General features: G+C 44.7%; 1 protein-coding gene and 2 pseudogenes across 1 annotated transcript; 1 reads left to right on the top strand and 2 right to left on the bottom strand.

Annotated features, from left to right (window-relative positions):
- Positions 1-308028: 308028 nt before the first annotated feature.
- On the bottom strand, positions 308029-308147 carry LOC134913720 (5S ribosomal RNA; annotated as a pseudogene).
- A 2017-nt stretch (positions 308148-310164) lies between these two features.
- LOC134912170 (5S ribosomal RNA) lies at positions 310165-310283 on the top strand (annotated as a pseudogene).
- Positions 310284-333927: 23644 nt separating this feature from the next.
- On the bottom strand, positions 333928-911818 carry MEI4 (meiotic double-stranded break formation protein 4). The gene is made up of 5 exons (XM_063916852.1): positions 911356-911818; positions 780063-780306; positions 714710-715266; positions 489164-489292; positions 333928-334389 (listed from the first exon to the last, which is right to left on the bottom strand). The coding sequence occupies exons 2-5, from the start codon at positions 780295-780297 to the stop codon at positions 334138-334140; spliced, it is 1173 nt and encodes a 390-aa protein (XP_063772922.1). The 5' UTR covers positions 780298-780306; positions 911356-911818; the 3' UTR covers positions 333928-334137.
- Positions 911819-1153433: the final 241615 nt, after the last annotated feature.

The raw sequence follows: 1153433 nt of genomic DNA, 5'->3' as shown, positions 1-1153433 counted from the left end.
TGCCGTAAGAGGTTTTCAGCTGTGTGCATATTCTGGAAACCGGTGATACAAAGCGTAGCCTGCCTAGGAAAGAGTTGGCGTTTGCGAGATGCTGCTACTGGTGCCGCCGCTGCTGTTCTTGCGGCGGGAGTCCATACATCTACCCAGTGGGCTGTCACAGTCATATAGTCCTGACCCTGCCCTGCTCCACTTGTCCACATGTCCGTGGTTAAGTGGACATTGGGTACAACTGCATTTTTTAGGACACTGGTGAGTCTTTTTCTGAGGTCCGTGTACATTCTCGGTATCGCCTGCCTAGAGAAGTGGAACCTAGATGGTATTTGGTAACGGGGGCACACTGCCTCAATAAATTGTCTAGTTCCCTGTGAACTAACGGCGGATACCGGACGCACGTCTAACACCAACATAGTTGTCAAGGCCTCAGTTATCCGCTTTGCAGCAGGATGACTGCTGTGATATTTCATCTTCCTCGCAAAGGACTGTTGGACAGTCAATTGTTTACTGGAAGTAGTACAAGTGGGCTTACGACTTCCCCTCTGGGATGACCATCGACTCCCAGCAGCAACAACAGCAGCGCCAGCAGCAGTAGGCGTTACACGCAAGGATGCATCGGAGGAATCCCAGGCAGGAGAGGAATCTTCAGAATTGCCAGTGACATGGCCTGCAGGACTATTGGCATTCCTGGGGAAGGAGGAAATTGACACTGAGGGAGTTGGTGGGGTGGTTTGCGGGAGCTTGGTTACAAGAGGAAGGGATTTACTGGTCAGTGGACTGCTTCCGCTGTCACCCAAAGTTTTTGAACTTGTCACTGACTTATTATGAATGCGCTGCAGGTGACGTATAAGGGAGGATGTTCCGAGGTGGTTAACGTCCTTACCCCTACTTATTACAGCTTGACAAAGGCAACACACGGCTTGACACCTGTTGTCCGCATTTCTGTTGAAATACCTCCACACCGAAGAGCTGATTTTTTTGGTATTTTCACCAGGCATGTCAACGGCCATATTCCTCCCACGGACAACAGGTGTCTCCCCGGGTGCCTGACTTAAACAAACCACCTCACCATCAGAATCCTCCTGGTCAATTTCCTCCCCAGCGCCAGCAACACCCATATCCTCCTCATCCTGGTGTACTTCAACACTGACATCTTCAATCTGACTATCAGGAACTGGACTGCGGGTGCTCCTTCCAGCACTTGCAGGGGGCGTGCAAATGGTGGAAGGCGCATGCTCTTCACGTCCAGTGTTGGGAAGGTCAGGCATCGCAACCGACACAATTTGACTCTCCTTGTGGATTTGGGATTTCGAAGAACGCACAGTTCTTTGCGGTGCTACTGCTTTTGCCAGCTTGAGTCTTTTCATTTTTCTAGCGGGAGGCTGAGTGCTTCCATCCTCATGTGAAGCTGAACCACTAGCCATGAACATAGGCCAGGGCCTCAGCCGTTCCTTGCCACTCCGTGTGGTAAATGGCATATTGGCAAGTTTACGCTTCTCCTCCGACAATTTTATTTTAGGTTTTGGAGTCCTTTTTTTACTGATATTTGGTGTTTTGGATTTGACATGCTCTGTACTATGCCATTGGGCATCGGCCTTGGCAGACGACGTTGCTGGCATTTCATCGTCTCGGCCATGACTAGTGGCAGCAGCTTCAGCACGAGGTGGAAGTGGATCTTGATCTTTCCCTAATTTTGGAACCTCAACATTTTTGTTCTCCATATTTTAATAGGCACAACTAAAAGGCACCTCAGGTAAACAATGGAGATGGATGGATACTAGTACTAGCTAATAATACTAGTACTAATACTAGCTAATAATAATAGTACTAGCTAATAATACTAGCTAGATACTAGCTGCTAATATAGACTGGTTGATAATGAGATGTAGTATGTATAAAGAAGAAAGAAAAAAAAAAACACGGGTAGGTGGTATACAATTATGGATGGACTGCCGAGTGCCGACACAGAGGTAGCTACAGCCGTGAACTACCGTACTGTGTCTGCTGCTAGTATAGACTGGATGATAAATAATGATATAAAAAATATATCACTACTGCAGCCGGACAGGTATATAATATTATATAATGACGGACCTGCTGGACACTGTCTGTCAGCAGAATGAGTTTTTTATAGAAGAAAAAAACACCACACAAGTCACACGAGTCCACGACGAGTGTACTTTTTCAGGCAGACAATCAATAAATATAGTACTATAGTACTGGTGGTCAGTGTGGTCAGGTCACTGGTCACAGTGGTCAGTCACACTGGCAGTGGCACTAGTCTCTCTCTGGCAGCAAAAGTGTGCACTGTTTAATATGTACTCCTGGCTCCTGCTATAACCTATAACTGCTCCCCAGTCTCCCTCACAATTAAGCTGTGTGAGCACAGTCAGATATTAATGACGGACCTGCTGGACACTGTCTGTCAGCAGAATGAGTTTTTTAAAGAAGAAAAAAACACCACACAAGTCACACGAGTCCACGACGAGTGTACTTTTTCAGGCAGACAATCAATAAATATAGTACTATAGTACTGGTGGTCAGTGTGGTCAGGTCACTGGTCACAGTGGTCAGTCACACTGGCAGTGGCACTAGTCTCTCTCTGGCAGCAAAAGTGTGCACTGTTTAATATGTACTCCTGGCTCCTGCTATAACCTATAACTGCTCCCCAGTCTCCCCCACAATTAAGCTGTGTATCGTTTTTTTCAGGCAGAGAACAAGAACAGAACGGATTATTATTTAAATATTAATAAATTATAAAACTGCACTGGTGGTCAGGTCACTGGTCATCAGTCACTAGTAGTATAATATAATAACTCCTCCTAAGCTCCAGTAAGTATAGTAATGAACGTGTCTCACTCTCACTCTCCTATTTTAATTTCTAAACGGAGAGGACGCCAGCCACGTCCTCTCCCTATCAATCTCAATGCACGTGTGAAAATGGCGGCGACGCGCGGCTCCTTATATAGAATCCGAGTCTCGCGATAGAATCCGAGCCTCGCGAGAATCCGACAGTGTGATGATGACGTTCGTGCGCGCTCGGGTTAACCGAGCAAGGCGGGAAGATCCGAGTCGCTCGGCCCCGTGTAAAAAAAACTGAAGTTCGGGCGGGTTCGGATTCAGAGGAACCGAACCCGCTCATCTCTAATATATATATAGTACATCTACTAATACATGTTCTATAATGCTGTTGCTTTTATCACTTTTCTAGTCATATTGACATATTTGAGTATTTATAACCCCCCGTACCAGCTAATATTTCCACTTTACAGCCTCATTATTACCAGGGATCTTGTTTATGCCTCATGCAGTAATTTCTGTACTATTTCATGTAACTCAGTTTTGTATATTTGGGACAATATGGTCAAACACTCAATAGATTGATTTGTGAAATCAGCAAGAATGGCTATATTTATCATCTTCAAACAACCATGCAATGCCGGATCCAGGCACTTTTGATTTGAGCGGTTGCGCTGGGCGCCAGAATAGCAAGGGTACACAGCTATTTCAAATGTGGTGCCAACCATCAGACAATTAGAGCTCACAAACAAGCAGTGGCAACTCTTGATTGGCTGCTGGATCACAAGCTTTGTTTGGCTTATGAGCCTGTGCCATATTTCAAATGGCTCCCAGAGACAGTCATTGGAGTGAGTGAGTGAGTGTAAAGGAGATGCACTCTGCACTGTGCTGCACTCCCCTCAGACATGAGCAGTAGAAGCCCAGCAGCAGTGAGCACTACTGGGGGCATTATGTGTATCTGGCACTACTGGTGGTATTATGTGTATCTGGCATTGCTGTGAGCATAATGTGTTTCTGGCACTGCTGGGGGAATTACATGTATCTGGCCCCACTGAGAGTATTATGTGTATCTGGCAATAATGGGGGTATTATGTGTATCTTGCACTACTGGGGCATTACATGTATCTGGCACTGCTTGGGGTATTATGTGTATCTGACACTTTTATGGGTATTACATATATCTGGCACTAACGGGGGTATTATGTGTATCTGGCACTAATGGGGCATTACATGTATCTGCCACTGCTGGGGGTATTATGTGTATCTGACACTACTAGGGGTAATACATGTATCTGCCACTGCTGGGTGTATTATGTGTATCTGGCACTACAGGAGGTATTAATTGTATCTGGCACTGCTGGGGGTATAATGTGTATCTGGCACTGCTAGGGGTATTGTGTGTATTAAGCACTACTTGGGGTATTATGTGTATCTGGCACTACTGGTATATTATGTGTATCTGGTACTGCTGGGAGTATTATGTGTATCTGCCACTGCTGGGCGTATGATGTGTATCTGGCACTGCTGGGGATATTATGTGTATCTGATACTACTAGGTGAATTACATGTATCTGCCACTGCTGGGTGTATTATGTGTATCTGGCACTGCAGGGGGTATTATGTGTATCTGACACTGTGTATCTGGCACTACTAGGGGTATTATGTGTATCTGGAACTATGGGGGCATTATGTGTATCTGACAATGCTGGGGTATTAGGCATATCTGACCCTACTAGAGGAATTGCATGTATCTGCCACTGCTGGGTGTATTATGTGTATCTGGCACTGCAGGTGGTATTATGTGTATCTGGCACTGCTGGAGGTATTATGTGTATCTAGCACTATGTGGGAATTATGTGTATCTGGCACTGCTGGGTGTATTATGTGTATCTGGCACTACTGTAGGTATTACGTGTATATGGCACTGCTGGGAGTATTATGTGTATCTGGCACTGCTGGGAGCATTATACGTATCTGGCACTGCTGGTGGTATTACATGTATCTGGAACTACTGGGGGTATTATGTGCATCTGGCACCACTGGGCGGTAATGTGTATATGACATTACTAGGGGCATTATGTTTATATGTCACTACAGAGGGCATTATATGTATCTGGCACTACTGGGGGCACAATGTGTAGCTGGTACTACTGGGGGCATTATGTGTAACTGGTACTACTGGGGGCATTACACATAAGGAGCATTATGGGGGATTTGTTAAAAATCATAATGGTCCAGACCCAGAAAGCTGGACTGGATCGGATCCCTGCAGCTATCTCAGTCTTTGTGGTGCTAGGACTGCATGTCCCCATCCATATTGATCTGGAGGGTGTCACATGCAGGGGGAAGTATGTGTCAGCAGTCACTGGGGAGACAGAGATTACTCCCTCATTGTCTCTCCAGTGACTTCTGTCACATACATTCTATGGGACAAGACACCTCTGGACAAGGACACGTACTACTCTTTCCGAAGTAGCTGAGATTGCTGCAGGGATCTGGTCCAGTCCGACATTGCGGGGTCCGGACAATTCAAGTTCTTACCCAATCCTTATTACTGGGGGCAGCATGTGTAAGCATCTACTGTATTACTGTTCCCATTATGTGTAAGGAGCAATACTGTGGGCATTATGTATAAGGCTGCCAATTGTGTGTGTAGAGGGGTGTGTGATAATATATATATTTATAGTTTGATAACATAATATATAGTTTATTTATTTATTTATTAACAGTTTCTTATATAGCGCAGCATATTCCGTTGCGCTTTACAATTGGAACAACAGTAATAGAACAAAACTGGGTAAAAACAGACAGAGAGGTAGGAAGGCCCTGCTCGCAAGCTTACAATCTATAGGGAAATAGGCATAGATACACAAGGATTGATGCTACCTATTGCATAATGGTCCACCAGATTGCTAGGTTCTTAATGGGTTGTATGATGATACCCCACAAAGTTATCCAAGTGTCAGGAGGGTGTGAGACTAAAGAAAGACATGATAAGTGATGTTATGAATACTCTACAGAGGATGTAATTAGATAGGGAAGCACTGAAGGTTATGTGGGTGGGTCTGGAATTTGATAGGCTTGTCTGAAGAGGTGAGTTTTCAGGGAACATTTAAAGGTTTGGAGACTAGAGGCGAGTCTTACTGTGCGTGGGAGGGTATTCCACAGAGTGGGTGAAGCCCGGACAAAGTCCTGTAATTTTGAGTGTGAACAAGTAATGCGTGTGGATGAGAGGCGTATGTCTTGTGCAGAGCGGAGAGGTCGGGTAGGGAGATATTTTGAGATGAGTGAAGAGATGTATGTTGGTGCAGTTTGGTTAATAGCCTTGTATGTGAGTAAAAGTATTTTATATTTAATACAGTAGAATACCGGTAACCAATGGAGGGACTGACAGAGCAGATCTGCAGACGATGAACGCCTGGCAAGGAAGATTAGCCTCGCAGCTGCATTCAAAATGGATTGTAGTGGTGAGAGCTTATGTTTGGGAAGACCAGTCAGGAGACTATTACAATAATCAATGCGGGAGATAATGAGTGCATGGATTAGAGTTTTTGCTGTGTCTTGTGTAAGATAAGGGCGTATTTTGGATATGTTTCTTAGATGTATGTAACATGATCTTGAGACAGATTGAATGTGGGTAACAAAGGACAGTTCAGAGTCAAGAATGACACCTAGGCAGCGAGCTTGTGGGGTAGGGGTGATTGCAGAGTTCTCAACAGTGATAGATATATCAGGTTGGAAACTACTATTGGCAGGTGGAAATATAATTGATTCTGTTTTGGAAATATTAAGTTTGAGGTGGCGAGATGTCATCCAAGATGAAATGGCAGAAAGGCATTCAGTGACACGGCCCAATACAGATGGTGACAAATCAGGGGAGGATAGGTAGATTTGAGTATCATCTGCATACAGATGGTACTGAAATCCGAAAGAGTTGATTAGTTTGCCAAGAGATGTGGTATAGATAGAGAAAAGCAGAGGACCTAGGACTGAGCCTTGCGGTACTCCAACTGAGAGAGGTAGCGAAGGAGAGGTGGAATCAGAGAAACGAACACTGAAGGAGCGATTAGATAGGTAGGATGAGAACCAAGAAAGGGCTGTGTCCTGAATACCTAGGGATTGTAGTGTTTGTATGAGAAGAGAGTGGTCAACAGTGTCAAAAGCAGCAGAGAGATCAAGGATAATAAGTAGAGAGAAATGTCCTTTAGATTTAGCAGTGACCAAATCATTCACTACCTTAGTCAGTGCTGTCTCTGTGGAGTGTTGGGCACGAAATCCTGACTGAAGTGGGTCCAGTAGGCTGTGTGAGTTAAGAAAGTGTGTGAGGCGAGTGTAGGCAAGTCTCTCCAGTAGCTTGGAGGGGCATGGGAGCTGAGAGATGGGACGGTAGTTAGAGAGAGTGTTCGGGTCAGAGTTTTTTTTTTTTCAGAATGGGAGTAATCACTGCATGCTTGTATAGAGAAGGAAAGATACCAGTAGACAGGGAGAGATTACAGATTTTTGTTAAGGTTGGGATGAGCACAGTAGACAGAGCTTTACTAATTTGTGAGGGTATAGAGTCAAGGGGAGAGGTATTAGAGTAGGCAGATGAAAAGAGTGCAGATACTTCATCTTCATTTGTAGGATCAAAGGAAGAGAAGGTGTTAGAGGGTTCAGGCAGGGAATAGTTGCGAGGCCACACCCACTTTCCCAGGAGCACACACACTTTGGAGGGGGGGCTTCAAAAATACAGATGATGCCACGCTCATCTATAGTGGCTCCATTGCAAACGTGCACTTCCGGTGTGACTAGGCGATCCGGCGCCTAGCCGCGCTACAGGCGTGCACTGAGACACTCCCATTACAGTGAATTGGTGCGTGCTCATCACGGATGCACACGTGGTCCAGATGCTGAGATTGGCGTGCCTAGGTGGGCGTGCCCCAGCACAGATGGAGCCACGATTAGCATGGCTCCATCTGTACTCGCTCAGGGGGCTAGTAGGGCTGGAGACGGTGCTGCAAACTTGTGATTAGTACCAGGCAAGCTTTACTTGCATTTCCTGATACTGTAGATGGGCACGAGCTACACACAGACCTGGTAGACTACGTTTTGAACTTTCCAGTCCAGATCTGCAGATGAAACAACTTGCCAGCAACCATGTAATTTACAATCTATAAAATATAATCGGGGCAAGACCGTAACTAGTAAACTGTTTGGTACACATATCATACTGTACCAGCACTTCTGTTGATCAATTACAGTAATGCAGCACAGAAACAAGTAGGCCTGAGTCAAATATCCTGCTGATGTACTGCTTTTTCTCTGTGCATGCTATGTCACACTGCACATGCATCCATATATCATGAATACAGAAACGGAGTTGTGATTGAGGTGTACAAGAGACCTACAGTCTCCATTAAAATATTTTAAAAATGCATTAGGCATTCCTGGCCGATGGCAGGGATGTGGCTTAGCTGACACCTGAAGACACCCAATGGGTGTGTTTGGCAGTGTCGTGTCACTGAAATCGGTTGCATACAGAGAAGCTCAACTCTTCACAAGGTAGGACATACTCGGACAGGGAAACTGCACCTACTATAGGGCTTTTGCACAACTGATGGTGTGTCTAATGATGCACCAGATGGTATTTCTGCATCTGTGTATGCTGACAGTGGGCATCTCAGTCCTGGCACATCTAAAACACCAATGGGTCAGTGCAGCCACAGAGAGTGGGATTGCCTGGGGGCAGGACCCATTATGCTCACCGTATCAGCTGCAATCCCTATTGCTGGGCGCCTGCTGCAATGCATGTTATGCTAGCTGAATGCCCAGCTCAATTTTGGTGTAGGAAGAGAGAGACGAGAAGCAGACGGGGGCAGGAGGAGGTGCATCCTGCTCTATATCTACACGCCGGTTGCTGGCTGCCATAGACTCCTCCAACCATAGTCACACTGATTCCAGCATTGAGAGCTCTCTGCTGCACCGTCCATCTCTGGATCCATTAGTTACACACCGGGTTCCTGAGAGAATATTGCACTGCAGTGCAGTTGCCGGTGTACTCCTTCCCTCATGGTGTTGTCTGCAAATGATGGTAGCCCAGACCACAGCTGTGATGGTGGAGAGTGACAGTGCATGCACCAGCTGGCTGCTGGTGCATCTGGATAGATGGATGGAAGGAAGGGGGAGGTGACAGATTTAGAGTGTTATATGTATCGGGGGTGGGGGCAGCTGCATAGTGTTATATGTTTATGGGAGCAGCTATATAGATGTATACATATAGGGGTAGTACTGTATAGGCATTATGTGTAAGGGGTGCTACTAATATGTGGCATAATGTGTAAGGAGCACTACTAAAGTGTGGCATAATGTAAAAGATACATTACTATAGTTAGGGCATAATGTGTAAGAGCCACTACTGTGTGGCATAATGTATACGGGGCATTACTACTGTGTGGGAATAATGTGTAAGGGGCACCACTACTGTGGGCAAAATGTGTTTAAGGGGAATGTAGTGTAATGTGAATAAGGGGCTCTAGTGTATGATGTAAAGTGTATAGGGGGTATTACTGTGGAGAATAATGTGTAAGGGTCACTACTACTTTATTGCATATTGTGGAAGGAGCAATATTGTGCAATATAATGTATATAAGGGACACTACTGTGCAGTCTAATATGAATAAGAGGCACTATTGTGTAGTGTAACATGTATAAGGGGTATTACTCTGGTGCATAATGTGTAAGGGGCACTACTACTGTGTGGCATAATGTGTTTAAGGGGTACTACTGCATAATGTAATGTGAATAAGGGTCTCTAGTGTGTGCTGTAATGTGTATAAGGGGTACTGCTTTGGGGCAAAATGCTTAAGGGACACAACTACTGTGTGACGTAATGTGAATAAGGGATACTATTGTGTAGCACAACGTAAATAAGAGCCACTATTTTGTAGTTTAAAGTGTATAAGGGTTATTACTTTGGGGCATAATGTGTAAAGGGTGCTGCTACCCTGTGGCATAGTGTGTTTAAGGGATTCTACTGTGTAGCGTATTGTGAATAAGGGACTCTAGTGTATGGTGTGATTTGAAATTTCAGTATTATTGTGTGGCCACACCCTTTCCCCACAAAACTACACCCTTTTTTGGTGTGCTTGTCCCTATTTATAATATTGGGGGGCACCAATGCAATCAACCCATGATTAGTATTCATTAGCACTGCAGGAAAAATTCACAGGTACCACCCCTTCAGTATAATATACTATTTGTTTTTTTTCTTCGATAGCAAACTGTATTTTGGGTTCCCATTATCTAATATCAGGCTAACATGCTTGCTTTTAGACTTGTCCCTGCTGAAAGCAGTCATGTAAAATGTAACATTTTAAGAAATATAATATATTCCCCATCATGGAAAAATATCCATGTTTATTAGATGGATCATTCACAAAATGTTTCACATCTTGTTATTGTCTTTTCTATTTACACACAATTTAAAGACTGTAATAATTTCTTTCAGTGCTTTCTTATTGCTTTTTTTCCAGGTGATACACTAATGCCCTTTTAATTTCCCGTTTACACTCATTTTATCTGGAATCAAATTTCCCGTGGGCTCTCCACTACTCCAGCATGAATGGGCAGTAACTATGTAGTGATGAGACAGTCACTTGTGTTTCATTTACAGACTGCTCAAACCGTATGCAACACAGATTTTATGTTTAGAGCATTTGTTTAAACCAGTTGTTGGAAATATCACAAATGTGAATTAGGAAAAAGACTTACTGTAATATAGATACATTAGTAATTACATTAACATTACTTTACCCATCTCCCCTCAGAAAGAGCCACTGACACAATCTCTTATAAGAAACTGGAGAGCAGTCTTTGGGACAAGATAAGCGTCAAAAGAGCATTAAGGGCCTGCCTCAGAGGTGGAGGCAGTGTGGATGCTCTGCATAGTTGGTGGATGTTGTAAGTATGTGTTTGAGTTGCACAGCGCATGCATCCTGATTGTTAGAGATGCAGGGGAGGCACTTGATATCCCGGCTGTCGGGATCCCAGCGCTCTGCATACCGGCGCCGAAATCCCGACAACTATTCTCCCTCTTGGGGTGTCCACGTCGGGATCCCGATGCCGGTATTCTGGGTGCCAGTAAGCTGAACACGGGTATATCGTAGTACACCCGAGATGCAGCACAGAAATGGACACAGAGTCAATGAGTTTTACAGGGCATTCCTGGGAGGTAACAGGTTGTGGCTAAGTCGAGGTGGGTGTGGTGCTGAGAGTGGCTGTGTCCAAAGATGCACACAGGATGCTACACTCAGACACAGATACTGCCATAGGTGTGTCTAAAGAAGCTGCTCCAAGACAGATATGCACCATCAGGAGACACTATAATTGGGCGTCTCGGTTTAGCTGAAATCTGCAGTGCCTACATCTAACTCAGAATCAGGACCTAAGGGTGATGTTCTGTTTCTCATCACGTAATATCCCTTTTGCATGAAAGTCTCAGGTCACAGCCAGGATTTTAAACATGGTTCCAAACTGGGTCAGAACCAGGAAGACCCCTTTCACAATGCAGCGCCAACCCAAGTTATTTCCAGGTTTGCGCTGTTCACACTGAACCCGGGTGCATTGGAACTCTTCTGCCTGTACTTGGAGATGACATCATCTCCAAGTGCCTGGAAATCTGCATCGCCCCATGCTGTAAATGGGACCCGGGTCGGACGTCCCAGGTTACCCATTTACACGGCCCCTTAACTCTGGTCCTTTCCGGGATTAACACTGCAAGCTAGCTGGGTCGAATTCCAAGTCATTGGATTTAGGGCTTTTTATGGACCCTTTTACACTGAGCTGTGACCAAGGTTAACCTGAAATATCCCGGGTTTAAAGCTTAGTGTACAAAAGATATTACTCGGGCCTGTCAGAGCCGTCCATAACAATTTTAATGCCCTAGGCAAGATTTTTGTTGATGCCCCTTAGCTAATAATCCCACCACCTTCATTGTGGCGGGCCCCCAGTACAATGCACCAGCTGCACCACCCCTAGTTCTACCTCTGACCCAGTACCCTATCCCATAACCCCATACAACCGCATTACACCCCTTATCCCATACATACACACCCTATTCCACATTAACTCCCACAGTCCACATATACCCCAATCTCCCCATACCCAACCAATTTCTTCATAGTCCTATAGCCCTCACACATCCTGCTCCTCCTGTCCCCCCACATACACCCCATATCCCTTTACCTCCACACAACCTTCTCCCCAAGTCTTTCCACACACACCACATACCCCCAACACACCCTGCATTCCTTGTCCACCCACGTACACATCATATCCCTCTACCCCTCACACACGCTACTCCCCTTGTCTCCTTATATATACCCCATAATTCTCTAGTCCCATCTCACACACCCTAGTCCTCCTACATATATAATGCTCTACCCCACACACACACACCCTAGTCCCCCTGTTCCCCCACATGCACACCACATAGCCCCCCCTTCACTGCGCAGCCCGCACCTGGGTGGTGCCCTCTAGACCGCATGTCCCCTTCAGCTTAGTGTCATCTCCAGTGTAGCAACTCTCCAGCTCAGTGTCAGCTCCACATGGTACACCTCCGAAGGTACTGCTGCTGGCGGCATCCATCCATCTTCGTTTGGATGTGAGGGTGCCAGAGGGGTTGTGAGTTGCCCCTTAGCCACACTTCACCAGATAGAGCCCCTTAGACAAACTACGCCAGATAGAGCCCTTTAGACATACTGCGGCAGGTAGAGCCCCTTAGACAGACTGCACCAGGTAGAGCCCTTAGACATACTGCACCAGGTAGAGCGTGAGTGAGAGAGTGTGCGTGTGTTTGTGTTTACCTTGCAGGGAGAGCCCAGACCATGGGTCAGTCGCAGCTTGCTGGGGGAGCCACCACACTTCACCATCCTGTAGCCCGCCACCTCAGCAAGAGAACACGCCACAGTGGGAAAGACCAGCATGCAGTCAACAAGCTGGAGAGCCCAGCAACCAATCTATGTGACACGATGACAAGGTTGCTGGGTGCTGCAATTCTTGTGCAGTACAGCCCTATGTCATATGTGTGTGCCAGAGGATACGCCCACAGCGCAGATGCGCTGTGTGCAAAGCACCCTTTGCACACACGTAGGATTGGCTGGTGAGGATCACACTGTGTCTACCCCCAACAGCAATGTATAAAACTGAACTCATATGCTGTCATATGCTCTCTTGTAAACTCATCCTAGAGCACCTCCTGGGTTCCCAGTCATGTTCATGTAGCTCATCCATTCTCCTCTCTCTCTCTCTCTCTCTCTCTCTCTCTCTCTCTCTCTCTCTCTCTCTCGCTCTATCTCTCTTGGAGATCTACGGTATCAAAACTCAGTTCTGCAGGACATATTTTAGTTTGTGAGACTTGTTTGATTGTAGATTAATTTTGTATTGTAATTAGTTTGGGGAGTTTAATTATTTTATGTACATTTTAGTTACATATTCAATGATAATGAATTAAACTGAAAAAAATTCTAAAATTAGTTTTATAATTAGTATATAGTACATTTGTAATCTTTTATCATCATTTTTATGAATTAGACACATTGGGCCGGATGTAATGCCAGACGACTGTACATCCTGCCCATTATCTTTTCTAGTAAACTAAAAGCTAGAAAAAAAAACTACTGACTTTTTGATAAATAGCACCTGACCATTATTACTCTTTTAGCATAAAAAATGAAGTTCTACACCCTACTGTGTGTAATATATTGATCTCTGTAGCTTTTCCATATACTCTATTGTTCTAGAGGATAAGGATATTAAACAAAGAAATAACATTTGCAAGTGTCTTCAAAAATATTAAATAGAGCAAAAGGTATTCTCCAAAATGTATAGGACAATGAGTAATCTTGACAAAAATCAAGTCATTTTGAGGCTCTAAGAACGTGTAATTATGTATGTGGTTACAGTATGAGGATCTGGCCTGCATATAAAGTAGCCTTCAGTGTTCAGTTCTTCCATCAGAAAGAGCCATCTTGACACACTAAGTCATGCACAAAACCATGTAAATTTATGAGACAAAAAAAGAGCTTAGCATTGTGAAACGCCATCTGTGTTGCCAAGTAGCATCTTTTGCACTTTTGAACTTATTTAAATGTCCCTTAAGGAGCATTCATGTTTCTAATCTGTACATTGACATTTTACTCATAGGTGTTTCTATAATGGGTGCAGGGTGTGCGGTGCACGTGAGCCTAGGTCCGAGGGGGGGGGGGGGGGCGGGTGTCCACACTGCACACACTGCACCCATATAGTATGCTTACCCCTCTGGAGTCCCGCGCAGCCCAGTGCAGGCACATATCATTTGGAAAATGGCCATTTCCGAGTGATTTGCGCATGCGCACTGGAAATGTCCCCGGGAACATGGTGCCTGCACATGTGCAGTACACTCTGGCATCATGCCAGAATCTATAGTACTAGCTGCCTGAAAGAAGGGGGCCCGCAACGCAGGCTCCACACGGATCCCCTCCTCTCTTAAAATGCACCTGGATTTAATGGTACATAAAAAATATTACCCTTCTGTCATTACACTTTTGGATCATTTTCCTCAAAAAAACAAATGAGCACGTTCAAATTTTTTGTCTCATTTGTTTGATTTGGTTCTCTTTATCTACTTTTAGGAGTTATGTGAAAATCTGGGGTACAGTAGTTTAAGACCAAATTTTAGCAGAAATATAGAAAATTCTGAAAGGTTCACAAATTTTCAAGCACAACTATACACATTGCCTTGGAGAAAGAGAACTCCCCACAATTGCAACCAAAAGCACAGTTCTGAAAGATGAACTCAAGTTATGGTGCATTAAATGACTTCCAAGTATCTGGTGATCAGGGGCCTGATGCAGAGTTTTGTATGTCCGTTTGCAGAGCATATCTTTAGTTAATTTGTACTGGGCATAATCAGAAATGGGCGCAAGCCAAGTGTGGGCAATACAGACTCATTTATGACTAAAGAAGCGTAACTGTGTGGTGATGGGATGTTATTGTGCAGGCAAAGTTGTATGAGGGCGTGTTCATACAAATGGCAGCTAAGCAGAGCTAGATGTAAGTGAAAGTACGCTTATTTGGATGCTTACGTTATGCACCTAGTATAGGGCAGGTGCAATTACAAGCTGATGATGTCTAGCAGTAAATCAGGTGCATGTGCCATACACATATGTGCAGTAAATCTTCAGATATGTACAACTCTGCATACTGGTGACTATGCACTTTTTCCCCATGTACAGTACACTTCTTTTGATAAATATAGGCCCAATTTAATTAAAATTCCGGATTAAGGGCCTTATTCAGAGATGGCCGCGTCCGCTGCGTTCACATGCAGCTGCGACATCCATAGGGTTTGCACACGCACACCTGTGATAGTGCGCATGCTCAACCCTTCACCATGTGAACGCATCCCAGAAGATTGTGATCGCATGACGATTGACAGGCGACAGGCATCTGGGGGCAGAGAGGCGGCATTGGGTGTGAGGAATGGAGAACAGAAAATGCATGCGTGTCATGAATTAGTTGGGCTGGCAGATGACGTTGCCTGCATTTCCTGTGATAGAAATATGGCGTCGGGACCTCTGCCTAGGCAGGGGTCAACCTCTATTAGATGCAATCACAATTGATTTGCAATCGCATTGCTGGACAGCGGCAGACATGCTGGACAGCGGCAGACATGCTGGGCGGCCTTACCCTTTGTTGGGCGGTCCCAGAATGTGAGTATATGGTTGCAGATGTTGCTGCTAGAGCAAAATCTGTGACCAAATCTGAATAGCCCGCTAACCCTTGATTTTCTGATTTTGTGTTGTATTTTGGCGACCTTACAATAATAAATGATGTTATGTTATAGAACAAACTTGATGTATAAATATTTATAATATAAAATACTGTATCAGTAGAAAACATAATTTGCTTTTTACAAACATATGCACATTCGCACAACTCATTGTAATTCAGAACAGTTTTTGCTGTATTCTAAAAACCCATTTCTTGTAAATCATATCAAGTTTGTCAATATTTCATTTATGTTCAAATCATTCAATTTCCCAAATTGATATACTCATTTTATGCCAACCAGATTTATATCAGAATTGGTTTTATAAATCACAAATTGGATTATGTTCTTGCCACATAAACCCTTTCTACGTTTTACTGCTCATACCGCTGCATTCATTCCCTTTAGTCAACATCCACAGATGTTTAGAAAGCAATGTAATTTTAGTGTTACGGGCTTAGGAAAACAAACACAGCTGTTATTTTTCTCAACTTAACTTCCTTGTACTCATGAGTTGTTAATGGTACATCAATGCAATTAGTGTGTATCGTTAATGAGTTATAGATATTAAATTTGTGTTATTTTTATGCAGTCATTGTGTATTATTGGGTAAATTTAAGAACAGTCTATATGGGGAGGAAGCGGTATCAGTGCTCGTTATGTGCGCTATACTGCTTCCCCCATGTACGAAAGCCGCGGTTTGTGTCTATGTCATTATCGGCGCTACTTTCCTAAAGGTAGCACGCTGATATGTGAGGGAAATGTATGAAGGGTCAGCAGCACTGACAGTTCCAACCCCTGCAGCTATCAATTTTGACAGCTGCGGTGTTAATGCATGCAGACCACAGCTGGGACAGAGCTGTCCCTGGCTGTGGCGGAGTGCCGGCTCTGGTCTGCACAGGGGATCTTGTGAATGAGATCCCCCGCATGTGCAGAGGAGCCGGCAGGGACAAGGAGACACAGAGCGTCAGCACTGAGCTGAAGCGCGGTGAGTTCCGGGGGGCTTCGCCGGAAGAGGGAGTTTTCACTCCCCTGCTTCAGCAGACAAGAAGTTTATACATCTTGACGATGTCCCTTCCTGCTTCGCCTTGGTAGTGAGGCGAAGCAGGAAGTGCTATAGCGGCACGATAACAAGTTGGGAGATGTACTAAGCCTTGAAAAGTGATACATTTCATGGTGATAAAGTACCAGCCAATCAGCTCCTAACTGCCATGTCACAGGCTGGGTTTGAAAAATGACAGTTAGGAGCTGGTTGGTTGGTACTTTATCAACGTGAATTTTATAATTTTTCAAGGCTTAGTACATCTGGCCAATAGTACCTCTGGAAAATATCATGAAATACATGCAGGAATGAGGGCTCCGATAAGAGACACTTTATTTTAATTTGCAGGGTCTGTCCATGCAACTGCTCATGTGCATTCTGCTGATCGCACATCCGTGAGTGGTGAGTGCTGGGGAGGGATCATCCCCTGGTAATTAGGACCTTATTCAGGTTTGTTAGCAAAGCAAAAAAGCAATACCTTGTTGCACTGCAGGTGGGACAGATGTAACATGTGCAGAAAGAGTTAGATTTGGGTGGGGTGTGTTTAAACTGAAATCTAGCTTGCAGTGTAATAAAAATGCAGCGAGTATTTATTTACCATGCACAGAAACAATATAACCCACCCAAATGTAAATCTCTCTGCACATGTTACATCTGCCCCACCTGCAATGCACATGGTTTTGCCCATTAGTGTGCTTTTTTGCTTTGCTAAGAAACCTGAATAAACCCCATATTGCAAAGTGCATATTGCAAAGTGCAGCCTACAGGCTACAATAGTGTTAGTTACAGGGACCTAACTTGGTTAATTCCACAACAAGCAGCTTCCACAGAAACCCATGGGGGCTGCTTTTGTGATTGACAATGGGAGACTGAAGAAGATATCTCCAATATCTACCTCAGTTCCCTGTATATACATTTTGTGGATACTCAATATTTGAAGGTGTTTTCAGAGGCTATACCACAAATATTATTTGATGAATGCCCCCCATTATTCACAAACTACAGATAGATATATTTTAGATACTATATTGCAATATCGGTTAATGAGTTCTGGTTAATCCTTATAAGACAGAGGGGATCCGGTCTGAAGATCGACAGTGTCTAGGTCGACAATGTTTAGGTCGACCACTATAGGTCGACAGTCACTAGGTCGACATGGATGGAAGGTCGACAGGATTTCTAGGTCGACGTGTGCTAGGTCGACAGGTCTAAAGGTCGACATGAGTTTTTCACATTTTTTTTCTTTTTTTTCTTTTTTCATACTTAACGATCCACGTGGACTACGATTGGAACGGTAAAGTGTGCCGAGCGAAGCGGTAGCGGAGCGAAGGCACCATGCCCGAAGCATGGCGAGCGAAGCGAGCCATGCGAGGGGACGCGGTGCACTAATTTGGGATCTCGGTCACTCTACGAAGAAAACAACACACAAAAAAAAATCCTCATGTCGACCTTTAGACCTGTTGACCTAGCACATGTCGACCTAGAAAACCTGTCGACCTTCCATCCATGTCGACCTAGTGACTGTCGACCTATAGTGGTCGACCTAAACATTGTCGACCTAGACACTGTCGATTTGATGAACCACACCCAAGACAGAGGTCCCTATGAAATGAGCTCACCATCAAAGAAAAAGACGAGTTTTACCAACCAAGTGGACTTGCACTCAGAGCATACTTGCCTACTTTTGAAAAAGCATTTCAGGGAGATGTGAAAGTAACACCGATCAGTGCGGACGTATACTGCTACATATGAGCGGCGTGTCATAAAAATGACTTACATCCAAATGTAAATGAGCCCCAAAGTTAGTAAGATCTACTTGTTGAAGAAAAGACTCATATTTTGCAGAATTTGTTTGTGTATTGTACTTTACAAGAGGTTCCACATACTGTAAGTGGCCACGAGAAACTTTATTTAAATGCATGTAGCCATAGGGTTCATTGTGTCTTGTAACCAATGCAGGGAAATGGCACTTATGATCCCATTTCAATGTATGTATCTGTGATTTATTTTTTTACCCCAAGAATGTAACAGCTGCACAATGGGGGTAAGGTGCAATCAGGGAGATTGCTGGACTATTCAGGGAGTCAGGGAGATTGCTTCTATTTCAGGGAGTCTCCTGCAGAATGAGGGAGCGTAGGCAACTATGACTCAGAGTTGCAAAGTCCTGAACATGTGCAGAATCTTGTTGTTTTCCTGGATTGACACTTAAACATTAAGTATCTGCTATAATAAAATCATCATTCTGTCATGTGAGGGACATAGCCAGAATCAAGCACATAACTCTCCCAGAAGATCTGCCGACAGTCATACATACATTTTTATCATCACTTTCAGACTTCTGCTTTGCCCTCTACCTGGCTCTCCCAGCAAATTAATTGCACCAGTGCAGCTGGCACAAAATACAAAATGCATTTTGCACGCTGAAGCAGGTGCAAGCCTAAAGCTGATGAGAGACAACCTGACATTGTACGTCCCAGCAGCCCACCACACTGAGTTTACACTGTGGGCGCTCCGCTGGAAAACACCCTAGAAATCAGTTTCCAATGAGAGAGTATTGACCCTGGCATCAGAAAGGATGAAATGTTTTATCACCATAATAGATAATGAGGCAAATGCCATAAATATAAAAATTATTACTGGTGCCAAGCGCAGTGTCAAGCTCACTCCCCCAGCGCACATACCCCAAAACACCTATTGACTGCTCTCACAACATGAATGTGTCAGATTGTGTTCGGTCTGTGTCCCCGGAGGGGGCGCTAGTGGGTCAGTGGAGGTGGAAGGAAGGAAACGAGGAGGTTGAATAACGTTCCTGCGCATGAGCGCAAAGGTATTTTTATTAGGCAGATGTATAACAGTTATTGCAGCAGAAATAATAATAACAGGTGAAAAAAGTCAATCACTCAGTAATGAATCTGAAAGTCTATGGCAAATGAATGATAAATGAATTTGAGAAATAATATCCAGAATATAAATCAGAAGAGCAGAATGTCTTATGGAATGGTTCTGGCTTAGAAACCAGTGCAGGGTTAAAACGGGAAACTAGGCAGTAGATGATATGGCAAACCTGAGCATAAGCAGGAGACCGACTCACAGTGCAGGTGATGGGCACTGGCAGCAGCAAGCTGTGTCACAGGTGGAGGAAATGAACGCACCTGGAGTTTGTCTTCAACTGCAGGCTGAAGCACACAAGGTGGTGATGAGTGTGAAGCCTTATGCAGGTTGCAGGTATTGCTGAGCCTTGAAGTTCCACGGGAGAATGCAGAGTAACCAGGAGTATAATGTTCTTAGCAGAGAACCAGGAACTCAGGAGAGACAGGAACCGATCCTTTCATGTAGGTCGCAGATAGACACAAAGTCCAGGATGCCTGTGAGCTGTACCTGTAGCCTCCTATATACCCCATGGTACGCAGGGATTGGATGAGTGCAGGAAAGGTGGGTGCGGCCACGCACCGGATTGGCCGCAGCATACTGGCTATTGCAGACTGTCATGGCGGCGCCCACGCCGCGGCCCAGCGGGGACGCGGCGCGCTACACGCCTGCTGTCTCAGCAGTGCCCCCAGGATCCAGATGATGACCCATGGCAGGGGCATAGGCGACCGGTGACCGCAGGGAGCCGGGACGGAGTCCGCAGCGGCGGACGGATGTCAGCCTGGTAAGTCGATTCCTGACAGTACCCCCTCCTTTAGGGGTGGACACCGAACACCCACGTGGTTTGGAGGGATGAGCGCTGTGGAAAACACGGACCAACCTAGGAGCATGGACATCAGATGAATTCACCCAGCTTCTCTCCTCTGGGCCATAACCGCACCAATCGACCAGGTACTGGAGACGTCCATACCGGCAACGGGAGTCCAGAATCTTGTTGATCTCAAATTCCACGCCCCGCTGAGTTCGGATCTTGGGACCTGCTGGAAGAGTATTCTGAAAGCGGTTTAGAACTAAAGGTCTGAGGAGAGAAATGTGAAAGGCATTAGGTATACGAAGTGAAGATGGTAATTTCAACTTGTAAGCCACTGGGTTGATGACACTCTCAATAGGGTAAGGACCAATGAAGCGTGGTGCAAACTTCATGGAAGGAACCCTGAGACGAAGGTTGCGGGTTGATAACCAAACTCGATCCCCAGGTTTCAAATAGGGAACCGCACGTCTCTTGCGGTCGGCAAAGATCTTATATCGACTGGAGGCTTTTTTGAGGGAAACGTGAATCTTTTTCCAAATGGTTGAAAACTGAGTTAGTGCAGAAGTGGCAGCTGGAACATCCATATGAGGAAGCTCTTGGAATTCAGGTACACGGGGATGTTGCCCATAAACTGCAAAGAATGGTGTCGTATCAGTGGCAGTATGATATCGAAAGTTATGGGCAAACTCGGCCCACGGGAGCAGATTGAACCAATCATCCTGGGAAGATGACACATATAACCTTAAAAAAGTCTCAAGTTCTTGATTGACTCTCTCTGTCTGCCCATTCGTCTGAGGATGGTATGATGACGAGAATTTCAATTTTACCTGCATGGCAGAACAGAGGGCCCTCCAAAACCTCGCTACAAACTGTACCCCCCGATCAGATATTATTTCAGAGGGTAAACCATGTAAGCGAAAAATCTCCTGTATGAAGATTTGGGCAAGTTTCGGGGCAGAAGGGAGACCCTGGAGGGGAACGAAATGAGCCATCTTGGTGAATCTGTCCACTACAACCCAAATGGTATTATGTCCCTGAGAAGATGGAAGGTCAGTGATAAAATCCATGGACAGATGAGACCAAGGACGACTAGGGACAGACAAGGGTTGTAACTGACCTGCTGGTGACTGACGAGGAGTCTTGTGCTGCACACATTTAGGACAGGATGCCACGAAATCCTGGATGTCCATTTTCATCTTTGGCCACCAATATGATGCGGAAAGGAACTTGAATGTCTTCAGGACACCAGGATGACCAGTGAACTTGGACTGATGGGCCCAAGATAGCAACTTGGGACGGAGCTCTGAGGAAACAAAAGTCTTACCAGGAGGAGGAGCTGGGGAGACTTGAGAGGCAGCGAAAACCACGGGACTCAGGATGGAATGTGGCACAGAGTCAGATGTTCCTTCTTCAGATTCCATGGATCGGGATAATGCATCGGCTTTCACATTCTGTGAACCTGGGCGGAAATGAAGCTTAAAATTAAAACGTGAGAAAAACATAGCCCACCTGGACTGGCGAGGGTTAAGGCACTGGGCTGCTTTTAAATAAAGCAAGTTCTTATGATCCGTGAAGATGTTAAACGGATGTTTGGCCCCTTCTAGGAGATATCTCCATTCCTCGAGAGCCAGCTTGATTGCCAGTAACTCTTGATCTCCCACGGAGTAGTTAGCTTCTGCAGGAAGAAACTTGCGAGAATAGAATCCACACGGGTGGACTTTCCCATCAGATCCCTTCTGGGAGAGAACAGCACCTACCCCAACTGTAGAGGCGTCTACCTCCAACTCGAATGGTCTGTCGACATCTGGCTGTGACAGCACTGGAGCAGACATAAAGGCTAGCTTGATTTTCCGGAAGGCTGCCAAGGCTTCTTCTGACCAGTTGGAATGATCTGCCCCTTTCCGAGTCAGGTTGGTAATAGGAGCGATGAGAGTGGAGAATCCTCGAATAAATTTTCTATAGTAGTTGGCGAAACCCAGGAACCGCTGGATAGCTTTGAGGGAAGTTGGAATGGACCAGTTGGCAATGGCTTCCAATTTCGTCGGGTCCATCTGAAGATCCGATCCGGAGATTATATAACCCAGAAAGGGTATAGAGGGAACTTCAAAGGTGCATTTAGATAGTTTCCCGTAGAGACGATTCTCACGAAGACGTCGGAGAACTTCACAGACTTGTAGGCGATGAGATGGAAGGTCTTGAGAAAAGATAAGAATATCATCTAGGTAGACAACGAGGTATTTATACAGCACATCTCGAAAAATTTCATTCACAAAGTGTTGGAATACCGCTGGAGCATTACTCAACCCAAATGGCATTACCAGGTATTCATAATGGCCATCTCGAGTGTTGAAAGCTGTTTTCCACTCGTCACCACTCCGGATTCTGATGAGATTATAGGCACCGCGGAGATCTAACTTGGTGAAAATGCGGGCCCCCTTAACTCTATCAAAAAGTTCGGTAATGAGTGGTAAAGGATAACTATTCTTGATGGTAATGTCATTGAGACCCCGATAGTCAATGCATGGACGCAGTCCTCCATCCTTCTTTTTGACAAAGAAGAAACCTGCACCAGCGGGTGATGATGACGGACGGATGAATCCTTTCTGGAGATTCTCTCTGATGTAATTACTCATCGCCTCTGTTTCAGGAACAGATAAAGGGTAGGTGCGCCCCCTAGGTGGCTTCTTGCCAGGAAGGAGATCGATGGGACAATCCCATTCCCTATGGGGCGGTAGAATATCAGCAGCCTTTTCACAGAAGACGTCTGCGAAGTCTTGATAAACTGCTGGAAGACTTAGCTGTGACTTTACTTCGGTTGATTTAATGGGACACACTTGGGCTAAGCAGGATTGGTGACAATGTGAACCCCATGAGGTAAGCTGCAACGTTGTCCAGTTGAACTGTGGGTTATGTAGCTGGAGCCAAGGCATGCCCAAGACAATCTCCTGGGTGGCCTGAGGGATGACCAGGAACTTGATCAGTTCTGAATGAAGAAATCCAACTCCCAGAACCACTGGGGTAGTTTGATGTGAAATGTTCCCCTTAGAGATTCTACTACCATCCACAGCAGTAATGTATACAGGACAAGAAAGTTCACAGGTAGACAGACGAAATTTATTTACGGCAGCTTGGGTGATAAAATTTCCTGCAGCACCGCAGTCCACTAATGCTGACGCAGACTGGAGCCCAACGGAGGTTTCTAGCGTCACTGGAAGAATGAGGTCTTGTTGGGAAGGAGCTTGACTGAGAGATCCTAACTTGACTCCTCCCTTACAAGTCAGGATCTGGCGTTTCCCGAACGCATCGTGCAGGAGTTAATTTGATGACCCGCAGCAGCACAGTACAGGCAGAGCCTCTCCCGTATTCTTCTTGCCCGCTCTTCAGGAGATAGGCGGGACCTATTAATCTGCATAGGCTCGTCAGAAGAGGGAGACTGGAACTGTACAGGAGGTATGTACCTTGGTCTGCGAGACTCACTCTGAGCGCGTTCATTATTGCGTTCGCGGATGCGAGAGTCCAGCTTAATACATAGGGAGATCAAATCAGGCAGTTGAACAGGAATGTCACGGGTTGTCAATTCGTCCTTGATCCGATCCGAAAGTCCGTGCCAGAAGGCTGCTACCAGAGCTTGGTTGTTCCACTGGATCTCTGCAGCCAACGTCTGGAACTGGATGACATATTGTCCCATGCTTCGGTTACCTTGACGAAGTTGGATCAGGTCTGCCGAAGCTGATGTTGCTCGACCAGGTTCGTCAAAGATCCGTCTAAAGGTTGACACGAAGTCTGAGTAGTTGTTGATCAGAGGGTCAGCACGTTCCCACAGAGGAGACACCCAACTCAGAGCAGAACCAGAGAGTAAGGAAATGATGTAGGCAACCTTGGACCTTGGTGTGGGAAAGTTATGTGGCAATAACTCAAACTGTATTTCACACTGATTGAGAAAGCCGCGACATAATTTAGGACTGCCATCATATTTGCTCGGCACGGGCAGGTGCAGGCGTGATACTGGAACTGATGCAGCCGACGTAGAAGAATTTACAGCACTGGCAGGTGCTGGAGTAACTGGAACAGTAGGTGAAAGTACACTGGGCAGGGATTGCTGCAGTGTATCCAATCGGGAGGACATCCCTTGTAGAAAGTGAAGCATCTGCTGCTGCGCAACCTCTTGACCATCCAGACGGGAGACCAGATCTTGCAAGGCCTCTGACCCCACACTCCGTCCACCATCCGAGTCCATCGATCCTGGACTTACTGTCAGATTGTGTTCGGTCTGTGTCCCCGGAGGGGGCGCTAGTGGGTCAGTGGAGGTGGAAGGAAGGAAACGAGGAGGTTGAATAACGTTCCTGCGCATGAGCGCAAAGGTATTTTTATTAGGCAGATGTATAACAGTTATTGCAGCAGAAATAATAATAACAGGTGAAAAAAGTCAATCACTCAGTAATGAATCTGAAAGTCTATGGCAAATGAATGATAAATGAATTTGAGAAATAATATCCAGAATATAAATCAGAAGAGCAGAATGTCTTATGGAATGGTTCTGGCTTAGAAACCAGTGCAGGGTTAAAACGGGAAACTAGGCAGTAGATGATATGGCAAACCTGAGCATAAGCAGGAGACCGACTCACAGTGCAGGTGATGGGCACTGGCAGCAGCAAGCTGTGTCACAGGTGGAGGAAATGAACGCACCTGGAGTTTGTCTTCAACTGCAGGCTGAAGCACACAAGGTGGTGATGAGTGTGAAGCCTTATGCAGGTTGCAGGTATTGCTGAGCCTTGAAGTTCCACGGGAGAATGCAGAGTAACCAGGAGTATAATGTTCTTAGCAGAGAACCAGGAACTCAGGAGAGACAGGAACCGATCCTTTCATGTAGGTCGCAGATAGACACAAAGTCCAGGATGCCTGTGAGCTGTACCTGTAGCCTCCTATATACCCCATGGTACGCAGGGATTGGATGAGTGCAGGAAAGGTGGGTGCGGCCACGCACCGGATTGGCCGCAGCATACTGGCTATTGCAGACTGTCATGGCGGCGCCCACGCCGCGGCCCAGCGGGGACGCGGCGCGCTACACGCCTGCTGTCTCAGCAGTGCCCCCAGGATCCAGATGATGACCCATGGCAGGGGCATAGGCGACCGGTGACCGCAGGGAGCCGGGACGGAGTCCGCAGCGGCGGACGGATGTCAGCCTGGTAAGTCGATTCCTGACAGAATGTAATTGCTTATGGTGGCCAGGTAATCAAGACCATAGGCATCAACATGCTGCAATCCACAAATTTCCATCAGCATGTTGTGGACAATAATGTCAGATAGCAAATAAAACTGGGGTAAATAATTTTAAGGGCTGTTTGCACATGTCATTCAATTGGATGTTCAACATTTAAAAGACTTTGATGATCTGTTTAAATGTAATACAATTGGGAAGCTCCCAGGCACCTATCACATGCATTTAGATGAGTCACAGTATGTGGTCATCACCCCCTCAGAACTGTGCAGCAAGCAATAGTTGATATGCCAAATGCAAAAATATTTATCACTCTGGATGCCAAATGTATATTCTGGCAGATCACATTGGACAAGGTATCACCCACGCTCTTCACACTCAGGTATGCCATAATCAACTTCTAGCAGTAGTCCTGAGTGGTCTGTTCACAGAAACGCAAAGTATGCTACTGTAGGTTTGATAGTCATGGGGTTGGTTGTGGTACTGTGGTAGCCATTCTAGGTTTATACCATTGGCAGTCCTGAGATCGGTGAAGTACATTGTAAGAACACTGTGGTGCTACATGGATTGCACCCAGGGTAGTTAAGAGGATCACATGTGGCAAGAATGTTGATGTATTTGCCCTTATAAGCAAAGCAAAAATATGTATCACTCTGCCAAATGTATATTGTGGCAGATCACATTGGACAAGGTATCATCTATGATCTTCACATTCAGGTACGCCATCCTCCAAATGCCCTATGGCATATGCATTCATAATGAAGTATTGTAATGTTGTATGGAGCATCTCTTCAAATAATACGCTTGTGATGTCATTGTGGATGACATATTTGTTATGTTGTTATAGAGTCACTGAGGTCCATACAGCACTGTAACTAAGGCTCTGAATGCTCTGTGCTGGCCCTGGCCCCTTTGTGCATGACGTAATGATGTCACACATAGGAGCGGGCCTCTGCCACCTGTAACTATAGCAGTGACCAGAGAGTTTTGAAATCGCTCTGGGCAGCTATAAAACTTGCAGAAGTTCATGTCTGTAGCATCCTTTGGATGTAATAGACGGCACTGCTGCTGTGATACTGGCTGCAGGGTACTGTTCCACAGAGCCGGCCCTAACCAATATGATGCCCTAGGCAAGATTTTGGCTGGTGCCCCCTAGCACCATCGCTGGTTCCGCCTCTGACCTTGCACCTTTTTCCCAGCACCATCACCCCTCACCCATAGCAGTCCCTATTTTGGTGATTGTACCCCCTTTATTTTAAATAGGAACAGTTCGCACATTTGGCGCACAGCCCAAAAAGGGGTGTGTTTTTGCTGGCAAGGGGCATGGCCACACAATAGTAACCCCAGTTCCAATTACGCCACACAGTACTGCAACTTTATTCACATTTTATCATGCGATAGTGTCCATAATTCATATTACATCCCACAGTAGTATCACTTTTCCTTATAAACGTTACTCCTCACAGTAGAGCCCCTTATTCACATTACATCACACTGAATTGCTCCTTATTCACATTACACCACACCCTATTGCTCTTTATTCACATTAGATGACACAGTAGTGCTCTTTCTATACGCAACGCCACATAGTAGAGTACCTTATACACATAATGCCACACATTAGTAATGCATTTATACACAATTCCACACAGTAATGCCCCTTACACATATGAGACACATTAATGTCCTTATAAACATAATGTGCCTTACACATTATGACAACCTTTAATAATGCCCATTTACACATAATGTCCCTTGCACATATTCCGCACATTATTAATGCCCTTATACACATAATGACACACAGTGCCCCTTTACACATATGTTGCACATTATTAATGCATTTTTACATGACACACATAATGCTCCTTACACATATTCCGAACACTACTGCACAACCAACCCACTCACATGCACACAGCACTCACACTGCCACTAACACTGTGACCTCTGCCTCTGCTTGGATACAGATGTGTCCTCATAAATCTTGCCTCAATGCTAACGTCGGGCACCTTTTTTTTATGAAAATGCATCTTATTTGCATTGCTATGTGGATAGGATGCACAAGCTGCTTCTGCTGATTAAACGGATATGCAGCATGCCTATATACTGTGTGAGACTGTGGCTGTATCTGCATACACAAAATATAGGCATGCCGCATATCATTTTAATCAGCAGAAGCTGCTGATGCCCCTAGGCATATCAAATGCCCTAAGCAATTGCCTAGTTTGCCTATGCCTATGGCCGGCTCTGCTGTTCCAGGTCATGGGGTGGTGATGGTACAGAGCGCTGTGCTCTGTGGGGCTGCACCTTTTGCACACCCCTAGTTACGTCCCTGATCCCATATGTTGGCCATCTCCTAACTACAGAATGTGTTTAGCCAGATCCTGCCAAGACACAGGTTTTCCAATACATGCCAGTCTCTGCCACACTACAGTAAGGTCACAGCCCCACTCCGCCACAATGACATTGAATGGTATTGGTTGGATTGCCATGTTGATGCTATTTCTCGCCTCAAGGCTATGCTCACTTCTCGCCCAGTGTTTATATATTTTGATCTCTGCTGATGCTTCCCAGCATGGTCTTTGTACTGACTGCTGCAGCATAATAAACCCATTGGTTTTGCTTCCAGGGCCCTTACTGAGACTTATGCTCATATTGAAAAGGAACTGTTGGCTCTAGTCTTTGCTTTTCATAATTTTCTTAACTTCATCTATAGGCATCCAGTGCTGGTTGAGGAAGACCACCAACCATTTTCTACAAATCTCTGCATACTCTGCATACTGATTCAGCACAAATTCTAGCTCCAAAGATACCATTTGGATGTGGTGTACAAACATGGCAAGTACCTTCATGTTGCTGATTCCTTTACACTTGCTCACTTTATGGACTCAGGTGTCCCTGATGCTGCCGATGACCTGGGTGTCATGGAGTTTTATGTCCTCTCTTCAAGATGCTTGGAGGAGCATCATAATAAAACACTTGGAGATTGACCTCTGTCAACGTTTGTCCCATATTGTCCTGCATGGCTGGTCTTCTTCCTCCATGGCACTGTGTCACTAACTCAAGTCTTTCTTTGCCTTTCACAGTGAATTAACAACCTTAGATGGCATCCCCTGTGTGGATTGCATTTTGTGTTACTACGGGGGAATTCAGATGTTAGCGCCCCCGATCTACCCCGGCGGATACGAGCTGAAATGTAGATGCCGGCAGCCAATCGTGCCCTAAATGAGCTACATTAGAATAGCTCCATTTGACGTCATCTAGTGGCTGCTAGCAGTAAAAACATCTTAATCTTGCCCCTTATGTTCTCCAAGGGTTTAATGCTCAGCAGGCCCACCAGGTGCACCCATGACATATGGCGTGCTAAGATACCCTGTTTTAGCACTCTATGTCTGATCACTTTGACCAGGTTTTCTCTGTGTTTCCTACACTGCTTTACTGGCCTATCATGCCAAAGAACTGTTCACTCTCCATGAATTTCCTGACCTCCCTTGGTACATAATTGCTATAGATCTCTTTGAATGGAGGGAGAAAGAGCCCATTGTGTTAGTAAATTCATATTTCGGTTGGTTTGAGATACAGATTATCTTCTCAAACTGACAAGTGCCCTAGTTATCAACAAAATGAGAAGACACTTTCTGCACATGACACACCATAAAGCTACAGATGTAGCCATGCTCATCTAGCCTGCAGAGTGGTGTATTCACAGCAATGTAGGCATGGCAAGTGTGCCCGTAACTAGGATGCATGCATGCCTCACCTAGGCACTTGCACGTGTGCCCATGCGGCAGAGTCACAACTACTTCTGTACCTACTGACAATGCCATACAATTCAAGAGTGAGTTCCTGACTTTCACTAATAAATAGGATATTTCACATCTCACCAGCAGTCAGCACTATCCACAGTTCAATGGACTAGCAAAAAGGGCAGTACATTCTCCGGAGCCCCTGCTGTATGTTAAATGTTATATAAATGGTTCTTGCATGTTTATTGCGCTACTCAATTTGAGAAATATTCCAAGAGATGGACTACAGATGTAGCTATAGTCATTGTCACTGTGCCTAGTCGCGGTTGCGACAATTTGCTGCGATGTACGTGCATGCCGGCGTGTGTGTGCGTATATTCGCACCCGCAATGCATATGCATTGCATCGCCTAGTTGTGGATGCCTTATGTGCAGATGCGCAGAAAGAAAAGGTTGCACAAGTCACTTGGTATTAGTAGAGAGGCCCCCTTGGGTTCCAACTGTTATCTTAATATGAATATTCTATGGTGGGGGTGCTACCTAAGACAAAATAGAGTTATATATATGAAAAAAGAGAACAGAGTTGCCTTACAGTGGTGCACATTATTACGTGTAAAACATAACTTTTAATTCATATGTTATTTAAAAAAAACTTGCGAAATATAAAAGAACACATACAAGTAAAGAATTTAGAAAGATAATTTGAAATATGACTCCCTGCACACAGGGTGTCCGCCGGACAATAAGTTTGTAGTTAGATAGATAAGTTTGTTGATAGATAGCCATACAAACTTATTGTCCGGGGGGAAACCCTGTGTCCACTTTAAAGCAACTCTGGTCTCTTTTTTTGTGCAGATGCACCAGCACAATCATTCCCTCCACCAAGTTCAAACTTAGGGCCTGATATATGCTCAAAGCACAGCGACTGTATCCAAAGATGCAGCTGATAAGTGAAAATACAGTATGCTAATGTGCAGGAGGCATCTAAAGGCAAAATATGTCTACTGCCAGTTATTCAAAATGGCCACCTCATCATACTGCCAGGGGCAGTAAATCTGCATCGGAATACTCAGACACTGGCCCCAGCACTCCCACTAAATGGAGATAACACATTACCACCATCTCTATCACCCCACACCTCCCCACTCCCAAATGGCTGCAGCATGTCAATCATTCTGTAATTTAGGAGGCACTGCAAGCAATTTTGCAGAATGAGAACTGCATTACACAGTGTGGCATCTGCGCATGCGCAGATATCAAACATTCAGAGGTATATGCAAACTACCAGGTTTGCATACATCTCTGAAGTAGGCCCTTAGATCACAAGTTGAGAACATGCAAGACATTCTGCGCAACTCCAGCTGGGCAGACTGTCTGTATCCAGACCCTGCTGGCTTTTGACAGAGTCAGGCTAGTGCAGGGATCTTCCAACAGGCCCAAAAGCTATATGTAGCAATCTGGCAGTGTTTGTATGAGTGCAATAGAACCACCTCCTTGGGGTGTGTAAGATAACACCTCCACCTCACTTGACACTGTCTGAGGGTGCCAGAAAGATGGAGAAAGAGTACCCTGAAGAAGCACCTATTGGGGTACAGGACAGGTTCATACCCTTGCACAATAGTGAGCCTATTCAAACATCAGACACACCACTAGACCCTTTTACCAGGTCACCAGGTCTGGAAGGATTTCCAGAATTAATAAAGAATTACAGAACTGTGTTATTTAATCTACAATTTTATCCAGTTTATGTTTGTTCTCTGTTGCTTCCTGTTCTCGGCCTCTCCTTGTTATAGAGGAAGTCATGTTACACAGAAAGTGCCACTGCAGCCATTTTTCAACATAACTGCAGTTAGTAAAGTCATACTTCTGCAACTATCTAGAGTTTTGTGATGATTTGCACTCCGACCACTTTGTAGTTACTAAAGGCAATATGAGCAATTAGTTATACTGAAAGTCTAATATGCAAAGTAATCTTATAAATGGACAATATTTCTGATGCATTTTATGTGTTTTACAACAAATTCCATGTAAAGAATAGAGGAACTTAAATGCAGTGCAATTTACAACAATATTTATTAAACCGGCACTGTAAACATGATATCATGGTTGAGTCTAGATCCCCTTTGCCATCAGGACCTGGATGTGATGTGTAGTGAGGTCTAAAATGCTTTGCTGCCCTTAAAGCACTTTTATTTTTTCTGAAATCTAGGTGTTTTCTTGTTATTTACCTGCCATTAACCCCTAGTGGGCTTGCTTCACTCACCACGCTTCGGGCATGGTGGCTCACTCTGCTCCATTTACCACAGGTAGATGATGATATTGCCCCAGTGTCTGATGGGAAAGGTCCTTTCAGTGAAGGGGATATAGGCGCTACTATGATATCATAACCAGCTTTATACATGTTGTACATTTTCAAGGTTGATTGGCTCTATAACACTCCACAGTTACTTGTAGGGAACAAACGGAAAAAAAAATATTCACACAAAAAGACTGAAACAAGTTAATTTAGATTATTTATTTAGTCAACACATCAGTAACAAATATTTATCAAAGTCTTCAAATCCAATAATTTCAAGATATAATCAAACTTGCAAGGTTGCCTTTCTAATAATCTCGGATTTTAATTAAAGCACATACTTTTTATAAGCCACCACTGAAATGACTGCACATGACCTACATTTTGTGAATTAGCCTGCTTTCAAAATATCAAATCAAATAATGTTCCTCTCATCACACTGGAGGATTATGTAGTGAAACCTGATTTATTAAAACATCGTTGTAAGGTTAGGAAAAAATATGAGCACTTAAAGCAAGTCATGCTTTTCATATTACATGAAAAATAATAAATTGGCAAGAAGGTATTATAGATTTTTTAAATATCTATGGTATGTGATGGCCCATAAAGTTCAAGACTAGAGATTGTGAGATTTATGGCATCATAATAGTTATAGGTCACCAGAAAAAGAACAAACCAATATCCTTTTTGTGCTGGTATAATGCTGTGATGTAAATCTTGACAACTGGAATGAAAAATAAAAATATATAATAAAAAATGAGAAAAACAAACACTGCAGTTTACTTTTTTAAGGGATTTTATGTACAGTATAGTATTTATTTTTGCAAGAGAATTGGTAGGGTTCACTATAACAAGTTTGCTCATATCTGAGTGCTGCAATGTTGTGTTACAGTACATAAATGGTACACTACAACACACAACACAACATTGTCGCTAAAGAAATATGCCCACTAATGCCCAACTATTTCTCCTCCTCTTGAGCGTGGCACAGCATGAGGTACTGTAGACAGTGCAAACTCACTCTCCGTCTAAAGAGTATTGTTCCACCTGTGTTTCAGTCTGTTATATTATTACTGGGTGGGGAAATTATTACTATTTACTTCATAAATAATGTACACAATAAATAAATAAACAACAAAAAAGCTGGATACAGCGACCAGTAAAATGCTGTTTGTGCTTTTGCAATGCTATGTGGAAATACAGGCATTGGCTGGCAATGAAATAGTGGTGGATACATTTAAATATGAAATGGAAGAGTCAATTACACTTATAAAGCTGAGCGTGAACACATGTATATGGGTGTTGGAACGTGTACTCATGTGCATTTATGGACATTTGAGCACAACATCATCCATTTACTGTAATGTACAAGTAGTTAAGTACATTTTTAATTGCAATCATTGATCTGTACAGTGACATTCATTTCTGTTCAGAGTAGTTATCAGGGGAGCAGAGTAGTTAGCAGGGGTGAGCCATAGGTATTTTTATAATGGAAGCACCCTGCACCCAGAGCATACCTAATTGGTGGCAGAAGTTGGTCCCTCCTCCTAAGCATCACCACCTTCCCAATGCCCTCTTCAGAAACTTGGCATGGTGCAGTGAAAGCAAAGCCTCTGGCTCTGTGCCGGAGTCTGCAATATTGTGCCCATGTGACATGTTCCTGAAAATCACTGAGAAGTGCCACGTAGGAGGGGAGTGTCCAATTGCCAGAGACGTTACGGTTGGAAGGCTGGGGGCCCTGCTGCATAGAGGAGTGGGCCCAGATACACGTAGACCCCCTTGGGAATTAATACGTCACTTAGGCAAGCACTAAAATCTGTATGCAGGAGCTCTAACACCCTAACACTTGAATAACAATGACAGTCACTTTGTTAAGCATTAGGTTTAATGTGAGAGTAGGTTGCCTGTAAGAACATTGAAACTATTAACTATTTATACTGGAGGTATTTCTTTGTAGTAGTAATAATAATAATAATAACAATACTGATAATTTATATAGCACTTTTCTTCAGCAGGACACAAATGGTGCACCAATGTCACGATCATAGGCAAATCATGTAGCCCTCACCTGGAGATGCTGAGTATCAACTGCAACCCCTTCTATTCCCCCCGGGAATTTGCCGCAATTGTCCTTGTGGGAGTGTACATCCCCCCCTTGGCCTGCGCGAACGAAGCCCTGCACCACCTCACCGTATGCATATCCGACATAGAACAAAAACACCCAGACTCTCTGCTTATAGTACTGGGCGACTTCAACAGAACTAACCTGAGCAAGGAGCTACCTAAGTACAAACAACAAGTCACGTGTCCCACTAGAGAAGGGCGCACCCTTGATCACTGCTACACTACCCTCAAGTCTGCCTTCCGGTCTATCCCGCGTGCTGCACTTGGCCTATCTGACCACTGCCTCATCCACCTACTCCCTACCTATACACAGAAGCTGAGAGCGGTTAAGCCTGTCATCAAGACTGTTAAAAAATGGACCAATGAGGCCAAGATGAAGCTCCAGGCCTGCTTTGACTGCACAGAATGGGGGGTCTTCGAAGCCTCGGCAACCGACCTGAATGACCTGACAGACACTGTCACATCCTACATCAGCTACTGTGAGGACATGTGTGTACCTACCAAGACTTACCGCATTTACAAGAACAACAAGCCCTGGTTCAACGCCCAGCTCAGGCAACTTCGTCGAGCCAAAGAGGAGGCCTATAGCAGCGGTGACAGAGCACTATACAGCCGTACTAGGAACTCTCTGACTAAAGGAATCAGGCTAGCAAGAAAGCGCTTCTCGGACAAAGTGACAAACGATCTCTCCACCAATGACCCCGTATCTGTATGGAAAGGAATGCAATCCATAACCAACTATAGGAAAACATCGAAGTCCACCACCATGCACCTAGCAGACGAACTGAACCACTTTTATTGCAGGTTCGCAAAAGAAGTCCCCTGCAACCCAAACAATCACCTCTACGATGCCCTGAACACTGACGGCCAACCCCAGGCACTGCAAGTCCACCAAGAAGAGGTGGAGGCATTGTTCAAAAGGGCCAAACCCAGGAAAGCTCCGGGTCCTGACGGAATGTCACCATCTGCCCTAAGAGCATGTGCGGGTCAGCTCGCCCCCATATTCACCAAGATCTTCAACAAATCGCTGGAGCTACAGAAAGTCCCTTCCTGCCTCAAAAGGTCTACTATCGTTCCGGTCCCCAAGAAACCCTCTATCACGAACCTGAACGACTACAGGCCGATAGCACTGATGTCTGTGGTCATGAAAACGTTCGAGCGTCTGGTTTTGAATCACCTGAAAACTGTGACTGGCCCCCAACTGGACCCCCTGCAGTTTGCCTATCGATCGAATCGGTGTGTCGAGGATGCAGTCAACCTGAGCCTGCACTACATTCTACAGCACCTAGACATTCCCGGTACCTACGTGAGGATCCTGTTTGTCGATTTCAGCTCGGCCTTCAATACAATCATCCCCAGCATCCTCCACCCCAAATTACTTCGCCTAGGGGTCCCAGAAGCTACCTGTTCCTGGATAGTAGACTTCCTGACAGATAGGACACAGGTGGTGAAAGCGGGGGAATTCACCTCTCAAGCGCGGTCCATTAGTACAGGGCTCCCTCAAGACTGTGTTCTCCCACCCCTGCTCTTCTCCCTGTACACAAATGACTGTACCTCAGAGGCACAATCAGTAAAGATCTTCAAATTCGCTGATGACACCACCGTCATCGGCCTCATCAAGGACGGGGATGAATTGGCCTATAGACGGGAAGTAGACCGGTTGGCCCAGTGGTGCATCCACAACAACCTTGAGCTCAACCCCCTCAAAACTGACGAGATGATAGTGGACTTCAGGAAGAAGTCATCTAGTGCACCTCTGCTAACGATTGCTGACAGTGTGGTATCGCTAGTGGATTCCTTCAAGTTTCTAGGTACCACAATCTCCCGGGACCTTAAATGGGGGTCCAACGCTGACGCCATTGTTGGGAAAGCACAGCAGAGGTTGTTCTTCCTTAGGCAACTAAGGAAGTTCAACATCCCACAGAAGCTTCTGCTCCTCTTCTACTCTGCGATTGTGGAGTCGATACTGTGCTCCTCGATACTCGTATGGTACAGCTCCGCCAGCGCGAGGGACAGATGCAGGCTCCAAAAGGTGGTCAGAACCGCAGAGAAGATCATTGGGGCCGACCTTCCCTCAGTCCAGGACCTGTACCTGTCCAGAGCTAAAAAGCGGGCAATGAAGATAGTAAAAGACCATCTACACCCCAGCAACAGCATGTTTAAACTTGCTTCCTTCAGGCAGGCGTTACAGGGCCGTCCCCGCCAGGTCCACCAGAAGCCTCAAAAGTTTCTTTCCCCAAGCGGTCCGTCTGCTGAACTCCTGAACATTGACTGACTAGACGTACATGTAACTAACTTGTGTCCCTACGGTATACCTATCTGTGTGACTTTACTTGCCCCCCCCCCCACACCTGCTTATCTGTTACCTACTTGGCTGTTGTATAGCAAACCAAAGACAAATTCCTAGTGTACGCAAGTATACCTGGCTAATAAAGCTGATTCTGATTCTGAAAAAAATCGCTTTACAATCATACATCAAAAACATAGCACTTAGGGGGTTATTCTAGTTGATCGCAGCAGGATCTTTGTTAGCAGTTGGGCAAAACCATGTGCACTGCAGGGGGGGGGGCAGATATAACATTTGCAGAGAGAGTTAGATTTGGGTGGGTTATTTTGTTTCTGTGCAGGGTAAATACTGGCTGCTTTATTTTTACACTGCAATTAGATTTCAGTTTGAACACCCCCTACCCAAATCTAACTCTCTCTGCACATGTTATATCTGCCTCCCCTGCAGTGCACGTGGGGGGTAATTCCAAGTTGATCGCAGCAGGATTTTTGATAGCAACTGGGCAAAACCATGTGCACTGCAGGGGAGGCAGATATAACATGTGCAGAAAGAGTTAGATTTGGGTGGGTTATATTGTTTCTGTGCAGGGTAAATACTGGCTGCTTTATTTTTACACTGCAAATTAGATTGCAGATTGAACACACCACACCCAAATCTAACTCTCTCTGCACATGTTATATCTGCCTCCCCTGCAGTGCACGTGGGGGGTAATTCCAAGTTGATCGCAGCAGGATTTTTGATAGCAACTGGGCAAAACCATGTGCACTGCAGGGGAGGCAGATATAACATGTGCAGAAAGAGTTAGATTTGGGTGGGTTATATTGTTTCTGTGCAGGGTAAATACTGGCTGCTTTATTTTTACACTGCAAATTAGATTGCAGAGTGAACACACCACACCCAAATCTAACTCTTTCTGCACATGTTATATCTGCCTCCCCTGCAGTGCACATGGTTTTGCCCAGTTGCTATCAAAAATCCTGCTGCAATCAACTTGGAATTACCCCCATGGTTTTGCCCAACTGCTAACAAAAATCCTGCTGCGATCACCTCAGAATTAGGCCCTTAGTACAAAGGATTTAATATTACAGCAAGTAAGAAAATCATACAGAAATAATTAAAACCTAGAAATCACAATAAGTGTAATGCAGGGTTGGTGCAGACATTTTGGGTACGACTTCCATGGTTTATGTATTCCACCCACGTATGGTATGGGAGCACTAAGTAGGATTACCTTTGATGGAATAGGTCATGCCTAGAAAAGATGACACAAAATGGGTGGTTGCAGTGACCTCACAATAGGAGTAGGGTCCCAACATAACCGTTGGGTCCAAGTAATTTTCATCTCATCCACGAACGTACCAGGAGAGACAGCCATGTTGGACACAGTATGAAGGTTACACTGTAGTAGATAAGCCATACAAAGAAGACCTACAGATGGAGCCACGCTAATCGTGGCTCCGTCTGCAACTAGGTGTGCCCCACCAGGAACGAATGGGACGCACGTGCTTCGTAGACACGCACATGCCCCATTCACTTTGAATGGGAGCGTCTCTGTATGCTCGGTGGCAGGCCGAGGCACAGGTGCATCTAGGCACGCCGCATGCCCCTCTCCGGCGTTACAGCCATGCTCAATGAGCGTGGCTCCATCTTAAGGCATATACTGTATAGGAAAACTGACATGTCTAGTAGTATCATATACCATGTATATAGGGGGTTACAGGGAGAGAAAAAAATAGGAACTGTATCACACAGATAGAGGTTACAGTTTACATCAGGTGAAAGTGCAAGGTAAAAAAAAACACAGTAGATACAGAGGTGACGTAATTAAAAATAAATTAGAGGGGACAGGCTAAAACCAACAATATTATGAGATAAATGTATGTAAAGGTTGAGACCAAGCTTCTTGTGGACAATGGAGTTGTGCTGTAAATGCAGCAGCAAGGGATGTTGTGGACCACAGAGTCAGTGGAGGCATCCTGTGCCCACGAAGGCAGACATGAAGCAGGTTGAGTTGCTCATTTAACATCAGGCAGAGGGATCCGTGGTGCAGGCAAAGTCAAGCAGCATAGCACACAGGTGGTAAGATGGTGGTTGTAGCAAGATGGCAGGAAGGCACCCACCGTCACCTTCAGAAACAATTTTTCCTATTGCATTGGTAGTGTCTGGGGTTCTCTGTAGGCAGGCACTCACATCAGGGCTGTCCTGGGCACACACCATACCAAGTCAGTTGGTATTGCAAACACTGCAGAAATGTTTTATCTTTCAGATGTTGATTTTTCCCTGATATGGGGCTATTTATCAAGCTCTAAAAAGCTTAGTTTTTCTGAGCTTGTCTCAGTTAGCTAAAAGCAAAATACTGCAGAACAAAGCAGCATAGAGATAATGGAAGCCACGACTATGCCTTCACCTGGAGAGCAAATTTTCAGATGCAGTGTTCTAGGCATGATGGTGGAAGAGACACTGCTAGTCCAGGGGATGACGAGAAGGCATACTACTCTGGTCATAGGTATTGGGTAAGCCCCTTTGATGTCAATGTGCAGAACGTAGTTGTTTCCACTGACATAACATATATACTAACTCAGTCCCAACTACCAACACTCTCTACAGCAGGGGTGGCCAACCAGTCAGAGACAAAGAGCCAAGAAATCTTGTTAGGTACATCAAAGAGCCGACTTCGAGCCGAAGGCGCACTTGCAAAAATGGGGTGTGACCTTGTGCCTGCTAGGCCATGCCCTGGTATACAATACATTGAAAAAGACAGATCCAACAAAAAATACAATGAAAAAGCCACTTCTACATCAAATAATTTAAAAAGCCAGATCCGCAGAAAATATATTGAAAAGCCAGATTCACATAATACACTTCCGTTCCCCCATGTGTCACTCTAGCCAGCACCCGCCTATATCACTCCAGCCAGCTCCCCCATGTGTATTTGGCTCCCTCAGTTCTCAGTCTACGTAGTGCTGCTGCCTGTCTGGCTGGAGTGCAGTGGTTTACAGATCTCTTGTGGTCACGTGACTTTGAGTGTTGGGAGCCACATTTGAATAAAGAAATAGCCGCATGTGGCTCAAGAGCCACGCATTGGCCACCACTGCTCTACAGTGATGGCCATGGGCAGAAAATAAAGTAGTGGTCGCACATAGTACCAATCGACAGTTTTAGGAATCTGGTGCAACATATGGTGGATTAGAAAATGAGGTGATTAACTGATACCTCCTTTAATGGTTATCAGATTAGTTGATCAGTGTACATTATAAGGGGTCTTGTTTTGTATAATCAGGATCTTCATATAGTGTGTGAAGTGTGTTGAACTACTTGTACTGTATGCCAGTCAAGAATTGGTCCATTGCTAATCTGTAAAAAAGAAACATGGATGCTCCCTGGATCAAAGCAATGGTGTTACAATCCACATGGTAGATGAAGGAAACTCACAGTTAATATCCAGCTACGTGTTGTGCTCTAGTGCCTTTTTCATTGTTTTTTGCCTTATATGATTGATTGTTCTTGTTTAATGACATCATTTGTCATAATTAGTTTTTCTGCTCCTCTTTTGTCCTTTGTATATTTTTTGTTATATTATTTATTTTCATAGGAGAGACTATAGTCTTAATATTGTTAATAATAAAGTCAGGTGCTATTACAATTCCCTAACTTAGTGCGTGACTCCAAAAAACTAGTTAGTGTACTCTTGTCCTTCTTTTCTTTATGTATATATTGCACACAATTGAGTATACAGTATATGGCACCAACCCCTGACCAATGAGCTAATTAAGATCAAAAGAACAGCAAGAGATCATGACACTTCCCTCCTTCATGTTTGACAGTTGATGTCACACACTGAGGAACCATCCATTGATAACATTAAGGTAGAAAATACATTGTGTGCCTGTTTCCAATATACAGTAAAGCATATTTTTGAGGTACTACTTATTGGTTTATAGGCAGTCCATAACCATTTTTTCACTGTTTGAATATTTGATCCTTCATAGATATCCTGTAAGGCATAAACTACTGCAGTCAAAACATTCTTGAATTAATAGAAAGATATACAGTAGTATAGCAAACCGCCATCTTGGGTTCACTAGTAAAGTTGCTGTTCTGACACTAGTTTTGTATGTAGAGGGAAAGGGTTGGCTACTACAACTGCTGAGGGTATAGCTATGTATAAAGAGACTCCATAGCAACATTTGGAAGTGGCACCATCATTTCTTCGCTTCTAATACAACACCACTCTGTGAGGTGAGGTGAGGTGCGGTGAGGTGAGCTGTGTGCAGCTGTCTTTATTAGCACAGGCAACTCTATGTATATGTTGTATTTCTGCACATAGCAGGCAGAGTACATAGACAAATGCAGATGGGAGGGGTTTCCAGTTGCCCGGAAACCCCCTTCCCCTGGGCAAGTGGCACAAATTATGACAATAGCAATAGTATATAATATAATTACTAGAGCTGCCTCCACATCATGCAGTTGAAGGAACAGAGCAGAGCTGCCACACATGCCCAATGGTAGCAGCTTTTTTTGCTATGTGTGGTTCTGAGGCTTCAATCAGTGCACTGGACCACAGAGTAGCTACCAGGAACAAGAGAACGGAGTCTTACCATGAGGTGGGAGAATGTGTGCTTAGAAAGCGCAGTACTGGTTCTAATATGTTTGTGCATTTATTTAGTATAGCATGTTTAACCTTTTCTTGATCACTTATTAATATTATTTAACTATGTTTGATACAGTCTATTCTATAGACCATCTATAGTGTTACATATTAATACAGTATTCCATGTTCTGCAGAGTGGGAGATTGTGTATTACAGGCCTAATTCAGTAAGTACTGCACCTTTGGATCTCATGCTGGGGGCCGACCATCGCTGGGCAAGGCTGCCCAGCATGCTGACCAGCGCCTCCCCCAGTTGAACAAGCAAAAATTGCAAACGCGCAGAAACTAAGGATGGCTCTTGCCGGCGCAGCTTAGCTGCGCCTGCAGGAGTCCCGCTGCCATGTTCTTGTTTGCAGCGGCTGCGTGTGACATCAAGCAGCCGCCGTGATCACGCCCCCGACATGGCCCTGACATGGCCCCGTTTGGCCACCTCTGCCCCCTGTTTGCACCGCAACACCCCTGCAACACCCCTGCAACGATTTGTCTCCTCGCTGGAAACGGAGCGTTGACCGCCCCGCAACTATCTCTGCCTGATTGACAGACAGAAGCGATTGCATTTTCTGCGGCCACCCGGCAGAAAATGTGGGTGCATGGGCAGGACGGGTGCTGCGCATGCGCCCACATCTTTTTCTCAAAATTTGCGATCCAACCTGAATTAGGCCCTACATTTGGAAACCCCCATCTAGAAATCCTGCGTTTGTCACTGGAGTAAGCGCTACAATAAGGTCATGAAACATGAATACTTTCTGAGATTGCAGTCAGTAATATTTACAAGGCAATGCATGGGTGTCAGAAATTGAATACTTATTTTGCCAGTGTAAGAGCAGCATTTTCTAAACTAACATAGATGGTCACACAAAGCATCCATATTACATTAGCAGGTGCATTGGATTCTCATTGGTCCCCTTGTTGCTCTGCGCAGGCAGCTATGGCTATTAATATGCCCCTGTAATAGGACCCTAAAACTATACTGGCAAAAACATAAATTTGTACTCTCCATGAGGTACTATGAAAGTAAATCCACATGCCCTGAATATGGGTGGGTTATATTGATATTAACTACTATTTATTTTCAGCATGAATTTTTCAGTCCACCTTCTATTACGTTTTCCCCAGAGAGTAATCGAAAGAGTATTAGTTGTGCATTAACATACCTGATCTTTCAAATATTCTAATTCAAATTATACCTTCATTTTGAATAATCTAGTCAATTCTACACAAAGATTTAGACATTCCAGTTCTATTAAAGTCAAGTGTGAATATAAATGAAAGAGAACCTTAAAAGTGACAAGCAAAGTTCAATTATTTCAAGCGTATAACCATGCTCGCTCATATAACATTCTTTAACCTTAGAGGGAGAAGGTCATCCTGACCTTCTACTATACAGATGTACTGTACAGTAAGAATGACATGAAAGAAGCTGTCAACCATATCTTTACAATGTTATCATTGTGTTTGATAATCTAAAACAACATTTATATTATACAGTATGTATAACCTAACTTATTAAAAATATTAGTCGCAAATACTGTATGTAGTATTTATTTTATGACAGCAATATGTAACATTAATTACTACAGTACATTACTTGACTTATTTTAAATACTAGAATATTGCATATGAAACTATGGGCCTTAATTCAGATCTGATCGCAGCAGCAAATTTGTTAGCTAATGGGCAAAACCTTGGGGGTCATTCTGAGTTGTTCGTAGCTGTGCAAAATTTTGCACAGCTACGATCATCTTTCCTGACATGCGGGGGGATGCCCAGCACGGGGCTAGTCCGCCCTGCATGTCAGTCCGGCCCCCCTCGCAAAAGTGCAAAGGATGCCTTTGCACTTCAGGAGTAACTCCCGGCCATTGCAGCTTTAGCGTGCTGGCCAGGAGCTACTCCTCATTCCCTGGCCTGCATCAACTGCGTATGATGTCATGCAGCCACTGCGGCCCGCCCCCTGTTCGGTCCAGCCACGCCTGCGTTGGTCGGGCCGCGCCTACGAAACAGCAGCTAAACACCGCCATTTCGCACCCTCCCGCCCATCGATCGCCTCTGCCTGTCAATCAGGCAGAGGCGATCGCTATCCTGCTACGGCCTTCGGCCGTCCGCATGCGCCGGCGCATGCGCAGCAGGGACCCGTTCGCTCTGCTGCGTTAAAACGCAGCGAGCGAACGGGTCGGAATGACTCCCCATGACACTGCATGTGGGGCAGATATAACATGTACAGAGAGAGTTAGATTTGGGTGGGGTGTGTTCAAACAGAAATCTAAATTGCAGTGTAAAAATAAAGTAGCCAGTATTTACCCTGCACAGAAATACAATAACCCACCCAAATCTAACTCTCTCTGCACATGTTATATCTGCCCCCTTGCAGTGCACATGGTTTTTTTCCATTAGTTAACAAATTTGCTGCTGCGATCAGATCTGCATTATTCCCTATATCAGACATAAGCATAGCTTTACAGAGTTTTGTACAACTATGGCCCTCATTCCGAGTTGTTCGCTCGTTGCTGAGTTTCGCTATATTGCGATTAGTCGCTTACTGCGCATGCGCAAGGTTCGCAAAGCACTTAGTTATTTTACACAAAAGTTAGGTATTTTACTCACGGCATAACGAGGATTTTTCATCGTTCTGGTGATCGGAGTGTGATTGACAGGAAGTGGGTGTTTCTGGGCGGAAACTGGCCGTTTTATGGGTGTGTGCGGAAAAACGCTGCCGTTTCTGGGAAAAACGCAGGAGTGGCTGGAGAAACGGGGGAGTGTCTGGGCGAACGCTGGGTGTGTTTGTGACGTCAAACCAGGAACAAAACTGACTGAACTGATCGCAGTAGCAGAGTAAGTCTCGAGCTACTCAGAAACTGCAAAGAAATTTCTATTCGCAATTATGCGAATCTTTCGTTCGCAATTCTGCAAAGCTAAGATTCACTCCCAGTAGGCGGCGGCTTAGCGTGTGCAATGCTGCTAAAAGCAGCTAGCGAGCGAACAACTCGGAATGAGGGTCATTGTGTTCATGTTTTAAAAAAAAATACATAAATATAGATTAATTTCATCCCTTAAATTTGTTTTTTGGTCCCTTACATATCAATTGCAAGATTATTTTTTAATTAACAAATTTTATTGCTTTTTTTTATATAGTCTGTTTTTATTGAAAACAATGAAAAAAAATATACACACCATTTCATCATTGGAAAAACACATAATGGACCAACAGATAGAGAAAAGAATAAACAGTGCATACATATTCCTTGCAAGCATACTGTATACAGTAAATCTGGTAGGTCACTGCGAATCATGGAAACAGAAGTCCACCATGTAAAGAAAACTAAACTCGGTATCAAGTCCGGCTGAGACGGCATATATTCCAATATGAAGCACAACTTAATTAAGAAATAAAGAAGGGGGAATAGATGATATGGGGAGGGAAAAAGGCGTTAAAAAGATTGAAGAGAGGGAGAGGAAAGAGCAGGGTAGAGAAGTTGAGTATGTACTAAGGTAACCCATTCAGAACATATCAAATTATTCATTGTGAAAAAGAAGTGAGAGACGGGGTTCCCAGCTTCTTCTACTGCGTTGAAAATATATAATCTTTGTATAAGGCAGAGGTTTTATAGGTCAACCAGGGAAGCCATATGGAGTTAAAGTCAATCATTTTGTCTCTAGAAGCTAAAAGTGTTTCTTCCATAGCCATATAATAATCTATCCTAGAGAACCACATTTTACGTGTAGGGGGATTGGTAGATCTCCACATAGCAGGTATCGTCGCTCTAGCTGCATTACACAGATGCCACTGCAATGAAGATTTATAATCTGATAGAGCCATAGAGGAGTGATTCAACAACCAGAAGGCCGGGGTGGTGGGGACAGTGATATGAAGAATATCCTGGGAAATTGCTATGACGTCGTCCCAGTAAGAAGTTAACAGGGGACAGCTCCACCAGATGTGCAATAATGTACCCAAAGCTTTACAGCACCTCCAACAGTTGGCAGAAACTGAAAGAGAGATGGCATGTAAAAGGGTGGGGTGTCTGTACCACCGCATTAGAATTTTGTATTGCGTTTCTCTGATTTGAATACAGACAGAGCGACTCTGTGTTTTGAGAAAAATAGCCTCCCATTCCTTGTCGGAAAGCTTCAGATTCAGATCTCTCTCCCACCTAGAGGCGAAAGATGGAAGGGTAAGGGTATCGGGCATACGTAATAGTTTGTATAGGGTGGAAATCGTGTGAGGGGGTTTAATTGGTGCGATGCATAGTCTCTAAAATTGTGTTAACTCTCTGGTGGCCCGTGGAAGTCTATTATTTGAATTTAAATAGTGTCTAACCTGAAGATACTTCCAAAAATCAGTTTGTGGGATGTTCCATTTAGTTAGAATATCCGCAAACTGTATAACCCCAGATTTTTGTACCATTTGTACAACTCTAAAAAGTCCCTCCAGTGCCCATGTACGAAAGTGAGAGAGAGAGATACCTGATATAGGCCCTCATTCCGAGTTGATTGCTCGCTTACTGCTTTTAGCAGCATTGCAAACGCTAGGCCGCCGCCCTCTGGGAGTGTATCTTAGCTTAGCAGAATTGCGAATGAAAGGATAGAAGTTCTGCTATTAAATATTTCCCTGCAGTTTCTGAGTAGCTCCAGACCTACTCCTAGATTGCGATCACTGCAGACTGTTTGGTTCCTGGTTTGACATCACAAACACGCCCTGCATTCGGCCAGCCACTCCCCCGTTTCCCCAGCCACTCCTGCATTTTCATCTGGCACGCTTGCGTTTTTTTTGCACACTCCCGGAAAACGCTCAGTTACCTCCCAGATACACCCACTTCCTGTCAATCACTCACCGATCAGCAGAGCGACAGAAAAGCGTCGCTCGGCCCTGTGTAAAATTGCATAGTTTTGTGTGAAAGTACTTAGTGCGTGCGCCCTGCGGCCCATACGCATGCGCAGAACTGCCGGATTTTAGACTGATCGCAATTCTGCTAAAAACGGCAGCGAGCAAACAACTCAGAATGACCACCTAAGAAAGAGGTTAAGGGACTAAAGTCCGAGGAAATATACGGACAGCGACGTATATTTTTCCAGAAAGATAGTGTGGGGGAGATAGTGGGATAAGATGTAGATAGTTTGGGTAAGGCAGGAAGCCATGGAAAAATTTCAGGGTATTGCTGTGTATAGAGGCCCTCCAGACCCACCCACTGTTTGTTATCCCGACTCCTGGTCCAGTCCAGAATTCTGTTGAGTAGTATTGCATGGTGGTAACTCTTAATATCGGGAAGTTGAAATCCACCCCGCGTAGCTGACCTTATCATAATGGATTTAGTTATTCTCGGTCTCTTAGGGGACCATACGAATTGTTGTATAAGGAGCTGTATGGATCTGAACCATGAGTCTGGAATCTGTATCGGCAGCGTCTGAAGAGTGTAAAGTAGTTTAGGCAAAGTGTTCATTTTAACTACGCCCACCCTGACTAGCCAGGATAGATGTCGTAGATGCCATCTACGGTAATCATTCCTTACGACTCAGAGGAGCGGGAGGAAATTCAAAGATAGTAAACGTGATAGGTCCTGTGGCAATTGAACCCCCAAGTATGTAATATGTGAAGATTTCCCAAAAAAATGGAAATGAGCGTTTCAATATAGTTACTGTAGTGGGCGTTGCAGAGATGTTCAGGGCGTTGGACTTGGATGTGTTCACTTTAAAGTTGGAGAGGGCACTAAATGTGTCTAGCTCCCTCATAAGGTGGGTAAAAGAATGTGTGGGGCGTGTAATTAATGCCAAAATATCATCAGCAAATAGCGCTAGTTTGTATTCCTCATCTACCAATTGTAAGCCTGATATAAATATGTTGGATCTGATAGCTCTGGCTAACACTTCTATGCAAAGGACAAAAATTATAGATGATAGAGGGCATCCCTGTCTCGTCCCATTACTGATTGAGAAAGATTCAGAAAGCGATCCATTAATACGAACTTGTGCCGGCGGTGATGTGTAGAGAGCCATAATCCTGTCCAATGCCCACGGACCCAGTCCGATATGCTCCAGAACCGACCTCATAAAACTCCAACTGACCCTGTCAAAAGCCTTCTCGGCATCCATTGACAGAAGAACGGCAGGGATCCGTCCGTGCAAAGCAAAATGTATAAGATTTAGAATCTTAGTCGTGTTGTCTTTAGCTTCGCGACCCGGGACGAATCCCACCTGATCGCTTTGAATGAGGTAAGGGAGAAACTCATTGAGTCTAGTCGCCACCAGTTTTGCAAATAATTTGACATCAACATTTAGCAGAGATATGGGTTGGTAACTGGAGCACACCGAAGGATCTTTCCCTAGCTTGGGGATGACTGTTATTTGAGCCTCAAGGGACTGTTTGGAAAAATGGGTGTCTGCCGAAATGGAATTAAAAGCTTGAAGAAGGTGGGGTGCTAGCTTATCTTTAAATATCTTGTAGTAGGCGGATGGGAAGCCGTCAGGGCCGGGGCTTTTGCCCTGGGGCATGGACGATATGGCAAGGTCTATTTCTTGCAGGGTAAAGGGCCGTTCCAACAGAAGTATCTCAGATGACGTCAGCGTGGGGTAGGCAACTTTCTCCAGATAACTTTTGGAACGGAGAATATCCAAGAAAGGGTCTGCATCTGGGGTAAGGTCTGTCAAATTATATAGCTGTGAGTAATAGTTTTTAAAACAATCTGCTATTTCGGAGGTCTTGAAGCATTGGACACCTCTATCATTTTTCATAGCATTGATAAACAGGGATGATCGTTGAGCTCTAAGGGCTCCGCGCTTCCATTAGCTCTATAAATTCCTCCTGTGATAAGGACGATTTATGTAACGTCTCCAACAAATTAATTTGTTGTAGTAGTTTATTTGGGCAGATTTTTGCTTTTTCCTAAGGGAACCTTACTGAATAAGTTTACCTCTCAGAGTACATTTATCTGCTTCCCAAACAATTACTCAACAGTAACATTATTTTCAAAGTATTCAGTAAGTGCTGTGTCAATCTTGTCTTTGAAATATGTGTCGTGTAAAAGAGTTTCGTTAAGACGCCATGTCTACTGGCCTATGGAGTGTGAGGGCACTAACAATACCATAGAAACTGGGGCGTGAGCTGACCAGGTTATCGAACCAATAGATGTATCGACTAATAGAGGAAGATGTCTATGACTTACAAATAGGTAGTCCATGCGAGAGTAAGCTCGATGTGGGTTAGAGTAAAACGAGTAGTACTGCCCAGTCGGGTTCATAACTCTCCATGAATCTACAACCTGCAAGTCATGAAAAATCTTTTTAACCTTGCGGTGTTTGTGTTTAGAGAAATTAGGGGTACCTGAGGAGGTGTCAAGGGACGGGTCCATGGACCAATTCAGATCTCCCCCCAGAACAACCAATCCTGTGATAAAAGAGTCCAGATGCAGAAGATTTGATTGAAAAAAGGACAGCTGACCTTGGTTGGTCGCATAATGTACTATAAACGTATAAACCTGAGTGAAGATCTTACAATTTACAACTAGTAGTCTCCCCGGTACCGGTCTACAGACTGAAATATCAGAAATTTGTAAATATTTAGAAATAAGTATTGCTACACCCTTTGACTTGCTATCTGGATTATATGCAGTAGTAGGCCAAAGGGAACCTAGAATTAACCAATGAGGGGTTACGTGCAGAAATCCTAAAGTGTGTCTCTTGAATTAGTGCAACAACCACCCTATCTGACCACAAAGACCGAAGGAGGTTGGATCTTTTTTCTGGGAGATTCAGGCCCTTTGCATTGATTGATAAAACTTTTAGTTTACCTGGTACTGTCATTCACTATAAAAAAAAAACAATAGGACATGCAATAGTTTCTAGTCTACCCAAGAGAACAAAGAAAAAGAAGAAGTCAGATATGAAAGGAGAAGAGCGGGGAAACCAAACTGGGGAAACATGAACAATAACAATATTTGAACACCCGCTATGGGAAACCTGGTACATATATACCAGGGATCCAAAAGGCACCTTGGCTGTACGTGGGTAAGGGGCAAGGGAGTCACCATTAGAGACTTAAAATTAAGTTTTTAGGGTAGCAGAAGCAAAAATTGCATATATTATCTATATACTGTAGACATATCATAAAAATAGAAAAAGAACTAACTATTGTACATTAATTGAATCGTCAAATATAACAAGTATAATTTCAACCTATAACATAGGGAAAAGAGAAACTTCAGCTATACTACCAGTCAGTACAGGAATAACGTACAACTCCAAAGGATATAGCGGACATATGAATAACACCCGTAGTATTAAGCAGAGTTCAATCAGGTGGTAGATACGTCCTGACGGGATGCTTTTGCAAGAGGGCTCTTCTATCAGGAGTGTAGAAACTCCTTCCAAGAGGTATTATTCCCGAGTGGCTGCGGTGGTTGAAGATCAGGCACTGTAAGTTCCCAGGTGGGAATAACGAGATTCGGAAGACCAAGTCCAGCACAAAATGATGAGAGATCGGAATGGGTGGTCAGGGTATGTAGTCTCCCAGCTGAAGAGACTTGGAGGCTAAAGGGAAAGCCCCACCGGTACTTCAATTGGCGTTTTTGGAGTTCGTCTGTGAGAGGTTTCAGGTATCTTCTTTGCTGGAGGGCATGCCATGACAGATCTTGAAAAATGTGTATCGTCGTGCCATTGAAATCAACACCGTCCAATTGTCGCACTTTGTGCATGATATCATCTTTTTGGGAATAATAGTGTAGACGGCATATAACATCTCGTGGGCGATCAGCAGATAAGCTCTTCAGTTTAAGAGCGCGGTGGGCCCTGTCAAATGTTATGGTATTGGTGGGAGCAGCTCCCAGTATTTCGTTAAAGATTTTTGTAAGGGCATCAATCAGACTAGATTGAGGGACATCCTCTGGCAGACGTCTAAACCGGATATTGTTTCTTCTCCCTCTGTTGTTCAAATCCAACATCTGTGATTTTAGTGAACGAATCTCGGTGGATTGGGCAATAATGGTGTCAGTAAGGGATTTCAGGAAACTCTCTGAGGTATCTTGATGATTTTCCATGGAAGACACACGGTCAGAAAGCTGTGAGATATCTTGTAGGACAGTTGCTAATTCCTCTCATGAAAGTAAGAATATCATGGAGGTCCGTATCACCTCCATGTTGTGGATGAGGGGATTCTGCCGTGGGAGATAACTTCGGAGAAACCGAGAGGGTAGAGGAGGGGCTGGAAGCAGAGAGTTCATCAGTGAGTTTGGATGGAGTGGGTCTTAAGAACGGTCTCATATCCGCCTGTGACATGCTCTCGGCAAGAGGGTGTGCGATTCCTTTTTGAGCAGATTTTTTGCGCCTGACCATAATTCAGTTAAAGAAGAGCTGAAGATATCATATCACTGAAAATTATTGAATGTCTACATAACGCTTAGAGAGGTGCCCCTAGCTGGGTTAATCTTGGAGCAATAGAGCAGGACAGAAAGCTCCCCAGAATATTTCAATGCAGACAGAGGGCAGCAGGAGCTCAGGGTGTATGTAACACCACCTCATTCAATGATGCAGGGCACAGTGTGGGGAAGGAGGGGGGAGGAAAGCCTCCAAGTATGGCCCACTGCACCTTCCCAGACCTCCCACCTCAGCTCTCAATGCGGATTACCTGGGGCCCAGACTGTGCGAGTGGGGGCCAGAGAGTCACCTCCTGAAGCCGCCCAGTCACTCCCAGTGTGGCGTCTCCAACTGAGGGAGAAAAAATGGCTGCTGTCTCCTGCAGCTGCAGCTGGACGGCTGTCTCGGGAGAGCTGAGCCCTTCTCACCGGCGCGTCGAGCCGCTTCACAGGCAGGGTCCCACACATCAGCGGCGCCGCGGTCAGGGAGGAGAGGGTCCCGTCGCCGAAACAACACTTCCGGTGCCGCGGGACAGGTCCGGCAATCGAGGTCCCGGCTTCAGGTGGCGAGGAGGCCACAACCCGCGGGGACTGAGTAAACAGCCCCCCGGCTCCATGACCCGCCTTGCCGTGGGGTAAGTGGTTGGCACAGCTGGGGAGGGCAGAATAGGGCTATCGAGCACCACAGAAGAGGGTTTTAATGTGGCGGTATTTACCGGAGCTCTGGCGCCACACTTCTACCCAGTTTGCCCGCTAAGCCACGCCCCCAAATTTTATTGCTTTATTTTCCTTCAGTGACTTTATAGATAGATCAGTTTAAAGCCATCAACTTACATTACATACTACATTACTTTGAAATTGTACCTTTAACATGGGATGTAGGTATTTAACTGGCGGCCAGGAGACCACCGGTCACAATACCTCCCCCTACATCCTGCCCCCTCACAATCCCGAAGGCTGTCATGCCGACCAAAGGGGACTATATCCATTGTCCATGCAGGTCGCCACCGAGCCCGCAGAGTGGCAAGCGCAGCAAGCCCGCAAGGGGCTTGTTGCGCTCGCAACCCCCCACTGGCATTCTGCTGCCGGGATACTATCAACATGCACCTCAGTATGCAGAGAGGGGTAAACATAATTTTTGCATCCAAGATCCCATGTCTGTATACAGTACATACAGTATTGTTGTGGCTCAAAGCATATTGCAAACCTTCAATTAAGTACATGTTTTAATAAGCCTGTAAAAGTCATCCGGGTCATAAAAAAAGAGTTATATTTCAGTGTAATTACTTTTTGACAGTAACTTTATAGGAAAACATTTAGGGACCATTTTTCAAGTGATTTCAAATCTCCTACACATCACTGCAAATCTGTAATAATCCTTCACAATCTTCTAGATTAGTTATCCAGCAGTTTGGAGTCTTAAAATGCAAATTTACAGTAATGCTGAAATTACAAAACCAGTAGAAATTTTGTCTCAATGTACACTACAAAACAAAATAGCTTTGGTGAAACTACATGTCAGAACAAACAGTAATAAGGATAATGAGTGAGTGAATGAGAGAATGAATGAATTAATTAATGACAGAGGCACCAATTATAAAGCATACTTGCGTTACCATAAGTGCCAGCACACTTATACCTACTTCATTAATTAGTATGACTGGAATAACCATACAAATATTATTGACCCATACAAATATTATTAACCATACAAATTTTATTGTTTTTCAGTGAAAAACCCCCCACAAATTTACAAGGAATCATGGTAAATTTGCGAAAGCGCCTATTAATTTGTCAGCAAAAATGTTTTTGCTGTAATTTTACAGCGAATATCAATTTACCTACTCTGAGCAGGTGATAAACTTGGGAAAAAATAAGATTTTATTTACCGGTATATCTATTTCTCGTAGTCCGTAGTGGATGCTGGGGACTCCGTAAGGACCATGGGGGATAGACGGGCTCCGCAGGAGACAGGGCACTTTAAGAAAGAATTTGGATACTGGTGTGCTCTGGCTCCTCCCTCTATGTCCCTCCTCCAGACCTCAGTTAGAGAAACTGTGCCCGGAAGAGCTGACAGTACAAGGAAAGGATTTTGGAATCCAGGGTAAGACTCATACCAGTCACACCAATCACACCGTATAACTTGTGATAAACTTACCCAGTTAACAGTATGAACAACAACGGAGCATCAGATCAACCCTGATGCAACCACAACATAACCCTTATTTAAGCAATAACTATATACAAGTATTGCAGAAGAAGTCCGCACTTGGGACGGGCACCCAGCATCCACTACGGACTACGAGAAATAGATTTACCAGTAAGTAAAATCTTATTTTCTCTAACATCCTAGTGGATGCTGGGGACTCCGTAAGGACCATGGGGATTATACCAAAGCTCCCAAACGGGCGGGAGAGTGCGGATGACTCTGCAGCACCGAATGAGCAAATACAAGGTCCTCCTCAGCCAGGGTATCAAACTTATAAAACTTTGCAAAAGTGTTTGAACCTGACCAAGTAGCTGCTCGGCAAAGCTGTAATGCCGAGACCCCTCGGGCAGCCGCCCAAGAAGAGCCCACTTTCCTTGTGGAGTGGGCTTTTACTGATTTTGGAAGCGGCAATCCAGCCGCAGAATGAGCCTGCTGAATTGTGTTACAGATCCAGTGAGCAATAGTTTGCTTTGAAGCAGGAGCACCCAGCTTGTTGGATGCATACAGGATAAACAGCGACTCAGTTTTCCTGACTCTAGCCGTTCTGGCTACATAAATTCTGCCCTGTCCATATGGAAAACCAGATAGGGGCTTTTATGTGACAAAGCCGCTAATTCTGACACACGCCTAGCTGAAGCCAAGGCTAATAGCATGACCACCTTCCACGTGAGAAATTTTAACTCCACGGTTTTGAGTGGCTCAAACCAGTGTGACTTCAGGAAACTCAAATATGCAGCACTCCCTTTACAACGTCTGAACTTCAGGAAGAGAAGCCAGTTCTTTTTGAAAGAAAATGGATAGGACCGAAATCTGGACCTTAATGGAACCCACTTTCAGCCCCAAAGTCACTCCCGACTGTAGGAAGTGAAGGAAACGGCCGAGCTGGAATTCCTCCGTAGGGGCATTCCTGGCCTCACACCAAGCAACATATTTTCGCCATATACGGTGATAATGTTGAGCCGTCACATCCTTCCTAGCCTCTATCAGCGTAGGAATGACCTCATCTGGAATGCCTTTTTCTGCTAGGACCCGGCGTTCAACCGCCATGCCGTCAAACGCAGCCGCAGTAAGTCTTGGAACAGACAGGGCCCCTGTTGCACAAGTCCTGTCTTAGAGGCAGAGGCCACGGGTCCTCTGTGAGCATTTCTTGCAGATCTGGATACCAAGTCCTTCTTGGCCAATCCGGAACAAAGAGTATTGTTCTCACTCCTCTTTTCCTTATGATTCCCAGCACCTTGGGTATGAGAGGAAGAGGAGGAAATACATAGACCGACGGGAACACCCACGGTGTCACCAGTGCGTCCACAGCTATCGCCTGAGGGTCTCTTGACCTGGCGCAATATCTCTGCAGCTTTTTGTTGAGGTGGGATGCCATCATGTCCACCTGTGGCAGTTCCCACCGACTTGCAATCTGCATGAAGACTTCTTGATGAAGTCCCCACTCTCCCGGGTGGAGGTCGTGCCTGCTGAGGAAGTCTGCTTCTCAGTTGTCCACTCCCGGAATGAACACTGCTGACAGTGCGCTTACGTGATTCTCTGCCCAGCGAAGAATTCTGGTGGCTTCTACCAGCGCCACCCTGCTCCTTGTGCCGCCTTGGTGGTTTACATGAGCCACTGCGGTGATATTGTCTGACTGAATCAGAACCGGTTGGTCGCGAAGCAGGGTCTCCGCTTGACTTAGGGCGTTGTATATGGCCCTTAGTTCCAGGATATTGATGTGAAGGCAAGTCTCCTGCCTTGACCACAGCCCTTGGAAATTTCTTCCCTGTGTGACTGCCCCCCACCCTCGGAGGCTTGCATCTGTGGTCACCAGGACCCAGTCCTGAATGCCGAATCTGCGACCTTCGAGAAGGTGAGCACTCTGCAGCCACCACAGGAGAGACACCCTGGCCCTGGGGAATAGGGTGATTAACCGATGCATCTGAAGATGTGATCCGGACCACTTGTCCAGTAAGTCCCATTGGAAGATCCTCGCATGGAACATGTCGAAGGGAATGGCTTCGTATGATGCCACCCTCCTTCCCAGGACTCGAATGCAGTGATGCACTGACACCTGTTTTGGTTTTAATAGATTCCTGACCAGTGTCACGAGCTCCTGAGCTCTCTCTATCGGGAGATAAACCCTTTTCTGGTCTGTGCCTAGGATCATGCCTAGGAGAGGCAGATGAGCTGTGGGAACCAACTGCGACTTTGGAATATATAGAATCCAGCCGTGTTGCCGTTACACTTTCAGAGAAAGTGATACGCTGTTCAGCAACTGCTCTCTTGATCTCGCTTTTATGAGGAGATCGTCCAAGTACGTGATAATAGTGACACCTTGCTTCCGCAGGAGCACCATCATTTCCGCCATTACCTTGGTGAATATTCTCAAGGCCCTGGAGAGACCAAACGGCAACGTCTGAAATTGGTAATGACAATCCCGTACCGCAATTCTGAGGTACGCCTGATGAGGTGGATAAATGGGGACATGAAGGTATGCATCCTTTATGTCCCGAGTCACCATAAAATCTCCCCCTTTCAGGCTTGCAATGACCGCTCTTAGCGATTCCATCTTGAACTTGAACCTTTTCAGGTATATGTTCAGGGATTTTAAATTCAATATGGGTCTGACCGAACCATCTTGTTTCGGGACTACAACATGGTCGAATAATAACCCCCTCCTTGTTGAAGGAGGGAAACCTTGACCACCACCTGTTGAAGATACAATTTGTGAATTGCAGTTAACACTGTTTCCCTCTCGTGGGGGGAAGCCGGCAGGGCCGTCGGTGAGGGGGCATCTTCTCAAAGTCCAGCTTGTATCCATGAGACACAATATCTATTGCCCAGGGATCTAACAGGGAGTGAACCCACTTGTGGCTGAACTTACGAAGGCGTGCCCCCACCGGGCCTAGCTCCGCCTGTGGAGCCCCAGCGACATGCGGTGGATTTTTGTAGAGGCCGGGGAGGACTTCTGTTCCTGGGAACTAGCTGTGTTGTGCAGCTTCTTTCCTCGGCCCCCGCCCCTGGCAAGAAAGGACGCACCTCGGACTTTCTTGTTTCTTTATTCGAAAAGCTGCATTTGATAATGTCGTGCTTTCCTAGGCTGTGCAGGAATATAAGGCAAAATATCAGAATTACCAGCTATAGCTGTGGAGACCAGGTCCGAGAACCCTTCTCCACACAATCCTCAGCCTTCCATATGCCTCTTAAGTCGGCATCATCTGTCCATTGCATATTCTACAGGACACGTCAAGCAGAAATCGACATAGCTTTGACTCTAGGACCCAGTATACTCACGTCTCTTTGGGCAGTATTACCCAGACAACCAAAAGTGATATACAGGAAGGCACCAGACATAAAATCCAGGGTGACCCATAGTCATCTAGAAAGAAAAGGTACAATATAAACCACCTTAACAGGGAACAAACTGAACAAAGGCTTTTTCCACTGCAACTGCTGTCAATACTGCAAGTCCACACATACCACGACAAAAGGCACATACAAATTTCAGTAAAATAACACACAGGAATCATTTACCATTCAGGATCACATTACATGCCATACCAAGGGGGTAATCTACCTAATAGAATGCCCCTGTCATTTACAATATATAGGAAGAACAGTGAGACCCCTCAAGACTAGAATATCGGAACACATAAGGAATATAAAAAAGGGTTTAGAAACACACAGTCTCTCGGACCACTTCCGGGAGAGACACAAACAAGACCCTACAGGGATGAGAATACTAGGAATAAAAGCGGTAACACAAAATTGGCGGGGAGGAGACTTTATTAAGAAAATAAACAAAGAAGAACTCAAATGGATATTCACACTCAAAACCCTGAAACCATATGGGCTTAACATAGACAACGAAGTAAGGTCTGTGATTATGGGAGTTTGACCGTGACACAGCAACCAAAAATCATTGGGAATATTCTTCATTTTTCACCTCAAGCGTACTACCAACAGGAAGCACCTGAAATGTGTTAAGATATAACCCCTCACCATAACAGTAAGGGCAGACTAGAAAACAGGAGTACATGCAGCCAATAGAATGAACGTACATATGTGTATTAGAGAAAGACACAACAAGCTCCACCCATTTCAATGTCAAAGACATTAACCCCCATTTATCTATCTATCTATTGAGATATTAACCCTTGTTCATTCATTTATTTATTAACACCAACTTATTTATTGATTTATTCATTTACTGCCTCTACCAGATGCCAAAATAAAAATGAACAATCATACACTATCGAGAGAGCATGTTAGGACTTTATCCTTCATAAACTGCAGGATAACGAATATCATACATTTAGATTTTGTTTCATCAACAATTAACATTATTATTAATATATAATATATATTATGTATTTTATTATTTTGTCTTTCATTCCCTATTTTTAGTATTATCATTACCTTTATTTACTTTAAATTTTAACCAGTTTTATTTAATCACTTTTCCTATATTTCTCACACCTGTGTCCCTTCCAAATTCCCATGTACATCATTATTCCCAATCTCTATTCCCCTGCACATTATTATTCCCAACCTCTATGTATTTCATTAATGTAACCTGCCCCCTACACCGCCCCCAAATAGGACCAATGAGAAAGAGAGACCGTTTCTGAAGATGGGCTAAATAGCCCACAACAAACATGGCTGAACAAGATTCCCTGACGAAGGCCACAACGGGCCGATACGCGTTGGAAACACACAAACAGATTTCTACCGACCACCACATTTATTGACCTTAACTTTAACAGAGCCATAAGAAACATAGAAACGAAGACGGACGAGGGGGAGCCGCCGCTTCACTGAACGAGAACGTCGTGACCCCGCAACCAAATCACGTGATCAGGACAACCCGGAAGCAAGAGGAGGACAACGCCGCCGAAGGAGAACGGAGCAGGCCGCCGGCAAGAGGATACGAGACGGAGCTACGAGGATAAGGTAAGGGACTCTATAGGAGAGGAAAAGACACGCCAGACAGCCCAGCAGGGCTAGAAGCATTTGTCTTTTCCCCTCTCCAAGGCGGTGACCGCTTCCCCATCCTGCACAGACAGCCACGGTGCGCTCAGAAGAATGACACCGTGTACTGTCAGAGCATAGGGGCGGACGGTATGTCCGGAGCCCTCACTACCTGACTGATAGCCACCATTAGGATCCCTTGTCGCACCGACCCTCTGGGGGGACCCCCACCATTTTTTGTTTCGAACCACTTCCAATCTGACAAAATACAAGCACTATATATAGGCTCTGTACATTGCAACTAGACTTTAGGCACTACAGAGGTGGGACGCCACCGACCTGAGTGTCTCCATTACGTTAGAGCAACACATTTTTAATATATCCGAAACCTACGGACATTTCCTATATATATATTTTTTTTTTCTTCATTTTTCCCCCATTTCACCACCCCCCCCCCTCCAAACATCCAGTCCCTTTACCCCTTTTTAGTTTAAATAAATAAATAAATAAAAACATTTTGGATAGCTAAAACAATCAGTCTGAGTGTCATTATAACTACACCATCCCCTTTACACAAAAATAAATTGTCCACTTGGCGCACCTAACCCTGTATTGTATTATGTTTTATATATATACATATCTCTTAAGACAGCATCTTTAATATATATACCGTATTTGCCGGCGTATAAGACGACTTTTTTCCCCTGAAAAACATGCCTCCAAGCGTGGGGTCGTCTTATACGCCGGGGGTCGTCTTATACGCCTGGCATACATATAGCCAGGGGCGTCACTGCCCCTGATGACACCCGGTGCGGGAAGTCGCGAAACAAGGGCGTGGCCTAACATAAGGGGCGTGGCCTCGTGGGCGGACCCCCGTTTTCAGCAATCCAGGGGGTTAAGAAGATGTTGGCTGCCCCCCCACTCCCCCCCCCCCCGTGAAGTGCCTCTATCTCACCTGTGTCCGGTGAGTGTACGGTGAGTGTACGGCGCTGCCGGCAGGTGAAGCTGTGCTGTGGCAAGTCTCTCTCAAATGCAGTGCCGGCTCCTACACATGGACAGGAGCCAGGTGCTGCATGTATTGTTACAGTGCAGCACCCGGCTCATGTCACTGAGCAGGAGCCGACATTTTGGTGTCACCCCTCGGCGGGTGACACCTGCCCCCACGTTGTGACGCCACTGCATATAGCTGCCCCAAGGGTTACACTTTTATACATTTCATACACTCTCCTCGCCCCCCCCCCTTCTTATGCATACCTTGATACTCCAAATCTCTTATAAGAGACATGTCAGTGCTGCCGCTGTCCTCCCTGCCTAACCGCCTGTCACATTCAGCAGTCACATTCAGTGTGCGGAAGAGGGGGTAGTCTTATACGGCGAGTACATAACAAACTCTATATTTTGAGTGGAAATGTTGGGGGGTCGTCTTATACGCCCAGTCGTCTTATACGCCGGCAAATACGGTATATATATCTCTATATATACATATATATATATCTATATGCATACTAGGGTCTCAATCTCTGCTGATAAGGTACCTGTCCACGCTGCCACAGCGCTATAAACCCATGCCGACACAATCGCCGGTCTGAGTAGTGTACCAGAATGTGCACGCTATCTGCAGGATCCCTGAGAATAGCTGTTACATCAGGGCTACCTTTTGGGCAAACGTGACACCCTAGGGGAAGATTCCCATCATATCCTGGCCCTAGTGGGGAAAGGATACTGCCTGAGAATTCTTTGTGGGAAACTGCAGTCTCTTGTCTGGAGATTCCTGCTCTCTTTCATCATGAGAGGAGGGAAATTTACCTCAGCTTTCTTCCCCTTAAACATGTGTACCCTTGTGTCAGGGACAGATGAGTCATCAGTGATATGCAAATCATCTTTTATTACAATAATCATATATTGAATACTTTTCTGCCATTTTGGCTGTAACTTTGCATTATCGTAGTCGACACTGGAGTCAAACTCTGTGTCGATATCAGTGTCTATTATTCTGGATAGTGAGCATTGAAAGACTCTATAGGTCTCTGCGACATAGGGACAGACATGGGTAGATTTCCTGTCTGTTCTCTAATCTTTTGTGCAATAACCTTAGCACTTAATTACACATATCCAAACAGGTGTCGGCGTTGTCGACGGAGACACCCTCTTACACACATATTTGCTCCATCTCCTCCTTAGGGGAGCCTTTTACCTCAGACATGTCGACACACACGCACCGACACACCACACATCAGGGAATGCTCATCTGAAGACAATTCCCCCATAAGGCCCTTTGGAGAGACAGAGAGAGAGTATGCCAACACACACCCCAGCGCTATTAACCCAGGAATAACACAGTAACTTAATGTTAACCCAGTAGCTGCTGTTTATATTGATTTTTGCGCCTAATTATGTGCCCCCCCCTCTCTTTTTACCCTCTTCTACCGTGTAACTGCAGGGGAGAGACTGGGGAGCTTCCTCTCAGCGGTGCTGTGGAGAAAAAACATGGCGCTGGTGAGTGCTGAGGAAGAAGCCCCGCCCCCTCGATGGCGGGCTTCTGTCCCACTTTCATGTACAATTTTGGCAGGGGCTCATACATATATACAGTGCCCAACTGTATATTATGTAAACTTTTGCCAAAGAGGTCTCTAATTGCTGCCCAGGGCGCCCCCTGCGCCCTTCACCCTTACAGTGACCGGAGTATGTGGGTGTAGTGTGGGAGCAATGGCGCACAGCTGCAGTGCTGTGCGCTACCTCATATGAAGACTGGAGTCTTCTGCCGCCGATTTCTAAGTCTTCTTGCTTCTGTCACCGGCTTCTGTCTTCCGGCTCTGCGAGGGGGATGGCGGCGCGGCTCTGGGATTGGACGACCAAGGGTGCGATCCTGTGTACGATCCCTCTGGAGCTAATGGTGTCCAGTAGCCTAAGAAGCAGGACCTATCTTCAGTGAGTAGGGCTGCTTCTCTCCCCTCAGTCCCACGTAGCAGAGAGTCTGTTGCCAGCAGATCTCTCTGAAAATAAAAAAAACCTAACAAAATACTTTCTTTTTAGCAAGTTCAAGAGAGCTCACTAAGTAGCACCCAGCTCGTCCGGGCACAGATTCAAACTGAGGTCTGGAGGAGGGACATAGAGGGAGGAGCCAGAGCACACCAGTATCCAAATTCTTTCTTAAAGTGCCCTGTCTCCTGCGGAGACCGTCTATCCCCCATGGTCCTTACGGAGTCCCCAGCATCCACTAGGACATTAGAGAAATCTTTATTTTAAGTTAAAAATGTCCTGATTTTGTTCTGAACCCCTGGAATAACACCCTGAATGACTAATTAACAGTGTCAATAATGACATGTCATTTTTGGGGTAAAAAAGTGCAAAACTATGGAAATTGGGGTAAAAGGTATTGTGGTGCTTTATGAGTGGGACAAGTGTTTCTAGACTTGCAGGTGGGAGTAATCAGTCTGTTTTCACTTTTTTTAAAAAGTCCCCTAAAATGACCAAAATATATACTTATACCTATTTTTATGTACCCCACGCTTAATTTTAGCACTTATTTTTCTGAAAAAAATTGCTATCCATTATTTTTTTACTTGTTTTAAAAAAAAGGCATACAACAGCCATTTGACCCAATTTAAGTACTAGAAATATATTTATTATAACCAATAATAAACTTATATACAGTTATCCGATGTTAGTTTAGCTTTTTTGGTAGGTATAGACAGATTTACCCATTTTGAATTTTTCAATTTCGGCACCACTTTTCCTGGTAATCCCGTTATTGCTCATTTGCATTTGAATAGAGATAATCGTGGGAAGTTTCACAGCAAAAAAGATGCAAAAATGGCAATCACTGTAAATTGTAGCGATGTCGCCGCTAATTGAATTCCCCCCTTAGTAGACTAACTTTATAATTTCTACACATAACAAATTCATTAAATAGATGTTCCATAATAAAGATAATTATTTATTGCTTTAATCCTTTGATTAGGAAATGCTCATTGCCATTGCTAGAATCCAACGATTTTAGTGAAATCACTAAATAATTGAAATGTCGGTGAGTCTCGTTGGCAATTTTGATGTTGATAAATTTGTCTGTCTGTAATTGAACCACAAAATTGGATTTTTTTTCCAATTGATAATTGGAGCAAATTGCTGGCTGTTAAAACTCACCCTAAAAATGTTTCATGTATCTTATATTTCGCCAATCCCAAAAACAAACCTAGGAAATTTACAATATTAAATTAGATATTCTCAGTTTAACCCACAGCAGCATGAAAACTGATGGGGCCGTCTGAAGAGCAGTTTAGAAACTTGACAGCAAACAGTTAAATGAAATGTAAGCAAGGAACACCAGTTATTTAATTACAGAATGAAAGAGAGTTTATAGAGAATAGAAATCACTGGTGAGTTATATCTACTGGTGCTGCTCTTTAGGAATTTACTGAAGCTCCTCCTAATCTCCATTAAACAACCTTGAGCTTGTAATGTATCATGCTTCAGTCACAAAGGATTCTAACAGCAAAGCAGAGTGAGGGTAGCAAGCCCAATAAGTAGTAAAGATTCTGAATCATATAGGTTCAAATAGTCAGGCATTGAAAAAACCATTAAGAACCACAAAATAATAAACTGATACTTATCCTCAATAGTGCATGTGCTCGTAGAAACATGAAGGAAACATGAGGGGATCGCTGTGTGAAACATATAATAGATACTGTCATTTGTTGTTTATGCTACTTTATAGTCACTTACAAATAGTCATAAATGTGAATAAAATAAAAATGAAGACAAGGAGTCTAAGGTCCAGTTGCAGTGGCACAAAGTACTCAATGTACCAATGTTCAGTACATTCCCTGGCGTTAATAACGGAGGTTTACTCAGTCGGCCAAAGGTGTTGCAGAGTCTTCCAATGCTGTGTCACAGCCAGGGCCGGTGCTAGGGTGTTCGGCGCCCCCCTGCAAACTATAAATTTGCGCCCTCCAATATTCCTTTAGCGCGCGCCGGGAAAAGGGTTGTGGTCTCACAAGTAAGGGGCATGGCCACACAGTAGTACCCCCATTTAAAATTACGCCACAATGTAGTACAGTCTTATTAATCTTATACGTAATGCCCCACCCGTAGTAGTAGCGTCCTTATATGTAATGCACCCCAGTAATAGTAGCATCCTTATACAAAATGCCACCCAGTAGTAGTAGCGTCCTTATACGTAGTGCACCCCCAGTAGTAGTAGCGTTCTTATACGTAATGCCCCCAGTAGTAGTAGCGTCCTTATACGTAATGCCCCCCACAGTAGTAGTAGCGTCCTTATACGTAGTGCACCCCCAGTAGTAGTAGCGTCCTTATACGTAATGCCCCCCACAGTAGTAGCGTCCTTATACGTAATGCCCCCCAGTAGTAGTAGCGTTCTTATACGTAATGCCCCCCACAGTAGTAGTAGCGTCCTTATACGTAATGCCCCCCAATAGTAGTAGCGTTCTTATACGTAATGCCCCCCACAGTAGTAGTAGCGTCCTAATACGTAATGCCCCGCCAGTAGTAGTAGCGTCCTTATACGTAGTGCACCCCTGTAGTAATAGCGTCCTTATATGTAATGCCCCTCCCAGTAGTAGTAGCGTTCTTATACGTAATGCCCCCCACAGTAGTAGTAGCGTCCTTATACGTAATGCCCCGCCAGTAGTAGTAGCGTCCTTATACGTAATGCCCCCCACAGTAGTAGTAGCGTCCTTATACGTAATGCCCCGCCAGTAGTAGTAGCGTCCTTATACGTAGTGCACCCCTGTAGTAATAGCGTCCTTATATGTAATGCCCCTCCCAGTAGTAGTAGCGTTCTTATACGTAATGCCCCCCACAGTAGTAGTAGCGTCCTTATACGTAGTGCACCCCCAGTAGTAGTAGCGTCCTTATACGTAGTGCACCCCTGTAGTAATAGCGTCCTTATATGTAATGCCCCTCCCAGTAGTAGTAGCGTTCTTATACGTAATGCCCCCCACAGTAGTAGTAGCGTCCTTATACGTAATGCCCCCCAATAGTAGTAGCGTTCTTATACGTAATGCCCCCCACAGTAGTAGTAGCATCCTTATACGTAATGCCCCGCCAGTAGTAGTAGCGTCCTTATACGTAGTGCACCCCTGTAGTAATAGCGTCCTTATATGTAATGCCCCTCCCAGTAGTAGTAGCGTTCTTATACGTAATGCCCCCCACAGTAGTAGTAGCGTCCTTATACGTAATGCCCCGCCAGTAGTAGTAGCGTCCTTATACGTAGTGCACCCCTGTAGTAATAGCGTCCTTATACTTAATGCCCCCCACAGTAGTAGTAGCGTCCTTATACGTAATGCCCCGCCAGTAGTAGTAGCGTCCTTATACGTAGTGCACCCCTGTAGTAATAGCGTCCTTATATGTAATGCCCCTCCCAGTAGTAGTAGCGTTCTTATACGTAATGCCCCCCACAGTAGTAGTAGCGTCCTTATACGTAATGCCCCGCCAGTAGTAGTAGCGTCCTTATACGTAATGCCCCCCACAGTAGTAGTAGCGTCCTTATACGTAATGCCCCTCCCAGTAGTAGTAGCGTTCTTACATGTAATGCCCCCCCAGTAGTAGCGTCCATAAAGCGCGCGCACAGACATACCTCTCACACACACACACACACACACACAATTCACACATATATACACCCACCATATACACACACGTCACATACACACTTCAAGTTCTCTCTCACCCTCCACTTACCTAAGCCAGTCTCCCTCTGTACAGCAGCCTGGTCCGTGTAGCTCCGCCCACTTCTGGCCCGTGTAGCTCTGCCCCCTTGTGTCCCGTACTCGGCGCTGTCACAGGGGAGGGGAGGGGAAGGGAGGGAGGAAGCTTTTCATGCTGCAGGTGCCCGCTGCCAGTGCCTGTCATACAGTGACAGACACAGCACTGGCAGCAGCAGCAGCAGCAGTGGGGACAGGACGGCGCAGCAGGGAAGGAATGCAGAGCAGGGGGAGCGCCTCTCCGTCCCAGCGCCTCCCTGCACTGCATCCCTTCGCTGAGCGGGTAGCGCCGGGCCTGGTCACAGCACTGGATCACACATACATGTAGGAAGGGTTGGGTTCGATTTGCCGGCAGTCAGGGTGCCGGTGGTCAGTATACCGACCGCGGAATCCTGAAGTTTGGAATCCTGACAGGGGGAAGGGGTCACCCGCCACCTGCGCCAATAGAATGCAGCTCAGTCATTACCCAGAAGCACCATTCCTTTACACAACATCAAAAAATGAGTGGTTACAAAAGCTCTGTCTTTTTGTGGAAAACATGACTCAATCTTCAGATTTTGATGCTTTTTTCTTTTAGGTATCCCAGATTTCTCAAGGAGTAAAAAGTAAACAAGGAGAGCTGTTAATTCAGTTTATGTTCTTAATTTTATAATATTCTGATCTCCAGCAACTCACCTAGCACCAAAACAATGTGTTCACTTAAAAGTATCTTTAGGTGGTGGGCTATTCTGTCTCTGCCTGGTTGAGTGGCAGACAGGGCCAGCTCTACCATTAGGCAGCTTTAGATGGCTGCCTAGGGGCGTTGGCCACTGGAGGGCGCCACTAAATTCAGGAGGAGGGGGGTCAGTAATGAACTTACAAATGGAGGGATGGAACACATTAAGGAGCTCTGTGTGTAAATATGTATGTGTACACATACAATTAAAGGAATGTTGTTGTCATCCCGACAGACAGGATACTGGTGTTTAGAATACCAGCGCCGGTATCCCGACATCTGTCAGAATGCTGACGCCGGAATCCCAACAGCCAGCATCCTGATTGTTAGTGTGCCGGGTATGGTTAGGGTTAGGCATCGGGGAGGGAGGTTTAGGGGAAGGGGTAAGGTTAATTAATTTCATTCAATTATTGTGGTTGAGATGCCTCTGTCAGTATTCTGACTGATAGCGTCCCGTACCCAACCCCAGTAAATTATCCCCACCACAGACCCCATATACAGTGTATAGATAAATATATAGAGTATATAATCCAGGTACTCAGCAAAAAGTGAAAAATTGCCCTCAGTGTCCTATACGATTCCTAACTTACCCGCTAGCGTGTATACATAAAGAATAGACATTGCTCAAGGACTTTTAAAGTGAAAGTATATTGTGAATAAAAGTCACAAAATGTTGTGACTTTGTTTACAATATACTTTATTACTTTAAAAGTCTTTGAGTGTTGTCCCTTTTCTCTGTATATGTATAATGAGGCAATTCACCCCAGCCCACCTAGTGGCTAACTGCATCTCCCCTCTGGGAGGTGGTGGTGGTGGCGGGGTTTGCAGGTTAGGGGGTGCGAGGCTGAAGCTTTGCCTAGGGTGCAGAGAGACCTTGCACTGGCCCTGGTGGCAGACCTCTAAATGCTGCCCTGCTATTAACCCCTGTATCCCCTGCAAGTTTACATATTATTCAGTGAGTATATTTCTCACTTCCAGCCACAGTGTCCTGCAGTGGGGGGGAGGGGGGGTGGCAGTGGTAGGCCTCCCTACCACTCACTGCTCTGTGGTGAATAGATGCTGTGTGCATGCACACAGCATCTATTTACAGTAGACAGAGGGACTGGGGGCATGCCAGTATCTCATACAGCGATGGGCATGCCTCCACACTGATGGAAAATGGGAGCGTGGCTCGCAATTGATGAATTCCCACAAAGCAATACACCCTTTTTCTTAGATCATGCCCCTTTTTTCAAGAATGCGAGAAGTGCTGAAACTCTACTGTATTTCAAGATGTTGGGAGGTACACAGCAGCACAGTCTCTATTCACCAGTTTCCAGTGACAGTTTGTTCCTGTTCAAGGACAGTTGTATCCAGTCAGCACAGTGTTTGCTCCTTGTCCTGATTTAGTCCTGATTCCTGAGCTCCTGTAAACTGAACACTGTGTTGTTAAACTAAAGGTACCAGTGTGGTTGTCATCTGCTGCACTGCCAGTTCCAGTCCAAGCTGGTGCCAGTCCAGTCCAATATCCAGTTGGAAGCAACCCAGTGTCTAGTCAATTCCAAATGACTATGGCAACTGCCCAGGGCTGCCTGATTCTGTGTCTGCTAACTACCCTGACGGTTCCGGACAGGGTAGATCCTGACACCAGTATATTAATAAACTTGAAAATATGCTCAGAAATATATCTCAAGCAGCTTCAGGTGTGAATTTGCAATCATCTTGTGAGCAGCTAGTGCAGGCTATTGTAATCATTATCATCAGAGCTCATTTGCACCAGCTCTCCCCAACCCACAATTGCTTGGATTTTGATAGACTTACATGTATCTATGTGCTGGTTTGCATCTACCTACAATTACACAATTAGCCTCCCCGAGTTAATCCACACTTTCTCACTCCAATCCTATTAAAAGCAGGTGCAAATCTCAAATTTGAATCTCAGGCATATGTGCAGACTGCATATGTGTGGCCTGGTTTCTGGGACTGCACAGAACCAATGTGTACATTTTACACTACACAATCTGGCATATCTATGCAACTCAGGATTAGCCTCTTGTATATTTCATTTTACTAAAAAGTTCCTTTTGTTTTGGTCATAAGTATATGCATTTCATTAATTTACTTGATTTGTATTTAACTTTATGTTGTAAACAACAATGTAACTTAATTTGTGTCAAGTCTTTAAACTATTATTCCAAATCAGCAGCATTTTATAAAATAAATCTCTGAGAAGATCCCTGTGAAATTAACCGGAGAAGATCATTATTGAATTATTTAAGAAATGCTTCTTTAATTGCAGCTCTTTGCACATTTGCAAGTTACAGGCAAATGTTTTATTTTGCCACACTTCATATGCAGCATGAAGCACAAAACCAACAAACTTAAATTAATTTCAAGCAAATGAGAATAAGCAAATAGTACAAACACAAATGATCAAATAAAAGATACTCAAATTCATTGCCTATATTGATTGCTCCAATAATTATTGTGTGTACAGTACTGTAATCTTATCTCAGCGTCGCTTTACAATAAACAGTCCACCCACTAGGGTATACAGTAAATGATGAGGTTAAAACCAATACAGACATGGGCCCTCATTCCGAGTTGTTCGCTCGCAAGCTGCTTTTAGCAGCATTGCACACGCTAAGCCGCCGCCTACTGGGAGTGAATCTTAGCTTAGCAAAATTGCGAACGAAAGATTCTCAAAATTGCGAATAGAAATTTCTTTGCAGTTTCTGAGTAGCTCGGGACTTACTCTGCCACTGCGATCAGTTCAGTTAGTTTCATTCCTGGTTTGACGTCACAAACACACCCAGCGTTCGCCCAGGCACTCCCCCGTTTCTCCAGCCACTCCCGCATTTTGCCCAGAAACGGCAGCGTTTTTTCACACACTCCCATAAAACGGCCAGTTTCCGCCCAGAAACACCCACTTCCTGTCAATCACATTACGATCACCAGAACGAAGAAAAAACCTTGTAATGCCGTGAGTAAAATACCAAACTTCTTAGCAAATTTACTTGGTGCAGTCGCAGTGCGAACATTGCGCATGCGCAATCAGCGGAAAATCGCTGCGATGCGAAGAAAATTACCGAGCGAACAACTCGGAATGACCACCCTGGTTTTATTTACAAATATATGAATGTGCTAATTTGTAATGCTTAATCAACATATAAACTTGCTACTCACATTAGTGTTCATAAGTGAAATGCTCTTCAATCAAAGACCACAAATAAAGTTTGCATGTTATCAGTTACTCTCTTGTATGTCCATATTGCATATGTTTGCATGTGCCCAGCCATGGAAGAAGACATCACTGGAGTGCTCCCAGAATGAAAACTCCTGACAGCAGGAGAAGCTTCTCTAGGAAGCAGAACTTTGCATCCCAAAGTAGTCAGGTCCCGTTGCAAAAAAGCTTCTTACATAGGAGCCATGGAAAGATGGGTTTTCATTCAATTTCACTGTTGGTCGACTAAATTCTGTGAAGCAGAGTCAACTGGAGCTCGGATACGGTCTTTTGAGTTTTGACGCTAGGAAGAGTCAATCAGTGCTTGCCCACACCATGACCTCTTACAACGGCTTATTTTAGCTGTCACAAGTGGAGTCAAGTCTGTCAATCAGCAGAGTAAAAGGAAGGAGGAACTCTGAAAGAAAGAAGCCTGTATATCAAAGAGGAAAAGCGTCACCACTGGAAGAAGAGATGAAGAAAGTGCAAGCATATACTGTAAACATAAAAACATACACTTGAAGGAAGGAAAGGACAACAGGATCAAGACAGAAGAGATGCTGCACTTAAGAAAAGAAGAGACAGCAAGCTGAAAAAGAGAAGAAAATCTATAATGAGAATTTGTTGCCACTGGTCAAAATAGACCAGGAGAAGGTCAACCATGATCAGCAAGGGAAGTTGCTAGGTTAAATAACTAACACATTCCACCACTGTCTCCTATCCTACATGGAGCAGGTCAATTTTATTTTTTTCCTATCACATTAGGATGTGTAAGCATGCTCTAACCTTGTGCATCATACACACCATTTATTTGGACTTAGCATTAGTGCCCTCTATCATTAGACATTAAAGAGGCATGGAAAACAATCTAGTAGGCCCAGATATATTTATTTATTAATAGTAGAAGAGCATTAACCATTCTTAGGCCTATTGTAATTTGTCACCAGTAACCTCACTGATCATCTGCCATTAGTCAAGCCCCCATAAAGGTAGACTTTTGTGAGTATTGGTTGTTTTTTTCACTGCTGTCACTCTGTCTACTGTTTTTTATCCTGAATTATGATTGTTCTGTGTTGTTTTAAATTGTTTGATAGTGTATTGCATTACAACTAGTAGATCTAGCAGTAGATTGCTGACTAGCTTGAATGACAAGTTAATTGCTGTTGTTGAGTCATAGGGATACATTTATTTAAAAGCTTTTAAAACAGACAATTGGTGATATTGCCCATAGCAACCAATCAGATGCTTTGTCTAATTTCTCTATTGCCTCTTAGAAAATCATAGACAGCATCTGATTGGTTGCTATGGGCAACATCACCAATTTACTGTTTTAGAAGCTTTAGTAAATTTACCCCATTGCATTTGATTATTTTCCAGATAGCTTCGACTTATTGTGTGTGTGGGGATGGGGGGAGCCACATTTCTGTATACTGTATCTGTATCCTGCAAGAGACATGCAGCAGAGCTGTGCAGTGAGCAACACTTAAGAGGATGTATTGAGTTTTGATGTGAGTCACTAGTCAGTTTAAACATTCATTACATGCAAGTGAGTTGTCTGTGGGGGAACATGTTATGGATGCTTGTTGTTCCCCACTATTGGACAGAAAAACTGAGAAAAGAGCACAAAGGTGAGGCTGCACTTCATCTCTTATTAAGTATGCCAAATCTATATACTCCTGCTTTTAGTTATGCAGCACTAAATTATTATTTTTTTTAAATAAACAGTATCATGTAAAGTCTTTCCTAATTCCATACAATCTTGAAATGTAAATTAATAAATAAAATAAGTGCATTTTTTTGGGTAGTTGGACATCACACAATGGCTCAGGCATTGGTTAATCCAGTTCCTGTAAAGGGACTTATATACAGCATCAGGCTATTAGGCAACTTGATGCTGATACCATCACAGTGATGTGATGACTCCAACCAATGATTTGTGGGGTATTGCAAATATGCAGTAAGACTTTTATTAGGGGGGAGGCAGATTTGGGTTATGATTTATAATGAGAGGGGATGAGATCTGGGCTATGACTTTTTGTTAAAAAAAAGGGAATCAGGCTTGAGGTTTAATTTTTAATGAGTTGGCAGAGCTAAGATCTGGTGTATGTTTTTAGTGAGGGAGGGGATTCAGCGGTGGGTAACATTTTTACTAAGGATAGAGGGAGGTGACATCTTGGGTATAATTTTTATTAGGAGCAGTGGAGAATGGTCATGTCTAGGGTCTGATTTTAAACAAGGTGTGTGGGGGACGGGTTGTCAGATTTTAATAAGGGGGGTCAGATCTGCAGTCTGATTTTAAACAATGGGCCAAATCTGGTGTTTGATTTTATTACATGTGTAATAAAACAATTGCTTATTCTAATTTGTTATTTTTTTTAACAATAAAGATCTTTAACAATACATGATGATGACTATTTTGCTATGAAATTGTTACATGTTCTAAGTCAACTCAGTAATATTACATATAGTGTCAGACTTACCTAACTTCATTTTTTTTTTTTTTTTTTTAGTGCACACACAGAAAACCACATACGTTGTTTTTTGAGGACCCATACTCATGTTGTCCAACCAATGCATCTTCATGCATAAAATTACAACAAAATTATTATAATATTAAGGAGTAAATGAAATTAAATATAACGTTCCACTGGAACCTTGCAATAAGTGCGTCTACGCACTTTGTCGGTAATTATGGCAGAAATACATTGTTCATTTATAGGGTACGAGCAATAACAAGTGAGATTTTTCCACCTGGATAATACATGATGTATTTCCAATGGAATCTGGAAGCTAATTGAATCTACCCCTAAAAGTTTGCTCAAAGTATTTAAAAATGTAGACATTGTTTAATATCATTTACTAGAAAAATTGACAAAAACGAACATTAGAAAAAAATGCATTTACATTAATAATAAAATATATTTTACTTACTGTATTTCATTTCCCACCTGTAAAATTTGAGGATTAACAGTAAACAGTTAATTATAACAATCCTTTACATTTACTGTTCTGGAAGTATAATGTTATGGTACAGTAGACAGTATAACGAAAATACGGTTCTTAAAATAGAGAGATGCCATTATTTAGTACTTTGAAGCATGAATGTCTGCTTTCAACCACAGTCTGCTTTGTCAGCTAATTCATTGTATTGGAGAAAATTGACTTGTGTGATATCTCAAATTTTATTGAAAGCCAGTAAATTGGACAGCTCAGTATGTCAGTACACTTTGATAAAGCAAGCTTTCTAAATGTAACTTAATGGACGTGACCCAATGGACATTTTGTAGATTTTAACCATGTTATTTTCTGTAAATTTTTCCAAAATATTCTACAGAATATTGTAGAATCTTAGTTGATTGTGTTATAGTGTATTACATTAGAATACAAATCATACAGGTGAAACTCAGAAAATTAGAATATCGTGTAAAAGTTCATTTATTTCAGTAATTCAACTTAAAAGGTGAAACTAATATATTATATAGACTCATTACATGCAAAGTAAGATATTTCAAGCCTTTATTTGTTATAATTTTGATGATTGTGGCTCACAGTTTAAGACAACCCCAAATGAAAAATCTCAGAAAATTAGAATATTACATAAAATCAATAAAAAAAGGATTTTAAATACAGAAATGTCAGCCCTCTGAAAAGTATAATCATGCATATATATTCAGTACAAACAGAAAAGAGGTTTGTAGGCGCTGAGCAGGGTCGTGCAAATATAACACTGATAATGGCAGCCACCTGGTAAGGAGGTAGCCGGCCTCCTTAAAATAAAACAACTAAAACAAACCACCAGGTCGGCGCAGAGTACCAATGATGTTGATAAAAAAACAATTTATTAACATAAAAACGATAACAGACTAATTAAAAGACCACAACAATACACAGAGCATATAACTGAGGTATTACAAGCCTCTAATACAAACATATGGTGTATTTATATGTAAAAGGGACGCTGAAATAAGGGAGAGCCCGTCTCTGTGGGATAGGATTAATCTCTCACATTAGTTCCATATCTAACAGTTCAAGTGGAAATGAAATAGTGCAAGATGGTGTAATTAGCGTCTATGACCATATGGAAGTGTCCAGATTTAATTAGCTGTTTCCTTGGAGCAAATATGAATAATAAACCAACCGGTTGCTGTTACTCACTGAGACGTTGTAATCTCTTACTGCACGGGATAGGTAGTTGAAAGCCGCTTGTTATCACCCTGTGCATGGGTGAGACATCCGTCAGCGGTATGTTCAGGTGAGATCCGTTCCCTTCAGTGCAGCACAGAGTGAGTGCGCCGGACCGCCGTGCAGATCCCCCAGCTTAACTGAGCAGCGCCCAGCCGGGCAAAGTGTAGCAATGTTCCAAATGCAGGGGAAGTTTAAGTGAGATGATTAGATCGCAGGCTGAATCCTTCACCGACAGCTTGTAACAAACGGCTGATAACAATAAGTATTGCGCTCCTTGGGACACTTGATGGTCAAAAGCGGCCCTTTCTTCTGTACCCTCAACGCGTTTCTCCGCACCTCAGGCGGCTTCTTCAAGAGGCAGAGTGTCCCCTGCATTTGGAACATAATAATTTTTATAATATTTATGTAGAAAAGGTGATTTCAAAACAGAAACAGAAGGAAGAAGTCAGAATATTATATAGATGTAATAAAAATATCAAATGCGTAATTATTTTGGCAGGCCTGGCTAACCTGTGGCTTTCCAGCTGTTCTGAAACTATACTACTTATCTCGGGACTGACATGAGATCCTGGCAGACGGTATGCGGATGTGACTTTCCCGACACCAGAATCACGATGGTTATGATACTGACAGGGGTGAGGTAAGTATTCTACCTCACCCCTACCCCTAACTCTCCCTTACCGCAGTCTAACCCTAACCTCCCCCTAAGTGCCTAAACCTAACTCCCCCTTTCCACAGCCTAACCCTAACTCTCCCCCCTTAGTGCCTAACCCCCCCAGCCTAACCCTGACACTCCCCCTCCCCCAACAACCTAACCCTAACCCCCCATCCAGGTGGTGCCTAAAGCTAACCCCAAACAGCCATACCCTAACCCTCCTAGCTATACTTACCTTCGAGATCCCAGCTGACAGTATTCCGGCGTCAGGATGCTGACCTGGCGGGGATTCCAGCATCAATGTTCTGACAGTTGTCGGGATTCTAGCGTCGGTATTTCAACTGGTGGGATCCCGATAGTTGGGATCTTGAATGTATACCCATGTCTCAGCATACCCTCCCACTGATCAACTGGTACTGTAAAGTATGCTGGGACTTGTAGTTTTACAACAATTAGGGAGCCACAGGTCGGTAAGACCTGATTTGGGGGAAAAGGGTACTTCCCTTGAAAGTACTTTTAACAACTGAAAAAATAGCGAATGAATAGGACACAGCTTAAACCCTTGATATAGATATACTGTAGTAAGACTTTCTTCTCACATTTTCTAGTACACTAGTCCTGTGTATTGTATAATGCAGTACATTAAAGATTTTCAAGTCTTAACACTTTTCTCATATACATAATATGAATACAGACAATGCAGGAGTTTACATTTTGTCAACAAACATTCAATTTTAATGTATTCCATTGTGAACAGAAAACAAAAAATGGGATTGATTTCTGAGCTTGACAAATACATGATATGTCAGAGTTTAGTGAAAGTATGATATAAATAAATACATATATTATACAATATGACCTGATTAAGTTGTTTGAGGAAAAAATAAGAATTTACTTACCGATAATTCTATTTCTCGGAGTCCGTAGTGGATGCTGGGGTTCCTGAAAGGACCATGGGGAATAGCGGCTCCGCAGGAGACAGGGCACAAAAGTAAAGCTTTCCGATCAGGTGGTGTGCACTGGCTCCTCCCCCTATGACCCTCCTCCAAGCCAGTTAGGTACTGTGCCCGGACGAGCGTACACAATAAGGGAGGAATTTTGAATCCCGGGTAAGACTCATACCAGCCACACCAATCACACCGTACAACCCGTGATCTAAACCCAGTTAACAGTATGATAACAGCGGAGCCTCTGAAAAGATGGCTCACAACAATAATAACCCGATTTTTGTAACTATGTACAAGTATTGCAGATAATCCGCACTTGGGATGGGCGCCCAGCATCCACTACGGACTATGAGAAATAGAATTATCGGTAAGTAAATTCTTATTTTCTCTATCGTCCTAGTGGATGCTGGGGTTCCTGAAAGGACCATGGGGATTATACCAAAGCTCCCAAATGGGCGGGAGAGTGCGGATGACTCTGCAGCACCGAATGAGAGAACTCCAGGTCCTCCTTAGCCAGGGTATCAAATTTGTAGAATTTAGCAAACGTGTTTGCCCCTGACCAAGTAGCTGCTCGGCAAAGTTGTAAAGCCGAGACCCCTCGGGCAGCCGCCCAAGATGAGCCCACCTTCCTTGTGGAATGGGCATTTACATATTTTGGCTGTGGCAGGCCTGCCACAGAATGTGCAAGCTGAATTGTATTACACATCCAACTAGCAATAGTCTGCTTAGAAGCAAGAGCACCCAGTTTGTTGGGTGCATACAGGAGAACAGCAAGTCAGTTTTCCTGACTCCAGCCGTCCTGGAACATATTTTCAGGGCCCTGACAACATCTAGCAACTTGGAGTCCTCCAAGTCCCTAGTTGGTGCAAGGCACCATAATAAGCTGGTTCAGGTGAAACACTGACACCACCTTAGGGAGAGAACTGGGGACGAGTCCGCAGCTCTGCCCTGTCCGAATGGACAAACAGATATGGGCTTTTTTGAGAAAAAACCACCAATTTGACACTCGCCTGGTCCAGGCCAGGGCCAAGAGCATGGTCACTTTTCATGTGAGATGCTTCAAATCCACAGATTTGACTGGTTTTAAACCAATGTGATTTGAGGAATCCCAGAACTACGTTGAGATCCCACAGTGCCACTGGAGGCACAAAAGGGGGTTGTATATGCAATACTCCCTTGACAAACTTCTGGACTTCAGGAACTGAAGCCAATTCTTTCTGGAAGAAAATCGACAGGGCCGAAATTTGAACCTTAATGGACCCCAATTTGAGGCCCATAGACACTCCTGTTTGCAGGAAATGCAGGAAACGACCGAGTTGAAATTTCTTTGTGGGGCCTTCCTGGCCTCACACCACGCAACATATTTTCGCCACATGTGGTGATAATGTTGTGCGGTCACCTCCTTTCTGGCTTTGACCAGGGTAGGAATGACCTCTTCCGGAATGCCTTTTTCCCTTAGGATCCGGCTTTCCACCGCCATGCCGACAAAATGCAGCTGCGGTAAGTCTTGGAACAGACATGGTACTTGCTGAAGCAAGTCCCTTCTTAGCGGCAGAGGCCATAAGACCTCTGTAAGCATCTCTTGAAGTTCCGGGTACCAAGTCCTTCTTGGCCAATCCGGAGCCATGAGTATAGTTCTTACTCCTCTACGTCTTATAATTCTCAGCACCTTAGGTATGAGAAGCAGAGGAGGGAACACATACACCGACTGGTACACCCACGGTGTTACCAGAACGTCCACAGCTATTGCCTGAGGGTCTCTTGACCTGGCGCAATACCTGTCCCGTTTTTTGTTCAGACGGGACGCCATCATGTCCACCTTTGGTATTTCCCAACGGTTTACAATCATGTGGAAAAAACTTCCCGATGAAGTTTCCACTCTCCCGGGTGGAGGTCGTGCCTGCTGAGGAAGTCTGCTTCCCAGTTTCCATTCCCGGGATGAAACACTGCTGACAGTGCTATCACATGATTTTCCGCCCAGCGAAAAGTCCTTGCAGTTTTTGCCATTGCCCTCCTGCTTCTTGTGTCGCCCTGTCTGTTTACGTGGGCGACTGCCGTGATGTTTTTCCCACTGGATCAATACCGGCTGACCTTGAAGCAGAGGTCTTGCTAAGCTTAGAGCATTATAAATTTACCCTTAGCTCCAGTATATTTATGTGGAGAAAAGTCTCCAAACTTGATCACACTCCCTGGAAATTTTTTTTTTCTTGTGTGACTGCTCCCCAGCCTCTCGGGCTGGGCTCCGTGGTCACCAGCATCCAATCCTGAATGCCGAATCTGCGGCCCTCTAGAAGATGAGCACTCTATAACCACCACAGGAGAGACACCCTTGTCCTTGGATATAGGGTTATCCGCTGATGCATCTGAAGATGCGATCCGGACCATTTGTCCAGCAGATCCCACTGAAAAGTTCTTGCGTGAAATCTGCCGAATGGAATTGCTTCGTAGGAAGCCACCATTTTTACCAGGACCCTTGTGCAATGATGCACTGTTTTTAGGAGGTTCCTGACTAGCTCGGATAACTCCCTGGCTTTCTCTTCCGGGAGAAACACCTTTTTCTGGACTGTGTCCAGAATCATCCCTAGGCACAGCAGACGTGTCGTCGGGATCAGCTGCGATTTTGGAATATTTAGAATCCACCCGTGCTGTTGTAGCAGTATCCTAGATAGTGCTACTCCGACCTCCAACTGTTCCCTGGACTATGCCCTTATCAGGAGATCGTCCAAGTAAGGGATAATTAAGACGCCTTTTCTTCGAAGAAGAATCATCATTTCGGCCATTACCTTGGTAAAGACCCGGGGTGCCGTGGACAATCCAAACGGCAGCGTCTGAAACTGATAGTGACAGTTCTGCACCACGAACCTGAGGTACCCTTAGTGAGAAGGGCAAATTTGGGACATAGAGGTAAGCATCCCTGATGTCCCGGGACACTATATAGTCCCCTTCTTCCTGGTTCGTTATCACTGCTCTGAGTGACTCCATCTTGATTTGAACCTTTGTAAGTGTTCAAAAAAATTTTTTAGAATAAGTCTCACCTAGCCTTCTGGCTTCAGTACCACAATATAGTGTGGAATAATACCCCTTTTCTTGTAGTAGGAGGGGTAATTTAATTATCACCTGCTGGGAATACAGCTTGTGAATTTTTTCCCATACTGCCTCCTTGTCGGAGGGAGACCTTGGTAAAGCAGACTTCAGGAGCCTGCGAAGGGGAAACGTCTCGACATTCCAATCTGTACCCCTGGGATACTACTTGTAGGATCCAGGGGTCCTGTACGGTCTCAGCGCCATGCTGAGAACTTGTCAGAAGCGGTGGAACGCTTCTGTTCCTGGGAATGGGCTGCCTGCTGCAGTCTTCTTCCCTTTCCTCTATCCCTGGGCAGATATGATCTTATAGGGACGAAAGGACTGAGGCTGAAAAGACGGTGTCTTTTTCTGCAGAGATGTGACTTAGGGTAAAAACTGTGGATTTTCCAGCAGTTGCCGTGGCCACCAGATCCGATGGACCGACCCCAAATAACTCCTCTTCCTTTATACGGCAATACACCTTTGTGCCGTTTGGAATCTGCATCACCTGACCACTGTCGTGTCCATAACATCTTCTGGCAGTTATGGACATCGCATTTACTCTTGATGCCAGAGTGCAAATATCTCTCTGTGCATCTCGCATATATAGAAATGCATCCTTTAAATGCTCTATAGTCAATAAAATACTGTCCCTGTCAAGGGTATCAATATTTTTAGTCAGGGAATCCGACCAAGCCACCCCAGCTCTGCACATCCAGGCTGAGGCGATCGCTGGTCGCAGTATAACACCAGTATGTGTGTATATACTTTTTATGATATTTTCCAGCCTCCTGTCAGCTGGTCCTTGAGGACGGCCCTATCTATAGACGGTACCGCCACTTGTTTTGATAAGCGTGTGAGCGCCTTATCCACCCTAAGAGGTGTTTCCCAACGCGCCCTAACTTCTGGCGGGAAAGGGTATACCGCCCATAATTTTCTATCGGGGGGAACCCACGCATCATCACACACTTTATTTAATTTATCTGATTCCGGAAAAACTATGGTAGTTTTTTCACATCCCACATAATACCCTCTTTTGTGGTACTTGTAGTATCAGAAATATGTAACACCTCCTTCATTGCCTTTAACGTGTGGCCCTAATAAGGAATACGTTTGTTTATTCACCGTCGACACTGGATTCAGTGTCCCTGTCTGTGTCTGTGTCGACCGACTAAATTAAACGGGCGTTTTAAAAACCCCTGACGGTGTTTTTGAGACGTCTGGACCGGTACTAATTGTTTGTCGGCCGTCTCATGTCGTCAACCAACCTTGCAGCGTGTTGACATTATCACGTAATTTCCTAAATAAGCCATCCATTCCGGTGTCGACTCCCTAGAGAGTGACATCACCATTACAGGCAATTGCTCCGCCTCCTCACCAACATCGTCCTCCTACATGTCGACACACACGTACCGACACACAGCACACACACAGGGAATGCTCTGATAGAGGACAGGACCCACTTGCCCTTTGGAGAGACAGAGGGAGAGTTTGCCAGCACACACCAAAAACGCTATAATTATATAGGGACAACCTTATATAAGTGTTTTCCCTTATAGCATTTTTTATATATTTCTAACGCCAAATTAGTGCCCCCCCTCTCTGTTTTAACCCTGTTTCTGTAGTGCAGTGCAGGGGAGAGCCTGGGAGCCTTCCCTCCAGCCTTTCTGTGAGGGAAAATGGCGCTGTGTGCTGAGGAGATAGGCCCCGCCCCTTTTTCGGCGGCCTTGTCTCCCGCTCTTAACGGATTCTGGCAGGGGTTAAATATCTCCATATAGCCTCCGGAGGTTATATGTGAGGTATTTTTAGCCAAAATAGGTATTCATTTGCCTCCCAGGGCGCCCCCCTCCCAGCGCCCTGCACCCTCAGTGACTGCCGTGTGAAGTGTGCTGAGAGGAAAATGGCGCACAGCTGCAGTGCTGTGCGCTACCTTTAGAAGACTGAGGAGTCTTCTGCCGCCGATTCTGGACCTCTTCTTACTTCAGCATCTGCAAGGGGGCCGGCGGCAAGGCTCCGGTGACCATCCAGGCTGTACCTGTGATCGTCCCTCTGGAGCTGATGTCCAGTAGCCAAGAAGCCAATCCATCCTGCACGCAGGTGAGTTTACTTCTTCTCCCCTAAGTCCCTCGTTGCAGTGATCCTGTTGCTAGCAGGACTCACTGTAAAGTAAAAAACCTAAGCTAAACTTTTCTAAGCAGCTCTTTAGGAGAGCCACCTAGATTGCACCCTTCTCGGCCGGGCACAAAAATCTAACTGGCTTGGAGGAGGGTCATAGGGGGAGGAGCCAGTGCACACCACCTGATCGGAAAGCTTTACTTTTGTGCCCTGTCTCCTGCGGAGCCGCTATTCCCCATGGTCCTTTCAGGAACCCCAGCATCCACTAGGACGATAGAGAAATGGTTTTATACTGCTACATGATAAATCTATTGTGAACACCAGCATCTGTTTCCCATATCCATTTCCTATCTGATTAAAAATCTAAAAATGTTTCAATACAATTCCCATAATTCAAAGTTACATTGTCATTAACACTGAGAATAGTCTGACAAAGTTTAAGTTATTGAATTGACTATATTTTATTGGTATTTGATTTTATGTTAACTTATTTTAATTGTAGCTTTCATTTAATAGGAGAGCAGAATTAAAATACTTGGGATGGAGAGAGTTAAACCTCCTGGGCTGGGAGTGGATCACTATGGTATGACAGGTTACAACCTATTAGAAAAAGTTAGGGGTGGTGTCAGTGGATGAATTGAGCTGGATCTGGTGTGTATTTGTCTCTTTCATTTTGCCTTCCCACCCTCCCGCCCCTTTTTAGTTTTATTATTGTCATGGTGTTTTGGTGTAAGGTTGTTAGAGGTGGTTGTTCTTGTTAGCTATTTGTTGGCGGAAAAGAGCGGCAGGTTCTCGTGTTTGAGTTGTTAGTCACAGTTTTTAGTCAGTTTGGTGCTGTTTAGGTGCACTCACCTTTGTTGACTGTTATATCTGCTGGACCACCATTCAGGGGGCAGCGTCATCACCCTTCAGGGGGGGTAGTCAAGGTAGAAGGTCTGAGTGGATACCTATGTTTGGTGATTATGATTGGTTTAGATTTAATTAGCTTGGGGTTTTTGTCATTGGATTTCAGCCATTCTTTTTTCTGGCCATCATACTCTTTATATTAAATATACAAACTAATATAATTTTATTACAGGTTTTTCTAGTTAATTAGATTAATAGTAAATAGCTAACAACTTTCTGCCAAAATACATGTCTCAGTGTCGTTATTTTATAGTATAAGTTGTTTTGAATTGTTCATTGTCATGAGGGAGGTACGCCCCTCAGCCATTAGGAGGTTTTTGTAAAATCTATACAGTATATGGTTAACCATAAACAGTCAAATCTAGATCTGTAATAAAAAAAAAAGGCTACAAATACCAGAAGCGTGACTTGGGGGTGCAGGGGTGAGGACTTCACCCGGGTGTCACCTTCTGATGGGTGACATCAAACTGCCGGCTCCCCCAAAATGATAGGGAACCGGGTGCTAAACTACCATATTATCATGCGGCACCCAGCTCCTGTCACAGAGTAGGAGTCGGCAGTGTAGGCGGAGGAGTCACTGGGGTAGCCCAGCTGAAGACCAAGACTGGTCTTATCTGGGAGCAATGTTTTTATTTTTCTATCTCCTCCAGCTCCAGTCTTACAGTATTTTTTTTTTGCCAATGCCTTTCTCTCTTATTTATTCTTTTTCTCTCTAGTTTTTCATCCAATCACATTGTTTTTTGTTTGCTGCAAACAACTCTTTGTCAATTATGTTCACAAATATAATTTCTTTATTTATATTTTTAGCATCTTCTAAAGTAAATGGGGAAGTGATTGAAGGAGATTCATCCTAGGGAAATAAACCATCTGCAGCAGCAGTGTAGAAGATCACCCACCATTGTCAGCCAGCAAGGTCTGCAGTGCATAATGCAAGAGTGGATCAGCAGGACTAGGCAGAATGGACATGGATGCCTCCTTCATTTTGAGTTGAAATGCTGTTGCTGCTCCATTGATTATTAGACAGGAGAGTGAGTATAGATGGTAAGGTCCATGCCATCCATAGAATCTGAAGCTACAGTCCACAGTCACCAATGGTACCACAGAGGAAATGTGACAGTGCATGTGTGCTGGCTCTCCACTGAGCTCTTGAAGACAACAGACTTGAAAGAATATCCAGGTAAATATGGTGGCAGATAGTTTTGCATTAAATGACCACTTAGGTCAGTCGGATTCAGTTTGTAGTGAGGCCTAAACACTGACCATCTCCAGACACCACAAAACAGCAAATGAAAGGTTAGGCTGGAAGAGGGAAATTAGTGATTTAGAAGATGCCAGACACAAATCTAGTTAAGAAGCTGCCATCTCGGATGCCCTGCATATAGAAGTTCTACCTATCTTTTTATAGAATGTACTTGATAAACGTTAGCTTGAAGCTTATTGGTTGGTATGGACAACTTCTCCACTTGTTCACGTCTTCACTCTTTACATTTCCCCTTAGTATAATCTATTGCATATCTTCTACTAATTGTTGACCTACAGTAAACATAATCTGGTCCAAGGTTAGTGTGCTGACCAAAACACAAGAGTGGATTAGCTCAATTTAGCAATTTACTAAATGTGGCAAATGATAGCATCACAGAGTCAAAAAATTGGAACCAAAAAGTTGAAACCAGTGTTATTTTTAACTAGACATAATCATCATCATATATTTGTAGCATGCCATCATATTCTGAAGCTCTGGACAGTCAGAATGACTAATTATAAAAAAAAAGACATGTGTGCAGTTCCTTGTGTTTTGGTTTTGGGTTTGCCACATCCATCCTCAGTGTTTTGTATTTGTTTCTGGTTTTGGAAAAACCTCGCTAACGTGTTTAAGTTTTGTATCTGGATTTTTTATTTTGTCCCTACAGCATTACTACCCTCAATAACATTATCTTCCAGTCATTTCCACTCAATTCTGACCACCTCATAGCTTACAATATTGTTCAGCAATACTGGCCAAAGGCTAGTTGGATAAACTTAGCAACAGAGCAGCGGTACACGCACACCAAAGTTATTTCTGTTTAAAAAAAATGTGTTGAAAATTAGTAATATATTAGAGCAATACCCAATAAAATTTGTGCCTATGCAAAAAAGACCATTACCAGTGCCCCCCAAAAATTCAGCCCATAATAAAAAGAAAAGTGTGCAAGATGAAACTATCCTTGGAAACACTGGCACCGAATGAACAAATTATTTTATAACTCAGAGCCTGAACCTGAACAACACACACACAAGTTTTTATTTTTTATTTTTTTTACACACTCCTGCAACTCAGAGCACTTCTATTAATGGTGGCACACTGGCAAATAATGAACGTTATTATTTTTTTACAACACAGATTTTATTTTTTTACACACTGCTGTGACTCACAGCACTTATATACATGGGGGCACACTGGCACATACTGAATGTTATTTTTTTTTTACAATGCTTTTTAATTTACATTTTTTTTATGCATTGCTGCAACTCAGCACTTCTAATGATGGTGGCACACTGGCAACTAATGAACACTATTTTTGACAGTTTTATAAAAATAAAAAAATGAACACATTGCATGCTCTTTACAACACAGTGCTGCTCCCCACTGCCCTTCACAGTCTGACACAGTCACAGCACAGTAAAGTAGTGTCACAGTATTGCTGCACCCCACAGCCCTTCATTGTGACACAGCCACAGCAGTAGTGCCAAGTAGTTCTTGCACCCCACAGCCCTTCACATACACAGTCTTACTGCTGCAGCCCATAGCCCTTCACAAGTCTGACCAGGGGTGTATCTAGGGGTCCGAGCGCCCCTGGCAAAGTAAAGGGCTGGTGCCCCCCCTGCACCCTACACACATTTGAAATAAGGAGTGAGTATTGGAAATGGGGCATGGTCTTGTGGGGTAAGGATGTGTACACAAATTATGCCACACAGTAGTGTCCCTTATTTGCATTACACCGCACAGTAGTGTCTCGTATTCACGTTACACCATCCCTCCTCCCTAGCCCTAACCCACCTTTCCCACAGCCTGACCTTAACCTGCCCCCCCAAACGCCTCTTCAGTGGTGCCTAACCCTAACCCACCCTTCCTAATCTCCCTCCCTGCAGCCTTTCTCTAACCCTCCCACCCTCGCTGTCTATCCCTTACCCTCCCACGTGGCTTTCCAGTGGATACTTTGGCACCAACTCGATCCTGATTTTGGCATTCTGCATCGCTATCTATGTTGGGATGTCAGCATCAGCATTCCGAGCAGTTTCGAGATGCTGGTGTCAGCTTTCCAACCACCGGGATGCCAAATGCTGGCATCTTGACTGCATGAAGGTAACGGTGAGCCATTTGTGCTAGATGAGTTGTCTGTTAGGAAATGTTTTGCTGCTACTAATCCTAGTAAAGCCTCAGGCCCTGATGGAATTCCAGGGAGTGTTATCAAGAATTGTTCAGAACAATTAGCAGGTATTTTTACCATAATTTTTAATCTCTCCCTAGCACAGTGTATTGTTCCTAAAACTTTTAAATCAACAGTAATCACTCCCATCCCGAAAAATGGTAAAAATTAATGCTAATGAGCCAAACGACTTCAGGCCTATTGCCCTTACGTCATTAATAATGAAGTCATTCGAAAAACTGGTTATTAGACATCTAAAGGGTTTTATACCAGTTACCCTTGATCAGTTTCAATTTGCATATAGGGCAAATAGATCTACTGATGACGCAGCCCTTACCCTATTTCACCATGTGCTTACTCATCTAGAAAATAGGGATTCTTCTGTAAGAATTTTATTTGTAGATTATAGCTCGGCTTTTAATACCGTTATTCCTGCGTCTTTAATTACTAAATTGACTCATCTAGGTGTGGACAGTTTTGTCTGTAGATGGATCATTGACTTTTTAACTAATAGGCCTCAGGCAGTCAGGGTCAATAACAAAATCACAAATGAGGTAATGATTAGCACAGGTGTGCCACAGGGATGTGTGCTGAGTCCATTTCTTTATTCCCTGTTTACCCACGACTGTGTCTCTATTTCTGACACGGTGCACATACTTAAATTTGCAGATGATATTGCTATAGTAGGTCTCATTAGTGGAAACAACGACTATGAATTCATATCTGAAGTACGTAGGCTGGAGAAATGGAGTCAGGCTAATCATCTGATTCTTAATGTTACAAAAACAAAAGAGATGATTTTAGATTTAGGACAACAAATCAGTATACTTACAGTCCTTTGGTTTTGGACAACCAAGAGGTGGAGATAGTTACATCTTTTAAATTCTTGGGTATGATTATATCCAATGACTTGTCATGGTATTATCATATTGACAATGTCATAAAGAAAGCCCAACAACGGTTATATTTTCTTAGGAAAATGCGTCTAGCAGGAATATCTGAGCCAATTTTAGTTAATTTTTATTCTTGTACTATTGAAAGTGTGCTTACATATGGTATTTCCGTTTGGTATGGAAATTGTAAGGTAGCAGAGCGTGAATCGCTTGACAGAATTGTTAAAACTGCTGGAAGAATAGTTGGTTCAGTATTGCCAAACATTCAATCTATTTATGAAAAGAGGCTCCTTAAGAAGGCCAGGAGTATATTGAATGATGTAACTCACCCCAATTATGGGGTATTTACCCTGCTTCTTTCTAACTTACGTTATAGATCTTTATTGTGTAAGACTAGTCGGTTGAGGCATAGTTTTTTCCCTAGGGCAGTTAACATGCTTAATGGTTTAGGGGGAAGATAGGAGTGTAGTACCTGCTTATGTGTCTATTGTGTTCCTTCGGCTTTTATAAATATTTTAAAAATATTTTATGGTGTTTTATCGGTGTTGTACTTATGATATCTGTTTCACTCACATGGAAATTTCATTGTCTGTTCATACGTGAATATTTAATGATAACAATAAATTCAAATTCAATCCTGAATGAAATACTAATGAGATTCTGTGAGATGAGCCTCAAATGGACTCAGCCATTAACCAGACACCATTAGTTGGATGGTAGAAGTGCTTCCTGTTAGAAAAACATCAGGGTGCCATCACTTCCAAGATAAAATGATCAATTATACAATTAACTGATATACATTTCCTTGAACCTGGCCTTTAAATAGGTAAGATTTGTATTTTCTTTATTACACTCAACAAGTTAAAGTTTTTGCTTACTTACTACTTACTTACATCTAACATGCATGAAAATCGTTTAGGTTTTCAGGTACTACATTCCCTTCTCCCAAACACTGACACTTTTTTATTATCTTCAACAACAAATAGATCTATAGCACCTTGCTATATAACAATTGCTGTGTACCTGATGAGAGTCGGTTACTGCCGGCGCGGCGCCGGTGTCCGTCAGCACTGCATTGCACTAGTGATCAGACTAGTGTCCGGCAGCACCGCACTTGTAATCAGACTCACAATAAACTACAGTTCCCAGCAGCCCTTGCTGCCGGGAGCTCCCAGCAACAAGGGCTGCTGGGAGCTGTAGTTTATTTTGAGTCTGATTACAAGTGCGGTGCTGTTGGACACCGGCGCCGCTCCAGCAGTAACAGACTCTCACCAGGTACAGTCTGACAGTACAGCTTATCTACCCTTTGGCCGCGGTGGCACAGCCAGGTGGCGCCCCCTCCTTGTTTGGCACCCCTGGCGAGTGCCATCCTGGCCATTGTGTAGATACACTCCTGAGTCTGACACAGCCACAGCAGTAGTGCCACAGTAGTGCTTGCACCCCACAGTCCTTCACTGACACTATCTTAGTGCTGCAGCCCACATCCACACACCCTTACATTCCAGTGTCCTGTGTGAAATCGTGGCAGAATAACTGCAGAAGGGACTTTTATAGAATCCAAAACATGTGAGATCTAACACCAGGAAGACAATGTTTTGCCTTGTTTTGAAAAAAGAACATGGGGGAAACCCGAACCTGTGCTTGTAAATACTCAAAAATGGAAAATTCAGGTGGGTTCTATACATCTCCTATAAATATATATATATATAAATATATATATATCTTGCATAAACACAGAACAATTACATATGAAGATGATGTAGGAGATGCTAGGGTGAGGCAAAGGGCAGAGAGGGTCCATCTGGTGAAAGCTTACACAGAACAGTATACAGGGAGATAGCAATACTGGGACAAAAGGTGAGAGTGACCCTTAAATTGAAAGTAGGACAAGCAGGGCAGTAAAGAGCCTGGCTGGGCCCGAAATACAGAAAAAAAGTGCCTCCTGGTCATACTGCAGCCCAGCACACAGCAGCATGTGCTGGGCTGAGGAAAATAGCTGAAACTGCTGCCACCAGGTAAAGAGGGAGGACCTGGGCCCCGGTAATCAGTATCCCCCCCCCCCCACCACCACCACCACCACCACCTTCGGAGGCACTGGGTACAAGTCATTGAAAGTAGTTTCAGATGTGGTTATAATTAGAGATGAGCGGGTTCGGTTTCTTTGAATCCGAACCCGCACGAACTTCACTTTTTTTTTCACGGGTCCGAGCGACTCGGATCTTCCCGCCTTGCTCGGTTAACCCGAGCGCGCCCGAACGTCATCTTGACGCTGTCGGATTCTCGCGAGGCTCGGATTCTATCGCGAGACTCGGATTCTATATAAGGAGCCGCGCGTCGCCGCCATTTTCACACGTGCATTGAGATTGATAGGGAGAGGACGTGGCTGGCGTCCTCTCCATTTAGATTAGATTTAGAAGAGAGAGAGAGAGAGAGATTGCTGTGATACTGTAGATTAGAAGAGAGTGCAGAGTGCAGACAGAGTTTAGTGACTGACGACCACAGTGACCAGTGACCACCAGAGACAGTGCAGTTGTTTGTTTTATTTAATATATCCGTTCTCTGCCTGAAAAAAACGATACACAGTCACACAGTGACTCAGTCTGTGTGCACTGCTCAGCCCAGTGTGCTGCACATCAATGTATTGTATATAAAGCTTATAATTGTGGGGGAGACTGGGGAGCACTGCAGGTTGTTATAGCAGGAGCCAGGAGTACATGATAAATAATATTATATTAAAATTAAACAGTGCACACTTTTGCTGCAGGAGTGCCACTGCCAGTGTGACTAGTGGTGACCAGTGCCTGACCACCAGTATATTAGTAGTATTGTATACTATCTCTTTATCAACCAGTCTATATTAGCAGCAGACACAGTACAGTGCGGTAGTTCACGGCTGTGGCTACCTCTGTGTCGGCACTCGGCAGGCAGTCCGTCCATCCATAATTGTATTATATACCACCTAACCGTGGTTTTTTTTTTCTTTCTTTATACCGTCGTCATAGTCATACTAGTTGTTACGAGTATACTACTATCTCTTTATCAACCAGTGTACAGTGCGGTAGTTCACGGCTGTGGCTACCTCTGTGTCGGAACTCGGCAGGCAGTCCGTCCATCCATAATTGTATTATAATATATACCACCTAACCGTGGTTTTTTTTTCGTTCTTTATACCGTCGTCATACTAGTTGTTACGAGTATACTACTATCTCTTTATCAACCAGTGTACAGTGCGGTAGTTCACGGCTGTGGCTACCTCTGTGTCGGAACTCGGCAGGCAGTCCGTCCATCCATAATTGTATTATAATATATACCACCTAACCGTGGTTTTTTTTTCGTTCTTTATACCGTCGTCATACTAGTTGTTACGAGTATACTACTATCTCTTTATCAACCAGTGTACAGTGCGGTAGTTCACGGCTGTGGCTACCTCTGTGTCGGCACTCGGCAGGCAGTCCGTCCAACCATAATTGTATTATATACCACCTAACCGTGGTTTTTTTTTCATTCTTTATACCGTCGTCATACTAGTTGTTACGAGTATACTACTATCTCTTTATCAACCAGTGTACAGTGCGGTAGTTCACGGCTGTGGCTACCTCTGTGTCGGCACTCGGCAGGCAGTCCGTCCAACCATAATTGTATTATATACCACCTAACCGTGGGTTTTTTTTCATTCTTTATACCGTCGTCATACTAGTTGTTACGAGTATACTACTATCTCTTTATCAACCAGTGTACAGTGCGGTAGTTCACGGCTGTGGCTACCTCTGTGTCGGCACTCGGCAGCCCGTCCATAATTGTATATACCAGTGACCTAACCGTGGTTTTTTTTTCTTTCTTTATACATACATACTAGTTACGAGTATACTATCTCTTTATCAACCAGTCTATATATTAGCAGCAGACACAGTACAGTGCGGTAGTTCACGGCTGTGGCTACCTCTGTGTCGGCACTCGGCAGCCCGTCCATAATTGTATATACCACCTAACCGTGGTTTTTTTTTCTTTCTTTATACATACATACTAGTTACGAGTATACTATCTCTTTATCAACCAGTCTATATATTAGCAGCAGACACAGTACAGTGCGGTAGTTCACGGCTGTGGCTACCTCTGTGTCGGCACTCCGCAGCCCGTCCATAATTGTATATACCAGTGACCTAACCGTGGTTTTTTTTTCTTTCTTTATACATACATACTAGTTACGAGTATACTATCTCTTTATCAACCAGTCTATATATTAGCAGCAGACACAGTACAGTGCGGTAGTTCACGGCTGTGGCTACCTCTGTGTCGGCACTCGGCAGCCCGTCCATAATTGTATATACCAGTGACCTAACCGTGGTTTTTTTTTCTTTCTTTATACATACATACTAGTTACGAGTATACTATCTCTTTATCAACCAGTCTATATATTAGCAGCAGACACAGTACAGTGCGGTAGTTCACGGCTGTGGCTACCTCTGTGTCGGCACTCGGCAGCCCGTCCATAATTGTATATACCAGTGACCTAACCGTGGTTTTTTTTTCTTTCTTTATACATACATACTAGTTACGAGTATACTATCTCTTTATCAACCAGTCTATATATTAGCAGCAGACACAGTACAGTGCGGTAGTTCACGGCTGTGGCTACCTCTGTGTCGGCACTCGGCAGCCCGTCCATAATTGTATACTAGTATCCAATCCATCCATCTGCATTGTTTACCTGAGGTGCCTTTTAGTTGTGCCTATTAAAATATGGAGAACAAAAATGTTGAGGTTCCAAAATTAGGGAAAGATCAAGATCCACTTCCACCTCGTGCTGAAGCTGCTGCCACTAGTCATGGCCGAGACGATGAAATGCCAGCAACGTCGTCTGCCAAGGCCAATGCCCAATGGCATAGTACAGAGCATGTCAAAACCAAAACACCAAATATCAGTAAAAAAAGGACTCCAAAACCTAAAATAAAATTGTCTTAATCTTACTCACACAGTCAGCTACCTCATTGCGCCTCTTTTTTTCTTTGCGTCATGTGCTGTTTGGGAAGGGTTTTTTGGAAGGGACATCCTGCGTGACACTGCAGTGCCACTCCTAGATGGGCCCGGTGTTTGTGTCGGCCACTAGGGTCGCTAATCTTACTCACACAGCTACCTCATTGCGCCTCTTTTTTTCTTTGCGTCATGTGCTGTTTGGGGAGGGTTTTTTGGAAGGGACATCCTGCGTGACACTGCAGTGCCACTCCTAGATGGGCCCGGTGTTTGTGTCGGCCACTAGGGTCGCTAATCTTACTCACACAGTCAGCTACCTCATTGCGCCTCTTTTTTTCTTTGCGTCATGTGCTGTTTGGGGAGGGTTTTTTGGAAGGGCCATCCTGCGTGACACTGCAGTGCCACTCCTAGATGGGCCCGGTGTTTGTGTCGGCCACTAGGGTCGCTAATCTTACTCACACAGTCAGCTACCTCATTGCGCCTCTTTTTTTCTTTGCGTCATGTGCTGTTTGGGGAGGGTTTTTTGGAAGGGCCATCCTGCGTGACACTGCAGTGCCACTCCTAGATGGGCCCGGTGTTTGTGTCGGCCACTAGGGTCGCTAATCTTACTCACACAGCTACCTCATTGCGCCTCTTTTTTTCTTTGCGTCATGTGCTGTTTGGGGAGGGTTTTTTGGAAGGGACATCCTGCGTGACACTGCAGTGCCACTCCTAGATGGGCCCGGTGTTTGTGTCGGCCACTAGGGTCGCTTATCTTACTCACACAGCGACCTCGGTGCAAATTTTAGGACTAAAAATAATATTGTGAGGTGTGAGGTATTCAGAATAGACTGAAAATGAGTGTAAATTATGGTTTTTGAGGTTAATAATACTTTGGGATCAAAATGACCCCCAAATTCTATGATTTAAGCTGTTTTTTAGTGTTTTTGGAAAAAAACACCCGAATCCAAAACACACCCGAATCCGACAAAAATAATTCGGTGAGGTTTTGCCAAAACGCGTTCGAACCCAAAACACGGCCGCGGAACCGAACCCAAAACCAAAACACAAAACCCGAAAAATTTCAGGCGCTCATCTCTAGTTATAATACACTATAGTGATGAGATGGATTCTGAGAGAGCTATTGGGTAAAGAGAAAAATGATAAATTTACCGTTAAAGTATGCAATGTACGTATGAATTAATAGACCATTTCACTAAGCACATATAACTAGCAGACAAGGAGTTTAATACCTATTACTTTTAAAACTAGCAGTCTTAATAGTAACTCCAGGTCATATGCAGGTCATATGTTAACCGTCAGGGTTCCAACACAGCAAAAGAATCAAGGCAGATTGCTGTAACCAAACACTGAATTTTATTCTTTTTAAAGACGTTGTAATGCAAGTGCCAAATTGTAAATGTCGCCTTAAAAATCAATCAGTTACGGCCGATGGGAGTTAAGGAAATGTAAAACAAATATGATTTTTTCTAGATTCTTTTATAGCTCCTGGCTTTAATTATTCTCAATGTACATATGTACAATGTAGACAATATGGGTTTAATTAAAATTGGATTTACTACACTACATATGTACATAAAAATGTGATTGTATTTTGAATTTAAAATAGCACCCCCTTTCATGTAGAGGGGCAGATCGCACTAGATTCCTGACGGTAGATACGTGGTCTTGTCAGACTTTGGAAACAGATGCAATGTAATCTTATTATATAGGCTGAATTTTCCTAATCAGTAATCAGTGTCGGGATGTAATGCAGTCCGAGATCCCCGGAGGTGAGGGATTTAAAGGGACAATCACTTACAAGGCATAAGTATTCCAAAATCCCAAAATTTTTGAGTGTGACTGAGATAGTGACACCTTTGCGTTCTGATGGCTCAATGTACACACACTTTGTAAAATGACATTCTGGCTAGGTATATAAGGTATATATGAAATATAAATGTATTCATATTTAGACTTGGGTCCCATTCCCAAGATATCGCATTATGTTACGCATATATTCCAAAATATGGAAAACTCTGAAATCCCAAAGCATTATGGATATGGGATACTCAACCTGTAGCTTTAAAGGCTGGGGATAATACCACATATCTTTACAGCACTATTTTAATCATCCAGCACTAGGATTGGGTCAGGGGTGGTTTAAAAGAGGAGTGTACCTGTCTGCAGTATCCCTGCTGGACCCCTCTTCTTTTACCAGTGCATGTCCCCAGTAGGTTCTGGCACTGTGCCTGCATTGTTCTCTGGGAAAACTATGCTGGCCCCATTTTCCCAGTGCATTCCTGAATGACTGAACTGATTTTTTATGTTGATTTTTAAGCATTACACAGGTCTGCGAAATTTAAGGTATTGAAAGCTTTTTTAATAATACTTTTTTATTCTTAATTATACTCCTGTGTACATCAAGAAATAAATATATATATATATATATATATATATATATATATATATATGACTACATCACATTTACATATAAGGTGGTTACATAGATTTTTAAGAATAAACAAGTTTAATTGTTCTTGACATATTTATTGTGAAATATGAAGAAGTGTAGATGATATCACTGTGTTTTTGCCTTAATTACATAATAAAAATACAATAAAATCAAACAATAATAAAAACAAAACCATCATTATTGAAAAAAACGTTAATATCTTGTTTTTTTTGTCTTCAAACTTCATTTTGTCGCTTTTCACTTATAAGTTTTTTCTGTGTCATCTCTGTGTATCATCCAGCAATAGTCAGCCATCATGCAAATGTCCCAACGACCCTGGTATCTTCTTTCTACATCTTTAATGTCTTGGTCGAACCGTTCACCCTGTTCTTCACTTTAGTCTCCGAGATTATTCAGGAAATGCTCAATATGAGAATTAAAAAATGTACCTTTAAACTCATATTGCAGCCAAGGTTTCTGTAACTATTAAGTATTTTCCTGACAATTTCTTTGTAGTTTGGAACCTTGACATTGGCTAAAAATGTTGAAATCACTTGTTTGAACAAAGTCCACGCCGAAAGTTCTATGATGGCTACTCGATGAGTAGCATCAATTAGTGTGTATACTGTATGCCGGGGCGTAGGGAGGGTGGCTCCGGTGGAGCTCAAGCTCCGGGCGCCTAAAATATTGGATGGCACGCTGCAGCCTGACTCCGCCGGCGCCTACTTCCCATCCACCCGCAGTTCACAGCTCACAGCTGTTTAACAACAGCGTGAGCTGCTTCCTCCCTCCGCGCTCCCGAGTCCCGAATAGTGCATGTGACGTCATGACGTCACAGCGCACGTGCAATGGGAGGAGACGCTGGAGAGGAGACTGTCACTGTGAGAGAGGAGCTGCATTTCTGACTGAACACACAGCAGCACCGTGACCGAGAATTAAAAGAAAAAAAATATTGAAAAAAGGTGCATACTGGCAGCACAGCTATGCCTGTCTGCCTGCTATTATTTGCTATACTGTATTATAAGTTTTATAAAATATATGTTATGTATATACAGTATATATATATATATATATGTGTGTGTGTGTATATTTATATATGTATATATGTGTGTGTGTATATATATATATATATATACACACACACACACACACACACACACACACACACACACACACAGTATATATATATATATATATATATATATATAGGTCTTGGAAGAGCTGGCACTCACCCCAACTGTACGGCTCCATTAATCCATGAAAAGCAGGAACAACACAAAGTAGGGTGACCAACGTTTCGGGGCCCCCTTCGCCCCTTTGTCAAGGTGATACAAGTGTACATAACAACAACATACCTTTAAATATGCAAGGAAGACCCGCGAACGGGACACACGCCAACGGAAGGAGGGTGAGAACGGAGACCGTTCTGTACAGCTCCCGGATAGGAGGGTCAGCATGTGGAAGCCCTGGATGCCGGATCACCATCACAGGTGAATACCACAAACAAACACACACACACTCTCTCACTATGCCTGCCTAATGCACACACACATACATACACACACTCTCACTATGCCTGCCTAATGTGCACACACTCTGTCTCTCTCTCTCTCTCTCTCTCTCTCATTATGCCTGCCTAATGCGCACACACACACATACACACACTGTCACTATGCCTGCCTAATGCACACACACACTCTGACTATACCTGCCTAATGTGTAAAGAAATGGGGCTCTGTTCCTGTAATATGTAAAAAATGGGGACTGCTGCCTAATGTGTAAAGAAGGGGCACTCTGCCTGCCATGCTGTGTAAAAGGGGGACTCTACCTGCAGTGCTGTGTAAAAGGGGGACTCTACCTACCGTGTTATGTAAAAGGGGGACTCTACCTGCAGTGTTATGTAAAAGATGGACTCTACCTGCCGTGCTGTGTAAAAGCGAGCTCTGCCTGCTATGCTGTGTAAAAGGGAGCTCTGCCTGCGGTGCTGTGTAAAAGGGAGCTCTGCCTGCCATGCTGTGTAAAAGTGAGCTCTGCCTGCCGTGCTGTGTAAAAGGAAGCTCTGCCTACCTATATTTTGCCGCGCGCCTGCGGCGTGCATTGGCCCTCTTTTGTATATGGTGTGTGGGTGGGCGCTGATGCTGCTTCTTGCACACAGCGCTAAAATGTCTAGTTACGGCACTGATAATATCTATCTATCTCTATCTATCTATCTATCTATCTATCTATATATATATATATACACTGCTCAAAAAAATAAAGGGAACACTAAAATAACACATCCTAGATCTGAATGAATGAAATATTCTTATTAAATACTTTGTTCTTTACATAGTTGAATGTACTGACAACAAAATCACACAAAAATTATCAATGGAAATCAAATGTATTAACCCATGGAGGTCTGGATTTGGAGTCACACTCTAAATGAAAATGGAAAAACACACTACAGGCTGATCCAACTTTGATGTAATGTTCTTAAAACAAGTCAAAATGAGGCTCAGTAGTGTGTGTAACCTCCACGTGCCTGTATGACCTCCCTACAATGCCTGGGCATGCTCCTGATGAGGTGGCGGATGGTCTCCTGAGGGGTCTCTTCCCAGACCTGGACTAAAGCATCTGCCAACTCCTGGACAGTCTGTTGGTGGATGGAGGGAGACATGATGTCCCAGATGTGCTCAATTGGATTCAGGTCTGGGGAACGGGCGGGCCAGTCCATAGCATCAATGCCTTCATCTTGCTGGAACTGCTGACACACTCCAGCCACATGAGGTGTAGCATTGTCTTGCATTAGAAGGAACCCAGGGCCAACCGCACCAGCATATGGTCTCACAAGGGGTCTGAGGACCTCATCTCGGTACCTAATGGCAGAAAGGCTACCTCTGGTGAGCACATGGAGGGCTGTGCGGCCCCCCAAAGAAATGCCACCCCACACCATTACTAATCCACTGCCAAACCGGTCATGCTGGAGGATGTTGCAGGCAGCAGAACGTTCTCCTTGGCGTCTCCAGACTCTGTCACGTCTGTCACATGTGCTCAGTGAGAATCTGCTTTCATCTGTGAAGAGCACAGGGCGCCAGTGGCGAATTTGCCAATCTTGGTGTTCTCTGGCAAATGCCAAACGTCCTGCACGGTGTTGGGCTGTAAGCACAACCCCCACCTGTGTACGTCGGGCCCTCATACCACCCTCATGGAGTCTGTTTCTGATCGTTTGAGTAGACACATGCACATTTGTGGCTTGCTGGAGGTCATTTTGCAGGGCTCTGGCAGTGCTCCTCCTGTTCCTCCTTGTACAAAGGCAAAGGTAGTGGCCCTGCTGCTGGGTTGTTGCCCTCCTACGGCATCCTCCACGTCTCCTGATGTACTGGCCTGTCTCCTGGTAGCGCCTCCATGCTCTGGACACTACGCTGACAGACACAGCAAACCTTCTTGCCACAGCTCACATTGATGTGCCATCCTGGATGAGCTGCACTACCTGAGCCACTTGTGTGGGTTGTAGATTCCATCTCATGCTACCACTAGAGTGAAAGTACCGCCAGCTTTCAAAAGTGACCAAAACATCAGCCAGAAAGCATAGGAGCTGAGAAGTGGTCTGCGGTCACCACCTGCAGAACAACTCCTTTATTGGGGGTGTCTTGCTAATTGCCTATAATTTCCACCTGTTGTCTATTCCATTTGCACAACAGCATGTGAAATTGATTGTCAATCAGTGTTGCTTCCTAAGTGGACAGTTTGATTTCACAGAAGTGTGATTGACTTGGAGTTACATTGTGTTGTTTAAATGTTCCCCTTATTTTTTTGAGCAGTGTACATACACACACACATATATATATATATATATATATAGCAAGAAAATGACCTGGCACTCGCAGAGACTTAATTAAACCAGCAAACCACACAGTTTGATGCCAACGTTTCAGGGTATGACCCCTTTTATCAAGACAACCATATAGTTACAACATAAAAACATTTATACCTTACCAAACACCACGTGTGCTGTCCGTCCACAGCGCCCGCAGAGACCCGATGACGTCATTGGCGCTGGCCAGCGCCGGCGACCCGGCGTCAGAGGGGGGCGTGGCAGAATAGTAAACAGTGACCCATCACCATGGAGACCAGAATCGGCTATAGGAGAAAGCAATGAATGTCTGATTAAATAACATACAATTTTGCTGTGCAATCATTTACCAGAATATGGGAGGGACAGATACCACTGCATAACAGGAACTCAATGCTAAGTACACATAAACATTACCGTCCCTACTAACCTGCATGCTTAATGCTCAGCAATGCCAAAATAAGGGACCCTAAGTCCGTGATTCACATATATGAAGTGTTAAACAGGGGTATATTCTACATCAATGACCTGACAACCCTATATCAAGTATAATCAATGAGTGCTGAACTATATTGGCACTGAGCCATAAACATCAGACCCAATTATCTCCTCAAAGCGTACTAAATATAATTATCTCTTCAAATCATAAAAAACAGGTGTAAGATAGTAAATCATTAAGTCCCAGGGGTTTCACAGTCTGCAGAATATGGATCCAACGAGCCTCTTTTTGTAATAAAATGCGGCCTCGGTTGCCCCCTCTTAAGGATTCTGGCACCCCATCTATAATTTTGTATCGAATGGAAGAGATGCTGTGGTTAAATTCCTTAAAATGTCGAGCCACCGGTTGATCCCCCCCTCGACCTTCTAAGGCTGCTCTTATACTGGATCGGTGTAGGGCAATTCTTTCTTTGAATTGTCGGATGGTCTTTCCGATGTATAACAGGCCACAAGGGCACTTAATATAGTAAATCACGAACCGACTAGAGCATGTGTATGAGTTCTTGATCTTGAATTCCTTGCCCGACCTTGGATGGTAAAAGGTAGCACCTATTTCCAGGCTGCTACATGTTGTACAGCCAAGGCATTTATAGTTGCCCGGTTTCCGTGTAAGAAAGTGTGTAACCGGCGGAGGTCTAAAATTAGTGATATCGTTGTGTACCACTGCATCTTTAATGTTACGTCCCCGACGATAGGAAGGTAGAATAGAGGTGTCCTTGAGGGCCCTTAATTGTTTGTCATGGGTGACAATCGGCCAAATTTGTCTTGCCTTACGCATGGCCTCTGTGTTTGATGTAGAATAATCCTGTGGCTATACTATACAATTCTTCTTCTGGGTGAAATGAGATTTTAATAATAGGCTTGAGCGATCCTGCATCAGTGCCCTTTCTTTAGCTTTCTTTAAATATTTAAGTTTATAACCCCTGAGGATAAATTTGCGGGTCATGATGTCTATTTGTTTGATTGCTTCCAATGAATCACTGCAGATGCGCCTGATCCTAATGAATTGCGAATAGGGTAATCCCCATTTAAGAGCCGGAGGATGATAGCTATTCGCATGTAGTGTTGTATTCCTGTCAGTGTCCTTTACGTAAAGGGAAGTGTGTAGTTGATGAGAATTGTCCTGTCTGACAGACACGTCCAAAAAATGAATTTCTTCAAAACTGCAAGAAAAAGTAAATTTAATGGAAGTATCCAGAGTGTTGATATCCTGCATGGCTTGTTGGAAGCTTTCTTCCGTGCCTGACCACAACAAAAAAATGTCATCTATGTATCTGTAATATGCCTGGATGTTATCAGATACCTTGGGATTAGACAAAAAGAGATCATTTTCGACTTCACGCATAAAGATGTTGGCAAAGCTCGGAGCTACGCAAGACCCCATCGCGCAGCCCGAGCTCTGCCTATACATCTTCCCGTCGAACAAAAAATAATTGTGTGTCAGGGTCAGCTCTAAAAGCTGAATAAAGAAATCTGCATCCGGACCAGAGTATTTCTGTGTACTTGTAATGCAACGCCTGATAGCCTCAATACCTCTACGATGGGGAATGTTGGTATAAAGTAGAGATGAGCGGGTTCGGTTTCTTTGAATCCGAACCCGCACGAACTTCACTTTTTTTTTCACGGGTCCGAGCGACTCGGATCTTCCCGCCTTGCTCGGTTAACCCGAGCGCGCCCGAACGTCATCATGACGCTGTCGGATTCTCGCGAGACTCGGATTCTATATAAGGAGCCGCGCGTCGCCGCCATTTTCACACGTGCATTGAGATTGATAGGGAGAGGACGTGGCTGGCGTCCTCTCCATTTAGATTAGATTTAGAAGAGAGAGAGAGAGAGAGATTGCTGTGATACTGTAGATTAGAAGAGAGTGCAGAGTGCAGACAGAGTTTAGTGACTGACGACCACAGTGACCAGTGACCACCAGAGACAGTGCAGTTGTTTGTTTTATTTAATATATCCGTTCTCTGCCTGAAAAAAACGATACACAGTCACACAGTGACTCAGTCTGTGTGCACTGCTCAGCCCAGTGTGCTGCACATCAATGTATTGTATATAAAGCTTATAATTGTGGGGGAGACTGGGGAGCACTGCAGGTTGTTATAGCAGGAGCCAGGAGTACATGATAAATAATATTATATTAAAATTAAACAGTGCACACTTTTGCTGCAGGAGTGCCACTGCCAGTGTGACTAGTGGTGACCAGTGCCTGACCACCAGTATATTAGTAGTATTGTATACTATCTCTTTATCAACCAGTCTATATTAGCAGCAGACACAGTACAGTGCGGTAGTTCACGGCTGTGGCTACCTCTGTGTCGGCACTCGGCAGGCAGTCCGTCCATCCATAATTGTATTATATACCACCTAACCGTGGTTTTTTTTTTCTTTCTTTATACCGTCGTCATAGTCATACTAGTTGTTACGAGTATACTACTATCTCTTTATCAACCAGTGTACAGTGCGGTAGTTCACGGCTGTGGCTACCTCTGTGTCGGAACTCGGCAGGCAGTCCGTCCATCCATAATTGTATTATAATATATACCACCTAACCGTGGTTTTTTTTTCGTTCTTTATACCGTCGTCATACTAGTTGTTACGAGTATACTACTATCTCTTTATCAACCAGTGTACAGTGCGGTAGTTCACGGCTGTGGCTACCTCTGTGTCGGAACTCGGCAGGCAGTCCGTCCATCCATAATTGTATTATAATATATACCACCTAACCGTGGTTTTTTTTTCGTTCTTTATACCGTCGTCATACTAGTTGTTACGAGTATACTACTATCTCTTTATCAACCAGTGTACAGTGCGGTAGTTCACGGCTGTGGCTACCTCTGTGTCGGCACTCGGCAGGCAGTCCGTCCAACCATAATTGTATTATATACCACCTAACCGTGGTTTTTTTTTCATTCTTTATACCGTCGTCATACTAGTTGTTACGAGTATACTACTATCTCTTTATCAACCAGTGTACAGTGCGGTAGTTCACGGCTGTGGCTACCTCTGTGTCGGCACTCGGCAGGCAGTCCGTCCAACCATAATTGTATTATATACCACCTAACCGTGGTTTTTTTTTCATTCTTTATACCGTCGTCATACTAGTTGTTACGAGTATACTACTATCTCTTTATCAACCAGTGTACAGTGCGGTAGTTCACGGCTGTGGCTACCTCTGTGTCGGCACTCGGCAGCCCGTCCATAATTGTATATACCAGTGACCTAACCGTGGTTTTTTTTTCTTTCTTTATACATACATACTAGTTACGAGTATACTATCTCTTTATCAACCAGTCTATATATTAGCAGCAGACACAGTACAGTGCGGTAGTTCACGGCTGTGGCTACCTCTGTGTCGGCACTCGGCAGCCCGTCCATAATTGTATATACCAGTGACCTAACCGTGGTTTTTTTTTCTTTCTTTATACATACATACTAGTTACGAGTATACTATCTCTTTATCAACCAGTCTATATATTAGCAGCAGACACAGTACAGTGCGGTAGTTCACGGCTGTGGCTACCTCTGTGTCGGCACTCGGCAGCCCGTCCATAATTGTATATACCACCTAACCGTGGTTTTTTTTTCTTTCTTTATACATACATACTAGTTACGAGTATACTATCTCTTTATCAACCAGTCTATATATTAGCAGCAGACACAGTACAGTGCGGTAGTTCACGGCTGTGGCTACCTCTGTGTCGGCACTCGGCAGCCCGTCCATAATTGTATATACCAGTGACCTAACCGTGGTTTTTTTTTCTTTCTTTATACATACATACTAGTTACGAGTATACTATCTCTTTATCAACCAGTCTATATATTAGCAGCAGACACAGTACAGTGCGGTAGTTCACGGCTGTGGCTACCTCTGTGTCGGCACTCGGCAGCCCGTCCATAATTGTATACTAGTATCCAATCCATCCATCTGCATTGTTTACCTGAGGTGCCTTTTAGTTGTGCCTATTAAAATATGGAGAACAAAAATGTTGAGGTTCCAAAATTAGGGAAAGATCAAGATCCACTTCCACCTCGTGCTGAAGCTGCTGCCACTAGTCATGGCCGAGACGATGAAATGCCAGCAACGTCGTCTGCCAAGGCCGATGCCCAATGGCATAGTACAGAGCATGTCAAAACCAAAACACCAAATATCAGTAAAAAAAGGACTCCAAAACCTAAAATAAAATTGTCTTAATCTTACTCACACAGTCAGCTACCTCATTGCGCCTCTTTTTTTCTTTGCGTCATGTGCTGTTTGGGGAGGGTTTTTTGGAAGGGACATCCTGCGTGACACTGCAGTGCCACTCCTAGATGGGCCCGGTGTTTGTGTCGGCCACTAGGGTCGCTAATCTTACTCACACAGCTACCTCATTGCGCCTCTTTTTTTCTTTGCGTCATGTGCTGTTTGGGGAGGGTTTTTTGGAAGGGACATCCTGCGTGACACTGCAGTGCCACTCCTAGATGGGCCCGGTGTTTGTGTCGGCCACTAGGGTCGCTAATCTTACTCACACAGTCAGCTACCTCATTGCGCCTCTTTTTTTCTTTGCGTCATGTGCTGTTTGGGGAGGGTTTTTTGGAAGGGCCATCCTGCGTGACACTGCAGTGCCACTCCTAGATGGGCCCGGTGTTTGTGTCGGCCACTAGGGTCGCTAATCTTACTCACACAGTCAGCTACCTCATTGCGCCTCTTTTTTTCTTTGCGTCATGTGCTGTTTGGGGAGGGTTTTTTGGAAGGGCCATCCTGCGTGACACTGCAGTGCCACTCCTAGATGGGCCCGGTGTTTGTGTCGGCCACTAGGGTCGCTAATCTTACTCACACAGCTACCTCATTGCGCCTCTTTTTTTCTTTGCGTCATGTGCTGTTTGGGGAGGGTTTTTTGGAAGGGACATCCTGCGTGACACTGCAGTGCCACTCCTAGATGGGCCCGGTGTTTGTGTCGGCCACTAGGGTCGCTTATCTTACTCACACAGCGACCTCGGTGCAAATTTTAGGACTAAAAATAATATTGTGAGGTGTGAGGTATTCAGAATAGACTGAAAATGAGTGTAAATTATGGTTTTTGAGGTTAATAATACTTTGGGATCAAAATGACCCCCAAATTCTATGATTTAAGCTGTTTTTTAGTGTTTTTGGAAAAAAACACCCGAATCCAAAACACACCCGAATCCGACAAAAATAATTCGGTGAGGTTTTGCCAAAACGCGTTCGAACCCAAAACACGGCCGCGGAACCGAACCCAAAACCAAAACACAAAACCCGAAAAATTTCAGGCGCTCATCTCTAGTATAAAGGCTTATCACATCTATCGTACACATCAGAAATTTATCCGGTAAAGGAGATAATCTTTCTATCTCTACCAAGAATGCAGTCGTGTCTTTTAAACATACCGACTGATCTTGTACAATGGGTTGTAGATAAAAATCTAAGAATTTGGATATGTTGTAGAAAAGGGAATCCCGGGCAGCTATGATTGGCCGTCCGGGGGGGCATGTTGGATTCTTATGAAGTTTGGGGATAGAATATAAAACAGGTATTACCGGCCATTCCTCCGTAAGTAATTCCTTGGTCTTGGAATCGATGATATTCTCCTTGACTGCCTCCTCTAGGATCTCATCAATTTCTGTTTTATACACTGCCGTAGGATCTGTAGGCAAAAGTTGGTAAGTGGCTGCGTCCGCTAATTGGCTATAGATTTCTGTTTTGTACGCCAGTAGATCTTGAACCACTATGCCTCCGCCCTTATCCGCCGGACGGATGACGATGTCCTTATACTTAGCGAGGTTGTTCAATGCTGTGTACTCCAAAGACATAAATTACTATCTTTGGATTTACTCTGTGGCTGGAAGTCATCATAGACACTGTTCATATGGTTAATGAAACATTTAATATTCAAATTAGTGGAAACCGGATCAAAGGTCGAAGATTTGTGTAGAGGAATGTCCCGAATCAGATTGGATGTATCATCTCCAAAGTGTTCCTTCAGCCGCACCCTCCGGCCGAATTTATATAAATCCACTTTGTTGGTGAATGCATCTGAATTCTTGGTTGGAACATATGACAAGCCTTTGTTAAGTACTGACAGCTCGTCTGGTGTTAACACACGGGTTGACAAATTGAAAACTAAGTTTTCTTGCTTTTGGCTTTTTTTAATTTGCCTTGCCCATTGTCCGCCTCGGCGGGTATAGGGCTTTTTTTGGGTTGACGAGCTGCCCGAGTGGTAACCCCCGCTGGGTTTTTTTTCAAGTTTTTTGACGTTGTAGCCTCTACACATTCTGCTTCACTAGATGAAAGCGCACTGGAATTGTCTGTTTCCAAGTTGAATTTCTTATAGCGTCTGTATTTAGGTTTTCTATTAGTGTCTGGGTGCCGACTGTATGCCCAAGCGTACACCTTCTGCTCCAGATAGTCTCTGTCCACAGTGTTGCGTTTAGTTCTTTTGAACTGAATAAGGTCCTGGCGGTACTTCTCTATATCAGCTGTAAGTTTATTTAATAGATCTTGAGATGTCTCTGCTTGAATAATATCAGAGTGACTCTCTTCAAAGGCCGTGGTTTTTTCTTTAGATAACAAGAGCTCCCTGCGTGATTCCTCTACAACTAGGAGGATCAAATCATACGAGCATTTGTTCAGAACTGCAGCCCAGCGTCGGCAGAATTCTGGGTTATGTCGACCAATGGTGGGAATGTTGCGGATCCGAAATCCGCGAGGGATTTTCTTATCCCGGTAATAGTCCTACAAAGTTACCCCATGAAAATAGAAATCTATTTCCCTTTTCTTAAGTCTGTTTAAAGATGTGAAAATTTGTTCTACTGTTTCTGCTCCACATGCATCCTCCAACTTGTCTGTAAATAAAATTGCATCTGCTTCAGAGTCTGTCAGACATAGTCCCTCCCCAACTGGAAGTGTTACACTGCAAAATCCAGGTACTGCATCTGCAGTGGTCATGCTTCTCCAGCCAGTCAACAGTTAAAAACAAGCAACAGTCCTAAACTTATACTGTAGCCAGGGCCGGCTCTAGGCATGTTCGAACAGAGCGGCCGCGCAGGGCGCCACCCTTAATGGGCGCCGCGCTGGCGCCGCCATATTCGATGCTGGAGCCGGCCCTGTGTGTGCAGCATAGCATTGGCCCGTCCCGCCGTGTCTGCGCTATGCGCGCTGCACGGCGCCGGTGTCTAACGTCAGACGCCGGCGCCGCGCAACGTGCATAGCGCACGCAAGTGGCCGCCCGCCCGCACGCACGCCCGCCCGGACCCAGACCCAGGCTCACTCGCCCGGCCGCCCGCCAGCACTCCCGCACTCGGACAGGCGGACACCAGTACTCCTCCCCATCGCCGCAGGTATTTTGGGGGGGGGGATCCGCACTGTGGGGGCATTTCTGGCACACAGAGGGCATTTTTGGCTCTGTGGGGGGCATTTCTGGCACTGTGGGGGCATTTCTGGCACTGTGGGGGCATTTATCTGGCACTGTGGGGGCATTTCTGGCACTGTGGGGGCATTTATCTGGCACTGTGGGGGCATTTCTGGCACTGTGGGGGCATTTATCTGGCACTGTGGGGGCATTTCTGGCTCTGTGGGGGGCATATCTGGCACTGTGGGGGCATTTATCTGGCTCTGTGGGGGCATTTATCTGGCTCTGTGGGGGCATTTATCTGGCACTGTGGGGGCATATCTGGCACTGTGGGGGCATTTATCTTGTACTGTGGGGGCATTTATCTGGCACTGTGGGGGGCATTTATCTGGCACTGTGGGGGCATTTATCTTGCACTGTGGGGGCATTTATCTGGCACTGTGGGGGCATATCTGGCTCTGTGGGGGCATTTATCTGGCTCTGTGGGGGCATTTATCTGGCTCTGTGGGGGCATTTATCTGGCTCTGTGGGGGCATTTATCTGGCTCTGTGGGGGCATTTATCTGGCTCTGTGGGGGCATTTATCTGGCACTGTGGGGGCATTTATCTTGCACTGTGGGGGCATTTATCTGGCACTGTGGGGGCATTTATCTGGCTCTGTGGGGGCATATCTGGCACTGTGGGGGCATTTATGTATCAGGCACCGTGGGGGCATTTATGTATCAGGCACCGTGTGGGCATTTATGTATCAGGCACCGTGGGGGCATTTATGTATCAGGCACCGTGGGGGCATTTATGTATCAGGCACCGTGGGGGCATTTATGTATCAGGCACCGTGGGGGCATTTATGTATCTGGCACCGTGGGGGCATTTATGTATCTGGCACCGTGGGGGCCTTTATGTATCTGGCACCGTGGGGGCATTTATGTATCTGGCACTGTGGGGGCATTTCTTGCACTGTGGGGGCATATCTTGCACTGTGAGGGCATTAATGTATCTGGCACTGTGGGGGCATATCTGCGCTGTGGGGGCATTTATCCATCTGGAACTGTGTGGCCATTTATGTAGCTGGCACTGCTGGGGGGCATGTCACCTGTAGCTGGCACTGCTGGGGGGCATGTCATGTGTAGCTGGCACTGCTAGGGGGCATATCATGTAGTGTTCCCGCTAGGCGTCTGTGGCTGGGCAGTGTGTCTCAGTGCTCTACCTGGCGCAATGTGTCTAACGTGCTCTTATAGGAGGTTCTACCTGGTGCAATGTGTATTAGCTGCACTACTGTGTGGTGTAATGTGAATTGCCACTATAATGTGGCTACGCACCTTCCCCACGAAGTAACTCCCCTAAATTTTTGCTGTGCGCCTTCGGCGCGCACTGTCCATGCTTTAGCATGTGGAAATGGGAACAACAAGCATTACAATATGTACATCATTTTGCCCACCTAATTAAAAATGTGCCCTCCCTGTGATCAGCACCTGCCCTAAAAAGTGAACACTATCATGTGTAGCTGGCACTGCTGGGAGTCATGTCACGTGTAGCTGGCACTGCTGGAGGGCATGTCATGTGTAGCTGGCACTGCTGGAGGGCATGTCATGTGTAGCTGGCACTGCTGGGGGGCGAGACCACGCCCACTTTTTCAGGAGGCCACGCCCACTTTTCCAGGAGCGCAGCGCATGGGTGGGGGGGGGGGCACTTTTAAATTTTCTCGCTCAGGGTGCTAGTAGGCCTGGAGCCGGCCCTGACTGTAGCACATCCGGTGCCCGAACAATCCTTATTGGAAATTAATCCAAACGAGATACAAATATAGTGGAGAGAAGTCCGGCACTCGAATTCAGGGATAAACGTCAATATGCTCCGGTGCCCTGCCCTCTGGGATCAGTGTATAGCAAGAAAATGAGCTGGCACTCGCAGAGACTTAATTAAATCAGCAAACCACACAGTTTGATGCCAACGTTTCAGGGTATGACCCCTTTTATCAAGACAACCATATAGTTACAACATAAAAACATTTATACCTTACCAAACACCGCGTGTGCTGTCCGTCCACGGCACCCGCAGAGACCCGATGACGTCATTGGCGCTGGCCAGCGCCGGTGACCCGGCGTCAGAGGGGGGCGTGGCACTTATAATAGTATAAGGACATCGTCATCCGTCCGGCGGATAAGGGCGGAGGCATAGTGGTTCAAGATCTACTGGCGTACAAAACAGAAATCTATAGCCTATTAGCGGACGCAGCCACTTACCAACTTTTGCCTACAGATCCTACGGCAGTGTATAAAACAGAAATTGATGAGATCCTAGAGGAGGCAGTCAAGGAGAATATCATCGATTCCAAGACCAAGGAATTACTTACGGAGGAATGGCCGGTAATACCTGTTTTATATTCTATCCCCAAACTTCATAAGAATCCAACATGCCCCCCCGGACAGCCAATCATAGCTGCCCGGGATTCCCTTTTCTACAACATATCCAAATTCTTAGATTTTTATCTACAACCCATTGTACAAGATCAGTCGGTATGTTTAAAAGACACGACTGCATTCTTGGTAGAGATAGAAAGATTATCTCCTTTACCGGATAAATTTCTGATGTGTACGATAGATGTGATAAGCCTTTATACCAACATTCCCCATCGTAGAGGTATTGAGGCTATCAGGCGTTGCATTACAAGTACACAGAAATACTCTGGTCCGAATGCAGATTTTTTTATTCAGCTTTTAGAGCTGACCCTGACACAATTATTTTTTGTTCGACGGGAAGATGTATAGGCAGAGCTCGGGCTGCGCGATGGGGTCTTGCGTAGCTCCGAGCTTTGCCAACATCTTTATGCGTGAAGTCGAAAATGATCTCTTTTTGTCTAATCCCAAGGTATCTGATAACATCCAGGCATATTACAGATACATAGATGACATTTTTTTGTTGTGGTCAGGCACGGAAGAAAGCTTCCAACAAGCCATGCAGGATATCAACACTCTGGATACTTCCATTAAATTTACTTTTTCTTGCAGTTTTGAAGAAATTCATTTTTTGGACGTGTCTGTCAGACAGGACAATTCTCATCAACTACACACTTCCCTTTACGTAAAGGACACTGACAGGAATACAACACTACATGCGAATAGCTATCATCCTCCGGCTCTTAAATGGGGATTACCCTATTCGCAATTCATTAGGATCAGGCGCATCTGCAGTGATCCATTGGAAGCAATCAAACAAATAGACATCATGACCCGCAAATTTATCCTCAGGGGTTATAAACTTAAATATTTAAAGAAAGCTAAAGAAAGGGCACTGATGCAGGATCGCTCAAGCCTATTATTAAAATCTCATTTCACCCAGAAGAAGAATTGTATAGTATGGCCACAGGATTATTCTACATCAAACACAGAGGCCATGCGTAAGGCAAGACAAATTTGGCCGATTGTCACCCATGACAAACAATTAAGGGCCCTCAAGGACACCTCTATTCTACCTTCCTATCGTCGGGGACGTAACATTAAAGATGCAGTGGTACACAACGATATCACTAATTTTAGACCTCCGCCGGTTACACACTTTCTTACACGGAAACCGGGCAACTATAAATGCCTTGGCTGTACAACATGTAGCAGCCTGGAAACAGGTGCTACCTTTTACCATCCAAGGTCGGGCAAGGAATTCAAGATCAAGAACTCATACACATGCTCTAGTCGGTTCGTGATTTACTATATTAAGTGCCCTTGTGGCCTGTTATACATCGGAAAGACCATCCGACAATTCAAAGAAAGAATTGCCCTACACCGATCCAGTATAAGAGCAGCCTTAGAAGGTCGAGGGGGGGATCAACCGGTGGCTCGACATTTTAAGGAATTTAACCACAGCATCTCTTCCATTCGATACAAAATTATAGATGGGGTGCCAGAATCCTTAAGAGGGGGCAACCGAGGCCGCATTTTATTACAAAAAGAGGCTCGTTGGATCCATATTCTGCAGACTGTGAAACCCCTGGGACTTAATGATTTACTATCTTACACCTGTTTTTTATGATTTGAAGAGATAATTATATTTAGTACGCTTTGAGGAGATAATTGGGTCTGATGTTTATGGCTCAGTGCCAATATAGTTCAGCAGTCATTGATTATACTTGATATAGGGTTGTCAGGTCATTGATGTAGAATATACCCCTGTTTAACACTTCATATATGTGAATCACGGACTTAGGGTCCCTTATTTTGGCATTGCTGAGCATTAAGCATGCAGGTTAGTAGGGACGGTAATGTTTATGTGTACTTAGCATTGAGTTCCTGTTATGCAGTGGTATCTGTCCCTCCCATATACTGGTAAATGATTGCACAGCAAAATTGTATGTTATTTAATCAGACATTCATTGCTTTCACCTATAGCCGATTCTGGTCTCCATGGTGATGGGTCACTGTTTACTATTCTGCCACGCCCCCCTCTGACGCCGGGTCGCCGGCGCTGGCCAGCGCCAATGACGTCATCGGGTCTCTGCGGGCGCCGTGGACGGACAGCACACGCGGTGTTTGGTAAGGTATAAATGTTTTTATGTTGTAACTATATGGTTGTCTTGATAAAAGGGGTCATACCCTGAAACGTTGGCATCAAACTGTGTGGTTTGCTGATTTAATTAAGTCTCTGCGAGTGCCAGCTCATTTTCTTGCTATACACTGATCCCAGAGGGCAGGGCACCGGAGCATATTGACGTCTATCCCTGAATTCGAGTGCCGGACTTCTCTCCACTATATATATATATATATATATATATATAGAAATATACAGTAGATATAGAAGACAAGGCATCCGGCTCACTCTTCAATATCGTGTGCTGTGCCATGTGCCCGCATACAAATTTCACAGCATGTCCAAATAAGCAGCACTCCTGGGCCAATATTTACTAATATTCGTGTTTGAGTCGGTTTGTGTAGTGTTTAAACTCGTTTTGTATCTGGTGCATTTTCATGCAACTTTTTGAATCCATATACGCAAAGTTACGAAGCAGTCGACTTTATGGTTTTCATGTTTTCCGATGTCGATGCCAGTCGGGTTTTTTTGGCACATTTACGGCCGTCATTGTCGTTTGCGTACGTGTTTTTGTTGTATTTGCTGGTTTTTTTCCTAAGTTAAACACGGCAGAGTTTTTTTTTTCCCGCGGCCGCATTTTCACTTTCAGTTTCGATTTTCATCCCCGTTCGTGATTGGTTGTGTTTCAGATGGTAGGAGTGTCTGTGCGCAACCATATAAATACGCCCCAAACCGTCCGCACCTCGTGGGTTTAGTTAGTGGTGAGGAGGAGGGAGGTTGTGCTGTGGAGGTAGGTGAATTTGTGGTTTGAAGAGGAGTGGTGGTAGCGATTTCTGAGTGTGGTATTGTGTTTGAAAGTCGTCTTGTCATTCTTTTTGTCTTGTATTTTGTGGTTTTGTCTCATTTTTAGTCCAAGTTATTTTTCTTTATAGTCCCTTGTCAGTGTTTGTGTGTGTGTGGGTGTGTGAGTTGTGTTGTGGTAGTGGAGGAGTGTGTTGTTTGTCTTTTTTTTTTCCCTGTGTTAACTGTTTAGACACACAATTATGTGTGACTCAGAGGTGGAGGGTGTGAGTGAGGGGGAGGAGGTTGGTCAGGTGGAGGAGGTGAGTGTTAGTGAGGTTAGTGAGGTGGAGGTGGGTGAGGTTGCTGCAGCAGCCTTAAGTGATAGTGACAGTCAGAGTTCTCCGCAGCCACGCACCACTACTAAGACTGGGCGGAATGTTAAGTTTAGTTTTGCTGAAAATGTGGCATTGGTGCGTGAGCTGATGAAGTATCAGAGGCAGCTATTTGGCCCTGAGTCCGCCAAGGTGCCAACACGGAGGAAGACGGTGTTGTGGGCGAAAGTAGTTGCAGCTGTCAATAGTGAGGGGGTGGTCAAGCGGACGGAGGACACGTGCCGCAAACGGTACTATGACATAAAGCGACGTGTCAAGTCCAAAATGGCCAAGGAGGCCAAGTCGGCTCGGAAAACCGGTGGTGGGCAGCCCTATATTGCAAGTTATCTGGAGTATGAGGAGCCCATGCGGAGTTTAATACCTCCAGAAGTTGTCCCTGCAACCCATGTCCGGGATTCAGATAGGCCCAGGAAGAATGGTGAGCATGTGTATTTGCATTTACTTTTTTTTATTTATTTGTAATGTGTGTCATGTGACATTGCATATTACTCCCATCTTCAAGTGTGTGTCAGCAAATACATTGTTTTGGTTAATGTTTTATATAAAAGCGAATGTAACATCTAACTTTATTGTATGTCATGTGTTTTTCAGACAGATATTTTGCATGTGTAATTTGGACTTGGTGTGTCTCTGAATTGTCCTGCAATAATGTTTTCCTTTTGGGCGTTTTTTTTTTTTAAATTGTGACTATGTTTTATATTTAAGTGATCCATGTTGAATTTTTAAAAAAAAGTTGTTGTCATGTTAGAGGCTGGAGTACTGGAAAGTGGTTTGTAAACCATTTACATGTGTAATGTCATCTTTAGATAATGTTAATTATTTAATTTAAAAAACAATTTATTTTTTTATTTTTTTTTGCTTGTATTTGTACCGTGACACCACACTGCAGTGTAATTTTTTTATAAATTGCTGCATTTTGTTTTTGCTCATATAGTGGTAATGTGTCTTTGGAGTGCCACATCACAGAGCAAATTAGATATTGCATCTGTAATATTTTTCCTTCCAATACAAAATGAAGTTGTGTGTTTTTTTTTTTTTAAACCTTTCCTTGAACTTGTGGCCTATGTCAGTGTCCTGTACATGTTTTCCTGTGTTGATGTTGCCATAGTGCATATGTGTTTTGGTCATTGTTTTTTATTTTTTTATTTCTGGTCCTTATGTTTGTTTTAAATAAAAACCAAGCATTTCTAAAAGAATAAATGTTTATAAGCATAATGGGTGGATGTATACACAATAGCATGATTTTTTAATATAATTCATTTTATACAGTGTCTGAAAAAAGCAGTACTACTCGTCGGCCAGTAACTCCTATCACATCTGATGATGATGACGCTGCGGAAGCAGGTAAACTGTCCATTGTAGTATAGGGTATGCTTGTAAAGGAATGGGCATAACAAAATTGCACTTTCATTAAAAGGTCCATCAAAAGAAGTATGGAGCAGCAGAAGTGGCACTTCTGTAAGACATCACCACAAAAAACCTGTGGCCAAAAAGAAAGCAAGGTCGTATGTCCCGGCACAAACACAGCAGGCTACCCCGCCACGAAGATTATCGTCCGTATGTTCTGTACCCTCACTCCAAATTTTGGACACACCTCCAAGACGTCATCCACACTCCCCTCATATTGATTGTGAGCATCAAACTGAAAAAATGTGTAAAATGTCAGAACATAATCGCATTAAGTCAAAACACATCCAAAACTAAAATACTTACCTCAGTAAGTAAAAGCTGAAATGGAATCCAAGCTAAATGGCCTTGTCCAAATCCAGTAAAGATATGTATGTCCACTTGAGCCATACAGTATGACATTGGGTATAAGATGCTGCAACAAATAAGCATGTTGGTTTGTTTGCAAAAAGTAAGTTTGTTTTTCCAAAAATCTCATGTGTGCTTGAGGTAACATTGCAAAATACATATAAAAACATTACTATGTTTGTTTGAACAAAGCTATAAGGTAATACATTATGTATTCTAATGTGTTTTTATGGTGGAGTATGTGTGAGCAACAATAAAACTAAAGTGTTTGCAAACACAATTAAGTAACCAGACACATTTGCCTCAAACAGGCATATGTATGTATTTAAGCTATGAGTGATGATGTTGCTAGCCAGAATAGTTGAAAGCAACAGTGAATGACATGTGTTCCATGTGTAGTGATTTTTTAACATTTCACAAACATATGGATAGCTAACGGAGATTTGTTTAACATTTCAGCTCTGAGTCCTGGGAAGAGCATCCCTCCGCAACAACACCAACACAGTGACATGGAGGAGACAAACCTCTTAGAAATGCAGCCATTAATGCAAGGAATGAGCCCCCCAGCACCTGTGAGTACACCACCACAGCAAAGCACACCACCACCACAACACAGCTTAACAACACCAGGAACACAAGGCCCTGATCAGGTGTTTTGGACTATTTGGGCTAGACAGCAGGCCACTAATGAAGATTGCCTGCGTAAGCAGACTCAAATGTTTGCAAGCCTACCATCTCACCTCAGAAGAATATCAAGAAATCTGAGTAGACAAAATGAGCAAACAACCAGAATAGGCAATACCATGGAACTCATGCGTACAGACATTACACAGGTCATGGGCAACTTACAGCGCATAATGGAAGAACAGCACAGACAACAGCAAAGTTATATGAGCATTTTTCAAAACAATCAAAAGATTAATGAAAGTTTATTCCGAATAGTAGACAATCAAAATGCTGCTACACGTGAACTCAATGCCACCCTCACTAACCTGAATGAAACACTCAGATGCATGCACCAACAGCAAACAAGCAGCAGTTCTGGTACGACTACTCCAAATATCACGCCAGTCTCATCACCACCAAGACGGTCCACCAGAGCACGCCAACATGACAGTGCTAAAGGCAAAGGGCAGGACAATCAGCCACCCAAAAAAAGTGAAAAAAAACAAGTTAGACATTTGTGATAAGTAACTCACAATAGTTAGTAAGTGTTTTTGTTGCTTTAAAAAATATAACACTTAGCACCTTGACCCTTTTATCAACATCGTTAATTATTAGTGGGCCAAAAAAAAAAATTAGTACGCACATTTTTTTATTAACTTTTTTTTGGGTATTGGAGGAGGGAAATGTTGATGGAGCCACACATACATGTTAGCAGGAAGTAAACTGACCACTTGATTTTTTTCTAATCATTACTCTTTCTAGATTCCAATCATTCTCTTTGCCTGCAGATACAATAATTGCCAGCCAGGCAGAATGTCTTTAGCAGGAAGTAAACTGACAACTTGATTTTTTTCTAATCATTACTCTTTCTAGATTCCAATCATTCTCTTTGCCTGTAGATACAATAATTGCCAGCCAGGCAGAATATCTTTAGCAGGAAGTAAACTGACCACTCGATTTTTTTTCTAATCATTACTCTTTCTAGATTCCAATCATTCTCTTTGCCTGCAGATACAATAATTGCCAGCCAGGCAGAATGTCTTTAGCAGGAAGTAAACTGACCACTTGATTTTTTTCTAATCATTACTCTTTCTAGATTCCAATCATTCTCTTTGCCTGCAGACAATCCAAATTACAATGTTAGTGATACATATCTTAGGTTTCTTATCTATACAACATTACAAGAAGAACACAATTGAGTTGCGTAAAAAGCTCGTAATATGTTGGCTTTGTTATGTTTGAAAAACAAGAAAAACAAGTTAGACATTTGTGATAAGTAACTCACAATAGTTAGCAAGTGTTTTTGTTGCTTTAAAAAATATAACACTTAGCACCTTGACCCTTTTATCAACATCGTTAATTATAAGTGGGCCAAAAAAAAAATTAGTACGCACAATTTTTTATTAACTTTATTTTGGGTATTGGAGGAGGGAAATGTTGATGGAGCCACACATACATGTTAGCAGGAAGTAAACTGACCACTTGATTTTTTTCTAATCATTACTCTTTCTAGATTCCAATCATTCTCTTTGCCTGCAGATACAATAATTGCCAGCCAGGCAGAATGTCTTTAGCAGGAAGTAAACTGACCACTTGATTTTTTTCTAATCATTACTCTTTCTAGATTCCAATCATTCTCTTTGCCTGCAGATACAATAATTGCCAGCCAGGCAGAATGTCTTTAGCAGGAAGTAAACTGACCACTTGATTTTTTTCTAATCATTACTCTTTCTAGATTCCATTCATTCTCTTTGCCTGCAGATACAATAATTGCCAGCCAGGCAGAATGTCTTTAGCAGGAAGTAAACTGACCACTTGATTTTTTTCTAATCATTACTCTTTCTAGATTCCAATCATTCTCTTTGCCTGCAGACAATCCAAATTACAATGTTAGTGATACATATCTTAGGTTTCTTATCTATACAACATTACAAGAAGAACACAATTGAGTTGCGTAAAAAGCTCGTAATATGTTGGCTTTGTTATGTTTGAAAAACAAGAAAAAGAAGTTAGACATTTGTGATAAGTAACTCACAATAGTTAGCAAGTGTTTTTGTTGCTTTAAAAAATATAACACTTAGCACCTTGACCCTTTTATCAACATCGTTAATTATAAGTGGGCCAAAAAAAAAAATTAGTACGCACATTTTTTTATTAACTTTTTTTTGGGTATTGGAGGAGGGAAATGTTGATGGAGCCACACATACATGTTAGCAGGAAGTAAACTGACCACTTGATTTTTTTCTAATCATTACTCTTTCTAGATTCCAATCATTCTCTATGCCTGCAGATACAATAATTGCCAGCCAGGCAGAATGTCTTTAGCAGGAAGTAAACTGACCACTTGATTTTTTTCTAATCATTACTCTTTCTAGATTCCAATCATTCTCTTTGCCTGCAGACAATCCAAATTACAATGTTAGTGATACATATCGTAGGTTTCTTATCTATACAACATTACAAGAAGAACACAATTGAGTTGCGTAAAAAGCTCGTAATATGTTGGCTTTGTTATGTTTGAAAAACAAGAAAAAGAAGTTAGACATTTGTGATAAGTAACTCACAATAGTTAGCAAGTGTTTTTGTTGCTTTAAAAAATATAACACTTAGCACCTTGACCCTTTTATCAACATCGTTAATTATAAGTGGGCCAAAAAAAAAAATTAGTACGCACATTTTTTTATTAACTTTTTTTTGGGTATTGGAGGAGGGAAATGTTGATGGAGCCACACATACATGTTAGCAGGAAGTAAACTGACCACTTGATTTTTTTCTAATCATTACTCTTTCTAGATTCCAATCATTCTCTATGCCTGCAGATACAATAATTGCCAGCCAGGCAGAATGTCTTTAGCAGGAAGTAAACTGACCACTTGATTTTTTTCTAATCATTTCTCTTTCTAGATCCCAATCATTCTCTTTGTCTGCAGATACAATAATTGCCAGCCAGGCAGAATGTCTTTAGCAGGAAGTAAACTGACCACTTGATTTTTTTCTAATCATTACTCTTTCTAGATTCCATTCATTCTCTTTGCCTGCAGATACAATAATTGCCAGCCAGGCAGAATGTCTTTAGCAGGAAGTAAACTGACCACTTGATTTTTTTCTAATCATTACTCTTTCTAGATTCCAATCATTATCTTTGCCTGCAGACAATCCAAATTACAATGTTAGTGATATATATCTTAGGTTTCTTATCTATACAACATTACAAGAAGAACACAATTGAGTTGCGTAAAAAGCTCGTAATATGTTGGCTTTGTTATGTTTGAAAAACAAGAAAAACAAGTTAGACATTTGTGATAAGTAACTCACAATAGTTAGCAAGTGTTTTTGTTGCTTTAAAAAATATAACACTTAGCACCTTGACCCTTTTATCAACATCGTTAATTATAAGTGGGCCAAAAAAAATATTAGTACGCACATTTTTTTATTAACTTTTTTTTGGGTATTGGAGGAGGGAAATGTTGATGGAGCCACACATACATGTTAGCAGGAAGTAAATGTAATATGTTGGCTTTGTTATGTTTGAAAAACATTGTCCAAATGAATGTTAGTATTGTTGGGACATGTTTGTGTGTGTTAAAAACTAGTAAGAATGTTTTTACACATGATGCTGAAACAAACAAATATGTACTTTTACAACAAAAAACAAAAAATGTGTATAATAATGTATATGTGTGGCAAACTGTGTATTTACTTACACATCATCAAGTTTACAGCATCAAACATTAGGAAATAAATTATTCCTGATTACAGTAACTTTGTGAGTCTTAAATATGATGGTGCATCACACATAGGGACACATGTATTCCTCAAGGCTAACATATTATATGTTGAGGAGTGATTTTTGGGAACACAGGTTCTCAAACTCGGCCCTCAGGAACCCACACAGTGCATGTTTTGCAGGTCTACTCACAGAATCACAAGTGACATAATTAGCTCCACCTGTGAACCTTTTAACATATGTCTGTGAGAAATTCATACACCTGTGCTTCTACTGGGTTACGAGAAAAACATGCACTGTGTGTGGTCCTGAGGGCCGAGTTTGTGAACCTGTGCATTAGGACGTTACACACAATGATAAAGTGAAATACTAAATGGATGATGTGGGCTTGTAAGAAATTAGCACTGCAAGTTTTCGATCACTTATCCAGACTTAATGCATGCCACTCATAATCTGTTGTTTTGAGATTAAAAATACACACAATACACATGCAACATTTGTTTTTCATATAGCGAGGGTATGTTTGTATGTGTCAAGGAGACAGACACATTCTGAGTAATGGTTTTTGGAAAAAAAGGCAAAACATCTATTTATGAATACACAACAAATGAAATAAGCAAACCAAGCTTACCTTAGAAATAGCGATTGATGATCTGTTGCCTAACCTGCCTCCCTACATCAGTACTCCAAGTATCACCAGATGTCTCTAATTCCTCTGCTTGCTGGCTGCTTTCTTCCTCCTCCTCCTCCTCCTCCTCCTCAACATGTGGCAGATGTTTTTGCAAACACATGTTATGAAGAAAGCAGCAGCAGAACACAATTTGAGTCACCTTGGAGGGACTATACAACAAAAGGCCACCAGACTTATCCAGACACCGAAACCTAGATTTCAGCACACCAAAACATCTTTCTATCACATTCCGTGTGGACTTATGTGCATTATTGTAATTGTGTTCAGTAGGGGTATCAGGTCGGGACAATGGAGTTAGAAGCCAAGAGAAACAGCCATATCCTCCATCACCTAAAAGACAGATATAGTAACGTGATTCATGTTAAGATACAGCAACACATAAGTAACACACTGTGGGGCAGATGTATTAACCTGTAGAAGGCATAAGGAAGTGAAAAACCAGTGATATGTGCAAGGTAATAAAGGCAGCAGACAATCTGTTCCTAAATGTTAATTTACATATTGGAGCAGATTGGCTGGTGCCTTTATCACCTTGCACAGATCACTGGTTTTTCACTTCCTTATGCCTTCTACAGGTTAATACATCTGCACCTGTATTTGGACAAAGTATACGCAGGCCTACACATATCAAATTACATACCCAGCAGCCATCCATCTGGCATTTGTCCGTCCTCAAACTTATCAAAGAGGGATGACTGACTGAGGATGAAGGAGTCATGGCAGCTCCCAGGGTAACCAGCAACAACACTCATCATTTTGAGATTTGCATCACAAACCACCTGCACATTTGTGGAGTGTTCGAAATGGCGGTTTGTATATATGTGCTACCTGCCACTAGGTGGTCTCAGCTGAATGTGTGTGCAATCTATGGCTCCAAGCACATTGGACATGCCAGCCAGCTCATAGAAATCTACCCTGACGGCATGCCACTGAGACTCCTGGGTAGGGAAGCAGATTGAGGCCTCGATGTGGGGCTGCAAAACAGCCAACACCTGTGTGACCATTTTAAAGAACAATAAACATGAGATTTTAGGACAGAACTGGCCACCGACAAATTAAAACAAACACAAAGCAGAAGAGGTCGTTAGGTATACATCACCTGTGTTAAGATTCTGGAAAATGAGGGCTGTGAGATTCCTATGACATCCCCAGACACAGCCTGAAAGCTGCCAGTAGCCAGAAAGTGCAACACAGCCAGGAGTTTGTGCAGGCCTGAGACAGGGCGAGAGCGTGCTGTCTCAGGGTCTAGGCCCAGTTTGACAAGGTCATACAGACGGAAAATGTTGTTACGATTTAGACGGAACATCTGTATGACCTTATCATCGGACAATGCGTTCAAGTTTAAACGCCCCCTAAAAAAACGAGGCCTGCGCAGCCTCCGCGGAACCTGTACAACCTGCTGACCATGTTCAGTTTCTTGGCCCTGGGTACTTACAGGCTGATGTCTGAGTCTGAGGAATCCCACAGCACACAAAAGATCACTGGCCCACAGTCCTGCTGCCATTTCTGAGTGTAGGTGTATTGAAATGGGCCTAACATCCTTTTATAGGCATCCTAATTCAGGTGTGAGTGATTTTTTATTTGCAACACATGTAAACACGACTGCAAAAAGCAGGTCTATTTTTTGCCGCTTTTTTTAACGAATCGCAAAAAAATACAACCGTATTTGAGCACTCAGAGACTAACACCCAAATACGAATGAATAGTGAATTCCCGTATTCTATGAAATAACAGCCGCGTTTGACCGATGGTCTATTCATTCGTATTTCGGAACGTTGTCATTCAAACCATTACGAATAGACCAGACACTGCCAGGGTTGGACTGGCCCACAGGGGTACAGGGGAAACCACCGCTGGGCCCTACTGCCTGGGGGCCCTCCTCCTCCTCTAGGGATCAGGTTCCAGACTGTACTGTTACTAATCTAGTACATTATCTTGCGTGCACTACAGTATTTACTGTATATATTTATCTAGGGGACCAACACTTGCAAAATGGTTAGGCAAACCAATGTGGCAGCTGGGCACACCCCCTCTAGAGACTGGCCACTCCCCTAAACTTTGGCCCCTACCACTGCATTCCCCCGGTGGGCCCAACATGCCCCAGTCCGACACTGGACACTGCCGAGATTGGTGCTTAGTGAATTCCCGGTTTGGGACTTAGAAAAAAAAACACAAATCGGTCAAACTCGGATTTTTAGTAAATACTGGCCCTGGTGTCTTGAATAAAATACACTTATGTTACCTGACGTAAGTGCCATGCTATTAAAGGGCACTGGAACGTTGCCAGTTCGACTTGTGCCTATAAGTGTATTTTATTCAAGACACCAGGAGTGCTGCTTAGAATAATACAACAGAATGGACTCCAATTTAGGATTATTTTATATTTTTTTCTTTTCAACTGTAACATAAGAGGGGGGTGCCAAAACATACCCATGCTCCGGGCACCATGGCACCCAGCTACACCTCTGACTGTATGAGTGGTGTGTACTGTATATGTACTGTGTGTGTGTAGTGTGTACTGTGTGTGTATAGCTGGTAATGTGTGTGTAGTGAGTACTGTATATGTGGTGGTGGGTGCGTGTACTGTAAGTGTGTGTGTATATGTGATGTGTGTGTGTACTGTCTATGGTGGTCATTCCAAGTTGATCGCTAGCTGCATTTGTTCACAGCGCAGCGATCAGGCTAAAAAACTGCAGTTTTGCGCATGCATATGCAACGCAATGCGCAGACGCGACGTACGGGCACAACAAACAATGCAGTTTTGCACAGGGTCTAGCGATGCATTTCAGTTGCACTGGTTGCCACAGAGTGATCGACATGAAGTGGGCGTTTCTGGGTGGCAACTGACCGCTTTCCGGGAGTATTCAGAAAAATGCAGGCGTGCCAGGGAAAACGCAGGCGTGGGTGGGCGAACGCTGGGCGGGTGTGTGATGTCTCATCCGGAACTGATTAGTCTGAAGTGATCGCAAACGCTGAGTAGGTTTTCAGCTACTCTGAAACTATACAAAATTTTTTTGCAGGTGCTCTGCGATAAAAACGTTTGCACTTCTGCTAAGCAAAAATACACTCCCAGTGGGCAGCGGCATAGCGTTTGCACAGCTGCTAAAAACTGCAAGCGAGCGATCAACTCGGAATGACCCCCTATGTTTGTAGTATGTACTGTGTGTGTATATGTGGTGGTAGGCAGGGGTTAAAATTAGCCGGCCAGGGCAAAACTGTTGTATCTGTTGTATCTGATTCCACCTTCGCCAGTTCACCTTGTAGTTGTAGTTGTTGTGTGTGTGCAATGTTCCTTTAGACCACAGGTTCTCAAACTCGGTCCTCAAGACCCCACACAGTGCATTTTTTGCAGGTCTCCTCACAGATTCGCAAGTGAAATAATTAGCTCCACCTGTGGACCTTTTAAAATGTGTCAGTGAGTTATTAATGCACCTGTGCAGCTGATGGGTGACCTGCAAAACATGCACTGTGTGGGGTTCTGAGGACCGAGTTTGAGAACCCCTGCTTTAGACCATAGGTCTGCAAACTCGGTCTTCATTACCCCACACAGTGCATGTTTTGCAGGTCTGCTCACAGAATCACAAGTGAAATTATTAACTCCACCTGCGGACCTTTTAAAATGTGTCTGTGAGTAATTAATGCACCTGAGTACCTGCTAGGTGTTACCTGAAAAAACATGCACTGTGTGGGGTAATGAGGACCGAGTTTGCAGACCTATGCTTTAGACCAGGCATTCCCAACCACGGTCCTCAAGGCACACCAACAGTGCAGGTTTTAGTGATATCCAGGCTTCAGCACAGATGGTTAAATCAAAATAACTGAGGTGCTAATTAAGTCACCTGTGTCCAAGCCTGGATATCACTAAAACCAGGACTGTTAGTGTGCCTTGAGGACCGCGGTTGGGAAACACTGCTTTAGACAGTAGATCCTTTGTAAATTTCAGCTCCAGGACAATGTGGACCTTAATCTGGCACTGGGCGGGGGGAGAACGGAATTGCAACGTTCTATACTACCGACTGAATTCATTTAGGACAATGTTTTAAAATAAATGTAGGCAGAATACATTTATTGCTTTAATGAATATGAAAAAAATGACATTCATAAATACATGTTTTGCAAAAAAACATGATGTGTTATGCCAAATTGGGAGTCCTTTTCGTGTTCAGAAGCCAAAATTCTATAAGTATCACATAAATTCGTTAAAAAAGCTTTTTCATTGCAGACCTGTGTTATTATTTGTCTATTATTGCATATTTGTGTTTTTAACATTGGCACAAACGTATAAAGCCTTAAAAAGTGATGATGTGGAGACAAAGAGTGATAAATGACCAGCCAATCAGCTTCCTAACTGCCATGTCACAGGCTGTGTTTGCAAAATGACAGGAGCTGGTTGGCTGGTCATTTATCACTCTTTAACCATCTGCACTTTATCACTGTTTAAGGCTTAATACTGTACATTTTGGCCAATGTGTCTTACAGTAAGTGGCAGAGGCCTGCAAGCACGATGTGAAAAAGCAACAATTGCTCTGCATAATGATACAAAAAGTTAATAGCTTTTTAAAGCTCTACAGTCACAAAGTTCTGTACAAATGTAAAAACTGTATAACGACACTACAAATTCCAAGAGCTATTTGGCAGGTTTGCAAAGTGATGCTACTTAGCCAGCATGAAAATGTGCTACTATAGCTAGGAAATAAATTCGCAAAATACTGCAGTCTGCCCAAATGATCATGTTTAAACTAATTGGGTATAATAAATGATAAATAAACTGAAAATGGGGGAAAAGAAACATGCAATATAATTCATCTAGTTCAACATCATGATCATTTATCATGAAATTTTTTTTTCACATGTCAGTCTGTATGTATGCTCATTTTCATTTTGGCAGATTGCTGAGATTAATTAAATTTTACTGGAGTAGCAATAATGGATTTTTATAATGGTAAACCAGACTGTGTTTTAGTGAATCCAACAAAGCAGAGTAGAATGGATTATTTATAAATGTTCACATTTTAATAGAGTGAAGAGGCACCGGTATTTGTGTTGAGGGGGTTGGGAATGTGTTACCGGTGGATGGGATCCCGACAGCAGAATGCTAGGCTCGCCACAGGGTCTATTCGTGAGTGCGAATAGTTCCTTTTAGTCGGCATGCCAACTGTCATGTTTGTGAGGCTTCCGGATGTAGGGGGAGGTATTGTGACAGGTGCTCTCCTGACAGCCGGTTACATAACTACATACCGTGTTGCGGTTGTTCAATCTTTTTATACAGTATGTAACTACTTTGGTAAAATTATATACATACACCATTAACAAGTTGGGACACAGATTTGGGAGGAAAAGGTGACTCAATTAAAAGGTCAATAAATGAATTTGTGAGATAAAGACTGTAGCTGATTGCCCAGCCATCTTCTTCATAGACAAACACCCGACAAATCATATGTTTTGAATGTTGTTTTTTTTTATTTTATTCCGAGTAGATTATGTTGGATAAAGGTGCATACTGTATGTATTAAAACTTGGATAGAGATAAAGTACTAACATAATTTAGATAAGTAAGAGGGATACTACTACACTCGAAAAAAAACTATTGGGAAGTCAAACCTTCGACTAACATTGCAAATATTATGTTGGATATTAAAAATCTTTACTATCGAAGGGGGACCAAACATACTGGGTGGATGTAGTCAGCATCTCGACAGTTAGGATGCCAGTGGTCATAGTACCAAAAGCGGCATACTGAATGTCAATCCCGACATATTCTGTCTGTAAGCATTAGGGATAGGTTGTGGAGGAGGGGGAGGTTAGGGTTAGGCTACAGGAGGAGAAGTTAAGGTTAGGCCATGGGAGAGGAGGGTTAGGGTTAGGTTACAGGAGGGGTGGGTTAGTGTTAAAGTAAGGGTCACAGTACTTACCAAATGTGTCAGTATTTTGACCATCGGCATCCTTACTGTCAGGATCATGTACTCAACCCTGCTTGACATGTGAGATAGAATGTCTGTTCAACATGCAGTAGTAATGAGAAAGTACAAAGACAAACTGGATGACAACCAGTCAGCCTATGAAAAATCAGTAGTGAAGCAGGATATAACCAACAATGTAGATGAGAAAAAGAACAATAAAAATATCAAACTGTGATATGCGATGCAAGGAAGACATGCAGTAATATGTGTGTAGTAATGCTATATATCACTGCCTAGGAGTATGCAGAATGGCTAGAAGAGAACCAACGGCAGCTGCAACCAGTAAACCCCAGCAGCCTCTCCTGTTAAGGAAAAGGGAAAGTGTTGGGCTGCCAGATGCAAGATGCCCGCCAATAATTGGATCTTTCAGACATGCTGGACAATTTCAGTATCCGACAGACAGATAATTACTGCTCAGCAATACACTATTTAACTACTGGCCCCATCTGCTAATTGGGCCGATAATTGGATTGTGTATGCCCAAAATGCGTTCCATAAAACATAGGAGGTCACTGTTCCTAATATTGATCACAATACCTAATATTAGGAGAGTACAAAATGTATTTAACTTAATATTAGTATTAATATTATGCACATAGGTGCCGAAACATGGGAGGCAAGGAGGTGGCTTCTCCCCAAAAAATATTTGACAGACGCCAGTCAATGTAATGGGTCGTGGGGCGCAGTATGACACCATCTTTTAGGGTTACCATGGACAGTGTCAGGATGGAGATAATCCCTTTTACAGCTACTCCACTTCCTTCCTCCCCAAATCCCTTCTCCAGCCACTTCCCAGGCCCTCCTCTCTCCTGTACCCAGCTCCAGCACTTACAATGTGTGGCTAGTTTTTGTGGGTATGCCCCTTCTCTGGGACCAGCCCTACATTCTTCTCACCTTCGACTTGCATATGTTACTCCTTTCTGTCCCCTCAGATCCCACTTTGTCCACCTTCCCCCTTCACAATACTTTCTTCATCATTTCTTACTGGTTTCAAATGAAAATGTAACTTATAAAGTCTTATTAACGTCAATGCATAGCCTCCGCCAGGTTGGGAGCTATGAGTGCATCCTGTCTCTTCATCTTTTACATGAAAGTAAGTCAAATGTTGCAGTTATGTTTTAGGGGCATACAGTATTTTTTATACACATTTTGTTGGAAATCCCCTGAAAACTGGCATTTTCATGAGGATACCCTTGAAATGTAAGTATGCCCTGAAAGTATTACAGGGGTTCTGCTGCTGCACTTTCCTTGTTGCCAATAGCGATAGTCATTGTAGTCTATGGGCTACATATCGCATAATTTACCAGGAGAGAGATTGGTAACAGTCACTGGTGCATGCTCTGTCTAATGACTGCACACACTAAGTAGGCCTGCTACATCAAGTAAAGTGATCCCTGATGCAATAACTTTACTGTTCACAACATGGGGATGGGCTCCTATCAGAGCACCTGTCCCAGTATGAGAATTTTAATACAACAGGGTGAAAATGTATTTCTTATTGCCCGAAAATAAATACATGGGCTCCTTATCGTGTATTTTTATTCTAATATACTATTATTTGTATTCCCCATTGTGTCCCCTATGCTGCTTTAAATGTGTACATATGTGTGTGTACTTTGATAGATCTATCTCTGTCATTAGGTAAGTGGTGTGGAAGGTAAGTGAAGCTGCTCCTGAGGGGGTGACATTCAGCGATTTAGGGGCACCAAAATGAAATTATATCTTGCCTATTGTATATTGTATATTGTCTATGTGTGGAAATTCTATATAAAATGTGGAATTTCTTCGCATATAAATAATGTACATACAAACTCTACACCCTCTGAATTCCCCTATGGATTCTAATGCATCGAAAGTCCCCAAAAAACTGCTCAGTACTTTTGATTTAATATGTCAGAAATAAGAAATCAGTCAACTGATGTGGTTTTGGTGAAATTAGAGGTAGCAACAAATTTCAGCTGAAATTTCATATGACCACAAGCTTATTGGAGTTTGATGAAATGCTTCAAATTATTTTATTATATTATATATATATTTATATTTTTCTCTTTTTTGAAAAAACGTTTTCTGTTTGGAAACTACCTCTTCCTATGGGGAGTCTGTTACTGTGATAAAATTACTGAAGAATTAATTTATGTCCTCTGTAACATATAATTTTCTACTCAGGGAATTTCCAGAGCAAGATATGACTGTACACAAACCGTTTGTACTCAGTTTATTATGTTTGGAGCAACAATACCGGTAACATAAAAGTTATATAAAGGGAATGTTTCTAACAACTACTTGAATTTAGCAGAATATTAAATGGTGCCTGGTAATTTAACTCCCACATATGTGTAAGCATATGACACAGAATGGGGGTATAAAATTTGTCCAAACAATCCTTGCTTTGGAAAGGGTAATCAGTGTTTGGAATATCCACAGGAGCTGACGATTAGGTCATGATTGAGTGAACACTGAAAGTTTAACATACATCCTGTTTTATTGGTTGGTACTGATGTCAATCACTCACACTAATCAATGATAGGATGAATAAGCCAATATAATGACTGCTAGTGAGAGTCTCTCTTTTGATGCCAGATAGTGCAGTGAAGTGAGCAAGCCTACGGGTGAAAATGCGTTTTGGCACGGCTGGAATCAGCATGGCAATGTCGCCTTGTGAAAGTTAGAATCACTGGTCCTACAACCAACATACGCTGCTCCGTCCAGAAGTCCTGCTGCCTTTAGAACGGTAATCTTCCTATTTTCAGCTAGCTCTCATCCACGGATTGTGGTGCAGCGTCCTTGCTCTGTCCTATGATATCAAGGCGCTGCAACCGCTCTAACGTGGAAAGCAGCACAGCTACTAATCTTTTTTCCGGCCAGTAATACCCGAAGCGCTGCTGTTTTCATATTTGCCGTCCGCTGCACCGGTCCTAGTGACCAGAGTACATGACGAAAAGAGATCTCAGCGGCTGGACTGGGTTTGCGGTCATAAAAACTTTTCATTCTAGCTGGGTTTGCTGCTACTTTTTAGCCCAACACATATTGTTCAGTGATCTATGGTCAAATGTTAGAGAAAATAATGAATTATGTTAAGAGAGCCTAACAATATTAGTATACCGATAAAGTATACCTGAAAATAAATTTGGGAAAGTACTTTGCTAATAGCCTGTGTGGAGAACGGCTTTTTTGATAAATGCATTTCTATGTGAGAATGTGCACGGCACTGGTTTAACATTGAACCACTCCCTATCATCTCCCTGCAATTACCTGAAAATTAAACAGGCAGGAATTGTACTCAATTTCGGTTAACACTCATCCCTGGATTGCGGTGCAGTGTCCTGCAATGTCCAAGGATATCGAGACATTCCATCCGCTCTAACAGGGAAAGCAGTATGGCCACTTATCCTCTTTCTGGTCAGAAATTTCAAGGTCGCTGCCCTCTCATCCACCAGCCGCTGAGCTAACAAAAACCTTGAGCTCATGACGGTGAGACAGTAGAAGCAATGTACCATGGCATACTGATCATCTTTTTTACTCTTTCCTTTTTTCTCTCTATACCAACTATTTATGTCGGGCTACTAATGAGCGCAAAAGATACCATATAAATATGATGGGCATTCTGCATCTCTCAACACTGTGTATATACCATTTGGGCAAATTTTGAATTTTTATAATTATACATGTGTTTGAGAATATAGGAGCTGACGTTCGGTAAATCAATACCTATTCATGATATGGTTGTTTAAACAGTGAGAGATCATAATTGGTTATAAAAAAATCTGAATAAAAATAATTAAAACAAGCTCCTCGGTGAGCAATCAGTGTTCTCTGAACCAATAAGCTCCATAGTGAGCAATCAGTGTTCTTTGAACTCCTTGTGATAGACAAGTGATCCCAAGGTGTATATGAATAAACCTGTGTGTGTGTTTATATATTTTTCCTTTTCAAATTCCTATTAATTTTAAAGATACAATTAAAGGTTATATTTTAATGATACCTAAGGGTATATCTGGCCCTATTTATATTTCAAAGAGTGCCCCCAAGATAGAGTCTTCTTTTCTCTTTCTAGAATATCTTGCCTATACCCCAACCTAAAAACATTGTATAGTATATACAACGGGGCACAGTAATATTCCATTTATTAGTATATACTGGCTATTATTACATTTATCAAATACTGTATGCTACATTTTATTCGGGTGTGGATTATTAGATCTACACTAAAAAGGTCTGCAATCAATAGGTCTACCACTAATGGTAGACATGCATTAGGTCGACAGGGTCAGAAGGTCAACATAGAATAGGTAGACAGTAGGAAAGATTGACAGGGTCAAAAGGTCCACAGGGTGAAAAGATCAAAACGGAAATGGTCGACACAAAAAAGGTAGACAAAATCTGTTATTGTTTTTTGGGTGTTTCGTCACTTTTCTGCCACAAACAAGCCCCATTTGTGTACTGCGGCCCCATGCTTTGGGCAACGTGCCTCGCTCTGCTACCACTGTGCTCGGCACAGTTTACTATTCCCAGTTGTAGTCCACGTGGATGGTAAAGTATGAAAATTTTTAAAAATTAAAATAAAAAATACAAACTTGTGTCTACCATGTCATGTCGACATGTTAACCCTGTCGACATTTTGACCCTGTCGACCTGTTGAACTGTCTACCTTTTATGTGTTGACCTTTTGACCCTGTCGACCTAATGCATGTCTACCATTAGTGGTAGACCTTTTTGACCGTAGACCTTTTTAGTTTAGAGCTATAGTCCGGATACCGTTTTATTCATACAGTTTGAGGTTGGGCAAAGGAGGGTTTCTCTTTTAACAGGACAAGATACTGTAGCTCAAAGACAAGAAAGCTCAAAGTGCCAGCAGTTTTAACCAGAGGTTAAAGTGAGCCGGAACGGGGCGGAACTGCGTTCCATCAGTTCCAATTGGAGATGGAATGCAGTTCTGCCTCCTCCGGCTCACCTAACCCAGAATGTAAGCCGCATGGGGATGCCGGAAGCCCACTGAGGTTGTTACCAGCGGGCGCTGGTTTGCGCTGTGCGGCTGGGCGGCCAGGCAGAGATCAGCGGTCCGGAAGCAGGAGCGGGGCTGGTGAGTATTGTGTGTGGGTTTTTTTTTTCGTGTGTGAACTGGCACTACTTGGGGACAGATTCTACTGGTGGAAGCTGTACTGAGGGCATAACTACAGGGGGCATCTGTACTGGGGGCATAACTACAGGGGGCATCTGTACTGGGGGCAGCTTCTACTGGGGGTATCTGTACTGGGGCAGCTTCTACTGGGGCATAACTACAGGGGGCATAACTACAGGAGGCAGCTTTTACTGGGGCATAACTACAGGGGGCATCTGTACTGGGGGCATAACTACAGGGAGCAGCTTCTACTGGGGGCATCTGTACTGGGGTCATAACTACAGGGGGCAGCTTCTACTGGGTGCATAAATACAGGGGGCATCTTCTACTGGTGGCAGCTGTACTGAGGGAGTAACTACAGGGGGCATCTGTACTGAGGGCAGCTTATGCTGGGGGCATAACTGCAGGGGGCATATGTACTGGGGGCAGCTTCTACTGGCTGCATAACTACAGGGGCAGGTTCAACTGGGTGCATAACTACAGGAGGCAGCATCTACTGGGGGCATAACTAAAGGGGTCATCTGTACTGGGGGCATAACTACAGGATACAGCTTCTACTGGGGGCATAACTACAGGGGGCAGCTTCTGCTGGGGGAAGCTTCTACTGGGGGCATAACTACAGGGGGCATCTCTACTGGGGGCATCTCTACAGGGGGCATAACTACAAGGGGCAGCTTATACTGAGGGGCATAACTACAGGGGGCATCTTTATTGGGGCAGCTTCTACTGGGGGCATCTGTTCTGGGTGTAGCTTCTACTGGGGGCATCTGTACTGGAGGCATAAATACAGGGGCAGCTTCTAATAGGTGCATAACTAAAGGGGGCAGCTTCTACTCAGGGCAGCTTCTATTGGTGGCAGCTGTACTGAGGGCATAACTACAGGGGGCATCTGTACTGAGGGCAGCTTCTGCTGGGGGCAGAACTACAGGGGGAATCTGTACTGGGACAGCTTCTACTGGGTGCATAACTACAGGAGGCAGCATCTACTGGGGGGCATCTCTACTGGGGGGCATCTCTACTGGGGGGCATCTCTACTGGGGGCATCTCTACTGGGGGCATCTCTACTGGGGGCAGCTTCTACTGGGGGCATAACTACAGGGGGCATAACTACAGGAGGCAGCTTTCACTGGGGGGCATAAGTAATTGGGGCATCTGTATTGGGGCAGCTTCTACTGGGTGCATCTGTACTGGGTGCAGCTTCTACTGGGAGCATCTGTACTGGGGGCATAACTGCAGGGGGCAGCTTCTAATAGGTGCATAACTAAAGGGGGCAGCTTCTACTGGGGGCATAACTACAGGTAAGGGGCATCTGTACTGTGTGCATAACTACAGGGGGCACTGGGTGTATAACTATAGGGGGCAGCTTCTACTGGGGGCATAACTACATTGGGCAGCTTCTACTGGGGTCATAACTACATTGGGCATCTGTACTGGGGGCAGCCTCTGCTGGGGGCATAAATACAGGGGCAGCTTCTACTGTGGGAAGCTTCTACTGGGGCATAACTACAGGGGGCATCTGTACTGGGGACATAACTACAGGGGGCAGCTTCTACTGGGGACTGCTTCTACTGGGGGCATAACTACAGGGGGCAGCTTCTACTGGGGGCAGGTTCTACTGGGGGCATAAGTACAGGGGGCATCTGTACTGGAGGCATAACTACAGGGGGCAGCTTCTACTGGGGGCATCTGTACTGGGGGCATAACTACAGGGGGCAGCTTCTACTGGGTTCATAACTACAAGGGGCAGCTTCTACTAGGGGCAGCTTTTATTGGGGGCATAACTACATTGGGCAGCTTCTAATGGGGTCATAACTACATTGGGCATTTGTACTGGGGGCAGCTGCTGCTGGGGGCATAAATACAGGGGCAGCTTCTACTGGAGGAAGCTTCTACTGGGGTCATAACTACAGGTGGCATCTGTACTGGGGGCATAACTACAGGGGGCAGCTTCTACTGGGGACTGCTTCTATTGGGCACATAACTACAGGGGGCAGCTTCTACTGGGGGCATCTGTACTGGGGGCATAAATACAGGTGGCAGCTTTTACTGGGGGAAGCTTCTACTGGGGACAGCTTCTACTGGTGGCAGCTGTACTGGGGCATAACTACAGGGGGCAACTGTACTGAGGGCAGCTTCTGCTGGGGGCATCTGTACACGGGGCTACTTCTATTGGGGGCATAACTACAGGGGGCAGCTCCTACTGGTGGCATCTGTACGGGGGGCATAACTACAGGAGGCAGCTTCTACTGGGTGCATAACTACAGGGGGCAGCTTCTATTGGGTCAGCTTTTACTGGGGTCATAACTACAGGGGGCAGCTTCTACTGGGTTCATAACTACAAGGGGCAGCTTCTACTAGGGGCAGCTTTTACTGGGGGCATAACTACATTGGGCAGCTTCTAATGGGGTCATAACTACATTGGGCATCTGTACTGGGGGCAGCTGCTGCTGGGGGCATAAATACAGGGGCAGCTTCTACTGGGGGAAGCTTCTACTGGGGTCATAACTACAGGTGGCATCTGTACTGGGGGCATAACTACAGGGGGCAGCTTCTACTGGGGACTGTTTCTATTGGGCACATAACTACAGGGGGCAGCTTCTACTGGGGGCATCTGTACTGGGGGCATAACTACAGGTGGCAGCTTCTACTGGGGGAAGCTTCTACTGGGGACAGCTTCTACTGGTGGCAGCTGTACTGGGGCATAACTACAGGGGGCATCTGTACTGAGGGCAGCTTCTGCTGGGGGCATCTGTACACGGGGCTACTTCTATTGGGGGCATAACTACAGGGGGCAGCTCCTACTGGTGGCATCTGTACGGGGGGCATAACTACAGGAGGCAGCTTCTACTGGGTGCATAACTACAGGGGGCAGCTTCTATTGGGGGCAGCTTTTACTGGGGTCATAACTACAGGGGGCAGCTTCTACTGGGTGCATAACTACAGAGGGCATCATCTACTGGGGGCATAACTACAGGGGGCAGCTTCTACTGGGGGCATCTGTACTGGGGGCATAACTACAGGGGGCAGCTTCTACTGGGTGCATAACTACAGGGGGCAGCTTCTACTGGGGGTAGCTTCTACGGGGGGCAAAACTAAAGGGGGCAGCTTCTACTGGGTTCATAACTACAGGGGGCATCTGTACTGGGGGCAGCTTCTACTGGGTGTGGCTTCTACTGGGGGTATCTGTACTGGGGGCATTACTACAGGGGGCAGCTTCTACCTTGTGCATAACTACAGGGGGAAGCTTCTACTGGGGGTAGCTTCTACTGGGGGCAAAACTACAGGGGGAAGCTTCTACTGGGGGTAGCTTCTACTGGGGGCAAAACTACAGGGGGCAGCTTCTACTGGGGTCATAACTACAGGGGGTATCTGTTCTGGGGCAGCTTCTACTGGGGACATAACTACAGGGGGCAGCTTCTCAGGGGGGGCATCTGTACGGGGGCATCTATGCTGGGGGCAGCTCTACAGGGTGCTACATCATTTAAATTAGGGATACTATTGGGTGACCGCGCCCATTTCTTTTTTGAGACCATGCCCTTTTTTTATGCGCACAATCCCTTTAGAGCTGGGGGGGGGGGGTGAGTTCCACCACTCCTTCAGGACCACTTTAAGCACTGGTTTAAACCATCTCACATGTCACAAACACCACTTTTTTCTGTGTTTCTTTTTTTCAAAACGCAGATTGATAAATTTAGCGGTTTGTCATTTTAGTAAATAAAAAATCAGGGCACCAATTTTAAAAAGTGACACTTTGTAAATCACCAATTTATCACTGCTTTTAAACTATTTTTGCTTTTAGAAATTCTAATTGTTTTAATAATGGTGCAAAAAGAAACAACTGTTGCTTTTGTAAAACCACCCTTTAGTAGATTTTTCTCTTGAACTGACCATGCCTCTAAAGCAAAACTAAAATGTAACTTTTACAAAATTACTCAAAAAAATAATAAATGGTATAGACATGAAAAATGGTCATGTTGACAGTCACAACAAGACAGTTCTAAAGCTACTTAAAGTGACTAGTAGTGCACTTAGGGTGTGCACTTGCAGTTTTGTTTTCTAGCATATCACAAGTCTCAGCATCGTAGCACCTCTTCCTACAGTAGGTTTAAATTTAGGGTCTGCAGTCCAAGCCCCCCCCCCCTCCCCATTCCACTGTATTTGTGTATCTAAAGTACACATGAAGGATGAGACTATTTGCTTGGTACTAGCATCCCTCCAATCAGCCACTGGGTGATTTTATTCCACACACGTCATTGCTGTCTATATATATGTGTATATACACATATATATATATATATATATATATATATATATATTAGATGGCACTACTATGGCAAGTACTGTACTTCATAAATTGATACTGTAATGGGTTAGTATTAGCTCAGTTATGGACCATTTTGATGGGATTTACCTTGATGTGGTGAATGGGCTCACGTTTGTCAAAATTTGCACAAAGAATCAAATGTCTACTTCATGTTAATTGCTAAGTTTATCTTAACTGTTCTAAGTGATTAAAGTGTGTAACTGTATATTTTTTTCCTGTATGGCACTGCAAGTCTCAGCATGGTAGCACATCTTACTACTGTATTTATTAAAATGTTGGTGCAGGCCACGATCCCCCTTCAACTGTAATAAGGGTCAGCTTTGGTTCCTTACATGGAGAAATCTGCAGTAATATTGCTCGGGATGCAGTCAATTTTCCTACAATTAAAAACCCGACGGCAAAAATACCGACAACCATTGACTGACGGTCAACATACTAACAAGGTCAAAGTACTGACATGGTCAAAATACCAACATTAAAAATACTGACACGGTCAAAATCCTGACATTTAAAATGTTGACGGGTCAAAAAGTCGACATGAGTTTTTCATGATTTTTTCATTGAAGCTGACTTGTTCATACTTTACTATCCCAGTAATAGGCCCCGAAGCATGGTGAGCGCAGCGAGCCATGCGAGGGGGCACGGTACACTTATACGGTATCCATGTCAAGCTATGTCGACATACACACAAAAAATGAAAACCGTGTGTTGACTTTTTGACCTGTCGACATTTTAAATACATTTCTAAGAGGAGGGAAGCTGAGCATATTTCCATTTCTGTGTCTTGCATCCCAACAAGGCTTATGCATGACCTGTACATATACTATATGTGCCTTAGTGGCTGCTGATGACATGGTCATCTCTGCTCCTGAAGATACATAGCAATAACATCTTTTCAAATAAGCCAAATAAGCTCTCCCCCACCTAAGTTTATCATTTTCATTGACTGGTTACAAGCCCTCATTTGATAATAGGGAATTTAAGAGAATAATAAAAAAAGACACTATGACATTTTTGTATTTTTAATTATGTATACATATTTACTAAGTAGGACAGCTTGCGGGGGCAGAATGTGCATGTCCAATACATTAACACTCCTATCAAGATGGCATATGGTACAGTACAGTGGAAATATTTTGCAGTTACTGGCACATTTCAGGCTGACAGTACCAACTCAAGCATCCAAGTGCTGCCCCCTAACTAGTGCCTAATATGAAATTAACCAACCATGGCAACCTTAACAGTAGGATATAATTTCTTTCCCCATAGATTAGAAAGGAACTTTTCCAGAGACCACCCACCTGCTGGTATATAACCTCGCTCTGCCTCTTCCTCTTTCTTTCGAGTGTCTACATGAAATCAGTACTTTGAAAACACTACACAAAGGGATTGGGGGGTATTCTATAGGTTGCCATGGGGCCATTATGAAGAAAAGGAATTATTGTTGTGTATAATTCACTGATTTCTTCTACATTCCCCCATGGCAGCTTTAACAGTGGGACATACCAAAGCAGAAAATACAGTAGCAAGGGCAATAAATATATATGAAGGAATACCTCCATTACTCTGCAGATGATCCCTGCAGAACATGCCCCCTAAAGTGGGCATCCTTAATATTTAAGGCATAATGATTCATGATTGTATGCAATGAAAACCAAGTAGCTGCTGCACAGATATCTTTAACTGATGCTTGAGCCTTCTTGGCCCACGAAGTTGCCATTGCCCTAGTAGAGTATGCCGTGATTATTTCTGGAGCTTTCTTATCTCTACTCTTGTATGAGTGGGTGATCAGATCTCTAATCCATCTTGCTATGGTTTGTTTCATGGGTGCATAGCCTTTCTGTATTCCTTCTGGTAGGACAGATGCTTAGAGCTCCTGAAACTTTTCACTTTTTCTAGATAAATAGAACTTGCCCTGACAAGATCCAGCATATGCTATTCTTCTTCCTTCCTATCTCTAGGTGAAAGATAGTATAATCTTCTGTTTCAAATGAAAAGAAGATACTACTTTAGGGAGGAAGGACGGGTTGGTCCTCCGCACCACTCTATCTGGAAAAATATTCAAATAAGGCTCTTCTGCCCATAGGGCTTGAAACAAATTCACTCTTTTTGCTGAAGTGGAAAACCAACTTTCTATGTTAGGAATCTTAGATGGACATCCTGCAAAGGTTCAAATGGATGAATCATTAAGGTGTTTAAAACTAGATTTAAGTCCCAGGGAGTGACAAATGATTTGATTGGAGGTCTCATCTTCTTAATGACTTCCCAATATCTTTTAATCAACTTGTCTTCTGTCAATCTTTTATTTAGCAAAATGGGCAAGGCCGATATTTGCTCTTTAACAGTTGATACTGACAATACTATATAAAAGTATCAAGTATTTAATTATTCTTGGGTCCCATCCATTTAATAAACTTTCTCCAAATGTTATAATAAGCTTGTGAAGAAACTTTCTTCCTTGTATGGGGATTATCGCTACTTGATCAGATAGGCCTCTGTTTCTTAACATTTTCCACTCAATTTCCATGCTGTTAAATGGATTTTCAAGTACAAACTTCTTCCATGTTAAAAAATCTGCTATTATATTCTCTTTGCCTGGAACATGCACTGCTGACAAGGATTCTAAATGTCTCTCTGCCCATGTCATAATTCTCTATGTTTTTGCATTAGAATCTGATTCTTGGTTTCTCCTTGATGATTTAGATGTGCTACTACAGTAATTTTGAGAACTCTGAGATGTGTGCTCTGTAGTTGATCCTGAAAAGGGCACATTGCTTTCCAGACTGCTCTAATTTCTCTTAGATTGGATTAAATCTGGCTTTCCTTTGTGCTCCAACTGCCTTCTTTCACTTGTTTTGCCAGGTGAGCTCCCCATCCTGATGTGCTCTCATCCATTGATATTACTAGAAACTTTGGTCCAGAGAGTGATATTGCTCTGTTCCTTAAAACCTTGTCTGCCCACCTTCCTGAGGAGACAATGGTCTAGTTTTAGGGAAACTTTGTCCTCTTTTATGAGACATGTAGCTAAATCTTGAATCTTCATACATTTCTCCATTAAGAGAGTGACCTTGTATGAGACCATGTCTATTTGTACACCCAGAAACTGGATTCTTTAAACTGGCACCAAGTGAATTTTTTTCCCCAATATATAATCCAGGCGTGAAATCTTGGAAAGAGTATTGCTTGATGCTATGATATTTCTAACAATATAAAGCTACTTGTACTTTAAAAAGCATTGAAATTGAGCAATATATGTAGTGTGCAGTCACAGATCTAATTCCTTGCAGCCACACACACTACATAGATCTGCTCAGCTGCAATTCTGATCATTTTTTCACAAAGTACAAGGTGAGCTTCAATAGATAGAATTCTCTAGTTTTCTAGCCTAGTTTTAGAGTCAGATAGCTCATGAATAGAGTGTCTGACTGCAATTCCACAGGCAATGGGTTTGAAGCCCGGGTATGTCATCATCTTGAAATGTAATAAAGGACAGCGTGACTGAATAACAAAGAGCTCTCAAGTTGAGAATAAATGTTGTTTAGGTATTAGCAACAGAAGGGGGGGGGGGGAGCAGACAGGGGCAGTCAGGAGTTGGCAGGCTTCAAAGAGAAGGGAAGCTACAAGTGAAAGTAATTAAAACAGATATTTTACAAGTGCTGCCAAAGCAACTCTGTCTGCGGTGGCACACTACGAACAACCGCCCCTGCTTGATTTACTGGATTCTTGAAGTATGCAGATAACAGTCACTGGTAATTAACAGTAATGAATAATGCAGATAAAGAGTCGCTGGTACTGAATGTGGACAAGCTCAGGCAGTTCTTTAACACAGGTGGGAGTTATTCAAGTTGGACCAGATGTGGACCCATACCAAGGGATTGTCAGAGACCCTGAACAGAGGTGCAGAGTCTAACACATCTGTGGTATTCATCTGGGATCCTTGCAAGGAGGTTTGCACCCACGCTGAACTCAATGCACAGGCCGCGGCCCTCTGCCTAGGTTCCCAGGTACAGAGGAAGGTATGCAATGGAGCAAGTACTGGAATACAGTGGATGTCATACTGGTATTAAAACTGCAGGAAGCCAGGCGTCAGTAACATGGATACTCACAGCAAAGGTTGAATGCAGACAGAAATTGTGCAGGCCGGACTGGATGGAACCGGAATGGAATTCACAACAAAGGTTGAATGCAGACAGAAGTTGTACAGGCCGGACCCGATGTAACCAGAATGGATAAACACAACAGAGGTTGAATACAAAAGCCCAAGGTAGAAATGCACAACAATAAACAGGCACTGAATTTGGCAGACTGATGATGCAAGAAAGCTGTAGCAAATGCAGATGAATAATAAAGTCCCAAATGCAGTAACTAAACAAGTCCTGGAAAGCTGGTGACTGAAAACAACACAGAAGATGTATTACTAATCTCCCAGATAGCTCGTAACCTGGAGCACAGTCATGGTGGTTGATTTGATGATCTGACACATTAAGACTTGTGAAGCAGGATTAAAATTTGGAGTACAGGTGCTGCCCACTGCTGCTGCATCAACTGATGACCACAGACTGCAGGGACAAAGACCACAGTGTGCTAAAGCACCGTAGCAGATGGTGACACCTAGAGGAAGGGAGGAAGAACTGTATGGATTGTGACACACAATATTTTTCACAGACACTGCTACTTGAACTCCTTGCTAAAATGTGAGATCTTCTTTGGTTAGCAGCCACCTCATTTGTAATTCCACATACAAGCCTGTCCCGCATCATTCAGTCATGTGCTGAGTTGACAATGCTCTGATAATTTTTTAAGTTCTGCCAGATATGCTGGAATGGATTCTTCTTTGTTTTGATGTTGCTTATGGAAATGGAGTGCTCTGCTATCGGTAATGGCTTCAGAGACGGTTGTTTCTGCAGGACCTTTACAATGTCATTAAATGACTTTGTTTCCCAGCTTCTCAGGGGTAACAGAGTGCGGAGAAGGCCATAATCTTTTCCATGCATTGTGCTGAACAAGACTGTAGATCTTTTCCCATCACCGAAATCATTTGCCACAAAGTACTGTTTTAGCCATCAATGTACAGCATTCAGTTTTCCAAGGTACAAGATCGAACACCTCCAGTTTCACAACATGTGCTGCTATGATAATGGAAACTCATGGTTGAATGCAGGTAAATGGTAATGCCTCGTGTGCTGCCTTGGTTACCTGGGTTCAGTAGAATTCTTGTTGCCAAGTATATTGTATTTGCACATACTGATGTAGACATGCTCATCTTACCTGCAGTATGTCCACATAGGCACATGTGCTGCACCGAGCCGTGGATACGCGGAGCTGAAACTAAGTACGCCGCCCATCCATTCCTATGGCCGTGCATATACATAACACACAATCGTTATAGTCTCGGGCACACTAGCCATGCCAGCTTTGCCGCAGATAAGACGTTTGGCAGCAAAGCTGTGGCTACATCCGTACACACATTCATTCAGTACTGACTCGAAGACCAGGGAATGTGTGATGCACATGGCAGAGACTTTACTCAAAACTGAAAGTAAATTATGAACACAAGTATACATAAATAGTGCATAAGAGCGGCCAGTATTGGGCAAAACAAAAACTGCAATTGAAATATAAACCTGGCATTGCCAATATTTTTTATGCTCAAAATTAAAAGGCAATGCTTTTACTAGCATCAATACATCCCCTTGCCTCAATACTAAACAATAACCCCTTATGTTTTCATTGCATGTACAATTAATAATATGCTTAGTTCTGTTCCGATAATATACCAGGTAAAGAATGGTACAGTACAAAACACTAGGAAAGTTGGACAGAAGGTGAATTATATAGCTGTGTCATAATCACGTGATGGTGAAGTGTGTTTACAGTGTTGAAAAGTGCAGCAATTGTAGTTCCCAGTGCATAAACAACCTTATTACTATAAACGCAAACATTATAAATAAAGTGTACAGTAGTATAGCATGTTTTTAATAGGGGTGTGCGGATTGGTTTTGGATCTGGATTTTTTTTTTTAAATCATCAAAAGAGCTCAAATAACAGAATTTGAGGGTGTTTTTGTTCCAACAGTATTATGAACCTCAATAACGTTCATTTCCACTCATTTCCAGAGTATTCTGAACACCTCACAGCTCACAATATTGTTTTTATCTAGTTTAGACCAAAAGGTTGTACCGAGGTAGCTGGACGGTGCAGCTGTAGCCCTTGGATATATATACTGGGAGGACAAAATGTAAAAAAAACAAAGAATTTATTTAAAAAAAGATGCATTAGGCAAGGCTCAAGATTTTAGTTCACAAAAAGATTATTAAGGAAAAGAAGAATTAAAAAAGCCAAATTTTAGATTTAATTTATTTAATTTATTTTAATTTCAATTATTTTAATTTCATTTATTTTATTTTATTTATTTAGATTCAAATTCTTAATTTTCTCAAAGATATCTTTGATATGCAGAAAGTTCACTATATGAGTGTGGAAAGTTTATTGATATTCATTTAATTTAAATGTATCTAATTTATAATAATAATAATAATAATAATAATAATAATTATTATTATTATTATTAATAATTATAACAATAATAATAATAATAATAATTTGAATTAATTACAATGTGGTGATAAGAAGAGTTATGAAAATAGGACAATAAGTTATAATAAGAATATGAGCTACAGACACCACACCCTGAAATGGATGGAGCATGCCTGGATATATTCTGGGAGGATACAGCACAAGGTATTAAAAAAAGATTTCCTTTATTTTGGGTGCACTGACAGATCACCCCATGTTGGACAGAGCAGCTGCAATCCCTGGATGTATACTGGGATGACACAGCACAAAATATTAATTTCAATCAAAATATATGCATTAATTTTTATATAACAAACTGCGGTTACAGTGTCGCACAAATGAGTCAAAAATATGTAGACGTATTTTTTATATCACACACCGGCAGTTACAATGTCGCACAAAAGAATCAGAAATATATATAATAATTACATACTGCAGTTGACTACACCGACAGCATCGCACAATGCATTTCTGAGTAGGAAATAGTATACTGCGGTCTGACTGGCAGTGTCACAATATTTATGAAAATAAAATAAAAATTGTATAGTACACTGGGGTACAGCACAAACAGAAAAAAATAGATTGATTTTATAATTATAATTTTAGGCTTTTTATTTTAAGCTTTTATTATTTTAATTTTACACTGGGGTGGAGCCCCTGGATGGATGGAGAAAGCACCCCTTTCAGACACAGCAGACAGAGCGCCCCTTTCCAATACATAATAAAAATATATTTTTGGCTTTGGATCACAAACAGATATATAGCAGTAGTGTATGGCAGCCTCAGTACTAGTCGTCACTGAGAGACGCACCAATAAAAATATATTTTTGCTCTGGATCACACACAAATATACAGCAGAAGTGTAAGGCAGTACTGGTAGTTGTCACTGAGTGATGCACCAATAGGAATATATTTTTTGCTCTGGATCACACACAGAGGATATATAGCAATAGTGTACGGCAGCCGTGGTTCTAGTAGTTAGAGTGATGCACCAGTAGAAATATAATTTTTTGCTCTGGATCACACAGATATACAGCAGTAGTGTACGGCAGTACAGGTAGTCGTCCCTGAGTGACACATCAATAGAAATTAATTTTTTGCTCTGGATCACACAGAGGATATATAGCAGTAGTGTACGGCAGTCGCAGTACTAGTAGTCAGAATAACGCACCAATAGATATATATTTTTTGCTTTGGATCACATACAGAGGATATATAGCAGTAGTGTATGGAAGTACACATCCCCATATAGACAGAAAACAACACCTGATCCTAAACACAGCCACAGTATGCTATATGCAGTGAACTGTCTACTATGCAGAGCCCTAACACAGTGCCACGTACACAAGCAGCACCCCAGGTTAACTTAACTCTCCTGCTGCAACCCCTCTGCTCTCTCCTGCCCCCTTCCATAACCTGCCTATCCAATTACAGCACAAAATACAGCACAGAAGGAACACGTCCTTACTGTGCACTCTCCAAGTCTGGAGTGAAGATGGCGCCGATCACCGGGACTAAATATAGAATCCAAAACCCATGAGATCTGAAAGGGGGATGATGATGTTTTGCCTAGTTTTCAGATCTGAGTTAGGTGCAAAAACTGAGCCTAACTCGGATCCGGGCTCGGATCTCAAAGTTCGGTTCTCAGAGAACCTAACTCGCTCATCCCTAGTTTTTTTTCTGGTAAATGCAGCAAATGCAGTTAGCATAGAATTTGTAATTAATAACCAATATCTCCATACCTGTCACTTAACGCTTTGCATGTCCAATCGGAATCTTTTTGTGCATTAGTTTGAGAAATTAGAAGTAAGAAAAGCATAAACACATATAAAGCTGCAATGCTAGAATAAAATATTATTGCTGTAGTTGGAATAGCCACAATGCAAATATCCAATCATGAGTTCATAGCTAATGCGGCTTATAGCCAATATCATCATTACATATTGTTGTACCAGCCACCAGATCACCCTGGGAATGAATACTTAATTTTATAAAATATAACATTAATTATTAAAGATAATTCATGTGATAGCCATTACTGTATACAATTTTTCTCCATTAAGAATAATATAAATATGCCCAATGCTATAGGTACAGCTGTACAATGTAAATTAAGAATAACAAATAGAGGGTCCGGTGATCATACCAATGACATTTACCTCACTGACTGCATAATCTGCCTGAGTCCTCAGGGTGTTTGATGGCGAGGCACATTAATGCATGAACTGCCTTGACTGCAACACAGCGTAATAGTTGAGTAAATATGCAAACTATCCTGTGAAATCTTGCATGATTATGAGCTTATCAAACTAGCTCCCATATTCAGTCCTGAATTAACTTGTGGTAGAAAGCAACTTGCCTGAAAAACACATCCAGCAGCTGTGCAAATTGCAATTGAAAGCAATAACTTAATGCCAGATTTAGATTAAACCCACTTAAATCAGTAAAGCAATGTATCTGCTGGTAAATACCATGAAAGTAGGAAAAAGTGATTCATTATGGTAATAGCATTGTTTTTCACAAATGTGTCCAAGTGGCTCGCATTTGGCGTGCAGTCATACTGGATGGCAGTGACTATAGTGTACAATATTATAGGAGGGGACGAGATGGCTGCACAGGCTCAAAGCTACAGCCCCAAGTGTCCATGAAAATCAGATGAAACACCATAGCCACCATTCCCCCTATTGTGTGTCAGTCACTTTCCACAGCATGCTTTCTGGCTGGTTCATTTTCTTCACTGAGAAGTACAGGTTAAATAGCCCATATCCAAAATGCTTGGGACCAGAGGTATTTTGGACATCGGATTTTTCCGTATTTTGGAATAATTGCATACCATAATGAGATATCATAGCGATGGGACCCAAGTCTAAGCACAGAATACATTTATGTTTCATATACACCTTATACACACAGCCTGAAGGTCATTTTTGCCAATATTTTAATAACTTTGTGCATTGAACAAAGTTTGTGTACATACACACAATTCATTTATGTTTTATATACACCTTATACACACAGCCTGAAGGTCATTTAATAAAATATTTTTAATACTTTGTGTGTTAAACAAAGTTTGTGTACACTGAGCCATCAGAAAACAAAGATTTCACTATCTCAGTCTCATTAAGAAAATTCCGTATTTCGGAGTATTCTGTATTTCGGAATATTTGGATATGAGATACTCAACCTGTGTAAGAACAGTAACGTTTCTTTTTTTTTTAATGCCATGTCATAGAAACAGGTTTGGGAGCCCATTTTGCTGTAGAATATTATGTATTTCTAGATTTCTTATTTACCTCTGCATACCAAGGCTACAAGGTACCATGTAATGTCTCAAGCATGCTATGCAACATCATAAGATTTACAAATTAATTTCTAAAATGAAGAAATAGGAGTTGATCTTGTCTAGACCACAAAAATCTGTTGAAAACTGATATTATACTGGATACCAAAAAGTGCAATCTGTGAGGTAGCAAGACCTCTCACGTGTGTAATGTTCTCTGTTTCATTCTAATTTACCATTGTGCCATGAAAACAGATTTGGGTTTGGTGCACTGCCTTTGAAGACGGCAGGACAAACATTCGAGTTGAGCTGGACAAGCACGTCCACCCCAGACAGTGCACCAAACCAAAACCTGCTTCCATGATATGATGTTAGCACCGTACTCCTCAACAAGTTGTCGATTAATTTTAGCTTCTCATGTGCCTTTTAGATGCACAAATCTGATCACAATGCTCGACCATGTTTTCACCTACCCCACCATCTTACAACTGATGGCTGACTGATATGATGCTCAGTCTAATGGCTATGAGGGGAAGCAGTAGGCTATCTTCTCTGTCATGCTACTGTACTATATATATATATATATATATATATATTTCTCCACAGGTGGTCCGGCTCTCCATGTGCAAATAATACCGGCCCGGGTGCCCCCACACCTCTTGCAATAGAAATGGTCTCCACGTGCGGCACTCCTGGGTACAAAGTATACAACTCTTATATCGGCATATAGGGTAACGTTTCAGTGCCCCCTTCTTTTAATATATCGGCACTTTCATCAGACAAACACATACATAATAAAAAATCTTACCTAAATAAGTGCTCCCATCATCAGTGATGGGAGCACTTATTTAGGTAAGATTTTTTATTATGTATGTGTTTGTCTGATGAAAGTGCCGATATAATAAAAGAAGGGGGCACTGAAACTTTACCCTATATGCCGATATAAGAGTTGTATACTTTGTACCCAGGAGTGCCGCACGTGGAGACCATTTCTATATATATATATATATATATATATATATATAGCTGTCTACAGTATATACAGATATAGCCATGTTCAGCTTTGCCGTGATGCAGCAAATGCAGCACAGTAATCGCAAACAGTGTGCCTGTGATTGGGCCCTTAGAAAATTAATGGTGCAATTGCACTCACAGCTATGCACACGATGCCAATATTCGCCTCAAGTCGCGATGTATGTACACGTGTGTACGCATCATGGCAAAAATGAACATGGATACATCTATATACTGTATATGCAACCCCCTCTTAACACCTAGGGGCATTTAATACAGTGCCTCCACCCAAACTGTGATTAGTCTAAGGGGCGTGCTTGGGAAAGGCCGATTATGTAGGCAATTTTATAGTGCCCTACATGTTGGTGCATGAAATTGCCATTATACATGTCCTCTCTATCTTACCAAATTCTTCAAGAAGAGCAAACCGTAAGATTACTTGACTAGAAAAAAAAGTACAAGTAAGGACATGTTCCTTCTGTGCTGTGTGCTGTTAGGGAAGGAGCAAGCAGGGAGAGCACAAAGCTGGGCAGGAGAGAGCAAAGGGGGACAAGAGAGAGTGAAGTGGGACAGGAGAGAGCAGAGGAGACGGGAGAGAAAAGAGGGGGCAGGAGAGAGCAGAGGAGTTGTTTTGCAGGAGAGTTGAGTTGGATGTGCTGTCACTGTGTTAGGGCTCTGCATAGTAGCATACTGTGGCTGTGTATATATAGGACCAGACGTTCTCTGTCTATAAAGGGCTGTGTACTGCCGTACAGCACTGCTATATATCTTCTGTGTGTGATCTAAAGCAAAAAATATATTTCTATTGGTGTGTCACTTCTGACTACTAGTATTGTGCCTGCTGTACACTAATGCTATATGGTATCCAGGCTCTGGGTCAACACCACTTAGGTCGACACCCATTAGGTTGACACCCATTGGTCAACAGTGGCTAGGTCAACACTAGAAATAGGTCAACATGGCCATTAGGCCGACATGAACAAGGTCGACATACAAAAAGGTTGACATGAGTTTTTCACTTTTGTAATTTTTTTAAAACTTTTTCATACTTTACGATCCACGCGGAGTACGATTGGGAATGGTAACCTGTGCCGAGCAAAGCGAGGCACTGCACCCGAAGCATGGTGAGCGAAGCGAGCCATACGAAGGGACACCATGCACTAATTGGGGTTCCCGGTCACTTTATGAAGAAAACGACACAAAAAAATGGAAAAACTCATGTTGACCTTTTTTTCACGTTGTCCTTGTTCATGTCGACCTAATGCCTGTGTTGACCTATTTCTAGTGTCGACGAATAGGTGTTGTCCTAATGGGTGTCGACCTAGACAATGTTGACCCTCAGTCCCATACCCCTGCTATATATCTTTGTGTGATCCAAAGCAAAAAATATATTTCTATTAGTGGATCACTCAGTAACAACTACCAGTACCGCCATACACTACTGTTATATATCCTTTGTGTGTGATCCAGAGCAAAAAATATATTTCTATTGGTGCGTCATTCAGTGATGACTACCAGTACTGCTGTACACTACTGCTATATATCTGTGTGTGATCCAAAGCAAAAAAAATATTTATATTGGTGCGTCACTCTGACTACTAGTACAGTGGCTGCCGTACACTACTGCTATATATCCTCTGTGTGTGATCCAGAGCAAAAAATATATTTTTATAGGTGTCTTAGGTCGACACCCATTAGGTTGACACCCATTGGTTGACAGTGGCTAGGTCAACACTAGAAATAGGTTGACATGGCCATTAGGCCGACATGAACAAGGTCGACATACATAAAGGTTGACATGAGTTTTTCACTTTTTTTGAACTTTTTCATACTATACGATCCACATGGAATATGATTGGGAATGGTAACCTGTGCTGATCGCAGCGAGGCACCTTACCCAAAGCATGGCGAGCGAAGCGAGCCACCGTGCACTAATCGGTGTTCCTGGTCACTTTATGAAGAAAATGACACAAAATAAGGACAAACTCATGTCGACCTTATTCATGTCAACCTAATGGCCATGTTGACCACATTCTAGTGTCGACCTAGTCACTGATGACCAATAGGTGTTGACCTATTGGGTGTCAACCTAGACACTGTCAACCCTCAGTCCCATACCCCTGCTATATATCTTTGTGTGAAACACTACTGCTATATATCCTCTGTGTGTGATCCAGAGCAAAAAATATATTTCTATTGATGCGTCACTCAGTGACGACTATCAGTACTGCCATACACTACTGCTATATATCTGTGTGTGATCCAAAGCAAAACATATATTTCTATTGGTGCGTTACTCAGTGACGACTACCAGTACTGCTGTACACTACTGCCACATATCTGTTTGTGATTCAAAGCAAATATATATATATATATTGGTTCGTCACTCTGACTACTAGTACAGCGGCTGCCGTACACTACTGCTATTTATCCTCTGTTTGTGATCCAGAGCAAAAAATATATTTCCATTGGTGTGTCACTCAGTGATGACTACCAGTACTGCCATACACTACTGCTATATATCTGTGTGTGGTTCAAAGCAAAAAATGTATTTCTATTGGGGCGTCTCTCAGTGACAAGTTCTGCAGCTGCCGTACACTACTGCTATATAGCTGTGTGTGATCCAAAGCCAAAAATATATTTCTATTATGTATTAGAAAGGGGTGCTCTGTCTGCTGTATCTGCAAGAGGTGATCTGTCCATGCATCCAGGAGCTCCTCCCCAGTGTAAAATGAAAATGATAAAAGCTAAAAACAAAAAGCCTAAAATTATAATTATAAAAAATATGTTTTTTGTTTGTGTTGTACCCCAATGTACTATACAATTTTTATTTTATTTGCATATGAACTGTGACACTGCCAGTCAGACAGTATATTATTTCCTACTCATAAACGCATTGTGTGATGCTGTCGGTGTAGTCAACCTCAGTGTGCAATTATTATATATATTTATAATTCATTTGTGCGACATTGTAGCCACCGGTGTGTGATATAAAAAATACTTCTACATATTTTTGACTAATTTGTGCAACATTGTAACCACAGTGTGTGATATAAAAAATAATACACATCTTTTGATTAAAATTAATATTTTGTGCTGTGTCATCTTAGTATACATCCAGGGGATTGCAGCTACTCCATCCATCTAGGGGTGTTCTGTCAGTGCACCCAAAATGGACTGACATTTTGTGCTGTATCCTCCCAGAGTACATCCAGGTGTGCTCCATCCATTTCAGGGTGTGGTATCTGTAGCCCATATTCTTATTATAACTTATTGTCCTATTTTCATAACTCTTCTTATCACCACATTGCAATTAATTTAAAGTAATATTATTACTAATAATAATAATAATAATAATAATAATTACAAATTAGATAAATTTAAATTAAATGAATATAAATAAACTCCCTACACTCATATAGTGAACTTTCTGCATTTAGAAGATATCTTTGAGGAAATTAAGAATTTGATTCTAAATAAATTAAATTAAATTAGAATAAATTGAAAGTAAAATAAATTAAATTAAATCTAAAATATTGTCTTTTTATATTCTTCTTTGCCTTAATCATCTTTTTGTGAACTGAAATCTTGAGCCTTGCCTAATGCATCTTTTTTTAAATACATGCTTTTTTAATATTGTGTCCTCACAGTATATACATCCAAGAGCTGCTGCTGCTCCATCCAGCTACCTCGGTGCAACCTTTTGGTCTAAACTGCATAAAAACAATATTGTGAGCTGTGTTCAGAACAGTCCGGAAATTAATGTTATTGAAGTTAATAATACTGTAGAAACAAAAACATCCCCAAATTCTGTTATTTTAGATGTTTTGATGATTTTTTCGAAAAAAATAGAGATCCAAAATGTGCAAGTGTGATTTTGGCAAAACCAATCCAGATACAAAACACGAAGGAGATCCAGATCCAAAACCAAAGCACAAAAACCGAAAAATGGCCCGGTGCATACCTCTAATATTTAGTAGTTTGAAAGATTAACTGTATCTGCTGAATGAAATATTTCCTTCTTTATTTGCTTGGCTCCATAAGCATACAATACTTATATGCCGCTACTCGGGAGTTTCCTGGTAAAGAAAGATGCTGTAGAAAGTTTGGTGTAAATGGAATCCCTGTAGTTCTCATTACAGACTGCTATAACATTTCATAGCAACAAATGTTTTGAGTTCTCCATAACTTTATATGGCACCATGAACTGGCTGGTTATGCAAATGATACATTACATTTATAACTATAGTCTTAAGTCTGTTACATAAGGTTTCTGTGTAATGGCAAGTAACTAAAAGCTGATGCTCCAGTTTGCTACTCTATTAAGAGATAGTTTTAACTTCTCACTCCTTCAGGCACCTAATAGCTAGTTGACATGTTGTAATTAATATAACCAACTGCTTAAGAAATACAATACTAATGCACAAATCATCTACTACAGTCTGTGATAATTAGAAGCTAGCAGTGACGTGCGGTGAGGTCATTGGCTGGGGAGGCACTGAGATATATATATATATATATATATATATATATATATATAGTGGTCGAACTGGAAATTTTGAAGTGGCGGTATGCAAAAGTCAAGGATCCAATTATTTCGACGCGCACGCTCCAGAAAAGGGGGCGTGGTCACCCAATAGGGGGCGTGTCCAGTGTAGTAGAACCCCTTATACTATATAGTACTGGTGCCCCTTTCACCTTATAGCACACGGAACGAGCTGAAATTCACATTATAGCACACGGTACGAGCCGAAATTCACATTGTAGCACACTGAATGAGCCGAAATTCACATTGTAGCACACTGAATGAGCCGAAATTCACATTGTAGCACAATGAATGAGCCAAAATTCACAATGTAGCACACTGAATGAGCCGAAATTCACATTGTATCACACTGAATGAGCCAAAATTCACATTGTAGCACACTGAATGAGCCGACATTAACATTGTAGCACACTAAATGAGCCGACATTAACATTGTAGCACACTGAATGAGCCGAAATTCACATTGTAGCATACTGAATGAGCCGACATTAACATTGTAGCACAGTCAATGAGCCGACATTAACATTGTAGCACACTGAATGAGCCGAAATTAACATTGTAGCACACTGAATGAGCCGAAATTCACTTTGTAGCATACTGAATGAGCCGAAATTCACATTGTAGCACACTGAATGAGCCGAAATTCACATTGTAGCACACTGAATGAGCCAACATTAACATTGTAGCACACTGAATGAGCTGAAATTCACATTGTAGCACACTGAATGAGCCGAAATTCACATTGTAGCACACTGAATGAGCCGAAATTCACATTATAGCACACTGAATGAGCCGACATTCACATTGTAGCACACTGAATGAGCCGACAGTCACATTGTAGCACACTGAATGAGCCGACAGTCACATTGTAGCACACTGAATGAGCCGAAATTGTGACAGCAGGGACAGCCAGAGTGACAATAGAGACAGGGAGAGAGAGAGTGACAGCAGGGAGAGAGAGAGTGACGGCTGGGAGAGAGAGAGAGAGAGAGTGTGACGACAGTGACAGCAGGGGGAGAGAGAGTGACAGTAGAGACATGGACAGTAACGACAGGGAGAGAGGGTGACAGCAGGGGAACATTACTTGAATGTGGTCGGCGGAGGCACCCATGGGCAGCGGCGGTGATAAGGAGTCCTTTGGTGCGATGAGGTCCTTCTGACCGCCATTTGTTGCGGGTGAGCGGCTGGCGGCTGGCGGCAGTGAGCGGCTGGCCAGGGGCGTAAGTTAATACCAGACGCCCGGAGGCGAAAAAGATCATATTGCCCCCCCCCCCCCAACTCAGCCCAGTTCAGGTATACACACAAAGCCACATATACACGCATACACACACTTACATATATAAAAATACACACCCAGGCACATTTACAAACAGACACACACACACACACACACACACACACACACACACACATTATACCACTTATACACAAATAGCCACACATATATAGCCACATATCTACATACTCAGTCACACACACGCAGCCACATTTACACACACACACACATCCACACACTGACACTCTCCTCCATTAGTTCCAGACTGAGCTGTCAGTGGGGCAGGAGCCGGGCTGCTGGCAGCGGCGGGCGGCTGGGCAGCTGTGAGCCGCGGCTTTTCATGCGGGAGCCGGGCGGATGTGAGCTTTCAGTGGGGCGGGGGGCTGGAGCCGGGCTGGCGGCGGTGGGCGGCTGTGAGCTGCGGCTTTTCATGCGGGAGCCGGGCGGTTGTGAGCTGTGGGAGCCAGGGGCAGGTGAGGAGTGGAGCGGGGATGGGACATGGGAGAAGTGATGGGCGTGCTTTCAGATACGCTGAAAGCACGCCCCTGCTGTTCAGCGGCACTTGGACAGGTGCCGCTTCCATTCGTTTTTTCAATGGGCTTTTACAGCCCTCTGCTTGTCCCCGCCCCCTGCCCGCCCCCTGCTTCCGACCGATCACAATGGAGAGCAGGAGGCACCATTCTCGGTGCCGCACAAATACATTTCAACAGCCATTTAAACTGAAAAATTATTAACATAATATAAATAAAATACTTATGACACAGAATATGTGTCATAACTATCTTCTTTGTATTATTTTAATAATTAATCACAGGGGAGGCACTGCCTCCCCTGCCTCCCCTGACTGCACGTCCCTGGAAGCTAGCTGCAATTATATCAATATCTATAGTTCTAGTGTTATGCACTAATGCAGTTGCTCAAATCTTCCTACAATGTGTGAAATGCTGCACATGCAGAGTTACGTGCTGTCAATGTTACTGCACTGTGGAGGTTAATGGCTATTAGCCTAGTCTCTGTGTCATCGTTGAGCCTTGTAGTTTAGATAGACAACCACTTTCGAGCAATGCTGCCTGTGGCTAATAAATGGGGCTGGTTATTTAAGAGTTAAGTCTGTCGTCAGCAGCTATAGAATTCATTTCTTCCACTCATGGAGGTTTGTGTTAAGCCTCTGTATGTGTATGCAGAATGGCTGACCTTGCTTGAAATGTTACGCACTGCCAGCCTTATTCCTAGACTTTGACTACAAGTGAGGGGTGCAGTGTGCTTGCTTAGATCTCACCCTCCAGCTGTTCAGTTCCTTGTTTCCTTGTTGCACATTCTGCTAGGTTCTGCTGCCTGTAGCTACTCCCCTGACTCCGCCCTAAGCTCTCCTATTGGTGTCCAGTGGATGCGCTCTCTCTCTCTCTCCTGTCACTAAAGCCGGCTTTTTTTCATCAACATTTCCTGCTCCCTGATTTCACTGCAGCCGTTGGCTGTCAGCAATGGCACAATTTGTGCAGCAGCTGCCCAGTTGTCACCTCCACTCAGGCAGCCAGTACCAGCACCCATCCTGGCACTACTCTCTCACTGCTCACTGCCGGTGCCTGTTTACAGCTCTACTGCAGCAGCACAATGAACGGGGAGGTAAGCACAGGTAGGACTGCACACTGGCAGCTGTGGCTCCGGCCACACTTCACTGTTCCTTTTCTGGCTTTACCCCCTTGTGCCTGGCTCAGATGTTTCCAGCTATGGCAAAAAAGTCACAGGTGAGGTGAGCACTAGAGTGAGGGATTACCAGACTGGCTGAGGGGACATGTGTATCTGGCATTGGAGGCATATCTGGCACTGGGGGGACATGTATATCTGGAATTGGGGGGCATATCTGGCACTATGGGGACATGTGTATCTGGCATTGGGGGCATATCTGGCACTTGGTGGGACATGTTTATCTGGCACTATGGGGACATGTGTATCTTGCATTGGGGACATATCTGGCAGTGGGGGGACATGTGTATCTGGCACTGTAGGCATAACGGGCACTATGGGGACATGTGTATCTGGCACTGGGGGCATATCTGGCACTGTGTGGGGCATATATGTATCTGGCACTGTGTGGGGCATATATGTATCTGGCACTGTGTGGGGCATATATGTATCTGGCACTGTGGGGCATATATGTATCTGGCACTGTGGGGACATGTGTATCTGGGGGGCATATCATGTGTATCTGGCACTACTGGGTGGAATATCATGTGTATCTGGCACTGCTGGGGCATATCATGTGTATCTGGCACTGCTGGGGGACATATCATGTGTATCTGGCACTGCTGGGGGGGCTTATCGTGTGTATCTGGCACTGCTGCAGGGCATATTGTGTCTATCTGGCACTTCTGGGTGGCATATCGTGTCTATCTGGCACTTTTGGGCAGCATGTCGTGTCTATCTGGCACTTTTGGGCAGCATGTCAATGAAAACATGAAATAACTCAGCTGGAGGTGAAAGCATAAAACCTGCTGAGGGACTTTGATAAGAACAGATTAGCCGAATTAATGATTAGAATTCAGTCCGTCAAGTCAGGCAAAAATCGCAAAATAACTCCAGACCCCCACTGCCGGCTCACGCCCGCAGCGGCAAGTGGCTAATCCCTGAGTAGGATAACACACGGGTAAACGAACCAACACACAATGAACATAACATATGAATAAAATACCAAGCAAACATTATCTTAATCTAACTTTTTGATGCAAACTACGCTTAAGCAAAGTATCTCAGGCGACGGGGCGAATGTACCGCTTATAACAGGACGACTTCCATCGTCCCACCGCCTGGATCTGGGCTCCCGAAAAACCCGCGGCTGCTGCCGCCGTAGCAGCCCCAATGCGGAATGAGTGTGTACCGAAGTGGGAGGGGGAAAGGCCCAAGCTCGTCAGACAGCGACCCATCATCCACCGAAATTGGAACTTAGTTACTGGCCGCCCGTCGTAGTGCAACAACCACGACCCCCGACAGTCGGGCCTAACTGCCTCGTATTGTACTGCCAACCGTACTGGGCATATGCTCTCCTCAAGTGCCGGAACCAGGGTGACCCATCGGCCCTTCCCCACCTGGTCCGTCTTAGAGCGTCGCAATCTGCACAGCAAGGACCTCCCACTCACCACTACGTCCTCTACCAGCATGCGCGAATCAGTTTGTTTAGAAGGCGCTACCAACTCCGATATCCTAAAGGCGCCGTGGTAAGCCATAGAGAAAGCCAATCTAAAAAGCAGCGATTCGTACATAGATGATGCGATGGCTCCAACCGACCCAATGATGCCTGGCAGCAACGCCGCATCGATGGGCCGCCTTCTGTCAGGCGGCGTAGGTGCTACGCGCGCCCATCCTTTCATAGCCTTAAGCAGAATACCACTTTTCGTCAAGTCGGGAACCCCTTTTATTCTGCAGAAGAACGCAATGCCAGCCAAGTACCGGGACACCACCGCTCTAGACCTACCTGAAACATAAAGCTGCCAAATAAAAGAAAGCATCATCCGATGCCCGCTCTTACCTCGTTGCTTCCGTCCTCTAGCAAATTCCTCCCATTCGCTCCAGGCCTGCTTGTAAGCCTTAAGCGTGGATGGCGCGACCGAACGCAGTGCTAGACCTTCCAGTCCGGCTTGATGACCTGCCAGACATAACCGGGACAATGAAAACCTTGTTCCTCGGCCTCGGGAGCCAACCAGTAAAACCTCTCCCATTGCCCTCGCGATAGCGCGTCAGCGACCCCATTTTCTAGACCCGGTACGTGTTGTGCCCGAAACCACACATTCCTGCGCAGGCAAGTAAGCAGCAACTGCCCTAGCACCCGAAGCACTACTAGCGATTTTGCCCTCTGGTTGTTAATCGCGTGCACCACGCCCAGATTGTCGCATCTGAACAGGATGCTGCGATGCGCTAACCGCTCGCCCCAGATTTCCAGCGCAACCATGATGGGAAAGAGTTCCAGGAGCAGAAGGTCCTTAGTGAAACCCGCCTGGTGCCAGTCTGCTGGCCACGATGCCGCGCACCAAGATCCCTCAAGAAAGCACCCAAAACCGGAGGCTCCTGCCGCGTCGGTGAAAAGCTGCAATCTGGCGCTGTCGACCGTTGGTGCCTGCCATATTCGCACGCCGTTGAAATCCTCCAGGAACGATGCCCAAACTGCCAGATCTCTTTTTATCTCAGCGGGCAAGCGTACGAAGTGGTGCGGCCTGGCACACCCCGCGGTCGCTCTTTCCAGCTTCCGGCAGAAAACCCTGCCCATTGGGATGACCCGACAAGCAAAGTTAAACATGCCCAGCAAGGATTGTGCCTGCCGCAGCTTAACCTTACGCGAACCCATGAATTGGCCAATGGCTTCGCGAAGCTTAGCCACTTTGTCCACAGGAAGGCGACATTCGCCTGACACCGTGTCGATCTCGATTCCTAGAAATGACAGGCAAGAGATCGGTCCCTCCGTTTTGTCCTCAGCCACTGGCACTCCGAAATGACAAAACAATGCTCGTATACTGAAAAGCAGGTTGCCGCACCGCGGCGAACCCGCCGGACCCGTACAAAGGAAATCATCGAGGTAATGGGCAACCCCGTGCCCACCCGACGAAGACTCCACGCACCAATGCAGGAAGGTGCTAAAACGTTCAAAATACGAGCATGAAACGGAACACCCCATCGGCAAACATTTGTCAATGAAATATTCCGACCCAATCCGGAAACCCATAAAACGGAATGAGTCCGGATGGAGGGGTAGCAACCTAAAAGCGGATTCGACGTCAATCTTTGCCATGAGGGCCCCAGCGCCGTAGCTGCGGACCAAATTAAGCGCCTCGTCAAACGACTGATACACTACCGAGCAATGACCCGGAGGTATAGCGTCGTTGACCGAGGACCCCGCTGGGTAGGAAAGGTGTTGGATCAGTCTGAAGGACCCGGGTGTTTTCTTGGGTACCACCCCCACCGGGGAGATGACTAGATCCGCCACTGGGGGTGTTGCAAACGGCCCCTCCATCCTGCCCAGCCTGACCTCCTTATCGACTTTCTCCCGCAACACTAAAGGCAAGGCCCGAGCAGACTGGAGGTTCCTCTGCGCCCGAACTGTAACATCGCTCGCAACAGGCAAGCGGAAACCAAAACTAAAACCTTCGTATAAAAACCTGGCATCCTCCCTATTCGGATACCAATCTAACCATATACGCATAGCCTGTAACCTAATTGGCATTGGTGCCCTGTGGAGCGCCCCCGCTGGGTGCCCCTCTCGAGTAGGATTGCTTAGAACGGGGACCCTGCCGAGTATTCTTGAAACAGGAGGAGGCAGGGTGGGAACCCCCGCAATGGAGGCAAGCGTGACGGAACCGACACTGCTTGCCGTAGGAACATGCAGCGTTGTTAAACGCGAAACATACTCCTTTCGTTGCGGGCTGTTTCCCAGCCCGGACGGCCGACCTACCTGGCTTGGCCGACCCGCCGTCCGCGCCGGGCGCATGGGCGGACGGCCCAGCACGGCGTCCGTCTGCCCCTGCGCTCCGGGGCTCCTTGTCCTGCTGCGAGGCCCTGGTGACCTTAAGCCATACCTCCACGTCCTTGAACCCGAAGTCCATAACGTACAACCCATCCTGCTTTTCTCTGAATTCCTCATCATACCTACGCCATTCGTTACCCGCCGACGTGCGTTGCATATCGTGCACGAGATGCAGGTAGCGAATTACATTCATATGTTCGTCTGGCCTGTCTTCAAGGTAACAAGCCGCGAAAACCAAAAACCCCGCCAGCCAGTTATCAAACGTGCGGAAAGCCTCGGCCCCTATGCCCTTCTTAGCGGTTGCTGCCTTGAACTCTTTTTTAGAGTCTTTAGTCAAGATGAAGACATCTACGTAGTCCCCCCTGCGAATCCTTTTGCTGCAGCTATCCCTAAGCCCCCGCATGACAGCAGTATATTCGCAGCGGACCACGCCTGGCAAGTCGCGTCGCTTCCTGGCCTTGCGAGATTCTTTGCTAAGCCGCCTTCGCCTCTTGCGCCTCTCCTGCTGCCCAGCCGCCTTCTTGGCGTATTTAGTCGCCCTTTTCTTCGCCTTCGTCGTGCTACTAACGTCGGACGCTGCCGACGAAATGGAGGAGGAGGAAGAAGAGGAAGAAGAGGATGAAGGGGACGAGCTGCGCGAACTCGAGGGAGTACTTGAAACCGACGCCGACTGCTCCGCCTCACCTGAAGCCGTAGATTGGTCGGATCCAGATTCATCAGGCGCGACGTACGTAACGTCCTCAGCTTCCGATTCCGGTTCCTCCGTATCCGCTTGAACAACTGCGGGCAGAAAAGGGGGAGAGGACCCAGACACAAACAAAGGCATGCGCTCAGCCCGTCTAGGCGTGGGCGTGCCAGGTGAATGCACATTCCCGTCTCGCCGCGGCTGTTGCTGCAGCTGAGCCGCGGCCGCACCAAGCTCGCGGCACGCACGTGCTACCCTCTGAGCGGCTGAAACTGCACCGGCGCCCGATCCACTAGGTATCCCCCCGGGACCACCCTCGAGCTCCGGGGCCACTGCGAGCGGACCCAATGCCGCCACCACCGTGGCGAGGGCCGACGCGAACGCGCCTTGCGTTTCATTGTGACCCCGTGACGTTGTAACGTCGTCTGCTCGCTGTCGTGAGGGAGGAACGCGCCGAGTGGACCCGCCGCTGGGCATAGGAAGCCATGACCCATCTGCACCTCGGCCCGGTCGGCCCTGTGGGGAAAGGTCCGCAATGCCAGAGCGCCTAACCCCGGAAGTCCACCCCTCCATAAAACCTGTGCCTACCCGCCCAGGTCCCCTTGGGGTGCTGCCCGTCTCTTGCACTGTTCTTAGACTGGTGCTAGCCTGCCGCCTGACTGAGCCAGCTCGCTCAGCCCGGTAGCCCCCGCTCGGCGTGACTGTTAATGCCCGCGGTGCTGTGCCTTCAGCATCGCTGGGCGGATTCCCCCAAGTACCTGGTTGATCTCCACCAGGCCTCCTCCCCCCCCTCGCCCCACCGGAAACTATCCGCAGCGAGGAGGGCTGAGGGGACACGGAGCGCTGCGGCGTCGCTGCGCGCACCCGTGCGCGCGAGACGCCGCCGGAGCCGCGCGTGGGCGCGCGCGCACGCCCCACCGCTTCCTGTCCGGGCGCCCCCCGCTGATGAAACCGCCTGTGATGCAAATTCCTCCCCACGCCCGCTCGACGATCCCGCGCTGGGCCCAGCGACGGGCCCGGGCCGGATCGCCTCTGACACCTGCCCAGCTCTCCCCCCCCGCGTGTGGCCTCTAAGCGGCCCCGGCAAGCGGGAGTGAGCGGGTGTCATTGCGGCGGGTGCCGAGCGGCGCCCGGCGAGGCGCGCCAGCGTGCGCCCGCGAGCTCCTGCCGTCCCGTCACCCCTGACCGGCCCCGGAGGCGAGGACTGTTGGTTGCCTCTCTCCGGGAGGTCAGTCCTCCGCACCGCCGCATGCCGCCGACCGCGCTCGCCAGCCGATGCACCCGCGACCGCAGGGTCGCCGGAGGAGCGCGTCCTGCGCCCCGGAACCCCCGCTTGAGAAGCCCCAGGGGCAGTAACGGCCTCCTCAGCGCCGGACCTCCCTGCCCCGGGACCGGCCTCGCCGGACTGGTACCGGGCTGGTGCACCCGCGGATCGGCGTGGGCGGCTGGAGGCCATATTATCAATTGGTTAACTTTCAACAAGTGAATAAACTATATAAGGTGAAAAATCTGCCAGGCAGAACTCACCAAGAAAATTCAGCAAACAAAGAGACCTAAAATGGCCACTCCAGCCTATATATACCTTAACCCTCCCCCTTTCCTAAGGCTGTACTACCTCACAGCTAGGTCCACCCCTCACAGGATGTTTAACCCATTCCTCTCCTATGTTAGTCAATTCTCTCTCCATCTGGCACTGCTGGGGGGCTTATCGTGTGTATCTGGCACTGCTGCAGGGCATATTGTGTCTATCTGGCACTTCTGGGTGGCATATCGTGTCTATCTGGCACTTTTGGGCAGCATGTCGTGTCTATCTGGCACTTTTGGGCAGCATGTCATGTCTATCTGGCAGTGCTGGGGGGTATGCCGTGTCCATCTGTCACTGCACTACTGGGGTCATTATGTGTATCTGGCACTATACTGGAGACATTATGTGTAAGGAACACTACTGTGGCTGTTATGTGTAAGGCTGCTAATTGTGTGTGTGTAGACTGTGTGAAAAGATATTTATTTATAGTTTGATAATATGAAGTTTTGAGGCCACACCCACTTTTCCAGGAATGCGCCGAAGGGGAGGGGGGGGGGGCGCGCGCTTCAAAATATTATTGCTCGGGATACTAGTAGGCCTGGAGCTGGCCCTGTATATACACACAATATACAATATGGCTTAAACATAAATATATGCCAGGAAAATGCCACAATAAAGGCATTGAAACGTTGCCTATAAACCTGCCACCACATGCCTCACTGTGTTAGTCACCAGGAGTGCCGTACCGTCCACCAGTCTGCTTCTTACTATGCACGGGCACCTGGTGCTTAGTCTTGTCTAGTATTGGAGAGTTGGACCTGCTGAGCTGTATATATATATATATATATACTGTATATATTATTTTTTTTGCACACATGCACACCTTTATTTATGAATGGAATGAACCAATGTTGAAGGTGAGATATCACAATTTACAGAAGGATAAAATTTACAAAAATGTATTCAATTATCTATGAAGATTAATTGTGTAACCCATTTGGAATCATTTATCAGTAAGAAGATTTGTATGTGAAAGTATTAATGAGATCTGGGGACTATAACTTAAATAAACAAGTGGTTTGAGGGGGAGTTAAATGAGCTCTGCAGGATTAATAAACCTTGTCAGTCATATTTATATCAGTGATAACTGCTTCTGACATTTATGTTCAGTCACTTCACAGTTTCCAATAAAGCAATAAAGGTTATGATAAATTAATATGAAACTAATAAAGTACTGTGTTAATGAACCTATTAATTTTAAATAAATGAAGAAATTAAATCAAACCTCAAGTTACTGTACATAGTTGTCTCATTTTTAAATAACATATAATAAATATGTAGAATGCATCCAATTTCCTATTCATAATTTCATTTTTTTCCCTTATGATAACCAGAGAATTTTAAGAATTATGCAACGTGGAGCACATGCTGGGTGAGATGGAGTATGTGTCCTAAACGCAAGCGCAAAAGGCATCCCAGAAAAGGTGCACTTTGCTTTTCTTGCAGTGCTGGATATATACGCAAGATACGCAGAGGCGGATTTAGCGCTAGGCAACCTAGGCATCCACCTAGGGCCAGTGGGTTCAAGGGGGCCTGTGGTCGGGCCCCCCGAAATCTTGCTCCAGTGAGCAGCTGCATCAACCAGGTTCGGAAGTAGAGGAAGGAAGACACCGTTGACGTTTTTTTCTCTACTGTACTTCACACAGGGAAGCGTTTGCCCCCTGGCGCCTGCAGGGGGAGCCAAAAGGATTACAAGCTTCTTTAGTAGTGTTAGCCTGACTCCTGGAGTACTGGGCAGCTCTCTAATGCTATAAACAGTGTGAGTGGACTTTTAAATACTGTGTGAGTGTGTTTATCCCTGCCCTGAACTGTGACAGTGTTAGTGATGCAGTGTGTGATGATCGTGTAACGTCAGTGTTAGTGATGCAGTGTGTGATGATCGTGTAACGTCAGTGTTAGTGATGCAGTGTGTGATGATCATGTAACATCAGTGTTAGTCATGCAGTGTGTGATGATCGTGTAACGTCAGTGTTAGTGATGCAGTGTGTGATGATCGTGTAACGTCAGTGTTAGTCATGCAGTGTGTGATGATCGTGTAACGTCAGTGTTAGTGATGCAGTGTGTGATGATCGTGTAATGTCAGTGTTAGTGATGCAGTGTGTGATGATCGCGTAATGTGAGTGATGGTGATGAAGTGTGTGATGATCGTGTAATGTGAGTGATAGTGATGCAGTGTGTGATGATCGTGTAACGTCAGTGTTAGTGATGCAGTGTGTGATGATCGTGTAACGTCAGTGTTAGTGATGCAGTGTGTGATGATCATGTAACATCAGTGTTAGTCATGCAGTGTGTGATGATCGTGTAACGTCAGTGTTAGTGATGCAGTGTGTGATGATCGTGTAACGTCAGTGTTAGTCATGCAGTGTGGATGATCGTGTAACGTCAGTGTTAGTGATGCAGTGTGTGATGATCGTGTAATGTGAGTGATAGTGATGCAGTGTGTGATGATCGTGTAATGTCAGTATTAGTGATGCAGTGTGTGATGATCGTGTAATGTGAGTGATAGTGATGCAGTGTGTGATGATCGTGTAATGTCAGTATTAGTGATGCAGTGTGTGATGATCGTGTAATGTGAGTGATAGTGATGCAGTGTGTGATGATCGTGTAATGTGAGGGATAGTGATTCATTTTGTGATGATCGTGTAATGTTAGTGATAGTGATGCAGTGTGTGATGATCATGTAATGTTAGTGATAGTGATGCAGTATGTGATGATTGTGTAATGTGAGTTTTAGTGATGATCGTGTAATGTCAGTGCTAGTGATGCAGTGTGTGCTGATAATGTAATGTTAGTGATAGTGATGCAGTGTGTGATGATCGTGTAATGTTAGTGATAGTGATGCAGTATGTGATGATTGTGTAATGTGAGTTTTAGTGATGATCGTGTAATGTCAGTGCTAGTGATGCAGTGTGTGCTGATAATGTAATGTTAGTGATGGCAGTGTGTGCTGGTAATGTTTGAAGTGTGCTTGTGCTAGAATATTGGCGATCCTTGTACTTGGGAACAGCTGGGGTCGGCGGTAACCAATCTCCTATAAAGGTACAATTATATTATTTTCAAATATGCTGCATGATCAACCTCACAATTGTGTTTTATGTACAGACCATGGGGCTAATTCAGGTTGGATTGCAATTCGCGATCCAACTGAAAAAAATTTTGTTCGCCCCACAGGAACATGCACAGGTCCCATCATGCGCCTGCATTTACTGCGGATGACTCGCAGTAATTACGAAAGCCTTTGCGTTATGGACAGGCAGAGGTGTTCGGGGGCGGCAATGCTCCGTTTCCAAGGTGGAGATGGAAATGGAGGTGTGGCAGCATGAACGGGGGGGGGGGGGGGGGGGGGCGTGGGTGTTATCGTGGTAGCTGTGTGACATCACACGCAGCCGCTCTGATCAAAAAGATGACGACTGGCCTCCTGCCATCGCAGCCAGGCTGCGCCGGCTTGAGGCTTCCATAATCCCTGCGGCTGCGCACTAATTACGGCATGATCGCAAATAGTGTGTGGCCGCAGATAAGGGGCGGCATGTAGCATGCTGGGCGGCCTTACCCTGCTATGAGCGGCCCCCAGCATGCGGCTCAAAGGATTGCAATATGCTAAAAAAGTTGAATTTGCAATCCATTAATATGCACCCATTCTATGTGCCTAATATATGTGCACTTCTTCCAGTAATGTTCAAATGATGATACAAACTAACATCCATTGAACACAAATTGTGGAGCACTATGACTCATTTTTTTTTAAAATTATATTCTCATATTTTTACCATTCCTTATTAATAAAACAAAACAAGCACAGAGCGCATCCCCCCTTCCTCCCCCTTCTTATGTAGTGTACTTTAGTATGGCATTGGGTTTCCATACAAGGTCTAGCTGTTCAATCCCGACATCCACAGTAGAGAAGCGCTTAGTCCCCCATCCTTGAAAACCAAATATAACAGGCATGAATCAGGAACAAGAATATAGTGCTAAGGATTGTTTCAGCGAGGGGGGCCCCCAAACTTATCTTGCCTAGGGCCCTATGAGTCCTAAATCCGGCTCTGAAGTTACGTCCAGCTCAGCAAGAAAAGCATATGCTCCTGTCCCCTGGAGCAGTGGTAGTATTGTGTATGTGCTGGTTTTTAACAGGAGATGTGTCTTCACAGTTTTACAGTATAGGTTTACCACCTGTATGGTCAGTCCCATAACCAAGTCCTCTGCCCGGAGGGTTGGTAATCATAACCAGGGGCAGTATCTGGTAAAAAGAAATTTAAAATAATGTAAAAAAAAAGTCAAATCTGCGCCCAGGCTCACTTACTGTACGCTCCAGGTGCCGCCTGGATGGCAAAGCCAGAGTCTGACCCTCCATACAGTATATCAGGGTGTTTCCTGACCAAATAAATTTGAAGTGAATGGGGGCTCAGTTCCAGTGTTCCTCAGTACAGGGCACTGTGGAAGACCCTGAAGTAGCTGTGTCCTGCTGCTGACTTGCATTCGACAGTAGGTGCAGAGTTCTTAAAGCCCCATGGTCAGAAGAGAAGAGGACCTCTTGGAGAGGAGAAGAGGACAAAAGTGCAATGGGGGATGTAGGTAAGTATGTATGAGTGTGAGTATGTATTTGAGTGTGCATGTATACTTTATTATAGTTGTACTTACTACGTGTGTGTGTGTGTGTGTGTGTGTGTGTGTGTGTGTGTGTGTGTGTGTGTACTGTGTTCATTGTAATATTTCATTTACAGGTGGGACTACAGGACTACCAGCAGGCTCTTTAATGCCCCACATGCTGGTACTTGTGGTTCTCCAAGTATCAACATTTGGGGGAGGTTTTCTGAGACCTGTAGTTCAACCTGTATAAAACAATATTAAACCTTATTTTTACATGACACCCACCACCCAGGGGTGCATAGTCCTGTGCTTCAGCCTTGACTTGGGTGCCCTGGAGAAGGTGTCCCGCCTCCTCTAGGAAGCCCCGGCCAATACTGGCTAGTTGGGGGGAGTAATGCTTCGGCCACTGGGATCAATATAAATGTGTCCCCCATCTGTGGCATTACCTCCCTGGCTAGTGGAGCCTGGTGCTGGTTTAAAAAAATATTGGGGACCCCTACATCTCCTCCCCCAATATTTTTTGAACAAGGACCGGTCTAAGTCCTGGTGCTAGTTGTTAAAATACAAGGGGGCCTCAGTAATTTTTTTTCCCCTGTATTTTTTCAATCAGAACCGGCTGAAACTTGCTCCGGCTGGTTATGCTTTAGGGGGGGCCTCCACTTAATAATTTTTTTTTACTTTTTAACTCTTTCTTAATTTTCACAGACAGAAGCATGCACGGATATGACTGATTTGTTAAACTCTCCGCCCAGAAGCTGGTCTATATTTTTGACATATTTTTGGTAATGGGAAACTCATGTTTCTGGCAAGAAACACTCCTTTGATGATGCTTCCCTTCCTACACGAACAAACATTCAAATGCAACCGAACATTCAACAGTTTTCCATGAGTCTGGACAACAATAAATTCAAGAAAAGAGGTACCAAGAATCAACAAAACTGATGAACGATAAGAAAGAATTTCCATTAGTAAAGTGTACCCATTGGGAACAATGGGAAAAAATTAGTTAAACCTGGCACAGATGCCTGTGTCTTGAAACCAGCATAAGACACAGTTTGAGTGAACATGCCTAAACCGTTCTTCAGCCACGAATAAATGCTCTGTTTAACCCTTATCGCACTAACTTTAGTCAAAAGGGTTGTAACCACAAAATGTGTCTTATAGGGCCTAATTCATTAAGGATCACTAATGCATTACTTATTGCAGAAAATTGCGTATGTTCACAAAATTGCCATTGGGAAAAATACATGCCCTATAAAAGCAAAAGCTACTCCTAATGGAACAGCAAAAAATAGGAGGGTAGTACGGCTGAGTAATGTGTTGTTACTCAATGGCTATGTTGCAATCGCGTACAGTATGTGAATGCAACTGCAAACGCAACCCACTAAACATTGTTACCATTTATATGTGTATTTCCCTCTATTTTCAAACTGACTAATTAACCCACTCTAACTACTGTACTTAATTATGTGTAACCAAACAATTAAGCCATCAAACACAAATAAATTGGTTTGTTAGATGGCTTAATTGTTCACTGCACAATGTTGTACTACATATAATAAGATAGATAGATAGATAGATAGATAGATAGATAGATAGATAGATAGATAGATAGATAGATAGATAGACCAACACATATTTTGCTCTACAATTTACTTATATAGAACATTTAATTTTTTAACATTAAAATTTTTTTTAAAACAATTAAATTAATTTCTTAAAACATTCAGACAGTCAGCCTAGGCACCCAGGTGTTGCTGCATCAGCTGCTGTCTGATCGCTGCATTCCTGTCTTCATCTGCATCATCTACATGGGGAAAAACACAAAATACAAATTAGCAAAAGTATGTTAGTCATTTATCAAATAATATTTGTGGCTTTGTCCCCCCAAAACACTCTATTTGGGGCAAGACACAAACATTTATTACTACTGCCATTATGGTAGGAAATGTAGGAGGTATCTCCAAGGAACACATACTATTTACCAGCGGCCGGGATCCCGGCTGTCTTGATCCCGACAGCAGGATCCCGGACACAAATATGCCAGCAGCGGGGTGAATGCAAGAAAGCCCCTTGCAGGCCCGGTTATATTCTCCCGCTATGGCTGTTGTGGACACCCACAGAGGAAGAAAAGCCTATGGCACTGGTATTCCGGCAGCAGCATTTCACCACCTGTTGGGATTCCAGGGTCAGCATTGTGACCGCCGGGATCCCGACAGGCGGATTCATGATTGCCTCCCATCTCCAATACCTGCTGCAATTTCTCTAATGTCGTCTGCAGCTGCATTCCTCCTAGGTTTATATAGGAGTAGCAATGCAGGCAGATGTATAAAAAATTGAGAATGGTTGGGCAGGGGTTTAAGGAGATGAGGAATTGGAGAGGGTGAGGGGTTGACGGGGGATGAGGAATTGGCTTGGGGTGGGTCGGTTGAAGGGGATGAGGGATTGGGGAGGAGGAGTTGAGGGGCATAAGGGATTGGAGCAGGTGGGGAGTGATTAAGGGGATGGGGGGATGGAGGAGGACGGTGGTGGCTGCTTTCTCCATTGTCTTCTAGTGTTACCTTAAAAAAAATATTAAAACCAAATTTTAATTTACATAGTAAAATTAACATTTACATGTTTTTAACAAACATCTTTTAATTTATAAGTAAAACTGTAAGCAGACTACAGGACAGTACTTCACTTCATTTTAGTTACTGAATATGGTTACATATCCCACACAAAATAGCACACAAAAAACAGATAACAACCACAAACATAGCAGCTCCAAACAAACTGTCTGAAAGTATGTAGAAAGGTACTTATGGATGGATGCCCACAAATGCGCCAACAGGTCCGGCTGCCTCCTCCGCAGGTCCGACCAGTGGTGCGCAAGTTGGACAATGCTGTGGTTGATGTTTAGCCACATGCAGACTTCTGCATATGTGGTCACCTTTGCCGCATTAGGCACGTAGGGCATGGGATGCCCCAGGCGCGACCCATTACTGCAGTGAGTATAAGCAACTTATGGGTTGTGAACACTGCGGCTTTCATGATGGCAATGGCTTCTTTTCATTTTTCAGTCTACTTTATAGAATTTGTTTGGTTGTGATTGGCTGCCTACAGTACATTAAAATGGCAGACATTATAACTGTCCATCAATCATTATTAATGAAACTACAGTACTTTCTTCATAGACTTGGCTAAAATAGCTTTATACAACACAACAATGGCAAGAATGGCAAAGGGTTGGAAATACATGTGACTTATGGTGCCCACACATGGTAGGATTCTCGCATGCTATTTGATCTTTTTAGTTCCAATAGCAGTGCGTCTAGTTCAAAACACACCATGTGTATTGTCCCTTGCGATGTGATGCGTGCTCCCATGTAGTCAATATCGCAAAGCAAAATAGTATGTGCAGGCAGGCATTTCTGAACTACATCGCATACATTACATATTGTAGTGTAGTCAAATTCGGGTGTAGTTCAAATCGCATTGTAGTTCAAATAACATACCACTAAAGTACAAATCGCACCTAGCACAGATATCACCGTGTGTGGGCACCAAAACCTTTATACGGCCACAGCAGAGCTATGTGCGTGCATATGAACGCACACGGTGAAAGGACACATGCACAACATGCGTATAAAGGCCCTCTGGTGCATCATATACACAGTCAAAATAGAGGGCACTCACTTTAACTTTCTGGATGATCAGCGGACTGACCTTGCAACTCTAGAGGAAATGGAGGATGTGGTTGCAGCTGCGTTCACAACCGCTGTTGGAGAGTCTCCCCAATCTCCTCTTGAGGATTTTGGGAAGCCAAGTGGCCTCCAACAGCCTGCTGCAGATAAAGCTTCTCAAGCAGACACTCCCAGCAACAGTCAGAAGACACTTCAGATTCAATAGAAGATTGACCCTCCTGTTAGACTACCGCTACACATCACAAGAGAGGAAAATGCCATCCTGACATGAGATGTAATAGCATGATTTCACGCAGGGGAGGAGGCCCGTGTGCAGCTCCGTTTGGGCCCCCTCCTCTCTAGCCGGCGGCAGCGCTGTGACTCTGGACACTAGCGCTGTCCCAGAGCCTAGAGCACATGCACAAATCCCCAGCAAAATGGCGTGGTGGCCATTTTCCCAGTGATTTCTGCAGCACTGCTGCTGCACTGCGGGATGCCGGAGGGTAAGTATTTAAATTAATGGGTGCAGACTGTGCTGTGTGGGCCCTCGGAGGCCCGTGTGCAATGCACACACTGCACCCATTATAAATATAAATATGCCAGTGATTTCATGGGAGTTCAGAGGTCAGGGGTAGAAAGAATAAGGCAAAGATCTGGCAAAAGATTACCAAACAAGGTGAACAAAGGTGCCCAAGACCACCCTATGTCTCCAGAAAAGGTAATTGTAAAACAAACAAATGTACATTATTAAAAAATTGTAAAAAAATACAAAAAGTAGAAAAAAACTAATAATGTATAGCATTTTTAGATGGAGTGACCTGCGCTGCAGGATGAGGGTAAAATGAATGAGCCGGGCATAGCTTGCAGGGGCCAATGGTGGTGGAGGGTTTGACACTGACCCCACAAGACAAAGGGGGTAATTCAGACCTGATCGTAGCAGCAAATTTGTTAGCAGTTGGGCAATACCATGTGCACTGCAGGTGTGGCAGATGTAACATGTGCAGAGAGAGTTAGATTTGGGTGGGTTATATTGTTTCTGTGCAGGGTAAATACTGGCTGCTTTATTTTTACACAGCAATTTAGATTTGAGTTTGAACACACCACACCCAAATCTAACTCTCTCTGCACATGTTACACCTGCCCCCCCCCCCTGCAGTGCACATGGTTTTGCCCAACTGCTAACAAATTTGCTACTGTGATCAACTCTGAATTACCCCCAAAATTATAATGGAGTCAGTAGGAGAGAGGATATTGGTGGGTGTTGGGCAAATGGAAGTGGGGGAACAAGTGGGAGTGGTTATCCCCCACTGGAATTGGCGGCACTTACCATGGAAGCCCCACATCTTTAATCAGGTAACGAGAACATTAAGACAATATAAGTATTAGTATTAGGAATAAATACACAATACATAAAATTTTGTTGCCAAATAATACATTTATTGCCTCTTTCACTACTAAATGGTTTGTTTATTTTTCAGTTATGTATTTTTTCGTCAATGTTTCTACATCTAAATCAGATCCTAATTTGAAAAAAAAATTATATGTCAATGTGGTGATATGTGTATTCTCATTTGTTGTCTAAAAATACATCTAGGGAGATAGACAGTTTATTTTGATAAGTAATATTAATTTATATTCTTTTTCTCCATTTAGAGAACCAGCTGACCTCTCCAGGAACTCAACAGGAGGGCCTGAGGGATGAATGCCAACAAGCCCTCTGTCCCCCTCCACTACCACCCTGGAAGAAAACATCTCAGCCATCAGGGTGGCAGTGGAGGGAACCAACAGAAGATTAGATCATTCAATGGAGTTGCTGGAGAGGGATTCTGAAGCCAGGATGCAGGAGACCTCTCTCCTAAACCAAAGACTGGGGGTGCTTATTGACCTTCTAGCAAATGGACCCTCCACCACTGACCAACCATCCCACCGCCCCGGCCAACCTGATACCCCCCAAAAAATACAAAAAAAACCCAAAGCCCTGTCACACTAAAATAATTAGATTATCAAACATTTTGAAAAAGTGGATACTATTGGACAATATTCCCCCATGTGCCTCAAATACCCTATGCGTCACATGCACCTCCAGCAGCATGTTCAAATACATGGTCCTCTGTGTGTCCCCATACATTGCACTATATCACTGCACTATATCATAACAGTTCATCACTGCACTACATTCCCCTATCCACTGTATTACTATACTACATCCCCTACACGCTGAACTACATCACTACAATACATACCCCTATACACTACACTACATACCCTATATGCTACACTACATCACTACAGTACATTGCCTTATATGCTACACCACTACATGCCCCTATATACTACAATACATTACTACACTACATATATCACAACACTACATCCCCCTATAAGCTACACCAAATCCCCCCCATCTGGGAGGCAAAGCGGAGGTTGATACTCCTAACTGGGAGCACAGTGCCGATAATAAAGTATGTCTTTAAACTCACCACAAAGCTGCTGTAGTGATACTAGGTGAGATTTGGAGAGAATCCAGGCTCTAAGTTTCCACTGTCAAGTGGATAGCTAGCAAAGTGAACCTTTGATTTCTGTAACATCGGTGACTACGCCCGTTAACAAGCATAATCCTGGGGCAGTGTGTCCTCTCAATGTGGTGTATCCAGCAGCTTGTTATCGGTTGGTGCTGGGCAGGCAGCCGGGATCATAGCCTGCTGAAAAACACAGCACCAACAGCTCGCTTCTATAGCTTGTACGGTGCACTGCACGCTAGTCGCAGCACTGCATAGCAAAAAAGAGAGTTTAAAACTGTAGCTGGCATAATAAAAGAGATCCCAGGTATTGGAGCTCACCCGCACAGCGTCGGAGCCAGCTGGGGGCAGACAGATGGGTCAGAGACACTGCCCCGGGAGCAGTCTGCTGTCTCACTGGAGCAGCACAGCACTGCTGGTAAAAAAACAAAAAAACAAACCCTGCTCCTCTGTAACTCAGCAACCCTTCAAATCCTGCATCCGGGGTGCATGCCCCCTTAGTGCCCCCCGCCCTCCCAGGTACAGTCCTGTATTCAGGATGGCATTTTCTCTCCTTATGATGTGTGGCACTTGTCAATCAGCAGAGGTCATGTTCTGTTGAATAATGACAGGTGTTTTCTGACTGTTGTCCCATTGGAGTGTGGACTTGAGATTGTTTTATCGTCAGCAGAGGCAGCTGCAACTGCTGACTTCATTTTCGCTAGATTTGTAAGCCACACCCTCTGATTTCCCAACATCTCATCCAGAAAGTCCTGTGCAAATAAAAAAAAAAATAAAGCCATTAAAACCATGTAATGTGCACATTATAAACAGTATATAGGGGGTAATTCTGAGTTGATCGCAGCAAGAATTTTGTTAGCAATTGGGCAAAACCATGTGCACTGCAGGGGAGGCAGATATAACATGTGCAGAGAGAGTTAGATTTGGGTGGGGTGTGTTCAATCTGCAATCTAAATTGTATCGTAAAAATAAAACAGCCAGTGTTTACCCTGCATAGAAACAAAATAACCCACCCAAATCTAACTCTCTCTGCACATGTTATATCTGCCTCCCCTGCAGTGCACATGGTTTTGCCCAATTGCTAACAAAATTCCTGCTGCGATCAACTCAGAATTACCCCCCTAGTATTGTTCTCCATGAGCTACATTTGCAAGGACAAAGTTATTTACAATGTACAACAAAAATGAATCACACATGGTATGCTTTCCTAGATAAAAACTAGGTAATGTACATACACAAGGTGATTGTGGGTTCAATGGCAGAGTGCCCAGTCAGTCTTCTCTCCAACTCCTCCTCTGCCTAGTACACTATAGTGGCATTTGCAGTTTCTCAGCTCAGTTTACGGTAAGTACCACTGTAATTAAAGTTGTAAAGTGTGTAGCCTATGTGGGTGGGCAGTAAGTGTGTTTCTGTGTGTGGGGAGGCATGTGCAGTCTGAGTGTGGAAGGGGGATGTGAGGGGTGAGTCTGCTGCATCCTGAGAGTGTTTGTATGGGGTGAGTGGGCAGTCTGCAGTCCGAGAGTCTGTGTGGGGAAGGGGCAGTCCACAGTCCAAGTGGAGGGGGAGGGGGTGCAGTCTTCAGTCCAAGACTCTGTGTGAGGGAGGGGCAGACAATCTACAGTCCAAGTTGGGGGGGGTGATGGTGCAGTCTGCAGTCCAGGTTGGGGATACAACACTACAATACAAAATACATACATGCAGTCGGACTTAATCCCCTGCTGTATTTTTCTCCCTGTATTGTATTGCAGCTGAGAACAATAGATGAAGGGTTTATGCTAATAAACCATGGTGTGCCTAGGCGCAGCAGAGAAGCCAAGATGAGTGAGGCTCCATCTGTATATATATATATATATATGTACTGTATATCCTTAAAATATATGTGTGCGCTTGTGGAGGGGTGCTGTGAGGGAATCATTGTTGCACTGTGAGGGGATCAGTCCGTGTTGGGCTGTGAGAGGATCAGTCCGTGTTGTGCTGTGAGAGGAAGGTGAGCTGTGAGGGGGTCGATCTGAGCTTAGGGATAGCAAGTTGTGATTGGGGCATGAGTTTGTGCTGGTTGTCATTTAAGGAGATCACAGATTTCATTTGTGTTGCATTTATTACAATGTGGAGGGAATGTATTATAGCAATACGGAACATGCTGCTATAACATTTCCTGCTTCACCTTATTACCAAGGTGAAGCAGGAAGCCACTCCAACAAGATATACGATCATCTTGTCTGCTGGAGTGGGGGAGTGTAAACTGTGGTCTCAGGCAATCCCCACCTGAAACAACAGCGCATCAGCGTAGTGATGATGCGCTGGGTCTCCCTGCCCAGCTGTCAGCTCTGTCCCTGCTGTGGTGATAGGACATAGACACCTGCAGCTGTTGAAATAGTGCAGCTGACTGTTCTTACATTGGCTCCGCATATCTGAGTGCTATATTAAGATATCAGTGCTGATAATGACAGGGGCGCCCCTGTCTTTCAGCACACACTGCTGCATTCATACAAGGAGGGAAGCGGTATAACGCATATAACATGCGCTGATACCGCTTCCCCCCACATAACGACCTTTCAGACACTTACCCCTATATTGTTATTATTATTCTTTATTTATATGGCACCATAAAGGTATCAGCAGCGCCCATTACACAGTACATAATCAAATGAGCAAACAAGAAAACAGCACTTACAGTACAAGACAATATAAGACAGGTATAGAAAACCAGGGGTTAGGTGCCATCAAAGGGAGTATGTAATATAAGATAGTGTAAGAAAAGGAAAGTCACATGGGGAAAGAAGTCCCTACTCTTGCGAGCTTACATTCTAAAAGGTGGAGGGCTAACAGACCGGGGTGACACAGATGGAGTAGACAGTGAGCGTAGACAAGTGGGTTAGGAGGAAAGTTGGCTGGGTTTGGTGAAGAAGTGGGTGTTGAGAGCCCGTTTGAAGTTTTCTAGAGAGGAGGAAAGTCCAGAGATAGGGAGCAGCATGTGCAAAATCTTGTAGGTAGTAGTGGGAGGAGGTAATCAGTTGGCAGGAGAAGATGGCATGCATTAGCAGAGCAAAGAGGATGGGTGGGAATGTAAAGAGAAATAAGGTCAGAGATGTAAGAGGGAGAAGAGTGGGTGATGGATTTGTAGGTGAGTGTGAGAAGCTCAAATTGGATTCTGAATGGGAAGGGTAGCCAGTGAAGGTCCTGCAAGAGAGGGGATGTGGATGTAGTATGTTTGGTGAGAAATATGAGATGGGCAGCAGCATTGAGGATAGATTGGAGTAGAGAGAGTCATTTTTGAGGGAGGCCAGATAGGAGGAAATTGCAGTAGTCCAATCTGGAGATGACCAGTGAGTGGATGAGGGTCTTAGTAGCATCCTGGGTGAGAAAGGGTCTGATTCTGGAGATGTTTTTGGGATGGAAACGGCAGGATTGTGAGAGGTACTGAATGTGTGGTTTGAAGGAGAGGGAGGAGTCAAGGATTACTCCAAGACATCGCACTTGGGGGCTAGAGGAGATAGTTGTGCCATAAATGGATAATACGATTGTGGGAGGTGAGGTTATGCGGGAGGGAGGGAAGGTGATCAGCTCAGTCTTAGACATGTTAAGTTTAAGAAAGCGCTGGGACATCCAGGAGGAGATAGCAGAGAGACAGTTGGAGATACGAGTGAGGAGAGCAGGGGAGAGGTCAGGGGAAGAAAGGTAGATTTGAGTATCGTCAGCATAGAGATGATATTGTAAATCAAAAGAGCTAATGAGCTCACTGAATGAGGATGTGTAGAGAGAGAAAAGAAGAGTCCCAAGAACAGAACCTTGGGGGGCACCTACTGGTAGACGAAGTGGGGGGACATGGAGTCATGAGAGGAGACAGAGAAGGAACACTCAGAAAGGTAGGAGATCAGCCAGGAGAGAGCAGTATCATGCAAACCAAGGGAGTACAGGATTTGCAGGAGGAAAGGGTGATCTACAGGATCAAAAGCAGCAGAAAGGTCAAGGAGAATAAGCAGAGAATAGTGGCCCTTGGATTAAGCAGCAAGGATGTCATTGCAGACTTTCGTGAGGGCAGTTTCAGTGAAGTGTAGAGGATGTAAACCAGACTGGAAAGGGTCAAGCAGTGAGTGGAAAGAAAGAAAGACAGTGAGGCGGTAGTAGACAATACACTCAAGGAGTTTGAAGGCAAAAGAGAGGAGAGAGATGGGTTGATAGTTGGAGAGATCAGTTGGATCAAGGGTAGGTTTTTTAAGTATAGCGGAGACAAGTGCATGCTTGAAGGCAGAAGGGACAGTGAGGAACAAGCAGAAGAAAAGAGGAAGTGGAGAAGGCGAGAGGGAATAGTGTCAAGTGGGGAGGTGGAGGGGGATGAGGAGGGGAGTTGAGGCGGGGGTGGGTAGAGAAGTGAGTTGACAGTTGCAAAGAGGTGCCAGGGGTTTGAGGATTGGGAGAAGATGAGGTTTTTGAAGTAAGATTGTTTAGAGAGGGTAAGGGCAGCAAAGTAGGATGAGAGCATAAATTTGTAGTGGAGGAAGTCGGCCTTAGAGCGTGATTTCCTCCACTGTCGCTCAGCGGTACATGAGCATTTTTGAAGATTTCTGGTGCATTTGGTGTGTCAGGGTTGAGGTGTCAATCTGCGAGGGTGAATAGTGGTTGGTGGGGCAACAGAGTGAAGAGCAGAGGTAAGGTATGCATTGTATAGGGAAGTAGTTTGTTCTGGGCATGCAGGAAATAGAGAGAATAGGAGAGAGGAGTGAGTCAAACAAGGGGGATAGGGAAGTGGTGTCAATAGCCTCAATGTTATGTTTTGTGATGGTAGTTTTGGGTGGTAGAATGGAGAAGCATATAGAGATTAAAAGTTAAAAGTGAGCAGGTGATGGTCAGAGAGGGGGAACAGGGAGTTGGAGAAATCAGAAAAATCACTGCGATGTGTGAAGACCAGATTACATAGAAACATAGAAACATAGAATTTGACGGCAGATAAGAACCACTTGGCCCATCTAGTCTGCCCCTTTTTTTTATCATTTAGGTAATCTCAACCCTTTTTGAACCTTAATTCTTTGTAAGGATATTCATATGCCTATCCCAAGCATGTTTAAATTGCTCTACAGTCTTAGCCTCTACCACCTCTGATGGGAGACTATTCCACTTATCCACTACCCTTTCTGTGAAGTAATTTTTCCTTAAATTTCCCCTGAACCTACCCCCTCCAGTCTCAGTGTATGTCCTCGAGTTCTAATACTTCTCTTCCTTTGAAGAATGTTTCCCTCCTGAACTTTGTTAAGACCCTTGATATATTTGAAAGTTTCTATCATGTCTCCCCTTTCCCTTCTCTCCTCCAAACTATACATGTTAAGATCTTTTAGCCTTTCCGGGTACGTTTTGTGATGTAGGCCATGCACCATTTTAGTTGCCCTTCTTTGTACACTCTCTAATGTATTTATATCCTTCTGGAGATATGGTCTCCAGAACTGGACACAGTATTCCAGATGGGGCCGCACCAATGACCTATACAGTGGCATTATCACTTCTTTTTTCCTGCTACTGATTCCTCTCCCTATGCAACCAAGCGTCTGACTTGCCTTTCTCATTGCTTTGTTGAATTGCTTTCCTGCCTTCAAGTCACTTGAAATAGTGACTCCTAAATCCCTTTCCTCCTCAGTAGTTTCCATTATAGTACCCTTGATACTATATTTAGCCTTTGGGTTTTTGAGACCCAAGTGCATGATTTTGCATTTTTTAGCATTAAACTGTAGTTGCCACGTTCTTGACCATTTCTCAAGCCTAGCTAGGTCATCAATCATTTGTTTTACCCCTCCCGGTGTGTCTACCCTGTTGCATATCTTTGTATCATCTGCAAAAAGGCATACCTTCCCTTCAATACCATCTGCAATGTCACCAACAAAGATATTAAAGAGAACTGGACCAAGTACAGATCCCTGGGGTACTCCACTGGTAACATTTCCCTCCATAGATTGCACTCCATTAACTATAACTGTCTGATTCCTATCCTGCAACCAGGTTCTTATCCATTTAACTGTTTTATAATCCATTTAACTGATTCAGTGAGCTCCCACTCACACAGGATGGTCCATTGTGAGAGAACAAGAGAAGAGGTGAGGTTAAGGAGTTTAGAGGCAGGTGATTTTGTGGGGTTATCAATAGGGTTGTTGAAATCAGCTAAGATAATGAAGGGAATATCAGAAGAGAGGAAGCCAGGAAGCAACGTTGTTAAGGAATTTGGAGGGCTTGCCAGGGAGGCGGTAAATGACAGCTACTCAAAGATGAACAGGTTGGAAGAAGTGTATATCATGGACCTCAAATGTAGAGAATGTAAGGGCTGGTTCTGGTGGTATGAGTTGGTATGAGTAGCTAGAGGGTAGTAGGAGCCCAACACCGCCACCGTGATGACCCCCATATTGGGGGTGGTGGTGTGAGATCATGAGACCCCCAGCAGAGAGAGCAGCGGGAGAAACTGTCAGAGGGGGTTATCCAAGTTTCAGTGATGGCTAGGAGATGCAAGGAATTTGAGATGAAAAGGTCATGGGTGGGGACCAGTTTACTAAAGACAGATCTGGCATTCCAGAGGGCACAGGAGAGAGGGAGAGAGACTGAGGGAGTAATGTGAATGAGATTATCAGGGTTGCTGTAGCAATGAGGTGAGACAGATTTAGAAGGCAAGGATATAGAGGGTGTAGTGAAGAGGAGGAGACTAGGGGAGAAGAATAGTGGTGGGAGCAGGGGACAGAGAAAAGGATAGGGCAGACAAGAAGTGTTGGGGGGTTGATAGTGACAGGCTAGACATGTTGTAATGTGGATGAGGTAAATAGTAATTTGGAAATAGGAGTGGTGGTTGTAAGACGAACAGAGCAGTAGGATTGCAGAAATGCAGGTGAAAGGATAGTGATGGAAGTGTTCAGTGGTATTTAAATTTGTTGCAGAAATTGAAGTTGAAGGAGGTGTTAGAAATGAGAGGGTAAGCAAAAAGCAAAGGTAATTCAGACTGGATTTGCAAGTGTGTAAAGACAAAATAATATAGGTCCAGCATGTGCATGAAGATGTTTGTGAATACTGCAAATAAACATAACTGAAGGAGAAATAAAAATTGTAAATGCGTCAAAAACATGGAAAGACAGTGCTTATTGTCCTGGTTACACAGACAGGAGTTGTTAGGTGTGATAAGAAGCTGAACTAACAATTGTGTCTATGAAGATCTTTGTGATCCTGATTATGGACGGAAACTTGATCTTTCATATGTTCCTTTCTGCAGATGGGTTGCGTAGTGTTCACAGAGTGAAAGTTGGAGGGTAATAAATTTGCACTTACAATTGATATTGATAAGTAGTTCATATGTTGTTACTTGTGTTGTTAGATGTTTTCTTTCAGTTTTTCGTCCAGTTTCAGTCCAGGCTTTTATATTAAAATTATATATCTTCTCCATTTGAGCCTACTCCCTTAGAGTCCTACACCCTGGATCAATCAACAAGGCTTAATCAGACTGCTATAATCTAATATGAATTAATCCAAACATGTGTAAGATATATGTTTACTGATTAAAACCCCACCTATTACCCTACACCCACTGGTGGGTAATAAAAGCTAAAACAAACAAATAATGATAGGGGAGGAGGCCATCACAAATTCCCCAAATATCTAACAATTAAACAGGCTAAAGACTGCTTATAACAATAACTCAAGTTTGATTATCTATGCAATACAGACAGTGATAAGCAATAGTATCCTAGTCCACGGTGCAGCTGGTGAGAGTTGTAGTAATTGTTCTGATTACCTATGCAATACAGACAGTGATAAGCAATAGTACCCTAGTTCACTGTGCTACATATAGTGTAATAAATGCAAGACAAAATAAATTTGTAATCTCCAGCCTCGATGGGTTGTTTTTATTTGCATAGTGATAGTGGAGGGCCCAAAGAATATTTTTGCACCTGGACCCACCACTCACTAGTTCCGCCTCTGGTTCTCACACAATGTCCCATGGGAACTTCTTAAGAGGGGCTGTGGGTGCAGCCAACCTATCAGTGTTTGGATAAAACAGAGCAGCTCCCGCATAACTGACACAGCTGCCTGCGCTCCGCTCTGTCCCGTCCCCACTAGAAAAGTTAAAATAACAATGAGCTGTGCAATAGATCGGCTGGCAGGGGGGGGGGGGGGGGGTATGGTATTACTCTAGTTACATTGTGGCCAAGCAGGCAGTCACATTTGTTTAACTGGCAACAAGCAACAAAACCACTAGTTAAGTAAAACAACTCAATACCACAATGATGTAAAGCTGACATTGGGCCTGACTCAGCGATGTACACTAATGCCACCACAGTGACTGTGCAAAAATATACAAATGCTGCAGCCACCTGGATTTATACTGAGATGCCCACCAGTGGCTGGTCACAGGTCAGTCAATTACTGAACTTCTCAGTATCCCTATGGTTGTGCAGCCTATCTGCAGGAAGTGAGATTCTGGAGCAACTGTTACTGTGCACGCAATAACAGATGCATGCAGAGACATGCAGTGCATGAGCAGTGTGACTCAGATGCAGTGTCGGATTGGTGCATGAAGGGAATGTAGTGGTAAGAGCCAATGTTTAGGGGTGTGGTCAGTCTCCAGAGGGGTTGTGACCAGTTGTCACAGGTGCTTGACTAACCATTAGAGAGTGCATGGTCTTGTCCCCTTGATAAATATCTATAGTAAACACTGCTAGTGCATATGATAATGTACCACATTAATAATAGCAATGCACTGTAGACAATGCACTGTAGAGAATACACCATAGTACTGTGCAATATAAGGTAACACATGTATAATGTATAATTCAAATCACAATCTGGAACCTGATCCCAAGAGGAGGAGGGGGATCCTCAGGCAGTGGGAACCACTGGGGGTTTCCCATGTGCCCCTGTGGACCAGTCCAACCCAGCTCAGACAGCCCATAATTGCCCAACTGCATAAAAATCAGCTTTGCGTACAACTCTTGAGTTTGATTATGAAACCTTTAATGATTTCTTAACATCACACTGTAGAAATTAGTTAATCAATAATAAATTGTTTAAGGATTATAATTTAGATAATTAGATTTGAAAGGAAGTTAACATTTGCAAAGCCATAAAAAATTAATATGTTTAGGCTATGCTGACATGGTATTTATTATTCATAGTTAATGTTGAATTACTTGAACTGATAATATCACCAAAGTTTCTTTTGGTATGATAGTTTTTATGTAAAGATTATAATAAGACTGATATCCAATTACCTTTGATTAAATGTAACCCGGCGCTACCCTAAAATATTCACAAAGGGAGCAACTACCAAGGAGCACCCAATCAATGTACCACACTTACAATAGTTTCCTTAAAGATTATGTTACAGCTAACATACAGTAGCACCACCTTTACCTATAATAATAAAATAAGTTGTCAAACAGCTATTGTTGCCTAGCAATGTTCAATAAGGCACTGGCAACACAAAATTAAAAAGATTATTTATAAAATTCTAAAGATTAAATTATAAATTGTGTTCCTATGGAACACAATTTAATACAATTTCACAATTCTAATTTAATATTGTGAAGCAACATTTTCTTCATTAAGCACCAGAAAAATCAATATGTATAATATACAGCTACAAAATGAATATTTTAGAGCACAATAAGTGAATTCTCTAAAATACATTTGTAAAGCAATTGCGAAAAGCATTAAGGACATATATTTTTATAGCAACTGAATTTTTGAATATATTTGTGATGGTAATACCGGTTCTATTAATGATGTGGCAATACTGTAAAATCAATAAAACTTAAAGAAAAGAACTACAGTACTTAATAAATGCATATCCATGTCAATTTTTAAACATATGAAATGTATATACAAAACAAATGAATATGAATACACAAAATACACAACATTTGGTACTCTTATATTGGCCCTCATTCCGAGTTGTTCGCTCGTTCTTTTTCATCGCATCGCAGTGAAAATCCGCTTAGTACGCATGCGCAAAGTTCGCACTGCGACTGCGCCAAGTAACTTTACTATGAAGAAAGTATTTTTACTCACGGCTTTTTCTTCGCTCCGGCGAACGTAATGTGATTGACAGGAAATGGGTGTTACTGGGCGGAAACACGGCGTTTTAGGGGCGTGAGGCTGAAAACGCTACCGTTTCCGTAAAAAACGCAGGAGTGGCTGGAGAAACGGTGGGAGTGCCTGGGCGAACGCTGGGTGTGTTTGTGACGTAAACCAGGAACGACAAGCACTGAACTGATCGCACAGGCAGAGTAAGTCTGGAGCTACTCTGAAACTGCGAAGTAGTTTGTAATAGCAATATTGCGAATACATCGGTCGCAATTTTAAGAAGCTAAGATTCACTCCCAGTAGGCGGCGGCTTAGCGTGAGCAACTCTGCTAAATTCACCTTGCGACCGACCAACTCGGAATGAGGGCCATTGTGTTTCTGTATAATGACACTTTTATGACACTAAATACTTTAAGTAAATAAAGGCTACTCAGAACATCTTTGGAGGTGCCAAATAAAGACCTGCTCTTATGACAACTTGTCTCAACAAAACGTTGCAACTGTTTTCAGCTTTAGGAGGCAATGAAATATATGACTCACAGTGACTGGCACTGTACATTTAAGCCACTATTTAATTTTCTTCCGACGTTTTATATGTTTTTGTGTTTTTCGTTTAAATTGTGGTTCAGTCATCCCTTATGATCCCTTTTTTAAAGATATAAGTATGATCAAGCAGCTTGGTCTGATTTATGCTATTGGGTATCATTCCGACTATACATTGAGGGAGACCTAATCTAAAATTCTAGTAGCTACAAGAAGCCACTTTTGTGCAAATGTATTACTAACAATATAATATGTTTTTCTCAATGTATCTTATGGTCTTGCTGATTTTGACGATGAACCAAGAATGGATATGGTTCATCATCTTGAACATTGCTTCACTACATAAGAATACTGACATTTTCCTGTGCTAAAGAGGAACACTGATAATTATTTGGTTTAAAAGTATTGTGAACTTTTAAAAAAAACTCACTTACAATAACCACCAAAATAGGTGTGAGTATGGTGGCCAATCCCGGGATCAGGATCAGCGGGATCCCAGGATTTTGGCATAAAATTGGCTGACATTAAATCCCGGGATTGAAGCTTCAAAACCCGGGATTCGGGCCAATGCTTTTTTTAATGCCGGGCAGCGTCTGAGCCAGTTTAGCATACGGCTCAGATGTTACCCGGCTGCCCCTGCCTCCGTCAGTGCGGCTGTGTGCACTGCGCAGAGTGACATGGTGTTAGAGATCACACTGCCAGGACAGCACAAGCCTCACCACCATCTTGGAATGCCTGCACCCGCCTCCTGGCGCCAATGCTCACCACCTGCCAGACCTGCTGCCCAGACCTGCTGACAGCACAGCCGACATCCGGACGTAAGGAGGGTGAGTATTTTTATTTTTTTTTAACCCTAGCCAATCCCGGATATCTGTGGGAATCCCGGGATTGACCGCTTTTTAATCCCGAGTCCAGGATTGAAAAAACAGCACGGGATTGGCTTCCCTAGGTGTGAGGGTCTAGTTTAGACTCCTCCTTAAGGGAAACTAGGAGCCAGATTATTATTCCAAAGACCCCCCCCCCTCCTCCAAAACACAGGGTGATCTGACAATCACTTGCTACCATAGGCGTGCGCAGCTAATTTTATTAGTGGGTGCACGGCCGGAGAGGTGTGTCTAGCACCGCATTTTTGGTGTGTCCAGCACCGGCCAGGGACATGTCTAGCACTATTTTACATTCTCTCAGTAAAATCACATGGCTTAATCTAATTTCTCTCTAGTAATAAAGTAGATTAAAATGAAACATAATGGTGCGACCACTGGCCGGTACTGCTATGGCAAAACCCCGAGTCCTAGCTACCGCTGTATCCTATCCACTGGCGTTTCTATAATCGGTGCAGTGTGTGCGGTGCACACGGGCCCCTGAGTCCAGAGGGGGCCCCCACCACACACTCTGCACCGATTTTTAAAATACTCACCCCTCCGAAGTCCAGCACCGTCACCCACAGCGCTGTTAGAACACCGTGAAAATGGCTCAGCAGCCATTTTCATGGAGTTCTGCGCATGCACAGTAGAGAAATCTCAGGGAAAATGGCCACTGCACCATTTTCCCGGAGATCTGCGCATGCGCAGTAGAGTCTGAGCCCTCTAGTGCTCAGACTGTACAGTGCTCTGGGCAAAGAGGAGGGCGCCCGAACGGAGGAGGCTGAACATGGGCTCCTCCTCTCTTAAAAAGCCCTTGACCCTATCGCTGCTCACACTTCCCGAGCCTATCCCTGACCCAGTGGCGGAACTATATAGTAGGGGCTTACTGCATATACATTCACCTCCCCCCCTCACACACCCCACCACTTGCAGCCCCCAGCACCTACACTCTGATTTTGAGTGGGCCACTCTGAAAAGTATAGGAGATTTAGGGGGCCCAACATTTAAGTTTTAATATAACACAAGTAAAGTTTAAAATTTACACGTATGCCATCAGAGCCACATTTGCCTCTATCTATGCCATCAGACCTCAACGCTGCAGGACACCAACATTTGTCACACATGTCCCCATGCTCACCAGCTACTGTCAGCAGTGCCCCTTATTAATATTACGCCACACAGTATGAGCCGAAATTCACATTAAGCCACGCAGTATAAGCCGAAATTCACATTATGCCACACAGTATGAGCCAAATTCACATTACGCCACACAGTATGACCCGAATTTACATTATGCCACACAGTATGAGCCAAATTCACATTACGCCACACAGTATAAGCCAAAATTCACATTACGCCACACAGTATGAGCCGGATTCACATTACCCCACACAGTATGAGCTGAATTCACATTACGCCACACAGTATAAGCCGAAATTCACATTACGCCATACAGTATGAGCCAAATTCACATTACATCACACAGTATGTGACAAAATTCACATTACGCCACACAGTATGAGCCAAATTCACATTATACCACACAGTATAAGCCAAAATTCACATTATACCACACAGTATGAGCCAAAATTCACACTAAGCCACACAGTATGAGCCAAAATTCCCATTACGCCACACAGTATGAGCCAAATTCCCATTACACCACACAGTATGAGCCGAAATTCACATTACGCCACACAGTATGAGCTGAATTCACATTACGCCACACAGTATGAGGCTGTTATTCCCCCTGGCTGGCCTGGCCAAATACAGTAAGTTACAAAAAAGGAAAGAATGAGATCTATAGGTGCACTCAGGAAACTACTGAGTGTTTTGCTCTCTGGCTAATATATTTATGTAACCTTTTTTCTTTTAATTTTTTTTTCCCTGAGTGCACACACAAATCCCTTTTTTAAATTGTAACTTCACTTCATTTATACATGTTATTTTATTCCCCCTGGCTGGGCTGGCCTGGCCCCTCTATTTTCCCTGCAGGAGCAGGTTGCAGCACTGAGAGTTTCACACACAGACTTCCTGCCTCAGTGACACATACTCCGAGTCCTCAGTGAACTTTCTCTCCCTCTCCCTCTGTTTTCTTCTGCTGAATGTGTGTCCCCCGATTCTGATTCCTCATTAGAGGCATGCTGCCCATGATGCTGGTGTGGTGGCCGCGGCACATGAGGATTTGAGAGCCGGTGAGAGGAGAGAGACTAAGCGTGGGCAGGGAGTGAAGGAGCACGGTGTGACAATTTAACGTCACATCGAGAGGCAGAGCCAGGAGGATGCATCCATGTACTCAGTGTAGCCGGCAGCCAATAGTACAGACAGATCGCTGTGTCTGGCTGCGGCGGAGGTGGGCGGTAGGTGGGCGGGAGGTGGGCAGAAGGCGGCAAGAGGGTCAGGGCACAGAATGGCCATCGATCGCTGTGCTGCAACAGGCGTGGGGGGTGCTGGACATTAGGGTGTGCCTGTGCACACCGGGCACCTCCCGCGCGCACGCCTATGCTTGCTACAGATGTGTCCATATACACCTTTGCTCATAGAGCAGTTTCACGACACCAAGTGTCCCCACCACAGACTTTTCCCCCAAAATATCCATCTTATTGTTATTGCTAACGTGACAAAAGTACAATGCAAGGTTACACTGACTACTGGTGCTAGCATTTTAAGTACTTCTGTGTGACTAAGCCACTAAGTGATAAAGTGGAGTCGGATAAAGAGTGATAAAGTAGCAGCCAATATGCTTCCTAAATGCCATGTCACAGGATGTTTTAAAAATGACAGGAAGCTGGTTGGCTGGTCATTTATCTTTCTTTATCCATCTCCATTTTATCACTTTTTAAGGCCTAATACATTTGGGCCATATTTCTATATTGCATATGTGCACAAAGAATTTGCATACTTGTATTTGCATATTTGCACATACCATACATTTGTGACAGAAACAGTAATAGATGGGCAATCAATGGCTGAATACATTAAAGGCATGTTGACATAATGGCAACATCAGAAGATGTTAGGACATTTTTCTATTGCTGGTTCTCAACTGCAGGTATAACAAGCCATTTTGGGCAAAAGGTTACCCAACATGCTATAAGTCTGGATGCATCCCAAGCTGTTTAAACCCCCTAATAGCCTAAACCTTTAATACGCCACTAATAAATCATAAACACATAACTCTAAAATAAAAACCAAGTAAAAAAACCCTGATCTCCCCTCCAGTATTTGTCAACCACCAAAAATCCTCCTTTATTACCAACATCAAATTGATAAACTTGTGGGAACCAAGGTCATTAGCCCCCAAGTGTATAATTAGTATACGGGGATGGCCCAGGTGAACTACAGAGCTGATTAGCAAATCACAGAGCCCTGTCCAGACAAGCCCTTTCACCATTATCTAATCAGCCTGATTAGAAGCAAATGAAAAACCCCCAACCAACCTGAGAAAAAGCCACAAAACCCAAGAATCATCCACACACACAAATCAAAAATGCCAGGAAAAGGGTAAAGGCAATCCTACCAAAGGTGAAAGAAATCCCTAGCCTATATGGTTAATCAGGTCTGATTGATTAAAAAACAGGCTAAAGTCATTTGAGACCCCCACAGAGTTGTGGTTTGTGACAGGCAGGTATCCCAGGTCAGTACTTGCAGGAAGCTCCAGCCATGAATCTATCTGTGCAAATGTACCATGTAATCCATCTTCCACTGGCCTAAGGCCTTAGATGGAGCCACCAGCAAGCCAGCCATATCAGCAGATGTTGCAGCACTGATGCGGAAACAGAAATAGTGTGTACCAAAGTCATGCAGATTCAGACCATCCCCTTCAATGCATGCTTTAACACCTTCCCCAAATTGGAACCTTGTCAAAGGGGCAGAGTCCCTGTGCACCAACCACACAGCTCCTGCAACAGGGCAGAACTGCACGTATCGGGATGCTCAAAGCATAGAACAATAATCCCTGCGATCACAATGGATGGGCAGAGAATAAACCGTCCCCAGCCAATGGGAGTGCTTGAGCTTGCAACACTGTCAGACAGGCCACAATATTCTACATTAGCAAACAAGCCTCTACCACAAACCTGAAAGGCATGAACCAGCTTGCAAACACAGCCATCCCAAAAACCAGGTTAAAAAGAGTGGATTCTAACTGAGTGTGTGGCATTAGTGGCGGCAGATAGTTTTAAGCCAATCGGACAGGAACATCAATGGGTTGCTACCTATCTGGCAATGGAGGGGGAAATCTTAGCTCAGCCCTTGAGGGCTCACCAAAAGAGGAAAGATCTGATATTGAACCTCATTCAGTAAGGATTGCAAAATTAGTGATTCACAATCTGGCGATTATCGAACAACTGCGCATGTGCAGCATTCACATTGCGCAAGTATTAGTAAAAATAGTGACAGAAAATGCGTACACATTGTGATTGCAATTCAGCCGCTGTTTGACTGACAGGATGCCGACGTTTCTGGGTGAAAACCTGCCATTTTCTGGGTGAGTATGAAAAAACGCAGGCATGCACAGGCATTTTTAAGGAGGGTCTCTGATGTCAGCAATGACCACTTCCAGCCTCTTGTGTCACAAGAATTGTGAACAACCATGCCTGATGCAGATAGGAAAAATCTTCAATGTTCCGGTAATTGCGTATAGTTTTAGCGAACAGCCTGCATATTGCGATGCATTTCCAATTTCTGCAATGGGTGTTTTTTCTCTATTTCTGGGCAGCGACAATTTGAACGCAGAAACTGCTACTTAGCAGAAATTCCAATCCTTACTGAATGAGGTCCATAGTTACAGTAGGTTCCCATAAAGCTGTGCAAAAAACATAATGCCATCCAACACCTTAACTGCTTCCGCACATTACCTGACACACTCATACAGCCACAAAAAAAGAAAGCATTGTCCAACACCTGCTCTTACCTCAGTGATGACTGGAACTCCTAAATGACACCCAGTTCCGGCAAACAGATCTTAAGATCGTAAAATGGCTGGGGCAAATGACTCCTCCATGAGATTGTCTAACCTAGCTCAAGAGACAAAAATCTCAAAAGAGGACAGCATAAAGGGCAAGTGCATAATAACCATGGCCAATGAAAGTGAGACAGAATGTCAGCAAAGCACTTATCAACACCAGGGATGTGTCTATATGTGAAGGTTTTGTTAGGGGTCAAGCAGCACAATACAAGATGTGCAAGTAGCTAGGCAGTGGCCTTCTACCGGTTGATTGCTTGAACCACTCCTGACTGTAACACCATAAAATAATCACCTTAACCCTGAATACTTTTCCCCACAATTCAAATGCCCACAATTCAAGTGCTATAACAATTGACAAAAGGTCAATCAACAATAAGTTATTTGTAAAGCCACACACCACCCAGAGGGGGAAGGGGCAGTAGACCACCTACCCTCCTGAAAAGTGCCAAAACCCTTACAACCAACCATGCCTGTAAACAGCTGCTGCTGATCACTGGACAGCTGTAGGAATAGCCAGTTGAAGCCACCAGGAAACCCATGCAAGAAGAAATCCCAAAGTCCAAGTAGTTCAGAAGAAATACAAATACTGTGTGAGATGCTTCCCATGGCCCACTCCAGCTTCCTTCAAAGTTTAGCTCATGATTCATGTTTTTCCTTTGCCTGGATCTATCCTATTCCTGGTTTCCAAATTCAGCTCCCAGGTTGCCCAGAGTCTGCACTACTACTCCACTTCCTGTCTGCAGTCCATTCCAACGTCACAATGCCTCACAGGCCAGTCTGCAACCTCTTTATTTATGTTTCTGCAGTAATTATCTGCGGCTGTTTTCATTAGCACCTCAAGTGCCTCTTGTTATGGGACTTTGCCTTATTGCCACTGTTTTTACTGCTCTGTAAGCCAAGTCAGCTATCCTGTTTTACTGCACTGCAAGCTAAGCCTGCTATATTGTTATACTGCATTGTAAGCCAAGCCTGCTATCTTGTTATACTGCACTGCAAGCCAAACCTGCTATCATGTTATACTGCATTGTAAGCCAAGTCTGCTATCTTGTTATACTGCATTGTAAGCCAAGCCTGCTATCTTGTTATACTGCACTGTGAGCCAAGCCTGCTATCTTGTTATCCTGCACTGCAAGCCAAGTCTGCTATTCTGTTATATTGTGTGATCATTATTCTGATTCTGTTTTAGAACCTTTCATTCAAAGTAAACCTTGGCCTTTTTCTCACACACAAGTGAAAATTGTTTGCTTTTCACTAACGATAATGATCGGATGTGCGGTTCCGCACGTAGTTTAATGTATCTTTAGATCTTTCCTGCTGCAGGGAAGATCTTAAGCTATCGTTAACAATAGCACGCTTCTGGATGTGGCCACTCAGATCTTTTGCAAGATCTTTCAGATATATCTTATGTGTATTGCACTATATTGAGAGTCCGGGACGGCCGGGAAGCTGCCCAGAAGTTCAAGGGAAATCATTAAGGACTTGCATCTTTTGCAAGTCGTCCTACTGTGTGGACAACTTAACAGTTATAAAGAGGTCCTGCTTTGGAGGTTTAATTTCCCTGCTGCCTTTCCAGCCCTTGCTTCTCAATTTTTATCACCCTGGATTATTTGGATAAAGTGTTCATCTTTGAGAAGTTCTCAAATAAAGCGTGTCCATTATTCTAGTCTCACTATGGGGGAGTTTCAGAGGTGGAGCAGTTAAAGCAACTGGTGCTAATGCGCAATGTTTTACCTCAGCGCATGTGTCAGAGACATACTGCACATGCATCCCAAAGTTAACCGCTGGGGAAGCAGATCAAAATTGCCTGGAGATCCATGCAATTTCTATATGAGTTTCTGGGTAGTAACTGGTGGGGGAGCTCACAGTCAGAAGCATGTCATGAGTGTGTTGGTGCCAGTGACTGTTGCACAGGCACTGGCCACCTTGGTCACTCAGATATTATGTGCAATAGAATAAATTGCAGCTGCTACTACACCTGCATCCACCTCTGAGTCTGATTTGAGATAGTTGAAAACTTGATTCCACAACTTTCACAAAATAGTCCTATTTAAATGTGCTGCAGCGGTAACGTAATCTTGCTCCACTCCACAACGGGACTGTGATAGATATTTTTATCCCTTTGATCTAGTGATTGCCTTGAAGGCCAGACTTTTCTTTTGTAATAAGACCAAAGCTAAGCAAAAGATGCTGTGAGTGATATGTACTGTATCATGAAAATAAGTGCTAAAAGTACTAGTTTTCATTAAAACAGGTCAAAATTGATTTATTTCATTGCGGAAACATTTTTGGCTATTGCTCAGTGTTATCTGAAATGTATGGGACTTGGGTTATATACATAATTTTGAGTGTAATGCCTAAAGATAAACTAATTTACATTTACAAAAAATACCAAATTTATTACTACACACAGTCCCAGGTAGCTACATCCATTACTGGTTTAGCAGGTCTCCTCATAATGAATATAAGAAGGCTATTTCTATATGTGTCCCATCTATCAAGCTTTAGAATTTTTCTTGATAAGCGATGCAATACCTAAGCTTTGCTGTGGCATACAGTACTGACTAGCAATAACTCTAGATAGTGTAAGGTGTAATTAATAAAAATTTTAAAAAAGTAATTAATAAATAAATATAATCAGCTATCCTCAAATGTCCTGTTTCTCACTCAAATGGCAACCTCTTCTAACGTCACCTGGAAAACTCAAGTCTTTTCAAAGACCTGAAGACCCTAGTGTAGGACACTATTGTGTTCACGCTGTGCTTTCTAGCTGTGCCCAAATGGTGATGCATATTGTCCACACCACAACCACTCTGAGGCTTGCACTTCCCTTTGCCTTCCCAATGACTGCAACGCTGGGTGGGGATAACTTAAGCCCCAGTAAGAGGCTGATTCTAAGAGAAAGCAAAAAAAGCAAGTTAATTTACACCTGGAACAAACCATGCTGCAATTCAGTGGGTGCAAATACGTTTTTGTTTTGTTTTTAAATGGAGGGTAAATACTTGCTACTTTTGCATGTAGCTCACAAATGCTGACCAACTTTATGGTTACATTGCTATTTAGATTTGAGTTTGGACACACCTCTCTCAAACGTTTTACTTCTGCCTCACCTGCTAAGTTGTCCATGTACAAAGTTTTATGCATATATGTGTGATTGCAGCACCACTAACTATTTGCTTATTTGGGTGTGGATTATTAGATCGACAGTGTCTAGGTCGACAATGTTTAGGTCGACCACTATAGGTCGACAGTCACTAGGTCAACAGGGTTTGAAGGTTGACAGGGTTTCTAGGTCGACATGTTCTAGGTCGACAGGTCAATAGGTCGACATGAGTTTTTCATGGTTTTTTGGTGTCATTTTCTCTGTACAGTGACCGGGAAGCCCAATTAGTGCACCATGTCCCCTCGCATGGCTCGCTTCGCTCGCCATGCTTCGGGCAAGGTGCTTTGCTCCGCTACCGCTGCGCTCGGCATAGGTTACTATTCCCAATCATAATCCGCGTGGAACGTTAAGTATGAAAAAGTTCAAAAAAAGTGGAAAACTCATGTCCACCTTTTGACCTGTCGACCTAGAACATGTCGACCTAGAAACCCTGTCGACCTTGAAAACATGTCGACCTAGTGACTGTCGACCTATAGTGGTTGACCTATACATTGTCGACCTAGACTATGTCGATCTTCAGATCGGATCCCGCTTATTTACATAGCCAACATCATTATCATCGTATACTTGTACCAGCCCTATAGCTGATTTCTGGGAATGGATTTCTGAGTACACAAAACTCAGCATTGCCACAATTCTGACTGCACAGTGAACCTTATTCAGTTTAGACTGTTATTGAGACAGAAAGTCCAATTTTCTCAAACCTGCTATTGCTATAAAACGCATGTGAAGAGCTGCCCAGATAGGAAAAAGACACCCACTGGTGCAATCACAAATTTGCATATGCAGTCGAATAAATGCGATGCATATGTAGAAATCGAGCACCATCAACAGTTGCAGATGACCCAGGGCTACTCAGAATAATGAGAATGCAATGGCGACATGTTTTTAGTCACAATCTATTTCAACTGACATCATATACACGGCCCGAAAACGGCCATGACACTCCTGTGTTTTCGCAACGACTCCTCACAAATGCCATGTAGCCTTAAACAGACACTTTCTGGCAATCGCTATGCAACCGCACTTTGTTGGGCCTGCGATCACATTGCAGCTCTGATGCATGCGATATGTGTGGGCAGCGCATGAGCAGTCGTCCGATTTGCAATTTTGCAATTGAACCTGTAAAAGGCCAAAATCACTAAACTTAGCCATTGTGCAATGTCCCATTGCCACCCAGTTATGCCATACAAAAGCAAGTATAGATTAGAAATTCCATCCGCAAAACAGAGTTGAGCGAAACTCGTAATTGACATCAGTATGTATAGTGCTAGTTCCCTTTATAAAAAGTCAATTCAGTGGTTTGAGGAAACGGTCCAACCTCTCATGTTATGGACCAGGCCTGGCCAACATGTGGTTCTCCAGCTGTTGTGAAACTACAAGTCCCAACAAGCTCTGGCACAGTTTTGCTATTAGGGATGCTAAAACTATAGCACAGCATGCTGGGATGTGTAGTTTCACAACAGCTGGAGAGCCACAGAATAGCCAGGCCTGTTGTGCACAGACATTCCAGGAAAATGCTCTGTGGTAACAACACCTGACACTACACATGATCATGTATTCAGAATAATTCTATCAGTCACCACAAATCATCTTTTCTATGCCCTATTCCACAGTGAAATAGTTTCTACTGGGTGATGAAAACTATAAATATGTAAATAAGTGAACAATAATTCATCATCTTTTCCAAAGGCATAAGAATGATTCATCTGTACAATAGAGTCTGGCAGTGAAGAGCTTAAACAAAATGTTTTGTGTTTAATAGTGCAGTTAAACACACTGGCAAGTATTTTATTAAAAAAGTAACACAAATACCAATAGTATGATTAAATAATGATATAATTATATCACACACATCTCATGGCTTATTTTTATTTTAAATATGATTATATAGAGAACAAACATATCACCCAAAACACCTTCAGAAAACAACTAAAATGAATGCATTATAAAATGTATATTTCCAACTCAATGCATCAAAAAACAATTTTGCATGTAGAAAAAATGTAAACTGTGCAATTGCTTAAAGCTTTTGAAATTATAAGGAAGACGCTGTTCTCTGTTCTATTAAATATAACAATTTAACACAGTACAAAGTTGCTTGTCATTTTTCCTTCCAAATTTGTTTTAAGTTTCTAATTAAATTTAGTGTTTTATTATAAATTGCTATAAGTGCAAAGTGTTCATTAAAAAGTGAAATATGTTAATCTGATATTTAACAGCAAAACAGGTTTTGGGCAAAGTACATATAACTGAGTGATTAGGAACAGTGGGACTTGTTTAGACTATTTGTGCAATGTGAAAATGCTTTTATTTTATTTTTATTGGGTGGTCGCAGATGCTGTTTCCTCTACAAAAGAACTTTTTATTTGGGTAATCAGGGTTCCATCCTACACTTGCAGCTGGATGCTTTTTGCATCATTTACAGTAGGAACATTTGTGCAAGTGATGCTGGAAAATCACATTTATATACTCCTAAATATCCGTGTCAGAAACCAGCTAAAAGATAACGGTTTACATTTTTAGCACGTAATCTGTTTTGTATATTTTTTGATCCTACTGCTCACCACCATACAAAGTTATACATAAAGCTCCACTCTCTCCTCTCCCATTTACATCTCTGATCTTATCTCCCCTTACACTCCCACCTGTCCTTGCTTCGCTAATGCACACTGCCTCTCCTGCCTACTGATTACCTCCTCCCACTCCTACCTCCAAGATTTTGCACGTGCTGCTCCCTTACTCTGGATTTCTCTACCTCTCCACCTCTCTACAAAACTTCAAACGGGCTCTCAAGACCCACTTCTTCACCAAACCCAGCTGTATCTCATCCTAAGCCCTCTGTCCCAGGCTCACTTTTGCGCCCATCTGTGTCATCCATGTCTGTGTGCCCCTCCCCTTTGGTATGTAAGCTTTCACGAGCAGGGCCCTTTCCTCTCATGTGCTTTTCCATCTCTGACTTAACCTATCTTCTTTTCAATACTTCCTTCGACAGCACCAAATCCCCCAGTTTTCTGCTGCCCTGGTATTTATTTCAGTGTCATCTGCTGATACAGCTATGATCATATACCCTGTACTTGTCCTATTTTGTCTTGAATTGTTTTCTTGTTGTACTTATTTGTTTATGTACTTCGTAACTGGGCGCTGTAGATCCTATGTGGTGCCATATAAAGGATAATAATAATAATAATAATAATAATAATCTCCCAACAGGCATTCTAACTATCCCTCTTAAAGGTTTTGGGGAACCCTTGATGACCTAAGCTAGATTTAATAGTGACTTTTTTACGTTTTCCATCATTTGCATTTTCACAAGAATCTGTAATCTAGGAAAATGCATCCATCAAATGGTATGTGGTGGATTCCAAACTGGATTGTGGCCCTTATTCAGCTTGGATCGCAGATTACTGAAAATTGCAAACAAGCAATTTTCATCAATCTGCACATGTGCAGCGGCCGCAAACCATGTGCGCGTACCCTCACAATGCGATCACACTATGATTGACAGTGGCAGCCGTCAGGAGGTGGCGACGCTTTAACCTGGTATTGCGGGGTCATGGACTGTGTTAGGGACAGCAACGTGATGTCACATGCGCCCACTGCAATGAAGAAAATGCCAGCGCTGCGTCTGCATACGCAACCTGGCTGCATATGCAGGGGCTCATCTTCAATTTCCTGTTCTGTGATGCGATAGCAGTTTAATTACGATTGTATCGCTGGCCGTGATTAGCACGCTGGGCGGCCTGCCCTGTGATGGACGGCCCCCAGCATATGATTGTCAGCAGTAGCAGATTCTGTTATTTAACAGAATCTGCTGCTAAATCTGAATAGGTGTATGTTCTGAATCCTGTGTGTGTATGTATGTTCAAAGTGAACACAAAAGTGCACCTGCACATACTGTAAAAAGAACATGCTTTGTGTCCACATAATTGTAGCCAGTAAATTACCTCTACTGGTACATATATTAAATTGCACTGATTCTCATTTTATATCAGAACATTGTTTCTGTAAGTTTGTTTGGAAAATGAAGCAAGAAATAATTTCCACTGAGACCCAGACTGGAAATTTTTATTGCAATTTGTAAAATATATTACATTTACAGTTACCATATTCAATGACATATTTACTGTACAATAAAAAGACAGAAAGAAGTATTAAGGACAGACTGCTGTTTGTAGATTCTTCTTGAAAAAAGTTGCATATGTAAATAAATAAAATCTAGAACACATATTGTATGAAGAGTATAGTTTGATGGTTTGCAGAGCTTTACTTATTTAGAAATTGCATGAAAGACCAACCAACAATAAGGGAATTACACGTACAGTATGACATTAGTTTTCCGATAAGCATCTATGTATTATATTTAGAAAGCTAAGTAAATACCCAGAATTATGGGCAATTTAGAGAATCACTGCCTTTCCCTGGGTGACAAAAATCCTAGTTTCGGCCCTGCCTTAAGGATGGTCAGAATCATGTCCAAACTTTGAAAGTCTATATGGAAGGGTCAAAGGTGAATTGGAAAAGTTGCCATCATCATTTTTTTTAGGTAATTTTACCATGTATAACAGGAGTAGCAGGGAAAGTTATGGCTCCCCATTGCTTAGATTTGTAGACAGTCTGGACGTAGTTTTAATGCTACAGGCTCAATATATGAAGCAGGTCCCTCTTCACAAGGATCGACCTCCCATTTAAGAAATATATGTACGCCACTCCTTTCAGCATCTCAGTCATGTTGGGCATCTTGCACCAAATGGTATATAGATACATGAGGACGCATCCGTAGTTCTGCTTTGAGAGAATTTAAAGATAAATAAGGAATATAAAAGTATTTTTACAGTGTACTAGCTGATCACATGAATATTTCTTGGCAATGTTTGAAAACCAATTATTAGACATGATATGGCTAAATGTCACCATGAAACTGTCAAACTGCACAATATTCCATTCCTGCAGATGTTCAGACTACAGTGGCGTAGGCATGAGATTTAGTCATCAGGTCAAAAATAGCAATTTCAACATCCATAATGTCAACACCACGATGTCGAGTGTAAGATATCGCCATTGTTAAAATGTTGACAGGCAAGTCTAGAGATGTGCGGCTGGCATTTTTTGTGTTTTGTGTTTTGGTTTTGGTTCTAATTCCACTTTCGTGATTTGGTTTTGGCTTGGTTTTACCAAAACCACCCTTTCGTGTTTTGGTTTTGGATCTGGATGATTTTTGAAAAAAACATAAAAACAGCTAAAATCACAGAATTTGGGAGTAATTTTGCTCCTACGGTATTATTAACCTCAATAACATTCATTTCCACTCATTTCTAGTGTATTCTGAACACCTCACAATATTGTTTTTAGGCCTAAAAATTGCACCGAGGTGGCTGTATGACCAAGCTAAGCGACACAAGTGTGCGGCACAAACACCTGGCCCATCTAGGAGTGGCACTACAATGTCAGACAGGATGGCACTTTTCAAAAACTAGGCCCCAAACAGCACCTCATGCACCTCATGCAAAGATGTAGAAGAGGTGCAATGAGGTAGCTGTATGACTAAGCCAATGACACAAACAATTGGCCCATCTAGGAGTGGCACTGCAGTGGCAGACAGGAGGGCCGATATAAAAAAAGGCTCCAAACAGCACATGATGCAAAGAAAAAAAAAGGTGCACCGAGGTTGTTGTATGACTAAGCTAAGCGATACAACCACCTGGCCCATCTAGTAGTGTCACGCAGTGGCTGAATGTCGAGAGTGGATCGCAAATGTTCGGTCCACTGACAGCATCTCCAGCACGCCCCTGTAATTTTTACAAAATTCTGCAATTGGTGGACTTATATTGCAGTACCCCAGGACTAATACAGCAGTACCCCTGGACTCACACGGCAGTGTCAGACAGGATGGCACTTTTCAAAAACTAGGCCCCAAACAGCACCTCATGCAAAGATGTCGAAGAGGTGCAATGAGGTAGCTGTATGACTAAGCCAAGCAAAACAAAGAATTCCAACTGGAATTATACGTCCAAATCACTGGAATTATACATCCAAATCACTGTAATTAATTGGCAAAATCACTGTAATTAATAATTATACGTCCAAATCACTGGAATTATACTGCAAAATAACTGGAATTATACGTCCAAATCACTGGAATTAATTGGCAAAATCACTGTAATTAATAATTATACGTTCAAATCACTGGAATTAAATGGCAAAATCTCAGTATCGCCTGCCTAGTGAAGTGGAATCTAGATGGGATTTGGTACCGGGGACACAATATCTCCATCAATTGTCTAAATCCCACAGCACTAATGGCGGATACCGGACACACGTCTAACACCTACATAAGTGTCAAGGCCTCAGTTATGAGGGCTTCCATCGTCATGTGAAGCAGAACCACTAGTCATGAACATAGGCCAGGGCCTCAGCCGTTCCTTGCCACTCCGTGTCGTAAATGGCATATTGGCAAGTTTACGTTTCTCCTCAGACCATTTTAATTTACTGACCTTTGGCTTTTTGGCTTTTACATGCCCTCTACTATCACAATGAGCATTGGCCTTGGCAGACGACGTTGATGGCATTTCATCATCTACAGTATGTCATGGTTAGTGGCAGCAGCTTCAGCACTAGGAGGAAGTGGTTCTTGATCTTTCCCTATTTTATCCTCCAAATGTTTGTTCTCCATTATTTTTCTGGAGTTATATAACACAATATGCGGCAAAAGAGAGCTGTCCCTACACCTCACAGGGCAAACCCTGTAAAAATTATTTGGATTAAATATTAATAACCCTTTTATTTGGAGTAAATAATATACAGCAAAGGACAGCACCACTGAATTTATATTGCAGCACCACTGGACTGGATTTATACGGAATTATATGGATTTATATGGAATTATACGGCAGGATAACTGGAATTATAAGGCAGTATCACGGGAATTATATGGCAATATCACAGGAATTATACGCCAGTATCACGGGAATTGTACGCCAGTATTCCAAGAATTATATGGCAATATCACAGGAATTATACGGCAATATCTGAGGAATTATACGTCAGTATCACAGAAATTATACGCCAGTATTCCGAGAATTATATGGCAATGTCACAAGAATTATACGCCAGTATCACGGGAATTAAACGGCAATGTCACGGGAATTATACGCCAGTATCACGGGAATTATACGCCAGTAACACTGGATATAAGGCAGCAGAGGACCCCACTGTGACTGGTCGCTGGACTGATGCAACACAATACACTGACTACACTGGACTGGACAGCACAACACAGCACCACTTTATACAGCTACACTGGATATATGGCAGCAGAGGACACCAACACTGTACTGGCTGGACTGATGCAGCACAATACACTGACTACACTGGACAGCACAACACAGCACAAGACTCGCCACCCCACTTTCCCGCCCCCACATAGACACTGAACACTGAGGACATGTCCTCTCAACTCAGAAGGCAAAGTCCGGTAGGGTTCGGTTCTCTAAGAAACCCTACAGGCAACATATCACTTTTGTAAAAATGTTGACATATGAAATGCATTAGTGTTAGGATCTCCTGCTCTGTGCTGCCACGTCGCCATGGCAACCGGGAGGCAAGTGTTAGCGAAGTAATCTGAGCGCAGCTGATACTCCGGTCCGGGTTTTTACTGTGTAGTGGTTACAGGCTCTGTGCACGGCAGAGAATCCGGCGCTGGTTTTGTGCTCACAGTCTGTGAGGTCTGAGTGGGGCATGGACAGCACCGGCTATATAAACCATCCTCTCAGGCTAGGCAAATGCTACTGAATCTTTGTTTGTTAGTCAGTTCCAGAGAGTTAGCTAGTACTGTGTGACTTTGTATTTACTTGTTGCTTACTGCGAATAGGCCTTGGGATTCGGTACTTCATTCTGCCAATCCGGACCTAGCAGTAAGACTGGAGTCAGTTGTTTGACCTGCTGGGGTTCTTTTGCTATTCTGTGAACCCAGCAGGTTTGCGGCTGTACTCTCAGACCTGCTTGCTTAATCCTCCCTCACTGTGCAGGGCGTCCAGGTGTCAGTTTAGTGGCAGTAGGCTGAACCTGTGCCCTGCAAGTGGGGGTTAGGATTGTAGATACTCTCCTTGTGTCTATATTTCTATCTCTGACCAAGGAGTTTATTCCCACACCCGTTGGTAACCCTTTGGGGTTTTTTCTGTTGCTCTTAGCAACATCATTTCAGGTGCTCCACATGTTAAATCACTACACATCGCTTCATTGTCCGCTCTATTCCATCTGAGCATTCCTGACACTAGGGAGACACCCAATTCCTGAGCCTTTGGGCTTCTCCGTTCACTTTGTGTTTATTAGTTATTCCATCACCTCCTGTGTATGTTATGTTATACTGTCTGTGAGTTCGTTTGCTTCGCTTCCCTCTCTGTTCATACACCGGTATACTCCTGTTAGCACTGGTGTGCGTAACATATTCAGCAGCCTTACTCCTGTTGAAATTTTGTGGGAATATGGAGCATACCCCTCAAAATACTTTGCAACAGGTGGTCGATCAGGTGCAGGTCCTGACTCGACAATTTAATGAGATGTCCATTAAAATGAACACCCCGCAGGCCGCTAGCGGAGCTCCCGCAGCAGCAGCGGCAAGTTCAGGGGTTAAGGAGCCGAAAGTAAATCTCCCGGATCATTTTTCTGGAGATCGCTCGCAGTTCTTTTGTTTCAAGGAGAGCTGTAAGCTATATTTCAGGCTTAGGCCCCAGTCTTCTGGGTCAGAGATTCAGCGGGTGGGCATGGTGATTTCCTTGCTACAAAGAGACCCACAGGTCTGGGCATATGGGTTACAGCCTGACTGTCCGTCGCTTAAAAGTGTTGATGCTTTTTTTACGGCACTGGGCATTTTGTATGATGACCATGACAAGATGGCTTCAGCCGAGGCTCAGATTATGGTTCTTAAGCAAGGGCGACGGCCAGCTGAGGTTTATAGTATGGAGTTTCGGAGGTTGGCTCATGATACCCAGTGGAATGACCCAGCCCTGAGAAACAGGTACCGAAGGGGCCTTCCTGACCAGATAAAGGACCAACTGGTACAATATCCCTCGCCTGATAGCTTAGATCAGCTCATGCAGTTATCCATCCGGGTGGATAGACGGCTGAGAGAGCGTAGGCTTGAAAGGGAGACCGCAGTTTCCTTTTTTCCCAAGGGAACCTCAGACTCTGAGGAATATTCCGAGGAGCCTATGCAGATTGGGGCTACCCGCCTCTTCTCGCGTGAGAAGACGCGGAGGAGACAGCAGGGTTTGTGTTTGTACTGTGGGAATAAAGGTCATGTTGTAGTATCATGCCCAGAAAAACCGGAAAACTTCAGGGCCTGAGGGTGATGGGAAATATCCTGTCAGGCCAGAAGTCAGAATTTCCCAAAAAGACTTTTCACATTCCGGTGACTTTGGAGATCCTCGGTCAAACTGTCAAGACTGAGGCCTTTGTTGACAGTGGGGCCGATGGGGTTTTCATGGACCGTCAATTCACCCTGGAACACTCTGTTCCCTCAGTACCTTTGGCATCAGAGATTGAGATCTGTGGGTTAAACGGGGAACCATTGTCACAGGGTAAAATTACCTCCTGCACCAGCCAAATTCCTTTGTTTATTGGAGCCACACACTCTGAAAAATTGTCTTTTTATGTGACTGTCTGTTCTTTTGCCCCATTGGTTTTGGGGTTACCCTGGTTAAGGGCCCATAACCCTCAATTTGACTGAGTCTCTGGGGAGATTCTTAGTTGGGGTAGTGATTGTTTCAGGAGTTGCTTGAGCCTTCCAGTCAGGCTCTCGCAGCTAAGTTTGCCAGGATTGCCAGGATGTTATGCAGATTTTGCGGATGTGTTCTCCAAAAAAGTTGCGGAGGTACTACCTCCCCATCACCCCTATGACTGTGCCATTGATTTATTGCCGGATGCTAAGCTTCCAAAGAGCAGGTTGTACTCCCTGTCACGTCCTGAGACTCAGGCTATGGCAGAGTACATTCAGGAGAACTTGGCTAAGCGATTTATCAGACCCTCACAGTCCCCAGTTGGGTCGGGGTTCTTTTTCGTGGGTAAAAAGGACGGTTCGTTGCCACCCTGCATCGACTTCAGGGAATTGAACCGTATCACGATAAAAAACTCGTACCCACTGCCTCTCATTTCGGTTTTGTTTGACCAGCTTCGTACTGCCACCATTTTTTCTAAGATTGACCTACGCGGTGCTTACAATCTAATCCGAATAAGAGAGGGGGATGAATGGAAGACTGCCTTTAATACCCACTCAGGGCATTATGAATATTTGGTGATGCCTTTTGGGCTCTCTAATGCCCCGGCAGTCTTCCAGGAATTCATGAACGATGTGCTCAGGGAATATTTGGATAGATTCTTAGTTGTTTATCTAGATGACATCCTAATCTTCTCTCATTCCCTGGAGGAACATGGGAAGCATGTACGCTTAGTCCTCCAGAAACTCAGAGACCACCAGCATGGGGCGAAGCTGGAGAAGTGCGAGTTTGAAGTCCAGCAAATCGCATTTCTAGGGTATATTATCTCCTCAGAAGGTTTCCAAATGGAGGGTTCTAAGGTACAGGCAGTCCTGGATTGGGTGCAGCCCACTAGTTTGAAGGCGCTTCAGCGTTTTCTGGGCTTTGCGAATTTTTATAGACGGTTTATCGCTGGATTTTCGTCTATAGTGGCCCCCTTGGTGGCACTCACTAAGAAAGGGGCGGATGTTGCTCACTGGTCTTGTGAGGCCAAAGCGGCCTTTGCCCATCTCAAAGGGGCATTTGTCTCGGCCAAGGTGCTGTGACACCCAGATCCAGAGCGTCCTTTTGTGGTAGAAGTGGATGCCTCTGAGATAGGTATTGGGGCAGTGCTCTCTCAGATGGGGGTGTCTGATAATCGCCTTCATCCCTGTGCTTACTTTTCCCGTAAATTTTCGTCTGCCGAGATGAATTATGATGTGGGTAACCGGGAATTGTTGGCTATAAAGGATGCACTCGGGGAGTGGAGACACTGGCTTGAGGGGGCTAAGTTTGTGGTCTCAATTCTCACCGACCATAAGAATCTGGCATATTTAGAGTCAGCAAAGCGGCTCAATGCCAGGCAGGCACGATGGGCTTTGTTTTTTGCTCGCTTTAATTTTTTGATAACGTATCGCCCTGGGTCAAAAAACATCAAGGCTGATGCGCTCTCGCAGAGTTTTGCTCCAGTTCAAGAGACCACAGAGGAGCCATTGCCCATTGTGTCCCCATCATGTATTAAAGTGGGCATTACCCAGGACCTCTTGTCATTAGTCCTTAGAGCACAGGAGCAGGCTCCTCCAGACCTTCCGGTAGGTCTCTTGTTTGTGCCTCCTAGGTTAAGACAGCGAGTGTTCCTGGAATTCCATGCCAAGAGGTCAGCAGGGCATCCGGGTATTGCCAGAACTCGGGAGTTGCTGTCTAGGGCGGTGTGGTGGCCCTCGGTGGCTAGGGATGTGGATCAGTGGGTTCGGGCATGGGACGTTTGTGCCCGAAATAAAACTCCTAGAGGGGTTCCTGTCGGCCCATTACATCCACTCTCTATTCCGTCTAAGCCATGGACCCACATTTCCATGGATTTTGTGGTGGACTTGCCCAAATCCTCGGGGATGACAGCCATTTAGGTTGTCGTTGACAGGTTTTCGAAGATGGCGCATTTCGTTCCACTGGTTGGGTTTGCCATCGGCCAGACGCCTGTCTGAGTTATTTATGCAGCATGTTGTGCGCCTCCACGGGTTGCCACTTGATGTGGTCTCTGACCGTGGATCCCAGTTTGTGGCCAAATTCTGGAGGGCATTTTGTTCCGATCTCCAGATTTCTGTGAGCTTGTCGTCAGGCTACCATCCACAGTCTAATGGGCAGACTGAGAGGGTGAACCAGTCCTTGGAGCAGTTCCTCAGGTGTTAAGTCTCCAAGTGTCATACTGACTGGGTTGCTCATCTGTCCATGGCGGAGTTTGCCTATAACAACGCGGCTCACTCTGCTACAGGGATCTCTCCCTTCCTTTGTGTGTATGGGCATCATCCTAAGGCCAATTCTTTTGACCCCCTGGATTCCACGTCTGGTGGTTCCTCTGTTGTTTCGGTCCTTAGGGGTATTTTGAGGAAAGTAAAGAGAGCCCTTGTGTCTGTGTCATTAGTGACCAAAAGGGTTTTTGATAAGCGGAGAAGACCCTGCAGCTTCAAATTAGGAGACTTCGTCTGGTTGTCCACCAAGAATTTGAAGTTGAAACAGCCATCTCATAAGTTAGGCCCCCGGTTCATCGGCCCTTATAAGATCACCAGGGTTATCTAGCCGGTGGCATTTCAGTTAGATCTGCCCCGTTCATTGGGTATCAATAAAACATTTCATTGTTCCCTTTTAAAACTGGCGGTCAGTAATCCTTCTTCCAGTGGAAGACCTTCTCCTCTTCTGATACGGGGTCAGAGGGAGTTTGTGGTTGAAAGGGTTCTTGACTCCAAGATGGTTCGGGGTCGGCTGTCATTTTTGGTGCACTGGAAGGGGTATGGCCCGGAGGAGCGGTCGTGGGTGCGCAGTTGTGATCTTCATGCCCCCAGACTGATACGCTCTTTCTTCTCGCAGTTCCCCGATAAACCCGGTGGTAGGGGTTCTTTGACCCCTCGTCAGAGGGGGGATACTGTTAGGATCTCCTGCTCTGTGCTGCCACGTCGCCATGGCAACCGGGAGGCAAGTGTTAGCGAAGTAACCTGAGCGCAGCTGATACTCCGGTCCGGGTTTTTACTGTGTAGTGGTTACAGGCTCTGTGCACGGCAGGAAATCCGGCGCTGGTTTTGTGCTCACAGTCTGTGAGGTCTGAGTGGGGCGTAGACAGTACCTGCTATATAAACCATCCTCTCAGGCTAGGCAAATGCTGCTGAATCTTTGTTTGTTAGTCAGTTCCAGAGAGTTAGCTAGTACTGTGTGACTTTGTATTTACTTGTTGCTTACTGCGAATAGGCCTTGGGATTCGGTACTTCATTCTGCCAATCCAGACCTAGCAGTAAGACTGGAGTCAGTTGTTTGACCTGCTGGGGTTCTTTTGCTATACTGTGAACCCAGCAGGTTTGCGGCTGTACTCTCAGACCTGCTTGCTTAATCCTCCCTCACTGTGCAGGGCGTCCAGGTGTCAGTTTAGTGGCAGTAGGCTGAACCTGTGCCCTGCAAGTGGGGGTTAGGATTGTGGATACTCTCCTTGTGTCTATATTTCTATCTCTGACCAAGGAGTTTATTCCCACACCCGTTGGTAACCCTTTGGGGTTTTTTCTGTTGCTCTTAGCAACATCATTTCAGGTGCTCCACATGTTAAATCACTACACATCGCTTCATTGTCCGCTCTATTCCATCTGAGCATTCCTGACACTAGGGAGACACCCAATTCCTGAGCCTTTGGGCTTCTCCGTTCACTTTGTGTTTATTAGTTATTCCATCACCTCCTGTGTATGTTATGTTATACTGTCTGTGAGTTCGTTTGCTTCGCTTCCCTCTCTGTTCATACACCGGTATACTCCTGTTAGCACTGGTGTGCGTAACAATTAGGGGTCGGCAGCAGGATGGGAGGGCTAGGTTTAGGCACATGTGGAGGTTAGGGTTAGACTATGAGGTGAAGGTTAGGGTTATGCACTAGAGCACAGGTTCTCAAACTCTGTCCTCAGGACCCCACACAGTGCATATTTTTCAGGTCTCCTCACAGAATCACAAGTGAAATAATTAGCTCCACCTGTGGACCTTTTAAAATGTGTCAGTGAGTAATTAATACACCTGTGCACTTGCTGGGTTACCTGCAAAACATGCACTGTGTGGGGTCCTGAGGACAGAGTTTGAGAACCCCTGCACTAGAGAGAGGGTTAAGGATTAGACATAGGGGGACTGTACTTGCCAAAATGCTGGCACATCAGATGACTCTGCCAGAAGTTACCTGGGACAATATGTCCGCATTCTATTATGTCAACATTTAAGTAATTTCCACGTGATATATGCCGATATGGTCATTGTCGAATTTATGAATGTTGGCATATACTTAACCCAATGATGTCATAATCAATAAGAAGAACAACTTAAAGGCTTTATTCAAAAGCTTAATAGATACATGTGATTTATTTTGTATTGTGCTCAGAACTAAAACTAGCCAGTGTAATGAAGGGTCTCGTCACTGTATATAGGTCCTTATTCTGAGTTGTACGCAATGCAGATATTAACACAGCTGAATGATTATCGGAAGACTGCACATGCGCCATGGTCACACTACACATGCACCAGGGTACCTTTGTGGTGCCGCTATCACTGAGGATTTGTTGTCAGAGTGATTGACAATCAGAGACCACTTGAGGTTGTATTGTAACAGGGAGTAGTGGCAAAAAGGCAGACATGTCATTACCGTTTTCTGGAAGTGTCTCTGTTTACATCTGCGATTGCACACACAGAAAACATGGCACCATCATCACAGCTTTTGCAGCCATTCTGTAAGACCAGCACTCAATCAGGGGGTTGATGTTAATTGAATATGCGTCATTGCTGCAAATATGTACACAGTTGCTGATATTTTGGACAACAATGTCACCATTGGGAGTGTCGGTGACACTCTTCACCAATTGAATCACTGCTGTTTATTGTGCGCAGTGGTTGGGCCCATATTTTCTTTTTGTAGCTGATATTTTGTGATTGCTCCTGTTGGCCTGCTCTATTCACTTTTGGATGGCTGCTTCACTTGCATTGTCTAGTCCTTAGGCTGAAAATCACAGCTGCATAGATATTAGCATACAGTATAAATCGGAATCAGGCCCATTGTTTCAAAATAAAGCCTTTTCCTATAATTAAGAATTTGATCTACTGGGACAAATTTATTTAGATTAACAATTACATTATCAGGAGTCACGTGCCTTCATATTTACAATGATGTGTCAAATTTGGAGCACTCACTGATTTCAACTTTATTGGTGATCCATATAAAATAATTATATATATATATATATGTATATATATATATATATATATATATTCTGCTGTTATAATCTCACTAGAGACACACACTATTTATCAATTTATAAATCTACACAATGGGGGTCATTCCGAGTTGTTCGCTCGGTAAAAATCTTCGCATCGCAGCGATTTTCCGCTTAATGCGCATGCGCAATGTCCGCACTGCGACTGCGCCAAGTAAATTTGCTATGCAATTAGGATTTTTACTCACGGCTTTTTCATCGTTCTGGCGATCGTAATGTGATTGACAGGAAATGGGTGTTACTGGGCGGAAACAGGCCGTTTTATGGGCGTGTGGGAAAAAACACTACCGTTTCCGGAAAAAACGCAGGAGTGGCCGGAGAAACGGGGGAGTGTCTGGGCGAACGCTGGGTGTGTTTGTGACGTCAAACCAGGAACGACAAGCAGTGAAATGATCGCAGATGCCGAGTAAGTCTGAAGCTACTCAGAAACTGCTACGAGGTGTGTAATCGCAATATTGCGAATACATCGTTCGCAATTTTAAGATGCTAAGATTCACTCCCAGTAGGCGGCGGCTTAGCATGAGCAAATCTGCTAAAATCCGCTTGCGAGCGAACAACTCGGAATGACCCCCAATATCACAACAGTTAGCTCATCTGGGTCACCAATTACTTATACCACCATAATTTTTCCAATGACTACAGTGCACCACGGAGAGCGCTCTGACGTTAATACTATATGTATAATGCATGGACAAATCATGTTTGCTAGAATTTCTTGCTTTGGAGATGAAGAAGTTACTGTAAAAGGGAATACTGTACATACGATATCTCGGCGGTCAGGATGCTGATGGTCAAATGACTGACTGTGGCATCCCAACACTGAATATGCTGACATCGGTGGAGTAAGTATTTTCACCCCTACTCTAACCCCTCAGGGGTGACAGTTAGGGCTAATCCTCCGGGGGTGGAGGCATTGGCTAAACCACAGGGGGTGGTGGCTAGGGCTAACCTCCCACCAATGCCTCATCCCGCCTGGTGCCTAACCCTAACCCTCCTCCTCTGGGCATTAACCCTAATGCTGAAGCCCGATACTCACCTACATCATCTTGTCTGTCGGTGATCCAGCGCCGGTCTCATGAGTGGTGTCGGGATTCCGGCATCGTTCACATGACAGCTGGCATCCTGACAGTTAGGATGCTGAACACATCCCGTTATTAGTAGCATATAGAAAAAATAGGCACTACAACATTTTATCATCTTCTGTTCCATTTTTTTAAAGGGGGGGGGGGGATTTTTTGTATTTTTGCAAAGTGTATTTACCATATTAGGACTGAATCTTTTACTACTTTTATGACCTCCTGCTGTGGACAAAGGAGTAATGGCTATTGCGTGCTGTCACTTTGCTGGAATTAGATAAAAAGTTATTTAAAGTTTGAGAAATCCTGATTCAAAAAATATTGGAAGATGGACATCTGATTACTGATGTAATTTTGGACTGTTTTGGCAACTTTCACTTGCACGTTGCAAAACTGTAACCATGGAAACAGTATTGTCTGCTTCAGTAGCCTCTATTGCATCCATAATTTGTCCCTTCCCAAGTTGTAAACTGTGCAAGCAATGGTAGATAAATATAGCAAGCAGTACATCACAGAAAATATACAATATTTAATAGAATGCAATTTATTGGTGAACTTAACTATAACTAGCTATAAGTATATTTACTGTCTTTTCTTTAGAATCCCGTTTCTACCTCTGTCTAAGAAATATATTAAGTCACTGGCGTATGCATAATGCACCCGTTATTTATAATACTTACCCTCCGAGTCCTGTGGCAAAGCAGAAGCGCTGCAGAAATCACTGGGAAAATGGCGCAGTACCATTTTCCCGGTGTTTCGTGCATGAGCAGTAGGAAAATCATCGGGAAAATGTCCGCCACGCCATTTTCCCAGAGATATGCGCATGCGCCAACACTCTGGAACAGCCCTCCTCTATAGATATGCCCCTGATTACAGTGACCATACAGGATATATATATAGGTTACTACAGTATTTGTTAATGCTATATGTTTTGTACTTATTAGGGTCATTACTCACCTACATCATCTTGTCTGTCGGTGATCCAGCGCCCAGGATTATTAGGCTCTAAAAAACTAAAAATTTGTTTTTATCAATTCATGTATTAGGATTTTATAGGTTTTAAAAATTTCAGTTAGAAATGTATATGTTGGATGAAAATAAAACAAAGCCATGCAATGTATCATTATTAGAGATGTGCAGCGGGCATTTTTCGTGTTTTGTGTTTTGGTTTTGGATTCGGGTCCACGGTCGTGTTTTGGATTCGGACGCGTTTTGGCAAAACCACTCTTTCAGATTTTTGTCGGATTCGGATGCGTTTTGGATTCGGGTGGTTGTTTTTTTTTTTTTTAGGGGGGGGGGTAATTTTGATCCTATGGTATTATTAACCTCAATAACTATAATTTCCACTCATTTCCAGTCTATTCTGAACACCTCACACTTCACAATATTATTTTTAGTCCTAAAAATTGCACCAAGGTCGCTGGATGACTAAGCTAAGCGACCCAAGTGGGCGGCACAAACACCTGGCCCATCTAGGAGTGGCACTGCAGTGTCAGCCAGGATGGCACTTAAAAAAATAGTCCCCAAGCAGCACATGATACAAAGATAAATAAAAAAGAGGTGGAAGATGGAATTGTCCTTGGGCCCTCCCACCTACCCTTATGTTATATAAACAGGACATGCACACTTTAACAAACCCATCATTTCAGCGACAGGGTCTGCCACATGACTGTGGCTGAAATGACTGGTTGGTTTGGGCCCCCACCAAAAAGAAGCAATCAATTTCTCCTTGCACAAACTGGCTCTACAGAGGCAAGATGTCCACCTCATCCTCATCCTCCGATTCCTCACCCCTTTTACTGTGTACATCCACCTCCTCACAGAGTATTAATTCATCCCCACTGGAATCACAGGTCCCTGTGTACTTTCTGGAGGCAATTGCTGGTAAATGTCTCCACGGAGGAATTTATAATTCATTTTGATGAACATCATCTTCTTCACATTTTCTGGAAGTAACCTCCTACGCTGATTGCTGACAAGGTGACCGGCTGAACTAAACACTCTTTTGGAGTACACACTGGAGGGGGGCAACTTAGGTAAAATAAAGCCAGTTTGTGCAAGGGCCTCCAAATTGCCTTTTTTTCCTGCCAGTATACGTACGGACTGTCTGACATGCCTACTTGGATGCTGTCACTCATATAATCCTACACCATTCTTTCAATGGTGACAGAATCATATGCAGTGACAGTAGACATGTCAGTAATTGTTGGCAGGTCCTTCAGTCCGGACAAGATGTCAGCACTTACTGAGCACCACAAGACAATGAGCACTGATGATACTGAGCTCTGATGATACTACGGAGAACTGACACTGAGCAGCACGATTAGCACAAGACACTGTACTAGTATTAGTAATGTAGTATTACTGAGCACCACAAGACATTGAGCAGTGATACTGAGCACTGACGATACTGAGCACTGATGATACTACGGAGAACTGACACTGAGCAGCACGATTAGAACAAGACACTGTACTAGTATTAGTAATGTAGTATTACTGAGCACCACAAGACAATGAGCAATGATACTGAGCACTGATGATACTGAGCACTGATGATACTACGGAGAACTGACACTGAGCAGCACGATTAGCACAAGACACTGTACTAGTATTAGTAATGTAGTATTACTGAGCACCACAAGACAATGAGCAGTGTTACTGAGCACTGATGATACTGAGAACTGATGATACTGAGCACTGATGATACTACAGAGAGCTGACACTGAGCAGCACGATTAGCACAATACACTGTACTAGTATTAGTAATGTAGTATTACTGAGCACCACAAGACAATGAGAAGTGATACTGAGCACTGACGATACTGAGCACTGATGATAATACGGAGAACTGATACTGAGCAGCACGATTAGCACAAGACACTGTACTAGTATTAGTAATGTAGTATTACTGAGCACCACAAGACAATGAGCAGTGATACGGAGCACTGATGATACTGAGCACTGATGATACTACGGAGAACTGACACTGAGCAGCACGATTAGCACAAGACACTGTACTAGTATTAGTAATGTAGTATTACTGAGCACCACAAGACATTGAGCAGTGATACTGAGCACTGACGATACTGAGCACTGATGATACTACGGAGAACTGACACTGAGCAGCACGATTAGAACAAGACACTGTACTAGTATTAGTAATGTAGTATTACTGAGCACCACAAGACAATGAGCAATGATACTGAGCACTGATGATACTGAGCACTGATGATACTACGGAGAACTGACACTGAGCAGCACGATTAGCACAAGACACTGTACTAGTATTAGTAATGTAGTATTACTGAGCACCACAAGACAATGAGCAGTGTTACTGAGCACTGATGATACTGAGCACTGATGATACTACGGAGAACTGACACTGAGCAGCACGATTAGCACAAGACACTGTACTAGTATTAGTAATGTAGTATTACTGAGCACCACAAGACAATGAGCAGTGATACTGAGCACTGATGATACTGAGAACTGATGATACTGAGCACTGATGATACTACGGAGAACTGACACTGAGCAGCACGATTAGCACAAGACACTGTACTAGTATTAGTAATGTAGTATTACTGAGCACCACAAGACAATGAGCAGTGATACTGAGCACTGATGATACTGAGCACTGATGATACTACGGAGAACTGACACTGAGAAGCACGATGCAGCACAATACACTGTACTAGTATTAGTGAGCAGCACAAAAGCACTTGGAATTGTCACCCCACAGATACCACTGTGACTGGAATGATGATGACTGATACACAGTCACAGGACACTACTACCACAGCACCCTACAGCAGCAAGATGCAGCACAAGACACTGTACTAGTATTACTGAGCCGCACAAAAGCACTCTGGAATTGTCACCCCCCAGATACCACTGTGACTGGAATGATGATGAACGATACACAGTCACAGGACACTACTACCACAGCACCCTACAGCAGCAAGATGCAGCACAAGACACTGTACTAGTATTACTGAGCAGCACAAAAGCACTCTGGAATTGTCACCCCCCAGATACCACTGTGACTGGAATGATGATGACCGATACACAGTCACAGGACACTACTACCAGAGCACCCTACAGCAGCAAGATGCAGCACAAGAGAGACACTGTACTAGTATTACTGAGCAGCAATAAGCACTGATACTGAGCACTGATACTGAGATTTGCCACTGAGAGAATGTAGCCACGTCCTCTCTGTACCCTCTACAATGCACGAGTGAAAATGGCGGTGACGCGCGGCTCTTTATATGGAATCCGAATCTCGCAAGAAACTGAAAGCGGGATGATGACGTTTTGCCTCGTTCGGGTTTTCCGAGTCAAGCGGGAACAACCGAGCCTGGCTCGGACCCATGTTTGACATGTGAAGTTCGGTAGGGTTCGGTTCTCAGAGAACCGAACCCGCTCATCTCTACTCATTATGTGTGAAAATCTGTGACTTTATTTCAGATGTGTCCTGCTACTGCCCTGCAGCCTTTACTCTCACAATGGTGGTCTTTCCGAGTTGTTCGCTCGCTAGCAGATTTTAGCAGCATTGCACACGCAAGTCGCCGCACTCTGGGAGTGTATCTTAGCTTAGCAGAATAGCGAACGAAAGATTAGCAGAATTGCGAATAGAAAATTCTTAGCAGTTTCTGTGTAGCTCCAGACCTACTCACAGATTGCGATCAGCTCAGGCCGTTTCGTTCCTGGTTTGATGTCACAAACACGCCCTGCATTCGGCCAGCCACTCCCCCGTTTCTCCAGACACTCCCGCGTTTTTTCCTGGCACGCCTGCGTTTTTCCGCACACTCCCAGAAAATGGCCAGTTTCCGCCCAGAAACACCCACTTCTTGTCAATCACACTCCGATCACTTCAACGATGAAAATTCTTCATTCGGACGTGAGTAAATCTACTAAGTTTTGTGCTAAAATACTTTCCGCATGCGCACTGCGTACCATGCGCATGCGCATTTTTGCCTTAATCGCTCTGTTGCGAAAATCGGTAACGAGCGAACAACTCAGAATGACCCCCAATGTGATATGCCACGGGAGGCTGCAATCCATTCGCAGCCGTGGATTACCCATAGAAGGGAATGGATTGCAGGGTGTGCTCGCACGCTCCTACCCACAAATCTCGGGAGCTGGCAGTTGCTGGATACACAGCAAGGCTGTAACAGGACACATCTCCCTATGCGAATTACATATAAAAGCTATTCATTCCACACATTTCCACAGTAAATGTATACAGTTTTAACTTAAATAACATAATTAGGTCTTTTTAGGTTCAAACAGTCAAAATAGGTAATTTTAGGTACTAACACCCAGATTAGGTCATTTTAGGTCCTGTAGAAATTAAGTATGCTAATCCCTGGTGCATAAAACATAAACGGAAACTGAAATTTGTGTAATGAGAAAGGATTACAATAGGTTAGAATCTAAGAATCCTGGGCTTAGTCATTATAATATTTTATTCCTACTAATTAAACATGCCCTAAATACATTTGAGAATAACGGTATTTGTTTTGTACATTTTTCAAATATGTTTATTTTTAATATATATTTTATTTTGTATACACAATCATAAATGATAGGCTTATACAAAAAAAGCAACATTTATACCTAACTCTAGTTTGTGGAACAGAAGACATAACGGGCCTAATTCAGACCTGATCGCAAAAGCATAATCTTTCTCTAATGGGCAAAACCATGTGCACTGCAGGTGGGCCAGATATAACATGTGCAGAGAGAGTTAGATTTGGGTGGGTTATTTTGTTTCTATGCACGGTAAACACTGGCTGCTTTATTTTTACACTGCAATTTAGATTTCAGTTTGAACATACCCCATCAAATCTAACTCTCTCTGTACATGTTATATCTGCCCCACCTGCAGTGCACATGGTTTTGCCCATTAGAGAAAAAGTTTACTGTTGCGATCAGTACTGAATCAGGCCCAAAGTATGTTCCCATGCCCAAAAATAAATCTTATTGAGTGTTAGATGTAAATAAAATTTGCACTATCCCCCCCATCCCCCCCCCCCCCCCCCCGCAACTTCTCTTAATTATGCCTTTTCCACTGGTGACTTGACTGTGCCTCAAGATGGCCACTTCACAGGCACAGATGCGCTTGTAAGGAGGAGGATGACTTGCAGGCACTTGATCTACCAAGTAATTTGCTAGCTGATGATAATGACAGCCAATGGCCATTTCAGTTTCACCAGATACATCCAGAGCACAGGCATTATGTCATTGTATTCTGCTAAATATATATATATATATATATATATATATATATATATATATAGTAGTAGGTTTACAGCGTACTTAACAATGAGTTAAAAAAAAATAAAGCATACAGTATTCCGACTCTATTTGAGAAGGGCTTGGTTGCTGAGATGTGTTTTTTTTTTAAGTTTTAATTTTATATTTGCGTTTGATTTGTATAACAGGCTCCAAGCAGTGTGGCTGTTCTCAACCTAGTGGTTCAAAAGGGTTTGAATGGACTAGATGGGCCGAGTGATTCTTATCTGCCGTCAAATTCTATGTTTCAATGTTTAGTACATCTGCAAGGAGGCACATTTACTACTTATGCAGAATTGGTTGCATCTCATATTTGCAGCCAATTCTGCAAAGTGGCAAAATGCTAATTTTTTCCCGCGTGCAGATTACATTTGTGTTTAGCAGCATATTGCATCCAATTCTGAACCTCTCTGAATGACAGTACTTGGGCACATTTGTTATATATGTCACATATGGAATGCTATAAAACTGTAGTACAATATACAATAATTTATATTTGTCTCAGGCTTGGTTCTGTAAGCATGCATACGGTAGATTGGTTTCATTTTTGGGCAAAGGGTAAAACATATGATATACTAATATAGTTCAGTTAATACAAAAACATACACACTTTCTTAACTGACACCTTAACAATAATTTGGATGGGATCAGTATGATTTACCGGCGGCCGTGATGCCGTCGTCAGTATACCGACAACAGCAACCCGGGCACCAGTATGCCGACAGTGGGGCGAGCGCAAAGAGTCCCCTTGCTGGCTTGCTGCACTCACCACAGGTTCTATTCCCACTCTATGGGTGTCGTGGACATCCACGAGTGGGAATAGCCCCTGTTCGCTGGGATTCCAGCTGTCGGCATTGACAGCTGTCAGGATTCCGGCGTCGGTTTACTGACCACCGGGATCCCGACAGCTGGCAAATTAACTGCATCCCATTTGGATCATTTACTGTACATAAACATGTTTTTAAAATAGGAAAAGATGCAAAAATGTTTGACTTCAAGTTCATCCGCCTCAATGAACCAGCCACCTTCAAGGCAGTTGCCTCTCTGTCAGATACCTCTTCCTCTTCTATTTCCACCACCACCTCCTCCTGGTGGTCTTACTCTTCAGTATCTCTGTCACTGTTGACAACACCATTAACTTCCCTGTTCCCCAACTCTGCTGCTTGGGTGTCACTCTTTACTCCTCCCTCTCCTTCACCGCTCACGTTCAGTCTCTGGCTTAATCCTGATGGTTCCAGCTATGCAACATTGCTCAGATCAGGCCATTCCTTTTTGAGTATGTCATCTCACGGCTCGACTATTGCAACATTCTCCTCACTGGCCTCCAATGCTCCCATCTCGCTCCACTCCTATCTGTTTTCAACTCCGCAGCTTGACTTATCGTCCTCTCCCACTGCTCCACATCCGCCACTCCCCTTCGACAAAACCTGCACCCGCTCCCATTCCACTACAAAATGCTCTTCAAATTCCTCAACCTCACGTACAAGCAGAGCCAGATTAAGGTCCACATGGGCCTGGAGCTGAAATTTATGAAGGGCCTATTGTGTGCCTCGGAAGGAGGTGTGACAATCGCTGTGGTGGTGGTGTGACTAGTGATGTGACCAGTTTGGTGTGAGTGTGATATAAATAGGGTGTGTGGCCTGTGCCATGAGTGTGGCTATCGCCGTGGAGGTCATTCAGTAGCTAGTGCTTACCTTCAACCACATAATAGTTAACTATAACAAGAAAAAGTTTGTGACCACCATATAATACATTGCATCAGTGACCACCATATCATACAGGGAGCATCGCAGTGACCGCCAAATAATACAGAGAGAATCGTGCAAAGTAGGTGGAAAGGGGAGCAAAGATGGGGAAATACAGAGCATATGTGGAAAGATTAGAAAAGATAGGGGCAATACAGATTAGACCAGCAACTGAGGGCTCCTGGAACACACTTATCGACACAGACACCACTTTCTGACAGACACACTGATACAGACAGACACACATACACCACTTATTGACACACACACCACTTTCACAGACTTACTGACACATACACACTGACACATATTACTGACAAACACTTACTGATACACACATTATTAGACATAGACACCACTTACTGACAGATACCCCTTATGGACACACACATCACTTACTGGCACATACATACTTAATCACAGACACCCATTACTGGTTAAGATACAATTTACTGACACAAACATACAGGCACAAACACCCCTTACTGTCAGATACCACCTACTGATACAGATTCCCCTTACTAACACATATTCCACTTACTGACACAAATGCACTGACACAGGCACACTTACTGACACAGGCAAGCTAACTGATACAAACACACTGACACAAACAGCCCTTACAGACACAGACACCCTTACTGACACAAACACCCTTACTGACACAGACACCCCTTACTGACACAAACACACTTACATAAACAGACACCCATTATTGACACAGACATCCATTACAGACAGCACTTACTAACACAGACACCCCTTCCTGATACAGATTCCACTTGCTGACAAGCATACTGCCAGTCACACTTACTGACACACTTACCCCATACTGACAGACACCACTTTCTGACACACACACACACACACACACACACACACACACACACACACACACACACACAACACATAAACTTACTGACACAGACACCACTTAAATATGGGAGAGGAGACCCCAGGGCCTGGTGTATGCTGCAACTCGCCGGGTTTTGCACACCTGCTTTGCTCTGACATTCATGGAGGCAGGGGCAGATTGGGATGGAAAACCAGCCAGGGACATTTCTGAAGTAGCCCTAAAAAGGGGGTAGAGTCTGTGAGGGGATGAGGTCTGATGGCATGGGGTTGGGTTAATGGTATATACAGTAAGGGGCACATGGAAGTGTGTGATGACATATATGGGCATATGAATGCATCTGAAGGCGTGTAAGGGGCATTTGGATGGTCTGATGGCATATAAAAATGTGCTAAAGCTGAGACTTTGCCTCATGAGCCGCATACCCTGCCTCTCCTCCATCACTCTGCTCCATCCCTCACACTCCGGCACCTCCTCTCCTCCCTTACTCTGAGCTATCCCTCACCCTCCGGCTCCATCCTCTCCTCCATCCCTCAGGGTGGTCTTCAGTATGCCGACTGACGGGATCCCGGCGCACAGTATACCGGCGCTGGGATCCCGACACCCGGCATACCGACACTTATTCTCCCTCGTGGGGGTCCACGACCCCCCTGGAGGGAGAATAAAATAGCGTGGCGCACTTAGCGCGCCACCGTGCCCGTAGCGTGGCGAGTGCAGCGAGCCTGCAAGGGGCTCATTTGCGCTCGCCACACTGTCGATAAGCCGGCGGTCGGGCTCCCAGCGCCGGTATGCTGGTCGCCGGGAGCCCGACTGCCGGCATACCGTAGTGAACCCATCCCTCATACTCCGGCCGCTCTTCTCCTCCATCACCTGCTCTTTCCTCACCCTCCAGCCCTCCATCTCCTCAATCACCCTGCTCCATCCCTCATACTCCGGCACCTTCTCTCCTCCATAACCTGCTCCTTCCCTCACACTCCAGCCCCATCCTCTCCTCCATCACCTGCTCCATCCCTCATACTCCGGCCCCATCCTCTCCTCCATCACCCTGCTCCTTCCCTGACACTCCGGCCCCATCCTCTCCTCCGTCAGCCTGCTCCTTCCCTCACACTCCAGCCCCATCCTCTCCTCCATCACCCTGCTCCATCCCTCGCACTCTGGCCACATCCTCTCCTCCATCACTCTGCTCCTTCCCTCACACTGTAACCCCATCCTCTCCTCCATCAGCCTGCTCCTTCCCTCACACTCCAGCCCCATCCTCTCCTCCATCACTCTGCTCCTTCCCTCACACTCTGGCCCCATCCTTTCCTCCATCACCCTGCTCCTTCCATCACACTCTGGCCCCATCCTCTCCTCCATCACTCTGCTCCTTCCATCACACTCTGGTCTCTGGCCGTCCATCTCCTCCATCCCTCATACTCCGGCACCTCCTCTACTCCATCACCTGCTCCTTCCCTCACATTCTGGCTCCCCCTCTCCTCCATCACTCTGCTCCATCCCTCACACTTCGGTACCTCCTCTCCTCCATTACTCTGAGCTATCCCTTACATTCTGGCCCGTCCTCTCCTCCTTTACCCACCTTACTTTACAGCAGCAGCGTTCAGTAAATGCCAGGCAGAGCAGGTCTACAGTATTGCAGCTGCTCCTCTTCACATGTTTCCATGCCTGCCCCCTCTACCCCTGCAGGCTGCACAGCCACTGTGAAAAATAAGGGAAATAAGAAAATGGTGCTCCTTGAAAACTATTCTTTCAAGGTCTGCAGGAATGCTAATACTGGTTATTAAATAAGCCCACTAATTAGGTAAATGCATTACCATTGGTATTTCTCCGGTTAATTCACTCTTTCTATGCCCAGACACCGTACAGGTGAGCAGTTTATGACTATTTGAACTACAAGTGTTGGGGTGGGGGGTAGCTAGCAATCCATAGCCTGTGCTCCCCGCCATCATACACAGCACACACTCCTCACACTGTGGTGTGTTTTCCTGCTCAATGCAAAAAATGAGGAGACGGGAGAGTGGGAGGAGGGTCTGAGGGAATCCCAGGCTGCCTCTGAGCTAGAAGATAAGTCCAGCGCAGGCTGGAACAGATATTCTGCCGATAGCTAAGGGCACAGGGCTGTGCCCTCCATACTATAGTGCTCTAGGCTTGGGAGGGTGCAGGCCAATACCATAGGGTGAGACGAAAATGTGACAAGCAACAGTGTAGATTAAAGTGGGCTATTGCTACCTATCACCACACTTCAACAATAACTATGGCTCTACATTGTATTATTAATATATGTCACATTCACCTTACTGCTATTACTTAGATTACAGAATACAATTATTTTAGTGTCGCACTGTATAAAAGTTAAAACCACCACTGAACTGCATTTGCTGGCAAATAAAAATTATTATTATCATTATTATCAGTTATTTATATAGCGCACACATATTCCGCAGCACTTTACAGAGACTATCGGTCCATTCATATCAGTCCTGGCCCCAGTGGAGCTTACGCTCTATATTCCCTACCTCATGTACTGTACACGCACACACTTACACACGAAGGTTAATTTATGTCAGGAAACAACCTGTGGGAGGAAATTGAAGTACACGGAGGAAACCCACACAAGGGAATAATATACAAACTCCACACAGACACATGGTGGGAATGAAACCCACAACCTCAGTGCTGTGAATAAGTGGAGTAATTTATAATTTTATGACACATAAATGACCTTTAATATAGGAGAGCGCTCCTCCCCTCTATAATACACTTTCAGATTATCAATCCATTTATGACATTAGCAATACCAAGCTCACTCTACATCACAGGTTCTCAAACCCGGTCCTCAGGACCCCACACGGTGCATGTTTTGCAGGTCTCCTCACAGAATCACAAGTAACATAATTAGCTCAACCTGTGGACCTTTTAAAATGTGTCAGTGAGTAATTAATACACCTGTGCACTTACTGGGTAACCTGCAAAACATGCACTGTGTGGGGTCCTGAGGACCGAGTTTGAGAACCACTGCTCTACATTAATCAACAGCAACAGCAGCCTGGTTTAAAGAAAATCACTATAAAACTTGTGGAAGAAACACAATCTATGGGGGAGATTCAAATGTTTGAAAAGTCGGTTGGGAGTCTGTTTTTTCCTGTCTATTAGATAGGAAAAAACAGACTCCCAACTGACTTTTCAAACATTTGAATCTCCCCCTATGAGTCTTAAGGTGCATACACACGGAGAGATTTTGGCTATGAGAGATTTTGACTAACTTTTCCCTTGAACTGGCAGTAGGAGATTTTGACTAACTTTACCAGAGATTTTGTCTAACTATGCAAGAGATTTTGGCTATGGGAGATTTTGACTATCTCATTTAAATAAGGGGATGAGTGTCATATATAGGACGATTTTACAGGGTGGCTGGTATTTAAATAGCTGAAAGTTAAAAAAAAAATTTGCGTGGGGTCCCCCCTCCTATGTAAAACCAGCCTCGGGCTCTTTGAGCCAGTCCTGGTTGTTAAAATACAGAGGAAAAAATGAGTAGGGTTCCCCCATATTTAGACAACCAGCACCGGGCTCTGCGTCCGGTCCTGGTTTAAAAAATACGGGGGACAAAAGACATAGGGGTCCCCCGTATTTTCCAAACCAGCACCGGGCTCCACTAGCCAGGGAGATAATGCCACAGCCGGGGGACACTTTTATATTGGTCCCTGCGGCCGTGCCATTACCCCCCCAACTAGTCACCCCTGGCCGGGGTACACTGGAGGAGTGAGGACCCCTTAAATCAAGGAGTCCCCCCCCTCCAGCCACCCAAGGGCCAGGGGTGAAGCCCGAGGCTGTCCCCCCCATCCGTGGCCCGGTGGATGGGAGGCTGATAGCCTTTCAATAGTAATATTGTTCTTTACAGGAGGCCTACAGGTCCCAGCAAGCCTGCCCCAGCATGTTGGCACTTGGAGAACCACAAGTGCCAGCATGCCCGGACATAAAGGGCCCGCTGGCACCTGTAGTCCACCTGTAAAGAAAATATTTAAAAAAAAACACAACACATTCTTTTAAAAATCCTTTATTAAACTGGGTCTTCACCTGGGGGCGGCGGCCTTTAAGCTCTTTTGCATGGCCGCCGCCTTCCCAGGACTTCCAGCATCTTCACCTGGTGGGCGGCGGCTGCTAAACTCTTTTGCATAGCCGCCGCCCATCCAGGACTTCCACGGCGTCTTCAGGAGCTCTTCTCCGCTCCTCCTCCGCCGTCGGACTGACAGCCGCTGCCTCGCGCTGACTTATATAAGTCAGCGGGAGGGGGCGGGGCGATGACGCGGCGAGCCGTGATTGGCTCGCGGCGGCCATCTTGAATTTAAAAAATGACGCTGAGGCGCCATTTTTGAAACTGGTACCGCTCCGCTGCCAAACTCTGCAATAGAAAGGTAAATTTCCCCCGCCCGCACCCTGCCGCAACCCGCCGCCGCCCGCACCGCCGCCGCCCACACCGCCACCGCAACCCACCGCCGCCCACACCGCCGCCGCAACCCGCCGTCGCCCACACCGCCGCCGCCCGCACCGCCGCCACAACCCGCCGCCACAACCCGCCGCCGCCCGCACCACCGCCGCCTGCACATCGCTATCGCTGGGAAAAATCGCTGGCCTCTTAAAGTGTTAGCGATTTTGACTAACTTTTGCAGCGACATAGCCAAAATTGACTTGCCTGCACTGACTATTTTTCCCAGCGATAGCGACCTAGCGGGGACGCGCATCGCTATCGCTGGCTGTGTACACACGGAGCGATCTGCACTAACTTTCTGAGCGATTTTGACTATATAGTCAAAATCGCTCAGTTATATCGCTCCGTGTGTATGCACCTTTACACATGCAGCAAGCCCCCATAGACTGCCCCTGCGCCCCCCCCAATAATATTGTTCTGCTACCTGCACCCCCATTTATATTTATTTGAATTGTGCCTCCAGTCCCCCTTTATAAACTTGTACCACCCCCCCTATATATTAATTTAACTTGTACCTCCCCCCTATATATTTATTTACCTTGTGACCGCCCCCCTAGCATATTTACTTATGCTACTCTCATTTTAAATAATGTATTAAGATGTGCTTTTATTAATTTATGCCACATGAGCCCTTACATATTTATGTTGTCCTCTGCCCCAGTTATATATATTTATTTACACTATAACCACATCACCCCTTTTATATTTTAATGGCACCTCCTGACCCCCTTTATATTGAACTTGTGGGCCTGTTCCCCCTTATATGTTTATTTAACCTATGCAAACTATCCCCCCTTTATATATTTATATAACTTGAGCTTCCTGCCTCCTGCTCTATAATATAATTATTTAACCTATTCTCCCTGTCCTGTTACTGTACATTATATATGTACTGAAGTTCTGACAGCACCCCACCAGCTACCTTGCTCTTCTGACAGGGTACATGGTGAAGAGGCAGCCAGTTCTACTGTACATCAGGGGTGGGAGCGGAGCCTCGGACGGGTCAGGGGGCGGAGCCTCAGAAGATTCAGGGGCAGGTGCAGCCAGCCAGTTTCGTGGTCGGAACTCGGAGCTTTGCTGAGCTGGTTTGTGATGGAGGTTACTGAGCAGCCGGGAGGTGAGGGAGCTGTGCTGCTGGTGATGACAGGAATATTTCTTCCTGTCATCACTGGCTGCATTACATTGGAGCCTGTGGGCCTATTTTCAATGGGGGGCCTGGAGCTGCAGCTCCATCCGCCCCATTGTTAATCCGGCCCTGCGTACAAGGCCCTCTCTAACTCCACTGCTCCCTATATATCCAACCTTTCCTCCCTACACACACCCTCCCACCCACTCTGGTTGGCCAATGACTGTCACCTCTCTTCTACCCTGGTCACTGCATCCCAAGTGTGAATCCAAGATTCTACGTGCGCTGATCCCCTTTACTGGAACGAGTTTGCTTGCTCTATGTGTTTACTTCCTAACATAAGGCCGCCTTTCACTTGCTCACACCTCATGTCACCTGTCTGTCTCCCCTCACTCTTTAGATTGTGAGCTCCCTGAGCAGGGCCCCCTTCCCACCTGTTCTTACAACTCTCTTCTCTCACACTTCAATTACAGCTCTCTCCTACATAGCAAATGTCTATACGGGACGCAGTTAAGTTCCCGACAGTCTGAATCCTGGTGGTCAATATACTGACGCCGGAATCCAGACAGCAGTCAAAATGCCAGCGGTCGAAATCCTGACCGCTGCCCGGTATTCCCACTAGAGTGGTGGCCCACGCCACCACCTGAGGGGGAATATAACAGTGTGGTGAGCTAACCCCGCCACCGAGCCCAAAGCATGGTGAGTGCAATCAGCCTGCGAGGGGACACGCTCGATGTTGGGATTTTGACTGTCGGGAATCCGGTGTCTGTAATATTTTGACCGCCAAGTCCCAACTGTCGGGAAATCATACTGAATCCGTCTATACCTGCATCTTCTCTGGCTCATTACTATTTATCTCTTCCAGTGGCTGCCTGCCCCTAATAGTATGATCACTACTCCTTTGCTTCCTTTCATCTCGGCTGTAGTGTGTGCTGAGAATTGTGTTGCTAATTCTTACCTGTGCTCAGTTTTAGTTTTTTTGTTACTGTAATGTTACGTTCTGTGTACCCTGTATTCAGGGCTTAAAGTGGTCCTGGAGAGGTGGGGGAACTCACCTCACCCGCAACGCCGCAGAAAGGGGTGTGGCCTCACAAGGAAGGGGCGTGGCCACACAAAAGTACCACTAATTCAAAATAATGCTTCACAGTAGCACAATCTTATTCACATTTCCCGCCCCACATACTAGTGCCCTTTACACACACAATGCCCACAATAGCAGAGTCTCCCTTTTACACAGTACGGCAGACAGAGCCCCCTTTTACACAGTACGGCAGACAGAGCCCCCTTTTACACAGTACGGCAGACAGAGCCCCCCTTTACACAGTACGGCAGACAGAGCCCCCTTTTACACAGTACGGCAGACAGAGCCCCCTTTTACACAGTACAGCAGACAGAGCCCCCTTTTACACAGTACGGCAGACAGAGCCCCCTTTTACACAGTATGGCAGAAAGAGCCCCATTTTACACAGTACGGCAGGTAGAGCCCCCTCCAAGGGCAAACGCAGGATTTTATGAGATGGTTTTCCAGATAGATATACGTATATATATAGGCACTCAGAGTTTTGAAGAAGTGCAAAAACAGACAAAAAGAGTGAGAGTGAAAGAGAGAGAGAATTAAAATATCACCACCAGCAGCAGCAGAAATACTGGGCACCCAGAGCTGTGATATGTAGCAGCAGTTACCTGGAGGTCTTCATGTGGAGGGCGAGTTGTCTCTCCTGACAGACGCCATGGGGTGTGCCACGGTTAGGGCCTCAGACTGTAATGCACAATCACTTGCAGACAGGGCTCCGGTGGAGGTGGGGAGAGCATTACAGGCCGCGGGTCACTAAGCCTAGGGGTGGGGTGGACTTTAAGCTGCTGCGCTGGCAGGGAGATGTGGAGTGGGCACGGACATTACTGCCCGCCGCGCAGCCTCACAGTAAACTCCGGCTGTGGGGGGGATCGGGCATTACAGGCCGCGGCTCACACTCCGGAGGCTGCTGCAGCGGCGGAGGGGGGGGGGGGAGAGGGCACTTTGAATCTGGCGCCGATTGTGCGCCATTCACGGCTCCTGGACCGCCAGCTAATGAGAAGCTGCCACTTGGCAGCTTCTCTTTGGCTGTCGGTCTGCGAGCCGTGATTGGCTCACGGCAGATTTTAAAAAAGCCTTCCCTTCTTCTGATTGGTGCTGCAGCCGGTCCGCGAGCCGTGACTGGCTGGCGGCCGCTGCCACCTTTACAATGGAACAGGGACATGATGCTGTGGCCGGGCGGAGGCGGAACTGGTTCCGCCTGCAATTAGAGGTGACAGAGCGCAGTTCCGCCCCGTTTTGGCCCACTTTAACCACTGCCTGTATTATTATAATGTCTGCCGTATGTACGGTGCTGCGAAACACTTGTGGCGCCCTATACATAAAATGTAGTAATAATAATAGTAAAAAAAAATCAAGATAGTTTCTTTAATTTTTTCTTTCAAATGCTAAACAACTATAGTATACACTTGTGTACAAGCTAATACAGGGTTTTTAAGAAAATAATTGAACGTTTTACAAATTTTTTCACATCATGCATATATTTTAGCAGTTACTGTACATCAGATATTCCCCAACTCTGTCCTCAAGGCACAGTAACTGTGCAGGTTTCAGTGATATCCAGCCTTTAGCACAGATGGTTAACTCAAAATAATTGAGGTACTGTGCTAATGAAGTTACCTGTGTGCAAGCAATGATATCACTAAAACCTGGACTGTTAGTGTGCTTTGAGAACCGAGGTTGGAATACCTGAGTCACATACTATACATAAAACCATAAACAAAAAGGGAAAGACCATAATAAATTTACATTTAAATAATCCTAATATTTTAATATTATATCTATATTTTGGTAGCTTACATTGACCAATAACAATTACATAGCATTTCTTGTCTTATTTACACTTTATTTTAAACATAACTTTCTAATAACGTCAGTTAGGATTTTAGCCTACAGTATTTGTCATACAATTGTTAAAAGATAATTACAATTCCCATCAACATTAACTGGTAACTTACACATTCTAATATTTCTCCATAGGCTAACAGGGACCAACAACCAACACTGCAGTTGGTCGATGGAGCATATTGTGGCAATATGATGGCATACTGTATATGCCCTTTAGTGGTTTTATAGCTATTGGCTAAGCTATTTGTCCATAATTTCAGCTAGATGTAGCAGCTCTTGCCTAATGAACTTTGCTGCTTGCATGTTTGCAACTGAACAAGGTTTTTCAATAATGGATGAAGATATATACAGACGGAGCCCTGCTCATCTATCCCTTTAATAGGATTAACTGAGCCAGTCTGTTGGATTAAGGGGGTCATTCCGAGTTGATCGGTCACTAGCTACTTTTTGCAGCGCAGCGATCAGATAGTCGCCGCCTATAGGGGAGTGTATTTTTGCTTTGCAAGTGTGCGAACGCCTGTGCAGCCGAGCTCTGCAAAAACTTTTTGTGCAGTTTCTGAGTAGGTCTAAACTTACTCAGCCCTTGCGATCACTTCAGCCTGTCTGATCCCAGAATTGACGTCAGACACCCGCCCTGCAAATGCTTGGACATGCCTGCGTTTTCACAAACGCTCCCAGAAAACGGTCAGTTGACACCCATAAACGCCTTCTTCCTGGCAATCACCTTGCGAGCAGCTGTGCAAATGGATTCTTCATTAAATCCATCGCTCAGCAACGATCCGCTTTGTAACCGTACGATGCGCCTGCACATTGCAGTGTATAGGCATGCGCAGTAGTGACCTGATCGCTGCAAAAAACAGCAGCGTGCGAACAGGTTGGAATGACCCACCTGAATCCCCTTCTGTAATGACATAATTCCCTGCTGTATTGTTCTCTCTGCATTGTATTGCATCTGAGAACAATAGATGAAAGGCTTATGCTAATGAACAATAAAAATGAGTGAAGCTCCATCTGTAGATTCATATAGGGACATAGCTTGCTTATAATGGCTTTCTATCACCAAGCAGATGATCAATTGAGACAGGGTATATGACTCTCAGGGTCAGCTACTAAAGTTAAACTGTTAGCTTGTATTCTTAAAACATATAGTATGTTGCTGTGCAAAAGCAAAACTATTATAATTATATTTATTTTTTACCTCATGTACAATAAAGTTTAACCCTGTAATCACTTATATCAGATAATCATGTTGCAAAACTATATAAACATGTTCATGAGATGCTGCAGCATTAGGACTAACATGCAAATAAGAATCAGACCCAGAGAGTATTGGACGCTACTGAAAAAACACTATGATCTATGTTTTGATTCCAAAACATCCTACATTCCTTTATAGAAAGGCCCTAAATTTACGAGATAAGTTAGTCAAAAGGACAATACTATACCTAATAAAGACAAAGGGCAAATGCAATCAGTAATCAGAGATACGCAGCATGTAGCATGGGCAAGAGATATACTGTAAGTGTGGAACTAGTAGGCTCAAAGAATTTAAATCAACAATGAATGGGAAAGTTTTCCCTATAACATGTACAGTAATATAAACAATGGGGGTCATTCCGAGTTGTTCGCTCGTTGACGATTTTCGCTATACTGCGATTAGTCACTTACTACGCATGCGCAAGGTTCGCAGAGCGCATGCGCTTAGTTATTATACACAAAAGTTAGGTATTTTACTCACGGCTTAACGAGGATTTTTCATCGTTCTGGTGATCGTAGTGTGATTGACAGGAAGTGGGTGTTTCTGGGCGGAAACTGGCCGTTTTCTGGGAGTGTGCGAAAAAACGCTGGCATTTCTGGGAAAAACGCGGGAGTGTCTGAAGAAACGGGGGAGTGTCTGGGCGAACGCTGGGTGTGTTTGTGACGTCAAACCAGGAACAAAACTGACTGAACTGATCGCAATGTAGGAGTAAGTCTCGAGCTACTCAGAAACTGCTAAGAAATTTCTATTTGCAATTCTGCTAATCTTTCGTTCGCAATTCTGCTAAGCTAAGATACACTCCCAGAGGGCGGCGGCTTAGCGTGTGCAATGCTGCTAAAAGCAGCTAGCGAGCGAACAACTCGGAATGAGGGCCAATGTGTTTTATTTTCTTGAGTGCACATGTGATAGGCACTGTATTAGGAGAATGTCCCATCCTTTAATAAAAAAAAATTAGGGAACATTATAACAATGTTAAGAAAAGTGATGACTGGACATCCTAGATTTTAAAGAGACCCACAATTGTTCAGTGAACTTCTTGAAATTTGTATGTAGTGTTTATTTAATTAATAAACACAGGAGGACTGACAATGTAGGTGCTACACTGGTCTAAGTAAAAATTTAACAGTTCCTCTTAGCAAAAAACCCTAAGCTCCATAAGACATAATATTGACTTTGAGCCAAAGTGGTTTTTAGAGTAGTTTAAAGTAAGATATTTAAAATGGGTCTACTACGATACCCCGGCTGTCGGGATCCCGAATGCTTCCCATTTAAAATGCACTGCACATTTTTTTTTTATAAGTGTATAGAAGAATCTGATGGATGGGAATTTGTATGTTAAGAATCTACCAGGATTTATAGTTAATGTCACTTTCTGGTACCACATGCAGGACTTCTGGTCGCCAGCATACCTCCCGACATGCCTTCACTTGTGTTGAAAGTAGGGATGTGCACTTGAAATTTTTCGGGTTTTGTGTTTTGGTTTTGGGTTCGGTTCCGTGGCCGTGTTTTGGGTTCGAACGCGTTTTGGCAAAACCTCACCGATTTTTTTTTGTCGGATTCGGGTGTGTTTTGGATTCGGGTGTTTTTTTCAAAAAACCCTAAAAAACAGCTTAAATCATAAAATTTGGGGGTCATTTTGATCCCACAGTATTATTAACCTCAATAACCATAATTTCCACTCATTTTCAGTCTATTCTGAACAGCTCACAATATTATTTTTAGTCCTAAAATTTGCACCGAGGTCGCTGTATGGCTAAGCTAAGCGACCCAAGTGGCCGACACAAACACCTGGCCCATCTAGGAGTTGCACTGCAGTGTCAGGCAGGATGGCCCTTCCAAAAAATACTCCCCAAACAGCACATGACGTAAAGAAAAAAATAGGCGCAATGAGTTAGCTGTGTGAGTAAGCTAAGCGACCCTAGTGGCCGACACAAACACCTGGCCCATCTAGGAGTGGCACTGCAGTGTCAGGCAGGATGTCCCTTCCAAAAAATACTCCCCAAACAGCACATGACGCAAAGAAAAAAAGAGGCGCAATGAGGTAGCTGTGTGAGTAAGCTAAGCGACCCTAGTGGCCGACACAAACACCTGGCCCATCTAGGAGTGGCACTGCAGTGTCAGGCAGGATGGCACTTCCAAAAAATACTCCCCAAACAGCACATGACGCAAAGAAAAAAAGAGGCGCAATGAGGTAGCTGTGTGAGTAAGCTAAGCGACCCTAGTGGCCGACACAAACACCTGGCCCATCTAGGAGTGGCACTGCAGTGTCAGGCAGGATGGCCCTTCCAAAAAATACTCCCCAAACAGCACATGACGCAAAGAAGAAAAAAAGAAAAAAGAGGTGCAAGATGGAATTGTCCTTGGGCCCTCCCACCCACCCTTATGTTGTATAAACAGGACATGCACACTTTAACCAACCCATCATTTCAGCGACAGGGTCTGCCACACGACTGTGACTGAAATGACTGGTTGGTTTGGGCCCCCACCAAAAAAGAAGCAATCTCTCCTTGCACAAACTGGCTCTACAGAGGCAAGATGTCCACCTCATCATCATCGTCCGATTCATCACCCCTTTCACTGTGTACATCCCCCTCCTCACAGATTATTAATTTGTCCCCACTGGAATCCACCATCTCAGATCCCCGTGTACTTTCTGGAGGCAATTGCTGCTGGTGAATGTCTCCATGGAGTAATTGATTATAATTCATTTTAATGAACATCATCTTCTCCACATTTTCTGGAAGTAACCTCGTACGCCGATTGCTGACAAGGTGAGCGGCGGCACTAAACACTCTTCGGAGTACACACTGGAGGGAGGGCAACTTAGGTAGAATAAAGCCAGTTTGTGCAAGGGCCTCCAAATTGCCTCTTTTCCCTGCCAGTATACGTACGGACTGTCTGACGTGCCTACTTGGATGCGGTCACTCATATAATCCTCCACCATTCTTTCAATGGTGAGAGAATCATATGCAGTGATAGTAGACGACATGTCAGTAATCGTTGGCAGGTCCTTCAGTCCGGACCAGATGTCAGCATCAGCAGTCGCTTCAGACTGCCCTGCATCACCGCCAGCGGGTGGGCTCAGAATTCGTAGCCTTTTCCTCGCACCCCCAGTTGCGGGAGAATGTGGAGGAGATGTTGACAGGTCGCGTTCCGCTTGACTTGACAATTTTCTCACCAGCAGTTCTTTGAACCCCTGCAGACTTGTGTCTGCCGGAAAGAGAGATCCAACGTAGGTTTTAAATCTAGGATCGAGCACGGTGGCCAAAATGTAGTGCTCTGATTTCAACAGATTGACCACACGTGAATCCTGGTTAAGCAAATGAAGGGCTCCATCCACAAGTCCCACATGCCTAGCGGAATCGCTCTGTTTTAGCTCCTCCTTCAATGCCTCCAGCTTCTTCTGCAAAAGCCTGATGAGGGGAATGACCTGACTCAGGCTGGCAGTGTCTGAACTGACTTCACGTGTGGCAAGTTCAAAGGGCAGCAGAACCTTGCACAACGTTGAATTCATTCTCCACTGCGCTTGAGTCAGGTGCATTCCCCCTCCTTTGCCTATATCGTGGGCAGATGTATAGGCTTGAATGGCCTTTTGCTGCTCCTCCATCCTCTGAAGCATATAGAGGGTTGAATTCCACCTCGTTACCACCTCTTGCTTCAGATGATGGCAGGGCAGGTTCAGGTTTTTTTGGTGGTACTCCAGTCTTCTGTATGCGGTGCCTGCACGCCGAAAGTGGCCCGCAATTCTTCTGGCCACCGATAGCATCTCTTGCACACCCCTTTCGTTTTTTAAATAATTCTGCACCACCAAATTCAAGGTATGTGCAAAACATGGGACGTGCTGGAATTTGCCCAGATTTAATGCACGCACAATATTGCTGGCGTTGTCCGATGCCACAAATCCCCAGGAGAGTCCAATTGGGGTAAGCCATTCTGCGATGATCTTCCTCAGTTGCCGTAAGAGGTTTTCAGCTGTGTGCGTATTCTGGAAAGCGGTGATACAAAGCGTAGCCTGCCTAGGAACGAGTTGGCATTTGCGAGATCCTGCTACTGGTGCCGCCGCTGCTGTTCTTGCAGCGGGAGGCAATACATCTACCCAGTGGGCTGTCACAGTCATGTAGTCCTGAGTCTGCCCTGCTCCACTTGTCCACATGTCCGTGGTTAAGTGGACATTGGGTACAACTGCATTTTTTAGGATACTGGTGAGTCTTTTTCTGACGTCCGTGTACATTCTCGGTATCGCCTGCCTAGAGAAGTGGAACCTAGATGGTATTTGGTAACGGGGGCACACTGCCTCAATAAATTGTCTAGTTCCCTGTGAACTAACGGCGGATACCGGACGCACGTCTAACACCAACATAGTTGTCAAGGCCTCAGTTATCCGCTTTGCAGCAGGATGACTGCTGTGATATTTCATCTTCCTCGCAAAGGACTGTTGCACAGTCAATTGCTTACTGGAAGTAGTACAAGTGGTCTTCCGACTTCCCCTCTGGGATGACGATCGACTCCCAGCAGCAACAACAGCAGCGCCAGCAGCAGTAGGCGTTACACTCAAGGATGCATCGGAGGAATCCCAGGCAGGAGAGGACTCGTCAGACTTGCCAGTGACATGGCCTGCAGGACTATTGGCTTTCCTGGGTAAGGAGGAAATTGACACTGAGGGAGTTGGTGGTGTGGTTTGCGCGAGCTTGCTAACAAGAGGAAGGGATTTACTGGTCAGTGGACTGCTTCCGCTGTCGCCCAAAGTTTTTGAACTTGTCACTGACTTATTATGAATGCGCTGCAGGTGACGTATAAGGGAGGATGTTCCGAGGTGGTTAACGTCCTTACCCCTACTTATTACAGCTTGACAAAGGCAACACACGGCTTGACACCTGTTGTCCGCATTTCTGTTAAAATACTTCCACACTGAAGAGCTGATTTTTTTGGTATTTTCACCAGGCATGTCAATGGCCATATTCCTCCCACGGACAACAGGTGTCTCCCCGGGTGCCTGACTTAAACAAACCACCTCACCATCAGAATCCTCCTTGTCAATTTCCTCCCCATCGCCAGCAACACCCATATCCTCATCCTGGTGTACTTCAACACTGACATCTTCAATTTCACTATCAGGAACTGGACTGCGGGTGCTCCTTTCAACACTTGCAGGGGGCGTGCAAATGGTGGAAGGCGCAAGCTCTTCCCGACCAATGTTGGGAAGGTCAGGCATCGCAACCGACACAATTGGACTCTCCTTTGGGATTTGTGATTTCAGTTCTTTGCTGTGCTTTTGCCGCAAATCTTTTCTTTTTTCTAGCGAGAGGATGAGTGCTTCCATCCTCATGTGAAGCTGAACCACTAGCCATGAACATAGGCCAGGGCCTCAGCCGTTCCTTGCCACTCCGTGTCGTAAATGGCATATTGGCAAGTTTACGCTTCTCCTCAGACGCTTTTAATTTTGATTTTTGGGTCATTTTTTTACTGATCTTTTGTGTTTTGGATTTTACATGCTCTGTACTATGACATTGGGCATCGGCCTTGGCAGACGACGTTGATGGCATTTCATCATCTCGGCCATGACTAGTGGCAGCAGCTTCAGCACGAGGTGGAAGTGGATCTTGATCTTTCCCTATTTTTTTAACCTCCACATTTTTGTTCTCCATATTTTGCGCTCAACTAAAAGCCACCACAGGTATACAATGTAGATGGATGGATAATATAGTATTACTTATACTTATGGACGACGAGTGACGATACAGAGGTAGGTACAGCCGTGGCCTACCGTACTACTGCTTAGTGCTTATATATAAATATAATATACTGTATAACGGACCTGGTGGACAGTGTCAGCAGCAGACTGCTAAACTAGTATGAAGAAATAAAAAAAAAAACACCACAGGTATACAATGTAGATGGATGGATAGTATTACTTATACTTATGGACGACGAGTGACGAGTCGACACAGAGGTAGGTACAGCCGTGGCCTACTGTACTGCTGCTTAAGTGCTTATATATAAATATAATATACTGTATAACGGACCTGGTGGACAGTGTCAGCAGCAGACTGCTAAACTAGTATGAAGAAAGAAAAAAAAAACACCACAGGTATACAATGTAGATGGATGGATAGTATTACTTATACTTATGGACGACGAGTGACGAGTCGACACAGAGGTAGGTACAGACGTGGCCTACCGTACTGCTGCTTAGTGCTTATATATAAATATAATATACTGTATAACGGACCTGGTGGACAGTGTCAGCAGCAGACTGCTAAACTAGTATGAAGAAAGAAAAAAAAAACACCACAGGTATACAATGTAGATGGATGGATAGTATTACTTATACTTATGGACGACGAGTGACGAGTCGACACAGAAGTAGATACAGCCGTGGCCTACCGTACTGCTGCTTAGTGCTTATATATAAATATAATATACTGTATAACGGACCTGGTGGACAGTGTCAGCAGCAGACTGGTAAACTAGTATGAAGATAGAAAAAAAAACCACCACAGGTATGCAATGTAGATGGATGGATAGTATTACTTATACTTATGGACGACGAGTGACGAGTCGACACAGAGGTAGGTACAGCCGTGGCCTACCGTACTGCTGCTTAGTGCTTATATATAAATATAATATACTGTATAATGGACCTGGTGGACAGTGTCAGCAGCAGACTGCTAAACTAGTATGAAGAAAGAAAAGAAAAACACCACAGGTATACAATGTAGATGGATGGATGGTATTACTTATACTTATGGACGACGAGTGACGAGTCGACACAGAGGTAGGTACAGCCGTGGCCTACCGTACTGCTGCTTAGTGCTTATATATAAATATAATATACTGTATAATGGACCTGGTGGACAGTGTCAGCAGCAGACTGCTAAACTAGTATGAAGAAATAAAAAAAAACACCACAGGTATACAATGTAGATGGATGGATAGTATTACTTATACTTATGGACGACGAGTGACGAGTCGACACAGAGGTAGGTACAGCCGTGGCCTACTGTACTGCTGCTTAAGTGCTTATATATAAATATAATATACTGTATAATGGACCTGGTGGACAGTGTCAGCAGCAGACTGCTAAACTAGTATGAAGAAAAAAAACAAAAAACACCACAGGTATACAATGTAGATGGATGGATAGTATTACTTATACTTATGGACGACGAGTGACGAGTCGACACAGAGGTAGGTACAGCCGTGGCCTACCGTACTGCTGCTTAGTGCTTATATATAAATATAATATACTGTATAACGGACCTGGTGGACAGTGTCAGCAGCAGACTGCTAAACTAGTATGAAGAAAGAAAAAAAAAACACCATAGGTATACAATGTAGATGGATGGATAGTATTACTTATACTTATGGACGACGAGTGACGAGTCGACACAGAGGTAGGTACAGCCGCGGCCTACCGTACTGCTGCTTAGTGCTTATATATAAATATAATATACTGTATAACGGACCCGGTGGACAGTGTCAGCAGCAGACTGCTAAACTAGTATGAAGAAAGAAAAAAAAAACACCACAGGTATACAATGTAGATGGATGGATAGTATTACTTATACTTATGGACGACGAGTGACGAGTCGACACAGAGGTAGGTACAGCCGTGGCCTACCGTACTGCTGCTTAGTGCTTATATATAAATATAATATACTGTATAACGGACCTGGTGGACAGTGTCAGCAGCAGACTGCTAAACTAGTATGAAGAAAGAAAAAAAAAACACCACAGGTATACAATGTAGATGGATGGATAGTATTACTTATACTTATGGACGACGAGTGACGAGTCGACACAGAGGTAGGTACAGCCGTGGCCTACCGTACTGATGCTTAAGTGCTTATATATAAATATAATATACTGTATAACGGACCTGGTGGACAGTGTCAGCAGCAGACTGCTAAACTAGTATGAAGAAAGAAAAAAAAAACACCACAGGTATACAATGTAGATGGATGGATAGTATTACTTATACTTATGGACGATGAGTGACGAGTCGACACAGAGGTAGGTACAGCCGTGGCCTACCGTACTGCTGCTTACTGCTTATATATAAATATAATATACTGTATAACGGACCTGGTGGACAGTGTCAGCAGCAGACTGGTAAACTAGTATGAAGAAAGAAAAAAAAAACACCACAGGTATGCAATGTAGATGGATGGATAGTATTACTTATACTTATGGACGACGAGTGACGAGTCGACACAGAGGTAGGTACAGCCGTGGCCTACCGTACTGCTGCTTAGTGCTTATATATAAATATAATATACTGTATAATGGACCTGGTGGACAGTGTCAGCAGCAGACTGCTAAACTAGTACAGGTTGAGTATCCCTTATCCAAAATGCTTGGGACCAGAGGAATTTTGGATATCGGATTTTTCTGTATTTTGGAATAATTGCATACCATAACGAAATATTATGGTGATGGGACCTAAATCTAAGCACAGAATGCATTTATGTTTCATATATACCATATACACACAGCCTGAAGGTAATTTTAGCCAATATTTTTTATAACTTTGTGCATTAAACAAAGTGTGTGTACATTCACAGAATTCATTTATGTGTCATATACACCTTATACACACAGTCTGAAGTTCATTTAATACAATATTTTTAATAACTTTGAGTATTAAACAAAGTTTGTGTACACTGAGCCATCAAAAAACAAAGGTTTCACTATCTCAGTCTCACTCAAAAAAGTCCGTATTTCGGAATATTCCATATTTCGGAATATTTGGATATGGGATACTCAACCTGTATGAAGAAAGAAAAAGAAAAACACCACAGGTATACAATGTAGATGGATGGATAGTATTACTTATACTTATGGACGACGAGTGACGAGTCGACACAGAGGTAGGTACAGCCGTGGCCTACCGTACTGCTGCTTAGTGCTTATATATAAATATAATATACTGTATAACGGACCTGGTGGACAGTGTCAGCAGCAGACTGCTAAACTAGTATGAAGAAATAAAAAAAAACACCACAGGTATACAATGTAGATGGATGGATAGTATTACTTATACTTATGGACGACGAGTGACGAGTCGACACAGAGGTAGGTACAGCCGTGGCCTACTGTACTGCTGCTTAAGTGCTTATATATAAATATAATATACTGTATAATGGACCTGGTGGACAGTGTCAGCAGCAGACTGCTAAACTAGTATGAAGAAAGAAAAAAAACACACCACAGGTATACAATGTAGATGGATGGATAGTATTACTTATACTTATGGACGACGAGTGACGAGTCGACACAGAGGTAGGTACAGCCGTGGCCTACTGTACTGCTGCTTAAGTGCTTATATATAAATATAATATACTGTATATTATAATGGACCTGGTGGACAGTGTCAGCAGCAGACTGCTAAACTAGTAAGAAGAAAGAAAAAAAAACACCACAGGTAAACAATGTAGATGGATGGATAGTATTACTTATACTTATGGACGACGAGTGACGAGTCGACACAGAGGTAGGTACAGCCGTGTCCTACTGTACTGCTGCTTAAGTGCTTATATATAAATATAATATACTGTATAATGGACCTGGTGGACAGTGTCAGCAGCAGACTGCTAAACTAGTATGAAGAAAGGAAAAAAAAACACCACAGGTATACAATGTAGATGGATGGATAGTATTACTTATACTTATGGACGACGAGTGACGAGTCGACACAGAGGTAGGTACAGCCGTGGCCTACCGTACTGCTTCTTAGTGCTTATATATAAATATAATATACTGTATAACGGACCTGGTGGACAGTGTCAGCAGCAGACTGCTAAACTAGTATGAAGAAAGAAAAAAAAAAACACCATAGGTATACAATGTAGATGGATGGATAGTATTACTTATACTTATGGACGACGAGTGACGAGTCGACACAGAGATAGGTACAGCCGTGGCCTACCGTACTGCTGCTTAGTGCTTATATATAAATATAATATACTGTATAACGGACCTGGTGGACAGTGTCAGCAGCAGACTGCTAAACTAGTATGAAGAAAGAAAAAAAAAACACCACAGGTATACAATGTAGATGGATGGATAGTATTACTTATACTTATGGACGACGAGTGACGAGTCGACACAGAGGTAGGTACAGCCGTGGCCTACCGTACTGCTGCTTAGTGCTTATATATAAATATAATATACTGTATAACGGACCTGGTGGACAGTGTCAGCAGCAGACTGCTAAACTAGTATGAAGAAAGAAAAAAAAAACACCACAGGTATACAATGTAGATGGATGGATAGTATTACTTATACTTATGGACGACGAGTGACGAGTCGACACAGAGGTAGGTACAGCCGTGGCCTACCGTACTGCTGCTTAAGTGCTTATATATAAATATAATATACTGTATAACGGACCTGGTGGACAGTATCAGCAGACTGGTAAACTAGTATGAAGAAAGAAAACAAAAAACACCACAGTGTTTTTCAGGCAGACAAACGTATACTGGACTGGTGGTCACTGTCAGCAAAACTGTGCAGTGTGCACTGACTGTACTCCTGCTATAACTGCTCCCCAGTCCCCACAATTAGGCAGTGTGAGCAGTGCACTCAGCACAGATATATCATGCAGCAGTGCAGCACACTGAGTGAGCACAGATATGGATTGGTGGAGCGTTTTTTTTCAGGCAGAGAAACAACGGATTAAACTCAAAACCCTGCACTGTACTCCCTAACAGCTGCTCCCCGTCCCCAATCCTCCCCACAATTTATAACTAACTAAGTTCTACTATAACGGAGAGGACGCCAGCCACGTCCTCTCCCTATCAATCTCAATGCAAGTGTGAAAATGGCGGCGACGCGCGGCTCCTTATATAGAATCCGAGTCTCGCGAGAATCCGACAGCTGGATGATGACGTTCGGGCGCGCTCGGGTTAACCGAGCAAGGCGGGAGGATCCGAGTCTGCTCGGACCCGTGCAAAAAAGGGTGAAGTTCGGGCGGGTTCGGATTCCGAGGAACCGAACCCGCTCATCACTAGTTGAAAGACATTTTCTTATCAATGAATTAGTTCAACACAGGTGAAGGCAATCATAAATTAAGAGGGAAGTACAGGAACAGTGCATTTTGTTCCTCCTGGAATGGGTCATGTTAGAAGGTATGTACCAGGGTTGCTGCTTTACCTGGATTTTAGCCTGTAATGTAGTTCCAAACTTCATCAGGGTGGCTGCTCTTCCATCTATTACAAAAGCCTTAGGGCCTAATTCATGTATGTAAGGAATTATACAGTTGCATGGAATGCATTTGTGAGATCCAAGTGCTGCGTTTAAGGATGTAACCTCAGATCACCTTTACGACTATTGACCGCCATTTGCAAAGTTTTCAGGCCTGCGTAAGCTAAAGCTTACTCAGACTGGCCACTGGATCCAGACCCCCGGGTCTTCAACAACACAGACTTTGCACCTGACATGCCCTCATTTTGTAGAACAGTGCCAGGTGCCCCTCAAACACCGCAGTATATTAATCAAGTTGCGGCTGACAGGGGCCTGCAAGCAATATCGCAAGACCCATTCTGCGCATGCACAGAATGGATCTTGCACTGGCGCAAACCCACAAACATCAGATTTGTACGTAAACCATTGGGCCTACAAACATATATGAATTAAGCACTTTGGGGGTAATTCAGAATTGATCGTACATGTGCTAAATTTAGCACATCTACAATCACTTTTGCAGATATGCGAGGGGACACCCAGCACAGGACTAGTCCACCCCGCATGTCTGGCTCTGCCCTCCCCACACAGGTACAAAAGCATTGCACGATGGCGATGCTTTTGTACCTGAAGAGTAGCTCCCTACTAGCGCAGCTCCTGCGTGCTGGCAGGGAGCTACCTGTCGCTATCCGCGTCGCAGCGGCTGCATTGCCCGAACCGTGTCCCCAGAACGGCAGCACAACGCTGCCAGCCCACCCCCTCCAGCCCAGCAAACGCCTCTGCCTGTTAATCAAGCAGAGGCGATCACTGGGCTGAGATGCCGATTGCATCTGTGGCAAGCCATGGCACCGACGTATGTGCAGTTCATACCTGATCACCCGCTGTGCGAAAGCGCATAGCAGCGTTCAGGTCTGAATTAGCCCCTTAGTTCAGTAGCTAATGAGTGCACATGAGATACCCTGATGAACTGCACCTGCCTTGCCTGTTAAACACCTGTGCACCCCAGTGATCCCTTGCCCAGTCCTTTTTGTAACACTCTGTTTTCCAGTACACCTCACTTTTAACTACTGTTTTACCTGGCCTGTTTGACTATTCTACAGGGTTTCCTCTGTACTCCAACTGTGTACCAGTTCCCAGCCTGTTTTACCAATCTTATTGATTTCCTGTGGACTTGTCACATTTATATATTCAGATCTGTGTATTAGCCCTAAGCCTATTGAGCAACCCATCTGTTGATTACTGGATTTTATCCTGATCTCTTGAAATTACCCATCGCCTGTTCTGCAAAACAGTGCCTCAGTGCTTCATTTCAAAATTGCCATTATCTATATGTAATACTTCAGTTATGTGCAGTACATCTGTTTAAGACTTTTCCCTTTTTTAATATCTGTTATCTACCATCTCTGTCAATATTTGTATTCCTGGATTTGTATTATTATTTTTATTATTCATTTTATTATTGTATGTACCTACTGTAGATCGTATTATAGCCTGTGCATTGCCTATTTGAATTGTTTCTGCAATTGTGATTATCCTGCAAAATCTGGATTTTTTTTATACCCGTTTCCGGCTTCAATTTAACAAGTTATTAGCTTTATTGAATCTGCATCTCTAATAAATCACGTCTGCCTCCACTAGGGAACTACACTATACTGTGAATCATCTTAAGTTACCTAGCTTTCACCTACTGCAATTGGTAAACATCATCATTTAACAAGCACACACAGTATATCTCTTGGGTACCATGACAGTTAAAGATTAATTTTATCAGTGGGAAGAAGAAAACAATTGGATGTTTAGTTGATTACAATTTAGTTGCTATGAAAAACAAAGCTCCTGAAGCGTCCATCCAATTAAATATGTACACGGACAAAAGTACTGTATACAGTATGCTGGTCGGGCCATGAAGGGTTTTTAGCATCATGATACATAGCAACATCAATCTGATGTTGCTTGGAGATATAAAAATGTCTTTATGTAATTTTTCAAGATTATATATGAAGAAATTAACTGCAGCATACCATTATCAGGTTTCATTGTCTTAAGTGTCGCTAATCATTTATTTTTGTCTTGAAGCCCGAGGTGCATGCTCCAATCACCCAGTAAAAAACTGTGCTGAGGGCTTTAGTCTTTGGAACTTATCCAAAAGGAAAAGGGCCCTGTTGCTCCCAATTCCCCCCTTACCCAAAAGGCACCATTGAGGGGGAAAAGGAATTTTTGGATCCCCCTTGGATGAAGTTTAGGAGTCTCCATGACATCTATAGCCCCCGGAGCCAAAAAGGCCCCGCCACAAGGCTTGGGATTGCCCCTTCCTCTCCAGGGTTGACTGAGCTTCCCTCTGTGGAACAGATTATCCCCAGAAGGAGAGAGCATCAGATGATTTGGGGAGAGGGTGACTTACAAGGATTATACCAGGGCCGCAACTGCGGTGTTGATGGTGGGGCACGTTTTCCAGATGTCAGATTTAGGGGGTGCAGAGACCAGGGTGGCTTAACCCACCTTGACTACCAGCCCAGGCTGATTTGTGACCAGCCAGTAACCGCACATCTGGGATTTGCATTCCACAGTGTGGAACGCAAACTGGATGTTGTCATCAGCTCTGGCTAATGGGCACTTCTGCGTGCTGTTAGCCAGAAGCAGTGTGCGGGCAAAGTACCTGCTGCTATGTGGATGTGGTTCCTTCAACGGCCCCCACTGGCTGTTTTTCCTGCCCAGCCCCCCTCCTGTTTGCTCCATTTGTTGGCACTGTGTAGAGCTTGGAGGCTGACTCCTTCCTTGGCTGGTTCACCATATTGGAAGCCTCTGAGGTGGTGCCTGACCGTTATGCCCTGCTGTTGCATAGGTCTTGTGTTATATGCTAAACACCCTATACACAGACCCAATCCATAAATGGGAAAACGGACACGTGTTTAATAGTATGAGATACTGAGTATGAATAGCTCTATATGTAGTACATCCTGCCCACGGTGGAATCATCCGAAGAAAAAAACATCTGGGGTGCACTGCGTAGGTTGCCCCTGTCAGGGTGTACAACCAGTGGAGGTACAGCATACTGGCATAGCATACAGTGGGGACGGAAGTACAAGGTAAAGGCATGAAGAAAACAATGAACAGGAAAGCAGACCGGCGGTGTACGACTCAGCGACTATCCTACCGGTGCTGGTCTTGGCATCACAAACACATTTTCTGACAAGAAATACATTTGCACATAACAGATTACAGGAGGTGAACCGGGATAATACACACTGTTCATAAACTGGTAAATAAACGTCCTGATTTCAGGAGGATGTGAGAATGTGAGGAGCCCACTGCTGTCCAGTAGAAAGGTCCCTGGTGGGGCTGTTGCTGGTGTACTCCTCCTTCGCTCAGAGAGCAATCCTGGTGTGCTCTCACCTCAACTCCCTGCTCACCTTGAGATGTCCTGATGTTTTCAGCAGGTAGGCCTGGCCTTTGTGTTTTCCGGGAGGGGTAAAGCCACAGGGTTGCATTGAGGTGGTCCAGCGGCTCGAACAGGGGACCTCAGATGAAAGAGGATGTGCAGGTACTGTCCAGAGGCATCAGGAGCATGCCGCAGGTGCCAGATAGCAAGCAGAGTTGGGATTTTCAAAATTGAACCAGCAGTGTGTACAGGACAAATTAATGGGCCCAGTGGCTACAGTTGTATCCTCTATAGTTGCTTCTGCAGAAGACAGCATATCTCTGTTCTTCCATGTCTACCTCCTGCAGCCGTCTTACCCCCTTGTTCTCTATGGAAAGCGGACAGCAGTGAATCCTATGGACAGTGGGAGCATAGCTTACTGCTGCCCATGCTGACTACCTCTACTGGCTACCTCTGTGTAAGTACAGGTAGCGGGAGCATCACGATGGGCAAAGTGTCACAGCTCCTCTACAGCCCAGGCCCCCGGAGATGAGTAGAACTGGAGGTCAGTGTGGTTCAGGAGGGTAGACAGAGGGACCGGAGCAATGCCGGAATAAACAGTGATCACTGCAGCTGTAGGACAAGTAGGGCAGCAGCACCAAGAGAGATGAGCATGGCATCGGCACTGAGATTGACAAGCAGTGGAGTCCAGGGCAGGAATCAGAGCAGTGGCAGCAGATGTAAATGCAGCAATAGGTGAGCGGTGGGCCGGTGCAGGGGGATCCCTGGAGAAACACTACAGGGTCCAGAGGATGGAAGGCTTGACCCCAGGGAGAGCCCCACAGACATGTCTGCACAACTGAAACCAATCAATGTGTGTCACCTCATATGGGCTCTTGAACTCCCATAATATTATCTCATATCAGTACAGAAAAGACTACAAAGGTTTTTTTTTATCTAAAGGCTTTTAAAAAAAACTTTAAAGTCCTTCCTGCATTGATTTAAGATACTGAGTATTATGGGAGTTCAAGAGCCTCAGTGAGTTGGCACGTTTTTTTCGTAAGTGGAAAAAATATTTTAAAAGTTTGATTTTATGGTTTGTGAAAAAGGTAATCCGAGGGTAGTTTAATACCCCTGTCTGTCTGCACTTCCACTTTAGAATGTAAACTCTCATGAGCAGGGCCCTCTTCCTTCATGTGCTTATCCTTTTCTTACTTTAATAATCTTCGAACGCACCAAATCCTGCAGTTTTCTGCCAGCCTGATATTAATTTCAGTGTTGTTTGCTGATGCAGCTATCTTTATTTACCATGTACTTGTCCTATATTGTCTTCAACTGTAAATCACTGTTTTCCTGTTTTGATTATTTGTTTATGTACTCTGTAATTGGGTGCTGCGGAACCCTTGTGGTGTCATATAAATAAAGGATAATAATAACTCATGCATATATGAATAATATATGCACTTGGTGCAGATTATTTTACCTATTTAAGCACTTGTTCCAAGGGTACACCAAACTATCTATCCTGACAGAAGAAATCAGTGCCAAGTGCCTGAAGCAATGATATGATGGCTTGCTGAACGTCGGTTGTTTATCGCCTTCCACCCAGGTGCTTATCACTAGCTCGAATATGTCTGACCTCCTGAATCAGACCTTAGACAAAGCATTGTCATCTGTGGATGATGTGTTTAGACATCCGGATCACTGGTCATCTTGAATATCTGTAATGCCATTTACGAAAGGCAGTGTACCAAACTAACATGTTTCCGTGACATGACGTTATCACTGTACACCTCAACAAGTTGGCTATGAATTTCAGCTGTTGATGTGCCCTTTAGACACAGAAATCTGCTCTCACTAAAAACATAGCATTTGATGGCAGATAAGTACCACCTGGCCCATCTTAGTCTGCCCCTGTTTTATCCTTTAGGTAATCTCAATCATTTTTGATCTTTAGTTCTTTTGTAAGGATATTCATATGCCTGTCAAAGCACATTTAAATTGCTCTACTGTCTTAGCCTCTACCACCTCTGACGGTAGGCTATTCCACTTATCCACTACTATTTCTGTGAAGTAATTTTTCATTACATTTCCCCTGAACCTACCTTCATCCAATTTCAGTGCATGTCCTCATGTCCTTGTGTTCTAATACTTCTCTTCTTTTGAAGAATGTCTCCCTCCTGGACTTTGTTAAAACCCTTGGCATATTTGAAAGTTTCTATTATGTCCCACCTTTCCCTTCTATGCTCTAAACTACAGTTTATATGTTAATATCTTTTAGCCTTTCCGGGTAAGTTTTGTGATGTAGGCCATGCACCATTTTAGTTGCCCTTCTTTGTATGCTCTATTGTATTTATATCGTTCTGGAGATATGATTTCCAGAACTGGACACGGTATTCAACATGAAGCTGTGCCAATGACCTACTGTATACAGTGGCATTATTACTACTTTTTTTCTTGCCATTGATTCCTCTACCTATGCAACCAAACATCTAACTTGCCTTTCTCATTGCTTTGTTGCATTGCTTTTTGCCCTTAAGTCACTTGTAATAGTGACTCTTAAATCCCTTTCCTCCTCAGTAGTTTCCATTATAGTACTTTTAATACTATATTTAGCCTTTGGGTTTGTGAGACCAAAGGGCATGATTTTGCTTTTTTAGCATTACAATATAGGTGCAAGTCATTGTCCATTACTCATCTACCTCTACCCTCAATTATTATAATTATTATCCTTTAAAATTAACTATTTAGATGATCTGCTATTTCCTTGTCTATCTCCACCAAATTCTCACTCTCCATCTTAAATCTTATTATTCCTCCATTTGATTTTCTCCTTTCACTTATATAATTAAAAAAGTTTTGCACCTTTATCTTCTCAGCTTCTGCCTTTGCATGCCTGATCACCTTCTTAGCCTCCTTCCATCTGGCAAGATTCACCTCTTAGTCATTATTATTTTGAGTCTGTTTATATTTCCTATAGGCCATCATTTTTGCTTTCACGCTAGTTGATACCTCTTTTGTAAATCACGCCGGCTTCCTTTTCCTGGTACTTTCCTAACCCTTTTGATACAAAGGTCTGTTGCTTTTAGTGTGCAATTGCTAGTTTTTGTCACATCTCCTGCACTCCAATCCGCAAATCACATAAACAGCACCCCATTTTTGCTAAATCAGGCTGACTAAAATACAACAATTTTTTGTTTGTGTTATCAGCAGCAGCGCGGCTCGTGGAGGAGGCAGGTCCCACCCGTTGCCAAGCAACTGGACGCTGCACTTCCTCCGTCAGCCGGCGCTTCTGGGTCACGCCCTGTGCTTAGCAATACTATCGCAGGGGGGACTGGGAGCCGTCGAGCACCTAGCAATCAGGAAGCTAGATGCAGGCAGCATTCCCGGTTGCTGGGCAACTAGTCTGGCAGCGACATGTGGATGTGCAGCAGCACAGCTGCATGTCCTTTCATTTATTTTCTCATCTTTGGGGCATATGGGAGCAGCTGCATAGAGTTTATTTGTTTAGATCACTGGGTTCTTATTGGTGCAGCACCATTTATATTCCCTTTCTGGCCTCTCCCAAATCGCTGGTGATAGTTCATGCTCTTGTGAGAATCTGTTATCTCCTGTGAGAACCTGTCTAGCCTGAGATTCTGAGACCCTGCCTGACTGACTTCCTGATCTTATCCAGTGAGCCTTGTATTCAGGTTTTGGTGTGGAGTTTCCACACAGGCCCTGACTTACCTGCATTTCTTTATTGTATCCACCTTGTGCATTATTGCATTTTAAAATCATTTGTACTTACAATCCTGTTACTCATAACATCCTGTGCATTGTTGCATGTCTATAGTTTATATTTCGTTTATATTCTAACCAATGCATTGTTGCACGTATGTGCATTTCTCATATATCCCTTAATCTGTGTCTTAGCACAGTAGTAAGGTTGTGTCAGGTGACGTCTCACCGTACTGCATTTACCCCTGCCCAGCCTCCGATAGTCACCTTGTATATACATAAAACTGGGTAGCATCTGAGTACGAGGGGGATCTATTTCACCCTGAAAAGCCAGCTGCCATAGGTGAAATCTTTGGCTGCAGGAGACTAAAAGACTGCTGGACAGTAGGTAACTGCGTGAGCGTCATAAGGCACCACCTGTAAACCTATGGAGCTAAGTGTCAACATAACAGTATCACCAGCCCTGAACCGTAGCTGCGTGGGTCAGTTGTTTCCGGATGGATCCAGCACAAAATATGACCCAGATTCTGGCGGGCCAGATCCAGGGTTTGACTCAGCAGCTTTGGGACCTTACTCTTCGTGTGGACACTAAGGAGGAAAATTAAAGGACTCAGACCGTCTCGTCATCTGCTCCGAGGGAACCTAAACTAAACCTCCCAGATAGGTTCTCTGGGGACCATAAACAGTTTGTGAACTTCCAGGAGCTGTATTTCAAGCTTACTCTTCAGGTTCTGAGACCCTGCAAGTGGGATTCGTAATTTCCTTGTTGCAAGGTGACCCACAATATTGGGCCTTTGACCTTTCACCAGATCACACCAGTCTGCATTCCATGGATTCCTTCTTTAAAGCCTTGGGAGTCCTCTATGATGACCCAGATTGAGCAGCATCCCTGAAGGCCCATCTTCATTTCCTTAAGCAAGTGAGAAATTCTGCCAAGGTATATTGTACTGAATTTTGCCGATGGAAGTCAGTTCTGGTTGGGCATAACAGAGCAAATTAAAGATTTTCTCATCCAATATCCTTCCCCGGCCACTCTGGATGTACTTATGGAGTTAGCCATCAAAGTGGATAGGTGAAACCGGGAACGGAGAATGGAGAAAAAGGTTCCCATAACTACATCTCGTTGGACAGTGTCAGAGGTTGCAGGGAGTACTGAGGAACCAATGCAAATTGGGGCTTTTCACTTGACCCCTTCCGGTCTAAATGAAGTAACTGCTTTTGTTTACTCTGGGGCTGCTGGAAATTTTATGGATTTGGAATTTGCTCATGCCCAAGGAATTCCTATGGAGACTATTTGCCCACGAATTTCTGTCCTCTTCAAAACAGTCGGGTGACCACCCGGACACCAGCCCTCCAGTTTTGTGTCGGAATATTCCATCGTGAAGAGTTGTCTTTTTTTCTTTGTACATTGTCCCCTAACTCCAGTAGGTCTGGGCCTGCCCTGGCTAAAAAGCTCATAACCCAGTATTTAACTGGAGTACAGGAGATCTGGTTTCCTGGGGCACGGAATGTGCAGCCAGATGCCTGACCATGCCAGTCCGCTCAGCACTTCCAGTCCCTGAAGGGTTGCCAACCCAGTACATGTCTTTCATGGATGTTTTTTCAAAGCAACAAGCTGAATCTTTGCCTCCTCACTGTCCTTATGATTGTGCAATACATTTTATACCTATAGCTAGACTCCTAAAGGCCGCCTCTACGCTGTCTTTGCCCGAGATGAAAGCTATGGAGAAATACATCCAGGAGAGTTTCGAAAAAGGCTTTATCAGGCCTTCTAATTCACTGGTGGGAGCCATGTTTTTCTTTGTTAGGAAAAAGGACGGCTCATTACGGCTATGCATCGATAGAAGGGGACTGAATAAAATTATGATCAAAAATTCATATCCATTACAATTCATATCAATTCAAAAATTCATATTCAATTAATATCCATGATCTCTGTCTTATTTGATCAGCTTAGAAATGCTACAGTTTTTTCTAAGATTGATTTGCGAGGAGCATACAATCTCATTCGGATCCGGAAGGGGGACGAGTGGAAAACCGCATTCAATACCCAATCATGTCACTATGAGTATTTGGTAATGTCTTTTGGACTCTCCAATGCCCCTGCCATCTTCCAGGATCTTTTAAAAGACGTTCTTCGAGATTTCCCTGAAAGATTTGTGGTCGTCTATCTTAAAGATATTTTGATCTACTCCACCTCACTCAAAGAACACTGGGCTCATGTAAAAGCGGTCCTCACCAAGCTCCGGGAGAATCATCTTTATGCAAAATTGGAAAAGTGTGAATTTGAGGTTGAGAAGGTGGTCTTCCTAGGATACAGCATCACCTCCAAGGGGTTCTCCATGGACCCGAAGAAACTTCAGGCAATTGTGGAATGGGTTTGTCCCTCTAATCTAAAAGCAAGACAACGTTTCCTTGGTTTTGCAAACTACTACAGAAGATTTATCGATTCATTTTCTTTAATTGTAGCTCAAATTGTGAGTCTAACCAAGAAAGGTGCGGATCCTGCTTATTGACCACCACAGGTGGTAAAGGCCTTTGAGGACCTTAATATAGCATTTATCTTTGCTTCTGTTCTCTGGCATCCTGATTCAGATCTGCCTTTCATTGTAGAAGTGGATGCCTTAGTCATAAGCTCCATCCCTTCGCCTTTTTCTCTCGGAAACTTTCCCCTGCTGAAGTCAATGATGACATAGGAAATCAAGAGCTCCTAGCAGTCAAATGCACTTTAGAGGAATGCAAGCATTGGCTGGAGGGAGCAATGCATACAGTAACCGTATTCACAGACCACAAAAACTTAGTCTATCTTGAATCTGCTAAAAGATTGAACTCTTGACAAGCCAGATGGGTGTTGTTCTTTGCTAGGTTCAATTTCGTAATTACCTATAGGCACGGCTAAAAGGCAAAAATCTCAACGCTGATGCTTTATCCCGGAGTTTTCTGTCTAACCATGAAGTCCCTAAGCTTCCGGAGACGATTCTTACCCCAGGATGCATTCTTGCAGGTTTAACCATGAATCTTGCATCTCAAGTCCAGTCAGCACAGATGTAGGCCCCATCGGAGACTCCTTCAGGACTCTTATTCATTCCAGAGAAATTCAGATTAGCCATGTTATCTGAGTTCCATTCCAATAAGACCTCAGGACATCCAGGAGTACATAAGACTTTACACCTTCTCTCTCACTCAGTATGGTGGCCAACCATCAAGATAGATGTTCAGGAGTTTGTTAGGGTCTGTCATGTTTGTGTCAAAAGCAAGTAACCTTGTGTTCTTCCTTCTGGACAATTGCTTCCTCTGTCTATACCCTCCAAGGCATGGACCAATTTGTCAATGGATTTTATTGTAGACCTGCCAAGACCTTCCAAATGCTTGGTCATCTGGGTAGTAGTTGATCATTTCAGTGAAATGGCTCATTTCGTTCCCCTGTCTAAACTGCCTAATGCTAAGAATTTTGCCTCATTACTCATTCAGCACATATTCCGTATTCATGGCCTACCACAAGACATTGTCTCGGATAGAGGCTCTCAATTTGTAGCCCGTTTCTGGAGGTCCTTTTGTGCAGAACTGAAGATCAGTATCAGTCTCTCATCAGGGTATCATCCACAGTCCAATGGCCAGAGAGAACGAGTTAATCAATCGTTGGAGCAGTATCTACGATGTTATATCTCTAAATACCAGGATGATTGGGTTGACCACCTACCCTTTGCAGAATTTGTATATAATAATTCTGAACATTCTTCTACTTACATTTCTCCTTTCTTTTTTGTTTCCAGTATTCATCCTAAATTTAATACTTTCACTCCTTCACAACAGTCTACTTCTTCTTTTTCTCCCATGTCTCGCCTCAGGAGGATTTGGAGGGAACTACATCAAGCCTTGGAGGATGATGCAGCCCGGTCTAAGAGATTTTCTAACAGATTTCGGAAACCTTGTTCTTTCAAAGTAGGAGACATGGGGGTCATTCCGAGTTGATTGCTAGCTGCCATTGTTTGCAGCGATCAGACTAAAAATCGGCATTTCTGCGCATGCATATGCGCACGCGTGGCGTACGGGTACAAAGCCCGTTGTGGTTGTGCACAGGTTCTAGCGAAGTTTTCAGTTGCACTGATGGCCGCAAGAATATTGACAGGAAGGGGGCGTTTCTGGGTGTCAACTGGCCATTTTCAGGGAGGGTTTGCAAAAACGCAGGCGTGTCTGAAAATACGCAGGCGTGGCTGGGCGTTCACTGGGCGGGTGTATGACATCAAATCCGGACACGAATAGGCTAAAGTGATTGCAAGTGCTGAGTTGGTTCAGAGCTAATCATAAATTGCACAAACTGTTTTTGCATAGCTCGGCTGCACAAGCGTTCGCACTCCTGCAAAATTAAAATACACTGCCCAGTGGGCGACGGCATAGCATTTGCATGGCTGCTAAAACTAGTCAGCGAGCGATCAACTCGGAATGACCCCCATGGTGTGGTTATCTTCCTGAAACATCAAGCTCCACCAGACATCTCAGAAATTGGGTCCCCGTTACATTGGACCATTTAAAATCATCCAGAAAATCTATCCTGTTGCTTTCTGTCTGCAATTACCCAGATCTTTGAGAATCAATAATAATAATTGTTCTTTATTTAAACCGGCATTTGTTCCTAAGAAATTTAAAGTAAGAGGTTTCAGGAGACCTTCTTCAGTCATGATTCGGGGACATCAAGAGTTTGCTGTTGAAAGAATCCTGGACTCCAAGTTTGTGCGGGGTCAAGTACACTATTTAGTACGTTGGAAAGGTTACAGTCCTCAGGAGAGAGCTTGGGTGCCTGGGAAGTTCCTCCATGCTTCTGAACTAAAAAAAGGATTCTTTAAGAAATATCCCCAGAAACTAGGTTCTAGGGGTTTGTTAATCCTCTTCAAGGGAGGGGGGTACTGTTATCAGCCGCAGCGCGGTTCGTGGAGAAGGCAGGTCCCGGCCGTTGCCAAGTGACTGAGACGCTGCACTTCCTCCATCAGCCGCGCCTCCGGGTACCTCCCTGTGCTTAGCAATGCTATTGCAGGGGGGACTGGCAGCTACCGAGCGCCTAGCAACCTGATGCTAGACGCAGGCAGTGTTCCTAGTTGCTAGGTAACTAGTCTGGCAGTGACCGGTGGACGTGCAGCAGCGCAGCTGCACATCCTTTCATTTATTATCTCATCTTTGGGGCATATGGGATCAGCTGCATAGAGTTTATTTTTTTAGATCACTGGGTTCTTATTGGTGCGGCACCATTTATATTCCCTTCCTGGCCTCTCCCAAATCGCTGGTGATAGTTCCTTCTCTTGTCTTGTTGAATCTGTCAGCTCCTGTGAGAACCTGTCTAGCCTGTGATTCTGAGACCCTGCCTGACTTCCTGATCTTATCCAGCGAGCCTTGTATTCAGGTTTTGGTGTGGAGTTTTCACACAGGCCCAGACTTTCCTGCATTTCTTTATTGTATTCACCTTGTGCATTATTGCATTTTAAAATTATTTGTACTTACAATCCTGTTACCAATAACATCCTGTGCATTGTTGCATGTGTATAGTGATTTATTTTGTTTATATTCCAATCTGTGCATTGTTGCACCTACGTGCATTTCTCATATATCCCTCAGTCTGTGTCTTGGCACCGTAGTAAGGTTGAGTCAGGTGACGTCTCACCGTACTGCATTAACCCCTACCCAGCCTGTGATAGTCACCTTGTATACACATAAAACCTGAGGGCATCTGAGTACGGGGAGGACCTAATTCATCCTGGAAAGGCGGCGGCTATAGATGAAGTCTTTAGCTGCAGGAGACTAAAAGACTGCTGGGCAGTAGGTAATTGCATGAGTGTCATAAGGCACCATCTGTAAACCTATGGAACTGAGTGTCAACATAATAGTTTGACAGGCATTGTTATGATCTATGCCCATTAATTTTTGACCATGTTTCCGCCAGCCCTGCCATCTTGCAACTGATGTTGGGACAGTATGTCTGATATGAGGCACAGTCTAATTATTGTGAGGTAAAGCAATGGTCTATACCTTCTCTGGCCTGGCAGGAAATTAGAAAGAAATAGGGACCATTACACAGGTCTTGTTGCCTTACTTACTGAACTACCCTTGTATTATTAATAGATGCTTCTTCCTGTGACCTCTTCTTCTCAGTCAGTGCTCTCTTCTCTGTACCTCAGTTCCTGCCCCTGCTTTCCTGTCTTCGTACTAGTAGAGAGGAGCACACTGTAGAAGACTGGACATTTCCCTACAGCATTAAGTTGATTGGTCAGCACCATTTTTCTGAGTCTACTATGTTTTTATATTATAAAAATAAATCTGAGTTCTGTTAGTGGTGTACAAAGAAGACACGGGTATATTTACTAAAGGTCAATTCTGTCTTTTCCACAGACTTTTGGCTGACTTCATATATTCGAGATTCAATAAAGGCAAAATTGTCCAAACACGATAAAAAATCGACAAGAATAGATTGCTGGGAAAACAACACTGTTTTCTGGTGTGGCCCATGCAAACTGGAGATTTACTAACTGTTGATTTGTAAAATCGATTTTAATAAAATTGCCCGAACTATAAACTAATAAATGGTAGGCTTTTTTGCAGTTCTAAAATGCATTCTATTGCCTAAACCTTCATTATAATGATTAATCATAATGCCAGTGAAAGGGATGATGGACACTATGCTGTTTTTGCAAGTGAGGGATTATCGGTAAATTGTTCCTGCATATGCTTCGCACTGCAGATGCGCCAATGTCTAATAGTGATACGCTTACCTTTAAACAGATTGACTGATGGCCAGGTTCCATTTGTGGGAATTGAATGCAGGCCTGTAGGGCTTGTGTTTGTGCTTCTCTGTTCAGGCTGTATTGCTGCTTGGTCGCTGATTTACTCAAGCTGGTGATTATCACAGGTTCAGCATTTGTGCCTGGAATGTGTACACAGTTGCTGCGTGGGCTCTGGTGGGCGTCTCTGTACTTTTCAGGACTGTTGTGTTTTTATAATATTTCACACATCCTCAGCTTTCCCAATCACAGCTGCGATCACCATAGCGTCCATCAACAAATCAAATGGCCCAGGGGGCACTGCACAGATACCCCACCATCAAAATATATGCAGCCCATTGCAGGCACCCCACCATTGAAGATGTACGTAAAGCATTGCAGGCACCCCACCATCGGATATGTATGGAAATCATTGCAGATACCACACCAACGGAGATGTATGCAATCATCACAGGCCCCCCACCATTGGAGATGTACCCCACCATCGGAGATGTATGCAAACAAGAATTACAGTAACATCAGCAGCTTCTTGTGTGTGGTATGTCTTGTCCAATAGAAAATCAGCAGGAAATGCTAGTCGATTTTTATGTCTATTTGCTATATGGATTTTGAATGGAACTGACTGACTGACTGACTGACTGACTGACTGTAGGCCTAAAAAAAATTGACCATCATCGACATTGTGGGGGAAAAATTAACAAAAAGACTGACCAAAAATTGATGTTTTAGTAAATATGGATATTTGTTCCTTGAACACCCTGTCGATGTTGGCCAATTTTAGATCGATTTTTGGTTAAGTTTTAGTAAATATACCCAACAGTCAGGGCCAGCAGAACCTGCTCAGCAAAGGGATACAAAGCAGGGAAGCATCATGCTGGACTCTCCAGGCTCTGCATCCCTGCTGCTGTGCGCTGTTGCTGCCGGCTACCGCTGCGCCTGTAACACTGTACAGGCAGCAGCTCTGGCAGCATGTATCGTGGCTCTACTAGTCCACTAATGCAGCCGATGTGAACTCCCATGTGTGTGTGTGTGTGGGGGGGGGGCGACTGATGAGCAAAGGATGGCTACAGGAGCAGAGAGCTGTTACTTCTGACTGCAGTACTGCCAGGAGTCAGTCACTAGATGCCCCATCTCCGTTGAGCTTTCTCACCTGTCAGGAGGATCAACATAGAGACAGCCCGGGACCCTACAGAGAAACTAAATGAGTTTTGTTTTTGTGTGTCATTATCTCTATCTATCTATTTACATCATTTTATCTCTACATATATAAGTGGGGGTGGATTTCCATTATATGTGTATATTATCAGTGCGCTGGGCAGGCGGGGCATCCATGGTAACCTAGCAACCATTTGACCATTAAGCTATGCTGCTGTTGAAAGCTGGGGTTCCAGAAGTCCCACCTCCTGTTTACCGGGTGGGGGCTGCGATAGTTTGGACACGGGCATACACATCTTATAAATGAAAGACACCATCACTTGGATTGTTTAGAATGTTTGTTGAATTATTTTAATAAGTCCTGATGAAAAGGTCTACGGACCTTGAAATGTTGACTTTCATTATGAAATTATAGTAATACAGCCACAGTATGTGCTGTGTACTCATCCTCAAAGCTGATAGTCCCTGTGGAGAGGTGTACTATAGTTTCCTAAATACTGTGTGCTGTTAAGGAGATCGGTCTGTGCTGTCTTCTTGCCTTTACCACATACTCCATAAGATTAGGACATGTCCCTGAGTATCTCCACAAAGACTGCGTGACACGCAGTGGTACATCATACACTCCACTGCCACCACTGTATGTAGAGTATGTGCATGTGTGTCCTCTAGATACCGCACACCACCTGCATTAACCTGCTCCTGGCTGGATCTGTCATACTGTATGTTTTTGCATTGTATTCCTGCTGCATTAACCCTGTGTTGACTAGCATCTGCATTCTACTTAGTTAATAAAACAGTCCCTAAGCTATTCATAGTGCGGCCATACCTCCATCACACACTGCTGACAGCTAATAACACATTAGGTTCTACCAATAGTCACTACACATCCGCATGCATATTTCAGTGTTGGTGTGCTGTACCATAGCACTCATTTGCACCACGGTCATACTTTCACTTTAAGCCTCTCACTTCACTTAACTCCTTACTATGGGGGTAATTCCAAGTTGATCGCAGCAGGAACTTTTTTTAGCAGTTGGGAAAAACCATGTGCACTGCAGGGGAGGCAGATATAACATGTGCAGAGAGAGATAGATTTGGGTGTGGTGAGTTCAATCTGCAATCTAATTTGCAGTGTAAAAATAAAGCAGCCAGTATTTACCCTGCACAGAAACAAAATAACCCACCCAAATCTATCTCTCTCTGCAAATGTTATATCTGACCCCCTGCAGTGCACATGGTTTTGCCCAACTGCTAAAATTTTTCCTGCTGCGATCACCTTGGAATTACCCCCAATGACTGATGCAAATATCTACTAAGCAAAGCCATCCATATTAGTCTGCAAACACGTGCTTATATAGACATCAGAGAAAACTACGGTACAACATTACACCAAAGAAAATCTTGCAATTTTAAGAAAAAAAGATGCTAGCCATAATTCATTATTTTAGATATGCTACTATTCAGAGAATACAGTAGCAGATTGATTCTGCCTTTCTTTATACTGACATACTGTGTAAGCCAATACTAAAGTAACAAAGAGTTACTTGTGCTGTCATGAGATCATGAGCTACAAATCAGATAAGATAAGGATTGCGTTTATAGTAGGCTGTAAACAAGATATTGATATATCATGCATAGAATTATGGTCTGTAAATACTTTTTTGGACTTTCTTTCAAACAATTCACTTACAGCAGCCATTGGTTGCAACAGCATTACAGCAATACAGCATTAGCAGCCATTGGTTGCAACTCTTCTCAGCTATTCAGTGCTGATACCAAAAACGTTCAACTCCCATTTCTCACAAGCTCTTCACGACATATCCCACAGAAGACATTTGCTGAGTAAACTACTATTATAAGTGTTGAAGTGGTATGAATGACAAGATACTGCACATTTTCTTAATAGGACAGTTACATTATATGAAGGAAATGTGTAGCTACTGATCCTCTTGCAGTGCTGAAAATCAGACATACCTCTGCAGGAATGCCAGACTATTTAAGAAATATATATATATATATATATAATATATATATATATATATATATATATATATATATATATACATACATACATACATACACAATTAAAACCCTTTACGTATCCAATGTATTGTATGTCACCTAGTCCATTACCATTAATACACATGCTGTGATATCTACTATTGAAAAACAGTTGGTTTAATAGCAGTTAAATACATGTATAAGTATAACCATTGTTTTCATTAAAATTACCATTTATTAATGAGCCACAAAGTTTTAAATTCCAATCATTTCCTCAAAGAGTATACATTTTAATTGAGTCATTGACTTTTCCACACTTTAAATTCAATACACACTTAAATTTATTGGTGATCACTGAATTGTCTCTTCAGGCAATCTCACTGACTTATGCATTCATTCCAGTCTTTAAGCACTGTATTCCCAGACGGTCTGTCTGAAAGTGTTTCTCTAAAGAGATAAACGCTTACAATGCTAGTAATCCACATCTAGATATAATTGTTGGGGAAAAAATACTGTTTTGTAACCTGTAGTTTACATAGTAGGCCTCCTATATATATATATATATATATATATATATATATATATATATATATATATTAGTCTAATAAATTACTCTTCTCTTTACCACACTGTAAATACAACCCCCTCACTCAGTATAGACAAAACCTTATACAATGTCTTTTTTGTTAGAAAAACATTTGTTAAGGCACCTCAAAGCTTCCCTCCTACATAGTGGACTATGACCCTCATTCCAAGATGATTGTAGCTGTGCACAGCTACGATCATTCACACTGACATACGGGGGGACGCCCAACACAGGGCTATCGCATGTCAGTGCCCCCCCCCCCCCCGCAGAAGTGCCAAGGCATCGCACAGTGGTGATGTCTTTGCATTCCAAGAGTAGCTCCCGACCAGCGCAGCTTTAGCGTGCTGGCCGGGAACTACTCGTCGCTCCCCGGCCCGCAGTGGCTGCGTATGACATCACACAGCCACTGCAGGCCGCTCCCCGCACGGTCCGCACCCTCCCACCCAGCAAACGCCTCTGCCTGTCAATCAGGCAGAGGCGATCGCATCCCAGCTACGGCCGTCTGGCATGCGCCAGCGCTCTACAGCGCCGGCGCATGCGCAGTGGGTACCTGTTCGCTCGGCTGCGATAAAAAGCAGCGAGCGAATGGGTCAGAATGACCCCCTATGGTGGAAGATGTATTAAACCCTCCAAATAGTGGAGTGAACAAGTGGATATGTTGCCCAAACCAACCAATCAGTTTCTACCTATCATTTTATAGAATGTACTTGCTAATTACAAGCAACTTCTCCTTTTACAATTCTCCCCTATGTCATTATGTCATTAACAAGATATAATCACCAATCACTGTTCTAGGTGTCTCTATTGTAAAAACATGGGTGAGCTATATACCGGTAATTGACTGATAATTATATGTACAGGGTGATTCAAAAGTCGCAGTACACAATTTTGTTTCAAAAATTGTGCAGGAAATGGGAAAACTGAATACTCAGTAAGGTATGGGTGAGATGGTCTATCTTTTAGGGTACGGTCCGAACATGGGCACTATCTTGAAATCGGCCATCTTAAATCTAAGTCAGTTTTTTTCCAAAAGGAAAAGGGGTTGTGTAACATGTCAAACAGCATCAGAATTTGCTGAAAAGTTTATTGCTGCAAACAGAATTGAAACAGCATTTATGGTTCAAAAGTTAACACACTTTTTTGTTGCAGGTAACTGAAGATGGCTTTGACAAAAGAGGAGATAATTGAGGTCATTCTGTGTCATAGCTGCAGATTTTAACAACAGGTCCATGTGCAAAACTGCATACGTCTGTCTGGGTCATCCTCTGCTAGGTACTGGAGTAGCTGGATCTTGAATGGATGCCATCGATGGGCATGAAGGACTCGTACAATCGATGACTGGCTGATTCCACATTCTGCTGACAAACGTCGTGTGCTGCGTTGCCGGCTCTTCACGAAGAATGCCAAAACCATTGTTAAGGTTGTCTTGTCAGTAGCACCTTTTGGGCGACCATTCCGTGACTTGTCAGCCACAGTCCCATTTTCTAGGAAATTTGGAAATTAGGCTCCTGACAGTGTTCTGTGAAATTGGAGGTCCTTCTGGGTGCCGGTTGTTAAAATCTGTGGCAGTGACATGGAAACTTCGTTCTCCAGACACCACAATGACCTCAATTCTCTACTCTTTTGTCAAAGCCATTTTCAGTTACCTGCAACAAAAAAAGTGTTATAGCTTTTGAACCGTAACTGCTATTTCAAATCTGTTTGAGTAATAAACTTTTCAGCAAATTCTGATGTTGTTTGACATGTTACACGACCCTCTTTCCATTTGAAAAAACTGACTTAGATTACAGATAGCCAATTTCAAGATGGCACCCATGTTCGGTACATACCCAAAAAGATAGCCCACCTCATCCATACCTTACTGGAGTATTCAGTTTTCCCATTTCCTGACTTTTGTATATATATATATATATATATATATATATACATACACACACACGTCTATGAACTTGCCTATTAATTACACACGAAGCTTGTTTAATAATGAAATATTTATATTTACTGAAAATATTATAAAACACAGGTATTTCACATAAGATTATTACAACTATTTAAAAATCAATTCAGTTCTTAGGCAAACACTTCTCTTGATGTGTCTCAAATTTACTCCAGACTCCTGTATGGTAATTGAACTAAAAAGAGAAACAATAGTATCCATTCACTGTCAATTTGAAATGCATGTAGCAAACTATATTGCTATTCCTTAACCTCAGACATTAGCAATTAGCATGCAAAATATTAGTAGCAGTCAATTTTTAAGAAGCCATGCATTTACAGATTAGTAAAAGAAGTAATTAGATCTCTGCATGTACTGTATATCTTATTTATTGGGCCATTATAGTGTGCTGAGGGATTTCTGTGTTTTTTTCTTGTTCAGATTAGCGGGTTCCAATGTATAGATAGACAATGTTTAGATAGACAGTCAATAGGTCGACACCATATGGTCGACTGTCAAAAGTTCGACAGAGTCAAAAGGTTGACAGTTAAAAGTTCAACAGGGTCAAAAGATTGAGAGTCAAAAGTTAGACAGTGTCAAAACATGTTTTTTAGGGTTTGACACTTTTTAAAATGTTTTTATAACTTTTACTGCATTTACTATCCATGTCAGAAATTATCTTTAGTAACCTTGTGGCGAGCAAAGTGGAGTGAGCCACCAAGCCCAAAGTGTGGCAAGCAAAGTGCACTCTGGAAGGGATGCATTTCAACAAATTTGGCTAAAAAAATTGTTAAAAACACAAAATAATACCAAAATACAAAAAAAAAAATTGTGTTGATCTTTTGACCCTGTCAACTTTTGACTGTCTAACTTTTGACCCTGGCAAACTATGACCTTGTCTAACTTTAGACCCGGTCAAACGTTTGACCCTTTTGACCTGGTCAAACTTCAGCCTGTTCATCCTATGGTGTAGACCTAATGACTGTCTATTGATTTTCATGTCTATCATATGTCTATCATCTGTACCGCATCCAAGATTAGCCCCTCCCCTGCAAGCAGATATAATGGACTAATAAACTGATTTGAGCAGCTAGCCATTTTTATCACTGTTCTGAGAGGCATGTACGGTATGTGATCATCAGTTGAAGGGTATACTAGTTCTTGTAGTGCCATTTTTATGATCCTGGGGAGCCTCCAAGTGTGTGTTGACACAGGGGACAGCAGAAGTCACTTCCCTTTTCATTTTTCACATATAGCTACAGTATACCACTAATTTTGTCTCTTACTATTTGGTTTCATTGCAATAGGCTCAGTTTTCCATGTTCTAAACAATCTGATTATTCATACTGCATACTTGGACTTACGTTATTATATTTGGAATGATATAACCAATTGCCCTACATATGAGAGTGTGGTGTGATTATTATATTAAGTGCATTGTTCCACTGTAACACACATATAACTAATTTGTTATATTTCACCAATTTTTACACTTAACACTGTATATGTTTTCGCATACATGCATATATTCAACAGATGTGAGGGATAGACCTCTTATTAAATTTACATTTATTTAAAGTTATATCTTAACTATTTAACAATTCATTTATAAGTGTGCCTGAAAAAAGTGAGTTCTTCCTGATACAAGTTAATGCACATTTTTTTTTACTCACGACGAAGACCAACAGACAATTACTGTAATTCGATAGCATTTGCTATTTACACTTTGTAAACCTGGTTTCCTTCTTTCTGGCCATACCATAGACACTTTGACAGAATCCAGGGTATCCTGCAAACTATTCCTAACATGAAGCAGGAGCCTACAGAACCATTGCAGTGTTATTCTGACACTCTAAGAAGAACCAACCTAGTACAACACAATACTGGTAAGTCACCAAATATTCTATATAAGAGAAAGGGGTAGTAGTCAGTAAAAAAGTTGAGGATAATTCCATGATTATGTCAACAAGAACATCTTTTCCTGAAAGTGGCCACAATTAATTGTTATGCACACAGGTGCCAGCAGGAATGTACTGGTGTCTGAACGGTGAGGGATGCAAAACAAATTAACTCACAGACAGACTGGGGAATATGACATTACATACACAGCAGGTGATAGGGTAACAAAATAAACACAAAGTGAACAGAGAAGCCCAAAGGCTAAGAAACTGGGTGTCTCCCTAGTATTAGGAATGCTCAGATGGAAAGAAGCGAGATGTAATGATTTAATACGTAGAGAACCCGAAATGCTGTTGCTAAGGACAACAGCAAAACCCTAAAGGGTTACCAACGGGTGTGGCAGTAAACTCCTTGGTCAGAGATGGAATAATAGACACAAGGAGAGTCTCCACAATCCTAGTCCTCACTTGCAGTGCACTGGTTCAGCTTACTGCCACTAAACTGACACCTGAACACCTTGCACAGTGAGAAAGGATTTTGGCAGGCAAGTCTGAGAATACAGCCGCAAATTTGCTAGGTTCACAGAGTAGCAAAAGAACCCCAGCAGGTTAAACGACTGACTCCAGTCTTACTGCTAGGTCTGGATTGGCAGAGTGTAATACCAAATCCCAAGGCCTATTTGCAGTAAGCAACAAACAAATACAAAGTTTACACAGTACTAGCTAGCTTTCAGGAACTGACTAACCAACAAAGATTCAGCAGCATCTGCCTAACCTGAGAAGAGGGTTTATATAGCAGGTGCTGTCCACGCCCCACTCAGACCTCACAGACTGTGAGCACAAAAACCAGCACCGGATCCCCTGCCGTGCACAGAGCCTGTAACCACTGCACAGCAAAAGACCCGAACCGTAGTATCAGCTACGCTCAGGTTACTCCGCTAGCACTTGTCTCCCGGTTGCCATGACGACGTGGCAGCACAGAGCAGGAGACCCTAATAGTACCCCCCCTCTGACGAGGGGTCAAAGAACCCCTACCACCGGGTTTATCATGGAACTGCGAGAAGAAAGAGCGTAACAGTCTGGGGGCATGAAGATCACAACTGCGCACCCACGACCGCTCCTCCGGGCCATACCCCTTCCAGTGCACAAAAAATGACAGCCGGCCCCGAACCATCTTGGAGTCAAGAATCCTTTCAACAACAAACTCCCTCTGGCCACGTATCAGAAGAGGGGAAGGTCTTCCACTGGAAGAAGGATTACTAATCGCCCGTTTTAAAAGGGAACAATGAAATGTTTTATTGATACCCAATGAACGGGGTAGATCTAACTGAAATGCCACCGGATTGATAACCCTAGTGATCTTATAAGGACCGATGAACCGGGGGCCTAACTTATGAGATGGCTGTCTCAACTTCAAATTCTTGGTAGACAACCAGACGAAGTCTCCTAATTTGAAGCTGCAGGGTCTTTTCCGCTTATCAAAAACCCTTTTGGTCACTAATGACACAGACACAAGGGCTTTCTTCACTTTCCTCCAAATACCTCTAAGGACCGAAACCACAGAGGAACCACCAGGCGTGGAATCCAGGGGGTTAAAAGAATTGGCCTTAGGATGATGCCCATACACACAAAGGAAGGGAGAGATCCCTGTAGCAGAGTGAGCCGCGTTGTTATAGGCAAACTCCGCCATGGACAGATGAGCCACCCAGTCAGTCTGACACTTGGAGATATAACACCTGAGGAACTGCTCCAAGGACTGGTTCACCCTTTCAGTCTGCCCATTAGACTGCGGATGGTAGCCTGACGACAAGCTGACAGAAATCTGGAGATCGGAACAAAATGCCCTCCAGAATTTGGCCACAAACTGGGATCCGCGGTCAGTGTCAAAGTCAGAAAAATATCTCTATGCACACTACCATATTTGCACCGCACACAGGTCCGTGCTGCACATGCGTACGCTCTCCCGTACGTGCGCATACTCACAGTCGCGGGCACCCGCAGGCGCATGGTATGCGTATTTACGGTAGAGTTTATGCGATCGTAGCGTGCGACTCAATCATTACATATTTTCACTATATAATGTATTTTGTAGATCATGGTCCCTTTGATAGATTCTGCAAGTTTGGTTAATATAGAATGTTCATGAACAGAGAAATCCCTCTTTGTTTGATACGAAGGGTCAGACAGGAGTAATACAGTGGTGTTTAGTATCCATCGGAAGAATATTTAATTAGAAATTTTCCGGTGTTGGTTTGAAGCAGATCAATCGCTCGTGCGAATAGTTATGGACATAAGAAGTTTATGAACATTTACTTTATTTGCACTTTATTACCCATGCGGCGGGAAACCCAGTTTCCCTCCCACCTGAGCTGTTGGAAATAGTCACAGCCCACCTGTATGAATCAACCTATGACCTTTTGTTATAATGCGAAGCCGAATTCCTGTGTCCAATGAACAATAAGATTGTAGGGACCATTAAATTGCATTGTGTGTGGGGCATAAATAGGCAGGCCGACCATATCCAGTTCACTCTCTTCAACGGTTCTCATTGCTGATAATCGGGAGCTGGATATCGAGGCGCATGCGATCGTTTCCCCTTGTGCGTAAGTGTTTCTCCGCAACTATATTGATCTTCTTGTTATTGTGGGCCAATCTCTCTCAATTTCTCTCTCTCTCTCTCCTTCTCTTTCTCACTCATTTTCCCTTAAATTGTATTGTATTGTATTTCCTGTGTAGTTATCTGGTTAGGTAGTCTATGTTATATTGTAGTGTATGACTTGTATTGTGTTTAACTCTTTTGCAAGTATAGTATTCATAATATATATTTTAGGCGTTGGACCCTGAGTACGGTATCTGTGTGTTTCTTATAGTATTAAGTATTCTCAGAGCGTCGGTGACGCTCAAACAGCTTTTAAGGTAATAAGGTTATACTGTGTTGCATTTACTCTCTAACATTACACTAAGGTTTTACTGCACATTACACTGTTTATGGTTTAGATACAAAGGTTTAATATAGTGAGCGTCAGCTCCGCTGGTGATCTCCTCGTGGTCCCGAGCGTTCGCTATGCTATAGCGAATCATTACTTTAGTTAACAGCCAATAACGTGCCTGCCTGTGATCTCTTGGCCGTGAGTGAACGTGACGCTTGAGCGTCTCGATCACGGCAAAGCGATTGTTACGCAACTAGCGTACCCTTATGGTACTTCATACATAAATAGCGTACAGTGTTCTTAGACCTCATAAAGGGTATTATATACGATAAATATTTAGCTTTATCAATTGGCGGCTCGCCCTGTCCTTCACATATCTGCACTAGGTAATTTCAGCAGACATTATCCAGCAGCAAAGGGCGGGAGATCATATTCCTCGTAGTGCTGTTTGGATAAGCGTCTGCTTCTCTTAGTAAAGGGTGCTGAAGGAATCCGGGAACCGGAGGTAAGAACAAAACAATAGTGTCCTTTTAAAACTGTTTATTTTTCTGTCTTGCGTACACACGCACGCACACATATATATCTGCATTTCCTTTTCATTGGTGTATTTTCGTATGTCACTCTCCTGTTTGCCAGTTCTATAGTTGATAAACGTATAAATTGTGTTACGGTGGATCTTTGCTTTGCGTACACGTGTCTCTAACAAAAGACTGAGACTTGCGTACGCAATCCAAGGGCCGACGCACGCAGCGTATATTACGCAACGGAGCGTACGGGTACGCCCACGTAACTCAAATCACAAGTTTTTTTTTTCTCTCCTCTCAACGCGATAAGTAGCGCCACGCGGTAAATAACGCCAGGCGATAAATCGCGCAAAAAATTTTTTTTTTTAAATTCCAAATTTAAATTAATAGATCCTTCTCCTAATTTGTAACACATCTGGTCTAAAGAGAAATTTCTGCGCAGAAATAGAAATAGAAACAAAAGTGTATATGCGGTGAGTGAGTGTTTGTTTTTACAATTTTTAAGGTTGAACCACAAGAAAAGTCGAGTACTCGTGAGGTACATGCGTGTAAGTGACGTACATGGTGGCTAGGGAGGCATCCCTGGTTAAAACATACAATTTGAGCATTAGAGTGTAGCAGACCAGGAGGTCATACTGTAACAGACCAGGAGGTCATAACAGACCAGCAGGTTCAGGTACAGCAGACAAGGAAGTCCGCTATACAGTCCACAGGCACAACACCAAGAAAGGGTTGGTGCAACACCCATATAGGCCATATAAGCTCTGGCTGAAGGAATTCGCAGCCGAAATTTTCGATTCCACTGGTCGCTCAGTACATAAGATTAGTTGCTTGTGTACTAAACGATTGTACCGCACGTAATTGTGTGCATTAGTAAACCTGACCGGTACTATTTGTGTACGAAGGTCATAAACGCTATTTGTACATTCTAACGTGATTTGTGTAATTTTTTTTTATTTTAAGGGAAGTTCGCTGCTCACTCAGGAACTATCCAGCAACCAATAGTTACTGGAAAGAGTAAGTGTTCTTCGGAGCACCCTCACAGGTTCCAGTAAATAGAGGTTCAGGTTGCAGGGGCCCTAGGTCGAGTACGCCAGCACCATATCGGTGTGATCAGGTCGTATTGGTCGGCTTGGGCGAGTGAGTGGGGTACTCGGTAAACCGCCACCGTCAGCCTATTTTGGACATTTGGTTTGCGTAAGGGTTGGTTAAATAAAGCAACACCTTCGAACTATGGGGGCCACTTGTTCAGGTAGGGGGCGATCAACCTCGGTTCGGGTTGATTCAGTGAACCGACCAATTGGGTCGGCAAGGTATGTAATGTGTGAGAAATACGGAAGTCACACAGAAGCTTTATGTGATGAATGGGAGAGAATGACAGTACATGACGGGGAGAAATTCCCAAGAGTAGGTAGCTTCAGCACAGAAGTGTTAACGAATTTAAGGAGAAGGATATGTCTCATTAAATCAACAAAGAGACGAATCAAACATTACGATTATTTGCAGTTGTGGCAGCAGGAAGGTGACATACAGAGAGGATTGGCTCAGGCGGCGGGATCTGGCTCAATCAGAAAACTGATAGCCACGGCCCCACCGCCACCATACATATCAGGAGAGAAATTGGTTGCGGAGAATGACGCACTAAGGTGTAACACACAAACACTTAGCAACTGTATAAATGTTAAAGATAATGTTAACCAATTAACCAACGCAAGTATTAACCCGTGCAAGTTGTACCCTGTTTTGAACTTTCCTCAGGAGTGTGATCAAGAAGACGAATCGGCAACAATTTCAGCGCTCTCTCTAGCAGCCACCATAGCAGAAACCACAGTAGGCACAGCTCCACCCACGAGATTAGTAACAAAGGCCCCTAGCGGAGGGATAGGTGAGGTCGTGTCTACAGGTAAGTACGGCACCATACACTATGCTGAAGCCATTTCACCACAGGCTGTAGAACCCACACAGAGTGATGTTGTTAGAGTTACTCCTGTTAGGGTAATAGCTGTTCCAAATGGCAAAACTGACACATCAGGGGTCACCCCTGTGAGGAACATTGCCATGTATAGCCCATTTTCCAGAATGGAATTAAGGACCATAGTGTCTGAATTCCCTGACCCTAGAAAAGATTTAGTTGCCAGTCAAAAATACATCAGAGACTTAGGTAACACTGTAGAGCCCAACAATAAAGACTGGCAGATATTGCTGAGAGCATGTTTAACCTCCAATGTTGACGCAACTCAATTTTTAGCTGATTGCGGATTAGATCAGGATGTACCTCTTACAGATGTGTACAACAAAGACAATGTAAAAAGAATAAACTTACAGTTAAAAGAATATTTCCCAGCGGTAGTCAGATGGAACAAGATATTCTCCATTAAACAGAAGGAGTCAGAGACAGCTGCAGAGTATTTTCACAGAGCATTATCAGAAATGGCAAAATACACAGGCATAGAGGACATTAAAACAAACATAAACCATCGAGAAGTAGCAGTATCGGTACTGATGGATGGTTTAAAAGAATCATTAAAGACTAGGGTACAGACCACACAGCCATGTTGGCGAGGTCTGTCTGTGGCTACTTTGAGAGAGGCTGCTATTGATCACGATAGGAACATCACCAGACACAGGGAACAACAAAGTGATAAGTTAATGGCCGTAAGTATACAGGCCCTGACCACAAGGCAGCCTTTGTTTGTATCACCAAACCCTGTGGGTAAGTCAAGTGTGGTTACTTGTTATTCTTGTCATAAACAGGGACACATGGCACGAGATTGTAGAGTAAAGAATGTACGAAACTCATACCAACCCCCTAGACAACGACACGACACACGACATTGGGAGCAAGGTCCGCAGAAACGGAGTTATGAGCCACATGCAGGGGAAACAAAAAGATACCCCCCAAACAGAGATTGGCAAACCTCTGGTAGTTCCCAGCTAACTCCCTCACAAGTAGTTGCTGCCAGCGGGATTCAGGGAGGTCACCATACCCAATAGGGGTGTGGCCATACCTGTAATCTGCAGCCAGTAAAATTGATTGCAAGTCTTGGAAGTGAACCAGAAATTGCAATCAATGTAGCTGGTAAATCATTAAACTTTCTTGTAGACACAGGGGCGGCCAAATCAGTGATAAATTCGACAGTGGGCATGAGGACCACAGGTAGGACAATTCCAGCCGTGGGAGTAACAGGAGTAGTCCAGCATTACCCTGTTAGCAAACCAGCAGAGATTACAATAGGGCCTTTACATACCAAGCATTCCTTTTTGCTGGCTGCATCGGCACCGACCAATCTCCTGGGAAGAGACTTACTGTGTAAAATGGGGTGCGTCATTTATTGTACTCCTGAAGGTGTATTCTTGGACATACCTGAGAATCACGCTCAGGAAGTACGAGACATGTTAGACTCCCCGTCAAAATTAATGTCACATACCACTATGACAAATAGGACTCCCTCCCAAGTAGAAGAAATTACATCTCAGATACCAGAGTCACTTTGGACTAAAGATGGACAGGACACTGGATTAATGGCAAACGTAGCTCCGGTAGTTGTACAAGTAAAAGATGGTAGGATAGCTCCAAAAATCCCACAGTACCCTCTGAAGCCAGAGGTGGAGTTAGGAGTTTACCCAGTAATAGAGCGCTTGCTACAACAGGGCATTCTGGTAAGAACGTCCAGCACTGCTAATAGTCCCATCTTCCCTGTGAAAAAGAGTGGGGGGAGGGGTTACCGGCTAGTGCAGGATCTAAGGGGGATTAACAAAATAGTTGAGAGTCAGTTCCCCGTAGTGCCAAATCCAGCTGTCATCCTAATGCAAATCCCTCCCACTGCGAAATTTTTCACTGTTATTGACCTCTGCTCCACTTTCTTTTCGGTACCTCTGCACCCTGACAGTCAATATTTGTTCGCATTTACATACAGAGGAGTCCAATACACATGGACTCGATTACCACAAGGATTCATAGATAGCCCAAGTATATTTTCTCAGGCTTTGCATGATTGTTTACAGTCTTTCCAACCAGTGAGTGGATCAGTATTAATACAGTACGTGGATGATCTACTACTGTGTTCTGATTCATTGGAAGCATCCCTGAAGGATACGAAACAGCTCCTGTTTCATCTTTCAGACACAGGACACAAGGTTTCCAAAGACAAGTTGCAATTATGCCAAACTAAGGTAAAATATTTGGGACACTGTTTAACACAAGGACTGAGACACCTGACCGCTGATAGAATTCAAGCAATTAGAGACATGACTCTGCCACAAACCCAGCAACAAATCAGAACATTTTTAGGAATGTGTGGGTATTGCCGTAATTGGATCCCAGGGTTTTCCATTTTAGCGTTACCTTTGCAGGAAATGGTCTCCTCAAACAAACCTGATCGGATTTCGCATACAGACGAGTCTGAGGCAGCATTTGAGAGACTTAAACAGTGCCTAACGCAGGCACCAGCATTAGGTATGCCGGACTATGGGAAACCCTTTGAACTATACGGAACAGAAAGTGCTGGTTGCGCAGCAGGCGTACTAACCCAAAAGCACGGTGATGCCAGCAGGCCAGTAGCATATTACAGCGCTCAGCTAGACACGGTAGCGCGATCCCTCCCCACATGCTTGCGAAGCGTTGCTGCGATAGCATTGCTAGTAACGAAAAGCGAAGACATCGTGCTAGGTCACAACCTCACAATTCATACACCGCATGCAGTGTCAGCCTTGTTAAATTCTGCCCAAACCAGGCACGTCTCATCAGCGCGGTTTACAAGATGGGAATTGGCACTAATGGCCCCCGTAAACATCACCATAAGGAGATGCAGTGCATTAAATCCTGCAACATATCGCCCAAGTGTGTCTGGACAGACCCAAAGGGTGGAGGATGAGAGTACTGGGGAAGGAGGATTTAATACAAAGGAAGATACTCATGATTGTATAGAATATTTGACCCAAAATTTTACCGCAAGGCCTGACATCAGTGACAACCCACTGGAAGATGCAGAACTTACGTTCTACACGGACGGTAGTTGTCATAGACAGTCAGACTCGGGAGACTTGTGTACTGGATACGCAGTCGTAGATGACCAAGGCACCATAGAAGCGGAACCGCTAGGCCCACCTCACTCAGCCCAGGTTGCTGAACTGGTCGCCCTAACCAGAGCATGTGAATTGGCTAAGGGCAAATCAGCCAATATCTACACCAATTCTAGATACGCATTCGGGGTAGTCCATGATTTCGGAGCCCTATGGCGCCTCAGAAATTTCATGACGGCAGCTGGTACACCGGTAGCGCATGCAGCTCACATAAAAAGGCTTCTAACAGCGATACAGGAACCCGACAGAGTGGCTGTTATCAAATGTAAAGCACATACATATAGCCAAGACCCAGTATCGCTTGGTAACAGCCGAGCAGACGAAGCAGCTAAGTTAGCAGCTGCTACCCCCAGACAGACAGACACCACACAACTGATGGTATTTAATACCATCAACACACAGAAGTTGTGTGAGATGCAAAATTTGTGTTCCACACAGGAAAAGGCAGTCTGGAAGGCAAAGGGATATGGCCAGGAGTCCTCAGGACTCTGGACGGATGGACATGGTAAACCAGTGGCCCCCAGAGCATATCTTCCATGTTTGGCTGAAGCAGCTCACGGGCTGACTCATCTAGGCAAGGAAGGGATGTGCAAGTTGGTAAGAGCATATTGGTGCGCCCCAGGATTCTCCTCTCATGCGAGTAAAAGAGCCATGTCGTGCCTTACCTGTTTGAGAAAGAATATTGGAAAGGCAATACCTACAGAACCATCCCATATCCCACCTGCCGGCGGCCCTTTCCAGGTAATACAGATTGACTTCATTCAATTACCCCCTTGTCGAAATTTGAAATATGTACTTGTTTGTATAGATGTTTTCTCAAATTGGGTCGAAGCATTTCCGGCGGCCACAAATACCGCTATGTTTACTGCTAAGAAAATTGTGCAGGAATTTGTATGTAGATATGGTATCCCTAGAATTATCGAAAGTGATAGGGGTACCCATTTTACAGGTGATGTCTTTCAAGGAATGTGTAAATTGATGGGAATTGATAGCAAGCTGCATACTCCATACCGTCCACAGGCGAGTGCGAAAGTGGAAAGAGTGAACAGCACTATTAAAAATAAACTGAGTAAAGTGATGGCAGAGACAGGATTGACATGGCCAGAAGCTTTACCCATTGTACTGTACAGCATCAGAACCACTCCCAGGTCCCCTCTTAATCTGTCTCCCTTTGAAATCTTGTTTGGTCGACAACCGCATGTTATGATTAACCCTCAGGATGATTTGAAGTGTAACAATGAAGTAACTGTAAAATACTTGATTAACATGAGTAAACAGTTGAGGAATCAAAATGATAATCTGAAGTTAGTGATTCCTGATTTACCAGATAGTAATTGTCATGACATTGAACCTGGGGATTATGTAATGATACAGAATTTTCTACGCTCAGGTTGCCTTATTGACAGATGGGAAGGACCATACCAGGTCTTATTGACTAGCACTACAGCATTGAAGGTTGCTGAGAGAGAGACTTGGGTTCATTCGTCCCACTGTAAAAAGGTCATTGATCCAGAGAAGTCCTGTGATAAGGAACAGATGGTAGAGGTTGTATCACTAGAGTGTCTGTTCCAGGAGGACTGAGGCGGCACCTGAGCATTGAAAATCACAAGACCAAAAGCAGTTGTCGATCCCCTGTTCCCTTTTATTGTTTTTCTCCAATTTCCCATCCCATCTCCCTCAATTATTTTTTTCCCCCTCTCATTTTTCTTCGTCTCCTCCTATAAGATGGACTTGCCCCAAGAGACTGTGATCCGGATTTTCCTGTTGACCATGATGTTGACCAGAGCAGTCTGTTCCGGCGAGAGTACCATGGAGGTCGAGAGAGGTTCTGGAATGGGTTCTGATGATAAAGATGGAGGCGTAGTTTTCCGAGAACAACATAATCAACAAGCAAAGGCGAGTATCAGAAAACGATCCGATAGCATTGACCATAGAAGGAATTGTGAAGGATTGTTAGCTGAAGAAAACTGTATCTGTAGGCTCTGTAACAATGTCATTGAGGATGGGTGCATTAAGAAATGCCAATCCAGTTTTAATATCCATATGGACCGGCATCCATTGAGTGACTATCACTCCTTAGTGGGTAATGTGTTAAACAAAACGGATTGTTGGGTATGCTCTCAAGTACCTCAGGGTCATAGCAAATCAGGGCTAGTACCATTTCCTTTAACGATAGAGGAGGTACTTGAGTTAAATGGTGGGAGACCGGTGGACCGGAGGTTTAATATCTCCAGCCCTCCTAGTTTGAAGCTCCACCAATACCATGTGGATAGGTCCCTATTATGTTTCAACATCTCCAATCCCCGAAAACCGGGAAATTGGGAAGTGTCATGGAGTAACCACACCATGACCTTTTCGCATAGAGCAGATAGAATGCCTACAGATACAGAGCTTGTACGCCACATAGCCAGTAGAGGAAAATCTTTCCGGTATAGGTATACCTTAGGAAATAGGATTACTAAAGTTGGAGAGGTATCACCAGGATACTGTGCACATATCGTACAACCTGATACGTGTACTAAGCAGATGGAAAAATTAGGGTTAGGAGAGTTCACATGGAAGGTGTGTAATATGGTTATGTCCTACTCCGTCCCATACGTTCTCCCCGATGATGCATATTTCATATGCGGGAGAAAGGCGTACAAGTGGCTTGCCCCAAACTCTGAAGGATTGTGTTATATTGGAAAAGTACTGCCTGAAGTAATGACTGTATCACATGACAAAATGAAAGACATACACCGTGGTGCCCAAGCTCCTTATACTCACACCCATTACGAGCACGTTGTTAAAAGGCACCTGATAGAGAAGACAGAGCATCCGGCCTCTGATCTGATAAGTGAATCCACCGGGATTCAATTCTTAATCGCGTTAGATTTCACCCGCACCGCTAGAGGAGTGCTGAATTATAAATACATATCGGCGCTCGCAAATTTGTTAGATAATATCACTGAAATGTATGATGACACGTTTAGGTATACTGGAAGAGAACTTCAGGCTTACAAAACAGAACTGGTACAGCATAGAATGGTTCTCAATTACCTCACAGCAGTGACAGGCGGATATTGTGTCACACTGGCAACACAATACGGCGTGAAATGTTGCACATATATTACGAATAGCACCGAGGATCCGGTCGAGGTCATAGACCAAAAGATGGACGATATTCTCCAATTGAAGTGGGAATTTCGCAGGAGACACAATCTCACTCTTGCTGCTGTAGGTAATGAGCTGACTGGTTGGGTGTCATGGTTGAACCCGCGAAATTGGTTTTCTGGTTTAGGAGACTGGGCTCAAGGAGTCATAATGGATGTTGGGAAGTTTCTCCTATGTATCTTAGGTGTTGTCATATCGATTGGATTGATATTTAGATGCGGTCAGGCTTTAATGAAGTGCAATCATCGTACTAGGGTAATGAGTTTAAGGAGTGAGGAAACTGTAATTAACCTGGACTTGATTTATGACCCAAATGTAGAAACAATGATGTGATGAAAATGCGATTTCTACGGTCCGTTTCTTTCACCTGTTTTTCCGTTTTCTCCAAGGTAACAAGACCCACTTGGACGAGGAATTTGATGAGCCGATATACAGACAACAGAGGGATTAAAGAAGAAGTTTGACAACCTGATACACAGATTTTTGATGAACTATGCCATGGATCCCCAGTTTCCCTAGAAATTTTAAAATTACGCTAGCCCAACACTTTTGTAAATCTATGGACATTGACAGCTTTTGCTCGCACCTTATGGGCAAAAGCACAAAGAAGAAAAGAAAGAGATCACAAAACGGAGACCGTTTGTGATAACCCGGCGCTGTAATAGTGTAAATAGTTATATATTTGAGATGTTTCAGCAGCTAAGCATAAACAACTTGCCAGGTTGCAACGTTAAAATCTAGAGAGAAAAAAAGGAGGGGAGTATGCTTTGCGCTTGAAACAATATATCAAAAATTAGATGTGCAGTCGGACAAAGAAGATAGACTCAGTACAACTTCAAAATGATAATAAAAAAACACTTTTATGGTATCAATTAAAGCAGAGTATGCCACATATAGAATGAATTAAAATAATGACAGTTTTACAATTTGTTAGATAAACTAAACTGAAAATAAAAATAAACATAAGAATAAAAATAAAACAGTTAAATGATTATATTCAAATGGTGATAATAAAAAAATCACAACACTGGCGTCCCAGTGTATTATTTTGGGTTTGTAATTCCCGCAGGGATAATTGACAGTCTCACAGTCTCAGATATTAATATAGTTCTTTAAAGGAAAGGTGCAATCTGTAATTAATGCTCCCGTGCTGGTTCCTGCGTTAGTGTAGAAACAGGGTCCTCATTAAATGAAATACACGAGGAGTAATAATGTGTGCTTTATTTCCTGTTATAATTACAGCTGGTAGTTGCCGTCTTTCCCGGTAAGGTTTTGTTAATTATAAATATAGCAGCAATGTTCAATTTAGATGGATTTAGCCGCCGTGAACAAACTACTGGGAACGGTTGTTAGGCCCCACAGCGGGGGTCACACAGAACTCACCCGACCAGTGTTTGTACAGCCGTGCGGCAATGATGAATCCAGCGTGCGGCAAAAAGCTGTGACCGAAGCTGTCACGGTTATGCTGAGCTGCGGACTGGATCCTTTCGGCGGGTATCACCAAGTGAGAAGTGTATCGAGAGTGGGCGTCAACGCGTTTCGTCTCCTAGCAACGGAGACTTCCTCAAGACGGATACTTCCCCTCTCCATGATCACAAATATATACCTGTCTGATTGCTTTCATGGCAATCAGTTGTGGTTAATTGATACTTAAAGTTATTATAAACGATTAAACACAAAATAAGAAACATACTGGAGGTATAAATGTAATAAAATTCATATACAAGTAATATTCTAAGATACTAACCATATGTACTGAGTCAATCTTGTATAGTTTACTAAAATGTAGACTTAATGATTTAATTAGGATCAATTTGGACTTCAATTGTCAAAGTCCATCTGGGTTTTTGTATCACTTAGTATCTGCATGCTTTGTAGCTTCTGATAGTAAACCCACGGATCATGTGTAGATGTTTGTTTTATATTGATATAGTACTTAATGAATAAATTGTGAATAGAGCTACAATAGCCAGTATTTTATTTTAAAAGACCAGACAAAAAAGATGAAAGAATAATGAAAAACTAATAAATAAAAAATAAACAATATATAAATGTATAGTTTACTAAAATGTAGACTTAATGATTTAATTAGGATCAATTTGGACTTCAATTGTCAAAGTCCATCTGGGTTTTTGTATCACATAGTATCTGCATGCTTTGTAGCTTCTAATAGTAAACCTACGGATCATGTGTAGATGTTTGTTTTATATTGATATAGTATTTAATGAATAAATTGTGAATAGAGCTACAATAGCCAGTATTTTATTTTAAAAGACCAGACAAAAAAGATGAAAGAATAATGAAAAACTAATAGATAAAAAATAAATAATAAAGAGATGATAAAAACCAATGAGGATTTTTTATGCAAAAAAAACATTTATGCTTGGATAATTTGTTGTCTTTGAGGGATCTTTTAAATTGTTCACAGAAAACACATATAAAAAAAAAATTTACAGCCAATAATAGTAATGAAATATGATAATAAAGTAAAATAAAAAATAAAAAATGAAAAAATGAGATGATGAAGGATGAAAAAATACTTTTTAAGCTTTGAAATCAAAAGTGAAAAGTATTCTTTGTTGCTCAGGAAAATATCTATGCTAAAAAAATATATATATTAAACGGGACAGACTAATCTAATAAATTCCGCATATAGCTATAGAAAGTCTGACCTATTTTTATATATATGAGCAAAGATAAGAATTTTTGGACTGTTCAAGCCCTATAATAGAGAGGGATGATGGATCACCATTGTGTTCTCTTGAGAAGTGGCGGGACACGCTGTGAGTTTGAAGTTTTTTAATAATGTTAAGCCTATGTTCTCTAAATCTTGATTTAATTGATCTGGTAGTTCTTCCCACATACTGAAGAGAACATGCGCATTGTAATAAATATACGCAATATTCTGAGTCTAGATTTAGAGAACATAGGCTTAACATTATTAAAAAACTTCAAACTCACAGCGTGTCCCGCCACTTCTCAAGAGAACACAATGGTGATCCATCATCCCTCTCTATTATAGGGCTTGAACAGTTTACAAGCACAAAAAGAGGAGGTGATAGGTTCCGAAAACTCTGTTTGGGGGAAACATCATGGATTTTTAAATTGGATTCCCTTTATCCAAATGGTCTTAATGAAGCTTTAGATTATTCATGTCTAGATTAAATTTATAGGTAACCCTTCATCTGTAATAGTCCAAAAATTCTTATCTTTGCTCATATATATAAAAATAGGTCAGACTTTCTATAGCTATATGCGGAATTTATTAGATTAGTCTGTCCCGTTTAATATATATATTTTTTTAGCATAGATATTTTCCTGAGCAACAAAGAATACTTTTCACTTTTGATTTCAAAGCTTAAAAAGTATTTTTTCATCCTTCATCATCTCATTTTTTCATTTTTCATTTTTTATTTTACTTTATTATCATATTTCATTACTATTATTGGCTGTAAATTTTTTTTTATATGTGTTTTCTGTGAACAATTTAAAAGATCCCTCAAAGACAACAAATTATCCAAGCATAAATGTTTTTTTTGCATAAAAAATCCTCATTGGTTTTTATCATCTCTTTATTATTTATTTTTTATCTATTAGTTTTTCATTATTCTTTCATCTTTTTTGTCTGGTCTTTTAAAATAAAATACTGGCTATTGTAGCTCTATTCACAATTTATTCATTAAGTACTATATCAATATAAAACAAACATCTACACATGATCCGTGGGTTTACTATCAGAAGCTACAAAGCATGCAGATACTAAGTGATACAAAAACCCAGATGGACTTTGACAATTGAAGTCCAAATTGATCCTAATTAAATCATTAAGTCTACATTTTAGTAAACTATACAAGATTGACTCAGTACATATGGTTAGTATCTTAGAATATTACTTGTATATGAATTTTATTACATTTATACCTCCAGTATGTTTCTTATTTTGTGTTTAATCGTTTATAATAACTTTAAGTATCAATTAACCACAACTGATTGCCATGAAAGCAATCAGACAGGTATATATTTGTGATCATGGAGAGGGGAAGTATCCGTCTTGAGGAAGTCTCCGTTGCTAGGAGACGAAACGCGTTGACGCCCACTCTCGATACACTTCTCACTTGGTGATACCCGCCGAAAGGATCCAGTCCGCAGCTCAGCATAACCGTGACAGCTTCGGTCACAGCTTTTTGCCGCACGCTGGATTCATCATTGCCGCACGGCTGTACAAACACTGGTCGGGTGAGTTCTGTGTGACCCCCGCTGTGGGGCCTAACAACCGTTCCCAGTAGTTTGTTCACGGCGGCTAAATCCATCTAAATTGAACATTGCTGCTATATTTATAATTAACAAAACCTTACCGGGAAAGACGGCAACTACCAGCTGTAATTATAACAGGAAATAAAGCACACATTATTACTCCTCGTGTATTTCATTTAATGAGGACCCTGTTTCTACACTAACGCAGGAACCAGCACGGGAGCATTAATTACAGATTGCACCTTTCCTTTAAAGAACTATATTAATATCTGAGACTGTGAGACTGTCAATTATCCCTGCGGGAATTACAAACCCAAAATAATACACTGGGACGCCAGTGTTGTGATTTTTTTATTATCACCATTTGAATATAATCATTTAACTGTTTTATTTTTATTCTTATGTTTATTTTTATTTTCAGTTTAGTTTATCTAACAAATTGTAAAACTGTCATTATTTTAATTCATTCTATATGTGGCATACTCTGCTTTAATTGATACCATAAAAGTGTTTTTTTATTATCATTTTGAAGTTGTACTGAGTCTATCTTCTTTGTCCGACTGCACATCTAATTTTTGATATATTGTTTCAAGCGCAAAGCATACTCCCCTCCTTTTTTTCTCTCTAAAAGCACAAAGAAGACTGCATTCAACAAACACCAAACAAGACCTCAATCGACGACTGTATATTTACCTGACATAGAATACCACCGCATTTACCGTAATTATGTCTTTTCTTCATTTCTACAACCCTCAGGTAATGACACACATAGTCGATAGGGAATACAGGCACAGATATCAGCAATCACATATCTCCCCCATTCATGTATCATCAACTAAAATGTGCTCCCCCATTTTGTTACAACCAAAGCCGAAAAGAGCTCGGTAAAGTTTGACAGCCCATCCACAGACCCGTACCACGGGATAAGAAGGAATTCACATGTATACTTCGCAATACCTCGAAGCTTGATTTAAAACACGTACGGCACGATGATACATGACCCCCAAGCACGGATTCATACACACATGCTTCTGCTATCTCACTAGGTCATACCCTTTTCCTACCATCTCCTCTCCTCCCTTACCCAACCATGTAAATGTATTAACCCCTAACATATATTTTTCTCCTTTTGAAATGTTTTCAGGAAGTGGCAGTTATTGTTGACTGCCAAAGGGTGGACTGTCAAAGTCAGAAAAATATCTCTATGCACACTACCATATTTGCACCTCACACAGGTCCGTGCTGCACATGCGTACGCTCTCCCGTACGTGCGCATACTCACAGTCGCGGGCACCCGCAGGCGCATGGTATGCGTATTTACGGTAGAGTTTATGCGATTGTAGCGCGCGACTCAATCATTACATATTTTCACTATATAATGTATTTTGTAGATCATGGTCCCTTTGATAGATTCTGCAAGTTTGGTTAATATAGAATGTTCATGAACAGAGAAATCCCTCTTTGTTTGATACGAAGGGTCAGACAGGAGTAATACAGTGGTGTTTAGTATCCATCGGAAGAATATTTAATTAGAAATATTCCGGTGTTGGTTTGAAGCAGATCAATCGCTCGTGCGAATAGTTATGGACATAAGAAGTTTATGAACATTTACTTTATTTGCACTTTATTACCCATGCGGCGGGAAACCCAGTTTCCCTCCCACCTGAGCTGTTGGAAATAGTCACAGCCCACCTGTATGAATCAACCTATGACCTTTTGTTATAATGCGAAGCCGAATTCCTGTGTCCAATGAACAATAAGATTGTAGGGACCATTGAATTGCATTGTGTGTGGGGCATAAATAGGCAGGCCGACCATATCCAGTTCACTCTCTTCAACGGTTCTCATTGCTGATAATCGGGAGCTGGATATCGAGGCGCATGCGATCGTTTCCCCTTGTGCGTAAGTGTTTCTCCGCAACTATATTGATCTTCTTGTTATTGTGGGCCAATCTCTCTCAATTTCTCTCTCTCTCTCTCCTTCTCTTTCTCACTCATTTTCCCTTAAATTGTATTGTATTGTATTTCCTGTGTAGTTATCTGGTTAGGTAGTCTATGTTATATTGTAGTGTATGACTTGTATTGTGTTTAACTCTTTTGCAAGTATAGTATTCATAATATATATTTTAGGCGTTGGACCCTGAGTACGGTATCTGTGTGTTTCTTATAGTATTAAGTATTCTCAGAGCGTCGGTGACGCTCAAACAGCTTTTAAGGTAATAAGGTTATACTGTGTTGCATTTACTCTCTAACATTACACTAAGGTTTTACTGCACATTACACTGTTTATGGTTTAGATACAAAGGTTTAATATAGTGAGCGTCAGCTCCGCTGGTGATCTCCTCGTGGTCCCGAGCGTTCGCTACGCTATAGCGAATCATTACTTTAGTTAACAGCCAATAACGTGCCTGCCTGTGATCTCTTGGCCGTGAGTGAACGTGACGCTTGAGCGTCTCGATCACGGCAAAGCGATTGTTACGCAACTAGCGTACCCTTACGGTACTTCATACATAAATAGCGTACAGTGTTCTTAGACCTCATAAAGGGTATTATATACGATAAATATTTAGCTTTATCATCAGAGACCACATCAAGTGGCAACCCGTGGAGGCGCACAACATGCAGCATAAATAATTCAGGCAGGCGTCTGGCCGATGGCAGCCCAACCAATGGAACGAAGTGCGCCATCTTCGAAAACCTGTCAACGACAACGCAGATGGCTGTCATCCCCGAGGATTTGGGCAAGTCCACCACAAAATCCATTGAAATGTGGGTCCATGGCTTAGATGGAATAGAGAGTGGATGTAATGGGCCAACAGGAACCCCTCTAGGAGTCTTATTTCGGGCACAGATGTCACATGCCCGAACCCACTGATCCACATCCCTAGCCACCGTGGGCCACCACACCGCCCTAGACAGCAACTCCCGAGTTCTGGCAATACCCGGGTGACCTGCCGACTTCTTGGCATGGAATTCCAGAATCACTCGCTGTCTTAACCTAGGAGGCACAAACAAAAGACCTACCGGAAGGTCTGGAGGAGCCTGCTCCTGTGCTCTAAGGACTAATGACAAGAGGTCCTGGGTAATGCCCACTTTAATACATGATGGGGACACAATGGGCAATGGCTCCTCGGTGGTCTCCTGGACTGGAGCAAAACTCAGCGAGAGCGCATCAGCCTTGATGTTTTTTGACCCAGGGCGATATGTTATCAAAAAATTAAAGCGAGCGAAAAACAAAGCCTGCCTGGCATTGAGGCGCTTCGCTGTCTCTAAATATGCCAAATTCTTATGGTCGGTGAGAATTGAGACCACAAACTTAGCCCCCTCAAGCCAGTGTCTCCACTCCTCGAGTGCATCCTTAATAGCCAACAATTCCCGGTTACCCACGTCATAATTCATCTCGGCAGGCGAAAATTTACGGGAAAAGTAAGCACAGGGATGAAGGCGATTATCAGACACCCCCATCTGAGAGAGCACTGCCCGAATACCCATCTCAGAGGCATCCACTTCTACCACAAAAGGACGCTCTGGATCTGGGTGTCGCAGCACCTTGGCCGAGACAAATGCCCTTTTGAGACGGGCAAAAGCCGCTTTGGCCTCACAAGACCAGTGAGCAACATCCGCCCCTTTCTTACTGAGTGCCACCAAGGGCGCCACTATAGACGAAAATCCAGCGATAAATCGTCAATAAAAATTTGCAAAGCCCAGAAAACGCTGAAGCGCCTTCAAACTAGTGGGCTGCACCCAATCCAGGACTGCCTGTACCTTGGAACCCTCCATTTGGAAACCTTCTGGGGAGATAATATATCCTAGAAATGCGATTTGCTGAACTTCAAATTCGCACTTCTCCAGCTTCGCCCCAAGTCGGTGGTCTCTGAGTTTCTGGAGGACTAAGCGTACATGCTTCCTATGTTCCTCCAGGGAATGGGAGAAGATTAGGATGTCATCTAAGTATACAACTAAGAATCTATCCAAATATTCCCTGAGCACATCGTTCATGAAGTCCTGGAAAACTGCCGGGGCATTACAGAGCCCAAAAGGCATCACCAAATATTCATAATGCCCTGAGTGGGTATTAAAGGCAGTCTTCCATTCATCCCCCTCTCTTATTCGGATTAGATTGTACGCACCGCATAGGTCAATCTTAGAAAAAATGGTGGCAGTACGAAGCTGGTCAAACAAGACCGAAATGAGAGGCAGTGGGTATGAGTTTTTAATCGTGATGCGGTTCAATTCCCTGAAGTCGATGCAGGGTCGCAACGAACCGTCCTTTTTACCCACAAAGAAGAACCCCGACCCAACTGGAGACTGTGAAGGTCTGATAAATCCCTTAGCCAAGTTCTCCTGAATGTACTCTGCCATAGCCTGAGTCTCAGGACATGACAGAGAGTACAACCTGCTCTTGGGAAGCTTAGTGTTTGGCAACAAATCAATGGCACAGTCATAGGGGCGATGGGGAGGTAGTACCTCTGCAACTCTTTTGGAGAACACGTCCGCAAAATCTGCATAACATCCTGGCAATCCTGGCAAACTTAGCTGCGAAAGCCTGACTGGAAGGCTCAAGCAACTCCTAAAACAATCAGTACCCCAACTAAGAATCTCCCCAGAGACCCAGTCAAATTGAGGATTGTGGGCCCTTAACCAGGGTAACCCCAACACCAATGGGGCAAAAGTACAGACAGTCACATAAAAGGACAATTTTTCAGAGTGTGTGGCTCCAATAAACAAAGAAATCTGGCTAGTGCAAGAGGTAATTTTACCCTGGGATAATGGTTCCCCGTTTAACCCACAAATCTCAATTTCCGATGCCAAGGGTACTAAGGGAACAGAGTGTTTCAGGGCGAATTGGCGGTCCATAAAAACCCCGTCGGCCCCACTGTCCACAAAGGCCTCAGTCTTGACAGTTTGACCGAGGATCTTCAAGGTCACCGGAATGATAAAAGTCTTCTTGGGAAATTCCGACTTCTTCTGACCTGACAGGATATTTCCCATCACCCTCAGGCCCTGAAGTTTTACGGCTTTTCTGGGCATGATACTACCACATGACCTTTATTCCCACAGTACAAACATAACCCCTGCTGTCTCCTCCGCGTCTTCTCATGCGAGGAGAGGCGGGTAGCCCCAATCTGCATAGGCTCCTCGGAAAATTCCTCAGAGTCTGAGGTTCCCTTGGGAAAGAAGGAAACCTCAGTCTCCCTTTCAAGCCTGCACTCTCTCAGCCGTCTATCCACCCGAATGGATAACTGCATGAGCTGATCCAAGCTATCAGGCTAGGGATATTGTACCAGTTGGTCTTTTAACTGGTTAGAAAGACCTCTTCGGTACTGGTGTCTCAGGGCTGGGTCATTCCACTGGGTATCATGGGCCAACTTCCGAAACTCCGTACAATAAACCTCAACTGGCCTTCGCCCCTTGCTTAAGGATCGAAATCTGAGCCTCGGCTGAGGCCGTCTTGTCAGGGTCATCATACAACATGCCCAGTGCCGTAAAAAAAGCATCAACACTTTTAAGCGACGGACAGTCAGGCTGCAACCCATATGTCCAGACCTGTGGGTCTCCTTGTAGCAAGGAAATCACTATGCCCACCCGCTGAATCTCCGACCCAGAAGACTGAGGCCAAAGCTGGAAATATAGCTTGCAGCTCTCCTTGAAACAAAAGAACTGCGAGCGATCTCCAGAAAAACGATCCGGGAGATTTACTTTCGGATCCTTAACCTCTGAAGGTACTGCTGCTGCGGGAGCTCCGCCAGCGGCCTGCGAGGTGTGCATTTTAATGGACAAATCATTAAATTGTCGAGTTAGGTCCTGCACCTGATTGACCACCTGTTGCAAAGTATTTTGAGGGGTATGCTCCATATTCCCACAAAATTTCAACAGGAGTATTAGGCTGCTGAATATGTTATGCACACCAGTGCCAGCAGGAATGTACTGGTGTCTGAATGGTGAGGGATGCAAAACAAATGAACTCACAGACAGACTGGGGAATATGACATTACATACACAGAAGGTGATAGGGTAACAAAATAAACACAAAGTGAACAGAGAAGCCCAAAGGCTAAGAAACTGGGTGTCTCCCTAGTATTAGGAATGCTCAGATGGAAAGAATCGAGATGTAGTGATTTAATACATAGAGAACCCGAAATGCTGTTGCTAAGGGCAACAGCAAAACCCTAAAGGGTTACCAACGGGTGTGGCAGTAAACTCCTTGGTCAGAGATGGAATAATAGACACAAGGAGAGTCTCCACAATCCTAGTCCTCACTTGCAGTGCACTGGTTCAGCTTACTGCCACTAAACTGACACCTGAACACCTTGCACAGTGAGAAAGGATTTTGGCAGGCAAGTCTGAGAATACAGCCGCAAACTTGCTAGGTTCACAGAGTAGCAAAAGAACCCCAGCAGGTTAAACGACTGACTCCAGTCTTACTGCTAGGTCTGGATTGGCAGAGTGTAATACCAAATCCCAAGGCCTATTTGCAGTAAGCAACAAACAAATACAAAGTTTACACAGTACTAGCTAGCTTTCAGGAACTGACTAACCAACAAAGATTCAGCAGCATCTGCCTAACCTGAGAAGAGGGTTTATATAGCAGGTGCTGTCCACGCCCCACTCAGACCTCACAGACTGTGAGCAGAAAAACCAGCACCGGATCCCCTGCCGTGCACAGAGCCTGTAACCACTGCACAGCAAAAGACCCGAACCGGAGTATCAGCTACGCTCAGGTTACTCCGCTAGCACTTGTCTCCCGGTTGCCATGACGACGTGGCAGCACAGAGCAGGAGACCCTAACATTAATCTTGTAGTGAAAATTTTTTATTCTCTGAAGTTAATATTTTGTAAAACCAAAGATGATAAACACCTGTTTTTCATAAATCATAAGTTGGCAGCATTGTTTATTCAAGATGTCAGTCTGTGGAAAGCTGTGGTGATTTTGTGCCTTATTTGACAACTGTTTATATTGATACACACAAATATTGATACACACCAGATTATAAGAATCTTACCAGAGCCACAATTTGATAATAGGCTTAAACTGTATTTTCAAGATGTTAGCTTTGATAATGATGTAGTTTCATAACTTTCATTGGCAGATTTAAATGGTTTTTGCAAGCATTTTGGAACATGTCGTGTCTGTCACAATTCCTATGTCGTGTCTGTCACAGGAATAATGTTTAATAAAATATTTACTAATACTTGAAATTTCTTATCTTCTTTACCCAACCAAGCCAACAACTCTATCATTCTCAGTGTTAAGTCATGGAACTGTAGGTTTCATATTTTGGGAGATTTGGGAGGAAGTTATACTCAACCTGAATTTGTGTTCCCGTTCAGTGTCATGTCTGTCACATAATATTTGTCACATAATATTTGTACATGTATAATTCTGATAATTACAGAATTAAACTTCCCTGTTACTTTAACAGCTAACTGAATGATTATAGTTTATAACTAGCATAGTTTGCAGACTTCTGATATTTTATTAATGAAAAAAATAATCATCATTATTCTTGCAGTGAATCATTTGTCGTGTCTGTCACAAATGGAATTGCCCTTTAATAAATGTTAAGGCTGGAGGTCATTGAAGAATCCAAGTGTACCAAAGCTGGACAGAGGAAGCCACTTTTACATGAACTTTCAGAAAGTACAAAAGTAGCACATGGACACTTTGTGACTGTCTCGAATCTACCTGATATATTTCCATCCTGTACCTCTAAATAGCTGTAGATGCAAAGAAATTCTCTTTGCCAGCCCTAATTCAAAACAATCCCCATTTGGCTACATGATGCCCTGTTTCTTTTTATGCAATGTAATATTCTTACTTACACTTGTCTAGCTGTACTAGCTGTTACTATATTAAAATGTACCTTGTATCAAGTCTGTAATTGTAATATGATGTGCTGTATCTCTGTCAGTGTTTGAAATCCCCGCAAAAAGCACCCCCCACTTCCCTACAGAAACTCAGTTATTTGGCATTTATTTAAAACACTGATTTAGAGTGGAACACCACCAAAACAGTTGAGCATCTTTATGAATTAATTTCTGATTTGCTATAAGGTTGGTCTTGTCATTATTTATAAATGATTAAGTATCTAGTGTGGATCACACTCCCTTTGTGGCAGACTGTTTTCAAGTTAGCACAGTGTAGTACTGTAGTTGGTCACTCTGTCCTTAAGGCTATAATCAGTTTTATGAGCAGTAAGGCATCTACAGAGGCAAATCTATATAATGAAAATACAAATGGATACCACGTCTTAACCAGCACTCACAAGCCACAGATGTAACTCGGATGGTTAGTATAAAGGGTTATAGATCCTTCTTGGTGTGTTGTTCTGTATTCCTTATCCCCTTCCAATGACACTATACATGAATTAGAAGGAAAAAAGAGCAATAGTATAATAAGTCTTAGAAAAGGGGGTTATATCCCTTAAATAGTGAACAGTTCTATGTGACGAATAATCAGCCTTCCTGACTCTTCGCTATGGCAGAAATAGAATGGCGTACCACACTCACACAGTGGGGGGGATAATATCCGCCTACAAAGGTTTCTTTTCCTGTGGAATGCACTCCCTCTTCCCCTTCTCCGTGTTTTCTCCGGTCACCACAGACACAGGGGTATATTTACTAAGGTCCCGATTTTGACCGAGATGGTGTTTTTTCTTCAAAGTGTCATCTCGGGAATTTACTAATCTCAAATCACGGCAGTGATGAGGGCATTCGTATTTTTTTGGAAGTCCAAGAATAAAAATCCGAATGAATACACCATCGGTCAAATACGCCTGTAATTTGGTAGAACTCGGTCATTTACTAAAAAGTGTAATTCACAAACACTGCCGGCAATAGCCAAACACTGCCGTGAAAAAATACAAATAGTAAAAAAGTGCTAAAATAAAACAGACCTGCTTTTTTTTTACCGTGTTCTGATAGGCATGCACGGATCCATGAGATCCGTGCATGTTTATCAGTGGGAAGGGGTGGGAAAGTGTTAAATTTATTTAAAAAAAATGCGTAGGGTCCCCCCTCCTAAGCAAAACCAGCCTCGGGCTCATTGAGCAGTTCCTGGTTGAAAAAATATGGGAAAAAAAGTGACAGGGGTTCCCCCATACTTAATAAACCAGCACCGGGCTCTGCGCCTGGTCCTGGTTCCAAAAATACGGGGGACAAAAAGCGTAGGGGTCCCCCGTATTTCTGAAACCAGCACCGGGCTCCACTAGCCAGATACATAATGCCACAGCCGCGGGACACTTTTATATTGGTCCCTGCGGCGCTGGCATTACATACCCAACTAGTCACCCCTGGCCGGGGTACCCTGGAGGAGTGGGGACCCCTTCAATCAAGGGGTCCCCCCCCTCCAGCCACCCAAGGGCCAGGGGTAAAGCCCGAGGCTGTCCTCCTCATCCAAGGGCGGCGGATGGGGGGCTGATAGCTTTTTTGACAAAATGTGAATATTGTTTTTAGTAGCAGTACTACAAGTCCCAGCAAGCCTCCCCCGCAAGCTGGTACTTGGAGAACCACAAGTACCAGCATTCGGAGGAAAAGCGGGCCCGCTGGTACCTGTAGTACTACTACTAAAAAAATACCCCAATAAAAACAGGACACACACCTTGAAAGTAAAAGTTTATTACATACATCCACACCTCCAAACATACATACTTACCTATGTTCACATGAGGGTCGGTCTTCTTCTACATGTAGAATCCATGGTGTACCTGTTGGAAAAATTATACTCACATAATCCAGTGTAAATCGGTCCTCTTCTGTTCTATTTGTTGACCGAAAGTAACCTCACCGCTGACCACAAAGTTCCCACCATTGGTTACAATGGAGCGCATAGGTGCTACATTGTATCACTGCCGTGTGCTGCCTGACAGACACTATAGGAGCACACAGCCAATCAGGAGGGTGCCACGACGTGGCGCTCCCTGATTGGCTGAAGGAACCCTCTTAGACAGAAGTCAGGGGGGGTTCCTGGCAGTCGGGGAAAGGGGTCCCATGTGAAAACATGGGGCCCCTTTCAGTGCGTGGTCGGGTGTCCGTTTTTTTATTTTGCAAAGTACGTGGATTACAAATAGAACAGGAGAGGACCGATCTACACTGGATTATGTGAGTATAATTTTTCCAACAGGTACCCCATGGATTCTACATGGAGAAGAGGACCGACCCTCGTGTGAACATAGGTAAGTATGTATGTTTGGAGGTGTGGATGTATGTAATAAACTTTTACTTTCAAGGTGTGTGTGTCCTGTTTTTATTGGGGTATTTTTTTAGTAGTAGTACTACAGGTACCAGCGGGCCCGGTTTTCCTCCGCATGCTGGTACTTGTGGTTCTCCAAGTACCAGCTTGCGGGGGAGGCTTGCTGGGACTTGTAGTACTGCCACTAAAAACAATATTCACATTTTGTCAAAAAGGCTATCAGCCCCCCATCCACCGCCCTTGGATGGGGGGACAGCCTCGGGCTTCACCCCTGGCCCTTGGGTGGCTGGAGGGGGGACCCCTTGATTTAAGGGGTCCACACTCCTCCAGGGTACCCCGGCCAGGGGTGACTAGTTGGGTATGTAATGCCAGGGCCGCAGGGACCAATATAAAAGTGTCCCCCGGCTGTGGCATTATGTATCTGGCTAGTGGAGCCCGGTGCTGGTTTCAGAAATACGGGGGACCCCTACGCTTTTTGTCCCCCGTATTTTTGGAACCAGGACCAGGCGCAGAGCCCGGTGCTGGTTGATAAAATATGGGGGAACCCCTGTCACTTTTTTCCCCATATTTTTTCAACCAGGACCGGTTCAAAGAGCCCGAGGCTGGTTTTGCTTAGGAGGGGGGACCCCACGCATATTTATTTTTAAATTTTAACAATGTTTGATTTTTTACGAAAGGTGCACAATGAAGCCCAGCACGGATCACACAGATCCGGCTGAGATTCATTGTGTTAAAGTCGGCAGTGTTTTACAATTCACTCCCGTAAAACATTGGCAAAAAATACGAATGACATCGACATCGGTAAATACGAAAATGCAGAATACGACAGCTTAGTAAATTAGTAGTAATAAATTCAAAAAGTTGCAAATTTACACTTTCGATGTCATTCGTGTTTGAACTTTAACCTCATTCGGAAAAATACGAATTTTAGTAAATATACCCCACAGTGTGATAAAAAGTGGGATGGGGACGTACCCAAACTTACAGGTTCAGATGGTTCAGTGATCACATAAAAGCTTTCTTTTGTAGGTAGCCACCTTGGTCATATCCCAGTTAGCTTCTTCTCGTATATCTCCAAAGCATGTGATATGCAGGCAGAAGAATGCTAAGTGATAACATTGTATTCCTTTATAACTTTTTATCAATTAAAAGATTGTTGTAGGCAGATAATAAAAATTGTTAATACAATTCTGGATGAACAGCGTTACAGATGGTTACAGATGGTAAAAGAAAATGAATTGCATGACCTTAAAGAGGGAGTTGATCCGTAGCTGTATCCCTCTCAAGGTCAAGAATGCTCTAGTTCAAACATAGTAGGATTGGTAGGTCTACAGCCACACCACCGACGCATTTTGACCTGAGGGTCTTTGTCAAGGTGTGTGGCTGTGGAAAGTGGACCTGAAATATATACCCATAGGGGACATCCTCTCTTAATTGGGGGCGGTGACTTCCCAGAACCGGGGAGAAAATATTACATTATTGGACTTTTCATGAAGTGGCCCCTCCTTGGTAATAAAATTTATTGCAGGGTTAGTGCTGAAACTTTGTTTTTAAGCATAAAACACTATGCTTTCCACTGCTGTTGGAAAACATAGCATCAGGCAGAAGTGACATCATCTCGGGCCTGTAAGGCTTTAATGTTTACCCGGAAATCGCAAGATGGAACGCAAGACTGGAAAGACGTCAGTGGAACGCACCTTCACCGGTCTGACCTTATCCTGTGTCCAATGTCTTGGTAATGCTTGCCCGGACCGTTAATCCCACTTGGTGGTTAAATGTTATATTTCATGCATAACATATAAACACAAATGAGGTACCATAAACAAAAACACATAAGGAAATGAGTTATGTGTTTTGATATCTATAACACCTTTGTATAGGAAATTCCTCTATTCTTATATATAGACCAATTACTTGGGTCCGTATGTGTACTAATTAAAATACATACATAACGCATAGTAAAAATATACATATAAAATACATAATAAAAAGTCCATGATAAAATACACTTAAAAATGGGGGTGTGGCCTAGTTTTCACAAAGCCACACCCCATTTTCGTGCGCACACATTTCGGCATGACGTTGGTAGGAGTATGACCTTGTGTCATAACTCCGTTTTTAGTCATGTTGTACAGTGCCACATACATATAATGCCCCAGTACAGTACCACATACATATAAAAATGCCAATAAATGGGTGCCTCCACACTGCCAGAAAAATATGTTGCCACAGTGCCAGATACATCTATGCCCCCCGTGCCAGATACACATGTCCCCACAGTGTCAGATACATATATGCCCCACAGTACAAGATACACATATGCCCCACAGTGCCAAGTACACAGATGCCCCACAGTGCCAGATACACACATGCCTGACAGTTCCAAATACATATATGCCTCACAGTGCCAGATACATATATGCTCACAGTGCCAGATACACATGTCTCCCCAGTGCCAGATATGCCCCCAGTGCCAGATACACATGCCCCCATATTTATGTTCCCCACAGTGCCAGATATATATGTCCCAACAGTGCCAGCTATGCCCCTGGTGCCAGCTATGACCCCAGTGCCAGGTATACATGTCCCCACAGTGCCAGAAATGCCACCAGTGCCAGATATACATGCCCCCCTTCCCCCGTGCTGCTCACCGCGCTGCTGCTGTTTGTGAGGGGAGGAGAGCGCAGCGTACGCCTCTCCTGCCTCTCACTCTCCAGTGGCGGTGTCTCTCTTCAATTAGGCACCGGTCCGTGAGCCAATCAAAGCTGGCCCAACAGTGCCAAATACATATATGCCTTACATATATGCTCACAGTGCCGGATACACAGGACCCCCCAGTGCCAGATATGCCCCCAGTGCCAGGTATGCCCCCAGTGTCAGATACACATGCCCCCACAGTGCCAGCTATGCCCCCAGTGCCAGATATACATGTCCCCACAGTGCCAGCTATGACCCCAGTGCCAGAAATACATGTCCGCACAGTGCCAGCTATGTCCCCAGTACCTGATATACATGTCACCCCAGTGCCAGCTATGCCCCCAGTGCCAGATATACATGTTCCCACAGTGCCAGCTATGCCCCCAGTGCCAGCTATGCCGCCAGTGCCAGATATGCATGCCCCCACAGTGCCAGATATACATGTCCCCACAGTGCCAGCTATGCCCCTAGTGCCAGATAAATATGCCCCCACAGTGCCAGCTATGCCCCCGGTGCCAGCTATGTCCCCGGTGTCAGCAATGCCCCCAGTGCCAGATATACATGCCCCGCCATCCCCCGTGCTGCTCACCGCACTGCTGCTGTCTGTGAGGGGAGGAGAGCGCAGCGTACGCCTCTCCTGCCCCTCACTCTCTGGTGGCGGTGTCTCTCTTCAAGTAGGCGCCGGTCCGTGAGCCAATCAAAGCTTGCGGTCTGGCAGCCTTAGCTGCCGGTCTGCGAGCTCTGATTAGCTCACGGACCGGTGCTGAATTGAAGAGTGACACCACCACTGGAGAAAAGTGTATGTGCCGGGCAGCGGTGGCCAGGAGCCGGCTGAGCCGCATTCAGCGGATGAAAGAGCCGCGGGTTGGCCACCGTTGCCATAAAGGAACCATTTGGTTTCAAATTCAAGATTGAGATCCCTTGGATGCAGTATACCGAGATGAAAAATGGACGTCATTTCAGTTTGGGCTAATACTTCTATATTATTTTTTCTCCAACTTTTGTTGATTTTCTGAATACCACAGAAAGAGTGAAGGTGATGGGAATCTCAATTATGCGCTACTTTGAAATGAGCTGAAACACTATGCATAATAAGTCCTTACATGATGTTTCTTAAGTGCTCCGACATCCGCTCCTTCAATTTCCGTCCTGTTCTTCTGACATATTGCATTTGACATAAGCATTCAAGTAGGTACACTGCATGGGTGCTGTGGCATATAATAAATGTTTTGATGTCGAATTCCTTATTTTTTTTGTACCGATCTGTACTTAGTAATGTGACTCTTCTTGCTTTTACAGCTTTTGCAGATAGCACGTGTGCCACATCTAAAGAAACCTTTAGACTTTATGGCTCCTGGTAGAGTTTGATTGTGTACATAACTCCTGACTACATGATTTTTAATATTAGCCGATCTATATATAAATCGGGGTTTTTCTGCTATATGATCTTTAATTGTTGTATCCTTCAAGATTAATCCCCAATGTTTTGATATGATCTTTTCTAAATCTCTCTATTGGCAGCTATACTTTGAGATAAAGGGTATCCCTAGATCTTTTTTGTTTTATTATTTCTTCCTTGATAATTTAACATTGCCGTTCTGTCGCTTCTTGCATATTTAATGAATTTTTATTGTACAGAGGCTGGATTGTATCCTTTATTTATAAATCACTTCTGTAAATTCCCTCCTTGCTCGTAATAATCTTCTAAACGGGAGCAATTCCTTCTCATCCTATGGAATTGACTATTTGGTACGTATTTAAGCCAGTTTTGGTGGTGATAACTATTGGCCTGTATGTATCCATTACAATCCGTAGGTTTGGTATAGGTTTTTGTATATACCTATCCATTCTATATGAAAATTAGCAAGTCTAGAAAATGCAATGATTGGATGCTTTTCTCAAAGGTTAACTGTATGTTTCTATCTTTGGTGTTTAGATAGGCACAAAATTGGTCCAAAAAAGTTTGATCACCCTTCCAGATAAATTAACCTCCAGTTGAATTTCTTCCTGGAACTTACACTAAATTTTAAGTTTTTCAAGTATGGTGAGCATTACTTCCTCCAGACTGCAGGCACTGCAATGGTAGTAATTGCGCCCTCGTATGCTAATCTATATATGGATGCATACGAGAGGACCCACATTATCCTGCGGTTTGGAGAGGAGGTTGCCCTATACTATTATATTACATCGACGACATCTTCATAATTTGGCAAGGCTCCAACGATACTCTGAATGCCATGCTGACGGAGCTTAAGTCAATGGACTCACCCATCAGATTCACCATTAATATGAATAGAGTGACAATTGACTTTTACACGTAACCATTTACACCACCGACATGGGCTATGGGCATAGACTATTCAGAAAGTCTACAGACCGCATTATCCTATTATTTTTTTAGCGCTTTCACCCTGAAGGCTTAAAGCACAATTTACCAACGTCACAATTTTTTAGAGTGCTTCAGAATAATTTGGATCCTTAAACTGACAAAAAACAACTAACAGACATAGTGAATCACTTTAACCAAAGAGGGTATGACAACAAAGGTGTTAAACAGTGTCTTGACAGAGCTAGGAAGATTTTTGCTGCTAAACTACTGTAGCACGCAAGAAAACTATAAAATATAATTTTGTTCTAACCACCACCTATGACACTGCAGGCCCCGTGATTCGCAGAAGCATCATACAACAATAGCCCTTACTGATTACAGATCCAGTGTTCCAAGGAAGCCAACCAGTCACACCACTTAGAAATTATAGAAGAGATCATAATCTTAAGGATATATTAATGCAGCCAGAACTATATCCTAAGCAAATTACTACGACATGGCTTAAGACACAAAAAATAAGATTTTAAACCTACCGGTAAATCTTTTTCTCGTAGTCCATAGAGGATGCTGGGCACTCCGTAAGGACCATGGGGATAGACGGGCTCCGCAGGAGACATGGGCACTTTAAGAAAGACTTTAGGTATGGGTGTGCACTGGCTCCTCCCTCTATGCCCCTCCTCCAGACCTCAGTTAGAGAAACTGTGCCCAGAGGAGATGGACAGTACGAGGAAAGGATTTTTGTTAAACCAAGGGCAAGATTCATACCAGCCCACACCATTCACACCATATAACTTGTGATAAACTAACCAGTTAACAGTATGAAAAAACAACATAGCATCAGTCGGAGACCGATGAAAACTATAACATAACCCTTATGTAAGCAAAACTATATACAAGTCTTGCAGAAGTAGTCCGCACTTGGGACGGGCGCCCACCATCCTATACGGACTACGAGAAAAAGATTTACCAGTAGGTTTAAAATCTTATTTTCTCTTACGTCCTAGAGGATGCTGGGGACTCCATGGGGATTATACCAAAGCTCCCAAACGGGCGGGAGAGTGCGGATGACTCTGCAGCACCGATTGAGCAAACAGGAGGTCCTCCTCAGCCAGGGTATCAAACTTATAGAACTTTGCAAAGGTGTTTGAACCCAACCAAGTAGCAGCTCGGCACAGCTGTAGTGCCGAGACCCCTCGGGCAGCCGCCCAAGACGAGCCCACCTTCCTAGTGGAATGGGCCTTGACCGATTTTGGTAACGGCAATCCAGCCGTCGCATGTGCCTGCTGAATTGTGTTACAGATCCAGCGAGCAATAGTCTGCTTTGAAGCAGAAGCGCCAACCTTGTTGGCTGCATACAGGACAAACAGTGCTTCTGTTTTTCTGACTCTAGCCGTTCTGGCCACGTAAATTTTCAAAGCCCTGACCACATCAAGGGACTCGGAATCCTCCAAGTCTCGTGTAGCCACAGGCACCACAATAGGTTGGTTCATATGAAAAGATGACACCACCTTAGGCAAAAATTGAGGACGGGTCCGCAATTCCGCTGTATCCATATGGAAAATTAGATAGGGGCTTTTATGAGACAAAGCCGCCAATTCCGACACTCGCCTAGCCGAAGCCATGGCTAACAACATGACCACTTTCCAAGTGAGATATTTTAACTCCACCGTTTTAAGTGGTTCAAACCAGTGCGACATAAGGAAACTCAACACCACGTTAGGGTCCCAAGGCGCCACCGGAGGTACAAAAGGAGGCTGAATATGCAGCACTCCCTTCACAAAAGTCTGTACTTCTGGGAGAGAAGCCAATTATTTTTGAAAGATAATGGATAGGGCCGAAATCTTAACCTTAATGGAGCCTAATTTTAGGCCCAAATTCACTCCAGTCTGTAGGAAGTGAAGGAAACGGCCCAGATGGAATTCTTCCGTAGGAGCATTCCTGGCCTCACACCAAGAAACATATTTTCACCATATACGGTGATAATGTTTAGCTGTCACGTCCTTCCTAGCCTTTATCAGAGTAGGAAAAAGAAAAATGCAAGAATTTTGTCGTGCGCCAGAAGCAGCCCGTCACTGGTTAACTTCTAGAGGTGTCCTTAACCCCTCACCAATAGTGCAAACATAAACAAAAATTTAAGAAAACCACTTAACCAGCGCTTCTATTTGTTCAAAGGTTCACTTATTCTTCTCAGACCATCTCCACCATTTGGTATATGAAACAAAGAGGTAGGGAGGAGGATATAGTGTAATTCAATTTTTTAATAGCAAACAACAACATAAAAACAATAAAATCCAGCGGTCTGTGCAAAAGGCATAATAGACAGGTAAGCTTCTCAGTCAAAGTAGATACAATGGAGGTTTACCAGATTTGATGGAACTGTGGTTTAGACAGTTCAAAATCAGCAAATAGGTATGATAGAAATCCCCAATGGGTCACTCATATTTATCCCAGGTGCTGTTTCTATGCAGGTTCTCCTTCAGTGTATTAGAGCTGAGACGTCTCCTTTCACCAACGCGTTTCCTCCCCTACTGGGGTCTTTATCAAGGTGTCAGTATGCCTTACTCTTATTCCTGGTGTTATTTAAACTACCCATATCCATTGAATTAACTCTGTGCGCAGCTGGTCCGTATCTAGACATGATTTTACTAGAAGTCCCAGCATCCTCCAGCCGCGCACGGTGTTCCCGCTACGTCATTTTCGGTGACGCAATACACACTAAAACAGCAGTTTCCTACAAGTCCCAGCATCCTTCAGCCGCGTGCAGTACTCCAGCTACATCACTTCCGGTGGGGCGGCTTGCTATGGTGATATCGAGTCCCCTCACATACTCGCGGGTCCGTGTGTCAGTGTATTATTTTCATAAGTTCTTACACTCTTTCAGTCTCAAATAGCTTTGTCCCGGTTGTGATAGTGTTTCTAATAGAATAAAACAACATAAAAATCTCGAAGCGCCACGTCACTTCCGGGGACATTCCGGGGCAGGTTGACTTGTTGTTATGGAAACATACAAAAACAAAAAAAGGTTTTAAGATCATTTATAATATACACAAGTCTTTTTTTTAAAGACAAAACATTCTGAATCCACAATTAGCAGCAAGAAGACTTCAGTTTAAAAACCATTTAACAGCAAGAAGACTTCAGTTTATTTTAAAACCAATTAACTATTAGCAGCAAGAAAATCTTAATTTAAAAACCATTTCATTTCAAAGTCGGCGTTTAAGCCGCCTGGCTTTAAAGTGCCTAGTTCGTAAATAGCTCGCATTTCTGCTCTGGCTAACTGACTTGCCAAATCTTTTTTTCTCCAGTGGTTTTTTACATGTTTGATTCCACAAAATTGCTTAATTCCCATTATACTACATTTATGATGAACCCTGAAGTGTTCAGACAACGCATGGGTCGTCAGAGCTTTCTTAATGTTTCTAAGGTGCTCACTGATCCTGATTTTAAGAGGTCTTGAAGTTCGACCTATATACCATAAATTGCATGTGCATTCAATTGCATAAATAACGTTGGCGGTATTGCAAGTTATAAAATCTGTTATTTTGCAGTTTGTGTTGTTAATTACTACCTCCGTTATTTTCCCACTACTGCTTGATATGTTCTTGCAACCGATGCATAATCCACATCGGAAGAAACCTTTTGATTTTACAGTACTCATAGGTTTCTTAGCGGGTAATGCACTCTTTACGAGATTTGTTTTCAGGTTAGGGGCCCTCCTGAAAATACACTTGGGTTTTTCCGGTAATAATGAACCAATAACAGGATCTTTCCTTAGGATCCCCCAATGTTTGTTCAGGGATTTTTCTAGGGTTCTATGCTGGCTATTAAATGAAGTGATAAAAGCCCAGTCGTATTGTGGCCCTTTTTCCTTTTCCTCTTTCTTCTTTGGTTGTAACAGGTCTTTGCGGTGAAACTTCGCCACTTTCATTCGAGCACTCTCTATCTTTTCAGTTGAGTACCCCGAAACTTCAAATTTCGTCTTCATCTCTTCCGCTTGAGTTTCATATAATGCTGAATTAGTACAGTTGCGCCTCAAACGTGTAAACTGGCTATCTGGGATAGAATTTAGCCAATTGGAGTGGTGGCAACTGTTGGCATTGATGTAAGCCCCTGAGTCAGTCGGCTTAGCAAAGGTTTTAGTTTCAATTTTATTATTTTCAATAAAAATGGTTATATCTAAAAAATTTATAGTTTCTTTGCTACTTTCAAATGTTAAAAAGATGTTGTTTCTATTACAATTAAGATAGTTAAAAAATTGTTCCAAAGAATCCTCACTTCCCTTCCAGATAAAAAAGATGTCATCTATGTATCTCTTCCATGACACCAGGTTCGCTCCATAGGGACAATGGTTCCAGATGGTTACATCCTCCCATTGCCCCATGAAAATATTAGCATAACTCGGAGCGAACCTGGTGCCCATGGCAGTACCGACATCTTGAAGGTAAAAAGTGCTGTCAAATGAAAAGTAGTTATTTTCTAAAATAAAAGACACACCTTTCTTAATAAACTCCTGTAGATTTCCATTCAATCCACTATCCTGTAGGGCTTTAGTCACTGCTTCTAGTCCCTTTTGATGCTCAATGATAGTATACAGAGCACGTACATCTGCCCCTACCATGATGTAATCTTCTTCCCATTGGATGTCCTCTAATATATTCAGGAGATCTCGGGTATCCTTGAGATGTGAAGGGTATTTGCTTACTAGGGGTTGCAGATAATAATCCAGGAATTCCGATAGATTCGAAGTAACCGATCCGATACCCGAAACTATCGGTCTTCCTGGAGGATTTTTGGGATCCTTGTGGATTTTAGGCAAGACATATAGAACAGGGATTACTGGTTCTTCAGTTAGCAAGAACTTTTGTTCTTTTTCCGTCAGGGTTCAGATTGAAGAATATTCTCTCACCATATTTTCAAGCTTATTCAAAATGTTCTCTGTAGGATCTGATTTCAACTTATGATAGGTACACCCATCATTCAATTGTCGGAGGACCTCCTTGTTGTAATTGTCCCTCGTCATAAGGACAATTCCTCCCCCTTTATCTGATGGTTTTATAATGAGATCTTCACATTCCTGTAATCTTTTCAAGGCTTGACGCTCTTTATACGTTAGGTTGTACTTCGGTAATTTCTTCTCCATTTCCTTGATATCGTCTGCAACCAACCTTGAAAATGTCTCTAGGAAATTCCCCCTCAAAAAGGTGGGGTTAAAAGTGGACTTGGGTTTAAACGGAGTTTCCTCCACTTTTTCCAAACTGGCTGTTTCCTTATTCAAGAAGAATTTTCTTAAGGTGAGCTTCCTTATAAACTTTTGCAAGTCTATAAAAGTGCTAAACTTATTCAGGGGTATAGATGGGGCGAATTTCAGTCCCTTTTCCAGAAGTGATATCTCTTCCCTAGCCAATAGATGATCTGTCAAATTGAAAATTTTAATTTTCCCTTTGTTGTCATCCTTCATCTGAGTTGTTATTGCATCTATCTTTCCCTTTCTTTTGGACTGTTTTCTAATTCCTTTCTTTTTTAATTTCTTTTTTGCCAGTCTATTTTTCTTTCCCCCTCTACATCCTCTACTTCTTATCTTCTGGGGTATTGTTTTCTCCTCCTGGATAAAAAAGAAGGGGAGGGGGGATTGTTTTCATTCTCCAGATCTTTATATCTATTTTGTAACCTCATTTCTGAGGTTACAAAATAGATATAAAGATCTGGAGAATGAAAACAATCCCCCCTCCCCTTCTTTTTTATCCAGGAGGAGAAAACAATACCCCAGAAGATAAGAAGTAGAGGATGTAGAGGGGGAAAGAAAAATAGACTGGCAAAAAAGAAATTAAAAAAGAAAGGAATTAGAAAACAGTCCAAAAGAAAGGGAAAGATAGATGCAACAACAACTCAGATGAAGGATGACAACAAAGGGAAAATTAAAATTTTCAATTTGACAGATCATCTATTGGCTAGGGAAGAGATATCACTTCTGGAAAAGGGACTGAAATTCGCCCCATCTATACCCCTGAATAAGTTTAGCACTTTTATAGACTTGCAAAAGTTTATAAGGAAGCTCACCTTAAGAAAATTCTTCTTGAATAAGGAAACAGCCAGTTTGGAAAAAGTGGAGGAAACTCCGTTTAAACCCAAGTCCACTTTTAACCCCACCTTTTTGAGGGGGAATTTCCTAGAGACATTTTCAAGGTTGGTTGCAGACGATATCAAGGAAATGGAGAAGAAATTACCGAAGTACAACCTAACGTATAAAGAGCGTCAAGCCTTGAAAAGATTACAGGAATGTGAAGATCTCATTATAAAAGCGTCAGATAAAGGGGGAGGAATTGTCCTTATGACGAGGGACAATTACAACAAGGAGGTCCTCCGACAATTGAATGATGGGTGTACCTATCATAAGTTGAAATCAGATCCTACAGAGAACATTTCGAATAAGCTTGAAAATATGGTGAGAGAATATTCTTCAATCGGAACCCTGACGGAAAAAGAACAAAAGTTCTTGCTAACTGAAGAACCAGTAATCCCTGTTCTATATGTCTTGCCTAAAATCCACAAGGATCCCAAAAATCCTCCAGGAAGACCGATAGTTTCGGGTATCGGATCGGTTACTTCAAATCTATCGGAATTCCTGGATTATTATCTGCAACCCCTAGTAAGCAAATACCCTTCACATCTCAAGGATACCCGAGATCTCCTGAATATATTAGAGGACATCCAATGGGAAGAAGATTACATCATGGTAGGGGCAGATGTACGTGCTCTGTATACTATCATTGAGCATCAAAAGGGACTAGAAGCAGTGACTAAAGCCCTACAGGATAGTGGATTGAATGGAAATCTACAGGAGTTTATTAAGAAAGGTGTGTCTTTTATTTTAGAAAATAACTACTTTTCATTTGACGGCACTTTTTACCTTCAAGATGTCGGTACCGCCATGGGCACCAGGTTCGCTCCGAGTTATGCTAATATTTTCATGGGGCAATGGGAGGATGTAACCATCTGGAACCATTGTCCCTATGGAGCGAACCTGGTGTCATGGAAGAGATACATAGATGACATCTTTTTTATCTGGAAGGGAAGTGAGTATTCTTTGGAACAATTTTTTAACTATCTTAATTGTAATAGAAACAACATCTTTTTAACATTTGAAAGTAGCAAAGAAACTATAAATTTTTTAGATATAACCATTTTTATTGAAAATAATAAAATTGAAACTAAAACCTTTGCTAAGCCGACTGACTCAGGGGCTTACATCAATGCCAACAGTTGCCACCACTCCAATTGGCTAAATTCTATCCCAGATAGCCAGTTTACACGTTTGAGGCGCAACTGTACTAATTCAGCATTATATGAAACTCAAGCGGAAGAGATGAAGACGAAATTTGAAGTTTCGGGGTACTCATCTGAAAAGATAGAGAGTGCTCGAATGAAAGTGGCGAAGTTTGACCGCAAAGACCTGTTACAACCAAAGAAGAAAGAGGAAAAGGAAAAAGGGCCACAATACGACTGGGCTTTTATCACTTCATTTAATAGCCAGCATAGAACCCTAGAAAAATCCCTGAACAAACATTGGGGGATCCTAAGGAAAGATCCTGTTATTGGTTCATTATTACCGGAAAAACCCAAGTGTATTTTCAGGAGGGCCCCTAACCTGAAAACAAATCTCGTAAAGAGTGCATTACCCGCTAAGAAACCTATGAGTACTGTAAAATCAAAAGGTTTCTTCCATGTGGATTATGCATCGGTTGCAAGAACATATCAAGCAGTAGTGGGAAAATAACGGAGGTAGTAATTAACAACACAAACTGCAAAATAACAGATTTTATAACTTGCAATACCGCCAACGTTATTTATGCAATTGAATGCACATGCAATTTATGGTATATAGGTCGAACTTCAAGACCTCTTAAAATCAGGATCAGTGAGCACCTTAGAAACATTAAGAAAGCTCTGACGACCCATGCGTTGTCTGAACACTTCAGGGTTCATCATAAATGTAGTATAATGGGAATTAAGCAATTTTGTGGAATCAAACATGTAAAAAACCACTGGAGAAAAAAAGATTTGGCAAGTCAGTTAGCCAGAGCAGAAATGCGAGCTATTTACGAACTAGGCACTTTAAAGCCAGGCGGCTTAAACGCCGACTTTGAAATGAAATGGTTTTTAAATTAAGATTTTCTTGCTGCTAATAGTTAATTGGTTTTAAAATAAACTGAAGTCTTCTTGCTGTTAAATGGTTTTTAAACTGAAGTCTTCTTGCTGCTAATTGTGGATTCAGAATGTTTTGTCTTTAAATAAAAGACTTGTGTATATTATAAATGATCTTAAAACCTTTTTTTGTTTTTGTATGTTTCCATAACAACAAGTCAACCTGCCCCGGAATGTCCCCGGAAGTGACGTGGCTCTTCGAGATTTTTATGTTGTTTTATTCTATTAGAAACACTATCACAACCGGGACAAAGCTATTTGAGACTGAAAGAGTGTAAGAACTTATGAAAATAATACACTGACACACGGACCCGCGAGTATGTGAGGGGACTCGATATCACCATAGCAAGCCGCCCCACCGGAAGTGATGTAGCGGGAGTACTGCACGCGGCTGAAGGATGCTGGGACTTGTAGGAAACTGCTGTTTAAGTGTGTATTGCATCACCGGAAATGACGTAGCGGGAACACCGTGCGCGGCTGGAGGATGCTGGGACTTGTAGTAAAATCATGTCTAGATACGGACCAGCTGCGCACAGAGTTAATTCAATGGATATGGGTAGTTTAAATAACACCAGGAATAAGAGTAAGGCATACTGACACCTTGATAAAGACCCCAGTAGGGGAGGAAACGCGTTGGTGAAAGGAGACGTCTCAGCTCTAATACAGTGAAGGAGAACCTGCATAGAAACAGCACCTGGGATAAATATGAGTGACCCATTGGGGATTTCTATCATACATATTTGCTGATTTTGAACTGTCTAAACCACAGTTCCATCAAATCTGGTAAACCTCCATTGTATCTACTTTGACTGAGATGCTTACCTGTCTATTATGCCTTTTGCACAGACCGCTGGATTTTATTGTTTTTATGTTGTTGTTTGCTATTAAAAAATTGAATTACACTATATCCTCCTCCCTACCTCTTTGTTTCATATACCAAATGGTGGAGATGGTCTGAGAAGAATAAGTGAACCTTTGAACAAATAGAAGCGCTGGTTAAGTGGTTTTCTTAAATTTTTGTTTATGTTTATCAGAGTAGGAATGACCTCATCCGGAATGCCCTTTTCCGCTAGGATCCGGCGTTCGACCGCCATGCCGTCAAACGCAGCAGCGGTAAGTCTTGGAACAGACAGGGCCCCTGTTGCAACAGGTCCTGTCTTAGAGGAAGAGGCCACGGATCTTCGGTGAGCATCTCCTGCAGATCCGGATACCAGGCCCTTCGTGGCCAATCTGGAACAATGAGAATTGTCTGTCCTCCTCTTTTTCTTATTATTCTCAACACCTTTGGGATGATAGGAAGAGGAGGAAACACATAGACCGACTGGAACACCCACGGTGTCACTAGGGCGTCCACAGCTACCGCCTGAGGGTCTCTTGACCTGGCGCAATACCTCTGCAGCTTTTTGTTGAGGCGGGACAACTCTCCTGGATGCAGGTCGTGTCTGCTGAGGAAGTCTGCTTCCCAGTTGTCCACTCCCGGAATGAACACTGCTGACAGTGCGTTTACATGATTTTCCGCCCAGTGAAGAATCCTGGTGGCTTCCGCCATTGCCACTCTGCTCCTTGTGCCGCCCTGGTGGTTTACATGAGCCACTGCGGTGATGTTGTCTGACTGGATCAGAACTGGTAAGTCGCGAAGCAAGGTCTTCGTTTGACGAAGGGCGTTGTATATGGCCCTCAGCTCCAGGACGTTGATGTGAAGACAAGTTTCTTGACTTGACCAAAGACCCTGGAAGTTTCTTCCTTGTGTGACTGCTCCCCAACCTCGGAGGCTCGCGTCCGTGGTCACCAGAACCTAGTCCTGAATGCCGAACCTGCGGCCCTCTAGAAGGTGAGCACTCTGCAGCCACCACAGGAGAGATACCCTGGCCGTGGGGGACAGTGTGATCAACCAATGAATCTGTAGATGTGACCCGGACCACTTGTCCAGTAGGTCCCATTGGAAGGTCCTCACATGGAACCTGCCGAATGGAATGGCCTCGTAAGATGCCACCATCTTTCCCAGGACTCAAGTGCAGTGATGCACTGACACCTGTTTTGGTTTCAATAGGTTCCTGACCAGAGTCATGAGTTCTTGAGCCTTTTCCGTTGGAAGATAAACCCTTTTCTGGTCCGTATCCAGAATCATGCCCAAGAAGGTCAGACGAGTCGTAGGAACCAGCTGCGACTTCGGGATATTGAGAATCCAGCCGTGTTGCTGTAACACTCTCAGTGAAAGTGACACGCTGCTCAGCAACTGCTCTCTTGATCTCGCTTTTATGAGGAGATCGTCCAAGTATGGGATAATTGTGACCCCCTGCTTGCGCAGGAGCACCATCATTTCCGCCATTACCTTGGTGAAAATCCTCGGGGCCGTGGAAAGCCCAAACGGCAACGTCTGAAATTGGTAATGACAATCCTGTACCGCAAATCTCAGGTACGCCTGATGAGGTGGATATATTGGAACATGAAGGTATGCATCCTTTATGTCTAGGGATACCATAAAATCCCCACCTTCCAGGCTGGCGATGACCGCTCTGAGTGATTCCATCTTGAACTTGAACCTTTTCAAGTATAGGTTCAGGGATTTTAAATTTAAAATGGGTCTGACCGAACCGTCCGGTTTCGGGACTACAAACAGGGTTGAGTAATATCCCCTCCCTTGTTGCAGTAGGTTAACCTTGACCACCACCTGTTGAAGATACAATTTGTGAATTGCATTTAACACAAACTCCCTTTCTGAGGGAGAAGCTGGCAGGGCCGATTTGAAAAACCGGCGAGGAGGCACCTCTTCGAATACCAGCTTGTAACCCTGAGAAACAATTTCTACTGCCCAGGGATCCACCTGTGAGTGAACCCAGATGTGGCTGAAAAGTCAAAGACGTGCCCCCACTGGGGCGAACTCCCGTAGCGGAGCCCCAGCATCATGCGATGGATTTTGTAGAGGCCGGGAAGGACTTCTGTTCCAGGGAACTAGCTGTGTTGTGCAGCTTCTTTCTTCTGCCCTTACCTCTGGCAAGAAAGGACGCACCTCGTACTTTCATGTTTCTCTGTGACCGAAAGGACTGCATCTGATAATGTGTCACTTTCTTAGGCTGTGAGGGAATATAAGGCAAAAAATTGGATTTACCAGCTGTAGCTGTGGAGACCAGGTCCGAGAGACCTTCTACAAACAATTCCTCACCCTTGTAAGGTAAAACCTCCATATGCCTTTTTGAGTCGGCATCACCTGTCCATTGCCGGGTCCATAGGACTCGTCTAGCAGAAATCGACATAGCATTGATTCTAGAACCCAATAGACCAATGTCTCTTTGAGCATCTCTCATATACAGATGTAGCCACCTTTATTTTGACTGGCTGAGGCGTTTGTCCCGATCGAGCATATGCAGCATACCAGGGCGTAGGGAGGCGCGCCTAGTCACAGAGAGACGTACCTAATCACACGGAGGCAGACAGAGCATTTGGCGTTACCTTTACATGTAATACCTGCGATCATCCACCAGATGTCGCCTTTTACAATCACCAGAGCGCATGCGTGTGGTCTCCCGTAAAATACAATACTGAAATATATCATAAGAACTACTTTACTAAGCGTCTCATTACGCTGTATACAGTAAATACTCATTACGCTGCATTATTTAATACAGTAAATACTCATTATTCTACATTATTTAAAACAGTATATACGGTACAGACGCAAATAGTACAGCATACAGTATATGATCCATCTACAGTACTTTATGAATATGTGAGCGTCCAAGTCCCGCAGACAAAACAACATAAAACCAGTAGTGTACACTGTCGCAAATGGACGTGTTAGAAGTTCACTATTGCCTCTTGAGATTAGGAATTTTGTACAGTATGTTAGCGTCCTAATCCCATAGCCATTACAGCATAATCAAAACCAATGGATTTATTCATCTGTCTGCGGCGAAGTGTTCCGCTACCTATACTCAGAGTCCCGAGTTCGATTTCTAAAGTACGAATGCATGTTAGTTTTTTCCAGACACTTTATTATTTTTTTATTCACATAAACCAGGGCAAAGCTGCAGGAGCGGTTCTACTGTTAAGGTTCTATGCACCGTACAGTACACATACAATTCTGTAGCAGGGCAGACTCAATAGAAATGGCTACCACCTATGACTCCTTGCCCCACGGAGGCCCTAGGCTACGGAGCAAGTAACAGTCCAGATTTTGCAGGCTATGGGGCAATGCTGAAGGAGCATCACAATCCCCTAGCTAAAATACACAGGGGCGATAGGAAAAAGCGAGGTCTATGCACATTACGGTACACCGGACTCAATCGCACAGCACACTGGCAAAATGGCCGCTGCCCCTGAACCCCCACCACGTGGCAGGCAGTGCTCGGATATGGAGTGAGAGATCGCAAAAGTTTTGCAGGCTAAGGGGCAATGGTGAAGGAGTGTCACAATCCCCTAGCCAAAATACACAGGGGTGAAAGAGATAAGCGAGGTCTATACACATTACGTTACACCGGGCTCGATCGCATAGCAAACTGACAAAACACAAGTTTTACATAAAGCAGGGCAAAGCTGCAGGAGAGTTTCTACTGTCAAGGTTCTATGCACCGTACGGTACACATACAATTCTATAGCAGGGCAGACTCAATTGAAAAGGCTACCGCCTGTGACTCCTAGCTCCATGGAGGCACTTGGCTATGGAGCAAGTAACAGCACAGATTTTGCAGGCTACGGGGCAATGTTGAAGAAGCGTTAGAATCCCCTAGCTAAAATACACAGGGGCAATAGGGATACGCGAGGTCTATGCACATAACGATACACCGGACCCCATCGTATCGCAAAGTGACAAAATGTTCGAGGCACGTGAACCACTGCCTTGTGGCAGCACTCAGCTATGGAGCGAGCAACGGCATAGGTTTTGCAGGCTATGGGGTAATGCTGAAGGAGCGTCAGAATCCCCTAGCTAAAATACACAGGGGTGATAGGGATAAGCGAGGTCTATGCACATAACGATACACCGTAAAGTTCCCCATGGTTTTGATTATGACTTTTCTTTGAACACGGTATTTTCCACTGCCTCGCCCTAAACCCATCCCACTTTCCACTTCCCCCCTGGGAGCCTGCAAAGTACATGCAGTAGACAGGGAGGGAGTTCCGATCAGGTTACAAGACATGTACAACAGTATACTACTGTATGTAGGAAAATCCCCCACCCACTCTGATTTATGTGAAACCTGTGTGCACCCTTCCATTGAATGTATAACAAAGAAAAAAATTATAATAAAGTGAATGTCACGGGAACATATATATTTTTTTTAAAAAAGGTTGGCACTTTGGGACTCAAACCTGGGACCAGAGGCGTATCTAGGGTAGGGCGAGTGGGGCACGTGCCCTAGGCGCCTTGGCAGGCCCAGGAGAGGGGGGCGCCACCGGTGTCCAGGGCATCATGCCCCACTCGCCCCCGTCAACCCTAAATGTGAGGGGAGGAGAGCGCAGCGTCTCTCCCTCCCCTCACCGCCGCTGCCAGCAGCGCTGCTGTGTACGGTCTCCGGCGTTAGCCAATCAGAGCTTGCGGACCGGCTCCTGATTGGCTGCCGGTCCGCGAGCTCTGATTGGCTAGCGAACCGGCGCCAGACAGCCGCCGGAGACCTGGAGCGGTGAGGGGAAGGAGAGGCGCTGCGCTGCGCTCTCCTCCCCTCACATAGCAACAAGCGGCCGGTAAGTGACGGGGGGGGGGGGGGTCCGGCGGAACGGGGGGGGGGTCCGGCGGCACAGTGGGGCATGTATCTGGCACCAAGTGGGGCCTGGCACTGTGGGGCATGTATCTGGCACTGTGGGGCATGTAACTGGCACTGTGGGGCAATGTATCTGGCACTGTGGGGCAATGTAACTGGCACTGTGGGGCAATGTATCTGGCACTGTGGAGCAATGCAACTGGCACTGTGGGGCATGTAACTGGCACCAAATGGGGCATGTAACTGGCACTGAGTGGGGCCTGGCACTGTCTGGCATGTATCTGGCACTGTGGGGCAATGTTTCTGGCACTGTGGGGCAATGTAACTGGCACTGTGGGGCAATGTATCTGGCACTGTGGGGCAATGTAACTGGCACTGTGGGGCAATGTATCTGGCACTGTGGGGCATGTAACTGGCACCAAATGGGGCATGTAACTGGCACTGAGTGGGGCCTGGCACTGTGGGGCATGTATCTGGCACTGTGGGGCATGTAACTGGCACTGTGCGGCAATGTATCTGGCACGGTGGGGCACTGTGGGGCAATGTATCTGGCACTGTGGGGCAATGTAACTGGCACTGTGGGGCAATGTATCTGGCACTGTGGGGAATGTAACTGGCACTGTGGGGCATGTAGTTGGCACTGTGGGGCAATGTAACTAGCACTGTGGGGCAATGTATCTGGCACTGTGGGGCATGTAACTGGCACCAAATGGGGCATGTAACTGGCACTTAGTGGGGCCTTGCACCGTGGGGCATGTATCTGGCACTGTGGGGCATGTAACTGGCACTGTGGGGCAATGTATCTGGCACTGTGGGGCAATGTAACTGGCACTGTGGGGCAATGTATCTGGCACTGTGGGGCAATGTAACTGGCACTGTGGTGCAATGTATCTGGCACTGTGGGGCATGTAACTGGCACCAAATGGGGCATGTAACTGGCACTTAGTGGGGCCTGGCACTGTGGGGCATGTATCTGGCACTGTGGGGCATGTAACTGGCACTGTGGGGCAATGTATCTGGCACTGTGGTGCAATGTAACTGGCACTGTGGGGCAATGTATCTGGCACTGTGGGGCAATGTAACTGGCACTGTGGTGCAATGTATCTGGCACTGTGGGGCATGTAACTGGCACTGTGGGGCATGTATCTGGCACTGTGGGGCATGTAACTGGCACTGTGGGGCAATGTATATGGCACTGTGGGGCATGTAACTGGCACTGTGGGGCAATGTATCTGGCACTGTGGGGCAATGTAACTGGCACTGTGGTGCAATGTATCTGGCACTGTGGGGCATGTAACTGGCACCAAATGGGGCATGTAACTGGCACTTAGTGGGGCGTGGCACTGTGGGGCATGTATCTGGCACTGTGGGGCATGTAACTGGCACTGTGGGGCAATGTATCTGGCACTGTGGGGCAATGTATCTGGCACTGTGGGGCAATGTAACTGGCACTGTGGTGCAATGTATCTGGCACTGTGGGGCATGTATCCGGCACTGTGGGGCAATGTAACTGGCACTGTGGGGCAATGTAACTGGCACTGAGTGGGGCATGTATCTGGCACTGTGGGGCAATGTATCTGGCACTGTGGGGCATGTATCTGGCACTGTGGGCCATTTTCAGTGGCCACACCCCTTCTGGAGTGTGGCCACACCCCTTCTGGAGCGTGGCCACACCCCTTCTGGAGCGTGGCCACGCCCATTGGCGTGCGCACAAGCTTCTTTTTGTGTGTTTTTTTTTGGGGGGGGCGCCATTTTCCATCTTGCCCTTGGCTCCGAAAACCCTAGTTACGCCTCTGCCTGGGACTCTCAGCGTGGGAGGTGGGAGCCTTCATCGCTAGGTTGGTATGGAAGGGGAGACAATTAGCTGCCGGAGGGTACCAACCCCAAGTTTCTGTGACCCCCACAAGGCTCATGGCAAGCGTCGGAACCCATGGTGGGTCTGAATTAACGGGCCCATTATAGTCTATGGGGAAATGGGTCAACTTTGTGTACTGATATCTCCGGTTCTGGGTGCCCCAGAGACTCGGGACTGGTACCATACAAAAGAGGAGACTCTTGGCTTTCGGGCAGACCAACCACTAGTTTATGTGACATTGGAAAGGGAAACAGGAAGCAACCGTGTATCGGGTCCCCCTCCAGTTGTCCGCCTAGCTTGCACAGGACGCAGGGTTTCTGGCTAGATAGGAAATACTGTACAGAAATGCTAAGCATGGTAATTTGACATCCGGGAACATAGGGAGGAGTTTTTATCTCTCTCCATTATACTTAGAAAAATTACACTTGCCACTGTACGTTACAAGCTCTTCGTGCTAATTAGTACACTAGTAGAACATACTGTACAGAGATACTGAGTACAGTGATTTGGAATCCACGAACTAAGGGAGGAGCTTTAATCTCTCTCCATTGTAATCTTTCTAAGTATAATGGAGAGAGATAAAAGCTCCTCCCTAAATTCCTGGGTGCCAAATTACCGTCCTTAGTATCGCTGTACTCTATGTTCTACTAGTGTACTAATTAGCACGAACAGCTTGTAACATAAAGTGGCAAGTTTAATCTTTCTATGTATAATAGAGAGATAAAAGCTCCTCCCTAAGTTCCTAGATGCCAAATCACCATCCTTAGTATCTCTGTACAGTATGTTCTACTAGTGTACTAACTAGCACAAACAGCTTTTAACTGGATGCCAAATCACCGTACTTAGTATCTCTGTACAGTATGTTCTACTAGTGTACTAATTAGCACAAACAGCTTGTAACGTACAGTGGCAAGTTTAATCTTTCTATGTATAATGGAGAGAGATACAAGCTCCTCAGTAAGTTCCCGGATGCCAAATCACTGTACTTAGTATCTCTGTACAGTATTTTCTATTAGGGTACTAATTAGCTGTTCGTGTAATGGTGTCCAGTAGCCTAAGAAGCAGAGCCTTGAAACTCACAGAAGTAGGTCTGCTTCTCTCTCCTCAGTCCCACGATGCAGGGAGTCTGTTGCTAGCAGGCTCCCTGAAAATAAAAAACCAAACAACTCAGGAGAGCTCCCTGTAATGCACCCAGTCTCCTCTCGGCACAGTAGTAAACTTAGGTCTGGAGGAGGGGCATAGAGGGAGGAGCCAGTGCACACCCATGCCTAAAGTCTTTCTTAAAGTGCCCATGTCTCCTGCGGAGCCCGTCTATCCCCATGGTCCTTACGGAGTGCCCAGCATCCTCTAAGACGTAAGAGAAACCAGGGTGCTACAAATGAACTGCGTGCACCACCTGTCGGAGTATGCTTACAGGTGACATGTTCCACCATACATATACAGGGCATAAACTGAAGCTCAAATACCGAGTGATTTGCACTACAGATTATGTTATATACATCCTGTGTTGACCCTGCTTGCTGTTTTATGTTGGCAAGACCATCCGCACGTTTCAGGACCGCATGGCGAACCAGATCATCGATACAACAGGCCATTGAGAATGGCATATCAGATAAGCCAGTAGCTAAACACTTCTGCAAGGCACGACACTCATTGGTATCACTCAGGTGTATGGTCATTGACCACATCCCAACCCCATCTCAGGGAGGCAAACGTGCCAGGATGCTTCTGTGGAGGGAGGCTATATGAATAAACACACTGGATACCATATGGCCTGGAGGCCTAAATAATTCCATACAGTATGGTATCTTCCTGGATACATAAAGAATCTACAAATAGATCTCAGTGATTGAGCAGATATTATATAAGTGGAGACAATTTGGAAGTTTATCAGCATCATTCTGTACAATACTTAATTTCTGCTCCATCTGACTTTACTATATATTGACTTCCATTTTTCACTTTCTATTTTTATTTTTTATAATTTCCTTTAAGGTTTGCGGTCTGTCTTTTGGATTCTGGGTAGTCTAAGCTTATATTCTCTTAACAAGTATCTATTATGTTAAGGAGAGTTATGGTAGACTTACCATTGTTAACGCTCTTTCTGCGAGGTACACTGGGTTCCACAGGGAAACATTGGGGTGTAGAGTGGCTCTTGATCCAGAGGCACCAACAGGTTAAAGCTTTAGGCTGTACCAGGATGCATTGGGGCGTTCTCTATAACCCCGCCTCCAGGCACTGTGAGCTCAGTTTCGTTAACCAGTCCAATGCAGGAACAGGTAAGAGAGAAGGTAGATGTTAGTCACATAGAACCACATTCTCATGACAGGAGAAGGGACCAGCAGCTAATGCTATACAAACCCATAGAAGCTAGGTGTGTCAGGGTGGGCACCCTGTGGAACCCAATGTACCTCGCAAAAAGAGAGTTAACAATGGTAAGTCTACCATAACTCTCCTTTTTTAGCAGCTGGTTACATTGGTTTCCATAGGGATACATCAGGGATGTCCTAAATCAGTTCCTCAAGGAAGGGGGGATGCGCCTTAGCGGGTATGAGAACCCAACGTCCAAAGGTAGCATACTGGGAGGCGGAAGTATCAAAGGCATAGAACCACAACGGCGGGCCACCCAAGAAGGTCCAACAGACCGAGTAGAATGGGCATTAATAGCAGCAGGAGCTGGGAGACCAGCCTGCGCATAGCTTGTGCAATCACCATTCTAATCCATCTGGCCAAGGTTTGCTTATTCGCAGGCCACGTTTGTGAAAACCAAAGAAAAATAAGGGAATCTGACCTCCTGGTAGACGCAGACCTCTCCACCTATATACGGAGACCGCTCCTTGGAGGACAAATCAGAAAGAGATAAAGGCCGGAACCACAATCTCTTGGTTAGGGTGAAAAGATGACACCACCTTACAACCTGGGTGAGTTCTAAGACCTGCCCGGTCACGATGAAATATTAGAAAGGGTGGATGGCAGGACAGTGCGCCTAGGTCCGACACCCTAGCCAGTAAAAACAAGACATTGGCTGTGAGACATTTAAGGTCCACCATCTCAAGAGGTTCCAATGGAGACTCTTGCAGTGCATTCAGGACAACATACAGATCCCAATGAACCACAGGAGGGACATACGGAGGCTGAATCCGTAAGACACCCTGAGTGAAAGTATGAACGTCAGGTATAGATTACATTTTTCTCTGAAACCATACCGACAAGGCAGATATGTGAACCTAGAGGATGGCTAGACGAAGGACTAAGTGCAGGCCTCTTTGCAGAAAAGCAAGAATTCTGGAAGTTCTGAATCTGTATGCATCATAATTCTTATCAGCACACAAGGTGAAGTAAGAATTCCAGACCCTGTAATAAATCCAAGCAGATGCCGGTTTGTCGGCTTTTAACATAGGCCCTCATTCCGAGTTGTTCGCTCGCAAGCTGCTTTTAGCAGCATTGCACACGCTAAGCCGCCACCTACTGGGAGTGAATCTTAGCTTAGCAGAATTGCGAACGAAAGATTCTCAAAATTGCGAATAGAAATTTCTTAGCAGTTTCTGAGTAGCTCGACACTTACTCTGCCACTGCGATCAGTTCAGTCAGTTTCGTTCCTGGTTTGACGTCACAAACACACCAAGCGTTCGCCCAGACACTCCCCCATTTCTCCAGTCACTCCCACGTTTTTCCCAGAAACGGCAGCGTTTTTTCACACACACCCATAAAACGGTCAGTTTCCGCCCAGAAACACCCACTTCCTGTCAATCACACTCCGATCACCAGAACAAAGAAAAAACCTTGTAATGCCGTGAGTAAAATACCAAACTTCTTAGCAAATTTACTTGACGCAGCCGCAGTGCGAACATTGCGCATGCGCAGTTAGCGGAAAATCGCACCGATGCTAAGGAAAATAACGAGCGAACAACTCGGAATGAGGGCCATAGTTTGGATGATCGCCTCAGATAATCCTTTGACTCTCAGGAGTAATGCCTCAAGAGCCACGCCATCAAAGCCAGCCTGGCCAGGTGCGGAAAAGACAAGGGCCCTGTACGAGGACGTCTGTGCGCTGAGGAAGTAGAAGAGGATGCTCTGTCGATAGACCCTGCAGGTCTGAGAACCAATGCCATCTGAGCCAAGTTGGAGTGGCTAGAAGTAATAATCCTCCTTCTTGTTTGAACTTCCAGGTGACCCTGGGCAGGAGTGACACTGGAGGGAATACGTAGGGCAGCCAAAAGTTCCATGGAATTGCCAGTGCATCCACAAACGCTGCTTGAGGATCCCTGGTCCTTGATCTGAAGACCGGAACCAGGTCTACATCTGGTAGGCCCCACTTGTCCACTAGGAGTTGAAAGACTTCTGGATGAAGACTCCACACCCCAGCGTGCATGTCTTGGCAACTGAGGAAGTTTGAACACTGTCGATATTGCTGACAGATGGCGTTCCGTCCAACAAAGATTTTTGACACCTCAATTATAGCCATGCGGCTTCGAGTGCCACCTTGATGGTTTATGTATGTCACCGTAGTGGCATTGTCTGACCGTACTTGAACCGGCCTGTATTGTACCAGAGGCAGGGCGAGAGTTAATGCATTGAACACCGCAACTCCATAATGTTTGTTGGGAGGAGTGATTCCTCCTTGGTTTATCGACCCTGATTAGAGTGGTGATCCAACAATGCACCCCATCCCCTCAGACTGGCGTCTTTTGTCAGCAGGACTCAGTCGGGGATCCAGAAGGGATGGCACCTGCTCAATCGCTGGTCCTGTAGCCACCAGGTCAGCGACAGACGAACCTCTGGAGTCAAAGTGATCATGTAAGATCTGATCTGATGGGGTAGACTGTCCCACTTGGAAAGGATTAACCTCTGTAGAGGGCAAGAATTAAATTGAGCGTACTCTACCATCACGAATGCCAACACCATCAGGCCAAGTACTTGCATAGCCGAGTGTATCAACACTCTGGGGCGACAAAGGAAGCATCTTATCCTGTCTTAAAGTCTCATGACTTTTTCTGGAGACAGAAACAGTCGTTGACTGTGTGTGTCCAGGAGTGCCCCCAGGCGCACCATGCTCTGAGCTGGGACCAGCGAGGATTTCTTCCAACTGATGACCCACCCGTGGGCTTGTAGGAAGCTTACCGTCAGTTGTAGATAACTGAGGAGGACATCATGGGAGTTTGCCAAAATCAGCAAGTTGTCCAGATATGGCAGGATTCTGACTCACTGGCGACGGAGATGGGCCGTCATTGCAGCCATGACCTTGGTGAAGATCCGAGGAGCTGTAGCCAGTCCAAATGGCAGAGCCTGGAACTGATAGTGGAGGTTGCCAATAGCAAACCGCAGATACTGCTGATGCGACATGGCAATAGGTATATGCAGGTATGCATCCAGTATATCCAGGGATACCATATAGTCTCCGGGTTCCACAGCCAGTATAATTGAGCACAGTGTTTCCATACGGAACTTGAACACTCTCACAAACTTGTTCAGTGATTTGAGGTTGAGTAAAGGCTGGAAAGACCCATTGGGTTTCGGAAATAGAAACAGGGTTGAGTAGTAATCTCTGCCTCTCTGGGCCAGTGGAACTGGCAATACCACTCCTGTATTCAGGAGAGAACTCACAAACTTTTGTAAAGCTTGCACCTTTAACAGATCCAAAGGGATAACTGTGGTGCAAAACTGGAGGGGACGCAGTGGCGTCACAAGGCGGGTGCGGGGGGGTGCGGCCCACACCCGGGTGTGACGCCTGGAGGAGGGTGACACCAAATGTCAGCTCCTCCGCACTGACAGGAACCAGGTGCTGCAGTGAGAAAGTCTCCTACAGCACCCGGCTCCTGTCACAGAAGAGGAGCCGACAGCGGACGGAGACTGGCTCTGGGCGAAGCCCAGCATCTCCGGAGATGCTGGGCACGCCCCCAGAGTGATGATTCCGGGATCCCCGCAAAGCCATGCCCCCTAAGTACAAGGCCACGCCCCCTTTTTGCCGCGATCGCGGCAGGAGATCAGGGGAGCGCACCGGGTGTCACCACACCCGGTGACGCCTCTGAGGGGACGTCTCTTGAAGGAAACTGTATACCTGTTAGAGACAACTTCTCGCACCCATGCATTTGAACCACACCTTGGTGAACTGCAGAAGTCGGCCTCCCACCCTGGGGTTCCCCAGGGGAAGGCCCGCCCTGTCATGCAGCAGGCTTGTCTTGTTTAGAAGCAGGACTGCTTTGCCTTGGGCTTAGTGGTTTTGGGAGCACGAGATTGTCTTGGGTATGCCTGAACTTTTGGTTTCTCTTGATGCCGAAAGGAACGCAAAGCCATGCCTTTAGCCTTCTGTGCAGAAGGATTAGTATTTGGGAGAAAGGCAGTCTTAGCAGCCGCCAGTTCAGACACAATTTTGTTCAGGTATTTCCCAAACAAAATGTCCCCCTTAAAAAGGAGTACCTCCAAGGTCTTTGGAGTCTAGGTCCACATTCCATGACCTCAACCACAGAATACGGTGAGCCAGGACAGACATAGTCGACGCCTTGGCTACCAACACACCCGCCTCAAAGGACGCCTCCTGAATGTAATAGGTGGTGGTGGTAATGTGAGACAGGTATTGTCTGGCATTGTCAGATATATCCTCAGGCAGCTCTTTCTCTAATGCCTGAACTCATGCTTCAATTCCTTTTGCAGCCCAAGAGGCCGCAATAGTGGGTCTATGTACAGCACCTGTAAGGGAGTAAATAGATTTCAGGCATCCCTCCACATTCTTATCTATCGGTTCCTTCAGTAAAGTGACAGTGGTAACAGGCAGAGTGGACAACACCACTATGCGGGTGACATGAGAATCCACCAGCAGTAAATTTTCCCACTTGTTACATAACTCTTTAGGGATAGGATAGCGAGCCAAGGCCCGTTTAGACAGAGGGAATTTCTTTCCTGGATTAGACCAGGGCTCCTGCCTGATGTCCACCAAATGGTCAGAATGGGGTAATAGATTTTTAACCACCTTCTGCCATTTAAACATATCAGTTTTCTAAGCCACAGTAGTGGCATCTTCATCATCAGTGATTTGTAGGATTTGCTTAATAGCAACCACAAGGGCAGGGACATCAATTTGCATTGGAGAATCCTTGAAAAAGGATTGGTTTGGTGCCGCACAGGACTACAATTAATCTTTTTGTAAAGGGCTCTTTATCAAATTTGTCCCTTGTAACCAACAGTGCATTTGCATGAGAGATGCCTGTAAACGGTATTCAAGGAGTTATTGTTGTTGGTGGTGCACCCAGAGTCAAAAGTACATGGTAATGTTTGGAGAGGGAAAGAGAGACTCTGTGTTGGGGCACGCTTAAATAAAACTTAACTTTTAATTAGAATAAGATAAGAATGTAGTACATTGACAGACACACACATACAAACATGTATAAGGTTCTAAAAGAGGAGGAAAAGAGGGAATCTAGACCTCTCTCTACTATTATCATAGGAATCTAAAGGTAGACTCTGAAGAAATATGAAAATTAAAGATTACAAATAAGAATAAATATTCTCAAGTGATATAAATGAGGTGACAGTGACACCTAAGATGAAAATATCAAAGATTAGTTTCCACATAAAGAAGAAAAAAGATTTCAAATATAAATCACAATGGTATTTATTATAACAACAATTTCTTTATAGACTAAAAATATAGGTCCGTTGACCAATGCCAATTGTGATGAATATATCCTGGTATCCTAGTAAGAGGTAATTTGCTGATTCTAGATTACTGATCAATGTAAGGAGAAAATTGCAAAATGTGTGCAAGTCTGAGGTCAAATGTGCAATAGAGTCAATAATTGCTCCAACACTTAGGTTTTGCATACATAGATAAGAATATAACAATATTAACAGGTGATTGATACGATTAACAAGTCTGAGATCAGACAATTAGAAAAGGAAAAAAGGTATGAAATCAGTAGGGTCAAAGGTTGCTCCAACACTTCTGCTTTTCACATAGGGATAAAGATATCTATTACTGCACCTAAGATTCCCTAGTAGTCTCCCATCTAGGTACTAATCAGGCTCCTCGCTGCTTAGCTTCCAAGATCAGGCGAGATTGGGTGTAGCCAGAGAGATATGGCAGTAATATCACATAAATTGTGAATGAGAGAGTGTGTGGTTATTGGCACATACCAAAGGAGTACTTCTGCTGTCCATTGAAATGCACAGTCTGTTGTTATTATTATTGTATTACCGGGAATTTAAATGACTGGCATTTTGGATGAGTGAGTACTGAATAAGTGAGATATAGGAAACAATTAAGTACAGGGCCCACCCCCTCCTTTCACCATACAACAGATAGTGGACGAGAGAGGTGGGTTACCTGGACTAGTAGAAAATAGGTGTGGAATTACACAGGTATCTTAAAGTTCCTTTTTAAGAAAGTACCAAGATAAAGATCCTATAATCATATGTGATCTTAGGACAAGGTTGAAGCAACTAGGTGTGGTTCAGAAATTCAATTGCCCATCTATCGATATTGAAGATGTGAAAAGGAGGACTGAATACTATTAATAAAGTCCGTTAATAATTTATGACGATGGTCAATACGAAATAGAACAAACTGACAAGAAAAAAGAATTTAGCAGATTACCTGATGGTAGATCAAATTAGTATCAAAATTAACATGGATAATACGATACCATGACTACCAAACAGGAAGTGAGGTAGTTCTGCTGGTCCACACTTCCGTTAACCATCCCTCAATTATCCCCCGAGCGGAAATGATGCGCCCTGACGCCACTTCCGGTCACGGAGTTAGTACTCCGAGTACAACAGATTCACTCCGTTCATATAAGGTGTTCCCCATTATGTATTCTATTCCTGCAAAATAACCAAACCCAATATGGAACCTATTCAGTCGCGCACACAATTAAAACTTCACGGTCAAGCACCACCTCCGGGTTCCGTTACCGGAAGTGACGCGTCATCACAGTGGGACACAATTTCCGGTCACGGAGTTAGTACTCCGAGTACAACAGATCCACTCTGGTCATATAAGGTGTTCCCCATTATCTATTCTACTTTTGCAGAATAATCTAACCCATTATGTAACCTATTCAGTCGCGCACACAATTATAACTTCATGGACACACGCCACCTCCGGGTTCCGTAACCGGAAGTGACGCGTCATCACAGTGTGATGCAATTTCTCGATAATAGACCTCAGGTTTTGTGGTCTCATTTTTCACAGCCATCACAATTGGGTAGCAATATCTATTTGTCTCAACTTTGTTTATTTTAGCTCTAATTTCAAATCATTATAGATATGTAAATCTCTATCATATGACATAATTTACATCACTTCCGCCCTTTTGAAACAGGAAGTGAGGTGTATAGAATGGCATGCATATCACATGCATATCACATGATGCATCCACACTTCTTTCTCTTGCTATGATTGGTCCCCAAATGAGACCACTCCCCTTTTTTGGCCTAAAATAGATAGCTCTCCACTATCATGTCACACAGTGAACAAGCCACCTCAGGTGAAACGGCCGTCTGTGTTAAGTGGTGCTGAACAGTGCACGGTTCAGCCCACCGACTATCCTGGTATCGTATTATCCATGTTAATTTTGATACTAATTTGATCTACCATCAGGTAATCTGCTAAATTATTTTTTCTTGTCAGTTTGTTCTATTTCGTATTGACCATCGTCATAAATTATTAACGGACTTTATTAATAGTATTCAGTCCTCCTTTTCACATCTTCAATATCGATAGATGGGCAATTGAATTTCTGAACCACACCTAGTTGCTTCAACCTTGTCATAAGATCACATATGATTATAGGATCTTTATCTTGGTACTTTCTTAAAAAGGAAACTTTAAGATACCTGTGTAATTCCACACCTATTTTCTACTAGTCCAGGTAACCCACCTCTCTCGTCCACTATCTGTTGTATGGTGAAAGGAGGGGGTGGGCCCTGTACTTAATTGTTTCCTATATCTCACTTATTCAGTACTCACTCATCCAAAATGCCAGTCATTTAAATTCCCGGTAATACAATAATAACTGACAGACTGTGCATTTCAATGGACAGCAGAAGTACTCCTTTGGTATGTGCCAATAACCACACACTCTCTCATTCACAATTTATGTGATATTACTGCCATATCTCTCTGGCTACGCCCAATCTCGCCTGATCTTGGGAGCTAAGCAGCGAGGAGCCTGATTAGTACCTAGATGGGAGACTACTAGGGAATCTTAGGTGCAGTAATAGATATCTTTATCCCTATGTGAAAAGCAGAAGTGTTGGAGCAACCTTCGACCCTACTGATTTCATACCTTTTTTCCTTTTCTAATTGTCTGATCTCAGACTTGTTAATCGTATCAATCACCTGTTAATATTGTTATATTCTTATCTATGTATGCAAAACCTAAGTGTTGGAGCAATTATTGACTCTATTGCACATTTGACCTCAGACTTGCACACATTTTGCAATTTTCTCCTTACATTGATCAGTAATCTAGAATCAGCAAATTACCTCTTACTAGGATACCAGGATATATTCATCACAATTGGCATTGGTCAACGGACCTATATTTTTAGTCTATAAAGAAATTGTTGTTATAATAAATACCATTGTGATTTATATTTGAAATCTTTTTTCTTATTTATGTGGAAACTAATCTTTGATATTTTCATCTTAGGTGTCACTGTCACCTCATTTATATCACTTGAGAATATTTATTCTTATTTGTAATCTTTAATTTTCATATTTCTTCAGAGTCTACCTTTAGATTCCTATGATAATAGTAGAGAGAGGTCTAGATTCCCTCTTTTCCTCCTCTTTTAGAACATTATACATGTTTGTATGTGTGTGTCTGTCAATGTACTACATTCTTATCTTATTCTAATTAAAAGTTAAGTTTTATTTAAGCGTGCCCCAACACAGAGTCTCTCTTTCCCTCTCCAAACATTACAATGGAGAATCCTTGTCAGAAACAGCGGATTCAGTGTCTGACAGGACAGTATGCTCCCCCAGGGCCGTCTTTTCATATGGGCTCAATGGGCTCTTGCCCAAGGGCCCCAGGAGTATAAGGGCCCTAGGCTGATAGCTGAGGGTCCCCTCTTTCCAGGGGTACCAGATTTTTGAAAATTGGCCTTGGGGAACCGGAGATATCCAACGTGAAAGCAGTGGTCCCCATCCGAGCCTGTTATTTGCTCTTCCCAGCCAGATATCTCAGGTTCTGTCTTACATAGAGTTTTTCTGAGGATATAATCCAAAAGCTGAGACTCTCCCCTTTTGCTGGACACTGTCAGCTTGTCTCTACTGTGCCCAGAACCAGAGATATCAGCCTTCCAGCAGCTGGTCCCTGCTCCAGCTCCACACGCCTGGTATACAGTTTTATATATTCATTGGAGGATTGCTCTGGCTCCTGACCTCTGATCCCCAAGTCCCCAGAACCTTCTGAAAGGTGGGACTCTCTAGTTTTTTATCCCATTCAAAGCTAAGAAATATATTTTCAGGAACTTGGGATATCTGCAGTCAATCAAGCTGCCCTCCCACCAAAAAAATGATGAATATTAAGCCCACTCCATTAGCCACCCCTCCCCAGCGTATTAAACACCCCCTACCACCCCGGAAGTCATGTTCCAGAGCGCCGTCATTCAGCCCAATGCCCCCTTCTACAGTTTAGTGTTCTCCCTCCCACCCCATCTGTGCAGTAAAGGAGCAATTAGCAGAAATTACTGCTCCAGGTCCTTCATGCTGAGAGGAAGATAGAACACTCCCTACCGCCCGCGGGACATCAAAGCTGCCGCTGATAGCACACCCCACCCCTACCGCTGGAGGATGGGTAGGGGGCCCAATGCATTGCTGTGCCCAGGGGCCTACACTGCCGTTAAGACGGCCCTGTGCTCCCCCTCTTCTTCAGATGAAACATCTCAGAGATTCGTGGGATGTGAGGAGAAAGCAGCCCGCTTAGATGACCCAGAGACTCTAGAGTGACCTGGAGTAGATTTTTGTCTGACCAAGGAATTATTTAATTGCTGCAACTGGTTAGACAAATTATTAACCATAGGGACAATTTATGGCTGTAATGGCACAGGTGGTCCATAGAGGACATAAGGCTTTGCACCAGAGTACCCCGTAGGTTTGTAAATGCAGCCCAAGGTGGCTCCTGATTGGTTACAGGAGCTGCGGACTGACTGGGAGATGTATGTAACATAGTACACTGACCATCATACACAGCTTGCACCTCTGGTAAATCTTTGGCACATGCTATGCATGATGCAGGATCATCTACAGACTTACTGCCCTGCCCTTCTTGTTAGACATTGTATACAAATGCAACAACAGAGCGAATTAGTACGATAAAGCCAGACAGAGTACAATACCTGCAAATAAATCTGTTAGTATGTGACTGTAGACACAGTACACAACACCAGCGAATAAATCCAGTATTACAGTACGTGACTGAGTACACAGCAGAATACACGTAATAGGTAAATACTGTGACACACTATATATATGACCCTGACGCACCTAGTCCCTTAGGGTACAGAATATAGGGATATATATATCTGGGAAATACTGAAAGTGAAACCACACAGCAGATACAGGCCTACACAGTCACGGACAATGCAGATAATTATTATGACAATAAAACTGCACTATATCTGTATATGTACAGATATAGATATATATATACATACACACACATATATATATATATATATATATATATATATATATATAGGAAAGAGATGTCTGGCAATCTCCTGAAGGTAATTGATGAAATTTACCCCGGTGCCATGCCACAATGAATCAGTCCATAGGTGTGAAGAGAACGGCAGGCACTCCGGGATTTGATAAAAAAAAGGCTGACAAGCCTTTGTCAGCCTATTTTATCAAATCCCGGGAGAGCCTGCCGTTCTCTTCACACATATCTATATATATATATATATATATATATATATATCTATATATATATATATCTACATATATATATATATATATAAAATATATATATATCCGTATGGTCCGGCTCTCCTTCTAATTACGATCCTCGTCCGGGTGCCCTCACGTATATGCACACACACCAATTTTCCAAGTGCGGCACTCCTGGACTTATCAAAATAAATCACGGCTCAGACAGGCAGGTACAGTAACGTTTCAGTGCCACTTTATTCAGGCACTTTCATCAGACAATATAAGATACAAAGTGACTCACCTAAATAAGTGTACCCTCCACATGGACGCCAATCGCCGGAAGCCGACATCCAGGACCTCCCACCTGGCTGGCCTCACGTCATCAATGACGTAATCCCCGCACACACCTCACCTGGGTGGGCTGAGATCTCGCTACCAAAACCCCACGTTTATTTCTTAAAGTGCTAGTGCATAATAAAACATTAAAATGTTCAGAATAGCTGAATCCTAATGCGTGCAGGAATGCTGTTTGGATCTTAGCATATGTCGCAATAGTTTTTAACATATGTCGCTATAGTTGATAATTTATGAGCATGTCAAGAATACCATTATTTGTTAATTTTAGCTCATTAACCTCACGAACCTAAATAGATAACTAATACTGTATCATGACTTTTATATTGGCCAAAGTATCCTCACTGCTACTCATAGGTGTTACAGGAACCAATTGAGACCTAAGTATTCGTTGAGCCCCTTAGGGCTAAGTGTGTCTAGTCTAAATATCCATTCAGACTCACACTGCATAAGTTTCAATGATCTATTGCCACCTCTAATTAGGGGTGGTATATGATCAATCATTCTATATCTCAACGTACTCAGTGGATGTTTTGCACGACTAAAATGTCGAGCTACTGGCTGTTCGCTGTCTCCTTTTAGGATCGCTGCTTTTATGGAGCTCCGATGTGCTGCCATCCTTTCTTTAAAGGCTCGTTCTGTCTTACCGACATATGATTTACCACAAGGGCAAATAATTTGGTATACTGTGTATTTTGTGTTGCACGTCAATGTGTGTCTAATTTTGTATTTATGTCCTGTTGTGGGGTGATAAAAGGTATCACCCGCAATAAGGTATTGGCATGTTGTACATGCACATCTTATGCATCACATGGTCCTACTCCTACTCCTAGTGGCATAATTAGATCTAATGTCAGTTTTTACCAATATATCACGGAAATTACGGCTCCTAGTATAGCAGCTCATGAGTTTAGTATTGTTCAATTTTAACTCATCGTCCGTCTGGATCATAGGGCACCATTTTTTGGAGATCTTACTGATATCATTGCTATATTGATTGTACTCCTGCACCCAAGGGATCATGGTAGTAGTTTTTTTTATTTGATTTTGTTTCAATAATTCATCTCTATCTAATTGGAGTACTTTCTCTTTAGCCTGTATTAGTTCTTCCAAACTATACCCTCTTTCATAGAATTTATTGATCATGGTATTCATCTGCTCCTCTGCCAACTGCGGGTCAGATGTGATTCTTTTTACCCTAAGTAATTGGGAGAAAGGGAGGCCTCGTTTAAGAGGTCTAGGATGGAAACTCTTGCAATGAAGCAGGTTATTACGATCTGTTGTTTTTGTGTATAGGGAAGTAGTAATTTTACCATCATGCTTTTGTATTAAGACATCCAAAAAATGGACTTCCTTCTTGCTAATGGTATATGTAAATTTGATTGGACAATCTTGACTATTGTGTCCTTCCATCAGAGATACAAATGACTCTTGGCTACCTCTCCAAAATATCAACAGGTCATCTATAAATCTAGTATAGAAGACCACATTACTAGCAATCTCGAGATTAGAAAAAAAGACGTCAGTCTCCACCTGGAACATATAGATATTGGCGTACGACGGGGCCACACTGGACCCCATCGCACACCCTATACGCTGCAGGTAGTACTTCCCATCAAACATAAAATAATTTTTAGTCAATACCAGATACAATAATTCAAGCAAAAAATCAAGGTCTGGGCCAGTATACAGTGGATTGTTGTTAAGAAAGCGCCTAACTGACGCTAGTCCTTCTTCATGCGGGATAACTGTATAAAGGCTTGATACATCAACACTACAAAGCCATATGTCATCATCCACATCTGTCAACACACTTAATTTTCTCAACAGTGCAGAAGTATCCATAAGATAGTTTGGGTGCGCTTGGATACTAGGCTGTAATACAGTATCAATATATATAGAGATGGGTTGGAATAAAGATTCCACTGCCGCAATTATGGGGCGTCCAGGGGGATTTACCATAGATTTGTGGATCTTTGGGGTAGTGTACATAATTGGTACTTTAGGGTGTTCAGGTATCAAAGCACCACTGAGCTTAGATGCAATAATTTTATTATCAACTGCTCTCGCTAGTAAATTTTTTAATTCACTCTTAAATATACTAGTCGGATCTCTGTCCAATAATCTGTAGGTGTCCTTATCCATAAATTGCCTATTAATCTCCAGGATATATTTGCCAGTGTCCTGTATGACAAGTGCACCGCCCTTGTCTGCTGGCCTGAAGGTCAAATTCTCGTTTTTCGATAATCCCATGAGCGCCTGATATTCATCCCTTTGTAGGTTATGTCGTATGGGAGTGGGATTCGTGATATGGTTATTCACCTCATTTCCCATCATTCTCATAAATGTCTTAATTGTAGAATTGGACGACTGGGGATCAAATGTCGCTTTAGGTAGTACTTTGCGTAATGCCGCTGGTATTTCTTCTGTAATCGTCGACTCGGGATTGGACTTAGAGAAGAATTCTTTTAATTTAAGTTGTCTGCACAGTCGGTGTTGCTCCACCTGCCATTGGAATGGTTTAAAGGTATTAGTTGGCACAAATGATAATCCATATGATAGTACTTTATTTTCCAATGGTGAGAGATCATAAGATGAGAGATTTACCACTAGGCTTTCTGCTGGCGTGGTGGTTTTGTGCCGACTTGTCTGTCTGCACCATTGTCCTCCGCGCCTGTTGTATTTTCGGGCCCTTGGCCCCCTTCTCCCATATATCTCGCTCTCGTTGTTACACCTAAAGGGCCAAAGTTACGTTTTGATCTTTGCCGCGGTTGTTTTCTCTCAGTGTCCGTACTTGATGAATTAAACTCTGACGATGAATCTCCTGTATGGTCCCTCCCTCTGCCTCTACGAAAGAAGGGTTTTCTGTTATATGTGTTCCTTGGAGCACAGGTCCATTGGTATACCGTGTTCTGATCATAGTCGGCATCAACCTTCATCCTTTTTTCCTTTTTAAATTTGATCAGGTCTCGTTTGAATATCTGCATTTGAGTTGTTAGTTTCTCATACCAGTTGACTGTAGTGTCATTGGTTAACGCTGCCTTATGGATGGTTTCATGAGCCGTGATTTTATCCTTCACCAGGTTCATTTCCTTAGTACACTGTTCTATTATAAGTAATATCAAGTCCATAGAGCATTTATTCGCTATGGCGACCCAGCGTTTACAGAACATCGGGTCATGCTTGCCAATCGTGGGTCCATTTTTGACTCTCAGTCCCTGCGGAATTTTTTTGGCTCTATGGTAGTCACTAAGCGAGATACAATGATAATAAAATTCCATTTCTTTCTTCCGTAATTTTAATAAGTCCCTATAGACATCTTCCAAGGGAGTAATGTCCAATTCTTTTGTCAACTCCTCATTGTACAATATAGTATCAGCTTCTGGTTCTGAGTAACTAAATAAATCACCGATGGTATAGGTAGTATGCACATACCCTGCAGCTCCCACCGGGTTCTCATTAGCAGTAGTCATACTGGAAACAGCCTGGATATGTGCACTGCGGCACTCACAGGGTGTCCCTTTCAATTTAAACACTTTAGGTAATAGACTACTCACTATATGCAACGTTAAGGATAACCAGCTATATTGTGAACAATACGTGCAAATGTTTAAAAGATATTACTCGCCTCATCGGTAATATCAACTACCACCAAGTAACACACAGTGAAGAAATGTCCATATGATGAAAAAGTAACAACTTATCTGAATAGCGAGGGAGCCTTGACAGGTATCGCTGTGTTAGCCAAACACAGTGGTACTACACATATATCCGTATGGTCCGGCTCTCCTTCTAATTACGATCCTCGTCCGGGTGCCCTCACGTATATGCACACACACCAATTTTCCAAGTGCGGCACTCCTGGACTTATCAAAATAAATCACGGCTCAGACAGGCAGGTACAGTAACGTTTCAGTGCCACTTTATTCAGGCACTTTCATCAGACAATATAAGATACAAAGTGACTCACCTAAATAAGTGTACCCTCCACATGGACGCCAATCGCCGGAAGCCGACATCCAGGACCTCCCACCTGGCTGGCCTCACGTCATCAATGACGTAATCCCCGCACACACCTCACCTGGGTGGGCTGAGATCTCGCTACCAAAACCCCACGTTTATTTCTTAAAGTGCTAGTGCATAATAAAACATTAAAATGTTCAGAATAGCTGAATCCTAATGCGTGCAGGAATGCTGTTTGGATCTTAGCATATGTCGCAATAGTTTTTAACATATGTCGCTATAGTTGATAATTTATGAGCATGTCAAGAATACCATTATTTGTTAATTTTAGCTCATTAACCTCACGAACCTAAATAGATAACTAATACTGTATCATGACTTTTATATTGTGGATATATTTTATACAACATGCCAATACCTTATTGCGGGTGATACCTTGTCTGTGTGAAGCTATCTCCGAACCAACTATAAGGAGAAGGAGGAGATTGTTGTGATCCTTCAACATTTGTATTCAGCGCTAAGAGTCATACATCTTAAAGTGTGGAATAATATATCTCCTCTGTATTAATTTGAATATGTTTTTAATAAATGTTTTATGATGGAACATGTTATTATTTAAAAAAAAAAGTATTAACCAATTAGGGGTTGGAATACTGGGAGTTGATGCGACCCCCTGGCGCCAATTCTTCTATTGTTGTACATTCCTTATTTCCAGTCCCTTCTAACAGGGGACTTAGTTGAATCAGGCTGCCTATACCAAATAGTTAACGTACGTATTTATTCAGGGTGACATGTTTTACAAATTAGCGCAAAGGGAGAGTATTTGTTTATATATATATATATATATATATATATATATATATAAAACACAGCATGATCTTAAACCAGAGGTATATATCAGAAAACTCGTACAATAAATCCTGTAATAGGTACACTGTTTCTTAACTAACGCTGTCTGTATAAAGACATGTAGAATACTCAAGTGTTTGTAAAGTCACAGCGCTGTATACAGGCGGCTTTATAAGGGAGACTTTGCCCTGCAGTCCCAGAGACTAGCCGCAACTATGCTTATAAGATGGTGCCCAGCATCTCAGTCAGGGAGTGAGGGAGAGTGTGAGGCAGCTCCAGGGTGGAAAAATCTGCAGTAGATGTTGCCCTGGACCGGGGAGAGGCTACAGGTCAAGCGCCAGCTCCCCTATGCTGGACTTCCACCCCAGGTACTGGCGAACCTTATTAAATGGGGCGTTAGTACACGTGACCTGTGCTATATTGCTCTGGTGGTCTAGTGGGATCCCTGCTCGGTGACAGTGTCCACGCCAGCGCTGCAACCCGTCTATATAGGTTGCGGACGGAACGCAAATTAATGGCGGGTCCCACCTGTTAAGAGACCTGCTGCTCCAGACACCAACTGAAGCTGAGCTCACAGTGCCTGGAGGCGGGGTTATAGAGGAGGTCCCAATGCATCCTGGGACAGACTAAAGCTTTAGCCTGTTGGTGCCTCTGGATTAAGATCCACTCCCCGATGTTTCCCTGTGGTAACCCATGTAACCTGCTGCAGAAATATACAATGCTGCTAATGTGTGATGTACAGTATTGTTGTAAACTTATACAATATGTACTCCCACCCCTTGTAACCTTGTATATATCCAGGTGGCCAATGGCATACTACAGTATATTGCACATACTAAATTCACAACATACAAAATATGATTAATATAGCAAAGAGGTACAGTACACTGATGCTTTGTAGCCATGTACTGCTTGCCTTTAACACACTAACTTAAAGTGAAATATGAATTTGATGTGTTAATATTAGTAGGTTGCTAGGCAATGATGGATTAGGAGTGTGCTCCGGACCTCTGCTTGAGCAGGGATGATGCACGCTCCGGATCCCCAATGCCAGCTCCTCCCACCTACTTTCTCCCGGCTGTGCTGCTGCAAGTGAGTGCGCCCCGTGCCCCTCTCTGAAGGCAGGATAACATGCATCTGGCTCCCACACACCGAGATTTGAATGACTTTATACAAGAATCTGATATCATCTAAATGGTGCAGGTACGATTGACATATTACATATTTTGTTATGCACTTTATTGCTGTGTGTGACAGCAACCTGACTTGGTAGCCCTGTCTTTTAGATACTATGCATTCACTTGCACCATATTGATACAAATGGCACAGGTGCTGTGGATGGTGCTTCTAATCATTAATTCTGTTATGCCATTGGTTTACAGTGTATATAAAATAGGGATCTGGGACACCTATTAGATATCTTGACAAAGATCTGTGTGGGGACCGAAACATCGATATTCGGTGAACATGCCTATGTTTGAATAAATCTTTCAGCCTTTCTACAAGTCTGGTGAGTGCACATCCTGATTTTTTGTTTATATATATATATATATAGTCCATCCAGCAGTCCGGCACTCTGACTCCCCCTTGGGGTATCCGCTCTGGTGCCCCCCTAGGGGTGTGAGCCCCAAATATAAATAGAGGATGCAGGTGGCACTCAGGGACATTAAACTCACCTAGTTGGTTTTTCAACATAGTCTCTGAGTGCCACCTGCATCCTCTCTCTCTTATATATATATAGTAATGAGGGGCACTACAAGACTTTTTCAAGGAGAAAGTTTTTAGTGCAAAACAGTCATATCAAAGTTTCGGAGACTTAATCCCCAAAACGTTGATATGACTGTTTTGCACTAAAAACTTTTTTCCATGAAGAAGTCTTGGCGTGCCACCTCATTACTATTAATATGTAAGTGGAATTTTGCACCACAAGAGGGCACACGAGCATTATTTACGGAGTGGGGCATACACTACCCTGTTGGAGTGCCGGGCTTTTGGACTTATATATATATACACTGCTCAAAAAAATAAAGGAAAGGCGCTACACGGTGCTGAAACATTGCCCACCGTCTACTGTCATCTGTTTAGAGCTAGTCCTGAGTGCCGCCATTGAAGGTATATATATATATATATATATATATATATACACTGCTCAAAAAAATAAAGGGAACACTAAAATAATGTTAGGTTCCTGGTGCTCAGAACAAGGGAGATGTTGCGTAGTGAGTCCTGAGCACCAGAACGTGACGCTGAAACAAGGTGTGGTGTGGAAATAGCCCCTAGCACCCTACCTCCGTTGTCTTACCCGTGTTATCAATTCACGCCTGAACGACTATGGTTTCTTGGGCCCATGGCAGCCGCGTTTGAAGGGCGGATTAGGTCTGCCCAACTCCGATGCCCCCTCAGGTCTTAAAGAGAGACAAGGCGTGAACTGAGACAGGGTAATAACAAGGGGACCTCTAGCTAAAACAAACAGAAGGCTAGGGGCTACTAACAACCCTAAACCTAAATATATGTGCGGCACGCCGCCAAAGGAAAAGAACAACAAAGGAAATGCTGTCCACTCGCCGACACAATACTGTTGTGTACCGGCGGTGACAGCATAAGCAGAACCCTCTGCAAAACACCAGTAACAAAATATAACAAAAGAACACTGCGGCCTAGGCCGACGGTCGCGGCAAAGCCGCTACTCACGGAACCGGTACAAGTACTGGCAAACGGACAGGAACCCTCAATGTAGCCGACACAGACTCTCAGAACTGGAGGACAGGCAGAATCCCAAATGACAGACCGGTGGACACCAAGAAGCCAGATATTCGACCAGGCACAGACAAAGCCACAGGACTTCTGGACAGGATTGCTTCACGGCAGGACACGGGATCAGACACTGGAATCGACACAGGAACCGACACTCGAAGCAGCTAGACAGACACTGCTAGACAGGAGCTCAGGAACTGGCAGAGACTAGCTCAGAACTCAAGAAGTCTGGAACTCAGGAAATATCACCAGCGTCTGTGAATTGCACTGAGCCAGAATATAACAGAGTCTTAATTAATTATGTCGTGCAGCTGCCCTGCTGCACAACTGAGAGGTGCAATCAACAGACAGGTGAGGCTGAACACATGGGAACAAGCTGCAATTACACAGACTCACCACCGGCAGCAAACAAGAGTATTCTTAAACCAAAGTAACGGGAAATCCTGGCCTGCAATACAACTATAAACATAAAATAGGAATGAACCACTACCTGTGGTTCATAACAGTACCCTCTCTTTAAGGGTGAGCTCCGAACACCCCATGACACCCACGGGGAACATAAACAGAAGTATAACATATGTGAGAAGAGTTTTTTTAGGTCGGTGCGCTTAATCACACGTTCAAATGTTTACTGTGGAGTAATTGGTCGTCAGAAAGTTCTGCTATTTCTTAGGTTAAGTCAGTCGTAGACACTCCGTTAAAGGACACCTCCCAAGCTTCTTTGGAGGCTGCACCGTTCTTCAAAAATGACTTGGGTATGTTCAGTCATGCAATTCTGTAAGGCAGGGGAAAAGAACAGGTGCCATATGGTGTAGTATTTAGGAATAAATGGAGTGATATGTATGTGAATAAAATATAAGTACCGGATAGATTCTTGAGATTAAGCCTGTATATCTCAGACAATTCTTTGTGGCTGTTTCCCCACCAGATAAATTCTTGAGATTAAGCCTGTATATCTCAGACAATTCTTTGTGGCTGTTTCCCACCTCGGAAATAAAGATCATCGCCATATGGTGTAGTAACCTCAGGTATATATTGGGGTGCCCCCCCTTTCTATTTTAAGCGTACCAAATGGAAAATTCAATAAAGCATATAGGATATATATATATCCATGTAGAACAAGTCGGTCCAGTGATGTGTGATAGCTTGAATCAATCGTCTGCTACTGCCTTTGTATATTATCAATAAAGTATTTAATCATCAACAATAGTAATATATAAATTCAAAAAATAAAACAAATCATAAATCTTAGCTGATTGATATAGGCAGTAGGCAGGTCAGTCTCAACGCGTTTCGCCTCCAGGGCTTCCTCAGGAGAATACATCATGTCAGAAAGTGCACATATTTATACTACTTTCAGTTTCATTTTCGACTGCACTTCCGGTTCGCGTCATTTCCGGAACCGGAAGTGATTGGTCCGACTTATAAAAGTATGCAAAGCATCATGTATGTCATTTATCTAATATCCATATGTTACATTGGTGGTACAGTGGAATAATAAAGGGTAATCAACTGGCTGCAGAGCGTCACGGACACACAATACATGTGCTCCGTGAGCTCCGTGAAACCGGAAGTGACGCGGCCGCGTCACTTCCGGTTTTAGGCTGGAGAGCCACATGCGTTCCAGCAGTAACATCCTGTTGGTGGTTGGCACAGTGGATGGCGGAAGTAACGCCAATGTAATAAAACTGGTTTGGAAGCAGAGTAGTAAATGTCATTTATCTAATATCCATATGTTATATTGGTGGTACAGTGGAATAATAAAGGGTAATCAACTGGCTGCAGAGCGCCACGGACACACAATACATGTGCTCCGTGAGCTCCGTGAAACCGGAAGTGACGCGGCCGCGTCACTTCCGGTTTTAGACTGGAGAGCCACATGCGTTCCAGCAGTAACATCCTGTTGGTGGTTGGCACAGTGGATGGCGGAAGTAACGCCAATGTAGTAAAACTGGTTTGGAAGCAGAGTAGTAAAGTCCATTACCGTTAATATTGCTCCGCAGCATACTTATGCATAATAAATTACATAAAATACATCAATAGATAAATAAGAGATACAGAGGTGCTACATTAATATATATATAAGAAATATGCCAATTGTAAAAAATATTTAAAAATAAAAATAAAAATATAGATAAAAATCCATATACATATATAAACAGTTAAAACATATAGATATGCCATGATCCCAAGTATATTTCTTATGGGATGTGGAATAAAAACCGTGATCTGTCATAATAAAAATAGATAAATAAATGATTGATTAAATAAGTAAATAATTACAGGGACGATCAAGCACACTAATTTTGGGAAATATAAAGGAAGCTGTTTCTCGGCGAGCTCATGGTTCAGATATGAGGCTTCAGTGTGTCTCATAGGAAGGGGGCAATCTCGTAGCCTTCATTATGGCCGCGAGGTTGGAGGGTATTTAGAGTAAAAATCCAATACATTTCCCTCTGGGATAGCTTTTTTAGGAGATCCCCTCCTCTAGGTCCTAATGTAACATGTTCGATGGCTCTGAAAGTAAATGTATCCAGGCAGGAGTTGTGGGTTTCGGTAAAATGTCTGGAGAGTGGATGACTTTCAATTTTGTTTTTGATATTACGTACATGTTCTTGGATTCGAAGTTTCAGAAGTATTTTAGTCTTTCCCACATACTTACGATGGCATCCACACTCTATCACGTATATAACTGAAGACGTGTTGCAATTAACAAAGTCCTTCATATTAAATTCTTTGGTTTGGTCAGAATTAAAAAAGGATCGCCTATTCGGGTGGACGAATTTACACATAATGCAGTGTCCGCATTTGTACATGCCCTTACATCTGGGAAGACTCGTAGTAGTGGTCCCCTTGCTTCTAATCATGCTTGGAGCCAGGATTTCCTTGATATTCCGGGATTTTCTGAATAGGACTTGTGGGCGTTCTGGTAGGATTTCTCTCAGCACAGGATCCAATTTTAGAACATGCCAGTGTTTTGAAAAAGACTTTCTAATTCGATTCTCTTCACAACTGTATTGTGTGATGAATGGTACTGCGTGGTTCCTGGTTATTTCCTTCTTCTTTGGATGAATGAGGGTTTTTCTGTCCAGTGCTTCGCCTCGATCTATTGCCTCTTTAATGATCTTTTCCGGATAACCCCTTTCTCTGAATCTATCTGCATAGATTAGGGATTGTTCTGTGAATGTTTCGTTTGTCGTGCAGTTTCTTCGTAACCTATACATAGTTGAGAATGGAATGTTGTTTTTCCATTTAATAGCATGACTACTATTATAATGTAAATAGCTGTTAGTGTCGACAGTTTTTATAAAGTTCTTTGTGACTACTTGCTCTCCGTCGTGGCTTAGGATCAGGTCCAAAAACTCAATGTGGCTTTTGTTAGTTGTACTCGTAAATTTCAGGTTAAAATCATTAATACCGATATATTCCATAAAATCTTTAAAACTCTCTAGATCGCCATCCCAGACCATGATAATGTCGTCTATGTACCTTTTATAAAAACGTATATTCTCTTTGAATGTAGCATTGTTGTAAATGAACCTTTGTTCCCACATACCCATTAAAATATTGGCATAACTAGGGGCGAATACTGTCCCCATCGCGGTGCCACAGACTTGTAAAAAGAATGTATCTTGAAATTTAAAATAATTGTGGGTTAAAATGAATTGGATAAGGGAACATATAAATTCACAGTGATCCTGAGTGATCTTTGGATCGGTCTTCAATTTGTCTCGGCATGCTTCTATTCCCTTGTCATGGGTAATACTGGTATATAGAGCTTGTACGTCGATAGTGGTCCATAGGTACGTATCTTTCCACTGGAAAGCTTCAAAGTGGTTTAGGACACTGGTGGTGTCCTTCAAGTACGAGGGCAAACCCTGAACAAGCGGTTTCAAAAAAATATCCACGTACTCTGAGAGATGTGACGTTAATGAGTCAATGCCGGCAATGATCGGTCTCCCTGGTGGACAGTCCAGTTGTTTATGTATTTTCGGCAGGTGATAAAAAATTGGAATAATGGGGTTGTGGTTCATGAGGTACTGGAATTCATCTTTGGTAATTAGATGTTTGCGTAATCCCTCGACGAGGATTAATCTCAGTTCCTCTGTGAATCCCTCTGTAGGGTCTTTAGGTTGTTTCTTATATGATGCAGTATCATTGAGAAGTCTCTGCGCTTCCTTTAGGTAATCATCTTTGTCTTGTATGACCAGGCCTCCTCCTTTATCCGCCGGTCTGAGGATGATATTGTCTAGATCTTGTAGTTCTTTCATGGCATGTTTCTCTGAATTGCTGAGATTGGATTTCTTCACATGAGGAGTATCTCCTTCAATTAGATCCCTTTTGACCAGGTCATAAAAAGTATTAATGTAGGATCCTTTGGATTCCAACGGATAAAACTTTGATGTAGGTTTCAATCCAGATTTTGATGTATTATAATTCGTCTGGATAGCTGTGTCTTGTCTGGCAAAATGTCGCTTAAGAGTGAGGTTGCGGACATATTTGTTTAGATCAATGAAAGTCTGAAATTTGTCTGGCTTTTTTGATGGTGCAAATGTTATACCCTTGCCGAGTAATGCAATCTGTGGCTGCGTTAAAACATGGGAGGATAGATTGAATATGCCTTTTTCTTTTGGGTTCGTTATTTGTTGTATTTTTTTCTTGGATTTCCGTTTTCTTCCTCCTCGTTTTCCTCGTCTTGTAATCTTCGTTTTAAGGGTGAGGCTGTATGAATACTTTCCCTTATTCTTCCCTGTTGATCCTTGTCCCTGTACGGTCTCTGTTGTCTTCTTTCTAAAAAATGGTGGTTGTCCTCATTATTCATGTTGCTGGTAGTAGGCACTTCTAAGGGCAGGTAACGATTCTCTGTTCGCACGATTTCTTGCTTGGATCTAAATCCGGGTTTATGATAGGAACCTGATCTGTTCCTGGGATTATTATCCCTAGACCAATCCCTGGAACGACACTAACAGCTATTTACATTATAATAGTAGTCATGCTATTAATGGAAAAACAACATTCCATTCTCAACTATGTATAGGTTACGAAGAAACTGCACGACAAACGAAACATTCACAGAACAATCCCTAATCTATGCAGATAGATTCAGAGAAAGGGGTTATCCGGAAAAGATCATTAAAGAGGCAATAGATCGAGGCGAAGCACTGGACAGAAAAACCCTCATTCATCCAAAGAAGAAGGAAATAACCAGGAACCACGCAGTACCATTCATCACACAATACAGTTGTGAAGAGAATCGAATTAGAAAGTCTTTTTCAAAACACTGGCATGTTCTAAAATTGGATCCTGTGCTGAGAGAAATCCTACCAGAACGCCCACAAGTCCTATTCAGAAAATCCCGGAATATCAAGGAAATCCTGGCTCCAAGCATGATTAGAAGCAAGGGGACCACTACTACGAGTCTTCCCAGATGTAAGGGCATGTACAAATGCGGACACTGCATTATGTGTAAATTCGTCCACCCGAATAGGCGATCCTTTTTTAATTCTGACCAAACCAAAGAATTTAATATGAAGGACTTTGTTAATTGCAACACGTCTTCAGTTATATACGTGATAGAGTGTGGATGCCATCGTAAGTATGTGGGAAAGACTAAAAGACTTCTGAAACTTCGAATCCAAGAACATGTACGTAATATCAAAAACAAAATTGAAAGTCATCCACTCTCCAGACATTTTACCGAAACCCACAACTCCTGCCTGGATACATTTACTTTCAGAGCCATCGAACATGTTACATTAGGACCTAGAGGAGGGGATCTCCTAAAAAAGCTATCCCAGAGGGAAATGTATTGGATTTTTACTCTAAATACCCTCCAACCTCGCGGCCATAATGAAGGCTACGAGATTGCCCCCTTCCTATGAGACACACTGAAGCCTCATATCTGAACCATGAGCTCGCCGAGAAACAGCTTCCTTTATATTTCCCAAAATTAGTGTGCTTGATCGTCCCTGTAATTATTTACTTATTTAATCAATCATTTATTTATCTATTTTTATTATGACAGATCACGGTTTTTATTCCACATCCCATAAGAAATATACTTGGGATCATGGCATATCTATATGTTTTAACTGTTTATATATGTATATGGATTTTTATCTATATTTTTATTTTTATTTTTAAATATTTTTTACAATTGGCATATTTCTTATATATATATTAATGTAGCACCTCTGTATCTCTTATTTATCTATTGATGTATTTTATGTAATTTATTATGCATAAGTATGCTGCGGAGCAATATTAACGGTAATGGACTTTACTACTCTGCTTCCAAACCAGTTTTACTACATTGGCGTTACTTCCGCCATCCACTGTGCCAACCACCAACAGGATGTTACTGCTGGAACGCATGTGGCTCTCCAGTCTAAAACCGGAAGTGACGCGGCCGCGTCACTTCCGGTTTCACGGAGCTCACGGAGCACATGTATTGTGTGTCCGTGGCGCTCTGCAGCCAGTTGATTACCCTTTATTATTCCACTGTACCACCAATATAACATATGGATATTAGATAAATGACATTTACTACTCTGCTTCCAAACCAGTTTTATTACATTGGCGTTACTTCCGCCATCCACTGTGCCAACCACCAACAGGATGTTACTGCTGGAACGCATGTGGCTCTCCAGCCTAAAACCGGAAGTGACGCGGCCGCGTCACTTCCGGTTTCACGGAGCTCACGGAGCACATGTATTGTGTGTCCGTGACGCTCTGCAGCCAGTTGATTACCCTTTATTATTCCACTGTACCACCAATGTAACATATGGATATTAGATAAATGACATACATGATGCTTTGCATACTTTTATAAGTCGGACCAATCACTTCCGGTTCCGGAAATGACGCGAACCGGAAGTGCAGTCGAAAATGAAACTGAAAGTAGTATAAATATGTGCACTTTCTGACATGATGTATTCTCCTGAGGAAGCCCTGGAGGCGAAACGCGTTGAGACTGACCTGCCTACTGCCTATATCAATCAGCTAAGATTTATGATTTGTTTTATTTTTTGAATTTATATATTACTATTGTTGATGATTAAATACTTTATTGATAATATACAAAGGCAGTAGCAGACGATTGATTCAAGCTATCACACATCACTGGACCGACTTGTTCTACATGGATATATATATATCCTATATGCTTTATTGAATTTTCCATTTGGTACGCTTAAAATAGAAAGGGGGGGGCACCCCAATATATACCTGAGGTTACTACACCATATGGCGATGATCTTTATTTCCTAGGTGGGAAACAGCCACAAAGAATTGTCTGAGATATACAGGCTTAATCTCAAGAATTTATCTGGTGGGGAAACAGCCACAAAGAATTGTCTGAGATATACAGGCTTAATCTCAAGAATCTATCCGGTACTTATATTTTATTCACATACATATCACTCCATTTATTCCTAAATACTACACCATATGGCGCCTGTTCTTTTCCCCTGCCTTACAGAAGTATAACATAATATACATAACCAAAATGCAAAACAGGAATGAGCCACAGCCGTGGCTCATAACATTACCCCACCCCCCTTGAGGAGGGGTCAAAGGACCCCAAAATTCAGACTTTCCAAAACAAGGGATACACAAAAAAAAAACCCTGACACACTGGTCTAACAGAAACAAGCTGTGACAACAGCTTGTAACGGTGCCCCCCACTTGACGGTGGCCACTGAACACAAGACAAGGGAAAAAAAAAAATATATTTTTTTTTTAACAAGGCAAGAGTCAATAATCATTTCTTTTTCTTCTTCTTCTTATTTTTACAAAGTTCTTGAGGTCTGACTAAGGTAATTCCCCAAACATTGTCTGAACTGATGGTACCACCCAGCAAGGCTGCGTTCAAATCAGAGATAGGTTTCTTAACCTTGGGAGCTGAACTTTCAGGCAAAGTACTACTATAAGAAGAAGACAGAAAAGCACATCCTGCAGTCAAAACAACGGGCTGAGACTCTTGTGCCGAGTTTACAGTATACGGTGAACTCTCAGCAGATAAGACGGGTGACCTAGAGGAACCTGAACTAATTTCTTTGGAACCATATCTTTTAATAACTGCATCACTGAATGCTGGGGGATCCTGAAGAATGGGATCTTCAGCTTTCATTAGGCTGGTCGCCCACTCAAAAGGCTCTCCTCTAAAGGAATATATCAGATAGAGCACAAGGTTCTCTGAAGTGATGCCCAGAAATGGTCTAGACAACAAAATGGTGTAATAGTGTTTGTAAAGCGCCAGAAATTGGACTAAGTCCCCATCAAAGATTATAGATGTTGAGATATCAACAGAGTCAGGATCTGCTTCCTTCCCATCTGACTGACTAGAGTGCTTAGCTAGGACCTGGTCACTATTGACCTTACTCGAGGCTGAGACTTTCTGAACCCCACCTGGGGCAGTGACTTTCTGAACCCCACCCGGGGCAGTGACTTTCTGAACCCCCCCCGGGGCAGTGACTTTCTGAACCCCACCCGGGGCAGTGACTTTCTGAACCCCACCCGGGGCAGTGACTTTCTGAACCCCACCCGGGGCAGTGGCCCTCGGGAACCCCGCTGGGGCAGTGGCCTTCGGGAACCCCGCTGGGGTCAGCACCTCGGATTCTTTTACTGGGACCGGGCCGTTGGCCTCCCTCACTGGGACCGAACCGTCGGCCTCCCTCACTGGGACCGAGCCGTCGGCATCCCTCACTGGGACCGAGCCGTCGGCCTCCCTCTCTGAGTCGATAATTATCGAAACTTCTCCCGGGACTAAGACTTCCGGGACTTTTGCTGAAGCTATAACCTTCAGAACCTCCACTAACGCTATGCCTCTTGAGTCCTTTCCTGGGGAGCGACTTCTAGACCCTTCTTTGGGGCTTTGTCTCTCGAGACCCCACTTGGGGATATTACTTCAAAGATCCCTTCTGGGGTTTTGCTTCTCGAGTTCCCTTCTAGAACTATGGTTTTAGACACCTTCTCTGGAGTTGCGCTTTTCAAGTCTCTACCTGGGGTAACAGCTTCTGAGACCCCTTCTGGTATTGACACCTGAGCTATAATATTCGATGTCCCTCTATAACCTAGAGCATCGGGTACCGCTCCAGCACTCTGGGCATCGGGTACCGCTCCAGGACTCTGGGCATCGGGTACCGCTCCAGGACTCTGGGCATCGGGCACCACTCCAGGAACCTGGGCATCGGGCACCACTCCAGGAACCTGGGCATCGGGCACCACTCCAGGAACCTGGGCATCGTGCACCACTCCAGGAACCTGGACATCGGGCACCACTCCAGGAACCTGGGCATTGGGCACCACTCCAGGACCCTGGGCATCGGGCACCACTCCAGGAACCTGGGCATCGGGCACCACTCCAGGACCCCGGGCATCGGGCACCGCTCCAGGGGCTTGCAACTCTGCTTCAACAGGAACCTCAAGAGAGGAGAGAAACATTCTCCTTTGGTTCCTGAATTTATAATGGGGCTCCCTAGCCCAAGGACCCCAATTATAGGACAGAGTGCTTTTAAGTGTGGGTTGTGTGACAAGTACCTCTGCCACAGAAGAGACAGGAGTAGGTCTTGTGTCCTGACTAAACTTGGCCAGAGGGCAGGACTTGTCGCCACACTTTGGCTTGCGCAACTCACAGGTCTGCAAATAGTGGCCTAAACCCCCACAATATAGGCATAAATCTAAGTTTCTGCGACGCAGACGCTCCTCTTCTGAGAGCCTGGGCTGCAGAAAACTTTCAAACTTTTTCTCTCTAATTAAACCTGAGGATTCTCTTGTCACCATATTGTGAGCAAAAGTCTCTTTAGAGGTAGATGAACTCTCAATAACTTCTGGCAAGATAAGCAAAATTTTAGTCAGAAGGTTTTGCAGTTGCTTTAAGGATTGCTGCAAAACTTCTAGTCGCTCAGGTTTCAAAGGACTGAAAGCAGAGTTCAGGGCTGAGAGAGATGCTTGCAGGGCTTGCATAGTAGGCATAGGAGGATTTCAAACTAGACAAGACAAGACTAGACACGATTTTTAAACTAGACAAGACAAGACTGGGCTGGATTTTTAAACACCGGACTGGATTCTGCACACTGAATTCTAGACAGGACTGGATTTTTAAACACCGGACTGGATTCCGCACACTGAATTCTAGACAGGACTGGATTCTAAACACCGGACTGGATTCTGCACACTGAATTCTAGACAGGACTGGATTCTAGACAAGACACTGGACTGGGCCAAAAAAGAAAAAGCTTTATTTCTTTTTTGTTGTATGGCTGGTGATAATGTTAGGTTCCTGGTGCTCAGAACAAGGGAGATGTTGCGTAGTGAGTCCTGAGCACCAGAACGTGACGCTGAAACAAGGTGTGGTGTGGAAATAGCCCCTAGCACCCTACCTCCGTTGTCTTACCCGTGTTATCAATTCACGCCTGAACGACTATGGTTTCTTGGGCCCATGGCAGCCGCGTTTGAAGGGCGGATTAGGTCTGCCCAACTCCGATGCCCCCTCAGGTCTTAAAGAGAGACAAGGCGTGAACTGAGACAGGGTAATAACAAGGGGACCTCTAGCTAAAACAAACAGAAGGCTAGGGGCTACTAACAACCCTAAACCTAAATATATGTGCGGCACGCCGCCAAAGGAAAAGAACAACAAAGGAAATGCTGTCCACTCGCCGACACAATACTGTTGTGTACCGGCGGTGACAGCATAAGCAGAACCCTCTGCAAAACACCGGTAACAAAATATAACAAAAGAACACTGCGGCCTAGGCCGATGGACGCGGCAAAGCCGCTACTCACGGAACCGGTACAAGTACTGGCAAACGGACAGGAACCCCCAATGTAGCCGACACAGACTCTCAGAACTGGAGGACAAGCAGAATCCCAAACGACAGACCGGTGGACACCAAGAAGCCAGATATTCGACCAGGCACAGACAAAGCCACAGGACTTCTGGACAGGAATGCTTCACGGCAGGACACGGGATCAGACACTGGAATCGACACAGGAACCGACACTCGAAGCAGCTAGACAGACACTGCTAGACAGGAGCTCAGGAACTGGCAGAGACTAGCTCAGAACTCAAGAAGTCTGAAACTCAGGAAATATCACCAGCGTCTGTGAATTGCACTGAGCCAGAATATAACAGAGTCTTAAGAGATTAATTATGTCGTGCAGCTGCCCTGCTGCACAACTGAGAGGTGCAATCAACAGACAGGTGAGGCTGAACACATGGGAACAAGCTGCAATTACACAGACTCACCACCGGCAGCAAACAAGAGTATTCTTAAACCAGAGCAACGGGAAATCCTGGCCTGCAAGACAACTATAAACATAAAATAGGAATGAACCACTACCTGTGGTTCATAACAAATAACACATCCTAGATCTGAATAAATGAAATATTCTTATTAAATACTTTGTTCTTTACATAGTTGAATGTGCTGACAACAAAATCACACAAAAATTATCAAAGGAAATCAAATTTATTAACCCATGGAGGTCTGGATTTGGAGTCACACTCAAAATTAAAGTGGAAAAACACACTACAGGCTGATCCAACTTTGATGTAATGTCCTTTAAACAAGTCAAAATGAGTCTCAGTAGTGTGTGTGGCCTCCACGTGCCTGTATGACCTCCCTACAACACCTGGGCATGCTCCTGATGAGGTGGTGGATGGTCTCCTGAGGGATCTTCTCCCAGACCTGGACTAAAGCATCCGCCAACTCCTGGACAGTCTGGTGGATGGAGCGAGACATGATGTCACAGATGTGCTCAATTGGATTCAGGTCTGGGGAACGGGCGGGCCAGTCCATAGCATCAATGCCTTCGTCTTGCAGGAACTGCTGACACACTCCAGCCATATGAGGTTTAGCATTGTCTTGCATTAGGAGGAACCCAGGGCCAACCGCACCAGCATATGGTCTCACAAGGGGTCTGAGGATCTCATCTCGGTACCTAATGGCAGTCAGGCTACCTCTGGCGAGCACATGGAGGGCTGTGCGGCCCCCCAAAGAAATGTCACCCCACACCATTACTGACCCACTGCCAAACCGGTCATGCTGGAGGATGTTGCAGGCAGCAGAACGTTCTCCTTGGCGTCTCCAGACTCTGTCACGTCTGTCACATGTGCTCAGTGAGAACCTGCTTTTATCTGTGAAGAGCACAGGGCGCCAGCGGCGAATTTGACAATCTTGGTGTTCTCTGGCAAATGCCAAATGTCCTGCACGGTGTTGGGCTGTAAGCACAAACCCCACCTGTGGAGGTCATTTTACAGGGCTCTGGCAGTGCTCCTCCTGTTCCTCCTTGCATAAAGGCAGAGGTAGCGGCCCTGCTGCTGGGTTGTTGCCCTCCTACGGTCTCCTCCCCATCTCCTGATGTACTGGCCTGTCTCCTGGTAGCGCCTCCATGCTCTGGACACTACGCTGACAGACACAGCAAACCTTCTTGCCACAGCTCGCATTGGTGTGCCATCCTGGATGAGCTGCACTACCTGAGCCACTTGTGTGGGTTGTAGACTCCGTCTCATGCTACCACTAGAGTGAAAGCACCGCCAGCTTTCAAAAGTGACCAAAACATCAGTCAGAAGCATAGGAGCTGAGAAGTGGTCTGTGGTCACCACCTGCAGAACAACTCCTTTATTGGGGGTGTCTTGCTAATTGCCTATAATTTCCACCTGTTGTCTATTCCATTTGCACAACAGCATGTGAAATTGATTGTCAATCAGTGTTGCTTCCTAAGTGGACAGTTTGATTTCACAGAAGTGTGATTGACTTGGAGTTACATTGTGTTGTTTAAGTGTTCCCTTTATTTTTTTGAGCAGTGTATATATAATGTAGACAAAAAAGTATGACTGAACACAAGAGCCATTATTCTTTGTTAAATAATATGTGGTAGCAAAGTAGCCAAGAGCTGTAATTTACACCTAATTAAATAAATATTTATCAGTGTTGAAAACCTTTCAAGTTTTTACAACTACAAATTAAAAAAAAGTTGAGTCAACAAATATTAAGTTACAATTAAGAATATATTATATAACAATATAAATGTAAAGTAACAAAATATTTATATACAGTACAGATACACAAAACAATCATGGATGGGATGTGTGCGATATAATCTGGGAATAATATGATAGAGTTTAAAAAGTTTCAGTTTTATAATTTTATGCATTGTGTAAAGGCTGACAGTAATCAAAAGGAAAGATGCAAGTTACAGTGGAAACTGCATGTGTTACTCATTTGTATGAATGTGCTATTCCAGAAACTTTATTATAATTTATATACAAAACTCTCAATTTTCTTCTGTTCCTCTGCAAGAAAATAATGTTCTTAGCCTCCACAGGATTAGACTAAACAATGGAAATCCATCAGAAATCAGGAGTATTGTATGGTCAAGGTTCTGCATGAACATTTTTGTTTCATCATCAAATATTTCAAAATGCCATATGTCTTGCTCATCTTTTCTGCGCTGGATAATAGTTTCCAACAATGAACACAACATAGAGATGTTCTCATATTTGGATATATCATATATTGTCTGGTTCTGTAATAAATAAATCAATAAATAAATTATAATAACAACAACAAATATGCAAATATAATAGTGCAAACAGGACTAAAGACAAAAAAAGATGGATACATTTTTATCATATATGGTGTATAAGATATGTTCATATATTCAGTCACGGAGACAATTATTAAACTGTTCAGTAAACTGTACAACAGTAATAGTGGAGGTGCCCGTGAAGTGAGTTATGTAAAAAAAAACAAAAGCCAAAGGCTTATGTGCTGTTTAATATAATAAAGGGGGTGACCAACTACAAAGTTGTACATGCTAAATGCTCTTTAGCAAACATAAAGGGCCTGATTCTGAGTCAGACAAATCCCTGGGAACCAACACAATGGGGTCAATTTACTAAAACTTCTAAAATAGATAATTGGTGATGTTGCCCATAGCATCCATTCAGATTCTGCCTATCTATTGGTTGCTATGGGCAACATCACCAATTCTCTATTTTAGAAGTTTTAGTAAATTTTCTCCAAATGGTGAGTTTTTCAATATAGTGCATGCGTAAATGTGGATTTCTACATTTGTTCAACCTACTCTGTATCATGGGGAACTCAGACAGATCTTTCTATGAAAGTGGCCATTTTGGAGTGGCATGGGTGTGTATCAAAAGCTCTGTGTGATTTTGAGTCTTGTGTATGGGGAAGGGAAGCCTTTTTATGGAAGCTAATTGGAAACTCGACACCCAGAATACTAAAAGTGGGTTCCTGACATTCAGAATCCCACGAGATCCCACCGGTAAGTACAGGGGGTTAGGTACCAAGGGGAGGGTTAGGATTATGCTGTGAGAGAAGGGGGGTTCTTGGTTTAGGCTATGGGGTAATGGTAATGCTGGGTACATACTGGCGTGTCAGCGGGAATGTACCCCCTATACAGTACTGTGCAAAAGTTTTACATAGGTTTGGAAAAAATTATGCACAATAAGAATACTTTAGAAAATTAAAATGTTAATAGTTTATTTTTAGCAATGAACAAAATGCAAAGTAAATGAACAGAAGAGAACCCTAAATCAAATCAATATTTGGTGTGATCACCTTTGCTTCAAAACAGCATCATGTATACTGTGAAGATGGTTCAACCTTTGCTATGTATTAAACTAATTTTTAGTGTTAAAATTTAAAAATGTAATTTTAAGTAGAACTGAAGGAATTCAAATACAAATTAAAAGTGTACTAGGATTATACAATAGGTATCATTCATTGCGTACAGAAGTGTCCACTTACATCTAGCCTCCATGTGCTTTAAACAGCACTTCTAAACACGTCATGACGTAACTTGGTAGCGCCAAGCGTCTTTTCGTACAATTTTTTCCATTAAAGTGCATTTGACTCACAAAATTATGCAAATAAGATGCACACGCAGCTTTTGCTGATTTAAATGATATGCAGCATGCTAATATTCAGTATATGAACAGGGCAGTATCTGCATATGAACTGCTATGCTGCAGTATTTTCTTAGAAATCACTGTAACATATCATTTTGCATGCAGATACAGCAGCGGTTGCACACAGAATATAGGCATGACACATATTTTCATCAGCAGAGTCTGTTTGTGCATCTTATTTGCATAGATATATGAATAAGACACATTTTCAGCAAACAAAAGACGCTATCGAAGTTGCACGGGACCTGTCAGCTCACTCATGCCAGGCATCTCCTGCTGTGTGACACATTGAGGCAAGATGTATGAGGACACATCTGTATGGTCATGTTTCTCCTGTATGGCAAACCCTCTCTCTGACACCAGACAAGAATACAGAGGAGTTAGTTGTTAGATCCAGCGGATCTTCAATATAAATATGCTTTTTTTCTTTATTCTCACACTTTCATCTCAGCATATGAAGGATTAGTTGATAAGAGTTAATATTTAATTTCAAGTTATGATATTTATAATGGAAATTTAAGATTATTTTTTAGTTTTACCATTAGTAGTACTAAAGCACAGTCTTACAGGATACACAATTATAAGCATCATTGTAAAGATAAATTCTGCTCTAACACCAATGTTCCTCAGGCCCAAAATGTAGGTATCATATACAGAAGGTCGGGCACTTTGTAAATGATTACACAGACTGAACAGAAATATTGCTTAATATCATATTGGATCTTGAGGAGACATTGATCTTCAAATGTACAGAAATACTATTTGTGAAAGACTGATAAAGGAGGATATTAGAAAGTCAACATGGCAGTTTTCAAAGAGAATGTTCAAGAGCAAAATATGTTTCAATATTATCAGAGAATCAGATCAGCAAAGAAGGAAATTAGAACATTATAAAGTAAAAATAACGCTAGGAAGGCGTCAGACCGATGCTGAATTATTAAATTAGAATTTTATGAATACTGTGTTCTATGAGACATTCTATCTTCAAGCATGCTTTTATAGTAGCTTACATTAAAAATTAAGACTAGCAAAGCAACAAAAAGAGGATAACATTTCCTTTATAACAAATAGAGCATAACAAGTATTTAGACCAGGACTTTGGTGTACAGTAAACAAACTAGTCTTGCTAAGGGCCAACTTAATGTATAGGAACAGTGGGCTGTCCAAGGCCCAACAAATCTAGGGACCTTGAGCAGGTGCAGGTGGTAATTACACAATCACAGCAGTGAGGCAGCATTCTCTACCTGCCTCCCAGCCTGCAGCCATACAAGGAATGGCTATCAGCATGCTGACTGGTGGATGGCTGGAGCTCCCCATTGTTCAGAGTGCTGATAGCCATTCACTTTATATAAGCATGTGGAGACATGGTGCAGGACCGCATGAGGGGCATGTCATCAGATTTTTTCATTGATTCCTGTGAATGGGTGTGTAGTGCATTGCTTTGCCCATGGCTTATAATGCTTTGCTCTTGTTTTGCCCAGCTATAGTTCTGCTAACCACCACTTTAGCTTAATATTCATATCACAGAAAATTATACCTCAGATGAACCACCCCAACAGTCCCTACTTAGGGAGACAGTTCCAATTTGTGGACACAAAAAGAATATAGATTACAGGTATAGGATTGGGGTTCTGACAGAAAGTAGGCCTGGTTCGGTGGTTTAAGATGTGTCTTGTATGAACATGGGGGGCATAGGATTGACCTTGTTTTGTTGCACTTCTTTGTGAGTAAATGTTGAGAGATATGCAAAATGCAGGTGCCGCATTATGGGGGTATTCAGCTTCAGACGGATTTGTGTGGGCAGGAGATGCAATAGCATCTCACTTATGCAAATGCCTCTGCCTGATTGACAGGCCAAGGTGTTCGCAGGGCGGAATGGGATGTTGCAGCAGCATTGTGGGGGCGTCGACTTGGTGTTGGGTGGGTGTGGTGATGAAAATGGGGCTGGTTCGGGGTGGCTGCATGTTGTGACGTTGCATTATGCATTCGCAGCCTGGCTGCGGAAGCAGGGGGGCTTCCACAAATCAGCAATATGATCGCAATTGCATTGCGAACGCATCGCTGTCGGGCATTTGCATGCTGAGTGGCCGAAAGTAACCTCACCGCTGACCGCAAAGTTCCCACCATTGGATACAATGGAGCGCATAGGCGCTACATTGTATCTCTGCCGTGTGCTGCCTCACAGACACTACAGGAGCACACAGCCAATCAGGAGAGTGCCACGACGTGGCGCTCCCTGATTGGCTGAAGGGACCCTCTTTGACAGGAGTCAGGGGGGGTCCTGGCAGTCGGGGAAAGGGGTCCCATGTGTAAACATGGGACCCCTTTCAGTGCGTGGTCGGGTTTCCGTTTTTTTGTTTTGCCAAGTACGTGGATTATACAAAGGACAGAATCTACACCGGATTATGTGAGTATACGTTTTTTAACAGGTCCCCCAAGGATTCTACATGGAGAAGAGGACCGAGCCTCGTGGGAACATAGGTAAGTATGTATGTATGTATGGAGGTGTGCATGTATGTAATAAACTTATACTTTCACGGTGTGTGTGTCCTGTTTTTTTTGGGGTATTTTTTTAGTAGTAGTACTACAGGTACCAGCGGCCCAGGTTTTCCACCGCATGCTGGTACTTGTGGTTCTCCAAGTACCAGCTTTCGGGGAGGCTTGCTGGGACTTGTAGTACTGCTACTAAAAACAATAGTCACATTTTTTACACTTGGCTATCAGCCCCCCATCCGCCGCCCTTGGATGGGGGGGACAGCCTCGGGCTTCACCCCTGGCCCTTGGGTGGCTGGAGGGGGGGACCCCTTGATTTAAGGGGTTCCCACTCCTCCAGGGTACCCCGGCCAGGGGTGACTAGTTGGGTATGTAATGCCAGGGCTGCAGGGACCACTATAAAAGTGTCCCCCGGCTGTGGCATTATGTACCTGCTAGTGGAGCCTGGTGCTGGTTGAAAAAATACGGGGGACCCCTACACTTTTTGTCCCCCGTATTTTTGGAACCAGGACCAGGCGCAGAGCCCGGTGCTGGTTGATGAAATATGGGGGAACCCCTGTCATTTTTTCCCCATATTTTGTCAACCAGGACCGGCTCAAAGAGCCCGAGGCTGGTTGTGCTTAGGAGGGGGGACCCCACGCAATTTTTTTCAGAATTTTAAAGACTTTAAACACCTTTTTAAGGTACACAATGAAGCCCTGCATGGATCTCCTTGTGTTTTGTCAGGCAGTGTTTTACTCATCACTCCCGTAAAACACTGCCTGACAGTACGAATCACATCGACATCGGAAAATACGAATTGGGAAAAGTCGGCAGCTTAGTGAATGACCGTATCAGGATTAAAAAAGTTGCAGTAAAATGCACCCGATACCATTCGAGATCAAACACCCTTCAAAATGGCCAAAACACGAATCTTTGTAAATATACCCCCTGGTATCAATAATTTAATATGATGCGGTAGGTTGCTTGCTTTTCAAAAATGCTACTATATTATTCATACACATATTATATACATCTGAATCACTCAGTAGTGCTTGGTGGTTTTGGGGTAAATAATACGCTATGCATCATTATGCTTAATCTATGACTTTATACCAATCTCTTTGCTACAAAAATATTTATCCTTAGTACCTTGTACAATATATGCAAAGTAAGATCCAAAATGTAAGAAAAAGTAGCTAATTGAGATTGTTGTTTGACTTGTTTACATTAAGTAAGATCATACTTTGTGCCATGGTGTGTGAGGTTTGGCGTGACTGTGGGTGCCACGAGGTGTAAGATCAATTAAATTTCTCCCATTTTGTACTGGCTGGTTGTGGCATGGAGGATGATCTAATTCCATAATTCTCATCTGTAGCAGTTAGCTGGTGTGAACTGTAAACCTGTCAGATAAAAGTTTATCTGTATGACACCAGCTGGTGTCAGGTGACAAGTATGCCTTTAAAAGCTATAAGATTTGTGGCAGGCATACATTAAACCTAGTGGGCATATTTGCAGTTATATTATGTGTGATACAGTTGCCAGGTTTTAATTTTTAAGACTTTATAAGACTTTGTGATAGTGTAGGACCTGCAAGTAGGTGGGGTACCGTGGAGAGCGGTTTGCAGGCTTCCGTGCATTGGCCAATTCACTAACTAAACCCCCATCATTTATTTATTGATGTTGTGAGGACAAGTGAGCTTGCTATGGTGAGAGATTAAGAATAGAAATTGTCATCGGAATAGTCTCATTTTTGTGTGTTCCCTTATTCCAAAGCGTGATATACAAGTGACACAGTGCTGCATGCATAGCAATTTTATTAATGTGGTACCCATTATATTTATATAAAAGGATCCATATTAAGTGAAACGTAGTAAAATGTATTAATAAGAGCAATAAAATTAGTAATTACCACTACATTTTGTAAAATATAGTGCAAAGGTGCAGAAGTATAATTAAAAAGGCGAAAGTGCAAAGATCTTTAAAAGAATGGCGTGATTTCAAACGTCTTATGAAATCCAAGGGGCGACATTGTTTGGTGCTCGAAGATCCAGAACATCTCTCTTTTAGATAGTTTATTCAATATGTCACCCACTCTTTCTCCTGGTTTTACTAGTCTTCGGGGTTAGAATTGTGTTTTTTTCGAGACTGCATGATTTTCGACCTTGTTCTTTGTGTTACGAACGTGCTCCCATATTCGAATTTTAAGGACTCGTTTCGTTTTGCCCACATATTTTAGGCCGCAGGTACACTCCAAAAGATAGATCACCATAGATGAATTACAATTCATAAAGTCTTTAATTGAATATTCCTTTGAGTCATTAAAGTTAGAAAAAGATCTTCTGATGGGATGTACATACCTGCACATGTTGCAGTTTCCGCAATTATAGTTGCTTTTGCACTTCGGCATGCCTGTTTTAGTTTCTGGTTTTTCTTTTTTAAGGAGACTAGGTGCTAAAATGTCTTTACAGCTTTAAGTCTTTCTGAAGACAATTTTTGGTTGTTGTGGAATGATTTCTTTCTGGGAGGAGGATCATATCTAATTCAACAATCCGTACATAAAACAGCTGATATTGTACAAACATTATATCGACGATATCCTTACAATTTGGGAAGGTAAAGAGGAGGATTTCATGATGTTCTTCAATCAGATATCCAACAATGACTACAATCTGAAATTTACCCATCATATAGAGAAATAAAAAATTGATTTCCTGGATTTAACTCTTTCAACCATTGATCAACAAATCAGCACCTGCAATTTCATAGACTGTAGATACTAACAGTTATTTACACTGCAATAGTTGCCATGCAAAAAACTGGAAACAAAATATTCCATACTCACAATTTCATCGTATTAAACGTAAGTGCAGTAACCAGGAAGAATGTGACAGACAACTTGAACTATGGTGGTCATTCCGAGTTGTTCGCTCACTAGCAGTTTTTAGCAGCCGTGCAAACGCTATGCCGCCTCCCACTGGGAGTGTATTTTAGCTTAGCAGAAGTGCGAACGAAAGGATCGCAGAGCGGCTGCAAAATAATTTTGTGCAGTTTCAGAGTAGCTTCAGAGCTACTCAGCGCTTGCGATCACTTAAGACTGTTCAGTTCCCGTTTTGACATCACAAACATGCCCTGCGTTCACCCAGCCACGCCTGCGTTTTTTCCAGCCACGCCTGCGTTTTTCCTGGCACGCCTGCGTTTTTCCGAACACTCCCTGAAAACGGTCAGTTGACACCCAGAAGCGCACTCTTCCTGTCAATCACTCTGCGGCCAGCAGTGCGACTGAAAAGTTTCGCTAGACCTTGTGTGAAACTACAACGTTCGTTGTAATAGTACGATGCGCGTGCACATTGCGCCGCATACGTATGCGCAGAAGTGCCTTTTTTGCCTGATCGCTGCACAGCAAATGAAAGCAGCTAGCGATCACCTCGGAATGACCCCCTATAAGCGGGAAGATTTAAGGACAGACAGTATCCAGAAAATACCATAAAAAAGGCACTGGACAAAACATGGGTTACAATCATACCGAACCTTCCTAACAAAAAGAACTCTGATGAGTTCAAAAACTCTGTCCCTTTCATTACCACTTACAACTACCAGGAACAAATCATTAGGAAATCTTTTAACAAACATTGGAACCTCCTACTTGATCCCATTCTCAAAGAAATCATTCCACCACAACCAAAAATTGTCTTCAGAAAGACTGCTTTCTATGATGGTACATTCCAGTGTGCATTCCACCATGCGTGTCACAGTGGCCTTTTAGTCAGTAACCCTCTCCTTGTTGCTAAAACAATTTGCACTTGTTTATAAAGTCTTACTAGCGGTACATTATTATTCATATATGAGTTTGTAAAGTTTATTCTATTGGGTGTTCTGATTACACCAATTATTCTTAACAGGAAGTTATGTCACCAGTAGCCCAGCCATGTGCTGGAATCCAATTATATTTGCAGGTATAAATATAGCTCTTCTGTTTCACTGACCCTATCCCCATGATGAAGGCTAATTGCTGACGAAACGCGCTGGGACTGCTGTACCTGAACCTCTTTATGGACAGATGAAATTTTTTTTTAAATTTATATATTGTACGTTTGCATTTTTACCATTCCTTGAAAATCTATTGGAGACAGGATGTACCCATGTTTTTATATGGACAGATAAGCTTGAATTTTCTTTTATCTTGTACACTTGCATTTTTACCATTTGTATTTATCTGTAGTATTAAAATTGTGTGAAAACCCTTTAATATCCCTGGCTGTGGATTATAAATTGTAGGACATGCTTGTTCTTAGGTTTTTTATATACAACTAATCTTATGATGAACAATGGTATGAAAACTGTACGCGCTATGTTATATTTGACTTATCTTTTTTATATCATACTCACATTGGTCATATGACCGAAGAAAGACTGTATCAGATAAGTAGTGTCCTTTTACCAACACTCAGTTCACACTATATATTTTAGACACTAGAAGGCACCCTTTTCTCCACTTTTTTATATATATATATATATATATATATATATATATATTTATTTATTTTGCCTATTATTATGTTTCTTATCATCAATACTAACTAGCCAATTCTAACTGGATGATTGTATAATGACCCCTCCAGCTGCTGTCACATACAAACATTAGCTTTATTATTGTTATTATATTAAGACGTGAACATCTGTCTAAATTACTTACTTGACATTTACAGTATATTTGGACTACAGCAGGAGAGAAGTGATTTTGTAAAGGGGGAAAAAATATTTAATTTGTATCTGTTTGAAATTTATTAAATTTTATATTGTAAATGTGATTCTTCTATTTCTGGCACATATTCCTTATTATATGGTTAACAAATGGTGTAATGCAATTTTAGCATTTACAACTTATGAGTTTACTGTACACACAGATATCTGATAAAAAAAGTGAAACAAATGTTACTATTTTTCAGCTGCACACTGTTGGAGTTTTCAAGCAACAGGCTTAAAATTATTTGAGAAGCAAAGCAGTAAAGCTTATCCCACAATCTTTTCCTGTGTGTTTGATGATTGAGCAAAGAGTGTCCTGGAGCACTGTAAAATATGTGACAAGGAACTTGGATGTGCAGGTGATCATTAAGTTTGGGTAAACAAGACAAGAAAGTTTAATTTTGCCATTTGCCATGGGTGTGTGCAAGTGTGCACCCCATTTATATATATATATATATATATATATATATATATATGTATATATATATATATATATATATATATATTACTTGGCACATGTTGCTGTAATAATCACCTTGGCGTTTTGATCATGACCCATTTTTCAATACTTGCGCTGCATCTACTTTATCCTGGCACCCTTAATAAAGTATTGGATACTGGAGTACCAATTTCATTAATACTGTATATACTGTATTTACAGTACACAAATGGATTCCACTGAGTGGAGGTGCACTCTCGCAATGATGAAGTCAATCAATATAGGAAAATCAGTCTTCACCAGGACTTTTTAATGTCAACGTTTTGGTCTGTAAACAGACCTTTCTCAAGACAGGTGATGCATCAGTTCAGTCGAGTCGGCAATGAACACATACATCTGTGACGTTCAATATGCCGTCAACAGATACCATGCCAGTTTCACTATGGTCAGCTGGCGTTGGGGACTCACAGTCCATCAGGCTGTACAGAAGACATCATCAGGTACCGATGCAGCCACTGGTGTTACACACACACAATATATCAGAGTGGAGGGCGTTGTGCATGTAGCTGCATGTATACTGTATATACAGTATACTGTATATAAAATGCCTTTTCAAAGAAAATGCAAGGTTATTTCACCTTTCCAGGTAATGACTTCTCCTGAATTACTTCTTTGTACAGAACATATTACTAGAATGTGCTAGGAAAGTAGCCTGTTGTCCCTACTTGACTAAAGATGCCTGCTTAGATGTTGAGTTGCTTTGATTTCGGCCAGTAGTGAATATTGGTTGTGGTGTAATAGGTCAACACCACCAAATGGTCAACATTCATAAGGTCAACATAGGTAAAAGGTTGACATGGAATTGGTCGACACATGAAAACGTCGACACAAGTTTTTTTAATGTTTTTGGGATGTCAATTTGTAGTCCAGACAAAACTATCCAGGCTCTTTTAGACAAAACCGATGACCTTGAAACCCATCACCTATGTAATAACTTTGCTTTCCTAGGACTGTCCAGGGTTTTACCCTAATTGATTATTTGCAAAACAATTTAGTTCTGGCTCTTGGGCTCTCTATTGAACCTGGCATATCAATGATTATTGAAGGGGCACATAGGATATGTCCTGGAGCAAAGTGCGCCTGGAGCAAACGTAAACCCGTCAATGACACATACTTAAATTTTTGTGATAAAGATGCATTCTAGCCCCATATAGAAAGAAGGGTGTACTGCATATTCTTACTCATAGAATACTGATTTGTCGAGAATTTTCTGCCATAGTTGTACAAACACCGCGTGGATTTTTTCCTCTTTATCAAACCCTATTCGAAAGCCATATTAAGTTCACCCTCCTTTATCTTTATAAATTGACTATTAATGACAATGTCAGAACTCTGTTGTTCTTAGTTCAAGCTGTAACTCTGGATTATGGGTCTAATTCAGGTTGGATCGAAAATTGTGATCCAACTGGAATTTTTGCGTTCGCCCAGCAGGCGCATGCTCAGAGCCCATCCTGTGCATGCGCACAGCATTTACTGTGGTGACCCGCAGTTAATGCGTATGCCTTTGCCTGATTGACAGGCAGAGGTGTTCGCGGAATGTTCGGGGGCGGCAACACTCTGTTTCAAAAGTTGAGCGTTGCTGGGGCGGTGACAGGGAAATGGGGATGCCGGCTTCTGAACAGGGGTCGTGACGTGGGCGTGATCAGGCCGGCTGCGTGACATCACAGGCAGGAGGCTCTCTGCTTTCTGCACCCTCCGTTCGCCTGGACACACCTGCGTTTTTCTTACCACTCCCCGAAAATGGTCTCCACTGGTCACTTGACGCCCCGGAACGCCTTACGGCAGTCAATCTTCTTGCGATCGCTGCTGCGACCGCTTTTTCTGCTGTCAGCATCATTGCCCAGCGATGCAACGACGCACATGTGCATTACGGCCCCCACGTGTGTACACGCAGTAGTGACCCGGTCGCAGCTGTGCGAACGAAAGCACGCTGCGATCGGGTCGGAATGACCCCCATGGTCCTATGTTTGAAACAAGCAGTTTCCTGATGTGTTCTCCCATGGATTTCCCCATATATGATTTCATGATGCCTGTGCCTCTGGGGCAAGCACCCTATGTTCTTTTTATTTTTTAAAGATTTACATTTCCGTCTGTTCAATATCCAGATTACATGTGCAGATTTTAATGCAAAGTTACTTGATTTCATGTGTGCTTTGTTTTACAGTTTGAGTCTCAAATATCCAACATATGAAATATTCCGAAATACAGAATATTTATAGTGCAACTGAGATAGTGACCTTTGCTTTCTGATGGTTCAGTGTACACAAACTTTGTTTTCTGTACAAAATTATTACAAATATTGTATAAATTTGCTTTCTGGCTATGTATATAAGGTGTTTCTGAATTATAAATGCAGTCTGTGTTTAGACTAGGGCCCCATTCCCAAGCATTTTGGATATGGGAGACTCAATGTGTACTTTTTTTTGTGTGTGTGTCACACGACTTCTGGACAAACTTTTTGCTATCCAGATGGAAAAATAGGATTTTAATGCCTACCGGTAAATCCTTTTCTCTTAGTCCGTAGAGGATGCTGGGGACACTTCAAGAACCATGGGGTATAGACGGGATCCACAGGAGACATGGGCACTTTAAGACTTTGAAGGGGTGTGAACTGGCTCCTCCCTCTATGCCCCTCCTCCAGACTCCAGTTATAGGAACTCTGCCCAGGGAGACGGACATTTAGAGGAAAGGATTTATAGGTAACTAAGGTGGGACACATACAAGCTCACACCTCAAACACGCCATACAACATGGCAGTAAACAAACTCCAGTCAACAGCATGAACAACGACAGCAACAGGCTGACTATAACATAACACAACCCGTGTGTAAACATAACCAAAAACTGCAGATAGAGTCCGCACTGGGACGGGCGCCCAGCATCCTCTACGTACTAAGAGAAAAGGATTTACCGGTAGGTATTAAAATCCTATTTTCTCATACGTTCTAGAGGATGCTGGGGACGCTCCAAGAACTATGGGGTTTATACCAAAGCTCTAGAACGGGCGGGAGAGTGCGGATGACTCTGCAGCACCGATTGACCAAACATGAGGTCTTCATCAGCCAGGGTATCAAACTTGTAAAATTTTGCAAAAGTGTTTGAATCCGACCAAGTAGCTGCTCGGCAGAGTTGTAATGCCAAGACCCCACGGGCAGCCGCCCACGAGGAGCCCACTTTCCTGGTAGAGTGGGCCTTCACTGATTTCGGTAACGGCAATCCAGCCATAGAATGAGCCTGTTGAATCGTATTGCAGATCCAGCACGCAATATTCTGCTTGGAAGCAGGCGTTCCAATCTTGTTGGCAGCATACAGGATAAACAGAGCCTCTGTTTTTCTAAGTTGAGCCGTTCTGGCGACATAAATCTTCAAGGCCCTGACAACATTGAGGGATTTTGACTCCTCAAAGGCGTCAGTAGGTACTGGTACTTCAATAGGCTGGTTCATGTGGAACATTGAAACCACCTTTGGCAGAAATTGTTGACGAGTCCTCAACTCTGCTCTATCTTCATGGAAGATCAAATAAGGACTCTTGTGAGACAAAGCCGCTAACTCAGACACCCGCCTTGCGGATGCCAAGGCCAATAGCATGACCACTTTCCACGTGATAAATTTCAACTCAACCTTCTGTAAAGGCTCAAACAAATGTGATTGAAGAAAATGCAACACCACGTTAAGATCCCATGGCGCCACTGGCGGCACAAAGGGAGGTTGGATGTGCAAAACTCCTTTCACGAAGGTCTGAACTTCCGGAAAGGAGTCCAACTGCTTTCGAAAGAAAACCGATAAGGCCGAAATCTGTACTTTAATTAAGTCTAACTTTAGGCCCGCATCCACACCTGCTTGAAGGAAATGGAGAAAATGCCCAAGCTGAAATTCCTCCATAGGAGCCTTCTTGGATTCACACCACAACACATATTTTCTCCAAATATGGTGATAATGTTTAGACGTCACTCCTTTTCTAGCCTGAAGAAGTGTGGGAATAACTTCATTGGGAATACCCTTTCGGGCTAGGATCCGGTGCTCAACCGCCAAGCCGTCAAACGTAGCCATGGTAAGTCATGGTACACGCACGGCCCCTGCTGTAACAGATCCTCTCGAAGAGGAAGAGGCCAGGGATCTCTTTTGAGTAATTCCTGAAGATCTGGATACCAAGACCTCCTTGGCCAGTCTGGAGCAATGAGGATCACTTGAACCTCCGTTCTTCTTATGATCTTTAGCACCTTCGGAATAAGTGGAAGCGGAGGAAACACGTACACCGACTGAAAAACCCATGGTGTTACCAGCGCGTCCACCGCTATTGCTTGAGGGTCCCTCGACCTGGAACAATACTGTATCTCTGAAGTTTCTTGTTGATGCGAGATGCCATCATGTCTATTTGAGAAATTCCCCAAAGACTTGTCACTTCTGCGAAGACCTCTTGATGAAGACTCCACTCTCCTGGATGGAGATCGTGTCTGCTGAGGAAGTCTGCTTCCCAGTTGTCCACTCCTGGAATGAAGACCGCTGACAGAGCGCTTGTATGTCTTTCCGCCCAGCGGAGAACTTTTGTGGCCTCTGCCATTGCCGCCCTGCTCTTTGTTCCGCCCTGGCGGTTTATGTGCGCCACTGCTGTTATATTGTCCGACTGTATCAGGATGGGCAGATTGCGAAGTTGTTCCGCTTGACAAAGGCCGTTGTAAATGGCTCTTAACTCCAGAACGTTTATGTGTAGACAAACTTCCTGGCCTGACCATTTTCCCTGGAAGGTTTCCCCCTGTGTGACTGCTCCCCAGCCTCGGAGACTCGCATCCGTGGTTACTAGGATCCAGTCCTGGATCCCGAACCTGCGTCCCTCTAGGAGGTGAGAGCTGTGCAGCCACCACAGGAGTGAAATTCTGGTCTTGGAGGATAGGACTATTTTCCGGTGCATGTGCAGATGGGAACCAGACCACTTGTCCAAGAGATCCCACTGAAACACTCTGGCATAGAACCTGCCAAACTGAATGGCCTCGTAGGCCGCCACCATCTTCCCCAGCAACCGAGTGCATTGATGAATTGACTCTCTCGCTGGTTTCAGAATTTGCTTTACCAAACTCTGCATTTCCAGAGCCTTCTCTTCTGGCAGAAAAACTCTCTGTAATTCTGTGTCCAGAACCATTCCCAAAAATAACAGCCGCGTGATATCGGCAGGTTTAGGAGCCAACCATGTTGTTGCAACACTGTCAGGGAGAGCGCAATGTCCTGCTCCAGCTTGTCTTTGGATCTCACCTTTATCAGGAGATCGTCCAGGTATGGGATAATCGCGACTCCTTGCTTGCAAAGGAGGACCATCATTTCCGCCATTACCTTGGTGAAAATCCTCGGAGCCATGGACAGACCAAACGGCAACGTCTGAAATTGGTAATGACAATCCTGAGTAGCAAACCTCAGGTAAGCCTGAGGCGGAGGATATATGGGGATGTGTAAGTAGGCATCCTTTATGTCGACCGACACCATGAAATCCCCTTCCTCGAGACTGGAGATCACTGCTCGGAGAGATTCCATCTTGAATTTGAATTTCTTTAGGTAAAGATTTAGGGATTTTAGGTTCAGAATTGGTCTGACCGAGCTGTCCGGCTTCGGGACCAAAAACAGGCTTGAATAAAAGCCGTCTCCCCGTTGTGCCGGGGGAACCCTGACAATAACTTGATTTAGACACAACTTTTGTATTACATCGCATACTACCTCCCTGTTCGGAAGAGAAGCTGGTAAGGCTGATTTGAAAAAACGTTGAGGGGGAACGTCTTGAAGCTCCAGTTTGTACCCCATGGACACTATTTCTACAATCCACGGGTCTAGGGCGGAATGAGCCCAGAATTGACTGAAGAGCTTGAGACGTGCCCCCACCAGTGCGGACTCCCGCAGAGGAGCCCCAGCGTCATGCGGTGGATTTGGCAGAATCCGGGGAGGACTTCTGCTCCTGGGAACCGGCCACGGCCAGAGATCTTTTACCTTTTCCTCTTCCTCTATTAGCAAGGAAGGAATAACCACAGCCTTTTTTGTATTTATTCGGCCGAAAGGACTGCATCTGCAAGTGGTGCGCTTTCTTTTCTTGTGGAGGAACATAAGGCAAAAATGATGACTTACCGCGGTAGCCGTAGATACCAGTTCAGCGAGACCCTCACCAAACAATACACCACCCTTATACGGTAGAGACTCTATAGCTTTCTTAGAGTCAGCATCAGCATTCAATTGATGAATCCACAATGCCCTCCTAGCTGAGACTGCCATGGCATTGGCCCTTGATCCCAAGAGGCCAATATCTCTCGCCGCTTCCTTTAGGTAGTCTGCAGCATCCTTGATATAACCCAGCGTTAAAAGGATGGTATCCCTGTCCAGGGAATCTATATCAGATGACAAGTTATCTGCCCATTTTTCGATAGCACTACTCACCCACGCAGATGCAATAGCTGGTCTGAACAGTGTACCTGTGGTGACATAAATGGATTTCAGCGTATTTTCCTGCCTACGATCTGCAGGATCCATAAGGGCTGCCGTGTCAAGAGACGGCAATGCCACCTTTTTAGACAAACGTGACAGTGCCTTGTCTCCAACGGGAGGTGACTCCCACTTTTCTCTATCCCCCGAGGGGAAAGGATATGCCATTTGAATCCTTTTGGGAATCAGAAATTTTCTGTCAGGATTTTCCCACATTTTTTCAAAAAGGGAATTCAGTTCGTGAGAGGGAGTAAACGTTACCTCAGGTTTCTTTCCCTTAAACATACAGACCCTAGTATCAGGAACAGCAGGGTCCTCAGTGATGTGTAAGACGTCTTTTATTGCCACAATCATGTACTGAATGCTCTTCGCCAATTTTGGGTCTAATCTGGTATTACTATAGTCGACACTGGAGTCAGAGTCCGTGTCGGTATCCGTGTCTGCTAACTGCGCAAACAAACATTTATGTGACCCCGAAGGGGTCTGTACCTATGATAACACATCTGTCACGGATTTTTTCATAGCTGGTTCTGAGACTCAGATTTATCTAATCTCTTATTAATAAGAGCCACATTAGCATTCAAAGCATTCAACACATTTACCCAGTCAGCGGTGCCGACGGTCACTCCCACAACCGTTTCGGCCCCCAACACAGTCTCCTCTTGGTAAGAGCACTCTGCCTCAGACATGCCAACACACCTGTACCGACAACCACAGACACACTGGGCCAAAAGGGTGACAGACCCACAGTAAAGCCTGTCAGAGAAACACAGAGGGAGTTTGCCAGCTCACAACCCAGCGCCTGTCCTGGTTCTGAACACTATAAATATAATGCCTCAGACCCTGCAGCGCTTTATATTACTTAATATTGCACCAAATTTGCTGTGCCCCCCCTGTTACTTGTTATCAGCAGTGGTGAGGAAGGACCAGTGTCTCCGCATGCACTGGAGAGAAAATAGCGCTGATGTGAGCTGTGAGGGCTAAGCCCCGCCCCCTACATGGCGCGCTTCAGCCCGCTCTTTTTTAAATAAATAAATGCAGGCGGTGGTCCGAATTTAGTGCCCAGGCACCTCAATTACCTTCTGCCAGCATAACAAGAGGTTTATAATGCTGCCCAGGGCGACCACACCCCCCCCCCCTCCGCACCCTGCAGTGCCGCTGTGTGTGGGAGCATGGCGCGCAGCGCGATCGCTGTGCGGTACCTCATAAAGCCGTCACTGAAGTCTTCTTTTTCTTCTTCTACTCACCTGTCTTCTGACTCTGCAAGGGAGGTGACGACGGGCTCTGGGAGTGAACCCCTAGGCGTACCTAGTGTTCCAAACCCTCAGGAGCTAATGGTGTCCTGTAGCCAAGAAATAGAGCCTTTAAACTCCCTAGAAGTAGGTTTGACTTTTCTCCCCTAAGTCCCACGATGCAGGGAGACTTTTGCCAGCAGCCTCCCTGAAAATAAAAAACCTAACATAAAGTCTTTTCCGAGAAACTCAGTAGAGCTCCTCAGTTGTGCATCCAGTCTGCCTGGGCACAGATTCTAAACTGGAGTCTGGAGGAGTGGCATACAGGGAGAAGCCAGTTCAACCCCTTCAAAGTCTAAAAAGCGCCCATGTCTCCTGCGGATCCCGTCTATACCCCATGGTTCTTGAAGCATCCCCAGCATCCTCTAGGATGTATGAGAAACTTAGAAAATTGTCATTTGGAGTGACATACTTTACACTGGTTGGTTAACTCTTAGACAATGGTTTTATTTGAATATTTACATTTTTGTTTTATTTGAATATTTACATTTTTACCAGGTGTGGTGGATCTCATTGTGTGCAATGCAACTATGGGCAGCATGCTCGCTGGGATGGGATGTCCTACATGTTCAGTATGTTTTCTACTCTGCCTCATTTCAGAATAGGTATTGGTAAATGTCTGTCCTCAAATGTTTCAGAAACAACTGCTATGGTCTCTCAAAAAGCTGCGTGGTGTCATGGAATGGGTGGCGTGAACTTTTCCGTGAAGAGAAAGAGAAATCCTTAACCCCTGATACTGTCCTTTTATAAGAGACCCATTGGGATATGGCTCAGGATATGACTTTACAGGACTCTTGGATTCAGGAGTGCATAAAAAACATGGATTGTCTGTCCTCTTTCATTGATGCCTTCAACATTCTATTACTGACTCTCTGATCAATCCAGAAGGCAGGTTTTTCCTTTTACATGTAGTCATATGGGGAAAAAATGTTACGCTTCTGAATATTTATGCTCTCAACTCACCCAATTTTTAGCAAACTCTTCTGTTTACTTTCATAATAACCTACTCCTAATCTCATGGTGGGCAGAGACCTTAATTTAGTTGCAGACCGTAGATTGGATAAGTTTCCATTCTTCCACCATGGAAGGCATACACCTCCACAAAACTCTTTGTGACCCCTGGAGACTTCTGAACCCTAATGACCGTACACTGTACATTTTCTAGGACTGATAACGTTTTAGTCTCTGAACAAATTTTCTCCTGGGTCTCGTCTTCTGATATCTCTAGCATTGTAGGTTCTGATCACACCACTATTTCTGTTACACTATAAGCTCTCTACTTTTCCATGCAGCTAAAGCTTCCCCTCCTCAATTGGTCACACTAAAAATGTCAACAGTATCTTAATCTAAAATGGAACGATTTTGTGGAATATAATCTAGAGCACTGTGATGACTAAATTCTCTTTTGGGAGACTTCCAGGGCCATGTTTGTTAGTCATATTATAGCTTTTCTGGACAAGAGACGATGGGAATACCCAGTAGTTAGATATCTGGCATGATAGATACCCTGCTAGATTATACAATACTCTTTACTCTGTACAAGGGGTATGCAATACCTTTCCAGATGTGCAGTGCATAGGTAGACACAATCTGACTGTCTAGTGTGAACTGTAATCTCTGACTAAAGTCCTTGTGAAATTTTAAGGCACAAAACCATATATAAGCAGCACTGCACACCGAAAAAGTCAGCATATTCACTTCGTTCACAAACTCATTATGCAGCTAAACATAGGCCACTGGAGAGCCACGATCTTCTATGACTACAAGAGTGGGCCACGACAGCAGGAAAGTTTTGACCGACTGTGAGCTGCTTTTGGAGAGGAAGCACCACCTCGAACCACTGTGTGTGAGTGGTTTGCAAAATTTCAGCATGGAAGACAAGGAGCAATGTGGCTGACCTGTGTATGCAATCATCAATGACGGAATTGTTGCCATGCACGTCATAGTCAAGGTGGATGCCAGTGTGACCTTGGCCCTGTTAGAGATGGAGATAAGAATCTCATTGGGATTCACCCGCTCGATATTCAACGAAAAGCTTGGCCTGAACAAGGTTTCTGCATGCTGGGTGCCCCATCAGCTGACTCAAGAGCAGAAGAAGGCTTGGGTAACATGGTGTCACAACATGCTGGCGAGGTTTGAATGGATTTTGCTCATACAGTCTAGGATATCATCAGTGATGATGAATCCTGGATGTACAGTTTTGACCCCGTGACCAAATACCAGTCGGTTCGAGTCCGAGATCCCTGTTGGAGGTGCGTTGGAGGTGCATCACCACAGAAGTACCAACATGAGCACATGGCCAAGTAGATGGTGGCTGTTTTTGTGGGCAAGACTGGTCATGTAGCTACCATACCAATTATGCAGTAGCACACTGCCACTGCAGACTGGTATGTCAACCACTGCCGGCCACAAGTGCTAGAAGCCATTTCTAGGTGCTGTTTAAGAACTCGCAATCATGGTGTGCTTCTCCATCGTGACAATGCACCTGCCCACAAGTCCAGAAAAATGGTGGATTTTCTGGCCCACGAACAAATCTAGGAGCTTGGTCAACCGTGGTACAGTCCAGACCTGGCCCCACTTCTTCGTGTTCCCACAAATCAAGCGCAAGATGCATGGAATTAATTTTGAGTCACCAGAAACTGTAGTGAAGATCTTCATCTAGCATGTAGAAGACATACCTGCTTTGGACTGGTCCAGCTACTTCACCAAATGGTTTGAGAGCATGCAACTTTACATAGACTCCTGTGTCGAATACTTTGATAAAATGTACTATTCACTGTCTTTGTAAAGATAATACTTTTTGTGAATCTGGAAACTTATTGCACACCCCTCGTACAGTAGTTACGGTCGACCACATCTGGGACTTTTAGTCTGTTAAGTTACCTGTTTTTGTGTCATTGTTTATTTTAAGCCACTGTACTCTTCAGTTTATTGTCACTGTATTTTTATAATTGTATCTGTGGTGCACTGCTATTTTTACATCTTACAGCATTTGGTGTAACTGCGCTGCACCAATAAAATATACATTTCAAAATAAATAAAGATGACCAATTTGTGTGTTTTACATGCAAAAGCAGGCATCATAATAATAATAATAATAATAACCCCTCCTCTAAGCAATGTTGCAACTTTTATATGTGCAGCAGCAGCAGTAGCAGCAAAAAAACCCATTGTGTGTGAAAGAGGCCATTGACACATGGACTCCACTGCCTTCAGGGATAGCATGCCCATGGCCCAGCAGCCATCCTATTCAGTGGATAGATCCGGCTGCAACACGGCGACCGGGCTGTGTCCGGGACATGTGAGAGGACCCATTGGGGTTGAATATACATTACTATTCCGGCACTGCAAAAAGCTGTCCAGGATTTTGCCAGCCAGTGGAAAGCGGCTAGTGTGAAAGGGGCCTAATGCTGCTTGTCCAAACCAAGGAGGCCTGATGTGGTATACTAGTCTTCTGGTGATCACTCACTGTCAGAAAAGCTAAAGTGGAGGGGATGCCTGGGTGTGAGGAGGGAATCCTTCCTGATCAAAATGATAAAGCACTTTGTGCTGCCAGCTTGACGTTAGGACGCAGCACAGGTAATAAGAGCATAAACAAATGCCCTTGAGCAGTTTGCACACTCCTACTCTCAGCTCTCCTTCTCTCGTCGGGTCTTCAGTCTAACGTATTTCCTTTTCTCTACTGCATTCCTTAAACTGTCCATCCTTGCGGCTCAGGTTTATTTATTCTGCACTCATTAGATGTAGCAAAAAACAAGAAACAACAACTATTTTCCTCCAGTGCCCATTACTGCTCAAAAATCAAAAAGCACTAAATCCACTATCAGGATAATATGAGCGAAACCACTATAAAGTAACATCTTACAACATAATATACTTATAACATTTCCTTTGTAGTTTAGTATGCTATTCCTTTCCATTATTATAAAATAACTAATTTATATTTGCTGATATAATGCATATAACTCGGTTTTGTTTGTTTAGAGGAAAGCTTGATACAGTATTCCTCATTCAGTTCTGCTCACATGAGGTTACCACAGTATTCATTGGCTTAAACTTGTTCTGTCCGCTATGTAAGATCCACAAAGCTCCCACTGCGGCATTGTACATACTGTAGTCCTCCTCCCTTCTGCTGCAGTCTAAAGATGTGTACACATGGTGTGATATCGGCTAGAAACCGCCCAGAGGCATGAGCCAATATCTAGCCAATATCGACCCTGCCTGCACAGTCTATTTTTTCCTACGATCCCGATCCCACAGGAGCGTACATCGTTATCGCAAGGTGCAATTTGCACTATTCTTATGATTTTTACTATAAAGTGAAAATTGTAAGGAAAATCTGCACCGTGTGTATGCAGAATAACTGCTCACAACTAATTAAGTCCTAGGACAGAGCTGCAAGTAGCAGCTGTTTCCTTTGGGCTGTCTTTAGATATTCATACAGTATGTCCATGTAGGTTTCTGCTGAGAGGTTTTAATCCTGTTATATAATAGGTACAAGTTGCCACAAACAGACCATTCTTCTCCAGGGGACATTTTATTCAATAAATATCAAATCTATGCATTGCTTTATGGTCACTATTTCTACCTAAATTTAGTTTTACCTGTAAGACAATAGTGACATACTGTAAGAAAACAGAAATATCATGATTGCTAGGCAGGTAGCCTACAGATCTGATCTTAGTAAGTCAAAATCAGACTAATAAATATGAATGTATGTTTAGTAAAGTGGCTATAGGAATTTGCTTAGTCTAGTCACATATTTTAAGAGAATGTTAATGCTATCAAAATCAATGTCCACAACTACAAGCTTGACTGTTCTTGTATATGTATAAGGGTATGTATATGTATATGTTATGTACATGTTATGTATATGCTCTGTATAGTTGGTTATATAGCTAGTTAGTTATTTATATGCTAAGCAGCTTCCTGTGTATAGTTAATTAAGTATATGCTATGTACATTCTATGTATGGGATCAGTATGAAATACCAATACTGGGATCCCGCTGATTAAAAATCTGACAGGGGTAAGGGGTGTTCTCCCCTCTCCCCACCCGCTTAACCCTAACCCTCCCTACCTGCAGCCTTACCCTACCCCCCGGAACACAGTCTAAACCTACCCCCACCCCGGCTTACCTCTCCAGAGTCGCGTTGTCTCTTCGACATCCTGGCTGTCAGAATTCTGATGCCAGGATGGTGCACTCATTCTGGATGCTGGTGTCGGCATTCAGAATAGTGCTGGGATTCCGGTATCAGTATTCTGGCTGCCGCGATCCCGACAGCCAGGATCCTGACTGCTTCCACTATGTGTACAAGCTCCCTTGCTCTATTAGACTCTCCCCCGACCTTGCAAAGCTTCAAACGGCACTGAAAACTCACCTGTTCATCCAAGCCTACCCATCTGCATAACCCAGTCTTGAGGTGGCTCTTCCATCCTCATGTCTTGGCCATCTCTGCCTCACTTACTTCCTGACACAAGGCCACCTTCTGCTTGCTTGCACCTCATGTCACTTGTCTACTTCTTCCTCTAGATTGTAAGCTCCTTGGAGCAGGGCCCTCTTCCCTCCTGTTCTCACAGCCCACTTCTCTTGCACTTCAGTTACAGCTCTCTCCTACTCAGTGACTGTCTATACCTGCATTTCCTCCTGCTCAGGACTGTTCATCTCTTCCAATGGCTGCCCACCCCCAGCAGTACGCCGATTACTTCTTTGCTTCCTCACATCTCAGCTGTTTTGTGTACTGAGAACTGTGCTGCTAATTGCTTCCTGTGCTCGGTTTTTAGTTTTCTGTGATGTTAAGTTCTGTATACCCTGTATTGTTCTAATGTGTGTTGTATGTACGGCGCTGCAAAACACTTGTGGCACCTTATAAATTAATTGTACTAATAATAACAATTATAATATACATGGTTATTTATATGCTATGTGCATTCTGTGTAAAGTTATGTATATAGCATGTGTCTGTTATGCTTAGTTGTTAATGTGTTTGATATGGACATGCTGTTGGCGGGGTTTTTACCACATTTTCATATATATTTTCATTTACCTCTATCCGCCGGGATTCCGCCACACAGGATGATGCCAGCTTTTGCTGGCGTTACCCTGTAAAAGCCTATGTGGCTTCTTCTGTAATGTGATGTGGGAGAGTTTTGTCATGGAACCCTCCCAGCTTCCCCTGTGGCCGCCCCTGGCCAATACATAGCATATACATGGCATATCCCTAACTAACCTCAAACAGGACGGGATGTACCAAAGGATGACAGAAAAAAAAATTGTGGATTTCATTTTTTATAATATCGAACATTTTCAAATGTAATCTTATCTTGTGTGAATTCAGCCCTAAGCATATATTTCTTTCTTGGTCTACTGAGAATTTGTTGCTAAATATGTGTTTTGGGTATATTAGATATTGTTTCATTGTGAACACTGGACAGTTTGCAACTTGTATGCCCTATCTATATTTATTGGCTGTGCTGTTTTCCATACCTTTATAGTATCCTCCAAATCATTACAGACACCAGATACTCTAATTAAACACAATTGACTCCAATCTAAGGAATTTATGTTTATCACATGAGCTACAGTACTTTGAGGAATTGTGTTTGGGATTTGGATAGTTGATATGTAAACAGGCTGCTTATAGTCCACCACAAAGAGCTTTATCAACCAGCTACAAAAAAATACCTTTAGATGACACTTATCAAGGTAGCTATTATTTTGAAGTTAATATTATTATTAGTTATGACCCCAAAATCATTCAAGGTTTGATGTTTTATTTCAATTCAATTTCAGCACATTCTGAAAATCTTCACCCCAACTTTCCAGGAACCAGGGAAACTGTATAAAAACTCAAGAACAGGTAGGAGGAAAACAGTGTAATATGTAATATGTCAACATTGTTGCAGTTAATTAATGCAATATTTAAATTAAATTTGTTGGACATCTAATGTAAATTAATTGAATGCATTGTATATATGTACAGTATGTGGATGCATGTGTGTGATGTTGTGTGTAGGTGTGTGTACATATATAAAAGCTACTCGTTTTATTATTCCAACAATAAAAATATTCTGGTCTGCTCCAACGTATTTGCTCCGACACGGAGTGAAAATACTTTAGATCAGGTTTATTGCAATGTTAAGGAGGCTTATAAAGTTATTGTGTGTCCTCAGGTTGGTCAGTCAGATCATTTTTCACTGTTTCTTGCCCGAAAATATATGCCCCTGGTTAAATGTTCAAAAGCAGAGAGTAGAACCGTTTGTGTATTGCCTAGGGAAGCACTGACTAAACTACAAGATAGCTTCGATTCTACTGATTGGGAAATATTTGTGGCTCTGTCCATGTAGGATTCTGTTGCTAATGTGGATTTATTGGCATCTTCTGTTATGTCTTATATCAGTTGGTGTATCAGCAATGTCATTGTAACAAAGGTTGTTAAGCAGTTTCCAAATGTGAAGCCGTGGATGAATGGAGAGGTGCGTTCTCTGCTCCGTGTCAGGAATCATGCCTTTAGGGCAGGTGATTCTCTTGTGTATAAAGAGGCAAGATTAAATTTGAAAAAAGGAATTATTAAAGCTAAAAGATAATTTACAGCTAAGATTGAATAACCGTTTAACAACGAGCATGATTCTAGAAGTATATGGAGGGGAATTCACAGCTTAACTGATTACAAAAGTAAAGCCCCCGCTCTAGGTTTTCTTGACAGCTCCTTGTTGGAAGAGTTGAGCAATTTTTATGCTAGATTTGAAAAGAGTAATACCTCTATTGTAAGTAAAGTACCTCATTTGTGTGAGGATCCATTGTTAGTTCTCTCCAAGACTGTGTTTAGAAATAGTTTATTAGGATCCTGTACTAAGAAATCGCCTGGTCCTGATGGGATTCCAGGGAAAATGCTGAAGAGTTGTACCAGTGAGTTGGCCCATATTTTTACTTGTATTTTTAACTGGTCCTTGGCAGCTTGTGTTGTTCCAGAATGTTTTAAGTTTACTACTGTCATTCTGGTCCCAAAAAGTTTGAAAGTTGTTAACTTGAATGACTTTCGTGCAATTCCTCTGACCCCCCCCCCCCCCCTCTCCCCCACCCTTATAAAAAAGTGCTTTTGAGAGGATTGTTTTGGCCCACATAAAAAGTAATTTGCCTGTTGGGTATGACAACTATCAATTTGCCTACAAGCATAACAGGTCGACGGAGGATGCTCTGTTATTTGTGGTTCACTCTTCCCTTAGTCATTTAGAAGGGCCAAATACCTATGTTAGAGTGCTCTCTGTTGATTTTAGCTCAGCTTTTAATACCATCCTGCCAGTAACTTTGATATCCAAACTGAATGTTTGTGATTGTCTGTGATGTTATGTAACTGGATTTTAGACTTTTTAATTAATAGGCCCCAACAAGTAAAAATGGGTAATTTAATGTCCTCTGTAATCAAAATCAGTATGGGTACCCCTCAGGAGTGTGTTTTAAGTCCACTTTTATTTTCTTTACTTACCCATGATTGCATTCCCCAGGGTAATACAAATTCTATCATCAAGTTTGCTGATGACACCACTGTTGTGGGGCTCATCTCAGATGGTGACAAGAAGGCATACCGTTACGAGGTTGAGGGCTTGGTCAAGTGGAGCAACAGCAATAGCCTGGTTTTGAATTTGAAAAAAAAACAAAGAGATAATTATAGATTTCAGACGTCAGGGGAGATCTGAGCTGATTCCTTTAACTATCGAGAACTTAACGGTTGAGCGAGTTAGAGATTTTAAACTCTTGAGAACTGTTATCTCAGATGATTTGTCGTGGGCTACTAATATTGCATGTATTGCAAAGAAAGCCCAGCAGCACCTATTCTGCCTTAGGAAATTGCGTGCTGCAAACCTATCCAGGGCAAATTTAGATAGGTTTTATAGCTGTGTAATTGAAAGCGTGTTGACGTACTATATTATAGTGTTGTATGGTAACAGCACCAAGGGTGAGCAGAAGATACTGGAGCGTGTTGTACATACAGCTATGAGTATCGTTGGCTGTGAGCTTCCGTCAATTGGTGATAATTATGTTGACAACTGCCTCCGCAAAGGAAAAAGCATTGTACAAGATTGTTGTCATCCTGACCATTGCATCTTCTCCCTTCTTCCTTCCGGTAGATGCTTCAGGTGTATAAGAACGAGAACATCTCGTTTTAAGCACAGTTTTTTTCCATCTGTTATTGTTCGACTTAATTTGACCGGTGATATGTAATGATTTGTAATGGTTTATGTGAATGTCCCAGATCTTAATTTCGTATCTATCTATCTATCTATCTATCTATCTATCTATCTATCTATCTATCTATCTATCTACATATACACAAGTGTGTGTACATATAATAGCTACTTGTAGGACTTCTTCAATACCAACAATAAAAATATTCTGGTCTGCTCCAATATTATTACATATACACAAGTGTTGAGTGTGTGTGTGTGTGTGTGTGTGTGTGTGTGTGTGTGTGTGTGTGTGTGTGTGTGTACATATAATAGCTACTCGTAGGACAATACCAAAAATAAAAATATTCTGGTCTGCTCCAATGTTATTACATATACACAAGTGTGTGAGTGAGTGTGTGTGTGTACATATAATAGCTACTTGTAGGACAATACCAACAATAAAAATATTCTGGTCTGCTCCAATGTTATTACATATACACAAGTGTGTGAGTGTGTACATATAATAGCTACTTGTAGGACTTCTTCAATAACGGCAACAAAAATATTCGGGTCTGCTCCAATGTTATTACATATACAAAAGTGTGTGTGTGTACATATAATAGCTACTCATTTGACTTCTTCAATACCAACAATAAAAATATTCTGGTTTGCTCCAATGTTATTACATATACACAAGTGTGTGTGTGTACATATAATAGCTACTTGTAGGACTTCTTCAATACCAACAATAAAAATATTCTGGTCTGATCCAATGTTATTAATTATACGTGTGTGTGTGTGTGTGTGTGTGTGTGTGTGTGTGTGTGTGTGCATGCTTTAAAGGGTCAATGTCACCTAGAGAGGTTATAGCCCTTGTCAGGGTTTGCAAGTGACTGCACACTAGAGTGAAGGTGAAGCACAGTTGTTTTATGATGAGCCAAAAGAGTATACCAAGCATTAACACACAGAAGCTGGAACCTAACTATAAAAATGTTCCAATGCCAGACACTGAAAGTATATAAATTGATCACATAACTGACTTTGATAAGATAGATACAGTGCATTACTGAAATGAGTCAGTGGGTGTGAGTATGTACATACCAATGGAGTCATGACCAAGCTTTTATACCATCTGGAGGAGGATATCACAGAAAACATGGATTGCCACTTTCTTCTACCTGATACAGTAGGTCTCCTTACATTTACCTGGTACAGGATCAAGACTGGATGGATTTATGTATGCTGTCATATTCAGGTTTGCTACATGCTTTTCTTGTTCTTAGTGTCTGTAAGTGGATGTATCAAATATCATTTTAATGTACTTGGTGGTGTTTCACTATATGTTATTATTATTTTAATGTTTCTGTGGCACTAAACACATTGCAAACTTTATGGAAGGAGGACAAGAGTTATTTGGAGAGTTTTTGAAGTAACCAAGAAGACTGGGACAGACACAAAAAAATGAAAGTACATTTGATCTTCATTAAAAGACATGGAAAGTGACTCAACTAAGAGTGGCCATGCTGGCAAGAAGCTCCAGACACTACTACTGCCTGGACTGGACTGACTGGGGTGATTTATTGTTGTGCAACCACTACTGTTGACAATCTGTTCAAGATGAGAAAGCCTCCCCCAGCTAACAAAGGAACATCTGTATCAAACTTTACAGATGGAGAGAAAAAATGAAAGGTGGTACTCAGAAACTATGTGAGAAGAAAAAGCAGCTGCTGGCCTCAGAAGTAGAATGTACTAAGTTGACTGACCTTTATTTTTATTTTTTTTTCAAATATCTTTATTGGATTTTTTTTTAAATGAGTACAAAAGTTGAATTACATCTAGAAATAGTGATAAATATACAGTAAGTAGTATAAAATGAGCATGCATTGAGATATGGGTAGAAAACAGTATAAGACCATAATCAGAAGGAGGTTGCAGGATGAGTAATCACTCTAAGTTAGAGAATGCTAGAAATAAATTAATATTCTATAACGTTCTCGATTCTCACCTCAATCTCTCACAGCAAGGAATCGAAAAAGAAATCTGTGCAGTGGAAATTATATTATGTCGTGAAATTTTGCCAAACAGTAGGTTTCCACTGAAATGCCAAGTAATCTCATGCAAACATGCTATTGTAGATGTAATAAAAAAGAGAGAAAAGGCTATTTGTACAAAATAAAAACAACTAGAAGAGCGTAGAAGTATAGAGAAGTAGAGGGAGAGATAAGAAAAGAGAGGGAGGAAAAACTAGAGAGGGGTTGGGGGGGGGAAGAGGGGAAGGGCCACCCAATTATCATTCATCTATGCATATTAAATACGTTGCTAAATAAAGCCAGTAATGATAGGGAGACACTGGACTTCAGCCATACATCAACAAAGATCATCATTATTAATATACGGTTTATAGAGAAACCTCACATTACTCACTTCAAACAGTGGTTTCAAAAATTACACAGATGTGTGTTTGCTGTTCCATATGTTTAGTCTGTATATACTTACTCCATTTTTGATCAAAATTACTTGTTTTATGTTGGATCTCTGGAATATTATCGTATCTATCAAAGAACATCTACATATACAGTATCTGTCCATAAGAGATACTACCTCTGATATAGGGGGTCATTCCGAGATGATCGTAGCTGTGCTAAATTTAGCACAGCTACGATCATTCACACTGACATGCGGGGGGATGCCCAGCACAGGGCTATCCCGCCCTGCATGTCAGTGCCGCCCCCCCTCCGCAGAAGTGTAAAGGCATCGCACAGCGACTATGCCTTTGCACTTCAAGAGTAGCTCCCAACCAGTGCAGCTTTAGCGTGCTGGCCGGGAGCTACTCATCGCTCCCCGGCCCGAAGCGGCAGCGTGTGATGTCATGCAGCCGCTGCGGCACATCCTCCGTTCGGTCCGGCCACGCCTGCTTTGACCAGACCACGCCCACAAAACGGCGGTCAAACACCGCTGTTCCGTCCCCCCCGCCCAGCGACCGCCTCTGCCTGTCAATCAGGCAGAGGCGATCGTAGAGGCCCAACGGCCTTCGGCCGGCGCATGCGCAGTTCTGACCCGATCGCACCACTGTGATAAACTGCAGCGTGCGATCATGTCAGAATGACCCCCATAGTTGGGGAGTGTTTTTAATCCATGAATTAAGTATTGCTTTCTTTGCTGTGGTAACCAGAATAGTTAAAATGGGAGCCAAACATTTTTGAGTTAATGAAAGATTCCATTCCTCAAAATTGGCAAACAATAGAGCTGCAGGACTCAGTAATACCTGTAGTGATAAAGAGTTATTGATATAGTTTATGATTTTAAACCAAAACTTTTTGATATGTCTGCAGGTCCAAAGGTTATACAGAAGAGTTACGGGAGAGTATCTACCTGATTTGTCTGTTACAAAGTGACTCCTCTGGCTCTGAGAGACATAAGCCCTATATAATGTTTTAATAGGAATGTCTTGCAATATTGAGGATCTCAGAATATGGAGGGTTGTGCCATAATATTTGAATAATGTGTCCTCTTGTACCAAGGATGGGAAATCTTTGCACCAATTTTCTGTGGAGGACTTCCACAGATCTTTTGTCCATGATTTTAAAATTTCTGCATAGACAAGTTTGGGTTTGTATTGTGTTGTTTAAATGTAATAAAAATCTTGTGAACTGGGTCGAAAGGGGGGTACACACGGAGAGATCCGTGTTTAAAATCTAAGCAATCTGACTAAATTGCTTAGATTGTAAGCACGGATCTGTCGTGTGTATGCTCCCCAGCGATAGTGATGCACGGCCACGTGCATCGCTATCGCTGGCGCTAGATTGAGCCTGCATGCAGGCTCAATCTAGCGGGTCACTCACTTCACCGCTGTCCATCCGTCCCTTTGCTCAGCACATCACGCTGTGCTGAGCGGGGGGATGGGGGGGGGGGAGATGTGTGCTGAGCAGTCTGTTAAGATCGCTCAGCACACATCTCCCCCGTCAGTACCCCCCTTAAGAGTTTATCATGGAGTGTCTATCTGGATAAGGATACTGCATAGTGTGTTAACTGAAGATAGGGAAAGTAGCTGCTCATAGGTAGATTATATGTATCCTGTAAGGATTTTAAAAAAAGGAGATCAAACACCTGATATATGAGTTTTAAACATAATTTTGATGCATTTGAAGAAAAGCGGAGCTATCCATGCCTCGGGTAAACATAGGATTTCCTCATATTGGCATCCACTTTGATTGAAGAGGATTCCGCTCTAATCTAAGGTTAACCCATCTCCATGCCTCATATATGTCCCTAAAAAATATATTATCAAGTATATTTCTAGGTATCATACGTTTGGGAGTGTGCAGCACCTCATAATTAGAATAAGAATTATGCTCCATCAGCCAGTCCAAGGCATACCTAAACAGTATAGCACGAGAGTAGTGTGCCAGGTCTGGTAAGCCAAGTCCACCCTCCTGCTTAGATCATTTCAGTTTTTGATGGGATATATGGCTTTTTTTTATTTCCATATAAATTTTGTATATAACTTGGTGATTAAGTTAATATCTGCATTATGTATGTTAACTTTGGTATTAGAACTGTTTTCACTACCTCTACCCAGCAGAGACAGAGGTAAATCATGCCATACTTCTAGAGATTTAGTGAAATGGGAAATAGCGGGGCAAAGTTACACTTGTATATATTCTCCATCATATTTGGAATTTGAATTCCAAGAAATTTTATCTGAGACTTCCCCATTTTAATAGATTTTTAATTATTGACCGATGGTAAAGCGGGGGAGGGTCCTTTTAACACCAAGAATTCTGATTTACAAACATTTATTTTTTAACCGGAGAAAGAGCTAAATTGCGCTATGATGTTAAAGGCTATTGGAATTGAGTGAGACGAGTGAGAAAGCAGTAAGAGCATATCGTCCGTGAAGAGAGATCTGCGCAGATCTTGACTTCCTACCATTATACCTTGGTAATGAGGGGATTGTCGTCAAGCTACGGCTAAGGGTTCAAGTGCCAGGGCAAATAGGAGTGAAGAGAGTGGGCACCCCTGTCTTGTCCCTTGGTGGATATTACCTTTTTAAGGTTATTGCCACTAGTGAGCCTTCAGAGGCACAGCTAATGGCAGCAACAGATTAAAAGAGAAAAGGATTACAGCTGCAGTTCAGCTTCACCTTCAGTGGCACAGAAAATGGCACCAACAGATAAAAGAAAAGAGGATTACAGCTGCAGTTCAGCTTCACCTCCAGCGGCACAGCAAACGGCACCAACAGATAAAAGAGAAGAGGATTGCATCTGCAGTTCAGCCTCATCTTCAGCAGAACAGCAAACGGCATCAACAGATGAAAAAGAAGAGGATTACAGCTGCAGTTCAGCTGGGCCTCCAGAAATAACACTGGCATCAAAAGAAGGAAGACAAGAAAAAGTGCAACCTGTACATTAGTAGAAGGAAGAACAGTAGAATCTAAGAGCTCCTCAGATGTAGAACTCACAGCTCAGAGGACAGAAACAGATTTATCCAGGGAAACATTGGATAACCAGCATGCAGAAGAAGTTGCAAATATTTTTGCTAGGCCAAAGGAAAACGAGAGAGCTTTCTTTTTCCGGTCACATCCAATATAACCAATCGAGGATGACTGTCTCCCTTTTGCAGCCAAAAAGGTATTTTTAAGAAAAAATGGTTCTAAATGTTCTTGGATATCCTACAGCAAGTCACCAAATGCACTCTACTGCATAGTATGATTTGCTTATAGCAAATCTAATGAAAATAGTGTGTTTATAGATGGAAAGACTGGATGCATACTTACTACTTGTGCAGAAGCGCATATGCAAACTTTAAAGCACAAAGACATTGGATAATTACTTTTTTCAGAGCAACATCAGAAAAGAAATTAAAAATAACATACAGGTAATGGAGAGGGATGTTGAAGTTATTCATCTAATTGGTAAACGAGGATAGAGCTACAGAGGAAGCAAGTCTGAAGCTGCATATGCATTGGATAATTCACTATTAGACCATGGGAATTTTCTAGAATTGCTTATTCTCCTCAGCAAATATGATCCAGTGTTAAAGAGACATTTAGACAAAGTACAGTAGTCAAGAAAAGTCAACAGGCACACAGATTAGGAAGTAAAGGGCGTGGAAGTTTGTTTATCTCAAAAACAATGGCAAACAATGTCATCCAGGTGATTGCATGCTTAATAAAGAAGACTGATGCAGATGAAGTAAGGGAAGCTGGTATGTATTCAGTACACCTGGACACAACGCAAGATATTTCAGCAAGGGACCAATGTTCCATTATAATCCGGTATGTTGGCAAACTGAAAGGCATCCAGGAAAGACTGCTGGCTGTTGTCATTTGTACAGATTCCACAGGAAGAGGGTTCCTGGAATTCTGAAGGGAGTACTGGAAGCAAATTGTTTGGATATAGGTCACTGCACTGGTAATGCAACAGATGAAGCTGCAAATATGCAATGGATATACAGACCAATGGCTTTTCTACATGGCTTACCAATGAATCACCAGGACAAGTGCATGTGTGGTGTTATAGCCATATATTAAATCTTGTCATTAGTGATGCAACTCGATCACCAAATGCTGCAACATCACTACTTTCTCTTTAAAATGAGATTGCTGTTTTTTTTTAAGGAATCTTATAAAATAATGGATATATGGGATCAGACAAGTAGACAGAGTGACGCTGGACATCGCAGGCTGCAAACTATTGCAGAAACATGTTGGTGGTCAAAGGATGCTGCAGTGAGCAAAATATTTGGTTCATTTGAAAACCCAAGAAATTCCATGTATGTCGATGTCATTCTAGCACACATTGCAATTGAAGAATCTGAAAACAACAAAGCAGGTTTAAGAGCAAAAGCTAGAAGTTACAAAGAAGCACTTCTTCAGTATGAAACCATAATCACAAGATTTGTTTATCTACGCATCTTTAAATTGACAACCCCATTATCTAAATATTTGCAGACTGTTGGAATTGATCTGCTAAAAGCACATCAGATGGTGATGGACACTATGGACCAGCTAGAAAAAATACAACGTGAAATCAAAGAGATAAAATTTAGAGTCTCTGATTTTATCGACTGGGCAACAGGGGAACTTGAACAACGCAGACCAACACAAAACATTTTAATCTATGCATTCTTTCCACCAAAAAGAATACAAAAGAGAAAAAGCATGCCCGGAGAAGCTGCATCTGAAGACCCAATTGCTGATTCATTTAAAGATTTTGAGGTAGGTGTGTATAAAAGAATACTGGGCACAACTATTGAAAGCCTAAAAGCTAGATTTGAGAAGAATGTGACATTGTATAGAGATCTGACATGCTTGTCTTCTATGCAATTTGGAGAGACAAGACCTCATTGCCTCGTGATGCACTTCAAAAGCTGAGTGAAGTACTTGTGAAGTTTGATGTGCAAATAATGAAAGAATAGTTTCAATCAGAGCTGTTGAGTTTGGCAAATAACTGGGAAAGGCTGAAACGATCTCTACTGCTGCTTTCACATCGCAAAACCTGCTTTTGAAATGGTTCTTTAAACGGTTCTTAAAACGGATCTGAGCAGTTAAACCCCCTTCACATCGCATGTTGTAACCAGTATATTACCATTTCATTACTGTTTTGGTACCTTTCACACTGAACCCGTTTTACCCATACAAAACAGTGGTTGTCATTTTAAATGTTTATTTCCTGCTTCTGCCTGGTGACATCACACATGGAGACAGCCTATCACCTTCTGGGGCTTGCAAATACCGTTTCAGACCCTTTCACACTGCACAATGAAACGGGTCTGAAATGGGTAGGACCCTGCTTTTTTACCGTTTCAAAATACCGGTATTTTGAAAACGGTAAATTGAAGGTGACCCTTTCACATCGCAGCTCGAACCGTTTAGGAAGCCTTAAAAATCGGCAATTTACAGGGTTCAAGCTGCGGTGTGAAAGGGGTATACCTGAGGAATATATTTTGAACATGTGGATGATTCTGACATCATACTGATGGAAAATTGAGGTAGGTTACAATGAGAAAGAATCTGTTTGTAAACGATGCAACAACTGTGCAGTGTGTGTTTATATGACACTGGAGTGCTACAGCTTGTTCTCTGGGACATACCCAACCACTGGTCTAGTGTCACAACTGAGGGCCTGAGCTGACGGAAGGCAGCCTCAGTTGTAGGGGCTGAGATGTACCGGAACCTGGGAGGTTGTATCAGACCCCTGGACATGTAAGTAACATGAAGAGAAACCGCCCGAAGGCGTGACCACGACAACTTGAGTAAAAGTCAATGATATTTATTTATGACAAACTCCATGCATCACAGTAGCAGTAAAAAGTAATATAAAAATCAGCAGAGAAATAATAATACAGTTCCTGGGTACTACAGGGTGGCAGGGGCCACAGAGCTCTGGTGGTATGAGACAGTTCTTATTATCTGCAAGTTGGAAAGTCCTTACCAGGCTCAACTGTAGCAATGAGGAAAGCCCAGGGTCGTACCAGCTGGTGTTCCAGGGAAAGCTGGACTGCTGTAGATAAAATGCTGCTGTGGGTACTGGTTAGAACCAGACAGGTGTTGGCACGGAGTGGATACTGGCTGGAACCAGTTAAATAATAAATAAAGCTTGAGAGCGATGCAATGTAGATGAAATGTAGAATTTGAGAGCGGAGAAATAATAATACCGGTGGAGAGTGGTAAACTGCAGAAAGGACACCGGCCCTTTAAGAGAAGCTGTACACTGCTGGAAGCTAAGCTGGAAGCAGGTGATGTTGTAGCTGGAAACAGGTGAGTCCAGAATGGATCGGAGAGTCAGGCTACACCGCAGATGGAATGCTGGTGCGGGTCTCTATAGCAGAAGTCTGGAGACAGGAGCTGGAACCTGGAAGACATTCACAGAAGAGAGACAAACTGGAACTAGGTTTGACAACCAAAGCACTGACGCCTTCCTTGCTCAGGCACAACCTATTTATACCTGCAGCAAGGAAGGCATTGGCTAGGCAATTATGCAAATTAATAATACTGACAACGGATTGGTAGGAATGATCAGCTGACAGAATCCAAGATGGCTGCGCCCATGCAGACACTTGGAGGGAAGTTTGGATTGTAATCCATGTGGTCTGGAAAACAGTAATGGCGGCGCCGGCCACCGGAGACAGGAGACGCCAGGCTGACAGATGCACATCCGACCACGCGGACACAGCGGAGGCCGCGGCTGACGTAATCGCCACTCTGAATGCAGAAGCTCAGGGACGGCGGCGGAGGCCGCGGGAGACGCCATGCCAGATGTATAAGGCGTTACTGTGACTGCGTCCAGAGAGACAGGAGAGGATGCGGGAATGTGCACATCAGGATAACAGATGGGATCCGGTCCTGGAGCGCTGAGCCAGCCTTAGGAGGCATCTGATAGGTAAGAAATGGCGTCCAGATACCCGGATCGTGACAGCACCCCCCCCTTTAGGAGTGGCCCCAGGACACTTCTTTGGCTTTTGAGGAAACTTGGAATGGAATCTCCGGACCAAGGCAGGAGCATGGACATCAGAAGCATTGGTCCATGAACGTTCCTCAGGGCCATAACCCTTCCAGTCAATAAGATACTGAAGTTGACCGTAACGGTGACGTGAGTCCAGGATCTTGGCTACTTCATACTCAACGCCTCGTTGAGTTTGGACTTTCGGAGTTGGAGGAAGTGAGGAATGAAACCGATTCAAGATTAGCGGTTTCAACAGGGAAACATGGAATGTCCTGGGTATCTTTAAGAAGGGAGGCAACTGGAGTCTGTAAGCAACAGGATTGATGACTTGATCAATTTTAAAAGGACCGATGTAGCGAGGTGCAAACTTCATACTGGGAACTCTTAACCTCAAATTCTTCGTGGATAACCATACCCGATCACCCACCTTGAGAGCAGGAACTGCTCGACGCTTCTTATCCGCAAACTTCTTGTACCTGAACGATGCCTTGAGCAGAGCTGATCGTACGCTCTTCCAGATATTGGCAAACTGATGCAAGGTGATATCCACTGCGGGAACAGAAGTTGCTGGAAGCGGTTGGAACTCAGGGACTTTAGGGTGGAATCCAAAGTTGGTGAAGAATGGTGTTGAAGAAGATGAAGAATGATACTGGTTGTTATGACAGAACTCGGCCCAGGGAAGTAATTGAACCCAGTCATCTTGAGAGGAGGACACATAGATGCGGAGGAAGGACTCCAAGTCCTGATTCACCCTCTCAGTTTGACCATTGGTCTGAGGATGGTAAGCCGTGGAAAACTTTAGCTTGACTTGGAGGGCTTGACATAAACTTCGCCAGAATTTGGCTGTGAATTGAACTCCTCGATCTGAGTTAATTTCTTCTGGAAGACCGTGGAGTCGAAAGATCTCTTGTATGAATACTTGAGCCAACTTGGAAGCTGACGGAAGACCAGTGAGAGGAATGAAGTGTGCCATCTTGGTGAACCGGTCAACTACCACCCAGATGGTATTAAACTTGTTGCACATGGGCAAATCTGTAATAAAATCCATCGACAAATGGGTCCATGGTCGACGGGGAACAGATAGTGGAACCAGCTGCCCCGCAGGTGACTGGCGGGATACTTTATGTTGAGCACACTTTGGGCAAGATGCAATAAACTCCAAAACGTCCTTTTTCAGAGTTGGCCACCAATAAGACCTAGAGATAAACTCCAGGGTTTTTTGGATACCTGTATGTCCGGCAAAGCGGGAAGCATGGGCCCAATGCATGAGCTTCTTCCTTAGTGTCGGCTTCACAAAACTTTTCCCTGATGGGGGCGTAGAGTCCATCCCTACCGTGGAGAATGCCAACGGATTTATAATAGGATGCTTGTCTGAAGACTCTGACTCATTTTCTTGCTCCCATGAGCGGGAAAGGGCATCGGCCTTGCGATTCTGAGAGCCCGGACAGAACTGGAGTTTAAAGTCGAACCTGGAAAAGAAAAGTACCCATCTGGCCTGACGAGGGTTGAGACATTGTGCGCCTTTCAGATATAGAAGGTTCTTGTGGTCTGTAAGGATGGTGATTGAATGAGAAGCTCCCTCCAACAGATATCTCCACTCCTCTAGAGCGAGCTTGATGGCTAGCAACTCCTGGTCGCCAATGGCATAGTTGCGCTCCGCTGGGGAGAACTTCCGTGAGAAGAAACTGCAAGGATGTAAATGGCCATCTTTAGCCCTCTGAGATAACACCGCTCCTACTCCAACGGAGGAGGCATCCACCTCTAGGATGAAAGGAGAGTCGATGTCAGGCTGTTTCAGGACAGGCGCAGAGATGAACCTTTGTTTTAAAAGATGAAAAGCTTGCATGGCTTCTTCAGACCACTTGGACGGGTTAGCACCCTTCTTGGTGAAAGCAGTAATAGGCGCCACAATGGTGGAAAAGTCTCGTATAAACTTTCGGTAATAATTGGCGAACCCTAAGAACCTCTGGACCCCTTTGAGGGTTAAGGGTACCGGCCAATTCTGGATTGCTTGTAGTTTCTCATGATCCATCTCTAGTCCGGAACCGGACACAATGTACCCTAGAAACGGAATGGACTTGACTTCAAAGACGCATTTCTCTAATTTGCAATAGAGATGATTGACACGGAGACGGGACAGAACCTCCTTTACCCAAAAACGATGTTCCTCTAAATTGTTGGCAAAAATGAGGATATCGTCTAGATAGACCACGACATGACGGTATAGAATGTCTCTGAAGATCTCATTGACGAAATGCTGGAAGACAGCTGGAGCATTGCTCAATCCGAAGGGCATGACGAGGTACTCATAATGACCGTCACGGGTGTTAAATGCGGTCTTCCACTCGTCACCCTCACGGATCCGGATGAGATTGTATGCACCTCTCAAGTCCAGCTTTGTAAAGATGGTAGCTCCGCTAACTCTGTCAAAGAGCTCAGTAATCAGGGGTAAAGGATAGCGGTTCTTAATGGTAATGTCGTTCAAACCTCTGTAGTCGATGCACGGCCGCAGACCACCATCTTTCTATTTTACAAAAAAGAAGCCTGCGCCGGCTGGAGAAGAAGAAGGTCGAATGAACCCCTTTGCTAGGTTCTCTTTAATGTATTCCTCCATAGAATGCGTCTCGGGCAGAGACAACGGATAAGTTCGGCCTCGAGGTGGAACCTTCCCTGGAACGAGATCAATCGGGCAGTCCCATTCTCTATGAGGAGGAAGGATATCAGCAGAAGCTTTACTGAACACATCCGTGAAATCTTGATATGGAGCAGGTGGAACATCAGACGACCTGGGGGAGGAAGAACAGACAGGCAACACTTTAAACAAACATGTCTCAGCACAGGAGGGACCCCATGCCAGGATTTGCGTAGTCGTCCAATCAATTGTAGGATTGTGAAGACGGAGCCATGGAAGGCCCAGGACCACAGGATGTGTGGCTCTTGGAATCACTAAAAGTGAAATAAGTTCGGAATGAAGAACTCCCACTCTCAGACGAACTGGTAGAGTCCTTAGAGCAATAACTGTATCAAAAATTTTACTGCCATCCACGGCAGTTAAGGAAAAGGAGGAAGGAAGTCTCTCGGTGGGTAGGGACCACCGTTTAACATAGGCTTCGGTAATAAAGTTCCCAGCTGCTCCGGAATCCAGGAGGGCAATGACGTTCTGATAACGTTGAGCAACTTGAAGCGAGACTGGGAGATTACAATCTTGAGGAGATGGAGAGGAGATCATTACTCCTAGCCGGCCCTCTCCTTGACGAGCTAGGACTTGGAGTCCCGGACGTTTGGGACAGGCATTAATGGTGTGAGACGGAGCTGCACAATAAAGACAGAGAGACTCGGAGAGACGTCTTCGGCGCTCAGCAGGAGTTAAACGGGAACGGCCAATTTGCATGGGTTCATCTTTAGTTGGTGACAGTTGGCGAGGAGGAGGAGCAGAAGATTTTGGAGCAGATGATCTTCCACGCTCAGTTGCTCTCTCTCTGAAACGTAAGTCAACTTTTGTACAAAGTGAGATTAGCTCATCTAACTTGGAGGGTAAGTCTCTGGTAGCTAACTCATCTTTAATACGCTCGCATAAACCATGCCAGAATGCAGCATACAGGGCCTTGTCGTTCCATGCCAGTTCAGATGCCAGGATCTGGAACTGTATAAGATATTGTCCTACAGTATGTGATCCCTGGCGTAAACGGAGAATCTCAGACGAAGCTGAAGTTACCCGGCCTGGCTCGTCGAAGATGCGCCTGAATGTTGACACGAATGCAGTGTAAGAAGATAGCAGGGTGTCGGACCTCTCCCATAACGGTGATGCCCAGTCAAGGGCTGAGCCACTGAGAAGTGAGATGATGTAGGCAATTTTTGTACGGTCACTGGGAAAATTGCCAGGTTGTAGCTCAAACTGAATCTCACACTGGTTGAGAAATCCCCTGCAGAATCTTGGAGATCCGTCAAATTTTGCTGGCGTTGGAAGATGAAGACGTGGAGCAGAAATGGGTAAGGTGGGTGGGGTTATAACTGGAGTCACTGTGGTTGACGCACCAGAAGCGCCTGATCCACGGAGAGTTGTCTGAATCCCATCCAGCCGAGTAGAGAGATCCTGGAGACAGCGGATGATGTGGCCCTTTGCAGCCTCCTGATGTTCTAGTCGGGCTGCCAGTTCTTGCATCGGCCTGGCCGCTTAATCCTGGTCTCCGGCTGGATTCATTAGGTCAGTGCTTACTGTCACAACTGAGGGCCTGAGCTGACGGAAGGCAGCCTCAGTTGTAGGGGCTGAGATGTACCGGAACCTGGGAGGTTGTATCAGACCCCTGGACATGTAAGTAACATGAAGAGAAACCGCCCGAAGGCGTGACCACGACAACTTGAGTAAAAGTCAATTATATTTATTTATGACAAACTCCATGCATCACAGTAGCAGTAAAAAGTAACATAAAAATCAGCAGAGAAATAATAATACAGTTCCTGGGTACTACAGGGTGGCAGGGGCCACAGAGCTCTGGTGGTATGAGACAGTTCTTATTATCTGCAAGTTGGAAAGTCCTTACCAGGCTCAACTGTAGCAATGAGGAAAGCCCAGGGTCGTACCAGCTGGTGTTCCAGGGAAAGCTGGACTGCTGTAGATAAAATGCTGCTGTGGGTACTGGTTAGAACCAGACAGGTGTTGGCACGGAGTGGATACTGGCTGGAACCAGTTAAATAATAAATAAAGCTTGAGAGCGATGCAATGTAGATGAAATGTAGAATTTGAGAGCGGAGAAATAATAATACCGGTGGAGAGTGGTAAACTGCAGAAAGGACACCGGCCCTTTAAGAGAAGCTGTACACTGCTGGAAGCTAAGCTGGAAGCAGGTGATGTTGTAGCTGGAAACAGGTGAGTCCAGAATGGATCGGAGAGTCAGGCTACACCGCAGATGGAATGCTGGTGAGGGTCTCTATAGCAGAAGTCTGGAGACAGGAGCTGGAACCTGGAAGACATTCACAGAAGAGAGACAAACTGGAACTAGGTTTGACAACCAAAGCACTGACACCTTCCTTGCTCAGGCACAACCTATTTATACCTGCAGCAAGGAAGGCATTGGCTAGGCAATTATGCAAATTAATAATACTGACAACGGATTGGTAGGAATGATCAGCTGACAGAATCCAAGATGGCTGCGCCCATGCAGACACTTGGAGGGAAGTTTGGATTGTAATCCATGTGGTCTGGAAAACAGTAATGGCGGCGCCGGCCACCGGAGACAGGAGACGCCAGGCTGACAGATGCACATCCGACCACGCGGACACAGCGGAGGCCGCGGCTGACGTAATCGCCACTCTGAATGCAGAAGCTCAGGGACGGCGGCGGAGGCCGTGGGAGACGCCATGCCAGATGTATAAGGCGTTACTGTGACTGCGTCCAGAGAGACAGGAGAGGATGCGGGAATGTGCACATCAGGATAACAGATGGGATCCGGTCCTGGAGCGCTGAGCCAGCCTTAGGAGGCATCTGATAGGTAAGAAATGGCGTCCAGATACCCGGATCGTGACATCTAGCATACAAATACCTCCTAACACTGTCAACAACTCAAGTGGCCTGTGAGACAAGTTTTTCCACACTGAAATTTATCAAGAACAGGCTGAGGAGTACCCTTAGTGCTGAGCATTTGGAAGCATTTCTTCTGATGTCATTAGAAAAAGACCTTCTACAACAAATATATTCAGATACAATCATCAATAACTTATCATTGCAAAGTCCACTGCTATGCAAGAAGTTGTATCTGCAGTAGTATTAATAGAGAAAGCCTTCTCCTTACCACCGGACCACCCTGATAATCCATTACTGCCTTTTTGGGCACATGGCCAGTGCACATGAAGTCATCTCCCCCATAAGGGTGTGTAGGAGCAGACCAGTTTCCACACCAAAACAATCCTTCTTTTTATGCCAAAGGATCAGCCTGGATTTATCTTCCAGTTTGGTATATTAGTGGTGGCCATTATGCCTATCATAACTTTACTGCAGTTAGGCTGCGCTCATAGATAGGAGTTTCTAACTAAAGTATCCTGTGAGTGGCTTTACGGCGCCACAGATACCATCAGCCCAGTGTGTATGTGAGTGTGCATGTTTGTCCTGTCTGCCAATCCCAGATAGAAGGTGACCTCTGTGTGCATGCACTGTTCACTAGCAGCAGAAATTATTAGTGTCCCAGGATCATACCCCTGTCACATTGTCACTGGTTCTTCTACTGTCAGGCTACCATTAAATGCGTTTTTTTTAGTGTTTATAGTACCTATGTTGATGTAATTGATTGTGTATACTATATTTATTTTATGTGTTCTGTTTTGCATTGTTAGCATAGGGTGCTTAGTTAAAGATAGTAGTACATACACATAGCCTGTACTTGTGTTACACAATAGGGGGTCAGTTTTAGGGCCTGTGTGTTGTTAGGCTAGTGTGGCTGGGAATACTATCCTGTAGATAGGGGTAGTGCAGGCTTGAGGGAGGGCTGTTGTGTTCTTTGCATCCAGGTGCTGAGATGCTTTGAATCATCCATCAATGTGACAAGTGTGATCCTGGTAAGTATCATCTGTGTATGTTGTGTTTGGTTTGTAGGCATGGCCTGTCTGACACACGTGGGTGTTAGGACAGACCATCTGTGTGTTCTACTGTTTGTCTATCCATAAGCGGGTGTAGTATGTCTGACCGGCGGTCGGGAGACCGCTGGTCAGCATACCGACGCCGGGATCCCGGCAACATACCGATGCCAGGATCCCGGCGGGGAGGGGCGAGTGCAGCATGCCCCTTGCGGGCTCGGTGGCGACCTGCGGTCACCACGGGTTCTATTCCCACTCTATGGGTGTCGTGGACACCCACGAGTGGAAATAGTCCCTGTTGGTTGGCATGCCGACCATCGGGATAGTGAGGGGGCGGGATGTCTATGGAGGTCATGTGACCATCGGTCTCCCGACCGCCAGTCACATGAATACCACACCCATAAACAAATGGATACTAGGACAGGCTGAGGGCGTTTCCTGGAGGTCGGTTAGGTTGTCAGGTGGGTGCAACTGGCAACATTCACCTCGGCGTGCGAGTGCTCAAAGGTGACTGCTGGGTGTCTGAGGCACCAGCGCCCATGATGGCGATAACCTGAACCATCTACTGATTTGGCAGACTCTTCCATGTTAAACCACTAAACAAATCCCCTCTGGCGCTATAAATAATATGGTATGGCTCAAAAGTTCAAAATAAAAACAAATTAATAATTTCATATAATCTATATTTTTTATTATTTAGTGAAAAATAGACATATGTATCTATATATATACTCTCAAATAAACTATTAGATCGGTCAATAAAATCACTAACAATATCTTTGCATATCTAAAGGAGGTAGATCTAGGTAAACTCTGTGCACAGAGAATAAAATTTTTTTTATCAAAAAATGTATAAAACTCAGTCCATATGTTGAAATAAAAAACAAATTGCCAACTGTGATTTGCACCCTTGCTGTGTAATGAATTTCCTCTATAAGCTGCCACTCGTTATAAGGAAATGTTATTGTGCAGAAATGATCGCTCCACACTGGAGCCTTACGTGTAGCTCACACCGGTTGTTGTACCACGGGAGAATCCAATGACAGACGAGGCGGTCTCGGGCTGCGGGAATGGCGCTGCACTGGCGCCTGCTGTGTTGAGTGTTTATGTTGTCTATGTCTAAACATCTCCTAGTTGCCTGGCCCTAACATCTAGCTTTTTTCAGAGAAAGCGAGAAACAGTTGTTGTGTAGCACCATCTGTACATATCACCAGACTGAAGGTGAGAGCATGTGGATCAAGGTAAGTGCCAGACTGCACCTGCACCACGCAGGCTTCACTACATTTCTTACATCTCCACAAACAAAAAGGAACGTTAATGTTGATTGGATCTGACATGGGTGGTCATTCCGAGTTGTTCGCTCGCTAGCAGTTTTTAGCAGCCGTGCAAACGCTATTCCGCCTCCCACTGGGAGTGTATTTTAGCTTAGCAGAAGTGCGAATGAAAGGATCGCAGAACGGCTGCAAAATGATTTTGTGCTGTTTCAGAGTAGCTTCAGACCTACTCAGCGCTTGCGATCACTTCAGACCATTCAGTCCCTGTTTTGAGTCACGAACACGCCCTGCGTTCGCCAAGCCATGCCTGCGTTTTTCTTGGCACGCCTGCGTTTTTTCGAACACTCCCTGAAAACGGTCAGTTGACACCTAGAAAAGCCCTCTTCCTGTCAATCACTCTGCGGTCAGCAGTGCGACTGAAAAGCTTTGTTAGACCTTGTGTGAAACAACATCGTTTGTTGTAATTGTACATCGCGCGTGCGCATTGCGCCGCATACGCATGCGCAGAAGTGCTGATTTTTTGCCAGATCGCTGCGCAGCGAACTAAAGCAGCTAGCAATCAACTCGGAATGACCCCCATTATGACATGTTTATTCCCTAAGTATATAATAACTGGTTCTGCTTGGAATTCTTGCCTTTAAAGCAGGTAAGTCTCAACACAGTTAAAATACATAGCAATGATCTTCTTAAATCTCACATTGAAGTGATGTTTATATTTAGTGTAAGGCTGGCCAGAAGGGAAAGATTTTGGTGTGAGTTGGTACTCTCGATGGCCCTCATTCTGAGTTGATCGCTAGCTGCCGTTGTTCGCAGCGTAGCGATCAGGCTAAATATCGGCAATTCTGCGCATGCATATGGTGCGCACTGCGCACGCGCGACGTACTTTCACAAAAGCCAATGTAGTTTTACACAAGCTCTAGCGACGCTTTTCAATTGCACTGCTGGCCGCAGAGTGATTGACAGGAAGTGGGTGTTCCTGGGTGGTAACTGACCGTTTTCAGGGAGTGTATGAAAAAACGTAGGCGTGCCAGATAAAAACGCAGGAGTGGCGCTGGAAAAACATAGGCGTGGCTGGGAGAACGCAGGGCGTGTTTGTGACGTCAAAACAGGAACTAAATAGTCTGAAGTGATCACTAGCTAGGAGTAGGTCAGGAGCTACTCTGAAACTGCACAATCTTTTTTTGTAGCAGCGCTGCGATCCTTTTGTTTTCACTTCTGCTAAGCTAAGATACACTCCCAGAGGGCGGCGGCTTAGCGTTTGCACTGCTGCTAAAAGCAGCTAGCGAGCGAACAACTCGGAATGAGGGCCAATATGTATTGCAATATGTGGAACTAACATTTCCTGTTTTTAATAGAGTGCAGATTAAATTAGTTGGAATGTATTAATAATGTATATGAGGAGTGTTGACGATCCCATGTCTTTTTGTTGGCATCTTGTGATCACAGCCCATTTTCACCCTAGTTAACGCTCTTTAAAATAACTAAATACATGTACTACAGAGTAATACTTTCTATACTTCTATTATTTAGATTAGCTTTGTGGATAAGACCTTATTGTAGCTCCACTCCAACAGGTGTTAAGTTTTCACCAGTAGCCTAATAGCTGCTATTGCTTGGGGAGTACTTGCCTTTAAAAACTGTGTGCAGCTAAGAACCAAACCAGTTAAATATTTATATATAGTGTAGGAATGACCAGAAGGGGAAGACTTTGGCTTGAGTTAGTCAGCTTAACATGTATTGCAATATATGGAACTAACATTTCTTGTTTTTAATATAGCACAGGTTCTCAAACTTGGTCCTCAGGACTCCAAACAGTGCATATTTTCCAGGTCTCCTTATAGAATCACAAGTGAAATAATTAGCTAAACCTGTGCATCTTTTGAAATGTCAGTAAGTAATGAATATACCTGTGCACCTGCGAGGTGACCTAGATCAGTGGTTCTCAAACTCTGTCCTCAGGACCCCACACAGTGCATGTTTTGCAGGTAACCCAGCAAGTGCACAGGTGTATTAATTACTCACTGACACATTTGAAAAGATCCACAGGTGGAGCTAATTATTTCACTTGTGATCTGTGAGAAGAACTGCAAAACATGCACTGTGTGGGGTCCTGAGGACCGAGTTTGAGAACCTGTGACCTAGATAATGTGAGCTGTGTGGGGTCCTGAGGACCGAGCCTGAGAACCACTGTAATAGAATATAGCATGAAGTATCTAACTGCTTTACAATTTATTTAGTGAGTGTGCAGGAGATTAAATGTCACCCCAGTATTAATTTCTTAACTACTTCTACTACAACAAAATACGTTCTAAACTTTTTAAGGTGTTATATCTAGCTAATATAACATGCTCTGCCTTTTGTTGGTGTAATTCCATGCACATTACATTTTGAAGTATTAATCCCACCTACTTTGGTATCGGCACCGCCTACTTTGGTATTGGCTCTGCCTACAGTTGGTTTGGTGCCGCCCACATTAGGCCACTTTTTGAAATTTTTCCAGGGCTACTTTTGTTTCTCAATCCGCCCCTGGGCATGCTGCATATAATTTTAATCAGCAGAGTCTGCCTGTGCTTCCTATTCACATAGCGATGTGAATAAGACACATTTTCAGCAAGAAAATATGCCCGACGCTAATGGAGTTACACTGGACCATTCAGCTCACTCACGCCTGGCATCTCCTACTACGTGGCATATTGAGGCAAGATGTATGAGGCCACATCTGTACCTTACCACAAGTTAGTAACCTCTGGCAACCAGTCTACATACAGGATATTTCACCCAAACCCAAATGCTCTATTTTAGGTGGAATAACCATATGCTTGATATACTGTATCAACAATATCAACAGTAAAATGCTTAGATTATGAAAATATACGTCTCAAAAGAAGCACCCTTACAAAACAGCCTCATACCTCCCACATGTGCCTAAACTGCCTATTCCCTTTCAGTTATCTTGCCTTTGATCCAGGAAAAAACAGTTTGTGATAAATATCAATGCATTGATAACCATTTCCTGCACTGCCTCATCCCACAGACATCTGACAAAAGAGGTTTAGACAAAGCTTCTGATCAGCTTCCTCGTGGTCTTGAAAAAATCTGAAGTGGAAACTATCTTTCAGTTTTATAAATGCGTAGAATAATACAATCCAGACCAGATGTATTCAATTATCTGTATAGTTATATTGGAAAATACAGTATATATAGTGATGTTCTGTACATTGTTTGAGATACATATGAAGTTTGACTGTGCATATAATAATGGAATTTCATAAGACTGTGATACTGTGGGGTATATTCAATTGTAGTCGGATCCATTACAACATTCATTTGTCGGAATGGATCCGACCTGGGCTATTCAATGGACATCTCAATTCGACTTTTAAAATAGTTGAATTGAGATGCGGGAGGGGAGACGGGGTAGAGCAGCGGGCTGTAGTGCTGCTCTCCCCCGTCTGCCTGCGGCTCTCCCCGTCTCCCCCCCCCAAGTCCCTCCTCTCTCACAGCTGCTGCTCCCCGTCCCCCTGTCACAGCCGCGGCTCCCCATCCCCCTGTCACAGCCGCCACTCCCCGTCAGCCGCCGCTCCCAGTCTCCCCCTCTCCCTGTCCTTCCTCTCTCACAGCCGCCGCTCCCCGTCAGCTGCCGCTCCCCATCTTTCCCTCTCTCACAGCCGCCACTCACGGCAGCGTCCACCCGGCTCAAGCAAGTGAGGTCTCGCTTGCTGGAGCTGGGTGGACGCTGCTGTGAGTGGCGGCTGTGACATCCTCCAGCGCTGCTCTCCCCGTCCCCGCCTCGGCTCTCCCCGTCTCTGGCGCTGCTCTCCCCATCTCACTCGACTTTTTTTAAAGTCGAACTGAGAAGGTCGAAAAGGGGGCCAAAACCGTTTTCGACGCAAGCACGTGGATCGGCAGCTATTCCGCCGATCCACATGCTTTTCGACAAGTCAAATTCATCGACTTGTCGAAAAATTTGGGGTTATATTGAATAGATCGAATCACGATTCGACCTTAAAAAGTCGAAAACTGCCGTCTTTTCGACAGAAGGCAGCTTTTGACTTCAATCGAATATACCCCTGTACGAGAATATGGCAAGGGTGATACATGTAAAATACATACAAGACAATATAAACACTGTGTTGTGAGATTTGGAGTATATTACTTATAATGTAGGCACTGCTACTGTATAGAGATAACATGGTGACTGCATTGTTCGAGTTATAAATATCACAAATACTAAGGGTTGTACTTCTTGATAGTGGAGCAGTGAATTTGCATTCGGAGTATAAGGGTTTGTATAAAGACAGCAGTAATATTGTAATGTGCAAGACATACGAATGTTGAGCTAATGCTGTTAACATAATAACACTATACATTATAATGGCATCTGGAACACACCCACACACATAATTAAGGTACAAATATACACATGCTGTATATATAAAGCAAGTAAATCATTTAGAGAGAAGGAAACTTGATATATTGTAGCATCTTTGCTAAACTGTTTTATACAGGGTGTTCGGAAAGTCACTATGCACTTATTTATATTTCTTAACACACGTTTCAATTAGAGATGTGCAGCGTGCACTTTTTTCGTGTTTTGTGTTTTGGTTCTGGTTCCATGTTCGTGTTTTGGATCTGGATTGGTTTTGCCAAAACCAACCTTTCGTGTTTTGGTTTTGGATTTTTTTTTAAAAACATAAAAACAGCTAAAATCACCGAATTTGGGGGTAATTTTGATCCTACGGTATTATTAACCTCAATAACATTCATTTCCAGTCTATTCTGAACACCTCACAATATTGTTTTAGGCCAAAAGGTTGAACCGAGGTGGCTGTATGACTAAGTTAAGTGACACAAGTGTGCGGCACAAACACCTGGCCCATCTAGGAGTGGCACTGCAGTGGCAGACAGGATGGCACTTAAAAAAAACTAGTCACCAAACAGCACATGATGCAAAGAAGAAAAAGAGGTGCTGATGGAATTGTCCTTGGGCCCTCCCACACACCCTTATGTTGTATAAACAGGACATGCACACTTTAACAAACCAATCATTTCAGCGACAGGGCCTGCCACACAACTGTGGCTGAAATGAGTGGTTTGTTTGGGCCCCCACCAAAAAAGATGCAATCAATCTCTTCTTGCGCAAACTGGCTCTACAGAGGCAAGACGTCGACCACATCCTCATCCTCTGATTCCTCACCCCTTTCAGTGTGTACATCCTCCTCCTCACAGAGTATGAATTTGTCCCCACTGGAATCCACCATAACAGGTCCCTGTGTACTTTCTGGAGGCAATTGCTGGTCAAGGTCTTCCTGGAGGAATTTATAATTCTTCTCCACATTTTGTGGAAGTAACCTCCTACGCCGATTGTTGACAAGGTTACCGGCTGCACTAAACACTCTTTCGGAGTATACACTGGAGGGGGGCAACTTAGGTAAAATAAAGCCAGTTTGTGCAAGGGCATCCAAATTGCCTCTTTTTCCTGCCAGTATACATACGGACAGTCTGACATGCCTACTTCGATGCTGTCACTCATATACTCCTCCACCATTCTTTCAAGGGTGACAGTATCATATGCCGTGACAGTAGACATGTCAGTAATTGTTGGCAGGTCCTTCAGTCTGGACCAGATGTCAGCACTAGCTCCTGACTGCCATGCATCACTGCCAGCGGGTGGGCTAAGGAAATTTTATCCTTTTCCTCGCAGCCCCAGTTGATGGAGAAATTGAAGGAGGAGCTGTTGACGGGTCACGTTCTGCTTGAGTTGACAATTTTCTCACCAGCAGGTCTTTGAACCTCTGCAGACTTGTGTCTGCCAGAAAGAGAGATACAACGTAGGCTTTAAACCTAGGATCGAGCACAATGGCCAAAATGTAGTGCTCTGATTTCAACAGATTGACCACCCTTGAATCCTGGCAAAGTGAATGATGGGCTCCATCCACAAGTCCCACATACTTAGCGGAATCGCTCCATCTTAGCTCCTCCTTCAATTTCTCCAGCTTCTTCTGCAAAAGCCTGATGAGAATGACCTGACTCAAGCTGGCAGTGTCTGAACTGACTTCACGTGTGGCAAGTTCAAAGGGTTGGAGAACCTTGCACAAGACATAAATCACTCTCGACTGCGCTTGAGTCAGGTGCATTCCCTCTCCTTTGCCTATATCGTAGGTGGATGTATAGGCTTGAATTGCCTTTTTCAGCTCCTCCATCCTCTGAAGCATATAGAGTGTTGAATTCCATCTCATTACCTCTTGCTTCAGGTGATGGCAGGGCAGGTTCAGGAGTGTTTGTTGGTGCTCCAGTCTTCGGCATGCAGTGGCTCAATGTCGAAAGTGGCCCGCAATTTTTCAGGCCACTGACAGCATCTCCAGCATGCCCCTGTCATTTAAAAAAAAATCTGCACCACCAAATTAATTGTATGTGAAAAACATGGAATTTGCCCACATGTAATGCACACACAATATTGGTGGCATTGTCCGATATCACAAATCCCCAGGAGAGTCTAAGTGGGGTAAGCCATTGTGCGATGATGTCCCTCAGTTTCCGTAAGAGGTTGTCAGCAGTGTGCCTCTTACGGAAAGCGTTGATGCATAGCATAGCCTGCGTAGAAACGAGTTGGTGTTTGCAAGATGCTGCTACTGGTGCCGCTGCTGTTGTTGCTGCGGGAGGCAATACATCTACCCAGTGGGCTGTCAGTCATATAGTCCTTAGTCTGCCCTGTTCCACTTGTCCACATGTCCGTGGTTAAGTGGACATGGGTACAACTGCATTTTTTAGGACACTGAGGACACTTTTTCTGTACATTCTCGGTATCGTCTGCCTAGTGAAGTGGAATCTAGATGGGATTTGGTACCGAGGACACACTACCTTCATCAATTCTCTAAGTCCCACTGAACTAATGGCGGATACCGGACGCACATCTAACACCAACATAGCTGTCAAGGCCTCGGTTATCTGCTTTGCAACAGAATGACTGCTGTCATATTTCATCTTTCACGCAAAGGACTGTTGGACAGTCAATTTCTTAGTTGAAGTAGTACAAGTGGTCTTCTAACTTCCCCTCTGGGATGACAATCGACTCCCAGCAGCGGCAGCAACAGCAGCAGCAACAGCAGATGTAGGTGTACCACTCAAGGATCGTCCGGAGGAATCCCGGTTATGAGAGGACTCCTCAGTTTTGCCAGTGACATGGCCTGCAAAACTACTGATGTTCCTGACTGAGGAGGAAGCTGACATTGAGCGAGTTGGTGGTGTGGCTTGCAGGAGCTTGGGTACAAGAGGAAGAAAGGATTTAGGTGTCAGTGGACTGCTTACGCTCTTACCCAAAGTTTCTGAACTTGACAATGACTTCTGATGAATGCACAGCAGGTGACGTATAAGGGAGGATGTTCCTAGGTGGTTAACGTCCTTACTCCTACTTATTACGGATTGTCAGAGGCAACACACGGCTTGACACCTGTTTTCCGGATTTGTGGAGAAATAATTCCACACCGAACAGGTGGCTTTTTTGGTATTTTGCCCAGGCATCACAATGGGCTTATTCATCCCACGGACAACAACTGTCTCCCCCCGGTGCCTGATTTAAACAAACCACATCATCATCAGAATCATCATCGTCAACTTCCTCCTCATCCCCTCCTCATCCTGGTGTACTTCAACAGTGACATCTTCAATTTGAATATCAGAAACTGGACTGTGGGTGCTACTCCCAGCACTTGCAGAGGGCGTGCAAATGGTGGAAGGAGCCACCTCTTCCCATCCAGTGTTGGGAAGGTCAGGCATCGCAACCGCCAACACACTTGGACTCTCCTTGGGGATTTGTGATACCATCTTAGAACGCACAGTTCTTTGCTGTGCTTTTCCCAGCTTAACTCTAATCATTTTTCTAGCAAGAGGATGAGGGTTTCCATCATCATGTGAAGCTGAACCACTAGTCATGAACATAGGCCAGGGCCTGAGCCGTTCCTTGCCACTCCATGTCGTAAATGGCATATTGGCAAGATTACATTTCTCCCCAGACCATTTCAATTTATTTTTTGAGGTCTTTTTACTGAACTTTGGCTTTTTGGATTTTACATGTCCTCTACTACAGTATCACAATGGGCATCGGCCTTGGCAGACGACGTTGATGGCATTTCATCGTCTATGTCATGACTAGTGGCAGCAGCTTCAGCACTAGGAGGAAGTGGTTCTTGATATTTCCCTATTTTATCCTCCAACTTTTTGTTCTCCATTATTTTTCTGGAGTTATATAACACAATATGCAGCACAGGATAGCGTATCCCTACACCACACAGGGCAAATCCTGTAAAAATTATTTGGTTTAAATATTAATAACTCCTTTAAATGGAGTAAATAATATACATCACAGGACAGTACCACTGGACTTATATGGCAGTACCACTGGACTGGATTTATACGGTAGGATCACTGGACTTATACGCCAGTACCACTGGACTTTTACGGCAGTACCACTGGAATTAAATGGCAGTACCACTGGAATTATACGGCAGTATCACTGGAATTATATGACAGTACCACTGGATTTATATGGCAGTACCACTGGACTGGATTTATATGGCAGTATCACTGGACTTATATGGCAGTACCAATGGACTTATATGGCAGTACCACTGGACTGGATTTATACGGCAGTACCACTGGATTTATACGCCAGTACAACTGGAATTATACCGCAGTATAACTGGGATTATATGACAGTATCACTCGAATTATATGACAATACCACTGGAATTATATGGCAGTACCACTGGACTGGATTTATACGGCAGTATCACTGGACTTATATGGCAGTACCACTGGATTTATACGGCAGTACCACTGGATTTATATGCCAGTACCATTGGAATTATACGGCAATATCACTGGAATTATATGGCAGTACCACTGGAATTATACGGTAGTACCATTGGATTTATACGGCAGTACCACTGGACTGAATTTATACGGCAGTACCACTGGACTGGATTTATATGGCAGTACCACTGGACTTATACACCAATACCACTGGAATTATACAGCAGTATCACTGTTATTATACGGCAGTATCACTGGAATTATACGGCAGTACCACTGTGCTGGATTTAAACGGCAGTACCTCTGGAATTATACAGCAGTATCACTGGATTTATACGGCAGTATCTTTGGACTAGTTTTATATGCAGTACCACTGGACATATACGGCAGTATCACTGGAATTATACAGCAGTATCTTTGGACTGGTTTTATATGGCAGAACCACTGGACATATACAGCAGTATCACTGGACTGGATTTATACGCCAGTACCAATGGATTTATATGGCAGTACCACTGGACATATACGGCAGTATCACTGGAATTATATGGCAGTACCAGTGGACATATACGGCAGAATCACTGGACATATATGGCAGTATCATTGGAATTATATGGCAGTACCACTGGACATATATGGCAGTATATCTGGAATTATATGGCAATATCACTGGACATATACGGCAGTATCACTGGAATTATACAGCAGTATCTTTGGACTGGTTTTATATGGCAGAACCATTGGACATATATGGCAGTATCACTGGAATTATACAGCAGTATCTTTGGACTGGTTTTATATGGCAGAACCATTGGACATATACAGCAGTATCACTGGACTGGATTTATACGCCAGTACCAATGGATTTATATGGCAGTACCACTGGACATATATGGCAGTACCACTGGACATATATGGCAGAATCACTGGACATATATGGCAGTATCACTGGACTTATACGGCAGTATCACTGGACTGGATTTAAACGCCAGTACCACTGGATTTATACAGCAGTATCGCTGGACTGGATTTATACGGCAGTACCACTGGGCATATACGGCAGTACCACTGGATTTATACGGCAGTACCACTGGACTGGATTTATACGGCAGTATCACTGGACTTATAAGCCAGTACCACTGGAATTATATGGCAGTATCACTGGACATATATGGCAGTATAACTGGGCATATATGGCAGTACTACTGGACTTATACAGCAGCACAGGGACACCACCACTGGACTGATGCAGGACAACACAGCACCGTTGCAATGGACTAGACTTGGACAGCAGCACTGGATATATGGCAGTAGTGGACACCACCACTGTGACTGGACTGATGCAGCACAAGACACTACACTGGACTGATCAGCACAAAACAGCACTGGAATCGCCACCCCACTTTCCCTCCCACACAGACACTGAGGATGGAGACACGTCCTCTCGCTACACTCTCCAATGCTGGAGTGAAAATGGCGGCGAAGCGTGGCTCCTTATATGGAATCCAAACCCTGCAAGAATCTGACAGCGGGATGATGACGTTTTCCCTCGTTATGGTTTCCGAGTAAGGCAGGAAAACCCGAGCCGGGCTCAGATCCGGGCTCGGGTAACTCATCTCTAGTTTCAATATACAATACATGATGTAAACACAAATGATAATTATAAACAATGTTGAAAATGACCACCGTTAGCATCAAGACAGGCTTGGATACTTTTTATTTTGTTTCTAAACACCTCTATATATATTTAAGTGCACAGCGACTTTCCGAACAAAATATGGGGTCTTTTCATAAAGCAGTGAAAACAGTGGAGAAGTGAAGCAGTAGAGAAATTGCCCATGGCAACCAATCAGCTGCTCCATATAATTATATGCTATGCAAATTAGAAATGTTACCTCAATGCTGATTGGTTGCCATGGGCAACTTCTCCAATGTTTTCACTACTTTATGAAAAGTGCACAGTAACTTTCCGAACACCCTGTATTATGTGTAAGATTGTTATTGAAGACTATTAGGTTAAGGTTAATATATATAAAAAAAAAATGTCAATGAGAATGCTCAGCATACAGTACTGTTTGATTCCATACTAAGGGCCTAATTCATGTTCATATTCTAATGCATTAACAAGTGTGATTTTCTAGGTTACAGAATTGCAACTGTTTACAAGTGAAGCTTCTGCTCAGAAATGGACACCCTCAAACGGTCACTTTATGTCAATTACTTTGCCATGAAATCCTAATTGCAAGCGGAATCACAGCAGCACCTTGATACATGCACTTTGAAATCACGGCACATGCGCAGTCTGCTGATAATCGCTGATAATAGGTCATAGTGTACATATATGAATTTGGTCTAAAGTTCCTGTATTATGTGCAATATATATGGCATCACACGTATCTTTATTTATTTAAAAAAATTGAGATACAAAATACTGTTAGTGGCAGAGAAATGTAACATTTCTGAGTTCTGACCACTGTCTGATTTCTAATTTAACTAAGGACAAGGTATAATTTTATACAGGGTCATCTGTGGCACCATAGGCAGCTTCCACCCCTCCTACAATGCCCTCCTAAACTCCACCATTACTACTCTTTCTCCAGTGCCTCCTCCCTCCTCAGATGAGGACTCCTTTTTACATTGTATGAAGGGGGGAAGGGGGGGCATGTTCTTCTCCTCTCAGATGGTTGTTTGCCCCTGGGCTTTAACATTAACGTTTAGCTGAAAGCTACACTGCCCTCTCATTACTAACATGGAGGAGGACCAGCACCTCCATATCAGCAGCCAGTGCTCAGTGTGGTTGCACCATGGGGTAAATAAGAATACTGAAAACTGTAATTTATTCATTGTTTAGACTGGCTTCACTCATGACTTCCCAAGGGAGCCGTGTATCTACTTCATACCTACACACATTAGACTGCTGAAACAGCAGCTTATTCCAGGACCTCCACAGGATCCCAGCCACAACTCTTAAGTGGCAGTGCATGCAGTCCATGTGTATTTGAACTGCTATCCAGATTCAATAAGTGAGCATATCGCCATCCTGAGATCTTGCTGTGACACAATAAGTCCAGATAATGATGGGATAACACGTGAAATATAACAATTCTCAGGTGTAACCTGTTTAGGAAATGATTTTAAATAGTGATAACACTTATTCTGCTTAGAAAGGGGTTATCAATGCTTAGTAAATATACTATACCCCCCATATATGATGGGGTATGGGTCGTTGGGTAGACACAACTTAGGTCGACAGTCATTAGGTCGACCATGGAATGTCGACATGCTTTAGGTCAACAGGGTCAATATGTCAACATGGTCATTAGGTCAACATGTACTAGGTCGACAGCGACTTTTTTAAACTTTTTTGGCGTCATTTTTTTTCCGTAAAGTGACGGGGAACCCCAATTAGTGCACCGTGTCCCCTCGCTTGGCTCGCCATGCTTCGGGCAAGGTGCCTCGCTTCGCAGGTTGCCATTCCGGTTGTAGTCAACTTGGTTCGTCAAGTATGAAAAAATCCACAAATGATGAAAAAAATGTGAAAAACTCATGTCAACCTTTTGACCTGTCGACCTAGTACATGTCGACCGAATGACCATGTCGACTTAATGCATGTAGACCTTCAGTGGTCGACCTAAGTTGTGTCGACCTAACGACCGTATCCCATATGATTGATGCACCATAACAAGCAAGACCCCAACTAAATCCTTCCTACTCGTAATGAGAGGCTTTCCTAGTCTGATATTGTTTGTGGAATACAAACCTGTGTGGTACAGTTATTTCTTTTCAAGAACCTGTTTCATTTATTGTACAAAAAAATCCGACTTTTATATGTGGATTATCATGCTAATAAACTCTTCTATAATTACATTATATGCAGGGTTAATCTCTGGCTCATGACATTTTTTCAAGTGCTTCAATAGTTTTTACATAATTAAATTTGACTGTTTATTAAATTGATCTGTTTTTAATTAAAGGACGACTGACTGTCATTCATTTTCCCCTCTTTTATGTTAAAATAATCAACTCTATTTCTTCATAATGTGAGTGGAATTTAAAGTATAGATATCAATAAAAACCTAGGTAGCCTAATGCAATGCAGTATCATATTGATTTTATAGTTTACTTATTATTATTTATTATTATTATTATTATTATTATTATTATTGTTATTATTCATTATACATTTTTTATGCATTCTAATGCTACAAATAATAAGAATTTACTTACCGATAATTCTATTTCTCGGAGTCCGTAGTGGATGCTGGGGTTCCTGAAAGGACCATGGGGAATAGCGGCTCCGCAGGAGACAGGGCACAAAAAGTAAAGCTTTAGGATCAGGTGGTGTGCACTGGCTCCTCCCCCTATGACCCTCCTCCAAGCCTCAGTTAGGATACTGTGCCCGGACGAGCGTACACAATAAGGAAGGATTTTGAATCCCGGGTAAGACTCATACCAGCCACACCAATCACACTGTACAACCTGTGATCTGAACCCAGTTAACAGTATGATAACAGCGGAGCCTCTGAAAGATGGCTCACAACAATAATAACCCGATTTTTTGTAACTATGTACAAGTAATGCAGATAATCCGCACTTGGGATGGGCGCCCAGCATCCACTACGGACTCCGAGAAATAGAATTATCGGTAAGTAAATTCTTATTTTCTCTATCGTCCTAGTGGATGCTGGGGTTCCTGAAAGGACCATGGGGATTATACCAAAGCTCCCAAACGGGCGGGAGAGTGCGGATGACTCTGCAGCACCGAATGAGAGAACTCCAGGTCCTCCTCAGCCAGGGTATCAAATTTGTAGAATTTTGCAAACGTGTTTGCCCCTGACCAAGTAGCAGCTCGGCAAAGTTGTAATGCCGAGACCCCTCGGGCAGCCGCCCAAGATGAGCCCACCTTCCTTGTGGAATGGGCATTTACATATTTTGGCTGTGGCAGGCCTGCCACAGAATGTGCAAGCTGAATTGTATTACACATCCAACTAGCAATAGTCTGCTTAGAAGCAAGAGCACCCAGTTTGTTGGGTGCATACAGGATAACAGCAAGTCAGTTTTCCTGACTCCAGCCGTCCTGGAACCTATACTTTCAGGGCCCTGACAACATCCAGCAACTTGGAGTCCTCCAAGTCCCTAGTAGGCGCAAGGCACCACAATAAGCTGGTTCAGGTGAAACACTGACACCAACTTAGGGAGAGAACTGGGGACGAGTCCGCAGCTCTGCCCTGTCCGAATGGACAAACAGATATGGGCTTTTTTGAGAAAAAAACCACCAATTTGACACTCGCCTGGCCCAGGCCAGGGCCAAGAGCATGGTCACTTTTCATGTGAGATGCTTCAAATCCACAGATTTGACTGGTTTTAAACCAATGTGATTTGAGGAATCCCAGAACTACGTTGAGATCCCACAGTGCCACTGGAGGCACAAAAGGGGGTTGTATATGCAATACTCCCTTGACAAACTTCTGGACTTCAGGAACTGAAGCCAATTCTTTCTGGAAGAAAATCGACAGGGCCGAAATTTGAACCTTAATGGGCCCCAATTTGAGGCCCATAGACACTCCTGTTTGCAGGAAATGCAGGAATCGACCGAGTTGAAATTTCTTCGTGGGGCCTTCCTGGCCTCACACCACGCAACATATTTTCGCCACATGTGGTGATAATGTTGTGCGGTCACCTCCTTCCTGGCTTTGACCAGGGTAGGAATGACCTCTTCCGGAATGCCTTTTTCCCTTAGGATCCGGCGTTCCACCGCCATGCCGTCAAACGCAGCTGCGGTAAGTCTTGGAACAGACATGGTACTTGCTGAAGCAAGTCCCTTCTTAGCGGCAGAGGCCATAAGTCCTCTGTGAGCATCTCTTGAAGTTCCGGGTACCAAGTCCTTCTTGGCCAATCCGGAGCCATGAGTATAGTTCTTACTCCTCTACGTCTTATAATTCTCAGTACCTTAGGTATGAGAAGCAGAGTAGGGAACACATACACCGACTGGTACACCCACGGTGTTACCAGAACGTCCACAGCTATTGCCTGAGGGTCTCTTGACCTGGCGCAATACCTGTCCCGTTTTTTGTTCAGACGGGACGCCATCATGTCCACCTTGGTATTTCCCAACGGTTCACAATCATGTGGAAAAACTTCCCGATGAAGTTTCCACTCTCCCGGGTGGAGGTCGTGCCTGCTGAGGAAGTCTGCTTCCCAGTTTCCACTCCCGGAATGAAACACTGCTGACAGTGCTATCACATGATTTTCCGCCCAGCGAAAAGTCCTTGCAGTTTTTGCCATTGCCCTCCTGCTTCTTGTGCCGCCCTGTCTGTTTACGTGGGCGACTGCCGTGATGTTTTTCCCACTGGATCAATACCGGCTGACCTTGAAGCAGAGGTCTTGCTAAGCTTAGAGCATTATAAATTTACCCTTAGCTCCAGTATATTTATGTGGAGAAAAGTCTCCAGACTTGATCACACTCCCTGGAAATTTTTTCCTTGTGTGACTGCTCCCCAGCCTCTCGGGCTGGCCTCCGTGGTCACCAGCATCCAATCCTGAATGCCGAATCTGCGGCCCTCTAGAAGATGAGCACTCTGTAACCACCACAGGAGAGACACCCTTGTCCTTGGATATAGGGTTATCCGCTGATGCATCTGAAGATGCGATCCGGACCATTTGTCCAGCAGATCCCACTGAAAAGTTCTTGCGTGAAATCTGCCGAATGGAATTGCTTCGTAGGAAGCCACCATTTTTACCAGGACCCTTGTGCAATGATGCACTGACACTTTTCCTGGTTTTAGGAGGTTCTTGACTAGCTCGGATAACTCCCTGGCTTTCTCTTCCGGGAGAAACACCTTTTTCTGGACTGTGTCCAGAATCATCCCTAGGCACAGCAGACGTGTCGTCAGGATCAGCTGCGATTTTGGAATATTTAGAATCCACCCGTGCTGTTGTAGCAGTATCCGAGATAGTGCTACTCCGACCTCCAACTGTTCCCTGGACTTTGCCCTTATCAGGAGATCGTCCAAGTAAGGGGTAATTTAAGACGCCTTTTCTTCGAAGAAGAATCATCATTTCGGCCATTACCTTGGTAAAGACCCGGGGTGCCGTGGACAATCCAAACGGCAGCGTCTGAAACTGATAGTGACAGTTCTATACCACGAACCTGAGGTACCCTTAGTGAGAAGGGCAAATTTGGGACATGGAGGTAAGCATCCCTGATGTCCCGGGACACTATATAGTCCCCTTCTTCCTGGTTCGTTATCACTGCTCTGAGTGACTCCCTCTTGCTTTGAACCTTTGTAAGTGTTCAAATTTTTTAGATTTAGAATAGGTCTCACCTAGCCTTCTGGCTTCAGTACCACAATATAGTGTGGAATAATACCCCTTTCCTTGTTGTAGGAGGGGTAATTTGATTATCACCTGCTGGGAATACAGCTTGTGAATTTTTTTTTTTTCCATACTGCCTCCTTGTCGGAGGGAGACCTTGGTAAAGCAGACTTCAGGAGCCTGCGAGGGGGAAACGTTTCGACATTCCAATCTGTACCCCTGGGATACTACTTGTAGGATCCAAGGGTCCTGTACGGTCCCAGCGTCATGCTGAGAGCTTGGCAGAAGCGGTGGAAGGCTTCTGTTCCTGGGAATGGGCTGCCTGCTGCAGTCTTCTTCCCTTTCCTCTATCCCTGGGCAAATATGACTCTTATAGGGACGAAAGGACTGAGGCTGAAAAGACGGTGTCTTTTTCTGCAGAGATGTGACTTAGGGTAAAAACGGTGGATTTTCCAGCAGTTGCCGTGGCCACCAGGTCCGATGGACCGACCCCAAATAACTCCTCTTCCTTTATACGGCAATACACCTTTGTGCCGTTTGGAATCTGCATCACCTGACCACTGTCGTGTCCATAAACATCTTCTGGCAGATATGGACATCGCACTTACTCTTGATGCCAGAGTGCAAATATCCCTCTGTGCATCTCGCATATATAGAAATGCATCCTTTAAATGCTCTATAGTCAATAAAATACTGTCCCTGTCAAGGGTATCAATATTTTTAGTCAGGGAATCCGACCAAGCCACCCCAGCTCTGCACATCCAGGCTGAGGCGATCGCTGGTCGCAGTATAACACCAGTATGTGTGTATATACTTTTATATGATATTTTCCAGCCTCCAGTCAGCTGGTTCCTTGAGGACGGCCCTATCTATAGACGGTACCGCCACTTGTTTTGATAAGCGTGTGAGCGCCTTATCCACCCTAAGGGGTGTTTCCCAACGCGCCCTAACTTCTGGCGGGGAAGGGTATACCGCCAATAATTTTCTATCGGGGGGAACCCACGCATCATCACACACTTCATTTAATTTATCTGATTCAGGAAAAACTACAGGTAGTTTTTTCACATCCCACATAATACCCTCTTTTGTGGTACTTGTAGTATCAGAAATATGTAACCCCTCCTTCATTGCCCTTAACGTGTGGCCCTAATAAGGAATACGTTTGTTTATTCACCGTCGACACTGGATTCAGTGTCCGTGTCTGTGTCTGTGTCGACCGACTAAGGTAAACGGGCGTTTTAAAAACCCCTGACGGTGTTTTTGAGACGTCTGGACCGGTACTAATTGTTTGTCGGCCGTCTCATGTCGTCAACCGACCTTGCAGCGTGTTGACATTATCACGTAATTCCCTAAATAAGCCATCCATTCCGGTGTCGACTCCCTAGAGAGTGACATCACCATTACAGGCAATTGCTCCGCCTCCTCACCAACATCGTCCTCATACATGTCGACACACACGTACCGACACACAGCACACACACAGGGAATGCTCTGATAGAGGACAGGACCCACTAGCCCTTTGGAGAGACAGAGGGAGAGTTTGCCAGCACACACCAAAAAACGCTATAATTATATAGGGACAACCTTATATAAGTGTTTTCCCTTATAGCATCTTTTTATATATTTCTAACGCCAAATTAGTGCCCCCCCTCTCTGTTTTAACCCTGTTTCTGTAGTGCAGTGCAGGGGAGAGCCTGGGAGCCTTCCCTCCAGCCTTTCTGTGAGGGAAAATGGCGCTGTGTGCTGAGGAGATAGGCCCCGCCCCTTTTTCGGCGGGCTCGTCTCCCGCTCTTCAACGGATTCTGGCAGGGGTTAAATATCTCCATATAGCCCCCGGAGGCTATATGTGAGGTATTTTTTGCCAAAAAATAGGTTTACATTGCCTCCCAGGGCGCCCCCCTCCCAGCGCCCTGCACCCTCAGTGACTGCCGTGTGAAGTGTGCTGAGAGCAATGGCGCACAGCTGCAGTGCTGTGCGCTACCTTAAGAAGACTGAGGAGTCTTCTGCCGCCGATTCTGGACCTTCTTCTCTTTTCAGCATCTGCAAGGGGGCCGGCGGCGAGGCTCCGGTGACCATCCAGGCTGTACCTGTGATCGTCCCTCTGGAGCTAATGTCCAGTAGCCAAAGAAGCCAATCCATCCTGCACGCAGGTGAGTTCACTTCTTCTCCCCTAAGTCCCTCGTTGCAGTGATCCTGTTGCCAGCAGGACTCACTGTAAAATAAAAAACCTAAGCTAAACTTTTCTAAGCAGCTCTTTAGGAGAGCCACCTAGATTGCACCCTTCTCGGCCGGGCACAAAAATCTAACTGAGGCTTGGAGGAGGGTCATAGGGGGAGGAGCCAGTGCACACCACCTGATCCTAAAGCTTTACTTTTTGTGCCCTGTCTCCATCGGAGCCGCTATTCCCCATGGTCCTTTCAGGAACCCCAGCATCCACTAGGACGATAGAGAAACATGATGGTGTTTTAGTAGGATAAATCAAGAATTATGTTATATTATTGAATGATAGCATACAGTATCTGGTGCTCAAATACCATTAACAGTCTTCAAAGACAGCAGAAGCAACATCTTCAGATGAGAAAGTTTGATGAGTAAAAAAATACATTCAGGTAAGGCCGACTTCAAGGATTGCAAGAAGGAAATTAAATGGGAGTGAATGCAGCATAAATACTATGAGGGCTAGTAAATCCAGTTTCAAAATACAGAAAAATTGAAGAGAATGCCTGGTTCAGTGTTGTATGCAACTTGCATTGAGGATTGCGCATGTGCAGGACTCATTATGCGAATGTGCAGAACAGGACCTTCTTTAATGCATGCAGAGCCTGATTGATAGGCTGTGGCTGTTTTCGGGGCAGTATTCCTGGAAACGGGCATTTTCTGGGAGTGCTGAGGCCAGTATCTGATTTTCTGACGCAGATTTACTGGCCTTTGCTATGGATCAGAGACAGTCATTCTGAGTAACCTGAGGGTAACTCAGATGGCTGATGTTATGTCGCTGATACTGCTTCTCCCCCATGTATGAATGTGCAAGTGTGCGGTACATAACAGGACCGCTATGAACGAGCAGTTGCACTGATGACACCTGAAGCTATTGAGTTCGACAACTTCATCACAGCAGGGACAGCTCTGTTCCTGTCTGTGGCAGCTGCTGGCTCTGGGCTGCACAGGAAGTCACTGCACAGTGAGCCGGCGGGGGGAGGGGGGATCACCGGAGAGGAGAGCTTCAGCAGACAGAATGTTAATATATCTTCTTGTTGTATCTTCCTGCTTTGCCTTGGTAATGATGCAAAGCAGGAAGTGCTATAGTGGCACTCTCCACCGATGTTGTGTCTTCAGTCGCAGCAGTGGATCACAGCAGCTTACAGGAGTAATCTATTTACACAAGATGCCTCCTGCAACGTTAGCATATTTACACTGCATCTACCTCTGAATCAGGTTATGTATCTGCATTACCACCCAATGACTAAATTTTACAGAACTATTCTTTACCCTCACTATAGCTCCAGGGACTGGCAAAACTCTTTGTAGCGTTACACAGCACCAGTTTTTACCTGAGGCTGAGTCGTGAGACAATCCAAATCAAAGTTCCAAAGAATTTAAGAATAGAGATTTCTAAAGGCAAAGAACATAAGATACTAGATAACAAATTAATAAAACACAATTCACTACTCCCTTGTGATAGGATCGAGTTAATGATAAAATCACTCTCTGAATTTATATGTATGGAGTAAAAAAACAGTAATTTAAGAAGAATGGATTTTAAAAGAATGACCTTCAAAAACATTTTTTTACAAGGCTAAAAAAAGATTCTTTCATGTATAAAGGCTGTCAGAAGGCTTTCCTGAAACCACATTTCAAATAGGTATTTTCTCTAGGTTTAACATTTTTACACTTAAAAAAAAAAGAAAAAAGAAAATGTCTTTCTGTATTTCTGTTTTTCTATTCTCCTGCAAACCATATCAAACAGTAATAACAGCTTCACATTGTCATGTCCTCTGGTACACTAGCTATATTTGTGCCATTACTACAGCAAAACCATGCAGCTTCAGGGCTTTTGTGACAAATGCTAAGGGGGATAATGAAATCTCCCATAAGTCTCCAGGGGGTGGTCTTCTGTTTGCCGGCGGTCGGGCTCCCGGCGCTCAGTATACCGGCGCCGGGAGCCCGACAGCCGAAATACCGACAATTATTTTCCCTCGTGGGGGTCCACGACCCCCATAGAGGGAGAATAAAATAGTGTGGCGCGCGTAGCGCGCCACCGTGCCCGTAGCGTGGCGAGCGCAGCGAGCCCGCAAGGGGTTCATTTGCGCTCGCCAAGCTGTCGGTAAGCCGGCGGTCGGGCTCCCGGCGCCGGGATGCTGGTCGCCGGGAGCCCGACCGCCGGCCAGCCGTAGTGAACCCGTCTCCAGGCAATCTTGTCGCACATATGCTGTGTTTAGTTTGTAGGCTCACACAGTATGTACAGGAAAGCTATAATTAAACATAGTTTAAATGTGGGGATATCATGCAATATTTTATTTATTTTTAGGTCATGAAAATATCTTTATTTTTTGGACTCTACCATTATTCTTGTAAAGGAAATGTCCAATGCTGCTTTCAGACATGTGACCTTCAATTTGCCAGGTTCTAGCAATCCAGCAAATTCCTGATTCTCAGCTTCGTATCGCTGGACCCGGTCGACTTAGTTCCAGATTGTTTCCTTAAACACATGCATAAATCCCAGATTGATGTGTGTTCTTGTGCAAAAACCCGGGCTATAGCATCATGTGTGAACGGGTTTCAACTGACAGCAGCAGAGGTATATTTAAGCATTTTCAAAAAACTATTGATGGGAACCTACAGTAATCCATTAGTGAGAAGAGGAAGGTAAGCAATGTGTGATAAGTGTAAAATTGGTGAATCAGATCACTCAGTAACAAACAAGAAATTACTGCTAGTTGCAGTAAAAAAATGATAGTAAGCCAGACGGAAAGGGATTGGTAAACACATAGGTATAATTTCTAGGAATAAAAGCTGAAGCTCTTGTCTACTCTCCCCACTTACACATCCAGCACAAATAATGCAGCCATTAACCAGCTCACAGCACTCATTATATTACCAATAAAACCACCATTTGAATTGCAGAACAATTTGTTTTGTTTATCTCAGTATCTGATAAATTGGATACACTGATTTTTAAAGCCTCTCCCTTCATATACTGTGACAAGCGTTTGAGTGAACACTAGGCAGTCCCATGGATCCATTACTTGTGTTGTAGGATGCAGTGACAATTGAAGAATGGGCAGGGGGCCTCCCTCCACAGCGGCAAACACGTCCTTACTTCAACATTTCAGAGTGGAATCTGTCATCAGGAAGGATACATACCAATGCTATGTATCCGTCCTGATGGCGCATTAAACTCAAAAAATGCTGTAGTAAGAATGTGTGATTTGTGCCATGCTTTCAGCCTGCTGGAGTGCCACTCATATATACCAATTATAGTATTTTAGTGCTCTGCTGTGGGCAGAGTTCCTTCTCTGATGGACTGTATATAGAGGTAGAATGCGCCAAACATATATTTTATATCTGTAAAGGGCATTAATGGAACCCCCCTCCACAAAAAAATACAAAAATTATACATACACACACATTATATATATATATATATATATATATATATAAGATTTTAAACCTACCGGTAAATCTTTTTCTCCTAGTCCGTAGAGGATGCTGGGGACTCCGTAAGGACCATGGGGATAGACGGGCTCCGCAGGAGACATGGGCACTAAAAAGAACCTTTGATATGGGTGTGCACTGGCTCCTCCCTCTATGCCCCTCCTCCAGACCTCAGTTAGAGAAACTGTGCCCAGAGGAGACGGACAGTACGAGGAAAGGATTTTTGTTAATATAAGGGCAAGATTCATACTAGCCCACACCATGCACACCGTATAACCTGGAATATACGAACCAGTTAACAGTATGAAACAAAACAGCATCAGCCCGAGACTGATCAAAACTGTAACATAATCCTTATGTAAGCAAAAACTATATACAAGTCTTGCAGATGTAGTCCGCACTGGGACAGGCACCCAGCATCCTCTACGGACTAGGAGAAAAAGATTTACCGGTAGGTTTAAAATCTTATTTTCTCTTACATCCTAGAGGATGCTGGGGACTTCGTAAGGACCATGGGGATTATACCAAAGCTATAAAAACGGGCGGGAGAGTGCGGATGACTCTGCAGCACCGATTGAGCAAACATGAGGTCCTCGTCAGCCAGGGTATCAAACTTGTAGAACTTTGCAAAGGTGTTTGAACCCGACCAAGTAGCAGCTCGGCACAGCTGTAATGCCGAGACACCTCGGGCAGCCGCCCAAGAAGAGCCCACCTTCCTAGTGGAATGGGCCTTTACAGAATTTGGTAACGGCAATCCAGCCATAGAATGAGCCTGCTGAATCGTGTTACAGATCCAGTGAGCAATAGTCTGCTTCATACAGGACAAACAGTGCCTGCATACAGGACAAACAGTGCCTCTGTTTTCCTAACCCGAGCTGTTCTGGCCACATAAATTTTCAATGCCCTGACCACATCAAGGGACTCGGAATCCTCCAAGTCCCGCGTAGCCACAGGCACCACAATAGATTGGTTCATTTGAAAAGATGAAACCACTTTGGGCAAAAATTGAGGACGAGTCCGCAATTCCGCTCTATCCACATGGAAAATCAGATAGGGGCTTTTGTGAGATAAAGCCGCCAACTCCGACACTCGGCTAGCCGATGCCAAGGCCAACAACATGACCACTTTCCAAGTGAGATACTTTAATTCCACCGTTTTAAGTGGTTCAAACCAGTGAGACTTAAGGAACCGCAACACCACGTTAAGGTCCCAGGGTGCCACTGGAGGTACAAAAGGAGGCTGGATATGCAGCACTCCCTTCACAAAAGTCTGTACTTCTGGGAGAGAAGCCAATTCCTTCTGAAAGAAAATGGATAGGGCCGAAATCTGAACCTTAATGGAGCCTAATTTTAGGCACAAATTCACTCCAGTCTGTAGGAAGTGAAGGAAACGGGCCAGATGGAATTCCTCCGGAGGAGCATTCCTGGACTCACACCAAGATACATACTTCTGCCATATACGGAGATGTTTTGCTGTCACGTCCTTCCTAGCCTTTATCAGAGTAGGAATGACCTCATCTGGAAAGCCCTTTTCCGCTAGGATCCAGCGTTCAACCGTCATGCTGTCAAACGCAGCCGCGGTAAGTCTTGGAACAGACAGGGCCCCTGTTGTAACAGGTCCTCTCTGAGAGGAAGAGGCCACAGATCTTCTGTGAGCATTTCCTGCAGATCTGGATACCAGGCCCTTTGCGGCCAATCTGGAACAATGAGAATTGTCTGTACTCCTCTTCGTCTTATGATTCTCAATATCTTGGAGATGAGAGGAAGAGGAGGAAACACATAGACCGACTGGAACACCCACGCTGTCACCAGGGCGTCTACCGCCACCGCCTGAGGGTCCCTTGACCTGGCGCAATACCTCGGTAGTTTCTTGTTGAGGCGTGACGCCATCATGTCTATCTGAGGCAGTCCCCACTGACTTGCAATCTCTGCGAAGACTTCCTGATGAAGTCCCCACTCTCCTGGATGTAGATCGTGTCTGCTGAGGAAGTCTGCTTCCCAAGTTGTCCACTCCCGGAATGAAGACTGCTGTCAGAGCGCTTACATGATTTTCCGCCCAGCGAAGAACCCTGGTGGCTTCTGCCATTGCCACTCTGCTCTTTGTTCCGCCTTGGCGGTTTACATGAGCCACTGCGGTGATGTTGTCTGACTGAATCAGAATCGGTAGGTCGCGAAGCAACTTCTCCGCTTGACGAAGGGCGTTGTATATGGCCCTCAACTCCAGGACGTTGATGTGAAGACAAGCCTCCTGGCTTGACCAGAGACCTTGGAAGTTTCTTCCCTGTGTGACTGCTCCCCAACCTCGGAGGCTCGCGTCCGTGGTTACCAGAACCCAGTCCTGAATGCTGAACCTGCGACCCTCTAGAAGGTGAGCATTCTGCAGCCACCACAGGAGAGATACCCCGGTCCTGGGGGACAGGGTGATCATCTGATGAATCTGTAGATGTGACCCGGACCACTTGTCCAGAAGGTCCCATTGGAAAGTCCTCGGATGGAACCTGCCGAATGGAATGGCCTCGTAAGACGCCACCATCTTTCCTAGAACTCGAGTGCAGTGATGCACCGACACCGTTTTCGGCTTCAATAGGTCCCTGACCAAATTCATGAGTTCTTGGGCCTTTTCCATCGGAAGATAAACCCTTTTCTGGTCTGTATCCAGAATCATGCCTAAGAAAGGCAAACGAGTCGTTGGAACCAACTGTGACTTCGGGATATTGAGAATCCAGCCGTGCTGTTGCAACACCTTCAGGGAAAGTGATACTCTGTTCAGCAACTGCTCTCTTGATCTCACTTTTATTAGGAGATCGTCCAAGTACGGGATAATTGTGACACCCTGCTTGCGTAGGAGCACCATCATTTCCGCCATTACCTTGGTGAGAATCCTCGGGGCCGTGGAAAGCCCAAACGGCAACGTCTGAAATTGGTAATGACAATCCTGTACAGCAAATCTCAGGAACGCCTGATGAGGTGGATATATGGGAACATGAAGGTATGCATCCTTTATGTCCAGGGACACCATATAATTCCCCCCCCCCCCCTTCTAGGCTGGCGATGACCGCTCTGAGCGATTCCATCTTGAACTTGAACCTTTTTAAGTATAGGTTTAAGGATTTAAAATTTAAAATAGGTCTGACCGAACCGTCCGGTTTCGGGACTATAAACAGGGTTGAGTAATACCCCATCCCCTGCTGAAGCAGGGGAACTTTGACCACCACTTGTTGAAGACACAATTTTTTGAATTGCATTTAAAACTATCTCCCTCTCTGGAGGAGAAGACGGTAGGGCCGATTTGAAAAACCGGCGAGGAGGCACCTCTTCGAATTCCAGCTTGTAACCCTGTGAAACAATTTATATTGCCCAGGGATCTACCTGTGAGTGAACCCAGACGTGGCTGAAAAGTCAAAGACGTGCCCCCACTGGGGCGGACTCCCTCAGCGGAGCCCCAGCGTCATGCGGTGGATTTTGTAGAGGCCGGGGAGGACTTCTGCTTCTGGGAACTAGCTGTGGTTGGCAGCTTTTTCCCCCTGCCCTTACCTCTGGCAAGAAAGGAAGATCCCCGTACTCTCTTGGGTTTATGCGACCGAAAGGACTGCATCTGATAATGTGGCGTTTTCTTAGGCTGTGAGGATACATAAGGCAAAAAAGTTGATTCACCTGCCGTAGCTGTGGAGACAAGGTCCGTGAGACCTTCCTCAAACAATTCCTCACCCTTGTAAGGTAAAACCTCCATATGGCTCTTCGAGTCGGCATCACCCGTCCATTGTCGGGTCCATAGGGCTCGTCTAGCAGAAATCGCCATAGCGTTGGCTCTGGAACCCAATAGGCCAACATCTCTCTGAGCATCTCTCATATATAGGACAGCATCTTTAATATGACCCAGGGTCAATAAAATGGTTTCCTTATCCAGCGTATCTATATCAGCAGATAAGGTATCTGTCCACGCTGCTACAGCGCTACAAACCCAAGCCGACGCTATCGCCGGTCTGAGTAAGGTACCAGTATGTGTGTAAATTGACTTCAAGGTAGTCTCCTGCCTGCGATCAGCAGGATCCTTGAGGGTTGCTGTATCTTGAGATGGCAGCGCTACCTTTTGGATAAGCGTGTCAACGCTTTGTCCACCCTTGGGGAGGATTCCCACCGTATCCTGTCCTTAGCCGGGAAAGGATACGCCATAAGAATCCTTTTGGGAATCTGCAGTTTTTTGTCTGGAGATTTACCAAGCCTTTTCAAATAACTCGTTCAGCTCATGAGATGGGGGAAAGGTTACCTCAGGTTTCTTTTCCTTATACATGCGCACCCTCGTGTCAGGGACAGAGGGGTCATCTGTGATATGCAACACATCTTTTATTGCAATAATCATATAATGAATACTTTTAGCCAATTTTGGCTGCAACTTTGCATCATCGTAGTCGATACTGGAGTCAGAATCCGTGTCGGTATCAGTGTCTACTACTTGGGATAGTGGGTGCTTTTGAGACCCAGAAGGTCCCTGCAACATAGTGAAAGGCAGGGCTTGACTCCCTGTACATTCCCTGGACTCTGCTTTGTCCAACCTTTTGTGTAATAAATTCACATTTGTATTTAAAACATTCCACATATCCAACCAGTCAGGTGTCGGCATTGCCGACGGAGACACCACACTCATTTGCTCCACCTCCTCCCTAAAAGAGCCTTCCGCTTCAGACATGCCGACACACGCGTACCGACACCCCACACACTCAGGGAATTCTCAATCTGGAGACAGTTCCCCCACAAGGCCCTTAGGAGAGACAGAGAGAGAGTATGCCAGCACACGCCCAGCGCCAATGACCCTGGAAAAACTACCCAGATAGCGCTTTTATTATATATATATATATATATATATTTACTATTTACTGCACCAAATTATGTGCCCACCCCTCCCTTCTTTAAAACCCTCTGTCACCGTGTTCAGCAGGGGAGAGTCCGGGGAGCCAGCTTCTCAGCGGTGTGCTGTGGAGAAAATGGCGCTGGTGAGTGCTGATGAATCAAGCTCCGCCCCCTCAGCGGCGGGCTTTGGTCCTGCTTGATTCCTTTCAAAAACTGGCGGGGGATCTCCAATATACAGTGCAGAGCCTATATATATACTTTTTTTTGCCAGTCCCAGAGGTTTAAATTGCTGCCCAGAGCGCCCCCTCCTGCGCCCTGCACCCTTACAGTGCCTGCCGTGTGTGTTTTGTGTGGGAGCAATGGCGCGCAGCGGTAACGTTACCTCAGTGAAGATCTGAAGTCTTCTGCCGCCTCTGAAGTCTTCTTATCTTCTCATACTCACCCGGCTTCTATCTTCCGGCTCTGTGAGGAGGACGGCGGCACGGCTCGGGACGAACAGCTAGGAGAGACCTGCGTTCCGACTCCCTCTGGAGCTAATGGTGTCCAGTAGCCTAAGAAGCAGAGCCTAGCATTTAAGAAGGTCTGCTTCTCTCTCCTCAGTCCCTCGATGCAGGGAGCCTGTAGCCAGCAGGCTTCCTGAAATTAAAAAACCTAACAAAAATTATTTCTTTCAGGAAACTCAGGAGAGCTCCCTGTAATGCACCCAGTCTCCTCTGGGCACCGTATCAAACTAAGGTCTGGAGGAGGGGCATAGAGGGAGGAGCCAGTGCACACCCATATCAAAAGTTCTTTTTAGTGCCCATGTCTCCTGCGGAGCACGTCTATCCCCATGGTCCTTACGGAGTCCCCAGCATAAGAGAAATATATATATATATATATATATATATATATATATATCTTCAATGTTCAGAGGCACTGGTATGGAGTGGTGGGCAATGGGGCAATCATCTATACACTGTAGTGAGTGCCAGATACATTTGTTTACATACACACACACTATAAAACACACACACACACACACACACACACACACACACACACACACACACACACACACACATACTAAATTTAGCAGCTACACCTGGAACCTGAGGCATCCACACAGTGCAGCTGACACACCATGGCTCCAGGGGAGGAGAAGCAGCAGCTCCCTTTCAGTCATCTCATGTCCTGTACTGGAGGCCTCCCATGACCCGTACCAGTTGCATGGCAGTGCAGCCCATCAAACGCAGCCACAGTGGACTACCTGCGCTCAGGGGGGAAGAGCAGTGCCCCGTCAGCGTCTTCATGCACTCCAAAGCAGAGAGCTCTCAGTGGCAGAGCAGTAACAGTAGAGACAGAGATAGCTGTCTTCATCTCAGAAAGAAAACTTGCTCTGTCAGGGGGGGTTTCTGGGTACTCAGAACAGCCCCCCCCCCCCCCCCCCCTGCATGCGCTACTGCTCCAGGAGAGTAACTGCGGGTAACGGTAGTGCTCCTGTTGCCTAGGGCTGCTTAACCACTGGCAATGCATTAAAACACTAATGACAAGGTGCTAAAGTATAATTAGAACTGATCCAATACCAACATTTTGATGGGACAATCAAACTGCAGCCCACTTTTATTATTGTTCCTATACTTTGAAGATGTCACTAATTATGCCTACTTGAGTACATCTCTTAGTCATGCCATACAGCCGACTGCATACTCTACTCCAGCCACTACACTCAGAATCATTCTGCTTAAAGCTTGTATTACTCTCTATAGGCCTATTCTGATTCCACTTGACATCATACTTGCCTACTCTCCCGGAAGCTGCTGGAGGCTCCCAATTTATGGGGTAGCCCCCCCACAATCAAGTGAAGCGGGCAGGATGGAAAGATTATCTCCGGTATTCGCGGGTCCGGAATCACGTCATTTTAGCTCTGCCCCCTCCCGCAGACCCATGAATCTCTGCGTTTTCCCGATGTGGGGAAGGGGCTTGATGATGTTACAGCCTGGCTCTGCCCCCCCCCCCCCCCGAAGTACCCTGCAGCGCCTACTTGCTTCTCCCGAAAACCTGTGAAAAGTGTCACCAAGGAGTGAAGAGGGAATAATAATTCTTTCACATAGACTAAGATATGTGCATCCAGCTCTGCCGCCCATCCCTCTTGTCACCTTGTATATGCACATTACGTTCACAAAAGAATGTTGTCGGCTTTGATCTCTTGCTTGTGATGTGGAATATTCAACTACCAGACGAGACCCCACAGAACTTGCACATTCTGCTATCAATATAGTTACGTTGCTATTTAAAAAATGATCACATTTCACCTGCCATTGAACAAGAACAAGAACTGACTGTTGAGGAAAGGAAGAGGTGGGTAATAAAGTAAAGAACTCCAGCTTCATTGGATTTAGGGGGTGATTCAGACCTGATCGTTGGGCTGCTAACTTTGCTGTCCTGCGTTCAGATAGTAGGAGCCCAAGAGGGAGTGTAACTTTGCTGTGCAAGTGTGCGATCCCATGTGTATGCCGAGCTCCAAAATCCAGTGTGTGTAGTCTCTGCGCAGCCCAGGACAACAGTGCGATCAGAACAGGCTGATCGGGGCCGTAGCTGACGTCAGACACCCTCCCTGAAAACGCTTGTGTTTTTCTGGACACTCACAGTAAATGGTAGAGATGAGCGGCTTCGGTTCCCTGATAACCGAACCCTACTGAACATTACATCCCGATCCCGGATCCGAGTCCGGCTTGGGACTTTCCACCTGACTCGGAAACCAGAACGAGGCAAAATGTCATCATCCCGCTGTCGGATTCTCGCAGGTTTTGGACTCCATATAAGGAGCCGTGCGTCACCGCCATTTTCACTCCAGTCCTGGAGAGTGTAGCGAGAGGACGTGTCTCCTCACTGTCTGTGCTGGAAAATGGTGTGGCGCATGGGGTGGTGACATGCTCTTATGTGTCATTCCAGTGCTGTCTTGTGCTGCATCAGTTCAGTGGTGGTGTCTTGTGCTGCATCAGTCCAGTCACAGTGGCCGCCATAAAGTCCAGTGCTGCTGTATAAGTCCAGTCCAGTGCTGCTGTTTTGTGCTGCATCATTCCACTGGTGGTGTCCTGTGCTGCCATAAGTCCAGTGATGGTGTCCTGTGCTGTCATAAGTCCAGTGCTGCTGCTGTATAAATCCAGTGTAGTGGTGCTGTGTTGTGCTGCTTCAGTTCAGTGGTGTGTCCTGTGCTGCCATAAGTCCAGTGGTGGTGTCCTGTGCTGCCATAAGTCCAGTGCTACTGCTGTATAAGTCCAGTGCAGTGGTGGTGTCCTGTGCTGCATCAGTCCAGTGGTGGTGTCCTGTGTTGCCATAAGTCCAGTGCTGCTGCTGTATAAGTCCAGTACAGTGGTGCTGTGTTGTGCTGCATCAGTCCAGTGGTGGTGTCCTGTGCTGCCATAAGTTCAGTGGTGGTGTCCTGTGCTGCCATAAGATCAGTGGTGCTGCCGTATAAGTCCAGGGGTACTGCCGTATAAGTCAGGTTCAGTGGCGCAGCCGTATATGTTCAGGGGTACTGCCGTATAAGTCCCGGGGTACTGCCGTATAAGTCCAGTCCAGTGGTGCTGCCATATAAGTCCAGTGGTACTGCCATATAAGTCCAGGGGTACTGCCGTATAAGTCCAGTTCAGTGGCGCAGCCGTATATGTTCAGGGGTACTGCCGTATAAGTCCAGGGGTACTGCCATATAAGTCTAGTCCAGTGGTGCAGGATACTGCTGTATAAGTCCAGGCGTACTGCCGTATAAGTCCAGTCTGTAGAAGTACAGTGGTACTGCCGTATAAGTCCTGTGGTACTGCTGTATAAGTGCAGTGGTGCAGCCGTATAAGTCCAGGGGTACTGCCGTATAAGTCCAGTGGTAATGCTGTATAAGTGCAGTGTTGCAGCTGTATAAGTGCAGTGGAACTGCCGTATAAGTCCAGTGGGGCAGCCGTATAAGACCAGGGGTACTGACGTATAAGTTCAGGGGTACTGCCATATAAGTACACCAATATTATGTGTGTATTACATCTGGGCAAATTCCAGCACGTCCCATGTTTTGCACATACAATTAATTTGGTGGTGCACAATTTTTTTGAAAAATGAAGGGGCATCCAGGAGATGCTGTCAGTGGCCCGAAAAATTGCAGGCCACTTTCGACATACAGTCACTGCGTGCCACTCCTAGATGGGGCAGGTATTTGTGCCGCACACTTGTGTCGCTTAGCTTAGCCATCCAGCTACAGTACCTCATTGCACCTCTTATTCTTCTTTGCATGATGTGCTGTTTGGGGTCTAGTTTTTTAAAATGCCATCCTGTCTGCCACTGCAGTGCCACTCCTAGATGGGCCAGGTGTTTGTGCCACACACTTGTGTCACTTAGCAAAGTCATCTAGCTACCTTATTGCACCTCTTTTTCTTCTTTGCATGATGTGCCGTATGGGGCCTAGTTTTTTAAAGTGCCATCCTGTCTGCCACTGCAGTGCCACTCCTAGATGAGCCAGGTGTTTGTGCCACACACTTGTGTTGCTTAGCCATTGAGCTACTTCATTGCACCTCTTATTCTTCTTTGCATGATGTGCTGTTTGGGGTCTAGTTTTTAAAATTGCCATCCTGTCTGCCACTGCAGTGCCACTCCTAGATGGGCCAGGTGTTTGTGCCGCACACATGTGTCACTAAGCAAAGTCATCTAGCTACCTTATTGCACCTCTTTCTCTTCTTTGCATTATGTGCCCTATGGGGCCTAGTTTTTAAAAGTGCCATCCTGTCTGCCACTGCAGTGCCACTCCTAGATGAGCCAGGTGTTTGTGCCACACACTTGTGTTGCTTAGCTTAGCCATTGAGCTACTTCATTGCACCTCTTATTCTTCTTTGCATGATGTGCTGTATGGGGCCTAGTTTTTAAAAGTTCCATCCTGTCTGCCACTGCAGTGCCACTCCTAGATGGGCCAGGTGTTTGTGCCGCACACTTGTGTCGCTTAGCAAAGTCATCTAGCTACCTTATTGCACCTCTTTATCTTCTTTGCATGATGTGCTGTATGGGGCCTAGTTTTTAAAAGTGCCATCCTGTCTGCCACTGCAGAGCCACTCCTAGATGGGCCAGGTGTTTGTGCAGCACACTTGTGTCGTTTAGCAAAGTCATCCATCCAGCTACCTCATAGAACTTCTTTTTCTTCTTTGCGTGATGAGCTATTTGAGGTGTAGATTTTAAAAGTGCCATCCTGTCTGCCACTGCAGTGCCACTTCTAGATGGGTCAGGTGTTTGTGCCACACACTTTTGTCGCTTAGCAAAGTCATCCAGCTACCTTGGTGCAAACTTTTGGCCTAAAAACAATATTGTGAGGTGTTCAGAATAGACTGAAAATGAGTGGAAATTAATGTTATTGAGGTTAATAATACCGTAGGATCAAAATTACCCACAAATTCTGTGATTTTAGCTGTTTTTGTGTTTAAAAAAAAAAAAATCATCCAGATCCAAAACCCGAAAGGGTGGTTTTAGCAAAACCAATACAGATCCAAAACACGAGCATGGATCCAGATCCAAAACCAAAACACAAAAAGTGCCCGTGGCACATCTCTAGTCAACGGTCACTTACCACCCACAAATGGCCTTTTACTGTAAATCACCTTGCGAATGCCTGTGTAAATGAAATGTTCACACCATCCTGTCACTGACCGGCGATGCCCGTTGTTGTTGGCCGACGCGCATGGGCATTGAAGTGCATATGCATGCGCAGTCTATTGCTGATCGCCCGCTTGGCGAAAATGTACAGCAGCGACTAGGTCTGAATCACCCCCTTAATGCCTCCAATGTAATGAACACAAGAAATCAGAGAAGTCAGTCTGAAAAGTTTGATGCAAAAAATACTAGACTGCAAGTGCAAATGCATGTAAAATCATGTATTTTGAGGCTAGTGGGAAATAAACTTTACTGTTAAACCCAGTCAACTGTTGAGTTAAAACTAAATCAGATCAGCTCATTAATGCTTGATTTTTTTTTCTACTTAGTAGCCAATGCCAGCTCTGATTACTTTAATGACCTAACTTAAGTTATATTTACTTAGTAGATTTGCTTCCCAACTGTTCTGATTTGGCTTCACCCAAAAGTGGGCACTGATGGAAGGTTTAAAGGCAGGATTTACATGTCTAAATGTTGGAAGGTATTGGTGGATATTTTATATGGGATGCATTTAAGTTCTAGAAGACCAGAATCCCGGCGGTCGATATACCGACGCCGGGATTCCGAAGGCCACCACAAGCACGGCATCAAGATACCGATGTTGCTCGGGATACCGGCGTCAAAATACAGACAGCCAGAATCCCGAACGTCCTTTCAGTGGGACGCGCTGGCGTCCTGCCGTGGTGGGAGAGGTTGGATTTAGGCATGAGAAGAGGGGTTAGGGTGTAGGGACGGGGGAAGGATAGGGTTAGGTACAGGGGAGGGAGGGTTAGGTTTAGGCACACAGAAGGGGAGGTTAGGCACCAAGCGGGGAGGGTTCTATTTAGGCAGCGGGTAAGGGAGGGTTAGGGTTAGGCACCACCTGGGAGGGTTATGACCTCCACCTGGAGTAATGTATGGGCTCTACCTGGAGTAATGTTTAAAAGGGGGCTGTACCTGGCATAATGTAAATAAGGGTCTCCGCTCTACTGAGGTGTAATGAGTGAAAGGGCGCTCTACCTGGCGTAATGTATATAAGGTGCTCTACCTGGTGTAATGTATATAAGTGGCAATACTGTGTGGCGTAATTTGAATAATGAAGACTTCTGTGTGGTGTAATATAAATTGGTATTATTTTGTGACCACGCCCCTTCCCCATGAAGCCACTCTCTTATTTATTTTGCACGCGCGAACGGCGCGCACTGGCTCTATTTTATATGTTGTGGGGGTGCTGATGCTATTTCTTGCACACAGCGCTAAAATATCTAGTTATGGCACTGACATATTATACATTGCAATAGTCAGTTAAAGCAGTTGCAAGGTCGACAGGGTTTCTAGGTCGACATGTACTAGGTCGACAGGTCAAAAGTTCCACATGAGTTTTTCAATTTTTTTTTCTTTGCTTGAACTTTTTCATACTTAACGATCCACGTGGACTAAGATCGGAACGGTTATCTGTGCCGAGCGAAGCGAGGCACCTTGCCCGAAGCATGGCGAGGGGACACAGCGCACTAATTGGGGTTCCCGGTCACTCTACGAAGGAAACGACACAAAAAACAACAACAAACAAACCTCATGTCGACCTTTTGACCTGTCGACCTAGCACATGTCGACCTAGAAAGCCTGGCGACCTTTCAACCCTGTAGACCTAGTGACTGTCGACCTATAGTGGTTGACCTAAACATTGTCGACCTAGACACTGTCGATCTAATGATCCACACCCGTGAAGACACCAAGCTGCAGGTCGGTCACACACTGAAATGCCTACCACAATTCAGATTGCAGGTTTTTTTTCTGTGGTGCTCCCCCTCTCAGTCCCTTTCTCTCTCCCCCACCCCCACCTCACTCTCTACCCCCAACATCTCAACCACTCCCCCATGTCTCACTTTCCCACATGTCTCACGCTTTCCCCAGCTTCTCGTCTCTCTCGCTTTCCCCAGCGCCTCGTCTCTCGTGCTTTCCCCAGCGTCTTGTCTCTCGCAATTTCCCCAGCGTCTCATCTCTCGCGCTTTCCCCAGCGTCTCATCTCTCGCGTTTTGCCCAGTGTCTCGTCTCTCGCGCTTTCCCCAGCGTTTCATCTCTCGCGCATTCCCCAGTGTCTCATCTCTCGCGCTTTCCCCAGCGTCACGTCTCTCGCGCTTGTCTTTCGCGCTTTCCCCAGTGTCTCATCTCTAACCCCGCTCTCGCACCCCCGAAGTGTTGTGCCTGATGTCACAACTTAGTGGGCATTTAAATGTGCCCTTCCAGTTGAGATGTCAGTCACTGGCAGTCCCTGTAGCAAGTCTGTACACACAACTAGATACGTCGATATATCTATGGTTATACTGGGCATTGGCTTTGCTGCAGGGCTGATTCGATATGTTTGTGAACGACGTCATTCAGACATATCTGGTACACAACTTCCGACGGAATTGCAATTTACATATCTGCCGTAAAGTGTGTACCCAGCTTTAGGCTTGCCCCTCTCTGTGTCACAGGATCAGAGCATGAGTGTTGTCTGATCAGGGGTTAAAGTGGGCTGGGGCTCTACCTTGGACAATGTGTAAAAGGGGCTCTACCTGGAGTAATGTTTAAAAGGGAGCTGTACCTGGCGTAATGTACATAAGAGACTCCGCTCTACTGTGGTGTAATGTGTGAAAGGGGGCTTTACCTGGCGTAATGTATATAAGGTGCTCTACTTGGTGTAATGTATATAAGTGGCAATACTGTGTGGCATAATTTGAATAATGGAGACTTCTGTGTGGTGTAATATAAATTGGTATTATTTTGTGACCACGCCCCTTCCCCATGAAGCCACTCTCTTATTTATTTTGCACGCGTCAATGGCGTGCACTGGCTCTATTTTATATGTTGTGGGGGTGCTGATGCTATTTCTTGCACACAGCGCTAAAATATCTAGTTACGGCACTGACATATTATACATTGCAGTAGTCAGTTAAAGCAGTTGTACATACAACAAATTTAAATAATATTCTCAATACTAAAAGAAAGCCATATTTACCCCAAAAGAGGAATACAATCCTCATGACTAGACTCAAGACTCAAGATTCTGAAAGTACTCCTCACAATACTCGTCAAAAAATATGTTAAGGGATAAAGGGGTCTATTTACTAAGCCTTGGATGGAGTACCAGCCAACCAGTTCCTAACTGTCATTTTTCAAACCCAGACTCTGACATGGCAGTTAGGAGCTGATTGGCTTGTACTTTATCTCCATCAACTTTAACTCCATCCAAGGCTTAGTAAATAGACCCCCCTAGTCTGAACTGCTATAGCGATTACAATGAGGAATTAATCGCAGAGTGAGTGACAGGAAGACAGTGTTTGGGGGTGGCAAAGGGGAGTGGTCGGCCAAACGCAGGCGTGTAATGGCTGTTCAGACAGCATTTTACGGGCATGCTTAAATTAGCAGTTGTGATCTTGCTACTGGAGAGCTCTCTGCATCCCGGGAAGCAGCTCAGCCTGTGCCTGCTCAGAGGCACTCAGACTCTGCGATATGTTAAGATTTGTGAAGATGGTTACGATGTATCAGCAGCTATATGCTGTTGGATGGAAACGATGCAACTGCAGTTTGCGTCCCTATGCTCAGGTTAGCTTCCGTCCATATTAGCATATAACTGCAATAGTGTAAAGCTAAAGATAGCAACAGCAGAAGCAAGAACAAAAATATCTGAATCAGGCCCTATAATCATTATTTATCATAAGTATTAGTCCAGTAAAGTATAAACATTATAATATAAGCAAATGCTATAAACAAAGAAAAATCCAACCACATTATAATACAAAATATAAATAAATTCAAATAGTTGGGGGAAATTTTTTTTTTGTTAATTCTCTAGTGTAGAACAATTTGCGGTTACTCTAGGGGAAAATTTTTGTTGTCTAAACAGAAGGCATTATAACCCTTGACTAAACTTGTCTCAAAAGATTTGTTGTGTAATGTTATTTAAAAAAAAAACTGTTCTGAAAATAAAGAGATCTGGTTAAATAGGCAGTTAATGCTGTATGTTACATACTCAGTTAAAATTTTAACAATTATCTTAATTTATACTGTCATGGCAAAAAGAGTTATAGTATGAAAAATAAATAAGCTCTCATGAGTAGGTCCCACTCTACCCTCTCTCACATCTGCACTTCCTTTGTCAACTTTGGTTGCACTCTGCATGTTATCTTTTATGTATGATTTGTAGATTTGTATTTTGAAGGATTTGTTATTCTAAATGTCCGGCAATGCAGAGTTTTGTGGCACCTTGCAAATAAACTCGGATGACAACATTTAATTTATTTTTATTTTCAGCAGGAGACAAACTACACATACTGTGTGCTGCTAAGCAATTTGTTTTTTTGGTCTGTACTTTTCAGAAAATGTTTCAACATTATTAATATATTTTTAAGGATAAAAACAAAGCGAAAATAGAAAGGAAAATTACATTCATTTTGTTTTTCACCGTCATCAGCTGAAGTTCACAAGCTGACTTTAGTGATGCAGGTACTGTATGTTGATAACAGCATTTGTTCCATGACATTTTCAACAACTGCCTGTTATAAACATTTGTGCAACAGCTTCAGCAGGCTATAATCACGAACTATCTGCTGCATCAAAATGCTGAAAGACAACAGATAATTTATTTCAACAACTGGGGTATACATTATTAATTTAGCAATACATCTGAATGCTCATTGATGAAACTGCTTGTTCAATACAGGAATGAGAAAGTAGCAAAGATTACTGGACAAATTGATCTAATTAAAGAAGATCTCTTGAAATGTAAAGATCTGGCATCCTTCAGAGAAAAGGATGATCAGATAAATCTAAGAGTGGAAAAATTTGAAAAAGAAATGGTATATTCCAAAAAACAGAAATTTTCCAGAGATCTAGCAGATTATCAATCCGATACAGTTAGAACTTATAACAAACAAAGGAGCACTAGTAATTCGGAATATCAATCCAAAACCCCCCTGAAGCCAGCTATTAAAACCAATTATCCACAGAGATATACCAATTATGTTTCCCCTAAACCCAATAAATGGATTAGAAAAACAAATGATCAGGAATCAAGAGAACCCCCATATCGTGCTATAGGTACTAGACCTAAGAGAAGACAATCAGGGGATAGAAATAATATGGATCAATCTAAGGATTTTTCTCAACCCAAATTCCATCATCCCAATCCATACGATGCTCTAAATCTTCCAACCCCAAAAAAACGCAGAGAAAGAGAGGGAGTAGAGGAGGAAGAAAGAGAAAGCAGACGAACAAAATTCAGATAGACACCAATGGGGTCTTCAATCTTTCCAACCATAAACTTACTAATGACCAAATATCCCTATTACAAAAAGGGCTAAATTTCGCCCCCACTAAAGAGCCCAATCTTTTTGACCTTTTTTTGGATTTAAATAGATTCACTAGGGATTTATGTAGGAAACGTTTTTTTGCATCAAAAAAACTTAATAAGAATCCTGATTGTCAGGAAATCATTGAAACACCCATCATTTTAGACGAATCTGATAAAGAAGGTGTTTATTGCTTGGAACAATTACTGAGTGAAACTACGGAGGAGGTCAGACTATTTGATATAGATATGGCAAGTGATTTGACCTCTTTACCTAGATTTAAGAAGAAATCACAATTTTTTCCGTTAGAACACAAAAGCTCAGCTATTACCATTTTTTACAATAAAACCCTTAGTGACTTTAAATCTTTATGTCATAAACCTAAGAAAGGTCAAACCTTCTGTCATCATAACTTCTCCTATAACCTATCTAAAAAAGAAAGGTTAGCTTTGAGAGAACTAAAGGAGACCCTCTCCCTTGTCATTAGACCAGCGGACAAGGGAGGGGGGATCATTTTACAGAATAGAGAGGATTATATATTGGAGGCAAACAGACAATTGCAAGATACCAGATATTACACTTCTCTGTCATGCAATCCCACACTTAAATTTCAAAAGGAGTATCAGACCCTGTTGGATTTGGCTAGGATTGAGAAGACCATATCAGAAGATGAATTTTACTTTTTAGTTTGTGCACATCCTATCACTCCTATATTTTATCACCTTCCAAAAATTCACAAGTCACTTATCTCACCTCCTGGGCGTCCCATAATTTCAGGTGTTGGTTCCCTCACCTCTAATTTGTCACATTTTGTTGATGCACATTTACAGAACCATGTTGGTAATTTACAGTCACATATTAAGGACACTAAGCATATTTTACAAAGAGTGGTAGGGAAGAGCTGGAAGAAGGGGTGGGGTTTTCTCACCCTAGACGTCCAAGCTCTCTACACTAATATTCCGCATATAGCCGGCATCGACGCAGTTAATTATTATCTAAACAAGGATCACAGTTTGACAAAGGAGCGACAAAATTTCATTATTCAATCTATTTGGTACATTCTCACTCACAATTATTTTCTGTTTGGTGACACTTATTATTTGCAGGCACTTGGGACGGCCATGGGGACCAGGTTCGCACCTAGTTTTGCGAATCTCTATATGGGTCGCTTCGAAGAGGAGTATATATGGAGTGGCCCATATAGAGATAACCTGGTCCTCTATGGCCGTTACATTGATGATTTGTTTATAATTTGGGATGGGGGACCTTCTTTAGCACAAGAGTTTGTTTCCTTCGTTAATAATAACAAGTACAATCTCACATTTACACATACTTTTGATTTTGAGGTGATCAATTTTCTGGATGTGGCCTTCTCTATCCAAGATGAGGTCATTGTATCCAATAATTATGTTAAACCTGTAGGGACTAATAATTATTTACATTATGAAAGTGCCCATTTCAAACCTTGGATTAAAAATATACCTAAGAATCAGTTAATGCGTATAAGGCGTAACTGTACAAGAGATGAGGACTTTGATAAACAATCAGACATTATGATCAATAATTTTAGGAGAAGGGGTTATCCACAAAAGCTTCTGGAAGAGGCATTGACCTCTACGAAGGATGCTTGCAACACAACTAAAGGAAGAGAAGAAACAGATTCATACTATGGAATGTCTGATATTATAGACATTCAAACTGAACCTTGCAAAAGTACAACTCAATCTATCAACGGTACATCAGAAGAAGTCAAATTTATTTCCAAATTCAATTCCAAATCAAACAAGATAAAGAAAATTATCAACACGAACTTTGATATCTTGAGACAAGACCCCATATTGAATAGTCAACTAAATGACAAGCCAAAGATCATTTATAAGAAAAACACCAACCTAAGAGATATATTGGCACCAAGTGACCTTAGGAGAGTAAAATCACCTAATGGAGATCAGGTCAGATCTTGGCTTCCAAATAGACCGTGTGGTAGTTATAGGTGTAATAAACCCATTTGTCTCACATGTGGGTTTATGAACAATGGGTCAGCTAGTATTACCTCAACTAGCAGTGGAATGTCCTTTCCGATAAAACAATTTCTAAATTGTGAATCTATCTATTCTGTATATGTCCTGCAGTGCCCCTGTCGACTGCAATATGTCGGCAGGACCATAAGAACAATAAAGAGTCGTTTCAGGGAACATAGACGCAATATTATTAATAGATCCATTAAACATAATGTTTCAAGACATTTTATTAATTGTCACAATGGGGACCCCAAAGGTTTGTCTTTGACAGTAGTGGAACAATTTGGTAATACTAGGAGGGGAGGGAATAGATTTCGACAGCTTTGTATTGGAGAATCCGCATGGATATTTAAACTAGATACCCTGAGCCCTAAGGGGTTGAACGAGGCTATTGATTACACCTGTTTGGATTGACCTGTGTTTGTATGTAATTATATTATTTGGATAATATGTAATTTAATTTAATCAGATCCTATATATGATGTCAGTGGACTAATAGTGATATAGCTAATTAGAATACCATCGATATTAGTAACAGCATGAATTACAATTGTTAAAGTAGATTGGTTTTTGTGTTTTATATAATTTGTACTATCAAAGAATTTTTTTATATAATTTTTTAATAATAATTTTTTATAAATAATTTTTTAATAATTTTTACAATCAACTAAATGTGGTAGCTGTGGAAATAATTTTTAAGGTTACTAATAAAATATATGAAATAGAAGGATTGCTTAACAAGTGAATAGTTTGTTTGTTTCTTATTAATAATAATGGAGAGTCTGCCTATGGTTTAATTAATTATTTAATTAATTATTTACTTATCTGTGGTTATTGCTGCTATTATACATGTACTTTGAAGGACCATTTCTGAGCACACATGTGCAAGTATTTATAATTAAAGGCGGTCCATATGGGAGTTATATAAGGGCTTAGACAGAATGAGCCCTATAGTCTTGAGGAAGTCCCGAGTCCCGGGACGAAACGCGTTGACGTCATCTCCCTGTCTGTTCGACCACACACCGACAGAAGGATCCACACGCACAAAGCCGCTGACCGGAGTTCCCGATTGTCAGCCTGCCAGCACCTGAGATTGCATCTCTTTCAGCGGTCTGAGTACAAGCGACAACCCTAACTCAGACGCTGATTAGAAAGTCCGCTGTTCACCTGCCAAGGACCTGAGAGTGTGCTAACTCCAGCGGCCATACTACAGGCAGTAGTTATATCCGAGACGCTGACCGGAGCTCCTGCTGTCCGCTTGCCAGGACCTGTGAGTGTAACACCTCAGCGCTCATACCGCAAAAAGTGCACTGGCATCACACAGATTTACCTGTCCGTCCAGATTGCAATTTACATACTGTGCACCGGCGGTGAGCAGCACAGTTTTGAAACTATACAGAATTTCCATCTCTCCAGGTGCGTGCATTTAAACACCGGACATTCCCGCAGGTCGGGTAAGAACACACAATCTATCCTCTGCACTGGGACGCCAGTAGCAGGTGGTTGTGAGAAACTTGCATGTGACACATACTGGCAGCTGTTACAGTAATTTATTCAGTGTGACATAATTGGATGTAACAGATTTGGACAAGTCCGTTTTAGTGTCACTTATATATTGTTGCCATCAATATAATTATACTACTGCTGCCTAGTTCTTGCAATATCAGTGGATCCTATCTGCCCCTATTGTAGTGTGTGGAATATACAGAATTTTAGCTGTTTAGTTATTTATGTATGTGTGTTTATTTATCTTTTCAGTAAAATATATTATTAATCAAGGCAGACTCTCTGTTGTTTATTTCGGTGGTGAGTGAAAGCAGACACACTACTGAGATTTATATATAAATATACAAACAAATACATTTGGTTTGTATTCAAGCGCACCATTGTTTTTTCTTTTAACTTGGAGGAGGGTGAAAGAAAAACTACAGTATTAAATGGGCAAACTGTATTCTTACTTCACAATATTTTCAAAGGGAAGCAATTTTTATTTTTAAAGAGTAGCGGTTATTAAAGCCATCTGTAGGGAACACAATTGCCAGCGGCTATACTAAAGCACAGAATGCACAGATGGAATAGCAGGTTTTTAAAGTACTCCTGAATTAGATAGCATGCATCAGAAATGGACCACTAGAAATTATTAAATGAATAATGAAAGGTATTTCTGTTTTTAAATTTGTAAGAATGATTAAGATTAGAAATGTTTAACGTGTGTACTGAAAGTGAATAAAAAAGATGCTAATCTTGTGTTGGTGCTACTAATATTAGCTCTTGATAGTGCTTAACAATCTGTATGTGCTGCTTCATGTAAATTAGATGGGAACAAACATACCACCTTCCACACTGATGCCTACATGTCTCCAAGTTCCTCAATTCCAACGCAATGGCGGCCCCACCCACTGCATTGTCCCTATTCATTGTAATTCCATCTCTGCAGTACAGTAACTCTGCCATCCAATGATGCTGCCATGGCTACATGGTATGTTATACCTTTTTTGCTTCCCATGTCATGTTACCTCTACAAACTTTTACAGGGCCTCCTTGAGTTTCCAAACCACCCCTGGTCTCAGACACAGTTGCAGCAAAAGACGCAAAGAAGACAAAAATTGTGTACAATCAGGCTCTGTGAGGAGGTATCCCGCCCCCCTCATCAGACCTCATTCGTATTAGGGCTGCTTCCATACTTTTTCTGGGGCTGGTTTTCCATCCCAATCCGCTTCCTGGTACAACTTAACCTGTGGAATCTGCTACTGAATCATTCACTACTATAATCTCTACATACTGTAACTGATATATATTATTATTTTAATAAATGTATTGACTAACAACATAATAGGAAGTATCAGTTTCCATATTGGAGGCTTACCAATTACAACTTTTTTTAATTAAAGTGTTATACTGTATCTCTAATGGTAGCCAGCTAGTGAAGCATGTGAATGCAGTAGCGGATCTTGCCACGGGCAAGCAGGACTTTTGCCCGGGGTGCCGCCTTCCGGAGGTCGCCGGCGCCTTCCAGAAGGCGCCGCACCATGGCAAGATCCGCCACTGTGCCCCCCACCGCTGTGCCCCCCGCCGCTGTGCCCCCCGCTGTGAAGGGAACCAGACGTTCGCGTCTAGTTTCCCTTTGTGGAGGCAACCGTCATCGCGCACCGCACAGCAATGTGGCACAGACGCTAGGGGTCATAATTGACTTCTAGTGTCTATGCTGATCCGAGCAGAGGTGCGGCGCCGGCGGCTGTCTGCAGCGGTCTGGAATCAGGATCGGGGATAGTAAGTATACATTTTTTTTCTCTTCCAGCGGCGCTACAGGGGGCACAAATGGGGGCGTATCTGACCACGCCCCCGTATGAAGCCACGCCCCTATAATTTTGCCCGGGACGCCACAAGGGCAAGAACCGGCCCTGTGTGAATGCCGAAACCCGTACACACCGTGGTCCCACTACAAATTGCTGCTATATACATCAAAGATGTAGTGGGACACATCTGTATTGTAGTTCCAGCAAGTCTGCTCCAAAGAGTTTGTAAAATGTAGACATAGGGGTATATTTACTAAAATTCGTATTTTTCCGAATGAGGTTAAAGTTCAAACACGAATGACATCGAAAGTGTAAAATTGCAACTTTTTGAATTTATTACGACTAATTTACTAAGCTGTCGTATTCTGCATTTTCGTATTTTCCGATGTCTATGTCATTCGTATTTTTTGGCAGTGTTTTACGGGAGTGAATTGTAAAACACTGCCGACATTAACACAATGAATCTCGTCCGGATCTGTGAGATCCGTGCTGGGCTTCATTGTGCACCTTTCGTAAAAAAAAAAACATTGTTAAAAAAAAAAATGCGTGGGGTCCCCCCTCCTAAACAAAACCAGCCTCGGGCTCTTTGAGCCGGTCCTGGTTGAAAAAATATGGGGGAAAAAATGACAGGGGTTCCCCCAATGGTGGGAACTTTGCGGACAGCGGTGAGGTTACTTTCGGTCAACCGCTGTCCGCAAAGTTCCCACCATTGGTTACAATGGAGCGCATAGGCGCTACATTGTATCACTGCCGTGTGCTGACTGACAGACACTACAGGAGCACACAGCCAATCAGGAGGGTGCCACGATGTGGCGCTCCCTGATTGGCTGAAGGAACCCTCTTAGACAGGAGTCAGGGGGGGGGGGGGGTCCTGGCAGTCGAGGAAAGGGGTCCCATGTGAAAATATGGGGCCCCTTTCAGTGCGTGGTCGGGTGTTCGTTTTTTATTTTGCAAAGTACGTGGATTATACAAAGAACAGAAGAGGACCGATCTACACTGTATTATGTGAGTATAATTTTTCCAACAGGTACCCCATGGATTCTACATGGAGAAGAGGACCGACCCTCGTGTGAACATAGGTAAGTATGTATGTTTGGCGGTGTGCATGTATGTAATAAACTTTTACTTTCAAGGTGTGTGTCTCCTGTTTTTATTGGGGTATTTTTTTAGTAGTAGTACAACAGGTACCAGCGGGCCCGGTTTTCCACTGCATGCTGGTACTTGTGGTTCTCCAAGTACCAGCTTGCGGGGGAGGCTTGCTGGGACTTGTAGTACTGCTACTAAAAACAATATTCACATCTTTACAAAAAGGCTATCAGCCCCCCATCCGCCGCCCTTGGATGGGGGGGACAGCATCGGGCTTCACCACTGGCCCTTGGGTGGCTGGAGGGGGGGACCCCTTGATTTAAGGGGTTCCCACTCCTCCAGGGTACCCCGGCCAGGGGTGACTAGTTTGGTATGTAATGCCAGGGCCGCAGGGACCAATATAAAAGTGTACCCCGGCTGTGGCATTATGTACCTGGCTAGTGGAGCCCGGTGCTGGTTTAAAAAATACGGGGGACCCCTACGCTTTTTGTCCCCCGTATTTTTGGAACCAGGACCAGGCGCAGAGCCCGGTGCTGGTTGATTAAATATGGGGGAACCCCTGTCATTTTTCCCCTCATATTTTTACAACCAGGACCGGCTCAAAGAGCCCGTGGCTGGTTTTGCTTAGGAGGGGGGACCCCACGCATTTTTTTCCTGCAAATTTAACACTTTCCCACCCCTTCCCACTGATAAACATGCACGGATCTCATGGATCCATGCATGCCTATCAGAACACGGTAAAAAAAAGCAGGTCTGTTTTATTTTAGCATTTTTTTACGATTTGTATTGTTTCACGGCAGTGTTTGGCTATTGCCGGCAGTCTTTGTGAATTACACTTTTTAGTAAATTACCGAGTTCTACCAAATAACAGGCGTATTTGACCGATGGTGTATTCATTCGTATTTTTTTTCTTTGAGTTCCGAAAAAATACGAATACCCTTATCACTGCCGTGATTTGAGTTTAGTAAATTCCCGAGATGACACTTTGAAGAAAAAACACCATCTCGGTCAAAATCTGGAGCTTAGTAAATTTCCCCCATAGTGGTTACAAATTATAAATGTTATAACTCGGGAATGAAACATAACCCAGCTACTTGTTATTTTCACAACAAAACTAGCATCTTCATTTACACTCATCATTACAATACTAATAATTATCTGTCAATCTATGTATTCATTTAAAACAACAGTGTTAGCTGCAGTACAAGTAGAAGATTGCAATTCAAGTTTAATCAACAAAAGAAGTTACATACCCTACACTCAGGTCCGGCTCCAGGCCTACTAGCACCCCGAGTGACATTTTCAAAGCTCCCCCTCCCATACGCTCCTGGAAAAGTGGGCGTGGCCTCCTGGAAAAGTGGGTGGGGCCTCACAACTTCATATTATCAAACTATAAATAAATATATTTTCACACCCCTCTACGCACACAATTAGCAGCATTACACATGACAGCTACAGTAGTGTTCCTTACACACAATGTCTCCAGTATAGTGCCAGCTACAAATAATATCTACAGAAGTGCAGTGCCAGATAGACATGACATGCCCCACAGCAGTGCCAGCTACACATGACATGCCCCCCAGCAGTGCTAGATAGACATGATATACCCCCCAGGCAGTGCCAGATAGACATGACATGCCCCGCTGCAGTGCCAGCTACACATGATATGCACCCCAGCAGTGGCAGCTACACATGATAGTGTTCACTCTAGAATTTTTTTAGGGCAGGGGTGCTGAACCTGGTGGAGGGCACATTTTGCATTCGGGAGGGCACATATTTAAGTTAGAAGGGCAAAATTATGTACATACTGTAATGCTTGTTGCTCTGTTTGAAATCATGGACCTTTCGCGCCGAAGGTGCGCATCAAAAATTTAGGGGCGTTGCTTCGTGGGGAAGGGGCGCGGCCACTTAATAGTGGCAATTCGCATTACACCACACAGTAGTGCAGCTAATACATATTGCACCAGGTAGAACCTCCTATACACACTGCGCCAGGCAGAGCACATTAGACACTTTGCGCCAGGCAGAGCACGTTAGACACTTTGCGCCAGGCAGAGCACGTTAGACACTTTGCGCCAGGCAGAGCACGTTAGACACTTTGCGCCAGGCATAGTACGTTAGACACGGGAACACTACATGATATGCCCCCCAGCCGTGCCAGCTACACGACATGCCCCCCAGCCATGCCAGATGCACATGACATGCCCCCCAGCCATGCCAGATGCACATGACATGCCCCCCAGCCATGCCAGATGCACATGATATGCCCCCCAGCCGTGCCAGATGCACATGACATGCCCCCCAGCCGTGCCAGATGCACATGACATGCCCCCCCAGCAGTGCCAAATGCACGACATGCCCCCCAGCAGTGCCAAATGTACATGACATGCCCCCCAGCAGTGCCAGATACATATATGCCCCCACAGTGCCAAAAACATAATTGCCCCCACAGTGCCAGATACATAAATGTCCCCACAGTTCCAGATACATAAATGCCCCCCACAGTGCCAGATACATAAATGCTCCCCACAGTGCCAGATATGCCCCCACAGTGCCAGACACATTAATGCCCCCTCACAGTGCCAGATAAATGCCCCCACAGTGCCAGATAAATGCCCCCACAGTGCCAGCTACATTAATGCCCCCCACAGTGCCAGATACATTAATGCCCCCACAGTCCCAGATACATTAATGCCCCCCCATAGTCCCAGATAAATGAATGCCCCCCACAGTGCCAGATAAATGCCCCCAGTGCCAGATACATTAATGCCCCCAGGCCCAGTAATGCCCCCAGAGTGCCAGATAAATGCCCCCCACAGTGCCAGATACATTAATGCTCCCAGGCCCCCACAGTGCCCGAAATGCCCCCACAGTGCCAGAAATGCCCCCACAGTGCCAGATAAATGCCCCCCACAGTGCCAGATAAATGCCCCCCACAGTGCCAGATACATTAATGACCCCCACAGTGCCAGATACATTAATGAACCCAGGCCCCGCAGTGGCAAACGCAGGATTTGCATGGGGGGGTTTCCAGAGCTGGGTGGAGCCAATCACGGGGGTGGGGACTGAGGTGACCCAGTATATGCTGGGTCCGTAAAACTAGTGTGTCTGTGTGTGTGTATATATATATATATATATATATATATATATACACACATATCTACACACATATATATATATATATATATATATATATATATATATACCGTATATACACCTATATATATATATATATATATATATATATACATACATAGCATATTAAACATGCATACATATAAATATATATGTATATATATATATATATACATACACACAGTACATGTATATATACACATGTGTGTGTTTATATGTATTTATATACATGTGTATATATATGCATGCACATGGATATATACTGTATGTACTATAATTAAAATAAAGTAAACTTTTATTAAGCACTTACAGGTGCCACCAGGAAGACAGCAGGCTGCAGAGGACGCTAGACAGCCATTAATAATACTCATGCAGCAAAAAAATAATAATAATAAGATTTTACTCACCGGTAAATCTATTTCTCGTAGTCCGTAGTGGATGCTGGGACTCCGTAAGGACCATGGGGAATAGCGGCTCCGCAGGAGACTGGGCACAACTAAAGAAAGCTTTAGGACTACCTTGTGTGCACTGGCTCCTCCCACTATGACCCTCCTCCAGACCTCAGTTAGGATACTGTGCCCGGAAGAGCTGACATAATAAGGAAGGATTTTGAATCCCGGGTAAGACTCATACCAGCCACACCAATCACACCGTATAACTCGTGATACTATACCCAGTTAACAGTATGAAATATAACTGAGCCTCTCAACAGATGGCTCAACAATAACCCTTTAGTTAAGCAATAACTATAAACAAGTATTGCAGACAATCCGCACTTGGGATGGGCGCCCAGCATCCACTACGGACTACGAGAAATAGATTTACCGGTGAGTAAAATCTTATTTTCTCTGACGTCCTAAGTGGATGCTGGGACTCCGTAAGGACCATGGGGATTATACCAAAGCTCCCAAACGGGCGGGAGAGTGCGGATGACTCTGCAGCACCGAATGAGCAAACTCTAGGTCCTCCTCAGCCAGGGTATCAAACTTGTAGACTCTTGCAAAAATGTTTGAACCCGACCAAGTAACAGCTCGGCAAAGTTGTAAAGCCGAGACCCCTCGGGCAGCTGCCCAAGAAGAGCCCACTTTCCTCGTGGAATGGGCTTTTACAGATTTAGGGTGCGGCAGTCCAGCCGCAGCATGTGCAAGTTGAATCGTGCTACAGATCCAGCGAGCAATAGTCTGCTTAGAAGCAGGAGCACCCAGCTTGGTGGGTGCATACAGGATAAATAGCGAGTCAGTTTTCCTGACTCCAGCCGTCCTGGAAACATATACTTTTCAGGGCCCTGACTACGTCCAGTAACTTGGAATCCTCCAAGTCCCAAGTAGCCGCAGGCACCACAATAGGTTGGTTCACATGAAAAACTGATACCACCTTAGGAAGGAATTGGGAACGAGTCCTCAATTCCGCCTTATCCATATAAAATACAGATAAGGGCTTTTGTATGACAAAGCCGCCAATTCTGATACACGCCTGGCCGACGCCAAGGCCCACAGCATGACCACTTTCCACGTGAGGTATTGTAGCTCCACGGATTTAAGTGGCTCAACCCAATGCGACTTCAGGAAATCCAACACCACGTTGAGATCCCACGGTGCCACTTGAGGCCCAAACGGGGGCTGACTATGCAGCACTCCCTTAACAAAAGTCTGAACTTCAGGCAGTGAAGCCAGTTCTATTTTGGAAGAAAATCGATAGAGCCGAAATCTGGACCTTAATGGAACCCAATTTTAGGCCCATAGTCACCTCTGACTGTAGGAAGTGCAGAAATCGACCTAGCTGAAATTTCTCCGTTGGGGCCTTCCTGGCCTCACAGCACGCAACATATTTCCGCCATATGCGGTGATAATGGTTTGCGTTCACTTCTGTCCTAGCTTTAAATAGCGTAGGGATAACTTCCTCCGGAATGCGCTTTTCCTTCAGGATCCGGCGTTCAACCGCCAGGCCGTCAAACGCAGCCGCGGTACGTCTTGGAACAGACAGGCCCCCTGCTGCAGCAGGTCCTGTCTGAGTGGCAGAGGCCATGGGTCCTCTGAGATCATTTCTTGGAGTTCTGGGTACCAAGCTCTTCTTGGCCAACCCAGAACAATGAGTATAGTTCTTACTCCTCTCCTTCTTATTATTCTCATTACCCTGGGTAAGAGAGGCAGAGAAGGGAACACATACACCGACTGGTACACCCACGGTGTTACCAGAGCGTCCACAGCTATCGCCTGAGGGTCCCTTGAGCTGCCGCAATATCTTTGTAGCTGTTTGTTGAGGCGGGACACCATTATGTCCACCTGTGGCCTTTCCCAACGGTGTACAATCATTTGGAAGACTTCTGGATGAAGTCCCCACTCTCCCGGGTGGAGGTCGTGTCTTCTGAGAAAGTCTGCTTCTCAGTTGTCCACTCCGGGAATGAATACTGCTGACAGTGCTAACACATGATTTTCCGCCCATCGGAGAATCCTTGTGGCTTCTGCCATCGCCATCCTGCTTCTTGTGCCGCCCTGTCGGTTTACATGAGCGACCGCCGTGATGTTGTCTGACTGGATCAGCACCGGCCGGTGTTGAAGCAGGGGTCTAGCCTGACTTAGGGCATTGTAAATGGCCCTTAGTTCCAGAATATTTATGTGTAGGGAAGTCTCCTGACCTTTCCATAGCCTTGGAAGTTTCTTCCCTGTGTGACTGCCCCCCAGCCTCGAAGGCTGGCATCCGTGGTCACCAGGACCCAGTCCTGTATGCCGAATCTGCGGCCCCCTAGAAGCTGAGCACTCTGCAGCCACCACAACAGCGACACCCTGGCCCTTGGAGACAGGGTTATCCGCCGATGCATCTGAAGATGCGACCCGGACCACTTGTCCCACAGATCCCACTGGAAGATCCTTGCATGGGACCTGGCGAATGGAATTTCTTCGTAAGAAGCTACCGTCTTTCCCAGGGCTCGCGTGCATTGATGCACCGACACCTGTATTTGTATTAGGAGGTCTCTGTCTAGAGACGACAACTCCTTGGACTTCTCCTCCGGGAGAAACCCTTTTTATCCTGTTCTGTGTCCAGAACCATACCCAGGAACAGTAGACGCGTCGTAGGAACCAGCTGCGACTTTGGAATATTCAGAAACCAGCCGTGCTGTTGTAGCACTTCCCGAGATAGTGCTACTCCGACGAACAACTGCTCCCTGGACCTCGCCTTTATAAGGAGATCGTCCAAGTACGGGATAATTATTTCGGCCATTACCTTGGTAAATACCTCGGTGCCGGGAAAAGACCAACGGCAACGTCTGGAATTGGTAATGACAATCCTGTACCACAATTTTTAAGGTACTCCTGGTGAAGAGGGTAAATAGGGACATGCAGGTAAGCATCCTTGATGTCCAGTGATACCATGAAATTCTCCAGGCTTGCAGTAATCGCCCTGAGCGATTCCATTTTGAACTTGAACCTTCGTATATAAGTGTTCAAGGATTTCAATTTTAGAATGGGTCTCACCGAACCATCTGGTTTCGGTACCACAACATTTTGGAATAGTAACCCCGGCCTTGTTGAAGGAGGGGTACCTTGATTTCACCTGCTGGAAGTACAGCTTGTGAATTGCCGTCAGTACTACCTTTCTCCGAGGGCCGCAGGCAAGGCTGATGTGCGGTAACAGCGAGGGGGAGTCGCCTCGAACTCCAGCCTGTATCCCTGTGATACTACTTGCAGAACCTAGGGATCCACCTGTGGGCAAGCCCACTGGTCCCTGAAGTTCCCGAGACGCGCCCCCACCGCACCTGTCTCCACATGTGGAGCCCCAGCGTCATGCGGTGGACTCAGAGGAAGTGGGGGAAGATTTTTGATCCTGGGAACTGGCTGTCTGGTGCAGCTTTTTTCTTCTTCCCTTGCCTCTGTGCAGAAAGGAAGCGCCTTTGACCCGCTTGCTTTTCTGAAGCCGAAAGGACTGTACCTGAAAATACGGTGCTTTTTTAGGCTGTGAGGAAACCTGAGGTAAAATTTTTCTTCCCAGCTGTTGCTGTGGATACGAGGTCCCAGAGACCATCCCCAAACAATTCCTCACCCTTATAAGGCAGAATCTCCATGTGCCTTTTAAAGGCAGCATCACCTGTCCACTGCCGGGTTTCTAATACCCTCCTGGCAGAATGGACATTGCATTAATTCTGGATGCCAGCCGGCAAATATCCCTCTGTGCATCCTTCATATATAAGACGACGTCTTTAATATGCTCTATGTTAGCAAAATATTATCCCTGTCTAGGGTATTAATATTATCTGACAGGGTATCAGACCACTCTGCAGCAGCACTATTTATGCTGAGGCAATTGCAGGTCTCAGTATAGAACCTGAGTGTGTATATACAGACTTCCGGATAGCCTCCTGCTTTTTATCAGCAGGCTCCTTCAAGGTGGCCGTTTCCTAAGACGGCAGTGCCACCTTTTTTGACAAACGTGTGAGCGCCTTATCCACCCTAGGGGATATCTCCCAACGTGACCTATCCTCTGGCGAGAAAGGGTACGCCATCAGTAACTTTTTAGAAATTACCAGTTTCTTATCGGGGGAACCCACGCTTCTTTACACACTTCATTCATTCATCTGATGGGGGAACAAAACACTGGCTGCTTTTTCTCCCCAAAAAATCAAACCCCTTTTATGTGGTACTTGGGTTCATGTCAGAAATGTGTAACACATTTTTCATTGCCGAGATCATGTAACGCAGGGGTGGCCAACCAGTCAGAGACAAAGAGCCAAGATATCTTGTTAGGTACATCAAAGAGCCGACTTCGAGCCGAAGGCACACTTGCAAAAATGGGGTGTGACCTTGTGCCTGCTAGGCCACGCCCCTGGTATAAAATACATTGAAAAAGCCATATCCAACATAAAATACAATGAAAAAGCCACTTCTACATTAAATAATTGAAAAGGCCAGATCTGCATAAAATATATTGAAAAGCCAGATTCACATAATGCACTTCCGTTCCCTCCTGTGTCACTCCAGCTAGCACCCTCCTGTGTCACTCCAGCCAGCTCCCCCATGTGTATTTGGCTCCCTCAGTTCTCAGTCTACGTAGTGCTGCTGCATGTCTGGCTGGAGTGCGGCAGTTTACATATCTCTTGTGGTGATGTGACTTTTAGTGTTGGGAGCCACATTTGAATACAGAGAGAGCCGCATGTGGCTCAAGAGCCACGCGTTGGCCACCACTGATGTAACGGATGTTCCTAGTGGATTGTGTATATATCTCAACCTCGTCGACACTGGAGTCAGACTCCGTGTCGACATCTGTGTCTGCCATCTGAGGTAACGGGCGTTTTTTTGAGCCCCTGATGGCCTTTGAGACGCCTGGGCAGGCGCGGGCTGAGAAGCCGGCTGTCCCACAGATGTTACGTCATCCAGCCTTTTATGTAAGGAGTTGACATTGTCGGTTAATACCTTCCACCTATCCATCCACTCTGGTGTCGGCCCCACAGGGGGCGACATCCCATTTATCGGCCTCTGCTCCGTCTCCACGTAACCTTCCTCATCCAACATGTCGACACAGCCATACCGACACACCGCACACACAAAGGGAATGCTCTGACTGAGGACAGGACCCCACAAAGTCCTTTGGGGAGACAGAGAGAGTATGCCAGCACACACCAGAGCGCTATATAATGCAGGGATTAACACTATAACTGAGTGATTTTTCCCCCAATAGCTGCTTGTATACATATATTGCGCCTAAATTTAGTGCCCCCCCTCTCTTTTTAACCCTTTGAGCCTGAAAACTACAGGGGAGAGCCTGGGGAGCTGTCTTCCAGCTGCACTGTGAAGAAAAAATGGCGCCAGTGTGCTGAGGAAGATAGCCCCGCCCCTTTTTCGGCTGACTTTTCTCCCGCTTTTTTATGGATTCTGGCAGGGGTAATTTATCACATATATAGCCCTGGGACTATATATTGTGATGATTTGCCAGCCAAGGTGTCTTATATTGCCCTCAGGGCGCCCCCCCCCCAGTGCCCTGCACCCATCAGTGACCGGAGTGTGAGGTGTGCATGAGGAGCAATGGCGCACAGCTTCAGTGCTGTGCGCTACCTTGTTGAAGACAGAAGTCTTCTGCCGCTGATTTTCCGGAACACTTCTTGCTTCTGGCTCTGTAAGGGGGCCGGCGGCGCGGCTCCGGGAACGAACACCAAGGTCGGGTCCTGCGGTCGATCCCTCTGGAGCTAATGGTGTCCAGTAGCCTAAGAAGCCCAAACTACCACCTGTTAGGTAGGTTCGCTTCTTCTCCCCTTAGTCCCTCGCTGCAGTGAGTCTGTTGCCAGCAGATCTCACTGTAAAATAAAAAACCTAAATATACTTTCTTTCTAGGAGCTCAGGAGAGCCCCTAGTGTGCATCCAGCTCAGCCGGGCACAAGATTCTAACGGAGGTCTGGAGGAGGGTCATAGTGGGAGGAGCCAGTGCACACCAGGTAGTCCTAAAGCTTTCTTTAGTTGTGCCCAGTCTCCTGCGGAGCCGCTATTCCCCATGGTCCTTACGGAGTCCCAGCATCCACTTAGGACGTCAGAGAAAAAACTTTTGTGTGGAGGGGGGTTTCTGGGTGCTCAGAAACCCCCCCTGGGTGCGCCACTGCCCCCACAGTGCCAGATATATTAATGCCTCCCACAGTCCAGATATGCCCCCCACAGTGCCAGATAAATGACCCCCACAGTGCCAGATACATTAATGTCCCCAGGCCCCCACAGTGCCAGATACATTAATGCCCCCCACAGTCCAGATATGCCCCCCACAGTGCCAGATAAATGCCCCCACAGTGCCACATATGCCCCCAGTACCTGCTGTGCCGAGGGAGGGGGAGTGCTGCTGTGCGCGCCGCTGTCTGAAACAGAACTGTGCGCATTGTGCGGCGCCGGGGTCTGACATCAGACGCCGGCGCCGCATAGCGCGCACAGCTCAGTGTACGGGAGGACAGCACAGCAGGCTACAGGACAGGGCCGGCTCCAGGCTCCGACATGACAGCGCCAGCGTGCGGCGCCCTTTAAGGGTGGCGCCCTGCGCGGTCGCTCGAGTCGAACATGCCTCGAGCCGGCCCTGCCTGCACTGATCTCTGACAGACTGTGATCTGTTTATTAGGACAATTTAATATAAAAGTGAACACATTTGCAGGCTTTGTGCTTTCCACAGGACATACTTTAATCCATGTTATCAATGAAGTGAGGTTTATAATTAAATTGCACATAAGGTTCAGAGTGTGATGTACAAAATATCATATGGAACTTTTGCGCAAAGTCACAACACAAACTTCAATTCTAATTGAATCACCCTCATACTGTAGCCTGAAGGTTTAGGCTTGTTGAAAAAAACACGTATGTTTGCTCTTTGGGAGTTAGCCACTTTGCAAGAGCTAGCCGGCTTATGCAGCTAGCCTCCCAGTTCTCCACTGAAAGGCAAGGAAGTGACATTTTTCTCCCCTTATCAGCCAACACTCACAGTGAAGTTGCAAATATATGTATTAGATTAGGCTCGCACATAGGGCCATGTCCACACTTTCAGCTGAGACCGCTTCTGCTAATATGATGGGCATTTTATGGCAGACCTGTCACCATGCAAAATTATTTTTAAGTGGTGTTCACACTACAGTATGCATATACCCAAAAACTTAAGGTAAGACTTATCACAGTACAACTGAAAGCTAAAATTTCCTCTACCCCAGTGCATTCTCAGAAGGGTAAAATTATGTCTTCATAAGCAATATGTAATTGTTATCACTCTGGATTTGCAACCCCCTGGAACCCTTTCTCCTTCACTGCTGGATCCCAAAGCATGACACGTGTAGCTATGTCAGTAGTTCATATGCACCAATTTTCCTGGATTGTCTAAAATAGTTACAAATTTTAGGGTGTTCTCCCAGACACCTAATAGAGGGGGACAGTTTCAAGCATACTGTCTACTTTCATAGTGAAGTGGATGGTCTTAAGGATAGATTACATGAATTGCATAGAATCATGTCATCATGTACCCAGCCTCAGTTGTGTAATGCCGCATAATGGTGGCCTCGATCAACGGTGGACTGGGCTGCAATGATACAATTACTTTATGTCACCACACCCTCTCAACATGGTTAAGTCCTAGATATGAGCTTTCAAAAGTTGACAAATATTCTTCCTTTCCATAAGGTATGTTGAAATCTCACACAGGACTGAGCATAGAGTAGTCCAAAATCTCAACTTGGAAGCAAGGCCAAGCTATCAAACTAAAGCTCACTCTCAAGCCAGTTTTCTCTATACCTGAAACGCTACTGCTTCTGCTCAACTATGGGACAGAACAGGCCTGCCCAAATAAGAGCAACATTATTATATTTTATTATATGACACCACTAAGTGTCCGTAGCTCTGTACAGGAAGAATTGCAATACAATGAGTATAAACAAGTAATACAAGGGGTGTGCATTACGTTTCTGGATGCACAAAAATAATACTTACAAAGTGAATATTACATTTTTTCAAAGTATTTGCCAGAGCAGTCTATGCAAAGTTGAATGCGCTCAAACCTCTTGGTGAAGCAGTATTGCTGCATCCAGCATTGCTGCCTCCCCGTTGTGAGTATAGAACTGTGGCCATCTGCCATTTCCAAATATTTAACATTTTTAATCTGGATATCATAAGTGCATTTTACAAGTTACTGGTCCCTGAGGATACCCTCTTCATTTAAACAATGTTTTTTTCCCCCTTTTTTTTTTTTTAAATCAACATTACATTGGTCTGCTTATAACATGCATTCTACTATTATTTGTCTCTCTGGATATACATAAAACTGAAACTGTGATTTTGCAATACTGTTGCATATTATATAAGCTTCTTCTTTTTGTAACAACTTTTATCAACTTCTCAATTGAGTGTCATATAGTTTTAATTGTTTTATTTATGTGATTTGAATATTACTATATCAGTTTCTTAATAAAAATAAATCAGAATTTTTCTAACACACATACAAAGTTTTTTACTCTTACGTTTAACACAAAGGGGGTCATTCCGAGTTGATCGCACGGTAGCAGTTTTCAGATAGTCACAGCCTATGAGGGAGTGTATTTTAGCATAGCAAGTGTGCGATCGCTTGTGCAGGGCAGCTGTGCAAAAATAATTTGTGCAGTTTCTGAGTAGTTCTGAACTTACTCAGCCGCTGCGATCACTTTAGCCTGTCAGGTCCCGGAATTGACGTCAGACACCTGCCCTACAAACGCCCGCGTTTCCCATGGCACTCCCAGAAAACGGTCAGTTGCCACCCAAAAACGCCTCCTTCCTGTCAATCTCCTTGCGATCGGCTGTGCGAATGGATCCGAACAGTAACGTTCCGCTTTGTACCTGTACGATGCACCTGCGCATTGCGGTGCATACGCATGCGCAGTAGTGACCTGATCGCTGCGCTGCGAAAAACAGCAGCGTGCGATCGGGTCGGAATGACCCCCAAAGTACAATAACTTAGTATAAACACCTTTGCATCAGCGTTGGATCTTCTCCACCTTATTTGTATGTCTAGATTTATATAGTGCTTGATGTATTTACTCTTTTCTTATGTACACTGGTTTTTATATTTACTGGTGGATATTTTAAATCTCTTAATACATTTTTGCATAAGAAATGGTTTTGATTTCCCTTTAATGTGACATAAAATAAACAGCAATATAATATTACATAAATGACAAACATACTTTTGATTAGAAATCAAATAAAGGTAGAAATGAATGCATGAGTGGATGTGTAATAAATTCCTTTACATTTGCAAAGCTTATCAGGGTGGAACACCAACATTTCCAATAAATAAAATCCACAAAGGAGCTTACAACAGTATTTTGAAGGAAAGCATTAGTATTACATCAAATTACAGTATTACTTCCAGCTGAATTCAGCCTAGCCAATTTATTGATTTTCCTGGCTATACAGGCATGAAGCTATGAACATTTGTCTGATACAGTATTTCAACCACTTAGCACGCTGCAAAAAAATTCATTATCATAACAGAATAGCCAAACCTATTTCCCTAAGCTAAGGTAGTCACCTGTCAGCTTTTGTTCAGTGCAGTATAACCATAATTACTCGGTTCAGTGGAAAACAACACTGAATTTATATTTACACTAATGAGTTTCACTGAAAGCAGGTGAGATTGCAGAATGCAGTATATGTCAGAAATGTTACAATTCCAAAACCTATGACAGCAGTAATAGCCAAACTGATATACTTCAAGGGCCACACAACCTTCAAAAATTCGGCACATTAATTATACTTTTATGAGTGTAAAAACAGTCTTAAAATGATCTCAGTTCCACCAATTACCATAAAATGCGTCCAAGTGTTCTCAAGACCACACAAGCCTTCAGATTGTACATGTCCTATAACAACCCCCCATCCAGGGCTATCTTAATCTATAGGCACTCTGGACAGTCTGGACAGCTGCCCAGAGCCTTACAATTCTAGGAGTCTTCGAGAAGGGTGGGTGGTGGTCACACAATCAGAGTGGCGAGGCACCATTCTTTATCTGCTTACCAGCCTTTAGTCAGACAGTGAACATGTATCAGCAAGCAGATCGGTGGATGGCTAGAATATTGACAGCCTTTCACTGTATGGAAGCATGTGGAGAGATGACATGGACTGTAGAAGGGGCATGTTATGAGCTTTTATAATTGGTTCCCATGAATGGATGGGTAGGGACCCAGTGCAGCGCTTTGCCACGGGTCTACAATGCTGTTAAGGCAACCCTGCTCCCGCACACAGGCTACTTGGATCTCTTCACATACCTCCACATGCCACTCACACATCACCACATTACACCCACATGGCACTCACACATCCCCATATGCCATCCGTACCTTGCTGCATGCAACACACACCTTGCAACATGTTACTAATATCTCTGCACATACCATCAACTCACTGGCACTCACCAAATTACTCTGTTAGAGAATAACATGCCCTCACTCACTGGCACTATTCATGTCAATATGCAGAGGAGTCATTTTCATCCACTATAGTCCCTTGCAATTAGAGCCTGAAAATGTTGAAAAGTATAGCTTGTGTTTACAAGATCATCTATTACAAATAACATTTATTTTGAAATGTTGGTCCTGTTTAATATACACATTTGCATTGGTGCCAGTGCCACACAACTGCGCTGAAGGCAAAAAGATAAAGTTCCAATGACGAACACTACTCTGCACTGTAATGAAAACAGTTTTCTTTCAAATGGATTTTAGCTGCCTAGGTGCGGGTGCTAATTTTAGTGTATAAATGCAGCCACTTGTTAATATACACTTAAAAAGAAATAAATCATAACCTAGTTCAAGGCTTAACTCTAACCAATCACTGCAAACAAAACTCACAAGCAAACTGAGTTTTCAAGTCCCATTATTATGACCACCTACTACATTTGACGTCGGCAGCGCGTAGACAATGAAGTAAGTCACGTATCGTGCGCTGACTTGGTGGGTATATAAGGTGTCCAATAGGCCATCTGCACACATATCACTTGTTGCTGTCATGGGTAAAAGGGGAGATTTATCTGAGTTGCAAGAGGGAATGATTATTGACTTTCGGGCAAAGGGTGGCAGTATTTCTGAAATAGCGCAGTTTGTGAATTGTTTGCGTGCTGCTGTGAAGTTGTATCGCGTCTGGACAAATGGCGCCATTGCAAATAACCATCACGGAGACTGCAGAGAACCAAGTGCCTTTGATGTGAAAGGTGAACATCGGCTACAAAGGTCCGTGAGGGTCAACCGACACACTACAGCGGAGCAAATCACCATTAAAATGAACCTGGGGACTACCAGACGTGTGTCTAAAATGACAGTTCAGCCCACATAACCGATGTCCGTTCTGAACACCACGGTTACTCTGGCAATTACCTGGTGGTCATAATAATGTGACTTGACCATGTATATATACATGGTCAAATCACATTATTATAACTATCATCTACTACAGGGGTGGGGAACCTCCGGCCCGCGGGCCGCATAAGGCCCGCAAAGCCGTTTGGTCCGGCCCACCCGCTCCTCTCAGTGAGACACGCCGCCGCACAGTCCGGCGGCAGCGTGTCTCAGCTGTCAGAACAGGGAGGAGAGCGCGGCCGACATGTAGGACTTGAAACCAGCCGCCGGTTCGTGAGCCAATCAGAGCTCGCGGACCGGCAGCCAATCAGCAGCCGCGGCTGCCGGTCCGCGAGCTCTGATTGACTCTCGAACTGGCGGCTGGTCTCAAGTCTTACACGCCGCCGCCCAACATAGCCGCGCTCTCCTCGGGACGGGGGGGGGGGGCTTCTGTATACATGGCACTGTGGGGGTCATCTGTATACCTGGCACTGTGGGGGCATCTGTATACCTGACACTGTGGGGACATCTGTATACCTGGCACTGTGAGGGGCATTTGTATACCTGGCACTGTGGGGGCATTTGTATACCTGGCACTGTGGGGGCATCTGTATACCTGGCACTGTGAGGGGCATTTGTATACCTGGCACTGTGGGGACATCTGTATACCTGGCACTGTGGGGGCATCTGTATACCTGGCACTGTGAGGGGCATTTGTATACCTGGCACTGTGGGGGCATCTGTATACCTGGCACTGTGGGGACATCTGTATACCTGGCACTGTGAGGGGCATTTGTATACCTGGCACTGTGGGGGCATTTTTATACCTGGCACTGTAGGGTCATCTGTATACCTGGCACTGTGAGGGTCATCTGTATACCTGGCACTGTGGGGGCATCTGTATACCTGGCACTGTGGGGGCATCTGTATACCTGGCACTGTGGGGACATCTGTATACCTGGCACTGTTGGTGCATCTGTATACCTGGCACTGTGGGGGCATCTGTATACCTGGCACTGTGGGGGCATCTGTATACCAGTCACTGTGAGGGGCATCTGTATACCTGGCACTGTGTGGGCATCTGTATAACTGGCACTGTGAGGGGCATTTGTATACCTGGCACTGTGGGGGCATTTGTATACCTGGCACTGTGGGGGATTCTGTATACCTGGCACTGTGAGGGGCATTTGTATACCAGGCACTGTGGGGGCAATTGTGGATCTGGCACTGCACTATTGGGGGCATATGTGTATCACGTCCCATTTTAACTGGCCACACCCATTTTTTGGGCGCGCGCGGGGGCAGACTTGTATGGCCCCCGAAGGATTTTATAAATATCCAAATGGCCCTTGGTAGAAAAAAGGTTCCCCACCCCTGATCTACTAGATAATGATGTGAATTAAACAAACAGAATAAAATAAATAGCAGCATATATATAAAGGGCCTCTTAATTTCTATAAGCCAGCAGGTAAAAACACACAATGCAAAAACTGATATAGAAAAATAAATATTCCACCAAATAGTCTATAAATGTGGCAAAATTACATATTTAAATATGGGTTAATATCAATTTAAATGAGACAAAATTGTCTAGCTTTGAGGTCTATGACCCACACCCCTGGAAAGCCACAAGGGCCAGCATGTCTAGACATACACTGCCTGCTGAAACCTGTACTCTGCCTGTAAAAAAAAATTACAATAATGACACAACACCCAATATTCTAATAGCTAATTAGCCAACACCTTCATTTTGGGAAGGCAGGCTTTAAGCTCTTTCGCATGGCTGCTGCCACCCCAGGTCTTCTACTGTTGTTTAACCTTCACCTGGGGCTCCACCACCTCCCCAGGGCTTTGCACACCAGCATATTCTTTGCTTTTCACCTGGGGGGCAGCCTCCTTTAAGCTCTTTTATATGGCTGCCACCCATTAAGGACTTCCATTCCACTGCATCTTCACCTGGAGGGGGTGGCAGGCTTTAAACACTTTTTTCATGGCTGCCGCTTCCTCCAGGGCTTCCGAGCATCTTCATAAGAGAGCAGCCTTTAAGTTCTTTAGCATAACTTCCACCCAACCAGGACTTCCTCTGCATCTTTATCTTCAGGAGCTATTCCTCACTCCTCCTCCGCTGTTGGCCTGACTTCAGATGCCTCATGATGGCAAATATAAGCCAAGGGGTGGGTGATAATGCCGTGAGCCGCGATTGACTTACCACGGCCATCTTATTTTTTACAAATGGCACCATTATTTAAAAGGTAAACACCACCACTATGCATGCTGCCAAACTCTTCAGTAAAGCTCTAGTCTCACCATTATACCCTCTGCTGAATCCCGTCATCATGCCCGCATTGTTCTGCCGCTATACCCATCAACTCTGCCTCCATGCCCACCACCACTGCAGCATCACACCGGGTCCCACTGTACTGGTGGACGGTGTTGGGACCCCTCTGGATCCTGAACCACCGCCACGCTGTTGTGTGCAGAGCTGTCTGAATCGGATATCAGTCGCTAGCTTTGGTCTCTAGAGCCTACACACTGCAGAATCGGTCACCTGGTTGGCAGTCGGGTCTACAGGTTTTTGAACATGTTTAAAAACCAGGAGACCCCTGGCAGGCAACCATGATTGGGGGAAGAGGTTGGTCGGAGTAGAGTACACACTTGTCCAAGGTCAGAAAGCATGGTTGGATCTGCCAATTATTGGAAAAGTGGTATGCACCTCCTCCTGCATTTGCATTTCTAAAGGACTGCAAATGCAAAGCTGCTCGCATTTGCAATCCTTAATAAATTAGGCCCTTAGTCCTTAGGATTAGTCCTGATCCTGACAGTTAAGTACACTTTTTAGGTACAGATGGAGCCACCTTTATTTTGGTCTTTAATAGGATTAATTGAGCCAGGGCAGTCAGACTTAATCCCCTGCTGTAATGATTTAATCCCCTGATGTATTGTTCTCTCTGTATTGTATTGCAGCTGAAAACAAAAGATGAAGGGTTTATGTTAATAAACAACGGTGTGCCTAGGCGCAGCAGAGAAGCCAAGATAAGCGTGGCTTCATCTGTAGGTTGGTAAGAATATAGTAATTTTACTGTTAATTATTGGCTTTTACAGTAACTGTTATTTAAGGGCGAGTAGATACTAAGGTGTGGGTAGGAGCACATACAGTATATAGGGTTTGGGTGACTTGGCTAAATCTTCAGGGAGTTTTTGAGCAAAAGTAGAATTTGGGGTAATAGATTGGCATATATAGGTATTTTGGGGAAAATGTTATATTTATATATATATATATATATATATATATATATATATTAGTATTTTTTTATTGCATTTAAGAATTTTATTTTGGGTGATGGTGAGAGGGTAGATGGTAAAAGATGGGATAAGAGTAATCGAGGAGAGACTTGTACACCTTTCCCACCAAAAACCATAGTCCGACCTGGGTTATTGTGCACGGTTTCAAGCCGTGTCCAGCTGCATGAATCCACTTTCACACCACAGGCTCGACCCAGGTAATTGCCAGGTCCTCCCTTTGCTAGCACTTGGAGATGACAACATCTCCAAGTGCCGGTGATCCAGCTCTCTGTATACTTTTAGCACCATTCACACTGTAGGCTTCCCGGGTTCCGGTTTCAACCCTCATAGCTACCAGTGACAGATTCCTCTGGGAGACCCCTTCACACCAAACCTGGAACCAGGTTGCCAAAGCAATGTCTTAGGTACATTTGCTGTGAAAGTAGTATAGATGTATTGGTTTAGATTATTAATGAGATTACATGTGGTGTGTGACTCCTTTGAATATTTGAAGGCCACATATGTGGCCATTAAACTGTATCAGGCTGCCATTCACATACTGTAAGTATGTGCATAAATAAAAAAAATAAAAAAAAGCCCTGCCAGGGAATGGGCCTACAGTAAGTTACATTTAAGAGTAAATTAAAAGTTCATGTTGTGTTACAAGTGTTGCAAATGTGATTTTGATATTCCATGCTAGGAAAATTGCGTCTGTTTTTCATGCTGAACACAAATTATACACAGCTTTATTTTGAAATTGAAATTTTGACTTGAGTTAGGAGACAGACTATTACCAAAACTAAATCTCTCTGTACATTTTAAATTTGCCATTCCCTGGAACCCAACATGGTTTATGAAAACAGCAAAATGCACCTTCAAATTGGCTTTGACACTGTTTCTTAAAGCAGACTCTGTTTGTTTTAAAACTAAACTACAAATCACCTTTACAGTATATACTGTAGCGTGAGCAGACATATGGTGTTGACATTTTGTGAATTTTTTTTAAAGGATTATTGGATTTGCTAAAGCTGCTTTTGATGGCATCAACTGTCTAGAGGTAAAGGTACAATAAAAAAAGTATTAGAAGTCAGCATAAGATACAAATCTCTCAACACATCATATAGACGGCATATACAGATGTGTCCTTATTAGTGATGTGCACCGGAAATTTTTCGGGTTTTGTGTTTTGGATTCGGTTCCGCGGCCGTGTTTTGGATTCGGACGCGTTTTGGCAAAACCTCCCTGAAATTTTTTTTGTTGGATTCGGGTGTGTTTTGGATTCGGGTGTTTTTTTTTACAAAAAACCCTTAAAAACAGCTTAAATCATAGAATTTGGGGGTCATTTTGATCGCATAGTATTATTAACCTCAATAACCATAATTTACACTCATTTTCAGTCTATTCTGAACACCTCACACCTCACAATATTATTTTTAGTCCTAAAATTTGCACCAAGGTCGCTGGATGGCAAAGCTAAGCGACACAAGTGGCCGACACAAACACCTGGCCCATCTAGGAGTGGCACTGCAGTGTCAGACAGGATGGCACTTCAAAAAAATAGTCCCCAAACAGCACATGATGTAAAGAAAAAAAAGAGGCGCAATGAGGTAGCTGTGTGACTAAGCTAAGCGACCCAAGTGGCCGACACAAACACCTGGCCCATCTAGGAGTGGCACTGCAGTGTCAGACAGGATGGCAGATTTAAAAAATAGTCCCCAAACAGCACGTGATGCAAAGAAAAAAAAGAGGCGCACCAAGGTCGCTGTGTGACTAAGCTAAGCGACACAAGTGGCCGACACAAACACCTGGCCCATCTAGGAGTGGCACTGCAATGTTAGGCAGGATGGCACTTCAAAAAATTTGTCCCCAAACAGCACATGATGCAAAGAAAAAAGAGGCGCACCAAGGTCGCTGTGTGACTAAACTAAGTGACACAAGTGGCCGACACAAACACCTGGCCCATCTAGGAGTGGCACTGCAGTGTCAGGCAGGATGGCACTTCAAAAAAATTGTCCCCAAACAGCACATGATGCAAAGAAAAAAAGAGGCGTACCAAGGTCGCTGTGTGACTAAGCTAAGCGACACAAGTGGCCGACACAAACACCTGGCCCATCTAGGAGTGGCACTGCAGTTTTCTAGCAAGAGGATGAGTGCTTCCATCCTCATGTGAATCTGAACCACTAGCCATGAACATAGGCCAGGGCCTCAGCCGTTTCTTGCCACTCCGTGCCATAAATGGCATATTGGCAAGTTTACGCTTCTCATCAGACACTTTCAATTTTGATTTTTAGGTCATTTTACTGAACTTTTGTTTTTTGGATTTTACAGGCTCTCTACTATGACATTGGGCATCGGCCTTGGCAGACGACGTTGATGGCATTTCATCGCCTCGGCCATGACTAGTGGCAGCAGTTTCAGCACGAGGTGGTAGTGGATCTTGATCTTTCCCTATTTTAACCTCCACATTTTTGTTCTCCATTTTTTAATGTGTGGAATTATATGCCAGTATCAATAGCAATGGCCTACTTATATACTGCGCACAACTGAAATGCACCACAGGTATGGATGGATAGTATACTTGACGACACAGAGGTAGGTAGAGCAGTGGCCTTCCGTACCGTACTGCTATATATACTGGTGGTCACTGTCAGCAAGCTGCAAAACTAAAATGCACCACAGGTATAGAATCTAGATGGATAGTATACTTGACGACACAGAGGTAGGTAAAGCAGTGGCCTTCCGTACCGTACTGCTATATATACTGGTGGTCACTGTCAGCAAACTGCAAAACTAAAATGCACCACAGGTATAGAATCTAGATGGATAGTATACTTGACGACACAGAGGTAGGTAGAGCAGTGGCCTTCCGTACTGTACTGCTATATATACTGGTGGTCACTGTCAGCAAACTGCAAAACTAAAATGCACCACAGGTATAGAATCTAGATGGATAGTATACTTGACAACACAGAGGTAGGTAGAGCAGTGGCCTTCCGTACCGTACTGCTATATATACTGGTGGTCACTATCAGCAAACTGTAAAACTAAAATGCACCACAGGTATAGAATATAGATGGATAGTATACTTGACAACACAGAGGTAGGTAGAGCAGTGGCCTTCCGTACCGTACTGCTATATATACTGGTGGTCACTGTCAGCAATCTGCAAAACTAAAATGCACCACAGGTATAGAATCTAGATGGATAGTATACTTGACGACACAGAGGTAGGTAGAGCAGTGGCCTTCCGTACCGTACTGCTATATATACTGGTGGTCACTGTCAGCAAAACTCTTCACTGTACTCCTCCTATATAATACTGCTGGTCCCCAGTCCCCACAATAAAGCAGTGTGAGCACAGATATATGCAGCACACTGAGCACAGATATGGAGCGTTTTTCAGGCAGACAACGTATAATCCTGGTGGTCACTGGTCAGCAAAACTCTGCACTGTACTCCTCCTATATAATACTGCTGGTCCCCAGTCCCTACAATAAAGCAGTGTGAGCACAGATATATGCAGCACACTGAGCACAGATATGGAGCGTTTTTCAGACAGAGAACGGATAAAACTGGTGGTCACTGATCAGCAAAACTCTGCACTGTACTCCTCCTATATAATACAGCTGCTCCCCAGTCCCCACAATTAAGCAATAAGCACAAATATTTGCATCAACATTAATAAACGGAGAGGACGCCAGCCACGTCCTCTCCCTAACATTTCCAATGCACAAGTGAAAATGGCGGCGACGCGCGGCTGCTTATATAGAATCCGAATCTCGCGAGAATCCGACAGCGGGATGATGACGTTCGGGCGCGCTCGGGTTAACCGAGCCATACGGGAGAATCCGAGTATGCCTCGGACCCGTGTAAAATGGGTGAAGTTCGGGGGGGTTCGGTTTCCGAGGAACCGAACCCGCTCATCACTAGTCCTTATACACTGTGGCTCTATTCACGCAAACAGGTGTCTTTTTTGCAGCAAGTAAAACTTGCAGCCCAGACACAGGTTGGTGCGCTAAGGCGTGAGAGGGTCCACGTCATACAGTACACATCATAAGCTTATGAAAACTACAGCACTGTATACAATAGCAGTGGATGGAGAAGGAACTACAGTATAGTAAGCCTTGACAGGTGGCCAATACTGTACGGACAGTTAACAGTCACAGAGGTATGGTAGGGGCTCGTAATTTCATGTTTCTTTTTATTCTGTATGATATGTGTGTCCTGTGATTTAATATTTTTTTTACAAGTGAATTGTATACACTGTATATTGGCTAAATAAATATACAGTACTGCATGAATAGAGATAAAGCTACAGTAAAGCAAAACTTGACCAGTGGCCAATCCTGTATGGACAGTAAACAGATGTACAGTAGAGATTTTTTATTTAATATCTTTTTTTATTCTTTACGCTGTTTGTTCTGTGATTTAATATTTTTTTTATAAGTGAACTGTATACACTGTCCACGTACATCTTTGCTATATCCTGCCATGTATGGCAGGTTTTGCATGCCATAGACTCAGAGATTTAGCCATGCCTTGTGATTTTTCTTAATTTGCTTCTTTAATATGTTACTTTGTACATATTCTATTATTCCAAACAAAAATTTTAAAACTCATCCACTCGCTACTCGTGAAAAACAGCTTAGCCGTGTTTTGCTTGTTGTGCCAAATTGAGCAAAATAGCAGCACCTTTGTGCAGTCTCACAATAATCGCTCAGTTCTGTGGAAGTAGCAGACCGCCAGTCTGCCTCCATTTTTGTTTCAGAGAGGCTGCATGTGACATCACGCAGCCGCCCCCAAAACAGTCCCATTCTTGTTTGGAATGCCCCCCCCCCCCAACACAGTGACGCACCCCCGACGGCCACTGCTGTCAATCACACTGCATCTGCATCCTTCCTGGATGCAGCTACAATGTGTAAGGTTGTGCTTGCGCACCAGCTGTTGTGCACGTGCGTGACCCTACACATTGTATGCAAATGCTAGGAGCTTAGGAAATAAAATCCCAGAACTAATTGCAATAATGACAAGGGATGATCTAGATATTGTGGCTATCACAGAGTCATGGTGCAATGAAAGTCATGACTGGGGCATAGCTATACTGGGATATAATTTATTTAGGAAGGACATTATGGGAATTATCGGAGGAGAGGTCGCAATGTATGTAAAAAAAACATAAATACTACCTTAATACAAAGTATTGAAGAAAAAACTAAGGCTCTTTGGGTGACCATAGACACATGGGAGAAGTCGATTTTTCATATTGGGGTGATATACAGGCCATCAGGTCAGGAAGAGGAACTGGACAAGAACCTATTGCAGGACATCACTAAAATGCATTAAAAGGAAAGGTAATAATCATGGAATACTTCCTAATGTAAACTGGGAGGTGTCTGTTGCTAGTTCCACTAGAAGTAGGGACATTTTGAATTGATGCAGGGAGCATCGTTCAACCAATTGGTGAGGGAGCCCACTCGGAAAGACGCAATATTAGCCTTAATACTTACAAATGGAGACATAATATCTGACGTAAAAGTGGGAGAAAACCTGTGATCCAGTGATCATCAAGCAGTATGGTTCAGCATAAAGTGAGACACACTCATCCCATACTTAGATTTTAGGAAGGCTGATTTTGTAGGGATGCAAAAATGTGTAAGTGATTCTTTGGCAGAGTGTAGGAACTTGGAAGGAGTGCAGAAGAGGTGGAAAACACTAAAAAGTGCAATATTAAAGGCAACATACCTTTGTATCATAAGTGTTAGGAAAAACACAAGGAAAAGGAAGCCAGTGTGTTTTGTGAAAGAAGTAGCACCCGGAAACAATGTGCATCTAGGGTTCTGATGACTTACGTTTCCTGGTGAAACATACGTCATCGGAAGCCTAGACGCAGATTGTTTCCTGGTGCGCAGAATCCACAGCCGACCCGGTGTCTAGGTCTACGAGCGGCTCCCTGCACAGCGCTGTGGACTTTCCAGTGGCACTCACACACGAACATCCACTCTTGGCAGGTATTCAGAGAGGCTCTCTCATTCCTGGGACACCGCTCACCTCCTCTGCAATGTGTACACACAACAGGGGAGGGAGGGAGTGACCTCGGGGACAGCAGAAGCTGCTCGCACTTCATCTATATTCCGCTCCGGTGTTAGCGTCTTTCCCCACTCCCATTGTCTCCATTCACTGCCTTACAGGCACCTGGGACAAAAGCATAAGGGGGAAATCGCTTACAGCGCCGGAACATCTCTTTACCTATCAGAGGGCTTATCTTTACAAACTATAGCAGTTAAAATACTTATCAGAATATTATGTGATGGTATGAATTATTCTTAATTTTGTGTATTTATTTTCCTGCAACGGGTGCCACAGGCACGGGACATATTGGCTCATATCGGTTAGGCAATAATTAATGGTATTGTTCAACAGATTTCTGTGTTCACATTAAAGTTAAGAACTAAAATTGGAAAGTTCTGCCCATATTTTTTCAGCCAATGATGAGTTACAACACTGATTTCCAGCTTACTTCTACTTTTGGCAACAAAGTTGCTTCATATATTATACAGGTCTAGACAACTGAAGGATACTATTAGGCTTGATTTATCTGAAACACACAAATTTTGTTATTATATTTCAAGTACTTTCAGGATTATATGTGATCACAGGAAGCACCTTTCCTTACAAATAATTCCAAAATATATGGGCTGAATTTTCTCTGTGCCTTGAGAATCGTGTTTGGTTACAATAACTCAAACATTTTGTTTTATTACAGGAAGTATATTTTTTTTATTTCTGCTACATATGTGCTGACATACAGTAGATCTATACCCTTCAGTAAACTTCTGAGAACAATTTTTTTTATTGCAGGATACATTGTATGTGGAAACATAGTGACTAACACAAATACCACAATGAGTGCATGCTAAAGGAGCACTCTGCAGGGAGCAGCTAAAAACAGGTTTTTATTGAGATCATAATTTTGCTACAAAAAGGATCTCACAAATTTGATAGTTAAAACCTGTATAAAATGTTTATATTTTCCCTTATGCTAATAGAAATTATAATATTATCCTAACGATATACCCCAGAATGTAAAGAAGAATAAATAATCTTTCAATTAGGGTAAAATTACATATGGTAGTACTAGCATTATAGCATATATTGCTGACTTCTTTCCAGCCTGACAATCAATTATCCTATGTCATGCCTATCAATTAACCTATTTTAAAATAATAGTAATAAAAGTTAAGTTTTAAATTAATTCAAAAAACAACATTTAAAAAGAGTGCACCACACATTAAGCCTTCTGTAGCTTAAACCCACTAGTGGTTTTGCTTACACCCCTGAAACAGATATTCAGAAAAAAGAAACAAGTAAATTTACAGAGGAGAAGGTCCTAACTGAACTCTCAAAGCTGAAAGTGGATAAATCAATGGGACCAGATGGGATACATCCAAGGATACTAAAAGAGCTTAAAGGGGTGCTGGTAGCACCATTAACAGAATTATTCAACCAGTCACTAGCCACAGTAGTAATTCCAGATGACTGCAAAAGAACAAATGTAGTACCACTGCACAAAAGTGGAAGCAAGGAAGAAGCAAGCAACTACCAACCAGTGAGCCTTACATCAGTAGTAGGGAAATTTAAGGAAACACTCCTAAAAGAAACAGTTGTAGATAATCTCAAATCCAGCATTTCTCTGACGTCCTAAGTGGATGCTGGGACTCCGTAAGGACCATGGGGAATAGCGGCTCCGCAGGAGACTGGGCACAACTAAAGAAAGCTTTAGGACTACCTGGTGTGCACTGGCTCCTCCCGCTATGACCCTCCTCCAGACCCCAGTTAGAATTTTGTGCCCGGCTGAGCTGGATGCACACTAGGGGCTCTCCTGAGCTCCTAGAAAAAGAAAGTTTATTTTAGGTTTTTTATTTTCAGTGAGATCTGCTGGCAACAGACTCACTGCTACGAGGGACTAAGGGGAGAGAAGTGAACCTACCTGCTTGCAGCTAGCTTGGGCTTCTAAGGCTACTGGACACCATTAGCTCCAGAGGGATCGAACACAGGGCCCGACCTCGATCGTCCGTTCCCGGAGCCGCGCCGCCGTCCCCCTTACAGAGCCAGAAGCAAGAAGAGTCCTGGAAATCGGCGGCAGAAGACTTCGGTCTTCAAACAAGGTAGCGCACAGCACTGCAGCTGTGCGCCATTGCTTCCCATGCACACCTCACACTCCGGTCACTGATGGGTGCAGGGCGCTTGGGGGGGGGGGCGCCCTGATCTGCAATATTAAGTACCTTGGCTGGCAAATAAACACATTATATAGTCATAGAGACTATATATGTGTAAAATACCCCTGCCAGATATACATAGAAAAAAGCGGGAGAAGTCCGCCGAAAAAGGGGCGGGGCTATCTCCCTCAGCACACTGGCGCCATTTTCCCTTACAGCTCCGCTGGAAGGATCGCTCCCAGGCTCTCCCCTGCAGTTTCCAGACTACATAGGGTAAAAAAGAGAGGGGGGCACTAAATTTAGGCGCAATATTGTGTATACAAGCAGCTATTGGGAAAAATCACTCAGTTATAGTGTTAATCCCTGTGTTATATAGCGCTGTTGGTGTGTGCTGGCATACTCTCTCTCTGTCTCCCCAAAGGGCTTTGTGGGGTCCTGTCCTCAGTCAGAGCATTCCCTGTGTGTGTGTGGTGTGTCGGTACGGCTGTGTCGACATGTTTGATGAGGAGGCTTATGTGGAGGCGGAGCAAGTGCCGATAAATGTGATGTCACCCCCTGCGGGGCCGACACCTGAGTGGATGGACTTGTGGAAGGAATTACGTGAAAGTGTCAACTCCTTACATAAAAGGTTTGACGACATATCAGATGTGGGACAGCCGGCTTCTCAGCTTGTGCCTGCCCAGCTGTCTCAAAAGCCATCAGGGGCTCTAAAACGCCCGCTACCTCAGATGGCAGACACAGATGTCGACACGGATACTGAATCCAGTGTCGACGACGATGAGACAAATGTACATTCCAATAGGGCCACACGTTACATGATTGAGGCAATGAAAAATGTGTTGCACATTTCTGATCTTACCCCAGGAACCACAAAAAAGGGTATTATGTTTGGAGAGAAAAAACTACCAGTGGTTTTTCCCCCATCTGAGGAATTAAATGAGATGTGTGAAGAAGCGTGGGCTTCCCCCGATAAGAAACTGGTAATTTCTAAAAGGTTACTAATGGCGTACCCTTTCCCGCCAGAGGATAGGTCACGTTGGGAAACATCCCCTAGGGTGGATAAAGCGCTCACACGTCTGTCAAAAAAGGTGGCACTACCGTCTCCGGACACGGCCGCCCTAAAGGAGCCTGCTGATAGGAAGCAGGAGGCTATCCTGAAGTCTTATACTGAGACCAGCTATTGCTTCAGCATGGATGTGCAGTGCTGCAGCTGCGTGGTCAGATTCCCTGTCAGAAAATATTGATACGCTAGACAGGGACACTATATTGCTATCCATAGAGCATATAAAAGATGCAGTCTTATACATGAGAGATGCACAGAGGGATATTTGCCGGCTGGCATCTAAAATAAGTGCAATGTCCATTTCTGCCAGGAGAGGATTATGGACTCGGCAGTGGACGGGTGATGCAGATTCTAAAAGGCACATGGAAGTATTGCCTTATAAGGGTGAGGAGTTGTTCGGGGATGGTCTCTCGGACCTCGTTTCCACAGCAACAGCTGGGAAGTCAGCATTTTTACCCCATGTTCCCTCACAGCCAAAGAAAGCACCGTATTATCAGGTACAGTCCTTTCGGCCCCATAAAGGCAAGCGGGTTAAAGGCGCGTCCTTTCTGCCCAGAGGCAGAGGTAGAGGGAAAAAGCTGCAGCATACAGCCAGTTCCCAGGAGCAAAAGTCCTCCCCCGCTTCCTCCAAGTCCACCGCATGACGCTGGGGCTCCACAGGCGGAGCCAGGTACGGTGGGGGCCCGTCTCAAAAGCTTCAGCAATCAATGGGCTCGCTCACGGGTGGATCCCTGGATCCTTCAAGTAGTATCTCAGGGGTACAAGCTGGAATTCGAGACGTCTCCCCCCCGCCGTTTCCTCAAATCTGCCTTGCCAACAACTCACTCAGGCAGGGAGGCAGTGCTAGAGGCAATTCACAAGCTGTATTACCAGCAGGTGATATTCAAGGTGCCCCTCCTTCAACAAGGACGGGGTTACTATTCCACAATGTTTGTGGTACCGAAACCGGACGGTTCGGTGAGACCCATTTTAAATTTGAAATCCTTGAACACATATATAAAAAAATTCAAGTTCAAGATGGAATCGCTCAGGGCGGTTATTTCAAGCCTGGACGAGGGGGATTACATGGTATCACTGGACATCAAGGATGCTTACCTGCATGTCCCCATTTATCATCATCACCAGGAGTACCTCAGATTTGTGGTACAGGATTGTCATTACCAATTCCAGACGTTGCCGTTTGGTCTGTCCACGGCACCGAGGGTATTTACCAAGGTAATGGCCGAAATGATGATACTCCTTCGAAAAAAGGGAGTTTTAATTATCCCGTACTTGGACGATCTCCTGATAAAGGCGAGGTCCAGGGAGCAGTTGTTGGTCGGGGTAGCACTATCTCGGGAGGTGCTACAACAGCACGGTTGGATTCTAAATATTCCAAAGTCACAGCTGGTCCCTACGACACGTCTACTGTTCCTGGGGATGGTTCTGGACACAGAACAGAAAAAAGTATTTCTCCCGGAGGAGAAAGCCAAGGAGCTGTCATCTCTAGTCAGAGGCCTCCTGAAACCAAAACAGGTGTCGGTGCATCACTGCACGTGAGTCCTGGAAAACATGGTAGCTTCCTACGAAGCAATTCCATTCGGCACGTTCCATGCAAGGACTTTTCAGTGGGACCTGTTGGACAAGTGGTCCGGATCGCATCTTCAGATGCATCGGCTGATAACCCTGTCTCCAAGGACCAGGGTGTCTCTGCTGTGGTGGCTGCAAAGTGCTCATCTTCAAGAGGGCCGCAGATTCGGCATACAGGACTGGGTCCTGGTGACCACGGATGCCAGCCTTCGAGGCTGGGGGGCAGTCACACAGGGAAGAAACTTCCAAGGACTATGGTCAAGTCAGGAGACTTCCCTACACATAAATATTCTGGAACTGAGGGCTATTTACAATGCCCTAAGTCAGGCAAAACCCCTGCTTCAAAACCAGCCGGTACAGATCCAGTCAGACAACATCACGGCAGTCGCCCATGTAAACCGACAGGGCGGCACAAGAAGCAGGACGGCGATGGCAGAAGCCACAAGGATTCTCCGATGGGCGGAAAATCACGTGTTAGCACTGTCAGCAGTGTTCATTCCGGGAGTGGACAACTGGGAAGAAGACTTCCTCAGCAGGCACGACCTCCACCCGGGAGAGTGGGGACTTCATCCAGAAGTCTTCCAACTGATTGTAAACCGTTGGGAAAGGCCACAGGTGGACATGATGGCGTCCCGCCTAAACAAAAAGCTAGAAAGATATTGCGCCAGGTCAAGAGACCCTCAGGCGATAGCTGTGGACGCTCTAGTGACACCGTGGGTGTACCGGTCGGTTTACGTGTTCCCTCCTCTTCCTCTCATACCCAAGGTACTGAGGATAATAAGGAGAAGAGGAGTAAGAACTATACTCATTGTTCCGGATTGGCCAAGAAGAGCTTGGTAACCGGAACTTCAAGAAATGATCTCAGAGGACCCATAGCCTCTGCCGCTCAGACAGAACCTGCTGCAGCAGGGGCCCTGTCTGTTCCAAGACTTACCGCGGCTGCGTTTGACGGCATGGCGGTTGAACGCCGGATCCTTAAGGAAAAGGGCATTCCGGAGGAAGTTATTCCTACGCTGATTAAAGCTAGGAAAGAAGTGACCGCAAACCATTATCACCGCATTTGGCGAAAATATGTTGCGTGGTGTGAGGCCAGGAAGGCCCCAACGGAGGAATTTCAGCTGGGCTATTTTCTGCACTTCCTACAGTCAGGGGTGACTATGGGCCTAAAATTGGGTTCCATTAAGGTCCAGATTTCGGCTCTATCGATTTTCTTCCAGAGAGATCTGGCTTAACTACCTGAAGTTCAGACTTTTGTTAAGGGAGTGCTGCATATTCAGCCCCCTTTTGTGCCTCCAGTGGCACCTTGGGATCTCAACGTGGTGTTGGATTTCCTAAAGTCACATTGGTTTGAGCCACTTAAAACCGTGGAATTAAAATATCTCACGTGGAAAGTGGTCATGCTGTTGGCCTTGGCTTCGGCCAGGCGTGTGTCAGAACTGGCGGCTTTGTCATGTAAAAGCCCTTATCTGATTTTCCATATGGATAGGGCAGAATTGAGGACTCGTCCCCAGTTTCTCCCTAAGGTGGCATCAGCCTTTCATTTGAACCAACCTATCGTGGTGCCTGCGGCTACTAAAGACTTGGAGGCTTCCAAGTTGTTGGACGTAGTCAGGGCCCTGAGAATTTATGTTTCCAGGACAGCTAGTGTCAGGAAAACTGACTCGTTGTTTATCCTGTATGCACCCAACAAGCTGGGTGCTCCTGCTTCAAAGCAGACTATTGCTCGCTGGATCTGTAGTACGATTCAGCTTGCACATTCTGCGGCTGGACTGCCACATCCTAAATCAGTGAAAGCCCATTCCACGAGGAAGGTGGGCTCTTCTTGGGCGGCTGCCCGAGGGGTCTCGGCTCTACAACTTTGCCGAGCAGCTACTTGGTCAGGTTCAAATACGTTTGCTAAATTCTACAAGTTTGACACCCTGGCTGAGGAGGACCTAGAGTTTGCCCATTCGGTGCTGCAGAGTCATCCGCACTCTCCCGCCCGTTTGGGAGCTTTGGTATAATCCCCATGGTCCTTACGGAGTCCCAGCATCCACTTAGGACGTCAGAGAAAATAAGATTTTACTCACCGGTAAATCTATTTCTCGTAGTCCGTAGTGGATGCTGGGCGCCCATCCCAAGTGCGGATTGTCTGCAATACTTGTATATAGTTATTGTTTAACTAAAGGGTTATTGTTGAGCCATCTGTTGAGAGGCTCAGTTATTGTTCATACTGTTAACTGGGTATAGTATCACGAGTTATACGGTGTGATTGGTGTGGCTGGTATGAGTCTTACCCGGGATTCAAAATCCTTCCTTATTGTGTCAGCTCTTCCGGGCACAGTATCCTAACTGAGGTCTGGTGGAGGGTCATAGAGGGAGGAGCCAGTGCACACCAGGTAGTCCTAAAGCTTTCTTTAGTTGTGCCCAGTCTCCTGCGGAGCTGCTATTCCCCATGGTCCTTACGGAGTCCCAGCATCCACTACGGACTACGAGAAATAGATTTACCGGTGAGTAAAATCTTATTTTTACGGATTCTAAACAGCATGGATTCCCTGGGGTGAGATCATGTCAAACAAACCTTATTGACTTTTTTGAGAGTGTGACTAAAGTAATAGATAAAGGTGGAGTCATAGATATAGCGTATCTAGACTTTAGTAAGACTTTTGGCACTGTCCCACATCACAGACTGCTAAATAAACTCAAAAGCGTTGGATTGGATACGAAGATGGGTGAATGGATAAGATTTTGCTTGCAGGATAGAAAACAGAGTTGTAGTAAATGGAGTGCATTAACAGGAGGGAAATGTTACCAGTGGAGTACCCCCAAGGATCTGTACTTGGACCAGTGCTTTTTAATATCTTTATTGGTGACATTGCAAATGGCAATAAAAATAAAGTATGCCTTTTTGCAGATGAAACAAATGAATGCAACAGGGTAGACACACCAGGAGGGGTAAAACAAATGATTGAGGATCTAGGTAGATTAGAGGAATGGTCAAGAGAGTGGCAATTACAGTTTAATGCCAAAAAATGCAAAATCATGCACTTGGGACTCAAAAATCCAAAGACTAAATATAGTATTAGTGGCAATATTCTGGAAACTATTGAGGAAGAAAGGAATCTAGGAGTCACTATTTCAGGTGAACGAAAGGCAGGTAAGCAATGTAATAAAGCAATGAGGAAGGCTAGTCAGATGCTTGGATGCATAGAGATGTAGTTGTGTGACCGAAGGTCAGGAGGCTGCCGGTCACAATACCAACACCGGGATCCCGCCCCCTAACAATCCCGATAGTCGGCATGCCGACTAACAGTGACTATTCCCACTTGTGGGTGTCCACGACACCCATAGAGTGGGAATAGAACCTGTGGTGAGCGCAGCTTGCCACCGAACCCACAGGGGGCTTCATTGCCCCCACCGGGCATCTCGAAGTCTGTTACCACCAGTCACACATACCCAACCCGTTGCATACGGTGAGGAATCAGCAGCAGAAAGAAAGAAGTAATAATGCCATTGTATACAGTAGGTCATTGGTACGACTGCATCTAGAATACTGTGTTCAATTCTAGAGGCTATATCTTCAGAAGGATTTTAATACATTGGAGACTGTACAAAGATGGGCAACTAAAATGGTGCATGGCCTACATCACAAAACATAACCAGAAAAACTAAAACATCTCAATATATATAGTTTTGAGCAGGGAAGGGAAAAGGGGGTCATGATAGAAACTTTCAAATATACTATATCAAGGGTTTTAACAAAGTCCAGGAGGGAAACATTCTTCAAATGAAGAGAAGTAATAGGAAACGAGGACATGCACTGAAACTAGAGGGAGGAAGGGAAATTTGAGGAAAAATTACTTCACAGCAAGAGTAGTGGACAAGTGGAATAGCCTCCCATCAGGTGGTGGTAGAGGCTAAGACAGTTGAGCAATTAAACATGCATATGATAGACAATAAGGATAAATAAGGTTTGAAGTAAAAATATGGTAAAAAAAAGGGGCAGACTATATAGACCAAGTGGTTCTTATCTGCTATCAAATAAAAAAAAAAGTCCCTACTGTACATCTGTGACTGTTTACTGTTCGTACAGGATTGCCCACCTGTCAAGGCTTGCTATACTGTACTGTGTAAGGTCAGCATGCACACAACGGATGGTGCACATGTGCAGACCACCTTGATGCAGCTGCTGCGCGTGAGCCACGGCTGCGTCCACGTCTGAATAGTCCCCTCAGAACACCACATGCGTACTGTTGGGACTTTCTTATTTCAATAGGAAGCTTCCGGCAGGGGCGGATTGGGAAACAAAAGTGGCCCTGGAAAAATTTCCAAAAGTGGCCTCATGTGGGCGGCACCAAATGAACTGTAGGTGGAGCCAATACCAAAGTAGGCGGGGTTAATACTTCAAAATATAACGTACATGGAGTTACAATAACAAAAAACAACAACAAAATTACCCCTCACACCCCACCCATAAAATTACACCTCACACCTGACATAAAATTACACCTCACACCCCCCAGACATAAAATGACGCCTCCCCCCGGAAACATAAAATTACACCTCTCCCCAGACATAAAATGACACCTCACACCCCTCCCCAGACATAAAATTACACCTCACACCCCCCAGACATAAACTTACACCTCACACACCCCCGACATAAAATTACACCTCACCCCCACCCCGACATAAAATTACACCTCACCCCACCCCCCGACATAAAATTACACCTGACACCCCCCCAACATAAAATGACACCTCACACCGCGCCCTCAGCCAAAAAATTACATAAAATAATGCCTCCCCCCGAAACAAAATTACACCTCTCCCCCAGACATAAAATTACACCTCACACCCGTCCCCAGACATAAAATTACACCTCACACCCCCAGACATAAAATTACAACTCACACACCCCCGACATAAAATTACAACTCACACACCCCCGACATAAAATTACACCTCACATCCCCCCCGGCATAAAATTACACCTCTCCCAGACGTAAAAATTGCACCTCACACCCCACCCAACAAAATTACACCTCCCCCCAGACATTAAATTACAGCTCACACCAACCCCACCCACTACATAAAATTACACCTCACACCCCCCATACATAAAATTGCACCTCACACCCCCCCAACATAAAATTACACCTCCGTAAAAATACACCACACACCCATAAAATTACACCTCACACCCCCCAGACAAAATTACAACTCACCCCCCACCCCCGATATAAAATTACACCTCACACCCCCTGACATAAAATTACACCTCACACCCCACCCCCAGACATAAAATTACACCTCACACCCTGACATAAAAATTAGTGATGTGCACCGGAAATTTTTCGGATTTTGTGTTTTGGTTTTGGGTTCGGTTCCGCGGCCGTGTTTTGGGTTCGAACGCGTTTTGGCAAAACCTCACAGAAATTTTTTTGTCGGATTCGGGTGTGTTTTGGATTCGGGTGTTTTTTTTCGAAAAACCCTAAAAAACAGTTTAAATCATTGAATTTGGGGGTCATTTTGATCCCATAGTATTATTCACCTCAATTATCATAATTTCCACTCATTTCCAGTCTATTCTGAACACCTCACACCTCACAATATTATTTTTAGTCCTAAAATTTGCACCGAGGTCGCTGGATGGCTAAGCTAAGCGACCCTAGTGGCCGACACAAACACCTGGCCCATCTAGGAGTGGCACTGTAGTGTCACGCAGGATGGCCCTTCCAAAAAATACTCCCCAAACAGCACATGACGCAAAGAAGAAAAAAAAGAGGCGCAATGAGGTAGCTGTGTGAGTAAGCTAAGCGACCCTAGTGGCCGACACAAACACCTGGCCCATCTAGGAGTGGCACTGCAGTGTCACGCAGGATGGCCCTTCCAAAAAATACTCCCCAAACAGCACATGACGCAAAGAAGAAAAAAAAGAGGCGCAATGAGGTAGCTGTGTGAGTAAGCTAAGCGACCCTAGTGGCCGACACAAACACCTGGCCCATCTAGGAGTGGCACTGCAGTGTCACGCAGGATGGCCCTTCCAAAAAATACTAGCCAAACAGCACATGACGCAAAGAAGAAAAAAAAGAGGCGCAATGAGGTAGCTGTGTGAGTAAGCTAAGCGACCCTAGTGGCCGACACAAACACCTGGCCCACCTAGGAGTGGAACTGCAGTGTCACGCAGGATGGCCCTTCCAAAAAATACTCCCCAAACAGCACATGACGCAATGAAGAAAAAAAAGAGGCGCAATGAGGTAGCTGTGTGAGTAAGCTAAGCGACCCCAGTGGCCGACACAAACACCTGGCCCATCTAGGAGTGGCACTGCAGTGTCACGCAGGATGGCCCTTCCAAAAAATACTCCCCAAACAGCACATGACGCAAAGAAGAAAAAAAAAGAGGCGCAATGAGGTAGCTGTGTGAGTAAGCTAAGCGACCCTAGTGGCCGACACAAACACCTGGCCCATCTAGGAGTGGCACTGCAGTGTCACGCAGGATGGCCCTTCCAAAAAATACTCCCCAAACAGCACATGACGCAAAGAAAAAAAGAGGCGCACTTGCAGGGGGCGTGCAAATGGTGGAAGGCGCAAGCTCTTCCCGTCCAGTGTTGGGAAGGTCAGGCATCGCAATCGACACAATTGGACTCTCCTTTGGGATTTGGGATTTCGAAGAACGCACAGTTCTTTGCTGTGCTTTTGCCGCAAGTCTTTTCTTTTTTCTAGCGAGAGGATGAGTGCTTCCATCCTCATGTGAAGCTGAACCACTAGCCATGAACATAGGCCAGGGCCTCAGCCGTTCCTTGCCACTCCGTGTCGTAAATGTCATATTGGCAAGTTAATGCTTCTCCTCAGACGCTTTTAATTTTGATTTTTGGGTAATTTTTTTACTGATCTTTTGTGTTTTGGATTTTACATGCTCTGTACTATGACATTGGGCATCGGCCTTGGCAGACGACGTTGATGGCATTTCATCATCTCGGCCATGACTAGTGGCAGCAGCTTCAGCACGAGGTGGAAGTGGATCTTGATCTTTCCCTATTTTTTTAACCTCCACATTTTTGTTCTCCATATTTTGCGCACAACTAAAAGCCACCACAGGTATACAATGTAGATAGATGGATAGTATAGTATTACTTATGGACGACGAGTGCACTGACGACACAGAGGTAGGTACAGCCGTGGCCTACCGTACTGCTGCTTATATATATATATATATATATATATAATATACTGTATAACGGACCTGGTGGACACTGTCAGCAGACTGCTAAACTAGTATGAAGATAAAAAAAAAACACCACAGGTATACAATGTAGATGGATGGATAGTATAGTATTACTTATACTTATGGATGACGAGTGCACTGACGACACAGCGGTAGGTACAGCCGTGGCCTACCGTACTGCTGCTTATATATATATATATATATATAATATACTGTATAACGGACTTGGTGGACACTGTCAGCAGACTGCTAAACTAGTATGAAGAAAGAAAAAAAAACACCACAGGTATACAATGTAGATGGATGGATAGTATAGTATTACTTATACTTATGGACGACGAGTGCACTGACGACACAGAGGTAGGTACAGCCGTGGCCTACCGTACTGCTGCTTATATATATATAATATACTGTATAACGGACCTGGTGGACACTGTCAGCAGACTGCTAAACTAGTATGAAGAAAGAAAAAAAAAAACACCACAGGTATACAATGTAGATGGATGGATAGTATAGTATTACTTATACTTATGGACGACGAGTGCACTGACGACACAGAGGTAGGTACAGCCGTGGCCTACCGTACTGCTGCTTATATATATATAATATACTGTATAACGGACCTGGTGGACACTGTCAGCAGACTGCTAAACTAGTATGAAGAAAGAAAAAAAAAACACCACAGGTATACAATGTAGATGGATGGATAGTATAGTATTACTTATACTTATGGACGACGAGTGCACTGACGACACAGAGGTAGGTACAGCCGTGGCCTACCGTACTGCTGCTTATATATATATATAATATACTGTATAACGGACCTGGTGGACACTGTCAGCAGACTGCTAAACTAGTATGAAGACTGAAAAAAAAAACACCACAGGTATACAATGTAGATGGATGGATAGTATAGTATTACTTATACTTATGGACGACGAGTGCACTGATGACACAGAGGTAGGTACAGCCGTGGCCTACCGTACTGCTGCTTATATATATATATAATATACTGTATAACGGACCTGGTGGACACTGTCAGCAGACTGCTAAACAAACTAGCATGAAGAAAGAAAAAAAAAACACCACAGTGTTTTCAGGCAGACAAATGTATACTGGACTGGTGGTCACTGTCAGCAAAACTGAGTGAGCACAGCCACAGATATGGTGGATCGTTTTTTTCAGGCAGAGAAACAAAGGATTAAAATCACTAGTGGTATAATCAAAACCCTGCACTGTACTCCCTAACAGCTGCTCCCCATCCCCAATCCTCCCCACAATTATAACAATGTCACTCTTAGACTTAGTCTTTTCTATTACGCAGAGGACACCAGCCACGTCCTCTCCCTATCAATCTCAATGCACGTGTGAAAATGGCGGCGACGCGCGGCTCCTTATATAGAATCCGAGTCTCGCGAGAATCCGACAGCGGGATGATGACGTTCGGGCGCGCTCGGGTTAACCGAGCAAGGCGGGAGGATCCGAGTCGCTCGGACCCGTGTAAAAAAAAGGTGAAGTTCGGGCGGGTCGGATTCCGAGGATCCGAACCCGCACATCACTAATAAAAATACACCTCACACACCCCCAGACATAAAATGATGCCTCCCCCCGAGACATAAAATTACACCTCACATCCCTCCCCGGACATAAAATGATGCCTCCCCACCCCCAAAACATAAAATTACACCTCACACCAGTGCCGTAACCAGACATTTTTGCGCTGTGTGCAAGAAGCAGCATCGGCGCCCCCCCCTTCATATTAAAAATTGGGCCAGTGCGCGCTGTAGGCGTGCGACAAAAATATAGGGGCATAAGAGTGAGAGTTTGGGGCTGAGGGCGATAGATGGTAGATGCTCTGCTGCAGACAAAGCGCACAGGTGAGTGGAAGGAGCGGCCGTCAGCGGACCACATGAGAGAATAGGCGGCCAGTCAGGTTGTCTATAGATGGTGCACCCACAGGGCAAATGTGCACACCTAGTTACGTCCCTGGTCGTTGTGGAGAGCAGTGAGTAAAGTAGAGTATAAGTAAAGGTGTAGGGAACAGTGAGGGTATTAAGCAGTGAGGGTGGGTGTAGGGAGCAGTGAGGGTGGGTGAGTGCAGGTAGCAGTGAGTGACTGAAGCAGAGAGAGTGGGTATAGGGAGCAGTGAGTGACTGAAGCAGAGAGAGTGGGTATAGGTAGCAGCAAGGAAGGGTGTAAGGAGCTGTGAGTGAGGGAAGTAGAGAGAGTGGGTATAGGGAGCAGTGAGGGTGGGTGTTGGGAGCAGTGAGGGTGAGTGTTGGGAGCATTGAGGGTGAGTGTAGGGAGCAGTGAGGGTGAGTGTAGGGAGCAGTGAGGGTGTAGGGAGCAGTGAGGGTGAGTGTAGGGAGCAGAGAGAGTGGGTGTAGGGAGCAGTGATTGTGAGTGTAGGAAGCAGTGAGGGTGGGAGAGTGAGGGGAGCAGAGAGAGTGGGTGTAGATAGCATGTAGGGAACAGTGAGGGACATCAGTGTGGAGCCGCTGCCAGTTGTAACCTCCCCCTCCTCTGTAACTCACCCCACACCGCTTCAGTCCGCTCCGGCGCTGCAGATCTTCCTCCGACAGTGGTGCACGCAAGGAGGGGGGGGTTTCTGAGTATCCGGAACACCCCCTGAAGACCCAGGTTTTTTATTTGAGAGACGGAGACAGCTGTGTCTCCGTCTCAGCAGAAGCCGCGACCGCGGTGCAGCTAACAGAGAGCTCCTTAGCTCTGCTCCGGCTCCTGAAGTTATGTGTACTATAGGAAGCGGAGGGGAGAGGGGGGGCTTTGGTGCCTGACAGGAGACACAAGGCTCTCGCTAGCGGCCCGCGGCCACACACACAAATAAGCTGCTGGCGGGGGGGGGGGGGGGGGGGGGGCGGGTTCAGCATTGACTGGTGACGTGCGGGGGGGGGGGGGGCGTGGCCGCACACAGGCATAAACTGTTGAAGGGAAGGGGGGGGGCAGCATAAGATGGTGATTTGCGGGGTCGGCTCTCCTGACAACGGCCGCAGACAGTATTACATTATGCAGGTATTGTGCCTGGTGACGCAGAGGGGGCGGGTCTGCGTAGGACAGGCGGCCCCACGGCCCAATCGCCCCCCCGGGGAAACTCCCGGTGACTTCTATTGCCAATCCGGCCCTGGCTTCCGGTGACCCTGAGGAAACGATCGCACCATGAGGCTACTAAATATGATCAATATAAAGTTTTTACATTAAAACTGTAGTTTAAGTTTATTTATAAATTTGCATAACTGTATGCTCATGTTTACACTTATTTTAATTAGCATAAGATGGTAAGCATTATTTTATGTACAGTAAATGCCAAATATCTACTGCATATATAAATGTGATATTATAAATGTAATGTTTTTACATCCATTTACCAGAAATGTAAAGTTACATGTAATGTTTACAGTGTCTCTGCCCCTGAAACTCATTCCTCCCCTCACCCGTGACACTGGAAGACAAAGCACATTCAACATGAGATACTCCTTGGTGGGAACCTCAGGCTTTAGCAAGATCCTGCCACTCAGACAAAAGAAAAGTTCCTGACCTATCTGACGTCGAGTATACACAGATCCCTGCCTGTAGCCAATTACTTTATTCCCCATAGTTTATAATTGGTGTGAGCTCTTGCTCTGAAGGCAGATCATTCTATATACAGTATAAGCTTGGAACAGTGCTGTCAGTGCGCATGCAAATGTAATTGGTGACACTTTTACTTTATGGCTGCGAATATATCGCTCTTTTGTGCTTTGGAACCACACGATCGGACCAAACTACATCTTTTGCGGTGAATGTATATGGATTTAATAACTGGCTAATACCCCTTTTCCACTAGCTCAAAAAACACGGGTAAATGCACGGGGGCATGCATTTACCCGTGTTTTTTGCAAGTGGAAAAGGGTCAACCCGGATCAAGTGACCCGTGAATCCTACCCGGCTATCTACCTGGGTAGGATACGGGAATGATCCGGGTAGGGTTGTAGTGTAAACGGGAGCCGTGTCGATGCGACACGGCTCCCGTTTACACTGTATGGAAGGGCGGCGCTGGGAGATCATGTGATCTCCCTGCGCCGCCCCCTGCCGCGTCAATAGAAGCGTCACCAACCCGGCATATGCCGGGTTGTGACTGTTATTGGGAAAGGGACCGAGCACGAGTCGCAGCAGGGGGCAGCTCCCGTGTCAGGCACCCGGCTGCGACCCGTGCTCGTAGGTGGAAAAGGGGTATTAATAAATATACCGCATGTGCAACAATTTAAACAATGTGTCATTTTTCAAAGCGGGATGCAACAATTTTTGAAGAGGAAACATTTGCATCTCAGATTTATTGCTTACTCCCAGTGTACCGTATAAGGCCATAGTGAATGTTTTGTAACTAAAGTCCACTTCAATAGCAGTAGTGATTATATATCAACAAAAGGTACATTCCTTGATACAATTTGTTTATAGCATGTACCTTTTAATATAACATGCTGAGATGCAATTTTTAAATAATCAGAAATGTTTAAGTGTCCTTTACCCAGCTTATCATTCATATCCTATTCCCTGCAGTATCCAAATTAAATTTGTTTTGTGCATTGTTACAAATTAGATCTATTCATGATCCACTCTGTTCTATCACTTTGGTTTAAGACATAAATCGATTAGCTTTGTTGTACAACAACACTTGGGGGTATATTTACTAAGATTCGTAATTGACGGGATTTGGAAGGAGATTAAACACGAATGACATCGAATGTGTGAATTTGCAACTTTTTTTTTTTTTTTTTTACGACTCATTTACTTAACAGTCGTATTCTGCATTTTCGTGTTTTCCGATGTTGATATCATTCGTAATGTTTGGCAGTGTTTTACGGGAGAGATTAGTAAAACACTGCCGGACTTAACACAATGAATCCCGGCTGGATCAGTGTGATCCGTGCAGGGCTTCATTGTGTACCTTAAAAGAAGTGTGGAAAGTGTTAAAAATAACAAACAAACAACACTTCCGGTTCCGGGTGCATGGAGTGAGCAGAGCGTCTCACAGCTCTCCTCCGTCCCCGGCTATTTTACTGCTTTTACAAGGCTAATTAGCCTCCAATCTCCCCCCCACACCTCTACTTGTACTGCCTGCACCTCAGGATGGACAAATTTGTTACATCCAGCTAGCCGGCGCGCTCGCAGCAGCAAACGCTGCGCCAAGTGAAACGGAGCCCAGACGTTGTAATGGCGCCGGACACGGAGACGCATGAGGCTTCTCCATTATCAAAGAAACCAACAACTGAATCCCTGGATGCTGACAAGGCTCCCTCACAGAGACACCACGATTTCCCCCTTTGCTATGGGGATCTAGTGGACGCAATTTCCTCAACTGTAGGTCCGCTTCTCTCTAAAGCGGTAAGTGACATTTCTACTCAAATAGATCAGCTGAATATCAGGGTTTCCACCGCTGAGAACAAGATAGGATCAATTGCCCATAATTTGGCTGATTATCAAAGCGCTGTTAAACGGCTGGAAAAGGAAAACTATGCTATTACTAATCGCCTAGAAGAAATCGAAAATCGCTCTAGGCGTAACAATATCAGGGTGGTGGGTCTCCCTGAGTCATTTAAGGGCCCGTCCCTGGAACACTTTGTGAAATCTACTCTCCCTCAACTCTTGGGGATTAAAGATCTATGTAACGATATGGTTATTGAAAGAGTTCACCGCATAGGCCCTCCCCCTCGCCCTACTGATACCCGACCCAGGGTCACTATAGTCAAGTGCCTCAGCTACACACATAAATTGGAAATCTGGAGAGCCTCCAGGAAACAGCCTGTTATTAAATGGGAAGGCAAAACGCTGCGACTTTTCCAAGACTTCTCCGTAGAATTAACCAAAGCACGAAGAGCCTTCTCTCCGATATGTACACGCCTAATTGCTGACAAGCAGAAGTTCACCCTGATTTATCCAGCCAAATTGCGCATTTTCGATAAGGACAAGCACTTTGACTTCCTGTCCCCAGACGATGCAGCTGATTTCCTTTTTTGTGACAAAACAAAAGTCTCTGAGGATGATATTTCTGATCTGCCTTAACAGTTTTTTTTTTTTTTTTTTCTTTACTCACATACAAGTTACCATAGGGTGCTATCCCTCTTCTTCGGGGAATGATATGTATATGTTTATGGAATATACATTCCATCCCTGACCAGTTTTGGGGAGTTTTTCTGGCTCTATAGCCGGGGACGTTGGGAGTTATGCTCTGGGTTATAGTGGTTATAGTTTTGTTTCCACATTATTTGTTCAGAAAAATTTCGATATTGTCTGGAAGTGGCATGTTATTTACGCATTTGCATTTGACGTGCACAGCATGTCACGTTTATTTTTTCTTGTTTTATGTATGTTTGTCTCCCCCTTCCCCCTGTGTTCTTCCCCCTCCCCCCTGTTCCCCTCTTTCTCTCACTGCAACCTTGCAATTTGGTACCTGGACTGGTTATATGCTTTCACTCCGTGTTCTCGATGACCTCACTTAAGGTAGGATCCCTAAATGTGGGTGGTTTCAATTCCCCTGCAAAACGCAGGAAAATACTGGTATATTGTAACAAACTGAAATTAGATCTGGTTTTTATTCAGGAAGCACATTTAATTAATTCAGAAATGTTGAAACTTTAAATGTTAGGCTGGAAACTGGTAGCATCTTCCTCGTATACCTCTAAGGCCAGGGGAGTTGTAATTCTAATAAAACGTAGTATACCCCTTACAATATCTAAGATAATTACAGACACAGAGGGAAGATTTGTTATAGCTCATGTCTCATTATTTTCTTCCCCCTATGTCCTCTGTAATGTATATGCACCCACAGTCTATAATAAACAATTTTTCTTTCAGCTGATTTCCACACTTACACCGTCTCTCCATGAACCCCAAATGGTGTGTGGTGATTTTAACCTTATTTCGGATAGACACCTAGATAGATCCTCTACTCCCAAGAACTCCTGCTCTCTACCCAAATTTGGAGTGCCCTACCTGATTTCCCGACTGCTGTTGGTAGATATTTGGCGGGCTTTGAATCCTACTGTAAAAGAATATACGTGTCTATCAGCCGCTCACCACTCTCTGTCTAGGATAGATTATTTACTGCTCTCACAGACCCTGTTTACTAGAGCTTCCTCAGTTCATATAGAACCAATTTCTGTGTCTGATCACTCCCTACTGAGATTTGAGTTACACATCTCTTCGGAGAGGTCGACTCAGATCTCCTGGCGTTTTCCCTCTCACCTCCACGCTTCCCCTGATTTTAAAGAGATGTTAACAGACAGCTGGAAAAAATTCTCAAGTACTAATGAAGCACAAGCGGCTTCTGACCCTCCCCTTTTTTGGCAAACAGCCAAAGCAGTATTAAGAGGTGATATAATCTCCTATGTGGCTAAACTTAATAAGTCCTATACTGCGTCTTATCTCCACCTTCAGCAGAGCCTGTCGGCGGCCTACGCAGAATTTAGTAGATCCCCTACTACAGATAACAAATTGAAATATGATATAGCCAAAACACATTTTGATGAATATCTCACAAGACAAGGTAATAAATATTTTTATAGTATTAATTTTAAATATCATAGATTTGGGAATAAGTCTGGAAAATTGCTTACAAATATTTTGAAGGGCGCAAGATCTTCCGCAGCAGTCCAGCCCTTGCGGTATCCGGATGGCTCTTACACGTCCTCCAATAAACAGATAGCGCAGCTTATGAAGGATTTTTATTCCACCCTATACTCCCCTCCGATTGTGGAGGAATCAATTACCCAAGACCTTACTTCCTCAAATTCTCCCCCCTGGCACGATATCCCTTTTCCCCTTCTTACAGCTGACATACAAACTAATCTAGTATTGCCTGTCACGCACGAAGAAGTTTCCGCTGTTATTAAATCTTTGCAGACGTCAAAGGCCCCGGGTCCGGATGGATTTGGTGGGAGCTTTTACAAACTGATGCATTCTGACATTTTGGATTCGCTTGTACTTGCTTTTAATCACATGCTGAAATCCGGGTCTGTACCTTTATACTTTAACGCAGCGTATATTCGAATCTTGCCTAAACCAAACAGAGACCTATGTCTACCTACTTCTTATAGGCCTTTCTCCTTACTTGATTCAGATTACAAGATACTGGCTAAAATTCTGGCGGATAGACTCAAGAAAGTCCTGCCTCTAATTATTCACCCTGACCAAACCGGATTTATAGCTGGAAGACATTCGGTCCTTAATGTCAGAAAAGTTGTGTCAGCGGTCCAACATCTACAACTATCCTCAGGCATTGCCCCCCCGGGAGTAGTTATGTCACTAGATGCAGAAAAGGCCTTTGACCTTGTTCTCTGGCCCCATTTATACCACACAATGGAACGTTTTGGATTTCACCCCACGTTCCTCTCTTATATTAAGATGCTATACACAACTCCGATTTCCAAAATCATGTGTAACGGCCAATTCTCTGACTGGTTCACTTTGCATAGAGGCACGAGACAGGGATGCCCCCTGTCTCCCCTCCTCTTTGCAATAGCTATAGAGCCCCTGGCTATCATGTTACGAAACTCCCCAGGCTTTCGTGGTATACACATCTCCGATTATGAGCTGAAAGTGTCTCTTTTCGCAGATGACATACTCCTCTTCATTTCAGATCAATTGAACTCCATTCCTGTAATCATGTCTCTAATTACTAGTTTTGGTCATATATCGGGTTACAAGGTAAATGTTGACAAATCAGAAATTATGCCCTTAGGCTCATATTCCCTTGACCTCTCCTCTTCCCCAGTGTCCTCTGAATTTAAAATTAACTCTACACGATTGAAATACCTGGGAATTTATATCTCTAATACTATAGATAAATTACACCAAGCAAACTTCTCCCCCCTCGTAAGCAAAGTCACTATGTTAATGACTTCTTCGAACTCTCTCCCTCTCTCGCTGTTGGGTAGGGCTGCTGCGGTCACGACTGTTATCTTTCCTAAATTATTCTACGCAATTCAAATGCTCCCTATTGCTCTGAGAAACAGAGACATTCTTACGGTGAATGCCGCTGTTTCAAATTTTCTATGGAATGGCAAAAGACCCAGAATTGCACTCTCCAAACTCATGTTGTCTAAATCCCAAGGGGGCCTTGGAATCTCAGATTTTGCTGCCTACACTTTAGCAATATTTTTTTGTTATGCCAGCGACTGGCTGCTTGATACTTCCACATTTACAGACGTTGGATTGGATAAGGTTTTGTTCCACCCCTATTCCCCCTCAGCGTTGCTTCACCTCAAATTTAGTGACATTCCTAAAAATTTATACTCCCATGTACACTTACATTTCCTGGTTGAGCTTACATAAAAAAACTTCACAGGGATTATAGGTTTTCCCCTTACCTTCCCCTATGGGGTAACCCTAACTTTCCTCCCTCCCTTCATAACCCTTCTTTTCAGGTATGGAAACATAAAGGGATTGCTCTAGTGAACAGGGTCTTCGACCCGGGAGGCAATATCCTCTCTTTTGCAGAATTACAGCAACAATATTCTCTACCTAATTCTCTGTTCTACTTATATCTCCAAGTAAGACACTACATACAGTCTCTCCCAATAGTTTTCCCGTTACTCAGAGACTCCCATGTACTGCTTAGATTACTACGCTCTAGACCCATTATTCAATATAGAATAAGACATCTTTACCCTCTACTCATGGAATCTAAGGTTAAGACACCGCAGCACCCTCAAAAAGTTTTTTCCGGGTGGGTTGCAGATATGCCAAGGCTATGTGGGTCAGAAGTGGTATTGCTTCAAAACTATTGTAAATACACTAAATATCTGCAGTCCGCATATTTACAGGAAACTCATCTACGCCTTCTGCATAGAGCTTATGTTTCTCCAGCTCAGAGAAAATATATGCTTTCTGGGGAAACTGGGAATTGTGTTAAATGTAACATGTCTAATGCAAAACTATTTCATTGCTTTTGGGACTGCTCCAAGGTGCGTAGGTTCTGGATGAAAATAATTTGCTTTCTTAATGCCACTGTAAGAATTTCCTTAACACCCTCCCCGGAGGCCTGTCTACTTTTGGACTTCAGGGAATGGACCTTTGGTGCTGTCGCCTCTCGTTATATCCCATTTGTTGTCACGGTACTAACTTTGGCAAAAAAGCTGATATTAATTCATTGGATCAAGAAAACGGCACCTACCTTACATGAGCTTAAATCACGCCTTTTATACCTACTGTATTTGACATGAGATCTTTCCTACTCACTGAGGCCCTTCCTCCTTCTAATATATATAAAAAATGGGACTTTTATATAAACTCTCTGGGTGATGAAAGCAAATCCATTATATCAACATTTTTCGGATCTCAACAATGGACTAGGGCTCGAATGCTGCTAACGCCCCCTGTGTGATTTCTGTATATTATCATTGATGTTTGTTGCACTATATGTATTATGTATTGCTTGCTTTAACCTCCCCCATCCAGGACAGAATGTTTCTATGTTTTAGAGGTGAATCGAAATCCCTTTCCACTATCCTTTTTGAAATACTAGGCCCAAGCCTATCCTTTCTTCCTTAGGTATCTCTTCTTTACCCTCTATTCTTTCTCCTCCCCCCTCCCCTTTCCATCTAATTTTCACACTTCTACCTCCTTCACCACCTCTTAACCTTCCCTGTGTTGTGTCTGTCTTGTCGGGTTTGTCAGATTTGAGAGTTTCTATGACAAAGAAGAAGTTACACTCAAGGTGAAATGTTACAGTTCTTTAAATGCTTAAATTTATACAGCCTTGTTTCTGTATACATGCATTGTGACACACACTTATGGCTGGTAATTTCCATGTCATGTTAAAATCTTAATAAAATGTATTTAAAAAAAAAATCACAAACAAAATTGCGTGGGGTCCCCCCTCCTAAGCATAACCAGCCTCTGGCTCTTTGAGCCGGTCCTGGTTGTAAAAATACGGGGGAAAATTGACAGGGGTTCCCCCATATTTTAAAAACCAACACCGGGCTCTGCGCCTGGTCCTGCTGCACTAGTCAGAGATAATGCCACAGCCGGGGGACACTGTTATATTGGTCCCTGCGGCCCTGGCATTAAATCCCCAACTAGTCACCCCTGGTTGGGGTACCCTGGAGGAGTGGGGACCCCTTAAATCAAGGGGTCCTCCCCTCCAGCCACCCAAGGACCAGGGGTGAAGCCTGAGGCTGTCCCCCCCATTCAAGGGCGGCGGATGGGAGGCTGATAGCCTTTTGTGTAAAAAAAAGAATATTGTTTTTTGTAGCAGAACTACAAGTCCCAGCAAGCCTCCCCCACAAGCTGGTACTTGGAGAACCACAAGTACCAGCATGCGGGGGAAAAATGGGCCCGCTTGTACCTGTAGTTCTACTACAAAAAAATACCCAAATAAAAACAAAAAAACACACACCGTGATAGTAAAATTTTATTAAACATACATGCACACTTACATACATACATACTTACCTATGTTGACACGAAGCAGTCAGTCCTCTTCTCCAGTAGAATCCAGGGGTAGATCGGTCCTCTTCTTAAAAGTTATAATCCAGGGACTTGGTAAAAAAAATAAACCGAAATACCCGGACCACGCACTGAAAGGGGATCCATGTTTACACATGGATCCCCTTTCCCCGACTGGTGGGACCCCCCTTGACTGCTGTCAAAGAGGGTCCCTTCAGCCAATCAGGGAGCGCTATGTCATGGCACTCTCCTGATTGGCTGTGCGCTCTTGAACTGTCAGTCAGGCTGCGCACTGTAGATACAATGTAGCGCAGAGGCGCTCCATTATATCCAATGGTGGGAACTTTGCGGTCTGCGGTAGACCGCGAGGTTAAGTGGGGCCAACCACAAGAGGGGGAGGCTTGCTGGGACTTGTAGTTCTGCTACAAAAAAACAATATTCCTTTTTTTACACAAAAGGCTATCAGCCTCCCTTGGATGGGGGGACAGCCTCGGGCTTCACCCCTGGTCCTTGGGTGGCTGGAGTGGGGGACCCCTTGATTTAAGGGGTCCCCAATCCTTCAGGGTACCCTGGCCAGGGGTGACTAGTTGGTGATTTAATACCAGGGCCGCAGGGACCAATATAAAAGTGTCCCCCGGCTGTGGCATTATCTCTCTGACTAGTGGAGCCCGATGCTGGTGTTAAAAATATGGGGGACCCCTACATCTTTTGCCCCCGTATTTTTTGCACCAGGACCAGGCGCAGAGCCCGGTGTTGGTTGTTAATATATGGGGGAACCCCTGTCAATTTTTTCCCCATATTTTTACAACCAGGACCGGCTCAAAGAGCCCGAGGCTGGTTATGCTCAGGAGGGGGGACCCCACGCAAAAAAATATTCAGATTTTTTAACCATTTCACACCCCTTCCCACTGATAAACATGCACGGATCTTACTGATCCGTGCGTGCCTATCAGAACACGGTTAAAAAAAGCAGGTCTATTTGAAAAAATTCCTCTTTTTTACGATTTGTATTTTTCCCCGGCAGTGTTTGGCTATTGCCGGCAGTGATTGTGAATTAGAATTTTTAGTAAATTACCGAGTTGTATAAAATAACAGGTGTGTTTGACCGATGGTGTATTCATTTGTATTTTTTTTCTTTGCCTTCAAAAAAAAATATGAATGCCCTCATCACTGCCGAGATTTGTGTTTAGTAAATTCCCGAGATGACACTATGAAGAAAAAACACCACATCGGTCAAAATCGGGAACTTAGTAAATATACCCCTTGGTCTTTACTCTATGGAGTCCTGTATAGACGGGGTGGGCACTAATTAGCCGGGCCTGTCTTGTGTGTCTAGTCTCCAGTGTGGAGAGGGATGCTGTTGCTGCTGAGCGACAACCCGTGCACACATTTATCCCTACCAAAAGTACCTGGGCCTGGCATAGCTCTCAACAGCCCTGCTTGTATCTTGTCACTTATTGGTCTCTAAAATGCCTTAGTAAATCATATGCTATTTAACACAACCAAATTGTGTTAAATAGCACTTTTAGCCACTGTTTACTGTGGGGTATGGTAGAGTTTCTAACAACTTGCCCACCTCTCAGCTAGTGAATGGTCACTAAAGTACTGGGGGATGGTCTAAATGAAGACAAACAGTAGAAGTAACCTGTAAACCAAAAGATTGTTTCAATAACACAGTATAAATTTAGTGTGGCTGATGTGAGAGGACCTGCACATTGAATACACCAAATGGTCACAGCTTGAGTAAGGTACAGAAAGGGCTACCACACATCACCACATATTACTTTAATTCAGAAGGACCACCATCAGGGAGGAACTGTCGGCACTCGAGTCCCGAGCTCGGACACTTGGCCACAGAGGAGGCCCCATTTGCTTGCTGCCCGTCACTAGCCTGCTTGCTGCCCATCTGCTGTACGTCAGCCACACACCTGCTATCCATCAGCCATCCACCTCGCAAATCCTACCACCAGTTCCTACCGCAGGGCACCGGGCAATAGTTTATTTTGTTCCTTTAGTGTCCTGCTGAGGTGTGACATCATGATGTCACTGTGCAGCTAAGAGAGAGAGGAGCTGTGGCAAGTGAGGAGCAGCCAGAACGTGAATAAGGTCAGCATGGTATCACATACTAAGGTAAACCTCTAAAAATTGGTTGAGTACTATATGCAGTGAATATTATTCAGTCCTGAAACAAACACCTATGGTTCACTGGATTCAGACCTGCTACAGATATTTATTTCTCATTTTATTACATTATTTTATGTGGCACCTCTGGCGTATGTCACAGCACTTAAAAAGCTGTGAACACCTGTGGCTTCTAGCTGGTGACCTAGTTGATAATTCTCTTATAATGTGATATGAGCATCGATGTTATTGTCTGAAAGTTAGATGCTTCTCATTTATTTGGAGGCAAGAGGATGTAGTACTAGTTGTGGAATTTATTCAATATATTGCAGTAGCTATTTAACATAGATTACAGTAGGTGATAATAGATCTTTGTAGGGGATATTCAAGCTCCATTTTAGATATTTAAATATATTGTGCAAAATATATTTTATATTAGAAATATGGACTAAACTGGTTGAATAGGCTAATTAACATATCAATACATGTGGCCATGAAGATCCTGGCATGCTGACCACTCCCTACCCGTGACTGGGATGAACAGCTCACAGATACCAATCTGTACCTGTATACAATAGCTTTCACCCTCTTCCTCTGGAAGACACACCCACCCACAGGAAATATATACCAATTGAATCACCCAGAGCACACACTCACTCTCTCAGAACCAGTCGTGTCAGAAGGCAGGTGCGGTGGGTGCGGCTCGCACCCAGGTGTCACCCTCGGAAGGGGTGACACCAAAGTGACGGCTCTTCTAGAGTGACAGAAGCCGAGTTCTGCAGTGTGATAATCCTCTGCAGCACTCGGCTCCTGTCACAGATAAGGAGCCGGCACTGCACGCTGCCCAGTCTCCAGGGGCAGCCAGCATCTCCAAGGAAGCTGGACGCGCCCCCGAGTGAAGAAGATGAGATCCGTGAGGCCACGCCCTTTAAATTAGGCCATGCTCCCTTCTGGGCCGCGGCTTCCGGCGGGGTGAGTAGTAATGCAGAGTGTGCATCGAGTGTCATCACACTTGGTGATGCCTCTGCTCAGAATCATGGCCCTTACCTCACCAGGAAGATGGCTAAGTATCAATCTCTCCATACAAATAGCATAGAATAGTTAGTCTGTAATATGGACAGCTTTTAGGGTAATGGTGCTGGTTTAATTATGTGATATTGTAATGTGTTTGTTATAGTTCTATGAATCTGTATGGTACAGTACCTGGGACATAGACAATCTGTAGTATAGTGTTTGTTGTATTTGTTGGTAGGAGATGTAGTTATGTGACCGCCGTTCACAATACCTCCCCCTACATCCCGCCCCAGTGCCGTAACTAGGCATTTTAGCGCTGTGTGCAAGAAACGGCGTTGGCGCCCCCCCCCCACTATGCAAGATAGGGGCAGTGCACGCCGTAAGTGTGCAAAAAATATATAGGCGCTTGGCTTCATGGGGATGGCGCGTGGCCACAAAATAATACAAATTCATACTACGGTGCACAGTAGTCTCCATTATTCAAATTACGCTGCACAAAGGCGCCACTACACCAGGTAGATCCCCTTTTAAACATTACGGCAGACAGTCCCCCTTTTTACACATTATGGCAGACAGCATCCCCCTTTTTACACATTACGGAAGACATCATCCCTTTTTTACACATTACGGCAGACAGTCCCCCTTTTTACACATGACGGCAGACAGCGTCCCCTTTTTACACATTACGGCAGACAGCGTCCCCTTTTTACACATTACAGCAGACTGCGTCCCCTTTTACACATTACAACAGACAGCGTCCCCTTTTTACACATTACGGCAGAGTCCCCTTATTACACATTGGGGGTCATTCCGAGTTGTTCGCTCGATAGCAGATTTTAGCAGCATTGCACACGCTAGGCCGCCGCCCTCTGGGAGTGTATCTTAGCTTAGCAGAACTGCGAACGAAAGATTAGCAGAATTGCGAATAGAAAATTCTTTGCAGTTTCTGAGTAGCTCAAGACTTACTCCTACGCTGCGATCAGCTCAGCCCGTTTCGTTCCTGGTTTGACGTCACAAACACGTCCTGTGTTCGGCCAGCCACTCCCCCATTTCTCCAGACACTCCCGAGTTTTATCCTGGCACGCCTGCGTTTTTCCGCACACTCCCAGAAAACGGTCAGTTTCCGCCCAGAAACACCCACTTCCTGTCAATCACACTACGATCACTTCAACGATGAAAATTCTTCGATCGGACGTGAGTAAATCTACTAAGTTTTGTGCTAAAATACCACTGACCTGGTTTGGAAGTGTTGTGGACTCGGGGTTTCTTCCGATGACCGGGAAGAGGAACCGCCACTGGGTCGCAGTTGAGATGGCCGAATGTAGGTTTTCCTCATGCAGGATTAGGACGGTAGACAGCAGGCACGGGTGGACGTTTGAAGGTCTCCTGAAAGACAAGACTTGCAAAGGTGCTGATGAATTGGTCAAGATTACCATAAACTCACTGAGAGCGATGCTGAGGTGCTAGAGGCACTGAGGTGCTTGGAGACATGGATGTGCTTGGAGGCACGGAGGTGCTTGGAGGCACGGAGGTGATGGAGGCACGGAGGTGCTTGGAGGCACGGAGGTGCCTGGAGGCACGGAGGTGCTGGAGGCACGGAAGTGCTTGGAGGCATGGATGTGCTGGGAGGCACGGAGGAAGCGCTGACGCCACAGAGATACGGGAGCTCTGGAGATCTCAACTACAGCAGTAGTAACGATGATACTCAGGCGCCGGAGCTCTGCCCGGCGTCTGAATTTGTACTTCCCGCCAGCACCTGATTGGGGAAGCGCCGATGACATCACCCGTCCCCCAGTGGACGCCGGGCGCACCCGCGACGTCCACACCACGAGCGCCGGACGGAGCACCGGGCGCCGGAGACCGCCAGGGAGATTGGCCGCCCGGAGAGCCAGCACCCCCGGAGAGGCAAGTACGGCGGCCGCGACGGTGGCATGACAGTACCCCCTCCTCTAGGAGTGGCCCCTGGACACTTTCCTGGTTTCGTAGGGTGTCTAGAATGGAAAATCCGGATTAGTCGAGGAGCCAAGACCTCAGAAGCCTTTATCCAACTTCTCTCCTCAGGACCATACCCTTTCCATTCCACCAGATATTGCAGATTCTTGTGAAGGTAACGAGAGTCCAGAATAGTTTTGATCTCAAAGTCTGTTCCTGTTTCAGTTTCCACTGAGGTGGGGCTAGAGGACTCAGAATGAAAACGATTAAGGACGAGAGGACGAAGAAGAGAAACTTGGAAGGCATTTGGTATACGTAGATGAGAAGATAAACCCAACTTATAGACCACGGGATTCAGGACTTGTAGCACAGGGTAAGAACCGATGAATCTTGGAGCAAACTTCATAGTGGGCACCTTCAACCGGAGATTACGTGTGGACAGCCATACCCTATCACCAACCTTGTATTGAGGAGCGGCTCGCCATTTCTTATCTGCGAAGAACTTGTATCGGACTGAAATCTTTTTAAGACTAGCATGAATCTTACTCCAAATTTGTCTGAAGTGTAGTAGAGTGGACGTTACAGCTGGAACCTCTTCTGTCGGAAGACTTGGTAACTCCGGAACTCGTGGGTGGTACCCATAGTTGACGAAGAACGGAGACTCACCAGTGGAAGAATGAAATGAATGGTTATGGGCAAACTCCGCCCAAGGTAACAACTCCACCCAGTTGTCCTGTGAAGGGGAGAGATAAAGGCGGAGGAAAGTCTCTAGATCTTGATTGACTCGTTCCGCTTGTCCATTCGTTTGGGGATGATAAGCGGACGAAAACTTTAGTTTAATCTGCAAGGCCGAGCAGAGAGCTTTCCAAAACCTTGCGGTGAACTGTACCCCTCGATCAGAGACTATTTCCTGAGGCAACCCATGCAATCGAAAATGTTCTCGGATGAATAATAGAGCTAGTTTAGGAGCTGTCGGCAGACCGGTCAATGGAACGAAGTGCGCCATCTTCAAAAAACGGTCGACGATCACCCAGACGGTGTTGCAACCTTTGGAACAGGGCAAGTCAGTGATGAAGTCCATGGAAATGTGAGTCCAGGGTTTTATAGGAATGGGCAGAGGATGAAGCAACCCAGCAGGAGGCAGCCGAGGAGATTTATGTTGTGTACACTGTGGACAAGAATTAACGTAATCCTGTACATCCTTCCTCACGGTGTCCCACCAGTAAGATCTTTGCAGAAACTTGTACATCTTCTGGGCGCCGGGATGACCGGAAAACTTGGAGATATGGGCCCACTGTAGTATTTTCGGACGGAATTTAGCTGGTACGGACATTCTTCCAGGGGGAGGAACTGGAGTAGTTGAGGCAGCGGAGACAGAAATTGGATTTAGAATTAAACTCCGCTCAAAAGAATCATCTTCGTCTGTGGAAGTTTGTGAACGGGACAGCGCATCCACTTTAGTATTGAAAGTCCCGGCCCGGTACTTGATAACAAAAGAAAATCGAGTGAAGAAGAGTGCCCATCTAGCTTGGCGAGGATTCAAGCATTGTGCGGTTTTGATATACAACAAATTTTTGTGATCAGTGTAAATGGTAATCACATGTTTGGCCCCTTCTAAGAGATATCTCCACTCTTCCAAGGCAGATTTAATTGCCAAAAGTTCCTGGTCTCCAATAGTGTAATTTCGTTCGGCTGGAGAGAATTTACGAGAGTGGAAGCCACACGGATGTAATTTCTTATCTGAGGAGTACTGAGAGAGAACGGCCCCAACTCCGACCGAAGAGGCGACAACTTCTAGGAAGAAAGGTCCTTCGAAATTTGGTTGTTGGAGTACTGGAGCGGACATGAAAGCTGATTTCAAGTGGGAAAAAGTCTCAATGGCTTCGGGAGGCCACAAACTTGGGTTAGAGCCCTTTTTTGTCAAGGCAGTAATGGGCGCAACAATGGTGAAGAAACCCCTCACGAATTTCCTGTAGTAATTCGCAAAGCCCAGGAATCTTTGTATTGCTTTCAAAGAGAGAGGCTGAGTCCAGTCACGAATGTCAGAGAGCTTCTCCGAATCCATGCGAAGCTCCGTCCCCGAGATGATATAACCGAGGAACGGAACCGATGTCACTTCGAAGATACACTTGGAGAACTTAGCATAGAGACGATTCTTTCGTAAACGGTGGAGCACCTCTTTGACCTGAGTCCTGTGTTCAACAAGATCTTTGGAAAAAATCAGTATGTCGTCTAAATATACCACAACACTTCGATATAACATGTCTCGGAAGATTTCGTTGACGAATCCCTGGAAGACGGCAGCAGCGTTACTAAGGCCAAACGGCATCACCAGGTATTCGTAATGCCCATCCCGGGTATTGAAGGCGGTCTTCCATTCATCCCCTTCTCGGATGCGTATTAGATTATAAGCTCCCTTCAAATCGAGCTTGGAGAAAACGCGGGCGCCACGAACCCTATCAAATAACTCTGTGATTAGTGGCAAGGGGTATTTATTCTTGATGGTGATATTGTTTAAGCCGCGGTAGTCGATACATGGTCTCAACCCCCCGTCCTTATTCTTCACGAAAAAGAAGCCCGCTCCAGCAGGGGAGGAAGAGGGGCGAATGAATCCCTTGAGCAGATTAGACTTAATATAGTCCGACATAGCTTGAGTCTCGGGAAGTGACAAAGGATATGTGCGGCCACGGGGCGGCATCTTCCCCGGGATAAGGTCAATAGGGCAGTCCCAAGGCCTATGAGGTGGTAACTGATCAGCCGCCTGTTCCGAAAACACATCCTTGAACCCCTGATACGCCTCCGGAATATGCTCTTCATCCGACTTAGAAGAGACACGGAGCGGACAAACGGGAGTGAGACAGTTAGCATGACAAAAAGAATTGCAAGACAGAATTTGAGAGGACTTCCAGTCAATGTGGGGATTATGAATTTTGAGCCAAGGCATTCCGAGGACCAGATCATGATGCATTTCCGGAATCACCAAGAATTCCAGACATTCTTGATGAAGAGCCCCGACCTGCAGCTTAACTGGCTCCGTGCGCCACGTTATGAGACCCTTGGAAATTCTAGTACCATTGATAGCCGTCAAAGAAATAGGCCGCTCGATAGGCCGTACCTTCAAATCCATGCTTTGGACACAGGAAGAAGAAACGAAGTTCCCCGCAGCTCCAGAATCCAACAGGGCCTCACAAGACTTGGAGACAGACTTGGTGATTAAAGACACAGGAAGCAAATAATCCAAATTCGGAGAAGATTTAGTCGTGACCCCTAACTTGACTCCTCCAGAACAAGCTAGGCCTGCCCGTTTCCCGGACGAGATTTACAAAACTTGAGGAAATGATCTGCGGCTCCACAGTAAAGGCAAAGTTTACCCTCACGACGATGCTGTCGTTCCTCCGGAGACAGTCGGGACCGGTTAATTTGCATGGGTTCGTCCGAGCTGGGCACATCTGCCGGCCTAGGAGGAGGATGCCGGAACCTGGAACGATCTGAACGACTACGTTCTCCTCCACGCTCCTACATCCGAAGATCCACCTTGACGCAAAGGGAGATCAACTCTTCCAATGGATCCGGCAGATCCCTAGTGACCAACTCATCTTTCAGCCGGTCGGAGAGACCGTTCCAGAAGGCAGCCCTCAGGGCGTCATTATTCCAGCGAAGTTCAGAGGCAATGGTCTGGAAATTAACCACGTACTGACCCACGGAGCGGGAGCCCTGACGAACACGGAGCAAGTCGGAAGAAGCAGTGGTCATCCTGCCGGGCTCGTCAAAGATTCTTCGAAAGGACGTAATGAAGTTGGTGTAGTCGGAAACCACGGGATCAGATCGTTCCCATAACGGAGACACCCAATCCAGCGCTGACCCTTCAAGCAGGGAAATGATATACGCTACCTTAGACCGATCCTTAGGGAAATTATGAGAGAGAAGCTCGAAGTGCACCTCGCACTGGTTTAGAAAACCACGGCAATTCTTTGGATTCCCATTATAGCTGGAAGGAGTAGGAAGCTGAAGGCGTGACCTGGTACCGGCCGGAGGTTGGCCGTTACTAGAAACAGCAACTGGAGCAGTTACGGGAACTGGAATCGGAATTACGGAAGCTAAAGATGCTTGAATTTGATCCAATCGGCCGGACAATTCCTGGAGATATTGCATCACCTGGCCCTGTGTCGCCTCCTGAGTCTGAACTCAGGAAGCCAAACTTTGGATGGCGCTCGACTCTGTGTTCCGATCCCCCGGGTCCATGTGGCCTGAGTATACTATCACTGACCTGGTTTGGAAGTGTTGTGGACTCTGGGTTTCTTCCGATGACCGGGAAGAGGAACCGCCACTGGGTCGCAGTAGAGATGGCCGAATGTAGGTTTTCCTCATGCAGGATTAGGACGGTAGACAGAAGGCACGGGTGGACGTTTGAAGGTCTCCTGAAAGACAAGACTTGCAAAGGTGCTGATGAATTGGTGAAGATTACCATAAGCTCACTGAGAGCGATGCTGAGGTGCTAGAGGCACTGAGGTGCAAGAGGTACTGAGGTTCTAGAGGCACTGAGGTGTTAGAGGCATTGAGGTGCTTGAAGGCGCTGAAGCGCTTGGATATGCTGAGGTGCTTGGAGGCATGCAGGTGCTGGAGGCACGGAGGTGCTTGGAGGCATGGAGGTGCTGGAGGCACGGAGGTGCTTGGAAGCACGGAGGTGCTTGGAGACACGGAGGTGCTGGAGACACGGAGGTGCCTGGAGGCACGGATGTGCTGGAGGCACGGAGGTGCTGGAGGCACGGAGGTGCTTGGAGGCACGGAGGTGCTTGGAGGCACGGAGGTGCTGGGAGGCACAGAGGAAGCGCTGACGCCACAGGGATACGGGAGCTCTGGAGATCTCAACTACAGCAGTAGTAACGATTATACTCAGGCGCCGGAGCTCTGCCCGGCGTCTGAATTTGTACTTCCCGCCAGCACCTGATTGGGGAAGCGCCGATGACGTCACCCGTCCCCCAGTGGACGCCGGGCGCACCCGCGACGTCCACACCACGAGCGCCGGAGACCGCCATGGAGAACGGCCGCCCGGAGAGCCAGCACCCCCGGAGAGGCAAGTACGGCGGCCGCGACGGCGGCATGACATAAAATACTTAGCGCATGCGCACTGCGTACCATGCACATGCGCATTTTCACCTTAATCGCTCCGTTGCGAAAATCAGCAACGAGCGAACAACTCGGAATGACCCCCATTATGCAGACAGCGTCCCCTTTTTACACATTACAGCAGACAGCGTCCCCTTTTTACACATTACGGCAGACAACGTCCCCTTTTTACACATTACGGCAGACAGCGTCCCCCTTTTTACACATTACGGCAGACAGCATCCCCCTTTTTACACATTACAGCAGACAGTTCCCCTTTTTACACATTACGGCAGACAGAACATAGGACCTTATTCCGAGTTGTTCGCTCGCAAGCTGCTTTTAGCAGCTTTGCACACGCTAACCCGCCGCCTACTGGGAGTGAATCTTAGCTTATCAAAATTGCGAACGAAAGATTAGCAAAATTGCGAATAGACACTTCTTAGCAGTTTCTGAGTAGCTCCACACTTACTCGGCATCTGCGATCAGTTCAGTGCTTGTCGTTCCTCGTTTGACGTCACAAACACACCCAGCGTTCGGCCAGACACTCCTCCGTTTCTCCAGCCACTCCCGCGTTTTTCCCAGAAACGGTAGCGTTTTTTCACACACACCCATAAAACGGCCTGTTTCCGCCCATAAACACCCACTTCCTGTCAATCACATTACGATCATCAGAATGAAGAAAAAACCTCGTAATGCCGTGAGTAAAATACCTAACTGCTTAGCAAATTTACTTGGCGCAGTTGCACTGCGGACATTAGCTACTAATCGCTCCGTTGCGACAAAAAAATAACGAGCGAACAACTCGGAATGACCCCCATAGAGAGAGAGAGAGACAGACAGACAGATAAATACTTACCATATCTCCCCACTGGAAGTCAGTCTCCTTGTGCTGGCAGATCCCGGGCAGCCGCAGGGGAGAAGGAGGAGGAGGGGGGACTGGAGCCGTAGCAGCGCTATGTAATTTTTAGAGGTGCCGCTGCAGCAGTCCCCTCTCCTTCCGCATTGGCTGGCCGCCACTGTGAATGCTGGGATGAGGGAAGCGCATCCTAGCATTCACAGCAGCGCCAGGCTGCCAATGCAGAAGGAAAGGGGACAGCTGCAGCGGCGCCTCTACCAATTACATTGCGCTGCTGCGGCTCCAGTCCCCCTTACTCCTCCTCCTCCCCTGCCTCCGGCACTGCTGCTCTCCTCCCCTGCCTCCGGCTTCAGTGCGGTGCACACAGCAGAGGCGGCTTGTAATGAGTCAATTTAACTCATTACAAGCCGCTGGCCGTTGCGCCCCCGGGGCGACTGCGCTGTGTGCCAGGCACACCTGGCACACACATAGTTACGGTGCTGTCCCGCTCCCTTAAAGTCCCAACAGTCGGCATGCCGACTAACAGGGATATACCGATGCTAGGATCCCAGAGTTCGAGATCCAAGCACCAGAATTACGATCCATGTTGAGATCCTGGTGTCGGTATTCCAAGCAGTGTCAGAATTCTGGAGTCGGTATTCTGACTGCCAGGATACTGAACGCTGGGATCCTGACCGGATCCCTTCCTTAATGACGTAATATGGTAATACACTATAGTGTACTGTAACATGCTTTATATGCTTGTGTTATTATGACAAATAAAATTAGCTGTTTGTTAACTTTATTATAGGGCATATGATTTTACCACAATTTAATTAGTCAATTTAATTATTTATTTTATTACTATTTAGTTTAGGCATTCTCGAAAAAAGTATATTTGCAAGCTGGCAAAACCAAAAACTAAAGATGAGTTGCTGTCAGATATTAAATGTTTTATGTAAAATCTTGAGATGCAAAACAAAATTTTTTTGCTGCACCACTAGACCATGGGGTAGATTAAATTAGTGCTGAAACTTCTCACGCTAATGTAACACTTGCAAAAACAAATGGGGTTCTCTTACAATAATAACCTCTTATGTCTGCAGCGCTTAGGTGAATTTTCAGCTAAAAGTTTCCAATTGAAATTCTCATAATATATATATTTATTAATAATTTTATTAAAAATATAATTGCCCACATTACAGTCTACATACTGAAATACCACATATTGCCCCTGTATGCCATTACCCCATTGATTTCATTGCCCCAACAGAAATACATACAGTTGCTGTAGAAATACAAATCACAGCAAGCATATGTGTACCAATGGGATGCAGTTAAAATACCGGCTGCTGGGATCGTTCAACGTTCAGGAGACCGACACCGAAATCCCAACAGCCTGTTAAAATACCGCCAGACGGAATTCGAAACTCTGACGGATATTCCCACTCGGTTGGTGGGTCCACACCACTAAGTAAGTGGGAATATAACCTATGGCAAGCATAGCGAGCCACCGGGCCCGAAGCGTGGCAAGAGTAGCGATCCTGCGACTCGCTGCCTCGCTTCCAACAGACGGGATGCCACTGTCGGTATACTGACAGCCGGCATCCCAACTGTCTGTTAACACAAACCGATTCCGTACCAATATTGAGATAATAGAAAACAAACAAAACATACAGAAACAGCTAGATACACACTGTGTACACACATCTTGATGGGTTTGTAATCAGAAAACTGAATGGGTATGTAGGGCATCATTAAATGTGCATATTATGGATACTGTACAGCACATACAGGGCATACAGTACTTTGTGACAATTTTAGTTTCCCAGCAGCCCATAGCAAGTAAAGAAGACTCGTGCACCTGATGCTGGCTTGCATTGGCAGGGCTGACTCTGACCACAGTAATGAGCATGGTTAGCAGCAGAAGCCCCAAAAGCAGGAGTAGATCAGCTGCCAGCCTACCAGCTTTCAATGCCCACTCGCTGGGGCAAGCTGCAGTCCTACCCTCCATCACACTGGGAGGTGGAAAATGAAGGGGGTGGATTTGGAACTTTCAGCCGTTCACTCTCTGTTTAAATGGCACCCAAGGGTGCTGTGGCACACAGTTTGGGAAACGCTGTCTTAAGCAATTGCTTGTACTACCAGCAGTGGCGGAACTGTGGGAGGCAGTGGAGTCGGCTGCCGCCGGGCTCCTGACCGCAAGGGGCACATCTCCTCCACTGTCTCCCGCTGCCCGAGGACCGCGCTGCTATTGCAGACGGAGGAGCTGTGTCAGTGACACGGAAGCTGCCTCCTGTATTTACAGAGAGATGGCACTGGCTGCAGCTAGGGGGAGCTCCAGAGCACAGCTCCTCCCGGGCCCTTCTAGTTAAGTAAGCCAGCCGAGGGAAGCTCTCTGCTCCTCCGTGCTCCGTGAGCCTGATGATAGACAAAGGTAGGCACTGTGTGGGGGGTGGGGGAGAGGTGGATTTGGGGGGAAGCACTGTGTTTTGTGTGTGCTTGTTTTTAAGTGAGGTGTGTGTGTTTTTAAGGAAAGTTGTGCATTCAAGTAAAAAAGGCATGTGTGTGTGTGTGAGTGAGTGAGTGAGTGATGTGAGTTGCAGGTGTGTGAGAGGCATGTATGTTTGTGTGTGTGTAAGTGAGAGGCATGTATGTGTGTGTAAGTGAGAGGCATGTATGTGTGTTTAAGTGGGAGGCATGTGTGTAAGTGAGAGGCATGTGTGTGTGTAAGTGAGAGGCATGTGTGTGTGTAAGTGAGAGGCATGTGTGTATGTAAGTGAGAGACATGTGTAAGTGAGAGGCATGTGTGTGAGAGGCATGTGTATGTAAGTGAGAGGCACGTGTGTGAGAGGTGTGTGTGTAAGTGAAAGGCATGTGTGGGTGTTTAAGTGAAAGCGGCATGTGTGTTTTTAAGTAAATGAGGTGTGTGTGTGAAAGCGGCGTGTGTGTTTAAGTGAATGAGGCGTTGGTGTGTTTTTTTATATATATCTAGTGTTCACGCTAGGTGTCTTTCACAGGGCGCTGCACCCTGCCCCTTAGACAGCTGAATCCTGCCATGCCCGTTTTTGTGCGCCCTGCCGTTTGCTGCCTGCCGGACCCCGCCACGCCGCTGGACCCAGCCGTGCGCCGCCGGACCCTGTAAGCACATGAGAGTCCCCCTGGGCTAAATTAACCTTGTAAGTATTTTGCAGCTGTAAACTTCAATCTCAGTGCTCTCTACCTGGTGCAGTGTGCCTCAGTGCTCTCTACCTGGTGCAGTGTGCCTCAGTGCTCTCTACCTGGTGCAGTGTGCCTCAGTGCTCTCTACCTGGTGCAGTGTGTATAATGTGCTCTATCTGGCGCAATATGTATAACGTGCTCTACCTGGTGCAGTGTGTGTATAGGAGGTTCTACCTGGTGCAATGTGTATTAGGTGCACTACCGTGTGGTGTAATGTGAATTGCCACTATTATGTGGCCACGCCCCTTCCCCACAAAACAACGCCCCTAGATTTTTGCTGCACGCCTTCGGCGCGCACTGTCAATGTTTTCGCCTATAGGAATGAGAGCACCAAGCATTATAGTATGTACCTAAGTTTGCCCATCTAACTTCAAAATGTGCCCTCCCAAATGGAAAAATGTGCCCTCCCCGTGATCAGCACCCTGCCCTAAAAATATCCCAGAGTGAACACTAGTCATATCGGCACACCGCTGCGCCAAAGCATCTCCATCGAGACCCGCTGGCGGGTGAGGGAGCACTGTAGGTGTACTATAAAGGTATGCTGGTGTCTGTTTTATTGTAATGACTGACTTGGTGTGCGTCCACTTTCTATGTGTATCTATATTACTATTGGGAAAGGTACCTGAGCACACTGCTACTGTTCACCCTTAGTGCCAGATAGCTACATATGGTATGTGTGTGTATATGTAGGGGGGCACCAACATTTATCATGCCTCCGGGCGACTGGGGCGAACTTACGCCACTGACTACCAGCTACATGTTTGGCCACTATGGGAATAATTGTGCACTCATCTGAATATCCATTTGGCAGATGATGGCTTTTGCCATTAAACTTGTTGTTTTATTTAAATTTATTTTTCTTCTAGCCTCTATTTGTTTTTAATTGTTAATTTTGATGGTCCTCGTTAGCTCAAATTAAATATTATTTGTTTCCTGAAAAATTAGGGTTTCATTGATCAATTATGCAGCTGCTTAATTATGCACATATTAATCTCTACAAATGTTAGCTCCTATTTTTATACAGTAGCATTTCGTGGTAAGAGGAAGCGGAAGGTCTCACTCCCAAAAGTCAGAACAGTAATGACAAGAGCCAGTTCATCAGCTATTTATGATTTGTCAGACAGCTGTGAATTGTATTATAAGAAAAAAGGAGAACATATTGCAGCAATGAAGTGTAAAAGTTAAAAAAGTAATATAAAATAATTAGGATACATAGGATTATAATACAATCCCAGAAAAACCATCATGATGAATGAACCAATAAAAAAATGATGTCCATTTATTTCCGCATAAATGTTTCACGTACATAAAAATTATATTAAAGAGCACTGTAATTATGGAACTGAACACAAATATGAAATTATAGGGATCAGAATGAAGAAACAGTTGCTCTAATTAGGGACATAAATGATGTAAAATAAAACAGTCACATCTATGTGTCCATTAAATTAGGAGCACAAAGCTATGATTGTTTTAACACTCCACAGATAAGAATAGGAGGACTGGTGGATAATTATTCTGCTTAAAGAGTGGAAACCTTTAAGGATTGCTATAATTAACTGTTTTGATGAGCTTCAACAAATGCCATATCATTAATTTAGTATACATAGTAAACTGCAAAATGTGGCCAGGAAAAACATATGGTAAATGGCCGTTTGATCCATGATGTATCTACTATAGCGTGATTGTATTACTTTTTGTGGGTATGATGGAATTCTTCTTGCATTAAAGAATCAAGATGGTTGCTACTGCAGGGTACAAACATTTGTCCCATCCTACGCTTAGCCTGCTTTCTACTAAGGAATAACCAATCCTGCCTAGATTATCTTGTGGGGGCTCAAAAAGTCGTAACTTGAAACCAGACAGCCAGACAGAACTGAAGGACACAGACACTGTGTGATCCGTTTCCATTGAGGACACAACCCGGCTGCTGCTCATGAGGAGTCAAAACTGCAGCTTAGTACTCACAGCTGACCAAGTATGCAGGGATCCTGGTAAATTTCTTATATGACTTTATTTAATTTATTCTTCTATGACTGTATTTCACAATTTTACATTAAAAGAAAATTATGTACTGTATTTATAAAAAAGAAGAGCAGTTCACACTCATAAAAATCTGAAAGAGCTAGATTATGGTAAACAAGTCGAACCAAGTCATGGCTCGGGTCCTCCAACTAAAATCAGCTCTCAAAGCAAAGAAAATGTTAAATTTGGCATGTGCTGGATTGGATATAAACCCATCCCTCATGATTTCTGGGGCCATTTTAGATAGAAGAGTGCAGGGATAGGGTTGTTGACTGTAACTCACCACAATAGTCGCCGCAGGAGAGAGTTGTAGGTGGTTGGTTTGAGCGTAAAAACGAGTTTTATGGTAAGAACTTACCTTTGTTAAAACTCTTTCTGCGAGGTACACTGGGCTCAACAAGGATAGACATAGGGGTGTAGAGTGGGATCTTGATCCGAGGCACCAACAGGCTCAAAAGCTTTGACTGTTCCCAAGATGCATAGCGCCGCCTCCTCTATAACCTCACCTCCCTGCACAGGAGCTCAGTTTTTAGTTAACCAGCCCAATGCAGTAGCAGGAAAAGAGACGACAACAGTTAGTAGCCACATACACCACACTCTCACGACAGAAGAAGTGTCAGCGGCTAATGCCATACCAACCCAAAGAAGCTTAGTGCGTCATGGTGGGCGCCTTGTGGAGCCCAGTGTACCTCGCAGAAAGAGTTTTAACAAAGGTAAGTTCTTACCATAAAACTCATTTTCTGCTGCGGGGTACACTGGGCTCCACAAGGATAGACATAGGGGATGTCCTAAAGCAGTTCCTTATGGGAGGTGACGCACTGTAGCGGGCACAAGAACCCGGCGTCCAAAGGAAGCATCCTGGGAAGTGGCAGTATCGAAGGCATAGAACCTTATGAACGTGTTCACTGAGGACCACGTAGCCGCCTTGCACAATTGTTCAAGGGTCACACCACGGCGGGCCGCCCAAGAAGGTCCAACAGGCTGAGTAGAATGGGCCGTAATGTGAGCAGGAGCTGACAGACCAGCCCTCACATAAGCATGTGCAATCACCATTCTAATCCATCTGGCCAAAGTATGCTTGTGAGCAGGCCAGCCCCGTTTGTGAAACCCAAACAATAAAAAGAGAATTAGATTTCCTAATAGAAGTAGTTCTCTTCACATAGATACGGAGAGCCCATACCACATCCAAAGACCGCTCTTTGGTAGACAGATCATGAGAGACTAGGGCTGGGACCACGATCTCCTGATTAAGGTGGAACGAAGAAACCACCTTAGGCAAAGAACCGCCCGGTCACGGTGAAATATCAGATATGGGGAACTACAAGACAAGGCACCCAAATCCGACACTATTCTAGCTGAGGCAATAGCCAGCAGAAACACCGCCTTAAGGGAAAGCCACTTAAGATCAGCTGAACCAAGAGGTTCAAACGGAGACTTTTGTAATGCCTCCAAAACCACAGACAAGTCCCAAGGAGCCACAGGCGGGACATAGGGAGGTTGGATACGCAACACACCCTGAGTGAAGGTATGCACATCAGGTAAGGTTGCAATCTTTCTCTGAAACCACACCGACCAGGCAGATATTTGAACCTTGAGGGAGGCCAGACGCAAGCCTAAGTCCAGGCCCTGCTGAAGAAAAGCCAACAACTTGGTTGTACTAAACTTGGAAGCGTCATAATTGTTAGATGCGCACCAAACAAAGTAAGAATGCCAGACACTATGGTAAATCCGAGCAGAAGCAGGTTTCCGGGCCCGCAACATAGTTTGAATGATCGCCTCAGAAAACCCTTTAGCCCTCAAGACGGAAGCTTCAAGAGCCACGCCATCAAAGACAGCCGGGCTAGGTCCTGGTAGACACAGGGGCCCTGAACGAGGAGGTCTGGGCATTGTGGAAGTAGGATTGGACGCTCTGACGATAGGCCCTGCAGGTCTGAGAACCAGTGCCGTCTGGGCCACGCTGGAGCTATGAGAAGCAGGATTCCTCTTTCTTGCTTGAACTTCCGAATTACCCTGGGCAGGAGTGACACCGGAGGGAACACGTACAGCAGCTGAAACCTCCACGGCACCGCCAGCACATCCACGAATGCTGCTTGAGGATCCCTTGTCCTTGCCCTGAAGACCGGAACCTTGTGATTGTGTCGAGACACCATCAGATATACGTCTGGAAGGCCCCAGTTTTCCACTAGGAGTTGAAACACGTTTGGACGTAGGCCCCACTCTCCGGCGTGTACGTCCTGACGACTGAGAAAGTCCGCTTCCCAATTCATGACTCCCGGAACAAATATTGTCGACATGGCCGGTAGATGGCGTTCCGCCCATTGTAGAATCTGTGAGACTTCCTTCATTGCCAAACGGCTTCGAGTGCCACCTTGATGATTTATGTAAACCACTGTGGTGGCGTTGTCCGACTGTACTTGAACAGGACGGTTCTGAATTAAATGCTGGGCCAGGTTAAACGAATTGAAGACCGCCCGCAATTTCAGAATGTTGATCGGTCCACCGACCCTGAAGGGAGTGTTGCTCCAGCACCGCGCCCCAACCCCTTAGACTGGCATCTGTTGTCAACAGGACCCAGTCGGATATCCAGAAGGGACGGCCCCTGCACAATTGTTGGTCCTGGAGCCACCAGTGCAGCGACAGACGGCCCCCTGGAGTCAATGAGATCATGTGAGACCTGATCCGGTGAGGCATAGCTCTAGGACGTAAGAGAAATACTATTTGCACGGTTTGAATGATGGCAATGATACATACATACAGCTTCTGTATGTTTCTGAATGTTACAAGGACTCTTCCCTTCCCCCTGACTAGGTGTGCCCCTGGCAGCATTTAGGGCTGGAATACAAGACAAACTGCTTCCCATATTGAATCAATATGGGACGTAGTAAACTCCTTTGTATTAAAAAGGACAGATGGCAACTCAAGTCATGACCTTTGCTTCATCTGCATTTTAAGCACTGGCAGATTTTGCCTATGGGCTGCAGCTACCCCCCCTCCCCTCCCCGTGGAGTAAAATCCACCACCACAGTAAGCCATCTGCAGTCTGTGACTACACTGGCTACACTGTTACTAGCAGTAACTTCCCATTGAACATGCTACCAGCAAGTCACCAGCAGAACTGGCAGTCCAATTAAGAGGGGTTTTCAACCTCTTGGACAGCCAATATGAGCTGTGATAAGCAGAGCATGCTTCCTGTGGGAAGCTACTCCCTGCATTTCGGGCAGCCCTAAATAGCTTCTAAGGGCTGCAGCTGATGCAGTTCATAGAAGCCGATATTTTATGCATGCACAGTCCCCTCTGCCAGATATGCGCTTGCCAAATCCACTGCACAGGTGCCGGGACCAGATTGGCTGTTTTTTTCTTCATCTACTAAAGGCAGTAACGGCAGCGGTAGCACCTTCTACAAAGAGGTAGGAGCCACCGCTGTTCTTAAGCATCAATTGACTTTTGCTAGGCTTACATTTAAACATACCTGTTGACAGAGGAGTTCATCTACAAAATGCTTGACCTCAGTAAAAATTAGATTAATTAATGGTGCTTGCATCAAATGGCATTTCCCCAGTTGGTTTAGACAGTCTACCTTGCACTGCTGCATCTGAAACTGAAAATATCATTCTTATCACACAAATCTGAAGACAAGTAAACTATAATAATTTGCTTTAATGATAATCTAATATTTATAATAGGAGGAATGTGCACAGTATACTGGTTCTACTGGAAATTATCAAAAGTATTTCTCTCAGTAAACCCTTGCATTTAAGCCAGGAGCTTTTTTCTCCCGTTAATTATGCCAGGGCAGGGCCTTTTTTTAAATTAATTAAGCAATCTGAGCACCTTTTTTATATTAAGCCAGGCCAGGGTCATTTTTTATTGTGATTTAAGCCATGCCAGGGAATTATTATTATTTACTAAGGGGGTAATTCAGACCTGATCACTGCTGTGCATTTTCGCACAGCAGGCGATCAGAGCCAAATTGCGCATGCGTATGCACTGCAATGCACATACACGTTGCACAGCTACAAAGCGGATCGCCGCTCAGCGATGAGTTTGTGCAAGGATCCATTCGTACGGGTGATCGCAAGGGGATTGACAGGAAGAGGGCGTTTGTGGGTGGCAACTGACCATTTTCAGGGAGTGGTTGGAAAAACGCAGGCATGTCCAAGCATTGGAAGGGAGGGTGTCTGATGTAAATTCCGGTCCCGGACAGGCTGAAGTGATCGCAGTGGCTGAGTAAGTCCTGGGCTGCGCAGAGACTGTACAAAATACGTTTTTGCAGCTCTGCTACACATGCGTTCGCACACTTGAACAAGTAAAATACACTCCCCCTGTAGGTGGCGACTATCTGATCGCAGGGCTGCAAAAATCGATGATCAGCGATCAGGTCTGAATTAGGCCCTAAGCCTGGGGCTTCTATAAATGAAATAAAGCTAGGTCATGGGGGAAAGTGATATGGTGTGCATACAAGAATGATTTTTTAGATAAAGCTGAAAGCTATAGCAGCGAAACCCGTAATTCGGTACACTTGGCCAGCAGAGATTTAAATTTAAGGACCTCCAGCAAATCCACGGTGTGCATTTGTGAAACATATATTTTTGCGTGGGAAAATTTGTATCTTGTTAGGATTTCCACAGAACTGGTAATTTATCACCTCAAAGCTAGACAATTTTGTCTCATTTAAAGGGATATGCACCCATATTTAAATATGTAATTTGGCCACATTTATAGACTATTTGGAGGACTATTTATTTTTCTATATCAGTTTTTGCATTGTGTGTTTTTACCTGCTGGCTTATAGAAATTAAATTTGCTATTTATTTTATTCTGTTTGTTTAATTCACACCATTATCTAGTAGATGATAGTTATAATAATGTGATTTGACCATGTATATATACATGGTCAAGTCACATTATTATGACCACCAGGTAATTGCCAGAGTAACCGTGGTGTTCAGAACGGACATCGGTTATGTGAGCTGAACTGTCATTTTAGACACACGACTGGTAGTCCCCAGGTTCATTTTAATGGTGATTTGCTCCGCTGTAGCGTGTCGATTGACCCTCATGCACCTGTGTAGTCGACGTTCACCTCTCACATCAAAGTTTCCATGTCAGTTATTCACAATGGTGCCATTTGTCCAGTCACGATACAACTTCACCATAGCAGCATGAGAACAGTTCACAAACTGTTCTGTTTCAGAAATACTGCCACCCTTGAACCGAAAAAACGATAATCATCCCTTTTTGCAACTCGGATACAGCAACGAGTGATATATAGTGAATCATCCAGTGAAATAACAGTTAAGGAGGATGGTGTATGTAGCAGATACAACATAAATTACATTTTGTGTACCATCATCATTAATAAAGTATATATACTTTTTGAAGTAATTATGGTTTTAATGACTGTAGTAATAGAATTTTACAACCAAAAAACAGGAGAGATGCAGAAATTATCAGTGATTGAACACACAAAGCCAGTAAATGAACACTGGTGCTTATGTTAATAAAACAAAGACAACACATCATCTTACACACAGTAGATGGTATGTTACTGTATATCAAAGTACGAGATACTAGAAGTAGAATACACTGTAATAAAATTAAATGTCATTAAGTATCTTTTTGTCTATACTCTATGTAACTATTTCTGGAATACTGTTTATTCATATCCTCTTAAACCAGTTATACTTGTAGCGATTATTTTGCCCTTTACTATGTTAGTGTTCTACCAAATCATATCCTCTTTCTCGGGGCATTATCAAGAAGTCACCCTTTACATGGTCATGGTGCTTACTTAGTTACTTCAACTTGGTTTTGCATTTTATCTTTTACTATTCCTGGATAAAACTTTCCCTCATATTCTACAATAACATAGGCCCTCATTCCGAGTTGTTCGCAGCAGTTCATCGGTGAAAATGTGCAAACTGCGCATGCGCCAAAGCAACAATGCGCATGCGCAAAGCCAGTGTTACGACGCTTGTGCAAAAATACAGATTTTCAGGACGCACTACGTTAACGAAAACAGGGTGTGACAGAGGCGGAGCAGAGGCTTGGCTTCGCTATCTAACGAAATAGGCGTGAAAGTGGGCGGCTAGTGTGGGAGGTGTGTTTTGTGCAGAAATGCGTAGCTGATGGTTATAAGTACACAACAAATGTTCGCTACCTGAACGCAGCCTAGGAGTAAGTCTGCAGCTACTCAGCCTTTGCGAACTTCTGCTACAAGTGTGTTGGCCCATATTTAGCTTGTAATTGGCAATCTAAGTCACCTGTAGAGCAAATAATTGCCAAACACTGCAGTTACAAATGACTCTTACCAGCAATTATTTTTACACATACCAATTTATAATTTACCATGTCAAAATCTGACACACTGACAAATAATGTACTGGTTTTTTTAGGATTACTTTTTAATACTTTGCTGTTAACAGCATGTTTTTTATTTGTTAACAAATATTCTCCTTGATCAAGTGTGAATAAGTCAACTTACAAACTACATCTGCTTAATGCCAACATGCCATGTTTTCTACATTGTCATCTTCCTTTGTACATACCGAACAACATGAGCCACATAATGCAGCCTATGCTTAATGATACTTACTAACACACTTATTATTGTTTTGGAACATGTGACCATTTCAAATAATATGGCATGTTGCCCCTAGTAAGTGGTTTTCAAAGTTAGTTTTTTTTTCTAGGCACAGTTAACTGTTGTGAAAGCAAATTACCAAATAAGAATATTCAATGTTTGTTCCCTTGGTCCACAAATGTAAATATGCAATGTAAAAGTTTACTGTACACATTTTTCAAGAATGCATAACCTTAAAATAAACACACAAACAAGTTTTGTTTTTGTTTTTTTACTTACGAAAATAAATTCAATAATTTAGAAATTAGCATGAAAATAAAAATTTGACATATGTGCATATTAGAAACATATACAAATATTTGTTTACATAGCGACAAACAGCTGCCAGTGGTGATTTTGACATAACAGAAGCCAGTACTGTGGTTCCCCTATCTACTGGCCAAAGAAAATTTTTAATAAAAAAAAAAAAATGTTGTGAACCCCCAGCCACAGAATACTTTTGGTCAAACTGAGGTAGATTCTTGGCACAATAAACAAACTCAAACAGACACAGCACGCTAGGAAGAGGAAGATGGATCAAGTGCACAGGAAAAAAAACCTCACAGGCTACAAACAAAAAAAAGAACACAACAACCACCTTTCAGCATGAGGGAGTTGTCCATTCTGGCCACACAAGCCAAAACAAATACATAAAGGCAACATGGCAAACATGGGTGCTGGGCATCTGGAGAGACATTACTTTCTCTTCTTTCGCCCCGGCTGATGTGGTTGGTCACGACTCGGTCTGCGAAGAGCCCTGCCTAGTGGGATCTTCTTCCTGGGCAGGGGTAGGAGAGGGAGCAGATGTGCCTGGCCGCCTGCCACTGTGGGCAAGGCAGCCAGCGATGTCCTGTAGAGCTTGCACAACAGAGCTGGAGAGTTGTACCGAGGAGGCGAGTTCGGCTTGGCCCTGCCTGATCTCTGCCAGACCTTGGCAGAGTTGAGCCACACCTTGCCCAACACAGGTTGTGTGCTCAGTGAGCCGGACAGATATCTGGCTTACCTCCCGGAGCATCTTGTCCTGAAATTGTGTCAGCCTCTCAGCATGACTGGCAATTTCAGACAGAACCCCCGGGATAGTAGAGGGTTTGGTGGGGGGGGCCAGTTGGAATCTGGCCAGGTGGAATCTGCCGACCCACACTGGAGGACTCACTAGGTCTCCCCACCTCAGCCTCAGCTGGATACCCCTCCTCTGACTCACTATGCTCACCCTCCTGTGCTGTGTTATGTTAAAAGCAAATAGAAGAATGAGAGACAAAAGGACAGAAACAAAAAAAACAAAAACAAAGTCACAACTTTTAAAACAACACTAAAAAAAGTACATTCTATATGTGTGTAAACTTACCTGGCAAGTCATGTAGGTTAACAATTTCAAGCAGGTCCGTGTCCATCTGAGACACCCCACTCGCCTCCTCGTAGCTCACACAGTCCATCGCCAGCTCCTCCAGGTCTGTATACTCCACAGTGGCAGTGGGACCTCCCCCTGTTGCCCTCGAGGCACTCCACTCCGCAGACCTCTTGCCCTTCAGGCGGGACTTGAAGTCGGCCCAACTACATATGTGATTAGAATTAGGGGTAAGGGACATAAAAGTTATAAATACCTGTTTTGATTACTTGTACACGTTATGTATTTGGTTGCTATAGGCAACATCACATATAGGCAAGTTTAAAAAAAAATTAACATAAAATTGTGTGTCAATATACACTTACCGTCTTCTAACTTCCTGTGGGGTGCGGACAATTAAGCCGACTTCATTTACGGAATCTGTAATGTCCCTCCAGATGCAATCTTTTGTCGCAGCACTCATGTTTTTGCCGCCTCTATGTATTTTGTCCATGGCTTGTGTGACCAGAACTCGCAGCTCCCTCTTAGAAAAGGTGAGCTGTCGCCTTCTCTTTTTGGTTGTAGCCTGTGAGGTATCGTCCTGTACCTGCTCACCATCTTCCTCTTCACTTGCTGGTTGTGTTGTTTGGGTTTGTGTTATTAGTCCAGAATCTACCTCACTTTCACCAGTATCTGTGTCTGGCAGGGGATTCACAGCATACCCCTGTGTGATTTGGTCAGAAGATGGGGTTGCCCCAGTTCTGGGTCCTGCTATTTCTCCATCACCACTGGCAGCTTGTAGCATCTGCTGGCACAGCACTATTCTTCTGGCCGTTAAGGTGGCCATCTGCTGCTGCAGCAAGCTTTACTCTACAGCCATTTGTTCTGGAGTAGCCATGTTGCTGATGGCATGTGCATTGGCACAGCTGTCTGGCAATTTATAGCTGCGTGTGATTTTCAGTGCGGGAAATCGCACAGGTGCTAATTACACTAATTTTTCCAGTAATTGCAGTACTGGCTATTTAAACGGCATGTATGCAGCCTGTGTTTGTGGGTGTATGGCATTTTAACCTTAAAAATGGGTTTAAAATAGTTGTTATATAAAAACAAAGAGTATGTAGGGGTGACCAATGCTATTTTTTTTTGATGATCAGTTTATGTTTTTTTTTGTTTTTTTTTTTTTTAGTATCTGTGTATACATTTAGTATCTAATAGTTGGTTAACATGTAATTTGCAGTGTTACCGTTCTAGGAGTTACAGTGTGTTTGGGCCTATTCTCAGAGTGGTTTCTTTTATGTTTTAGGTAGCTTATTCATTTCATATCATATTGATAAGTGCCAAAGTAGGCCATTTTTTTGTTTTAATAAAAAGACTGTCTTCATTTTTCTGAGCAGGTAAGTAGCCTGTCCAATGGTGGGCTGGTGTTGGAGGGGTTACAGTGTGTTTGGCCCTATTCTCATTGTCCTTTTCTCTCTCTTGTAGGTTGCTTTCTCTTTTTGTTTGCTTGATAAGTGCCAAAGTAGGCCATTTTTGTGTTTTAATAAAAAGACTGTCTTCATTTTTCTGAGCAGGTAAGTAGCCTGTCCAATGGTGGGCTGGTGTTGGAGGGGTTACAGTGTGTTTGGCCCTATTCTCAGTGTCCTTTTCTCTCTCTTGTAGGTTGCTCTTTCTTTTTGTTTGTGTCTTATTATTAAGTGCCAAAGTAGGCCAAAAGAGTTTCTTTATTTTTCTGAGCAGGTAAGTGGCCTGTCGAATGGTGGGCTGGTGTTGGAGGGGTTACAGTGTGTTTGGGCCTATTCTCTGAGTGTATTTCTCTCTCTTGTAGGTTGCTTTTTTTGTTTGCTTGATAAGTGCCAAAGTAGGCCATATTTGTGTTTTAATAAAAAAGAGTTTATTTATTTTTCTGAGCAGGTAAGTAGCCTGTCCATTGTTGTTCTGGTGTTGGAGGGGTTACAGTGTGTTTGGGCCTATTCTCAGAGTGTATTTCTCTCTCTTGTAGGTTGCTTTTTTTTGTTTGCTTGATAAGTGCCAAAGTAGGCCATATTTGTGTTTTAATAAAAAGAGTTTCTTTATTTTTCTGAGCAGATAAGTAGCCTGTCCATTGTTGTTCTGGTGTTGGAGGGGTTACAGTGTGTTTGGGCCTATTATCATAGTCATATTTTTAAAACTTTTTACGAAAAAAACATTTGGTGTGCCAAAGTAGGCTGTTTGTTTTGTTCTTCCTTTTCGGAAATATTCGTTTCGTTTGTAAGTTACATGTCGTTGCCATTGTTTACTGAATTTGATAGGTTTATTTTGTAGTAGTCCATACTTTATAGGTTAATCATATATTGTTGAGTATGTCAAACTAGTAATTTTATGTTAATTTTTGCCTGTGTTTCTTTTTGTGTTGTTTTGTTGGTTTCATGGAAAACAATGTTGTAGCTACGTAGGTAAATGTGCTTTAATTAAAATATATATTGTGTTTGTTCCTGTTTTTAATCATGAAGATATGGAGTACGCTCCTGAAGTAAGTGTTTAAACTGCCATACACAGAATTTTTATTGGGGCAATGTGTGTTGTTAATTGATTGTGTTTTAATGTTTCCTACCTTCATTTGAAGATGCAGCTGGCCATATATGTTGGTGCGGAAGCCCTCCCACCCCAACCGGCGGAAGCCCTCCCCCCAACTGGCTCCTCATCCTCCAAGGCAACGGAGGCGTGCAAGGCCACCAATTTACCGTACCCGTGTCACCCTTTTTGGGATGCCTGATGATGTGGTATTGCGCAGATACAGGATGCCACCTCATCTAATCCTAGACACTCTCTCCATAATAGAGAGTGATCTAGAACAATCCATTAGGTATCCTACAGCAATACCAACATTGACACAATTCTTTACTGTGTTACATTTTTTGGCCACTGGTTCTTTCCAGCATGTAGTTGGGGATCTGGTTGGCATGTCGCAGGGCCAGTTCAGTAAGGTCCTGCGGCGTGTCATCCAAGCTTTCCTCACCAGAGTGAAGCAGTTCATAGCAATGCCTTTGGATACTGGTGCCCTGGCTGTGGTGAAGCGGCAATTTCAGGAAGGGGGTAGTCGCTTCCCACACGTTATTGGGGTTGTGGATGGGACACATGTTGCCATTGTTGCGCCAAAACATAATGAAGAAATCTATAGAAAAAGGAAACTGTTTCATTCTCTGAATATCATGGTTGTTTGTGGCCCATCCCTCCAGATCCTGTCCCTGAATGCTATGTTCCCCGGGAATTCCCATGACGCACATGTGATTCGCCATCAGGGATCTGGCAAAGATTAAGACTGTTGGAAGGCCAAGACATGTGGCTATTGGGTGAGGTTCTTTTTTGGTGTTTTTTAACACTCATATTGTAAAAATTACATCTTTTAAATGTTTATTTTTCCTTTTTCTATTCTTATATTCTAAAACAGGAGATCGTGGATATCCTTGCACCCCCTGGCTCATGACTCCTTACAGCAAACCCAGGCCAGGACCACAGTCGGCATTTAACTCCGCGCTTACTGCCACTAGACAGCTGGTGGAGCGCACATTTGGGGGTCTTAAAGGGCGGTTTTGTGTGCTTCACCGCGCTGGTGGCGACATCATGTATTCACCGGAGATGGTAAGTAAAATTGTGGTCCTGTGCGCTATATTACATAACTGTAAGGAGTCGCATAGAGCGTCCACAGTCGGAGGAATTGCCGGATGAGGAGCCAGGGGTTGGACGGGCCTTCTGTGGCGGGAGTGTTAGCCAGCGGGGTCATGATGTAAGGTCTAGAATTGCACAGGAGTATTCAGGTATGCTTATGTTATGATAGTAATATACTTTAAATGTTGTTTAATTTTTGCAATCTGTCTTAACATGTAGGGTATTTTGGAATGATGGCATTTTGCTTGCTTTGTAAAGTTGTGAGTGTGTTGCTATTGTATTCTGAGTATTTGATAAAGTGTCTGAGTACAGATTTGTTCTGTACTGTTCTCCTTATCATGTGTATATCGATGTGCTATTTTTCATCAATGGGATTACTGTTCCATTCTGTTTGATTATATGCAGTTGTGCGCGTGCAAATTTGTTATTATTAAATGTGTTTTTTTTAAATGTGTAATTATGTTCTGAATCAAAAATGACACCACCATTAACCTTTTTTTTTATAATTTTTATTTTTGGCTCTGTTTACCAACCAAATGCCCCAACATCTGCACAATAAAACTCTACTTTGTGACTTTGTGTAGCTGATTGGTCCTGCAAAATGTGGTGAGTAAACTGGATCAAACTATCTCTGTGTGTAGCATTTTCTCTTGGTCTATGTGTGTGTGTGTGTGTGTGTTTTTAATGTAATTTGTCTATTTAGTGATCCCCTAAAGATATATCTATATATGTGTGTGTATCTCTTTCTCTCTCTCTCTCTAGATGTATATATATATAATTTTTTATTTAAATTTATATATATATATATATATATATATATAAAAAGACAAATAGATGCAGGGGCGCACAAGTAATCATCAAAAATGGGCACTAAAGGTGCACGTGAATCTGTGAATAAGTGAAAACATATAACATAACAAGTAACACTATTCCAATTGGTGGATGGCAGCAACCTTAAGCAGTATAATATGTGCTTGGATGGCACATATACGATAAAATATGGAACTAGTGAAGAAAAAGGGCGCCTATTTAGTGTTATTTTTTTTTTAAATTATTAGTGTAAAGTGAACCAAGTGGTAATGTATGGACATCACTTATCAGATACACACACTGTCTTCGGTCACATGACCCATACACATATGTGAAGAGAAATAGAACAAAAATAACATAGCGTGTACAGTTTTTAAAAGCAATTTTCAGCATAAAATACAGTTGTATCTAAAAAACCTCCTAAGGATAAGCAAATCCTCAATGGTAAAAATCCACCAACATGGATTACTTAAAGGTTTTTCACAAATTTTAATACAACATAAAAACATAGAAACAGATAGTAAAAATGCAAGCGTACAGAATGTAATAAGAGTTCAAGCTTATCAGTCCACATATGCAATCGGATACATCCTGTTTTCATAAAAATCCAATACTGGTGAAAATGCGAACGTATAGGAAGATTTAAGTTAAAAAGCTTATCTGTCCATAAGGAGGTCTCAGGTACAGCAGTCCCAACGCGTTTTGTCAGCAGTATGACTTCATCATGGGGATATAGTCAGTGCTAAAGAGTAGCCTTATTTATACCTGTGGACAGTGTGAGGGTCTGGCACATGGCCCGGCCAGTCGTGACCTTACTTCCTGTCAAAGGTGGTGAATAAGTTCCAAGATAATAGATAAAATGTATTGTATATATAAAGAAAAATTCTTAACACAGTTTACATTTAATATTTAAGTCAATTAAAAACTGTTTTAATAGTGGATGTGAATGATTGAGGAAAGAACGACCATTTAAACAGCGTGGAACACACGCTGGAACGCAGTATACTTCCGGGTTCGGAAGAGGAAGTTAGGACATAACTTCCGGTAAAGAGAATGCCTTTAAAGAACTATACATTTATATTACTACATGCCCGCTGTGATCAGCTGCCGCAGATGCGAGGCACACTGACACAGAACGGGCTATTAAGAGAGCGTGCTGTATAGTGCTAGGGCCTCAGGAGCAATATTGCGGCGGTCCGGTGACGTCAGTATGTCGGTCACGTGATGCGTCATGAAGCTGGTGGAACGCACACGTGACCGTTTTGCTGAACCGCATCATCATTTAGTGGGTGCGGTTTATGCTAAACTGATGCTGGGACAAATTTCTTGCTATTAGAACAGTTTATAAGAGTGAATATGATTATAACACATAATAATATATGATTTACAACATTAATTCATATGGCATGTGTCCCATGATTGTTTATATTAATATAATTATATGTTATTATTATAAAACGACCTTCAATGTATGTGCTAAAAAATTACTTTGGAAGATAAACACATTCAATGAGCAATATATGTATTTAGTACAAAATAAAAAATGTATCTTTCTAAAAAATGGTTTCATGGCTCTTACATAAATATATATATATATATATATATATATACTTCGAAATGTTAGACTGATGATTGATGAAAAACAATATGAGGCAGATATTTTGTATAGAGCGGTAATCGGTCTTATAGGTGCATAAATACTTTTCTTTCCTGAAAAATATAGGAAAAACAGCATCCTTAGAGATATTTTATCTATGCAAAGAGTTACGTGATATTTAGAGTGACTTAGTGTGGCATGCATAATGTGAAAATTTATTAGACAGTATGACATAATGTGTGGTGCAGAAAATTAGAGTATAGGGCAGATAACGAAGATTTTTATAAAAAGGGGGCAATTTCAAATGTCTCGTTGAATCCAAGAGGTGACATAGTTTGAAGTTCATAAATCCAGTACATTTCTCGCCTGGAGAGTCTGTTTAATATGTCCCCACCTCTTTCTCCTGGTTTTACAAGTTCAATAGCCTTGAACGTTAGGTCCTCCGGGTTTGAGTGATGTTTCTCCTTGAAATGTCTTGAGACTGCATGGTTTTCTACCCTATTTTTTATGTTGCGGACATGTTCCTGTAGGCGGATCTTAAGCACTCTTTTAGTTTTGCCCACATATTTCAGGCCGCAACTGCACTCCAAAAGATAGATAACCATAGAAGAGTTACAGTTCATGAAATCTTTGATGGTATATTCTTTGGTATTGTTATGGTTAGTAAAAACTCTTCTGATGGGATGTACATATTTGCACATATTACAATTTCTGCACTTGTAATTGCCTTTACATTTAGGTATTGAAGTTCTACTTTCTGGTGGTTCTTTTTTGAAAAGACTTGGTGCCAAGATGTCTTTCAAACTTCTGGTTTTTCTAAAAACAATTTTTGGTTGGGGTGGGATGATGTCTTTGAGAACAGGATCAAGTAGGAGGAGATTCCAATGTTTCTTGATAGAGTTTCTGATGGTTCGTTCTGGGCAGTTGTATGTGGTAGTGAAGGGAACAAAGTTCATGAATTCCTCTGTGTTTTTATTAGGAGTTGGTTCAGTTGTCCTACGTGTTTTCTCCAATGCATTTTTAATGGTGCTTTCCAGATATTCTCTATCTTGAAATCTTCCAGCATACAAAACAAGTTGTCTGTCCCGTTCTTCTTGATTACTACAATTATGTTTAATGCGATGAAATTGTGAATACGGGATATTATGTTTCCAGTTCTTTGCGTGGCAACTTTTATAGTGTAAGTAGCTGTTGGTGTCAACATCTTTGATAAAGTTGCAAGTGCTGATTTGTTGATTAGTGCTTGAAAGGGTTAAATCCAGAAAATCGATTTTTATTCTGTCAAGATGATGAGTAAATTTAAGATTATAATCATTGTTGTAAATCTGATTGAAAAACACCGTGAACTCTTAGCTCTTTTCCTTCCCAGATTATGAGGATATCGTCTATATATCATTTGTAGAGTATCAATTGTTCTTTGTATGCATTACTGGAGTAGATGTGTTCCTCTTCCCAACTCCCCATCAGCAAATTCGCGAAGCTGGGCGCGAAAATCGTCCCCATTGCTGTCCCACACATCTGTAGAAAAAAATTGTCCTGAAATTTGAAATAATTGTGGCGGAGGATGAAATTAATGAACTCACAGATAGCCTCTTTGTGTAGTGGGGATATGGTGACATCTCTGTCCAGAAATTTCCGACAGGCTTCTATCCCTTTTTCATGTACAATGCAGGTATAGAGGCTTTGTACATCTATGGTTATCCAGATATAAGTTTATTTCCATATAATATTGGAAGTGATCTTCAATACATCAGTTGTGTCTTTAAGATAAGATGGTAACTGTATCACATACTTTTGAAGGAAAATGTCTATGTATTCTGACAAGTGTGCTGTTAATGAATCGATTCCGGCTATAATTGGTCTGCCTGGCGGGTTTTCAAGTGATTTATGTATTTTGGGTAAAAAATAAAATATCGGTATTACTGGATTTGACATCATCAGATATTGAAATTCTTCTTTTTCCAAGACCTTGTTGTGGAGGTATTGTACAAGTAGACTTCTTAATTCTTCTACAAAAGAATTTGTTGGATCGTTTGGAAGCTTTTTGTATGAAGAATCATCATTCAAGAAACGGAGGGCCTCCTTCACATAAGCATCTTGATCCATTAGTACGAGCCCACCTCCTTTGTCTGCTTGTTTAATAATCACATCCTTATTGTCTTGAAGGAGTTTAAACGCTTCTTTTTCGGTGTTCTTGTGGTTTGATGTATTAGTCTTCTCAATCTCTCCTTCGCATAGATCTTTTTTCACCAGTTCGTAGAAAACGTTAATGTAGTTGCCCTTCGATTCCAGGGGATAGAATTTAGATTTTCTTTTGAGACCTGATTTGGCTGGTTGAGCCACAAATGTCTCTGTGTTTTTCTTAGCAAAATGTCTTTTTAGTGTCAGTGATCTTACAAACTTATTGAGATCAATAAATGTTTCAAATTTATTCATATGGTTGGAAGGTGCAAATTTAAGTCCTTTACTGAGTAAAGAGATTTCCGCCTTAGTTAATTGATGTTTTGACAGGTTGAAAATGCCTCTCTCCTTTGGATCTACTGTAGGTACCTCTTTTTGGTGTTTTGCCCTGCCGCTGCCTCTAGTCCCTCTTCTTCTTTGTAATTTCTTTTTGTAGACGGTTGAGCCTTGAACCTCTCCCTGAAGAAGGTCCTCCTTGTTGATTGTGAGTTGTCTACAACTGGGTCCGGTGATAAAAAATCAGAGTCACTATTTGATTCAAGGCGCTGTAGTGCCGATAATCTATTTCTTAAGGGCACGGTTTTTATGTATGGAGAGGCATGATTGACCATTGTTCTTTGTCGTCCTGGATTTTTCTTTTGGTATGGAGTTGTCTTCCATCTTTTTTTCCTCTGATCTTGGAACACTGGAATGTGGTAGGTATTTCTATCTTGAAACCTACTCCAATTGTTCACTTTATTTTGTAAGTAATCTTCTTTGTCTCTAAGGTACTTCTTTTGTTTGCCCTTGATGACCTCCTCTTCGATACGTTCTATTTTTCTAGTAAGTGTGAGATCGTTCGCTTTGAATTCCTCTTTGTCTTGGTGTTGCACGAGTATCTGTTCTTTCTTCTTGATGTCATCCTCGATCCTGGTAAGGATGATCTTTTTTTCTGAGATGATCAGTCGCATCAGGTCTATAGAGCAGTTATGGAGTGTCTCGTCCCATTTTTCCAGAAAATCCTGGTTGTCTAGACCAAATGTCGGTCTTTTGAGGAGTCGTAGTCCTCTCGGAATTATGTTAACTGCAATATACTGTTCTAGGCCTCTGATCTCCCACCACGTTTTTATCTCTTTGGTCAGTAATCTCTCCGTGTACCAAAATATATATATATGTATGTATATACACTGCTCAAAAAAATTAAGGGAATACTTAAACAACACATCCTAAATCTGAATGAATGAAATATTCTTATTAAATACTTTGTTCTTTACATAGTTGAATGTGCTGACAACAAAATCACACAAAAATTATCAATGGAAATCAAATTTATTAACCCATGGAGGTCTGGATTTGGAGTCACACTACAGGCTGATCCAACTTTGATGTAATGTCCTTAAAACAAGTCAAAATGAGGCTCAGTAGTGTGTGTGGCCTTCACGTGCCTGTATGACCTCCCTACAATGGCTGGGCATGCTCCTGATGAGGTGGTGGATGGTCTTCTGAGGGATCTCCTCCCAGACCTGGACTAAAGCATCCGCCAACTCCTGGACAGTCTGTGATGCAACGTGGCGTTGGTGGATGGAGTGAGACATGATGTCCCAGATGTGCTCAATTGAATTCAGGTCTGGGTAACGGGCGGGCCAGTCCATAGCATCAATGCCTTCGTCTTGCAGGAACTGCTGACACACTCCAGCCACATGAGGTCTAGCATTGTCTTACTTTAGGAGGAACCCATGGCCAACCGCACCAGCATATGCTCTCACAAGGGGTCTGAGGATCTCATCTTGGTACCTAATGGCAGTCAGGCTACCTCTGGCGAGCACATGGAGGGCTGTGCGGCCCCCCAAAGAAATGCCACCCACACCATTACTGACCCACTGCCAAACCGGTCATGCTGGAGGATGTTGCAGGCAGCAGAATGTTCTCCTTGGCGTCTCCAGACTCTGTCACGTCTGTCACATGTGCTCAGTGAGAATCTGATTTCATCTTTGAAGAGCACAAGGCGCCAGTGGTGTTCTCTGGCAAATGCCAAACGTCCTGCACGGTGTTGGGCTGTAAGCACAACCCCCACATGTGGACGTCAGGCCCTCATACCACCCTCATGGAGTCTGTTTCTGATCGTTTGAGTAGACACATGCACATTTGTGGCTTGCTGGATGTCATTTTGAGGGCTCTGGCAGTGTTCCTCCTGTTCCTCCTTGCACAAAGGCAGAGGAAGCTGTCCTGCTGCTGGGTTGTTGCCCTCCTATGGCCTCCTCCATGTCTCCTGATGTACTGGCCTGTCTCCTGGTAGCGCCTTCATGCTCTGGACACTACGCTGACAGACACAGCAAACCTTCTTGCCACAGCTCGCATTGATGTGCCATCCTGGATGAGCTGCACTACCTGAGCCACTTGTGTGGGTTGTAGACTCCATCTCATGCTACCACTAGAGTGAATGCACCGCCAGCTTTCAAAAGTGACCAAAACATCAGCCAGAAAGCATAGGAGCCGAGAAATGGTCTGTGGTCACCACCTGCAGAACAACTCCTTTATTGGGGGTGTCTTGCTAATTGCCTATAATTTCCACCTGTTGTCTATTCCATTTGCACAACAGCATGTGAAATTGATTGTCAATCAGTGTTGCTTCCTAAGCGGACAGTTTGATTTCACAGAAGTGTGATTGACTTGGAGTTACATTGTGTTGTTTAAGTGTTCCCTTTATTTTTTTGAGCAGTGTATACTGTAACACTGTAGGGGTGCAAGGCGCCTCTTCCTGGGGAATATGGCAGCACGCAGCAGCTCAGGAACAACACAAGTCCAGTTTCTGGTACAACTGGCCCCGGCCAGTTTTATTGAAACAGAAAATAAAACAAACACCAAAAGAAAATACCTTGCCTGTCCGGCACTAACTAAACACAAGATGTTCCTAACTATCACTAAACAAAAACACAGGGTTCTCCAGTAAACACTGTATAGCTCACTTGTATCCGGAAGCGTGTTTCTCTCACACAGATCCCTCCAGTCTTCCCAGGCAGTCTGCCCCTACTAATCAGGCTAGCAGCCCTATAACACTCTTACACAGCTGAAACCCTGATTAGCCCTCTGTGAGGCCAAAGACCCGAACTGGGCCCAATGTCTAGAACTCGCCTTATCTCTCTCTCAGAGCCTTTACCCAGCTTTTACAGCAAACTGAAAAGGTTCTGACAAAACAAAAGCATTTTTCCTAGAAGTTTTCATTTTCTAAAACATGTAAGACAAGAACCTGGGACAAACATACCTGCCCTCAAACACTATCCCAGTGTTCTTGTCACATATCCCCCTCCCCTGTTTCGACCTAGGGGCCGGAACACTTGTAGCCCCCAAACAGAAGATGCGAGACAATGCATCTGCGTTGGCCAATTGTGTTCCCGGTCTATGTTCGACCGTAAACTTAAAGTCCTGCAACGCTAGAAACCATCTAGTTTCACAAGCATTCTTGCCTCTATTTACATACATCCATTTTAAAGGGGCATGGTCTGTCACTAGTCTGAATTGTCTACCCAAGAGGTAATATCTCAAGGTATCTAGTGCCCACTTAATGGCCAAAGCCTCCTTTTCCACAATTGCATACCTTTTTTCATGATCATTGAGTTTCCTATTCAAATAAATGATAGGGTGTTCGTCCCCATCTCTGGTTTGGGACAGCACAGCACCTATCCCTACCTCTGAGGCATCTGTCTGTACCACAAATTCTTTTGAAAAATCTGGTGTTATCAACACCGGTTGTGAACACAAAGCCACTTTTAACGCTTGGAACGCTTTTTCTGCATCAGGGTTCCATTTCACCATATTTGACTGCTTCCCTTTGGTAAGGTCTGACAACGGCACCGCTGTGGTCGCAAAATTGGGAATAAACCGTCTATAGTACCCAGTAATTCCCAAAAAAGCCCTTACCTGTTTTTTATTCACTGGACGAGGCCAGTTTTGAATAGCATCAATTTTATTCAATTGGGGCCTAATCAGACCTCTGCCTATGGTGAAGCCCAAGTATTTGACCTCCTCCATTGCAAGGCAGCACTTCTTTGGGTTAGCAGTTAACCCTGCCTCTCTGATTGAGTCCAGTACTGCTTGTACTTTAACCAAATGGGACCCCCAGTCTGTACTGTGAATTACCACATCATCCAAATAGGCAGCTGCATATTTTCTATGGGGCCTCAAAATTTTATCCATCGCCCGTTGAAAGGTTGCTGGAGCCCCATGCAACCCAAAGGGTAACATCTTATACTGGTACAGCCCCTCCGGAACCGAGAAGGCTGTTTTTTCTTTGGCGCTATCAGATAAAGGTATTTGCTAGTAACCTTTGGTCAGGTCCAATATGGTGAGAAACCTGGCTGTTCCCAGCCTTTCTACAAGCTCATCCACACGGGGCATGGGGTATGCGTCAAACTTGGACACCTCATTTAACTTACGAAAGTCATTACAGAAGCGTATGCTACCGTCGGGCTTCGGGATGAGCACTATGGGACTGGACCACTCACTGTTAGACTCCTCTATGACTCCAAGTTCTAACATGGTTTTAACTTCTTTAGAAATAGCTTCTCGCTGAGCTTCAGGAATCCTATATGGCTTTAAATGAACCCTGACCCATGGTTCTGTGACAATGTCATGTTTTATTATGGTCGTTCGGCCAGGCAGCTCTGAAAATATCTCCCTATTTTGGATGAGAAATTCTTTAACCTGATTGTTCTGATCAGCTGATAATGTCTCTGACACCTTCACTGCGGGAAGTAACCGGGGTGAAGACACCGAAGGGCAAGGCTCCGCTGACAGAGACTACCTATCTTTCCAGGGTTTGATTAAGTTAACATGGTAGATCTGTTCGGGTTTTCTCTTTCCCGGCTGGTATACTTTGTAATTAACCTCATTCACTTTTTCCCTAATCTCAAATGGACCCTGCCATTTAGCTAGGAATTTGCTTTCCACAGTGGGTACCAAAACAAGAACTCTATCTCCAGGAGCAAATTCCCGTATCTTGGCACTCCGGTTATAGACCCTCTATTGAGCACTTTGGGCCTGTTCCATGTGCTCTCTGACAACAGGTATCACGGCTGCAATCCTATCCTGCATTTGTGTTACATGTTCAATAACGCTCCTATAAGGAGTGGGCTGTCCTTCCCACGTCTCTTTGGCAATGTCCAACAGCCCTCTGGGGTGTCTACCATACAACAAATCAAATGGAGAAAACCCCGTAGAGGACTGAGGAACTTCTCTGATGGCCATTAACAAGTAGGGCAACAAACAATCCCAGTTTTTCCCATCTCTCTCAACAACCTTTTTTAACATACTTTTTAATGTTTTATTAAACCTTTCCACCAACCCGTCAGTTTGGGGATGGTAGATGGACGTCCTGAGGTGAGTGACCTTAAATAATTTGCACAATTCTTTCATGATCCTTGACATAAATGGAGTACCTTGGTCAGTCAAAATTTCTTTTGGTATTCCCACTCTACTAAATACCTGCACCAGCTCCCTAGCTATCGCCTTGGTTGTGATAGTGCGTAAAGGGACAGCCTCAGGATATCGAGTGGCATAGTCCATAATTACCAGGATATACTGATGGCCCCGAGCAGACTTTAACAAGGGCCCCACGAGATCCATGGCTATTCTGTCAAACGGGACCTCTATAATAGGCATGGGAACTAGTGGGCTCCTAAAATGGGGTCTAGGGGCATGATACTGGCATTCAGGACAGGAAGAACAATATTCAGACACTTCTTTATAAACCCCTGGCCAAAAGAACCTTTGTAAAACTCTTTCAGTGGTTTTTTCTGCCCCTAAATGTCCTGCGGTAACGTGACTATGAGCTAAATCTAGTACCGTTCTCCGATAAGGCTGGGGAACTACCAGCTGTTCCACCACATCCTCACCCTTTTTGACAATGTGGTACAAGAGCTCATTACAGATGGCCATGTGGGGATACGTAACCCTGTCACCTGGTACCACAGGCTCCCCATTAACAATCTTAACATTCTCTCTAGCCTTTATCAAGGTAGGATCCTTTAACTGTTCAGATGCAAACAGATCCTTTTTTACCTCCAGGTCAGGCACACTTTCGTTTCTAACCACTATGTCTCTGTTCCCAGCAAGAGGGTCCTCACTGGACTCCCCGTCTGTCACTTCCCCAGCCAAACTGGCAAAAGGCAAAGGGTCAGAAAGTTCCGAAGACACACGTACGTACATCCATACAATCACCGGTATTACCAACTGGCTCTTCACTTCTCACATCTGTTGATAAACGTGATTCCCACAGTTTCCAAAAATGAGGAAAATCCCTCCCTATTATGGCCTTATGCACCAAGGTGGGGACCAGTCCTACTTTAACCATTGCTGACCCACAACAAGTTTCTATATTCACTTCAGCAGTGACATAATATTGGGCATCCCCATGTATGCAAGTTACCCCAATAGGTATTTGCTGGACCTTTAAGGGGTTCACTAACCCAGCTTTCACAAGGGTAACTAAACTTCCTGAATCAAGCAAGGCCTCTACCCGGTTACCCTCTAAGAACACATCACACATTTGTTTTTCCAGCTCAGGTGAAGGTACCACAGTACAGGCTAACCTAGCAAAGAAAGACATTCTGCGACATTCAAAGGCAGCATCACATTGCATGGGTTCTTGCATGACTGGGCAATTGGCAATAACATGACCTGGCATACCACATCTAAAACATTTAACCACACGATTATCAACCCGTTTGGGCAACATAGACCGTTCTAGCCCCATTGGCCTGTCTCCAGGGCCAGTGTTTACAGTCTCTCCAGCCTTGCGTTCTCTTAACCGCCCAGCAACGTTTTACCATGGAACAGTCTTACCAGTCTTTACTGAAGGGCGCTGTCGAGGATCTATGGGTTGCTGGGTGGTCATCACCTCTGCTGCCAAATACCGCTCTACCATGTCCACTAATTGGTCAGCAGTACCCGGGTTTCCATGGCTCACCCACTTGCGCAGGATCATGGGCAAAGATCTCAAGTAGCGGTCCATGACGACTCTTTCAACCATCTGGGGACCAGTTAATGTCTCTGGCTGTAGCCATTTTTTGTTAGCTGAATAAGGTCGTGCATCTGGGAGCGCGGAGGCTTCTCCATGGCGTACACCCAACGGTGCACCCGTTGTGCTCGTACTGACAGCGTGACTCCCAGGCGGGTCAGGATCTCAGTCTTTAGTTTATCATAGTCCCGAGCCTCAGCAGGGCTTAAATCAAAGTACGCTTTTTGGGGCTCACCTGACAAAAAAGGTGCCAGCAGACTGGCCCGCTGCGCTTTCGGCCAGTTCTCACGCTCGGCAGTCCTTTCAAACGTGGTCAGGTAGGCCTCCACATCATCAGCCTCTGTCATTTTCTGCAGGAAGTGACTGGCCCGTATAGAACTAGAGCTGGTCGGAGCACTGACGGCCACATCTCCAACCCGAGCTGCAAGTCTCTGCACCACTTCTGCTAAGGCCTCCTATCCTGACGCTGTAGTCTCCAATTTTCCTCCATAGCCACCTGCTGCTGTCTGCTGGCCTCTTGCTGAGCCGCGGTAGCTTGCAGCAGGGCTTTAAGCAGTTCCTCCATGTCGACAGATTTTTCAGGCGGCTTTGTAGCTGCTTTCACCCAGGACATATATCAAACCCTCGGGGCGAGTCTCAGCAACTTCACACTGGGCTGTATCTGCATAAACCAACGTTTTCTGCAGGCCTCATAAAGCTGCTGCTTTCACTTATGCGCAGAGCGGCATGCTCGCATTCTCCACCAAGTTGTAACACTGTAGGGGTGCAAGGCGCCTCTTCCTGGGGAATATGGCAGCACGCAGCAGCTCAGGAACAACACAAGTCCAGTTTCTGGTACAACTGGCCCCGGCCAGTTTTATTGAAACAGAAAATAAAACAAACACCAAAAGAAAATACTTTGCCTGTCCGGCACTAACTAAACACAAGATGTTCCTAACTATCACTAAACAAAAACACAGGGTTCTCCAGTAAACACTGTATAGCTCACTTGTATCCGGAAGCGTGTTTCTCTCACACAGATCCCTCCAGTCTTCCCAGGCAGTCTGCCCCTACTAATCAGGCTAGCAGCCCTATAACACTCTTACACAGCTGAAACCCTGATTAGCCCTCTGTGAGGCCAAAGACCTGAACTGGGCCCAATGTCTAGAACTCGCCTTATCTCTCTCTCAGAGCCTTTACCCAGCTTTTACAGCAAACTGAAAAGGTTCTGACAAAACAAAAGCATTTTTCCTAGAAGTTTTCATTTTCTAAAACATGTAAGACAAGAACCTGGGACAAACATACCTGCCCTCAAACACTATCCCAGTGTTCTTGTCACAATATATATTTAGTATATTTCTATACATATATATGTATATCAATCTCTCTCTCTCTCTATATATATATATATATATATATATATATATATTTTGTGTGCAATATCTCTATATATCTATCTATATATATAAATATATATATATATATTATTTAAAAAAAATATATATAGAGAGAGAGAGATAAACATTTGTAAGTTATGTTAATTTGTAATTTAAACAAAAAAACAAAAAGAAATAAAATTGAGAAGCAGGATTTGTAGTGTGAAATATGTGTTTAGGAATTATTATTTGGTGCTGTGTCTTCTGCGAATAATCGTCGATGCAAACTAAAGTGAGCACATCAACTTGTTTTTAAAATATTGTACACATATCAATAAAGTTAAACAAAGATGACACCATGATATTTCAACCAATGAAATGCGACCACACACTATAAATATATGCCCATGTAAGGAAACGCCATAGGCACCATGCGAGCATCCGCGTTCACCAACGGCGAGCTGCTGGTGCTCATAGCAGTAATGGACCGCCGCATAGGCCGCGCGGGACCGTATGTCCCAGATCGGGTTAAGCGTGCGGCCTACGCGGAGGTCCGCCGCATATTGCGGACGCACACAAGAACACGGCGGACCATCGACCAATTGGAGCGGTGGTGGAGCGACATCCGCCGCCGACAGCCCGAGTTGCTGGCGCGGCTGCGCCAGCAAATCCGCAGACACAGTAAGTTAAACACATTAAAATGTGTTCACATCAGCATTAAACTGTGATTAGTAGCACTAACAATTTTTTTTCCCAAAGCTTTTTACTATGCATATTTTTGCTTAGATGTGATAAAGTGAGATTATTAGTAGACCTTATTATTAAACTATAGTACCCAAAACATACCACACTTAACCAGTTTACACAGTGTGTGTGCTTAGGGCTTGCAGTACAGACTGGGGAGCAGAGTGCTTAGGTGATAATGTTTATTGTTGTGGTGAGTCGGCACACAGGCTGTAGGCTGGAGACAACTAACTTTGTATTTGTATTTTTAAATGAACAGAACAATGTTATTTTATAATGCATATGGATATGGTTTCTTTATTATTTTTTTAAAATGTGATTCTAGGGCAAGCACAACGGCAAGCTCAGCAAGCAGCAGCAGCATCACCTCCAGCTACCTCCCCACCACAAACTCCATCACCCCATCAACACCCTGAACCCCAACAACCACCTTCCCCTTCATCATCATCAACCCCCCCTCTCCAACCCCCTCCCCCTCTTTCCCAAACCCCCTCTCGAACCCCCTCCCCCTCTTTCACAATCACCATCTCCAACCCCTCTCTTGGCCAACCCACCTCTCGGCCCCTATGTGGCCCAAACAACTTTCCAGCCCCCCTCCACCTCTGTGGCCCAACCCACCTCTCAGCCCCCCTCCCCCTCTGTGGACCAACCCACCTCTCAGCCCCCCTCCCTCCCTCTGGCCCAACTCACCTCTCAGCCCCCTTCCCCCTCTCAGCCCCCCTCCCTGGCCCAAACACCCTCACAGCCCCACTCCCCCTCTCTGGACCAAACACCCTCTCCGCCCCCCTCCCCCTCTCAATCAGACTCACCCTTCCATCCTTCTTCCCCAACCCATCCTCCTTCCCCAATCCAGCCTCCTTCCCCAATCCAGCCTCCTTCACCACCCACTGAATGGGCAGCAGAGGCCACCGAGGAGTTTGAGGGTGCTGGGCATGTGGAAGATGCTAGTAAGTTTTAACACATTTAAATTGTATTTGTTAGCTACTGTAACTTCAATTACAATTACATGCACATTTTACTGGGGCCAATCTTGGCCCAAGGAAAATTGTTTGTCTTCTTCATCATGGTATGGATGTAGCATTTACATTTGTGTGTGGATCATTAGATGTACAGTGTCTACGTCTACAATGTTTAGGCTATCCACTCTAGGTCGACACTCATTAGGTTGACAGGGTTGCCAGGACAACATGGCTTATATGTGCTAGGCTGTCAGGTTAAAAGTTAGACCTGAGGGTATTTTGGTATGTTGTTGTCCTTTTTAACTTAAAGTGCCTGGGTATCCCAATATTTGCACAGTCAACTTGCATGCTTCACTTTGTTTGCCAGGCTTAGGACAAGGTGAGTCGATATACTACCGCTTACATCGTAAGCAATTTCCATTGCAATTGGAGTACACATGCCGCATGAAGTGAAAAAAAAAACTTAAACATTTGTCATGTCTCCATAAATAACATGTTGATCTTGTGACATGTAGAACTAGCACATGTCGACCTACAGAGGCTGACGTCCATTCAAAGCTAACTAAAAAATGACTGCCTAACAATAGTGTGTTCCAAAAACAAACTTAAAATATACAGTGTAAGATGTAAGGGGTGTGGATAATTATATAGACAGTGTGTGGGTCGACAATGTTTAGGACCACCAAAATGCAACAGGCAAGACCACAGTCTGGAACCTGATCCTTAGGCTGTTCATGCCTGAAATTAGGGCCACTGGTGCTTTCCCATGTACCCCTGGGTGACAGTCCAAGTCTGGGGACATGTGTTGTTAAAGTGTCAATACAAAAATGTTGTTTGACAAAACATAACAACAAGACCTGTCTCACTTTATGTAGTAAGGCAGGCTTTCAGGGAGTGTGGGCATGCTAGTATATGTAGTCCTTCTGAAGATGTTGAGATGCAGTGTGATGAGGAAGGGCCAACCCCAAAAAAGGCAAGTCTGGGTCACTCCAGATGTAAATGAATCCCAGCATGGTGTGCTACACTTTTAACATGTTTTTTTTTTTAATAAAAACATTGCTGAGCATGCTTGTATGTGTTGGGCTGCTACTGTTTTATCATTTAAACAACCATGATGTAGTCACTTTGCCATTAAAGTGTGTTTTGTGCCTTGCTTGTATAATAGGTAATGTGAGTAAGTTAGTAATGTTTATGTTTGCTCTTCATTTCAGATGGTGCAGTTGGAGATCCCACAAGTATTCCTGGCATTCTGGCCAGCATAAAGACCAATTTGAGGGCCTTGCTGGCAGATATAGAGAGACTGGAAAATTTTTACAAAAAAAAAAAAAAAGTTTGAAAATATTTTTTTTTTCAAGTTAAGTGGGTGTTGTGTTTATTAATGCAATAAAGGAACAGCAGTTGGCGACCAGAAATTGGTTACCTTTAACATTTCACACATCTTACTTAAGAATAGTATTTTTTATTTACTTTAACAAAAACAGATTGATTTATGACATTTAGGAGCTTATTGTTTAGAAAAACATGTAAACACATTTATTCACACACTACATCTCTACACAAAAAGCAGGAATTTAACATTAGGCCAGGCACAGTTTCAATTTCTAGAACACTTATTTTAAAAACAACATGTTAATGGCCAATTATGCCTACAAAGTGTTCTGCAGGTATTCTTTGTAGACTTAATTGGTCATGACCATTATAATTTATTACACTAATTGGAATCTTAATTGAGGAAGGCTTGAAGAGTTTGAACTTAAAGGTGTTTAAATAAAAAAAAAATATATTGCTGTGCGTTTCTTAGCAAAATTACATAGCGTGTGCAATTTTGCGAAGAATGGGGGTAATTCCAAGTTGATCGCAGCAGGAAATATTGTAGCAGTTGGGCAAAACCATGTGCACTGCATGGGAGGCAGATATAACAAGTGCAGATAGAGTTAGATTTGGGTGTGGTGTGTTCAATTTGCAATCTAAATTGCAGTGTGAAAATAAAGCAGCCAGTATTTACCCTGCACAGAAACAAAATAACCCACCCAAATCTAACTCTCTCTGCAAATGTTATATCTCATTTCTCATATATCTATTTCTCATGCTTCCATGTAAGCAGCAGCGATAGTACCTCCATCTACATCTGAATCAGTCCCATAGTTTGCAGGAGCAATATTTCATTGGATACATTCCTACAACATGATATACGGTGCCGTCGTTTGGAAGATGTAGTGTGTATGCTTTATATTATGCATTGTGGGACATAGTGACATTGGAATGACTGTCACATTTGTTACATCATTTAGTGTGTACCCAGTTTTAGAATGCCACATAAAATAGCTTTCAAAGCAGCAGACCCTGCTTCTTCACTGTACCTAAACTGCTTGTAGACTTTGGCCAAATATTAGTCCCCAAAATTCATCGGTTTGTATAAAAGAAATAGATCTATTACAATTTAAAAGATCTTGGAAAATACAACCCAGTAAATAAACAGATATCAACCAGTCATTCAACACAATGAAAAATGGTGTTTAGTTACTGGCTACATTCAATATTATGTTTTTAGTTATTTGTTTTCCAGTCAGTATAAATTAACCTTGACTTTTAGGAGCAACCAACAATATTCTGTACAAACCCAATAAATTAGCAATTTGTTCATTTACTGAAAAAGCCCTGATGATGCCATACAGTAAATGAACCCCCCCTCTTACTTTATGCAAAACAGTCCACGTAGTTTTTCACCTCAAAGTATCAAATTGTAACCCTTTTAAAGCCTTTACCCATATGTATTGAGGTATAGACACTGTCAATTGTTATTTAATAAAGTTTTAGTACAAACAAAGGCGGTACATTCACCTTATTATTTTGAGGGAAAAGTAGTTCAGAGAAATTTGGTTATTCATTCGCAAAATTGACCTGGGCAATGTGAGGAGCTCCTTGGTGGCTGAAGAGGGGGGTAGAATGGAGACACAGTTAAATACTGTGTTCTAATTTTTTTATCAGTGCCATTGGCTGATTTGGGGTACTGTGTGTTGGGGCCCTGGTATGTCCATCCACCCTTGTTATAATCTGGCCCTGCTCCTAGAAATGTATATATATATATATATATATATATACATATTTATATCCAGGGCATGTCCGCACTCACCGTGAGATAACTAAAATGCTGGGGTGCCACTTGTGATGTTGGTGTATTAGAATGCTTAATATTTGTAGACACTCCCTTACTATCTGTGTAAGCCTGAATCTTTAGTGATGGTCCCTGGGACCAGGGGGATGCTGGGAAGTGGGTGGTCCAGTGTGCAGTGTGCCTGGAGTTGGTGAGGGAATAAAAAGCACAGCAGTGAACTCACATGTCTCTGTGTCCTGATGACTGGATTTACAAACGTATGAACAAAACATGGTGTCAGAAGAAGTTTAACTTGGACTGCTAGTGCTCTCAGAGTGTGAAAGAATCTTGCAGAAGTCTGTAAGGCTGTGATACTCGGTGTCTGCAAAGCCTGCCGTGTGCTCCTCTCTTCAAACAGTGAGTAACCATGGATAAACTAGCTCCTCCGACCGGCATGCTGATGTCTGGTAACTTGTCTGAAAACTGGAAAAGATTTAAGCAAAGGTTTAATATATATCTTGCTGCATGTGGAGCTGATACAGAGGCTGACAAAACAAAGGCATCCATTTTCCTCCATGTGATAGGAGAGGATGTGCTGGATATTTATAATAGTTTTCAGTTTGCTGAGGGGCAGAATATGGTGCTATCTTCTATAATGCAAAAATTTGAAGATTACTTTGTGCCAAGGAAAAATGTGACATATGAAAGATAAAAGTTTTTCACATGTGATCAGAAGTATGTAGATGGATTTGATCAGTATGTTACAGAGCTGCAATCACTCAGTAAAACCTGAGTTTGGTGATCTAAAGGATTCACTGATTAGAGATCGTATTGTCTGTGGAATACCTGATAATGGACTCAGAGAGAGACTGCTGAGAGAGCAAGACCGTACCAGAAAGTTGGCGCATATTTTTTTGATTGTAATGGGAAAACGTACATTGTCGTGACTGATTATTACTCTAACTACCCTGAGGTGAAGACACTACATACAACTTCTAGTAAAGCCGTAATCAATTGCATGAAGTCAATCTTTGCAAGGCATGGTGTTCCTATGGAAGTGTTCACTGACAATGGTCCTCAGTTTTCCAGTGCTGAATTTAGACAATTTGCTGATGAGTGGGAATTTGTCCATACTACGTCAAGTCCCCACTATTCATGCTCAAATGGGTTGGTGGAAAGTTCAGTAAAAACTGTAAAGAGTCTCATGAAAAAAGCTCAAGAAGGTAAAGAAGATTTCTACAAAAGTATTTTAATCTACCGCAGTACACCTTTACAGAATGGACTCTCCTGCACAAATGCTGATGGGAAGGAGGATTAGAGCAAATATCCCGATAGATGATGAACTGCTTAATACACATAACTCAGCGTTGGTCAGACTGAGTAAGGAACGTCAACAGGCGAAACAGAAACTGTTCCATGACAGGCGAGCAAAAAGCTTATCTGATCTAAAATCGGGTGACCAAGTCCGTCTCAGAGATCATGAGAAAAGTATTTGGGTGCAGAAAGGTATTGTGCAAGCACAAGTAGCAACAATATCTTATACTATACGTACAGAGCGTGGAACGGAAGTAAGAAGAAATCGGGTGGATTTAAGATCTCAACCTAACCATAATGAAGACAACATGACTGAAGAATACCCTTCATCTGACATGTATGATGATCCTGATAATGGTGTACAAACCACAATTATAGAAAGGTCCAACATGGTCGATGAAACACAGACTGTATATGAAAGACCCAAAAGGGAAATACGCAGACCTGGGAGACTCATTGAAACGTGTTAGATGATGTTCTTAATATGACATTGTTAATTGTTGCATTGAAGCGTACAGGGCTTATCTTTAAAGAAAAGAGGATGTGATGTTAGTGTATTAGAATGCGTAATATTTGTAGACACTCCCTTACTATCTGTGTAAGCCTGAATCTTCAGTGATGGTCCCTGGGACCAGGGGGATGCTGGGAAGTGGGTGGTCCAGTGTGCAGTGTGCCTGGAGTTGGTGAGGGAATAAACAGCATAGCAGTGAACTCACATGTCTCTGTGTCCTGATGACTGGATTTACAAACGTATGAACAAAACACAACTCAAAATTTTATCTGAATCCAATAACACAGTATAATCCTCAATCCAATAACATAGTATAATATGGGGGTGCCCTCACCAGTCTTCTCCATAACATTCAACATATTTTATTAAACAGTTTCAAATTGGGATTTATGTTTTAAACTATTTTTGAATAAAACAAAATGGTCAAAACTACACCTGTATGAAAAAGCGCTTTTCCAGCAGCAGGGGAATGGTGATCCAAACAAGGGGTGCTACCCTCACCCCAAACACGTTATCCAAATGCTAAAAAGAATTTGGATCTCCTATCCACTGCACTCTCCCACTATATAAATTCGTAAAGAAAGGAATAAACCTCTACTTATCTGAGGGGGTTGGTATTTTTTCCATGCATCCCACCTTCTTCTCGTTAGATTGTATTACGAGTATTAGTAGATGGTATTATTCCAATGGTCCCAAAAAAAACCATGCAAGAGAAAATAAAACACAATCTAGTGTAATACCGTCACATAAATCCCTTCATTGGATAAAAATACAGTATGGATTCATATGATCAAATATATAAAAATATGATCCACGCATATATGTATAAAATGCAATTTTTTAATGCTAAAAAGATTCCAATTATGCAGTGTGCTTCAGTCACATTGGCATATGACACATGTTCACTTTTACATCCAATAATATGTGAGGGTGGCTTCCTACCAGATTTGGGAATTTTGAAGTGCTTATAAAAAAGCTGTGCAGATGTTACAGCAGTCCCAGGGAAAATCAGCCTCAGTGGTCAGCACCTCGTCCTTTCCTCGTCTGGTATGTCTGTCACACGTCCTCACCATCATCCAACGCGTTTCGATCAGTTCCGCTGATCTTTGTCAAGGCATATCCTGGTGGCCTCCTTTCCCAGATCTTTATACCCTCATAACTAGGTGTTCCTAATTACTGGGAGGAGCCACTCTCACTCACAATTAACAGAGTTTTTACATCCATTTGATTGTCAAATCCTAGTCTAACATCCAAACACTACTCTATGGGATAATGCAATATCCCTTTATTTCAATACAAATAGTAAAAATCCACATAAAATGAATTATAAACATAAAATGTAAATTATCGATGACCGGAAGTGCCCTGTGTAAACAGGAACAACTTCCGTTTGTACTCTTGCAAAGGTTCCACACAACAGGAAGACGGGATCGGGTCCGTCCGCCTTCACGTCATATCCTATCACGTGACCGCTTCGTCACGTGATCGCGGCCGTCCGTGTTAGTGTAGCCGGAATCCCGTCTGAAAACACATCCGATCACGTGATACTCCATAGCCGGAAGTCCCACGGCTGCCATTTTTGAAAGTCCCGGAAAGGATTTAACAGACTATCACCTCATCACTATAATTCTACCAGTATAGAAGGGCAGAAATATCTATATCGCCATATTGCTTCCTGGAAAAAACGGGAATTTACCTTTAGTTTGAGAATAATAATCACACAAAATAATGAGATATTCCAATACCCACAGTTCACATTTCCCCAGTTAATATAGGAACAATGGGCTATAAGAAATCTATAGATGTTCTAATACAGTACCATTTACTTGGGGCTAAACTTAGTTAAGGAACCATTTGACCTCAAAATCTTTATTCAGGCCACCCGGGATTAGAGTTTTCAATGAGCAGATATATTGCATTTCAGTTTTTGCTAGAATTGCAGCTACATTGTTACATCTCCAGTTCCCCTTTATTTGTTTTAGTGCTCCAAATACCTTTAACTGTTTAATATCCTGGCCATGAATATTTTTAAAATGGGATGAAAGTGCATGTGTTTCAACACCATTTTTTATATTGCGCAAATGCTCTGTGAATCTTGTTTTTAAATTTCTGCTAGTCCTGCCGATGTAAAATAAGTCACAGCTACATCCCAGATAATAGATCACATTTTTTGAGGTACAAGTTATGAATTCATTAATTTTATTAATTTGCCCATTTATTTCAATTTCCGTACACTTTGCTGTACCTTTAACTTCTTTGCACATGCAGCAAACCCCACACCTGAAAAAACCTTTTGATAGGGTGCGAGTATTTGCTTTCGGAGGTGACATTGCACTCCTAACCAATTTATCTTTGATATTTTTGGCTTTCCGATAAATAAATTTAGGTCTATCAGGCAGCAGTTTTTCTAATAAAGGATCACCCTTCAAGATCGTCCAATGATCCCCAAATATCTTCTCTATTTGTTTATGTTGGGTATTATAACTCGTAATAAATGCCAAGGAATGGTTCTTATTTCCATTCGATGCCAGTGTTTTCCTTGATGGAAGTAATAGATCCTTTCTATCAATACTTTCACATTTAGTGACTGCTTTTTCAATACTCTTATCGCTATAGCCACTGTTCTTGAGGATTTGGTGGAGGAGTATCCCCCCAAAAAAGTGTTCAGACCCAAGTCCATCTTTAACCCGATCTATATGAGGGGAAACTATGTTGAAACCTTCTTCTCATTAGTAAATAAGGACATTGAAGCACTCACACCACCGAAAATTCATTATAATTTAACAAAAAAAGAGAATGAAGCTTTAAAAGAACTAAAATCAAATAAAGACATTATAATAAAACCTACGGATAAGGGTGGAGGAGTTGTAATAATGGATATAGATAAATATGAGAACGAGGTGATAAGACAACTCAGTGACGGACATACCTATAAAAAATTGAGGGGTGATCCGACTAGAAGGATCCTGAACGGTTTTACGACTCTGGTTAAAACCTATGTGGAGAATGGTACCGTCAGTGAGGCAGAGGGTCAGTTCTTGATACCAACAGAACCAAGTATTCCTGTTATTTACATTCTGACAAAAGTCCATAAGGACCTGCAGAACCCGCCCGGCAGACCCATAGTGTCGGGAATTAATTCGGTTACGGCTAATATGTCGGAGTTTATAGATTTCCATCTCCAGCCTTTAGTGCAGAAAAATCGTTCGCACTTAAAGGACACAAGAGACGCATTAAACGTCATTAAAAGTATACAGTGGGACGATAATTGTTATATGGTTACAGCGGATGTTACTTCGCTGTATACGATTATTAATCACGATCTAGGAATAGAGGCAGTGGTCACGTATCTATCAGACAGTAACTATGAGTCAGAATTATGTGACTTTTTGGTAAAGGGTGTTGACTTCATTTTGCGGAATAATTATTTCCATTTTAAGGACAGTTTCTACCTGCAGAAGGTGGGGACGGCCATGGGTACCAGGTTCGCCCCAAACTATGCCAACATGTTTATGGGTATGTGGGAGGACCAGCATGTGTGGCAAAACCATCAGTTTGGGGCGAACCTGGTATCCTGGTCTAGGTACATAGATGACATCATTTTCATTTGGAGGGGTGATAGAGATATTTTGACTACCTTCTGTGATAAGTTGAATGAGAATGATTATAATATCTTGTTGACATTTGAAGTTAGTAATACCAGTGTAAATTTCCTGCATCTAAATGTTTATGTGGAAAATGGACAACTTAAAACCCGTAATTATATAAAATCCACTGATTCGGGAACATATATCAACACTAACAGTTGCCATCATGCCAATTGGCTGGAGTCTATACCCCACAGTCAGCTACAAAGATTAAAGAGAAATTGCACGGATAATGAGATCTATAGGGAACAAGCCGATGTAATGATTAAGAAATTCAAGAACAGTGGCTATAGCGATAAGAGTATTGAAAAAGCAGTCACTAAATGTGAAAGTATTGATAGAAAGGATCTATTACTTCCATCAAGGAAAACACTGGCATCGAATGGAAATAAGAACCATTCCTTGGCATTTATTACGAGTTATAATACCCAACATAAACAAATAGAGAAGATATTTGGGGATCATTGGACGATCTTGAAGGGTGATCCTTTATTAGAAAAACTGCTGCCTGATAGACCTAGATTTATTTTTTCGGAATGCCAAAAATATCAAAGATAAATTGGTTAGGAGTGCAATGTCACCTCCGAAAGCAAATACTCGCACCCTATCAAAAGGTTTTTTTCAGGTGTGGGGTTTGCTGCATGTGCAAAGAAGTTAAAGGTACAGCAAAGTGTACGGAAATTGAAATAAATGGGCAAATTAATAAAATTAATGAATTCATAACTTGTACCTCAAAAAATGTGATCTATTATCTGGGATGTAGCTGTGACTTATTTTACATCGGCAGGACTAGCAGAAATTTAAAAACAAGATTCACAGAGCATTTGCGCAATATAAAAAATGGTGTTGAAACACATGCACTTTCATCCCATTTTAAAAATATTCATGGCCAGGATATTAAACAGTTAAAGGTATTTGGAGCACTAAAACAAATAAAGGGGAACTGGAGATGTAACAATGTAGCTGCAATTCTAGCAAAAACTAAAATGCAATATATCTACTCATTGAAAACTCTAATCCCGGGTGGCCTGAATAAAGATTTTGAGGTCAAATGGTTCCTTAACTAAGTTTAGCCCCAAGTAAATGGTACTGTATTAGAACATCTATCGATTTCTTATAGCCCATTGTTCCTATATTAACTGGGGAAATGTGAACTGTGGGTATTGGAATATCTCATTATTTTGTGTGATTATTATTCTCAAACTAAAGGTAAATTCCCGTTTTTTCCAGGAAGCAATATGGCGATATAGATATTTCTGCCCTTCTATACTGGTAGAATTATAGTGATGAGGTGATAGTCTGTTAAATCCTTTCCGGGACTTTCAAAAATGGCAGCCGTGGGACTTCCGGCTATGGAGTATCACGTGATCGGATGTGTTTTCAGACGGGATTCCGGCTACACTAACACGGACGGCCGCGATCACGTGACGAAGCGGTCATGTGATAGGATATGACGTGAAGGCAGACGGACCCGATCCCGTCTTCCTGTTGTGTGGAACCTTTGCAAGAGTACAAACGGAAGTTGTTCCTGTTTACACAGGGCACTTCCGGTCATCGATAATTTACATTTTATGTTTATAATTCGTTTTTATGTGGATTTTTACTATTTGTATTGAAATAAAGGGATATTGCATTATCCCATAGAGTAGTGTTTGGATGTTAGACTAGGATTTGACAATCAAATGGATGTAAAAACTCTGTTAATTGTGAGTGAGAGTGGCTCCTCCCAGTAATTAGGAACACCTAGTTATGAGGGTATAAAGATCTGGGAAAGGAGGCCACCAGGATATGCCTTGACAAAGATCAGCGGAACTGATCGAAACGCGTTGGCTGATGGTGAGGACGTGTGACAGACATACCAGACGAGGAAAGGACGAGGTGCTGACCACTGAGGCTGATTTTCCCTGGGACTGCTGTAACATCTGCACAGCTTTTTTATAAGCACTTCAAAATTCCCAAATCTGGTAGGAAGCCACCCTCACATATTATTGGATGTAAAAGTGAACATGTGTCATATGCCAATGTGACTGAAGCACACTGCATAATTGGAATCTTTTTAGCATTAAAAAATTGCATTTTATACATATATGCGTGGATCATATTTTTATATATTTGATCATATGAATCCATACTGTATTTTTATCCAATGAAGGGATTTATGTGACGGTATTACACTAGATTGTGTTTTATTTTCTCTTGCATGGTTTTTTTTGGGACCATTGGAATAATACCATCTACTAATACTCGTAATACATTCTAACGAGAAGAAGGTGGGATGCATGGAAAAAATACCAACCCCCTCAGATAAGTAGAGGTTTATTCCTTTCTTTACGAATTTATATAGTGGGAGAGCGCAGTGGATAGGAGATCCAAATTCTTTTTAGTATTTTTGAATAAAATTTGTTTAATTTTATGGAGAAGACTGGTGAGGGCACACCTATATAATAATAAGATTTTACTCACCGGTAAATCTATTTCTCGTAGTCCGTAGTGGATGCTGGGAACTCCGTAAGGACCATGGGGAATAGACGGGCTCCGCAGGAGACTGGGCACTCTAAAAGAAAGATTAGGTACTATCTGGTGTGCACTGGCTCCTCCCTCTATGCCCCTCCTCCAGAACTCAGTTAGGATACTGTGCCTGGAAGAGCTGACACAATAAGGAAGGATTTTGAATCCCGGGTAAGACTCATACCAGCCACACCAATCACACCGTATAACTCGTGATACTATACCCAGTTAACAGTATGAAATATATAACTGAGCCTCTCAACAGATGGCTCAACAATAACCCTTTAGTTAGGCAATAACTATATACAAGTATTGCAGACAATCCGCACTTGGGATGGGCGCCCAGCATCCACTACGGACTACGAGAAATAGATTTACCGGTGAGTAAAATCTTATTTTCTCTAACGTCCTAGTGGATGCTGGGAACTCCGTAAGGACCATGGGGATTATACCAAAGCTCCCAAACGGGCGGGAGAGTGCGGATGACTCTGCAGCACCGAATGAGAGAACTCAAGGTCCTCCTCAGCCAGGGTATCAAATTTGTAGAATTTAGCAAACGTGTTTGCCCCTGACCAAGTTGCAGCTCGGCAAAGTTGTAAAGCCGAGACCCCTCGGGCAGCCGCCCAAGATGAGCCCACTTTCCTCGTGGAATGGGCTGTTACTGATTTAGGATGCGGCAATCCAGCGGCAGAATGCTCCAGCTGAATTGTGTTACAAATTCAGCGAGCAATAGTCTGCTTAGAAGCAGGAGCACCTATTTTGTTGGGTGCCTACAGGATAAAAAACGAGTCAGTTTTCCTGACTCCAGCCGTCCTGGAAATATAAATTTTGAAGGCCCTGACTACGTCCAGTAACTTGGAATCTTCCAAGTCCCTAGTAGCCGCAGGCACTACAATAGGTTGGTTCAAGTGAAAAACTGATACCACCTTAGAGAGAAACTGGGGACGAGTCCTCAATTCTGCCCTATCCATATGGAAAATCAGATAAGGGCTTTTACATGACAAAGCCGCCAATTCTGACACACGCCTGGCCGAAGCCCAGGCCAATAACATGACCACTTTCCACGTGAGATATTTCAAATCCACAGTTTTAAGTGGCTCAAACCAATGTGATTTTAAGAAACTCAACACCACGTTGAGATTCCAAGGTGCCACAGAAGGCACAAAAAAGGGGCTGAATATGTAGCACTCCCTTTACAAATGTCTGAACTCCAGGCAGTGAAGCCAGTTCTTTCTGGAAGAAAATCGACAGAGCCGAAATCTGGACCTTAATGGAACCCAAATTTAGGCCCATAGTCACTCCTGACTGTAGGAAGTGCAGAAAACGACCCAGCTGAAATTCCTCTGTTGGGGCCTTCCTGGCCTCACACCACGCAACATATTTTCGCCAAATACGGTGATAATGGTTTGCGGTTACTTCTTTCCTGGCTTTTATCAGCGTAGGAATGACTTCCTCCGGAATGCCCTTTTGCTTTAGGATCCGGAATTCAACCGCCATGCCGTCCAACGCAGCCGCGGTAAGTCTTGGAACAGACAGGGCCCCTGCTGTAGCAGATCCTGTCTGAGCGGTAGAGGCCATGGGTCCTCTGATATTATTTCTTGAAGTTCTGGGTACCAAGCTCTTCTTGGCCCATCCGGAACCACGAGTATCGTTCTTACTCCTCGTTTTCTTATTATTCTCAGTACCTTTGGTATGAGAGGCAGAGGAGGGAATACATAAACCGACTGGTACACCCACGGTGTCACTAGAGCGTCCACAGCTATTGCCTGAGGGTCCCTTGACCTGGCGCAATATCTATTTTTTTGTTTAGGCGGGACGCCATCATGTCCACCTGTGGCCTTTCCCAACGGTTTACCAACAGTTGGAAGACTTCTGGATGAAGTCCCCACTCTCCCGGGTGTCGGTCGTGTCTGCTGAGGAAGTCTGCTTCCCAGTTGTCCACTCCCGGAATGAACACTGCTGACAGTGCTAAGACGTGATTTTCCGCCATTCGGAGAATCCTTGTGGCTTCTGCCATCGCCATCCTGCTTCTTGTGCCGCCCTGTCGGTTTACATGGGTGACTGCCGTGATGTTGTCTGATTGGATCAGTACCGGCTGGTTTTGAAGCAGAGGCCTTGCCAGACTTAGGGCATTGTAAATGGCCCTCAGTTCCAGAATATTTATGTGTAGGGACGACTCCTGACTGTCACAACTGAGGTTTTAGGCTGACGGAAGGAAGCCTCAGTTGTAGGGGCTGGAATGAAGTTAAACTTAGATGGTTTAATCAGACCCCTGGACATGTAAGTGTGGAAGGAAACCCGAAGGTGTGACCATGACAAGCAGGTTAAAATTCAAATGAAAGTTTATTAAACAGACTCCGTATAATTACAACAGCGTTCACAGTCAGTATTAGCAGTGGCAGATAATACAGTTCCTGGATCACTAAACCATAACAAGGTATAACAGGGCACTGGTAGTTTGCAGAACGGATGTTATAGTCCTTGGGTAGAATAACCTTACCAGGCCAGGCTGTAGTAGTGGAGACAACCGAGGAACACGCCAGTAGGTGTATGAGATAATGCTGGTAACTGGAATGCACTGTAGGAGTCACTGGACGGAACCAGCCAGATGGTGGAGACACGGAGTAAAAACTGAAAGATGCTAGGGTGCGTGGAAACAGATAAAATGAAGAGTGGTTACCGGTGGTAGTGGATACTGCTGGTAAGCAGAAATCCGCTGGGAGAACACCGGCTCTTTAAGGAGGCTGAATTCTGTTGGAAGCAGGTTGCTGGAAACAGATGGGTTAATAGCTGAAAGCTTGGAAGCTGGAAGCAAACGAAGTAATAGCTGAAAGCTGAAGCAGTCACAGAGGATTGCAGAGTCAGGCTGCACCGCAGGATGGAAAGCAGGTGCGGGTCTCTTTGTGGATGCTGGAGACAGGAGCTGGAACCTGGAGAAACAAACCACAGGAGAGAGAGACTGGAACAAGGTATGACATTCAAAGCACTGACATCTATCTGGCCCAGACCCAGGATACTTATACCTGCTGCTATGCAGGCATTGGCTGGGCAATTATGCAGATTCCAGCAACGGTGGATTGGAGGAATTGGAGCATGTGATCAAATCCAACATGGCTGCACCCATGCTGGAACCTGGAGGGAAAACTGGTTTGAAATGAAATGTGCAAACATAATGATAATGGCGGCGCCGGCCACGGAGGACAGGAGACGCCAGATGACTGTTATATGCTGAGACACTTGGAGGGCAGCAGAGGCCGCGGCAGGCATGATACATGATTCTGAGAACCTGCAGCAATAACACAGTAAGGGCGGCGGAGGCCGCGGAGGACGGGAGATGCCATGTTGGATTCAAACATGGCGCCGCTGTGGTAGTGTCTCAGAATGACAGGAGGGATGTGCAGAGTGTTGACACAGATGAGATCCGGATTTGGAACGCTGGGCCAGTCTCAGAAGACACCTAAATGGCAGGTAATGGCGTCCAGATACCCGGATCGTGACAGCACCCCCCCATTAGGAGTGGCCCCAGGACACTTCTTAGGCTTTAAAGGAAACTTTGAGTGGAAATTTCGGACCAAGGCAGGAGCATGGACGTCTGAGGCATTGGTCCAAGAGCGTTCTTCAGGACCATAGCCCTTCCAGTCAATGAGATACTGTAACTGACCGTAACGGAAACATGAGTCCAAAATCTTGGCCACCTCGTACTCGACTCCCCGTTGAGTCTGAATTTTGGGAGCTGGAGGAAGTGCGGAATGAAACCGATTTAAGATCAGCGGTTTCAACAAGGAAACATGAAATGTCCTGGGTATTTTCAAGAAGGGTGGTAACTGTAATCTGTAGGCAACAGGATTGATGACTTGTTCAATCTTGAAGGGACCGATGTAGCGAGGTGCAAATTTCATGCTGGGAACTCTCAACCTCAAATTCTTCGTGGACAACCACACAAGATCACCCACCTTGAGAGCAGGAACCGCTCTACGCTTCCTATCGGCAAACTTCTTATACCTGGATGAGGCTTTAAGCAGGGCTGCGCGGACGTTCCTCCAGTTATTTGAAAACTGACGCAAGGTGACATCCACTGCTGGAACAGAAGTTGCGGGAAGCGGTTGGAATTCTGGGACTTTAGGGTGGAATCCATAATTAATGAAGAATGGTGTAGAAGAAGATGAGGAATGGTATTGATTGTTGTGGCTGAACTCGGCCCAAGGAAGGAGTTGAACCCAGTCATCTTGAGAGGAAGACACATATATACGGAGGAAGGCCTCCAAGTCCTGATTCACCCTCTCGGTTTGACCATTGGTCTGAGGATGGTAAGCCGTGGAAAACTTTAACTTGACTTGGAGGGCTTGACACAAACTTCGCCAAAATTTGGCTACAAATTGTACTCCACGATCCAAGATGATCTCTTCAGGAAGACCGTGAAGTCGGAAGATCTCTTGTATAAATACTTGAGCCAACTTGGAAGCTGACGGAAGACCGGTGAGAGGGATGAAATGTGCCATCTTGGTGAACCGGTCAACTACCACCCAGATGGTATTAAACTTGTTGCAGATAGGTAGATCGGAAACAAAGTCCATCGACAAATGGGTCCATGGTCGACGGGGAACAGATAATGGAACCAGTTGCCCCGCAGGCGACTGGCGGGAGACTTTGTGTTGGGCACACTTTGGGCAGGAGGCAATAAATTCCATAACGTCCTTCTTCAGAGTTGGCCACCAGTAGGACCTAGAAATAAATTCAAGGGTTTTCTGAATGCCTGTATGTCCAGCAAAACGGGAAGCATGGGCCCAATGCATGAGCTTCTTCCTTAGAACTGGCTTTACAAAACTTTTCCCTGGTGGAGGCGTAGAGTCCATCCCAACCGTGGAGAATGCCAACGGATTAATAATAGGATGCTTGTCTGCAGACTCGGACTCATTTTCTTGCTCCCATGAGCGGGAAAGGGCATCGGCCTTACGATTCTGAGAACCCGGACAGAACTGGAGTTTAAAGTCAAACCTAGAAAAGAAAAGTGCCCATCTGGCCTGACGAGGATTCAGACATTGTGCGCCTTTGAGATATAAAAGATTTTTGTGGTCGGTAAGTATGGTGATTGAGTGGGAAGCTCCCTCCAACAGGTATCTCCACTCCTCCAGAGCGAGCTTGATGGCCAGCAACTCCTGATCGCCAATGGCATAGTTGCGCTCAGCTGGGGAGAACTTCCGGGAGAAGAAACTGCAAGGATGTAGATGTCCATCTTTGGCCCTCTGGGACAACACTGCTCCTACTCCAACGGAGGAGGCATCTACCTCTAAGATAAAAGGAGAGTCGGTGTCGGGCTGTTTCAGAACTGGTGCAGAGATGAACCGTTGCTTCAGAAGGTGAAAGGCCTGCGTAGCTTCCTCGGACCACTTGGACGGATTAGCACTTTTCTTGGTTAATGCAGTGATAGGCGCCACAATGGTGGAAAAGTCTCGTATAAATTTTCTATAATAATTGGCGAACCCTAAGAACCTCTGGACCCCTTTGAGGGTTAAGGGTATAGGCCAATTCTGGATTGCTTGGAGTTTCTCAGGATCCATCTCTAGTCCGGAACCGGACACAATGTAACCTAGAAACGGAATGGTTTTAACTTCAAACACACACTTCTCCAATTTACAATAGAGGTGATTGACACGGAGACGGGAAAGAACCTCTTTTACCCAGAAACGATGATCTTCGAGATTATTAGCAAAGATGAGGATGTCATCTAGATAAACCACGACATGGCGGTACAAGATGTCCCTGAAGATCTCATTCACGAAGTGCTGGAAGACTGCTGGAGCGTTGCTCAATCCGAAGGGCATGACGAGGTACTCATAATGTCCGTCACGGGTGTTAAAGGCGGTCTTCCACTCGTCACCCTCACGGATTCGGATGAGATTGTAGGCACCCCTCAAGTCCAGCTTTGTGAAAATGGTTGCACCACTAACTCTATCAAAGAGCTCGGTAATCAGGGGTAAAGGGTATCGGTTCTTGACGGTAATGTCGTTCAGACCTCTGTAGTCGATGCACGGACGCAGACCACCGTCTTTCTTCTTAACGAAGAAGAAGCCTGCGCCAGCTGGAGAAGAAGATGGTCGGATGAAACCCTTCGCCTGGTTCTCTTTGATGTACTCTTCCATGGAGTGTGTCTCAGGCAGAGACAACGGATAAGTTCGGCCTCGCGGTGGAACCTTCCCTGGAATGAGGTCGATTGGGCAGTCCCGTTCTCTATGAGGAGGAAGGATATCAGCAGAGGCTTTACTGAACACGTCCGTGAAGTCTTGATATGGAGGAGGCGGAACATCAGATGACCTGGGGAAGGAAGAACAAACAGGAAGAACTTTGGCTAAACAAGTCTCAGCACAGGAGGGACCCCATGCCAGTATTTGCGTAGTCGTCCAGTCAATCGATGGGTTGTGGAGACGGAGCCATGGAAGGCCTAAAACCACTGGATGTGTGGCTCTTGGAATCACTAGAAAAGAAATATACTCAGAATGAAGAACTCCCACTCTCAGACGAACTGGAAGAGTCCTTAAGGAAATGACTGCGTCAAAAATCTTGCTGCCATCCACGGCAGTCAAAGAGATGGACGAGGACAGTCTCTCGGTGGGTAGGGACCACCGTTTAACATAAGCTTCGGTTATGAAATTCCCAGCTGCTCCGGAATCAAGGAGGGCAATGACGTTCCTGTAACGTTGAGCAATTTGGAGCGACACTGGGAGGTTACAATCATGAGGAGATGGAGAGGAGATCATTACTCCTAGCCGGCCCTCTCCTTGGCGAGCTAGGATCTGGAGCTTCCCGAACGTTTGGGACAGGCGTTGATAGTGTGCGACGGAGCTGCACAGTAGAGACATAGAGACTTGGAGAGGCGTCTTCGGCGCTCAGCGGGAGATAGACGGGAACGACCAATTTGCATAGGCTCATCCTTGGATGGAGATGGTTGACGAGGAGGAGAAGCAGAAGATTTAGGAACGGATGATCTTCCTCGCTCGGTTGCTCTCTCTCTGAACCGTAGATCAACCTTCGTGCATAGTGAAATTAGCTCATCCAACTTAGAAGGCAAGTCTCTGGTAGCTAACTCATCTTTAATGCGTTCTGACAAGCCATGCCAGAATGCAGCATACAGGGCCTCGTCGTTCCAGGCCAGTTCAGATGCCAGGATTTTTAACTGTATAAGATACTGTCCCACAGTACGTGTTCCCTGGCGTAGACGGAGAATCTCAGATGAAGCAGAGGAAACCCGGCCCGGCGAAGATGCACCTGAATGATGCTACAAAGTCAGTATAGGAGGACAGCAGGGGATCAGACTTCTCCCATAACTGTGATGCCCAATCAAGGGCTGAGCCACTGAGGAGAGAAATAATATAAGCAACTTTGGTACGGTCACTGGGGAAGTTGCCAGATTGAAGCTCAAAATGGATTTCGCATTGGTTGAGAAATCCCCTGCAGAACCTTGGAGATCCGACAAATTTTGCTGGCGTTGGAAGATGAAGACGTGGTATGGAAATGGGCAAGGTGGGTGGGGTTACAGCTGGAGTCACTGTGGTGGACACACCAGACGTGCCAGGTCCACGGAGGGTCGTCTGAATCCCATCCAGCCGAGTAGATAGATCCTGGAGACAGCGGATGATGTGACCTTGTGCAGCCTCCTGATGTTGGAGTCTGGCTGCCAGTTCTTGCATAGGTCTAGCCGCTTGATCCTGGTCTCCGGCTGGATTCATATGGTCAGTGCTTACTGTCACAACTGAGGGTTTAGGCTGACGGAAGGAAGCCTCAATTGTAGGGGCTGGAATGAAGTTGAACTTAGATGGCTTAATCAGACCCCTGGACATGTAAGTGTGGAAGGAAACCCGAAGGTGTGACCATGACAAGCAAGTCAAATGAAAGTTTATTAAACAGACTCCGTATAATCACAACAGCGTTCACAGTCAGTATTAGCAGTGGCAGATAATACAGTTCCTGGATCACTAAACCATAACAAGGTATAACAGGGCACTGGTAGGTTGCAGAACGGATGTTATAGTCCTTGGGTAGAATAACCTTACCAGGCCAGGCTGTAGTAGTGGAGACAACCGAGGAACACGCCAGTAGGTGTATGAGATAATGCTGGTAACTGGAATGCACTGTAGGAGTCACTGGACGGAACCAGCCAGATGGTGGAGACACGGAGCTAAAACTGAAAGATGCTAAGGTGCGTGGAAACAGATAAAATGAAGAGTGGTTACCGGTGGTAGTGGATACTGCTGGTAAGTAGAAATCCGCTGGGAGAACACCGGCTCTTTAAGGAGGCTGAATTCTGTTGGAAGCATGTTGCTGGAAACAGATGGGTTAATAGCTGAAAGCTTGGAAGCTGGAAGCAAACGAAGTAATAGCTGAAAGCTGAAGCAGTCACAGAGGATTGCAGAGTCAGGCTGCACCGCAGGATGGAAAGCAGGTGCGGGTCTCTTTGTGGATGCTGGAGACAGGAGCTGGAACCTGGAGAAACAAACCACAGGAGAGAGAGACTGGAACAAGGTATGACATTCAAAGCACTGACATCTATCTGGCCCAGACCCAGGATACTTATACCTGCTGCTATGCAGGCATTGGCTGGGCAATTATGCAGATTCCAGCAACGGTGGATTGGAGGAATTGGAGCATGTGATCAAATCCAACATGGCTGCACCCATGCTGGAACCTGGAGGGAAAACTGGTTTGAAATGAAATGTGCAAACATAATGATAATGGCGGCGCCGGACACGGAGGACAGGAGACGCCAGATGACTGTTATATGCTGAGACACTTGGAGGGCAGCAGAGGCCGCGGCAGGCATGATACATGATTCTGAGAACCTGCAGCAATAACACAGTAAGGGCGGCGGAGGCCGCGGAGGACGGGAGACGCCATGTTGGATTCAAACATGGCGCCGCTGTGGTAGTGTCTCAGAATGACAGGAGGGATGTGCAGAGTGTTGACACAGATGAGATCCGGATTTGGAACGCTGGGCCAGTCTCAGAAGACACCTAAACGGCAGGTAATGGCGTCCAGATACCCGGATCGTGACACTGACTTGACCAAAGTCCTTGGAAATTTCTTCCCTGTGTGACTGCCCCCCAGCCTCGAAGGCTGGCATCCGTGGTTACCAGGACCCAGTCCTGTATGCCGAATCTGCGGCCCTCTTGAAGATGAGCACTCTGCAGCCACCACAGTAGAGATACCCTGGTCCTTGGAGACAGGGTTATCAGCCGATGCATCTGAAGATGCGATTCCGACCACTTGTCCAAGAGGTCCCACTGAAAGGTTCTTGCATGGAACCTGCCGAATGGAATTTTTCTTCGTAAGAAGCTACCATTTTTCCCAGTACTCGTGTGCAGTGATGCACCGATACCTGTTTTGGTTTCAGGAGGTCTCTGACTAGAGATGACAGCTCCTTGACTTTCTCCTGCGGGAGAAACACTTTTTTCTGTTCTGTGTCCAGAAACATCCCCAGGAACAGCAGGCGTGTGGTAGGAACCAGCTGTGACTTTGGAATGTATAGAATCCATCCGTGCTGTTGTAGCACTTCCCGAGATAGTGCTACTCCGACCAACAACTGCTCCATGGACCTCGCCTTTATAAGGAGATCGTCCAAGTACGGGATAATTAAAAACTCCCTTTTTTCGAAGGAGTATCATCATTTCTGCCATTATCTTGGTAAAGACCCTCGGTGCCGTGGACAGTCCAAACGGCAGTGTTTGGAATTGGTAATGGCAATCCTGTACCACAAATCTGAGGTACTCCTGGTGAGGATGGTAAATGGGGACATGTAGGTAAGCATCCTTGATGTCCAGGGATACCATGTAATCCCCCTCCTCCAGGCTTGCAATAACCGCCCTGAGCGATTACATCTTGAACTTTAATTTTTTTATGTATGTGTTCAAGGACTTCAAATTTAAAATGGGTCTCACCGAACCGTCCGGTTTCGGTACCACAAACAGTGTGGAACAGTAACCCCCGTCCTTGTTGAAGTAGGGGCACCTTGACTATCACCTGCTGGGAATACAGCTTGTGAATTGCCTCTAGCACAGCCTCCCTGCCTGAGGGAGTTGTCGGCAAGGCAGATTTGAGGAAAACGGCGGGGGGGAGACGCCTCGAATTCCAGCCTGTACCCCTGAGATACTACTTGAAGGATCCAGGGATCCACCTGTGAGCGAGCCCACTGATCGCTGAAATTTTTGAGGCGGCCCCCCACCGTACCTGGCTACGCCTGTGGAGCCCCCGCGTCATGCGGTGGACTCAGAGGAAGCGGGGGAAGAATTTTGATTCTGGGAACTGGCTGACTGGTGCAGCTTTTTCCCTCTTCCCTCGTCTCTGTGCAGAAAGGAAGCGCCTTTGACCCGCTTGCTTTTCTGAAGCCGAAAGGACTGTACCTGATAATACAGTGCTTTCTTAGGCTGTGAGGAAACCTGAGGTAAAAAAATTTTCTTCCCAGCTGTTGCTGTGGATACGAGGTCCCAGAGACCATCCCCAAACAATTCCTCACCCTTATAAGGCTCTATGTGCCTTTTAAAGTCAGCATCACCTGTCCAGTGTCGGGTCTCTAATACCCTCCTGACAGAATGGACATTGCATTAATTCTGGATGCCAGCCGGCAAAATATCCCTCTGTGCATCCCTCATATATAAGACGACGACTTATGTTCGCAAAATAGTATCCCTGTTTGACAGGGTTACAGACCACGCTGCAGCAGCACTATCTGCAGGTCTCAGTCTAGTACCTGAGTGTGTAAATACAGACTTCAGGATAGCCTCCTGCTTTTTATCAGCAGGTACCTTCAAAGTGGCCGTATCCTAAGACGGCAGTGCCACCTTTTTTGACAAACATGTGAGCGCCTTATCCACCCTAGGGGATATCTCCCAGCGTAACTTATCCTCTGGCGGGAAAAGGTACGCCATCAGTAACTTTTTAGAAATTACCAGTTTCTTATCGGGGGAACCCACGCTTTTTCACACTTCATTCACTCATTTGATGGGGGAACAAAACACTGCCTGCTTTTTCTCCCCAAACATAAAACCCTTTTTTAGTGGTACTTGGGTTAATGTCAGAAATGTGTAACACATTTTTTATTGCCGGGATCATGTAACGGATGTTCCTAGTGGATTGTGTATATGTCTCAACCTCGTCGACACTGGAGTCAGACTCCGTGTCGACCTCTGTGTCTGCCATCTGAGGGAGCGGGCGTTTTTTTGAGCCCCTGATGGCCTTTGAGACGCCTGGGCAGGCGCGGGCTGAGAAGCCGGCTGTCCCATAGCTGTTACGTCATCCAGCCTTTTATGTAAGGAGTTGACACTGTCGGTTAATACCTTCCACCTATCCATCCACAGGGAGCGACATCCCATTTATCGGCATCTGCTCCGCCTCCACATAAGTCTCCTCATCAAACATGTCGACACAGCCGTACCGACACACCGCACACACACAGGGAATGCTCTGACTGAGGACAGGACCCCACACAGCCCTTTGGGGAGACAGAGAGAGAGTATGCCAGCACACACCAGAGCGCTATATAATGTAGGGATAAACACTATCACTGAGTGAATTTTCCCCAATAGCTGCTTGTATAAACAATATTGCGCCTAAATTTAGTGCCCCCCCTCTTTTTTTAACCCTTTGAGCCTGAAAACTACAGGGGAGAGCCTGGGGAGCTGTCTTCCAGCTACACTGTGAAGAGAAAATGGCGCCAGTGTGCCGAGGGAGATAGCTCCGCCCCTTTTTCGCGGACTTTTCTCCCGCTTTTTTATGGATTCTGGCAGGGGTAATTATCACATATATAGCCTCTGGGGCTATATATTGTGATTATTTTGCCAGCCAAGGTGTTTTTATTGCTGCTCAGGGCGCCCACCCTCAGCGCCCTGCACCCTCAGTGACCGGAGTGTGAAGTGTGTATGAGGAGCAATGGCGCACAGCTGCAGTGCTGTGTGCTACCTTAGTGAAGACTGAAGTCTTCTGCCGCCGATTTTCCGACCATCTTCATGCTTCTGGCTCTGTAAGGGGGACGGCGGCGCGGCTCCGGGAACGAACACCAAGGACGGGTCCTGCGGTCGATCCCTCTGGAGCTAATGGTGTCCAGTAGCCTAAGAAGCCCAAGCTAGCTGCAAGCAGGTAGGTTCGCTTCTTCTCCCCTTAGTCCCTCGTTGCAGTGAGCCTGTTGCCAGCAGGTCTCACTGTAAAATAAAAAACCTGGAGCTCAGGAGAGCCCCTAGTGTGCATCCAGCTCGGCCGGGCACAGAAATCTAACTGAGGTCTGGAGGAGGGGCATAGAGGGAGGAGCCAGTGCACACCAGATAGTACCTAATCTTTCTTTTAGAGTGCCCAGTCTCCTGCGGAGCCCGTCTATTCCCCATGGTCCTTACGGAGTTCCCAGCATCCACTAGGACGTTAGAGAAACTATATATATAAGTATGTATGTGTATATATATATATATATATATATATAATTATTATTACCAGTTATTTATATAGCGCACACATATTCCACAGCGCTTTACAGAGAATTCACATCAGTCCCTGCCCCAGTGGAGCTAACAATCTATATTCCCTATCACATGTACACACAGACACATTCACGCTAGGGTTAATTCTTTTGGTGAGCCAATTAACCTACCAGTATATTTTTGGATTGTTGGAGGAAACCGGAGTACCCGGAGGAAACCCACACAAGTAAGGGGAGACTATACAAACTCCGCACAGTTAGAACCATGGTGGTACTGTATATATATATATATATATATATATAGGTACTAACTGTTCGACCCGTTCTTTGCCCACAAGTTTCTGATTTTCACAGTTGTAAATATAAATTACTGTTAAAAATTTGGTAAATGTATAGAGCTGTAAATATGAAACTTCTTAATGTAAGTAAATATTCATCCATGGTTCTTGGCGTTACCTGAGGAGCACTCGCAGCAGATACGGTAAAAAGTGACAAGACCATTTTTGTATTTTTATTAAATTCTACACACTGGAGGTGCAATACAAATTTAGATCTGATTGTCCGTTTGGGCGTTATCGCTCACGCAACACAAGCCATGCATCGGTAATAATGTCATTATGTCAACCCCCTTCTCTTCTCCTTAGGGAAGATTTATTAAAATTCGAATTATGTCGTTTTCATATTTCCCACCTGCAGAATACCTATGTTACATTTCATCTTCCTAACATATCGAGAAGAGAATTAGTGATACTGTAAGTCAGTCAGTCAGTCAGTCAATGAGTGAGGGCTATCAAATTTTTGTAGTTTATTAAATTCTACACACTTGAGGTGCAATCCAAATGTTGGTCCGATTGTCTGTTTGTCGTTATCGTTCATGCAACGCAAGCCACGCATTGGTATTGACATTGTTATGTCAACCCCTTTTTCATCCCCTTAGGGGAGGTTTATTAAAATTATATTTACGTAGTTTTCCTATTTCCTACCTGAAGAATACCTATCGGAAAGTAAGAGAATTAGTGAAGAATCAGGCAGTCAGTCAGTAAGTGAGTGAGTGCTTTCACATTAACAGTATATATTACCATACTCTTGCCCGAGTCTTGGCTATTGCTTATCTACATTATATACCAGACCCATGCAACATCCAGACTATGCTTCTGACTAACCTTTGGCTACTGCTTTCTGCACTGTTAATATTAAATATCTTGCACCTCAGTATATTTATTGTCTGGGTTTCTTCCTTCCCCTGCTTTACCAGTTCCTAACACTAGCCATTAAGGTCCTCCTATGAGCCAACTGGGTACCACCTCTAACTATAAAAAAATAACACTACATTGTTCAGTTTTTCCTTCTGCTGATAATTACACCTTATGCTGGGTACATACTAGGAGCTATGTTGTCCAATCTGGTGCATCAGACTGACATACAGTATCATTAATATCAGTGCATCTCGGCCAGTGTGTGTGAATGAACAATATGTATGCTCCAGACATTAGCGAAGTCTACAAACATAAAGACATTGATTTCATAAAGACATTGGCCCTCATTCCGAGTCGTTCGCTCGGTAATTTTCATCGCATCGCAGTGAAATTCCGCTTAGTACGCATGCGCAATAATCGCACTGCGACTGCGCCAAGTAATTTTACAATGAAGATAGTATTTTTACTCACGGCTTTTTCTTCGCTCCGGCGATCGTAGTGTGATTGACAGGAAATGGGTGTTACTGGGCGGAAACACGGCATTTTCGGGGCGTGTGGATAAAAACGCTACCGTTTCCGGAAAAAACGCAGGAGTGGCCGGAGAAATGGGGGAGTGTCTGGGCGAACGCTGGGTGTGTTTATGACGTCAAACCAGGAACGACAAGCACTGAACTGATCGCAGATGCCGAGTAAGTCTGAAGCTACTCTGAAACTGCTAAGTAGTTTGTAATCGCAATATTGCGAATACATCGGTCGCAATTTTAAGAAGCTAAGATACACTCCCAGTAGGCGTAGGCTTAGCCTGAGCAACTCTGCTAAATTCGCCTTGCGAGCGATCAACTCGGAATGAGGGCCCTTGAATGGTGTTGTCCTCTAAATCCATGAAGACTTAAACATAGAAGGTTTCTATTAGAGTACAGTTTTATAAACTTTGTACCCAAAATGTATGCTGTAAAAAATGTGGACTTATGCATGTCTCAAGCTACGTCCAACTGAAAACATAACATTATTTTTAAATCATGCAAAAAATATCATGCAAAAAAATGTGTATACTTGTGCTCAATAATGGCATAGAGATGCAGCTTGATGGTGTTAATTATCAATAAAAAAAATCTCATTAATTTGTATACAATGCAATAAAATGAAGTGTCACATATACAAGAGATAATTCTGTTTTTCCAGGTATAAAAATGTGAAAGTTGCATATTTAATCAAAAATATAATTAATTGCAAATGTCTTCATTTATAAATCTGAATCTTTCCTGCAGTAGTTCAAATAAAGCTGCAAAATTAGAACTCAGAATAGACTGATACAAACTTGATACAAAATAAAAGCAACACTAATGAATGAAGTATAGTACTATCAGCTATAGGCGCACATACTGTAACAGTCAATCAGAAGTGGCTAAGTAACACTACTAATCATCATCACATATCTTTCGAGCAGACATTCAGTACATGTAGGGTACATTAGGCTACACTTACATGTTTCATCTGACACTTAAGCTGCCTCTCCAAACATAAGGGGGCACAATTCTAGCATAGCCTTCAATATAACAAACACAGGGGCAGATGTATTAACCTGGATAAGGTATAAGGAAGTGATAAACCAGTGATAAATGCAAGGTGATACACTAACCAGCCAATCAGCTCCAATATGTAAATTAACAGTTAGGGGCTGGTGCGTGTATCACCTTCAATTTATCACTGGTTTATCACTTCCTTATGCCATCTTCAGGTTAGTACATCTGCCCCATATTTTGATAAGCATCTTCAATATGGAAATTTAGAAACTTAAGCCCTACAAATGGAAATCCACTGGGCTGAATTCAGTTACCCACATAATCACAATAATTTAGCATAATTGCAGTTATCGAGGCTTTTGCAGCTTTTTGCCACAGGAACGGGTTTTTCGCGTGCATGTGCGCTTATCCTATTCACATATTCTATTGCAAACTGATGAAAATGGGCTTACAGCAAAAATTGATGCCGAAAGTGAAAAGTGTAAAATATTTAAATCTGCCTGTATCCCCTAGAAAAGCTAAACAAACATTGTATAACAGTATAAAAATGTATCATTGGTTATAATAAAGGTACTTCTGGTACTGTACTTACATTGGGTCAAATGGTTGTTATATGATTTTTTTTTTTTAATGTAAAAAAATTATAGAAACTATTTTTATTCCGCAAAAGAAGTGCTTAAATTAAAATTTGGGGTACATAAAATGGGTATATATGGGCATAAAATTAAGTAATATTTGGGACATTTTAAGGGACTTTAAAAAAAAGTGGAAACAGACCGATTACTCCCACCTGCTAGTCTAAAAACACTCTTCCCACTCATAAAGCACCCCAATAAAGATGTCCCAAACCGCATACCACAATTTCCATAATTTTGCATTTTTTAACCCCAAAATGACGTCATTATAAGTCAAGTAAAAATAATTAAAAACTCCTAAGTGCCTAATTAGTCATTCAGGGGGGAGTCCCAGGGGTTCTGAACCATACAGTATTCCGTCATTTTTAGCTTATTCATCTGCTCAGATGTGGTGAATTGAAATTCACAATAAAATTACTGCAATCCATTTTCAACAATAACTGACTAGGCACTTTTTGCATTTCGTGGTAAAATTGTGTTTTACCACAAAAAATAGCTTTTTCACAGCTAATTGAATTTGCCTCATAGTCCCTGGAATTTGGAACAGAACCTGTGGATAAGCGAAGCAGACCGTGCTTCTAGACATGGCAAGTTGTGTCTAAAGCATTATTATTTGTTTCTCAAAGTCAAAGTTACATGCTATTTAGAGATATGCACGGAGCCACCAATCCCCCCCCCCACTTCCCCGTGTACCTGGCAGCTGCCTGGGGTGTTAATAGTAACATTGCGATGGTCACAATGTTACCAATGTTACCGATCTTCCTGACTGATGTTCCAATGTTTGAGAAAAATTATTAAAATTCAAATTATAAAGATTAAATTTTTTACTTTTTTTCTTTTTTTAAACTAAAATAATTTTGGATAAGATTAAATTCATGTTCTTCACCTAATTCACTTATAAAAATAACAGACAATTTCTGAGCGGTTTTTAAGGGAAAAAAATCGTAAATTAAGTGATTAAAATCCTAATCTTTGGTTCTGGATTTCTTGAAAATGGATAAAAACATCTTAAAATCATTTAAGTTTTGAAATCCAAAAGCCGAAATTTGATTTTAAAATCTGATTCCTGAACAGCAGTAAGGTCAAAACTGGTACTCAGTTCGGAACCGCAAAATCAGTGTGATTTTCGATTTCCAAAAAAACGCACATATCAAATTATTTTGTATTGCTGGAATGAAACTTCAGAGATGTTTCACATTTGTGCTGTACTGATGTGCTGCTGCAAACCTTATTTGCATTTTTTTTAATTCTGCTAATATCTATTCATTTTCATGTTATGTCATAATAAGCAACTTGATTAAACTACTGTACTTAAATATTTAATTTATCAGAGGCAACATTTTTGGTTGCCCTGACTATTCTGTGGCTACTTTTTCTTACCACTACCACTGTTTCTCACATAGCAGGACTACAAATAATAGTCCATTTTAATTGATCTGAAAATCAGTGACGATGTGTACAATAAACTGCCTTCATATATTTGTTATCTATTTCAATATTACCTTTCCACAAACATTTACACTCACTGTTATAGGAAATAACTCACAGAGATACTGGCTGGATAAGTAGCACAATTTAAGCTGCAATTAAGCATAATTAAATACTGTAGTACTGTAGTCTTTTGTTAAGTGCAAATATACAATTGCCCTTTTAGCTTTTATTATCTTAATTGAATTAATAACATATTAAAGCTCAATCTCTTGGTATGTACTGTATTTTAATACTTTACTGCAAGCAAAGTAATATAAAATTAAATACAAACTAATACAGTAATATAAGCAGATGCTTCTACTGATCTCAAGAAGTGGCTTGGAGAGTTGCAACCGATGAGCGGCGTGTAATTACCCTTTTAACTGACAATACACTAAAAAACAAACATAATGATTTTAATGGAGCAGTTGGTAAGGATTATTCATTTATGTTAATGAGAAAATGATGAATAAAAGAGAATCAGTACAATGCTGTTACATAATAATGTTAAGTTTCTTCCTTTCCCTCTATACTTCTGAACTTGCACACAAGCAACAAATATAGCAGAGAAGCTGTGGTTTACTTTGCAGACAACAAGATCACTGTGGATATGTATAACTCTATGGTTAGTAAGTAAGGCTAAATATTTGTTGTACTGTAGTTAACTAAAATGCATATACTTATCACCAGGAGAGTCCTATATTGTGCTACTCATTATTATGCAAATAACAGTGGAGAAGGAAGGGAGGCCAAACCATTGCTGAATGTAGCACAGTTGATGAGGGTTAAATTATCTGGACTTGAGATACTGTATTTAAACATCACGTAATCCCAACTAACATCCACAGCGATGCCATCCTGTTTAAGAATCCCAGGGGAAACAGGAGTTGCCTTCAAATAGGTAATAAGAGGGAGAGATGAGCATACTGTAGACCAAGGCGAGTCTGGAGATAAAGCATTTTCAGTATCAACCCATATGTATTCCTGGATTTGAGTGCCACAAAATAATGTGGCTCACATAGCAGTAGGTCTGTATCACAGAGAAAGACCTAATCAACCATTTTCTGTTGCTTTGACAGGATTCACTAGTTATCCTGTGGTGTCTTGCCGCCCCATATAAAGTTCCTAAAAATGGCTTGTAGTGAATGAAGAGTATGTGCAGGAATATGGACAAGGAGTGTTTGGAACAAATACAGAAGTCAGGAAAGCGCATTCATTTTTACAGCATTAAGCCAATACAAAATAAATAAATGAATCCCAGGTTTATAAATCATGCTGTAGTCTCTGTAGAAGGTAGTATAATTTGCAGTTGTGAGTAGTGGTTGGTATAAATCCCACAGAAGCAGAGCTTCGTGGGGACCACTGAAATTTGAAGGCAGTCTCCAAAATGATCCTGACATGTTGAGAAAGGGTAAAAAGTGCCTTTGATTTATTGTCATTAATCTTATAACCCATAGGACAATGAACCAACAAGCTCTAACAACAAATTCAGCAGAGATACAGTCAAGTTCAACAAAGTGAGTGGCATATTGTTAAAGAAAAATTAGATTGTTTTGCTCCTGGCCACCAAGAGATACTCCAGAATTTATTGAGTTGGCCCTAATCTTGGCATCTAGCGGCTCAAGACCAAGTGAAAAATATAGTATGGGAAAGAGGACCATGTCTAGTCCAATTTACAAACTTGTACACCTCAGATGCCATTTAATATTACCACTAAAGAAGGATTGTGTAAGAGAGCCTGGACAACATGCAGAAATTGACCGCAGAAGTCAAATGCTTTATGAGAGAACATAAGAGACCAGGAAGCATAGTCTAAGGCCATCTCTGCATCAAGTGTTAGAATTGCCGAAGGCAGAAGCGAGCAGTTGATGCAGTGAATAAAATCATTTGTCCAACAAGCTCTGACTCCATTAAGCCTATTTGGCAAAATCTTGGCAAACAATTTAATTTCAATGTTCAAGAGCAAAATGGTCCTATAATTTGAGCAATTGGCATGATCCTTATCAGGCTTAGGGGTGACAATAAATTTAGCTCTAGTAAAGTACCAGTAGAAAATAGACCATCATAAATAGAATTAAATAAATGTGCCAGAAGGAGAATGAGATTGGGTGCAATAGATTCATAGTAAATCATAGAGAATCCTGGATTTAAGGGCTAGGGTAACCTTCTTTTTTTATATATCCTGATGGAGACTTTGTTCCATATGGGAGTGGGGATGGAACATTAGAAAAGACAATCTGGGGTATCACTTGAGGCCCTAGAGGCTTCAGAAAAGGGGGGGGAAGGTTATACTGTATAGTGCTTACTAATAGTCTTTAAAGGTGTATAAGACAACTAGCTAGAACTTTCTTTCAAAGATGCAATAGCTTGATTGCCTTTTACCCACCAATTTTATAGCCAACGTGGTGCATGCCTTAATACTTTTTTCACAGAATTTTTTGCTAAGCCATATTGGTTTTCTCATCTAATATGTTGTAGTTCTTCCTGGCCTGCTTAGGTTGACACAATGTCGAAGTAGAGTGGGAAAGTTTATGGTCCGTCTCTAACCTATGAATTTGTGCAATGATGACATAGCAGCAAGTTAAGTCTTCTTATGGTGAGAAGCATACCTAATAATTTTTCCTGATGACTGCTTTATGTGCTTCCTACACTTTCCCTACACAAAAATCTGATGTTAACTTAGTAACAAAATAGTCCTGTAATTTATTAGTAATTACAGATTGGTAATCAGGGATTATAAGTGTCACGGCGCCGCGGTCTTCATACTTACCTCTCCGGGCGCGCTGGGTCTCCGTGCGGCCGTCCTCGCTGGCGGGTCCCCAGCGTCCGGCGCTCCGTCTAGCAGGCCTCCACGTCCGACGTCCTCGGGAGCTGCGGGTGACGTCATCGGCCCGTCCTCCAATCAGGCCCTGGCGGGAAGTTTAAATTCAGACGCCGGGCAGTGCTCCGGCGCCTGAGTATCATCGTTCAACTGTACCTGTGATCTCCAGTGCTCCGTGCCTCCAGCACATCCGTGCCTCCAAGCACTTCCGTGCCTCCAAGCACCTCCGTGCCTCCAAGCACCTCCGTGCCTCCACCCAAGCACCTCCGTGCCTCCAAGCACCTCCGTGCCTCCAACACCTCCGTGCCTCCAAGCACCTCCGTGCCTCCAGCACCTCCGTGCCTCCAAGCACCTCCGTGCCTCCAGCACCTTCGTACCTCCGTGCCTCCAAGCACCTCCGTGCCTCCCAGCACCTTCGTGATTTACCAGCACCTGTCAAGTTCTCTCTTTCAGGAGACCTTCAGCGTCCGCACGTGCCTCCTGTCCGCCGATCAGATCCTGCATGAGGAAGACTTACATCCGGCCATCTCTGCTGCGGCCCAGTTGCGGTTCCACTTCCCGGTCATCGGAAGAAACCCCGAGTCCACAACCTCCTCAAACCAGGTCAGTGATAGTATACTCAGGCCCCATGGACCCGGGGAATCGGAACACGGACTCAAGTGCCATCCAGGACCTGGCTTCCCGTGTACAAAGTCAGGAAGCGGCACAAGGTCAGGTGATGCAGTACCTCCAGGAGTTGTCCGGACGTCTGGATCAGATTCAGGCGTCTCTAGCCTCAGTAATTCCGGCACCAGTTCCGGTAGCTGCACCACTTGCCACCTCCAGCAATGTCCAACCATCGGCCGGTGCCACTCCGCGCCTTCAGCTGCCTACGCCATCCCGTTACAATGGGAATCCTAAGAATTGTCGTGGTTTCTTAAACCAATGCGAGATACATTTCGAGCTACTAGCTCACAACTTTCCTACAGACCGGTCCAAGGTAGCATATATTATTTCTCTGCTGGAAGGATCTGCCTTGGACTGGGTGTCTCCATTATGGGAACGTTCTGATTCACTGGTTCCCAATTACTCCGAATTCATCACGTCTTTTTGACGAATCTTTGACGAGCCCGGCAGGATGACCTCGGCCTCTTCTGACTTACTCCGCATCCGTCAAGGCTCCCGATCCGTGGGTCAGTATGTGGTTTATTTCCAAACCATTGCCTCTGAACTTCGTTGGAATAATGAGGCTCTGAGAGCTGCTTTCTGAAACGGTCTTTCTGATCGCCTGAAGGACGAGATGGTCACTCGAGAGCTTCTGGGTTCTTTAGAGGAATTGATCTCCCTCTGTGTCAAGGTAGATCTCCGGATGCAGGAACGTGGAGGAGAACGTAGTCGATCGGATCGTTCTAGGTTCCGGCTTCCTCCTGCAAGGTAAGCGGTGGGTCCAAGTCCAGACGAACCCATGCAGATTAACCGATCCCGATTGTCCCCGGAGGAGCGGCAACGTCGTCATGAGGGTAAGCTCTGCCTGTACTGCGGAGCTGCGGGTCACTTCATCAAGTCCTGCAAATCCCGTCCGGGAAACGAGAAGGCCTAGCTTGTTCCGGAGGAGTCAAGTTGGGGGTTACGACCAAATCTTCTCCCACTTCGGACTGTTTGCTTCCTGTAACGTTAATCACCAAGGCCACTTCCAAGTCTTTTGAAGCCCTGTTGGACTCTGGAGCTGCGGGGAATTTCGTTTCTTCCCTCTGTGTTCAAAGGCTGAATTTGGAAGTACGGTCCATCGAACGGCCAATTTCCTTGACAGCCATCAATGGTACTAGGATATCCAAGGGTATCATAACAGAACGCACGGTTCCAGTTAAACTACAGGTCGGGGCTCTACATCAAGAATACTTGGAGTTCCTGGTGATCCCGGAAATGCATCACGATCTGGTTCTCGGAATACCTTGGCTCAAAAGTCACAATCCCCATATCGATTGGAAGACCGCACAGATTCGGTCTTGGGGTTCTTTTTGTCACGTTAACTGTCTCACCCCTGTTTGTCCGCTTCGTGTTTCTTCTAAGGCGGAGGAGGAACCTATTCCAGAGGCATACCAAGAATTTAGAGATGTGTTTTCGGAACAAGCAGCCGACCAGTTACCACCCCATAGAGCTTGGGACTGCCCCATTGACCTTATCCCTGGAAAAATGCCGCCTCGGGGTCGCATTTATCCTCTGTCTCTCCCAGAGACACAGGCTGTGTCTGACTATATCAAAACTAATCTTCACAAGGGATTCATCCGCCCCTCTACTTCCCCGGCTGGAGAGGGCTTTTTCTTCGTGAAAAAAAAGGACGGAGGGTTAAGACCATGTATCGACTACCGCGGCTTAAATGATATTACCATCAAAAATAAATACCCCTTGCCTCTAATCACAGAGTTATTTGATAGAGTTCGTGGTGCCCATGTTTTTTCCAAGCTCGATTTGAGGGGGGCCTATAACCTTATACGAATCAGAGAGGGAGATGAATGGAAGACCGCCTTCAATACCCGGGATGGGCATTATGAGTACCTGGTTATGCCGTTCGGTCTTAGCAATGCTCCTGCTGTCTTCCAGGGATTCGTCAACGAAATATTCCGAGACATGTTATACCTAAGTGTCGTGGTGTATTTGGATGACATCCTGATTTTTTCAAAAGACCTTGCTGAACACAGAATACAAGTCAAAGAGGTACTCCGCCGTCTCCGTGAGAATCATCTCTATGCCAAGATGTCCAAGTGTACCTTTGAAGTAACATCAATACCGTTCCTCGGTTATATTATTTCGGGGAAGGAGCTTCGCATGGATCCGGAGAAACTCTCTGCCATTCGGGACTAGGCACAGCCACTCTCCTTGAAAGCAATACAAAGGTTCCTGGGTTTTGCGAACTATTATAGAAAGTTCATTAGAGGTTTCTCCACCATTGTTGCACCCATTACCGCCCTAACGAGAAAGGGTTCCAACCCGGGGTTGTGGTCTCCCGAAGCCATAGAGGCCTTTTCCCACTTGAAATCAGCTTTTATGTCCGCTCCAGTACTCCAACAACCAAATTTCGAGGAACCTTTCTTCCTAGAAGTCGACGCATCCTCGGTCGGAGTTGGGGCCGTTCTCTCTCAGTATGCCTCAGATAAGAAATTACATCCGTGCGGCTTTCACTCTCGTAAATTCTCTCCAGCTGAACGGAATTACACTATTGGAGACCAGGAACTCTTGGCGATTAAATCTGCCTTGGAAGAGTGGAGATATCTCTTAGAGGGGGCCAAACATGTGACTACCATTTACACTGATCACAAAAATTTGTTGTATATCAAAACCGCACAGTGTTTGAATCCTCGCCAAGCTAGATGGGCACTCTTCTTCACTCGATTTTCTTTCCATTATCAAATACCGAGCCGGGACTTTCAATACCAAAGCGGATGCACTGTCCCGTTCACAAACTCCCACAGATGATGAGGATTCCTTTGAACGGAGTTTAATTCTAAATCCAATTTCTGTCTCTGCTGCCTCGACTACTCCAGGTCCTCTTCCTGGAAGAACGTCCGTACCGGTCAAATTCCGGTCGAGGATACTTCAGTGGGCCCATATCTCCAAATTCTCCGGTCATCCCGGCGCCCAGAAGATGTACAAGTTTCTGCAAAGATCTTACTGGTGGGACTCCATGAGGAAGGATGTACAGGATTACGTTAATTCCTGTCCCCAGTGTACACAGCATACATCTCCCCGTTTACCACCTGCTGGGTTGCTTCGTCCTCTGTCCATTCCTATGAAACCCTGGACTCATATTTCCATGGACTTCATCACTGACTTGCCCCATTCCAAGGGTTGCAACACCGTTTGGGTAATCGTCGACCGTTTTTCGAAGATGGCACACTTCGTTCCTTTGACTGGTCTACCAACAGCCCCGAAACTAGCTCTACTGTTCATCCAAGAACATTTTCGGTTGCATGGGTTGCCACAGGAAATAGTCTCTGATCGTGGGGTACAGTTCACCGCAAGGTTTTGGAAAGCCCTCTGTTCAACTCTACAGATTAAACTTAAGTTTTCCTCCGCCTATCATCCCCAAACGAATGGACAAACGGAACGAGTCAATCAAGATCTAGAGACTTTCCTCCGTCTTTATCTCTCCCCTTCACAGGACAACTGGGTGGAGTTGTTACCTTGGGCAGAGTTTGCCCATAATCATTCGTTTCATTCTTCCACTGGTGAATCTCCATTTTTCATCAACTATGGGTTCCATCCAAGTGTTCCAGAATTACTAAGCCTTCCGATGGAAGAGGTTCCAGCCGTAACGTCCACTCTACTACACTTCAGACAAATTTGGAGTAAGGTTCATGCTAATCTTAAGAAGGTTTCAGTCCGGTACAAGTTCTTTGCGGATAAGAAGCGGCGAGCCGCTCCACAATACAAGGTTGGCGACAGGGTATGGCTGTCCACACGTAATCTCCGGTTGAAGGTGCCCACCATGAAGTTTGCTCCAAGATTCATCGGTCCTTACCCTGTGCTACAAGTCCTGAATCCTGTGGTCTGCAAGCTGGGTTTACCTTCACACCTACGTATACCGAACGCCTTCCATGTTTCTCTTCTTCGTCCTCTCGTCCTTAATCGTTTCCATTCAAAGACCTCTAGCCCCACCTCAGTGGAGACTGAAACAGGAACAGACTTCGAGATCAAAAATATTCTAGACTCGCGTTACCTTCACAAGAATCTGCAATATCTGGTGGAATGGAAAGGATATGGTCCTGAGGAGAGAAGTTGGATAAAGGCTTCTGAGGTCTCGGCTCCTCGACTTGTCCGGATCTTCCATGCTGGACATCCTACGAAGCCGAAAAAGTGTCCAGGGGCCACTCCTAGAGGAGGGGGTACTGTCACGGCGCCGCGGTCTTCATACTTACCTCTCCGGGCGCGCTGGGTCTCCGTGCGACCGTCCTCGCTGGCGGGTCCCCGGCGTCCGGCGCTCCGTCTAGCAGGCCTCCACGTCCGACGTCCTCGGGAGCTGCGGGTGACGTCATCGGCCCGTCCTCCAATCAGGCCCTGGCGGGAAGTTTAAATTCAGACGCCGGGCAGTGCTCCGGCGCCTGAGTATCATCGTTCAACTGTACCTGTGATCTCCAGTGTTCCGTGCCTCCAGCACATCCGTGCCTCCAAGCACTTCTGTGCCTCCAGCACCTCCGTGCCTCCAAGCACCTCCGTGCCTCCAGCACCTCCGTGCCTCCAAGCACCTCCGTGCCTCCAAGCACCTCCGTGCCTCCAAGCACCTCGTGCCTCCAGCACATCCGTGCCTCCAAGCACCTCCGTGCCTCCAACACCTCCGTGCCTCCAGCACCTCCGTGCCTCCAGCACCTCCGTGCCTCCAAGCACCTCCGTGCCTCCAGCACCTTTGTACCTCCGTGCCTCCAAGCACCTCCGTGCCTCCCAGCACCTTCGTGATTTACCAGCACCTGTCAAGTTATCTCTTTCAGGAGACCTTCAGCGTCCGCACGTGCCTCCTGTCCGCCGATCAGATCCTGCATGAGGAAGACTTACATCCGGCCATCTCTGCTGCGGCCCAGTTGCGGTTCCACTTCCCAGTCATCGGAAGAAACCCCGAGTCCACAACCTCCTCAAACCAGGTCAGTGATAATAAGAAGTATATTGTTAAGTCTCCAGAAGTGCCTTCTTATACATGTATGTGCTAGGTCTAAATGGATCTTTACTGCAGAGTAGTCTAACCAGGGGTTAGCATGAATGGACAAATCTACAAGTGATTAAATCAAAGAGGCACAGCAAAAAAAAACAACATAATCGTTCCTGGAGTACAGATGTGTTCACATACATCTATCCTTCCTGCACGTTAAGCAGCCCTTGTAGTCACGCCATGTTGTGGTGTGACTCAGTAGCACCAAGCGTGTTTATGTGCAACTTTTTCCAATAAAATGCATCCTGTTCGCAAAATATAGCAACAAATATAGCCCTGGCATTGAGTGTCTTTATGTGCAACGTTTTCCGTTTAAATGCATCTAAGTCGCATTGCTAAATGAATAGGATGGACAAGCAGCTGATGTTGATTAAAATGATATACAGCATATCTATTTTCTGTGTGCGATTGTGGCTGTACCTGCATACAAAATGGCATGTTCCAGTGTTTTCCTAGAAAAACAATCAATATTTTTATAATACAATAGCACATTTGGTGAGTTCACAATAAAATTACAATATAAGTGTTACTTTTTAGAGCTTAGAGTGTCCAAAAGCAAATGATTAGTGTCACCTAGATGGGATCCTTAATGCCAGAGCACAGCCTTATAAATATAAAAAGTCCTCCCAGCCGCTGGTAGCTAATCCTTTGAATGCAGACATATCCAGAGGAATAATAGAAATGCCTTGCTATAATTGGTATTGAAATTGCAGTGACTCACCGATGATATTCATTAGCATTAAGCTACTGTTCAGCACATCACAGCAGGCCTATAGAGTAAAGAACAGTCTCCTCTCCACAGTCTCGGGCTGTTTGCTGGCGGTCCTATGTGAAAGAGTGTTGTTCCTGCTTTAAACACCGTCACAGGTATAAAATGAGTAGAACGGTGAGCACTCTCCCGCTCCCCGTGTCGGGCTGCATGCCGCACACGGTCCACGCCATAAGCACTGCTCCCACCTCGAGCACCGCACCAAGCACAAGGCACAATCGTCCCATTCTGCTCCTTAGTGTGGGGGAATCAATAAAAGCCGGCTGGTATCGTCCAGGTAGTTAACGTGTTTCCCCGCCTTACGGTCAAGTCGGCGACTTCCTCAGAACATAATGAGGCTGGTCTGCACACAGGAGTGTTTTTAAACTAATCGTGCTCCCACGTACAGGTGTACTTGATGTGTATTACAAGCCTCCAATTCATGTGCAGAGGCATTTCCTTAAAGTTTATTTATAGATGATTTGTTTTTTTATTTGGGATGGGGATTTATTGTCAGCACAGGAATTTGTAGTTAGTTTTTATAACAATCAATTTGGATCACGTTTTACCTCAAACATTCACAACATGTGTATTAATTTCCTAGATATTTCGTTGTGCATCACACAAGGCCCACTAACTACACAAACGTATATAAAACCGGTTGATCAAAATCGTTATTTGAATTATTTGAATTTCACCAGTTCACACAAAAAACTCTTGGAAAATAAACATCCCAAAGGGACAATTTACAAGAATTAAGAGAAATTGTGGTACAGAAAGTAGTTTCAAAGAACAGGTGGAGAAACTCTACCAGTCATTTTTAGAACAAGGCTACCCAGAGACTATCTTGCAAAAAGCCCTAGCAGAGGTCAATCAATTAGACCGAGAGAGGTTATTACAGACAACTAAAACAACTAGGAATAAATGTAATACAGATAAGTCTGCTTTTTTTACCACACAATATAATAATTGTGCCTATAAAATTAGGTCCATTATCAAGAAGAATTCATCTTTGCTCAAACTAGATGGTGTATTATGTGAAAATGTGGACTTGGGAGGTACGGTCATCTTCAGGAAATCCACTAATTACAATCGCTATTAATTAAGAGCCATTACCAACAAGAAAAGGCTCTAAACCAGTGGTTTCCAAACTTTTTTGAATCACGGCACCCTAGAATATCATTTTTTTTCACGGCCCCCCTAGGCCAAAAACTTCTTAATGAGAAATTTAGAAAGAAATATTACATTAAGTAGATTGTGTTTATTTGTCATCCTTAGGGTCAGTTGTGTGGTGAGGGACAAGATTTGCTTCTGTTTGGCCACATATTTTATGACTGGCAGCCACCAGCACTGGTTTTGCCTATTATATTGACCATGAATAATTGAATTGGTCCTGGACCACCAACCCAGGGCACCCCTGCAAGTGTCCCGAGGCACCCCAGGGAGCCACGGCACACAGTTTGGGAACCTCTGCTCTAAACAAAACTTGGATTCCAGAGAAACCTAAAGGCTTTCATGCATGCAGTAAACCTACATGTACCACATGCATACATGCCTTAAGAAAAGCCACATATTTTACTTCCAACACTAGTGGGAAAGTGTTTCAAATGAAAGAGTTCATGAATTGCAAGTCCTCATATATAATTTATGTAATTCAATGCAGCTGTGGTAAACAGTATGTTGGGAGGACAAAACGTACATTACACACTAGATTCATGGAACATTGGCGAAATATAAATAAAGGAATTAAGACACATCCCCTCTCAAGCCACATTTCCCAGTGTTTGAAATCGGATTCTCTAGGTAGAATACCATCGAGTTGAATAGCATATAATTCTTTGAAATGTATATATATATATATAGATTAATTTTTTCAATACATCATTTTTTTCACCAAGACCTTGGAGTGCCGCCTGTTCTTTTCATAGTAGGAGCGGATGGATGCATACCCCTCTCTATAAGAACGGCATCTATATTTATATATATATATATATATATATATATATATACACAAACAGAAAGTTCAGCACTCACCATAGCAAGCTCACTTATCCATGATATACATGGCAGATACACATTAAACCTAGTGGGCATGTGTGCAGTATATTATGTGTGATACAGGCTTCTGTGCATTGCCCAATTCACTAACTAAACCCCCATCATTTATTTATTGATGTTGTGAGGATAAGTGAGCTTGCTATGGTGAGTGCTGAACTTTCTGTTTGTATATATTTGGGTTGGTGGCCATGGGCTGCATGCACCCCACCCTATGAGTGGTGAGTGCAGATATTGCACCCCGCTTCTGGGGTGGCGAGTGCTGTGGTTTTCTAGATTTGTTTGTATATTACGGGGTTAATCTTTGGTTAACTCTTATTAACCGTGGTCACAGGCCTTTTCATGCACCCCTGTGTAATCTCACTTGTTCTAAACCTGTGTCAGCTGCTCCTTAGTAATTTATCAGCCAGTGTCAGGTGACTAGTGTACCTTTAAAAGCCATGAGATACATGGCAGATACACATTAAACCTAGTGGGCATGTGTGCAGTATATTATGTGTGATACAGTTGCCAGGTTTTAATTTTTGAGACTTTGTGATAGTGTAGGACCTGCATGAAGGTGGGGTACCTTGGCGAGCGGTGTGCAGGCTTCCGTGCATTGCCCAATTCACTAACTAAACCCCCATCTTTTATTTTTGATGTTGTGAGGATAAGTGAGCTTGCTATGGTGAGTGCTGAACTTTCTGTTTGTATATATTTGGGTTGGTGGCCATGGGCTGCATGCACCCCACCCTATGAGTGGTAAGTGCAGATATTGCACCCCGCTTCTGGGGTGGCGAGTGCTGTGGTTTTCTAGATTTGTTTGTATATTACGGGGTTAATCATTGGTTAACTCTTATTAACCGTGGTCACAGGCCTTTTCATGCACCCCTGTGTAATCTCATTTGTTCTAAACCTGTGTCAGCTGTTCCTTAGTAATTTATCAGCCAGTGTCAGGTGACTAGTGTACCTTTAAAAGCCATGAGATACATGGCAGATACACAATAAACCTAGTGGGCATGTGTGCAGTATATTATGTGTGATACAGTTGCCAGGTTTTAATTTTTGAGACTTTGTGATAGTGTAGGATCTGCATGAAGTTGGGGTACCTTGGCGAGCGGTGTGCAGGCTTCCGTGCATTGGCCAATTCACTAAATAAACCCCTATCATTTATTTATTGATGTTGTGAGGATAAGTGAGCTTGCTATGGTGAGTGCTGAACTTTCTGTTTGTATATATTTGGGTTGGTGGCCGTGGGCTGCATGCACCCCACCCTATGAGTGGTGAGTGCAGATATTGCACCCAGAAGCAAGTGCTGTGGTTTTCTAGATGTGTTTGTATATATATATATATATATATATATATGTATATGTATATATGTTTGGGTATTTATATATATATATATATATATATATATGCACTATACTTCATTCTTTTTTGTACCTATGAGAATAGTTCCTTTTATATATATATGTCAAATGATGTACATATTTATACATAAGATTTCTATGTTTCTATATATATATGGGTTCTGGCCCATTCTTCTCTATACTATCTCTATATTTAATCTATATTTACTTATTTTGTGGAATGGATTTAGGCTGTAAAAGGAGACTATAATATGTTGAAAAAAATTCAGGTTGTAACAGTTTATTTATATTTATTTTTTATTATTTTTTTTCTACTAAGGATATTATTATTATTCTATAAAATAAGATTTTAAACCTACTGGTAAATCTTTTTCTCGTAGTCCGTAGAGGATGCTGGGACTCCGTAAGGACCATGGGGAATACACGGGCTCCGCCGGATACATGGGCACTTTAAGAAAGACTTTGACTCTGGATGTGCACTGGCTCCTCCCTCTATGCCCCTCCTCCAGACCTCAGTTAGAGAAACTGTGCCCACAGGAGACGAACAGTACAAGGAAAGGATTTTTGTAATCCAAGGGCAAGATTCATACCAGGAAAAGAAGAATTTCAAATTCCGTGCGCACTAGACTGAAGTGCAGCTACACAATACACAGGTGTGTAAATCCACCAAACACACAAGAAACAGACACAAGATACAAATTGTGCATTTAACAGTAGCGCTCTCCAACCACCATGTTTAAAACTTCACCATCAAAGTGAAACGGAATGTAACAACAGGCGAAGCTCAACGCGTATCGGACATTCAGTCCTTCATCGGGAGCATGCTCCTGATAAAGGACTGAATGTCCGATACACGTCCGATACGCGTTGAGCTTCGCCTGTTGTTACATTCCGTGGACTTTCTCCATTCGCTCTGAAGGGTCTTCCTGTGTTTTGTGGAGCTGTGGATCCGGAACCCGGCACCCCTACTCACCGTGTCCAGCTGGTGTTACAGGAATTCCCGAGGAGGAAAGAGGTCATCTTGGTGATATGTCAATTGGAGTTGATTTTAAATGCTTCTTTTAACTCACTGTTTTGTAAGTGTGGTCTGTGGAATAAATTAGTATCTATGTTTAAGGACTGCTACACTATGTCTCTCTCTTTTTAAAGTGTTGTTTAGGATGTTCAGCAAGAAGTAAATACATCCCAATTCATTACGGATTTTCTCTGAGGTTTTGGAGAATTTTCCATTTGTTCTGTGATCTAAAGAGAGAAGCGGGTGCTGCTGCTTATCTAGATCTAAGCAAAGCGAGGGCGAAGAACCCCTCTATTCCTTCATGGTGAATCATTTGTAATTATTCTGTTTCACTTTGATGGTGAAGTTTTAAACATGGTGGTTGGAGAGCGCTACTGTTAAATGCACAAGATTCATACCAGCCACACCAATCACACCGTATAACTTGTGATATACTACCCAGTTAACAGTATGAAAAAACAACATAGCATCAGTCCAAGACCGATGAAACTATAACATAACCCTTATGTAAGCAATAACTATATACAAGTCTTGCAGAAGTAGTCCGCACTTGGGACGGGTGCCCAGCATCCTCTACGGACTACGAGAAAAAGATTTACCGTTAGGTTTAAAATCTTATTTTCTCTAACGTCCTAGAGGATGCTGGGACTCCGTAAGGACCATGGGGATTATACCAAAGCTCCCAAACGGGCGGGAGAGTGCGGATGACTCTGCAGCACCGATTGAGCAAACAGGAAGTCCTCCTCAGCCAGGGTATCAAACTTATAGAATTTTGCAAAGGTGTTTGAACCCGACCAAGTAGCAGCTCGGCACAGCTGTAGTGCCGAGACCCCTCGGGCAGCCGCCCAAGAAGAGTCCACCTTCCTAGTGGAATGGGCCTTAACCGATTTTTGTAACGGCAATCATGCCGTAGAATGCGCCTGCTGAATCGTGTTACAGATCCAGCGAGCAATAGTCTGCTTTGAAGCAGGGCCGCCAACTTTGTTGGCTGCATACAGGACAAACAGTGCTTCTGTTTTTCTGATCCTAGCCGTTCGGGCCACATAAATTTTCAAAGCCCTGACCACATCAAGGGACTCGGAATCCTCCAAGTCACGTGTAGCCACCGGCACGACAATAGTTTGGTTCATATGAAAGGATGAGACCACCTTAGGCAGGAATTGAGGATGGGTCCGCAATTCCGCTCTATCCATATGGAAAACCAGATAAGGGCTTTTATGTGATAAAGCCGCCAATTCCTAAACTCGCCTAGCCGAAGCCAAGGCTAACAACATGACTACCTTCCAGGTGAGATATTTCAACTCCACTGTCTTAAGTGGTTCAAACCAATGTGACTTAAGGAAACTTAACACCACATTAAGGTCCTAAGGCGCCACCGGAGGTACAAAAAAAAGGCTGAATATGCAGTACTTCCTTCACAAAAGTCTGTACTTCAGGTAATGAGGCCAATTCCTTTTGAAAGAAAATGGATAAGGCCGAAATCTGAACTTTTAATGGAGCCTAATTTTAGGTCCAAATTCACTCCAGTTTGTAGGAAGTGAAGAAAAACATGGCGCTGGTGAGTGCTGAGGGAGAAGCCCCGCCCCCTCGGCGGCGGGCTTCAGTCCATCTAAAAGTGTAAAACTGGCGGGGCTCATGCATATATACAGTGTCCAGCTGTATATATGCTCTCTTTTGCCAAATAAGAGGTTTATATTGCTGCCCAGGGCGCCCCCCCCCCTGCGCCCTGCACCCTTACAGTGACTGCCGTTTGTGAGGTGTATGGGAGCAGTGGCGCACAGCTGCAGTGCTGTGCGTTACCTCAGTGAAGATCAATGAAGTCTACTGCCGCCTCTGAAGATCTTTTCCTCTCATATTCACCCGGCTTCTATGTTCCGGCTCTGTGAGGAGGACGGCGGCGCGGCTCCGGGACGAACTCCAGGGTGAGACCTGTGTTCTGACTCCCTCTGAAGCTAATGGTGTACAGTAGCCTAAGAAACAGAGCCCTGAACTCAGAGAAGTAGGTCTGTTTCTCTCTCCTCAGTCCCTCGATGCAGGGAGTTTGTTGCCAGCAGGCTCCCTGAAAATAAAAAACCTGACAAATATACTTTCTGTCAGAAAGCTCAGGAGAGCTCCCTGCAATGCACCCAGTCTCCTCTGGGCACAGTATCGAACTGAGGTCTGGAGGAGGGGCATAGAGGAAGGAGCCAGTGCACACCCAGAGTCAAAGTCTTTCTTAAAGTGCCCATGTCTCCTGCGGAGCCCGTCTATTCCCCATGGTCCTTATGGAGTCCCAGCATCTTCTAGGACGTTAGAGAAATATTAATTGATGCTGTTAATGGATAAATAATCATTTCTTCTCTGCTAATGGATATATCTTTTTTATTAAAAAAGTGGATATTATATATATGTAAATTACCATGTAGTGAAACTATGCTTTGTGTTATTCATGTGGCGCTAGGCAATCTTTATGAGCAACATTGTAACTTTAAGGAAATGCCTCTGCATATGGATTGAAGGCTTGTAATACACATCAAGTACACCTGTACATGGGAGCACAATTAGTTTAAAAACACTCCTGTGTGCAGACCAGCCTCATTATGTTCTGAGGAAGCTGCCAACTTGACCGTAAGGCGGGGAAACGCGTTAACTACCTGGACGATACCAGCCAGCTTTTATTGATTCCCCCACACTAAGAGCAGAACGGGACGATTGTGCCTTGTGCTTGGTGCGGTGCTCGAGGTGGGAGCAGTGCTTGTGGCGTGGACCGTGTGCAGTGTGCAGCCCGACACGGGGAGTGGGAGAGTGCTCACCGCTCTACTCGTTTTATACCTGTGACGGTGTTTAAAGCAGGAACAACGCTCTTTCACATAAGACCACCAGCAAACAGCCTGAGACTGTGGAGAGGAGAGTGTTCTTTACTCTATATGCCTGCTGTGATGTGCTGAACAATAGCGTAATGCCAATGAATATCATCGGCGAGTCACTGCAATTTCAATACCAATTAAAGCAAGGCATTTCTATTATTCCTCTGGATATGTCTGCATTCAAAGGATTAGCTACCAGTGGCCGGGAGGACTTTTTATATTTATAAGACTGTGCTCGGGCATTAAGGATCCCATCTAGGTGACACTAATCATTTGCATTTGGACACTCTAAGCTCTAAAAAGTAACACTTATATTGTAATTTTATTGTGAACTCAACAAATGTGCCTTTTTCAGTGGGGTTAATTTTTTTTACTGGCCGGTAATCTACTTCATTGCATTATAAAAATATTGATTGTTTTTATATTTATGTATTATGCATTATAATTATTAAAATCAATAGTATTTAAATACCAGCGCCTCTTCTTTCTTCACTTGTGGAGAATTTCTGTTTCTAGTTTCATATGTCAAGTGGGAAGAGTATACCCACTAAAGAAGCAGTAGGTATTTAAAACCATCAGTTGGTGCTGGGTAATTTTTATATATATATATATATATATATATATATATATATATATTTATTTTATTTTCCTAGAAAACACTGTAACGTATCATTTTGTGTGCAGTTACATTTGCATAGTTAAAGTAGTTGCACTGGAACTTTCAGTTCACTCACGCCAGACATTTTCCGCTCCATGGCATATTGAGGCAAGATACATGAGGACACATCTGTAGGAGTCATGTGGGCAGGAATAAAAAGTGAAAAATTCAGCCATTGGATAAAGAGCTTACGAGGAGTCAAACATGCCCTTTAAAAGAGTCTAACTCTTTTTCTTTCTTTTTGCTTTGCGGCAATAGAAACAGTATACATACAGACTAGTATAACCATTGACTCTGTGAAGCACCACCAACACCATAAATAAACTAACATTTGTAAGGTATGAAGTACCGAATATCTTTTCCATTGTAGGTCTGTAAATCATAACATGATATATTGATTCACCTTACGAATTACACCAGTTGTCAATTCCTGTGCAGGATCATACCTCATAGTTTGCATCCCAGGAATCAAACACACCAGCCTTAGCCAATTGTCTCCCAAGGGTCTTGGAACTGGAAGCATAGGAAAGACGGGGATAATAACTTGATTAATCATGTTGCCCCCTTCATCATATAGTATCGGCTATTGGTATCATAGGTGGAGTCAAGCAACATGGATGTAACAGTTTTATGAATCAAGATTGAGAGCTCACAACATTTAGACCCATGGTTAGAATAGAAACTTCTGAGTTATGTTAGGATGTCTCGGTAAAGTGTAAAAGAAAAGACATTACAAACCAAAAAAACAAGATCCTTGTTTACTTTGGCAGTTCTATCCAGCTAGTCTGGAGTTAGCAGTAATTGGATTTTATAGAGTTTTAAATGTTATTGAATGTGTTTTAGCCCAATTAAAAACAACTTTGATTTGGATTGATTTGAAACCGATTACAATCTATTTAAATTGACCTTTCGTAAATATACTCCCTGGTCTCCATGCATTGCCTGTGCTAACTGGTAAACCTGCACAGTATTGGTCACAGCATTAAGTTACTGTTCTACCATATCATTGCATTCCTGGACTTTCTCATATTATTAACAGATGTTTGTTCATTCCTGGACCTTAGGTATATTGATATTAAGCTTGCTACATTACTGCTATTCTGTTTCTACTACTACTGCATTTTATTTATTCACCTAACTATGCAGTGTCATTGGAAAATAAACCTGTTATAATTGCTAAGCAAGTCTCCTTGCATCTTCTATGTGTAATTACACAGCAACAAGTTGATAACAAAGGATTGCCTCCAAATGGTGGCAGATGAATGTGAATTAATATAACAAAACAACATTAAGTGCTTCTGTGGTTGTTAAGGTCATTAACGTTCAGTGACAAGAGTGAAATAAATAAAAGGGGGCTAGGGAGAGGGAAAAAAGAAAGAAAGAAAGAATGGACTAGGGAAGCTGCTGAGAACCATAACGAGCCTCAACTGATATTGTGGACTGCCCCTCACAGTTTACAGCCCCATGGCGACCTGGCCCCTGGTGGTCTCAGCTGATGAATATAGTGGTTACTGGTTAGGATGGCAACAGCAGATGAGGTGGGTGTATGTAGGACTTCCTTATATACTAGCTAACAACGGATGTTGTCGAGACCTGACTAGAGGCGCAGAGTCTAACTCGCCGGTGGTTTTCACCAGTGACCCTTTTCCTTGGGGATTTGGGCTTTCGGCACTCGGCAAACAAGTTGCGGCCCTTTGGACAGGTATATGGTAGTTAGTAGAGGAACTGGATGGTAAAGATACTAGCGATAACCAGGAACAGTTTGTACTTGTAAATCGATACTGAAGAAATCTGGATATAACTGATGGCAGTCGGTACTTGAGAATACTCAATAAATAGTTAATATTAATCAATGCTGGAGATAACTGATGGCAATCGGTATTTGAGAACACTTGGAGACAATCAATGGTAATTGATGCTGTAGAAACACTGGAAATGATCTCCAACAGCACATGGCACTGGAAAGCACTAGAAAACAAACAATGTTTATCAATGGTAAAGAACACTGAATATCACTGATAGCACACAGCACTGGAAAGCACTAGAAGACAATTGTTTATCGATGTTGAGAAACACTGATGTTCGCTGATAGCACACAGCACTGGAAAGCATGTAGTGAGAATGTGTTAATTGTTGCTGAAGAACACTGGAGATCGCTGCTAGCACACAGCACAGGAAAGCACTTGGAGAGAATTTATGTTCACAGTATGGAGTCTGAGGACAGCAAACAGGAGCTTGCAGTCACTGGAGAAAATAAGTTGTTCAGGCCCCTTCCTGTTCCAAGAGGCCCCTTGATATACCCACAGGTAGCTTGTCACTGGTGGAGTCAGCTGAGAAACACCAGGAATCCTATTGGAGGACAATCCAATCAGCTGACAAAGCAACATGGCTGCTGGAACTTCATGTGGACACAATGAACAGAGAGACCTAGATGCTGTCCACAGGTTCCTGCTGATTACTCACACAGATAAATTCCTACACAGGTGGCTTCATCCACACAAAAGGAGTGAGCAAACACAAACACATGCTGTAGCATCAAAGCTGAAGTCTGCACGGAGATTTGCAAGACTGAGAGAAACCCTGACACCCTTGCAGAATAAGAGGTAAGGGCCCTCATTCTGAATTGATCGCTCAGTAGCTGCTTTTAGCAGCAGTGCAAATGCTAGGCCGCCGCCCTCTGGGAGTGTATCTTAGCTTAGCAGAAGTGCGAACAAAAGGATCGCAGCTTTGCTACATAAAAAGATTGTGCAGTTTCAGAGTAGCTCCAGACTTACTCCTAGCTAGTGATCACTTCAGTCTATTTAGTTCCTGTTTTGACGTCACAAACACGTCCTGCGTTCGGCCAGCCACTCCCCCGTTGCCCTTGCCACTCCTGAATTTTTATCGGGCACGCCTGCGTTTTTCAGCACACTCCCGGAAAACGGTCAGTTACCTCCAGAAACGCCCCTTTCCTGTCAATCACTCACCAATCAGCAGTGCAACTGAAAAGCGTCGCTAGACCTTGTGTGAAACTGCATCAGCTTTTGTGAAAGTACTTCTCGCGTGCGCACTGCACGTCATACGCGTGCGCAGAAGTGCCAATTTTTAGCCTGATCGCTGCTAACAACGGCAGCTAGCGATCAACTCGGAATGACCCCCAAGGTACAAGGAACACTAAGTACATGCATGAAATAGTTCAGGATTCAGACAAAGGGATCAAATAGTACATATTTACTTGTGATCAGCCTAGCCTATGTAGCCTAGTGCTGCTGAACATTTTAGCAGGGAAACTCACGTAACTTGTACATTCACATATCTTTAATTTTATTTGTTTTACGTTGTTACATTTTTCCTTGTCTGTCCGGCATAGTGAAACCTGCGGAGCCTTATATATAAACTTTGATGATGATGATGATGATGATTATGATAACCATGCAAGAAGATATAAGCAAACTAGTGGTCTTTTCAGAAACTAATGCACAAAATAACTGATTTTTATGTTGAAATTTAAAAAAATACAAAAACAGTACATACAATTTGCATTATCATACACATATCATGCACATCATACTAGAAACGCTAGGCTGCTGCTTCATCCATACAAAAGTTGGTATAACACATGTACAAAGTCACAGATGAAGCACACTATAACGTGGCACGATAAAAAGCAATGGTTGCTGGCATCTGAGCATTTTTCAATTACAATTAAGCAGCAATAATGCAGTTATCCACCGCAATAGGACTTTTAATGGACCATGCCAAAAAATGACTGGAAAAAAAAATGGCTTATTGCAGGTTTGTGTGCTGCTGCGATTCGCCCTATTCAAATTCTTGCCATCAAAACCAAAGTGAAATATAGGAGAAAATTAGGAAACCTGCCTGTACCCCCTAAAAAGCCAAATTCATATAGGAAAACATTATAGAAGTCCATCAGTGGTAATAAAAAGGTTTGGGGTACTTAAATTGTGTTAAATAGTTATTATATTATTTTGTCTAAAAAAGTTAAAAAATTATATAAAGAAAGGCTTTTCAGCAAAACAAGTGCTCAAATTATATTGGGGCTACATAAAAAATAAGATTTTACTTACCGATAAATCTATTTCTCGTAGTCCGTAGTGGATGCTGGGGACTCCGTCAGGACCATGGGGATTAGCGGCTCCGCAGGAGACAGGGCACAAAACTAAAGCTTTAGGATCAGGTGGTGTGTACTGGCTCCTCCCCCTATGACCCTCCTCCAAGCCTCAGTTAGGATACTGTACCCGGACGAGCGTACACAATAAGGAAGGATATTGAATCCTGGGTAAGACTCATACCAGCCACACCAATCACACCGTATAACTTGTGATCTGAACCCAGTTAACAGTATGACAAACGTAGGAGCCTCTGAACAGACGGCTCACAACAATAACAACCCGATTTTTTTGTAACAACAATTATGTACAAGTATTGCAGACAATCCGCACTTGGGATGGGCGCCCAGCATCCACTACGGACTACGATAAATAGATTTATCGGTAAGTAAAATCTTATTTTCTCTGACGTCCTAAGTGGATGCTGGGGACTCCGTCAGGACCATGGGGATTATACCAAAGCTCCCAAACGGGCGGGAAAGTGCGGATGACTCTGCAGCACCGAGTGAGAGAACTCCAGGTCCTCCTCAGCCAGGGTGTGCCCCTGACCAAGTAGCAGCTCGGCAAAGTTGTAAAGCCGAGACCCCTCGGGCAGTTGCCCAAGATGAGCCCACCTTCCTTGTGGAATGGGCATTTATATATTTTGGCTGTGGCAGTCCTGCCACAGAATATGCAAGCTGAATTGTACTACACATTCAACTAGCAATCGTCTGCTTAGAAGTAAGAGCACCCAGTTTTTTGGGTGCATACAGGATAACAGCAAGTCAGTTTTCCTGACTCCAGCCGTCCTGGAATCTATATTTTCAGGGCCCTGACAACATCTAGCAACTTGGAGTCCTCCAAGTCTCTAGTAGCCGCAGGTACCACAATAAGCTGGTTCAGATGAAACGCTGACACCAACTTAGGGAGAAACTGGGGACGAGTCCGCAGCTCTGCCCTGTCCGAATGGACAATCAGATATGGGCTTTTGTGAGACAAAGCCGCCAATTCTGACACTCGCCTGGCCGAGGCCAGGGCCAACATCATGGTCACTTTCCATGTGAGATATTTCAAATCCACAGATTTGAGCGGTTTAAACCAACGTGATTTGAGGAATCCCAGGACTACGTTGAGATCCCACAGTGCCACTGGAGGCACAAAAGGGGGTTGTATATGCAGTACTCCCTTGTCAAATTTCTGGACTTCAGGAACTGAAGCCAATTCTTTCTGGAAGAAAATCGACAGGGCCGAAATTTGAACCTTAATGGACCCCAATTTGAGGCCCATAGACACTCCTGTTTGCAGGAAATGCAGGAATCGACCGAGTTGAAATTTCTTCGTGGGGCCTTCCTGGCCTCACACCACGCAACATATTTTCGCCACATATGGTGATAATGTTGTGCGGTCACCTCCTTCCTGGCTTTGACCAGGGTAGGAATGACCTCTTCCGGAATGCCTTTTTCCCTTAGGATCCGGCGTTCAACCGCCATGCCGTCAAACGCAGCCGCGGTAAGTCTTGGAACAGACATGGTACTTGCTGAAACAAGTCCCTTCTTATCGGCAGAGGCCCTGAGTCCTCTGTGAGCATCTCTTGAAGTTCCGGGTACCAAGTCCTTCTTGGCCCATCCGGAGCCACGAGTATAGTTCTTACTCCTCTACGTCTTATAAATCTCAGTACCTTTGGTATGAGAAGCAGAGGAGGGAACACATACACCAACTGGTACACCCCTGGTGTTACCAGAACGTCCACAGCTATTGCCTGAGGGTCTCTTGACCTGGCGCAATACCTGTCCAGTTTTTTGTTCAGGCGGGACGCCATCATGTCCACCTTTGGTCTTTCCCAACGGTGCACAATCATGTGGAAAAAACTTCTCGATGAAGTCCCCACTCTCCCGGGTGGAGGTCATGCTGAGGAAGTCTGCTTCCCAGTTGTCCACTCCCGGAATGAAAACTGCTGACAGTGCTATCACATGATTTTCCGCCCAGCGAAGAATCCTTGCAGTTTCTGCCATTATCCTCCTGCTTCTTGTGCCGCCCTGTCTGTTTACGTGGGCGACTGCCGTGATGTTGTCCCACTAGATCAATACCGGCTGACCTTGAAGCAGAGGTCTTGCTAAGCTTAGAGCATTGTAAATTGCTCTTAGCTCCAGTATATTTATGCGGAGAGAAGTCCCCAGACTTGATCACACTCCCTGGAAATTTTTTCCCTGTGTGACTGCTCCCCAGCCTTTCAAGCTGGAATCCGTGGTCACCAGGACCCAGTCCTGAATGCATAACTGTGGCCCTTTAGTAGATGAGCACTCTGCAGCCACCACAGAAGAGACACCCTTGTCCTTGGAGACAGGGTTATCCGCTGAAGCATCTGAAGATGCGATCCGGACCATTTGTCCAGCAGATCCCACTGAAAAGTTCTTGCGTGAAATCTGCCGAATGGAATCGCTTCGTAAGAAGCCACCATTTTTCCCAGGACCCTTGTGCAATGATGCACTGACACTTTTCCTGGTTTTTGGAGGTTCCTGACTAGCTCGGATAACTCCCTGGCTTTCTCCTCCGGGAGAAACACCTTTTTCTGGACTGTGTCCAGAATCATCCCTAGGGACAGCAGACGTGTCGTCGGAGACAGCTGCGATTTTGGAATATTTAGAATCCACCCATGCTGTCGTAGAACTACTTGAGATAGTGCTACTCAGACCTCCAACTGTTCTCTGGACCTTGCCCTTATCAGGAGATCGTCCAAGTAAGGGATAATTAAGACGCCTTTTCTTTGAAGAAGAATCATCATTTCGGCCATTACCTTGGTAAAGACCCGGGGTGCCGTGGACAATCCAAACGGCAGCGTCTGAAACTGATAGTGACAGTTTTGTACCACGAACCTGAGGTACCCTTTGTGAGAAGGGCAAATTTGGACATGGAGGTAAGCATCCTTGATGTCCAGGGACACCATATAGTCCCCTTCTTCCTGGTTCGCTATCACTGCTCTGAGTGACTCCATTTAGAATAGGTATCACCGAGCCGTCTGGCTTCAGTACCACAATATAGTGTGGAATAATACCCCTTTACTTGTTGTAGGAGGGGTACTTTGATTATCACCTGCTGGGAATACAGCTTGTGAATTGTTTCCAACACTGCCTCCCTGTCGGAGGTAGACGTTGGTAAAGCAAACTTCAGGAACTTGCGAGGGGGAGACGTCTCGAATTTCCAATCTGTACCCCTGGGATACTACTTGTAGGATCCAGGGGTCCACTTGCGAGTGAGCCCACTGCGTGCTGAAACTCTTGAGACGACCCCCCACCGCACCTGTTTGTACGGACCCAGCGTCATGCTGAGGACTTGGCAGAAGCGGTGGAAGGCTTCTGTTCCTTGGAATGGGCTGCCTGCTGCAGTCTTCTTCCCTTACTTCTATCCCTGGGCAGATATTATGGGGACGAAAGGACTGAGGCTGAAAAGACTATGTCTTTTTCTGCTGAGATGTGACTTGGGGTAAAAAAGGTGGATTTTCTAGCTGTTGCCGTGGCCACCAGGTCCGATGGACCGACCCCAAATAACTCCTCCCCTTTATACGGCAATACTTCCATGTGCCGTTTGGAATCTGCATCACCTGACCACTGTCGTGTCCATAAACATCGTCTGGCAGATATGGACATCGCACTTACTCTTGAAGCCAGAGTTTCGCATATATAGAAATGCATCTTTTAAATGCTCTATAGTCAATAAAATACTGTCCCTGTCAAGGGTATCAATATTTCCAGTCAGGGAATCCGACCAAGCCACCCCAGCGCTGCCCATCCAGGCTGAGGCGATCGCTGGTCGCAGTATAACACCAGTATGTGTGTATATACTTTTTTAGGATATTTTCCAACCTCCTATCAGTTGGCTCCTTGAGGGCGTCCGTATCTGGAGATGGTAACGCCACTTGTTTTTATAAGCGTGTGAGCGCCTTATCCACCCTAAGGTGTGTTTCCCAACGCGCCATAACTTCTGGCGGGAAAGGGTATACCGCCAATAATTTTCTATCGGGGGAAACCCACGCATAATCACACACTTCATTTAATTTATCTGATTCAGGAAAAACCACATGTAGTTTTTTCACACTCCACATAATACCCTTTTTTGTGGTACTTGTAGTATCAGAAATATGTAACATCTCCTTCATTGCCCTTAACAAGTAACGTGTGGCCCTAAAGGAAAATACGTTTGTTTCTTCACCGTCGACACTGGAGTCAGTGTCCGTGTCTGTGCCGACCGACTGAGGTAAAAAGGACGTTTTAACGCCCCTGACGGTGTTTTAGACTAATTGGTTTGCCGGCCATCTCATGTCGTCAACCGACCTTGCAGCGTGTTGACATTATCACGTAATTCCTTAAATAAGCCATCCATTCCGGTGTCGACTCCCTAGAGAGTGACATCACCATTACCGGCAATTGCTCCGCCTCCTCACCAACATCGTCCTCATACATGTCGACACACAAGTACCGACACACAGCACACACACAGGGAATGCTCTGATAGAGGACAGGACCCCACTAGCCCTTTGGGGAGACAGAGGGAGAGTTTGCCAGCACACACCAAAAACGCTATATTATACAGGGACAACCTTTATATAAGTGTTTTTCCCTTATAGCATTTTAATATATATATACATATCGCCAAATAAGTGCCCCCCCTCTCTGTTTTAACCCTGTTTCTGTAGTGCAGTGCAGGGGAGAGCCTGGGAGCCTTCCCACCAGCATTTCTGTGAGGGAAAATGGCGCTGTGTGCTGAGGAGAATAGGCCCCGCCCCCTTTTCGGTGGGCTTCTTCTCCCGTTTTTCTGAGACCTGGCAGGGGTTAAATACATCCATATAGCCTCCAGGGGCTATATGTGATGTATTTTTAGCCAGAATAAGGTATTATACATTGCTGCCCAGGGCGCCCCCAGCAACGCCCTGCACCCTCCGTGACCGTTGGTGTGAAGTGTGTGACAACAATGGCGCACAGCTGCAGTGCTGTGCGCTACCTTCATGAAGACTGAAAAGCCTTCTGCCACCGGTTTCTGGACCTTCAATCTTCAGCATCTGCAAGGGGGGTCGGCGGCGCGGCTCCGGGACGAACCCCAGGGTGAGACCTGTGTTCCGACTCCCTCTGGAGCTAATGGTGTCCAGTAGCCTAAGAAGCCAATCCATCCTGCACGCAGGTGAGTTGAACTTCTCTCCCCTAAGTCCCTCGATGCAGTGAGCCTGTTGCTAGCAGGACTCACTGAAAATAAGAAACCTAAAAACTTTTTCTAAGCAGCTCCTTAAGAGAGCCACCTAGATTGCACCCTGCTCGGACGGGCACAAAAACCTAACTGAGGCTTGGAGGAGGGTCATAGGGGGAGGAGCCAGTACACACCACCTGATCCTAAAGCTTTAGTTTTGTGCCCTGTCTCCTGCGGAGCCGCTAATCCCCATGGTCCTGACGGAGTCCCCAGCATCCACTTAGGACGTCAGAGAAATAGGTATGAGTATATATTTTGGTAATTTTAAGCTACTTTAAAAAAAACTTTAAAAACAAAAAGATTACTCCCATCTGCAAACCTCAAAACACTTGTCCCACTCATAAAGCACCCCAATGCACCTGTCCCATACCTAGCACCCCAATTTCCATAATTTTGCATCTTTGACCCGAAAAATTCTGTCTTTATTGGCCAATGAAAAATAATGAAAAATTTCTAAGTGCCTAATTAGTCATTCATTGGGTTATATTGTGGAAAATGTATTGCAGATTATTGTCGTCTACGATAAAAGCCCCATTTTGGGTTAATGCGGCTAAATGAATTCTCCCCCCTCAGTTGCACACAGATATACAAATGTCATAAGTCTCAGTGGCCAATGCAGATTAGCATCTCAGTTTTGTCACCTCAAGTTGTTTTATTTATGCAAATAAGATGCACATTTTGAGCGAAAAAGATGCCCGGCATGGCTGCATAAAGAACCCAGGATATTTGATTTGATTTGAGCCACACTTATAAAAGAACACTGGAGTGCCAAACTCAGTACAGGTGTGAGAATATACAAAAGAGAGGGATTCAGTCCCAATAGCACAGACACAAAGTGAGTATGTATAATAGTTTATACAATATGTCCCTTCTTTTAGGGAAAAGAAGATTGTCACAATTGTTGTGCTGATATTCTTATGGTCTCATCCGGGCTTTTCCTCACTCATGAAGTCATATGGGGAGAAAAAACAAACAAAAAATCAATTTGTAGGATAGACCAGGTAATAATCACACCCATGGTGATGTAGAGAAGGCTGGCATGAAGTGCTAGAAGAGCAAGAGTACCCTAACTAACACTCTATTATTTTTTGTCATATTTATCAAGATTTCTTTTCCGATCAAGTCATCAACCAACAGATGATCTTCCCTATGTATGTACAGACCCAAATAATAAATGGTTGTAACCCACTCACTGTGATGTAGCAGGAATGGGCAAATCACATAAAAGTAACTTTAACATATAGGATGATTTCAGAGAATGATAAGCGTACTCCACTCACTGTAAGTATAGATGGTGTAAAGCATATTAAGGTTTCTATTATGCATCAATTCGGGCACAGGGGCTGAATCATAGATGGATGCAGCCACACACATATATGTAGTAGCCACGTCCATCTGGTCTGCACACATGCACTAGCCGCAGTATGTGTTTATGACACTTCTCTTTTTGGCCTAATCCTGGAAGGATGTGACTGCAAGATGACTGACAGTGACAGGCATTCTGGGGCGCAACAACATCACGTTGTGGGTGTGTGGCAGCCCAAACGGGAGCTTTCCAGGAGTGTTTTCGAGGCGGCTGGTTGATGTCACACACAGTCACTCTGAATAAAAAAATTGTTGCGGCCCGCATGACAGCACAGCCAGGCTGTGCTTCCAGAAGTCAACATTAGAAGCATCAGGAAAATGGTAAATACTGTCATTTTTTTTTTTAAACATATAGAAGGGATGAATAAAAAGTATAAACAATAGTAAAAAAATCTGTTCAAGGTAAATGATGTTGAAACAGGCATGTCGATAACCAAGAAAAACAGATACTCCAGTAAAAAAAATAAAATAATGCATTGGCAATAGGAATCAATGCATTATACCTCTGTTTTGTCAACGTGTTTCGGACAGATGCTGACCTTTATCAAGACATGTAGGCTAACAATTCAGTTTTGGCACCCATGTTGTTTTATTTATGTAAATAAAATGCACAATTTGAGCTAAAAAAATACTTGGCTGAGAACCAGGAATATTTGGTGTGATTTGAGCCATGCTATAAAAGGACATATCTAGAGTGCCAAAATAGGCTCAGCACAGGTGTGAAGGAGATAACGTGGCATAGGAGATAAAGCAGTACATAATACAGTAACTTGAGGTCAGATAACAAATGAATTCACAAATAAAATGTAAATTATATATTTTTGAAGCATTAGAAAATGGTCTTTTAGAATTTTTGTACTTTTAAAGAAGCTAAATATTATTATAGTGGATAAGCTTTAAAAGTTTGTTTTACTGAAGCAAACAATAGTAGCTTACAGGTAGTTGTATGATGATGCAGATGCACAAGCTGTAGATGTAAAATTAACAATGCCTCATGGAAATACAGTATAGCTAATTGAGAATTTTTAGCTCTCAATTTACTTTGGAAAAACCTCATTAAAAAACAATGGTATTACTCATTATTGCAAACATTTATTTTACTGACAATATAGCCAAATCATGCCACCAGAATTGCAAAACAAAAGGAAAACCCTTAACCTTATCAATCAGATAAAAAATGCAATTATTAAGTTGTAATTTTGTGATATTACTGAACAAATTAATACTTCCTTCCTAATAATATTATGAAATATTAACCAGCTGATATCCCCTGATATATTTATTTGCGGTTTTCTAGGAATTATACTTTTTCTACATTGTGTCATCTTTTTCCCAATGGAGCCGAATGTGTGTCCCACACATTTGATAATAAAAAAATAATCTTTGATGTAATCTTTGTTGTTTCACTTTTCAACTGAAGTAGATTATTTGGCATAAAAAAGAATGAAACAAAGTCAGTTTGGTACACAGATATAATTGCAACTTATAAGGGGAAATGTAATACACTGCATCAACACGATTCTGGTGAGTCTGCACAATGCTTTAAAGTGGCAATAATATAAAAGGCAAAATAAACCTGGTCTACTTACAGATGTTTCCTCCCTAATCGTTGCTGCGGTAACATGAAACAGCCCTTCTAGTTGCACGTAGTTGTGAGCAAGTTTACTAAAGCCAGGCTTATTTTCGTGCATTTGTTTCCCAGAAAATGCATCTTATTCGCATGACTATTTGAAAAAGATGCACATGTAGACTTTGTTGATTAAAATAATATGTGGCATGACTATATTCTGTTTGACACTGCAGGGGTATCTGCATACAGTGCATCCAGAAAGTATTTACAGCGCTTCACTTTTTCCACATTTTGTAATGTTAAAGCCTTATTCCAAACTGGAATAAATTCATTTTTCCCCCTCAAAATTCTACACACAATACGCCATAATGACAACATGAAACAAGTGGGGGTTTTTTTTAGAATTAGCTCAGGTTTCCACTGATCATCCTTGAGCTGTTCCTACAGCTTAATTGGAGTCCACCTGTGGTAAATTCAGTTGATTGTATATGATTTGGAAAGGCACACACCATAAGGTCCCACACTTGACAGTTCATGTCTGAGCACAAACCAAGCATGAAGTCAAAGGAATTGTCTGTAGACCTCCGAGACAGGATTGTCTCGAGGCACAAATCTGCTGAAGGGTACATAAAAATGCCAGCTGTTTTGAAGGTCCCAATGAGCACAGTGGCCTCAATCATCCATGAATGGAAGAAGTTCTGAACCATCAGAACTCTTCCTAGAGCTGGCCAGCCGTCTAAACTGAGCAATCGAGGGAAAAATGCCCTAGTCAGGGAGGTGACAAGAACCCGATGAGATTGAACTCTTTGGCATGAATGTTGGGCGTCATCTTTGGAGGAAACCTGGCACCGCTCATCACCAGATCAATACCATCCCTACAGTGAAGCATGGTGGTGACATCATGCTGTGGGGATGTTTTTCACCAGCAGGAACTGGGATACTAGTCAGGATAGAGGGAAAGATGAATGCAGCAATGTACAGAGACATCCAGGATGAAAACCTGCTCCAGAGCGCTCTTGACCTCAGACTGGGGTGAAGGTTCATCTTTCAGCAGGACAACGACCCTAAGCACATGGCCAATATATCAAAGGAGTGGCTTCAGGACAACTTTGAATGTCCTTGAGTGGCCCAGCCAGAGCCCAGCCTTGAATCCAATTGAACATCTCTGGAGAGATCTGAAAATGGCTGTGCACTGACGCTTCCTATCCATCCTGAAGGAGCTTGAGAGGTGCTGCAAAGAGGAATGGGTGAAACTGGCCAAAGATACAGATGGAGCCATGCTAATTGTGGCTCCATCTGTGCCTGAGCGCGCGCCCGGGGCGAATGGGAGCGTCTCCGTGCGTTCCCAGCATGACTAGACGGACAGATCGCCTATCCATGCCGGGAACACTCGTATGCAATGAAGCCACACTAGATGAGTGCGGCTCCATCTGTAGTTGTGCCAAGCTTGTGGCATAATATTCAAAAATACCTGAGACTGTAATTGCTGCCAAATGTGCATCAACAAAGCATTGAGCAAAGGATGTAAATACTTATGTACATGTGATTTCTTAATTTTTTATTTTTAATAAATTTGCAAGTCTCAAAAAAAACTCTTTTCCACATTGTCATTATGACAGGCTTAGCAGCGGCCATCTTTATTTGTATTCCAAGACTCTATTTCAATCTACCATTCTCATAGGCATTGCGGCGGCCATCTTTATTTCTAATCCACATTTTTAAAAGAATGCAACTTTATACATATCCTTATGTTTAATACAATATTCCAAGCCTCGTTTTAATATCAACTGAGCCTTCTTATATCACATGATTATATACTCAGTTATTACCATTGAAAATAATATTGCAGACATAAATATGGCCGCTGCAATGCCTATTAGAATGGTAGAATGAAATAGAGGCTTGGAATACAAATAAAGATGGCCGCTGCTAAGCCTGTCTGGATGGGACATTCATAATTAGATCAAAAAGGAGGCTTGGAATACAATTAAAAATGGCCGCCACATAGTTTATTTATATGGGACACTGAAAGTGAGGCTTGGAGTGCATAGCGCGAATAGTGCATGTGCGAACCGGAGAATGGACGGTGCTATAAAAAAGAGTATCAGTAGCGCCAGTGGAATGACCTGAGGAAGCCACCGATGACAATATTAGGCGGAGAAACGCGTTATCTACGGAAAGGTGCGGAGGAAGGAGACAGCTCACAGTAAACCTTGAAGAGAAACCTGTAATCCTGGTTGCTTTATCCCTGATCCTTGCCACTGCAAAGACTGGAGAGCCCAGAATCAGGAGGAATTAGGAGCACTTGCCAGTGAATTGCTAAACACTAATCTCACAACAGTGTGGTAATATATATGTACAGAGGATAATATCTCTCAGATAAGGAACTGTGAGTGTGTCTGCACGTTTGCAATAGGATGGGTTTATGCTATAACCCGACTAAATCCCTCAATAACCCTAGTCAACTGATACATATGACTCTCAAGGACTATTTATTTCATCAACTATGATTTAAAATTGGTGATTTATATTCCTAAATTGAGAGAAGGAAAAAATCTCCTGAAATAATCCAGGATAAAAGTGACTTGCCCTTAAGTACTAATGAATTGCATGCAAAGATCCGGAAGACATAAGGAGACTAATGGCAAAATAACAACTAGCCTCGAGTCTATATTGTTTTATTGTGTTATTTAATGTGTGTAATAAAGTGTACAAAAATATATTGATTGAGCAGCGCTTCTTTCTATGAGGGACTGTATGTCTCTCATAAATTTGCTTTTTCAAGACCACATCAATGCACCACGGCACCCAAATAATAAATGCAGACCAACTCCCACACTCCCCACCTAGGGTCATATAAATATGACTCCTCATTATTCAAATTACCACGTGAGACGCCGCCGGAAGTGATGTCACATTAGTTGTTATTGAAAGTTATATTCACATCCACTGCTTATATTCAGCTATGCTTACAAGGTAACATCCATCACACCTCAGTGTGCCTCTGTTGCCATCCTATGTAGGCTCCGCTAAGAAGCAAATCTCCAGAGACGCTTGCGGCAGCCGCATCGTGGACCCTCACTTCCGGTAGCCTACTTCCTGTGTATGGAATACAGGAAGCGGAAGTGGTCAGTGGCTGCTATGGAGTACAAACACAAATCGTGATGCGCTAAGCAGCTTGAACATACTCCTGCTCATTAGCTAAGCAAAAAATGATCCTTCACAACCTGTATATAACAAAAATCCACAATCGATCCACAATGCGCTATTTACTGCACCAGCACTGATGGTGACATGCTCAACTTGTATAATTAGAAGACAGTACTTATAGTGACCTATGGTGGACAGTTTAGAAATGTAACCCCTTAAACAAAACATGCACTTAAATAGGCACCCTACATACTGTATATAATATGCAACACATTATATATCATAGAAAAAACATAAATGAATGGTGGAGTATCAAAAAGAACCCGCTTTTATAGTACCGAGTCATTACACAAACAGAACCTTAAAATTAGCTTAAATAAACATAGAAAGATCATTATTTTCATTTAGCCCCCTACGAGCAACGGTATCCAAGAAATGGATCCATCTCGCTTCACATTTCAAAAGTGTCAGTGCATGATAACCTCCTCTTTCCATAGGGGGTATCCAATCAATAATCATATATCTTATTGTGGCTAATTGATGCTTTTTATCCAGGAAGTGCTGAGCCACTGGCCTATCTGTAGAGCCAGAGGCATATGCCAACCAGATAGACGACCTGTGTTGATTAATTCTCTCACGAAACGTCCGGATCGTCTTCCCAACATACATAAGTCCGCAAGGGCAAATGAGAATATAAATGATATGATCTATCTGACAGGACAATTGATGTTTTAAATAAATCTTTCTCCCATTGCGGGGATGGCAGAATAATTTTCCAGTCAACACTGCCCGATATGTAGTGCATCCTAGGCACCGATAACATCCCTTTTGCTGTGACAGCCAATTCTCCACTGAATCCCTTTCAGGACGCATAGTTGGTCGTAATAGTATATCCTTCAGATTCTATCCTCTGCTCACACTGAGTACTGGCTTAGATCTTATGAGCTTTTTAAAGCATTATCAGTGGCTACCAATGGCAAATGCTTCCGAACGGCAGCCTGAACTGTCTTATGGTTGGTATCACATCTGGTTCCCAAATAATGCGTTCAGTGGATGTCTTATTTTGGCATAAACTGAATTGTCCATTCTCAAAAAGTGCTCTAGCCCTGGTGAGGCATCTCTCAATAATGGAGGATTTGTAGCCACGTTCACGAAACCGCTCACAGCATTCTTGTAGTTGGATTTCAGCAAGGTCTGTTCTTGAGTTGTTCCTCATTATCCGTAAGAATTGCAAGATGGGTAAGTTGGAATTAAAGGCATTCAGATGGTGACTTGTAGCCCACAGAAGTGTATTGCGGTCGGTTATTTTTCTATACAATGTATATTCAAGTCCTACCAGTCCCTTGAATACCGTTACATACAGAATGTTCATAGATTCATTGTTGATAGAAGAGGTGAACCGAATAGGGCTAGGTAAACTATTGAGGTATGTGATCATAATGTGAAATGACTCTTCACTATTCACCCAAATAAGAAATACATCGTCAAAAAATCTCTTGTAATAGAAAATATTTTTACCGAAACCAGTAAGGATATGTTCCTGTTCATATTGTTGCATAAAAATATTGGAATAAACTGGCGCTAGATTTGAGCCAATCGCCATTCCGGCAATTTGGACATAGTAGTCACCTTGGTACAAAAAATAATTGCACTCAAGAACCTTCTTCAACAGTTCTAGCATCCACTGTATCTGTGGGTCACTATATGGGTCCTCAAGGAGAGCCTTCTCCACTGCCTTTATCTCTTGGTAGTGAGGGATCACTGTGTAGAGCAAGCATACATCTATGATAACTAATTTGTATTCAGTAGGCATTTCAACTAATGCCCTTACATCGGCCAGAAAGTGGCCTGTATCACATAGATAGCTCTCACTGTTCTGCACCAGTGGTTGTAGATAGAAAACTAAAAATTGTGCAATAGGTTGTAATATAGACCCCCTGACAGAGATAATTGGTCTGCCAGGGGGGTCTATAAGGGTCTTGTGTACTTTTGGCAAAGTATATAGTATAGGGCTAATGGGATGTTCAACTGTCAAAATATGATTTTGTATTTTTCGTCTATCCATCCATTTGATAGAGCTAACTCAATCAAGTTATCAACCTCTTTTTTGATCCTACTTGTTGGGTTAAACGACAATTTCTCATAAAAATCACCATCAGAGAGTTGTCTCCTAATCTCTCTGTCATACTTTGTAAAATCCTGTAACACAATAGCACCACCTTTATCGGTGTTCCTGATTACTATTGTATGATTGTTTTTTTAAGGATTCAAGTGCCTGTTTCTCAACTACAGAGAGGTTATCAAATTGTCTGTTATTTTCAATCATTTAGGACTGACATTCAAAGTCCACCATTTTCAAAAAGCTCCTTAAACCAGTATCATTAGATGGTGGGTTAAACTTACTTTTTTTCTTAAACTTTACCATTTGTGCTCCGGCAGCTGTGTCCAATTTATTGTCATTAAACTCCCGTAACCGCAATTTGCTTACCATTTTATGAAGTTCTACTGACCATTTTAACATATTGGTTCTACAAGTCGGGACAAATGACACTCCTCTGGCCAACAAAGATACCTCTGCAGCAGAAAGGGTGTAAGAGGATAGATCAAATATTAAGTTCTCGCTCCTCTTCTGCGTCTTGATCTTCCTCGAGTGGCCACTCCTCCTAGTGTGTGGTCTGAGACTCTTGGACCTTGGTTGCCTCTGTGGGACCTTGTATTTGGCCCTAAAAAAGAGGAACCCGACAGCGGGAGGTCACTAGAGAGTTCTGTGTCTGATGAGGAGTTGGAGTTATGACCATCAAACTGATAATTCATTGGTCCACGTCTGGGTCATCGACCCTGACAATATTGGCCAGAATGATCTTCACCGGATAATCATCTATAGACTGAGTCTTTGGTAATCAGTTGTTTCCAATTCCTTCCGTTTGAAAGAAATTAGATCATTCTTATATTTATCAACTTGATCCTGCAGTCGTGTCATCCAATCATCTGTTTTATCTGTCAATTAAGTTTAAGAATAATTATGTTCAAAAACCGCCAATTCTACCCTCGGTTTCTGCAATTCAACACCAACCTCCTCCACTACCAAGGCTATTAGGTCTAGGGAGCAGTTATTCAACACTCCACACCATTTAACGCAGAACACTGGGTTTTTGCGCCCAATGGTGAGAGTGTTGTTGACTCTAAAGGCTCATGGGATATTTTTTTTTCTATAATATTCTGAGAGGAAGTACCCATGCATAGTATGGTCAATTTCTCTTTTCCTCATTTGTGTTAGTTTATTAAATAAATCCAGAGGAGTGTCAGCTGGTAAACATTCAAATTCCAATCAATCAAACAAGATTTTATCAACCTCATCATCTGTTATACTAATCTGGATGTTCTCAGCATCATTGAGGGATTGTTCATCCAACATTCCCACACCCTGTGCCATCCTTCACCAATTAATATCCTTACTGGATCCAGCAAATGCAATAATATAAACACCAAAATCAGATATTGCAGCTGCAATAGCCACACAATCTAATTCTTGAGGGACTTTACATTGGTGTCATGCTCGGTTCTCTGGTCAAGCTGGAATTCTTAAGTTCCTGGACCTACTCCAAAGAAGCTACTGGTGTCCAACGCTGTCTAAAGATGTGAAAGAATTTTAAATATTATGCCATAAATATGCACAACATAAGACCTCCAGACGGGCACTAACTGGGCTCCTGCTTCCCCTAACTGTGCTTTACAGGCTTTGGATATTTCCATGGACATCACCATGAACCTGCCACCTTCCAATCATTTCAACACCATTTGGGCATAGTAGATTGCTTCTCTAAAATGTCTTAGTTCATGCCTCTGCATGGCCTCCTTCCTGCTGCTGTTTTGGTCCAATTGTTCATCCGAGACTTTTCGACTTCACGGTTGTCTGGAAGAAATTACTTCAGATTGCAGAGTACAAAGTGTGGCCAAGTTCTTGTGCTTTCTTTACAGCCTGCTATGCAAGCAGGACATCTCAAAGGAGCCGGCTGCTGACATCTAGGGTGACTACGTAGCTTTGCAGGAAAGTGGAAAAATGTTTTCACAACTGTGTGTTTCAAGCTTTCAATTATTATAAGCTGTTCACAAATGGAAGACAAGGCACAAATCTAAAGCTAAAGCCTGGGGACCAAGTCTGGTTTTCCACATGGAATTTAAGGCTTAGAGTCCCTGCAATAAAGTTTTTCCCCTGCTTCATCGGCCCTTATCGACTATCCCAAGTGATTAAGTCAGTGGCATATAAAATTCACCCAGCATCTATTTGACAAGACTGTCATAATCCGGGTTTTGTTTGGACTCAGGTCGAGAATTGCTGGGCTTGTCTGGCTGGTGCTGGAGTGCATGAAGTTAGGTGGATGATTATGTTCTTCCTCATTCAGTAAAAAGTAAGGAACTGAACTGTATAACTACATAGGCACAGCAGCAATATGAGTAGCTGGAGGAATATACTGCAGAAAGGAGGCTGACACCTGCTGAAACAGCTGAGAAGTGTACTATAGATGGTTAGCTGGTACACATACTGGAGAGCAGATGATGTATGACAACACACAGCAGGTTAATTAGCTAGTTGATAGCACATGTATACCTAGGTGAGAGTACACCACAGGCGGGATATTGGCACTTGTTAGTACTGCACAGAAGCTCTGGTGTTCTACAATATTTTAACCTATACAAATACTTCATAGGAGTGCCACTTTTTTAAGCCCCACATGGACAGCTACACTGTCACTGACTGGTTACTGTGAAAGTCTATTCTGCATGCCTGCTGAGCTATTACGGCAACTACAGTGTCACGGTAGTCTATGGTTTCTGATCAACCAGGACCAGAATAGCACTGGTAGTAAGAATGGGATTTCTGAACAGATACAGAGCATGAACTGGCATCGGTAGAAATAAGGTCCGGAACTCAAACCCGGAACCTGAATCCAGGAATCTGAAGCTGGCACCCAATACCGGGAACTCAAAAGTTATGACTACTGTGATACTCAGAACAGCAGTAAACTAAACTGGAAACAGGAGCCTAAGACTCAGCTGAGACCAAAAATGGGGAACTCAGGATCCGTAAAGTGACTACATTTGTACAGACTTTGAATCCATATTCTTATACACAGAACTGTGAATGGGACCTGAGACTCAGCGCTAACCCCAGGAACCAGATGCTGGAAACAGGAACCTGTAATTTCCAGTCTATGGTAATGTTATTAGATAAAGGAAATCTTGTGTACTTGCGACAGAGTAGGCACAATGTTGTATTAGTTTTTGAGTGGAGGAACCAGTCTGTATAGAAGCAGAGTCTAGCTGGAGCAAATAAGAACCAGGAACACCTCAAGAAATCAGGAACAGTGCAGAAGCCTGGAGCCATGGAAACCGCATCAGAGAAGTGAGTTGTTCTGGCAATGTTCCGGAGTCCAGGTCTGCTTTTATAAGTTTCTTTTCTGTATCCTTTGGCTGCCTGGTCATATGAGCACTGTCTCTAGAATCTGAAGGGGTTGAGCTGATCACCTGATTTAATTCAGTATTTCTGCACCAGTGCTGCCAGATGGTAAACAAAATAACAGTGATGTGGTTCGTAGCAGTGGTGTCACAACAGGGGTGCGGGCCATACCCGGGTGTCACCCACCTAGGGGTGACACCAAAGTGCTGACTCCTATTCGGTGACAGGAGCAGGGTGACATTCCCTGCAGCACCCTGCTCCTGTCACTATGCAGACATCGACACTGCACTTACACTTGTCCCCGGGGGAAGCCCGCATCTTCGGGACACCCAGAGTGATGAAATGGGTGTCCAGGCCATGCCCCTGCTCACAAGGTCATGCCTTTTCCAGCAGGGTTACACACATTTTTTGCCGGCACGTGGCTTCGCCGCGCAAGTAATGTGCCTTCCCGCACAGGGTGTCACTCAATCAGTGACGCCTCTGGTTCTTAGGTACACTGTGATCAACCAAATGACATGCAAATAACTCGGAGATGGCACTGCCAGACATGATAAGTGGGGCTAAGACCTTGATGTGTGTCAGTTAGTTACTAAAACACAAGTAAAACTCTTTGTGGACTTAATGAAGTATAAAACACTCATTTATCAGAAAACATTTCATACAGATGACACTTCCACTTTGCAATCAATTTTAATTGGAAATAAAACATTGTCATTATAGGATGCTGAGGTAAGGCTTAACCCAATCAGTGCTAAACCTCTGTAATCATGAGGCTCATTGCCTGTACGGCATGGCACAACTTGAAGGGCTGTTCAGTGTGACTGCAGCAAGGATGTAAGAGCGCACTTGAGTAAAATACACACTAGTCCATTTTCACCATAAGAAAACAGTACAATTATTTCACATTTATATTAATGCAAATAGATACACTGTTTCACTGTTCTGCTAATATATACAAACATTTAGAAACAAAACAATAAGGAAGCTGCTGATATCCACGGAAGGCAGGGGAACGTGTTAAGTTACTATAACTTTGAAGTAAACCCCAGATGAAGTCCTAACGGACGAAACGCGTTGGGTTTCGCGATATTGGGTTAATAAAGCCTCTGCCACAAACATCTGGTTGGAGATACATCTCTTTCAAGTTCTGACTGTGATCACCTGACTGTAAATTCCTCACATCAACTGAAAAATGTTTATGTATAAGATTGTTATATTGTTTTATTGAACTTTTAGAAATTTGTACCAATGACGAATGTTTAGGTTACAAATATCGTTCATTTTTGTATGAATAAAAACTTTTCAATATTGTCATACTAAAGGCGTATTGGCTCCCACGAGAATCTTTTTCTATTCCATATCTACTCTTAATACCTCATCTGACAGAGGGTATTTCTTAGTGGTTTGAGACTAGCGGTATAGCGCAAAAAAAAGGGTTATCTTTTGTTTTGTAATAAATATATATATATATATATATATATAAAGCTTTTTTCAATGCACGTGTAAGAATAGATCTTAAATATGCTATCTTAAAGAGTTGGCTAAAGCTGAGTGTAACCAGCTGTAAAAAGTGTGGTTCTCTGCTGATTAAATAGGATCCGATGTGTCCCTCTGAAACTCAGGGATTGCTACTACACATTGGGGTATAGTTACTAAAATTCGTATTAGTCCCGATTTTGAGGGAGATTCATTACGAATAACATCGAATGTGTGTATTTGCAACTTTTTGAAATTTTTACGCCTCATTTACTAAGCTGTCGTATTTGTATTTTTCGTGTTTTACGATGTCGATGTCATTCGTGGTTTTGTAAGGTAGAATGCGGCCGATTTAGTGGTTTTGCGGCCGTGTTATGAGGTTTTTTACGACTGCGTCACATTTTGGTTACGGCAGTGTTTGTCCGTTCACGGACGCGTTTTTTTTCCTAAGTTTCGTTTTTGTCACTCGTCCGTGATTGGTTTGATTTGTGATGGAGGAGTGTCTGTGCACATTACTATAAAAACGCCCCAAACCGTCCGAACCTCATGGGTTTAGCTAGTGGAGAGGTGAGAGGAAGGTGTGTAAGGAGTTGGTGAGTTGTTTGGAGTTTTTGGCGGTTTTGAGGTTCTTTGTGATTGTTGAGTGCTGTACTGTGTGTGTAAGTAGTCTTGTCATACTTGTTGTGTAGTTATTTAAAAGTCAGTCTAGTTTTTTGTCATTGTTTTTTATTTAACGTCTATTGTCATTGTTTGTGAGTGTGTGTTTGGTGTGTGGTGTGTAGTGGTAGTGGAGGAGTGTGTTTACTGTTTTTTTTTCTCAGTGTTATTTGTTGTTTGTCCTGATTATGTCCCAGTCAGAGGTGAGTGTGGTGGAGGAGGTGAGTGAGGTGGAGGAGGTGAGTGAGGTGGAGGAGGTAAGAGGGAGGAGGTTAGTGAGGAGGAGGGGGAGGTTGTTGCTGCAGCCTCCAGTGATAGTGATGGTGTTGTGGCTCCATAGCCACGCACCACTACAAAGACTGGCCGCAATGTAAAATTCAGGTACGCTGAAAATATGGCTTTGGTGCGGGAGCTGATGAGGCATCATCGGCAGTTGTTTGGCCATGATTCTGCAAAGGTGTCGTCACGCAGGAAGAGTGTTCTGTGGGGGAAGGTAGTTGCGGCTGTGAATAGGGAGGGTGTGGTGAGGCGGACAGAGGACACGTGTCGTAAGCGTTTCTACGACATAAAGCGCCGTGTCAAGGCGAAGATGGCCAAGGAGGCTAAATCAGTAGAGTCCATCCCTACCGTGGAGAATGCCAACGGATTAATAATAGGATGCTTGTCTGAAGACTCTGACTCATTTTCTTGCTCCCATGAGCGAAAAAGGGCATCGGCCTTGCGATTCTGAGAGCCCGGACAGAACTGGAGTTTAAAGTTGAACCTGGAAAAGAAAAGTGCCCATCTGGCCTGACGAGGGTTGAGACATTGTGCGCTTTTCAGATATAAAAGATTCTTGTGGTCGGTAAGTATAGTGATTGAATGAGAAGCTCCCTCCAACAGATATCTCCACTCCTCTAGAGCGAGCTTGATGGCTAGCAACTCCTGGTCGCCAATGGCATAGTTGCGCTCAGCTGGGGAGAACTTCCGGGAGAAGAAACTGCAAGGATGTAGATGGCCATCTTTAGCCCTCTGAGATAACACCGCTCCAACTCCAACGGAGGAGGCATCCACCTCTAAGATGAAAGGAGAGTTGATGTCGGGCTGTTTCAAAACTGGTGCAGAGATGAACCGTTGTTTTAGGAGATGAAAAGCTTGCGTAGCTTCTTCAGACCACTTGGACGGGTTAGCACCCTTCTTGGTTAATGCAGTGATAGGCGCCACAATGGTGGAAAAGTCTCGTGTAAACTTTCTGTAATAATTGGCGAACCCTAAGAACCTCTGGACCCCTTTGAGGGTTAAGGGTATCGGCCAATTCTGGATTGCTTATAGTTTCTCAGGATCCATCTCTAGTCTGAAACCGGACACAAATTAACCTAGAAACGGAATGGATTTGACTTCAAAGACACATTTCTCTAAATTGCAATAGAGATGATTGACACGGAGACGGGACAGAACCTCCTTTACCCAGAAACGATGTTCCTCTAGATTATTGGCAAAGATGAGGATATCATCTAGATAGACCACGACATGGCGGTATAAGATGTCTCTGAAGATCTCATTCACGAAATGCTGGAAGACAGCTGGAGCGTTGCTCAATCCGAAGGGCATGACGAGGTACTCATAATGTCCGTCACGGGTGTTAAAGGCGGTCTTCCACTCGTCACCCTCACGGATCCGGATGAGATTGTATGCACCTCTCAAGTCCAGCTTTGTGAAGATGGTGGCTCCGCTAACTCTATCAAAGAGCTCAGTAATCAGGGGTAAAGGATAGCGGTTCTTGATGGTAATGTCGTTCAAACCTCTGTAGTCGATGCACGGCCGCAGACCACCATCTTTTTTCTTTACGAAAAAGAAGCCTGCGCCGGCTGGAGAAGAGGAAGGTCGGATGAACCCCTTCGCTGGGTTCTCTTTAATGTATTCCTCCATGGAATGCGTCTCAGGCAGAGACAACGGATAAGTTCGGCCTCGAGGTGGAACCTTCCCTGGAACGAGATCAATCGGGCAGTCCCATTCTCTATGAGGAGGAAGGATATCAGCAGAAGCTTTACTGAACACATCCGTGAAATCTTGATATGGAGGAGGTGGAACATCAGACGACCTGGAGGAGGAAGAACAAACTGGCAATACTTTAAACAAACATGTCTCAGCACAGGAGGGACCCCATGCCAGAATTTGCGTAGTCGTCCAGTCAATTGATGGATTGTGGAGACGGAGCCATGGAAGGCCCAGAACCACTGGATGTGTGGCTCTTGGAATCACTAGAAAAGAGATAAATTCAGAATGAAGAACTCCCACTCTCAGACGAACTGGTAGAGTCCTTAGAGAAATAACTGCGTCGAAAATCTTGCTGCCATCCACGGCAGTTAAGGAGATGGACGAAGGAAGTCTTTCGGTGGGTAGGGACCACCGTTTAACATAGGCTTCAGTTATGAAATTCCCAGCTGCTCCGGAATCAAGGAGGGCAATGACGTTCCTGTAACGTTGAGCAATTTGGAGCGAGACTGTGAGATTACAATCATGAGGAGGAGATCATTACTCCTAGCCGGCCCTCTCCTTGGCGAGCTAGGATCTGGAGTCCCGGACGTTTGGGACAGGCATTGATGGTGTGAGACGGAGCTGCACAGTAAAGACAAAGAGACTCAGAGAGACGTCTTCGGCGCTCAGCAGGAGTTAGACGGGAACGACCAATTTGCATGGGCTCATCTTTGGATGGTGACAGTTGGCGAGGGGGAGGAGCAGAAGACTTTGGAGCAGATGATCTTCCACGCTCAGTTGCTCTTTCTCTGAAACGTAAATCAACTTTCGTGCAGAGTGAGATTAGCTCATCTAACTTAGAAGGCAAGTCTCTGGTAGCTAACTCATCCTTAATACGCTCTGATAAGCCATGCCAGAATGCAGCATACAGGGCCTCGTCGTTCCATGCCAGTTCGGATGCCAGGATCTGGAACTGTATCAGATACTGTCCTACAGTATGCGATCCCTGGCGTAGACGGAGAATCTCAGATGAAGCTGAAGTTGTCAGTTTGTTCATTATTCTAATGTGTTGGTGATGTAGTGCAGGCCTGGCCAACCTGTGGCTCTCCAGCTGTTGTAAAACTACAAGTCCCATCATGCCTTGCCACAGTTTTGCTATTAGGGAATGTTAAAACTGTGGCAGGTCATGCTGGGATGTGTAGTTTCACTACATCTGGAGAGCCACAGGTTGGCCAGGCCTGATGTAGTGTTATTCTCAATTATGTAATTTTTAAACCTTTGTATAGTTGTTTTTTTGTGGTTGCCTTGTCCTTCTTCTGGTGTTTTATGCCAAAAGTAAATGTTTGTAGGTGTATTTTAAAGAAGTGTGATGTTTTTTTTTTTTTTTTTAATACATTTCATAGCATTTATGTTTATTGTGTGTTGTTCTGGGTTGTCCTTTGTGTGCTTCATGTGTTTTTTCATGCATATTTGGTTGTGATGTTTCCAAGTTTTCGCAGATATTTGTGGCTAGTGTTTTATTGTTAGCATCAAAAATTGGGAGCTTAGCGTGCAATATTGTGGTTGTGTCAAGCTACGACGTTTTGGTTTTAGGTAGTCATTTTTTTTTATTATTTGCGTTAGTGTATGGATTATTTTGCAAATTTTTATCAAATTTAAATGATACACACCCAATGAAGTCAGGCAGAAAAGCATAAGCATTGTTTAGTTTACTTCTCATCAGGTACCACATATGTTTACATCACAATAAGGAATTTGCATAAACATATCAACAAAATAGTATGTTCGTAAGTATTATTATTATTATTATTATTACATTTTATTTATAAGGCGCCACATGTGTTTCGCAGCGCCATACAAAGGACAGTACAGGGGACAAAACATTGCATTACAGTAAATAAATAACAGAAATAGAGTACAGGTAACAGAGCACCACACATTCTCAGGACATAATACAGCTAAGATGTAAGTATTGATGGAGTGCTCATCGTACTACTAGAGGCTGGTGGTTATAGATGGAGATGAGCCTTTACCAGCAGGATAAAGATGGTCGTTGAGTAGGGGAGAGCTGTGAGTGAAATATGCTGAGACGAGGGCTTAGATAACAAGAGGAAAGAGGGCCCTGCTCTGAAGAGCTAACAATCTATTGGGGAGGGGCGACAGACAGATGACAAGAGGTGCAGGCAAGTGGAAGGTAGCCTGATGGCAGTATGCAAGCAAAGCGGAGATGTTCACGGCATGAGGCAGGGGGGGTGGAGGCGCGGCTTCAGCTCTGGGTTATGCATCAGAAGGGTACGCTTTGATGAATAAGTGGGTTTTTAGTGCCCGTTTAAAGCTTTGCAAGGTTGGGGAGAGTCTAATGGAGCGGGGGAGTGCGTTCCACTGAAGGGGTGCAGCACGGGCAAAATCCTGAACTCGTGCATGGGAAGCAGTAACCAGGGCGGTGGAGAGGCGACGGTCATTAGTCGACCGTAGGGGGCGGGAGGGAGTATGAAGGGAAAGGAGGTTGGAGATGTAGGGAGCAGTGGAGATAGAGATGGCCTTGTATGTAAGGGTGAGGAGTTTGAAGAGGATTCTGTAGGGGAATGGGAGCCAGTGTAGATTTTGTTGAAGGGGAGTGGCAGATGTGGTGCGGCGTGAGAGGAAGATAAGCCTAGCTGCGGAGTTCAGGACAGATTGGAGGGGAGCAAGATGGGAGCAAGCGAGGCCAGTGAGGAGGACATTGCAGTAGTCAAGTCGTGAGATTACCAGTGAGTGGATGATGAGTTTAGTTGCACTCTGGGAGAGATATGGCCTGATACGAGCAATGTTGCGTAGCTGGAAACGACAGGATTGTGCCAGAGATTGGATGTGGGGTGCAAAGGAGAGGGAGGAGTCGAGAGTGACGCCCAGGCAGCGGAGTTGGGGAACGGGGGAGATGGTGATGTTGTCAACAATGATGGAGATATTGGTCGGGGGTGTTGCTCTGGATGGGGGGAAGATGATGAGTTCTGTTTTGTCCATGTTGAGCTTTAGAGAGCGTTCAGACATCCAGGAGGAGATTGCAGAGAGGCAGCTCGAAACCTGAGAGAGGACAGAGGGGGACAGATCAGGAGATGAGAGGTAGAGTTGTGTGTCATCAGCGTAGAGGTGGTATTGAAGGCCAAATGAGTTAATGAGCACACCCAGGGAAGAGGTATACAGGGAGAACAGAAGGGGTCCAAGGACAGAACCCTGAGGGACACCAACAGGAAGGATGGAAGGGTGTGAGGTGGTGCTTGAGGCAGATACAGAGAAGTACATTTTTCATATTTCTACAGTACGCAAGAGAAGCAGCACAGCCAGGCCTCATCCCACACTGCCAAGAGATGCAGATGGTGCCAATGCAGGTAAGACTTTACTGTAAACACATATTCTGCAAACACATAGAAACACAAAATGTTAATGTTTATCTTATCACATATGTTCTGTCACGATCCGGGTATCTGGACGCCATTACTTACCTTTCAGATGCCTCCTAAGGCTGGCTCAGCGCTCCAGGACCGGATCTCATCTGTTATACTGATGTCCACATTCCTGCCTCCTCTCCTGTCACTCTGAGACGCTGTCACAGCGGCGCCATGTTACATCTTGAATGGCGACTCCCGCAGCCTCCGCCGCCGTCCCTGAGTTTCTGCATGCAGGATGTCAGAATGGCACTTACGTCAGCCGCGGCCTCCGCTGTTGCCTGCGTGGTTCAAATGTGTACTCATCAGTCTGGCGTCTCCTGTTTACTGTGGCCGGCGCCGCCATTACTGTCTAAATTCCCACATGGATTACAAACCAATCTTCCCTCCAAGTGTCTGCATGGGCGCAGCCATGTTGGATTCTGTCACCTGCTCAAATTCCTCCAATCCGTTGTTTGCATTGTAATCTGCATAATTGCCTAGCCAATCCCTTCCTTGCTGCAGGTATAAGTATTCTGTGCCTGAGCAAGGAAGGCGTCAGTGCTTTGGTTGTCAAACCTAGTTCCAGTTTGTCTCTCTCTCCTGTGGTTGTTTTCCAGGTTCCAGTTACCATCTCCAAACTTCCACTAAAGAGACCCGCTCCAGTTTACCATCTGCGGTGCAGCCTGACTCTCAAGTCCTCTGGGACTCATCTGTTTCCAGTTACAGAATTACCTGCTTCCAGCCTAGCTTCCAGCAGAGTTCAGCTTTTCTTAAAGTGCCAGTATCATTTCTGCAGATTACCTCTCACCACCGGTACTATTATTTCACCGCTCTCAAGCTCCATATATCCATCATATTTCATCGCTCTCAAGCTTCATTTATTATTTGGCTGGTTCCATCCAGCAATCCACTCCGTGCTAACATCAGTCTGGTTCCAGCCAGTACCCACAGCAGCCATTTTACCCACAGCAGCCCAGCTTTTCCTGGAACACCAGCTGGTACGATCCTGGGCTATCTCCATTGCTACAGTCGGGCCTGGTAAGGACTTTCCAACTAGAAGATAATAAGAACTGTCTCATACTACCAGAGCCCTGTGGCCCTTGCCACCCTGTAGTACCCAGGAACTGTATTATTTCACTGCTGATTTTATGTTTTCCTTTTATTGCTGCTGTGATACGGAGTATGTCATAATAAACATCATTGACTTTTATTCTGGTTGTCGTGGTCACGCCTTCGGGCAATTCTTCTACGTGTAACTTACATGTCTAGGGGTCTGATACAACCTCCCAGGTTCCACTACACCTCAGCCCCTACAACTGAGGCTGCCTCCCATCAGCTCAGGCCCTCAGTTGTGACAGGTTCTTCTTCGGCAAATCCCCCTCCACTAAGGCGCCCATCACAGGGCTCGGTTACTGTGACTTCGAGGCCACCCAAGAGACGCCGTCTTGAGGCAGAAGCTCCAGCACTAGCATCACCACCCCAACGGCACATCTCTACAGTGTCGGCCATGCCACCACTAGCTCTATTGGCCAGCCCACAAAGTGAGGATCCACAATCCCCTCAGTTGTCTGGTGAGTAAACATAACAATTACGTGTAAATAAGTTAAAAATCAGTAGAGTAGATTTATTAACCTGGAGAAGGCATAAGGAAGTGAAAAAACACTGATATGTGCAAGGTGATAAAGGCAGCAGTAAAAAATAAACACAAATGTTAATTTACATATTGGAGCTGTTTGCCTTGTGCCATTATCACCTTGCACATATCACTGGTTTTTCACTTCCTTATGCCTTCTCCAGGTTTATACATCTGCACCACTGTTAGTGCAGAGCAAAAAATATTACACAAATGACCAGTCATCCTTGCAATAATCAACAACAACAACAACCACATGGTGTTAAGGTATTTTTAGATGGTTAATTGTCAGATGTGATGTTGGCCATATCAACACATTTGTTTGACATAAATTTTTGCGAAAAAAAAACTACATAAATGTTAAGTCTCATCCAATTGTTTGGCATGGCCAACATCACCAGTTCTAAACATAGGGCACATTAATACTTTTTCACCCATTGTTAATGTGTACATTTTAGACAACTATATTTGTTAACGTTTTGGGCAGACCACTGACTGGCTTGAACAATGTATTTGTGTATTGATCAACACATTTATTGTATTGTGTGTGTTGTTCCAAAGGAAGCTTCATACCCAATATGTAAATGTAGTAATTTGTATTTGTTAGAGTTCTTCGTGTTTAAACATTAATGATGGCTCAGAATCCAACTATTCCCACAAACTTTAAACAAATGAGTAGTGAACGTTAGAAGCCACATATTTTTAAAAAAAGGTGAACAACATAGTTAAGTTGAGGCCACAATCTATTTAGCACTTACAACATTAATATTAAGAAGTAATGCATGCTGACGTAAAGCTATAGTAAGACCAATGCTACATATTTACTAAATAGTGGCTGTCTTCAACCCCATACAGACCCACCCATCATCACAGAGGATGCCCAGCAGGAACGTGACCAGGAGACCTTCATACTCCACCTGCAGCCCATCGATCCGACCCAGCCAACCATACCGCAGGACATACCCCAACCACCCCAAACATCACACAGCCCCCAATTGACCACAACACAAGTGGACACACAAATGGGCCCTGAGTTTTGGACTCGTTGGTCCACACAACAGGCGCAATACTGCGCAAGCCTCAACACCCACAGCCAATACCTGTCAAGTCTGCCCCATCATCTGCCTAGACTGAGTCGCAACTCTGGCAGACTTATAGTGCAGGTGGGCAGAATCGCTAACTCCATGGAGCAGATGAGGGCAGACAACAGCCAAATGCAATCAAACCTCCAACGCATCTTGGATGAACAACAGCGGCAGCAACAATCACTCATCCAGATCATCCAACATAAACAAATGATAAATGAGAACCTATCACGAATTATAGCAAACAACACTGCCGCTAATACGCAGCTCACAGCAAGCTTGAAAAATCTAAGTCAAAGCCTAAGTGTGTTGGCATCACACCATGTGACATCGAGCTCGGGGACAACTACACCAAGCCACACCCCAGTTCAATCCCCAGTTCGACGCTCAAGTCGAACCCGCACCAATGAGCCAGCACAATCCTCGGCACCCAGCACACAAAAAAAAACCCAAATAATAATGCGTGCACAGAATATGGTGACCATTAAAAAAAAAAAATTTCATAAATTTGTGTGTTAAAATAAATAAACTGTTAACACGGAATATGTGTATTGTTTAATTCGCTCCACAAACCACCTCTACATTAGTGTCTTGGGCCAGCTGTGTATTGGTATAAATATATTGGCTGCCCCTAGGTATCCTCAGCTCAACGTGTGTCTAATCTATGGCACCCAGCACATTGGCCATGACAGCAAGATCACATAAAGCTACCCTGACTGCATGCCACTGTGACTCCAGGGTAGGGAAGCAGAGAGAGGCATCTATGTGGCCACCCAAGACATCCAAAACCTGAGTGGACATTCCAAAATTAAAGGTGAGTGTCATGACCTGTAATCAATACAATACTGTGTTCTATTACATTACAGAAGCACCACTTAGACATAGAAATGTATGTATGTTTTAACTCACCTGAATTACATATTTCTAAAAGGTGGCCTGTGAGATACTAATGACATCGCTAGTCACAGGCTGGAAGCTGCCAGTAGCCAAAAAGTGCAACACAGGCAGGAGTTTGTGCAGGCCTGAGACAGAGCGAGAGCGTGCTGTCTCAGGGTCTAGGTTCAGTTTGACAAGGTCATACAGAGGAAAATGTTATTTACATTTAGTCGGAGCATCTGTATAACATGTTCATCAGCAAATTTGTTATGGTTTAAACGCCCACTAAAACAACAAGCCATGGCCAGCCTACGCGGAACATGTACAACCTGCTGACCATGTTGATTTTCCTGCCCTGGGTTTATTGTAGCCTCATGGAGCAGTGTCAGGTATCCCCCAGCAAACAAGACAGCAGTACTACACACAGTAGCAGCCATTTCAGATTGAGAGTGGTGAAAAATGTGTTGGGGCCCCTTTTAAAGGTCCAAAAAGTCAGGTGTGACTAATGTAGAATTGGCAACACATGTAACATGCTTCTCAAAAGCAGGTCTACTTTTTTTTAGGCTTTTTGTACGATTAGTATTTTTACACAGCCGCACATGCATTTTCTCGCAAGAGATTTCAAATACGAATGGTTAGTAAATGACCGTGTTCAATACCTAAACAGCCGCGTTTGACCGATGGTGTATTAATTCGTATTTTTACTACACAGCCGTAATAAAAATATGAATGCCCTCATCACTGCCGTGATTTTAGTTTAGTAAATTCCCGAGATGACACTTTGAAGAAAAAACACCATCTCGGTCAAAATCGGCACCTTAGTAAATATACCCCACAGTTTTGTTTCTAAATGTTTGTATACATTAGCAGCAATAGTAGAACAAAGTATCTATTTCCATTATATCATTAATATAAATACAGTGTTCTTATGGTGAAAATGGACTAGTGTGTATTTTGAATTTTAAATAAATATTTTACTCCAGTGGGCTGTGATGAACTCTCCCTTTTTTTCTCTGTATATCAACAGCAGCAAAGGATTAAAAATAAATAAAACTACAACTAAATAAATTTTATATCAGTTGCTTGGACATTTAGGGCCAAATGTAATAGAGTAAGAGATTCAGAAAGTGAGAGATTTGGTAAGGTTTGCAGTTTTTTTTTTAAAGTGCCAATCATTTACACAGCAAGATCAACCTGGTTTTGCAGTGTAAATGATTGCCACTTTAAAAAAAAAAACCCTGAGAAATTTTACCAAACCTCTCACTTTCTGACTGTCGGTGTTGTGTCCGTCGGTAAATCAACTGCTACCCTCTGTAATTGTATCTTATGCCCAGTGTACTTATGCATGGACATATTCACTTTACAGTATGAGACGTTGGTTTTTGCAAGACAGTGTAGTTAAATATAGAGAAAGATATATTTGATCATTAAAACAAAACTGTGTATAATGCTGCCTGGAAATTTTACCTCTTCTAATTATTATTGTTACAGTTGCAAAGAAAGTGATCCTGATCCACTGGGCTACTAAAAGTCCTCTCACTAAACAAAAACTTTTACAGCAACTTTGACAGAAGAAGCATCATTCTGTAGACCGAAAGGGGCTTAGTTAAAATTAATTCCAAATGGTCCCCATTTATAGAAACCCTAGATCCAGAATCTAAAGCAGTTTACCAAGGCATTTGAGAAATCTGACCAGCATTTACCTAACTATAAATACAAATATAGTGGGCGCTAGAAAGATTGTATATTTTAACTTGGGGATTCGTCAATAATAGTAAATGATACTCATTCGGCTGCCCACACAAGGAGGATCTGGATATCCTCCAATAATAGAGGAACTAATAGGAATTAATGTGGGCGCACAATAGAGATTAAAATAATATCAGCTGCTGGTTTGATAATACATTTATTAAAAAAGACATACACAGTATGCTAGCAATATAAATTCATAATATCCATACGACACAACAACAATAAAAAAAAAAAGTGTTAAAAAGATAAGATACATATCTTAAACACAGAAAATTATTTTATGCAGTGGCTGGTTTGGTATAAGCAGGTCAATAGAATGCATGCATAAGCCGTAGGTTAATAGCAATAATGAGAATCTTTAAGCAGTCTATTAGTGATGGCACAGTCTTTAGTGAGAGAGAAGAAAGGTTAATACTTCACCCTCCGTTTGAATTTGAATGCAGGAGGTTTCCTTTTTAAAAGTTGCCAACAGTCCTCAGCTATTGATGCAATTAAACTCACATTAGTTCAGTAGATCACAGTTTTGTTGCTCATACACTGTTAGCTACAGCCTGGACAAGCCATCAGTGTTAAGTGGGTTATGCGGCTGATGTTTGCAATACTCTGCCCTGAAGCCGCTCTTACCCCACTGATTCTCCCGCTCGGCGGCAGTCTGGAGTACCCAGCGATGCTGAAGCACATGTCTGCCGTGGTGGGGAAGAGGCATGGAGCGCTTGTTGGTCGCGGACCGCAACTTCCATTTTTTTGGAACTTCCGCATGCGTTCCACCTGCGTTGCACCTGGTATTTCTGGCCACCTAACTATGCATCCTCTAACCCATAAATTACTTAAGGCTTCAAACCCAAGAGCACCTTCTTTGACACAATGTACTATTTTTATTTTTTCCTTGATGCCATCAAGATAATAAAACCTCTGAAGATCTTTGAAGAAATATTATAAGATTTAAAGCCAGAGCCCTCATTGCTGCCCTTTCCTTATTTAAAACTTTTTTCTACATTAGCTCACACCCTCCCTTCACCTTCCCCCTTTCATCTCATTATCCCATGGTGTTTAATTTCATTATTGTTACTGGGTGTAAGGACATTCTATCCTCTATAAAGTTTGTTAGGAGTTCTACATTACCTATAAAAGTGAATGTAAAATATTAAAATTTTCCAACTACAACAAACTTATATTTCGCTGTATACGAACCTAACTTTTTCTCGAGAATTATTGCTTGTACTTCATATACTCACTATGGATGTTTGTATCCCTTGATTTTACAGTTTGTATATTTAAAAACCCAATAAAACTAATTTCAAAAAATAAAGTGCGGCCATGGGTGAGTGGATCATCATTCACAATTACTTAGAGCAAACATTTTGCAGCTACAGTAACATCAATGTTCATGCCCAGGGCTGGTGCTGTTTACCTGCATATGACAAGTTTTATTACACTGTGAACAGAGTTTGAATTCAGAATTTCAATGTAGATTCCTGGTTTATCCCTGTACTTGACATTCTGCGATGGATGTGACTAACACTATCCTTCTGAGTTGCAGGGGAACCTGACTTGTTTTAGTAAAAGCAGGATTCTGTACCCAGTAGCAGCTGATATATACTGTGTATTACAAAGCCCAAATTTGCTTTGCCACTCATTCCTAGAACTTAACATGATTATCATTTTTCAAACATAAGAAACAGAAATGCTTAATTTTTGGACTTGCATTCATTAGGTCCAAATTCCATTGTGAATATCTAATGCTATTGTGCAAATAGTATTATGTTTTGGAACATTTATGATCCGTTGCATGTGCTCGTGGTCGTTTCATGGATCTTCTGATTTTACGTGCTGTACGCTGTTGCCATATGGGTAATTGTCCGCACTTAATCTAATATTAGGGCAATGGATATTGTCTGAATTAAAATATAATTAATTATAAATAGGTGATGTAACCATAATGGGGTCGATTCAATTCGGCAACTTATGAATAGCGCCGGGAATTAGCTCCCGACGCTATTAAATTCAGCTCCAGTTAAGTCGGCGATGGCCCGTTCTCGCCGACTAAACAGGTTGAATTGTCGGGAGAACGGGCATTCTCCGACTTAACTCCTCGGCGCGAGGCTGATTCCCGACAGAATCAGCCTCGCGCCGGCCGCGAGGCAGCACTTTTGTCGGGTTTCTTCTCTCATCCCCCGGGGATGAGAGAAGAATTCCCGACAATTGCGGGTAACTAGCAGCTGAATTGAATAGCGTCTGGAGCTAATTCCCAGCGCTATTCATAAGTTGCCGAATTGAATCGACCCCAGTGAATACTATAGTGGATATACAGTTGTGCTCATAAGTTTACATACACTAGCAGAATTTGTGATTTTCTGGCCATTTGTCAGAGAATATGAATGATAACTCACAAACTTTTCTTTCACTCATGGTTAGTGGTTGGGTGATGCCATTTATTGTCAAAAAACTGTGTTTACTCTTTTTAAATCATAATGACAACAGAAACTACCCAAATGGCCCTGATCAAAGTTTACATACCCTGGAGATTTTGGCCTGATAACATGCACACAAGTTGACACAAACAGGTTTGAATGGCTACTAAAGGTAACCATCCTCACATGTGATCTGTTTGCTTGTAATAAGTGTGTGTGTAAAAAAGGTCAGTGAGTTTCTGGACTCCTGAAAGACCCTTGCATCTTTCATTCAGTGCTGCACTGACGTGGCTGGATTCTGAGTCATGGGGAAAGCAAAAGAACTGTCAAAGGATCTGCGGGAAAAAGTAATTGAACTGTATAAAACAGGAAAAAGATATAAAAAGATATCCAAGCAATTGAGAATGCCAATCAGCAGTGTTCAAACTCTAATTAAGAAGTGGAAAATGAGGGATTCTGTGGAAACCAAATCACGGTGGTAGACCAACAAAAATTTCAGCCACAATTGCCAGGAAAATTGTTCGGGATGCAAAGAAAAATCCACAAATAACTTCAGCTGAAATACAGGACTCTCTGAAAAAAAGTGGTGTGGTTGTTTCAAGATGCACAAAAAGGAGGCATTTGAAGAAAAATGGGCTGCATGGTCGAGTTGCCAGAAGAAAGCCATTACTACGCAAATGCTTACAATACTCCAAACAGCACAGAGACAAGCCTCAAAACTTCTGGAACAAAGTCATTTGGAGTGATGAGACCAAAATTGAACTTTCTGGCCACAACCATAAATGTTACATTTGGAGAGGAGTCAATTAGGCCTATGATGAAAGGTACACCATTCCTACTGTGAAACACGGAGGTGGATCGCTGATGTTTTGGGGATGTGTGAGCTGCAAAGGCACTGGAAACTTGGTGAAAATTGATGGCAAGATGAATGCAGCATGTTATCAAAAAATACTGGAGGGAAATTTGCACTCATCAGCCCGGAAGATGCGCATGGGACGTACTTGGACGTTCCAACATGACAATGATCCAAAACACAAGGCCAAGTCAACCTGTCATTGGCTACAGCAGAATAAAGTGAAGGTCCTGGAGTGGCCATCTCAGTCTCCTGGCCTCAATACCATTGAGCCACTCTGGGGAGATCTCAAATGTGCAGTTCATGCAAGACAGCCCAAGAATTTACAGGAACTGGAGGCTTTTTGCCAAGAAGAATGGGCAGCTTTACCATCTGAGAAAATAAAGAGCCTCATCCACAACTACCACAAAAGACTTCAAGCTGTCATTGATGTTAAAGGGGGCAATACACGGTATTAAGAACTGGGGTATGTCAACTTTTGATCAGGGTTATTTGGTTAATTTCTGTTGTCATTATGATTTAAAAAGAGTAAACACAGTTGTTTGACAATAAATGGCTTCACCCAACCACTAACCATGAGTGAAAGAAAAGTTTGTGAGTTATCACTCATATTCTCTGACAAATGGCCAGAAAATCACAAATTCTGCTAGGGTATGTAAACTTATGAGCACAACTGTATATATAGTAAGGGATAGATATGAAATAGGTTTGAACATATGAGTCAAACGTTAAGATGATTTAGGAAGTAATGATTTGTATATGTGTTTATATAGATATACTGTATATATTTGTGTTTTACAGTAAGATCATGAGTCATTGTGGTCTGAACAGGTTTCAAGCCATAATTTAGCCTAGAGAGGTCACAGTATAACAAAGAATGTTTTTACAATTCAATTGACACTGGAATCCACAGGTGTACATTTAGATCAGAATGAAGATTTGGCAATTATAAACTAGCTGGCCTATTGTATTGTCTAGTTATATTGCAGGCCAGAGACAAGAACAACATAAGATATTTGATGATGAAGGAAGTAACATTTTATGGGGGTTATTCTGAGTTGATCACAGCAGCAAGTTTGTTAGCAGTTGGGCAAAACCATGTGCACTGCAGGGGGGGGCAGATATAACATTTGCAGAAAGAGTTAGACTTGGGTAGGTTATTTTGTTTCTGTGCAGGGTAAATACTGGCTGCTTTATTTTTACACTGCAATTTAGATTTCAGTTTGAATACACCCCACCCAAATCTATTCTCTCTGCACATGTTATATCTGTCCCCCCTGCAGTGCACATGGTTTTGCCCAACTGCTAACAAATGTGCTACTGCGATCAACTCAGAATTAGGCCCTATGACCCCTAAACACATGTCCTGTTTGCCACCTTACAGCAGAACAATGGACATGTTTTATGACACCATACCTTTTGAGTAGGGAAGCCAGCTTAGTTCAATGTTTGTTTTATGACACCTTGGAATGTAAATGGCAAACCTATAATTATCTTTCTTATTGAAAACACTATGAGAATATACCAGCAGATGGTTAAGTTATACGTATATAAACATAAGTTCAGTCAGTGGTAGAATCAGAACAGGAGAAGTCAGTAGAGGAGGAACAGGAGGAGGAAGGAGACATGTTCACACAGAAGGAATGATCCTTGGGATGGCAACCATGTACTTGCAAGTATACACTTTATGTTAGTAATTGAAACTGTTTCTGAAACATGGGCCCTCATTCCGAGTTGTTCGCTCGGTATTTTTCATCGCATCGCAATGAAAATCCGCTTAGTACGCATGCGCAATGTTCGCACTGCGACTGCGCCAAGTAACTTTGCTATGAAGAAAGTAATTTTACTCACGGCTTTTTCATCGCTCCGGCGATCGTAATGTGATTGACAGGAAATGGGTGTTACTGGGCGGAAGCACGGCGTTTTAGGGGCGTGTGGCTGAAAATGCTACCGTTTCCGGAAAAAACGCAGGAGTGGCCGGAGAAACGGTGGGAGTGCCTGGGCGAACGCTGGGTGTGTTTGTGACGTCAACCAGGAACGACAAGCACTGAACTGATCGCACAGGCAGAGTAAGTCTGAAGCTACTCCAAAACTGCTACGAGGTTTGTGATCGCAATATTGCGATTACTTCGGTCGCACTTTTAAGAAGCTAAGATACACTCCCAGTAGGCGGCGGCTTAGCGTGTGTAACTCTGCTACATTCGCATTGCGACCGATCAACTCGGAATGAGGGCCATTGTTCTATAATTAAGGAAGCATAAAATATTATTAGTATATATATCACTGCTGTGTATATCTTATTCAGTACAATTTGATCTGCCTGTACATAAACCAATCAGTATAATCAGAGCGGTAATCTGAGGTTTGAACTCTCTTTAAGGAATAAGAACTTCATAATTTCATAAATCATATGTATAAGGACTGCATATATTTATCAGCCAAGTAGTTTGTAAGCCTGACATAATATATTTGCAGATATATATGATAAACACATATTAATTAAAATATATCCATATATTAATAACCATATATGATATATTAAATATTAATAAATAAGACTCCATAAATCAATAACGTATCGAGATTGGGTGCAGATCGTGACATAGTTTTTGCATATGCAATCGATTGTCCGATGGATCATATGATCTTCATCATTGGATAGGCATTTCCATGTACACTCCCACACTCCATCTTGTGGAGCATCGTATTATGAAAGGAGAGCAATGCTCACACATTATCAGGCGCGATCATATTGCATCCGGTATGTATTTTGCTGGCCACCAGTGTCCATCAATGTCTATATAAGCATCTTCATGGGGTTTTTTTTTGCCCCTGCAATGTGTTGTTTGTTTGTTTATTTGTTTTTAAACTGACCCTCAATGTTTATATATATATATGCCTCAATATGTTTGTTTTTTTGCCTCTGGCATTTTTTATTTTACACTGTCCACCAATGTTTGCCCACAAATACACTGACCACCAATGTTTGTCCAATAATGTGTATATTATGTGCTGATGACGTTAAATTATTGTGGTTTTAGTGCTACTGTCCCACATTTTTGATGTGCAATTGTGGTTTATTTACTACTGTCCCCAAATGCGTATTTTATGCTGCTAATGTGCAATTGTGGTTTTACTGCTGCTGTCCCACAAACGCTTGTTTTATGCTGCTAATGTGTAATTGTGGTTTAATTGCTACTGTCCCACAAATGCGTACTGTACCCCAATATGCCACTCTTATTGTTTCTATACATAGGCAATTATATACATTTGAAATAATTGACAAATGAGTAAAAACCAAACTTTATTTACAACCAAAAAATAACAACATTGAACTCAAAATTAAAATAGTCTAATCCAATGGCCAACCTGGGCCCAGAATTATAGTCCAGTAAGGTCCCCATTATTTTGGTGCCACAATTGTTCAATCCACTGGCCACACCCACTGTTGGGGTGGCCAGTTTTCAAAGTGTAGTTTATTGTCCATAGTAGTCCATAATAGTCCACAATTTTTAATTTGTCTTTCTTATTTTTATTTTAGAAATATCTCTCGATAAGGAAAATGGATTTCTGCACGGTTTTATAGACATGTATAGAGAGTATGAATGTCTGTGGCGTGTGAAGTCCAGTGATTATACAAAAAAAGTTAAGAGGATTTTGGCCTTGGAGGAGCTTGTCACCTTTAGTAAGCCATACCATGCGGCGGTCTCAATCAAATGGTGTCGCAAGATAAAAAATATAAGAACCGTGTTCTTAAAGGAACACAAAAAAAATAGGATTTTAATACCTACCGGTAAATCATTTTCTCTTAGTCCGTAGAGGATGCTGGGGATGCTTCAAGAACCATGGGGTATAGACGGAATCCGCAGGAGACATGGGCACTTTAAGACTTTGAATGGGTGTGAACTGGCTCCTCCCTCTATGCCCCTCCTCCAGACTCCAATTTAAGTAACTGCCCAGGGAGACGGACATTTTGAGGAAAGAATTTATTGGTAAACCATGGTGAGCATCTTACCAGCTCACACCTCCAGTATGCCGCAGAACGTGGCATTCAATAGAACACCAGCCGACGGCATGAAGAATATGCCGCAATATGCTGACATAAAGCGTAACACAACCTGTGTGTAAACACAACCAATAACAGCATAATGCATGCCATGGCATGAATATCGTCAGCAACAGGCTGACTTAAATGCAACACACCATGTGTGTAAACATACCCAAGAACTGCAGATACAGTACGCACTGGGACGGGCGCCCAGCATCCTCTACGGACTAAGAGAAAAGGATTTACTGGTAGGTATTAAAATCCTATTTTCTCATACATCCTAGAGGATGCTGGGGATGCTTCAAGAACCATGGAGTTTATATCAAAGCTCTAGAACGGGCGGGAGAGTGCGGATGACTTTGCAGCACCGATTGACCCAACAAGAGGTCCTCAACAGCCAGGGTATCAAACTTGTAAAACTTCTCAAAGGTGTTTGAACCCGACCAAGTAACTGCTCAGCAAATCCGTAATGCCGAGACCACTCATGCAGCCGCCCAGGATGAGCCCACCTTTCTGGTAGAATGGGCCTTCACCGATTTCAGTAACGGCAATCCAGCCGTAGAATGAGCTTGCCGAATCGTATTACGGATCCAGCGTGCAATAGTCTGCTTGGAAGCAGGAGTCCCAATCTTGTTGGGATCATACAGGACAACAGAGCCTCCATTGTCCTAATCTGAGCCATTCTGGCGACACTGAGACAAAGCCGCTGATTCAGACACCCACCTTGCAGATGCCAAGGCCCACAGCATGAACACTTTCCAAGTGAGGAATTTGCACTCAACCTTATGTAAAGGTTTTTACACCAATGAGATTGCAGGAACTGCCACACAACGTTAAGATCCCATGGTGCCACTGGGGGCACAAAGGGAGGTTGGCTGTGCACTCCTTCCACGAAGGTCTGAACTTCTGGCAGGGAGGCCAATTCTTTCTGAAAGAAAATTGACAAGGCCGAAATTTGTACTTTAATGGAGCCTAACTTTAGGCCCGCATCAACACCTGCTTGCAAAAAATGGAGAAAACGCCCCAGATGAAAAACTTCCGTAGGAGCCTTCGTGGATTCACACCAAGACACATATTTTCTCCAATCACGGTGATAATGTATCAACGTTACTTCTTTTCTAGCATGAAGTAGTGTTGGAATGACTTCACTGGGAATACCCTTTCGGGCTAGGTTTTGACGTGCAACCGCCATGCCGTCAAACGCAGCCGCGGTAAGTCTTGATACACGCACAGTCCTTGCTGTAACAGGTCCTCTCATAAAGGAAGAGGCCAGGGATCTCCTATGAGTAATTCCTGAAGATCCGGATACCAGGCCCTCCTTGGCCAGTCTGGAACAATGAGTATTGCCTGGATCCTTGTTCTTCTTATGATCTGTATCACCCTTGGAATGAGTGGAAGTGGAGGGAACACATAGACCGAATGAAACACCCACGGTGTCACTAGGGCGTCGACACTGCTATTGCTTGAGGGTCCCTCAACCTGGAACAATATCTCTGAAGTTTCTTGTTGAAGCGAGACGCCATCATGTGTATTTGAGGAATTCCCCAATGACCTTCCACTTCTGTGAAGACCTCTTGATGAAGACCCCACTCTCCTGGATGGAGATCATGTCTGCTGAGGAAGTCTGCTTCCCAGTTGTCCACGCCCGGAACGAAGACTGCTGACAGAGCGCTTGCATGTCTTTCCGCCCAGCAAAGAACTTTTATGGCCTCCGCCATTGCCGCTCTGCTCTTTGTTCCGCCCTGGTGGTTTATGTACGCCACTGCTGTTATGTTGTCCGACTGAATCAAGATGGGCAGACCGCGAAGATGTTCCGCTTGCAGAAGGCCGTTGTAAATAGCCCTTAACTTCCTGGCTTGACCATTTTCCATGGAAATTTTTCCCCCTTAATGACTGCTGCCCAGCCTCGGAGACTTGCATCCATGGACACCAGGATCCAATCCTGGATCCCGAACCTTCGTCCCTCTAGAAGGTGAGAACTGTGCAGCCACCACAGGAGAGAGATTCTGGTCCTGTAAGATAGGATTATTTTCCGGTGCATGTGAGACCCGGACCACATGTCCAACTGGTCCCGCTAAAACCACTATAGCATTTAACCTGCTCACTGAATGGCCTCGTAGGCCGCAACCATCTATTTCAGGGGTTCTCAAACTCGGTCCTCAGGACCCCACACAGTGCATGTTTTGCAGGCAACCCAGCAAGTGCACAGGTGTATTAATTACTCACTGACCCATTTTAAAAGGTCCACAGGTGGAGCTAATTATTTCACTTGCGATTCTGTGAGGAGATCTGCAAAACATGCACTGTGTGGGGTCCTGAGGACCGAGTTTGAGAACCTGTGATCTATTTCATCAACGGAACTTATTGATGGATTGACACTGTTGCAGATCTGACCCGACTCTGAATCCTCAGAGCTTTTTCCACTGGAAGAAACAATCTCTCAACAGTTCTGTATCTAACATTATTCCCAACGCTGACAACCGCATCGTTGGGATCAACAGTGATTCTGGCAAGTTCAGGAGCCAACCACTTTGTTGAAGAACTGTCAGGGAGAAAGCAACGTTATGCACCACTTGTTTCTTGACCTCACCGTACTCAGGAGAGCGTACCAGTACAGAATAATAATGAATCTTTTACTATCGAAGGAAAACCATCATACTGCCATCACTCCGGTGAATTGGTAATGACAATCCTGAATAGCAAACCCAGGTAAGCCTAATGTGGAAGAAACCGTACTTAGACCCTCTTTCTCCGTTTACAGATTGGAGATCCCTGCCCTGAGAGATTCCATCTTGTAGTTCAACTTCTTAAGTAGAAATGTTTTGGGATTTTAGGTATAGGATTGTTCTGACCGAGCCGTCCGGCCTCAGAAGCACGAAAAAGCTTGAATAACAGCTTTTTTTGTGTGACCGGGACAGCAGGACAATGACCTGATCCTGACACAACTCTTGTATGGCGTTGCATACTACCTCCCAGTCCAGAGGAGAATCGGTAAGGTCTATTTGAAAAAAAAATAAGAATTTACTCACCGGTAATTCTATTTCTCGTAGTCCGTAGTGGATGCTGGGAACTCCGTAAGGACCATGGGGAATAGCGGGCTCCGAAGGAGGCTGGGCACTCTAGAAAGATTTATGACTACCTGGTGTGCACTGGCTCCTCCCACTATGACCCTCCTCCAAGCCTCAGTTAGGACACTGTGCCCGGACGAGCTGACATAATAAGGAAGGATTTAGAATCCCGGGTAAGACTCTTACCAGCCACACCAATCACACCGTACAACTCATGATACTATATCCAGTTTGACAGTATGAAAACAACTGAGCCTCTCAACAGATGGCTCAACAATAACCCTTTAGTTAACAATAACTATTTACAAGTATTGCAGACAATCCGCACTTGGGATGGGCGCCCAGCATCCACTACAGACTACGAGAAATAGAATTACCGGTGAGTAAATTCTTATTTTCTCTGACGTCCTAGTGGATGCTGGGAACTCCGTAAGGACCATGGGGATTATACCAAAGCTCCCAAACGGGCGGGAGAGTGCGGATGACTCTGCAGCACCGAATGAGAGAACTCCAGGTCCTCCTCAGCCAGGGTATCAAATTTGTAGAATTTTGCAAAGGTGTTTGCCCCTGACCAAGTAGCTGCTCGGCAAAGTTGTAAAGCCGAGACACCTCGGGCAGCCGCCCAAGATGAGCCCACCTTCCTAGTGGAATGGGCATTCACAGATTTTGGCTGTGGCAGGCCTGCCACAGAATGTGCAAGCTGAATTGTACTACAAATCCAGCGAGCAATAGACTGCTTAGAAGCAGGAGCACCCAGCTTGTTGGGTGCATACAGGATAAACAGCGAGTCAGATTTTCTGACTCCAGCCGTCCTGGAAACATATATTTTCAGGGCCCTGACAACGTCTAGCAACTTGGAGTCCTCCAAATCCTTAGTAGCCGCAGGCACCACAATAGGCTGGTTCAGGTGAAACGCTGACACCACCATAGGGAGAAATTGGGGACGAGTCCTCAATTCTGCCCTATCCATATGGAAAATCAGATAAGGGCTTTTACATGATAAAGCCGCCAATTCTGACACTCGCCTGGCTGAAGCCAAGGCCAATAACATGACCACTTTCCACGTGAGATATTTCAGATCCACGGTTTTTAGTGGCTCAAACCAATGTGATTTTAAGAAACTCAACATCACGTTGAGATCCCAAGGTGCCACAGGAGGCACAAATGGGGGCTGAATATGCAGCACTCCTTTCACAAATGTATGAACTTCAGGTAGTGAAGCTAGTTCTTTTTGAAAGAAAATCGACAGAGCCGAGATCTGTACTTTAATGGAGCCTAGTTTTAGGCCCATATTCACTCCTGCTTGCAGGAAATGCAGAAATTGACCTAGTTAAAATTCCTCTGTTGGGGCCTTTTTGGCCTCGCACCATGCAACATATTTCCGCCATATGCGGTGATAATGCTTTGCCGTAACATCTTTCCTGGCCTTAATAAGCGTAGGAATGACTTCTTCCGGAATACCCTTTTCCTTTAGGATCCGGTGTTCAACCGCCATGCCGTCAAACGCAGCCGCGGTAAGTCTTGGAACAGACAGGGCCCCTGCTGTAGCAGGTCCTGTCTGAGCGGTAGAGGCCACGGGTCCTCTGAGAGCATCTCTTGAAGTTCCGGGTACCACGCTCGTCTTGGCCAATCCGGAACCACGAGAATGGTGTTTACTCCTCGTTTTCTTATTATTCTCAATACCTTTGGTATGAGAGGCAGAGGAGGGAACACATAAACCGACTGGTACACCCACGGTGTCACTAGAGCGTCCACAGCTACCGCCTGAGGGTCCCTTGACCTGGCGCAATATCTTTTTAACTTTTTGTTGAGGCGGGACGCCATCATGTCCACCTGTGGTTTTTCCCAACGGTTTACCAGCATCTGGAAGACTTCTGGATGAAGTCCCCACTCTCCCGGGTGGAGGTCGTGTCTGCTGAGGAAGTCTGCTTCCCAGTTGTCCACTCCCGGAATGAACACTGCTGACAGTGCTAGTACATGATTCTCCGCCCATCGGATAATTCTTGTGGCTTCTGCCATCGCCATCCTGCTTCTTGTGCCGCCCTGTCGATTTACATGGGCGACTGCCGTGATGTTGTCTGACTGGATCAGCACCGGCTGGTGTAGGAGCAGGGATTTTGCTTGACTTAGGGCATTGTAGATGGCCCTTAGTTCCAGAATATTTATGTGAAGGGAAGTCTCCTGACTCGACCATAGTCCTTGGAAGTTTCTTCCCTGTGTGACTGCCCCCCAGCCTCGAAGGCTGGCATCCGTGGTCACCAGGACCCAGTCCTGTATGCCGAACCTGCGGCCCTCTAGAAGATGGGCACTCTGCAGCCACCACAGTAGAGACACCCTGGTTCTTGGAGACAGGGTTATCAAGCAATGCATCTGAAGATGCGATCCGGACCACTGGTCCAACAGGTCCCACTGAAAGATTCTGGCATGGAACCTGCCGAAGGGAATTGCTTCGTAAGAAGCCACCATCTTTCCCAGGACCCGCGTGCAGCGATGCACTGATACCTGTTTTGGTTTCAGGAGGTCTCTGACTAGAGATGACAACTCCCTGGCTTTCTCCTCCGGGAGAAACACTTTTTTCTGGACTGTATCCAGAATCATACCCAGGAACAATAGCCGTGTCGTCGGAACCAGCTGTGACTTCGGGATATTCAGAATCCAGCCGTGCTGGTGCAGCACCTCCTGAGATAGTGCTACTCCCACCAACAACTGTTCCTTGGACCTCGCTTTTATTAGGAGATCGTCCAAGTACGGGATAATTAAAACTCCCTTTTTTCGAAGGAGTATCATCATTTCCGCCATCACCTTGGTAAATACCCTCGGTGCCGTGGACAGTCCAAATGGCAGCGTCTGGAATTGGTAATGGCAATCCTGTACCACAAATCTGAGGTACTCCTGGTGAGGATAGTAAATGGGGACATGCAAGTAAGCATCCTTGATGTCCAGGGATACCATGTAATCCCCCTCTTCCAGGCTCGCAATAACCGCCCTGAGTGATTCCATCTTGAACTTACATTTTTTTATGTATGTGTTCAAGGATTTCAAATTTAAAATGGGTCTCACCGAACCGTCCGGTTTCGGTACCACAAATAGTGTGGAATAGTAACCCCGGCCTTGTTGAAGTAGGGGTACCTTGATTATCACCTGCTGGGAATACAGCTTGTGAATTGCCGCTAGCACCGCCTCCCTGTCTGAGGGAGAAATCGGCAAGGCAGATTTTAGGAACCGGTGGGGTGGAGACGCCTCGAATTCCAGTTTGTACCCCTGAGATACTATTTGAAGGATCCAGGGATCCACCTGTGAGCGAGCCCACTGATCGCTGAAATTCTTGAGGCGGCCCCCCACCGTACCAGGCTCCGCCTGTGGAGCCCCACCGTCATGCGGCTGACTTGGCAGAAGAAGCGGGGGAGGACTTTTGCTCCTGGGAACCAGCTGTTTGTTGCAGCCTTTTTCCCCTACCTCTGCCTCTGGATAGAAAAGACCCGCCTTTTCCACGCCTGTTTTTCTGGGTCCGAAAGGACTGAACCTGATAAAACGGCGCCTTCTTAGGCTGTGAGGGGACATGGGGTAAAAATGCTGACTTCCCAGACGTTGCTGTGGAAACTAGGTCCGAGAGACCATCCCCAAATAATTCCTCACCTTTATATGGCAACACTTCCATGTGCCTTTTAGAATCTGCATCTCCTGTCCACTGGCGAGTCCATAAGCCTCTCCTAGCAGAAATGGACAATGCACTAACTTTAGATGCCAGTCGGCAGATTTCCCTCTGTGCATCTCTCATATATAAGACTGAGTCTTTTATATGGTCTATGGTTAACAGGATCATGTCTCTGTCTAATGTGTCAATATTTTCTGACACTGTATCTGACCACGTAGCGGCAGCACTGCACATCCAAGCTGACGCAATAGCTGGCCTAAGTATAATGCCTGAGTGTGTATATACAGACTTCAGGATCGCCTCCTGCTTTCTATCCTGCTTTCTATCAGCAGGTTCCTTGAGGGCGGCCGTATCCGGAGACGGTAGTGCCACCTTTTTTGACAAACGTGTGAGCGCTTTATCCACCCTAGGGGGTGTTTCCCAACGTGACCTATCCTCTGGCGGGAAAGGGAACGCCATTAGTACCTTCTTAGGAATTACCAATTTTTTTATCAGGGAAAGCCCACGCTTCTTCACACACTTCATTTAATTCATCTGATGGGGGAAAAACTATGGGTAGTTTTTTCTCCCCAAACATAATACCCTTTTTAGTGGTACCTGTATTTATATCAGAAATGTGTAACACCTCCTTCAATGCCTCAATCATGCAGTGAATGGCCTTAGTGGGCATCAGATTAGACTCATCGTCGTCGACACTGGTGTCAGTATCAGTGTCGACATCTGGGTCTGCGGTCTGAGGTAGCGGGCGTTTCAGAGCCCCTGATGACCTGTGCGACGCCTGGACAGGCACGAGCTGAGAAGTCGGCTGTCCCACATTTGGCATGTCGTCAAATTTCTTATGTAAGGAGTCTATACGTGCACTCATTTCTTTCCATAAGCTCATCCACTCAGGTGTCTGCCCCGCAGGGGGTGACATCCCTTCTAAAGGCATCTGCTCCGTCTCCACATCATTATCCTCATCAAACATGTCGACACAGCCGTACCGACACACCGCACACACACAAGGAATGATCCAACAGAGGACAGGACCCACAAAAGCCCTTTGGGGGGACAGAGTGAGAGTATGCCAGCACACACCAGAGCGCTATATAATGCAGGGACTAACTGAGTTATGTCCCCTATAGCTGCTTTTTCTATATAATTTATACAGCGCCTAAATTTAGTGCCCCCCCTCTCTTTTTTTACCCTTTTCTGTAGTGTAGACTGCAGGGGAGAGCCAGGGAGCTTCCTTCCAGTGGATCTATGAAGGAGAAATGGCGCCAGTGTGCTGCAGGAGATAGCTCCGCCCCTTTTCCGCGGCCTATTCTCCCGCTTTTTTCTGGATTCTGGCAGGGGTATTTTCCACATATATAGCCTCTAGGGCTATATATTGTGGTATTTTTGCCAGCCAAGGTGTTATAATTGCTTCTCAGGGCGCCCAGCGCCCTGCACCCTCAGTGACCGGAGTGAGAAGTGTGTGTGAGGAGCAATGGCGCACAGCTGCAGTGCTGTGCGCTACCTTGGAGAAGACTGATGTCTTCTGCCGCCGATTTTCCGGACCTCTTCTTGCTTCTGGCTCTGTAAGGGGGACGGCGGCGCGGCTCCGGGACCGAACACCAAGGACTGGGCCTGCGGTCGATCCCTCTGGAGCTAATGGTGTCCAGTAGCCTAAGAAGCCCAATCCGGCTGCAAGCAGGCGAGTTCGCTTCTTCTCCCCTTAGTCCCTCGCTGCAGTGAGCCTGTTGCCAGCAGGTCTCACTGAAAATAAAAAACCTAAGTCTATCCTTCTTTCTAAGAGCTCAGGAGAGCCCCTAGTGTGCATCCAACCTCGGCCGGGCACAAAATCTAACTGAGGCTTGGAGGAGGGTCATAGTGGGAGGAGCCAGTGCACACCAGGTAGTCATAAATCTTTCTAGAGTGCCCAGCCTCCTTCGGAGCCCGCTATTCCCCATGGTCCTTCCCAGCATCCACTAGGACGTCAGAGAAAAAAGTGAGGGGAATCGTCTGGAAACTCCAGTATGTCCCCCTTGGGACTCTATTCTCAAACTCACAGGTCCATGTCCATTCCAGGACTGACTGAAGAGTATTAGACGTGGTCCCACCGGTGTGGGCTCCCGCAAGATAGACCCAGCGTCATGCGGTGGATGTGGCAGAAACAGAGGATGATTTCTGCTTCTGCGAACTTGAAAAGGCTGCTGACCTCTTACCTTTTCACCTTCCTCTACCTGCAAAGAAAGGGAAAACCATATCCATTCGGTCGAAATGACTGCATCCTACAAAAATGCGTCACCAACCGTTGTGAGGGAACATATGTCAAGAAGGTAGACTTACCAGTGGTATCTGTCGAGATCAACTTAACAAGCCATCCCCAAACCAGGTTTTACCTTCATAAGGAAGAGACTCCAGTTCTTCTCTGAGTCAGCCTCAGCATTCCATTGGTGAATCCACAACGCCCTCTTAGTCGAGACCGCCATGGAATTGGCCCGTGAACCCAAGAGTCCTATATCCCTTGTAGTCACACGGCAGTGATATAGACATGACCCAACTTAAGGAGTACCCTGCATACTACTCCCTCATGCGCATGTAATGCAAGTATAATCAACGTACATACGGACACATAATTAGAGTATCACATATCTTCCTGCATACGATCCTTTGTGACAGGGCCCCGTGCAGAACAGGGGGTGACTCTCACTTTATTCTATCCACGGCGGGAAAAGAATAAACACTCGGAATCCTTGACCAAGAGTTTTTTCAACAGAGCGCTCAGCACATGAGAGAGAATAACTTTACCTCAGCATTCATTATACATTTTTTAGATATATACATATATATACCTTTAAATGCACATATAGGTTGAACTCGATGGACAATTGTCTTTTTTCAACCTCAGATACTATGTTACTATACACACATATATCCATATATATATATAACATGTATACATATACACATATACATATACATATGGAGCTCGCACTAATGACATCTACCAGACAACTGTATGGTATTACAATTATCTCGTATGTAAGGTGCATCAGGAATCTCTCAGACCTTCAGTTGTGCTTATGGTGGAGACTGAGTGTGGAGCGAAGCCAGAGGACCTGCGTGAGACACTGGAGACAGTATCGCATGTAGAGACAGAGTAATCTGGAATAGCAGTATTTAGAAGTTAAAAAAGTCCTCAAGAGTCCCCTCCCTTTATCTTATACTCTATTCCTGCCACAACACCGAATGTCTCCATTAAAATATGCCAGGTACTCCTCCCTGACTTCTTTTTCTAGAGCATTCCCAGTTTGTGCCAGTGCTGATTCCGCCACAGAAGGGAATTGAGCAACCTCCTCCAGATGCTCTGGATCTTTCACTACAGCTGTGCCAAATGTCCTTTGCTTGGTGGCTTTACTGCACAGAAAGTTATGTAGGACACATCATGCAGTGACGACCGAGTCAATCTTGTCCACCCTTAAATTGACTGCCGCGTGAAAGATCCAGAATCAGTTGCTCAATATCCCAAAGGTATTTTCAACAATGTGCCTTGCACGACAGGCGGTAATTGAAGGTCTGCTCTTTAGTTAGGCCTGATGATGTTCTCAAGAATTGCAAAGGCTTCGCCCGCCACAAATACAACATTTAGGCCGTGCTTTGTTTCCTCCCTATATGACAAATGCAGGGTCTTGGTGGTGTGCCGGTCGTAGAATGCCATATTCCTAAAGGAGCCACCGAAGCATGACCATTCTTGCCCATATCTACAAAGAGGAACTCATTGTATTCACCACCGCAATTAGAATGATGCTGAAGTACCCCTTGTAGTTATACTAATGTGATCGGCTGTTGGCAGTGGGGTAATGCAGATATATATCCCATTGATGGCTCATTCACAGTTAGTGAACTGCCAATGCCTTTCAAGCTCCTCACCACGGTACTCCTCTGTGCTTGTAGGGAAATATAAGAAAAAAATGCAACCCCAGACCTGAGTCTGCTAGAAGTTACACAGGAATGTTCGGTACTGCCTCCTACACCACCTCCCCCATCAAAAACACAGAAGGAAAGCAAAAAAATACCCAAAAAGTGGACGAGTTTCTTAAGCAAGTCAAGGAGGCTTTAAGCAAACCTCCTGACAAATATGATCATTTCTCGACGTATGTGAGTTCTGCACATCGAGAACTGGACAATGATTAAAAGATGCAATATGAGCATCTAACAGTGGCCCTCATTCCGAGTTGTTCGCTCGGTATTTTTCATCGCATCGCAATGAAAATCCGCTTAGTACGCATGCGCAATGTTCGCACTGCGACTGCGCCAAGTAACTTTGCTATGTAGAAAGTAATTTTACTCACGGCTTTTTCATCGCTCCGGCGATCGTAATGTGATTGACAGGAAATGGGTGTTACTGGGCGGAAACACGGCGTTTCAGGGGCGTGTGGCTGAAAACGCTACCGTTTCCGGAAAAAACGCAGGAGTGGCCGGAGAAACGGTGGGAGTGCCTGGGCGAACGCTGGGTGTGTTTGTGACGTCAAACAGGAATGACAAGCACTGAACTGATCGCACAGGCAGAGTAAGTCTGAAGCTACTCTGAAACTGCTAAGTAGTTAGTAATCGCAATATTGCGAATACATCGGTCGCAATTTTAAGAAGCTAAGATTCACTCCCAGTAGGCGGCGGCTTAGCGTGTGTAACTCTGCTAAATTCGCCTTGCGACCGATCAACTCGGAATGAGGGCCCGTATAAATGATCTTTAAAGCACACAACGGTCTCCTGACCTCAGAGACAAGCCTCATACCCTTGGTCACTGTTCCTCACCCAGCTTTACTCCCCACTCCACCACCCATCTATCATTCCACCCAGACATACCTTCCTCCAACGGTCAACTACACGCCCACCTTATACCAACCTTCTCCCCCAACCACCTCCTCATACATACTGCTCCGCCACCCACTTAATCATACCAACCTGCTCCTCCACTCACCACAGTATTTTTTTTTGCATTTATTGAAGCTGTGTATTCCCAACCTTGTTGGGAATACACAGGACAAACAGAGCCTCTCTTTTGCAAAACTGAGCCGTTCCGGCGACATAAATCTTAAATGCTCTGACCACATCCAGAGATTTTGACTGAGTGAAGGCGTCAGTAGCCACAGGCACCACAATAGGTTGGTCGATGTGGACCGAGGAAACCACCATCGGTAGAAATTGCTGACGTGTCCTCAATTCAGCTCTATCTTCCAGGAAGATCAACTAAGTGATCCTGAGAGGCAAGACCGCTAACTCAGACAACTTCCGTGCAGATGCCAAGTCCCACAGACTGACCACTTTCCAAGTGAGGAATTTCAACTCCACCTTCTGCAAAGGTTCAAACCAATGTGACTGAAGAAACTGCAACACCACATGACGATCCCAAGGTGCCACCAAAGGCACAAATGAAAGCTGGACGTGCAACACGTCTTTCACGCAAACTGAACCTCCGGAAGGGAAGCTAATAGTTTCAGAAAGAAAATTTCCAATGCTGAAAGCTGGACCATGATGGAGTCCGACTGCAGTCTGCATTTTCCCCAGCCTGTAGGAAACTGAGAAAACGCCTTACTGAAACACTTCAATTGAAACTGTCTTGGATTTACACTAAGACATTTATTTTCTCCAAAAACGGTGATGATGTCTAGGCGTTACTCCTTTCCTGGCCTGAACAAGGGTGGGGGTGACTTCCTTGGGAATACCCTTTTGGGGTAGGATTCGGCGCTGAACATTCATGTCGTCAAATGTAGCCGCGGCAAGTCTAGGTACCCGCCCGGTACCTACCGTAGTAGGTCCTTGCGAAGAGGAAAAAGGCTTAGGATCTTTAAATAAGCAGCTCCTGAATATCTGAGCACCAAGCCCTCCTTGGTCAGTCTGGGGCAGTGAAAATTGCCCAAACCCTTGTTCTTCTTATTATCCCGAAAACTTTTGGGATCAGTGGAAGTAATACACTGACCAGAATAGTCATGGTTACCAAAGCATCTACTGCAACTGCCTAAGGGTCTTTTGACCTGGAACAATTTTTGTATCTATAACAGATGACCAGGCAACCGACCATTTTTGAATACTACAACTACCCATGCGCATGTAATGGCCAGGTCTTACTGACTTATGCGTGGACACATAACTAGAACATAACGAAAACTTCCTACATATGATCCGCTGGCTTCGTGACAGGGCCCCCTGCAGAGCAGGGGGTGACACCCACTTTATTCTATCCACGGCAGGAAAAGAATAAACAATCGGAATCCTCTTGAGGATTTGAAATCATCTTGTCAGGGCTGACCCAGACCTTCTCGAACAGAGCTTTCAGCACATGAAAATGAAGAATGTTACTTCAGCAGTATTATAATAAGAATTTACTTACCGATAATTCTATTTCTCGGAGTCCGTAGTGGATGCTGGGGTTCCTGAAAGGACCGTGGGGAATAGCGGCTCCGCAGGAGACAGGGCACAAAAAGTAAAGCTTTAGGATCAGGTGGTGTGCACTGGCTCCTCCCCCTATGACCCTCCTCCAAGCCTCAGTTAGGATACTGTGCCCGGACGAGCGTACACAATAAGGAAGGATTTATGAATCCCGGGTAAGACTCATACCAGCCACACCAATCACACTGTACAACCTGTGATCTGAACCCAGTTAACAGTATGATAACAGCGGAGCCTCTGAAAGATGGCTCACAACAATAATAACCCGATTTTTGTAACTATGTACAAGTATTGCAGACAATCCGCACTTGGGATGGGCGCCCAGCATCCACTACGGACTCCGAGAAATAGAATTATCGGTAAGTAAATTCTTATTTTCTCTATCGTCCTAGTGGATGCTGGGGTTCCTGAAAGGACCATGGGGATTATACCAAAGCTCCCAAACGGGCGGGAGAGTGCGGATGACTCTGCAGCACCGAATGAGAGAACTCCAGGTCCTCCTTAGCCAGGTTATCAAATTTGTAGGATTTTACAAACGTGTTTGCCCCTGACTAAATAGCCGCTCGGCAAAGTTGTAAAGCCGAGACCCCTCGGGCAGCCGCCCAAGATGAGCCCACCTTCCTTGTGGAATGGGCATTTACATATTTTGGCTGTGGCAGGCCTGCCACAGAATGTGCAAGCTGAATTGTATTACACATCCAACTAGCAAAAGTCTGCTTAGAAGCAAGAGCACCCAGTTTGTTGGGTGCATACAGGATAACAGCAAGTCAGTTTTCCTGACTCCAGCCGTCCTGGAACCTATATTTTCAGGGCCCTGACCACATCTAGCAACTTGGAGTCCTCCAAGTCCCTAGTAGGCGCAAGACACCACAATAAGCTGGTTCAGGTGAAACACTGACACCACCTTAGGGAGAGAACTGGGGACGAGTCCGCAGCTCTGCCCTGTCCGAATGGACAAACAGATATGGGCTTTTTTGAGAAAAAAACCACCAATTTGACACTCGCCTGGTCCAGGCCAGGTCCAAGAGCATGTTCACTTTTCATGTGAGATGCTTCAAATCCACAGATTTGACTGGTTTTAAACCAATGTGTTTTGAGGAATCCCAGAACTACATTGAGATCCCACAGTGCCACTGGAGGCACAAAAGGGGGTTGTATATGCAATACTCCCTTGACAAACTTCTGGACTTCAGGAACTGAAGCCAATTCTTTCTGGAAGAAAAATCGACAGGGCCGAAATTTGAACCTTAATGGACCCCAATTTGAGGCCCATAGACACTCCTGTTTGCAGGAAATGCAGGAATCGACCGAGTTGAAATTTCTTCGTGGGGCCTTCCTGGCCTCACACCACGCAACATATTTTCGCCACATGTGGTGATAATGTTGTGCGGTCACCTCCTTTCTGGCTTTGACCAGGGTAGGAATGACCTCTTCCTGAATGCCTTTTCACTTAGGATCCGGCGTTCCACCGCCATGCCGTCAAACGCAGCTGCGGTAAGTCTTGGAACAGACATGGTACTTGCTGAAACAAGTCCCTTCTTAGCGGCAGAGGCCATAAGTCCTCTGTGAGCATCTCTTGAAGTTCCGGGTACCAAGTCCTTCTTGGCCAATCCGGAGCCATGAGTATAGTTCTTACTCCTCTACGTCTTATAATTCTCAGTACCTTAGGTATGAAAAGCAGAGGATGGAACACATACACCGACTGGTACACCCACGGTGTTACCAGAACGTCCACAGCTATTGCCTGAGGGTCTCTTAACCTGGCGCAATACCTGTCCCGTTTTTTGTTCAGACGGGACGCCATCATGTCCACCTTTGGTAGTTCCCAACGGTTTACAATCATGTGGAAAACTTCCCCATGAAGTTCCCACTCTGCCGGGTGGAGGTCGTGCCTACTGAGGAAGTCTGCTTCCCAGTTTCCATTCCCGGAATGAAACACTGCTGACAGTGCTATCACATGATTTTCCGCCCAGCGAAAAGTCCTTGCAGTTTTTGCCACTGCCCTCCTGCTTCTTGTGCCGCCCTGTCTATTTACGTGGGCGACTGCCGTGATGTTTTATCCCACTGGATCAATACCGGCTGACCTTGAAGCAGAGGTCTTGCTAAGCTTAGAGCATTATAAATTTACCCTTAGCTATATTTATGTGGAGAAAAGTCTCCAGACTTGATCACACTCCCTGGAAATTTTTTCCTTGTGTGACTGCTCCCCAGCCTCTCGGGCTGGCCTCCGTGGTCACCAACATCCAAAACTGAATGCCGAATCTGCGGCCCTCTAGAAGATGAGCACTCTGTAACCACCACAGGAGAGACACCCTTGTCTTTGGATATAGGGTTATCCGCTGATGCATCTGAAGATGCGATCCGGACCATTTGTCCAGCAGATCCCACTGAAAAGTTCTTGCATGAAATCTGCCGACTGGAATTGCTTTGAAGGAAGTCACCATTTTTTTACCATGGCCCTTGTGCAATGATGCACTGATTTTAGGAGGTTCCTGACTAGCTTGGATAACTCCCTGGCTTTCTCTTCCGGGAGAAACACCTTTTTCTGGACTGTGTCCAGAATCATCCCTAAGCACAGGAGACTTGTTGTCGGGATCAGCTGCGATTTTGGAATATTTAGAATCCACCCCTGCTGTTGTAACAGTATCCGAGATAGTGCTACTCCGACCTCCAACTGTTCCCTGGACTTTGCCCTTATCAGGAGATCGTCCAAGTAAGGGATAATTAAGACGCCTTTTCTTCGAAGAAGAACCATCATTTCGGCCATTACCTTGGTAAAGACCCGGGGTGCCGTGGACAATCCAAACGGCAGCGTCTGAAACTGATAGTGACAGTTCTGTACCACGAACCTGAGGTACCCTTAGTGATAAGGGCAAATTTGGGACATGGAGGTAAGCATCCCTGATGTCTCGGGACACCATATAGTCCCCTTCTTCCCGGTTCGTTATCACTGCTCTGAGTGACTCCATCTTGATTTGAACCTTTGTAAATGTTCAAATTTTTTTAGATTTAGAATAGGTCTCACCTAGCCTTCTGGCTTCAGTACCACAATATAGTGTGGAATAATACCCCTTTTCTTGTTGTAGGAGGGGTAATTTAATTATCACCTGCTGGGAATACAGCTCGTGAATTGTTTCCCATACTGCCTCCTTGTCGGAGGGAGACCTTGGTAAAGCAGACTTCAGGAGCCTGCGCAGGGGAAACGTCTCGACATTCCAATCTGTACCCCTGGGATACTACTTGTAGGATCCAGGGGTCCTGTACGGTCTCAGCGTCATGCTGAGAGCTTGTCAGAAGCGGTGGAACGCTTCTGTTCCTGGGAATGGGCTGCCTGCTGCAGTCTTCTTCCCTTTCCTCTATCCCTGGGCAGATATGACTCTTATAGGGACGAAAGGACTGAAGCTGAAAAGACGGTGTCTTTTTCTGCAGAGATGTGACTTAGGGTAAAAAACGGTGGATTTTCCAGCAGTTGCCGTGGCCACCAGGTCCGATGGACCGACCCCAAATAACTCCTCTTTCTTTATACGGCAATACACCTTTGTGCCGTTTGGAATCTGCATCACCTGACCACTGTCGTGTCCATAAACATCTTCTGGCAGATATGGACATCGCACTTACTCTTGATGCCAGAGTGCAAATATCCCTCTGTGCATCTCGCATATATAGAAATGCATCCTTTAAATGTTCTATAGTCAATAAAATACTGTCCCTGTCAAGGGTATCAATATTTTTAGTCAGGGAATCCGACCAAGCCACCCCAGCTCTGCACATCCAGGCTGAGGCGATCGCTGGTCGCAGTATAACACCAGTATGTGTGTATATACTTTTTATGATATTTTCCAGCCTCCTGTCAGCTGGCTCCTTGAGGACGGCCCTATCTATAGACGGTACCGCCACTTGTTCTGATAAGCGTGTGAGCGCCTTATCCACCTTAAGGGGTGTTTCCCAACGCGCCCTAACTTCTGGCGGGAAAGGGTATACCGCCCATATTTTCTATCGGGGGGAACCCACGCATCATCACACACTTCATTTAATTTATCTGATTCAGGAAAAACTACGGTAGTTTTTTCACATCCCGCATAATACCCTCTTTTGTGGTACTTGTAGTATCAGAAATATGTAACACCTCCTTCATTGCCCTTAACGTGTGGCCCTAATAAGGAATACGTTTGTTTATTCACCGTCGACACTGGATTCAGTGTCCCTGTCTGTGTCTGTGTCGACCGACTAAAGTAAACGGGCGTTTTAAAACCCCTGACGGTGTTTTTGAGACGTCTGGACCGGTACTAATTGTTTGTCGGCCGTCTCATGTCGTCAACCGACCTTGCCGCGTGTTGACATTATCACGTAATTCCCTAAATAAGCCATCCATTCCGGTGTCGACTCCCTAGAGAGTGACATCACCATTACAGGCAATTGCTCCGCCTCCTCACCAACATCGTCCTCATACATGTCGACACACACGTACCGACACACAGCACACACACAGGGAATGCTCTGATAGAGGACAGGACCTACTAGCCCTTTGGAGAGACAGAGGGAGAGTTTGCCAGCACACACCAAAAACGCTATAATTATATAGGGACAACCTTATATAAGTGTTTTCCCTTATAGCATCTTTTTTATATATTTCTAACGCCAAATTAGTGCCCCCCCTCTCTGTTTTAACCCTGTTTCTGTAGTGCAGTGCAGGGGAGAGCCTGGGAGCCTTCCCTCCAGCCTTTCTGTGAGGGAAAATGGCGCTGTGTGCTGAGGAGATAGGCCCCGCCCCTTTTTCGGCGGCCTCGTCTCCCGCTCTTAACGGATTCTGGCAGGGGTTAAATATCTCCATATAGCCCCCGGAGGCTACATGTGAGGTATTTTTAGCCAAAAATAGGTTTTCATTGCCTCCCAGGGCGCCCCCCTTCCAGCGCCCTGCACCCTCAGTGACTGCCGTGTGAAGTGTGCTGAGAGGAAATGGCGCACAGCTGCAGTGCTGTGCGCTACCTTAAGAAGACTGAGGAGTCTTCATGCCGCCGATTCTGGACATTCTTCTTGTTTCAGCATCTGCAAGGGGGCCGGCGACGAGGCTCCGGTGACCATCCAGGCTGTACCTGTGATCGTCCCTCTGGAGCTAATGTCCAGTAGCCAAAGAAGCCAATCCATCCTGCACGCAGGTGAGTTCACTTCTTCTCCCCTAAGTCCCTCGTTGCAGTGATCCTGTTGCCAGCAGGACTCACTGTAAAATAAAAAACCTAAGCTAAACTTTTCTAAGCAGCTCTTTAGGAGAGCCACCTAGATTGCACCCTTCTCGGCCGGGCACAACAATCTAACTGAGGCTTGGAGGAGGGTCATAGGGGGAGGAGCCAGTGCACACCACCTGATCCTAAAGCTTTACTTTTTGTGCCCTGTCTCCTGCGGAGCCGCTATTCCCCATGGTCCTTTCAGGAACCCCAGCATCCACTAGGACGATAGAGAAAAATACATATATACCTATGTATATCATTACATATTCATTATTATTATTATTATTATAAACATCATTAGCGAAGGGTACATTCTCCAAGAATAGCCTTTTCTCTACTGACAGCATGTACGCATTAGCAAATGCCGTGGCCACGTTGCTCCCCATGGCGCACCCCAAGTGTTGCAGATAGAATACCCCATCGAAAAGGAAGAAGTTTCATGTTAGAGTTTTATCTAACAATAGCAGAAAAAATTCTATATCCAGACCTTTATAGTGGGGATTATCAATCAGGAGATGTCTCATTGAGGAAATACCCTCCTTGTGTGGTATATTTGTGTATAGACTTACTACGTCTATACTAGCTAAAACACATTCATCGGGTAGCTGTGTGCATTCCTGAAGACGAATTAGAAGCTGTGTAGTGTCCATAAGTACAGATGGTTCAGCTTGAATCACAGGCTGTCAATAGAAGTCAAGATATCTGGATATCACATTATACAGAGATCCCCGTGCCGAGATTATCGGGCGTCGTTGATGCAGAGAAAGAAATTGATGATACAGATGTAGCCACCTTTATCTTGACTGGCTGAGGTGTTTGTCCCGATCAAGCATACGCAGCGTACTGGGGCGTAGGGAGGCGCGCCTAGTCACAGAGAGGCATACCTAATCGCACAGAGGCAGACAGAGCGTTTGGCGTTACCTTTACGTGTAATACCTGCGATCATCCACCAGATGTCGCTTTTTACAATCACCACTGCACATGCATGTGGTCTACCGCAAAATACAATACTGAAATATATAATAAGGACTACTTTACTAAGGCGTCTCTTTACGCTGCATACAGTAAATACTCATTGTGCTGCATTATTTAATAGAGTAAATACTCATTACGCTGCATTATTTAATACAGTATATACGATACAGACGCAAATAGTACAGCATACAGTATATGATCCATCTACACTACTTTATGAATATGTGAGCGTCCAAGTCCCGCAGACAAAACAACATAAAACCAGTAGTGTACACTGTCGCAAACGGACGTGTTAGAAGTTCACTATTGCCTCTTGAGATTAGGAATTTTGTACAGTATTTTAGCGTCCTAATCCCGTAGTCATTACAGCATAATCAAAACCAATGGATTTATTCATCTGTCTGCGGCGAAGTGGTGAAGTGTTCCGCTTCCTATACACAGAGTCCCGAGTTCGATTCCTAAAGTACGAATGCATGTTAGTTTTTTCCAGACACTTTTTTTTTTTTATTCACATAAACCAGGTCAAAGCTGCAGGAGTGATTTTACTGTTAAGGTTCTATGCACCGTACAGTACACATACAATTCTGTAGCAGGGCAGACTCAATAGAAATGGATACCAACTATGAGTCCTTGCCCCACGGAGGCCCTAGGCCACGGAACAAGTAACAGTCCAGATTTTGCAGGCTATGGGACAATGCTGAAGGAGCGTCACAATCCACCAGCTAAAATACACAGGGGCGATAGGAATAAGCGAGGTCTATGCACATTACGGTACACCGGACTCGATCGCATAGCACACTGGCAAAATGGCCGCCGCCCCTGAACCCCCACCACGTGGCAGGCAGCGCTCAGATATGGGGTGAGAGATGGCATAAGTTTTGCAGGCTACAGGGCAATGCTGATGGAGCGTCACAATCCCCTAGCCAAAATACACAGGGGCGATAGAGATAAGCGAGGTCTATGCACATTACGTTACACAGGGCTCGATCGCATAGCAAACTGACAAAACACAAGTTTTACATAAAGCAGGGCAAAGCTGCAGGAGAGTTTCTACTGTCAAGGTTCTATGCACCGTACGGTACACATACAATTATATAGTAGGGCAGACTCAATTGAAATGGCTGCCGCCTGTGACTCCTAGCTCCATGGAGGCATTCGGCTATGGAGCAAGTAACAACACAGATTTGCAGGCTACGGGGTAATGCTGAAGGAGCGTCAGAATCCCCTAGCTAAAATACACAGGGGTGATAGGGATAAGTGAGGTCTATGCACATAATGATACACAGCAAAGTTCCCCATGGTTTTGATTATGCCTTTTCTTTGAGCACAGTATTTTCCACTGCCTCGCCCTACCCCCATCCACTTTCCCCTTCCCCCTCTGGGAGCCTGTAAAGTACATGCAGTAGACAGGGAGGGAGTTCCGATCAGGTTACAAGACATGTGCAACAGTATATTACTGTATGTAAGAAAATCCCCCGCCCACTCTGATTTATGTGAAACCCGTGTGCACCCTTCCATTGAATGTATAACAAAGAAAAAAAATAATAAAGTGAATGTCAGTGGGAACATATAAAAAAAAAAAAGTTGGCACTTTGGGACTCAAACCTGGGACTCTCAGCGTGGGAGGTGGGAGCCTTCATCGCTAGGTTGGTATGGAAGGTGAGACAATTAGCTACCGGAGGGTACCAACCCCAAGTTTCTGTGACCCCCACAAGGATCATGGCTAGCGTCAGTACCCATGGTGGGTCTGAATTAACGGGCCCATTATAGTCTATGGGAAAATGGGTCCACTTTGTGTACTGATATCTCTGGTTCTGGGTGTCCCAGAGACTCAGGACTGTACCATACAAAAGAGGAGACTCTTGACTTTTCGGGCCAGACCAATCACTAGTTTATGTGACACTGGAAAGGGAAACGGGAAGCAACCGTGTATCGGGTCCCCACCAGTTGTCTGCCTAGCTTGCACAGGATGCAGGGTTTCTGGCTAGATAGGAAATACTGTACAGAAATGCTAAGCATGGTAATTTGACATCCAGGAACATAGGGAGGAGTTTTTATCTCTCTCCATTATACTTAGAAAAATGACACTTGCCACTGTACGTTACAAGCTGTTGTGCTAATTAGTACACTAGTAGAACATACTGTACAGCGATACTAAGTACAGTGATTTGGCATCCACAAACTTAGGGAAGAGCTTTAATCTCTCTCCATTGTAATCTTTCTAAGTATAATGGAGAGAGATAAAAGCTCATCCCTAAATTCCTGGGTGCCAAATTACCGTCCTTAGTATCTCTGTACTCTATGTTCTACTAGTGTACTAATAAGCATGAACAGCTTGTATTTAATTTTTCTATGTATAATGGAGAGAGATAAAAGCTCCTCACTAAGGGGTAATTCCAAGTTGATCGCAGCAGGACATTTTTTAGCAGTTGGGCAAAACCATGTGCAGTGCAGGGGGGGGCAGATATAACATGTGCAGAAAGAGTTAGATTTGGGTGGGTTATTTTGTTTCTGTGCAGGGTAAATACTGGCTGCTTTATTTTTACACTGCAATTAGATTGCAGATTGTACTCACCACACCCAAATCTATCTCTCTCTGCACATGTTATATCTGCCTCCCCTGCAGTGCACATGGTTTTTCCCAATTGCTATAAAAAATCCTGCTACGATCAACTTGAAATTACCCCCTAAGTTACTAGATGCCAAATCACTGCCCTTAGTATCTCTGTACAGTATGTTCTACTAGTGTACTAATTAGCATGAACAGCTTTTAACTGGATGCCAAATCACCGTACTTCGTGTCTCTGTACAGTATGTGCTATTAGGGTACTAATTAGCACGAACAGCTTGTAACATACAGTGGCAAGTTTAATCCTTCTATGTATAATGGAGATAAAAGCTCCTCCTAAGTTCCTGGATGCAAAACCGCCGCCCTTAGTATCTCTGTACAGTATGTTCTATTAGGGTACTAATTAGCTGTTCGTGCTAATTAGTACCCTAATAGAAAATACTATACAGAGATAGTAAGGATGGTGATTTGGCAACCAGGAAATTACAGAGGAGCTTTTATCTCTCTACATTATACATAGAAAGATCAAACCTGCCACTGTACGTTACAAGCTGCTCGTGCTAATTAGTACACTAGTAGAACATACTGTACAGAGATACTACGTACAGTGATTTGGCATCCAGTAACTTAGGGAGGAGCTTTTATGTCTCTCCATTATACTTAGAAAGATTACAATGGAGAGAGATAAACGCTCCTCCCTAAGTTTCTGGATGCCAAATCACTGTACTTAGTATATCTGTACAGTATGTTCTACTAGTGTACTAATTAGCACGGACAGCTTGTAATGTACAGTGGCATGTTTAATCTTTCTATGTATAATATAGAGAGATAAAAGCACCTCCGTAAGTTCCTGGTTGCCAAATCACTGTCCTTAGAATATCTGTATAGTATTTTCTATTAGGGTACTAATTAGCATGAACAGCTAATTAGTACCCTGATAGAACATACTGTACAGAGATACTAAGTACGGTGATTTGGCATCCAGGAACTTACTGAGGAGCTTTTATCTCTCTCCATTATACATAGAAAGATTAAACTTGCAGCTGTACAATACAAGCTGTTCGTGCTAATTAGTACCCTAATAGAACATACTGTACAGAGATACTAAGTACCGTGATTTGGCATCCAGTTAAAAGCTGTTCGTGCTAATTAGTACACTAGTAGAACATAATGTACAGAGATACTAAGGACGGTGATTTGGCATCTAGGAACTTAGTGAGGAGCTTTTATCTATCCATTATTCATAGAAAGATTAAACTTGCCACTGTACGTTACAAGCTGTTCATGCTAATTAGTACACTAGAAGAACATACTGTGGACTCGGACTCATACAGTACTTGCAATTCAAAAGCACAATATTTTCCACTGCCTCCCGCTAGCCCATCGCCCTTCCCCCCTGGGAGCCTGCACAGGTCATGCAGTAGACATGGAGGGAGTTATTCACATAAACCAGGGCAAAGCTGCAGGAGCGGTTGTACTGTTAAGGTTCTATGCACCATACGGTACACATACAATTCTGTAGCAGGGCAGACTCAATTGAAATGGCTACCGCCTGTGACTCCCTGGCCCATGGAGGCCCTCGGCTATGGAGCAAGTAACAGCACAGATTTTGTAGGTCACAGGGTGGGTGTAGTATTGTATGCCGGCGCTCGGGCTCCCAGCGACCAGCATACTAATACCGGGAGCCCGACCGCCGGCATACCGACAGCGTGGCGAGCGCAAAGGAGCCCCTTGCGGGCTCGCTGTGCTCGCCGCGCGCCACACTGTTTTATTCTCCCTCCAGGGGGGTCGTGGACCCCCACGAGGGAGAATAGCTGTCGGTATGCCGGGTGTCGGGATACCGGGGCCGGTATACTGTGCGCCGGGATCCCGACATTGGCATACTGAAGACCACCCCACAGGGCAATGCTGAAGGAGCGTCAGAATCCCCTAGCTAAAATACACAGGGGTGATAGGGATAAGCGAGGTCTATGCCCTTAACGATACACCGCAAAGTTCCCCATGGTTTTGATTATGCCTTTTATTTGAACACGGTATTTTCCACTGCCTCGCCCTACCCCCATCCCACTTTCCCCTTCCTCCCTGGGAGCCTGCAAAGTACATGCAGCAGACAGGGAGGGAGTTCCGATCACGTTACAAGACATGTGCAACAGTATACTACTGTATGTAGGAAAATCCCCCGCCCACTCTGATTTATGTGAAACCTGTGTGCACCCTTCCATTGAATGTATAACAAAGAAAACAAATAATAAAGTGAATGTTACAGGAACACATTAAAAAAAAGGTTGGCACTTCATTTCCATTGGTGTTGGTTTATGCCTTAGGGGACTCAGACGCTAATACTTGTATTTCAAAAGCACAGTATTTTCCACCGCCTCTCCCTACCCCCATCGCCCTTCCCCCCTGGGAGCCTGCACAGGTCATGCAGTGGACAGGGAGGGAGTTCAGGTCAGGTACAATACACAAATGCCGACGATCTACAGTACTGTGTTGCTCAGTTGCATCGGAATACACTAATTTATACTCATTACCGCTGTGTATTTGTATATAGTGGAATGAATCGCTGCTGCAGATTTACTTTGATTTATGTGAAACCTGTGTGCACACTTTCATTGAATGTATAACAAAGAAAAAAAATAATAAAGTGAATGTCACGGGAACATATATATAAAAAAAAAAAAAGGTTGGCACTTTGGGTCTCAAACCAGGGACTCTCAGCATGGGAGGTGAGAGCCTTCATCGCTAGGTTGGTATGGAAGGGGAGACAATTAGTTACCGGAGAGTACCAACCCCAAGTTTCTGTGACCCCCACAAGGCTCATGGCAAGCGTCGGAACCCATGGTGGGTCTGAATTAATGGGCCCATTATAGTCTACGGGAAAATGGGTCCACTTTGCGTACCGATATCTCTGGTTCTGGGTGTCCCAGAGACTCAGTACTGGTACCATACAAAAGCGGAGACTCTTGGCTTTCAGGGCAGGCCAACCTCTAGTTTATGTGACACTGGAAAGGGAAACGGGAAGCAACCGTGTATCGGGTCCACTCCAGTTGTCCGCCTAGCTTGCACAGGATGCAGGGTTCTGGCTAGATAGAAAATACTGTACAGAAATGCTAAGCATGGTAATTTAACATCCAGGAACATAGGGAGGAGTTTTTATCTCTCTCCATTATACTTAGAAAAATTACACTTGCCACTGTACGTTACAAGCTGTTCGTGCTAATAGTACACTAGTAGAACATACTGTACAGAGATACTAAGTACAGTGATTTGGCATCCACAAACTTAGGGAGGAGCTTTAATCTCTCTCCTTTGTAATCTTTCTAAGTATAATGGAGAGAAATAAAAGCTCCTGACCTAAATTCCTGGGTGCCAAATTACCATCCTTAGTATCTCTGTACTCTATGTTCTACTAGTGTACTAATTAGCACGAACGGCTTGTAACGTACAGTGGCAAGTTTAATATTTCTATGTATAATGGAGAGAGATAAATGCTCCTCACTAAGTTCCTAGATGCCAAATCACCGTCCTTATTATCTCTGTACAGTATGTTCTACTAGTGTACTAATTAGCACGAACAACTTTTACCTGTATGCCAAATCACTGTACTTAGTATCTCTGTACAGTATGTTCTATTAAGGTACTAATTATCACAAACAGCTTGTAACATACAGCGGCAAGTTTAATCCTTCTATGTATAATGGAGAGAGATAAAAGCTCCTCCCTAAGTTCCTGGATGCAAAATCACTGTCCTTAGTATCTCTGTACAGTATGTTGTATTAGGGTACTAATTAGCTGTTCGTGCTAATTAGTACCCTAATAGAAAATACTATACAGAGATACTAAGGACGGTGATTTGGCAACCAGGAACTTACGGAGGAGCTTTTATCTCTCTACATTATACATAGAAAGATCAAACCTGCCACTGTACGTTACAAGCTGCTCGTGCTAATTAGTACACTAGTAGAACATACTGTACAGAGATACTACGGACAGTGATTTGGCATCCAGTAACTTAGGGAGGAGCTTTTATCTTCACTCCGTTATACTTAGAAAAATTACAATGGAGAGAGATAAACGCTCCTCCCTAAGTTCCTGGATGCCAAATCACTGTACTTAGTATCTCTGTACAGTATGTTCTACTAGTGTACTAATTAGCACGAATAGCTTGTAACGTACAGTGGCAAGTTTAATCTTTCTATGTATAATATAAAGAGATAAAAGCTCCTCCCTAAGTTCCCGGTTGCCAAATCACAGTCCTTAGTATCTCTGTATAGTATCTTCTATTAGGGTACTAATTAGCATGAACAGCTAATTAGTACCCCAATAGAACATACTGTACAGAGATACTAAGTATGGCGATTTGGCATCCAGGAACTTACTGAGGAGCTTTTATCTCTCTCCATTATACATAGAAAGATTAAACTTGCCGCTGTACGTTACAAGCTGTTCGTGCTAATTAGTACCCTAATAGAACACACTGTACAGAGATACTAAGTATGGTGATTTGGCATCCAGTTAAAAGCTGTTTGTGCTAATTAGTACACTAGTAGAACATACTGTACAGAGATACTAAGGACAGTGATTTGGCATCTAGGAACTTAGTGAGGAGCCTTTATCTCTCCATTATACATAGAAAGATTAAACTTGCCACTGTACGTTACAAGCTGTTCCTGCTAATTAGTACACTAGAAGAACATACTGGGGACTCGGACTCATACATTACTTGCATTTCAAAAGCACGGTATTTTCCACTGCCTCCCGCTAGCCCATCGCCCTTCCCCCCTGGGAGCCTGCACAGGTCATGCAGTAGACAGGGAGGGATTTATTCACATAAACCAGGGCAAAGCTGCAGGAGCGGTTGTACTGTTAAGGTTCTATGCACCATAAGGTACACATACAATTCTGTAGCAGGGCAGACTCAATTGAAATGGCTACCGCCTGTGACTCCCTGCCCCATGGAGGTCCTTGGCTATGGAGCAAGAAACAGCACAGATTTTGTAGGTCACAGGGCAATGCTGAAGGAGCGTCAGAATCCCCTAGCTAAAATACACAGGGGTGATAGGGATAAGCGAGGTCTATGCCCTTAACGATACACCGCAAAGTTCCCCATGGTTTTGATTATGCCTTTTATTTGAACACGGTATTTTCCACTGCCTCGCCCTACCCCCATCCCACTTTCCCCTTCCTCCCTGGGAGCCTGCAAAGTACATGCAGCAGACAGGGAGGGAGTTCCGATCACATTACAAGACATGTGCAACAGTATACTACTGTATGTAGGAAAATCCCCCGCCCACTCTGATTTATGTGAAACCTGTGTGCACCCTTCCATTGAATGTATAATAAAGAAAACAAATAATAAAGTGAATGTTACAGGAACACATTAAAAAAAAGGTTGGCACTTCATTTCCATTGGTGTTGGTTTATGCCTTAGGGGACTCAGACGCTAATACTTGTATTTCAAAAGCACAGTATTTTCCACCGCCTCTCCCTACCCCCATCGCCCTTCCCCCCTGGGAGCCTGCACAGGTCATGCAGTGGACAGGGAGGGAGTTCAGGTCAGGTACAATACACAAATGCCGACGATCTACAGTACTGTGTTGCTCAGTTGCATCGGAATACACTAATTTATACTCATTACCGCTGTGTATTTGTATATAGCGGAATGAATCGCTGCTGCAGATTTACTTTGATTTATGTGAAACCTGTGTGCACACTTTCATTGAATGTATAACAAAGAAAAAAAATAATAAAGTGAATGTCACGGGAACATATATATAAAAAAAAAAAAAGGTTGGCACTTTGGGTCTCAAACCAGGGACTCTCAGCATGGGAGGTGAGAGCCTTCATCGCTAGGTTGGTATGGAAGGGGAGACAATTAGTTACCGGAGAGTACCAACCCCAAGTTTCTGTGACCCCCACAAGGCTCATGGCAAGCGTCGGAACCCATGGTGGGTCTGAATTAATGGGCCCATTATAGTCTACGGGAAAATTGGTCCACTTTGCGTATTGATATCTCTGGTTCTGGGTGTCCCAGAGACTCAGTACTGGTACCATACAAAAGCGGAGACTCTTGGCTTTCAGGGCAGGCCAACCTCTAGTTTATGTGACACTGGAAAGGGAAACGGGAAGCAACCGTGTATCGGGTCCACTCCAGTTGTCCGCCTAGCTTGCACAGGATGCAGGGTTCTGGCTAGATAGAAAATACTGTACAGAAATGCTAAGCATGGTAATTTAACATCCAGGAACATAGGGAGGAGTTTTTATCTCTCTCCATTATACTTAGAAAAATTACACTTGCCACTGTACGTTACAAGCTGTTCGTGCTAATAGTACACTAGTAGAACATACTGTACAGAGATACTAAGTACAGTGATTTGGCATCCACAAACTTAGGGAGGAGCTTTAATCTCTCTCCTTTGTAATCTTTCTAAGTATAATGGAGAGAAATAAAAGCTCCTGACCTAAATTCCTGGGTGCCAAATTACCATCCTTAGTATCTCTGTACTCTATGTTCTACTAGTGTACTAATTAGCACGAACGGCTTGTAACGTACAGTGGCAAGTTTAATATTTCTATGTATAATGGAGAGAGATAAATGCTCCTCACTAAGTTCCTAGATGCCAAATCACCGTCCTTATTATCTCTGTACAGTATGTTCTACTAGTGTACTAATTAGCACGAACAACTTTTACCTGGATGCCAAATCACTGTACTTAGTATCTCTGTACAGTATGTTCTATTAAGGTACTAATTATCACAAACAGCTTGTAACATACAGCGGCAAGTTTAATCCTTCTATGTATAATGGAGAGAGATAAAAGCTCCTCCCTAAGTTCCTGGATGCAAAATCACTGTCCTTAGTATCTCTGTACAGTATGTTGTATTAGGGTACTAATTAGCTGTTCGTGCTAATTAGTACCCTAATAGAAAATACTATACAGAGATACTAAGGACGGTGATTTGGCAACCAGGAACTTACGGAGGAGCTTTTATCTCTCTACATTATACATAGAAAGATCAAACCTGCCACTGTACGTTACAAGCTGCTCGTGCTAATTAGTACACTAGTAGAACATACTGTACAGAGATACTACGGACAGTGATTTGGCATCCAGTAACTTAGGGAGGAGCTTTTATCTTCACTCCGTTATACTTAGAAAAATTACAATGGAGAGAGATAAACGCTCCTCCCTAAGTTCCTGGATGCCAAATCACTGTACTTAGTATCTCTGTACAGTATGTTCTACTAGTGTACTAATTAGCACGAATAGCTTGTAACGTACAGTGGCAAGTTTAATCTTCCTATGTATAATATAAAGAGATAAAAGCTCCTCCCTAAGTTCCCGGTTGCCAAATCACAGTCCTTAGTATCTCTGTATAGTATCTTCTATTAGGGTACTAATTAGCATGAACAGCTAATTAGTACCCCAATAGAACATACTGTACAGAGATACTAAGTACGGCGATTTGGCATCCAGGAACTTACTGAGGAGCTTTTATCTCTCTCCATTATACATAGAAAGATTAAACTTGCCGCTGTACGTTACAAGCTGTTCGTGCTAATTAGTACCCTAATAGAACACACTGTACAGAGATACTAAGTATGGTGATTTGGCATCCAGTTAAAAGCTGTTTGTGCTAATTAGTACACTAGTAGAACATACTGTACAGAGATACTAAGGACAGTGATTTGGCATCTAGGAACTTAGTGAGGAGCCTTTATCTCTCCTTTATACATAGAAAGATTAAACTTGCCACTGTACGTTACAAGCTGTTCCTGCTAATTAGTACACTAGAAGAACATACTGGGGACTCGGACTCATACATTACTTGCATTTCAAAAGCACGGTATTTTCCACTGCCTCCCGCTAGCCCATCGCCCTTCCCCCCTGGGAGCCTGCACAGGTCATGCAGTAGACAGGGAGGGATTTATTCACATAAACCAGGGCAAAGCTGCAGGAGCGGTTGTAGTGTTAAGGTTCTATGCACCATAAGGTACACATACAATTCTGTAGCAGGGCAGACTCAATTGAAATGGCTACCGCCTGTGACTCCCTGCCCCATGGAGGTCCTTGGCTATGGAGCAAGAAACAGCACAGATTTTGTAGGTCACAGGGCAATGCTGAAGGAGCGTCAGAATCCCCTAGCTAAAATACACAGGGGTGATAGGGATAAGCGAGGTCTATGCACTTAATGATACACCGCAAAGTTCCCCATAGTTTTGATTATGCCTTTTCTTTGAACACGGTATTTTCCACTGCCTCGTCCTACCCCCATCCCACTTTGCCCTTCCCCCCTGGGAGCCTGCAAAGTACATGCAGTAGACAGGGAGAGAATTCCGATCAGGTTACAAGACATGCACAACAGTATACTACTGTATGTAGGAAAATCCCCCGCCCACTCTGATTTATGTGAAACCTGTGTGCACCCTTCCATTGAATGTATAACAAACAAAAAAAAAAAATAATAAAGTGAATGTTACAGGAACACATAAAAAAAAAAGGTTGGCACTTCCTTCCCATTGGTGTTGGTTTATGCTTTAGGGGACTCGGACGCTAATACTTGTATTTCAAAAGCACAGTATTTTCCACCGCCTCTCCCAACCCCCCATCGCCCTTCCCCCCTGGGAGCCTGCACAGGTCATGCAGTGGACAGGGAGGGAGTTCAGGTCAGGTACAATACACAAATGCCGACGATCTACAGTACTGTGTTGCTCAGTTAGTTGCGTCGGAATACACTAATTTATACTCATTACCGCTGTGTATTTGTATATAGCGGAATTAATCGCTGCTGCAGATTTACTTTGATTTATGTGAAACCTGTGTGCACCCTTTCATTGAATGTATAACAAAGAAAAGAAAATAATAAAGTGAATGTCACGGGAACATATATAAAAAAAAGGTTGGCACTTTTGAACTCAAACCTGGGACTCTCAGCGTGGGATGTAGGAGCCTTCATCGCTAGGTTGGTATGGAAGGGGAGACAATTAGCTATCGGAGGGTACCAACCCCAAGTTTCTGTGACCCCCACAAGGCTCATGGCAAGCATCGGAACCCATGGTGGGTCTGAATTAATGGGCCCATTATAGTCTATGGGAAAATGGGTCCAGTTTGCGTACTGATATCTCTGGTTCTGGGTGTCCCAGAGACTCAGGACTGGTACCATACAAAAGAGGAGACTCTTGGCTTTCGAGGCAGACCAACTACTAGTTTATGTGACACTGGAAAGGGAAACGGGAAGCAACTGTGTATCGGGTCCCCTCCAGTTGTCCGCCTAGCTTGCACAGGATGCAGGGTTTCTGGCTAGATAGGAAATACTGTACAGAAATGCTAAGCATGGTAATTTGACATCCAGGAACATAGGGAGGAGTTTTTACCTCTCTCCATTATACTTAGAAAAATTACACTTGCCACTGTACATTACAAGCTGTTCGTGCTAATTAGTACACTAGTAGAACATACTGTACAGACATACTAAGTACAGTGATTTGGCATCCACGAACTTAGGGAAGAGCTTTAATATCTCTCCATTGTAATCTTTCTCAGTATAATGGAGAGAGATAAAAGCTCCTCCCTAAATTCCTGGGTGCCAAATTACCGTCCTTAGTATCTCTGTACAGTATGTTCTACTAGTGTACTAATTAGCACAAACAGCTTTTAACTGGATGCCAAATCACCTTACTTAGTATCTCTGTACAGTATGTTCTATTAGGGTACTAATTAGCACGAACAGCTTGTAACGTACAGCGGCAAGTTTAATCTTTCTATGTATAATGGAGAGATAAAAGCTCCTCCCTAAGTTCCTAGATGCCAAATCACCGTCCTTAGTATCTCTGTACAGTATGTTCTACTAGTGTACTAATTAGCACGAACAGTTTTTAACTGGATGCCAAATCACCGTACTTAGTTTCTCTGTACAGTATGTTCTACTAGTGTACTAATAAGCACGAACAGCTTGTAACGTACAGTGGCAAGTTTAATACTGGGGACTCAGACTCATACAGTACTTGCATTTCAAAAGCACTGTATTTTCCACCGCCTCCCGCTAGCCCATCGCCCTTTCCCCCTGGGAGCCTGCACAGGTCATGCAGTAGACAGGGAGGGAGTTATTCACCTAAACCAGGGCAAAGCTGCAAGAGCGGTTGTACTGTTAAGGTTCTGTGTACCATACGGTACACATACAATTCTGTAGCAGGGCAGACTCAATTGAAATGGCTACCACCTGTGACTCCTTGCCCCATGGAGGCCCTCGGCTATGGAGCAAGTAACAGCACAGATTTTGTAGGTCACGGAGCAATGCTGAAGGAGCGTCAGAATCCCCTCGCTAAAATACACAGGGTCGATAGGGATATGCGAGGTCTAGGCCCCATCGCATTACAAAGTGACAAAATGTCCAAGGCACATGAGCATCCACCTTGTGTCAGCACTAAGCTATAGAGCGAGTGACGGCATTGGTTTTGCAGGCTTCGGGGCAGTGCTGAAGGAGCGTCAGAATCCCCTAGCTAAAACACACAGGGGCGATACGGTTAAGCGAGGTCTATGCACGTAATGCTACAAGGCGGGGGTTCATGTGCCTCTACCTTCGTCGTGACCCAATTGATCCTTGCTTCAAACCCAAGCTCTACTCCAAGTACTGCCTATCCCCAGCACTGCCCAAGCTGCCACTTGACTCCACCCAAAGCACTGTCCCAAATGCTACCTGCCCTCACCCCCTTTCTGCCTATGTATAGGGCATATGGGGAGCTCCAAGGAATATTGTGATGGGTCCCAGAAAAAGTGGAGTACGACCCCCAATTAAATAAAATAAAGTAAGAGGTCCCTGGGACCCACCTTTTTTTTTTCATTCAGTGCGATCACTAAAAAAGAAGCTTGGAATTAAAAATGACTTTTACCCACTGCAAACCAGCTACATCAACAAGTGGCAGACATGGTGCTTGCTCCCAAGAGTAACAAGTTACACATACAATTGGTTCTGAGCATCCACTATATAACATACAATAGCTGTTTAGCAAAAGCCTGCAGAGGAAGATTTTAAACTATGTTATACTTATAACTCCTCTAAATACTCGCCTCAACTGAATAATGCAGCTTGGACTTATCTCTAGGTGGCCCCTCTCATGTCTTTAGTTTTCCATCTGTAAATTTCATGTCTTTCTTCCATAGATGGGGGTCTCCATCACAGAAGGTTTCCCTCTTTATGTTAGGCACAGTATGGCTGTCAATCCTGCCCCAACCATCCTGGGGGGTAACCCAGTATGTATCTGCACTATCACTGACCATACAGTAAACCAAATAAACTTTAATCACCAGGGGATGGTCAAAAACAACTGAGAGAAAGGTGTGGTGCTTAACAGTGCTAATACTGTTCAATGGTATTTGGTGTAGCAAAAAAGAAAAAGAAGAGGGAAAAAATGTAACCTACTCCATGGGCACAAAAAACGCAAGTCCTCCTAGGGGAGAGGCAAAGAGGGGGAGAAGTCAGAGTCCAATTTTTATAGTGTAGTTGTACTCTGATTCTGTACTAGCACTCTCTCTAACCCAAGGTGCATAATTGTCCCCCAATCTGGATGAAAATGTAAACCCTTTTATACGATTAAACCATGATTATTACACCAAAATCTCATCTTGTGTTGAATGCTTTACAGCATTTATGGTTTGAGTCATTGTAGCCAAAGCATGTAAAATGTCTTATATGGAATACATATTTTCTTGCAGCTATTCAGCTAGAAGAATTTCATAACTTTGGGTTCTGTCTTTCATGCCTCCATTTCTTATTTTTTATCAAGATCGGTCTGTACTTCAGACTAATCCATCATTTAAGCTTAAAGTAGTTTCTAGTCTCCACATGAACATGGATATTCAACATTTGAACATAATAGAACTACAGATGAAGACTGTTCTATTAATTTTTTGGATGTTGTCAGGGCATTAAGAACTTATATTGACATGACAAGTGATATCCACCAGACGGATGATGTCTAAATATTTGATGATGTTCAGAAAATGGGCCAGCCAGTCAGCTTCCAAACAGTACATTGCTAGATGAATTACTTCCACAAGGGGCCATGTGAATAGGGAAATACTGTATTTATGGTGCAGAAGAAACTGGGGAATGAATGTGAATTTCAGATGATTATGTAGTGCTAGCTTTTCCTTTAGTAGATGGAAAATCCATTTTATTGTGTAGGTAAGAAATTATTAAAATCCTCTAGGTTTATATGTTTTTAGCTCAGAATCTCAATGTCCCATCGTGCGAAAACTTCCGAAAAAGGGCCTGTTTCATCTGAAAACACACAGGTTTCTCTGAATCTGTGCGTTTTCGGGAGATCAGCTTTTTTTATGGGTGATCCATTTTGGATAGCCTGTAAAAAAAAATCAAAAAAATCAGTGAAACAGTGGAAAAAAAGTCAGAAAAACTGCAGTTTTTCAGACCCAATGTTTTACCGGGGATAATTGGATATCCCCCTAATTCTGATTGTGGATATTCTGGTGTAGAAAAAGAATCCCAAGTAAATAATAAAAACCTCTGATGATTTGCTAAATAACTCCAGATGTATCGTATAACTAGCATTCCACGGGAGCTCTATCTGTTTTCTTAGAAGCATATATATCTGATACAGAGAGAATCCAGCTCTTATCTGATAACTGAATCTTCAACATTTAACATATTTCTGAAGAAGGGATCACGGAACGTGCTTTAGAGGATTCATCTGGATTTATTTGGATTGCTTTTGTCAACACCAAAATAACCACAAATAGAACTAGTTTATGTTGCCTTTCAATTATTCGGTGCTGGACAGGTGATTCTTGAAAATCTCAGGGATTCTTTTAGCAGGTTAATTAAAGACTCCTGGGTAGCGTGGCACATGGCTAGGTGAGCAGCACTGCTGTATGTGATATATCTTTGGGGGACGGTCAGGATCCCGGCATTCAAAATACTGATGCCAGAATCAGTGGCGAAACCAGCGAGCGGTGGGCCCAGGTGCGACAAAATGTTTTGCCCCCCCCCCCCCATCCCATCCAAGTCCACCCCCTCACCCCTGGAGAGGATCTGATGAGGGGGACCTGCTCAGGGCCAGAGAAATGGATACCTAGCAACAGTGCCGTAACTAGACATTTTAGCACTGTGTGCAAGAAACGACATCGGAGCCCCACCCCTGCATGCAAAACGGGCAGTGCGCGCCGTAGGCGTGCACAAAAATACATAGGGGTGTGACTTCGTAGCGAAGGGGTGTGGCCACAAAATAATACCAATTCATAAAACGGTGCACAGTAGTCTCCATTATTCAAATTACGCCACACAGTAGCACCAATACACCAGGTAGAGACCCTTTTACACATTACGGTGGTCAGATTCCCCTTTTTACACATTACGGCAGACAGCGTCCCCTTTTTACACATGGCGGCAGACAGCGTCCCCTTTTTACACATTACGGCAGACAGCGTCCACCTTTTTACACATTACGGCAGCCAGCGTGCCCTTGTTACACATAACAGCAGACAGCGTGCCCTTGTTACACATCACGGCAGACAGCGTCCTCTTTTTACACATTACGGCAGACAGCGTGCCCTTGTTACACATTGCGGCAGACAGCGTCCCCTTTTTACACATTACGGCAGACAGCGTCCCCTTTTTACACATGGCGGCAGACAGCGTCCTCTTTTTACACATTACGGCAGACAGCGTGTCCTTGTTACACATAACAGCAGACAGCGTGCCCTTGTTACACATAACAGCAGACAGCGTGCCCTTGTTACACATTACGGCAGACAGCGTGCCCTTGTTACACATTACAGCAGGCAGATTTCTCCTTTTTACACATTACGGCAGACAGTCCCCCTTTTTGGAAAGAAAGAAAGAAAGAAAGAAAGAAAGAAAGAAAGAAAGAAAGAAAGAAAGAAAGAAAGAAAGAAAGAAAGAAAGAAAGAAAATAATTAATTATACTTACTCCCTCCGCTGGCTCAGGCTCCTCGGTGCAGCTTCTCCAGAGATCCCGGGCAGGAGAGAAGGAGGAGGAGGGATGTGGAGGAGGGAGCCGCAGCAGCGCTGTGTTATTGGTGGAGGCGCTGCTGCTGCTGTCCCAGTCATTCACTATAGGCTGTCCTCCGCCGCTGTGAATGCTGGGATGTGCTTCACAGCGTCGGAAGATAGCCTATAGTGAAACAGAGGGGCAGCAGCGCCTCAACCAATAAAACAGCGCTGCTGCGTCTCCCTCCTCCACCTTCCCCCCGTGGCAGCTGCGCTCCTCTCCTGCGGGTGGCTGTGTGCTGCGGGCAGCGGTTGCCCGCAGCACACAGCGACATGTAATGAGTCAGTTTGACTCATTACATGCTTTGGGCCCCTGGACAGTGGCGGGCCCCAGTGCAATGCACTGGTTGCACTGGCAGTAGTTCCGCCTCTGACCAGAATCCTGACACTGATCGAAATGCCTGCGCCGGCATCCTGACAAGGAGCACCATCCTGGCTTCGGAATCCTGACTGCCTTGATCCCGAACAAGCATGGGCAAGGATGCCAGGCAGATATTGGGGTAAGGTTAGTATATTTACCTTCCCCATGTCAGGAATCTAAGCATCGGGATGCCGTGATCAGTCTTCTGACCGCTGGCATCCTAACAGTCAGCATTTCCTTCCCAACACATATATAAAGGTAAGTGCTGCGCTATATAAGAAACTGTAAATACATAAATAAATAATATTAAACTAATGACAATGAGGTTGCATTGACAGGCATACCTTATATATGAGTCACTGACATCATATTGTCTGTAAATGATTAGATAAGTACATAAAAGGCACACAAGTGGACCTGTAAATTTAATGTGAAATTTAATTGCCAAGACACATAAAACACAGTGTAAATTTAATGTTCATAATTCACTCCAGAAAGTTTTACAGTACTTGTTCATCCATTTACTTCAATATCGAGTTGTGAGAGTTTCAACAGATAATATAGTTTTTGAGAGAATTTTTTTTTATAGCATTTGACGTGTGTATTTAAAGGAAACTTCCCTTCCACTAAAACATTTTCTGGCAGATATGCAGGCAGAATAAGAAGGTGACCAATTAAATGATGGGGTCCAGCTGTGAGGAGTCTTGTATCTCACATGCTGGCCACCTTGCTAAAATCCAGCTCTAAAGTGACAGAGGAAACAAATGAGAAGAAACAAGCATCATTCCACAGGGGATGGGGTAAAGGATCTATTATAAAAATATAATTTGTTTTGTTTTTTAACCCATGAAAATGCTGCATGTTTGCTTAATGATAGAACAAGAGAAGTATTAAAAAAACAGCTATTCACAAATACTATTCCACACAGGAGTGATATAGATATTGCAAATATTATCATGAAGGCGCTTTATTTTCTTTGGGTGTCCTGCTGTATGGAGAACTCAGGGTTAGTTTCCAAGCTAGCCCACTTATAGTCATGCTCTGGGTCAATGCTAGAATAGGTCTATTTTATCATATTCATTTCTAAAGGTCTAATATTTATAATCTTGTATTAATATGGACAATTGTATGTTAATATAATATATGTGGAACTTCCACTAGTGAAAAGCTACAGATAGTGTAATATAGCAACAAAGTGCACAGCCAGTAAAACCTCATGAGATAGTAGAGGTACAATTGCTCCATTTCACGCTTCACATATTTTCCCTAATTAAAGTGTTGTCACTAAGGAAGAGTGTTTACTCAAAAAGGTATCCATCTGAATGGTAGCCAACACAGACCTTCATTCATGTTTGCTTTAAAAAAACAAATACAGGTGGAAGCAATGTGAAAGGATAATTAAAAAGACTGGTATATGTGTGCTACAATTAATCATACTGAACTAAAAGACTGTTGTCTATAGGATACAAAGGATTAGTGAAAAAATACACACAAATCTATGAATTTACATAACTTGTACCTCATATCAGAAATCCATTTGACTGTTTCCTAGAATAAAGCGTAAAAGAATGGTGCTATCTAAAATTAGATATAAATAACTAAATACTAAACCTTCAATAACAAGCAATATAGCAATGTTAAGGAGAAATATATCCTGTTTTAGAAATAGGATCCATTTTTTATCAAATATATATATACAGTTGTGTCCTCTCCTCATACATCTTGCCTCAATATGCCATGCAGCAGGAGATGCCTGGCGTGAGTCTGCTGGCAGCTCCTGAGCAGCTCTGCTAACGTTGGGAGTCTTTTTTTGCAGAAAATGCATCTTAACATCATTATTTGACTAGAATGCCCAAACAGCTTATGCTGATTTAAAAGGTATGCAGCATGCCTATATTCTGTGTGCGACTATGGCTGTATCTGCATACGAAATGGTACATTACAGTAATTTCCAGGAAAACACTGTAACATACTATTTCATATGCAGATACAGCAGCAGTCACACACAGAATATAGGCATGCTAGATATCATTTTAATCAGCATAAGCTGCTTGTGTGTCCTATTCACATAACAGTGTGACTTAAGACACATTTAAACGTAGAATGTTGCATTTGTGTCAGAACGGTTCGGAAAGCCATTCCTGAAGCTTTTTTGAAAAATGCCGTCATCAGGAATGGCGTTCCGGAACCTCCCGCCAGTCCAAGCATTGCTTTTCTTGCGGTCGGGTGTGTGAGTGAAGGAGGAACATAGCGGGGGAAGCCCCCACTTCCCCTGCAGTGTCTTAGGAGCTGCACAGGCAACCACCTGCCGCCTGTGTAAAAGCCTTCCAAAATTTCTGCCATGACACAGGAAATGGATGCTAGAGGTCATACTTGTGCCTATTTGTCCAGGCCTAAGTTTGTGAATGTTAAAGTGCAGTGTCTGAAATAATGAAAAAGAAACTGCTTCACCGTGTACCTGCTTGTTGTGAGTCCTCATTTCTTCAACCCTGTTACTATATATATATATATATATATATATATATATATATATATATATATATATATACATATATATGTATACACACACACACACACACACACCATATTAATGGAGGCTATGGGCCTAATTCAGACCTGGTCGCTGCAGCAATCGTACTCTGAAGCCCTGTGCTGTGTGTGCATATGCAGCAGCCGCACTGCGCGTGTGCACACAGTAAGATGCAAAGGCATTTCACCTGTGCAATCAACTCTGCCTGATTGACAAGCAAAGAAGGTCGCAGGGCAATCAGGGGCAAATCGGCAGTGTTGGACGGCGTTGAGAGGAGGGGGGGGCAATCCGGCTAACACATGCATGTCCGGATCGATTGCAGAGCGGGCCGTGGCAGCTGCGTGATGTCACACGCAGCCGCTGCGGTCAAAAACATGGCGGGTAGCCACCTGTCTTCGCAGCGTAGGCAGGGAGCTATTTGGGCAGGACCTGGCATGCAGGGTGGACTTGCCCTGTGCTGGGCGTTCCCCCGCATGCCTAAGATTTTGATTGCATATGTGCATTTTTTCGCACATCTACGATCAGGTCTGATTTAGGCCCCATATATAGTAAATCACTTCAGCTAATTCTACCTCACGTGGTTAAGGCGAGTTCAGTCAAAATTATGTTGCCTATTTCAATGATTTTTTGCTCAAGTTCTTTGTAATGCAAGTAAACAGAAGTACTGATGAATAGGGAAAGCTCATTAAGTTTCTTTCAGGCAAATTACAAATGTTTAATCTGGCAATCAAGGTCCTCCCAAAACCTTTGTAAAATATGGTGGTAAATTTCTGTGATGGCTGCTGTGAAGCATGCGTGCAGGTCAACAAGCGTCGATGTAAGTGGTGGTACAAACACATGATCCTCGATAAAAATCACAAGAAGAAATCCCACGGGGTGAGAGCTGGTGTAGCTAATGCAGCAGTTCTTGATCCGCGGAAGCTGCACGGTCAACCCATCTTTTGTGGCAACTGGTCATTCAGGTGGTCCCGAATGTTGTTATGCTAATAACGAGGAGCATCATCCTGTTGAATGATGAAGTCAGCACTGTCTTCTTCCAGATGCGGGAAGAGCCATAGCTCCAGCATGTCAAGGAAGGTAGCTCCTGTCATAGTGACTTCAACTAATAAAAAGAGACCATAAATCTCTCCATTAGAAATGGCAAAGAAGACATTGACTTTAGGGAAATTGCATTGCAAGAATCTGTGGCAATTTTCAGTACCCCAAATTAAGATATTATGTTTGTTCACTTTCCCTGAAAAGTAAAATGTAGAATGGTGCGTCGTCAGTATAAAAAACGAACTTTTTAGGGAACCCGTTTTCTTCCATTAGTCCAAGCAAATTGTCCCAGAAAGACTCTTGCTGTTTAAGTCACTGTTCTTCAGAACTTGCAGCTTCTGCAGACTGTAGGGTCTCATTTGCAAACGTTTCCGCAGAACTCACCTTATAGTTTTTTCCAGGATATGAAGTTCTTGGCCTGCTCAGTAGGTAGGTTTCTGAGAGCTCCTTGCGAAACTTGTGTTTTGTCTGACGGACGGACAGATGATTTTCGTGTTTTCAGTGATAGCTACAAATAATTTACTGTGTAATTACCTGGATCTTTTGCTTAATGCTAATAATTAATATTGATTACACTGCATCCGGAAAGTATTCACAGCACTCCACGTTTTCCACATTTTGATATGTTACAGCCCTATTCCAAACTGGAATAAATTCATGTTTTCTTTAAAAAATTCTACACACAATGGGGGTAATTCCAAGTTGATCGCAGCAGGAAATTTTTAGCAGTTGGGCAAAACCATGTGCACTGCAGGGGAGGCAGATATATTAGATTTGGGTGGGTTATTTTGTTTCTGTGCAGGGTAAATACTGGCTACTTTATTTTTACACTGCAATTTAGATTGCAGATTGAACTCACCACACACAAATCTATCTCTCTCTCTGCACATGTCAATCTTCCTGTCAATCTTCTTGCGGCCGTCAGTGTGACTGAAAACTTTGCTACAACATGTGCACAACCACAATGGGCTTTGTACCCGTACAACGCGTGTGCGCATTGCGCCCCATATGCATGCGCAGAAATGCTGATTTTAGTGATCAACTCGGAATGACCCCCTATGTCCCTCTTGTGGCTCCATGGGATCTGTCTATTGTCCTGAAATCCCTGCAAGAGTCTCCATTTGAACCTCTTGAGAAGGTGTACATTAAATGGCTCACAGCCAAGGTCTTGTTTTTACTGGCTATTGCCTCTTCTAGAAGGGTGTTGGACCTAGGCGCACTGTCCTGTCGCCCACCCTTTCTGATATTTCATTGTGACCGAGCAGGTCTTAGAACTCGCCCAGGTTATTTGTCTAAGGTGGTGTCATCTTTTCACCTTAACCAAAAGATTGTGGTTCCGGCCTTTATCTCTCCTGATTTGTCCTCCAAAGAGCTGTCTTTTGATGTGGTACGGGCTCTACATCTATATGTTGAGAGGACTGCCTCTATCAGGAGGTCAGATACTCTTTTTGTCTGTTTGTTTTCCACAAACGTGGCAGCCCTGCGAATTAGCAAACCTTGGACAGATGGATAAGAATGGTGATTGCACAAGCTTACGCGCAGGCTGGATTCCCAGCTCCTGCTGCTTTTAAAGCCCATTCTACTCGGTCTGTTGGACCTACTTGGGCGGCCCACTGTGACGCATCCGCAGAACAATTATGCAAGGCGGCTACATAAACACGTTCACTAGATCTATGCCTTTGATACTTCCGCCTCCCAGGATGCTTCCTTTGGACGCCAGGTTCTCATACCCGCTAAGGCACGTCCCCTTCCTTGAGGAACTGCTTTAGGACATCCCCGATGTTTCCCTGTTGAACACAATGTACACTGCTGCAGAAAAGGAGAGTTATAATAGACTTATCATGGTTAACTCTCTTTCTGCGAGGTACATTGGGTTCCACTGGACGCCCACCCTGACGCACCTAGCTTCTATGGGTTTGTATGGCATTAGCCGATGGTCCATTCTCCTGTCGTGAGAATGTGGTTCTATGTGATTAACATCTGCCTTCTTTCATGCCTGCTCCTGCATTTAGACTGATTAACGAAACTGAGCTCACAGTGCCTGGAGGCAGGGTTATAGAGGAGGCCCCAATGCATCCTGGGACAGCCTAAAGCTTTAGCCTGTTGGTGCCTCTGGATCAAGATCCATTCTACGAGAGTTAGATTTGGGTGTGGTGAGTTTAATCTGCAATCTAATTTGCAGTGTAAAAATAAAGCAGCCAGTATTACCCTGCACAGAAATAAAATAACCCACCCAAATCTAACTCTTTCTGCACATGTTATATCTGCCTCCCCTGCAGTGCACATGGTTTTGCCCAACTGCTAAAAAATTTCCTGCTGCGATCAACTTGGAATTACCCCCACAATTCAACAAAGTTAGTAAAGTAAACCAGTTCATTCACCAACAATTGAATTTCAACATCAAAGGATGACTAAACTGCCACACGGCTGGGGTGATTTACATTTTATGGTATCCCTGTGGTCTACAGTATGTAGGAAAAACCAAGAGAACACTACATGTAACAGTACATGAGCACCTGTGCAATATCAAGAACCAACGCAATAATCACAGAATACTCATACACTTCAAAGAAAATAAGAATTTACTTACCGATAATTCTATTTCTCGTAGTCCGTAGTGGATGCTGGGGACTCCGTAAGGACCATGGGGAATAGCGGCTCCGCAGGAGACTGGGCACAAAAGTAAAAGCTTTAGGACTACCTGGTGTGCACTGGCTCCTCCCCCTATGACCCTCCTCCAAGCCTCAGTTAGGATACTGTGCCCGGACGAGCGTACACAATAAGGAAGGATTTTGAATCCCGGGTAAGACTCATACCAGCCACACCAATCACACCATATAACTTGTGATCTAAACCCAGTTAACAGCATGATAACAGAGGAGCCTCTAGAAAAGATGGCTCACTACAGCAATAACCCGATTTTTTGGTAACAATAACTATGTACCAGTATTGCAGACAATCCGCACTTGGGATGGGCGCCCAGCATCCACTACGGACTACGAGAAATAGAATTATCGGTAAGTAAATTCTTATTTTCTCTGATGTCCTAGTGGATGCTGGGGACTCCGTAAGGACCATGGGGATTATACCAAAGCTCCCAAACGGGCGGGAGAGTGCGGATGACTCTGCAGCACCAAATGAGAGAACTCCAGGTCCTCCTCAGCCAGGGTATCAAATTTGTAGAATTTTACAAACGTATTTGCTCCTGACCAAGTAGCTGCTCGGCAAAGTTGTAAAGCCGAGACCCCTCGGGCAGCAGCCCAAGATGAGCCCACCTCCCTTGTGGAGTGGGCATTTACAGATTTTTTGGCTGTGGCAGGCCTGCCACAGAATGTGCAAGCTGAATTGTACTACAAATCCAACGAGCAATAGTCTGCTTAGAAGCAGGAGCACCGAGCTTGTTGGGTGCATACAGGATAAACAGCGAGTCAGATTTTCTGACTCCAGCCGTCCTGGAAACATATATTTTCAGGGCCCTGACAACGTCTAGCAACTTGGAATCCTCCAAGTCCCTAGTAGCCGCAGGCACCACCATAGGTTGGTTCAGGTGAAACGCTGAAACCACCTTAGGGAGAAACTGAGGACGAGTCCTCAATTCCGCCCTGTCCGAATGGAAAATCAGATAAGGGCTTTTACAGGATAAAGCCGCCAATTCTGACACGCGCCTGGCCCAGGCCAGGGCCAACAGCATGACCACCTTCCATGTGAGATATTTTAACTCCACAGATTTAAGTGGTTCAAACCAATGTGACTTTTGGAACCCAAAAACTACATTGAGATCCCAAGGTGCCACTGGAGGCACAAAAAAAGGCTGTATATACAGTACCCCTTTTACAAACGTCTGAACTTCAGGGACTGAAGCTAGTTCTTTTTGGAAGAAAATTGACAGGGCCGAAATTTGAACCTTAATGGACCCCAATTTTAGGCCCATAGACACTCCTGTTTGCAGGAAATGTAGGAATCGACCCAGTTGAAATTCCTCCGTCGGCCTTACTGGCCTCGCACCACGCAACATATTTTCGCCAAATGCGGTGATAATGTTTTGCGGTTACATCCTCCTGGCTTTGATCAGGATAGGGATGACTTCATCCGGAATGCCTTTTTCCTTCAGGATCCGGCGTTCAACCGCCATGCCGTCAAACGCAGCCGCGGTAAGTCTTGGAACAAACAGGGTCGGTCCTTGCTGGAGCAGGTCACTTCTTAGAGGTAGAGGCCACGGATCCTCCGTGAGCATCTCTTGAAGTTCCGGTTACCAAGTCCTTCTTGGCCAATCCGGAGTCACAAATATAGTGCTTACTCCTCTCCATCTTATAATTCTCAGTACCTTGTGTATGAGAGGCAGAGGATGGAACACATACACTGACCGGTACACCCACGGTGTTACCAGAGCGTCTACAGCTATTGCCTGATCTGCTGAGGAAGTCTGCTTCCCAGTTGTCCATTCCCGGAATGAACACTGCTGACAGTGCTATCACATGATTTTCCGCCCAGCGAAGAATCCTTGCAGCTTCTGCCATTGCCCTCCTGCTTCTTGTGCCACCCTGTCTGTTTACGTGGGTGACTGCCGTGATGTTGTCCGACTGGATCAACACCGGCTGACCTTGAAGCAGAGGTCTTGCTAAGCTTAGAGCATTGTAAATGGCCCTTAGCTTCAGGATATTTATGTGAAGTGATGTCTCCAGGCTTGACCATAAGCCCTGGAAATTCCTTCCCTGTGTGACTGCTCCCCAGCCTCGCAGGCTGGCATCCGTGGTCACCAGGACCCAGTCCTGAATGCCGAATCTGCGGCCCTCTAGAAGATGAGCACTCTGCAACCACCACAGGAGGGACACCCTTGTCCTTGGTGACAGGGTTATCCGCTGATGCATCTGAAGATGCGACCCGGACCATTTGTCCTGCAGGTCCCACTGGAAAGTTCTTGCGTGGAATCTGCCGAATGGGATTGCTTCGTAGGAAGCCACCATTTTTCCCAGAACCCTTGTGCATTGATGCACTGAGACTTGGCTCGGTTTTAGGAGGTTCCTGACTAGCTCGGATAACTCCCTGGCTTTCTCCTCCGGGAGAAACACCTTTTTCTGGACTGTGTCCAGGATCATCCCTAGGAACAGAAGACGAGTCGTCGGAACCAGCTGCGATTTTGGAATATTGAGAATCCAACCGTGCTGCCGCAACACTACCTGAGATAGTGCTACACCGACCTCCAACTGTTCTCTGGATCTTACCCTTATCAGGAGATCGTCCAAGTAAGGGATAACTAAAACTCCCTTCCTTCGAAGGAGTATCATCATTTCGGCCGTTACCTTGGTAAAGACCCGGGGTGCCGTGGACCATCCAAACGGCAGCGTCTGAAACTGATAGTGACAGTTCTGTACCACAAACCTGAGGTACCCTTGGTGAGAAGGGTAAATTGGGACATGAAGGTAAGCATCCTTGATGTCCCGAGATATCATGTAGTCCCCTTCTTCCAGGTTCGCAATCACTGCTCTGAGTGACTCCAACTTGAATTTGAACCTCCGTATGTAAGTGTTCAAAGATTTTAGATTTAGAATCGGTCTCACCGAGCCGTCCGGCTTCGGTACCACAACAGTGTGGAATAATACCCCGTTCCCTGTTGCAGGAAGGGTACCTTGATTATCACCTGCTGGGAATACAGCTTGTGAATGGCTTCCAAAACTGCCTCCCTGTCAGAGGGAGACGTCGGTAAAGCCGACTTTAGGAAAACGGCGAGGGGGAGACGTCTCGAATTCCAATTTGTACCCCTGAGATATCACCTGAAGGATCCAGGGGTCTACTTGCGAGTGAGTCCACTGCACGCTGAAATTCATTGAGACGGGCCCCCACCGTGCCTAATTCTGCTTGTAAAGCCCCAGCGTCATACTGAGGGCTTGGCAGAGGCGGGAGAGGGCTTCTGTTCCTGGGAACTGGCTGATTTCTGCAGCCTATTTTCCTCTCCCTCTGTCACGGGGCAGAAAAGAGGAACCTTTTGCCCGCTTACCCACGAAAGGACTGCGACTGATAATACGGCGTCTTCTTATGTTGAGAGGCGACCTGGGGTACCAACGTGGATTTCCCAGCTGTTGCCGAGGCCACCAGGTCTGAAAGACCGACCCCAAATAACTCCTCCCTTTAATAAGGTAATACTTCCAAATGCCGTTTGGAATCCGCATCACCTGACTACTGTCGTGTCCATAACCCTCTACTGGCAGAAATGGACAACGCACTTAGACTTGATGCCAGTCGGCAAATATTCCGCTGTGCATCACGCATATAAAGAAATGCATCTTTTAAATGCTCTATAGGCAATAATATACTGTCCCTATCTAGGGTATCAATATTTTCAGTCAGGGAATCCGACCACCCAACCCAGCACTGCACATCCAGGCTGAGGCGATTGCTGGTCGCAGTATAACACCAGTATGTGTGTAAATACATTTTAGGATACCCTCCTACTTTCTATCAGCAGGATCCTTAAGGGCGGCCATCTCAGGAGAGGGTAGAGCCCTTGTTCTTAAAAGCGTGTGAGCGCTTTATCCACCCTAGGGGGTGTTTCCCAACGCACCCTAACCTCTGGCGGGAAAGGATATAATGCCAATAACATTTTAGAAATTATCAGTTGTTATCGGGGGAAACCCACGCATCATCACACACCTCATTTAATTTCTCAGATTCAAGAAAACTACAGGTAGTTTTTCCTCACCGAACATAATACCCCTTTTTGGTGGTACTCGTATTATCAGAAATGTGTAAAACATTTTTCATTGCCTCAATCAAGTAACGTGTGGCCCTACTGGAAGTCACATTTGTCTCTTCACCGTCAACACTGGAGTCAGTATCCGTGTCGGCGTCTATATCTGCGATCTGAGGTAACGGGCGCTTTAGAGCCCCTGACGGCCTATGAGACGTCTGGACAGGCACAAGCTGAGTAGCCAGCTGTCTCATGTCAACCACTGTCTTTTATACAGAGCTGACACTGTCACGTAATTCCTTCCAACAGTTCATCCACTCAGGTGTCGACCCCCTAGGGGGTGACATCACTATTACAGGCAATCTGCTCCGTCTCCACTCATTTTTCTCCTCATACATGTCGACACAAACGTACCGACACACAGCACACACACAGGGAATGCTCTGATAGAGGACAGGACCCCACTAGCCCTTTGGGGAGACAGAGGGAGAGTTTGCCAGCACACACCAGAGCGCTATATATATACAGGGATAACCTTATATAAGTGTTTTTCCCCTTATAGCTGCTGTATTTTTAATACTGCGCGTAATTAGTGCCCCCCTCTCTTTTTTAACCCTTTCTGTAGTGTAGTGACTGCAGGGGAGAGCCAGGGAGCTTCCCTCCAACGGAGCTGTGAGGGAAAATGGCGCCAGTGTGCTGAGGAGATAGGCTCCGCCCCCTTCTCGGCGGCCTTTCTCCCGCTTTTTTAAGGAAAACTGGCAGGGGTTAAATGCATCCATATAGCCCAGGAGCTATATGTGATGTATTTTTCGCCATCTAAGGTGTTTTTATTGCGTCTCAGGGCGCCCCCCCCCCCCAGCGCCCTGCACCCTCAGTGACCGGAGTGTGAAGTGTGCTGAGAGCAATGGCGCACAGCTGCGGTGCTGTGCGCTACCTTATTGAAGACAGGACGTCTTCTGCCGCCGATTTCCCGGACCTCTTCTGTCTTCTGGCTCTGTAAGGGGGCCGGCGGCGCGGCTCTGGGACCCATCCATGGCTGGGCCTGTGATCGTCCCTCTGGAGCTAATGTCCAGTAGCCTAAGAAGCCTAATCCACTCTGCACGCAGGTGAGTTTGCTTCTTCTCCCCTTAGTCCCTCGATGCAGTGAGCCTGTTGCCAGCAGGACTCACTGAAAATAAAAAACCTAACTTAAACTTTTTCACTAAGCAGCTCAGGAGAGCCACCTAGTGTGCACCCTTCTCGTTCGGGCACAAAAATCTAACTGAGGCTTGGAGGAGGGTCATAGGGGGAGGAGCCAGTGCACACCAGGTAGTCCTAAAGCTTTTACTTTTGTGCCCAGTCTCCTGCGGAGCCGCTATTCCCCATGGTCCTTACGGAGTCCCCAGCATCCACTAGGACGTCAGAGAAAAACACAATTTGGATACAAGTCGTTTACAGTATGTTGGAATAAAAAAAGTGACAAGACTATGGAGAGGAGGTAATATGGAAGATATAATTTCAAAATCCCTCTGTTTATTACTCTACAAAAGTATATATCATCCATTATATAACTATAGGATTACAGTGACACACTGTATACTAGCTATGTACAGTACATTTTATGTATATCTTTTTTATGTGTGAAATTTTAAAGTCTATGGGGAGTATTCAATTACCCACAATCATTGAACGTGGGTGATTGTGTCGGAGGGGGGTATTCAATTAGCCCTGATAAGCAGGTGCAAGCCCTGGGTGCCCATTAGCGCTACACAATGGTCCTGTGGGCCACTGCCGGCAGACCAGTCACCCCGCTGAACCACCACGGAGAGCGCAACTATAAGAGAGGACATCTACTGTACCAAGGAAATTCATAACCATGATGCACACAATGGGACCGCAGACCTGCTGCAAGTAAGGATTATTAAGTATTAAACCCGCATGCACCGGCACCCGTAGGCAGAAAAGGTATAACCTCGGATCCCCTGTTAGTGACTTGTATGCTTTATACTGCAAACAGACTTTTTTGTGCTTACAGGATATACCACACAGTGGAGTAAAATGCCATTAGTGTGTCCACTGAAGACATTGGGCCTAATTCAGATCTGATCACAGCAGCACATTTTTTAGTTAATGGTCAAAACCATGTGCACTGCAGGTGGGGCAGATATAACATGTACAGAGAGTTTCATTTGGGTGGGTTATTTTGTTTTTGTGCAGGGCAAATAATGGCTGCTTTATTTTTACACTGCAATATGGATACACAGAATAATAGGGTGTAGTATGGCATGCCGGCGGTTGGGCTCCCGGCGACCAGCATACCGGCGCCGGGAGCCCGACCGCCGGCATACCGACAGTGTGGCGAGGGCAAAGGAGCCCCTTGCGAGCTCGCTGCGCTCGCCACGCTACGCTGTTTTATTCTCCCACCAGGGGGGTCGTGGACCCCCACGGGGGAGAATAAGTGTCGGTATGCCAGCTGTCGGGATCCCGGCGCCGGTATACTGTGCGCCGGGATCCCGACTGCCGGCATAATGAAGACCACCCTTATAACATATATATATATATATATATATATGTAGGAAATCACGACAGCACTCAAAGCCTATGAATATAAAGCAAAAAATGGTGGTGCAAGGCAGCAATAAATATAAAACACTCACTTCTCCAGCGATGCAGAAAAAGTAGACAAGCCAGCACTCACGTGTAGATGAAAGAAAAGCAGGATTTATTCCTTAACCAAACGGCATGGTGAAGTACAGCAAATGCAGCAAACACAGCCCGACAGCTGGTTCAACCGACTGGTCTTCCTCAGGGGCTAACCGCACTGTTTTCAGAACACGAAATATAAGCCTCAAATGGCTCCACAATCAATCCAGCAGCATCAGGACGTGGGCTGAGACAAGTCTGGGCATGTCTAATGCATCCCCTGCTGTCTCCTCCCACTCCATGACACTGGTAACTAAGCTAAACAAACCCGGTGTCATGCATAGCAACGGCTCCGAAGCGCAGCAAAACGTGCGGCGAGAGGTCTCAGCAGCCTGACTAGTAAATGGCATGCTGATAGCGCTTTCAACATCCACCATGCAGACCCTCTCTTGCTCACTATGTGCAGCTTATTGTCCATCTTTGGTGTTGTATTTAGCAGTATCGGATTCCAGCTGCCTATATGGGATTCCCCAGTAGACAACATATATTGGTCTAGTGATATTTACAGCCATACCACACTGGCAAACGTCCAATTCCGGCTGATCTTGGAAACTAAGCAGTGTTGGTCCCAGTCAGTACCAGTGACGATCTGGGAATACTGGGTGCTGTACCTCACTCAGTTAATACCACAAGGCAGCGGACATTGTGCATTCTGTGGGTTTTCTCTCCAATAGGGCAGTTTGGATTCTTTTTGCACATATATTCTTATTTATATTGATTGCCGTAACAAGTGGGCATTGCTTTGCAGTAGGGTGTTTTGAGAGTTGTCCTTGTGTCACCTGCTATTATTTCTATTAGACCTGTCATTCCTTCCTGCTTTTTGCACCATGCACTTTCTAGCCAGCACTTTCAGGGAACCCTGTTCTGCTGAGCTTCAGCACTATTCCTTTTACTTTTTTAAACACATCACTTCATTTAATTCACCTCTGTTTTGATATACAGCGTCCTTGCAAATCCCCTCACTATCAGCATGCCATTTACTAGTCAGGCTGCTGAGACCACTCGCCGCACGTTTTGTCGCGCTCCGGAGCCGTTGCTATGCATGACACAGGGTTTGTTTAGCTTAGTTACCAGTGTCATGGAGTGGGAGGAGACAGCAGGGGATGCATTAGACATGCCCGGACTTGTCTCAGCCCACGTCCTGATGCTGCTGGGTTGATTGTGGAGCCATTTGAGGCTTACATTTCGTGTTCTGACAACAGTGCGGTTAGCCCCTGAGGAAGACCAGTCGGTTGAAACAGCTGTCGGGCTGTGTTTGCTGTACTTCACCATGCCGTTTGGTTAAGGAATAAATCCTGCTTTTCTTTCATCTACACGTGAGTGCTGGCTTGTCTACTTTTTCTGCATCGCTGGAGAAGTGAGTGTTATATATATATATATATATATGAGAAAATAAAGTCGCGCATTAAAACAATATAGTCTCTGAAATATATTAGTCCAAATGTATTATTGCTGCAGTCCTCCTTCAGGAGTAAACCTGTACTCCTCAGCACATGTGAAAAAATAAGATTTTACTCACCGGTAAATCTATTTCTCGTAGTCCGTAGTGGATGCTGGGACTCCGTAAGGACCATGGGGATTAGCGGCTCCGCAGGAGACTGGGCACAACTACAAAGAAAGCTTTAGACTACTGGTGTGTACTGGCTCCTCCCACTAAGACCCTCCTCCAGACCTCAGTTAGGATACTGTGCCCGGAAGAGCTGACACAATTAGGAAGGATTTTGAATCCCGGGTAAGACTCATACCAGCCACACCAATCACACCGTGTAACTCGTGATACAATACCCAGTTAACAGCATGATAACAACTGAGCCTCTCAACAGACAGCTCAACAATAACCCTTTAGTTAAGCAATAACTATATACAAGTATTGCAGACAATCCGCACTTGGGATGGGTGCCCAGCATCCACTACGGACTACGAGAAATAGATTTACCGGTGAGTAAAATCTTATTTTCTCTGACATCCTAAGTGGATGCTGGGACTCCGTAAGGACCATGGGGATTATACCAAAGCTCCCAAACGGGCGGGAGAGTGCGGATGACTCTGCAGCACCGAATGAGAGAACTCAAGGTACTCCTCAGCCAGGGTATCAAATTTGTAGAATTTTGCAAACGTGTTTGCCCCTGACCAAGTAGCAGCTCGGCAAAGTTGAAGAGCCGAGACCCCTCGGGCAGCCACCCAAGAAGAGCCCACTTTCCTCGTGGAATGGGCTTTTACTGATTTAGGATGCGGCAGTCCAGCCGCAGAATGTGCAAGCTGAATCGTACTACAGATCCAGCGAGCAATAGTCTGCTTAGAAGCAGGTGCACCCAACTTGTTGGGCGCATACAGGATAAAGAGCGAGTCAGTCTTTCTAACTCCAGCTGTCCTGTAAAACATAAATTTTTAGGGCCCTGACTACACCCAACAACTTGGAAGCCTCCAAGTCATTTGTAGCCGCAGGCACCACGAAAGGTTGGTTCAGATGAAAAGCTGATACCACTTTGGGGAGAAACTGGGGACGAGTCCTCAATTCTGCCCTATCCATATGGAAAATCAGATAAGGGCTTTTACATGACAAAGCCGCCAATTCTGAAACACGCCTGGCCGAAGCCAAGGCCAACAACATGACCACTTTCCATGTGAGATATTTTAATCCACGGTTTTCAGTGGCTCAAACCAATGTGACTTTAGGAAATCCAACACCACGTTGAGATCCCAAGGTGCCACTGGAGGCACAAAAGGGGGCTGAATATGCAGCACTCCCTTAACAAAAGTCTGAACTTCAGGTAGTGAAGCCAAATCTCTCTGGAAGAAAATCGACAGAGCCAAAATCTGGACCTTAATGGAACCCAATTTAAGGCCCATAGTCACCCCTGACTGTAGGAAGTGCAGGAACCGGCCCAGCTGAAATTCTTCCGTTGGAGCCTTCCTGGCCTCACACCACGCAACATATTTTCGCCATATGCGGTGATAATGGTTCGTGGTTACTTCTTTCCTAGCTTTTATCAGCGTAGGAATGACTTCCTCCGGAATGCCCTTTTCCTTCAGGATCCGGTGTTCAACCGCCATGCCGTCAAACGCAGCCGCGGTAAGTCTTGGAACAGACAGGGCCCCTGCTGCAGCAGGTCCTGTCTGAGCGGTAGAGGCCATGGGTCCTCTGACATCATTTCTTGAAGTTCCGGATACCACGCTCTTCTTGGCCAATCCGGAACAATAAGTATAGTTCTTACTCCTCTTCTCCTTATTATCCTCAGTACCTTTGGTATGAGAGGAAGAGGAGGGAACACATAAACCGATCGGTACACCCACGGTGTTACCAGAGCGTCCACAGCTATCGCCTGCGGGTCTCTTGACCTGGCGCAATATTTTTCTAGCTTTTTGTTTAGGCGGGACGCCATCATGTCCACCTGTGGTTTTTCCCACTGGTTTACAATCATTTGAAAGACTTCTGGATGAAGTCCCCACTCTCCAGGGTGGAGGTCGTGCCTGCTGAGGAAGTCTGCTTCCCAGTTGTCCACTCCCGGAATGAACACTGCTGACAGTGCTAACACGTGATTTTCCGCCCATCGGAGAATCCTTGTGGCTTCTGCCATCGCCGTCCTGCTTCTCGTGCCGCCCTGTCGATTCACATGGGCGACTGCCGTGATGTTGTCTGACTGGATCAGTACCGGCTGGTTTTGAAGCAGGGGTTTTGCCTGACTTAGGGCATTGTAAATGGCCCTTAGTTCCAGAATATTTATGTGCAGGGAAGTCTCCTGACTTGACCATAGTCCTTGGAAGTTTCTTCCCTGTGTGACTGCTCCCCAGCCTCGAAGGCTGGAATCCGTGGTCACCAGGACCCAGTCCTGTATGCCGAATCTGCGGCCCTCTTGAAGATGAGCACTCTGCAGCCACCACAGCAGAGACACCCTTGTCCTTGGAGACAGGGTTATCAGACGATGCATCTGAAGAGGCGATCCGGACCACTTGTCCAACAGGTCCCACTGAAAGGTTCTTGCATGAAACCTGCCGAATGGAATCGCTCCGTAGGAAGCTACCATTTTTCCCAGGATCCGCGTGCAGTGATGCACCGACACCTGTTTTGGTTTCAGGAGGCCTCTGACTAGAGATGACAGCTCCTTGGCCTTCTCCTCCGGGAGAAACACTTTTCTCTGTTCTGTGTCCAGAACCATCCCTAGGAACAGCAGGCGTGTCGTAGGGACCAGCTGTGACTTTGGAATGTTTAGAATCCAGCCGTGCTGTTGCAGCACTTCCCGAGATAGTGCTACCCCTACCAATAACTGTTCTCTGGACCTCGCCTTTATCAGGAGATCGTCCAAGTACGGGATAATTAAAACTCCCTTCCTTCGAAGGAGTATCATCATTTCCGCCATTACCTTGGTAAAGACCCTCGGAGCCGTGGAGAGACCGAACGGCAACGTCTGGAATTGGTAATGACAATCTTGTACCACAAACCGGAGGTACTCCTGGTGAGGATGGTAAATGGGGACATGTAGGTAAGCATCCTTGATGTCCAGCGATACCATGTAATCTCCCTCGTCAAGGCTCGCAATAACCGCCCTGAGCGATTCCATCTTGAACTTGAATTTTTTGATATATGTGTTCAAGGATTTCAAATTTAAAATGGGTCTCACCGAACCGTCCGGTTTCGGTACCACAAACATTGTGGAATAGTAACCCCTTCCTTGTTGAAGTAGGGGCACCTTTACTATCACTTGTTGTGAATACAGCTTTTGAATTGCCTGTAACACTGCCTCCCTGCCTGAGGGAGTGGTTGGCAAGGCAGATTTGAGGAAACGGCGGGGGGGGGGACGTCTCGAATTCCAGTTTGTACCCCTGAGATACTATTTGAAGGATCCAGGGATCCACCCGTGAGCGAGCCCACTGCTTGCTGAAATGCTTGAGACGGGCCCCCACCGTACCTGGCTCTGCCTGTGGAGCCCCAGCGTCATGCTGTGGACTTTGAGGAAGCGGGGGAGGACTTTTGCTCCTGGGAACTGGCTGTATGCTGCAGCTTTTTCCCTCTACCTCTGCCTCTTGGCAGAAAGGACGCGCCTTTAACCCGCTTGCCCCTATTGGGACGAAAGGACTGTACCTGATAATACGGTGCTTTCTTTGGTTGTGAGGGAACATGGGGCAAAAATGTAGACTTCCCAGCTGTTGCTGTGGAAACGAGGTCCGAGAGACCATCCCCGAACAATTCCTCACCCTTATAAGGCTGAACTTCCATGTGTCGTTTGGAATCTGCATCACCTGTCCACTGCCGAGTCCATAACCCTCTCCTGGCAGAAATGGACATTGCACTAATTTTGGATGCCAGCCGGCAAATATCCCTCTGTGCATCCCCCATGTATAAAAGTGCATCTTTTATATGCTCTACGTTCAGCAAAATAGTGTCCCTGTCTAGGGTATCTATATTCTCTGACAGGGAATCTGACCACGCAGCAGCAGCGCTGCACATCCAGGCTGAAGCTATAGCCGGTCTCAGTATCACACCTGTGTGTGTATATATAGATTTCAGGATAGCCTCCTGCTTTCTATCATCCGATTCCTCCAGGGCGGCCGTATCCGGAGACGGTAGTGCCACCTTCTTCAAAAAGCGTGTGAGCGCTTTATCCACCATAGGGGATGTTTCCCAGCGTGACCTATCCTCTGGCGGGAAAGGGTACGCCATTAGTAACCTCTTAGAAATTACCATCTTTTTATCAGGGGAAGCCCACGCTTCTTCACACACTTCATTTAACTCTTCAGATGGAGGAAAAGCTACTGGTAGTTTTTTCTCTCCAAACATTATACCCTTTTTTGTGGTACCGGGGGTAACATCAGAAATGTGCAACACATTTTTCATTGCCTCAATCATGTAACGTGTGGCCCTACTGGAAGTTACATTAGTCTCATCGTCGTCGACACTGGAGTCAGTATTCGTGTCGACATCTGTGTCAACCATCTGAGGTAGCGGGCGTTTTAGAGCCCCTGATGGTTTCTGAGACGCCTGGGCAGGCACAGGCTGAGAAGCCGGCTGTCCCACATTAGGTATGTTGTCAAACATTTTATGTAAGGAGTTGACACTATCACGTAATTCCTTCCACAGCACCATCCACTCAGGTGTCGACCCCGCAGGGGGTGACATCACATTTACAGGCATCTGCTCCGCCTCCACATAAGCCTCCTCATCAAACATGTCGACACAGCCGTACCGACACACCGCAAACACACAGGGAATGCTCTGACAGGGGACAGGACCCCACAAAGCCCTTTGGGGAGACAGAGAGAGAGTATGCCAGCACACACCAGAGCGCTATATAACACTGGGATCCCACTATCAATGAGTGTTTTCCCTATAGCTGCTTTTTATATATATATTACATATATATATATATATATATATATATATATATCTATCTATACTGCGCCTAAATTTAGTGCCCCCCCTCTCTTTTTTACCCTTCTGTAGTTTTCTCAGACTGCAGGGGAGAGCCAGGGAGCTTCCTTCCAGCGGAACTGTGAGGGAAAAATGGCACCAGTGTGCTGAGGGAGAAGCCCCGCCCCCTTTTCGGCGGACTTTCTCCCGCTTTTTCTGTGATACTGGCAGGGGTAATTTTACATCTATATAGCCCCTGGGACTATATATGATGTATATTTTGCCAGCCAAGGTGTTATCTATTGCCCTCAGGGCGCCCCCCTCCCAGCGCCCTGCACCCATCAGTGACCGAAGTATGAGGTGTACATGAGGAGCAATGGCACACAGCTGCAGTGCTGTGCGCTACCTTGGTGAAGACTGAAGTCTTCTGCCGCCGATTTTCCGGACCTTCTTCGTGCTTCTGGCTCTGTAAGGGGGACGGCGGCGCGGCTCCGGGAACGAACACCAAGGTCGGGTCCTGCGGTCGATCCCTCTGGAGCTAATGGTGTCCAGTAGCCTAAGAAGCCCAAACTACCACCTGTTAGGTAGGTTCGCTTCTTCTCCCCTTAGTCCCTCGCTGCAGTGAGTCTGTTGCCAGCAGATCTCACTGTAAAATAAAAAACCTAAATATACTTTCTTTCTAGGTGCTCAGGAGAGCCCCTAGTGTGCATCCAGCTCGGCCGGGCACAAGAATCTAACTGAGGTCTGGAGGAGGGTCTTAGTGGGAGGAGCCAGTGCACACCAGTAGTCTAAAGCTTTCTTTGTAGTTGTGCCCAGTCTCCTGCGGAGCCGCTAATCCCCATGGTCCTTACGGAGTCCCAGCATCCACTTAGGACGTCAGAGAAAGAAAACAATGGAGGGCGCAATGGTGAGTGTAATAATCAAAAGTAATTTACTGGCAAAGTATTCACTCACATACATTAAAAGTAAAAGGTAACCAGCGCAGTGTAGACAGCTCGTGTAGCCTCCGGATAGCATACACCGATGTACAACGTTGCTCTAGGGATACCAACAGCCGCTGTGGACATCCAGCCGCACGGACTACAAACGGACCTCACACGCCGATCATCCGGGCACTGGATCCACGTTGCAGGACTTTGCCAGTAAATTACTTTTGATTATTACACTCACCATTGCGCCCTCCATTGTTTTCTTTTTCATATATATATATATATATATATATATATATATACATACAAAGTCTGTTAGGACCGGCACTCCCCCATCCAGCTCTCAATGCTCAGGTGCCCTCTTGGATAGAGATGGATAGATAGAACAGATGAAGCGGCACTCTGAGTCTGTCAAATTCAGATGTATTTCACACAAAGTGATCCAACGTTTCGGGGTCTATGCGCCCCTTTGTCATTGTTCACCTTGACAAAGGGGCTCATAGACCCCAAAACGTTGGATCACTTTGTGTGAAATACATCTGAATTTGACAGACTCAGAGTGCCGCTTCATCTGTTCTATCTATCTATCTATCTATCTATCTATCTATCTATATATATATATATATATATATATATATATTGCAGTGTTTTCCACCTAAGTGGAAAGGATAGCACTCTCCAGACTTTTTCAAAGAGTTCAAAAAAAGACAAGTGATTTATTAAGATAAACAGTTCCAAAAACGAAATTTTCGTGAAGATGCTCACTGAAAAAATGCTCACCAACATTTTGGTCCTCAATTTGGACCTTTTTCAAGGTAATAAATAGCCAGTCAAATCACAGTCACAGAAGTCAGCAATGGCAACAATCCATGTGGAGGAACCGGTTCGAATTGTGGAGAAAAGGTCTGAATTGAGGACCGAAACATTGGTGAGCATTTTTTCGGAGAGGATCTTCACGAAAATTTTGTTTTTGGAACTGTTTATGTTAATAAATCACTTGTCTTTTTTTGAACTCTTTGAAAAAGTCCGGAGAGTGCTATCCTTTCCACTTAGGTGGAAAACACTGCACCGTACTATTATTATTATTATTATTATTATTATCCTTTATTTATATGGCGCCACAAGGGTTCCGCAGCGCCCAATTACAGAGTATGGGTCCAGTCCCGCGGTGGGTTGGATTTTGAATTTGCACCCCAGCTGTTGCACAGGCTGGGTGAGAGTGTGGGACACCCTATATATATATATATATATATATATATACACACACACACACACACACACACACACACACACACACACACATATATATATATATATTTATTATATATATAAATCTCTAAATCTATATTGTGTTACGCCTTACGAGCTGGGTATGTGCTGATATCCTTTACATTACATACTTACATAACAGTGTAGCTCTATAGTGCCTCCACCCTCGGCTTTTAGCATCAACTAGCTAATTTAGTTCTGCACAAAATTAGCGCATTGCCATCACTTCCCCGGAGCAAGCCGACACATGGGTATATTTGTAAAGTGCAGGTTTTTAGAAGCGGAGATGTTGCCCACAGCAGCCAATCAGATTCTAGCTATTATCTTCTTGAAGGGCTAGCTGAATAAAAAGTAGAATCTAGATATGGGCAACATCTCAATTTCTAAAAAACCTGGACATTAGTAAATATACACAAGATTCTGGGAGCAACAGAAGATGGGTGAGGCAAAGCACTGGGTGCCTGACCACAACTTAGCCCCCAAGAGTCACGCCACACACTATTCAAAGAACAAAAGGGAGATCTTTTGTAACCTAGGCAGAAGGATCACATTGTTGTTTGAGGGAAAGTGGAGTAATAATAAAAAACAACTATTTTTAAATATGAAAACCAAAAAAGTTAGAAACCTATAATTTACTTCAAATAATAAGATGCTTATGTTACAGTTTGATGAAAGCAGTAAGATTGCAAAAGTGGTTTAAAATCAAGCAATTGCTAATGTTTTATGTATTAAATCCAAGTTGCACCGAACCCTCTTGTCAATAATATTAAACGTACAACGTTCAATAAAGACTGTGGGGTAAATTTACTAAGATTTGTATTTTCCCGTTTCAGGTCAAAGTTCAATCACGAATGACATCGAAAGTGTAAAACTGCAACTTTTTGAATTTGTTACGATTGATTTACTAAGCTGTCGTATTCGGGTTTTTCTTTTCTTCCGATGTCGATGTCATTCGTGTTTTTTTTGTGTTTTTTACGGCAGTGATTAGCAAAACACTGCCGACTTTTTTACAATTAATCTCGGCCGGATCTGTGTGATCCGTGCTGGGGTTCTATTTTTTGTTTTTTTTTAATTAAACACTGTAAAATTTTAAAAAAAAATTGCGTGGGGTCCCCCCTCCTAAGCATAACCAGCCTCGGGCTCTTTGAGCCGATCCTGGTTGCCGAAATATGGGAAAAAAAATGACAGGGGTTCCCCCATATTTAAGCAACCAGCATCGGGCTCTGCGCCTGGTCCTGGTTCCAAAAATACGGGGGACAAAAAGAGTAGGGGTCCCCCGTATTTTTAAAACCAGCACCGGGCTCCACTAGCTGGACAGATAATGCCACAGCCGGGGGTCACTTTTATATAGTGCCCTGCGGCCGTGGCATCAAAAATCCAACTAGTCACCCCTGGCCGGGGTACCCTGGGGGAGTGGGGACCCCTTCAATCAAGGGGTCCCCCCCCCAGCCACCCAAGGGCCAGGGGTGAAGCCCGAGGCTGTCCCCCCCCATCCAATGGGCTGCGGATGGGGGGGCTGATAGCCTTTGTTGTAAAAGAAAAGATATTGTTTTTAGTAGCAGTACTACAAGTCCCAGCAAGCCTCCCCCGCATGCTGGTACTTGGAGAACCACAAGAGGAGCCTGGACCCCTGGATCTCGTGAGTATAATTTCTTCAACAGGTACCCCTTGGATTCTACTGGAGAAGAGGACCGACCTGCGTGGGAACTTAAGGTAAGTATGTATGTATGTGTGTATGTATGTAATAAAATTATACTTTCACGGTGTGTGTGTCTTGTCTTTTTTTGGGTATTTTTTTAGTAGTAGTACTACAGGTACCAGCGGGCCCGTTTTTCCGTCGCATGCTGGTACTTGTGGTTCTCCAAGTACCAGCATGCGGGGGAGGCTTGCTGGGCCTTGTAGTACTGCTACTAAAAACAATATCTTTTCTTTTACAACAAAGGCTATCAGCCTCCCCATCCGCAGCCCATTGGATAGGGGGGGACAGCCTCGGGCTTCACCCCTGGCCCTTGGGTGGCTGGGGGGGGGGACCCCTTGATTGAAGGGGTCCCCACTCCCCCAGGGTACCCCGGCCAGGAGTGACTAGTTGGATTTTTGATGCCACGGCCGCAGGGCACTATATCAAAGTGACCCCCGGCTGTGGCATTATCTGTCCAGCTAGTGGAGCCCGGTGCTGGTTTTAAAAATACGGGGGACTCCTACTCTTTTTGTCCCCCGTATTTTTGGGACCAGGACCAGGCGCAGAGCCCGATGCTGGTTGCTTAAATATGGGGGAACCCCTGTCATTTTTTTTCCCATATTTCTGCAACCAGGATCGGCTCAAAGAGCCCGAGGCTGGTTATGCTTAGGAGGGGGGACCCCACGCAATTTTTTTTGAAAAAATAAGCACTTTCCCACCCCTTCCCACTGATATACATGCACGGATCTCATGGATCCGTGCATGCCTATCCAATCACGAATAAAAAAAAAAGGTCTGTTTTTTTTTAGCACTTTTTTACGAGTTGTAATTTTTCACGGCAGTGTTTGTTTGTTTTTTGCTTTGCACTTCTTAGTAAATGACCGAGATTCATACTTAAACAGCCGCGTTTTGACCGATGGTGTATTCATTCGTGATTTTTTTCTTGGACTTGCAAAAAATTACGAATGCCCTCATCTCTGCCGTGATTAGTGTTTAGTAAATTACCGAGATGACACTTTGATGAAAAAACGGCATCTCGGTCAAAATCGGGAGCTTAGTAAATTTCCCCCTGTAATTGAGAATGAATTATTGTAGAAAAGGCTTGTAAGTAATCAATCTTAAATATAAGGAAGAACATGTGAAATATTATGCATTAGTCATGCTCTACTTATAATTCCCCCCCTCCCCCATCATTCTGTATTACATACAGGTGTGTCAGTGCAGTTTATCAAGTGCTTTGTCTTGTTTACATCCAGTCCTTATGTTTTTTTTAGTTGCTTAGATACCACCAAGGAACTGTGCTAAGCAACTCAATACAGCTCAGCAAGAGAAAAATCAAATAGGAAATGCACATTAAAATCCTACATTGGAAGCACTCCTTATATACACTTAATATGTTTCTGCATCACAGAATACTGAACCACAATTTCTTTCAGGATAAAAAAAAAATGCTGGCAACCCCCTTTCTGTGAAAAAAATAAAATGGAAAAACACTTTTCTCCCGAGGGATTCAAAGTTGCTTTACATACATCAAAAACATGGTACATTGGGGGTCATTCCGACCTGTTCGCACGCAGCGTTTGTTCGCTTTGGTGCAAATGGGTCGGAACTGAACATGCGCGGTGTGTGCGCATTGCGCACGCACGTCATTGCACGGCGACGTCCGGCACCGGGCAACGACGTGCACAGCGAAAAAAGAAGATGCAGCGCCGATCGCATGAATATTGACAGCGGAGTGGCGTTCTGGGGCGGATACTCACCGTTGGATGCAGTTTTCGGGCAGTGGTCGTCTGAACGCATGCGTGTCCAGGCAAATGGAGGGCGTATGTCTGACATCAAAGCCGGGAGGAACGTCGCTGGATCCATCGCACAGGGTAAGTAGCTCCAGCCTTACTATTAGGTTGATGAAAACTTTTTTGCTTAGCAGGGCTGCACAAGCGATCACAGCCCTGCTAAGCTAAAATACACTCCCCAATAGGAGGGGATTAGTTGATCGCACCAGGAGCAAAAAGTTGCTGTCTGCGATCAACTCGGAATCACTCCCACTGTACAAAGGCATTAGAATTACATCAAACTGTGAGCCATATACGGATCCCAGGCACATATGGTAAAACCGACACCCCCCCCCCCTCCCCCCCAAGGAGGAACCATACAATGGGGCTGATTATTATTTGCAAAGTGAGTGTAAAATACATGCAAAACTTAGCATATTTCCGACCATCTCAAGAGGGTCAATCCATTTAAATGTGATTTCCCCGCACCGCGAGTAAGTACGACAACATATGTAGCTTATTGCAGCCTGAACTCGCACAAAAGGGCTGCATGCACTTTTGAGCAAAATTAGTCGGAAATTGTGCCGTGAGGGGTGTGAGTTCGGGTGCCATTGCTGGCGTTGAAATGCAGTGAAAACAGCAACTAGCACCCTTCACATTTAATTGGATTGACCCCAAATGTGTCTAGTGCTGCACTATCAACATATACGATTGATTTAAACTTAGTCGTTGTCATCAGTAAGTTTTTATGAATGCTCTTGAGCACATGTAAAAGATTAGCCAAATAACAGCATACATCAGGGGTGGGCAATTATTTCAGCTGAGGGGCCACTTGACACTTTCTTGTCACTATCCGTGGGCCACGCATAAAATAGCAGCTCCCCCCCCCCCCCACGTGCCTAAAATATAGGGACATGGCTTCGTGTGGAAGGGGCACGGACAAAAAATAATACAGATTCATATTAGGCTGCTCCATTATTCAAATTGCGCCACACAGTAGCGCCACTTACACACATTACACCAGGTAGAGCCCCTTTTACACACATTATGGCAGGTAGAGCCCCTTTTACACACATTATGGCAGGTAGAGCTCCCTTATACACAGTATGGATGGTAGAGCCCCCTTTTACACATTACAGCAGGTAGAGCCCTCTTTTACACATTAACATTTTATTTGGGATAATCATTGCGCAGCAAGCAAATTATCCAGTGTCTTATGGCCCCTGGGGAAAGGTGTGACACAGTGATAGAACATCGGGGGGTGACACAGTGACAGAACATGGGGGGTGACACAGTGACAGAACAAGGGCGGGGGGTGACAGTGACAGAACACGGTGGGGGTGACAGTGACAGAACACGGTGGGGGTGACACGGTGACAGAACACTGGGGTGACACGGTGACAGAACACTGGGGGGTGACACAGTGACAGAACACGGTGGGGGTGACACAGTGACAGAACACGGGGGGTGACAGAACACGGGAGTGACACGGTGACAGAACACTGGGGTGACAGTGACAGAACACGGGGGTGTCACTGTGACAGAACATGGGGGGGGGTGACATGGTGACAGAACACGGGAGGGGTTGGTACAGCGAGAGCTAAAGATCTCTACCCCAACCTAAAAACAGTCTGATGCCACTGCCCGCACACACAAATATACGCACACTAACACACACACTTTATTTCTTTCACTCACTTTTTCCAGTAACTCACTGATCCGGCTGGTAGTGGCAGGAAGGATTGATCGGTAGTAGTCTGCTCTTGTCCCGTGTAGCTCCGCCCCCTTTTCGGCTGAACACAGCCGTTGTCACTGGGGACTCTGGAGGCGCCGTGCAGCAGCAGCAGGGGAGACTGCATCGGCAGCTTGAAGGTACTGCAGAGCAATGACAAGCAGTCGGGCCGCTTGTCATTGCTCGCTGGTGGGAGGCAGTGGGCCGGGCAGGATCGGTTTGCGGGCCGCATCCGGCCTGCGGGACGTATTTTGCCCACCCCTAGCATATATGCATGTCTCTCAAGGTATGCACAAGCTTAGGGTTCACTACGGCTGGCCGGCGGTCGGGCTCCCGGCGACCAGCATCCCGGAGCCGGGAGCCCGACCGCCGGCTTACCGACAGCTTGGCGAGCGCAAATGAGCCCCTTGCGGGCTTGCTGCGCTCGCCACGCTACGGGCACGGTGGCGCGCTACGCGCGCCACACTATTTTATTCTCCCTCTATGGGGGTCGTGGACCCCCACGAGGGAAAATAAGTGTCGGTATGCCGGCTGTCGGGCTCCCGGCGCCGGTATACTGAGCGCCGGGAGCCCGACCGCCGGCAAACAGAAGACTACCCCAAGCTTACAGTACATCAAACAAACCCTTTCCTGTTCCACCTCTCAGTCATAAGGATGAACACTGAATGCATAAATTGTGCCGCCAAAAAAATCAGAATTATTTCCTTAAAAACATTTTATTAAAGCTATTCCCTAAAATAAAACATATAGAGCTACATCAATAAAACACATAGCAGACTGTAAAAAGAAACAGCAAGTGGCAATAAGCTCTTAAGAGGCTTTCAGACAGGAACATCTTACAATTTCAGCTAATGAATTGCAAGAAAGAACATTTCAATATCTAATAGTGCATAACAGTTCAATCTCTATTGTTAGAAGATATAAGAAGATTTAAACAGCAGAAGCATATTGTTAAAAGACTACAGAAAATCCTCCCATGATTGTCCAATATCTGAGCTCACACTCAGCTACACCCTCCATTCATAGACGTCCCTTTGTGTACAGTTATGTAGTTGTTCCTGATCAGTCTTCAAGAAAAATCTGTATGCTGAATTGATAGGAAATAGAGTCTGAAGAAATTGGTCCCGATTCAATTGTGGGGCGCTCCACCTACTGGCCGTATAGTAATGGGTGTCTATTGGAGCTATTCAATTGTTTCTCCAATAGACGCCCATAAGTCGCAGCAGTTACTTTTTTTCTTGCAGCCTCTGGAGGTGCAAGAAAAATGTGTTAAAAAGTCCATAGTTTGGGCGCCCAAACCAAGACTCTGGACACCAATTCAAACGCCTTAGACGGGTTTAGTCGCCATGCGCCTTAACAGGAAATGGGGGTCTGATCGGAGCAACAACTGAACAGCTCCGATAGATGTCTTCTGCTAAAGACGCCCAGGGGGTGTGCAGAAAGCAAATGAATCAGCCCCACCTAGTCAAGCCCTTAAGAATTTAAAGCATTTATATGATTTTATGCCGATGTGCACTTTCTTCAGAAAAATGTGTGACAGGTGAGACCAAAATAATAATAAAGAAAAACAATAGAAACCTAGCTTTTTTTTTTTTACTGATTTTGCCTTTTAAATGATTGCCACTTTAAAGCACTGAAACATTTGTGATTCACACATGTAGAGTCATATTTCCAAAATAATCCGTGCTCTAAAAATGGAATGTTATGGTAGACTTACCATGGTTAACACTCTTTCTGCAGGTACATTGGGTTCCATAGGGAAACATTGGGGTGTAGAGTGGATCTTGATCCAGAGGCAACAACAGGCTAAAGCTTTAAGCTGTCCCAGGATGAATTGGGGCCTCCTCTATAACCCCGTCTCCAGGCACTGAGAGCTCAGTTTCGTTAACCAGTCCAATGCAGGAGCAGGCAAGAGAGAAGGCAGATGTTAGTCACATAGAACCACATTCTCATGACAGGAGAAGGGACCAGCGGCTAATGCCATACAAACCCATAGAAGCTAGGTGCGTCAGGGTGAGCACCTGTGGAACCCAATGTACCTCGCAGAAAGAGTGTTAACCATGGTAAGTCTACCATAACACTCCTGTTCTGCAGCAGGGTACATTGTGTTCCACAGGGAAACATTGGGGATGTCCTAAAGCAGTACCTCAAGGGAGGGGATGCGCCTTAGCGGATATGAGAATTCAGCGTCCAAAGAAAGCATCCTGGGAGGCGAAAGTATCAAAAGGCATAGAACCTAAGATATGTGTTCACTGAAGACCACGTAGCCGCCTTGCACAATTGTTCAGCGGACGCGCCATAGCGGGCCACCCAAGAAGGTCCAACAGACTGAGTAGAATGGGCATTAAAAGCAGCAGGAGCTTGGAATCCAGCCTGCGCATAAGCTTGTGCAATCACCATTCTAATCCATCTGGCCAAGGTTTGCTTATTCGCCACAGGCCATCCACATTTGTGGAAACCAAACAGAACAAAAAGGGTATCTGACCTCCTGATAGAGGCAGTCCTCTCCACACAGATACGGAGAGCCCTAACCACATCCAAAGAGTGTTCTTTGGTTGACAAGTCCGAAAAGATAAAGGCCGGGACCACAATCTCTTGGTTCAGGTGAAAAGATGACACCACTTAGGCAAATAACTTGGGCAAGTTCGTGAAATATCAAAACGGGTGGACGACAGGACAGGGCGCTTAAGACCGACACCCGTCTTGCCAAGGCAATAGCCACCAAGAACAGGACCTTGGCCGTAAGCCATTTAAGGTCCACTGACTCAAGAGGTTCAAATGGAGACTCTTGATGGGCATTCAGTACAACAGTCAGATACGATGTAGCCACAGGAGGAACATAGGGAGGCTGAATCTGAAGTACACCCTGAGTGAAAGTATGAACGTCGGGTATAGACACAATTTTTCTCTGAAATCATACTGACAAGGCAGATATGTGAACCTTGAGGGAGACCAGACGAAGACCTAAGTCTAGGTCTCATTGCAGAAAAGCCAGAATTCGGGAAGTTCTGAATCTGTATGCATCATAATTCTTATCAGCACACCAGTTGAAGTAAGAATTCCAGACCCTTTAATAAATCCGGGCTGATGCCGGTTTGCGGGCCTTCAACACAGTTTGAATAACCACCTTGGAGAATCCTTTGGTCCTCAGGAGTGAAGCTTCAAGAGCCACGCCGTCAAAGCCAGTCTGGTCAGGTTCGGGTAGACGCAAGGGCCTTGTACGTGGAGGTCTGGCTGCTGATGAAGTAGAAGGGGATGAGAACCAATGCCGTCTGGGTCACACTGGAGTGATTAGAAGTAGCGATCATCCTTCTTGTTTGAAGTTCCTTAGAACCCTGGGCAGAAGCGACACCATAGGGAACACGTAGGGTAGCCGAAAGTTCCATGGAAATGCCAGTGCGTCCATGAATGCTGCCTGAGGATCACTGGTCCTAGATCCGAAGACTGGAACCTTGTAATTGTGTCGAAACGCCATCAGGTCTACATCCGGTGGGCCGCACCTGTCCACTAGGAGTTGAAACTTGGGACACTCTCACAAACTTGTTCAGATATTTGAGGTTAAGCATAGGCTGGAAGGACTTATTGGGTTTCGGGACTAGAAACAGAGTTGAGTAATAACCTCTGCCTCTCTGGGACTGAGGTACCGGCACAACCACTCCTGTACTGAGGAGAAAACTGATGACTGTTTGCAATGCTTGCGCCTTCAACGGGTCCAAAGGAGGGACCATTGTGCAAAACTGGCGAGGGGGACGTCTCTTGAAAGAGACAGCGTACCCGTGAGACTTCCAGTACCCATGCGTCTGAAGTGGTCTTTAACCAGACTTGGGCGAACTGTAGAAGTTTGCCCCCCACCCTGGGGTCCCTCAGGGGGAGGCTCGCCCCGTCATGCAGCAGGCTTGTCTTGTTTAAAAGCTGGCTGATGGGCCACGCAGGATTATTTTGCCTTGGGCTTGGTGGTTTTGGGAGCACGAGATTGTCTCGGGTATGCCTGACCTTTTGCTTTCCCTTGAGGTCGAAAGAAATGAAAGGTGGTACCTTTTGCCTTCTGTGCAGAAGGATTAGTATTTGGAAGAAAAGCAGTCTTAGCAGCTGCCAATTCAGACACAATTTTATTGAGGTCTTCCCCAAACAAAATGTTCCCAGTGAAGGGAAGTACCTCCAAGGTCTTTTTGGAGTCTAGGTCCACCATCCATGACCTCAACCACAGAATACGGCGAGCCAGGACAGATGTAGCTGATACCTTGGCTGCCAACATACCCGCCTCAGAGGACGCCTCCTGAATGTAATAGGTGGCGGTGGTAATGTGAGACAGTATTGTCTGTCATTGTCAGATATATCCTCGGGCAGCTCCTCTAATACATGAACCCACGCTTCAATATCTTTTGCAGCGAAAGAGGCAGGAATAGTGGGCCTATGCACAGCTCCTGTATGGGAGTAAATAGATTTCAGGCATCCCTCCACGTGATTATCTTTCGGTTCTTTCAGTGAAGCGACAGTGGTGACAGGCAGAGTGCACGACACCACGAGGCAGGTGACGTGAGAATCCACCGGCGGTGAATTCTCCAACTTGTTACATAACTCTGCAGGGAGAGGATAGCGAGCCAAGGCCCGTTTAGATAGAGAGAATTCCTTCCTTGGAGTAGACCAGGGTTCCCACCTGATGTCCACTAAATTGTTAGAAGGGGGCAACAGATTTTAGTCACCTTCTGCCGTGTAAACATATCAGGTTTCTGATATTTGTAGGATTTACTTAATAGCAACCACAAGGGTAGGGACATCAATCTGCAAGGGAGAATCCTCATCAGAAATATCTGAATCAGTGTCTGGCAAGACCGTATGCTCCTCCTCCTCTTCAGATGAAACATCAGAGAGGTATGTGGATTGAGAGGAGGAAGTAGCCTGCTTAGAGGACCCAGAGACACGGGAGTGACCTGGGGTGAACTTTTGTCTAACCAAAAACTGCTTTAATTGCTGCAACTGGTTAGATAATTTTTCCGCCCAATGCGGATTAACCATAGGGACAATTTGTGGCTGTAGTGGCACAGGTGGTCCCATAGGGGGCATAAAGCGTTCTACCAGAGAACCCAGTAGGTTGGTGAACGCAGCCCAGGGTGGCTCCTAGGTAGGCACAGGTGCTGCAGACTGACTAGGAGATGTATGACACATAGCACACAGACCATCATACAGCAAATCCCCTTCTGGTAAATCCTTGGAGTATACTCTGCATGCTGCAGGAGCGTCCACTGATTTACTGCCCTTTCTGTTAGACTTTATGTATGAATGCAACAACAGAGTAACTTAATACGATAAAGCCAGACAAAGTACAATACCTGCGAATAAATCCGATATAATGTGGTTGAGTATACAGTAGAGTATACATATTGGATAAATACTGTGACGCACTATATTAGCGGACCCAGATGCACCTAGCCCCTTAGGGTACAGAATATAGTGATAGTTATATCTGGGAAACACTGAGAGTGAAACCACACATCAGCTACAAGCACACAGTCACAGTCAATGCAGAAATTATCACAATAAAGCGGCACTGGACTAGTATATATACTATATTATATATATATATATATATATATATATAACAACAGCAAGTGGATGGTACGGCACTCCGAGCGTCTGAATAAATCAATCTTAAACCAACATTGATGAGATTGATTTATTCAGACGCTCGGAGTGCCGTACCATCCACTTGCTGTTGTTGTCACTTCCTTGTTCAGGCACCCAGCGCACAAATATCATTGACGGGAGAGCCGGACCACCAACTGTATGTATATATATATATATATATATATATACACTGCTCAAAAAACTAAAGGGAACACTAAAACAAATCCTAGATCTGAATGAATGAAATATTATTATTAAATACTTTGTTCTTTACATAGTTGAATGTACTGACAACAAAATCACACAAAAATTATCAATGGAAATCAAATTTATTAACCCATGGAGGTCTGGATTTGGAGTCACACTCAAAATTAAAGTGGAAAAACACATTACAGGCTGATCCAACTTTGATGTAATGTCCTTAAAAGTCAAAATGAGGCTCAGTAGTGTGTGTGGCCTCCACGAGCCTGTATGACCTCCCTACAACACATGGGCATGCTCCTGATGAGGTGGCCGATGGTCTCCTGAGGGATCTCCTCCCACACCTGGACTAAAGCATCCGCCAACTCCTGGACAGTCTGTGGTGCAACGTGGCGTTGGTGGATGGAGCAAGACATGATGTCCCAGATGTGCTCAATTGGATTCAGGTCTAGGGAATGGGCGGGCCAGTCCATAGCATCAATGCCTTCGTCTTGCAGGAACTGCTGACACACTCCAGCCATATGAGGTCTAGCATTGTCTTGCATTAGGAGGAACCCAGGGCCAACAGCACCAGCATATGGTCTCACAAGGGGTCTGATGATCTCATCTCGGTACCTAATGGCAGTCAGGCTACCTCTGGCGAGCACATGGAGGGCTGTGCGGCCCCCCAAAGAAATGCCACCCCACACCATTACTGACCAACTGCCAAACCGGTCTTACTGGAGGATGTTGCAGGCAGCAGAACATTCTCCTTGGCGTCTCCAGACTCTGTCACATCTGTCACATGTGCTCAGTGAGAACCTGCTTTCATCTGTGAAGAGACAAGGGCGCCAGTGGCGAATTTGCCAATATTGGTGTTCTCTGGCAAATGCCAAACATCCTGCACGATGTTGGGCTTTAAGCACAACCCCCACCTGTGGACGTCGGGCCCTCATACCACCCTCATGGAGTCTGTTTCTGATCGTTTGAGTAGACAAATGCACATTTGTGGCTTGCTGGAGGTCATTTTGCAGGGCTCTGGCAGTGCTCCTCCTGTTCCTCCTTGCACAAAGGTGGAGGTAGCGGTCCTGCTGCTGGGTTGTTGCCCTCCTACGGCCTCCTCCACGTCTCCTAATGTTCTGGCCTGTCTCCTGGTAGCGTCTCCATGCTCTGGACACTACGCTGACAGACACAGCAAACCTTCTTGCCACAGCTCGCATTGATGTGCCATCCTGGATGAGCTGCACTACCTGAGCCACTTGTGTGGGTTGTAGACTCCGTCTCATGCTACCACTAGAGTGAAAGCACCGCCAGCTTTCAAAAGTGACCAAAACATCAGCCAGAAAGCATAGGAGCTGAGTAGTGGTCTGTGGTCACCACCTGCAGAACAACTCCTTTATTGGGGGTGTCTTGCTAATTGCCTATAATTTCCACCTGTTGTCTATTCCATTTGCACAACAGCATGTGAAATTGATTGTCAATCAGTGTTGCTTCCTAAGTGGACAGTTTGATTTCACAGAAGTGTGATTGACTTGGAGTTACAATGTGTTGTTTAAGTGTTCCCTTTATTTTTTTGAGCAGTGTATATATTTTTCCCAGGTCCGGCACTCCAAAGACTCCTATACAGTTACTGCGCCAAGTGCTCTCCTCGACACAGCCAGCACAGCTGCACGCTACATAGACCTCCAATGGTGGCACTCAGGACTAGCTCCTTTCGGCTTGATAAAAGCACTACACGGCGCTGAAACATTGCCCACGCATAGCCGTCTACTGTCATCTGTTTAGAGCTAGTCCTGAGTGCCGCCATTGAAGGTATATATATACATATATATATATATATATATATATATATATCACAGCACGGTCAGTGATTGGAGGATATATCAGAATACTCGTACAATATATTCTGGAAACAGTACACTCTTTCTCAACTAACGCTGTCTGTAATAAGACATGTAGGATACATAAGTGATTGTATACAGGCGGCTTTACAAGGGAGACCTTGCCCTGCAGTCCCAGAGACCAGCCGCAGCTATGCTCAGTCAGGGAGTGGAGAGTGTGAGGTAGCTCCAGGGCGGGAAATCTGCGATGATATGGCGTCCAGGGCCAGGGGGAGGGGGCTTCAGGTCAAGTGCCGCCTCCCCTATGCTGGACTTTTACCCCGGGTACTGTGAGCCTTATTAAATGGGGTGTTGGTACACCCGACCTGTACTCAGACGCCCCGGTGGTCTAGTCGGGTTCCTGCTTAGTGACATTGTCCACACCAGCGCCGTGACCCGTCTCCCTAGGTCGCGGATGGAACGTGATTTAATAGCGGGTCCCACCTGGGGGACTCTCTTACCTCCTCCCCGCAGCAGCCACGCGATCCAGGAGAGCAGTCTGAAACTCTGTGCCTAAGCCGGGACGTCTCCGCCGCAGGTACCCGGGAACTGAGCCGCTGGAGTATGCGACGCCACTTGGGAGATGATGGAGCTGCAGTGCTGAAGTTTCACCCCGACATACAGCGCTGCCAGCCCTTGAAGAAATCTTTCAGAAAAGCTTTTTTTAGGGCTGCCCACCTGTTAAGTGACCCGCTGCTGCAGGCACCAACTCGAAACTGAGCTTTCAGTGCCTGAAGGCGGGTTTATAGAGGAGGTCCCAATGCATCCTGGGACAGCCTAAAGCTTTAGCCTGTTGGTGCCTCTGGCTCAAGATCCACTTTACACCCTGATGCTTCCCTGTGGCACACAATGTACCCTGCTGCAGAAAATACTCTTTTACTGTGTAGTCCAAAATAGAAAGCTAAATATTGTGGAATACTTATATTACTTATCACAACTGAAGAAAGTAAAAAGTGCTGAGAGAAAATCACAACTTTTTAGCCTGCATCGCACCATTTGTAGGCGGCTTTACCCCTAAATGTTTTTTCACACACATTAAAACATTGTGTAGACTCGCTAGGATCTCAATAATGAATTCAAGTTGCAGGCTATTACATTTCTCCCATAGTGTGCAACAGGTGGATGCTGCAGAGGAATGTATCCCGATGGTTACTGTAAAAAGATGCAGATGGAGGTGCAGAATCTCCATCTGAACACGGTCACTTAAAGTATGTCACTGCAACAGCGTCATGTCAGGCTAGCCCACTCCCAATTACCACTCAGAAACTCTCATCAAAATTGCAAGTATCTTCGTGCAATTTTGATGGATGTTTCTGGGTGGTAAATGTGGAGGTGGCTAATAAGATGCAGGCGTGTCGCGGCCCCCGTCTAAAGATGCAGTTGCACTGACACCGGTGTACATTAACTGTAAACTTATGCCTTGGTGAAAATGAAGTGTCCTTTCTAGCTTCCCCCACACATGCAAGCATTAATTAACAGCTGCTAATAGAATACAGTGAGGATAGATCAAAGGCGCTACTGTCGGCTGGAGAAAACTTAACAATAGAAGAATTTATCAAAAATAAAATAGAACATGAGTATACATCACATATAGGGGTATATTTACTAAAATTCGTATCTGTACCGATATGGAGTGAGATTCATCACGAATGACATCGAATGTGTAATTGTGCAACTTTTTGAATTTATTACGACTAATTTACTAAGCTGTCATATTTTTCTTTTTCGTGTTTTCCGATGTCGATGTCATTCGTAGTTTTGTAAGGTAGAATGCGGCCGATTTAGTGGTTTTGCGGCCGTGTTATGTGGTTTTTTTACGACTGCATCACATTTTGGTTACGGCAGTGTTTGTCCGTCCACGGCCGCGTTTTTTTCCTAAGTTTCATTTTTGTTACTCGTCCGTGATTGGTTTGATTCGTGATGGAGGAGTGTCTGTGCACATTACTATAAAAACGCCCCAAACCGTCAGCACCTCGTGGGTTTAGCTAGTGGAGAGGTGAGAGGAAGGTGTGTTAGGAGTTGGAGAGTTGTTTGGAGTTTGTGGAGGATTTGAGGAGGTTATTTGCGATTGTTGAGTGCTGTACTGTGTGTGTAAGTAGTCTTGTCATACTTGTTGTGTAGTTATTTAAAAGTTTGTTTACTTTTTTGTCATTGTTTTTTAATTAACGTCTGTTGTCATTGTGAGTGAGTGAGTGTGTGTGTGTGTGTGTGTGTGTGTGTGTGTGTGTGTGTGTGTGTGTTTGGTGTGTAGTGGTAGTGGAGGAGTGTGTTTATTGTTTTTTTTTCTCAGTGTTATTTGTTGTTTGTCCTGATTATGTCCCAATCAGAGGTGAGTGAGGTGGAGGAGGTGAGTGAGGTGGAGGAGGTGAGTGAGAGGGAGGAGGTGAGTGAGAGGGAGGAGGTTAGTGAGGTGGAGGAGGTTAGTGAGGAGGAGGGGGTGGCTGCTGCTGCGGCCTCCAGTGATAGTGATGGTGTTGTGGCTCCGCAGCCATGCACCACTACAAAGACTGGCCGCAATGTCAAATTTAGCTATGCTGAAAATATGGCTTTGGTGCGGGAGCTGATGAGGCATCATCGGCAGTTGTTTGGCCATGATGCTGCAAAGGTGTCGTCACGCAGGAAGAGTGTTCTGTGGGGGAAGGTCATTGCGGCTGTGAATAGTGAGGGTGTGGTGAGGCGGACCGAGGACACGTGTTGTAAGCGTTTTTATGACATAAAGCGCCGTGTCAAGGCGAAGATGGCCAAGGAGGCTAAATCGGCCCGCCAAACCGGGGGTGGACACCCCTTCCGTGCATATTACCGAGATTGGGAGGAGCCTGTGCGTGCACTCATTCCCCAAGAAGTGGTTGGTGCCACTTATGTCCGGGATTCGGATCGGCCAAGGCAGGATGGTGAGTTATTTGTGTTTTTTTTTAAAAACAATTTAAGCATGTGTGCTTTGTCCTTAGTTGTCTTCTAGCTAATTGTGGTTGTCAGTTTGTTCATTCTTCTACAGGTTGGCCAGGCCTGATGTACTGTTTTTTTTTTTTTTTTATTAAAATTATTACTGGTTGCCTTGGAGTTTTTCTGGTGTTGTAAGTCAAAAGTAAATGTTTGTAGGTGTGTTTTCATGCTTTAAAATTTTTAATTTTTAAACAAAGGTTTTTTGTAAATACATTTCATAGCATTTATGATTTTTGTGTGTTGTTATGGGTTGCCCTTTGTGTGCTTGATGTGTTTTTGATTGCATATTTGGTTGTGATGTTTCCAATTTTTACAAGATATTTTTGTCTAGTGTTTTATTATTATTATTATCCAAAATTGGGACCTTAGCGTGCAATATTGTGGTTGTGTCAAGCTACAACGTTTTGTTTTTAAGTAGTATAATTGTTTGCATTATGCGCCTTTGTGTATTTTATTTTTTGCATAATTTATGCTAATTTAAAGAATACGCACCCAATGACGTCAGGCAGAAAAGCATAAGCATTGTTTAGTTTAATTCTCATCAGGTACCACATATGTTTACATCACAATAAGGAATTTGCAAAAACATATCACCAAAATAGTATGTTCATAAGGACATTCTTCATATTTCTACAGTACGTCAGAGAAGCAGCACAGCCAGGCAACAGCCAACACTGCTAAGAGATGCAGATGGTGGCAATGCCGGTAAGATTTAACTGTATACACATATTCTGCAAACACATAGAAACACAAAATTTTAATGGTTATCTTATCACACAGGTTCTTCTTCGGCAAATCCACCTACACTAAGGCGCCCATCACAGGGCTTGGTTACTGTGGCAACGAGGCCACCCAAGAGACGCCATCTTGAGGCTCCAGCTCCAGCACCAGCATCACCACCCCAACGGCGCATCTCCGCAGTGTCGGCCGTGCCACCACTAGCTCTATTGGCCAGCCCCCAAAGTGAGGATCCACAATCCCCTCAGTTGTCTGGTGAGTAAACATAACAATTACGTGTAAATAGGTAAACAAACAGTGTTGTGGATTTATTAACCTGGAGAAGGCATAAGGAAGTGAAAAAACACCTATATGTGCAAGGTGATAAAGGCAGCAGTACAAAATAAACACTACTGTTAATGTACATATTGGATCTGTTTGCCTTGTGCCTTTCTCACCTTGCACATATCACTGGTTTTTCACTTCCTTATGCCTTCTCCAGGTTTATACATCTGCTCCACTGTTACTACATCAAAAATTATAATACACTAATGACCAGTCATCCTTGCAATAATCAACAACAACAAGCAGATGGTGTTAAGGTATTTTTAGATGGATAATTGTCAGATGGGATGTTGGCCATAACAACACATTTTTGACACATAATTTTTGTAGTAAAAAATAGTGATGTGCACCGAAAAATTTTCGGGTTTTGGGTTTTGGTTTTGGGTTTGGTTCCGCGGCCGTGTTTTGGGTTCGAACGCGTTTTGGCAAAACCTCACCGAATTTTTTTTGTCGGATTCGGTTGTGTTTTGGATTCGGGTGTTTTTTTTAAAAAACCCTAAAAAACAGCTTAAATCATAGAATTTGGGGGTCATTTTGATCCCATAGTATTATTAACCTCAATAACCATAATTTACACTCATTTCCAGTCTATTCTGAACACCTCACACCTCACAATATTATTTTTAGTCCTAAAATTTGCACCGAGGTCGCTGGATGGCTAAGCTAAGCGACCCTAGTGGCCGACACAAACACCTGGCCCATCTAGGAGTGGCACTGCAGTGTCACGCAGGATGGCCCTTCAAAAAAATACTCCCCAAACAGCACATGACGCAAAGAAAAAAAGTGGCGCAATGAGGTAGCTGTGTGACTAAGCTAAGCGACCCTAGTGGCCGACACAAACACCTGGCCCATCTAGGAGTGGCACTGCAGTGTCAGGCAGGATGGCCCTTCAAAAAAATACTCCCCAAACAGCACATGACGCAAAGAAAAAAAGAGGCGCAATGAGGTAGCTGTGTGACTAAGCTAAGCGACCCTAGTGGCCGACACAAACACCTGGCCCATCTAGGAGTGGCACTGCAGTGTCAGGCAGGATGGCCCTTCAAAAATATACTCCCCAAACAGCACATGACGCAAAGAAAAAAAGAGGCGCAATGAGGTAGCTGTGTGACTAAGCTAAGCGACCCAAGTGGCCGACACAAACACCTGGCCCATCTAGGAGTGGCACTGCAGTGTCAGGAAGGATGGCCCTTCAAAAAAATACTCCCCAAACAGCACATGACGCAAAGAAAAAAAGAGGCGCAATGAGGTAGCTGTGTGACTAAGCTAAGCGTCCCTAATGGCCGACACAAACACCTGGCCCATCTTGGAGTGGCACTGCAGTGTCAGGCAGGATGGCCCTTCAAAAAAATACTCCCCAAACAGCACATGACGCAAAGAAAAAAAGAGGTGCAATGAGGTAGCTGTGTGACTAAGCTAAGCGACCCTAGTGGCCGACACAAACACCTGGCCCATCTAGGAGTGGCACTGCAGTGTCACGCAGGATGGCCCTTCAAAAAAATACTCCCCAAACAGCACATGACGCAAAGAAAAAAAGAGGCGCAATGAGGTAGCTGTGTGACTAAGCTAAGCGACCCAAGTGGCCGACACAAACACCCGGCCCATCTAGGAGTGGCACTGCAGTGTCACGCAGGATGGCCCTTCAAAAAAAATACTCCCCAAACAGCACATGACGCAAAGAAAAAAAGAGGCGCACTTGCAGGGGGCGTGCAAATGGTTGAAGGCGCAAGCTCTTCCCGTCCAGTGTTGGGAAGGTCAGGCATCGCAACCGACACAATTGGACTCTCCTTAGGGATTTGTGATTTCGAAGAACGCACAGTTCTTTGCTGTGCTTTTGCTAGCTTAAGTATTTTCTTTTTTCTAGCGAGAGGATGAGTGCTTCCATCCTCATGTGAAGCTGAACCACTAGCCATGAACATAGGCCAGGGCCTCAGCCGTTCCTTGCCACTCCATGTCGTAAATGGCATATTGGCAAGTTTACGCTTCTCCTCAGACGCTTTTAATTTTGATTTTTGGGTCATTTTACTGATCTTTTGTGTTTTGGATTTTACATGCTCTGTACTATGACATTGGGCATCGGCCTTGGCAGACGACGTTGATGGCATTTCATCGTCTCGGCCATGACTAGTGGCAGCAGCTTCAGCACGAGGTGGAAGTGGATCTTGATCTTTCCCTATTTTTTTAACCTCCACATTTTTGTTCTCCATATTTTAATGCGCACAACTAAAAGCCACCACAGGTATACAATGTAGATGGATGGATAGTATAGTATTATATTACTTATGGACGACGAGTGCACTGACGACACAGAGGTAGGTACAGCCGTGGCCTACCGTACTGCTTATATATATATATATATATATATATATATATATATAATATACTGTATAATATAATAACGGACCTGGTGGACACTGTCAGCAGACTGCTAAACTAGTATGAAGAAAAAAAAAGCCACCACAGGTATACAATGTAGATGGATGGATAGTATAGTATTATATTACTTATGGACGACGAGTGCACTGACGACACAGAGGTAGGTACAGCCGTGGCCTACCGTACTGCTTATATATATATAATATACTGTATAATATAATAACGGACCTGGTGGACACTGTCAGCAGACTGCTAAACTAGTATGAAGAAGAAAAAAGCCACCACAGGTATACAATGTAGATGGATGGATAGTATTATATTATTTATGGACGACGAGTGCACTGACGACACAGAGGTAGGTACAGCCGTGGCCTACCGTACTGCTTATATATATATATAATATACTGTATAACGGACCTGGTGGACGCTGTCAGCAGACTGCTAAACTAGTATGAAGAAAAAAAAAGCCACCACAGGTATACAATGTAGATGGATGGATAGTATAGTATTATATTACTTATGGACGACGAGTGCACTGACGACACAGAGGTAGGTACAGCCGTGGCCTACCGTACTGCTTATATATATAATATACTGTATAACGGACCTGGTGGACACTGTCAGCAGACTGCTAAACTAGAATGAAGAAAAAAAAAGCCACCACAGGTATACAATGTAGATGGATGGATAGTATAGTATTATATTACTTATGGACGACGAGTGCACTGACGACACAGAGGTAGGTACAGCCGTGGCCTACCGTACTGCTTATATATATAATATACTGTATAACGGACCTGGTGGACACTGTCAGCAGACTGCTAAACTAGTATGAAGAAAAAAAAAGCCACCACAGGTATACAATGTAGATGGATGGATAGAATAGTATTAAATTACTTATGGACGACGAGTGCACTGATGACACAGAGGTAGGTACAGCCGTGGCCTACCGTACTGCTTATATATATATATAATATACTGTATAATATAATAACGGACCTGGTGGACACTGTCAGCAGACTGCTAAACTAGTATGAAGAAAAAAAAAGCCACCACAGGTATACAATGTAGATGGATGGATAGTATAGTATTATATTACTTATGGACGACGAGTGCACTGACGACACAGAGGTAGGTACAGCCGTGGCCTACCGTACTGCTTATATATATATAATATACTGTATAATATAATAACGGACCTGGTGGACACTGTCAGCAGACTGCTAAACTAGTATGAAGAAGAAAAAAGCCACCACAGGTATACAATGTAGATGGATGGATAGTATAGTATTATATTACTTATGGACGACTAGTGCACTGACGACACAGAGGTAGGTACAGCCGTGGCCTACCGTACTGCTAGATATATATAAAATAAATATAATATACTGTATAATAAATAATAACGGACCTGGTGGACACTGTCAGCAGACTGCTAAACTAGTATGAAGAAAAAAAAAGCCACCACAGACAGGAGTGTTTTTCAGGCAGACAAACGTATACTGGACTGGTGGTCACTGTCAGCAAAACTGTGCACTGTACTCCTGCTATAACTGCTCTCCAGTCCCCACAATTAGGCAGTGTGAGCAGTGCACTCAGCACAGATATATCATGCAGCAGTGCAGCACACTGAGTGAGCACAGATATGGTGGAGCGTTTTTTTTTAGGCAGAGAAACAAACAAAGGATTAAACTCACTGGTGGTATAATCAAAACCCTGCACTGTTCTCCCTAACAGCTGCTCCCCGTCCCCAATCCTCCCAACAATTATAAGTAAGTCCCTCAGTCTTTATACTTAGGCTTTTTCTACTATAACGGAGAGGACGCCAGCCACGTCCTCTCCCTATCAATCTCAATGCATGTGTGAAAATGGCGGCGACGCGCGGCTCCTTATATAGAATCCGAATCTCGCGAGAATCCGACAGCGGGATGATGACGTTCGGGCGCGCTCGGGTTAACCGAGCAAGGCGGGAGGATCCGAGTCGCTCGGACCCGTGAAAAAAAAGGTGAAGTTCGGGCGGGTTCGGATCCCGAGGATCCGAACCCGCTCATCACTAGTAAAAAAACAACTGAAATGTTAAGTCTCATCCAATTGTTTTGCATGGCCAACAACACCACTTCTAAACATAGGGCACCTTAATACTTTTTCATCCATTGTTAATGTGTACATTTTAGGCCACTATATTTTTGTTCGTTTTTGGCAGACCAATGACTGCCTTGAACAATGTATGAGTGTATTGGCCAACACATTTATTGTATTGTGTGTGTTGTTCCAAAAGAAGCTTCATACCCAATATGTAAATGTAGTACTTTGTATTTGTTAGAGTTCTTCGTGTTTAAACAGTAATTATGGCTCAGAATCCTACTATTCCCCCCCCAAAAAAAACAAATGAGTAGTGAACGTTAGAAGCCACATATTTATAAAAAAAAAGGTGAGCAACATAGTTAAGTTTATGCCACAATCTATTTAGCAATTACAACATTAATATTAAGAAGTAATGCATGTTGAGGTAAAGCTATAGTAAGACCAATGCTACATATTTACTAAATAGTGGCTATCTTCAACCCCATACTGACCCAGCCATCATCACCGAGGATGCCCAGCAGGAACGTGACCAGGAGACCTTCACACTCCACCTGCAGCCCATCGATCCGACTCAGACAACCACGCCGCAGGACATACCCCAACCACCCCAAACATCCCACAGCCCCCAATTGAGCACAACACAAGTTGACACACAAATGGGCCCTGAGTTTTGGAGCCGTTGGTCGTCACAACAGGCGCAATACTGCGCAAGCCTCAACACCCACAGCCAGTATCTGTCAAGTCTGCCCCATCATTTGCCTAGACTGAGTCGCAACTCAGGCAGACTTATAATGCAGGTGGGCCAAATCGCTAACTCCATGGAACAGATCAGGGCAGACAACACCCAAATGCAGTCAAACCTCCAACGCATCTTGGATGATCATCAGCGGCAGCAACAATCACTTATACAGATCATACAACACAACCAAATGATCAACGACAACCTCTCACGCATGATAGCTAACAACACTGCCGCTAACACTCAGCTCACAGCAAGCTTGAACAATCTAAGTCAAAGCATTAGTGTGTTGGCATCACACCATGCCACATCTAGTTCTGGGACGACACCAAGCCACACCCCAGTTCATTCCCCAGTCCGACGCTCAAGTCGAACCCGCACCAACGAGCCAACACAATCCTCGGCACCCAGCACACACAAAAAAAAAATTATAATGTTCGGTCAGAATATATTGACCATTACAGTGTTTTTTCTTTAAGATTGGTCTCAAAAAGTTTTGTGTTAAAATTAATAAATTGTGAACACGCAATATGTGTATTGTTTAATTAGCTCCACAAACCACATGCACATTAGTGTCTTGGGCCAGATGTGGATTGTTAGAAAATAAGAATTTACTCACCGGTAATTCTATTTCTCGTAGTCCGTAGTGGATGCTGGGTACTCCGTAAGGACCGTGGGGTATAGACGGGCTCCGCAGGAGACTGGGCACTCTTAAAAGAAAGATTAGGTACTATATCTGGTGTGCACTGGCTCCTCCCTCTATGCCCCTCCTCCAGACCTCAGTTAGGGAAACTGTGCCCGGAAGAGCTGACATTACTAGGAAAGGATTTGGAATCCAGCGTAAGACTCATACCAGCCACACCGTACAACTCGTGATAACTATACCCAGTTAACAGTATGAACAATAACTGAGCCTCTCTCAACAGATGGCTCATACAATAACCCTTTAGTTAAGCAATAACTATATACATGTATTGCAGAGAGTCCGCACTTGGGACGGGCTCCCAGCATCCACTACGGACTACGAGAAATAGAATTACCGGTGAGTAAATTCTTATTTTCTCTGACGTCCTAGTGGATGCTGGGTACTCCGTAAGGACCATGGGGATTATACCAAAGCTCCCAAACGGGCGGGAGAGTGCGGATGACTCTGCAGCACCGAATGAGCAAACTCAAGGTCCTCCTCAGCCAGGGTATCAAACTTGTAGAATTTTGCAAAAGTGTTTGAACCCGACCAAGTAGCAGCTCGGCAAAGTTGTAAAGCCGAGACCCCTCGGGCAGCCGCCCAAGAAGAGCCCACCTTCCTCGTGGAATGGGCTTTTACTGATTTAGGATGCGGCAGTCCAGCTGCAGAATGTGCAAGCTGAATGGTGCTACAGATCCAGCGAGCAATAGTCTGCTTTGAAGCAGGAGCACCCAGCTTGTTGAGTGCATGCAGGATAAATAGCGAGTCAGTTTTTCTGACTCTAGCCGTCCTGGAAACATAAAGTTTCAGGGCCCGGACTGCGTCCAGCAACTTGGAATCCTCCAAGTCCCTAGTAGCCGCAGGCACCACAATAGGTTGGTTCAAATGAAACGATGATACCACCTTAGGGAGAAATTGGGGACGAGTCCTCCATTCTGCCCTTTCCATATGGAAGATCAGATATGGGCTTTTACATGACAAAGCCGCCAATTCTGACACACACCTAGTCCAAGCTAAGGCCAAAAGCATGACCACTTTCCACGTGAGATATTTTAGCTCCACGGTCTTAAGTGGCTCAAACCAGTGGGAATTTAGGAATCCAACACACGTTAAGATCCCAAGGTGCCACTGGAGGCACAAAAGGGGCTGAATATGCAGCACCCCTGTAACAACGTCCGAACTTCAGGCAGTGAAGCCAGTTCTTTTTGAGAGAAAAAGGGATAGGGACGAAATCTTGGCCTTTATGGATCCTAATTTTAGGCCCATAGTCACTCCTGACTGTAGGAAGTGCAGGAATCGACCCCCCTGGAATTCCTCTGTAGGGCCTTCCCGGCCACACACCAAGCAACCTATTTTCGCCATATACAGTGAAAAAGTCTTGCTGTCACTTCTTTCCTAGCCTTTATCAGCGTAGGAATAACTGCATCCGGAATGCCCTTTTCCGCTAGGATCCGGCGTTCAACCGCCATGCCGTCCAACGCAGCCGCGGTAAGTCTTGGATCAGATAGGGTCTCTGTTGCAACATGTCCTGACTGAGAGGCAGAGGCCATGGGTCCTCTGAGAGCATTTCTTGCAGTTCCGGGTACCGAGTCCTTCTTGGCCAATCCGGAGCAAAGAATATTGTTCACACTCCTCCGTTTATTACAATTCTCAGCCCTTGGTCTGAGAGGAAGAGGAGGGAATATATAGACCGACTGGAACACCCACGGTGTTACTAGTGCGACCACAGCTATCGCCTGAGAGTCCCTTGACCCAGCGTAAAACCTTTTTTATCTTTTTATTGAGGTGGGACGCCATGTAGTCCACCTGAGGCAGTTTCCATCAATTTGCAAAACTGCGTGAAGACTTCCTGATGAAGTCACCACTTTCCCGGGTGGAGGTCGTGTCCATTCCCGGAATGAACACTGCTGACAGTGCGCTTACTTGATTCTCCGCCCAGCGAAGAATTCTGGTGGCTTCTACCCTCGCCACCATGCTCCTTGTGCTGCCCTGGCGGTTTACATGAGCCCCTGCGGTCTGACTGGATCAGAACCGGTTGGTCACGAAGCAGGAACTCTGCTTGACTTAGGGCGTTGTATATGGCCCTTAGTTCCAGGATATTGATGTGAAGGCAAGTCTGTTGGCTTGACCACAAACCTTGGAATTTTCTTCCCTCTGTAACTGCCCCCCAACCTCGGAGGCTTGCATCCGTGGTCACCAGGACCCAGTCCTGAATGCCGAATCTGCGGCCCTCGAGAAGGTGAGCACTCCGCAGCCACCACAGGAGAGACACCCTGGCCCTGGGGGATAGGGTGATTAACCGATGCATCTGAAGATGTGATCCGGACCACTTGTCCAGTAAGTTCCATTGTCCTTGCATGGAACCAGCCGAAGGGGATGGCCTCGTATGATGCCATCATCCTTCCCAGGACTCGAGTGCAGTGATGCACTGACACCTGTTTTGGTTTTCAATGGATTCCTGACCAGTGTCATGAGCTCCTGAGTTCTCTCTATCGGGAGATAAACCCTCTTCTGGTCTGTGTCTAGGATCATGCCTAGGCGAGGCAGATGAGCTGTAGGAACCAACTGCGACTTTGGAATATATAGAATCCAGTCGCGTTGCCGTTTCACTTCCAGAGAAGGTGATACGCTGTCCAGCAACTGCTCTCTTGATCTCGCTTTTATGAGGAGATCATCCAAGTATGTGATAATAGTGACACCTTGCTTCCGCAGGAGCACCATCATATCCGCCATTACCTTGGTGAAATTGGTAATGACAATCCCGTACCGCAATTCTGAGGTACGGCTGATGAGGTGGATAAATGGGGACATGAAGGTATGCATCCCTTATGTCCCGATTCATTTCAGGCATGCAATGACCGCTCTTAGCGATTCCATCTTGAACCTGAACCTTTTCAGGTATATGTTCAGGGATTTTAATTTAATATGGGTCTAACCGAACCGTCTGGTTTCGGGATTATAACATGGTCGAATAATAATACCCTCTTGTGGAAGGAGGGGACCCTTGACCACCACCTGTTGAAGATACAATTTTACGAATTGCAGTTAACACTGGCTCCCTCTCTTGGGGGGAAGCCCGCCGGGTCCTCGGTGAGGGGGCATCTTCTCACAGTCCAGCCTGTATCCCTGCGATACAATTTCTATTGCCCAGGGATCTAACAGGGAGTGAACCCACTTGTGGCTGAACTTACGAAGGCGTGTCCCCACCGGGCCTAGCTCCGCCTGTGGAGCCCCAGCGACATGCGGTGGATTTTTGTAGAGGCCGGGGAGGACTTCTGTTCCTGGGGACTAGCTGTGTTGTACAGCTTCTTTCCTCTGCCCCCGGCTCTGACAAGAAAGGACGCACCTCAGACTTTCTTGTTTCTTTATTCGAAAAGCTGCATTTAATAATGTCGTGCTTTCCTAGGCTGTGCAGGAATATAAGGCAAAATATCAGAATTACCAGCTATAACTGTGGAGACCAGGCCCGAGAACCTTTCTCCACACAATCCTCAGCCTTCCATATGCCTCTTAAGTCGGCATCATCTGTCCAATGTATATTCTACAGGACACGTCAAGCAGAAATCGACATAGCTTTTGTCTCTAGGACCCAGTATTCTCATGTCCCTTTGGGCATGCTTTATAATTATATATCTATCACTTAAGACAGCATCTTAAAATATTTATATGCATACTAGGGTCTCAATCTCTGCTGATAAGGTACCTGTCCACGCTGCCACAGCGCTATAAACCCATGCCGACACAATCGCCGGTCTGGGTAGTATACTAGAATGTGCACACTATCTGCAGGATCCCTGAGAATAGCTAGTGCAAACAGGACACCCAAGGGGAAGATTCTCAACACATCCTGGCCCTAGTGCGGAAAGGATACAGCCTGAGAATTCTCTTGTGGGAAGCTGCCGTCTCTTGTCTGGAGATTCCCGCTCTTTTTCCTCATGAGAGGAGGGAAATTTACCTCAGCATTCTTCCCCTTAACATGTGTACTCTCGTGTCAGGGACAGATGAGTCATCAGTGATATGCAAATCATCTTTTATTCCAATAATCATATATTGAATATCTTTTAGCCCTCTTGGCTGTAACTTTGCATTATCGTAGTCGACAGTGGAGTTAAACTCTGTGTCGATACTTTGTTATTTTGGATAGTGAACATAGAGAGACTCTAAAGGACTCTGTGACATAGGGACAGACCAGGGTAGATTTCCTTTCTGTTCCCTAACCTTTTGTGCAATAATTTTACCTCAGCACTTAACACATATCCAAACAGGTGTCGGCGTTGTTGACGGAGACACCCTCCCACACACTTATCCGCTCTATCACCTCCTTAGAGGAGCCTTTTACCTCAGACATGCGTACCGACACACCACACACACAGGGGATGCTCTATTTGAAGACAGTTCCCCCACCAGGCCCTTTGGAGAGACAGAGAGAGAGTATGCCAGCACACACCACAGCGCTATATAATACAGGGATGTACACTATACTGAGTGATTTTTCCCCTATAGCAGCTTATATACACAGTTTTGCGCCTAAATTTATGTGCCCCCCCCCTCTCTTTTTTACCCTTTGTGTACCAGGATACTGCAGGGGAGAGCCTGGGGAGCTTCCTTCTAGCTGAGCTGTGAAGAGAAAATGGCGCCGGTGTGCTGAGGAAGAAGGCCTGGCCCCCTCAGCGGCGGGCTTCTGTCCTTTTATGTACTTTAATGGCGGGGGTTAATGCACATATACAGTTTAATACAAAAAATGGTGAGCTGCTCAATCAGATAGTGATGTCACTCAGGTGCTAAAAGGGAGGGGTAATTCTGTGTAGGAAAAAACAATGGTTCCCTAATGCACACCGAGTGAAAAATATTACTACATAATAGTCAGATTATACGGAGATCTTGGTTGCGTATATCTGCAGATATAGGGTTAAGCCCCCAGGCCGATCGACAAGGCCTCTCCATCACTGGGGGGCCCTAATACTAGGTATGGGTCCGGGGTGCAGGACCCCATCATGCCGGCACAGGTCGGCTACCCCAGGTCAGCACACAGGTGAAAATTAATAAGGGTTAATAAGAAGCACAGAAGTGCTATGTAAGTGGTGTGATTAAAATAATACAAAAATATATACAAAGTGATAGGGAAAATCATAAGTGTTAATAAAGTGTTAGGGTGTGCCGACCTGAAGCAGCCCAGCCATACCGACACAGGGGCCACCACACCCCACACCCACCCCATAAATAATTACAAATATGTCTGGGTTTAATTCCCAGTGTAAGGCCACATGGTAATGGCTCCTACAGCATCTGAGAGCCAGCTCACCTGGAGATACCCCTAGCTTCTCCTATGGCAGTCTAGAGTCAGCAATCCCTCCTAATGCTGACCCATCCATGCCTCTCAATACAATACAAAAAATGGTGAGCTGCTCAATCAGATAGTGATGTCACTCAGGTGCTAAAAGGGAGGGGTAATTCTGTGTAGGAAAAAACAATGGTTCCCTAATGCAAACCGAGTGAAAAATATTACTACATAACAGTCAGATTATACGGAGATCTTGGTTGCGTATATCTGCAGATATAGGGTTAAGCCCCCAGGCCGATCGACAAGGCCTCTCCATCACTGGGGGTCCCTAATACTAGGTATGGGTCCGGGGTGCAGGACCCCATCATGCCGGCACAGGTCGGCTACCCCAGGTCAGCACACAAGTGAAAATTAATAAGGGTTAATAAGAAGCACAGAAGTGCTATGTAAGTGGTGTGATTAAAATAATACAAAAATATATACAAAGTGATAGGGAAAATCATAAGTGTTAATAAAGTGTTAGGGTGTGCCGACCTGAAGCAGCCCAGCCATACCGACACAGGGGCCACCACACCCCACACCCACCCCATAAATAATTACAAATATGTCTGGGTTGAATTCCCAGTGTAAGGCCACATGGTAATGGCTCCTACAGCATCTGGGAGCCAGCTCACCTGGAGATACCCCTAGCTTCTCCTATGGCAGTCTAGAGTCAGCAATCCCTCCTAATGCTGACCCATCCATGCACCCAACCTGTGTGCTGACCTGGGGTAGCCGACCTGTGCCGGCATGATGGGGTCCTGCACCCCGGACCCATACCTAGTATTAGGGACCCCCAGTGACGGAGAGGCCTTGTCGATCGGCCTGGGGGCTAAACCCTTGTTGAATTCTCCTTGTGAGGATAACTAATTTTACCATCTTGTTGCTGTTTGGGTTGTTAGGTAAAATTAATGAATTGAAAATGGATTTATAAAAATCAATTATTATTTATTCAATGGGCCACGCCCGTATACAGGGAAGAGAGACATTCTCTCTTCCTGTGTCAAATCATTTTAACAACAACATACACGTATCAACAATGAGTTTTATATAATACAAAGTAACGCCCCTTTTGTATATTCCTCCCCTATGATTTCATACCTCAGGAATACAATGTTAGGCAATAGAGTTATGCAATATTGGGACAATTATCAAGAATACTAAAATGATACTCGTGATCGTCAACTGTGTCCATATTAGGAATTACATCTGGACTCTGAGCTTTTAGAAAGTGCGTATGTGGAATTAATACTCAGCCAACAAAGTTGTCTTTCTCTCAGGGTGTGTATAAAGTTCAAGATGAATTTGCTATATCATCTAGTTAGAATCAAAATGGATTCTGTTATGCTTTCATATTATACTAGTGAATATGAGAACCCTTTGCTTATTGGATGTATACATAATATACGTACTATCCCGTAGTGCACACACATAACTGTTAGGCCTTCAGCAGGTTGCCTCTGTCACAGTATTCGACAGCTCCACCCTTTGATCAGGGACATTATCCATGTGCCCTGTCATCTCAGGAGAATTTCTGGGAACGTATAGTTCGCTAATAATCATTTCATGTAGTATTGCTATTCTGCATTTGACAGTAGTCTTCTAAATACAACATAGGCCGCACCTGTATGCGGTGAACATCAAATGAATGTCTATAATCACATCGGGGTTACCAAAGAATAAACCTCATCACAGAATACATCATCACATACAATCACATACAATATACTTAAAAAACATTTTCCTAATCCTGAAAATTTAATACTAGGATTTAAACATTTATCTTTTCCAGTCCATATCATAATGCCTTGGTTAAAGTTCTTTTATATCAGAGGTTCTCAAACTCGGTCCTCAGGACCCCACACAGTGCATGTTTTGCAGGTAACCCAGCAGGTGCACAGGTGTATTAATTACTCACTGACACATTTTAAAAGGTCCACAGGTTGAGCTAATTATTGCACTTGTGATTCTGTGAGGAGACCTGCAAAACATGCACTGTGTGGGGTCCTGAGGACCGAGTTTGAGAACCTCTGTTTTATATCATGGACCTCCTTTATATACTTGGCATTACACGTATCAGGATCCGTAATGTCTTTGGTCAAATAAGCACAGCAGTGAGCTTAAAGTGCTGTTTCCGGACAGCAACAATATCCTCCAATTTGTGGTATTAAAAAAAACTGTAGAACAATATGGTATCGTAATAGTTCGTGTCCAATGTCCTGGAATCATCACAAATGTCCACAGTTCTGGAATATCCTATCATAAAGATCAATCATGTTATCAATAATTTAATTGAAATAAAACGTCAACTTCCAGTTGATTAATCATACGACTTCATTAGCCATAGGAGAACTTATTAGCCACCTTTACCACTTCGAGGTTTTATTGATACTCTGGTGGCAGGAACATGTTTCCTGATTACTGAGTCAATTACTCTTTTTAGGAATAGTTCATCCTGCAAGAAAACTTTTCTCAAGTTAATATATGTTTTTGTATAACATTGCTAAATCAATCTTCTTAAATAACAAACATTTTTTTTAGAATTAATAGGTAAACAATTATATATCATATCCTAAGGACATGGTGACAACTACCATTCCCCGTTATGTATGATATCTTCTTTTAACCTTTGAATCTACTCCTAGTAAAATACATATTACATCATAAACCTTAATGAACATCATATGTAACCATTACTATATATATATATATACCTAACTCATTATATCTAGCACATCTAGAAACCTTAGGTTAGTATATTGTAACAATCCTTTCACATTCCCTTAAATCAACCTTTTCTATCTACATAAGATAATTTTTTATTTCCCTGTATTATTGACCTATTTTATTTCCACTAACTGAAATACACCTGACATGTGTAACTAATATTATCACCAGTGGTTCTTTCTTGAGATACTATTGTATCTATACACATGTACCGTGTTTCACTATTATCACGACTCTATAAAGTTTTGGTAATCACATCAAATGTAACTTGCATAGAGAACTTTGGCCTGCTATTATCTATGTATACATATCTAACAATTATAATAGTCTTAAATAATGATTAGCAATACAATTTATATAGCTGCAGTACTTAAAATCTTTCCAACAATTAATGGTATTGCTGGACTGGATACTCCTCAGAATAATATCCTAAATTATTTAACTTATCCATGCATTAATCCATACATCTGTCTTCAAATGGAGTATAATACTCACAACCACGTTTTTCAAAGTGTGTGTTCGTTACACCGGTCATAAATCCCTCTGGATTTCCTGCTTAGAAAAGAAAAGAGGAAGGAAGGGTCTTATTGAAATAATTCCCATCCACAATAATGGATGAGTACTCATACCTACACCACACTTTTGCTCGCTCTCTCTTCAGAGAAAAATAAATAAATTAAGTCCTAATGCTGTTATAAATAACGTCGCTCCCGTATACTTTCAAAAATATTAAAAGTTCTGTAGGATATTAGCTTATAAGCACATAGTCTATTATCAATGATCATAATCATCTCTATCTTGATTGAAGGGTTCATTCAAATACAACTCTGTGGTAGTAACCGTAGTAACAGTCTCTGTATTGTATCTCCATACAATTGTTTTTAGTGTTAGGTTCCTTTAAGCTCTGGTCTCTGACCTTTTCATTTCATTGCAAGCTCATGGATCTAGGTGTCCTTCTTCTGCAGCCTTTGCAACGGCTGTATCAGAGTCAGCGGTACTTGCCAAGGACCATCCTATGCGATCTGTAATGGAACCAAAACATAAGCAACTTCTCACCATAACACCGTCTTCACTCTCTTAGTGATTGTCCTGTGCCGGACTGTGTGTTTTCGTGTTGGTTAAATATCTTTCCAAGGTTCTTGCAGCTTTTGATATTCTTGTAACTGTTTAAATAATTTGTGTGACACATTTGAATCGTCAAATCATTTTGTAGTTTTGAATCAGTCTCTGGATAATATATCTTTGCGGGATAACATATCTTTGCTGGATTCCAAAAAGAATAACAAAAAATGATATAGAAGAGAGACAAAGCAGAGGCTTAGGTGTAATTCTACCACTATTGAACCAACGATTGGACCATGCCATGATTCAAATTCTGCCTTTCCTGTCTCTTTTGTGGATTAATAATGCTTAATTCTTTAAACTTTCCTTGTCACATTATGACTTTTTATTCTCAACATTACACATATTAAACACAAAATATTTTTCAAACTCCTATAAACTCTTTCTATCAGTAAAGAAACTTTACTGTCTTTTGAAACACTATCTCACACCTCTGGCCTTATTATTCATCTCTCAAATAACCCCTTAACACCTGTTACACATACTATAGTTCCTTTTTAGCATTAAACTATGTTGTATTAAAACAATGTTGTTTTTAATCAACCCAACCATCTGCAGTAAACATGCTATAGCTTTCTTTATCACCATCTCGATCCCTCTTATTATCACATAAATTATTTTGGTCCCATGCCAAAACACAATGTACACTTCTTCATTAAACTTCATCCCACTATAGAAAGCTTGTGAATCTATTTCATGTTAATTACCCTTAGACTTGCATAACTCATGAAAATTTCCCCTTAATGAAAATTGGCAACAACACTTTATTATTAATAATACTAATTCACCAATTCACCATCCCATTATCCCCTATGGATGCTCGAGAAATTATTCTCCTGTTAATCAGTTTTTTTTTTTTTTTTTTTTTTCAATTCCTTTAAATGCAATGTAAAATGCGATGTAATCATAATTGTCTTACTCATCCACATTATATTCCTTATACTCCCCACTTTTGGGGGTGAGGAAGACAAGTATGCAGCTCTTAGCTGTATCTAAGTTGTGGTGGATCCTGTGAATCGGGAAACACTCTGAGCTGGGCATCACTGTGCCACCAGAGGAAACCCTACCAGGATAGGTTCTTGGACAGGGGAATCGGGTGACGAGGATCAGTGAAGCAAGTAAAAGGACTGATACGCTGAATAAACCATCTGCGGTGGTGCCTAGGCTATTTTCAGCCTCGGACCCATGTTGCTTCTTTAAGCTAGCCCACCGCAATCCCATTATATGGTGAGAGATTTACATCTATCACACGGTCACTTTAACTGGTCCAGATTCACCCATGCACTTTATGTATGTAGTATGTCAGTGAGTTTATGTGTCCTAATAAACACATTTTTCACGGAACAAATCATTTGTTACAATTTCCCTGTTGGTTCATATATCCCCTATTGAGTGAAGGGATATATCTTTAAATCTGAAATCTCTCCGTAAGCTACACTATTGCATTTTATATTTAAGTTGTATAATGTCAGAGGTAAAATGTACACATCATATAAAATCTACTGCTTAACCTCAGTATTAAACCTATATACTCAGTATTAAACATATATGTTCTTGCTTATGCATAAGTGGATGGTTTGGCTCTGACTGTGTATTCATAATGTTTTATTTGTGATAAAGTGTAATATTGTATTACCTTCTATAATTTCTTTGGTTATGAACTTAAATGTATGCATATAGCATTTCCCAAAAAAAAATTACTGTATCTAGAGATTTATCATCTGGTCATACATATCTATCTATCTATCAATAAATGTATACCAAGGCTCCACCCTCTAAGGGTTTTAGCTATCTTTGGCCTAGCGCCAAACAATGATCTAGGTAGTTAACTATGTCAGCACACCGTTGACTTTTGTCTTGCGCCACCTTGTGGTCTTTTTCTGTAAGAAAACACAACTGTTTAGTATCTGACACCAATACTTCAAATAATTTATAGCACAAAGGTATATCATCCACATACTGGTTACATTTCTCAACATATCATTCAGACTGGCCAGTCCACACAACTGTACGTTTTTTTTTTCATGCACACTCTTATTTGCTTCCAAGCAAACTTTTCTTGGACTGTGTCCATCCCATGGATGTTTTGGCACATATACATATTCACTGAAAAATCACTTACAAACTTAACAACGCTCCTGCTCACATTTCTATCTGTATTTTTGTATACGATTATATCCCCACACTTCCTGGCTACGGAACCTGGTTCATCACTGCATATTGTGCAGTCCACTAAGAACTTTTGCAATGTATTATATCGATGCCTATACAATGAGATGGATTTTAGCAAGCATATTTTTTTACCTCACGAACCCAGGGTAAGTGATATATAGATATGCTATGCATCCAACTTAATCTGTTCCTACTTTATTCTTCCTGGAATCTTGAGAAATACCCAGGGTAACTTTTACATTAGGATTCTTCCAAATAACTTTGAAGAATTGTCTAAAAGTATGTTAATACTAGAATCGTAGTGATTAATTGTTTGTCGCAATGTTTGATTTACAGCATATACATTAAAGAATGCGTATTCCTTTATTTTTCCCTATGATTTTAGCTGCTGCTTTGAAAACTTTAGCTCACAAGAGACAGGGCGTTGTCTTCTTGACTGTCTGCCAGATGCAGATGTGTTAGCTTTAACGCTGTTAGCGCGTCTCTAGCCCATATCTGTTGCTGGGATTTTTTTGTTCTTATATTTTCTGATTACAGTTATGCTGTAGAAAGAAATTGGCAGCCTTCTCTACAGGTTATCTGGTTAAGATATTAGTTCTTATATTAAACTGGAGTAGATAGTTTGTATAACAAACTTTTCTAGAGTATTGCTTATGCAGAGGTTCCCAAACTGTGTGCCGTAGCTACCTGGGGTGCCTAGGACACTTGTAGGGGTGCCCTGGGTCGGTGGACCAGGACCAATTCAAATTATTCAGTGCTGGTGGCTGCCAGTCATAAAATATGTGGCCAAACAGAAGCAAATATCCCTCACCACACAACTGACTCTAAGGATGACATATAAACGCCATCTACTTAATGTAATATATTTTTACATTTCTTCCTAGGGGTGTTGTGAAGAAAATTCTGATATTCTAGGGCTACATGATTAAAAAAAAAAATTGGGAACCACTGACTTATGCTTATTATGATCCATCTTGTTAGATGAAAAAAATTAAAGCTCACTGAACACTTTTTTTTCTTTACTGCGTCATGGCTTACACTGCTGCTGGAAAGGAGGGGGCACATTTCTGCGCTGTTACAGCCCCCTAGCTCTCTGTGCTTCACACAGCATTGGAAACTGAAGGGGTTTTTCTTTTTTTTCTTTTTTTTTTTTTGTTTCTTTCTGCTGGCAGACCTTCTCACAATATATTGCATTAAAGAATATTTACGTATTAAACAATACCATATGGCAACTTCACTTCATAGTTAGATAGTAACATTAGATAAACACATATTTTTAACTACAGATCTGTCAAAAGCCATTTGAACACGGACATCAACTTTTGTTTCCTCCGTTCACAAATATATATATATATATATTTCAAAACTTGTAACCATGCCAATCACAGACATAAGGTTTCTATTAGACACAGATCTGAGAATATACTTAACTGAACATTATGTTCCACCCACAAAAAAAAACCATAACACAAAAAATTTAAATAGTTTGCAAACTTCAATTTCTTGCAGATTTCAACAGTTTTGCCAATTTCAAAATACGCTTAGTATTGGTTGATCAGGCCAATATTATACAGCATGATTGAAATGCAAAACATATACTGTACCCTTTGTCACAGTACTATACAAAATTTGTGCTTCTATGGAATATTTCTTCCATATATGATATGCACACTTAGGGTTAATCCTCCCTGCCCTTCCCATACGCTGGAAAAATTCGCAATCCCTGCAATTTTTCACACACGCGACACGTCTGTCAACTGGGAAGCCGCAGTAGATCCTCTTATCACAACTACTATCACAAAGCAACATGCTTAGGTTATGCTTAAAACAACCAGCAGCTCTTAGCAGCTCAGTATTGCAATATATTATTACACTCAATTACATATAATCCCTATAACCTCGGGTTGTTCACTCTATTTTTTTCTAATGTACTCTTCTTATACATGTATAGCTGACTAACAAGGGGAGGTGATCTATGTGCTTTTTACTTTATTTGGCTCTTGGTCCAAAGCACTTATTCATGCAATCATTCATAGAGTGAAAAACACAGGTTCTTTGCTCAAATCTTTGAATTAATTTTGGTATTCTTATTTACATGCAACAGCATCTGTCAATCATCATTTCCGAGTTACTTGGTCCTTCAACCGATTTGGACATAATTTTGGTATTAATTTTACAAACAAACAACAACAAACAGGTCCCTGAGTTATTTTACTAGTTTTTTTTCAATCTCTCCACTCCTATTCTCATATTATAAAAAATACAATCACACAGACAGCTGGCAGGTATAGAAACAGAATGTACTGGAATACAGCACATACCATGGTATTCTATACTTACCAGTGCTGTAATGACTTGGTATGTTCCTTCCATCATCAGCTGCTGGCTGGCACACCCCTTTGAGAATTTGATGAAGAGATTGAGATCTATAGCTCCACCGATTACGAGCCCCCATCTTGTTGAATTCTCCTTGTGAGGATAACTAATTTTACCATCTTGTTGCTGTTTGGGTTGTTAGGTAAAATTAATGAATTGAAAATGGATTTATAAAAATCAATTATTATTTATTCAATGGGCCACGCCCGTATACAGGGAAGAGAGACATTCTCTCTTCCTGTGTCAAATCATTTTAACAACAACATACACGTATCAACAATGAGTTTTATATAATACAAAGTAACGCCCCTTTTGTATATTCCTCCCCTATGATTTCATACCTCAGGAATACAATGTTAGGCAATAGAGTTATGCAATATTGGGACAATTATCAAGAATACTAAAATGATACTCGTGATCGTCAACTGTGTCCATATTAGGAATTACATCTGGACTCTGAGCTTTTAGAAAGTGCGTATGTGGAATTAATACTCAGCCAACAAAGTTGTCTTTCTCTCAGGGTGTGTATAAAGTTCAAGATGAATTTGCTATATCATCTAGTTAGAATCAAAATGGATTCTGTTATGCTTTCATATTATACTAGTGAATATGAGAACCCTTTGCTTATTGGATGTATACATAATATACGTACTATCCCGTAGTGCACACACATAACTGTTAGGCCTTCAGCAGGTTGCCTCTGTCACAGTATTCGACACCCTATATCTGCAGATATATGCAACCAAGATCTCCGTATAATCTGACTATTATGTAGTAATATTTTTTACTCGGTGTGCATTAGGGAACCATTGTTTTTTCCTACACATATACAGTTTATCAGACTGTATTATGTGCTTTTCGCCAAGTAAGGTAATCTAATTGCTGCCCAGGGCGCCCCCCCCCCCCCAGCGCCCTGCACCCATCAGTGACCGGAGTGTGTGGTGTGCTAAGGGAGCAATGGCGCACAGCTGCAGTGCTGTGCGCTACCTTAATGAAGACCGGAGTCTTCAGCCGCCGATTTTCAACTTCTCTTCGTTCTTCTGGCTCTGCAAGGGGGACGGCGGCGCGGCTCCGGGACCGGACGACCGAGGACTGGGCCTGTGTTCGATCCCTCTGGAGCTAATGGTGTCCAGTAGCCTTAGAAGCCCAAGCTAGCTGCAAGCAGGTAGGTCCGCTTCTCTCCCCTCAGTCCCACGTAGCAGTGAGTCTGTTGACAGCAGATCTCACTGAAAATAAAAAACCTAACAAATACTTTCTTTTCTAGGAAGCTCAGGAGAGCCCCTAGGGTGCATCCAGCTCTGGCCGGGCACAGATACTAACTGAGGTCTGGAGGAGGGGCATAGAGGGAGGAGCCAGTGCACACCAGATATAGTACCTAATCTTTCTTTTAAGAGTGCCCAGTCTCCTGCGGAGCCCGTCTATACCCCATGGTCCTTACGGAGTACCCAGCATCCACTAGGACATCAGAGAAATATATTGCCTGCCCCTAGGTGTCCTCAGCTCAACATGTGTCTAAGCTATGTCACCCAGCACATTGTCCATGGCCGCAAGATCAGATAAAGCTACCCTGACTGCATACCACTGCGACTCCTGGGTAGGGAAGCAGAGAGAGGCATCTATGTAGCCATCCAAGACATCCAAAACCTGAGTGGCCATTCAAAAATTAAAGGTGAGTGTCATGACCTGTAATCAATACAATACTGTTTTCTATTACAATACAGAAGCACCACTTAGACATAGACGTGTATGTATGTTTTAACTCACCTGAATTAAATATTTTTAAAAGGTGGCCTGTGAGATACTAATTACATTGCCAGTCACAGGCTGGAAGCTGCCAGTAGCCATAAAGTGCAACACAGGCAGGAGTTTGTGCAGGCCTGAGACAGAGCGAGAGCGTACTGTCTCAGGGTCTAGGGTCAGTTTGACAAGGTCATACAGAGGGAAAAAATTAATTACATTTGGTCTGAGCATCTGTATAACATGGTCATCAGCAATTTTGTTATCGTTTAAAGTCCCACTAAAAAAACAAGCCATGGCCAGCCTACGCGGAACATGTACAACCTGCTTACCCTGTTGATTTTCCTGCCCTGGGTTTATTGTAGCCTCATGGAGCAGTGTCAGGTATCCCCAGCAAACAAGACAGCAGTACTACACACAGTAGCAGCCATTTCAGATTGAGAGTGGTGAAAAATGTGCTTGGGTCCCTTTTAAAGGTCCAAAATGTCAGGTGTGACTAATGTAGAATTGACAACACATGTAAACAGGCTTCTCAAAAGCAGGTCTACTTTTTTTTAGGCTTTTTGTACGATTAGTAATTTTTTCCGGCCGCAAATCCATTTTCACGGTAGAGATTTCAAATACGAATGCTTAGTAAATGACCGAGTTCTAGATCTAAACAGCCGCGTTTGACCGATGGTGTATTCATTCGTATTTTTACTAAACAGCCGTAAGAAAAATACGAAATGCCCTCATCACTGCCGAGATTTGTGCTTAGTAAATTCCTGAGATGACACTTTGAAGAAAAAACACCAAATCGGACAAAATCGGGAGCTTAGTAAATATACCCCATAGTCTTAGGAGTCCCGTGTCAATCGTTAATTCTTCTTATGCTGTTCCATAGACTTCCAAATATTTCATATGAAAGGGAAACAGAAAATACAACAAAATGGGTGGTATTGTTTTTATACTAGATGGTAAAATATTATGTGTTTGTTCAAGAAAGGGAGCCCTATCGTGTGAACAATTCTTGATAAGAGATAAGGATAGTTCCTCGCCACCACTTCACAATGCAGAGAAACGTACCGAAACTCACTTAAATTAAATTATAACCATGTATATAAAGGTATCTTTCATACTTCTTATAACCAGCAATAATAATGAAGATATTCCGTTCAATTGAACGTACCCCACTCACTTCTCAACAGATTTGATTCCACATATAGCGGTTTCTTTGGATCAAGATGAATCACGCCTTCTTAATTCCAAAAAAGGGGATTTATTCATCACATAACATTTTACAATAAAAAAAACAGTCTAAAAATTCTCCTCATCTTATTCCAGAAAATACTGCATATTGGAAAAGTATGTCAGATTTCCAGCTGTGTTACCAGTCTTATATACCTTAGGAATATTGATGATAGAGAAGGCAGCTGCTGAAATAGAAGAAGTCACTGTCTGGTAGCACCAACGCCGTTTCGACCAAAGTGGGTCTTTTTCAAGGTGTATGCCCAGACAGTGAAAGGAAGGATATTTATACCTGTATACAGGAAATAGCAATGTACCATGGGTAAAATTCCATTTAATACAATAAAACTTCTATTTTGTCTCTGTTGCATATCCCTGCGTTAAATATACCATCTCATAACACATCCACCTATAGAGTACATACTAGTCATACAGACTTACTTAGTTTAAAACAATAATAAAACAGTAAGGGAACATCCTGGTCGCGGTTTGTGTCACTTCCACGTACCACGATGCGTTTCACAGACTTGGAAGTTGTTTGCGCTCATGTGGTATAATTAACATTATGATGATTGCCCAGGAGGTGAAGTCTGGAGCATCACGGACGCGGACTCACGCTTCTTCCACGTTCCATTCCAGATGCCGGAAGTAGCAATAGCGCAATGGTGAAGTCCGTTGGATCGCGATCGTGGAGTAACGTTTCTTCCGCGTTCCACGATGCGTTACGAATACCGGAAGTGTCTATTGCGCATGCGCCTTTTTGCGCTATCTACACTGATGATATATTTACTATAGGGAGCGGTGGGAAGGATTTCTTAATGTGTTCCACAATATACTTCCTATATTTTACATCATTTAAATCTGTTCAATGGTGGATGTGTTTAAAGATGTGAATATGATTATCACACTCTAACATATAAACAAATTCAATAATAATAATAATAATAATATTAATAATACAAGGTATAAAATGTATGATAAAAATCAAAACAGAGGACTTAGAAAACAGGATTTTGATACCTACCGGTAAATCCTTTTCTCCTAGTCCGTAGAGGATGCTGGGGTCCACTTCATGACCATGGGGTATAGATGGTTCCGCAGGAGCCACGGGCACTCTTAAGACTTTTCAATGGGTGTGAACTGTCTCCTCCCTCTATGCCCCTCCTCCAGACCTCAGTTATAGGAACTGTGCCCAGGGAGACGGACATTTCGAGGAAAGGATTTACTTTAAACTAGTGGTGAGATACATACCAGCTCACACCTCAACCATGCCGCACAACATGGCATTCAACAGAACACACCCCAACAGGCAAGAACCAATTACAGCAACATGCTGAAACTAATATAACACAACTTGTGTAACTCTAATAACAAAACTGCAGGTAAAGTACGCACTGGGACGGGCGCCCAGCATCCTCTATGGACTAGGAGAAAAGGATTTACCGGTAGGTATCAAAATCCTGTTTTCTCATACGTCCTAGAGGATGATGGGGTCCACTTCATGACCATGGTGTTTTTACCAAAGCTCCAGTACGGGCGGGAGAGTGCGGATGACTCTGCAGCACTGATTGACCGAACTTGAGGTCTTCATCGGCCAAGGTGTCAAACTTGTAGAATTTAGCAAATGTGTTTGACCCTGACCAAGTAGCTGCTCTGCAAAGTTGCAATGCCGAGACCCCCCGGGCAGCCGCCCAGGATGAGCCCACCTTCCTAGTGGAAAGGGCCTTCACTGACGTCGGTAACGGCAATCCAGCCGTATTATGAGCGTGCTGAATCATACTTCTGATCCAACGCGCAATAGTCTGCTTGGAAGCAGGACACTCAATCTTGTTGGGAGCATACAGGACAAACAAAGACTCTGTTTTCCGTATTCGAGCTGTTCTAGCGACATAAATCTTCAAAGCTCTAACCACATCTAGAGACTTTGACTCAGTGAACGTGTCAGTAACTACTGGCACCACAATAGGTTGGTTTATGTGGAAAGATGAAACCACCATCGGAAGAAACTGTTGACGAGTTCTCAACTCTGCCCTATCTTCATGGAAGATCAGGTAAGGGCTCTTGTGAGACAAGGCCCCCAATTCAGACACCCGCCGTGCGGATGATAATGCCAAAAGCATCACCACTTTCCAAGTGAGAAACTTCAACTCTATCTCTTGTAGAGGCTCAAACCAATCTGATTGAAGGAACTGCAACACCACGTTAAGGTCCCATGGTGCCAATGGAGGCACAAATGGAGGCTGGATGTGCAGAACCCCTTTCACAAAGGTCTGAACCTCTGGAAGAGAGACCAATTGTTTTTGGAAGTACACTGACAAAGCCGAAATCTGGACCTTGATTGTTCCCAATCGTAGGCCCGCCTCCACACCAGCCTGCAAAAAATGGAGAAAACGTCCCAACTCAAACTCTTCCGTAGGAGCCTTCTTGGATTCACACCAAGACATATTTTCTCCACATATGGTGGTAATGTTTCGATGTTACTCCTTTCCTGGCCTGAATAAGGGTGGGGATGACTTCCTTGGGAACACTCTTTCGGGCTAGGATCCGGTGCTCAACAGTCATGCCGTCAAACGTAGCCGCGGTAAGTCTTAATACACGCACGGCCCCTGCTGCAGCAGGTGCTCGCGAAGAGGAAGACACCGAGGATCTTCTATGAGCAACTCCTGAAGATCTGGGTACCAAGCCCTCCTTGGCCAGTCTGGGGCAATGAAGATTGCTCGAACTCTTGTTCTTCTTATGATCCTGAGCACTTTTGGGATCAGCGGAAGTGGAGGGAAGACATACACCGACCGGTACACCCACTGGGCCACCAGCGCATCCACTGCTATTGCTTGAGGGTCTCTCGACCTGGAACAATATTTCTGAAGCTTCTTGTTGAGACTAGATGCCATAATGTCTACTTGAGGAACTCCCCAAAGACTTGTCACCTCTGTGAAGACTTCTTGGTGTAGGCCCCACTCTCCTGGATGGAGATCGTGTCTGCTGAAGAAGTCTGCTTCCCAGTTGTCTACTCCCGAATGAAAATAGCCGACAGAGCCTTTACATGTCTTTCTGCCCAAAGGAGGATCTTCGTCACCTCTGCCATTGCCGCTCTGCTTTTCGTTCCACCCTGCTTGTTTATGTTCGCGACTGCTGTTACATTGTCTGACTGGATCTGCACGGGATGATCTTGAAGAAGATGTACCGCTTGTTGAAGGCCATTGTAAATGGCTCTCAATTCCAGCACGTTTATGTGAAGGCAGGCTTCCTGACTTGACCATTTTCCATGGAAGCTTTCTCCCTGAGTGACAGCTCCCCAGCCTCGGAGACTTGCATCCGTGGTTACCAGGAGCCAGTCCTGAATCCCGAACCTGCGTCCCTCTAGTAGGTGAGAACTGTGTAGCCACCACAGGAGCGAAATCCTGGCTTTTGACGACAGGATTATTTTCCTGTGCATGTGTAGGTGGGATCCCGACCACTTGTCCAACAGGTCCCACTGGAATACCCTGGCATGAAACCTGCCAAACTGTATGGCCTCGTAGGCTGCCACCATCTTCCCCAACAACCGAATCCACTGATGGATCGACACACTTGATGGTTTCAATATCTGTTTTACCATTTTCTGGATTTCCAGAGCCTTTTCCACCGGAAGAAATACTCTCTGAACTTGTGTCCAGAATCATCCAGAGAACAGACAATCTTGTGGTCGGTTCCAACTGTGACTTTGGATAATTTATGATCCAACCGTGTTGTTGGAGTATTGACATGGAGAGTGTGATGTTTTGTAACAACTGCTCCCTGGATCTCGCCTTTATCAGGAGATAGTCTAGATAAGGAATTATATTGACTTCTTTTTGACGCAGGAGAACCATCATCTCCTCCATCACCTTTGTGAATACTCTCGGCGCCCTGGAGAGACCGAAAGGTAACGTCTGGAATTGGTAATGGCAATCCTGAACCGCGAATCTCAGATAAGCCTGGTGAGGAGGATAAATGGGAACATGCAGGTAAGCATCTTTTATGTCTACAGACACCATGTAGTCCCCCCTCCTCCAGACTGGAAATCACTGCCCTCAGTGATTCCATTTTGAACTTGAATCGTTTCAAGTAGATATTCAGATTTTTCAAGTTTAGGATCGGTCTGACCGAGCCATCCGGCTTCGAACTACAAAAAGGCTTGAATAAAACCCCTCCCCTTGTTGTGACAAAGGTACCAGGACTATGACCTGATCCTGACATAATTTTTGGATTGCCGCTGTTACTGCTTCCCTTTCTGGAAGAGAAGCTGGCAAGGTCGATTTGAAAAATCGGCATGGGGGAACGTCTTGAAACTCCAGCTTGTATCCCTGGGACACTATATGCAACACCCAGGTATCCAGGCCAGACAGAATCCAACCTTGGCTGAACAGTTTGAGACGTGCCCCCACCCGAGCGGCCTCCCGCAAAGGAGCCCCAGCATCATGCTGAATATTTGGCAGAAGTAGGGGTAGACTTCTGCTCCTGGGAACCTGAAGCTTCTGTGAACTTCTTTCCCTTTCCCCTTCCCCTACCCGCAAAGAAGGGTGAACCTCTCGCTTTTTTGTATTTATTGGGCCGAAAGGACTGCATGTGATGGTGATATGTCTTTTTTGACGGTGCAGGCGCAGAGGGCAAAAATGTTGACTTACCTGCGGTAGCCGCCGAGACTAACACATCCAGTCCATCGCCAAATAAGGTCTCACCTTTATATGGGAGAGCCTCCATATTTCTTTTGGAATCTGCATCCGCGTTCCACTGGCGAATCCACAACGCCCGCCGAACCGATACTGCCATGGTAGCGGCTTGTGAACTCAAGAGTCCAATATCTTTCATCGCTTCTAGCATGTATGCGGCAGCGTCTTTGATATTCCCTAACTTAAGGAGTATCACATCTTTATCAATCGTGTCAATTTCTGATGACACACTTTCTGACCATTTTTCAATAGCGCGACTCACCCACGCGTAAGCAATTGTGGGCCTGAGCAGCGTACCATTGGCAACATAAATGTATTTCAATGTAGTTTCCATCTTTCGGTCTGCCGGCTCTTTTAGTGAAGCCATGCCAGGTGCAGGGAGAATTACCTTCTTTGTCATCCTTGACAGTGCACTGTCTAACACAGGGGGTGACTCCCATTTTTTCCTGTCCTCCACCGGGAAAGGATAAGCTATCTGAATTATCTTGGGAATACGAAATTTATTTTCGGGATTCACCCACATCCCTTCAGAGTGTATTAAGCTTGTGTGAAGGAGGGACAGTGACCTCAGATTTATTTTCTTTATAGAAATAAGCCTTCTCCTGAGGTACAGGAGTGGCTTCCGTGACTTCCAGAACTTCACTTATAGCCACAATCATATATTGTATATTTTTTTGCCAATTTATGATCTATTTCTCTGGAGTCACTATCGTCGACACAAGAATCAGTGTCCGTGTTGGTATCAGTATTCACACTATTCGCAAATGGTCTCTTACGTGACCCAGAGGGGATGCCTGCGGATGGAAGAAACAGAGCCCTGAAAAATCACATCCTCCACAGATTTTCTCCAGCACTCAGCATGAGATTCAGACTTATCTAATCTCCTATTGATAAGATGCATACTATCACGTATTACTTTCACCCATGCAGGCTCTTGGTGTGCCGGCAGCGCCACCACATTACACTTCTGTGTCCCTAAAATGGTTTCCTCCGGGGAGGAACTCCTTGCCTCTGACATGTCTTACACACGTGTACAACACACACAAAGAAACACTGGGACTTATATGGGATAGACCCACAGTAAAATCTGTCAGAGGGACACAGTTTAGGAGCAGCCAGTTCACAACCCCAGCGCCAGTATCTAATGCCTGTGAACACAGAATGCCCACTGACATGCAGCGTTTTTTACACAGTAAAACACACTTGTAAAGCACCAAATTCGCTTGTGCCCCCCGTTTTGCACCCTGATACTTGTAGTCAGAAGTGAAGGACAAGCGATGTCTCTGCAGCCTGAGAGAACATGGTACTGAGCAGTGTGCTGGCTGCCTGAGGAAGAAGCTCCGCCCTTTTCACCTCAGAAACTTTTCATAATATTTATACTGGCGGGGGTAGGGCTGTGCCTGGGCATCTTATGCCCCCTTTTTGCCAGTATATAGAGGTGTTTTTGCTGCCCAGGGTGCACCCCTGCGCCCTGCAGTGCCTGTGTGTGGGCAGCAATGGCGCGCTGCGCTCCCGCCAGCCACGCTGTACCTCAGCCATCACTTTTCTTGATAGATCTGTCTTCTTCTATTCACCTGTCTTCTGACTTCTGGCTCTATCAGGGGGGTGACGGCGTGCCATGGGAGTGAGCATCTAGGCACGGCTAGCGTTCAGTTCCCTTCAGGAGCTAATGGTGTCCTGTCAGCCAGAAACAGAGCCATGAAACTCTTCAGGAAGTTGGTTCCTACTTCTGCCCCCTCAGTCACACGAAGCAGGGAGTCTGTTGCCAGCAGTTCTCCCTGAAAATAAAAAACCTAACATAAGTCTTTTCAGAGAAACTCAGTAGAGCTCCTCAGAGTGCATCCAGTCTGCCTGGGCACATTTCTAAAACTGAGGTCTGAGGAGGGGCATAGAGGGAGGAGTCAGTTCACACCCATTGAAAAGTCTTAAGAGTGCCCATGGCTCCTGCGGAACCGTCTATACCCCATGGTCATGAAGTGGACCCCAGCATCCTCTAGGACGTATGAGAAATGATATATCTAAAACCATCACATAAACCACTTTAATTCAAAGTCCGAATTTAAACCAAGGGGATTAAGGGTCTTTAATTTAAAAATCCACTGCATCTCAGCTTTTGCAAGGTTGCTTTCTATATCCCTATCCCTCCAATTTGATTTGATTTGTTGGATACCCATAAAAGAGACTATTTTAGATGTTAAGCAATCGTGTTTCTTTGCAAAATGTTCAGAAAGAGAATGTGTCTGCACACCTTTTTTAACATTTCTTATATGTTCTGCTATCCTGGATATGAGAGCTCTACCTGTTCGGCCCACATATAGCAAACCACATTCACATCTTATTATGTAGACAACATTAGTTGTATGACAGGTAATAAAAAAATGTATTTCATATTTTATATTATTTAATGTAAAGCTTGTAATTTTTGATGTTTCTGATGATATGGTTCTGCATGCTATACAGGTTTCACACCTATGAAAACCCTTTGTGCGTATAGGATTATTAGAATCGAAAGGTATATTTTTTTCATTTGAATTTAGATTGGAGCAGAACGCTTCCAAGTTGTGGCATTCTCCTTTCCATATAAAGATTATATCGTCAATATATCTGTACCATGACACCAAGTCCGCACCGGCCCGCATGTTGTTCCACACAGATTAATCCTCCCATCGTGACATGAAGAGGTTTGCGTAGCTCGGTGCAAACTTGGTGCACATGGCTGTACCGATCTTTTGGAGAAAATATTCCCCATTAAAAAAGAAATAATTATTCTCTAGTACAAATTTAATGCTCTCCAGGATAATTTCTATTTTCTCTATATTTATCTCTGACCTTTCTAAATGCCATTTTACTGCATTAAGGCCATCGCTGTGATCAATAATGGTAAACACTGAAGTTACATCTGCTGTAACCAAAAATGCGCCTTGTTCCCATTTTATTTCTGCCAGCCTGTTAATAGTATCCATTGTATCCTTTAAATGGGACTTTCCTGTTATTACAAATGGTTGAAGATAGAAATCTATCCTCTCTGAAAGGTTTGTGGTCCTACTTCCTACACCGGAAATTATCGGGCGTCCAGGGGGCTGTTTCGGGTTTTTGTGGACTTTCGGAAGAGTATAGATAGTGGGAGTTTGGGGATGCTCAATGTTTCAAAAATCAAACTCCTTTTTGGTCAATATTCCCTTCTCGAAATGTTTAGTGATAAGTTTCACATAGTTGTTCTTAATCTTTGATGTTGGATCTGATTTAAGTATTTGATAAGTGCCATTAGAATTTAGTTGTATCATAATTTCTTTAATATAATCGGCCTTATCTTGAACTGTTATCCCACCACCCTTGTCACAGGGTTTTTATTAATTATGTTACTATCATCTTTTAGTGATTTTATAGCTAACCTCTCTTTCTTTGTTATATTCTGATTACGGTGATATTTTTTTATCATTAGTTATTTTCATTTTATGGACATCTTCTACGACTGATCTGGTAAAACTTTCTATCATACAGCCTTTCACTTGGGACGGAAAAAAGGTTGATTTTTTCTTAAGAGTTGTCCCCACTCTTTCTACATCAGGAGTTTCTTTTTCTCTACTAATAGCAAAAATGTTCTTTAAAGTTAATTTCCGTGAGAACTTCTGTATATCTATATGAGCATCAAACACATCTGTTATTGATGTGGGAGCAAATTTCAGCCACTTCTGTAGAATCCTTTCTTCTCCTGTCAATATTCATGAGCTTAGATTAAAAATCTTAACTTAATCTTCCACATTTACATAATTTGACTTACTCCCCTATTGCCCCGACTCTTATGTTTTAATATCTCATATTCCTGCTGTTGTCTCGACATCCTGAAAAAGGCCCGCAATCTTCTCTGACATTTTGAAATGGTTCAAATCAGTTGAAGGTGTTCACAGGTGGTCTCATATTCCATCTAATATGCCTAGTGTCTCTTCTTAAAAATTTTCTTGGATATGTCTAATTCTATTGATGGAATTGGTCATCATCCCTATTTCTAGACTGGTATCTTTCGCTTTGTTGTCGTGGATAATCTTCATAGACAGGAATGTCCTCTTTTTGATTGTGATCTTCTGTGTCACTGGAGAATTTCACCTTTTTCTTCCAATCTACTCTCTTATCTCTATATGTGGATTGGCAGTGATCCAGCTGTTCTTTGTCTTTCTTATTTCTTCTTTAAGTTTTGGCTTTCTTCTTACCATCCTTACCTTCATTTCTATAGAATTTATGATCTCTTTTTCAGTTTTTTTTTTGTTTTTTTATCAATTAATTATTTTGTGTGCTTACTCATTTTAAGTTCTAATTCTTTGTCTAATATAGTGAATTCTGGTAATTGTTGGTATGGTTGGACAAGTGTTTGTAGATTCAAATGAAAAAATATCAAAATGAATATACAATATAAGTCAAGAAGAAATTGATTTTCTAGATCTGACCATATACATTAAGGAACATATTATACATACCAAGGGGTATACCAAACCCACTGATTCAAATAGCCTCATCCCATTTACAAGTCAACATCATCCCCACTGGCTCAGGAGCATTCCGAAAGGACAGTTCCTGAGGCTAAAAAACAACTGCAGTGAAAATAGAAATTATCAAGACCAGAACAAAGCCATTTAGAAATTTTTTGAATAAGGGATATAAATTGGAAATTTTAGAAAAAGCGGAGGAAGAAGTAGAAAATATAGACAGAAAGGATATTTTAAAAAAGGAGAAAATCAAGTCCACTAACAATCAACCAGAATGGGCTTTCATATCCGGTTTTGGGGCTGATTATAAGAAACAAGAACACATCATTAAACAGCACTGGCATCTCTTATTAAGAGATCCAGTGCTGAAGGATATAATTCCGGCTCAGCCAAAATTCATTTATAGGAGAGGAAGAAATTTAAAAAATTCCCTAGTAAAGAGTGCAGTACCTTTCGATTCTAATAATCCTATACGCACAAAGGGTTTTCATAGGTGCGGAACCTAGGAAAAAATAGACCCCTTGTGCGCTTAAATACTAATAGCAGCCCTTGGATACCAAGGAAACCTTTCACCGTGATTCACAATAATGTAATAAAAACAAAATGGATGTGGCACCACGTGGCGCTATGTTTATACCCTCAAAATAAAGGACCTTACACGATGGAGTCTGATTTGTTCTCATAGATGGTAAGGTTCATATGATACATACAGATTTCTAGAATGCAAAAGAACACACAAACATAGTGCAACTCTATTTTAACACCGAAAACACACTTCAATCTGTATGGTCCCACTCACATAGGGCGGTTTTGATATTGCATGTAGATAATCAAGGATGATGAAATAGCCACTGTCACTCAATGGAACGAGATTCCTTAATGGACTATTGTCTTGTTTCTTTTTAAGTCATCCATTAAGGAATCTCGTTCCATTGAGTGACAGACTTCACCATTGCAGATAGCGCAGGAAGGCGAATGCGCTATTGCTACTTCTGGCATCTGGAACGCACCGTGGAACGCGGAAGAAGCGTGAGTCCGCGTCCGTGATGCTCCAGACTTCACCTCCTGGGCAATCATCATAATGTTAATTATACCTCATGAGCGCAAACAACTTCCAAGTCTGTGAAACGCATCGTGGTAACGCAAGTGAAACAAACCGCCAACACGATGTTCCCTTACTGTTCTATTATTGTTTTAAACTAAGTAAGTCTGTATGACTAGTATGTACTCTATAGGTGGATGTGTTATGAGATGGTAAATTTAACGCAGGGATATGCAACAGAGACAAAATAGAAGTTTTATTGTATTAAATGGAATTTTACCCATGGTACATTGCCATTTCCTGTATACAGGTATAAATATCCTTCCTTTCACTGTCTGGGCATACACCTAGAAAAAGACCCACTTTGGTCGAAACGGCGTTGGTGCTACCAGACAATGACTTCTTCTATTTCAGCAGCTGCCTTCTCCATCATCAATATTCCTAAGGTATAGAAGACTGGTAACACAGGTGTAAATCTGAAATTCACCTGTGGATGTCTATTTCCATCTGACTTATACTTTTCCAATATGCCGTATTTTTTGGAATAAGATGAGGAGAATTTTTAGACTGGTTTTTTTTTATTGTAAAATGTTATGTGATGAATAAATCCCCTTTTTTGGAATTAAGAAGGCGTGATTCAACTTGATCCAAAGAAACCGCTATATGTGGAATCAAATCTGTTGAGAAGTGAGTGGGGTACGTTCAATTGAACGGAATATCTTCATTATTATTGCTGGTTATAAGAAGTATGAAAGATACCTTTATATACATGGTTATAATTTAATTTAAGTGAGTTTCGGTACGTTTCTCTGCATTGTGAAGTGGTGGCGAGGAACTATCCTTATCTCTTATCAAGAATTGTTCACACGATAGGGCTCCCTTTCTTGAACAAACACAGAATATTTTACCATCTAGTATAAAAACAATACCACCCATTTTGTTGTATTTTCTGTTTCCCTTTCATATGAAATATTTGGAAGTCTATGGAACAGCATAAGAAAAATTAACGATTGACACGGGACTCCTAGGAATATATGTGATGTATGCTCATGTTCTATTTTATTTTTGATAAATTCTTCTATTGTTAAGTTTTCTCCAGCCGACAGTAGCGCCTTTGATCTATCCTCACTGTATTCTATTAGTATCTGTGTGTGGGATCTGGATTTTGGGCAGATCATTAGAGGAGTAAGATTGGGCTGATACTTTAGTGCGCCAGAATTCACACATCCTGTTTACCATTAATTAACAGCTGCATGTAGACCCTGTTTGCTTTGACATCTTTTGCATTTAAAGCAACACCAGTGCATATGTACCCGTACTAAAAACCAATGAGCCCAAACTATTAGTGTTGCTCAGGGGCTAAATTATTTATTAGTTTATATGATGGTACTAACGAGCCAAATAAAATTAACCTTATCAAATATTAAGGACATTTTCATGACAATGGATCTGATTCATGAACTAAGTAAAACATTGGTCCCAAGAGTCCAACGTTTTAGTTATGATTATGCGTTCACTATGCAATGTGTATACGTTCCAGTGTCCAAGCCAGCACCAATAGTATACCTATGTGTGCACCACATGGGCATCTTAATAGACAGTCCATAGGTTGCAGCTTTATAAAAAATTGGTAATAGCGCACTACTACTGCTTAGTGTCCATCCCTGAATAAGGACCAATATTTCTTTAACCACTTCACTGGCTAATATTTTATTTAAAAAAAAAAAAACGCTCACAAATTGTTGAGGTTTTTTATGATTGAATTAGGTAAAGAACATATACTTAAAGCTTATTCAAAATTATTTTATTTAAAAAAAATAACATATGTAAAATAGATATTTTTTTTCAACCATTGGTACATAGGTTAAAAACCGAGCGCTAAATTATGTGTGTGGAAAGTGAGTGTGGCACCTGTAAAAAAAGAGTAATGATTAATACTTAGAAACTTCTGTTTACAGCTCTTTTGAGAAATGGTTAAGTTGGTGGTATCCAGATATAGATGTAAAAGTCCGGAATCTAACTGTCCCTAACTTACCCACGGGGATTCCTCAGCCGTTGGTATCGTTATGAGGGCTGTCCGTGGCCGGCTTTGTGAGTCGCGGCTCTCACCGCTGCGTCCAGCGGGAGAGAGATGTAGAAAAGCCGGAAATTGCGACGTCAGTTCGGGTCCGCAAAGCGGCGTAGATGTTCTTCTCTCTAATACCACTTGTCCACCAGCCGGCCACAGACTCACAAAGCCGGCCACGGACAGCCCTCATAACGATACCAACGGCTGAGGAATCCCCGTGGGTAAGTTAGGGACAGTTAGATTCCGGACTTTTACATCTATATCTGGATACCACCAACCTAACCATTTCTCAAAAGAGCTGTAAACAGAAGTTTCTTTTTACAGGTGCCACACTCACTTTCCACACACATAATTTAGCGCTCGTTTTTTAACCTATAATCATCATTTTTATCTGAGCTGCTTTTACATAAGCGCATACAACATTTTTTATTTATTTTAACCATTGGTACATCACAATCGGAATACCGTGACTTCACATTTTCCCAGCACCTGCTCCTCTTTGCAGCCTCTGGGGGTCCAGAGGAAAGGCGAGGGCTGATTTTTAACATTTCCTCATCAGCAGCTAATGTCTGCAGTCGCAGGGTGCGGCTGCTGCAGGGATGACCGATCAGCAGTGACTGGTAGCACGGCAGACACAGAGGGGAGGGAACAATGAAGCAGAGGGACCGTGAGGTCCCTCTGAGAGCGGCAGCTGCGGGAAGATTCTCTTCCTGCAGCCGCGCAGTGGGCTTTCTGACTGATCGCATCTGAAGTGACCACACACGGCAAGTGATTAATAACTCAATCATTCTTAAATCATATACATTTTACTGTGTAAAACAAATTGTTAACAAGTGTAAAGAATTTACTTGATTATATATAATAGTTGGTCATCGACTATAGCAAAAAAATAAAAAGTAATCTTAAAATACTGAGAGATAACAGCTGGATGGAAAGAATTTAAAGAAGTTTGATGGAAGACATCCTGCCAAGACACAGATAGTGGTACAAAAGTTTTCATTCTCATTCATCAAATACTAAGAATAACACATTGTGATTGTCACAAAATTATAGACAAAAGTAATATATCTCTTTAAAGTTATATGACCTTTTTCTTCTCTTGAGTACAGCTACTCTACAAATCACTACCAAGAACATGCGCAGCCCAGAAGTAGAATAATAGCTACATTTTAAAAATGTATGGTTTCTTATGCTGCAACATTATATGTCAATATAGGTTATTACACGCTTGGGAGAAAGCATTGATTTTATGCTATAGCAGAATTTCTCCAATTACCTAACCAGAAACACCAAATATGAAAAACCACTTCTTCATGTTCATAGTTCGGTCATAAAATAATTTCAGTGTGTTGCTAGCTACATTTATGTGTAGTTTTTTCAAAGGTAAGCAATTAAACCAATGTGTTTAGATTCTTTAAATACTCTAGATTTATAGCAAATGTACTACATTTTCCATTATATGGGGGTTCTCCAGAAAGTGAACATCATGTCCCGTGCATCACATGCTTTTATTTATTTTTTTCCTTTTAAACTGATCTGTTAAGAAATTGTTGACATATAAAAAATAAGAATTTACTCATCGGTAATTCTATTTCTCGTAGTCCGTAGTGGATGCTGGGACTCCGTAAGGACCATGGGGAATAGCGGCTCCGCAGGAGACTGGGCACAACTAAAAGAAAGCTTTTGGTCTAACTGGTGTGCACTGGCTCCTCCCTCTATGACCCTCCTCCAGACTTCAGTTAGGATACTGTGCCCGGAAGAGCTGACACAATAAGGAATGATTTTGAATCCCGGGTAAGACTCATACCAGCCACACCAATCACACCGTATAACTCGTGATACAATACCCAGTTAACAGTATGACAACAACTGAGCCTCTCAACAGATGGCTCAACAATAACCCTTTAGTTAAACAATAACTATATACAAGTATTGCAGACAATCCGCACTTGGGATGGGCGCCCAGCATCCACTACGGACTACGAGAAATAGAATTACCGGTGAGTAAATTCTTATTTTCTCTGACGTCCTAAGTGGATGCTGGGACTCCGAAAGGACCATGGGGATTATACCAAAGCTCCCAAACGGGCGGGAGAGTGCGGATGACTCTGCAGCACCGAATGGGCAAACTCTAGGTCCTCCTCAGCCAGGGTATCAAACTTGTAGAATTTAGCAAATGTGTTTGACCCCGACCAAGTAGCTGCTCGGCAAAGTTGTAGAGCCGAGACCCCTCGGGCAGCCGCCCAAGAAGAGCCCACCTTCCTCGTGGAATGGGCTTTTACTGATTTAGGATGCTGCAGTCCAGCCGCAGAATGTGCAAGCTGAATCGTACTACCGATCCAGCGAGCAATAGTCTGCTTTGAAGCAGGTGCACCCAACTTGTTGGGTGCATACAGGATAAATAGCGAGTCAGTCTTTCTGACTCCAGCTGTCCTGGAAACATAAATTTTCAGGGCCCTGACTACGTCCAACAACTTGGAAGCCTCCAAGTCTTTAGTAGCCGCAGGCACCACGATAGGTTGGTTTAGATGAAAGGCTGATACCACCTTAGGGAGAAATTGGGGACGAGTCCTCAATTCTGCCCTATCCATATGGAAAATCAGATAAGGGCTTTTACATGACAAAGCCGCCAATTCTGATACACGCCTGGCCGAAGCCAAGGCCAACAACATGACCACTTTCCACGTGAGATATTTCAATTCCACGGTTTTAAGTGGCTCAAACCAATGTGACTTTAGGAAATCCAACACCACGTTGAGATCCCAAGGTGCCACTGGAGGCACAAAAGGGGGCTGAATATGCAGCACTCCTTTAACAAAAGTCTGAACTTCAGGTAGTGAAGCCAGTTCTCTCTGGAAGAAAATCGATAGAGCCGAAATCTGGACCTTAATGGAACCCAATTTGAGGCCCATAGTCACCCCTGACTGTAGGAAGTGCAGAAAACGGCCCAGCTGAAATTCCTTCGTTGGGGCCTTCCTGGCCTCACACCACGCAACATATTTTCGCCAAATGCGGTGATAATGGTTTGCGGTCACTTCTTTCCTAGCTTTAATCAGCGTAGGAATGACTTCCTCCGGAATGCCCTTTTCCTTCAGGATCAGGTGTTCAACCGCCATGCCGTCAAACGCAGCCGTGGTAAGTCTTGGAACAGACAGGGCCCCTGCTGCAGCAGGTCCTTTCTGAGCGGCAGAGGCCATGGGTCCTCTGAGATCATTTCTTGAAGTTCCGGGTACCAAGCTCTTCTTGGCCAATCCGGAACAATGAGTATAGTTCTTACTCCTCTTCTCCTTATTATCCTCAGTACCTTTGGTATGAGAGGAAGAGGAGGGAACACATAAACCGACCGGTACACCCACGGTGTCACTAGAGCGTCCACAGCTATCGCCTGAGGGTCTCTTGACCTGGCGCAATATCTTTCTAGCTTTTTGTTTAGGCGGGACGCCATCATGTCCACCTGTGGCCTTTCCCAACGGTTTTCAATCAGTTGGAAGACTTCTGGATGAAGTCCCCACTCTCCCGGGTGGAGGTCGTGCCTGCTGAGGAAGTCTGCTTCCCAGTTGTCCACTCCCGGAATGAACACTGCTGACAGTGCTAACACGTGATTTTCCGCCCATCGGAGAATCCTTGTGGCTTCTGCCATCGCCGTCCTGCTTCTCGTGCCGCCCTGTCGGTTTACATGGGCGACTGCCGTGATGTTGTCTGACTGGATCAGTACCGGCTGGTTTTGAAGCAGGGGTTTTGCCCCTCGTAGCAGTGAGTCTGTTGCCAGCAGATCTCACTGAAAATAAAAAACCTAAAATATACTTTCTTTTCTAGGAGCTCAGGAGAGCCCCTAGTGTGCATCCAGCTCAGCCGGGCACAAGATTCTAACTGAAGTCTGGAGGAGGGTCATAGAGGGAGGAGCCAGTGCACACCAGTTAGACCAAAAGCTTTCTTTTAGTTGTGCCCAGTCTCCTGCGGAGCCGCTATTCCCCATGGTCCTTACGGAGTCCCAGCATCCACTTAGGACGTCAGAGAAACTTAATTGCTTAGTAGCAATGCCTTACCCTATAACTTAAGACCCACTAAAAGCTTGGTATTTTGGAGAAGCATGTCATTTGAATTTGTGTAGCTGCCCCGTGCAGACGCATTTTCAAATATTTTTTTTTTTAAAAAGATGCCCGACATTAGTAGAGGACCTGGCAGCTCACTTGCACCAGGCATCTCGTGCTGCATGGCATATTGAGGCTAGATGTATAAGGATGCATCTGTACTTCATTTAATACCTCTTCAGCAAGAAACAACTTGGCATCTAAACCTGAATTTAAATCCTTAACAGTCCTTGCTAATTAATAGTGAATACATATAGCTGGGCAGGATACAATAATGAAAATGTTCTGCCTACATGAATACAACCAGAAGCAGGTCAGAGACAACTCATTCCTAGATCTGTCGGCTTCAGTGGAGTAGTCCTAGAACAGATTATGATCTGTTGTTTCCAAAAAATAATGTGTGGTGACACTCCCCCCGTCAAGTCAGCCTTGGGCCTCTGAGTCTGTTCTGTTTTATGAAAAAATGGCATGAGGTTCTCCCCAATTTCCAATAACTAGCACCAGGCCAAACCAGCTGGGGGGATAATGCCATAACATGGGGACATACAACATGGGGTCCCTTTGCAAACACATTAACCAGTGCCACACTTGTTAGCCCAGGACTGGAATGCCTCAGAAAGTTGTGAAAATAAAATGGTGTCCCTCCTCCCTAGGACCAACCAGCCCTGGGATGAATCCCTGGTGTCATTGGATGCGAGATACATGGTATGTTAATATTGTTCTTTACAGGCGGCCTACAGCTGCAGTACCAGCAAGCCTGCCCTGACATGCCAGCACTTGTGGAAAAACAAGTGTTAGCATGACCACACATTAGGGCCTGCTGGCACCTGTAGTCAGCATGTAAAGAAAATTTTAAAATAAAGACAAACTAAAGAAAACACACATCTTGCAGTAAATTTATTTAACAGCACCTTCACGTGGTGGTCAAAAGCATTTAAGTTCTTTTCATGGCAGTGCCTCCACAGGACTTCAGATGTCTTCTTTCCAGTTCTTCACCTGGTGGGCAATGGCCTTTAAGCTCTCGTGCATGGCCGCCTTACCCCTACGGAACTTCCGGCATCTCTTTTCTTCAGAAACTCTTGCTTGCTCCGTCCTCGCAGCTGTTAACTCCTTGGCAGTCGGGCAGTGCTTCTGATGATGGCATGTGGCCAGCTGACAGCTGCTGCAGATGGTGTGCTGAGCTGCTGGGATCAGAGATTGTTTCCCTGCAATGGTCTCAGCAGCCTACATACTTGTATAATGGCTGGCTGGTCGGCAGTTGGGTTTCCTGATTTTTAAGCATATTTAAAAACCATTGAACTCAACCAGGCAACCAGAGTCAGGAATCAGATGAGGGTAGGGTACACACTTGTCAATGTCGGACCAACTGGTCAGATCTCCTGAGAATTAGACAAGTTTGTATCCAGCTTAAGACTTGGGGGTAAATTTACTAAGATAGGAGTTCTATTAAAGATGGGATGTTGCCCATAGCAACCAATCAGATTTTATTCTCATTTATCTAGCACCTTCTAGAAGATAATACCTGGAATCTGATTGGTTGCTATGGGCAACATTCCATCTTAAATAGAACTCCCATCTTAGTAAATTTACCCCTCGGACTCTAAATGCAATTCTGAGGTGGGATGCCTTAAGAGGTTAAGGGGGACATTTACTAAAGAAGTGATAAGAGCGGAGAAGTGAGCCAGTGCAGAAGTTGCCCATGGAAACCAATCAGCACTGAAGTAACATCTATAATTTGCATACTATAAAATCATACAGAGCTGCTGATTGGTTGATGGGGCAACTTCTCCACTGGCTCACTTCTCCGCTCTTATCAATGCTTAGTAAATGTCCCCCTAAAACAGATATGTGAGAACAGTTTGCATAGTATTGAAGCTATTTGTTACCCCAGGATAGAGAAGGTATAATTCTGTACTGTGTTCCAGCTGAGCTCAAAACGCTAAACTGTCTGAATCCCATGGGTAAAAGGTTGTCACTGATAATACTGTCAGCAGCTGTGGTCAGGGTGGTCAATATCAGCAGCACTTAAGATGTTACTGAAGGCAGTTCAAGGGCATAAGCAGCGCATTCTTTCTGGTCGGCTCTCAACCCATACCACTTTAGTCTACTTTAATTAACCCTTTTAAACAAAAAGCCTTATAAAGACAAGGCTTTGCAGGACTTTTTATACAATGATTAAATTATATTAGTTTTTTTATTTTTTTATTGATTCAGTACATACTTCTATATTATTATTTACAAACTTACCCCAGCACCGTCTAAAATGCCAAATCTTGAACAAACTCTGCAAAATAATTTTACTCGTATACTATAATGAGCTACAGTAAAAATTATTTATATTAAATCTGTTCTTTTTAAAGGTATTTTATTTATTATTATTTTAAACAGTTGTGTTTACGTAAACTACTGTCCTTATGGTTGGACTTATACACGCTGAAGACTTTTTAGTACTGTATGAACTCGTTTATTCTCTTGTACGCTTGATTGCATTGAGGATAATCCGCTTTGTGTTTATATGTGTCGATTGTAACAGTGATTGGAATCTTTGCATAATACAATATATTTGTAGTTGTGTCTGAATAGTAATCTCTAAACTACCGTATATAAAAAATAGTACGTATAATAAACATAGGTAATCCATATATCAATTTAAACACTCACCCTGTTTATGCTGCTGTTAGTTAAAATGCTCTGGATTAGATGGATTATAAAATCTTTTAAACTCTTCATGCACTCGTGGAGAATATATTTAGATAACTGTGAATTAGTGAGGAGGTTTGTCACAGTTCTAATGGCTTCTGACTGAAACCTTGAGACAGATGGTTTAGGATTTTTATACAAGGTAAGTAAGCCATTCAACAGTGCAGAAACTGACTCTGCCACTACACTGCAATCATTCCCAAACTTTGTCAAATCTGTTAGATGGCTTCCTGCTGATGTCAGTTTCCCAAGTCCAAGAAGATGACTAAGAAATTGTATCTGGCAAGACAGCTGTTCTTCACCAAATGATTTTTTTTTTATAATTGGAAGATGATTTGAAGGAGATGCAAAATATGACAGAGTTGTACTTGACTGGTTGGAGTTGTTAGAACGCTGAGATTCTGAAAACCTATCCAATCCTTCTTCGTTACAAATATCACAACCCGAATCTTCTAACTGGCTCACCATTTCCAAATCACCTGAAGGTACATGTGGCTCTTGTATCATGTCAATCCTTTCTATGATATGTGGAAGAAGAAAAAACAATATATTTTTATGCAGGCTTTCAATAAAAACAATTATGCATTACCTGGCTAAGCAAAAATGTATGTATATTTTAAACACAAAATGTGTAATTCTTATACATTTCTACTGAATTTAATAATGAAACCAGAATAAATAGCCATCTGGTTTCATTATTGATTCTAGGGAGTTGATCTTTCTAGTAATGTAGGTTGGAATAGTCAAGTATTCCCTTACATCAAAGTAATTTAGTCTCCGAGGATATGGATATAAAAAATTTGGTGATGAGCATAATGGGAACAATAAGGCTCCCACCATTATTGAAATGGAAGGCTAAGAAATAAATGAGACATCAATATCATTCTGTAACTTCAGTATCTGCTATTCTTGTTTTGTTATAGGCCCTACACATTAGACAATATAACTGAACGATATGAACATTCTCATTCATTAATGAACGAGAACTCGTTCATATCGTTCAGTGTGTAGGCACCAACGGTGAACTATGAGCGGACCCGTGCATCGTTCATCGTTGGTGCAGGGTCGCTTATGCATGCAAGCCAATATGGACAACCTCGTCCATATTAGCATGCACTATGGAGCCGGATGACGTGGGGGAGTGAAGAAATTTCACTACCCCAGTCACCTTCCCCCCGTATCGGCCGTCGGGCAGCTTGGCGGCGGGTCACCGAATGTGTAGGGCCCATTAGTATATGGAGACCACTGGCAGTGTAGAACTACTGAGGAAGAAATTTATGATGGCTTTCAAGTTGGGGGGTATCCAATTATCTGCAGTAAATTACCACTAACCAATTACCCCTGATAAGCCCGCACTTATTAGTGTGCCTATGATAAGAGCTCCTTTTACCCACAATAAGTGCCGTGAAAATGCATAGGTCTTCAACTTTTAGCTGGATCTATTTATTTTCGCAACGAAAAACAAGTGTTTTTCATGTGAGACAATTAGATAGGGGTGAAAAGGAAAATCACGAAAACACCACTTTTTCTGCTGCGGGGTACACTGGGCTCCACAAGGAATGGACAATGGGGTGTAGAGTAGGATCTTGATCCGAGGCACCAACAGGCTCAAAGCTTTGACTGTTCCCAGAATGCATAGCGCCACCTCCTCAATCACCCTGCCTCCCTGCACAGGATCTCAGTTTTGTAGTTGGTGCTGCAGTAGCAGGCACAGACGACGGCGGCTCTCCGGGATCGCATGGCCGCGCTTCGGGAGGTGGTAAGTGGGTCCCGCTTACGGGACCCGGTCTTTATCGTGATCCAGCGCGTTCAGTAGGAGGCGGGCCACGCGCGCTGGCGGTGGACACTGTGGCAGTACAGGCGATCCCACTAGATCACCAGGGCATGGGACAGGTCAGGTTTTCTCTATAAACCGTTTTATTAGAGCCCGCAGTACCCGGTGGTTTTGCCAGCAGGGGGATAGAGCTTGGACCTGAAGCCCCTTCCCCTGCCCCAGGTCGCCATTTTCTGCAAATGTTCCCACCCTGGAGCTGCATATCTGTCACTCCCTGGCAGTGTCTGCTGCGCCATTATCCCTCAGCTCACTGTTCCTGGGAATGCTTGGGCAAATTGTCCTATGTAAAGCCGCCTGGTTGTCAGTGCTGTCACTTTACAAGACACTTAAGTATTCTACCTGCCTTTTTTAGTCAGTGTTAGTTAAGAAAGAGTGCACTTAGTCAGGGTTTCCTAGTACAATTACCCCGTGATATACATCCAGTTCTTACTGTGTACTGTTATATCTATTGTTATATAGCTGTGTAAACTAGTCCAGTGCAGTATTATTATTAGTAATAACATCTGCATTGTACAGACTGTGACTATTTGTGTGTGCTTTTGATAGCTGAGTGGTGTCCATTTCGTGTCTTTCACTCAACCTGCTATCCCTATATTCTATAACCTGAGGGGGCTTGGTGCGTCAGGTTTTATCTAATATAGGATTTTCACAAAGATATACTGTATTACGTATTTTTCTCTGTGATTTAGTCACCATATCTCTCCTTTATCTCTGCTGGTGCTGACTACACTGCGCAGGGGTTTGGGCTAGAGGTATTGTGCTGCTGACAAATTGTACTGTGTTACCTGATACTGCAAGTTATATCATGTCTGCTTCTGAGGGTAACGGTTCAGGGGCTGAACACACTACCGGTGTTGCTGTGTTGCCGCAGATACCTATGAGGAGAATATAGCAGCTTTGGGCTTTGGTTCTGGGGGCTCCTTGCCCCCCAGTGGGATGGTTGCAACGGGGGCAAATAATGACCCGCCGTGGGCCGCTTCTGAATATGCTAGTTCATAAACTAACACCCCCTATGGGACCCCCAATGCCGGTGCAACCGTTTGTGGTCCCTGCAGCTAACCCGCCGTGGGTGGACGATTTATCTGCTCAAATAAAGAAGTTGAACCAGTCCCTGACTACTAAAAAGTCTGACCGTCGCTCGCCTACGTCCAAGGGGTCCTCTAAGCGAGCGCTTGTCTCCTCACAATCCACTGCTGTCACTGACACCCCGTCGGATGAAGACGGCACTTACACTGACCCCACAGGTTCTGACTCAGATACGGCTGATGGGGAGGGTGGTTCACATGTGGATGTTACTGATCTTTTGGAGGCTATTAATTTAATTTTACAGATTACGGATGATCCCGAGCCATCCGTTCCTCCTAAGAAACCAGATAGGTGCAAGCGTCAGAAGGTGATTAAACAAGTTTTACCTCACTCTGACCACCTAATTGATATACGTCAGGAACCCTGGAAAACCCGGGTACGAAGTCTGTGCCTCAAAAGAAGATGCTGGCTCACTCAACTCGATAGACAATTGTCTTTTTTCAACCTCAGATACTATGTTACTATGCCCTCGCGCCGGAGCTGTCTAAGAATTGGGAAAAGCCTCCTCCAGTGGGCTCACATTTGGCTAGGATGGTGGTTTCCTCAGCTCTACCGGTCACCACCGGCACGTCTCTAAAAGAGCCTACGGATAAACGTGTGGAGGGTTGTCTGAAAGCGATTTACACCCTCACGGGTGCTGCACAAAGGCCCACTATTGCAGCTACTTGGGCTGCAGAGGCCTTTGAAGCATGGGCCTTGGAGTTAGATGCTGAAATCTCCTCTGACCATGCTAGACAATGCTTGTCTTATATTGTCACAGCTTCTCATTATATTAAAGAGGCGGCTTCTAATGCCGGTATCCTGGCAGCCAAGGCCTCTACTACGTCAGTCCTGGCTCGCCGGATATTGTGGCTGAGATCCTGGTCTGTGGATCTGGACTCTAGAAAAACCCTGGAGGTACTACCTTTTAAGGGAGAGATTCTGTTTGGGGAGGATTTAAATAAGATTGTGGCTAACTTGGCTACTGCCAAAACTGCCTGTCTGCCAAGTACTGCTCCTTCTGTGTCGAAGGCTAAAGGTACTTCCTTTCGCCCCTTTCGTCCTTCAGGTAAAGCAAAAGGTCAGGCGTACAAGCAGGCCCGCACTTCCAAACCTGGTAAGCCTAAGCCCAAAAGAGCCTGGGCGGTCCATCAGCCAGCTTCCAAGACAGATAAGCCTGCCGCATGACGGGGCGGGCCTCCCTATGGGGGATCCCAGTGTGGGGGGCCGGCTTCTAGGGTATACCCAGGAATGGTTGAAGACCACTTCAGATGCCTGGGTACGGGAAGTTGTCACTCGAGGTTACACCGTAGCCTTCAAAAACCGACCCCCTCATTGATTTTGCAGACAGATGTCCCATTGGATAAGACAAAGGCAAACACTCTACATCTGTGGTACAGACCTTCCTGGATACAGGAGTCATAGTACAGGTGCCTCTTGCGCAGAGGGGCCGGGGGTACTATTCTCTGCTGTTTCTAGTCCCGAAACCGAATGGGTCCACCCGGCCCATTCACAACCTCAAGGCATTGAACAAGTTTGTGAGAGTCTCCAAGTTCCGGATGGAAACCCTTCGCTCTATAGTTCTGGCTTTGGAACCTGGGGACTTCATGGTCTCCCAGGATATACAGGATGCTTACCTGCATATTCCTATAGCAGTGTCTCATCAGCAATACCTGAGATTTGCGATTGGCAACTGCCATTACCAGTTTCGGGCGTTACCTTTTGGTTTAACAACGGCTCCGCAAGTCTTTACAAAAGTCATGGCGGTGATGACGGTGGTACTCCGCCATCAAGGGGTCAGGATACTGACGTATTTGGACGACTTGTTATTCCTGGCAAATTCCCCAGAACTTCTCCTGCGTCATCTAGATGTGACAGTTCGGTTTCTGCAAGCCCATGGGTGGCTCATCACCTGGAAGAAGTCATCCCTGATCCCTGCTCAAAGCATGGTGCATCTGGGAGCACTATTGGACACTCACAACCAGCGGTTGTTCCTGTCTCAGGAGAAAGTCCTGAAACTTCAGGACAGGATTCGTTGCTTCCTATCTCGTCCGCAAGTGCCGATACATTCGGCGATGCAGGTGCTGGGCCTCATGGTGCCAGAATTCAACATGGTGGAGTACGCTCAATTTCACTCTCGCCCTCTCCAGAGGCTGATTCTAGCCAAATGGGATGGCCTGCCTTACCGGATCAGGTCTCAAATGATCTCATTGACTCCGGAGGTCCGTCTGTCGCTGCTCTGGTGGCTCCGGGACCAACAACTGTGCAGGGGCCGTCCGTTCTGGAAATCCGACTGGGTCCTGTTGACGACAGATGCCAGTCTAAGAGGTTGGGGCACTGTGCTGGAGGAACACTCCCTTCAGGAACGGTGGACCAAGTAGGAATCCCTCCTCTCGATCAATATTCTGGAGTTGCGGGCGGTCTTCAATGCCTTGATCCTAGCCCAGCATTTAATTCAGAACCGTCCTGTTCAAGTACAGTCGGACAACGCCACCACAGTGGCTTACATAAATCATCAAGGCGGCACTCGAAGATGCCTAGCAATGAAGGTAGTCTCACGGATTCTACAGTGGGCAGAACGCCATCTACCGGCCATATCGGCAATATTCATTCCGGGAGTCCTGAATTGGGAAGCGGACTTTCTCAGTCTTCAGGACGTGCATGCCGGCGAGTGGGGCCTCCATCCAGAAGTGTTTAAACTCCTAGTGGAAAGGTGGGGCCTTCCAGACGTGGATCTGATGGCGTCTCGACACAATCACAAGGATCCGGTCTTCGAAGCAAGGACAAGGGATCCTCAAGCAGCACTCGTGGATGCGCTGGCGGTACCGTGGAGGTTTCGGCTGCCATACGTGTTCCCTCCGGTGTCACTCCTGCCCAGGGTAATTCGGAAGTTCAAGCAGGAAGGAGGAATCCTGCTTCTCATAGCTCCAGCGTGGCCCAGACGGAACTGGTTCTCAGACCTTCAGGGCCTCTCGTCAGAGAGTCCAATTTTACTTCCACAACGCCCAGACCTCCTCGTTCAGGGCCCCTGTGTCTACTAGGACCTAGCCCGGCTGTCTTTGACGGCATAGCTCTTGAAGCTTCCGTCTTAAGGGCTAAAGGGTTTTCTGAGGTGGTCATTCAAACTATGTTGCGGGCCCGGAAACCGGATTCTGCTCGGACTTACTGTAGGGTCTGGCATTCTTACTTTGTTTGGTGCGCATCTAACGATTATGACGCTTCCAAGTTTAGTATAGCCAAGTTGTTGGCTTTTCTGCAGCAGTGCCTGGACTTAGGCCTGCGTCTGGCCTCCCTCAAGGTTTAAATATCTGCCTTGTCGGTGTGGTTTCAGAGAAAAATTGCGACCTTACCTAATGTGCATACCTTTACTCAGGGCGTGTTGCGTATCCAAGCTCCCTATGTGCCGCCTGTGGCTCCTTCGGACTTGTCGGTGGTTTTGGAGGCGTTAAAAGAGTCTCCGTTTGAACCTCTTGGTTCAGCTGACCTTAAGTGCTTTCCCTTAAGGTGGTGTTTCTGCTGGCTATTGCTTCAGCTAGAAGAGTGTCGGATTTGGGTGCCTTGTCCTGTAGTTCCCCATATCTGATATTTCACCGTGACTGGGCGGTTCTTTGGATTCGTCTCTGCTATCTACCTAAGGTGGTTTCTTCGTTCCACCTTAATCAGGAGATTGTAGTTCCGGCACTTGTTTCTCCTGATCTGTCTCCCAAAGAGCGGTCTTTGGATGTGGTACGGGCTCTCCGTATCTATGTGAAGAGAACTGCTCCTATTAGGAAATCTGATTCTCTTTTTGTTGTGTTTGGGTTTCACAAACGGGGCTGGCCTGCTCACAAGCAAACTCTGGCCAGATGGATTAGAATGGTGATTGCACATGCTTATGTGAAGGCTGGTCTCTCTGCTCCTGGTCACATTAAGGCCCATTCTACTCGGTCTGTTGGACCTTCTTGGGCGGTCCAACATGGTGTGACCCTTGAACAATTGAGCAAGGCGGTTACGTGGTCCTCTGTGAACACGTTCATAAGGTTCTATGCCTTCGATACTGCCACTTCCCAGGATGCTTCCTTTGGACGCCGGGTTCTTGTGCCCGCTACAGTGCGTCCCCTCCCATAAGGAACTGCTTTATGACATACCATTGCCCATTCCTTGTGGAGCCAAGTGTACCCCGCAGCAGAAAACGAGTTTTATGGTAAGAACTTACCTTTGTTAAAACTCTTTCTGCGAGGTACACTGAGCTCCACAAGGCGCCCACCCTGACGCACTTAGCTTCTTTGGGTTGGTATGGCATTAGCCGCTGACACATCTCCTGTCGTGAGAATGCAGTGTTGTGGCTATTAACCGTTGTCGTCTCTTTTCCTGCTTCTGCATTGGATTGGTTAACTAAAAACTGAGATCCTGTGCAGGGAGGCGGGGTGATACAGGAGGCGGCACTATGCATTCTGGGAACAGTCAAAGCTTTGAACCTGTTGGTTCCTCGGATCAAGATCCTACTCTACACCCCATTGTCCATTCCTTGTGGAGCCCAGTGTACCTCGCAGAAATAGTTTTAGAAAAGGTAAGTTCTTACCATAAAACTCATTTTTGCAGCCGCGCCACTATCACAGGTAATTGGATACCCCCTTAGTCTCAGAAAAAATGGTCCATTTTAACAACAATATGCATAGCTCTAAACATAACAGCTACCATGGTAAGGAATAAATTATAATAATAATAATAATAATAATAATAATTAGTTTTCACTGGTGTTTTCATGTGTCCATTTGGACTGACACTGCCTTTTTTTTTTTTTATCTACCATCCACAATGTTTTTATGTACATCACATTAAGCTGGGTCACAGTTAGAAGGAAGAAAAAGAGGGGGAGGCTCGACATCTCTGAACTATCAAACCCAAATAAATTTGCACGACTGGACGAGGAATCGGAGGATGATAGTGAGGAAATGACGGTGCCAGAGGAGACTGTTCCATCTAGCAACCAGAGGAGTGGTCCCTCTGGCGCAGTTGGGATAAAAGTTAGTAAGGTACCTAGTCAGATTGTGGTGGTAGGGGATTCCATTATTAGGAAGACAGATAGGGTAATCTGCTACCGGGACCGTGATCGCCGTACGGTCTGTTGTCTCCCGGGTGCTCTGGTGCGGCAATTCGCGGGCCGGGTAGATTGATTGTTGGGAGGGGCTGGGAATGATTTGGCGGTCTTGGTGCACGTTGGCACCAACAACAAAGTTAGTGGAAGGTGGGATGTCCTTAAGAAAGACTATAGGGACTTAGGCAAGAAACTTAAGGCAAGGACATCTAAGGTAATATTCTCCAAATTATTACCCATGCCATGCGCTAGCCCAGGGAGACAGAGGAAGATTAGGGAGGTAAATGTGTGGTTTAGGGATTGGTGCAGGAAAGAAGGGTTTGTGTTCCTAGAACACTGGGCGGACTTCTCAGTCAGGCGCCATCTTTTTTGTCGTGATGGATTGCACCTGAATGAGGAGGGGGCAGCGGTGCTGGGGGGAAGGATGGTTAGAAGGTTGGAGGATATTTTAAACTAGGTGCCTGAGGGGAGGCTTTAGCAAGAAATTACGGGTCATTCAGTAAGAATAGCAGGGGTGGCGTTAGTGAACAAAATGGGGGAGGAGTAGGGGGGAAGAATAGAGCAGACGGCAAGGGTAGTAACATGGGAACTAAAAAGGGTTTTAGAATAGCAGTAACCAACGACGATTACGGGTCATCTTTGCTGCATAAGAAGTATGATGTCCCTAACATAAGGGGAAATACATATCTCAATTGTATGTATGTAAATGCTAGAAGCCTTACAGGTAAAAAGGGGGAACTAGAAATCCTTGCAGCAAGCAAGGAATATGATATTATAGGCATTATTGAAACTTGGTGGGACGAATCTCACGATTGGACAGTCAATCTAGAGGGTTATACGTTGTACAGGAGAGAAAGACTAAATAAACGGGGTGGAGGGGTATGTCTACGTAAAGCCATTTCTAAAACCTGTTATACGGGAAAATATTGAAGAAGGAACTGTAAATGCTATTGAGACGTTATGGGTAGAAATTGCATGCGGGGGTAACGGAATAAAGAAGTTATTATCAGGGTTATGCTACAGACCGCCTGGTATTAATGTGTCTGATAAGAAATTGTTACTGAATCAAATTGAAAGAGTAGCAGGAGTAGGAGACATAGTAGTGATGGGAGACTTTATCCCGAGATAAACTGGTAAATCAAATGATAATTACTTAGTTCAATTAATCGAGGAACCAACTAGGTACAATGCAATCTTAGACCTGGTATTAACTAACAATTGGGAATTGGTATCAAATATTGAAGTAGGGGAGCACATAGGAAACAGCGACCACAATATGGTCACAGTTAATATAGTTTTCATAAGCAGTCCTATACTGGCTCAACTAGGACTCTAAACTTTAGCAAAGCCGACTTTGACATGATGAAGGAAGTGTTAAGGGACATTGAAAGGGAAATTCTGTTTCAAGAAAAAAATACTACAGAGAAATGGGATGTATTAAAATCACTGCTAATTAAAAATACTCGTAAATTTATTCCCACCAGCAGCAAAAAAACGAGATTTATGGTAAGAACTTACCGTTGTTAAATCTCTTTCTGTGAGGTACACTGGGCTCCACAGGAAATTACATTGGGGGTAGAGTAGGATCTTGATCCGAGACACCAACAGGCTCAAAGCTTTGACTGTTCCCAGAATGCATAGCCCCGCCTCCTCTATAACACCACCTCCGTGCACAGGAGCTCAGTTTCGTTAACCAGTCCAATGCAGTAGGAGGCAAAAGAGACGACAACTGTTAGTAGCCACGTACACCACATGCTCACGACAGGAGATCGTGTCAGCGGCTAATGTCATACCAACCCAAAGAAGCTAAGTGCGTCAGGGTGGGCGACCTGTGGAGCCCAGTGTACCTCGCAGAAAGATTTAACAACGGTAAGTTCTTACCATAAATCTAGTTTTCTGCTGCCGGGTACACTGGGCTCCACAGGGAATGACATTGGGGATGTCCTAAAGCAGTTCCACATGGGAGGGAACGCACTGTAGCTGGCACAAGAACCCGGCGTCCAAAGGAAGCATCCTGGAAGGTAGAAGTATCGAAGGCATAGAACCTTATGAACGTGTTCACTGAGGACCACGTATCCGCCTTGCACAATTGTTCAAGAGTCGCATCATGGCGGGCCGCCCAAGAAGGTCCCACCGACCGAGTAGAATGGGCTTTGATGGTAGCAGTAGCCGGAAGGCCAGCCTGTACATAAACATGTGCAATCACCATTCTAATCCATCTGGCCAGGGTCTGCTTATTCACAGGCCAGCCACGTTTGTGAAAACCAAAAAAGGACAAAGAGAGAATCAGACTTCCGAATGGAAGCTATCCTCTTCACATAAATACGGAGAGCCCGTAACACATCCAAAGACCGCTCTTTGGAGGATAAATCAGGAGAGATAAAGGCCGGAACCACAATCTCTTGGTTAAGGTTGAAAGATGACACCACCTTAGGTAGATAAGCAGGGTGTGTCCGAAGGACTGACCGGTCACGGTGAAAAATCAGAAAGGGAGCCCGACAGGATAAGGCACCCAAGTCTAAAACCCATCTAGCAGAGACAATAGCCAGCAGAAACAAACCTTAGAGTAAGCCACTTAAGGTCCGCAGACTCAAGAGGTTCAAACTGAGTCTCTTGCAAGGCCTCCAAAACCACCGACAAATCCCAAGGAGCCACAGGCGGGACATAGGAAGGTTGAATCCATAACACACCCTGGGTGAATTTTTCTCTGAAACCACGCCAAGGCAGAAACAATAAGATTTTAAACCTACCGGTAAATCTTTTTCTCCTAGTCCGTAGAGGATGCTGGGGACTCCGTAAGGACCATGGGGTATAGACGGGCTCCGCAGGAGACATGGGCACTCTAAAGACTTTAGATGGATGTGCACTGGCTCCTCCCTCTATGCCCCTCCTCCAGACCTCAGTTAAAGAACTGTGCTCAGAGGAGACGGACAATACGAGGAAAGGGTTTTTGTTAATCTAAGGGCAAGATTCATACCAGCCCACACCATCCACACCGTATAACATGGAATATACACAACCAGTTAACAGTATGAACAAAACAGCATCAGCCAAAGACTGATCTTAACTGTAACATAACCCTTATGTAAGCAATAACTATATACAAGCCTTGCAGAAATATGTCCGCACTGGGACGGGCGCTCAGCATCCTCTACGGACTAGGAGAAAAAGATTTACCAGTAGGTTTAAAATCTTATTTTTTTCTTATGTCCTAGAGGATGCTGGGGACTCCGTAAGGACCATGGGGATTATACCAAAGCTCCAGACCGGGTGGGAGAGTGCGGATGACTCTGCAGCACCGATTGAGCAAACATGAGGTCCTCCTCAGCCAAGGTATCAAACTTGTAGAATTTAGCAAAAGTGTTTGAAACCGACCAAGTAGCCGCTCGGCAAAGTTGCAATGCCGAGACACCTCGGGCAGCCGCCCAAGAAGAGCCCACCTTCCTGGTGGAATGGGCCTTTACCGAATTTGGTACCGGCAATCCAGCCGTAGAATGAGCCTGCTGAATCGTGTTACAGATTCAGCGGGCAATAGTCTGCTTAGAAGCAGGGGCGCCAACCTTGTTGGCTGCATACAGGACAAACAGTGCCTCTGTTTTCCTAACCTGAGCCGTCCTGGCTACATAAACCTTTAAGGCCCTGACTACATCAAGAGACCTAGAATCCTCCAAGTCACCCGTAGCCACAGGTACCACAATAGGTTGGTTCATATGAAACAATGAAACCACCTTAGGCAAAAATTGAGGACGAGTCCTCAACTCTGCTCTATCCACATGGAAAATCAGATAGGGGCTTTTGTGAGATAAAGGCGCCAATTCGGACACCCGCCTTGCAGATGCCAAGGCCAACAACATGACCACCTTCCAAGTGAGAAATTTTAATGCAACCGTTTGAAGAGGTACAAACCAGTGAGATTTTAGGAACTGTAACACCACGTTAAGGTCCCATGGTGCCACTGGGGGCACAAAAGGAGGCTGGATGTGTAGCACTCCCTTTACAAAAGTCTGGACTTCTGGGAGAGAAGCCAATTCCTTCTGAAAGAAAATTGATAGGGCCGAAATCTGTACCTTAATGGAGCCTAACTTTAGGCCCATATCCACTCCTGTCTGTAGAAATTGGAGAAACCGGCCCAGATGGAAATCTTCCGTAGGAGCATTCTTGGCTTCACACCAAGATACATACTTCCTCCAGATACGGTGATAATGTTTCGCCGTCACCTCCTTCCTAGCCTTTATCAAAGTAGGGATGACTTCCTCCGGAATACCTTTCCCAGCTAGGATTTTGTGTTCAACCGCCATGACGTCAAACGTAACTGTGGTAAGTCTTGGAACACGCAGGGCCCCTGCTGCAACTGGACCTCCCTGAGAGGAAGAGGCCACGGATCTTCTGTGAGCATTTCCTGAAGATCTGAATACCAGGCCCTTCGAGGCCAATCTGGAACAATGAGTACTCTTTTTCGTCTTATGATTCTCAATATTTTTGAGATGAGCGGAAGAGGAGGGAACACATAGACCGACTGAAACACCCATGGGGTCACCAGGGCATCCACCGCTACTGCCTGAGGGTCCCTTGACCTGGCACAATACCTCCGAAGCTTCATGTTGAGGCGTGACGCCATCATGTCTATTTGAGGAAGTCCCCAATGACTTGTTATCTCTGCAAAAACTTATTGAGGAAGTCCCCACTCTCCTGGATGGAGATCGTGTCTGCTGAGGAAGTCTGCTTCCCAGTTGTCCACTCCCGGAATGAAGACAGCTGACAGAGCCCTTATGTGATTTTCCGCCCAGCGAAGAACCCTGGTGGCTTCCGCCATTGCCACTCTGCTCCTTGTCCCGCCTTGGCGGTTTACATGAGCCACGGCTGTGACGTTGTCTGATTGAATCAGAACCGGTAGGTCGCGAAGAAGATTCTCCGCTTGTCGTAAGCCGTTGTATCTGGCCCTCAATTCCAGTATGTTGATGTGTAGACAAGCCTCCTGGCTTGACCATAGTCCCTGAAAATGTCTTCCTTGTGTGACTGCTCCCCATCCTCGGAGGCTCGCATCCATGGTCACCAGAACCCAGACTTGAATACCGAACCTGCGACCCTCGAGAAGGTGAGCACTCTGCAGCCACCACAGGAGAGACACCCTGGCCCTGGGGGACAGGCTTATTTTCTGATGTATTTGTAGATGGGACCCCGACCACTTGTCCAGAAGGTCCCACTGAAACGTCCTCGCATGGAACCTGTCGAAGGGGATGGCCTCGTAGGCCGCCACCATTTTTCCCAGTACTCGAGTGCATTGATGGACAGACATTCTTTTTGGTTTTAGCAGGTCTCTGACCATGTTCTGGAGTTCCTGGGCTTTTTCCACTGGGAGAAAAACCCTCTTCTGTTCTGTGTCCAGAATCATGCCTAAGAAAGATAGCCGAGTCGTTGGAATCAACTGTGACTTTGGTAGATTTAGAATCCAGCCGTGCTGCTGCAGCACCCTCAAGGAGAGTGACACACTTTTCATCAATTGATCTCTCGATCTCGCTTTTATCAGGAGATCGTCCAAGTCCGGGATAATTGTGACTCCTTGCCTGCTCAGGAGCACCATCATTTCCGCCATTACCTTGGTGAAAATCCTCGGGGCCGTGGAAAGCCCAAACGGCAAAGTCTGAAACTGGTAATGACAGTCCTGTACAGCGAATCTCAGGTACGCCTGATGAGGGGGTTATATGGGGACATGAAGGTATGCATCCTTTATGTCTAGTGACACCATAAAATCCCCCCCTTCCAGGCTGGAGATCACTGCCCGGAGCGATTCCATCTTGAATTTGAACTTTTTTAAGTACAGGTTTAGGGATTTTAGATTCAGAATGGGTCTGACCGAGCCATCCGGATTCGGGACCACAAAACAGGGTTGAATAGTACCCTTTTCCCTGTTGGACTAGGGGAACCCTGATAATCACTTGCTGTTGATACAGCTTTTGAATTGCAGCTAAAACTATTTCCCTCTCTGGGGGAGAAGCTGGCAAAGACGACTTGAAAAATCGGCGAGGGGGCACCTCTTCGAATTCCAGCTTGTAGCCTTGGGATATAATTTCCATCGCCCAAGGATCCACGTCTAACAGAACCCAGACCTGGCTGAAGAGTCGAAGACGTGCCCCCACTGGTGCGGACTCCCTCAGTGGAGCCCCAGCGTCATGCGGTGGATTTAGTAGAAGCCGGAGAGGACTTCTGCTCCTGGGAACTAGCCGTCGCAGGCATTCTTTTCCCTCTACCCTTACCTCTGGCGAGGAAGGAAGAGCCCCGACCTCTTCTGGACTTATGCGACCGAAAGGACTGCATCTGATATTGTGGTGTTTTCTTTTGCTGTGGGGGAACATAAGGCAAAAAAGATTTACCCGCGGTAGCCGTGGAAACCAGGTCCTCTAGACCCTCCCCAAATAAGACCTCACCCTTGTAAGGTAAAACTTCCATATGTCTCTTTGAATCGGCATCCCCCGTCCATTGGCGGGTCCACAGGGCTCGCCTAGCAGAAACAACCATGGCATTGGCCCTTGAACCTAACAGCCCAACGTCTCTCGCAGCGTCTCTCATATATAAGGCTGCGTCTTTAATGTGACCCAAGGTCAATAAAATGGTATCCCTATCTAGGGTGTCAATGTCAGATGACTAGATATCTGCCCATGCTGCTACTGCGCTACATACCCATGCCGATGCTACCGCCAGTCTGAGCAAGGCACCCGTATGTGTATAAATTGATTTTAAGGTAGTCTCCTGTCTGCAATCAGCAGGATCCTTGAGGACTGCCGTGTCTGGAGATGGTAGCGCCACCTTCTTGGACAAGCGCGTTAAAGCCTTGTCCACCCTGGGCGAGGATTCCCACCGTACCCTGTCCTGCACGGGGAAAGGGTACGCCATAAGAATTCTCTTGGGAATCTGCAGTTTCTTGTCTGGAGTCTCCCAAGCCTTTTCAAATAAAGCGTTCAGCTCATGAGACGGGGGAAAGGTTACCTCAGGTATCTTTTCCTTAAACATGCATACCATCGTGTCAGGGACAGAGGGGTCATCTGTGATATGCAAAACATCTTTTATAGCAATAATCATATAATGAATACTTTTGGCCACCCTAGGGTGTAACCTCGCATCATCGTAGTCGACACTGGAGTCAGAATCTGTGTCGGTATCAGTGTCTGCTACGTGGGACAGGGAACGTTTCTGAGACCCTGAAGGGCCCTGTGACACAGCCAAAGCCATGGATTGACTCCCTGTTTCTTCCCTGGACTCTGCTTTGTCCAATCTCTTATGTAATAAAGACACATTTGCATTTAAAACATTCCACATATCCAACCAATCAGGTGTCGGCGTCGCCGACGGAGACACAACAATCATCTGCTCTACCTCCTCCTTAGATGAGCCTTCCACTTCAGACATGCCGACACACACGTACCGACACCCCCACACACTCAGGGATATATATCTATATGGAGACAGTCCCCCAATAAGGCCCCTTGGAGAGACAGAGAGAGAATATGCCAGCACACACCCAGCGCCACCGGACACTGGAATATAAACCCAGTCAGTACAGCGCTTTTCTATATATATATATATATATAATAATACACTCACTGCGCCAAATAAATGTGCCCCCCACTCTTTTGTGCCCTCTGTACTTGTGTTCAGCAGGGGAGAGTCCGGGGAGCCAGCTTCTCTGCAGCGTGCTGTGGAGAAAATGGCACTGGTTAGTGCTGGAGGATCAAGCTCCGCCCCCTCAACGGCGGGCTTCGGTCCCGCTCAAATCTTTATACTGGCAGCGGTTTGTGTAATATACTGCCTCCGCAGTATATCTAAATCTATGCCAGTGTCCCTAGAGGTTAATTTTGCTGCCCAGGGCGCCCCCTCCCCTGCGCCCTGCACCCTTACAGTGCCGTCAGTGTGTGAATGTGTGGGAGCAATGGCGTGCAGCGTTACCGCTGCGCGGTACCTCAATGAAGATCAGAAGTTTTCTGCCGCCTTTGAAGTCTTCTTTCTTCTTTTACTCACCCGGCTTCTATCTTCCGGCTCTGTGAGGAGGATGGCGGCGCGGCTCCGGGACGAACAACGAGGGTGAGACCTGTGTTCCGACCCTCCGGAGCTAATGGTGTCCAGTAGCCTAAGAAGCAGAGCCTATCATTTAAGTAGGTCCGCTTCTCTCCCCTCAGTCCCACGATGCAGGGAGCCTGTTGCCAGCAGCGCTCCCTGAAAATAAAAAACCTAACAAAAGTCTTTTTCAGAGAAACTCAGTAGAGGTCCTCTGCAGTGCATCCAGTCTCCTCTGGGCACAGGATCTAACTGAGGTCTGGAGGAGGGGCATAGAGGGAGGAGCCAGTGCACACCCATCTAAAGTCTTTAGAGTGCCCATGCCTCCTGCGGAGCCCGTCTATACCCCATGGTCCTTACGGAGTCCCCAGCATCCTCTAGGATGTAAGAGAAATGAACCTTGATGGAGGCCAGACAAAGGCCCAAGACCAGGCCCCATTGTAGGAAGGCCAAAGTTTGGCCGTACTAAACTTGTAAGCGTCATGATTGTTAGCTGCACACCAAGCAAAGTAAGAATTCCAGACCCTATGATAAATCCGAGCAGAAGCCGGTTTACGGGCCTTCAACATGGTTTGAATTACCGCCTCAGAAAATCCTTTGGCCCTCAGAACGGAAGCTTCAAGAGCCACACCGTTAAAGCCAGCAGAGCCAAAACCTGGTATACACAAGGGCCCTGAGCAAGGAGGTTTGGGCGTTGCGGAAGTAGAAGAGGACGCTCCATCGAGAGACCCTGTAGGTCTGAGAACCAATGCCGTCTGGGCCACGCTTGAGCGATCAGAAGCAGGATTCCTCCTTCTTGCCTGAACTTCCTTATCACCCTGGGCAGAAGTGACACTGGAGGGAACACGTACGGCAGCCGAAAGTTCCATGGAATTGCCAGTGCATCCACGAACACTGCTTGAGGATCCCTTGTCCTTGCTCCGAAGACCAGAACCTTGTGATTGTGTCGAGTTGCCATCAGGTCTACGTCTAGTAGGCCCCACTTGTCTACTAGGAGTTGAAATACTTCTAGATGGAGGTCTACTCTCCGGCGTGTACATCCTGATGACTGAGGAAGTCCGCTTCCCAGTTGAGGACACCTGGAATGAACACTGCCGATATGTCTGGTAGATGGCGTTCCACCCACTGAAGAATCTTTGACATCTCCATCATTGCCATGCGGCTTCGAGTGCCGCCTTGATGATTTAGGTATGCCACTGTGGTGGCGTTGTCCGACTGTACTCGAACAGGCCTGTTCTATATCAGATGCTGGGCCAGGTTCAAAGCATTGAACACTGCCCACAATTCCAGAATGTTTATCGGGAGAAGAGACTCCTCCTTGGTCCACCGACCCTGAAGGGAGTGTTGCTCCAACACCGCGCCTCAACCTCTCAGACTGGCATCCGTCGTCAGAAGGACCCAGTTGGAGATCCAGAAGGGACAACCCCTGCTCAATCGTTGATCCTGGAGCAACCAGTTCAGTGACAGACGAACCTCCGGAGACACTAAGATCATGTGAGACCTGATCCGGTGAGGCAGGCTGTCCCACTTGGCAAGAGTCAGCTTCTGCAGAGGGCGGGAATGAAATGGAGCGTACTCCACCATGTCGAAAGCCGACACCATGAGGCTTAGTACTTGCATCGCCGAGTGAATCGACACTCGGACGAGAGAGGAAGCATCGAATTCTGTCCTGAAGGTTCAGGACCTTCTCCTGAGACAAGAACAACCGCTGGTTGTGAGTGTCCAACAATGCCCCCAGGTGCACCATGCTCTGAGCAAGGACCAAGGAGGATTTCTTCTGGTTGATGAGCCACCCGTGGGCTTGCAGAAACTGGACCGTCAGATCCAGATGACGGAGGAGAATTTCTGGGGAATTCGCCAGGATCAGCAAGTCATCCAGATACGGTAGGATCCTGACGGCGAAGTAAAGCCGTCATTACCACCATGACCTTCGTGAAGACTCGTGGAGCTGTGATCAAACCCAAAGGTAAAGCCCGAAATTGATAATGGAGGTTGCCAATAGCAAACCGCAGGTACTGCTGATGCGACATGGCAATAGGAATATGGAGATAAGCATCCTGTATGTCCAGAGAGACCACATAGTCCCCAGGCTCCAAAACTAGAACAATAGAGCGAAGAGTTTCCATCTGAAACTTGGAGACTCTCACCAATTTGTTCAAGGACTTGAGGTTGAGAATGGGTTGGGAGCAACCATTCAGTTTTGGGACTATGAACAACGGTGAATAGTACCCCTTGCCTCTCTGAGCCAGAGGCACCGGTACTGCCACTCCTGTGTCCAGGAGGGATTGTACCACCAAATTAAGAGATTTTTCCTTCACCTGATCCGAAGGGATGTCTGTCAGGCAAAATCGATGAGGGAGACAATTATTGAAGGATACGGCGTATCCGTGAGTGACGACTTCCCGTACCCAGGCATCTGAAGTGGTCTTCAACCATTACAGGGTAAATCTTAGAAGACGGCCTCTCACCCTAGGATCCCCCAGGGGAAGGCCCACCCCGTCATGCAGCAGGCTTGTCTGATTTGGAAGCAGGCTGACGGGCAGCCAAGGCACGTTTAGGTTTGGGCTTAGTGGTTTTGGAAGTGTGAGCCTGTTTCGGGTACGCCTGACCCTTTGCTTCACCTGGAGGATGAAAGGAACAAAAGGAAGTACTCTTAAAATTCTGGACCGAAGGAGCAGTACTAGGTAGACACGCCATCTTAGCAGAGGCTAAGTTAGCCACAATCTTGTTGAGATCCTCACCAAAAAGAATGTCTCCCTTAAAAGGGAGCACCTCCGGGGTTTTCTTAGAGTCCAGATCCACAATAGACATAGTAGAAGCCTTGGCCGCCAGAATACCGGCATCAGAAGCCGCCTCCTTAATGTAATGAGATGCTGTGACAATATACGAGAGACATTGTCTAGCATTATCAGAAAAGTTGGAAGGCAGCTCTGCTTCCACCTCCTGAGCCAATGCTTCAATAGCTTCTGCACCCCAAATAGCTGCAATAGTGGGTCGATGCACGAGAAGGTGTAAATAGCTTTTAAGCAACCCTCCACACACTTATCCGTCGGTCCTTTCAGAGAGGTGATGGTAGTTACAGGCAGAGCAGAGGATACCACCAGTCGCGCCACTTACGAATCCACCGGCGGTGGTGTTTCCCAAGTCTTATTTAGCTCCGCAGCGAGGGCATAGCGAGCCAGCATCTTCTTGTGAGGTGTGAATTTCTTTCCTGGATTTTCCCAGGATTCCTGACGTATGTCCACTAAATGGTCAGAATTAGGCAAAACTTGTTTAACAACCTTCTGACATTTTAACCTATCCGGTTTCTTAAAGGTAACAACAGGTTCTGGGTCATCATCAATTTGAAGAATCAGCCTGATAGCCTCCAATAAATTAGGAACATCAACCTGCAAAACAGATTACCCATCAGAAGCAACTGGGTCAGGGTCTGAGGGGTCAGTATATACGCCATCTTCATCAGACGAAGTGTCTGGAACATGGGTGGATTGTGAAGAAGTAATGGCCCGCTTAGAGGACCCCTTGGTCTTAGGTGGGCGAGGGTTAGGTTTTTGTCTGTTCAGTGAGTGATTCAATTGCTGTAACTGAGTGGACAGGAGATCTGCCCATGGCGGATTAACCGCAGGGACAATATGTGGCTGTACCGGCACCCGAGGTCCCATAGGGGGAGTAAGTCTAGTTAACAGCGTATTTAGTAGGGAGGAAAAAGTAGCCTAAGGTGGGTCATTACGGACCCCCGTTGCTACGGCCCTACTGGGGGGTAAGCAAGCCCCCATAACCTGAACCCTCCGCTGCTATGTTTTCCTACAATGTGTCTGCAGCGTCACCACCACGCAGTGTGGGATCAGCTGCAGAACCATCGCCCCTTGAAGCTGACATAATATGAAAGCGTGAACCACAGGCAACACTGTACAATGGGGGTCATTCCGAGTTGATCGCTAGCTGCCATTGTTCGCAGTACAGCGATCAGGCTAAAAATCTGCATTTCTGCGCATGCATATGCACCGCAATGCGCACGCGCAACGTACGGGTGCAAAGTTCTTTGTGATTTTGCACAGGTTCTAGCGAAGCATTCAGTCGCACGGCACAACACAGGATGACTGACATGAAGTGGGCGTTTCTAAGGGGGTAACAGACCGTTTTCAGGGAGTGCTTCGAAAAACGCAGGCGTGCCAGGGAAAACGCAGGCGTGGCTGTGACACGTCAAAAGCCGTCCCTCCAACGTTAGAATCAACGCACATGAAGAGTAAGTCCAGGGCTGGTCTTGTTTTGCACAAAATGTTTTTGCAGGCGCTCTGCTGCACAGGCGTTCGCACTTCTGCTAAGCGAAAATACACTCCCCGGTGGGCGGCGACAATGCATTTGCACGGCTGCTAAAAACTGCTAGCGAGCGATCAACTCGGAATGACCCCCAATATCAACAGTATAATACCTAATCAAGAACCCCCTGTGATAGCACAAACAGAGGATTCAGGAGGTATATAGTGACTGAAAATCACAGAGAAAAATACACAATAAGTATATCCTGTGAAATACCTATATCAAATAACCTTAATGCACTTAGCCCCCTCAGGGTACAGAATATAGGGATAGCAATCTGAGTGAGATACACGGAATAGAAATCACGCAGCAGTTACAGTATATGCACACACACACACACAGTCACATGTACAATGCAGAAATTATGACAAGCAATAAAACTGCATTGGACTAGCAATACTAAGTAATACTAAGTAAAGCTATAAAGATCAATAGATAGATCAATACACAGTAAAGACTGGATGTATATCACAGGGTACTTGTACTACATAACCCTGAAGTAATGCACTGTTTCTTAACTAACACTGTCAACAGACATGTAGAATACTCAAGTGTCCTGCAAAATGCACAGCGCTGACATGCAGGCGGCTTTACAGAGGAGGCTTTGCCCAAACAGACCCAGGATCAGCTCAGCATGCAGTAATGGCACCCAAACGCTGACAGGGAGTGAGGGAGAGAGAGATGCAGCTCCAGGGCAGGAACATTTACTTTAAATGGCGCCCTGGGGCTGGGGGAGGGACTACAGGTCAGAGACTTATCCCCTTGTTGGACCTTCACCACCGGGTACTGTGGGCCATATGTAAACGTTTTTTAGTAAAACCAACCTGTGCCCCTGCCCTGGTGGTCTAGTGGGGTCCCTGTACTACCACAGTGTCCACGCCAGCGCGTGCGGCCCGCCTCCCACTGGCCGCGCCGGATCGCGATTTCCAGTGGGTCCCGTCTGGGGGACCCTCTTGCCTCCTCCCTAAGTGCGGCCACGCGATCCCGGAGAGCTGCGGCTGGTGTGTGTGCCTGATGTAGAGAACCGGAGCCACCGCTATAAGTGCCCAGCAACCAGGGACACGGAAGTATACAGCGCCGCTGGGGGAGGTGATGGAGCTGCAGCAGGAGATGTCAGAATGACATCTAGCACATATAGTGCCTCTTCTGCAGCCCTTGAAGTCTTCAATCATCACTTTTTTAAAGCTCTTTCTGGGCTGCTGGAGCAGCCCTGCCTGTTAGCTGCCTGCACTGCAGGCACCAACTTACAAACTGAGCTCCTGTGCACGGAGGCGGGGTTATAGAGGAGGCAGCGCTGAGCATCTTGGGAACAGTCAAAGCTTTAGCCTGTTGGTGCCTCAGATCAAGATATCTTTTGACTGTAAATCCATCTTAATCTCTTTAGTATTAATTTACAATGCAATTAATTAACCGTGGCTAATTGGATACCCCCCATAGTTTATTAGTTAAACTTTAGAATTCTCTCATAATCCCAGCCTAATTTGGTTAAAGCCTTTGAGGTTTCTAGATTTACAAATGAAATGCTATTTTATTATTGACTAACCATAAAGAAAGTTTCTGGTTATTGTACACTATTACCTGTTACAGTAACTGCGGAAAAATCATATTCTCTGTAGTTAAATGTTTCTTTGGTAATTCTTTATATTTCCTGCCTGTGTATTATTTTGGTTTTGCTAGAGATGTTCAATGTAAACTATGACTACTACAGATCTTACAAATGTATTGAATAATACAAACATTTATTCCTGGGGCCTGATGTAGATGTGGACGAAGAAGGTATCGCTGCAGCTTACATGGAGGCAGCAGCAATAGCTCTAATATGGTAATGTGTCACAAGTCAGCTGCCAGCCACCGCAGCTTCTACAAAAAAGCCAAGTAATCTTCATCCCCGGACAGAGATTCTGGCCCAGTCCCTTCGCAACAATGGCGGCGGCACGCCTCCGTTCTGGGAAATAGAAGACGTTGCTGTCGCCGCCCTCTCCCTTTCCCCAAACGGCATCAGACTGTCAATCACAGACAGTCTGATGCCGTAGTGCGGCCGACGTCCCAGACCCTTACTGCGCATGCATTGTAGTCGTACGAATAATCTGTACTTTTCGGCATGCACTGCTACAGTATCGGGCACTGAATAAGGTCCATGGTCAACATACTGTACTGGCAAATTCAAATTTGCAAGTGCATCCAATATGAAAAGGTACAGTACACTAATAAAGTTACACAGTTTTTAAGGCTAAATAAAATTTGAAGATTAGTATATGAAGAGCTATATTCTATACCATGTTAAAAATGCTCTCTATTAGAATATTCCACTTTCACCTCTCCATGGTTACTAGCCTACCTTTAATGAGGGTAATATTTTAATAACTATGCATTATTAACTAAAGATACACATTCATATAATGGGCCTGATTCAGGTTCTGAAGCAACTGCGGCAGCAGGCGAAAAGTACCGCTGGCCGGTACTTTGTGAATGCGCCGGACCTGCACTGCGCACATGCAGTACAGGTCCTGCATTTTCAGACACAGAGCAGCTTCAGGCACCAACTGATTGAAAGACTGCAACCATCTGGAGGCAAGGAAGAGGCGGTGACTTCTGCAGTTTCACAAAATGGAGGCGTGTTGCCTCCATTTTGTAGGAGTGCCAAGACCAGGGTCTCTGTTGGAAGATTTCCTGGTCTCTTTAAAGGAGCTGCGGCGGATGGCTTGAGTGACCTCATGAGTCACTCAGCCAGCTGATAGTGTCGCAAGTGATCCAAGGCTGCATCCCTGGATGCAGCAGTGGCTCACAAATACATGCAGGAGGCGTCTACTTATACCCAACGCCTCCTGCTGTATTAATATATGCTAGCATTGCAGCTGCTTCCAAGTAAGCAGCAGTGATGTGAAATCCAACCACATCTGAATCAGGCCCCACGTCCACTTGTACCTCTTAATAAGATTAACATATTACAATTGTCAGACATGCCCAGCTATATTTTAGAGGCAAGAATAGTTGTCATTATTAATTGAAGCTTTAAAACCAGAGATAGTTTATTGGGTACCCACCTACTGTATGACAACAAGAGTGGGAGTAATTGACTAAAAATACCTACAGTACAGCAAGTGCTAATTGGTTCTATATCAGAAGATAGCGTAGATTCCCGTATTAAAGCTCCAAATACTTTCCATTTCCATTTTCAGAGTTTGATGAATGAAGGTTCTCTTATACTACTTTTACACCGCAAGCATATAACACGGGTTATTGCACATGAACGTGCATAACCCGTGTTGCTGCGTGGTGTAAAAGGGCCGAGTTAGGATAATCCGGGTCGAGTAACCCGGTATTCCAACTCGGGTAGTTTGCAGGGTTGAACTCAGGTTCAACCTGGCAAACTGTGCTGTGTAAACTGTGAATGTACAGGCGGCGTTTGGAGATCATGTGATGTCACCAACCCAGCAATATGCCGGGTTGAATTCAGCGCTGGGAAAGGGCCCTGATGCAGGTCGCGCCCAGGAAGCTCCCGTATCAGGATCCTGGGTGCGACCCGCAGTATGCGGTGTAAAAGAGGTATCACTAGTGTACTGTATGGGGACTGCAGAGACAGCATCTGGGCCACAAGGTAAACAGGAGATAATAGGATTTTAATTACCTACCGGTAAATCCTTTTCTCGTAGTCCATAGAGGATGCTGGGGTTCACATTAGTACCATGAGGTATAGACGGGTCCACTAGGTGCCATTGGCACTTTAAGAGTTTGAGAGTGTGGGCTGGCTCCTCACTCTATGCCCCTCCTACCAGACTCAGCATAGAAACTGTGCCTGAGGAGACGGACAACTTCGAGAGAAGGATTATACACCAATAGTGGCGAGATTCACACCAGCTCACACATACAAGGCAAACCAAGCTAAACCGCTTGAAAACTCAGCAACGGCTGAACAAGATTACTTAACCAAATAACAAAACAGTACTTAACCAAGAACTAAGCAGTACTGAACTAAGTAACGACTGCAGGATCACGAAGCATTGGGCAGGCGGGCGACCAGCATCCTCTACGGACTACGAGAAAAGGATTTACCGGTAGGTAATTAAAATCCTAATTTACCTTACGTCCTAGAGGATGCTGGGGTCCACATTAGTACCATGGGGATGTACCAAAGCTCCCAGAACGGGAGGGAGAGTGCGGAGGCTCCTGCAGAACTGACTGACCAAACTTCAGTTCCTCAGAGGCCAAACTATCGAACTTGTAGAACTTTGCAAACGTGTTCAACCCAGACCAAGTAGCCGCTCGGCAAAGCTGTAAAGCCGATACACCCCTGGCATCAGTCCAGGAAGAACCCACCGTACGAGTAGAGTGTGTCACAACTGAGGGCCTGAGCTGACGGGAGGCAGCCTCAGTTGTAGGGGCTGAGATGTACCGGAACCTGGGAGGTTGTATCAGACCCCTGGACATGTAAGTAACATGAATAATAACTGCCCGAAGGCGTGACCACGACAACTTGGATAAAAGTCAATGATGTTTATTATGACAACTCCGCAACACAGCAGCAGTAAAAGAAAACGTAAAAGTCAGCAAAGAATAAATACAAGAAAAGGGTTGTATAGTTGGCTGCGCTGTGATATGAAGCTGCTCAGGTTATTTAGAGGTGAGTTATTTGGATTTTTTCTTGGACCGAGCGCTGTCTGTTCTAATGTTCTATGTGATGTGTAGCAACTAAAAAGTTTCAATGTGTATCAATTAACGAATAATGGTGAAAAATAAAAAATAATAAAAAACAATAATAAAAATAATAATAAATAAATCATTTTTCATTTTTTTATTATTTTTTCATTATTGTTTTTTATTATTTTTTATTTTTCACCATTATTCGTTAATTGATACACATTGAAACTTTTTAGTTGCTACACATCACATAGAACATTAGAACAGACAGCGCTCGGTCCAAGAAAAAATCCAAAGAATAAATACAGTTCCTGGGTACTACAGGATGGCAGGAGCCACAGGGCACTGGTAGTGTGAGATAGTTCTTATAATCTTCTAGATGGAAAGTCCTTACCAGGCCCGACTGTAGCAATGGAGATAACCCAGGATTGTGCCAGCTGGTGTTCCAGGAAAAGCTGGGTTGCTGAAGATAAAACGGCTGCTGTGGATACTGGCTGGAACCAGACTGTTGTTAGCACGGAGTGGATACTGGCTGGAACCAGTTAAATAGTAAATGAACTTGGGAGCGATGAAATATGAACTGAAATGTAGAACTTGAGAGCGGAGAAATAATAATACCGGTGGAGAGTGGTAAAGTGTAGAAAGGACACCGGCCCTTTAAGAGAAGCTGTACTCTGCTGGAAGCTGAGCTGGAAGCAGGTAATGTTGTAGCTGGAAACAGATGAATCCACAATGGATTGGAGAGTCAGGCTACACCGCAGGTGGAATGCTGGTGCGGGTCTCTATGGTGGAAGTCTTGAGACAGGAGCTGGAACCTGGAAGACAATCACAGGAGAGAGACAAACAGGAACTAGGTTTGACAACCAAAGCACTGACGCCTTCCTTGCTCAGGCACAGTGTATTTATACCTGCAGCAAGGAAGGGATTGGCTAGGCAATTATGCAGATTATCAATACTGAGAACAGATTGGTGGAAATGATCAGCTGACAGAATCCAAGATGGCTGCGCCCATGCAGACACTTGGAGGGAAGTTTGGTTTGTAATCCATGTGGTAATGAAAACAGTAATGGCGGCGCCGGCCACCGGAGACAGGAGGCGCCAGGCTGACAGATGCACATCCAACCACGCGGACACAGCGGAGGCCGCGGCTGACGTAATCGCCACTCAGACACTCTGCATGCAGAAGAGCAGGGACGGCGGCGGAGGCCGCGGGAGACGCCATGCCAGGTGTAATATGGCGTTTACTGTGACAGCGTCCCAGAGTGACAGGAGAGGATACAGGAATGTACACATCAGGATAACAGATGGGATCCGGTCCTGGAGCGCTGAGCCAGCCTTAGGAGGCATCTGATGGGTAAGAAATGGCGTCCAGATACCCGGATCGTGACAGCACCCCCCCCTTTAGGAGTGGTCCCAGGACACTTCTTTGGCTTTTGAGTAAACTTGGAATGGAATCTCCGGACCAAGGCAGGAGCATGGACATCAGAAGCATTGGTCCATGAACGTTCCTCAGGACCATAACCCTTCCAGTCAATAAGATATTGTAGTTGACCGTAACGGTGACGTGAGTCCAGGATCTTGGCCACTTCATACTCAATGCCTCGTTGAGTTTGGACTTTCGGAGTTGGAGGAAGTGAGGAATGAAACCGATTCAAGATCAGCGGTTTCAACAGGGAAACATGGAATGTCCTGGGTATTTTTAAGAAGGGAGGCAACTGGAGTCTGTAAGCAACAGGATTGATGACTTGTTCAATCTTGAAAGGACCGATATAGCGAGGTGCAAACTTCATACTGGGAACTCTTAACCTCAAATTCTTCGTGGATAACCATACCCGATCACCCACCTTGAGAGCAGGAACTGCTCGACGCTTCTTATCCGCAAACTTCTTGTACCTGAACGATGCCTTGAGCAGAGCTGATCGTACGCTCTTCCAGATATTGGCAAACTGATGCAAGGTGATATCCACTGCGGGAACAGAAGTTGCTGGAAGCGGTTGGAACTCAGGGACTTTAGGGTGGAATCCAAAGTTAGTGAAGAATGGTGTTGAAGCAGATGAAGAATGATACTGGTTGTTATGACAGAACTCGGCCCAGGGAAGTAATTGAACCCAGTCATCTTGAGAGGAGGACACATAGATGCGGAGGAAGGCCTCCAAGTCCTGATTCACCCTCTCGGTTTGACCATTGGTCTGAGGATGGTAAGCCGTGGAAAACTTTAGCTTGACTTGGAGGACTTGACATAAACTTCGCCAGAATTTGGCTGTGAATTGAACTCCTCGATCTGAGATAATTTCTTCAGGAAGACCGTGGAGTCGGAAGATCTCTTGTATGAATACTTGAGCCAACTTGGAAGCTGACGGAAGACCGGTGAGAGGAATGAAGTGTGCCATCTTGGTGAACCGGTCAACTACCACCCAGATGGTATTGAACTTGTTGCACATGGGTAAATCTGTAATAAAATCCATCGACAAATGGGTCCAAGGTCGACGGGGAACAGATAGTGGAACCAGTTGCCCCGCAGGCGACTGGCGGGATACCTTATGTTGAGCACACTTTGGGCAAGATGCAATAAACTCCAAGACGTCCTTTTTCAGAGTTGGCCACCAATAGGACCTAGAGATAAACTCCAGGGTTTTTTGGATACCTGTATGTCCGGCAAAACGGGAAGCATGGGCCTAATGCATGAGCTTCTTCCTTAGCATCGGTTCCACAAAACTTTTCCCTGATGGGGGCGTAGAGTCCATCCCTACCGTGGAGAATGCCAACGGATTTATAATAGGATGCTTGTCTGAAGACTCTGACTCATTTTCTTGCTCCCATGAGCGGGAAAGGGCATCGGCCTTGCGATTCTGAGAGCCCGGACAGAACTGGAGTTTAAAGTCGAACCTGGAAAAGAAAAGTGCCCATCTGGCCTGACGAGGGTTGAGACATTGGCCCTCATTCCGAGTTGTTCGCTCGGTATTTTTCATCGCATCGCAGTGAAAATCCGCTTAGTACGCATGCGCAATGTTCGCACTGCGACTGCGCCAAGTAACTTTACTATGAAGAAAGTATTTTTACTCACGGCTTTTTCTTCGCTCCGGCGATCGTAATGTGATTGACAGGAAATGGGTGTTACTGGGCGGAAACACGGCGTTTCAGGGGCGTGTGGCTGAAAACGCTACCGTTTCCGGAAAAAACGCAGGAGTGGCCGGAGAAACGGTGGGAGTGCCTGGGCGAACGCTGGGTGTGTTTGTGACGTCAACCAGGAACGACAAGCACTGAAATGATCGCACAGGCAGAGTAAGTCTGGAGCTACTCTGAAACTGCTAAGTAGTTAGTAATCGCATTATTGCGAATACATCGGTCGCAATTTTAAGAAGCTAAGATTCACTCCCAGTAGGCGGCGGCTTAGCGTGTGTAACTCTGCTAAATTCGCCTTGCGACCGATCAACTCGGAATGAGGGCCATTGTGCGCCTTTCAGACATAAAAGGTTCTTGTGGTCTGTAAGTATGGTGATTGAATGAGAAGCTCCCTCCAACAGATACCTCCACTCTTCTAGAGCGAGCTTGATGGCTAGCAACTCCTGGTCGCCAATGGCATAGTTGCGCTCAGCTGGGGAGAACTTCCGGGAGAAGAAACTGCAAGGGTGTAAATGGCCATCTTTAGCCCTCTGAGATAACACCGCTCCTACTCCAACGGAGGAGGCATCCACCTCTAAGATGAAAGGAGAGTCGATGTCAGGCTGTTTCAGAACAGGCGCAGAGATGAACCTTTGTTTTAAAAGATGAAATGCTTGCATGGCTTCTTCAGACCACTTGGACGGGTTAGCACCCTTCTTAGTGAAAGCAGTAATAGGCGCCACAATGGTGGAAAAGTCTCGTATAAACTTTCGGTAATAGTTGGCGAACCCTAAGAACCTCTGGACCCCTTTGAGGGTTAAGGGTACCGGCCAATTTTGGATTGCTTGTAGTTTCTCAGGATCCATCTCTAGTCCGGAACCGGACACAATGTACCCTAGAAACAGAATGGACTTGACTTCAAAGACGCATTTTTCTAATTTGCAATAGAGATGATTGACACGGAGACGGGACAGAACCTCTTTAACCCAAAAACGATGTTCCTCTAAATCGTTGGCAAAAATGAGGATATCGTCTAGATAGACCACGACATGACGGTATAGAATGTCTCTGAAGATCTCATTGACAAAATGCTGGAAGACAGCTGGAGCATTGCTCAATCCGAAGGGCATGACGAGGTACTCATAATGTCCGTCACGGGTGTTAAAGGCGGTCTTCCACTCGTCACCCTCACGGATCCGGATGAGATTGTATGCACCTCTCAAGTCCAGCTTTGTAAAGATGGTAGCTCCGCTAACTCTGTCAAAGAGCTCAGTAATCAGGGGTAAAGGATAACGGTTCTTGATGGTAATGTCGTTCAAACCTCTGTAGTCGATGCACGGCCGCAGACCACCATCTTTCTTTTTTACAAAAAAGAAGCCTGCGCCGGCTGGAGAAGAAGAAGGTCGAATGAACCCCTTTGCTAGGTTCTCTTTAATATATTCCTCCATAGAATGCGTCTCAGGCAGAGACAACGGATAAGTTCGGCCTCGAGGTGGAACCTTCCCTGGAACGAGATCAATCGGGCAGTCCCATTCTCTATGAGGAGGAAGGATATCAGCAGAAGCTTAACTGAACACATCCGTGAAATCTTGATATGGAGGAGGTGGAACATCAGACGACCTGGGGGAGGAAGAACAGACAGGCAATACTTTAAACAAACATGTCTCAGCACAGGAGGAACCCCATGCCAGGATTTGCGTAGTCGTCCAATCAATTGTAGGATTGTGAAGACGGAGCCATGGAAGGCCCAGGACCACAGGATGTGTGGCTCTTGGAATCACTAAAAAAGAAATAAGTTCGAAATGAAGAACTCCCACTCTCAGACGAACTGGTAGAGTCCTTAAAGAAATAACTGCATCAAAAATTTTGCTGCCATCCACGGCAGTTAAAGAAATGGACGAAGGAAGTCTCTCGGTGGGTAGGGACCACCGTTTAACATAGGCTTCGGTAATAAAGTTCCCAGCTGCTCCGGAATCAAGGAGGGCAATGACGTTCCGATAACGTTGAGCAACTTGAAGCGAGACTGGGAGATTACAATCTTGAGGAGATGGAGAGGAGATCATTACTCCTAGCCGGCCCTCTCCTTGGCGAGCTAGGATTTGGAGTTTCCCGGACGTTTGGGACAGGCATTAATGGTGTGAGACGGAGCTGCACAATAGAGACAGAGAGACTCGGAGAGACGTCTTCGGCGCTCAGCAGGAGTTAAACGGGAACGGCCAAGTTGCATGGGCTCATCTTTAGATGGTGACAGTTGACGAGGAGGAGGAGCAGAAGATGTTGGAGCAGATGATCTTCCACGCTCAGTTGCTCTCTCTCTGAAACGTAAATCAACTTTCGTGCAGAGTGAGATTAGCTCATCTAACTTAGAAGGTAAGTCTCTGGTAGCTAACTCATCTTTAATACGCTCAGATAAGCCATGCCAGAATGCAGCATACAGGGCCTTGTCGTTCCATGCCAGTTCGGATGCCAGGATCTGGAACTGTATCAGATATTGTCCTACAGTACGTGACCCCTGGCGTAAACGGAGAATCTCGGATGAAGCTGAGGTTACCCGGCCTGGCTCGTCGAAGATGCGCCTGAATGTTGACACGAAGGCAGTGTAGGAAGATAGCAGGGTGTCGGACCTCTCCCATAACGGTGATGCCCAATCAAGGGCTGAGCCACTGAGAAGAGAAATAATGTAGGCAATTTTTGTACGGTCACTGGGAAAATTGCCAGGTTGTAGCTCAAACTGAATCTCACACTGGTTGAGAAATCCCCTGCAGAATCTTGGAGATCCGTCAAATTTTGCTGGCGTTGGAAGATGAAGATGTGGAGCAGAAATGGGTAAGGTGGGTGGGGTTATAGCTGGAGTCACTGTGGTTGACGCACCAGACACGCCTGATCCACGGAGAGTAGTCTGAATCCCATCCAGCCGAGTAGAGAGATCCTGGACACAGCGGATGATGTGGCCCTGTGCAGCCTCCTGATGTTCTAGTCGGGCTGCCAGTTCTTGCATCGGCCTGGCCGCTTGATCCTGGTCTCCGGCTGGATTCATTAGGTCAGTGCTTACTGTCACAACTGAGGGCCTGAGCTGACGGGAGGCAGCCTCAGTTGTAGGGGCTGAGATGTACCGGAACCTGGGAGGTTGTATCAGACCCCTGGACATGTAAGTAACATGAATAATAACTGCCCGAAGGCGTGACCACGACAACTTGGATAAAAGTCAATGATGTTTATTATGACAACTCCGCAACACAGCAGCAGTAAAAGAAAACGTAAAAGTCAGCAAAGAATAAATACAGTTCCTGGGTACTACAGGATGGCAGGAGCCACAGGGCACTGGTAGTGTGAGATAGTTCTTATAATCTTCTAGATGGAAAGTCCTTACCAGGCCCGACTGTAGCAATGGAGATAACCCAGGATTGTGCCAGCTGGTGTTCCAGGAAAAGCTGGGTTGCTGAAGATAAAACGGCTGCTGTGGATACTGGCTGGAACCAGACTGTTGTTAGCACGGAGTGGATACTGGCTGGAACCAGTTAAATAGTAAATGAACTTGGGAGCGATGAAATATGAACTGAAATGTAGAACTTGAGAGCGGAGAAATAATAATACCGGTGGAGAGTGGTAAAGTGTAGAAAGGACACCGGCCCTTTAAGAGAAGCTGTACTCTGCTGGAAGCTGAGCTGGAAGCAGGTAATGTTGTAGCTGGAAACAGATGAATCCACAATGGATTGGAGAGTCAGGCTACACCGCAGGTGGAATGCTGGTGCGGGTCTCTATGGTGGAAGTCTTGAGACAGGAGCTGGAACCTGGAAGACAATCACAGGAGAGAGACAAACAGGAACTAGGTTTGACAACCAAAGCACTGACGCCTTCCTTGCTCAGGCACAGTGTATTTATACCTGCAGCAAGGAAGGGATTGGCTAGGCAATTATGCAGATTATCAATACTGAGAACAGATTGGTGGAAATGATCAGCTGACAGAATCCAAGATGGCTGCGCCCATGCAGACACTTGGAGGGAAGTTTGGTTTGTAATCCATGTGGTAATGAAAACAGTAATGGCAGCGCCGGCCACCGGAGACAGGAGGCGCCAGGCTGACAGATGCACATCCAACCACGCGGACACAGCGGAGGCCGCGGCTGACGTAATCGCCACTCAGACACTCTGCATGCAGAAGAGCAGGGACGGCGGCGGAGGCCGCGGGAGACGCCATGCCAGGTGTAATATGGCGTTTACTGTGACAGCGTCCCAGAGTGACAGGAGAGGATACAGGAATGTACACATCAGGATAACAGATGGGATCCGGTCCTGGAGCGCTGAGCCAGCCTTAGGAGGCATCTGATGGGTAAGAAATGGCGTCCAGATACCCGGATCGTGACAGAGTGGGCCTTAACAGATGTAGGACACTGCAATCCTGCCGTAGAATACGCATGCTGGATAGTGAACCTGATCCAGCGAAGAGATAGTCTGCTTAGAAGCAGGACACTCAAGTTTCTTGGGATCATACAGGACAAACAGAGAGTCCGATTTTCTGTGACGAGCAGTCCTATTCACATAGATTTTCAGAGTTCTTACAACATCCAAGGACTTTGATGAAATTGAGGAGTCAGTAGCAACTGGCACCACAATAGGTTGGTTGATATGAAATGCCAACACACCCTTCGGAAGGAACTGCTGACGTGTCCGGAGCTCAGCTCTATCTTCATGGAAGATCAAGTAGGGGCTCTTACAAGACAAAGCCTCCAACTCCAACACACGTCTAGCAGAAGCTAAGGCCAACAAAGTGACAGCCTTCCACGTGAGAAACTTGACATCAACCTCCGCTAGAGGTTCGAACCAATCCGATTGGAGGAACTGTAACACCAGGTTAAGATCCCAGGGCACCGTAGGCGGCACAAAGGGAGGCTGGATGTGCAGAACCCCTTTCAAGAAAGTCTGAACCTCAGGGAGGGAAGCCAATTGTTTCTGGAAGAAAATGGATAGGGCCGAAATCTGGACCTTTACGGATCCCAACCTCAGGCCCATATCCACACCTGCTTGCAGGAAGAGGAGAAACCGTCTCAGTTGGAACTCTACCATAGGAAACTTCTTGGACTCACACCAAGGCCAGTATTTACTAAAAATCCGAGTTTGGCCGATTTGTGTTTTTTTTTCTAAGTCCCAATCCGGGAATTCACTAAGCAGAAAACTCGGCAGTGTCTGGTCTATTCGTAATGGTTTAATTGGCAAAGTTCTGAAATACGAATGAATAGACCATCGGTCAAACGCGGCTGTTATTTCATACAATATGGGCATTCACTATTCATTCGTATTTGGCTGTTAGTCTCTGAGTGCTCAAGTGCGGGTCTATTTTTTTCCGATTCGTTAAAAAAAGCAGCAAAAAAATAGACCAGCTTTTTCCAGTCGAGTTTGGATAACTATGCACGGATCAGTGAGATCTGTGCATGGTTATCTATGGGAAAGGGTCTGTTTAGTGTAAAAACTGAAAAAAAAATTGCGTGGGGTCCCCCCTCCTAAGCATAACCAGCCTCGGGCTCTTTGAGCCGGTCCTGGTTGAAAAAGTATGGGGGGGAAAATGACAGGGGTTCCCCCATATTTAATCAACCAGCACCGGGCTCTGCGCCTGGTCCTGGTTCCAAAAATATGGGGGACAAAAAGCGTAGGGGTCCCCCGTATTTTTGAAACCAGCACCGGGCTCCACTAGCCAGGTACATAATGCCACAGCCGGGGGACACTTTTATAGTGGTCCCTGCGGCCCTGGCATTACATACCCAACTAGTCACCCCTGGCCGGGGTACCCTGGAGTAGTGGGAAGCCCTTAAATCAAGGGGTCCCCCCCTCCAGCCACCCAAGGGCCAGGGGTGAAGCCCAAGGCTGTCTCCCCCATCCAAGGGCGGTGGACGGGGGGCTGATAGCCAAGTGTAAAAAATGTTAATATTGTTTTTAGTAGCAGTACTACAAGTCCCAGCAAGCCTCCCCCGCAAGCTGGTACTTGGAGAACCACAAGTACCAGCATGCGGTGGAAAACCGGGCCCGCTGGTACCTGTATTACTACTACTAAAAAAATACCCCAATAAAAACAGGACACACACACCGTGAAAGTATAATTTTATTACATACATGCACACCTCCAAACATACATACTTACCTATGTTCACACGAGGCTCTGTCCTCTTGTCCCTGTAGAATCCTTGCGGTACCTATGAAAAAAATTATACTCACATAATCCAGTGTAGATTGTGTCCAATGTATAATCCACGTACTTGGCAAAAAAACAAACCACATACCCGATCCACGCACTGAAAGGGGTCCCATGTTTACACATGGGACCCCTTTCCCCGACTGCCAGGACCCCCCTGACTCCAGTCAAAGAGGGTCGCTTCAGCCAATCAGGGAGCGCCACGTCGTACCACTCTCCTGATTGGCTGTGTGCTCCTGTAGTGTCTGTGAGGCAGCACACGGCAGAGATACAATGTAGCGCCTATGCGCTCCATTGTAGCCAATGGTGGGAACTTTGCGGTCAGCGGTGATGTTACTTTCGGTCAACCGCTGACCGCAAAGTTCCCACCATTGGCTACAATGGAGCGCATAGGCGCTACATTGTATCTCTGCCGTGTGCTGCCTCACAGACACTATAGGAGCACACAGCCAATCAGGAGAGTGGCACGACGTGGCGCTCCCTGATTGGCTGAAGGGACTCTCTTTGACAGGAGTCAGGGGGGTCCTGGCAGTCGGGGAAAGGGGTCCCATGTGTAAACATGGGACCCCTTTCAGTGCGTGGACCGGGTATGCGGTTTGTTTTTTTGCCAAGTACGTGGATTATTAAAAAAGGACACGACACACTGGATTTAGGTGAGTATAATTTTATTTTCAGGTACCCTGGAATCGACGTCGAGACGTGGGCCGAGTCGGCATCTGAACATAGGTAAGTATGTGTGTCCCCGAATGTATGTAATAAAGTTATACTTTCAAGGTGTGTGTGTCCTGTTTTTATATGGGTATTTTTTTTGCAGAAGAACTATAGGTACCAGCGGGCCCGTTTAACCCCCACATGCTGGTACTTGTGGTTCTCCAAGTACCAGCTTGCGGGGGAGGCATGCAGGGACTTGTAGTTCTTGTGCAAAATACAATATTCTTTTATTTTACACTTGGCTATCAGCCCCCCATCCGCAGCCCTTGGATGGGGGGTGGGGGGACAGCCTCGGGCTTCACCCCTGGCCCTTGGGTGGCTGGAGGGGGTAACCCTTGATTTAAGGGGTTCCCACTCCTCCAGGGTACACCGGCCAGGGGTGACTAGTTAGTGATTTAATGCCAGGGCCGCAGGGACCTATATAAAAGTGTCCCCCGGCTGTGGCATTATCTCTCTGACTAGTGGAGCCCGGTGCTGGTTCAAAAAATATGGGGGACCCCTACGCTTTTTGTCCCCTGTATTTTTTGCACCAGGACCAAGCGCAGAGCCCGGTGCTGGTTGATCAAATATGTGGGAACCCCTGTCAATTTTTCCCCCATATTTTTTCAACCAGGACCGGCTCAAAGAGCCCGAGGCTGGTTATGCTTAGGAGGGGGGACCCCACGCAATTTTTTTCAGATTTTTAAACACTTTAAAAACCTTTTTAAGGTACACAATGAAGCCCTGCACGGATCTCACAGATCAGGCCGGGATTCCTTGTGTTTTGTCAGGCAGTGTTTTACTCATCACTCCCGTAAAACACTGCCTGATATTACGAATCACATCGACATCGGAAAATATGAATTGTGAAAAGTCGGCAGCTTAGTGAATGACCGTATCAGGATTCAAAAAGTTGCAGTAAAATGCACCCGATACCATGCGAGGTCAAATACCCTTCAAAACGGCCAAAACACGAATCTTTGTAAATATACCCCCAAGATAGGTATTTCTTCAAATGCGATGGTAATGTTTAGACGTTATTCCTTTCCTAGCCTGTATCAGGGTAGGTATAACCTTGTTCGGAATTCCCTTATGAGCTAAGATCTGGCGTTCAACCTCCATGCCGTCAAACGTAGCCGAGGTAAGTCTTGATAAGCGAACGGCCCCTGCTGCAGCAGGTCCTTCTGAAGAGGAAGAGGCCTTGGCTCTTCCAGCAGTAGAACCAGAAGATCCGCGTACAAAGCCCTTCTTGGCCAGTCTGGAGCAATGAGGATTGCCTGAACTCTTGTTCTCCTTATGAGCTTTAGAATCCTTGGAATTAGTGGAAGTGGAGGAGACACGTACACCAACAGGAACACCCACGGAGTTACCAGGGCGTCCACCGCCACTGCTTGAGGGTCTCTTAACCTTGAGCAATACCTCCAAAGTTTTTTGTTGAGGAAGGAGGCCATCATGTCTATTTGAGGAACCCCCAAAAGATTTGTCACCTCCGTGAACACCTCTGAATGGAGGCCCCACTCTCATGGATGGAGATCGTGTCTGCTGAGAAAGTCCGCTTCCCAGTTATCCACTCCCGGAATGAAAATTGCTGACAGTGCTAACGCGTGCTTTTCAGCCCAGAGGATGATTCACGTCACCTCTGACATTGCAGCTCTGCTCTTTGTTCAGCCTTGTCGGTTTATGTAGGCCACCGTCATTACATTGTCCGACTGCTCTTGAATGGGTCGATCTCGCAGAAGGTGAGTTGCTTGGACCATTGTATATGGCTCTTCGTTCCAGAATGTTTATTGGAAGACAGGATTCCAGACTTGACCACCTTCCTTGGAAGGTTTCCCCATTAGTGACTGCGCCCCAGCCTCGGAGACTTGCATCCGTGGTTAGAAGGATCTAGCCCTGAATCCCGAACCTGCGGCCCTCCAGAAGGCGAGGCATTTGTAGCCACCAGAGGAGTGAAATCCTTGCTTTTGGCGACAGACGTATCCTCATGTGCACATGTAGATGAGAACCCGACCACTTGTTTAGGAGATCCAATTGGAAGGATCGAGCATGAGATCTTCCGTATTGTAGAAACTTGTAGGATGCAACCATCTTCCCCAGAAGGCGAATGCACTGATGAACGGAAACCCGGGCTGGCTTCAGGACATCCCGGACCATTGTTTGTATCACCAACGCTTTCTCCTCTGGTAGAAACACAATCTCCTTGTCGGCACCAAATGTGACTTTGGAAGGTTCAGGATCTAACCATGGACCCTGAGAAGATGAGTCGTGAGAGCAATGGACTGCAACAGCTTCTCCCTGGACGATGTCTTTATCAGCAGAGTATAGAATTATATTCACTCCCTGCCTGCGGAAGAGAACCATCATCTCTGCCATCACCTTGTTGAACACCCTTGGTGTCGTGGAGAGACCAAATGGCAGTGCCTGAAACTGATAGTGACTGTCTAACAGTGCAAATCTGAGATAAGCCTGGTGCGGAGGCCAAATCAGAATGTAGGGATATGCATCCTTGATATCTAGGGATACCAGAAACTCCCCCTCCTCTAGACCGGAGAGACTCCATTTTGAATTGAACTCCCTTAGATAAGGGTTTAGCGATTTCAAGTTAAAAATTGGTCTGACCGAACCATCCGGTTTTAGTACCACGAAAAGGTTTGAATAGTAACCCACGCTGTGCATATGAGGTGGAACTGGAACAATGACCTCTTCCTTTTCCAATTTTTGGATAGCTTCCTGTAGGACAGTTCTGTCTGACAGTAAAGTTGGCAAGCCTGATTTGAAGAATCGGTGACGTCGGGTTTCTTGAAACTGCAGTCTGTACCCCTGGGACACAAAATCCTGTACCCAGGGATCCAGGCCAGACGACACCCAGACGTGGCAGAAACGCCTAAGTCTCGCTCCCACCAGCCCGTCCTCCAGGCTGTGTGGTCCACCATCATGCTGAGGATTTTGAGGAACCAGAGGCAGGTTTCTGGTCCTGAGAGCCTGCGGGTGCAGGCTTTTTGGATTTTGCCCACCTACCTCTAAAGAAGGTGGTAGGAGGCGTGGACATTTTTGCCTTAGCGGTCCGAAAGGAATGTGATGCAGATGAAGAAAATAAGATTTTAAACCTACCGGTAAATCTATTTCTCCTAGTCCGTAGAGGATGCTGGGGACTCCGTAAGGACCATGGGGTATAGATGGCTCCGCAGGAGATAGGGCACCTAAAAAGAACTTTGACTATGGGTGTGCACTGGCTCCTCCCTCTATGCCCCTCCTCCAGACCTCAGTTAGAGAACTGTGCCCAGAGGAGATGGACAATACAAGGCAGGATTTAGCAATCCAAGGGAAGATTCATACCAGCCCACACCAATCATACCATGTAACCTGGAACATACATAACCAGTTAACAGTATGAACAAACGACAGTAACGGTCCAAGACCTATTCCAACTGTAACATAACCCTTATGAAAGCAACAACTATATACAAGTCTTGCAGAGTTTCCGCACTGGGACGGGCGCCCAGCATCCTCTACGGACTAGGAGAAATAGATTTACAGGTAGGTTTAAAATCTTATTTTCTCTTACGTCCTAGAGGATGCTGGGGACTCCGTAAGGACCATGGGGTTTATACCAAAGCATCCAATCGGGCGGGAGAGTGCGTATGACTCTGCAGCACCGACTGAGCAAACACTAGGTCCTCATCAGCCAGGGTATCAAACTTGTAGAATTTTGCAAAAGTGTTTGACCCCGAACAAGTCGCCGCTCGGCAAAGCTGTAATGCCGAGAAGCCTCGGGCAGCCGCCCAAGAAGAGCCCACCTTCCTAGTGGAATGGGCTTTAACCGAATTTGGTACCGGCAATCCAGCCGTAGAATGAGCCTGCTGAATCGTATTACAGATCCAGCGAGCAATAGTCTGCTTCGAAGCAGGTGCGCCAATCTTATTAGCAGCATACAGGACAAACAGAGCCTCTGTTTTCCTAAATTCAGCCGTTCTGGCTACATAAATCTTTAAGGCCCTGACTACATCCAGGGATCTGGAATCCTCCAGGTCACTTGTAGCCACAGGCACCACAATAGGTTGATTCATATGGAACAAAGAAACCACTTTAGGCAAAAATTGCGGACGTGTCCTCAATTCAGCTCGATCCACATGAAAAATCAAGTAGGGGCTCTTGTGTGACAAAGCCGCCAATTCAGACACTCGCCTTGCTGATGCCAAGGCCAACAGCATGACCACCTTCCAGGTAAGAAATTTCAACTCAACCTTGTTAAGCGGTTCAAACCAGTGTGATTTTAGGAACTGCAACACCACGTTCAGGTCCCATGGTGCCACTGGAGGCACAAAAGGGGGCTGGATATGCAGCACTCCCTTTACAAATGTCTGGACTTCTGGAAGAGAAGCCAATTCCTTCTGAAAGAAATTGAGAGGGCCGAAATCTGTACCTTAACAGAGCCTAATTTCAGGCCCATATCCACTCCTGTCTGTAGGAAGTGGAGAAAACGACCCAGATGAAAATCTTCCGTAGGTGCATTATTGGTCTCACACCAAGACACATATTTTCGCCAGATACGGTGATAATGCTTAACCGTCACCTCCTTCCTAGCCTTTATTAAAGTAGGGATGACCTCTTCCGGAATCCCCTTTTTCGCTAGGATTCGGCGTTCAACCGCCATGCCGTCAAACGTAGCCGCGGTAAGTCTTGAAATACACAGGGCCCCTGTTGCAACAGGTCTTCCATCAGAGGAAGAGGCCAGGGATCTCCTGTGAGCATCTCTTGTAGATCTGAGTACCAGGCCCTTCGAGGCCAGTCTGGGACAACGAGTATTGTCTGTACGTTTCTTTGCCTTATGATCCTCAACACTTTTGTGATGAGAGGAAGAGGAGGAAACACGTAGACCGATTTGAACAGCCACGGTGTTATCAGAGCATCTACTGCCACTGCCTGAGGGTCCCGAGACCTGGCACAGTACCTCCGAAGCTTTTTGTTGAAGCGTGACGCCATCATGTCTATTTGAGGAGTTCCCCAAAGACGTGTTATGTCTGCAAAGACTTCTTGATGAAGACCCCACTCTCCTGGATGGAGATAGTGTCTGCTGAGGAAGTCTGCTTCCCAGTTGTCCACTCCCGGAATGAAGACAGCCGACAGAGCGCTTACATGATTTTCCGCCCAGCGAAGAATCCTTGTGGCTTCCGCCATCGCGACTCTGCTTCTTGTCCCGCCTTGGTGGTTCACATGAGCCACTGCTGTGACATTGTCTGATTGAATCAGAACCGGTAGGTCTCGAAGAAGACTCTCCGCTTGTCGAAGGCCGTTGTAAATGGCCCTGAGTTCCAACACATTGATGTGACCGCTCCCCATCCTCGGAGGCTCGCGTCCGTGGTAACCAGGATCCAATCCTGAATTCCGAACCTGCGACCCTCCAGCAGGTGAGCACTTTGCAACCACCACAGAAGAGACACTCTGGCCCCTGGGGACAGAGTTATTTTCCGATGTAAGTGCAGATGGGACCCGGACCACTTGTCCAGAAGGTCCCATTGAAAAGTCCTTGCATGGAACCTTACGAAGGGAATGGCCTCGTAGGCCGCCACCATTTTTCCCATAACTCGCGTGCATTGGTGAACTGACACCCTTTTTGGTTTTAGCAGGTCTCTGACCATATTCTGGAGGTCCTGGGATTTCTCTATTGGGAGGAAGACCTTCATTTGTTCCGTATCCAGTATCATACCTAGGAACGGTAGTCGAGTTGTCGGAATCAACTGTGACTTCGGTAGATTTAGAATCCAACCGTGTTGCTGGAGCACTCTCAGAGAGAGCGCCACACTGCTCAGCAATTTCTCCCTTGATCTCGCTTTTATCAGGAGATCGTCCAAGTATGGGATAATTGTGACTCCATGCTTGCGCAGGACCACCATGATTTCCACCATTATCTTGGTGAAAATCCTCGGGGCCGTGGAAAGTCCAAACGGCAACGTCTGAAATTGGTAATGACAATCCTGTACAGCGAATCTCAGGTATTCCTGATGGGGGGCATAAATGGGGACATGAAGGTACGCATCCTTTATGTCCAGAGACACCATAAACTCCCCCTCCTCCATGTTGGCTATTATCGCTCTGAGTGATTCCATTTTGAATTTGAATCTTTTTATGTACAGGTTTAGGGATTTCAGATTCAAAATAGGTCTGACCGAACCGTCCGGTTTCGGGACCACAAATAGGGTTGAGTAGTAACCTCTTCCCTGCTGGTGCAGGGGAACCTTGATTATCACTTGCTGTATACACAGCGTTTGAATTGCAGCTAACACTATATCCCTTTCCGATGTGGAAGCTGGTAGGGCCGATTTGAAAAATCGGCGCGGGGGCACCTCCTCGAATTCCAATTTGTAACCCTGGGAAACTATTTCCAACACCCAGGGATTCAGGTCTGAACTGACCCAGGCCTGACTGAAAAATCGAAGACGTGCCCCCACCGGTGCGGATTCCCTCAGGGGAGCCCCAGCGTCATGCTGCGTGTTTTGGAGCAGCCAGGGAGGACTTTTGTTCCTGGGCACCTGCCGAAGCAGGTGCTCTTTTGCCTCTGCCCTTACCTCTGGCGAGGAAAGAGGATCCCCGACCTCTTCTGGACTTGTGCGACCGAAAGGACTGCATCTGATAGGGTGTTACTTTATTTTGCTGTTGGGGAATATATGGTAAAAAATTTGATTTACCTGCTGTAGCTGTGGAAACCAGGTCCGTCAGCCCATCCCAAAACAATACATCACCCTTATAGGGTAGTACTTCCATATGTTTTTTGGAATCAGCATCACCCGTCCATTGGCGAGTCCATAAGGATCTTCTCGCTGAGATAGACATGGCATTGGCCCTAGAAACTAGCAATCCAATGTCCCTTTGAGCATCCCTCATAAATAAGACTGCGTCTTTTATGTGGGCTAGAGTTAAGAATATAGTATCCTTATCCATATTATCAAATTGATCTGTCAGCTCATCTGTCCAAGCTGCAATTGCGCTACACACCCATGCCGACGCAATTGTCTGTCTTAGCACAGCACCCGTATGAGAATAAATACACTTTAAGGTAGTTTCTTGCCTGCGATCTGCAGGGTCCTTAAGGGCCGCTGTGTCAGGAGACGGTAGAGCCACTTTCTTGGACAAGCGCGTCAGGGCCTTGTCCACAGTGGGGGATGATTTCCAAATCTCCCTGTCCTGCTTAGGGAAAGGGTATGCCATATAAATTCTTTTGGGGATCTGCGGTCTCTTTTCCGGAGTCTCCCAAGCTTTTCCAAAGAAATCATTTAATTCATGAGATGCGGGAAAATTAATAATCTGTTTCTTTCCCTTAAACATGTGTACCCTTTTGTCGGGGACCGGGGGTTCATCCTCAATATGTAACACATCCCTTATTGCCACAATCATACACTGAATGGTTTTGGTCACCCTAGGGTGCAATTTTACTTCGTCGTAGTCGAGACTGGAGTCAGAATCCGTGTCGGTAGTAGTGTCTTGTGTTAAGGGACGCTTTTGAGACCCCGATAGGCCCTGTCAGTCGGCCCAATCCGAGGATTGACCCCCTGATGTCCCCCCTAATTCAGCCTTATCAAGCCTTTTATGTAAAGATGCCACACTTGCATTCAACATATGCCACATGTCCATCCAATCCGGAGTCGGCACAACCGACGGGGACACACCACTCATTTGCTCCACCTCCTCCTTGGAGAAGCCTTCCGCCTCAGACATGTCGACACACACGTACCGACACCCCACACACACACACACACAGGGATTAACCTATAAGGGGACAAAACCCCAACCAGGCCCTTAGGAGAGACAGAGAGAGAGTATGCCAGCACACACCAGCGCTTAAAAACACTGGAAAAAATATGACCAGATAGCGCTTTTTTATATATAATATACCAATTCCCACTCACTGCGTCGCTAATGTGCCCCCCTCCTCTTTTTTCCAGCCTGTGAAGTTCAGCAGGGGAGAGACCAGGGAGCCAGCGTTCATGCATGCAGCTTCTGTGGAGAAAATGGCGCTGGTTAGTGCTGAGGATCAAGCCCCGCCCACCCGACGGCGGGCTTCGGTCCCAGTGACTTTTCTATTAAAATGGCGGGGGATCTTAGATTTACTGCCTCCGCAGCCTAATCTATCTGAATTTGCCCAAAAATTTGCCCCCCCCCCCCCATGCGCCCTGCACCCTTCAGTGCTGCTTTGTGTGTGTGACTGGGAGCAATGGCGCGCAGCGGTACTCATGAAGATCTGATGTCTTCTGCCGCCTAAGATGTCTTCTGCCTTCTCATCCGGCTTCTATCTTCGGCATCTGTGAGGAGGACGGCGGCGCGGCTCCGGGACGAACCCCAGGTGAGACCTGTGTTCCGACTCCCTCTGGAGCTAATGGTGTCCAGTAGCCTTAGAAACAGTGCCCAACTTGACAAGCCAGCTCTGCTTCTCTCTCCTCGGTCCCACGATGCAGGGAGCCTGTTGCCAACAGGACTCCCTGAATATAAAAAAACCTAACAAAATTATTTTTCAACAGAAAACTCTGGAGAGCTCTCTGCAGTGCACCCATTCTCCTCTGGGCACAAGATCTAACTGAGGTCTGGAGGAGGGGCATAGAGGGAGGAGCCAGTGCACACCCATAGTCAAAGTTCTTTTTAGGTGCCCTATCTCCTGCGGAGCCCGTCTACACCCCATGGTCCTTACGGAGTCCCCAGCATCCTCTAGGACGTAAGAGAAAAGGGTTTCTTCGTAGAAGGCGTAGCTGAGGGAATAAAAGGTGATTTACCTGCGGTTGCCGTGGAAATCCACGCATCCAACGCTTCCCCAAAAAGAGCCTGACCTGTGTAGGGTAGATTTTACACACTTCTCCTGGATTCCACATCTGCAGACCATTGGCGTAGCCAGAGTCCCCTGCGAGCTGAGACAGACATGGAAGATATCCTTGCAGTCAGCATACCAGGTCCTTCCTGGATTCCACCATGAACCCCGCAGAATCCTGTATGTTACGTAAAAATTATTCAATGTCACTTCTATCCATTGAATCCAAATCCTCTAGTAACGTGCCTGACCACTTTACTATAGCTTTAGAGATCCATGTGCAGGCAATAGTAGGCCTCAGCGCCACCCCTGAAGCAGTGTGCTGTATATGGATTTGAGATTAGTGTCAATCTTACGATCAGCCGGTTCTTTTAACGCGGTAGACCCAGGGACATGTAAAACCACCTTTTTCGACAGTCTGGAAACAGATGCGTCAACTATGGGTGGGTTTTCCCATTTTTTTCAATCTTCCTCAGGGAAGGGGAAAGCAACTAGAATCCTTTTAGGAATCTGGAATTTTTTCTCCGGGTTTTCCCAGGATTTTTCAAATAAAGCGTTTAATTCTTTAGACGCAGGGAAGGTTAGCGAGGCTTTCTTATTATCTGTGAAGTAAGCCTCCTCAACCTGCTCAGGTGTTGTGTCAGTAATATTTAACACATCTCTAATGGCCTCAATCATGAGCTGCACCCTTTGCAAAGGATGCCGTCCCCCTCAGCACATCCCCAACACCGTCTGCCTTGTCAGAGTCGGTATCCGTGTCATCTTGCATAATCTGGGCAAGTGCACGTTTCTGTGGGTATATGCTAGGTGATTTTGAAGGAATAGGAACAGAACCTGATCAAACTGCCATAGACTTCTTTAAAACCTGAGTTTCAGTCTCAGTATGAGCTACCCTAGTAGAGATTTGAGAGATCATTCCCTTAAAAGAGGTTAACCACTCAGGCTCAGCAATAGGGATCTGAGACAATACATTGCATTCCTGTGTACATGGAATGGATTCCTCATGAGAGGAAATGTCCTCTGCAGCATAAGACACAGAGTCCCTAGACATGGCTATGTGAGACAACAGCACACACACACACACACACACACACACACACACACACACACACACACACACAGGGAAATATCAGACACAGTTTCCCCCCAAGAATGTCACAGAGAAACACAGAGATTGGTGCCAACCCACAAACAACGCTTCCCAAGGTAGATATAATACAATTACCTGGCGCTTACTGTGTATCTTAATAGACTACACAGTATTTACACTACCTCCCCCCCTCCCTTTCTACAACCCCCTGGTACCGCACAGGATAGCTGGAGTTGCTTGGAGGAACAGCTCTCCCTGTCAACGTCTCTGTATAGGATCTGCAGGCAGGAAAATGGCGCTGAACGCTGTTGGGTCCGCTCTGAGGAGAAGCTCCGCCCCCTGAACATGGCGCTGCTTCCCGCTCTCCTCTTCTTTATACTGGCCTGAGGAATTGTGCTGGCAGCGTTACCGAGGTCCCTGACAGCCTTGGTGCCAGTGTAGGGTATAGGGGCTGGCTCAGGGCGCCCCTCACAGCACTGCACTATGTACCGCTGAGCCTCCAGAGCGCAGTTAATACTGCACTACCACCCTGTTGCCGCCATCTTCACACCGGATCCCCGCTTGCCTGGGGGGCCAGTGACTCACTCACCGGAATCTTCTGGCTCTCTTAGGGGGTGGCGTCAGTGCTGCGGGAGTGAGCGGTCGCCTGGGGTGGCTAACGATTATCACCCTCAGGAGCGCAGTGTCCTGTCAGCGGAGATTGAAGATTAAAGGTGCTGCGCTCGGCCCTATCTGCTGTCTGCAAATGTCTCGTGTGGAAGTAAAAATGAAATGCGGTATAATGCAATGTAAAACACCTACCACAATAAGTATATTTCAAAACTTTGCTGGTAAAATATAAAAGATCACAATATGCTGATACTGCCACAAAGGTCCGTGATACTAGTGGAATATCGAACAGTCAATTGATGATTTGTAACAAATGTAAATATGAAAATGTCCTACAATGCGTAGTATCTAACTCCTGGCCGATATTGGCCCTCATTCCGAGTTGTTCGCTCGCAAGCTGCTTTTAGCAGCTTTGCACACGCTAAGCCGCCGCCTACTGGGAGTGAATCTTAGCTTATCAAAATTGCGAACGAAAGATTAGCAAAATTGCGAAGACACTTCTTAGCAGTTTCTGAGTAGCTCCACACTTACTCGGCATCTGCGATCAGTTCAGTCAGTTTGGTTCCTGGTTTGACGTCACAAACATACCCAGCGTTCGGCCAGACACTCCTCCGTTTCTCCAGACACTCCCGCGTTTTTCCCAGAAACGGTAGCGTTTTTTCGCACACACCCATAAAACGGCCAGTTTCCGCCCAGAAACACCCACTTCCTGTCAATCACATTACGATCACCAGAACGAAGAAAAAACCTCGTAATGCCGTGAGTAAAAAACCTAACTGCATAGCAAATTTACTTGGCGCAGTCGCACTGCGGACATTGCGCATGCGCATTAGCGACTAATCGCTCCGTTGCGACAAAAAAATAACGAGCGAACAACTCGGAATGACCCCCATTGTTGCTAGGAGCAATGTATGTACAACACAGCGCTCAGCCCCTGATAATTGAACTTATGGGGTGTCAAGTGTTCACCTTGTCTATGTAGTCTTGATTATAATGTTATGTCACAGGTGTGAATCATAGATTGTATTGATGTCAAACAGATAATAACAATTTAAGGTATCAATTAAACTTTTATTGGGGAGTCACAGTGCTCCTCCCAGACACTTTGTTAATACTATGAGTTATCCTTACATTGTTCAGGGTTAGTTCTGTCCATGCAAATTGCGTGAATTTTCTCCTGTAAAATGACTTTTAATAATCTCTGACCATTATCATAGGCCCGCAGAGTTAATGCGCCCAAATGATCCAATCAACAAAATATAAAAATTCAATTGCTGATCGCAAATGTACTTGTTAAATGTGATGTTCCGCCCTAGATAGAGCCGTCTTTAGTCTTGCTAACCGCAGCAGATTCTTGGGTATAAATAGAAATGCAGGTATACTTTGGAGGATATAAGTTCTGGGGGTGCGGCATCCCGTAACCCTCAGGTGCATATACTTACCCTTCTTCTTCTGGTCGTCCTTGTCTTTCGTCCCCCGCTGTGCTTGCTTGTCCCTCCGTCTCGCTCCCCGGCCGGTGTAGAACCTCTGTGTGCAACCTGCACACCGATGCACGGACCTCCGGGACGACGAGATCACCGGCGGCTACGGCACTTCCGGGTACTGTTAGCCTGTTGTAGGCATTCAGTCCCCGGCGCGCTGCAGCACTGACGGCGGCTCTACTTCACTAGCCAGTGAAGGAGACTGTTGGATCGGGAAGCGGTTGATGCTGTCAGCGGATCTTTTGAAGATGATAACTGTTAGATCATGTTGTGTTCCTCCAACGCGTTTCAGCCTTAATTGGCCTTCCTCTGGGAGCAGTGTATCAATTAGTGCTGTATGGGACTCCTTAAATGGTCCCTCCTAATTTCTGATTGGCTGTAATTAATTGAATAAATGGGTGTTAATCTAAAACACACGCTGAGTTGTAATTGATACTGTCTGTTTGATGTAAACGTTACTTCTTTTTACATTCGATGCAGTGTTTCAATTGCGGATTTGTAAATATACATGAGCCTCATTATAATTCCTTTGGATAATAGAGGACTTGTATTGTTTTAATGAGATATATAATGCAACACGGTCCACCTTTCCGTTTAGTGGAATATCTTCAAATTAGCACCCCTTATATGTGCCAGCGTAATATGCTAAAGTACCCTGACAATCATTAACCTTATTTCTGATAAGCTTATATGTGTATGTATCCCCATATTACCTTACTATCTGTAAAGAGAGGGGACAATTAGTATAGGAAACTTAGTGATGAAAAATCTGTTTGTCTTGAATTTGTCCCAAAACGTATTAGAATTGTGTTGTATCTTGTTAGTGTATTGATTCATTTCTTATGCTGTGTTGGCGGAGCCAGACACCGACACATATAGGTGAGAGGGAACAAACGGAATGGTTAAACGAATGTTGAGGGGAGGGGGGGGAATTGGTATAGGAGCGGAAGAGAAGGACCTGAGTCCAATTGATTGGGGATGGAAAGAGGGATATGGAGGTAGGTGCGGGATGGAGATGCATGAATGGTTGGTGTGCTATATGGGAATAAGGAATAAGAAATTGTGATATAAGTAACTGAGTGAGTCCTTATTTCCCTATGCCTGAAATGTCCATGCACTCATGAACATCTTTTTGTATATTACTATTACATCCCTCGTAAATAGATGTCTAAGTTCATTCCATGGTGATTGGTATTCTGGTCCAGTTCTTCTTGTATGTTAATCCCATTCTCTTCTCAAAATATCGGCTATGGTTATTTCATGGTACCTGGTACCTGGTGAACTGCCACCTATTTTGGTCTAGTTCTTCTTACATATGATGGATCTGACTTCATTGTCTAGATTTAGTCCCCGAGGTGTGAAAGTTTTTAGTTCGTACATCCATTTAAGTTCTGTCCTGTTAATCTTGTTCATAAAGTCTCTTCCTCTCCAGTTTGGTGTGACCTCTTCTATGCCGATGAATCTCAGGGAGCTTGGATCACTCCCATGGAATTCTCTAAAATGTCTTGATAAGTTATGTTCTTCTGATCCTTTTTTGATGTTTCTTATGTGTTCACTTATTCGTGTCTTGAGTGTCCTTATCGTTCTGCCCACATATTGTTTGTGACAGTCACATTCTAATAGATATACGATGCCTTTGCTGTTGCATGTCATCCTGTTCCTCACTTCATATTCTTTTTTGGTGATGCATGAAGTGAACTGTGTTGTTGGTTTTGTGCTTCTATTTCTTGCATTGGTGCAACCTAAACATGTGCCACAGTAATAGAAACCTTTTTTGGGGTCTAAACCTGTTAATGTCGTCTGCTTCTGACGTTTGGGGGGGATATGATTGTGTACCAATGTTTTCTTTATGTCTGGGGCCTTTCTGAAGACTATTCTGGGTTGAGTTGGAAGTTTATCTGCTAGTATCTCATCCTCCATCAGAAGTGGCCAATTTTTCTTTAGGATTTTTTTCAATTGTGTTGCTTGTTTGGAGTAACCTGTAATGATAACTATCTCCTCCTTGTTTTCTTTTTTGTTCTGCTAGGAGCAATGCCTGACCCTAACTGTGGTGGAGTCCAGATGGTAAATGACAGTTGAGACTACTGGGAATATTCGTATGTGTCCATCAGACGGCGGCGTCCCGCTCGTCCGAGTTGCTAAGTGCAATTAGGTATACCTTGTGAAAGATGTTCTTCACGGTGTCTGGGGGGCACTATCTGGATAAGTGCTGGGAGCAGTACTCTCCGGACTGGTTAACACTTTTGCAGCTCTGATAGCCTGCGGGGCGCCGGCGCACCGACGCTACCCCGGATACCATGTGCTGCAAGTGTGGGACCTGTCTCGGCAGTGGGCGTCAACCGGCAGCGGCTCCTGAGACCGCTCGCCGTACCTCCCGCCGTACGGAGATTGCACTGGAAGCAGTTCCTCCGGACTGGTCAAACTACTCCTGGCTCTGAACTCCAGCAGGGCGTTGGTATACGGACGCTCCCTGGATGTCAGTCAGCCATGAGCGTAAGACCCGTCTCTACGGGGGATGTTATACAGCCGCGGCTCTACGAAACGCTCACTGCACACCCCCGCCGTATACGGAGGTCAGCTCTACTCGCCTCACAACTCTAATTGTTCCCTTCCTTGGCCGGCTTCTTTCTCTGGTGCTGCCTTACGGGCCTCTGCTTCCGGATACCTCGATCACGTGTTCCCAGCGTGGTGTACTCGTATTTGATTTGGGGTTTCAGTGGTGTATAGGCGCTGGCTCAGGGCGCCCCTCACAGCGCCGCACTATGTACCACTGAGCCTCCGGAGCGTAGTTAATACTGTGCTCCCACCCTGTTGCCGACATCTTCACACCGGCTCCCCGCTTGCCTGGGGGGGCCAGTGACTCACTCACCGTATTCTTATGGCTCTCTTAGGGGGTGGCGTCAGTGCTGCAGGAGAGAGCGGTCGCCTGGGGTGGCTAACGATCATCACCCTCAGGAGAGCGGTGTCCTGTCAGCGGAGATAGTGGCTCAAACCCCGCAGGGCAGACATTACTCCCCCCCCCCCCCCCAAGTCCCACGAAGCAGGGAGGCTGTTGCCAGCAGCCTCCTTGTGCCTATACTAAAACTTAGAAAAAAATAAAACTAAAGAAGCTCTAGGAGCTCCCCTAGCTGTGACCGGCTCCTCCGGGCACATTTTCTAAACATAGTCTGGTAGGAGGGGCATAGAGGGAGGAGCCAGCCCACACTCTTAAACTCTTAAAGTGCCAATGGCTCCTAGTGGACCCATCTATACCCCATGGTACTAATGTGGACTCCAGCATCCTCTAGGACGTAAGAGAAATCAGTGATTACTCTTTTCACTGACTTTAAGGAATGATTATTGGGCCTCTCAATTCTTTGAGTTTACATATAATACATTGAACATGCTACTACAGAATGGCTTCCACTGGTGTTTAAGCAGTAAGATAATGCCTTCTGCCCTTGTACTTGTTTAGCACCTACAAAGATACCGGTAGATACCCCTGTGATTGCAGCTAATTCTAAATCTTTACATACAGTACAGTACATTATTTATTTTATATTTATTTTCTCCAATTCTTTAAATGCCTCCAAAGTGCTTTAAGCAATTAATTTCCCCAACAGTTTTTTCTAAGTTATGTGTCCAAGAGTTTTTCTTCACATTAGCCTTAAGTGTGAGTGATGTGCTTAATTAATCAGGTCATGTAGTTGCAACACATGTAAACAATGTTTTAATAGTACATTTAACACCTGTTTACCGATTCTCAGGGTGAAACTTTGTAAAGAGCATGAGGACACTGTCAGACTACTGTATACAGTAATTAGAATTTGTTGTTAATAGATGATCTCTGTAATCACTTAACATTCTGCATTCTCCCTTGTCTCCACAACTGGAGATAGAAAGCTCTGGTTAATAGTAGCTTTACAACCCAGCAGCTGGGAGAATTTTAAGCAGTCACAAGCAAGTATAGAAGTACGCACAGATCAGTTGATCATCAACTATGGCTCAACTTTATATATTTCATACAAGATATCATAAGGCATTCAATACTTGGTACCAGATACAGTACACTTACTGCAACTTTATATTTGAATACTATAGGTATAGTCAGGCTTACCAAACTATCCCTTTAAACTGGGACACTCGTGAATTACACAGGTTCTATGGCTGACTAAAATTAGGTGAAATGCAGGCTTGTAGACCGCCAGCCACAGAACCTGTGCCATAAGTGTCTCAGTTTAACCACTTGCCTGGCATGGTCGCATCAGACGCGACCACACCAGGCAGTGTTTTATCTGACCTGGTCGCACAGGATGCGACCAGTCAGGTAAACCGTGTTAGCAGCGGCAGGGAAGGTAAACCTCCCGCCTCTGCTGCTGGTGACTCCCTGTACTCTCCTCTACTGATTGGTCAGCACGGCAGGACCCCTCCTCCAGTGGCTGCATACAATAGCAGCAGCTGGGGAGTGTAAATTAGCCACCCCCCCCCCACCCCTCCCAAGCCTACCAAAAATTAAAGCCGCGATGGTCGCAATGTTTCCGATGGTCACTATCGATGTTTTACTGTTTGGGGGAAAAAAATTTATTTTAAAATATATATACATACATACATACATACATACAGTTGTGCTCATAAGTTTACATACCCTAGCAGAATTTGTAAATTTTCTGGCCATTTGTCAGAGAATATGAATGATAACTCACAAACTTTTCTTTCACTCATGGTTAGTGGTTGGGTGAAGCCATTTATTGTCAAACAACTGTGTTTACTCTTTTTAAATTGTATAAAACAGGAAAGGTATATAAAAAGATATCTAAGCAATTGAGAATGACAATCAGCAGTGTTCAAACTCTAATTAAGAAGTGGAAAATGAGGGATTCTGTGGAAACCAAATCACGGTCAGGTAGACCAACAAAAATTTCAGCCACAACTGTCAGGAAAATTGTTCGGAATGCTAAGAAAAATCCACAAATAACTTTAGCTGAAATACAGGACTCTGAAAAAAAGTGGTGTGGTTGTTTCAAGATGCACAATAAGGAGGCATTTGAAGAAAAATGGGCTGCATGGTCGAGTCGCCAGAAGACAGCCATTACTACGCAAATGCCAAAAAGCATCCCGCTTACAATACTCCAAACAGCACACAGACAAGCCTCAAAACTTCTGGAACAAAGTCATTTGGAGTGATGTGACCAAAATTGAACTTTTTGTCCACAACCATAAACGTTACATTTGGAGAGGAGTCAACAAGGCCTATGATGAAAGGTACACCATTCCTACTGTGAAACACGGAGGTGGATCGCTGATGTTTTGGGGATGTGTGAGCTACAAAGGCACTGGAAACTTGGTCAAAATTGATGGCAAGATGAATGCAGCATGTTATCAGAAAATACTGGAGAAAACTTTGCACTCATCAGCCCGGAAGCTGCGCATGGGACGTGCTTGGACATTCCAACATGACAACGATCCAAAACACAAGGCCAAGTCGACCTGTCATTGGCTACAGCAGAATAAAGTAAAGGTTCTGGAGTGGCCATCTAAGTCTACTGACCTCAAAATCATTGAGCCACTCTGGGGAGATCTCAAACGAGCAGTTCATGCAAGACAGCCCAAGAATTTACAGGAACTGGAGGATTTTTGCCAAGAAGAATGGGCAGCTTTACCATCTGAGAAAATAAAGAGCCTCATCCACAACTACCACATAAGACTTCAAGCTGTCATTGATGTTAAAGGGGGCAATACACGGTATTAAGAACTGGGGTATGTAAACTTTTGATCAGGGTCATTTGGGTAGTTTCTGTTGTCATTATGATTTAAAAATAGGATTTTAATACCTACCGGTAAATCCTTTTCTCCTAGTCTGTAGAGGATGCTGGGGACTCCAAAAGGACCATGGGGTATAGACGGGATCTGCAGGGATCTGCAGGAGACATGGGCACACTATAAGACTTTGAATGGGTGTGAACTGGCTCCTTCCTCTATGCCCCTCCTCCAGACCTCAGTTATAGGAACTGTGCCCAGGGAGACGGACATTTCGAGGACAAGGATTTTTGTTACACTAAGGGTGAGATACATACCAGCTCAAACCACAAACACACCATACAACTGGATTAGCAGGAATACCAGATACAGTATGAACGAAAAACAGCAACAAGCTGAACATAACCGATACACAACCTTCGTGTAACCGAAAACAACAACTAACAATACAACTGCAAGAAACAGTCCGCACTGGGATGGGCGCCCAGCATCCTCTACGGACTAGGAGAAAAGGATTTACCGGTAGGTATTAAAATCCTATTTTCTCTTACATCCTAGAGGATGCTAAGGACTCCAAAAGGACCATGGGGTCTATACCAAAGCTCCAGACCGGGCGGGAGAGTGCGGACGACTCTGCAGCACAGATTGAGCAAACATAAGGTCCTCATCAGCCAGGGTATCAAACTTGTAGAACTTAGCAAAAGTGTTTGAACCCGACCACGTAGCTGCTCGGCAAAGTTGAAGTGCCGAGACCCCTCGGGCAGCCGCCAAGATGAGCCCTCCTTCCTGGTAGAATGGGCCTTCACCGACTTCGAAAACGGCAATCCGGCAGTAGAATGAGTGTACTAAATCATATTAAAAATCCAGCGTGCAATAGTTTGCTTGGAAGCAGGATTTTCAATCTTGTTGGAAGCGTACAGGACAAACAGAGCCTCCGTTTTCCTAACAAGAGCCGTTGTGGCAACATAAATTTTCAAAGCTCTCACGACATTGAGAGATTTTGGCACCGTCACGGCATCTGTAGCCACAGGCACCACAATAGGTTGATTTTTGTGAAACGAAGACACCACCTTCGGTAGAAATTGTTGTGAGAGTCCTCAATTCCACTCTATCCACATGGAAAATCAAATATGGGCTCTTGTGAGACAAAGCCGCCAATTCCGACACCCATCTGGCGGACGCTAAGGCCAAAAGCATGACCACTTTCCAAGTGAGATATTTCAACTCAACCTTTCGCAAAAGTTCAAACCAGTGAGACATAAGAAATTGTAACACCACGTCAAGATCCCACGGTGCCACGGGTGGCACAAACGGAGGATGGATATGCAGCACTCCCTTCACGAAAGTCTGAACTTCAGGAAGGGCGGCCAATTCTTTTTGAAAGAAAACAGATAAAGTCGAAATCTGCACTTTGATGGAACCCAATTTCAGGTCTGCTTCCACGCCTGCCTGCAAAAAATGTAGGAAACGACCCAGCTGAAACTCCTCCGTAGAAGCTTTCTTGGCGTCACACCACGACACATATTCTCTCCAAATACGGTGATAATGCTTCGCCGTGACCTCCTTTCTAGCCTTAAGGAAAGTGGGGATGACTTCCCCGGGAATACCCTTTCGAGCTAGGATTTGGCGTTCAACCTCCACGCCGTCAAACGCAACCTCGGTAAGTCTTGAAATACGCATGGCCCCTGCAGTAACAGGTCCTCTCTGAGAGGTAGCGGCCAAGGATCTTCTATGAGCAATTCCTGAAGATCCGGATACCAGGCCCTCCGTAGCCAATCTGGAACGAGTACTGTCGGAAACCATTGTTCGTCTTATGATTCTCAACACTTTTGGAATGAGAGGAAGGGGAGAGAACACATATACCGACTGAAACACCCACGCACTGCACTGGCTTGGGGGTCCCTTGACCAGGAACAATACCTCGGAAGCTTCTTGTTGAGGCAAGACGCCATCATGTCTATTTGAGGAATTCCCCAACGCCTTGTCACTTTTGCAAATACTTCTTGATGAAGAGCCCACTCTCCTGGATGGAGATCGTGTCTGCTGAGGAAGTCTGCTTCCCAGTTGTCCACGCCTGGAAGGAAGACTGCTGACAGAGCGCTCACGTGTTTTTCCGCCCAGCGGAGAACTCTTGTGGCCTCCGCCATCGCTGCTCTGTTTGTTCCGCCCTGGCAGTTTCATACGCCACCGCTGTTACATTGTCCGACTGAATCAGGACAGGTAGACCTCGAAGAAGGTGTTCCGCTTGCAGAAGGCCGTTGTAAATGGCTCTTAACTAAAGAATGTTCATGTTGAGACAAGTTTCCTGGCTTGACCATTTTCCCTGGAAACGTCTTCCTTGTGTGACTGCTCCCCAGCCTCGGAGACTTGCATCCGTGGTCAGCAGGACCCAATCCTGGATCCCGAACCTGCATCCCTCTAGTAGGTGAGAACTTTGCAGCCACCACAGGAGAGAAATTCTGGTCCTGGAAGATAGACTTATTTTCTGGTGCATGTGCAGGTGAGACCCGGACCATTTGTCCAGCAGGTCCCACTGAAACACCCGGGCATGAAACCTGCCAAACGGAATGGCTTCGTAAGCCGCAACCATCTTCCCTAGCCCTCGAGTGCATTGATGAATCAACACTCTTGCCGGTGTCAGAATCTCCTTGACCATGCATTGGATTTCCAGAGCTTTTTCTGCCGGAAGAAACACTCTCTGCAGTTCCGTGTCCAGGATCATGCCCAAGAAAGGCAGCCGAGTTGTCGGAATCAACTGAGACTTTGGCAAATTTAGAATCCAACCATGATGTTGCAGAACCGTCAGGGAGAGGTCCACATTTCTTAGCAACAGCTCCTTCGATCTCGCCTTTATCAGGAGATCGTCCAAGTACGGGATAATTGTGACACCCTGCTTGCGTAGGAGTACCATCATTTCCGCCATCACTTTGGTGAAGACCCTCGGGGACGTGGAAATCCCAAACGGCAACGTCTGAAATTGGTAATGATAATCCTGCACCGTAAATCTCAGGAAAGCCTGATGTGGAGGATATATTGGGACGTGCAAGTAGGCATCTCTTATGTCGACTGACGCCATAAAATCCCCCCCTTCTAGACTGGAGATCACTGCTCGAAGAGATTCCATCTTGAACTTGAAAGTTTTTAAATACAGATTGATGGATTTTAAGTTCAGGATCGGTCTGACCGAGCCGTCCGGCTTTGGCACGACAAAGAGGCTCGAATAAAACCCTTCTCCCCATTGGGACGGGGGTACCGGAACAATGACACTCTGGAGACACAGCTTTTGTATCGCAGTATTCACTACCTCCCTTTCTGGGATTGAAACTTGCAAGGCTGACTTGAAAAATCGGTGGGGGGGGGGGGGGGGCACCTCATGAAACTCCAGTTTGTACCCTTGGGACACTATGTTTAACACCCAAGGATCTAGGCCCGAGTGAAACCAGACCTGACTGAAGAGTCGGAGACGCGCCCCCACCTGCACAGACTCCCGTAGGGGAGCCCCAGTGTCATGCGGTGGACTTGGCAGAGGCCGGGGAGGACTTTTGGTCCTGGGAGACTGACACAGCAGGCGACCTTTTTCCCCTTCCTCTGCCTTTTGAAGCAAGGAAGGACGAGCCTCTTCCTTTTTTGTATTTATTAGGCCGAAAAGACTGCATCTGATAATGGGGTGCTTTTTTCTGTTGCGCTGGAACATAAGGAAGAAAAGATGACTTACCCGCTGTAGCGGTAGCCACCAGGTCAGCGAGGCCGTCACCAAACAAGACACTACCTTTATAAGGGAGAGCTTCCATAGCTTTCTTGGAGTCGGCATCAGCATTCCATTGATGAATCCACAGCGCTCTCCTGGCCGAGACTGCCATGGCATTGGCCCTTGATCCCAAGAGGCCAATATCCCTTGCCGTATCCCTTAGGTAAGCTGCAGCATCCCTGATATAACCGAGAGTCAAAAGAATGTTATCCCTATCCAGGGTATCCATGTAAGATGCCAAATTATCAGCCCACTTAGCAATAGCACTACTCACCCAAGCCGATGCCACGGCAGGTCTGAGGAGTGCACCTGTAGTGACATAAATGGCCTTTAATGTCGTTTCCTGCTTACGATCCGCAGGATCCTTGAGGGCAGCAGTGTCGGGAGACGGAAGCGCCACCTTCTTGGACAGCCGGGACAGAGCCTTGTCCACATTGGGAGATGACTCCCATTTTTCCCTGTCGTCAGAGGGGAAAGGATATGCCATAAAAATTCTCTTGGGAATCTGCCACCTTTTATCAGGCGATTCCCAAGCTTTTTCACAAAGAGCGTTCAGTTCATGAGAGGGGGGAAACGTCACCTCAGGTTTCTTTCCCTTATACAAACAAACCCTTGTATCAGGAACCGCAGGTACTTCAGAAATATGTAAAACATCTTTAATAGCCACAATCATGTACTGAATACTCTTAACCAATTTTGGATGTAAATTGGCCTCACTATAGTCGACACTGGAGTCAGAGTCCGTGTCGGTATCCGTATCAGCTATTTGGGTAAATTAACGATTTTGTGACCCTGAGGGGACCTGTACCTGGGATAAGGCGTCCTCCATGGATTTTCTCGTTTGTGTCTGAGAATCAGATTTATCCAGCCTTTTAGACAATAACGCCACATTTGCATTCAATGTACTCAATATTCACCCAATCATCAGTCGGCGGTGCCGACAGAGTCACTCCCAGATCCTTCTCTGCGCCCCCAAGTAACTTCCTCCGGGGAGGAGCACTCAGCCTCAGACATGTCGACACACCGTACCGACACACACACACACTGGCTATAGGGGACAGACCCACAGGGAAAGCCTGTTAGAGAAAACACAGAGGGAGTACACCAGCTCTCACCCCAGCGCCCATATAATACTGAAAAGTAATATACAGTATGATGTCTGCGCTGGTTAAATAGCGCCAAATTACTGTGCCCCTCCCCCCCCCCCCCGTTTTGCTCCCTGTACTTGATAAGGAGAGTGGAGGTCCGGGCCAGCGTCTCTGCAATGTCTGTGAAGAGAGAAAATGGCGCTGGTAAGCTGTGAGGGCTAAGCCATGCCCCCTCCCAGCGCACTGTAGTCCCGCTCAATTTCAAATATTTATACTGGCGGGGGCTTATATTTAGTGCCTAGGCACTTATAATATGTCTTTCTGCCAGTTATATAGCCTCAGTAACATGCTGCCCAGGGCGCCCCCACTGCGCCCTGCACCCTGTGAGTGCCGTTGGAAGTACCTCGTTACCGAAGTCTTCTGTCGTCACTGAAGTCTTCTTTCTTCTGTATACTCACCCGGCTTCTTTCTTCTGGCTTCTGTGAGGGGGTTGATGATGCGGCTCCGGGAACAAGCAGCTAGGCGCACCAAGTGATCGAACCCTCTGGAGCTAATGGTGTCCAGTAGCCTAAGAAGCAGAGCCTTTAACTCAGAAGAAGTAGGTCTGACTTCTCTCCCCTCACTCCACGAAGCAGGGAGCCTGTAGCCAGCAGGTCTCCCTGAAAATAAAAAACCTAACAGAATGTATTTTCAGAGAAACTCAGGAGAGCTCCCCTAGTGTGTGTCCAGTCTCTCTGGGCACAGAATCTAACTGAGGTCTGGAGGAGGGGCATAGAGGGAGGAGCCAGTTCACACCCATTCAAAGTCTTATAGTGTGCCCATGTCTCCTGCGGATCCCGTCTATACCCCATGGTCCTTTTGGAGTCCCCAGCATCCTCTAGGACGTAAGAGAAAGAGTAAACACAGCTGTTTGACAATAAACGGCTTCACCCAACCACTAACCATGAGTGAAAGAAAAGTTTGTGAGTTATCATTCATATTCTCTGACAAATGGCCAGAAAATCACAAATTCTGCTAGGGTATGTAAACTTATGAGCACAACTGTATATATATATATATTTTATTATTATTATTATTTATTTATTTTACTAAAATCATTTTGGATAGGGTTAGATTCATGTTCTTCACCTGATTCACTCATAAAAAAAACCTGACAATTTCGGAGCGATTTTTGGGGTAAAAAATTGTCAGTTAAGTGGTTAAAGAGATATGCTTACCATACTATGTATACAGTAGTAGTTCTTTAAAACGTCTACTCACACTTTGAACTGCATTTCAGTCACAGTATGTAAGCATGGAAATGTAGGAACGCTTGACACTGCATTGCGAGCTTAAAATAAGAATTTACTTACCGATAATTCTATTTCTCATAGTCAGTAGTGGATGCTGGGAACTCCGTAAGGACCATGGGGAATAGCGGCTCCGCAGGAGACTGGGCACAAAAAGTAAAAGCTTTAGACTAGCTGGTGTGCACTGGCTCCTCCCCCTATGACCCTCCTCCAAGCCTCAGTTAAGATACTGTGCCCGGACGAGCGTACATAATAAGGAAGGATCTTGAATCCCGGGTAAGACTCATACCAGCCACACCAATCACACCGTACAACTCGTGATCTGAACCCAGTTAACAGTATGATAACCGTAGGAGCCTCTGAAAAGATGGCTTCCAACAATAAACAACCCGATTTGTTTGTAACAATAACTATATACAAGTATTGCAGACAATCCGCACTTGGGATGGGCGCCCAGCATCCACTACGGACTATGAGAAATAGAATTATCGGTAAGTAAATTCTTATTTTCTCTGACGTCCTAGTGGATGCTGGGAACTCCGTAAGGACCATGGGGATTATACCAAAGCTCCCAAACGGGCGGGAGAGTGCGGATGACTCTGCAGCACCGAATGAGAGAACTCCAGGTCCTCCTCAGCCAGGGTATCAAATTTGTAGAATAAAGCAAACGTGTTTGCCCCTGACCAAGTAACTGCTCGGCAAAGTTGTAAAGCCGAGACCCCTCGGGCAGCCGCCCAAGAAGAGCCCACCTTCCTTGTGGAATGGGCTTTTACAGATTTTGGCTGTGGCAAGCCTGCCACAGAATGTGCAAGTTGAATTGTACTACAAATCCAACGAGCAATCGTCTGCTTAGAAGCAGGAGCACCCAGCTTGTTGGGTGCATACAGTATGAACAGCGAGTCAGATTTTCTGACTCCAGCCGTCCTGGAAACATATATTTTCAGGGCCCTGACTACGTCCAGCAACTTGGAGTCCTCCAAGTCCCTAGTAGCCACAGGTATCACAATAGGTTGATTCATGTGAAACGCTGAAACCACCTTAGGGAGAAATTGAGGACGAGTCCTCAATTCCGCCCTATCCGAATGAAATATCAGGTAAGGGCTTTTATAGGATAAAGCCGCCAATTCTGATACGCGCCTGGCTGAAGCCAGGGCCAACAGCATTACCACTTTCCATGTGAGATATTTCAAATCCACTGTGGCAAGTGGTTCAAACCAATGTGATTTTAGGAACCCTAAAACTACATTGAGATCCCAAGGTGCCACTGGAGGCACAAAAGGAGGCTGTATATGCAGTACCCCTTTGACAAACGTCTGAACTTCAGGCACTGAAGCCAGTTCTTTCTGGAAGAAGATCGACAGGGCCGAAATTTGAACCTTAATGGATCCTAATTTTAGGCCCATAGACAATCCTGCTTGCAGGAAATGTAGGAAACGACCCAGTTGAAATTCCTCCGTAGGGGCCTTCTTGGCCTCACACCACGCAACATATTTTCGCCAAATGCGATGATAATGTTTTGCAGTTACATCCTTCCTGGCCTTGATCAGGGTAGGGATGACTTCATCTGGAATGCCTTTTTCCTTCAGGATCCGGCGTTCAACCGCCATGCCGTCAAACGCAGCCGCGGTAAGTCTTGGAACAGACAAGGTCCCTGCTGGAGCAGGTCCTTTTGACCTGGCGCAATATCTGTCCAGTTTCTTGTTGAGACGGGACGCCATCATGTCCACCTTTGGTTTTTCCCAACGGTTTACAATCACTTGGAAAACTTCTGGATGAAGTCCCCACTCCCCCGGGTGGAGGTCGTGTCTGCTGAGGAAGTCTGCTTCCCAGTTGTCCACTCCCGGAATGAACACTGCTGACAGTGCTATCACATGATTTTCCGCCCAGCGGAGAATCCTTGCAGCTTCTGCCATTGCCCTCCTGCTTCTTGTGCCGCCCTGTCTGTTTACGTGGGCGACAGCCGTGATGTTGTCCGACTGGATCAATACCGGTTGACCCTGAAGCAGAGGCCTTGCTTGACTTAGGGCATTGTAAATGGCCCTTAGCTCTAGGATATTTATGTGAAGAGACGTTTCCATGCTTGACCACAAGCCCTGGAAATTTCTTCCCTGTGTGACTGCTCCCCAGCCTCTCAGGCTGGCATCCGTGGTTACCAGCATCCAATCCTGAATGCCGAATCTGCGGCCCTCTAGAAGATGAGCCTTCTGTAACCACCACAGGAGAGATACCCTTGTCCTTGGAGATAGGGTTATCCGCTGATGCATCTGAAGATGCGATCCGGACCATTTGTCCAGCAGATCCCACTGAAAAGTTCTTGCATGGAATCTTCCGAATGGAATCGCTTCGTAAGAAGCCACCATTTTTCCCAGGACTCTCGTGCACTGATGCACTGACACTTGTCCTGGTTTTAGGAGGTTCCTGACTAGCTCGGATAACTCCCTGGCCTTCTCCTCCGGGAGAAACACCTTTTTCTGGACTGTGTCCAGAATCATCCCTAGGAACAGTAGACGTGTTGTTGGAATCAGCTGTGATTTTGGGATATTTAGAATCCACCCGTGCTGACGTAGCACTACCTGAGATAGTGCTACTCCGACCTCTAACTGTTCCCTGGACCTTGCCCTTATCAGGAGATCGTCCAAGTAAGGGATAATTAATACGCCTTTTCTTCGAAGAAGAATCATCATTTCGGCCATTACCTTGGTAAAGACCCGTGGTGCCGTGGACAATCCAAACGGCAGCGTCTGAAACTGATAATGACAGTTTTGTATCACAAACCTGAGGTACCCTTGGTGAGAAGGGTAGATTGGGACATGGAGATAAGCATCCTTGATGTCTAGAGATACCATATAGTCCCCTTCTTCCAGGTTCGCTATCACTGCTCTGAGTGACTCCATCTTGAATTTGAACCTTTTTATGTAAGTGTTCAAAGATTTTAGATTTAAAATTGGTCTCACCGAGCCGTCCAGCTTCGGTACCACAAACAGCGTGGAATAATACCCCTTTCCCTGTTGTAGGAGGGGTACCTTGATTATCACCTGCTGGGAATACAGCTTGTGAATAGCTTCCAATACTGCCTCCCTGTCGGAGGGAGACGTTGGTAGAGCAGACTTCAGGAACCGGCGAGGGGGAGACGTCTCGAATTCCAATTTGTACCCCTGTGATACTACCTGCAGGATCCAGGGGTCCACTTGCGAGTGAGCCCACTGCGCGCTGAAATTCTTGAGACGGCCCCCCACCGTGCCCGAGTCTGCTTGCAGAGCCCCAGCGTCATGCTGAGGACTTGGCAGAAGCGGGGGAGGGCTTCTGGCTCCTGGGAAGAGGCTGCATGGTGCAGTCTTTTTCCCCTTCCTCTGCCCCGGGGCAGGAACGAGCGGCCTTTTTCCCTCTTGCCCTTATAGGGACGAAAGGACTGGGTTTGAAAAGACGGTGTCTTTTTCTGCTGAGAGGTGACCTGGGGTAAAAAGGTGGATTTTCCAGCCGTTGCTGTGGCCACCAGGTCCGATAGACCGACCCCAAATAACTCCTCCCCTTTATACGGCAATACTTCCATATGTCGTTTGGAATCCGCATCACCTGACCACTGTCGCGTCCATAACGTTCTTCTGGCAGAAATGGACATCGCACTTACTCTAGATGCCAGGGTGCAAATATCCCTCTGTGCATCTCGCATATATAGTAATGCATCCTTTAAATGCTCTATAGTTAATAATATACTGTCCCTATCCAGGGTATCAGTATTTTCAGTCAGGGAATCCGACCAAGCCACTCCAGCGCTGCACATCAAGGCTGAGGCGATCGCTGGTCGCAGTATAACACCGGTATGTGTGTATATACCTTTTAAGATATTTTCCAGCCTTCTATCAGCTGGTTCCTTGAGAGCGGCCGTATCAGGAGACGGTAACGCCACTTGTTTTGATAAGCGTGTGAGCGCCTTATCTACCCTAGGGGGTGTTTCCCAACGTGCCCTAACCTCTGGCGGGAAAGGGTATAGTGCCAATAATTTATTAGAAATCAGCAGTTTTTTATCGGGGGAAACCCACGCTTTATCACACACCTCATTTAATTCATCTGACTCAGGAAAAACCACTGGTAGTTTTTTCACACCCCACATAATACCCTTTTTTGTGGTACTTGTAGTGTCAGAAATGTTCAAAGCCTCCTTCATTGCCGTGATCATGTAACGTGTGGCCCTACTGGACATTACGTTTGTCTCGTCACCGTCGACACTGGATTCAGTATCCGTGTCAGGGTCTGTGTCGACCATCTGAGGTAACGGGCGTTTTAGCGCCCCTGACGGTGTCTGAGACGCCTGAACAGGCACTAATTGATTTGTCGGCTGTCTCATGTCGTCAACAGTTTTTTGCAAAGTGCTGACGTTGTCACGTAATTCTTTAATTACTACCATCCAGTCAGGTGTCGACTCCCTAGGGGGTGACATCACTAACACAGGCAATTGCTCTGCTTCCACATCATTTTCCTCCTCATACATGTCGACACAATCGTACCGACACCCAGCACACACACAGGGAATGCTCTGATAGAGGACAGGACCCCACTAGCCCTTTGGGGAGACAGAGGGAGAGTTTGCCAGCACACACCAGAGCGCTATATATATACAGGGATAACCTTATATAAGTGTTACTCCCTGTTATAGCTGCTGTATTTATATATTAGCTGCCAATAGTGCCCCCCTCTCTGTTTTACCCTGTTTCTGTAGTGCAGGACTGCAGGGGAGAGTCAGGGAGCCGTCCTTCCAGCGGAGCTGTGAAAGAAAATGGCGCTTGTGTGCTGAGGAGAAAGGCTCCGCCCCCTTCACGGCGGCCTTTTCTCCCGCTTTTTTCAGGAAACTGGCAGGGGATAAATGCATCCATATAGCCCAGGAGCTATATGTGATGCATTTTTTTTAGCCATATAAGGTTTTTATATCGTTTTTATTGCGTCTCAGGGCGCTCCCCCCCAGCGCCCTGCACCCTCAGTGACCGGAGTGTGAAGTGTGCTGAGAGCAATGGCGCACAGCTGCAGTGCTGTGCGCTACCTTATTTGAAGACAGGAACGTCTTCTGCCGCCGCTTTCTCCGGACCTCTTCGCTCTTCTGGCTCTGTAAGGGGGCCGGCGGCGCGGCTCCGGGACCCATCCAGGCTGAACCTGTGATCGTCCCTCTGGAGCTAATGTCCAGTAGCCAAGAAGCCCAATCCACTCTGCAGTCAGGTGAGTTCGCTTCTTCTCCCCTTAGTCCCACGATGCAGTGAGCCTGTTGCCAGCAGGACTCACTGAAAATAAAAAACCTATTTAAACTTTTACTTCTAAGCAGCTCAGGAGAGCCGCCTAGCTTGCACCCTTCTCGTTCGGGCACAAAAATCTAACTGAGGCTTGGAGGAGGGTCATAGGGGGAGGAGCCAGTGCACACCAGCTAGTCTAAAGCTTTTACTTTTTGTGCCCAGTCTCCTGCGGAGCCGCTATTCCCCATGGTCCTTACGGAGTTCCCAGCATCCACTAGGACGTCAGAGAAATGTTATAATCAAAATATTAACTACTACCGAGTTTCTATAGAGCTTATATGTACAGATTTCTAACATTAATTTTGGCAGACTTTAGATTTGAATACTTGACACCAGATAAAACAGAGAATTCTCTACCTGTTACAAGATATGGATGCATTAGGCGTTATTGCTAAACTTTTTATACCATTACTGAAATTATCTTATAGATTTTTTTTACTCTTTAATAAGTGTTTTATGTATGTTACGCTGTAGTTATACTTTTTTTTTTTTGTATTGTCCATTTTGGCAATATGGTAGGTACTGTATGCAGTATTTCATAGCCCTTTTAGATAAACCACTCGTTTTTATGAAACAGGAATTACAAATCTTTTGGGATCCAAAATTTGGAGCTATAGTTAATGTTGTCCCCAGCTCTGCTTTACATACGCTATGGGGTATATTCAATTAGGGTCGAAAAGACAGCAGTTTTCGACTTTTTAAGGTCGAAAAGTGATTCGACACCTATTCTGTCCCATCAGTTCCTCCTCCTCCTTAAAGTGGTCCTAGAGAGGTGGTGGAACTCCCTCCCCCCTCCCCCTGGCGCCCATGCAATAAAAGTATGGCCCCCAAAAAGGGGCGTGGTCTCAAAACAAAAGGGGCATGGTCACGCAATCGTAATACTGCCCATAGTAGTAGCACCCCTAATACACATAATGCCCACAGTAGTAGCACCCCATAATACACAATGCCCACAGCATTGGTAACAGCGGGCCCCGGCATCTCCCTGTGGCCATTGGGTGAGGTGAGCCGGAGGAGGCGGAACTGCGTTCCATCTCCAAGTGGAACTGACGGAACGCAGTTCAGCCCCGTTCCGACTCACTTTAACCCCTGGACAGTCCAATTGTCAGACACCATTTCCTGCCCACCATCCTTATGAATGGCGGGGGCCACTAAGCTTAAAAAAATCTAACGTGCACTCACATTTCTAATACATATTTGAAACAAATGACTTGATTACTACTGTTACATTTTCAGCTTACCATTTTCCAATCCTGATATTTTATGAATCTTGTGTAAAAAACATTGTTGTCGCAAATATAGAACTTCAGCTTCCAGTTCCATTGCCTTTGCCTTCCAATTAACATCTCGATTAGAAATATGTTTGGCCAGTTCCTCAGTGTACAGTCTGCTGCTTTTTCCTTCTGGTTTATTTCGAATTATTGCTATTGCCAAAGCCACTTTTGATGTCATGTTTAACCATTTTTGTATATCCATCCTAATTTCCTGGAAAACAAAATTCAGGCTGCAACCAATCACAAATGTCATACGTCATTTACATATTGCCTAATTAGTAGTTCTATCCAATCTATGTACATACCGTCCAATGATAAAATGCCACAGTGTCTTATTAGTACAGTATTTTTTATTGCTGACTTGCTGTTATGAGCCTTTAGTAACCCAGGTAATGAAGGAGATTCAATTCTCAGTGATGTGAAGTCAAAATGGGCCTAATTCAGATGTGGTTGTAGTGAGAATTGCTGCTGCTTCCTTGAAAGCACCAGCGGTACTCTGATATGGTAATGCAGCAGGAGGTGTCTGGTATAAGAAGATTCCTCTAACATGCATTAGTGATCCATGCTGTGTCCTAGGATGCAGCATCGGATCACCTGCAACACTATTTGCCGGCTGTGTGACACATGGGCTCACGCAACCCAGCTGTCTCAGCTTCGACCAAGAGGCCAGGAAATCGACACACCTCCGTTTTGGGAAAAAGAGCCCATTGCCACCCTCTCCCCACCTCCAAAAGTCTATAGACTGTCAATCGCTTGACATCTGCAGCTGTAGTACATCCAAGACACTGGACCCATACTGCACAGGCGCAGTACAGGTCCAGGGCATGTGCAAAGTACAGACCATCGGTTCTTTGCTCTACGTGCATTAGATCCTTCGGGATCTGAATTAGATTCTATGTGGGAATGCGCACATCACTGATAATTTATAAATTACCTAAATTGCTCATTTGATATTTAATAAGCCTTATCTTTGGTGCAAGAGATCCTACTAAAAAGAAAATAAGATCTTACTCACCGGTAAATCTATTTCTCATAGTCCGTAGTGGATGCTGGGACTCCGTAAGGACCATGGGGAATAGCGGTTCCACAGGAGACTGGGCACAACTAAAGAAAGCTTTAGGACTACCTGGTGTGCACTGGCTCCTCCCACTATGACCCTCCTCCAGACCTCAGTTAGGATACTGTGCCCGGAAGAGCTGACACAATAAGGAAGGATTTTGAATCCCGGGTAAGACTCATACCAGCCACACCAATCACACCGTATAACTCGTGATACTATACCCAGTTAACAGTATGAAATACAACTGAGCCTCTCTACAGATGGCTCAACAATAACCCTTTAGTTAGGCAATAACTATATACAAGTATTGCAGACAATTCGCACTTGGGATGGGCGCCCAGCATCCACTACGGACTACGAGAAATAGATTTACCGGTGAGTAAAATCTTATTTTCTCTGACGTCCTAAGTGGATGCTGGGACTCTGTAAGGACCATGGGGATTATACCAAAGCTCCCAAACGGGCGGGAGAGTGCGGATGGCTCTGCAGCACCGAATGAGCAAACTCTAGGTCCTCCTCGGCCAGGGTATCAAACTTGTAGAGTCTTGCAAAAGTGTTTGAACCCGACCAAGTAACAGCTCGGCAAATTTGTAAAGCCGAGACCCCTCGGGCAGCCGCCCAAGAAGAGCCCACTTTCCTCGTGGAATGGGCTTTTACAGATTTAGGGTGCGGCAGTCCAGCCGCAGAATATGCAAGTTGAATCGTGCTACAGATCCAGCTAGCAAAATTGTCTGCTTAGAAGCAGGAGCACCCAGCTTGTTGGGTGCATACAGGATAAATAGCGAGTCAGTTTTCCTGACTCCAGCCGTCCTGGAAACATATTTTTCAGGGCCCTGACTACGTCCAGTAACTTGCAATCCTCCAAGTCCCCAGTAGCCGCAGGCACCACAATAGGTTGGTTCACATGAAAAACTGATACCACCTTAGGAAGGAATTGGGAACGAGTCCTCAATTCTGCCCTATCCATATAAAAAAATTAGATAAGGGCTTTTGCATGATAAAGCCGCTAATTCTGATACACGCCTGGCCGACGCCAAGGCCAACAGCATGACCACTTTCCACGTGAGGTATTTTAGCTCCACGGATTTAAGTGGCTCAACCCAATGCGACTTCAGGAAATCCAACACCACGTTGAGATCCCACGGTGCCACTGAAGGCACAAACGGGGGCTGACTATGCAGCACTCCCTTAACCAAAGTCTGAACTTCAGGCAGTGAAGTCAGTTCTATTTTGGAAGAAAATCGATAGAGCCGAAATCTGGACCTTAATGGAAACCAATTTTAGGCCCATAGTCACCCCTGACTGTAGGAAGTGCAGAAATCGACCTAGCTGAAATTCCTCCGTTGGGGCCTTCCTGGCCTCACAGCACGCAACATATTTCCGCCATATGCGGTGATAATGGTTTGCGTTCACTTCTTTCCTAGCTTTAATTAGCGTAGGAATGACTTCCTCCGGAATGCCCTTTTCCTTCAGGATCCGGCGTTCAACCGCCATGCCGTCAAATGCAGCCGCGGTACGTCTTGGAACAGACAGGCCCCCTGCTGCAGCAGGTCCTGTCTGAGCGGCAGAGGCCATGGGTCCTCTGAGAACATTTCTTGGAGTTCTGGGTACCAAGCTCTTCTTGGCCAATCCGGAACAATGAGTATAGTTCTTACTCCTCTCCTTCTTATTATTCTCATTACCCTGGGTATGAGAGGCAGAGAAGGGAACACATACACCGACTGGTACACCCACGGTGTTACCAGAGCGTCCACAGCTATCGCCTGAGGGTCCCTTGACCTGGCGCAATATCTTTTTAGCTCTTTGTTGAGGCGGGACGCCATCATGTCCACCTGTGGCCTTTCCCAACGGTGTACAATCATTTGGAAGACTTCTGGATGAAGTCCCCACTCTCCCGGGTGGAGGTCGTGTCTGCTGAGAAAGTCTGCTTCCCAGTTATCCACTCCGGGAATGAACACTGCTGACAGTGCTAACACATGATTTTCCGCCCATCGGAGAATCCTTGTGGCTTCTGCCATCGCCATCCTGCTTCTTGTGCCGCCCTGTCGGTTTACATGAGCGACCGCCGTGATGTTGTCTGACTGGATCAGCACCGGCCGGTGTTGAAGCAGGGGTCTAGCCTGACTTAGGGCATTGTAAATGGCCCTTAGTTCCAGAATATTTATGTGTAGGGAAGTTTTTCCATGGCCTTGGAAGTTTCTTCCCAGTGTGACTGCCCCCCAGCCTCGAAGGCTGGCATCCGTGGTCACCAGGACCCAGTCCTGTATGCCGAATCTGCGGCCCCCTAGAAGATGAGACAGGGTTATCCGCCGATGCATCTGAAGATGCGACCCGGACCACTTGTCCAACAGATCCCACTGGAAGATCCTTGCATGGGACCTGGCGAATGGAATTTCTTCGTAAGAAGCTACCATCTTTCCCAGGGCTCGCGTGCATTGATGCACCGACACCTGTATTTGTATTAGGAGGTCTCTGTCTAGAGACGACAACTCCCTGGACTTCTCCTCCGGGAGAAACCCTTTTTTCTTGTTCTGTGTCCAGAACCATACCCAGGAACAGTAGACGCGTCGTAGGAACCAGCTGCGACTTTGGAATATTCAGAATCCAGCCGTGCTGTTGTAGCACTTCCCGAGATAGTGCTACTCCGACGAACAACTGCTCCCTGGACCTCGCCTTTATAAGGAGATCGTCCAAGTACGGGATAATTATTTCGGCCATTACCTTGGTAAATACCCTCGGTGCCGGGGATAGACCAACGGCAACGTCTGGAATTGGTAATGACAATCCTGGTGAGGAGGGTAAATAGGGACATGCAGGTAAGCATCCTTGATGTCCAGTGATACCATGAAATTCTCCAGGCTTGCACTAATCGCCCTGAGCGATTCCATTTTGAACTTGAACCTTCGTATATAAGTGTTCAAGGATTTCAATTTTAGAATGGGTCTCACCGAACCGTCTGGTTCCGGTACCACAACATTTTGGAATAGTAACCCCGGCCTTGTTGAAGGAGGGGTACATTGATTTCACCTGCTGGAAGTACAGCTTGTGAATTACCGCCAGTACTACCTCCCTTTCTCCGAGGGCAGCAGGCACGGCTGATGTGAGGTAACGGCGAGGGGGAGTCGCCTCGAACTCCAGCTTGTATCCCTGTGATACTACTTGCAGAACCTAGGGATCCACCTGTGGGCAAGCCCACTGGTCCCTGAAGTTCTCGAGACGTGCCCCCACCGCACCTGTCTCCACCTGTGGAGCCCCAGCGTCATGCGGTGGACTCAGAGGAAGCGGGGGAAGATTTTTGATCCTGGGAACTGGCTGTCTGGTGCAGCTTTTTCCTTCTTCCCTTGTCTCTGTGCAGAAAGGAAGTGCCTTTGACCCGCTTGCTTTTCTGAAGCCGAAAGGACTGTACCTGGAAATACGGTGCTTTCTTAGGCTGTGAGGAAACCTGAGGTAAATTTTTTTTTTCTTTTCTTCCCAGCTGTTGCTGTGGAAACGAGGTCCCAGAGACCATTCCCAAACAATTCCTCACCCTTATAAGGCAGAATCTCCATGTGCCTTTTAAAGTCAGCATCACCTGTCCACTGCCGGGTCTCTAATACCCTCCTGGCAGAATGGACATTGCATTAATTCTGGATGCCAGCCGGCAAATATCCCTCTGTGCATCCCTCATATATAAGACGACGTCTTTAAAATGCTCTATGTTAGCAAAATATTATCCCTGTCTAGGGTATTAATATTATCTGACAGGGTATCAGACCACGCTACAGCAGCACTATTCATGCTGAGGCAATTGCAGGTCTCAGTATAGTACCTGAGTGTGTATATACAGACTTCAGGATAGCCTCCTGCTTTTTATCAGCAGGCTCCTTCAAGGTGGCCGTATCCTAAGACGGCAGTGCCACCTTTTTTGACAAATGTGTGAGCGCCTTATCCACCCTAGGGGATATCTCCCAACGTGACCTATCCTCTGGCGGGAAAGGGTACGCCAGCAGTAACTTTTTAGAAATTACCAGTTTCTTATCGGGGGAACCCACGCTACTTTACACACTTCATTCACTCATCTGATGGGGGAACAAAACACTGGCTGCTTTTTCTCCCCAAACATAAAACCCCTTTTATGTGGTACTTGGGTTAATGTCATAAATGTGTAACACATTTTTCATTGCCGAGATCATGCAACGGATGTTCCTAGTGGATTGTGTATATGTCTCAACCTTGTCGACACTGGAGTCAGACTCCGTGTCGACATCTGTGTCTGCCATCTGAGGTAACGGGCGTTCTTTGAGCCCCTGATGGCCTTTGAGACGCCTGGGCAGGCGCGGGCTGAGAAGCCGGCTGTCCCACAGCTGTTACGTCATCCAGCCTTTATGTAAGGAGTTGACATTGTCGGTTAATACCTTCCACCTATCCATCCACTCTGGTGTCGGCCCCACAGGGGGCGACATCCCATTTATCGGCCTCTGCTCCGCCTCCACGTAACCTTCCTCATCCAACATGTCGACACAGCCGTACCGACACACCGCACACACACAGGGAATGCTCTGACTGAGGACTGGACCCCACAAAGTCCTTCGGGGAGACAGAGAGAGAGTATGCCAGCACACACCAGAGCGCTATATAATGCAGGGATTAACACTATAACTGAGTGATTTTTCCCCCAATAGCTGCTTGTATACACATATTGCGCCTAAATTTGGTGCCCCCCCTCTCTTTTTAACCCTTTGAGCCTGAAAACTACAGGGGAGAGCCTGGGGAGCTGTCTTCCAGCTGCACTGTGAAGAAAAAATGGCGGCAGTGTGCTGAGGGAGATAGCTCCGCCCCTTTTTCGGCTGACTTTTCTCCCGCTTTTTTCATGGATTCTGGCAGGGGTAATTTATCACATATATAGCCCTGGGACTATATATTGTGATGATTTGCCAGCCAAGGTGTTTATATTGCCCTTAGGGCGCCCCCCCCCCAGCGCCCTGCACCCATCAGTGACCGGAGTGTGAGGTGTGCATGAGGAACAATGGCGCACAGCTGCAGTGCTGTGCGCTACCTTGTTGAAGACAGAAGTCTTCTGCCGCCGATTTTCCGGAACACTTCTTGCTTCTGGCTCTGTAAGGGGGCCGGCGGCGCGGCTCCGGGAACGAACACCAAGGTCGGGTCCTGCGGTCGATCCCTCTGGAGCTAATGGTGTCCAGTAGCCTAAGAAGCCCAAACTACCACCAGTTAGGTAGGTTCGCTTCTTCTCCCCTTAGTCCCTCGCTGCAGTGAGTCTGTTGCCAGCAGATCTCACTGTAAAATAAAAAACCTAAAATATACTTTCTTTCTAGGAGCTCAGGAGAGCCCCTAGTGTGCATCCAGCTCAGCCGGGCACAAGATTCTAACTGAGGTCTGGAGGAGGGTCATAGTGGGAGGAGCCAGTGCACACCAGGTAGTCCTAAAGCTTTCTTTAGTTGTGCCCAGTCTCCTGCGGAGCCGCTATTCCCCATGGTCCTTACGGAGTCCCAGCATCCACTTAGGACGTCAGAGAAACAGATTTTGCACTCACCTTAGAATAGCCTACGACTTTGTCAACATGCTTCTTCTAGGCCTATTGTAACAGCTATTCAGACCTACGTGGGATGAGGCCAAGAAGCTTATAATTGCTCTGTGCATGCAGGTAACAAATACCAAGACAGTGCTAATGGGGTCTGACTCAAATACGGTCACAACTTCAATGGTGTCACAACTGAGCGATTATCGGTAGACTGCACTTGCGCTGCAGCCACAGTCAGTGGCGCACCCAGGGGGGGTTTCCGAGCACCCAGAAACCCCCCCTCCACTAAAAAAAAAAAAAAAATTTTTTTTTTTTTTTTTTTTTAGCTGCATGAGTATTATTAATGGCTGTCTAGCGTCCTCTGCAGCCTGCTGTCTTCCTGGTGGCACTTGTAAGTGCAATAAAAGTTTACTTTATTTTAATTATAGTACATATATATATCCATGTACATACATATATACATATGTATATACATACATACATATAAACACACACACATATGATATATATATATACATGTGTATATATATATATATATATATATATGTACTGTATGTGTGTGTACACACATACACATATATATATATATATATATGTATGCATGTTTAATATGCTATGTATATGTGTATATGTACTGTATGTGTGTGTGTGTGTGTGTGTGTGTATGTATATATATATATATATATATATATATGTGTGTATATATATATATATATATATGTGTAGATATATGTGTATATATATATATATATATATATACACACACACACACACACTAGTTTTACGGATTCAGCATATACTGGGTCACCTCAGTCCCCACCCCCGTGATTGGCTCCGCCCAGTTCTGGAAACTCCCCCATGCAAATCCTGCATTTGCCACTGGCCACAGTGTGCATGTGCCAAGTTAACTTTGTGAAGCCACTCGCTGTGAGAAATCTGTCACAGAATGATTGACAAGAAAGTACCATTTGTGGGAGGTAACGGGGTGTGTCTGTAAACGCAGGAGTGTCCTGACCAGTTTTGGGTCATGTCTGTGTGTGTGACTATGATCTTGTATGCATAAAACATGGCGCCAGCATTGAAGTTTTCACGGCCACTCTGCATGGTCGTGGAGTCATGGTTGCAATGGAGTACGCTGTTGCTGAGCGAGTTGCGATGGCTTCAGTAGTGTTTCTATTCACTTTTGGGCGGCTTCAACACTTGTGTTGCCTCGCAGTTCCGTTACTAAAAAAATATCGCTGCTGCATTGGCATTGAGATGGCATCTGAATCAGGCCCATAGTGTAGTATATTAATACAAATATTAACTTCAATTTCTCTAACGTCCTAGAGGATGCTGGGACTCCGTAAGGACCATGGGGAATAGACGGGCTTTACAGGAGACATGGGCACTTTAAGAAAGAACTTGACTCTGGGTGTGCACTGGTTTCTCCCTCTATGCCCCTCCTCCAGACCTCACTTTGAGACTGTGCCCAGAGGCAGATGGGTGCACTGCAGGGAGCTCTCCTGAGTTTCCTGCTAAGAAAGTATATTTGTTAGGTTTTTTATTTTCAGGGAGCACTGCTGGCAACAGACTCCCTGCATCGAGGGACTGAGGGGAGAGAAGCAAACCTACTTAAATGATAGGCTCTGCTTCTTAGGCTACTGGACACCATTAGCTCCAGAGGGAGTCGGAACACAGGTTCGCCCTAGACGTTCGTCCCAGAGCCGCGCCGCCGTCCTCCTCACAGAGCCAGAAGAAAGAAGCCGGGTGAGTATGAGAAGAAAGAAGGCTTCAAAAGGCGGCAGAAGACTTCGTGAGCTTCACTGAGGTAACGCACAGCACGGCAGCTGTGCGCCATTGCTCCTATACACCTCAGATACTACGGTCACTGTAAGGGTGCAGGGCGCAGGGGGGGGGGCGCCCTGGGCAGCAATATAAACCTCTTATTTGGCAAAAGAGAGCATATATACAGCTGGACACTGTATATATGCATGAGCCCCCGCCAATTTTACACTTTTAGCGGGACTGAAGCCCGCCGCCGAGGGGGCGGGGCTTCTCCCTCAGCACTCACCGGCGCCATATTTTTCTCCACAGCACCGCTGAGAGGAAGCTCCCCGGACTCTCCCCTGCTTATACCACGGTAGAAGAGAGGGTTTTAAAGAAGAGGGGGGGGCACATAATTCGGCGTAGATAATAATAACAGCGCTACGGGGTAAACATTAAATTGCTGTGTTTTTCCTGGGTCATATTGTGCTGGGGTGTGTGCTGGCATACTCTCTCTCTCTGTCTCTCCAAAGGGCCTTGTGGGGGAACTGTCTTCAGAAGAGCATTCCCTGAGTGTGTGGTGTGTCGGTACGTGTGTGTCGACATGTCTGAGGTAAAAGGCTCTCCTATGGAGGATTCAATACAGAAGGAAGACAATTTTTTCTCAGTATAAGCGCCCAGTAGGAATATCAAATGAAAATAAAATATACGTCCCTTTAGGGTAGTCAACAGTGAAGATCCTCAGTAGTTCAGCGAAAGTTCTCAGTTGATGTAATTTAGTGTCCAGTCATTGTTACATGGAAAAAAACAGAACATACAATGTGTACTATTGTTTCTTAAATGGTATTCAAAGAAAGTCCTTTTATCCCATCAGTATAAGGAAAGCAGTGACAAGAATAGGGGGTCTGTATCGAGTGCGTACCCCAACTCACGCTGGGAAGAACGAATGTGTGCACATAAAGGTTTCTTTTTAAAACTCTTCACCCTTTCTGTGTATCTTCCACCAAAAAGTATGCATAGAGGAGCATACCTAAACTCACTTAAAAGTGAAGATGCGACAAGTGTATAAAGGTATCTTTCACATATACTTCTTTGTCAAAATAAGAATGCGTACCACACTCACAGAATGAAGTGTGGAGATATTCCTATCAAGGTATCTTTTGGATCCCCAGATGTTTCGGACCTCAAGATGCCAGTACGTATTTGGACAGTTATAAATCTTGAAGGCTGGTTTTTAGGAGTAGCACAGTGCCCAAAGTTGTCGACGCGTTTCGGCTCAACGGGAGCCTTCCTCAAGACATGTGGGCACTGTGTAACCCCATGCTATTTATTTGGGCACTGGCCAATGAGGTAACAGGAAATGACCTCACAGGTGGATGACCAATTAGTGTAAAAATTAGCCAAAACATAAATTCTTTTAATATAAAATACACATTAATAATAAAGAAATTCACATATAATCCAATGACTCCATATTTAATGTATATTTGACTGAATGATACGTGTTGTACTAAAAAACGGGTCAAGGGGAAGTGCACTATTGTAAATAGTCCCCCCTCCATTGGTGCACTTCCCCTTGACCCGTTTTTTAGTACAACACGTATCATTCAGTCAAATATACATTAAATATGGAGTCATTGGATTATATGTGAATTTCTTTATTATTAATGTGTATTTTATATTAAAAGAATTTATGTTTTGGCTAATTTTTACACTAATTGGTCATCCACCTGTGAGGTCATTTCCTGTTACCTCATTGGCCAGTGCCCAAATAAATAGCATGGGGTTACACAGTGCCCACATGTCTTGAGGAAGGCTCCCGTTGAGCCGAAACGCGTCGACAACTTTGGGCACTGTGCTACTCCTAAAAACCAGCCTTCAAGATTTATAACTGTCCAAATACGTACTGGCATCTTGAGGTCCGAAACATCTGGGGATCCAAAAGATACCTTGATAGGAATATCTCCACACTTCATTCTGTGAGTGTGGTACGCATTCTTATTTTGACAAAGAAGTATATGTGAAAGATACCTTTATACACTTGTCGCATCTTCACTTTTAAGTGAGTTTAGGTATGCTCCTCTATGCATACTTTTTGGTGGAAGATACACAGAAAGGGTGAAGAGTTTTAAAAAGAAACCTTTATGTGCACACATTCGTTCTTCCCAGCGTGAGTTGGGGTACGCACTCGATACAGACCCCCTATTCATGTCACTGCTTTCCTTATACTGATGGGATAAAAGGACTTTCTTTGAATACCATTTAAGAAACAATAGTACACATTGTATGTTCTGTTTTTTTCCATGTAACAATGACTGGACACTAAATTACATCAACTGAGAACTTTCGCTGAACTACTGAGGATCTTCACTGTTGACTACCCTAAAGGGACGTATATTTTATTTTCATTTGATATTCCTACTGGGCGCTTATACTGAGAAAAAATTGTCTTCCTTCTGTATTGAATTTCTGTTTTTGTGGGGTGTGGTGGCATCCCATTAGACAATTTACACTTGTTAAAGCTGCCCTGCGCACATTTCAAACACCCCAAAAATCCCTCTGGTTCCTTCTCCTATGGAGGAGATGAAGCAAATGTGTGTGTGTGTGTGTGGTGTCGCCTTCGACAACGCCGACGCCTGATTGTATATGTGAAATTAAGGGCTAAGATGAATTATTACACAAAAGATTAGAGAACAGACAGGGAATCTACCCATGTCTGTCCCTATGTCACAGAGATTTTCAGAGTCTCACAACGCTCACTATCCAAAATCATAGACACTGATATCGACACGGAGTCTGACTCCTGTGTCGACTACGATAATGCAAAGTACAGCCAAACTGGCAGAAAAGTATTCAATATATGGTTATTGTAATAAAAGATGTTTTGCTTATCACTGATGACTCATCTGTCCCTGACACGAGGGTACACATGTTTAAGGGGAAGAAAGCTGAGGTAAATTTCCCTCCTCTCATGAAGAAAAAGAGCGGGAATCTCCAGACAAGAAGCTGCAGCTTCCCAAAAAGAATTCTCAGGGAGTATCCTTTCCCTAATGGGGCCAGGATACGATGGGAATCTTCCCCTAGGGTGTACAAGGCATTGACACGTTTACCCAAAAAGGTAGCGCTGACTTTACAGCTATCCTCAGGGATCCTGCAGATAGCATGCAGTAAAAGTACTTTGAAGTCCATTTACACACATTCTGGTACACTACTCAGACCGGCGATTGTGTCGGCATGGGTTTATAGCGCTGTAGCAGGGTAGACATATCTTATCAGCGGAGATTGAAACCCTAGATAAGGATACCATGTTATTCTCCCTAGTATATATATATATATATATATATATATATATATATAGTACAAGGTTATCCACCTAGTGGAACAGATAGCACTCTCCAGACTTTATCTCAATTTAATCAGCAAAGAGTATTTAATAAAGGTAATCTCACAGTTCCAGTGTAAAGTCCAATTCCGACGTTTCGGTCCACACCAGGACCTTTGTCAAGGAGTTACAGCATGGTCACAGCAGACATCAGCACAGCACGGTCAGCATAAATGGGAACTGTTGTTACAGGGAAATTGCCTCACCGGCCCCCTTTATATACCCCTCCTATTGGCGCCAGTCCCACCTCTCCACTTCCTGGGAGTGAGGTGGAACGCAGTGCAGGACCATAGGCATTACTTCCTGGTACATAGGAAGTGTGGTGTGTCCGTGCGAGCTGGCCCATGCAGCGGGCGCGCCGTGGAACGCAAACCGGAAATGCGTGCTGGAACGCACGCGTCACTTCCGGTCTTTGCGCAATGTAGTTTCCATGGTAGCGGTGAAACCGCTACTGGTCTCAATCGTGTTTGTTATTATTAATAATCTCATTCAGAGGTGCATAGCCATTAGCTACTGGAGGGCACTTATAAATAACAGGGTAAAGGGGGATAATTATCCACCGCAGTTTCAGAGACTTCTGGGCCTAAATGAACAGCACCTCTTTTAAAAGGTTGCTGGCTGTAGGTGGCTATATTGACCTACCTCAGCCAGGGTAAGGTTTTGATCATTATTGGGTATATTGGAGGCCGGTGAGGTCACTATATTAAGTACTGTAAATAGTAGTAACATGATGCTTAAAACAATACACAATTATGGTACATGCAGATATAGTAAGGTACATAATACATCTAATGTCAGAATGGTGTTTTCGTCACACCTATATGACCCGAGAAATCTTACACTTAAAGCATTAAAGGTACAACCAAGAATATAGTCATAACTGTAAATATAGTCATAACTGCAAGTCTATTTTAGGAAATTAGACAAGGGATTGTTCTCATTCATTCCTTTCGGAGCAATCGTGTCCAATGTGTGTATCCATAAGCTTTCTCGTTTTCTAAGCAAGAGAGCACGGTCACCGCCTCTTTGTAACGGAGGTATCCAGTCTATCAGTTTTGACCTGAGATCAGATACTTGATGTCTTAAAGTTAGAAAATGTCTGGCTACTGGTAAGGTCGCTGTCCCAGTGTTGATCGCCTGGTGTATTGACGTTCTATGATTCGCCATCCGATCACGGAACCTTCTAGCCGTCATTCCCACATAATATAATCCACACGGACACGTGAGGATGTAGATCAAATGGTCCCTATTGCAATGCAGTCTGTATTTAATGGGTATTGCTTTCCCCGAATGGGGATGTGGAAATGTCGGACCTGTTAACATCCCCCTACATGTAGTACACCCGGTGCACTTAAAGCAACCAGGTCTTTTTTCATGTAGCCATGTAGTGGTTGTGGGTAGTTCTTGTCCAGCCATAGGCCTTAACAATAGTTGTTTTAGATTGGCCGCCCTGCGATAGGCCATGATGGGGGGTGGTGTCCTTTTCAGTTTGAGATGGTCATCAGAGGTTAGGATAGGCCAATTCTTGCGGACGGCTCCTCGAATCCTGTTTGATAGATGATCATATGTGGTCGTGAAGACCATACGCTCTGGTGCTGATGTGGCTTCAGTCGGGGATGTAGATGAATCAAATTTCTTCCTAGCCTTCTTCAGGCAATGCATCACCGTTTTCTTATCGTATCCTCGCTCTAGGAAGCGCAATGTCATCTCGGATATTTGTGTTTCCATGGTATCCCGTTTGGTGTTATTACGCATCACTCTCAAGAATTGAGAGATTGGGAGATTGTCCTTGAGAGCTGGTGGGTGTTGACTGGTTGCAAGTAGCAGAGTATTGCGGTCCGTGGGTTTTCTGTACAGGCTTGTGTTTATGCGACCCTCCTCCAGTGTGATGGTTATGTCCAGATAATTGATACTGACGGGATCTACCTGATGGGTAAATCTTACCGGGCTATCTATGCCGTTCAGCCAACTGACCATGTCGTTGAATGAGTCCACTGACCCCTTCCAAAGCAGGAAGATGTCATCTATAAATCTTCTGTAAAAGAGGATCTGTGATCCAAATCTCGGGAAAATCTGTCGTTGTTCATATTCGGTCATGTAGATATTGGCGTATGCCGGCGCCAAATTAGAACCCATCGCAGTCCCTTCCCGTTGTAGATAATATTTTCCTTGTTCATTTAGCCCCAGAAGTCTCTGAAACTGCGGTGGATAATTATCCCCCTTTACCCTGTTATTTATAAGTGCCCTCCAGTAGCTAATGGCTATGCACCTCTGAATGAGATTATTAATAATAACAAACACGATTGAGACCAGTAGCGGTTTCACCGCTACCATGGAAACTACATTGCGCAAAGACCGGAAGTGACGCATGCGTTCCAGCACGCACTTCCGGTTTGCGTTCCGCGGCGCGCCCGCTGCATGGGCCAGCTCGCACGGACACACCACACTTCCTATGTACCAGGAAGTAATGCCTATGGTCCTGCACTGCGTTCCACCTCACTCCCAGGAAGTGGAGAGGTGGGACTGGCGCCAATAGGAGGGGTATATAAAGGGGGCCGGTGAGGCAATTTCCCTGTAACAACAGTTCCCATTTATGCTGACCGTGCTGTGCTGATGTCTGCTGTGACCATGCTGTAACTCCTTGACAAAGGTCCTGGTGTGGACCGAAACGTCGGAATTGGACTTTACACTGGAACTGTGAGATTACCTTTATTAAATACTCTTTGCTGATTAAATTGAGATAAAGTCTGGAGAGTGCTATCTGTTCCACTAGGTGGATAACCTTGTACTGTACTATGGGTCCCACCTCTAAGTGGGTTGGACTCTGATTGGCACCCCAGTTGTTGGCAGAGTTATGTGAGAGTGCAGGGATCTGTATGTATATATATATATATATATATATATATATATATTTATTTATTTTTTTATGTAAAAGATGTCTTATATATATATATATATATATAAAAGACATGCCCAAAGAGACGTTAGTCTACTGGGTTCTAGAGTCAACGCTATGTCGATTTCTGCTAGACGTGTCCTGTGGTACATGCAATGGACAGGTGATGCCGACTAAAGGAGGCATATGGAGTTGTTGCCTTACAAGGGTGAGGAATTGTTCGGAGAGGGCCTCTCGGATCTCGTCTCCACGGCTACGGCAGGTAAATCAAATTTTTTGACATATATTCCCTCACAATCTAAGAAAGCGCCTCATTATCAAATGCAGTCCTTTCGTTCCAATAAAAACAAGAGAGCACGTGGTTCGTCCTTTCTTGCCAGAGGTAAGGGCAGAGGGAAAAAGCTGCACAACACAGCTAGTTCCCAGGAAGAGAAGTCCTCCCCGGCCTCTGCTAAATCCACCGCATGACGCTGGGGCTCCCCTGAGGGAGTCAGCTCCTGTGGAGGCACGTCTTCGACTGTTCAGCCACGTCTGGGTCCACTCACAGGTGGATCCATGGGCAATAGAAATTGTTTCCAAGGTTACAAGCTGAAATTTGAAGAAGTGCCTCCTAGCCGGTTTTTCAAATCGGCCCTACCGAAACAACCCCTGGAAAGGGAGATAGTGTTACATCTAAAATTGTGTCTGCAACAAGTGGTGGTAGGGGTAGGGGTACTACTCAACTCTGTTTGTGGTTCCGAAACCGGACGGTTTGGTCAGACCATTTTAAATTTAAAACCCCTGAACCTTTACTTAAAACGGTTCAAGTTCAAGATGGAATCACTCAGGGCGGTCATCGCCAGCCTAGAAGGGGGAGATTTTTTGGTATCTCTGGACATAAAGGATGCATACCTGCATGTCCCCATATATCCTCCTCATCAGGCGTACCTGAGATTTGCGGTACAGGATTGTCATTACCAATTTCAGACGTGGCCATTTGGGCTTTCCACGGCCCCGAGAATTTTCACCAAGGTAATGGCGGAAATGATGGTGCTCCTGCGCAAGCAGGGTGTCACAATTATCCCGTACTTGGACGATCTCCTCATAAAAGCAAGATCACGGGAGAAGTTGCTGAGCAGCGCATCACTTTCACTGAATGTGTTACAGCGACACGGCTGGATTCTCAATATTCCAAAGTCGCAGCTGAATCCTACAACTCGTATGCCCTTCTTGGGCATGATTCTGGACACAGACCAGAAAAGGGTTTTTCTTCCGAAGGGAAAAGCGCAGGAACTCATGACTCTAGTCATGAACTTGTTGAAACCAAAACAAGTGTCAGTACATCATTGCACTCAAGTTCTGGGAAAGATGGTGGCAACATACGAAGCCATTCCATACGGCAAGGGCCTTCCAATGGGACCTATTGGACAAATGTTCCGGGTCGTACCGGCAATTGCGTCAGCGGATCACCCTGTCCCCCAGGGCAAGAGTATCTCTCCTGGGGTGGCTAAACAGTGCTCACCTTCTAGAGGGCCGCGGGTTCGGCATTCAGCACTGGATCCTGGTGACCACGGACGCGAGCCTTCGAGGTTGGGGAGCGGTCGCACAGGGAAGAAATTTCCAAGGACTTTGGTCAAGTCAAGAGACTTGTCTTCACATCAACATCCTGGAACTAAGGGCCATATACAACGCCCTACGTCAAGCGGAGATCTTACTTCGCAATCGACCAGTTCTGATCCAGTCAGACAACATCACCGCAGTAGCTCATGTAAACCGCCAAGGCGGCACAAGGAGCAGAGTGGCAATGGCGGAAGCCACCAGAGTTATTCGCTGGGCGGAGAATCATGTAAGCGCTCTGTCAGTAGTGTTCATTCCGGGAATGGACAACTGGGAAGCAGACTTCCTCAGCAGACACGCTCTGCATTCGGGAGAGTGGGGACTTCATCAGGAGGTCTTCGCGCAGTTTGCAAGTCGGTGGGGACTACCCCAAATAGACATGATGGCATCCCGTCTCAACAAAAAGCTACAAAGGTATTGCACCAGGTCAAGAGACCCTCAGGCGGTAGCTGTGGGCACCCTAGTGACACCGTGGGTGTTCCAGTCGGTATATGTGTTTCCTCCTCTTCCTCTCATATCCAAGGTGTTGAGGATAATAAGAAAAAGAGGAGTGAGAACAATTCTCATTGTTCCAGATTGGCCACGAAGGACATGGTATCCGGATCTGCAAGAAATGCTCAAAGAAGATCAGTGGCCTCTTCCTCTAAGGCAGGACTTGTTACAACAAGGTCCCTGTCTGTTCCAAGACTTACCGCGGCTGCGTTTGACGGCATGACGGTTGAATGCCGGATCCTAGCGGAAAAAGGTATTCCGGATGAGGTCATTCCTACGCTAATAAAGGCTAGGAAGGACGTGACATCTAAACATTATCACTGATTATGGAGAAAATATGTTTCTTGGTGTGAGGCCAGTAATGCTCCTATGGAAGAATTCCACCTGGGCCGTTTTCTTCACTTCCTACAAACTGGAGTGAATTTGGACCTAAAATTAGGCTCCATTAAAAGTTCAGATTTCGGCCTTATCCATTTTCTTTCAAAAGGAATTGGCCTCATTACCTGAAGTACAGACTTTTGTGAAGGGAGTACTGCATATTCAGCCTCCTTTTGTACCTCCGGTGGCACCTTGGGACCTTAACGTGGTGTTAAGTTTCCTTAAGTCACATTGGTTTGAACCACTTAAGACAGTGGAGTTGAAATATCTCACCTGGAAGGTGGTCATGTTGTTAGCCTTGGCTTCGGCTAGGCGAGTTTCGGAATTGGCGGCTTTATCACATAAAAGCCCTTATCTGGTTTTCCATATGGATAGAGCGGAATTGCGGACTTGTCCTCAATTCCTGCCTAAGGTGGTCTCATCCTTTCATATGAACCAAACTATTGTCATGCCGGTGGCTACACGTGACTTGGAGGATTCCAAGTCCCTTGATGTGGTCAGGGCTTTGAAAATTTACGTGGCCCGAACGGCTAGGATCAGTAAAACAGAAGCTCTGGTCGTCCTGTATGCAGCCAACAAAGTTGGCGGCCCTGCTTCAAAGCAGACTATTGCTCGCTGGATCTGTAACATGATTCAGCAGGCGCATTCTACGGCAGGATTGCCGTTACAAAAATCGGTTAAGGCCCCTTCCACTAGGAAGGTGGGCTCTTCTTGGGCGGCTGCCCGAGGGGTCTCGCCACTACAGCTGTGCCGAGCTGCTACTTGGTCGGGTTCAAACACCTTTGCAAAATTCTATAAGTTTAATACCCTGGCTGAGGAGGACCTCCTGTTTGCTCAATCGGTGCTGCAGAGTCAGCCGCACTCTCCCGCCCGTTTGGGAGCTTTGGTATAATCCCCATGGTTCTTACGGAGTCCCAGCATCCTCTAGGACGTTAGAGAAAATAAGATTTTAAACCTACCGGTAAATCTATTTCTCGTAGTCCGTAGAGGATGCTGGGCACCCGTCCCAAGTGCGGACTACTTCTGCAAGACTTGTATATAGTTATTGCTTACATAAGGGTTATGTTATAGCTCATCGGTCTTGGACTGATGCTATGTGGTTGTTTTCATACTGTTAACTGGGTAGTTTAGCACGAGTTATACGGTGTGATTGGTGTGGCTGGTATGAATCTTGCCCTTGGATTAACAAAAATCCTTTCCTCGTACTGTCCATCTCCTCTGGGCACAGTTTCTCTAACTGAGGTCTGGAGGAGGGGCATAGAGGGAGGAGCCAGTACACACCCAGAGTAAAGTTCTTTCTTAAAGTGCCCATGTCTCCTGTGGAGCCCATCTATTCCCCATGGTCCTTACGGAGTCCCTGCATCCTGTACGGACTACGAGAAATAGATTTACCGGTAGGTTTAAAATCTTATTTTTACATATACTGTGCGTACATCTGAATGTATTGTATATTTATCGGAAATATTCTGGAAGACCTCGTCCTTCTTATAATCCACCTTAGGGATTCTCTTGAATATATATTCATTGCTTCACGTAGAGTCAAGGAGATAGTTGATAAAATCATGCTTCTGTAGAAGTCATTCATCCAATAAAACACCAGTGGCTAATGACTGAAAGGATGTCCTTGTCTACTGAGATCTCACAGCCTCTAGTAGAGTGAGGTGAACATGAATTAATATCAGTTACTGACGGATTTAGGCATAGATTTTTTTTTGAAAAATTAAAAGTATTTTTACACAAGTGGCCTTTGGCTGTCTGTTTTAGGTGCAAGCATATACAGATGTGGGCGCATTCATCTTACCTGCGAACAGGCCACGGGTGCAAATTTTCCGCAAATGTGACTTCGCTCTCACCTGCGACCCATTCATGGGAGCATATGCACCATGCAATCGTATGAATCGCGGGTTTGTGTGCAGTGCTCGCTCACATCCGTGTGCGTGACACTCGCAGCAAATGACCCGCGTTTGCCACAATTAGCCTGTAAGATGAGGGCTGTCACATACATCTGTAATTATAGGGTAAGCGGGGAGGAGGAATAACCTCACAGAAGATAACCTTGCCTTACAAAGAGTTTTGATGGATCATGCTGAGGATCAAAGAAGCACTTTCCGCAGAGAATTTCACATTAGCAAATATACAAGAAAGTCAAACATACACCCAATATATGATGATTTAAAGCTGTATTTGTATTAATATACTACACTATTAGTGCCCTATTGGTGCTTGAGCTGTGTGTGATCTATTCTACAGTCCTACATTGACAGGGATCTATAAGAAGAGCAGCTACAGTAGTCTGTTATACAAAGAGGCATTCATAAGAAGTCAAGGTTGCAACAAATTGGGAGTAATATATTTGTGTTTGCAATAAGTGCAAGGTAAATGCTATTGTGGGTATAAAAGATAGAATAGAAAGACAGATAGTCTAATTCACATTATTATGTAAACTTTTAGATTCCATATTGGCACTATTACTACAATATTACAAACATAGAAATGTGATCCTTAAGTCATACAGACATTGACAAATTTGTTTGTAATCTTACAGTTTAGTCAAATAAAGTTGCATTCCTTCTGAGGGGTGTAGTAGGGTATGCCGGCAGCCGGGCTCCCGGCGGCCAGCATACTGGCGCCGGAATCCTGACCGCCGGCATACCGACAGCTGGCGAGTGCAAATGAGCCCCTTGCGGGCACAGTGGCGCGGTTCTCCCTCCAGGGGGGTCGTGGACCCCAAGAGGGAGGAAAGGTGTTGGTATACTGGGTGTCGGGATTCCGGCACCGGTATACTGTGCGCCGGGATCCCGACAGCCTGCAAACTGAAGACCACCACTTCTGAGAAGTGATAAAAATTGTTTCATGTATGCCTCCACACTTTTGGTACTGTGTAGGTGCATACACACTGGGCAAATTAGTAGACGCAATCGTAAATTTTTACCCTCCTGATCGATATTGTTTACAATATTGTCCCTTGTGTATGCTGGAAGCAATGCTCGATCTGCGTTCTCGGGGGTTAATGACCCCAGCTGTCGCCCATACATGCAGCTCAATCTGACTATATCGTCAGATGCTGCATGTTCGGGCCGGCCGCAGCATGACATCACTGTGCAATATCGCACAGTGTATATGCATACTGTCAGCAGACCGGGAGGGGAAACACTAGATGATATCGCTCATGGAGCGAATCGACTAGTGCGTATGCACCTTTAGTCATACACTGTAGATAAAGCATAGGTTCTCAAACTCGACCCTCAGGACCCCAAACAGTTCATGTTTTCCAAATCTCCGCACAGAACCACAAGTAAAATACTTAGCTTCACCTGTGGATCTTTTAAAATGTGTCAGTGAGTAATAACTACACCTATGCACCTGCTCGGTGACTTGGAAAACGTGAGATGTTTGGGGTCATGAGGAAAGAGTTTGAGTACCACTGGAATGAAGCACAGAAATTGTTATTACAGATAAAGGGGATCATTTTATTTGTCGGTATTCTGGTGTCGGTATTTGGTCCGTCGGTATTACATCCAGCGGTATCTTGACCGCATCCCAGATAAAGTATTGCTTATTTTTCAAAGACATTCGAAAATGGCTTGGTACTCTTTAGAAAAGATAATAAATTGATTTATAGTAATTTTTCAAACTGATTGCTTTCTTAAATTAGAATCACATATATGTTCAATCTTTTAATTGATCATTTGGCCTATTTAAATGTAGAAAAGTAGTCACTGTTCGGTATAATAGTGTACACCACATGGAACATTAACAAGAGAAAAATGGGGTCCTTCAGACCTGATCGCGCGCTGCAGTTCGCAGCGCAGGGGTCAAAACTGCGCATGCTAGACGGCCGCTGTTACCTAGCGATCGCCTCTGCCTGATTTAGCATAGCTACGATCAACTAGGAATGACACCCCAAAAAGGAGAGAGTTGTCGGAGATCAGAAAGAAAATTTTAGATAAACATATTAACCACTTGCCTGGCATGGTCGCATCAGATGCGACCATGCCTGCAAGTGCTCTATCTGACCTGGTCGCACACGATGCGACCAGTCAGATAGAGTGTTAGCAGCAGCAGGGAAGATAAACTTCCCTCCGCTGCTGCTGTCAGAGGGACTGGAAGGTCCTTCTTCCTGCCTGCCGTGCTGCCGATCACTGCTGATCGGTCAGAACGGCAGGATCCCCCCCTCCAGTGGCTGCAGACAATGGCAGCCACTGTAGAGAGTAAATGAACCCTACCAAGCCACCCCCAGACCCCCCCTGCATACCGGCAGGCTGTCCCGGCTTTCAAAATGAAAGCCGCGATGTTCCTGATGTTCCGATGGTCGCGATGTACCTGATCGATGTTTCGATGTTTGAAAAATATTTTTACAAAATAATCAAAAAACGAGATTTATGGTAAGAACTTACCTTTGTTAAATCTCTTTCTGCGAGGTACACGGGGCTCCACAAGGATAGACATTGGGGTGTAGAGTAGGATCTTGATCCAAGGCACCAACAGGCTCAAAAGCTTTGACTGTTCCCAAGATGCATAGCGCCGCCTCCTCTATAACCCCGCCTCCCTGCACAGGAGCTCAGTTTTTAGTTAACCAGCCCAATGCAGTAGCAGGAAAAGAGACGACAACAGTTAGTAGCCACATACACCACACTCACGACAGGAGAAGTGTCAGCGGCTAATGCCATACCAACCCAAAGAAGCTAAGTGCGTCAGGGTGGGCGCCTTGTGGAGCCCAGTGTACCTCGCAGAAAGAGATTTAACAAAGGTAAGTTCTTACCATAAATCTCATTTTCTACTGCAGGGTACACTGGGCTCCACAAGGATAGACATTGGGGATTTCCTAAAGAAGTTCCTTATGGGAGGGGACGCACTGTAGCGGGCACAAGAACCCGGCGTCCAAAGGAAGCATCCTGGGAAGCGGCAGTATCGAAGGCATAGAACCTTATGAAAGTGTTCACTGAGGACCACGTAGCCGCCTTGCACAATTGTTCAAGGGTCGCACCATGGCGGGCCGCCCAAGAAGGTCCAACGGACCGAGTAGAATGGGCCGTAATGTGAGCAGGAGCTGACAGACCAGCCCTCACATAAGCATGTGCAATCACCATTCTAATCCATCTGGCCAAAGTCTGCTTGTGAGCAGGCCAGCCATGTTTGTGAAATCCAAACAGAACAAAAAGAGAATCAGATTTCCTAATAGAAGCAGTTCTCTTCACATAGATACGGAGAGCCTGTACCACAGCCAAAGACCGCTCTTTGGGAGACAAATCAGGAGAGACAAGTGCCGAAACCACAATCTCATGATTATGGTGGAATGAAGAAACCACCTTAGGTAAATATCCGGGACGAGTCCTAAGAACCGCCCGGTCACGGTGAAATATCAGATACGGTGAACTACAAGATGTCACAACTGAGGGCCTGAGCTGACGGGAGGCAGCCTCAGTTGTAGGGGCTGAGATGTACCGGAACCTGGGAGGTTGTATCAGACCCCTGGACATGTAACTAACATGAATAATAACTGCCCGAAGGCGTGACCACGACAACTTGGATAAAAGTCAATGATGTTTATTATGACAACTCCGCAACACAGCAGCAGTAAAAGAAAACGTAAAAGTCAGCAAAGAATAAATACAGTTCCTGGGTACTACAGGATGGCAGGAGCCACAGGGCACTGGTAGTGTGAGATAGTTCTTATGATCTTCTAGATGGAAAGTCCTTACCAGGCCCGACTGTAGCAATGGAGATAACCCAGGATTGTGCCAGCTGGTGTTCCAGGAAAAGCTGGGTTGCTGAAGATAAAACAGCTGCTGTGGATACTGGCTGGAACCAGACTGTTGTTAGCACGGAGTGGATACTGGCTGGAACCAGTTAAATAATAAATGAACTTGGGAGCGATGAAATATGAACTGAAATGTAGAAGTTAAGAGCGGAGAAATAATAATACCGGTGGAGAGTGGTAAAGTGTAGAAAGGACACCGGCCCTTTAAGGGAAGCTGTACTCTGCTGGAAGCTGAGCTGGAAGCAGGTAATGTTGTAGCTGGAAACAGATGAATCCACAATGGATTGGAGAGTCAGGCTACACCGCAGGTGGAATGCTGGTGCGGGTCTCTATGGTGGAAGTCTTGAGACAGGAGCTGGAACCTGGAAGACAATCACAGGAGAGAGACAAACAGGAACTAGGTTTGACAACCAAAGCACTGACGCCTTCCTTGCTCAGGCACAGTGTATTTATACCTGCAGCAAGGAAGGGATTGGCTAGGCAATTATGCAGATTATCAATACTGAGAACAGATTGGTGGAAATGATCAGCTGACAGAATCCAAGATGGCTGCGCCCATGCAGACACTTGGAGGGAAGTTTGGTTTGTAATCCATGTGGTAATGAAAACAGTAATGGCGGCGCCGGCCACCGGAGACAGGAGGCGCCAGGCTGACAGATGCACATCCAACCACGCGGACACAGCGGAGGCCGCGGCTGACGTAATCGCCACTCAGACACTCTGCATGCAGAAGTTCAGGGACGGCGGCGGAGGCCGCGGGAGACGCCATGCCAGGTGTAATATGGCGTCCACTGTGACAGCGTCCCAGAGTGACAGGAGAGGATACAGGAATGTACACATCAGGATAACAGATGGAATCCGGTCCTGGAGCGCTGAGCCAGCCTTAGGAGGCATCTGATGGGTAAGAAATGGCGTCCAGATACCCGGATCGTGACAGCACCCCCCCCCTTTAGGAGTGGCCCCAGGACACTTCTTTGGCTTTTGAGGAAACTTGGAATGGAATCTCCGGACCAAGGCAGGAGCATGGACATCAGAAGCATTGGTCCATGAACGTTCCTCAGGACCATAACCTTTCCAGTCAATAAGATATTGTAGTTGACCGTAACGGTGACGTGAGTCCAGGATCTTGGCCACTTCATACTCAACGCCTCGTTGAGTTTGGACTTTCGGAGTTGGAGGAAGTGAGGAATGAAACCGATTCAAGATCAGCGGTTTCAACAGGGAAACATGGAATGTCCTGGGTATTTTTAAGAAGGGAGGCAACTGGAGTCTGTAAGCAACAGGATTGATGACTTGTTCAATCTTGAAAGGACCGATATAGCGAGGTGCAAACTTCATACTGGGAACTCTTAACCTCAAATTCTTCGTGGATAACCATACCCGATCACCCACCTTGAGAGCAGGAACTGCTCGACGCTTCTTATCCGCAAACTTCTTGTACCTGAACGATGCCTTGAGCAGAGCTGATCGTACGCTCTTCCAGATATTGGCAAACTGATGCAAGGTGATATCCACTGCGGGAACAGAAGTTGCTGGAAGCGGTTGGAACTCAGGGACTTTAGGGTGGAATCCAAAGTTAGTGAAGAATGGTGTTGAAGCAGATGAAGAATGATACTGGTTGTTATGACAGAACTCGGCCCAGGGAAGTAATTGAACCCAGTCATCTTGAGAGGAGGACACATAGATGCGGAGGAAGGCCTCCAAGTCCTGATTCACCCTCTCGGTTTGACCATTGGTCTGAGGATGGTAAGCCGTGGAAAACTTTAGCTTGACTTGGAGGACTTGACATAAACTTCGCCAGAATTTGGCTGTGAATTGAACTCCTCGATCTGAGATAATTTCTTCAGGAAGACCGTGGAGTCGGAAGATCTCTTGTATGAATACTTGAGCCAACTTGGAAGCTGACGGAAGGCCGGTGAGAGGAATGAAGTGTGCCATCTTGGTGAACCGGTCAACTACCACCCAGATGGTATTGAACTTGTTGCACATGGGTAAGTCTGTAATGAAATCCATCGACAAGTGGGTCCATGGTCGACGGGGAACGGATAGTGGAACCAGTTGCCCCGCAGGCGACTGGCGGGATACTTTATGTTGGGCACACTTTGGGCAAGATGCAATAAACTCCAAGACGTCCTTTTTCAGAGTTGGCCACCAATAGGACCTAGAGATAAACTCCAGGGTTTTTTGGATACCTGTATGTCCGGCAAAACGGGAAGCATGGGCCCAATGCATGAGCTTCTTCCTTAGCATCGGCTTCACAAAACTTTTCCCTGATGGGGGCGTAGAGTCCATCCCTACCGTGGAGAATGCCAACGGATTTATAATAGGATGCTTGTCTGAAGACTCTGACTCATTTTCTTGCTCCCATGAGCGGGAAAGGGCATCGGCCTTGCGATTCTGAGAGCCCGGACAGAACTGGAGTTTAAAGTCGAACCTGGAAAAGAAAAGTGCCCATCTGGCCTGACGAGGGTTGAGACATTGTGCGCCCTTCAGGTATAAAAGGTTCTTGTGGTCTGTAATTATGGTGATTGAATGAGAAGCTCCCTCCAACAGATACCGCCACTCTTCTAGAGCGAGCTTGATGGCTAGCAACTCCTGGTCGCCAATGGCATAGTTGCGCTCAGCTGGGGAGAACTTCCGGGAGAAGAAACTGCAAGGGTGTAAATGGCCATCTTTAGCCCTCTGAGATAACACCGCTCCTACTCCAACGGAGGAGGCATCCACCTCTAAGATGAAAGGAGAGTCGATGTCAGGCTGTTTCAGAACAGGCGCAGAGATGAACCTTTGTTTTAAAAGATGAAATGCTTGCATGGCTTCTTCAGACCACTTGGACGGGTTAGCACCCTTCTTAGTGAAAGCAGTAATAGGCGCCACAATGGTGGAAAAGTCTCGTATAAACTTTCGGTAATAGTTGGCGAACCCTAAGAACCTCTGGACCCCTTTGAGGGTTAAGGGTACCGGCCAATTTTGGATTGCTTGTAGTTTCTCAGGATCCATCTCTAGTCCGGAACCGGACACAATGTCCCCTTGAAACGGAATGGACTTGACTTCAAAGACGCATTTTTCTAATTTGCAATAGAGATGATTGACTCGGAGACGGGACAGAACCTCTTTAACCCAAAAACGATGTTCCTCTAAATCGTTGGCAAAAATGAGGATATCGTCTAGATAGACCACGACATGACGGTATAGAATGTCTCTGAAGATCTCATTGACAAAATGCTGGAAGACAGCTGGAGCATTGCTCAATCCGAAGGGCATGACGAGGTACTCATAATGTCCGTCACGGGTGTTAAAGGCGGTCTTCCACTCGTCACCCTCACGGATCCGGATGAGATTGTATGCACCTCGCAAGTCCAGCTTTGTAAAGATGGTAGCTCCGCTAACTCTGTCAAAGAGCTCAGTAATCAGGGGTAAAGGATAACGGTTCTTGATGGTAATGTCGTTCAAACCTCTGTAGTCGATGCACGGCCGCAGACCACCATCTTTCTTTTTTACAAAAAAGAAGCCTGCGCCGGCTGGAGAAGAAGAAGGTCGAATGAACCCCTTTGCTAGGTTCTCTTTAATATATTCCTCCATAGAATGCGTCTCAGGCAGAGACAACGGATAAGTTCGGCCTCGAGGTGGAACCTTCCCTGGAACGAGATCAATCGGACAGTCCCATTCTCTATGAGGAGGAAGGATATCAGCAGAAGCTTTACTGAACACATCCGTGAAATCTTGATATGGAGGAGGTGGAACATCAGACGACCTGGGGGAGGAAGAACAGACAGGCAATACTTTAAACAAACATGTCTCAGCACAGGAGGAACCCCATGCCAGGATTTGCGTAGTCGTCCAATCAATTGTAGGATTGTGAAGACGGAGCCATGGAAGGCCCAGGACCACAGGATGTGTGGCTCTTGGAATCACTAAAAAAGAAATAAGTTCGGAATGAAGAACTCCCACTCTCAGACGAACTGGTAGAGTCCTTAAAGAAATAACTGCATCAAAAATTTTGCTGCCATCCACGGCAGTTAAGGAAATGGACGAAGGAAGTCTCTCGGTGGGTAGGGACCACCGTTTAACATAGGCTTCGGTAATAAAGTTCCCAGCTGCTCCGGAATCAAGGAGGGCAATGACGTTCCGATAACGTTGAGCAACTTGAAGCGAGACTGGGAGATTACAATCTTGAGGAGATGGAGAGGAGATCATTACTCCTAGCCGGCCCTCTCCTTGGCGAGCTAGGATTTGGAGTTTCCCGGACGTTTGGGACAGGCATTAATGGTGTGAGACGGAGCTGCACAATAGAGACAGAGAAACTCGGAGAGACGTCTTCGGCGCTCAGCAGGAGTTAAACGGGAACGGCCAAGTTGCATGGGCTCATCTTTAGATGGTGACAGTTGACGAGGAGGAGGAGCAGAAGATTTTAGAGCAGATGATCTTCCACGCTCAGTTGCTCTCTCTCTGAAACGTAAATCAACTTTCGTGCAGAGTGAGATTAGCTCATCTAACTTAGAAGGTAAGTCTCTGGTAGCTAACTCATCTTTAATACGCTCAGATAAGCCATGCCAGAATGCAGCATACAGGGCCTCGTCGTTCCATGCCAGTTCGGATGCCAGGATCTGGAACTGTATCAGATATTGTCCTACAGTACGTGACCCCTGGCGTAAACGGAGAATCTCGGATGAAGCTGAGGTTACCCGGCCTGGCTCGTCGAAGATGCACCTGAATGTTGACACGAAGGCAGTGTAGGAAGATAGCAGGGTGTCGGACCTCTCCCATAACGGTGATGCCCAATCAAGGGCTGAGCCACTGAGAAGAGAAATAATGTAGGCAATTTTTGTACGGTCACTGGGAAAATTGCCAGGTTGTAGCTCAAACTGAATCTCACACTGGTTGAGAAATCCCCTGCAGAATCTTGGAGATCCGTCAAATTTTGCTGGCGTTGGAAGATGAAGACGTGGAGCAGAAATGGGTAAGGTGGGTGGGGTTATAGCTGGAGTCACTGTGGTTGACGCACCAGACGCGCCTGATCCACGGAGAGTTGTCTGAATCCCATCCAGCCGAGTAGAGAGATCCTGGAGACAGCGGATGATGTGGCCCTGTGCAGCCTCCTGATGTTCTAGTCGGGCTGCCAGTTCTTGCATCGGCCTGGCCGCTTGATCCTGGTCTCCGGCTGGATTCATTAGGTCAGTGCTTACTGTCACAACTGAGGGCCTGAGCTGACGGGAGGCAGCCTCAGTTGTAGGGGCTGAGATGTACCGGAACCTGGGAGGTTGTATCAGACCCCTGGACATGTAAGTAACATGAATAATAACTGCCCGAAGGCGTGACCACGACAACTTGGATAAAAGTCAATGATGTTTATTATGACAACTCCGCAACACAGCAGCAGTAAAAGAAAACGTAAAAGTCAGCAAAGAATAAATACAGTTCCTGGGTACTACAGGATGGCAGGAGCCACAGGGCACTGGTAGTGTGAGATAGTTCTTATGATCTTCTAGATGGAAAGTCCTTACCAGGCCCGACTGTAGCAATGGAGATAACCCAGGATTGTGCCAGCTGGTGTTCCAGGAAAAGCTGGGTTGCGGAAGATAAAACAGCTGCTGTGGATACTGGCTGGAACCAGACTGTTGTTAGCACGGAGTGGATACTGGCTGGAACCAGTTAAATAATAAATGAACTTGGGAGCGATGAAATATGAACTGAAATGTAGAACTTGAGAGCGGAGAAATAATAATACCGGTGGAGAGTGGTAAAGTGTAGAAAGGACACTGGCCCTTTAAGGGAAGCTGTACTCTGCTGGAAGCTGAGCTGGAAGCAGGTAATGTTGTAGCTGGAAACAGATGAATCCACAATGGATTGGAGAGTCAGGCTACACCGCAGGTGGAATGCTGGTGCGGGTCTCTATGGTGGAAGTCTTGAGACAGGAGCTGGAACCTGGAAGACAATCACAGGAGAGAGACAAACAGGAACTAGGTTTGACAACCAAAGCACTGACGCCTTCCTTGGTCAGGCACAGTGTATTTATACCTGCAGCAAGGAAGGGATTGGCTAGGCAATTATGCAGATTATCAATACTGAGAACAGATTGGTGGAAATGATCAGCTGACAGAATCCAAGATGGCTGCGCCCATGCAGACACTTGGAGGGAAGTTTGGTTTGTAATCCATGTGGTAATGAAAACAGTAATGGTGGCGCCGGCCACCGGAGACAGGAGGCGCCAGGCTGACAGATGCACATCCAACCACGCGGACACAGCGGAGGCCGCGGCTGACGTAATCGCCACTCAGACACTCTGCATGCAGAAGTTCAGGGACGGCGGCGGAGGCAGCGGGAGACGCCATGCCAGGTGTAATATGGCGTCCACTGTGACAGCGTCCCAGAGTGACAGGAGAGGATACAGGAATGTACACATCAGGATAACAGATGGAATCCGGTCCTGGAGCGCTGAGCCAGCCTTAGGAGGCATCTGATGGGTAAGAAATGGCGTCCAGATACCCGGATCGTGACACAAGACAAGACACTTAAATCCGACACTCTTCTAGCGGAGGCTATAGCCAGCAGAAACACCACCTTAAGGGAAAGCCACTTAAGATCAGCTGAACCAAGAGGTTCAAACTGACTCTTGCAACGCCTCCAGAACCACGACAAGTCCCAAAGAGCCACAAGCGAGACGTAAGGAGGTTGAATCCACAAAACACCCTGAGTGAACGTATGCACATCAGGTAAGGTCGCAATTTTTCTCTGAAACCACACCGACAAGCAGAAATATGAACCTTGAGGGAGGCCAGACGCAGACCTATGTCCAGGCCCTGCTGAAGAAAAGCCAAAAGTTTGGCTGTACTAAACTTGGAAGCGTCATAATTGTTAGATGCGCACCAAACAAAGTAAGAATGCCAGACCCTATGGTAAATCCGAGCAGAAGCCGGTTTCCGGGCCCGCAACATAGTTTGAATGACCACCTCAGAAAACCCTTTAGCCCTCAAGACGGAAGCTTCAAGAGCCACGCCGTCAAAGACAGCCGGGCCAGGTCCTGGTAGATACGGGCCCCGAACGAGGAGGTTTGGGCGATGTGGAAGTAGAATTGGACGCTCTGACGAGAGGCCCTGAAGGTCTGGGAACCAGTGCCGTCTGGGCCACACTGGAGCTATGAGAAGCAGGATTCCTCCTTCCTGCTTGAACTTCCGAATTACCCTGGGCAGGAGTGACACCGGAGGGAACACGTATGGCAGCCAAAACTTCCACGGCACCGCCAGTGCATCCACGAATGTTGCTTGAGGATCCCTTGTCCTTGATCCGAAGACCAGAACCTTGTGATTGTGTCGAGACGCCATCAGATCCACGTCTGGAAGGCCCCACCTTTCCACTTGGAGTTGAAACACTTCTGGATGGAGGCTCCACTCTCCGGCGTGTACGTCCTGACGACTGAGAAAGTCCGCTTCCCAATTCGGGACTCCTGGAATGAATATCGCCGATATGGCCGGTAGATGGCGTTCCGCCCATTGAAGAATCCGTGAGACTTCCTTCATTGCCAAGCGGCTCCGAGTGCCGCCTTGATGATTTATGTAAGCCACTGTGGTGGCGTTGTCCGACTGTACTTGAACAGGACGGTTCTGAATTAAATGCTGGGCCAGGCTCAATGAGTTGAAGACCGCCCGCAATTCCAGAATGTTGATCGGGAGGAGAGACTCCTCCTTGATCCACCGACCCTGAAGGGAGTGTTGCTCCAACACCGCGCCCCAACCCCTTAGACTGGCATCTGTCGTCAACAGGACCCAGTCGGATATCCAGAAGGGATGGCCCCTGCACAATCATAGGTCCTGGAGCCACCAGTACAGCGACAGACGGACCTCCGGAGTCAATGAGATCATGTGAGACCTGATCCGGTGAGGCAGGCCATCCCACTTGGCTAGAATCAGCCTCTGGAGGGGGCGAGAATGGAATTAAGCATACTCCACCATGTCGAATGCTGACACCATGAGGCCCAGCACCTGCATCGCCGAATGTATCGACACTTGCGGACGAGAGAGGAAGCAACGAATCCTGTCCTGAAGTTTCAGGACTTTCTCCTGAGACAAGAACAACCGCTGGTTGTGAGTGTCCAATAGCGCTTCCAGGTGCACCATGCTCTGAGCAGGGACCAGGGAGGATTTCTTCCAGTTGATGAGCCACCCGTGGGCTTGCAGAAACCGGACAGTCAGATCTAGGGGACGTAGGAGAATTTCTGGGGAATTTGCCAGGATCAACAAGACGTCCAGATACGGTAGGATCCTGACCCCTTGAGGGCGGAGTACCACCGTCATCACCGCCATAACTTTGGTGAAGACTCGCGGAGCCGTGGTTAAACCAAAAGATAACGCCCGAAACTGGTAATGGAGGTTGACAACCGCATACCTCAGGTATTGCTGATGCGACACTGCTATAGGAATATGCAGGTAAGCATCCTGTATATCCAGGGAGACCATATAATCCCAAGGTTCAAAGGCCAAAACGATAGAGCGAAGGGTTTCCATACAGAACTTGGAGACTCTCACAAACTTGTTCAATGCCTTGAAGTTGAGAATGGGCCGGGAGGACCCATTCGCTTTCGGGACTAAAAATAGCGGAGAATAGTACCCCTGGCCTCTCTGAGCAAGAGGCACCTGTACTACCACTCCTGTGTCCAGGAGGGTCTGTACCACCGAATGAAGAGTCATTGCCTTTGTCTGGTCCGAAGGGACGTCTGTCAGGCAAAATCGATGAGGGGGGGCGGTTTTTGAAGGCTATGGCGTAGCCTCAAGTGACGACTTCCCGTACCCAGGCATCTGAAGTGGTCATCAACTATTCCTGGGTATACCCTAGAAGCCGGCCCCCCACCCTGGGGTCCCCCAGGGGGAGGCCCGCCCCGTCATGCGGCAGGCTTATCGGTCTTGGAAGCTGGCTGACGGGCAGCCTAGGCTCTTTTGGGCTTTGGCTTACCAGGTTTGGAAGTGCGGGCCTGTTTGTGGTACGCCTGACCTTTTGCTTTACCTGAAGGACGAAAGGAAGTACTTTTAGCCTTCGGCACAGAAGGAGCAGTACTTGGCAGACAGGCTGTTTTGGCAGTAGCCAAATCAGCCACTATCTTATTTAAAGTGCTCCCTGAACAGGATATCACAGTTAAAAGGGAGTACCTCCAGGGTTTTTCTAGAATCCAGATCCACAGACCAGGATCTCAGCCACAATATCCGGCGAGCCAGGACTGACGTAGTAGAAGCCTTGGATGCCAGAACACTGGCATCAGAACCCGCCTCTTTAATATAGTGAGAAGCTGTGACTATATATGACAAACAATGCCTAGCATGGTCAGAAGAGATTTCAGCTTCCAACTCTTGGGCCCACGCTTCAATAGCTTCTGCAGCACATGTCGCTGCAATAGTGGGCCTTTGCGCAGCACCCGTGAGGGTGTAAATCACTTTCAGACAACCCTCCACATGTTTATCCGTAGGCTCCTTCAGAGACGTGACGGTAGTGACAGGTAGAGCTGAGGAAACAACCATCCTTGGCACATGCGAGTCCACTGGAGGAGGTGTCTCCTAATTTTTAAACAGCTCTGGCGTGAGGGGATAGCGAACCAGCATCTTCTTGTGAGGCACGAACTTCTTCCCTGGATTTTCCCAGGATTCCTGACGTATATCCACCAGGTGATCAGAATGAGGTAAAACTTGTTTAACTACCTTCCGACGCTTGAATCTATCTGGTTTCTTAGGAGGGACGGATGGCTCAGGATCATCCGTAATCTGTAGAATCAAGTTAATAGCCTCCAATAGGTCAGGAACATCCACTTGTGAACCACTATCCCCATCAGTATTATCTGTGTCAGAATCTGTGGGGTCAGTGTAAGCGCCATCTTCATCAGACGAGGTGTCAGTGACAGCAGTGGATTGTGAGGAAGTAATGGAGTAATAGAGGACCCCTTGGTTGTAGGCGAGCGAGGGTCAGACTTCTTAGTAGTCAGTGACTGGTTCAATTTCTTCAATTGAGCGGACAAGTTATCTCCCCACGGCGGATTAACCACTGCGTATGTCGACAGGGATACAGGAGAGATATTTTGACTAAAATCACAGAGAAAAATACAATTAGAGTATAACTTGTGAATATCCTATACAGTGTATTATATTATTGTAAACCTGACGCACCAAGCCCCCTCAGGTTATAGAATATAGGGATAGCAAGTTGAGAAACACGAAATGAAAATCACCCAGCAAGCTAATGCACACACATATAGTCACAGTTGTAGAATGCAGAGGTTATTACAAACAATAATACTGCACTGGACTAGCTTATATATAGCTCTGTAAACAATAGATATAACACTGCACAGTAAAGACTGGATGTATATCACAGGGTACTTGTACCAGATAGCCCTGACCAAATGCACTGTTTCTTAACTATCACTGTCTAAAAGACATGTAGAATACTAAAGTGTCTTGTAAAGGCACAGCGCTGACTATCAGGCGGCTTTACAAAGGAGGATTTGCCCAAGCAGTCCCAGGAACAGTGTAGCTGAGAGAAATGGCGCCCAAACACTGACTGGGAGTGAGGGAGAGACAGATATGCAGCTCCAGGGTGGGAACATTTACTGTAAATGGCGCCCTGGGGCTGGGGGAGAGGCTACAGGTCTAAGCCTCATCCCCCTGCTGGACTTAACCACCGGTACTGCGGGCCAATTTAAAATGGTTTATAAGAGAAACCTGACCTGTACCCTTGCCCTGGTGGCCTAGTGGGGTCTCCTGTATGCCACAGTGTCCACGCCAGCGCGCGCGCCCTGCCTCCCTCTGTTATGTGCCTGCTATCTGCAGCACCAACTACAAAACTGAGCTCCTGTGCAGGGAGACGGGGTTATAGAGGCGGCGGCGCTATGCATCTTGGGAACAGTCAAAGCTTTTGAGCCTGTTGGTGCCTTGGATCAAGATCCTACTCTACACCCCAATGTCTATCCTTGTGGAGCCCCGTGTACCTTGCAGCAGTAAAAAATAATTTTTTCCTTTTTTTTTTTTTTTAACTAAAATCATTTGGGATAGGGTTAAAGTCATGTTCTTCACTTTATTCACTCATAAATAAAACTCGACAATTTCGGAGCGGTTTTCGCCTAAATAAATCGTCAGTTAAGTGGTTGTAGGCAAAGGCTATAAAACCATGTCCAAGCAGTCTGATGTTTCAGTGACTACAGCTGCAAATATTCTTCAGAAGTTTAACAACTTGCCAGGCATGGTCACATCAGATGCGACCACAGTGGCAAGTGCCTTATCTGATCTAGTCACACATGATGCGACCAGTCAGAAACACAGCATGTGCAGCTGCAGGGGCATCTGCCTCCCTGCACCCTCCCCAAGTGTTTGCCGTGCTACTGATCACTTCTGACCTCTCACCGGGTGGCTGCGACAACATGAACAGCGGGGGAAATGTAAAATACCCCCCTAGTGTGTACCTAATGGCTGAACAGCTGTGAAAATTAAAGTCAAGTGATTTATATTTTTTTCGTCTACCCGTTCCTATTCATTGCAGCCATGTCCCCCCTTTAGTGAGCACGCTGCAGGAGCGTACTAGTCCCATTGACTGTGATCACAAAAATGAAAAGCGGTGTGTATACTGGCGCCGGCTGTAAGTCAAATAACGATAGACATAATACAAATAGAAAATAAGATTTTACTTACCGGTAAATCTATTTCTCGTAGTCCGTAGAGGATGCTGGGACTCCGTAAGGACCATGGGGAATAGACGGGCTCCGCAGGAGATAGGGCACTTTAAGAAAGCTTTGGAATCTGGGTGTGCACTGGCTCCTCCCTCTATGCCCCTCCTCCAGACCTCAGTTAGGGAAACTGTGCCCAGAGAAGATGGACAGTACGAGGAAGGATTTTTGTAAATCTAAGGGCGAGATCCATACCAGCCGCACCAATCACACCGTATAACTTGTGATAAACTACCCAGTTAACAGTATGAACAACAACATAGCCTCGGTTCAACCAATAAACTATAACATAACCCTTATGTAAGCAATAACTATATACAAGTCTTGCAGAAGAAGTCCGCACTTGGGCCCTCATTCCGAGTTGTTTGCTCGCAAGCTGCTTTTAGCAGCATTGCACACGCTAAGCCGCTGCCTACTGGGAGTGAATCTTAGCTTAGCAAAATTGCGAACGAAAGATTCTCAAAATTGCGAATAGAAATTTCTAAGCAGTTTCTGAGTAGCTCGGGACTTACTCTGTCACTGCGATTAGTTCAGTCAGTTTTGTTCCTGGTTTGACGTCACAAACACACCCAGCATTCGCCCAGACACTCCTCCGTTTCTCCAGCCACTCCCGCGTTTTTCCCAGAAACGGTAGCGTTTTTTCACACACTCCCATAAAACGTCCAGTTTCCGCCCAGAAACACTAACTTACTGTCAATCACATTACGATCACCAGAACGAAGAAAAAACCTCGTAATGCCGTGAGTAAAATACCAAACTTCTTAGCAAATTTACTTGGCGCAGTCGCAGTGCGAACATTGTGCATGCGCAATTAGCAGAAAATCGCTGCGATGCGAAGAAAATTACCGAGCGAACAACTCGGAATGACCACCTTGGGACGGGCGCCCAGCATCCTCTACGGACTACGAGAAATAGATTTACCAGTAAGTAAAATCTTATTTTCTCTAACGTCCTTGAGGATGTTGGGACTCCGTAAGGACCATGGGGATTATACCAAAGCTCCCAAACGGGCGGGAAAATTGCGGATGACTCTGCAGCACCGAATTGAGCAAACAGGAGGTACTCCTCAGCCAGGGTATCAAACTTAAAGAACTTTGCAAAGGTGTTTGAACCCGACCAAGTAGCAGCTTGGCACAGCTGTAGTGCCGAGACGCCTCGGGCAGCCGCCCAAGAAGAGCCCACCTTTCTAGTGGAATGGGCCTTAACCGATTTAGGTAACAGCAATCCTGCCGTAGAATGCGCCCGCTGAATCGTGTTACAGATCCAGCGAGCAATAGTCTGCTTTGAAGCAGGGCCGCCAACCTTGCTGGCTGTATACAGGACAAACAGCGCTTCTGTTTTGCAGATCCTAGCCGTTCTGGCCACGTAAATTTTCAAAGCCCTGACCACATCAAGAAACTCGGAATCCTCCAAGTCACGCGTAGCCACAGGCACGACAATAGGTTGGTCCATATGAAAGGATGAGACCACCTTTGGCAAGAATTGAGGACGGGTCCGCAATTTCGCTCTATTCATATGGACAATCAGATAGGGCTTTTAGTGATGAAAGCCTCCAATTCCGAAACTCGCATAGCCGAAGCCAAGGCCAACAACATGACCACCTTCCAGGTGAAATATTTCAACACCACTGACTTAAGTGGTTTAAACCAATGTGACTTAAGGAACCGTAACACCCCGTTAAGGTCCCAAGGCGCCACCGGCGGTACAAAAGGAGGCTAAAAATAAGATTTTACTCACCGGTAAATCTATTTCTCGTAGTCCGTAGTGGATGCTGGGACTCCGTAAGGACCATGGGGATTAGCGGCTCCGCAGGAGACTGGGCACAACTAAAGAAAGCTTTAGGACAACCTGGTGTGCACTGGCTCCTCCCACTAAGACCCTCCTCCAGACCTCAGTTAGGATACTGTGCCCGGAAGAGCTGACACAAATAGGAAGGATTTTGAATCCAGGGTAAGACTCATACCAGCCACACCAATCACACCGTATAACTCGTGATACTATACCCAGTTAACAGTATGAAATATAACTGAGCCTCTCAACAGATGGCTCAACAATAACCCTTTAGTTAGGCAATAACTATAAACAAGTATTGCAGACAATCCGCACTTGGGATGGGCGCCCAGCATCCACTACGGACTACGAGAAATAGATTTACCGGTGAGTAAAATCTTATTTTCTCTGACGTCCTAAGTGGATGCTGGGACTCCGTAAGGACCATGGGGATTATACCAAAGCTCCCAAACGGGCGGGAGAGTGCGGATGACTCTGCAGCACCGAATGAGCAAACTCTAGGTCCTCCTCAGCCAGGGTATCAAACTTGTAGACTGTTGCAAAAATGTTTGAACCCGACCAAGTAACAGCTCGGCAAAGTTGTAAAGCCGAGACCCCTCGGGCAGCCGCCCAAGAAGAGCCCACTTTCCTCGTGGAATGGGCTTTTACAGATTTAGGGTGCGGCAGTCCAGCCGCAGCATGTGCAAGTTGAATCGTGCTACAGATCCAGCGAGCAACAGTCTGCTTAGAAGCAGGAGCACCCAGCTTGGTGGGTGCATACAGGATAAATAGCGAGTCAGTTTTCCCGACTCCAGCCGTCCTGGAGACATATACTTTTCAGGGCCCTGACTACGTCCAGTAACTTGGAATCCTCCAAGTCCCAAGTAGCCGCAGGCACCACAATAGGTTGGTTCACATGAAAAACTGATACCACCTTAGGAAGGAATTGGGAACGAGTCCTCAATTACGCCTTATCCATATAAAATACAGATAAGGGCTTTTGTATGACAAAGCCGCCAATTCTGATACACGCCTGGCCGACGCCAAAGCCCACAGCATGACCACTTTCCACGTGAGGTATTGTAGCTCCACGGATTTAAGTGGCTCAACCCAATGCGACTTCAGGAAATCCAACACCACGTTGAGATCCCACGGTGCCACTTGAGGCACAAACGGGGCTGACTATGCAGCACTCCCTTAACAAAAGTCTGAACTTCAGGCAGTGAAGCCAGTTCTATTTTGGAAGAAAATCGATAGAGCCAAAATCTGGACCTTAATGGAACCCAATTTTAGGCCCATAGTCACCTCTGACTGTAGGAAGTGCAGAAATCGACCTAGGTGAAATTCCTCCTTTGGGGCCTTCCTGGCCTCACAGCACGCAACATATTTCCGCCATATGCGGTGATAATGGTTTGCATTCACTTCTTTCCTAGCTTTAAATAGCGTAGGGATAACTTCCTCCGGAATGCCCTTTTCCTTCAGGATCCGGCGTTCAACCGCCATGCCGTCAAACGCAGCCGCGGTACGTCTTGGAACAGACAGGCCCCCTGCTGCAGCAGGTCCTGTCTGAGCGGCAGAGGCCATGGGTCCTCTGAGATCATTTCTTGGAGTTCTGGGTACCAAGCTCTTCTTGGCCAACCCGGAACAATGAGTATAGTTCTTACTCCTCTCCTTATTATTATTCTCATTACCCTGGGTAAGAGAGGCAGAGAAGGGAACACATACACCGACTGGTACACCCACGGTGTTACCAGAGCGTCCACAGCTATCGCCTGAGGGTCCCTTGACCTGGCGCAATATCTTTGTAGCTTTTTGTTGAGGCGGGACGCCCTCATGTCCACCTGTGGCCTTTCCCAACGGTGTACAATCATTTGGAAGACTTCTGGATGAAGTCCCCACTCTCCCGGGTGGAGGTCGTGTCTTCTGAGAAAGTGTGCTTCTCAGTTGTCCACTCCGGGAATGAACACTGCTGACAGTGCTAACACATGATTTTCCGCCCATCGGAGAATCCTTGTGGCCTCTGCCATCGCCATCCTGCTTCTTGTGCCGCCCTGTCGGTTTACATGAGCGACAGCCGTGATGTTGTCTGACTGGATCAGCACCGCCCGGTGTTGAAGAAGGGGTCTAGCCTGACTTAGGGCATTGTAAATGGCCCTTAGTTCCAGAATATTTATGTATAGGGAAGTCTTTCCATGGCCTTGGAAGTTTCTTCCCTGTGTGACTGCCCCCCAGCCTCGAAGGCTGGCATCCGTGGTCACCAGGACCCAGTCCTGTATGCCGAATCTGCGGCCCCCTAGAAGATGAGCACTCTGCAGCCACCACAACAGCGACACCCTGGCCCTTGGAGACAGGGTTATCGACCGATGCATCTGAAGATGCGACCCGGACCACTTGTCCAAGAGATCCCACTGGAAGATCCTTGCATGGGACCTGGCGAATGGAATTTCTTCGTAAGAAGCTACCATCTTTCCCAGGGCTCGCGTGCATTGATGCACCGACACCTGTATTTGTATTAGGAGGTCTCTGTCTAGAGACGACAACTCCTTGGACTTCTCCTCCGGGAGAAACCCTTTTTATCCTGTTCTGTGTCCAGAACCATACCCAGGAACAGTAGACGCGTCGTAGGAACCAGCTGCGACTTTGGAATATTCAGAATCCAGCCGTGCTGTTGTAGCACTTCCCGAGATAGTGCTACTCCGACGAACAACTGCTCCCTGGACCTCGCCTTTATAAGGAGATCGTCCAAGTACGGGATAATTATTTCGGCCATTACCTTGGTAAATACCTCGGTGCCGGGGACAGACCAACGGCAACGTCTGGAATTGGTAATGACAATCCTGTACCACAATTTTGAGGTACTCCTGGTGAAGAGGGTAAATAGGGACATGCAGGTAAGCATCCTTGATGTCCAGTGATACCATGAAATTCTCCAGGCTTGCAATAATCGTCCTGAGCGATTCCATTTTGAACTTGAACCTTCGTATATAAGTGTTCAAGGCTTTCAATTTTAGAATGGGTCTCACCGAACCGTCTGGTTTCGGTACCACAACATTTTGGAATAGTAACCCTGGCCTTGTTGAAGGAGGGGTACCTAGATTTCACCTGCTGAAAGTACAGCTTGTGAATTGCCGCCAGTACTACCTTTCTCCGAGGGCAGCAGGCAAGGCTGATGTGAGGTAACGGCGAGGGGGAGTCGCCTCGAACTCCAGCCTGTATCCCTGTGATACTATTTGCAGAACCTAGGGATCCACCTGTGGGCAAGCCCACTGGTCCCTGAAGTTCCCGAGATGCGCCCCTACCACACCTGTCTCCACCTGTGGAGCCCCAACGTCATGCGGTGGACTCAGAGGAAGCGGGGGAAGATTTTTGATCCTGGGAACTGGCTGCTGGTGCAGCTTTTTCCTTCTTCCCTTGTCTCTGTGCAGAAAGGAAGCGCCTTTGACCCGCTTGCTTTTCTGAAGCCGAAAGGACTGAACCTGAAAATACAGTGCTTTCTTAGGCTGTGAGGTAACCTGAGGTAAAAAAAATTCTTCCCAGCTGTTGCTGTGGATACGAGGTCCCAGAGACCATCCCCAAACAATTCCTCACCCTTATAAGGCAGAATCTCCATGTGCCTTTTATAGGCAGCATCACCTGTCCACTGCCGGGTTTCTAATACCCTCCTGGCAGAATGGACATTGCATTAATTCTGGATGCCAGACGGCAAATATCCCTCTGTGCATCCTTTATATCTAAGACGACGTCTTTAATATGCTCTATGTTAGCAAACTATTATCCCTGTCTTAGAGTATTAATATTATCTGACTGGGTATCAGACCACGCTGCAGCAGCACTATTTATGCTGAGGCAATTGCAGGTCTCAGTATATAACCTGAGTGTGTATATACAGACTTCAGGATAGCCTCCTGCTTTTTATCAGCAGGCTCCTTCAAGGTGGCCGTATCCTAAGACGGCAGTGCCACCTTTTTTGACAAACGTGTGAGCGCCTTACCCACCCTAAGGGATATCTCCCAACGTGACCTATCCTCTGGCGGGAAAGGGTACGCCATCAGTAACTTTTTAGAAATTACCAGTTTCTTATCGGGGGAACCCACGCTACTTTACACACTTCATTCATTCATCTGATGGGGGAACAAAACACTGGCTGCTTTTTCTCCCCAAAAATAAAACCCCTTTTATGTGGTACTTGGGTTCATGTCAGAAATGCGTAACACATTTTTCATTGCCGAGATCATGTAACGGATGTTCCTAGTGGATTGTGTATATGTCTCAACCTCGTCGACACTGGAGTCAGACTCCGTGTCGACATCTGTGTCTGCCATCTGAGGTAACGGGCGCTTTTTTGAGCCCCTGATGGCCTTTGAGACGCCTGGGCAGGCGTGGGCTGAGAAGCCGGCTGTCCCACAGCTGTTTTACGTCATCCAGCCTTCTATGTAAGGAGTTGACATTGTCGGTTAATACCTTCCACCTATCCATCCACTCTGGTGTCGGCCCCACAGGGGGCGACATCCCATTTATCGGCCTCTGCTCCACCTCCACGTAACCTTCCTCATTCCACATGTCGACACAGCCGTACCGACACACAGCACACACACAGGGAATGCTCTGACTGAGGACAGGACCCCACAAAGTCCTTTGGGGAGACAGAGAGAGAGTATGCCAGCACACACCAGAGCGCTATATAATGCAGGGATTAACACTATAACTGAGTGATTTTTCCCCCAATAGCTGCTTGTATAAACAATATTGCGCCTAAATTTAGTGCCCCCCCTCTCTTTTTAACCCTTTGAGCCTGAAAACTACAGGGGAGAGCCTGGGGAGCTGTCTTCCAGCTGCACTGTGAAGAGAAAATGGCGCCAGTGTGCTGAGGGAGATAGCTCCGCCCCTTTTTTGCTGACTTTTCTCCCGCTTTTTTATGGATTCTGGCAGGGGTATTTATCACATATATAGCCTCTGGGGCTATATGTTGTGATGATTTTGCCAGGCAAGGTGTTTATATTGCTGCTCAGGGTGCCCCCCCCCCAGCGCCCTGCACCCATCAGTGACCGGAGTCTGACGTGTGCATGAGGAGCAATGGCGCACAGCTGCAGTGCTGTGCGCTACCTTGGTGAAGACTGAAGTCTTCTGCCGCCGATTTTCCGGAACACTTCTTGCTTCTGGCTCTGTAAGGGGGCCGGCGGCGCGGCTCCGGGACCGAACATCAATGGCCGGTTCCATGCGGTCAATCCCTCTGGAGCTAATGGTGTCCAGTAGCCTAAGAAGCCCAAGCTACCACCAGTTAGGTAGGTTCGCTTCTTCTCCCTTTAGTCCCTCGCTGCAGTGAGTCTGTTGCCAGCAGATCTCACTGTAAAATAAAAAACCTAAAATATACTTTCTTTCTAGGAGCTCAGGAGAGCCCCTAGTGTGCATCCAGCTCAGCCGGGCACAAGAATCTAACTGAGGTCTGAGGAGGGTCATTGTGGGAGGAGCCAGTGCACACCAGGTAGTCCTAAAGCTTTCTTTAGTTGTGCCCAGTCTCCTGCGGAGCCGCTAATCCCCATGGTCCTTACGGAGTCCCAGCATCCACTTAGGACGTCAGAGAAAATGCAGTACTCCCTACACAAACGTTTGTACTTCAGGAAGAGAAGCCAATTATTTTTGGAAGAAAATGGATAAGGCCGAAATCTGAACCTTTATTGATCCTAATTTCAGGCCCAAGTTCACTCCAGTTTGAAAGAAGTGAAGCAGACGGCCCAAAAGGAATTCCTCCGTAGGAGCATTCCTGGCCTTACATCAGGAAACATATTTTCGCCATATTCGGTGATAATGTTTCAATGTCACTTCCTTCCTAGCCTTAATTAGGGTAGGAATGACCTCCTCCGGAATACCCATTACCGTTAGGATCCTGCGTTGAACCGCCATTCCGTCAAACGCAGCCGCGGTAAGTCTGGGAACAGACAGGGCCCCTGCTGCAGCAGGTCCTGTCTTAGAGGAAGAGGCCACGGATTCTCTGTGAGCATTTCCTGCAGCTCTGGATACCAGGTCCTCCGTGTCCAATCTGGAACAATGAGAATTGGTCTCACTCCTCTTTTTCTTATTATCCTCAACACCATGGGTATGAGAGGAAGAGGAGTAAACACAGAGACCGACCGGAACACCCACGGTGTCACTAGGGCGTCCACAGCTTACTGCCTGAGGGTCTCCTGACCTGGCGCAATAACTCTGCGGCTTTGTGTTGAGGCGGGACGCCATCATGTCTATCAGTGGCAGTCTCCACCGAATTGCAATCTGTGCTAAGACTTCCTGATGAAGTCCCCACTCTCCAGGACGTAGGTCGTGTCCGCTGAGGAAGTCTGCTTCCCAGTCGTCCACTCCCGGAATGAACACTGCTGACAGTGCGCTTACATGATTCTCCGCCCAGCGAAGAATTCTGGTGGCTTCCGCCATCGCCACTCTGCTCCTTGTGCCGCCTTGGCGGTTTACATGAGCTACTGCGGTGACGTTGTCTGACTGGATCAGAACCGGTTGGTCGCGAAGTAGGGTCTCCGCCTGACGTAGGGCGTTGTATATGGCCCTTAGTTCCAAGAAGTGAAGATAAGTCTCTTGACTTGACCAAAGACCTTGGACATTTTATTTTTCCCTGTGTGACTGCTCCCCAACCTCGCAGGCTCGTGTCCGTGGTCACCAGGATCCAGTCCTGAATGCCGAACCTGCGGCCCTATAGAAGGTGAGCATCCTGCAGCCACCACAGGAGAGATACCCTGGCCCTGGGGGAGAGGGTGATCAACTGATGAATCTGTAGATGTGACCCGGACCACTTGTCCAGTAGGTCCCATTTGAAAGACCTCGCATGGAACCTGCCGAAGGGAATGATTTTCCCCGGACTCGTGTGCAGCGATGCCGACACCTGTCTTGGTTTCAATAAGTTCCTGACCAGAGTCATGAGTTCCTGGGCCTTCTCTATCTGAAGGTAAACCCCTTTCTGGTCCGTATCCAGAATCATACCCAAGAAGGGCAGACTAGTCATAGGAACCAACTGTGACTTCGGGATATTGAGAAACTAGCAGTGTTGCTGTGACACCTTCAGCGAAAGTGACACGCTGTTCAACAACTGCTCTTTTGATCTCACCTTATAGGAGATCGTCCAAGTATGGGATAACTGTGACTCCTTGCTTGCGTAGGAGCACCATCATTTCCGCCAATTACCCTGAAATTGGTAATGACAATACTGTACCGCAATTCTCAGGTACGCCTGATGGGGTGGATAAATGGGAACATGAAGGTATGCAGCCTTTATGTCTAGATACACCATCAAATCCCCCCTTTCCAGGCTGGCCATGATCGCTCTGAACGATTCCACTTTAATTTTGAACCTTTTCTAGTATAGTTTCAGAGGTTTTAATTTTAAATAGGTCTGACCGAACCGTACGTATTCGGGACTACAGCCAAGGTTGAGTAATAGCCTCTTCCTTGTTGTAGGAGGAGAACCTTGAGCACCACCTGTTGGAGATACAATGTGCGAATTGTATTTAATATAACTCCCCTTCTGGGGGAGAAGCCGGTAGGTCCGATAAGGAAAACCGGCGAGGAGGCACCTTTCGAATTCCTTTGTAACCCTGAGAACAATTCTTATTGCCCCGGGATCCACCTGTGAGTGAACTCAGATGTGGCTGAAGAGTCGAAGACGTGCTCCCCCTGGGACAGACTCCCTTAGCGGAGCTCCCGCATCCTGCGGTGGATGTAGTAGAGGCCGGGGAGGACTTCTGTTCCTGGGAACTAGCTGTGACCCGTGCCCTACCTCTGGTAAGGAAGGACACTCCTCATACTTTCTTGTTATTCTGCGACCGAAAGGACTGCATTTGATAATGTCGTGCTTTCTTAGTCTGTGAGGGAATATAAGGCAAAAGATCAGAATTACCAGCTATAGCTGTGGAGACCAGGTCTGAGAGCCCTTCTCCACACAATTCCTCAGCCTTGTGAGGTAAACCCTCCATATGCCTCTTTTAGTCGGCATCACCTGTCCATTGCATGTTCCACAGGACAAGTCTAGCAGAAATCGACATAACTAACGTCTCTTTGGGCATGTCTTATATATAAATATATATAAGACAACATCTTTTACATATAAATATATATATATATATATATATATATATATATATATATATATATATATATATATACTAGGGACAATAACATGGCATCCTTATCTAGGGTTTCAACCTCCGCTGATAAGGTATCTGACTACGCTGCTACAGCGCTATAAACCCATGCCGACAAAATCGCCGGTCTGAGTAGTGTACCAGAATGTGTGTAAATGGACTTTAAAGTACTTTTACTGCATGCTATCTGCAGGATCCCTGAGGATAGCTGTTAAGTCAGCGCTACCTTTTTGGGTAAACGTGTCAATGCCTTGTACACCCTAGGGCAGTGATTTGCAACCTTTTTCAATTCGCGGCACACCGATAAGAGTTTAAAATTGCCAAGGCACACCATCAGTGCGCCACGGGAAAAAAAAACACATTGGCCCCCACAGTAATTAAACTGACGGGATGCCGCGATCGGTATACTGACAGCCAACATCACGTTTGTCGGTAAAACATATCTAATCCTTAATAATGCCATACACTTTCCCCCCAGTAATTCCACACACACTGCCCCCCCAGTAATTCCACCCCATTGCCCCCCCAGTAATTCCACCCCATTGCCCCCCATAATAATTCCACCCACTGCCCCCAATAATAATTGCTGCCACCCACATCCCCCCCCCCCACAGTGATTCCAAACATTGCTTACATAAATACATTTTTTATTTTAAATATAAAACCTGCATCTGTAACGCTGAGATGACAGCATGGATGGAGGAGCAGCAGTGGCCAGTGGACGGACGGACACTCCAGGCAGGAATGCGACGTGGAATGGCCAGTGGATGGACGGACGTACACTCCAGGCAGGAATGGGACGTGGAGTGGTCAGTGGGCGGGCGGGAGAGCACTCTAGGCAGGAATGAGACGTAGCGTGCGTGACCTATGAGTCACACACGCGGAAGTGCACACTGCACAGCGCTGTCCGAGCCGGCTATTGATTCCGGCTGGCGGCGGGTCTCTGGCTGGCGGGCGGCAACGGATCTCTCTGGCGGGCAGCGGTGGGGAGCATATCTGGCTGCCGGCGGCACACCTAGAGACCGCTCGCGGCACACTAGTGTGCCGCGGCACAGCGGTTGAAAATCGCTGCCCTAGGGGAAGATTCCCATCTTATCCTGGCCCCATTAGGGAAAGGATACTCCCTGAGAATTCTTTTTGGGAAGCTGCAGCTTCTTGTCTGGAGATTCCCGCTCTTTTCCTTCATGAGAGGAGGGAAATTTACCTCAGCTTTCTTCCCCTTAAACATGTGTACCCTTGTGTCAGGGACAGATGAGTCATCAGTGATATGCAAAACATCTTTTATTACAATAATCATATATTGAATACTTTTCTGCCAGTCTTGGCTGTACTTTGCATTAACGTAGTCGACACTGGAGTCAGACTCCGTGTCGATAACAGTGTCTATTATTTTGGATAGTGAGCGTTGTGAGACTCTGAAGGTCTCTGTGACATAGGGGCAGACATGGGTAGATTCCCTGTCTGTTCTCTAATCTTTTGTAATAAGCTCATCTTATCACTTAATTTCACCTATCCAATCAGGTGTCGGCGTTGTCGACGGAGACACCACGCACCCACACAGATTTGCTCCATCTCTTCTTTAGTAGAGCCTTTTACCGCAGACATGTCGACACACACATACCGACACACTCCACACACACAGGGAATCTTTTATCTGAAGACAGGTTCCCCCCTAGGCCCTTTGGAGAGACAGAGAGAGAGAATGCAAGCACACACCCCAGCGCTATATAACCCAGGAAAAAACACAGAATGTATACCCAGTAGCGCTGCTGTAATGTATAATCGCCAAATATGTGCCCCCCCTCTACTTTAAAACCCTCTTCACCGTGTGTCAAGCAGGGGAGAGTCCGGGGAGCTTCCTCTCAGCGGTGCTGTGGAGAGAAAATGGCACTGGTGAGTGCTGAGGGAGAAGCCCCGCCCCCTCGGCGGCGGGCTTCTGTCCCGCTCAAACTTACTAAAATATGGCGGGGGCTCTTTTATATACATGTACAGTGCCCACCTGTACATGTATATATACTTTTTGCCATAAGAGAGGTGTTATATTGCTGCCCAGGGCGCCCCCCCCCCCTGCGCCCTGCACCCTTACAGTGACCGGAGTATGTGAGGTGTATGGGAGCAATGAAGCACAGCTGCGGTGCTGTGCGTTACCTCAGTGAAGCTCTGAAGGCTTCTGCCGCCTGAGACGTCTTCTGACTTCGTTTCTTCTGGCTCTGTGAGGAGAACGGCGACGCGGCTTTGGGTGTGGACGCCCAGTAAGAACCTGTGTTCACCCCCTCTGGAGCTAATGGTGTCCAGTAGCCGAGGAAGCAGAGTCTATCTTAGACAAGAAGGTCTGCCCCTCTCTCCTCAGTCCCTCGATGCAGGGAGCCTGTTGCCAGCAGTGCTCCCTGTAAAAATGTAGAAAAAATCCAAACAAAAATGCTTTCTAGGCAGAGAACTCAGGGAGCTCCCTGCAGTGCACCCATCTTGTTCTGGGCACTGTATAAAACTGAGGACTGGAGGAGGGACATAGAGGGAGGAGCAAGTGCACACCCAGATTCCAAAGCTTTCTTAAAGTGCCCTATCTCCTGCGGAGCCCGTCTATTCCCCATGGTCCTTACGGAGTCCCAGCATCCTCAAGGACGTTAGAGAAATATAAAATATATAACCACTATTTTATTTGAACAATCTTAAAAGATGTTAATTATTAAAATAATAAGAATTTACTTACCGATAATTCTATTTCTCATAGTCCGTAGTGGATGCTGGGGACTCCGAAAGGACCATGGGGAATAGCGGCTCCGCAGGAGACTGGGCACAAAAGTAAAAAGCTTTAGGACTACCTGGTGTGCACTGGCTCCTCCCCCTATGACCCTCCTCCAAGCCTCAGTTAGGATACTGTGCCCGGACGAGCGTACACAATAAGGAAGGATTTTGAATCCCGGGTAAGACTCATACCAGCCACACCAATCACACCGTACAACTTGTGATCTGAACCCAGTTAACAGCATGATAACAGAAGGAGCCTCTGAAAAGATGGCTCACAACAACAATAACCCGATTTTTGTAACAATAACTATGTACAAGTAATGCAGACAATCCGCACTTGGGATGGGCGCCCAGCATCCACTACGGACTATGAGAAATTGAATTATCGGTAAGTAAATTCTTATTTTCTCTAACGTCCTAGTGGATGCTGGGGACTCCGAAAGGACCATGGGGATTATACCAAAGCTCCCAAACGGGCGGGAGAGTGCGGATGACTCTGTAGCACCGAATGAGAGAACTCCAGGTCCTCCTCAGCCAGGGTATCAAATTTGTAGAATTTAGCAAACGTGTTTGCCCCTGACCAAGTAGCTGCACGGCAAAGTTGTAAAGCCGAGACCCCTCGGGCAGCCGCCCAAGATGAGCCCACTTTCCTTGTGGAATGGGCTTTTACAGATTTTGGCTGTGGCAGGCCTGCCACAGAATGTGCAAGCTGAATTGTACTACAAATCCAACGAGCAATAGTCTGCTTAGAAGCAGGAGCACCCAGCTTGTTGGGTGCATACAGGATAAACAGCGAGTCAGATTTTCTGACTCCAGCCGTCCTGGAAACATATATTTTCAGGGCCCTGACTACGTCCAGTAACTTGGAATCCTCCAAGTCCCTAGTAGCCGCAGGCACCACAATAGGCTGGTTTAAGTGAAATGCTGAAACCACCTTAGGGAGAAATTGAGGACGAGTCCTCAATTCTGCCCTGTCCGTATGAAAAATTAGGTAAGGGCTTTTATAGGATAAAGCCGCCAATTCTGAAACACGCCTGGCTGAAGCCAGGGCTAACAGCATTACCACTTTCCATGTGAGATATTTTAAGTCCACAGTGGTGAGTGGTTCAAACCAATGTGATTTTAGGAACCCCAAAACTATATTGAGATCCCAAGGTGCCACTGGAGGCACAAAAGGAGGCTGTATATGCAGTACTCCCTTGACAAACGTCTGAACTTCAGGAACAGAAGCTAGTTCTTTTTGGAAGAATATTGACAGGGCCGAAATTTGAACCTTAATGGACCCTAATTTTAGGCCCATAGACAGTCCTGTTTGCAGGAAATGCAAATCGACCCAGTTGAAATTCCTCTGTAGGGGCCTTCCTGGCCTCGCACCACGCAACATATTTTCGCCAAATACGGTGATAATGTTGTACGGTCACATCCTTCCTGGCTTTGATCAGGGTAGGGATGACTTCATCCGGAATGCCTTTTTCCTTCATGATCCGGCGTTCAACCGCCATGCCGTCAAACGCAGCCGCGGTAAGTCTTGGAACAGACATGGTCCCTGCTGGAGCAGGTCCTTTCTTAGAGGTAGAGGCCACGGGTCTTCCGTGAGCATCTCTTGAATTTCCGGGTACCAAGTCCTTCTTGGCCAATCCGGAGCCACGAGTATAGTCTTTACTCCTCTCCTTCTTATGATTCTCAGTACTTTTGGTATGAGAGGAAGAGGAGGGAACACATACACTGACTGGTACACCCACGGTGTTACCAGAGCGTCCACAGCTATTGCCTGAGGGTCCCTTGACCTGGCGCAATATCTGTCCAGTTTTTTGTTGAGGCGGGACGCCATCATGTCCACCTTTGGTTTTTCCCAACGGTTCACAATCATGTGGAAGACTTCTGGGTGAAGTCCCCACTCCCCCGGGTGAAGATCGTGTCTGCTGAGGAAGTCTGCTTCCCAGTTGTCCACTCCCGGAATGAACACTGCTGACAGTGCTATCACATGATTTTCCGCCCAGCGAAGAATCCTTGCCACTTCCGTCATTGCCCTCCTGCTTCTTGTGCCGCCCTGTCTGTTTACGTGGGCGACTGCCGTGATGTTGTCCGACTGGATCAACACCGGCTGACCCTGAAGCAGAGGTCTTGCCTGACTTAGGGCATTGTAAATGGCCCTGAGTTCCAGGATATTTATGTGAAGTGACGTTTCCATGCTTGACCACAAGCCCTGGAAATTTCTTCCCTGTGTGACTGCTCCCCAGCCCCTCAGGCTGGCATCCGTGGTCACCAGGACCCAATCCTGAATGCTGAATCTGCGGCCCTCTAGGAGATGAGCACTCTGTAACCACCACAGGAGAGACACCCTTGTCCTTGGAGACAGGGTTATCCGCTGATGCATTTGAAGATGCGATCCGGACCATTTGTCCAGCAGAACCCACTAAAAAGTTCTTGCGTGGAATCTGCCGAATGGAATCGCTTCGTAAGAAGCCACCATCTTTCCCAGGACCCTTGTGCATTGATGTACTGACACTTGGCCTGGTCTTAGGAGGTTCCTGACTAGGTCGGATAACTCCCTGGCTTTCTCTTCCGGGAGAAACACCTTTTTCTGTACTGTGTCCAGAATCATTCCTAGGAACAGCAGACGTGTCGTTGGAATCAGCTGCGATTTTGGAATATTTAGAATCCATCCGTGCTGTCGTAGTACTACTTGAGATAGTGCTACTCCGACCTCTAACTGTTCTCTGGACCTTGCCCTTATCAGGAGATCGTCCAAGTAAGGGATAATTAAGACGCCTTTTCTTCGAAGAAGAATCATCATTTCGGCCATTACCTTGGTAAAGACCCGGGGTGCCGTGGACAATCCAAACGGCAGCGTCTGAAACTGATAGTGACAGTTCTGTACCACAAACCTGAGGTACCCTTGGTGAGAAGGGCAAATTGGGACATGGAGGTAAGCATCCTTGATGTCCAGAGACACCATATAGTCCCCTTCTTCCAGGTTCGCTATCACTGCTCTGAGTGACTCCATCTTGAACTTGAACCTTTTTATATAAGTGTTCAAGGATTTCAGATTTAAAATGGGTCTCACCGAGCCGTCCGGCTTCGGTACCACAAACAGCGTGGAATAATACCCCTTTCCCTGTTGTAGGAGGGGTACCTTGATTATCACTTGCTGGGAATACAGCTTGTGAATGGCTTCCAATACCGCCTCCCTGTCGGGGGGAGACGTTGGTAAAGCAGACTTCAGGAACCGGCGAGGGGGAGACGTCTCGAATTCCAATTTGTACCCCTGAGATACTACCTGCAGGATCCAGGGGTCCACTTGCGAGTGAGCCCACTGCGCGCTGAAATTCTTGAGACGGGCCCCCACCGTCTTGCCTGAGTCCGCTTGTAAGGCCCCAGCGTCATGCTGAGGACTTGGCAGAAGCGGGGGAGGGCTTCTGTTCGTGGGAAGAGGCTGTCTGCTGCAGTCTTTTTCCCCTTCCTCTGCCCCGGGGCAGATATGAGTGGCCTTTTGCCCGCTTGCCCTTATGGGGACGAAAGGACTGAGCCTGAAAAGACGGTATCTTTTTCTGCTGTGAGGTGACTTGGGGTAAAAAGGTGGATTTCCCAGCCGTTGCCGTGGCCACCAGGTCCGATAGACCGACCCCAAATAACTCCTCCCCTTTATACGGCAATACTTCCATATGCCGTTTGGAATCCGCATCACCTGACCACTGTCGCGTCCATAACCCTCTTCTGGCAGAAATGGACATCGCACTTACTCTTGATGCCAGAGTGCAAATATCCCTCTGTGCATCACGCATATATAGAAATGCATCCTTTAAATGCTCTATAGTCAATAATATATTGTCCCTGTCCAGGGTATCAATATTTTCAGTTAGGGAATCCGACCAAGCCACCCCAGCACTGCACATCCAGGCTGAGGCGATTGTATAATACCAGTATGTGTGTATATACTTTTTAGGATATTTTCCAGCTTCCTATCAGCTTGGTTCCTTGAGGGCGGCCGTATCAGGAGACGGTAACGCCACTTGTTTTGATAAGCGTGTGAGCGCCTTATCCACTCTAGGGGGTGTTTACCAACGCGTCCTAACCTCTGGCGGGAAAGGGTATAATGCCAATAATTTTTTAGAAATTAGCAGTTTTTTATCGGGGGAAACCCACGCTTCATCACACACCTCATTTAATTCATCTGATTCAGGAAAAACTACGGGTAGTTTTTTCACACCCCACATAATACCCTTTTTTGTGGTACTTGTAGTATCAGAAATGTTCAAAACCTCCTTCATTGCCGTGATCATATAACGTGTGGCCCTACTGGAAAATACGTTTGTTTCCTCACCGTCGACACTGGAGTCAGTGTCCGTGTCAGTGTCTGTATCGACCTGAGGTAACGGGCGTTTTATAGCCCCTGACGGTGTTTGAGACGCCTGTACAGGTATTAACTGATTTGCCGGCTGTCTCATGTCGTCAACAGTCTTTTGTAAAGTGCCGACACTATCACGTAATTCTTTCCATAAGACCATCCAGTCAGGTGTCGACTCCCTAGGGGGTGACATCACTAACACAGGCAATTGCTCCGCCTCCACACCATTTTCCTCCTCATACATGTCGACACAGCGTACCGACACACAGCACACACACAGGGAATGCTCTGATAGAGGACAGGACCCCACTAGCCCTTTGGGGAGACAGAGGGAGAGTTTGCCAGCACACACCAGAGCGCTATATATATATACAGGGATAACCTTATAGAAGTGTTTTTCCCTAATATAGCTGCTGTATATATTTATATGCCAATTTAGTGCCCCCCCCCCCTCTCTTGTTTTACCCTGTTTCTGTAGTGCAGGACTGCAGGGGAGAGTCAGGGAGCCTTCCTCCAACGGAGCTGTGAGGAAAAAATGGCGCCAGTGTGCTGAGGAGATAGGCTCCGCCCCTTTTTCGGCGGCCTTTCTCCCGCTTTTTTATGTAAAAATAGGCAGGGGTTAAATACATCCATATAGCCCAGGAGCTATATGTGATGTATTTTTTGCCAAAAAAGGTGTTTTTATTGCGTCTCAGGGCGCCCCCCCCCCAGCGCCCTGCACCCTCAGTGACCGGAGTGTGAAGTGTGCTGAGAGCAATGGCGCACAGCTGCGGTGCTGTGCGCTACCTTAGTGAAGACAGGACGTCTTCTGCCGCCGATTTTCCGGACCTCTTCAGTCTTCTGGCTCTGTAAGGGGGACGGCGGCGCGGCTCCGGGACCCATCCATGGCTGGGCCTGTGATCGTCCCTCTGGAGCTAATGTCCAGTAGCCTAAGAAGCCCAATCCACTCTGCACGCAGGTGAGTTCGCTTCTTCTCCCCTTAGTCCCTCGATGCAGTGAGCCTGTTGCCAGCAGGTCTCACTGAAAATAAAAAAAACCTGTTTAAACTTTTACTCTAAGCAGCTCAGGAGAGCCACCTAGATTGCACCCTTCTCGTTCGGGCACAAAATCTTAACTGAGGCTTGGAGGAGGGTCATAGGGGGAGGAGCCAGTGCACACCAGGTAGTCCTAAAGCTTTTTACTTTTGTGCCCAGTCTCCTGCGGAGCCGCTATTCCCCATGGTCCTTTCGGAGTCCCCAGCATCCACTAGGACGTTAGAGAAATTGTAGCAATTGCTAAGAATAGTAGATAAAAGATTAAAAGGTTTTGTAATTACCCAGGGAATTGACCTTCCCAATACAGGCTGCCGTTGATAGCGCACTCTTTTATATATATTCCCATTGACTGTGATCGCATGGTGTTGGTTTCTGTTTCACATAACAGGTGCGTACGTATGCAGCAGGAGCATGCGTACGCACCCGTGAACGTCATGGTCTGCTGCATTCTTTGACCAGCGATGAAAGAACATATCAGGATCACTCACACACGTTACGCCATGGTAGAGCCACTTATACACTATACACCACAGTAAAGCTGCTATGGAAGTAGCTGTATTTAACTAAATTACTTGTTCAATTTAAATAAATTAAAATCACTATATAAGCCCCGACTAACCTGACCTCACAACCCCCCAATGAAAATAATGCCCCAAAACTGACCACCCCAGTCCTGATAAATAAAAATAGTGTCATAGAACTGCAACCGTGACCTGATAACCAACCACCCCTCCTTCATGAATATAATGCTCCAGAAGGTACCCCCCCCCACCTGACCAATAACTGCCCCACAATAACACATTCACTGGCAAATAAAGGGCCTGTTTAAAACGATACATCAGATCTATGGGGTGACTCAATGCATCTACAGTACTTGCATTGATATTTTAAAAAATAATAATGTACAGTTACGGGCTGTGCTGCTGCTGGGGCCGGGGTCTCTATCTCGTCTCTATCTCCTCAGGGCCAGGGGATCAGGTAAAGGCAGGTGGTCTGGTGAGTCTGCATACCAGGTGTTTTTAGGCACTGCTTGCCTGTTGCCAGAGTCAGACTGTGGCATGCCCTCTAACCTTTTTTGGCGCCTGGAGCTGCCATCCTTACACCTCTAACGATGGGAGCACACTGCGGGAGCCGGAAGAGTCTGAAGTGCAGGGGATGAATGGCTGGGCGCACCGCTAGCTAACTTCACAGCGGGTGTCCGGCAAATGCAGATTGCGAAAGTGGGTTTCGGCCCAGGCTGAGTCAACTGAACCATGGTGCCCCCCTCAGTCTAGCGCCCTGTGCACGCAAATCCTAGTCACCCCTCCCTAGTTGCGGCCCTGCTAATGTGGTATTTTGGCAGGGTGACATGGGTTAGATCTATGGCATCTCTCAGGAAACATCCTAGCATGGAGATTAGGTATAACAAATGTTTTCCTTACATATGTGTGCAATGAAATGCTTAATGTAAGGATAATGACTGCAGATACCTTGGGATGTGTTGCAGTAGGGCCTTTTCCACTGGAGACTTTAAAAAAAATTGTATTTCTTTTCCCTCTCTCAAGGAGCCGCAAAGGTCCAGGTTTTAAGTATATGCTCAGCATATATACTTAAAATATGGAACATTGGGGTGCCTTGAAGACCAAGTTTGGGACCCTCTACACTAGAAATTGGCAACTTCAGGTTGAACCCTTCACTGTGTTTCAATTTTTTCAACCAGCAATACAAGTAGATGTTTGTGATCCAGCACCCAGGAAATGTGGTGTCTTTTTTTTTTTATCAGGGCTTAAGTATTTATAGTCCTGGCTTCCCACTGAATTTCTTACAAAAAACATCTAACATATGAACAAACAAAAGCAAATGTCCATCACTTTGTACCTCCATAATACATGTATATGGTTTCAGAAAATGACTGTTACTAGATTTCTGTATTCAGAATTGCTTTTTCACTGTCAATTACATTGTATAGAACTTACTCTCTTGCTCACATTAGATTAAATCCCTGGGCAAGAGCCAGCAGCTTTTGCCAGACCTGGCATTTCACTTATTTCTCACATGTCTGTGAGTTATACAGTTGATAGAAAATCAAATGTATTCGCTTTTCTCAAGGGAGGTCACATTTTGCACCTTGCTTCACATTTCAGAACTTTGATTTGTTAGCGAGCAGAATAGTTCTAGTGATATTTTACTACACTACTTTCCAGTATTTAATCTGTACAAGTCTTTATAAACTAAAATTGTTCATACTGTAGTCCTTTTTTGACATTCAAGCACACTATAGATAAATTTCTCAAAGTGTATTTTGTGGAAAAAAATTCTAGTTACCTTTTTTCCTTTTGCATGCATTTAACAATGGACTTACACATTTTTTTTACTCCCCTATATCTTCCCTACATACTGTATATAAAAAGTGTTGCATTTCAGGCATAAGATGACTGTAGGAATATGGAATATATAATATTTATACTGCATACATGGGACTGTTGCACCCTTAAAGCAGGAAAATGCTGTAAAGGCTCATACACACTGGGCGATTTTGAGGTGAAAGCAGGTCACTTTTAGTGTGTTGAGCTGCTTTCACCTCAAAGCCGCCCAGTGTGTATGCACAAGAGATGAGTGGTGAGCGCTGATGTGCGCTCCCGCTTCATCGCTGGCTGCCGCCGGTCATCTACTGATATTACCAGTAAAGGAATGGTGGGGTGATAGGCTTTCCATAGCGTCCTGCTATGGAAAGCCACTCACCCCCGCTGACATCGCTGTGCAGGGGGGAAAAGCATTCAGTGTGTATGCACTGAGCGCTTTTCAGCCCAGCGATGTCAGTGATCATTGCTGTGCCTACACGCTGGGCAAAAACGTCCAGTGTATATGCACCTTAAGTGTTCTTTGGTTGATAAAAGTAAAGCTGGGTACACACTTAAATGATGAATCAGCCGGCTGCTTCACAGACTTACCGACTCAATAATTTGTTGTGTTCTACACAAACTAATTATACATATACACCAGTGACATGCGGTGGGGTGACACGGAGCCTTTCCTGTCATACTAACATATACGCCAGAGTTTTCACTATATAAAGAACAGTATATGAAAAATACAAAGAATATATTAAAAATAGATCTTCTTTGTATTATTCTAATACTTTTTATAGTCAAAACTCTGGAGTAAAAAGTCTATGGCAGGTGATGCAGTGCCTTCCCTGTCTACCTTTTCCTCATATCTCTGATCAAAAGTCACCAAATTTCCAGCAGTATATACTGCTGCACCTGTGTATAAAGCCAACATGCACCCTGGACTCATATATTGGGTGAGATTCAAATGCTATATCACGCCCAATTTCCTTTCTAAAATGATCTACGTTATGGTGCATATTGCGTCCCTAGTAATCAGGTTTAGCTGTGTAAAGGGTTGGGTGCCTCCCTACTCTGGGGGTAGCGAAATGAAATAATGATACAACGTCCCTGAGGGCAGAAACAGAATGGGTGTGGAAAGGGGTGAAAAGAATTGAATCCCGCCCATTGTGTGTAAATCTGGCTCTGGTACTAGCCAGTGCCTCCTGAGACATTTACCTCACCGCACGTCCCTGATACACACTTACCAATCCACCATCCAACATACCTGGCCACAGGAACCAGTAGTGATGTCATTGTCGGTGGTTCCTGTGGTTTGCAAATGGGTCAGTCAGCAGGTCGCCTGCACACACCTAGGCAGATGTACTGACATAACTGCAAGATATATTGGCATCTGCTATGCTGCACAGCTGACGTGTTAGGTCTTTGAATGCAGTTCACAGTCATATCGGCTGCACAATGGTCCAACCGATCTATCAATCGCTGGCTTAACCAAGCATGAAAGGTAAGCTGCTTGTGAGTTTCTGTTACTAAGGGGGACATTTACTAAGTTGTGATAAGAGCAGAGAAGTGAGCCAGTGGAGAAGTTGCCAATGGCAACCAATCAGCACTGAAGTAACATCTATAATTTGCATACTATAAAATGATACAGAACTGCTGATTGGTAGATGGGGCAACTTCCCCACTGGCTCACTTCTCCGCTTTTATCACTGCTTAGTAAATGTCCCCCTATGTCTCATCACGATAATATTTAATATGGCTGTGAATGATTTCTACCTTTATGAAAAATTATTGTTTTCCAAATGCATTTTAGTGCTCAGTGACTTTAATTTATAATGTGCTACAAGCGTTCCTAAGCACTGTACACAAGAATCGACATAAAAAAATAATAAAGCTACAAGGTTAACAGTTTAGATAGTAACAGGCAGGTTCACAAATTAATATTCAGTATGTACAAAATCTATCATTACAACAGGAAAACAAAAGGAAAGATAGCCCTGCTCTGGAGATCTTGTATTCTAAAGGGAAAATGACTGGACACAGAGGGGTCAATCCAACTGTCTGAGCACAAAGGGGTAAATCCAATCCGCGATATCTTCATGAGTGCAAGTATGCAGCAATTATGGTACTGCCGCCTCTCAGATTTTTGTTTGCAGCCCCATAGGATTGAAAGCAAAAATGTGTGGGCCATTGACGGCGTTTAATTGCAACAGCAACTCGCCCCCTTTGTGGCCAATTGGACTGACCCAAAATAGGGAGTCTTACATGAGAAAAGGTCTAATCCTGGACAGGCAAAGCATAAGTGTTATATAAAGTATGTACTTGGTATATTATCTGGAAAACCAGATAATGGGGATGATTCTGGCTGAACAGCAAAAAAAGCAAGTTACTTTGTATCTGGAACAAATCATGCAATCTTGCAATATAATGACTGCATTATGAAGACTGAGAGCTCAGTTGTCATTTCTCTGCACAGACAGATACATGACAGCTAATTTGATTGGCATGTATCTGTTGAGTCACATCCCAATGACTAATTCCCACTCATCTTTCCAGTGCTGGATGCAAAATTATTAATGGTAAAGAAAAAAAAGAGGGAGCAGTCACATGTTGTGCATGGCTAATATGGCTTATCTGTCACTGTAACACAAATTAATGCAGTCTCAGCTTTATGACTTCTATCAGAACACTGTTCCAAATATTTGGGAGCTGCAGCTGCATGTAAAATGTAAGGATAGGTACAGGAGCAATTCCAGAGGACTGGAAAAGAGCGAATATAGTCCCATTGCACAAAAGTGGAAGAAAGGAAGAGGCAAGCCACTACCGACCAGTAAGCATTACAGTATATCAGTAGTTGGGAAATTGGTGGAAACACTCTTAAAAGAAAGAGTTGTAGATTATCTCAAATCCATCAATTTACAGGATCCCAAACAGCATGGATTCACTGGGGGGGAGATCACGTCAAACAAACTTTAATTACTTTTTTGACTATGTGACTGAAGTAATCAACAAGGGTGGGGTCATGGATATAATTTAACTAGACTTTAGTAAGGCTTTTGACACTGTCCCACATAGCACACTGCTAAGTATTCTGTCACAGACCTGGGAAAAGAGAGTTGGGTACTCAGGGATTCTTCCGATGGTCGAAAAGAGGAATCGTAGCTGGGTCCAAATATTGATGGCCGGATGTAGGTCTTCCTCATGCAGCTTTATAAGTAACTAATGCTTGAGAATGATGCTGAGGAACACTGAATGAAGAAATGACTGATGACTTGTGAACGATGCTGAAGAATACTGAATGAAGAAATGAGTGATGCCTTGTGAACGATGCTGAAGAATACTGAACGAAGAAATGTGCTGACTTATGAACAATGCTGAAGAACACTGAAGAAATGAGTGATGATGTGTGAACGATTCTGAAGAACACTGAATGAAGAAATGAGTGATGACTTGTAACGCTGGGAAACACACTGTAATGCTGGAAGCACTGGAGCTCAGAGAGCTGGGAAACACACTGTAATGCTGGAAGCACTGGAGCTCAGAGAGCTGGGAAACACACTAATGCTGGAAGCACTGGGGTTCAGTGAGAGCTGGGAAACACTCCTCCATGAACAGCATCATGAGCCTGGGGGTAGCTTGTGCAGCGATGATGCTCAGGCCTTGGGGCTTTGCCTGGCATCTTCTTTTGAACTTCCTGCTCTGCTCTCATTAGCGGGGGGAGCTGTGATCACGTCAATGGCCCACCGCACCCATGTGGATGCTGGGCGCAATGGACCGGGGGACCACCAGAGGCAGCGCCAACCACACGCCGGGACCCGAAGCCCACGGGGTGGGGGGGTAAAAATATGGTAAAAAATGGGCAGACCAGATGGGTTATATGGTTTTTATCTGCCGTCAAATTCTATGTTTCCCATAACTTTTGAAAGAATGGAATGTTCGACAGAACAATGCATTTTACTTTTATGGTCCATATCTTAAAATATGTTCCTGTAATATGTACTAATCAGCCATTTGAACATTTTATTCAGTGTAATCTTTCAGTAAAAAACAAACAAACACAACCCTGCATGCCCCTGAAGGGAAATATCTTGTCCATCCATTGTACTGTATGTATACACCGTCTCTTTGGATTCCCAACCCAGGGGGGCATTCTGACCTGATCGCACGCTAGTTTTTTCCGCTGTGGTGAGATTAGGTTAAAATTCTGCAAAACTGTGCATGCACCGCAATGCGCAGGCGCGTCGTACGGGTACAAAGAAGATTGTTGCTGAGCGATGGCTTTAACGAAGAATCTATTCGCACAGCCGATCGCAAGGAGGTTGACAGGAAGAAGGCATTTGTGGGTGGCAACTGACAGTTTTCTGGGAGTGGTTGGGAAAACGTAAGCGTGTCCAAGCGTTTGCAGGGCGGGTGTCTGGCGTCAATTCCGGCCCCAAATAGGCTGAAGTGATCGCAGCGGCTGAGTAAGTTCTGGCCAACTCAAACTGCACAAAACTTTTTTGTACCGCTCAGCTGCAAAAGCGGTCGCACACTTGCAAATCGAAAATACAATCCCCCATAGGCGACTATCTGATCGCAATGCTGCAAAAAGTAGCTTGCGAGCGATCAACTCGGAATGACCCCCCCAGTCCTGTACACAGCGGCACAACAGTCTCAAAAATCACTACAGGCTGAGTCTCCTATATCTGGGAGCAGAGGCATTTGGATATGCACATGGTGGGTCTGACGAGTTTTGTGGGGAGTCTGGCAGTGTGGAGGAGATGGAGCAGTTCACGGTGAGGGAATGCCTGCAAAGCCACACCCACGACACCAATCATTGGTCACTGAAACTAGGTGACATCACAGCATTACATCTGCCCCAAAACATTCTGGTTTTCAGAATATTTTTCTTTTACAATTACGGGTAGGGAAGCCAATCCCACCTAATTTTTTCAATCCCGGGTTACCCGGGATTGAGTTGACCAATGAAAATATTACTACAATGTCACACATTCACTTGACTCACTCTCCTCTAGTTCAGATTGAAGTATAGCAGGCTTCAGCAAGTTTGGCAGAGTGCAGGGCAGCAGAGGCACCGACTCCCATCCCTCCTGAGTCACAACTCCCACCGTGATCCTCTCACTTAACTCCAGTCCAGGCACTGCTCATATAGTGAGAGCGGCAGTCAGACAGGCCTCCGATTAGCAACAGCCGACAACCCACAGCAGACTCCACAGTGCGGGTAGGGACATCTGTATAATGGGTGGCTGGTGTGATGATCTCATCTCCAAGCTCTAGCACTGCACCAGTGTACAGCGATGTGGCCGACTTGGGAATAACCCGTCTGTGTGAGAGGGGCCAAAGCTGGTTCGCATCGAGTTCGACTTGTGTTCAAAATCCCAGATACAACCTGGCATTTAGATCCAAAAGGGTTATTACTTACAGATATTTTATCTTACAGTGTTTCTACACTGCTCATAGCATAGTAGGCTGTATGCTATGTGTACGCCCCACTATACCATTCAGTTAAATTGGGTCTACGGCCGCATGTGCCCACCTCCTATTTATTCCTATGGGAGCCGGCAACGATGCAAACGGATGTGGCATGCCGCTTTGTGCTTACATCGTGGTCAGACTACAGCACGCTGCTATACGCAGCAAGGCTGTAGCGGGACAAATCTGTACTAATGACTTGTGTTGGATGCTCTTTGAAATCCAAAGCAGCAGTTATAATCAGATTGAGAGAAAAAAGATATATATAGGATTTTATATACCTACCGGTAAATTATTTTCTAGTAGTCCGTAGAGGATGCTGGGGTCCAATTTAGTACCATTGTGTATAGACGGGTCCACTAGGAGCCACTGGCACTTTAAGAGTTTAATAGTGTGGGCTGGCCCCTCCCTCTATGCCCCTCCTGCCAGACTCAGTCTAGAACAGGGGTGGGGAACCTCCGGCCCGCGGGCCATATAAGGCCCACAAAGCCAACTGATCCGGCCCGGCCACCCGCTGCTGTGTGTGACAGGGGAGGAGAGCGCAGCATGCGCCTCTCCTGCCCCTTTGAGCTCAGTCCGGCCGTGGTGGCGTGTGTCATCTGCAGGGAGGAGAGCGCAGCTACAGTATTTCCACTGTCCAGCGGTGGCGTGTAGGATCTCAAACCAGCCGCCGGTTCGTGAGCCAAACAGAGCTCGCGGACCGGCAGCCAATCCGGAGCCGCGCTGCCGGTCTGTGAGTTCTTATTGGCTTACGAACTGGCGGCTGGTTTGAGATCCTACACGCCGCCGCTGGACAGTGGACATAGCTGCTCTCTCCTCCCTACAGATGACACACGCCGCCGCGGCCGGACTGAGCTCAAAGGGGCAGGAGAGGTGCACGCTGCGCTCTCCTCCCCTGTCACACACAGCAGCACAAAGGGGCAGGAGAAGGCCAGCAGCAGCGGTGAGCAGGGCTGGGGCATATCTGTATCTGGCACTGTGGGGGCATACTGTATCTGGCACTGTGGGGACATATCTGTATCGGGCACTGTGGGGACATGTGTGTACCTGGCACTATGGGGGCATATCTGACACTGTGGTGGCATATCTGTATCTGGCACTGTGGGGACATATATGTATCTGGCACTGTGGGGACATGTGTGTACCTGGCACTGTGGTGGCATATCTGTATCTGGCACTGTGGTGGCATATCTGTATCTGGCACTGTGGGGACATATCTGTATCTGGCACTGTGGGGACATGTGTGTACCTGGCACTATGGGGGCATATCTGTATCTGGCACTGAGGTGGTATATCTGTATCTGGCACTGTGGTGGCACATCTGTATCTGGCACTGTGGGGACATATCTGTATCTGGCACTGTGGGGACATATCTGTATCTGGCACTGTGGGGACATGTGTGTACCTGGCACTATTTGGGCATATCTGTATCTGGCACTGTGGTGGCATATCTGTATCTGGCACTGTGGGGACATGTGTGTACCCCTCACTATGGGGGCATATCTGTATCTGGCACTGTGGTGGCATATCTGTATCTGGCACTGTGGTGGCATATCTGTATCTGGCACTGTGGTGGCATATCTGTATCTGGCACTGTGGGGACATGTGTGTACCCCTCACTATGGGGGCATATCTGTATCTGGCACTGTGGTGGCATATCTGTATCTGGCACTGTGGTGTCATATCTGTATCTGGCACTGTAGTGGCATATCTGTATCTGGCACTGTGGTGGCATATCTGTATCTGGCACTGTGGGGGCATATCTGTATCTGGCACTGTGGCGGCATATGTGTATCTGGCGGTGCACTACTGGCGGCATGTGTGTATCTGGCACTGTGGCGGATTAGGTGTATCGGACACTGTGGCAGCATATGTGTATCTGGCGGTGCACTACTGGCGGCATATGTGTATCTGGCACTGTGGCGGCATATGTGTATCTGGCAGTGCACTACTGGGGGCATATCTACTGGGGCATAACTACTAGGGGCAGGCTAATTTTAAGTTGATAATTTTTGTATGGCCCCAGAAGGATTTTATAAATCTCTAAATGGCCCTTGGTAGAAAAAAGGTTCCCCACCCCTGGTCTAGAAACGGTGCCCGAGGAGACGGACATACTTCGAGAGAAGAAAATATTCAGATAGTGGTGAGATTCACACCAGCTCACACATAACAAAAAGGAAAGCCAAGCTAACCAACGTGAAATGATTCGGCAATGGCTGAACCAACAATACTTAACCAAGTAACAATGCAGGAAATCGAAGCACTGGGCGGGCGCCCAGCATCCTCTACGGACTACGAGAAAAGGATTTACCGGTAGGTTTATAAAATCCTATTTTCTCTTACGTCCTAGAGGATGCTGGGATCCAATTTAGTACCATGGGGATGTACCAAAGCTCCCAGTGGGAGGGAGGAGTGCTGAGGTTCCTTCAGAACAGACTGACCAAACTTTAGGTCTTCAGAGGCCAAAGTATCGAACTTGTAGAACTTAGCAAACGTGTTCGACCCCGGCTAAGTAGCTGCTCAGCAAAGCTGAAGAGCCGAGACACCATGAGCAGCCACCCAGGAACAACCCACTTTACGGGAAGAGTGGGCCTGAACTGATTTTGGAAGTGGCAATCCTGCCGTAGAACAAGCATGCTGTATAGTAAGCCTGATCCAGCGAGAAATAGTCTACTTAGAAGCAGGACACCCAATCTTGTTTGGATCATAAAGGACAAATAATGCGTCCGACTTTCTGTGACGAGCAGTTCGCTTCACATATATTTTCAGAGCCCGCACAATATCCAAGGATGTTGAGGTAATCGAGGTGTCAGTAGCCACTGGCACCACAATAGGTTGGTTGATATGAAAAGCTGAAAGATCCTTTGGAAGAAATTGCTGGCACTTTCTGAGCTCAGCCCAATCCTCATGGAAAATCAAGTAGGGACTCTTGTGTGACAATGCCCCCAATTCAGGCACTCGTCTTGCAGATGCCAATGCCAACAATGTGTGACCACCTTCCAAGTAAAAAACTTTTAGTCTACTTCCTGCAAAGGTTCAAACCAATCCGATTGCAGGAACTGCAGCACCACATTTAGATCCCAAGGTGCCGTAGAAGGCACAAAGGGGGGTTGAATGTGCAGAACTCCTTTCAAGAATTTCTGAACCTCAGGGAGAGTAGCCAATTGTTTCTGGAAGAAAATGGACAAGGCCGAAATCTGGACCTTTATGGAGCCCAAGCGTAGGCCCATATCCACACCTGTTTGCAGAAAGAGGAGAAAACGTCCAAGTTGAAACTCCACCGTTGGAAACTTCCTGGATTCACACCAAGACACATACTTCTTCCAAATCCGATGGTAATACTTGGACGTTACTCCCTTCCTAGCTTGGATCAGAGTAGGAATAACCCTGTTCAGAATGCCCTTCCGAGCTAGGATCTGGCATTCAACCTCCATGCCGTCAAACGTAGCCACGGTAAGTCTTGATAGGTGAACGGTCCCTGATGTAGAAGGTCCTAGCGAAGAGGAAGAGGCCTCGGATCCTCCAGCAATAATTCCAGAAGATCCGCGTACCAAGCTCATCTTGGAAAGTCTGGAGCAATGAGGATCTTTTATTAATTTGAGAATCCTTGGGGTGAGCGGTAGCAGAGGGAACACATACACTGACCGGAACACCCACGGAGTTACCAGAGCATCCACCGCCACTGCTTGTGGGTCTCGTGACCTGGAACAGCTTCTTGTTGAGGCGAGAGGCCATCATGTCTACTTGAGTACACCCCATCGGCTTGTTACCTCTGCGAATACCCCTGGGTGGAGGCCCCATCCTCCTGGATGGAGATCAGGTCTGCTGAGGAAGTCTGCCTCCCAGTTGTCCACTCCCGGAATGAAGATCGCCGACATCGCCACCGCGTGTCTTTCTGTACAGATGAGGATTTTTGTTACCTTAACATTGCAGCTTTTCTCTTTGTTCCGCCCTGATTGTTTATGTAGGACACTGCTGTGACATTGTCTGACTGAACCTGAATGGCTTGATCTTGCAGAAGATGTGCCGCTTGTAGAAGGCCGTTGTAAATGGCCCTCAGTTCCAGAATGTTTATTAGAAGGAGAGATTCCTGACTGGACCACCTTCATTGGAAGTTTTTCCCTTGAGTGACTGGTCCCCAACCTCTGAGACTTGCATCCGTGGTTAGAAGGATCCAGTTCTGAATCCCAAACGTGCGGCCCTCGAGCAGGTGAGAAGCTTGGAGCCACCAGAGGAGTGAAATCTGGCTTTCGACGACAGGCGTATCCGCTGGTGCATGTGAAGAGGCGATCCCGAACACTTGTCCAAGAGATCCAGCTGGAAGGACCGTGCATGGAATCTTCCGTACTTTAGAGCCTCGTACGAGGCTACCATCTTTCCCAGAAGGCGAATGCACTGATGAACTGATACCCGGGCTGGCTTCAAGACATCCCGGACTACTGATTGGATCACCAACGCTTTCTCCACTGGTAGAAACACCCTCTGCACCTCCATGTCGAGTTTCATCCTCAAGAAAGGTAGTCTCCTTGTCGGTTCCAAATGTGACTTTGGAAGATTCAGGATCCACCCATGATCCTGGAGTGGTTGAATTGAGAGAGCAATACTCTGCAACAGCCTCTCTCTGGAAGATGCCTTTATCAGTAGATCGTCCAGGTATGGAATAATGTTCACTCCCTGCTTGTAGAGGAGGAGCATCAGCTCTGCCATGACCATGGTGAACACCCTCGGTGCTGTGGAGAGGCCAAATGGCAGGGCCTGGAACTGGTCAAGACAGTCCTGTATTGCAAACCTTCGATAGTCCTGGTGAGGCGGCCAGATCGGAAAGTAAAGGTACGCAGCCTTGATTTCCAGGGATACCAGGAATTCCCCCTCCTTCAGACCCGAGACCACCGCTCTCAGAAACTCCACCTTGAATACTTGCAAGTATGAGTTCAAGGACTTTAGGTTCAATATTGGCCTTACCGAACTGTCCGGCTTCGATACCACAAACAGGTTTGAGTAATAACCCGTTTCTTAGGTGAGGTGGAACTGGAATAATGACATTTGCATGTACCAATTTTTAATGGCATCCTGCAGAATTGTACTTTCTGTCAGCGAAGCTGATAAGACTGATTTGAAGAATCTGTGAGGTGGGAGTACCTGAAATTCGAGTCTGTACTCCCTGGGCAACAATATCTTTTACCCAGGGGTCTAGGCACGACGCCACCCAGACGTGACTGAAATCTTTTAGTCCTGCTCCCACCTGACCGATTCCCAGGCTGTGAGGTCCACCGTCATGCCGAAGACTTGGAGGAAGCAGAACCTGGTTTCTGTTCCTGGGAACCTGCAGGTGCAGGTTTTTTGGATTTTCCCCGACCTCCTGTAAAGAAGGGGGAAAGGCTTCGATTTTTAAAATTTTGCGGTCCGAAAGGAATGCAGTGCAGGCATAGGATAGGCTTTCCGAGCCGATGCAGCTGCAGAGGGAAGAAAGGTGGACTTACCCGCAGCTGCCCTGGATATCCACGCATCCAGTGCTTCCCCAAACAGGGCCTGACCTGTGAAGGGTAGGTTCTCCACAGTCTTCTTGGATTACGCATCCGCAGTTCATTGGCGTAGCCAGAGTCCTCTGCATGCCGAGACTGCAATGGAAGTAGCCCTTGCATTAAGCAGGCCAATGTCCTTCATGGCTTCCACCATGAAACCTGCCGAATCTTGTATGTGATGTAAAAACAAGTCAATGTCACTCCTATCCATAGAATCCAATTCCTCTAGTAATGTGCCTGACCACTTTACTATAGCTTTAGAAATCCACACAAAAGCAATAATGGGCCTTAAAGCCACGCCTGTAGCAGTGTATAGTGATTTGAGCATAGTCTCAATCTTACGGTCAGCCGTCTCCTTTAAGGCGGTTGAACCGGGGAACAGGTAAAAACCACCTTTTTAGACAATCTATATACAGAAGCATCTACTATAGGTGGGTTTTCCCACTTCTTCATGTCCTCTTCAGAGAAAGGAAAGGCAATGAGAATTCTTTTAGGAATTTGGAATTTTTTCTCTGAGTTTTCCCAGGAAGTTTAACTCCTTAGAAGCAGGGAAGGTAAGCGAGGTTGCCTTATTTACAGTAAAATAAGTCTCTTCTTCCTGCTCAGGTACCTTCTCAGTAATGTGTAACACACCCCTAATGGCTTCAATCATTAGTTGCACCCCTTTAGCAAGGGATACATCCCCCCCTGCATATACCCATCACAGTCTCCTGTATCAGAGTCGGTATCCATGTCAGCTCACATTATATGGGCAAGTGGACATTTTTGCGGGTATGTAGGTGGAGTTTTTGACAAAGTAGTGGGGGCCGGATATTGCAACTCCTCCTTAGTCTTCCTCAAAAACTGAGTCTCTTTCTCAGTATGAGACATCCTCGTTGAAATCTGGGATATCATTCCCCTAAAGAATCCACCCATGCGGGTTCAGATTCAGAAGGCTGAGAAAGCATATTGCAGTCCTGAGTACGTGGAATAGACTCCTCTGGAGAAGATAAACACTCTGCAGCGCAGGACACAGAGTCCTTGGACATGGTAATGTGAGATATACAAACACAGGAAAATGTCAGATACAGTTTCCCCCAGAGCACCTTCAGAGAGTCACAGAGTATAAGGAGCCAGCCATACCGCGCCACCTGTAGGCAGTTATTATGATAAAAGCCTTGCGCTAACTAACTACCCTTAATAGAGCAGTTAGTACTGTTATCACACTAATTAGAGTTATGTGGAGGGCAGCAGTGTAATCTGTGTAATCTGCAGGGAGAAAATGGCGCTGGTGAATGCTGGATCCGCTCTGAGAGGAAGCCCTGCCCCCTGACCTGGCGCGCGGCTTCCCGCACTTATTATTTAAACTGGCCAGAGGATTTTATATGTTAACAGCGGGATTAGCACCTGTTAACGCCAGGACCAGTGTAGGGTTAACCTGCCGACTCAGGACGCTCCTCCAGCATCTACATGCAGAGATGTTGCGGAGCCATACTGGAGTGCAGCCCCTCAGAGCTGCTCTCCAACCCTTGTGTCGCCATACCCACCGGCGACCCACTAACCGGGACGCCGGCGCCATACTCACCACTCTTCTATCTTCTGGCTCTGTTAGGGGGTGGCGGCCGTTCTGCGGGAGTGAGCGTTCGCCTCGTGGGCTTGCGATCATCACCCTCAGGAGCTCAGTGTCCTGTCAGTGGAGATAGAGAACAATTAACTCTCTATTAAGTTGGTTCCTACTCCCCCCCTAAGTACCATGAGGCAGTGAGGAAAAATAAACTAAAAAATTAAGAAAACTCCTAGGAGCTCCCCTAGCTGTGACCAGCTCCTCCGGGCAAATTTTCTAAACTGAGTCTGGTAGGGGCATAGAGGGAGGGGCCAGCCCACACTATTACACACTTAAAGTGCCAGTGGCTCCTAGTGGACCCGTCTATACCCCATGGTACTAAATTGGACCCCCAGCATCCTCTAGTACGTAAGAGAAAACAAACACCACTATAAAAAAAGTATCAGGGAAATCTAATTTCAAGGGCTTAATGAATATAATTACAGTGGTTTCAATAGCTACTCTACTTCTTTGCAGGAATACCGTAAGAAATTTTGGGACCCAGTACTGGTGCGGGCAGAGTGACCAAGCATGTGGGACAAAGATATACCACATTGTGAACATCTTAACCCCTCTATAGATGAATGTATGAGCAAGTGGCATAACGGGAAGTAGTGGCGGCCATACTGGATCCGGACATATGGATCCGTAGTAAAAGAACTCCAGAGAAGTGGTGGTGCATGGGTATTGTCCATTTAAAGGAAGTCGCTGGGCATTGAGCAATACCCGCTTTTGAGAAAGGATCATCCAAAACGCGTTAAGCAGTACTGCACCAACCTCATATACCGATTGAGACTGTATCATCTATTCATCCCCTGGGAGAATAAGCTGTGCATCCGGAACTCTGCATTACCCGATGAGCTCAGCAAACTGGTGGGATGTCTTTTTGTCAAAGAGGATTCTGTGCAGGATGACGATGATGACTTACAGGATCAAATTGTGAATGATTTTGGAGTTTAGCTAGCTGTGGAGGTATTTCCATGGGTAAAGAAGGTTTAATCCCAAAATACTTTTTCAATTTGAAACCGCGGTTTAAGTGAAATGATTAAATTTTCCACTGAACCTTATCAAAGGGAGTGGTTGGCACAAACATAAGCCCTTTTCGTAATACTGACAGCTCACATTCAGATAAAGTCCTGTTTGAAAGATTGTAAACTATTTGATCCTGTAAATACTAAGGAGTCAATAAAAACTTTCTCGCATCCTGGATAACACTGTGAGTGAGGCACCTTCGGCTAATAAACTCAAATTTTGGAACCTTACTAAGGCAGAGAGCGAGGCATTGAATTGTCTTATCCGCTTGTCTAAACACCACATCATCATAATGGCTAAAGGAGGAGCCTTGGTTGTTTTGAGCTTGTGCGATTACAAAAAGGAGGCAGAATGACAGCTATGTAATGTCTCTACCTACAGGGTGTTACCCCAGGACCTGACTTTGATCTTTAAGAAAGAAGAAGATGAATTGTTGGCTGAGGCCTGCACACAGGGTTGGATTTCCATTTCTGTAAAAAAAGCATTATCTGTACAGTTTCCTATTAAACCTTTGTTTTATATCATCCCTAAGATCCATAAAAGTTTAGTTCATCCACCGGGTCGGCCCATAATAGCGGCCAGGGGTTCCCTTTTTCAGCCTATTTCCACCTACTTGGATGCTTTACTGCAGCCCTGTGTACAAACCAAGCCTACTTTTTTAAAAGACAATAACAGCTTGTTATTGTCTTTGAGCCAGTTACCTGATGTATCTGATGACTGTTTACGTTCTGTTGTTGTAAGTAGCCTGTATACTAGCATCCTACATGGTGTGGGTATACAGGCTACTAGGGCATTGATTACTGACAACCCATTATATGGGGGTCCACCAGTGGAATTGTTCATGCAGTTGCTCGAACTAGTTTTAACGTGGAACTATTTCCACTATGATGGACATACTTACCTGCAAACCTCTGGCTGTGCGATGGGGTCCAATGTGGCACCATCGTACGCCAATGCTTTCATGTTTGTGGTTGAAGAACAGGTGTTTTTTTTCTAGATCATCCATTGCTGAAAAGATTGTTTCCTTTTATAGGTACATAGATGATCTATTGATTCTATGGGGTGGAATGGCCGATGAATTTAGTGTTCTGGTAGATGAACACAATAAGAGTGAGAGCCTTATCAAATTTACCTTAACGGTGTTAACTTTTTGGATGTGTCTTTGACTAAAAAGGATGGTAGAGTGTTACCCTCTTTATTTACTAAACCCACTGACAGGAACAACTTGTTGCTGACTACCAGCGCACATCCGGCCCATTTGAAAAATGCTTTGCCATATTCTCAATTCTTACGGGCGCTGAGAATTTCGAGTAATCGTAAGGAAGGTATCCTCCAACTTGATAACATACTTTCTAAATTTTTGCAAAGGGGGTTATGACCCTTGAGAATTGAATAAGGCAAAAAAGAAGGCATTGGCAGTACCCGTTGAGACTCTGTTGATTCCTAAAGATAAAAAGGATGAGGGAGGATGACATGTGTGGAGTAATACTTACACACACACACACACACACACACACACACACACACACACATGAGCCCTCTAATTAACAAAAAAGCCAAATCACTATGGCCCATAGTCACGTCCGATAAGGATTTGCCTATGTTCCATCAGAAGAAGTTGATGACATGCTATCGTAGAGGTAAAAATTTAAAAGATTACATAGTCAAGAATGATATCTCTATGTTGGGCAAAAAGGAGTCCGGGTCTTTCCTGGGTTGGGACAGGAATGGCTGCTTTAGGTGTCCTAACTGCACTACTTGTAGTGTTTTGTTTTTTTTCAGATGGGCCCATCATTCGATCATCCATACACGGGGGTCAGGTATAACATTCACCACCACCTGTCTTGTTTTGAGTCGGCTGGTGGTATATGCCATTACCTGTCCCTGCTCCAAGATGTATATTGGAAAGACAGAGGTCACCTTCAGGGAAAGGATGGCCCAGCACCGTACAGCAATACGTGCAGCTCTGAATACAGGGAATAGTGTCCAGCCTGTGGTGCGTCACTTCTCTGAAGCAAAACATAATTAATCATCTCTACGTTATCGTATCATCCATCATATACCGCCCACGCCCTGGGGAGGAGATAGGTCCAGGAGGCTGTTACAACGGGAATCAGAGTGGATTCTCCAGTTAGATACCTTAGCTCCGCGGGGTCTAAATGAGTCATCAGGGTTACATGCATTTAATAATATCTGCACTGTCCTTAGATCCGTTAATTTTACATTGTTGGTTCTATGTTGCCTGTAGTTAGATCGTATTAAGTCTAGTGGAGATCGTTAACAGCATTTTGAATATGATATTGCTATTTTATCCATCTCTTTGATGTTATTATATGATGAGCGTTGATGTCTGACTGCTGCTGCAGCTTGTTCTATGTGCTAATGAGTTGTTATTATTATGTACCAGATCATGTTTATAAAACGAGTGTCATGTACTTGCTTGAAAATGTCACTACGGTGTGTTTGTTTTAAGTGTTGCCATGGAGACTGGCATCTCTTCCGGGGAAGGCCTGTGTGGTGGCCAGAAACGGGGGGCTGGCGTGTGGCGCAAACAAGGTGGCGTGGATCACTTAAATGTGGTAAGTGTTTGTATTTTGTTTTTGAGGCTTGATAAAAGCACTGGACAGCACTGAAACGTTGCCATATGAAGAGCCGTGTCATGTGGTTTTTGTATGAAAGTCTTGAGTGCCGCCGTAGGTGTAGTATATGTCGTGGAGCTGTGCAGGCTTACATGTGGAGGGCACCAGAAGCATGTATTAAGTTATACCTGTGGAGTGCCGGAGTTTGGGGAGATGGGTTGAGGGCCAAATGAGTGAGAGTTTCAGAAAGTGAGAGATTTGGTAAGGTTTTGCAGTTTTATTTTAAGTGGAAACCATTTAAAAGATCAATCTGGTTTTGCAATGTAAATGATTGCCACTTTAAAAAAAAAAAAAAAGAAAAACCTTACCAAATTTCTCTCTCTATCTTTCTGAATCTCTCACTCTACTACATTTGGTCCTATGTATGAGAACTGGAGTAACAGATACTGGGGAATAGGTAAGAAGATTGATGGCAGATTTGAGATTGTAGTATCAATCCTACAAATCCTACAAATACATCAAGGCTCCAATAATCAATCACCTACTAGTTACCATAGCGTACCAAATGCTAATACTAATAGAAAGTCAGAAATATAAATATATTTAGAATAAATTCTTCAACAGTAATAAATAAGCTACTAATGCAGTAAGTGGGATAATCAATGGCATAGCCAGGGGGTTACGCAGGGGGACCAGGAGCAAAATCATTGGATATCTGGTCCAAGTGCACTTATTGGCTTTATCCAGAGCAGGAAAGATTGATGAAAATGGAGGCTTTCACAACCAGGTGCCAGTCCTGAAGGGGGTGTCCCAACCTGCTGCACTGCCTCTGGTTCTGCCTTTATGCTCCACAGAGTAGAGATAGACATTTTAAGTCCCATATTGAATGCTTGCCAGGATTCCTACATCAAATTCAGCACATCGCAACCATTTGATGGTATAACCATCGATCGTTTTACTGTGCACATGCGCAGAAGCTTTCACAGCTTTGTGCATGTGTACCACTTTGGGGTGTCCACTGTACAGAAGTAGCTAGAAATGGGATGGGCATCAGAATGTTACATCCATTGGCTGGAAACCATTGAGTTCCAGCAATTTGATGGAGAAAGTACCTGTACTTAATCAAAACCATTGGCTTCCGATGTCCAACTCTACCCCAGAGTCCGAGATCTCAATTTGGGAGTGCAATTTGGATTGTATTTAAAATCGTCGACAATAGAACCAGCATCCTCACATATCGACTACAGTGTTTCTTTTCCAAATAACTCATTTACTAAAAGTCGATTTTGAGTTCCATTTTAAAATTACAGGGTGATGCGAGTTCTGTTTGAAGTTCTAAATCTGGTGAATTCACGCACAAATCGACTCAAAAAAGGATTCATTAAACAAATGCATCCCTATTGGCCAAAACATGTCACATGCACTGTATTACCCACAAATATCTTCATTCCTATGCTAATTTACATATACACATTTTTTTAAATCATTGCTGTGCCTTTAAATGCCATGATTTATGCTTCTCTACCATTTCGTTTCCACCATATTGAGGTTTCAGACAATTCCTCATGATTTAAAAAAATAGAACTGTTTCTGTTGGTTCTATTGAAAATAGTGATTTTTGGTTCTATTTTCAAATCGACTGTCAGTAAATTATAGTTTTTTTATTAATGTCTATGGGCAAGTACCAATGGTCTATTTGAGGTTCTATTTGTGCGTGATGTCGAAAAAGTAGTTAAACAAGTAACCTAACATGAAGAACAAAGCACCGGGCGGGTGCCCAGTATCCCCTACGGACTACGAGAAGAGGATATACCAGTAGGTAATAAAAATCCTATATTCTCTTACGTCCTAGGGGATACTGGGAATCCATTTAGTACAATGGGGAAGTACCTGTTATGCACACCAGTGCCAGCAGGAATGTACTGGTGTCTGAACGGAGAGGGATGCAAAACAAATGAACTCACAGACAGACTGGGGAATATGACATTACATACATAGAAGGTGATAGGGTAACAAAATAAACACAAAGTGAACAGAGAAGCCCAAAGGCTAAGAAACTGGGTGTCTCCCTAGTATTAGGAATGCTCAGATGGAAAGAAGCGAGATGTTGTGATTTAATACGTAGAGAACCCGAAATGCTGTTGCTAAGGGCAACAGCAAAACCCTAAAGGCTTACCAACGGGTGTGGCAGTAAACTCCTTGGTCAGAGATGGAATAATAGACACAAGGAGAGTCTCCACAATCCTAGTCCTCACTTGCAGTGCACTGGTTCAGCTTACTGCCACTAAACTGACACCTGAACACCTTGCACAGTGAGAAAGGATTTTGGCAGGCAAGTCTGAGAATACAGCCGCAAACTTGCTAGGTTCACAGAGTAGCAAAAGAACCCCAGCAGGTTAAACGACTGACTCCAGTCTTACTGCTAGGTCTGGATTGGCAGAGTGTAATACCAAATCCCAAGGCCTATTTGCAGTAAGCAACAAACAAATACAAAGTTTACACAGTACTAGCTAGCTTTCAGGAACTGACTAACCAACAAAGATTCAGCAGCATCTGCCTAACCTGAGAAGAGGGTTTATATAGCAGGTGCTGTCCACGCCCCACTCAGACCTCACAGACTGTGAGCACAAAAACCAGCACCGGATCCCCTGCCGTGCACAGAGCCTGTAACCACTGCACAGCAAAAGACCCGAACCGGAGTATCAGCTACGCTCAGGTTACTCCGCTAGCACTTGTCTCCCGGTTGCCATGACGACGTGGCAGCACAGAGCAGGAGACCCTAACAGTACCAAAGCTCCCAAACCGGATGGGAGAGTGCTGAGGTTCTTGCAGAACTGACTGACCAAACTGAAGGTCCTCAAAAGTATCGAACTTGTAAAAAACTTTGGAAACGTGTTCGAACATGACCAAGTAGCTGCTTGGCAGAGCTGTAAAGCAGAGACACCCCGGGCATCCGCTCAAGAGGAACACACCGACATAGTAGAGTGGGTCTGAATAGATTTCGGAATTGGCAAGCCTGCCGTAGAATAAGTGTGGCGCACTAAGAAGAAATTGGATACCTAAAATATAACTTTTATTAATTTATTATTAAGAAGCCTGTAACTGTGAAATATTAAAACCAACAACAACTACTGAAAAGACACCATGCAAACATATATTGTTAAAAACACACACTGTGCCCAATGTGTCGTGCATACCATGTATATTTTAGTTATTTGGTACTATGACCTCCACAATGTTGTGTGTACTGTCAAATTGAGTGCTTGTGACAATAAAGATATTAATAATCGTGAGTGTCTTGTAGTGTACTCACTTGTTATCTAATTCTTTGCCATAAACTGGATAATATGCCTTCAATGCTGCTGTGTGTATTACTGGATTATAAGTCCCAGTATTATCGTCTGAATATATCCACTTGTTGTATATGATATTTCAGGACCAATCAAGTATGGCCTGATATGAGCCGTTATGCAGTAATGCCTCACAGATTCCTAGGCATGGGTAAATAATCTCCCCTTCCGTCTGAGTATATACTGGTAGGCTACTGCCTGATATAACCCCTCTATTCGGGTCCCAATATAACTGAGTATTCTCAGTCAGTGCCGCCAGAATCAATAGTAGAGGTCACTGTTCTATGTTAGTAATGAATGATCGACATATATGTGTCTGTCATTGATACAGCATACAGCAATAACAGTAACCGTTATGTTTCATAACAATCAGCTGCTTCTATGTTACTTGATGCTACAAGTGATATTGTGCATTACTGATATTATTCCGACATCTTTTGGAGCATTTACTACCTAAATATCACGGGGTCTGGTATCCCTCCTTATGTTAAATAGAGGTATTTAAGTTCTACAATGAGTGGATGCTTTCAGTTTCAAAGCTCCCAAACGGGCGGAAGAGTGCGGATGACTCTGCAGCACCGAATGAGCAAACTCAAGGTCCTCCTCAGCCAGGGTATCAAACTTGTAGAATATTGCAAACGTGTTTGATCCCGACCAGGTAGCACCTCGGCAAAGTTGTAAAGCCACCCAAGAAGAGCCCACCTTCCTCGTGGAATGGGCTTTGACTGATTTAGGATGCGGCAGTCCAGCCGCAGAATGTGCAAGTTGAATCGTGCAACAGATCCAGCGAGCAATAGTCTGCTTAGAAGCAGGAGCACCCAGCTTGTTGGGTGCATGCAGGATAAACAGCGAGTCAGTTTTTCTGACTCTAGCCGTCCTGGAAACATAGATTTTCAGGGCCCGGGCTACGTCCAGCAACTTGGAAGCCTCCAAGTCCCGAGTAGCCGCAGACACCACAATAGGTTGGTTCAAATGAAATGCTGATACCACCTTAGGGAGAAATTGGGGACGAGTCCTCAATTCTGCCCTGTCCATATGGAAGATCAGATAGGAGCTTTTACATGACAAAGCCGCCAATTCTGACACACGCCTAGCCGAAGCCAAGGCCAAAAGCATGACCACTTTCCACGTGAGATATTTCAACTCCACGGTCTGAAGTGGCTCAAACCAATGTGATTTTAGGAAATCCAACACAACGTTGAGATCCCAAGGTGCCACTGGGGGCACAAAAGGGGGCTGAATATGCAGCACTCCCTTAACAAACGTCTGAACTTCAGGCAGTGAAGCCAGTTCTTTTTGAAAGAAAATAGACAGGGCCGAAATCTGGACTTTAATGGATCCCAATTTTAGGCCCATAGTCACTCCTGACTGTAGGAAGTGCAGAAATCGACCCAGCTGAAATTCTTCTGTTGGGGCCTTCATAGCCTCACACCAAGCAACATATTTTCGCCATATGCGGTGATAATGTTTTGCTGTCACATCCTTCCTAGCTTTTATCAGCGTAGGAATGACTTCAACCGGAATGCCCTTTTCCATTAGGATCCGGCATTCAACCGCCATGCCGTCAAACGCAGCCGCGGTAAGTCTTGGAACAGACAGGGCCCCTGCTGTAGCAGGTCATGTCTGAGAGGCAGAGGCCAAGGGTTTCTTGTAGTTCCGGGTACCAAGTCCTTCTTGGCCAATCCGGAACGATGAGTATAGTTCTTACTCCTCTCTTTCTTATTATCCTCAGTACCTTTGGTATGAGAGGAAGAGGAGGGAACACATAAACCGACTGGTACACCCACGGTGTCACCAGAGCGTCCACAGCTATCGCCTGAGGGTCCCTTGACCTGGTGCAATATCTTTTTAGCTTTTTGTTGAGGCGGGACGCCATCATGTCCACCTGTGGCCTTTCCCAACGATTTACAATCAGCTGGAAGACTTCTGGATGAAGTCCCCACTCTCCCGGGTGGAGGTCGTGCCTGCTGAGGAAGTCTGCTTCCCAGTTGTCCACTCCCGGAATGAACACTGCTGACAGTGCTAACACGTGATTTTCCGCCCATCGGAGAATCCTTGTGGCTTCTGCCATCGCCATCCTGCTTCTTGTGCCGCCCTGTCGGTTTACATGGGCGACCGCCGTGATGTTGTCTGAGTGAATCAGCACCGGCTGGTTTTGAAGCAGGGGTCTTGCCTGACTTAGGGCATTGTAAATGGCCCTTAGTTCCAGAATATTTATGTGTAGGGAAGCTTCCTGACTCGACCATTGTCCTTGGAAGTTTCTTCCCTGAGTGACTGCCCCCCAACCTCGGAGGCTTGCATCCGTGGTCACAAGGATCCAGTCCTGTATGCCGAATCTGCGGCCCTCGAGAAGATGAGCACTCTGCAGCCACCACAGCAGAGACACCCTGGCCCTCGGGGACAGGGTGATCAGCCGATGCATCTGAAGATGCGATCCGGACCACTTGTCTCTCAGATCCCACTGAAAGATCCGTGCATGGAACCTGCCGAATGGAATTGCCTCGTAAGAAGCTACCATCTTTCCCAGGACTCGCGTGCAGTGATGCACCGACACCTGTTTTGGTTTTAGGAGGTCTCTGACCAGAGATGACAACTCCTTGGCCTTCTCCTCAGGGAGAAACACCTTCTTTTGTTCTGTGTCCAGAATCATACCCAGGAACAGCAGACGCGTCGACTTCGGGATATTCAGAATCCAGCCTTGCTGTTGTAGCACTTCCTGAGATAGTGCTACTCCGACCAACAACTGCTCCCTGGACCTCGCCTTTATAAGGAGATCGTCCAAGTACGGGATAATTATAACTCCCTTCTTTCGAAGGAGTATCATCATTTCGTCCATTACTTTGGTAAATACCCTCGGTGCCGTGGACAGACCAAACGGCAACGTCTGGAATTGGTAATGGCAGTCCTGTACCACAAAACGGAGGTACACCTGGTGAGGTGGATAAATGGGGACATGTAGGTAAGCATCCTTGATGTCCAGTGATACCATGTAATCCCCCTCTTCCAGGCTTGCAATAACCGCCCTGAGCGATTCCATTTTGAACTTGAACTTCCTTATATAAGTGTTCAAGGATTTCAAATTTAGAATGGGTCTCACCGAACCGTCTGGTTTCGGTACCACAAACATTGTGGAATAGTAACCCCGTCCCTGTTGAAGGAGGGGAACTTTTATTATCACCTGCTGGAGGTACAGCTTGTGAATTGCCGCCAGTACTACCTCCCTGTCCTGGGGAGTAGCTGGCAAGGCTGATTTGAGGTAACGGCGAGGGGGAGACGTCTCGAATTCCAGCTTGTATCCCTGAGATACCACTTGTAGAACCCAGAGATCCACCTGTGAGCGAACCCACTGGTCGCTGAAGTTCCGGAGATGGGCCCCCACCGCACCTGGCTCCACATGTGGAGCCCCAGCGTCATGCGGTGGACTTAGTGGAAGCAGGGGAGGATTTTTGTTCTCGGGAACTGGCTGTATGGTGCAGCTTTTTCCCTCTACCCCTGCCTCTGGGCAGAAAGGACACGCCTCTAACACGCTTGCCTTTCTGAGGCCGAAAGGACTGTACTTGATAATACGGTGCTTTCTTAGGCTGTGAGGGAACCTGAGGTAAAAAATAAGATTTTACTTACCGATAAATCTATTTCTCGTAGTCCGTAGTGGATGCTGGGGACTCCGTCAGGACCATGGGGATTAGCGGCTCCGCAGGAGACAGGGCACAAAAATAAAGCTTTAGAATCAGGTGGTGTGCACTGGCTCCTCCCCCTATGACCCTCCTCCAAGCCTCAGTTAGGATACTGTGCCCGGACGAGCGTACACAATAAGGAAGGATTTTGAATCCAGGGTAAGACTCATACCAGCCACACCAATCACACCGTACAACTTGTGATCTGAACCCAGTTAACAGTATGACAACGTAGGAGCCTCTGAACAGACAGCTCACAACAAGAACAACCCGATTTTTTTGTAACAATAACTATGTACAAGTATTGCAGACAATCCGCACTTGGGATGGGCGCCCAGCATCCACTACGGACTACGAGAAATAGATTTATCGGTAAGTAAAATCTTATTTTCTCTAACGTCCTAGTGGATGCTGGGGACTCCGTCAGGACCATGGGGATTATACCAAAGCTCCCAAACGGGCGGGAGAGTGCGGATGACTCTGCAGCACCGAATGAGAGAACTCCAGGTCCTCTTTAGCCAGGGTATCAAATTTGTAGAATTTTACAAACGTGTTCTCCCCCGACCACGTAGCTGCTCGGCAGAGTTGTAATGCCGAGACCCCTCGGGCAGCCGCCCAGGATGAGCCCACCTTCCTTGTGGAATGGGCCTTGACAGATTTAGGCTGTGGCAGGCCTGCCACAGAATGTGCAAGTTGAATTGTGCTACAAATCCAACGAGCAATCGTCTGCTTAGAAGCAGGAGCACCCAGCTTGTTGGGTGCATACAGTATAAACAGCGAGTCAGATTTTCTGACTCCCGCCGTCCTTGAAATATATATTTTCAATGCCCTGACAACGTCCAGCAACTTGGAATCCTCCAAATCGCTAGTAGCCGCAGGCACCACAATAGGCTGGTTCAGGTGAAACGCTGACACCACCTTAGGCAGAAAATGAGGACGCGTCCGCCGTTCTGCCCTGTCCGAATGGAAAATCAGATATGGGCTTTTATACGATAAAGCCGCCAATTCTGACACTCTCCTGGCTGAAGCCAGGGCCAGTAGCATGGTTACTTTCCATGTAAGATATTTCAAATCCGCCGATTTGAGTGGCTCAAACCAATGGGATTTGAGAAAATCCAAAACTACATTAAGGTCCCACGGAGCCACTGGGGGCACAACCGGGGGCTGTATATGTAGTACTCCTTTTACAAAAGTCTGGACTTCAGGAACTGAAGCCAATTCTTTCTGGAAGAAAATCGACAGGGCCGAAATTTGAACCTTAATGGACCCCAACTTGAGGCCCATAGACAATCCTGTTTGCAGGAAATGTAGGAATCGACCCAATTGAAATTCCTCCGTGGGGGCCTTCCTGGCCTCACACCACGCAACATATTTTCTCCAAATGCGGTGATAATGTTGTGCAGTCACCTCCTTCCTGGCTTTAACCAGTGTAGGAATGACCTCTTCTGGAATGCCTTTTTCCCTTAGAATTCGGCGTTCAACCGCCACGCCGTCAAACGCAGCCGCGGTAAGTCTTGGAATAGACACGGTCCCTGCTGAATCAGGTCCCGTCTTAGAGGTAGAGGCCACGGATTTTCCGTGAGCATCTCCTGAAGTTCCGGGTACCAAGTTCTTCTTGGCCAATCCGGAGCCACGAGTATCGTTCTTACTCCCCTTTGCCGTATAATTCTCAGTACTTTGGGTATGAGAGGCAGAGGAGGAAACACATACACTGACTGGAACACCCACGGTGTTACCAGAGCGTCCACAGCTATTGCCTGAGGGTCTCTTGACCTGGCGCAATACCTGTCCAGTTTTTTGTTGAGGCGAGACGCCATCATATCCACCTTTGGTTTTTCCCAACGGTTCACAATCATGTGGAAGACTTCTGGATGAAGTCCCCACTCTCCCGGGTGTAGATCGTGTCTGCTGAGGAAGTCTGCTTCCCAGTTGTCCACTCCCGGAATGAACACTGCTGACAGTGCTATCACATGATCTTCCGCCCAGCGAAGAATCCTTGCAGCTTCTGCCATTGCTCTCCTGCTTCTTGTGCCGCCCTGTCTGTTTACGTGGGCGACTGCCGTGATGTTGTCCGACTGGATCAACACCGGCTGACCCTGAAGCAGGGGTTTTGCCAGGCTTAGAGCATTGTAAATCGCTCTTAGCTCCAGTATATTTATGTGAAGAGACATCTCCAGGCTTGACCATACTCCCTGGAAGTTTCTTCCCTGTGTGACCGCTCCCCAGCCTCTCAGACTGGCATCCGTGGTCACCAGGACCCAGTCCTGTATGCCGAATCTGCGGCCTTCTAACAGATGAGCACTCTGCAACCACCACAGAAGAGACACCCTTGTCCGTGGCGATAAGGTTATCCGCTGATGCATCTGCAGATGCGATCCGGACCATTTGTCCAGCAGATCCCACTGAAAAGTTCGTGCGTGGAATCTGCCGAATGGGATTTCTTCGTAAGAAGCCACCATCTTTCCCAGGACTCTTGTGCATTGATGCACAGACACTTTTCCTGGTTTTAGGAGGTTCCTGACAAGTTCGGATAACTCCTTGGCTTTCTCCTCCGGAAGAAACACCTTTTTCTGAACCGTGTCCAGAATCATTCCCAGGAACAGCAGACGTGTTGTCGGGGTCAACTGAGATTTTGGAAAATTCAGAATCCACCCGTGTTGTTGCAGCACTACTTGGGTTAGTGCTACTCCGTCCTCCAGCTGTTCTCTGGACCTTGCCCTTATCAGGAGATCGTCCAAGTAAGTGATAATTAATACGCCTCTTCTTCGCAGAAGAATCATCATTTCGGCCATTACCTTGGTAAAGACCCGAGGTGCCGTGGACAATCCAAACGGCAGCGTCTGAAACTGATAATGACAGTTTTGCACCACGAACCTGAGGTACCCTTGATGTGAAGGGCAAATTGGGACATGCAGGTAAGCATCTTTTATGTCCAGGGACACCATAAAGTCCCCTTCTTCCAGATTCGCTATCACTGCTCTGAGTGATTCCATCTTGAACTTGAATTTTTGTATGTACAGGTTCAAAGATTTCAGATTTAGAATAGGTCTTACCGAGCCGTCCGGCTTCGGTACCACAAATAGCGTGGAATAATACCCCTTTTCCTGTTGTAGGAGGGGTACCTTGACTATCACCTGCTGAGAAAACAGCTTGTGAATGGCTTCCAATACCGTCGCCCTGTCTGAGGGAGACGTTGGCAAAGCAGACTTTAGGAACCGGCGAGGGGGAGACTTCTCGAATTCCAACCTGTAACCCTGAGATACTACCTGCAGGATCCAGGGGTCCACCTGCGAGCAAGCCCACTGCGCGCTGAAATTCTTGAGTCGACCCCCCACCGTTCCGGAGTCCGCTTGTAAAGCCCCAGCGTCATGCTGAGGGCTTTGCAGAACCCGCGGAGGGCTTCTGTTCCTGGGAAGGAGCTGCTTGCTGCCCTCTCTTACCCTTTCCTCTGCCTCGGGGCAGATATGACTGTCCTTTTGCCCGCTTCTTATAGGACCGAAAGGACTGCGGCTGAAAAGACGGTGTCTTTTTCTGTTGGGAGGGGGTCTGAGGTAAAAAGGTGGATTTCCCGGCAGTTGCCGTGGCCACCAAATCCGATAGACCGACGCCAAATAATTCCTCCCCTTTATACGGCAATACTTCCATATGCCGTTTGGAATCCGCATCACCTGACCACTGTCGTGTCCATAAACTTCTTCTGGCAGATATGGACATCGCACTTACTCTCGATGCCAGAGTGCAAATATCCCTCTGAGCATCTCGCATATAAAGAAAAGCATCCTTTAATTGCTCTAAAGTCTGTAAAATACTGTCCCTATCCAGGGTATCAATATTTTCAGTCAGGGAATCCGACCAGACCACCCCAGCACTGCACATCCAGGCTGAGGCGATGGCTGGTCGCAGTATAACACCAGTATGTGTGTATATACTTTTTAGGGTAGTTTCCAGCCTCCTATCAGCTGGATCCTTGAGGGCGGCCGTATCAGGAGACGGTAACGCCACTTGTTTTGATAAGCGTGTGAGCGCCTTATCCACCTTAGGGGGTGTTTCCCAGCGCGCCCTAACCTCTGGCGGGAAAGGGTATAATGCCAATAACTTTTTTGAAATTAGCACTTTTCTATCTGGGTTAACCCACGCTTCATCACATACATCATTCAATTCCTCTGATTCAGGAAAAACTACAGGTAGTTTTTTCACCCCCCACATAATACCCCTTTTTGTGGTACTTGTAGTATCAGAGATATGCAAAGCCTCCTTCATTGCCGTGATCATATAACGTGTGGCCCTACTGGAAAATAAGAATTTACTTACCGATAATTCTATTTCTCGGAGTCCGTAGTGGATGCTGGGGTTCCTGAAAGGACCATGGGGAATAGCGGCTCCGCAGGAGACAGGGCACAAAAGTAAAGCTTTTACAGGTCAGGTGGTGTGTACTGGCTCCTCCCCCTATGACCCTCCTCCAGACTCCAGTTAGGTACTGTGCCCGGACGAGCGTACACAATAAGGGAGGATTTTGAATCCCGGGTAAGACTCATACCAGCCACACCAATCACACCGTACAACTTGTGATCTAAACCCAGTTAACAGTATGATAACAGAGGAGCCTCTGAAAGATGGCTTCCTAAACAATAACCCGAATTAGTTAACAATAACTATGTACAAGTATTGCAGATAATCCGCACTTGGGATGGGCGCCCAGCATCCACTACGGACTCCGAGAAATAGAATTATCGGTAAGTAAATTCTTATTTTCTCTATCGTCCTAAGTGGATGCTGGGGTTCCTGAAAGGACCATGGGGATTATACCAAAGCTCCCAAACGGGCGGGAGAGTGCGGATGACTCTGCAGCACCGAATGAGAGAACTCCAGGTCCTCCTTTGCCAGGGTATCAAATTTGTAAAAATTTACAAACGTGTTCTCCCCTGACCACGTAGCTGCTCGGCAGAGTTGTAATGCCGAGACCCCTCGGGCAGCCGCCCAAGATGAGCCCACCTTCCTTGCGGAATGGGCCTTAACAGATTTAGGCTGTGGCAGGCCTGCCACAGAATGTACAAGTTGAATTTTGTTACAAATCCAACGAGCAATCGACTGCTTAGAAGCAGGTGCACCCAACTTGTTGGGTGCATACAGTATAAACAGCGAGTCAGATTTTCTGACTCCAGCCGTCCTTTAAATGTATATTTTTAAGGCTCTGACAACGTCCAACAACTTGGAGTCCTTCAAGTCGTCTGTAGCCGCAGGCACTACAATAGGCTGGTTCAGGTGAAACGCTGATACCACCTTAGGGAGAAAATGCGGACGCGTCCGCAGCTCTGTCCTATGTCGAATGGAAAATTAAATAAGGGCTTTTATAAGACAAAGCCGCCAGTTCAGATACTCTCCCGGCCGAAGCCAGGGCCAGTAACATAGTCACTTTCCATGTGAGATATTTCAAATCCACATTCTTTAGTGGTTCAAACCAATTGGATTTGAGGAAATCTAAAACTACATTTAGATCCCACGGTGCCACCTTAGGCACCACAGGAGGCTGTATATGCAGTACTCCTTTGATAAAAATCTGGACCTCAGGGACTGAGGCCAATTCTTTTTGGAAGAATATTGATAGGGCCGAAATTTGAACCTTAATAGATCCCAATTTGAGACCCATAGACAATCCTGATTGCAGGAAATGTAGGAAAACGACCCAGTTGAAATTCCTCCATCGGAGCACTCCGCTGCTCGCACCACGCAACATATTTTCGCCAAATACGGCGATAATGCTTCGCGGTGACTTCCTTCCTTGCCTTTATCAAGGTAGGAATGACTTCTTCTGGAATGCCTTTTCCTTTTAGGATCTGGCATTCAAACGCCATGCCGTCAAACGCAGCCGCGGTAAGTCTTGAAAAAGACAAGGACCCTGCTGAAGCAGGTCCCTTCTCAGAAGTAGAGGCCACGGATCGTCCGTGACCATCTCTTGAAGTTCCGGGTACCAAGTCCTTCTTGGCCAATCCGGAGCCACTAGTCTTACTCCTCTTTGCCGTATAATCCTCAAAACCTTTGGTATGAGAGGCAGAGGAGGAAACACCTATACCGACTGGTACACCCAATGTGTTACCAGCGCGTCCACAGCTATTGCCTGCGGATCTCTTGACCTGGCGCAATACCTGTCCAGTGTCTTGTTGAGGCGAGACGCCATCATGTCCACCATTGGTTTTACCCAACGGTTGAATAGCATGTGGAAAACTTCTGGATGAAGTCCCCACTCTCCCGGGTGAAGGTCGTGTCTGCTGAGGAAGTCTGCTTCCCAGTTGTCCACGCCCGGGATGAATACTGCTGACAGTGCTATCACGTGATTCTCCGCCCAGCGAAGGATCCTGGCAGCTTCTGCCATTGCCCTCCTGCTTCTTGTGCCGCCCTGTCTGTTTACATGGGCGACTGCCGTGATGTTGTCCGACTGGATCAACACCGGTCTTCCTTGAAGCAGAGGTTTCGCCTGGCTTAGAGCATTGTAGATTGCTCTTAGTTCCAGAATGCTTATGTGAAGAGACGTTTTCAGGCTCGACCACACTCCCTGGAAATTTCTTCCCTGTGTGACTGCTCCCCAGCCTCTCAGGCTGGCATCCGTGGTCACCAGGATCCAATCCTGCATGCCGAATCTGCGGCCCTCCAATAGATGAGCCTCCTGCAACCACCACAGAAGGGATACCCTTGTCCTCGGCGACAGGGTTATCCGCAGGTGCATCTGAAGATGCGACCCTGACCATTTGTCCAACAGATCCCTTTGCATGGAATCTGCCGAAAGGGATTGCTTCGTAAGAAGCTACCATTTTTTCCCAGGACTCTTGTGCATTGATGTACAGACACCTTTCCTGGTTTTAGGAGGTTCCTGACCAGGTCAGATAACTCCTTGGCTTTTTCTTCGGGAAGAAAAACCTTTTTCTGAACTGTGTCCAGAATCATCCCCAGGAACAGCAGACGAGTTGTCGGCAATAATTGGGATTTTGGAATATTCAGAATCCATCCGTGCTGCTTTAGCACCTCTTGAGATAGTGCTAAACCCATCTCTAGCTGTTCTCTGGACCTTGCCCTTATTAGGAGATCGTCCAAGTATGGGATAATTAATACGCCTTTTCTTCGAAGAAGAAATATTATCTCGGCCATTACCTTTGTAAAGACCCGAGATGCCGTGGACAAACCAAACGGCAGCGTCTGAAACTGATAGTGACAGTTTTGTACAACGAACCTGAGGTACCCCTGGTGTGAGGGGTAATTGGAACGTGGAGATACGCATCCTTGATGTCCAAGGATACCATAAAGTCCCCTTCTTCCAGGTTCGCTATCACTGCTCTGAGTGACTCCATCTTGAACTTGAACTTCTTTATGTACAGGTTCAAGGACTTCAGATTTAGAATAGGCCTTACCGAGCCATCCGGCTTCGGTACCACAAAAAGAGTGGAATAATACCCCTTCCCTTGTTGTAGAAGAGGTACCTTGACTATCACCTGCTGAGAATACAGCTTGTGAATGGCTTCCAAAACCGTCTCCCTTTCTGAGGGGGACGTTGGTAAAGCAGACTTCAGGAAACGGCGAGGTGGCTCTGTCTCTAATTTCAACCTGTACCCCTGAGATATTATCTGCAGGATCCAGGGATTTACCTGCGAGTGAGCCCACTGCGCGCTGTAATTCTTGAGACGACCGCCTACCGCCCCCGAGTCCGCTTGCGAAGCCCCAGCGTCATGCTGAGGCTTTTGTAGAAGCCGGGGAGGGCTTCTGTTCCTGGGAAGGAGCTGCCTGTTGCTGTCTCTTCCCTCGTCCTCTGCCTCGTGGCAGATATGAATAGCCCTTTGCTCTCTTATTTTTAAAGGAACGAAAGGGCTGCGGTTGAAAGGTCGGTGCCTTTTTCTGTTGGGGAGTGACTTGAGGTAGAAAGGTGGATTTCCCGGCCGTAGCCGTGGCCACCAAATCCGATAGACCGACCCCAAATAACTACTCTACGCATCGCCTGTCCACTGTCGTGTCCATAAAGCTCTTCTGGCCGAAATGGACATAGCACTTACCCGTGATGCCAGTGTGCAGATATCTCTCTGTGCATCACGCATATAAAGAAATGCATCCTTTATTTGTTCTAACGACAGTAAAATATTGTCCCTGTCCAGGGTATCAATATTTTCGATCAGGGACTCTGACCAAACTACCCCAGCACTGCACATCCAGGCAGTCGCAATATCTGGTCGTAGTATAACACCTGCATGTGTGTATATACCTTTTTGGATATTTTCCATCCTCCTATCTGATGGATCTTTAAGTGCGGCCGTCTCAGGAGAGGGTAACGCCACTTGTTTTGATAAGCGTGTTAGCGCTTTGTCCACCCTAGGAGGTGTTTCCCAGCGCTCCCTAACCTCTGGCGGGAAAGGGTATAAAGCCAATAACTTCTTTGAAATTAGCAGTTTTTTTATCGGGGCACCCCACGCTTCATCACACACGTCATTTAATTCTTCTGATTCGGTAAAAACTACTGGTAGTTTTTTCACACCCCACATAATACCCTGTTTAGTGGTACCTGTAGTATCAGCTAAAAGCAACATCTCCTTTATTGCCAAAATCATATAACGTGTGGCCCTACTGGAAAATACGGTTAATTCGTCACCTTCACCACCGGAATCAGTGCCTGTGTCTGGGTCTGTGTCGACCGACTGAGGCAAGGGGCGTTTTACAGCCCCTGACGGTATTTGAGGCGCCTGGACAGGCACTAATTGAGTGTCCGGCCACCTCATGTCGGCAAACGACTGCTTAAGCGAGTTGACGCTATCCCGTAATTCCACAAATAAAGGCATCCATTCTGGTGTCGACCCCCTAGGAGGTGACATCCTCATATTTGGCAATTGCTCCGCCTCCACACCAATAACGTCCTCATACATGTCGACACACACGTACCGACACACAGCAGACACACAGGGAATGCTCTATACGAAGACAGGACCCACTAGCCCTTTGGGGAGACAGAGGGAGAGTCTGCCAGCACACACCAAAAAGCGCTATATATGACAGGGATAGCCTTATGATTAAGTGCTCCCTTATAGCTGCTTTTATATTAATATATTGCCATTTATTTTGCCCCCCCTCTCTGTTATACCCTGTTTCTGTAGTGCAGTGCAGGGGAGAGACCTGGGAGCCTTCCTGACCAGCGGAGCTGTGACAGAAAATGGCGCCGTGTGCTGAGGAGATAGGCCCCGCCCCTTTTTCGGCGGGCTCGTCTCCCGCTATTTAGTACATTTAGGCAGGGGTAAATATCTCCATATAGCCTCTGGGGCTATATGTGAGGTATTTTTAGCCTTTTTAAAGGTTTTCATTTGCCTCCCAGGGCGCCCCCCCCCCAGCGCCCTGCACCCTCAGTGACTGCCGTGTGAAGTGTGCTGAGAGGAAAATGGCGCACAGCTGCAGTGCTGTGCGCTACCTTAAGAAGACTGCAGGAGTCTTCAGCCGCCGATTCTGGACCTCTTCTTGCTTCAGCATCTGTGAGGGGGCCGGCGGCGTGGCTCCGGTGACCATCCAGGCTGTACCTGTGATCGTCCCTCTGGAGCTTCATGTCCAGTAGCCAAGAAGCCAATCCATCCTGCACGCAGGTGAGATCACTTCTTCTCCCCTCTGTCCCTCGTTGCAGTGATCCTGTTGCCAGCAGGAATCACTGTAAAATAAAAAACCTAAGCTAAACTCTCTAAGCAGCTCTTTATGAGAGCCACCTAGAATTGCACCCTTCTCGTCCGGGCACAAAAATCTAACTGGAGTCTGGAGGAGGGTCATAGGGGGAGGAGCCAGTACACACCACCTGACCTGTAAAAGCTTTACTTTTGTGCCCTGTCTCCTGCGGAGCCGCTATTCCCCATGGTCCTTTCAGGAACCCCAGCATCCACTTAGGACGATAGAGAAAATACGTTTGTTTCTTCACCGTTGACACTAGATTCAGTGTCCGTGTCTGGGTCTGTGTCGACCAACTGAGGTAAAGGGCGTTTTACAGCCCCTGACGGTGTCTGAGACGCCTGGGCAGGTACTAACTGGTTTTCCGGCCGTCTCATGTCGTCAACTGATTTTTGTAATGTGCTGACATTATCACGTAATTCCATAAACAAAGCCATCCATTCCGGTGTCGACTCCCTGGGGGGTGACATCACCATTACCGGCAATTGCTCTGCCTCCACACCAACATCGTCCTCATACATGTCGACACACACGTACCGACACACAGCAGACACACAGGGAATGCTCTATTGAAGACAGGACCCCACTAGCCCTTTGGGGAGACAGAGGGAGAGTTTGCCAGCACACACCCAAGCGCTATAATATATATGGGAACAACCCTATATAAGTGTTGTATCCTTATAGCAGCTTAAATATAGTAATATCGCCAAAAAAAGTGCCCCCCCTCTCTGTTTTACCCTGTTTCTGTAGTGCAGTGCAGGGGAGAGTCCTGGGAGCCTTCCTCACAGCGGAGCTGAGCAGGAAAATGGCGCTGTGTGCTGAGGAGAATAAGCCCCGCCCCCTATTTTGGCGGGCTCTTCTCCGGAGTTTGTGAGATCTGGCAGGGGTTAAATACATCCATATAGCCTCAAGGGCTATATGTGATGTATTTTTTAGCCATAAAAAGGTATTATACATTGCTGCCCAGGGCGCCCCCCCAGCGCCCTGCACCCTCCGTGACCGCTGTGTGAAGTGTGCTGACAACAATGGCGCACAGCTGCAGTGCTGTGCGCTACCTCAGGAAGACTGAAAAGTCTTCTGCCGCCTGCTTCTGGACCTCTTCCATCTTCGGCATCTGCAAGGGGGGTCGGCGGCGCGGCTCCGGGACCGGACTCCATGGCTGGGCCTGTGTTCGATCCCTCTGGAGCTAATGGTGTCCAGTAGCCTAAGAAGCCAATCCACCCTGCACGCAGGTGAGTTGACTTCTCTCCCCTAAGTCCCTCGATGCAGTGAGCCTGTTGCCAGCAGGACTCACTGAAAATAAAAAACCTAAAAACTTTTTCTAAGCAGCTCTTTAGGAGAGCCACCTAGATTGCACCCTGCTCGGACAGGCACAAAAACCTAACTGAGGCTTGGAGGAGGGTCATAGGGGGAGGAGCCAGTGCACACCACCTGATCCTAAAGCTTTATTTTTGTGCCCTGTCTCCTGCGGAGCCGCTAATCCCCATGGTCCTGACGGAGTCCCCAGCATCCACTAGGACGTTAGAGAAAAGTCGACTTCCCAGCTGTTGCTGTGGATACGAGGTCCGAAAGACCGTCCCCAAACAATTCCTCACCCTTATAAGGCAAAATTTCCATGTGCCTTTTAGAATCAGCATCACCCGTCCACTGCCGAGTCCATAATACTCTCCTGGCAGAAATGGACATCGCATTAATTCTAGATGCCAGCCGGCAAATGTCCCTCTGTGCATCTCTCATATAGAAGACTACGTCTTTAATATGCTCTATGGTTAGCAATATAGTGTCCCTGTCAAGGGAATCAATGTTATCAGACAGGGAATCCGACCACGCTGCTGCAGCACTGCACATCCATGCTGAAGCAATAGCAGGTCTCAGTATAGTACCTGAGTGTGTATACACAGACTTCAGGATAGCCTCCTGCTTTCTATCTGCAGGCTCCTTTAAGGCGGCCGTATCCTGAGACGGCAGTGCCACCTTTTGTGATAAGCGTGTGAGCGCTTTGTCCACCTTAGGGGATGTCTCCCAGCGTAACCTATCCGTTGGCGGGAAAGGGTACGCCATTAGTAACCGCTTAGAAATTACTAGTTTCTTATCTGGGGAACCCCACGCTTCTTCACACAATTCGTTTAACTTATCAGATGGGGGAAAAGTCACTGGCTGCTTTTTCTCCCCAAACATAATACCCTTTTTTGTGGTAACCGGGTTAATGTCAGAAATGTGCAACACATTTTTCATTGCCGTAATCATACATCAGATGGCCCTAGTGGATTGTATATTTGTCTCATCCTCGTCGACACTGGAGTCAGACTCCGTGTCGACATCTGTGTCAGCCATCTGAGGTAGCGGGCGTTTTTGAGCCCCTGACAGCCTCCGAGATGCCTGGGCAGGCGCGGGCTGAGATGCCGGCTGTCCCAAAGCTGCGTCATCGAACCTTTTCTGTAAGGAGTTGACACTGTCGGTTAATACCTTCCACATATTCATCCACTCAGGTGTCGGCCCCGCAGGGGGCGACATCACACTTATCGGCATCTGCTCCGCCTCCACGTAAGCGTCCTCATCAAACATGTCGACACAGCCGTACCGACACACCGCACACACACACAGGGAATGCTCTGACTGAGGACAGGACCCCACAAAGTCCTTTGGGGAGACAGAGAGAGAGTATGCCAGCACACACTACAGCGCTATATAAACAGGGATTTACACTAACAAAAGTGATTTTTCCCCATAGCTGCTTAATATACTCATTTTGCGCCTAAATTTAGTGCCCCCCCTCTCTTTTTTACCCTTTGAGCCTGGAAACTGCAGGGGAGAGCCTGGGGAGCTGTCTTCCAGCGGAGCTGTGAAGAGAAAATGGCGCCGGTGTGCTGAGGGAGATAGCACCGCCCCCTTCTCGGCTGACTTTTTTATATACTTTTATGGCGGGGGATTAAGCACATATACAGTTTATTAGACTGTATTATGTGCTTTTTGCCATGTAAGGTACTCTAATTGCTGCCCAGGGCGCCCCCCCCCAGGGCCCTGCACCCATCAGTGACCGGAGTGTGTGGTGTGCATAGGGAGCAATGGCGCACAGCTGCAGTGCTGTGCGCTACCTTAATGAAGATCGAAGTCTTCAGCCGCCGATTTCCTCCGGTTTCTTCCGTCTTCTGGCTCTGCAAGGGGGACGGCGGCGCGGCTCCGGGAACGGACGATCGAGGTCGGGCCCTGTGTTCGATCCCTCTGGAGCTAATGGTGTCCAATAGCCTAGAAGCACAAGCTAGCTGCAAGCAGGTAGGTTTGCTTCTCTCCCCTAAGTCCCACGTAGCAGTGAGTCTGTTGCCAGCAGATCTCACTGAAAATAAAAAAACCTAACAAATACTTTTCTTTATAGGAAGCTCAGGAGAGCCCCTAGTGTGCAACCAGCTCTGGCCGGGCACAGATTCTAACTGAGGTCTGGAGGAGGGGCATAGAGGGAGGAGCCAGTGCACACCAGATGTAGTACCTAATCTTTTCTTTAGAGTGCCCAGTCTCCTGCGGAGCCCGTCTATTCCCCATGGTCCTTACGGAGTACCCAGCATCCACTATTAAACAAAGTTTGTGTATATTGAGCCATCAGAAAACAAAGGTTTCACTATCTCGCTCTCACTCAAAAAATTCCGTATTTCGGAATACAGGTTGAGTATCCCATATCCAAATATCCGAAATACGGAATATTCCGAAATACGGACTTTTTTTGAGTGAGACTGAGATAGTGAAACCTTTGTTTTCTGATGGCTCAATGTACACAAACTTTGTTTAAGACACAAAGTTATTAAAAATATTGTATTAAATGACCTTCAGGCTGTGTGTATAAGGTGTATATGAAACAAATGAATTGTGTGAATGTAGACACACTTTGTTTAATGCACAAAGTTATTAAAAATATTGGCTAAAATTACCTTCAGGCTGTGTGTATATGAAACATAAATGTATTCTGTGCTTAGACTTGGGTCCCATCACCATGATATCTCATTATGGTATGCAATTATTCCAAAATACGGAAAAATCCCATATCCAAAATACCTCTGGTCCCAAGCATTTTGGATAAGGGATACTCAACCTGTATTCCGTATTTCGGAATATTTGGATATGGGATACTCAACCTGTATAACAAAAAAATGGGGTTTTGTTTTCATTTTCAAATGTACAACACTTTCTAGTGCAGTAGTTTCCCCGCTTCCCTTTTCCCATTTAAACTGCCGTAGAATAAGCATGCTGGATAGTGAGCCTGATCCAGCGCGCAATGGACTGCTTTGAAGCAGGACACCCAATTTTATTGGGATCATAAAGAACAAACAGTGAGTCCGATTTCCTGTGATGAGCTGTTCTCTTCACATAGACCTTCAAAGCCCGTATGACATCCAAAGACTTTGAAGTAGCAGAGGTGTCTGTAACAGCCGGAACCACAATAGGTTGGTTGATGTGAAACGCGGACACCACCTTCGGAAGAAATTGCTGACGAGGCCTGAGTTCTGCTCTGTCCTCACTGAAAATCTAGAAGGGGCTCTTGTGAGACAATGCCCCCAGCTCCGACACACGTTTTGCTGAAGCCAAGGCCAAGAACGTGACGGTCTTCCACGTAAGGAACTTTAAGCCTACCTCCTGCAATGGTTCAAACTAGTCCGAATGAAGGAACTGCAACACCAAATTGAGATCCCAAGGTGCCGTAAGAGGCACAAAAGGAGGTTGTAAGTGCAGAACACCCTTCAAGAACGTCTGGACCTCAGGGAGAGAAGCCAATTGTTTCTGAAAGTAAATAGACAAAGCCAAAATCTGAACTTTTTTGGAGCCTAGACGTGGGCCCATGTCAACTCCCGACTGCAGAAAAAGCAGGAATAGTCCCAGATGAAATTCCACCGTAGATTATTATCTGCTCTCACACCAAGAGACATATTTCTTCCAGATACAATGGTAATGTTTAGACATTACCGCCTTTCTGGCTTGGATCATAGTCGGGATGACCTTGTCAGGAATCCCACTCAACTTCCATACCGTTAAACATAGCCGTGGTAAGTCTTGATAGACGAACGGGCCCTGCTGCAGAAGATTCTCTCGAAGATGCAGAGGCCACGTATCTTCGGTCAGCATCTCGACAAGATCTGCATACCAGGCCCTTCGTGGCCAGTCCAGAGCAATGAGGATTGCTTGAACCTTTTCCCTTTTTATTCTTTTTAGAATTCTTGGGATCAGAGGAATGGGAGGAAACACGTACACCAGCTGGTAGCCCCAGGGAGTTGTTAGGGCATCCACTGCTACTGCCTGTGGGTACCTCGACCTGGAACAATACCGCATGAGCTTCTTGTTGAGTTGAGAGGCCACCATGCCGATTTGTGGATAAACACCCCCCCCCCCCCATGTGTTATCCACAACAACACCTCCGGGTGGAGGCCACATTCCCCCGGGTGCAGATCGTGTCTGCTGAGAAAGTCTGCTTTCCAGCTGTCTACTCCCGGAATGAAAATCGCAGACAACGCCACGGCGTGTTTTCCGCCCAGAGGAGAATTCTTGACACCTCTGACATTGCGGCTCTGCTTTTCGTTCCGCCCTGTCGGTTTATGTATGTTACCGCCGTCACATTGTTCGCACTGTCCTAAATGGCCAGATTTCGAAGTTGAGATGAGGCCTGCAGAAGGGCATTGTAGATAGCCCCGAGTTCCAGGATGTTTATTGGAAGGACAACTTCCTGACTTGACCATCTTCCCTGAAACTGCACCCCCTGGGTGACTGCTCCCCAACGTCTGAGGCTTGCATCTGTGGTTAGCAGAATCCAATTCTGAATCCTGAACCTCCGACCCTTGACTAGGTGCGAAGTCTGTAGCCACCACAAGAGGGAGATCCTGGCTTTTGGTAACAGACGAATCCTCTGGTGCATGTGAAGATGTGATCCGGACCACTTGTAAAACAGATCCAGCTGGAAGTTCCTCGCATGAAACCTTACGTACTGATTTGCTTCATAAGAAGCTACCATTTTCCACAGAAGACATATGCAAAGATGTACTGAGATCTGGGTTGGCTTCAAGACGGCCCGAACCATTGACTGCATTTCCATCGCCTTTTCCAAGGAAAGGAATAACTTTTGATACACTGTGTCCAGTATCATTCCCAGGAACTGAAGCCTTTGCGTAGGTTCCAGGTGAGACTTTGGCAAGTTCAGAATCCACCCATGAGCAGCTTGGTTGAGAAGGCAATGTTCTACAACAGCTGTTTCCTGGACGGTGCCTTTATCATGTTAACTATGTTCACTCCCTGTCTGCGGAGCAACATCATCATCTCTGCCATCACTTTGGTGAACACCCTCAGTGCCGTGGAGAGACCAAATAGCAGGGCCTGGAACTGGTAGTGGCAGTCCTGCACTGCAAAACAGAGATAAGCCTGATGAGGCGGCCAGATCGGATTGTGAAGGTACGCATCCTGGACATCCAGAGACACTACGAATTCCCCCTCATCCAGACCTGAGATCACCACTCTCAGAGACTCCATCTGAAATTTGAACACAAGTAAGTACGGGTTCAATGACTTGCGGTTCAGAATCAGTCTTACCGAACCGTCTGGTTTCGGTACTACAAACAAGCTGGAATAGTAACCCTTGTTGTGTAGAAGAGGTGGAACTGGAACAATGACCTGGCTCATTAACAGTTTTTGAATGGTGTTGTGTAAGTTTACTCTCACCTCTTGTGAAACTGGTAAGCCTGATTTGAAAAATATGCGATGTGGGAGCTCCTGGAACTCCAGTCTGTAGCCTTGGGATATAAGGTCTATGGCCCAGGGATCCTGGCACGATCTTGTCCAGATGTGACTGAAGAATTTTAGCCAGGCTCTCATTTTTATGTCTTCCAGGCATCGCGGTCCACCCTCATGCGGAATATTTTGAGAAAGCAGAGCCTAAGCCCTGTTCCTGTGAACCGGCAGGCGCTGGTTTGCTTGGTTTACCTCTAGCACCTCTTGCAGCGGTAGAAGAACCTCTGGCCTTGCCCCTAAACTTGGCAGTCCAAAAGGACTGTAGATTAGGTCCTGAGCAGGCCTTCCTAGCTGGCGGAGCTGCAGAAGGTAGGTATGTGGACTTACCCGCAGTAGCTCGAGAGATCCATTTGTCGAGTCCATCTCCAAATAAGGCCTCTCCTGTGAAGGGTAGGCCCTTCCACGCCTTTTCTGGAGTCCGCGTCAGCAGTCCACTGGCGTAGCCATAAGCCCCTGTGTGCTGACACTGCCATAGCTGTAGTGTGTGCATTAAGCAAACCTATTTCTTTTATGGCATCCACCATAAACTTTGTAGAGTCTTGTATATATTGCAGTAGCAAAATAATTTCCTCTTGAGGTAAGATGACTAAACCCTCAATTAAATTAGCTGGCCATTTAGCAATGGCTCTTGTAATCCACCCACATGCTATAGTGGGTCTCTGGGCCACCCCAGCAGCAGTATACAAAGATTTGAGTGTAGTCTCAATCTTGCGATCAGCCGCATCCTTTAGGCAGGCTGCATCAGGCACAGGTAATACAATTTTATGTGAGAGCGTGGAGTCTGATGCATCCACAATTGGTGGATTTTCCCACTTTTGCCTATCCTCAGGAGGAAAAGGAAAAGATGATAAACAACCGCCAGGGAATTTTAAATTTCTTATCTGGATTAACCCACGGTTCTTCAAAGAGGGTATTTAGTTCCTTCGACACAGGAAAAGTGGCTGAGGATTTTTTCTTATTAAAGTAAGATTCCTCACTCTCCTCTGTCACCTTATCAGGGATATTTAGAACATCTCTGATAGCATCTATGAGAGCCTCTACACCCTGTGGCAGAGTACCCTCCCCTACTGCTGTGTCCACCTCACATTCCTCCATGTCTGACCCTTCATAATCAGAGTCAGAATATAGTATATGGGCCAAAGTGCGTTTTTGCGTATAAATGGTAGAGGACTGAGACGCTGGTATGGGTACCGAGTTCATTTTCATAAACTCATCCACAGACTGCCTTAAGTATAGCGTCTCTTTCTCATTACGAGATAATTTTGTAGAAATGGTGGAAATCATTCCCCTAATGGAGTCCAGCCATGCTGGCTCTGCCCCACTAGCCTGGGAAGGGACACTGCACGGAGTACACAATAGTGAACCTCCTGGAGAAGAGGAACACTGTGCCTTACATAAAATACACTCTTTGCCTGACATACTGCAGTAATGACAGCACACACACAGAAAAAGGTTAAAAGCACAATTAACCCACAAAGAGCCCTTCCAGAGAGTATGGAACCAGCACACGGCGCCCTTATCGCTAATGCCAAGCTTAGCTGGGTCGCAGACTAAGGAGGTAATTCAGACCTGATCACTCGCGTTTTTTTTTTGCAGCGCTGCAATCAGGTCAAAACTGCGCATGCATACGCACTGCAATGCGCAGGCGCATTGCATGGGTGCAAAACGGATCATTGCTATGCGATGGGTTTTACGTAGAATCCATTCGCACAGCCGATCGCAAGGCGATTGACAGGAAAAAGGTGTTTGTGGGTGGCAAGTCACCGTTTTCAGGGAGTGGTTGGAAAAATGCAGACATGTCCAAGCGTTTGCAGAGTGGTTGTCTGACGTTAATTCCGGCCCCGGACAGGCTGAAGTGATCGCAGCGGCTGAGTAAGTTCTGGGCAACTCAGAAACTGCACAAAGTTTTTTTTGTACCGCTCGGCTGCACATGCGATCGCACACTTGCACAGCTAAAATACACTCCCCGGTGGGCGGCGACTATGCGAACGCTGGACTGCAAAAAAACACTAGCGAGCGATCAGGTCTGAATTACCCCCATAGTACCTAGATTAGGGACTTACTACACTAGAAATCGCTCCCCCCCGCTATGACTCCCTGGTACCGCTGAGGTAAACTGGAGGCTTTCAGGAGGAGCTATGCGTCCCTGTCAGTCAGCGTCTGTGTCAGCTGCAGTAGGGAAAATGGCGCTGCTGAGCTGCTGGATCCGCTCATAGGGGGTCATTCCGACTTGTTCGCTCGTTAGCTGCTTTTAGCAGCATTGCACACGCTAAGCCTACGCCTACTGGGAGTGTATCTTAGCTTGGCAGATTTGCTAACGAAAGCTTCGCTAATTTTCTCGTAACGATTACCCCGAAGTTTCTGAGTAGCTCCGGACTTACTCAGCCATTGCGACCAGCTCAGTCCTTTTCGTTCCTGGTTTGACGTCACAAACACACCCAGCGTTTGCCCAACCACTCCCCCGTTTCTCCAGCCACTCCTGCGTTTTGCAACTCGAACGCCTGCGTTTTTCCGCACTCTCCCATAAAATGGCCAGTTTCCGCCCAGAAACACCCACTTCCTGTCAATCACACTACGATCAGCAGAGCGATGAAAAAACTTTGTTACGCCGTGAGTAAATTACCAAACTTTTGTGCTAATTTACTTCGCGCAGGTGCTCTGCATACATTGCGCATGCGCAGTTTGCGACTAATCGCTCCGTAGCGGAAAAAAATAACGAGCGAACAACTTGGAATGACCCCCATAGTGAAGTCCCACCCCTTCAATGGCGTGCTCTTCCCCTTCTTCTTTATACTGGCTTATGTGACTGTATGCATAAAATGGAGTAAGCGCCCTTTTATGGCTGTAGGGCCAGTCTGGGTACTGTGTACACTATAGTGTACTCAGTCAGGAGACACAGTCCACCCCGTTTAGAAGCCATGCTTCTCTGTACCCTCATTAGGGTGCATCAAACGCTCCATGAATTTTTAAAAGTAAGAAAAATTATTTGTCCCCATGCTACATTTTTTAGAATTGTTAAGGATATATTGCATACAAATTTTGAAGAATCTGAGATGATATTTATGTGGCCCACCATGCCCCTGAAGATTAAAGATTTCTATTTATTTTAAATGCAATAACACTTGTTTTCACTTCAATGATACAAGGACTTAAAACAATTTAGTAGGTTAATGATAAAGTGATTTATTCATTGTTAACAACTAAACAAAGAGATATAAGCAGAATTAGTGACGGAATAGTGAACAACATGTTACAGTTGGCTTATTACAAAGCTGTAACTCTCTTATTGCTGGCCGCTGGGTTTACGTAAGTTTGGTCTCTCTTTGCGATCATTTTCAACTACTTGGAGTACATTTTGATAGTGCTCTTCTTTCTTAGCCGATGATAAGAAGTCTGAACTAAGCTTGACACCACGTTCAGCACAATCATTGACAACATTCAATGCTTGAATATTGGTTTGTGAATTCTGATAAGCATCAGATTCTTTCCATTCACCAATGTCTTTCGTAAGAAAATCACTGTTTAGCTGAAGAATGTTAAACATAAACCATGAATCTGTTCCAACCAGATCAGCAAGAGTAGTAGTTGAAGATAGGTTAACTGCTTGAGGAAATATTGGTTTGCCAAAGCCTGTTCCAAAGCGTTTTTGTGGAAGGCTAACTTCTGGATCTGGTTTAATAGTTTGCAATCTGTCAGAGATAATAGGATTTTAATACCTACCGGTAAATCCTTTTCTCTTAGTCCGTAGAGGATGCTGGGGATGCTTCAAGAACCATGGAGTATAGACGGGATCCGCAGGAGATACGGGCACACTATAAGACTTTGAATGGGTGTGAACTGGCTCCTCCCTCTATGCCCCTCCTCCAGACTCCAGTTATAGGAACTGTGCCCAGGGAGACGGACATTTCGAGGAAAAGGATTTATTCAATTATTTTAAACTAAGGTGAGATACATACCAGCTCACACCACCAACACGCCATACAACATGGCATTCAACAACAACGCATGCAACGGCATGACCAACAACAGTCACAGATTGACTGAACTCAACGCAACATGGGGGTAATTCAGAGTTGATCGCAGCAGGAAATTTGTTAGCAGTTGGGCAAAACCATGTGCACTGCAGGGGGGTCAGATATAACATTTGCAGAGAGAGTTAAAGTTGGGTTGGTTATTTTGTTACTGTGCAGGGTGATACTGGCTGCTTTATTTTTACACTGCAATTTAGATTTCAGTTTGAACACACCCCACCCAAATCTACCTCTCTCTGCAAATGTTATATCTGCCACACCTGCAATGCAAATGGTTTTGCTCAACTGCTAACACATTTGCTGCTGCGATCAACTCGGAATTACCCCCCATGAGCGTAACTCTAACCAAACTGCAGATACAGCCCGCACTGGGACGGCATCCTCTACGCACTAAGAGAAAAGGATTTACTGGTAGGTATTAAAATCCTATTTTCTCATACGTCCTAGAGGATGCTGGGGATGCTTCAAGAACCATGGGGTTTATACCAAAGCTCTAGAACGGGCGGGAGAGTGCGGATGACTCTGCAGCACCGATTGACCAAACAAGAGGTCCTCCTCAGCCAGGGTATCAAACTTGTAAAACTTCGCAAAGGTGTTTGATCCCGACCAAGTAGCAGCTCGGCAAAGTTGTAACGCCGAGACTCCCCGGGCAGCCCCCCAGGATGAGCCCACCTTTCTGGTAGAATGGGCTTTCACCGATTTCGGTAACGGCAATCCCGCCATAGAATGAGCCTGCTGAATCGTATTACAAATCCAGCGCGCAATAGTCTGCTTAGAAGCAGGAGCCCCAATCTTGTTGGAAGCCCACAGGACAAACATAGCCTCTGTTTTCCTAACCCGAGCTGTCCTGGCTACATAAAATTTTAAGGCCTTGACTACATCAAGGGACTTGGAATCCTCCAAGTCACCCGTAGCCACAGGCACCACAATAGGTTGGTTCATATGAAAAGATGAAACCACCTTTGGCAAAAATTGAGGACGAGTCCTCAATTTTGCTCTATCCACATGGAAAATCAGATAGGGGCTCTTGTGAGACAAAGCCGCCAATTCAGACACCCGCCTTGCAGATGCCAAGGCCAACAACATGACCACCTTCCAAGTGAGAAATTTTAATTCAACTGTTCGAAGAGGCTCAAACCAGTGAGATTTCAGGAACTGTAACACAACGTTAAGGTCCCATGGTGCCACTGGGGGCACAAAAGGAGGCTGGATGTGCAGCACTCCCTTTACAAAAGTCTGGACTTCTGGGAGAGAAGCCAATTCCTTCTGAAAGAAAATCGATAGGGCCGAAATCTGTACCTTAATGGAGCCTAACTTTAGGCCCATATCCACTCCTGTCTGTAGAAAGTGGAGAAAACGGGCCAGATGGAAATCCTCAGTAGGAACATTCTTGGCTTCACACCAAGATACATACTTCCTCCAGATGCGGTGATAATGTTTCGCCGTCACCTCCTTCCTAGCCTTAATCAGAGTAGGGATGACTTCCTCCGGAATACCCTTCCCCGCGTTCAACCGCCATGCCGTCAAACGTAACCTCGGTAAGTCTTGGAACACGCAGGGCCCCTGCTGCAACAGGTCTTCCCTGAGAGGAAGAGGCCACGGATCTTCTGTGAGCATTTCCTGAAGATCTGAATACCAGGCCCTTCGAGGCCAATCTGGAACAATGAGTACTGTCTGCACTCTTTTTCGTCTTATGATTCTCAGTATTTTTGAGATAAGCGGAAGAGGAGGGAACACATAGACCGACTGAAACACCCATGGTGTCACCAGGGCGTCCACCGCTACTGCCTGAGGGTCCCTTGACCTGGCACAATACCTCCGAAGCTTCTTGTTGAGGCGTGACGCCATCATGTCTATTTGTGGAAGTCCCCACAGACTTGTTATTTCTGCAAAAACTTCCTGATGAAGTCCCCACTCTCCTGGATGGAGATCGTGCCTGCTGAGGAAGTCTGCTTCCCAGTTGTCCACTCCCGGAATGAAGACCACTGACAGAGCGCTTACGTGATTTTCCGCCCAGCGTAGAATCCTGGTGGCTTCCGCCATTGCCACTCTGCTCCTTGTCCCGCCTTGGCGGTTTACATGAGCCACGGCTGTGACGTTGTCTGATTGAATCAGAACCGGTAGGTCGCGAAGAATATTCTCTGCTATTCGTAGGCCGTTGTATATGGCCCTCAATTCCAGTACGTTGATGAGTAGACAAGCCTCCTGGCTTGACCATAGTCCCTGAAAATTTCTTCCTTGTGTGACTGCTCCCCATCCTCGGAGGCTCGCGTCCGTGGTCAACAGAACCCAGTCTTGAATGCCGAACCTGCGACCCTCGAGAAGGTGAGCGCTCTGCAGCCACCACAGGAGAGACACCCTGGCCCTGGGGGATAGGCTTATTTTCCGATGTATTTGTAGATGGGACCCCGACCACTTGTCCAGAAGGTCCCACTGAAACGTCCTCGTATGAAACCTGCCGAAGGGGATGGCCTCGTAGGTCGCCACCATTTTTCCCAGTACTCGAGTGCATTGATGGACTGACACTCTTTTCGGTTTTAACAGGTCTCTGACCATGTTCTGGAGTTCCTGGGCTTTTTCCATTGGGAGAAAAACCCTCTCTAGTTCCGTGTCCAGAATCATGCCTAAGAAAGATAGCCGAGTCGTTGGAATCAACTGTGACTTTGGTAGATTTAGCATCCAGCCGTGCTGCTGCAACACCCTCAAGGAGAGCGACACGCTTTTCATCAATTGATCTCTCGATCTCGCTTTTATCAGATCGTCCAAGTACGGGATAATTGTGACTCCCTATCTGCGCAGGAGCACCATCATCTCCGCCATTACTTTGGTAAAAATCCTCGGGGCCGTGGAAAGCCCAAACGGCAACGTCTGAAACTGGTAATGACAGTCCTGTACAGCGAATCTCAGGTACGCCTGATGAGGGTGATATATGGGGACATGAAGGTATGCATCCTTTATGTCTAGTGACACCATAAAATCCCCCCCTTCCAGGCTTGAGATAACTGCCCGGAGCGATTTCATCTTGAATTTGAACTTTTTCAAGTACAGGTTTAGGGATTTTAAATTTAGAATGGGTCTGACCGAACCATCCGGTTTCGGGACCACAAATAGGGTTGAATAGTACCCCTTCCCCTGTTGAACTAGGGGAACCTCGACAACCACTTGTTGTTGACACAGTTTTTGAATTGCAGCTAAAACTATCTCCCTTTCTGGGGAAGAAGCGGGTAAAGCCGATTTGAAAAACCGGCGAGGAGGTACGTCTTCGAATTCCAGCTTGTAGCCTTGGGATACAATTTCCATTGCCCAAGGATCCACGTCTGACTGAACCCAGACGTGGCTGAAGAGTCGAAGACGTGCCCCCACCCCCACTCAGTGGGGCACTAGCGTTATGCGGTGGATTTAGTAGAAGCCGGGGAGTACTTCTGCTCCTGGGAACTAGCCGTAGCAGGCATTCTTTTCCCTCTACCCTTACCTCTGGCGAGGAAGGAAGGGCCCCGACCTCTTCTAGACTTATGTGACCGAAAACTCTGCATCTGATATTGTGGTGTTTTCTTTTGCTGTGGGGGAACATAAGGTAAAAAAGTAGATTTACCCGCGGTAGCTGTGGAAACCAGGTCCGCGAGACCTTCCCCAAATAAAACCTCACCCTTGTAAGGCAAAACTTCCATATGCCTCTTTTGGTCAGCATCACCCGTCCATTGGCGGGTCCACAGGGCTCGCCTAGCAGAAATCGCCATGGCGTTGGCTCTCGAACCTAGCAGCCCAACGTCTCTCTGAGCGTCTCTCATATATAGGACTGCGTCTTTTTTCAAATAACTCATTCAGCTCATGAGATGGGGGAAAGGTTACCTCAGGTATCTTTTCCTTAAACACGCATACCCTCGTGTCAGGGACAGAGGGGTCATCTGTGATATGCAAAACATATTTTATTGCAATAATCCTATAATGAATACTTTTGGCCACCCTTGGGTGTAACCTCTCATCATCGTAGTCGACACTGGAGTTAGAATCCGTGTCGGTATCAGTGTCTGCTACTTGGGACAGTGGACGTTTCTGAGACCCTGAAGGGCCCTGTGACACAGTCATAGCCATGGATTGACTCCCTGTTCTATCCCTGGACTCTGCTTTGTCCAATCTCTTATGTAATAAAGACACATTTGCATTTAAAACATTACACATATCCAACCAATCAGGTGTCGGCGTTGCCGACGGAGACACCACAATCATCTGCTCCACATCCTCCTTAGATGAGCCTTCCGCTTCAAACATGCCGACACACGTACCGACACCCCCACACACTCAGGAATATATCTATATGGAGACAGTCCCCCAATAAGGCCCTTTGGAGAGACAGAGAGAGAGTATGCCAGCACACACCCAGCGCCACCGGACACTGGAATAAAATCCCAGTAGTACAGCGCTTTTATGTAAATATATATAATTACACTCACTGCGCCAATTAAATGTGCCCCCCCCCCCCCCCCCCTCTTTTTTGCCCTCTGTAACCGTGTTCAGCAGGGGAGAGTCCGGGGAGCCAGCTTCTCTGCAGTGTGCTGTGGAGAAAATGGCGCTGGTTAGTGCTGGAGGATCAAGCTCCGCCCCCTCAGCGGCGGGCTTCGGTCCCGCTCAAATTATTTATACTGGCGGTTTTTTTTTAATATACCGCCTTCGCCGTATCTAATCTATATGCCAGTGTCCCTTGAGGTTAATATTGCTGCCCAGGGCGCCCCCCCTGCGCCCTGCACCCTTACAGTGCCCGCTGTGTGTGTATCTGTGGGAGCAATGGCGCGCAGCGTTACCGCTGCGCGTTACCTCAGTGAAGATCTGAAGTCTTCTGCCGCCTTTGAAGTCTTCTTTCTTCTTAATACTCACCCGGCTTCAATTTTCCAGCTCTGTGAGGAGGACGGCGGCGCAGCTCCGGGACGAACGGCGAGGGTGAGACCTGCGTTCCGACCCTCTGGAGCTAATGGTGTCCAGTAGCCTAAGAAGCAGAGCCTATCATTTAAGTAGGTCTGCTTCTCTCCCCTCAGTCCCACGATGCAGGGAGCCTGTTGCCAGCAGCGCTCCCTGAAAATAAAAAACCTAACAAAAGTCTTTTTCAGAGAAACTCAGGAGAGCTCCCCTGCAGTGCACCCAGTCTCCTCTGGGCACAGGATCTAACTGAGGTCTGGAGGAGGGGCATAGAGGGAGGAGCCAGTGCACACCCAACCTAACGTCTTTAGAGTGCCCATGTCTCCTGCGGAGCCCGTCTATACCCCATGGTCCTTACGGAGTCCCCAGCATCCTCTAGGACGTAAGAGAAAGTATTTTTTCTGAGAAACTCTGGAGAGCTCCTCAGTGTGCATCCAGTCTCACTGGGCACAGAATGTAACTGGAGTCTGGAGGAGGGGCATAGAGGGAGGAGCCAGTTCACAACCATTCAAAGTCTTATAGTGTGCCCATGTCTCCTGCGGATCCCGTCTATACTCCATGGTTCTTGAAGCATCCCCAGCATCCTCTAGGACGTATGAGAAAGATCTTTTCAGCTCTTCACTTACTTGGTTGCTGAAAAGTGCTAGAGGGATCATTTCTTCAGTGAGATACCAAAGATGGAGCTTGAATGCATGAATGGCACTCTTAGAGATCTGTGGATTTATTTTAGGCCCATGAGGCTTCATGCTGTTCCCTTTCTTTGTTATGTTCTTATGTTCTTAAATCAATGTAAGACACGCATTCATGGCACACATACAAAAGTTGGCTTCGTTTTGCTAAAGTTACTTGTTTTGTATGATACAATACACGTGCTTTAGTATCAAGATACAGACAATTTTTGGGTGTGGAGGTGGACCACCTAAGTAAAATCGTACTTAAAAAAAAAAACTGCACAGTTGTTTCTATGCTAAAAAGAAACATTTTAAGAATAGGGACAGCAAGCATTCCGAATGTCGGGGCGTTTGATGCACCCTAACCCTCATGCCGCCATAATTGCCAGCGACCCGCTAACCGAGACGCCAGCTTAATACTCACCACTCTTCTGTCTCTGTCAGGGGTGGTGGCGTGCTGCGGGAATGTACGCTTGCCATGGTGGGACATGCGAATAATTCCCTCAGGAGCTAGCGTCCTGTCAGCGGGGAATGGGACCATTAACCCTTAGTGGGGTTGGGCCGTTCCCATCCCTAAGTCCCACGAAGCAGGCAGGCTGGTGCAATACAGTCCTGCCTGAAAATAACGAGTTTTATGGTAAGAACTTACCTTTGTTAAAACTCTTTCTGCGAGGTACACTGGGCTCCACAAGTCTGGACAATGGGGTGTAGAGTAGGATCTTGATCCGAGGCACCAACAGACTCAAAGCTTTGACTGTTCCCAGAATGCACAGTGCCGCCTCCTATATCACCCCGCCTCCCAGCACAGGAGCTCAGTTTTAGTTAACCAGCCCAATGCAGTAGCAGGAAAAGAGACGACAACGGTTAGTAGCCACATACACCACACTCTCACGACAAGAGAAGTGTCGGCGGCTAATGACATATGAACCCAAAGAAGCTAAGTGCGTCAGGGTGGGCGCTTTGTGGAGCCCAGTGTACCTCGCAGAAAGAGTTTTAACAAAGGTAAGTTCTTACCATAAAACTCGTTTTCTGCTGCGGGGTACACTGGGCTCCACAAGTCTGGACAATGGGGATGTCGTAAAGCAGTTCCTTATGGGAGGGGACGCACTGTAGCGGGGCACAAGAACCCGGCGTCCAAAGGAAGCATCCTGGGAAGCGGCAGTATTGAAGGCATAGAACTTTATGAACGTGTTCCTGGAGGACCACGTAGCCGCCTTGCACAATTGTTCAAGGGTCACACCACGGCGGGCCGCCCAAGAAGGTCCAACAGACCGGGTAGAATGGGCCGTAATGTGAGCAGGAGCTGACAGACCAGCCTTCACATAAGCATGTGCATTCACCATTCTAATCTATCTGGCCAGGGTCTGCTTGTGAGCAGGCCAGCCACGTTTGTGAAATCCAAACAAAACAAAGAGAGAATCAGATTTTCGAATAGAAGCAGTTCTCTTCACATAGATACGGAGAGCCCGTACCACATCCAAAGACCGCTCTTTGGGATACAAATCAGGAGAGACAAGTGCCGGAACCGCAATCTCCTGATTAAGATGGAACGAAGAAACCACCTTAGGTAAATATCCGGGACGAGTCCTAAGAACCGCCCGGTCACGGTGAAAAATCAGATATGGGGAACTACATGACAAGGCACCCAGATCCGACACTCTTCTAGCAGAGGCAATAGCCAGCAAGAACACCACCTTAAGGGAAGGCCACTTAAGGTCAGCTGAACCAAGAGGATCAAATGGAGGCTCCTGCAACGCCTCCAAAACCACCAAGTCCCAAGGAGCCACAGGCGGGACATAGGGAGGTTGGATACGCAACACACCCTGAGTGAAAGTATGAACATCAGGTAAAGTCGCAATTTTTCTCTGAAACCACACGAACAAGGCAGAAATATGAACCTTGAGGGAGGCCAGACGCAGGCCTAAATCTAGGCCCTGTTGCAGAAAAGCCAAAAGTTTGGCTGTACTAAACTTGGAAGCGTCATACTTGTTAGATGCGCACCAAACAATGTATGAATGCCAGACCCTATGGTAAATCCGAGCAGAAGCCGGTTTCCGGGCCCGCAACACAGTTTTAATGACCTCTTCAGAAAAACCCTTAGCCCTCAAGACGGAAGCTTCAAGAGCCACGCCGTCAAAGATAGCCGGGCTAGGTCCTGGTAGACAGAAGGGCCCTGAACGAGGAGGTCTGGGCGTTGTGGAAGTAGAAGTGGACGCTCTGACGATAGGCCTTGCAGGTCTGAGAATCAGTGCCGTCTGGGCCACGCCGGAGCTATGAGAAGCAGATTTCCTTTTTCTTGCTTGAACTTCCGAATTACCCTGGGCAGGAGTGACACCGGAGGGAACACGTACGGCAGCCGAAACCTCCACGGCACCGCCAGCGCAGTTTTGGCAGCTGGCTGACGGGCAGCCCAGGCTCTTTTGGGCTTCGGCTTACCAGGTTTGGAAGTACGGGCCTGCTTATGGTACGCCTGACCTTTTGCTTTACCTGAAGGACGAAAGGGGCGAAAGGACGTACCTTTAGCCTTCGACACAGAAGGAGCAGTATTAGGTAGACAGGCAGTTTTGGCAGTAGCCAAGTCAGCCACTATCTTATTTAAGTCCTCCCCAAACAGAATCTCTCCCTTGAAAGGGAGTACCTCCAGGGATTTTCTAGAGTCCAGATCCACAAACTAGGATCTCAGCCACAATATCCGGCGAGACAGGACTGACGTAGTAGAGGCCTTGGCTGCCAGGATACCGGCATCAGAAGCCGCCTCTTTAATATATCGAGAAGCTGTGACAATATATGACAAGCATTGTCTAGCATGGTCAGAGGAGATTTCAGCTTCTAACTCCAAGGTCCATGCTTCAATAGCCTCAGCACCCCATGTAGCTGCAATAGTGGGCCTTTGTGCAGCACCCGTGAGGGTGTAAATCGCTGTTAGACAACCCTCCACACGTTTATCCGTAGGCTCTTTCAGAGACGTGACGGTAGTGACAGGTAGAGCTGAGGAAACCACCATCCTAGCCACATGTGAGTCCACTGGAGGAGGTGCTTCCTAATTCTTAGACCGCTCTGGCGCGAGGGGATAGCGAGCCAGCATCTTCTTTTGAGGCACAAACTTCGTACCCGGGTTTTCCCAGGGTTCCTGACGTATATCCACTAGGTGATCAGAGTGAGGTAAAACCTGTTTAACCACCTTCTGACGCTTGAACCTATCTGGTTTCTTAGGAGGCACGGATGGCTCGGGATCAACCGTAATCTGCAGAAATAACTTAATAGCCTCCAAAAGGTCAGGAACATCCACATGTGAACTACCCTCCCCATCAGCAGTATCTGAGTCAGAACCTGTGGGGTCAGTGTAAGTGCCGTCCTCATCAGACGAGGTGTCAGTGACAGCAGTGGATTGTGAGGAGACGAGCGCTCGCTTAGAAGACCTCGTGGACTTAGGCGAGCGTTGGTCAGACTTTTTAGTAGTCAAGGACTGGTTCAACTTCTTTAAATGAGCAGATAAAATGTCCGCCCACGGCGGGTTAGCTGCAGGGCCCACATACGGATGTACCGGCATTGGGGGTCCCATAGGGGGTGTTAGTTTATGAACTAGCATATGCAGAAGCGTGAAAAAAGCGTCCCACGGTGGATCAGTATGTGCCTCCGTTGCCACAGTCTCATAGGGGGGCAAGGAGCCCCCAGAACCAGAGCCCACAGCTGCTATATTCTCCTCATATGTGTCTGTGGCTTCAGCAACACCAGCAGTGTGTTCCGCCCCAGAACCGTTACCCTCAGAAGCAGACATGATATAACTTGCAGTATGACGTAACACAGTACAATTATCAGTAGCACAATATCCCAAACCCAAACCCATGCGCAGTGTAGTCAGCACTAGCAGAGATAAAGGAGAGATATGGTGACCAAATCACAGAGAAAAAAAAGAAGATTTTACTCACCGGTAAATCTATTTCTCGTAGTCCGTAGTGGATGCTGGGAACTCCGTAAGGACCATGGGGAATAGCAGCTCCGCAGGAGACTGGGCACAACTAAGAAAGATTTAGGACTACCTGGTGTGCACTGGCTCCTCCCTCTATGCCCCTCCTCCAGACCTCAGTTAGGAAACTGTGCCCGGAAGAGCTGACACAATAAGGAAAGGATTTGAAATCCCGGGTAAGACTCATACCAGCCACACCAATCACACTGTACAACTCGTGATACTATACCCAGTTAACAGTATGAAAAACAACTGAGCCTCACGAACAGAAGGCTCAGAACAATAACCCTTTAGTTAGGCAATAACTATATACAAGTATTGCAGACAATCCGCACTTGGGATGGGCGCCCAGCATCCACTACGGACTACGAGAAATAGATTTACCGGTGAGTAAAATCTTATTTTCTCTGACGTCCTAGTGGATGCTGGGAACTCCGTAAGGACCATGGGGATTATACCAAAGCTCCCAAACGGGCGGGAGAGTGCGGATGACTCTGCAGCACCGAATGAGCAAACTCAAGTTCCTCCTCAGCCAGGGTATCAAACTTGTAGAATCTTGCAAAAGTGTTTGAACCCGACCAAGTAGCAGCTCGGCAAAGTTGTAAAGCCGAGACCCCTCGGGCAGCCGCCCAAGAAGAGCCCACTTTCCTCGTGGAATGGGCTTTTACCGATTTAGGATGCGGCAGTCCAGCCGCAGAATGTGCAAGTTGAACCGTGCTACAGATCCAGCGAGCAATAGTCTGCTTAGAAGCAGGAGCACCCAGCTTGTTGGGTGCATACAGGATAAACAGCGAGTCAGTTTTCCTGACTCCAGCCATCCTGGAAACATATATTTTCAGGGCCCTGACTACGTCCAGCAACTTGGAGTCCTCCAAGTCCCGAGTAGCCGCAGGCACCACAATAGGTTGGTTCACATGAAACGCTGATACCACCTTAGGAAGGAATTGGGAACGAGTCCTCAATTCCGCCCTATCCGTATGAAAATTCAGATAAGGGCTTTTACATGACAAAGCCGCCAATTCTGATACACGCCTGGCCGACGCCAGGGCCAACAGCATGACCACTTTCCATGTGAGGTATTTTAGCTCCACGGTCTTAAGTGGCTCAAACCAATGCGACTTTAGGAAATCCAACACCACGTTGAGATCCCACGGTGCCACTGGAGGCACAAACGGGGGCTGAATATGCAGCACTCCTTTAACAAAAGTCTGAACTTCAGGCAGTGAAGCCAGTTCTTTTTGGAAGAAAATGGACAGAGCCGAAATCTGGACCTTAATGGAGCCCAATTTTAGGCCCATAGTCACTCCTGACTGCAGGAAGTGCAGAAAACGACCCAGTTGAAATTCCTCCGTTGGGGCCTTCCTGGCCTCACACCACGCAACATATTTCCGCCATATGCGGTGATAATGGTTTGCGGTCACCTCTTTCCTAGCTTTAATCAGTGTAGGAATAACTTCCTCCGGAATGCCTTTTTCTTTTAGGATCCGGTGTTCAACCGCCATGCCGTCAAACGCAGTCGCGGTAAGTCTTGGAACAGACAGGGCCCCTGCAGCAGCAGGTCCTGTCTGAGCGGCAGAGGCCATGGGTCCTCTGATAACATCTCTTGGAGTTCCGGGTACCAGGCTCTTCTTGGCCAATCCGGAACCACTAGTATAGTTCTTACTCCTCTTCTTCTTATTATTCTCAGTACCTTGGGTATGAGAGGTAGAGGAGGGAACACATACACCGTGGGTGTACCAGTCGGTTTAACTAGAGCGTCCACAGCTATCGCCTGAGGGTCCCTTGACCTGGCGCAATATCTTTTCAACTTTTTGTTGAGGCGGGACGCCATCATGTCCACCTGTGGTCTTTCCCAACGGTTTACCAGCATTTTGAAGACTTCTGGATGAAGTCCCCACTCTCCCGGGTGGAGGTCGTGTCTGCTGAGGAAGTCTGCTTCCCAGTTGTCCACTCCCGGAATGAACACTGCTGACAGTGCTAACACGTGATTTTCCGCCCATCGGAGAATCCTTGTGGCTTCTGCCATCGCCATCCTGCTTCTTGTGCCGCCCTGTCGGTTTACATGGGCGACCGCCGTGATGTTGTCTGACTGGATCAGCACCGGCTGGTGTTGAAGCAGGGGTCTTGCCTGTCTTACGGCATTGTAAATGGCCCTTAGTTCCAGAATATTTATGTGTAGGGAAGTCTCCTGACTTGACCATTGTCCTTGGAAATTTCTTCCCTGCGTGACTGCCCCCCAACCTCGAAGGCTGGCATCCGTGGTCACCAGGACCCAGTCCTGTATGCCGAATCTGCGGCCCTCTAGAAGATGAGCACTCTGCAGCCACCACAGCAGCGACACCCTGGCCCTTGGAGACAGGGTTATCAGCCGATGCATCTGAAGATGCGATCCGGACCACTTGTCCAACAGATCCCACTGAAAGATCCTTGCATGGAACCTTCCGAATGGAATTGCTTCGTAAGAAGCCACCATTTTTCCCAGGACTCGCGTGCAGTGGTGCACCGACACCTGTTTTGGTTTTAGGAGGTTTCTGACTAGAGATGACAACTCCTTGGCCTTCTCCTAAGGGAGAAACACTTTTTTCTGTTCTGTGTCGAGAACCATCCCGAGGAACAGTAGACGCGTTGTAGGAACCAGCTGCGACTTCGGAATATTCAGGATCCAGCCGTGCTGTTGTAGCACTGCCCGAGCCAGTGCTACTCCGATCAACAACTGTTCCCTGGACCTCGCCTTTATAAGGAGATCGTCCAAGTACGGGATAATTATAACTCCCTTTTTTCGAAGGAGTATCATCATCTCTGCCATTACCTTGGTAAATACCCTCTGTGCTGTGGACAGACCAAACGGCAACGTCTGGAATTGGTAATGACAGTCCTGTACCACAAATCTGAGGTACTCCTGGTGAGGGGGGTAAATGGGGACATGCAGGTAAGCATCCTTGATGTCCAGTGATACCATGTAATCCCTTTCGTCCAGGCTTGCAATAACCGCCCTGAGCGATTCCATTTTGAACTTGAACCTTCGTATATAAGTGTTCAAGGATTTCAAATTTAGGATGGGTCTCACCGAACCGTCCGGTTTCGGTACCACAAACATTGTGGAATAGTAACCCTGTCCTTGTTGAAGGAGGGGTACCTTGACTATCACCTGCTGCGAATACAGCTTGTGAATTGCCTCCAGCACTGCCTCCCTGTCCGAGGGAGCTGTCGGCAAGGCAGATTTGAGGAAACGGCGAGGGGGAGACGTCTCGAACTCCAGCTTGTACCCCTGAGATACTACCTGTAGAATCCAGGGATCCACCCGTGAGCGAGCCCACTGGTCGCTGAAGTACTGGAGACGGGCCCCCACCGTACCTGGCTCCGCCTATGGAGCCCCAGCGTCATGCGGTGGACTTAGAGGAAGCGGGGGAGGACTTTTGTTCCTGGGAACTGGCTGTATGCTGCAGCTTTTTCCCTCTACCTCTGCCTCTGGGCAGAAAGGACGCGCCTTTAACCCGCTTGCCTTTCTGGGACCGAAAGGACTGTACCTGATAATACGGTGCTTTCTTCGGCTGTGAGGGAACATGGGGTAAAAATGTTGATTGTCCAGCTGTAGCTGTGGAAACGAGGTCCGAGAGACCATCCCCAAACAACTCCTCACCCTTGTAAGGCAAAACTTCCATGTGCCTTTTAGAATCAGCATCACCTGTCCACTGCCGAGTCCACAATCCTCTCCTGGCAGAAATGGACATTGCGTTTATTTTAGATGCCAGCCGGCAAATATCCCTCTGTGCATCTCTCATGTATAAGACTGCGTCTTTAATATGCTCTATGGTTAGCAATATAGTGTCCCTGTCCAAGGTATCAATGTTATCTGACAGGGAATCTGACCACGCAGCTGCAGCACTGCACATCCATACTGAAGCAATAGCTGGTCTCAGTATAATACCTGAGTGTGTATATACAGACTTCAGGATAGCCTCCTGCTTTCTATCAGCAGGCTCCTTTAGGGCGGCCGTGTCCGGAGACGGTAGTGCCACCTTTTTTGACAGACGTGTGAGCGCTTTATCCACCCTAGGGGATGTCTCCCAACGTGACCTATCCTCTGGCGGGAAAGGGTACGCCATTAGTAACCTTTTAGAAATTACCAGTTTCTTATCGGGGGAAACCCACGCTTCTGCACACACTACATTTAATTCATCAGATGGGGGAAAAACCACTGGCAGCTTTTTCTCCCCAAACATAATACCCTTTTTTGTGGTACCTGGGATAATATCTGAAATGTGCAACACATTTTTCATTGCCGTAATCATGTAACGGGTGGCTCTATTGGAATGTACACTAGTCTCATCGTCGTCGACACTGGAGTCAGTATCCGTGTCGACATCTGTGTCTGCCATCTGAGGTAGTGGGCGTTTTAGGGCCCCTGATGGCTTTTGAGACGCCTGGGCAGGCACGGGCTGAGAAGCCGGCTGTCCCACATCTGCTATGTCGTCAAACCTTTTATGTAAGGAGTTGACACTGTCGTGTAATTCCTTCCACATGTCCATCCACTCAGGTGTCGACCCCGCAGGGGGTGACATCACATTTATCGGCATCTGCTCCGCCTCCACATAAGCCTCCTCATCAAACATGTCGACACAGCCGTACCGACACACCGCACACACACAGGGAATGCTCTGACTGAGGACAGGACCCCACAAAGTCCTTTGGGGAGACAGAGAGAGAGTATGCCAGCACACACCAGAGCGCTATATATACAGGGATTCACACTACCCACAGTGATTTTTCCCCTATAGCTGCTGATATGACACAGATTGCGCCTAAATTTAGTGCCCCCACTCTCTTTTTTACCCTATGTAGTCTGGAAACTGCAGGGGAGAGCCTGGGGAGCGTCCTTCCAGCGGATCTGTGAGGGAAAATGGCGCCAGTGTGCGGAGGGAGATAGCCCTGCCCCTTTTCCGGCGGACTTCTCCCGCTTTTTTATATGTATATCTGGCAGGGGATTTTACACATATATTGTCTTAATGACTATATTATGTGTTTACTTTGCCAGCAAGGTACTATTATTGCAGCCCAGGGCCCCCCCCCCCCCCCCCAGCGCCCTGCACCCATCAGTGACCGGAGTGTGTGGTGTGCATGGGGAGCAATGGCGCACAGCTGCAGTGCTGTGCGCTACCTTGATGAAGACCAAAGTCTTCTGCCGCCGATTTCCAGGAACGTCTTCTTGCTTCTGGCTCTGTAAGGGGGACGGCGGCGCGGCTCCGGGACCGGACGACCGAGGCTGGGCCTGTGTTCGATCCCTCTGGAGCTAATGGTGTCCAGTAGCCTAGAAGCCCAAGCTAGCTGCAAGCAGGTAGGTTCGCTTCTCTCCCCTTAGTCCCTCGTAGCAGTGAGTCTGTTGCCAGCAGATCTCACTGAAAATAAAAAACCTAAATTATACTTTCTTTTCTAGGAGCTCAGGAGAGCCCCTAGTGTGCATCCAGCTCGGTCGGGCACAAAATTCTAACTGAGGTCTGGAGGAGGGGCATAGAGGGAGGAGCCAGTGCACACCAGGTAGTCCTAAATCTTTCTTAGTTGTGCCCAGTCTCCTGCGGAGCCACTATTCCCCATGGTCCTTACGGAGTTCCCAGCATCCACTAGGACGTCAGAGAAATAAGATTTTACTTACCGGTAAATCTATTTCTCGTAGTCCGTAGTGGATGCTGGGGACTCCGTAAGGACGGGCTCCGCAGGAGACATAAGCACTTTAAGAAAGAATTTGGATTCTGGTGTGCTCTGGCTCCTCCCTCTATGTCCCTCCTCCAGACCTCAGTTAAAGAAACTGTTCCCGGAAGAGCTGACAGTACAAGGAAAGGATTTTGGGAATCCAGGGTAAGACTCATACCAGCCACACCAATCACACCGTATAACTTGTGATAACTTTACCCAATTAACAGTATGAACAATAACAGAGCATCAGATAAACCCTGATGCAACCATAACATAACCCTTATTCAAGCAATAACTATATACAAGTATTGCAGAAGAAGTCCGCACTTGGGACGGGCGCCCAGCATCCACTACGGACTACGAGAAATAGATTAACCGGTAAGTAAAATCTTATTTTCTCTAACGTCCTAGTGGATGCTGGGGACTCCGTAAGGACCATGGGGATTATACCAAAGCTCCCAAACAGGCGGGAGAGTGCGGATGACTCTGCAGCACCGATTGAGCAAACGATAGGTCCTCCTCAGCCAGGGTATCAAACTTGTAGAACTTTGCAAACGTATTTGAACCTGACCAAGTAGCAGCTCGGCATAGCTGTAATGCCGAGACCCCTCGGGCAGCCGCCCAAGAAGAGCCTACCTTCCTAGTGGAATGGGCTTTCACTGACTTTGGCTGCGGCAATCCAGCCACAGAATGAGCCTGCTGAATCGTGTCACAAATCCAGCGAGCAATAGTCTGCTTTGAAGCAGGAGCACCAAGCTTGTTGGATGCATACAGGATAAACAGTGACTCCGTTTTCCTGACTCTAGCCGTTCTGGCTACATAAACTTTTAAAGCCCTGACTACATCTAGTAACTCGGAATCCTCCAAGTCACGAGTAGCCACAGGCACCACAATAGGTTGGTTCATATGAAAGGATGAGACCACTTTTGGCAGAAATTGTGGACGTGTCCTCAATTCCGCTCTATCCATATGGAAAACCAGATATGGGCTTTTATGAGACAAAGCCGCTAATTCTGACACGCGCTAAGCCGAAGCCAAGGCTAATAGCATGACCACCTTCCACGTGAGATATTTCAACTCCACTGTTTTAAGTGGTTCAAACCAGTGTGATTTCAGGAAACTCAACACCACGTTAAGATCCCAAGGTGCCACTGGAGGCACAAAAGGAGGCTGAATATGCAGCACTCCTTTCACAAACGTCTGAACTTCTGGCAGAGAAGCCAACTCCTTTTGAAAGAAAATGGAAAGGGCCGAAATCTGGACGTTAATTGAGCCTAACTTCAGGCCCAAATCCACTCCTGACTGAAGGAAGTGAAGGAAACGGCCCAGCTGAAACTCCTCTGTAGGAGCATTGCTGGCCTCACACCAAGAAACAAATTTTCGCCATATCCGGTGATAATGTTTAGCTGTTACGTCCTTCCTAGCCTTTATCAGCGTAGGAATGACCTCCTCCGGAATACCCTTTTCTGCTAGGATCCGGCGTTCAACCGCCATGCCGTCAAATGCAGCCGCGTTAAGTCTTGGAAGAGACAGGGTCCCTGTTGCAACAGGTCCTGTCTTAGAGGAAGAGGCCACGGATCCTCTGTGAGCAATTCTTACAGATCTGGATACCAAGTCTTTCGTGGCCAATCTGGAACAATGAGAATTGTTCTTACTCTTACTCCTCTTTTTCTTATTATCCTCAGTACCTTGGGTATGAGAGGTAGAGGAGGAAATACATAGACCGACTGGAACACCCACGGTGTCACCAGGGCGTCTACAGCTACCGCCTGAGGGTCCCTTGACCTGGCGCAATAGCTCTGTAGCTTCTTGTTGAGGCGTGACGCCATCATGTCTATCTGTGGGGGTTCACTACGATATGCCGGCGGTCGGGCTCCCGGCGACCAGCATACCGGCGCCGGGAGCCCGATCGCCGGCATACCAATAGTGTGGCGAGCGCAAATGAGCCCCTTGCGGGCTCGCCGCGCTACGCGCGCCACACTATTTTATTCTCCCTCCAGGGGGGTCGTGGACCCCCACGAGGGAGAATAAGTGTCGGTATGCCGGCTGTCGGGCTCCCGGCGCCGGTATGCTGGTCGCCGGGAGCCCGACCGCCGGCATACTGAAGACCACCCATCTGTGGTAGTTCCCACCGACTTGTAATCTGTGTAAAGACTTCTGGATGAAGTCCCCACTCTCCCGGGTGGAGGTCGTGCCTGCTGAGGAAGTCTGCTTCCCAGTTGTCCACTCCCGGGATGAAAACTGCTGACAGTGCGCTTACGTGAGTCTCCGCCCAGCGAAGAATCCTGGTGGCTTCCGCCATCGCCACTCTGCTCCTTGTGCCGCCTTGGCGGTTTACATGAGCCACTGCGGTTATGTTGTCTGACTGAATCAGAACCGGTTGGTCGCGTAGTAGGGACTCCGCTTGACATAGGGCGTTGTATATGGCCCTTAGTTCCAGGATGTTGATGTGAAGGCAAGTCTCTTGACTTGACCACAGGCCTTGGAAATTTCTTCCCTGTGTGACTGCCCCCCACCCCCGGAGGCTTGCATCCGTGGTCACCAGGATCCAGTCCTGAATGCCGAATCTGCGGCCCTCCAGAAGGTGAGCACTCTGCAGCCACCACAGGAGAGACACCCTGGCCCTGGGGATAGGGTGATTAACCGATGCATCTGAAGACGTGATCCGGACCATTTGTCCAGGAGATCCCATTGAAAGGTCCTCGCATGGAACCTGCCGAAGGGAATGGCCTCGTATGATGCCACCATCTTTCCCAGGACTCGTGTGCAGTGATGCACCGACACCTTTTTTGGTTTTAATAGGTCTCTGACCAGTGTCATGAGTTCCTGAGCCTTCTCCATCGGGAGATAAACCCTCTTCTGGTCTGTGTCCAGAATCGTGCCCAGGAAGGGCAGACGAGTCGTAGGAATCAACTGCGACTTTGGAATATTCAGAATCCAGCCGTGCAGTCCTAACACTTCCAGAGAGCGTGCTACGCTGATCAGTAACTGCTCTCTTGACCTCGCTTTTATGAGGAGATCGTCCAAGTATGGGATAATTGTGACCCCTTGCTTCCGCAGGAGTACCATCATTTCTGCCATCACCTTGGTAAATATTCTCGGTGCCGTGGAAAGACCAAACGGCAACGTCTGAAATTGGTAATGACAATCCTGTACCACAAATCTGAGGTACGCCTGATGAGGTGGATAAATGGGGACATGAAGGTATGCATCCTTTATGTCCAGCGACACCATAAACTCCCCCTCTTCCAGGCTTGCAATGACCGCTCTGAGCGATTCCCTCTTGAACTTGAACCTTTTCAGATATATGTTCAGAGATTTTAAATTCAATATGGGTCTGACCGAACCGTCCGGTTTCGGCACCACAAACATGGTCGAATAATAACCCTTCCCTTGTTGAAGGAGGGGAACCTTGACCACCACCTGCTGAAGATACAATTTGTGAATTGCAGCTAACACTATTTCCCTCTCTAATGGGGAAGCTGGCAGGGCCGATTTGAGGTATCGGTGAGGGGGCATCTCTTCGAATTCCAGCATGTATCCCTGAGACACAATCTCTATTGCCCAGGGATCCACCTGGGAGTGAACCCACTTGTGGCTGAAATTTCGGAGACGCGCCCCCACCGGGCCTAGCTCCGCCTGTGGAGCCCCAGCGTCATGCGGTGGATTTAGTGGAAGCCGGGGAGGACTTCTGTTCCTGGGAACTAGCTGTGTTGTGCAGCTTCTTTCCTCTGCCCCTGCCTCTGGCAAGAAAGGACGCACCTCGGACTTTCTTGCCTTTTTGTGATCGAAAGGACTGCATTTGGTAATATGGTGCTTTCTTAGGTTGTGAGGGAACATATGGCAAAAAATTTTACTTTCCAGCAGTAGCTGTGGAGACCAGGTCCGAGAGACCCTCCCCAAACAATTCCTCACCCTTGTAAGGTAAAACCTCCATGTGCCTTTTTGAGTCGGCATCGCCTGTCCATTGCCGAGTCCACAGGACCCTTCTGGCAGAAATCGACATTGCATTAATTCTAGAGCCCAGTAGGCTAATGTCTCTTTGAGCATCTATCATATATAGGACAGCGTCTTTTATATGCCCCAGGGTCATTAATATAGTATCCTTGTCTAAGGTATCAAGTTCCTCAGATAAGGTATCCGCCCATGCTGCTACAGCACTACACACCCAGGCCGACGCAATTGCCGGCCTTAGTAAGGTACCTGAATGTGTATAAATGGACTTCAGGGTACCCTCTTGCTTTCTATCCGCAGCATCTTTTAGGGTGGCCGTATCCTGTGACGGCAGGGCTACCCTCTTGGATAAGCGTGTTAGAGCTTTGTCCACCCTAGGGGAGGATTCCCAGCGTAACCTGTCCGTTGGCGGGAAGGGATACACCATAAACATCCTCTTGGAAATCTGCAGTTTTTTATCTGGAGTTTCCCAAGCCTTTTCACATAACTCATTTAGCTCATGTGAAGGGGGAAAGGTCACCACCTGCCTTTTTTCCCCATACATATGAACCCTCTTGTCAGGGACTGGGGTTTCCTCTGTGATGTGCAACACATCCTTCATTGCTATAATCATATAACGGATGGCTTTAGCCAATTTAGGCTGTAACTTTGCATCATCATAATCGACACTGGAGTCAGAATCCATGTCGGTATCTGTGTCAACCATTTGGGACAGTGGGCGCTTCTGAGACCCTGACGGCCTCTGCGACATCGGATCAGGCATGGGCTGAGACCCTGACTGTCCTAAGGTTTCAGCTTTATCCAACCTTTTATGCAAGGAATTAACATTATCATTTAAAACCTTCCACATATCCATCCAATCAGGTGTCGGCGCCGTCGGCGGAGACACCACATTCATTTGCTCCCGCTCTGCTTCCACATAGCCTTCCTCGTCAAACATGTCGACACAGGCGTACCGACACACCACACACACAGGGGATGCTCTTTTTTGAAGACAGTTCCCCCACAAGGCCCTTTGGAGAGACAGAGAGAGAGTATGCCAGCACACACCCCAGCGCTATATGTCCCAGGAATCACACAGTAACTTAGTGTTAACCCAGTAGCTGCTGTATATTATGTTTTTGCACCTAATTTATGTGCCCCCCCCTCTCTTTTTACCCTCTTCTCCCGTGAATCTGCAGGGGAGAGCCTGGGGAGCTTCCTCTCAGCGGAGCTGTGGAGAGAAAATGGTGCTGGTGAGTGCTGAGGAAGGAGCCCCGTCCCCTCAGTGGCGGGCTTCTGTCCTGCGTTTCTGTACACTATTATGGCGGGGGCTCATACATATATACAGTGCCCAAATGTATATATGTCTAACTTTTGCCAAGAGGTCCTAATTGCTGCCCAGGGCGCCCCCCCTCCCCCCCTGCACCCTACAGTGACCGGAGTATGTGGGTGTAGTGTGGGAGCAATGGCGCACAGCTGCAGTGCTGCGCGCTACCTCCGTGAAGACTGGAGTCTTCTGCCGCCTATTTCAAAGTCTTCTTGCTTCTTTCACCCGGCTTCTGTCTTCCGGCTCTGCGAGGGGGACGGCGGCGCGGCTCCGGGATCGGACGACAAAGGGTGAGATCCTGCGTACGATCCCTCTGGAGCTAATGGTGTCCAGTAGCCTAAGAAGCAGGACCTAGCTTCAGAGAGTAGGGCTGCTTCTCTCCCCTCAGTCCCACGATGCAGGGAGCCTGTTGCCAGCAGATCTCCCTGAAAATAAAAAACCTAACAAAATACTTTCTTATAGCAAGCTCAGGAGAGCTCACTAATTAGCACCCAGCTCGTCCGGGCACAGATTCAAACTGAGGTCTGGAGGAGGGACATAGAGGGAGGAGCCAGAGCACACGAGAATCCAAATTCTTTCTTAAAGTGCCCATGTCTCCTGCGGAGCCCGTCTATTCCCCATGGTTCTTACGGAGTCCCCAGCATCCACTAGGACGTTAGAGAAATACGTAATACAGTATATCTTTGTGAAAATCCTATATTAAATAACACCTGACGCACCCAGCCCCCTCAGGTTATAGAATATAGGGATAGCAAGTTGAGTGAAAGACACCAGATGGACAAAACTCAGCTATCAAATGCACACACAGAAGGTCACAGTTTGTACAATGCAGAGGTTATTACAGACAATAATTCTGCACTGGACTAGCTTACACAGCTATATAACAGTAGATATAACAGTACACAGTAAGAACTGGATGTGTATCACAGGGTAATTGTACTATAAAACCCTGACTAAGTGCACTCTTTCTTAACTATCACGGTCTAAAAAGGCAGGTAGAATACTTAAGTGTCATGTAAAGGCACAGCGCTGACAACCAGGCGGCTTTACATAGGAGGATTTGCCCAAGCAGTCCCAGGAACAGTGAGCTGAGGGATAATGGCGCCGCAGACACTGACTGGGAGTGAGGAAAAGACAGATATGCAGCTCCAGGGCGGGAACATTTGCGGGAAATGGCGCCCTGGGGCTGGGGGAGGGGCTTCAGGTCTAAGCCTTATCCCCCTTGCTGGCAAAACCACCGGGTACTGTGGGCGATATAAGAAGTGGTTTAGAGAGAAAACCCGACCTGCGCCCATGCCCTGATGATCTAGTGGGATCGCCTGTACTGCCACAGTGTCCACCGCCAGCGCGCGCTGCCCGCCTTCCACTGACCGCGCCGAATCGCGATAATGATCGGGTCCCGCGAGCGGGACCCACTTACCACCTCCCGAAGCGCGGCCACGCGATCCTGGAGAGCCCCAGCCGTGTGTGTCTAACATGAAGAAAGCCGGAGCCTCCGCTGTAGGTACCCGGCAACCAGGGCTCAGGAGTGTACAGCGACGCTGGGGAGAGCTGGAGCTGCAGCCGTGAATGTCACAAAACATTTACCACCGCTGCTGCCCTTGAAGTCTTCACTTTTTACCTCATAAAAAGCTTTTCTTAGGGCTGCTTGGAGCAGCCCCTCTGTGAAGTGCCTGCTTACTGCAGCACCAACTTACAAACTGGGCTCCTGTGCTGGGAGGCAGGGTGATATAGGAGGCGGTGCTGTGCATTCTGGGAACAGTCAAAGCTTTGAGTCTGTTGGTGCCTCGGATCAAGATCCTACTCTACACCCCATTGTCCAGACTTGTGGAGCCCAGTGTACCCAGCAGCAGAAAACAAACTTTTAAAATAAATGCAGAAAACTCTTCAGGAGTTTCCAGAGACGTGACCGGCTCCTCCGAGCATATTTTCTAAACTGAGCCTGGTAGGAGGGGCATAGAGAGAGGAGCCAGCACACATTCAAACTTCTATAGTGCCCATGGCTCCTAGTGGACCCGTCTATACTCCATGGTACTAAATGGATTCCCAGTATCCCCTAGGATGTAAGAGAAATACAATAAATATATTTTAAATATCTTCTTTGTATTATTCTAATACTTTTTATAGTGAAAACTCTGGATTAAAAAAAGTCTATCGCAGGTCAGGCACTGCCTCCTCTGCCCACCGTATCCGCACATTTCTGATCAAAACTCAAATTTCCACCATTATGCACTGCTGCACCCATGTATAATGCCCATATGAACTCTTTGGCTCATATATTGTGTGTAAATCTGGCTCTGGTACTAGCCAGTGGCTGCTCAGCCATTTACCTAACTGCATGTCTCCAGCTGTAGCTGTAATGTTTACTATTATGTACCAATATGTCTCTTTGCACATAAAAAGCCTGTTTAAGAATTGGCCACAATCTTGCAGCCCAAGCTACATACATGAATAGGTCTATTTGTGCAATTATGAATAGATGCAGCCTGTGAAACATACAGATGTGTCCTCATACGGCTTGCCTCAATACACTACGCAGTGGGATATGCCTGGCGGCATGAGTGAGCTGACAGGACCTTTAGCGTTGGGCATCTTTTATTGCAGGAAATGCGTCTCATTCGCATCGCTATGCGAATAATGCTGGGCATACACGGTCATATAAAATGCCTGTCAAACTGAGAGGCATTTTATCTGACCCTGCCGATATCTGGGACATACACTGAGACATTTCAGAGTGTATGTCACGTGATATCAGTGCTTCGCCCCCAGGGAGGAGACATTTCCCCATTCCTTCCCGTATGAAGGAACAGAGGAAATGTCTGTCGGTCGCTGGGGTAGGGCATACACTGCCCGATGTGGCAGACAGGACAATTGAAAATGTTGCATCGGAGGGACATGTTGGACCAATCGATATGCTCGGGTTAGTCGGCCACAAACAGGCTGCAATTATCTGGCCGAACCACTGATATAATGACCTGCGTGAGACACACAAGTAGACTCTGCGATTAAAATGATATGCTGCATGCCTGTATTCTGTGTGCATCTGTGGCTGAATCGCATGCAAAATATTACATTACATGTGTAGCATTTCGTATGCAGATACAGCCGCGGTTACAGAATATAGGCATTCCGCATATCATTTTAATCAGCAAACGATGCTTGTATATCCTACTTGCATTGTTTTGTGAATAAGACACATTTTAATTGAAAGAGTCACACAAAAAGACACTCAGCGCTAACAAGTCATGTTACTAGAAGGGCTGTTTAATGTGCAGAGAGGCTAGATGTAAGTGGACACATCTGCATAGTATGTATCTGAAAAAGCCATATTGCTTGCAGGAGGTTAGGGGCAGAAGAAAATAGTGAATGATAATGGTAACAGTTACCAGAAATAGTAAATTGCTGCTGATTGGCTGTTTCCAAAATCTTTGCTGGAGCTGTTCAGTGAATTCTTTATACGTATTGGGGGTAATTCCAAGTTGATCGCAGCAGGATCTTTGTTAACAGTTGGGCAAAACCATGTGCACTGCAGGGGAGGCAGATATAACATGTGCAGAAAGAGTTAGATTTGGGTGGGTTATTTTGTTTCTGTGCAGGGTAAATACTGGCTGCTTTATTTTTACACTGCAAATTAGATTGCAGCTTGAACACACCACACCCAAATCTAACTCTCTCTGCACATGTTAAATCTGCCTCCCCTGCAGTGCACATGGTTTTGCCCAACTGCTAACAAAATTCCTGCTGCGATCAACTTGGAATTACCCCCATAATGCGTTAGTATGTTTACAAAAAACTATTTATTTATGTTTTTCAAAACAATGGTGCAAGTGGAAGTTAACTAACTTACGTAATATGTGGAGTTGTTTTTCAAAACAATGGTGCAAGTGGAAGTTAATTAACTATTTATACGTAATATGTGGAGTTGTTTTTCAAAACAATGGTGCAAGTGGAAGTTAATTGTATGTAACATTTTGCTAACATAAACAAGGCACATATGCTACAGTTTCCATCGGCATGCATCTTATGAAATGTACCATTTTGAATATGGCCACAATTGCATAAATGCAAATTGCACCAGCGATTAGGGGCATAACTATGGCCAACTCTACATCAGCCCCACAGTGTATTGTTGATGCAACATTAAAGATAAGCTATCATGAACAACGTCAGCTTCATCATGAAGTAAATTATATTGACTAGCTTAATTTCGTATTGATGATTATAAAACTGGTGGTAATGGGGGTAATTCAGAGTTGATCGCAGCAGCAAATTTGTAAGCAGTTGGGCAAAACCATGAGGGTCATTCCGAGTTGATCGCTAGCTGCCGTTGTTCGCAGCGATCAGTCTAAAAATCAGCATTTCTGCGCATGCATCTCAATGCGCACGCGCGACGTACGGGTACAAAGAGAATTGTGGTTTTGCACAGGTTCTAGCGCCGTTTTCATTCGCACTGGCGGCCGCAAGAAGATTGACAGGAAAGGGGCGTTTTGGGTGTCAACTGACCAGTTTCAGGGAGTGCTTAGAAAAACGCAGGCGTGCCAGGGAAAACGCAGGTGTGGCTGGGCGAACGCTGGGCGGGTGTGTGACGTCAAAAGCCAACCCTCCAACATTAGAATCAACGCACACGAAAAGTAAGTTCAGGGCTGGTCTTGTTTTGCACAAAATGTTTTTGCAGGCGCTCTGATGCACAGGCGTTCGCACTTCTGCAAAGCGAAAATACACTCCCCAGTGGGCGGCGACAATGCATTTGCACGGCTGCTAAAAACTGCTAGCGAGCGATCAACTCGGAATGACCACCCATGTGCACTGCAGGTGTTACAGATATTAACATTTGCAGAGAGTTAGATTTAGGTGGGTTATTTTGTTTCTGTGCAGGGTAAATACTGGCTTCTTTATTTTTACACTGCAATTTAGATTTCAGTTTGAACACACCCCACCCAAATCTAATTCTCTCTGCACGTGTTATATCTGCCACACACCCACATGAAGTTCACATGGTTTTGCCCATTTGCTAACAAATTTGTTGCTGCGATCAACTCTGAATTAGGCCCAATGACTGGTACCCTCCTGACAACACTGCAAAGTGCACCACTGCCGTGGGAAGCTTCTGGCACCCTTAGATAGAGGTTACAAAGTTGCCAGTCTCTTTTTAGTTTCTCTTTATTTGTTATGCGGAAGGCTACGTTTCTATTTGCATAAAACATGTAATAAATTGTTTGGCATACAGCTATAAGCACAGTAGTCTTCTTATATCTCTTCAAAGGGGAGGCATTCGATATGCCGGCTGTCGGGATCCCGGCGCTCAGCATATCGGCGCCGAGCTCCCGACAGCTGGCATACCGACAAATATTCTCCCTCTTGGGGGGTCCATGAAACCCCTGGAGGGAGAATAAATATCGTGGCACGCGTAGCATGGTGCGCATAGCAAGCAACCGTGCCTGCAGCGTGGCGAGCACAGCAAGCCCCCAAGGGGCTCTTTTGCGCTCTCGCCCCGCAGCCGGCAGTCGGGGTCCCGGCGGGGTATGCTGGGTGCCGGGATCTCAACAGCTCTACGAAGCAGAACCCTTCAAAGTCCTTCTCACCGAGTGTGATACGTGTTACTGTCGTTCTGGATGCCAGCGGTCATAAGACCGACCACAGCATCCTGAAGGAGAAACAGGGTTTCGGTAAGTATACTTACCTTCCCCACCAACCCCCCTAAAGCTGGGTACACACTGAAGTGATGTTGTTCCAAAAGTGTGTAACCAGGATTGCGCTCCCCCGCAATCGCTAGTGACGGATGATAGGTTTGATGTGCAGCACATCAAACCTAGTGTCCGTCGCTAGCGTCCTTGATTATGCTAATAAAGGACAGAACATGGTCATGCCGTTCTACATTAACATTATGATAGTGTGTACTGGCAATCCCCGCTCACGGGCATTCATTCCGATGTCAGAACGAATGCCCGTCGCTTCCGTATGTACCCAGCTTAAGCCTTACCCTCCCTCCCCGGTGGTACCTAAACCCCCCTTTCCGCCGCCTAACCCTAACTCCCCATCCCCGCAGCCTAACCCTAACCCTCCCTTCCCAGCAGCCAAACCCTAATCTCCCACAGACCTAACCCTACGGGACATATTCAATTGTCATTAACGTGGCTGCCACTAGAGGGTGCCCAACACAGTCATTCAATTGTTCTGCTGTTTGGGCGCCGAGCGGCCGTGGAGGACACATTTTTTTCTTGCAGCCTCTTGAGGTGTGAGAAAAAAAAAGAATTTACTCACCGGTAATTCTATTTCTCGTAGTCCGTAGTGGATGCTGGGTACTCCGTAAGGACCATGGGGTATAGACGGGCTCCGCAGGAGACTGGGCACTCTTAAAAGAAAGATTAGGTACTATATCTGGTGTGCACTGGCTTCTCCCTCTATGCCCCTCCTCCAGACCTCAGTTAGGGAAACTGTGCCCGGAAGAGCTGACATTACTAGGAAAGGATTTGGAATCCAGGGTAAGACTCATACCAGCCACACCAATCACACCATACAACTCGTGATAACTATACCCAGTTAACAGTATGAACAATAACTGAGCCTCTCTCAACAGATGGCTCATACAATAACCCTTTAGTTAAGCAATAACTATATACATGTATTGCAGAGAGTCCGCACTTGGGACGGGCTCCCAGCATCCACTACGGACTACGAGAAATAGAATTACCGGTGAGTAAATTCTTATTTTCTCTGACGTCCTAGTGGATGCTGGGTACTCCGTAAGGACCATGGGGATTATACCAAAGCTCCCAAACGGGCGGGAGAGTGCGGATGACTCTGCAGCACCGAATGAGCAAACTCAAGGTCCTCAGCCAGGGTATCAAACTTGTAGAATTTTGCAAAAGTGTTTGAACCCGACCAAGTAGCAGCTCGGCAAAGTTGTAAAGCCGAGACCCCTCGGGCAGCCACCCAAGAAGAGCCCACCTTCCTCGTGGAATGGGCTTTTACTAATTTAGGATGCGGCAGTCCAGCCGCAGAATGTGCAAGCTGAATCGTGCTACAGATCCAGCGAGCAATAGTCTGCTTTGAAGCAGGAGCACCCAGCTTGTTGGGTGCATGCAGGATAAATAGCGAGTCAGTTTTTCTGACGCTAGCCGTCCTGGAAACATAAAGTTTCAGGGCCCGGACTACGTCCAGCAACTTGGAATCCTCCAAGTCCCTAGTAGCCGCAGGCACCACAATAGGTTGGTTCAAATGAAACGATGATACCACCTTAGGGAGAAATTGGGGACGAGTCCTCCATTCTGCCCTTTCCATATGGAAGATCAGATATGGGCTTTTACATGACAAAGCCGCCAATTCTGACACACGCCTAGTCCAAGCTAAGGCCAAAAGCATGACCACTTTCCACGTGAGATATTTTAGCTCCACGGTCTTAAGTGGCTCAAACCAGTGGGATTTTAGGAATCCAACACACGTTAAGATCCCAAGGTGCTACTGGAGGCACAAAAAGGGCTGAATATGCAGCACCCCTGTAACAACGTCCGAACTTCAGGCAGTGAAGCCAGTTATTTTTGAGAGAAAAAGGGATAGGGCCGAAATCTTGGCCTTTATGGATCCTAATTTTAGGCCCATAGTCACTCCTGACTGTAGGAAGTGCAGGAATCGATCCCCCTGGAATTCCTCTGTAGGGCCTTCCCGGCCACACACCAAGCAACCTATTTTCGCCATATACAATGAAAAAGTCTTGCTGTCACGTCTTTCCTAGCCTTTATCAGCGTAGGAATAACTGCATCCGGAATGCCCTTTTCCGCTAGGATCCGGCGTTCAACCGCCATGCCGTCCAACGCAGCCGCGGTAAGTCTTGGATCAGACAGCGTCCCTGTTGCAACATGTCCTGACTGAGAGGCAGAGGCCATGGGTCCTCTGAGAGCATTTCTTGCAGTTCCGGGTACCGAGTCCTTCTTGGCCAATCCGGAGCAAAGAATATTGTTCACACTCCTCCGTTTATTACAATTCTCAGCCCTTGGGTCTGAGAGGAAGAAGAGGGAATATATAGACCGACTGGAACACCCACGGTGTTACTAGTGCGACCACAGCTATCGCCTGAGAGTCCCTTGACCCAGCGTAAAACCTTTTTTATCTTTTTATTGAGGTGGGACGCCATGTAGTTCACCTGAGGCAGTTTCCATCAATTTGCAAAACTGCGTGAAGACTTCCTGATGAAGTCACCACTTTCCCGGATGGAGGTCGTGTCCACTCCCGGAATGAACACTGCTGACAGTGCGCTTACTTGATTCTCCACCCAGCGAAGAATTCTGGTGGCTTCTGCCCTCGCCACCCTGCTCCTTGTGCCGCCCTGGCGGTTTACATAAGCCCCTGCGGTCTGACTGGATCAGAACCGGTAGGTCGCGAAGCAGGAACTCCGCTTGACTTAGGGCGTTGTATATGGCCCTTAGTTCCAGGATATTGATGTGAAGGCAAGTCTGTTGGCTTGACCACAAACCTTGGAATTTTCTTCCCTCTGTAACTGCCCCCCACCCTCGGAGGCTTGCATCCGTGGTCACCAGGACCCAGTCCTGAATGCCGAATCTGCGGCCCTCGAGAAGGTGAGCACTCCACAGCCACCACAGGAGAGACACCCTGGCCCTGGGGGATAGGGTGATTAACCGATGCATCTGAAGATGTGATCCGGACCACGTGTCCAGTAAGTTCCATTGTCCTTGCATGGAACCAGCCGAAGGGGATGGCCTCGTATGATCCCATCATCCTTCCCAGGACTCGAGTGCAGTGATGCACTGACACCTGTTTTGGTTTTCAATGGATTACTGACCAGTGTCATGAGCTCCTGAGCTCTCTCTATCGGGAGATAAACCCTCTTCTGGTCTGTGTCTAGGATCATGCCTAGGCGAGGCAGATGAGCTGTAGGAACCAACTGCGACTTCGGAATATATAGAATCCAGTCGTGTTGCCGTTTCACTTCCAGAGAAGGTGATGCGCTGTCCAGCAACTGCTCTCTTGATCTCGCTTTTATGAGGAGATCATCCAAGTATGTGATAATAGTGACACCTTGCTTCCGCAGGAGCACCATCATATCCGCCATTACCTTGGTGAAATTGGTAATGACAATCCCATACCGCAATTCTGAGGTACGCCTGATGAGGTGGATAAATGGGGACACGAAGGTATGCATCCCTTATGTCCCGATTCATTTCAGGCTTGCAATGACCGCTCTTAGCGATTCCATCTTGAACCTGAACCTTTTCAGGTATATGTTCAGGGATTTTAATACAATATGGGTCTAACCGAACCGTCTGGTTTCGGGATTATAACATGGTCGAATAATAACACCCTCTTGTTGAAGGAGGGGACCCTTGACCACCACCTGTTGAAGATACAATTTACGAATTGCAGTTAACACTGGCTCCCTCTCTTGGGGGGAAGCCCGCCGGGTCCTCGGTGAGGGGGCATCTTCTCACAGTCCAGCCTGTATCCCTGCGATACAATTTCTATTGCCCAGGGATCTAACAGGGAGTGAACCCACTTGTGGCTGAACTTACGAAGGCGTGTCCCCACCGGGCCTAGCTCCGCCTGTGGAGCCCCAGCGACATGCGGTGGATTTTTGTAGAGGCCGGGGAGGACTTCTGTTCCTGGGGACTAGCTGTGTTGTACAGCTTCTTTCCTCTGCCCCCGGCTCTGACAAGAAAGGACGCACCTCAGACTTTCTTGTTTCTTTATTCGAAAAGCTGCATTTAATAATGTTGTGCTTTCCTAGGCTGTGCAGGAATATAAGGCAAAATATCAGAATTACCAGCTATAGCTGTGGAGACCAGGCCCGAGAACCTTTCTCCACACAATCCTCAGCCTTCAATATGCCTCTTAAGTCGGCATCATCTGTCCAATGTATATTCTACAGGACACGTCAAGCAGAAATCGACATAGCTTTTGTCTCTAGGACCCAGTATACTCATGTCCCTTTGGGCATGCTTTATAATTATATATCTATCACTTAAGACAGCATCTTAAAATATTTATATGCATACTAGGGTCTCAATCTCTGCTGATAAGGTACCTGTCCACGCTGCCACAGCGCTATAAACCCATGCCGACACAATCGCCGGTCTGGGTAGTATACTAGAATGTGCACACTATCTGCAGGATCCCTGAGAATAGCTAGTGCAAACAGGACATCCAAGGGAAGATTCTCAACACATCCTGGCCCTAGTGGGGAAAGGATACAGCCTGAGAATTCTCTTGTGGGAAGCTGCCGTCTCTTGTCTGGAGATTCCCGCTCTTTTTCCTCATGAGAGGAGGGAAATTTACCTCAGCATTCTTCCCCTTAACATGTGTACTCTCGTGTCAGGGACAGATGAGTCATCAGTGATATGCAAATCATCTTTTATTCCAATAATCATATATTGAATATCTTTTAGCCCTCTTGGCTGTAACTTTGCATTATCGTAGTCGACAGTGGAGTTAAACTCCGTGTCGACACTTTGTTATTTTGGATAGTGAACATAGAGAGACTCTGAAGGACTCTGTGACATAGGGACAGACCAGGGTAGATTTCCTTTCTGTTCCCTAACCTTTTGTGCAATAATTTTACCTCAGCACTTACACATATCCAAACAGGTGTCGGCGTTGTCGACGGAGACACCCTCCCACACACATATCCGCTCTATCACCTCCTTAGAGGAGCCTTTTACCTCAGACATGTCGACACACGCGTACCGACACACCACACACACAGGGGATGCTCTATTTGAAGACAGTTCCCCCACCAGGCCCTTTGGAGAGACAGAGAGAGAGTATGCCAGCACACACCACAGCGCTATATAATACAGGGATGTACACTATACTGAGTGATTTTTTCCCCTATAGCAGCTTATATACACAGTTTTGCGCCTAAATTTATGTGCCCCCCCTCTCTTTTTTAACCTTTGTGTACCAGGATACTGCAGGGGAGAGCCTGGGGAGCTTCCTTCCAGCTGAGCTGTGAAGAGAAAATGGCGCCGGTGTGCTGAGGAAGAAGGCTGGGCCCCCTCAGCGGCGGGCTTCTGTCCTTTTATGTACTTTAATGGCGGGGGTTAATGCACATATACAGTTTATCAGACTGTATTATTAGCTTTTCTCCAAGTAAGGTAATCTAATTGCTGCCCAGGGCGCCCCCCCCCCCCAGCGCCCTGCACCCATCAGTGACCGGAGTGTGTGGTGTGCAGTGCTGTGCGCTACCTTAATGAAGACCGGAGTCTTCAGCCGCCGATTTTCAACTTCTCTTCGTTCTTCTGGCTCTGCAAGGGGGACGGCGGCGCGGCTCCGGGACCGGACGACCGAGGACTGGGCCTGTGTTCGATCCCTCTGGAGCTAATGGTATCCAGTAGCCTTAGAAGCCCAAGCTAGCTGCAAGCAGGTAGGTTCGCTTCTCTCCCCTCAGTCCCACGTAGCAGTGAGTCTGTTGCCAGCAGATCTCACTGAAAATAAAAAACCTAACAAATACTTTCTTTTATAGGAAGCTCAGGAGAGCCCCTAGGCTGCATCCAGCTCTGGCCGGGCACAGATACTAACTGAGGTCTGGAGGAGGGGCATAGAGGGAGGAGCCAGTGCACACCAGATATAGTACCTAATCTTTCTTTTAAGAGTGCCCAGTCTCCTGCGGAGCCCGTCTATACCCCATGGTCCTTACGGAGTACCCAGCATCCACTAGGACGTCAGAGAAAAAATGTGTTGAAACTGGGCATTCAAACGGAAGTTTGGACGCCCAAAGCAAGGAGATTAAATGGGTTTAGCCGTTTTAGACAGCTAAACCCAGTCTGTTTTGGCGTGACATGCACAATGTGAATGGGCGCCCGAACATAATTGAATTGGGTGTCTAAAAAGTCCCGTTTAGACTGGATTTTTAGACGCCCCAAACAACTGAATCAGCCCCTAAGAATCCCCAGCATACTTATGATCGGATGCCGGCTGTCAGGATTCCAAAATCAGCAGTTCAAATCATGTCAGAGTTCCGGTGCCGTTATTCTGGCGGAGTTTTGGCATTCCAGAGCCAGGATTTGGACTGCTGGTATCCTAACCACCACTATACTGAACGTATCCCCTCTTCATTAGCATTTCGTAAGCTCCTGGACTCCTAAAATGGGCTCCCTAGCCTGTTTTCTGCATTCCTGACTTCTGGCTGAGGGACTTTCACTAGTACAGCTGTAAAATGTGTATGATTTCATTACCGACCTGAATCCTTGCGTAATAACAAGGACCTGAGACCCTTTTGAGTCCAGACTGTAAGACAGCTGACAGTCCTATCACCTCCTGCTAGGACCTGCGGCCTTTTCCCTGCAGGCTGCGCTCCGGTGCAGAAGAAGCCTAATTCCGAATACACCGGGGGTCGCCTGAGGGGTAGCTCCCAGAAACCTTCACTTCAGGCCGCCGCTTCCGTCTCTCCTTTTCCTGCTGAGGACGGACCCCCGGCGCCAACAGACTTCTGGGCCCGGCGCAGGTCTCCTTTCTGAGATAAGCGGGGGCCGGGGATATCTTTACTGCCAGGGCAGCGGCCGCCTCCTCTCTGTACCGCCCGGCATTCACGCCGCTGCTCTCTGGGCTGTGCTGGGGGCGCGGGCAGCTTGCAGTAGTCCCTGCCTCATATGCAACTGTCCTTAAGGCAGTGGTTGCTCCCTAAAGCGGTTCTCAAAACACCCCTCAGTCATGATTTATGGATATCTGTGCTTGTGCACAGATGGTGTAATTAAACAGGCTGAGGTACAACTTAAGTAAACTGTGCGTAAGCAAGGAAATCTTTAATACTGTACCCGGAGTGTCGGAGTTCCTTGAGGAACGTCTTTAGGAACAGATTCGGTATGAAATAGCGGCATACGGAATGCCGGCTAGTCGGCAGTCAGGATTCCGGCGTCGGTATCCTGAACGCCGGGATCCCGACATCCTGCATTTGAAGTGCAGTCCTCGGGAACCACTGCCATAAGAGGCTATCATGGCTGCTCCCTAGGCAAATTATGGTGCCCATACACTTGTGCAATGCTCCGCGACGCGACATCGCTGGGCATCGCAGCGGCAGCTCAGGTGGGATGAAATCGCACCTGAATTGCCAAAGTGATTACCATGCAATCATGCAATAGATCACATGGTAATCACGTGATGGGCACGTCACCGCCGAGTGGGATCGGCCTCCATCCGCTCCCAGCGGGTGCCCATCGTGCATCGCAGTGCGATATATAGCATGTGTTTTAAAAACACATGCGATCGCACTGCGATTCGATAAATATTAAGTGCAGCACATACTATCTTGAGACGTGAGATTCGACCGGCGTGCCCGCGCATCGCATCGAAAAGTACCTAAAATGTGCATACAATCCTTCGAGTTCTCTCACAGATGCGGTTGAAATCGTAGGTTATCACCGATTATCTCACAAGTGTATGGGCACCATTATAAAGACTGCATTATTACTGCCCTTCCTATCAAATTACTAAAATACCCAAACAATAAATTCTACATTCACATTACAGAATATAACACTAATCACCTCATTAAAAGGGGGTGACAATATATGTGGCTGTGTGCTGGACTGCTTCCAGCTGTAATTGTGCGAAGGTGCCATTACTGTACTCTGTTACTGTGACCATTACTGTCCTGCCTTTTAGGTATATACAGCGTGATCCTGGCAGTAATACACAAGCGGTTATGTGTGTCAGCATCGCGCTAATCTGGGCTGCCATAAAGATCGGGTGCCGTAAAGTGTGTCTATTGCCATGCTGATTCATCCGCCTGTAATTTAATTACCCCTTAATACTACTGTGGCTCCCTGCTGCCCAGGTAGAACCTTTAAAGCCTTGCCTTTTGTTTCTTGTCATTGTACTTTATGTAATTTTGCTTTATTATGATACCATCATAGTAAATTGCAGCATGATTTAGTGACACTTAATAACAATAATAATAACAAAACTCCCTCCCCAAAACCTGGAGCTATTTAGAATTTCATAAGCCTAATATTGAACAAGGTCGAGCTTGAAGAAACTAACACCAAATATATAGAAGTTTTTTTTAGATCCTACTTTGCTGTAGGTGGTGCAGAGGGTATCCGTTCAGATGGTCGACCATGTTATGGTCGACAGTCATTAGGTCGACCACTATTGGTCGACATTGACATGGTCGACATGGACACATGGTCACTTTACTCAAAAAACGACACCAAAAAAAGTAAAAAAAAACTCATGTCGACCTTTTCATGTGTCGACCATTTTCATGTGTCGACCATGTGTCCATGTCGACCATGTCAATGTCGACCAATAGTGGTCGACCTAATGACTGTCGACCATAACGTGGTCGACCATTCATACCGGAACCGTGCAGAGTTACTACTCAGTATTATACATAGGGAAGTCTTTATACCATCTACCACAATCCAAGAAATTTTTTATTCTTAATGAGTTTTGTTTTTGCTTTTCACAATCCTGTCTTTTTCCTCATTGGAGGGAGTATACACTGTATAGTTATATATAGCATTGAGATTGTGTAAATGTTAGGATGGAATAATGACATTATTAATATTGATTATTATTAATGACATTATGGGGTATATGCAATTGCGGTCGAATTCCCGAAATTGTCGAATTTCGGGACATTTTCGCCAAAAAAAAAAATTTGTCAATGCAATTCAGTACTTTCCGTCAAAAAAACGGACTTTCAAAATTCGACTTTTTGAAATTCGACTTTTTGCAAATTCGACTTTTCTGCAATGATACAAGTGCTGCAATTCGACCAAAGTGTATTCAATTCAAGTTTGGAAATTCGACAACAGTGCTTTTAGACAGCAAATTCGTCATTTTCAATCCGCCACACTTTGGAGGGTGAAACCAATTAAAAAAAATGTAAACATTTTTTTTTGTGGTTTATTTTTTATTGGTAATATCAGATCTATTTATATTAGAAGGGATTAGGTACTTGGTTTGTCTTTTTTGGAGGCACAAGTATTATTTATATATTTTTAAAAATAATATAAAAAATTTTTTTATAGATGGAATGGTAAAATCCCGGGAAAAAATGGCGTGGGGTCCCCCCTCCAAAGCATAACCAGCCTCGGGCTCTTCGAGCTGGTCCTGGTTCTAAAAATGCGGGGGAAAATTTGACAGAGGATCCCCCGTATTTTTAAAACCAGCACCGGGCTCTGCGCCTGGTGCTGGTGCAAAAAATACGGGGGACAAAACGAGTAGGGGTCCCCCGTATTTTTCACACCAGCATCAGGCTCCACTAGCTGGACAGATAATGCCACAGCCGGGGGTCACTTTTATACAGTGCCCTGCGGCCGTGGCATTAAATATCCAACTAGTCACCCCTGGCCGGGGTACCCTGGGGGAGTGGGAACCCCTTCAATCAAGGGGTCCCCCCCCCAGCCACCCAAGGGCCAGGGGTGAAGCCCGAGGCTGTCCCCCCCATCCAATGGCTGCGGATGGGAGGCTGATAGCCTTGAGAAAAATGACAAGAATATTGTTTTTTCCAGTAGTACTACAAGTCCCAGCAAGCCTCCCCCGCAAGCTGGTACTTGGAGAACCACAAGTACCAGCATGCGGGAGAAAAACGGGCCCACTGGTACCTGTAGTACTACTGGAAAAAAAATACCCAAATAAAAACAGGACACACACACCGTGACTTGTACAACTTTATTACATACTGCCGACACACACATACTTACCTATGTTGACACGAAGCAGTCGGTCCTCTTCTCCAAGTAGAATCCACGGATACCTGAAAATAAAAGATAATTATACTCACCTTCCAGCGTCCAGAGATACATCCACGTCCAGAAAATAATCCAGGTACTTGGCAAAAAAACAAAACGCAAATACCCGTGCCAGCGGACTGAAAGGGGTCCCATATTCACACATGAGACCCCTTTCCCCGAATGCAGAGACCTCTATGTGACAGCTGTCACAGAAAGGTCTCTTCAGCCAATCAGCGAGTGCAACGTCCTTGCACTCTGCTGATTGGCTCTGTGCGCGTCTGAGCTGACAACGCATCGCAAAGCCTCTCCATTACTTTCAATGGTGGGAACTTTGCGGCTAGCGGTGGGGTCACCCGCCGGTCAGCGACTAACCGCGGGTAACCCCCCCGCTGACGGCAAAGTTCCCACCATTGAATATAATGGAGAGGCTTTGCGATGCGCTGTCACAGCACAGACAGCGCACAGCCAATCAGGTGAGCGCCACGTAGTAGCGCTTCCTGATTGGCTGAAGGGACCTCAGTGACAGGAGTCACGTGGTGTCCCGGCACATTCGGGGAAAGGGGTCTCATGTGTGAATATGGGACCCCTTTTAGTCCGCAGGATCGGGTCATTGCGTTTTGTTTTTTTGCCAAGTACCTGGATTATTTTCTGGACGTGGATGTATCTCTGGACGCTGAAAGGTGAGTATAATTATCTTTTATTTTCAGGTATCCGTGGATTCTACTTGGAGAAGAGGACCGACTGCTTCGTGTCAACATAGGTAAGTATGTGTGTGTCGGCAGTATGTAATAAAGTTGTACAAGTCACGGTGTGTGTGTCCTGTTTTTATTTGGGTATTTTTTTCCAGTAGTACTACAGGTACCAGCGGGCCCGTTTTTCTCCCGCATGCTGGTACTTGTGGTTCTCCAAGTACCAGCTTGCGGGGGAGGCTTGCTGGGACTTGTAGTACTACTGGAAAAAACAATATTCTTGTCATTTTTCTCAAGGCTATCAGCCTCCCATCCGCAGCCATTGGATGGGGGGGACAGCCTCGGGCTTCACCCCTGGCCCTTGGGTGGCTGGGGGGGGACGACCCCTTGATTGAAGGGGTCCCCACTCCCCCAGGGTACCCCGGCCAGGGGTGACTAGTTGGATATTTAATGCCACGGCCGCAGGGCACTGTATAAAAGTGACCCCCGGCTGTGGCATTATCTGTCCAGCTAGTGGAGCCCGATGCTGGTGTGAAAAATACGGGGGACCCCTACTCGTTTTGTCCCCTGTATTTTTTTGCACCAGCACCAGGCGCAGAGCCCGGTGCTGGTTTTAAAAATACGGGGGATCCTCTGTCAAATTTTCCCCCGCATTTTTAGAACCAGGACCAGCTCGAAGAGCCCGAGGCTGGTTATGCTTTGGAGGGGGGACCCCACGCCATTTTTTCCCGTTTTTTCCCATTTTTTAAAATCGCGGCAAAATCCGGCAAATCGGACGTTTTTCACCCGCGGGAATGTCGAATCCGTTTTTCATTGAATATGGTGAATTCCGGCAGCCACCTGCCGGAATTCACCTGTCGAATTGTGTCGAATTAAAAAAATGGCGATAATTTGCCGCGATTCGCCGTGAATTGCATATACCCCCATGTGTTATTGCAACACATTTTTTGCTACATATTTAATAGTGAAAATTATGAGTAAAAGATATTTGCAAAAAGACAACGTTTAAATACTAAATAACTGTAAAATGAACAGTAGCGATATATCTTATTTTTTGTTAAGTGTTGCTCATACTTATAGGAGTATATTCAATTGCAGTCGGAAACTGCCGTCTTGTTGGAAAGACGGCAGTTTCCGACTTTTTTAGATCGAAAGGGGTAACGACCTATTCAATACTTCCTCAGTTTTTCCGACAAGTCGGGAATTCCGACTTGTCAGAAAACACATGGATCGGCAGAATAGCCGTGGATCCACGTGTTTTGTTGGACGCGGCGGCCAAATCCGTCAGGTTTTAGCCCCATTTCCGACAATGTCAATCCGACTTTAACAAAAGTCGGATTGGCATCGTCGGGAGCTGCCAAATCTTGTCGGATTTGGCCGTGCTTTAAATACTGAGATGTCGGAGCCTTTCCGTCGGAAAGGATCCGACATCTATTGAATACACCCCCTTAATGTGATGCAAATGTACATAATGCCAAGAATTTGTTGGGAAAAATATCTACTTAAATCACAAGGGCAGCTCCAGCAAAGAATTTACATAGTAGTACAGTACATCAACTCTAATTACAACAATAATCTGATATGTGTGCGTCAGAAGATGATTAACATTCTGAGGTGTCAAATGTAAAATAAAAAACTGTCAAGAAATGTCCTTACGGGAGTGCTATACTGTTACACAGCGACATTGATGAAAGTCTTTGTTTCTGTAGTGCCCCACTATATTAGAGAGAGGACCCCCATTTTAATTTTATATATATATATATAGAAATCACAGGGCCTGTGCACTCACTATATTAACTAACAATAAACGGTGGAGTTTTAGTTCATGTATTGATTAATGCATTTTAAACAGTTTTGGTGATATACTAGTGGGTTTCACATAAATATTAGTCCAGAAAAATGTGTAATCTAAAGAGACAGTGCCCAGGAAAATCCACTGGTAAATAAAGGCCAAGCTCCTTGTTGTAGTCCACCCCCAACTCCTCCAATCTGAAATGCAATAAAGAACAAAGGGGGATATCTAATTGTCCCGCCAGGGGCACAAGCGGCGGCTTATCGGGGGTTACCTGATGCTGTACCGGGTGCTGGCTCCTGACAGCTCCCGGTGCAGCACTGCAGTTCCGGCTTCCTCCGGTCACATCACCACTCCCCATGTGACCGGGGGTGGAGAAAGATGGGGGACTTGGGTTGTGGCGCTGCCCCGGCTCCACCGCCGGGGTTAAGCATCAAAGGGCCGCGGCACCCTCCCTGCAGTACTAGCCTGCCGCTCATGCAGCAGGCAAGGGACATTGCAGGTTGTTGTGGTTATCGGGAGGCAGGTGAAACCAAATCGCCAGAAACAGACCCATTTCCATGCAAAAATGGGGCTATTTCTACCGAAAACACACAGGGAGGTCATTTTTTTTTTTTTTATATGGGCGATCCATATTGGATAGCCTTTGGGGAAAAAAATTGGTGAAACATCGGAAAAAAGACAGAAAAATGGCTGTTTTTCGGACCCTATGTTAACTCACCGGTAATTAGATATCCCCCTAAGAGCGCCTCCTAGTGCAATATAAGAACAAAACCAATTTGTGCTGAAAAGGCTATAAGTTAACCCTTATCCATATAAAAATATTATGACAGCTTATCTCATGAATTTTGATGGTTCCATACAAGGTCACCAACAGCATTAGGTTTTTCATGGGTTTTAATAGGAATCCAACACACACATAAAAACATGAAGAATAAAAATACATATAGTGTAAATACATTTTCAGTCAATGGTACAAGCAACCAAGTGAGTGCTTGTACATCAGATAATTCACTTGGTTACTTGTACCGTTGACTGAAATTTTTTTATACCATCTACCACATCACAAGAGCTGAATTTTTATTCTTAATTACTTCTTTTTTTACTGTTCACAATCCTGTCTTCCTCATTATCAGTAATAGATGATTGCAAAAAGACGACATTCAAATACTAAATAACTCATTAGAATGAACAGTAGCGATATATCTTATTTTTTCTTAAGTGTTGCTCATACTTATATTGTGATGCAAATGTACAGAATGCCAGGTATCTGTTGGGAAAAACATCTACTTAAAGCACAAGGGCAACTCCAACAAAGAATTGACATAGTAGTACATCAACTCTAATTACAACAATAATCTGATACAGGTTGAGTATCCCATATCCAAATATTCCGAAATACGGAATATTATCCGAAATACGGACTTTTTTGAGTAACAGTGAGATAGTGAAACCTTTGTTTTTTGATGGCTCAATGTACACAAACTTTGTTTAATACACAAAGTTATTAAAAATATTGTATTAAATGACCTTCAGGCTGTGTGTATAAGGGGTATATGAAACATAAATGAATTGTGTGAATGTACACACACTTTGTTTAATGCACAAAGTTAAAAAAAAATATTGGCTAAAATCACCTTCAGGCTGTGTGTATAAGGTGTATATGTAACATAAATGCATTCTGTGCTTAGACTTGGGTCCCATCACCATGATATCTTATTATGTTATGCAATTATTCCAAACTACGGAAAAATCCGATATCCAAAATACCTCTGGTCCCAAGCATTTTGGATAAGGGATACTCAACCTGTATGTGTACGTCAGAAGATGATTAACATTCTGATGTAAAATAATAAACTGTCAAGAAATGTCCTTACGGGAGTGCTATACCATTACACAGCGACATTGATAAGTCTTTGTTTCTGTAGTGCCCCAATATATTAGGGGAACCCCATTTTATTTTTTTTATATACTTATATAATGAAATCACAAGGGCTCTGCGCTCACTAAATTAACTAACAATAATTAACTGGAGTCTTAGGGGTATATTAAATTGGTGTCGAATCCCGCTGCAGATTCGACAGTTTGCCGATCCGACAGCATTCGACTGTCGAATCCCTCCTTCCCGGTCACTGAATTCAACATAATCAATTTGAAATGGATTCGACGCGCCTTGGTTGGAAAGGGACCAATGGTCGGATTGTGGGCGGCCCAGATTCGACTTCCCGCGCTCCTCGATAGCTTAAAAGGCTTGTTTGCGTGCTCAGCAGCCATTTTGGGAACCTGCAGAGCAGAGCGAGGAGCTGCAGAGTAAACAATTTGGCTTTCCTTGCTGTGGTATCGTGCACTTTTGTGAACCTACACCCAGCAGACTTTCATCCAGGACGGACAGAAGACCTTCAGCCAGCCCGGAGGAGAGTCGTTTTTGGTTCGGATTCAACATTTTTAGGTAAGTACCACATGTGGTTTGACGTTGCATGTACGTGCTTGTGTTGTGTATGGATGCTGTTTTGAATGCTTGGCGACTGTTTTGTATGAGGTTTGAGAGCAGCATGTAATGTTTGGGTGGGGGTGGGGAGCCATGAGGTGTACATGTGGTTCTGCTTGGGTGTGTTTGGGGTATGTTTAAAATGTGTACAGGTGCTTTATTTTATGCTTAGGTCCTGTTTTATTGCAGCATGATTTTTTTGTGGGGTGTAGGGGTGTCTTTAGTGGTCTTTTGGGGTGTTTGGGTGGGGTTTAACTGTTTTTTTAACTGTGCTAATGTGTTTATTTGTCATGCTTGACCACTGGTTAAATTGCAGCATGCCATGTTGGGGTGCAGGGGTGGCTTTATTGGACTTTTGGGGTGTTTGGGTGGCGTTTTACTGTTTTTTTAAATGTGCTAATGTGTTTTTTTGTCATGCTTGACCACTGGTTTAATTGCAGCATGCCATGTTGGGGTGCAGGGGTAGCTTTACTGGAGTTTTGGGGTGTTTGGGTGGGGTTTTACTGTTTTTTTAAATGTGCTAATGCAGAGGTTCAAAAACGCGGTCCTCAAGGCACCCCAACGGTCCAGGTTTTAAATGTATCCATGCTTGGCCACAGGTGACTTAATTAACACCTCAGTCAATTTGATTTAACCATCTGTGATGAGCCATGGATATACCTAAATCCTGGACTGTTGGGGTGCCTTGAGGACCGCGTTTGGGAACCTCTGTGCTAATGTGGGTTTTTTTGTCATGCTTGACCACTGGTTTAATTGCAGCATGCCTTGTTAGGGTGCAGGGGTGTCTTTAGTGGACTTTTGGGGTGTTTGGGTGGGTTTTTACTTTTTTTAAAATGTGCTAATGTGTTTATTTTGTCTGCTGCATGCCATGTTGGGGCACAGGGGTGTCTTTAGTGGACTTTTGGTATGTTTGGGGGGGGTTTTATGTAATGTGTGCTGGTGTGTTTTTAAATATGTAATTAGCTGTGACTTTAGTGTACTTGGGAGATTAGCTGCTGTTTTTGTATTTTTTAAATGTGTGGGGTTTGTTGGTATTTAAATTTGAGGTGCCTGCTGGGTCTGTGTTATATTTTTGTGGTGTTTGGTTGTTTTTGGGATACATATGTTTTAGTTTTAATTTTTTTTTGTAAATTTATTTAAAACAGGAATGTCCAGGGAAAAGCGCCCCTGCAGTCCCCCCCGCCCCCTTCCCCCACTCTTCAGAAGACTTGCTGGACAGCGACGAGGAGTGGGCCCCGACCCAGGAGGAGAAGCTAGCCGACCAGCCAAGGTCATCCAGCGAGCAGCCGAGGTCATCTAGGGACCAAGGCCGTAGGAGGAAAAAGAAAAGACAAAGACGGGTAATTATAAGTTACTTTTTGCGCCTGCAGTCACACTAGCGTACACCTTGCCACGCCCACGGGCCACTTTGCGCACTGCCAGGGACACTGACACACCTCAAGGCACACCTACAATTATCTTTGTACACTGACACACCACGAGGCACACCTACAGGTATCTTTGCGCACTGCCAGGGACACTGGGATGTGCAGCAGCCTGCAGTTTCTACACCCCTGTGTAAGTAATTAGATAAATATAACTTTTTTAAGAAACTGAAAAGTGTGTGATCCTTAAAACATATGTGGGAATGGACTTCTAATTTTTTTTTTACATTTTCTTCAGCTGCACAAGTGCAATTGGTGACAGATATTCAGTAAGGGCAGGATCCCTCAACAGTTCAGAGGATAAACAACTTGGCATCAGAGATGCAGCAGCAACAGGACAGTTTTTGGGATGTCGTCAACACCAGACTGGAGGCCATTGAGAAGTCAATGGAGAAGATGGCCTACAGTATGGTTGCAATGCAAAAGACCATGGCCAACAGCATGGCTGAAATGAGAAAGACCAGACACAAATATCACAGGGCGATTCTGAACGTCCTCCACAATCTGGCGACATCCATCAACAAGCTGGTGGAGAACACGGCATGTGAGTCACAAAGCTTCCAGAATATGTCGGAGAGCCAGCGACAGACAGCTTCCAACTAACAGCTCATCGCAATGGTTCTCCAGTTGATCTACAACAAACTCCAAGGGACAGGTCAACAACATGTCGTTCAACCACCACCTCCGCCACCAACAGCCACACTGACGCCTCCTGTCCTTGCTCCACAACAACCCTGGTACGGACAGTCACAGCAGTACCAAGGGTATGCAAGGATGTACCCCGTCTACCAGATGCCTCCACCACCAACGCACTGGCCTCAACAGCTACACCAGCAATCCCACCATGGCCAACGCAACACCCTCTACAGCCACCAAGGACACCGTTGCCACCTCCGGAGGAAGATGTTCAGGACAGCCCCCACACACGATAGCGCGGTCGTATTTTTCATTATTTAAAATGTTATTTTCTCTTACGTCCTAGTGGATACTGGGGTACTTTAGTACCATGAGGTATAGATATGGTCCACTGGAGCCTTGAACTTTAAAAACCTTTAGTGTGTGTATGTGTGTGCTGGCTCCTCCCCTCTATGCCCCTCCTACCAGACTCAGTTTAGTAAAATGTGCCCAAGGAGCCAGGTGCATTTCTCTGGAGCTCCAGAGAGTTTCCTTTGTTTTTATTTTATTATTTTCAGGTAGCCCTGGTTGGCAACCAGGCTACCTGCTTCGTGGGACTTGGAGGGGGGACCGAACCAACCTTCTGAGGATTAATGGTTCGTAATCCCAGCTGACAGGACACTGAGCTCCTGAGGTACTGATCACACATCGTTAGTGTGTGTGCCCACACCAGCAGCTAGCCGCCACCCTCTAACAGATGCTGAAATACAAGGTGTGGTGAGTGTTACACCGGGGTCTCGGTTAGCGGGTACCCGGTGCAGTTTTGGCGGCAAGTCACATGGCGGTCACAGGCCCTGAGCTGCGGACAAACTGGCTAAGGGCTGATGCCCTTCAGTACTCGCTGTCACAAAATGGCTTTGTGTGTACTGTATGCATATTATGATGTCGTTTCTAACATAGCCAGTATAAACTATTGCTCAGGGACCGCGCGTCATTACAGGGGGTGAAGCTTCCTGGAGCAAGACCTGAGGCAGGAAGGCGCCATTTCCTGCTGCTGCGGATCAAGGCTGCATGCATGCTGCTCCTCCAGAGACCCACGCTGCTACAGCACTCTGTGCTGGTACCAGGGGGTCATAGAAAGGGGGGAGCCAGCCAGCTGTAGCACCGCTGCACTACTGTCAGGGCATATACTTAGTTACACATTGTACTGCTGTGTTTCTGTGTGCTGGTGTCCGCTCCTCAGTGTCACTCCAGGGGCTCTCTAGGGTCTGTGTGGAGGTGTGTGTACAGTTGTGTAAGATGTTTGTGGACATGGCAATGTGTGCTGCTTGTAACTCTACCCCGTCTTCAGCGGGGTCACTCATGTGTGAACAATGTTCCTTGTCTCCACAAAGTCACTGTTCACAGGCACCTGACTAGCTAGATAGTTTTAGAAGCATGATTCAGAATGTTAATTCAGAATTAGCTGCAGCTAGAAAAAAAGAGACAGGTGTTAAAACACTATATTGATTGTGTGGCCAAAGCAGCAGATACCAAGAAGGCTTCTCAGCCCCCTCTAGTGGTTTCACATAAATTTTTTACTGCCACAGGTACTCAAGTCTGATTCTGATCAGCCTGATGTAGATGATGATATGGATGAGGACAGCTCTCTGTCCCCAGGGGTGAAAAATATGGGGGACCCCAACTCGTTTTGTCCCCCGTATTTTTTGCACCAGCACCAGGCGCAGAGCCCGGTGCTGGTTTTAAAAATACGGGGGATCCTCTGTCAAATTTTCCCCCGCATTTTTAGAACCAGGACCAGCTCGAAGAGCCCGAGGCTGGTTATGCTTTGGAGGGGGGACCCCACGCCATTTTTTCCCGTTTTTTAAAATCGCGGCAAAATCCGGCAAATCGGCCGCTTTTCGCCCGCGGGAATGTCGAATCCGTTTTTCATTGAATATGGTGAATTCCGGCAGCCACCTGCCGGAATTCACCTGTCGAATTGTGTCGAATTAAAAAACGGCGATAATTTGCCGCGATTCGCCGTGAATTGCATATACCCCCATGTGTTATTGCAACACATTTTTAGCTACATATTTAATAGTGAAAATTATGAGTAAAAGATAATTGCAAAAAGACAACGTTTAAATACTAAATAACTGTAAAATGAACAGTAGCGATATATCTTATTTTTTGTTAAGTGTTGCTCATACTTATAGGAGTATATTCAATTGCAGTCGGAAACTGCCGTCTTGTTGGAAAGACGGCAGTTTCCGACTTTTTTAGATCGAAAGGGGTAACGACCTATTCAATACTCCCTCAGTTTTTCCGACAAGTCGGGAATTCTGACTTGTCAGAAAACACATGGATCGGCAGAATAGCCGTGGATCCACGTGTTTTGTTGGACGCGGCGGCCAAATACGTCAGGTTTTAGCCCCATTTCCGACAATGTCAATCCGACTTTAACAAAAGTCGGATTGGCATCGTCGGGAGCTGCCAAATCTTGTCGGATTTGGCCGCGCTTTAAATACTGAGATGTCGGAGCCTTTCCGTTGGAAAGGATCCGACATCTATTGAATACACCCCCTTAGTGTGATGCAAATGTACATAATGCCAAGAATTTGTTGGGAAAAATATCTACTTAAATCACAAGGGCAGCTCCAACAAAGAATTTACATAGTAGTACAGTACATCAACTCTAATTACAACATTAATCTGATATGTGTGCGTCAGAAGATGATTAACATTCTGAGGTGTCAAATGTAAAATAAAAAACTGTCAAGAAATGTCCTTACGGGAGTGCTATACCGTTACACAGCGACATTGATGAAAGTCTTTGTTTCTGTAGTGCCCCACTATATTAGAGAGAGGACCCCCATTTTAATTTTATATATATATATATAGAAATCACAGGGGCTGTGCACTCACTATATTAACTAACAATAAACGGTGGAGTTTTAGTTCATGTATTGATTAATGCATTTTAAACAGTTTTGGTGATATACTAGTGGGTTTCACATAAATATTAGTCCAGAAAAATGTGTAATCTAAAGAGACAGTGCCCAGGAAAATCCACTGGTAAATAAAGGCCAAGCTCCTTGTTGTAGTCCACCCCCAACTCCTCCAATCTGAAATGCAATAAAGAACAAAGGGGGATATCTAATTTTCCCGCCAGGGGCACAAGCGGCGGCTTATCGGGGGTTACCTGATGCTGTACCGGGTGCTGGCTCCTGACAGCTCCCGGTGCAGCACTGCAGTTCCGGCTTCCTCCGGTCACATCACCGCTCCCCATGTGACCGGGGGTGGAGAAATATGGGGGACTTGGGTTGTGGCGCTGCCCCGGCTCCACCGCCGGGGTTAAGCATCAAAGGCCCGCGGCACCCTCCCTGCAGTACTAGCCTGCCGCTCCTGCAGCAGGCAAGGGACATTGCAGGTTGTTGTGGTTATCGGGAGGCAGGTGAAACCAAATCGCCAGAAACAGACCCATTTCCATGCAAAAATGGGGCTATTTCTACCGAAAACACACAGGGAGGTCAGTTTTTTTTATTTTTTTATGGGCGATCCATATTGGATAGCCTTTGGGGAAAAAAATTGGTGAAACATCGGAAAAAAGACAGAAAAATGGCTGTTTTTCGGACCCTATGTTAATTCACCGGTAATTAGATATCCCACTAAGAGCGCCTCCTAGTGCAATATAAGAACAAAACCAATTTGTGCTGAAAAGGCTATAAGTTAACCCTTATCCATATAAAAATATTATGACAGCTTATCTCATGAATTTTGATGGTTCCATACAAGGTCACCAACAGCATTAGGTTTTTCATGGGTTTTAATAGGAATCCAACACACACATAAAAACATGAAGAATAAAAATACATAGTGTAAATACATTTTCAGTCAATGGTACAAGCAACCAAGTGAGTGCTTGTACATCAGATAATTCACTTGGTTACTTGTACTGTTGACTGAAATTTTTTTATACCATCTACCACATCACAAGAGCTGAATTTTTATTCTTAATTACTTCTTTTTTTACTGTTCACAATCCTGTCTTCCTCATTATCAGTAATAGATGATTGCAAAAAGACGACATTCAAATACTAAATAACTCATTAGAATGAACAGTAGCGATATATCTTATTTTTTCTTAAGTGTTGCTCATACTTATATTGTGATGCAAATGTACAGAATGCCAGGTATCTGTTGGGAAAAACATCTACTTAAAGCACAAGGGCAACTCCAACAAAGAATTGACATAGTAGTACATCAACTCTAATTACAACAATAATCTGATATGTGTACGTCAGAAGATGATTAACATTCTGATGTAAAATAATAAACTGTCAAGAAATGTCCTTACGGGAGTGCTATACCATTACACAGCGACATTGATAAGTCTTTGTTTCTGTAGTGCCCCAATATATTAGATAGGGGAACCCCATTTTATTTTTTTTATATACTTATATAATGAAATCACAAGGGCTCTGCGCTCACTAAATTAACTAACAATAATTAACAGTGGAGTCTTAGGGGTATATTAAATTGGTGTCGAATCCCGCTGCAGATTCGACAGTTTGCCGATCCGACAGCATTCGACTGTCGAATCCCTCCTTCCCGGTCACTGAATTCAACATAATCAATTTGAAATGGATTCGACGCGCCTTGGTCGGAAAGGGACCAATGGTCGGATTGTGGGCGGCCCAGATTCGACTTCCCGCGCTCCTCGATAGCTTAAAAGGCTTGTTTGCGTGCTCAGCAGCCATTTTGGGAACCTGCAGAGCAGAGCGAGGAGCTGCAGAGTAAACAATTTGGCTTTCCTTGCTGTGGTATCGTGCACTTTTGTGAACCTACACCCAGCAGACTTTCATCCAGGACGGACAGAAGACCTTCAGCCAGCCCGGAGGAGAGTCGTTTTTGGTCCGGATTCAACATTTTTAGGTAAGTACCACATGTGGTTTGACGTTGCATGTACGTGCTTGTGTTGTGTATGGATGCTGTTTTGAATGCTTGGCGACTGTTTTGTATGAGGTTTGAGAGCAGCATGTAATGTTTGGGTGGGGGTGGGGAGCCATGAGGTGTACATGTGGTTCTGCTTGGGTGTGTTTGGGGTATGTTTAAAATGTGTACAGGTGCTTTATTTTATGCTTAGGTCCTGTTTTATTGCAGCATGATTTTTTTGTGGGGTGTAGGGGTGTCTTTAGTGGACTTTTGGGGTGTTTGGGTGGGGTTTTACTGTTTTTTTAAATGTGCTAATGTGTTTTTTTGTCATGCTTGACCACTGGTTAAATTGCAGCATGCCATGTTGGGGTGCAGGGGTGGCTTTATTGGACTTTTGGGGTGTTTGGGTGGGGTTTTACTGTTTTTTTAAATGTGCTAATGTGTTTTTTTGTCATGCTTGACCACTGGTTTAATTGCAGCATGCCATGTTGGGGTGCAGGGGTGGCTTTACTGGAGTTTTGGGGTGTTTGGGTGGGGTTTTTCTGTTTTTTTAAATGTGCTAATGCAGAGGTTCAAAAACGCGGTCCTCAAGGCACCCCAACGGTCCAGGTTTTAAATGTATCCATGCTTGGCCACAGGTGACTTAATTAACACCTCAGTCAATTTGATTTAACTATCTGTGATGAGCCATGGATATACCTAAATCCTGGACTGTTGGGGTGCCTTGAGGACCGCGTTTGGGAACCTCTGTGCTAATGTGGTTTTTTTTGTCATGCTTGACCACTGGTTTAATTGCAGCATGCCATGTTAGGGTGCAGGGGTGTCTTTAGTGGACTTTTGGGGTGTTTGGGTGGGTTTTTACTTTTTTTAAAATGTGCTAATGTGTTTATTTTGTCTGCTGCATGCCATGTTGGGGCACAGGGGTGTCTTTAGTGGACTTTTGGTGTGTTTGGGGGGGGTTTTATGTAATGTGTGCTGGTGTGTTTTTAAATATGTAATTAGCTGTGACTTTAGTGTACTTGGGAGATTAGCTGCTGTTTTTGTATTTTTTAAATGTGTGGGGTTTGTTGGTATTTAAATTTGAGGTGCCTGCTGGGTCTGTGTTATATTTTTGTGGTGTTTGGTTGTTTTTGGGATACATATGTTTTAGTTTTAATTTTTTTTTTGTAAATTTATTTAAAACAGGAATGTCCAGGGAAAAGCGCCCCTGCAGTCCCCCCCGCCCCCTTCCCCCACTCATTCAGAAGACTTGCTGGACAGCGACGAGGAGTGGGCCCTGACCCAGGAGGAGAAGCTGGCCGACCAGCCAAGGTCATCCAGCGAGCAGCCGAGGTCATCTAGGGACCAAGGCCGTAGGAGGAAAAAGAAAAGACAAAGACGGGTAATTATAAGTTACTTTTTGCGCCTGCAGTCACACTAGCGTACACCTTGCCACGCCCACGGGCCACTTTGCGCACTGCCAGGGACACTGACACACCTCAAGGCACACCTACAATTATCTTTGTACACTGACACACCACGAGGCACACCTACAGGTATCTTTGCGCACTGCCAGGGACACTGGGATGTGCAGCAGCCTGCAGTTTCTACACCCCTGTGTAAGTAATTAGATAAATATAACTTTTTTAAGAAACTGAAAAGTGTGTGATCCTTAAAACATATGTGGGAATGGACTTCTAATTTTTTTTTTTACATTTTCTTCAGCTGCACAAGTGCAATTGGTGACAGATATTCAGTAAGGGCAGGATCCCTCAACAGTTCAGAGGATAAACAACTTGGCATCAGAGATGCAGCAGCAACAGGACAGTTTTTGGGATGTCGTCAACACCAGACTGGAGGCCATTGAGAAGTCAATGGAGAAGATGGCCTACAGTATGGTTGCAATGCAAAAGACCATGGCCAACAGCATGGCTGAAATGAGAAAGACCAGACACAAATATCACAGGGCGATTCTGAACGTCCTCCACAATCTGGCGACATCCATCAACAAGCTGGTGGAGAACACGGCATGTGAGTCACAAAGCTTCCAGAATATGTCGGAGAGCCAGCGACAGACAGCTTCCAACTAACAGCTCATCGCAATGGTTCTCCAGTTGATCTACAACAAACTCCAAGGGACAGGTCAACAACATGTCGTTCAACCACCACCTCCGCCACCAACAGCCACACTGACGCCTCCTGTCCTTGCTCCACAACAACCCTGGTACGGACAGTCACAGCAGTACCAAGGGTATGCAAGGATGTACCCCGTCTATCAGATGCCTCCACCACCAACGCACTGGCCTCAACAGCTACACCAGCAATCCCACCATGGCCAACGCAACACCCTCTACAGCCACCAAGGACACCGTTGCCACCTCCGGAGGAAGAGGTTCAGGACAGCCCCCACACACGATAGCGCGGTCGTATTTTTCATTATTTAAAATGTTATTTTCTCTTACGTCCTAGTGGATACTGGGGTACTTTAGTACCATGAGATATAGATAGGGTCCACTGGAGCCTTGAACTTTAAAAATCTTTGGTGTGTGTATGTGTGTGCTGGCTCCTCCCCTCTATGCCCCTCCTACCAGACTCAGTTTAGTAAAATGTGCCCAAGGAGCCAGGTGCATTTCTCTGGAGCTCCAGAGAGTTTCCTTTGTTTTTATTTTATTATTTTCAGGTAGCCCTGGTTGGCAACCAGGCTACCTGCTTCGTGGGACTTGGAGGGGGGACCGAACCAACCTTCTGAGGATTAATGGTTCGTAATCCCAGCTGACAGGACACTGAGCTCCTGAGGTACTGATCACACATCGTTAGTGTGTGTGCCCACACCAGCAGCTAGCCGCCACCCTCTAACAGATGCTGAAATACAAGGTGTGGTGAGTGTTACACCGGGGTCTCGGTTAGCTGGTACCCGGTGCAGTTTTGCCGGCAAGTCACATGGCGGTCACAGGCCCAGAGCTGCGGACAAACTGGCTAAGGGCTGATGCCCTTCAGTACTCGCTGTCACAAAATTGCTTTGTGTGTACTGTATGCATATTATGATGTCGTTTCTAACATAGCCAGTATAAACTATTGCTCAGGGACCGCGCGTCATTACAGGGGGTGAAGCTTCCTGGAGCAAGACCTGAGACAGGAAGGTGCCATTTCCTGCTGCTGCGGATCAAGGCTGCATACATGCTGCTCCTCCAGAGACCCACGCTGCTACAGCACTCTGTGCTGGTACCAGGGGGTCATAGAAAGGGGGGAGCCAGCCAGCTGTAGCACCGCTGCACTACTGTCAGGGCATATACTTAGTTACACATTGTACTGCTGTGTTTCTGTGTGCTGGTGTCCGCTCCTCAGTGTCACTCCAGGGGCTCTCTAGGGTCTGTGTGGAGGTATGTGTACAGTTGTGTAAGATGTTTGTGGACATGGCAATGTGTGCTGCTTGTAACTCTACCCCGTCTTCAGCGGGGTCACTCATGTGTGAACAATGTTCCTTGTCTCCACAAAGTCACTGTTCACAGGCACCTGACTAGCTAGATAGTTTTAGAAGCATGATTCAGAATGTTAATTCAGAATTAGCTGCAGCTAGAAAAAAGAGACAGGTGTTAAAACACTATATTGATTGTGTGGCCAAAGCAGCAGATACCAAGAAGGCTTCTCAGCCCCCTCTAGTGGTTTCACATAAATTTTTTACTGCCACAGGTACTCAAGTCTGATTCTGATCAGCCTGATGTAGATGATGATATGGATGAGGACAGCTCTCTGTCCCGAGGGGTGGAGGTCCTCATCTTTGCTGTGAGAGGCTCTTCACGTACCGGATCAGGAGTCAGAGCTAGATGAGGAGTTGTATTTTAATGTTAGACCAAAGACCTCAGCAACTTTTCCTGTGTCTAAAGAGTTAAACACCCTGGCCAAGGAAGCATGGTTAAACCCTGATAAAAAAAAAATGTAAAATTCCTCAGAGGTTTTTAACTACTAGTCCCCTCCCAGCTGGGGACAGGAAGGTATGGGAAAAACCCTGTCAGTCGATACGTCTGTATCCAGACTGTCTAAGAAATTGGTACTGCCTGTGCTAGGGGCTAAAGTATATCCTTAAAAGAGCCAGCTGACCGTAAGACTGAGACCATGCACAAGGCAATATATACGGCAGCAGGCGCAGCACAATGCCCCACAATTGTTTGTGGGTGGATTTCCATGGCGGTAGTCAAGTCGTCAGATAATTTTATTGATGGTTTAGACTCTATGCCCCAAGATGAGGTCATTACTCTGCTGCAACATATACAGGATGCTGCATATTTTATGAGTGAGGCTATTAAGGAGTTGTGTAAGATAAATGGCCGCACTACTGTTATGGCTGTTTCAGCGCACAGAGCTCTGTGGTTACGTCAGTGGTCGGCAGATGCTGATTCCAAAAAGGGTTTAGAAAATCTTCCCTTTACAGGTGATGCCTTGTTTGGAGACAAATTAAATAAATGGATCTCCCAAGCAACAGCGGGTAAGTCTACCTATCTGCCGTCGGCTGCGCCACATGCTAGACATGCTTACACCAGACCCTCCTTGCAGTCCTTTCGTGTGGCAAGGTTCAGAGGCAAAGGCCGAAGGGTCTCCACCACTCCCAGAAGATCTCGTGGTAAGTCCCATAAACCTGCAAATGCTGTCTCCCTAGACCAGACCACTGGATCTCCTGACGCTAAGCCTTCCGCGTGACGGTTGGCTCCTGCAGCTAGGTGACTTTCAGGTAGGTGCTCGCCTTCAACACCTTGCCCACGTGTGGGCGGAATCCTGCTGGGATCCTTTGGTGAGGGACCTCATTTCCCAAGGATACCGGCTGGAATTTCAAACACTCCCTCCTTACAGATTTTTCAAGTCGGGCTTACTAGCTTTACCCGCAGCAAAAGTTACCTTACGAGAGGCTATTCACAAACTCTTGCAGACGGGGGTGGTGGTTCCAGTACCTCCTCCGTTATGCAACAGGGTGTTTTACTCCAGTCTTTTTGTCGTTCCCAAACCAGATGGTTCGCCCCATCTTGAACCTGAAGTCTCTAAACCCGTATCTGTGGGTGTTCAAATTCAAGATGGAATCCCTGCAGGCGGTGGTGTCCGCTCTGGAGGAGGGGGAATTCCTGGTGTCTCTGGATGTTAAGATGCTCATCTACATTTCTCATATGTCCTAGAGGATGCTGCCGGCCGCCCACGCACCCCATCTGTGGGCTGAACCACCCACTTTTATTACATGTATTGACCATGCCCCCTATTTTGCATGACCACACCCATTTTTTGACACGCACACGCTTGTGCCCCTCACAGTCCGGCGCCCTACCCTGCCCGGGGCCTACAGTGAACACTAAAGAGGCTAACTAAAAGGAGGAGAGTTTTTACTATAGAAATAAGGGGGTCATTCCGACCCGATCGCACGCTGCACTTCCTCGCAGCAGTGTGACCGGGTCGGAACTGCGCATGCGTGGCGTCGCCGGATACGATGCGAGAAACGAAGAGAGCAGTCGCAGTGGCGACTGCAAGAAGATTAACAGAAGGAAGGCGTTCCGGGGCGTCACCTGGCCGTTGGCGGCCGTTTTCGGGGAGTAGTGAGGAAAACGCAGGCGTGTCCATGAAAATGTCTGACGTCAAAGCCGGCCCCATCATCGCTGTATCCGTCGCACAGGGTAAGTATGTCCAGGGCTGGTCTTGTTTAATGTGAAACTTTTTTAGTTTAGCAGGGCTGCACAAGCGTTCGCAGCCCTGCTATGTTATAATACACTCCCCCATAGGCGGAGATTAGTTGATCGCACCAGCAGCAAAAAGTTGCGTGGTGCGATCAACTCGGAATGACACCCTAAGTGAATAGCCATGATGCAATAAATCTAATGATAAGAGCACCGTAGAAAGTGCAAAATTGTATTAATGATAGAAGACAGAGAAAGAGTAGAACAAGAAGAAAAGGAGAGGAAGAAAAGGAGAAAAAAGAGGAGAAAGGGGAGGGTTACACGTCACATAAAACAATTATTATGGATTAAGCAAAATTGTAAAGAATGCATGTAAAATTACTCCATGAGCAGAGTTCCAAGAAAATAGCTATTGCAGATTAACACTAATGTTAAGCCAGTTTGGGTTTTCAAATAAATTGTTGATCTGGGATTGGGTAGTAATGTCCAGTGTTGAGATACAGTATAATGGCCCCATTTGCGTTGAAACTGCTTTTTTTGCAACTGTAAATATAATGGTGAACATACGTAGTAAATGCCTGAGAGAACGGTTTCCATTTCATGGTTGAAAGTTAATGCAAATACAAGCAAGTGGGTTCAGCGCAATAGACACAGAAAAGCTACGTTTAAGATATGCAAATATTTTGTTCCAAAAATGCTGTATCTTCGCACAACTCTAGAGACAATGGGGGTCATTCCGCGTTGATCGTAGCTGTGCTAAATTTAGCACAGCTACGATCGTTAACTCAGACATGCGAGGGGACGCCCAGCACAGGGCTAGTCTGCCCCGCATGTCAGTGCCGCCCCCCCCCCCCCCCCTCGCACAAATACAAAAGCATCGCACAGAGGCAATGCCTTTGTATTTGAGGAGTAACTCCCGGCCAGTGCAGCTCCTGCGGCTGGCCGGGAGTTGCTCGTCGATCCCTCTGGCCGCAGCGGCTGCGTAAGATGTCACGCAGCCGCCGCGGCCTGCCCCCCCAATGGTCCAGCCACGTCTGCGTTGGCCGGACCGCTCCCCCTAAACGGCAGCTTAACGCCGTCGTTCAGCCCCTTCCGCCTAGTGACCGCCTTTGTCTGAGAGGCGATCGCTAGGTAGCGAAAGCTGCCATGCGCCGGCGCACTGCGGCGCTGGTGCATGCGCAGTTCCGACCTGATCGCTGCGCTGAAACAAACTGCAGCGAGCGATCGGGTCGGAATGACCCCCAATAGAATAATGTCGCATGAAATGATCTACATTTAGGGCAGAAATCATGGACATTGGAATCAAATCACGAACGGATATATGGAGGAAGGTAGGCTCTGTGAACCTTCTTTATTTGTACCTCCTGGAGATACAGTAGTCAGAACTGAGGAGTTTCATAGTGGAGTTGAGGTGAGTTAGAAGAACATCATAAGAAGTTCATCATAAGGTTTCCACTTCTCGGAGAGAAGATGAAGATATGGTGTAGCAGTGAGTTTTACAGCAAGGCTATAAATCTGCTTTAGTTTGTAGGGGTTATGTTCCCATAGAGTTAGAATTTGCATAAGAGGATTATTAGGAACATCTAAAAGGAAGACAACTAGTTTAAGAGAACACAAATAGTGCCTAAGTTGTAGGTACATGTAAAAATGTGTTAGGAAGAGAGAATTTAGCCCTAACAAGTGAAAATGGAAGAAGTAGTCCCCCAGGGTCAAAAACCTGACTTGCTGAACAAAGACCCCTATCACGCCATTGAGAAATATTCACATTTGAAAGTGAGGGAGGGAAAGAGGGGTTTCCCCAAATAGAAAGGAACGGTGAGGAAGAGTGGTCAGTACCTAGCTTTTTATTTAGGGAAATCCAACAAAAAATGCATGTGTCCCTGAATAAAACATGATTTAGAACAGATGGTAGAATAAGGGATCTACGAGTATGCAAGAGCGTATTTGGAGAAAAGGGTCTAAAATATTTTTATCTAAATAAAGGTCAGTATAGGAACTCTTTTTGAGAAGCCAGTCCGCAGCATAGCTCAGGAGTATTGGCAAAGAATAGGAAGCAAAATTGGTAACCCCTGTACCCCCCATTTTCCTGTCCATTACCAGTTTCGAAAAGGCGATTTTTGGTTATCTTGCCAAAGGAAGCGAGTCATCATCTTTCTCAGAAATTTGAGGTCAAATATTTTCAGTCTGATGGGTAGTAGCTGCATAAAGTAGAATATTTTTGGGAATATTATTGTTTTCAAGACAGCAGCTCTACCAAGCAGTGATAAAGGTAGTTTCATCCAACCACTTAGGATAGTATTTACTTTAGTCAGGGAAGGGGAGACATTTTTGTCATATAATTTGGAAATATCAGCTGGAATGTTTACTCCAAAGTATTTTAAATGTGAATTAGCAATATGGAAAGGTACATCCAAGACAAGGCGGGACAAGACAGTAGGGGATATGTTAGGTGGAATAATTTCAGATTTGGCAATATTAATTTTATAACGTGCCTCCCTCCCAAAATCTGATAACAGTTTAAGTATCTCTGGAATCGATGTGGCGATATCTTTTAATTTAGTAGATATTCTCAGTGCCAGATCCAAGGGTTCCAGAGCAATAGTAAAGAGGAGGGGAGAGAGCGGACAGTCTTGTCTAGTTCCTTTTTCGATGATGAAGGGTTCAGATAAAAGGCCGTTACAAGCGATTCGGGTATTGGGGTTAGATTATAGAAGATTAATAACACGAATAAAAGATTCGGGGAAGCGAAGAACATTAAAACAATAGGGCTACTCAATAAGATCAAATGCCTTCTCAGCGTCGAGGGATAAAATAACAGAATCTAGGTGGGTGTCCAAGGATTTTGAGGCTACTATAGCTGAGAGGACCTTATGAACATTAACCACCGAGTGCCTGCCTGAAATGAATCCGGTTTGGTCTGGGTGGATAATGTGTAGCAAATTGGTTCAATGCCATCAGTTACAATTTTTGCCAGGAGTTTGTAGTCCAAATTAAGTAAAGAAATTGAATGATAAGAACTTGGCAAAGTAAGATCTTTACCTGGTTTGAGTAGAATTTTCAAGACGGCCGAGTTAAAGTCAGAGGGGAGAGAAGTGGAGGTGAGCAAGGAATTAAAAACTTTCACTAGGATATCGCCTGCTAGTGGAAGGAGGATCTTGTAAAAACCTCCACTGAATCCATCTGGACCAGGAGCTTTATCAGAATTAAGGTGTTTGATCACCTTAGAAACTTTTAATGTTATTGGGGTTTGTAGGGTATCTACCATGTCACTAGGGATGCGTGGAAATGGTATCGAGGACCAAGGTTCTTTAGTAAATAAGGAGCTTGAAGAAAGTGATGAGGAATCATTGGAGTTAGAAGTGGAAGGGGGAAAAGAGGTGGAGTAAAGTGTCTTGTAAAAAAGTTGTAATGTCTGTGCTATTTGGTTATTACTGGAGGTGATGGAACCTTGCGGGGTTTTCAAAGAGTGAACAGTAGCTAGTTGCCTCAAAGGAGATTTGAAAGTTAGCACCCTGACATTTCCGAATCTGTGGAATTTGTAACGGGCAGAAAAAAGATAACGCTCGCCCATGTCAGTTATAAATTCATCGAAATGAGCTTTTGCCTGAAGATACAGGTGTTTAGTTGAAGGGGAAGGATTTGATTTAAATCTCTGAAAAGCTGCAGTCAGAGCTTCTGGCAAAGAGAGGTATAGTTTAGAACAGTGGTTCTCAAACTCGGTCCTCAGGACCCCACACAGTACATGTTTTGCAGGTAACCCAGCAGGTGCACAGGTGTATTAATTACTCACAGACACATTGTTAAAGGTCCACAGGTGGAGCTAATTATTTCACTTGTAATTCTGTGAGGAGACCTGCAAAACATGCACTGTGGGGTCCTGAGGACCGAGTTTGAGAACCTATGGTTTAGAATATAGTTTGTTGGAGGCTGCTGTGAATGAGATGATGGTCCCTCTTAGTATTGCTTTTGAGGCCATCCTAATAAGGATGGGATTATCGGTAAGATGGGAAGCATTATCTTTGGTAAAATCATTCCAAGCAGTTTCCAAGAACGACCTGAATTTGTCATATCTAATCAAATAGGAAGGAAACTTCCAAAGTCTAAGGGAACCTAGATCATCGGGGATATGGAGAAAAGTTGAAACTTGAATATGGAATGGGAGACAAAAATATAGTCAATACGAGAAAGTGTGTTATGAGCCGCCAAAAGGCATTTATAGTCTTTGTCTATGGGATGTAGAGCACGCCAAGTATCAGTTACTTGCAGTTGTTTGGCGAGAAAAGGAATACCTACTCTTGGCAATGAAGAAGGTGATTTGGGTGGAGAGGATTTATCTAAATCAATTAGAGAAACAAGGTTGAAATCCCTACCCAATATAAGGTGATTAATAAATGGAGATAGGGTGGCTGATAGTGTTTGAAAGACGGATTTTGATTATGGGGGAAGGGCATAAACATTTGCCAAGGTACATTTTTTTTACCCGACACACTAATAAAGGCAATAACAAATCTACTGTGAGGATCTACTATTGTATGGAAAGTTTCCACCATTAGAAAATGTCTTACCAGTATTGCCACTCCACGTGCTCTGGAGTTGAGTGAAGAAGCGACAACAGACCAATCCAGGATACTCAGCTTGGCAGTCTCTGTCTCTGTAAGATGTGTTTCCTGATGAAATGCCACATTAACTGGACTTTTCTTCCAATACATTAAAATTTTACGCCTTTTGGTAGGAGATTTTATCCCACCAACATTCCAAGTACCTAAATGTATTTCCAGCATTCCTTCAGGAAATTATGAATAATACAACAACATGGATCTAAAATACATGACAAAGCAAACAAAAAATGTAATAAGAGTAAATAAATTTGGCCCTGGGTGATGATAGAGGTGAAAAGTAAAGCAGGAGGAAGCAAGTAATAAGGAAGAAAAGGAGAAGAAGAAGAAAAAGGGACGAGAGAAAATAAAAGATGCAGTCATGCGCAAGCACATGTTGCCTAACTTCTGTATTGAGCATACAGTAGAAAAAATAAGAAAGTAAGACAAACGTGAAAATACACATTCCGGCAAAACAGGTCGAGGTGCCGAACTCCACCTCTGGGCTAGAATATTAGAAAAGACCAGTACTAAAGAACGAGATAATTAAAGGGATACAGAACACAAAACATTTGAAATATAATAGAAAACATGGCATGGTTAGTGGTTACTCCATTGTGAGGACAAAGGATCACTTTATCACCATAAGGCATCGCCAGGACAAATAGAAAAGACTTCCCCAGCACTTTCTATGTGACAGGGTCAGAAATGTCGGAGACATCAACAGGGTGCCCACGGGAAAGTTCTTTCAGGTAGGCAGAGGCATTTTATGGTGTGGAGAAATCCTTGAAGGTATTCCCGTCATTTATGCGAGCTTGGCAGGATACAGCAAACCAAACTTCCGCCCAGTGAAGGCAAGCTGGGAACAAATGGGAGAGAACAATTTCCGTGCTCTTGTCAGCTCAACTGAATAGTCTTGGAAGAGATGTAATTTGTGACCTTCCCATGACAGCGACTTCAGTTTGGGGGAGGCAGCCCAAAATTCCATTTTATGGAAATAATTTAGGCATCAGAATAGGGTAACACGTGGTCAAGGTCTGTGAGGTGTTGGGGTCGGACCTATCCTGTGTACCCTTTCAATGACTAGATACTTGCAAACAGACTCTATGCCCAGTAATGAGGGAAGGGTATGTCGCACAAAATGAGTAAGGGCTGGACCCTTCACAGACTCAGGTAGCCTGACCAGTCATATATTGTTTCAACAGTCGTCGTTGAAATAACTATTTTCTAGGTCATCGACCTTATTCCACAGCTGACAGTTTTCAATATAAAGACGTTTAACTGAATGTTGTAGCTCAGCAATCTCATGGGAGGCTGCCCCCAGCCATTGTTCCGTAACAGCAACCCTTTGTGTGAGCAGCTGTATCTGGGAGGTAATATCATAAACAGCTTGTGCAAGCAGAGGTGTCATTGTGGCTTTAATGGCCTCCACTACCTCTCTGTATGTGATAGGTGTGTCTGAATCAGGGGGTACCTGCACTGCTCCTGTGGTGTTTTCAGCTACAGGCTTCTCAGATGCAGGGACACGCTGTCAGCAGCGGTGTCCGGTGCCATATTTCCCGCCGCCTGCCTCTTCTCTTGCTGTGTCTGCTGGGCAGCCTGCTGTGACAAGGAGGCTAAATACTTCATCTGCAGCACTGGGGATTGAAGGAGCGTCTTCACTCAATCAGCCGGAACCGGAAGTCAACATACTTATTTATAGTTTTGACTTTGTGACATTATGTAGGATTCAAAATAATAAACATATACTTTTCCCCAAATTGATTATGCCAGGTAAAATTTGCTTAACAATACAGTAGTTCTTTTTGTATTTGTTAAATAAGGATAGCACAAGCTGAAGATCTTTGGGGTGCCAGAGGCGGAATAATCATCAAGAAAGAAATCAGCTGACCTGCCTATATTGCCTCTTAAAGTTTAACCCCATGTGCAGATAAACACACAGAAACACAACAAAGTGCTCCTAATGCTGGGCATATATGCAGACTGACAGGCCTTTTATCGGGCAGCCTGACACTCTGAAGTTATCGTGACCATACACTTTGAGATCTCTCAGTGCATGGCACCCGATATCTGCTTTCCTTCCATGGGAAAGGAGACTTTTCCCCATTCCATGTGTAGGAGCAGGAAATATCTGCCAGACGAAAATATTACATCAGACGGACAGCATGCCCGACTGATCAGTATTTTTGGTTTGATCACCCACATACACTGTACAACTATCTGTGCAATAGTCAATACTGGACGGATTGTCCAGAAATTTGTAGCATGTATGCCTAGCATAAGACAAATACAGCTAAATTATACAAATTTATACTGTACTTGTATAAACCATGTTGTAAAGCAGATGTGCATATGGGTTGGCTATGGGATACTGGTGGTCAGAATACTGATCCCCGCATCCCGACTACTTGAAATCCCGATTGGGGCAGTGGTGGTAAATATCCCTAATCCCTTCCCCTCTCTCCCCGCAGCCGTACACTAACCCACCATCCCTACAGCCTCTTCACTCCCTGTAGCCCAGTGATTTTCAACCTTTTTCAACTCGCGGCACACTCATAAGATTTGTAAATTGCCAAGGCACACCATTAGTGCGCCACGGGAAAAAAAAACACATTGGCCCCCACAGTAATTAAACAGACGGGATGCCGCTATCGGTATACTGACAACCAACATCCCGTTTGTCAGTAAAACATATCTATTTCTTAATAATGCCACACACTGTTCCCCCAGTAATTCTACTACACACTGCCCCCGCCCCCAGTAATTCCACTCACTGCCCCCGATAATAATTGCTGCTGTTCACCTCCTCCCCCGCCCCTCCAGTGATTCCAAACACTGCCTACATAAATAAATAAATTTTTTATTTTAAATGTAAAACCTGCAGCTGTAATGCTGTGATGGCAGCATAGATGGAGGAGCTGCAGTGGCCAGTGGACGGACAGGCGCTCCAGGCAGTAAAGCGACATGGAGTGGCCAGTGGGCGGGCGAGCAGGCACTGCAGGCAGGAATGAGACGTGGCCAACCAGAGACCTGCCGCAATCAATAGCCGGATCGGGCAGCGCTGTGCAGTGTGCACTTCCGCGTGCGTGACTCATAGGTCACGCACGCAGAAGTGCACAGTGCTGCCCGAGCCGGCTATTGATTGCTGCGGGCGGCGGGTCTCTGGCTGGCAAGCGGCAACGGATCTGTCTGGCGGGCAGCGGCGGGGAGCATCTCTGACTGGCGGCGGCACACCTAGAGACCGCTCACGGCACACTAGTGTGCCGCGGCACTGTAGTCGAAAATCGCTGCTGTAGCCTAATCTTTATCCTCCCTCCCCGCAGCCTAAACCAAACCCTCCCCCCAAAGCTTAAACCTAACCCTCCCACCACAGCCTAACGCTATCCTTCATGCTACACTTACGTTCGGGAGTCTGGCAATCGGGATCCCGGTGTCGGCATTCTAACAGGTGTTGGGAATATGGCGCCGGTGTTCTGACTGCCACTTCCACATTGCTCTATAAATAAAGACAAGCTGGGTACACACTACAGCGATGACTAATTGTCACGATGGTCATTCTGAATGCTCTTCTGTCAGGATTGGCCATATACATATGAAGGATGCAACGACATGTCATTCCATCCTACATTTATACTGCATGGGGTCTCTAACAATATCTTTCTGCAGCAGGTTACATTGGTTTCCACAGGGAAACATCGGGGTGTAGAGCTCAGTTTTTAGTTGGTGCCTGCAGCAGCAGGTCACTGAACAGGGGGGCTGCGCTGTGTAGCCCTGAAAGCTGGTCATTTGTAAGAAATTGACTTTGCCATCTGAGCTTGCACCACTGTATGTCAGTGTGAAATTCAGTGCTGCAGCGACATCACCTCCCAAGCTGTGCCGCACACTCCCGTTGGCCTGGTTCCCAGGTACCTGCGGCGGTGGTCTCCTGACTTAGGCATGGTCGCAGACTGCTCTCCTGGATCACGTGACTGCTACAGGGAGGAGGTAAGAGGGTCTCCTAGGCGGGACCCACCATTAAACCGCAATCCGTCTGCAGTCTGGGGAGGACCACGGCACTGGCGTGGACGCTGTCACTGGGCAGGGACCCTACTAGACCACCAGGGCATTCGGAGCACAGGTCAGGTGTATTAACACAAGTTTAATGGGGCTCCATAGTACCTCGGGCGGAAGACCAGCGTAGGGGAGGTGACACTTGACCTGTAGTCCCTCCCCCAGCCCAGGGCGCCATCTCCTGCAGATTTCCCAACCTGCAGCTGCCTCACGCTCCTTCACAGAGACCCTGGGTGCCATCTTAGCATAGCAGCAGCAAGTCTCCAGGATTGCTGGGCATGGTCTCTCATGTAAAGCCACCTGTATACATCGCTGTGTCTTTACATTCACTTGAGTATCCTACATGTCTTAGAGACAGCGTTAGTTGAGAAAATTTGTACACTGTAGAGTGTATTGTTCAAGTATTCTGCTGAATCCTGCTGTGATATGTGTATATATATATATATATATATATATATACAGTTGTGCTCATAAGTTTACATACCCTAGCAGAATTTGTGATTTTCTGGCCATTTGTCGGGGAATATGAATGATAACTCACAAACTTTTCTTTCACTCATGGTTAGTGGTTGGGTGAGGCCATTTATTGTCAAACAACTGTGTTTACTCTTTTTAAATCATAATGACAACAGAAACTATCCAAATGACCCTGATCAAAAGTTTACATACCCCAGTTCTTAATACCGTGTATTGCCCCCTTTAACATCAATGACAGCTTGAAGTCTTTTGTGGTAGTTGTGGATGAGGCTCTTTATTTTCTGAGATGGTAAAGCTGCCCATTCTTCTTGGCAAAAATCCTCCAGTTCCTGTAAATTTTTGGGCTGTCTTGCATGAACTGCACGTTTGAGATCTCCCCAGAGTGGCTCAATGATATTGAGGTCAGGAGACTGAGATAGCCACTCCAGAACCTTCACTTTATTCTGCTGTAGCCAATGACAGGTCGACTTGGTCTTGTGTTTTGGATCATTGTCATGTTGAAACGTCCAAGTACGTTCCTTGCGCAGCTTCCGTGCTGATGAGTGCAAATTTTCCTGCAGTTTTTTTGATAACATGCTGCATTCATCTTGCCATCAATTTTGACCAAGTTTCCAGTGTCTTTGTAGCTCACACATCCCCAAAACATCAGCGATCCACCTCCGTGTTTCACAGTAGGAATGGAGTACCTTTCATCATAGGCCTTGTTGACTCTCCAAATGTAACGTTTATGGTTGTGGCCAAAAAGTTCAATTTTGGTCTCATCACTCCAAATTACTTTGTTCCAGAAGTTTTGAGGCTTGTCTCTGTGCTGTTTGGAGTATTGTAAGCAGGATGCTTTGTGGCATTTGCGTAGTAATGGCTTTCTTCTGGCGACTCGACCATGCAGCCCATTTTTCTTCAAATGCCTCCTTATTGTGCATCTTGAAACCACCACACCACTTTTTTTTCAGAGAGTCCTGTATTTCAGCTGAAGTTATTTGTGGATTTTTCTCTGCATCCCGAACAATGTTCCTGGCAGTTGTGGCTGAAATTTTTGTTGGTCTACCTGACCGTGATTTGGTTTCCACAGAATCCCTCATTTTCCACTTCTTAATTAGAGTTTGAACACTGCTGATTGGCATTCTCAATTGCTTTGATATCTTTTTATATCCCTTTCCTGTTTTATACAGTTAAATTACCTTTTCCCGCAGATCCTTTGACAATTCTTTTGCTTTTCCCATGACTCAGAATCCAGACACGTCAGTGCAGCACTGGATGAAAGATGCAAGGGTCTTTCAGAAGTCCAGAAACTCACTGACCTTTTATACACACACTGATTACAAGCAAACAGATCACAGGTGAGGATGGTTACCTTTAGTAGCCATTCAAACCCGTTTGTGTCAACTTGTGTGCATGTTATCAGGCCAAAATCTCCAGGGTATGTAAACTTTTGATCTTGGTCATTTGGGTAGTTTCTGTTGTCATTATGATTTAAAAAGAGTAACACAGTTGTTTGACAATAAATAGCATCACCCAACCACTAACCATGAGTGAAAGAAAACTTTGTGAGTTATCATTCATATTCTCTGACAAATGGCCAGAAAATCACAAATTCTGCTAGGGTATGTAAACTTATGAGCACAAATGTATGTATATATATATATATATATATGTCAGTGCAGCATTATTGTTTATAATTTCTGCATTGCATGTGACTGTGTGCCTGTATCTTCTATATGGTTTCACTTTCAGTGTTTCCCAGATTTTACTGTCACTCTATTCTGTACCAAGGGCTAGGTGTGCTTGGGTCAAACAGTATAGTTGTACACAGAGTTTATCTATATACCTATATAAATATATTACTCCTGTGTTACAGTCACATTATACCCTGTCATTTTAGTCCACAGGTTATTGTATTTGTCTGGCTATATAATCTTACTGTGTAAATCCAATTGTTTTCATTGTGCAATGTCTAACAAAAAGGGCAGCAAATCTGTGGAAGTTCCTGCATCATGCAGAGCATGCTCCGTGGGTTTAGCAGAGGGGGAATTATTGCATGAGGGTCTTTGTACTGCTTGTCATGCGCCTCCCAGTCAGTCCGCAGCCCATGCACTTAGTAATGAGCCTCCATGGGCAGCATTCACTAGCCTGCTGGGTACTCTATTGGAGCACCTTGTGCCCCCTATGGGGCCGCCTGTGCCATTGTTAATCCACCTTGGGTGGAAAATTTGTCTAAGCAACTGCAACAACTAAACCAGTCCCCGGTTAGACAGAAATCTACCTCGGGCCACTCCCATGTCCCTGGTCCTTCTAAGCGGGCTGCTTCCTCCCCACAGTCTACAAACCTCTCTGATGTCTCGTCTGTAGAGGAGGGGAGCACACGGTCCTGTCGGACACTGAATCCTGTGTTAATGACGAGGACTCTCCCTTACTTATATATGTCCCTGCCCTGGTGGTTGCTCTTAAGCATATCCTTCAAATCACAGATGAGGAGGATTCCACTACTGTGGCAAAGAAAACTGATAAGTTTACATAGCAGAAGGTGGTTAAAACTTTATTACCCCATTCTGATCACCTAGTAGGCATCAGAAAGGAACCCTGGTCTAATCCAGGGAAGAAATTCCCTATTGCCAAACGGACCCTGGCTCGCTACCCTCTCCCTGCATATTTGTGTAACAAATGGGAGACTCCGCCACTGGTGGATAGTCATGTCACCCGGCCAGTGGTGTCATCCACACTGCTTGTCACCACTCACCTCACTGAGGGAACCGACAGATAAGCATGTTGAGGGATGCCTGAAATCTGTATATTCCCTTATAGGGGCTATTCATAGACCCACTATAGCTGCCTCTTGAGGCGTGGGTACAAGTATTAGAGGAAGAGCTGCCCAAGGATATCTCTGAAATTGCCAGACAATACGTGTCCTCTGAGGTGGGAGTATTGGCAGCCAGTGCGTCGGCTACTTTTTTCCTGGTGCGCCACATACTGTGGTTGAGGTTGTGGAAAGTGGACTTGGACTCCAAGAAGACTTTGGAAGTCCCCCCCTTCACAGGGGACATTTTGTTTGGGGAAGATCTAAATAAAACTTTGTCTGAACTGGCAGCTGCTAAGAGAGCTTTTCTCCCAACTACTAATCCCTCTCAGAAGGCAAAAGTACCACTTCTCGCTCCTTTTGGCCACAAGGGAAAGCGAAAAGTCAGACATGCCCTAGACAATCTTGCGTTTCCAAAACCTCGAAGCCCAAGGTGAAGCAGTCCTGGGCAACCCATCAGACTGCTGCCAAACATTACAAGCTTGCTGCATGATGGGGCGGGCCTCTCCTTGGGGGACCCTAGGGTGGGAGGCCGACTTCTACAGTTCGCCTAGGCCTGGCTGGCGACCACTTCAGACACTTGGGTACAGGAAGTTGTCTCTTACGGGTATGCTGTCTCATTCAAGAGACATCCCCCTCACCAGTTCTGCACAACGACTCTCCTGTCAGATCCGTTGAAAGCGCAGGCTCTACAAACGGTTGTAAGTTCCTTCCTGAGCACTGGAGTAGTGCCGGTTCCTCAACCCCAGAGGGGCAGAAGTTATTACTCAACCCTGTTTCTGGTCTCGAAACCCAATGTGTAGTACCGGCCTATACTCAACCTCAAGTCTTTGAACAAATTTGTGGGAGTGTCCATGTTTCATTTGGAAACGCTGTGCTCAATAGTGCTGGCTATGGAACCCTTAGACTATATGGTATCCCTGGGTATTCAGGATGCATATCTGCATATTCCTATTGCCATCTCGCATCAATAGCTCTTGCAGTTTGCAATTGGCGACCTTCACTACCAATTCCAGGCTCTGTCATTTGGACTGGCTACAGCTCCTCAGATCTTCACAGAGGTCATGGCCATCATGACAGCCGACCTCCTGCGCCAGAGAACCTGAATACTCCTATACTTGGACGACCTACTGATTCTGGCAAGTTCACACGTAGTCCGCCTCAGTCATTTACATCTGACGGTGACTTTCCTTCAAGCCCATTGGTGGCTGATAAATTTGAAAAATTCCTCGCTGGCCCCAGCTCAGAGGATGGTGCACCTAGTGGCACTTTTGGATATACACTATCAGAGACTGTTCCTGTCTCCAGACAAAGTCATGAAACTTCAGGACAGGATAAGGTGCTTCCTTCATCGCCCCAGAGTGTCAATACACTCGGCGATGCATGTAATTGGCCTGATGGTTTCGTCCTTCGACATGGTAGAGTATGCTCAATTTCACTCTCGTCCTCTGCAACAGTTGATCCTATCCAAGTGGGATGGCCTACCTCGTTGGATCAGATGCCAAATGGTCTCTTTGACTCTAGAGGTTCATCTGTCGCTGTCCAGGTGGCTCCAGATCCAGCAGGGGCTGTCCCTCCTGGATCCCCAACTGGGTCCTACTGACAACGGATGCCAGTCTTCGGGGCTGGGGAGCGGTGTTGGAGCAACACTCGTTTCAAGGTCGTTGGACCAAGGAAAAATCACTCCTTCCGATCAACATTCTGGAGCTGTGGGCAGTGTTCAAGGCACTGTCTCTCGTCCTGCATCTGGTATGGAACAGGCCTGTTCAGGTACAATCAGACATCACCACCACGGTGGCATCTATTCATTTTCAAGGCGGCACTTGAAGCTGCATGGCATTGTTGGAAGTGTCAGAAATCCTTTGTTGGGTGGACCACCATCTGCCAGCCATATTGGCAGTATTCATTCCAGGCATCCTGAACTGGGAGTCGGACTTCCTCAGTCATTAGGACGTTCACTGCGGAGAGTGGAGCCTTTATCCGGAGGTTTTCCAACTCCTGGTGGACAGGTGGGGCCTACCAGAAGTAGACCTAATGGCACCTCGACACAATCAAATGGTTCCAATCTTCGGATCACAAACCAGTGATCCTCGGGCAGCGTTCATGGATGCACTGGCAGTTCCATGGAACTTTCAGCTGCCTTACATATTCCCTCCAGTGTCACTCCTGCCCTGGGTGCTGCTGAAGTTCAAGCAAGGAGGAGGAATGCTAATTCTAGTCGCTCCTGCGTGGCCCAGACGGCATTGGTCTATCGACAGAGCATCCCTTCTACTACCTCAGCATCAAGACCTCCTCGTACAGGGCCCTTGTCTCTACATGGACCTGGCCAGACTGGCTTTGATGGCGTGGCTCTTGAAGCATTACTCCTGAGGGCCAAAGGATTTACTGAGGCAGTTATTCAGACTATGCTGAAGGCCCGCAAATCAGCCTCTGCCCGGATTCATTACAGGGTTTGGCATTCTTCACCTGGTGTGCTAATAAGATTATGACGCTTATAGATTCAGAACTTCTAGGATTCTGGCTCTTCTACAAAGAGGCTTAGACTTTGGTCTTCGTCTGTCCTCCCTCAAGGTTCATTTTTCTGCCTTGTCGGTATGGTTTTAGCGCAAGATTGCCTCTATATCTGATGTTCATACATTCACTCAGGGTGTACTATGTATTCAGTCTTCTTATGTCGCTCCAGTGGCTCCATAGGACCTGTCTGTTGTATTGAAATCCCTTCAAGAGTCTCCCTTCCAACCTCTTGAATCGGTAAACCTCAAATGGCTCACAGCCAATGTCCTGTTTTTGCTTGCTGGACTCCCAGCTCCTGTTGCGTTTAAGGCCCATTCTACCTGGTCTGTTGGACCTTTTTGGGCGGCCCGCCATTGTGAGTCTGCAGAACAATTGTGCAAGGCAGCTACGTGGTCCTCTGTGAACACGTTTCTTAGGTTCTATGCCTCTGATAACTTCACATCCGCTAAGGCGTATCCCCTCTCTTGAGGAACTGCTTTAGGATATCCTCGATGTTTCCCTGTGGAAACCAATGTGTCCTGCAGCACAAAAAGGAGAGTTATGGTAGACTTACCATTGTTACCTCTCTTTCTGCGAGGTACATTGGGTTCCACAGGGCGCACACCCTGATGCACCTAGCTTCTTTGGATTTGTATGGCATTAGCCACTGATACCTTCTCCTGTTGTGAGATTGTGTATTTATGTGACTAACATCTGCCTTCTCTCTTGCCTGCTCCTGCATTGGACTGGTTAACGAAACTGAGCTCTCAGTACCTGGAGGTGGAGTTATAGAAGAGGCCCCTATGCAACTTGGGACAGCTAAAGCTTTGCCTGTTGTTGCCTCTGGATCCAGATCCACTCTACACCCCATTGTTTCCCTGTGGAACCCAATGTACCTCACAGAAAGAGAGTTAAGAATGGTAAGTCTACCATAACTCTTTTTTTCTTCAGCACTGTAGCAAGGCTGACCAGAAGAAATTGTTATTGACCACGGGAGCGTGCAAATGTGGCGTACACACCACACGATGTGTATGATTGCTGTTATAAAATGGCAAATCATCCCGAAATTGCTGTAGAGTGTACCTGGCCTTACACAGCACGGAGTCGCTAGCGATACCTTCCATTGGACATGCAGCAGGGCTGACGAGAACATGTTAATAGTGACTGCAGGAGTGCGCAAATCGGTTGTTTTTTACACTAGATAATGTAGATGATTGCCATTACGAAACTGCAAATCGTCCAGACATCGTTGAAGTGTATACCCTGCCTTATTTTATTGACACAATTGATGGACATTCTATGACTTACAACACGTTATAAGCTTACCATACTGTCCCTTTAAACCGGGACATTCATAAATTACATCGGTTCTATGCCTGATTAAAACCAGGTGATACACAGCCTTGAATTAAGCCTGCCATGGAACCTGTGTAATTCATGAGTGTCTCGGTTTAAAGGGATATTATGGAAAGCCTACTGTAGTGGAATGGCTAAAGTAGTAGTGTGGCAGGAACAACCTTGACCTAAATACCCTCAAAACAGTTGAGATGGTGGTGGACTTCAGAAGGAAACCCAATGCCATGCAGTCACTCGTAATAGCCGACAGCGTGATTTCGTGGGTCGACTCTTTCAAATTCCTAGGGTCAAACATTTCCTTTGACCTCAAATGGGGACCCAACATAAGCACTATCGTAAAGTAGGCCCAGCAGCGGATTTTCTTTCTGAGGCAACTTAGGAAATTCAACATCCCGCAGAAGCTGCTGCTCATCTTCTACACAGCGATCGTAGTATCAGTCTTATGTTCCTCGATCACAGTCTGGTATGGAGCTGCCAAGGAGAGTGACAGACTGAGGCTTCTAAGGGTGGTGAGGACAGCTCAAAAGATTGTTGGGGCTGACCTTCCTCCCGTCCAGGAATTATACCAGTCAAGAGTCAGGAAGTGAGCAGAGAAAATCGTGGCAGATATGCAGCATCCAGGTCACAAACTGAACCGCTTCTATCAGGCAGACGCTACATATTCATTCCCATGAAGTCGACCAGATCCATTAAAAGCTTCTTCCCACCAGCTGAACAATGTATAAAAAGTCTAACATGTATAATATCGTACAGTTGTAATGTGCAGTATAAACTCATATGTGTAATGTTTGTAATGTATGCTACGTTTTTCCCCCTTCTTATGCTGTGTATTCCCCCTTCATGTTGCTGCTTGGCAATGCATTGTACCGCAAAAAATTCCTAGTGTACGTGAGTATACCTGGCCAATAAAGCTGATTTTGATTATGTACTAACATTTGTGAAACCACATGTTAGAACTCTACTTTATATTTCAGGATATGTGCACCACCAGGGGGCTGCTGTCTAGGTAACACTTGGTCTGAACTGGTGGGGATTACCTGTGAGGAGTTAATTCTGTTTGATTACCTTCACATGTTGTGGTATTTCTGTGTCATTCTGTGGCTGTTCCAGTGAAGGGTCCTGTTTCTGCTATTTAGTGATATCCAGAGTCCCTGTTCCAGAGGTTATGGATTAATGGGTTGACTTGGATAAGGTTAACAGTCAATAGGTTGACCACTATTGGTCGGCATGGGAAAAAGAGTGACACAGTGAAAATGTCGACACGAGACAGTTCGACATGAGATTTTTTATGTTTTTGGTGTCGTTTTTTACATAACATGACCAGGAACCCTAATTAGTGAACCGCGTCCCCTTGCCTCACTCCAAGTTGGGAGAGCCTGTAATCAACGCTGCTCTGCTATGCAAAGCAGCCAGTGATCACTGAATAGATGCCTTTCGGACACTGGCACGCCTCAGGCATGCCATGTCCTGATTCTCAAACTGTTGAAATTGGGAGGGATGCATTGTCTGCGCCTTTCATTGTGTTTGGGTACTTGCCAGCCTTCATGGCTTAGCATAAGTCTGCATTCAATAAAGTGCTGTTCTGTAACATTCCCTTTTGATTCCAATATCTGCTTTAGTCCCTGTGTTTGAGATTTGTACACAGAATTAATCATAAGACCATAGTATGTCAACGTTTTTATTATCCTAATCCGCACCAGAGTATTTTTTTTCTCATGCTTGGCTGCCTTCCCGCTATCCCGCCAAATGTTAGCCTTTTTTTTCAATTGCTCATTGCAGTTGCCATAACAATAGCAGGTTACACTTTCTTGAAGCTTTTCAGAGTACCCATTTACTACACAGCAGATCTGAAAATCTTCCTGACAAAATATATAGATTTGGCTTGTCCGTTTTGATAGTATATGCATACAGATGTGTCCTTATACATTACATTACATTATTGTTGCAGTCACACCAAATAGCCCCTCTGGATGAGACTGCTAGCGTCAGGCACTAAAAATGCGTCTTAGTCACAGGCGACTAGGACACAGTTGGAGACTGCTGATGAATTTTTATTATTCAAAACTTTTATATCTGTGTGCAACTGAACCTGACGGATTTTCGACAAAAAAAGATATGCAATGCTATCAGAGTTGCACGGGACCTGGCGGGTCACTCACGCCAGGCATCTCGTTGTATATTGAGGCTATTTGTATGCGGATGCATCTGTATACAGTGGTATGGCTAAACCCACAATAAATGTTAACACATTGGACCTAATTCAGACCTGATTGTAGATGTGCTAAATTCAGCACATCTACGATCAGCTTCCCTGGCATGCGGGGGAACGCCCAGCACAGGGCTAGTCCGCCCCGTACTTCAGGCCCTACCTTCCCCCCGCACAAGTACAAAAGCATCAGACAGCATCGATGCTTTGTACTTGAAGAACTGCTGGTCACTGTCTGGGTCGTAGCGGCTGCGTGTGACATCAAGCAGCCGCAGCGGCCCGCCCCCCGCATGGTCCGGGCATGCCTGCATTGCCCGGACCGCGCCCCTAAAATGGCAGACGAATGCCGCAGGCCCGCCCCCTCCCGCCCAGCGACTCCACTGCAGCGTATGCGCAGTTCAGACCTGATCGGCTGCTGTGCGAAAACACAGCAGCGATCAGGTCCGAATTAGGCCCATTGCTGTATGCTTTCTGATAAGACACCCTCTTGCTTGACTTAAAAGTAACCTCTAAACTTGGTGAACATCTAAAACTGGGTACACACTAGGCGATATGTCGTCCAATCATTTGAATATACACAATATTAGTAAATGTATGTTTGCATAGTCTTTATTTGCCCTTTTTAGGTTAATGTATATAAATTTATAGTAAATGATTTAAGTTAGAGTGGGTATTCTTAGCACCATGGCAAATTTATTTTGAATTGAAAGTGTAAGATGACACTGAATCTGCATATTGTCACAAGCATGCAGTAAGGTTTTTTTTTTTTTTTCCTGCACGTGTGGCATGGATATATATACTGTACACAAAACAGTACACAAACAATCACTTCTGCTTGTGTCTCAATGTTGTCAATGCTTTTGTTTTCTACAGTAAATTTAGAGTGCGTTTACTGTGACAAATCATAATACACGCTATGGGGTTTGCAGTTAGAATGTTAACTCACAATATCAACATGTACAGTACAGACCATGTCAACATTTTGTTGGCTACATATTAAATGTCGACTTAACATACTACACACCCCCATGGAGTTATGTGATTTCAGTGAATTTGCATCTAAATTCAAAGTAATCAGTTATAAAGCCAAACCAATGTTATATCTTTGGAGGCGAACTTGCAGAAATCATGCCAGTTCCATAACCTTGGAACACAGTGATGGCTGAGGCCTCTGGGCTGCAGAGCTAACTACCTTGTGCAGGGGGGTACTGCTAAGCACATATAAACATACATGTGTAGATGTATGTAATATATGCACTGGCATGTGTCCGGATCGACATTGGCGCTGTGTACCAAAGCTGCCATGCAGAACACAGGACTCAGCATTAGACTTCCCTCTACTAAGCCCACCCCCAGACTCCTGTGAAACTAGCCAATGTTAGTCTGAGAGTAGGCTTAAGAGAGGGAATCCTAATGTCGTGTCCTGGGTTAATAATGGCGGCTGTGACATACAGCACCACTGCCGATTCTGGACACACACCAGCACACATATTATATATATATATATACCCATGTATGTTTATATGTGCTTAGCGATTTACCCCCCCCCCCCACCCCCACCCCTGCACAAGGTAGTCTGCAATGCAGCCGAAGCTGTTGGAACCTATTGCATAACCCCCATGTGATTCTGTTTCAGAGATGAACTACTGTGGTAATGATTCAGAGATGGACACAGTTCACATTACTGCTGCATCTTTGAACACAGCGGCAATGTGAAAATATGCTGATGCTGCAGGAAGCATCTGTGGGAAATTGGCACCTCCTGCCAGCATTGCAGATCTGAGTGCTGCATCCGAGTAACCCTGAGGTTATTCAGATTGGCCCTTGCAGCTCCAAAACCGGGGCGACACACCGGCGCTACTCCCAAACAACTGCAGCTTGTCAATCAGACTGCTGCTCAAGGGGCTCTGCATTCGAAGATGCAAAACCCATTTTGTACATGCTACACTCTGGAAAGATATGGAGATACTTATTTCATTTCTGAAATTATTCAACTGATTTTTTTCCTGTTTCTGTTAGTTAAGAATGATGAAATTTGTAAAAGAAAAAAAATGCTGCTACTGCATACCCTATATCAGCCCTGGGTTGCCTTGCCAGTAATGCTATTTATACAGTATGTTTGAGTATCCATGTAAAGTAATATATATATATATATATACATATATATACTAGGTGATTCATCGCGCCCTACGGGCGCTCTTCACACCGTCGCAAGGGGCTATGCCCCCTTAAACCCCGCTCCCGAATGGAGCAAAAATGGAATTGCTCCATCAAGCGCCATCTAGTGGCCGCTGGTGCGATAAACAACTGAATTCCATTATAAAGGGGTGGAAATCTAATGTTTCTGCCGGTGGCGGACAATGCCGTGTGCACAACGGAGAAATGTAATTGTTGCTCCGTTCTGTGTGAACAGCTGCCGGTCGCAGCATTTCAGCTTGCAGCCCCCCGTGCTGGAGAGCAGAGATGTGCGTAAACTGACTTTTTACACCACGTCCAGCACTTTTGGTCAGGTTTAGCCGTTTTACAGTAAGTATCTAAAGTCAACACCTATGGGCACAATCAGCGTGTTAAAAAGAACAATTGAATAACACCCGACCCCCGTCTACCGTCACTTTAGACGGGAGAGAGGGCACGCATACACAATTGATTCGCCCATATAGAGGTATATTTACCAAAGTGTAAGTTTATAGACGTAAAGATGTTGCCCATAGCAACCAATCAGATTCTTCTACAAGGTGGTAAATAAGTACAATCTGACTGGTTACTATGGGCAACATCTCCACTGCCAAATACTTGGACTTTAATAAATGATATACCTACTCACACTGGAGATATGCAGGTGTGTATTACTGGTGTCCTTGGTCTCTGGGGTCATTGGGGGAATTCTTTGGAATTAGTTTTTTGGGAGTCCTATGATTAGCTGTCTCCACCTTTAATGGAGAAAAGCGGGACTCAGCACAGCATCACCCTGCATGTTTCTGTCACCTAGAAGTACTGCACGGCAATGACTAAACATGAGACTGTATGATAGGTGTCCATCATAGCGATATGTAGCGGGTCAGAGGAGCCAGGGTGGCCACGTGTACTGTGTAGGTGCTTGTGTGGAAGACATTTACCTGAATCATTGGGGCCGATCACACAATTGAAGCGTCTGAAGGGCCCAATGATTTGCAGTCCCCGACACAACATAAAATCCTCCAGTATGAAGGTGCTGAGGATGCCCATGGCGCGAGAGCAGCAGAGGGAGCAGCACAGGATGGGAGATATAAAATGGCGGAACTGACAGACTTGCCCCCTCAGAAAGAGTTTCCTCTTACCCCCTGAGTGCGATCAGCGACGTCACTCATCAGAGGCAGGAGTGGGAGGCAAGGGCGCGGGGCATGTCTGGGAGCTGCGGGTACATCTGTTACCTAGCAACCGCGTCCTGGTCTCCCAGGCAACGTGGCGGTTGCGGCCGGCAAGGGGGAGACACCACCATGGAGAAGCTGTCTCTGTCCCGGATCCTGGCCGAGGCCGCCGCCCTACAGATGAAGGCAGCCGAGCAACAGAGGTAGAGCCGGGTCTTCGACGCCTGTGTCCAGACAAATATAAGAAGCTTTACTGTGTTGTGCAGCATTTTAGGATATTAGCTATGTGAGCTCATAACATTTAACAACTTCAATAGCTTTTTTTGCAGAATCTGGATTGCCTTCCTGAGTATTCAGTCCTGCTTTCCATTTCCTTGGGCAGTAGACAGCCCTGAAAATTACTTTCTCACGATTAGGTAGATGTTTCCATTATCAAATTGATCAGGTGAGATCAATTAACTGAGAGACAAGAAACACAAACAAAGAATTGCCACAAAGCGCCTAGGAGAACAATACCCAATGATTAAATAAATTGATAATTGCTCTGCCACATGTGCTGTTACAGAACACTGTGTGCGTGTTCAATAGCAAGACATGAGATAAGGAAAGAAAAATGGCTGCGCAATGTGTAAGAGCATGTATATACTTCTTAGGAGCTGACATGTGAAAATATAAAAATGTTTTTTATTATATAGATAGCATTAATTTAGCACATAAAAACAATATTATGGTGCAATAAAACAAGATTAAAGCAAGAACACCTTGAGCTTATAAATGTGTAAGGAAATAATATCCTCCGGTTTTAATGAGAAAGCAAGTCAAATTGCATGTCCATATGTGGATCCACAATCAGATGAGCAGCTGAATACCAGGTATCTATAAACAGAAGCCGTAATGGGAAATCTGAGTACGGCAATATGCAAAACTGCTGTATGAATGAATACCTCTCCGTGGGCTGGTCCCGACCAAGCGTCCTCGGTCGTATGTTCCTGCAGTGCCCAGTGCTGAATAATGCAGCGGAAGGAGAGGACGTATTTATCCCTAAATAGATGAAAGCAGTTGATCAGCGACGTGCTGGCGGAGGTCACAAGCGGCAGTTGGCAAAGCCGTGACCGGAGCCGAGGTTTCTCTGTAGCTCACCCAGATGATGGAAATCACCGGCAGCAGATGGAAAAGCTGGGACGGGAGTCCAAGTGTGACAGGCTCAGCATGCGGATGGAAATTACCGGCGGTGGAGGAGGAAGCCGTTTACTGTGACAAATCATAATACACGCTATGGGGTTTGCAGTTAGAATGTTAACTCACAACATCAACATGTACAGTACAGAGCATGTCAACATTTTGTTGGCTACATATTAAATGTCGACTTAACATACTACACACCCCCATGGAGTTATGTGATTTCAGTGAATTTGCATCTACAACCTACAGATGAAGGCAGCCGAGCAACAGAGGTAGAGCCGGGTCTTCGACGCCTGTGTCCAGACAATTTGGGTGAGGCCACCCGGGTGCAGACTCCATGCATCCTCAGCTCGGTGTTACCCCTATCTAGCGGTGTTAGTATGCAGCTGGAAAGTAATGTTGGGACTTGTAGTATCCCAGCATCTATTGAGACACTGGTTCTACTCTTTCCAATCTAGATCTATGACTCAGAGCTCCTAGCTATGCCCAGCGTTAGCAAATGAGTCACAAAGTCACAGATCTGGGCTAATATATAGGAGATATATATATATGACTCCTTCAACATACAAGTTATGCCTATCTAATAAATCCTCAAGCAGAGACTCCAGTCTGGTCCAAATGATCAAAACATCATCTATATATCTCAGGTATAACCTGAGATGTTGTTTTATCAGTGAACTAGAACAGAATATTTCTAGTTCCACCATGTGCATGAAGGCATTCATGTAAGATGGGGCTACATTGGACTTATTTCCTTGGCTGAACATTGCATCTATGACTTTCAACGTTGCCTGTTTCTTTGTGCTTCAATGCTGATAAATACAGGCAGGTACTTATCCATCATGCAGTACCATCAGGGAGGCGTCTGATTGGCTCCAAATTTATTCTGCAGCAGGACAACAACCCCAAACATACAGCTAGTGTCACTAAGCACTATCTACAGTGTAAAGAAGAACAAGGAGCCCTGGAAGTGAAGATAAGGCCCCCACAGAGTCCTGATCCCCACATAATCGAGTCTGTCTGTGATTACATGAGTAGACAGAAGGATTTGAGCAAGCCTACATCCACAAAAGATCTGGGGATAATTCTCCAAGAGATCAGGTTCTGCTTATCATTTATCTAGCACCTTCTAGAAGATAATACTATAGCTAGAATCTGATTGTTTGCTATGGGGATCATCTCCACTTCTATCAACTCGCACTTTAGTAAATATACCCTTAAATGTCCAGTATGCAAACTAAGGCAAGTAGGTCAATTTTCTTTTATGCCTCCTCATTGCTTAAGTCCTTTTTATAGTAGTTGGGGCAGTCTCTTAGTTGAAAATTGTAGGCATGGAAAACAGTCTGCCCAATTCAAATATTCCTTATGCTGTTTATACTCTGTACTCAAGCATTACTACCTTTTTCTTGTGACTGTTCCTTGTGATTTTGACTTGGACCATTCCTGACACCACAGTATCATACTCATTTTGTTCTTATATAGCAGTTGCGGCTGAATCAAAGTACTACTTTCTGATTTCCAGTAGGCACAGTCCATCCGTGTACCAGTCCTGGCTCCATTGACCAGTCCTATTCTGCTTGATAAGAGCTTTTCACACCTGAGAGTTGCAACCTTAGACTCTTTCAGCACCAAAATCCAAACCTCCTTCTTATTATTCCTGTAGAAAAATTGAATTTATTAGACTCTGTGCCTCTGTTCTTGCTTGGTTATCTGAAATTGAAGGTGGAGAATCCACTACACTCAGCTCACCTAGTAAAGTAGGCTTTGAAAGCAAATCAAATTATTAAAAGCACAGGCATAAGTGTAACTTGGAGACTGTTCTCAGCAGAACTATAAATATAAGAAGCTTTACTGTGTTGTGCAGCATTTTAGGATATTAGCTATGTGAGCTCATAACATTTAACAACTTCAATAGCTTTTTTTGCAGAATCTGGATTGCCTTCCTGAGTATTCAGTCCTGCTTTCCATTTCCTTGGGCAGTAGACAGCCCTGAAAATTACTTTCTCACGATTAGGTAGATGTTTCCATTATCAAATTGATCAGGTGAGATCAATTAACTGAGAGACAAGAAACACAAACAAAGAATTGCCACAAAGCGCCTAGGAGAACAATACCCAATGATTAAATAAATTGATAATTGCTCTGCCACATGTGCTGTTACAGAACACTGTGTGCGTGTTCAATAGCAAGACATGAGATAAGGAAAGAAAAATGGCTGCGCAATGTGTAAGAGCATGTATATACTTCTTAGGAGCTGACATGTGAAAATATAAAAATGTTTTTTATTATATAGATAGCATTAATTTAGCACATAAAAACAATATTATGGTGCAATAAAACAAGATTAAAGCAAGAACACCTTGAGCTTATAAATGTGTAAGGAAATAATATCCTCCGGTTTTAATGAGGAAGCAAGTCAAATTGCATGTCCATATGTGGATCCACAATCAGATGAGCAGCTGAATACCAGGTATCTATAAACAGAAGCCGTAATGGGAAATCTGAGTACGGCAATATGCAAAACTGCTGTATGAATGAATACCTCTCCGTGGGCTGGTCCCGACCGAGCGTCCTCGGTCGTATGTTCCTGCAGTGCCCAGTGCTGAATAATGCAGCGGAAGGAGAGGACGTATTTATCCCTAAATAGATGAAAGCAGTTGATCAGCGACGTGCTGGCGGAGGTCACAAGCGGCAGTTGGCAAAGCCGTGACCGGAGCCGAGGTTTCTCTGTAGCTCACCCAGATGATGGAAATCACCGGCAGCAGATGGAAAAGCTGGGACGGGAGTCCAAGTGTGACAGGCTCAGCATGCGGATGGAAATTACCGGCGGTGGAGGAGGAAGCCGTTTACTGTGACAAATCATAATACACGCTATGGGGTTTGCAGTTAGAATGTTAACTCACAACATCAACATGTACAGTACAGAGCATGTCAACATTTTGTTGGCTACATATTAAATGTCGACTTAACATACTACACACCCCCATGGAGTTATGTGATTTCAGTGAATTTGCATCTACAACCTACAGATGAAGGCAGCCGAGCAACAGAGGTAGAGCCGGGTCTTCGACGCCTGTGTCCAGACAATTTGGGTGAGGCCACCCGGGTGCAGACTCCATGCATCCTCAGCTCGGTGTTACCCCTATCTAGCGGTGTTAGTATGCAGCTGGAAAGTAATGTTGGGACTTGTAGTATCCCAGCATCTATTGAGACACTGGTTCTACTCTTTCCAATCTAGATCTATGACTCAGAGCTCCTAGCTATGCCCAGCGTTAGCAAATGAGTCACAAAGTCACAGATCTGGGCTAATATATAGGAGATATATATATATATATATATATATATATATATGACTCCTTCAACATACAAGTTATGCCTATCTAATAAATCCTCAAGCAGAGACTCCAGTCTTGTCCAAATGATCAAAACATCATCTATATATCTCAGGTATAACCTGAGATGTTGTTTTATCAGTGAACTAGAACAGAATATTTCTAGTTCCACCATGTGCATGAAGGCATTCATGTAAGATGGGGCTACATTGGACTTATTTCCTTGGCTGAACATTGCATCTATGACTTTCAACGTTGCCTGTTTCTTTGTGCTTCAATGCTGATAAATACAGGCAGGTACTTATCCATCATGCAGTACCATCAGGGAGGCGTCTGATTGGCTCCAAATTTATTCTGCAGCAGGACAACAACCCCAAACATACAGCTAGTGTCACTAAGCACTATCTACAGTGTAAAGAAGAACAAGGAGCCCTGGAAGTGAAGATAAGGCCCCCACAGAGTCCTGATCCCCACATAATCGAGTCTGTCTGTGATTACATGAGTAGACAGAAGGATTTGAGCAAGCCTACATCCACAAAAGATCTGGGGATAATTCTCCAAGAGATCAGGTTCTGCTTATCATTTATCTAGCACCTTCTAGAAGATAATACTATAGCTAGAATCTGATTGTTTGCTATGGGGATCATCTCCACTTCTATCAACTCGCACTTTAGTAAATATACCCTTAAATGTCCAGTATGCAAACTAAGGCAAGTAGGTCAATTTTCTTTTATGCCTCCTCATTGCTTAAGTCCTTTTTATAGTAGTTGGGGCAGTCTCTTAGTTGAAAATTGTAGGCATGGAAAACAGTCTGCCCAATTCAAATATTCCTTATGCTGTTTATACTCTGTACTCAAGCATTACTACCTTTTTCTTGTGACTGTTCCTTGTGATTTTGACTTGGACCATTCCTGACACCACAGTATCATACTCATTTTGTTCTTATATAGCAGTTGCGGCTGAATCAAAGTACTACTTTCTGATTTCCAGTAGGCACAGTCCATCCGTGTACCAGTCCTGGCTCCATTGACCAGTCCTATTCTGCTTGATAAGAGCTTTTCACACCTGAGAGTTGCAACCTTAGACTCTTTCAGCACCAAAATCCAAACCTCCTTCTTATTATTCCTGTAGAAAAATTGAATTTATTAGACTCTGTGCCTCTGTTCTTGCTTGGTTATCTGAAATTGAAGGTGGAGAATCCACTACACTCAGCTCACCTAGTAAAGTAGGCTTTGAAAGCAAATCAAATTATTAAAAGCACAGGCATAAGTGTAACTTGGAGACTGTTCTCAGCAGAACTATAAATATAAGAAGCTTTACTGTGTTGTGCAGCATTTTAGGATATTAGCTATGTGAGCTCATAACATTTAACAACTTCAATAGCTTTTTTTGCAGAATCTGGATTGCCTTCCTGAGTATTCAGTCCTGCTTTCCATTTCCTTGGGCAGTAGACAGCCCTGAAAATTACTTTCTCACGATTAGGTAGATGTTTCCATTATCAAATTGATCAGGTGAGATCAATTAACTGAGAGACAAGAAACACAAACAAAGAATTGCCACAAAGCGCCTAGGAGAACAATACCCAATGATTAAATAAATTGATAATTGCTCTGCCACATGTGCTGTTACAGAACACTGTGTGCGTGTTCAATAGCAAGACATGAGATAAGGAAAGAAAAATGGCTGCGCAATGTGTAAGAGCATGTATATACTTCTTAGGAGCTGACATGTGAAAATATAAAAATGTTTTTTATTATATAGATAGCATTAATTTAGCACATAAAAACAATATTATGGTGCAATAAAACAAGATTAAAGCAAGAACACCTTGAGCTTATAAATGTGTAAGGAAATAATATCCTCCGGTTTTAATGAGGAAGCAAGTCAAATTGCATGTCCATATGTGGATCCACAATCAGATGAGCAGCTGAATACCAGGTATCTATAAACAGAAGCCGTAATGGGAAATCTGAGTACGGCAATATGCAAAACTGCTGTATGAATGAATACCTCTCCGTGGGCTGGTCCCGACCGAGCGTCCTCGGTCGTATGTTCCTGCAGTGCCCAGTGCTGAATAATGCAGCGGAAGGAGAGGACGTATTTATCCCTAAATAGATGAAAGCAGTTGATCAGCGACGTGCTGGCGGAGGTCACTGGCGGCAGTTGGCAAAGCCGTGACCGGAGCCGAGGTTTCTCTGTAGCTCACCCAGATGATGGAAATCACCGGCAGCAGATGGAAAAGCTGGGACGGGAGTCCAAGTGTGACAGGCTCAGCATGCGGATGGAAATTACCGGCGGTGGAGGAGGAAGCCGGAGCAGAGGCCGAGGTGTCACAGGCTAAGGGCAGCAGCTTGCTACCTGTATGGTAAATGAAGTCAAGGTGTGCAAGTAGGCGGGGTCCTGACGCGTTTCGTCACAGATCATGTGACTTTATCAAAGGTGTATCCCAGTCTGTAAGACTATCAGTATTTAAAGCCAAAATTTTATCGGCAACAGGTGTAAATAATTAACAATCAATTAAACAGATTACAAGTTAGCTCCTAAAAACTTAATTGATATATTGATCCACATAAGAAAACAATAATCAACAGATATATATATGTAGAAGACAGCTAGAGTGAAAAGTAAAACTATATTGATCTACATAGCAAAAACTAAATGAGTATGAATCATTTGGATGTGGATCCAAATTAGGGGTTAAATCCTAGTTATAGCAAAATGTGCATTCAAACACAAAATCAAGCAACATGACAAATAAATAGTACATGACTAAAACATATCCAAAACTAAGGTTGTGTGATGATAATATACCAAAACACAGCTACGATATATATGAATGATTTAAATATTTTTAAATATTTTTCTCTTTATTTTTAATAAATTCATATATATCGTAGCTGTGTTTTGGTATATTATCATCACAGAACCTTATTCAGCACTGGACACTGCAGGAACATACGACCAACGACGCTCGGTCGGGACCAGCCCACGGAGAGGTATTCATTCATACAGCAGTTTTGCATATTGCCGTACTCAGATTTCCCATTACGGCTTCTGTTTATAGATACCTGGTATTCAGCTGCTCATCTGATTGTGGATCCACATATGGACATGCAATTTGACTTGCTTCCTCATTAAAACCGGAGGATATTATTTCCTTACACATTTATAAGCTCAAGGTGTTCTTGCTTTGTATCTTGTTTTATTGCACCATAATATTGTTTTTATGTGCTAAATTAATGCTATCTATATAATAAAACATTTTTATATTTTCACGTCAGCTCCTAATTAGTATATACATGCTCTTACACAGAGCCGGCCCTAGCCAATTTGATGCCCTAGGCAAAATTTTGTCTGGTGCCCCCTAGCTAGGCCGCTAGTTCTGCATCTGTACCTGCAATGCTCAGGTAGTGGGGCCCACCGGGGGGGTTACCCTGTGGGCCAGTTCAACTCTGCACAATGCCACACAGTAATGACCATAATACATATAATTCCACACAGTAAAGGAACCTTACACATATGCCCCACATTAGTAATGCCCATAATACACATAACGCCACACAGTAATGCACCTTACACATATGCCCCACATTAGTAATGCCCATAATACACATATACTGCCACAGATACTGCCACACTTGCTGGTTATACAAAAAGATCAGTATCAAACATGTAGAAACTGTCCATTCTCTTCACTGTTCAGTGTGTTTGCTGGTGTCTGTTACTCCCGTTAACTGCATGCCCTTTACTTTATACTGTGGGAGCTAAATGCTCTGCCCTCCAGTCTGATGTGTCCGAAAGTCACGCTGCACTGATGTTTAGAAATAGCACAATGCAACTTACTGACCACGTTACAGTGCTAGATGGCAGGGGAATTTTACGGTATGGACTGACTAGGAAATAAAGTGTGGGGAGAACACTGCCCATGTTATGTCCCTGCAGACACCTGGGGTTTGCACAGGGATAAGGGACACACACAGGATGGCAGGGTCCCCCTCCCCCATGTGCACAAGCAGTATAGGAGATGTCAGGTTTCTGTGAAGCAGTCTTCCAAAATACACATGTGTTATCATAAGAAGCCATCCAGTAATAACCTTATATAGTCAGTAAAAATGTCACAGGTCCCGGAATTGCATTTACTGGGCTTCTGCTGTCTGTCTGAGGTCTCACAAGTCAGGGGCATTCAAGCATGTCGGAGGAAGTTTAAGGCACAGTGTGCATTTTTTTTGACAAATGTAAACAGCAGTGTATACAAGTACTGATTGAATACATTTGGAAAGTAACAGTTAGTTTGCGGACTGTCCCTCTCAGCATGAGATACTGCAGGGACATGCTTGGATGCCCCTAGACATGCTTGAATGCCCTAGGCAAATGCCTAGCCTGCCTATAGCTAAGGCCGGCTCTGCTCTTACACATTGCGCAGCCATTTTTCTTTCCTGAGATCAATTAACTGGTCATCTGTGCCAAGGAAAGCTCATAGACATATACTTGTTGGTACCCAGGCTGCCAAAGGGACCCACCACTGATGATCTCATCTGTCACTTTGTTTACTCCACTCACCACTTGGAGATCAATTGTATAATCATTTTGATACCAGTCATGAAGCATAATGGCTGAGTTATTTAAATAGATGTCAGTGCATTTGATGATTCCGTAAAATGGCTGACGCTGTACAGATCAGTAATAGTGACATTGGCCCTCATTCCGAGTTGTTCGCTCGCTAGCTGCTTTTAGCAGCATTGCACACGCTAAGCCGCCGCCCTCTGGGAGTGTATCTTAGCATAGCAGAATTGCGAACAAAAGATTAGCAGAATTGCGAATAGAAAATTCTTAGCAGTTTCTGAGTAGCTCCAGACTTACTCAGCCATTGCGATCAGTTCAGTCAGTTTCGTTCCTGGTTTGACATCACAAACACACCCAGCGTTCGCCTAGACACTCCCCCGTTTCTTCAGACACTCCTGCGTTTTTGGACCGAGCGCTTGTATGTGCAAATGTGTAGTGTTCAGAAACAAGTAAGAATTTGTATGATGTAAAATATGTATATTAAAAATAAATTAAATTAAATTGAAAATAAAAATTAATTATAAATAAAATAAAAAATAAATAATAAATAAAAAATAAAATAAAAATTAAAAAATAAAAATAAAAATTGAAAATAAAATTAATATTATTAATAATAAGGGAAGGGAATGGGAAAGGGGAAAGGGGAGAAGTGCAATGTTTACAGCTCCTTTTTGAAAGAATTGTGGAGCTTGTGGACACTTTTATGGAAGGGTACAGTCTGTTCTTTTGTACTGGAATCTTTCCCTGACTTACCCTATGCAGATGCGGCTGGAGGCTTTTGGTGTCTCTAACAGCATTCAAGTGCTGTAACTCACGATCTCCTCCTCTTAGCCGCACTGTTAGCCGCTGCTCCGTTCGTCAGACCGGAAGTTGCGATGTTTACTTCCGGTATTCGGACGCTGGCGGCGGCTGGCTTCGTGTCCTTGGTGTCCTCGGTGTTAGCTTGGTTCTTCTTATACTCCAACGCGTTTCGAATCGTAGCAGGATTCTTTTTCAAGGAGATGGTACAAATGTTTATAAAATGTCCATTTTTATATCAAAAACTTTATTGCTAAAACAGGATGTGCACGTGACCGGAAGTGTGTTCTTTCGGCGGCATCCTCATGGTAAAAACTTCAATAGAGGAAGGAATGTAGATCATCATAAGTTGGCACCGTTACATAGATGACGTGTTTCTTATGTAAGGCATACCTCCCAACATGACCCTCTCCAGGAGGGATGCCGCCGAAAGAACACACTTCCGGTCACGTGCACATCCTGTTTTAGCAATAAAGTTTTTGATATAAAAATGGACATTTTATAAACATTTGTACCATCTCCTTGAAAAAGAATCCTGCTACGATTCGAAACGCGTTGGAGTATAAGAAGAACCAAGCTAACACCGAGGACACCAAGGACACGAAGCCAGCCGCCGCCAGCGTCCGAATACCGGAAGTAAACATCGCAACTTCCGGTCTGACGAACGGAGCAGCGGCTAACAGTGCGGCTAAGAGGAGGAGATCGTGAGTTACAGCACTTGAATGCTGTTAGAGACACCAAAAGCCTCCAGCCGCATCTGCATAGGGTAAGTCAGGGAAAGATTCCAGTACAAAAGAACAGACTGTACCCTTCCATAAAAGTGTCCACAAGCTCCACAATTCTTTCAAAAAGGAGCTGTAAACATTGCACTTCTCCCCTTTCCCATTCCCTTCCCTTATTATTAATAATATTAATTTTATTTTCAATTTTTATTTTTATTTTTTAATTTTTATTTTATTTTTTATTTTTTATTTATTATTTATTTTTTATTTTATTTATAATTAATTTTTATTTTCAATTTAATTTAATTTATTTTTAATATACATATTTTACATCATACAAATTCTTACTTGTTTCTGAACACTACACATTTGCACATACAAGCGCTCGGTCCAATTTCCATACACGTCAAACAACAACTTGAGCAGCTTTTTTTCCACAAGCGCAGCAAACTACATTCATTACTCCTGCGTTTTTCCCAGAAACGCCGGTGTTTTTTCGCACACTCCCATAAAACGTCCAGTTTCCGCCCAGAAACACCCACTTCCAAACGCAGGGGGGGTTTCTGGTTGCCTGGAAACCCCCCTCCTCTTGGCAAGTGGCTCAAATTATAACAATAGCAATGGTATATAATATGAAGGTAGCTGACAGGAAGAAGAGACAGGAGCCTTTCCATGAGGTGGGAGAATGTGTGCTAAGAAAGTGCATTTCTGTCTACTACTGGTTCTATTATGTTTGTTTATTTATTTATTTAGTATGGCATGTTTAACCTTTTCCTGACCACTTATCTTATTTATATTGTTTTATGTTTGATACTGCCTATACTATAGACAATCTATAGCGTTAAATATTAATACTCTATTCCATACAGTATCAAATGTATAAAAAGTACCAATGCTCAGGGTCATTACTAGGTTCTTCTACCGCTCCCCCAGACTCCCAATGATTATGGATTGCATTTGGAAACCCCCCTCTAGAAATCCTGCGTTTGCCACTGACTTCCTGTCAATCACACTACGATCACCAGAACGATGAAAAATCCTCGTTATGCCGTGAGTAAAATACCTAACTTTTGAGTAAAATAACTACCCGCATGCGCTCTTAACTTGCGCATGCGCAGTAAGCGACTAATCGTAATGTAGCGAAACTCGGCAACGAGCGAACAACTCAGAATGAGGGCCATACTGTATTGTCTTGTTTATTTTTCTGACACTGATGTGCTCAACATTTTATTTAGCAACTAGACCTCAGCAGAATGAACAAGCCTGAAGTCCTGTTTATATGCCACAGGCAGATAATTTACTGATAGAGCCGTAATGTTGCATACTGGATGGTATTCTTTGTCTCTGTTCTATGTGTGTCTGTGTCAGTGTTTCCCATATATGTTTGTTAAAGGGAGATTTTGGGGACACGGAGAGTTAGGGTATCCATTTGACCACTTTTCAGTTACTCCAACCAACTGTGCACTGTATTGTATAACAACACAATGAGTACTAACAAACCTTTAGCACAGCCTAAGGAGTTTGATTTACCATTAATCCATATTATCTGCCTTCTGTTCTCAATATTCTGTTACAATAGTAAAATATTATTTAGGCACATGAATAGTGTTTAAAATACACTTCATTATGTTAAGTGTTATTATTTTTTTATGACCCTATTTAGCATAATATATATTGTTCTGAATTCACAATAGTAGGATTCCATTATTTACTTTAATGTCGCTGCCATAAAAGAAAAAAGAAAAATAAGTTAGGCTTACTAAAGTAAACAAAAAACAATACTTAGTCATCTTTATTTAGGTGATACTGTACAATACACTAGCTAAAGTAAATTAAAAAGCTGTATTCTATGTAACCGTACTTGAGATTATTATTTTTTATTATTGTTGAATAGTAGCATTTTCAATTATTTTATTCACTTTGATCTGATTCCCACTGAGCCTTTTAATACAGATTCAACAGGAGTCTCAATGCTGGAAAAATAAATATTCTGATATAGATGTTTCCAGTGGTAGACATACTGTCTTAAACAAACCATGACATGTGGAGGTCTTATTCCCATGTTAATTAAAGCAATAACATAAAAAATAGGGTTGCTTATGTGAATAACAATTACCTGTTATCTGCTGTTGTGTAGATGAGAAATGCAGTAGCAAAACAATCTTTAAAAGCTGAGTAAAGAGTTTTCAGTGCTTTTTGTAGTACTGGATATAAACTTACAGTACAGTATTCCGTGATATCAAGGTCATAACTAGACTTTTAGGTGCCCTGTACCAGAAGGAAAATTTGCACCCCCACCCCATATTTTTACAATAGGAACATAAGGTGCACACCTTGCGGGGATAGGGCATGGCAAAATTGATCTCAGCAAAAGCTCATGTTTTGATGCCCGTGTGTGTGTGTGTGTGTGTATGTATGTGTATATATATATATATATATATATATATATATATATCTTTGTATAGAGTGCACTCACCAGACTGTTATTAGAGCCCTAATAACAGTCTGGTGAGTGCACTCTATACAAAGATATATATGTTCATGGATAAAGGTAAATGCCTGGCTCTAATGGAACTTTAAGTGACACCCCAGCAAATTTTATTTCACTGTGAGTGCAGACAACCCTGGTTTGCTTTATATATATATATATATATATATATATATATATACAGTGGCAGGAGAGGTACTTTGCCACCTGTAAGCTACACACGGGTTCCTGGGGGTAGATGGGAAGTGTGGATGGAGCGGGTTTCCATCCATTAAGCCCAGACCAGGGCTTCTTAGTCCCCAAGAAGCTGCTTCATCAGCCAGCACCTGGCTGCTGGGTTTAAAGCAGAGTCACTCCCAGGAGTCAGGGCTCCTGACGGCAGTTAGTGTCCAGGTGATAGGTCTGCTAGGTACAGTGGGATCCAGAAGACTGGGTCACTAGTGTCAGGATGCTGGGGCTTGAAGGGTTACTTATTAAGTAAAAGGGAGTGAGGCAGGGCCTATCCTCCCTGGTTGTTTATACTAGAGACAGTGATCTTTGTTTTATGTGTATCTTTGTTTTGAGCAATCTGAAAAAAAGGTATTTGTTGTTTTTGCACAAGCCTGGAGTCGGTCGCTGGTGGAATTTTTGTAGCAGAGCACATTCTAGCAAGACTCTTATTACAATATACAAATGTGTGTATATATATATATATATATATATATATATTTATATATATAACTGTGTTATACACACATTTATAGAACACTGCAAGACAATGGATATGGGCATAAATCCTCTTTATACCACATTCATGCACTCAACACAAGAGCTTGCTGCCCTTCAGCCACAATACCATTCAATAAATAACACATTTCAATATACTGCCATACACGGGACTCGTATCCACAACCATCTGCATCCCAGCCAATCACCCCACCCACCAAGCCACTTGATTCCCCATAAAAAACTATGAGAATTCTAACTATATGAAGCTACCTGTATGCTGTAAAAAATAACCAGCACCATAATCGAGCAGATTCATGCAGTGTGCAGCCACACATCAAATCCCTTGCAGCCACAAACTACATAGCCCAGCTGCAATGCTGATTGCCCCTTCACAAAGTACAATGTAAGCTTCAAATAGTTAAAACTCTCCAGCTTCGAATTCTCTAGCTTTCTATGCAAGGGCAGATAGCTAAATGAATGCCACAGGCAACTGGTTTGAATCCCGAGCACACCAGCATCCCAAAATGTAATATAGGACGGTGTGACTGAACAACAAAGTGCTATTAAGTCAAGTCCATGAATGCTGTATAGATATTAGCGATCTGACCACTTCCATGGTGTTGTTGCATGAGATGCAACCACTCTAGGCTGGACTGTCCTGGACATGGTCTCATCTAATAGGATCACCCACAGTCTGCATTGGGATCTTGAGCACAGCCGCAACCTCTCCCAGACAGCATTGCAGTAGATGGGAAGGGTGATCCACAGGGTATAAAATTATTTTTTTCCCCAAAAAATGTTCCCAATATGGTCAAATTGTAGCTGTGTTCCTGTGAAGTTATGCCAGTTCCTGTGAAAAAGGAATAGTGCGGTTCAAGATTGGAGATCTCTAAAAGAACCCCATTTTTTGGAGATACTTATTGGAGCAGAGGTGGATTATAAGGTTTCACTCTCCTTGAGGAAATTAGGGAAAATCACAACATCTGACTTCAACTTAATTGTAAATTTTTGTTTTGATGAAGCCAATTTAGACACCACATCATTTGAAAAGAACATGTGATTGGATGTAGCATTAGGAATTTAATCCCGTCCTAACCAGTGGTAAATTATTTTCTCACAAAAACGGATTGTAAACCCCTGATGAAGTCCTAACGGACGAAACGCGTTGAGTTTCGCAGTATTGGGTCAAAAAAGTCACCACCACAAGCATCTGGTTGGATACACGTCCTTTTCAAGTTCTGATTGTGATTACCTGACTATAAATTCCTCATATCAACTAAAAATGTCTATGTATAAGATTGTGAAATCGTTTTACTGAATTTTTAGACAATTGTATCAATGTCGAATTTTTAGGTTACAAGTACCTTTTATTTGTGTATAAATAAAAACCTTTTAAATATTGTTAAATATTATTAATCTAAAGGCTGATTGGCTCCCATGAGAACCTTTTTACTCCATATCTATCTTTGATACCTTATCTGACAGAGGGTATTTCTTATTGGTTTGAGACTAGTGGTAAAGCGCAGAAAAGGGTTACCTCTTGTTTTATATATATATATATATATATATATATATATATAAATACTTAATAATGTATAATTATCTATGTTTAGAAAATAAATGAGTCAGTGAAATATATCACCAAGAGTCTACTGCACTGCTGGAGAGAAGGGGGCCCAATTGGAGACTGCACACGGGCCCTCTACTCTCTTAACCTCTTCAGTGGCATGCCCAGAAAATGTCTTCGTGGAAGTCAGAGGCGCAGCTAAGCTCTGTGCCATGACACTTTTAGAAAAAATAAATTCAGTAGCACTGATCCATCGATGGTGGGAAACCATCTGGTTCTCCCCCATTGATGGTAAAAGTATCCGACATCTGTCATAGACCATTGATGATTTTTAATCATCAATGGTCAGTGGCCATGCCTAGCTATCCCTAGGAAATGAGAATTCCCATGGCAATGAGCATTACCCATGGCAATGAGCATGGATCCCAGAGCATAAAACCCCTGTCAAAAAGCATGACACAGCACGCAAGAAACCCCCAGCAATGCGCAGGTAAAAAAAAATTAAAATCCTGCCTTGGGAGGTGTGACCAAATTCGAAAAACCCACCACCGAAGGGGTTAAAGCACCTGTGACATACACATATGTCATCTTACATCTTTGCTGCAGTCATGCCAATGAGCCCATCTTGGCATGCCAGGTCACGTGAGAATCTTCTAGCTTTGTTAGTCTCTTTTGCTTTTTTGCCAAAATTGCATCTTCGTTGCATAGAAATGTGACTAGGACACACAGGGAGGCTGTGCTGATTAATTTGATATATGACACGTGTATATCTGTGTGCGACTGAGTATTGGAATCTGTACACAAAGTGCTACAATATAGCAGTGGCAGCATTTTCCCACTAAAAGTTCTATTCTCCGCGTACAGACTCAGTCACACAACATACAAGTGTCATATATCAAATTAATCTACACAGTCTCTTTGTGCATCCTAGACCCACTGCATTGCGACCAACATGCATTTTATGCGATCCCAAAAAATGCCTGACATTAGAGTTGCATGAGACCTGGAGGCTCATCCACGCAAGGCATCTCGCACTGTATTGAGGCTAGATGTATTTAGACACATCTGTAAATCATTAAGATAGGAACAGATAATTCAGTGTTGTATACACTCAAAATTGGATTTCATCAAGTTGAGTAAAGTCTTTCAGGTAACCTAGCTTTTATTCTAGTTTTAATATTTTTTATTTACTGTTTTTGACTGTCAGATTTATTAACCATTTACTTTCCAACAGGATTAAAGTACATTTTGCACCTACTATGTTGTGTAATTGGTTCAGACACATTTAGGGTACTGGACTAGTCACATATACTGTAATTAGATGATTAAAAACTGAATTCAGAACTATTTTATCTAGAATGGATAGTGAGAATATATTTCAGCATCATCCCTTTTTAAAACTTCTATTTATTAATAACTGTAAAGCATAGCTAAGCAAAGAAAACTGACTGAAACAAGATTAACATTCATACATTTTACCTCCAGAGCATTTTCTGTGAGAGTTTGAAGAGTGATTGAGCCATGCAGTGAGAGTGTGAAATGACTTGAAGCCTTTGAGTCTGTAGAGAACGGAACAGTGATAAGACACTATAGCTGTTGATCAACTGGGACATTATGTGTCAATAAATAGGAGCATAGTGTGTGTCGGAAAAACAAATCCCTTTCAACCCATTTCACACTCTAACTAGCACTTTGGTAGTTCTTGGTGATAGTGGTTGGTTGGCAAATATTAAAGAGTTGAGTGTTTAAAAAAATGTTTTTCAATACTATTATCAAATGCATCGGCAGGAATGTTATTTTTTTTTTACATTATTACATGCTTGTAAAATTAACTACAGTAGTTAAAAAAAGCTTCATGCAGTTGCAAATCAAGAACCAAACATGATCAATAATAAATTAATATAAATAACAAAATACAGGAAAATCTGTAGTACATTGGATCTAAGTCAGAATTATGCACCAGATACAGTCACTTGTAAAGCGGATTCATGTGCAATTTTTCAAACTGCACATTTTCATCAGACCGAAGAAAGGCATACTCTGCAAAACTGCATTGATATTCAGAGTAACACATAAGTACTGTAAGTCAAATCTCCACATGTGGCTAAATGCCTATAACTATGTGTCAATGGGGTGTTTGCATGGGTTTAGTATGAAATACCTACAATCAAAATCCTGACAATTGACCGATGGTCAAAATCCAGACTTTTAAAATACTGACATGGTCAAAAAGTCGACACATATTTCTCTATTTTTTTGTTTATGTATGTCGATATAGGTCGACATGGATACTGTATAAGTATACCACATCCGCTCGCCATGCTTCGGGGCACTATTATATTCCCCTTCCAGGTCCACTGGGATGGTAAAGTATGAACAATTTGGTTTCATGAAAAACTCATGTCGACTTTTTGACCTGTTGGTATGTTGATCTTGTCGGTATTTTAAATGTCTGTATTTTGACCTTGTCTGGATTTTGACCTTGTCAGGATTTTGACAGTTGGCCAATGGTTGTCAGGATTTTGACCGTCAGAATTTTGATTGTATGTAAATTGATTGCATCCGTTTGCACTAAGTATAAATTTTCCATGTGTGTATACAGATGTGTACGGAAATGCTTCCTATCCAGAGGTAAGCATACTCAACAATCCAGTAATTTCATACAAAGCTCTTGCACCCAGTATTGGGTTGAAGCAAATGCATGCTGAAAGTGATGAGGGCTGCTCTTGAAAGTTTATGTGTAGTGGCGGTGCAGCAACATAGATCCTGCCAACTGAATATAGGCTTGTATGTGAAATTCAATTTTAATTATATGCTTAAAACCTTTAAAATAATTGGGGGCAATTTTATTATTAAAAAGTATGGGGCAATATTATTAAATTATTATAGGGTATACATATGATAACTAAATATTACTACACATTTATATTATAGAGGAAAAATATTAATTCAATTAAGAAGTACACTTGTATTTATTTAGTCAGTATATTTATGCTTTTACCATGGTACAGCATTTTTTTGTAGGAACAGCATTTATACATAAGAAACATGCTATGATTTTATGGATTTAAACTATGCATAATAAATAATTTGGAAATATGCCAAAAAATACTGTTTTTCACACTCCCACATTAATAAACACACAATATCCACACAAAGTGTATTTCATAAAAGTACTTTTAATTTTTTCTAAATTTACAGAATCAAAAAACAAACATGGCATAGCAACAAACACCTGCCAGTGCAGATATTAGGAAGACAGAACCCAGTAATCAGGGACCCCCCATCTACTTGGTATCAAACACAAAAAGAGACTGGTGTCATGACAATGCCTGAGGATCATGTGGGTCAAATTGGGGAATATTCTGGCCACAATACCCAAACCAAACTATCCAGACCACAATATGAAGAGGAGGGTGGGCAAAGTTCACAGGATAATGCATCACAGGCTAATACCAAAAAGAGAACCCATCAAACCCCATTCAGCATGATTGAGTTTGGCATTCTGGCCCCATAAGCCATAGATAATCCAGTTTTGAACTGAAGAAACATTGGTGCTGAGAAATGTGTCCGCATCTCGATAGAAATTATTTATTTTTCTTTTTACGCCCCACCTGAAGTGGATGTTTACTGGTTGGTCTGAGAACTGACCTTTGAGGGCACTGCCCAGTAGGATCTTGTTCCTGGGCAGGGGTAGGGGATGGTCCAGGTGTTGGAGGCTCCCTGACATTGTGGCCAAGAAGGCAAGTGATAGCCTGTAGTCCTTGTCCAACTGTGGTGTTTAATTGTTGGACCGAGGAGGTGAGTTCGTCCATACCTAGCCTGAGGTCGCCCACACCTTGCCGAACACATGTGGTCAGATCAGTGAGCCGAAAGGACATCTCACATACCTCCCGGGTCATCACATCATTGAATTCTGTGTTAATAACTCCATGCCTGGCGATTACGGCCAGAATCCCCGGGAGAGAGGGTTGGGCCAGTGTGTGGATGGGCTGGTGGTATATCCTGCCCCAAACTGGAGGTGTCACTACTGAGTGACTCCTGAGCTGGCTCTCCTGTGCTGTGTTTTTGAGAAAAAAAAAATAGTCTTATGATCCAAATTAAACCAAAAACACTTGCCAATATATGCTCCAAAACCTACCTGGCAAGTCATGTGGCCATAACATGTCATATGTGTCTGTGTCCATTTCGGACACACCTGTCACCTCCTCATAGGACACAGACCATCTCTCGCTCCTCTAGATCTGTATACTCCACAGTCTCAAGGGCTGGCCCTCCCCCTGTTGCCCTCGAATCATTCCACTTTGCAGCCTTTTTCTGCTTCAGGAGGGACTTGAAGTCAGCCCAATTACATATATTTTTTGGTTTTGGGGAAAGGAGAAGAAATGCAATGTAAGTGTTACGCACACCAGTGCTAGCAGGAGTATACCGGTGTATGAACAGAGAGGGAAGCGAAGCAAACGAACTCACAGACAGTATAACATAACATACACAGGAGGTGATGGAATAACTAATAAACACAAAGTGAACGGAGAAGCCCAAAGGCTCAGGAATTGGGTGTCTCCCTAGTGTCAGGAATGCTCAGATGGAATAGAGCGGACAATAAAGCGAGGTGTAGTGATTTAACATGTGGAGCACCTGAAATGATGTTGCTAAGAGCAACAGAAAAAACCCCAAAGGGTTACCAACGGGTGTGGGAATAAACTCCTTGGTCAGAGATAGAAATATAGACACAAGGAGAGTATCCACAATCCTAACCCCCACTTGCAGGGCACAGGTTCAACTTACTGCCACTAAACTGACACCTGGACGCCCTGCACAGTGAGGGAGGATTAAGCAAGCAGGTCTGAGAGTACAGCCGTAAACCTGCTGGGTTCACAAAATAGCAAAAGAACCCCAGCAGGTCAAACAACTGACTCCAGTCTTACTGCTAGGTCCGGATTGGCAGAATGAAGTACCGAATCCCAAGGCCTATTCGCAGTAAGCAACAAGTAAATACAAAGTCACACAGTACTAGCTAACTCTCTGGAACTGACTAACAAACAAAGATTCAGCAGCATTTGCCTAGCCTGAGAGGATGGTTTATATAGCAGGTGCTGTCCACGCCCCACTCAGACCTCACAGACTGTGAGCACAAAACCAGCGCCGGATTCCCTGCCGTGCACAGAGCCTGTAACCACTACACAGTAAAAACCCGGACCGGAGTATCAGCTGCGCTCAGGTTATTTCGCTAACACTTGCCTCCCGGTTGCCATGGCGACGTGGCAGCACAGAGCAGGAGATCCTAACAGTACCCCCCCTCTGACGAGGGGTCAAAGATCCCCTACCACCGGGTTTATCGGGGAACTGCGAGAAGAAAGAGCGTATCAGTCTGGGGGCATGAAGATCACAACTGCGCACCCACGACCGCTCCTCCGGGCCATACCCCTTCCAGTGCACCAAAAATGACAGCCGACCCCGAACCATCTTGGAGTCAAGAACCCTTTCAACCACAAACTCCCTCTGACCCCGTATCAGAAGAGGAGAAGGTCTTCCACTGGAAGAAGGATTACTAACCGCCAGTTTTAAAAGGGAACAATGAAATGTTTCATTGATACCCAATGAACGGGGCAGATCTAACTGAAATGCCACCGGATTGATAACCCTGGTGATCTTATAAGGGCCGATGAACCGGGGGCCTAACTTATGAGATGGCTGTCTCAACTTCAAATTCTTGGTGGACAACCAGACGAAGTCTCCTAATTTGAAGCTGCAGAGTCTTCTCTGCTTATCAAAAACCCTTTTGGTCACTAATGACACAGACACAAGGGCTTTCTTCACTTTCCTCCAAATACCCCTAAGGACCGAAACAACAGAGGAACCACCAGGCGTGGAATCCAGGGGGTCAAAAGAATTGGCCTTAGGATGATGCCCATACACACAAAGGAAGGGAGAGATCCCTGTAGCAGAGTGAGCCGCGTTGTTATAGGCAAACTCCGCCATGGACAGATGAGCAACCCAGTCAGTATGACACTTGGAGACACAACACCTGAGGAACTGCTCCAAGGACTGGTTCACCCTCTCAGTCTGCCCATTAGACTGTGGATGGTAGCCTGACGAAAAGCTCACAGAAATCTGGAGATCAGAACAAAATGCCCTCCAGAATTTGGCCACAAACTGGGATCCACGGTCAGAGACCACATCAAGTGGCAACCCGTGGAGGCGCACAACATGCTGCATAAATAACTCAGACAGGCGTCTGGCCGATGGCAACCCAACCAGTGGAACGAAATACGCCATCTTCGAAAACCTGTCAACGACAACCCAAATGGCTGTCATCCCCGAGGATTTGGGCAAGTCCACCACAAAATCCATGGAAATGTGGATCCATGGCTTAGACGGAATAGAGAGTGGATGTAATAGGCCGACAGGAACCCCTCTAGGAGTTTTATTTCGGGCACAAACGTCACATGCCCGAACCCACTGATCCACATCCCTAGCCACCGAGGGCCACCACACCGCCCTAGACAGCAACTCCCGAGTTCTGGCAATACCCGGATGCCCTGCCGACCTCTTGGCATGGAATTCCAGGAACACTCGCTGTCTTAACCTAGGAGGCACAAATAAGAGACCTACCGGAAGGTCTGGAGGAGCCTGCTCCTGTGCTCTAAGGACTAATGACAAGAGGTCCTGGGTAATGCCCACTTTAATACATGATGGGGACACAATGGGCAATGGCTCCTCGGTGGTCTCTTGAACTCGAGCAAAACTCTGCGAGAGCGCATCAGCCTTGATGTTTTTTGACCCAGGGCGATATGTTATCAAAAAATTAAAGCGAGCAAAAAACAAAGCCCATCGTGCCTGCCTGGCATTGAGCCGCTTCGCTGACTCTAAATATGCCAGATTCTTATGGTCGGTGAGAATTGAGACCACAAACTTAGCCCCCTCAAGCCAGTGTCTCCACTCCCCGAGTGCATCCTTTATAGCCAACAATTCCCAGTTACCCACATCATAATTCATCTCGGCAGACGAAACTTTACAGGAAAAGTAAGCACAGGATGAAGGCGATTATCAGACACCCCCATCTGAGAGAGCACTGCCCCAATACCTATCTCAGAGGCATCCACTTCTACCACAAAAGGACGCTCTGGATCTGGGTGTCGCAGCACCTTGGCCGAGACAAATGCCCTTTTGAGAGGGGCAAAGTCCGCTTTGGCCTCACAAGACCAGTGAGCAACATCCGCCCCTTTCTTAGTGAGTGCCACCAAGGGGGCCACTATAGACGAAAATCCAGCGATAAACCATCTATAAAAATTCGCAAAGCCCAGAAAATGCTGAAGCGCCTTCAAACTAGTGGGCTGCACCCAATCCAGGACTGCCTGTACCTTAGAACCCTCCATTTGGAAACCTTCTGAGGAGATAATAAACCCTAGAAATGCGATTTGCTGGACTTCAAACTCGCACTTCTCCAGCTTCGCCCCAAGCTGGTGGTCTCTGAGTTTCTGGAGAACTAAGCGTACATGCTTCCGATGTTCCTCCAGGGAATGAGAGAAGATTAGGATGTCATCTAGATAAACAACTAAGAATCTATCCAAATATTCCCTGAGCACATCGTTCATGAATTCCTGGAAGACTGCCGGGGCATTAGAGAGCCCAAAAGGCATCACCAAATATTCATAATGCCCTGAGTGGGTATTAAAGGCAGTCTTCCATTCATCTCCCTCTCCTATTCGGATTAGATTGTAAGCACCGCGTAGGTCAATCTTAGAAAAAATGGTGGCAGTACGAAGCTGGTCAAACAAAACCGAAATGAGAGGCAGTGGGTACGAGTTTTTAATCGTGATACGGTTCAATTCCCTGAAGTCGATGCAGGGTCGCAACGAACCATCCTTTTTACCCACGAAGAAGAACCCCGACCCAACTGGGGACTGTGAGGGTCTGATAAATCCCTTAGCCAATTTCTCCTGAATGTACTCTGCCATAGCCTGAGTCTCAGGACGTGACAGGGAGTACAACCTGCTCTTGGGAAGCTTAGCATCCGGCAACAAATCAATGGCACAGTCATAGGGGCGATGGGGAGGTAGTACCTCCGCAACTTTTTTGGAGAACACATCCGCAAAATCAGCATAACATCCTGGCAATCCTGACAAACTTAGCTGTGAGAGCCTGACTGGAAGGCTCAAGCAACTCCTGAAACAATCACTACCCCAACTAAGAATCTCCCCAGAGACCCAGTCAAATTGAGGGTTATGGGCCCTTAACCAGGGTAACCCCAAAACCAATGGGGCAAAAGAACAGACAGTCACATAAAAAGACAATTTTTCAGAGTGTGTGGCTCCAATAAACCAAGGAATTTGGCTGGTGCAGGAGGTAATTTTACCCTAGGACAACGTTCCCCGTTTAACCCACAGATCTCAATCTCTGATGCCAAAGGTACTGAGGGAACAGAGTGTTCCAAGGCGAATTGACGGTCCATGAAAACCCCATCGGCCCCACTGTCAACAAAGGCCTCAGTCTTGACAGTTTGACCGAGGATCTCCAAAGTCACCGGAATGAGAAAAGTCTTTTTGGGAAATTCTGACTTTTGGCCTGACAGGATATTTCCCATCACCCTCAGGCCCTGAAGTTTTCCGTTTTTTCTGGGCATGATACTACAACATGACCTTTATTCCCACAGTACAAACACAAACCCTGCTGTCTCCTCCGCGTCTTCTCACGCGAGGAGAGGCGGGTAGCCCCAATCTGCATAGGCTCCTCGGAATATTCCTCAGAGTCTGAGGTTCCCTTGGGAAAAAAGGAAACTGCGGTCTCCCTTTCAAGCCTACGCTCTCTCAGCCGTCTATCCACCCGGATGGATAACTGCATGAGCTGATCTAAGCTATCAGGCGAGGGATATTGTACCAGTTGGCCCTTTATCTGGTCAGAAAGGCCCCTTCGGTACTGGTTTCTCAGGGCTGGGTCATTCCACAGGGTATCATGAGCCAACCTCCGAAACTCTGTACTATAAACCTCAGCTGGCCGTCGCCCTTGCTTAAGAACCGTAATCTGAGCCTCGGCTGAAGCCATCTTGTCAGGGTCATCATACAAAATGCCCAGTGCCGTAAAAAAAAATCAACACTTTTAAGCGACGGACAGTCAGGCTGTAACCCATATGCCCAGACCTGTGGGTCTCCTTGTAGCAAGGAAATCACCATGCCCACCCGCTGAATCTCCGACCCAGAAGACTGGGGCCTAAGCCTGAAATATAGCTTACAGCTCTCCTTGAAACAAAAGAACTGCGAGCGATCTCCAGAAAAACGATCCGGGAGATTTACTTTCGGCTCCTTAACCCCTGAACTTGCCGCTGCTGCTGCGGGAGCTCCGCTAGCGGCCTGCGGGGTGTTCATTTTAATGGACATCTCATTAAATTGTCGAGTCAGGACCTGCACCTGATCGACCACCTGTTGCAAAGTATTTTGAGGGGTATGCTCCATATTCCCACAAAATTTCAACAGGAGTAGGGCTGCTGAATAAGTTATGCACACCAGTGCTAACAGGAGTATACCGGTGTATGAACAGAGAGGGAAGCGAAGCAAACGAACTCACAGACAGTATAACATAACATACACAGGAGGTGATGGAATAACTAATAAACACAAAGTGAACGGAGAAGCCCAAAGGCTCATGAATTGGGTGTCTCCCTAGTGTCAGGAATGCTCAGATGGAATAGAGTGGACAATGAAGCGAGGTGTAGTGATTTAACACGTGGAGCACCTGAAATGATGTTGCTAAGAGCAACAGAAAAAACCCCAAAGGGTTACCAACGGGTGTGGGAATAAACTCCTTGGTCAGAGATAGAAATATAGACACAAGGAGAGTATCCACAATCCTAACCCCCACTTGCAGGGCACAGGTTCAACTTACTGCCACTAAACTGACACCTGGACACAGTGAGCGAGGATTAAGCAAGCAGGTCTGAGAGTACAGCCGCAAACCTGCTGGGTTCACAGAATAGCAAAAGAACCCCAGCAGGTCAAACAACTGACTCCAGTCTTACTGCTAGGTCCGGATTGGCAGAATGAAGTACCGAATCCCAAGGCCTATTCGCAGTAAGCAACAAGTAAATACAAAGTCACACAGTACTAGCTAACTCTCTGGAACTGACTAACAAACAAAGATTCAGCAGCATTTGCCTAGCCTGAGAGGATGGTTTATATAGCAGGTGCTGTCCACTCCCCACTCAGACCTCACAGACTGTGAGCACAAAACCAGCGCCGGATTCCCTGCCGTGCACAGAGCCTGTAACCACTACACAGTAAAAACCCGGACCGGAGTATCAGCTGCGCTCAGGTTATTTCGCTAACACTTGCCTCCCGGTTGCCATGGCGACGTGGCAGCACAGAGCAGGAGATCCTAACAATAAGTAAATGTGAAGCATACTTTTTGTCCACATGTCTACTATAGTGTTTATCATTGTGTCTCACTTCCTGTGGTATGCGGACAATTGGGCCAAATTAATTAATCCGGTCAGTTATTTCTCACCAGATGCGCTCTTTTGCCACAGCACCCATGTTTTTGTTCCCAAAGTGGATTTTATCCATGGCTTCTGGGACCAAAATACCCAACTCCCTCCTTGTAAATCTAGGCTGCTGCTTTCTCTTTTTGGCTGCTGCCTGTGATACATCAGTCTGCAAATTGTCCCGCCTTCCTCTTCAGTTTGCAGTTGGCTTTGCTGGGTTTGGGTATTGACACCAGAATCACCCTCAGTTTGGCCCACATCTTCCTCAGGCAGGGCCCTCACACCAGCCTCTTCTTCAGTTTGTGGCCCAGTAGATGGGGGTGGTTAACTACTGGCTCCTGCTCCTTCATCCTCTGCACTGACATGTCTTTGTTGGCTACGCTGCTGTTGCAGCCTTCTTCTCCTGGCTGCAATCTCTTTCATCTGCTTCTGGAGTTCCTCCATCTCTGCATCGATTCTGCTGCACTCTGGATCAGAAGCCATGTTGGTGATGGCATGTGCGTCTGAATGTGTGTTCTGTTGTTATACCTGGCCTGCACCAGTTTTAGCATGGCTATTTTTGAATTACATTGCAGGCCATGCTGATATGTATCGGTCATCAACAGCTGGAAGGCAAAATGTTCGACATCCCTGACGTAGCTAGTGACCGGTTAAAGTGTGCTTTGTGCCTTGCTTGTATATTGCCTAATGTGTTTAAGTAATTTTTTATTGTTTACATTCATTACAGATGCTGCAGTTGAAGATCCCAATGTGGGAATACCAAAAATATTGGCGGAAATGGAGCTGCACTGCCATGGCCTCCTACATGGCATTGTTTTGTTAAAAACTAAATTTAAATAATATGTTAAATAAATTATTTGACCCCAAAATTGGTGTGTTGTGCTGTTTAAAAAGAAAGTAACATATGTAGAGATTTATCATCACTTTTAAAGGGTTAAATGAAGAGTGAGAAATGACTAGTTAATCAACTACTAACAGACAATTTTAACAAAAAGGCTGTGACATGACAGGAGCTGATTGTTTGGTACTTTAGCACTCCCCATTTTAACACAGATAAAAACATCAAGCATACTATATGGTAAACTGTGTTATGTACATTATGTAAGTCAAGGATTTCTAAAAAATAAAATCTGTGGTATTGAGCAAATAGGGATATAAATATTTCCAGAACATATATTGGAATCCTTAATCCAAGCTTCTAATAGGTTGTATGGATATAATTGGTCCTGTCTTTGCAAAAATTGTTCAATGCTCTTTGCAGACAGGCATCTTTCCTGGACCCCTAAAGGAAGCAATTGTTAGACCGCTTCTTAAAAAACTTAATTTAGATCCTGACTGCATGACCAACTACAAACCAGTATCAAACCTTCCTGTCCTAGGAAAGGTTATTGAGAAAGTGGTTGCAAAACAACTGGAAACCTGCCTGACAACCCATGATATTTATGATCCATTCCAATCAGGATTCAGGAAAAGACATAGCACTGAAACAGCCCTGGTGTGTGTGTTAAATGATCTTCTGATGGCAAGAAACAGAGGTGACTGTTCAATATTAATCCTTCTGGATCTCTCGGCAGCATTTGATACCGTGGACCATGGGCTTCTGATTGAGCGACTGATACATTTCTGTGGTCTGGATGGCACAGTCCTAAGCTGGTTCAAATCATTTCTCACAGGCAGGTCACAGAGAGTATCGTCTGGATTATACTCATCACCCCCCAGTGCCATTGCTATGTGGTGTCCCACCAAGTTCTATACTATCCCCCATGCTTTTTGCAGTATACATGCTCCCATTGGCACCATGGCCTGATCTACCACTGCTATGCAGATGATACACAACTGTTCTTGTCCTTTGCTCCAGGCACTGATAACCCAATAGCAACCCTAAATGGCTGTCTAGCTGAGCTACAGGAGTGGATGAGCGCCAGTTGGCTGCGACTGAACCCGGATAAAACAGAGGTCCTTATGATACGACCGCAACATCAAAGGACAAGACTGCAGCATAGCCAACCAACTGGACTTACACTCGGGGATTCAGAATTACAGACCAGTGATCGTGTGCGGAATCTTGGTGTTGTCCTTGATGGTGGCTTGACACTTAAACATCATATCAGCCACAATCAAATCCTCATTCTTTCACCTGAGGAACATAGCCAGAATCAAGCACTTAAATCCCTCAGATGATCTGCCAAAAGTCATACGTGCATTTGTATAATCTCGATTAGACTACTGTAATGCCCTCTACCTTGGTCTCCCAGCAAAAGAATTGCACCGCTTACAGCTTGTGCAAAACACAGCTGCCAGGCTGTTAACCAACTAGCCCAGTTCTAGCCACATAACACCCATCCTCTACTCCCTTCACTGGCTGCCTGTAAGATGGTGAATCATCTTCAAGATTGGCTTACTGAGTTTCAAAGCATTTCTTGACCAGGGCCCAAGGTACCTGAAGCAGCTTCTGACCCATACTGCCCCACTCGATTACTGCGATCTGTAGATGAAGGACTTTTAACAGTACCTAGAATCTCGCGTAATTCATCTGGGGGTCGAGCTTTTAGTCATGCGGCTCTGACTCTATGGAACTCACTTCCCCGCACAGTGCGAGAGGCCCCGACTATTGAATCCTTCAAAAGTAGACTCAAGACTTTCCTGTTTACTCAAGCATTTCCATAATATCCCTTTTAGTATCTTCATGCTTCTGTATTTTATGAAAATGTACTTCATTATTTTCTGTACTATATTATGCTATGTATCTGTTAAGCGCCTTGAGTCCTATGGGAGAAAGAGCGCTATATAAATAAAATTATTATTAATTATTATTATATTAATTGATGATTGTTATTGTGCAATTAGGTGTTCAAACTCTTCTTTATGAAGACTTTGAACACTTAATTGTACAATGGGGGTCATTCCGACACGATCGCTCGCTGCAGTTTATCGCAGCGACCGGGTTGGATCTCCGCATGCGCCGGTGCCGCAGTGCACCAGTGCATGCTGGATGGGCGAAAGCTGTTGTACCGTAGCGATCGCCTCTGCCTGATTGACAGGCAGAGGCGTTCGCTGGGTGGGAGGGGGCTGGACAGCGGCGTTAAGCTGCCGTTTAGGGGGCGCGGTCCAGCCGATGCAGGCTTGGCCGGACCGTTGGGGGGGCGAGCTGCGGCGACTGCATGATATCACACGCAGCCGCTGCGACCCGGGCAGCGAAGAGGTTCTCCCGGACAGCCACAGGAGCTGTGCTGGCCGGGAGCTACTCCTCAAATGCAAAAGCATCGCCGTTGTGCAATGCTTTTGCATTTCTGCACGTGGGGGTGCGGCACTGATATGACAGATCTGAACTAGGCCCATTGTCTTAACAGGTATTACATTTATGGTCAGTGAAGTTGGGTGCAGTAATCATTTACATAACATAATTTACGTTATACTTGACAGGTGTCCTCTTTCACACACTTATGAATACAATGCCCCAAACATCTTACTAGACAGTTTCCATCTGAGATACTGATTTAGGCAGCCTAAAAGCTAGCTACACTTCTTACTATGGGCCCGATTCAGACCTGATCGCTGTTGTGTGACATTGCACAGCGGCCGATTATCGAATGACTTTGCATGCGTATGCACTGCAATGCGCAGGTGTGATGCCAAACCAACAGATATTTTGCAAGGTGATTGACAGGAAGCGGACATTTGTGGGTGGTAACTGGCAATTTTCTGGGAGTGTCAGAAAAAACGCAGGCATGCCCAAGCGTTTTCAGGGCAGGTGTGTGATGTCAGCTCCAGACGCGATCAGCCTGTTTGTATTGTACTGTAGGATTAAGTGCTGGGCTACGCACAGACTGGAAATATCATTGAATGGTGATTGAGTTGCGAACGCATTTGCAGATGTCCGCTGTCTGAAGTTTTCGCACGGTGTACACATGCATTCGTACACTTGCATGGGGCGGGTTTTCACTCTATGGGCGGCGACTATCTGATTGCAGACCTTTGCAAAAATTCACAGCAGCGATCAGATCTGAATTAGGCCCCATGTCTTTCACACTAGGTCAAAGGTGAAAGACAACTTGTAACTTAACATGAAACTATGGGCCTGATTCAGCATGGATCGCAAAAGCAAAATATTTCTCTAATGGGCAAAACCATGGGGGTAATTCAGACCTGATCGCTGCTGTGCTTTTTCACTCAGCAGGAGATTTCTGATTAACTGCGTGCGCACTGCGATACTCTTGTGCATCGGCAAACAACAACAGATATCACCAGTCAGCGACAGGCTGGTGCAAAAATTCTAATTGCGCAGCCATTCACATGCTATTGAAAGGAGGAGGCCGTTAGCAGATCGTAACTGACCATTTGCTGGGAGTATCATGGATAATGCAGTTGTTCCTAAGCGTTTTCAGGGAGGGTGTGTGAGGTCAACTCAGGCCCCGATCAGCCCGTTCTGATCGCACTGTAAGAGAAAATCCTGGGCTGCGCACACACAAGGCAAATCATTCAACGGTGAGTGAGCAGCGAACGGTTTTGCAGCTGTTCACTGACTGAGGAGGTTTTTAGCAGATTGGCGTACACATGCGATCGCACACTTGCACATCGAATATACACTCCACTTTGGCTGCAACTATCTGATCGCACGACAACAATTTTAGCAGCCTAGCAATCAGGTCTGAATCACCCCCTATGTGCAGTTCAAGTTGGGCAGATGTAACATGCACAGACAGTTAGATTTGGGTGTGGTGTGTTCAAACTGAAATCTAAATTGCAGTGTAAAATAAAGCAGCCAGTATTTACCCTGCACAGAAACAAAATAACCCACTCAAATCTAACTCTCTGCACATGTTAGATTTGCCCCTCCTGCAGTGCACATTGGAGGTCATTCCGAGTTGTTCGCTCGGTAAAAATCTTCGCATCGCAGCGATTTTCCGCTTAATGCGCATGCGCAATGTCCGCACTGCGACTGCGCCAAGTAAATTTGCTATGCAGTTAGGAATTTTACTCACGGCATTTTCATCGTTCTGGCGATCGTAATGTGATTGACAGGAAGTGGGTGTTACTGGGCGGAAACAGGCTGTTTTATGGGCGTGTGGGGAAAAACGCTACCGTTTCCGGAAAAAACGCAGGAGTGGCCGGTGAAACGGAGGAGTGTCTGGGCGAACGCTGGGTGTGTTTGTGACGTCAAACCAGGAACGACAAGCAGTGAAATGATCGCAGATGCCGAGTAAGTCTGAAGCTACTCAGAAACTGCTACGAGGTGTGTAATCGCAATATTGCGAATACATCGTTCGCAATTTTAAGATGCTAAGATTCACTCCCAGTAGGCGGCGGCTTAGCATGAGCAAATCTGCTAAAATCCGCTTGCGAGCGAACAACTCGGAATGAGGGCCATGGTTTTGCCCATTAGAGAATGATTTTGCTTTTGCGATCTATGCTGAATATAATAGCGCTATACAATATTTCTAAATAATACCTACAGTACATGTCTGCAAAGCACTAATCCTATTAAAAAATACATATACAAAGCAATGAGGTCATACGTATACAAAATGGAGTTACACATAGACAAAATGGCGTTAAAAATATCTCTCTATGCAGATAGCATGGAAGCAGCCAGACAAGTGTTCCCAAGTTCACAAAAGATTCATCTCCAACTACTCTTTTCAGTCTTTTATGACAGAAAAGTGAGAAACTCCCTCTCCTATGGATGCGACCGTTTCCAGATTGTCAAAAAAGACAACTCTACCCGACCCTTTAGAACGTAAACTGGAAGCAACGCTAAAGTCCATGTATACTGCCGCAGGTGCTCAACTCAAACTAGCACTCGTGACTGCTTGGGTGAACAGAGCAGTGGAGAAATGGGTGGAACAGTCGGTACAGGGACTAGACTCTGGTACTCCGAGATCAGTACTGGCAGAACACTTTTGTGAGTCAGCAACTTTTTTGGGAGAAGCCGCTAAGGATAAAAGTCTGATTAGCTCCCAGATTTCTGCCTCTGCTATTACAGCTTTCAGACCTCTCTGGCTACGCTCCTTGCAGTCGGATGTGAAGTCTTAAAAAGCTGTCGAAGCTCTCCTATTCATGGGTGGAATTCTGTTTGGCCCAGAATTGGATAAATGGATCTCCCAAGACACAGGTGGCAGTTCCACATTTTTATCATCAGCTGTGCCACCTACCAGACGAGTCTACATGGTACCCTCTTTTCAGTCCTTTCGGGACCTGCATTATTTTCATGGCAGAGCCAGGGGCACTACTACACAAGTTATAGGTGGCAGAGGAGGAGGTCACCCACAAAAGGCTGCATGCTGTCAGGAAACCAAGAATGTTAAAAAACAGGTGGCATGATTGTCTTCCAGCCCATCTGGGGGTCCCACAGGTGGGTTCCTGTCTACAGACATTTCATTCTATCAGAGATTTTAATACCTGTGCTGATGCATCAAAGAGGCCGGGGGTCTACTCCTACCTTTTGTTTCAAAACTGGATGGCTCAGTCAGGCCAATTCTAAACCTGAAGTCCTTAAATCAGTACCTGACGTTTTATCGATTCAAAATGGAATCAATTCAGTTGGTAACTGTGAACTTAGAACTAGCGGACATCAAGGAATCCATGGACATCAAGGATGCATATCTCCTCATCCCAATTTGGGGACCACATCAGGCATTTCTACATTTTGCAATTTTACAGGATTATTATAAATTTTGGGCCCCGCCATTCGGCTTATCATCAGCACCTCGTGTCTTCACCAAGGTCATGGTGGTCAAGTTCTCTGGGTGTAACCATAGGTCCATGCTTAGATGACCTATTGATCAAAGATGGGTGGTCTTCAGGTTGCTGGCAGCCGGGCTCCCGGTGACCGCCATACCGATGCCAGAATCCCGACTGCCGGCATGATCTTTTCTCCCTCTTGGGGGTCCATGACCCCCCTGGAGGGGGAATAGATAGCATGGTGTGCGTAGCGCACCACCGTGCCCGCAGCATGGCTAGTGTAACGAGCCCGCAAGGTCCTCATTTGCGCTCAACCATCTGTCGGTATGCCGGCGGTCGATATTCCGGCGCCGGTATGCTGGTCGCCGGGAACCCCGACCACCGGCAAACCATACTACACCCCATCAGATACTATTCTGTTGGAACATTCCTTTCTGACATACAAGACTCTGATACAGCACAGATGGATAATCAATTTTAACAAGTCAAAACTTTTACCATCTCAAAGACTTCAATTTCTTGGAATGATCTTGGATACGAAGTTACATTGTGTGATTCTGCTGGTGGATAAGGCACACAACATTCATCAGATACATGTAGTTCTCAAACTGAAAAGAGTGTCTGTTAGGGAAGATTGTTGCTGCCTTCGAGGCCCTGCAATTAGGCTGCTTCCACTTCAGACTATTTCAATTAGACCTGTTTTCACAATGGTGAGGCTCTCACCTACACCTGCAACAGACCGTCCAGGTGTTTTCTCAGACCAGGTTGTCTCTCATCTGGTGGCTTCAGACCAACAATCTGACAGTGGGTCGAAGGTTCGGAATTTGGAATTGGATATTGTATAATTCTGACAACTGATGAGAGTATAAAAAGCTCGGGTGCAGTAGTCCTAGTCACTCACTACAAGGGTTCTTGGTCAACTCAGGAAAGGATGTTGCCCATAAATGTATTGGAGTTCAGAGTGTTTTACAATGCTTTGTTGGAGGCTGCACACATACTTTGTTCACAACCAGTTAGAGTGCAATCAGACAACATGACAGCAGTTGCATACATCAACATACAAGGTGAAACTCGGAGTCGCAATGCAGGAGGACAACTGGGAGGCAGACTATCTCAGCCAGCAGGGCCTTCACTCCGGAGAATGGGCACTTCACCCAGAGGTGTTTCAGGCCCTAGTATGATGGTGGGGATATCCTCTGAGAGTACTGAAACGCATAAAATGCAAATCAGTCCTAGTTATTCTGGTTGCTCCAGACTGTCCTTGGAGAAGTTGGTTCTCAGACCTGTGAAAGCTACTGGAGGACAAAACACAGACCTTACCACTCTGTCCGTATCTTCTGCAGCAGGGCCCATTTGCGTACCCCAATTAACCACTTACAGTAACTGACAATTTTTTCCTTCAAAACCGTTAATAACATTGTTTTTTAAATGTTATTTAATATAGTTTTAAAAGTATTTCTCTTACATCCTAGGGGATCCTGAGAATACATTTAGTACCATGGGATATAGACGGGTCCACTAGGAGCCTTGGGCACTTTAAGAATTTGATAGTGTGCTCTGGCTCCTCCCTCTATTCCCCTCCTACCAGACTTAGTTTAGAAAATGTGCCCGGAGGAGCTGGTCACATCTCAGAAAGCTCCTGAAGAGTTTTTTACATTTATTTTATGTTTGTTATTTTCAGGCAGGAATGGATGGCACCAGCCTGCCTGCTTCATGGGACTTAGGGGGGAACGGCCCAACCTCTTGAAGGGTTAATGGTCCCGTTCCCTGCTGACAGGACACTAACTCCTGGGGGAACTATTAGCAAGCCCCACCACGGCCAGCACACATTCCTGCAGCACGCCGCCACCCCTAACAGAGCCAGAAGAAAGAACAGTGGTGAGTACTAAGCCAGCATTCCGGTTAGCGGGTCACCAGCCATTATGTTGGCATGAGGGTACGGAGACACACGGCTTCTGAACGGGGCGGACATAGTGTCTCCCTCTGTGTAAGGACGAAAATGCTGAGCAATGGACATAGTTCCCAGACTGGCAACAAAGCCATACAAGGAGTCTGTCTCCATTTTATGCACTCAGACACAAACAGCCAGTATAAAAAAGAGCGGGAAGACTGAACACCAATGGAGGGGCGGGGCTTCACTATGAGTGGATCCAGCAGCCATTTTCCCTCTGCAGCTGACACAGATGCTGACTGACAGGGACGCGCAGCTCCTCCGGAGAGACTCCAGATTACCTCAGCGGTGCCAGGGGGTCATAGCAGGGGGGAAGCGGTTAATACTGTACGAAGTCCCTAATCTAAGTACTTAGTCTCCGACCTGGCTAAGCTTGGCATTAGCGGTAAGGGTGCCATGTGCTTGCTCCATATGCTCTGTGTCTCCCTGGAAGGGCTCTTTGTAGATTGATTGTGAATTTAACCTTTTCGTGTGTGTGTGTGTGTGTCTGTGTGTGTGTGTGTGTGTGTGTGTGTGTGTGTGCTGTCACTGTTACTGTATGTCAGGCAAAGAGTGTGTTTCATGTAAGGCACAGTGTTTCTCTTCTCCAGGGGGTTCACTAGTGTGTACTCAGTGTAGTGTCCCTTCCTAGGCTAGCGGGGCACAACCAGCATGGCTGGACGCCATTAGGGGAATGATGTCCAACATTTCTAAATTGTTCCGCAATGAGAAAGATGCAATACTTAAGACAATCTATGACTGAGTTTATGAAAAGAGACTCAGTACCCAAACCAGCATCTCAGTCCCCTGCCATTTGTCCACAAAAACGTACTTTGGCCCATATCCTGCAGTCTGGCTCTGATGATGAGGGGTCAGACATGGAGGAGGGGAAGGTGGGGAGGGTTCTCTGTCACCGGAAATAGAGGTTCTCATAGAGGCTATCAGAGAAGTTCTGCATATCCCTAATAAGGTGACAGAGGAGAGGGAGGAATCTTATTTTAATATAAAAAAAGAAATCCTCAGCCACTTTTCATGTGTCAAACGAATTAAATACCCTGTTTGAAGAACTGTGGGTTAATCCTGCTAGGAAATTTCAAATCCCTAAAAGGTTGATGTCATCTTTTCCTCCTGAGGATAGGAAAAAATGGGTAAATCCACCAATAGTGGATGCATCAGTATCCAGGCTGTCCCAGAAAATTTTATTGATTGAACCAGGTGCAGCCTCCCTGAAAGACGCGGCTGATCATAAAATTGAGACCACACTCAAACCCTTATATACAGCTGCTGGGGTGGCCCATAGACCCAGTATAGCATCTGGGTGGATTACAAGAGCCATTGCCAAATGGTCGCGAAACCTAATTGAAGGGTTAGATACTTTGCCTCAAGGGGAGATTATTTTACTCCTGCAAGGAGTCTGGACTCCGCAAACTTTATCGTGGAAGCCGTAAAAGAAATATGCTTGCTTAATGCACGCACCACTGCTATGGCAGTGTCAGCATGCAGGGGCTTATGTCTACGCTAGTGAACTGCTGACGTGGACTCCAGGAAAGGCGTGGAAGTCCTACCCTTCACAGGAGATGCCTTATTTGGAGATGAACTAGACAAATGGATCTCCAAAGGGGTGTGGTTCGTTTTATCGACAGTATCTAGGTCGACAATGTTTAGGTCGACCACTATAGGTCGACAGTCACTAGGTCGACATGGATGGAAGGTCGACAGGGTTTCTAGGTCGACATGTGCTAGGTCGACAGGTCTAAAGGTTGACATGAGGATTTTTTTTTTGTCGTTTTCTTCGTAAAGTGACCGGGATCCCAAATTAGTGCACCGCGTCCCCTCGCATGGTGCCTTCGCTCCGCTACCGCTTCACTCGGCACACTTTACCGTTCCAATCGTAGTCCACGTGGATCGTTAAGTATGAAAAAATCAACAACAACAAAAAATGTGAAAAACTCATGTCGACCTTTAGACCTGTCGAGCTAGCACATGTCGACCTAGAAACCCTGTTGACCTTCCATCCATGTCGACCTAGTGACTGTCGACCTATAGTGGTCGACCTAAACATTGTCGACCTAGACACTGTCGATCTTCAGACCGGATCCCCTCCAAAGCTACTGCGGGTAAGTCCACATATCTTCCTTCTGCAGCTCCCCCAGCTAGGATGGCTTACTCAGGTTCCAATTTACAGTCATTTCGGATGGACAAGTTTAGGGACAAACCCAGAGGATCTTCTACAGCCACCAGAGGCGCTAGAGGTAAACCATGCAAACCAGTGACTGCCGGTTCACAGGAACAGAGCTCAAGCTCTGCTTCCTCAAAACCTTCAGCATGACAGTGCCTGGAAGATTGGCAGGTGGGTGCCCAACTAAAATTCTTCATTCACATCTGGACAAGTTCGTGCCAGGATCTCTGGGTCTTAGATCTTTTTTCCCAGGGCTACAGACTGGAGTTCCAAGAGTTCCCATCTCACAGATTCTTCAAATCAGGCTTACCAGTTTCACAAGAGGCAAGTATAACTTTACAGGATGCCATTCAAAAACTGGTACAGACTCAGGTCAATGTTCCAGTTCCACCTCATCTGCAAAACAAAATGTATTATTCCAACTTGTTTGTAGTACCGAAACTGGACAGTTCGGTAAGATCGATTCTGAACCTCAAGTCGTTGAACCCGTACTTATGAGTGTTCAAATTCAAGATGGAGTCTTTGAGAGCGGTGATCTCAGGTCTGGAGGGAGGGGGGGAATTCCTAGTGTCTCTGGATATCAAGGATGCATACCTTCACATTCCGATCTGTCCACCTCATCAGGCTTGTCTATGGTTTGCACTGAAGGACTGTCACTACCAGTTCCAGGCCCTGCCATTTGGTCTGTCCATGGCACCGAGAGTGTTCACCAAAGTGATGGCAGAGATGTTGTTTGTACTCCGTAAACTGGGAGTGAAAATAATTCTGTACCTGGACGATCTTCTGATAAAGGCACCATCCAGGGAGCGATTGTTGGATAGCATTGGCCTCTCAACCAGACTACTCCTGGATCATGGGTGGATTCTGAACTTACCAAAATCTCACCTGGAACTGACACAGAGGCTTCTTTTCCTGGGAATGATACTGGACACAGAGTCTCAGAGAGTGTTCCTTCCCTTGGAGAAGGCTATGGTAATCCAGTCGATGGTTCGGGCTGTCCTGAACCCAACCCAGATCTTGGTGCATCTGTACATTTGCCTTCTGGGGAAAATGGTGGCCTCTTACAAGGCGCTTCAGTATGGAAGGTTTCATGCAAGGCCCTTCCAGCTAGATCTATTGGACAAATGGTCCGGATCGCCTATTCACATGCACCAGAGTATCCATCTGTCACCAAGAGCCAGGATCTCCCTTCTGTGGTGGCTACAGACTTCTCCCCTTGGGATTTAGAATTGGATTTTGCTAACCACAGACACAAGCCTCAGAGGTTGGGGAGCAGTCACCCAGGGGGTGCAGTTTCAAGGAAGATGGTCAGGAAGTCGTCCTTCCAATAAACATCCTGGAACTCAGGGCTATCTACAACGCCCTTCTGCATGCCATATCTCTACTTCGGAATCAGGCAATTCAGGTCTAGTCGGACAATGTGACAGCAGTAACGTACGTAAACTGACAGGGCGGAACAAAAAGCAAAGCAGCAATGTCAGAGGTGTCAAGAATTCTCCTCTGGGTGGAAGACACGCTGTGGCATTGTCGGTGGTCTTCATTCTGGGAGTGGACAACTGGGAAGCAGACTTCCTCAGCAGATATGACCTGCACCTGGGGGAGTGGGGCCTGCACCTGGAGGTGTTCCAGTGGTTGACATGTTGGTGGGGATATCCACAGATCGACATGATGGCCTCTCGACTCAACAAGAAGCTCAAGCGGTATTGTTCCAGTTCGAGAGACCCACAAGCAGTGGCGACAGACGCCCTGACAACTCCGTGGGTCTAGAGACGAAAGTTTTGGATACTGCACAGACCTGGATTCAAAATACACACATAATTATTTGAGAGCCAGAAATGGACAATAATATTTGGAAATTCCTATCTGTCCGTATGGCCGTGCGCCCGGAGTCATAAAACGGAAAGCAGTAGTAAATGTACAAGGAGAAAAGTATGACTCTTGTTTGGGCGCACTCTTATTAAATTATCTTAAGTGATAGTCAGTAAGTGATGAGCCTGAAACTTGATAATGTAGTCTTTAGCTTATACTCTTTTTCACACATAAGAATTCAACAAGATAAATTCAACATGAGTAGCCATAAGTGTATAATATGGGAAGTATGTCTCCAAAAAAAATTTCTGTTTCAAAAAAATTATGAAATGTTCAGATCTTAATTATGCCTGGATAAATGCATATCGGAAGGTAGCTACATCTTAAGCTTGCCGGTTCCAAAATCTGCTTAAGCCCACTCTACTAGGTCTGTGGGTTCTTCTTGGGCGGCTGCCAGGAGTGTCTCATCTTTTACAACTCTGCTGAGCAGCTACTTGGTCAAGTCCGAACATGTTTGCAAAGTTTTACAAGTTCGATACTTTGGCCTCTGAGGACGTTCAGTTTGGTCAATCAGTTCTGCAGGAACCTCAGCACTCTCCCACCTGGTTTGGGAGCTTTGGTACTTCCCCATGGTACTAAATGGATTCCCAGTATCCCCTAGGACATAAGAGAAAATAGGATTTTAATTACCTACCAGTAAATCCTTTTCTAATAGTCCATAGGGGATACTGGGTGCCCGCCCAGTGCTTCGTTCTTCCTGCACGGTTACTTGGTTCAGTAATGTTGTTTGGTTCAGCTGTTGCTGTTCCTGGTTTCAAGTTTAGTTAGCATGGCTTTCCTCTTGTTTTGTGTGTGCTGGCTCGTAATCTCACCACCTTCCTTTTTTTGTATCCTTCTCTCAAAGTATGTCTGTCTCCTCGGACACAGTTTCCTAGACTAAGTCTGGTAGAAGGGGCAAAGAGGGAGGAACTCCTAGTGGACCCGTCTATACCCCATGGTACTAAATGGATTCCCAGTATCCCCTACGGACTAAGAGAAAAGGATTTACTAGTAGGTAATTAAAATCCTATTTTTAAAAAAATATTTAAATATTATATGCACATCTGCAGAACGGATCTCCTCATCAAAAACGGCGGGAAACAGTGGGGCGGCACAGTCGCATGGGATCTGACCATGCCAGTTTGGTGTTTAAATGCAGCTGTGGGGTGGCTGTTCAGGCACTATATTAAGACACAGGGGGATTCCAGAGGCAGTCATTCCTACTATGCTGTGCACCAGGAAGCCTGTCATGGCTGTGCATTATCACTGCATCTGATGTTCTTACAGATGTGTCCTCTTACATCCTTGCTGCAGTCACACCAAACAACCCTTCAAGTTGTGCCATAACATCTTTTTTCCCCCCGCAAAATTCATCTTAGACGCAATGTAATGCAATAGGATGCACAAGCAGCTTCTGTTGATTAAAATTATATGCGGCATGCTTATATTCTGTGTGTAATTGTGTCTGTATCTGCATACGAAATAACACATTCAGGAAAATACTGTAGCATAGCATTTTGTATGAAAATACAGTCGCAGTCACACAGAATATAGGTATGCTGCATATCATTTTAATCAGCAGAAGCTACTTATGCGTCCTTTTGCATTACATTGCATCTGAGACATTTTTGCGGAACAAATTCACTAAAAACACGCTCGTTGTTGCTGAGTCTCACGACACTTACACATTGTGTAACATGACTTATAACCCACAGATCAAAGATGTAAGAGGACACATCTGTATTTCACAGATTGTGAAAGAAAGGACTTTCCACCTTGAGCATTTTGTCTCTCAACTGTTGCTCTTTCTACAGGAAGAGCTAGATGCTGGTCTCTGCCTTAGTTTCTTGAAGGTACAGATTTTTGCCCTGTCCATGTTCTTTCACTGTAGATTAGCCCTCTTACCTGAAGTACCAACATTTCTTCAGGGAAAGCTCAGAGTACAGCCACCTTTTGTCCCACCTACAGCTCCATGGGACCTTAATCTGGTGCTTACCTTCCTACAATCTTTCATGTTTGAATGGTTGGAAGTGGACCTAAAGTACTGTATCTGTCATGGAAGACAGTTCTCCTTCTGGCACTGGCTTCGGTTTGCCTTGTCTCTGAATTGGGGGCACTTTTGTGCAGACTGTTTCATGATGATAGAGCTGAACTTTGGACACAGGCTTCTTTCCTTCCAAAGGTAGTGTCTGCATTCCACATAAATCAGCCTATCGTGGTGCTTTCATTTATGGACAAATCTGGACAACCCTACACCCTGAATGTCGTTCGAGCCTGACGAATGTACATCGCTAGAACAGTATCCTTGTGAAAATCAGATGCGTTGCTTGTTCTATACAACACAGTTCGGAGAGGTTGGCAAGCTTTAAATCAAACGCTAGCTAGATGGGTTTGATCTAGCTATTTGTTAGGCGTATGTCATCAGTGCTAAACAAACCCCATCCATTTGGGCACACTCCACCAGATCAGTGGGTACGTTCTGGGTGGTACATCATGGTGCCTCCACCATGCAGCTTTGCCGTGCCGCTACCAGGTCAACAGCTATTACTGTTGTCAATATTTACAAGTTTGACACTTTTGTGGTTTTAGCCTCAAGATATGGTCTGTTTGGTTTGCAGGTTCCTCAGAGCTCTCCAAACCAAGGTTGAAAGCTTTGGGACATCCCCAGTGTACTAGTAGTCTCCAGTGCCCCCTAATGGATGGAAGAGAATCAGATGGAATCAGATATGGTCTGTTTGGTTTGCAGGTTCCTCAGAGCTCTCCAAACCAAGGTTGAAAGCTTTGGGACATCCCCAGTGTACTAGTAGTCTCCAGCGCCCCCTAATGGATGGAAGAGAAAATGGGATTTTGGTACTTACCAGTAAAACCTTTTCTCTGTTTCCACAGGGGACACTGCACGCCCTCCTCAGCACTGTTTCACCTGCCCGTGCAACTTCTCACCATTAGATTTACAATCTCTACCTGGGAGTACTGTGCCACAGTTTTCCATCTTATTCATAACTCTCAGCATGTGTCCATTTAGAATAACCCACTATTTCCCCTAAGTGTGGTTCCATCTTCTGTTGACCTTGGGACTAAGAATATTAATATATCTTTGTTCTGTTGACAGAGAGTGCCTTCTAGTGGGTAAATGGCAGAGCTGAGACAAAAGAGGTGAAAATAAAGTGAGATTGTGACAGTAGATAGAATGTACTGTTGTAGGTTAGGCACTGAGGATGCAGAAATTTCCAAATATAATTTGTTAAATCAAATATAACAGATTTCCCTGTTAAATCTTAATTTATGGCTATTTTTATTTGACCCATCTAGTCTGCCTGTTTTTTAACATTTAGGTAACCTCAATCCTGTTTGATCCTTAGTTCTTTGTAAGGATATTCATATGCATATCCCAAGCATGTTTAAATTGCTCTACTGTCTTTGCCACTACTACCTCTGACGGGAGGCTATTCCACTTATCTACTGTACTATTCTTTTCAGTGAAGTAATTTTTCCTTAAATTTCTCCTGAACCTATAGTATTTCCCTCCAGTTTCAGCACATGTCCTTGTGTTTTAATACTTCCCTTTCTTTGAAGAATGTTTCCCTCCTATACTTGTTAAAACCCTTGATAGATTCTATCATGTCCCCCCTTTTCCCTTCTCTGCTCCAAACTATACATGTTTTTGTCTTTCCGGGTAAGTTTTGTGATGTAGACAATGCACTATTTTAGTTTCCCTTCTTTGTATGCTCTCTAATGTATTTATAGCCTTATGGAGATATGGTCTTCAGAACTGGACACAGTATTCCAGGTGAGGCCACACCAATGCCCTATACAGTGGCATTATTACTTATTTTTTCCTGCTACGGATTCCTCTCCCTATGCAACCAAGCATCATACTTGCCTTTCTCATTGCTTTGTTACATTGCTTCCCTGATTTTAAGACACTTGAAACAGTGACTCCTAAATTCTTATCCTCATCAGTAATTTACATTATAGTACTCTTGATATATTTAGCCCTTGGTTTTTTAAGACCTAGGTGCATTATTTTGCATTTTTTAGTGTTAAACTGTAATTGCTATTTATTTTACACCTTCCGATGTGTCAATCCGTTGCATATCTTTGGGTCATCTGCAAAAAGGCATACTTTCCCTTCAATACCATTTGCCATGTCAACAACAAGATATTAAAGAGCACTGGCCCAAGTACAGATCCCTGGGGTACTCCGATGGTAACATTTCCTTTGATAGAATACATTCATTTAACTAAAACTGTTTCGTATCCTGAAACTAGGTCTTTATCCATGCAACACTTTTATAATACAATCCTACACTTTTGAGCTTATTGATCAGTCTGTGAAGTGGAGCCATGTCAAATGCCTTACTAAAGTATAGATATGCTACATCCATGACTCCCCCCCATTTATCTATTAATTTAGTCATGGAGTCAAAAAGAGTAAAGGAAATTTGTTTGGCATGATCTCCTCCCAGTAAATCCATGCTGTTTTGGATCCTCTAAATTGTTGGATTTAAGACATTCCACAACTGTTTCTTTTAATAGTATTTTCAATACTTTCCCTACTACTGATATAAGGCTCCTTGCTTCCACTTTTGTGCAGTGGTACTACATTCATCCTTTTCCAGTCCTCTGGAATTACTCCTGTAGCTAGTGATTGGTTGAATTATTATTTTATTGGTGCTACCAGCACATCTTTTAGCTCTATTAGTATCCTTGGATGTATCCCATCTGGCCCCATTGATTTAGTTCTGCATAATTGAACGATAAAGCACAGTGTACTCAGTTTAAAATGTAATATTTTTATTTTACAGTCTGTTTTCTTTACTGTAGCGCAGTCTACATGTTTGTCAACAGCATAAATAACGGTACCTAACATTTTTAAGCTATTTTTCTCATAGAAAATATGAAATCTTTGCTTTATTAATTTCCTATCTGGCTCTGTCACTCACAGATTATATTGTTTTTAGAATGATGGTGTGCAATCAGTACATCACTTTGATATATATAAATTAATAATTACTTTTTTTTCTACTGAACAGATCAGTTCCTGAAGTAGTGAGCCATACACTACCAACTTTTTTTTATCAGACCATCTGAACAACTTTCCCTACACATGAATGATTTCCTGATGTCACAGAAGTAGACTGATACTGTTGGTTGATTTAATCAAAATTTTTGAACGAACAAATGGTTTAAGGTGTTTTTTTGTCAACTAGCCGAATATTGTTTGCTTCCACACATTACATTATTATTCCAACCAGCCAACTAGGTTTTTGTCAACAAACTGATTATCATTTGCTCCTATGCATTAACTGATTGCTATTCCAACCAATGGAATGATTATTGTGCAGTGTATGGTCATCATAACTCAGAAAAGTAAAATTTAAAATTTTTAGGAAAGTGTAAAAATGACAAAAGCTTGAATGTTGCACTTTGGAATGCCAGCACTGCCAGGTGTGTTTCCAATTTATTGGAAGAGAGGGCATGTCCCCGAGTCTGGACAACTGTCATTATCCTGCACAGGTATGTTCTAGAAACCATAATGCTGGGTGCTACCTCTGCATCAACAGTCCAAGGCAATGATGTCAAATGTCCAAGTTCCATAATGTCTGGACAGCTTCTTAAAATACAGGCTCCTGATATTAAAGGAGAATACAAGTACTGCCGAACACATCAGGGCCTGATTCAGATGTGGTTGAACTGCGAAGAAACGCAAGTGTAGCAGTCACCCACAAGTGAACAGAAATGCCCACCAAAGCCATTGCAACATGTTCATTGGCTGCATGATCAGTTGCAAATGCAAAGTACATCGACTCCCTGAATGCCTCCATGGCCGAACTGAACAGCCATGGGATCTGCGATGCTGACTCCATGTCTTATGCATATGAGATTGCAGTAGCGCACCGAGATGCGCCCCAAAAATTGCCGCGACACACCAGCGTTTTTGCAGACACTCCCCATTACCTCTCCCAATCGGTCTCTTCCTGTCAATCACTTTGCAACGGATTCCTTGCTGCAAGCAGCATCACAAAGGTACCTTGGCACATGCGTATTGGGGCCAGGACACATGCACAGTCTACCAATAGTCACTCAGTTGTGACACCAGCTGAATCAAGCCATATGCCCCAACTTTTATAGCAACTTCCAGGCCTGCCAGGATATTTCTTAAACAATACTTAGATTAAATGTGTAGAATGAATGCTCTCTACTGGCTCCCATGCACTTCAAATCAATAATCTCTCAATTTCACAAGAAAGTATTAGTGCTTCTAATTCAAGATTCCAATATATTTTCTACTAGAAACTTCTCTTGACCTTATGACTGAAGGCACTGTGGTACGAGTGCCAATTTCTTTAATACATGGGATACTGAATATACACTTTTCATAGTGCCCAAGAGTCTGGAGAGCTACCTCTCCATTAACCAGCCCTCAGCAATGATACAAATACCCAAGACCCATAATGTCTACCAACCTTCTTAAAATTCAGGCACAGAATGTGACACAAATCTGTCACTGCTTCATACTTTGTATTATATTATAAGCAAATTGAATTTAAATTAAAAACAAGTTATAATTTCTTTTTTGCTCATAAAGTAAATTACAAGGGCTGATGAATGCCGGATCTGAGTACCTCCATGGCCTGTGTATAATTCACAAAACCATTCCATCAAAGTGGTATTTAAATGTGGTCATGCAGCAGCAGATGGCACATTTTATGTCTAAACAAGGCAGTGTAATGTTTTACTTCGTTAATATGCTGACCAGCATTTGCTTTCATAATTAATAGCCAATTCCTATTTGCTAATAGCTATATTCTTTCCTCTTCAAGTCCTTATTAATAATAATAATAATAATAATAATAATAATAATAGTAGTGTTAGGACAGGAATTCTTTGTTCTAATTTGTGGTCTAAAATCCTACAGCACAGTATCTGTGATGAAGTGTTTCTTGAGTTCATCTTACAGTACATTATAGATTTAAATGTTTATAGCAAAAATTAAAACTGTTCAGTAAAATGATGATTTTAAAGGTACACCTTTGTAAAGAAAATGAAAAAAAAAAAGTACTTATTTTGTGTGTAATGTCTGTTTTATTACAGTGATTTTATGATTATTTGTTTTTATTTTCAACTTACTAACCCCTCGGAGAACAGGATTTCTGCATGCTTGATCAAAGTATCTTTTCATCTTTCTCTGAAAAAGCAACTCTACTGTTCTGAAAATGGTCCATCTGGTCTTCAGTGGCTCTTTAAAATTGTTCCAATAAATTACAGAGCTCCATGACATTGAGTATTTAAATGATCTCTTTCACTAAAACTTTTTTATTCTGCTTCCTAAAAAGTATTAAAAAAAGTGTCATGGAAGAGCTGAGGAAAGTAATTCATGTTTTTAGAAATTATTCATTCATTTGAATATTTGTTCTATTATTGGTAGGTTTAAAATTAACCCTTTTGGTTATTATAGGACCATAGGTAAAACAAATCAGTAGATTTTTGCCTAATTCATTTGGGAAGTATCTCCAGGGCTGGCAACAGGGGGGGGTGAGGGGGGGGGGGGGTCAAACGAGACACCTGCACCAGGCCCCAAGGATCAGAGGGGCCCCAAGTACATGCAATTTAATGTCCAGCAGGGATGTGAGCAGGGAATCATCATGGAGTTATTGGGGAGAGACAGACTGTGGTGCTTGTGGGGGAGGAAGACAACTAAATATATATATATATATATATATATATATATTTATTTAATAACAGTTTATTATATAGCGCAGCAAATTCTGTTGTGCATATATATATATGTATATTCTGAGGTGGCCCCAGAGATATCACTGTACCGGGCCCCAAGATTTCTGTTGCCGGCCCTGTGTATCTCCAATCTAGTGACACAATTTGGAGCTTGCTTATTGATAAGGGATGTTGCAAATTATACTCTGGACCTCGTATAGTTTGAGCTCCAGCAGATAACATTGGGCCTAATTCAGACCTGATCGCTAGCAAGTGATTTTTGCACTGCTGCGATCAGATTGTCGCCGCTTACAGGTGGAGGGTATTTTAGCTGTGCAAGTGTGTGAACGCATGTGTAGCAGAGCTGCACAAACAGATTTTGTGCAGTCTTTGCGCAGCCCAGGACTTACTCAGCCGCTGCGATCACATCAGCCTGTCCGGGACTGGAATTGATGTCAGGAACCCTCCCTGCAAACGCATGGACATGCCTGCGTTTTTCCAACCCCTCCCTGAAAATGGTCAGTTGACACCCAGAAGCGCCTTCTTCCTGTCAAACTCCTTGCAATTGCCTTTGCGAACAGATCCATCACACAAACCCATCCCTGAACGGTGATCCGCTTTGTACCCATGCAACGAGCCTGCGCATTGCGGTGCATACGCATGTGCAGATCTGACCTGATCGCAGGCTGTGAGAAAACGCAGCCTAGCGATCAGGTCTGAATTACCCCATTACCTGTTTGCTTTACTGGATACAATGGCTATGTCAATGTCAAATTCATTTACACAATTACCTATGTAAGTACTTCTGTTTAGTAAAATTATAAATATATATATATATATATTATTTTTTATTATTATTTTTTTTTGGGAGGGGGGGGGGTTTAAACTATAAACTATGACAAATGTGTTTTTAGCCCTCAGTGGTAATATAATTCTCATATGAAAGTTATTTATACATTTTCAGTTTATGTCAAACATAAATGGATGTTCTTATGATCCATCTAAGCTAGTGCACTTCTTGCTGCAGTCATTGAATGCTGTTTTACACCTGCTGGCACTGTGTTGTCAACCAACTACATTCTGATTGTATGATATAATGAGCCAAGAAAGCCCATCCATCTTTCCTGGTTGTGAATATACTGTACCAATCCATCAGCAGTTTGAGTCACCATTAGGGGAAATCACTGTAATTGTCAACTTGCTGGCTGGCTGTTTATTGTGCAAACTAGCAATATTTTGGATCAATAGGCTGATGTGTCTGGTTTCAAATAATAAATGGTTTGTTGGACGGAACATTTCACCATCTTAGAAGTTGAATTTTTCTTAGTGGTTGGCTGCAAACAACTGGCAAAGTTTCCAGATCACCCAGCAGGTCACATGTTCCAGGTCACTGAGCAGGTGTATGGGGGAGTTCACCAACTGTCACATTTTCCAGTATGTCACTCATAAAAATTATCCTTGCGCTATATATATATATATTTTCCATATATAAAAACCTTACGGTTTCACATGTCCTATTAAGATTTCTTACACATGATCTGACATTTCAGAAACCTGGTGTAACTCTTCCAGTCAAACTCCAAAAAGCAATGAAATTCCAATAATTAGGCTGACACTTTAATGGATGTGTTCCTTGCACAATTCAGATATGGTATGTCATCACAGCCTGTGGGTAAGTGCAGATTCAGCACTCTCACGGAGTGAGATTGCTGTCACTCACACAATGGTGGAGCTGCTAATTCACAGATTTGTGTGCTTATTGGAATACACACATGCAGTCTATGCAACTAAAGGTCTGAGCAGTTATGTGGTGCACCCATCCCACCCAGTGCCCACAACCATCCCATTCGGCCAACACAACAATCCACCTTGTTCCAACATCATTCTCACTCCATACACTCATCTCATTTAGTATACACATTTAGCTCCCTCAAACATCTTTGTTAATTGCTAAAACTATAATACCCCATCTACAGTCTATGAATCTACACTTACTTCCTCTATATGCCTACATACTGCTCTGTTTTCCACAATCCCTACTGCTATATTCTTCCATCTGTGCTAGTCTGTAGTCACTTATCTGCACCATCTATCTTTCCCAATCTGTGCCTTGTCCGTACCACTGTTTCCTTCCCTGCGCTGCTTAGTGTTTCCCTCTTCAACATCATTCTGCCTCCTCCCATACATGCCATGCTGTCTTTTCTCCCATCTACACCAGTTTTCTACCCATCCATGCCAGTGTTCTCAACCCATCTGCATTGTTACCCCCCATCCGCACCACTCTGCCTCCCTTCCCATACATGCTGCTTAATCTGCCCCCTATTCACACCACTCTTACCCCATTCATGTAGCTGACATTACCAGCATCCCAAAAGTAAGTCTTGGGGTCACTGTTAGTTTTATGGGCCGGGAGGAGGTAAGTCCTAGTTACCATCCTTGAGGATTAGACCTAGCTGCCTCCCCTCAAGGTTAGGTAAAAATACTTACCCCCTCCAATGTCAAGACTGTCTTCCAAATCATCCATGCTGCTCTGCCCCCTCATCCGTGCCACTGTTTCTTTCCATCTGTACTGCTCTCACCCCTCTCCATCTGTGCTGCTCTGTCCCCCTCATCCCCACGGCACTGTCCACCCATTTACATCGCTCTGTCTCCCCACTATCTGTGCCACTGTCTTTCCCCCTTCTGCATCATTCTATTTCCCCCATCTGTTGCACTCTCTCACCCCCAACTGCATCACTCTGTCTTACCTCCCCCGTCTGCACCACTGTTTTCCACCCATCTGTGTTGCTTTGGCCCCTCATCAGTGCTGCTTAGTCTTCCCCCTATCCACACATTTCTGTACCCCCATCCACACTGCTCTGTGTCTTCCCTCTAATCAACACCACTCTTACCTCATCCGAGCAGCTTTGTCTTCTGCTCAGACTTTCAGTTGCATAGACTGCATGCGGGTATATTTACTAAGAATCATTTTTCTGCCGATTTGGTGGGAGTTTGATCTCGATTTTCATCAGACATGTTTTTCTGCAACTTTTTGTAATCATTTTCGGGAATTTACTAAGCTGGCGAGTTGTCATTTTTCATATTTGTCAATATCGATGTTATTCGTATTTTTTTTCTCAATTCATGGCAGTGAGGATGTTGTCAAGCGTACAGAGGACATGTGCTGCAAACGCTTTTATGATATAAAGCAGCATGTGAAGGTGAAAATGGCAAAATGAGGCAAAGTCTGCTCAACAGACAGGTGGGGGACATCCCATTTTCTCTAACGTCCTAAGTGGATGCTGGGGACTCCGTAAGGACCATGGGGAATAGCGGCTCCGCAGGAGACTGGGTCTCCTGCGGAGCCGCTATTCCCCATGGTCCTTACGGAGTCCCCAGCATCCACTACGGACTACGAGAAATAGAATTATCGGTAAGTAAATTCTTATTTTCTCTAACGTCCTAAGTGGATGCTGGGGACTCCGTAAGGACCATGGGGAATAGCGGCTCCGCAGGAGACCCAGTCTCCTGCGGAGCCGCTATTCCCCATGGTCCTTACGGAGTCCCCAGCATCCACTACGGACTACGAGAAATAGAATTATCGGTAAGTAAATTCTTATTATCGCCAAATATCTGGAGTATGAGGAGCCCATGAGGAGCCTAATTCTTCCTGAAGTTATGGGGGCTACTTATGTCCAGGATTCGGATCGGTCCAGGCAGGATGGTGAGGTTTTTTATTTATGATGTTTTATCATTTCTAAGTGCGTTTGTCACTTTTCCAAACATGCCATCTTCTATATACTGTATTTGTTTGTGTAAATTACTTTATGCATTTTTGTTTAGTTGTGTTGTTTTTTTTCCACAGATTTGAATGTCCATATTTAACTTGTGTCTGGAAAAACATAATCACATTACTGCAGTTGTTTGTTTCTGTTGAATGGCTATGTTTTCATACTGTATACTTATTTGTGTGGCTCATGAGGCAGAGATACTTACTCTTGGCTTTTTAAAATTGTCTGCAAATGTAAAATGTATGTTTTGCATTGTAAATTTCCATGCGTAATTTTTTTGGTGGATTGAGTGTGTTTGTCCTTTTTTACTGTTGTTTTTGGATATTTGGGGGTGAAGTTCACTTTGTTTGCCATGTGAGAAAAGTACTATTTTTGCTTAGTTTTGAGGTCAATGTGTTATGCTTTTTGGTATTTAAAAATTGTAGCAGTATATGTTTGTTTTTTTTTTTGGAAGGTGTAATAGTGTTTGTGGAATTTAACACATCATAGGTTTATGCCTACCTTAAATTTTTTACTCTCCACATTCTTTAAAAACATGAATGTCATTTGTAGTGTTGCGTGTTCATGTATGTGTTTTTTGTATGTTAATATTAGTGCTTAAAAATTTTACTGGTTTGTTCTTTTAACTAAGCACATGAACCAACAATATGTGTAATTTTTCTATGTTTGTTTCCTGGACTAAGTACAGACATTATACACGTAAATAACTGTGGCTGCTTTTTGTAATTACAAAAATGTGTATTTACTTAAAAAATGAATAAAAGGTAATGATGCACAGAATTTGCTTAAACAATTTGCACAACAAAAACACGCTTGTCATATCTTCACAGTGGCAAAAAAAACAACAACAGGGTGCCCTGCCCCCACTCAGGCACAAGATGATGATGGTGAAGCAGGTAAAGTTACAATTTATGGACATATGAGTGCAAATGATTTGGCACAACATTAATTTTTTTGTTTGGTATAGGACCATCCACACAGCGGTTCATTTCCAGAAGGAGGCATCCTGAGGATTTTTGCAGGCCAAGACATATGGTCCACAGGAGACACAGGCCGGATGTGCACACCAGACAACAGGAGTCACCACCACAATGACGCATATCAAATGTGTCATCAAGGCCACCATATCAACTATTGGAGAGTCCGCCAACACGGGAACCACAATCCCCTCAGCTACCTGGTGAGTAGAAAAAACAAAACATTAGGACACATACTTACACAGGGCAATTTACAAATAATTAGCCTGGTTGGAGACCACACAATAACATACATACGGATGAACAACAACAACAAAATGGCTAACAAATGTTATGGCCTTACAGCTCTACACTAAATATATGTGTGCCCACTTCAGCCATAACGTAGCATATTAAGATGAAGATGCTGCAACAAAAACACAAGGGCAAGCTTCACAAGGATTAGGTATATAAAAACAGGTGTGTGGTGATGTAGTTAAATATAGTGTGGAGATCCTGCATACCCATATAAAAAATTGTGCTTGCAATCATGGTTTAACACACATTTAAACAAGCTATAAACAGTGTTTGGACAGTATGTTGTATATTTCTGAGATGTATTCTGCTTAATAGTACATTCTAAAGCAACACATCTAATATAGTAGAGAGCCATAGTCTTAATGTAACTGGAGTATTGATGTTGTTGACAACAACCCCATTTTGACTCAGCTTTAACATGTCTTGTGTCATAATTATTTGATACACATATTAAACCAATATCTGTCTACATAAACTCAAATGTTCTTTCATTACAGCCCATACAGATGATGACAACATTCCCCCGGGCCCCCAGCATGACACACAAATGGAGTAAAGCTTTGTGTTACATCTCCAGCCAATCGACCAAACAATACCTACAACAACACCTGTGAGTACACCTCCAACAGAAACAACACCTGCACCACTAAACAGTTAACCATCACCACAAGTGACAACACAGGATCAGGTTTTTTGGAGTACTTGGTCAACCCAGCAGGCAAATACCCTGGATTGTCTGCATATGTAGACGCAATTTCTAGCTAGTCTGCAACATCATCTTCCCCTAATTAGTCAAAATAGTAGCTGTCTAAATGTGCAAATCACTCGAATTGCCAACCCAATGGAATGAATGCATGCCGACAACATACATATGATGAACACATTCCAGAGAGTAATGGATGAACAACACAGACAGCACCAAACTACCTCAACATTTTGGAAACCAACCAAATGTTAATAGAAAGCATCAGCCGCATTATGTAGAGTCACACTGCAGCTACAAGAGAACTCAATGCTACACTGAGTAACCTGAGCCAAAACCTCAGTTCCCAACAAGCATTACAACCAAGCAACAGCTCAGGAACCACAACTCCTATAATTTCCCCAGTTACCTCCCCACCAAGGCGATCCAGTCGTACACAGACACACGTCACTGGGAAAAGCACATCAGTCTCCAAAGTGGCCCCCAAAAAGTAGCCTTCAGGTGTTGGTGTTCATTCTGTTTTGGAGAAAAAAACAGGGCCAGTTTAAGTTTATGAAGGACACTGAAAATTTTAATTTTGGATCATTAATCACTCCCATAATGTCATTTATTCAAATTACTAATCACTCTCAGTTTTACATTACCATTATGACACTTCTTTTCAATAACAATTAGTCTCAGTATTCCCTGGTTAGAACCAGATTCTTTACAATAAACAATCAGTCTCAGTATTCCTTGGTCAGTAGCCAGATTCTTTACAATGACAATCAGTCTCAGTATTCCTTGGTCAGTAGCCAGATTCTTTACAATAACAATCAGTCTCAGTATTTTTTGGTCAGTAGCCATATTCTTTACAATGACAATCAGTCTCAGTATTCCTTGGTCAGTAGCCAAATTCTTTACAATAAAAATCAGTCTCAGTATTCCTTGGTAAGTAGCCAGATTCTTTACAATCACAATCAGAATCAGTATTCCTTGGTTAGTAGCCAGATTCTTTGCAATCACAATCAGAATCAGTATTCCTTGGTCAGTAGCCAGATTCTTTATAATCAAAATTAGAATCAGTATTCCTTGGTCAGTAGCCAGATTATTTATAATAACAAACAGAATCAGTAATACCTGAGCATTATGTCATTCAATGACTAAAATAATCAATCACATTATTAGCAGGACATGTATTTGCATTATGACAATGTCATGAGTAATTCTGTTAAATGTGCCTTTATTTGTATTTGATACAATGTTTTTTGTAGAGATGTGATTAGGCTATGTTTTTTCACAATTCCAATGCCATGTATCCCCATTATAAAGATGTGAATTGTAACCATTATGTTGTTTTACAAAAACATTACACAGTTTCTTAGAAACTACACAAACTAAGGTCTTAGTTAATGGGTTGTATTTGTACTCTGTGGTTGGGCCACACAATTATGTAGCCTTAAACAATCTAAACAGCACAATACAGTTTTGTTGTAAAAAAACACATGCTTGTCTACCTGAAAAACCCATGAGCACCACACATAATATTATGTTTACACATATCCAAACAATATATTACACATGCATCAATTGTATGTCAGTAATGCATTGTTCATATGTGTATATATATATATATATATATATATATATATATATATATACAGTTGTGCTCATAAGTTTACATACCCTAGCAGAATTTGTGATTTTCTGGCCATTGGTCAGAGAGTATGAATGATAACTCACAAACTTTTCTTTCACTCATGGTTAGTGGTTGGGTGAAGCCATTTACTGTCAAACAACTGTGTTTACTCTTTTTAAATCGTAATGACAACAGAAACTACCAAAATGACCCTGATCAAAAGTTTACATACCCCAGTTCTTAATACCGTGTATTGCCCCCTTTAACATCAATGACAGCTTGAAGTCTTTTGTGGTAGTTGTGGATGCGGCTCTTTATTTTCTCAGATGGTAAAGCTGCCCATTCTTCTTGGCAAAAAGCCTCCAGTTCCTGTAAATTCTTGGGCTGTCTTGCATGAACTGCACGTTTGAGATCTCCCCAGAGTGGCTCAATGATATTGAGGTCAGGAGACTGAGATGGCCACTCCAGAACCTTCATTTTATTCTGCTGTAGCCAATGACAGGTTGACTTGACCTTGAGTTTTGGATTATTGTCATGTTGGAATGTCCAAGTACGTCCCATGCGCAGCTTTCGGGCTGATGAGTGCAAATTTATGGTTTTGGCCAAAAAGTTCAATTTTGGTCTCATCACTCCAAATGACTTTGTTCCAGAAGTTTTGAGGCTTGTCTCTGTGCTGTTTGGAGTATTGTAAGTGGGATGCTTTCTGGCATTTGCGTAGTAATGGCTTTCTTCTGGCGACTCGACCATGCAGCCCATTTTTCTTCAAATGCCTCCTTATTGTGCATCTTGAAACAACCACACCACTTTTTTTCAGAGTCCTGTATTTCAGCTGAAGTTATTTGTGGATTTTTCTTTGCATCCCGAACAATTTTCCTGGCAGTTGTGGCTGAAATTTTTGTTGGTCTACCTGACCGTGACTTGGTTTCCACAGAATCCCTCATTTTCCACTTCTTAATAAGAGTTTGAACACTGCTGATTAGCATTCTCAATTGCTTGGATATCTTTTTATATCCCTTTCCTGTTTTATACAGTTCAATTACCTTTTCCCGCAGATCCTTTGACAATTCTTTTGCTTTCCCCATGACTCAGAATCCAGACATGTCAGTGCAGCACTGGATGAAAGATGCAAGGGTCTTTCAGGAGTCCAGAAACTCACTGACCTTTTATACACACACACACACACACACACACACACACACACACACACACACACACACACACACACACACACACACACACACACTGATTACAAGCAAACAGATCACAGGTGAGGATGGTTACCTTTAGTAGCCATTCAAACCTGTTTGTGTCAACTTGTGTGCATGTTATCAGGCCAAAATCTCCAGGGTATGTAAGCTTTTGATCAGGGTCATTTGGGTAGTTTCTGTTGTCATTATGATTTAAAAAGAGTAAACACAGTTGTTTGACAATAAATGGCTTCACCCAACCACTAACCATGAGTGAAAGAAAAGTTTGTGAGTTATTATTCATATTCTCTGACAAATGCCAGAAAATCACAAATTCTGCTAGGGTATGTAAACTTATGAGCACAACTCTCTCTCTATATATATATATATATATATATATATATATATATATAATATATATATATATTTATTTCTTAAAGCCATAAAAAATAGATAACTGAGTTAGACACATATACTTACCTTAAAAATTATGCTCAATTCGTTCTTGCCTTACCCGCCTCCCTACATCTGTACTCCAAGTGTCGCCATATGTTTCTAACTGCTCTACTTGCTGACTGTTTTCTTCATCTTCATCATCAACATGTGTCAGATGTTGCAAACACGTTATGAAGAAAATAGCAGCAGAACACAATCCTAGTCACCTTTAAGGGACTATACAACAAAAGGCCAGCAGACTTATCAAGACACCGAAACCTAGATTTCAGTTCCACAAAACATCTTTCTATCACATCCCGAGTGACCTTATGTGCATGATTGTAATTGTGTTCAATGGGGGAATCAGGATGGGACAATGGAGTCAGAAGCCAAGAGAAACAGCCATATTCCACATCACCTGAAAGACAAATATAGTAGAGACTGTAAAGTAGATATACAGCAACACATTGCTGACATAGTGGGCATTTAGAAAATATATACATTTATACACATAGCTAGTTACATACCCAGCAGCCATCCATCGGGCATTTGTCCGGCCTCAAATTTGTCAAAGAGGGATGACTGACTGAGGATGAAGGAGACATGGCAGCCACCAGGGTAACCAGCAACAACACTCATTATTTTTAGTTTTGCATCACAAACCACATGGACATTAGTAGAGTGGTCCAGATGACGATTAGTATAAATATACTGCCTGCCCCTAGGTGGTCTCAGCTCAATGTATGTGAAATCTATAGCACCTAGCACATTGGGCATACCAGCAATGCCATAGAAAGCTACCCTGACTGCATGCCACTGAGACGCCTGGGTAGGGAAGCAGATAGAGGCATCTATGTGGGGTTTCAAAGCATCCAACAGCTGTGTATACATGTAACAAATGAGGTGAGTGAGATGAGTACAACTAACAACAACACTGTGTAATGTAACAGTCCGCATAAACTACTTTGGCATAGATGAGTATGTAAGGTATACATCACCTGGTTTAAGTATTTTGAAAAGGTGGGCTGTGAGATCCCAATGACATCGCCATACACAGCCTGAAAGCTGCCAGTAGCCAGAAAGTGCAACACAGGCAGGAGTTTGTGCAGGCCTCCTGAGAGAAAGCGAGAGCATGCTGTCTCAGGGTCTAGGTCCAGTTTGACAAGGTCATACAGATGGAAAATGTTGTTCCTATTTACCCAGAACATCTGTATGACCTGGTCATTGGCCAATGCATTTAAGTTTAAATGCCCCCTAAAAAATGAGGCCTGTGCAGCCTTCGCGGCTCCTGTACAACCTGCTGACCATGTTCAGTTTCATGAGCCTGGTTTCTTCCAGACTGATGGTGCAGTCTCAGGAATCCCACAACACACAATACATCACTGCAACACAGCCCAGCAGCCATTTCAGAGTGAGGGTTGTGAATAATGTGCTTTGGCACCTTTTAAAGGCCCCAAAATTCAGGTGTGATTAATGGTGAAGTTGAAACACATGTAAACACGGCAGCGAAAAGAAGGTCTATTTTTTCCCAGCGTTTTTTTACGATTCGCAATTTTTCACAGTCGAAATTGTCCTTTCACGGACAAAATTACAAATATGAAAGCTTGGAAAATTACCGTGTTCTATACATAAACAGCCTCATTTGACCGATGGTCTATTCATTCATATTTGTGAACTCTACCGGGAAAAACCATATGAATAGCCCCAACATTTTCGAGATTTGTGTATAGTAAATTCCCGAGATCACACTTAGAAAAATTTACAAACTCAAACTGAATCGGGACCTTAGTAAATATACCCTCATGTGTGTATTCCAATGAGCACACAAATCTGTGAATTAGCAGCTCCACCATTGTGTGAGTGACAGCAATCTCACTCTGTGAGAGTGCTGAATCTGCACTTACCCACAGGCCGTGATGGCATACCATATCTGTATTGCACAAGGAACGCGTCCATTAAGGCGTCAGCCTAATTATTGGAATTTAATCGCTTTCTGGAGTTTGACTGGTAGAGTTACAGTACAACAGGTTTCTGAAATGCCAGATCATGGGCCAAATGTAATAGAGTGAGAGTTTCAAAAAGTGAGAGAGATTTGGTAAGGTTTTGCATTTTTTTTATGTGGCAATCATTTACATAGCAATATCAACCTGGTTTTGCAGTGTAAATGATTGCCACTTTAAAAAAACCTGAAAAACCTTATCAAATCTCTCACTTTCTGAAACTCTCACTCTATTGCATTTGGCCCCATGTGTAAGAAGCCTTAATGCCTATGGAATTTCATAGCATTTTTCAATTTATTGTTTTAATTCAGAAATGTAAAATTTCACTGTAAGAATAAACATTAGATTTTTTCAAATGTTTAATGAAAATGTTTGTATAACATCACTGTTCTGTGCAAAATGCAAAAATAATTTTATTTACCAAACAGAATTGTCTATACTTTGGTCAAAATACTTTGCAGCCTTTTTGGCTGAAGTAGTGAGGGGGTAGACGGCAGCAGCCTGTGGGGGATAGTATCGCCGGGGGGGTTATCTAATTAGTGCCAATAAGCCGGTACATGCCACGGCTTTACAGGGATTTGTCTCACCTGCCTCGGGCAGGCGAAGCAAAATCTCCAAAAACAGCCTTGTTTTCACCCGAAAATGGGGCTGTTTCTACCGAAAACACACAGGTTTCGCTGAACCTGCATGTTTTTGGGTGAAAAAGGATGTTTTTTTTGGATGAAAAACATTGTTGAAACATCGGGAAATATCACCCGAAGCTTCATCTGCGGAAATTGAATATCCCCATGTGATTGAGGCTGGGGGCGTGCATGAAATGCATTGCATGTTTGTGAGTGTCAGGTGCCATGTGTGTAACTGGGGTTCCATGCGTGTAGGTGTGTTTGAAGTGGGGTGCCATGTGTGTATTCAGATGGAGCAATGCTAATCATAGCTCCGTCTATGCCTGGGCACGCCCGCCTAGGCACGCCCATCGCAGCATCTGGGCCGCATGTGCATCCATGACGCGCCCCATTTACTACACTGGGAGCATTGCTGCACTCTCGTAGCAGGGCTAGGCTCATGATCACACGTCTGTGATGGAGCCACACTAGATGCGTGTGTGTCAGGTGCCGCGCATGTACATACGTACGTGTGTGGTGCCGCACGTGTATGTGTGTGTCAGGTGCCACGTGCGTATATGTGTGTGTTAAATACTACGTGTGTGTGTACATGTGCGTGTATATGTGTGTGTATATATCAGGGGCTGCACATATATATGTGTGTTTCAGGTGCTGCGCGTATATATGTGTGTATCAGTTACTGCGCGTGTACATGTGTGTATGAGGCACCACGAGTGTATAAGTGTCTTAAATGCTATATGCGTGTATATTTGTGTGTGTGTGTCAGATTCTGCGTGTGTATATTAGTGTGTCTGATGCTGTGAGTGTATATGTGTGTGTCAGGTGCTGCGTGTGTATATGTGTTTCAGGTGCTGCAAATTTATATTTGTGTGTCTGATGCTGCATGTGTATGCGTCAGCTGCCGCGTGTATGTGTGTCAGGAGTTGCGCATGTATATGTGTGTGTCAGTTGCTGTGTGTGAATATGTGTTTGACAGGTGCTGTATGTGTATATGTACAGTATGTGTGAGTCAGTTGCTGCATGTGTACATGTGCATGCACATGTGCAGTACGGATGGTGTAATGGTTAGCATTACTGCCTCACAGCACTGAGGTTATGGGTTCGATTCCCACCATGGCTCTCTACCTCCGGGTACTCCGGTTTCCTCCCACAATCCAAAAATGTACTGGTAGGTACAATTGGATCCCAACAAAAATTAACCCCAGTATGAATGTGTGCACGTGTACATGTGGTAGGGAATGTAGATTGTAAGCTCCACTGGGGCAGGGACCGATGTGAATGGCCAAATATTCTCTGTAAAGCGCTGCGGAATATGTATGCGCTATATAAATAACTGGTAATAATAATAATAATGTGCATAGCTCCCAACATGACCCTCTCCAGGAGAATACTATGCTCCTGGACTCCCCTCTTAATGTATGATTGCCATCACCTGTGCAGTAACACCTTTCTTATCCATTAGCCTGTTCAACACAGGTGCTGGCAATCACAAATTAAGAAAAAAGACCAGAAGCGGAGCATTTTGTCCCTCCTGGACAGGGTCATGTTGGGAGGTATGCATGTGTGTGATGTGCCGCGCATGTATGTATGGATGTATGTGTGTGTGTGAGGTACCACACGTGTATATGTGTGTGTCAGGTGCCACATATGTGTCAGCGTCCGGAGTCTTACCGGTACGCTGGGGCCGCGGGGCTGGCTTCCTTGGCGTTGTGCGGGCAGCGGCGGAGGTGGGCTGCTGTGCCGGATCCGTGGGCAGCAGTAGCAGAGGTGAGGAGGTCCGCTCATGTCGGCGGGACGCCGCTACAGCGGGTCGCTCTTGCTGAACCGTTGCTTGGAGACCAGGGGCAGTGAGCAATGTGGCTTTGCAAAAAGGTCTGCATTACTGGGCGCCACCATGTTGGAGACCAAGTTTTAAGCATAGTTCCTGTTTCTTGTTTCTTCCAGCCAATCCAGGGGAAGATCTCCCTATAAAAGGGGGCTGGTTTAGGACAGGGATGCCAGTGCTTCAAGTTACAACCATGTTGTAGGTGCTTTAGCCTGTGCTCCCAGGATTCCTTCTGTATCTTGGTACTTCCTGATCCTGCTTGGTCGGTTCTCTGTTGCTGCTGCAGCCCTGCCGTTTCTTGCCTGCTACTGCCTGTGGAAGAGCTCCTGGAAAACCCGGTCCAGTAAGACTCTTTGGGCACAGTCGGCCCTGGGTCTTCTGCCTAGTCTTTCAAGCCACACTCCACAGATCTCCTTCACCAGCCACGCCTTTGTACCACTGACCACAGCCTGCAGATTATTATCTTCAAGCCTCGTTTACCACAGTCCACAGTCCTTGTCTCCAGCCACGTTTTCAACTACCATCCACAGTTCCACAGTTCATCATCTACAGTCTCGTCTTTCAAATCACAGTCCGCAGTTCTTCACCTCCAGCCACGTCTTTAACCATTGTGCTTCAGCCTCAGTTCCCTACCTCAGCCCTGTACATAATAAATACTTTCCATTGACTCTCAAACCCTGCCTACGTTCTTCATTGCTCTGTGTCCCATGCGAAGGAACTATATCCAGCCCCCTCATCTTGTTCATTCATAGCCTGCTACCTCCTCGGGCAAATCTCAGCTGCTGGATCCTCAAACCCTGCCAGACGTGACAGTAAGCACTGGCCCAATGGATTCGACGGGTGATCAGGCCTCAGGAGGGGATTCAACTGCAGATATCTGGTCTCGCTTAAGTAAGCAGGAGGCCACACAATCTCAAATCGTGCAGTTCATGCAGAGTATGTCCGAACGTCTCGATTCTCTCTGTGTTGCCATGACGGCACCTCAAGTATCTACAGCTGCTCCCACATTGGCACCTCCGGTCCTGCTTCCTCCTGTACCAGTACCACTTCCACGTTTGCATTTGCAACCTCCCAGTAAATTTGATGGGAATCCAAAACAATGCCACGGGTTTCTTAACCAGTGCGAAATCCAGTTCGAACTACAGTAGGCCAACTTCCCATCAGCACGAACCAAAGTAGCCTATATAATTTCTTTACTTACCGGGCAAGCGTTGGAATGGGCTTCACCTTTGTGGGAGAGGATGGATCCCATCTTATCTAACTATCCAGAATTCATGGCCACCTTTCGAAGAATCTTCGACGAACCGGGCAGGACTTCTGCTGCCTCATTGGAGATCCTGCGCCTGCGTCAGGACACGCGTACGGTCAGTCAGTACGTGATCCAGTTTCGCACCCTTTCCTCAGAACTGAACTGGAACGAGGAGGCTCTCATTGCAGCTTTCTGGAGCGGTCTCTCCGAAAAAATCAAAGATGACCTCGCAACTCAGGACGTACCTGATAAGTTGGATAAACTAATTTCTTTATGCAATAAGTTAGATCTGAGGTACAGAGAACGCTGTATGGAGAGGTTGCGGTCAGATCGCCCTAAGCCTAGAGTTGTTCTTCCACCAACACCATCATCACCAACTGTGGAAGAACCCATGCAGATTAATCGCTCCCACCTCTCCAATGAAGAACGTCAGAGACGGCGACAAGGGAACCTCTGCCTGTATTGTGGTGCATCTGATCACTTTGTTAAAACTTGCAGTCTACGTCCGGGAAACGCCCGCTCCTAGTTTGTGCTGGAGAGGTCAAGCTAGGAGAATTCTCAGAATTACATACCAAGAAAGAGTCTGTCCTGTTAACCCAATTGGAGCTCCCTTCTTCTTCTCTTCTCATCCCTGCACTACTCGACTCCGGAGCTGCCGAAAGCTTCATTACGTCAGCTCTGGTCAAACGATCTGGAATACAAACGGTTCCTTTGGATCGTACCATTTCTGTTACCGCAGTGGATGGAAGTTATATCCCAGAGGGTATTATATCCTTTCGTACTATTCCTCTCAAGATGAAGGTCGGAGTTCTCCATTCAGAAAAAATCTCTTTCCTTGTAATTCCTAAAGCCTCTCATGAACTAATCCTAGGGTTTCCATGGTTAATCAGACACAATCCCCACATAGATTGGCAAACTATGGATGTTCTCTCTTGGGGACAAGACTGCTTTCAGAACTGTTTACCTTTAGTTAGACCTCTCTGTTCTTCCAACCCTTCCAGCCTTCCTGTGGAGTACCAATCTTTTCAAGATGTTTTCAGTAAGCATGGGGCGGACACCTTGCCTCCGCATCGTACTTGGGATTGTCCCATTGAGCTAGTACCCGGTAAGACTCCTCCCCGAGGTCGAATTTACCCTCTCTCACTTCCCGAGACACAGGCCATGTCGGAGTATATACGGGAGAACTTGGAGAAAGGGTTCATCAGGTCTTCTTCATCTCCGGCCGGAGCAGGGTTTTTCTTCGTCAAAAAGAAGGATGGGGGGTTGCGGCCCTGTATTGACTATAGAGGTCTCAATGACATAACAATTAAGAACAGATATCCGTTACCTCTGATTCCAGAACTGTTCGACCGTGTTAAAGGAGCTACTGTATTTACTAAGTTGGACTTACGGGGGGCCTACAATCTTATACGTATTCACCCAGGGGACGGATGGAAGACGGCATTTAATACCCGCGATGGCCATTACGAATACCTGGTAATGCCTTTTGGCCTATGCAACGCCCCAGCCGTCTTTCAAGAGTTCGTTAACGAAATCTTCAGAGATCTCCTCTATGACTGCTTGGTAGTGTATCTGGATGACATCCTCATTTTTTCTAGGGATCTGAAGACCCACCGGGAACAAGTCAAAGAAGTGTTAACTCATTTACGAAGGAATCAGTTATTCTGTAAGTTAGAGAAGTGCACCTTTGAAGTACCCACAATTCCATTCCTCGGTTACATTCTTTCAGGGCAGAGGTTACAGATGGACCCCGCTAAAGTCCAGGCGATTCAGGATTGGGCACTTCCAGCTACCCTTAAAGGAATTCAACGTTTCCTGGGGTTTGCTAACTTCTACCGAAGATTCATTCAAAATTATTCTTCTGTCATAGCTCCTATAACCGCATTAACTAGGAAGGGAGCTGATCCTGCCAAGTGGTCTCCGGAGGCTTTGGAAGCTTTTTCATCTTTAAAGGAGGCCTTCACGACTGCTCCAGTTCTTCGACAACCCGATCTCAGCCGTCCGTTCTTGGTGGAGGTTGATGCCTCTACTGTAGGAGTAGGAGCAGTATTATCCCAGCTTTTCGAGGACAAGAAGGTCCATCCTTGTGCATTCTTCTCGCGAAGATTCTCCCCCGCTGAACAGAATTACGCTATTGGGGAACAGGAATTACTGGCAATTAAGTTGGCCTTTGAGGAGTGGAGGTATTTGTTGGAGGGAGCTCAGCATCCAATTTCGGTGACCACGGATCACAAGAACCTACTGTATCTACAGTCAGCCCGATGTCTGAACCCACGCCAAGCAAGATGGGCACTCTTCTTTACCCGTTTTAATTTTAAACTCAGTTACAGACCAGGTTCCCTCAACAAAAAGGCAGATGCATTATCTCGCTCCCTAAGTTCAGAAGAACCCTCTGACCGTTCAAAAGAGCAATTTATCCTGGAATCCACCTCTTTTTCTGCAACTAATACCTCTACACTTCCTCCTCCAGGGAAGATCTTCGTTGCACCAAATCTTTGCAAAAAACTTCTTACATGGGCTCACTCCTCCTCCTTCATGGGCCATGCGGGCGGTCATAAGACACTTAAATTCATTCAACGCTCCTACTGTTGGCCTCATCTCAGGACTGACGTTCAGGAATTCGTAGCTGCCTGTCCAAAATGTGCCCAGCATAAAAGTCCCAAAGGTCCACCAGCCGGGTTACTCCATCCTTTGCCGGTACCACTAAGACCATGGACGCATATTTCTAAGGACTTTATTACAGATTTACCTATGTATGGTGGGCGGAACACCGTATGGGTCATAGTTGACCGATTCTCTAAAATGGCACACTTTGTTCCTCTGGTTAATCTTCCATCTGCATCCCAGTTGGCAAAATTGTTTATAGCAGAGATCTTTCGACTCCATGGTCTACCCCAGGAGATCGTGTCTGATAGAGGTCCTCAATTTGTGGCCAGGTTTTGGATATCCCTATGTTCTGCTCTTGGCGTGAAATTAAACTTCTCAGGATATCATCCTCAAACGGATGGTCAAACAGAGAGAGTGAACCAGGATCTGGAGACTTTTCTGCATTTATTCATGTCCTCCTCACAGGACGACTGGCTGGACTTCCTCCCGTTCGCAGAATTTGCCCATAACAATCTTTATCACTCTGCCACAAAATCTTCTCCATTCTTCATTATTTATGGTTACCATCCAAGAGTTCCTGACTTCCAACTTCTGCCTACGCTCGAGGTTCCGGCCGCAGAGTCAACACTTCGTCAATTTACTGAAGCCTGGAAACAAGTTCACAAGACTTTGCTCAAGACATCCAAGAGATATAAGACCTATGCAGATCTGAAACGAAAAGCTGTACCAAGCTTTAAGGTAGGAGATCGGGTTTGGGTTTCCACACGTAACCTAAGATTAAAGGTTCCTACAAAAAAGTTTGCTCCCAGATTTATCGGGCCTTACCCAATCGAAAGAGTGTTGAATCCTGTGGCTTACAAAGTGAAATTACCTCCGCAGTTAAGAATTCCTAATGCATTTCATATTTCTCTCTTAAAACCACTGGTACTTAATCGGTTCAGAGCCGCTCTGCCTAAATCACCCAAGATCCAATCAGCACATGGAGATGAATTTGAGATTCACAAGACCCTCGATTCTCGCAGATGTTATGGTCGCATCCAGTACCTTGTTGATTGGAAAGGGTATGGGCCATAGGAGAGATCTTGGGTAGATGCAGAGGATGTCCATGCTCCAAGACTTCTTCGGACATTTCATGCCAAGTTTCCAACTAAACCACATAGGTGTCTGGAGTCCACCCGCAAAAGGGGGGGTACTGTCATTGTCCGGAGTCTTACCGGTATGCTGGGGCCGCGGGGCTGGCTTCCTTGGCGTTGTGCGGGCAGCAGCGGAGGTGGGCTGCTGCGCCGGATCCGTGGGCAGCGGTAGCAGAGGTGAGGGGGTCCGCTCGTGGCGGCGGGACGCCGCTACAGCGGGTCGCTCTTGCTGAACCGTTGCTTGGAGACCAGGGGCAGTGAGCAATGTGGCTTTGCAAAAAGGTCTGCATTACTGGGCGCCGCCATGTTGGAGACCAAGTTTTAAGCATAGTTCCTGTTTCCTGTTTCTTCCAGCCAATCCAGGGGAAGCTCTCCCTAAAAAAGGGGGCTGGTTTAGGACAGGGATGCCAGTGCTTCAAGTTACAACCCTGTTGTAGGTGCTTTAGCCTGTGCTCCCAGGATTCCTGCTGTATCTTGGTTCCTCCTGATCCTGCTTGGTCGGTTCTCTGTTGCTGCTGCAGCCCTGCCGTTTCTTGCCTGCTACTGCCTGTGGAAGCGCTCCTGGAAAACCCGGTCCAGTAAGACTCTTTGGGCACAGTCGGCCCCGGGTCTTCTGCCTCGTCTTTCAAGCCACACTCCACAGATCTCCTTCACCAGCCACGCCTTTGTACCACTGACCACAGCCTGCAGATTATTATCTTCAAGCCTCGTTTACCACAGTCCACAGTTCTTGTCTCCAGCCATGTTTTCAACTACCATCCACAGTTCCACAGTTCATCATCTACAGTCTCGTCTTTCAAATCACAGTCCGCAGTTCTTCACCTCCAGCCACGTCTTTAACCATTGTGCTTCAGCCTCAGTTCCCTACCTCAGCCCTGTACATAATAAATACTTTCCATTTACTCTCAAACCCCGCCTATGTTCTTCATTGCTCCGTGTCCCATGCGAAGGAACTATATCCAGCCCCCTCATCTGGTTCATTCATAGCCTGCTACCTCCTTGGGCAAATCTCAGCTGCTGGATCCTCAAACCCTGCCAGATGTGACAATATGTATGTGTGTGTCAGGTGTCGCGCATGTACATACGTGTGTGTTTGGTGCCACCGTGCATGTTCATGTGTGAGTTGCCACACGCGCGTGTATGTGTGTGTGTCAGGTACCACGCATGTATACCTGTGGGGTGGGCAGGCAGAAACAGGCAGATTGTAATGTCAGCCATATTTGTACACCCATTTGAAGCAGGCAGCTACTGAGCATGAGCAATAAATTAAAATGCCCTATCTTTAAAATGGGGCATATTTTACTAAATTTAAAAAAATCTGTAACTTTCTGAAAAACCTTAACCCCAAAAGGCACTACACTGGGACAAGCTGTATCTAACAAAACAAATCCCAAGTCTTAATTTGTCCTCTACTCTGAGTTATGCCTTCCCAAATATTCCCCCATAGACTACATTAGAAAAACTGTCAAAAAAAGCTAAACAGGAGGTGGCAGAAAAAAAACTGACAGTTTAATCTTTAGATTACTCTGAATTACACATTTTTAATTATATTTCCCTGACGGGTGACGATTCTACACGTCCAAGCCAAATTACAGCTTAGTACATTCACTCACCTTTGAGGTGTAGCCCCTCAAACACCATGCCCCATCTCAGAAGTTTCTTATGGGAGAATTCAGTTTGCTCAATTCAACCTTCATATAAGGGCACACCCATGCCCCTACTATATATATATATATATATATATAGATAGATAGATAGATAGATAGATAGATAGATAGATAATTATATGTATGCTAAACTATGTAGTCAGCTGAATTTGGGGAGGGGGTGGATTGGGCAAAGGAGGCACATACCCTGCCTTCTCTCTTGTCTCCTAGAGACACGCTATCACCAGTTAGATGTTCCGGTTATTTAAATAAAAAAGATATCTAAAGACTCTGAATAGTGTGAACCAATGCAGCTCTATATGACTGTCTGCAAGTTTTACTAATAATGGATTAAAAGCAAGAATGCAGTTAATATAGCACTGATGGCAACCAGAAGAAATTCTATATTTGAATAGTAAGTCATAAAAATGATATCAACAAAATGAATATAATAAAATAGACAATGACTAGTGTATGGTAATGGGGATGTAGTAACCATCAGTGACGTGTGGTGGGGTAAGGCAGGTGAGGCAGAGCCTTTCCTGTCATTCTAATGTATATACAGATGTGTCCATTTATTGTACATCTTTGCTATTTTGCTCAATTTGGCACAACATGCAAAACACGGCCAAGCTGCTTTTCACGAGTAGCGAGTGGATGGATTTTAAAATTTGTTTGCCATTAAAGTAACATATTAAAGAAGCAAATTAAGAAAAATCACAAGGCGTGGCTAAATCTCTATGACATCTCTAAGTCTATGACATGCAAAACCGTGCCATACATGGGGGGATATAGCAAATATGTATGTGGACACATCTGTACCAGAGGTTTGATTATATAAAGTATATAAAAAATACAAAGAATATATTAGATATATCTTCTTAGCATTATTCATAAATAATTTTTATAGTCAAAACTCTGGAGTAAAAAGTCTGTGACAGGTGAGACAGTGCCTCCCCTGCAAGTTTCTTTTCAAAACTCACCAACTTTCCAGCAGTATATACTGCTGCACCTATATGCAATGTCCACATGAACGCTTGGGCTCATACATTGCGTGTAAATCTGGCTCTGCTACTATCCAGTGCCTCCTGAGCCATTTAGCTCACTGCACATCCCTGGTGACCATGATTATAGACTCAGACTCAGGAAGCAACAAATGAATGTGTAGAAAAATATGGTTGCATAAAGGACATTAAGCAGAGGTACATTATGGCAATAAGTCATTTGGAAAGTCATTGGTATTACAATATGATGTATAATGCTAAAGTTTTGGAAGAAATATAAAAACTTGTTGCTAACAATATAGTAGTGACCCTTAATGGGTAACTTTGCTCAAGGGGCCTTATTCAGTGTTGTGTGCAAACCCATACCTCCCAACTGTCCCGATTTTATGGGACAGTTCCGTATTTTTAGGACTGTCCCACCCACAGGCCGCATTGTCCTGCGGTGAGGGAAGGGGGGCAGTTGGGAGGCTCCTGCACTCGCTGCTCTGCTTAGCAGAGCAGATGAGAATAGATGATGTGCGCATGCACAGAGCCCCCTCATTCACGAATGAGAGGGGGCATGCCAGCAGCTCACAGTGCGCTGGGCATGCCCCATTCAACGATGGACAAGGGAGGCATGGCCTAAATTATGACATCACCGCAAAGCCATGCGTGGCTTCAGCCCACGTGTGTCCCTCTTCTACAATTAAGAAAGTTGGGAGGTATGCAAACCTTATGGTTTGCATACAACACAGATCAATACTGTGCATGTTTCCTGAAAGATCACTTGCAGTGCCCCCATGCCATTGATTTGATGTTGCCATTTTGGAGCAGGATGGGGATGGCAACAGTGAACATCCCTGTTTTGTAGGCATGCTGAGGCCAAGGTCTGCATATTCCAATGCAGATTTTCTGGTCCTGGCAGAGTGAAAACACTGGCCATCCTATGTAACCTGAAACTTACTCAGGTGGCTAATGCTTTCACAGATGATCCAACGCTACACCTTCAGATGTAGTAAAAAAAATCACAGAAGTTTAGCATATTCTGTGCTCACCTCTGAATCAGACATAATTGTTGTTGAGGCTGAAAAAGGACCCACTGTCAATTTATGAAATAATATATTGTAACTGAGACAACATCAGTTTAACTCTGTGATCTGTGGTGTCTGTATCAGTGATGGTCTAATCACATAAAGCAAGTGGGTTTGGTCTTCCTGGAGCCTAAAGTCTGCTTTTAGTAATGTGGCTGCAATTGCCTTTGGATGTGCTAGCACTGGCACTAATCACAGGAGCTGAGTCCGAGTATGCAATAGCCTCCATGCCAGAAAAATATATTGTGGAAACCACCAGTGTATATAAGTATTAATGTGATCATTTTGTTGATAAAAGTTAAAACATTTTGAGACAAAGGGGCTGCCAGATGTGTGTTACAAATAATGGTTCATGATTAGGGATCCAAATGATGCATACTACAGTAATTCTTTTTACTAATAAGTCAGCTTCTTATGACATGTTAATGCATTCCCCATATTCCTTGAAGATCTGTGAAAGGTCACCGCCCCTCATCTTATTAAAAAAAACATTCAACTACATCAGATTCCATATAGGAAAGAGGAATAAATAAGATAATAACTTTTCAGTATTGCATTCATGTCTAATATCTCTTTATAATGAGTTGAACTATTATTTGAACCTAACAGTTTGTATATGTGCAGAGAGAGACATATGTTTAAAACATTCTTGAGTCCAGCATGCTTTCAGAAAAGAGTTTTAATCACTTAACTGATGATTTGTTTGTGAAAAAAATGCTCAAAAATGTTCTGTTTTTTTAATTTGAAAAAGTCTTTTTAATAATATAAATTTGTTGAATAAAAAATACTTTGGGGGTGTTTTACATCCTCCCATGTCTATAGGTCCAGTTGTAAAATTAATTCCCATCCCCAATAGAAATAGTCCTCCCAGTTGCAAAAGAACCCCAGCGTTATCTACCACACCCCTCTAGTGGTAATAGCTCCAAGTGGCAGAGGCTCCTCAACCCCGGTGTCAATTACCCCCACCCCACACTGTTTAATGCCCCCCCCATCTGTCACTATGGGTGTGTGTCATTTTTGTTTTCTAATATATAATCCCTCTCCCAGCTAAAAAAAACTTTTTATGGGGCAGCCCTTGCCACACACAGTGTTAAAAAAGGACCCCACTATATTAGACCCCACTCTAGGTATAGCCCCACCCCCTTACCTTACTGAAGAGGGGATTAATTATCCATCCCTACTGCACACACAGAGATCAGCATAGATATTTGCAACAGCATCCCGCCCCAACCTGCACTCAGATACGCCAACCTGACACAGGTGGGTGGCCGTGACATGGGTTTTACTCAAGCTGCCACCACAAAGAGTATTAAATAGCGCTCTTGTGATCTCCAGACACTAAAATCACACTTGCAAAAAAAAAAAAAAAAAAAAAAAAAAAACAACACAGTTATTAAACATATGTAGCATGGGCCTCTCCAGGCACATGAAGCAGTGAAATGTGTGGAGAAGTGAGACAGTGGAGAAGTTGCCCATGGCCACCAATCAGCATTGAAGTAACATTTAGAATTTGCATACTATAAAATTATACAGAGCTGTTGATTGGTTGCCATGGGCAACTTCTCCATTGTCTCACTTCTCCACTCTTTTCACTGCTTAATGAATAGTCCCCAAAGTGTGGGGTATGATTATTTTTATACAGACCATGAAGCTGTTTATTTTTATTAATTCTGTATAACACCGACATCATGCAGAGTGCTGATTATGATAAGTTATTAACAGTGACCAGAGACTGGAATCTCTTAAACTAGGTCCATGATATCACGGAATGAAAAAGTTTGTGATCCACATTGGGACCCTTTGGTTCTGCTGACGCAGGTGTATGAGTGATGTGAGGAGGATGTAATATCAGTATGCTCATGGAGTGATTCTGAATGAGGCTTTTTGGTCAAAGGCTCATTGTGTTGGAAAACCCTATCCAATTGTCAAAACAGTACAATAATTTTCTAATTGATAAGTTTGTGTTAATGTGTAACAGTTAGCCACAAAGGAGGAAATAGTCTTTAAAATGTTTTAAAATAGTAAACTGGTCTGCTTCTTTATTAATCATAATTAATCAGCATTAAATAATAAGGCAGCATTTTTAAGTCAATGAATGTTCAGGTTTGAATAAAGTGGTTTAACCTCTTGTACAGAAATATTTTTGCAGATGTCATTGGCAGCAAAAGATTCAACATAAGAAGATTGCCACAGACTGAAACCCTTTGGGATAAAGGAATTCCTATGTAGTTCATGAGAAATGCTCTTCCCTGGCACAGAGAGATAAGTGAATTAAATGGACAGTAGAAGCCTGTGGCATTGCAAACTTGCTGACAGGTGACAGCTTTAATGTAGCAAAGGATGAAAAATCATCTGAATCAGACAGCCAAAAAATCCTCTTATTTGTTTTGCCTTAGATACTGCACCATTTGGTACAGTATCTTGGTTCTCATGCATATACAACCTTGCATAATGAGCTATAGTAAAGGTAACAGGTTATACATTATGCGACATAATGTAAACACAGTGAACAAAAGACAAACTGATTAAATAAATCACATTTGCAAAGTGAATCACATTCTCATGCGTGGAGGACAGAGTTGTAACTGTGATATTATGGATTGCTTCCCTGTCTACCAAACATTGTTCTTCTGTGAAGGAGTTCATGCAGCTACGACTACTCTTTCTGTCTTTAGAAACTATCCATATTTTGATGTACTGTTTATTCCCATGTAGTGTCTCTATTATGAGTCACTCCAAGGCAGCTGTCTTAGGCAGCTACTGTAGTTTTGGATGACAGCAAAATAAAAGGAATTCATTTGTAATTGCCAATTTTCTTGAAAATATATAAATTAATGTGAATTTCTATCACATTTATCATTGCCACCATTTGCATCTTAAACTTCACACTACTTATTTTTAAATGTCACTAAGAGTAGTTGTAATGGGATATGGTTACGTGATGCTGGGATCCTGCACGCTCATGCCAACTAATGGCATATTCCCACTCGTGGGTGTCCACGGCACCAATAGAGTGGGAATAGAACCTGTAGCGAGTGCAGTGAGTCACAGAGCCTGCAAGGGGCTTAGATATGCTCCTCCCCCTTACTGGCCATATCAAAACCGGGATCCCGCCGTTGGTATGGTGACCGGTGGCCTCCTGACCGCTGGTCACACAAATTCAATATGTTGTACTCTGCTAAACCAAAATTAGACTCCCCATGGCGCAAAGATGCACCAAGCACCTCAATTTGCAGACATACAGTACACTAGATTGTTACATATGTTTATGGAGCAAGATACCTGTTTGTAGAGGAGTAGCATATCTACAAACTCAAATGCAAACAGCTTTGGTGAAGCGAAGCTGTTTTCAGGGAATTATGTATTGCAGATGTGTCTTTGGTCATAGGTTTAGCATTCAGGCTTCTCAGTCTCAGCATGTTATGGTGTGGTGCTCCAGTCACAGCATTTCATGGAGTACTGTGCCCCACGAGAGAATCCATGCCATGCATTACACAGGTTAACCAGTGGGTGGAGAATGCTCCATGGATGAAAATGCTCTACAATACTGTGGCAGTTGACAATGATCTCTGATTGGCCTGTCAATCACGTTCAGGCAGTGTAAACAGTCACTCTGCTCTCACTTCTCCCCCAAGCTTCATTTCTTCATTAAATCATTTGGTGAGTGAGTCCTGTGTTTTAACAATACATATCTGCAGTGGTATGAAGATGCACATGCAGTATTTCATAAAGAGAGATCAATTCAATTTTAACATTCATAAGGTACTCTGCTGAACTTCCCACCACCTTTCATTTCTATGTTATGCCACCGATCAGCATTTTACCAACACACACATCCGCCTTGACTGTAAATAGTATCCGTTGCTTGATATGACATTATGAGCGCCTGAAATTTTTCGGGTTTTGTGTTTTGGTTTTGGGTTCGGTTCCGCGGCCGTGTTTTGGGTTCGACCGCATTTTGGCAAAACCTCACCGAATTTTTTTTGTCGGATTCGGGTGTGTTTTGGATTCGGGTGTTTTTTTCAAAAAACCCTAAAAAACAGCTTAAATCATAGAATTTGGGGGTCATTTTGATCCCATATTATTATTAACCTCAAAAACCATAATTTCCACTAATTTTCAGTCTATTCTGAATACCTCACACCTCACAATATTATTTTTAGTCCTAAAATTTGCACCGAGGTCGCTGGATGACTAAGCTAAGCGACCCTAGTGGCCGACACAAACACCTGGCCCATCTAGGAGTGGCACTGCAGTGTCACGCAGGATGTCCCTTCCAAAAAACCCTCCCCAAACAGCACATGACGCAAAGAAAAAAAGAGGCGCAATGAGGTAGCTGACTGTGTGAGTAAGATAAGCGACCCTAGTGGCCGACACAAACACCGGGCCCATCTAGGAGTGGCACTGCAGTGTCACGCAGGATGGCCCTTCCAAAAAACCCTCCCCAAACAGCACATGACGCAAAGAAAAAAAGAGGCGCAATGAGGTAGCTGACTGTGTGAGTAAGATAAGCGACCCTAGTGGCCGACACAAACACCGGGCCCATTTAGGAGTGTCACTGCAGTGTCACGCAGGATGTCCCTTCCAAAAAACCCTCCCCAAACAGCACATGACGCAAAGAAAATAAGAGGCGCAATGAGGTAGCTGTGTGAGTAAGATTAGCGACCCTAGTGGCCGACACAAACACCGGGCCCATCTAGGAGTGGCACTGCAGTGTCACGCAGGATGTCCCTTCCAAAAAACCCTCCCCAAACAGCACATGACGCAAAGAAAAAAAGAGGCGCAATGAGGTAGCTGTGTGAGTAAGATTAGCGACCCTAGTGGCCGACACAAACACCGGGCCCATTTAGGAGTGTCACTGCAGTGTCACGCAGGATGTCCCTTCCAAAAAACCCTCCCCAAACAGCACATGACGCAAAGAAAAAAAGAGGCGCAATGAGGTAGCTGTGTGAGTAAGATTAGCGACCCTAGTGGCCAACACAAACACCGGGCCCATCTAGGAGTGGCACTGCAGTGTCACGCAGGATGGCCCTTCCAAAAAACACTCCCCAAACAGCACATGACGCAAAGAAAAAAAGAGGCGCAATGAGGTAGCTGTGTGAGTAAGATTAGCGACCCTAGTGGCCGACACAAACACCGGGCCCATCTAGGAGTGGCACTGCAGTGTCACGCAGGATGGCCCTTCCAAAAAACCCTCCCCAAACAGCACATGACGCAAAGAAAAAAAGAGGCGCAATGAGGTAGCTGTGTGAGTAAGATTAGCGACCCTAGTGGCCGACACAAACACCGGGCCCATCTAGGAGTGGCACTGCAGTGTCACGCAGGATGTCCCTTCCAAAAAACCCTCCCCAAACAGCACATGACGCAAAGAAAAAAAGAGGCGCAATGAGGTAGCTGACTGTGTGAGTAAGATTAGCGACCCTAGTGGCCGACACAAACACCGGGCCCATCTAGGAGTGGCACTGCAGTGTCACGCAGGATGTCCCTTCCAAAAAACCCTCCCCAATCAGCACATGATGCAAAGAAAAAGAAAAGAAAAAAGAGGTGCAAGATGGAATTGTCCTTGGGCCCTCCCACCCACCCTTATGTTGTATAAACAAAACAGGACATGCACACTTTAACCAACCCATCATTTCAGTGACAGGGTCTGCCACACGACTGTGACTGATATGACGGGTTGGTTTGGACCCCCCCCAAAAAAGAAGCAATTAATCTCTCCTTGCACAAACTGGCTCTACAGAGGCAAGATGTCCACCTCATCTTCACCCTCCGATATATCACCGTGTACATCCCCCTCCTCACAGATTATCAATTCGTCCCCACTGGAATCCACCATCTCAGCTCCCTGTGTACTTTGTGGAGGCAATTGCTGCTGGTCAATGTCTCCGCGGAGGAATTGATTATAATTCATTTTAATGAACATCATCTTCTCCACATTTTCTGGATGTAACCTCGTACGCCGATTGCTGACAAGGTGAGCGGCGGCACTAAACACTCTTTCGGAGTACACACTTGTGGGAGGGCAACTTAGGTAGAATAAAGCCAGTTTGTGCAATGGCCTCCAAATTGCCTCTTTTTCCTGCCAGTATAAGTATGGACTGTGTGACGTGCCTACTTGGATGCGGTCACTCATATAATCCTCCACCATTCTTTCAATGGTGAGAGAATCATATGCAGTGACAGTAGACGACATGTCCGTAATCGTTGTCAGGTCCTTCAGTCCGGACCAGATGTCAGCATCAGCAGTCGCTCCAGACTGCCCTGCATCACCGCCAGCGGGTGGGCTCGGAATTCTGAGCCTTTTCCTCGCACCCCCAGTTGCGGGAGAATGTGAAGGAGGAGATGTTGACAGGTCGCGTTCCGCTTGACTTGACAATTTTCTCACCAGCAGGTCTTTCAACCCCAGCAGACTTGTGTCTGCCGGAAAGAGAGATCCAAGGTAGGCTTTAAATCTAGGATCGAGCACGGTGGCCAAAATGTAGTGCTCTGATTTCAACAGATTGACCACCCGTGAATCCTTGTTAAGCGAATTAAGGGCTCCCTCCACAAGTCCCACATGCCTAGCGGAATCGCTCCGTGTTAGCTCCTCCTTCAATGTCTCCAGCTTCTTCTGCAAAAGCCTGATGAGGGGAATGACCTGACTCAGGCTGGCAGTGTCTGAACTGACTTCACGTGTGGCAAGTTCAAAGGGCAGCAGAACCTTGCACAACGTTGAAATCATTCTCCACTGCGCTTGAGACAGGTGCATTCCACCTCCTATATCGTGCTCAATTGTATAGGCTTGAATGGCCTTTTGCTGCTCCTCCAACCTCTGAAGCATATAGAGGGTTGAATTCCACCTCGTTACCACTTCTTGCTTCAGATGATGGCAGGGCAGGTTCAGTAGTTTTTGGTGGTGCTCCAGTCTTCTGTACGTGGTGCCTGTACGCCGAAAGTGTCCCGCAATTCTTCTGGCCACCGACAGCATCTCTTGCACGCCCCTGTCGTTTTTTAAATAATTCTGCACCACCAAATTCAAGGTATGTGCAAAACATGGGACGTGCTGGAATTTGCCCATATTTAATGCACACACAATATTGCTGGCGTTGTCCGATGCCACAAATCCACAGGAGAGTCCAATTGGGGTAAGCCATTCCGCGATAATCTTCCTCAGTTGCCGTAAGAGGTTTTCAGCTGTGTGCGTATTCTGGAAAGCGGTGATACAAAGCGTAGCCTGCCTAGGAAAGAGTTGGCGTTTGCGAGATGCTGCTACTCGTGCCGCCGCTGCTGTTCTTGCGGCGGGAGTCCATACATCTACCCAGTGGGCTGTCACAGTCATATAGTCCTGACCCTGCCCTGCTCCACTTGTCCACATGTCCGTGGTTAAGTGGACATTGGGTACAGCTGCATTTTTTAGGACACTGGTGACTCTTTTTCTGAGGTCTGTGTAAATTTTCGGTATCGCCTGCCTAGAGAAATGGAACCTAGATGGTATTTGGTACCGGGGACACAGTACCTCCAACAAGTCTCTAGTTGGCTCTGCAGTAATGATGGATACCGGAACCACGGTTCTCACCACCCAGGATGCCAAGGCCTCAGTTATCCGCTTTGCAGTAGGATGACTGCTGTGATATTTCATCTTCCTCGCAAAGGACTGTTGGACAGTCAATTGCTTGGTGGAAGTAGTAAAAGTGGTCTTACGACTTCCCCTCTGGGATGACCATCGACTCCCAGCAGCAACAACAGCAGCGCCAGCAGCAGTAGGCGTTACACGCAAGGATGCATCGGAGGAATCCCAGGCAGGAGAGGACTCGTCAGAATTGCCAGTGACATGGCCTGCAGGACTATTGGCATTCCTGGGGAAGGAGGAAATTGACACTGAGGGAGTTGGTGGGGTGGTTTGCGTGAGCTTGGTTACAAGAGGAAGGGATTTACTGGTCAGTGGACTGCTTCCGCTGTCACCCAAAGTTTTTGAACTTGTCACTGACTTATTATGAATGCGCTGCAGGTGACGTATAAGGGAGGATGTTCCGAGGTGGTTAACGTCCTTACCCCTACTTATTACAGCTTGACAAAGGGAACACACGGCTTGACACCTGTTGTCCGCATTTCTGGTGAAATACCTCCACACCGAAGAGCTGATTTTTTTGGTATTTTCACCAGGCATGTCAACGGCCATATTCCTCCCACGGACAACAGGTGTCTCCCCGGGTGCCTGACTTAAACAAACCACCTCACCATCAGAATCCTCCTGGTCAATTTCCTCCCCAGCGCCAGCAACACCCATATCCTCCTCATCCTGGTGTACTTCAACACTGACATCTTCAATCTGACTATCAGGAACTGGACTGCGGGTGCTCCTTCCAGCACTTGCAGGGGGCGTGCAAATGGTGGAAGGCGCATGCTCTTCACGTCCAGTGTTGGGAAGGTCAGGCATCGCAACCGACACAATTGGACTCTCCTTGTGGATTTGGGATTTCGAAGAACGCACAGTTCTTTGCGGTGCTACTGCTTTTGCCAGCTTGAGTCTTTTCATTTTTCTAGCGAGAGGCTGAGTGCCTCCATCCTCATGTGAAGCTGAACCACTAGCCATGAACATAGGCCAGGGCCTCAGCCGTTCCTTGCCACTCCGTGTGGTAAATGGCATATTGGCAAGTTTACGCTTCTCCTCCGACAATTTTATTTTAGGTTTTGGAGTCCTTTTTTTACTGATATTTGGTGTTTTGGATTTGACATGCTCTGTACTATGACATTGGGCATCGGCCTTGGCAGACGACGTTGCTGGCATTTCATCGTCTCGGCCATGACTAGTGGCAGCAGCTTCAGCACGAGGTGGAAGTGGATCTTGATCTTTCCCTAATTTTGGAACCTCAACATTTTTGTTCTCCATATTTTAATAGGCACAACTAAAAGGCACCTCAGGTAAACAATGGAGATGGATGGATACTAGTATACAATTATGGACGGACTGCCGAGTGCCGACACAGAGGTAGCTACAGCCGTGAACTACCGTACTGTACTGTGTCTGCTGCTAATATAGACTGGTTGATAAAGAGATGTAGTAATATGTATGTATAAAGAAGAAAGAAAAAAAAACCACGGGTAGGTGGTATACAATTATGGACGGACTGCCGAGTGCCGACACAGAGGTAGCTACAGCCGTGAACTACCGTACTGTACTGTGTCTGCTGCTAATATAGACTGGTTGATAAAGAGATGTAGTAGTATGTATGTATAAAGAAGAAAGAAAAAAAAACCTCGGGTAGGTGGTATACAATTATGGATGGACTGCCGAGTGCCGACACAGAGGTAGCTACAGCCGTGGACTACCGTACTGTACTGTGTCTGCTGCTAATATAGACTGGTTGATAAAGAGATGTAGTAGTATGTATGTATAAAGAAGAAAGAAAAAAAAACCACGGGTAGGTGGTATACAATTATGGACGGACTGCCGAGTGCCGACACAGAGGTAGCTACAGCCGTGAACTACCGTACTGTGTCTGCTGCTAATATAGACTGGTTGATAAAGAGATGTAGTAGTATGTATGTATAAAGAAGAAAGAAAAAAAAAAAACCACGGGTAGGTGGTATACAATTATGGACGGACTGCCGAGTGCCGACACAGAAGTAGCTACAGCCGTGAACTACCGTACTGTGTCTGCTGCTAATATAGACTGGTTGATAAAGAGATGTAGTAGTATGTATGTATAAAGAAGAAAGAAAAAAAAACCACGGGTAGGTGGTATACAATTATGGACGGACTGCCGAGTGCCGACACAGAGGTAGCTACAGCCGTGAACTACCGTACTGTACTGTGTCTGCTGCTAATATAGACTGGTTGATAAAGAGATGTAGTAGTATGTATGTATAAAGAAGAAAGAAAAAAAAACCACGGGTAGGTGGTATACAATTATGGACGGACTGCCGAGTGCCGACACAGAGGTAGCTACAGCCGTGAACTACCGTACTGTACTGTGTCTGCTGCTAATATAGACTGGTTGATAAAGAGATGTAGTAGTATGTATGTATAAAGAAGAAAGAAAAAAAAACCACGGGTAGGTGGTATACAATTATGGACGGACTGCCGAGTGCCGACACAGAGGTAGCTACAGCCGTGAACTACCGTACTGTGTCTGCTGCTAATATAGACTGGTTGATAAAGAGATGTAGTAGTATGTATGTATAAAGAAGAAAGAAAAAAAAACCTCGGGTAGGTGGTATACAATTATGGACGGACTGCCGAGTGCCGACACAGAGGTAGCTACAGCCGTGAACTACCGTACTGTACTGTGTCTGCTGCTAATATAGACTGGTTGATAAAGAGATGTAGTAGTATGTATGTATAAAGAAGAAAGAAAAAAAAACCACGGGTAGGTGGTATACAATTATGGACGGACTGCTGAGTGCCGACACAGAGGTAGCTACAGCCGTGAACTACCGTACTGTGTCTGCTGCTAATATAGACTGGTTGATAAAGAGATGTAGTAGTATGTATGTATAAAGAAGAAAGAAAAAAAAACCTCGGGTAGGTGGTATACAATTATGGACGGACTGCCGAGTGCCGACACAGAGGTAGCTACAGCCGTGAACTACCGTACTGTGTCTGCTGCGACTGGATGATAAATAATGATATAAAAAATATATATATATCACTACTGCAGCCGGACAGGTATATATTATATAATGACGGACCTGCTGGACACTGTCTGTCAGCAGAATGAGTTTTTTATAGAATAAAAAAAAAACACCACACAAGTGAAGTCACACGACGAGTGTTTAACTTTTTCAGGCAATCACACAATATAGTATACTACTAACTATACTGGTGGTCAGTGTGGTCAGGTCACTGGTCAGTCACACTGGCAGTGGCACTCCTGCAGCAAAAGTGTGCACTGTTTAATTTTAATATAATATGTACTCCTGGCTCCTGCTATAACCTATAACTATTAACTGGCACTGCAGTGCTCCCCAGTCTCCCCCACAATTATAAGCTGTGTGAGCTGAGCACAGTCAGATATATATACATAGATGATGCAGCACACTGGGCTGAGCAGTGCACACAGATATGGTATGTGACTGAGTCACTGTGTGTATCGTTTTTTTCAGGCAGAGAACGGATATATTAAATAAAACTGCACAGTCTGGTGGTCACTGTGGTCAGTCACTAGTAAACTCTGCACTCTCTACACTTCTACAGTACTCCTAAGCTCCAGTAAATCAGGTCAATCTCTCTCTCTCTCTCTCTCTCTCTCTTCTAATCTAAATGGAGAGGACGCCAGCCACGTCCTTTCCCTATCAATCTCAATGCACGTGTGAAAATGGCGGCGATGCGCGGCTCCTTATATAGAATCCGAGTCTCGCGAGAATCCGACAGCGTCATGATGACGTTCGGGCGCGCTCGGGTTAACCGAGCAAGGCGGGAAGATCCGAGTCGCTCGGACCCGTGAAAAAAAACATGAAGTTCGTGCGGGTTCGGATTCAGAGAAACCGAACCCGCTCATCTCTAATGACATACACAATAGGTGTAACAGGTCCTAAGGCTAGCTTGCATAGGTGAGCAGGTAAGGTGAACGCTGTACATAGCTGGCACCTCAGCTTTGATTCCTGGTATAGAGCTTTGCCATTTAGTAAATCATTATTATTTTATCTTTAATACAGAATTTCTCTGACGTCCTAAGTGGATGCTGGGACTCCGTAAGGACCATGGGGATTAGCGGCTCCGCAGGAGACTGGGCACAACTAAAGAAAGCTTTAGGACTACCTGGTGTGCACTGGCCCCTCCCACTAAGACCCTCCTCGAGACCTCAGTTAGATTCTTGTGCCCGGCTGAGCTGGATGCACACTAGGGGCTCTCCTGAGCTCCTAGAAAGAAAGTATATTTTAGGTTTTTTATTTTACAGTGAGATCTGCTGGCAACAGACTCACTGCAGCGAGGGACTAAGGGGTAGCTTGGGCTTCTTAGGCTACTGGACACCATTAGCTCCAGAGGGATCGACCGCATGGAACCGGCCATTGATTTTCGGTCCCGAGCCGCGCCGCCGGCCCCCTTACAGAGCCAGAAGCAAGAAGTGTTCCGGAAAATCGGCGGCAGAAGACTTCAGTCTTCACCAAGGTAGCGCACAGCACTGCAGCTGTGCGCCATTGCTCCTCATGCACACCTCACACTCCGGTCACTGATGGGTGCAGGGCGCTGGGGGGGGGGGCGCCCTGAGCAGCAATATAAACACCTTGCCTGGCAAAATCATCACAATATATAGCCCCAGAGGCTACATATGTGATAAATACCCCTGCCAGAATCCATAAAAAAGCGGGAGAAAAGTCCGCGAAAAAGGGGCGGAGCTATCTCCCTCAGCACACTGGCGCCATTTTCTCTTCACAGTGCAGCTGGAAGACAGCTCCCCAGGCTCTCCCCTGTAGTTTTCAGGCTCAAAGGGTTAAAAAGAGAGGGGGGGCACTAAATTTAGGCGCAATATTGTTTATACAAGCAGCTATTGGGGGAAAAATCACTCAGTTATAGTGTTAATTCCTGCATTATATAGCGCTCTGGTGTGTGCTGGCATACTCTCTCTCTGTCTCCCCAAAGGACTTTGTGGGGTCCTGTCCTCAGTCAGAGCATTCCCTGTGTGTGTGCTGTGTGTCGGTACGGCTGTGTCGACATGTGGGATGAGGAAGGTTACGTGGAGGTGGAGCAGATGCCGATAAATGGGATGTCGCCCCCTGTGGGGCCGACACCAGAGTGGATGGATAGGTGGAAGGTATTAACCGACAATGTCAACTCCTTACATAGAAGGCTGGATGACGTAAAACAGCTGTGGGACAGCCGGCTTCTCAGCCCGCGCCTGCCCAGGCGTCTCAAAGGCAATCAGGGGCTCAAAAAAGCACCCGTTACCTCAGATGGCAGACACAGATGTCGACACGGAGTCTGACTCCAGTGTCGACGAGGTTGAGACATATACACAATCCACTAGGAACATCCGTTACATGATCTCGGCAAGGAAAAATGTGTTACGCATTTCTGACATGAACCCAAGTACCACATAAAAGGGGTTTTATTTTTGGGGAGAAAAAGCAGCCAGTGTTTTGTTCCCCCATCAGATGAATGAATGAAGTGTGTAAAGTAGCGTGGGTTCCCCCGATAAGAAACTGGTAATTTCTAAAAAGTTACTGATGGCGTACCCTTTCCCGCCAGAGGATAGTTCACGTTGGGAGATATTCCTTAGGGTGGATAAGGCGCTCACACGTTTGTCAAAAAAGGTGGCACTGCCGTCTTAGGATACGGCCACCTTGAAGGAGCCTGCTGATAAAAAAGCAGGAGGCTATCCTGAAGTCTGTATATACACACTCAGGTTATATACTGAGACCTGCAATTGCCTCAGCATAAATAGTGCTGCTGCAGCGTGGTCTGATACCCAGTCAGATAATATTAATACTCTAAGACAGGGATAATAGTTTGCTAACATAGAGCATATTAAAGACGTCATCTTAGATTAAAAAGATGCACAGAGGGATATTTGCCGGCTGGCATCCAGAATTAATGCAATGTCCATTCTGCCAGGAGGGTATTAGAAACCCGGCAGTGGACAGGTGATGCTGCCTATAAAAGGCACATGGAGATTCTGCCTTATAAGGGTGAGGAATTGTTTGGGAATGGTCTCTGGGACCTCGTATCCACAGCAACAGCTGGGAAGAATTTTTTTTACCTCAGGTTTCCTCACAGCCTAAGAAAGCACTGTATTTTCAGGTACAGTCCTTTCGGCTTCAGAAAAGCAAGCGGGTCAAAGGCGCTTCCTTTCTGCACAGAGACAAGGGAAGAAGGAAAAAGCTACACCAGCAGCCAGTTCCCAGGATCAAAAATCTTCCCCCGCTTCCTCTGAGTCCACCGCATGACGTTGGGGCTCCACAGGTGGAGACAGGTGCGGTAGGGGCACGTCTCGGGAACTTCAGGGACCAGTGGGCTTGCCCACAGGTGGATCCCTAGGTTCTGCAAATAGTATCACAGGGATACAGGCTGGAGTTCGAGGCGACTCCCCCTCGCCGTTACCTCACATCAGCCTTGCCTGCTGCCCTCGGAGAAAGGTAGTACTGGCGGCAATTCACAAGCTGTACTTCCAGCAGGTGAAATCAAGGTACCCCTCCTTCAACAAGGCCGGGGTTACTATACCAATATGTTATGGTACCGAAACCAGACGGTTCGGTGAGACCCATTCTAAAATTGAAAGCCTTGAACACTTATATATGAAGGTTCAAGTTCAAAATGGAATCGCTCAGGGCGATTATTGCAAGCCTGGAGAATTTCATGGTATCACTGGACATCAAGGATGCTTACCTGCATGTCCCTATTTACCCTCTTCACCAGGAGTACCTCAAAATTGTGGTACAGGATTGTCATTACCAATTCCAGACGTTGCCGTTGGTCTGTCCCCGGCACCGAGGTATTTACCAAGGTAATGGCCGAAATGATTATCCCGTACTTGGACGATCTCCTTATAAAGGCGAGGTCCAGGGAGCAGTTGTTCGGCGGAGTAGCACTATCTCGGGAAGTGCTACAACAGCACGGCTGGATTCTGAATATTCCAAAGTCGCAGCTGGTTCCTACGACGCGTCTACTGTTCCTGGGTATGGTTCTGGACACAGAACAGGATAAAAAGGGTTTCTCCCGGAGGAGAAGTCCAAGGAGTTGTCGTCTCTAGACAGAGACCTCCTAATACGTGTACAGGTGTCGGTGCATCAATGCACGCGAGCCCTGGGAAGGATGGTAGCTTCTTACGAAGAAATTCCATTCGCCAGGTCCCATGCAAGGATTTTCCAGTGGGATCTGTTGGACAAGTGGTCCGGGTCATATCTTTAGATGCATCGGCGGATAACCCTGTCTCCAAGGGCCAGGGTGTCGCTGTTGTGGTGGCTGCAGAGTGCTCATCTTCTAGGGGGCCGCAGATTCGGCATACAGGACTGGGTCCTGGTGACCACGGATGCCAGCCTTCGAGGCTGGGGGGCAGTCACACAGGGAAGAAACTTCCAAGGCTATGGAAAAGTCAGGAGACTTCCCTACACATAAATATTCTGGAACTAAGGGCCATTTACAATGCCCTAAGTCAGGCTAGACCCCTGCTTCAACACCGGCCGGTGCTGATCCAGTCAGACAACATCACGGCGGTCGCTCATGTAAACCGACAGGGCGGCACAAGAAGCAGGATGGCGATGGCAATAGCCACAAGGATTCTCCGATGGGCGGAAAATCATGTGTTAGCACTGTCAGCAGTGTTCATTCCCGGAGTGAACAACTGAGAAGCAGACTTTCTCAGAAGACACGACCTCCACCCGGGAGAGTGGGGACTTCATCCAGAAGTTTTCCAAATGATTGTACACCGTTGGGAAAGGCCACAGGTGGACATGATGGCGTCCCGCCTCAACAAAAAGCTACAAAGATATTGCGCCAGGTCAAGGGACCCTCAGGCGATAGCTGTGGACGCTCTGGTAACACCGTGGGTGTACCAGTCGGTGTATGTGTTCCCTTCTCTGCCTTTCTTACCCAGGGTAATGAGAATAATAAGAAGGAGAGGAGTAAGAACTATACTCATTGTTCCGGGTTGGCCAAGAAGAGCTTGGTAACCAGAACTCCAAGAAATGATCTCAGAGGACCCATGGCCTCTGCCACTCAGACAGGACCTGCAGCAGCAGGGGGCCTGTCTGTTCCAAGACGTACCGCGGCTGCGTTTGACGGCATGGCGGTTGAACGCCGGATCCTGAAGGAAAAGGGCATTCCGGAGGAAGTAATCCCTACGCTATTTAAAGCTAGGAAAGAAGTGAACGCAAACCATTATCACCGCATATGGTGGAAATATGTTGCGTGCTGTGAGGCCAGGAAGGCCCCAAAGGAGAAATTTCAGCTAGGTCGATTTCTGCACTTCCTACAGTCAGAGGTGACTATGGGCCTAAAATTGGGTTCCATTAAGGTCCAGATTTCGGCTCTATCGATTTTCTTCCAAAATAGAACTGGCTTCACTGCCTGAAGTTCGGACTTTTGTTAAGGGAGTGCTGCATAGTCAGCCCCCGTTTGTGCCTCAAGTGGCACCGTGGGATCTCAACGTGGTGTTGGATTTCCTGAAGTCGCATTGGGTTGAGCCACTTAAATCCGTGGAGCTACAATACCTCACGTTGGAAAGTGGTCATGCTGTGGGCCGTGGCGTCGGCCAGGCGTGTATCAGAATTGGCGGCTTTGTCATACAAAAGCCCTTATCTGTATTTTATATGGATAAGGCGGAATTGAGGACTCGTTCCCAATTCCTTCCTAAGGTGGTATCAGTTTTTCATGTGAACCAACCTATTGTGGTGCCTGCGGCTACTTGGGACTTGGAGGATTCCAAGTTACTGGACGTAGTCAGGGCCCTGAAAAGTATATGTTTCCAGGACGGCTGGAGTCAGGAAAACTGACTCGCTATTTATCCTGTATGCACCCAACAAGCTGGGTGCTCCTGCTTCTAAGCAGACTATTGCTCGCTGGATCTGTAGCACGATTCAACTTGCACATGCTGCGGCTGGACTGCCGCACCCTAAATCTGTAAAAGCCCATTCCACGAGGAAAGTGGGCTCTTCTTGGGCGGCTGCCCGAGGGGTCTCGGCTTTACAACTTTGTCGGGTTCAAACATTTTTGCAACAGTCTACAAGTTTGATACCCTGGCTGAGGAGGACCTAGAGTTTGCTCATTCGGTGCTGCAGAGTCATCTGCACTCTCCCGCCCATTTGGGAGCTTTGGTATAATCCCCATGGTCCTTACGGAGTCCCAGCATCCACTTAGGACGTCAGAGAAAATAAGATTTTACTCACCAGTAAATCTATTTCTCGTAGTCCGTAGTGGATGCTGGGCGCCCATCCCAAGTGCAGATTGTCTGCAATACTTGTTTATAGTTATTGCCTAACTAAAGGGTTATTGTTGAGCCATCTGTTGAGAGGCTCAGTTATATTTCATACTGTTAACTGGGTATAGTATCACGAGTTATACGGTGTGATTGGTGTGGATGATATGAGTCTTACCCGGGATTCAAAATCCTTCCTATTTGTGTCAGCTCTTCCGGGCACAGTATCCTAACTGAGGTCTGGAGGAGGGTCTTAGTGGGAGGAGCCAGTGCACACCAGGTAGTCCTAAAGCTTTCTTTAGTTGTGCCCAGTCTCCTGCGGAGCCGCTAATCCCCATGGTCCTTACGGAGTCCCAGCATCCACTACGGACTACGAGAAATAGATTTACCGGTGAGTAAAATCTTATTTAAAGTTGTTTTACACAGCTAAACCCAGCATCGATCTGCAAGAAAAAATAACAACTTTTGAATATAACTTTCCAATTTCCCCTTCACTTTACACGGGAGATTGGATGTGAAAAAAACAATTCAGTCGCTGCCTTTGAGTCCTGTTGGGAGAAAAAGGCTATATACTGTAAATAACATTATTATTGAACCAACTATTGAGGGAACTATTATGTGGCCACACCCCTTCCTTGTGAGAGCACAACCATTTTGGTGTGTGCTGCCCCTTTAAAACATTTATCCCATCAAGGGGTGCCAAAATAAAAAAAATGTTACCAAAAAACATACTTTCAGGACGGCCCTGTGTACAGCTGTGTCCTCATACACTATGACTTCAGTCACACCAAGTGGCTCCTCTCGTAGCACCAGGCCCTGGCCAACTCAACCTTGCTGAGCAACTTTTCGCTCAAATTCACAGAAATAAAATGACTGGAAGTGATATATCTACTGTGCTAGATTTCACTAAATATGTATAGGAAGTGCTACTGTATGTTGCAGCAGCTACGGCCTTTGCTCATGCCATGTTCCGTAGTGCTTCGTCTGTTTTTGAAATTCATTTGCAGTCCAGCGTCGGTAACACATTTTGTGTGTTGTTTCACTGCATCTACAATACGAAAAAGATGCACATTTTAAAGAAAAAGCAGTACAGTACAATTCTCAGAGCAGCTCAATTGTGCCAGGCGACCCATGTCATAAGGCATGTTGAGACAAGCTGTATGAGGACACACCTGTGTGTGCGTGTGTGTGTATATATATATATATATATATATATATTTATATACATACATACATACATACATACATACATACAGGTTGAGTATCCCATATCCAAATATTCCGAAATACGGACTTTTCTGAGTGAGAGTGAGATAGTGAAACCTTTGTTTTCTGATGGCTCAATGTACACAAACTTTGTTTAATACACTAAGTTATTAAAAATATTGTATTAAATGACCTTCAGGCTGTGTGTATAAGGTGTATATGAAACATAAATGAATTGTGTGAATGTAGACACACTTTGTTTAATGCACAAAGTTATAAAAAATATTGGCTAAAATTACCTTCAGGCTGTGTGTATAAGGTGTATATGAAACATAAATGCATTCTGTGCTTATAGTTAGTTCCCATCACCATGATATTTCATTATGGTATGCAATTATTCCAAATACGGAAAAATCCGATATCCAAAATACCTCTGGTCCCAAGCATTTTGGACAGGGGAGACTCAACCTGTATATATATATATATATATATATATATATATATATACTCTGTGTTTGTTTGTATATATATATATATATATATATATATATATATATATATATATATATATAGATATATACAGTACTGTGCAAAAGTTTTAGGCAGGTGAGGAATACATGCTGCAAAGTAAGAATGGTTTCAAAAATGTAAGTGTAAATTGTTTATTTTGATCAATTAACAAAATGCAGAGTGAATGAACAGAATTATTTATTTATTATTTATTTATTAGCAGTTTCTTATATAGCGCAGCATATTCCGTTGCGCTTTACAATTAGAACAACAATTATAGAACAAAACTGGGCAAAGACAGACAGACAGAGGTAGGAAGGCCCTGCTCGCAAGCTTACAATCTATAGGGAAATAGGCATTGATACACAAGGATAGATGCTACCTGTTACATAATGGTTCCCCAGGTTGCTAGGTTCTTAATGGGTTGTATATGATATGATCACCCAGCAATGTTGGAAGACAAAATGTGAGTTTATGTGGACTGTACAGAGGGATGTAACTTGATAGGGAAGCTGTTAAGGTTATGTGTGTGGGTCTGAAATTTGGTAGGCTTGTCTGAAGAGATGAGTTTTCAGAGAACGTTTAAAGGTTTGGAGACTAAAGGAGAGTCTTATTGTGCGTGGGAGTGCATTCCACAGAGTGGGTGAAGCCCGGGTAAAGTCCTGTAATTTTGAGTGGGAACAGGTAATACATGTGGATGAGAGACGCAGATCTTGTGCAGAGCGGAGAGGTCTGGTAGGGAGATATTTTGAGATGAGTGAGGAGATGTATGATGGTGCAGTTTGGTTAATAGCCTTGTATGTAAGTAAAAGTATTTTATATTTGACACAGTAGAAAACCGGTAACCAATGGAGGGACTGACAGAGAGAGAAGAGAAGAGAATTCGAACTCAAATAAATATTTGGTGTGACCACTCTTTGCCTTCAAAACAGCACAAAATCATTGATTCTTCTAGGTACACCTGCACACAGTATTTCAATGAACTCAGCAGGGAGGTTGTTCCAAACATCTCGGAGAACCAACCACAGATCTTCTGTGGATGTAGGCTTGCTCAAATACTTCTGTCTTTCATGTAATCCCAGACAGACATGATGTTCAGGGCTCTGTGGGGACCATATCATCACATCCAGGACTTCTTGTTCTTCTTTACACTGAAGATAGTTCTTAATGACATTGGCTGAATGTTTGGTGTCATTGTCCTGCTGCAGAATACATTTGAAGCCAGTCAGATGCCTCCCTGATGATAATACATGATGGATAAGTACCCATATGTATTTCTCAGCATTGAGGACAATAATAATTCTGACCAAATCTCCATCTCCATTTGCTGAAATGCAGACCAAAGCCTGTAAGGAATCTCCACCATGCTTCACTGTTGCTTGCAGACACTCATTATTGTACCACTCACCAGCCCTTTGGTGAACAAACTGCCATCTGTTACAGCCAAATAGTTAAAATTTTGACTCATCAGTCCAGAATACCTGCTGCCAATTTTCTGCACCCTAGTTTCTATGTTTTCATGCACAGTTGGTGGCTTGCCCTTGTTTCAACTCAACTATGCATGAAAACATAGGATCTGATTATATAAAAGATTTCCTGTGTACGTTTGAACACATGGCTGCCCAGCTTAAATGGCCTGAGGAGCAGAGGGCAGTGAGGTTAGCTCCCTGTCTTACAGGAGAAACCTTGAGAGCTTATGTGGATCTATCTGCTGCTCAGGGTGATTCCTATACACACCTGAAAGCAGCTATTTTTGCCTGGTTTGGGATGGTGGGAACTAGCAAAGCCTGAAATTTTCATGACTGGCGACTGAACTGGCCCAGCAAAGTAGAGCTTGGTTACAGCCAGATAATGTCAACCTTCAGCGTATCATGGAGATGGAGGCTTTAGACCATGCTGTGCGGGTCTTAGGTCATGAGGTTCAACAATGGCGACTCCAGGCTGACCCCCAAACATATGAGGAGTTGGCAGTCATTCTTGAAGGATTTGTGACTCTGGAAAAGTTGAAAAAACCCAAGCAAGGGTAATGGCCAGTACCTAAACCTAAGACCCAGATTCTTACTATTAAGCCAGACAAACCACTTCCAGTCATGTGTTATAGCTGCATCAAACCCAGTTATATACGCTGGGACTGCACAAACCAGGGTGTACCGATGGACTTTAGCTTGGGTAAATCAGCCCCACCTGTTTTTAGTATGTTGGCAGGCATTACCTCTCTGGAGGGAACCCCCTTGTTCCAGGTGGCCATACAGATTGAAGGCAGGTAGGTCCGGGCTTTGATTGCTACAGATAGTGAACTGTCCCTTGTGTTAGTTAACCAGGTACCAAGTGGTGCTGATCAGCTGTTACCCTCCAGTGAGATTACTATGTATCTATGGGGATGTAGAAGAGTACTCCTTTGTACAACTGTTGGTGGTGCAAAAGGGGCTGGTCTCAGCTAGTGGAAGCTGCTTGGCTAGACTTAAGACAAGCTTTATGTGCAAAATCAGTGTTGCATGCTCCAGACTTTCAGAATCAATTTATACTGTATTACAGACTGATGCGTCTGGGACAAGATTGGGTGCAGTCCTTTCCCAGGAGGTAAGTGGTGAGGAAAAAAAACATTTGTTACTTAAGACAGAAATTATTACCCAGGGAGCGCAAGTACTCAGCTGTCAAACAGGAGTGCTTGGCGATTAAATGGGCAGTGGAGTACCTAAGATGTTTACTGGGGAGAGAATTCTGGCTAGTTACAGACCATGCACCTCTACAGTGGATGCACACGAACAAAGAGGTGAATGCTCCTGTGAACTGCTGATTTTTTGCTTTACAGCAACTTCAGTTTGAGGTGCAACACCACCCTGGGAAGCTCCACCTCAATGCAGAACCCTCTTAAGAAAGTTTATGAACCCCAATCCTACAGCTAACCATGTGGTAAAACTAGGGGAGGGAAAAAGAGAGGTTGAGGAGGAGAAACTCTGAAGAGGGGTAGAGAGGCGGTGCTGTTCTGGAACTGGTCTGGGTGAATCAAGGTATTTGCCTAGGAATCCGGTAGCTTCACCAGCATTAGGGGGAAGGAGTGTTAGAGACAGCATAAATTAGGCATATTTTGATGATGCCACTTTAGCACTATACAATATTACAAATGTGTTGCTATATATCGTTGCTGCGGGAGGCTGCATATCGTGTAGGTGCCACAATGCGGTGCAGCTTTCCACAGCTACAGCTTTCTTTTGTCCTGCTTATATTAACAGGAGCATGTGTATGCATGCTCCACAACCACCGCTGAGTATTATCATTATTATATTTATTTATAGGGCGCTACAAGTGTTTTGCAGTGCCGTACATATGGCAGACATTAGAACAATACAGGGCACACAGTGCTAAACATTACAGTAACAGAAAAACTTAAGCAGAGCACAGGTAACAATTAGCAACAGTTTTCAGTACACACTACAGCTGAGATGAAAGGAAGCACAAAGAGTACAAGTTCTTTCAACTACGGGTAGCTGTAGCTTCGCTCCCCCGCTGCCTGCGGCCACACACATTGTTAATGCTTATTGTGTAGTGGGAGCGTGCGTATGCATGCTCTCGCTATGGTATGCTGTGCCGGAAGTTACAGCTTGTCATGCATACACATCACAGGCAAAGATTTAAGAGGACACATATGTATATTTATGTATACTCCAGTACATTTGTAGGATTGTAGTGATACAATGATATGGAGTTGCCATGGAAGAATATTGATTTAAAGATTTATTAGTTTTATATATATTTATGATTTTGATAGATGGTACTGTTTTCTACCACTACAATGTTGGGTTATAGAATATTTTGTCTGTTTTTCTTTAGTATGTCGCGCTTGGGGTCGAATTTGGCTGGAGAGTGTCTCCAGCCTAGTGGCCACTTTGTTCCTTTGCCCCCCCTTTTTTTGTAAGCTGAGAAAAGAGAGGTTATCAGCCTCCTTTTACAGTATGATTTTTGTCTTACTATAGAGTTTATGTTAAGGTTATAGATATGCCAAAATTTGGGTTAGGTATACAGAGAGGGGGGTATGGGAAGGGTTGTTTATGTTTGGAGTTTGTGTACTTTTAGATTGTCTTTCTTTTTGGGATTGCCTTTCTTTTTTATTCTCCTTTGTTGGTTCTCCTTATTTGTTTTCTATTTTTGGAATATATGGAACATGTGTCTCTGTATGGGAAAGCTGGGCTTAGTACTGTATTTATGTGTCTAATCTGGAATGTGTGCAGTATGTCGCAGATTAAGGTGCTGAGCTTGAATGTCAATGAGCTTAATGACAAGATCAAGAGGTAATTGTTCCTCTGGCATGTTCAGCAATATAAACCAGATATACTGTAGTATGTCTCTCTGGAGCACATTTATTAGGTAGTAAGCTGATGTCCTTAAAAAATCCTAGGTCAGTTGGGCATAACACTACTCATACACAAAATCATCCTGAGCATGTTTCGAATTGGGGTGTTTACAGACTGACCCTTGAGGGCTCTATGTGTTTATTGATAGTCTTATCTCCTCTGCCCTACCTAAAACTGTCAGTATATATTCCTCTGCCTCATTCACATAAACTTGTTAAGAAAGTTTCTGGGTTCTTAATTCAGTTCCCTGATACTCCAGTTATTTGTATGGAGGATTTTAATAATGCCCTGGACCAGGGGATGGATGCTTGCAAGCGGAATGTTAGTTCTCTTCCTGTCAAGGGAAGTCATCTTGTGGCATTGTGGCATAGATGAGTTTGGTGGATGCATAGATGATGACAAATCTTGGTATGAGGCAATATTCTTGCTTCTCATATACGTATAGTTAATTCTCTAGGATGGACCAAGCCCTTGTCTCTCCTAATTTGATGTCTATGATAATGTTGATTAGCTACAAACCTAGAGGGATATCAGACCATTCCCCCTCTGATGTTTGACCTGGATTGGGGTATACAGAGAGGGCAACCATTCTGGAAATGTAATCCATTTAGGTGAACATGAATGGAGATTTGGAAATAGCTTGGGGGGATACTTTGCTACTAATAATGTATTGACTGGGTGGAGGTAGTGTGGGATAAAACAAGTAATGGCGCTTAAACCTATTCAAAAGCATCATGACTTAGATCTTGAATCTTCTTATAGACAATTAGAATTGGAGTACATAAGAATGGACACTGAGTCATCAAAGTTAGCATGGCTAACCTCACAAAAAAAGTGGAATAATCATCTAAGAAACAGTTTAGGCTCTTATTTACATCTCATTCACAATATATATTTGCAGATAGGCCAGGAAGCTATCTTGCACATTTGGCTAAATCTGACTACTCCTCCAATACGGTGTTAGAGGTTATTGATGAAAAGAGAGTAGTCTTAGAGAAGACTCCAGATATTGTGGCGGTATTTAATCCTTTCTATCAGACCATTTGCTTCTATATTGATGTGTAGTATTGAATATGTGAGTAGGTATTTGGCTGAGATTCCTTTTCCCACATTATCTAATGAAGCTAGGAATTTTTTTGATTCTCCGATCACAAAGGAGGAAGCAAAGTCTGTGCTTCGTTCCTTCCCTGGGAAACAGGCTCCTGGTTTGGATGGCGTGCCTATTAAGCTATAAATAAAACAATGTCTGCTTTTACTTGACTCATTTATTGGAATTGTACAATCAATTATTTGTAAAAACTGTTCTGCCACAATCCATGTCAGAGGCTCTCATAGTGGTTTTTCCTAAACCAGGGAAGGATCCAAAGCTACCTGAATCATATCTTTCTATTTCTTTACTCTCTCAAAAGATGTTATGATATTAGACAAAACATTAGCAACTAGGCTTAATCAGGTGATTTTGCAGCTTATTCACCCAGATAAGATGGGATTTATGCCCGGAATGTCAGCGTTTATTTATACTAGACATCTGTTTACTCATTTACAGGCCACTCATGAAGAGGAGATATCCTCAGTAAGTGTCTCCCTTCATGCAAGTAAGGCTTTGAATAGCCCTTTTTGTGGGAGACCATGAAATGGTGCGGAGCAGGTCTGGTGTATATTAAATAGATTCAACTTTTATATTCGGCTTCAGTAGCTCTGATCTATGCGAATGGATATATATATCCTCTCCATTTCCTCTACTACGTGGTACGAGACAAGGTTGTTCCCTCTCTCCAGCGTAATTTGTCTTAGTAATCGAGCCTTTGGTATGTATATTATATTCACACTGAGGCATTCAAGGGTTTGAGTAGTGCCCTAGGATAAAGTGGTGTTATATGCTGATGATATGTTGCTATGTGTCAATGACTATCATACCTCTATGCCACAGATGTTAAATATTTGGATCTGTAATATATCTCAAGAGTATATTTCTTTAAATGTTAAACCTCAAATTGAATATTTAAAGACACGGGTAAGAAGTTGGAGTAAATGACCTCTTACATTGACAGGCAGACTCAACTTGATAAAGATGGTTATACTTCCTAAAGTTTTGTATGTTTTTCATAATTCCCCAGTTTTGTTTCCACTGTGCTTTTTAGGCATCTTGATAGCCTTGTTTCAGCTTTTATATTGGCAAATATACGGGCTCAAATAAAATTTGATATACTTACAAGACCTAGACCATGGGCAGGACTTGCATTACCACATTTTCAGTTATATTATTTTGCCTCCCAATTGGCTCATTTATGGTGGTGGCTTAGATAGTCAGACCCCAATGCCTTACTGAGCTTGCTAATCAACTAGATGTGATATTTTCATACTCCTCTATTTATTTATTTATTTATTTATTAACAGTTTCTTCTACAATTGGACATAATGATAAAACAAAACTGGGTAATGACAAACAGTCATAGAGGTAGGAAGGCCCTGGTCACAAGCTTACAATCTGCATGATATCACATCACAGCAATGATGAACCAGGGTTGTGGACTTTACAGTGGGGATATAATTGGATAGGAAATCTTATTTAGGTTGTGTGAGCAGTTCTGGAATTTGATAAACTTGTCTGAATAGGAGAGTTTTCAGGGAACACTTGAAGGAGACTAGAGGAGAGTCTTATTGTGCGTGGTAAGGCATTCCACAGAGTGGTTGCAGCCCAAATAAAGTCCTGCAGTTGTGCATTGGAGGGAGCAATAAGTGTAGATGAGAGATTACATAGGTGTAGTTTGGTTAATGGCCTTATGTGTGAGTAAAAGTATTTTATATTGAAACAGGTAATCAATGGAGGGACTGACATAGTAGATATGAAGACGGTGAATATCTGGCTAAAGTGTACTGTAGCTCGAACATGGATGGCACAGAAGGGTCCAATATCAGTGGCTTTCTCATGTTACTGTCACGGTGGCACATGAGAAATATGCGTACATAACCAAACATGCTGAATATAAATTCAACAAAGTATGGGCCAAATGGCTTGTTTCTGAATATTTCACAGGGGTTACGTACTGTAAATAGATTCTAAATTGTCACACACTCCTTAGATGAGTTGTAAAGGTATTTATTGAATAGAATAATGCTAGTTTTGTACTGTAAAATGTAGAAGATACGTGAAGATACATATATGTGGTATATCTGGAATATACGTTATATAAAGGGAGGTATTTGTGGTATTTGTGATATTTGTGAATTAGTATTTCAATTTTCTAATGTTTTTCTTTTATTATGAATGCTTTATTTTTATGTGATTGTATTTGTTATGTAATGTGTATCGATGATATTTAAAATTCTAATAAAAAGTATTAAATATAGCAAACAACACTTAGAACATGCCCAGGAGCATCAGAAAAAATATATTGACACTAAGGCAGTAGTTTGCTCTTTTAACCAAGACAATTAAGTTTTAGTTCTTGTGCACACCCAAAAAAGTAAGCTCTACTCAAACTGGCAGGGACCTTATGAAGTGTATGAGGCTGTTGCGCCAGTGACTACAGAGTTTGCCAGTCAGGGAGAAGGCAGGAGGCACACATTTATCATGTAAATGTAGTACATTTATGAAAATGTACTTCATTATTTTCTGTACTATATTATGCTATGTATCTGTTAAGTGCCTTGAGTCCTGTTGGAGAAAGAGCGCTATATAAATAAAAATATTATTATAAAATTATTATTATTATAGTAAAGCCTTGGCTTGAGGAAAATCCTATGTCTGTCCTGCTTGACCCTAAAACAGATGGTTGTGGAATGCCCATTGAATGTTCCTCAAATCCAGCCTGAAGGCAGCAGATGGTAAAAATGGTGGCATGGAACATGGAAATCTTTTCTCTTATTCTGGAGCTTACCAACTTTACTGAACATGACATTGCTACACCTCCAGTTGTAGTCATTAATCAACATCCCTACTATACACTCATGGCTATATGGGCTGCAGTGAAGCAGGGGGTTGAGTATATGGTACAAATAGATGTGACAGGAATACACCAGTGGGTGGAATATTCCAATTGTGCTGGTATAAAAACCTAATGGGACAAACAAAAATGCAGATGCACACTCTACAGTACTAAGCACTGCTAATCATAATAATTATAATAAACTCTGAAATCTAACAAAGAGCAAAATTGAAGTGCTTAGCATAATTTTTGGCCAAAAATATATGCCCCCACCAACTGTGACCAGGTGACCTCATCTGGTGGGTCTGTAACACTAAACTTTAAGTCCAAGACAATGGACCCCCCAAGTGAGCACAGGCCACCGCCCCAAGGCATCACACTAGTGACAGGTTAAAGTGTTAGCGTTACATAAATAAGAAGCAGAAGTCATTGCTTAGGAGTGTTACACTGGTGAGAAGTAAAAATTAGTGTGTTAAAATGTGTTATATCGGTAGACAAATAGGTGTTAAAACAGTGCTAGATTAAGTATTACAATATGATGCCCCAAAGCAGCCAGGCCCCACAAACCCAGGGGGCCCCACGCACCAAACTCATACCTAAAAAAGACAAATTTTGTAAATTAATGCAGGAATTAACATCATAGTGCCTTTCCCAGGGTTGTCTATTTAACCAGTGGTCACAATACCGACAGTGGGATCCCTGCATTTAGATGCCCGGCGGGGGGGGGGGGGTGAGCATAACAAAGCCGCTTGCGGGCTCAGCGGCGACCTGCACTTGCCACAGGTTCTATTCCCACTCTATGGGTGTCATGGACACTCACGAATGGGAATAATCCTTGTTGGTTGGCATGCCGACCATCGGGATAGTGAGTGTTCGGGATGTAGGTGCCGGTATTGTGCTGGTCACATAATTACATACCCTTTCCAAAAATGCAGTCTGTAAATGCCAGAAATACATGCTAATTAAAATCACCCTTCGGTAGGTGGGAGGGGTGCTAATCCAAGCAGATGGAGTGTCCCACTGTACACTTGATAAACTCCTGAAGCTCAACAAGGCATAAGCAGCTGTATATTGGATGATATAATCATCTACTCTCAGGATTGGGAATCTCACCTTTCCAAGGTAGAGGCAGTCTTGGCCTTTTTTCAGGACATATAGCATTTCTGCCAATACTGAAAGTGTGCCTTGGCCATGTGGGAGGTAAAATATTTGTAGATAGATGAGTAAAGGTCAAACCCAAGATAGACAAGGTGGAGGCCGGCCATAATGAACTAGCTCAAACCAGAAAGGAAGACTCACTTGTGATATTTCCATGAGTTGATAGGGTATAGCCACCACTTTGTCAAGAATTATGCCATGCAGACCACTAAATTACTTAAGAGAGACTTACCAGACACACTAATCTGGTCTAAATCAGCACAGGATGCAAGGGAAGATCTAAGAATTGCTATCTAAAGAATCTGTACTATAGGCACCAGATTTTAGTTACAAAAAATGTTTTTTATTCAGACTAATGCTTCTGGTCAAGGGGCCTAATTCATCATGGGTTGTAGACACACTGACATGCGGGGGTCGTCCAACACAGGGCAAGTCTGCCCCACATGCCGAGACCTGCCCCCCAGCAAACATGCTCTCTCATCGCACAATGCCAATGTTCTCGCATGTTTAGGTTTGCCCTCTGCCTACACAGTCTAGTTGCTAAGGCACACGGCAACCCATCATTTTTTGGGTTGTAGCGGCTGAGTGTGATGTCACACAGCAACCCACTCCGCAAACGGTCCAGACACGCCAGCGTTATCTGGACCGCACCCCGCAATGCTGCTCCCAAAACGCAGACGCGATGCCCCCCCACCCCACGAATGCCTATGCCTGTCAATCAGACAGAGGTGTTCGCATGTGTGAGATGCTGTCGCATGTGCACACACTGCGCAGGGCTTTAACATGCGATTGCTGTCAGAGCAGGATTCCATGCTGAATTAGGCCCAAGGTCTAGGCACTTTACTTTCACAAGAAGCGGAGGGGGTGGAGAAACCCATCCTGTACCTCAGTCACAAACTACAGGCTAGGAAGAAAATGACTATATGGAAACGGGGCCTGGACTGCACACCCTGGCTTATTATAATGGGATGTGCTACCTTGCTGGGACTAAGTACTGTAGTACTACAACATAGGAACAAAGGGTGCAGGTGCACCATACACCATTAAAATTATTATAACCGTAATATAATATTTGAGGTTCTTGGCATATATTGGCCAGTATATGAGCCTGCCCACCTGCTTCACGGTGACCTCATCGGACAGGTCCCTAACACTATAGGGGTTCACCTCCGGGACGCAGAGCACCCCCAGACCACCCCAGCTAAACCACCCCAGGGCACCACACAGAAAAAGGATAGGAGTGAAAGATCAGTGTTAAGCAAATGAAAGAGGCTGCTGAATATAAAAGAAAAGAGGAGGACAGCAGTAAAGTATCAGAATGTGAAGTTTAGCTGAGCAGTGTTATAAGTGTAAGAGATATGTGAAAAAAGCGACATAAATATAAAACAAACACAATGTGATATAAGTGTTAAAAGTAAATGTAAGGTGGTGATGCCCCAAGGTGGCCCAGCCAGAGCAATACAGGGAGCCCCACGCCCCAAAAGCTCACCCCCAAACTGACTTTGTATATAATTAAAAGGCTCATACCTGTGTCTTTTGTGCAGTCAGAATGTGCTGGTTCCCTGTTTAAAATCATGAGAGGCAGTGGGTGGGGTGCTAATCCAGGAATGAGGGCTGTCCCAATCCCTCAGGTGTGTATACACACACATAATATAGACTATATGGAAACGGGGCCTGGACTGCACACCCTGGCTTATTATAATGGGATGTGCTACCTTGCTGGGACTAAGTACTGTAGTACTACAACATAGGAACAAAGGGTGCAGGTGCACCATACACCATTAAAATTATTATAACCGTAATATAATATTTGAGGTTCTTGGCATATATTGGCCAGTATATGAGCCTGCCCACCTGCTTCACGGTGACCTCATCGGACAGGTCCCTAACACTATAGGGGTTCACCTCCGGGACGCAGAGCACCCCCAGACCACCCCAGCTAAACCACCCCAGGGCACCACACAGGAAAAGGATAGGGGTGAAAGATCAGTGTTAAGCAAATGAAAGAGGCTGCTGAATATAAAAGAAAAGAGGAGGACAGCAGTAAAGTATCAGAATGTGAAGTTTAGCTGAGCAGTGTTATAAGTGTAAGAGATATGTGAAAAAAGCGACATAAATATAAAACAAACACAATGTGATATAAGTGTTAAAAGTAAATGTAAGGTGGTGATGCCCCAAGGTGGCCCAGCCAGAGCAATACAGGGAGCCCCACGCCCCAAAAGCTCACCCCCAAACTGACTTTGTATATAATTAAAAGGCTCATACCTGTGTCTTTTGTGCAGTCAGAATGTGCTGGTTCCCTGTTTAAAATCATGAGAGGCAGTGGGTGGGGTGCTAATCCAGGAATGAGGGCTGTCCCAATCCCTCAGGTGTGTATACACACACATAATATAGACTATATGGAAACGGGGCCTGGACTGCACACCCTGGCTTATTATAATGGGATGTGCTACCTTGCTGGGACTAAGTACTGTAGTACTACAACATAGGAACAAAGGGTGCAGGTGCACCATACACCATTAAAATTATTATAACCGTAATATAATATTTGAGGTTCTTGGCATATATTGGCCAGTATATGAGCCTGCCCACCTGCTTCACGGTGACCTCATCGGACAGGTCCCTAACACTATAGGGGTTCACCTCCGGGACGCAGAGCACCCCCAGACCACCCCAGCTAAACCACCCCAGGGCACCACACAGGAAAAGGATAGGAGTGAAAGATCAGTGTTAAGCAAATGAAAGAGGCTGCTGAATATAAAAGAAAAGAGGAGGACAGCAGTAAAGTATCAGAATGTGAAGTTTAGCTGAGCAGTGTTATAAGTGTAAGAGATATGTGAAAAAAGCGACATAAATATAAAACAAACACAATGTGATATAAGTGTTAAAAGTAAATGTAAGGTGGTGATGCCCCAAGGTGGCCCAGCCAGAGCAATACAGGGAGCCCCACGCCCCAAAAGCTCACCCCCAAACTGACTTTGTATATAATTAAAAGGATCATACCTGTGTCTTTTGTGCAGTCAGAATGTGCTGGTTCCCTGTTTAAAATCATGAGAGGCAGTGGGTGGGGTGCTAATCCAGGAATGAGGGCTGTCCCAATCCCTCGTGGGGCTCCCTGTATTGCTCTGGCTGGGCCACCTTGGGGCATCACCACCTTACATTTACTTTTAACACTTATATCACATTGTGTTTGTTTTATATTTATGTCGCTTTTTTCACATATCTCTTACACTTATAACACTGCTCAGCTAAACTTCACATTCTGATACTTTACTGCTGTCCTCCTCTTTTCTTTTATATTCAGCAGCCTCTTTCATTTGCTTAACACTGATCTTTCACTCCTATCCTTTTTCTGTGTGGTGCCCTGGGGTGGTTTAGCTGGGGTGGTCTGGGGGTGCTCTGCGTCCCGGAGGTGAACCCCTATAGTGTTAGGGACCTGTCCGATGAGGTCACCGTGAAGCAGGTGGGCAGGCTCATATACTGGCCAATATATGCCAAGAACCTCAAATATTATATTACGGTTATAATAATTTTAATGGTGTATGGTGCACCTGCACCCTTTGTTCCTATGTTGTAGTACTACAGTACTTAGTCCCAGCAAGGTAGCACATCCCATTATAATAAGCCAGGGTGTGCAGTCCAGGCCCCGTTTCCATATAGTCTATATTATGTGTGTGTATACACACCTGAGGGATTGGGACAGCCCTCATTCCTGGATTAGCACCCCACCCACTGCCTCTCATGATTTTAAACAGGGAACCAGCACATTCTGACTGCACAAAAGACACAGGTATGATCCTTTTAATTATATACAAAGTCAGTTTGGGGGTGAGCTTTTGGGGCGTGGGGCTCCCTGTATTGCTCTGGCTGGGCCACCTTGGGGCATCACCACCTTACATTTACTGTTAACACTTATATCACATTGTGTTTGTTTTATATTTATGTCGCTTTTTTCACATATCTCTTACACTTATAACACTGCTCAGCTAAACTTCACATTCTGATACTTTACTGCTGTCCTCCTCTTTTCTTTTATATTCAGCAGCCTCTTTCATTTGCTTAACACTGATCTTTCACTCCTATCCTTTTTCTGTGTGGTGCCCTGGGGTGGTTTAGCTGGGGTGGTCTGGGGGTGCTCTGCGTCCCGGAGGTGAACCCCTATAGTGTTAGGGACCTGTCCGATGAGGTCACCGTGAAGCAGGTGGGCAGGCTCATATACTGGCCAATATATGCCAAGAACCTCAAATATTATATTACGGTTATAATAATTTTAATGGTGTATGGTGCACCTGCACCCTTTGTTCCTAGGAAGAAAATGAGTCTTGCTATGCAAACAAGACACACAAGCAGACTCTGCTGATTAAAACGATATGTGGTGTGCCTATATTCTGTGTACCAACACGCCTGTATCTGCATATGAAATGCTACTGTAGCATAGCATTTTGTATGCAGATATAGCCATGGTCGCACACAGAATACAGACATGTCACATAAAAGCTGCTTGTGCATCCTATTCGCATCATTTTGCAAATAAGATGCTTTTTGCTGGAAAAAAATGCCACTACCAAGTCATACCACAACATTTCGTGACTAGTAGGACTTTCTAACGTGTAGGGAGGACACATCTGTATGCATGCATTATCATATGGCTGTTCTTAATAGTGGTGTTTAACCTCTTTGTTGCTCAGGGTTTTCTTCGTCTTTTGCTGAGCATATTTTTCAGTATTGCACTCATCACATTCCAAAATCAATATTACTGATTTATTTATTTATAAATAAATAAATTACAACTTGATTTTTTTTCTAGCAAACATTACATTTTTATGAAATATCATTTGTTTTTTGCTCTGTATAACACATCAATTAAAAGTTAATTTCAAGAAAGCAAATTAAAGCAACTGTGATTTAAAGAAAAAAAAAAAAGACAAATTGTTGTTCTTGCATCTGCATTAATTCACCTTACCAAAACTGCTAAAACAGGATTCTATATGGAGGTTGTCACACAAAAAATCTGCACTTGAAAATTATGTGCATTTTTTTCATTTGAACATTTTCCTAATCTTCGTTTAAACATTTCCAGCATAACAAATAATATGGCAGCCCAAAGGGGCCTATTCATTATTTAAGTAGAAAATAACATAAAGAGAGGGGACCCCTTTTTCCATACAAGATAGGAGAGATCTGGGCTTTAGAGCCCATCATTGTCTGTCTCCCCTCTTTTAAGCAAAGGCACTGGCATGACAAGGGGGGTGCGACCCGCTCCCGGGTGTCACCCGCCGAGGGGTGACAACAAAATGCCAGCTCCAGTCACTCAGCAGGAACCGGCACTGCAGAAACAGCACTCAATGGGAGGCAGCCCGCACCTCATGATTCTCCCAAGTAACGAAAAATGGGGGTCGGGACGCGAAGCCCTGCCCCCTTCCCGCAAAGCTCCACCCCTTTTGCGGACCCCAAGTGCCGGAAAACGGATGACGAGGCACGAAGCCCTGCCCCTCCAGTGACACCCTGCACCCTTACCATGAAGCTCCACACCCTTTTTTGCCGCCGCACCGGGTTTCCAGAAGGTAAGAGATGCCTCTGAGCATAGGAAAGTATGTTCTGAATAGTATGGGGGAGTTAGATATTAATGTGCCCTCGTCATCTGTGTAAAACATTGTTTCTGCATAGTACATGGTGATATTATCTGACAATGGGGGAGATGTACTAAGCCTTGGAGAGTGAAAAAGTGGATACAAACTAACCAATCAGCTCCTGTCATGTTACAGCCTATGTTTGAAAATGACAATTACAGTAGGGGCTAGTTGGTTGGTAGCTTATCTCTATCCACTTTATCACTCTCAGTGGCGCACGCAGGGGGAGTTTCTGAGTACCTGGAAACCCCCCTGATGAGTCAAACTTTTTATTTTTGAGACGGAGACACCAATGTCTCCGTCTCAGTAAAAGATTCGATCGCGACCACGGAACTGCACCTGCAACTGAGATCTACGTACAGTAGCTCTCTGCATAGAGAATGTCCGGGCGGAGCTACTGGCTGCACATGCTCAGTCATAGCAGCTCCCTCCGTCCTCACAGGGACTGCCGCTAGTGTGCTCCTGCCTCCCAAACCCTGGTGCCTGGTGGTATGTATAACCATATACAGTAAGTATACTGTATATGACGTTTGCGTGTTTGTATGTATTTCTAGGCATGAATTTATGTAAGTATGTGTGTTTGTGTGCTTATGTATGTCTGTATGATTGTGTATGTGTGTATGTATGAATTTGTGATATATATATATATATATATGTGTGTATATATAATATATATGTATATATAATACATATATATATATATATACACATGCACATATATATATATATATATATATATATACACACACACATGCAGTATACACAGGCCCAGCGACAGGGGCGGTCAAAGGGGACACCCGTCCCGGGCCCCAACATTGTGAGGGGCCCCAATGTTCTGGTGTAAGCATGCAGCGGCAGCGGTGCGCTGGCCGCTGTAGTTACTAGCCATTACTAAGAGAGTAGTTAGCTCATACACGCAGCTCCCATGCAATAACCCCCCACTGCCCCAGCTCACCTGTCCGGATATCCCTGTGTGTAATGACGTCTCACAACGAGCGGCGCTGGGTCCTCCCTTTCTCCCCTCACTGTCCCTGCTGTGCTGTGGTGATGACGGATGGTCCGAGTCTCCACCTCAGAGGAGCGGCCGAGCGTGACTGCAATTTGAGACTGCCAGGCCATCCCGGTGCACCAACTGCAGAAGTAAATAGCCTCAGGCAGTAGAGATGGCTACTGACTCACTGTCTCAACACATTGACTCGAATCATCAGGAAGTGTGAATGATTCGAGTCACTCACTGTTTAATGAGTGGAGACAGCTGCAGCAGCAGCCTCTCTCAGCCAGAGGGAGGAAACTCAGTGTGTCCTTCAGTCAGTGTATCTGCTGAGTGTCTTTAGCTGTGATTGGCCAGAGGCTATACCAAGTGACACCCAGTGGGAGGGGGGAGGGAGCAGTCACGACTCACCAGTCAGTGAGTGCTGTGCCTGATCCATTTCATGAATCATGATTCATCCTGAGTCGGCCTGTGAGTTGAGACAGTTGTACACTGTGTAGACTCAGTGACTCAGTGGATGGATCTGATTCATGCAGCATAAGCCTGCAGGAGGTGGAGCCCCTGTGGTACAGAGTTCTCAACTCACTGTTCCTGCTCAATGTGATTGTGGGTGGCAAACTCCCTGGAGGCTAGATAGTGGATAATATAATAAATCCAAGCCCACCTAAAATCATCCAATTAGCAAAGTATGCAAAGTAAAAAAAAATGTTTTTATTTGGTTTAGTTACAGACTGAATGATGTGTTTCATGGCTGTTAAGCTTTCTCTCAACCAGAAGTAATGTGCATATTCTGTAACTAGTATGCAATAAGTGGTTATTAATAATATATCAACATAACACTGAATCTATGTTAATATATTATTAACAATCAGTGCATAAGCAGCTGCCTCCCCCAGATGCACTGCATACAATCACTGCAGCTGAATAACTCCCTCCATGAGTCCAGCACTGATCTGCCAACACTGGCAACTCACTGTTTCATGTGCAGTCTCTGCAATACATTAACTACAAATGAGTCATGACTCATGTGCCGAGACACTGACTCGAGACACTTCACTGAACTGAGTCATGTGTCTCAACTCAGTTCAGTGAATCACTTTGCCAATGACTATCAGGCAGGCTGACAGCTTGTGGCGCTTTCCAAGCCCTGCTGCCTTAGTTCACCGCTGACTCCACCTCGGACCACCGACACTCCACCACATTGCTCCCGGCCATACATGAACCTCTGCTCTCTGCACCTACTCACTGGATCCATCCTTGCACTGCATCGGGAAGGGTCTTCTCTGAAAAGACTGAAGATTGGTGGAACCCTCCTACGCTGGACTTGCGGATCCCTGGTTGCTGAGTTGCACTTGCCTCCTCAGGTACTAACATTGTCTGTCACCCCCTCGTCCATTTACTAGCACACTCTTCATTTACATATTTCTTCTCTTTCCCACTTCTTTTTTCCTACCTGCCTTGTGTGTTATCCTCACCTCCTCAGTCCCTTCTTACCTCCCCAGTGCATCCTTTATTTATTTTTTTATTTCCCTTTATTTTTGATCCTTGCTTTCCTCATACTGTACGTGAGTTCCACACTACTGTCTGATTGTTGACTGAACATTGCTTTGGGAAGTGACACTCTCTGGATATCACACACACACACACACACACACACACACACACACACACACACACACACACACACACACACACACACACACACACCCTTTGTTCTTCCCTCTTTGTATTGTGGACTTTACACCTCACTGTTCACTGTTCTGTGTCCATGGCATTGCAGATGCAGATGCAAACTGCCAGCCCCAGTAAGCGTGTCATGTCACGCAATGCATGCTGTAACATCTAATTCCCGAGGCACACGTGCATGGGGGGGAGGGGTTTGGGGCCGAGTTACCGCTACTGGGGATCCCGGTGGTCAGCATACCAACCCTGGGATCCCAGCGGCGGAATGTCAATGGGGAGTGGGGCAACAAGCCCCTTGCGGGCTCGGTGGCGACATGTGCTCGCCAAAGGTTCAATTCCCACTTTACGGTTGTCATGGACACCCACGAGTGGGAATAGTCCCTTCTAGTTGGCATGCCGACTGTAGGGACTGTAAGGGGGGCAGGATGCAGCCGGCGGTCTCGTAACCGCCAGTAACATAACTACATCCCACACAGGGTAGGGATGTGTGGTGTGTGGGTACAGTGGTCAAGGTTGTGGTGTGGGTGTGACGTCAAAGGAGGGCCCCCAGAGATGTCAGTATACCGAGCCCCAAGATTTCTGTTGCCGACCCTGAGTATACATATTCACGTACATACACATGGAAACCCCCCTGACTAAATACTGCCTTTGCCCCTGACTCTCCAAGGTTTAATACATCTGTCCCAATATCTGTTAAGGGCCCATATAATTTGAAAGAGAGGGCTCCTCTCATTAAAATATGGGTGCCTCCCCTTGTACAGGTGCAATAAGCGTATGTATCGTTTCCTGCCCACATACAGAAATCATATGTTTGCCGTAGAGCATGGTAAAATTATCAGGTGGTCACAGTTGATCACCAGACAATGGTGGTCATTCCGAGTTGATCGCAGCAGCAATTTTGTTAGCAGTTGGGCAAAACCATGTGCACTGCAGGGGGGCAGATGTAACATGTGCAGAGAGAGTTAGATTTGGGTGGGGTGTGTTCAAACTGGAATCTAGATTGCAGTGTAAGAATAAAGCAGCCAGTATTTCCCTGCACAGAAACAAAATAAACCACCCAAATCTAACTCTCTCTGCAAATGTTATATCTGCCCCCCTGCAGTGCACATGGTTTTGTCCAACTGTTAACAAACTTGCTGCTGCGATCAACTCAGAATTACCCCCAATAGCAACTAGGGCAGCACGTCATTAGAAAAATTTGATCCCCCTCATGTGTTTGGTCCTGAATTTCTGGATTCCAGATTATGAATTCCAGGTTGGGAGATCTTCCTGTAGCCTGTACTGTAGTGGCAATTTTTGGTGTTTACACTGATCACCTAATATTAACTTTTATGGGGATTGCCATCTTTCAAATGTGATGTACCACACCTCTGTAGATCCGCTGGTGTGACATCCATGGGGACTTAAACATCCGTGCACGCAGGGGGGGTTTCCGAGTACCTAGAAACCCCCCTGGCCACCGATCAATCGGTGCCACTGACCGATTATTATAATTTTTTTTAAATGGAGGAGAGTAGGCTGCTGTGTTCCAGCTGCCTCTGTACTAACTGCAACAGCCGGGCCGCTGACAGCATACAGGGTAGCTGCTGCGGCAGCGCACAGCTCCTGAAAGCAGTTCTTCTGGAGCCGGGGCAGGCACAGGCTAGCGGAGCCGGGGAAATGTTGTACACTGAAAAGGTGAAACAGTGATGATCTCTGGCACTATGGCAATGGCTACAGTATCTCCGGACGGGCGGTGCAGCGCTGTCTGTTCTTGCTGTTATTTGGATGAGTAGGTGTCTCTGCCGTGTGTGCGTGTATGTATGTCTGTACTCTGTACAGTATGTATGTATGTATGTATGTATGCCATGTCTATGTATTCTGCGTTTGTGTTTGTAAGTATGCCGTTTGTACGGGATACTTTATGTGTTTGTATGTGTATCTATGTATATATGCAATTGTACAGTACTATGCAGTGATTTTATATATTTACATATATATATATATATATATATACATATATATATATTCATCTGTGGGTAGGCTGGCACTCCCATAACAGTCAGCAAAAACATGCCTAGGTGCCCTCCATTATTGGGAGGTATAGAAACAAACAATCAGTGTGTGTGTGTGTGTGTGTGTGTGTGTGTGTGTGTGTATATGTATATGTATATGTATATATATATATATATATATATATATATATATAGAGAGAGAGAGAAAAAAGGTGGTATTGGCGCTACTCCTCTCCTTAAAGCTTAGTGAAATTTCCTTTTTCCTCCTTTGTGGTGACAGGACTTTCCTTTTGGAAGTGCACTACCCGTATTGTATAGGGTGGCAGCCCTTTTCTCCTGTGGTTTGCTGTTCAGGCTAACCGTTCGAAATCTAAAAAACAAAAGATGAGAATAGGCGCCTCCTAGTGCATTAACTCACATAAACATGTGACCTCCACCTTAAATAACACCCTGGTGAATTCAAGGTGTACCTTGTATGGTGGAATTCCAACCACCTATATGAATCGCAAAATACCATGTATTTCAGTGTGTAATGGGGATATTTTTCATCACGATAATCCTGGTGGTGCTTTTCCCAAGTTTGTATCTTTACACACATCTAGTGATGATCCCTAGATGGTATTTTGCGATTCATATAGGTGGTTGGAATTCCACCATACAAGGTACACCTTGAATTCACCAGGGTGTTATTTAAGGTGGAGGTCACATGTTTATGTGAGTTAATGCACTAGGAGGCGCCTATTCTCATCTTTTGTTTTATATATATATATATATATATATATATATTTATTTATTTATTTTGTAACAGGAGTCTTGCTAGAATGCACTCTGCTAAAACAATTCCACCAATGATTGACTCCAGGCTTGTGCAAAAACAACAAATACATTTTATTCAGGTAGCTCAAAAACAAAGATATACTTAAAACAAAGATCACTGTCTTTAATATAAACTACCAGGGAGGTTAGGCCCTGCCTCACTCCCTCTTACTTAATAAGGAACCCTTCAGGTCCTGGCATCCTGACACTAGTGGCCCAGCCCTCCAGATCCCACTGTCCCTAGCAGACCTATCGCCTGGGCACTAACTGCCATCAGGAGCCCTGACTCATGGGAGAAACTCTGCTTTAAACCCAGCAGCCAGGTGATAGCCCAAGAAGCTGCTTCACCAGCTAAGAAGCCTATAAGACCTGGTCTGGGACCAATGGATGGGAACCTGGTCCATCCACACCAGGGCCGGCTCGAGGCATGTTCGACTCGAGCGGCCGCGCAGGGCGCCACCCTTAAAGGGCGCTGCGCGCTGGCGCCGCCATGTCGGAGCCTGGAGCCGGCCCTGATCTCCCCTGCTGTCCTCCCGGCTCCCGCTGTGTGCGCCGCCGCTGTGTGCGCTATGCGGCGCCGGCGTCTGATGTCAGACACCGGCGCCGCACAGCGCGCACAGACAGCGGCAGACAGCACAGACAGCGGCCGCAGCGGCGTGCACAGCAGCACTACCAGCAGCACTCCCCCTCCCTCGGCACAGCAGGTACTGGGGGCATATGTGGCACTGTGGGGGGCATTTATCTGGCACTGTGGGGGGCATTCATTTATCTGGCACTGTGGGGGGCATTCATTTATCTGGCACTGCGGGGGGGGACATTTATCTGTGCACTGTGAGGGGGCATTAATGTATCTGGCACTGTGGGGGCATTTCTGGCACTGTGGGGGCATATCTGCGCTGTGGGGGCATTTATGTATCTGGCACTGTGGGGGCATTTCTGTATCTGGCACTGTGGGGGCATATCGGCACTGTGGGGGCATTTATGTATCTGGCCCTGTGGGGGTATATCTGCACTGTGGGGGCACTTATTTATCTGGCACTGTGGGGGCATTTATTTATCTGGCACTGTGGGGGGCATTTATTTATCTGGCACTGTGGGGGGCATTTATTTATTTGGCGCTGTGGGGGGCATTTATTTATCTGGCACTGTGGGGGCATATCTGGCACTGGGGGCATTTAAAGTATCTGGCATTGTGAGGGCATATCTGGCACTGGGGGCATTAAGGTATCTCTCACTGTGGGGGCATATCTGGCACTGGGGGCATTAAGGTATCTGGCACTGTGGGGGCATATCTGGCACTGGGGGCATTAATGTATCTGGCACTGTGGGGGAATATCTGGCACTGGGGGCATTAATGTATCTGGCACTGTGGGGGCATATCTGGCACTGGGGGCATTAATGTATCTGACACTGTGGGGGCAATAATGTATCTGGCAATGTGTGGGCATTTATGTATCTGGCACTGGGGGCATTTATGTATCTGGCCCTGTGGGGGCATATCTGGCACTGTGGGGGCATTTTTATATCTGGCACTGTGGGGACATATCTGGCACTGTGTGGGCATTTTTATATCTGGCACTGTGGGGGCACTTATGTATCTGGCACTGTGTGGGCACTTATGTATCTGGCACTGTGGGGGCATTTATGTATCTGGCACTGTGGGGGGCATATCTGCACTGTGGGGGCATTTATGTATCTGGCACTTTGGGGGCATTTATGTTAGAGATGAGCGCCTGAAATTTTTCGGGTTTTGTGTTTTGGTTTTGGGTTCGGTTCCGCGGCCGTGTTTTGGGTTCGAACGCGTTTTGGCAAAACCTCACCGAATTTTTTTTGTCGGATTCGGGTGTGTTTTGGATTCGGGTGTTTTTTTCAAAAAACACTAAAAAACAGCTTAAATCATAGAATTTGGGGGTCATTTTGATCCCAAAGTATTATTAACCTCAAAAACCATAATTTACACTCATTTTCAGTCTATTCTGAATACCTCACACCTCACAATATTATTTTTAGTCCTAAAATTTGCACCGAGGTCGCTGTGTGAGTAAGATAAGCGACCCTAGTGGCCGACACAAACACCGGGCCCATCTAGGAGTGGCACTGCAGTGTCACGCAGGATGTCCCTTCCAAAAAACCCTCCCCAAACAGCACATGACGCAAAGAAAAAAAGAGGCGCAATGAGGTAGCTGTGTGAGTAAGATTAGCGACCCTAGTGGCCGACACAAACACCGGGCCCATCTAGGAGTGGCACTGCAGTGTCACGCAGGATGGCCCTTCCAAAAAACCCTCCCCAAACAGCACATGACGCAAAGAAAAAAAGAGGCGCAATGAGGTAGCTGTGTGAGTAAGATTAGCGACCCTAGTGGCCGACACAAACACCGGGCCCATCTAGGAGTGGCACTGCAGTGTCACGCAGGATGTCCCTTCCAAAAAACCCTCCCCAAACAGCACATGACGCAAAGAAAAAAAGAGGCGCAATGAGGTAGCTGACTGTGTGAGTAAGATTAGCGACCCTAGTGGCCGACACAAACACCGGGCCCATCTAGGAGTGGCACTGCAGTGTCACGCAGGATGTCCCTTCCAAAAAACCCTCCCCAATCAGCACATGATGCAAAGAAAAAGAAAAGAAAAAAGAGGTGCAAGATGGAATTGTCCTTGGGCCCTCCCACCCACCCTTATGTTGTATAAACAAAACAGGACATGCACACTTTAACCAACCCATCATTTCAGTGACAGGGTCTGCCACACGACTGTGACTGATATGACGGGTTGGTTTGGACCCCCCCCAAAAAAGAAGCAATTAATCTCTCCTTGCACAAACTGGCTCTACAGAGGCAAGATGTCCACCTCATCTTCACCCTCCGATATATCACCGTGTACATCCCCCTCCTCACAGATTATCAATTCGTCCCCACTGGAATCCACCATCTCAGCTCCCTGTGTACTTTGTGGAGGCAATTGCTGCTGGTCAATGTCTCCGCGGAGGAATTGATTATAATTCATTTTAATGAACATCATCTTCTCCACATTTTCTGGATGTAACCTCGTACGCCGATTGCTGACAAGGTGAGCGGCGGCACTAAACACTCTTTCGGAGTACACACTTGTGGGAGGGCAACTTAGGTAGAATAAAGCCAGTTTGTGCAAGGGCCTCCAAATTGCCTCTTTTTCCTGCCAGTATAAGTACGGACTGTGTGACGTGCCTACTTGGATGCGGTCACTCATATAATCCTCCACCATTCTATCAATGTTGAGAGAATCATATGCAGTGACAGTAGACGACATGTCCGTAATCGTTGTCAGGTCCTTCAGTCCGGACCAGATGTCAGCATCAGCAGTCGCTCCAGACTGCCCTGCATCACCGCCAGCGGGTGGGCTCGGAATTCTGAGCCTTTTCCTCGCACCCCCAGTTGCGGGAGAATGTGAAGGAGGAGATGTTGACAGGTCGCGTTCCGCTTGACTTGACAATTTTGTCACCAGCAGGTCTTTCAACCCCAGCAGACTTGTGTCTGCCGGAAAGAGAGATCCAAGGTAGGCTTTAAATCTAGGATCGAGCACGGTGGCCAAAATGTAGTGCTCTGATTTCAACAGATTGACCACCCGTGAATCCTTGTTAAGCGAATTAAGGGCTGCATCCACAAGTCCCACATGCCTAGCGGAATCGCTCCCTTTTAGCTCCTTCTTCAATGCCTCCAGCTTCTTCTGCAAAAGCCTGATGAGGGGAATGACCTGACTCAGGCTGGCAGTGTCTGAACTGACTTCACGTGTGGCAAGTTCAAAGGGCATCAGAACCTTGCACAACGTTGAAATCATTCTCCACTGCACTTGAGACAGGTGCATTCCACCTCCTATATCGTGCTCAATTGTATAGGCTTGAATGGCCTTTTGCTGCTCCTCCAACCTCTGAAGCATATAGAGGGTTGAATTCCACCTCGTTACCACTTCTTGCTTCAGATGATGGCAGGGCAGGTTCAGTAGTTTTTGGTGCTGCTCCAGTCTTCTGTACGTGGTGCCTGTACGCCGAAAGTGTCCCGCAATTCTTCTGGCCACCGACAGCATCTCTTGCACGCCCCTGTCGTTTTTTAAAAAATTCTGCACCACCAAATTCAAGGTATGTGCAAAACATGGGACGTGCTGGAATTTGCCCATATTTAATGCACACACAATATTGCTGGCGTTGTCCGATGCCACAAATCCACAGGAGAGTCCAATTGGGGTAAGCCATTCCGCGATGATCTTCCTCAGTTGCCGTAAGAGGTTTTCAGCTGTGTGCGTATTCTGGAAACCGGTGATACAAAGCGTAGCCTGCCTAGGAAAGAGTTGGCATTTGCGAGATGCTGCTACTGGTGCCGCCGCTGCTGTTCTTGCGGCGGGAGTCCATACATCTACCCAGTGGGCTGTCACAGTCATATAGTCCTGACCCTGCCCTGCTCCACTTGTCCACATGTCCGTGGTTAAGTGGACATTGGGTACAGCTGCATTTTTTAGGACACTGGTGACTCTTTTTCTGAGGTCTGTGTACATTTTCGGTATCGCCTGCCTAGAGAAATGGAACCTAGATGGTATTTGGTACCGGGGACACAGTACCTCCAACAAGTCTCTAGTTGGCTCTGCAGTAATGATGGATACCGGAACCACGTTTCTCACCACCCAGGATGCCAAGGCCTCAGTTATCCGCTTTGCAGTAGGATGACTGCTGTGATATTTCATCTTCCTCGCAAAGGACTGTTGAACAGTCAATTGCTTACTGGAAGTAGTACAAGTGGGCTTACGACTTCCCCTCTGGGATGACCATCGACTCCCAGCGGCAACAACAGCAGCGCCAGCAGCAGTAGGCGTTACACGCAAGGATGCATCGGAGGAATCCCAGGCAGGAGAGGACTCGTCAGAATTGCCAGTGACATGGCCTGCAGGACTATTGGCATTCCTGGGGAAGGAGGAAATTGACACTGAGGGAGTTGGTGGGGTGGTTTGCGTGAGCTTGGTTACAAGAGGAAGGGATTTACTGGTCAGTGGACTGCTTCCGCTGTCACCCAAAGTTTTTGAACTTGTCACTGACTTATTATGAATGCGCTGCAGGTGACGTATAAAGGAGGATGTTCCGAGGTGGTTAACGTCCTTACCCCTACTTATTACAGCTTGACAAAGGGAACACACGGCTTGACACCTGTTGTCCGCATTTCTGGTGAAATACCTCCACACCGAAGAGCTGATTTTTTTGGTATTTTCACCTGGCATGTCAACGGCCATATTCCTCCCACGGACAACAGGTGTCTCCCCGGGTGCCTGACTTAAACAAACCACCTCACCATCAGAATCCTCCTGGTCAATTTCCTCCCCAGCGCCAGCAACACCCATATCCTCCTCATCCTGGTGTACTTCAACACTGACATCTTCAATCTGACTATCAGGAACTGGACTGCGGGTGCTCCTTCCAGCACTTGCAGGGGGCGTGCAAATGGTGGAAGGCGCATGCTCTTCACGTCCAGTGTTGGGAAGGTCAGGCATCGCAACCGACACAATTGGACTCTCCTTGTGGATTTGGGATTTCGAAGAATGCACAGTTCTTTGCTGTGCTGCTTTTGCCAGCTTGAGTCTTTTCATTTTTCTAGCGAGAGGCTGAGTGCTTCCATCCTCATGTGAAGCTGAACCACTAGCCATGAACATAGGCCAGGGCCTCAGCCGTTCCTTGCCACTCCGTGTGGTAAATGGCATATTGGCAAGTTTACGCTTCTCCTCCGACAATTTTATTTTAGGTTTTGGAGTCCTTTTTTTTCTGATATTTGGTGTTTTGGATTTGACATGCTCTGTACTATGACATTGGGCATCGGCCTTGGCAGACGACGTTGCTGGCATTTCATCGTCTCGGCCATGACTAGTGGCAGCAGCTTCAGCACGAGGTGGAAGTGGATCTTGATCTTTCCCTAATTTTGGAACCTCAACATTTTTGTTCTCCATATTTTAATAGGCACAACTAAAAGGCACCTCAGGTAAACAATGGAGATGGATACTAGTATACAATTATGGACAGCCTGCCGACTGCAGACACAGAGGTAGCCACAGCCGTGAACTACCGTACTGTACTGTGTCTGCAGCTAATATAGACTGGTTGATAAAGAGAAGATGTCTATGTAACTATGTATGTATAAAGAAGACTGAAAAAAATCCACGGTTAGGTGGTATACAATTATGGACGGACTGCCTGCCGAGTGCAGATACAGAGGTAGCCACAGCCGTGAACTACCGTACTGTACTGTGTCTGCAGCTAATATAGACTGGTTGATAAAGAGAAGATGTCTATGTAACTATGTATGTATAAAGAAGAATGAAAAAAAACCACGGTTAGGTGGTATACAATTATGGACGGACTGCCTGCCGAGTGCAGACACAGAGGTAGCCACAGCCGTGAACTACCGTACTGTACTGTGTCTGCAGCTAATATAGACTGGTTGATAAAGAGAAGATGTCTATGTAACTATGTATGTATAAAGAAGAATGAAAAAAATCCACGGTTAGGTGGTATTACAATTATGGACGGACTGCCTGCCGAGTGCAGAGACACAGAGGTAGCCACAGCCGTGAACTACCGTACTGTGTCTGCTGCGACTGGATGATAAATGATATAAAAAATATATATATATCACTACTGCAGCCGGACAGGTATATATTATATATTATATAATGACGGACCTGCTGGACACTGTCTGTCAGCAGAATGAGTTTTATTTTTATAGAATAAAAAAAAAAAAAACACACAAGTGAAGTCACACGACGAGTGTTTAACTTTTTCAGGCAATCACAATATAAGTATACTACTAACTATACTGGTGGTCAGTGTGGTCAGGTCACTGGTCAGTCACACTGGCAGTGGCACTCCTGCAGCAAAAGTGTGCACTGTTTAATTTTAATATAATATGTACTCCTGGCTCCTGCTATAACCTATAACTGGCACTGCAGTAGTGCTCCCCAGTCTCCCCCACAATTATAAGCTGTGTGAGCTGAGCAGTCAGACAGATATATAATATATATAGATGATGCAGCACACTGGCCTGAGCCTGAGCAGTGCACACAGATATGGTATGTGACTGACTGAGTCACTGTGTGTATCGCTTTTTTCAGGCAGAGAACGGATATATTAAATAAACTGCACTGTGTGTCTGGTGGTCACTCACTATATAATATATTATGTACTCCTGGCTCCTGCTATAACCTATAACTGGCACTGCAGTAGTGCTCCCCAGTCTCCCCCACAATTATAAGCTGTGTGAGCTGAGCAGTCAGACAGATATATATAATATTATATATAGATAATAGATGATGCAGCACACTGGCCTGAGCCTGAGCAGTGCACACAGATATGGTATGTGACTGACTGAGTCACTGTGTGTATCGCTTTTTTCAGGCAGAGAACGGATATATTAAATAAACTGCACTGTGTGTCTGGTGGTCACTCACTATATAATATATTATGTACTCCTGGCTCCTGCTATAACCTATAACTGGCACTGCAGTAGTGCTCCCCAGTCTCCCCCACAATTATAAGCTGTGTGAGCTGAGCAGTCAGACAGATATATATAATATTATATATAGGTAATAGATGATGCAGCACACTGGCCTGAGCCTGAGCAGTGCACACAGATATGGTATGTGACTGACTGAGTCACTGTGTGTATCGCTTTTTTCAGGCAGAGAACGGATATATTAAATAAACTGCACTGTGTGTCTGGTGGTCACTCACTATATAATATATTATGTACTCCTGGCTCCTGCTATAACCTATAACTGGCACTGCAGTAGTGCTCCCCAGTCTCCCCCACAATTATAAGCTGTGTGAGCTGAGCAGTCAGACAGATATATATAATATTATATATAGATAATAGATGATGCAGCACACTGGCCTGAGCAGTGCACACAGATATGGTATGTGACTGACTGAGTCACTGTGTGTATCGCTTTTTTCAGGCAGAGAACGGATATATTAAATAAACTGCACTGTGTGTCTGGTGGTCACTCACTATATAATATATTATGTACTCCTGGCTCCTGCTATAACCTATAACTGGCACTGCAGTAGTGCTCCCCAGTCTCCCCCACAATTATAAGCTGTGTGAGCTGAGCAGTCAGACAGATATATATAATATTATATATAGATAATAGATGATGCAGCACACTGGCCTGAGCCTGAGCAGTGCACACAGATATGGTATGTGACTGAGTCACTGTGTGCTGTGTATCGCTTTTTTCAGGCAGAGAACGGATTATAAAGTAAACTGCACTGTCCTCACTAGTAAACTCTCTCCACTCAGTCTCTACACTTCTACAGTAACAGTACTCCTCCTAGTCAGCTCCAGTAAATCTCTCTCAGTCTCTTATAATCTAAATGGAGAGGACGCCAGCCACGTCCTCTCCCTATCAATCTCAATGCACGTGTGAAAATGGCGGCGACGCGCGGCTCCTTATATAGAATCCGAGTCTCGCGATAGAATCCGAGCCTCGCGAGAATCCGACAGCGTCATGATGACGTTCGGGCGCGCTCGGGTTAACCGAGCAAGGCGGGAAGATCCGAGTCGCTCGGACCCGTGAAAAAAAACATGAAGTTCTCATCTCTAATTTATGTATTTGAACTGTGGGTGCATATCTGGCACTGTGTGGCCATTTATGTAGCTGGCACTGCTGGGGGGCATGTCACGTGTAGCTGGCACTGCTGGGGGGCATGTGACGTGTAGCTGGCACTGCTGGGGGGCATGTCACGTGTAGCTGGCACTGCTGGGGAGCATGTCACGTGCAGCTGGCACTGCTGCGGGGCATGTCATGTGTAGCTGGCACTGCTGCGGGGCATGTCATGTGTAGCTGGCACTGCTGGGGGGCATGTCATGTCTATCTGGCACTGCACATTATGTGTATCTGTCACTATACTGGAGACATTGTGTGTAAGGAACACTACTGTGGCTATGTGTAAGGCTGCTAATTGTGTGAAAATATATTTATAGTTTGATGATATGAAGTTACGAGGCCACGCCCACTTTCCCAGAGACCACACCCACTTTTACGAGAGTGCGCGCCTTCGGCGCGCGCATGGGGGGGGGGCGCTTTTACATTTTCTCGCTCAGGGTGCTAGTAGGCCTGGAGCCGGCCCTGATCCACACTTCCAACCTACCCCCAGGACCCGGTGAGTAGCTTCCAGGTGGCAAAGTACCTCTCCTGCCACATACCCTTTCCCTCAGCTTTTCGTGGCTCAGAAAAGCGGCATGTGACATTGGCAAGGTTTCACCTTCGCCAATTATTTTGGGCTTACAAATCTTTGGGACATAACTTGGGCCCATACACCTGGGTCCCAAGTTCCTCTCCCAAGTACACATCCAAGGCCATTTTAACTGGCCTTGGAATTTATTTCCATTAAAGGTTGGTGGCACAGACTCCACTGTGCCACCTTCCCTTTCCCTCCACTTTAGCATAGTGGCCAAAGTGGTCATTTTAATGGACAACTTCCCATTGCCCACTAAACTTCCTCTCCTCTTCACCTTTCCACCTTTAGGGATGTTTCCCTTATCGAGCTCGGATTTACTGGCTACTGAGGAAGTCACTTCATCCTTATCTGGGTGTTTGTGACACCTGACCTTAACCAACTCTGGACTGGGGAAGGTTTTTAAGTTTACTCTGGATCTAGTAGTCACCCCGGCCCTCACTGGCCTTGGTCTATATGGAAAATTCCACCTTTTATGGCCAAGCTCTTGGCACTAGTAACACCTTGTCTCTGCCCTGACTTAAATTGTTCTGAGGTCATGGTCCAACTTTGCCCCCCACCCTTTCCCTCAGAATGAGGCATTGGTCCTGAGTCTCAGAAAGTCCTTTCAGTTGTTGAACTTCTAGTGCTTCCTTCAGTTTTTTCCAGCATTGGTAACATTTCCTTCATTAACGTGACTGCTTCGTCCTTCGATCTCCCATCTTTGACCCTAGTCACCGACTCCAGCTGTTCTATAACCGGCACTTAACCCATTTTGATTCTCTTGTCCAGGTCTCTTATTCGACTCCATAGTTCAGGAATCTCCTTCACTACTTCTTTTAGCTGGCTATTACTTAGGGCCAGCTTTTGGAACTCTCCCCTCAATATTTCCAGCTCTCGGATCTCATATAGAGAACTCTCCCTGGGTAGAGCAACCTCAGAAATGGGACTCTGCACCGATTCCTCTGAGATAGGTTCTTGCTTCTTACTTAGTGGGTGCTTTATGAACTGTCCCAGTTCAGCAATTGGATCTTGAACCTCTCATGGTGGATCATGCCGTGGTGCAACAACCCCAAGTTCGAAATCTTGCACCTCATACACAAGGGGAACCCTTCAGAAGCAGGTTCCTGGATAACTTCGGAAGTGGACTCCTGTATTGCAACTAGCTTAGCCATGACTAGCTCACATAGGCGAGACAGCTCCAAAGGTATGGTCTTTGTCTATGAGTCGTCAGAGAAAGTCTCACATGTGCACTGGATGTCCAGAACCGGGAGCTTCTGAACCTGTGATGTCCCTACAGGGATTAACTTCTGAACGTACCTCACCTCAACAGGAGAAGGATCCTGGGTTCCCAAGACCTCAACAGAAGCACCCTCTAGCTCAGATAAGACTTCCTGTTCTAGGATGGGCTCTTGAGTAGTCATCAAATTGCCATAAGTCCAGGTAGATTCCTGGGGTTCATCATTCTGCCACAGATCCAGCAGATTAGAGGATTCTTGTTTTGGAGGTGGATGATCACTTGACATCAAGTCAACCTCTCCCAGCTCCATTACCGCTTCCTCCTCACTCCCTGACAACTGAGGAGTGGCCGGAAATCCCACATCCTCATCCCATGTCTACATAAACACATACTCTGTGAGCCCCTGTGGCTGCTATGCTCCATCTTAAATAGGTTCCACTGAACTCAGGGCTTTGTTTCACTCTTCACCCAAGCTACTATGACATTCTTTTTTCAGAGAATGAGGTGGTCCTGCTTTGGAGGAACTTCTCACTGCCGTCCTAGGGGTTAACAACAAAACACTGCCATCTGATGTGGCTCTCTCTTGCTGCTTGAAAAATTCCCGTGGATTTTCTGTGCGCTGCGCAATAATGGCTGCAGCTTCCTCCATGCTCTGGAATGGCAATACCAACTAAATGAACATTAGTGCCTGTAAATGCTCTACCTCTGAGGAAGGGCCCTAATTTACACTTTCCAGGCAGATGGCCTTACTAGTGGCATAGCATGGAACCTTCCGGCCTTAGGCACTGGCAGCTCTGGCTCAACTTTCCTGTTCCTTCTGGCTGGAACAGGGAATCCAGTATAGCCGGGTTCCAATACAGTATGGCACCATTCTTCCGCAGCCTGCACCACTGTTGGCATCATTTCCCCCGAAGATGGCATCTCCACTTCGGCTGATAATGTCTCTGACCCAACCTTCGGCATAACGTCTTCAGCAATTAGTGTAGCTACGCCTGTGTCTGAACTGAAACTAGGCATAGCCAATGGTTTTAGCTTAGAAACCTCCTCCTGAAGCTCCACCAAGTCTTGCAACAGAGCCTTATTGGCCAGCACCAAACTCCCATATCGTTTCTGGTTACAGGAGATTTCCTCTAATAGTCCTTGGCTATGTACTACAACATTTTCAGATCTGGGTTTAGCCTTTGCCAAGGTTTTCCGCAACTCTAACACCTGGCCTGAGAGCTTGGCAATCTCTTCTCTACTCCTTCCCAATTTGGTCAGAGAGTCAGACAAAAGAGATTCCTTCTCCTCCAGCTTTTGCGTTAAGGTGTTCACCTGCTCTTGAAGGAAATCACATTTTTCCTTAAGCTCTTCTAGCTCCTGGTCCTTTAATTGGACATTATTTTCAAGGTCACTTATCGTGTGACACCAAAAAAGAGGTTCCAGGCTAAAATCTTCCCCAATATCTGGATTACTCCCCAATAAGATCTCCACTTCACTCTCCAACTGTGGGGCTTTAATAGGGTCACATAAGTTCCTGACCTGAGGTGTTAGAGCTGTCACCCCTTTTGTTTTTTTAGCATGAATTCTCTTTTTGTTACCCATTTGAAGAGACACTTCAGAATATGCTGTATATCTGAAAATCTTTATTCACCCTGTTACTTTTGAAAACTGTAAGTGAAAGGGAAAATTTATATATATATATATTTTTTTTTAGCACAGATTAAGCTTTTAGCAAAGCACTGAAAGGTAGCATGTACATAGTGGTCACAAATACCTTACACTGGTAGTGCAAATAAACAAGTTATCCCTTCATGCTCTTAAAACTAAAACTCAGGGATTGCTGGGACACATAGTGCCACAAAATATCTCTATTTAAATAGAACCACATTTATAAAAGGTTTCAGCTTTGCTTGATTGGTCTTAATGAGTTAATTAACAGGGACACCAGACTCCCTCTACTAGATTTTGCAGGTAAAAATAAGCTTGGAAAAGAAATTCAGTCATAAATTATCAGATGCTTGCAACCCCTTAGAGTAAATCAACACAGCTACTTTTAATGAATGGTGCAAAGCAGGAAAAACAGAACAGGCCATGCACCCTGTTTAACCTCTTTGCTGCCAATGCAAACCTTTGCACCAAAATCAAACACATTCAATTTAAATAAAACATATAATTATTTTTACCCCATGGGGTTGGTTTTAACCACTACTCACAACACCCTTGGTCTGGTACTGATGCCCACGAGTTCAGCTTGGTCTGGAGTTCGCTGGTATGTGTGCCGCTACCTTGCGACTGTTGGGTCCTCTGCCACGTGTGACACGACTAGCAGAAGGGTCCCTGTTCATGCGCCATTTGTAACAGGAGTCTTGCTAGAATGCACTCTGCTACAAAAATTCCAGCAACGACCGACTCCAGGCTTGTGCAAAAACAACAAATACCTTTTATTCAGGTAGTTCAAAAACAAAGATATACATAAAACAAAGATCATTGTCTTTAGTATAAACTACCAGGGAGGTTAGGCCCTGCCTCACTCCCTCTTACTTAATAAGGAACCCTTCAGGTCCCGACATCCTGACACTAGTGGCCCAGCCCTCCGGATCCCACTGTCCCTAGCAGACCTATCGCCTGGGCACTAAATTAGGAAGGCTTATTTACTCCCCTAGGAGTGATAGAGAACATTGGGAAAGACCCTGAGGTAGGATCCTTGCTTCCGGGAGGTACCAGAAAAGAACCCTTTACTACATATGAGAATTGGTGTGCATTATACACCTTATCCTGAGGTATGCTGCTAAAGTTATGTTTTTATCTTATCCTCAATAAAACTGTGTTACACTATTTTGCCCCTTTCTGTTTTTCCTATCTGAGATACATATTCCCAGAGATAAGTGGAACAAAGGAAGGAGAAGTTATACAGTCTGTTGATTGAGAATATGAAAGAATTTTTGGGCTTATTCTGAAAGAAAGAACATTCATCATGGATATTTGAATTTCACAAAATCATACTGACCAGCACACATATTTGAATGTGAAGAATATCTCCACCGCATTGAATTCAGATATTTCATTGCACCCCCATAGGAGTTTGCGCTTTATCTACAACTCTCCTTATTTTCCTATGTATTTGCCCTACAAGTGGGTTATAAGATAGAGCTGCACTCTGTTTTGAAGCACCAAACCATCTCCCCATTTTGTACTGTTCCAACTTGTTTGTAGTACCGAAACCAGACGGTTCGGTAAGACCAATTTTGAACCTCAAGTCGTTGAACCCGTACTTACGAGTGTTCAAATGCAAGATGGAGTCTCTGAGAGCGGTGATCTCAGGTCTGGAGGAGGGGGAATTCCTAGTGTCTCTGGATATCAAGGATGTGTACCTTCACATTCTGATCTGGCCGCCTCCTCAGGTTTACCTATGGTTGCACTACATGACTGTCACTACCAGTTCCAGGCCCTGCCATTTGGTCTCTCCTCGGCACATAGGGTGCTCACCAAGGTGATGGCAGAGATGATGTTTCTACTCCGCAAACAGGGAGTGAACATAATTCCGTACCTGGACGATCTCCTGATAAAAGCTGGTTCCGAATCTCATCACTATTCTTATCTATCCTTCTCTCGAAGTATGTTCGTCTCCTCGGGTGCAGTTTCCTAGACTGAGTCTGGTAGGAGGGGCATAGAGGGAGGAGCCAGCCCATACTATCAAATTCTTAAAGTGCCCATGGCTCCTAGTGGACCAGTCTATACCCCATGGTACTAAATGGACCCCAGTATCCTCTACAGACTACGAGAAAAGGATTTACCAGTAGGTAATTAAAATCCTATTTTTCTTGGGAGTGGCGAAGCCAGGGACTTCGTTGCAAGGCATAGTTTCCTTGGACTCAGAAGCCACACTACGACGGCAAGGCTGAGAAAGCTTAGACTTACTGAGCCTGCCATTGCAGATGAAAATTGTGACCGATGTTTGAGATGTTCATCACAGATATTATTGCATTGCAAATGCCGGGAAGAGGTGGTATGCACATCCTGCATTTGCATTGCTAAGGACTGCAATTGCAGCAGCTTTGCATTTGCAATCCTTAAGGGGGTACATTTAAAGATTGATCTCTCCATGTGTATGCCCCACAGCGATAGCGAGGCGCGGCCCTGGGCGTCGCTATCGCCGGTGCTAGATTGGTCTGCATGCAGACACAATCTAGCACATCACTCATTTCACCCGGCGGGTGAAATGAGTGCACACCCCCCTCCCCCGTCCATCCGCCCCCCCCTCGCTCAGCACACATCACGCTGTGCTGAGCAGGGGAAGAGATGTGTGCTGAGCGGTCTGTGACAGATTGCTCAGCACACATCTCTCCCCATGTGTACTGACCTTTAGTGAATTAGGCCCGAAGTGTGGTAAAAAAAAAAAAAAAATACATAGTTACTGTCCTAGGCAAGCTCAGGCCTCAGAAATCTGAACTAGTTGCTGCACAGACAGCAGTTGGAAGTCAGTTGACACGGATACAAGATCACCATTTGAACTGCAGTATGAGCAGGCCCATGGATGAGTACACAGAAGTGCAATCCAAACTGCCAAACAAATGTTACAGATAAGAATCACTATTAAAGCCAGACTGCCAGATTGCAACTCAGTATGAAAATATGGTTAATGATTTAAATAAGAAAAAAACCTCTGTGTGTACGGTGATTAAGGATAATCAAGTAAGTGCATTACGATGCTGCCACCACTGTATCAGACAGACTACAAAATCAAGCATGATCATAGCGCTAGTGTTACCAAAATAGTAGTTTTAACATAATACAGTTAACATGTATCACTTTTAGAAATTTTTTTTGTTATATGTGTAATATATAGTATATATAGTCTCCTTCACAGGTCTTTATACTGGCTCACATGGGCCTCATAATACAGAACAATTTATCAAGTGACCATCCACACATCATAAATATATACAAGTAACACTTTTATTAGTGAAACGCTATTAGGTGGGTGCTGTAAACAGGTTGGATACCAAAGTATCAATGGAACTGGCATGCTTAATTTTTTCATACACAAATTAGTACAATGGGCCTAATTCAGTATCAGTTGTTAAGTTGCTAAAATTGCAAATGGACACTTTTTGGCTGTTTGTTCGTGCACAGAGTTGGCAGTGCGCGTGTGCGAGCATTCCCAATGCGATCGAATCCCAGAAGGATGCAATCGCATTGTGAGTGACAGGTACAGTAGCAGGCATTCAGGGGTGGCGACACGGTGTTGGGGGTGGAGGGCAGCAGGAAATGCAGGCATGTCATGGCCATTTTCAGGGCTGCCCGATGAAGTCACCTGCGTTTCCTGTGATAGAAAACATGGTGGCGGTGCCCCTGCATGCGCAGCCTGGCTACATATGCATGGGGCTTCCTCTATTCACCGATTTCTGCTATAGGTTCGCAATTGAATTGCGGTCATATTGCTGGGTGGCGCTTGACATCCTGGCCGACCTTGCCCTGTGCTGGCTGGCCCCCAACATGCGATTGTAAGCAGTAGTAGTTTTGCTTTTTTAGCAAAACTACTACTGAAGCTAAATGAGAGACAATGGGGGTAATTCCAAGTTGATCGCAGCAGGAACTTTTTTAGCAGTTGGGCAAAACCATGTGCACTGCAGGGGGGGGGCAGATATAACATTTGCAGAGAGAGTTAGATTTGGGTGGGTTATTTTATTTCTGTGCAGGGTAAATACTGGCTGCTTTATTTTTACACTGCAAATTAGATTGCAGATTGAACACACCACACCCAAATCTAACTCTCTCTGTACATGTTATATCTGCCTCCCCTGCAGTGCACATGGTTTTGCCCAATTGCTAACAGAATTCCTGCTGCGATCAACTTGGAATTACCCCCTATATCCATTACTATATGTATTGCAAAAATCCATATTTTTGGAGATTATTTTCACATTTTTATTTGTTATATATTTAAATAAATTCCCATTTTATTTGGGAATTCTTAACAGTGAACAAATCAAACTAATCTGTAGTGCATGCAGTTACAATACAAGCTGATGATAACAGAACAAGTTCATTTTCAGTTTTCTTCCTAGTCATTATCTAACAGACATAATCCCCAATTCCGTGACATACAATATAGGTTTTTTCATTTTTATCTTAAACATATACATCTTAGAACATTTTTTTTTCATAACATTTCTTTTTTAGACTGCACCTTTTTGGCCAACAGTTATATTATGTCAACTGTGAATAGCTGGCATATATTACCCTGAACGTTCTACTGTATGTGCAACAGCTGTGCCTTTATCATCTTCCTGTTCTCCTCTGATTTTGAGAACCTGTGAAGGCAGCACAAATGTATTCATGAGTTTCTTATCTTTGCAGTTAAAACAAATATGTTCCTGTGCCACATATATTTCTAGCTGTGGCCTAAAAAAATATGGAACAGACTGGTGCAACTCTCTGGGGTAGAAAGTTATTCTCAGAATGAAGAATAATTCATAAGATTTGGCTATGAAGAGTCCAAAGTCTTTTTCAATCATTGTCAACCTATACAGACATATCATGGGGACATAAATTTAATATTTCGCTTGTATACAAGTTGTTAAAATAAAAAAAATACAAAAACGTTGAATCTAAATTTTGTACTGGATACGTTATATATCTTTATTTTTAATGTACAAAGTGCCAGCTTAAAGCAAAAATAAGTTATATGTTATAGTTCTTATTTACTGCTAATAGTCATCTCAGTACTTATCCTGATACCATTAGTTTATTTGTACATATTTTCAGTATCTTTGTATTTATTTTGCTATACTTGTACGTAGTCTATGGGCTTCCTTTAAAGTATGGCATATTTTGCATCCTGAATATATGTCTAAAACTTCTGTGGAAAAATATGTGTTCATGCATGTATATTTTAAGTCACAAGTATCTCAAAATAAATCTAGCTCAAAACACATCAGTATTTTTGCACCAGTCTTATGGTATGTGTCCGCATAGGTGTAGAGATGCAGCTTTATAGTGTTAGTAGTGTTTGTGAAGTTCCCATTTCCCTATTCATACACAATATATTTAAAGAAGTGTCATATACACAAAAGTGAATAGTGTCATGACAATTATTAATAAATGTGAGTCGTATTTGCTTTTCAAAATATAGGGGGTCATTCCGAGTTGATCGCTCGCTAGCTAGTTTTAGCAGCCATGCAAACGCTATGCCGCCGCCCACTGGTGAGTGTATTTTAGCTTAGCAGAAGTGCGAACACATGTGCAGCCGAGCTCTGCAAAAACAGTTTGTTCAGTTTCTGAGTAGCTCTGAACCTACTCAGCGCTTGCGATCACTTCAGCCTATTCGTGTCCGGATTTGATGTCATACACCCACCCAGCAAACGCCCAGCCACGCCTGTGTTTTTTCAGACATACCTGGGTTTTTGCGAACACTCCCTGAAAACGGTCAGTTGACACCCAGAAACGCCCCTTCCTGTCAATCTTCTTGCGGCCGTCAGTGCGACTAAAATCTTCGCTAGAACCTGTGCACAATCACAAAGAGCTTTGTACCCGTACGTCACGTGTGCGCATTGTGGTGCTTATGCATGCGCAGAAATGCCGAATTTTAGCCAGATCGCTGCGCTGCGAACAACGGCAGCTAGCGATCAACTCGGAATGACCCCCATAATGTAATACAAATACAGTACCCCCACATCTGTCATTTACTGTCTTATAAATCCAGTGGGACACTTCTTTCCTGTAGTAGTCCAACTAGAAATGACAAACATTCTGAATACAGTTCCTTGACTTGATGTAATCCTATGAGGTAGAAGAGTCTATCTGAACAGCCAGTCAGAAGTTGTTAGATCATGCTGCTTTTATCATCGTCATCCTCCTCCTCCTCATCATCATCTCTTTACTCCAGGCATCCAATACCTGCATAAGATATGCATACTAAAAAGTGTATCTATAGATGCACCCCAAGCCTCAGTAGATAGCATATTTAGGAGGTATACTTACTTATGAGTCATGGCACCCTCAGCGAGTGATGTTGCTAATAAGGGATGCGGTCAAGATCCCACCGGATGGGATCCCGGCGATCGGAATACCGACACCGGGATCCCGACCGGCACAATCCCGACATATTCTCCTTCTGTGGGTGTCCACGACACCCATAGAGGGAGAATAAATTAGTGTGCCGAGCGTAGCACCGTTCCCGCAGCGTGGCAAGCGCAACGAGCCCGCAAGGGACTGCGTTGCGCTTGCCCCCCTGTCGGGATTGTGCTGGTCGGGATCCCGACCGCCGGGATCCCGCTAATAATAATGCAATGTAGAGTGTCTATAGTAATTATGGGTGTCCCCATTGCCACCACAACAAATGTTTATGCTCAGATGGTACATACTTCCCAACCAACCTTGAGTTCTGGACCAAGTAATATGAATTGTAATTGCTCCATCAAAATTAGAACAGTTTGCAGACTGTCCTGCTCTTTTTTACCTGTTCTTGCTGCTCTCCCTACCTGTTGGTGCTCCTATATTAAGCTTTGTTTTTTTTGGCTGTATCCTGAGCTGTTAGAGCCCTGTTTGGTCTATTAAACTTAGAAAATGAATACTCTAGTTCAGGCACGTCAAACTCGTGGCTCTCCAGCTGTTGTGGAAACTACAAGTCCCAGCATGCTTTACCAGCTTCACAGTGGAAGGTATGCTGGCAAAGCATGCTGGGACTTGTAGTTTCACAACAGCTAGAGGGTCATGAATTTGACATGCCTGCTCTAGTCAGAGGCGCTTTAAGAGAGGAGGGGGCCTGTGTACAGGGTACGATCGGGCCCCCTCCTCTCTGGCAGTAAAGTACACTCTGGCATTGGCCAGAGTTTATGGCACATGTGCAGGTCTCTGGTAACATTCCGAGTTGATCGCACATAGCAACTCTTTGCTGCTTGTGCGATCAACTAGACGCTGCCTATGGGGGAGTGTATTTTAGCATAGTAGGGCTGTGATCGCTTGAGCAGCCCTGCTATTCTAAAAAAGTTTTGTGCAGAACAAGACTAGCCCTGCAGTTACTTACCCTGTGTGATGGATCCAGCGATGAAGGTCCCGGAATTGACATCGGATATCCGCCATCCAAACGCCTGGACACACCTGCGTTCGGATCTCCACGCCCAGAAAATGGTCAGTATCCGCCCCGGGCACCGTGCATGCGCAGTTCTGACCCGTTCGCACCGCAGCGAAGAACCGCTGTGTGTGAATGGGTTGGAATGACCCCATGGCCCTCAAGTCGAGGGCATGTCTTGCAAATGCGTGAATCACTGGAAAATGGCTGCATAGGCCATTTTCCCAGTAATTTCTTCAGCTCTGCAGCCAGACAGAGCAGTAAGTATAATTAAATGGGTGCTGGGTGTGTGCGGTGTGGGGGTCTCCTATAAATATGCTAGAAACTCTAGTTATCCCTTTCCACAAACAACTCCAGCATTGAATCATTAAAACTCACATTTGTCAACAACCTGCAACCATCCCTGTTATAAAGTAAATACAGGTTGAGTATCCCTTATCCAAAATGCTTGGGACCAGAGGTATTTTGGATATGGGATTTTTCCGTATTTTGGAATAATTGCATACCATAATGAGATATCATGGTGATGGGACCTAAATCTAAGCACAGAAGGCATTTATGTTACATATACACCTTATACACACAGCCTGAAGGTAATTCTAGCCAATATTTTTTATAACTTTGTGCATTAAACAAAGTGTGTCTATATTCACACAATTCATTTATGTTTCATATACACCTTATACACACAGCCTGAAGGTCATTTAATACAATATTTTTAATAACTTTGTGTATTAAACAAAGTTTGTGTACATTGAGCCATCAAAAAACATAGGTTTCACTATCTCACGCTCACTCAAAAAAGTCCGTATTTCGGAATATTCCGTATTTTGGAATATTTGGATATGGGATACTCAACCTGTAATAAATATTTTTCCCCAACCAACACAAAAATTAATTGAATACTATTCCCATTTATTAAGTAGAAATATTTATCCCAATAAGCCTAGTATAAAGTGAATATGTTTATCAATTAAATGTGACCATTATTACATTAATTTTAGATATGTTTGGGAGGGAAATAGATTAATTTATGAAATGGGAGTACTATATCCCCCCAACATGTAAGAAAACGAGTATAGTTTTAACATTTAATAAGTCAAACTGTTCCTCTCGCAGAGTCCTGACATGAAATTAATAGTGTCCACTTATATTAAACAAACCTCAATGAGAAAATATATTTTGACCCAAGTATAGATTTCCATAAAAATATTTCAAGTGCAAAAGGAAAGGTTCTTAAAAAAAATTGTGGCGACTGTGTAATACATTTGTGGGGGACACCTGAGCGGAATGTTCATGCTTCCATTGTACCTGTGTCTTCTGTTGCTTTTTACTCCTTGTAATTATTATATACATTGTGTGTGTATGTATATTTTCTAGATTAATAAAAATTATATTAAAAAAATCTGCAATTATAACATATGCATATGCATGACAGTTCAATTACAGAATACCACACCGTAGGATAATCTCTCAATCATTGATACCATCAATGACATATACATATTACATGATTATATTCTTAATACCAGAACATTCTGAACATATCATTCTGGTCACATATTGTATGAAAATCCACAAGCAAAACATATTTTTATATATATCCATGATACTATATATATATATATATATATATATATATATATACACATATATATATAGAGACAAGAAAAAATATTGTGCCACTTGTGATAGAATACAGATATGTTGTACAGTGTGCAATCTTAAAAATACTAAAAAACACTCCCGTCTATTGTTAATGGGGCGTCTGCTGAGTCCCTCAAAAAATAGGGGTGGTAAGCCCCTGAAACAATGTGAAAGGAAGGGGGGATGAGGGATATATAGCGACTATAGTGTTATTACAATATACAGTTGCCACTTCTAAAAAAATATATTTATTAGTGTAAACGTAAATGAATCATATATAAAAAAGGCATACATAAAAAGGCATATATAAAAATGGGACAACAACATATACACAGCTGGACTAAAAACACTAAAAATTAAACTTTAAAATCGTAATAAGAGCAAGTAAAATGGATATTTCCTTATCTTAGGTGAGGTAAGTGCAGGATGCCTTTTTATGTATGCCTTTTTTATATATGATTCCTTTACGTTTACACTAATAAATATATTTTTTTAGAAGTGGCAACTGTATATTGTAATAACACTATAGTCGCTATATATCCCTCATCCCCCCTTCCTTTCATATATATATTAGAGATGTGCACCGGACAGTTTTCGGGTTTTGTGTTTTGGTTTTGGATTCGGTTCTGCGGCCGTGTTTTGGATTCGGACGCGTTTTGGCAAAACCTCACCGAAAATTTTTTGTCGGATTCGGGTGTGTTTTGGATTCGGGTGTTTTTTTTCAAAAAACCCTAAAAAACAGCTTAAATCATAGAATTTGGGGGTCATTTTGGTCCCATAGTATTATTAACCTCAATTACCATAATTTCCACTCATTTCCAGTCTATTCTGAACACCTCACACCTCACAATATTATTTTTAGTCCTACAATTTGCACCGAGGTCGATGGATGGCTAAGCTAAGCGACACAAGTGGCCGACACAAACACCTGGCCCATCTAGTAGTGGCACTGCAGTGTCAGGCAGGATGGCACTTCAAAAAAATTGTCCCCAAACAGCACATGATGCAAAGAAAAAATGAGGTGCACCAAGGTCGCTGTGCGACTAAGCTAAGCGACACAAGTGGCCGACACAAACACCTGGCCCATCTAGGAGTGGCACTGCAGTGTCAAGACAGAATGGCACTTCAAAAAAATTGTCCCCAAACAGCACATGATGCAAAGAAAAAAAGAGGCGCACCAAGGTCGCTGTGTGACTAAACTAAGCGACACAAGTAGCCGACACAAACACCTGGCCCATCTAGGAGTGGCACTGCAGTGTCAAGACAGGATGGCACTGCAAAAAAATTGTCCCCAAACAGCACATGATGCAAAGAAAAAAAGAGGCGCACCAAGGTCGCTGTGTGACTAAGCTAAGCGACACAAGTGGCCGACACAAACACCTGGCCCATCTAGGAGTGGCACTGCAGTGTCAAGACAGGATGGCACTTCAAAAAAATTGTCCCCAAACAGCACATGATGCACAGAAAAAAAGAGACACACCAAGGTCGCTGTGTGACTAAGCTAAGCGACACAAGTGGCCGACACAAACACCTGGCCCATCTAGGAGTGGCACTGCAGTGTCAAGACAGGATGGCACTTCAAAAAAATTGTCCCTAAACAGCACATGATGCAAAGAAAAAAAGAGGTGCACCAAGGTCGCTGTGTGACTAAGCTAAGCGACACAAGTGGCTGACACAAACACCTGGCCCATCTAGGAGTGGCACTGCAGTGTCAAGACAGGATGGCACTTCAAAAAAATTGTCCCCAAACAGCACATGATGCAAAGAAAAAAAGAGGCGCACCAAGGTCGCTGTGTGACTAAGCTAAGCGACACAAGTGGCCAACACAAACACCTGGCCCATCTAGGAGTGGCACTGCAGTGTCAAGACAGGATGGCACTTCAAAAAAATTGTCCCCAAACAGCACATGACGCAAAGAAAAAAAGAGGCGCACCAAGGTCGCTGTGTGACTAAGCTAAGCGACACAAGTGGCCGACACAAACACCTGGCCAATCTAGGAGTGGCACTGCAGTGTCAAGACAGGATGGCACTTCAAAAAAATTGTCCCCAAACAGCACATGATGCAAAGAAAAAAAGAGGCGCACCAAGGTCGCTGTGTGACTAAGCTAAGCGACACAAGTGGCCGACACAAACACCTGGCCCATCTAGGAGTGGCACTGCAGTGTCAAGACAGGATGGCACTTCAAAAAAATTGTCCACAAACAGCACATGATGCAAAGAAAAAAAGAGGCGCACCAAGGTCGCTGTGTGACAAAACTAAGCGACACAAGTGGCCGACACAAACACCTGGCCCATCTAGGAGTGGCACTGCAGTGTCAAGACAGGATGGCACTTCAAAAAAATTGTCCCCAAACAGCACATGATGCAAAGAAAAAAAGAGGTGCACCAAGGTCGCTGTGTGACTAAGCTAAGCGACACAAGTGGCCGACACAAACACCTGGCCCATCTAGGAGTGGCACTGCAGTGTCAAGACAGGATGGCACTTCAAAAAAATTGTCCCCAAACAGCACATGATGCAAAGAAAAAAAGAGGCGCACCAAGGTCGCTGTGTGACTAAGCTAAGCGACACAAGTGGCCGACACAAACACCTGGCCCATCTAGGAGTGGCACTGCAGTGTCAAGACAGGATGGCACTTCAAAAAAATTGTCCCCAAACAGCACATGATGCAAAGAAAAAAAGAGGCGCACCAAGGTCGCTGTGTGACTAAGCTAAGCGACACAAGTGGCCAACACAAACACCTGGCCCATCTAGGAGTGGCACTGCAGTGTCAAGACAGGATGGCACTTCAAAAAAATTGTCCCCAAACAGCACATGACGCAAAGAAAAAAAGAGGCGCACCAAGGTCGCTGTGTGACTAAGCTAAGCGACACAAGTGGCCGACACAAACACCTGGCCAATCTAGGAGTGGCACTGCAGTGTCAAGACAGGATGGCACTTCAAAAAAATTGTCCCCAAACAGCACATGATGCAAAGAAAAAAAGAGGCGCACCAAGGTCGCTGTGTGACTAAGCTAAGCGACACAAGTGGCCGACACAAACACCTGGCCCATCTAGGAGTGGCACTGCAGTGTCAAGACAGGATGGCACTTCAAAAAAATTGTCCACAAACAGCACATGATGCAAAGAAAAAAAGAGGCGCACCAAGGTCGCTGTGTGACAAAACTAAGCGACACAAGTGGCCGACACAAACACCTGGCCCATCTAGGAGTGGCACTGCAGTGTCAAGACAGGATGGCACTTCAAAAAAATTGTCCCCAAACAGCACATGATGCAAAGAAAAAAAGAGGTGCACCAAGGTCGCTGTGTGACTAAGCTAAGCGACACAAGTGGCCGACACAAACACCTGGCCCATCTAGGAGTGGCACTGCAGTGTCAAGACAGGATGGCACTTCAAAAAAATTGTCCCCAAACAGCACATGATGCAAAGAAAAAAAGAGGCGCACCAAGGTCGCTGTGTGACTAAGCTAAGCGACACAAGTGGCCGACACAAACACCTGGCCCATCTAGGAGTGGCACTGCAGTGTCAAGACAGGATGGCACTTCAAAAAAATTGTCCCCAAACAGCACATGATGCAAAGAAAAAAAGAGGCGCACCAAGGTCGCTGTGTGACTAAGCTAAGCGACACAAGTGGCCAACACAAACACCTGGCCCATCTAGGAGTGGCACTGCAGTGTCAAGACAGGATGGCACTTCAAAAAAATTGTCCCCAAACAGCACATGACGCAAAGAAAAAAAGAGGCGCACCAAGGTCGCTGTGTGACTAAGCTAAGCGACACAAGTGGCCGACACAAACACCTGGCCAATCTAGGAGTGGCACTGCAGTGTCAAGACAGGATGGCACTTCAAAAAAATTGTCCCCAAACAGCACATGATGCAAAGAAAAAAAGAGGCGCACCAAGGTCGCTGTGTGACTAAGCTAAGCGACACAAGTGGCCGACACAAACACCTGGCCCATCTAGGAGTGGCACTGCAGTGTCAAGACAGGATGGCACTTCAAAAACATTGTCCCCAAACAGCACATGATGCAAAGAAAAAAAGAGGCGCACCACAGGTATAGAATGTAGATGGATAGTATACTTAATGACGACACAGAGGTAGGCACAGCAGTGGCCTTCCGTATCGTACTGCTATATATAGTATACTGGTGGTCACTGTGTCAGCAAACTGCAAAACTAAAATGCACCACAGGTATAGAATGTAGATGGATAGTATACTTAATGACGACACAGAGGTAGGCACAGCAGTGGCCTTCCGTATCGTACTGCTATATATAGTATACTGGTGGTCACTGGTCAGCAAAACTCTGCACTGTACTCCTCCTATATAATATTAATTATACTGGTGGTCCCCAGTCCCCACAATAAAGCAGCACACTGAGCACAGATATGGAGTGTTTTTCAGGCAGACAACGTATACTGGTGGTCACTGTCAGCAAAACTCTGCACTGTACTCCTGCTATATAATACAGCTGCTCCCCAGTCCCCACAATTAAGCAGTGTGAACACAGATATATTATGCAGCACACTGAGCACAGATATGGTATGGAGCGTTTTTTTCAGGCAGAGAACGGATAATACTGGTGGTCACTTATCAGCAAAACTCTGCACTGTACTCCTCCTAACAGCTGCTCCCCAGTCCTCCCCACAATTAAGCAATAAAGCAATCAAGTTCAACGATAAACGGAGAGGACGCCAGCCACGTCCTCTCCCTATCATCTCCAATGCACGAGTGAAAATGGCGGCTGCTTATATAGAATCTGAATCTCGCAAGAATCCGACAGCGGGATGATGACGTTCGGGCGCGCTCGGGTTAGCCGAGCAAGGCGGGAAGGTTCGAACCTGCCTCGGACCCGTGTAAAATGGGTGAAGTTCGGGGGGGTTCGGTTTCCGAGAAACCGAACCCGCTCATCACTAATATATATATATATATATATATATAGGGTATCATGGATATCATGGCTTTATACCAGGTACTTTCTTAATAGTAACAAGTTATCATTATAAAAAGCAGAATGGGTGTAGCTGTAGTTTTGGAGTAAAAGTGCATATACAGAGACGCTGCACAGCGATGATGGCTGACATCGCTGGGCTAAGGGGTATATTCAATTGAAGTTGAAAGCTGCCGTCTGTCAAAAAGATGGCAGTTTTCCACTTTTTTAGGTAGGAATAGGTACCGACCTATTCAATATAACCCCAAATTTTTCGACAAGTCAAGGAATTCGACTTGTCGAAAAGCACGTGGATCGGTGGAATAGCTTCCGATCCACGTGCTTGTGTCCTTTTCGACCATCTCAATTCGACTTTAAAAAAAGTCCAAGTGAGATGGGGTGAGCAGCTTGCTGGAGCCGGGTGGACGCTGCTGTGAGCGGCGGCTGTGATGCGGGGACGGGGAGAGGCAGAAACGGGGGACGGATGGGGGAGAGCCACGGTCGGACAGGGGAGAGCAGCTCTACAGCAGCGGCTATATATAGCCGCTGCTGTAGCGCTGCTCTCCCCTGTCTGCCCGCGGTTCTCCCCCGTCTCCCCTCCCGCATCTCAATTCGACTTTTTTAAAAAGTCGAATTGAGATGTCATTGAATAGGCCCAGGTCGGACTTTCGGAGTAAGTTTCCACCAGGTTTGCACACTGGTTATTCAGGTTTATTAGATGATGCTTGTTGACAGCAAATTTCAAACAGACTACAAATTCTCAATTGGATTGAGATCTGGACTTTGACCTGGTCATTGTAGAACATTCACCTTTTTGTTCATCCACAGCAGTGCTGATTTGGCCTTGTGCTTGGGATCACTGACTTGGTGAAATGTGAATTTTCTCCCAAGTTTTAGTTTTCTAGCAGACTACAGCAGGTTGTTTTGCAGTATCTACCTGTTTTTTGTACAATCCATCAGTGCTTCACTTTTTACAAGATACTCAGTACCTGCTGAGGAAAATTGTTCTCATGACATGATACTTCTTTGCCACCCTCACACTTCACTGTTGGTATGGTATTTGCAGAGCATTGGGCATTTTTAGGTTACATTTTGAGCTGAGACTCGAAAATTACATTTTTGTCTCATCTGATCACAAAATCTTAAACCACATTTTAGTTGGGTCATTATAGTGTTTGCTGACAAACTCCAAATGTGCTGTGATGTGGTTTTCCTTCAATAATACCTTCTTTCTAGTCACCCTCCCATACAGACCAATTGTATGCAGAGCTCTTGATATGCTTGACTAATGCACCTTCACTCTTGGCTTAACCACTGATCATTGTAGCTCCTTTTAAAGTGATAGTTGACCTCTCTGTTGCTTCCCTAACATACTGTATCTCCATCTTGCTCTGATGTTAAGGTTTTTGTGTAGTCAGTGTCTGGGTGGTATAAGGCAACAACCCCTTTTACCCATGATCACAAATTACCCAAAGTGCTGACCAGGATATCCAAACACTTGATATAATTATGTAATCTTTTCTACCAAGCTTTAGTTTTATAGCAGATTGTAGCATATTATCTTGCAGTATCTTCCTGTGTTTTGCAACATCGATCAGTCCTTAAATTCATGGTCCTGCTTCCTCCATATTTCATTGTTAGGATGGTGCTTGCTGGGGAATGGCCAGTGTTATGTATGCACTACACATTGCATTCTGAATTATGGGCAAAAGCTCTATTTTTGAATCATGTTGCCACAAAAACCTACCCCACACTTTAGCTGGGTAACACTGATGTTTTCTGGCAAACTACAGAAGTACTTTGATGTGGCTTCTCTTCAGTAATGGCTTTTCTTTTAAAAATCCCACTTGTACTGTAGATTGGTGAAATGATTGGTGAAATGCTACTCACGTTACCGATCAGTGTGTGGATGGCTTTTATCTGCTGTATGCAGTGGACTGTGTGTATTTCATCTGGCTCCTGAGCTACAAGCCGCAGTGTAAAGGAAGGAGATGCTGCTAGGCAGCTGAATTGGAGCTTAGACCTGAAGTGTCTTTTTGCAGCGGAGGCAACACTCATAAAAAGTCCAGACGAGGGAACATAGCTGCAAGCTAGCAGCAGATATTGTACATATTGGAAGTGAATTGCCTGGCCGGACTGCTAATAGAGTACAGGTTAACTATCCATCCATCCATCCATCCATCCATCCATCCATCCATCCATCCATCCATCCATCCATCCATCCATCCAGGGAAAACACATGTTATGCACATTTTTACACTGAGTCTTCAATTTATTCAGCTATATTGGGGTGATAATTTTAAAATAACCCTGGTCCAAATTTAAATATTATCTCTTCAAGTAATGGCTTATAGCCACCCTTCCATATACCGTAGGTACTGCACTCTGTAGCTCCTTCAAAGTGATATTTGGTCTCTGGATTCCCTTACAAGTCTCCTTTTTATTTTTGATGGACAAACTTTAGTAGGCAGTGTCTGTGTGGATTGATGCATCTTTCTTTACCTCACAGTTTTTCCAAGTGCATGTCTATGAGGGATGTAGTTAATATACTGGCTGTCGGGATACCGGAGTTCCTGGATCCCGACGCCGGAAACCCAACATCCAGTAAAATGCCATCAGAGTACCGACTGTTCCCCGGTATTCCCACTCAGGTGGTGGGTCCATGAGCAAATGTTGTCACCACGCCAAAGCGTAGTGAGCAGACTCGCTGTGCTCGCTGCCGGTATTATGGCTGGTGGGATGCCGCTGGCAGGATCCTACCAGCTGGCATCTCAGTCGGGATATCATACTAAACCCATCTATGACTATATCTTTAATATTCTTAGAATACTATTTGGTCTTCATTTTCACATGCTTCCTTCAGATTCACAGTATGACCAAAGATATTTGAATTCAGTGGTCTTTATACATTAAATCTGATCTTTTTAATGATGAACTTCATCTGTATAATCTTGGAGCTTCCACAGTATACAAAAAAGTTTGAGAAGGGCCTCAACTAGGTATGTGCGCTGTGTGCCTCGCACACAGCACAGGATGACCTCGGGCACAACCAGCTGCCACTAGAATCAATATTAGGCAGGTTAGCTCTGCCTTCCCTCCAAGCCAGTGCTTTCAGTGCCGCCCCGCCTCATGGTAACACTGAGCCTCAATCATCTCTGCCTCCTTTCCCCCCAAAGCCGGAGCTTATAGTGTAAGTGCAGCAGCGCCGCAGAAATCTATGAGTAATGCCCACCCACCCCCTCCGCCTCACGATCATCTCCGCCTCATTGCCCCCCCAAGCCAGAGCTTATAGTGTTAGTGCAGCAGCGCAGAAGCTATGAGTAATGCCTGCCCCCCTGCCTCATGGTGACACTGGACTGCGCAATAATCTCTGCCTCCTCTCCCCCCCAATCCAGAGTTTATAGTCCAGCAACGCGGAAAGCTGAGAGTAGTTCCCACCCCCGCCTCATAATAACACTGAGCCCCCCACCTTACAGCAGCGTCGGGCGACTGTGCAGAATAATGATCTGTGCTGCAGTGCCCATGGAAGTTGAGATCTGCCTCCTCCCCCAGCTCCTGTTCAGGACATAAGGTAACCATAACATCAGCATAAACAATCAGCACAGCATGGGAGAGGGGGGAAGGCGGGCAGGCACAGGGGCAAACACAGGATATTTCAGGGGGGAGGGTGGGTTATATATACACTGTAAAGTGTGAAAGGGAGCACTGTCTGCCGTAATGTGTAAAAGGGGGCTCTACCTGCTGTACTGTGCAAATTTAGGCTTTAGCAGCTGTAATGTGTCAAAGAGGATTCTACCTGCTGTAATGTGTAAAAAGGGACTCTACCTGCTCTGATATTTAAAAGCGGACTCTACCTGCTGTAATGTCAAAGGGGATTCTACCTGCCGTAATGTGTAAAAGGGGACTCTACCTGCCATAATTTGTGAAAGGGGACTCTACGTTGTGTAATGTGTGACAGAGGCTCTACCTGCCATAATGTGTAAAAGGGGACTTTACCTGACATAATGTGTAAAAGGGGGCTGTACCTGCTGTAATGTATAAAAAGGGACTCTACCTGCTGTAATATGTAAAAGGGGACTCTGCCTGCCATAATGTGTAAATGGCGACTCTGCCTGCCATAATGTCAAAGGGGATTCTACCTGCCGTAATGTGTAAAAGGGGACTCTACCTGTCATAATTTGTAAATGGGGGCTCTACCTGGCATAATGTGTGACAGGGACTCTGCCTATTGTAATGTGTGTAAGTGGTACTACTGTTCGGTATAATTTTAATAATGGAGACTACTGTGCAGCATAATATGAATTGGTATTATTTTATGGCCACGCCCCTTCCCCATGAAGTGACACCCCTAGATTTTTGGCACGCGCCTATGCCGTGCACTGGCCCTGTTTTAAATATGGGGGGCGCCGATGCTGTTTCTTGCACACAGCGCTAAAATGTCTAGTTACAGCACTGAGTTTGAGAACTTATGTAATATGCAAGTATTATTTTTCAGTTTAGTTTTCTTTGTGTGGGAGCTCTGTTTTTCCAACATATTGGAGTAAATAGGGGCAAGTAATAACATAAATGACATGCTTGTCCAAACCAAAGTAGTGTACCTAAAACACCCAGGTTTTGCCCAAAAATGACTCTCTTGAAGTTTTTCCCATGTTAGTTATATCTGTGTGTACTAACTGCACTGTCTGTGCCCTAATTGTACAACAAGTGTCACAACTGAGGGCCTGAGCTGACGGGAGGCAGCCTCAGTTGTAGGGGCTGAGATGTACCGGAACCTGGGAGGTTGTATCAGACCCCTGGACATGTAAGTAACATGAATAATAACTGCCCGAAGGCGTGACCACGACAACTTGGATAAAAGTCAATGATGTTTATTATGACAACTCCTCAGCACAGCAGCAGTAAAAGAAAACGTAAAAGTCAGCAAAGAATAAATACAGTTCCTGGGTACTACAGGATGGCAGGAGCCACAGGGCACTGGTAGTGTGAGATAGTTCTTATAATCTTCTAGATGGAAAGTCCTTACCAGGCCCGACTGTAGCAATGGAGATAACCCAGGATTGTACCAGCTGGTGTTCCAGGAAAAGCTGGGTTGCTGAAGATAAAACGGCTGCTGTGGATACTGGCTGGAACCAGACTGTTGTTAGCACGGAGTGGATACTGGCTGGAACCAGTTAAATAATAAATGAACTTGGGAGCGATGAAATATGAACTGAAATGTATAACTTGAGAGCGGAGAAATAATAATACCGGTGGAGAGTGGTAAAGTGTAGAAAGGACACCGGCCCTTTAAGAGAAGCTGTACTCTGCTGGAAGCTGGGCTGGAAGCAGGTAATGTTGTAGCTGGAAACAGATGAATCCACAATGGATTGGAGAGTCAGGCTACACCGCAGGTGGAATGCTGGTGCGGGTCTCTATGGTGGAAGTCTTGAGACAGGAGCTGGAACCTGGAAGACAATCACAGGAGAGAGACAAACAGGAACTAGGTTTGACAACCAAAGCACTGACGCCTTCCTTGCTCAGGCACAGTGTATTTATACCTGCAGCAAGGAAGGGATTGGCTAGGCAATTATGCAGATTAACAATACTGACAACAGATTGGAGGAAATGATCAGCTGACAGAATCCAAGATGGCTGCGCCCATGCAGACACTTGGAGGGAAGTTTGGTTTGTAATCCATGTGGTAATGAAAACAGTAATGGCGGCGCCGGCCACTGGAGACAGGAGACGCCAGGCTGACAAGTGCGCATCCAACCACGCGGACACAGCGGAGGCCGCGGCTGACGTAATCGCCACTCTGACACTCTGCATACAGAAGCTCAGGGACGGCGGCGGAGGCCGCGGGAGACGCCATGCCAGATGTAATATGGCGTTACTGTGACAGCGTCTCAGAGAGACAGGAGAGGATGCAGGAATGTGAACATTAGGATAACAGATGGGATCCGGTCCTGGAGCGCTGAGCCAGCCTTAGGAGGCATCTGATGGGTAAGAAATGGCGTCCAGATACCCGGATCGTGACAGCACCCCCCCCCCTTTAGGAGTGGCCCCAGGACACTTCTTTGGCTTTTGAGGAAACTTGGAATGGAATCTCCGGACCAAGGCAGGAGCATGGACATCAGAAGCATTGGTCCATGAACGTTCCTCAGGGCCGTAACCCTTCCAGTCAATAAGATACTGTAGTTGACCGTAACGGTGACGTGAGTCCAGGATCTTGGCCACTTCATACTCAACGCCTCGTTGAGTTTGGACTTTCGGAGTTGGAGGAAGTGAGGAATGAAACCGATTCAAGATCAGCGGTTTCAACAGGGAAACATGGAATGTCCTGGGTATTTTTAAGAAGGGAGGCAACTGAAGTCTGTAAGCAACAGGATTGATGACTTGTTCAATCTTGAAAGGACCGATATAGCGAGGTGCAAACTTCATACTGGGAACTCTTAACCTCAAATTCTTCGTGGATAACCATACCCGATCACCCACCTTGAGAGCAGGAACTGCTCGACGCTTCTTATCCGCAAACTTCTTGTACCTGAACGATGCCTTGAGCAGAGCTGATCGTACGCTCTTCCAGATATTGGCAAACTGATGCAAGGTGATATCCACTGCAGGAACAGAAGTTGCTGGAAGCGGTTGGAACTCAGGGACTTTAGGGTGGAATCCAAAGTTAGTGAAGAATGGTGTTGAAGCAGATGAAGAATGATACTGGTTGTTATGACAGAACTCGGCCCAGGGAAGTAATTGAACCCAGTCATCTTGAGAGGAGGACACATAGATGCGGAGGAAGGCCTCCAAGTCCTGATTCACCCTCTCGGTTTGACCATTGGTCTGAGGATGGTAAGCCGTGGAAAACCTTAGCTTGACTTGGAGGACTTGACATAAACTTCGCCAGAATTTGGCTGTGAATTGAACTCCTCGATCTGAGATAATTTCTTCAGGAAGACCGTGGAGTTGGAAGATCTCTTGTATGAATACTTGAGCCAACTTGGAAGCTGACGGAAGACCGGTGAGAGGAATGAAGTGTGCCATCTTGGTGAACCGGTCAACTACCACCCAGATGGTATTGAACTTGTTGCACATGGGTAAATCTGTAATAAAATCCATCTACAAATGGGTCCAAGGTTGACGGGGAACAGATAGTGGAACCAGTTGCCCCGCAGGCGACTGGCGGGATACCTTATGTTGAGTACACTTTGGGCAAGATGCAATAAACTCCAAGACGTCCTTTTTCAGAGTTGGCCACCAATAGGACCTAGAGATAAACTCCAGGGTTTTTTGGATACCTGTATGTCCGGCAAAACGGGAAGCATGGGCCCAATGCATGAGCTACTTCCTTAGCATCGTTTTCACAAAACTTTTCCCTGATGGGGGCGTAGAGTCCATCCCTACCGTGGAGAATGCCAACGGATTTATAATAGGATGCTTGTCTGAAGACTCTGACTCATTTTCTTGCTCCCATGAGCGGGAAAGGGCATCGGCCTTGTGATTCTGAGAGCCCGGACAGAACTGGAGTTTAAAGTCGAACCTGGAAAAGAAAAGTGCCCATCTGGCCTGACGAGGGTTGAGACATTGTGCGCCTTTCAGATATAAAAGGTTCTTGTGGTCTGTAAGTATGGTAATTGAATGAGAAGCTCCCTCCAACAGATACCTCCACTCTTCTAGAGCGAGCTTGATGGCTAGCAACTCCTGGTCGCCAATGGCATAGTTGCGCTCAGCTGGGGAGAACTTCCGGGAGAAGAAACTGCAAGGGTGTAAATGGCCATCTTTAGCCCTCTGAGATAACACCGCTCCTACTCCAACGGAGGAGGCATCCACCTCTAAGATGAAAGGAGAGTCGATGTCAGGCTGTTTCAGAACAGGCGCAGAGATGAACCTTTATTTTAAAAGATGAAATGCTTGCATGGCTTCTTCAGACCACTTGGACGGGTTAGCACCCTTCTTAGTGAAAGCAGTAATAGGCGCCACAATGGTGGAAAAGTCTCGTATAAACTTTCGGTAATAGTTGGCGAACCCCAAGAACCTCTGGACCCCTTTGAGGGTTAAGGGTATCGGCCAATTTTGGATTGCTTGTAGTTTCTCAGGATCCATCTCTAGTCCGGAACTGGACACAATGTACCCTAGAAACGGAATGGACTTGACTTCAAAGACGCATTTCTCTAATTTGCAATAGAGATGATTGACACGGAGACGGGACAGAACCTCTTTAACCCAAAAACGATGTTCCTCTAAATCGTTGGCAAAAATGAGGATATCGTCTAGATAGACCACGACATGACGGTATAGAATGTCTCTGAAGATCTCATTGACAAAATGCTGGAAGACAGCTGGAGCATTACTCAATCCGAAGGGCATGACGAGGTACTCATAATGTCCGTCACGGGTGTTAAAGGCGGTCTTCCACTCGTCACCCTCACGGATCCGGATGAGATTGTATGCACCTCTCAAGTCCAGCTTTGTAAAGATGGTAGCTCCGCTAACTCTGTCAAAGAGCTCAGTAATCAGGGGTAAAGGATAACGGTTCTTGATGGTAATGTCGTTCAAACCTCTGTAGTCGATGCACGGCCGCAGACCACCATCTTTCTTTTTTACAAAAAAGAAGCCTGCGCCGGCTGGGGAAGAAGAAGGTCGAATGAACCCCTTTGCTAGGTTCTCTTTAATTTATTCCTCCATAGAATGCGTCTCAGGCAGAGACAACGGATAAGTTCGGCCTCGAGGTGGAACCTTCCCTGGAACGAGATCAATCGGGCAGTCCCATTCTCTATGAGGAGGAAGGATATCAGCAGAAGCTTTACTGAACACATCCGTGAAATCTTGATATGGAGGAGGTGGAACATCAGACGACCTGGGGGAGGAAGAACAGACAGGCAATACTTTAAACAAACATGTCTCAGCACAGGAGGAACCCCATGCCAGGATTTGCGTAGTCGTCCAATCAATTGTAGGATTGTGAAGACGGAGCCATGGAAGGCCCAGGACCACAGGATGTGTGGCTCTTGGAATCACTAAAAAAGAAATAAGTTCGGAATGAAGAACTCCCACTCTCAGACGAACTGGTAGAGTCCTTAAAGAAATAACTGCATCAAAAATTTTGCTGCCATCCACGGCAGTTAAAGAAATGGACGAAGGAAGTCTCTCGGTGGGTAGGGACCACCGTTTAACATAGGCTTCGGTAATAAAGTTCCCAGCTGCTCCGGAATCAAGGAGGGCAATGACGTTCCGATAACGTTGAGCAACTTGAAGCGAGACTGGGAGATTACAATCTTGAGGAGATGGAGAGGAGATCATTACTCCTAGCCGGCCCTCTCCTTGGCGAGCTAGGATTTGGAGTTTCCCGGACGTTTGGGACAGGCATTAATGGTGTGAGACGGAGCTGCACAATAGAGACAGAGAGACTCGGATAGACGTCTTCGGCGCTCAGCAGGAGTTAAACGGGAACGGCCAAGTTGCATGGGCTCATCTTTAGATGGTGACAGTTGACGAGGAGGAGGAGCAGAAGATTTTGGAGCAGATGATCTTCCACGCTCAGTTGCTCTCTCTCTGAAACGTAAATCAACTTTCGTGCAGAGTGAGATTAGCTCATCTAACTTAGAAGGTAAGTCTCTGGTAGCTAACTCATCTTTAATACGCTCAGATAAGCCATGCCAGAATGCAGCATACAGGGCCTCGTCGTTCCATGCCAGTTCGGATGCCAGGATCTGGAACTGTATCAGATATTGTCCTACAGTACGTGACCCCTGGCGTAAACGGAGAATCTCGGATGAAGCTGAGGTTACCCGGCCTGGCTCGTCGAAGATGCGCCTGAATGTTGACACGAAGGCAGTGTAGGAAGATAGCAGGGTGTCGGACCTCTCCCATAACGGTGATGCCCAATCAAGGGCTGAGCCACTGAGAAGAGAAATAATGTAGGCAATTTTTGTACGGTCACTGGGAAAATTGCCAGGTTGTAGCTCAAACTGAATCTCACACTGGTTGAGAAATCCCCTGCAGAATCTTGGAGATCCGTCAAATTTTGCTGGCGTTGGAAGATGAAGACGTGGAGCAGAAATGGGTAAGGTGGGTGGGGTTATAGCTGGAGTCACTGTGGTTGACGCACCAGACGCGCCTGATCCACGGAGAGTTGTCTGAATCCCATCCAGCCGAGTAGAGAAATCCTGGAGACAGCGGATGATGTGGCCCTGCGCAGCCTCCTGATGTTCTAGTCGGGCTGCCAGTTCTTGCATCGGCCTGGCCGCTTGATCCTGGTCTCCGGCTGGATTCATTAGGTCAGTGCTTACTGTCACAACTGAGGGCCTGAGCTGACGGGAGGCAGCCTCAGTTGTAGGGGCTGAGATGTACCGGAACCTGGGAGGTTGTATCAGACCCCTGGACATGTAAGTAACATGAATAATAACTGCCCGAAGGCGTGACCACGACAACTTGGATAAAAGTCGATGATGTTTATTATGACAACTCCGCAACACAGCAGCAGTAAAAGAAAACGTAAAAGTCAGCAAAGAATAAATACAGTTCCTGGGTACTACAGGATGGCAGGAGCCACAGGGCACTGGTAGTGTGAGATAGTTCTTATAATCTTCTAGATGGAAAGTCCTTACCAGGCCCGACTGTAGCAATGGAGATAACCCAGGATTGTACCAGCTGGTGTTCCAAGAAAAGCTGGGTTGCTGAAGATAAAACGGCTGCTGTGGATACTGGCTGGAACCAGACTGTTGTTAGCACGGAGTGGATACTGGCTGGAACCAGTTAAATAATAAATGAACTTGGGAGCGATGAAATATGAACTGAAATGTATAACTTGAGAGCGGAGAAATAATAATACCGGTGGAGAGTGGTAAAGTGTAGAAAGGACACCGGCCCTTTAAGAGAAGCTGTACTCTGCTGGAAGCTGGGCTGGAAGCAGGTAATGTTGTAGCTGGAAACAGATGAATCCACAATGGATTGGAGAGTCAGGCTACACCGCAGGTGGAATGCTGGTGCGGGTCTCTATGGTGGAAGTCTTGAGACAGGAGCTGGAACCTGGAAGACAATCACAGGAGAGAGACAAACAGGAACTAGGTTTGACAACCAAAGCACTGACGCCTTCCTTGCTCAGGCACAGTGTATTTATACCTGCAGCAAGGAAGGGATTGGCTAGGCAATTATGCAGATTAACAATACTGACAACAGATTGGAGGAAATGATCAGCTGACAGAATCCAAGATGGCTGCGCCCATGCAGACACTTGGAGGGAAGTTTGGTTTGTAATCCATGTGGTAATGAAAACAGTAATGGCGGCGCCGGCCACTGGAGACAGGAGACGCCAGGCTGACAAGTGCGCATCCAACCACGCGGACACAGCGGAGGCCGCGGCTGACGTAATCGCCACTCTGACACTCTGCATACAGAAGCTCAGGGACGGCGGCGGAGGCCGCGGGAGACGCCATGCCAGATGTAATATGGCGTTACTGTGACAGCGTCTCAGAGAGACAGGAGAGGATGCAGGAATGTGAACATTAGGATAACAGATGGGATCCGGTCCTGGAGCGCTGAGCCAGCCTTAGGAGGCATCTGATGGGTAAGAAATGGCGTCCAGATACCCGGATCGTGACAACAAGGATGCGTCTAGCATCCTAGGGGTTGGTAAGCCAGCTGTCATGTGACAGATGACAGAATCCCGATGCCACTCAGGAGACCAGCACTGGAACTCCGATAGCAGACATCCCAAAGGTAAGTATCGGATTCACCTTAGGGTTCAGGGTGGGGGAGTTGTTAGGGTTAGGCACTAGGAGTAGTTAGGGTTAGGCACTAGGGGGTGTGTTTTTCCCTATCCAGGACGCCACAAGGATTATTCCAAGCCACCACCCCTGGAGGGTTAGGGTAGGGGACGGTAAAAATACTTAACCCCTTCAATGTCGGGAGCTTCAATGTCAGCATGCAACTGTTGGTCACGTGATACCGTACCGAACCGTACAACATGCAGGTTTTTACAAACATGGACAACCATTTATCATCCTTTTCCAGGCAAGAAGTTTTACATTAGACACCTGGTTCACTCCAATATGTTGGAAAAACAGAGTGCTAATTTAAGGAAAGGATGGCACTCCACAGATCAGCGATTAAAGCTACTATACTCAAAGGCGACAGTGATCAGCATTTAGCAAGGCACTTTGCCAAAGCTAGACACAATATCACAGCTATCAAATACAGAATCAAAAACCATATACCCCCTAGTGCCTTAATAGAGGAGGAGACGTGGGAAATTATTATTACAATTTGAAACAAAATAAATAGAGAAATAGGACACATTATCTCCAAGGGAATAAATGAAACACTTGGCTTACATTGTTTTTTATAGGATGTGTGTTCCCTTCCTTTGATATATTTTATGTACTGTATGCATGTAAATTTGTGTTACTACAGTATCATGTGTTTATGTATTAAGATCTGTACAGTTCCATCATAAACTATAGACTAAAGTAATATATTAGCGATATGTTGATATTCCTATTTATTATATCATTATTTTCCCATTAATTAGCAAAATTGCCACGTTCAATGTTAAGCACTTGATGTATGTTTGTTACTAGGCAACGGTGGGTGATGTCACTTCCAAGAGACATTTGTGAGTTTAGGAAAGCGGGAAGTGGTGCCTAGCAAACACGACTGTTTGGGTATTTATTGGTGAGTACGCATGTATGTTTTATGTTTTGCTGCATTTGACAAAAGCATAATAAAGCGCTGAAACGTTTATCTAAAAGATGCTTTTTTTCTACTTGAATTATTTATTATCCAGATTGTATAGTGGATACAGCAGCTAGATGTGTATTATAGAGGGCACCTGGCAAGTTAACTACATGGAGTATTACTGACTGCTGGACTTTGCACCATTATATATATATACAGGTATATATATATATATGGATGTATATATATAGATAGATAGATAGATAGATAGATAGATAGATAGATAGATAGATGGATGGATGGATGGATAGATAGATAGATAGATAGATAGAATGAAAATATAACGGTATATTGAATCGTTGATGAGCATTTCTTGTCCGTTCAGCAGCGCGTTTAGTCAAAAAAACCAACAAAACCTGGCGCCTTTATTGAACAGAGAAAACTAGTCAAAAAAGCGGTACTTCTGCGCATGCATAAGTGCCGCAATGCGTAAGCGCGGCGTACTTTCACAACAGCCGAAGTAGTTTCACACAAGGTCTAGCGAAGCTTTTCAGTCGCACTGCTGGCCGCAGAGTGTTTGACATGAAGTGGGCGTTTCTGGGTGGTAACTAACCGTTTTCTGGGAGTGTGTGGAAAAACGCAGGCGTGTCAGATACAAACGCAGGCGTGCCTGGGAAAATGCAGGTGTGGCTGGCCGAACGCAGGGCGAGTTTGTGACGTCAAAACAGGAACTAAATAGTCTGAAGTGATCGCAAGCGCTGAGTAAGTCTGGAGCTGCTCAGAAACTGCACAATCTTTTTTTGTTGCCGTGCTGCGATTCTTTCGTTCGCACTTCTGCTAAGCTAAAATACACTCCCAGAGGGCGGCGGCTTAGCATTTGCACGGCTGCTAAAAGCAGCTAGTGAGCAAACAACTCGGAATGAGGGCCATTATTCAATGCTAAGGAGCTGAGTGCCACACCGTCAAGTATCTATACAAGCTGTTTTTACGAGGGCACCGGCGAAAGATATAATATTAACTATGGAGTGCCAGACCCTGGAGACAAATATATAGTTATAGAGAGACAGTATAAAGGGGCACTCACCAGAGTATTGCACGTAAAAGCATTAATTTTTAATTCATACTTATCAAGGTGATTTCAAAAAAGAGTTCTTTCAACGTTTCGATCCCTCAGGATCATCGTCAGGAAAATACAGCAAAAGCAGCATGTACAGAGAGTTGCATCTGTTTATATACACCAGTATCCACTAGAGATGAGCGGGTTCGGTTTCTTTGAATCCGAACCCGCACGAACTTCACTTTTTTTTTACGGGTCCGAGCGACTCGGATCTTCCCGCCTTGCTCGGTTAACCCGAGCGCGCCCGAACGTCATCATGACGCTGTCGGATTCTCGCGAGACTCGGATTCTATATAAGGAGCCGCGCGTCGCCGCCATTTTCACACGTGCATTGAGATTGATAGGGAGAGGACGTGGCTGGCGTCCTCTCCATTTAGATTAGATTTAGAAGAGAGAGAGAGAGAGAGATTGCTGTGATACTGTAGATTAGAAGAGAGTGCAGACAGAGTTTAGTGACTGACGACCACAGTGACCAGTGACCAGTGACCACCAGAGACAGTGCAGTTGTTTGTTTTATTTAATATATCCGTTCTCTGCCTGAAAAAAACGATACACAGTCACACAGTGACTCAGTCTGTGTGCACTGCTCAGCCCAGTGTGCTGCACATCAATGTATTGTATATAAAGCTTATAATTGTGGGGGAGACTGGGGAGCACTGCAGGTTGTTATAGCAGGAGCCAGGAGTACATGATAAATAATATTATATTAAAATTAAACAGTGCACACTTTTGCTGCAGGAGTGCCACTGCCAGTGTGACTAGTGGTGACCAGTGCCTGACCACCAGTATATTAGTAGTATTGTATACTATCTCTTTATCAACCAGTCTATATTAGCAGCAGACACAGTACAGTGCGGTAGTTCACGGCTGTGGCTACCTCTGTGTCGGCACTCGGCAGGCAGTCCGTCCATCCATAATTGTATTATAATATATACCACCTAACCGTGGTTTTTTTTTCATTCTTTATACCGTCGTCATACTAGTTGTTACGAGTATACTACTATCTCTTTATCAACCAGTGTACAGTGCGGTAGTTCACGGCTGTGGCTACCTCTGTGTCGGCACTCGGCAGGCAGTCCGTCCAACCATAATTGTATTATATACCACCTAACCGTGGTTTTTTTTTCATTCTTTATACCGTCGTCATACTAGTTGTTACGAGTATACTACTATCTCTTTATCAACCAGTGTACAGTGCGGTAGTTCACGGCTGTGGCTACCTCTGTGTCGGCACTCGGCAGGCAGTCCGTCCATCCATAATTGTATTATAATATATACCACCTAACCGTGGTTTTTTTTTCATTCTTTATACCGTCGTCATACTAGTTGTTATGAGTATACTACTATCTCTTTATCAACCAGTGTACAGTGCGGTAGTTCACGGCTGTGGCTACCTCTGTGTCGGCACTCGGCAGGCAGTCCGTCCAACCATAATTGTATTATAATATATACCACCTAACCGTGGTTTTTTTTTTCATTCTTTATACCGTCGTCATACTAGTTGTTACGAGTATACTACTATCTCTTTATCAACCAGTGTACAGTGCGGTAGTTCACGGCTGTGGCTACCTCTGTGTCGGCACTCGGCAGGCAGTCCGTCCAACCATAATTGTATTATATACCACCTAACCGTGGTTTTTTTTTCATTCTTTATACCGTCGTCATACTAGTTGTTACGAGTATACTACTATCTCTTTATCAACCAGTGTACAGTGCGGTAGTTCACGGCTGTGGCTACCTCTGTGTCGGCACTCGGCAGGCAGTCCGTCCAACCATAATTGTATTATAATATATACCACCTAACCGTGGTTTTTTTTTCATTCTTTATACCGTCGTCATACTAGTTGTTACGAGTATACTACTATCTCTTTATCAACCAGTGTACAGTGCGGTAGTTCACGGCTGTGGCTACCTCTGTGTCGGCACTCGGCAGGCAGTCCGTCCATCCATAATTGTATTATAATATATACCACCTAACCGTGGTTTTTTTTTCATTCTTTATACCGTCGTCATACTAGTTGTTACGAGTATACTACTATCTCTTTATCAACCAGTGTACAGTGCGGTAGTTCACGGCTGTGGCTACCTCTGTGTCGGCACTCGGCAGGCAGTCCGTCCAACCATAATTGTATTATAATATATACCACCTAACCGTGGTTTTTTTTTCATTCTTTATACCGTCGTCATACTAGTTGTTACGAGTATACTACTATCTCTTTATCAACCAGTGTACAGTGCGGTAGTTCACGGCTGTGGCTACCTCTGTGTCGGCACTCGGCAGGCAGTCCGTCCATCCATAATTGTATGATAATATATACCACCTAACCGTGGTTTTTTTTTCATTCTTTATACCGTCGTCATACTAGTTGTTACGAGTATACTACTATCTCTTTATCAACCAGTGTACAGTGCGGTAGTTCACGGCTGTGGCTACCTCTGTGTCGGCACTCGGCAGGCAGTCCGTCCAACCATAATTGTATTATAATATATACCACCTAACCGTGGTTTTTTTTTCATTCTTTATACCGTCGTCATACTAGTTGTTACGAGTATACTACTATCTCTTTATCAACCAGTGTACAGTGCGGTAGTTCACGGCTGTGGCTACCTCTGTGTCGGCACTCGGCAGGCAGTCCGTCCAACCATAATTGTATTATAATATATACCACCTAACCGTGGTTTTTTTTTCATTCTTTATACCGTCGTCATACTAGTTGTTACGAGTATACTACTATCTCTTTATCAACCAGTGTACAGTGCGGTAGTTCACGGCTGTGGCTACCTCTGTGTCGGCACTCGGCAGGCAGTCCGTCCATCCATAATTGTATTATATACCACCTAACCGTGGTTTTTTTATACCACCTAACCGTGGCAGTCCGTCCATAATTGTATACTAGTATCCAATCCATCCATCTCCATTGTTTACCTGAGGTGCCTTTTAGTTCTGCCTATAAAATATGGAGAACAAAAAAGTTGAGGTTCCAAAATTAGGGAAAGATCAAGATCCACTTCCACCTCGTGCTGAAGCTGCTGCCACTAGTCATGGCCGAGACGATGAAATGCCAGCAACGTCGTCTGCCAAGTCCGATGCCCAATGTCATAGTACAGAGCATGTCAAATCCAAAACACCAAATATCAGAAAAAAAAGGACTCCAAAACCTAAAATAAAATTGTCGGAGGAGAAGCGTAAACTTGCCAATATGCCATTTACCACACGGAGTGGCAAGGAACGGCTGAGGCCCTGGCCTATGTTCATGGCTAGTGGTTCAGCTTCACATGAGGATGGAAGCACTCAGCCTCTCGCTAGAAAACTGAAAAGACTCAAGCTGGCAAAAGCACCGCAAAGAACTGTGCGTTCTTTGAAATCCCAAATCCACAAGGAGAGTCCAATTGTGTCGGTTGCGATGCCTGACCTTCCCAACACTGGACGTGAAGAGCATGCGCCTTCCACCATTTGCACGCCCCCTGCAAGTGCTGGAAGGAGCACCCGCAGTCCAGTTCCTGATAGTCAGATTGAAGATGTCAGTGTTGAAGTACACCAGGATGAGGAGGATATGGGTGTTGCTGGCGCTGGGGAGGAAATTGACCAGGAGGATTCTGATGGTGAGGTGGTTTGTTTAAGTCAGGCACCCGGGGAGACACCTGTTGTCCGTGGGAGGAATATGGCCGTTGACATGCCAGGTGAAAATACCAAAAAAATCAGCTCTTCGGTGTGGAGGTATTTCACCAGAAATGCGGACAACAGGTGTCAAGCCGTGTGTTCCCTTTGTCAAGCTGTAATAAGTAGGGGTAAGGACGTTAACCACCTCGGAACATCCTCCCTTATACGTCACCTGCAGCGCATTCATAATAAGTCAGTGACAAGTTCAAAAACTTTGGGTGACAGCGGAAGCAGTCCACTGACCAGTAAATCCCTTCCTCTTGTAACCAAGCTCACGCAAACCACCCCACCAACTCCCTCAGTGTCAATTTCCTCCTTCCCCAGGAATGCCAATAGTCCTGCAGGCCATGTCACTGGCAAGTCTGACGAGTCCTCTCCTGCCTGGGATTCCTCCGATGCATCCTTGCGTGTAACGCCTACTGCTGCTGGCACTGCTGTTGTTGCCGCTGGGAGTCGATGGTCATCCCAGAGGGGAAGTCGTAAGCCCACTTGTACTACTTCCAGTAAGCAATTGACTGTTCAACAGTCCTTTGCGAGGAAGATGAAATATCACAGCAGTCATCCTACTGCAAAGCGGATAACTGAGGCCTTGGCATCCTGGGTGGTGAGAAACGTGGTTCCGGTATCCATCATTACTGCAGAGCCAACTAGAGACTTGTTGGAGGTACTGTGTCCCCGGTACCAAATACCATCTAGGTTCCATTTCTCTAGGCAGGCGATACCGAAAATGTACACAGACCTCAGAAAAAGAGTCACCAGTGTCCTAAAAAATGCAGCTGTACCCAATGTCCACTTAACCACGGACATGTGGACAAGTGGAGCAGGGCAGGGTCAGGACTATATGACTGTGACAGCCCACTGGGTAGATGTATGGACTCCCGCCGCAAGAACAGCAGCGGCGGCACCAGTAGCAGCATCTCGCAAACGCCAACTCTTTCCTAGGCAGGCTACGCTTTGTATCACCGCTTTCCAGAATACGCACACAGCTGAAAACCTCTTACGGCAACTGAGGAAGATCATCGCGGAATGGCTTACCCCAATTGGACTCTCCTGTGGATTTGTGGCATCGGACAACGCCAGCAATATTGTGTGTGCATTAAATCTGGGCCAATTCCAGCACGTCCCATGTTTTGCACATACCTTGAATTTGGTGGTGCAGAATTTTTTAAAAAACGACAGGGGCGTGCAAGAGATGCTGTCGGTGGCCAGAAGAATTGCGGGACACTTTCGGCGTACAGGCACCACGTACAGAAAACTGGAGCACCACCAAAAACTACTGAACCTGCCCTGCCATCATCTGAAGCAAGAAGTGGTAACGAGGTGGAATTCAACCCTCTATATGCTTCAGAGGTTGGAGGAGCAGCAAAAGGCCATTCAAGCATATACAATTGAGCACGATATAGTAGGTGGAATGCACCTGTCTCAAGTGCAGTGGAGAATGATTTCAACGTTGTGCAAGGTTCTGATGCCCTTTGAACTTGCCACACGTGAAGTCAGTTCAGACACTGCCAGCCTGAGTCAGGTCATTCCCCTCATCAGGCTTTTGCAGAAGAAGCTGGAGGCATTGAAGGAGGAGCTAACACGGAGCGATTCCGCTAGGCATGTGGGACTTGTGGATGCAGCCCTTAATTCGCTTAACAAGGATTCACGGGTGGTCAATCTGTTGAAATCAGAGCACTACATTTTGGCCACCATGCTCGATCCTAGATTTAAAGCCTACCTTGGATCTCTCTTTCCGGCAGACACAGGTCTGCTGGGGTTGAAAGACCTGCTGGTGACAAAATTGTCAAGTCAAGCGGAACGCGACCTGTCAACATCTCCTCCTTCACATTCTCCCGCAACTGGGGGTGCGAGGAAAAGGCTCAGAATTCCGAGCCCACCCGCTGGCGGTGATGCTGGGCAGTCTGGAGCGACTGCTGATGCTGACATCTGGTCCGGACTGAAGGACCTGACAACGATTACGGACATGTCGTCTACTGTCACTGCATATGATTCTCTCAACATTGATAGAATGGTGGAGGATTATATGAGTGACTGCATCCAAGTAGGCACGTCACACAGTCCGTACTTATACTGGCAGGAAAAAGAGGCAATTTGGAGGCCCTTGCACAAACTGGCTTTATTCTACCTAAGTTGCCCTCCCACAAGTGTGTACTCCGAAAGAGTGTTTAGTGCCGCCGCTCACCTTGTCAGCAATCGGCGTACGAGGTTACATCCAGAAAATGTGGAGAAGATGATGTTCATTAAAATGAATTATAATCAATTCCTCCGCGGAGACATTGACCAGCAGCAATTGCCTCCACAAAGTACACAGGGAGCTGAGATGGTGGATTCCAGTGGGGACGAATTGATAATCTGTGAGGAGGGGGATGTACACGGTGATATATCGGAGGGTGAAGATGAGGTGGACATCTTGCCTCTGTAGAGCCAGTTTGTGCAAGGAGAGATTAATTGCTTCTTTTTTGGGGGGGGTCCAAACCAACCCGTCATATCAGTCACAGTCGTGTGGCAGACCCTGTCACTGAAATGATGGGTTGGTTAAAGTGTGCATGTCCTGTTTTGTTTATACAACATAAGGGTGGGTGGGAGGGCCCAAGGATAATTCCATCTTGCACCTCTTTTTTCTTTTCTTTTTCTTTGCATCATGTGCTGATTGGGGAGGGTTTTTTGGAAGGGACATCCTGCGTGACACTGCAGTGCCACTCCAAGATGGGCCCGGTGTTTGTGTCGGCCACTAGGGTCGCTAATCTTACTCACACAGCTACCTCATTGCGCCTCTTTTTTTCTTTGCGTCATGTGCTGTTTGGGGAGGGTTTTTTGGAAGGGACATCCTGCGTGACACTGCAGTGCCACTCCTAGATGTGCCCGGTGTTTGTGTCGGCCACTAGGGTCGCTAATCTTACTCACACAGCTACCTCATTGCGCCTCTTTTTTTCTTTGCGTCATGTGCTGTTTGGGGAGGGTTTTTTGGAAGGGACATCCTGCGTGACACTGCAGTGCCACTCCTAGATGTGCCCGGTGTTTGTGTCGGCCACTAGGGTCGCTAATCTTACTCACACAGTCAGCTACCTCATTGCGCCTCTTTTTTTCTTTGCATCATGTGCTGTTTGGGGAGGGTTTTTTGGAAGGGCCATCCTGCGTGACACTGCAGTGCCACTCCTAGATGGGCCCGGTGTTTGTGTCGGCCACTAGGGTCGCTAATCTTACTCACACAGCTACCTCATTGCGCCTCTTTTTTTCTTTGCGTCATGTGCTGTTTGGGGAGGGTTTTTTGGAAGGGACATCCTGCGTGACACTGCAGTGCCACTCCTAGATGGGCCCGGTGTTTGTGTCGGCCACTAGGGTCGCTTATCTTACTCACACAGCGACCTCGGTGCAAATTTTAGGACTAAAAATAATATTGTGAGGTGTGAGGTATTCAGAATAGACTGAAAATGAGTGTAAATTATGGTTTTTGAGGTTAATAATACTTTGGGATCAAAATGACCCCCAAATTCTATGATTTAAGCTGTTTTTTAGTGTTTTTGGAAAAAAACACCCGAATCCAAAACACACCCGAATCCGACAAAAATAATTCGGTGAGGTTTTGCCAAAACGCGTTCGAACCCAAAACACGGCCGCGGAACCGAACCCAAAACCAAAACACAAAACCCGAAAAATTTCAGGCGCTCATCTCTAGTATCCACACAGTGCATGTTTTGCAGGTCTCCTCACAGAATTGCAAGTGAAATAATTATCTTCACCTGTGGACCTTTTAAAATGTGTCTGTGAGTAATTAATACACCTGTGCACCTGCTGTGTGACCTGCAAAACATGCACTGTGTGGGGTCCTGAGGACCGAGTTTGAGAACCCCTGATTTAGTGGATTCCCTGTCAGACGAGTACCTGCTAATAAAAAACTCAGTGTGCACAAACATATTCAAGTTATCTGACCTACTGAAGGTGTATGGACTATGCATAAAAAAATCTGCCTAAGGGACTGGTCATTCACTACTGTTAAATTATTTATCCATTCACTACTGTTAAATTATTTATGTCTAATAACCAAACACACAAGTCTAGTCCAGTCTGTAACAGTGTATCTCTGAATCTCGTGTCCCACTCTGATAGAGGATTCACTCTGATACATGAGAATAATACACTGGGAAGTAGTCGGACTGTTAGATGTGATCGGATATAATAACGGGTCCACTATACTGTATATTAGGCAGAAGTGTGAAAAACTGTCATAATGCTTAATGATCAGCAAACATGTGATGATTGTCACATATTGGTTTATATTTAAGACGCAATGTCATACCTAGACATCTATCCTTACTGAAATATGCCACAGCTTGGCAATAAATGAAAGTGTGAATAGAGGACATAGCGCGAAAAAAACATTATAAAAATTACAATTGCCACTTCCTACTTAATAGTGTAAAAGCAGTCAGACATGGTACTTATAACTTGTGCACATGATCTAACTAAGGGGCCCTACTCACTGGCCGACCCGCCGCCGAGCAGCCCGACGGCGGATACGGCCGACGAGCGACCCGGCGGCGGGGGGGCAGTGACGGGGGGAGTGAAGTTTCTTCACTCCCCCCGTCACGCGGCTGCATTGAAGTGCAGGCAAATATGGACGAGATCGTCCATATTGGCCAGCATGCACAGCCGAAGGGAGACCAGCGATGAACGAGCGCGGGGCCGCGCATCGTTCATCGCAGGAGTCTCCACACTGAAAGATATGAACGAGTTCTCGTTCATTTATGAACGAGATCGTTCATATCTTTCAAAAAATCGGCCAGTGTGTAGGGCCCTTAACTCCCTACAGCATTCAGATCTGCAAGGGAGGAATATTGGTGTGGTTACCAGGGTAAAATTATTGATAATTTTGCATGTTCCATACGAAATACCAGGTTACTGGTATCACTATAAGATATTCCCTCATATTGAGAATTATTATTAGTGAGGACACTCAAGAAATGAGCCATGACTAATTGCAGCCTGCATCAGACATGGTCAACCCAGACTATGTTTGTGAATAAGATAAAAGAACCAAAACGTGCGCAAAAGGAAGAGCCAAACTAAAAATATATTAATCTATTTTATTAAATAGTAATTGTAGTTATTAAAAAATATTCAATTCAAATATATATTCCTCGGAGTGACCACAGTAGGATATTACAAATGAATTTAAAATAAATAAAACAACATAATCATAAAATATATTACCAACTAGTTGTTCACATATATGATTAATATTCTAAAGGATCAATAATGGATACAGATATATATAATCCTGAAGAACAATGGCTGGCCAGCCTTAATTAATACTTAATAAATTGTGCACAAATGGGATGTATCAAAAGATCGAATAGAAAAATGAAAGATTGTTGTCTAGAAGATATCATATAATTTGCATAGATGGTAAGAGCTCAGGATTCTTCCAACAACAGTCTAAAATAGTAATAGTTAGCCGTTATATATGTATCCAAAAGTCTCGTGAGAGAATTAACCTCATACGGCTGCTGATGTAATTGCTAAATGTTGGAGCTAATGAATAGACACCAGTCCCGTCTTTTAGACCAAAAACTAATGAAAGTCTCGGTAAAAGCACCTAGCCTTAGGCAGCTGTTTAATGTGGGCAGCCAATGCCGTGATAATGCAGTCCCGCAACAAGATGATAAATGTGAACAAAAAATACTGGAACAAAGTCCCGAATGACTCAAATAGCACCTAGCCCAACGAGGCCATATATGTGGGTAGCTATAATGACGGGATAATGTATAAATGAATAAACCCCGTATCACTCGTAGCAGTCTCACCCGTGCCAGTGAATGCAATAGCCGTCCGTCCGGCCGGATGTTCACCGGACCTCCGCCGTTACCAATCCACAAGCCGTTCAGTGCTGCACTGCCTGGGTGCTCCTCCGACAGTGCAGCTGGATAATCCTTTAGGCTGGGATGTTAAAGAGGAAAATAACTGTGGCGGTTATGGGCAGGTTAGGGCTGTTGGTGATGTCCGTTCGTCTCCCAATCGCAGAGAGATGGTGTATAACCGTGGATCACTCCAGAGCCGTTCAACCTAACGCGTTTCTCGACCGTAGCAGCTGCACTGTCGGAGGAGCACCCAGGCAGTGCAGCACTGAACGGCTTGTGGATTGGTAACGGCGGAGGTCCGGTGAACATCCGGCCGGACGGACGGCTATTGCATTCACTGGCACGGGTGAGACTGCTACGAGTGATACGGGGTTTATTCATTTATACATTATCCCGTCATTATAGCTACCCACATATATGGCCTCGTTGGGCTAGGTGCTATTTGAGTCATTCGGGACTTTGTTCCAGTATTTTTTGTTCACATTTATCATCTTGTTGCGGGACTGCATTATCACGGCATTGGCTGCCCACATTAAACAGCTGCCTAAGGCTAGGTGCTTTTACCGAGACTTTCATTAGTTTTTGGTCTAAAAGACGGGACTGGTGTCTATTCATTAGCTCCAACATTTAGCAATTACATCAGCAGCCGTATGAGGTTAATTCTCTCACGAGACTTTTGGATACATATATAACGGCTAACTATTACTATTTTAGACTGTTGTTGGAAGAATCCTGAGCTCTTACCATCTATGCAAATTATATGATATCTTCTAGACAACAATCTTTCATTTTTCTATTCGATCTTTTGATACATCCCATTTGTGCACAATTTATTAAGTATTAATTAAGGCTGGCCAGCCATTGTTCTTCAGGATTATATATATCTGTATCCATTATTGATCCTTTAGAATATTAATCATATATGTGAACAACTAGTTGGTAATATATTTTATGATTATGTTGTTTTATTTATTTTAAATTCATTTGTAATATCCTACTGTGGTCACTCCGAGGAATATATATTTGAATTGAATATTTTTTAATAACTACAATTACTATTTAATAAAATAGATTAATATATTTTTAGTTTGGCTCTTCCTTTTGCGCACGTTTTGGTTCTTTTATCTTGTTACTGTTAATTTTTGGGGATTGACAGCTTCCCCATTCTTCCATATTGTGCGGCATCTGGAAGTTCACCAAGGTTGTAAGATAGGGGCGCCTCTCTTTCCTTTTTTTATGTTTGTGAATGTACAGTAGGTACATCCCAAGTATGAGTTACAATAACTAGGAGGGGCATAAAGATTTATAAGGGGTAGTCACCATAGCTCTAAACTGACTATCCATTACAATGTGCAGCAAATGCATGCTCTCTGTCCTATGAAAGATAATACAAGAGGACCACACTAATACTGGAGAATATCCGGTACCTATATTTATACAATATCGATGAACACCATCATTAATATTATATATGGTAACACACGTAGAGTAACAGAGTTTGCACAGGGGGTCCACTTTTTATTGATGTTGCAAGAACTCTGTGGAATATATAGGAAACACTTGTAATGAGATATTACCATTAGAGACATCTACAAGTTTAAGGAGAATTACTTGCAACCAATAAATAAAACAACTATATACATTTTACAATGACTCTTGAGCAGGGCTATTAAGCCTTTATTGGTAGAGAGGCATGACAGCCTTTATTAAAAAAGTATCTCTCTGCCGCAGTGTATTATAGTAGCTTTGACCATTTAATTCTATTTTAATAGACCTTTTATTATAATTTCACTCTTTATTATTTTTTTGTTTTGTAAATTTCACCTTATTTCACATTATGCAATTTTTTTAAATGTATACCAATAAAGATTGAACTTTTTATTCTTGTCCCAGTGCACTCACGATTGAGCTCTTCTTTTCTTTGTATCGAGAATAGTAGGAGTGTGTACTCACCAGGCTTGAACACAGAAGCAAACAATGTATTGAAACAGAGGTGTATAGCATCACATCAATGTTTCAGTCCCCAAGTTTGTGTCTTGATAATTGTCCACATGGGGACCGAAACATTGATGTGTTGCTTTACACCCCTAATTGAATAAACAATTTGCTTCTGTGTTCAAGCCTCATGAGTGCACCCTCATTATATATATATATATATATATATATATACATAGATTAAAATTGTAAAAATTAAATAAATTATATATATATACAGTACTGTGCAAAGGTTAAAATAGAAGTGTTAATATTCTGTTTATCAATTAAAAAAATGCAAAGTGAATGAACAGAAGAGAAATCTATGTCAAATCAATATTTGGTGAGACCACAGTTTGCCTTCAAAACAGCATTCATTTTTTCTACAGTAGGTACACTTGCATACAGTTTTTGAAGGAACTCGGCAGGGAGGTTGTTCCAAACATCTTGTAGAACTAACCACAGATCTTCTGTGGATGTAGGCTTGCTCAAATCCTTCTGTCTCTTCATGTAATCCCAGAAAGACTCAATTATGTTGAGATCAGGGCTCTGTGAGGGGCAATATCATCACTTCCAGGGCTCCTTGTTCTTGTTTACACTGAAGATAGTACTTAATGACATTGGCTGTATAAATAGGGTCGTTGTCCTGCTGCAGAATAATTTGGAGCCTATCAGATGCCTCCTTGATGGTATTGCATGATAGATAAGTACCTGCAAGTATTTCTCACATTATGGACACCATTAATCTTGACCAAATCTCCAACTCTATTTGCTGAAATGCAGCCCCAAACTTGCAAGGAACCTCCACCATGCTTCACTGTTGGCTGCAGACCCTCATTATTGTACTGCTCTCCAGCCCTTCAGTGAAAAAAATGGCTTCTGTTACAGCCAAATATTTCAATTTTGACCATCAGTCTAGAGCACCTGCTGCCATTTTTCTGCACACCAGTAAGTATGTTTTCATGCATAGTTGAGTCACTAGACCTTGTTTCCATGTCAAAGGTATGGCTTTTTGGTGACCATTCTTCAAGGAAGACCACTTCTGGACAGAAATCTCTGAACATTAGATGGGTATTCTGAGCTGATAGCACTGCTGGACATCTTCCGATTTTGAAGGGAAGTAAGCATGATGTATTTTTTTTATCAGATGCACTAAGATTCTTTGGCTGACCACTGTGTCTTCACTCCTCAGCGTTGCCCATTTCTTTGTGCTTCTTCAAAAGAGCTTGAACAGCACATCTTGAAACCCCAGTCTGCTTTGAAATCTTTGCCTGGAAGAAACCTTGCTGAAGCAAGTATAACGACCTTGTGTCTTGCAGCTGTGCTCAGTCTTGCCATGGTACAGTATATTACCTGTAACATGAAACGGACTTCCACAATCGCACCTTTGTAGCAGAGTTTGGCTGTACCTCACCCAGTTTCAAGCCTCCTACAAAGCTGTTTAATTTTTCAGTTAATGACTGTGTTTCAACCTACCTAAAATAACCGATTTACAATATATAAATATGACTACAATTATCACTAAATCAAGCTCAATATAAAAATAATGGCTATAACTTCACTTGTAATAGCCATTAAACTACAAGCTAAATAAATAATGTTATATTACTGATGATAATTTACTATGTTTCTACCTTAATTAAATATAAATTAATGTCCCTCAAAACTTTTACAACTAATATCCAAAAAATCTTAACTCAAAGTTGAGTAGAATAATATTTAATTAGAAATTATGTGTGGCCCTAAATAGTTTGGTAATGTATGTTTCTTTACAAAAATCTTTATAAGTAAGAAAATAAAAAAAATGCCTCAAATATATTATTAATAAAATGTGTTAAATACATGCACGTATACTTATGTTTCATATCAATATGGAATGCGGTGGAAACCAGACAGTGTCAAAAACAGTTTTTCAGCTTAAATTTTAAATTTAGACTGAAAACCAGAAGGCATTTTGCATACAGGAATTAAGAAATGCTGAATGTCTGCTGGCTATGATCACTAAAATGAATTACTTCAGTTGATCTTAATTATGGCATTTACAATATATATATATATATATATATATATATATATATATATATATATATATATATATATCTACAGGTAATAGTGATGATAGCGCTAAAACAAGAAGTGATTAAAAAAGTGCGGATTTTGTGAAACTACACACACACATATATATATATATATATATATATAACAGTTCAAGAGTGCACTCACCAAACCAATATAGCTTCATCAGAGTTTTATTTGTGGCAAATAGGTATAGACATCATTCCGACGTTTCGGTCCCCACAAGGGGACCGAAATGTCGGAATGATGTCTATACCTATTTGCCACAAATAAAACTCTGATGAAGCTATATTGGTTTGGTGAGTGCACTCTTGAACTGTTATAAATATTCATGCCAGATGATTGCTTTTCTCTAAACATGAAGATTTGGTGACACCCCAACAAATTGCTAGGAATTGTGTGTGCAGACATCCTCTATAGTATATATATATATATATATATATAGTGCCAGTCAAAAGTTTGAACACAACTTCTCATTTAATGGTTTTTATTTATTTTAATTATTTTCTACATTGTAGATTAATACTGAAGATATCAAAACTATGAAAGAACACATGTGGATTTATGTTGTAAACAAAAAAGTGTTAAACAAATCAAAATATGTTTTATATTTGAGTTTCCTCAAAGTAGCCCCCTTTTGCTTTGATGACAGCTTTGTACACTCTTGGAATTCTCTCAATCAGCTACATGAGGTAGTCTCCTGGAATGGTTTTGAATTAGCAAGTGTGCCTTGTCAAGAGTTAATCTGTGGAATTATTTGCCTTCTAAATGTGTTTGAGACCATCAGTTGTGTTGTGCAGAGGTAGGGTTAGTACACAGTGGACACCCCTATTTGACTACTGTTGTAATCCATATTATGCCATATTTGACAGTACAGGTGGTAACATAATCAATCCGAGAACAACCCTAAGCTTTTCGTCCCTCTGGACTTCTTCAGTGGTATGGTTCGTAGTGGTCTGTAAAGAACACTTTCAATGACGAATAACAATCTCAGGGTAGATTGAATCCCCAAATAAGCTCTAATAGGCCGGAGATCTTCCTGGGGTAAACAACCATAAATATAAAATTCTAACTGGAAATAGACTGAGTCAATTTCTTTGTGTGTATCTTACTCTGACATGCCTGCTGAACACTGGATCCCAGCAGACATATTAAGGGTTTGGGGATCGGTGAGACCTTACGGAAGAATGCGCCGGGCAGAACCGTGACCTGGGGAAAAAACAGAATTTTTAGCAGCCTTGCGCTTTCTAATTGCTGCTTGTTCTCTGGTAATGGAGGAAACACCCAAAACCTCCTGGTTTACACAAGTTGCTCAAAAGAAAGAATACCAAGAACTAGCGCTATATATTCAAATTGTGGTGAAATAATGGGGATATTGCCACGTAGTTTAAATCATTCCCTGTGTAGTCTCTCCCTTGGAAGTGCACTTACAGGTTATTTCTTTCACGTGTGTCCATAAAGGTATCTTTATCGGCACAAGGATTTCAACACTCTGGCACCAACATATACTTTCACTGATTATTTGATGTCGGAGCGATGATCATGGAAGCTGATTTTGTCAATAAGGGTTACAATGTAGAAATGGTACAAAAGGCAAAAGTAGAAAATCAAGCTTTATCCCAAGAAGAGTTAGTCAGTAATGATAAGAAGGTAAAAAATGGAGACCAATATAAAGGTGTGAATTTCATAAGTAAATTTTCCTCACAACATAAACAAGTTGAAAGGATTATACGAAAACACTGGAATATACTCACCAGAGATCCCCTTTTAAAGGGCCAAATAGCGACCACACCGAATTTTATTTATAGAAGGGCTGATAACCTTAGAACTATGTTAGTGAAAAGTTCTCTCGAAGTAGAAAAGAGACAGACACGGATAACATCTAAAGGATTTTATGGGTGTGGAAGTTGTAATATGTGCAAGAACTGTAAATCAGAGGTCAGTAAATTGACACACTATAAATCAAACCAGACCCAGAAAGTATTACCAATAAAGGATTTTATTACTTGCAGCAGCAGGAATGTCATTTACTTGTTAGAATGCCAGTGTGGCATTCAGTATGTGGGGAGAACCGGTAGAATGCTCAAGGAGCGAATGAATGAACATGTTAGAAACATTAAAAAAGGGTTGGAGGTACATAGTGTATCCCTCCACTTTAAGGATAAACATGAATGCAATATAAAGGGACTAAAAAGTTTTTGTGGTATAAAGATCGGGAAGGGAAGTTGGAGAACCCAAAATATGGAATCAAATCTGGCTAAATTAGAGATGAGGACCATATTTGAGTTTAGGACTTTAACACCTAATGGTTTAAACATGGACTTTGAGACAAAATGGTTCATTTAATGGAACTGTATATTAATACATCTGTATGGTGTTGTTTTGTCTTTTTCTTTCCCCATTACCTGTGAGGATCTTCATCATTGGATCTAATAAAGTATGGACATTTACACCATTTGGATTGATGAATCAAGAAGATTGCCCCACCAAAGGATGTATAATGAAATGGACATTCGTGCTATGTTGAATAAAATTATGGATGTGAAGTGTGGATATTCCCCTTTTCCCACAGGGAGTGCATTGTTCGATGGGAAATGCAGACTGGCGGCTCACTATCTCAGAAGGTTATATTTCTAAGCACGGGCTATTATTGTGCGGGATACCTGTTTTCTGCCAGTCATGTGATCGGCACAGAAGACAGTGTCGTTTTAATTACTTTTGCGGCAGCACTACTGCATCCCTTTGAGGAAGGGAGTAGCCACACTTTTTGTCCTAAATATATATTAATCTATGTATGTTTTGTTTTAAATGGGATATCTTGTGTATGGTTTATGTAGAAGCAGGGTTTATATTGCTATGAAGTGGCTCTGCATGTATGCAAGTACAACTACCGCACACGGTTATGATTTTCTATCCCGTTTTTAAATATAGTTATAGTCCGTGGTTTAATAACCAGGCTTTTAAGGGATCCGGTCTGGAGATCGGAGTTTTAATGAATTAATGAATTATGAGCAGGTTGTTTTATAATAAATTGCCAGCATACATGTTGAGCCCTTCAGAAAGCGGACGGGCTGTTTTTCTTTGTGTTGTATAGGGATGCATTTTGTTTAAGAGCGGTGTTTTATCCAGCCGGTTAATGACATAAACGGCAGCTTCACCTTAATGAGAACAAATTAGGTGGTAATTAGCACTTTATAGTAAGGTCTCATTTATTAGAACATATGTAGCCGTTAACTATGAATATTGGCCCTCATTCCGAGTTGATCGCTCGTTATTTTTCATCGCATCGCAGTGAAATTTCGCTTAGTGCGCATGCGCAATAGTCGCACTGCGACTGCGCCAAGTAACTTTGCTATGAAGATAGGATTTTTACTCACGGCTTTTTCTTCGCTCCGGCGATCGTAGTGTGATTGACAGGAAATGGGTGTTACTGGGCGGAAACACAGCGTTTTAGGGGCGTGTGGATGAAAACGCTACCGTTTCCGGAAAAAACGCAGGAGTGGCCGGAGAAACGGGGGAGTGTCTGAGCGAACGCTGGGTGTGTTTCTGACGTCAATCCAGGAACGACAAGCACTGAACTGATCGCACAGGCAGAGTAAGTGTGGAGCTACTCTAAAACTGCTAAGTAGTTTTTGATCGCAATAATGCGAATACATCGGTCGCAATTTTAGGATGCTAAGATACACTCCCAGTAGGCGTAGGCTTAGCGTGTGTAACTCTGCTAAATTCGCCTTGCGACCGATCAACTCGGAATGAGGGCCATTGTGTTTAATTGATAGAGGACAGGTTAAATGCTTATATGATAGTAAGTAAAAAAATAATATGAATGTTTCCAATGGAGTGTAAGATAATTGCTGGAGTTGTTAATAAGTACTGACAGCTGTGCACCAGTGAGAGTATAAATACGGGACAAGAGGAAGAGGACGGCACTTCTTGAAAAAGGGGAGTGGACTCCCTGAAACGCGTTGAAGCCGTCCTGTGTCCGTGTTCATAAGGTCCTGGAGGTCGGTGATTCGGACTCCGTAGTGCACATTTACCTGTCTGCAGCCGGTACGTGCATGTACGAGGTTTTCCATCAGCTGCCGATATCCAGTCCTTGTAGTTGTATGCGGACTTTTATGTATGAAAATCTTTTATGAATTTTTGGAATTTTAATAAATCCTTTACCGGAGATCAGTCTGTTGGATGTTGGATGTGCATTGGAGATTTCCACTGGGAATGAATGCGCTAAGAGGATAAAGATACCTTTACGGGCACGCGGGACAGAATTTTAATGTAAGTCTCATAACTGCCAGTTATCAGTGAAAGTATATGTTGGTGCCAGAGTGTTGAAATCCTTGTGCCGATAAAGATACCTTTATGGACACACGTGAAAGAAATAACCTGTAAGTGCACTTCCAGGCGTGACATGGGGAGCCTGTTCTGGGCCTTCCACTGAATGAGTTTTGAGGAAAACTTTAATGACCCAAAATAACTGACAGAAATTGAGGTGGGAAGACAAAAAGTGTTGTGTACTCAAAAACCTTGGAATAGCAACATTGATAACAGAAGGAAAACTTTAAACCCATCTTGCAATTGAAAAGTGATTATAAAACTGAACAGAAAGAAAATCTTGGGATCAGGGTGACTGGCAACACCCTAAAACCCACACTGGACAGCCGCCTCATGTGTGTGTTGGAAGGGCTACTAAGCTACTAATTATTTTCATATGTTGACAGTTACAGCCAACTCATTGATAACTTCATAACTGGCAGATTTAAACCCGGTAACGCCATGTACTTCAGCTAGTATATATATATTACGTCCCTTTGTAAAGCAGACTGTGCACTTCCTGTAAAACTCCAGTGGCAGCTCAAGAGTCCAATCCAATGGTTCACCTTGGTAGTGAAGATTTGTAAATAATGACAAACAAGCCTTATAGATTGGCAAACATTTGGATGAGAGATGTTCTAAAAGCATTTGAGGCAAAAACAATTTAAACATATTGGCCATTATTATATGGTAACACATGGTGTGTTATCTACTACCATTTTATCATATATCCTGAAGAGTTCAGATTTATTGCACTAGGAGGCGCTTGCTTGTCATTATTTACACACGCACACACACATACACACACATACACACACACACACACACACACATATATATATATATATATATAGGGTGAACTAACAGCGCCAAAAATGCAGTAGAAAGTAATTTTTCACAGTATGTCGATTACAAGTATACCCCAGTAGAATATCTAGTTCCTATATGCCACTCCCCTTTTTTTATGGGGCGTCTGCTGGATCTTAAGTAGAACCTGCACTTGTACGTGTGCAGGATAGGTAAAAATTGGAAAAAGCAAATAAGATCAGAGTGACCATGGATGGTAAAATACTTTAAGAGACTAAAAAAATTTTTTTATAAAAACAATGCGGGGTTTATTTACAACGAACGTTTAAGAAAATTGAACATAAAAAAAGCGGGAACATACATAAAATGCTGTTTTTAAAAAAAACGGTTACAAAATCTTTAAAAAACTTTCCATAGGACATGTAAAAGACAACAATAGAAATAATGCTAAAAATACATGCATTAAAAAATGAGAAACACTAGAGACAATTATATGTCTATGGTTATGTATAGAGATATAAATAGATAAAAAGTTCCGTATAAAGAAAAAGCAGCTTAACTAAGGATTTCAATAGTAGCAGGAATCAACCAACGCGTTTCGTCTGGTCTGACTTTCTATTGTTGTTTATATTTTTTATGTTCAATTTTCTTAAACGTTCGTTGTAAATAAACCCCGCATTGTTTTTATAAAAAAAAATTTTTAGTCTCTTAAAGTATTTTACCACCTATGGTCGCTCTGATCTTATTTGCTTTTTCCAACATATATATATATATATATATATATATATATATTTATTAATCACTCATTTAATATATTTTTGATATATCTTCTAAAAACAACAAGATTTGATTTCCCACACTCAGCAGTGCCTCCTCTGGTTTGTTTTAAGACTGCAATAGCATGGACCTACCAAGGGTAGCAGCAGAATAACATACAGTATGGGCTAATTTTTCAACAGGAATAAGTAAGATCACTCATAGCACAGGATAAAGGTTTAAATTTGTATTTTGTTTAAAAAAATACGTAAAATAATAATAACATTAAATCTTAAATGCAAAGGAATTTCTTCACTACATGCATGTCAGATATTTCAGAAACACAAATAATGTAAAGTTTCAAATTTCACATGAATAGTCAAAAATATTAACTTATTTATTGAACCCTTGGGAATAAATAACATTGAAAAGATTTAAAAAATATATGAAAAACCCTTCATGAATAGTAATTATTAAATACATTTGCAATAAAAATGATAGTAAATTATAGTTATAATTAATAATTAACCATAATTAATTATAGTTTTTCTGTTTCACATCTTTAACAGCCATATTATTTAGCAACAAAGTAATTCCAAATTTATGCAATAATAACACTGAAAAAGCATAGGCTGGATCCATAGAGAGCATTTCTTTTGCACTTAACTTTTGTAAACGCCAGACTAGACTCCACTACTTCAATTTTAGATTTCTGCTATCTGTTCAATCCTTCCAGTCAATTTAGTGTGGCTTTTACCATTGGGACACCCAACAGATATTTTAACATTTCAATTTTAATAATACAGAATTATGATCTTGAACCTGCCTTACTGTGTTTATTACTCCAATCTTTCTAGTCAAACGTGGTCCTCTCTCAAGCCTAAATACTTGAACAATGCCTTTTAAATTCAGATCCCGGCAACAGAAATATATGTTATACAAATTTATTGCATATGTGGTACATAGGGAAACAAAAGTACACATTGCTGCTCTGTTAACCTCCTGACTAATGAAATTGTTCATAAATTAAATTTATGAGCTACACTATAATAAAGACAATGTCTAATGCATACAAATGAGTGTGATGCCTTAAACTGTGAGCAAAGATTATATTTATAATGTGAAAAAACCCTGCAAGGTATACAGTACAATGAAAACTTTTTTTTTTTCAAAGCAACTCTGTATGGATAAGGTATATTTTCAGTAGTGTCATCTTGTCATTTCACTGTTCACTTCTTTGGAGAAGCACATTTCTAAACAACCACTTAAAAATATAATAAAAAATTTCACACATATGAAAATTACACAAGTAAGAGAAAGAATCCTGGTTTTCCTTTACTCTCTTCAGTAATTTAATGAAAGGGGTAAAGCTAAAGTGGCAGGCGTTTGCATTAGTGTATTTATTGTTGGCTTGATTCAAATTTCAGGTCGGACTATCTATATATATTTTTCTCTTTTTTAGCACCCTGTGGGGGTTGTCTTGTCTGTCAGAACTCAGTGAGGCAATGCCCTACCCAAATCAGCTATTCAAACTTACTCTTTGTACTTGCTGTTGTTTATTGTATAAATACTTTGTTTTTGTTCTCCCCTGTTCTCCCGTTCTTGTGTGGGCTCCCTCGTGATGCTCTAGTGTACTTCCACATTCCAAAAACATACTGGTAAGTTAATTGGCTGCTGACATACAGTAGGTGTGCGCACTGAGGGTGCCTGGTGCGCACAGGCTCCCCATAATGTCCTGCACCCCCTCACACACACCACACCTGCAGCAGTGTGCTGCTGCAGTGATCATCGAGCCTGCTGCTCTGCCCCTTCCGCTGTGCCCTCCGCCTGTTCAGGACAGTACGGTATGTGTATCATTTACCTTACTGGCCGGACTCACAGTGTTGGACTTTGCCGGTCCCATGTTCAGCACCACAGCAGCATATATACTCATACTCTGTTGCCACATGCAGTGCCCGGTCCACGGCCAATAAGTATAGTGCAAGTGTGTGCAGATCTCAGAAGATTACGCCTTGTCTCTCTGCCTCTTAATCACTGACTACATGCCTTCTCCTATCCCCGGCTCCACTCTACATCTAATTCCAAGCACCCGCCACCTTCACTCTCTCTGCCTACGCCACCTGTCCATGAGTCCCATCCACATGTAAGACCCGGAACCCAGTCCCCTCCTATGCCTGTCTACTCCTGTGTCCCTTGCTCTCCACCTCCTACTCCTGTGTCCTGGGACAGGGACAGGGGAACAGGGACTGTCACTTGTGGCTTAAATGATTGGTTTGTTTGGACCCTCACAAAACAAGCTGGCAATGTGAAGTGCACAAACTAGCTTTAGTACTTTAAATAGGCATGATGTCGTCAGCATCCGATTCCTCACCCCTATCAGTGTGTACTTCCTCTTCTTCACAGACTATTAATGCGTACCCGCAGGAATCCACCATCACATGTCCTTCTGTACTTTCTGGAGGTAATTGCTGGTAAAGGTCTTCCTTTTGGAATTTGTAATTCATTTTGATGAACATCATCTATTCCACATTTTGGGGTAGTAACCTCCTATGCCGATCACTGACAAGGTATCCGGCTGTGCTAAAAACTCTTTCTGAGTACACACTGGAGGGTGGGCAACTTAAGTCCACCGGACTGTCTGACGTGCCTACTTGGATGCTGTCACTGAAATAATCATCAACCATGACAGCATCATATGCAGTGACAGTAGACATGTCAGTAAATGTAGGCAGCTCCTTCAGTCTGGACCAGATGTCAAAAGTCTTTCCTGAGTGATGTTCATCATCGCCAATGAGTCTCTTTGGAAAATTTTGTTTTTTCCTCACAGCCGCAGTTGCCAGAGAAAATGAAGGAGATGTTGCCGTGTCACGTTTCGCTTGAGCTGACAATTTTCTCACAAACAGCTCTCTGCATCTCTGCAGATTTGTGCCCATTGGAAAGAAAGACAAAACATATGACTTAAACTTAGGATCAAGTATGGTCACCAAAATATAGTGATCTGATTTCAAGAGATTGACAAACCTTGAATCCTGGCAAAGTGAATAAAGGGCTTAATCTACAAGTCCGACATACTTAGCAGAATCACTCCATTTCAGCTCCTGCTTCACTTTCTCCAGCTGCTTTTGCAAAAGCCTGATGAGGGGAATAACCTGATTCGGGCTGGTAGTGTCTGAACTAATTTCACATGTGGCAACTTTGAAGAGTTTGAGAATCTTTCACAACACAAAAATTAGTCTCCCTGTGCTTGACTCAGGTACATTCCTGCTCCTTTCCCTATTTCATTGGTGGATGTATAGGCTTGAATGGCCTTTTGCTGCTCCTCCATCCACTGAAGCATATAAAGGGTATAATTCCACTTCGTTACTCCCTCTTTCTTCAGCTGATGGCAAGGCAAATTCAAGAGTGTTAGCTGGTGCTCAGGTCTTTGACATGGAGTATCTGAATGTTGAAAATGTCCCAACGTTTTTCGGGCCAATGACAGCATCTCTTGTACACCCCTATCATTTAAAAAAAAATATTTGTGGCATTGTCAAATTTCACAAATCCCGAGGAGATTCCATGTGTGGTAAGCCATTGTGCAATGATTTCTCTAACTTTTTCTAAGAGGTTCTCATCGGTGTGCCTCTTACTGAAACTGGTAATACACAGCATAGCCTGCTTCTGAAAGAGTTGGCATTTGTGAGTTGGTGCTGGTGCTGCTGTTGCTGCTGCAGAAGGCAATACATCTGCCCAGTGGGCTGTCACAGTCATGTAGTCTTTAGTTTGCCCTGTTCCACTAGGCCAAATATCCGTGGTTAAGTGGACAGTGGGTACAACGGCATTTCAGAGGACATGAATAACACTTTTTTAATGTCCTTGTACAGGCTGGTAATTGTTTGTCTAATGCAGTGGAATCTAGATGGGATCTGGTACCAGGGACACAGTACATCAATCAACTGTCTAAATCCCACTGCACTGATGGTGGATACTGGACGCACATCTAACACCAGTATAGTTGTTATGGTCTCAGTAATCTGCTTTGCAACTGGGTGACAGCTGTAATACTTCATCTTCCTTGCAAAAGATTGTTGAACAGTCAATTGTTTTGTTAAACTACAAATAGTCTTCCTGGTCCCCTTCTGGGATGAAGTTGGACTCCCAGCAGCAACAGCAGCATCAGTAGGCATAGCACTCAAGGATCCTCCAGAAGAATTCCAGATAGGAGGAGGAGTCAGTCATGCCTATGAAATTGGATACAGGACTACTTCCGATCCTGATTGAGGAGGAAATTGATGATGAGGGTGTTGGTGGTGGGTATTGGAGGCGCTTGGATCCAACAAAGAAAATGGAGCTAGGTGTCGCTGGACTGATTACATTCTTAACTGAAATTTCTGAATGTGTCAACAACTTGTGATTATGTGCTGCTAGTGGCATAACAGGGAGGAGGTTCCTAGGTGGTTAAGGTGCCTACCTCTACTTACAATTGCTTTATAAAGGCTACAGATGGCTAGCTACAGATGGCTAGACAGTTATTGTCCAGATTTGTGAAAAAATAATTCCACACATAAGAGGTGGATTTTTTTGTCTTTTGCCCAGGCATGACAATTGGCTTTTCATACCATGGGCAATAACTGTTTACATTGGTGCCTTATTTAAACAAACCACATCCCAATCATCAAAATCCTCATTGTCAGCATTCTCATTAGCACCAGCTACATCAATTTCCTCCTCATACTGGTATACTTCTACAGTGACATCCTCAATCTCAATGTCAGCACGTTTACTGGCACTGCACCTCCCAACACTTGCAGATGGCGTGCAAATGGTGGAAAGAACCTCCTCTTCCTGTGCAGTATAGGAAAGGTCAGGCTTATACATCGCAACCACGGACACATTTGGACTCTCCTTGGGGCCTTTCTGAATGCACAGTTGGTTCATGTGTCATAACAAGTAAATTTTTTTAACTTCTACAGGGAGGAGGGCTTACATCATCATTATGAGATGCAGAACTACCAGTCATAAACACAGGCCAAGGCCTTAGCCTTTCCTGGCCACTTCGTGTAATGAATGGCATATTCCCAATTTTACATTTCTCGTCAGCTAACTTAACTTTTTTATATTTTATCACCATAAAATATTGTTTCTTTGATTTTACATGCCCTCTATGCCATTGGGCATCGGCCTTAGCTGATGACATTGAAGGACTTGCATTGTCATGACTAGTGGCAGCAGCTTCAGCACTAGTAGTAAGTGGTTCTTGATCTTTCAATTGTTTGTCCTCCATTTCTATCAACACGTAGTGTGGTACAGCAACAGTGTCGCACAAATTAGTCAGAAATATGTATTTTTTATATTACACACTGGCAGTTACAGTGTTGCACAAATGAGTCAGAAATATATATTATTACACGCTGCAGTTTAGCTTCACCAACAGTGTCACACAAATGAGTCAGAAATATATATTATTACACACTGTAGTTTAGCTTCACCGACAGTGTTGCACAAGTGAGTCAGAAATATATATTATTACACACTGCAGTTTAGCTTGACCAACTGCGTCCCACAATACGTGTATGAGTTAGAAATGGTAGTCAAACACTGTGGTTGACCTGAAACAGCAGACAGAGCACCCTCCTTGACTAATACAGCAGACTTAGCATTCCTTTCAGGTAAAGCAGGCTGAGCACCCCTGGACTGATACAGCAGACAGAGCATTCGCACCATGCCAGACAACACAATACTGAGATGAACACATCCATCCAGTACACTCTCCACAACCAGAGTGAAGATGGCGCCGAACACCGAATCCAAAACCTGCGAAAATCCAATAGCGGGAAGATGACGTTCGGCCTCGCTTTGCGATCCGAGTAAGGTGAGAAGTCCCAAGCCAGACTCAAATCCCGGTGTGGAGTGGGAAATTCGGGTGGGTCTGGTTCTCACCCGGTCATCTCTACTTTAGATACAGCTGCAATGCGACAAAGATGCTAAGTTCAGAAATAACTAAAGTCCAGGAATTGCTAACCTTAATAAACTGTCTAAGTCCCACCATGTGTCTCATGCTACATCGTGTAAAAAGGAAACTTACATGTTGAATCCTCTATAGTATTGTTGCTACATAGATGAGCAGTGGTATTAACACAAATCATTGCCAAAACAGAAAACTATAGCAAGCACTGTAACCTAAAGAATATTTTTCAGTGTTGAAATGAGTAAGGTGTGGTAAAAAAGACATCTGTACAGCACTGGTATGAGAGATTCCATCACCCCCTGAGTACATACAGTAGCAGAAATAACACAAACTTACAATAATATGATCTGTTATTGCATCATATGTCTACCTGATAGAGCACAGTACTGGCCATTGCTCCCACTTACAGGAAAGTTTGAAAAAGTCCAGGAGCAGTGTTTCCACTTACTGTGTTTTTTATCCTATTCATGGGAATATTTGAAAAATACAGTAGATGGCAATGATGACATCTGAATTTTCCTGACAACCAAGACCATTATCTGTCTGTCAATTAAGTCTGAGTCATTCAGACATGCAGGGTGGTGACAAAGCCTCTGTCATGGAGAATAGTTGGAAGGGTATGGGGAAGACAGTTACTGTATGTTCCGTAATTTATTGAAAAATCATTTTGGATCCTCATAGAATCAGAAACCTAGGGTTCTGTCCTGACAAGCTATATATTGGAGAAGAACTGGGTCTGAGTATTGATCTGCATTAAAAGTTTAGGACTAACACAAAGGTAGCAAGTGCATTTTTTTTAAATGATCAAACTATCCAAACATTTGCTAGTGATAACAACACAGTACAGTGAAGATTATGTGAAATACATATCTCATGTCTTTAGTTGTATAAACCTTTCACTGGTATTAAATTATAATTTCAATGCTGATCACATCTGATGAAGAAATTTAATGTAAGGGGACAGCTGATAATGCAATGTGAGGTAGACTGCTATGTTTACTGTACATATCAAATAATTCTATCATCATTTTCCATATGCATTGTCAAAAATATGCTCTCTCATCATTTCAGCTTTATTAAAATGACCCCAGAGGGCTAGTTTCATTAAAGTATTGAGCTGGTAAAATCTTCATTCTTTTCTAGCCAATTTATGCCAATACTTGCTGTTTCATTTAAAAAAATGGCTTTTTTTCATGTACTGTTTTAACAATGCTGTTTAACAAATGGGTCTAATGTATTTCATAGAAAGAACGGATAACATCAGTAATTAGTTTAAATACGATGAAAAATGTTGGATACATTGCATCATAGAAATATAAAACCATAGCTGGATCACACGTACTGTTACATACTGTAATTAAAAATTGTAATCATCTGTAATTAGTGGTCAACAAAATTATTTAATTTGTTTAAATCTGTTTAATGCCATGAATTGTTATACTTACACTGGTAATCCTCTAAAGGCATACACTGAGATGCAAGTTTAAGGATTGGCTAATATAAGATCTAACTAGAAGGCACTCAGTGCCTTCACCTGCACACAAGCCTGCCTTCACCTGCACACAATAGCAGATCATCTTAATAAATATTTTTGCTCAGTATTCACTACTGAAAGATAGGGGAAGGGGCCATAGTTAAGTTGCAGGGATATTCGGGAAAATGAAACAAGTACATTTACAGAGGAGAAGGTCCTAACAGAACTGTCATAGCTGAAAGTCGACAAATCTGTGGGGCAAGATGGGATACATCCAAGGATACTAAAGGAACTTAAAGAGGTCCTGGTAGCATCATTGACAGAATTATTCAACCAGTCATTAGCTACAGGAGTAATTCCAGAGGACTGGAAAAGAGAAAACATAGTCCCACTGCACAAAAGTGGAAGCAAGGAAGAGGCAAACAACTACAGGGCAGTGAGTCTTATATCAGTAGTAGGGAAATTAATGGAAACACTCTTAAAGAAAGAGTTGTAGTTTATCTCAAATCCAGCAATTTACACAATCCCAAATAGCATGGATTCACTGGGGGGAGATCATGTCACACAAATCTTATTGACTTTTTTGACTGTGTGACTAAAGTGATAGATAAAGGTGGAGCCATGGATATAGCTTATCTAGACTTTATTAAGGCTTTTGACACTGTTCCACATTGCAGACTACTAAATAAACTTGAAAGCTTGGTATTGGATACTAGGATTATTGAATGGATAAGATCTTGGTTGCAGGATAGAAAACAGAGAGTTGTAGTAAATGGAGTGCATTCACAGGAGGGAAATGTTACCAGTGGAGAACCCCAGGGATCTGTATTTGGACTAGTGCTTTTTAATATCTTTATTGGTGACATTGCAAATGGCATTAAAGGGAAAGTATGCCTTTTTTGCAGATGACACAAAGGTATGCAACAGGGTAGATATCAGGTGGGGTAAAACAAATGATTGAGGATCTAGGTAAACTAGACGAATGGTCAAGAGTGTGGCAATTACAGTTTAATGCCAAAAAATGCAAAATTCTGCACTTTGGTCTCAAAAATCCAAAGGCTAAATATAGTATTAATGGCATTATACTGGAAACTACTGAGGAGAAAAGGGATCTAGGAGTCACTATTTCAGGTGACTTAAAGGCAGGTAAGCAATGTAACAAAGCAATGAGGAGGGCAAGTCAGATGCTTGGCTGCATTGGGAGAGGAATCAGCAGCAGAAAGAAAGAAGTAATAATGCCACTGTATAGGTCATTGGTACGGCCTCATCTAGAATACTGTTTTCCATTCTGGAGGCCATATCTTCATAAGGATATTAATACATTAGAGACTGTACAAAGAAGGGCAACTAAAATGGTGCATGGCCTACATCACAAAACATACTCAGAAAGACTAAAAACTCTCAATATGTATAGTTTGAAGCAGAGAAGGGAAAGGGGGGACATGATAGAAACTTTCAAATCTATCAAGGGTTTTAACAAAGTCCAGGAGGGAAACATTCTCCAAATTAAGAGAAACAATAGGACACGAGGACATGCACTGAGACTGGAGGGGAGGAAGGGGGGGGGGGTTTGTGGGGAAATTTGAGGAAAAATTACTTCGCAGAAAGGGTAGTGGACAAGTGGAATAGCCTCCCATCAGAGGTGGTAGAGGATAAGACAGTAGAGAAATTTAAACATGCATGGGATAAACATAAGGATATCCTTGCAAAGAAATAAGGATCAAATAAGGTTTGAGATAAAAATATGATAAAAAAAGGGCAGACTAGATGGGCCAAGTGGTTCTTATCTGCCGTCAAATTCTATGTTTATAAGCTGTCAACTCGTATGGACCACACATCCCCAGGCATCATACAGTAATTACTGCTTATATTTCTAAGCCCAGAATGGCCATTTTGTAAGGTTAGAAACTTATATGTGTGCAAGGCAGTGTATTCAATTTTGCCCCTTATACAAAGACAATGGCTTATTTCTGATATTGATTTTTTTTGTGCACAGTTTATGTGTTTTGTTAGACAGAGAACAATGCTTTGTGTGGGTCTCCACAAAATGGGTCCCCCCTAAAAATTATTCATGCTGCAAATGATATGTATGGTGTAGATTGTTTAGAAAAATGTCGTAAAATGGTAAGTTTGTAGTAAAGAGAAATAACTTGTGCCTATCTTATATACAACAGAAAGTCAGTTAAGAAAATTGTATCTAATGGACATATTTTTGTTTTCAGAAAATGTGAAAGTACTAGTGTCACAAGCCAGACTTCCAGTCCCCAATACTATCGCTTTATAGCAATACATCTTTCTTCCAAGCTGCCAGGATGTGTCCCATTCTGCGTTGATGCCAAAGACAGTTTGTATCCACATGTGGAGCACGCCACTGCTGGGAAATGAGTTCAGCCATCTTCCGTCAGCTGGTTGCTGCTCAACTAATCCTAGTCCTAATTACATGCACATGATTCGAGTGACCTATCAACAGTCAGGTTTCCCTATATTAGTCTCTCCCTGGCCATATCTCTTTGCCAGAACATCTTCTGCTCTAGTGTGCTATCTAGCTCCATGAGAGCAGTTATTCCAGCTTTGGCTTCACAGTACAGTGTGCTCCATCTGCTCCTGTATTACTCTCACTGCCAGTCACTACTACTGGTGCTTTTCACAATATCCAGTGTGCTCCTGTGTTACTTTCAATGCCGGACAGTACTACCGGGCAGTGGGCACTCTCCATAGTTTTACAGTGTACTCCCTTGTTACTCTAAGTGCCTGTCACGACTGCTGGGTACTCTCCACAGTTTCCATTGAGGTATGTGCACTCTCAATACCAGTCATTATTGCTGGGCACACATTACATCTTCCAGTACACTACTTGCTGCAGAGTAAACTCTTCAGACAAGAGTGTCATCATAATCTCCTTTATCTCCTGTATTCCAGCTCTTTGCTGTGATATCTACAAGCGATTGCAGCCCTGCTATGCTAAATTACACTCCCCCATAGGTGCCCCCATAGGCGGCGTCTAGTTGATTGCACGAGCAGCAAAAAGTTGCTACGTGCGATCAACTCGGAATGACCCCCAATGTCAATTGCATAGAGACCTAGAGCAAACATATGTTGAGCAATGCATGATAAAAAGAAGTGTTCTACAAAGCAGCCTAGTATCAATAATCAACAATGTAAAAGTCTGTTGCTACATTGTAAGCAAAAGAATAAGGGAGTATCCAATTAGCTGCGATAACATGGTTTCACAATATTTTATCATATTTGCGACAACTTGGTATCCAATTAGCTGCGAAAAGTTATCAGCGAAACATCTCCATAGGGTTTATTGCAAATTTCTCTTCACCATCTCTGAGCAGGGGATAAGTAGTGCAAAATCCCTGATTTAAGGTAAAAATATTGTTGATTTGGTTCAGAACAAGGGCCGGACTGCCCATCTGGCACTTCTGGAAAATGCCAGAAGAGTCGATGGACTGGTGGGCTGGTCCTGTCACACAGAGAGACGGGACTGGTCTGGCTGCTCCCCCAACCCATGGTCCCATGACTCACGGCACGCCCCCATGTGCCATGTGGCCTCCCTCCCCATCTCCATGGAAATGGGGGAGTGCGTGAGTTCATGCCCCCCTGACTCACGGCGCGCCCCCGTTGGTAGCATTCATGCACCCCCTTTCACTGTGTGTGCGGCCCTTTCATGTGCTCATGCACGCACCTGTCCCAGGGGTTCTGAATAGTCTGTTGCTGTTCAGAACCCCTGGAACACTCCCCTGAATGACTAATTGGGAACTTAAATGTTTTTAATTATTTTTAATTGCCCTATAATGAAATGTCAGTTTTGGAGTAAAAAAATGCAAAGTGATGAAACTGTGGTACAAGGTATGGGACTGGTATATTGGGGTTGCTTTATGAGTGGGACAATTGTTTTTAGACTTGCAGGTGGGAGTAATTGGTAAGTTTTCACTTTTTTCCCCCTAAAATGTCCCAAATATAGAGTGTTCTTATACCCATTTTTATATACCCCAAATTTAATGAGAGCACTTACTTTGCTGAAAAAAATAGCTATCATTTTTTCACATTTGTAAAAAAATGCATATAACAGTCATATGACCTAATTTAATTACACCAGACAGTTTTATTATGGCCACTATTAGACATCTATAATATTTTCCTATATTAGTTTGACTTTTTTGGGGGTACAGGCAGATTTCCCCATGTTCTCCTATACTTATCTTTGGTTTTGCTTGCTAGAATTATTGTGCAAATCCCATTTTCGCCATTTTGGAATAGGATAGGTGCGAAAAATGATAGCGTGCAGGGTGCGATAAACTGGATTTTTGGGAGATAGGTGCAATAACTTTAGATGCAACCGCAGATCATATTATCGCGGCTACTTGGATATCTCCATAAATGGTGGAAAGAATCCTGTAAGAAATAATAACAATATATATTAGTCCTGCTAAAAAGACTTCCAGTCGCATTGTACTGTTATCATAAACAGAAATAATATGAAGGAGAACTGGAAAGAAATTATGGTACCAACTGGTTGGCCATTGCAACTAGAATTATGTAACCATATGAGTAAGTTTATTTATGTACATGATTGCATATGTGTAAATGGTTATGTTATGTTTATATCTCATTATATACATATCTATAATTTCTGAGGTAAAACCTTCAAGAATATTTAATATATGTACACATTGGTGGTGCAGGGGTTAAAATACATATATACATATGTGATATAGGTGTTATAATTAATGTATGTACAGTGGCGGCCAGTTCTACAGAGAGTTCTGGAACCCTAGCACTGAGAGGCAGATGGATTAAGGGGTCTATTTACTAAGCCTTGGATGGAGATAAAGTGGACGGAGATAAAATACCAGCCAATCTGCTCCTAACTGTCATTTTTCAAACCAAGTCTGTGACATGGCAGTTAGGGGCTGATGGGCTGGTACTTTATCTCCAGCCACTTTATCTCCATCCAAGGCTTAGTAAATAGACCCCTTAGCCTGGAGAAGTGATATAGTGAAAGGTGATAATGCACCATCCAGTCAGATCCTAACTGTCAAGTTATAGCCTGGGTTTGAAAAATGACAGGAGCTGACTGGTGCATTATCACCTTCCACTTTATCACTTTTCCAGGCTTAATACATTTGCACCTCAATACAGAATATGTAACTGCCAGAGGGTGGGGCTTACCTTGCGACTGAGAGAAGGGGGTCATGTGACTGGCCACAGAGGGGTATATAAGAGCTGTCAGTGCTTCCCCCTTCAGAGCCCACCTTCTGCATGTTCCGTCCCGGACACTAAGATGTAACCAGGGCTGTAAACAAGAAGCCGGGCATCTGGGGGAGTGCAGCCTGTTATGGTTCATGGGTGGCATCCTGGTGAAGCGCAGAGCTGTTCCCAGACAGGAGGGAGACTACCAAGAAGCTGACATTTAGGTAGCTGTGGGCAGTGCTAGAAACCTGCTTCCTCAAGCTGCTATAGTAGAGAGAGAGAGATAGAGAGGCAGGCTCCAGCTGACCACCAATGAGAGTGCCTGGCTGAGAAGGGGGAATGGCCGTAGCAGCTCAAGAGACGCTGCAGCTAATTGGTGAGAAATGCGGTGGGGGAGATGTACTAAACAGTAAAAAGAGTGGAGACGTGAGCCAGTGCTTTACTGTATCTGTTAATACACATTTGCTGAATGTCATCCTCTATTTGCTTCCCTTTGCAGATCTAATCTTGAACTCTCCTACACAGTAGTAATGGCACAATTGATTGTATATAAGTGCAATTCTAATGCAACCAGTCGAGCAGCCAAAACCAGATCAACATACACACCCGACATCCTAGCCAGCTGGCATGCAATCAACTGAGCAAGCTTACAACTGGCACTAGCGAATACAAAGAATTTGAACCCAATCTTGAGCTACAGTAGATATGGAAAGGGAATCAAATACAGTAAGACGCTCATAAGCTCCGACTCCTGACTAACCTGGTATTGCCAATTCCTCAATGTTATGCTGAGCCCTGCTGGTGACCTGTTCCAGAACTGCAACACATTCACACACAGCAATACTACTGGAAGGATTATAAATGTCAATAAATAGTCCCAATAAATTCTTCCTTTTGTCGTGATATATGGTGATAAGAAAACATTCTAATTATTGGGGCTAAAATGCAAGAATTCATAAATGTGTCCCTTAAAGAGTTAATGTAATAATCTGGTATGAGTTACTAGCATATGCACATGTCCTTATGAATGTTGATGCTCAAAATGGTACCAGATGGCTATTACGTATGCTGCCAGTTCTATCCAAATGAATGTTATGAAAATCCGATCAGCTTTGTTATTTTGAATAAATTGTATGTGGTGTGATTACTGTAAATTGTGACTTCACGTGACTGTAGTTTCTGAATACTAAATGTACCTAAAATAGTCTCTAATGGGAATGAGTTATGATAATGTGAAACAGTTTGCTTGAATCAACTATAGGACTATTTATATTCCACCTGTACATATAGGGGGTCATTCTGACCCGTTCGCACGCAGCGGTTCTTCGCTGCGTTGCGAACGGGTCAGAAATGTGCATGCGCAGGGGACGCATTGTGCACGTGTGTTGTTGCCTGGTGATGATCGTCGCCGGGCAACGACGCCGCCAGCGAGAAATGTGATCGCAGCGGTGATCGCAAGAAGACGGACAGGCTGGAGGTGTTCCAGGGCAGATACTATTCATTTTCCAGGTGTGGTGAGTCCAACGCAAGCACGTCAAGGTGTTTGGAGGGCGGATGTTTGACGTCAGGACCGGGAACTTCATCGCTGGATCCGTCGCACTGGGTGAGTAACTGCAGCCCTGGTCTTGTTTTACGTGAAACTTTTTAGCATAGCAGGGCTGCACAAGCGTTCGCAGCCCTGCTATGCTAAAATACACTCCCCCACAGGTTGATCGCATGAGCAGCAAAACATTGCTACGTGTGATCAACTCGGAATGACCCCCATAGTACTGTTTATTTCATCAGTTACTATTTTTAGATGGATACATAGGGGAAACTATACTAAGATTTCTGTTTGATCAATTTTGCAATTTTTTAGCAATAAAGCTGATAAAGCTGAGAATTTACTAATGGCACTTCGCAGGGCCAGCTCCAGGCATGTTTGACACATGCGGCCGCGTGGGGCGCCACGCTCAATGGGACTCTGATTTTTATTAATATTGTGCTTCTGAGCAGGAGGGGGCAGGGCCGACAGCACCTGACCGCGTGTGTACTAGGAAAGCAGCAGCCCAGTACGCACATCCCATCAGGGTCCTTGCGGTGATAACTGCATCCTCCTCCTCCCCCTTTGCCAGGTACCCATACATCCACAGTGGGCTGAAGCTGGTGCTGGGGGATCAGAGCACACACAACCAGCCTTGGGCTCTGGACCCGCAGCCTGGCCCAGCTCAGCCAGGTCGAGCTCAGCCAGGTGCTAGGGTGTTTGGCGCCCTCCTGCAAACTATAAATTTGCGCCCTCCCATACTTTACAAAGCAGTGACACGTATACACATAATGCTCCCTGTAGTAGTGCCGCTTACACACATAACTCCCCCTGTACCAGTGACGCTTTCACACGTAACGCCCCCTGTACCAGTGACACTTACACACGTAATGCCCCCTGTACCAGTGACGCTTACACGCGTAACTCCCCCTGTACCAGTGACGCTTTCACATGTAACGCCCCCTGTACCAGTGACACTTACACACGTAATGCCCCCTGTACCAGTGACGCTTACACGCGTAACGCCCCCTGTACCAGTGACGCTTACACACGTAACACCCCCTGTAGCAGTGACGCTTACACACGTAACGCCCCCTGTAGCAGTGACGCTTGCACACGCAACACCCCATGTAGCAGTGACACTTACAAACACGCAACGCCCCCTGTACCAGTGACGCTTACACATGCAACACCCCCTGTAGCAGTGATGCTTACAAACACGCAACGCCCCCTTTACCAGTGACGCTTACACACGCAAGGCCCCCTGTAGCAGTGATGCTTACACACAATATGCCGCACAGTCTCACACACACACTTACATACTGTACATACATTACACATATACACAGTCACACATATATTACACATACACATACATACATACATACATACATACACACACACTTTCACTCACTCACTCTCTTTCAAGCCTCTTACCTAAGGAAGTCTGGCAGGCCGAAGCTGGAGAAGATCATCCTCCTGTTCAGCCTGGTCGCGTGTAGCTCCGCCCCCAGCTCCATGTAGCCCCACCCCCTTTAAGGTCAGCACACTGCACTGACACAGGGGAGGGGGAGAGGACTCGGAGGCTTCATGCTGCTTGTGCTGGCTCTGCTTCCTGTCATAGAGTGTGACAGGCACAACAGCAGCAGGGGGACATCAGCTCAGTACAGGAATGCAGAGCAGGGAGAGCGCCTCCCTGCACTGCATCCCTTTGCTGAGTGGTTTGCGCCGGCTCTGGGCTCAGCATATCTGGTGCATCAGAGTCCTACCAGACCATTAGTGCCTAGGGGGCCCATTTATCTTTGATTGCATATTGAATGCAATTTGGGAAGCATCTTACTGCTTAGAATTGCATTGTAATATGTAACATCCAGCTCCTGCAGGGACATGGGCTCCAAAAGGAGCCAATCCCTGCAATGTGTTCAAACAGATGCTGGGGGGGGGTCTGTGCATGCACACAAGCCACTTCCGAGGACGGTTCCAGGGGAACCCTGTGCCTGGCCACAAGTGTGTATGCACTTACTGATGCCGGGTCCTCACCGCCACCAATATCGGCGTCAGCGGGGACTCGTGTAGTGTGTATGGGGCTTAAGCCTACCGCATGCTGCGCTAGTTTTAATACTGCTATTTTTGGCTTGCATGAATTAACATATTTATAAATTGTGTCCTTGTGAATGGATGACACTGTGAGCAGTAAGCAAGCGATTAATTAAGAAGTTTGAAGCTTGAAAAATATCCTTGGGCTACTAACCAATTGAGTGCATGTGTTGGAATATTAACAGAGATATCGCTACATTGTTGCAAGAAGTGAAGTAACTATTTGTAGAGAATTATTCATATATGATACAGTGATAGAAATATAAAGCTGGGTGTGTTGAGGAAGGCATCTGTTATATTACGGCTACATTACGGTTATAATAAAATATGGATAGTAACCTAGTGCTATATATTGTGGGGCTTTATAGCTGAATTATAGTATGAAAGATATGATATATAATTTATGTTGTGGTTTTAACTATATGTGGAACACGGGTTTGTGTATGTTGTATTGTCAGTAAATATAAATAATTTATATATACAAAAATTATAAAAAGACATTTGGATTGACAGTACTTTATTTTCTGTGTACAGTATGTCAGAGGTTCACAAACTTGTTTGAATCACGGCACCTTAGAGTATCAGATTCTTTTTCAAGGAACTCCTAGGCCAAAAGTTTCTTATTGAGAAGTTTGGAAAGAAATATTAAATTAAGCAAATTGTGTTTATATGTCATCCTTAGGGGGATCCGGTCTGAAGATCAACAGTGTCTAGGTCGACAATGTTTAGGTCGACCACTATAGGTCGACAGTCACTAGGTCGACATTGATAGAAGGTCGACATGGTTTCTAGGTCGACATGTGCTAGGTCGACAGGTCTAAAGGTCGACATGAGTTTTTCATATTTTTTGTTGTTGATTTTTTCATACTTAACGATCCACATGGACTACGATTGGAACGGTAAAGTGTGCCGAGCGAAGCGAAGGCACCATGCCCAAAGCATGGCGAGCCATGCGAGGGGACACGGTGCACTAATTTGGGATCCTGGTCACTTTACGAAGAAAACGACACCAAAAAAAAAAATATCCTCATGTCGACCTTTAGACCTGTCGACCTAGCACATGTCGACCTAGAAACCCTGTCGACCTTCCATCCATGTCGACCTAGTGACTGTCGACCTATAGTGGCCGACCTAAACATTGTCGACCTAGATACTGACGATAAAATGAACCACACCCATCCTTAGGTACTATTGTGTAGTGAGGGACAGGATTTGCTTCTGTTTGTCCACATATTATATGACTGCCATACACAGGCACTGGTTTTGTCTATTACATTGACCATAAATAATTTTAATTGATCCAGGACCACAAATCAAAGGCACCCCTGTAAGTGTGCTAAAGTAATGAGCTCCTTTTTTAAAGCTGCAGTTGATCAAATTTATATATATATATATATATATATATATAAAATTATTCCCATCACGTTAGTTGTGCAACTGAACACAATACTTTTTTGTTGTTGTTGTTTTGCCCTTGTCCCCTCTGTCCTGTCCTTGTCCCCACTGTCATGTTCCTGTCTCCTCTGTCCTGTCCTTGTCCACTCTCTCCGATCTCTGCCATTATCTCTGTTCTGTCCCTCCTGTCCCCTCTATTATGTCTATGTCGTTACCTCTGTCCTATCTCTCCTGTACCCTCTGTTCTTTTCATGCCTCCTTTGTACTGGTCCTGTCCCCACTGTCATGTCATTGTCCCCTCTGTCCTGTCCTTGTCCCCTCTCTCCTGTCCCCTCCGTTCTGTCCCTGCCATTACCTCTGTCTTGTCCCTCCTGTCCCTTCTGTTCTCTCCCTGCTGTTATTTCTGTCCTGTCCCTATATACTGGCTTCCATGTATAGGAGGTTTTAGGGAATGTCAGTGACCAACAACTTTAATTTCATAGCACTTTACTATGTACACAATGAGCTACCTCCATCTTCAGGTGGTGGTAGCCCTGGGGACCAATATCAGAAATACTTGTTCTTAGCATGGTCGGTCCACTTGTTCATATAGGGGGTTAAAAAAAAGGAAGCACCTGGACACAAGCCCGTGCTGTATGTACTGTACATACAGTATGTAGAGCGCAGCTCCTGCAAGTGGAGTAGCCCACATGTGTTCTGTCATCTGCAGAGCCACCAGTCATTAGAGGCTGCTACTGTGGGAACAGCCTGATGATTGGCTGTGAGTGCCTTGACTATGAATAAACTGCAGCCTGGCTGAACCACACACCATTTCCCCCCTGTATTTCCTGAAAGAGGACTGGCTCACACAGCCTGGTGTTGGTTTTGCTTGAGGTGGGGGCTTCAATGAACTGTTTACTTGACTTATATCACAAAAGCCTCATTTGTTTTTATTGCAACTAAATTAGCACATTCAAGCACAAACAACACAAATCCTTTCTCCATCAGACAACATGACTCAACATGATTGTTAGTAAATATATATTAACTATTATTGATATATTCAGTAAGAGAACGTTGGCTGTCTAACAGCCAGGAACGCTACAACAGTCACTAATGCTTTTGAAAAAATATTCCAGCAGGACTGCGTGCCAAACCGATCAAGGTAAAGAGTTTATAAACAAAGTCCTAAAAACACTGTTAGAAAAATATGGTATACAACATTTTGTAACCAATAATGGTGTAAAAGTTGCTGTTATGGAATGATTCAATAGGATTTTAAATACACGTATGTGGCGCTATTTAACTACACAAAGGTGGTCATTCCGAGTTGATCGCTAGCTGCATTCGTTCGCTGTGCAGCGATGAGGCAAAAAAAGGCACTTCTGCACATGCGTATGCTGCGCAGTGCGCACATGCATCGCACAAATGCAACAAATGATGTAGTTTCACACATGGTCTAGCAAAGCTTTTCAGTCGCACTGCTGGCCGCAGAGTGATTGACAGGAAGAGGGCGTTTCTGGGTGTCAACTGACCGTTTTCAGGGAGTGTTCAGAAAAACGCAGGTGTGCAAGGAAAAACGCAGGCATGCCAGGAAAAATACAGGTGTGGCTGGGCGAACGCAGGGCGTGTTCGTGATATCAAAACAGGAACTGAACAGTCTGAAGTGATCGCAAGCGCCGAGTAGGTATTGAGCTACTCTAAAACTGCACAAAAAACTTTGCCGCTGCTCTGCGATCCTTTCGTTCGCACTTCTGCTAAGCTAAAATACACTCCCAGTGGGAGGCGGCATAGCGTTTGCACAGCTGCTAAAAACTGCTAGCGAGCGAACAACTCGGAATGACCACCAGAATACTTACAGATATATAGTTGTTTTACAGAGTTTCATATACGGTTATAACAACACTTAACACTGAAGGATTAGGTGTATGCTGTGCAATATTCATCCCTCTAACGCTTTGAGCATTTTCAAGATGGTGTATGGCGATTACTTTAGAACTAAGAAAAAAATGCCATGTTTAGTCGTTGGTGAGCATGTACGCATTTCCAAATAAAAGGATATACAGTATTTCAGAAAGGATTTGAACAGAATTTTTCTGAGGAAATATTTGTAATACGTGGCGCGAACACTAAAGGTCTTGAGCCGCTTTATACGCTAGTAGATCTCTCCGGCAATGATATTACCAGCAGTTTTTATCCTGAAGAGCTTCAAAGCATTCAAAAACAATATAATAGAATTTACAAAGTGGAAAACATATAGAAAAATAAGACGGTCAGAGTTGGGAAATATGTGTTAGTCAAATGGCACGGGTATCCCACAAAATGTGACAGTTGTGTAGCTGCATCAGAGATAAAGATATATAAAGCGTGATGCTCTCTAAACAAGGTGAACGATGGATGACAAATCGTTCTACAAAACCTTGCTGAGTAATGCTTCAGCAGACATATTTCCACAAAATAAGATTTCTAACTACACGACAAAACTGTCAAAGGTGATAGACTTAACCAGTGAATGGGAAGCAGCTCTTACAGAAATACAATACCCCCATACATGGAATACTTTGGATTTACACAATTGTATCATGCAAATAACATGAGGCGGCCTTATGCCTGCCCCGATGAGGAAAGTCACAAACATGTGTGTTAAACCTGGTTTTTATGAAACAATCGAATTGCTGCTGGATGTAACTAATGCAGAAATTGTGAGACATAAACTGGATGGTGGATTAACACTATTGTATGATCCATTTAAATGCGTTCTATCATTTGACAGTAAGCAAATGTACCACCTTAAAGACGGCACTAAATTGACAAGGAAACTGGGTTTACAGCATAAAACTACTTATTTAAAGCCATACGCCGGCATTAACGGGGGTCAATATATGTGTACGTGTACACAGACATTATTTAACACCAGACAGTTATGTACCACTGCTTTGTACTGTTGAAATTAAGGGTCATAACAATGAGATGGTCACAATTTGATACAAGAAGCCCGATTACGTACTTTTGTGGAGACAAAGAATGACCAGAACGAGAACATCGCATATAAGTTTGGGAAAGCGAATGTGAAACTACACTTTAGACAACACAAAACTGATTTTTATTAAATAGACAGAATGGTCGTCATTAAAAATTATGGTGATCCGGCATTGTACAGTATGCGCAATATTATAAAGTTCAAAAGTTCAAGCCTGTAAGGGTTTACCAGGGTTTCACATCAGTGCATACATGTACGGTTGTGAGTTAGGCAGCATTTTTTGAAGCCTGTTCAGAAAAGCGGTACCTCTTTTCTGAAGGGGTCTAGTGTTATCTAAACTGCATGTAGAGAGAGTGGCACGTAACATTGCAAAAGAAATAATCGGACAAGCCGCTATAAATAAATTACATGAGATGAATCAAGTGAAAAAAGATGGCTCAGGTTTAATATATACAAGGAAAGAGGCGACTAAAAGAAAACGGAAGAGGTCAACAGCACTTTCGCCTTGGTATGTGCACCTTTTAAACAAACAATGGAGATGTTGCAGCTTAAATATGAAAAGAAAATTGACGCAAAGGGTTGGTGATATTTTTTATTATGTCTTTCATACACAATGAGTCAGTTGAATGCACAAAATCAGAGCTGGATCTTTTTTACATCCCCCCAACGCAAACTAGCATGAAGAAAAGTATATACGTCAAAGTTCAACCTGTAGCGGCATTATCAGAGACATTGCTGCTTGAATTCTATATAGTGGCCAGCGGCAAACACTGCTACAATCTATACAACACTCTGCTGTATGTGATGTGTAAGATCATACGACCTGATAAGAATCCAATACCCCAAGGGGCTCAGGTCTCCCTTATTAATTGCCCCATCGTGACTTTATTCAGTAATGTGGACGTTTCTTTGGGCAATGGGCTCATTTTGCAATTTTTACACCTATCAAGCCTACATTAAGACTATATTGAATTACAGCTCTGATGCTTTATCCACAAAACACACCACAGGCTAATTTTATAAAGATGTGGCTGGAGAACATAATACCAAGGCTTTGCATGGAGCAAATACAGGTTTTATAAATTGTGCAAGAGCAATGGTGCAGAGTCGCACGGTTGAATTACTGGGACCTCTGCACTGCGACCTTTATCATCAGCATAAACTAATCTTAAACATTGTTGATTTGAAGATAAAACTCACCAGAAAAAAAGACTCATTCTGATTAATGTCAGTGGAGGCGGACGCTTTTAAAATACAGATAGTCGCAGCATTGCTGTTTGTGAAAAGAGTACAGGTATTGCTAGCCTCCTGGATCAGACATGTGCAGGCTTTGCTAAATGGCATTGTCAAATATGCGATTGACCGTGTGGAGATGAAAATCTATAGTGTGCCTGAAGGCAGTAGGGTCTTTAATTTAGAGAAGTACCAAAAACAGTCATAGGAGCGTCTGTAGACAAAGAAGCATTTTCAGAAGCCTATGATCGGAACCTGTTACGTTTTGAACATTAAAACGTGAACTTTGCATTCCTCTACCTGGGCAGAACCCTGCACCCTGCCAAACCGTATACTGATTGACCGCAAAGAGTACCTCGACGGTTACACGCTATTCGCTTTGATCTGTTGCCTTAACAGGAGTGTGGGGAGCACCTGTATTGAGTTACTACAGGTATAATTTAGTTACATACATAACAGTATAGGACATTCATAACAGTATAGGATCCAAACACATTCATAACAGTATAGGATCAAAACAAAGGTTGAACTCAATGGACAACTTGTCTTTTGTCAACTTCACTAACTTTGTATGTTACTATGGGGCAGATGTATTAACCTGGAGAAGGCATAAGGAAGTGATAAACCAGTGATATGTGCAAGGTGATAAAGGCACCAGCCAATCAGATCCTAACTGTTAATTTACATATTGGAGCTGATTGGCTGGTGCCTTTATCACCGTACACATATCACTGGTTTATCACTTCCTCATGCCTTCTCCAGGTTAATACATCTACCCTTATGTTACTACGTTACCTATCGCTAGTAAGAACAGGCAACCTATGCACCAAATTCTGCTTTGCCGAAGCACTGGACCGAACAGTCAATGTGATAATATATGCTCTATTTGATAATATCAACGAGATTAATCAAAGACGCAATGTGTTGTACGATTATCTATAAATGATATAATTTATTTTAATATTTTTTAAATATTTTAACAATCACCATTACACTGCTGAAAAATGTCCACATTACAGATAAACTTCATTCTTTATGCGGTGCCAAGAAAACGTAATGTTTTTAAAGGAACCTATCCGTGTGATATGTTGCCATCCGGTAAACTGGCACAATACCTTTGTGCGTTTGTAATCAATATGCATACTAGCATGATGAACACTGTCTGGACGCTTATTTTAATCAGTATGGCATTTGTTATTTTTTTGATTCTTACAGCTTCTCACCAGACAGCGTAATTTTCCCAAAGACTATAACCATTTTTTTATATTTAAATTCAAAAAGTATTTACCACTAAAAACGGCAGTGTCACAACTGAGGGCTGGGGCTGACCAGAGGAAGCCACAGTTGTAGGGGCTGAGGTGTACGTGAACCTGGGAGGCAGTATAGGGTTCTTGGACATGCAGAAAACCTTTGGAACAAATGCCCGAAGGCGTGACCAAGACAACTTTGTTAAAGTTCAGAAGATTTATTAAACACAGTTCATCTGGTAAAATGACAGTTCAAAGGAGACAGTAATGCTTAGCAATATGGAATAATGGCATAAAAAATAGAAAGTCAGTTCCTTAGATATAGCAATGGTTAGGATGCGGTATCGATGGTGTGCATAGGAACGGGCCAGCAGATGACACATTGGGAGCTGGAGATGCTGGTGCAATGCTGAATAGGGTGAGCACTCGTGAACTGCCGGGGATACCGGGTAGAACCGGCCCAGGTGATTAGGGTGATACGGAGCTCACGGATGGAGTGAGTGTTTGCAAGTAGGAGCACCGATGGTGAACTGTGGAATGATGTTAGAACACCAATGTAGCGGAAGGTCAGATGAAGAAACACTGGTGATGCTGGGGATCGATGAAGGAACACAGATGGTGACTGGAGATCGATGATGGAACACCAATGAAGACTGGAGATCGATGATAGAACACCAATGATGACTGGAGATCGATGATGAAACACCAATGATGACTGGAGATCGATGATGGAACACCGATGGTGACTGGAGATCGATGATGGAACACCGATGATGACTGGAGATCGATGAGGGAACACCGATGGTGACTGGCAGGGCTAGGCACCGCTGGAAGCTGATATTGAACCACTGCCAATAGCAGAATGCAATGCTGGGTCACCACATAGTCAGGCTGCACCGCCAGATGGTAGCTGGTGCGGGTCTCTAGTGGAGCTGAACACAGGAGCTGGAATACCTGGAACAATAGCTGAATAACCACAGACAGGAGAAACTTGTATCACTTGGTTTGACAACCAAAGCACTGACATCTTTCCAGCCCAGGAACAGGATATTTATACCTGCTGGGAAGCAGGCATTGGCTGGATGATTAAGCAGAGTCCAGACGCAGCAGATAGGTTGAAACAATAACATGTGACTGGAAAAACATGGCTGTGCCCATGTTAGCATTTGGAGGGAAAGTCTGTTTGTAATTCCATATGGGAAATGGCAGCAATGGCGGCGGAGGCCGCGGAGGGCAAGAGACGCCAGTCTTGAATATTTCATATGGGAAACAGTAGTAATGGCGGTGGAGGCTGCGGAGGGCAGGAGACGCCATTCTTGGAACTAATGAACTAAACTTGTGAAGCTGCTGTGACAGCGCTGCGGGTTCACAGGGAGGAGATGTGAAGTGAAGACATCAGTGTACTACATGCTGACAACGCAGATGGGATCCTACCCTGGAACGCTGGGCCAGTCTCAGGAGACACTTGAAAGGTAAATAATGATGACCAGTTACCCGGATCGTGACAGGCAGTTGCAAGACTTTTCAAGTGATGTGTGCGGTCAATATTGTATTTACAGTACTTTATATTTTTTATGTGCAAAAACTACAAATATGAAGATTTTTTTTTACCCTGGTTATTAATGATACAAAATTTAAGGATCGTTTAGTTTCAAACTTTGCAGTACGCATCAGAAGAAAAAAAGGGGTTTGATTCCGCACTAGTCAGGTTCGAGTATTGTCGTAAGGTACCAGAATCTTATCGATATACAGGGAAGATTTCCCTAATTATTATTTTTACCTGGTGGTGCACCCAGAGTCAGGGAATATTTGGAGAAAAAACGGAAATTGCAGAAGACTCTTGTGTGGGTGCACTCTTGTTTTTATATAGTTATCTGGCTAATTATTAAAGCTTAACTTTTATTTGATAAACATTATAAAATAAATCCACACTCTCATGTTCCACCACCGTTAATTAGTGACACAAAAGAAAGAAAAACACACTGTAGGTATAGGGTTATAAAATGAAAAAAATTGTTTTTGTAAATTATTTTAATTTTTTTTGTTAAAATTGAAAATGTTCTGGTTAGTCTATCTATATAGACTTATAGGGAGGTGTAGACACTAAGGTTCTACACCTGATCCTCTCCAACCAGCACAAGCTAGGCTTGTTTTAATAGGACCTCAATGGGTCAAAAAATAATCGAACCGGTATCACACATGTGAATCTTAATAAGTTACATAAAAATAAGACGGTGTCTTTGTGTAATGCTTTGCCAAGAAGTCATTGTTTGAGTCATTATACAAATAATATATACAGAACTGTGTAAGTTGTTGTAATAACCGCTCTGTTTGACGCATTTTATGTACAAAATGTCATAAATACAGTATGATGATTTTAAAATAAACAACAATGTTTTTAAACTTTATGTTGTGTGATTGTAGGTTTCTTTCAAATTCCCTGATTAGAATCAAAGAACAAAACAGGTCTTTTAATGACAACCAACTTTTTTCCCCTGATAGGATTAATTTATCGAATGTTAATGATCTCATGGAGTTGGCTAGTTAATTGAGAAAGTGTTCACAAAGTATGTACACCATAGAAATCTCAGCATCATGTACCTAGTGCAAAACGTATTCTGCCAAGGTAAAAAGAGCAGGACGACACATTTAAACACAAAACATTTGGTCCTTTTCCAAAATGCCCGGATAAATTGCAGGTGACAACACTGGCAAAACAAATGTATCCCAGCAATAGTGAATTCTTTCCAGAAGCTTTTGAAAATGTGATGACTTTACCTTACGATTATTTACTGGTTGAATTAAGAACCAATATGCTTGAAAAGTCACATTTACAAAGCGGTTTAATTCTACCAGATGAGCCGGTCGCCTTAGTCATTAAAAAGTGCAGTTCTAAAAAGCTATAATTGTACAGTTATTAGTCATTCCTCATAGTCCTATCAGCTGTGAACTAGAGATGAGCGGGTTCGGTTCCTCGGAATCCGAACCCGCCCGAACTTCATGTTTTTTTTCACGGGTCCGAGCGACTCGGATCTTCCCGCCTTGCTCGGTTAACCCGAGCGCGCCCGAACGTCATCATGACGCTGTCGGATTCTCGCGAGACTCGGATTCTATATAAGGAGCCGCGCGTCGCCGCCATTTTCACACGTGCATTGAGATTGATAGGGAGAGGACGTGGCTGGCGTCCTCTCCATTTAGATTAGAAGAGAGAGAGTGAGATTGATTTGAGACAGAGACACTTGATTTACTGGAGCTTAGGAGTACTGTAGAGAGTGCAGAGTTTAGTAGTGACTGACCACAGTGACCACCAGACAGTGCAGTTTTATTTAATATAATCCGTTCTCTGCCTGAAAAAAACGATACACAGTGACTCAGTCACATACCATATCTGTGTGCACTGCTCAGCCCAGTGTGCTGCATCATCTATGTATATATCTGACTGTGCTCACACAGCTTATAATTGTGGGGGAGACTGGGGAGCAGTGCCAGTTATAGGTTATAGCAGGAGCCAGGAGTACATATTATTAAAATTAAACAGTGCACACTTTTGCTGCAGGAGTGCCACTGCCAGTGTGACTGACCAGTGACCTGACCACACTGACCACCAGTATAGTTAGTAGTATACTATATTGTGATTGCCTGAAAAAGTTAAACACTCGTCGTGTGACTTGTGTGTTTTTTTTTTTTTAATTCTATAAAAAACTCATTCTGCTGACAGACAGTGTCCAGCAGGTCCGTCATTATATAATATATACCTGTCCGGCTGCAGTAGTGATATATATATATTTTTTATATCATTATTTATCATCCAGTCGCAGCAGACACAGTACGGTAGTTCACGGCTGTAGCTACCTCTGTGTCGGCACTCGGCAGTCCATCCATAATTGTATACCACCTACCCGTGGTTTTTTTTTCTGTCTTCTTTATACATACATACTACATCTCTTTATCAACCAGTCTATATTAGCAGCAGACACAGTACAGTAGTCCACGGCTGTAGCTACCTCTGTGTCGGCACTCGGCAGTCCATCCATAATTGTATACCACCTACCCGTGGTTTTTTTTTCTTTCTTCTTTATACATACATACTACATCTCTTTATCAACCAGTCTATATTAGCAGCAGACACAGTACAGTACGGTAGTCCACGGCTGTAGCTACCTCTGTGTCGGCACTCGGCAGTCCGTCCATAATTGTATACCACCTACCCGTGGTTTTTTTTTCTTTCTTCTTTATACATACATACTACATCTCTTTATCAACCAGTCTATATTAGCAGCAGACACAGTACAGTAGTCCACGGCTGTAGCTACCTCTGTGTCGGCACTCGGCAGTCCATCCATAATTGTATACCACCTACCCGTGGTTTTTTTTTCTTTCTTCTTTATACATACATACTACATCTCTTTATCAACCAGTCTATATTAGCAGCAGACACAGTACAGTACGGTAGTCCACGGCTGTAGCTACCTCTGTGTCGGCACTCGGCAGTCCGTCCATAATTGTATACCACCTACCCGTGGTTTTTTTTTCTTTCTTCTTTATACATACTACATCTCATTATCATCCAGTCTATATTAGCAGCAGACACAGTACAGTACGGTAGTCCACGGCTGTAGCTACCTCTGTGTCGGCACTCGGCAGTCCGTCCATAATTGTATACCACCTACCCGTGGTTTTTTTTTCTTTCTTCTTTATACATACTACATCTCATTATCAACCAGTCTATATTAGCAGCAGACACAGTACGGTAGTCCACGGCTGTAGCTACCTCTGTGTCGGCACTCGGCAGTCCATCCATAATTGTATACCACCTACCCGTGGTTTTTTTTTCTTTCTTCTTTATACATACATACTACATCTCATTATCATCCAGTCTATATTAGCAGCAGACACAGTACAGTACAATAGTCCACGGCTGTAGCTACCTCTGTGTCGGCACTCGGCAGTCCATCCATAATTGTATACTAGTATCCATCCATCTCCATTGTTTACCTGAGGTGCCTTTTAGTTGTGCCTATCAAAATATGGAGAACAAAAATGTTGAGGTTCCAAAATTAGGGAAAGATCAAGATCCACTTCCACCTCGTGCTGAAGCTGCTGCCACTAGTCATGGCCGAGACGATGAAATGCCAGCAACGTCGTCTGCCAAGGCCGATGCCCAATGTCATAGTACAGAGCATGTCAAATCCAAAACACCAAATATCAGTAAAAAAAGGACTCCAAAACCTAAAATAAAATTGTCGGAGGAGAAGCGTAAACTTGCCAATATGCCATTTACCACACGGAGTGGCAAGGAACGGCTGAGGCCCTGGCCTATGTTCATGGCTAGTGGTTCAGCTTCACATGAGGATGGAAGCACTCAGCCTCTCGCTAGAAAACTGAAAAGACTCAAGCTGGCAAAAGCACCGCAAAGAACTGTGCGTTCTTCGAAATCCCAAATCCACAAGGAGAGTCCAATTGTGTCGGTTGCGATGCCTGACCTTCCCAACACTGGACGTGAAGAGCATGCGCCTTCCACCATTTGCACGCCCCCTGCAAGTGCTGGAAGGAGCACCCGCAGTCCAGTTCCTGATAGTCAGATTGAAGATGTCAGTGTTGAAGTACACCAGGATGAGGAGGATATGGGTGTTGCTGGCGCTGGGGAGGAAATTGACCAGGAGGATTCTGATGGTGAGGTGGTTTGTTTAAGTCAGGCACCCGGGGAGACACCTGTTGTCCGTGGGAGGAATATGGCCGTTGACATGCCTGGTGAAAATACCAAAAAAATCAGCTCTTCGGTGTGGAAGTATTTCACCAGAAATGCGGACAACATTTGTCAAGCCGTGTGTTCCCTTTGTCAAGCTGTAATAAGTAGGGGTAAGGACGTTAACCACCTCGGAACATCCTCCCTTATACGTCACCTGCAGCGCATTCATAATAAGTCAGTGACAAGTTCAAAAACTTTGGGTGACAACGGAAGCAGTCCACTGACCAGTAAATCCCTTCCTCTTGTAACCAAGCTCACGCAAACCACCCCACCAACTCCCTCAGTGTCAATTTCCTCCTTCCCCAGGAATGCCAATAGTCCTGCAGGCCATGTCACTGGCAATTCTGACGAGTCATCTCCTGCCTGGGATTCCTCCGATGCATCCTTGCGTGTAACGCCTACTGCTGCTGGCGCTGCTGTTGTTGCTGCTGGGAGTCGATGGTCATCCCAGAGGGGAAGTCGTAAGCCAACTTGTACTACTTCCAGTAAGCAATTGACTGTCCAACAGTCCTTTGCGAGGAAGATGAAATATCACAGCAGTCATCCTGCTGCAAAGCGGATAACTGAGGCCTTGACAACTATGTTGGTGTTAGACGTGCGTCCGGTATCCGCCGTTAGTTCACAGGGAACTAGACAATTTATTGAGGCAGTGTGCCCCCGTTACCAAATACCATCTAGGTTCCACTTCTGTAGGCAGGCGATACCGAGAATGTACACGGACGTCAGAAAAAGACTCACCAGTGTCCTAAAAAATGCAGTTGTACCCAATGTCCACTTAACCACGGACATGTGGACAAGTGGAGCAGGGCAGGGTCAGGACTATATGACTGTGACAGCCCACTGGGTAGATGTATGGACTCCCGCCGCAAGAACAGCAGCGGCGGCACCAGTAGCAGCATCTCGCAAACGCCAACTCTTTCCTAGGCAGGCTACGCTTTGTATCACCGCTTTCCAGAATACGCACACAGCTAAAAGCCTCTTACGGCAACTGAGAAAGATCATCGCAGAATGGCTTACCCCAATTGGACTCTCCTGTGGATTTGTGGCATCGGACAACGCCAGCAATATTGTGTGTGCATTAAATATGGGCAAATTCCAGCACGTCCCATGTTTTGCACATACCTTGAATTTGGTGGTGCAGAATTTTTTAAAAAACGACAGGGGCGTGCAAGAGATGCTGTCGGTGGCCAGAAGAATTGCGGGACACTTTCGGCGTACAGGCACCACGTACAGAAGACTGGAGCACCACCAAAAACTACTGAACCTGCCCTGCCATCATCTGAAGCAAGAAGTGGTAACGAGGTGGAATTCAACCCTCTATATGCTTCAGAGGTTGGAGGAGCAGCAAAAGGCCATTCAAGCCTATACAATTGAGCACGATATAGGAGGTGGAATGCGCCTGTCTCAAGTGCAGTGGAGAATGATTTCAACGTTGTGCAAGGTTCTGATGCCCTTTGAACTTGCCACACGTGAAGTCAGTTCAGACACTGCCAGCCTGAGTCAGGTCATTCCCCTCATCAGGCTTTTGCAGAAGAAGCTGGAGACATTGAAGGAGGAGCTAACACGGAGCGATTCCGCTAGGCATGTGGGACTTGTGGATGGAGCCCTTAATTCGCTTAACAAGGATTCATGGGTGGTCAATCTGTTGAAATCAGAGCACTACATTTTGGCCACCGTGCTCGATCCTAGATTTAAAACCTACCTTGGATCTCTCTTTCCGGCAGACACAAGTCTGCTGGGGTTGAAAGACCTGCTGGTGAGAAAATTGTCAAGTCAAGCGGAACGCGACCTGCCAACATCTCCTCCTTCACATTCTCCCGCAACTGGGGGTGCGAGGAAAAGGCTCAGAATTCCGAGCCCACCCGCTGGCGGTGATGCAGGGCAGTCTGGAGCGACTGCTGATGCTGACATCTGGTCCGGACTGAAGGACCTGACAACGATTACGGACATGTCGTCTACTGTCACTGCATATGATTCTCTCAACATTGAAAGAATGGTGGAGGATTATATGAGTGACCGCATCCAAGTAGGCACGTCACACAGTCCGTACTTATACTGGCAGGAAAAAGAGGCAATTTGGAGGCCCTTGCACAAACTGGCTTTATTCTACCTAAGTTGCCCTCCCACAAGTGTGTACTCCGAAAGAGTGTTTAGTGCCGCCGCTCACCTTGTCAGCAATCGGCGTACGAGGTTACATCCAGAAAATGTGGAGAAGATGATGTTCATTAAAATGAATTATAATCAATTCCTCCGCGGAGACATTGACCAGCAGCAATTGCCTCCACAAAGTACACAGGGAGCTGAGATGGTGGATTCCAGTGGGGACGAATTGATAATCTGTGAGGAGGGGGATGTACACGGTGATATATCGGAGGATGATGATGAGGTGGACATCTTGCCTCTGTAGAGCCAGTTTGTGCAAGGAGAGATTAATTGCTTCTTTTTTGGGGGGGGTCCAAACCAACCCGTCATATCAGTCACAGTCGTGTGGCAGACCCTGTCACTGAAATGATGGGTTGGTTAAAGTGTGCATGTCCTGTTTATACAACATAAGGGTGGGTGGGAGGGCCCAAGGACAATTCCATCTTGCACCTCTTTTTTCTTTTATTTTTCTTTGCGTCATGTGCTGTTTGGGGAGGGTTTTTTGGAAGGGCCATCCTGCGTGACACTGCAGTGCCACTCCTAGATGGGCCCGGTGTTTGTGTCGGCCACTAGGGTCGCTTATCTTACTCACACAGTCAGCTACCTCATTGCGCCTCTTTTTTTCTTTGCGTCATGTGCTGTTTGGGGAGGGTTTTTTGGAAGGGCCATCCTGCGTGACACTGCAGTGCCACTCCTAGATGGGCCCGGTGTTTGTGTCGGCCACTAGGGTCGCTTATCTTACTCACACAGTCAGCTACCTCATTGAGCCTCTTTTTTTCTTTGCGTCATGTACTGTTTGGGGAGGGTTTTTTGGAAGGGCCATCCTGCGTGACACTGCAGTGCCACTCCTAGATGGGCCCGGTGTTTGTGTCGGCCACTAGGGTCGCTTATCTTACTCACACAGTCAGCTACCTCATTGCGCCTCTTTTTTTCTTTGCGTCATGTGCTGTTTGGGGAGGGTTTTTTGGAAGGGCCATCCTGCGTGACACTGCAGTGCCACTCCTAGATGGGCCCGGTGTTTGTGTCGGCCACTAGGGTCGCTTATCTTACTCACACAGTCAGCTACCTCATTGCGCCTCTTTTTTTCTTTGCGTCATGTGCTGTTTGGGGAGGGTTTTTTGGAAGGGACATCCTGCGTGACACTGCAGTGCCACTCCTAGATGGGCCCGGTGTTTGTGTCGGCCACTAGGGTCGCTTATCTTACTCACACAGCTACCTCATTGCGCCTCTTTTTTTCTTTGCGTCATGTGCTGTTTGGGGAGGGTTTTTTGGAAGGGACATCCTGCGTGACACTGCAGTGCCACTCCTAGATGGGCCCGGTGTTTGTGTCGGCCACTAGGGTCGCTTATCTTACTCACACAGCGACCTCGGTGCAAATTTTAGGACTAAAAATAATATTGTGAGGTGTGAGGTATTCAGAATAGACTGAAAATGAGTGTAAATTATGGTTTTTGAGGTTAATAATACTTTGGGATCAAAATGACCCCCAAATTCTATGATTTAAGCTGTTTTTTAGGGTTTTTTGAAAAAAACACCCGAATCCAAAACACACCCGAATCCGACAAAAAAAATTCGGTGAGGTTTTGCCAAAACGCGGTCGAACCCAAAACACGGCCGCGGAACCGAACCCAAAACCAAAACACAAAACCCGAAAAATTTCCGGCGCTCATCTCTACTGTGAACATGTCAGCCTGGTTTTGATGTAATTAGTCGCTTTTAAAGATGCTAATAAAGGCACCACTGACCCAAAGAAATGCTATTTTATCTAACGCTTTAAACGATTTGTTGACTGCTATTTGTGAGATAGCCCTCAACATGCTTAAAGGTAAAATACCATTGTAACAATGACAGTGGAAGTTACTTAAAAGGAGGCATGCCCTAATAAAATTGCTTTGTAATAAGAAATGCGACATTGGTAAAAAGAAGCATTTGGTGAAACAATCCTGCGGATTTATTGGCTCGCTGCTTTGTTTTGCTATTCCGTTAATAACAGGACTTCTGACT

The sequence above is a fragment of the Pseudophryne corroboree genome, chromosome 4, assembly GCF_028390025.1.
Source record: "Pseudophryne corroboree isolate aPseCor3 chromosome 4, aPseCor3.hap2, whole genome shotgun sequence".
Taxonomy (NCBI): domain Eukaryota; kingdom Metazoa; phylum Chordata; class Amphibia; order Anura; family Myobatrachidae; genus Pseudophryne; species Pseudophryne corroboree.
The sequence above is the reverse complement of the archived record's forward strand: the minus strand, read 5'-3'. Positions and strand labels throughout refer to the sequence as shown.

Excerpts from the sequence above, each read along its gene's own strand:
- MEI4 (XM_063916852.1), bottom strand. The coding sequence starts at position 780,297 with ATGGATATACAAAAATGGTTAAACATGACATCAAAAGTGGCTTTGGCA. Across the intron at positions 715,267-780,062 it reads AATATCAGGATTGGAAAATG|AAAGGATTGACATGATACAA; the intron begins GTAAGCTGAAAA and ends CACATATCATAG. Across the intron at positions 489,293-714,709 it reads CTAACAGCAGCATAAACAGG|TTTCAGATGCAGCAGTGCAA; the intron begins GTGAGTGTTTAA and ends TGATATTTTCAG.